Genomic DNA, 1,153,433 nt, shown 5'->3' on the forward strand with positions numbered 1-1,153,433 from the left:
CTTGCTATTGTGAAACTGTTTTACTTTTCAGTTCATATGGCAAGAAATTACGGTTAGGTTTACAACGCTAATAGCTTTAACTCAAGTAAAAGCGAGACCAATTGCATTGCAAATGATTGGTTCTCTTGCCACTGACCCTTGCGTTTCATTGTTAAGAGATGTCAGAGAAAGTGTGTAGATGGAATTCCAGCATGGTCCAAAGGGAGAATGACTGTCAGTTTGTGATTTCTGCAGATTGTTACATACATTCCTGACCAACAGTAAAGAAAACCCAATGCTTAGCAGTTTTACCCCTTCAGGATTATTCTTGAGAGACCTGATTGTGGTCAGTTTTGAGATGACCTTCTTCCTCAGCTTGTTTTTTCTTCAGAAATCAAATGATGATGTCGACTGGCTCTGGTTAAGTGTTAGCGTTGCTCGGTGCTGCTTTTCTTTAAAAAAAAAAAAAGAACACAAAATGTAACTGTTGGGTACAGGCAGCTCACAAACCTCTGTCATCTTGCATTGTCTCTTGTTAACACTGGCCTGTCTCTTGAAACAGTCTACCAGCGCATGTGCCGTTCGCCGAAAAGCAGTCCTTATGAAAAGAGCTATTTAAAAGATCACATTGCCCATATCTACTAATTTAGGCGAATAAGTATGGCGAACACAAAAGCCATTACCTCACCTAATTTGCGTATCTCACTTGTGTCATATTTCATGCTTCCATGCTATGGTCGAATTTACTAATACAAGGTCATACTGCAAGCGGTACGTGAGCATGTGTTTTCTACTGAATGTACAGCATTCTGTGAGCCTCGACAGCAAATATAGCGACTGCATAAAAAGCCCTGCAGAGGGTCGCCACTAAAATCATGACTGTTTTATAGAGTATGGGAACAGTGGCACTATAACTGGAAAGCTGCGAGTCCTCATTCTGCTTTTGTTGTACTCGGATTTCACCTTGCGAAACATGGGAGCGTGACAGGCTGCTCCCTGTTCCAAGCTCATAGCCAGCAGACTTCGCCTAAGCGCAAAACCACTTGCAGCATAGGACAGTTAATCACCAGATATTCTCTAGGCCTTGCTCTGCTTGTAGCCACAACCCAATTTGTCCTTCTCAGCATGTGCACGCCAAAGTGCTACCACTAAGGGTTAAAAGGACTTCAGATCCCAAGATAAGACTATGACTTTAGGACCTGTCACTATCTGGCCGTACATAGATGAACGCAGAATCTTTGAGCTGGTACTGTGCACATAACATTAAACATAACGACCTTTTACGTGCCGCTTCTTTAGGACTTTCGCTTTCTCATAACAGGTGACTTCACCTTAAAGCATTATACCGTACAGACACACTCGGTTAATCTTGATTTTGTGTACACTTTAAAATAAACCATAAAAATAAGGTGCATTAGTTATTAGACCACCGGAAGGCTAGAGTTTTTGATAATGTGCACCCAACTGTTATGACTATAATAATTTTTAGGTCGAGCATTCAAGACCTCTTGTCTATACTTTATTATATACTTCTATACTTCTTTGTGGGGTCTCTGCTTTTTCACTGGTTTGTTGCAGTGTCCTTAAAATATCCTAGCTTGCTAGTGGTCAATCCTTGCTCTTTGTACCACCTTTTCCACAGTTGTACACTCCCCTGGAGCATGGCCCTAGTACTTGTACCCTTCCACTTGTGCCTATGTAGCATGTGCTTAGGGATTACTTTTTTTCAAAGGCTAATAGCATTTGACCAGAGCTCTGGATGTTTCAGTGGATCCAGTCTGTTTCTGTTAACAGACCTCTAGTCTATTACTTATTTTCATCTGCAGTCATGTGTGACTTTGTTTATTCCATTCTTTACTCGCCTATGTGCATTTTCTGTTCTTACATTGCAAATGCTTGTTCCTGTCTCTACGAGCTCTCAGCGGCGCTTTGAACTGCGCGCTTATGTCAGCTGTTTTCCTTTTTATTTTCAGTTTATGTGGCAAGAAAACGCTAATAGCTCTAACTCGAGCCAACGGTAGACCCTTTGCTGTTCAAATGCTTGTTTTCTTAGCTTCCTTTGCAGACACAGTGCTCCTAGCCAGGCAGTCAGCAGCTTCGTATCAACATAGCATGTCTGTAAACATCTGCAACTTGAAATCCTCATCAGCTGCTTCTACTCTTTACTTCCAACCATCACCCCACAGTAAAATCTCTCACAAGAATCTCACATGACGCCCACCCCTCCTCCTCAGGGAGCAGTTCTAACTAAACAGCTGATAAACTCCATCTAGAAGCTTTTAGCGCTGTTGCTCACTAGGTGGCGACCACAGACCAAGAAAATGCCTTGCACGATGGAGCCGTCAACATTTCAGAGATATTTCATCTTGACAACCAGCAGTATTACTGCCATGTTTCAGACCATGTATGTACAATGGTAACTTTGCTCAATTGTTTAAAGGCAAAGAAGCCGTGAGGCCAGAACCTTTCGTAGGTTCTCAAATTTCTATCACCTCACATGAAATGCTCATATTGAAGCATACCAAACAGTACAACATTTTCCATTCTATTAAGGACACGGAGGCGAGGATTATGTTTCTCTTTCTATGCTTTATTTTTTCAGCAGCTAATTAAAAGAGATCTTTTTCAAAACTACACTTCCCATAACTACCATAGCCAAGTGACCAACCATAGAGATAGCCCACATATATAAACTCCTGACATCACCAGTCTTCCTCTTTCTTTGTGAATAAACAACAATCGAAGTTGAGTCCTTCATTATGCTGAAACCATCTTACGAAACATCAAACGTTCCTCTACTCCCAAAACTGGAACCAAACACGAAACTTCTCCTTGCATGCAGACCGAGCCACCAATGAATGCACAGGCTTTGAACCCTGGTATCCCAGATGATCCAACTCATAAGTCGCTGAAGATAACTGACACTTCAATGAGGTAAAAACCGGAGATATCCACCTTTTATCCAGACTGCTTCTGATCAGTACCTGAGAAAAACAAACGGAAGCCATAACCACATTCCCTCAACATTGTATACAACAATTTAACTGGTGGGTAAAATAAATTCTTTGCATTATGAATATTCATAACCAATATACTTATACCTTACGAAAGTCTTCATAGCTCATCAGGCTGGGATAATCCACGCCTCTGTGTCCTTAATAGAATTGAAAATTCTTGACGCAAAAGCTAGAAAATGTTGCATTCTGTGTCAGGACCGGAGGCTCAGATTATGCCTGTATAAAGCGGAGCCAGCACTATTGACGCTAAATCCACTACAGGTTTGTAATAAAATGATTTAAAAGTGGATTTAGATGACCAATCTGCCACTTTCATGATGTCCTCTAGCCAAGACCCTAGATTAAAAGGCATGGATGCCATAGCGCCTCTAACTGAACTCCAAACACGGAAGTATCCACTCCCGCTTCCGAAAGAAGCCAACGCAACCATCTAGTCAAAGTGGCCAAGGTAACCGGCTTAAAAGGCTTTTTTAAGGCAATCAGCAACTGTCACTCTGAATCTGCTTGGACTTCACAAGTAACCGCCTTTTAAGCCCTGAGACATTGTACTACACACAACTTATAAACATGAGGAAACGCCAGATATGATACAGACCTAATGTTAGTCTTGGTCCTTCTAGAACTGTAAAGCTCACACCTTCTGGGGAAAACTGACAACCTCTGAGGTCCAAAGCTCTAACGTCTGACACTCTTTTACAGGAAATCAAACATAACAACATAGTCAATTTAGCTGCTAGTTGTTTAAGAGATAAGTATTTATTGTTAGGCCAGGACTTGAAAAATCGAAGCACAATATTCACATCCCATAAGGATGAATACTTAGTTTGAGGAGGATTGGAAAAAAGAATACCCCTCAGCAATTTACATGCCAGTGGGTCTTCTCCGACAGGTTTACCATTAATCGGCACATAGCCTGCAGAAATAGCCGATCATGTAATTATTTACAGATCTATAAGACAGGCCAGATTTGGCTAAAGACGACAAAATATTAATTACGGGACAGACATCTGCTTGAGAGGGATCCAAACTCCTGATTGCAGAATAACATCTGGAGTTTTGCCGCAAATTGCTCTGCCATTCCAGGCTTCAATGTGGTTCAGCCACCACTTCATTTCCAGCCTGGCCTCTGCAGATAGATAAATCTGAAAGGAATATGATAGACCTTTCTGCAGGTGTTGAATCTTGAGGCATTGGAGAGCCCTGTAATGAAGGGGTCCTGGGAAAATTGCCTGAACAGACAAGGCTAGGAGACCCACGATCCGAGCTATGGATCTCAACGATATTGTCTGGGATCGCAGTGCAGATTTCAACTCCTTCTTGAGATTCAGAATCTTTTGAGGACGAAGAACTAACTGGGATGACACCAAATCAATCTGAAATCCCCAAAACTCCATCTGTTGAGAAGGGGTTAGGAAAGACTTTGGTTGGTTGAATGCCAATCCCAGTTCCTGCAATAACTGGACTGTCCATGATAAGTGAAGGGACACTGTCTGAGGTTCCTGCGCCATCAGGATTAAATCGTCCAGATAAATGATTAACCTGACACTTCTGGCGCGGAGGGCCTCCGCCACCGGTCTCATCAGTTTGGTGAAACACCATGGTGCCAAATGGAAGGACCTTGTACTCTTAACAATGCCCTTGCCAAAAGAACTGAAGAAAACGCCTTTGAGGAGGGAATATCGGAACTGAGAGGTAAGCGTCTTCCAAATCTAGTCTCAGCATCCAATCGCCTTCCTGGAGCAGATCCCATAGAATATGGATACCCTCCATCTTGAAGTGCCTGTATACTAACCATGAATTTAAACTTTTCAAGTTGAGAACTAAACGGGACCCCTGTCTTTTTTGATGACTAGAAAGACATTACTAATGAAACCCCAGGGATGAGGGGAGGAATGACAAATGGTGCCTTTTCGTAACAGGGATATAATTTCCTCCGATACGAGCTCTTGATCTCGTAGGGAAAAAATATTTCCCCTGGTTGTGAATCCTGTATCGGTGAAGTGTAAAATTCCAGTTTGAAACCCTGAACTGATTCTAGACCACAGGAGTCCTGAGTAATGTTTGACCAATTGTGTAGAAACATCTGAATCCTTCCCCCCAAAATCACCTCTGAAGAGGGAATTATCCTCACCTGAATATCCTGTGTCTTGTTTGCCTTTTTGATAGCCTCTGCCCCAATGGTATCGCTGGTGACTTCCACAAGGTCTGTAAGGGTAGGAGCTTTGGTCTGAGGCTTGGTCTTTACTTGGGCTCTATAACGTCTGGCACGTCCTAAAATGGTATTGCGGAAAACCTTTCTCAAAGACAGGTGTGCCTTATCTAGGGTGTTGTAGGTAGCCACAAACTTTGCCAGGTCCTTTACAAAGGGAGCCCCAAACAACAATCCCTGTGCAATGGGTCCAGATTCAGTGGAAGCGAGATAAATTAATTTAGGATCTATACGCATGAGAATTGAAAGACGTCCTTCGGTGGACATAGCGACGTCGGCATTACCTAACTGGCAGACCGCTTGTTGAGTCAAGTCCTTTTTTGGGGTCCTTAGCCCACTTGTTCATAAAAGTGATTATGGTCGGATGAACCTCAGGAGTATCCGCTACCTTGCCTTCCAGATCTGGCCTGGGATATTCTGATTTGAGCCTCGCCCTGACCTCTTTGTCAAAACCTTGTCGCAAATGCAATTGTACAAAGCTGGCAAGAGGGGACCAGTTGGTGGAACGGGGATGGATTATCTCTGTAGGATCGAAGGTAAAGTACCTTTGGGGGGTTAGATCCTGTGTCCGTCCCCCTTCCAAGATGTATTTTCCTGCTAGGAACAGGAGCATTGCCCTGATCGCTATTGGAATATCCTTTAGATGAATCTGACCCAGAAGGGTCCAAGTCTCTTGAGGGGTCCTCCGCTGAGGATGTTTGCGGTAAAACGTGGCTGTAACCATGCTCGTCCAAGATTGTCATAGGCAACTTTTCAAAGGCCTCTAGATGCCGCTTTTTCACTGTAGATTTACCCTTGCCTTTCCCCTCTGACAACGAGGTAAATGCAGAATTAGTGTCAGTAGATGCAGTCAGCGGACATAACCAACCCTGTTGGCACGTGAAACCTTTTAGATGAGAGGTCAGGGGACCTAGAGCTCTGGCCAGAACCTTTTTGACTGATAATTGTACATTAGAATCTAAAGCATCCACCAGGCTTTCTTCAAAAGAAGGAGCAAACTCTTGGTATTCCCCTCTGTCCTCCTCATAAGTATCATACCGTGCCATGATATTTATACATGTACCTCATTACTAACCAGGGGGATTGTGAAACCCTACAGGCGCAAATATGAATAAAGTAAAAAGTGGAGGGAGGTGCCTGAACACTCTAGGCAAAGCCTATGCACAACTTTACAACCCTGTGTATACTCAGATGCTACAGGGCGTTGGGAGCAATCCAAGGCAAAAAGAACAATCTAAAATGATTTCTGGGTAAATCTGGAGGACAAATGGTGAAGCACACAGCTAACGCTGCCCCAGAATTTTAGAAAAAGCAGCGATCGGACTCGTGACCAAGGAGCGCATGTGACTGTGTGCCAGTAGGTCTTAAGCGCCCCGGAGGACTAGACCGAGGAGATGCGACTGACCCAAGATGGCGGTCGCGTTTCTGCTCCCTCTCCCACTCCACCAAAGGGGACGTGCAAAAAGCTTTGCGTCCCAGGAGGCCAAAACGCTCCCAAATAAAAACTGCAATACACCTAAACAGTAGCGCTCGCAAAGCGCTGCACTAAAACCAAAAATAAATGCAATTACCACAGTATGTAAATAATGACGAGAGTAATTAACTGGCTGTGGAGCAGCAAAGAAAGAGCAAGTCTGATGATGTCAGGAGTTTATATATGTGGGCTATCTCTATGGTTGGTCACATGGTTATGGTAGTTATTGGAAGTGTAGTTTTGAAAAAGATCTCTTTTAATTGGCTGCTGAAAAAAAAAAGCATAGAGAGAGAAGCATAATCTGAGCCTCCGGGCCTGACAAAGAATTTTAATTACTTGTTTCTAATGGAAAGAGCAGCAAACGAGCTGTGAAAATACGTAAGAATCTGGGAGAATAGTGGGCTTGCATTTGGTGGGAGGCTCTTGCCAGCACCACAGTAATGTACAGAAGACAACACCTTAGGGAAGAAAATGTTAAGTAGCTGCCACTCACCCGTAAATACAACTAATGCACTTCCGAAGCAAGCTATTTAAACACAACTATGAAAAACATGTGTCTGTTTAAACACACTATTTAAGTTCTTCTGCTTTATTTTGCAATTGGATGAATTTGAGTGTGAAATGATCAATAAGTTTATGCCACTATAAGGTGCAGAGTCAGAGAACATCCGGACATCTTTAACTTTAATTTCATATTTAAAGTGTCTTTCATTCCTGTCCAGTCTGCACCTGTGTTTTACAAAATACTGTCAGTTTATTCTTTAGAATGGCTCTGGTATAGTGTTGAAATTGGCATTTGTATAGTACTTCGATACAGCTAATGTGTGTGGTCTCTACACTGTTTTACTACGTCGATGTACTAGAGCTGATTTTAAAAAGTCGATTTTTGACTTTTTTTCAAGGACATTTTTTATCTACGCTGTATGCCTGTAATTATACATGCAGTTCTCACTGTTTAGTTGAAGTGCTCCCAGCTGCACTCAATGAGGACATGGGAAATTCTATGTACCTGTTGTGCTTCCCTTCTGTTACAAATGCCAACTTCAGCATAGTTGTTTTTCATCTAAAATGAATTTGCTGTCATTCTTGTTATGCAAGGAGGCACAGAAGGAAGAAGATGGTAGAGGGAATGGGAGGTGCAAAAAAGGGAAAAAAACATTGACAAGTCCTGTGGCTTTCATTTTTAAGTCACGCCTGCAAGCCAGCAGCTCTGATGGTGGGGTGGGGAAAGTGGTATCCTATTGGAAATAGCACGGCATATTTAAATTAGGATGCTAAATGGCAACATTTTCTTTTTTTTGACGTAGATAAAGAAAGAAAGGAAGTGCTTTAGGTATATGCAGGGCTACTGGAATTATATGGTGGAAAAGACAAAATTATGAGGCAGGGTTGACCAATTTGTATGGCAAGAAAAGTCCAGGTATGAATTTATAATGCCAATAGCTCTAACATTGCAAATGCTTGCTTTCTTTTCTCTTTCTCTTCCCACCTCAAAAGGTTAGTGCTATTGTGCCACTCAAGCATATGTCTAGAAGCATGAGATCCATGTCGGAATTTCTTAATAGTGAGGTAAAATAATTTACATAAAATTATCTAAAATGAATTAATTTAGACTGTCAAGAGTTGCTTCTATGAGAACTGCGAGTTTTTTGTATGTGATGTTTCAAGGGAAACATGTTTCTTTTAGCCATAAAGAGTGGTTATTTCCCTGTTTTTGGAGAAACAGATTTTTAGAAAATTTCTTGGTTCCAGTGCAAATGCTTTATTTGGAATGGTTAGGGGATATTGCCTGATAGGTGGTTTTCTGTACTTAGCCTTCCTGGTTAGTCACCGACTCTGAAGTTGTACTCTATAAGGCATATACAACAATACTACTATTTGGCATGAAATCCTGTGTTTGGAATGGGAATAACATAAGGACCCTGAATTATGGGGCATTTTCCAGCATGTTTATTACCTCTTTTAGTTATGTTTCTGCACACAAATCCATCCTTTCAGAAAATAAATTGTAAAATACAAGGGATGCAATTAAGGAGAAAAGATTCTAGAACTCCTTCTTGAAAAAACATTTTTGATTTAAAATTAGAAATCCCTTTGTAAGATCGTAGGTGCAGGAAAACAAACACCTCAGATAGCCATTTTATATATACACAATTCAGAATCCTTTCTAAAAGTCCATGTTATTTAATCAGTCAAGGCTAGCTGTTTTATATACTTCTAAGAATCACAGACTAGAGAAGGCAGACTGACTAAAACATAGCCAACATGTTTTGACATGGGAAGGGGATATTCTGACTCAACATCTACCACCAGGGAACTACTGTTTTACATTGATATTCAGAAGTATACTATACTACGATTTAATGAGTGGTGTAGTTAGTCCTGCAGGCCAAAGTCTTGTTAGAAAAACTGGGGAGAGTGTCTACCAAATAATACTTAGTGTAACCCAGGGCTTTCCACACTTTTTAGAACCACAACTCGCTTTTTAGAAGAACAAGCTTTCACGACCCACATAGCTTTAATGAACATGAGTCATTCATTTTTAGGGCTGAGTGTGACAAGCGCTCTAGCCTGCTGTAATCTCTCAGTGGGCTTTCAACCATGACTGTTTTGGTTTGTTGGGAGTCAGGTTATCCCCTGTCCAAGCAAGGACCCTCACTCTAGTCAGGGTAAAAGAGAATCACCCTCAGCTCACCCCTGCTTACCCCCTTGGTATCTAGGCTTAACTTCAGAGTGATAGGTGTAAAGTATTTGTACCAACACACACAGTAACTTAATGACAACACTACAAAATGACACAATACAGGTTTAGAAAAATAGAAAATATTTATCTAAACAAAACACATGGGAGTTCTCATCACTAAGGCGGAAGAATCTGGCCAGACTAACAGCATTGGCGTGTTCTGTACCAGGGCGGTGTTCCACCGTAAAGTCCATCCCTTGTAGGGAAATAGACCACCTCAACAGTTTTGGATTCTCACCCCTCACCTTCATTAACCATCTGAGTGGCCTGTGGTCTGTCTGAACCCGGAAGTGAGTCCTAAACAAGTAGGGCCTTAGCTTCTTCAGCACCCAGACCACAGCAAACGCTTCATGTTCTATGGCACTCCACCTACGTTCCCTGGGAAGTAACCTCCTGCTAATGAAGGCTATGGGGTGATCTAGGCCCTCTTCATTAAGCTGTGAGAGTACTGCTCCAATACCATGCTCTGATGCGTCTGTTTGCACAACAAACTCCTTGCAGTAATCAGGTGCCTTCAGCACAGATGCTGTGCACATGGCAGCCTTCAGGGCATCAAAAGCAGTCTGGCAAGCCTCTGTCCAGATCACCTTTTTGGGTTGCTTCTTAGACGTCAGCTCACTCAAGGGGGTAACAATGGTACCATTTCCCTTGACAAACCTCCTGTAGTAGCCAGTGAGACCTAAAAAGACTCTCACCTCAGTCTGGGTTTTGGGAGGCTCCCAAACCAGAATGGTGTAAATTTGTGGCTGTAGGGTTGCCACCTGGCCATTCCCTACCTGGTGTCCCAAGTACACTACAGAACCCTGCCTTATGTGGCACTTGCTTGCCTTAATAGTGAGGCCTGCCTTCTGCAATGCCTCTAAGACTCTCCAGAGGTGTTGCAGATGTTCCTCCCATGTGGAACTAAACACAGCAATGTCATCCACGTAGGCAGCACTGAACTCATTCATCCCAGCCAATACCTGGTTGACCAACCCCTGAAAGGTGGCAGGGGCATTCTTCATCCCAAATGTCATCACTTTAAATCGAAAGTGTCTATCTGGGGTGGAAAATTCTGACCTCTCCTTGGCCCCTTCAGTTAAGGCAGTCTGCCCGTGCCCAGACGTTAAGTCACACGTAGACAACTAACAAAATAAGGGTGAATTCTATACGAGTAACTGGCGCTCTCTCCCAAAAGTATTCCCTACCTATTCTGAGTTGAACGGTGCCTCTAACTGGGGCCTCACCCCCCAAAAATACCCCATACGATAACCTTAAATTGTTATCCAAACTAAGACATTTGTAGTAGCACACGTTTATATCATAAAGATAATTCCATAGTATTGACACAAATAAATGTAAAGTCCATAATATATCTGTTCCATGTGATGAAAACAAAATGTTTATTCTGAGTGAAATATTGTGTTCCAAATTAAATTTACATCTCCAATCTTCAAAAATATTCCCAAATTCCACTTGTTCATCAACACGTGTTTCGTCAGGGGAATACCCCTTGACTTCCTCAGGATCTCCTATAACAACATTCCCATATATAAAAAATCATTAGAAAAATCATATAATATAATTACAATTACACCCTTCTTAGTGAATGCCAAAGTGTGCATGCTTTATAGTGGAAACCGTACCCAAAAGAGTTATGTGTCTATAGCACTCTGCATTAACTGTTCTTGTTTGAGGAGAAGTGGGTGTGGGGTCCGGGGCAGCCGCATGGCAGACACACATCTTATATTGAGGGAGATACATTGCTGATTGTTTTATGCTATGGACAGGAGATGTGTAAACATTAAAGAGATTTTGTAGCTATCGCAACAATAATGAGGCAAATATCAAATTTACACACAAATATAGCATGACTTGCATAGATTTTTCAGATGTTGTACTGTTTGGGAACAACCTATGACAGGGGTCCAAGTAGATCTGTATAAACACACTTCACTTTACACAGATAATCAGAGGGATTCCGACCAGATACCATCGTTGCTATCGATGCTGCACATCGCCTTGACGCTGACCCGGACTTCGTGTTCCTATGGAGTCTGAGCTAGAGACCTCATTCCAAGGTAACACGGGTTGGGGGCCCTTCGCAGGGACATGGCATTGGCAGATTAGGTTTAACATACACAGCTCTCCTTTAGGTAGAAGGTTAAGCTTATCATAATAGGGCAATAGGACATATTACGCACTCTGTGTCTTTCTATGTTACTGCAAGATGGTTGGGGTCTTTATAATCATGACTCTTGTCTTTACCATTTTGTTTCTTGCACTATTCATTATCCCAATCATTGCAGCCCATGCAACTTACCGCAGATTGCAGATTGTGTTAAATAGAAACTTTTGAAACATTACTGCATCTTCGTTATTGCCTGTGTTTGGTTGAAACATGATGCATCTGTGAGAATGGGGTAATCTCCATTTAACCACAACACTCCCTGTGATGTCATACTCTTGAGTCCATGCATAAAGGCTGCCACAAATAACCTTTAACTATTGGGGTTTTTGGTGAGATACTGCTAAGGAGCCGGAAGGGATTGGACTACCGTTCCGACTTGTTGTAGGATAGGCAAATCACCTACAAACATAAGTACTGTCATCCTTAAACCAGCAGTCTTGCCTAGAGGAAGAGTGCAACTACGGCATGGCACCACTAACAACGGTGTTTAAGCACTAATTTATGGATACCCCGACTATCACTGTCTCACAGACAACAAGTACCATAAGTACCAGTATACGGAGACCTCAATGGTCTTTGGGAAGATCCTCCTCAGCTGAACAGGGAACACCTAATTAGGCTGTAGGTTGTTCGAGCTCGAACTCATAAAAAGGACCATACTCCCCATTTGGTGTGCCATCTCTTATACCCATATTTTTAAAAACACCATAGACATTCCAGCGAATGCTAGACAAGCATTAACATTACACCTAGTAGTGCATGAGATTACAGAAGAGGGTGGGGATGTCACTTTCATAGTAGAAGCTAATGAAGCTTACCAAACAGAAAGATTTTACTCTTGGGTCACCTTTCCAGGAGGAAGACCACAGAACAGTCACATTTCACACATATACAATTGCTAATGTACCGCAGCGGTACCAAGCATACCAGTATCATAAAATACTACTCACTTATCAAGAGCATCAGAACTGGTTTGAAGGCACCCTACCAGATGTAGTATAACACGTGAGATTAGGTCCTTTAGCTACTGGAATTAATCCACAAACAGTGCATACTATTATGGGTAAAGTACCCACTGAACAGGAGAAAATACCATACTGGATAACGCAGAAAACAAATGAGCTGGAAGATGTGTTTCGCCATGCGGGACCACAAGAGAAACAGAGAATTCTCACAATGTGCTTGCCCTTCGGGATGGGTCCTTCGTTGGATGACTGTGCCACATGGGGTACAGCCTTCGCTGCAATTTATACTATCACACATGGTACCCCGACATTAGCCGATTTACTGGAAGTGTTAAAACAAATACAGAATGAGCATGGGGCAGCACCTGCCCTAGATTTGGCGATGAAATTAATGCATAACTTCGAGGCAGTTTCCTCAATAATACTCAGTAACATTAAAGGGGAAACAGTAGCACTGGCTATATGCCAGCATCTCTGCGAAAATCCACATTTGGAACAGGAGAGACAGCTACCGAAAATTATTTCTGATACCTATACTAGTATAGGATAGGATAGTCGGGGAGCCAAGCCAAAGAAACTAGAAGTAGAGAGTATCGCCCCTAAGGAAGGTACAAAACATATGCAGGAGGGTTCTAAAAAGTGCTGGGATAAGCCAGACAATTTAAAGATAGACAAAAGCAGAGAGCAGATTCTCCACATCCGGAGAACTCTGAAAGGAGGTACACTCTCTGAAATAGGGAAAATATAAAAACTCCTGATAGATATACTGATTCACTTCCCTCTCGTTCCTTTCAGGACGCATCATATAGACGTAGCAAGAGAAGGGGCCGTCCTGACCGACGACCTGAATATGTGAAACAAAAGAAAGACTCCATACAGTCTCTAGTCAAAAAAGTAGAAAAGACTTCACAACAAAAGCCACAGTTTAAAAAGAAAAAGGTGGCAGGACTGTCAGTTAAAAATGCCAGTACACTTGAGAACATTGCTGAAGAACATGAGGTGGGCAGTAACACTGTTAGACAGTGCAGCAGAGATCACAATATGTCGCCAGAGTCTGAAAAATCATCTGGATGTGACAGCAACTAGCAATTATATTGCAGTTGAAACAGTGGACGGGCGCATACTCCCACCCGATAGACTATGATAGAAAGATTCAAATTGAGGGAGACGTAGAGTGCACCATCGGTGTGATATTTTGGGACAAACGTAATTGTGATATCCTACTGGCCGAAAGAGACTGGCCTCCCGAACACGTCCGTAAGCTCCCACATGGGGAAAAGGTAATTTTGCCTTCATTCCCTATTCTTGCTCCAGAAGCAGAAAAAGAAGCCTTCGCTGTCAAATGGGCTCTAGCGAAGGCACCTGCGTTATACCGCAATCATGAAGGCTGGGACAAGGACTCTCCATGTCATGTAATTCCTATCAGGTGTACACCCCAACCTCAGACACAATATCGTGTTAGCAATGAAGCAAAAGCTCCGGTGAGGGAGATCCTCACTCGGCCAGAGTATCAGGGAGTAATTGAGCCCTGTGCTCCTGCAATGAATAACCTGTTATTCCTGGTTGCAAAGCCAGACCATTCCTATAGAATAGTCTTAGATTACGGACATTTAAACAGCCATACACGTACATACGCTATACAAATGTCACATAGCACGGCACTAATAAACAATACAGTGCGCTAAAAATATAAAACAACGTTGGATATCTCCAACAGGATTTTCTGCCAGAATTTAGCGGAAGAAAGTCGGGACCTGAGTGCATTCTCATTTGACTAAAAAAAAACATTTTTGCAGTTTACCCCAGGGCTATAATATAATCCAGGGCTGTTCTCAGCCCGAGTAACATCAATATTACATGATATTGATCCAGAGGCATTATCCTATGTGGACGACTTTATCTCACAGACGACGACCTCAACATTCATCTTGATAGGGTCGATTGAATAATTTTAGGGTTTGCAGAAGTCGGTTATAAATTCATTTTTAAGAAAAGTAGGATTGCCTTTCTCAGTGTATTGTTCCTGGGATATGAGCTATCGAACGAGGAGAAGAGCATGGCCCCACACTTTCGAGAGAAGTGTGAACAACTGCACCCACCGAACACTCTAAAGAAACTAGTCTTTACTTGGTTTCTTTAATTTTGCCAGAACATACATTCCTGACTATGCACTACGTATCAAGCCACTTTATGACTTAATACGTCCAGATTTTTCTAGCAGACACTGGACAGTTGAGCACACACACATCCTTAAGGAATTGCAACAGGACATGCTGGAAGCCAAACACTTGCACACATGTGACAATAAAACACATTTTGTCATTAGAATAATTGCCGGTGCCATTGGGTTTGCTTATGTCACCTTCAATGAGGATGACACAGTGCCCATAGCTTATAAATCACATTTATACTCCAATGCAGAACAACGCTTTGCACCCACGGAAAAAATTCTAACTGCAGTTCAGATGGCTGTCAGAAAGGAGAGGCCACTGGCCCAAGGGAAACGCATCATTGCCGTTACCCCGGTGCCAGCCTTAGAGGCTGTCACCAAAGCGAGCATTCCTAACGCTAAAGCATTACATCCACGTTGGATTCAGTGGGCAACTTCTCTGACCGCTACTGATGTTGATTACATCTTTAATCCAAAACTCCAGACAGAAGAATTTCTCCAATATGAACAGAAGTGCCACGCACCTTTACATCTTTTGCCTTTAGACAGCTACTATACTGCCATTTATGCTAATGGTTCAGCTCAACCAGCTGTAGGTACCAGATATCAATACTCAGCCGCTTGCGCAGCTGTGAGTGGAGTAATGAAGGATGGAGTCTTCCACCCTCATAATACCTACCCTAGGGGACTGCACAGCTCAGTTGGCTGAACTGAAAGCCCTTATTTTAGTGCTAGAACACACAGACACAGAAAGACTGATTTTAATAGTCTGTGACTCACATTATTGTGTTCAGTCCTACAATGATTATCTTAATCATTGGAAGCTGAACGGGTTTAGAGATTCTAAAGGGAACACCATAAAACACAAGACATTGTGGGGGAGAGTGGCTGATCTTAAGGATGATCTACTGTGTGTCCATGTAGTACATACATTGGGCCACCAACGAGTAGGATTACATGTTATCGGCAACACTTTGGCTGACGAAGCAGCCAAATCCACAGTAGCTATGGCTTCTGTGGCTGCAGTGACTCGTTCCCATGCGAGATTGGATAATGAAATTCTGACTGCTGTGAAAGCTTTGGCTTATGGCAAGTCTCTCCCGAAAGGGTACCCTACAAAATATTCTTACCACATCAGTGCGCAAAATGTTGCCCATGCAACACTTCCTGGGGTTGGAAACCGAGCAATCCGCAACCAAGACCAGCGATTAGATCTAGTGAAAGCAGCACATGAGGGTGGCGCTTCTGCTCATGCTGGTATTTCAGCCACAGTAACACTCTTGCAGAAAAGGTTCCGGTAGCCAGGTCTATACAAACAGGCAAAGCAATAGGTCCTTTGTTGTGACATTTGCCAGCAACTAAAGGGCTCCAATGTCAAACGCCCACCACAGACATCCCTCGTAGTGTCCAGGAGGCCATTACAATGTGTGTACCTGTACCATTGTGGTCCACTCCAACGTGATGGTACATACAGATACATCCTAGTTGCTGTAGATTCTTGTTCTAGATTCCTGTGGGTATGGCCGAACTGTTATAAAAGACTTGGGTGGTCATTACAACCCTGGCGGTCGGTGTTAAAGCGGCGGTAAGACCGCTAACAGGCAGGCTGTAAAGAAATTGCAATTACGACCGCGGCAGAAACCGCCAACAAAGACAGCCACTTTAACACTCCGACCGCCACAGTGGTACAAACAAACAGCGCAGCGGTCACCGCCAACAGACAGGCGGGAGACAATGTACCAGCCACACTATTATGACAGGCCAATCCGCCACCTTTTCTGGGGCGGATTCACCGCGGATAAAAACACAGCGGAAACAGGAATCCCGAAGGAAAAACGCTCACCTCTACACACCCCACAAGGAACGAGGACGCCATGGACCCGGAATTCCAAATTCTACCCGCAATAGTCTTCCTGCTCCTCTACCAGGAGCACGAACGCTGGCGGCGAAGACCACAGTGAGTACTGCACCTACGACACAGGGGAGGGAAAAAACAGGGACAGAGAAATGCAACACCCTCACCCACTACAACACACACACTAATGCATATCAATACATCACCGTTACACCCCCAAACCCCCCAGAAGAATGCAAAGACAATAGAAAATGAGTGTAACCATTGTAATATATTAAAATCAAGTAGGCAGAAATATATATATATACCATGTACATAATTTATACCAAGCATAGTAGTCCAGGTAGTGCTCTAAGAAAGTCAGTGGAACACTGGGACCACACGGTATGGGCGAGGCCCACACAAGATCCCCGACCATGACGGAGAGAACACTGCAGGAGCATCAGAGAGCAACTAAACAGGCACCTCAGGGGGAGGGAAAGGAGGGAACCTCAGCCGCTGGAGTGCACGACGCCAAATCCACGAGGGGGCCACATGCCCACTGTTCCATCCTGGGGACTGCAAAGCCACAGTCTCACTAGTCTCTACAGTGGGTGGGTTGCCCACTGTTCCATCCTGGGGAGTGTAAAGCCACAGTCTCACAAGTCTCTACAGTGGGTGGGTTGCCCACTGTTCCATCCTGGGGAGTGCAAAGCCACAGTCTCTCAAGTCTCTACAGTGGGTGGGTTGCCCAGTCTTCAATCCTGGGGAGTGCAAAGTCACAGTCTCACAAGTTGATAACAGTCTCCACTGGTTCTGGAGGGGGCATAGTGCCCAGAGTGCATCATTCAGCCGTGACGGACTCAGTTGTGTCAGTGCCCTTGCCGCTCATGGGCCAGCGGTGCTTGAGACTGCGGTGCCCTGTTCAGCGGTGCTTGAGATGGCGGTGCCCTTTTCAGCGGTGCTTGAGACGGCGGTGCCCTGTTCAGCGGTGCTTGAGTTGGCAGTGCCCTGTTCAGCGGTGCTTGAGTTGGCGGTGCCCTGTTCAGCGGTGCTTGAGTTGGCGGTGCCCTGTTCAGCGGTGCTAGAGACGGCGGTGGCCGGTGCCCTGTTCAGCGGTGCTTGAGATGGCGGTGCCCTGTTCAGCGGTGCTTGAGTTGGCGGTGCCCTGTTCAGTGGTGCTTGAGATGGCGGTCTCCATTGCAGGGTCTCAGCTGCTGGCGGTCCTTCATGGCCCAGCGGGGCTTGTGCTTGCGGTCCTTCATGGCCCAGCGGGGCTTGTGCTGGCGGTCCTTCATGGCCCAGTGGGGCTAGTGCTGGCAGTGGCCTCCTGGGCAGGTGGGCTGGTGCTGGCGGTGGCCTCCTGGGCAGCTGGGCTGGTGCTGGTGGTGGCCTCCTGGGCAGGTGGGCTGGTGCTGGCAGTGGCCTCCTGGGCAGCTGGGCTGGTGCTGGCAGTGGCCCCCTGGGCAGCTGGGCTGGTGCTGGCGGTGGCCTCCTGGGCAGGTGGGCTGGTGGGCCCCTCCTGGGCAGCTGGGATTGTGCTGGAGGTGGACTCCAGGGCATCGGGGATGATGGCGGACTTCTCCGCCGTGCTGCTCTTCCCAGACTTTCCGGGTTTCTTGTGGCCCTTCCCCACCTTGGAAGGTGTCACAGCTGACTCCACACTCCCACCGGGACCCCTGGGAGCGGGTTTGGTGGCTGGAGTCTTCCCCCTCTCCTGCCATGAGTGTCTGTGGCATGTGTGGTGCTTATGTTTGCCAGAGCTTCCCTTGTGTGTTGACGTGTATGCATGCTGGTCTGTAGGTGTGCTTGGGATAGGCTGAGGTACAGGGGATTGGGTCTGGGTGGAGGAAGTTGGAGGGGGGAGGCTAGAGACGGGACAATGGCTGCCATCAGTGCTGAGGCCAGAGTCTGAAAAGCTCGCTGAAGGGCTGCCTGACCAGAATGAATGCCCTCCAGGAATGCATTTGTTTGTTGCAACTGCCTCTCTACACCCTGGATGGCTTTCAAAATGGTAGACTGCCCAACAGTGAGGTACCTGAGGAGGTCAATGGCCTACTCACTGAGGGCAGCAGGGGTGACTGGGGCAGGGCCTGAGGTGCTTGGGGCGAAGGTGATGCCCACCCTCATGGGTGAGCGGGCACGGGGCAAAGGCTGAGGGGCTGCTAGGAGGGCGGTGCTGGTAGGAGAGCTCCCATCAGAGGACAGTCCGTGTCGCTGGTGTCAGCTCCTGTCCCCGCCGTGGAGCTCCCCTCACCCTCTGACCCACTGGTGAACTCTGAGTCCGTAGTCTCGCCCTCCAGTGCCATGTGGGATGCAGCTCCCTTGTGCTCCGTTGCCACTGCTCCTCCGCCTGATCATGCTAATGCACACAAGAACAGGGAGACCACAAAAAGGGGGGGACGACAGAAGAAAGACATGTTCAGTGCATGCATTACCGCTACTGTTGGCAGACACGACAGACACAGAAGCCCCCTGCACTACGCCGTGCTCTTGGGGTCCACTGTTCAATTCCTGGGAAATGGCTTACAAGGCTATGGATGACATCTGCACACATAGATGACACAGGGGCATGACTAGGTGTACTTGGCACTCTACAGAGGTGGGGTGGGGTGCATATGGCCTGCCTTACAGAGGGGCCTTGCCTACGAAACTCGCCCTGGCTTAGGGAAACCCACAGCCCACCTCCCCCACCCAGACACCTCCACTGCGCGCAAAGTCAGCAGAATGAGAGTGTACTCACCCCCTTGTTGCTGCTGTGATGCACTCAAGTGCATCCAACTCCGGGTAGGCCATCGCCAGGATCCTGAACATCAGGGGTCATGGTGCGACAGGCACCCCTCCCATGTTGGGAGGCCATCCCCAGCTGAGCCTCCGCCGTCTTCTTGCTCCAGCGTCGAATGTCCTCCCATCTTTTCCGGCAGTGGGTGCTCCGTCTGTGGTGGACCCCCAGGGTCCGGACGTCCTTGGTGATGGCACGGCAAATATATTTTTTCTGGTGGGCGCTGACCTACATGAAATGTACAGGGGAAAAAGAGAAGTTATTACCAACTGCACTGTCAAACTGATTGGCCCCCATCCCTACCCTTGCCATGTGGCACATGCATTCACCGTCTTTCATGCATGCAACACTCTCCCCCCTTCCTTCTTACATCCAGCGTGTACTGGGGGAGGACCCCATCCACTAGCTTCTCCAACTCCTCTGATGTGAAGGCAGGGGCCCTTTCCCCAGACACTCGAGCCATTGTCTCTTCCAGACCGAGGTCACAGCAGCACTTGCAGTGTAGGTTCTCTCCTGTCGAAGAGAAGGTATCGAGTGATTGAACAAATTGAAAATATTGGTCACGTCCACGGCAGTGCGTACCGTCACACCGGCGTACATCGTCATTGGCTCCGGTGACCCATAGGGTCTAATGTTAACCAATGCAGCATTGCGCCACGGTCTTCGACCGCCTACCGCCACGGTGCACAACGCCAGCGCAGTTACCTCACATCCCATTGTCCCACTTTACAGGTCAGGCAGCCGCCATTTCAGGGGCCCACATGGCTTCATTTTCAACTGCGTCACACATACCTAGGCCTAGACTCAACACACATACAGGCCACTTTTTGTGTATGAATGGTATTCTGTGAAAACTGTGGGTACGTACCTCTGAGTTGTTTGACTCTGTGCTCGCTGTTGTCCTCCATAGGCACCGTTCGCTGGGACATGTGAGGAGATGGCGGCATCCTCCGGTGTACCGACCGTTGGTGGACCTGTCGACAATGGAGGAGCGACATGTGATAATCACATACAGGCTTGACCGTGCGACAATCCAGGAACTGTGTACCCAGTTCGAGCCAGACCTGATGTCAGCAATCCGCCATCCCACAGGAATCCCCCTCAAGTGCAGGTGCTGTCAGTGCTCCATTTCCTTGCAAGTGGGTCTTTTCAAACAACAGTGGCCATAGCATCAGGGATGTCCCAGACTATGGGCCTCATTATGACCCTGGCGGGCGGCGGAGGCCGCCCGCCAGGATCCCGCCCTCCATTATACCGCTCCGCGGTCAGAAGACCGCGGAGGGTATTATGAGTTTTTCCCTGGGCTGGCGGGCGGTCTCCAAAAGACCGCCCGCCAGCCCAGGGAAAAACTCCCTTCCCACGAGGATGCCGGCTCGTAATCGAGCCGGCGGAGTGGGAAGGTGCGACGGGTGCAGTGGCACCCGTCGCGTATTTCAGTGTCTGCAAGGCAGACACTGAAATACTTTGCGGGGCCCTCTTACGGGCCCATGCCATAGGGGGCTTTCCCGCCATGAACAGGATGGCGGTAGGGGGGGTCAGAATCCCCTCGGCGGCGCAGCGAGCTGCGCCGCCTTGGAGGATTCTAAGGGGCAGTGGAAAACCGGCGGGAGACCGCCGGTTTTCCCGTTCTGACCGCGGCCAAAGCGCCGCGGTCAGAATGACCAAGGGAGCACCGCCGGCCTGTCGGCGGTGCTCCCGCCCCCGTTGGCCCTGGCGGTAGAGAACCGCCAGGGTCAGAATGAGGGCCTATGTTTTCCAACGTATTGTCCAGAGTGTTGTCTGCCCTTCTGAAACACATGCGGAGCTACATCGTTTTTACTCAGGTGGAGGATTTGCCTACAGTGAACGGTGATTTCTATGCCCTGGGACACATCCCCAACATCATAGGTGCCATTGATGGGAGCCATGTGGCTTTGGTCCCCCCCACAGGAGTGAACAGGTGTACAGAAACCGGAAGAGTTATCATTTGATGAATGTACAGATGGTATGTTTGGCAGACCAGTACATCTCCCATGTGAATGCCATGTTCCCTGGCTCAGTGCATGACGCCTACATCCTGCGGAATAGCAGCATCCTTCATGTGATGGGTCAACTCCAGAGGCACCGTGTGTGGCTATTAGGTGGGCACCTGGAAGCAAGTCAGTGGGAATGGTTGTCTGGGGATATCACTCCAGGTTATTGCATGTTTAACAGTTGTCCCTCACCATTTGCAGGTGACTCTGGTTACCCCAACCTGTCATGGCTACTGACCCCAGTGAGGAATCCCAGGACAAGGGCTGAGGAATGCTACAATGAGGCCCATGGGCGAACTAGGAGGGTGATCGAGCGGACCTTTGGCCTCCTGAAGGCCAGGTTCAGGTGCCCCCATATGACAGGTGGATCCTTATTCTACTCACCAAAGAAGGTGTGCCAGATCATCGTGGCCTGCTGTATGCTTCACAAATTGGCTTTGCAACGACAGGTGCCTTTTCTGCAGGAGGATGGTCCAGATGGCGGTATTGTGGCAGCTGTGGAGCCTGTGGACAGTGAAGATGAGGAAGCAGAGGAAGAAGCCATGAACAACAGGGACTCAGTGATCCAGCAATATTTCCAGTGAGACACAGGTAAGAGTACAGACGTGCCTACTACATGTACTTTAACACTACTACCTCTCTACTGTCTGTCGTTTTCACCCAGTGTATGGTCACTGAGTTGTCACTTTCCCTTACAATTTCACAGATGTGGGTCCCACTGTGTGACATCTGCTGAGATTCCTCATGAACTAGAGCTGTGTGACATAGGTATGTTGACATTACAATTGAAAGATCATTTTGTCACTGTAATTGCTAATACACTAATTCGAAATCACACACAGACTCCAGATTGTTTTGTGCTTTAAGTGTGTTTATTTAAGTGCTCAATATTGGAGATGGTAGTGAAATGGTGAGGGGTGATGGCGGAGGAATGCCCATGGCAGAGTCCAGTCTATTAGTCTCACAGGTGCATTGCCCATATGGGCATAGGAAGTGGAGCTGGGGCAGTTTAAGTATGGACAGTGTGACAAAGTGGGACAGTAGGACGACAATCAGGGTGGTCTCATTTCTTGGCGGGGATCTTGGCATCGTGCTCTGTCTTTGTCCTGGATCTCAGGGACCGTTTGCGGGGTGGTTCTCCCTCTGCAGGGGGTGGGGTGCTGGTGTGGTGGTCCTGTGGCGGGGCGTCCTGTCCACTAGCACCGGCGGAGGTGGTGGGCAGTTCATCGTCCATGCTAGTGTCAGGGGCCCCTTGTAGTACCACACTGTCCCTCCTGGTGTTGAGTACTTCCTTCAGCACCCCTACGATGATGCCCAGGGTGGGCTGATGGTTCTGAGTTCCTCCCTGAAGCCCATATACTGTTCCTCCTGCAGGCGCTGGGTCTCCTGAAACTTGGCCAGTACCCTTTCCATCGTCTCCTGGGAGTGGTGGTAGGCTCCCATGATGGAGGAAAGAGCCTAGTGGAGAGTGGGTTCCCTTGGCCTCTCCGCCCCCTGTCGCACAGCAACCCTTCCAGTTCCCCTATGTTCCTGTGCCTCCGTCCCTTGGACCGTGTGCACACTACCACTGCCCCCAGGTCCCTGTTGTTGTTGGGGTGGTGGGTTCTCCTGGGTTCCCTGTAGTGGTGGACACACAGCTGATTGACGTGTCCTGGGGACGGAGGTATGGGCCCGCTGGGTGGGTGCTGTGCTGGTGTTTCCAGAGGGGGGAAGGTCTGTGGTGGCCTCTGACTGGTTGAGGGGAACCGAATGTCCTGAGGTCCCCGATGGGCCAGGCTGGTCATCTAGATCCAGTTGAACAGAGCTGCTGTCATCACTGTGGGCCTCTTCTGTTGGGGGTGTGGAAATGTGTGGACCCTCCTGTCCGGTGACGTTGGGGAGGGGTCCTGTAGGGGTATAAAAGGATGGTTATTACATCTGTGTGTGTCATGGTGTGCAATGGGTGGGTGACCGTGTACCCCAGTGCTTGCATTCCTCTGTGGGACCTTGTGTGATGATGGTTTAGGGGGTTGTATGGGTTTGTGCAGCGGGCATGCTTTAGTGATGGGTGTCCATGCTTTGTTGTTGCATGCAGGGCTTGGTGTTGGGATGGGTGGTTTGTGATGTTGGGACATATGTGAGGAGTTGGGGTGCTGGGGTTGAGGTTGAGGGTGGGGGTATGTGCTGGCATGCAGGTAGGGTGGGGGATATAATAAGTAAGATTTGTCTTACCACAGTCCATTCCTCCAGCTACTCCTGCGAGGCCCTCAGGATGCAGAATCACCAAGACTTGCTCCTCCCAACTTGTTAGTTGTGGGGGAGGAGGTGGGGGTCCGCCGCAAGTCCGCTGAACTGCCAGGTGGTATCTTGAGACCATGGAACGCACCTTCCCCCGTAGGTCGTTCCACCTCTTCCTGATGTCCTCCCGATTTCTTGGGAGCTGTCCCACTGCATTGACCCTGTCCACTATTCTTCGCCATAGCTCCATCTTCCTTGATATTGAGGTGTGCTGCACCTGTGATCCGAATAGCTGTGGCTCTACCTGGACGATTTCCTCCACCATGACCCTGAGCTCCTCCTCCGAGAACTTGGGGTGTCTTTGCTGTGCCATGGGGTGGTGTAGGTGATGTGTGGGGTGGAGTGTGTGGTGGTAAGTGTGCTGATATGTAGTGGGGTGTTGTGTGAGGTGCATGGAAGTTCTGTGGGTGATGGTGTTGTGTGCCTGTGGATGCTGTTGTTCTTGCTGGTGCTGTCTCTCTCTGGCCTTCTTTCGGAATTTTTGGTCATAGGGGTTTGTGGGTGATGTGGGTGTGTGTTTTATATTGTATTGGGTGTGTGGGTGTGGTGGGTGTATGTGTATCAGGTGTGTGTATTTGGAATTGTCCAATGTGGCTGTGTTTTGTAAGAGTGTGTGTATTTTGAGCGCAGCGGTGTGTACCGCCAATGGAATACCGCGGTTGAAAGACCGCCGCGTGGATTCGTGTGTCGTGATAGTGTGGGCGTTTTTCTGTTGGCGTGACGGTGGAGGTTTTGTTATCGCCAGTTTATCACTGACCTATGGTGTGGCGGACTTGTGTGGGTTTCTGTATTTTGGCAGATTCCAAGCTGTGGGTCATAATAGCTGTGGCAGAATTCCGCGGCCGCAGCGGTGTGTTGGCGGTCTTCTGCACGGCGGTAAGCGGCTTTTACCGCCAATGTTGTAATGAGGGCCTTGAAGTTCTTTATCGGTACCTATGAAGTTGCAGCATTCCTTTTGGACCAGGACCCTGCATTTGCCTCTAAGGCATTTAAGGACACCATGGGGACGATGGGTGTTGAACTCCATTACTCCTCACCATACCATCCCGAGGGAAATTCAGTCATGGAGAGGCGAAACCGTGATCTACAGCAGTCCTTAATAGCTAGAGTATTAGGTTCTGGCCACAGTTGGTTTCATCATCTATATGGGGTCCAGAGAGCACTGAATAATCTGCCAAGACGGTCCTTGAGGAAATGCACTCCCTATGAGGTTCTTTTTGGGATGCCTATATATGTCCCAGATCTTGATGGCTCTGGTATGGTGGCAGCAGAAACACCTATTGACATAAATGAACGTCTCACTGTCTTACAGGAGCTTCAGCAATTTCGTGATGATAAATCATCCACCAGTGATGCCACCTTAGGAATAAGGGCTATACCAACAACTTCCACTGGCTGGGTTGCTAGAGTTGGGGATCTGGTTGGTGAAAAGATCGCTGTGAAGAAGGAATTCGGTCCATCCTACAGAGCACCGGCCTCAGGCCTGGGAATACAAGGTACCAGAACTGTTATCTTTCTACAGTTGCCTGGTTCCGGAGGAAACAGATTGATTTCCATTGACAATGTCAAACTTCACCATGTGGCCTATCCTGCACAGTAGACCCAGAGGTCCTTAGGGTAGTTCCCTATCCCCTCTCACTACCCAACAGGACATACCACTTTGGAATAGAACGAACAACACTACTTTGCACTATGCAACAATGTCCAATGATGCTACAAATAACTCCTCGACCATGGGGCGGGTGGAAAATGAGCTCTTGCTGGTTCCTGTTACCATTTCAATGACAACAACTGTCCAAGATATGGCTGTTTTATACACCAATACAACACAGACTGATGGTACCATCTACTATGAGCCTCCACGTGAAGTGGACCCATCTGCAAGTACTGCACTTGCTCCCGTGTTTGCAGAGACTGCCTCTGGTTATTTCATCGAAGAACACTATTGATTTAAAATATGTATAGGGAACACAAGATTGGCAGATGCAGGGTAGGGAAGCTTTATTTAGAGCATGCCTGATTCCTGTGCAAATGATCTTTTTAAATGACACGATTCAACAGACGTCCTGCCTAGGGTTAGCAAAAATAAAAGACATGAACACGCCTAGTATTCCCACACTGGCAAAGTTTAATGATTGGCAATTCTTTCTGAATGACACAGAGGAAGAGCTAGATGCAAAGATTCAGGTTGCTACCTATATTTCTTCACTTTCCAGTCCCAGTGGGTGGTTAATTTGGCCAGTAGACACCAATGGCTGTCAGGCACGTTTTTTGAGTTCCTCAGAGGATTTCAAGATTAGCCATCCAGATCCTCACTTTATGTCAGGTCAACACACTGGGATAGTTACTACATACAGTGTGGGTAAACTGTGCCAACAATGCGTACTGTCTAACACGTTAGCCGCTGTTAAAGAACACCTTAACACACTTTCTGAAGATGTAGACTTGCAGGACTTTTTGTTAGGTCCTAGGAAACAGCGCACTAAAAGATTCATCTATGCTATGTATAATGAGATATGGAAACTTTCTCAGATAGAAGATGCTGCGCGTTTAAGGCAAATAGATAAGGAAAACGTAGAAAAAGCTTTAGCAGGTGTCGATAACGGCATGAATACTCTCCAACAGAATTTATTCACTAACAGACACAGGCCCTCATTCTGACCCTGGCGGTTTGAAACCGCCAGGGCAGAGGGCCGCGGAAGCACCGCCAACCGGCTGGCGGTGCTTTATGGGCAATTCTGACCGCGGCGGTAAAGCAGCGGTCAGATAAGGGCAACCGGCGGTTTCCCGCCGGTTTACCCCTGGCCCAGGGAATCCGGGATTCCGACCCCCTTCCCTCCAGCCTGTTCCTGCCGGTTTACACCGCCAGGAAGAGGCTGGCGGGAACAGGTGTTGTGGGGCCCCTGGGGGCCCCTGCACTGCCCATGCCACTGGCATGGGCAGTGCAGGTGCCCCCTAACAGGGCCCCATAATGATTTTCAGTGTCTGCTTTGCAGACACTGAAAATCGCGACGGGTGCAACTGCACCCGTCGCACCCCTGCAAATCCGCCGGCTCCATTCGGAGCCGGCTTCCTCTTTGCAGGGGCTTTCCCGCTGGGCCGGCGGGCGATCTTCTTGAGATCGCCCGCCGGCCCAGCGGGAAAGTTAGAATCACCGCCGCGGTCATTTGACCGCGGTGCGGTGTTTGGGCGGTTTCCGCCCGTCGGAATGACCCCCATAGTGTCATCTACGATAGGTATAATTCAGACAGACATGTCCTGTTTATACCATGGACAAAGTCAGCTGCTTTCTATTATGAAGCTTGGTTGGACGATCCAAACATTGAAGAATGGCCGTGTTCCATGGAGATACATTAACAATAGTGAATTGTTCACTGTTTTTAATTTATCCAGGGAACAGAAGACAATGGCTAAAAGGGAAGCAAGTTTCACCATGATTCACATAGAGAAGTTAGAAAAGTTGCCTTTTATGATCGCCGAGAGTCCTTCGACAGTATGGCTCCTACATGGCAACATTAATCTGTCCATTTCCACTTTTCGTTTTTCAAATTGTCGAAAACATCTTTCCGTGGACAGGTATGAGTGGCTGGGCGATAGCTATATTAAGGAAGAGTAGGAGTTGCCCTTTGATTACAAGTGTCTGAACTGCGAAACAGAGGTCTTTCTTAGCGGAAGCAAATGTGAGACCACTGTTAGTCATTCAATGATCTGCAAGCAGATGTCCCTTCATGGCCACTGCAATGTGGGGGTCGCAAACTTGGCCTGTTTTCTGAAGGGAACCATCAATTCATGTACTTTCAAATGGCAGTCATGTGGTGCCTAGCAATCAAAGCTGTTGCGGTATGCGACCAGGAATTGCCTACACAATTTTGGTCTCTAAGGTTGTTACGTGTTGTGGACATGTTTTATTCCCCCCACATTAGAGATAAAGGTATCAGAAATTTGGCCTCACATTGATACTATTAATGTAAATTAAGACAAGCTGAGCAGACTAAAGGCGCTACTGTTTCAAAAACAGGTCGTGTTGACAGCTAGAGAGACGTATGCTCTCCAGATTGCAAGATCATCAGCCGAGATACAATCCCAATTAAATACCATCTTCCCCAAGCACTTTGGTGAGCTGGTATCCAGAATCTTCAGCGCCTCGAGCACTACTGGGATTGCCCATTTCTTTAAGGCTCTTGGGTCTGGATTTGTGCCAATCTTACAGACTATCTTCTGAGTCATCCCGTCGGCCATCCGTTCACTCTTTTCAAGTGTGTTTGGTGGCTTTCCTATAATTTTGACATTGATTGGCGGAATACTGCTGCTATTTCTTCTGATTCGCAGTGGTTGTTTTTTTACAGCTACACAGAGCGATGGAGCAGCTACCACCAGCACAACTGTGCCGTGAACGCATGGTTCAGATCTTCAATGCTTCCTTGCTGGAGGAATTGGCGTGGGATTGGTCATTGTCATTCCGACCACTCCTCTGGTGCGTGCAGCCTGTCTTTTGCTGCGTATGGTGCTTCTTCGAACATTTGCCAACAGTGTGTCTTGCCGTCAAGCCAGTGCCTCCTGTGGACCAAGGACTGCTGATGTCCCCGATGAGGTTTCATTCACGGTCGTGCCCCCTGAGACCAAGGCTGATTTGCAACGCCACCTATGAACACTCTGTGTTGACTGAGTTGACTTTTCATTCTACGGAGATTGGCACCAATGTAGGTCGACCTGCACAAGAGACTACTGCGCACTTTTGCTCCGTGAATCCATCCACCCATGTGATAGATCTTACATCTGACAATTTGGCCTCATTTTTTGATGACTTTCTAGTCGGTGACTTCGGAGCTACTCTTCAAGATCATGACTATTGTTCCACAAATTAATGATTGCCTTTTTTCTACCAAACAAAATTCAAAGTATGCTTTATTGTCTTTACTTTGACCTGCTGTGATTGTCATGGTCGACATTAGGTCTATTTCTATATTTTTAACCTATTAATTTTAACTAAGTTTTTTAAACTTGTTTTTATGCTTAGCTTTTAGTCCAGAGCAGGTTTGTTAGCTTTTGGATTCATTCACCTTCAGTGGCGTCCAGTAATGTTGTCATTAGTTTGTTTTAAAGGGATAACAGGAGTTAGCTTAGCCTTTGGCTTGCAGACGTGTGCCCCTGTCACCTAGTGACTTTTAACCTACTTAGCTTGCTCTGTCTTAGCCCATTTATTTAATTAATTCTTCTAAGATGGCTGCCTTGTTTATAGTTAGGCCATTTGTTTAAGTTTGCGTTATCAGTGCAACCGCGCTGAGGTGTCAAATCAAGCGTCAGAGACAAACAAACTGTAGGTGTTCATGTTAGGTACCTTCGCTCTTCACACTTTTGAGGAAATTGTTTATATTAATTACTGTCCCTAGCATGCTGTGTTCTCTATTGTTTGGGAACAATCTATGTCAGGGGTCCAAATAGATCTGTATAAATACACCTCACTTTAAACAGATAATCAGAGGGATTCCAATAAGATACCATTGCTGCTATTGATGCTGCAAGCTTCCTTGACGCTGACCCAGACTTCGTGTCCCTCTCAGGGACCTGGCATTGGCAGATTAGGTTTAACATACCCAGCTCTCCTTTAGGTAGAAGGTTAGGCCTATCATGATAGGGTATTAGGACATATTACGCACTCTATGTCTTTCTATGTTAATGCAAGATGGTGGGGGTCTTTATAATCATGACTCTTGTCTTTACCATTTTGTTTCTTGCACTGTTCATTCTCTCAATCATTGCAGCCCATGCAACTTACCGCAGAATGCAGATTGTGTTAAATAAAAACTATTGAAACATTACTGCATCTTCGTTATTGACTGTGTTTGGTTGAGACTTGATGTATCAGTGAGAAAGGGGTAATCTCAGTTTAACCACGACACTCCCTGAGATGTCATACTCTTGAGTCCATGCGTAAAGGCTGCCACAAATAACCTTTACCTGGTTGGGTTTTTGGTGAGGTACTGCTAGTGAGCTGGAAGGGTTGGGACTACAGTTGCGCCTTGTTGTAGGATAGGCATAGTCACCTACAAACATAAGTACTGTCATCCTTAAACCAGCAGTCTTGCCTAGAGCAAGATTCCAACTACGACATTCCAACCATGTTTGGGTTTCCTTCTTCTTATAGGACCTAAACTTGTCCTTATATTGCTCAGGGGTGAGACCATTTCTTGTGAGTATGGCATCCTTCATGATAGTGTTGGTGAGATTCTGAGCATCCCTTAAGACTGTCAGTGTATCCCTCCCCTCTACCTCAAAGTGCTTCCACAGACCCGCCCCCCAATGAGCTTCAGGGACCAGATTCATGTACAGAGCAGACTCATACCCCTTGAGCCACAAGTATATGCATCCTCCCTTTTGTAATCTTTCACTAGGTCTTTTGGGATGTGTACTCTTCTTTCGGACTGCACAGTTCTGTTGTTGCCACTATCTCTACTGGACTGGCTCCTATTATATAAATCCTTTAAGCTAAGCTCATGAGCCAGCAGTATCTTCCTTTCCACAATGGCCATCCTTCTCTCTTCCATCTCTAGACTGAGCTTCTTCAGCTCCAATTGGTATTTTCTCTCTGCCTGTCTGTCCTGTAACTCTTCAGGTGTCAGACCCTTGAATGACACACTGCTACCTGCCTTGGAGACTCTCTCCCTAGACATAACAGACCCACCCACTTCACCATTGTGAGTGACTTGCACCTCCTCCTCCCCTTCCTGCTCAACATCTATGTGCCCCTCAGCTTCTTTGGCTGTCACCCCAAAAAAGTCAATCAAGGGATCAGAAAGAAGTAGAACAAAAAGGAGTCCCAAAGAGAAAAGCAAAAATCACAAGACAAGTAATATGTGGTCACGTAGTGGTCTGAACTCAAAACAGTAGTGTACACCTAACTACTGTACGTCAAGTACAAATACAAGTCCATTCCCATCCGCTGATCGCCAATGTTAGAAATGGGATCTTTGGTTGGCAGTCAGGTTACCCCCGTCCAAGAGAGGACCCTCACTCTTGTCAGGGTAAAAGAGAATCACCCTCAGCTAACCCCTGCTTAACCACTTGGTAACTTGGCACAAGCAGGTAGGCTTAATTTCAGAGTGCTAGGTGTAAAGTATTTGTACCAACACACAGAGTAACTTAATTAAAACACTACAAAATGACACAGCACAGGTTTAGAAAAATAGAAAATATTTATCTAAACAAAAAAAGACCAAAACAACAAAAATCCACAATACACAAGTCAAGTTATTACTAAAATTGCGAAAAAAGTCTTCATGTAATTTTAAACACAACGCTGCGCTGTTACCTTGGGCGCATCAAAAATAACCCTGCATGGGCGAGTGTGCGTCAAAAAGGGCTTGCGATGCATCGATATCACTCACTCGCGAGACCTTGTGTCGTTTCTCCTTTAGTCGGGTTGGCGTGTGTCGTTTCTTTTCTCCACAGGAGAGCGATGCGTCGATCCGGTCAGCACTCTCAGGTCCGAGCAGGCCTTGCATTGTTTTTGCATGCCCAGCGGTGTTGCGTCGGAAATCAAGCTGCACGATGATCTGAAAACCACACAGCGCGGGTTGCGATCTCACCAGCCTTTCCAGAAGTGTTCTAACGTCTGTGGTTTTGGGTGCCCTTCTCATACCCATTTTGCCTTTTGAAGTAGGCTTACTTCAAAGTAAAGTCTCTCTTGTCTGTATAATCCTGCCTTGCCCAGGCCAGGCCCCAGACACACACGAGGGGGTTGGAGACTGTATTGTGTGAGGGCAGGCACAGCCCTTTCAGGTGTGGGTGACCACTCTTCCCCTCCCTTCCAGCACAGATGGCTCTTAAGGAAATGCAGACTACACCCCTGCTCCCTTTGCGTCAATGTCTATTGAGAGGTGCAACCAGCCCAACTGTCAAATTGACCCAGACAGGGAATCCACAAACAGGCAGAGTCACAGACATGGTTTAGGCAAGAAAATGCTCACTTTCTAAAAGTGGCATTTTCAAACATGCAATCTTAAAATCAACTTCATTAAAGATGTATTTTTCAATTGTGAGCTCAGAGACACCAAACTCCACATGTCTATCCGCTCCCAAAGGGAATCTACACTTCAATCATATTTAAAGGTAGCCCCTATGTTAACCTATGAGAGGGACAGGCCTTGCAACAGTAAAAATCAAATTTAGCAGTATTTCACTGTCAGGACATATAAAACACATTACTATATGTCCTACCTTAACCATACACTGCACCCTGCCCTTGGGGCTATCTAGGGCCTAGCTTAGGGGTGTCTTACATGTAAGAAAAGGGAAGGTTTAGGCCTGGCAAGTGGGTACACTTGCCAAGTCGAATTTACAGTTAAAACTGCACACACAGACACTGCAGTGGCAGGTCTGAGACATGATTACAGAGCTACTTATGTGGGTGGCACAACCAGTGCTGCAGGCCCACTAGTAGCATTTGATTGGCAGGCCCTGGGCACCTCTAGTGCACTTTACTAGGGACTTATTGGTAAATCAAATATGCCAATCATGGATAAACCAATTACATACACATTTTGTATAGGAGCACTTGCACATTGGCACTGGTTAGCAGTGATAAAGTGCCCAGAGTAACAAAAACAGCAAAAACAGAGTCTAGCACACATCAACAACCTGGGAAACAGAGGCAAAAAGTTAAGGGAGACCACACCAAGGATGAAAAGTCTAACACCATCAGTTTCGTGGGTTTGTGGGATTGCCTTTTAAAAATCGATTGATTTCATTTGTTAAAGGCATTCATATGTCATGCCTTTTCTGGTGTCTAGTCCTCCTTGAGGGCACCGGCCAACTACTGAAAACATATGAGGCTCCATGTTTTCCGCTTGGCTTCTGGACTACTTTTTCTTTTTAATTTCTGTGCAACGCAATCTCGCTGGGGAGTAGTCGAACGCTTTGCATGACATTGACCCTGTTACATGGATAATTGCATAACTGCCGCTACGTTTGACTGCGAGTAAACTTCTGTTTCCTCTTGTGTGCTCCTTCACGCTTATGGTGTGGTGCTTTAAATCAGCTCACTTATGTAAAGTTGTATTACTTTTCATTTTCAATTTTGTGGCAATAAAAGTCCGCTTCGGACTTTACAACGCTAATAGCTCTAAGTCGGGCAAATGCGAGATCCAGTGCATTGCAAATGCTTGTTTGATACATGGGGCACTGTCTGCTTAAGCCTTCCTAACATTGCTTTCTACAAAAGGTATTCCGGATCAATTTGTATCCTATTTTACCAAATGCCGGGTATTCTAAAGCTACACAGGGTTTGCGTATTCCACCTGAAAGAACCGAGAACATAACAAACCAAAATATAACTATTTTTTTTTAAAAAGAGCTGTGAAAGAAAACCCAGGTATTTTTCTGAAATGGTGTGAAGGAAAAGTTTGATGTAAGCTCACCATCTTCCCAGAGTTCTGAACAAGCAGACTTGTAAAATATATAATTTCCTTTGCCACTGTCCATTTTTCCTATTTTTTGTGGTTTTTTTCCTGCTTGCAGGTTGCTGCAAAAACAGATGTGTGCCCCACCGTTGAACCAGGAAAGATACATAAGTATGAAAGGTAAATATAAGTCCAAATTAGGCACAGGTTATTTGTGTAGATCATTTATGTTTTCCTTAAATGTATTAATATGTGCAGTTAATTAAAACCAATACATGCACAATGGCCAAAATAACATAATTCCATGTGTCACATCCAGGTATAAAATACATTTGTATAGTCATTTAAAGTGCTACTAAATGAACAAGGGAACTAGATACCAAAGGCATATATGACAGGCTTAGCATTTGTTGAGATCAAATTCCTGGGCCATACAACCACCTGAGACGTTCTTGGCTCTAAACCTATCTTCGTAATGCCACTACTGCGGCTTGTTAAATTTCGAAAAACTGCTCAACAGATTCTAGCAGCTAGGTAGTGGCATGGACATATACATTGGGTAAACAAAATAGTGAAAGAACCAAGGTGGCAAATTTGTATGCCTTTAGTAAATTGTAAAGTACTGAGGGCCAGATGTACAAAGCAAGTCGCAAATGGGACGATTCGCAGAATCGGGCCGTTTGCGACTATAAAAATGCTTTTTGGGATGTACAAAGCCCAACCTGCGATTCGGTAACTTGTTACCCAATCGCAATTTGGGTTTTGCGATTCGGTATTAGGACGGGCGTGTCCAGAGCGTCCCTTCCTAATACCGAATCTAAATGGTATGTATGATTGTTTTGTGACTGTGAACGCAGTCTAAAAACAATCGCAGTTAGCACCAATTTCAAACTGGTGCTAACCCATTCGCAAAGAGTAAGGGGTCCCTGAGGGACCCCTTCTCCTTTGTGAATGGTAGCGAAAATGTTTTATAAGAGGAGGCAGTAGTCTCACGGACCACTGCCTACTCTTAAAAAATGAAACTGAAACGTTTCATTTTTTTCTTTGTAAACACAGCCTGTTTTCCTTTAAGGAAAACGGGCTGCGTTAAAAAAAAAGATTGCTTTATTTAAAAGCAATCACAGACATGGTGGTCTGCTGACACCAGCAGGCCGCCATCTCTGTTGTGATTCCCGGTGGGTCGCAAATTGTGATCGACCTCATTAATATTAATGAGGCAGGTCTACTTGCGAACCACCAGGAATTGCAAAAGAAACTCAATGGAGTTTCTTACATTTGGAATTGTGATTCCCTAATTGTGATTTCCATTAAATCGCAATTAGGGAATCACAATTCCAAATATTCGTGCATGTGGCCCTTAGTGCCTATTAAACAGTTTAGTAGTAGAGGTCGTTGAATACAGGAGCTTACCATTTTATAAAACTTTTATAAAACCCAAGAATTTAGCATGCAATAAAACCATTAAATAGATTAACCCCTTCGCTGCCAGGACTTTTCCCCCTCCTGTGCCGAGCCTTTTTTTGGCTATTTGGAGAAGTTCGTGCTTAGGCCCTCATAACTTTTTGGCCACATAAGCTAGCCAAGCCAAATTTGCGTCCTTTTTTTCCAACATCCTAGGGATTCTAGAGGTACCCAGACTTTGTGGGTTCCCCTGAAGGAGGCCAAGAAATTAGCCAAAATACAGTGAAAATGTTGTATTTTTAAAAAAAATGGGAAAAAGTGGCTGCAGAAGAAGACTTGTGGTTTGTTCCCTGAAAGTGGCATCAACAAAGGGTTTGCGGTGCTAAAATCACCAGCTTCCCAGCTTTCCGGAAGAGGCAGACTTGAATCAGAAAACCAAATTTTTCAACAAAATTTTGCATTTTACTGGGACATACCCCATTTAAAAAAAAAATTGTGCTTTCAGCCTCCTTCCAGTCCGTGACAGAAATGGGCATGAAACCAATGCTGGATCCCAGAAACCTAAACTTTTCTGAAAAGTAGACATAAGTCTGAATTCAGCAAGGGGTCATTTGTGTAGATCCTACAAGGGTTTCCTACAGAAAATAACAACTGAAAAAGAAAAATATTGAAATTGAGGTGAAAAAAACATCAATTTTTCTCTACGTTTTACTCTGTAACTTTTTCCTGCAATGTCAGATTTTCGAAAGCAATATACCGTTACGTCTGCTGGACTCCTCTGGTTGCGAGGATATATAGGGCTTGTAGGTTCATCAAGAACCCTAGGTACCCAGAGCCAATAAATGAGCTGCACCCTGCAGTGCGTTTTCATTCTATACCGGGTATACAGCAATTCATTTGTTGAAATATAAAGAGTGAAAAAAAGCTATCACTTAAACCTTTGCATTTCCAAAATGGGCACAAGATAAGGTGTTGAGGAGCAGTGGTTATTTGCACATCTCTGAATTCTGGGGTGACCATACTAGCATGTGAATTACAGGGCATATCTCAAATAGATTTCTTTTTTACACACTCTCTTATATTTGGAAGGTAAAAATGTAGAGAAAGACAAGGGGCAATAACACTTTTTTTACTAATCTATGTTCCCCCAAGTCTCCCGATAAAAATGATACCTCACTTGTGTGGGTAGGCCTAGCGCCCGCGACAGGAAACGCACCAAAATGCAACGTGGTCACATCAATTTTTTTTAAAGAAAACAGAGGTGTTTTTTGCAAAGTGCCTACCTGCAGATTTTGGCCTCTAGCTCCGCCGGCACCTAGGGAAACCTACCAAACCTGTGCATTTTCGAAAACTAGAGACCCAGGGGAATCCAAGATGGGGTGACTTGTGGTGCTCTGACCAGGTTCTGTTACCCAGAATCCCTTGCAAACCTCAAACTTTGGCTGAAAAAAAAAAATTATTCCTCAACTTTTGGTGACAGAAAGTTCTGGAATCAGAGAAGAGCCACAAATTCCCTCCCACCCAGCGTTCCTCCAAGTCTCCCGATAAAAATGATACCTCACTTGTGTGGGTAGGCCAAGCGCCCGCAACAGGAAATGCCCCAAAACGCAACGTAGACACATCACATTTTTTGAAAGAAAACAGGTGTTTTTTGCAAGGTGCCTACCTGTAGATTTTGGCCTCTAGCTCAGCCGGCACCTAGGGAAACCTACCAAACCTGTGCATTTTTTAAAACTAGAGACCTAGGGGAATCCAAGATGGGGTGACTTGTGGGGCTCTGACCAGGTTCTGTTACCCAGAATCCTTTGCAAACCTCAAAATTTGGCTAAAAAAACACATTTTCGTCACATTTTGGTGACAGAAAATTCTGGAATCAGAGAGGAGCCACAGATTTCCTTCCACCCAGCGTTCCCTCAAGACTCCCGATAAAAATGATACCTCACTTGTGTGGGTAGGCCTAGCGCCCGCGACAGGAAATGCCCCAAAACGCAATGTGGACACATCACATTTTTTTAAAGAAAACAGAGGTGTTTTTTGCAAAGTGCCTACCTGTAGATTTTGGCCTCTAGCTCAGCCGGCACCTAGGGAAACCTACCAAACCTGTGCATTTTTGAAAACTAGAGACCTAGGGGAATCCAAGATAGGGTGACATGTGGGGCTCTGACCAGGTTCTGTTACCCAGAACCCTTTGTAAACCTCAAAATTTGGCTAAAAAAACACATTTTCCTCAAATTTCGGTGACAGAAAGTTCTGGAATCTGAGAGGAGCCACAAATTTCCTTCCACCCAGCGTTCCCCCAAGTCCCCCAATAAAAATGATACCTCACTTGTGTGGGTAGGCCTAGCGCCCGCAACAGGAAATGGCCCAAAACACAACGTGGACACATCACATTTTTTCATAGAAAACAGTGCCTACCGGTGGATTTTAGCCTCTAGCTCAGCCGGCACCTGGGGAAACCTAGCAAACCAGCGCATTTTTGAAAACTAGAAACCCAGGGGAATCCAAGATGGGGTGACTTGTGGGGCTCTGACCAGGTTCTGTTACCCAGAATCCTTTGCAAACCTCAAAATTGGGCTAAAAAAACACATTTTCCTCACATTTCGGTGACAGAAAGTTCTGGAATCTGAGAGGAGCCACAAATTTCCTTCCACCCAGCGTTCCCTCAAGTCTCCCGATAAAAATGATACCTCACTTGTGTGGGTAGGCCTAGCGCCCGAGACAGGAAATGCCCCAAAACGCAATGTGGACACATCACATTTTTTGAAAGAAAACAGAGGTGTTTTTTGCAAAGTGCCTACCTGTAGATTTTGGCCTCTAGCTCAGCCGGCACCTAGGGAAACCTACCAAACCTGTGCATTTTTGAAAACTAGAGACCTAGGGGAATCCAAGATAGGGTGACATGTGGGGCTCTGACCAGGTTCTGTTACCCAGAACCCTTTGTAAACCTCACAATTTGGCTAAAAAAACAAATTTTCCTCATTTTTCGGTGACAGAAAGTTCTGGAATCTGAGAGGAGCCACAAATTTCCTTCCACCCAGCGTTCCCCCAAGTCCCCCAATAAAAATGATACCTCACTTGTGTGGGTAGGCCTAGCGCCCGCGACAGGAAATGGCCCAAAACACAACGTGGACACATCACATTTTTTCATAGAAAACAGTGCCTACCGGTGGATTTTGGCCTCTAGCTCAGCCGGCACCTGGGGAAACCTAGCAAACCAGCGCATTTTTGGAAACTAGAAACCCAGGGGAATCCAAGATGAGGTGACTTGTGGGGCTCTGACCAGGTTCTGTTACCCAGAATCCTATGCAAACATCAAAATTGGGCTAAAAAAACACGTTTTCCTCACATTTCGGTGACAGAAAGTTCTGGAATCTGAAAGGAGCCACAAATTTCCTTCCACCCAGCGTTCCCTCAAGTCTCCCGATAAAAATGATACCTCACTTGTGTGGGTAGGCCTAGCGTCCGCGACAGGAAATGGCCCAAAACACAACATGGACACATCACATTTTTTCATTGAAAACAGTGCCTACCTGTGGATTTTGGCCTCTAGCTCAGCCGGCCCCAGGGGGGGTCAGAAATGGCCTAAAATAAATATGTCCCCCCCCAACCCCCTCCCGGGAGCGACCCTTGCCTACGGGGTCACTCCCCCTGCATGACATTGGCGCCAAAAAGAAAATAATCCCCGGGGCCTAGTGGTTTCTGCCCCCTTGGGGGCAGATTGACCTAAAATCGGCCAATCTACCCCGAGGGGGGCAGAAATGGTCTAAATACAATTTGGCCCCCAGGGGAGTGACCCTTGCCCAATGGGTCGCTCCCCATCTCTAAAAAAACAAACAAACAAAAAAAAATAACACACAAAAAAAATTGCCCTGGCGCCTAGAGGTTTCTTTCCCCCCTGGGGGCAGAAATGGCCTAAAATAAATTTGTCCCCCCAACCCCCCCCACCCCGGGAGGGACCCTTGCCTACGGGGTCGCTCCACCTGCGTGACATTGGCGCCCAAAAAAAAATCCCCGATGCCTAGTGGTTTCTGCCCCCTTGGGGGCAGATTGACCTAAAATCGGCCAATCTGCCTCCAAGGGGGGCAGAAATGGTCTAAATAAAATTTGCCCCCCAGGGGAGCGACCCTTGCCTAATGGGTCGCTCCCCATCTCTAAAAAAACAAACAAAAAAAACACAAAAAATAAATTTGCCCTGGCGCCTAGAGGTTTCTGCCCCCCCTGGGGGCGGATCAGCCTAATAACAATAGGCCGATCTGCCCCCAGGGGGGGCAGAAATGGCCTAAAATGAATTTACCCTCATACCCCCCAACCCCCTCCCCCAGGAGCGACCCTTGCCTACGGGGTTGCTCCCCCTGCGTGACATTGGCGGCAAAAAAAAAGTCCGATGCCTAGAGGTTTCTGCCCCCTTGGGGGCAGATTGGCGTGGCAAAAATCGGCCGATCTGCCCCCAAAGGGGGCAGAAATGGCCTAAATACAATTTTCCCCTCCAGGGGAGTGACCCTTGTCCAAGGGGTCGCTCCCCATCTGAAAAACAAAACAAAAAAAAATCCCTGGTGCCTAGTGGTTTCTGCCCCTCTTGGGGGCAGATCGGCCTAATCAAAATAGGCTGATCTACCCCCCAGGGGGGCAGAAATGGCCTAAACTAACCCTTGCCTAAGGGGTCGCTCCCCTTGCGAGAAATTCACGTAAAAAAGAAAACTCCCTGGTGTCTAGTGGTTTCTGTCCCCCTTGGGGGCAGCTTGGCCTCATCAAAATAGGCCAATCTGCCCCCAAGGGGGGCAGAAATGGCCTAAATATAATTTTCCCCCTAGGGGAGCGACCCTTGCCTAAGGGGTCGCTCCCCACACCTAAAACAAAACAAAAAACAAAAAGAAAAAAATTATATATCCCTGGTGCCCCTCTGGGGGCCCCCCTTTCTGCCGCCACCTGGGGGCAGATCGGCCTAGTAATAGGCCGATCTGAAGGCCTTCCCAAAAAATGCCCCCCCTGGGAGCAACCCTTGCCCAAGGGGTCGCTCCCTTATGTCCATTTCAAAACAAAAAAAACATCCCTGGTGTCTAGTGGGCGTTTCAAAAGCCGGCTTTTGAAACGCTTGGAGAGACTTCAAAGGGAAGGAAATACATTTCCTTCCCTTTGAAGCCTCTCCGGGCCTCCCCCACGTGATCGAAAATGAAATGCAAAGCATTTCTCTTTCGATCGATGGGGGAGGCTCTGTGGCAAACAGTGCTCGCTCGCGTGCTGATGTCACGGGGGTGGGGGGGGTCGGGGTTGGAAGGGGTAGGGCTTCCCCTTCCATCCCTGCCTTTGGGGGAGTGGGGGGAAGCACACAGAGGGAGCGAGAGCGCTCCCTCTGGGCTGTGTGCCGAGGACGTAATGGTTACGTCCTCGGCACAGCAGCACTGTGCCGCAGGACGTAACCACTACGTCCTCGGCACAGAAACGGTTAATAATTAACCATTGTGCATATTGACTAAAACGTTCACAGTAAGTGTGGAGATTATAAAACTCTTACATTAAAAATATTACATATAGTAACTGCAACTACATTGGTCTTACTTCGGAAGAATATTGCTGGGACTTCAAAGTCATACCTAAAACAGAGCAGCGAAAGGGCGTGTCGAAAAAGTCTCAAGTGCGCTAGAAATCTCACCAGTTTACAGTTCATCAGCCGGGCCCAAAGCTTTTATTACAGCCAGCCAACAGGATCGAACACCTCTTGTACCAAAAGCAGGTTTCAGCAGTTGGAGACAGGCTTCCCATAGGGCCGGAGAGATGCAGATCAGGTGAACAATTACCTCTTTTGCAGCATCACGCAGTCTACACGATCAGTCAGTGACGGCAGAACCCCTAGTAGTAAGGCTGGCAGTTGACGTTTCAAGTGAGCCAGAAATGTCAAGCTCAGATAGAGTGCTGGCTTCAAACTACTGTAATTATGCATGCCCATCCAGGCATGTGACCAGGCTGCAAATTTACACTTATCGCTCAGTAGAGATTCCAACTTAACTGTGCTATTCAGTGCACAACAGAAAAGAGGATTTGATAAATTAGAATTTCATAGGTGTAACTTGTGGGTCTCATGAAGGGAACGTTGTAGACAATTGCTGTATACTGATTTTGGATCATTGGCCACAGAATGCCATAGTGCAATAACTAATGGGCTCAGATGATTTCTTCTAATTTTGAATCAGGTTTTGTTAGTATGAAACTTTCTTACTAGCTGTTGCTGCTTAAGCCAAATTCTAATCTGACTTAAGTTGGTGATGCATGTCCAGGAAGACAAAAGACGCGCTTGTAGATTTTGATTTGTTGCTGGTTTAAGACCTGTAATGCAGCACTCCCATAGGCTATTATTGGAAGAGATTTCACAGACATAACAGACATTAATGGCTTAAGGCCCATTCAAATTCTTGGAGACAGCACAGAAGGCAAAGGTCAAAGCCTTGCATTTCCGTACTGTAGAAAAGTGCCATCTTTCTTGGCATGTCTCCCCCAATTTCTACCTGTATGCCAATATTTTTTGCCTGTCTCGCTGGGATCCTGCTGGTCAGGATCCCAGTGCTCATAGTTTGTGGCCTAATGTGTGTGTTGTTAGTAGTGCTTAACTGTGTCACTAAAGTTCTGCTAACCAGAACTTCAGTGTTTATGCTCTCTCTGCTTCCAAATGAGTCACTATAGTGTAGAGACTTAATTTACCAATTCCAATTGGCACAGTGCCCCCCCCCCCCTTATAAGTCCCTAGTATATGGTACCTGGGTACCCAGGGCATTGGAGTTCCAGGAGACCCTTATGGGCTGCAGCATTTCTTTGCCACCCATAAGGAGCTCAGACAAACCCTTTCACAGGACTGCCACTGCAGCCTGTGTGATATAGTGCACACACTATTTCACATCCATTTTCACTGCACTTAAGTAACTTATAAGTCATCTATTTGTTTAACCTTTATTCACTGACGGCTAGGTGTAAAGTTACTAAGTGTGAGGGAACCCTTGCATTAGCAAAGATGCTCCCACGCTGTCCAGGGCCAATTCCCCAGACTTTGTGAGTGCGGGGATACCATTACACGCGTGCACTACATATATGTCAATACCTAGAGGTAGCTTCACAATGGTAACTACGAATATGGCCATGTAAGGTGTCTAAGATCATGGACTTGTCCCCCATTCCAAATCTGGTATTGGGGGGCCAATTCCATGCATCCTGGGGCCTCCACCATGGACCCCCAGTACTGCCAAACCAGCTCTCTGAGACTTGCACTGCAGCTACAGCTGCTCACACATAGGATTCTGCCCTCCTGGGGTCTGAGCAGCTCAGTCCCAGGAAGGCAGAACAAAGCATTTCCTTTGGGAGGAGGCTGTTATAGGCTTGGGTGGGGTAGCCTCCCAGAGCCTCTGGAAATGCTTTGAAGGGCACAGATGGTGCCCTCCTTGCATAAGCCAACCTACACCGGTTCAGGGACCCCCAGTCCCTGCTCTGGCACGAAACTGGACAAAGGAAATGGGAGTGCCCACTCACCTGTCAATCACCACCCCAAGGGTGGTGCTCAGAGCTCCTCCAGTGTGTCCCTGGTGTTAGCCATCCTGTTTTTCAAGGTGTGGGGACACTCTGGAGATTTCTGAGTGGCCAGTGCTAGCAGGTGAGGTCACAGACCCCTCCTGCTAGGTGCATACCTGATTAGGAAGCAAATCCCCCTCTCAGGGCTATTTAGGGTCTCTCCTGTGGGTTCCTCTCCAGATTTCGCTTCCAAGTTTCAACCAGGAATCCTCTGCAACTCCTGCTTCATCCTCTGAACTCAGATCAACCACAGACTGCTCCAGAAACTGCTATAACTGCAACAAAGTATCCAGAATGGCTACTTCGACTCTTCAACTTCAGCTCCAGCCAGCAACTGCAACAGTTTCCATTGTGTGCACGCTCTGGGGACTCCCTGTCTTCACCCTGCACCAGAAGGAACAAAGAAATCTCCAGTGGAGTGAGAGAGTCACTTCCCTACTCCAGCACGCACCTTCTAAGATGAAGACCAGTTCTCTTGGACTCCTCTCCTGGCGACAAGCTTACTCCATAGCCATCTTCTTTGGTGCTCTTCTGCAGACTTCTTCCTACCGGAGAATCCTCTTCTGCACCATCTTCTAGATTGGCACGGGCTCCTGTCCTTCCTGGAATCTTTTGCGACTTCTGGACTTGGTCTCCTCTCTTTACAGGTCTTCAGGTCCAGGAATCCACCATTTGTTGCTTGCAGTCTTCCTTGGTTCTTGCAATAAGTGTAATCACGACTTATAGTGTGTCCTGAGGAAACTTGCAGTACTTTACTCCTAGTTTCCTGGGCTCTGGGGTTGAGTATTTTACTCATCTTTGTGGTTTTCTCACACTCCCAGTGACCTTCTACACACTACACTTGCCTAGGGGGGAATTCATGATTCGCATTCCACTTTCTTAGTATATGGTTTGTGTTGCCCCAGGCCTATTTCTTCCTATTGCATTCTATGATATTTTCTATTGTTTGCCCTGTCCTATGACCATTTACTTACCTAATTTTGGTGTCCAGTGTACATATTGTGTATAATACTTACCTCCAGAAGGAGTATTGCCTCTAAGATATATTTGGCCTTGTGTCACTAAAATGAAGTACCTTTATTCTTGGTAACACTGAGTATTGTCTTTTATTGTGTATAAGTACTGTGCAACTATAGTGGTATTGCAGGAGCTTTGCATGTCTCCCAGTTCAGCCTAAGCTGCTCTGCTACAGCAACCTCTATCAGCCTAAGCTGCTAGAACACTACTACATTTCACTAATAAAGGATAACTGGACCCGGTATAAGGTGTAAGTACCTAAGGTACCCACTACAAGCCAGGCCAGCCTCCTACACATGTAGGCCCGTATTTATACTTTTTGACGCTAAACTGCGCTAACGCAGTTTAGCGTCAAAAAGTTTTGCGCCGGCTAACGCCATTCTGAAGCGCCATGCGGGCGCCGTATTTATTGAATGGCGTTAGCCGGCGCTAGCAGACCGGCGCTGCCTGGTGTGCGTGGAAAAAAACCACGTACACCAGGCAGCGCCGGCGTTGGGGAAAATGGCGTTAGGGCGTCTTAAAATGGTGCAAGTCAGGTTGACGCCAAAAAATTGCCTCCACCCGATTTGCGCCATTTTTAACGACGCCCAGACGCCATTTACATGACTCCTGTCTTAGTAAAGACAGGAGTCATGCCCCCTTGCCCAATGGCCATGCCCAGGGAACTTATGTACCCTGGGCATGGTCATTGGGCATTGAGGCATGTAGAGGGGCACAAATCAGGCCCCCCTATGCCAAAAAAAAAAAAAAAAAAATTATACTTACCTGAACTTACCTGAATGTCCCTTGGATGGGTCCCTCCATCCTTGGGCGTCCTCCTGGGGTGGGCAAGGGGGGCAGGGGGGGTCCCTGGGGTCATGGGAGGGCAGCTGTGGGCTCATTTTGAGCCCACAGGTCCCTTAACGGCTTCCCTGACCCAGGCGCTAAAATCCGGCGCAAATGCGGGGTTTTTTGCCCCGCCCACTCCCGGACGTGATTTTTGCCCGGGAGTATAAATACGACGCATTTGCGTCGCAGTCATTTTTTTCGACGGGAACGCCTACCTCGCATCTCATTAACGCAAGGAAGGCGTTCACGCAAAAAAATGACGCTCTTTCCTCATACTATGGCGCTAGACGCGTCTAACGCCAAAGTATAAATATGGCGTTAGTTTTGCGCCGAATTTGCGTCGAAAAAAACAACGCAAATTCGGCGCAAACGGAGTATAAATATGCCCCGTAATGTGTTGTTTGTGCAACAAGAAGTTCAACTTGCTGTCTATGATGAGGCCCGAATATTTATAATACGTAACTTCTTCTAATGTTGTATTGTTTAGGTGAAGATTAAAGGCAGGGCCAAAGGTGTTCCACATGGACATGGTTTTTGATTTGCTGATGTTAATTTCCAGTTTATTAGCTAAAGCAAATTTGGCCAGTAAATTGACTGACCTTTGTAGACCCACTGTTGTGTGACTCAGAAGAATAATGTCATCTGATGTGATATAGGTTGTCTTCCTAGCTTTGGTGAATGTGAGTTTATCTCATCTAGCTTAGGGGACAGGTCAGCCATGAAAAGGTTGAACAAATGTGGGGTGAAGATGCACCCTCACTTGAGGCCAATATTTGTTATAATCTTCCTTGATAACCTCCTGCCATCTGCAAGCTTGAACTGGACCCAAGTTTTTCGTACATCATTTCTATGGCTTGCAACATTCTATCATGCAGCCCCCATCTTCTAAGCCTCCTCCACAGGAGGGATCTGTCCGCACGGTTGAAGGCACTTTTAAAATCTATAAAACATAAGTGCAGTTTTTTTTGAGGCACATAGATTTGTCAGCTATAACAGTTAACATTAGTATGTTAATCATAGTTCCATAATCCTTCCAGAAGCCAGTTTGACAAAAGGGACACAGTTAACAGCGTTAGACCATTCTACCAAATTATCTAAAACTAAAGAGGCATAGTACCTAGCTTCTGAGTCAATTAGAGCGAGCAGTCTGTAATTGGCTGGGTTAGATCGCCCCCCCTTTAAATATTGGATTGATGATGGATCATTTCCAGCTACCCAGAATGGTACTACTAAGTTCTATCTCGGTAAATAAAGTTGTGAGTGGCTTGGACCAGTATTCCAGATCTGACTTAAATATAGCCTGCGGAAAGCCATTAGGGCCAGGTGCACCCTCACTGCGCCCTTTCCTGATCAATTGGGCTACCTCCTCCATTGTGAATCGAGGGGAAAATGACAGATCCTGCATATTACTTGCTTGAGGTTCCGACTGGGAGTTTACTCTGTCTGTTCATTCGTGGTTGGTAAACATGTCAGTCAAATAAATTCCTCTGGGAATAGACAAGTAACTAATAGCTCTTGACTCCCAGTCGATGTCAGTGCCAAAGAGCCCTGTTGTTAGCTGGTTTAGAATTGAAAAGTAATCTTGCCTCTCTTTACTCTCTACCATAACTGTTGTTTGTAGCTTTTTCTTCAGCGTTTTGTAGTCTTGCACATGGTTGTTTTGACATTTGATTAATTAATCACTCTAAGCTCTCACGCAGCCTCATTCTTAACATTAAGGTTTTACCTGACAAGCTCATAGTTACTCGAGGTGCCCGGATCAGTAAGGGTCAAGATGTGGAACTAAGAGATAATGATCTAGCCAAGAAAGCAGATCACGCTTCCACTGCCGACATATGCAGGAATGTTGTACATTGGAATGCCGCTTTTGCCTTGGCGGTTAGCTTTGGCAGAGAACGATGTGACCAGATTAGGCCCTTCAAGTTTATTGATCCCAGGCTACCAGAGTCAGCTGGTGCTAGGGAGTGCCTAGTTGTGTTCAGTGCCATTTCTACATGCTGGTGTGAGTGGTCACTTTGAAGCGTAGTTTTGATTATGAACTTCCTCAGTTGTGACAGCAGAGGGAGGGTCATGGTACTGTAATTGATTATAGAATTCGGGTTCTGGCTATAGTGGTTAAATCTTGGTGGAGTGTCATATTTGGTCCTTCCATTAAGGACCCTCAAGCCCATATGCTCTAATTCACCAATCAGTTCCATACCAGTGCTCTCCTGTTGCTTCCGGGATGAGACACCTGGCATTCCACTGACCATAAAGCATTTTCTGCTGCCAACTGCTCATCATTATCAGGAGTGTAAATTAAATTTGCATTGAAGTCGCACATCACCCCCAGAAGGTCCCATATTGGGTGAGTGTATCTAATTTCCAAAATCTCATGCAGTAGTTTTTTGAAAAGCAGAGCCTTTCGCACATTGCGTGGATGAGCATAGACATTAAATAGTATGAGGGTGGCTGCTTGATGGTTGTTTTCAAAGTTGAGCTCAATAACCTGTAGATCATCAGACAAATTTGGTAGTTATTCTGAGGTTACACATAATGCAGCGGAGACGTTGGTTGCAAGGCCACCACTCAGTCTGCTAGATCATTTAAATTTCTTGGTGCTGATGTGGTGAAGCATATAGCCCCCTAAATGCACTGAATCGGTTAACCACATTTCTTGCAGCATGACCAATTCATGTCTGCCTCAGTTTACTAATGCAAAACCATCAATAATTATGGCCCTCATTCTGACCTTGGCGGGCGGCGGAGGCCGACCGCCAAAGTCCCGCCGTCAGGTTACCGTTCCGCGGTCGAAAGACCGCGGCGGTAATTCTGACTTTCCCGCTGGGCTGGCGGGCGGTCGCCTTCAGACCGCCAGCCAGCCCAGCGGGAAAGAGGCTTCCACGATGAAGCCGGCTCGGAATCGAGCCGGCGGAGTGGAAGCTGTGCGACGGGTGCAGTTGCACCCGTCGTGTATTTCACTGTCTGCGCAGCAGACAGTGAAATACATTTAGGGGCCCTCTTACGGGGGCCCCTGCAGTGCCCATGCCAGTGGCATGGGCACTGCAGGGGCCCCCAGGGGCCCCGCGACCCCCCCTACCGCCATCCGGATCTCGGCGGTCCGACCGCCGGGATCTGGATGGCGGTAGGGGGGGTCGGAATCCCCGCGGCGGTGCAGCAAGCTGCGCCGCCGCGGAGGATTCAATGGGGCCGCGGTACACTGGCGGGACCCCGCCAGTGGTGCCGGTCCGACCGCGGCTTTACCGCCGCGGTCGGAATCCCATTGGAGCACCGCCGGCCTGTCGGCGGTGCTCCCGCAGTCCTCCGCCCTGGCGGTCAAAGACCGCCAGGGTCAGAATGAGGGCCTATATCTTTAATGCCAGCGATGTTCCAGGACAGAATATTTAGAACCAGTGGATGTTCCTTATTTGTTGCACAGTGATTCAGAGGTCAGGTTTTCCTTGAAGTATTTAATGTGGATGCTATTCACCGCCAACCTACAAGGGAGTCGTCTGCAAGTTGTTCTTGCAGATGTGAGCCCATTTCTACTGGGCCACAAGCTTGATGAAGCACAAAGTATACATGAGGAGCAAGGGAGCCATAGTTAGGCTTGAGCATGGATTCCTTACTCTCTTGCTTCTTTGTCCAAGAGACTACCTCTGTTGGAACCTGAGGGGCAGGAACAAATAAAAGCCTTTGAGGAGTGCAGGGATCATTTTCCGTCCTTGACATTGTCACCAGTAAAGGGAACAGAAATTGATCTTTAACCGGTTTAGAGAGGTCCATACCCCAGAACTCAAACTGTTGCTTGGCACCTAGGATCACTAAGGGTTTCTCCTGGGACCTCTAAGTGGTGAGTTTTCGCTCTGGTCCAGAAGGGTCACCTCGTGGGGAGGATTTCACAAATATTAAATCAGAGGTTTCTATATGTTGAAGCAATGGCATCTCAGCAAACAGTCTCAGGATATTGCCTCTATTCAATGTATTCTGTTGGCCTTGCAATATATATTGTGGGGTAAGAATAACCTGCTGAGTTTCACAATCCATACCTTCCGTAGCACAATCGAAACATTTTGTTTTGGTGCTGCAGAGCTTGATGTACCTTTTCTTGGGTGATAAATTTCACCACGATCTTGTCTTCTTGCTACTCACCACAAAGATCCGTGATAGGGCAGCAAGCCGACTCGTTTTGCGTTGGATGATGTTCGAGGTCATCTATGATGGCTTGTATGTTTTGAATCGTTACCTTAGTTGAAGCTGGTCCCTGCATTTTGTTGATAAAGACTGACCTTGGAGGAAGGTTTTGGACTTTAAAGGGACTTCATTCAATTTAACCCCTGGTTGAAAAACCTGGTTGGGTCAATATGTGAGCTTTGAATGAGACCACTGTGTGTTGTTTTGGCTTGCAATAGTTGTTTGCATGAGGCCGAGGCGAACCCATGACCATGGCTTAGTTCCCAGTGCATCAGTCTGTTTAACATCTGAATGTTCTGTTGATGTTGATAAAGGCACTATTTGAGAGCCCTGCATGGATTGAACTAAACTAGATGGTTGTTGTATAGGTGACTTAGAACCACAGATTTTGACCGAGTTACGGCCGATGCTACAGAAAGTTCCTGGCTTACTAGATATTTCTAGAAAGAAAGGTCAACCTGCACCGCTATAAGTCGCTTCAACACTGGTGGACTTGGGAGATGTGATTGCCCCACCCCAAGCACTACCTGATTTGGACAGGAGGGGAAAACTGTCACTAGAATGCTGTCACCATTGGACTGTGCAGTAACATGCGTTGTTTTCTGTGAGGATGCGGAATCCATGGGTTTTTGGAGTTGCCTTGGTGACGAGATGTGCTGCTGCTTCTACTTAGACACAAATATGGAATAAAAGTTGCTACCATAGTTACCATGACTGGGGTTGTTCCTCACCTTCCAGGCACGTTTCCTCTGTCTTTTAGTTAACACCTCCAGCATGGACCCGCAAGGTTCAGCCACGTGAGATAGTCACGGGACTGCAGGTTGAATAGTCCGCTTACTTGTTATATTAATCCTTGGGGTTCCGTAGGAGTTGTGTTACAGAGGCAGTTCTATGATCTTTAAATATAGGTTTTGAATTAGCTGAAGTTGTTGCCAGCTGATCAACCGTGTTTACCGTCTACTTCCACAGAGTGCAAAATACTGTGCATGTTGGACAATTCACTGTCAAGTTTTTATTGGCTGCAGCTGGATTAGGCTGTTAGGCTAGTGGAATAAGTGGCTAGAAAGGTATTTCTTATAGATCTTAGCTCTTCCAGAATGTTTGTTTGAATGGTTGGCAGAGTACTCAGGTTGTCAATGATTGGTCCACACTTGCAGGCATCTTTTTTGGAACTGGTCTGTTGGAGCCTTGGCAGTAAATTACCAATGAATTAACTTTTCCAGTTTAGCACTGATGGCTGCAATGTGCATTTCCATGATGTTCATAATGTGGATCTGAAGGTGTTTTATCCAGGTGGCTGGTTGACACCTGTTTGGTATAAGTCAATAAGGACGCTCAATGAAGGACCACACGCCAATTATAAATACAATTTAGCTTTACTAGAATTGCAGGTAAATGTAGGCATTTAGCACATTAACAATAGTAGAATAAGAATAGCAATGAAAAGCATCTATTTGTATATAAGTACACTACAAAAAGCATCTATGCATATATATATATATATGAAGAGTTCATTGACAGATATAAGTTTTGATTAACTATACCAAAATGCATCACACTACGATGTTCAGGAAGCAGAATATAAATGAGTTGAATATTTCAGATAAGCTTTGATTTACTGCACACCAAAATGCATGTTTCAATTACTGCAGCAGGCTCTCACTACGATGTTCAGGAGGCAAAATATAAACAAACTGAATACTTCAGATAAGCTTTGATTTACTGCACACCAAAATGCATGTTTCAGTTACTGTAGCAGGTTCATACTACGAGGTTTAGAAAGCAACATATAAACGAGCTGAATACTTCAGGTTATAAACACAGTGCAAGGATAAATAATCAGTCATAATAATAGAGCAGAGAAACAAAGGCCTTTCATCCCTGTGTGGAAATTAACTTAGTCCACAAAATGCTTGGAAGCTCTCTACCACCTGCTTGGACCTCTCTCCCCCTCAAGCATCACGGTCAGCACAACAGGGAGGCAGCGCTGGGCCATGGCAGCTTTCACAACTCTATCTGCGAGCTTCAAATCCCTCACCCACCTTTCAGTGTTTAAGTAACCTGAAGCTTGGATTCTATCCCCTTCCAGTATTTTCTAGCTATGTTATCAGTACATGTCTCTTGGCTGCCTTACCATTCCCTGGCCATTGTTTTCATTCCATCTTTTACTGTGGTCTCGTTCTCAAGGTTGAGACAGAGGGGGTCATTCTAACTCTGGCGGGCGGCGGAGGCCGCCCGCCAGAGTTCCCCCCTCTGAAATACCGCACCGCGGTCAGTAGACCGCGGAGGGTATTCTAAGTTTTTCCCTGGGCTGGCGGGCGGTCGCCAAAAGACCGCCCGCCAGCCCAGGGAAAAACTCCCTTCCCACGAGGATGCCGGCTCGTAATCGAGCCGGCGGAGTGGGAAGGTGCGACGGGTGCTGTTGCACCCGTCGCGTATTTCACTGTCTGCCAAGCAGACAGTGAAATACTTGTAGGGGCCCTCTTACGGGGGCCCCTGCAGTGCCCATGCCAGTGGCATGGGCACTGCAGGGGCCCCCAGGGGCCCCGCGACCCCCCCCTACCGCCATCCGGTTCCCGGCGGGCGGACCGCCGGGAACTGGATGGCGGTAGGGGGGGTCGGAATCCCCTCGGCGGCGCAGCTAGCTGCGCCGCCTTGGAGGATTCCAAAGGGCGGCGGTACACTGGCGGGAGACCGCCAGTGTTGCCGGTCCGACCGCGGCTTTACCGCCGCGGTCGGAATGCCCTTGGGAGCACCGCCGGCCTGTCGGCAGTGCTCCCGCCGACCCTGGCCCCGGCGGTCTTAGACCGCCGGGGTCAGAATGACCCCCAGAATCTCCTTCAAAGCCTGTTTCTCACACAAGCAGCTGCGAATAAGTTTATCTACGAAATGTCAAAAGAAAACAAGCTTGAAAGCGAACATCGTGAATTTCTTCCACGTTGCTCTGGCTTCGGCAGGCATCACGCTCATCTACACTGTTCAAGCTAATTAACCCTTTGCATCACAATGTCTTCTGCACCTTTCCCTATACTGATCACTCCGCCCCTTAGATGAACGTGATGCATGCCGAAACGGATATCATTTACTTTGACATTCCGCTAGCTAGGTTGCTACTAATACTGGTCAGCGTTATTCTAAGCGCCTGCATCTTTAGTATAAAGCTGTTTTGTGCATACATTTAGTCTACATAGTATAGTCTTTAGCGGAACACAAACAAACAATAACCAAATTAGCTGTTGTAACACTATATTTAGCGTCTTCATAGCTCCTAGTGCCCAGCCTAGGAAGATGTCATAACAATGATGCTCAGTTATTTGCTGGATGCATGAAGCAGTGTGCATAAGCTGTTTAGCGTTTATGGTCATCAGTATGGCTGTATCTTTGTTGTATTTAGCTGCCATATCAAATTTAGCAAAGGTAACTTGTGCGTAGTGCCTGATTGCCTCTAATCTGGGTAGCTTAACAACAAGCGAGATGTTCCACTCTAACTGCGCACCCATTTGCATCTGTAATGTGGTTATGGTGAACCTAGTCGGTCGGTACAAGATGTGAGTGCTTATGTCAATAATGCTAGTAATATTGAGCATACACATTACTTGCTCTCCGGTGGTTTGTATAAATCCGTTAATGAGTAAGGGATGATTAATGACATAACATATACTCTCTGTCCCTACCTGATATAAGTCTGTGCCATTTACAAGGATAAGGTAACCATTCACATTCTCCCGGTATTGTGTGAAGACATGGATCTAGCACCCGTCCAGTGTGGGTACATACCCACTCCTTAGACCAATCTGCACAACTAGTGGGATCTACAGTGTGATTTGTTTAATCAATCTACTTTTTGTCAGTGTGAGGTATCCACCATTCTTTTACTTATCACTACAGGGAGCAATATAAAGGGGCACCATGTGTCAGGAGGAAGATCACTTCCTACTATATCAAAAAGAGCATAACACATTTCTTCCTCACCGTGAAACTGTTTGGGCTTTACCCATATTTCTTCAGGCAAATGCAATTGTTGTCTCCAGTATTCACCCTAAGGCTGTCCCCATTCTGCATTAAAGTCTGCATACTGAGATTAACATTGCTTTGCCAATAGTATGCACTGGATGCCCTTGGACACTGCTTGTGTGTTTTAAAAGCTTTTTCTTTCTTTCTGAATTGTCCATAAGTGAAATTATGCCATTGCCAATTGCGATACAACCCATGCAGGACTTTCCATACTTCTTGTGAGTGTGTGGGCCCCCATTGAGAAATTATTTTTATGGCCTCTCCTGTACTATATCCTGTAGAAGATAGCATATTCCTAATGGCTTCAACATCAAAAGAATTCAGGGCCCCTACCCAATTCCGGTGGCCCCAGCTATCAAGGGCCTTAGATCTCTTCTATTGCGTAACTTTGGCAAGGGCCATAACTGTGGTGTCCATGGTGCACATAATGGATCATATTTTGAGACATTCCCCTTGACAATATTTATCTGTAACACAATACAATTAATTATGCTTGCATGCAGAACTTGCTTACATCCTATTTTATATCGCACTATAGAAACGTTGCTTAAGTTGTTAACCATGCGTCTTTCGGTTACATAAAACATGAAGGCTGGTGTTCTGTTGTTCATTGTAACAACCACCATGTGTCTTGGTATCACAATATTTACATATCATGTTTAGCATATAACTCAAAGCCTGTACTATTGCTGGCGTCCCCTGCACCTCGTTCAGTCCGTTGGCATGTCGGATTTGCTGTCCAGTTACCTTCCAGGTTACAGCTTTGGCAGCCATCCACTTGCCTCCAGGTACCTTCACATTGCAAAGTGAAACATTTCCCTGGTCATCAGTTACGTTAGCGGCTTGAGGTGCACAAGTGACATGAAGGGGAAACATCCTGAACAACTAGGTCTAAACCACTACTTGACTGAACCACTACTGCTAAACAACTAAAAAGTCTCTACAACTAAGTACTGAACAACTACTGTCTAAACAACAATTGTGCCTGAATAACAATTGCCTGAACAACTAATTTTAAGGTAAGGTTTTCCTTATGTTTTTTATGGTTTATTAGTTGTTTAGAATATATATATATATTAATTGTTCAGGCAATTTTTATTCAGACACAATAGTTGTTCAGACAGTAGTTGTTCAGTACTTAGTTGTAGAGACTTTTTAGTTGTTTAGCAGTAGTGGTTTAGGCTATATTTGTTTAGGACCTAGTTGTTCTGTCACATATTCGACATGAAGGTTCGTAACGACATTCTCTTCTACATTTGGTCTGACCGCAAATAGTAACCATGTCATCGACGCAGATGTCATCATTTACGGTAAGTCTCACTGCAGGTACAAATACAAGTACATTAGAGTTTTTAAAAGTATAATATACGTACTTCCCACCCCTTGACTCAATATCTCTCCTGCCTTTTTTTTTTTTGGATAGTTCACCCATACTTTTCTTCCTGTGCTTCCAAATCCTCCCTCACCTCTCTGGGTATTATCGGGGGGACAGATCTTTCTTCAATGTGTGAGGTGTCCGCTTGTTCACAAATCAATTGAGCAAGTCTGTCATGTGCTTGATACGATACAGTAGCATCTCCTTGGTTCAGTAATACTACTTTAACCTCTCCTCTAAAATCTGGGTCTATGACTCCCCCTACCACCGACACTCCCTTGATGGCTATGCTGGATTGAGGGGCAATTCTACCATATGTTCCAGGTGGTACTCTTACTCCTATTCCTAAGGGAACAGTTTTCACCTGTCCTACGGGTATTTCTCCATCCTCTGAAGCAAAAAGGTCCAGTCCTACACTGCCAGAAGTAGCCTGTAAAGGTAATCGAGCTCGAGGGTCTGTTTTCCAGACAATCATTGTGTGGGTGATTTCTTTATCATGCCCTGTCATCCGAATGAAAGGAGTCTGCTGCCCAACTGGTCTATTGTTCAATTCAAACAAGGCTTTGTCTAAATTACTACTCCATCCTTTTAGAGTCTGATGTGCTGGTAACTTTTTTAGCTGTTCTTTCAACAATCCGTTATATCTCTCAATCATGCCTGCAGCTTGTGGATAATAACTATGGTGCACAATCCACCAAATTCCCTGTTCCTGCACCCAGCCCTGCACTGTCTTCCCTGAAAAGTGTGTGCCCCTATCTGTTTGGATCTCATCAGGTGCCCCATAATGTTTTATCAGGTAGGTGAGCCCTCGCAAAGTGGACTTTTGATCTGCAGACTTACAGGGCATACCCAACATGAGGCCAGAGTAGGTGTCCACCATGGTCAATACGTAGCTTTTCCCTCCTTCTTTTGGTAGCGGCCCGATATAGTCCAATTGCCACACTATAGCAGCTGCAGTTCCTCTTCTGATATGGCCGCTAGGCTTCTTTTGCAGGGGCATTTGTCTAATCTGGTTGCAGATGGGGCCCTCATTTACTGTTTGTTGCACTTGTTCTTTAGTAACTGGACTTTGTCGTTGCTGTACCCATGCATAAGTGCTATTATCTCCTAAATGTCCGGATGTTGCATGGGCCCTGTTTGCTAAAGCAGCTTCAGCTTCCTCCCTGATGACCACCGGTCGCGTTTTGGCCATTTGATCTGCGGTGTTGTTGAATAGAGATGCAAGTGAGGTATCCGATGGGCAATGGGCATCCACATGTCCCACATAGATTTGACATTTTTGCCCTTTCTCCCACATCTCTTCCCATAGCTGCTCGCCTCCCCAAATGGGGGTACCTTTGATTTTCCATCCATCCTTGCGCCACGTCGGGGCCCAGCTTACTAGTCCTTGGTAAGTGGCTCGACTGTCAGTGTACACAAATGTTTTCTCTCTGATGGGGGCTTGTTCGATCACTGCTGCTAACACCTGTAGTTTTGCAAGCTGGTTTGATTCATTATCCCCTTCTCGCAGCAACATCGTTTCTGTAGCAGACTGGAATGCGACTGTTTGCCATTGTCGTTTTCCTTGATAGTACCAGGTGATACCATCTGTGAACCAAGCATTTTGCTGTTCTACCTCGATGAGTCGTTCAAAAGGCAGGGCTGTCTTAAATGGTGAGGATTCCATTTCAGAGGCCATTGCCTGCAAGTCCACTGCCCCTAGCTTATCTTCTTGTAACTTCGACACTCCTGCTGGTCCCGGTTTTGCCCTCTGCTGCAGATACCATTTCCACTTCACAATGGCAAACTCCTGCGCTCTGCCTACTTTATTGCAAACCCCTCCTTCTCTTGTCCAACCTAGTAAGGGGACCCATGTTTTTAAGGTGACCACCTGATCATCAGTTATGTGTTCTATTTCCACTAAGGCCCAATCTTGTGGCACCCTCTTTTTTCCCTGCCTCTGCCATAGGCTCCACATCACTACATCATCTACATCATCCTGTACTATCATTTCCAGCTCAAACGGGTCTCCTTCTGTGATGGGACCTAACGTAAAAGGATTCTGTAGTGCATCTTTTGCTCCAGTGTCCCACGATCTCACCAACCATTTAAACAAAGGCTCTGCAGCCATCTGCCTAAACATACAGGTTCCCTCCAACAACTCACTCTGCGTATAATCTCTTATCAAACAAGAATTCTGTATTTGCCCACCATTAACTCCCTTTTCACCTTCAATTTCACCTACACATCCTTCTCCACTTTCAACTCCACCTAGTTCTGTTACACGTACTTCCACCTCATCCTCCCAAGTATGTGGATCCCAATTTTCTTTGCGTACTAATGCCCTCACTTGCACAGTTGAGGGTATTTTAGGCTTCTGCCTACTCTTCTGTTTGCATACCAGTGCCCTCACTTGCACAGCTAAGGGCATTTTAGGCTTCTGCCTACTCTTCTGTTTGCGTACCAGTGCCCTCACTTGCACAGTTGAGTGCATTTTAGGCTTCTGCCTACTCTTCTGTTTTGCTACTCGTACTGCTAATGCGGTGCACCTTGCCTCCATTTAATCACCCAGAGTCACTGCACTTTCTATGGTCTCTTTCATAAGTAACTGCCTTTCCTGCAAGGCTACAACCTCATCCCGCAGTTTTCTTATCTCTGCATCTTGTGTTAATGTTTTCCTATATACCGTACGGAGCGCAGACAGGAAAAGCCATCCCACTTGCCCTGCTGCTTTCAGCTCCAGCTTCGCCCCTCTTAGCTTCACCCTCTCAACCGCATCTACCACTAAGAGAGGAGTCACTTTCTCATCCAATGCCTCCCATAACACCGGCGCTGCCCACCGGTTCAGGAGTCCTGCCACACCAGAGAACGGGTCAGTTGCTAACCACCCGGGAATGGGTCTGGCTTCTGCCCCATGCTGCCTTCCGCTCTCTGCCTCACTTTTCTTACATCCCCAAAGAGGCATTATTGACTTATACCCCACTCCTGGTACCAAATGTCTTATCCAGGTGGCTAGCTGACACCTGTTTGGTATAAGTCAATAAGGACGCTCAATGAAGGACCACACGCCAATTATAAATACAATTTAGCTTTACTAGAATTGCAGGTAAATGTAGGCATTTAGCACATTAACAATAGTAGAATAAGATTAGCAATGAAAAGCATCTATTTATATATAAGTACACTACAAAGAGCATCTATGCATATATATATATAAGCAAAGAGTTCATTGACAGATATAAGTTTTGATTAACTGTATACCAAAATGCATCACACTACGATGTTCAGGAAGCAGAATATAAATGAGTTGAATACTTCAGATAAGCTTTGATTTACTGCACACCAAAATGCATGTTTCAATTACTGCAGCAGGCTCTTACTACGATGTTCAGGAGGCAAAATATAAACAAACTGAATACTTCAGATAAGCTTTGATTTACTGCACACCAAAATGCATGTTTCAGTTACTGTAGCAGGTTCATACTACGAGGTTTAGAAAGCAAAATGTAAATGAGCTGAATACTTCAGGTTATAAACACAGTGCTAGCATAAATAATCAGTCATAATAATAGAGCAGAGAAACAAAGGCCTTTCATCCCTGTGTGGAACTTAACTTAGTCCACAAAATACTGGAAAGCCCTCTACAGCCTGCTTGGACCTCTCTCCCCCTCAAGCATCACGGTCAGCACAACAGGGAGGCAGCACTGGGCCATGGCAGCTTTCACAACTCCATCTGCGAGCTTCAAATCCCTCACCCACTTTTCAGTGTTTATGTAACCTGAAGCTTGGATTCTATCCCCTTCCAGTATTTTCTAGCTATGTTATCAGTACATGTCTCTTGGCTGCCTTGCCATTCCCTGGCCATTGTTTTCATTCCATCTTTTACTGTGGTCTCATTCTCAAGGTTGAGACTGAATCTCCTTCAAAGCCTGTTTCTCACACATGCAGCTGCGAATAAGTTTATCTACGAAATGTCAAAAGAAAACAAGCTTGAAAGCGACAATCGTGAATTTCTTCCACCTTGTTTTGGCTTCGGCAGGCATCACGCTCATCTACACTGATCAAGCTAATTAACCCTTTGCGTCACAATGTCTTCCGCACCTTTCCCTGTACTGATCAGAAGGTATAATTTGTCTGATTGCATATTTAATGCTGTAATTGAAGCTTGCAGCATGCTTAATAAAGAAGAGTGCAGCTGTGCGGGATTCCCCCAGCATGGCCTTGTCTAGGCATCCACTAAGTTCACTGTTTAAGGGAGAATCACTACTCCTACTATCTGGATGAACCCTGAGACTGCGCCCATTCTTCCCCTTGGTTGTACTACCCTCATCAGGCTCGGCATCACTCAAGCTGCTTGAGATTTCTATTATCGAAGGTACTGCCGTATTTGACGTTAATGTGGTAGCACAATGGACTTCCTGCGGCCATCAAGGTGTTGGATTTTAAATCTGGTCTTGCGAGGGTTTACAAGACACTTTAGTGTCAATCATATTACAAGTTTTCAACTCCAGAGCTTGCACTAGATCCTCATCATTCGTTATAGCGCTTGAATGTAGCCAGGGGTCCTCCATCTTGCCACTGGCAATAACAACACCATTACTTGCTGTCTTGTCATGTTTCATGCCCAATGTAACTGAGCTTTGAAGCAACCTTAGCGTTGAGTGCTGGTGAGCTGCATTAGAGAACAAAACCCTAGTTTCCTTCGTTTGATCTTTTTGGTCAGTGAGTGGTTGTGGTTCTTGTGAATTGCCTATATGAACCATGACATTAGTTGTGCTCGATTTGGCATACTGCTCTAGACTGCAATCACTCTGTTCTTAATGCAGATGTAATTCCTGACTGTTGGTTGCATGAACCATGGCCTTAAATCATAACAGTGTTGGCCTGCTGTTTGGCATTTGGGCTGGGCTTTTGCTAGACTCCCCCCTCATTCCCTACAGATCTGGAGGCTGGTCAGGACATGATTTCAAATGAGTAAGAGAGGAGGCTAGCTTCAATGGAGTAAGATCTGGTGGCTGGTCAAGATATGTGTCTAGCTGAGTCAAAGAAAAGGCTAGCTTTAAAGAAGCAATTGGGGTTGGAAGGCCCTTGATACCTTCAGTTTTTCAGTATTTCACAGCAGATGGATACCTTAGGAAAGTAAACTTGGTGTGCTACCTTGGTTCATGAAAAACGCTTGAAAAGGGATGATTAGTGGTGTAGTTTGATCAAGCTTACCACTATCGGCTTCTGATCCAACACCTTCAATTTCTTTTGCAACTTCTTTTGATTCCTATTTTTTTCCACTGTCCCTTCCTGACCTCATGATCGTTGTCAGCCACTGGCCTGCTGGCCTTGGTGTGTTTTGGCATATTCTAGCAGAGCAGAGGAGGGGAAGGGATGTGCACAGTCTTACCATCGGGTCTGCAGAACTACTACAACAGGTAGCAGCAGCATGGGATATTTGACAGGAGGAGTGGGGTGTGCAGGGGCGGTGAGCGGGCACGTTAGAATCACTCACAAGCTGCACCCAGACCTAGCAGGGCTGCTTCCATGAGGACCCAGGTCTTGCACTCTGCGGCTATTCGCTACGACAGCTGCACTCACTGTCTGTCAAGGAAACTCCATTCCGCCCCACGTCAAAGAGAGTAGAGGAGATCGAGTCCACTGTGAACTCCCCTAAGGTCCATGATCCCTACATGGGACCGAGTCCCGCTTTGTACTTTGTGCCACACCTTCGCGCCACACCACTCCTTCGTGCCACGCTGCTCCTGTGGCTCCTTCTCAGCAGGCACAGCAGGGCTCCACACCCAGGCAGACTGCACGATCAGTGCAACCTCGGCTTCTGCTTCCACTTCCTGTTCAAAATTGACTGTGACAGCAGTTCACGTTTCTCTAGACCCAGACTCATCACCTACAGAAAAACTGTCCTGTTGATTCTCAGTGCCAAACCACTAGAATTGCTGTTCCAAACTACATGAAGTCATTCATAGTTTTCCCAAAGAAACAACATTGAAATGGAAAAAGGTTGAAAATAAGTCCGAAAAAGAAATATGTAACAACATTTTTATTGGTAGTGTTTTGACCCAGAGCCTGATTTTCAAAAGTTACATGCTGCTTTATCTGGCAGACTCTGCAGCAATTGAGACAATGAACTCTAATGAATGAAAACATGGGTATGAAGGAAACATGCATTTTTAAAAATTGTGCCCAAGATGCTGAATTTAGAAATAGCACTTATTTGTACAACTCTGAATTTGAGGTTACCCATACTATTGCTTGATTTATATGTCATTTCACAAAATGTGTTCTTTCTGGCACACTGGCTTCCATTTACAAGCCAAAAATTGAAGGAAATTAAATTGAAACGAACATATGATCTACTATTCTGTATTCCCACATTTCATCCGATACAAATTGTACCCCACTTCTGTGCTTGCATCAGGAAAGGCTACAAAACCTGCCACACTGGACTTTTCTACAACACTATACACAGAGGAGAGTCAAGGTTGGTGTGACATGCATGGATTCCATGACATTTTCCTACCCAGCATGCCCTGCAAACCAGAATGCAATAGAAAGTTTCTCCCACATTGCAAGATTATGGGCCTGATTAAAAGTTTGGTAGTTTTTGGACCACCATGCTGGCATGGGAGTCCGACTGCCAGCAGTTCGGAGGTTCGACCGTCGGATTACGATACTGTTGGAAAGCCTGCTCCAAGACCGCCATTGGACCGCCACCACTCCCACCTCCAAGACTGCTGCTACCACCACCTGGTGGTCCAGTACACAGCAGCAATAGTAGGCTGTACCACAGGGGTCAACGTCCTCTGGATCATGACTTGCCTTTCAGCAGAGCTCTCCGTGGCAGTGGGACCACCATGCAAATCTTGGGAGAAAGGGAGGAAAAGTGGTGAAAACTTTTTTTCAGGGTTCCACTGCAGCATGTGTGTGTCCCGCCTGTGCTTCTGCCACCTGGCCACATCGCTCTGCACTCCTGTTGTCCCTGGAATTGAAGGTAGGAGACACTGTCACTTCTCTTATGTTATGCATGCGAACAGTCTGTGTCTTACACATACAGTGACACATACATCACACATGTCTACATACACTTTGCTACATTTACACAACATATACACATGTTTCCTATTGTGTACACGTTGTACTTTCCTTTCTTTTCTGCAGCTCCCCTCTACTCCGTTGTTACTGTGCTGCAGCACAGCCCGCTAGCCCGTCGGGAACATTGTAAAATGGCGGGGATTGGGACAGCTGCGGGCTTTCTCAGACCACCACCTTACCGGTCGGTCCGACCTCTAAATGCATAATCAGGCCCTGTGTTTTTTAAAAATAAAATCTTTGTGGTAGGACTACCAGAAGGATTTTCTCAAGCAATGTGGTGGACAAGTCCTTCAGTCTAAAGTGTCACAAAGGTAATGTAGTAGATGTGACAGTTTGTCCAATGCATTCCAGTAGTCAAGAAAACAACAAATGTGTTCAACAATAAATAATGATACAGTAGAAGGTAGAGCTCAAAAGACATAATGAATCCTTCTGGTTGAACTATGTAAGAAGCAAAAATAGCCTTCAAGTCAGAACTATGCAACATAGGTTCCTTTGGGCTAGGACCATGCCAGTTTTTTTAAAATCAGCGCTACATAAATGAGTTTCATTTCATTAATATATTATTGATTTATTGGCCATTTTAGTTCTATTTTGTTGTCCTCTTTCATGATATTTGACAATGCCTGGAGATGGGCAGTCTTTCCCCTTTTTTCATGTTGATTGTTTGCCGACTGATAATGGCAACTGCTGATCAGGTTTCTAGAGTGCAATGGGCCTCTTAGTAGCAGCTTGGAGTACCTATCTTGCTATAGCAAGCATTTTCACACATTTCATTCTTATGGCCCAGGTTGCAATTTCCTTTTTTCCCTGTATTGCAGAGAGGAACTTTAACCTCTGATGACATTCTTTTTTTAACTTGTCATTCTTTCTTTTTATTTTAATTTCCTTGTTCTTGCAAGTAGTGCTTGTTCCTTTATTTCACATTATTTCTTCTTTATTATTTGATTTGGCCTCCTCACCCCACCTGTAGGTGGGCTTTCATTCTCCTTTGCTCTGATTGTAAGCCACAGCCTGTTTGATTCCCACAAATGGCAGTAGCTGCCTGTAAGAAATGTGGTTATTGGTTGAGGAAATGAAAGCCCTCTCAGGCAACAGCCACAAACCTTGTGAAGGTGTACCATAAAAGTCACTCATAAACCTATGCTTAACCCTCTGGTAGCTTGACACAAAGCAGTCAGGCTTAACTTAGAGGCAATGTGTGAAGTATTATGCAGCACAAAACAGTAATACAGTGAAAAAGCTACACTAGAAATATCACACACCAATTTAGGAAAATAGAGTACCTTTTCATAAATTACTTGACAGCAAAATGACAAAAATCCAAGGAGTAGAACTGGAGTTATACATTTTTTAAGTTTAAGGTAAAAAAATACACTCAAAAAGATCAAAACACCAACCGTGGACATCTAGTTGCACAAGACTGGGTCAAAGGCAAAAATATGGCAGACCGCAGTGGAGTGTGAGTCAGATACAAAAATTGGATTGGGCCCGGTTGCTCAGTGTTCTGAGAAGGTAAGTTAAGTGGGTCAAGGCTGCAAGCAATGTCCAAAGAGGGAGTATCATCTTCGGGGCGCCGCTGGATGAAGTCACGGTGAAGATTTCTATGTTCAGACTTAATCACATTTTTGAAAATCTAAAATATCCAGCGGGAAGAAGCAGCTGGGTGTAGCAAACAAGAATTCCATGAGTCCAGATACCCCTTTGGCAAACGACTGTTGAACAGGATTTGCTGCTGTGGAGAAAACGTAGTGAATGTTACTGCAAATTCAGACTAACCAGAGTTGTACCATGGGTAGATAGGTTAGTACCTGCCTTCTCTCAGTTCTCAGACAAGGTTTTAGCCAATAATGTTTTGAAGTCCCAAGGTGTGAGATTTTGGCTATCTGGGTACCTTTAGCACCACCATCAAGGATCCAGGAGTAGAGGGGCATGTCCTTGGGGGGGGTTAACTCCTGGGTCCAGGTGCGGGTTCAAGATGGTTGGAGCTTGTTGTGTCCCTAAGGCTCTGATTAGAAGGCCAGACAACTAGCCCTTGTAGTCACTCTGGTCTACCTGGATTCAAGTGGTAAAACAGGGCTAAAGCAGCAGAGCAGGCCTCTGAGGGTTCAAGGCAGTGTCCAGGCAGCAAATCAGTCCTCCCAGGTACAGAAAAGCAGTCTTGTGGTGTGCACAGAAGGCCACAGCAGCTGACAGCTCTCTGAAAGTCCTTCTACATGTCCAGAAAGTGAACTGAAGAGTTGTGAGGGTCCCTTTTTATACATGGTACTTTCTTTGAAATAGGAGAAGTTTCTAAAGTATTCCCTTTGAAATACTTCAGGTTTCCTTCTTCCCCTGCTCTGGCTCCAAGTTGGCTTCATGAACAATGAAGGGATGACAATTCCTTTGTATGAAGCCAGAGCACAGTTTATTCAGTTGCAGCTCCAACCACCATCCTGCCAGTTGATGGCCCATCCAGGCATACTTGATCCCTCTATTATGTGGCTGGATAGGAGGAATAAACAAAGTCCAACTCCAATACATCCAGTCATGCAATGTAGGACAGGCAGCAGGCTCTAAATAGTTTAGGGGAGAAATATACCAACTTTCTAAAAGTGACATTTTCAAAATTGTAACTATGAATTCAATTTTACCATTAAACAGAATTTTTAATTACAGTTTCTCAGACACCAAACATGAAATGTTTGTGTGTGCCCAATCAAAGGTTAGCATTTATGTAAGAACCCCTCTAAGAGGGCCATAAGACACGCAGGAGCCACTGAGCCCAACCATAGTAGCTGAAGCCTTTTACTGCTGCTGTCCTAGGTGCTAACCTACTATGGATCCCACTCAACTGAGCTAAGTACCCCTTCTGCGCTTGACTCTCTGTTGTAGCTTTGGTCGAGCAGTGAAGGCTCCCTTGGGGGGATGTAGGTACGAGACAGTGAACATGACTCATAAGTGCAAATAATATGAACAATAAATGAACTTCCAGCCAAATACTTGCTTTTCTCAGAAAACGTGGTATTTTATTTATAACTCTACACATGGCAAGAAATGCGACATTCACATGCAACAAAAAAATCTCCCTTGAGATTCGGGCTCTAGAAGCTGTCAGGTGAATCCTTGTCCTGTCCTCCTTAGTGTAACATGTTCAGGGTTCTTCCCTATGTACTGTTGCTTGCATTAGGGAATGCAAACTATTAGGCGGTACTCAAGTCTTAGCTTTTGACTGATCAGGATTTCAGTCAAAGTGTTTATGGTGTCATAGCACCTTTAGCAGTGAATACCCCCGGGCCCAAAGATCCTAGTTCAAGTCTTGCCTGCTCATGCAGCATGGAAACATTCAGCATTACAACAGGTGCCCTCAGAGTAGGTGCTCACAAGTTCTCACCAGCAGGGTGAATTAAGTCCTTCGGCTCCCGACTGAAGTCCCTCTAGGGGGAGTCATCCTCCTCGGTGTACTGCTTCACAGGCAACAGTCACAGCAGATCTTTAGGTCTGACTAGACCCGCCAGTCATAGTCTCACTTTAGGCCCAGATGACAGCCTGAAGTCTTTGATCCCAGTATTCTCCCCCTTGGCATACGGGTTTCCCTCAGTACCTTCCAGATGCAACATAGACTTCTCAGGTGCAATCAACTGCACCACTGTGGCCCCTCCTGGCATATGGGGGTCATCACTCAAGCGTGCACAAGTCCTGGCATGCTGGTCAAACAACTTCTTCACTGGTGGCCTCTCTGGCATACAAGGTTACCACAACAAGGCTGTATGGGCTTGGCCATCTCCACACAACACTTGATACTTGCAACTGTTGCAAGTATCTGGCATGCAGGCAGCACCTAAAACAGTCTTGCACATTGGCTACGGCCCTATTGATGAACAGTTGAATCTTCACACTTCGGACAGGAAGTCCTTACAGTAGAATCCCCGATTAGACCTCTCTCTCTCCAACACTTTCCTCTTCCTCACAGGCACACTGGTTTTGGAAAGGAGACAGGGGCTGGTGCTCCAAGCTCCATGGCAAGTAATCTTGGTTTCCTGAGAGATGTCCCTTCTCCCAGCAGGGAGGCTAAAAGGCCTTGGTCAGTCCTGGTCCTAGCCAGAAGTCCTACAGAGCTTCTCCTTCCCACACAGCCTGTCTAGCTGGTTTGCAGATGACAAATTTTTAGGGGTTCAACCTCCTCTTTTTATAGTCATTTTCCAGAAACTCAAATGTAATTTAGAATCAGGGCCGTTTACGTTTTCTATTGGCGTTCTGCTTCCTTTGAAGTGGGCACTTCTTCTTTTCATCTTCCTTCATAAAAGACATCTGTAACAGCAGCCGCAACTCTGAAGCTGATTGTCCACAACAAATTCATGGAAGTGACAAGAGGTTACAGCTGGAGGTCAGCCACAGTGATATGTGCATTAAAGGGTTAATCTCAGCCCCCCAATCCTATGTATAATTCTATTGAAAGCCCAATCTCGCTTTGTGAGATGTGTCTAATCTCCCTCCTTGTGATCTATCATTGAATCAAGGAGCAGTCTTTTGAGATGTAAATGGAGGCTCTACCTTCCCTCCAGTATGTCCACACCCAGCTCTCAGGAATGCAGCAATACAGAAATGTGCCTAAAGGGACTCCTCTTCTCCTCATGCTTATACCAGGCAGGCCTGGGCTTCCCAAAATGGAATCTAGGGCCAGATGTACGAAGCTTTTTGCATGGTGCAAACAGCAAAATTAGCTGTTTGCCCCATGGAAAAAGCACATTGCGATGCTCATTCCCATTTTGCGAGTCGGTAACCTGGTTACCGACTCGAAAAATGTGAATGCGAGTCGCAAATAGGAAGGGGTGTTCCCCTTCCTATTTGCGATTCGCATCGCGATGTAGAATTGCTTTGTGACCGCGAACGCGGTCGCAAAGCAATCTGCGCTGACCACCAGTGTCGCAAAAGGGAAGGGGTCCCCATGCCTTACGTATTCCGTAAGACAGGGCTTTGTCATGGTGTGCATGCAATCAATGTTTGGCTATGACAAAAAATCAGCATTAGGGAACCAGACAACAGTACAGTTAGGCACTCAGGGCAGGGGTACATGTCTATTCCCACACAAAGGACTTTTGAATCCCAACAATTTATTAAATATAATAAGGCAACCAAATGTTATCCTACGGGAGAGGTAGGCCTCTCAGTAGTGAAAAACAAATTTAGGAGTTTTTCACTACTAGGACATGTAAAATGTAAATGTACATATCCAACCTTTCACTTACAATGCACTCTGCCCTATGGGGTACCTAGGGCCTACTCAGGGGTGACATATGTAAAAAAAAAAAAGGGGAGTTCAAGGCTTGGAAAGGGAGGTGTATTGCTTAGTCAATCTGGCAGTTTAAAACTGCAGTTGGGCTGCAATGGCTGGCCTGAGACATGTTTTAAGGTGCTACTTAGGTGGGTGGTACAATAAGTACTGCAGGCCCATAGTACCATTTACTTTACAGGCTCTGAGTATGTGGTATTTCACTCTACAAGGGTCCTATGAGTAAATTAAATATGCCCACTAGGTGTAAACCAGTTTTACCATATTTAAGGGAGAGAGCACAGGCACTTTAACACTGGTTAGCAGTGGTTAAGTGCCTATATCCCTAAGGCCAACAAAAGCAAATTCCAGCAAAACGTCAAGAGCAAGGCAAAAGGTTGGGGGAAGACCACCCCAAGGCTGACAGGTCTAACTCTGTCAGGAATACCCACAGGCATACATATCTCCAGGATATCTAGGAGGAGGGAATTCGTTAACAGATAGGATGCCAAGATGTTTTGTGTTTAGTAAATGTAAAATGTCACCACAGTGTTGTAACCAAACCAGGTACTCCTGAAAAGTGACATTGGATATAAAAAATATGCAATACACAAAGTCTGAATGAACACCCTTAAATGTTCACCATAAGTTGGTACTATCAAAGGTATTTTTATGATAACAAAAATTTGAAATCTCAGAATTGACCTTCTGTATGACTAGATTGTCATACAAAATTAGAAATGCTTAAATACAGAATCTGTTACAAATACATCAATACATAATGATTAAAATCATATTCCTCTATCTGGAGCTTTGCAACGTTTCAACAGTGATCTTGAGAGAATTTGATGAAGCAGCATTTTGGTAGTGTTGATCGATATCCATCTGTCACCTTCCCTCCTTCCTCTGGACTAGCCGTTTAATGGATTAATTTCATCGATTAATTGGAACAAGACTCCAGTAATATTTCACAAGTAAGATTCACACTTGAAAACATAAAATCACTAGATAAAGGGGGTCATCACAATCTTGGCAGGTTTCCCCGCCGAGATCGGCACTGACAGTCGACAGAAGACCGCCAGCATGCAGAACCCCCCGGCGGCTACATAAAGAACATCCAGCAGGGCTGAGGAGCGGAAACAGTGTTTCCGCCTGCCGGCCCAGCTGGAAACAGGGCCTGAACATTGAAGCCATCTCAAAATGGAGTCAGCAGCAATGTGGCAGTGCGGTGGGTGCAGCAGCACCTGTCGCGCATTTCACTGTCCATAAATCAGGCAGTGCAATGCGCGACGGGGCTGAGCATGGGGGCCCCTGCACTGCCCATGCCAAGTGCATGGGCGGTGCAGGGACCCCCAGGTGGCCCAGGTTACTCATTCCTCCACCTTTCCCTGGTGGTGTAAACCGCCTGGGAAAGGCTGGTGGAATCAGACTCATCAGAGGGCAGAGCTGCTTGCAGCGCTGTCCTGTCGGATCTGAAACGCCTCCACCGCCAGGCTGCCTGGTGGCTAGAGCCTGGCAGTGGTGGCGTTTCATCCGTGGCCATGTTCGTAATGACCACCAAGGTGACAGGTGCATTGTGTAAACAATATTGCCTTGACCTTCTATATATATTGTTCGATAACAACCCATCTCGTAAACATCACAGAAAATACATAGAGATTTGCCAAAAATAACAGGTACGTGATGTAGAACACTACATAAAATGTGTTCTATTATATCTACATTGTTACAATATTCACACACAAATCAATAGACACTCCCATTCAAAGAGTTAAATCATTGATAATTTTCACAAGGGCTTGTATACGCAATATCCCTTGGTGACAGAATCCCCAACATCTTCCTAGTATTGAGAACAAGCACATATCTTTAATCCTAAAATTCCTCAACCTTCATCCAATGTGTTATCAATTGCCCACAAAGAAATCTCCACAATCACACAATTGGTCTACATAACTGTGGAAAACAGATACTACCTCATCTTTAGGGTCCATATATATAACGAAAATGGAATCCTGTTGAAAAAGAACGATATCATTGATAAAGTAGTATTTACTATTAACCCCTTTGCTGCCAGGCCTTTTCCCCCTCAGGTGCAGGCCTTTTTTTGGCTATTTCGGGCAGGGCGCACTTAGGCCCTCATAACGTTTTATCCACATAAGCTACCCACGCCAAATTTGCGTCCTTTTTTTTCCAACATCCTATGGATTCTAGAGGTACCCAGACTTTGTGGGTTCCCCTGAAGGAGACCAAGAAATTAGCCAAAATACAGTGAAAAATGTGTTTCGTTAAAAAAAATGGGAATAAAGTGCTGTAGAAGGCATCAACAAAGGGTTTGTGGTGCTAAAATCACCAGCTTCCCAGCCTTCAGGAACAGGCAGAAAACTCAATTTTTCAACACAATTTTGGCATTTTACTGGGGCATAACCCGTTTTCACAATTTTTTGTGCTTTCAGCCTCCTTCCAGTTAGCGACAGAAATGGGTGTGAAATCAATGCTGGATCCCAGAAACCTAAACATTTCTGAAAAGTAGACAAAATTCTGAATTCAGCAATGGGTAATTTGTGTAGATCCTACAAGAGTTTGCTACAGAAAATAACAACTGAAATAAAAAAATATTGAAATTGAGGTAAATAAACTGTATTTTTTCTCTACTTTTTACACTGTAACTTTTTCCTGCGATGTCAGATTTTTTAAAGCAATATAACGTTACATCAACTGGATTCTTCTTGTTGTGGGGATATATAGGGCTTCTAGGTTTATCGAGAACCCTAGGTACCCAGAGCCAATAAATGAGCTGCACCTTGCAGTGGGTTTTCATTCTATCCTGGGTATACAGCAATTAATTTGTTGAAATATAAAAAGTTAAAAATAGGTATCAAGAAAACCTTTGCATTTCCAAAATGGGCACAAGATAAGGTGTTGAGTACAGTGGTTATTTGCACATCTCTGAATTCCGGGGTGCCCATAGTAGCATGTGAATTACCGGGCATTTCTCAAATAGACGTCTTTTTTACCCACTGTCTTATATTTGGAAGGAAAAAATGTGGAGAAAGACAAGGGGCAATAACACTTGTTTTGCTATTCTATGTTCCCCCAAGTCTCCTGATAAAAATGGTACCTCACCTGTGTGAGTAGGTCTAGCGTCTGCGACAGGAAATGCCTCAAAACACAATGTGGACACATCACATTTTCCCAACGAAAACAGAGGTGTTTTTTGCAAAGTGCCTACCTGTGGATTTTGGCCTCTAGCTCAGCCAACACCTAGGGAAACCTACCAAACCTGTGCATTTTTTACAACTAGACACCCCGAGGAATCAAAGATGGGGTGACTTGGGGGGCTCTCACCAGGTTCTGTTACCCAGAATCCTTTGCAAATCTCACAATTTGGCTAAAAAACACTTTTTCCTCACATTTTGGTGACAGAAAGTTCTGGAATCTGAGAGGAGCCACACATTTCCTTCCACCCAGCGTTCCCCCAAGACTCCCAATAAAAATGATACCTCACTTGTGTGGGTAGGCCTAGTGCCCGTGACAGGAAATGCCTAAAAACACAACGAGGACACATCACATTTTCCCAAAGAAAACAGAGGTGTTTTTTGCAAAGTGTCTACGTGTGGATTTTGGCCTCTAGCTCAGCCGGCACCTAGGGAAAACTACAAAACCTATGCATTTTTTAAAACTAGACACCTAGGGGAATCCAAGACGGCGTGACTTGTGGGGCTTTCACCAGGTTCTGTTACCCAGAACCCTTTGCAAACCTCAAGATTTGGCTAAAAACACTTTTTCCTCACATTTCGGTGACAGAAATTTCTGGAATCTGAGAGGAGCCAAAGATTTTCTTCCACCCAGCGTTCCCCCAAGTCTCCTGATAAAAATGGTACCTCACTTGTGTGGGTAGGCCTTGTGCTCGCAACAGGAAATGCCCTAAAACACCATTTGGACAAATAAAAATTATCAAATAAAACGCCCGTTTTTGCGGGGGCACCTGTGTTTTTGGTCCTAGGCTCAGCAGCCATCTAGGGAAATCTACCAAACCCAGACATTTCTGAAAACTAGACACCCGATGGAGTCCAGGGAGGTGTGACTTGCGTGGATCCCACAATGTTTTCTTACCTAGAATCCTCAGCAACCTCAAATTTAGCTAAAAAATCTAATTGTTCCCACATTTCTGTGTGGGATTACTGCACCGGGGCAAATTTCCTACCACCCAATGTTCCCTTCAGACTCCCAGTAAAAATGATACTTCACTTGTGTAGGTGGACCAAGTGCTTGTGACCGGGAAGAGCGAAAAACATGTTGAAATTGAGGGGGAACCAAAGTGGGTCCAAAAGGGCAGTTTGAAAAAAAAAATGTTTAGGCTGACAAGTGCATGTGAAGCACACCACCCTGGAATCAACCAGATGTTTAGTTTTCAGATGTGTCTAGGTCTTGTGGATTTTTCTACATGGCAGCGTCCCAAAGTGAAAAGAAAGTGCAGCCCTCTTCATTCCAAGTGGGATGATTTTGAGAGTTTCCAAGCTCTCATGGCCCAAATGTAAAACAAAAAAACAAAAATAATCAAATGTCCTCTTGCTTGCCATGGTATAAGATGTTTTATTGTTCGGGGAGAGCTGAAAGACTGTTCGGGTCCCTTCAGTTCGGGTGGGGGTCTAACCAGGCCCATACTGGTTGGGAGCCACTACCCCACTATTTTCTTTTCATTTTTTTTATTCCCTGGCATCTCGTAAACTTTCTGTTCCCCCCAGGGGTGTGGATCAGGGTAATTGCCCAATCTGCCCACTGGTGGACAGAACAACTTTGGCCCCATATATTTGGGGTGGAGGTACCCCCAACCTCTTATTTTGATCAAAAACATCTTCCCTGGTCTCTGGTGGGCTTTCTGCCCCCCTTGGGGGCAGATGGGCCTTCCACAAATAGGCCAATCTGCCCCCAAGGGGGGCAGTTATGGCCAACAGTAATATGCCTCCATGGGGAACGACCTTGCCCAAGGGGCTGCCCCCTAAACAAAACACACACACACCAATCCATGGTGTCTAGAGGTTTCTGCCACCCTTGGGGGCAAATTGGCCTAACAAAAATAGGCTGATTTGCCCCTAAGGGGGGCAGGAATGGCCTAAGTACAATTTGCCCCCCAGGGGAGCAACCCTTGTCTAAGGGGTCGCTTCCAATACATAAAAACCTAAAGTTAATAAAAATGTATATGTATCCCTGGTGTCTTGAGGTTTCTGCCCCCCCTGAGGGCAGATCTGCCTAATTATATTAGGCTGATCTGCCATCGGTGGCAGAATAGGCCTAAAAATATTTTGCCCCCCCAGGGAGTGGCCCTTGCCAAAGGGGCCGCTACCCTTATGTGTTAGTATAAAAAAAATAAAAATTCCCTGGTGTCATGTGGTTTCTGCCCCCCTTGGGGGCAGATCAGCCTAATTATATTAGGCCGATCTGCCCCCAGGGTGGGCAGAAATGGCCTAAAAATAATTTGGCCCCCGGGAGCTACCCTTGCCTAAGGGGTCACTCCCCACACATAAACAAATAAAAATAAACAAAAAAGAAATTAGCCCTGGTGTCTAGTGGTTTCTGCCCCCCCGGGGCAGAAATGGCCTAAAAATAATTTGGCCCCCGGGAGCGACCCTTGCCTAAGGGGTCGCTCCTCACACATAAAAAATAGAAATAAATTGAAAAAATGTTTATTCCCTTGTGTCTAGTGGTTTTCTGCACCCCCAGGGACAGATTTGCCTAAGTATATTAGGTCGCTCTGCCCCAAGGGGGGGCAGAAATGGCCTAAAAATAATTTGGCCCCTGGGGAGCAGCCCTTGCCCAAGGGGCCGCTCCTCTTATGCGCAAGTATGAATAAAATAAATAATCCCTGGTGTCTAGTGGATTCTGCCCCCCCGGACAGATTGGCCTAATTATATTAGGCCGATCTGCCCTCAGGTGGGGCAGAAATGGACTAAAAATAATTTGGCCCCCTGGGAGCGACCCTTGCCTAAGGGGTCACTCCCCAAACAGAAAAAAAATTAAAATAAACAAAAATAAATTATCCCTGGTGGCTAGTGGTTTTCTGCCCCCCCCTCGGGGCAGATCGACCTAATTATATTAGGCCGATCTGCCCCCAGGGGGGTCAGAAATGGGCTAAAAATAATTTTGCCCCCTGGGGAGCGGCCCTTCCCCAAAGGGCCGCTCCCCTTAAGCGCATGTATGAATAAAATAAATAAACCCTGGTGTCTAGTGGTTTTCTGCCCCCCCAGGGAAAGATCGGCCTAATAATATTAGGCCGATCTTTCCCTGGGGGGGCAGAAATGGCCTAAAAACCATTTGCCCCCCTGGGGAGCGGCACTTGCCCAAGGGGTCGCTCCCCTTACTGAAATTTACACAAAAAAAATCCCTGGTGTCTAGTGGGCATTTCTGCTGCCCGATCGCATCGCGATCGGGCAGCAGAAATGCTGTGATAGACAAGAAAAGAAAGGAAAGGTATTTCCTTTCCTTTCTTGTCTCTCTCACCCCACCTCCCGGTCAGAAGAGAAATGCAAAAGCGAGCCAGACAGAAGCCAGAGACACTTGCCAAGACCCCCACCAGGAAATGAGACTCTCCTGATTGTCCCCCTTGTGTCCCACTCAGTCACCTGTTCACCTTGAACTGCCATTGCTCCTCTTTCTATGTCCCCTTGGACAATGCACCTGTGCTAAGAACAGACTGAAACAATACCCTGGGCTTTCCTCCATCATCACCCCATTCTATTGAACTTCCCCCTCTATATCGTTTTCAAGTATGTCATGTATTTCAAATATTTATTGATTGAAACAGGTACAACCATTGCAAACAAACTGTACATAGAATGAGCATAGAATCAATGATCTATAGCTGGCTGTTGTGATCACACCAGAAGTATTTGTAAAATCACCAACATCTGCAAAAGAATAGCCAGAGCTAACAGTAAGTGAGCATAGAAGTGGGAAATACCAGCATGCCAATGCCACACATAATACAACCAAAGTAATTGAAATGTAAAGTTGCACTGTCTCACCTGTGTGTCATTGGAAGTACAGATTACAGATGTTCTGTTGTCCACATCCTCATCCTCTGCCTCCTCATCCTCACTGTCCACAGGGTCCATTGCTGCCACAGGGGCATCTCCAGTGTCCTCCTCCTGCAGAAATGGGACACGGCGTCTGAGGACCAGGTTGAGCAACATGCAGCATGCCACCACTATCTGACAGACCTTCTTGGGTGAGTAGCGCAGGGATCCACCTGTCAGACGGAGGCACCGGAACCTGACCTTCAGGAGGCCAAAGGTCCTTTAAATGATCCTTCTGGTTCTCCCATGTGCCTCATTATAATGTTCTTCTGCCCTTGTCCTGGCGTTCCTCACAGGGGTCAGCAGCCATGATAGGTTTGGGTAACCAGAGTCACCTGCAAATATTGAGGGCAACATTTAGCCACACACTATCCTATATGGCCAACACCATAGGCACACACCAACATAAACTGGGTGGCACCCTTTGCCTCTGTAGTTGGGACATCACATTTGGGATGCTGCTATTCCTCAGGACAAAGGCATCACGCACCGACCCAGGATACTTAGTATTGACATGGGAGATATACTGGACCGCCAAGCACACCATTTGCACATTCACAGAGTGGAAACTCTGATGATTCCTGAGCACCTGCTTATTCTGGTGTGGGGGGGACAAATGCAATATGTGTTCCTTCAATCGCCCCAATTATATTTGGGATATGTCCCATTGCATAAAACCCGGCCTTCACAGTAGCCAAATCCTCAACCTGGTGGAATGCAATGTAGGTGCACATGTGTTTTATCAGGGCAGACAACACTCTTGTCAGCACTATGGAGAACATTGGCTGTGACATTCCTGTTGCAAAGCCCACTGTCACTTTGAAAGAACCAGTTGCCAGGAAATGGAGAACTGATAGCACTTGCACAAGAGGGGGGATTCCAGTGGGAGAACTGATAGCAGATATCAGGTCAGGCTCCAATTGGCCCACAAGTCTGTGATTGTGGCCCTGTCCAGTCTATAGGTGAGGATAATGTGCCTATCCTCCAGTGTAGCAAAGTCCACCAGGGGTCTGTACCCAGGGGTATGGTTACATCTCCTATTCATCCATAGCGGTAGGTATCATGTTGAGTGCTGGACTATGTGTGTGCCATAAGTGACGGAAACAGGTGTGGTGGGTCATTCATTTTACAGGCTGGACTGTTTGTCTAATAGTGTTCTCCTGTCTGTAGTGCCTCTGCAGGTCAGCGCCCATCAACAAAAGGGTATATGGCGTGCCATTGCCAAGGAGGTGCGGACCCTGGGGGTCTATGGCAGGCGGAGCACCCACTGTTGCAAATTGAGACGCTGGGCACAGAAGACCATGGAGGCCCAGCTGGGGATGGCCTCCCAACGAGGAAGGTGTGCCTGTCAAACCCTGACCCCCTTGATGGCCTGCATACTGGTGGTGGCCTATCCAGAGCTGGATGGGTGCTTGAGGGCATCACAGCAGCCAGAAGGGGGTGAGTACAGTGGCCGTCATTAAAGGAAACGGCTGGAGGGGTGGTATCTGGGTGGTGGGTGTGTATCAGTGGGTGTCCCTAGGCCAGACATAGCAGCATAGGTCCTCTGGTGGCTAAGGTCTGAAGGGGAAATACTGCCTACCTAGCTTGTTAGCATCCAGTAATGGTCAGGGCTGCGTGGGTACCAGGTGATTTACAGTTGGCGGTGTGTGCTCATCCTCATGCCTTGGTGGCTAGCAATATCACTGGTAGTGCAATACATAGTGCATAGGCCTGTTCCCTGTGTGTGAGGGTGCTTTGTACACCAACTGTGGTGTTGGTGCAGTCATTGACCCAGTGTATCCTTTGTCTCTCTCTCCCCCTTTCTTGTTTTGTCATCTTGTCCTTATGTGCATTAGCATCATCTGGCATAGGAGCAGAGGCACCTGCAACGGAGGCAGCTGCATCCCACAGGACCCAGGAGGCAGAGTCCACTGATGCTGAGGGCACCAGTGGGACGGAGGGTGGGGGAAGCACCATGGCAGAGACTGGAGGGGACAATACTGACTCAGATAAGTCCTCCGATGGGAGCTCCCTGGTGGTGGGGAGCACACGCGGCAGAGACTGCAGGGGACAATACTGACTCTGATACCTCCTCTGATGGGATCTCCCTGGTAGTGGCAGACACCTCTGTGACCCCCCAGCTACAGGTACAGCCGCCACCCCCGTACCAGCACTGCCCTCCCAGCAGCCCCTCAGCGAGTTGCCCGTGCCCGCTCAACCAGGAGGGTGGGCATCTCCTTTGCCCCAGGCACCTCAGGCCCTGCCCCAGTGAGCCCTGCTGCCCTGAGTGAGGATGCTATTGACCTCCTGAGATCCATCTCTGTAGGGCAATCAACCATTGTGAATGCCATCCAGGGGCTGGCAGCCCAGATGCAACAATCTAATGCATTCCTGGAGGGCATTCACAGTGGATTGGCGGCCCAACAGAGATCGATCCAGGCTCTGGCCTCCTCTCTGATGGCAGCCATTGTCCCAGTTTCAACCGTCCCCCCTCCAACTTCCACTTCCCAGTCCCATTCTCCTCAACCCCAACCCATCCCAAGCACACAGCTAGAAACAAGACAACACCCAAGAGTGTCACATGCAAACATAAGCACCACACTTCACCCCGCAGGCACTCACACAAACACCATTCAGTTGCAGACACACCAACATCCACTATTTCCACTGTTTCCCCCTCCTCTTCCACCTCCCACCCAGTTACGTCCACACTCACACCTACATGCACTACATCGCCATCCACTACCTGCATAATCACCACACCAAGCAGAACACACACCTCACTGGCAGACACCTCAACAACATCCATGCACACCTCCCCTGTGTCCTGTCCCACTGTGTCTGTCCCCCCTCCTAAAGTACACAAACGCTAGCACTCAGACACCCAACACCCATCCACCTCACAACAGCATACAACCCATGCACCTGCACCCAAATCCAGCAGACAAACTCCTCCAACAACCACTCCCTCATCCTCCACTGCCATTACTTCTCCCTCTGCCCGCCCCAATGTCCCTAAAATGCTTTTCCTTTCCACAATGGACCTCTTCCCTACCCCATGCCCCGTCCTGCACGTCCTGCACGTAGGGTATCAAGGACCCAGCCAAGCACCTCAGTCAAACAGTCCACGGGCCCAGTTTCAGCAGCACCTACTGCTATTTCCAGGCCACAAATACTGTGGTGGAAGGAGTCTGCACCAGCCAGCAAGAAGGTGAAGGAGCCTGCACCAGCAGCTGACACAGAGCCCCCACCGCCAGCCGTGGTTGTGCAGCCATCAGAGAGTGCAGGGGCTGAGCAGGAACCTCCCACAACCACCACCACAGTCTAGCCATCGGAGGGTGCAAGGGCTGAGCAGAAGCCTCCCACAACCACCACCACAGTGCAGCCATTGGATGATACAGGTGCTGAGCAGGAGCCTCCCACAAGCACCACCACAGTGCAGCCATTGGAGGGTACTGGAGCCTCCCACAACCACCACCACAGTGTAGCCATCACCGCCAGTTGACACCATATCATCCAGCCTCCTTGGGCTGCTCTGAGGCCTGCCACCACCAGAACCAGTGGGCAAGACACCCACTCAAGAGACTGTGGCCCATCACTCCCCAGGACCAAGCACAGTGCATGTTGCCCCCTCCAGCACCAGTGGGCAAGTCACCCACTTGAGAGACTGTGGCCTTGCCCTCCCCAGGACCAAGCACAGGGCATGTTGCCCCCTCCAGAACCAGTGGGCAAGTCACCCACTTGAGAGACTGTGGCCCATCACTCCACAGGACCAAGCACAGGGCATGTTGCCCCCTCCCGAACCAGTGGGCAAGTCACCCACTTGAGAGAGTGTGGCCTTACACTCCCCAAGACAAAGCACAGGGCATGTTGCCCCCCTCCAGAAGCAGTGGGCAAGTCACCCACTTGAGAGACTGTGGTCATGCACTCCCCAGGCAAAGCAATGGGCATGTTGCCCCCTCCAGAACCAGTGGGCAAGTCGCCAACTCGAGAGACTGTGGCCATCACTCCCCAAGAGCACGCACAGAGCACAGGGCAAGTTGACCCCTCCAGAGCCAGTGGTCTTCTTTCTGCATCCGGCTGAGGTGCCCCCCGAGGTGCCTGCCTATTTGCAAACTGATGCCCCTTCAGTGTTCTCTCCGTATTGGTGCAGGGATCAAGTGGGGTCTGGACTTTGCCTTGTGGCCATGTGGCCCCTGTGAAGTGTGGACTGGACAGTGTCCCTTTTTTGTACATATGTACATATCTGTTGCATTGCCACATCGACTTATTATTTTTGCTGTTGATCCTATAACAATCACTTTAGTCAATTACTGTTGTTCTTGCATTATTCAGCCAATTTTCGGGTATAAATTGTTTTTAGTGTGCAACTAGTTGTGTGTATGGTGGGTGTGGGGTGTGTGTTGTGTGGGTGTGTGTCACTCTGGTTTTCCTCCCCCCCTCCGATGTGTGCTAGGCATCTGTACTCACCGTCGTCGTCTTTGCAGGCATTGGTGAAGCACGATGTAGAAGATCATCGGAAAGACTTGCAGTTCTGGTTCCATGTGGCATGGTTCTTCCCTGTGTCTCCAATGGTGAGTCCTTTGACTTCTAAGCACTGTTTCTACCAGTCTTTTGATGGCGTTGGTACCGCCATGGAAAAGGTGACGTTTGGCATGTCATAATTTGGTGGGCGGAATGTTGTTTTCCGTCTGGCTGTAGGCGGCTACCGCCATGGTGACTGTTGTTTTCGCCCTGGCAATCATTGTGGTACATTGACTGTCTTTCGGAGATGCCATGGTCATAATTACCGCCACTTTATCACCAACCGCCGGGATCGTAATAAGGGCCTATATCTTCAGCAACTGCAACTGTTTCCCGGTTGTGTACCCTCTGAGGACAGCCTGTCTTCAGCCTGCACCAAAAGAGCGACGGAATCTTCCTTGGGGTGAAGGAGTCACTCCCCTGCTTCAGCAGGCACCTACTGGAACGACGACCGGCTGCGTGGATCCCCTCCCCTGCTGATCTGCGTGATTGCTGCATCATGGGTGGTGGACCGAAGTGGCACCGATGGTCCTGACGTCCCACTGTCCAGCTTTGGTGGAGGTAAGAACTTACCTCCCCATGCAAGACAGTACCCCCGTGCACTGTGTCTTTTGCAGTTGCCAAGGCTTGTTGGCATTCTTCCATGAAGTTCTTCATGCATCTTGCAGCTCCGGCCCCCAGCACTCTATCCTGCGATATACAGCTTCCTGAGTGGTTCTCCAGCGGTGTGGGAGCCCTTGTCGTAGTACTGCGTGGGCCTCTTTTTGCACCTCCTTTGTCCCCATGCTGTGGGACCCCTGTGCATGCTGCCTGGTCTTCGGAGTTGCTCAGAGCCCCCTTTGATCCACCTCCAGGGTAGAGTCCACCTGGTCCTTCCTGGTCCTGGGCAGCTCCATTTTCTGCTAACCATGATCTTTGCATGTGCCAAGGCTTGTTGGCAGACTCCAGTGACACACACCAGACTGCAATCTTCCATCTGGTGTGGGACATCATTTGCACCAACCAGGAACCCAACTCTGTCTTCTTGGGTGCAATACTGACTGTTCTTCCTCACCGGCCCTCTTCTTCTCCTCCTTCTTCTCCTCAGGTCCACAGGTCCTCAGGTCCAGGAATGCACTGTTGGTGTCTTGCACTCGCTTCTGGTTCTTGCATAATCTTCTTTCTTGTTTCTGTATGTGCTGGGGAAGTTACTATGTTTTACTCCTGCTTTCCTGGGCACTGGGGTGGGTTCTAGAACTTACTTACCTTTTGGGTTTTCTAGTAATCCCAGCTCCCCTCTACACACTACACTTGCCTAGGTGGGAAACTGACATTCACATTCCACTTTCTTAGTATATGGTTTGTGTTCCCCCAGGCCCCCTTCTAACTATTGTGATTTTCGCTAATTGCACTATTTTTTGCACCTATTTTTGCATACTAGTGTATTTAATTTGTGTATTACTTACCTCCTAAGGGAGTATAGTCTCTATGGTATTTTTAGGATTTGTGTCACCAAAATAAAGTACCTTTATTTTTGTAACACTGAATATTTTCTTTCATGTCTGTCAGTACTGTGTGTCTACAGTGGTTTTGCATGAACTTTGCATGTCTCCTAGATAAGCCTTGGCTGCTCATCCACAGCTACCTCTAGAGAGCCTGCCTTCTAGACACTGCCTACACTACACTAATAAGGGATAACTGGACCTGGTATAAGGTGTAAGTACCATAGGTACCCACTACAAACCAGGCCAGCCTCCTACATATCCCACAATCAATTTCTAAAAATAGAGTAAATTAAATTAGGAAATTTGCACAAAAATTATGATCATCCAATAAGGTGAAGAGGAAATATGAATTTTTAGCAGTCACTGTTTATGATCAGGACCTAGGTGTGATTTCAGACTGACCACAAAGGAGCAGAGGTCGGATATCCCGGGGGGTCATCCCAGTCAAAGATTTTGCCTGCTAATTTAGGGTCCGTTACAAGTTTGCCAGTCCGTGGACTGCCATGGCAGAATATGATGTTGCCTTCCGACGACGTGACTGTGACAGTCCAACCACCATGTCCCAGCTAGCAGAAACAGTGGTATAAAGGCAACAACTCAACTGTAGGCAGCGTCACACATCCTGTGCTGCCATAGAGCATCCTTCCTGTCCTGCCACTGCTGCTGCTGATAGATGGGCCCCAAAATCAACTCCGCCATGGACGCAACCGGTGGTAAGACCTCACACCTAGCTGTGTCCCCAAACTCAACAGCAAATCGACATGCTGCCACTGTCCTGTCATGAGGGCTGTGCTCTGTGACCCAAGTATGATTTAGTGTGATCCACTGAGTTGAACACAACGTATGATCCAATCACAGCACTATGACACTCCTTTGGGTAGGTCAATGACACTGCACTGCCACACTCCACAAAACCAGACATGTGCACATTCTAGTTTATGCACAGTGAAATGTACATTACGTTGTGTCACACAACAGCGCAACCACATCAATATCACATTCTACTATTTGAACTGCCACCCTCACATTGCACATATGACATTGATTTTAGTCATATTGAAGACACATGTCAGAATGTGTCAATTAACACAAACACCACTTCCATACAAAATCTCTGTAATGGACCCCCGCATATCACCCACATTACAAGAGTAAGGTAAGAGGGATCCACAATATTTTGGGAGAAAATTATCCAAAGCTCACAATGTGAAAAATACCTTTAGAATAGAGATGGCAGCATCACGGGGTACCCCAGGAAGGGTACAGTCCTGATACACGTCATTTTGCACATGCCCATAAAACAATATTTGCACAATGTTAGACCTGACACCCTTAGGGTGATCTTCCCCCAGCCTTTTGCCTGCCTCCCTCCATTGTTATGATCTTATTTTTGCTGGTTTTATGACTTTGCACTTTACCACTGCTGACCAGTGCTAAAGTGTTTGTGCTCTCTCCCCTAAACATGGCCTCATTGGCTCATACCCAATTGGCATATTCAAATGAAGTATATGTCTCTAGTGAAGTGCATTAGATGTGCCCAGGGCCTGTATATTAAATGCTACTAGTGGGCCTGCAACACTGATATTGCCACCCACATAAGTAGCTATTTAACCATGTCTCAGCTCTGCCATTGCCAAACTTGTGTGTGCAGTTTCACCTCGACTTCGCATTTAAAACTACTCGCCAAGCCTTAAATTCCCCTTTTCTTACATATAAGTCACTCCTATGGTAGGCCCTTGGTAACTCATAGGGTAGGGTGCTATGTAAGTGGAAGACAGGACATGTTCTCAGAAGTTTTACATGGCCTGGTAGTGAAAACCCCCCAATGTAATTTTTCACTACTGTGAAGCCTGCTCCTCTCATGGGCCAGCATTAGAAAATCCCTTATATGGTTTTCAGTGGTAATTTCTGATCTGAGAGGAATAGACGTCTTGTTTGATATGGTTGGAATGGTAGTGAGCAATCCAACTTACTGGTGAAGATGAATTCTAGATTACTATTTCTGAAATGCCACTTTTAGAAAGTAGGCAATTCTCTGCACTTACTGCTCCCTGTGCCTTACAGCCTGTCTCTAACCCACGTCTGGTCTGTGCTGGTTGACAGCTCCCCTTGTGCATTCCACCCAGACAGCCATAAACACAGGACACTCAGCTGCATCTTCATACTGATGGGTCTTCCTGGGCAAGAATGTTGGAGGGACTCTCACTTACACTTCAAGGGCCACTGGCCTGCTCTCACACAAATAAATCCAGAATTTGTAAAGCGCTGCAAATCACCCATGAGGGTCTCAAGGCGCTGATCAGGCACAGGGAGTTTAAGTGATTTGCCCAGAATCACAGGAGGTTGAGACAACGCTGAGACTCAAACCTGCTTCTCCGCTCCGAAGTCGAAAGGTCAGGTCGTTACACCACATCCTCTCCACTCACAAATGACTGATAAACCCCCCGGGCTCCTGGCAGACAGGGCTCAGTTGAAAGGGAAACTTGTGCACTTCAAAACCACTCTTTGAAGTTTCCTCCACTTCAAAGGTGATTTTGGGTATATATGCTAGGCTTGTGACCCCCACCAAATCAGACACTGCTGGACTTACAACTGGACTATGTCAGAGGGACTGCCTGGCTGCCCAAAGGACTCATCTGGACTACTTTGCTGGAAGGAATGCTGGCCTACTTGTTGCCCTGCTGCCCGCCGACCTCTGACTCTGCTGGAAGGACTCCACCTTCTTTAACAAGTGAGGTTACAGGGCTATCAAAGGCTTCGCCAAAAAGAGGAAAATCCATCATGTTGGAAAATTGACACAACACTTTCATAATTTGATGCAATATCTGCTGAATCGACGCAGCACCTGCCTTATGGCTGAAAAATCACTACATCACCTGCCGGATTAACGCAGCTCCTCCTGGTGCTTCTTCTCAACATGTTCTGGATTTTCCACGCATCGTTTCTGGGCATCAAAATATCACAGCATCGCAATGAGGAACCAGGGCTGGGTTCCAAGAAACCAATGCATCACCTTGTAGCGTGGAAATAAATGACGCATCACCTTTGCCGTGCCGGGAAAATCAACGCATCAATTTATTTTTCAATGCATCTCCTCCTCTGCAGCCTCTTTGCATCGTTATTTTTGAAGCATCTCAGGTACTGTGTGTTAAAAGGATACAACCATTGATTCCTAAGTATTGAGACTCATCTCAAGTATATCTTGACTTGTGCATATTGGGTTTTTATTGTTTTGGTCTTATTGTATTCAGATAAATATTATCTATTTTTCTAAATTGGTGTGGAACACTTTTTTGTTTGGTGTTTTCACTGTATTACAGTATGAGTTATTGCCCAAATACTTTACACATTGCCTTCTAAGTTAAGCCTGCCTGCTCTGTGCCAAGCTACTGGAGGATGAACACAAGATAATTTAGGTTGTGTTGTGACTTACTCTGACTAGGATTGTGGTCCCTACATGGACAGAGTGCACTATCTAACAATGGTGATCAGCGGTGAGGATAGGACGTGCATTTCTGCAGTGCCATACAATAGCTACTTGTACACTACCTACCCATATTTAAAGAGCATTTCGATTTTTGTTGCTTCTTCTGCAATGTTCCCTGCTTTGCATTTTTAATACATCCTACAGATGTCTCTAACTGGTTCTACAAATATAACCGTGGAGTTTGAGCTGGCTAAGCTGGAGGATTACACCGTCAGCCTGTTGAAAGGCTTCTGCAAAGGGATAGGGTTACCTGCCTGAGGAGACACAAAGAAGCTGAAATTTCAAATGGCGCTGAGGGCCTGAGCAGAGACCCACTCCAAAGGAATGATGAGTTGGGGGAGCACAGGAATTGCTCTTTTGAGGAGGAGTTACCAGCAGCAGTGAAGGGGATACCCCTGGGATTGTGCTACCTATGAGGGCAGAAAGCAGTGTCTCAAGTCACCTCAGATGAAAGGAGAGAAGAGAAATAATTCCATCTGCAGTTGGCAAAATTGAAAATGGAGGCTAAGAAAAGGAAGGCTGAGGCTGAAACACCGTTAGCTGAGAAGAAACAGTTGTTGCCTCATGAACTGAGTGTGAAATCACTGGAACTCAAGGCCAGAGAGGCAGATTCCAGCAGTAATGGTGGTAGCATACATAGAGTACCTGATGGAGACAAGAAGGTTTGTATACCCGAGGATTTGGTGCTCAGTCTAGTGGTGAAAGATGACATTTTTATGTGGTTTTCTGCTATGAAGTTGCACTGAGGGCATATGGGGTTCCTGAAGAGCACTAGGGTTCAGGACAGTGGGCACATGTGCCAATACATTGGAGTGAAACACTTCTAACATTAGAGGTTGGGGGTCAAATGAAGTACACTCCCATGAAAGCCATTTTGATTAGACTGACTACTGAGAAGTATCGCCAACGATTCGGGTAGTAATAAGCTCCCCAACCAATCCTGGGTAGATTTAATTGATTATTCCAGTAAGGAACTGAATGGCTGTGGGTGGGGCAGCAGGGAAAGTGATTATATTGGGTTGTACATTTTAATCCTGTGAGAGCACACACTAAGGGGGTTATTCTAACTTTGGAGGAGTGTTAATCCGTCCCAAAAGTGACGGTAAAGTGACGGATATACCACCAGCCGTATTACGAGTTCCATAGGATATAATGGACTCGTAATACGGCTGGTGGTAAATCCGTCACTTTTCCGTCACTTTTGGGACAGATTAACACCTCCTCCAAAGTTAGAATAACCCCCTTAGTATTTGTTGTACAGAGTTGCACCAGCACCTAGTTGACACTAAGTTGACTGATCCTAGGAAGATCCCTCAGGAGGTGGACCTCTGGGCTAGCACAAGTGTGTCCAAAAACGTATCTGAGGGGGACTGTATTGCTACATACACTACGTGCATGTGGCAGCACTACGTGCAAGGTAAACAGTGGTGCAGAGTGTGGACCATTGGCCTCTGCTTTCATTGGCCTTCGCTTCCATTTTGGTTCACGACTCCATTTTGTCGAGTCTGGTTCGGTGCGTAAGGCACTGTTCTGTGTTTTTCCACAAGCTTCGGCAAGCTGAAGGGTGGGGTGTTTTTCTGCTCAACTTCGCTCCATCTGCCTGGTACGAAGGGCGCTATTTACATTCCACGAGCTATCAGTTAGAACAACAGGGGGATGCGCCTGTACACAAGGAGGAATGCAAGCTTCACCTTGGAGTCCTCTCCTGGGAACTTGGCCCGTTCTGAGGAGACGTCTCGAAGGGTGAACAAGGTACCGCCGATTGCACAATTTGTAAAGGAGGGGGTCTTTTTCTAGAAAAGACTCCTGGGCGTTAGTAAATACTATAAAAGTTGGGGGCCTGGATGGGCTGGTTTAGGAACTCTCTTCTGGGTTGGACGCAACGCCAGGAGGACTGATTGTCCCGAACAGAGGCTCCCTGTGCCAGCTGATTTGGGTTCCCCAGCTTTGTGTACGGCGGAGGGATGCAGATGCTCTTTTCGGTGAAGCTTTTCAATTTATTAAGTGTATTGTGTGTGCGCGCGTAATATGTACTCATTCTTGCAGTCATTTTCATGCTATTGAGCATTGAAGTATATTGTGTGTGCGCGCATAATAGGCACTTATTCTTGCAGTCATTTTCATGCTATTGAGCATTGAGGTATATTGTGTGTGCTTGTATTATATGCACTTACTCTTGCAATTATTCAAAGAGTGCTTATATCTTTATCATTATTCTCATGTTATTCTCCTGATGTATATATATATATATATTAGTGTGGTTTAGTTTTGCTAGCTGAGAACTTGCCCCTTAAATAAACTTGATTATTCTACTTACGAAGGTGTTTGAGAGTGATTGCTTTACATTGTGCCTTAAAATATCCTGAAGTGCATAGTTTTGATATTCTGAAGAGTAAAGCAGCACAAATTGGCGTAGTCGGCAGGATTCGAAAAAAAAAAAAGGGAAAATGCTTAATAAGATCAAAGCGAGCTCAAAAGCAGGTTCTCATGTAGCAAATCCAGACATAGAAATACCGGGGTGGGAAACTGCTCCATATAAACTTTTAGCTCAGGAATGGTCACGTTGTGCTGGTTTGTGTGAAAATTGGAATGCGTGTATGTTAAATGTGGAACCTGAAGATCTTCTTATATGTTTACGGAAAGTTTCAATTGACAAGGGAAGGGAGGTTTGTGCGTTGGGGAGGCGAGGCTGGATCTTGCTTTCTGCGTACCGAAAGTTGTATGAAAAATGTTTACAGTTACAAAAAGACCACGAGCAGCTGGAGAAGGAGTTAGTAGAAGCCCGAAATTCCTCTACCATGCTAGCTTGTCAAAATAAATTATTAAGTGATAAGTTGGAAATGTACCAACTGGTTGCAGAGAGAACGGCTGTTAGCGTAGCTAAATATAAACACAAGAAACAAAGAGGGAAAGTTAATAAAAAGAAGGTGCATTTAGCTATCTCTCAGGCAGGATTAGCCTTTGACCCTGAATTTTGGGATGGAAACATCTGGGATACATCTGATTTTTCAGATGGGTCCGGGGGCGATGACTGCCAAGATGTTAGACAGGAGAAGACAGAGCGCAGGAATGTTGTCCGTGCGCAGCCCATAAATCGGCGAAAGTTACAGCATAGCCCAGCTAATCCTGGAGGGGTGATGTTGGATGCCCTGGAGGATTATACACAGCAAGAACTAAGTGATGTGATAGACAGATTTCGACAGAGGTCTGGGGAAACATTGCTTACGTGGTTGGTGCGGGTGCATGATATGGGGGGCCAGGGGGTCCAATTGGATCACGGCGATGCCCCGAGGCTTTGTATGTTAAGTACAGACCCGGTTATTCAAAATGAGTTTAGAACCTATCCAGGGAATGGTCCCATGACCAATTTGTTAGAGCTAGCGGCGCAAGGGTGTGCTCAGAAGTATCCGACAGAGTCAGACTGGCCGCCTAATGATAAACCTTGGTATACTTTGAGAGATGCAGTACAGAGATTGAAGGAAGAAGGGATGAAAACAGCTATCTTTATGGGTAATGCCCATGATTTGATGAATGGAATTTTAAGTGTGTCTGTGCGAAACCGGCTGATTAGGGCCGCTCCTCCTGCATATAAGCATGTCATCATGACTTTGTTAATTAATCAGACGGGTAACCCATTGTCTCAGGTGGTAGAAGCGGTGCGTGAGTTAAGTGATTTAGGAGAATGGGCTAAGCCAGAGAGGAATTCACGGTCTGAGAATCGTACTGATAACAACAGGGTGACAAGGCGAGACATGTTTCAGGCCTTGATGCGAGATGGGGTGACCAGGAATGAAATCGATGGGATAAGCACCAAGGACCTGTGGGAAATGTACCGCAAACGCGGTTTGGATAAAAAGGAGGGGAGTAGGAAAGGGAACAAGAAGGATAACAAAGTGGTGAACCAGAGAAAGGCAGGAGGGGAGGAGCGTGAGGGTGAAAAGGGAGAGAGAGGGAGAAAACCCCACAGTAGAGAGAGATCCCCAGAGGACGGAAATTGGGAGGAAGAGCACCGAAGCGCAGAGGGAACCCGGAGCAGGGAGAGAGACCGGGAACTGACAGGTTCTGGGAAAACTCGAGGAAGAGAGTGGGAGAGGGAGCTGGTAAGCTCAGAGAGGTTGCGAAGCAGAGACAGGGAGGAGGAGTTCCCTGAGAATTACCGCAAACTGTATCCAGATTTGACTTGGGCAGACTCTGATGTACGCAGAGTGAAAATAGATTAGGAAACAGGCCAAACTCCGGTGCAGGGATGGGCTCGCAAAGATAACAGACCTCATGTCAAAGTAGAAATTTATTGGAAACGTGGAAATGTTCAAAAGGTTCGAGCCCTCGTTGACACCGGAGCGGAGGCCACTTTGATTCATGGCAATCCAAGAAAATTCAGGGGACAGTACTTTACCATTACGGGATTGGGCGGAAAAGAAACCCCGGCAGTGCAGATAGTGGTTCCCATGAAAATAGGGGCACTTCCAAAGAGAGAATACACTGTCCTGATTGTGCCCATTCCCGAATACATTATTGGAATTGACATTTTGAAAGGGATGACCCTACATTTGGAAGATGGATGTTATCAATTTGGTTCCAAAAGATTTATATCAATAGCCGCCGCAAGGGTGGGGCTGTTGAAGATTCCTCCGGTAACACTTCCCCAAGCTACTAAGGTGATTCAAATGAAACAGTACAGAATACCGGGAGGACATGAGGAGATTAGCCAGACTATACATGATTTACTAGAGGCCGGGGTAATAGTTCCCATCACCACTGCGTGGAATAATGCCCTCTGGCCTGTTCGTAAAAGTGATAACAGTTGGAGGATTTGCATTGATTATCGCCAATTGAATAAACATACACCTCCTCTGACTGCAGCGGTCCCAGACACCATTACCTTGATTGAGAACATACAGAAACACAGTGGGACTTGGTATGCAACCATTGACATTGCCAATGCCTTCTTTACGATACCAATAGCTACTGAGAGCCAGCCTCAGCTGGCATTCCAATGGGCGGGGCGTCAGTACACCTTCTGTAGATTACCCATGGGGTATTTACATAGCCCCACTATCTGCCACCGGCTGGTGGCAGAGCATTTGGATGAAGTACCAGTGGTTCCTGGAGTGCAAATTTCTCACTATATAGATGACGTGATGATGCAGGGAGAGACGCAAGAACAGGTGCAAATTCAGCTAGACAGGGTGGTGGAACATTTGCAGAATCAAGGGTGGGAGATTAACCCCGAGAAAGTGCAGGGACCGTCTCAGAGCGTGAAATTTTTGGGCATTCAGTGGAATCAGGGACACAGAGAAGTGTTGCCAAAAGTGAAACAAAAGATTAAGGAATTCGCAGTACCGCGAAATCGGAAGGAAGCCCAGAGTTTTATTGGACTATTCGGGTATTGGAGACAACATATACCCCATTTGTCTCAGATTTTGGCCCCATTGTACAAAGTTACACGAAAGAAAAATGCGTTTGAATGGGGAGAGCAGGAGCAGCGCGCGTTTGAATTGGCGAAAGACGCCATTCAGCATGCTTTGGATTTGTGGCCGATTCGAGAGGGAGACATTGAGTTGAATGTGACAGTCCAGGGGCAGTATGCCAATTGGAGTTTATGGCAAAAACAAGGAAGAAAGAGGGTGCCCCTGGGATTTTGGACAAAGAAGTTACCTGAGGCAGGAGAGCGGTATACTCCCTTTGAGAAGCAGCTGCTGGCCTGCTATTGGGCCCTGGTTGATACTGAGCAAATTACACTGGGACACAATGTGATTTTAAGGCCTGAAATTCCCATCATGCAGTGGGTGATGAGTTCCCCAAAAACTCATAGAATTGGACATGCGCAAGAAGCCAGCATTATAAAATGGAAATGGTATGTCCAGGACAGGGCACGAGCGGGTCCAAAAGGGACCGCCGTTTTGCATGAGCAGGTAGCGCAGGCTCCAGTGGAGAATTCCAAAATGTTGCATGATGTACCTTCAGTGTGTGAATCCCCAGTAGGGTGGGGCCAGCCGTTCGCAGACTTGTCTGCAGATGACAAAAAACATGTGTGGTTCACAGATGGTTCAGCAAGATATGTTGGAGCGAAAAGGCACTGGAAGGCAGTGTCCTATAATCCTGTTACCAAGAAGCTTTTGACAACTACAGGACAGGGAAAAAGTAGCCAGTATGCAGAGCTTTATGCAGTGTATCAGGCTTTAAAACAGGAGCTACCCGGAAAATGTCACATTTATACCGATTCCTGGTCTACCGCCAATGGGTTAGCTACTTGGCTTCCCACGTGGCATGCACATCAGTACAAAATCCATAACAAAGAGGTATGGGGGAAGGAGTTATGGCAGGAGATCTGGGAAATGTTACCTCAAAGCACTGTGACTGTCTATCATGTGGACGCTCACTGTCCAACTGATTCATAAGACCGATGGTTCAATTGTCTTGCAGACGATCGAGCCAAGATTCAAGAGGCTGAAGTGGAGGCGCAGAGTTCTGATTTGGTGGGAATGGCTAAATGGGCACACCAGAAATGCGGACATCTTGGAGAAAAGGCTACTCACAGGTGGGCTGAGATTAGAGGGATGCATCTTCCCCTAGATTTGATTAAAACAGCGATCATTGAATGTCCCATTTGTCAGCATGCCCAGCACAGACCGGTCCCACAGGTGGTGAGAGGCCAGCTAGGTAGAGGTAAATTGCCAGGACAGATTTGGCAGATTGATTACATTGGACCAATGCCAGTGAGCAGAGGGTGTCAGTATGCCTGCACTGTGGTAGACACTTACTCTGGTTATCTCATAGCCTTTCCCTGCAAGCGCGCAACTCAGCAGAGCACCCTGAAAACACTAGATCTGTTGATTCTGTACTATGGAGTGCCACTCCAGATTCAAAGTGATAACGCCAGCCACTTCAAGGGCAGACTAGTGCAGGACTATTGTGCACAACGCAATATTGAGTGGATTTTTCACATACCTTACTACCCACAAGCAGCGGGACTGATTGAGAGAATGAATGGGTTGCTGAAAGAACAATTGCGTAAACTGAATGATGGGACACTGAAGGGGTGGAGGGATAATTTGTATGATGCTTTGCAAATTTTGAACAACCGACCCCTAACAAATGCCGAGACACCTCTCATGAGAATGCTGACACCTGCTTTACAGATTAATCCGTTTACAACGAGCAATACCATTGTGTATTGGGAAACAGCTCCAGGAGCTTTGGCCCCATATCGAGCTACACCAGAATCTGCAGGACTTGACTTACATGCTTTACACATGCATCGATTGAAACCTAGAGACATCACTCTGATTGAAACTGGGGTGGGAATTCAGATTCCCCCTGAGCATTACGGTCTGATCGCCCCTCGATCTGGGCTTGCCTTGAGGGGCATCCAAGTTTTAGGAGGCGTGATAGATGCAGACTACCAAGGCGAGTTGAAAGTCATTCTCTTGAACAGTGGTGACACAGACCTAGTGGTGCAGCCTGGTGATCGCGTTGCCCAAATTGTCATTATGCCGGTTTATGGAGGTGTGTTAAGAAGGGGAGCGCCCCAGCTCTTCTCACTGTGAGAGGCAAAGGAGGGTTCGGATCTACTGACAAGAACCCAGGGGCCAAAGTGTGGATTGAATCCCCAAATAACCCTCCTCAACCCGCTGATGTCATCGCCACTGGACCAGACAATGTCCTGGTAGTTATGCGACCTGGTCAAGACAAATGGGAACATGTTCCCGCTGACAAATGCTATCTGCGAGAATGATAATACGTGTTTTGTCCTTTGTTCTTTTCAGATCATCCTGTGGAGTGCCTGTGCCATGAGTGTGGTGTATGGAGCCCGTTCGGGAGACTCCACCGGGGAGCGGGAGGGGCTCATAGCCCAAAAATTCAACCGTCAGCCGCAGATGCCAACGCTGCTGCATCAACCGAACAATGTTTGGATTCATCTAGCGCAGGAAGTGCTGAATATATCTCACTTCTGTATGAGTAACATGCAAAGCGTTCAAGATTTGATTACCACTTGTCTAGTGGCAGTGCCCACTCCTGCTGCTGTATTATTACACATCTTTAACAATACAAACCAGGATGGAATGGTGGATGTGAGTGACGTTCGCTCCCATCTGTCACTCTATGAGTACTGCCGTCATTGCCCGGAGGTGGGCAGGCGGTTGTGGAGGAACATGACATCTATACTCACGTTTAACATCTCAAATGGGGATGTGTGCTATTCATTGACCTGTGATCCTATGAAAATAGGTAAATGTGCTCAGCTCAAATTGGAGAAAAGAGACAAAAACTTAACTGCTGCACAACGGACGTTGTGCCACTCACGGACTGACTTAACCTGTTTGAATGTAAATAATTAGATGTTTTGACAACATGTGGTGCCTGCGGCCAGCCACATTCAAAATGTTAAGTTGCCTAAAGGTTGGCTCTTTTCTTGTGGTAATCTTTCTTTTACTTATATTCCAGCCAATCTAATCGGAGGGCCTTGTGCCTGGTCACGCTTAGGCTTTCTCATGTTTCCTATGGATACTGCTCTACACCCTCGCTATACCAGAGACACTATTCAATTACCTACGGACTGTGATTCTGAAATTTCATTGCTGTCCAAAACAGAATATGTTAGTTTAGCTGGTTCTATCGTAGCGGTGCCAGGACTTGCAGTATATAATACCAGAGTTATTAATAAACTTGCATGTTTAGTAGTCAAGAATATTAACTATACATCAGCTGCCTTAGCTGAGCTGTTATTAGATGTACAGGGAATTAGAAGAGCTGCTTTGCAGAATCGCGCTGCTATTGATTATTTACTGCTTAAACACAACCATGGCTGCAGTGATTTTGAAGGATTATGTTGCTTCAATTTATCCGACCACTCCATATCAATGAACTCCCACATAGAGGCCCTGCATAAGTTGGTGAAGGGGGTGCAGCAGGATGTTGACAAGGGGTGGTGGGATTGGGCTTTTGGATGGCTGCCTAATTTAGGCCAACTGCGTTATATCTTTGGTGTAATCATTATCATAACAGTTATTTTAATTTCATTATGTTGTTGTATTCAGTGTGTGCCTAATCTTCTATCTCAGTTTCGCCCAAGAGCATTGCCATTTCAGCTTATAGGATATACTTAGTTGTAAGTTGGCCAAATGGTCCAAGGGTGGAAATGTATTGCTACATACACTACGTGCATGTGGCAGCACTACGTGCAAGGTAAACAGTGGTGCAGAGTGTGGACCATTGGCCTCTGCTTTCATTGGCCTTCGCTTCCATTTTGGTTCACGACTCCATTTTGTCGAGTCTGGTTCGGTGCGTAAGGCACTGTTCTGTGTTTTTCCACAAGCTTCGGCAAGCTGAAGGGTGGGGTGTTTTTCTGCTCAACTTCGCTCCATCTGCCTGGTACGAAGGGCGCTATTTACATTCCACGAGCTATCAGTTAGAACAACAGGGGGATGCGCCTGTACACAAGGAGGAATGCAAGCTTCACCTTGGAGTCCTCTCCTGGGAACTTGGCCCGTTCTGAGGAGACGTCTCGAAGGGTGAACAAGGTACCGCCGATTGCACAATTTGTAAAGGAGGGGGTCTTTTTCTTGAAAAGACTCCTGGGCGTTAGTAAATACTATAAAAGTTGGGGGCCTGGATGGGCTGGTTTAGGAACTCTCTTCTGGGTTGGACGCAACGCCAGGAGGACTGATTGTCCCGAACAGAGGCTCCCTGTGCCAGCTGATTTGGGTTCCCCAGCTTTGTGTACGGCGGAGGGATGCAGACGCTCTTTTCGGTGAAGCTTTTCAATTTATTAAGTGTATTGTGTGTGCGCGCGTAATATGTACTCATTCTTGCAGTCATTTTCATGCTATTGAGCATTGAAGTATATTGTGTGTGCGCGCGTAATAGGCACTTATTCTTGCAGTCATTTTCATGCTATTGAGCATTGAGGTATATTGTGTGTGCTTGTATTATATGCACTTACTCTTGCAATTATTCACAGAGTGCTTATATCTTTATCATTATTCTCATGTTATTCTCCTGATGTATATATATATATATTAGTGTGGTTTAGTTTTGCTAGCTGAGAACTTGCCCCTTAAATAAACTTGATTATTCTACTTACGAAGGTGTTTGAGAGGGATTGCTTTACATTGTGCCTTAAAATATCCTGAAGTGCATAGTTTTGATATTCTGAAGAGTAAAGCAGCACAGGGACACCCACAAAGGTGGTCAAGGTTCGCACCAGAATAAAGAGAGGGAAGAAAAACTTAAAAATAATGAGTTCTCTAAAGGCCTGCAACATAATTCCCAAGAGAGTAGTGGTAACCAGTCCCAGTCTGATCCCAAGAAGAAAGGGTTTTTCAATCACAAGACAGGTAGGTTTGTACCCCAATGTGCAGAGTGCTCCAAGTATGGTCACTCTAAGGGTGACTCCAAATGTACCAAAAGGGTACAGCTCCCACCTGATGGGCAGACACCTGGGCTGGCTAGTATAGCGCTTGGGGAGGAGGTAGTCGCAGTTAGTTTTGGGAAACAGACGGAGGTAACCCTGGTGTCCTTGGTGGATGCAGATACGGTGCCAAAAGCCCACATGCCTGCCAATAGCTCCAAGTATAGGCAGTGGGTCACCCTTAATGGGCAATGGGTGAAGGCTCTGTGTGACACAGCATGTCAAGTGTCAGCTGGTATCAGCAGAGCAGGTCCTACCAAACACATTCTACCTAGTCATAGTTGCTGACAATCATGAGAGCCATTTTCCAGTGGCTCTGCTTCCTTTTGAGTGGGAGGGGTTTCTGATACTCTAAAAGTAGCTGTGAGCCCTGTCATTCCTGTAGATTGTCTGTTAGGCAATGACCTGAAGCACACTACCTAGAGGGAGGTAATGCTCAGGTCTCACTTGGAGATGATGGGATTGCCTGAGTGGGTCTGCATGACCACACTTTCCACAGCTGCCTGGGAAGGGAGTCAAGGACGTCTGAAGCCTGGAACAATGACCCAGACAGCTGTGAAGAAGAGGGGCAAGGGGTGTGGGAAACCAGTCCCTGAAGTTCTATTGGTGGAGGTTGCCAGGGTCCCTGAGGACCAGGCCCCCTGGCCAACCGGGGCAGACTGTCAGGAGATTACCCATCAAATCAAACTTCCACAGGAGCAGATACCTTTTACCCAACTCCCTCCAACAAATCCCTGCTCAGACTTTACCGATCATCTGAACCCTGCATCTGCTAGGGGGAAAGGGGAATGGAAATAGAAAAAGAGAACAATGTTAACTTAATTTCTTCTTTTCTCCAGGAGTCAGAGGTATTCAGGGTTCTCTGGAGAACAGTTGAAAGGTTCACAAACATACAATCTACTAATGTATTTTACAGGAGACAAAAACTCCTTCTCAAGATTCAGTTTTCTCAATCACAGTCTCTAGGATTTAGTCTGAGCACTGAGGTTTGTCTCTAAGACTTGAAAGTCTGCTAGGTGAATAATGTTTGAATATATATGTGTATATATATATATATATATATATATATATATATATATATATGGTGTATATCCAAAACACCACTTCGCCTTCACCTCAGCCACTTACTTTATGGTGGATCTCAGCAGGGCGGTGTCCCCTCATATATTACAACAAACGTTGTCAGGACCTCACAGAGACAGATGTCCCCCGAAGACAAACAACGAGCCGTGATCCCAAGCAAAAACGTGTAGTTTATTTAGAAGAAAACAATCCTAACGTGTTTCGGAGCATACGCTCCGTGTTCACAGGTCATGTGCTTTACTTCATTAACCATGCATTTAAATTCAGGGAAAAAACACCAACATAATGAAAGGACTTGCTACACTATGCATCTAAATTCAGGGAAAAAACACCAACATAATAAAAGGACTTGCTACTCTGAATACAAAGTGTCGGCCATTTTGGTGTGGAATCTATAAAGCGCTCTTGTTGGTTACTAAATTTGTTTTTCTCGTACATTTGCTAGATTATTATTGATTTCATTATTCACATTATTAGAAACAAATTCAATTCCACACTAATGCATTTTGTTCACATCTAACGATTTTCATTTCTATTAAGAAAACTAGCAGCAATATACTTTACGGGCATTATATCGGCCATATTTAAATAGTGTCTAATCCATGGTTACACAGGTTCAAATATATATAACTCAAAATTGGCCAACCATACACAAAATCGTTTTACCTTGATAAATCTCTGTGCCCATAATCTCACAAATGCTAAAAAATAAATGAATAATTTATACTCATCTCATCTGTAGACTATTCTTTGAACTTATAGTGGGTACCTTGTGGTACTTACACCTTGTGCTAGGTCCAGTTATCCCTTATTAGTAGATTAGTAGTGTTCTAGCAGCTTAGGCTGATAGAGGTAGCTATAGCAGAACAGCTTAGGCTGAACTAGGAGACATGCAAAGCTCCTACTACACCACTTATATCACTTAGCACTATATCATAAGAAACACAATACTCAGAGTTACTAAAAATCAGGTAAATAAACAGTTAGAAAAGTAGTGCAAACACTGTAGAACACAATAGAATACAATAGGAGACAATAGGCCTGAGAGGAGGCAGACGGCGTTAGCGTAGACGTGTCACGCTGTGCCACGCCCATCTCTGGTGCCGGCCCGTAGTGAAGGTGGGGAGCGGGTTGAGGGCGCTCCTCAGCCCGGAGCAAAACTCTGCCCTTTTTCACCCAAGCCGTACTGAAGTCAGGCGGCATGGGCTTTTTCTTGGAGCGAGCGAGTGCAGTCACAGGGATGCAGCCACCTCGCTGCTCCGCTCGCATTTGGAATTCCTGTGTACTCTGAGACCGAGCTGCGCTTAGCATTTGGCGTGCACCACAGTCAGCGAGCTTTGGCTGGAGGCTTTTTTGTTTTACTTTTCTCTCCCCCAAGTGGCCTCCTCTGCTCTACCGGAATTATTGGGGCCCCCAAGCCTCCCTCTTGCGGGCCTCCTCATGCCTGGAATGCAAGAAGAAGTAATAGGAGGCAAGAATAAAAGGAAGAAACCTTCACGAAGGGACTCAGAAGTGGCTGGACACAACACAATATAACCAGGTACTGGGTCTGTGGCAGTGTTTTTTTTTCTGAGGTTGCATTACGCTATATGGGGTTTTTCTCTTTTGGGGGATCAGCCCTCAGGGTTGGCTCTTGTGCATTATGTGAGGTATGGACATCATATGAATGGCTCTATGGAACAGTGCTAAAAAGAAGTAACTGACTGCAGATTAAAACCTATATGAGCTATATTTTTTTTGAAATACCCAGATTGGGTGGGGGGGGGGGGAACTGTGCTCAGAAATTGAACTGGATCAGACACTAGGATATGTACAGCCAAGCCTATTTGAAATTTTTGGATTTTTGTTCCTTTAAAACCATTGGCGCACTGCTGTTGAACGCACAAACTGGATTGGTACGGTTGGAGAGAACTTGTGATATAATTATTTATAATCTTATGGTCATCATGGCACCAAAAACCAGTCCAATCCTTGGGGAGAAAGGAGAAGGGACACGAGCTGCCCGGGCTAAAAAATCTAGTGGCGAAATGGCCACTGGTAATAAAAGACCAACTTTTTCGCTCGGAAAAATGTCCGGGAAACAGGTTAAAGAAGTAAAAAACGCCCCTCTGAGGTCCCTCCCTGGGGGGAAAAAAACATAGCCTATAATTACAGGCTTTTGAAAGGGAGGCATACAAGAGGGCAATCTTGTGCACTTCTCCACCCCCCCTCAAACAGGAACACAATCGACAGTAGGCACGAAACAGGGGGAGGATGGAGAAGTGAAAACACCTTCTGAGGGTGGAAGTCAAGAAAAAGACCTCCCTTTGGACTGGGAACAAACTTCTATGTATTTGAAAGCCGTTGACAGTGCGGTACGCAAGGGGGGAGAGGCGGCCATAAGGCCAAAGGATGCAGAGACATATATGGCCCAGGAAGGGAGCTTTCATTTAGGACCCAGAGAACAGGGAAATTGTTTCCTACCTTAAGTTATTCAAGAAGGTATTTATACGACAAAGGAAGTTGTAAAGGTGCCAGCAGTATCCAAAGATGGAGGAGATAAATTCTACTCTTTGATAGAGGACTCAGACTCTACTAACAGCAATCTAGGGACAAGTGAGAGTAGAGATAGCACCTCTTCTGAATCTGCTAGCTTTTTCTCTCTTGCAGAATCCACGGTACGACAGCGGCGGCGGAGAACCAAGGGGTTGGTCCCCAGTAGTAGAGATAATGCAGAATCATCAGCCCAGACCCAGACCCAGAAAGCTCTTAAGTGGGACTATTCCGGTACAGATCTTATGAGCACAGTAGAGACCCATTCCTCTCAGAACACTACCAAGATGATTGATGAATCAGCATGCGGCCCAATCCATGCAATGGATAATCGACATACAGATTCTGAAATGCTACAATCTATATATAATTCAATAAAGGAGTTACAGACTGAGACAAGAGCAGAAAGCGCCGCAGGGCACGGTTGGCTATGAAACAGTTACAAGGAACAGTGTGTAAGGTGGTTAAGTCCTGCACAGAAATTGAGGGGAAACTAAGCTCAATTGAAGAGAGAACATCAGTCGTTGAAGGAGAGATCGAGGCTCTGAGAGTGCAAACTAAAATGCATGATGGACAATTAACTGATATGATGTGGAAGCTAGAGGATCAGGAAAATAGGCAAAGGAGGAATAATCTGTGCTTTCTCGGTATCAAAGAGGAAGCAGAAGGCAGTAATATTAGGGCCTATATGATCAAAGTACTGTAGGAAGCATTTCCAGAGCTCTCCAAATGGGATTGGGAAGCAGAAGTCCAGAGGGTACATAGGTACCCATTAATACACCGGGAAGGCCGCAGAGAGGAAACTAAACATCCCAGAGCCATTCTGGTCTATTTCGGGAACTATCTTTTGGGACAATCTATATATGAAAAAGCACGTTCTGATGCTCTGCGTAAAGGTGACAGAGCAACTTTTTTTACTCGACCTGATTACTGTCATGCTACAGTGGAGCGAAGGTGGAGACTGCGGTAGCTGATTAAACCCTTTCAAGACAAGGGGGGAGAAGGATATTTACTCACTCCCGCTCGTCTTAAAACTGTGGTTAATGGGAAAACTAGAGTATTTAATTCTGAAGTTCAGGCTAAAGAGTATTTGCTTGGGTTGTAATTTCATATGATGTAAGGAATTCATGTAGTTCTTGTTTTTTTTTAGGGGAGCAGGAGAGGCCGGTAACCTAAGGGGTGGGGGGGTGGGCGGCAGGAGGCACCTAGGCGACACAAACATTCAGGCCAACAAAGGTCTGACTGTCTTAAGGGGGGGTGGGGGAGGAAGAGGGAGTGGGGGGCTTATGGGGGGAGGGGTGATGGGGGTGTCAGGGGAGGTTTAGGGGAGATGGGGGCAAGGGGGTGGGGGCAAGCTCAGCATAGGGCTGGGTCTAGGGAGGAAAAGGGGAAAAACCTGTACCCAAAAAGATGTGTAATGTTATGTATGGATCTTCCAATGTAAGATGGCTACTGGTTAGTTGTAAGGTTAAACCACCCAAGCTAGTTAAGAATCTCCAATCGAGATTGTGCATATGTCAACTATAAGGATAGCAACCATTGATATATGTGGGTTAAATATCCCCTGGAAGAGGAAAAAAGCTGCAGACGATTTGAGACTGTTAAAAGCAGATATTTACTGCCTGCAAGAGACACATGTTGAAAAGGCAGATAGGAAGATGTTAGAAAGCTTGGGCTTGCGGTTATTAGGGTGTACCGAACAGATGACTAAAACAAAGGGTGTCGCGATCATGGCGGCTAGTACTAGCTGCATTGTCAATCGTCAGAAAGTAGATACAATTGGTAGGTGGGTAATAATGGAGTGTGTAGTAGGTAATGTTAGATTTACGTTATGTTCATTTTACGGATCAGTGGAAGATGACCCCTCATTATTTGATTTTATATCTGCAGAACTTACACTATGGCCCACACCATACATTATTTGTGGGGATTTGAACTTTAATGGGTCATGGGATGGGGCACAGAACTTAAGAGATGTTAGAAGGAATAAATATCCAGGGCAGAAGCCTAGAGTGTTTCAGACTCTTAAGAATATGCAAAGTGAGGTTGGATTAATAGATGCATGGCTAGCTCTGGAAGGTCCTAAACTGGGATATACTTATTTTTCTGCACTACATAGGAAATTTGCCAGATTGGACTACTTTTTAGTGTCTCCAATATTTTTAGACGAATTAGAGATTAAGTTATACCCTCGCTTTATGGCGGATCATAATCCATTGGTATTAGTGATTAAGGATAAAGATTGCCAGAGAGTTCAGAAGAATTGGATATTTGAGCGGGGCTTGTTGAAATACCCTTTGTACATTCAGCACATGAGTGTGCAGCTAAGGGAGTTCTTAGATTTCAATATTGGAACCGCAATAGAAATAGTATGGGATACATTGAAGGCAGTCATACGGGGGAAACTATGGGGTATAGTATGAAGAGACAGAAGCAGGTAATAACACAACTTCAGATATATATTGGGAATTTACAGATAGCAGAAGAGCAGCTTGTCCAGGCTGTTAGGAATGATGTGGGGGTCGAGGATGCTATACATCGGGGTTCAATTGCGAAAATGGCCATCGGGAAATATTCAACCGAGAGGTTAGCGGGAAAAATAGCAACGAAACAAAGCAAGTGTTATAAATGTAGTGAAAGAGTAGGGCATCTATTAGCCATGCAGACCCGTCAGAGGGCAACCTCAGGTATAATCATGCAAGTACAGAATAAGGCAGGGCTGACAGTAACGAGACCTGATTCTATTAGGGAAGCCTTTCGTGAATACTACACAGAATTATATGACACTGTTGATATGGGACAAGCGCACACTGATAGTTACTGGCTGACGCCGACTAGATATAGGGGGTCATTCTAACCGCCGCCCGCCAAACGGGAACCGCCAATTGGCCGCTCCGCGGTCAGAAGACCGCTGGGGCCATTCAGACTTTCCTGCTGGGCTGGCGGGCGCCCGCCGGCCCAGCCGGAAAGGGCCTGCAACACTGAAGCCGGCTCCGAATGGAGCCGGCGGTGTTGCAGGTGTGCGACGGGTGCAGTTGCACCCGTCGCGCTTTTCACTGTCTGCTATGCAGACAGTGAAAAGCATGCTGGGGCCCTGTGAGGGGGCCCCTGCACTGCCCATGCCAGTGGCATGGGCAGTGCAGGGGCCCCAGGACACCCGTTCCCGCCATCCTGTTCCTGGCGGTGAAAACCGCCAGAAACAGGCTGGCGGGAAGGGGATCGGAATCCCCATGGCGGCGCTGCTTGCAGCGCCGCCATGGAGGATTGGGACAGCCGGGGTTAATCCGGCGGGAAACCGCCGGACCCGGTTTTCCGACCACGGCAGCCTGTTGGCGGTGCTTTCCATCGTTCGCGGCCCTGGCGGTTTTTACTGCCAGGGTCGGAATGACCCCCATAGTCAGATTACAGCAGACGAGCAAAAAGAACTGGAACAGGAGGTGACGGTTGAGGAAGTGTTGGATGCACTCGAGGCACCCCCAAGTGGGAAAGCTGTGGGGCCAGATGGTATCCCTTTAGAGTTATATAAGCATTTCAAGAAGACACTCTCATCAGCCTTGCTGGGATTGATGATTCATGTGCAGATGGGAGGTAATCCCCCTCCGTCCTGGGGATCAGCTGATATTGTGGTATTTGAAAGAAAGGGAGGAACCCAGATAGTTTATGCTCATACCGCCCTATTACCCTGATGAATAGTGATGCAAAAATGTATTCCAAAATATTAGCGACTCAAATGTCAGGCTGAATCGGAAAGCTGGTTAGCTGTAATCAACATGGTTATGTTCCCGGTAGGGACACAACTGATCACATAATGAGGGTTATAGCATTATTTGATGCTACATATGTGGCAGCAGAGCCTATGGCCATGATTTTATTAGATGCGGAGAAGGCATTTGATAGAGTTAACTGGGAGTATCTATGGGACATATTAAGGGTATATGGTTTAGGAGAAAGATTTACTACAGCTTTTAAAGGGCTATATAAGGCACCGAGTGCTAGCATACGAATTGTGGGGGAATGCTCCCATCCCTTTAGGATTAGACGGGGTACAAGGCAAGGATGCCCATGCTCACCATTATTATTTTCACTATATTTAGATCCCTTTCTACGATTTTTGGAAAAGAAAATGAATATTCAGCCAGTTATTCGCCATGGGTGGCCAACAAAAATGTTGGCTTATGCAGATGATGTGCTGCAAACCCTGATTTGGCCCTGAAAGAAATTTAGGACGCAGCAGGAATGCTTGGGGCAGCTTATTTTAAGAAAACTCGGTTCTAAGTTCTTCAGGCAGCCTTTAAAATTTGAGGTTCATGGCGAAAGAAAATTGGGATGGGAAGATATCATTACTACACTTTGATCAAAGAGAACATGTTCCTCCCTGGGATTTTTCATGATAGTAGGGTATACAAAGGCTTGGGGATTTTATTGAGGATTCTACAATCATGACCTTGGGAAGTTTACGGGGGAAATTTGAACTAGCCCAAACAAGCTTTTTCAAATACCTACAAGTAAGAGATTTTATCTTACAAAAGACTGGCGGACCAGTAGGGTTTGTTAGGAACTCTTTACTAGAAAAGATGCTCTCACGTGATAAGAATACGATAAGACTATTATATGGGGAATTGACAGATAATCAAAGAAAGAACACCCATATAATTCCCTTGTATATGGAACCTAGGTACCCAGGGTATTGGGGTTCCAGGATATCCCTATGGGCTGCAGAATTTATTTTGCCACCCATAGGGAGCTCAGACAATTCTTACAAAGGACTGCCACTGCAGCCTGAGTGACATAATGTCCATGTTATTTCACAGCCATTTTTCACTGTACATAAGTAACTTTTAAGCCACCTATATGTCTAACCCTCACTTGGTGAAGGTTAGCTGCAAAGTTACTTAGTGTGTGGGCACCCTGGCACTAGCCAAGAGGCCCCCACATTATTCATGGCAAATTCCCCGGACTTTGTGAGTGCGGGGACACCATTACACGCGTGCACTACACATAGGTCAATACCTATATGTGGCGTCACAATGGTAACTCCGAACATGGCCATGTAACATGTCTAGGATCATGGAATTGTCACTCCAATACTATTCTGGTATTGGGGGGACAATTACATGCATCTCCGGGGCTCCAGCATAGAGCCCGGGTACTGCCAAACTAACTCTCTGGGGTTTCCACTGCAGCTGCTGCTGCTGCCAACCCCTCAGACAGGTTTCTGCCCCCTAGGGCGTGGGAAGCCCAGTCCCAGGAAGGCAGAACAAAGGATTTCCTCTGAGGGAGTGTGTTAAACCCTCTCCCTTTGGAAATAGGTGTGAAGGGCTGGGGAGGAGTAGCCTCCCCCAGCCTCTGGAAATGCTTTGATGGGCACAGATGGAGGCCATCTCTACATAAGCCAGTCTGCACCGGTTCAGGGATCCCCCAGCCATGCTCTGGCACGAAACTGGACAGAGGAAAAGGGAGTGACCACTCCCCTGACCAGTACCTCGCAGGGGAGGTGCCCAGAGCTCCTCCAGTGTGTCCCAGACCTCTGCCATCTTGGATTCAGAGGTGTTGGGGCACAATGGACTGCTCTGAGTGGTCAGTGCCAGCAGGTGATATCAGAGACCCCTCCTGATAGGTGCTTACCTCTTTCAGTATCCAAACCCCCTTCCTTAGCAGCCAAATCTCCTTTTTTTGGGCAATTTAGGGTCTCTCCTCTGGGCTCTTCCTCAGATAACGAATGCAAGAGCTCACCAGAGTTCCTCTGCACTTCCCTCTTTGACTTCTGCCAAGGTTCGACCGCTGACTGCTCCAGGATGCCTCCAAAACCGCAACAAAGTAGCAAGAAGACTACCAGCAACATTGTAGTGCCTCATCCTGCCGGCTTTCTTTACTGTTTCCTGGTGGTGCATGCTCTGAGGGCTGTCTACCTTCACCCTGCACTGGAAGCCAAGAAGAAATCTCCTGTGGGTCGACCAAATCTTCCCCCTGCCAACGCAGGCACCAAACTTCTGCATCACCGGTCCTCTGGGTCCCCTCTCATCCTGACGAGCGTGGTCCCTGGAACACAGGAGCTGGGTCCAAGTGTCTCCCACAATCCAGTGGCCCTTCTGTCCAAATTTGGTGGAGGTAAGTCCTTGCCTCCCCACGACAGACAGCAAACCTGTGTACTGGGTGATTTGCATCTGCTCTGGCTTCTGTGCACTTTTCCAGGACTTCCTTTGTGCACAGCCTAGCCTGGGTCCCCAGCACTCCGTCCTGCATTGCCCAACTCGCTGAGTTGAAATCCGACGTTGTGGGACCCTCCTTTGTGACTCTGAGTCGAACGCTGTTCTCAGATCTTATAAGTGCCTATTCCGATACTTCTACGGGTGCTGCCTGCTTCTGCAGGGGCTCTCTGAGTGCCCCCTCTTTCTCCTCCAAGGGGCGACATCCTGATCCTTCCTGGTCTCCAGCTGCACCCAAAATCCTCAACCGCGATTCTTGCAGCTAGCACGGCTTGTTTGCAGTATTTCTGTGTGGAAACACTTCAGCAACCTCCAGCATGCCGTGGGACATCTTCTCACCAATGGGGAAGTTCCTGGCACCTTCTGTTGTTGCAGAATCTTCGGCTTCTTCCACCCAGAGGCAGCCTTTTTGCACCTTCATCCGGGGTTTTGTGGGCTCCTGCCCCCTGGACACTTGCGTGACTCTTGGACTTGGTCCCCTTCCTTTACAGGTCATCAGGTCCAGGAATCCGTCTGTAACCGGGCGATCGGTGCCGCGGTTCAGAGCCACACCCCTGTGCTGGCGAGAAAGTGCCCCTGGGGTACCGGCTCAGAAATCGCACACCCTGAAGTGCTTCCCGAAGCGGACATATAGGTTGAGGAAGCCGGGAGCGCTGAAAACAGAGAGCCGGAGAAGGGAGAGGAGCTCGAGTGGAAGGAGACGGAGGTCGCAAGGAGTGGGGAACCAGAGGTCGCAACGAGTGAGGAGACGGAGAAGAGACAAGGAACAGAGCTGACAGAGGAAGATCACGAGGAGTCGGAGGAACGATGAGGGAATCCAGCCCTTCGAGGAAGCCGCGACAGAGACTTCAAGGTGTCCATTGAGACCTACCGGAGACACGACCAGCGCCGCCACGTCCCTGGAGGGGCGTGGCTAGCACAGGAACGATCGTGCCTCCGGGTACATTTCCTACCTAGGTGGTTACAGGGCGGTAGCAAGAAGGGAACACAGGGGAGGGATCCGGAGGAAGGGATTGGGACAAGGAACCTGTGGCAGAATTCACACTTACCTTAAGTGTCACCAGGAGGGAGTGGTGAAAATAACCATATACCTCCAAGTTAAAGAGAACTGCCCTGCAGTAAAGATTAAGTTCACTGGGGGAAGATTGCGGTACACTTGAAAAGCCTGATACCTTCACACCCTGCACCACCCCTACCCTTGCTCGCCCGCCTATTAACCCATCTATAATAAATAGTCCCCTCAGATCCACACTCAACTGTTCTTTTCCTTTTCTTTGGGAACGACCACCATTATCCGGGGACGGAGAGGTCCAATGTCCTCATGAAGGCCACCATATCATGACGAGGAAGACCTGAAAGAAGAAGAGAACACATCATATTCCCCGTGGCAAAAGATCAAGGCAACTCGGGACATTACCATAAGAGAAAACTGTATCCACACAAACTTATATATCTGCACTTACCTTTTTCGAGAGATTAAATAAAGATCACGTAGAACAGTACCTGGGGTAATCGGAATCATTTACTACCATAGTCCCAAGCCGTAACGAGAACCCACAACACCGTCTTCAGTGTTTTGTTGGTGCTTGTGGTTCTTGCAGAATCCCCTATCACAACTATTCTGTCCTTCTGGGGTAGTAGGGTAACTTTACTCCTACTTTTCAGGGTCTTGGGGTGGGGACACCCTTACTGTTTTCTCACAGTCCCAGTGACCCTCTACAACCTCCCATGGGTCTGGGGTCCATTCATGATTCGCATTCCACTTTTGGATTATATGGTTTGTGTTGCCCCTAGACCTATGTCTACCTATTGCATCCTATTGTGATTCTACATTGTTTGCTCTACTTTTCCTACTGTTACTTACCTGTTTTGGGTTTGTGTAGATATAATTTCTGTATATTACTTACCTCCTAAGTGAGGGTATCCTATGAGATACTTTTGGCATATTGTCACTTAAATAAAGTACCTTTATTTTTAGTAACTCTGAGTATTGTGTTTTCTTCTGATATTGCGCTATATGATATAAGTGGTATAGTAGGAGCTTTGCATGTCTCCTAGTTCAGCCTAAGCTGCTTTGCCATAGCTACCTATAACAGCATTATGCTGCTAGAAACACCTCTATTCTACTAATAAGGGATAACTGGACCTGGCACAAGGTGTAAGTACCACAAGATACCCACTATAAGCCAGGTCAGCCCCCTACAGTTGTCAGAACCCCTTGTGCATTCCACCCAGAGATCCATAAACACATGAGTCACTCAGCTGCATCTGAAAACGGATTGCTCTTCCTGGGCAGAAAGGCGGGAGGGGCTCTCATTTACACTTCAATGGCCAGTAACGTCCTCACACAAAGGACTGATAACACACCCATGGCTCCTGGCAGACAGGGCTGGATTGGAAGGGGAACTTGTGCATTTCAAAACCACTCTTGTAAGTGTCCTTCACTTCAAAGGTACTTTTGAGGATATATACTAGGCCTGTGACCCCATCAAATCAGACACTTCTTGACCTACAACTGGACTCTGCCAGAGTGACTGCCTGGCTGCCCGAAGGACTCATCTGGACTAATTTACTGAAAGGACTGCTTGCCTCGTTGTTGCCCTGCTGTCTGCTGACCCCTGTCTTTGCTGAAGGAACTCTGCCTTCCTTCACAAGTGCTCTGCAAGGGCTTGGATTGAGCTTGCCTCCTATTCTGAGGTTTTATGGCTATGAAAGTCTTCACCAAAGAGAAGAAAATCATGCACATTGGAAAATCGACGCAATGCCTATAAAATGTGACGCAACACCTGCAGGATCAACACAGCTCCTGCCTTGCAGCTGATGCAGCACCTGTTGCTTCTTTTCAAATCATTTTGGATTTTCCATACATTGTCCCTGGACATCAAAATATCCCCTCATCACAGTCAGGACAAAGGCTGCGCTGCTTGAAACTGACTCATCGCCTTGCAGTGTGGAAACAAACTACACATCGCCTTTGCTGCACCAGAAAAATGAAAGCGTTGCTTTTCTTTTCAACACATCTCTTATTCTGTTTCCCCTCTGAGTTATTTTTGACGCATCAGTTACTGTGTGAAACAACCATTGATTCTTAAGGGTTGAGGCTCATCTAAACCGTCACAAAATTATATCTTGCCTGGTGCATATTTAAGATTTTGTCGTTTTGGTCCATTTTTATTCAGATCATTATTATCTATTTTCCTAAAGTGGTTTAGAATACTTTTTGTGGTGTTTTCACTTTGTTACTGTATGAGGTAATGCACAAATACTTTACACATTACCTTCTAAGTTAAGCCTGCCTGCTCTGTGCCAAGCTACCGGAGGGTGAGCACAGGATAATTTAGGTTGCCCTACTTGTACAGGGTGCATACCTCTGCCAAACAAATATCCAATTACCAACACACAGGAACTGGGCCTTCATGAATCACCCATGTTGTTGCTATCGTATTTGTTTTCTTGACTTGCACTTACACATTTGTTACACCGGCATGGCACTTGGTTCTTCAATTGGTTGTTGTAGGAAGCTGGCCTGGTGTTTGGTGGGTACCTAAGGTACTTACACCTTAAACCAGGCCCAGGTATCCCCTATTAGTGTAGTGTAGGCAGTGTCTAGAAGCCAGGCTCTCTAGAGGTAGCTGTGGATGAGCAGCCAAGACTTATCTAGGAGACATGCAAAGCTTGTGCAATATCACTGTAGTTACAGAGTACTTACACACATGAAAGAAAACACTCAGTGTTACAAACATAAAGGTACTTTATTTTAGGAACACAGCACAAAAAATACTGTAGAGGTAATACTCCCTTAGGAGGTAATTAACACACAAGAAATATACACTAGTAGTCAGAAACAGGCAAAAAGAAGTTTGAAAACAGTGTAAAACATAATAAAGAATATTCACCCTAGGGGGAGCACAAACCATGTACTAAAACAAGCATTTGCAATGCAAATGGTCTCGTGTTTGCTTGAGCTCGAGCAATTAGCACTGTAAACTCCTAACCTGACTTTTTTTGCACCATAAATTGAAAATGAAAATAAAACAGTTTCACATATCTAACTGGACTTTTCTTGCCGTATAAACTGAAGAATAAAAATTTCACATAAGCGAGCTGATGACCACCATCAGTGCAAATCAGACACACAAACGGAAATAACAGTTCACTCGTAGTGAAACCTATCGGCAAAAGTGCAATTATCTACGTAACCGGCAAAAGTGCAATTAACTATGTCACATGGTCGATGTCATGCAACGTGCTCGACTTCTGCTAGGCGAGATCACACTACGAAATAAGAGAAAAAGTAATTCACAAACTGGATGGAAAACAGCAAGCCTGGTCTGTTTTCAGTACTTGGTCACTGTGCTCGAGGAGGGCTAACCACCGGAAAAGGCATGATGTATGCATGCTTTCCACTAAAGAAAGCAAGCTGATTCTAAAAGGCAAGCCCACGGACCAATGAAAGACACTGACGTGACATGGACGTGGTTTGAAGCCCAAAGAGAGATAACAACACAGAACTTTGCCCTTGCTCATAAAAATGGAATGCAAAAGGTGGACCCCCACGTAGGTAAGTAGAATGTGTAGAGGTGACCTGCTGTTACCAGGAAAGCACAAAGGTAAGTACCACAACACCCCCCAGCAACCAGGAAAGCAGGAGTAAATCACTAGGATTTCTCCAAAACACCCACTAGGATGAAATTAAGAGCATTGCAAAACCCAGAGATGACGGCAAGAAACCAATGGTGGCTTCCTGAAGAGGAAGACCTGTGGAAAGAGGGGATCAGTCCAGAAGACACAGCAGAGTTCAGTAGGGGCAGGAGCACCTACCGACCAAGCTAAGGATGCAGAAGTTGGTCGACAGTGAGAAAGGAAAGTCAGTACTGCAGCCCTGGATTCGCAGTCGAGTTCCTGGAGGATGCAGGTGATGTCCCACACCAGAAGGAAGATTGCATTTGGGTTTGCATGTTTGAATTTCACCAACAAGCCTTGGCTCAGGCAAAACACGCAGTTGGCAGAAAGTGGTACTGCCGGGGACCAGCAAAGCCCAGGAGGACTTAGGAGGAGGAGCCAGAGGGGGGCGTCAGCATCACAGAGAGCCCACAGAAGCACAGGCAGCACTCACAGGACTCACAGGAGTCCCACAGGAGGGAGACACAGAAGTTGCAGATGGAGCCCATGCAGCACTATGAAAAGGAGTCCTGAGCCACAGAAGAGCCACTCAGGGAGCTGTGCATTACAGGAAGGGGTGCTGGGGGTTGGAGCTACAAGATGCCTCAAGACCCCTTGGAGAAAGTGCCAACAAGCCTTGGCAGATGCAAAACAGGCAGGGCACGGGGGTACTGTCCTACATGGGTAGGCAAGGGCTTACCAGCACCCAAGTTGGACAGCTGGTAGAGAGAACCGTATGGACCATGTTCAACTACCAAGGATCCACGCAGCTCAGTAGGAGAGGGGATTCATGCAGCTGGTTGTCATTGCAGTTGGTGCCTGCAGATGCAGGGGACTGACTCCTTTACTCCAAGGGAGATTCCTTTTTCTTTCCTGTGCAGACTGAAGACGGGCTGTCCTCAGAAGATGCACAAGTGGGGAAATGTTGCAGAAGCTGGAAGAAGACGTGGAAACAATGTTGCAGGTGAAGTCTTCAATTTTGTTGCAGATTGTCGGGTCCTGGAGAGTCCAGATGCAGTTTCTTTGGTCAGAAATCAAAGTGGAAGTTGCAGAGGAATCGTGCTGGAATCTTGCAAACTGAATCTGAGGAACCACCCAAAGGAGAGGCCCTAAATTGCCCTGAAAGGTGGATTGGTCACCTAGATGGGTGAACACCTATCAGGAAGGGGCTCTTACGTCAAGTTGGCATAACCCAGGGACCCTGGGAGCTCTGGGCACCACCCCTGGGGTGGTGATGGATGGGGGAGTGGTCACTCTCCTTTCCATTGTCCAGTTTCACACCAGAGCAGGGACTGGAGATCCCTGAACCAGTGAGGACTGGTTTATGCACAGAGGGCACCAAATGTGCCCTTCAAAGAATACCAGTGGCTTAGGGAGGCTACCCCTCCCAAGCTGTGCAACACCTATTTCCAAAGGGAGAGGGTGTAACACCTCTCTCCCAAAAGAAATCCTTTGTTCTGCCGTCCTGGGCCTGAGCTGCTCAAGCAACAGAAACCTGTCTGGGAGGTGGCAGCAACTTCGGCTGCCTGGAAAACATCAGAAGGCTGTAGAAGCAATGATGTGTGCATGGAATCATATAACCAATACTTGCAAAAGTATTGGAGTATGATTCCATCATGTTTGATACCAAACATGCCTAGGTTCAGAGTTACCATTATGTAGCTGGACGTAGGTATTGACCTATGTCCAGCACACGCATAAAATGGCATCCCCGCACTCACAAAGTCCAGGAAAATTAATCTGGAGTTTGTGTGGGCACCTCTGCTAGTGGAGGGATGCCCTCACACACAGGTACCTGCACCCTGCCCTGAGAGGGCCTACCATAGGGGTGACTTACAGTGACCTGGTGCAGTGACCTGTAATGAAATGGGGGCATGCACCCGCACCCGTTTCACGCAGAATCCAATGGCAGGCCTGCAGGACCCTTTGCATGGGCTCCCTACGGGTGACAGAATAACTGCTTCAGCCTATAGGGATCTCCTGGAACCCCAATGTCCTGGGTGCTTAGGTACCATGTACTAGGGACTTATATGGGGGGACCAGTATACAAATTGTGGAAAGTAAAAGGTTCCAGTAACCATGTTTAAAGGAGAGAGAATAATCACTGGGGTCCTGGTTAGTAGGATTCCAGTGAACACAGTCAAACCCACTGACAAACAGGCCAAAAGTGGGGGTAACCCTGCTAGAAAGAGGCTACTTTCCTACAGTTGAACGTGGGTATGGTGTGGCTACGGACAACCATTTGTAGAACTAAGTGCTATAAATGTGTGCCAAATATGTAACTGCAAGTCAAGAAAGCAAATACAACAGCATTAGCACGGGTCACACATGTAGATGATGTAGATGGAAGCTACACACATGTAAACTGACACATTTAGGAAGCAGCACAATTGTACACACTCAATGTGTGGACAAACACAACTCTAGTTTACACATATTATACCAATGTCCAATCTATATCAGGGGGATAAATGCAACCCAATGTATGTTGACAGTGACCAAGCCAAGATTAAATACTTACCATATGAAACATCACACAATGCAATTACACCACTATTGGATCACCACCCATATAGCGACCTCATTGAACATCTCCCCTTGCCCTGCTTGACATCAGCACTGCTCCTAAAGCCAGATCTTGACATCCACAGCAAATGGATCTGCAATCTGGGCAAATCTAATACAACCATAGGCGTATATCACAAAATACTCAGGAACAGCAAAAAGGTAGCAAAGCAATGGCAGGGTAAATATGTAACCAAAAACACAGGTTGGTTTAATGTACATCAACAAATATGAAAAATAGCCAGTCCACACATAATAGTGTTTGTATACCAATGTGCACCACAACTTGACTCACTGATCACTGCCATAGGAACCTTCACAGGAAGGGAAATTAAGTGGGCATGCCAGACTCCTCAGTTATCCTTCTTGGGTGGAGTGGGGTGGGCTTTAGGATGGGTAGGTATTTGTGGAGCAGTGGGTTTAACTTTTGTAGGGGTGGGCTTCTTCTTTGGTGTGGGAGGGGTATGGCTACAGGCTGGGCAGCGACAGGTGTGACAGGGGATAACTTGGATATGGAAGAGATGAGTCAGGATGTGGGTGGGGTCTTTTTGGGGAATAGGGGGTGGTTTCACAGGGGAAAGGGCCAGGTCAAAAAGGAAACTTTCCTTCGGAAAACAGGTAGGTTCAGTAGAAGGGAATGGGGGGCTGGAGGTTGAGTGAGTGCTTGTGTCGGCATAGGGTGTTATTTGCGCTGGTGTGTGTGTGCCTGAGGTTTGATTGGTTTTGGGTGGTGTCTGTGGTGTGTGTGAGTGTGTTTGTTTGCATTTTTTGGGGGGCAGAGAGCTGGAGGTGATGGCTGAGGTGGGAGTGCTGGATGTGTTGTGGGGGTGGGAATGGGATGATGTCTGTGGGTATGGTGTGCGTGGTAGATATTTCCATGGGGGTTGGGTCTGTGGGAATGGTATGTGTGGTAAATGGGCCTGCGGGTGGTGGGATGGTGTCTGTGGGTATGGTGTGTGTGGGTGGTAGGGTAGTATCTGTGGGTTTAGAGAGTGTCATGTGTGGGTCTGTGGTTGGTGGGGTGGTGTCGGTGGATATGTGTGTGTGAGTCTTTGGGGTGAAGGTGGTGTCTAGAGGTATGGTGGGTGTGGTGTAGATCTGTTAGTGATGGGTTGGGTCTGTGGGTATGACGTGTGGTGTGTGGGTTTGTGTGTGTTGGTATCTGTGGGTATGGTGTTTGTGGTGTGTGGGTGTGTGGTTGGGGACATAGTGTCTGGGGCATGGTGTGTGAGTCTGTGAGTGTTGAGGTATTGTCTGGGCATACAGCATCTATAATCTGAGGGGATGGGGGTAATGTCTGCAGCAATGGAGGGTGTGGCGGTATGTGTGAGTGACTGTTGAGTGCTTGTATGCCAGTGTGGCTTGTGGTGGTTGTGCTTATGTGTACTGCTTGTGTGTGTTGAGGTGTGTGTGCGGATGTGTATGTGTGCTTGGGACAGGCATGGGATGAGGAAAATCAGATGGGGAGGAGGTAGGTGTTGGCGGTAGGATTGTGAGGGGTGGATGGCTGCCATGAGTGAGGAGGCCAGAGACTGAAGAGATCTCTGTAGGCCAGACATGGCACTTTAAATTCCTTCCAGGTACGCAACCACCCGCTGTAGCTGGCTGGCCTGCACTTGGATGGCATTCAGGATTACAGTCTCACCCTCAGAGGTACTCCTTAGGAAGTCAATAGCCTCTTCACTCAGTTCAGCACGGGGCAGGGGACGAGGTGCCTGGGGCGAAGGAGATACCTCTTGGGTGAGTGGCCAGGACCAACAGGGTGAGGAGCAACAGGGAGGGTGGAGATGGAACTGGGAGTGGCAGACAGGGATGGAACAGATACAGGTCTTGATGGGTCCGCCACCTCTAAGGAACGGCCACTGGAGGAAGAATCCAAAGATGATATTGTCGATCCTGTGTGCTCCATGGCACTCCCCTCACCCTCTGGGCTACCAGGTCCATCTGTGTCAGATGTCTCGTGACTGGAGGTACTGTTGGCAGCTGGTTTCAGCCCAGTCTCCTCTGCTTGCATGTCCTGATGCTGGAATTACAAAGACAAATAGGGCCACTACATGTGCCTGATCACACTTGAACCACAGCTTTAATTATCAAACATTACCATATTGTACAGCAGACCCCACCCACAAACTTTAGCAAAGTGGCTCCAACATTTTCTACACCATAGACATGCATGCAACATGAATTGTGAACAGTTGCCCACAGGAAAATCACAATTATATATTACTCCAATTGCATGGGTGAAGTTGTGCATTCACAATACCCATAGAGCAAGCAGGAGACCTTACCACCTTGAATGGTTTGGCTTATAAAGCATCCCTCAGTAACCTATTGTTACCACATAATATGGCAGTGTCAAGCTCAAGCTCACAGACCTCACAGAGGGTCATGCATCTAGCTAATCTACAAATATCCAATACCAAATTAGGATGAAACGATGGCCAAATAATCTAGCCATGTTGCAGCAAGAAGTAGAGAAGAGTGAAGAAAGAAGGTGTGTAGGAGGCTGGCTTGATTTGTAGTGGGTACCTAAGGTACCTACACCTTATACAAGGTCCGGTTATCCCTTATAAGTGAAATGTAGGCAGTGTCTAGCAGCTTATTCTGTCTAAGGGTAGCTCTAGCAGACCAGCCAAGGCTGAACTAGGGGGCATGTAAAGCTCTTGCAATACCACTAAAGTCACCAGTACTTATACACATTAAACTTAGTGTTACCAAAAATAAAGGTACTTTATTTTAGTGACACAAGGACAAAAATATCTTAGAGGCAATGTTCCTTCTGGAGATAAGTATTATACACAACATACACACTAGTAACCAAAATCAGGTAAGTAAACAGTCATAGAATAGTGCAAACAGTGAAAAACACAATAGATTGCAATGGGCCTATGGGCAATACAAACCATATACTAAAATAGTGGAATGCGAAAGTGGGATTCCCCCCTAGCCATACGTAGCGTGTAGAGGGGCACTGGGAGCGTAAGAAAACACCAAAGGTAAGTAAAGTACCCCACCCCAGAGCCCAGGAAAACAGGAGTAAAGTACAGCAAGTTTCCTCAGAGCACACTATAAGTCGTGGAGAAAGATTATGCAAGAACCAAGAAGGACTGCAAGAAACCAACAGTGGATTCCTGGACCTGAAGACCTGTGGAGAGAGGAGACCAAGTCTAGAAGTCGATGAAGAGTCCAGGAAGAAAAGGAGCCCGTGCCCACCTGGAAGAAGGTGCGAAAGTGGATTCTCCTGTTGAAATAAAAGTACAGAAATGCAGTAGAGAAGATAGCTGTGGGTTCCTGCTTTGTGCAAGAGATGTCCCACGTTGAGTTGTTGGATGCAGGCTGTTTTCGTTGCTGGATTCCGTCAGCAAGCCTTGGTTCATGCAAGAACGAGTTTTGAATCAAAGAGGAGGTGCCCGGACCCAGGAGGGACCTGGGGGTCTCAACTTGGACTGAGGAGACAGAGGGGGCTCGCAGCACTTCAGAGAGCCCTCAGAAGACCAGGCAGCACCCACAGAAGTCACAGGACATGGAGTCAAATGCGATTCAAAGTGTGGTCACCGCAGCACCACACAGGAGGATCCCATGCCACCGGAGAACAACTCGGAGAGCTGTGCATCATAGGATGGAGTGCTGGGGACCTGGGCTACGCTGTGCACAAAGACCTTTTGGAAGAAGTGCACAGAAGCTCAAGGATCTGCAGAAGACGCGGTGCACAGGGATACTGTCGCAGCACGGGGAGGCAAGCTCTTACCTCCACCAAGTTTGGACAGCTGGATCTTTGGACAGTCTGAGTCACTTCGGTCTACCATCTGTGTTCAGGGATCATGCTAGTCGACAGGATAGGAGTCCCAGAGTACTGGTTATTGTCACAGAGAGCTGCCTGCTGAAGCAGGTAAGTGGCTCTGTCACTCCACTGGAGATCCCTTCAGTTCTTCTGGTGCAGGGTGAAGACAGGCAGTCCTCAGAGCATGCACACCTTGGAAACTGTTGCAATTGATGGCTGGAGCTGAAGTTGCAGGTCACAGGAGTCTTCCTGGATACTTTGTTGCAGTTACAGCGGTTCCTGGAGCAGTCTATGGTTGATCAGTGCAGGAAGGTAGCCTCTTTCTAGCCTTGTTACCCCCACTTTTGGCCTGTTTCTGAGTATACGTCAGGGTGTCTTTACTGTCTCACTGGGATCCTGCTAGCCAGGACCCCAGTGCTCATAGTGATAACCCTATTTGTCAGTTTGTTTTATATTTCTTACTGGGACCCTGCTAGCCAGGTCCCCACTGCTCATAGGTTGTGCCCTAAATGTTTATTCCCTGTGTGGTGCCTAACTGTGTCACTGAGGCTCTCCTAATCAGAACCTCAGTGCTTATGCTCTCTCTGCCTTTAAAATTGTTACTGCACGCTAGTGACCATTTTTACCAGTTCTAATTGGCACACTGGAACACTCTTATAATTCCCTAGTATATGGTACCTGGGTACCCAGGGTATTGGGGTTCCAGGAGATCCCTATGGGCTGCAGCATTTCTTTTGCCACCCATAGGGAGCTCAGACCAATATTACACAGGACTGCCACTGCAGCCTGAGTGAAATAATATTTCACAGCCATTTTACACTGCACTTAAATAACTTATAAGTCACCTATATGTCTAACCCTCACTTGGTGAAGGTTAGGTGCAAAGTTACTAAGTGTGAGGGTACCCTGGCACTAGCCAAGGTGGCCCCACATAGTTCAGGGCAATTATCCCAGACTTTGTGAGTGGGGGGACACCATTAGACATGTGCACTACATGTAGGTCAATACCTATATGTAGCTTCACAATGGTAACTCCTAATATGGCCATGTAACATGTCTAAGATCACGGAATTGTCCCCCCATGCCAAAATCTGTTATTGGGGTACCAATCCCAAGCATCCCTGTGGCTCCAGCATGGACGCCGGGTACTGCCAAACCAGCTCTCTGGGGTTTTCACTGCAGCTACCGCTGCTGCCAACCCACAGACAGGCTTCTGCCCTACTGGGGTCTGGGCAGCCCAGTCCCAGGAAGGCAGAACAAAGGATTTCCTCTGAGAGATGGTGTTACACTCTTTCCCTTTGGAAATAGGTGTTAAGGGCTGGGGAGGAGTAGCCTCCCCCAGCCTCTGGAAATGCTTTGAAGGGCACAGATGGTGCCCTCCTTGCATAAACCAGTCTACATCGGTTCAGGGACCCCCCAGCCCCTGCTCTGGCATGAAACTGGACAAAGGAAAGGGGAGTGACCACTCCCCTGTCCTTCATCAGCCCAGGGGTGGTGCCCAGAGCTTCTCCAATGTGTCCCAGACCTCTGCCATCTTGAATGCAGAGGTGTGAGGGCACAATGGAGGCCTCTGAGTGGCCAGTGCCAGCAGGTGACGTCAGAGACCCCTCCTGATAGGTGCTTACCTGACTAGGTGACCAATCCTCCTCTGAGGGCTATTTAGGGTCTCTCCTGTGGGCTTCTCCTCAGATAATGAATGCAAGAGCTCACCAGAGTTACTCTGCATCTCCCTCTTCGACATCTGCCAAGGATCGACCGCTCTCTGCTCCAGGACAGCTGCAAAACTGCAACAAAGTAGCAAGAACACTACCAGCAACATTTTAGCACCTAATCCTGACGGCTTTCTCGACTGTTTCCTGGTGGTGCATGCTCTGAGGGCTCTCTGCCTTTACCCTGCACTGGAAGCCAAGAAGAAATCTCCCTTGGGTCGACGGAATCTTCCCCCTGCTAACGCAGGCACCAAACTTCTGCTTCACCGTTCCTCTGGGTCCCCTCTCATTGTGACAAGCGTGGTCCCTGGAACACAGGAGCTGGATCCAAGTGACCCAGACAGTCCAGTGGTCCTTCTGTCCAAATTTGGTGGAGGTAAGTCTTTGCCTCCCCATGCCAGACAGTAATCATGTGTATTGTGTGAACTGCAGCTGCTAGGGCTTCTGTGCACTTTTACAAGGAATCCTTCTTGCACAGCACTGCCCAGATCCCCAGCACTCTGTCCTGCATTGCTCAACTCGCTGAGTTGACCACCGGCTTCGTGGGACCCTCCTTTGTAGTGTTGAGATGACAGCCATGCTCAGTTTTCTTGAACCCATGTTCAACTACTTCTGCGGGTGCTGCCTGCTTTTGCATGGGCTCTCTGTGTTGATGAGTGCCCCCTCAGTCTCCTCCTCCAAAGGGCAACCTCCTGGTCCTTCCTGTTCCTGGACAGCACCCATTTTCCTAAACCACAACCTTTACAACTAGCAAGGCTTGTTTGCAGTCTTTCTGCATGGAAACATCTTTTGTGCAAAGGAGAAGTTCCTGGCATCTTCCATTGTTACAGAATCTTCACCTTCTTCAACCCAAAGGCAGCCATTTTGCACCCTCATCCGGGGTTTAGTGGGCTCCTGCTCCCCCCTGGACACTTTCTTGACTCTTGGACTTGGTCCCCTTCCTTAACAGGTCCTCAGGTCCAGGAGTCCATCTTCAGTGCTTTGCAGTCAGTTGTGGTCTTTGCAGAATCTCCTATCACGTCTTTAGGGAGTTTCTGGGGAAGTAGGGTAACTTTACTCCTACTTTTCAGGGTCTTGGGGTGGGGTATCTTGGACACCCTTAGTGTTTTCTTACACTCCCAGTGACCCTCTACACACTACACTGGGCCTGGGGTCCCTAAGTGGTTTGCATTCTACTGTTTACTTACCAGATTTTGGTTTGTGTGTATATTTTGTGTATTTTACTTACCTCCTAAGGGAGTATATCCTCTGAGATATTTTTGGCACATTGTCACTAAAATAAAGTACCTTTATTTTTAGTAACTCTGAGTATTGTAATTCTTACTATATAGTGCTATATGATATAAGTGGTAAAATAGGAGCTTTGCATGTCTCCTAGTTCAGCCTAAGCTGCTCTGCTATAGCTACGTCTATCAGCCTAGGCTGCTAGAACACTGCTAATCTACTAATAATTAACTAGACCTGGCACAAGGTGTAAGTACCATCAGGTACCCACTATAAGCCAGGCCAGCCTCCTTCAATCTGACGGTCAAAAGCTGAAGCAGAGGTTGCAGGGAAGTCCTGGAGGAACCTTGAAAACCGCATCTGAGGAATCACCCAGAGGAGAGACCCTAAATAGCCTTGAGAGGGGGATTGGTTACCTACCCAGGTATTCACCTATCAGGAGGGGTCTGTGATGTAACCTGCTGGCACTGGCCACTTAGAGGTCTCCAGAGGGTCCCCACACCTTCGAATCCAAGATGGCTAACGTGGATTTTCTACTTGAGTTGCAGCTTACTCAACGCGAGCAGCAGCTTTCTCATCGTGAGTGGTCGTGGCCTACCACGATAGCTCGGTTTTAGAAATCTCGCTCTGCAACTCATCAATTTTTAGCGCTTAGCGTTGGCAAGCATGAGCGAGAGAAAATACTCTGCTCCGCATCACTTTGGGAAGTTTCTGGGAACTCCGCGCTCTGCGTGGAGGGGGAAAGACTTCGCAAACTCCTCTGGTGGAGCGGAATTCTTCACCCACCCCTAGTTATGTGGCGCTCTGAAGGGCAAAGTGAGTTGTAGATGCTTCTCATACATCAGTTTGGCAAGGCCAGATGTGGACTGACTGATCTGTGAGACTATAACAGAGCAAACTCAACTGCATCTCCTCCACAATTTCTAAACTTGAGAATACACTCTTAACAAATAATATAGCTTAATCAAAAGCATACAATGGTATATAGAAAACATTATTTGTATATTAAAACCATATATTTATTAATATAAACTTATATAGATATCTCAATGTCTTTTTTATACGTATAGTTTTATTCAAATAAATTATAATTCTACTGATATAAAAATACTGTATTAGTAACTTTTAGAAACTGGGTCTCTCATACGCAATGGCTGTGAAATAGTACTTGCACTATTTCACTCAGGCTGCAATGGCAGTTCTGAAGAAATGTTTGTATGGGCTGCTTATGGGTGGCAAAAGAAATGCGGCGGCCCATAAGGATCTCCTGGAATCCCAATGCCCTAGGTACCTAGGTACCATATACTAGAGACTGATAAAGGGGGTACAGTATGCCAGTTTGGAGTGGAATACTGGGTTACCAGTATGTAAGTACAAATTTGGAATCAGAGAGAGCATAAGCACTGGAGTTCTGGTTAGCAGGACTTCAGTGACTCAGTCAAGCATACTGACAAAACAGTACCTATAAAAAGGCCCAAAAGCTAGCTAAGGTATAAGTATATGCTACCCACCTTAATCATGACATATATAAACATCTGATAGAAGTTTCTGTTCACTGAATGGCATTGATGCATAATTGTCTTGGTGCCAGGCTGCAGGCCAGTGAACAAGTCCATCGCAGCAGAAAACACTTCTACTCTATCTGTGTGCAAGTTGTCTGCTTGTTAGATCTTCACATCTCAAATGTCTGTGCCTGATTCCCAGTCTCAACCCATGATTCCTTTGCACTGCGGAACAGCACCATATACCAGCTGATGTCACAACTGCAACCAGAAATGGCCTGGCTTGTTGGTTAGTCTTATCTGTCCTGATTTTGTGTGTGCAATGTCAGGTGCTACTATGAAGTGAGTGGCTTATTGGGACACTTGTGTCTCATTCCTAAACAGGAGACACAGGAGATCCAAACTATCCTTGCTTATTGGTGCCACTGAGGAATCCACCTACGCCGGGGTAGTCAACTTCAATGAGGCCAATGGAAGAACACAGCGGGCAGCGGAGCGGGCTTTTGTGCTCTTGAAGGCCAGATTTTGCTGACTGGACAGCACTGGGGGAGCTCTCCTCTACTCACCTGGTAAATGTGTGGCAGATCATTGTGGCATGCTGCATGATCCATAGCATCCCCCTGCGGAGGAATACCCCTTGCATCCCAGAAAAGAGGGAGCCTGCAGGGCCACTGGCTGAGAATCCTGAAATTCCAAATGAAGATAATAGTGGTGAAGATGAAGTAGCTGAGCTGTGACAAGATCTAATCGAAAGCTTCTTCTGTCATGAGGTGTTATGACTTTGACTGTACAATGATCCGTAGTTGTGATAATGTGTGGGATTCATTATTGGAAATAGTTGGGGAGCTGATGCTCAGCAAAATATCCAAAGGGTGTTTGATGAGGTAGCCTTTGACACATCCACATCTTGATGATGTTGCTTTGTTTGTGTCAGATTTGTTTGTAATGTACTTTGCTCTCTAGATGCTTGCCATTAACTTGTGTCAAGTATGGTTTTATAAGTATCCTCCTTGTTTTGTTTTTTGTACAGGTAGCTTTACCATGACATTTTCATGTGGGTATTTCAGACTTGTGACATTGGAAGGTATATGAAACTGTCCAGACATTCCAAGTGGACATGGATTGTTCCTGTGAATGTAGGTCACATACTTTGGGTGTACAAGACCTGGGTCAAGACAGCTTGCACAGTGATAGGATAAAAGTGAAGAAGACTCCATTGGACTTGTTCCTTGTCATGTGGTGGCCCTGATGCATCATATGTGTCTTCATGAGGTCAGAAAATATGTAGTCCTAGACCAAATTCATGTTAGCTTCCCTTCACAATGGCTAAGCACTCTTTTTATGTGAACTTTATTATAGCTGTTGATGTATTTCCTTATTGTAGGCTGAAGTGCCCATGGCACATCACTGATTGTTAGACTTGGCATCCTTGGTATGGTCTCCCCAAACTTTTTGCCTCTGTTTCCCTGGTTGTTGATGTGTGCTGGACTCTGTTTTTCTGTTGTTGTTACTCTGGGCACTTTACCACTGCTACCCAGTGCTAAAGTGTAAGTGCTCCTATGTAAAATGTTTGTGTAATTGGATTTCCATGACTGGCATATTTGATTTACTGGTAAGTCCCTAGTACAGTGCACTAGAGGTGCCCAGGGCCTGTATACATCAAATGCTACCAATATTAGTAAGTGTGTGTGCAGTTTTTAACTGCCAATTTGACTTGGCAAGTGCACCCACTTACCAGGCCTAACCTTTCCCTTTTCTTACAGGTAAGACACCCCTAAGGTAGGACCTAGGTAGGCCCATGGGCAGGGTGCAGTGTATGTTAAAGGTGGGACATGTACTTATGTGTTTAATATGTCTTGACAGTGAAATACTGCCAAATTTGTTTTTCTCTGTTGCAAGGCCTGTCTCTCTCATAGGTTAACATGGGGGCTACCTTTAAATATGATTAAAGTGTAGTTTCCCTTAGGAGCAGATGGACATGTGGAGTTTGGGGTCTCCGAATTCACAATTGTAAAAATACATTACTTTGTAAAGTTGGTTTTGAGATTGCGTGCTTGAAAATGCCACTTTTAGAAAGTGGGCATTTTCTTGCTTAAACCATTCTGTGACTCTGCCTTTTTGTGGATTCCCTGTCTGGGTTAGTTTGATAGTTAGGCTGTTTGCACCCCTTTCTAGACAGTGGCACAAAGGGAGCTGGGGTGTAGCCTGCTTATCCTGATGAGACATCTGTGCTGGGGGGGGAGTGGTTACTCACACCTGAAAGGGCTGTGCCTGCCCTCATACAATGCAGTCTCCAGCCCCCTGGTGTGTGTCTGGGGCCTGGCCTGGGCAAGGCAGGGTCTCGCAAACAAGAAAGACTTTTCTTTGAAGTAGGCCTACTTCAAAGGCCAAAATGGGTATAAGAAGAGCACCCACACTCCTGAAAAATTAGATCACTTCTGGACAACAAGAGGAACCTCTGCCAAGGAGAAGAGCTGCAGAGCTGAGGAGAAGTGCTGCCCTGTCTGTGACTGTGCTTTGTGGAGCTATCCTGCAGTTGCTGCTTCTGCCTGTGAAAGGGGACAAAGACTGGACTTTTTTTATTTTTTTTATTATTATTTATTCGGTCTAGATTTAGACCATTAAAATACAATAAAACAATTATACATAGCAATAATAAAAGCTTGTGTCCATCATTTAAAGCTGCCATACAATTTAAGCTAAAAATACAACTAGAAAAACTATTAAAACCATAGCTACTCACATAAAAACGATCCTAATGAAAAGAAAAAGAAAAATTCAAACACCAGCAATATACAATATGGTGTACTGTAGGAATATAGAAATGGTTGTTAAAACAATACTTTTGGAGCTAAATTATGTAAACAATTATAAAAATAATCCACAATTTAGGACTGCATTCAATGCTAATTAAACTGCACTATAGATAAAAAGATCAGTAAAATCACCAGAACCCTTGGTTAATAATAGTTAAAGGTAAAATATGCATTCCAAAAATCATATCCTGAAGCCCCCCAGTGAACCTGAGATAGTTAAAATCCACACACTGGTTAGGTAAAATTCCCCATCAAAGTTGAAATACATAACACATTAAAAGCCTAAAATCTGCTAGACTTGTCCAAGTAAATCTAGTTGGAGTCCCCATCCATAAGCTATAGAACACCAATCCATCTCAGAGCCTGGAGGCTAGGGTGAACCTATGACGGATGGACCAAGCTACAGACAGATATTTGGTGACTGAGCTTACTACCAGCGTAGATGGGTCATATGTGCATATTCTAAAAGCATTAGCTCAGTCCTGCAAAAGTAAAACTTTGCACAAAGGGATGATCCACCTCCCTCTAGGGCTCTTATAAAGGGGACAGAAGAACAACACATGCTCGGGTGTTTCCTTGCATCGGTGGCAATTTATGCATCTATCAGTCGTGGGATTACTTGTCGACCAACGGGCTGTAAAACTGTTAACAGGTAAAATGCCATATCTTAGCTGGAGGAATAAGGCGCGGGCATGTGCAGGTATAGGGAGGTCCATGAAATTCTCAGGCCGGGGTTCATGCTTAACCTGCTGAAACTCTGCAGTTAACCGGTCTACCCCATTGCGGTGGAAAAGCTCATTGTTAATTTCCCCCCAGTACCTTCCTTTAACAAATTGTCTAGCATTAGCAGGGATCAATTCGGGGGTACTTCCAATAATGAGGGAAACCTAACTTATAGCAGGCGGATTTCATCTCCCTCAACTATAGGAGTTTTTCCCAACCCTGCGGGGATGTTATGAGATCTCTTATTGCCGCCCTAAATGGTTCAAGTTTGTCCGTTTTCCATATTCGAATCCAGTATAAAAGTGGTCTCAGACCCGCTGTGTCTTTAATACTATTTAACCTAGATCGAATCTGAGAGGGATCATTGGTGTACACTTCCCTAACCTGGATACATGTCTGAGAAAGTGATTTTCTTTAGTTTGTAAAGTATCCAGTTGTCTGTAGGAACCCCAGAGTTCCGCTCCATACAGGGCCGCAGCACGGATTTGGACTTTATAAATCTCGGAGATTGGATTCAACGGGGGACTCACTGCAGCTCTAGCCTTGCGTTCTAGTGCCCCACCTCTTTGATATATAATGAGTTCCCCTTTTCTGATAGCTGCCTCCCATCTGCCAGAATCCGTTAGCCTAATGCCCAAATAATCGAACTCTGAGACTCTTTCCAGACAAATTGAATTCATTACTATTTTTGCACCTGATCTCTGTCTCGAGGCACTAAATATTGACATTAACATCCAACCCATAATCTCTACAGAAAACACAGAATTGAATAACCAAATTTTGGATTCCCATCAGTGATTTAGCTAGCAGGATAGTGTCGTCCGCAAAAAGCAGACACAGTATTTTCTTCCCAGCCAGCTTGGGCGAGTCATTGGTGCAATTCTCTAAATATTGAATACAATTGTTTATGTATAGGAGGAAGAGGGTAGGGGCTAGAACACAACCTTGTATGACTCCTCTTTTGATGGCTACTGGGTCTGTCAACTCGCCATCCTTACCACACCTTATTTGTGCATAAGTATTCTCGTGCAATCGAACAATGAGTTTCAAAAGACCTTTTGGAACGCCCATATTGGATAGTGTCAACCATAACATGTTTCTGGGCACCAAATCAAATGCAGCTCTGAGGTCAATGAAAACCACATACAGGTTTCCCCCCACTAGATCCACATTCTTCCATTTGACTGCTAGGAACCTCAGGGCTTGATCTATGGTACTAACTGCGGGTCTAAACCCTGCCTGTAGATCAGAGATAGCTTCGGACTCTGAAATCCATTCATCAAGATGGAACAGAACTTGCTTCGCAAACATTTTTTGGGAGTTGTCAAGTAAACATATCAGACAGTAGTTGGCAGGGTCACTGGGACTACCTTTTTTAAATAGGGGGACTTACCCGGCTCCTTTCTTAGAGCGCGGGACAGGAGCTCCTGCTGCGACTGCATTACAGACTAGGTTTAAGTAAGGGGCCCATATGTCAGGTCTTGTCTTGTATAGGTCACCAGGGATCTTATCAGGACCCTGGGCCTTTCCCCAATTCAATTAAATTATTGCAGCTTTAGTTTCTGCTAGAGTGAATTTTATTGGGATGGCCCAGGCAGTCAAGCTGTCATCAAGGTTCCTAAAGGTAGCTTCGAGTGGCCCTTCATATAATCGACCAAAGCGCTCAGCCTACACTGCGGAGAGGATTGAGGTACCAGGCAGGGGGGATGAGTCCCCACTGTCATTTGCTATCAATTTCCAGAACCTGGAAATATCATTTACTTTTGCAGTCTCTAGGATAGCTACCCATCTAGACTCCTCCCAGCTCCTGCGCACCCTACAACATTCCTGTTTGTAATCCTTCCTTGCTTGTTTTATGTGCTCAATAACTTATGCTGGGCTTCCATACATGTGTTGCTAAACCACCCTGCGCTGCGCTTCTTTCTAGATTTACTAACAATCTCTTTAGTGAAAAAATGCTTTGAAGAGTTAAACAGTTCAGAATGAGCTGCTAGAAGCCCATAGCCGTCCTCTAAATACAAAAACATATGCTCCATTTGGTCTGCTCATGAACTATATATTGATGTAAGGGAACCAAGAGAGGTATTGACAGACTCCCATTTAACATTATGTCTGTTATTTGTCAGAGCAAGCTGTTGTGCATGTGCCTTAGGGTGGGGAACTTCAAGCGAAGGCAGCAGACCCCTGGTTGATAAAATCAGTGGATCGTGGTCACTTTCTTCGTGATCTAGCACCCTCATGTCAATCATGTGACCCCACAGTCGGATGTCAAATAAAATGTAATCAATCTGACTCCTGTGAACTCCACGCCTAAAAGTATGGTACGAGTTAACATCTGAGCGGGAGCGACCATTGCAAGCTCGAAGACCATGTGTTAGTGTAATGTCTACAACTTGATGAGCTATTCTATTCATCCTGGGTCTTTTACTCAACACTAGTTGGGGGATGCCCCAATAGGCATCCTCTTCTTTATATAATTATTGGGCCAGAGGATAGGGCTCAAAGGTAACGTTAAAGTCTTCTGCAATTAAGATGAAATAGGAGGAAATATTGCTGTGAAGGAAGCTATCCAATATGGTCAGAGCGTTGAACTCATAATTACTGCCCGCACTCCAGTTGTAGATGTTATTTATTAGGAGAGATCTCTCCTTAAGGGTTGATTCTATTAAGGCCTGTAAATCAGGGCAACCCATATCTACAACTTCCACCTGGCACTTGAAAGAGCAGCTTAACCATATGAGCAGCCCGCCCAAGGGTCTCTCGGAGGTCGCCTTACGCGCTGCAATCCAGTAGCTTTGAAGCCAGATCTATGTTTAGGCTCCAAAGCCCGTGTTTCTTGAAAAAGACATATCTGATGTTTGTCTATTAATTGGCCCCATTCTGGAATTTGCATTTTGTTCTCCAGCCCTGCTATGTTCCAGCTAAGAACAGTATCTAATGCATCTGTGTTTCCTTGCCAAACTTCGCCCGGGGATTGCGCTCTATTAGAAGAGATACAACTAGAAAGATTAATATCCCTCATGATCCTAACTGGGCTACTCGGGCTAGCATAACCATTTATTTTATTGCCCTGGAGATTACTCACCCCGCTAGGATCGGAGCCAATCGTATTCATATCCAGTGGCTTGGCAGGTGAAATAAACCCAGGGTTGCAGGCTGCGCTTATCGCAAGGGTTCCCCCCTCCTCACTGGCTCCTGAAAAGATATTCTCGCTAATTCCCAAATTACAGGGATCTATCAGGGTGGATGGTATGAGTGATATAAGGCCTCTAGGAACTGGGTAAACAATCTGCTCAATCTCAGGGCTACTCGTTCCTGCTCCCCGTAGTCCATCTCTGAGTCCATCTACCTTAGAGAGGGAAGATAAAGAGAGTCTGCGGCCTAGCTCCGGGGCAGACTGTGGCTGGGCACAGTGGTAGCCTCTGTGCGCCGTTAGCGGCTCACTGTTGGCTGCTGTAACTACTGGGGGGTAGAACACTTGGAGTCTACACAGAGAAACTTCCCCTGCTAAGGGATAGGGTCTACTAGCATTTAAAGAGAGCTGCTGAACAAGAGCATATGAGTTACAATTAATGGCAATACTGTCCCCCATACCGAGCTTCTCCAACGAACCCACCCCCCTCACCCTCCTCACTATCAGTATCGAGGGTACCATATGAAATGCAAATCTAGCATAAGTATGTAGCCAGTGTATAACCTTGTTTTTCAGTTCGATGAAAGTTTCCGGGATATTGGCTTTGAGTTCAGGAACGTTTGTAATAACAAGAACATATGAGCATGATTCTGGTGGAAGGTGTAAAGTTCTAGATCTAGTCCCATCGTTAATCTGCACCGTCTCTGGGGAGCCTGATTGATGATGCTCATAAACAGAATTAGCTTTGCAAACTTTTATTTCTATGTCATTACAAGAAGCTAGTCCTCCAGTTCCTTTCGGAAGGGGGACAGAGACTTTGGAGTCGGTATCCTTTGGGATAATAACCTCTCTGTCAGTTGAATCCCTCCTCATGGTTCTCTGAAAGCATAAAACCCATATTCGCAGGAAGATTGCCATCACTGACGCAAGGTTGACTCATGTCGGAGGGGGGAGAATGAGATTGAAAAGTCTGTTTGGGGAGAAGTGGCCAACGACTGGGTCTTAATAAGTCCTTCCAATTTCTCCTCATTCGCTTTGAGGCGAGCTGCTATGGGGTGGAGCATCTTGGTAAACTCTTCTTTTATGGATTCCATTATATGGTCAAATACCGGTCGTCCGTTGGCACTTTCTTGGGGATTTGTAGTATCATCATTCCCAGAAACAGGGCCCGGATTAGGGGAGCTCGAGATACGAGTTTGTTTGTTCCTTATAATAGTCTCCCTTTGTTTCCTTTTCCCTTTGTTATTGGGATCTACAATGGTTTGGGACCCACCCTTGGAAGAGCCCAGAATTGGCAGCATCAATACAGATAGTGCAGTGGAATCATCCAGAGTTTCGACTGAGTGTTCCTGACAATTTCTGGGGGGGATGGTGGGAGGGATGTCCAATGCAGACTGTGAGTCTGATAACTGTAGTGGCTGTAGGGCTTGACAACTAGGGGCCGAGAGTATCGGGGCAGTTAAGCGACGCTGGACCATTTCTATCTCTTTTTCTAATGCTCCAACGGCCTTTTGAAGAAATCCGTCTAAGGTTTTGTTGTTGCCATGTTTATCCTGGGCTCCCGCCCCATTCCGTCTGCCCATCCTTTCCCCTTATTTCCACCAACTTCACACTTATTCTGCGATCTCCTCACTCGGGCTCCTGTTTAAACCCGGTTAGCCCTCTCTATTCCCACCAGCTAGGGCCCTGCTAGCACAGTACAGTGGGACACCTCACCTGCAGAGGACTTAGAACTCCCCAAACCATGCTGTTGTAGATCTGGGTTAAAGTTGCTGGGCCCAATAATGGTGGGATAAAGAGAGATGGCCCAGCCCGGCCTCCTCTGGTCGCTGACGGGTCCCGCCCCAGCAGCTCCACCAACAGCGCGTCACCCAGGACTTTGTTGTGCATTCCTGCTTGTACAGAAATCTCCAAGGGCTTGACCTGAGCTTACCTCCTGTTGTTGAAGTCTAAGGGCCATCAATGACTTCCCCTACCAGCACCTGGACTTTCTGCTGAGACTCCTGCCCTGCCAAGTGGTGCCCTATCCAGTTCCTGGGCCCTTGAAAGGTGAAACTGGCAGCCAAAGACTGAAAATCCACGCACAGGCTGCTGTGTGGGGAAATTTTCACCGCACCTTCCAAGACGCGGCTGAGAAATGACACGCCGATGGCTTTGCAGCTGAAATCTAAGCTCCACCTGCATCGCGGCTGGAAGATCGATGCAACACGGCTGGACAAACCACGCGCAACACCCACTAATTGAGGCTGATAAAGATGCGAACCCCAGGCAGCGCGTTTTTCAACGCAACATTGCTGGGCGTGGGAAAACAACGCAAAGCTTGCCCGGACCCGAGGGTACCTGTCCGGATCGAAGCGTCGCTCTCCTCCGGAGAGGAAAAACAATGGACGTGGACCGGAGGAGGAATGACGCACGGTCTTGTTTGTAAGTGAGAAATCGATGCATCGCTGGCCTTTTCTGAAGCACACTCGCATGTGCGGTGTTATTTTGATGCAACACAGGTAATTTTTCACGCTAACAGTGTTAGCACTGTTTTCTAAGGATTTAAGACTCTTTTTGCTTTTTTATTCATAACTTGACTTGTGTATGATGGATTTTGTCATTTTGGTCTTGTTTTGTTTAGATAAATATTACCTATTTTTCTAAACCTGTGTTGTGTCATTTTGTAGTGTTTTCACTGAGTTATTGTGTGTGTTGGTACAAATACTTTATACCTAGACTCTGACGTTAAGCCTGCCTGCATGTGCCAAGCTACCAAGGGGGTGAGCGGGGTTAATTGAGGGTGATTCTCCTTAACCCTGACTAGAGTGAGGGTCCTTGCTTGGACAGGAGGAACCTGACTGCCAAGCAAAGACCCCATTTTTAACATTGGTGACAGCAGTTGGGATTGGACTCGTATTTATACTTGACATACAGTGATTAAGTGTACACTACTGTTTTCATTGCAGACCACTACGTGACCACATATTACTTGTTTTGCGATTTTTGCTTTTTCCCTTTTAGGACTCTTTTTGTTCTACTTCCATATTTTTCTGATCCCCTGATTGACTTTTTTTTAAACTTCATTTGGCAACGTGCTTTTCTGCCATTGGAACTTTGCATTCTTAACTCTTCATCATGTCTCAGTCTGGAGATGCATCAGCTGGAGCTGCTTTTGATTTAGAGAAACTGGAGAGCTATACAGTTGGCCAGTTAAAGTAGTTCTGCAAGAACCTTGCTTGTCCCATTAAATGCTCCACCAGAAAGGAGGAGCTGCAGAAGGCACTGAGGGCCTGGGTAACAGCCAAGAAAGCTGAGGGGCACACAGAGGAGGAGGAGGATGGGGTGCAATCTATTCACAATGGTATAGTGGGTGGGCTTGTTATGTCTAGGGAGAGAGTCTCCAGGGCAGGTAGCAGTGTGTCCTCCAAGGGTCTGACACCTTAAGAGTTACAGGATAGACAGGCAGGGAGGGAATACCAGTTGGAGCTGGATAAGCTCAAGCTCAAGATGGAGAGGGAGCGGTAAGAGAGAACGATGGCCATTGAGGAAAAGAAGATGCTGCTGCCTCATGAGCTTAGTTTGAGGGAGCTAGTCCAGTAGAGATGGTGGCAGCAATATCACAGTGTAGCCTGAGAGAAGGGTGCACATTTCTAAAGATCTTGTGAAGGATTACAAAAGAGAGGATGACATAATATTGTGGTTCAAGGGGTATGAGTCTGTCCACCATATGAATCTGGTCCCTGAAGCTCATTGGGGGGAGGGTCTATGGAAATACTTTGAGGTAGAGGGAAGGGATACTCTGACATAGGGGATCCTCAGGGACTCACCTACTCTATCATAAAGGATGTCCTACTCACCAGATATGGTCTCACCCCTGAGCAGTAGAAGGAAAAGTTCAGGCCCTATAAGAGGAAGGAATCCCAAACATGGTTGGAATGTGTTGATACATTCTGCAGGTCACTGGATGGTTGGGTGAAGGGCAGTAAGGTGACAACGTATGAGGGGTTTTACAATTTAATTGCTTGGGAGCACTTGTACAGTTTATGTTTTCCAGAGGTGTGCCAGCACCTAATTGACAGCAAGCTGACTGACCCCAGGAAGCTTGTGCAGGAAGTGGACCCCTGGGAGAGCACCAGGGTGCAGAAGAGGTATGGGGGAGACCACTCCAAGGGTGGTCAGGGTCCCTCTCAGAAGAATGGGGTGGTAAGGATAAACAGGGGGAGTTCTCTAAAGGGCCCCAACCTATCTCCTAGGGTAAGGATTCCCAACCCCCCAGGTGAAAAGAAGCCATGGTTCTCCAAAGGAAGACCTGTGGAAGGGGGTCCCCCACGTAAGTGTTATGCATGTGACCAGGTGAGCGATGTGAGGGAGGACCCTAAATGCCCCAAGAGTACACCGGCACCCACTAGTGCGCAGTCCCAGGGTTTAGCTAATGTAGCGCTTGGGGAGGAGTTGGTTCCAGGTGGGTAGGAGCCAGTTGAGATGACTTTTGTCTCACTGGGGGACAGTGAGATGGTCCAGAGAACCCTAGTGACTGAGAACACTAAGAAGTACAGGCAGTGGGTGACCATCAATGGACAGAGGGTGGAGGCTCCGAGAGACACAGGAGCCAATGTGACTACAGTGAGGAGTCATCTGGTGTCTAAAGAGCAGATAGATCCCCGGGTACTTCACCAAGTAGTTGCAGTGGACAACTCAGAGCACATGTGTAGAGTGGAGCAGTTTCCCTTTGAATGGGGGGGTCTCAGGTTCCTTGAAGGTAGCTGTGAGTCCAACCATGCCTGCAGATTGGTTGCTTGGCAATAACCTGGAGGATTCCCCTTGGAAGGAGGTGTAACACAGGTCACACTTGGAGATGCTGGGTCCGGCTGGGTGGGTATGCGTATCCATCAGGTCAATGGCAGCCCGTCAGGGTGGTCAAGAGCCCCTGGAGCCTGAAACAGTGGCCCAGGGGACCGGCAAAATGAAGAAGGGCAGGGTACATGGGAAACCGGCCCCAGAAGTTCCCATGGTACGGTAGGAGGCAGAACCTGAGGGTGACGCCCCGGAGCCTACAGAGGAACAGGTGGCTGTACTGGGGGAGGTCCCTGAGCTGTGGCAGTGGCAGCAGGAAGGGGGACCCACCATGGAGGTATTCTGTGAAGCACAGAAGTCATGCCCTACTCTTGAGGGTTTGCTGCAGCAGGCTGCAGAACAGGTGCCTGGCAAGGAGCCAGGATTTCAACTGGTCTACTGGGAGGACGACCTCCCGTATAGTGAGCCTAAGGTTCCCTAGCCTGGGTCTTACCGTGTGCTGGTGGTACCCCAGTGCTTCAGGGCCTTCCTACTGGGGTTGGCTTATGATGTGCCTTTAGCAGGACATTTGGGAAAGGACAAGACCGTTGAATGGCTTGTCACCCACTTTTACTGGCCCCTAATGCGCAGGCACTCAGATGCTCATTGTAGGTCTTGGCAAACTTGTCAGGCAAGCAGCAAGAGTGGGGGGAAATGTAAAGCTCCCCTCCAGCCTTTTCCTGTAGTTGGTACCCCCTTGAAAGGGTTGGTATTGACATTGTGGGGCCTCTGGATCCCAAGACAGCCATGGGCAACTAGTTCATCACAGTCTTGGTGGACCATGCCACCCAGTACCCAGAAGCCATTCCTGTGAGGTCAATCACTTCCCCTGTGGTGGGTCATGCATTGATGGGGGTTTTTACCCGCATATGGTTCCCAAAGGAAGTGGTGTCTGATAGGGGTACCAACTTCATATCTACTTATATGAAGTCTCTGTGGAAGGTGTGTGGGGTAACGTATAAGTTCACCACACCTTACCACCCCCAAAGCAATGGTCTGGTTGAGTGATTCACCTGCACATTGAAGAGCATGATAATGGGCCTGTCAGAGCCATTGAGGCGGATGTGGATGTCCTCTTGCCATGCCTTCTGTTCGCTTACAGGGAGGTGTCTCAAAAGGGACTTGGCTTTAGTACTTTTGAGCTGATCTATGGCCACCCTGTGAGGGTACCTTTATATCTGGTAAAGGAGCTCCTAGTAAACCCCCCAGGATGTATTCAGTTACATGCTGGCTCTGAGGAACGAGACTGCCCGCTTAAGGGGTCTCGCACAGGAGAACTTAGTAGCAAGACAGCAGGATATGAAACGCTGGTGTGCCCAGAATGCCACCCTGGCCGAGTTTCAACCTGGTCAGAAAGTGTGCGTGATGGCACCAGTGGAGCCTAGAGCTCTCCAGGACAAGTGGACTGGGCCATTTGAGATGGTGCAGAGTGAAGTCACCTACCAGGTGGACTTGCAGACTCCCAGGAACCCTTTGAGGGTCCTGCATGTGAACCGGCTCAAGTCACACTTTAAGTGGACTGAATTGTCCATGGTCCTAGCGACTGATGACGGGATGGAGGGGAGTGAGCCTCTTCCTGACCTCCTGTCTACAGGAGAGAAAGATGGGTCTGTGGAGGGAGTGAACTTCTCCCCCTCCTTGACTGCAGAGCAGCAGAGGGACTGTCGCCAGGTGCTGGGACAGTTTGTCTCACCGTTCTCCTTGATTCCCGGGGTCACACACTTGTGCATAGATGATGTGAACACTGGGGACAGTACAACCATTAAACAAAAGATTTACAGGTTACTGACAATGTCAAGGCTAGCATCAAGGGTGAGGTATCCAAGATGTTAACCCTAGGGGTTATTGAGCATTCCAACAGTCCCTGGGCCAGCCCTGTGGTTTTGGTCCCAAAGGCCGCTGCCCCTGGTACCACTCAAGAACTCCGGTTCTGCATGGACTACCCAGGACTCAATGCGGTCAGTAAGACTGATGCGCACCCCATCCCCTGAGCTGATGAGCTCATAGAACGGTTGCGAGCTGCCAAATACCTTAGCACATTTGATTGATTTAACATCTGGGTACTGGCAGATTGCCTTGACTGAGGGGGCCAAGGAGAGGTCTGCATTTTCTACCACAGATGGGCACTTTCAGTTTAAAGTGGTGCCATTTGGGATGAAAAATGCCACTGCCACCTTTCAGAGGTTGGTCAACCAGGTGTCGGCTGGGCTGGATGAGTTCAGTGCTGCCTACCTGGATAACATTGCTGTCTTTAGCTCCACATGGGAGGAACATTTGCAACACCTCTGCAAAGTGCTGGAGGCCCTGCAAAAGGCAGGCCTCGCTATTAAGGTAAGCAAGTGCCAAATAGGGCAGGGTTCTGTGGTGTATTGGGGACACCAGGTGGGGAGTAGCCAGGTGGCACCCCCACAGCCAAAGATTGATACCATTCTGGCTTGGGAGCCTCCCAAGACCCAGGCTGAGGTGAGAGCCTTTTTAGGCCTCACTGACTACTACAGGAGGTTTGTCAAGGGGTATGGCACCATTGTTATCCCCTTGACTGAGTTGACTTCTGTAGGAGGCTGACCTGGCTTGTAGTGGGTACCTTGGGTACTTGCACCTTATACCAGGTCCAGTTATCCCTTATAAGTGAAATGTAGTAGTGTCCTAGCAGCCTAGGCTGATAGAGGTAGCTATAGCAGAACAGCTTAGTCTGAACTGGGAGACATGCAAAGCTCATGCAATACCACTTATAGTTAAACAGTACTTATACACAAGTAAAGAAATACTTAGTGTTACCAAAAATAAAGGTAGTTTATTTGGGTGACACAGTACAAAAAATATCTTAGAGGCAATACTCCTTCTGGAGGTAAATATTATACACAATATATACACTAGACACCAAAATAAGGCAAGTAATTAGACATAGGATAGCGCAAACAATAGGAAATGCTTTAGAATGCAATGGGAGAAAATAGGTCTAGGGGCAACACAAACCATATACTAAGAAAGTGGTATGCAAATCAAGAATTCCCCCCTAGACAAGTGTAGTGTGTGCAGAATTGCTGGGAGAGTAAGAATACAGTAAAGGTAAGTAAATCACCCCACCCCAGAGCCCAGAAAAGCAGGAGTAAAGTACTGCAAGTTTCCTTAGGACACACTACACCTCGTGATTGGGATTATTGCAAGAACCAACCAAGTTTGCAAACAACAAACAGTGGATTCCTGGACCTGAAGACCTGCAAAAGAAGGAGACCAAGTCCAGAAGTCAAAAGAAGTTCCAGGAATGATAGGAGCCCCTGCCAACCCAGAAGAGGGTACAAAAGAAGAGTCCCTGGTTGAACGAAGACTGCAGAAATGCACTCTAGGAAGATGCCAGAGGGTTCCTGCATGATGCAAAGGATGTCCCATGTCGTGAAGTTGGATGCAGGTGAATTTTGGTGCTGGATTCCTCCAACAAGCCTTGGTTCCTACAAAGTTGCGTTTTGCATCAACTAGGCGCTATCTAGACCCAGGAGGGAACTGGGGGCTCAGCTCTGAGTGAGGAGGAAGATGGGGCTCTCAGCAATTCAGAGAGCACTCAGAGCACCATATAGCACCCATGGGAGTCCCAGGACACGGGGAGAAAGAAGGTGCAAAATGTGGTTGCTGCAGCACTACAAAGGAAGGTCCCACGCCGCCGGAAGACAACTCATAGAGTTGAGCGTCACAGGATAGAGTGGGCCAGGCTGTGCATGAAATAATTTTGCAAATAGTGCACAGAGGCCTCAGGAGGTGAATAAGACATGATGCACAGGGGTACTGTCGTTCTGGTGAAGGCAAGGTCTTACCTCCTCCAAATTGCGACAGCAAGACCTCAGGACAGTGTGTGTCAATGGGGTCCACCCTCTGTGTTCCAAGGAGCACGCTCATCGTCAGGAGAGGAGTCCAAGAGAACCGGTTGTCGACTTAGAAGGTGCCTGCGTGAGCAGGGGAGTGACTCCGTCACCCCACAGGAGATTTCTTTGGTCCTTCTGGTGCAGGGTGAAGACAGGGTGTCCTCAGAGCATGCACACCGTGGAAACTGTTGCTGTTGCTGGCCGGAGCTGAAGTTGCAGAAGAAAAGTATCCCTTGTGGATACTTTGTTGCTGTTACAGCGGTTCCTGGAGCAGGCTGCGTTTGATCCGAGGTCAGAGGATGAAATAGTAGTTGCAGAGGATTCCTGCTGGAAACTTGCAAGTAGAACCTGAAGAGAACCCACAGGAGAAACCTAAAAAGCCCTGAGAGGGGATTATTTATCTTATCAGGTAAGGGCGTATGAGGAGGGGTCTCTGATGTCCCCTGCTGGCACTGGCCACTCACAGCCCTCCAGAGTGCCCCCACACCTTGCAAAGCAAGTCTGGGACCCACTGGAGGATCTCTGGCCATCACCCCTAGGGAGTTGATGGCAAGGGGAGTGGTGATTCCCATTTCCATTGTCCAGTTTCACCCCAGAGCAGGGCAAAATGGGTCCCTGAACCGTGTTGACTGGCTTATGAAAGGAGGGCACCATCTGTGCCCTTCAAAGCATTTCCAGTGGCTGGGGGAGGCTACCGCTCCCCAGCCTGTAACACCTATTTCCAAAGGGAGAGGGTGTAACAACCTGCTACCAAAGGAACTGCTTTGTTCTTCCTTCCTGCGACTGAGCTGCTCAGACTCCAGGAGGGCAGAACCTTGTCTGTGAAGTGGCAGTAGCTGTAGCTGCAGTACAAGCCTCAGTGAGCTGGTTTGGCAGTACTTGGGGTCCATAGTGGAGCCCCCAGGATGCATGGAATTGGCTCCCCAATACCATATTTGGAATGGGGGGACAATTCCATGATCTTAGACACCTTACATGGCCATATTCAGAGTTACCATTGTGAAGCTACATATAAGTATTGACCTTCACACGTGTAATGGCGTCCCCGCACACACAAAGTCCCAGGAAATGGCCCTGAACTATGTGGAGTCACCTTTGCTAGTGCAAGGGTGCCCTCACACTTAGTAACGTTGCACCTAACCTTCAGCAAATTAAGGTTAGAGATGTAGGTGTCTTATAAGTTACTGAAGTGCAGTGAAAATGGCTGTGAAATGGTGTATGCACTATTCCACGCAGGCTGCCATGACAGGCCTGTGGAAGGGTTTGTCTGAGCTCCTTATGGGTTGCAAAAGAAATGCTGCAGCCCATAAGGAACTCCTGGAACCCCAATGCCCTGGGTACCTAGGTTCCATATACTAGGGACTTATATAGGGGGTATAGTGTGCCAATTGAAATTGGTAAATGAAGTCACTAGCCTGCAGTGACAAATTTAAAAGCAGAGAGAGCATAAGCACTAAGGTTCTGGTTAGCAGAGCCTCAGTGACACAGTCAAGGACTCCTGACAACACACACATTAGGCCACAAACTATGAGCACTGGGGTCCTGGCTAGCAGGATCCCAGTGAGACAGGCAAAACACACTGACATATAGGTTTTTATCTATGAGCACTCTATGAGCACTGGGGTCCTGGCTAGCAGGATCCCAGTGACACCGTAAAAACACACTGACACACACTCACAAACAGGCCAAAAGTGGGGGTAACCATTCTAGAACAAGGCTACTCTCTCACAACTTCCAAGAAGCAACCAAAGAAGGTGATCTGGACAGAGTCTTGCCAGACCACTTTTGATGCTCTGAAGGCTGCCATGTGCACAGCACCTGTTTTGAAGGCACCTGACTATTCCAAGGAGTTTGTTGCTTCCCAGGGAATGTAGGTGGAGTGCCATAAAGCGTGACGCTTTTACTGTGGCCTGGGTGCTGAAGAAGCTAAGACCCTATTTGTTTGGGACTCACTTCTGGGTTCAGACTGACCACAGGCCCCTCAGATGGTTAATGCAGATGAGGAGTGAGAATTTAAACTGTTGAGGTGGTCAATTTCCCTACTGGAGATGGACTTTACAGTGGAACACCCCCGGCACAGAGCACGCCAATGCTGATGGTCTGTCCAGATTCTTCTGCCTTAGTGATGAGATCTCCCATGAGGTTGGGTAGTTGCTCCCCACTTTCAGCTGGGGGGAACACGTGTTAGACTTGCATCCCTGGTGTGGGTCCCCTAACTTTTTCCCTCTGTTTTCCCATTTGTTGATGTGTGCTGGACTCTGTTTTTGCTGTTTTTGTTACTCAGGGCACTTTACACTGCTACCCAGTGCTAATGTGCAAGTGCTCCTACGTACAATGTATGTGTAATTGGATTTCCATGATTGCCATATTTGATTTATTGGTAACTCCCTAGTACAGTGCATTAGAGTTGCCCAGGGCCGATATATCAAATGCTACAAATGGGCCTGCAGCACTGGTTGTGCCACCCATATTAGTAGCCCTGTAACATAGCTCAGACCTGCCACTGCAGTGTCTATGTGTGCAGTTTGTAACTGCCAGTTCAACTTGGCAAGTGTACCCACTTGTCAGGCCTAAACCTTCCCTTTTCTTATATGTAAGACACCCCTAAGGTAGGCCCTAGGTTGCCCCATCGGCAGGGTTCAATGTATGTTAAAGGTGGGACATGTACTTATGTGTTTTATATGTCCTGACAGTGAAATACTACCAAATGTGTTTTTCACTGTTGCAAGGCCTATCTCTCTCATAGGTTAACATGGGGGCTACCTTTAAATATAATTCAAGTGTAGATTCCCTTTGGAGGCAGATGGACATGTGGAGTTTGGGGTCTTTGAACTCACAATTTGAAAATACATCTCTTAGAAAAGTTGGTTTTGAGATTGTGTGTTTGAAAATGCCACTTTTAGAAAGTAGGCATTTTCTTGCTTAAACCATTCTGTGACTCTGCCTGATGTGAATTCCCTGTCTGGGTTAGTTTGACAGTTGGGCTGTTTGGGCTGTTTGCACACCTCTCTAGACAGTGACACAAAGGGAGCTGGGGTGTAACCTGCATATCCCGATGAGTCATCTGTGCTAGGAGGGATGGGAGGAGTGGTCTCTCACACCTGAAAGTGCTGTGCCTGTCCTCACACAATGCAGTCTCCAACCCCCATGATGTGTGTCTGGGGCATTGCCTGGGCAAGGCAGGATCTCACAAACAAGAGAGACTTTCCTTTGATGTAGGTCTACTTCAAAGGCCAAAATGGGTATAAGAAGAGCACCGAAAAAATTAGATCACTTATGGACATCAAGAGGAACCTCTGCCAAGGAAAAGAACTGAAGAGCTGAGGAGAAGTGCTGCCCTGCCTGTGACTGCGCTTGGTGGAGGTATACTGCAGATGCTGCTTCTGCCTGTGAAGGGGGACAAAGACTGGACTTTGTTGTGCATTCCTGCTTGTGAAGAAATCTCCATGGGCTTGACCTGAGTTTGCCTCCTGTTTTTGAAGTCTCAGGTTAATTAAAGACAGCTGTGTGGGGAAATTTGCGACGCACCTTCCGAGACGCGGCTGAGAAACGATGCGCTGCACGCTTCGCGGCTGAAATCTATGCTCCACCTGCATCGTGGCTGGAAGATCGATGCAACATGGCTGGAGAAATGACATGCAACACCCGCTAACAGAGACTGATAACGACACAAACCCCATGCAGCGTGGTTTTGTGATACCGTGTGACCAGATTTTCGACACAACATCGCTGGGTGCGGAAACACAACGCAAAGCCTGCCCATGACACATTCCAACCCGACCAGAGAAGGAACGACGCATGATCTCGCTTGCGAGTGAGAATTTGACGCATCGCTGGCCTTTTCCGACGCACAGTGCAGTGTTATTTTGATGCAACCAGGTACTTTTTCATGCTAAGAGTGTTAGCACTGCTTTTTAAGGATTTAAGACTCTTTTTGCTTTTTAATTCATGACTTGACTTGTGTATGGTGGATTTTTCTCGTCTTTGTCTTTTTTAGTTTAGATAAATATTTCCTATTTTTCCAAACCTGTGTCACGTCATTTTGTAGTGTTTTCACTGAGTTACTGTGTGTGTTGGTACAAATACTTTACACATACACTCTGAAGTTAACCCTGCCTGCTTGTGCCAAGCTACCAAGGGGTCGAGTGGGGGTTAACTGAGGGTGATTCTCCTTTACCCTGACTAGAGTGAGGGTCCTTGCTTGGACAGGGGGAAACCTGACTGCCAACCAAAAACCCCATTTCTAACACCAATGTTGGAAAGTAGATTATTGGTAAGGGCAGGTAAGTAGCTACGCTTAGCAATAGGCCACTAACTTCCAATTAGGTCCAGTTAGTTCTCAATAAGTTAAACCCAGCTCAACCCTTGGTAGCTTGGCAAAGACCGACAAGGCTTCACTTAGGAGACAAGTGTCTAAAACATTTAAAAATCACAAAACAATAAATAAGTAAAACACAAAACACAATAAAAATCCAACACCAATGTAAAATTACACCAAAATGATTACAATCGGATAAGGGGAACCGGAGATATGAATTTTTAAAGAATTAATGTTTTCTAGTGCGTAGAAGTAACTAGCGCTGAAGGGTTAAAAAAGGTCACACTGGAAAGAGACAAAGTCCAGCGTTCAGGCCACCCACGAGGTAACACTGTCACACTTACTTTCAGGAGTGTTTCTTGATTCAGGTAAGCGGTCCACAGCAGCAGCCAAAGGTTCTGAGGCTCTGGTTTGTCGCAAGGGGGCTGGGACTACAATTCCCACAATACACATCTTCAACTTATAAAGTTGCTCCAACAGTCTCCAAAGGATCTTCTTCCAGAGGTTCTTTTTGGGTCTTTGAAGTGTCCGCAACTTGATCCAAGGTTCCAGAAACTCTGAGTTGTTCCTTGGGAGTTGGGACTACAGCTCCCAGAATGCACCTTGTCAGAATCCTCAAATGGCCACTGGACGCTGGTCAGCTGGACTCTGCAAGCAGGAGTTGATGCAGGGGACTCTGGGCAGCTCCTTTGCACGTGAAGCCAACAGGGAGTCCCTTCATGAAGCAGTAGAAGACAGGCAAAGTCCTTTTAGTGGTGAAGCCCAAGTGTGCAGCTGGTGCAGTGCTTCAGAATGCAGTGTCCAGGTGCAGGTCAGGGGTCTAGCAGGACAGTCTTTCTTCTTCTTTGTCTTGTTCCTTGTAGGGATCTGAGGTGTGGGTGCAGCTCTCTACCATATTTATCCTTGCTCCTGGTTGAAAAACAGGGGGTTCTGGGTATCCAATCACAGGCAGACTCCTTCCCCCTTTGATGACCACTTCCTGGGAAGCGTGGCACAAATCTATCTCAGGGAGCAACATTCCTCAAAAATCCAACATGGCTGAAAGTGATGTTTGGAGGTTAAATCTGGCTGAGCCCACCAACTGGGTGAGGCTAAAAATCCTAAACACACCCCTCTCCTGCCCTCTCCTAATCTAATCAAGGGGGCACCTAATTGTCTGGGTTTGCAGGATGTGAGGGTGTTGCTGGGATGTTCCAAATGTCCTTCTCTGCCTTTGAAGACCAGTTTGGCAGCCCTCCCCTTTCCTGCTTCACCATCTGCTGAGGGGAGATCTCCTCCCCCAGGCACATCTCTTTGTGTGGAGCCAGACCACTTCACACCTCATCAAGGCAGCCTGGCCAGGCTGCCAGAGGCTGGCCAATCAGAGCACAGCAGCAAAAACACCGCAGGGCTGAAGTTGGCAACTTTTCACGTAAAGTGTAAAACTCTTTACCCGAACAAGTTAAATTAAATCCAACAACTGGAAGTTGTGGGATTTATTATAACAATTAATTTGATACCAAACGTCTGGTATCGGTTACTTAAGGGGACTTTTAAAATTAAAATAAAGTCTCCCCATTCTAGCCTATGGAGGCCATTCACTACAATGAGAGAAAACAAATTTGGATGTTTTACCTCACCAGAGCTTATAAAACTATTTTTATAAGGTCCCTGCTTATAGTTACATGGCATCCAGCCCTAAGGGCACATAGGGCACACCTTAGGGGTGGCGTATATGTAAAAATAAGGTAGTTTAAGACTTTGGAAATACTTTTAATTCCAAAGTTGAATTTGCAGGTAACTTTAATTTATTTAAAAGCAGCCAGCAAGGCAGGCCTGCCTTTAAAATGACACTGGGCACCTCAGCAGTGCACCTGGGGGGCACTACCTATGCTGGAGCCCCTAAACCTCCATGCCCTACCATATACCAGGGACTCATAGGTAGGTTGACTTAGCCAATTATAATTAGCCTAATTTGCATACTGATTTTACACAGAGCACAGGCCCCGGGACTGCTTAGCAGTACCCAGGGCACCATCAGAGTCAGGAAATCACCAGCAAAAGTGGAAAATGGGGGCAAAAAGTTAGGGGGCCTCTGCAATCAGCCCTGTTCTCTCACAGTCACATTTGCTGCCAGGATCCACTAAAGTTCCAGAGGTATTGGCAGCCCAGATTTTGCAAAGTCACAACGTTTTAGACCTTTATGTGCATATCCATTTGTAAGTGATCAACTGTTAACTTTAGGAAAAAGACCTTCCAGCTTGTTGTGGCCGTGTAGCCACAGAAGATGTGAGCCAACTGACCCTTGGAGTCCACTTCTCAGACCTGGATACAAGTGGGAGCAGGATCAGCCCCTCAGGTCTCCACATGTCACAGAGAGCAAGCCCTGTCCTCTTCTGTTCTTCTGCAGATGCAGAAAGTGTTCTGATGAGCTGGGGTGAGTTGCCACTTTTGTAGGATTCACTAGCCAGTGGGTGAGGGTGACCTCCAAGACACTAACTAATGAATGAAAATAAAGTTTTCAAGGGAAAATGTTCCCATGTTTGCTGTTTGCCTTACTGGAAACTATCCCACAGTGCACCTGCACTATTTTGAGTTAAATCCACTGGGCAATATGATTCTGCCCTTGGCGGTGGCTGGTGTCCCAGACAGGGATGTATCTAGGGAAATGAGCAACCCTGCCTTGTCGTACACACCAAATTGGTTCTGGTACCAGCTCCTTCTCGCATTGGGATTTGTCATGCTGAACACACAGTAATTTAGGATTAAAGGGCTTCTTTTCTCTAGGTTTCCCTTTCCACTTAACTATGAATGGGACGGACCCAACCTGGCCCCTTTCAAGGTAATGTATTTCCTGAACATTCACACAATTCCCCTCTTGAGCTGACAGAAGTCACACACTTCACACCCAGGTCTTCCTGCCTAAAGGTCTAAGCCTTTGGCTCTGCAAGCCGTTTTCACACCTCATTAAAGGGAGAACACATGACAGTGGGCAGCTATGCCAGCCTAATGCTAATTAGCCACTGGGGCTTCAGCTAGTCAAAGTCTAATAAAAGTTATGTTTTCCCATTGAATTATAATAATTAAATATTACAAACAGTGGCTTATCTCAAAACTAAGTTACCAAAATAGTATTGTATTTGAACATTATTTTTTCTTACCGGATCAGCTGCAGCCCTTTCAAGTGAAAATAACTTTTGAGGACTTGTTACTGTAGGGATAGGCCAACATAAAAGTCTTACTTGTTCCACCTTTAAATATTAGGCATCCTACTGAGTGGGCTACAAGGCCTACATAGGTGAACCTATTTAATTTTCAAAAGTATGGCTTCTTCCTGTCATAAAGGACTATGTTGACAGATTTAAAATCTGCAGCAATCAAGTGACAAATTTTGGCTTGACATCATGTTTTCCATCTCATCCTAACAAATGGCACAATAAGTGCTGCAGTCTACAAGTGAAATATAACTTTTCAAGCCATTAGTGTTTTCCCTGAACCACACAGTGTAGGCCTTACTAGAAAGTTTAATGTACTAACTGGAGATTAGCCAATTCTACCCTGTTTTAGGGGTCAGAACACACACATCGGGGTCTTGGATAACAGTGTCTTAAGGTTTAGAGTTAAAAAGTCAATAATATTTGGCACTAAAAGATGAGGTTGATCACATACAAAGATGGATTTTCTCACAGTATTATATATTTGTACAATTCATAATACTTTTCAAGGGATCGAGGATGGGTACAACATTGTAGTGGCTCGGTGGTTTACACGATCCACAGTAATTGATGGCTAACTCTCTTGTCTTATAAATTGTAAATGTGAAATGTGTCATTTGGAATCAACAAATGACAACAGAAATACTATTCTTGGGAAAACATTTCAAATTAGAGCTTTTATTAGATGTTGTACTGACTTTGTTGCACATGCCCTCATTTGTCCTTGTGGACTTTTATGTGAGGATTGTACTATTTGTAACATAAAATTTCAAGTTTTTGACCATATGAGAGCCATGAAAAATACAGATGCCAACTATCCAATTACCATTTACTTTGCTGAGAAACACAATAATAATGCTGTGAATTTGCAATTGGTCAGCCTTTACAGAAAACATGTGCTACTCTGAGGCAACAGAGAATTGAAGCTTTGAAAAATGAAAGTGTGTATAATATTTTTTGTAATCACAATGATATCACAATGACTAAGTACTGAAGAAGGCTTTAATATATTTGTGTCACATTCAACAAAATGACTGCTACTAATACTAACATTGTACCTTCCTTTTTATGTTGATATGACTACTGAGGCTGGCTTTTATACACTGGCCAGTCTATGCACATCAATTATGATGAGATTGTGATTGATAGTCCACAATGGATTTAGAACTTCCTTTGTACTGTGTTTTAATTGCATTTATTTAACACTTACTACCCCTGATGAGGAGTTGAAGCACTTTGTGTTGGATTATGAAAGGCAATGCATTTACAAATCACTGAAGATTTGTCCCTTGAAAAAGGTCAGGGAGTGACCAAAACATGTCTTGCGTACAGTAGTGTAGTGGATTCTGTTTAGTTTTAAGGGAAATCAGGAGTTTAACTTAGCTTTCTGGCTTGCAGGCCCATGCCTGTCTTAGACTATTTATTTAATTACTTCTTTCAAAATGGCTGTTATGTTTATAGTCAGTGAAATCTTGTGATTTGATGTTATCAGAGCCACTCTGTGAAGGTGTCACTACCAGCATCAAAGTAAGTGAGATACGTAGGTATTTAAATCATGTCCCTTTCCCACTTACGAGTCACAGGAACATAATGTACTGTTGGAGGGGATTGTTTATATAATTGCCGCCTAAAGCGTGCCTCCTTATTTATTGTTTTGGAACATACCTGCTACAGGGGTCCTCCAAGATCTGTAAAAATACACCTCACCCAGACAAGATTCTCAGAGGGATTTCTACCAGAGGCTATCTATGCCATTTATGCTGCATGTCACCTTGATGCAGACCCAGCCTTCGTGTCACCACAGAGTCTGATCTAGAGACCTCATTCCAAGGTCACAAGGGTTGAGGGGTGCTTCTCATGGACACAGTACTGGCAGATTAGGTTTATTACACCTAGTTCTCTTTAGGTTAGAGATTAGGTTCTCGGTGCTAGGGTTTTAGGGATATTTTACAATGCATGTTATTGCAAAATGGTGGGGGTCTTTGCTTTCACTACTCTCACCTTTACAATTCTGCTTCTTGCATTGTTCATTATCCTAATCATTGCAGCTCATGCATTTTACAGTAGATTGCAGTCTTGTTAATAACACCTATTGAAAACTTTACTAATTCTCCTTCATTGCCTGTGTGTGACTGAGACTTATTGCTCATGTGAGAAAACAGTACTCTCCATTTAACCACGACTCCCCTGAGATGTCGCACTTTAGAGACCATACATAAAGGCTGCCAAAAATCACCTTTTACTGTTTGGGTTTTAGATGAGGTACTGCTTGTGAGCCAGGATGGTTGGGTCGACAGTTGTGGCTTGTTGTAGGATTGGCCTGGTCGTCTACAAACAAAGATGCTGTCATCCCTAAACCAGCAGTCTGGCCTAAGAGCGAGAGTCCAACTAAGACAGTAGCACTTTTTCTACTTTGCACCTTCACCCTGGGTTAACACTTTATATGTCTTTTAAGTGCCATATGCAGCTATGAGTTCTGAAACAAAATTTTCATATACATTATTTTCTCAACCTGGACTTTGAATTTGTTTGGTTTGTGAATTTCATGTCTGCCATTACCTGTTGCCAATTCCATGAAAATCTGTGATGCCGTTGTTGGACTGTTGACACAATATTTTTTGACTTAATTATATTTACTGCTTTTAAATACCTTGTAAAAGAAAATACACAAGATGTTTCACTTGGAGATCTTTTTCAACATTTGTCATTAAGGAGGCTTTACTCTCCAAAATCTTAAATTGTTGAGTTAGGAACATTCGAGTGCTGGCTCTCATTCTCACTTTCTACTGCACCTAATTTGAGGGGGTGGGGGAGACACGTTCATTCTCTCCCTCAAGCTGTCTAAAAAACAAATAGAGATTGTTTTGTTGCATTGTGGGCCAACTTTATCAAAACATTTTTGTTTAGTTGAATGACTTGACAATATGTTACTCTTTGCTAATCAGCAAATGCACTAGCCTTACCAATCATAGGACTTTAACCCCTCTTGGCCCGCACATAAGGACAAACAAGCCTGCAGACTTTGCTCCTATCAATATTAAAGTTGGTTACATCTTTTATGCTGCTGTCCCTCTTTAGACTCTTAGAGGAGACAGTTAGTTAAACCAGTAGCTCTGGCCTTAGGGGCGCGCACTTGGTTGGAGGCATCTGGCATTTGCTTCTTATACTCAGCGATCTGGGCATTGCCTGGATTTGCAAAATATGTTACAGCATTAAGGCGGCAGTTCACCTAGACATTGGGGGTGGCTAGCAAGGAGCTTAAGAGAAGAACAATAACTCCCTGAGAAACCCGGGTCACAGGCAGTCTCATAGCTGAAGGTCACTTGCACAAGCTCGTTTACCGCTTAACATATAAAGGAGCAACAGTAGATAACTCAGCAGGCAGAGTAATATAATTCACTAAGTCAAATAGTGTAGGCGGCTGCACAAGTGGTGAGACCAGCAAGATATTCTCAACAGTAACTTGTGTCTACACTTTTTTAACTTAAGTTAATACCTCTTTTTATTTTTTGTTTGTTTTTAGTTTTCTTATTATTGTAATGGTTTTAATTAACAGAACAATAAAGCTGACAATGACAATGGTTCTCGCTCTCACTTTCTACTGCATCTAATTTGAGGGGGTGGGGGAGATGTGTTAATTCTCTTCCTCAAGCTGTCTAAAAAAACACAATAAAGATTGTTTTGTTGCATTGCCCGCCAACTTTATCAACTTTTTTGTTTAGTTGAATGACTTGACAATGCGTTACTCCTTGCTATTCAGCAAATGTTTGGACGTAACTTTTTGGACTGAGAAAAATGGTAGTGTGACCAGCCTCTACTTCCTTGAAAATATGACTACCTTTAACCTGATTCAGGAATAGGAAGGTCCCACATACGTTAGGAAACACACCTTAGAGTTTATTTCTAGCTCTCATTTTAATTTAGCAATTCATAGATCCCCACTGCCACTCTGTTCTTTTCAGTTTTTCATTCTATGTTGTAGAGGAGGTTCTTGTAAGAAGGAGAGAAATATACATGTGACTACAATGACCTTTGCCAAACTGCCTTTGGAAGAACATCTTGGGAAAAGTTACCTATTCAGACGTCTTTTTAATTTTATTTGAATATGCATTATTATAGTCAACTTGGATTCATATGCTCCTACAATAGAACAACCAAACAAACCATATTAGGGATATATTGGCACGGATGCATTACTCTTTACCAAAGGGTACATAGGAGCATTGAGAATGTGACTCAAAGCTCAGTTCGCCACAGGTTGACAGCCCAGAGGAACTGCTGGCAGAGAATGCAGTGTTAAGGAAGAAGGTTTGGAGGAAATGTACCCGTTTTAAGATTAAATAGATATTACACTTTAACCTCCATCATTTTCACCCTCTTCGGAACCAGAAGAGTTAAGCAAGAACAACTGATAATCTTGTCATAGAGCCTTGTGTCTACTCATTAATGGCGTAGTTTTAAAGGGAAACGCCCTGAACGCCGACTCCGTAACAACGAAGTCATGGACAACAAAAGCGGAACAACGCTTTCGTTGACCACGACTTTGTTATTTTGTGCCTTAACTACGCATGTGCTGAACCACGCACATGTGTGGTCAAGGCACAGAACAAGGGAGAGGGCTGAGGAGGACGACGCGATGAGTCAGGTAAGTCGGGCTGTTTTAGGGGCTGGGGGGTCGGAGTATTTTTTGTTTTAGGTGCGAGTGGGGGGGGTTTTAATTTTAGGGGCGGGTGGGGGTTGGGGCTTTAGTTTTAGGGGCGGGGTGGGGGGTCAGGGTATTTTTAGTTTTAGGGGCGGGGTGGGGGTTTGGGGTTTTAGTTTTAGGGGCGGGTTGGGGTTTTAGCTTTAGGGGAGGGGCGTCGGGCGGTTTAGGTTTAGGGGCGAGGGAGGGAGGGGAGAGGTATTTTTAGTTTTAGGGGCAGGGTGGGGAGTGGGGGGTCGGGGTTTTAGTTTTGGGGTGGGGGTTGGGGTTTTATTTTAAAGGGTGGGGTGGGAGGTTGGGGTTTTAGTTTTAGGGGCGGGGTGGGGGGGTTGGGGTTTTAGCTTTAGTGGAGGGTCCTCGTGCGATTTAGGTTTAGGGGCGGGGGAGGGGTATTTTAGTTTTAGGGGCGAGGGTGGGGGGGTCGGTGTATTTTTAGTTTTAGGGGTGGGGGATCAGGCGGTTTAGGTTTGGAGAGGGGTATTTTTAGTTTTAGGGGTGGGGCGGGGTGGGGGTCAGGTATTTTTAGTATTTGGGGGTGTGGGTCGGGGTGGTTTAGGTTTTTAGGGGTGGGGGTGGGGTGGTTTAAGATTTAGGGGTGGGGGTTGGGGTGGTTTTAGGTTTTGGGGCGGGCTGAGGGGTTGCAGTAATTTTAGGAGTGGGGGTTGGGGTGGTTTTAGGTTTTATGGGTGGGGGTTGGGGTAGTTTAGGTTTTAGGGGTGGGAGGTCGGGGTATTTTTAGTTTTAGGGGCAGGGTGGGGTTTGGGGTTTTAGTTTTAGGGACAGGGGTTGGGGTTTTAGCATTTGGGGGAGGGGGCGTTGGGCGGTTTAGGGGCACAGGAGGGGTATTTTTAGTTTTAGGGGCAGGGTGGGGGGTTGTAGTTTCGGGGTGGGGGTTGGGGTTTTATTTTTAGGGGCGGGTGGGGGATCGGGGTTTTAGTTTTAGGGGCGGGGTGTAGGGTTGGGGTTTTAGCTTTAGGGGAGGGGGCGTTGGGGTGGTTTAGGTGCGGGACGGGGAGGGAGGGGAGGGGCATTTTTAGTTTTAGGGGCGAGGGTGGGGGGGTTGGGTATTTTTAGTTTTAGGGGTGGGGGTTGGGCGGTTTATGTTTGGGGGAGAGGTATTTTTAGTTTTAGGGGCGGGGTGGGGGGGGTCGGGTATTTTTTGTATTTGGGGGTGGGGGTTGGGGTGGTTTAGGTTTTAGGGGTGGGGGTTGGGGTTGGGATGGTTTTAAGTTTTAGGAGTGGGTGAGGGTTTGCAGTAATTTTAGGGGTGGGGGTTGGGGTGGTTTTAGGTTTTAGGGGTGGGTTTGGGGTCGGGTAATTTTAGGGGCGGGGTGGGGGGTTGGGGGTTTTAGGTTTTAGGGGCGGTGTGGGGGGCTCGGGTATTTTTAGGGGCAGGGTGTTGGGGCGGTTTTAGGGGTGGGGGTTAGGGTAGTTTAGGTTTTAGGGATGGGGTGGGGGTTGGGGTTGTTTAAGGGTTAAGGGGTGGGGGTTGTTTTAGGTTAGGTTTTAGGGGTGGGTTGGGGGGTGGCTAATTTTAGGGTTGGGGTGGGAGGTTTGGGGGGGTTTAGGTTTTAGTGGCAGGGTGGGCAGCTTGGGGTAGTTTTAGGGGCGGGTGGTTTTAGGTTTAAGAGGTGGGGTTTGGGGTAGTTTAGGTTTGAGGGATGGGTGGGGGTTGGGGTTGTTTAAGGGGTGGGGGTTGGGGTGGTTTTAGGTTTTAGTGGTGGTTTGGGGGTGGGTAATTTTAGGGGCGGGGTGGGAGGGTGGGTGGGGTTTAGGTTTTAGGGGCGGGGTAGGCGGCTCAGGGTAGTTTTAGGGGTGGAGGTGGTTTTAGGTTTAATGGGTGGGGGTTGGGGTACTTTAGGTTTCAGGGATGAGGTGGGGGTTGGGGTTGTTTTAGGGGCAGGGTGGGGGTCACTGTAATTTTAGGGACGAGGTGGGGGTTGGGGTATGTTTTAGGTGCAAGGGTGGGGAGTTGGCGTGGTTTTAGGGGAGGGGTGGGGGGGTCGCGTTCATTTTTAGGGGTGGGGAGCCAGGAGGGATGCATGCTGGAACCATTCATGCCTATCACTAATGCCTTTACAACGAAAAATCTTTTTTAAGGCATTCGTGGTAAAGGCATTAGTGGTAACAACGCAATCGTTGTTCCAACCTTGTTGTTCAGGCATGTGCTGTTCCAACATACATTCAGTTTTAAACATTCTGCCATTATGTCAGGACAAAACCTAAAAGCTGTTAATGCTCTGTGTTTATGTTTTATATATGTGAGCAAATAAAGACATATTTTAACTGAAGTTGGCAATGTCATTTTGCCACTTCTCCTAAAATGTCGGAGAACTTTTAACCAGGATATGACAACACATATTTTCACTAGGACCAGAAGCAGACGCAGCAGTTTCTTTGAGCTTGCAGGTATTTTCTCTCTGTAGTCCAGCAATGTGATGAACGGGTCTGAATCCAAAGGGGATCTGATGATAGCCACGGAGATCTGGTATGCATTCACCCAGAATTTATAAAACTGTGGGGCATTTTTAGGATGCAGCACCACTTTTCTTGCTCCAGTTAGCACCCCTCTAATGCCACCATGTATGGGCTGTATTTAATATTCGGCACACCATGGAGGTAGTCAGGGAACTAGCGTCAGAATTTTTGACGCTCGTTTGGCACTTTGCAGGGTTAGCATCAAAGATTTTGACGCTAATCTTGCAAACCATCCAGAGGCCCTTTGAAACCAATGATAGCCTCCTTTTAATGCCTGCTCTGAGCAGGTGTTAAAAATCCCGATAAAAATGACACAAAGAAATCTGTTAGATTTCTTTGCAACATTTTTTGGGCCCCCCTAATGGGGAAACGTCCCCTTTGCATAGATTTTACCTGGCGCAGACATAATGTAGAGCAAAGGGTTACAAAGTGACACAATGCATGCATTGCGCCACTTTGTAAATATGGCGTGGCGATTCTGGCCTTGTTGGCCCACATTAGCATAACAAAAATTACTCTAATGTAGCGCAAGAAGGCACTAGAAGCTCATCAATGTGCCCCTATGTACCGAACCAAGACAGGGGCATGGAAGAAGCAACTTTAGCTTTTCAAAAGGCTCCTGGTTTCACGCCCTTGATTTGATGACTTTCAGGCATCTGAGACAACTCGGTATAGTCTATGCAGACAGACGTCAGTGTGATAAAACTGATGAATGAACCTGAAATGAAGTTAATACTTATAGTTCTTGTCTGATTGCTTATGTATGGCCACTCTTCATCATTAATCCCTTGTCTGGAGCGTTTTCCCTTCTCCCATCACTTCAGTTTTTGGGCCATACTCTGTCACTACCATTGCATGCACATTTGCCCCCAGTTGATTTGTTTCTTGTATGTAGATTTTACTGTAGTTCTTTCAATTCTCCGGAAGCCATCGAGCCAATGTTTTGACTATTTTGAACTCTAACATAAAAACGATATCAAGTGCATTTTATGGGCCACGTTCCTTTAAAAATGCCTGAGAAATGCATTTGGCTGCTTTGATTGTTTCTCAGATATAAACAACTCCGTACCAGTCTAAGTATTCTAGAGATGTTAGTTGAGCTAATACTTTCTTTATAGCTACAAGCGATTGCTCATATTTAAGTATATACCAGGAAGGCGCATAATTGTCTGAGGTGTTCTGTCGTAAGTACAATACAAGAGGTGAAATAGTGCATCTTTACCTACCTCCTCTCACATTTGAGACAAATCTGTTAGTAAGCACGAGCGTACGCTAAGTATTATAGGGGAGTGAAACTAATGAAAGCCAGTAAGTACAAGAGCCATGTGTTTTAAAACTTGAAGAAGGAATAGGCACTCTACAGAGTCATAGCGCCTGATTCACAAAGGTGACCTTACGCTTCGTAGTTAGTTTAGTACTTTCTCAGGACTCACAAACTGCATGCAATGCTTATATATGGGGAGACCAGAGCACCCGGTCACTCAACAGTCAGAGGGAGAAATCTGCACACATATGTATAAGGAGTGCATACGTCGTAAAACTCTGCAGGTAGTTTGTGAACTCCATTTTGTACAACCTTTTTTAATATTGCAAAATGTACTACAAAGTACAGTTTTGGAATTAGGCCCTCAAGCTCTAACAAGTAACAAGACTTCTAGTGACTGGGGTTTCAGGTTAACCTGATCCAGTATCATTGTCAGTCTGCGGAGGTAATTTGTGATAGACACGGCATTGAGGTCTGAAAGCTGTAAATGAGTATCAGTGTTCAGTTCTTTTATTGATAACTAGTACTAATACTTTAGGTGAATTAATCAAAGATAGCAGCATTTATTTTAAAGACAAGTATTCCTACTTTCCTAGTTTTTGTTGCTTCTCACAGTGTATGAGGCATAACACCCTGGAGTAAAGTCTCCTTATACACATTTAACAGATGCAGCACAAGTTTATCGGAATCTATGTCTTACAGAGCTCTGCCATTATGTCATAAAATACATATATATATTAGGAGATCATTGGACTGACCTGGAGACTTGTGAGAGGGACTGCAAGTCCCAGACGGTTGTGTGGGGGCAGGGGGATCTAATACCACATCCTCCTCCTTGTGCTGAAAAGCACTCAAGGGGTCCCTCAGTTTAGGGGATCAGTTGACTTACTGGAGGCTTGTGAGAGGGACTGCAAGTCTCAGAAGGCTGTGTGCGAGCAGGAGGAGCTAGTACCATGCCCCCTTTCCTTATGCTGAAAAGTGCTCGAGGGGTCCCACAGTGCAGGGCACACCAGAGCAAAACCTGGGCCAACGGTGGACCCATCCACACTCGACAGAGCCCAGAGAAGGCTGGGCTAGAACACTCTCTGATAATTGCTGTATAAAAAAGGTTCTGTTATTTGTATCTGCCCTTGTGTGTGGTTTCTCAATTCCCCCCTCTTTTTAATGATCCTATTTCTTGATTGGTGGTTTCCTTTCTTTAGCCCCTCGTATTCAGCCGTCAGCCGTCGCTCCATATGTGCCATTTAAAAAGCACGTCTCTTATCCTTGGGAGGCACAGTGAACTTTGTCGTCTTGCCTACTCGGAGAGAGCTGGAGAGGCCAATTTCTTGTCTTGGTATAACCAGTTGCAGCCTGCTTTGCTCGAAAGGAGCAGGGCAGGTGCGGCGCTTGGGGGGATCACCTAAAATGTAATAAAATTAAGTAAAAAAAAACACTTACCTTTTTGGCGCAGTCCTGTGACATGCTCCTCTTCCCTGCTGGCACAGGCTCCCAGCATGCCCTGCGGCCAATCCTGACGCTGCTCAAAACAGCATCAGGAATGGCTGGGAGTGCCCAGCTACGGTGCTCCCAGGCAGACTGGGAGCCTGTGCAGGCTCTCTCCAGCCCGGCAACAGTGTTTCTGCGCTTGAGAGAGCCTACAGCACATGTGTGTTTGGCTGGCCCGAGACGGCCATCCAAACACACATGTGCTGTGAAGGGGGGGATTGGCACTCCCCTCAGTGCACGTCACCCCGTGGCCCCACCCCTTTACAAGGAAACATAACAACACTGTTTGCTATTGTTTCCTTGTAAAAGTTTTGCAGCTGCCTCTGCTGGCTTGGGAGGGGGGGCGATGTTCCTCCGCCCTCATAGAGGAGCCACCCCTGAGTATAACATTGAAGAGACTTAGGGCCTGGTTTAGAGTTTGGCGGACGGCTGCTCTGTCACAATGGTGACAGATAGCCCGTCCATCGAAATATAATTGACGTTATATCCTATGTGATTTGGATTTCGGTGGATGGGCTATCCATCAACATTGTGATGGAGTAACCCGTCAGCCGAAATCTAAATCCGGCCTTTGTGAGCAATGCTTTCTTACCTCTTGGGTTAACAACAAACTGTTATTACCGACGGAGTGCTGCTTAGTACAACTGAGTTAAGTTGCTGAGAGAGGCATATGTTTCTTACTCTTCCCATACTCTGAATATTTTGACATCTTTGAAGTGAAGAAGAGTGGAAGGGTGCTTCTTGTTGCTGTTTTGACTTTTTTTTAAAGTCATGGCCTTCTGATAAATTAATGGGCTTTTATTGCGACCAAGCAGTCTGGCGAACCTGTGTTCCTTTTTTCCAGGTTTTTGAAATTAGATGTTATAAATCTAAACCAAGGTATGACTGCTGAATCCAACTGATTGGTTTGCTAATTATCTAATAGGTGTCCTCCTGAGGGATGGGGTCACTGAGAAATTAAGTCTATTTATTATGTTTGTACTGATTTGTTATTACATATGATAGTTTCTCTTACAGTGTTTTTAATTTGAAGTGCCTAAATGAGGTATTTCTGTAGGCATAGTACCTCTATGTTCAGCTGGATATTCTATTGTTTTGATTCTTTCTGTTGAGCACTGTATATTGTAATGATAATTGTAGACCCGTATAACATGTAATTTGAGACCTTTCTTTTAATATATTCTAGGCCCACTTGACTTGACTAAAGAGGACCATTACCATTAGGGATAATGGGAAAACACAAAGCAGCTAAAGTAATTTTGGTTACAAAAAAAGCAAAATAATAGGCAGATAGTAACTTCATCTGACAGCAATTGTATGCTAAGTGAGAATGAAAACCTAATAGGTGCAGGCAATTTTAATTACACCTTCTAAAAGTAATAACAGTATCGTCAGAACCACTGCCGTATTCAACATTTTTTCTTAAAATTAAACAATCTCTTCTATTACAGCCCTTCGCATCGCCATACAAACACTTTGTAGATGTCACTTTGCTTAAATCAACACTTTGGGCCTGATTCTAACTTTGGAAGACGGTGTTAAACCGTCCCAAAAGTGGCGGATATACCACCTACCGTATTACGAGTCCATTATATCCTATGGAACTCGTAATACGATAGGTGGTATATCCGCCACTTTTGGGACGGTTTAACACCGTCCTCCAAAGTTAGAATCAGGCCCTTTGTCTGGAAACCTCAACCCTCTTGAACCAATTATAAGTTGCCAAATCAAATATACACTTCTAGAATGCACTGATCCACCTGTATTGGAAAGAGAGGGAGGGCAAGAATATTACAAAGGGCATTCGAAGTGAGAGCACCTTGAAGGATCTTATTGCTGTAATTATGACACAAAAAAGTGAGATTTGTGATTTAAAAAAGTTTTACTCAACCTAGCTGCAGAAATATTTATGCCACTCCAAAATGGGGGAACCCCGCAACAAAATAAGGATTCTGTAGGTGCTAAATCTAACAATAAAACAGTAAGCCGTTGCATACAGAGCAGAACTGTATAAACAGTAAACAGGTTTCCAATGTTCAGCTCCAGCCCCGCCCGAATCTACATTTGCGATTTGCCTTTGAAGTGGGGGAGACTTCAAAGAGTGATTTTGAAGTGCACAAGATTCCCTTTCAGTACAGGTCTGTCCGCTAGGGTCCAAGTAGGGGGTTAGGCAGTCTGTTGTGTGAGGGCAGACCACCAGCCTTTGAGATGTAAGGATCAAGCCCCTCTATCCTTCCAGCCCAGGAAGACCGATTCAGTATGCAGATGTGTGCAGGTGTGACTGAGTATCCTGTGTTTGTGGTTGTCTGGGTGAAATGCAGAAGGGAGCAGTCAACAAGCTTAGCCCAGACATGGATTAGAGAAAGACTGTAAGGCACTGATGGATTTTAAGTGCAGAGAAATGCTCACTTTGTAACATAGATGCAGCGAAGTGATAATTTAGGGGCTTTCAGACAAGGTAGGAGCTCAGTGGATACATGTAGGGAGAGACCTTTTTTACATTCAGGGGGGCATTACGACTTTGGCGGTCCCAGGACAACTCTGGTGGTGGAAGCGGTCGTAACACCAACAGGCCGGCGGAGAGGACCACCAAATAATGACCATGGCGGTCTTCCCAATTGAATACAGCCTATCCACCGCCGGCACTGCCAGAGTGGTCAGGCCGCCACGGACAGCGGTAGGCACCTTCAGACCGGAAGAGACCATGGTCCTGCCAGAAAGATTACGAGGCTGCACACTACCAAGGTTTCCACCGCAGTCACACCACCACTGAAACCTATAAAAGGAGACACTCATCTTCTGGAACACGTACCTGACTGGAGACGCCATGGAACCTTAACTGCACATCCTCCCACTGCTCCTGCTTGCACAACAACTCCGGAACCAGCAACAATGACGACAACAACAACCGTGAGTACACACACCTATCTGATACTGTAGGGAAAACCCAAGTACTCATGCACATGCAATGTACAGTGTGCAAGAGGTGGTGACGGCGACACACACACACATAACTTCACACCCATACGCACATTTATACACAGCCACATACACACATGTACACACTTCCTACACGCACCATGGCCAACACACACGTACAATATACATACCAACCCGCAGACACACAGCACCGGCACAGTCAAACACACCAATACACAACACCACTGAATTATACAATACACAGCCATCACAGCAGTACATATGCCAGGGCAAAACCCACACATGCTGCCCAGACACAACAACTAACACAGCCAACACACACACACACATGTCATTCTCATACCAATCAAACTAGGCAAGACCAAAACAGCCATATGGGAAGAAAGGAAGGACAAATATGTTACCATCGGACCAACAACTGGTTGGCCCAGGTATGTTAAATATATAAATACAATCAAATATCAAATAAATACAAATAGATACAGCATAAAAGGCGATAGCTCAGTCTAATTTGCAAAGTGCAAAATGCTTTGATGCCACTTCTGTGTGCCTCTACATGACTCCTGACTGGTATAAGACTTCCACAGGTCAGGGGCATCCAGGGGGCAGGCAGGCACCTCAGGGGTTGAGGGAGGGTGGAGGGGGGTGTTGGTGTTTGTTTGGGAGGAGGGTCTTTGGGCTTGGATTTGGGCTTAGGAGGGGGGCTTAGGGTGAGCTTTAGGGGAGGCCTGTGATCACTTGGGAGGGATCAACTTGTTGGAAGGAGGAGGGGCATGGGTACTAGTGTCGTAGTTTGACTCTTGCTCTAGGCAAGACTGCTGGTTAAAGGATGACAGTACTTTTGCTTGTAGGCGACTGTGCCTATCCTACAACAAGTCGTAACTGTTGTTCCAACCTTACCGGCTCACTAGCAGCACCTCACCAGAAACACAATTGTAAAAGGTGATTTGTGGCAGCCTTTACGCATGGACTCAAGAACAAGACATCTCATGGAATGTCGGGGTTAAACGGAGATTACCCCTTTCTCACAGATATATCATGTCTCATACAAATGCAGGCAATGTCAAAGATGCAGGAAAGTGTCAATAGTTTTTATTTAACACAACTGCAATCTGCGATAAGTTACATGGGCTGCAATGATTAGGGTAATGAATAATGCAAGAAACAGAATTGTGAAGACGAGAGTCATTATTACAAAGACCCCCACCATCTTGCAATGCATGTTAAAGACATTTGAGAAGTAATATGCCCTAATACCCTAATGTGATAGGCCTAACCTCCTACCTAAAGGAGCGCTGGGTTTGCTAAACCTAATCTGCCAATGCCATGTCCATGAGAAGAGCCCCCAACCCTTGTTACCTTGGAATGAGGTCTCTATCTCAGACTCCACAGGGACACAAAGACTGGGTCAGCGTCAAGATGACGTGCAGCATCGATATCAGCTATGGTGGCGATGCCCTCTGGTCGAAATCCCTCTGATTATCTGTCTAAAGTGCGATGTATTTATACAGATCTACCAGGACTCCTGACGTAGGTGTGTTCCCAAACAATAGATAACAGACATGCTTGGGACGGCAATTATTATAAACTATCCCTCGAAAGTATAGAGAGGGAAAATCCCTAAGTGTGAACACCTACTGTTTGTTTGTCTTTTTTGCTTGTTCTTAACGCCTTAGCGCGATGGCACTGATAATGCAAAGCTTAACAATTGGCCTAACTATAAACAAGGCAGCCATCTTAGATTAATTAAATAATTAAATGGCCTAAGACAGAGCAAGCTAAGTAGGTTAAAAGTCACTAGGTGACGGGGGCACGAGTCTGCAAGCCAGAGGCTAAGCTAACTCCTGTTATCCCATTAAAACAAACTAGGATTCACTACACCCTCCCCTTTGCCGTAACAGGTATGACCAAGGTACAGTAACCCAAACGCTAAAATTGTTCTGAACTAAAGAGCTAAAAGCATAAAAACTAGCAAAAAAAAAATCTTTAAAATGTGTTAAAAAGGTAATAAAACAGTTCAGCTAAAATACATACAGAGATGTTAATGTCAATCATGACAAGCACAGCGTGCCAAAGCAAGTTAATTTAAATGCATCATTTTAAATGGGAATGACAAGCCAATTCATGAAATTATTTGCTGTACGCACGATCTTGAAGAGTGTCATCGAAGTCACTAACCAAAGACCTCAGAAATGAGTCAACATCATCTGATGTTAAATCGAGTGCTGGGTGGACAAACGGATCCACAGAGCAGTAGTGAGCAGTACTTTCTGGTGCAAAGTCATCCATTGCAGTGCGGTCGTCCATGGTAGATCTCAAAACGGAAGGCTCATAGGTGGCCTAGCGGAGCAACCTCAGTCTCAAGGGACATGACCGTGTAGAAACCCTCATCGGGGACATCAACAGTTCGTGGTCCACAGGATATGTCGGTGCAACAGCAAGACAGACCATAGGCAGATGTTCAAAGAGGCACCACATGCAGTGGAAAACTGGTTGTACGCACCAGAGAAGGGGCCAAAATGACGACGACCAGTCCTGCTCCAGTTCCACCAGCAAGGGTGCACCGAATATCCAAACTATGCGTTCACAGCACAGTGGAGTTGGTGGGAGCGGCTCCATTGCTCTGCGTAGCTGGAAACAAACAACCACTGCGAATCAGAAGAAATAGCAGTAGTAGTCCGCCAATCAACGCCAAAATAATTGGAAAGCCACCAAACACACTTGAAAAGAGCAAGTGGATGTGGATGGGCGACGGGATGACTCCGAAGACAGTCTGGAAGATAGACATGAAACCAGACACGACAGTCTTAAAGAAATGTACAATCCCAGTAGTGCTCAAAGCATTGAATATTCTGGATACCAGTTCTTCAAAGTGCTTGGGGAAGTTGGTATTTAATAAGGATTGTATGTCGGCTGATGATCTCGCAATCTGGAGAGCATACGTCTCCTTTGCAGATGTCAAGGCGACCTGTTTTTTAAACAATAGCGCCTTTAGCCTGCTCAGCTTGTCATAGTTCACATTAATAGTATCTATGTGGGGCCACATGTCAGATACTTTTATCTCTTGTGTGGGGGGGGAATAAAACATGTCCACAACACGTAACAACCTTTGAGACCGAGATTGCGTAGGCAATTCCTGGTCGCATGCTGCAACAACTTTGATCGTTCAGTACCACATAACTTCCATTGGAAAATACATGAAATACCAGGTGAATCAAAGGGACGGGAGTACCCTTCAGCAAACAGGCTAAGTTCGCGACCCCTGCATTACAAAGACCATGAAGGGACACCTGCTTGCATATCATTGAATGACTAACAGCAGCCTCACATTCACTTCCGCTAAGAAAGACCTCTGTTTCGCCGTTCAGACAACTCCCACTCTTCCTTAATATAGCTATCTCCCAGTTGCTTGTACCTTCCCACTGCAAGATGTTTCAGGCAGCTTGAGAAACAAAAGGTCGAAATGGGTAAATTAATTATGCCATGTAAGAGCCAGATAGTTGAAGGACTCTCTGCTACCGTGAAGGGCAACTTATCTAATTTGTCTACATAAAGCATGGTGAAACTAGCCTCCCTTTTAGCCATTGTCTGTTGTTCTCTTGAAAAATGAAAAGCAGTGAAGAATTCACTCCTGTTAATGTACTTCCAATGGAATACGGCCATTTTTCAGTGTCTGTAAAGTCCAACCCAGCTGCATGATGGAACGTAGCTGTGTCTGTCCATGATATAACCGGGACAAGTCTGTCTGAGTGTTATCACTAGCAGACGACACTATATTTGATAGTGAATAGATCCTATTGGACAGAGTATTCATGCCGTTGTCGACAACCGCTAAAGCCTCCCTAAATTTTCCTCGTCCAATTGCCTAAAATGCGCAGCAGCCTCAATATGTGAAAGTTTCCAGATTTCATTGTACATAGCATATAGGAACCTTTTGAGCGCTTTTTTCTAGGACCCAGCAGAAAATCCTGCAAGTCTGCATCTTCAGAAATATTGTTCAGGTGTTTCTTAACTGCGGCTAACGTGCTGGTCTGTACCCATTGCTGGCACAATTTACCCACACTGTATGTCATAACTATACCTGTATGTTGACCTGATACAAAGTGAGGGTCTGGCCTGTTAATTGGAAAACCCCCTGAAGAGTTCAAGAAACAAGCTTGACACTCATTAGTGTCCATATTCACCACCCGCCGGGACTGGAAAGAGAAGAATTATAGGTACCAGTCTTAACCATTGCATCCAGCCTTTCCCTGGTGATATTAAGGAAATATTGCCAATCTTTAAACCTTGCCAGAGTGGGGATACTGGGCGTGTTCATGTCTTTAATTTTTGCTAACCCCAGACATGACGTCTGCTGAGTAGTGTCTTTTAAGAAAATCATTTGCACAGGAATCATGCATGCTCGAACTTAAGCCTCCCTACCCTGTATCTGCCAATCTCGTGTTCCCCATACACTTTTCAAGTCAATAGTGCTCTTCCAGTATTTGTAACCTTCAACTGCGAGCCGGGAAATAAAGGGATCTGAATAAATCAGTTTTGTGTTAGTTAGCAACATTTTTCTAATTTGTGCTGGAGATATTTTAAAATAATATGACTCTGCTCTTTTTGTATCATGTCTAGAAAAATATGTAAATTTATCACTATAGAACTTTGGGCTCTCCACTGGTTGTGTAGAACAGTGTTCCCATTGTGTGTAGTTTAATACTGGCCTGTATCTAGTGCCACGGTGTAGGTAGTAATGTCTCCAATTGTTATAGCAGAACATTTCCCCATAATTCATTGTATGTTCATATACATCATCACTTTCAAATGCGGAATAGTCCTTCAATTCAGTTAGCATGGAATCAACTGTTTAGACATCCCAATCATCAGAGACAACATCAGGTGTAATTACATCTGTCATAGAAATTTTGAACACATATGGTATTTGAATAATCTCTGTAGGCCCGTATATATCAAAGGGAACTTTGTCCCACACAATCCCATCAGAAATCGGTATTGCTGTAACATTTACAGTAGACAAGTCTCTTCAGACCTTATGTGAGGAATAATATGGAGTTAAAACTTCATCAACAGTCTCAACAGAGGAGCGATCAGGAATATAGTGACCATTTATGAGCAAAAAGAAAACAGTCACAAAACCAACCCATAGAAATAATGTTGAGAACGTCAGACAGAACCATAAATAGTTCCACGGGTATATTAAATAGTTCTTTCTAAACCAATGATACAGCTTGCTTCTTGTTGAAACATTGTCAATCACAGTAGTGGATGAGTCTGAAGAAAAGTCATCAATGTCAATGAAGTAGCCAGAGGTAGTCTCTGCAAACACGGGAGCCGGGGCATTATCTGTACTTTGGTCCACTTCACGTGGCAGCTCTTGGTAGACCGTGCCAACAGTCTGTGAGGTGTTCGTGTAAAAAACAGCCAAATCTTGGACAGGAGTGGTCATCGAAGTGGTGACTGGAACTAGCAAGAGTTCATTTTACGCCCTCCCCATGGCCGAGGAGGTATCTGGAACAGCGCTGGACACTGTTGCATAGTCCATAGTAGTGTTGTTCATCCTACTTTGTAGATGTATGTCCTGTTGGGTAGTGAGAGGGGATCAGGTACTTCTTGGTCTACTGTGAAGGATCGGGCACATGGTGTAGATTGATGTCATCAATGGAAATAAATCTGTTCATTCGAGAGCCAGACAGTGGTGGTAAGATGACAGTCCTGGTACCTTGAATTCCCAAGACCGATACAGGTGCCCTGTATGATGGACCGAATTCCTTCTTCACAGTGATCGTCTCACAAACCAGATCCCCAACTTTAGGAATCCAGCTAGTCGAAGTTTTCGCTAAATCCCTTATTCCTAAAGTGGCAGCACTGGTAGATGATTTATCATCACAAAATTGCTGAAGCTCCTGTAAGACAGTGAGACGTTCATTTATGTCAAATGGTGTTTCTGCTGCCACCATACCAGAGGCATCAAGATCTGTGACATACATAGGTATCCCAAAGAGAACCTCATAAGGAATGCGTCCCCCCAAGGACTGTCTTGGCAGATTATTCAGTGCTTTCTGGACCCCATATAGGTGTTGTAACCAACTGTGGCCTGAACCTAATACTCGAGCTGTTGAGGACTGCTTTAGATCACAATTCCGCCTCTCCACAACCGAATTTCCCTCTGGATGGTATGGTGAGGAGTAATTGAGTTCAACACCCATCGTCCCCATGGTGTTCCTGAATGACTTAGAGGCAAATGCAGGGCCCTAGTCTGAGTGGAATGCTGCAACCGCATATGTACCTATAAAGATCAGCAAGTCTTTTATAACAGTCCGAGCGTCAGCCGACCACTGTGGCCATACCCACAGGAATCTAGAACAAGAATCTACAGCGACTAGAATATATTTGTATGCACCATCAGGCTGTAAGGGACCACAATGGTCCAGGTACACACACGGTAGTGGCCTGTTGGACACTAAGAGGGATATCTGTGGTGGGCGTTTGATATTGGAGCCCTTTATCTGCTGGAAAATGTCACAGCAAAGGACACACTGCGTTGTTCTTCTGCATAGACCAGGCCACCAGAAGCGTTTCTGTAAGAGTGTTATCGTGGCCGATATACCAGCATGTGCAGAAGCGACACCCTCATGTGCTGCTTTTACTAAATCTATTCTCTGGTCTTCATTGGGGATCACACGATCTCCAACCCCAGGAATTGTTGCATAGGCAACATTCTGGGCACTGATATGGTAAGTATAGTTTGTAGGGTATCCCTTTGGAAGGGGCTTGCCTGCACCCGAAGCTTTCACGGCAGTCAGTATTTCATTATCCAATCTTGTTTGTGATCGAGTCACTGCAGCCACAGAAGACGTAGCTACTGCTGCTTTGGCTGCTTCATCAGCCAATGTATTGCCAGTAACGTGTACACCTACACATTGGTTGCCCAATGCATGTACTACATGGACACACGGTAGCTTATCCTTAAGATCAGCCACTCTCCCCCACAATATTTTGTGTTTAATGGTGTTCCCTTTAGTATCTCTAAACCCGTTCAGCTTCCAATGATTAAGATAATCGTTGGATGACTGAACGCAGTAGTATGAGTCACAGACTATTAAAGTCAGGCATCCTGGCTCAGTATGTTTGAGCGCTAGTATAAGAGCTTTAAGTTCAGCCAACTAGGCTGTGCAGTCCCCTAGAGTTTGCGTGTAGGTATTGTGAGGGTGGAAGACTCCATCTTTCATCACTCCGCTCACGGCTGCGCAAGCTGTGGAGTATTGTGCTGAACCATCAGTATATTTGACAGTATGGTTTCTGACTAGTGCCAGGATATTTAGAGGAGCAGGAGACTCTTGTTTGTACTGGAGAAACTCTTGTGTCTGAAGTTTTGGATCAAAAATTTAATCGACATCAGTGGCGGTCAGAGACGTTGCCCATTGAATCCAGCGTGGATGTAATTCTTTATCGTTAGGAACGCTTGCTTTGGTAAAAGCCTCTAAGGCCGGCACCGGGGAGACAACAATAATACGTTTCCCCTGGGCAAGTGGCCTCTCCTTTATGACGGCCATCTGAACTGCCGTCAGAATCTTTTCTGTAGGTGCAAAACGCTGTTCTGCATTAGAATATAAATGTGATTTACATGCTATGGGTAGCTTGTCACCCTCGTTGAAGGTGACATAAGTACATCCAATGCAGACTGAATACAAATATACAGTGAGGATGAATGTAAAACAGAATACCACAGTGAAAACATAAACTAATCACTGGAAGATGATTTCTTTATTCACAATTAAATCTATTAAATTATGCTTAGTGTCTCCAAGTCCCACTCTCAAGGGCTGTATGCCAAACTAACAAAAACAATGCTACCCAGTGTATTATACAGACATAAAACGAGAAATTATTAACAAATGATAAAATACTCTACAAATACAAGGCAAAACAATACTGAAAAAACATTAGCCATGTAGTTCCTTTATGCACTGTTGTGCTTTAGCCTATAAGCTGCTTGGCCATTCGTTGGCAAGCAGTATTATATTGAGGTAATGTAAATAATATATTGTCCATCAGCCAAACCTCTATCGCTGATGTAGACATCCGATACAGTCCAATTTTTTATCATTCAGTTTTAAAAACAAATTCAAGTATACATTCCTCCGCAGATGTAGTCGACGTGTTTCAGCCTTCATAAATCTGGCCTCCTTAGGACATCAGGAACAGTGCCTTATCAAAATCGATTTTGTATTTCTTAATGCCCAGCTCTAATTCAGGGAAAGGACATTTTAAGGGTCACCGTCGAAGAAGATCCAAGGCAAATCCATTTAGGAAAATGCTTCCACGCGTATCAGGCATTCCAGCGTGTCTGTAATGACATAAGTAAATCCAATGGCACCAGTGTAGGAGGCTGGTCTGGCTTATAGTGGGTACCTTGTGGTACTTACACTTTGTGCCAGGTCCCGTTATCCCTTATTAGTAGATTAGAAGTGTTCTAGCAGCTTAGGCTGATAGACGTAGCTATAGCAGAGCAGCTTAGGCCGAACTAGGAGACATGAAAAGCTCCTACTATACCACTTATATCACTTAGCACTGTATCACAAGAAAACACAATACTCAGTTACTAAAAAGGTACTTTATTTTAGTGACAATTTGCCAAAAAGTATCTCAGAGGATATACTCCCTTAGGAGGTAAGTAATATACACAAAATATACACACACAAACCAAATCAGGTAAGTAAACAGTTAGAAAAGTAGTTCAAACACTGTAGAACACAACAGAATGCAAAAGGGGGAAATAGGCCTAGGGGCAACACAAACCATATACTCCAAAAGTGGAATGCGAACCACGAATGGACCCCAGGCCTAGTGTAGTGTGTAGAGGGTCGCTGGGAGTGTAAGAAAACACTAAGGTTGTCCAAGATACCCCACCCCAAGACCCTGAAAAGTAGGAGTAAAGTTACCCTACTACCACAGAAAGACAGTAAAGTCGAGATAGGGGATTCTGCAAGGACAACAACTGACTGCAAAACACTGAATATGGATTCCTGGACCTGAGGACCTGCAAAGGAAGGGGACCAAGTCCAAGAGTCATGCAAGTGTCCAGGGGGGGATGGAGCCCACTAAACCCGGATGAAGGTGCAAAAGGGCTGTCTCTGGGTGGAAGAAGCCGAAGATTCTGCAACAACAGAAGGTGCCAGAAACGTCTCCTTTGGTCAGAAGATGTCCCACAGCGTGCTGGAGGATGCAGAGTTGTTCCACGCAGAAAGACCTCAAACAAGCCTTGCTAGCTGCAAGAGTCGCAGTTGAGGAGTTTGGGTGCTGCCAGGGCCCAGCAAGGACTAGGAGGTTGCCCCTTGGAGGAGGTGACAGAGGGGGCACTCAGCAACACGGAGAGCCCATGCAGAAGCAGGCAGCACCCACAGAAGCACCTGAACAGGCACTCAAAAGATCTGAAGATGGCGGTCGACTGAGCACAACAAAAGGGAGTCCCACGAAGTCGGAGTCCAACTCAGTGAGTTGGGCAATGCAGGACAGAGTGCTGGGGACCTGGGCTAGGCTGTGCACAAAGGAAGCCTTGCAAGAGTGCACGGAAGCCCTAGCAGCTGCAGTTCATGCAGCACACAGGATTACTGTCTGGCGTAGGGAGGCAAGGACTTACCTCCACCAAATTTGGACAGAAGGGCCACTGAACTGTCAAAGACACTTGAACCTAGCTCCTCTGTTCCAGGGACCACGATCGTCAGGATGAGAGGGGACCCAGAGGACCGGTGATGCAGAAGTTTGGTGCCTGCATTGGCAGGGGGAAGATTCTGTCGACCCACTGGAGATTTCTTCTTGGCTTTCAGTGCAGGGTGAAGGCAGACAGCCCTCAGAGCATACACCACCAGAAAACAATCGAGAAAGCTGGCAGGATGAGGCTCTACAATGTTGCTGATAGTCTTCTTGCCACTTTGCTGCGGTTTTGCAGGCATCCTGGAGCAGTCAGCGGTCGATCCTTGGCAGAAGTCGAAGAGGGAAGTGCAGAGGAACTCTGGTGAGCTCTTGCATTTGTTATCTGGTGAGATACTCACAGGAGAGACCCTAAATAGCCCTCAGAGGAGGATTGCCTACGGAGAAAGGTAAGCACCTATTAGGAGGGGTGTCTGACGTCACCTGCTGGCACTGGCAATTTAGAGCTGTCCATTGTGTCCTCACACCTCTGCATCCAAGATGGCAGAGGTCTAGGACACACTGGAGGAGCTCTGGGCACGAGTGGTCACTCCCCTTTCCTTTGTCCAGGTTTGTGCCATAGCAGGGCTGGGGGGATCCCTGAACCAGTGTAGACTGGCTTATGCAAGGAGGGCACCATCTGTGCCCTTCAAAGCATTTCCAGAGGCCAGGAGAGGCTACTCCTCCCAGGCCCTTCACACCTATTTCCAAAGGGAGAGGGTGTAACACCATCTCTCAGAGGAAATCCTTTGTTCTGCCTTCGTGGGACTGGGCTGCCCAGGCCCCAGGGGGGCAGAAACCTGTCTGAGGGTTGGCAGCAGCTGTAGCTGCTGAGAAAACCCCGGAAAGTTAGTTTGGCAGTACCCGGGCTCTATGCTGGAGACCCGGGGATGCATGGAATTGTCACCCCAATACCAGAATGGTATTGGGGTGACAATTCCATGATCCTAGACATGTTACATGGCCATGTTCGGAGTTACTATTGTGACGCTACATGTAGGTGACTTATAAGTTACTTAAGTGCAGTGTAAAATGGCTGTGAAATAACATGGACGTTATTTCACTCAGGCTGCAGTGGCAGTCCTCTATAAGAATTGTCTGATCTCCCTATGGGTGGCAAAAGAAATGCTGCAGCCCATAGGAAGCTCCTAGAACCCCAATACCCTGTGTACCTAGGTACCATATACTAGGGAATTATAAGGGTGTTCCAGTGTGCCAAGGGGAATTGGTAAAATTAGTCACTAGCCTGCAGTGACAATTTTAAAAGCAGAGAGAGCATAAACACTGAGGTTCTTGTTAGCAGAGCCTCAGTGATACAGATAGGCACCACACAGGGAACACATATAGGCCACAAACTTATGAGCACTGGGGTCCTGGCTAGCAGGATCCCAGTGACACATATCAAACACACTGACAACATAGGGTTTCCACTATGAACACTGGGGCCCTGGCTAGCAGGATCCCAGTGAGACAGTAAAAACACCCTGACATATACTCACAAACAGGCCAAAAGCGGGGGTAACAAGGCTAGAAAGAGGCTACCTTCCTACAACCAGCAATTATTCTGATGACCAAATTTGTTTTATAATCACGTGTGTGTAAGTGTTTTAGCTTCTAGCATGTCCTGTTGTATTTCCCTAAGGATGCGTGTGTGTTCAATTGTCCAGTGTCTGCTAGAAAATTTGGGCTGAACCAAGTCATAAAGTGGCTTGATAGGTTGTGCATAATCCGGAATGTATGTTCTGCCAAAGTTAAAGAAACCTAGTAACGACTGTAGTTTCTTAAGTGTGTTAGGAGGGTGCAGTTGAGCACATTTCTCTTAGAAAGTGCTGGGCCAGGCTCTTTCCCTCGTTTGATAGCTCATATCCCAGGAACAGTACACTGAGAATTGCGATCTTGCTTTTCTTAAAGTTGAATTTGTAACCGAGGTCTGCAAATCCCAAAATGATACACTCGACCCTTGCAAGATGTTGAGGTTGTCGTCTGTGAGATATATGTCATCCACATAGGATAATGCCTCGGAATCAATATCATGTAATATTGATGTTACACGGGCTGAAAATAGCCCCGGGCTATTCTTATAGCTTTGAGGTAAATGACAAAAACGTTTCTGAGAGCCAATTAACAATGCACTCAGGTCCCAACTTTTGTGTGGTAAGTTCTGGCAGAAAAAGCCATTAGATATGTCTAATGTTTCATATTTTGTACGCACTATATTGTTTATTAGTGCTGTGCCATGTGAATTTTGTATAGCATATGTGCGTGTATGACTATTTAAATGTCTATAATCAATTACTATTCTGTATGAATGGTCCGGCTTTGCAATGGGGAATTACGGGTTATTCATTGCAGATGTACAGAGCTCAATTACTCCCTGGTACTCAAGCTAAGTGAGGATCTCCCTCACCGGAGCTTTCGCTTCAATTTTGACAGGATATTGTTGCTGCGGTTTGGGTGTAGACCTAACGGGAATAACCCAACCTACATGATTGCGATATAACGCAGGTGCCTGCGCTAAAGCCCATTCAGCAGCATAGGCTTCTTTTTCTGCTTCCGGAACAAGATCGGAGAAAGAAGGCAAAATGACATCTTCCCCATGCGGGAGCTTACAGACATGCTCAGGTAAGTTCATCTCAAAATATCACACTAATAGTGTGCTCCACGTCTCCCTCTACCTGAATTTTTAACCCTGTCGGGTGGGAGAACGCGGCTGTCCGCAGTTTCGACTGCGATAAAATCGCTAGTTGCTGTCGCATCCAGATGAACCTTCAGACTCTGGCGACATATCGTGACCTCTGCTGCGCTGTCTAACAGAGTCACTGCCCACGTCTTATTCCTCAACAGTGTTCTCAAGTGTATTGGCATTTTTAGCTGTCAGTGCTGCCACCTTTTTCTTTTTAAACTGTGGCTTTTGCTGTGGAGTCTTTTCTTCTTTTTTAATGATAGACTGCGGCAAGTCTTTTTTTTGTTTCACGTATTTAGGATGTCGATCTGGACGGCCCCCTCTCGCGCTATGTTTATCCAGTGCGTCCTGAATGGAACGAGAGGGACGTGAATCAGTATATCTGTCTGGAGTTTTAATGCTCTCCCTATTTCTGAGTTTGTATGTCCTTTCGGAGTTCTCCGGGTGTGGAAAATCAGGTCTCCTATTTATTCTATCTTTAAAATCTTTTTGTTTGTCACAGCGCTTCTTAGGGCCCTCTTGTGCCTGCTTTGTACCCTCCTTATGGGTGGTACCTTGTAACTCCAATTTCTTTGGCTTGGCTCCCAAACTATCCCGCCCTATACTAGTATAGGTATTGGAAATAATTTTTGGTAGCTGTCTCTCTTGTTCCTGGTGTGGAATTTCCCGCAGACGCTGGCGTATTGCCAGTGCTACAGCTTCCCATTTAATATTACTGAGTAATATTGAGGAAACCACGTCAAAATTACGTATTAATTTCATCCCAAATCCAAGGCTGGTGCAGCCCCGTGCTCATTTTGTATTTGTTATAACACTTCCGGTGAATTGGCAAGTGTCGGGGTACCATGTATGGTGGGGTATATAGCAGCGAAGACTGTACCCCATGTGGCGCAGTCATCCACTGCGGGAACCATCCCAAAGGGCAAGCACATAGTGAGCAGTCTATGTTTTTCCTGTGGTCCCATATGGGGAAACACAGCTTCCAACTGATTAGTTTTCTGGGCAATCCAGAACGTATTTTTTCCTGTTCCGCCGGTACTTTACCCATGATAGTATGTACTGTTTGTGGATTAATCCCAGTAGCCAATTGGTAACCACCAGGTACTGGCAGTGCTGGATGCGCTGGTGTGGTGTTCAATGTCTGCATTACTAACTGAACTAATCGTCTATATAATGTCACTAATTCATTATATAAATCTTGCAGATCTGCTATCGTCATATTTTTTATGGCTGGGTGAGGTGTGTACGTGGCAAACATAGGCCACGTTGGTCCGTCATCACTTAAGGGACCTAGCCTCACTCTTTGTAGTACATGTGGTAGGGCGCCTTCAAACCAGCTCTGGTGCTCTTGGTATGTGAGCGACATTTCATGATACTGGTATGCTCGGTACCGTGGAGGTACGTTTGCAATTTCATATGTGTGGAATGTATGTGTTCTCTGGTCCACCTCAGGAAAGGTGACACAACAATAAAATGTTTCTGTTTGGTATGCTTCATTAGCCTCTATTATAAGAGTAACATCCCCGCCCCCATCTGTAAGGCCATGCATTAATAAATGTTGCATTAGAGCTTGTCTAGCATTTTCAGGAATATCAATGGCGGCAGCAATTTTTGTTTAGAAAAACTGAACACCAAAATGGGGAGTATAAGTCCTTTTATGAGTTCGAGCTCAAACAACCTACAGCTTAATCAGTTGACACTTTTCAGCTGAGGAGGAATTTCCCAAAGACCATGAACGTCTCTGTATAATGGTACTTAGGGTACCTGTTATCTGTGAAACAGTGATAGTCGGGGTATCCGTAAATTAGTGCCTAAACACCATCGTTAGTGGTGCCATGTTCTAGTTTAACTCTTGCTCTAGGCAAGACTGCTGGTTAAAGGATGACAGTACTTTTGCTTGTAGGCGACTGTGCCTATCCTACAACAAGTCGAAACTGTTGTCCCAACCTTACCGGCTCGCTAGCAGCACCTCACCAGAAACACAATAGTAAAAGGTGATTTGTGGCAGCCTTTACGCATGGACTCAAGAACAAGACATCTCAGGGAGTGTTGTGGTGAAACGGAGATTACCCCTTTCTTACAGATATATCATGTCTCATACAAACGCAGGAAATGACAAAGATGCAGGAAGGTTTCAATAGTTTTTATTTAACACAACAGGCAATTTTCGATAAGTTACACAGGCTGCAATGATTAGGATAATGAATAATGCAAGAAACAGAATTGTTAAGACGAGAGTCATTATTTCAAAGACCCCCACCATCTTGCAATGCATGTAAAAGACATTTGAGATGTAATATGCCCTAATACCCTAATGTGATAGGCCTAACCTCCTACCTAAAGGAAAGCTGGGTTTGCTAAACCTCATCTGCCAATGCCATGTCCATGAGAGGAGCCTCTAACCCTTGTTACCTTGGAATGAGGTCTCTATCTCAGACTCTGCAGGGACACGAAGACTGGGTCAGCGTCAAGACGACGTGCAGCGTCGAAATCAGCGATGGTGGCGATGCCCTCTGGCCGGAATCCCTCTGATTATCTGTCTAAAGTGCGATGTATTTATACAGATCTACCAGGACCCCTGACGTAGGTGCGTTCCCAAACAATAGATAACAGATATGCTTAGTATGCCAATTATCATAAACAATCCCTCAAAAGTATAGAGGGAAAAACCCTAAGTGTGAACACCTACTGTTTATTTGTCTTTATTGCTTGATCTTGACGCCTTAGCGCAGTGACACTGATAATGCAAAGCATAACAAGTGGCCTAACTATAAACAAGGCAACCATCTTAGATGAATTAAAGAAAGAAATGGGCTAAGACAGAGCAAGCTAAGTAGGTTAAAAGTCACTAGGTGACGGGGGCACGAGTCTGCAAGCCAGAGGCTAAGCTAACTCCTGTTATCTCATTAAAACAAACTAGGATTCACTACACTAGCAGGGGGACAGGGGAGGACTTGGAGGTGGAAGGGCTGGACTTGAGGAGAGACACTGACCATTTGGGGGTATCACGGGGTAGGAGAGGGGTACGGAAGAGGGAACACTCCGAGAGGAACACCTTTTTAGACACTTGGGGGTGGTCATGGCAAAAAGGTTTTGGAGTGGAGGGAGAGGGAGTGGTTGTAGGAGGTGTCTTGAATGTCTTGGGTGCATGTGCGTGCAGGGAATGCTTGTGGCTTGCTGGGTGTCTGCTGGTTGGGTGAGTGTGGGTGTTTATGTCTCTTGGGAGGAGGTGGGAGGAGGTGCTGGGAGATGCCATGCTGGATGGGTGTCTGTCTGTTCGGATGCTGCCTTCAGGTATGGATGATGTGCTGCATGAGGGGGTATCGGTGACTGTGTTGGCTGCAGATGTGGTTACTGGGGTGGATGTCTGAAGGTCTGCTATTGTGCTGACTGTGGGTAGGATAGGAGTTGTGGCAGTATTGATGAATGTTGGTGTGGGGTCTGCATGTGTGTCTGGTGTAGTGTCTGTGAAGGTGGGGGTGGTGGGGGAGTCTGTACAGATAGTGGGTGTTGATGTGTCTGCAGGTGGGTGTTGTTTGTGTGTATCCCAATAATGGGTCTTGTGTTGCTTGTGCCAATTGTTGGCTTGGGTGTTGAGGTGGATGCATGCTTGTTTGTCTGTGTGCTTTGGCTGAGTTTGGGAAGAGGTGCTTGGGAGTGGGAAAAGGTAGGGGGACGGTAGACAAAGAGTGACTGGCTGCCATCAGTGTGGAGGCCAGAGCCTTAAAGGATCTCTGTCGGTAGCCAGTGCACCATGAATGCCCTCCCGGAATGCATTGCTCTCTGCTGGACTTGAGCTGCCAGTCCCTGGATGGCATTCACAATGGTTGACTGACCCACAGAGATGGACCTCACAAGGTCAATAGCCTCCTCACTGAGGGCAGCCAGGCTGACTGGGGCAGGGGCAGAGGTACCTGTGGTGAAGGAGAAACCCACCCTCTTGGGTGAGCTGGCACGGACAACTGGGTGGGGAGCTACAGGGAGGGCGGTGGTAGTAAGGGGGTGGCAGACAAAGATGGTGCTGGGGTGGTACGAGATGGGTCCGCCACCGCCAGGGAGTGTCCACTGGAGGAGGGAGGATTCCGATGAAGATGTTGAAGATCCAGTCACCCCTGTGCCACTCCTCTCACCCTCCAGACCAGTGGATCCCTCGATGACGCTGGTAGCAGCACTCTGGGATCCATGGCCTGCAGCATCCCCACTTGCCTGTGTCCCGTCTTCTCTGCTTGCCGATGCTGATGCACACAAATAGATAGAGTAAGGGAGAGAGGGTCAACATATATCTTACATCTCACATGCACACATTTAGACATGCACATCTGGAGGAGTACACATCATAGCTAGGATATCTCTGGTGCCAATACACATATGCTACATCAGGTCACAAAATGCCACTTCTACCCACCCCTGCATGCCAACCCTCACACCAAAATCTAAATCCAGGTAAGTTAGCATGACTGGAGTCATCCACATCATCACCACCAAAGCCATGTTTGCATGTACATCATGCCCTGGCTGAAGTACAAATGAATCATCATTGTTGGAAATGGCCTCTCTGCATGGTCACCCCAAACTTTTTGACTGTCTCCCTTCACTTTTCTGACATTGTTTTTGTTGGTTTTAGGACTCAATTGGCATATATAATTTACTTGTAAGTCCCTAGTGAAGTGCACTACATGTGCCCAGGGCCTGTAAATTAAATGCTGCTAGTGGGCCTGCAGCACTGATTGTGCCACCCATATAAGTAGCCCCTTAACCATGTCTCAGGCCTGCCATTTCAAGGCCTGTCTGTGTGTGCAGTTACAATGCCACATCTATTTGGCATTTAAAGGTACTTGCCAAGCCTTGAACACCCCTTTTTCTACATATAAGTCACCCCCAAGGTAGGCCCAAGGTAACCCATGGGGCAGGGTGCTCTATAGGTAAAAGGCAGGACAAATACCTGTGTGTTTTATATGTCCTGGTAATGGAAAACTCCTACATTCATTTTCCACTGCTGTGAGGCCTGCTCCTTTCATAGGCTAACATTATGGCTAACCTCATATGCTGTTTGAGTGGTAGATTCTGATCAGAAAGGGGTAAATAGGACATGTTTAGTATGGCAAGAATGGTAATAGAAAATCCTGCTTATTGGTGAGGTTGGATTTTATGTTACTATTTTGGAAATGTCACTTTTAGAAAGTGACAATTTCTCTGAACTTAAAATCCATCTGTGTCTTACAGGCTGTCTCAAATCCACGTCAGGGTTGGGCTGGTTGACAACTCCCTTGTGCATTTCACCCAGACAACCACAAGCACAGGATACTCAATCACACCTGCACTCATCTGCATACTGAATGGGTCTGCCTGGGCTGGAAGGGTGGAGGGGCTTGACCCTTACATTTCAAAGGCTAGTGGCCTGCCTTAACACAATGGATTGCCAAACTCCCTACTGGGACCATAGCGGGCAGACCTGTACTGAAAGGAAACCTTGTGCATTTCAAAACCAATCTTTAAAGTCTCCCCCACTTCCAAGGCATTTTTGGGTATATAAACTGGGTCCCTGACCCCACTAACTCAGACACCTCCTGGGACAGACACTCTTAACCAGATCCTGCAACCTGCCAAGAGGAGCTACCTGGCTGCCCAAAGGACTGATTTCCTGTGAAGGACTTTTGCCTTGATGTTACCCTGCTGCCTTTGCTGGCCTCTGGCTCTGCTGAGAAGTGCTCTCCAAGGGCTTGGATTGAGTTTGCCTCCTGTTCCTGAAGTTTCAGGGCCAAAAAGACTTCTCCTCTTCAAGGAAACTCCTTGTGTGGCGAAAATCGGCAGTACCTGCATTGCAACTGGAACTTCGACGTACAGCCATACCGGATCGATGCATCAGTGAGCCGGAACGATGAAGCTTGACTTCCTGCATGAGGAATCGCCACACCGGATCAATGCAGCACCTGTGACTTCACCCCGCACGCCCAGGATTTCCACGCACCATCCCTGGGTGTCAAAAGACCCTGCATCACAATGAGGATCTGAGACTGCGTGCCAGAAATTGACGCAAAGCCGTTGCAGCATAGGAAGAATCGATGCATCTTCTGTGCCGCATCAGGAAATCTGATGCACACTTTCCATGTTCCATGCAGCTCCTCCTCTGTGGTCTTTGTGGGTTTAATTTTGATGCAGACTGATGCAGACTGGGTACTTGGTGCACACAAGAGACAATTGCTCACTTTTAAGAACTTAAGACTCTTCTTATCATTGCAAAAGTGATATTTCAATTTTGCTTATCAAATTTTGATGGTTTTGACCTTAATTCACTCAGATAAATATCTTATATTTTTCTAAACCTGTGTGGTGTATTTTGTGTTGTTTTCACTGTGTTATTGCATGATTTATTGCACAAATACTTTACACATTGCCTTCTAAGTTAAGCCTGACTGCTCAGTGCCAAGCTACCAGAGGGTGGAGGCAGGATAATTTGGATTGTGTGTGATTTACCCTGACTAGGAGTGTGGTCCCTACTTGGACAAGGGTGTATAGCTCTGCCAACTAGAGACACTATTTCTAACAATCATTATACCTCTCTGTACTCCTATTAACTATTGGAAGTGCAGGTGACTGAACAAAACATATCAGGCCTATACAGTTACAGACCTGATCAGTCCATTACCTTTGTCAAGTTCCATGATAGTGGAGACCACTCCACTCACACACCACAGCACATGCCTGTCACATAACATGGCTGACATGACACTCTGTACAGAGATCCCAATAGTGAATTGATAACCGATTTAGCCACTACAACGTGGACACCCATACAGGTGACATCTGATGTATAGAATACAAGTCTGGGGCACATGCATGTGATAGGTCAGCCCCAATCACAGATGAAGATTTGCAGACACCAAACCCATTTATACCACGTCTATTCATAAAACTAAGTGCATCTGCATTGGCCCAGATTGCACACATAACACATCCTTACTCTATCACTGAGTGCAGAGTCACAAATGATGAACTTCAGGAACTCACATATGACATCATGGTCCACATACAATTCCACCAGAAATGCAGTATCACTAGTTGGACTTCTCAACATGATGACACCACCATCACTTACAACGTTCCTGACATGTGAATACCTGTGCCTAAGTCCTGACAACACACATGTTAGACGGAAAAGACATGTAAGCATTATCCACACATGAACCAAAACAACTGCCATGGCATTGACAACAGATCCCCCAACTACAAGGGTCTGCTCATGACAGAAGTAACAACACATATTTCACATGTACATCTCATAAGTCACACAATACCAAATCCTGTCCAATTCACCCACTTCAGCTAGATCAAGGGTATCAATCATTGTTCCACTCCATCAGATCTGCCCCCAACTAACCACTGAGAGATGATGTAGGCTGCTACTAAACTATGCTGCACTGTAATTGCTAGGGCATTGGCATACATGGCATTTACATTACATATTGTCAATGGTGAGGTCTGCCTAGGCACTTACCACCTCTAGTAGTATCCCATTGGGTTCAAGGTCACATCCCCACAAGTCTAGCACATTGAAATGCATGTTGACTGCAATCATACCAAATCAAACACCCAATTCAATGTATCACACTGTTGCAACCTTCACATACCCCATAAATAGAAGTCGAACATCATATGGGGCTACAACTACCAAGCAATGAGTCCAGTCCCATACTGCTCATGTCAGTGGTGGAAATGTCATGGCTGCCACACATGGAGTCAATACCACTACAAGTACTTGTGTATATAGTCCTTGCAGAAAAACAAGAGTCACCCAGATGCTAATACAGGTGTGCAATACAGATGGGAGTGGAGTGACACCTTAGAACCACTAATGGTCCAATTCTGATGGATGGACCAGGTCATACGCAATGGGTAGGCTAAAATACAGGCTCACATCCATGTAAAAGTCAGGATGGAGTCAAACAAGTGTCATTGTCATTTGACCATCTCCACATGCAGACATGGAGATGTCTTAATATAGGAGATCTACATCCACTGACAGCAAAGCATGAAGACAGATCAACAACTAATACTCAGGCCAGGTGGATACTACCCATGGCCACTAGTCTACATACCATACAAAGCTTATCACATAAGCTACAGTGAGGCAGCTAACACCATACAATCAGAGCCAAGTTGCAGTATACAGTCAGTGCTCACCCCTTGTGACTGCTGTGCTGCACTCAAACGCCCATGCACTCAGGGTAGACCACCACCAAAACGTAGACTATTAGGGGGGTCAGGCTCCAACGGGCTCCCCTCCCTCATTGGGAGGAGACCCCTAACTGGGCCTCTGCAGTCTTCCGGGCTCAGCGTCTCAGGTCATCCCACCACTTACGACAATGGTTGCTCCGCCGGCTATGGATCCCCAGGGTCCGCACTTGCTTGGTGATGGCACATCAGATCCCTTTCTTCTGATGGGCGTACACCTGCATGGATGACAAAGACAGAAGGAGAAAATCATGTATACTGGCACCATACCAATAGGGGTGGCCAATACACATCAGACTCACCAGGTACCCAAACACACCCATCCTCTTTGCTCACGCCTTCATTTTCTGCCCTTTGCTTGCATTCACTCCCTCACTGGTATACATGCACAAGTCACCGTCACATGCAACACCTATCACAAATGACTATGGAATTGGCCTCACCTGCTCTTCTGGTGCTCCATATAGCTGTTTATACAGGGGTAGGACCTCTGCCACAAGCTTCTCCAGCTCTTCTGGGGTGAAGGCTGGGGCCCTATCACCTGCAGGACATGGCATGATGGCTCCCAGAGACAGTACACAGCAGCTCAGGTCATGGAGGTCTTGCTAGCAACAGTGTTAGGAGTCAAGTGAGCAATGCTACAGAACAGGAAGGTCATGGCCGCCACGTACTGGACCGTCACCGCCGGCAGTCTTCGACATTGGCCCCAGTCTGCCACAGGCAATAATGTTAACCAATGATAAGTAGCACAGCGATTGCAGCCGCATACCCACGAGATGACATCTGCAGACGAACTTAGTTCACTTTCAACTGTCCAGTTCAGCAGGACAGGCGCTAGACATTTTGTGCACATATTAAACATGTGCCTAAATAAGTTAGCCATACACATATTAGCCCAAATGGCGGAGTAAACCTATGTTCTGGCATCATGGTAGTGCTAAATTTAGTGACAGCCATGACACAGTTACTTGATGTGGCAGTGTGTCTGATGATGACCATTTACAGATACTCAGAGGTACATAGGCAAAGGGACTATATTGGTGTATTCAATTCCATATCTGTTGATAAGTACAAGACAGTTCAGTCAACCACTTATGGTACATTACACATGAGACATTTGTTCTATACAACTTACATGTACGGCAATGTGCACTTCTGCATGGTGTAATTGCACTTCTGCATGGTGTAACTGTATATGTCAGAAGTGCTTCACATGTCCTACTGTGTTAGGTGTGTGCAATTTAACATATTCTGCTTATATGTGTCAAATGCTTTACTGAATGTACATTCTCTCCTCTCAACCTAGATATCCTGCCATGAGGAAAATGGGACAGCCACCTGTGTACCGTCCACTAGCTGACCTTGCAACCATGGAGGACAGGCATGTCATCTGAATAGAATGACCATCATGGATCTATGTACACAGTTGGAGACAGATCTTTTGACAGCCATGCAAAATCTCCATTGCATCCCTCCCACAAAGTACAAGATATATATATATATATATATATATATATATATATATATGTATATATATATTTGTATTTGAAAGGTGATCGTATTTCTAAATATAAGGTGGCCATGTGCGCTGCACAATTCGAAATTCTTAGCAACTCGCAATTGCTTAAAACGTAGCTGTCTTTCAACTGCATAGCCTCTTTCACATGTGGAAAAAAGGAACGTTAAAATAAGGCGAGTCCCTCTTACTTCACCCTTTCTCACCTCTGTATTTAATAATTCAGGCCACCTTATATTTTGAAATACGATGCACCTTTCAAATACGAAAATAAGGAACTGTGGTGAAATAATATTATTAAGCAAGATTGAAAGACTAATGGCGCTAATAAGCAAGATTGAAAGACTACACCATTGTTCCAAAGATTATTAAGATAATATGGTGCATCATGGGTATCGAAGTACTATACACTTGTGGCACAAGACTAATTGAGATTTAAGCACTTGTATCCAACTCGCAATCACCTGTGAACAAGGCAGTCATGGCGAAACACTTCAGGAAAGAAAGTTACTTTTGCTGCCAGTATCTATGAGGAATAAACGTGTTTTTTTTAATGGAATTGGGGCTCCACTATTTTGTTTGGCATTGGGATTTATATAATAATACTTAGATATATATGTATATATATATATATATATATCAATCTATCTCTATATATATATATATATATATATATATATATATATATATATGTATATTTCACAGAGGTTCGTCACGGGGCACCAATGCATTTCCATAAACCTTATAATTATACCTAGCGGCCACCAAGCACAGAGTCGGATTTACATGAAATTTGGCATGATTATTTACAAAATTGAAGTTATACTTAATGTAGTGTGCTTACTGAGTTCATGACACTGTTTATGTAGGTGTATGAGTTGCAATAATGTGAAGATGGTGCATAAATTATAAACTTAAGGTACAACTATAACTTTGAAATTTCTAATATTTCTAGTGTTTGCGTAGTTTAAGATGGGGTTTTATAGAACAAATAACTAAAATTTTATTTGGGGTTTGTTTTGTTGAAAATGTCTATAATTTAGGTTTTAGTTTTTTTTGGTTAGACTAAGCTGTATACAATGATGTTCCTAAATATCACCTTAAAAATATAGTCTCACCATAATTTTGAGGTCAAAATATCACAACTACAAAAAATTTGAAGATGTGTAAATAGTTTTTTCTAACTATTTTATAATTTATCGAAGTTTGAAATAGTATTTAATTTTAGTATTGTTTTGTATTATATTGTTTTATTGTATTATTTTATGCTTTGGTATTGTATATTTTACTGTAAAATAAGTATTTTTTACATTTTACTATTTATTTATTTTCTGGTTGATGGGTTGATTAGGGCACAGATTGGTTATGTTAATTTGTTAGTATATTTTATTTTCTGTTGCCTATTTGTTTAAAGATGTAATACATTTTTATTTATGTAATACATTTTTATTCTCCGTTGGATTTATTTTGGGATTGGGTGAGTAGAGTTTTTTCTTTATATATTAATTGATTGGTTGGTATATGATTTGGCTATTATTTCTTTGTTTAATTGATTATTCATGTCTTATATGCATTAGAGTTAGGTTCCTGTTGTGAGGTTCACTATGGCATAGATTATCTTTTTTGAAATATGTGCTTATTTAAATTAATAGATTAATATATATTTTTAACTGTTTACATTGTTATTTATATGTTTGTATGGTTGTTTATTTATTCATTTTTTAATTTGGAACATGGAGGTTATTGGGCCAAAGGGTGGGTAGTCATTTGAACAAACTATCCAAACTTTGAATAACTGATTACTGTATTATGTTAAGTGTCATATTGGCAAGTAATTATTTGTTTATCAAATATTATATTCAAATTTTTAAACATTGTATTGTCAGTGGGTTGTCTGGTGTTTAATGGATTTTATTACATTTTTAAAACAAATATTTTAGAATTGAGTTAATGATTACATTTGGTAAACTTTGAAAGGAAAAATGCTTTGTTAATAAATATTTTAAGATCTAGAAAATTGTGTGATGGTTGAATGTTTTATTGATTGGTTTGATGTATAATGTTAATCTTTTTTGTTATTTGTAGTAAATATTCTCATTACTTTCTAGAATTTAAAATAAATAAATGTATTATTGTTTTTTAAAAACCATAATATGTTTTTTTGTTTTTTTATTTCTTACTATTGGTATGGGGAAATTATATTATTGACGTGCAGTGAATGTGTTAGATTGGAGTTAAAATAGTAGATCTGTTACCAGCAACGTATGCACTTTCCCAATTGTTTGTTAGACTGCAGTTAGAATAGTAAATCTGACCTCCCCCAATGTACACACTTTCCCAGTATTTATTTGACGGAAGTTAGAATAGTTAATCTGACCCCGTTTCATACTAATGTATACACTTTTTCCAGTGCTTGCCAGATTGGAGTTAGACAAATGAATTTTAGAACACACCATCTATGCACATCCCCCAATGTCTGTTTGTCTGAAGTTGGAATAGTAAATCTGATACCCACACGTATGTACTTTGCTGAACATTTGCTATACTGTATTTAGGCTATTAAATCTGACTCGTTCCCACAATGTTTGTGCCTTCTTCATTGTTTGTTGGACTGGAGTTAAAAGAGTAAATATGACCGCTGACCCTTCACAATGCATGCACGTTCACCAATGTTTATTAGACTGAAGATGGAATAATAAATCTGACTCTATCAATGTATACACTTTTTCCAGTGTTTGTTAGATTGGTGTTAGGATAATAAATATGATCTGACTCCACAATGAAGGAGCTTTCCCCAGTGCTTATTGGTCTGGAGTTACAATAATAAATCTTTCCTTACCCCAGTGTATGAACTTTCTCCAGTGTTTGTTAAACTGGAATTAGAATAGGTAATCTGACCATCCAATTGATATACTTTCCCTGTTGTTTGTGAGATGCTGTCATGGCCCTTGTCCATGTCAGGTGCACACAGTATAACCATTGTCTCCTGAGCTTCTTTTATGAGTGCCACTCTGCTCCTCATTAATGTTTCATGACTCTTTTGTCCCCAGAAACAATGAAAGACTCCTAACTGCTCAAGGTCTGCCTCTGGCAGCAACATTCATGCTTACCACACTGTTAAGTTCATCACGCACTCCCTGAGATGGATATAGAATAGCCATAATCCTTCAGTTAATGCTAGCGGTCAACACTCAAGCCCTCATGAGAATTTGCAAGATCTTATGAGAGCCTTTGAGAGTTTGGCCACGCATGTGAGATGGCAGCTATTTTGGGGGCTCAGGTATAAATACCTCAGCCCTTCCAAGAGGCCTTGCTCGGCTTCATCTTCAATAGAGAGAGTAAGTCCTTCCAGGTTGTCCAAAAGAAGAAACCAGCAGAAAATAATTTTGAGAAACACTCCAGTAATCCTTGAGAAGTTATGAAGGAGTCTAGGAATAATTACCTGCTAGAGATTCAAGAGAAATAAGGTCCCAAACTAGTGGTGGGGATAATGTCAACATGCAAAAGATGTGAATGTAATAAGAATGTTTGTAATACTAAGTCTATTCAATTTCAGATTACTCTAATAAATATTCTAACTGCCCTTACAAGAGATTCATCTGATATTCTAGACACTCCAAAAAAGAGAGGTTTCAGAGAAAGTGAATTCGGAGCAGAACCCCACACAGACATCTTGCTCCCACCTTCTAATTCCAAGCCCTCTCCCTCTCAGGAACATCTCCTGGCTTACAATGTAATTTCCCTGATCTAAGAGGTGTTCTTTGGTGGAGTGGGTGGACCATCATCACTCCTATGAAACCCCTTCAGCTTCAGGTGAGTGGCAGGGTTGGCATATGGGATTTAGAATAGTATATTTGACACCCTAATGTATGCATTTTCCCCTAGGTGTGTTTGTTTCATCTTAGACTAGTAAATGTGATTCCTCCTGCTTCAAAATGTAAATATTTTCTCCAGTGTTTGTGGGATTATATTTATAGTTGTATTTTAGGATTTCACTTATTTCTTTTCTCCTTTAAAAAAAATGTTTTTGTATTGGAGTTTGGTCACTATGGGGGTCATTCCGAGTTCGACGGACGGTTTTCACTGTCCGCCGAACTTCTGATGGGGAGTTTGCTGCCACATAGAATACCTCCCTACCGGGCCCCATTAAGAGTTTCCTGCTAGGCTGGTGGGTGGAAATCTTGGTTTCTGCCGGCAGCCTAGTGGGAAACAGGCTACGGCATTGTCACTGGCTCATAATCGAGCTGGCAGCAATGCTGTAGCCTATAGGGTGCACCAGCAACCTTGCAATGTTCACTGTCTGAAAAGCAGACAGTGAACATTGGGATGGTTTTGTGGGGGCCCCTGCACTGCCCATGCCAAGTGCATGGGCAGTGCAAGGGTCCCCTGTGGCCATCTGCACCTGTTCTGTGACAGCCTTTTCATGGTGGTGTTACTGTCATGAAAAGGCTGGTGGAGAACGAGGTCATAATCCTGTTGGAGTAGGATCTCTGCCACCGCCAGAACGCCAGGATCCAAGATCCTGGCGGAGCATGGCAGTTCCCTGGTGGTCCGACTGTCATGGTTTCAATGTGGCAGTTGGACTGCTGCATTGGCGGTGGTCCAGAACGCCACCACCAGTATGGCGGTCATAAATCAGACCTGTCATTTCAGCTGCTGCCTTCAGGGTGATTTGTCAGTCGGGGGCCGAGCCAAAGGGGGGGGGGCACAACACGTTTTCCCCATGGGGGTCTTTAGACATGACTACAGCCCAAACTGCTGAAAATAATTACAGCAAATTTGTCAGGAAGCTATATCTTGGTGCACAGATTATGCTTTTTGTTATCTGGTGTAAATCTGTTCAGTAGTATTGGAGTTATTAAACAGTTAAAAAGTACAGATATATAGGGATGCTGAGGCTCTGCGGAACCATGAGATCTCATGCTGAGCTCTGATTGCGTGCCAACACTTCAACCAGGAAGTGTTGGCAGCCATTTTGGGACTCGGCCTCAGACGAGTCCCAAAAAAAAGTTAATAAAAAGAAAAAGTGTCAGGATAGGAATAAAAGCTTTAAAAAAAAAAATGTCAAAATTCATGGACAATCCGCAAATCCGGCAAACCTTTTTTTTAAAAAAACAAGCGTGGTCTTCTGTGTTTGTTCAGTATAGCCCCTTGATAGGCCAGGTCCCATTCCCCATTATCAAAAAAGGAGGGGCTCACAGTGCCCACCTCCTAAGGTTCTATTGAGCTCTGGGGACCACCACCTTCCAGGAGCTTTATTGCGATATTGGAGGAGGGGCCATGCAGACCTCCCTCTATGGGTCCAAGGGAGACATGGGTCCCATCACTTCCCCGGGGCTTAATTTTTAAAAATGGGGTGGCCTCACAGACCCCCTCATGGGGCTGTTTGAAGTCCTAGGGAACGCCATCTCCCCAGGACTAACTTAAAAACAGTAAAGGGGGCTCATGCAGACCCCTCAGGACCCTGGGACCACCACCTCTCTAGTGCCCATAGAATAAGTAAAGCTGGGAGAGAGGCTGTGTGGTCCCTCTCCCAGGCCATGTATGGCTCAAGGACCACCATTACCTCCCCGGGGCTGACCCGTGCAAAATAAAGGAGGGGACCCCCTCCAGGAGCCATTATTGGTCCTGGGGACCACCAGGGCTGGCTCCTGCTATCTTCCTAGGTGCCTACCCTCAGGAGATAGCAGTTTGCTTTCACTTGGTGGGAGCTGTGACAGATCCTGTCAAGCAAGAGCAAACATAAATCCGCTCCCAGCAAGCAGGAGTTGTAAAACTGCCCCTGCTCACTGGAAGCAGAGTTTTCATGTGTTTCCCTGTCCGCGGTCATGCAGGCAGGGAAACACATGTAAGTATTGCTCCCACTGACAGGGAGCTGCATTTCTTGCATCTCCCTACGTGCAAGAGCATTTCCTGCGAGACAGGGAGCTGACTGAGACGCAGGGACATTCAGGCTCCTCCCACAGTCCCCATTATTGCACACTGGGTGCCCTGGGTGGGGCCAGGGCAACTAGTTAGAAGTGGGTATGTTCCAGAAGATGGGGTTGCCGAGGGCAAAATTGAAAAGGGGAGAGGAGCCGCAAGGCCCACTCCCCCTTTGAGTAATTGGCTGGGCCCCGACGGATGTGTGTCTGGGGCTTAAATCTGCCCAGAGATGGGGCCACATGGCCCCCTCCCTCCTTTAGTAATTGGCCGGGCCCTGGGGGATGGGAACCCTGGGGCTACAATCGGCCCAGGAATGGGGGTATGCAGCCCCGTCCCTAAAAATAATTGGCTGAGCTCCGGGGTTGGGGTCCCAGGGCCAAAATTGGCCAGAGATAGGTGCCCTTTTGTGGGCTTGGCCAACCACCACTGTGCACGGCTGAAGGAAGTACATGGTGCAGGGTTGACTGCTTATAGGAGGTTGCCCATGCCGCCAACCCCTTCTGCGCATGGACGAAAACCATGCATTGCACGAGGTTGGGTGCTTATAGCAGGTCAGGTCCGGTGGCCAACCACAGCTGCAGGGTTGGGTGCTTTTAGGTGGTTGGCTGAAAGCCATGCGTGACATGCCTTTGGGTTCTTATAGGAATTGGGCTGCAGGGTGCTTATCTGGGTGTTTGGATTAACGTACAGTAATTAAATATTACATGATGTTAAAAAAACAAAGAAATTCACTTTAAAAAAACAAAGATAACAGGGACGATATAGCTAGGTTCAAATTGTACTTGCGCAGAACCATAGAAATCTAGAAGTAATAGTTATGGTTATCTCAAGTACTCATGTCCTAAGGTAAATATAACTTGCACCCTCACAATCACTGATAATTACCCTAGATATGACATCAGTGAAGACATCTTTTATAACATCGTTGACATACATATACACATTGCACGCACTTTAGTGGTGTTTTTTTTGTTGGCTGCAGTACAGTTGTGGGATACATGGTTTGTCGTTTGCAGTGAATGCAATTACACTGCTTGTGAATTGGCTAGCTCAGATAGTATGACATGTCACAACCCATAGCAATGTATATTTGATCTAAATTCAAATTCAAAATCTGAATCTGTAAGGTAATTACACATTGGGACATCATTGGCTATATGTTTGAGTGACATACTCTCACTAGGTGCACATAACACACGATTCAAACTCAAACACAGAGATGGGTATTTCATTTCAAAATAGGCAAAATAGTCAAAGTAATGTTAATTCCGCTATCCCTACCAATGAGTAGGTCGTTCCCATAATGGCCATTCTTGAACCGCTCATTGATCAGACTGTGGTGGAAAATTTAGGCATCATGGACACTACCAGGGTATTTAGCCAGAATGTTTACAAAGAGTCCCTGATGGTCAACTATTGCCTGGACATTTATTCAATAATTATGTTTCTGGTTCCTTTATAGGTGTGCAGTGGCCACAGGATGCAAATATTGTACTTGTGTGTAATCTATGGCACCAAGCATATGGGGGAATCAAGCAATACTGTAGATCCCTTGATTGGCCTCCAGTTGCTGTTGGTGAGATTTGGGGAAGAGTAGGTACTGTTGGGTCAGTTTAATTATGGCTTCCAACACAGATGGGAGAAAAAAGGACAATGCTCCCTTAGATATGCCTGCCAATCTTTTGGCTGCAGTTTGGGAAGGTCGAGAGGCCAGGATGTGTAGCACAGACATCAATTTAATATGTGCTGGAATGGTATGGGTCCTTGTGGTTGGTGTCTCTAGACTTGGCCCTATCTTCTCCAGCAATTCTATGATGCACTACCTCTTCAACCTGTAAAACTGTATGACTACCTCCTTCCTGAGGTCAATGAGGAATATGCGTTGGTGGAAAATATTTTCCTTCCTGCTTTGTAGTCTTCATGATGATAGTCTCCGAGCTACTCCTAGTTGCAGTATTACAGCCTCCATAGCGTAGTGGAGCTTACCAAAGTATTTTGTGATGTTGATGTATTTATACCACAGCCATTGCCTTATTTCCTATGCTAGTTTGACGATGTGGAGCAATTCTAGTGCTTCTACATCATGCATGACACAGTGCTACAACCATAAATTCCACTACATTCCATTTACGTCAGATTTTGGGGGGGAACGACTACAGTGCATATATTAAATAATGCGGAATGCAGCTTAATACAGTGCAACCTTCACCCCAGTCAAAACTTAAAAATGACACATTTTTGGAGATACATCATTTTTTAAATATGACATACTGCTTGCTCTATGCCACTAAATATATAGGAGAATCAGAGGGTTTGTGAATTTGAAAAAAGTCCTTCACAAATTCTGTAAAAGAGATATTTAATTGAAAACTTTCCAGTAAAGCATTGTTAAATCTCCAACAATTGGTACTATGTTGAAATGAAATTAGATCAATATCTGTACCCTCAGGGGCCTTGTCTGGATCTGATCTCAAACTTGATTAGATGTTGTAATAATGAGCGACTGAGAAAAATATAATCCAGTCTAAAATGGGAATTGTGGGCAGGTGAAAAATAGGTATAGTCTCTCAAAATAAGATCAATAGGTCTATAGGAATCTGTTAAAGACAATTTGGCATAAAAGGACCTTAGAGATTCTATCTGTCAAAGGATCCATAATTTGATTGCAATCAGCCACTAGTAAGAAGTATTTATTCTTAAGTTCTAAACATTTGTTAACTATGCTCTGCCAAATAGTATAATCAGGTTGGGTAGGCTCTTTGAATATTGAGTTTGGTGGAAGAGGGCAAGTAAAGTAACTTATGAAGGAACAAGGAAAAGAATGACATTAAGTCTAGCTCCCCTGAGTTTTCTGGGAGACCATAAATTCTTAAATTGTTTCTTCTATTCCTGTTTTTCAATTCCTCTGTCCCCTAATTCAGCTTCAAAATGTGTTGTTGCAACCAGTCAATTGGAGCAACTGAGTCCTGAAGGTCACTTATTCACTGTCCTGCTTCCAAAATCTACTTGTCCAGAAAAGACCATTTCTCATCCAAAATGTGCAATTTCTTGTTAGTTTCTATCACGTGAGGGCGAAGAGCCTGGATTTCATCACATAAGGTCTCCATTGAAATAGCAGAGGAAGTCTTCTTAGGTGAAGGGGGATCATGTTTCAGATGTTTAGTAGATGGGATAGGATTGGAAAACTTAGCAGAAGAACCAGCTGAGGGATGATGGAAAGCATAGTATCTGACATGGAGGCAGACATTTTCAGACATGGTAGTAGGTGTAGGAGATGACTGGACACTAACACATGTATTAGAAGAGGGAACAGTCATAGTATGCATCTTATGAGTTCTCGTGGTCCCCAATAAGTGAAATGAAGAGGTGCAGGTTAAGCAAGGGACGAGTGCTTAAAGTATAATGAGGAGAGATCAAATACCATGCCTGTAGGAGGCTGTCCTGGTTTATAGCAGGTTCCTTAGGTACTTAAACCTTATACCAGGTCCAGTTATCCCTTATTAGTGAAATGTAGTAGTGTTCTCACAGCTTAGGCTGACAGAGGTAGCTGTAGCAGAGCAGCTTAGGCGGAACTAGGAGACATGCAAAGCTCCTGCAATACCACTGTAGTCACACAGCACTGATACACAATAAAAGACAATACTCAGTGTTACCAAAAATAAAGGTACTTTATTTTAGTGACACAAGGCCAAAAATATCTTAGAGACAATACTCCTTCTGTATATCTACACAATATATACACTAGAGGCCAAAATCTGGTAAGTAAATAGTCACAGGATAGTGCAAACAATAGAAAATACCATATAATGCAATAGGAAGAAATAGGCCTTGGGCAACACAAACCATATACTAAGAAAGTTGTATGCGAATCACAAATTACCCCTTAGGCAAGTGTAGTGTGTAGAGAGGTGCTGGGAGTGACCACAAAGGTGAGTAAAATACCCCACCCCAGAGACCAGGAAAGTAGGTGTAAAGTACTGCAAATTTCCTCTGGACACACTACAAGGCCTGATTAGAGTTATTGCAAGAACCAAGCAAGACTCCAAGCAACAAGTGGTAGATTCCTGGACCTGATGACCTGTAAAAAGAGGAGACCAAGTCCAGAAGTCGCAGAAGATTCCAGGAAGGGAAGGAGGCCCTGCCAACCTAGAAGATGGTACAAATGAGGATTCTCCGGTTGGAAGAATTCTGCAGAAGAGCACCAAAGAAGGTGGCTGCGGGTTCGTGCATGATGCAAAGGATGTCCTACGTGGAGATGTTGGATGCTGGCTGTTGGAAAATGGGTTATTGGTAGGGCAGGTAGGTACCTACACCTAGCAACAAGCCACTAACCTCCACATAGGTACAGTTAGGTCTCAGTAAATTAATCCCAGCTCAACCCTTGATAGCTTGGCAACGAGCGTCAAGGCTTAACTTAGGAGACAAAGTGTAAAGCATTCAAATATCACAAAACAGTAATTAAATAAAACACAGGAAACAGTTTAAAAATCCAAAACCAATTTATGAAAATAGTTTATAGTTTTATCTTTAAAATGACACAAAAACGATTAAAATCGGTTCAGGGGAACCGGAGATATGAATTTTTAAAGAATTATTACTTTTCTAGCGCTTAGAAACAAAAAGCGCCAATCGGGTCATCTGGTTGCACCTCGACCGGGGCAAAGTCAATCTTTCAGGCCGACCGCGATGGAGCCCTGCTCGGCTACAGGTCGCGGGAGGCCTCGGTTAAAAAGTTACCTTCTGACTTAGTCTTTATTTTGAAGTTTTTCTTCACCGGGACGAACCTGCCAGTTGAATCCGACCTCCTGGAGCCCTTGTCCGGATACGCGATGTGGGTTTCCTCGGTGGAGACTTTTACCTTCGGACTTAGTCGTTTTTTTTAGATGAAAATCCTTCGACCGGGGTAAACCTGGATCTTGATCCGACGTCCATGGAGCCCTTCTCGGATACAATGGCTGGGAGGTCCCGGTCAACTTTTTACGTTCGGACTTAGTCTCTTTTTCAGATGTTTTTCTTTACCGGGACGAACCACGAAGTCAGGCCGGGTCGCGGTTGAGGCAAGCCGGCTAGAATTTCCGCGGCGGGTCGGTCCCTCTCTGGAGCTTTTTTCCAAAAATTCTCAAATCTTTTCCAAACTTCTGGGGCTTCACCCAGATGTTCTTTTAAGGTTCTTTTGGGGTCCACAGCTCACCCCAAGGGTCCAGAAGTTCTGTGATGGTCCTTGAGGGGTGCGGACTTCAACTCCCAGAATGCACCTGGCGCAAACTCCTTTTTGGCCACTGGACAGTGGTCAGCTGGTCGCTTTCTTCAAGAGTTGGTGCAGGGGACTCTGGTTAGCAATTTTTCACCTGTAGCAAACAGGGAGTCCCTCCTTGAACCAGTTGAAGCCAGGCAAAGTCCTTCTTGTGGTGAAGCCCAAGTGTGCAGCTGGTGCAGTCCTTCTGAGTGCAGGTTCCAGGTGCAGGCCAGGGGTCCAGCAGGGCAGTCCTTCTTCTCCTTAAGTTCTTTCTTCTTGAAATTTGGTGGGGATCTGAGGTGTGGGTGCAGGTCTGCCAGTTTTATCCTTGCTCCTGGGTGAAAAGCAGGGGGGGCCCTGGTTCTCCAATCAGGGACAGGGTCGTCCCCCTGTGATGACCACTTCCTGGGAAGTGTGGCAAAAATCCATCCCAGAAGGCAACAGTCTCTAAAAATCCAACATGGATGAATCTGATTTTTGGAGGTTACATCTGGCTGAGCCCACCCACTGGTGTGGCTAAAAATCATAAACACACCCCTCTCCTGCCCTCTCCTAATCTAATCAAGGGGGCACCTAATTGTCTGGGGTTGCAGGATGTGGGGGTGTTGCTGGGTGCTGCAAATGTCCTTCTCTGCCTTTGAAGACCAGTTTGGCAGCCCTCCCCCTTCCTGCCTCACCATCTGCTGAGGGGAGATTCTCTCCCCCAAGCACATTCCTTTGTGTGAAGCCTGGCCACTTCACACCTCATCAAGGCAGCCTGGCAGAAGCGCTGCAGGCTGGCCAATCAGAGCACAGCAGCAAAAACAATGCAGAGCTGAAATTGGCAACTTTTTAGGTAAAGTCTAAACTTTTTACCTGAACTAGTTATATTAAATCCAACAACTGGAAGTTGTAGGATTTATTACAACAATTAATTTGATACCAAATTCTTGGTATGCAACATTTAAGAAGACTTTAAAATTTAAAATAAAGTCTGCCCATTCTAGCCTATGAAGGCCATTTACTTCAATGAGGGAAAAACAAATTTGGCTGTTTTTACCTCACCAGGGCTTATAAATCTATTTTTATAAAGTCCCTGCTTATAGTTACATGGCACCCAGCCTTAGGGGCACATAGGGCACACCTTAGGGGTGATTTATATGTAAAAATAAGGTAGTTTAAGACTTTGGAAGTACCTTTAATTCCAAAGTCGAATTTGCATATAACTTTAATTTAAAAGCAGCCAGCAAGGCAGGCTTGCTTTTAAAATGACACTGGGCACCTCAGCAATGCACCTAGGTGTGCACCACCTATGCTGTGGTCCCTAAACCTACATGCCCTACCATATACTAGGGACTTATAGGTAGGTTAACTTAGCTAATTATAATTAGCCTAATTTGCATATCCATTTTACACAGAGCACAGGCCCTGGGACTGGTTAGCAGTACCCAGGGCACCTTTAAAGTCAGGAAAACACCAGCAAAAAGTGGAAAATGGGGGCAAAAAGTTATGGGGCCTCTGCAATCAGCCCTGTTTTCTCACACAACCCCCCCCCCAGCCCACACGCCCAGGAGACTCAGCCCAACCCTGGGAGAGTCTTCCTGGCTTGTTAGGCGAGGAAGACAGTGAAGAAAACTGGCTGTCCCTTTGCAGGGCCTACTCTGCCTTACATCCTCCTGTCAGGGTCACTCCCTCTGGGTAGTGAAGCCATCCCAACAGTAAAAGGACCCAACTCAAACTGAAACTTCCCTCTAGGGGGTCTTCCTCCTTTCTCTCTGCCAACTTGGGTAGTGAGGTGCCCACCTCCCCTACTCTAAACTTTGCTAGGGCAACACCTAGCTTACCCAAAGAGGTCACCCAACACTTGAGCAACCCCACCATGACCAATAGGGTCAGGGGGCCTACTTTGCTATTGGCCCTGGGGTCTGCCTCCCAGGCCAAGTACATTGCTGCCAGGAAGGCTAGCACCCAGCAGAGGCTACTGACAGCTGTCAGTACCCAGAACCACACCCTAAGCTCTCCACTGACAGGTGGCTGAGCTGCTTTAGGGGCTTCTTTGGGGTCCTGGCACCCCTCTTGCTGTCTAGAGTGGGGGGCTACCACCTCCTGTGGCAGACACCCTCCTTCCACTCTCCCTTCTGTCAGTGCAGGGGCAACACCTTGCATCTGGACAGCTGCCTGACTACTCAGGACTTCCTTGGGGTCAGGTGAGGCCTCACCAGTGCCAACTCTGGGCTTCCCCCCTACTGGGGCAGAAGGCCTTTGGCTCCCTGGAACTCTCTTTAAGAGTGGCCTACCCTTCCTTTTCTTCTTTCCTTTTCTTGGGGACCCCTGTCTCCTAACTGTAGGGACTGACTCCCCAGGACTTTGGGTTGGGGGGGCGCCCTGGGCGACCACCCCATCTGTGACCAGACTCACCTCTGGGAGGTCATTGCCCAGGATACAATCTAGGGGAAGGTCAGCACTGACTACCACCCTAATCCAGTCAAGGATACCCTCCCTCTCTAGGGGCACTATGGCTACAGGTTTGGAGGTGACCTCCCCTGTGGCTATCCTGACTTTCTTTGTCTTTCCTGGGACATACATGTCTGGCGTCACTAACCGGTCACTCACTATAGTGTGACTGGCACAGGTGTCCCTCAGGCCAGTGGTAGGGATCCCATTCACTTGAATGTGGTGGAAGTGCCTACTCCCACCCTCAGGGATCACCAGCTTACCATCTGGTCCTGTCTCCCAGCACAATGCTAGGAGGACTTCATCATCTGAGGAATCCTCCTCTATGGCTACACTGGACAGCCCAGTGCTAACCACCTTCCTTGGACAGGCTGCATCTCCTCTGAAGTGACCTGTCTGCTGACAGTCAAAGCAAGCCCTACTGTCCAAGAGTTTTTTTAACCCTGGGTCTCCCTGTCTCTGCTTGTCAGAGAGGGAGTGGGATTTACTCTCCTCCTTCTTAGGGTTCTGGGGTACAGAGGGAGTCTCTGTGGTGGGCTTACCACCTCCCTCCTTAGGTTTTTGGGGACCAGTCCCCCCCTTCTTGGAGTCTCCCCCCTGGGACTTGACAACCACCCTGGTTCTCAACCACTCATCAGCTGCCTCCCCTAGCTCTCTAGGGTTGGTCTGCTTAGAGTCCACAAGATGCTGGCGTAACCTTTCTTGGATACAATTGGTCAAGATGTGCTCTCTCATGATCAGATTGTATAACCCCTCATAAGTATCTACTTCGTTACCAATAATCCAGCCCTCTAGTGCCTTTAGTGAAATGTCCACAAAGTCAACCCAAGACTGGGTACTGACCTTCTGGGTGTCCCTGAACTTCATTCTATATTGCTCTGGGGTCAGACCAAACTTCTTGGCTAAGCACCTCTTCATACTAGGGTATGAATCTGCCTCCTCCCCCCTTAAGGCCAGAAGCCTATCCCTCCCTGAGTTGGGGACAACTCCCACAAAAGGGAACCCCAGTATTGAGGCCTAACCCTTCTCATTTGGAGTGCCCTCTCAAAGGCCCCCAGCCATATATCTATGTCATCCCCCTCTACATAAGCAGGAACTACCCCCTTGGGTAACCTGGGGCAAACTCCCCCACCCATGGACACCTCAGCTTCTTTATCGCTGCTTCCATCTCTTTTCTCTTTGTATGCCCACTTTTTCTTTTCTAGGGCTAGCTTCTCTGCTTCCAAAGCTATGTATGCTAGCTGGGCTTCCAGCTCTCTTTCTCTGATGGATGGGTTCTCTCCTCCTGAAAGGACCCCCTTCCCACCACTAGCTTTGGATCTGCCCCTAGTGACTGTATTTACTGAGGACCGTTCTTCCTCGTCCTCACTTAGGGTCAGATGCCTTCCCTCCCCTGAGTGTCTAGAGCTTGCATCCTCCCTTCTTTCTCCCTCCTCTGGAGCTTCTTCTGACTCTACCTCTTGGGCCTCAGCCCATGCTGTCAGGGCTGTGATCAGGATTTGCTTCCTGAGATCAGTGGTTGCAGGCAACCCTCTTTCAATACACAACCCCCTAAGCTGGACTACTGTCAGTGTGGGTAGGCTAGCCAGATCAAGCTCCATGGTTCCCTAGTTTTGTGTCAACAAAAACTTTTTGCAAAAATTGGAAACAAGAATTTAGAAAAATTACAAAAATTCAATAATTGAAATTAATCCAAATTAAAAATAAAAAACAATTTTTGCACTAGGACAATTTAAAGGATTTTTAATTTGTTTTACCTAAAACTGTAACGTGATATTGAACACAAGTACAGGATCCCGTCGCTGCTTCCAATTATGTTGGAAAATGGGTTATTGGTAGGGCAGGTAGGTACCTACACCTAGCAACAAGCCACTAACCTCCACATAGGTACAGTTAGGTCTCAGTAAATTAATCCCAGCTCAACCCTTGGTAGCTTGGCAACGAGCGTCAAGGCTTAACTTAGGAGACAAAGTGTAAAGCATTCAAATATCACAAAACAGTAATTAAATAAAACACAGGAAACAGTTTAAAAATCCAAAACCAATTTATAAAAATAGTTTATATTTTTATCTTTAAAATGACACAAAAACGATTAAAATCGGTTCAGGGGAACCGGAGATATGAATTTTTAAAGAATTATTACTTTTCTAGCGCTTAGAAACAAAAAGTGCCAATCGGGTCATCTGGTTGCACCTCGACCGGGGCAAAGTCAAACTTTCAGGCTGACCGCGATGGAGCCCTGCTCGGCTACAGGTCACGGGAGGCCTCGGTTAAAAAGTTACCTTCTGAATTAGGGGGTGATTCTAATTCTGGCGGGCGGCGGAGGCCGCCCGCCAGAATTCCGCCCCCATAATACCGCTCCGCGGTCAGAAGACCGCGGAGGGTATTATGAGTTTTTCCCTGGGCTGGCGGGCGGTCTCCAAAAGACCGCCCGCCAGCCCAGGGAAAAACTCCCTTCCCACGAGGATGCCGGCTCGTAATCGAGCCTGGCGGAGTGGGAAGGTGCGACGGGTGCAGTAGCACCCGTCGCGTATTTCAGTGTCTGCAAGGCAGACACTGAAATACCTTGCGGGGCCCTCTTACGGGGGCCCCTGCCGTGCCCATGCCATTGGCATGGGCACGGCAGGGGCCCCCAGGGGCCCCGCGACCCCCCCTACCGCCATCCTGTTCATGGCGGCTTTCCCGCCATGAACAGGATGGCGGTAGGGGGGGTCAGAATCCCCCATGGCGGCGCAGCAAGCTGCGCCGCCATGGGGGATTCTGAGGGCAGCGGTAAACCGGCGGGAGACCGCCGGTTTCCCTTTCTGACCGCGGCCAAAGCGCCGCAGTCAGAATGCCCTGCGGGGCACCGCCGGCCTGTCGGCGGTGCTCCCGCCGACCCTCGCCCCAGCGGTCAAAGACCGCCGGGGTTAGAATCAGCCCCTTAGTCTTTATTTTGAAGTTTTTCTTCACCGGGACGAACCTGCCAGTTGAATCCGACCTCCTGGAGCCCTTGTCCGGATACGCAATGTGGGTTTCCTCGGTGGAGACTTTTACCTTCGGACTTAGTCGTTTTTTCGAGATGAAAATCCTTCGACCGGGGTAAACCTGGATCTTGATCCGACGTCCATGGAGCCCTTCTCGGATACAATGGCTGGGAGGTCCCGGTCAACTTTTTACGTTCGGACTTAGTCTCTTTTTCGGATGTTTTTCTTTACCGGGACGAACCACGAAGTCAGGCCGGGTCGCGGTTGAGGCAAGCCGGCTAGAATTTCCGCGGCGGGTCGGTCCCTCTCTGGAGCTTTTTTCCAAAAATTCTCAAATCTTTTCCAAACTTCCGGGGCTTCACCCAGATGTTCTTTTAAGGTTCTTTTGGGGTCCACAGCTCACCCCAAGGGTCCAGAAGTTCTGTGATGGTCCTTGGGGGGTGCGGACTTCATCTCCCAGAATGCACCTGGCGCAAACTCCTTTTTGGCCACTGGACAGTGGTCAGCTGGTCGCTTTCTTCAAGAGTTGGTGCAGGGGACTCTGGTTAGCAATTTTTCACCTGTAGCAAACAGGGAGTCCCTCCTTGAACCAGTTGAAGCCAGGCAAAGTCCTTCTTGTGGTGAATCCCAAGTGTGCAGCTGGTGCAGTCCTTCTGAGTGCAGGTTCCAGGTGCAGGCCAGGGGTCCAGCAGGGCAGTCCTTCTTCTCCTTAAGTTCTTTCTTCTTGAAATTTGGTGGGGATCTGAGGTGTGGGTGCAGGTCTGCCAGTTTTATCCTTGCTCCTGGGTGAAAAGCAGGGGGGGCCCCGGTTCTCCAATCAGGGACAGGGTCGTCCCCCTGTGATGACCACTTCCTGGGAAGTGTGGCAAAAATCCATCCCAGAAGGCAACAGTCTCTAAAAATCCAACATGGATGAATCTGATTTTTGGAGGTTACATCTGGCTGAGCCCACCCACTGGTGTGGCTAAAAATCATAAACACACCCCTCTCCTGCCCTCTCCTAATCTAATCAAGGGGGCACCTAATTGTCTGGGGTTGCAGGATGTGGGGGTGTTGCTGGGTGCTGCAAATGTCCTTCTCTGCCTTTGAAGACCAGTTTGGCAGCCCTTCCCCTTCCTGCCTCACCATCTGCTGAGGGGAGATTCTCTCCCCCAAGCACATTCCTTTGTGTGAAGCCTGGCCACTTCACACCTCATCAAGGCAGCCTGGCAGAAGCGCTGCAGGCTGGCCAATCAGAGCACAGCAGCACAAACAATGCAGAGCTGAAATTGGCAACTTTTTAGGTAAAGTCTAAACTTTTTACCTGAACTAGTTATATTAAATCCAACAACTGGAAGTTGTAGGATTTATTACAACAATTAATTTGATACCAAATTCTTGGTATGCAACATTTAAGAAGACTTTAAAATTTAAAATAAAGTCTGCCCATTCTAGCCTATGAAGGCCATTTACTTCAATGAGGGAAAAACGAATTTGGCTGTTTTTACCTCACCAGGGCTTATAAATCTATTTTTATAAAGTCCCTGCTTATAGTTACATGGCACCCAGCCCTAGGGGCACATAGGGCACACCTTAGGGGTGATTTATATGTAAAAATAAGGTAGTTTAAGACTTTGGAAGTACCTTTAATTCCAAAGTCGAATTTGCATATAACTTTAATTTAAAAGCAGCCAGCAAGGCAGGCTTGCTTTTAAAATGACACTGGGCACCTCAGCAATGCACCTAGGTGTGCACCACCTATGCTGTGGTCCCTAAACCTACATGCCCTACCATATACTAGGGACTTATAGGTAGGTTAACTTAGCCAATTATAATTAGCCTAATTTGCATATCCATTTTACACAGAGCACAGACCCTGGGACTGGTTAGCAGTACCCAGGGCACCTTTAAAGTCAGGAAAACACCAGCAAAAAGTGGAAAATGGGGGCAAAAAGTTATGGGGCCTCTGCAATCAGCCCTGTTTTCTCACACTGGCGAGTAGCAGCTCTGGATTCGTCCAACAAGCCTTGGTTCAAGCAATGTCGCGGACTGTGTCAAAATGGCGCTGCCTGGACCCAGGAGGGACCTGGTATAGGACCTGGTGTGGTGTAGGAGGCTGGCCTGGTTTGTAGTGGGTACCTTGGGTACTTACACCTTATAACAGGTCCAGATATCCCTTATGCAAATCACAAATTACCCCCAGACAAGTATAGTGTGTAGAGCATCGCTGGGAGAGTAAGAAAACCACAAAGGTGAGTAAAATACCCCACCTCAGAGCTCAGGAAAGTAGGCGTGAAGTACTGCAAGTTTCCTTAGGACACACTAAAAGACTGCAAACAACAAATGGTGGATTCCTGGACCTGAAGACCTGCAAAGGAAGGAGACCAAGCACAGAAGTCGGACGAAGTTCCAGGAAGGACAGGAGCCCCTGCCAACCCAGAAGAGCGTGCAAAAGAAGGGTCCCTGGTCGGACAAAGACTGCAGAAATGCACCCAAGGAAGATGTCAGTGAGTTCCTGCAAGATGCAATGGATGTCCCACAAAGAGATGTTGGATGCAGGTGAGTTTTGGCGCTGGATTTGTCCAACAAGCTTTGGTTCTGGCAAAGTTGTGTTTTGCATCAAAAAGGAGCTGTCTGGACCCAGGAGGGACCTGGGGGCCTCAACTCTTTGTGAGGAGGAAGAGGGGGTTCTCAGCACTTCAGAGAACCATCAGTCAACCATACAGCACCCACAGGAGCCCCAGGACATGGGGACAAAGGAGGTGCAAAATGCGGTTGGTGCAGCACTACAAAGGAAGGTCCCACGCCGCCGGAGGTCAACTCAGTGAGTTGAGCGTCACAAGGTCGAGTGCTGGGGACCTGGGCCAGGCTGTGTATGAAGGAATTTTGCAAATAGTGCACAAGGCCTCAGGAGGTGAAGAAGACACGGTGCACAGGGGTACCGTCGTACTCAGGGAAGGCAAGCTCTTACCTCCTCCAAATTGGGACAGCAGGACCTCAGGACAGTCTGTTGAAAGGGCGCACCACCTGTGTTGCAAGGAGCATGCTCGTCACTAGGAGAGGAGTCCAAGAGAACCATTTGTCCACTTAGAAGGTGCCTGCGTGAGCAGGGAAGTGACTCCATCACTCCACGGGAGATTTCTTCGGTCCTTCTGGTGCTGGGTGAAGACAGGGAGTCCCCAGAGCGTGCACACTGTGGAAACTGTTGCATTTTCTGGCTGGAGCTGAAGTTGCAGAGGAAAAGTAGCTCTTCTGGATACTTTGTTGCTGTTACAGTGGTTCATGGAGCAATCAGCGGTCGATCCGAGGTCAGAGGACGACGTAGTAGTTGCAGAGGATTCCTGCTGGAAACTTGTAAGTAGAATCTGAAGAGAAACCCACAGGAGAGACCCTAAATAGCCTGGAGATGAGGATTGGCTACCTTATCAGGTATAGACCTATCAGGAGGGTCTCTGACGTCACCCGCTAGCACTGGCCACTCAGAGACCTCCAGAGTGTCCCCACACCTTGGAAAACAGGATGGCTGAAGTCTGGGACAGACTGGAGGTGCTATGGGCACCACCCCTAGGGTGGTGATGGACAGGGGAGTGGTCACTCCCTTTTCCTTTGTCCAGTTTCGCATCAGAGCAGGGAATGGGGGTCCCTGAACCGGTGAAGACTGGCTTATGCAAGGAGGGCACCATCTGTGCCCTTCAAAGCATTTGCAGAGGCTGGGGGAGGCTACCCCTACCCAGTCTGTTACACCTATTTCCAGAGGTAGAGGGTGTAACACCCTCCTCCTAAAGGAAATGCTTTGTTCTGCCTTCCTGGGACAGAGCTGCTCAGTCCCCAGGAGGGCAGAACCCTGTCTGTGAGGTAGCAGCAGCTGTAGCTGCAGTGCAAACCTCAGAGAGCTGGTTTGGTGGTACTGGGGGTCCATGGTGGAGCCCCCAGGATGCATGGAATTGTCTCCCCAATTTCCAGATTTGGAATGGGGGGACAGTTCTATGATCGTAGACACCTTACATGGCCATATTCAGGGTTACCATTGTGAAGCTACATATAGATATTGACCTATTTGTAGTGCACACATGTAATGGTGTCCCGCACTCAGTCCAAGGAATTGGCCCTCACACTTAGTAACTTTGCACCTAGCCTTCAGTAAATGAATAAGTTACTTAAGTGCAGTGAAAATGGCTGTGAAATAGTGTGTGCACTATTTCACGCAGGCTGCAGTGGCAGTCCTGTGAAAGGTTTTTGTCTGAGCTCCTTATGGGTGGCAAAAGAAATGCTGCAGCCCATAAGGATCTCCTGGAACCTCAATGCCCTGGGTACCCAGGTACCATATATTAGGGACTTATAAGGGAGGTCCAGTGTGCCAACTGGAATTGGTGAATGAAGTCACTAAACTATAGTGACTAATTTGGAAGCAGAGAGAGCATAAGCACTGAAGTTCTGGTTAGCAGAACTTCAGTGAAAAAGTTAAGCACTACTGACAACACACAAAATAGCCCACAAACTATGAGCACTGGGGTCCTGACCAACAGGATCCCAGTGAGACAGGCAAAACATACTGACATACAGGTAGAAATGGTCAGGAACACGCCAGAAAAGATGGTACTTTCTTACACAACCCCCACACCCCCAAACGAGGGACAATAAGGCTAACCTTGCCCAGATGAGTCTTCATTGTCTAAGTGGAAATATCTGGAGAGTCCATCTGCATTGAAGTGGGTAATCCCAGGTCTATGTTCCACTGTAAAGTCCATACCGTGTAGGGAAATGGCCAACCTCAGCAATTTAGGGTTTTCACCTTTCATCTGTTGTAACCATAAGAGAGGTTTGTGGTCTGTTTGAACAATGAAGAGAGTCCCAAAGAAGTACGGTCTCAACTTCTTCAAGGACCAGAACACACAAAGGCCTCCCTCTCTATGGAAGACCAACATTTTTCTCTTGGGGTCAACCTCCTATTGATATTAGCAAAAGGTTGATCCTGGCCCTCTGAGTTAAGTTGTGATAATACTGCCCCAACCCCCAGTTCAGAAGCATTGTCTGGACAATGAATTTCTTGGAGTAATTTGGGCTTTTTAAGACAGGTGCAGTGCACAGAGCCTCCTTAAGATCCTTGAAAGCTTTCTGACAGCTGGCTGTCCATTATATCTTTTTAGGCATTTTTTTTGAAGTGAGGTCATTAAGAGGGGCAACAATGGAGCCATAGGCCCTCATAATGTACATGGTGGCAATCACCGCCAACCACCGTGATGACAGTGAACAGAAGACTACCAGTGGCGGTGAACAGCACACTGCCGTATAATGAAGCCAAAGAGTCAAACCTCCAAAAATCCTGCAACCTCCACCCACCGTCGAGGCCTATGATGGCGTACAGGTTGTACACCTGGGAGGATAGTGGATGTCGAACAACCATTGGTGGTACAGACCACCACGGCCAGCATTGGGACCCAACAACAGCAAATGCACACATTGGCAAGTTTGTAACCCACACACCTGACACACATCCACAACACTATAAAACACTCACATACACACCCCAACAATCCTTTGAATTGCCAATAGCATGAATGAGACTGAGAACACAACACGCATACACTGAACACAACAGAACAAAATGTCACACACACAAATACACCACCAAAACCCATTCATTCCCCAAACACCATCACAAGCCACACACCCAAACACACAACAACACCCTCACCGATACACCCATAACACCACACCCACAACACACACCATGGCACCCCCGAAGCACCCCGCTTCATATATAGGGATCTAAGGACCATGGTGGACAAAATACTCAAGGTCAAGCCACAGTTATTCAGGGCACAGGTGCAGCAGACAACCATCACCAGGAAGATGGAGTTATGGCAGACGATTGTCAACAAGGTCAACACAGTGGGAACCCATCCATGCACAAGGGACGACATTTGCAAGAGATGGAACGACCTGCAGGGGAAGGTGAGGTCAATGACATCCAGGCACAACATCACAGTACAAAAGACTAGTGGAGGACCCCCACCTACACCCCCCAACTACACTGACTGAGAGGAGAAGGTACTGGCTATCCTGCACCCAGAGGGCCTCACTGGACTTACTGGAGGACTGGACTCGGGTAAGTCAACTACAATTACTTTATATCCACCACACCTTTAATGCATGTACCACCCCTCTACTAACACCAGGACCACATCACCCACCCAGGCTACAACAGCCACATCCAGTTACCCTGCATGCCCACAATCCCACTAACAGGCCCCCATCCTTCCCCTTGTGCATAGTCACCTGCCCCTGAAAGGATTCACAATGGCACTACAGCACCCACAATGCACCTCCACCCTCCACACAAAATGAAAGGATAATTCCACAAAAGGACCCTGCATGGCACGACAGGGGAATTAAAGCACAAAATAGGGCAGAGTTGTGCATCCATTTCTGAATTAGTACATGTAACATACATGTCCATTACCCCCCACAGGCACCACCACCCATGCCACCCGAACGAAAGACCAAAGAGTGCCAGCACCCCACATGGAGACAGTGGCCCCATTCACAAGACTGGAGAGGGATGTATGGAAAGTAAGGAATACCCTGGCCCGTCACACAGTCCTGGACCATGTCCCTCCAGCAGCCCCACCCAGGATACCACTGATAGCCCTATCAGCCAGCCACCACCTTCAGCTCTGGCCAAACGACCCCACACCAGTGTCTCCCGGTCACAGACTGACGGCCCACATGTACAGAGGCCAGAGTCTCCACCCACCAACAGGCAGGATGATGATGGCCCCGGTGCTTGTGGCCAGATCTGTGAAGGGGACATAGGCACAGGGGGCAAGGGCCAGTGGGAGCGCATCAGTGGCCCAGGGGGGAAGCCAAAGGATGGATGCTGCAGCCTAGGGGGTGATCTCTGAGGTCCTGGGAGCATACCACCATACACAGGACAGGATGGGCCAGATCCTGGCCACCCTGGAGCAGATCAATGGCTGCAGGTAGCACACCACCAAGAGGCCTTGGAGCAATGGAAACAACTTAATGCCACCATGGACACCATTGCAGGGGTGCTGCAGCAACACTAACCTAGCGAGCCTGAGGCCTCCACCCACCTGCAAGCCCCTACCATTAGCCAGGATACTGCCCTGCCATCTACATCTGCAGCAGTTACTGGACTAGTTGCAATGCCAGAGGACACACAGGAGACCAGCACCCCTAGTTCTGCAGCCCAGCTCCAGTCACGCAAACGTGCCCTCAGATCCAGACATGGCACTGGAACACCTGCCAAGACCAAGGCCCCCACTAAGAAGTGACTCTACCCTGAACTGTCTCCCATGTGTGCCACTGTGCTACTTTGTTGACCTGCCACTACCAACACACCATCTACCAAGGGACAAATGGACCAGTACCCACTGGCACCAACAGATGAGCCCATGATCAGAGTACGGATATGCACCATGAGCCCACTCCATATCACTGTACAGCGATATACCAAATTTGTGAAACTTAATAAAAACACATATGCACCAAATCGTATGTACCCCGTCATTATGAGTTCAAAATTGTGAGTGTGTATGCATTAGCCAGTCAATTTCATATTAATACCTTTATTGCAGGAGGGGATCCCACACACTGTAGTGTCTGAATTAAGTCACAATGTACACAATATTGGGTTCCCTGGCACATGCCACCTCAGTACTCAGTCAACAGTGTCAATGACTACAGACACCACATCACCAAATCACATGAGTCAGACTGGCACTATGCATTGAAGACAACAGCATCAGTGAACAGTACTTAAGAGTCACTGAAAGTATAGGCGGATCATCTGGTTCCTGGAGTTTAAATCTTCCCCCTGTTCTTCCTCACCATTACTCTCATCCCCTCTCTGAGGTTGCTGGTCTGATTGGACAGCACCCTCCTCCTCTAGAAGGAGGATAGCTTTCCTCACAGCCAGGTTGTGCAGATTGCAGAAGGCCACCACTATCCTACACACCTTCTCAGGGCCACGACACAGAGATCACTAGAGAGAAGGAGGGAATTAAATCTAGCCTTCAGGAGACCAATAGAGTACTCGATCAACCTCCTAGTACGTCCATGGGCCTCATTATACTTCCTCTCTGCATCTGCCTGGGATTCCTCACAGGTGTCAGGAACCATTGCAAGTTGGGGTAGCCAGAATCACCTGCAAAAGTGGGCAAAAGAGCACTTTAACAAACTGTCATTACTTGCATACAGCCTGGTTGTCATCTATGTACTGATCCAGTGGCATACACACTCACCTATGAGCCATCCTCTGTCCCCTGGTGGTTGTCCCATCAAGTGTGGTACACTGCTGTTTAACAGGACAAAGGATTCATGGACTGATCCTGGGAACCTGGCATTGACATGTGATATGTACTTGTCAGCAGTACACACCAATTGTATATTCATGGAGTGATAGTTCTTACGATTCCTATACACCTGTTCTTTCACTCTTGGGGATATGAGAGCTATGTGGGTTCCATCAATGGCACCTACCACATGGGGGATGTTAGCAAAGGCATAAAATCCAGACTTAATGGCATGAAGTTCAGCCCTTTGGGGGAACTGGACATATGTATGCAGGTGTTGGACGAATGCATCCAGGAATTTGGACAGGATGAGGCTAAATATTGGCTGTGAAAACCCTGCACCCGTGCCCACTGTCACCTGAAATGAGCCCGTAGCCAAAAAAATGGAGTACAGATAGCACTTGCACTTCAGTAGGGATGGCATGGTGATTCCGATTAGTCGGTCTCAGTACAGGATCCTGTAAAGCACATAGGTCATGGATTGTTGCACAATTGAGTCTGTAGATGACAATAATGTGACGTTCATCCATGGTTTCCAAAGCAAGCGACTAAGGTGGGAGACTTGGAGGCCCTGAATGGGGCCCCCTGGCCAGGATATTTTTACATGGTGGTAGCAAGATGGCAGCCTCCTGCCATTCACATCTGAGGGAGTGGAAGTGACATCATTCTGCTTGTGGTAGTCGTCATGGCCGAAGGCATTGTTCACCGCCGTGCACGCAATCTTTGGATTACATGGATGTCAATGGGGAACCTGGGCCTATCATGATCGCCGCCGGCAGTGACGGTACACACGGCCATGGAACGTACTCCATGTCGTCAGACCCTTGACACTTGACTCTTGATTCCAATGCAGGGCAGTACTCCACTGAGTGTGCTCCTGTGTCCTGACTCTGGTCCCTGAGATGGCATGAGACACAGGAGAACGTGCCCTGGCCTTCACCACGGAGGAGCTCGAGAAGCTGGTGGACAGGGTCCTACCTCTGTATGCCAAGTTGTATGGTTGACCAGAGGAGCAGGTGAGTTGGCGCCTGTCTTCCTTGGATGTGTGTTATGGTAGCAGATGCCTGTATGCATGTGTGTCCGATTTGTAACTGCACAGCCGTAGATTGTGTGGCATGTACTGTTTGTGAGTTGGTAACATGACTTTTTAAATATGTGCGTTCCATAGGGGACGACGTCATCTGTATTAGGAGCACACATACTGACATCTGTTTTTCTGCTCTGGGTGTCCCATGCAGGTCAACGCCCATCAGAAGAGAGGACTGTGGCAAGCCATTGTCAAGGAAGTGCAGAACCTGGGGGTCTAAAACCGGTGGAGCACCCACTGTAGGAAGCGGCCGGACGACCTGTGGCGCTGGGCAAGGAAGACCAGCGAGGCCCAGCTGGGGAAGGCCCCCCAACGAGGAAGGGGAGACCATCGGACCCTGACCTCCCTAATGGCCCACATTCTGGCAGTGGCCTAATCGGATTTGGATGGATGCTTGAAGGTAGCACAGCAGCTACAAGGGGGGGTGAGTACCAACACTGTTGTAATACTACTTTGATGGATGTGTTTGGGTGCTGTGGTATGTATGCTGTCTAGTGCCAGACACTCAGACAGGTGTGTTCCTGCAGTCCTGCCCCCTCATAGACCAGGGGATGGTGTGGGGCATGTATGGGCAGTCCCAATAGGCCCATGGGGGTTCACCGTTCAGTAATCTTGGATGCGTTGTGGGCTCCTTGACTAGTGGGTGCATTGACTGGGCATGGTCCCCCATGTGTGTACAAAGTTTATCAGGTCTGTGTTTCCTGTGGGTAATGGGGTGTATTCTGGGGCAGTGGCCACTAGTCAGGGGCACAGTCATGACTATTGTTGTAGGTGCTGCATGTATGTGTGTGACCTGGATGGGAGTGTGTGTGAGCCAGGGATGTACAGTCATTCAGGTATTTACAGATTTCTCCCATTTTTTGTGTCTCCACCCCTGTGCTCTTGTGTCCTTTGTGTACATCAGCATCATCTGGTGAGGGAGCAGTGGCACCAGCGAGTGGGGATGCAGCTGCCCATGGTTCCAAGGAGGCAGAGTTGGCAGTCGCCAAGGGGGCCAATGGGTTGAATGGCGAGGGGAGGCAACTACCACTGGCGGTAGTGACTCTGATACCTCCTCTGATGGGAGCTCCCTGATGGTGGCGGAACCTACTGGGCACACCCATTCTATCTCATCTTCCGACACCCCCATGCCATCTCCGCCTTACCAGTTGCTCCCCATCCAGTTGCCCATGCTCGCTCACCCAGGAGAGTGGGCATCTCATTCGCCCCAGGCACCTTATCCCCTGCCCCAGTCATCCCTGCTGCCCTCGCAGAGAAGGTTATTGACCTCCACAGGACCATCTCTGTAGGGCAGACAACCATCATGAATGCCATCCAGGGGCTAGCATCCCAGATGCAGCAATGCAATGGATATCTGGAAGGCATTCACAGTGCCATGTCTGGCCTACAGAGATCTTTTCAGGCTCTGGGCTCCTCTTTGATGGCAGCCAGTGTCCCTGGTCTTTCTGTCCCCATTCCCACCACCTCTACCCCTTCCAGCACCCCACTCCCTTCACCCATTCTAAGCACACATACAGACAGCCATGCACACACATCAACACACAAGAAGCACACAAACACGAGCACCACACTTTCCATCACAGGCATACACACACCCAACATAAAAAGGCACACACAACATCCACTTCCCCCACTGTGTCCACCTCTCCCGCCTCCCTGTCTGTCACCTTAACATGCACACCCACAAGCACTGCACCCTCAGACACTGCTGCTGCCCCATTCTTGCAGTCACCACAACATCTGACATCCAGTCACCCACCCCATACACCACACCTGCAATCACCACAACTACATTGACAGACACTTGCAGCACACTTACCTGACCTGCAGACACTCAGACAACATCCATGTACACTGGCAGCCTGTCTTGTCTCACTGTGTCCACCCCCCCTTCCAAAACACTCTGACTTTTGCAGACACCCACACAATACATACACATCCACCACACATCAGCATACTTTACAGGCACCTGCATCCATGTCCAGCACACCTACACCTGGTACAAGCACTCCCTCACCCTCCACTCCCAGACCATCCTCCAAATCCCCCCCAACTGCCCCTAAGAGGCTTTTCCTCTCCCATGTTGACCTGTTTGAACCCACTGGCCTCCCCGTCTCTACACGTGCCCATCTCCTTGCCCAGTCCACTCCTTCCACATCCAAGTCTGCCCCAGTCCGTCCTTCCCATTCCTGTGCCCCTTCCCCAGGGAGGAAGAAGCCCTGTGTTGCCCCAGGTCCCTCTGCCACCCCCCGGTCCAAGCCCACTCCCCTACCTTTCAAGGGCAAGGCCAAACCCCCTCCACCTCAGAAACCTAAGCCCAACAAGTCCCCCCTTCCAGACATAAGTCCCCAATCCACCACCCTCTGCCCCTGTTCCCTGAAGTGCCTGGCTGCTCCATTGATGTTTCGTTTCTTTACAGTGGAGTACCCTGTGCACATGTGGGAATCACGTTCGGCCTATTTAGGCCCTTCAGGGTATTCATAATGGACTGGCCAATGGACTGGCCAATGGCCTTATTTGCACATTACATTTTTATATTTTTATTAAACTTTGACTTCCCAGTGGTGCTGTTGCCCCAATATGTTGACGTGGTTCATTGTTTCATTGTGAGGGTGTGGTGTGCACATGTGTTTACTTTGGTGCAGGTATTTGTTTGCCTTGTCTCGGGTAAGTACATCTTATTCTGGTGTGGATGATGTGGGATGGTTGGGAGTGCATTGCAGATTGGGTGGGGTGGGTATTAAAACTGGGCCCTTTCTTTCCATGTGTACTAGGTTGCGGTACTTACTATCGTCGGTCACGGTCCTGGAGGCATATGGCAAAGAGCAGCACTGGCATTATTTCCAACTCTCTCCCCATGTCTACGTCGGCGTGTTGTGTGTACCTCCGGTGAGTGTTTCCTTTTATTTAGTTCATTTTCGCCACGCTTTGCGTGGTGGTGGTTCCCGCCCTGGAACTGACAGCGGTCTTATGGCTTCATTACTTGGTGGGCGGATGGATCCTTTTCGCCGGCCTGTGGGCGGCCTCCTCCATCCTCGTCGCCACTACAATGATGGCGGTGTGTGTCTTGTTTCTCATGTGCTTCATTATTTGGTGGACTACCAGCTTGTTGGCAGTAGTTACCGCCACCGTCGGCAGGGTGGTGTTTGCCGTTATGTTCATAATGACCACCATATTTCTTAATTAACCTCCTGTAATACCCAGTGAGACCTAAGAAGGCTCTGACCTGGGTCTGGGTATTAGGGGGAGCCCAGTCCATAATTGTCTGGATCTTCCCCTGTACTGGTTCAATCTGTTCTCCACCTACGAAGTAGCCCAGATAAACCACTTTCCCCTGCCCTATCTAGCACTTTGAAGCCTTGATAGTGAGGCCTGCTTTTTGCAGGGCCCCCAAAACTTTCCATAGGTGGACCAGGTGATCATCCCCAGTGGAGGTAAATACACCAATGCCACTTAAGTATGCTGCACTAAAACTTCCAAACCTTGGAGAACTGTATTCACCAGCCTCTGGAAAGTGGCAGGTGCATTTTTCAAACCAAAGGGCATACCTGTGAATTAGTAATGCCCTCCTATGGTGGAAAATTCAGTTTTTGCTTTAGCATCTTCTGATAATTTGATCTGCCAATAGCCTGCAGTCAAATCAAAGGTGCTGAGATACTTGGCAGAAGACAGTGTATCTTTGAGCTCATCTACCCTGGGTATAGGGTGAGCATCAGTTTTGGTTACATTATTAAGTGCTCTATAGAAACCGCATTTCTCTCTTTCCTTCTTTGCAATGAGGTTGGTGACAAGCATCACTGGGCTGGCCCAGGGGCTATCAGAGGGCTCAATAAATCCCAGGTCTAACATTTAATGCAATATCTGACATGGTCAGGCTGCCTATAAATCTAACGTTTGACAGGCAAACTGTCTCCATTGTCAATCAAATGTTCACACTAGGTAGGTGTACCAGGTATGAGGGAAAATAGGTCAGAAAATTGTCCTAGGAGGTTGTTGCAGTCCTCCCTATGCTCTGCAGTGAGGCAGTCTGCAAGCACAACTCTTTCCACTAAGCCATCAGCTTCAGTGTTGGATAAGAGGTCAGGGAGAGGGTCACTCTCTTCTTCCTGCCCCTCATCTGTGGCCATGAGTAGGGTTAAATCAGCCCTATCATATTAAGGTTTAAGGCGATTGACATGAAGCACCCTAAGGGGGCTTCTGGCAGTGACCAGGTCTACCAGATAGGTGACCTCAATGTTCTTCTCCACAATGAGATGGGGTCCACTCCATTTGTCCTGGAGTGCTTTTGGGGCCACAGGCTCCAAAGCCCACACCTTTTGTCCCGGGTGCTACTCTGTCAGGACAGCCTTCTGGTCATGCCATTGCTTTTGGATCTCTTGGCTGGCCTGAAGGTTTTTAGTGGCCTTTTTCATGTAATCAGCTGTTCTGGATCTTAGGCCAAGTGCTCCCAACCCTCCTTCACAAGAGCAAGGGGACCCCTAACAGAGTGACCAAAGAGGAGCTGAAAGGGGCTATAGCCCACTCCTTTTTGGGATACCTCCCTGTAGGAGAAAAGGAGGCATGGCAAGAGGACATCCCATCTCCTTCTGAGCTTTTCAGAGAGTCCCATAATCATGCCTTTGAGAGTTTTATTAAACCTCTCAACCAATCTATTAGTTTGTGGATGATAAGGGGTGGTGAATTTGTATGTTACACCACACTCCTTCAACATTGCTTTGAGGTATGCAGACATGAAGTTACTACCTCTGTCTGATACAACTTTATTAGGGAACCCCACCCTAGAAAGTATTCCCAGGAGGGCCTTTGCCACTGCAGCTGCTGTAGTGGTCCTTAAGGAGATAGCTTCTTGATACCTTGTGGCATGGACCACCACCACAAGGATGAATCTATTGCCAGAAGCTGTTGGAGGGTCAAGGGGGCCAACAATATTAACCCCTATCCTTTCAAAGAGTCTTGCCACTGGCTTGGCAGGAGACAGAGGAGCGACAAAACTCCTTAGTGTCTTCTGACATATGAAGCCAGTGAAAATGGGGAACAAGTTTGTCCCATGTTTTACTGTGCCCCAAATGTCCAGCCAAAGGAATGTCATGAGGCATAGTTAGGAGAAATTCCCTATACTGTAGGGGGATGAACAGTCTCCTGGTGGCACCAGGTTTAGGGTCCCTTGCTTCAGTATAGAGGAGATTATTCTCCCAGTAAACTCTGTGGGTATCTTTAACATCCCCATTCTACTGTTTGACAGCTTGCTGTCTGAGACCCTCTAGTTTGGGACAGGTCTGCTGCGCTACACTCAGGCCCATATTTTTACTTTTTTAGTGCCACATTTGCGCCACTTTTTGACGCAAAAGCGGCGCAAACTTACAGAATACAATTGTATTTTGTAAGTTTGCGCCGCTTTTGCGTCAAAAAATGACGAAAATGCGGCGCTAAAAAAGCATAAATATGGGCCTCAGTTCCTCCCTGGCAGCCCCCCTTAACTCAAAAGCTGAGCTGTGTCAGCTTCAAGCTCCTCTGGTGTAGGTTCTGCACAGGGAGTAAGACTCCTTCTCATCAAAAGGGGAAACATCTGGAGAGGAAGGGATAGAGCACAAGGGTTTGCCCTTCCTACCCCTAGTTTTTGGGAACACTTGGTCCATTGTTCCAGGATCCAAGTTCCCCTGTCCTCTTTTCTTCTTGGCCTGAGCCCTGGGAAGAGCAAAGATATGTACTGGAATGCCCAGCCCAAGCTGAAGTCTCCAAATAATTTCCTAAGAGACACTCTACAGGTGAGTCAGTGGATAACACAACTTTCCTTGGACCAGTAAACCCCCCAAGTTGAGAGTCACTACAGCCATGGGGTGGCTAACAGTGTTGTTATGGGCATCTGTCACTTGGTACTAATGACCAAGTAGGTGTTGCTCAGGGGCTACCAGTTTCTCTATCACCATAGTGACACTGGCACCTGTGTCCCTGTAGGCCTCAACCTGAACACCATTTGTAAGGGGTAGTTGTTTGTACTTATCCATTTTAAGGGGACAAGCAACTAAGGTGCCAAAGTCAATTCCACCATCAGTGACTAAAACAGCCTCAGTGGACTCCCTAACTAGACCAATCCCCATTACATTGCCAAAAGGAAGCCCAGCTACACCCTTTGACTGGCTATTTGTAGTGTTCTTCCCACCACCACTGCTATTACTAGAGGTACTAGTGGAAGCAGTGGGGGTTGTGGTGATGGAAGGCTTCGTGTTTCTCTTTGCACAAGTGGGGTCAGTTGCCCAATGTCCTTTTATTTGACATAAATAACACCATGGCTTTTTCTGATTGTGTGAAGAGGGTTTGGACCCACCACCCCCAGAGGATTTTTGTGGGCCTGATAAAGACTCTGAAGATGTTTTATTTTTGTCCCCACCCTTGTCATAAGACTTACCATCCTTCTTCTTGCTGACTTTGTCACCCCTGTATGAGCTTTTCTGCTCACCATTGTTCTGACCTATTTGTCTGCCTTCTTACCCAATTCTTGGGGAGAGGTCAGATCTGAGTCCACAAGATACTGATGCAACAAATCAGACACACAATTGTTCAATATATGCTCTCTCAGAATTGAGTTATACAGGCTTTCAAAGTCAGTCACCTTACTGCCGTTTAACAAACCTTCTAGGGCCTTCACTGAACAGTCTACAAAGTCTGTCCAATCTTGTGATGACTTCTTACTGGTCTCCCTGAACTTTATTCTATATTGCTCAGTGGTCAGACCATCCAAGAGAGGACTTTTGAGAATGTGATAGTTGTCTGCATCATCCTCCCTGACAATAAGGAGTCCGTCTCTCCCCTTGCCAGTGAAAGGGAACCACAGGATAGCAGCCCACTGAACTTGAGGGACCCTCTGAACTTTACAGGCTCTCTCCTATGCAGCAAACCACTTATAAATCTCATCCCCATCCTTGTAAGGGGGAACAACTTTGTGAAGATTTCTGGAATAAAATGTAGGTTCCCTAACACTGGAGTTCCTGAAACTCCTGCTGCCACCATGGCGAACTAACTCCAACCCCTGCCTTTACCTTTCCACAGCCAGAGATTCCCTGTCTAAGTCCAACTGTTGCTGCTGTAGCCTCCGTCTGGCCTCCTCTAACCTCAGCTATCTAAGTTCCCTATCTCGGGAATGGTCCTCAGGGTTAGAAGTGTGGGATGTTTCTGAAACAGAAGTATCATTGGAATTGCCAGAGGCAGATCTTTCCCTAACTGGAGCCACCCTTGTCACCCTTGTCACCTGGTCTCTGGGTATGAAGGGAGCCCTAATGGTGTGTGACCCCTTTCCACTCCCAGCTACACTAGGGGATTTGTTAACAGAAAGATCAGTGGAAGAACCCCCCCCCCCCCGGATTGTCAGAATGCTCCTCTGAGCCTACCTGGTTGGAATTTTCCTCTACTTCCCACTCTGGCTCTTCCTGACCAGTGCTAAGTCCCTGGTCATCCTTTAGGAGAAGATTTAGGATGATTTCCTTGCTGGGGTTCTTCCCCATCCCCAAACTTCTTTCAATGCAGAGACCCCTCAAACTTTTAAAGTTTTAAACTTTCATATGTTGTTTTCACAACTCTAGGGGTAGCCTCTACAACAGACATGTTGACAGAATAAGTTTAGGAAAAAGAGGAATAAACTTTTGAAAGCTATAAGGCTTAACTTTTTAGAGAAAAGAAAACTAACTTTTCAGAAACTTTCAGAAAGTTTTAAAGACTTTTTAGAGAGTTTAAAGTGACTTCTAGGTACAGTTATGTATACCTCTAAGTGGTGGAGCAAGCTTCTCTTGTGAAAAGCACTAGTAACAAAGCGGTAAAGCAATTGAAAGTACTTATCACACCGCAGCACCACCAATGTAGGAGGCTGGCCTGGCTTGTAGTGGGTACCTTAGGTACTTACACCTTATACCAGGTCCAGTTATTCCTTTTTTGTGAAATGTAGCAATGTTATAGCAGCTTAGTCTGATAGAGGTAGCTGTAGCAGAGCAGCTTAGGCTGAACTAGGAGACATGCAAAGCTTCTGCAATACCACTAATGTTACACAGTACTTATACACAATAAAAGACAATACTCAGTGTTACCAAAAATAAACGTACTTTTATTTTAGTGACACAAGGCCAAAATTATCTTAGAGACAATACTCCTTCTGGAGGTAAGTAGTATACACAATATATACACTAGAGGCCAAAATCAGGTAAGTAAGTAGTCACAGGATAGTGCAAACAATGGAAAATACCTTAGAATGCAATAGAAAGAAATAGGGCTAGGGGCAACACAAACCATATACTTAGAAAGTGGAATGCAAATCACAAATTCCCCCCTAGGCAAGTGTAGTGAGTAGCGGGGTGCAGGGATTGTAAGAAAACCACAAAGGGGAGTAAAATACCTCACCCCAGAGCCCAGGAAAGTAGAAGTAAAGTACTGCAAGTTTCTTCTAGACACACTACAAGTCGTGATTAGAGTTATTGCAAGAACCAAGGAAGACTGAAAGCAACAAGTGGTGGATTCCTGGACCTGAAGACCTGTAAAGAGAGGAGACCAAGTCCAGAAGTCGCAGACGATTCCAGGAAGGACAGGAGCCCCTGCCAACCTAGACGATGGTGCAAAAGAGGATTCTCCGGTTGGAAGACGTCTTCAGAAGAGCACCAAAGAAGGTGGCTGCGGGTTCCTGAATAATGCAAAGGATGTCCCACGTGGAGATGTTGGATGCAGGCGAGTTGCAGTGCTGGATTCGTCCAGCAAGCCTTGGTTCAGGCAATGTCGTGGATTGCAGCAAAATGGCGCAGCCTGGACCCAGGAGGGACCTAGGGGTCTCAACTTGGACTGAGGAGGCAGAGGGGGCTCCTAACACTGGAGGGAACCCACTGATGACTAGGCAGCACCCACAGAGGTCCCAGGACACGGGACAAAGAAGGTGCAAATTGAGGTTGCTGCTGGCACTACAAAAGAAGGTCCCACGCCGCCAGAGAACAACTTAGCGAGTTGAACGTCGCAAGATAGAATGCTGGGGACCTGGGCTACGCTGTGCACGAAAGATTCTTGCAAATACTGCACAGAGGCTCAGGAGGTGAAGATGGTGCAGTGCATAGGGGTACTGTCACAAACAAGGAAGGCAAGCTATTACTTCCTCCAAATTTGGACAGCTGACTTAGGACAGTCTGTGTCCACCACCTTCATTCCAGGGAGCACGCTCGTTGCCAGGATAGGAGTCCCAGAGAACCGGTTGTTGTCTTAGAAGGTGCCTGCTGGAACAGGGAAGTGACTCCGTCACTCCACGGGAGATTTCTTCTGTCCTTCTGGTACAGGGTGAAGACAGGGAGTCCCCAGAGCGTGCACACCTTGGAAACTGTTGCCGTTGTTGCCTGGAGCTGAAGTTACAGAGTCGCAGTAGTCTTTCTGAATACTTTGTTGCAGTTACATCGATTCCTGGAGTAGTCTGCAGTTGATCCGCTGGTCAGAGGATGAAGCAGTTGCAGAGGATTCCTGGTGGAAAGTTGCAAGCTGATTCTTAAGAGGAACCCACAGGACAGACTCTAAATAGCCCTGAGAGGAGGATTGGCTACTTAACCAGGTATGCACCTATCAGGAGACGTCTCTGACGTCACCTGCTGGCACTGGCCACTCAGAGATCTCCAGAGTGTCCCCACACCTTGGAAAACAAGATGGCTAACACCAGTGACACACTGAATGAGCTCTGGGCACCACCCGTGGGGTGGTGATGGACAGGGGAGTGGTCACTCCCCTTTCCTTTGCCCTGTTTCGTGCCAGAGCAGGGACTTCGGGTCTCTGAGCCGGTGTAGACTGGCTTATGCAAAGAGAGCGCCATCTGTGCCCTTTAAAGCATTTCCAGAGGTTCTGGGAGGCTACTCCTCCCAAGCCTGTAACACCTATTTCCAGAGGGAGAGGGTGTAACACCCTCCTCCCAAACGAAATGCTGTGTTCTGCCTTCCTGGGACTGAGCTGCTCAGACCCCAGGAGGGCAGAACCCTGTCTGTGAGGTGGCAGCAGCTGCAGTGCAAGCCTCAGAGAGCTGGTTTGGCAGTACTGGGGGTCCATGGTGGAGCCCCCAGGATGCATGGGTTTGGCCCCCCAATACCAGATTTGGAATGGAGGGACAAGTCCATGATCTTAGACACCTTACATGGTTAGCAGAACTTCAGTGACACGGTTAAGCACTACTGACAACACAGACATTAGGCCACAAATTATGAGCACTGGTGTCCTGACCAGAGGATCCCAGTGGGACAGGCAAAACATACTGACATACAGGTAGAAATTAGGGGTAACATAACAAGAAAGATGATACTTTCCTACAATGTCTCAGAAAGCATATAGAATTGCCTCTGACTTACAAAATCTTTGGCACTGCACTTGAGGAAAACCAAAGGAAAATTAAGTGAACATCCATAAACTAGCTGGAGAAATGCAGTGGATGTCCATTACGTACAAAGGGCAGCATTCCAGAACTTCGATGAAGAGAGTCCCTCAAAATAATGAACAGCAAAGGGAACGAGCATGAATGTGGTTCAAAATGGCCACTGCAGACTGAGGTAAACTGGCATGTTCAACAAAAAAGGGGCACAGTATCTTAGAATTAACTGAAAAGAGCATAATAGATGGCGGCGGACATGAGGCAGGAAATGTGAGACTTAGGCACATATTTATACTTTTTTAGCACCGCGTTTGCATCATTTGTTTACGCAAAAGTGGCACAAACTTACAAAATACAATTATATTTGTATCAATATGGGGCTAAAAGTCTCACAACTGTGGGTTTGTCCCACCAGAAATACAAATGTTTTCTCTTTGCACTCGGGAGCTCTGGAGTTAGTCAGCCATCTTGTGTGGCAGATTAGCCACATCCCCTTCCAGCAATATTTTGATACTGCTACCAATCATGGCAGTGTTTACAGCCTAGCACAAGGTTCCTGCAAATATCTCAAGACACTGCTCCATCAAAACGTATCACTGAAATATTTTAATTCAACATTGTCTTTATCTGCTGCCTATTTGCCAATCACTGCAGCTGTGCTTCAACATGATACAATGCAAAATCAGACATCCCTAACTTGCCCTCATCTACGGACGACTGTAGCTTCTTTAGTGAACATCTATGTCTCTCTCCTCACCTGCCAGAACAAGTTGATCATGGTCCCATTCAACATGAAGAAGACATCTGGGGGAGACAAATTGCCAATGCCTCAAAAATATACAATAACATTAGCAGTAAAACTATTTTGGGCAATGCAATCCTACCTTTCAGTAGCAGAGGGAATTCCTCCCAGAATCTAATTGATTCTTTAATACTAAATAGTATTTTCAGGATGTTACCATCTATCAGATCGGCCTCATTGTATTATCCAGACATGGTATACACAAGAATTAGCTCTATTAACATCCAAGCCTGACACGTCCCGAAACAAAGTTAATTTGTATAAAGCTGGTGGAATAAAACAGGGGCATCTCACATATATGAAAGTAAACTGTCTGTGTACAGGGAGGTCATGTGGTTGACTGTCCTCACCTGATATCCCAATTGTCACTCAGCTGTCGAAACATAGGCACCATCAGCTCTACTGGTAAGGCAAATTGTAGAGACAACAATGGGCAGCCTTGTCTCATCCCTGTTCCACCAGCCAAACCCCTGATATAATTTTCTTGGTCTTAACTACCGCTAAAGGACTGTGTTGAAAATTACCATCTTTAGTTTGGTAGTCCCCTAGACCTTTTGTCTTCTGAAGCTGAACGTGTTTTTGTTGGCCACAGGACTCTGCGAACTTTACTCCCACTAACCAGTGGAGTAGTGCTTGTGCATTCCCTTTTAAACATAATACATTTCGCATATACCTTATTGGTACAGTTAATTTATTTGTAAGTTCCTACTATATGTTACAACATGTTAACAGGGTCTTTAAGTTAAATGATATTAGTGGACAGCAACACTCATTGTGCTACCCACTAAAGGAGCACTGTAAAACATTGCAGCCCAGATAGGCAGTTTCAAACTGGCATACCGACTTGGCTCAATTACCTTTTTGCCAGACCTAAATCTTCATTTTTAATATTTGGAAGTCACCCGTAATGTATGCCCTAAAGGCCCATGGGGCAGGGTGAACTGCATATTAAATCAGGACCTGAATATTTAAAGTTTGACATGTCCTGGCAGTTAAAGAAATCTCCAAAGTCGTTTTTACTGTAGTCAGGCTGGCTCTCCCATAGGGAAACACTGGTCTACATTATAACAAATTACAATGCTTACTTTCTGTTTGGGAGCAGCCAGAAAATGATTCAATTACCTATTTTAATAGTAATTTAAAATTAAGCTTAACTGTAAAGTCAAATTTCAAGTTACAGTTTTGAAAATGAGTTTTTGGGAAAGTTGTCTTTTTCCTGGCTAAGCCAAATGTCTATCTCTGCCACTGTCAGATATCACCTGATTGATGAATGGCTCCCCTGTGGTTAGATGTGGACTACCCCTTGAGTAGGGTAGCCTGGCGTGGTTGTGGTCATCCCCTTCCTGAGCTTTAAAGGGTGAATATCCTGTCAATGACAGATGTAGCCCACACCTAGACCCACCTCCCTTTGTCTTCTAGTCAGCTTGGCTCCAAACCCAGTGGGAGGGGGGCTGCTCCAGAAAGGGTTAGGAGTAACCAAAAGAATGGGTTTGCCCATTATCATAAACACATCTCTGTGTGGGTACAGAGGGCTCTGACTGACTAATGGAAGAAGGGTTCTGCCCTGTTGGATTTCGGTGAAGAAGGTCATTGGTGGATAGTTTATACTAAAACACAGAGAAAGTGCTGCAAAAATGGGTACAGTCAACTTTGTTGTCATTTTACCCCTTTGATTAGGGAGTGACCAGGAATGTTTCCTACCCACGGGCTGGCAGTGGGCATAAATGTAGCAATCTCAGTACCCTTGTCAGAACATTTCTGGACCTGTGAAGAATCAGGATGACTGCCCTGCTGTCTGAACAACCTAAAGGAAGACTAGACCTTCTTTCTTTGAACTTAGGGCCTAAAATGTGACTCGAAGGACCATTTGGCTGACCTCCTATTTGAGCAGCAGAGGCACAATAAGGTTCCAGAGACCTTTTACTCCAACTGTCCAGCTGGTCAGTTCCAACTGGACTTGCCCTGGCCCCTGCTGCTTGTCGCTGTTTGAGTGAGTGCTAACCCCCAAGTGGTTCCTTCAATGTCCTGGACATTTGGCGGGTATTAGAGTCTACTCCTCTTCTCCCAAACTGAAAAAGCTGGGACTTAAAAAACTTTTGCCAAGTTTTCCTTCAAAGATAATTCATCAAGCCAAATATGTTGACATTGAATCGCCAGTTGGATTCAACTTGCTGGTTTGCTCTACTGACAAGGATCTGACTTCCAGTGTTTAAGTCTGACGGTCGATAATTTCAGTGGGACTGATGCTGAGCAGCCACTCTTTGACATTGAGGCACAAACCTCAGACTTCACCCACTCTGAGCTTTCTTGCCTTCGTTGACGACTGCGTTGAGACTCTGCTTTTCAGAAGCCCTCTGCAATCTGATCCAGCTCGCATCTTGCCCCACAGCTGACACATTGACAACTTTACTCCACAAAAACTTCCAAGACCGAAGGTAAACTTTCCACTGGGATGAATCAGGTCCCTCTGTCTGAACTGAGCTTCATTGTAGTCGGCCTTAACCTTTGACTCTGATGTGGTCCAGTGTGACCAGATAACTGTGGTTTGTGCTTTGTGCTTTTTGGCACTATTTTGAATTCAAACATAAAAAATAATAATATTTCCAGTTCTAGTGATTGTACTGTTGTTATTTTTGTTGTGCTTCCACTTTTTTACTGTTTGAGTATGGCAACAATACTTTTTACATTGTGTCTAAGTTAGGCCTCGTTGCTTTGTGCCAAGCTACCAGAGGGAAAGCACTGATTTTTTTAGAGACTTTTGTGGTTCACCCTGACAACGATTATGATTATTCTTAGATGTGGGGTCCCTCCCCTTCAACAAATAACTCAATTTATTATAGACTGTCAATGGCGCAAACTTATAATATCACCTCAGTGAGTCAAATGCCGTTTTCTATAACAACTGTGACAACTGTGACAACAACCGGTAGGCCATTCCCCTTTGGATACTCATTTACCATATGTATCAAACACCTGACATTTATGGCCGTGTACCTAATGGGAATAATTTGTATCCGACCAGGGTGTACAAGTGTGGTCAGTACAGATGACAGTCTGTTAATAGGATTTTAGCTAAGACTTTATAATCTATGTTTAGCATAAAAGGGAGTGACGTAATTATAAATCTAGAGGGTCTTGACAGGCTTTAGAAAGGGGTACTTATATTGCCTCGCTCATACTTTGTGAACGCACCTCTTTAGCCAAAATGTTCTTATAAACCTCCTTATTTTAAGAATTACCAATTGGACACACTAAAATTCAGCTTGTAAGATGTCACTTGCTGGCGAATTACATTCACCAATCACCAAGTCCTTTATGGCCTGTCTAACTTCTACTATATACATAGGCACCTTCTACTCTGCTGACTGAGGTGCATCTAATTTAACTAGATGCACCCCTTTTTAACATAATCCGTAGTCATTTAACATACTCTTTCATCTTTGTCTTCATAAAACTTGGAGTATTATTGTGTCACTACTGAATTTATGTGGTCCTTTGTCACCACAATTTGGCTATGGTTAGTTTGTATTGCTGTTATGGGTGGCTTATCCTGCACACTTCAAAATAATAATGTCATAAGGCATTCCGGTTTCTTTTCTGTGATACTTTTCCTGCCATTCTTTACAATTTAAGGGGCATATTTATGAATTTGTCACCTTGCTGTGGTGCACTGTGTGGCGGGGAAAGGGAATGAATGCACCATATTTAAAAGAATATGGCACATTCCTGCATTTTGCCCTGAACTGGTGCCATTTTGGCTGCTTAATGCCAGTGTAGTCACCCTGGCACCATAAGGCAAGGCTGCCTCCATTGAATCCAGGACTGTTTTGTGCAGGAAGGGGCACCTTCCTCCGCAAAAAAACAATCTCTTGAAGCTTTTTCCTCTTTCTATATGTGCTGCAAAACGCCTCTCCTGGGGAGGTGTATCTTTTTGGTGCATTCCCAGGATTACCAGTTCTGGTAAATTTGGGAATGCATCAAAAACCATGGGAGTTGTGTGGGAACACCCACGCAACACCTATGGAACGTCTCCCTAGTGAACAGCAAGGCAATGCAGCAATTTGCACTGCATTGCTTTACTGCTGATTTATGGCGCCACTCAGGGCCATGCAAAGTGGCCTTGTGTGGCTTCATAAATCTCACTTAAGGTTTGCGTCATGCATGTACCATGTTGCGAGGTATATCATTTGCTGGAGGGCTTCAGGCTGCTTATCATCCACCACTATTTTAATTTCTTCTGTTTAAAGTTTTCCTTTTAGACTAGCCACTTTGCTTATATTTTTCCATAGAATCTCACTGGCCTACTGGCGCTCTGTCCTGTGTTTAACTATGGTGTGTATTTTCTACCTTGACCTACATAGAAGCTAATAAGTTAGGAGGAGAGAACTCAGAGCAAACTTATGTAAATGGTCCAAACAACTGCTCTGGATAATATACAAAACTATGAATGCCCAATTAGCCAAAACCTGTGGATTAATGCTGGCCAAAGCACATTTGCAAGACCCTTGTTGTGTCATGTGGGGGTTGGCTACTTAACCAAATGTCAACCAACCTGCAAGTTATGAAAGCAATGGGAGAGACATTTACTTGTTAATGCCCACAGCCCAGCCTGGTAGCCCCAGGCACCACTTGGAGCCCCCCACATCTGAAGTCATATGTCTACGTTGTGGGAGTGTGACCAGCTGTTAGGCACTTTAATGATAAACTCTATTGTACACTAGCACGATCATCTCTCACTCCTGCTGCCATACCCTTTAAAATGCAGTATCTCAAAGTAAGTTGTCTGTTGTCATGGATGTGACGTGTAGGGTGTTTAGATGTTGTTCAGTTTTGCTCTGATCCAAGGTTACATCTGTGTTGGTATCTCCAGACTCTGAAATTCTGCCGTTCCTTCCATTGTAACAGTTCTAGAACAGCCTTAAATCCTTCCCCTTTAGTTTGCCTTCTGGTCCACTCATGAAACAACTTCCCAGACTCTTTGCAGATCTTTTCATGTCACCAGCTTGATAATTGTCTGGATTGTCTGGCAGTTTTTCATTTTATCAGTTTTAGCAATCCACCCAGGAAAGAGTCTCCCATGGGTCTATAAAGAAGAATGTTTTATTGCCTTCAAGGATTCTGAATTTTTCAGGATGAAGGAGCATATATTTCTACCCAATTGTGTGAAGATGCCTTTTTATCCCCATAAGAATGTTGTTGGACTGCTAATATGGAATAAGGTAAGTGTGACATCCTATTGCTCGCCACATTGAAAGGAGCATTATTTAGCGCTATTTGTTAGAAATGCGGTGTCTGGTTGGCTACAGTATGCACCTCAGCCAAGCAGAACCTGCCACTCTAGTCAGGTTAAGGAAGTTACACACTCAATACAACCCCTGCTCACCCCCTTGGTTGCTTGGCCAGAGCAGTCAGGCTTATCCCAGAGGCAATGTGTAAAGTGTTTGCACAGCATACACACTCCAATGCCACATAAAATACACCAGAAAAGAAACTTCACACACTATTATATGAAAATAAATTGTATTGCATATAAAACATTGACCCAAATGACCTAAACCAACAATTATTTTGCCAACTAGGCAATTGACACAGCATTACAGTGAGTGAAATAAAAGACATATTTCTAAGTTGCAGCTGTCATCAAAAACACCCTCGCTGTGCACACAAGGCAGATCCTGAAATATGCTTGTTATCCTAACAAGACAAAAATGACATATAATATTACATTAAGTCCTGCAATACAGTATAAACATTGAGGGCATAAAACAACCTGGTGATATGCAGAACATTGAGCAATCACCCCAAAACACCTTTCACAACAGTGCATAAGTGCTCCGTTTATAGATTGTGCAGTAAGTTGAAACCCACCAAATGAAGTACAGGCACTACTGTGCTCCTGCCACCATAATTACAGTACAAAGTAGGCTCAGCAGGAATGGGCCTCTGTCAAGGTTTCTTCCCCTCCCTGCAAGTTACGAGAGGTGTTTCACACAACAGGAGACCCCTGGCTCCGAGACCTCTCTAGAGACCTTGCTGAGTTCCTCATTATCAAGAGGCCCCACTGCAGCTGCCCATGGGCACACGGCACACCTGCTGTGGAAAGACTCCTTGAACTGGTTGAGCCCATGCGAGTCCTAGGAACGGTCTCTCCTTGGAGGGATGGCCGTTCCACTCTGTATGGCTCACTGCTCCTTTCCTCAGTGCTGCAAGGAGGCCCGAAGCATCCACTGTTGTTTGTGCACAGTGGCTGCTTTGGGATACACTAACACAAAAGGAGATGCCTACTTGTGCCCTTGGGGCACTTACTAATGCATACTTAATCTGCACTCCTCTGGGCACTGCTGGCAGACACTGCCATAATCTTCCTTCACCCCACTCCCTCCTCAGAGAAGAGAGAATCACGCTGCACTTTCCTTGGAGTTGTAGGAGGCAGAGCATTCTTCCTTCTCTCTTGGATCCGACCCAGCGCCTAGAAGGAACTTTAAAAGAGCCTTAGACGTGTATAACAACCCCTTTCAGTCCCCGCCCTTGCTCCAGACATCAGCAGGGGGTAAACAAGCCCTTTGTGTGAGGGCAGGACACAGCCTATACAAATGTAAGTGCTCCATGCCTCCTTCTCTCCCAGCCCAGAAAGACCATTTAGTATGCAGATGCAATCCTGTTACATCTCCACCCTCCCTGTGTGATTGCTGTCTTGAGAGTATGCACAAAGCCCCACTGTACCTCTACTCTAGATGTAGATTGAAGTCAGGCTGCAAAATACAAGGGTCATAAGCACAGTGAAAAGCTCACTTTCTAACGGCGTTGTTAGAAATGGGGTTTCTGGTTGGCTAGGGTATGTACCTCAGCCAGGCAGAACTTACCCACTCTAGTCAGGGCAAGGGAGTTACACGTCCAAGATAACCCCTGCTCACCCCCTTGGTAGCTTGGCACGAGCAGTCAGGCTTAACCCGGAGGCAATGCGTAAAGCGTTTGCACAACACACACATACATGTGACGCAATATCCCCACCACAAAGGAAACACAACACCCGATTATATGAAAATACACTGTATTGTACACAACGTAATTATTAGACCAACATCACATAACAGTACTATCCTGCTACCTTAGCAGTTGTCAGAACGTTACACATTAGTTACTCTGCAAACTAGCAGTAGTCACACATAACACACAGGTTACTCAGTATTCTGCAACATAAGCAGTAGTCAGGAAACACGTAATTACATTAGAACACTTGTCATAAGGATATCATAAAACGCCCATAGTAGGAACATTAGAAAACCTATGGCAAGTGAGGGAAACATATTAGCAAGTCATGCCCATAAAAGGAACATGTGCACACATATGTAAAATCACCATAGTACAGGCAGGTAATATAACACAATGAATAAAGTCTGTAAAAAGAACTTTAAATCAACGTTACATTAGTCCGTTTTAAAGTACCTGAAAAATGATGAAAAGGCACCTCCAGTGCCTAAAACGAATAATGGGGCGGCACTTCCAGTGCCTAAACAACCAATGGGGCCCCCGGCGCTCCTCTGCGCAAAACGGGGGCCTCCTGTGCATATTTGGGCCAAAGAGGGGCGGCACGCACCCTCTCAGCGTTCCTGACGGGCCCCTCCTGGGACCCGTAATCACTGGGGGCCCCCCGGGCCTCCACCGGCCCTCCTGTGGGGGCCAAGGTCAGGGAAATCCTGAGGATCTGGAGGGGGGCGCCACGCACCCCCTCCACTCTGCGAACGGGCCCCTCTGGGGGCCCGCAAACTCCTGGGGTCTCCCGGGGCCTCCGCTGGCCCTTGCAGCAGGGGAGACCCCTTTGTGATGGCCTCGGGCCCACGAGGGGGCCCACAAGAGAGTTGGCGGCGGGGGCGAGCCTCCGATGAGGCTGTCTCCCCGGCCGCGCACTGCAAAGCGAGCCCTCCGGGGCTGGAGCAGGGGAGGGAGAGGTGTCCTCCTCTCCCTCCTGCTCCGATGGCAACACCGGCACCAGGTCGGGCCGGCCGGTGCCCCGGGGGCGCTCCTTGGAGCGATCCCTACCCGGGGGGCACCGCTAGGAGCAGGCTTGCTCCTAGTTACTTTGAAAAGGGGTTTCTTGTGCCCCGGGGGCACTGAGCTGAGCGCGATCCTCGCGCTCGGCAATAACTTGAAAACCCGGCTGCGGCGGTGATCCCAAACAGCAGGAGAGCGCTTTTCAGAGCGCTAGCACACATTTTAAATCCCGGGCTGCGGCGGTGATTTCCCTGCACGAAAGAAAAGCGCCTTCAAAGCGCTAGAGCACATCCACAAGCTCGGGCTGCGGCGGTGATTTCTCTGTTAGCAAAAGAAAAGCGCCTTCAAAGCGCAATGGTCCCTCAGCAGCCTCAGTCATCAAAAGAATGCCTCATTCCTCATAAAAGCAGGATCGTAGCAGGGGTCAGGGGCCACAGCACCCTGCCCCTGGGAACAATTAAACAAGAAGGAGCACAGGGCTGGTGGGCCCAGCTACAGGCCAGCACAAGGGGTGCAGATGGTGGCAGTTCCTCCTAGTGACCAGGCAGGTCACAGGTCAGCACAGCAGCAGCAGTCCATGGCGGTTTCCTGGTGAGTCCATTCATCAGCGTTCTGTGTCCAGTTTCAAGTTCCAAGAATGTTCAAATTGTGGGGAAAATTCCCCTGTACTTATAGTCAGTTCTTACAGTGTTTTACAGTGGTAGGGAGAGGAGGTTCCAGCCAGTTACAACTGGTTCTGGGAGTGCCCCCTCTCTCCTTTCAGCACAGGCTCCAAACATCAGTGGGGGGTTAACGACCCTATTGTGTGAGGCCAGGGCACAGCCTTTACAAATGTAGGTGTGCCCCGTCTCTCCCTTCTCTCAGCCCAGGAAGACTATTCAGTATGTAGATGCACCTCAGTGACACCTCCACCCTCCCTGTGTACAGGCTGTCTGAAAAGTATGCACAAAGCCCCAACTGTCACTCTGCCCAGACGTGGATTGGAGTCAAGCTGCAAAACACCAGAATCATAAGCACAGACAAATGCGCACTTTCTAGAAGTGGCATTTCTGTGATAGTAATAAAAAATACACCCACACCAGTAAGCAGTATTTATTATCACCATCACAACCATACCAAACACGCCTACGCTAGCCCTCATAAATCAGACAATACCCCTACACATAAGGCAGGGCATTTCTAATGCAATCCTATGAGAAGGCAGCACTCACAGCAGTGAGACACCAAGTTAGGCTGTTTGTCACTACCAGGACAGGCCATGCAATATGGCACATGTCCTGCCTTTCTACATACATGGCACCCTGCCCACAGGGCGTACTTTAGGGGTGACTTACATGTAGTAAAAGGGGAGTTCTGGGCCTGGCAAGTAAATTTAGATGCCAGGTCCCTGTGGCAGAAAACTGCGCACACAGGCCCTGCGCTAGCAGGCCTGAGACAGGTTTGAAAGTCTACTTCAGTGGGTGGCGCAAGCAGCGCTGCAGGCCCACTAGTAGTATTTAATTTACAGGCCCTGGGTATAGAGATACCACTGTACAAGGGACTTATAGGTAAATTAAATATGCCAATCAGGTATAAGCCAATCATACCAACTTTAGATGGGAGAGCACCTGCACTTTAACACTGGTCAGCAGTGATAAAGTGCTCAGAGTCCTAGAGCCAACAGCGAAAGGTCAGAAAAACCAGGAGGAAGGAGGCAAAAAGACTAGGGATGACCATGCGTATGGCCAAAAGTCCAACACAACCCCCTACCAGCCAAAATCCAGGGGAGAACAATCAATACCTTGATGTACTTTCCTGATTGGGGCGATAGAACAAGGACCCAGGCCCACAACAGCAGGGGCATGTTCCAGTTCTACGCCTTCCTGACTCCACTGGGATCTCTCTGTCAATGCGTCCCAGGCAGCCTAGACCAACCCACGGGGATTCTCTAGCTGCCAATGGCCAGAACCAGGCCCCAGGCCATCTAGGAGCCTCTGGTCTCTGAAACCATAATGAGTGGGGGGCGGTAGCCCCAGGTGCAAAGCAACCTGTCTCCACTCTATTTCCGATCAGTTCAGGGGCTCTACCCTGCCACTGATCCACCAACCTAGGGTCCGCACCCATAGGTTCTACAGGGGCTAGAGGCGAGGCTCTCCTCCCTCTACCCCTCCTTCTAGGATCCCGCCCTCCTCTCCTAGGAGGGGTATCACCAGAATCCACACTTGCCAGGGTGCTGGGTACAGCAGCCCTGCACAACTTTCTTGCCAGCCCAGGATCACTACCTGGCGACTGACCACCCAACCCAGGGACGACACCCTTGGGTTGCACCGGGGTCCGGGGCGGGCTTCCCCCTCCCTGAACCCCACTTCCAGAGTCCTGCGTCTCCCCACCTCGGGAGAAGCCACCAGAAGTTTCACACAGGGGGGTGAGCACACTAACCGCCCCCCCAACCAGGTCAGAGTTTACCCCCTGAACCTGTCTATCTAGTCCAGGGACGACACCCTTAGACTGGACCATTGCCCAGCGAACCAGGACTTCCTTGGGAGCACACCTACCCCCTACCAGATCAGAGCTTACCCCCTGAATCTGGCAATCCAACCCAGAGTCACTACCCTGCGGTTGAACCACTGCCCGGCGCACCAGGACTTCCTTGGGAGCACACGTACTCCCCATCAGGTCAGAGTTTACCCCCTGAACCTGATCATCCAACCCAGAGTCACCACCCTGCGGTTGAATCATTGCCTGGCGCACCAGGACTTCCTGGGGGGCACACCTACCCCCCATCAGGGAAACACTTTCCCCAAGGGCCACACAAGAGTCTGGCTGGCGCAGGTCTCCTGACCTCTGCCCATCGGACAGAGTCTGGATTCCCCCCAGCCCAGAAATGGTCTCACCAAGGTCATTCCCGGGGGGCTCTGCACTCAGAGCTGACCCCTGACCCTCCAGGTTCTCCACTGGGGCCCGCAGCCCCCTCTCAACCCTATGTCTGGATTTCCGCCTCCTCCGCTGTAGAGCGAGACTACCAGACACCAGGACCGGCGGAACGCTATCACCAGCCACCCGCCTAAATACTAATGACAAAATGGGATCCTTCTGAACAGCTGGCCCTACGGCACAGGTTAGGCTCACCTCCTGGCGTTCACTCATGGAACCTTCAGGGGCCTGGGACGGTATCTTGGGCACCTTGGGCCTCCGCCCAGCCCCATTCCCTCTCCTCAGAGACGGGACATGGGGTCCCTCACCCATCCCAGTCCACTGGGACCTATCTGGGACACTCCATTCCTTTCCCACCACACCTTGTTGGGAAACACCTAGACCACTCTCATTAGGAACACCCCCTAATGTCACACCAGACCCTCTGGTACGCAACCAGAAGTCTGCCTCCTTTGCAAGCTCCCTGGGGTCAGAGAGCTCACACACTGACAAGTGTTGGCGTAACTCTGAAAAACAACAACGAAACAGGTGCTCTCTGAGAATCAGATTAAACAGCCCTTCAAAATTGTTTACTGTGCTACCCTTCACCCATCCATCTAGTGCAATGCAGCAAGCCTCCACAAACTCCTCCCAAGACTGGTGGGACAGTTTCTTACCACCCCTAAACCTTTTTCTGTATTCCTCAGGGGAAAAACCATACTTCACAATCAGTGCATTCTTCACAGCGGAGTACCCCTCCCTGTCACTCTCTTCTAGAGTCAGTAGGGCATCCCTCCCCTCCTCAGGAATAAAACTCCCTAGGCCAGTTCCCCAATCCTTCTCAGGGATCCTGCGCTCTACCAGAGCCTTTTCATATTCCTTTAACCACTGACGTATGTCACCCCCCTCTTGGAACCTAGGTACCAGATCTATGGGTATGTGAGGAACATCTTTGCTACAGCACTGTACATTGCTGCCACCACTGGACTCCACCTGCAACGCTGGTGAGTCCAGAACCTTCAGACTGTGCTCTAGAGCGAGTCTTTCTCTGGCAAAGGCCCTCTCTGCCTCTGCCATTCTCTCCTGTACTAAGGCCTTCTCTACCTCAGCCCTTCTCTCCTCCACAGCTAGGCGCGCTAACTGCAACTTCAGGTCCCTCTCTTCCCGCCTATCTCTTAGCTCATCAGGCGTCAAGGAATGAGAGGTAGCCCTGCTTCTTACACTGGACCCAGCAAGGGACTCCCTATCACTGGGGCCTTCCCTGTCAACTGGCGTCCCCAACCGGTCATTCTCACCCTCCTGATCAGTCTCTCTACCACTCTCTAGGGATGAGGTCTGGGAGCCCTCCCATTGGGAACCCTCGCTACACTCAGGATCCTCTGGGTACCCCCTACGCACACTCCCTCCCTGGGTAAATGTCACAAACCTTTCAAAGAAATTCAGAGATCTCCTGAGGTCCCCTTCTACAGGCAGCCCTCTCTCTCTACAGAACCCCTCTAATTCCCCCTGCGTGTAAAACGGCAGGTCCTCTAAATCAAAGGTAAGCCCCATCTTGAAAAGGTACAAATAACTCAACTGTGACAACCACAATACCCAAGCGTGAGAACTGAAAACAGGTAAAATGACCAAAGAGAGAAAGTTAAGAGAAGCCAAACATGTGATGGTCTAAACGCAATCCTTGTAGTGAAATAATGAGTCACAATGGTATTGTGCAAGCGCAAGTCCTATCCTCACCGCTGACGACCAATGTTAGAAATGGGGTTTCTGGTTGGCTAGGGTATGTACCTCAGCCAGGCAGAACTTACCCACTCTAGTCAGGGCACGGGAGTTACACGTCCAAGATAACCCATGCTCACCCCCTTGGTAGCTTGGCACGAGCAGTCAGGCTTAACCCGGAGGCAATGTGTAAAGCGTTTGCACAACACACACATACATGTGACGCAATATCCCCACCACAAAGGAAACACAACACCCGATTATATGAAAATACACTGTATTGTACACAACGTAATTATTAGACCAACATCACATAACAGTACTATCCTGCTACCTTAGCAGTTGTCAGAACGTTACACATTAGTTACTCTGCAAACTAGCAGTAGTCACACATAACACACAGGTTACTCAGTATTCTGCAACATAAGCAGTAGTCAGGAAACACGTAATTACATTAGAACACTTGTCATAAGGATATCATAAAACGCCCATAGTAGGAACATTAGAAAACCTATGGCAAGTGAGGGAAACATATTAGCAAGTCATGCCCATAAAAGGAACATGTGCACACATATGTAAAATCACCATAGTACAGGCAGGTAATATAACACAATGAATAAAGTCTGTAAAAAGAACTTTAAATCAACGTTACATTAGTCCGTTTTAAAGTACCTGAAAAATGATGAAAAGGCACCTCCAGTGCCTAAAACTAATAATGGGGCGGCACTTCCAGTGCCTAAACAACCAATGGGGCCCCCGGCGCTCCTCTGCGCAAAACGGGGGCCTCCTGTGCATATTTGGGCCAAAGAGGGGCGGCACGCACCCTCTCAGCGTTCCTGACGGGCCCCTCCTGGGACCCGTAATCACTGGGGGCCCCCCGGGCCTCCACCGGCCCTCCTGTGGGGGCCAAGGTCAGGGAAATCCTGAGGATCTGGAGGGGGGCGCCACGCACCCCCTCCACTCTGCGAACGGGCCCCTCTGGGGGCCCGCAAACTCCTGGGGTCTCCCGGGGCCTCCGCTGGCCCTTGCAGCAGGGGAGACCCCTTTGTGATGGCCTCGGGCCCACGAGGGGGCCCACAAGAGAGTTGGCGGCGGGGGCGAGCCTCCGATGAGGCTGTCTCCCCGGCCGCGCACTGCAAAGCGAGCCCTCCGGGGCTGGAGCAGGGGAGGGAGAGGTGTCCTCCTCTCCCTCCTGCTCCGATGGCAACACCGGCACCAGGTCGGGCCGGCCGGTGCCCCGGGGGCGCTCCTTGGAGCGATCCCTACCCCGGGGGCACCGCTAGGAGCAGGCTTGCTCCTAGTTACTTTGAAAAGGGGTTTCTTGTGCCCCGGGGGCACTGAGCTGAGCGCGATCCTCGCGCTCGGCAATAACTTGAAAACCCGGCTGCGGCGGTGATCCCAAACAGCAGGAGAGCGCTTTTCAGAGCGCTAGCACACATTTTAAATCCCGGGCTGCGGCGGTGATTTCCCTGCACGAAAGAAAAGCGCCTTCAAAGCGCTAGAGCACATCCACAAGCTCGGGCTGCGGCGGTGATTTCTCTGTTAGCAAAAGAAAAGCGCCTTCAAAGCGCAATGGTCCCTCAGCAGCCTCAGTCATCAAAAGAATGCCTCATTCCTCATAAAAGCAGGATCGTAGCAGGGGTCAGGGGCCACAGCACCCTGCCCCTGGGAACAATTAAACAAGAAGGAGCACAGGGCTGGTGGGCCCAGCTACAGGCCAGCACAAGGGGTGCAGATGGTGGCAGTTCCTCCTAGTGACCAGGCAGGTCACAGGTCAGCACAGCAGCAGCAGTCCATGGCGGTTTCCTGGTGAGTCCATTCATCAGCGTTCTGTGTCCAGTTTCAAGTTCCAAGAATGTTCAAATTGTGGGGAAAATTCCCCTGTACTTATAGTCAGTTCTTACAGTGTTTTACAGTGGTAGGGAGAGGAGGTTCCAGCCAGTTACAACTGGTTCTGGGAGTGCCCCCTCTCTCCTTTCAGCACAGGCTCCAAACATCAGTGGGGGGTTAACGACCCTATTGTGTGAGGCCAGGGCACAGCCTTTACAAATGTAGGTGTGCCCCGCCTCTCCCTTCTCTCAGCCCAGGAAGACTATTCAGTATGTAGATGCACCTCAGTGACACCTCCACCCTCCCTGTGTACAGGCTGTCTGAAAAGTATGCACAAAGCCCCAACTGTCACTCTGCCCAGACGTGGATTGGAGTCAAGCTGCAAAACACCAGAATCATAAGCACAGATAAATGCGCACTTTCTAGAAGTGGCATTTCTGTGATAGTAATAAAAAATACGCCCACACCAGTAAGCAGTATTTATTATCACCATCACAACCATACCAAACACGCCTACGCTAGCCCTCATAAATCAGACAATACCCCTACACATAAGGCAGGGCATTTCTAATGCAATCCTATGAGAAGGCAGCACTCACAGCAGTGAGACACCAAGTTAGGCTGTTTGTCACTACCAGGACAGGCCATGCAATATGGCACATGTCCTGCCTTTCTACATACATGGCACCCTGCCCACAGGGCGTACTTTAGGGGTGACTTACATGTAGTAAAAGGGGAGTTCTGGGCCTGGCAAGTAAATTTAGATGCCAGGTCCCTGTGGCAGAAAACTGCGCACACAGGCCCTGCGCTAGCAGGCCTGAGACAGGTTTGAAAGTCTACTTCAGTGGGTGGCGCAAGCAGCGCTGCAGGCCCACTAGTAGTATTTAATTTACAGGCCCTGGGTATAGAGATACCACTTTACAAGGGACTTATAGGTAAATTAAATATGCCAATCAGGTATAAGCCAATCATACCAACTTTAGATGGGAGAGCACCTGCACTTTAACACTGGTCAGCAGTGATAAAGTGCTCAGAGTCCTAGAGCCAACAGCGAAAGGTCAGAAAAACCAGGAGGAAGGAGGCAAAAAGACTAGGGATGACCATGCGTATGGCCAAAAGTCCAACACGGCATTTCCACAATAGTATTACAAATCCACATATACAAATAAGCAGGGTTTCTCACTATCATTCCAAACATACCAAACATGCCCACGCTACGCCTCACAGATCGGAAATTACCACTTAGACATATATCAGGGAATTTAAGGGAATTCCAAATGCAAACCTATGAGAAGAGCAGCACTCATAGCAGTGAGAAACCAAATAGGCTATTTGTCTCTACCAGGACATGCCACACAATGAAGGAACATGTCCTACCTTTTACCTACACAGCACCCTGCCCATAAGACTACCTAGGGCCTACCTTAGGGGTGACCTATATGTAGTAAAAGGGGCATTCCAGGCTTGGCATGTAACTTTAGATGCCAAATCAATGTGGCAGTAAAGTCTACACACAGGCCCTGCAGTGGCAGGCCTGAGACAGATCTGAAAGGCTTCTTCTGTGGGTGGTGCAAGCAGCTCTGCAGGCTCACTAGTAACATTTAATTTACAGGCCCTGGGTATACAGGATTCCACTATACAAGGGACTTACAGGAAAATTAAATGTGCCAATCAGTTGAAAGTCAATCATACCAATTTTTAAAGGGAGAGCACATGGCCTTTAGCATGGATCAGCAGTGATAAAGTGTTCAGTCTTCAAGCCAACAAAAAGAGAGTCTGAAAAACAGGAGGCGGAAGGCAAAAAGTTTGGGGCTAACCCTGCAAAAAGGACTGACTCGTACTGATTTTCAATATGAGTGGTGCAGTTCAGGTGCGAAGGGGCCCATTCACAGTCATGGAGAGCCAAAAAGTTTGATGTTAAGAGCTCAACAGCCACACCAATGGGCCAGGACTTGAGAGGCACCTCTTGGAGTTCAGAATCTCACTGATAATGGCCCCAGGAGCTGTTGGTGAGCCTCTGAGGCACAGATCAGGAGGCCAGCAGACTAGCTCTTTGAGTTGCTTTGTGGTATTGGGTTCACGATAGAGTTGCTTTCCAATTTTTCTTCCCCAGGAAAGAGGGCAACAGGCAGCAGGTCAGCAGGTCAGCACAATAAGGTAGCAGCTCCATCAGAGTAGCAGTCCAGCAAAGTGACAGTTCTTTCAGTGGCACAACAGTTCTTATTCCTGGCTGAGTGAGATCCGGTCCAGAAGAGTACTGAAGTGGTAGTGTCTGAAGGCATTATTTTATACCCTGGTGCCCTGGTTCTGGAAAGTGGGATAAGCTTTGAGACAGTGTATTTAAAGTGCATGGGATTCTGTACCTCCCCTGCCCATGGTTCCAAGCTGGCTGAATTGACAATGCAGGATTGCTAATCCCTTTTTGTGGAGACAACACACAGCCTATTCAGATGTAAATGAGGCTGGGCCCAGCTTCTCCTTTCATCCTGCCAGTGATGGCCCATCCAGTCACAACTTCGCTCCCGTTGTGTGTGGCTGTCTAGCAGGAATACACAAAGCCCAACTGCCAACTACTCCTAATCATGTGACCAGAGACAGACTGCAGTTACCAAATGGCCAAAGCAAAACAATGCTGCTTTCTGCAAGTGGCATTTTCAGAATTATAATTAGAATTCCAACTTCACCATAAATTGGGATTTTAAATTAGGATGCCTAAGACACTAAACATGAACTGTTTATCTCTTCCCCTTGGAAGAGAATATCCTTGCAGTAGTGAAAACCGAATGCAAGAGTTTTTACTACCCGGACATCTAAAACTTTAAAGTACACTGCACCTTTCTCTCTGGGATGTCTAGGGCCCCCCATAGGAGTGACATGTATGTACTAAAAAGGAAAGCTTGGGCCTGGCAAAATGGTTATTTTGCCAGGTTGAAATGGCAAGTTACAATTGTACACACAGGCTCCGCAATGGCAGTCCTGAGACATGTTCAAAGGGCTACTTAAGTGGGTGGCACAATCAGTGCTGCAGGTCCACTAGTAAAATTTAATTTACATGCCCTGGGCACATTGTAGGAAAGTGCCATCTTGCCTGGCATGTTACCCCCATTTTTTACTTGTGTGTCAGTTTGTTTTTGCCTGTCTCACTGGGATCCTGGTAGCCAGGACCCCAGTGGTCATAGTTTGTGGCCTGAATGTGTTCCCTGTGTGGTGCTGCTAACCAGAACCGAAGTGCTTATGCTCTCTCTGCTTTTAAAATTGTCACTTCAGGCTAGTGACCATTTTTACCAATTCTGATTGGCACACTGGAACACCCTTATAATTCCCTAGTACCTAGTATATGGTACCTAGGTACCCAGGGCATTGGGGTTCCAGGAGATCCCTATGGGCTGCAGCATTTCTTTTGACACCCATAGGGAGCTCAGACAATTCTTACACAGGACTGCCACTGCGGCCTGAGTGAAATAAGGTCCACATTATTTCACAGCCATTTTACACTGCACTTAAGTAACTTATAAGTCACTTATATGTCTAACAATCACTTAGTGAAGGTTAGGTGCAAAGTTACTAAGTGTGAGGGTACCCTGGCACTAGCCAAGGTACCCCCACATAGTTCAGGGCAATTTCCCTGGACTTTGTGAGTGCGGGGACACCATTACACGGGTGCACTACACATAGGTCAATACCTATATGTAGCTTCACAATGGTAACTCCGAATATGGGCATGTAACATGTGTAAGATCGTGGAATTGTCCCCCCATGCCAAATCTGGTATTGGGGTGCCAATCGCATGCATCCCCAGGGCTCCAGCATGGACCCCGGGTACTACCAGACTAGCTCTCTGTGGTTTTCTCTGCAGCTACCGCTGCTGCCAACCCACAGACAGGCTTCTGCCCTCCTGGGGTCTGGGCAGCCCAGTCCCAGGAAGGCAGAACAAAGAATTTCCTCTGAGAGAGGATGTTACACCCTCTCCCTTTGGAAATAGGTGTTAAGGGCTGGGGAGGAGTAGCCTTCCCCAACCTTTGGAAATGCTTTGAAGGGCACAGATGGTGCCCTCCTTGCATAAGCCAGTCTACACCGATTCAGGGAGCCCCCAGCCCCTGCTCTGGTGCAAAACTGGACAAAGGAAAGGGGGGTGACCACTCCCCTGTCCATCACCACCCCAGGGGTGGTGCCCAGAGCTCCTCCAGTGTGTCCCAGACCTCTGCCATCTTGAATGTAGAGGTGTGAGGGCACAATGGAGGCCTCTGAGTGGCCAGTGCCAGCAGGTGACGTCAGAGACCCCTCCTTATAGGTGCTTACCTCGCTAGGTGGCCAATCCTCCTCTGAGGGCTATTTAGGGTCTATCCTGTGGGTTTCTTGTCAGATAACGAATGCAAGAGTTCCCCAGAGTTACTCTGCATCTCCCTCTTTGACTTCTGCCAAGGATTGACCGCTGACTGCTCCAGGACGCCTGCAAAACTGCAACAAAGTAGCAAGAAGACTACCAGCAACACTGTAGCGCCTAATCCTGCTGGCTTTCTCGACTGTTTCCTGGTGGTGCATGCTCTGAGGGCTGTCTGCATTCACCCTGCACTAGAAGGCAAGAAGAAATCTCCTGTGGGTCAACTGAATCTTCCCCCTGCTAATGCAGGCACCAAACTTCTGCTTCACCGGTCCTCTGGGTCCCCTCTCATCTTGACAAACGTGGTCCCTGGAACACAGGCGCTGAATCCAAGTGACCCCGACAGTCCAGTGGTCCATCTGTCCAAATTTGGTGGAGGTAAGTCCTTGCATCCCCACGCCAGACATTAATCCTGTGTACTACGTGAACTGCAGCTGCTAGGGCTTCTGTGCACTTTTGCAAGGCATCCTTCATGCACAGTACAGCCCAGGTCCCCAGCTCTCTGTCCTGCATTGCTCAACTTGCTGAGTTAACCACCGGCTTCGTGGGACCCGCATTTGTAGTGTTGAGACAACTGCCGTGCTCAGTTCTCTTGAACCCCTGTTCAAGTGATTCTGCGGGTGCTGGCTGCTTCTGCATAGACTCTCTGTGATGCTGAGTGCCCCCTCTGTCGCCTCCTCCAAGGGGCAACCTCCTGGTCCTTCCTGGGTCTGGGCAGCACCCATTTTCTTCAACTGCGACCTTTGCAGCTAGCGAGGCTTGTTTGCGGTCTTTCTGCATGAAAACTACTCTGCATCCTCCAGCACGCTGTGTGACATCTTCTGTGCAAAGGAGAAGTTCCTGGCATCTTCCGTTGCTGCAGAATCTTCAGCTTCTTCCACCCTGAGGCAGCCATTTTGCACCTTCATCCGGGGTTTAGTGGGCTCCTGCCCCCCTGGACACTTTCGTGACTCTTGGACTTGGTCCCCTTCCTTTGCAGGTCCTCAGGTCCAGGAATCCGTCTTCAGTGCTTCGCAGTCAGTTGTGGTCTTTGCAGAATCTCTTATCATGACTTTAGTGTGTTTCTGGGGAAGAAGGGTCACTTTACTCCTACTTTTCAGGGTCTTGGGCGGTGTGTCTTGGACACCCTTAGTGTTTTCTTATACTCCCAGCGACCCTCTACACACTACACTAGGCCTGGGGTCCCTAAGTGGTTCGCATTTCATTTTCTTAGTGTATGGTTTGTGTTGCCCCTAGGCCTATTGCATCCTATTATATTCAACAGTGTTTGCACTACTTTTCTAACTGTTTACTTACCTGATTTTGGTTTTTGTGTGTACTTTGTGTATTGTACTTACCTCCTATCCTCTGAGATATTTTTGGCACATTGTCACTAAAATAAAGTACCTTTATTTTTAGTAACTCTGAGTTTTGTGATTCTTATGATATAGGGCTATATGATATAAGTGGTATAGTAGGAGCTTTGCATGTCTCCTAGTTCAGCCTAAGCTGCTCTGCAATAGCTACCTCTATCAGCCTAAGCAGCTTGAACACTACTAATCTACTAATAAGGGATAACTGGACCTGGCACAAGGTGTAAGTACCATCAGGTACCCACTATAAGCCAGGCCAGCCTCCTACACACATGTAGTGCACTTTACTAGGGACTTATAAGTAAATTAAATATGCCAAATGGGTACAAGCAAATTTACAATAAAACCTAATTTTTCCATGTTTTAAGGGGAGAGCAGAAGTGCTTTAGCACTGATTAGCAGTGGTGAAATGCACAGAGTCCTTAGGTCAGCAAAAACGAATTCAGCAAAAATAGGAGATAGAAGGCAAAACGTTTGGAGATGACCCTGCAAAGATGGCCATGTCCAACAGCACAGAAACATGAGTTGTTGTTTCTTCTCCAACACCATTTGATGGGTGCAGGCTGAAACCAGTTACACCTCGGTCACCCTTTTAGGCAATTCCCATTGATCCGCTCTTAATGATCTAAGGTCTGTGGTGACTGTGTCTAATTTGGCTTCCAGAGTGTCTCTGTTTGAGGTAAATGCTGCAAGGATGTAATCAAACTTTTCTTCTGCTGGACTCTTCCTACTCGGCCTGATCATCCCTGGGAGTTCCAAGCCACTGGAGAATGCAGTGGAGCACCCTTCCTGGTCTCGGCTGTGCACAATATCAGTGGAATTTAATGCAGACGGGGGAGTTCCTCTGAAAAATATCTGGCCAGCCGTTTTGGCTTGGCTACACACCCCACTCGCTAGATGTAAGGTAGAAAATATCTCGGCTCCTGTACATAGACAACCTTTTGTTCATATTTAATATGGGTTGGTGATCTTTCAATATAGCATTATTTGAACTTCTGAGGCTGATGCACAAACATAAATCTCCTGAATCTTTCAGTGGCAAGACTATTGGCATGACTCACGACCCAAGATTCGATTGGCTAACTGATATTTTTATTACACAGACTACTCAGGATTGCTCAGGACAGCTTCCAAATTCAGCAGTGCCCTGACCATGTGCTATGCTCTAAAGCTTAAGAATTCTAAAATGTAAGCAAGGTAGAATGACAGAGGTGAGTTGTTAACATGGCCATGAGGAACCTGCACCACTCATGCTTTCTGTCTCCTACATTGTTTTTAAATTCCTTAAGTCAAATCATGCCATAACACGTGTCTCTTTGACCCTTCCTCTGTGTGAGGGACAGGTAGACTCCTCACAGGGCTATTCATTGACACATATGCTATTGCACATGTCTCCTGTTGCAGATTGTGTTGGCTTCTCTTATGACAGTTCTGATCTTCTGTGACCTGTGATGCTATAAGGCCACATTCCCCAATTACATAGTGCAATCTCACTAATAGAATGCTGCCTGAATGCTTTAGGCTTCAGTCCTGTGAATTGCCAAGCCTGTATGTCAATTACAGAGGGAGCAACTGACCCTTTCCCAATTCATGATAAGCTGGGGTGTTATCTGCAAGCCCTCTCCAATCACCCCTCACACAGTGACACATTGGGAAAGAGTGATGTCCACATGCTGCTTTTGGAGTGGGTGCATTTTGAGAGGTAAAGGGTGATGGACTAGAGCAGAGGTCTTCAAACTGGGGGGCGGGCCCCCTTAGGAGGGCTTCAAGTGATTCCAGGGGGGCGCCAGACTCTGCCCAAAAGCAGCATTATGCAGCTAACAGGCCTTTGTGTTAAGACGAAGCATGTTATTGCATTTTCAAAAACGTAACCGTACTTAACTGCAATGTTTAAATAGGTCTAGACATATTCAAACATTGCCATCTTTATAAAAATAATTGTGAAAATTTCAGAGGGGGGACCCAATGATTTTTATTTTTCAAATGGGGGGGCGCAGCATTAAAACATTTGGAGACCACTGGACTAGAGGGTGTGACCTAGCGTCATCACTGATGTCAGGGAACATTCTGTGAACAGATGCACCATGCATGTGTCAGCGGTTTTAACTAATAACTTAACAGGTCTGATGCACAGGATCGAAGCCATGCGAGTCTCAATAGACAGTAGCACTATGCCAATAAAAAAACAAAATCACAGGAAAAAATTCAAAGTCAAAACCATAAAGGTTTATTCAAATTTAGAAATAATTACAGAAAAAAGGTAGTTGGATAGTCAATTTCAATTCATCATCAATAATGCATCAAATAATATCAACTGTGAGTGGAAACAACTTAAGTTTGATCTTCAAAACAAATGATAGCCAGAACGAAAATATAGTTCAGCAAGAAGACAGGCATACACCTGGTTAGTTTAAGAGTCAAGGAAAGTCTCAGTATTAATCATTAAACAGACAGATGTAGTGCCTGCTCATTTCAGAATGCAAGAAAAGGTTTGCCAAATATCCCACAAAGGGTACATTTTATAGATCTCAGTCAATGAAAAAATCAGTAATGGGTCAAAAGTAAAACAAGAAAATATGGTACATCAAAGGAGAAATGTTTAGCAACACCCACATTAATGAATAACTATAGTAAGGCGCACATAGAAAATTGAGAAAGCCGTGACGTTTATGCAGCTTGAGTGAAAACAATACACAGTGCAACTGCTTGCTCAAAGAACCTTGAATGTGTTGCAAATATAGGAACATTGTGCACACAACTTTCTTCAAGGAACTCAAATTAATACCTTCGGCTACACCGCTATGAATTGAATTCTATTTGTTTATATTCTGAAAGGGAAAAACATAGAAGTTAAACATGTACTAGGGAACTGATCCATGTAATTTTAAAGTACTTTTTCTCTGTCACGCTAAAATGAATGTATCTGTAGGCTGACTTTGGCCTAGTTTTGTCAACTGAAGTCTGGTTATGCTAGGAGAAGCACATTTAAAAACATTTAAATCAGGGGGCGTGGCTGAAGGTCACGCAAGATGGCCGCTGCTCTTTAGAGCTCCGTGAGGCTTCAGCACTTCCTGGAAAGAAGGAGATGTTTTCACATAAAAATTATTAATTTCATCAGCATTTTTGAGCACCAGAGCACTGCGGCTGCATAAATATGCCTTTATCTTACAGAGACATCGAGTTTTTAACTCATTTCAGAGACTTCATGTGAGGGCCTGAGGTAATTATTTATCGGCGTCATTTGCATTTCCCTGCTTAAGCCTCTGCACAAACCTAAACTTTCACAGAAATGTTTCTATTTGACTTTTAACTGCTTGCCTGGATGTGATTCTACAAATCTAGTTTCCTCTGCAATGGAATATTTATTACCTTCTGACAGCCAGCTGAACTTTTGACCTCTCTCTTCAAAAACATTTAGCTGAGGTTTTCAACTTCAGTATTCACTGGCAGCTCTTGTCAAGGAGCTCTTTCAAATTGCTCTTCATAACATGGTAAATGCTTTCCTTTGACGGAGGGGATTTTTTTCCTTTTCAGAAGGTGCCCTTAAAACTAGTCACCAATTGTTTGACTATGTGCAGTAAAGTGCTTTGCTCTTGTGGTATTCTGTCATGCCTGTTATGAGAGAATAATTTAGGATTTTCTATTTATATATTTTTTATTATATTTTGCTATGTTGTTGGAAACGTCTGGCAGCAGCTTCTCATTGTAATATAATTTCATCAACACCTCACATTGCTGGCTTCCTATTACCAAATTGCTGCTGGCTTTTATGGGGAGACCACATAATTCTCAGAGTTGCCAGTCATCATCTTTCTCCAAGTCTAATAATCCTCTTCGAGTGGTGCGCACACATATAACTAAATCTTCTCTACCATCAACTTTAACAGTGGATAGTGCTGCAGTCTTTTTGAAGGATGGCGCCTCTTCATCTCATGCTGCTGGCGAGAAAAACATCTAACACCTCCTCCGTCAAGCGCCCAAAAAAAGACCTTGATTCTCCCTCAAAATCACCTACACATCTTACTCTAGAAGATGTCATGGAGGAATTGCGTGCACTAAAGCCCTTTATGATGGACACTAATGCCTCTTTGCAACGTATTGAGGAGCAATGGTCCCAACACGAACAACAAATTTGTTCTCTGGAACAGAGAGTCAGTAGCCTTGAAGATTGTAACACTGTCAATCCTCAGATCTCTAAAGACATAGCTCAACTTAAAAGGCTTACTGAAAGCTTAGAAAACAGAAATAGGAGAAATAATCTTTGCCTTTTTGGGATTCCAGAAGGTTCTGAAGGCTCTAACATGATTGCATTCCTTCAAAAGGCAATACCTTCAATTTTTCGCTTGCCTCCTACCTCTCCCCTCTCTATCCAACGGGCACATCGTTTAGGTCCACAGACTTCAACTGGCCCTCGTGCACATCCTAGAGGAATTATTATTCTCTTTCTCCAATTTACTGACTTGATGCAAATACTCTTGGAAGCCAAAAAGATGGGCTCTTTGCTATGGTCAGGTCATAAAGTATTTTTCACACAAGACTTCTCTCCTGCTACAGCTGCACGTCGCAAACAGTTTTTGGACTCACGTCCACAACTCAAATCCTTGAATATTCTATATGGTCTTCTTCACCCATGCCTTTTCAAAATTACATTCAAGGACAAATCTTACTTGTTTGAGGAACCTTCAGCACTACAAACGTTTATTAACCAACACAAAACAGAAGCAATGGAACTAGGAGCATCTGCAATTACTTGAAGATATAATTAAATTTCTCTTTAATGTCCTTTTTTTTTGGACAGTTTAGTAGTAATGGTTATGCTTAATATTTATATCCATGGTTTTCCATCTCTGCATCTTCTTATTTTCTTATATACATATATATTTTTTTTAGATAGTGTTCTTTGTGCAATCCTCATGTTCCTTTCCCAACCGTATCCCTTTCTCACCATTCAAACTGTTCTCCTACACGTTCCACTGTTAAGCTTTGATTTTTATTGTTTTTCATGTCACAGTCCTTTACTGTAGTTATTACGTTATTTGGTTTCCTGAATGGTACATTTTTCGTTTGTATGTTTTTTTTTTCTTCCATGAAACTCGCCTTCATATGTTTTAATATCTAATATCACTTTTTTTGTGCTAAAGCCACTCTTGCCTGTCTTTTCAGGTTCTCCACTGTCCCTCTATCTTTCGGGGTATTCACTTTCTATCTTGTTTTTTTTTAGCTTTCGTGGACTTTAGTCCCTGTATTGCCACCTCCATGTATATACAACTTCTGGAGGTCATCTTCCTCCTTTTCTTTTTCCTTACTATCTTGTTTCTTCCTCATTTCTTTGCTTTTGCAAAATTGATATCCCTAGTTTTTTCATTGTTACAGCAATTGTTTATTAATACTTCTTGTTATGCAACTTAGAACTGTTACTTGGAATGTTAAGGGGCTTAAACACCCCATTAAACGTCAGCGTGTCTTATCTCACCTAGCTCGTTTGAAATGCCACATTGCTTTGTTGCAAGAGACTCACCTCAACGACTCTGAGGCAATTAAGCTTAAAAAACAATGGGTGGGGGACATTTTCTACTCCCCTTCCATCACAAACAAAAATGGGGTAATTATACTCTCATAAATCTCTCAAACCTACCATAATTTCACAGCATCAAGATACAGAAGGTCGCTGGGTACTTGTTACATTTACAATTGACAATATTTCTCTTACTATCCTTAATATATACGGCCCCACACATCCAGATCCAAATTTTTTGAAGAATCTTTCACATATTGTCTCTGAACATTCCTCAAACAATTTACTAATAGGTGGTGACTGCAACCAAATTCTCGATCCATTTTTGGACAGCCGTTCCACGTCACGTTTCATTCCACATGCCTCCCACAAAGCTTTTAAAAACTTTATTTTACACCATTCTCTCTCTGATTCCTGGAGAGTATGCAATCCCGACCTCTTGGAATACTCTTTTTATTCTCCTACCCACCATTCCCATTCCAGGCTTGATTATATCTTTCTGAGTAAAGGTTTATTGCAACATATGGTCAACTCTGAAATTGGTGCTATTTTTATCTCAGATCACGCACCTGTGATTACTGACCTTGATCTTTTTCTTAATGGTTCTAAAACATCTTCATGGAGGTTTAATAACTCTCTGCTTTCAGATGCTACTTTTATCGCTTCCTACAGTAAGTTTATAGAAGAATACTTTCACATCAACGTTAGTGATCAACTATCATTTCATTTTGTGTGGGATGCATTCAAAGCAGCCTCTAGGGGTTTCATCATAAGTTACGCTCACTCAAAAAAAAAGTCTGCTCAACAAAAATCGACTTCCATCCTTGAAAATATAAAGTCCCTAGAACATGAATACTATACTCACAAAACTAGTAAATCACATCTTGAAGAACTAGTCTCAGCTAAAATGGAGTTTAACCAATATACCACTGAACAAGCATGCGGCACCCTCCTGAAAATAAATGCCAGATATTATGGTGGTAACAATAAAGCTGGTTCTCTTCTAGCTCGATATTTGAAACAAAGAAAAGAAAAAACAACTATTAAATCTATCACAGATAACAATTGTGTTAAACACTTTAGAGATAAAGATTTAGCATCGTGTTTCGCTTCTTACTATAAGGACCTGTACACTCCAGAACACATACCAACAGTTGAATCTCTCAACCAATATTTCTCTAATCTCAAACCAAGGGACCCATTGAAGATTGACCTCTCATCTTTACACCAACCCCTACAATTTACCGAACTATATACAGCTTTACAATCTCTCCCCAAGGGTAAGGCTCCAGGCCCAGATGGCTTCACAGTAGAATTCTTTATTCAGTTTGCTAAGTCTCTTTTCCCCAAACTCTTTCAATTACTTAATCATTTTATAATGTCAGGTTCTGCATCTGGCTCATTTGCAGAGGCCATGATTTGTCTTATTCCCAAAAAAGATCGGGATGCGACTGAGTAAAAATCATAGACCCATAACTTTAATTAATACTGATTGTAAACTCTATGCCAAAGTTTTAGCTCTCCGTTTACTCCCATATATACCTGACCTTATTGATTCTCATCAATCTGGTTTTATCCCTAATAGAAATGTAGCAGATAATTCCCGTACTTTTTTAAGTATTATTAACAAGGCATCTAAACTTAAGATTCCTCTGGCAGCTTTATCATTGGATGCAGAAAAGGCCTTTGATAGGGTCTACTGGGGTTTCTTGTCGAAAGCATTGGAATGGCATGGACTAGATACTAAATTCTGACATTTTATATCCATTCTTTATTCCTCACCATTTTCCTCGGTTATAACAAACGGTATCTGATCTCCTTTTTTCCCCCTTAAAAGGGGTACTCGTCAGGGATGCCCATTATCTCCTTTACTATTTATTTTGGCTCTCGAACCTTTTCTATACCAAATAAAAACGTCTGAACAATTTACGGGATTTCAAATTAATAATGCACACATCAAATTTATGGCATATGCTGATGATATTCTTTTGTTCATGTCTCACCCTGACACTTCTCTTCCTGCATTCCTGCATGAGCTCAACTTATATTCTTATGTATCTGGCTATAAATTTAATATAGACAAAACAGTGGTCTTACCACGTAATGCTCATTGCACTGGCTGTTTATTCCTTGATGCAGGATTATCTTGGAATTCTTCTAAGATTAAATGCCTGGGGGTATGGTACTGCACTACTCTCAAGGATACATTAAGGACTAATTTAGAAATCCTATCTGCAAAGCTTGTAGATCTCACACAGAAATGGTCTCCGTTATATCTCACGTGGTGGGGCCGCTTGGACACCATTAAGATGATGCTTCTCCCTATCATTAACTTCTTCCTTATGATGCTTCCTATTAAGATACCTAAACTATTTTTTAGTTCAATTGATAAAATTCTATCCAAGTTCCTGTGGAACGGTAAACAATCCCAAATCTCTCTCTCGAAATTAAAACTTCCTAAAGTACAAGGTGGAGTTAATTTTCCTGACTTTATAACTTATCACAAATCTTTTGGCATTAAGCAAATACATCCCTATTTATCTACACTCAATGATGCCCCTAAAAAGCTATTGTTCTCTTTGGATGAAACATTTATTTTTTCCCAGAAACACATTATATTTATGTCTAACCCCCCAAAATTCTGGTTGCCCAGCACTATCTCCCATTCAGTCAATTTACTAAAACCTTTTTTTATTTTGCATCTTACCCCCATTAAACAATTCTTTAACAGTCCTATTTGGCACAATAGTTCGCTCAGGAAACAAGGTAAAACCTTGTGTTGGAAGGCTTGGATGACTAAAGGTATTCTTCTAATTTCCCAATTATATCATAAAGTCTCTATCATCCCTTTTACTACTCTCTCAGCAATTTATAATCTCCCTATTCGCATGAAATCCCAATACATCATTCTTTCTACTCTAGTCCAAGAGGGCCTCAATAAACTTATACATCATAATCATTCTTCTCTTGCATCATCTCCACACCCGATTGTAACTTCTAATTATCCTAGGGCAGCTGGAATATATAAACTTTTCAGAACGTCTGTTTCACCTAGACTCAAATCACCTATTGAGACATTGTGGGAATCAGATCTTGGTGTTGTTTGGCCAACTTCTTTATGGGATAGAATATGGTATAAGATACATTCCACTGCACGCACTGCAAGCCTCACACAGACCCTATATTTTTTTTATAATAGACTTTTCTACACTCCTGTACGCCTTTACAAATTCAAACTTGCACAAAATGACAAATGTTGGCGCTGCCACACTCAGCAGGGTACTGACTTTTACATGGTTTTTTCCTGTCCATCCCTATCTACTTTTTGGTCCTCAATATGGTCTCGCATTTCAGCAATAGCTCAGATCTCCTTACCAATGTCATATGAATTACTGTTTTTGGGAAGCGTACACGATATCTGGAGTTCATTCAGGCCTCTTGGAAAATTGGTGGACCTTTTGCTTTCTATTGCAATCTCTATTATTACTTCTAACTTGAAATTTTCTGAGAACATTACTCTCAGACAGTGGTGGAATTCTGTATGTTATCATCATAGACTTGACAGCTACAAGCTTGATTCAACAGGAATTTTCTTCAAACGTCATCAGCTATGGTTGCCATTAAGTAACTATCTCTCACGCACTGAGAAGGAAATGGATTTTAATCCTCCTTTTTAAAAAATTTCAAATATTTCCTGTTTTTCTTCTTATATAGACTTATTTCATCTTACATTTGCTGTAACTAATGCCTATTACCTCTCTCTCCACATGGCTATCACTTGATTCCCTTTTCTATCCCTAAAGCTCTTCTCCCTCTCCCTCTCTCTTTCTTCTTTCTTTATTCAAACTTGGAGTCTTTGATACTATATTGCTGTATATGCCTAATTCATGTATATGTTTAAATATGCATTTACAAGTACACTATTCCTTATGCAGATATATTCACAAATGCATATCTCTGTCCTGGCAATGTTAAGTTAATGTTCTTGTATTTGACTCAATAAAAAACATCTTTAAAAAAAAAAAAACATTTAAATCAAGAATTATTTTCTATTGTTAAAAATTCGCTGACTCATGCTTCAGCTAAACTGGAGTGTGCAGCTTACATTGACTCCATGTATGCTTTTCCAGTGTTTGAGCGCAGAGAGCGAGTGAAAGTGCCAGACTCCCATGAGGTGGTGATGACTTCCATGTGAACTGAAGGAGAGATCGGATGACTGATACCTCGATGTCCTTGTACATACGGACGTATGCTCATATGTGATTTGACAAGGACAGCAATTGGGTAAAAATTATAGTAATTTTGAAAACATCTTTATATTTGTAAAATGCAGCATTACTCTGCCAAACCACAGTGAAACGGGTCCAAAACTTTGAACTGCTTCATTTCTTTTCCCATTGGCACGAGAAGGATTCATTTTAACATTTCCCTTTGGCACGGGAAGTATGCATTTTAGAATGACAGAGGATTAAATATGACACATCACAAGCAACCGACAGAGGCTTGCAGGAGGTTGAAGCAGGTGGTCGGAGTGGAGGGAGTGACATGTTTACTAACCATCTGACTTAATAAGGCTTACTCTGCTTGCTGTCCATGCCAACCCGCCTACCACAGTTCCTCCAGATACTTTATTTATGTATCTGCCCTTTATAGTAAGGTGTAGGGGTTGATCGGTTTAACATGTTTTTTATGTGGAATATGTTTAATACTTGAAATGTTCTGAATAATATTTTAAAATGTATATGATTTATTTTGAAGGACGCCTGAGAAGTGCAGTTCAGGGAAGAATTTACAAAAACGATTTTTGGCTCTGGCATGTTGCCACTCTAAAACGAGTGAACACAAATAACAATATAAATCCAGTGTACGTGTCTATGCAGCACGGCATTTTACTGCATACAATCTTCAGAACAAAAAATGTGCTATTATTAATTAATGGCTTACCAGATGTGTGACTTACTTTATCCCAGCCCTACATGCCTTTCAAAAGCATAAATATTTGCATACCTTTATTCACCTTCTCAATGAAGGCTGTGCGGCTTTGCTCAGATGCTGTGACAAACGCTGCAGTGTCTGGAGGTATTTTCCTGCTACTTTAGAAGGAGTGGCCACCCCTCCCAAGATGCTTTGCAGCACCTTCTTTCTATCTGCCAGCGTCAGTGTCTCTTGCGTGGAGGAATGAAGTGACCTCGCCACTTTGAACCCACTCATTCCGAGTGCACTCAGTTTGACAGGCAGAGAGATGCCCTCGATTCTCGATTTAGGGTAGTAAAAGACTAGTGGCAGGTTCCTTTGTGTGTGGTGGAGGCAAGCCCTTTGAAATGCTCATAGCAGAGAGAGAGAGAGTATTGCAGATAGTCGTGGATGTAGCCAGGAGAGCAGGTTTAGCATCACAGATGGTCATCACTGTAGCACAAAGATTTTGCATCATGGACAGTCATTGCTGCAGTTTCACATTGGTGATCACCGCGAGCTGTCAATGCTGTAACAAGAATTACAGATCTCATGCTGCTGTGTTCAGTGGAGGTCCCTGTGCCACAAAGAGTCAGATTCAATGGAACTTCATGTTAACAGGTGGCGCGAGATCTTGCCCAAACGGGCCTATTCTTTAAGAGCCCAAAACTTCATGATTTCTTCTTTCCTATTGAGAGGAGCTAATCTGAGGCCATAGCAACAGTTCAGGGCTTGAGGGGCACTCCAGCAAAGACCAGCAGGGCTCAGACAGGCCCCGTTGCAGGCCCACGCAGCAGGACAGCTAGGCAGCTGCAGGGAACCTTTGGATCTTGTGATGTCCCTGTAGCTCAACAGCCTGGGACAAAGGGTGCAGGTCCAAGTTTCCTTCTCATCAAGCAGGGCAGCAGGCAACAGAGCACACCTAATCCCTCTATTGTGTGGCTGTCTGGGAGGATTAAACAAAGTTCAACTGCCAATCACACCCTGCCATGTGCCCCAGGAACAGGCTACAGGCACCAAATGGTTAGGATAGTAAAATGCAATTTTTCTAAAAGTGGAATTTTCAATATTGTAAATTAAAATCCAACTTTACCAATAAAGAGGATTTTTAAGTACAATTTCCCAGACACCAACATGAAATTTGTACCTGTTCCCAATCAAAAGATAGCATTTATTAAATGTAATATGCAAACCCAATATTATTGTATTGGAGAGGGAGGCCTTGCAGTAGCAAAACGTATTTAAGAATGTTTCACTATCAGGAAATGTAAAAGTAAAAATACATGCCCATCCTTTTAAATACACTGCACCCAACCTATGGGCTGTTTAGGGCCTACCCTAGGGGTGACTGATATGTATGAAAATGAAACATCAAACAGTGGCAAAAGCTTTTTTTTGGTAGGCCAAAATGGCTGTTTAAAACTGAACACATAGACTGCAATGGCAAGCCTGAGGCATATTTAAACACTGTCTAAGTGGGTGGCACAACCAGTGCTGCAGGCTCACTTGTAGAAGAAGAAGGATGAGAAAATGTAAGTGACTAACAATGAAATCATTTGTGAAAAAAGACTTTTAAGGTAATTTGCCTGAATTATCTGTCCCAAACGCTGACAATAAGAAATAAATGGCACCTATGTCAAATGATGTTATACAGAAATTATCAAGAAAAAGGGACACACAACAAATATAGAATGTATATTATATCCTTGTTTTAAGTCTATGCAATTGGTCGTACAACTAAAGAGATTTCATGAGAACATTAACCTTGTCATGTCAGTTACAACGTAAGGATGGTAGAGTCAACGAATAACGTTCATAAAGTCTACTCAAATCCAAATTATATATCTTTACACCATGAAAATCAAACAACAGAATGGTGAAGATCTGGAGGCTTCACATTAAAGAGATTGACTTGTTATTGATATTTCAGTCTCCGATGTCCCTAGTCCACAAGACCATCCCCAGGACCACCATGGAACACCATGGACAATTGTAATTAAAAAGATGACCTCATGTACACTAAAGATATTTAAAACAAAAGTAAATATCAAATACACTTGTGTGCCCATGTAGTGATTCACAATACCTGTGCTAAAAAGGTGTCAAACAAGCATGCGATATTACAGAAATATAGAAAAGCTGTATTCTACCAGAGCAAATAGAAGACAATAATACTCACATGTGTACAGTACTTAGGACAAGTCATCAAATTAAATGAAAAGATAGATTCTGTCTGCAGATCAAGAAATGGCTAACAGAAAGTCAACACCAAAACAGTTAATGGCCCAGAAAAATATAGCTCACTGTCTGATGTAGGTACTCACCTATACTCAAGACTGAATTAACTCAGGCCCACTAGTAGGATTTAATTTACAGGCCCTGGGTAAATGTAGTGCAACTTTACAAGAGACAATAAACTTAATGTGCCAATTGGGTATAAGTCACCTTTACCATGTTTAAAGGAGAGAGCACAATCACTTTAGCAATGACTAGCACTGATAAATTGCTGAGAGTCTTTGAGCCCAACAAAAATGAAGTCTAGGGAAGAGTAGAAAGTAAAGGGAAATCGTTTGGGGATGACCTTGCATAGCAGACCAAACCAACAACAGGATGGAATACGTAAATTGGAAAACACCACATGGGAGTGACTAGAAGACTTAAACATCTCAATGATTAGGAAAATTGTATACACCTGAAAGCAATCAAGCACACTTGACACACAGGCCCTCATTTCGTCCTCAGTGGTCTTTTGGAAAGACCGCCGAGGTACCGCTGCGCTGAAGACCGCCAGTGCAGGCGGTTTTCCATGCAGCGTATTATGACTGCTGGCAGCCCTCTGTCCTTTTTCAGACGGAGAGCCGCCAGCAGCCATACTGGCGGTCGGTGGGGAAGTGGAGGCTGCCCCACCTCCACCTCTACGTCATCAGAACACCGCCCACTGAATCATGTCCCATGATTCGGTGTGGTGGTGTTCTGGTGACGGGGTGCTGGCGGCGGAGCAGCCCCCATTGATCCCGTCCCCTCCCGGAGAATCACCGGAACAGGTAAGGTGATCGTCTGTTTGGGGAGAGGGTGGGGGGTGTTGTGTGGTGTGTGCGTGCATGGAGGTGTGAGTGTGTAGAGGGGGTGTGTGAGTGCGTGTATGCATGCAGGGGGTGTTGTATGTTTGGAAATGTGTGCATGTCTGTATGTTTGTGAGTATGTGTGCATGTATGTCTCTATGTATGTGTGCGTGTATGTCTGTATGTATGTATGCGTGTATGACTATGTGTGTCTGTTGGAATGTTTGTTAGTTTGTGTGCGGGTATGTGTGGTGGTGGTATCTGTGTGCGTGAAGGGGGTGTGTGTTGATGTGGGAGGTGTAGGGAGGGGGATACTACCTCTTCTGGGGGTGGCAGGGGGGTTGGGCGTGTGGGGGGAGGAGACGGGGTAGGGGAGGGAAGGGGGAGGGGGAGACTCCTATCGGTGCCAGGGAAAGAATTCCCTGGCACTGATAGAGCCTACCACCATGGATTTTGTGGCGGTACAAAACCCCACGAAATCCATGGCAGTATGCAGGGTCGTGATACCGCCGGCGGTCTGGAGACTGAAGTCAAGTCTCCAGCCCAGCGATCATCACCACCCTGGCAGTCGGAGTGGAGAAGTGGCGGTTGTCCATGGCGGTAACCGCCATGGACATAATTCAAATTATTTGTCTGCCGGTCTGTTGGCTGTATTACCGCCACTTCTCCTATCGACCGCCAGGGTCGTAATGAGGGCCACAGTCACAGACAAACACATATATACTGGCCACAATCTAGGATATATTTTCTTTCTCCTCAGCGTTTGCCTCCTACTCCTTTGTGTGCAGCTTGCTTTAGGATCTTTATTCCAGCAAGAAATGCTGCTTTCGATGAAGAGGAACACAAATGTTACTCAAGGGTAGAAGGCCCTTGTAGTTTCATTTGTGGTGAAATTCTACAAACAACTACATGGGCTTCCTCCAATCTCCCTCAGTTGAGCCCAGAAGGCAGCTATATAGCAGGAGGTCACTGATGCAATAAACGCTTTGGAAGTGGAAGTCTGAACAGTGGGGGAACATAATGAAAACACTTGCAGGAAGAGAGGAGGCAGGTGAAGGAGAAGTTCTGCAGATTGCTAAATCTCTTCCTAGAGGACTGTCTGTAGCCTATCTCATTCTCACTCACCTTGAGAAGAATTTCTACTCTATCTGCTGTATGGGCTGCCTCTTCCAGACATCACTTATGTGGTGCCAGGTAAGAAATAATAGCACACACCCCATACTCTACCTAAATACAGCTGGGGAAGGTGTCTGTGGAATTGTAGTGGGGCAAAACACATAGCAGGTCTTGCAATGCAAAACACCAACGAAAACTGGTATGTACCTATGATAACGAGATGTGCCTGTTTTGTCTAAACCTAAAAAAGGGCAATATATGTGTAGGTATGTGTTTAAAGTAGAGTAAAAACTAGCCATAGCTTGTATACCGTTAAACAAATACATGCTAATGTTTTCTTAATTTATTAGGACCTGTCCTGTTATCCCATCACCGACTGCAACAAGAGTGACTCCTGCTCCTAGCTGTGCTCTCACACCAGGCCTGGCATCACACAGCAGATAGATGGTGGACACTGATAAGTTCACCTCTTTTTCAAAAGGCACTAATACCCAGTATTTTTTTCTGACAGGGTAACCATATGTCTTTTATAACACATTTCTCTTGTCAACATGCTCAATATGTCAGACTATTGTTTCACATATTTGTATTGCTTTTTATATTTTTTGCTGGATTTTGACAAAAAGGGCAGGAATATAAGCTATGTTAATCATTTTTCATGCTAGCATAATGTAATTGGATGTGTCTCTCATGATGGGTAGTGAAAACATGTAGCTATCATCTGCTTGGTTGACTTATAAAGACTTAGGCCCTCATTACAACCTTGGCGGTAAATGCCGCCTACTGCCGTGCTGACGGGCGCCAACATACCGTGGCCGCGGTGGTAAACCGCTACGTGTATTATGACCCACACAGAGAATACAGCCACAATACAGACACCCACACAAGTCCCCCACACCAAAGGTCAGTGATAAACTGGCGATAGCAAAACCCACAATGTCACTGCAACAGGAACACGCCCACAGTATCATGATCCACAAATCAACACGGCGGTCTTTCAACAGGGAAAACCATTGGCGGTACACATTGCCGCGCTCAAAATACACACTCACTTACAAAACTACACCACATTGGACAATTCCAAATAAACACACCTGATGCACATATACACACCACACCCACACACCCACAACACTATAAAACACACACACAAATTACCCACAGCCCCTTACTACCACAAAAATAAACCAAGCAGATAGAGACAAGTAAAGAGCACACCTTCACTCAGAGGCACAGAACACCATCACTCATACACCAGGAGTAGCAGGAGGACTGGACTCTGGTAAGTCAAATCTTTACTACTGTATCCCCCCCACCCTACCTGCATGCCGTCACTAACTCCTACCCCCACCCTCACCCCATCACTCCAACACCTCACATATACCCCACTATCACAACCCACACATCCCAATACCAAGCCTTGCATGTAACACCAATGCATGGACCCCCATCACAGACCTGCATGGACACCCATCATCACAGCATGCACACTAGAAAGACTCACCCACTCCACACAATCAGCAATCACACAAGGCCAAGGCGACAGGGAAAACACAATACTATAAGGGAAACACACCCATTGCACAAGATGGCGCACACATATACAATAACAATGCATTTGCATCCAAACAGGACCCCTACTCAACGCCACCGGACCGGAGGTGCCTGCTACATCCAGTCCCCCCCAGAAGAGGCCCACAGTTATGAAAGCAGCTCTGCACGCCTGGATTACGATGACCAGCCTGGCCCATCTGGGACTTCTGGACAGTCGGTTCCCCTGCCACAGTCCCAACCCACCACAGAGCCTCCCCCCTCAGGAAATACCAGCACAGCACCCACCTAGCAGGCCCATGCCACTGTCCCCAGAACACGTCAATTAGCAGCGTGTCCACCCCTACGGGGACCCCAGGCAAACCCACTAACCAAGGACGATCAGGGTCCTGGGGTCAGGGGCACACGGTTCAGGGGACAGAGGCACAGGACAACAGGGAAGCTTGGAGGACTGCTGTGCGACAGGGGGTGGACAGGCCCAGGGAACCGACCCTCCACGAGGCACTCTCCAACATCATGGGAGCATACCACCATTCCCAGGGGACCAATGGCACAGTACTGGCCAAGTTTCAGGAGACCCAGCGGCTGCAGGAGGGACAGTACATGGGGATCAGGGATGACCTCACCAAAATCTACACCATCCTGGTCACCATAGCAGGGGTGCTGGCTGATATGGGCAAGACCATAAGGGAGGCAGTGGCTCAACCAAGGGCCCCAGACACTAGCCAAACAGAGGAACAGCCTTCCACCTCCACCAGCACTAGTGGATAGGAGGCCCTCCACAGGAACAACAGGCCACCAGCACCCCGCCCCCTGCAGATGGAGAACTACCCCGCAAATGGTCCCTGCGATCCAGGCAGGAGACAGAGAACATTGCCAAGACCCCCGCCAGGAAATAGGACCCTCCTGATTATCACCCTTCTGTCCCACTCTGTTACCCTGTCCACCTTGAACTGACATTGCTCCAATTCCTATGCCCCCTTGGACAATGCACCTGTGATTCCATGAGACTGGACTCTACCATGGAACTTCCTCCACCATCACCCCAGCCCCTTGCACATACCCCTATACTCATTAGCACCTTTAATCAAATACCAATCTGGAGTCAGTCTGATGATCCACAAATGTATTACTACAACATTAGCAAAGCAATGCAAGGTAAATGTTAATTTACTCATACCTATGTATGACAGTTGTTGGGCACCAGTACACATAGCAGAAGCTACAATGGGGTACACAGATCTTAAAAAAGGAAATCCAAAGGGAACAGTCAGTGGCCATAGACAGAGGTTAAGAGGCTGCCATGTACAATGTCCTAAAGTAAACTGAAATGTGAAGATGAGTTACAGTCTCTTACCTGTGTGTCACTGGAAGTACTGCAGGACAATGTTTGTCCTGTTGTCAACATCTTCTTCTTATTCTGCCTTCTCTTCCTCACTGTCCACAGGCTCCACCGCTGCCACAAGACCATCACCAGGCTCATCCTCCAGCAGAAATGGCACCTGGCGTCTCAATGCCAGGTTGTGCAACATACAGCATGCCACTATGATCTGGCACACCTTCTTGGGTGAGTAGTACAGGGAGCCCCCTGTCAGACAGAGGCACCTGAACCTGGCTTTCAGGAGGTTGAATGTCCTCTCAATAATACGTCTAGTTCGCCCATGTGCCTCATTGTAGCGTTCTCTGCCCTTGTCCTGAGAGTTCTCACTGGGGTCAGTAGCCATGAGAGGTTGAGGCAACCAGAGTCACCTGAAAATATCGAGGGACAGTTGTGAGACACACACTAACCCTTAGGGACAACCCCATACTGTAGGAGGCTGGCCTGGCTTATAGTGCGTACCTGATGGTACTTACACCTTGTGCCAGGTCCAGTTATCCCTTATTACTAGACTAGTAGTGTTCTAGCAGCTTAGGCTGATAGAGGTAGCTATTGCAGAGCAGCTTAGGAGACATGCAAAGCTCCTATTTGCCTCTTATATCATATAGCACTATATGATAAGAACCACAATATTCAGAGTTACTAAAAATAAAGGTACTTTATTTTAGTGACAATATGCCAAAAGTATCTCAGAGGATATACTCCCTTAGGAGGTAAGTAATAGACACAAAATATACACACAAACCAAACCAAAATCAGGTAAGTAAAACACTTAGAAAAGTAGTGCAAACACTGTAGACCACAATAGAATGCAATAGGAGACAATAGACCTAGGGGCAACACAAACCATATACTCCAAAAGTTGAATGTGAACCACGAATGGACCCCAGGCCTAGTGTAGTGTGTAGAGGGTCACTGGGAATGTAAGAAAACACTAAGGGTGTCCACGATACCCCACCCCAAGACCCTGAAAAGTAGGAGTAAAGTTACCCTACTACCCCAGAAAGACAGTAAGGTCGAGATAGGGGATTCTGCAAAGGCAATGACCGGCTGCAAAACACTGAAGACGGATTCCTGGACCTGAGGCCATGTAAAGGAAGGGCACCAAGTCCAAAAGTCACGCAAGTGTCCAAGGGGGGACAGGAGCCCACTAAACCCCAGATGAAGGTGCAAAAGGGCTGCCTCTGTGTGGAAGAAGCCAAAGATTCTGCAACAACGGAAGGTACCAGGTACTTCTCCTTTGGTCAGAAGGTGTCACACGGCATGCTGGAGGATGCAGAGTTATTTCCACGCAGAAAGACTGCAAACAAGCCTTGCTAGCTGCAAGAGTTGTGTTTGAAGGTAATGGATGCTGCCAGGTACCCAGGAAGGACCAGGAGGTCGCCCCTTGGAGGAGGGGACCGAGGGGGCACTCAACAACAGAGAGAGCCCATGCAGAAGCAGGCAGCACCCGCAGAAGCACTTGAACAGGCGTTCAAGAAATCTGAGCACGGCGGTTGTATCAGCACAATAAAAGAGGGTCCCACGAAGTCGGAGGTCAACTCAGCGTGTTGAGCAATGCAGGACGGAGTGCTGGGGGCCAGGGCTAGGCTGTGAATGAAGGAATCCTTGCAAGAGTGCACATAAGCCCTAGCAGCTACAGAATACACAGTACACAGGATTACTGTCTGCGTGGGGAGGCAAGGGCTTACCTCGACCAAATTTGAACAGAAGGACCACTGGACTGTCGGGGTCACTTGGATCCAGCTCCTGTGTTCCAGGGACCACGCTCATTAAGATGAGAGGGGACCCAGAGGACTGGTGATGCAGAAGTTTGGTGCCTGTGTTGGCAGGGGCAAGATTCCGTCAACTCACAGGAGATTTCTTCTTGGCAGACAGCCCTCAGAGCATGCACCACCAGGAAACAGTCGAGAAAGCCGGCAGGATTAGGTGCTACAATGTGGCTGGAAGTCTTCGTGCTACTTTGTTGTGGTTTTGCAGGCACCCTGGGGCAGTCAGCGGTCGATCCTTGGAAGAAGTCAAAGAGAGAAGTGCAGAGGAACTCTGGTGAGCTCTTGCATTCAGTATCTGAAGAGAAACCCACAGGAGAGACCCTAAATAGCCTTCAGGAGGATTAGCTACCTAACCAGGTAAGAGTCTATCAGGAGGGGTCTCTGATGTCACCTGCTGGCACTAACCACTCAGAGGCCTCCATTGTGCCCTCACACCTCTGCATTCAAGATGGCAGAGGTCTGGGACACACTGGAGGAGCTCTGGGCACCACCCCTCTGGTGGTGATGGGCAGGGGAGTGGTTACTCCCCTTTCCTTTGTCCAGTTTCGCACCAGAGCAGGGGCTGGGGGATCTCTGAACCGGTGTAGACTGGTTTATGCAAGGTGGACACCATTTGTGCCCTTCAAAGCATTCCCAAAGACCAGGAGAGGCTACTCCTCTCAGGCCCTTAACACCTATTTCCAAACGGAGATGGTGTAACACCCTCTCTCAGAGGAAATCCTTTGTTCTGCCTTTCTGGGACTGGGCTGCCCAGACCCCAGGAGGGCAGAAACCTGTCTGAGGTTTGGCAGCAGCAGTAGCTGCAGAGAAAACCCCAGAGAGCTAGTTTGGCAGTACCCGGGGTCCATGCAGTAGCCCCGGGGATGCATGAGATTGGCACCCCAATACTAGATTTGGCTTGGGGGGACATTTACATGATCTTAGACATGTTACATGGTCATGTTCAGAGTTACCATTGTGAAGCTACACATAGGTATTGACCTATAGGTAGTTCACGCATGTAATGGTGTCCCTGTACTCACAAAGTCCGGGGAAATTGCCCTGAACAATGTGGGGGCACCTTGGCTAGTGCCAGGGTTCCCTCACACTTAGTAAATTTGCACCTAACCTTCACTTATGAGGGTTAAACATATAGGTGACTTATAAGTTACTTAAGTGCAGTGTAAAATGGGTGTGAAATAACGTGGACGTTATTTCACTCATGCTGCAGTGGCAGTCCTGTGTAAAAATTGTCTGAGCTCCCTATGGGTGGCAAAACAAATGCTGCAGCCCATAGGGATCTCCTGGAACCCCAATACCCTGGGTACCTAGGTACCATATACTAGGGAATTATAAGGGTGTTCCAGTGTGCCAATCAGAATTGGTGAAAATAGTCACCAGCCTGCAGTGACAATTTTAAAAGCAGAGAGAGCCTAAACACTGAGGTTCTGGTTAGCAGAGCCTCAGTGATACATTTAGGCACCACACAGGGAACACATATAGGCCACAAACTTATGAGCACTGGGGTCCTGGCTAGCAGAATCCCAGTGACACATATCAAACACTCACAGCGTAGGGTTTCCACTATGAGCAGTGGGGTCCTAGCTAGCAGGGTCCCAGTGAGACAGTAAAAACACCCTGACATATACTTATAAACAGGCCTAAAGTGGGGGTAACAAGGCTAAAAGAGGCTACCTTCCTACACATACCCAGACACCTACTCATACTGTGTGGGGACCTTGGGCTCACCTATTAGCCACACCCGGTGCCTCTGGAGTTGGGCAATCACATAACGCATACTGCTATTGCACAAGATATAGGCGTCATGCACAGAGCCAGGATACTTGGCATTCACATGGGAGATACACTGGTCCACCAAACACACCATTTGCACATTCATCGAATGGTAGCTTTTTCTATTTCTGAATACTTTTTCATTTCTCAGTGGGGGGACAAATGCTACATGGGTACCATCAATGGCACCAATGATGTTGGGGATATGTCCCAGGGCATAGAAGTCAGCTTTCACTGTGGCCAAATCCTCCACCTGGGTGAACACTTTGTAGCTGTGCATATGTTTCAGCAGGGCAGACAACACCCTGCTCAACACATTAGAGAACATTGTTTGAGACATCCCTGATGCTCTGGCCACTGTAGTTTGGAAGGAGCCACTTGCCAGGAAATGGGGCACTGACAGGACCTGCACTAGAGGGGGGATACCTGTGGGCTGGCGGATAGCTGACATCAGGGCTGGCTCCAATTGGGCACACAGTTCCTGGATTGTGGCACAATCAAGTCTGTATCTGAATATAATGTGTCTGTCCTCCATTGTCGACAGGTCCACCAGGGGTCTATATAACGGAGGATGCCGCCATCTCATCATCTGCCTCAGCAGTTTTTAGCCTATGAAGGAGAATGGTGAGCAGAAGGTTGTTTACCACATAGAGATCACAACTGTGTCTGAATTAATGTTACAGAATCTGTGTGTTAAATCGAGAGTCAATATATGTGCCAATATGTGTTGTGACGTAGTTAGGTGCATGCCATGTGCTCCCCTGAAATGGCGGCTGCCTGACTTGTGAGGAGGAACAAGGGGAAATGAGGTAACTGCCCTGGCGTTCTGCAGCATCGCGGTAGGCGGTCGAAGACTGCCACGCAACTCCACATTGGTTATCATTAGTCCCTATTGGTCCTAGGAGACAATGGAGATGTACGCCAGCGGTGACGATACGCACTGCCACGGACGTCACCGCCATTTTCTACCCATTCACTCACTTGATACCTGGCCATCAACAGAAGAGGACCTACACTGCAAGTGCTGCTGTGACCTGAGTCTGGAAACGACAATGGCTACAGTGTCTGGGGAAAGGGCCCCTGCCTTCACTGCAGAGGAGTTGGAGAAACTCGTGGATGGGGACCTCCCCCAGTACATGCTACTCTATGATCCTCCAGACAAACAGGTGAGTACACTGTGAGCATGATGCGTGGGCAATGCCTGTTTGGAATGGTGTGGATGTAAACAACATGTTGGGGAGTGGCCTGAGTGCTGCATGTGAGGTGGTCAGTGTATGTGCATCACGACATGGGTGGGAACTAGTGGGCAATGAGTATGACGGTCCGGACGGGTGAGTAATAAAATTGTTACACTCTGTTTATCCTCTAGGTCAGCGCCCACGAGAAGAAGGGTATTTGACGTGCCATCGCCAAGGAGGTGCGGATCCTCGGGGTCTATCACAGCCAGAGCACCTACTGCCGCAAGAGATGAGAAGCCCTGCACCGCTGGAGCAAGAAGATGGCCGAGGCCCAGCTGGGGCTGGCCTCCCAACATGGAAGGGGTGCGTGTCGCACCATGACCCCCCCTGATGTTCTGCATCCTGGCGGTGGCCTATCCGGAGTTGGATGGGTGCTTGAGGGCATCACAGCAGCCAATAGGGGGTGAGTACAGTTTCAGAAAGCTGACTTTGCGCGCTTTAGGAACTAGCTGGGTGGGGGATGTGGGTGGCCCTAGGCCAGGGCGTTCATGCCAGGGTAGGTCCTTTGTTTTCAGGCTCAGAAGCACCCCTACCCCAATGGTACAATTGGGCAACTACTAGTGTGCAGGGTGCTGTGGGTGTCAGGTGTGCAGGTGCTGGCATAAGGCATTGTAACCCACTAGTGAGTGGTTGGGCAAGGCCTAGTGCATAAGGCAGCTCAGTGTCTGTTGTGTTGGCCAACGGTAGTGGTGTCGCTGGCATTGACTATGTGTGTCCTCTGTCTTCCCCCCTTCTTGTTTTGTCACCCTGCCCATGTGTGCATTAGCATCATCTGGCGGAGGAGCAGAGGCCCCGGCGATGGAGGGAGCTGCATCTCACATGGCCATGAGGGAGAATCCACGGAGGGGGAAGCCACCAGTGGGATGGAGGGCGAGGGGGAGCTCCACGACGGGGACAGGATGGGATAACAGTGACAGCGACTCCTCCTCTGATGGAAGCTCCCTGATGGTGGCGGACACCTCTGTGCCCACACCAACAACAGGTACAGCAGCCACCCCCCTGACATCACCGCCCTCCCAGCAGCCCCTTCAGCATGTTTCCCGTGCCCGCTCACCCAGGAGGGTGGGCATCTCCTTCAGCCCAGGTACCTCTGGCCCTGCCCCAGTCAGCCCTGCTGCCCTCAGTGAGGAGACTATTGACCTCCAGAAATCCCTCACTGTTGGGCAGTCAACCATTCTGAATGCCATCCAGGGTGTCGAGAGGCATTTGAAACAAGCAAATGCATACCTAGAGGGCATTCATTCTGGCATGGCGGTCCAAAAGAAAGCATTTCAGGCTCTGGCCTCAGCACTGATAGCAGCAATTGTCCCTGTGTCCAGCCTCCCCCCTCCAACTTCCACTACCCAGACCCACACCCCTCTACCTCAGCCTATCCCAAGCACACCGTCAGACCAGCATGCATACACATCAACACACAAAAGTGGCTCAGGAAAACATAAGCACTACACATCTTCACACAGGCACTCACACAAGCACCATACCCATGCACACAGACCAACATCTACTATTTACACTGTGTCCCCCTCCTCCATGTCCTCCACCTCCCTCACAGTATCATCTCCAATCACACCTGCATGCACCACATCATCAGCCACTGCCTCCATCACCAGCACGCCCATCACAGCACATCGCTCACGAGCAATCACCACCCCACAACCATTCATACGTCTCCTGTGTCCTCTTCCAGTGTGTCTTTGAGCCCTCCTCCCAAAGTACACAAATGCAGGCACACACCCACTCAACAGCCATCCACCTCACAACAGCCTCCAGCCCATGCACCTTAACCCAAACTCAGCAGACGTACACCCCCTACTAGCTCTTCCTCCACTCCCACACCCCCTCCATCTTCCCATCCCAGTGTGTCAAAAAAACTTTTCCTAGCTAACATTACCCTCTTCCCTACACCTCCCCCCGTCCTTCCCCTAGGGCCAGGATGTCTAGATACCAGCCTAGCACCTCAGCCACCAAATCTGCATCCACTGTGGTTCCTGCAAGTCCGGGAGAATCAAAAGGGGCACCCGTCAGAGCTGCCAATGTGCCACCTACAGATGGGAAGGACCACCCGATTCTGCCACCTGCCAAGGTCAAGAAGGTGCGGGCATGCAGCAGGGAAAAGTTGCACCACTCACCCAGCAAGGCCTCATCCAAACCCAAAGAGGACAGTGCCAAGGTCCCAGCAGTGACTACCAAGGTTGGGAAGGGACACAAGACAAAGTCCAAGTCACCTCAGGGCACGAAGCCCCCTGGTGAAGGGCTGGTGACCACCATTTCCCCAGAGATGCCAGCGACCTGTACCACGGTCACCAACACTGCAACAACCGCCACCTGCACCGCCGCTGCCATAACGTCAGTCAGCAGCATCCTCCCCAGTGATCAGCCGTCCGAGGCTGCCGGAGATGGTCTGGTGTCTCCCTCCACCACTACAGACACCTGCACCACGGGCAGCACCGACAGCATCTCCGCTGCAGCCTCCGCCACATGCACAACCACCGCCACGTGCCCAGCCGGTGCCACTACATCGGACGTCAGCAGCATCACCAGTGGGCAGCCTTAAGAGGCTGCAGGTGACGTCCTGGACCCTGGACACACCACATGAGGCACCACCAACAGCACTGGCACTACCAGCAGTTTGCAGCCTAAGTCGCTGCAGGATGGAGTGTGGCTCTGCCTCCAGGGAGTATCATGCTACCTGTTCCATGCACATCTCGTGGCTCAGACACCCAGGTGAGAGAATGTGCACACCCACTTTCCAGGTGCATCATCACTGAGCACAATGCCCCCTCCAGAGCCAGTGGAGAAAGGCATCCACTCCCCCAATCCTTGGCAGGATGAAGCAGACTGGGCACAATGCCCCCTCCAGAACCAGTGGAGAAAGGCATCCACTCCCCCAATCCTTGGCAGGATGAAGCAGACTGGGCACAATGTCCCCTCCAGACACAGTTGAAGAAGCCACCCACTTGAGAGACTGTGGCTCTGCACTCCCCAGGACCAAGCAGTGGGCAAACCACCCGCTTGAGAGACCTTGGCTTTGCACTCCCCAGGACCAAGCAGTGGGCAACCCCCCCCCATGAGAGACTTGAGAGACTGTGGCTTTGCACTCCCCAGGACCAAGCAGTGGGCATGGAGCCCCCTCAAGGAGCAGTGGTGTAGTACCATCTTCCGGTTGAGGTGCCCCCACTTCCCCCTGAGGTGCCTGTGTTTTTTCAACCTGATGCCCCTGCAGTGTTCTCTCTGTTTTGAGGCAGGTGTCAGGTTTCGGCTTCGCCAATGCTTCTTGGGACCACTGGTCCACAGACATTTACAAGGGACAGTGTACGGCCTTGTGTACATAATGTGAAAATGTGTATATCCTGCTTATTTAAAATTCTATTGCTATGTCTGAATGTTCCAATATAACACTGGTTAAACTCATTTCCTTTTGTCCTTGCGTTCTTCCAAGGGGTGATGGGGTGTATCAGTAATGTTGTTGGATGTGTTGTTGTGTATGGTGTTGTGGGTGAGGGTGGAGGGTGGGGGTGCTGAGTGCCACATGTGTATGTCACTCTCTTTTACCTTCCCCCCTCCGCTGTGTGCTAGGTGCAGTACTCACCGTCATCGCCGGCGCTGCCTTCTTTCTACTTCCTTGCATATGAGAAGATACACCAACATGGGGAGGATCTGCAATTCAGGCTCCCTGGCGTCCTGGTTCATGGAGTGTTGGAAGGTAAGTGGTTCCCCTTTGATGTACTGTTTCCACCATGCTTTTGATGTTGTTGGTACCGCCCCGGAAAAGCTCGCAGATTAGTGCCTTGTATTATTGTGGACGGTACATTGTCTTCCTCCTGTCCATTGGCGGTGACCGCCGCAGTGTTTGTTGCTACCGCCATGGCGGTCGGAGGGTTAAGGTGGCTGTCTATGTTGGCGGTTTCCACCGTGGTTGTAATCCCATTTTGTTTACCGCCAGCCTGTTGGCAGTGTTACCGCCGCTTTAACAACGACCGCCAGGGTTGCAATGAGGGCCTTATTCCACTATGTATGTTTCACTCCTGTCAGCTTCTGTCATAAAACAACCCTGGGGTAAATCTTGAAGAAATCAACATCTACAACATCAGAGGGCATCCTGGCAGCAACAATTAGGGCATCTATCATCTGTCTGTCACGCAACTCTGTGAACCTATGTTCTTAATTTTTATATCTCATGGTTTCGGCAATCACTAACTCTTTGTTCTCTTATTGGAAAATATATTTAAAATGTCTAAATGCATTTTGTTATTGTGTCTAAGCTAAGCTTCTGGTTATGTTTCTAAAATATAGGTGCTTTTGTGTTCATGAGTAATTATTACGATTGCTTATTTCAACTGAAACTACCTTTTTGATTTACAGCTGCTGGATCTAGACCTTCTTTGTCAAATACAGCTACAAGGATCCAGGTTCATCAGCTGACATCATGGGGGTTCTCCATACCACTCATCTCTGTGGATGGAGGTGGTGAGCTCACATCATAAAGATGTAATACTCACTTCCATTTAGCAACCATTCATACCATATGTTGACTTCACCTAATATGTTAATAACTTTATTTTTGATTTGGAGGAAATATTTATTAAAGCAATGTGTTGTGAAATGGCATCAAACCTGGGATGAGATATACTTCATCTGTTGCAATCATCTTCTTTCAGCTACTCGGAAATTGAGGTGGATGATGCTGCTCACTCCTCTACATGCACAGTATGACAAGCATTCGCATGAGAGGATCCAATGCCCCTCCAAGCAACAATATGTGTGGCTAGCACTGTTCAAGCAGAAGAAGAGGAGGAGAAAGGCGAGCAGGAACTCGTTGAGGAGGACAACCTAGACGAAGATGAGAGAACTGTTGCCATCACAAAAAACATCCTAAAGAAGGGCAACTGTGCCTTGGATAATGTTAATTTTTTTTACCACAACATGAACAGCTACGAATTTTTAGGGAAGAGCTGCCAAGACATCATGCCTTGGCCATGAAGATGATAGAGCCAATTGGCAAAATATGCTGTTGTCAATCTTCAAAGCCAATGCATGCAGGAGATTATCCACAGACACCTGCAACACCTGCAGCACTTCTTCCAGTACTAACTTCAGTGCCACCTGCAGCACTTGCATCACCTCCATAACCACATAGAACATATTTACAGACTCAAAGGCTTGCAGCACCTTCATTGCATAAGTAGAGTAGTAGGTAAAATCCTCCGTGATAAGTGAGTTCACATATGGTTCTGAAACTTTTCTTTAAATAAACATATGAACACTTTTTGTCCACTGACCTGAGTCAACCTTTCATCTGTCTAGAGTTGCTTTGGCCATTTTCAATAGAGGATTTTGGCACGTTGTTAAAAATGGGGTCTGCAGTTGGTAGTGGTTTGTAGCCTGTCCAAGAAGGGGCCTTCACTCTAGCCAGGGTAACGGAGCCACACAGCTAAGATAACCCTTGCTCAACTCCTTGGTAGCTTTGCACAAGCAGTCAAGCTTATCTCAGAGACAATGTCTAAAGTATTTGTACACATACACACAATAACACAGTGAAAACACCACAAAAGAACTCCACACCAGTTTAGAAAAAAAAGCCAATATTTATCTGAATAAAACAAGACCAAAGCAACAAAAATCTAGCATACAGAAGCACAGAATCACATTTTCAATTAAATCTCAGTAAAGCACTTAGGCCCTCATTATAACAATGGCGGTATATACCGCCTACAGCCCCGGCGACAGCTGCCAAAAGACCATTGCCGCAGCTATGAACCGTCAGCCGTATTATGACCACAGCCAGATTTCCGCCAGAAGGATGGCGGAAATCCGGCTGTGGCCATGCCGGCGGATGGCGGTAAGGTGGCCCTGCTGCCAGCAGCAGTGCCATGCCAGTAGACCGCCGCAGACCATATCATGACACATAATATGGCCTGGCATTGTTCTGCTGGCAGACGCTGCCCCGTCCTGTCTCCTGACGGAGGACTCCCTCACAAAAGGTAGGTCGGGTGCTCCGACAGAGGAGGGGGTTATGTTATGTGGGTATGGGGGGGTGGATAGGAATCCCTGTCACTGATAATGCCTACCGCCATGGTTTTTGGGGCGGTAAGGATGCCACGAAAATCATGGTGGTAGGTGTGGTCATAATCCCAATGGCGGGCTAGTGACGGCTGCCGGGCTGGAGACTGAAGTGTTTTGGCAGATGGTGTGGTACACTGGCGGTTTGGCTTGAGCCAAACCACCAATGTCTTAATATGGAGAAAGTACCACCAGCCTGTTGGCAGTACTTTCCTCCATGTTAACGCCCTCTGCCGGGGTCATAATGACCCCCTGAGAAACACAATAGCTCCAGCTGGGGGTATCACAACGTCATTGATGGAGTAGTTCCCAACAGTACGAAGCCACTCGCAAGGGAGTGCGGGTTGGTTATGGAGACGCACAGACCCCCAGGTACAGTACCTTTGATAATGATACGGAGATGTTGCATGGAGTCGGGGAGGTGAGGCTTCGATCAAGCTGGTGCAGGGCAGGTTCCTTACTGCTACTAAGGAGGTGATATGGCATTAGTGGCGAGGCGTTGGTTCCTTGTGATCAGGCAGCGTCGGTGAATTCACCAGGTCAAGACGTGCGATGTTGACTTTGCAGTGTCATAATCATACCATGGGTCCAAAGGTGCTGAGGTGGAATCGGAGTCAGGTGTCCCGGATGTCAGGGACATGCACTCAGGACTCTTGCTGTGGCAGGACTTCGGAGGACCTGCAGAAGCCTCAGGCCTGGGGCGTCAGTCGTGGTTGTAACACTCAGAGGGGACCATGGCTCCTGGCGCAGACAGCAGCGCAAAGTCAGACAGCGGTGCCGGTTCCAAAGTCCCTCTGGATTCGATGCACTTGGTTTCTTCTTGGTTTTCACCAGAATTCACTTCCAAGGCTCCTGCAACTGGATTTGGCAACTATGGGAGAGATACGCCATTCAGTAGGTAGCGAAAACCAAATTTAGAAGTATTTCACTATCAGGTCATGTAAAACACTCCAGTACATGTCCTATTTTTTAAATACATTGACCCTGCCCATGGAGCTGCCAAGGGCCTACCTTAGGGGTGACCTACATATAGTAAAAGGGAAGGTTTGGGTCTGGGAAGTGGGTGCACTTGCTAGGTCGAATTGGCAGTTCCAAACTGCCCACACAATGGCAGATCTGAGACATATTTACCAGGCTATTCAAGTGGATCGCACAATCAGTGCTGCAGGCCCACTAGCAGAACTTGATTTACATGCCCTCGGCACCTCTAGTGCACTTTACTAGGGACTTACTAGTAAATCAAATATGACAATCATGGATAAACCAATTACCAATCCAATTCAGACAGAGAGCACTTGCACTATAGCACTGATCAGCAGTTGCAAAGTGCCCAGAGTCCTAAAGCCAACAAAAGCAATTCCGAAAAAGATAGGAGGAAGAATGCAAAACATTTGGTGATAACCCTGCAAAAAAGCCATTTCCAACACATGTATATTTCTTCTCTGTACATTTTCGAAGTTACCCTTTCCAATATTAAACAGGGATATAGAAAGCATCAAAGCATTTGAACAAGAACTAGACCTTTTCTTGGAAGGATACAGAATGTGTTGTAAAGTATGTTTACTATGTGAAGAAAAACAGTTTTTGGGAATGTTCTATTTTTATATAGTTTGAAAAATCTTTTTTAAAAATTAGAATTTTAAGGCTTTTACAAGAAAATACTGTCCTTGAGAGCCAAAATCAAATCAATTGAACTCTTACTGCAGAAGGGAAATGCAAATATGGAGGGGATTTGGCAAATGCCAAGGAAACCAGTCTTCTACAAAGGGGAAAAATAAACATTCAAAGATCCAAAATAGTCTGAAATCAAGGCAAGAATCCACTGTAAAATTAGAAAATTAAGTCAGACCCCACCCTCAAGCCCGATGATAGATCCAAATCAGGGTCCTGGCTTTCGGGCAAAGTCAGTGGCCATCCTCACCCTCTGTTTTGACTATACTATTCAGATCCTCCTATGACAAGGACATCACTTGGCTGGCCGATGCAGGATCAAACACCACATGGTAGGAAAGTCCTTAAGGAGTGTCGGGGAAACAAAAAGGAAAGAAACATTCGAAAGATGATTAGCAGAGGTGGGGTAGGTTGTGGAAGAAAATGCAACGTGGCTGCAAGCAACGAGGGAATGGTGACAGTCAAAGTTTTTTTGCTGCCCAGAGACCTTCTCTCAGAGTTTGTAGCCCTCTAGCATAGGGTCCCAGATGCCCAGAGAGAGCACTGCCTGAGCCACTACAGTTAACATCATCACTTCCGTGAATGCAGCTATTAGAATAGACTTAGTTGGTAGGGTGTGATCAACATAATAGGGGCGTTGGTAGTCAGGAGCAGAATGGTTCCATGAAACTTGTTCTTTGAGGCAGACACTGAGAGGAGAAGTAGATGCAGGAGGTGAAACTGGAAGCTCCATGGAATGGGAGCCTCAGAATTTCAGGAGGGATAGGGAGCAGGCCCAGATGGTGTTGGGGTCTGCTGTAGGGACACCACTTCTTGATGTTATTGTTGAAGGCCAGGGGGAGGACCTACATCCTCCTCCCCGTGACTGCTCCCCAGGGGACTGTTCAGCTTCCATCCAGAGTTTCTTGATGAAAGATCATGTAATTTACGGGGTGGGTATACTACCCCTGCTGGTGTTATCTTCCTACCTCTCCTTGTTGGATGTTTAAAGGTGATATGCCCCACCCAAGCTGAGGATCTCTCTTCTTGCTCCTAGTTCTGCTTGGCCGTCAATTCGCCAGCCCAGTCCACTGAAAGGAAATTAAATAGCAAATAGAAGCGTTGTTAATTCATTAAATAAATAATATATATCTCTACAATTGTCACTGACAATGTGCACACATTAACAAACCACCCACTATCCACTGCTTTCATACGAATATGATGTGAATTACAAGTCAAATACAATGGTAATTCACAATAATGCTGACTCAGCAGCCATTCAAAGTATGTACAATATTAGGCTTAATTTTTGTTATGAGAAAACACATTTTCACCCAACATTAAATATAGGTGAACAACAGGTTACAAATACGTTTTACCTTCACGGAAACACCAGCCTATAAAGCATTGTAAAGGACATTGAAATGGTGTACATATGTTGTGCAACAAATTTCATTACATTATTCAATAATCTTGTGAAATTATATATTAAAACATTGCAAATTTAAGTTGTTCACGAAATAAAATAAAAGTTCACAAGTTTAGCCTTTCCAAAATAATTAGTACAGAAGACAAAGAAAAAAACAATGAACATACAACTTATTAAATATGATCTACCCAAACTTTCAGACAACCACAAAACATGTGAAAGTGAACAAGAAAGGTTATGAAAATACTCTCAACAAACACTTGTCAGGACAGCATGGTCAAAACCCATGTACATACATGTGACAAATGCAAATATACTTGTACATACAGTTTATCTGCTGCTCAGACTCTTCCAGCTCAGCATGGCGGGTCAGCCAGGCAGCTTTCTGGAGACCATGGTACAGTGTACAGTGTTGTCATGTGATGGTGCTGTGTATGTGGCTGGAAGGACAAGTCGATGATATTCTGTGCATTATTATGGGTGCAGAGATTAGTGGAACAATGTTTGTGACATAGATCTGACAACTATTTTCATCCTTAAGCATTGCATGTTAGCTGACTATATTATGCAAATGAAACATAGTTGTCTCAGGATGCAATTTAAGGACAGTGTATTCGTTGTGCAACATTTCTTCAGTGACAACAGACTGTCCAAACAACTGTCCAACCAACAGTAACCAAACTAGTGGCTCAAGAAAAAAAAAATTGGAACTGCGTCTGTAGACCCTAACCTCCCCTCTCTGCGTAAGAAGCGTGCAAAATTAGCATTATTGCTCTGGTTTAATTACATGAAATTACTGCACAATTATGAAAAAATAACACAAAAAAGCAAATCAGTCATTCTGCACTATATCTTTGCACAAAATGTTTCCTCGCATCAATCTTTGGTGCAAGGATGCATTCAAACAAGGGCACTGTGAGCAACAGCCACTCAAATTCTGTTGTTCCTGTGCATTTGTAGTAATTTCTTACAGCAAATTACAGTGAATTCCGTCATTTACAGTAGTTTTTTAACCACAAACGCTGCATAAAGGCATGAAGTGGCATAATTACATACTTCAGAAATTTCATGCAGCGAGTGTAACATGAAATTCTTGAAATTACACTGGCATAAATTAAGTTTTGCCAAGGCCTAGTACGTATGTAGGTCTCATTTGACCTCTGCTGAGATACTGTGGTTGGACACCTGCATGATGTTGGAGCTGAGAAAGGTGAAAAAGCACACCCAGCATCACATGTAAAAAAATGAGTTTTTAACAAGGACCCTATATCTTAGTAGACTAATGTTATGCATGCCTATGTACATGCATTGTTTGTCAGGGTCGTGTGTGTTGATTGTGTTGTAGTCAGTCTTGCTTAGTGTTGAGATGCCACACCAAGATACAAATACATGCCCACTATGGGATGTTATTTATGAGGAAATGACATATTATCAAAATCTCCAGCAACTAAATGGCATGCAAGAGGTGACTAGTGGAAAATTAAGCTGTCATGTAAGCTTCCAGAAAAGGCAGCATGCACATCTGTGAAGCAAATCCTAGCTTTGCAGACAGCATGCACGTGATGGAGTGCTAGTGGCATCTGTTGCAGAAAGGGTGTGGTAAGGTGCCTGATGTGCCATGTGAATGCAGCCAACAGCACCTAGAGCTTGAGGGAAGTGGGCAAAGGTATAAAATTCCCTTGCCACACTTTGCCTCTCCGCCAGTGAGTGTGGCATAGTGATAAACTGATGCACTCTTCTGTTGATGCATGCAGGACCTGATCAAGCATCTGGATTGGCTTGCCTCAGAGATGCCCACAGTATTTAGAAGACTCTCAAGAAAGATCCAGTGACAATAACATGGAGTACAGCTCGTATATTGAAATAGTCTAGGACAGATGGGCGTGGCTGCAAGGGAATTCAGCTCTTGCTCCCAATCAGCAACCAAGTACAGAATCTGTATTTGGAAATCACAGCTTCTTTAGACATACCAATGAGTGTGCTTCTTTGTCTCAAAACATTCTCTATCCTTCTCCTCAAATAATTCTCACTGAAAACAAGGGGCAAACTCATAAACACATTCAAAGACATTGCGAAAGAAGAAACATATATATACATTTCAGTAAAAACATATTCAAATTCTTTTTATATAACATTTTATTTTCGATTCTATTAAGTGTATGGAATTATAATCAAAATTATTTTATTTAAATAAATTATAAATGCATTAATGTACATGTCAAAAACTGTTACATTATTTTTCCAAGTAAATGTAATTTAACAGTAATTGATAGAAGTGTTTTTTAAAAGTCTCTGCCTCCATTATTTTCTATGCAAGGGTGTTGCAGTACCAGTGTTTGGTCATGTATCGTGCCTGCCTTATTACCGATTTGTGAGCATTACTAACTTTAGAAGTGCAGTTTGTGAATATCAATAGGCTTACTCTTTTATGGGAGTGTGATGTTCCACTCAAAACTCCTCCTTGACTTTCCATACACCCTGTCCTGACCCCTCCCTCCCACCTCCGCTTCAATCATAAGTATACTCCATTTTCCATTTACTCCCACTCCATCGACCGTCTCCAGTCCCTACCTCAATTACTACTAAAACCTACAGTTACTTGTCTGGAAACTCTACAATGTAGTGGAGAACTTCACACATGAAAAGAAAGGAAAGGCTAAGGCGTAAACTGTGCATCTAGCTTGTGACTAGCATGCTGTAGTATGTTTTGTAGCACTACAGAATGTACTGCAAGTTGCAGTTTGTGAACAGGCCCTGAGCTGGATGAACTCTCTGCCATATTTTCTCTGAAATTTAATGAAAGATTTATGTGGCGCTGGCCTGGATTTAAACTGTATCAATTGCCAAGCAGACTTTCTGAGTTTATTATCTACATTTATCTGGTGGCCTATAGCCCACTCAATAGGTCTTATTATGAATCAGGTGAATCCCAGGCAGAGTGGGATCCCCAGGTAAGATACTGGTACGATACTGCTAGGCCTGATCATGAATGACCCAGTGTTTCTTCACCTGCTTTTCCTGAGTGCAGGAACATTGGACCAATTTTACGAGCTGGAAATTCTGGCACGCAAAACCACTTCCACTGCCACTGCTCCAATTTAGTAGCTTTAAACCCCCCAGAGTAGGCACAGTATTTCAGCGACTACACTGTTACTCCTCATGTTGAGGGGTCTAACTTGTAAGAGGCAGAAATCCATGTGAAGATCTTGGTTTGTAATTGAAATTCCAGCTGCTGGGAATGTCCACATGGAACTCTCTGTAATTTATAAGGATGGACCACGGACCAGGTACGGATTGCTTCAACGTGATTGCTGCCCTCTCACTGTTCGTGCTGTGATTGAGGGACTATTTTCATTTTTTACTTTTCCCCTGTTGTCCTTGCTGATTTTGGAGGCTGCTCAGCAAATCACACTCCACAATGTAAACATCGTGAAATCGAGACATCATTCACTCGCCTGCCTCTCTTCCTCACCACTGGTGCTAAATTTATTAAAACAATGGCATGATTCACCTGCAGAGAATTAGACATAGCAAGGAAAGTCGTCACCTCCTCTTCACAGACTGCTTTGGAGAACAGCAAAAACACACCTCTGCACACAATGCATAGATTTCGAGTCAATTCCTAATTAATGGATTTCCACAGAGTAATTTCTGTATATTGCCAATTCCAACCTGAAAAAAGCGATTGCTCCACACAAAAGCATGGTCCCATATGCTTTAGATTGTACTTAATATCAAGCCAGTAGTCAATGTGGGTGGGATCCTAGGGGCACGATGTGCCCATATTTTATGAAACACTGCTCTCCTACTTTTTGTAAAAAGACAACCGACTTCCGTATGGTTAATTCTGACAGTTTAAATGCTTCCGTTGAAGTGTCATTCAGTGATTTTCCTGTAAACAGTGTGCGCATTTTGTAGCAGTCTTTCTCATACTGTGTGTAATGTACTATAGTGCATTTCCCAATGAGTAACAACTTTTTAAAATGTATTTTTTATTTAAGCTACATGTTATTTTATATGTAGATATCTTGCAGTGAAAGACCAAAAACTTACAGAATATTTTGTTTTTTTAGCCACACCTTTGACCCAGCGCCCACGCTCACCGACCAAGCCCCCACTGCATGCAGCATCATAGCTCCCATACTTTTTTTAATGCACTTCGACCACTGTATAAAACAGACAGCTGACAAGAAGGCCGATTCAGCATTATCTGCACTTTATAAGAACCAGCAGAGGGGAAGCTACGAGTTGACACAACCATGTGATTTCTTTAAAAGAACAACAGAAAGGTGGAGTACTACACAGGTTATTTGTGGCACACTCACTGAGCAGTATCTCACCTCTAGGTACAGAGGAATATGCTCCATTCACTTCAAGTGGCTTGTAGAGTGCACTTATCTATTTAAGTATCGTGCTGCTCCAATCAGGTTCTATTTGGTTACAGCAGTGAGCTTCTATGCCACTGCATTAATAACGTGCTACCTGACTCTTCATAGGTAAGGGACTGGAGCGAGACCGGTCATACCTCAAACCACTCAGACATTAGACACCCATGAATTTATAACTGATTCTGCAAAAGGACTCAATGCAAGATGTCGTTATTTTGTTAGAGAATAAAAAATTATCCGGCCATATTTATTACATCTCATAAACATAACAAATATTTTACTTTTTCATTTTAAGTTACAATATGTACAGAATATCTTTGTGATTGTCACATGGACATAACTAATAAAACATATTCCTAGCAAATACTCCATAACTAATACATGAAATTTCCTAGCAAACACCAAATACACCAAAGGAGTCATGGTTGACCACCCCTCAGGCCCTTGTGGCATCAGCTGATTCAATTGACTTGGACCAGAGATGAAACCCTGCTCGTCCCTAAATAAGTAGTCCTTTTCAAGGCAAACTCACCTGCCCCCTCAAGACAGAGAGAGAGCTTGGGCCAGCATGCCAGCTGGTCCCTCAAACAGCCATGCCAGAGCCAAACTGATACAGGGTTCTGCCCTGGCACCCATTGGGAAATGGGCCTTGGCAACCTGTACTTACCTTTGTCCCCTTGTGCAGGCACGATCCCCAGTATCTCCAGGGCTGTGTAATGGAGTACTCTGGACGGCTATGGACAATTGAGGTAGCAGACGTCCTCAGCCTTCCAATAAAGACCGTAGTACCCCTGCCCCAGCTTGAGCTAAAGGATTTAAAAACTATTCTATCAAGAATTTGCCTTTACTTATAGTCTTGACGCCACAGTTGTCTGCTTGTTTTGTGGCCAAACACAACTCCTCCTCTGCCAGAATTCATATACAAAAAGGCACCTCCCCAGTTGGACTTAATACACAGATGCAAAGCTGGGAAGAGAAGAAATCCAGTGCCAATAGGGCAGGCGGTGCATCAGCAGTCGTCAGGAACAGCCAGCAGTGAAAAGGCAATTAGGTAGATTTGCCCACTATTTAACTTGTGCCGCTGCCTCTGATGCTCGCCCAGGTGACCCCACCAATCCAACAGCAACCAATGGCTGCTGACCATGGAAGACCACAAAAATTCAAAACAAAGCCACAGTTGGCCACTGCCTCTGACCAGTCTGATCAGACCCGCATCAGTCTCTGGGGCCTGCAAGCTCGTGCCATGGCTCCTCGTCCAGTTCCCTAAAGATAATGTCTGCCAGTGGGTGGGTGCTTGGACTGCCGGCACAACATACACCTGTGTTGTTGTTTGGTTTATCTTATAATCCGCCTTGATAACAGTCTTGTAAAGTGGCACCTTTGTGTCCAGGGTGCATTTATATCTTTTAAGTCCATATGTAAATATAAGCAAACCAATTAAGAGGATAGGTCTCAATAAGTGTCCAACATGGTATGGTGCCGAAGGCCAAGGCATCAATAGAAAAGAGAAGACATTCTTCATGCTTAAAATCTTCGGATCAGAAATCTTCAGACAGGCTCTTTATCTCTTCAGGTGAGGTGGGAAGTTATCCCAGAGTACTAGGTCTCATGGTATCAATAACTGGAAAAAGACCCAAGACCACACTTTTCAGTTCTATCTCTGCATGGCTACGACGGTTTAGCAGCAGTATAGCAGACATGAATACCCCTTGGATGGAGAAACAGTGAACTGACATCTGAAGTAAACATGCTACTCGCTGCACCGAAGTAATTCAACCCAAAATCCCGACAACTGCTCGAAGACACCTAGAACCAATGGCTCATGCTGTAAAGTTCTGTGACATCCTGGAATGTGCCTTTCATTATTAAATTAAATGTCTGTGACAAAGATCAAAAATAACCTGCACCATACCCCCAAGCAGCAGTCCGATGTCAGCTGAGCTTCTACAAAGCAAATTTATAAATAATTAGAAGAAAAACAATTCACAACCATCTACTGCATGAAGGACAATGGTGGCAAAGGCATAGTGCTGCTCCCAAGAAGATTTGAACAGTGGTTGCAGGTAGCTTGTTTAATGTTCCTCTACGTATTGCTATTATGTGAAGGAAAAAAAATGCCATTAGGTTTCCCAAATCAATGAACAATTTCTGCCCTCCTACCAGTTGTCTGTGTTGCTTCTTCCCGTTCCCTGTTGTCCGTGTTGCTTCTTCTCTTACTGACCCCACCCCCTTAGTCCGTATTGCATCTCCCTCCTCCAACAGACCTGCTCATATTGCTTCTTCTCCTACTTCCCCCACCCTTTAATTGTCCGTACAGCTCACACACCCCACCAGCCACAAGAAAAAAAGCGACATGACACCACCAGCACTGGCCGTGTCATAGCACTTTTTTTTCTCCCATGGCCTTTTCCTTCCCTCCCTTCCTCTCATTGTCAGTGTTGCCTCCTCCTTTCCACCCTCCCTCCTATCGGCCTTGTTGCTCTCCCCCTTCATCATAAATAAAAAAAAAACATTAACCTGTAGCATGCTAAAGCTCTACTACATGGTTAAAAGACTTTGACAAAGACAATAGCTCTTGCATAGGCGAGTCTTACTGGCTTTGACAATGCGTGTGCTTCTTTAGATATAGTTGATTTTCACTAGTCTTGTATTCTAGGTTAAATTCATACATTCTTCAAATGCATAATGTTGAAAAAAATGAATTTTCACCCAGTGGCCAAATGTAAACATTTTAGTGGCAGGAAAATCATTTTCTGTGTCTATCGAAAACATTCATGCGTTTCCAGCGCTAAGACATTTTTCTGCCGGTCATTACATTATTATTTTTCTGTTTATCTAAAATATTTTCTATTTTTGTTCAGACATAAAAAATCGCGATCTTTCCTTCCACATCCAAAGCTGCAATTCTGCCACTGTCTCTCTGGTTATTCGGTTTCAAATACAGTCTGGAACAAGTCATCTGGCCATGCACTCAGAAACTGCCTGTTACTGGTATGAATTAGTGTGTGAGCAGCTCATTCGTCCATATAAAGTGTCCTTTTGGAATATGGATATGAGAACAAAAAATGCTTTATTTTTTATCAATCTATATCTGTAACGTAGTGAAATCCCCTGTAACCGGACCACTATTTACCTGCAATTCTTACTGGGTAAATTGTCTTACGAACTTCATTGCTCTTGAGCTGTGCTTTACCTTATCAATAGTTTTTAATTGTAAAGCAACAGAATATATTTTCCCAAAGACAGTGTCTTACTTCTGCAGTAAGTGTAAATCACGCTAAAGTCAGTATGACAGATGAAGCAAGTGTTCTTGCAAACCACAGTTTTATAATTAAAGTGACATTGAATGATAGTTGCACGAAACACAGTAATTGCTTTTTAATTATGTGTAACACTGCAGGGTTCTTGATTGAAATTCTTCTTGGCCTTAGTAGGTGTCCATTAAAATATGTCTTGGCTAATGATTTGAATTAAGTGAAGCACACGAAGTTTAAGACTTAATTCTGAAGCATCCCTTCACGTTCGGTATAGCGCTCTGATTATGCACATTGATTTACCTTCCAGTCGGACCTGCTCTTGTTAAAATACTGATAGGGGAAAACATTTTCTTATACATTCTTACAAAGAAATGAGGCTGTAAGAGGGGTTGGAAATCATCACAAAAATGTTTTGAATTTACCTCTCCAGTTAACTCACAAAGTAATTGTTCAATTAGTATTTTAATGCGCTTCCACTGTAGATGTGGCACGGCAGACTTTAAACCGAATGGACAGAACTTCATCCTCCTTCACTTGCTTGAAGAACTTCAAACAGAAGTCTGCGCATTTCAGGCTCGACCAAATATCTAAACAGCAATTCGGATATTTATGTATATGGTATTTCTCAAGCGAACCATTTTAAAGGCAGCGGAGTGCTGTACACGGTCAAAGACAAGCATAAAGTCATTGAGTGATGGGAGACGCACATGGGTTGGGAATGGTTAATGCATTGTAATGTAGTGTTCTTTAAAGAGGCGAGTCTTTAACTCTTCCTAAATTGGAGCAGTGTTAAATTGATCCTGATGGATACAGGAGTTTTGTTCCAAATTCTGGGCCTCATTTTCGAGGCCCTAATGGCACAGTGCGTAACCGCAGCATAATTCTTTTGGACACTCCATTTGTGCAGTGTACCAGCCCATATGTACAAGGCCACGCAAAGCCACCTTGCAAGGCATTTCATGGTCTTGTAAATATGGACCCCTTTCACGCATAACACTGCGGGAAAAGGGCGTTCCATGGGTGTTGCTTGGGGTGTTTCTATGCAATACCCATGGAAACCAAAGGAGTCTGACACATTCCCAGATTTACAAGTATGGGAATGCATCAGATTCCTACGCCACCTCAGGTGTAGCGTAAGGATGGCTCAATGGAAGAAATATCTTTATTTTTTCCCTGTTTTTTCCTCTTTCCCCCTTGTGATTGATTTTGTGCAGGAAAAAAATCATCCCTGCAACACAGGCACCCTTGCACCAGGGTGCACGGGTGCCTGCATTGACGCTAGCCAGCAATTTGTGCACCAGAGCAGGGGACGAGGATGGAAATGTGCCATATCTTGCAGACACAGACCATTTTTGTCCTTTCCTAGTGGTGCTGGGTGGCACAACAAGGCACTTGCTGCTCCGCCCTGCGTCTCTGCCCTTGTACATGATGTCCTCTGTTTTTAACACACTAAAGTGCTAATTTCAAAGAAGCATGAGGGATGGCAGCCGAAAACACCATAAACCAGATTGCAACATTGTGCAGAGCTTTGGTTTGTGCCTGACTTCATCCTAATTGAGTGTTGTGGACTACATTTGCAAAATAATGGGGTTGCACATGTGCTTAAGGAAATAGTCAATGTGCAGAAGAGTGCAAAACACACTAACAATGAGCTACAGTTCGCCAGTATTATCATACGCTACTGTGGGCCTCCACAAGGGGTGCTGCAGTGACAGACTGAACAAATACTCATGGGGGTTTAAGGACCTCTATCAGGGGCCCTGCTGTATGGCGACCCTCTGCGTATACCAAGCACATGACCCCTGCGTAGGTGTTCATCATTCCATTTTTCTTTCTAAATAGAGCTTGGGTTTATTGAAAGATGTATGTAGTCTTTGTCCTGAATGAAGGTTCTGTCAGGTTATTCAACCTGCTCAGTGGTTAATGGCTAGCTATGGTACTTGTGCTTGATGGTTCCAGGGGCTCGATTATTAAAACCTGAGCTTTTAGAAGAGTTGGCAGTACATCCCCTCCACTCTAATATGATTGCCTCATTTGTAATGGGTTAGACGATGTCCGATCTAGGTTCAGAATAAGTTCTTCACTCCTTAATCCAATATTGGACACATTACCCAGGACACTGCTCACCACCCCTCATCCCACAATTCTCCATGATCAACAGTTGCAGGCAGTTAGCTCCATTCACAATGTCTTCATCGTGCTTCTCCTCCACATGTTTCTGTGAATAACAGCTCGTTATCTTCCCCAGCACACTTGCCAACAGATCTCTATAATTGTTGGCTCAGCATCTGATTTTACACTGCACCTCTTCCCCTTAACCTTAAAAACGTTCATAGATCTAATGAGGCCTAGGATCACCATTCCAACAGGACATTGGTGAGTCTTAAAAGTGCTAGCCCAAGGTTCATTGACAACTTAATCCTTTTTATTTTCTAGAGTGCTGCACGCTTCTTCTGGCACTGTATGCACTTTTAAGCAATGCCTCAGACCTCCCTTTGTTCCTACCATAGAGGTCCTGTAATGTCCAAGAAGCAAGCTCTTTTGCTTCCAGATAGGAGGAGTGTCCCTCCCTGTTTAAAACCTCCCACTAACCCACTTCAGGCTTGGAACACTGGCACTATGCGTGCCATCTGGTTTGTCTTTTCAAATTAGGGGATAGGTGTGTTAGCCTATGTTGACTGACATAGTTACCTTGCTCTCTTGTAATTCCCTGCTTCTGACTCTACAGTGAGGAGCTCTAGGAGGTTATGTTTTCTCAGTGGATAGGTGATTACCCAGTTTCTCAATTTTACAATTTTCTTGAAGTGCCCTGCTTGTTCTTGGGGATGTGCAATCAGGCCTGACCAAGATTTTGGTAGGGGTGCATGATCCTGTGCCATCAGGTCTTATTGTGTCTGGGTAGTATTAGAATTCCATCTCTTTGCAACTGGAGACGCTGTGCATAGCCCAACAGAAATCTGGAAATCACCAACACAACTCATCCAAGTTTTGGTTCCATTTCATTTCAATTTTGCCAAACTCGAAAACCTGCAGTTGAGTCCCTGGACTATGCATCCCAAAATGCACTGCCAAGTATTCACAAAAACCCAGTGGTAGAACAGGGGTTTCTGGTTGTCAGAGTATGCACCCTGTACAATCAGGAACCACCACTCTAGTCAGGGTCAGGGAGAGATGCCCTCTGCAACCAACAATTTCTGACTTCTTCTGTTCTCTCCTTTCTTCTCCTCTTCCCCATCTGTTGGGATAGGCTTTGACCTTGTTGGGCCTTCTGGGCAGATTTGGAGGTAGGGACCTGCGTTTGTAGTCTTAACCTCGCTCCAGCAGAAAGATTCAGGTAAGAAGCTTTACACCACAGATGTGTATTGGAGGCAGACTGCAAGGCACACAGAGCATTAAGAGCAGAGAAATGCATACGTTCTAAAAGTGGCATGCCTAAAATAGTAATGTTAAATGCAAGTTTACCATTAAAGAGGATTTATCATTACCATTCCAAAGATATGAAACATGATTTAGCTACTCCTTTCTAATCAGGAATTGCAACTTAGAAGTGTGTTGAGTAATTCCCAAAACTACCCTATGAGAGGAGTAGGCCTCACAGTAGTGAAAAAGAATATAGGTGTTTGTCACTACCAGGACATGTAGAATTTGAAAGTATATGTCCTACCAATTACTTACCTAGCACTCTGCCCTTTGGACTCCCTAGGGCCTACATTGGGGATTACCTATGCGTAATAAAAGGGGAGTTTAAGTCTTGGCAATTAGTTTAAATGCCAAGTTGAAGTGGAGGAAACTACAAACACAGGCCCTACAGTGGCAGCCCTAAGACAGGTTTGAAAGGCTCTTGTGTGGGTGGCACATTCGATGCTGCAGGCCCACCAGTTGTATTTCATTCACAGGCCCTGGGTATGTGGTATACCACTTTACAAGGGACTTACAAGTAAATTAAATATGCCTATTGTGTATGTACCAGTATTACCATGCTTTAGGGGACAGCACATGCACTTTAGCACGGGTCAGCAGTGCTGAAGTGCTCAGAGTCCTAAGGCCAGCAAAACGTTTGGGGGAAGACCACCCTAAGGCTGACAGGACTAACACATTTTTGCCCCAGCTGAAAGTGGGGAGGGCTACCCAACCTCTAGGGAGTTATCACAGCTAAGGTGGAAGAACCTGGATAGACCATTAGCATTGGCATGATCTACCCCTGGTCTGTGTTCCAGCCTGAAGTCCATACCCTGTAGTGAAATGGACCATTGCAACAATTTTGGATTTGCACCCCTCATTTGCATTAGCCACCTGAGGGGACTATGGTCAGTCTGAATCAGGCAGTGAGTGCCAAACATGTGTGGCCTCAACTTCTTCAGTGCCCAAACCGCAACAAAAGCTGCTCTCTCTATAACACTACACCTTTGTTCCCTGGTTAGAAACCTTCTGTAGATGAAGGCTACAGGTTGTTCCAGGCCCTCTTCATTTAGCTGTGATAAAACAGCCCATATGCCATGTTTTGAGACATCTGTTTGAACAATAATCTCATTGGAGAAGTCAGGGGCCTTGAGTGTAGGGACAGTGCACATGACTTTCTTCATGGAATCAAATGCTGTTGAGCATGCCTCAATACAAATATTATTTCTGGGCTGCTTCTTAGAAGTCAACTCTGTCAAAGGGGCACCATTGGTGCAATATCTCTTAACAAACCTCCTGCAGTACCCACGGAGGCCCAAGAATGCTCTGACCTCAGTTTGGGTTTTGGGGGGCTCCTAGGCCATGATAGTCTCTATCTAGGCCTGGAGGGGCTGCACCTTACCCCTGCCCACCAGATGTCCCAAGTATACCACAGACCCCTGCTCTATCTGGCACGTCCTGTCCTTGATATTCAGGCCTGCCTGAATCAATTCCTGGAGGTGAAAAAGGTGGCCCTTCCAGCTGCTTCTGTCATGCAGATAACAGCTAAGAAGGCCTCCATACCAGCAAAGTCCTGATTCACCAACCTCTAGAAGGTAACAGGGACATTCTTGAGTCTAAAGGGCATCTCAATAAATTGGTAGTGGCCCTCTGGAGTGGAGAAGGCTGGCCTTTACTTGGCACCTTCTGTTAGGGCAATCTACCAGTACCCTGAAGTAAGATCAAAGGTACTTAAGTATTAGGCAGCCCCTGATCGGTCAATGAGCTCAACAGCCCAGGGGATGGGATGAGCATCTGTCTTTGTCACTGAGTTTAAGCCTCTATAATCCACACAGAGCTTCAGTTCAGGTGTGGTAGCTTTTGGTACCAGAACCACAGGACTGGGCCAGGGACTACTGGAGGGTTCAATCATCCCTAAATCCAGTGATTTAGAGACTTCACTCTTAATGCTGGCCTTTACCTTATCTGTCAAATTGTAAGATGTATTCTTAATAGGGAGGTTGTCCACTCTGTCCACATCATGGCTACACAGGTGTGTAATACCAGGAGTAAGGGAGAACAGAGAGGAGTACTGTACCAACACTTGGTGGCAGTAGTCTCTCTGTTGTTCAGGAGTTAGACTCAGGGAAAGGATTACTCTCTCCACAGATCCATTTTTCTCCTTGGAGTCTAAGAGGTCAGGGAGAGGGTCACATTCCTCCCCCTCTTTTCCATCAGTTAGCAACAGTAGGGGGAGCTCAGATCTCTCAAAGTGTGGTTTGAGGCGATTGACGTGGAGCACCCTATGGGCTTGCCCATGGTTCTTGAGGTCCAGCAGGTAGGTAGCCTTACCCTTCTGCTCAATCACCTCATAGGGCCAGTCAAACAGTCCTGGATGGCCCTGGGTTCCACAGGTTCGATAACCCACACCTTCTACCCAGGCTGTAACTCCACAATGGTAGAATTTTAGTCATATCACTCTCCCATCACAGACTGATTGGCTTCTAAGTTGTCCAAAGTTTGCTTCCACAACTTAACCATTTGGCTCCTGAAGGCCCGCATGTAGCTCACTACATCTTGGGAAGTCTTCCTGGGAGCTTGCTCCAATCCTTCCTCCACCAAACTTAGAGATCCTCTGTCAAGGAGCCCATAAAGAAGCTCAAACGGCCTGAGGCCCACTTCCTCTGTGGTACCTCCCTGTAGGTATACAGCAGGCATGGCAAGAGGATATCCCATTTTTAACTCAAGGCCTCAGGTAGGCTTCTAATCATGCTCTTTGGGGTCTTGTTTAATCTCTCAACAAGACCATTTGTTCAGAGGTGGTAAGAAGTAGAGAACTTGTAGGTTACCCCACACTCCTTCCCCATTGGCTGCATGTATGCAAAAAGGAAGTTTGTGCCTTTTCAGACACAAGTTACTTGGGGAAAACACTTAGGTAAACATTCCTATCAGGAACTTTGTCACTGCAGGTGCAGTCGTGGTTCTAGGAGGGATTGCTGCTGGGCACCAGGTGGCATGATCTATCAGAACCAAGATAAACCTGTTGCCCAACGTAGTCTGGGGATCTGTAGGACCAACAATGTTGATGCTCACCCACTCAAATGGTGCACTAATGACAGGCAAAGGATTAAGGGGGACTTTCAGCCACTGCCTTGTCTACCCACTGTCTTGGCAGGTGACACAAGTCCTACAGAATGCATTTGAGGAAGTCTTGATCTTTGGCCAATAGAAGTGTGGAACGAGCCTCGCAAAGGTCTTGTCTTGACCCACGTGACTTGCCATGGGAAGTTTGTGAGCCAGCTCCAGTAGGAAATCCCTGTAGCATTGGGAGACTACCAGGGCCCTTGTTGTCCCATGCACTAGAGTGTTAGGTTCACTGTAAAGGAGTTTGTCCTCCCAGTAATTGCGATAACTCCCAGAGGCATTACCTGCTGCTTGGGCTTCAGCCTGTTACTTCATGCCCTCAAGGGCTGGACACTCCCTGTGTGCTCTGCAGAGCTCCTCCTTGGTGGGGCCTCTTTCTAAATGACATCCAGCAAGTGTCAGCAGGTCCCCTCTCAGTGGACCTTGGGGCAGCTATCGCTTGTGCCCCATCCATATCACAGGAATTACATTCAGGGGTGGGTTATCCACACCCTCTGCCTTTCACCTTCTTAGGAACTGGCTGGGCCATTGTTCCAGGCTCCAGCACTTTCTGACTCCCATTCTGGGCAGCCATGGACTTTGTTATAACACAGATCCAATCAGATGACCCTAACATCTTCATGTGAGCCTTGAGCTCCACTTCCTCTGGCTAGTGTGTATAAGGTCAGTACCAAACAAACAGTCCACAGACATAGCAGGGCTCACAGCAACCCCTTCAGAAGTCCTGAACCTCCCCCACTCAAATGGAACAAGGGCCACAGATAGTGATACTGTCTGTTGTCAACCACCAAAACCTGGTGGAATGCATTGGGAATCACCTGCTCTGGGGACACCGGCTGACTCCTGACCATAGTCATGCTGGCACCTGTATCCCTCAGAGCCTCAACACCATGCCCATTGATGGTGACCCATTGCCTATACTTTGTATTATATGAGGGCACATGGATCTTAGGAACCTTTTCACTGTTACTGAGGGACACTAGGATAACCCTATTAAACTCCCACCCAGTAACTAGGACTAACACCTCCTCCAGCACTACACTAGCTACTCCTGGAGACTTTCCTACAGTAGGAGATGGTGCTCTTTTTGGACACTTGGTATCCCCTTTGTAGTATCCTTTCTGGAAGCACTCATAGCACTTCGGAGTTATGGCCTACTGACTTGTGTCAGGGTAGTCTTTCTTCGGGTGGCCAGATTGGAATGAGGATCAGACCCCTTCCCCTATGAATTGTTTTTGGGGCCTTTAAAGAACTTTGTCTTTTTATCTCCTATTTCCTTCTTCTGATGGGAACCCTGACCACCCTTTTGGGAGTCCCCACCAGATGCCTTCTTGGACACTCTGGTGCTGACTCAGATCTTTGCCTCCTCAGCAAGCTTCCAGGGGCCAGTAAGCTTACTACCAACTAGGTGTTGGCACAACTCTGAAAACAAGTATCAAGCATGCTCTCCTTTAAAATTATGTTGTAGAGCCCTAAACAATCATCAACTTCACTGCCTCTCACCCAGGCCTTCAGTTCCCTTGCAGACATAATCCAGGAAACCCACCCATGTTTGTGATGAGATCTTGTGGCTGCCTCTGAATTTGAGCCTATACCTCTTAGGGGTCAGCCAACACTTAATGACTAGGGCCTTCATAGCAGTGTAGCATGTCTGCTTCACTACCTCTAGTGTAAGAAGTATGTCCCTCCCCACTGGGGGCATATACTTCCATAAACTACAACCCTAGAATGCCTCTGGGACCTTGTTCACTCTTAGAGCCACTTCATATGCTGCAAACCATTTGTCTACGTCATCCCCATCACTTAACTGGCTACCAAATCCTTGGGTGTCTGGACTCTGGACACACCACTGGACAATGCAGGTATACTGCCATAATTTCTATTGTTGGACCCCACTTTTAGGCCTCTTCTGTCCAGCTCTTTGAGGTTGAGTTCATGAGTAAGTTTCCTCTCCTCCATGGCCTGCCTTCTTTCCTCGTGAGGCTGCTCCAATTGAGCAAGCTCCAAACTGAGTTTCCTATTCTCCCTCCTGTCTGCCAGCTTCTCTGGGGACAGGTGTCTATAGGAGATCCCCGGTCATGGAGCCAATCCTGCCCCTGACAAGCTCTCCACAGGTAATTCTAGATCCAAATCAGGCTCCAAATTCAGGTCATCCTCCTCTGTGATGTCATCTCCTGCAACCTGAGTCTCTGTCCAGGATCTCAAGGCTTTCTGCAGCTCCACCTTCCTAGTGAAGCCTTTTGTGGAAACCTGAAATTCTTTGCAGAAATCTTTTAGCTGAGGCACATTGTAGACCTCTAACCTGGCCAGCACAAGCTAATTTCCTGTAGGTGTAGGTTCTGCTTCTTCAGAGTGAGACATAATTTAGCAGAACAATCAAAATGCCAATCAGGGAGAATTGAAAAAATCAAAATGGTCTTAGTGCAGAGTTGTCGTGAACACTGAGTTATTATATGGTGTGGCCCAAACACAAATCCTATCCCACCACCGCCACCAATGTTGGAACTAGGGTTTCTGGTTGTCAGAGTATGGACCCTCTACAAGCAGGAACCAACACTCTAGTCAGGGTAAGCTAGAAACACACTTAGAGGTAACCTGTGCTCACCCTCTGATAGCTTGGGACAGAACAGTCAGACTTATGTAAAGAGCAACACACAACATACAGTAACACAATGAAAACACCACAAAAATACTCCACAAAGGATTAGAAAAAAAAGATTATATTTTATGAGTAAAACAAGACCGAAACAAGAAAAACCCTATAAGTAGAAGCAAAGTTTTGAATTTTAGAAGAATAAATCGAAGTAGTGCTTAGACATCAATAGGGCTGAGAGGTTATTTGTGGTCATGCTAAACCGCGGTAAATTCTAAGTTCAATCCGACCGTGACGGACGGCAGGCTGGCTACAGTACTCATGCAGGGCCTGCTGAGAATGTACCTTGGATGGAGGGTAGTGTCAACATTGAGTAGCGCTGAAAAGGCAATGCATCAGTTCCCGTCTGTGCATCTAGGGGATGCGTTGTTGTCCAGCCACGCAGTTGTCAATGCAATGTTCCCGAGGTGCAGTGTCGAACCTCTTGTGATGAAAGTGATGCGTCATTGTTGTGCCGCGCAGTTGGTGACACAAAGGCAATGTGCCGAGGCTGGTGGTGATTTTTGATCCTGAGTCAGGCAGTCAGCAATGCAAATTTCTCATCCTCAGCGGCATCAGTGATGCATTGGCATCAAGGATCTGGATGACAAACTGAGGACAAGTTATTTCATTCTTAACTGGTTCTGTGGATTCTTATGTTCAAAGATGAGAAAGTATGGTGTTACTAGCTTCTGCTTACGAGGCAAATATGGTTTGGAATGCAATTGGAGGAAGAGCAGTACTCCACTTGCCAGAGTTGTGAAAATGGTGAATAGTAATATCCTTACATGTGAGGAAGTGTGGGGGAGTACCCTGGGTTATGCAAAATTGGGGAAGAGTATCACCCTCTTGCCTGAGGATGTGTGAGGGAGTATCTCGTCGTGTTTGGTACTAGGCAAATGTAGTACCCTTTTGCTTGAGACTGTATGGAAAGTATTCTGTGGTGTGCAACTATGGGAACAAACATTATCCCATTGCAAGAGTAGTATTTCGTTACATGAGGTTGGTTGGGGAGTACTCTGCAGTGTACGATTGTGGAGAAGAGCAGTACCCTTTTTGTGAGAGGAAATATTGAGATGTGTAGTGCCCTGTGGGTTGTGGCCGGAAACCACAAGTTCTGATGCAGTGGGCTCTGGGACCAGTCATCACAATACGAATGGTAAGTTTAGGCAGATGTGGGGTACTGAAGGCAGGGTACATCTGTGTGAAGTATAGTGTGCCTTTGTTTCCTATTGTGTTTATTTCACCTATATGTGCACTGGGACCAGTCGTTGTCTATACAAATAGGAGGATTTAACAAGCGCATGGTACTCAAGGCAGAATACATTGGTGATTATCTTGTTTATCTGTGTGATTGTGGGATTGGAGCATAACCAGTTTTTAAATGTTGTATTTTCAGAAGTTTCAACCTGTGCATACTGAAAGCTCTCATCACTATGTGTGGGAGACATTCCGTTTGATGTTTGTGCAGCTTCCAGGGGGTGTAGTGTTAGTTGCAGATCTAGATGCTTGCTTCCGTGTAGCACTTGGTCATGTTGGTTTGGGTAACTACTAGGGTAAGAGTGTAAAGAGGTTTTAGTTAAGTGATTAATATTAGGGAGGGAGTGAATAGATAGTCGCTTAGAAGGGGATTAGAGATATGGATATAGAATGGTAAGAGTGGAGAGAACAATTTTGGTTGGTAGGTCGATTATCGAACTGGAACGCAGTATGAGATTGTTAGTTATAGTAGGTAGACAAATAGAGAGTTTGGGGCCACATGTAGCAAAGTTCAGATTTGCGACTCGCAATTTGCGAGTCGCAAATCCGAATATAGGATATTGTCCTTGACACTATTTGCGATTCGCAAGGGGGTGAATATTCATGAGGTATGTCGCAATTTGCGACCCCCTTGGGAATGGGGGCCCTCACAGGGATGGTGGCCTGCTGGAGACAGCAGACCACCATGTCTGTGACTGCTTTGCGAATGTGTTACCACCAGTGTGACACTGGTGGTAACTATGATTGTTTTGCGACCGCGTTCGCGGTCACAAAACAATCCTACATCGCACTGCGAGTCGCAATTGGGAAGGGAACACCCCTTCCTCATTGCGAGTCGCAATTCCGTTTTGCGATTCAGTAACAATGTTACCGAATCGCAAAACTGGGTTTGTGCATCAGGAAGTGCTTTTTGCACATCACAAACAGCCAGATTCGCTGTTTGCGAGGTGCAAAAAGCATTGTACATGTCGCCCATAGTTACTGAAGAGCTAGGGAGGGCAGAGCGTGCAAGGTCAGAGCGGGTCAAGGTAAATGCTACAAAATATTAGGGAGGGATGGAAAGGCTGGAAGTGGTGGTGAGGAGGAAGAAGTTTAGAAGAATGGAAAACCTGAGAGGGAGGCATAATAGCATTAGCTGGTAAATTGAATAGTACATTGAGACTTGATGCTACCTTTATGGACTATCACCTCGTATTAAATAAGATTTGTGAAGAGGCTAACATTAAATGAACAGCATGAAAAAATTGGCACACTACAATGAACTGTCGAGCCTCAGGGTGTTTATGAGCTACAGAATATTCCACTGCATTGTGCTAACGCAGAAGAAATTTAGAATGTTAAATTTAAGGGAGTTGTACATGATATCGTTTAAACAACCAGGGCTAACATTGACACCATTCCAATCCTGGGTTTAGACCGTGCATTTCTAAAACGTGCTGTTGCCACACCAAGAGTCATTTCATCAGAGTAGGAGCTGAGTATCCTCACTCAATACTGTGTGCCAGATTTGATGCTACAATAATATAAAAAGCCCTAATTGGCGGGCAGATGCTCCTGTTTGTCTGTAGTGGTAATTTCAATTATTTAAGGGCTCCTGCACACTTTGCAGCCACTCGTCTTGTCACAATAGGAATGCTGAGAAATTGCATTGTCTTTCACAGCAAGATGTGAATTTTTAAAACCATGCACCTTGTTTCTCCTTAGTTGCCATGCTAAGTTCACCCACGAGCTAACAACAACATTTTATCACATACTTTCAAGCACAGAATGTTACTTATGGCAACAGTTACCTGAAATATTCCAACACTGAACTAAGAGGTGTAGGAGGCTGGACTGGCTTGTAGTGAGTACCTAGGGGTACTTACACCTTGCACCAGGCCCAGGTATCCCTTATTAGTGTAGAGGGGTGTCTAGCAGCTTAGGCTGATAAAAAAGGTAGCTTAGCAGAGCAGCTTAGGCTGAACTAGGAGACGAGTGAAGCTCCTACAGTACCACTAGTGTCACTTGCACAATATCATAAGAAAACACAATACACAGATATACTAAAAATAAAGGTACTTTATTTTTATGACAATATGCCAAAGTATCTCAGTGAGTACCCTCAGTATGAGGATAGCAAATATACACAAGATATATGTACACAATACCAAAATATGCAGTAATAGCAATAGAAAACAGTGCAAACAACGTATAGTCACAATAGAATGCAATGGGGGCACATAGGGATAGGGGCAACACAAACCATATACTCTAGAAGTGGAATGCGAACCACAAATGGACCCCAAACCTATGTGACCTTGTAGAGGGTCGCTGGGACTGTAAGAAAACAGTGAGGGATAGAAAAATAGCCCACCCCAAGACCCTGAAAAGTGGGTGCAAAGTGCACCTAAGTTCCCCAAAGAGCACAGAAGTCTTGATAGGGGAATTCTGCAGGAAAGACCAACACCAGCAATGCAACAACAATGGATTTCCAGACGAGAGTACCTGTGGAGCAAGGGGACCAAGTCCAAAAGTCACGATCAAGTCGGGAGTGGGCAGATGCTCAGGAAATGCCAGCTGTGGGTGCAAAGAAGCTGCCACGGGATGGTAGAAGCTGAGGATTCTGCAAGAACGACAAGAGCTAGAAACTTCCCCTTTGGAGGATGGATGTCCCACGTCGTGAAGAGTCGTGCAGAAGTGTTTTCCCGCAGAAAGACCGCAAACAAGCCTTGCTAGCTGCAAGGGTCACGGTTAGGGGTTTTGGATGCTGCTGTGGCCCAGGAGAGACCAGGATGTCGCCAATTGCCTGAGGAGACAGAGGGGGCATCCAGCAAGACAAGGAGCCCACTCAGAAGCAAGTAGCACCCGCAGAAGTGCCAGAACAGGCACTATGAAGTGGAGTGAACCGGAGCTCACCCGAAGTTGCACAAGAGGGTCCCACGAAGCCGGAGGACAACTCAGGAGGTCGTGCAATGCAGGTTAGAGTGCCGGGGACCCAGGCTTGGCTGTGCACGAAGGAAATCCTCGGTGAGTGCACAGTAGCCAGAGTAGCTGCAAAACACGCGGTTCCCAGCAATGCAGTCTAGCGTGGGGAGGCAAGGACTTACCTCCACCAAACTTGGACTGAAGAGTCACTGGACTGTGGGAGTCACTTGGACAGAGTTGCTGAGTTCAAGGGACCTTGCTCGTCGTGCTGAGAGGAGACCCAGAGTACCGGTGATGCAGTTCTTTGGTGCCTGCGGTTGCAGGGGGAAGATTCCGTTGACCCACGGGAGATTTCTTCGGAGCTTCTAGTGCAGAGAGGAGGCAGACTACCGCCACAGCATGCACCACCAGAAAAACAGTCGAGAAGGCGGCAGGATCAGCGTTACAAGGTCGCAGTAGTCGTCTTTGCTACTTTGTTGCAGTTTTGCAGGCTTCCAGCGCGGTCAGCAGTCGATTCCTTGGCAGAAGGTGAAGAGAGAGATGCAGATGAACTCTGATGAGCTCTTGCATTCGTTATCTAAAGAATTCCCCAAAGCAGAGACCCTAAATAGCCAGAAAAGGAGGTTTGGCTACTTAGGAAGGAGGATAGGCTAGCAACACAGGTAAGAGCCTATCAGAAGGAGTCTCTGACGTCACCTGCTGGCACTGGACACTCAGAGCAGTCCAGTGTGCCAGCAGCACCTCTGTTTCCCAGATGGAAGAGGTCTGGAGCACACTGGAGGAGCTCTGGGCACCTCCCAGGGGAGGTGCAGGTCAGGGGAGCGGTCACTCCCCTTTCCTTTGTCCAGTTTCGCGCCAGAGCAGGGCTGGGGGATCCCTGAACCGGTGTAGACTGGCTTATGCAGAAATGGGCACCATCTGTGCCCATGAAAGCATTTCCAGAGGCTGGGGGAGGCTACTCCTCCCCTGCCTTAACACCTTTTTCCAAAGGGAGAGGGTGTAACACCCTCTCTCTGAGGAAGTCCTTTGTCTGCCTTCCTGGGCCAAGCCTGGCTGGGCCCCAGGAGGGCAGAAACCTGTCTGAGGGGTTGGCAGCAGCAGCAGCTGCAGTGAAACCCCTGAAAAGGCAGTTTGGCAGTACCCGGGTCTTTGCTAGAGACCCGTGGAACCATGGGATTGTCTCCCCAATACCAGGATGGCATTGGGGGGGCAATTCCATGATCTTAGACATGTTACAGGGCCATGTTCGGAGTTACCCTTGTGAGCTACACATAGGTAGTGACCTATGTGTAGTGCACGCGTGTAATGGTGTCCCCGCACTCACAAAGTCCGGGGAATTTGCCCTGAACAATGTGGGAGCACCTTGGCTAGTGCCAGGGTGCCCACACACTAAGTAACTTAGCACCCAACCTTTACCAGGTAAAGGTTAGACAGATAGGTGACTTATAAGTTACTTAAGTGCAGTGGTAAATGGCTGCGAAATAACATGGACGTTATTTCACTCAGGCTGCAGTGGCAGGCCTGTGTAAGAATTGTCAGAGCTCCCTATGGGTGGCAAAAGAAATGCTGCAGCCCATAGGGATCTCCTGGAACCCCAATACCCTGGGTACCTCAGTACCATACACTAGGGAATTATAAGGGTGTTCCAGTATGCCAATGGAAATTGGTAAAATTGGTCACTAGCCTGTTAGTGACAATTTGGAAAGAAATGAGAGAGCATAACCACTGAGGTTCTGAATAGCAGAGCCTCAGTGAGACAGTTAGTCATAACACAGGTAACACATACAGGGCACACTTATGAGCACTGGGGCCCTGGCTGGCAGGGTCCCAGTGACACATACAACTAAAACAACATATATACAGTGAAATATGGGGGTAACATGCCAGGCAAGATGATACTTTCCTACAAGAGGGATTCTAAAAAAATCTAAACATTGGACAAATAACAGGTGTCACAAATGAGCCATGCACAGTTACCCACAACGACTTTGTTGTGTATTTTAAAAACCGTCACCACAATTTCTGTACAATTGCAGTGACTGTATCAGAATTATGGCATGTGTTTAAAAAACAATGAGTACTTTTGGCTCTGGAGCATTCCTCTGTTGACTTTGGTGGGATTGGATGAAACAATGACACAGTGACTGTTTCGGAACAAATCTCTTAGGTACATGCAAAACTATTATTAAAAGATTAAAATTGCTGAAACTGAACTTAACTCTATCATGAGTGTACACTTGAAAGCTGGTTATTCTGCCATAAAGACAACAGTATGTTTAATATTAGAGCATTTGTGGGCACATTCATCAAGAAATCCAGCAGCGCTGCAAGTCACCCTGGTGCGCTACACTGTGTGATAGGGAAAGGGCAGGAATGTGCCGTATTTACCATAATACAATGCATGTCTGTCTTTTCCCAGCACTGGAGCACAATGTACTGCCTAGCAGCAACGCCGGCAGCCTTCCACCATAGTGCAACAGTGTCTGCGTTGTGAGCAGGATTGTTTTTCTGCAGGCAGGGAAACCTTCCTGCACAAAAACAATCTCTAAGGCACGTTTCTCTTTCAACGTGTGCTGTAGAATGCAGCACACATAGAAAGAGGAATGAACAAGGAGAAATAAAGAGATTTCTCCTCAATATGCCTCATTCGGGGAGGCACAGCATTTTGATGCATTTCCAGGTTTACCAGTAATGCTAAATCTGGGGATGCACCAAAATCCATTGGTGGGTGCGTGGGAACACCCATGCTCTAACCATGGGCCGCCTTCCCAGGGCAGAGTAATACAACACAGTGATTTGCGCTGCTTAGTGTTGCTCTAAACTTATCAAGTCACACAAGGCCATACCAAGGTGGCCTTGCATTGGTTGATGAATCTAACTTAAAAGGTGTGTCACTATTGCGCCCCATTGCGTGGCGCAAGGTTGACACAACTCTTTAGTAAATATGTGCCTTGATGTGCTGATCAGCATTTTAACACAAGACTGGTGGAAAGCGCACCCTGAAAGAGGATTATCTAGAGCCAAGATTCGTAAATACTGGTAACAATATTCTACTTTATTTGAGAGCATTACCAAGGCGTACATAGACCATCAGAGTAATGTACCAAATTGACATTTGCTATACTTTCAAATTCCTGAATATATTGACTCATTTCTTATTGATAAAGACAAAAAAGGGCGTGGCATTGCTGTAAAACGGCTGTTGTCAGTGCAAGACCACTAAGGAAAGAACATTTTGGACTGGGTGTGCCTTCAATTGGACATTACAAACAGTAATGTAAACATTTAAAAGTACCAACTACAGGATTGGGTCGGGGGATCTTTAGAGACCGTCTTTTATACTTTTATCGCAGTCAAGTTAGAAATAGTGTGTTTTGCCCGAGACAAAAGTAAATGTAGTAGGCCATTAGAAGGCAGCTCTACCTCATGATATATTTATCTTATGAGACTGAGAAAGGACATCATATACATGTGAATAAATAGGCACTTTCCTGGCATATCATAAAACGTATTTTCTGTAGAATTTATTACAGATGTTTGCACTATTTTGTATAGTGTATGAGTGTATGGTTGAACTACAATGAGCACACATCTGTACCAGAACTACACAGGAACGTTCTATAAAATATTTGATTATCTAGTTGTAGAAAATAATGCAAGAAAGAGAAGACATGACATGCGTAGTTAACGTAATGTAAAGTAGTTATAGTTTTAATGAATGACTCTGAGGAATCTAAGGAATCCAGTACTGTAACTAATCACGTGCTCGTGGGGAGTGTTCATCTCAGGTTTTATTTTGCTTTGTTTAAAACAGATGAGAGTTTAGACGTGTTGTGGAGTGTTACCAACGTCACCTAGGCGATGGTGCTGGAACAATTTTCAGACTGGGGGTTCTGCGGTCAATTTTAATCCCTGAACTAACAGGGATTCTAACATTTCTAAGCGTTGCACAAAGAACAGGTGTCACAAATGAGCCATACCAATTCAGAAAATGAGTGGTAAGGGTGCAGAGTGTAGCTAGGCCTGCCTTTAGGAGTACACTGTTACAATAATATTACTAAAACCCACTGTGATTTAAATTCAGCATGTTGTCCATTGAAGTGACCACTAAATTTGTGCAGACATATAGGGGGTCATTCTGACCCCGGCGGTCTCAGACCGCCGGGGCCAGGGTCGGCGGGAGCACCGCCGACAGACCGGCGGTGCCCCGCAGGGCATTCTGACCGCGGCGGTTCGGCCGCGGTCAGATGCGGGAAACCGGCGGTCTCCCGCCGGTTTCCCGCTGCCCTGCAGAATCCTCCATGGCGGCGGGGGGATTCTGACACCCCCTACCGCCATCCTGTTCCTGGCGGGTCAATTCTGAGCCGGCGTCCTCGTGGGAAGGTTGATTTGCCCTGGGCTGGCGGGCGGCCTTTTGGCCGAAGTTAGAATCACCTCCATAGTGCTACTGATAAAACTATGGGGGTGATTCTAACTTCGGCAGGCGGCGGAGGCCGCCCGCCAAAGTTCCCCCACCAAAATACCGCTCCGCGGTCGAAAGACCGCTGAGGGTATTTTGGGATTTGCCCTGGGCTGGCGGGCGGCCGCCAAAAGGCCGCCCGCCAGCCCAGGGCAAATCAACCTTCCCACGAGGACGCCGGCTCAGAATTGAGCCGGCGTAGTGGGAAGGTGCGACGGGTGCAGTGGCACCCGTCGCGTATTTCAGTGACTGAAATACTTTGTGGGGCCCTCTTACGGGGGCCCCGCGGCACCCCCTACCGCCATCCTGTTCCTGGCGGGAGACCCGCCAGGAACAGGATGGCGGTAGGGGGTGTCAGAATCCCCATGGCGGCGGAGCGCGCTCCGCCTCCATGGAGGATTCTGCAGGGCAGCGGGAAACCGGCGGGAGACCGCCGGTTTCCCGCATCTGACCGCGGCCGAACCGCCGCGGTCAGAATGCCCTGCGGGGCACCGCCGGTCTGTCGGCGGTGCTCCCGCCGACCCTGGCCCCGGCGGTCTCAGACCGCCGGGGTCAGAATGACCCCCTATATCAGTTACAAATGATAATTTGTGGAAATTGGGTTTCAGTGAATATTTGTCATTTGCACATTTCCTAGTTAAATGTCTTTATACAGTTCATTTATTGGTATTTAAATTTTGATGTATGTTAGAAGAAAACAACATTCTACAGCCTTTCCTTTAACACCAGCAAAATTGTAACATAGTTAATTTTACAAAAATTCTCACACATTGCAGTAAGAGAAAGATAAGTAAACACCAGGCTCCATGTAAAAAGACACAGTAGCAATTTGTCAAAAGACTAGACTGACATTTGACTTTTGCCTTTGAACACATAGCAGATGTAGCAAGATAAAAACTAAGGGCCATATTTATGGCTTGGTTTGCATAGCTCTTGCACCACACAAACCTTAAGTGAAATTTGTGAAGCCATGCGAGGTCAACTTGCATGTCCCTAAGTGGCTTCATAAATTTCGAGTGAGGTGAAAGCACAGATCACTGCATTACATTACTCTGCACCAGGAAGGCATTTATAGGGGTGTTGCATGGGTGTTCCCAAGCGACATCCACAGGTTTTGATGCATTCCCACATTTACAAGGTATCTCTTCCTGCACAAAAACAAGCTTGCATGCAATGCAGGCACCCTTGTACATGGCGCATGGGTGTGTGCGTTGACACAAGGCTGGCAGAAGGGTGCATGAGCAAGGCGAAAGGGCAGGAATTCACCATATTGAATAAATACAACACATTCCTGGCCTTTTCCAGTGACGCAAGGCAGCACAGCAAGGTGGCTTGCTACGCTCCCCTGTGATACAAAGCCCATAAATTTGGGCATACATTTATATTTAAAGCTCATTCATCTTCAGAATGCCAGCAGGTTTACTATGGGGGTGCTGCAGCATACGCCACACCCCTTTTTCCAGGACTTATACACCTAAGTAATTCTTACCCATTATAAAAATGCTTATTCATTTCAGTTATGTTGTGCTACGTTCTCCTCCCCACTTCACCCACAACAATAGAATACATTTTAAAAGCATATTAATTTGGCTGATAAGCAAAATACTGTTGATTGGTGTAGAAAGCTGACGTTGTGTGTAGTGAGTACCTATGGTATTACTAACCAGGTCCAGTTATCCCCTATTATTGTGGTGTAATCAGTGTCTAGAAAGCCAGGCTCTCTAGAGGGAGCTGTGGGTGAGCAGCCAAGACTCATCTAGGAGACATGCAAAGCTTATGCAATACCTCTGTAGTCACACAGCACTCACACACATGAAAGAACCAAACAGTGTTAAAAAAATAACGGTACTTTATTTTAGTGACACAAATACTAAAACACAATATAGGCAATACTCCAACTGGAGGTAAGTAAAACACACTATTATATGTACAGTACCAGTCAGGAGTTAGCATAGAATGCAATAGAAAACTGTGAAAGCAATAGGCAATACTGAAAGCCCCAGGGAGGCAAACCATATACTACAAAAGTGGAATGCGAACATCAGGCCCCCACCCAAGGAGGTGGACTCAGTAGAGGGGAGCTGGAGGAACTAGCAAACCCACAAGGTAAGTACCAGAGTGCTGCCCAGCGACCAGGAGAAAAGAGGAAGGTAACTGGATCTCCCCAAACCCACCAAAAGGTCTTCAGAGAAGGATATTGCAAGACCCAGACAAGACTGCTAGAAACCAAAGGTGGCTCCTAGAAGAGAAAGATCTGAAAAAGAAGGGGATCAAGTCCAGTTCATGTTGGAGTGTCCGGTGGGCAGGAGCCACTACCCACCCGTCTGTGGATGCAGGACCAGGTCGATGGTGGATGAAGACAGTCTGTAGTGCAGCACTGGAGCAGCTGAAGAGTTCCTGGAGTGATGCAGTGAAGTCCCAGGCCGGAAGAAGGATTTCAGTCAGCCAGTGGTGTGGAAAAACCACCAACAAGCCTTGGCAAAGACAATTGTCATGAATGCAGAAAAGCGGAGCTGGCGGGGGCCAGCAGGGTCCAGGAGGACTCAATCCATGGAAGGAAGTCCCGAGTGACACTCAGCAGTGAGGAGAGTCACAGGAAGAGGAGGCAGTACCCACAGGCAGCAAGCACACGGGGGCGAGGTAAGGCCCACGCAGTACACATGGAAAGGAGTCCCACGTCGTAGAAGAAGTACGCAGAGGATTAGAGAATTATGCATCACAGGGAAGAGTGCTGAGGGATGGGGCAGCACAGAATCTGAGATCCATTGGAGGAGATGCCAACAAGCCTTGGTAGATGCAAGAGACACTGTGCATAGTTTACTGTCCTGCGTGGAGATGTAAGGGCTTACTGTCTCCCACGTTGGACAGCTGGTAGAGAGAACCAAGGGACCACTCCAGCCCACCACCCATGATGCAGGATCCATGCAGCTCTGGAGGAAAGGAAATCTACGCACCTGGTTGTCTTTGCAGTTGGTGCCTGCAGATGCAGGGGAGTGACTCCTCCACTCCAAGGGAGATTCCTCCTTGCTTCTTTGTGCAGACTGAAGACTTGCTGCCCTCAGACGATGCTTAGCTGGGGAAATGTTGCAGTTGCTGGAAGGAGCCAAACAAACAATGTTGCAGAGCAGAGTTGTCACTGTAGCTGCAGATTGCAGGTTCCTGTGGAGTCCATTTGCGGTTTCACTGGCCAGCAGTAGAAAAGGAACATTGCAAAGGAGTCCTGGTGGAGTCTTGCACATTGAATCTGGTACCCGCCCAAGAGGGAGACCCTAAATTGCCTTGGAAGGGGGATTGATCACCTAGCATGGTGGCCACCTATCAGGATGGGGCTGTGACATCACCTGCCTGACCTGGCCACTCAGATGCTCCCAGAAACCTCTGCCCACCTTGGATTCAAGATAACAGAATCAAGTGGCCACCTGGAGGAGCTCTGGGCACCACACCTGGGGTGGTGATGGACAGGGGAGTGCTTACTCCCCTTTTCATTGTCGAGTTTCATGCCAGAGCAGGGACTGGAGATCCCTGAACTGGTGCAGACTGGTTTATGCAAGTAGGGCACAAAATGTGCCCTTCAAAGCATACCAGTGACTTGGGAAGGCTACACCGGTTTCCAAAGGGAGAGGTTGTTGCCTCCCCCTCCCAAAGGAAATCCTGTGTTCTGCCTTCTTGGGCTTGAGCTGGTCAAGCAGCAGAAGGACTGAAACCCATCTGAGGTGGGGCAGGACCGTAGGCAGCCTGGAAAGCCCCAAAAAACTGGTAAGAGCAATGCTGAGGATCCTCTAAGGAGCCCCCAGAGTGCATGTAATCATACAACCAATACTGGCAACAGTATTGGAGTATGAGTCCAACATGTTTGATACCAAACCTGCCCAGGTTCAGAGCTACCATTATGTAGCTGGACATAGGTAGTGCCCTATATTCAGTACACAGGTAAAATGGCTTCCCTGCACTCACAAAGTCCAGGAAAGTGGAGCTGGGGTTCGTGTGGGCACTCTGCTCTTGGAGTGGTGCCCTCACACACAGGTGCCTGCACCCTGTCCTCCGGGCTAGGAGGGCCTACCACAGGGGTGACTTATAGTGGCCTGGTGCAGTGACCTAAAGTGAAAGGATGCTTGCACCTTTTCACGGAGGTTTCAATGGCAGTCCTGCAAACACATATTACATGGGCTTTCATGGATGATATAATACATGCTGCAGTCTGTGGTAAAGCCCTGGTGCCCCAATGCCCTGGGTACGTGGGTACCACATACTAGGGACTTATATGGGGCCACCAGTACGCCAAATGTGGGGTGTGTGAAGTCCCAGCAACCAAATTTAAATGGAAAGAGCACAGTCACCACTGGGGTCCTCGTTAGCAAGATCCCAGTGAACACAGTCAAAACATACTGACATCAGTCAAAATGTGGGGGTAACCATGCCAGAAAAAGAGGGGACTTTCCTACAATTGGGAATACAGTTCAGTGAGTACATTAATTACATAGAGATATGTTCACTAAATTTTAAAACTGCAACCAGATATTTAAATCTACATTTGAGCATAGTTTTACTTTGCACTATTCACAAACTCCATTTAGAATCTACTTGGAAAGCTGTAGTGAATCCACTTTAGCTTTTATTGGGACTTAGAAGGTTAGATTAGCCTTTTGGCTTGCAGGCCTTTGCCCCCGTCACCTAGTGACATTTAACCTACTTAGCATGCATTGGGTGTAGTTTACCATGTAAATTCCATGGAAAATCATTACATGCTCTGGAGGCCTTGAGCCCTGAAACTGGCCTCTGCTGAAGTGAGGCCTAATCCCCTGTGATTGAGACTGGACAAGGAGAGGTGAGGTATGCTTAATGGGATTACTGTCAAGGCCCTCCTCCCTTCAGTCTAGTGGAAGTTAGTGCAGAATAGTGGCAGTTGAAAAAGAAGGTACATCATACGTGAAAGGTGGGTGATAGAACAACAAATCGTCATTAGAAATATATATATCATACAGAGTTCACATGAATAAAGGAACATTTTATTATCATTTACAAATATTTACAATGGCTGTGGCAAATGTCTGTACAAACATTTACCATGTTACAATATATTACAGTCAAACTAATTCTTCCATGAGACCATTACCTTTGGTATACACACCCAGTCTGGGTCTCAAATCTCAGATTCTGGTTTTGGCCCATAGAGTTGTGAAGACCAATTTCCCTGACACCAATCCCCCGAGATGTTTGTATGTGTTTTGATGAATAAACCAATTCATAAAAGCACATTTTTGTAGCTGCTCCCCAAAAGGGCCTTATTTTCTGCAGTGCCATGTTGCGTGCATGAAGTTTCCTCTCTGACTCTTGCATTAAAAGCATACCTGAGCCAATCTGACCCAGTTGCCAGATCTTTGAATGAGTGAGGTAAGTACAGACCCCCCAGGAGTTTGCGGTATGGTTTGCCCAATTTCATGGCCTCAAAATGAAAAAATTTCAGCCCAAAAAAGCAAAAGTTGTGATATTTTTACGATAGGAACTACATGCACCTGGCCCAGTTGTGGGGCCATCAAACCTGCACAGCACGCAGCATGTCAGAGATGGGAGCCAAATATTTGGTGACAGAGAAAGTGCAGATTTCAATTTCAAAGCTGCGCTTTCTCTGTCACCACACTACAGTCATATTCCCCAGCATCAAATACTTGGTGCTGGGGGAAGCTGTTTCGTAAGCCCCCTCTGCCCTCCTCACACCTTAAATTAAGGGCTAAAGTAACATCTCCCCTCCTGCACAATATATTTCATGCTAATTATGTGGGAATGTTGCTAGGCTAGGGGTAGATGGGTGGAGGGAGTGGGTTGGCGGTGTTGAGGCATCAGACAGGGAGGGAGCTGTTATCAAGGATAGGTGTGATTAGGGGTGGGGTTAGATAAGTGCCACGGTGGGGACTGCAGGGGGTCAGAGACTGCCAAATGAGTCTGGGATATTAACACACCTGTTTAGTCTTAGCCTGTCTCCTGCAGTCTTTTGTTCTGCTCCTGGCTATGGAAGCAGAGAGAGTAGGAAAACACCTCTCTCCTACCAAGCCTCCTTCTATTGGCCCAGCGTGATAGCAGCGCAGGGTCAATAAAAGGAAGGTTAAACACAGTGTTTAATTAAGATTTTGTGAGGCTTTTTTAAAAATGGCTGCATTTTTACAAAAGTCCCAATTTCTTGATTTTGTTTTTGCAAACTACTTAGTGCCAGGTGTATCATTCTTTCCAATAGCGATTACCAAATTGTTTTTTTGTGTGAATCGCAATTAAGTAATCGCTATTGGAATGTATGAAACTCCAGGAGTTTCATACAGCGATTCACAAGGGCTCGCAAATGGACCTACCTCATTAATATTCATGAGGTATGTCGCAATTTGCGACCCATTGCAAATGGCTACAATCACAGGGATGTGGGCTGCTGGGCTCAGCAGACCACCATGTCTGTGATAGCTTTTCAATAAAGCTATCTTTTTTTTTTTTTAGATGCAACCCGTTTTCCTTAATGTAAAACAGAATGTGTTTAAAAAAGAAAACTGAGAAGTTTTCTTTTCATTTTGAAGAGTAGGCAGCAGTCCGTGGGACTACTGCCTGCTCTTAAAAAATGCTTTGCATGCATTCACAAAGGGGAAGGGGTCCTTTGGGGGCCCCTTCTCTTTTGTGTATGGGTTACCACCTACTTTCAATGGACAGTACAATCCAAATGTTTTCATACATACCTCTGCAATTCGGTATTAGGAAGGGACACCACTGACATGCCCCTTCCTAATACTGAATCGGTATATAGTTGCAAATTGGACTTGATACATACCAAAATGCATTTTTGCGAACGCAAACGGCCCGTTGAGCTGTTTGCCATCACAAAAATGTTTGATACATTTGACCCTAAATCACAAAATCCTGAAGAGCGTGTAGCTACAGTGCAGAAATGTTAATTGAATTAGTCTAAGCTGGGTTGCTATAGTGGTTTAAGTGCGTCCATTTTCTTCTCCTGTCATTTGTCATCTCCCATATGTCACCCTTCCACACCTATATCAACCTATTGAAGGAGTCTGGGGTGTTAATTACATGTGAGCTAAAATTTGTGCTCCCTTAGTTCCCCCATCAGCAGCATGGCTTCCACTGGATTAAAGTATGGTGGTTCGGTTTTATCAGCAATGTATGAGGCAAATATACTACACAACTGGGAGTACTGGTAGAACTGGATTTTTGTGGAGCTCATATTCCTCCTGAGTGTTTGAAAAAATACATAGAACTGTTCAAGACATCACATCACCTAATCTGGCTATCCTAATGTTGTCTCACCTGTGAAAAGCTTGACATTTGGACATTTGACTGAATGTCTCTCTTCACAACAAGGTTTTTTTTATGGTTAGTTTATTCTTTCACTCCATGTCTTTGAAGGTCACACTCCTTGTCTTAAACACTGTCTGGGTGGCATAGGGAGAGTTGACCCTTAGTAACGTCTCCCTCACTCCCCAGCATCTAAGTGGAGCATTTGAGTGCCTCTTATTGCCTATTTTTCAGTCACAAACACAAGAGCTGATTATGTAGTATTCAACTACTCATTAAATACCTATAATTAGATGGATTGCTATTTTGTATGAGGCATATCTGCTACCTAATCCTCCCATTGTGATAGGATTTAAGCTCATAATGGACCTAAATCATTTTACCAGGTCTATTTTGGAGGTCCCTTGATTTCACAAGAAACCTCTTATCCGGGAGTTAAGTCACACAAAGAAGCTGTGAAGAATCTTGAATGATAAGTTTTGAAGCTGATAAGGCAATTGTGATAAAGCAACTATCTTAACTCAATCAATCAATCAATCAGAGTATTTGTATAGCACACTTGTCACCCATGAGGGTGCTCAGGCGCTAGGCTGCGGCTGCGCTCTAGTCAAATAGCCAGGTGTTGAGTTCCTTTTTAAATCCTGGGAGGGAGATATTCTCAGATGGGATGAGAGGCTGGTACAGGCTTTGGCTACCATGAAGGAGAAGCTGAGACAGTGTGGAATGCAGCCTAGAGGTTGAGGAGAATGAGGGCTGCAGATTCTCCTTGGTCTAGAAGGGTTCTAATGCTGTCTGTGGCAGCGGTTAGTGCATATTTGGTGTTCTGGTTGGCCCGGAATCAGGATTGGATGTGTCCAAAAGTTTGTGGTCTTCTAGGTAGATGGTGACCTGCTAGTTTGTGACTTTCTCAATGACCTTGGCTGGGAAAGGGAGCAGGGAGATTGAATAATAGTTTTTGAGACCTTTTGGGGTCCGCAGAGGGTTTTTTAAGGAGGGTATTGACTCTAGTGTGTTTCCATCCTTCAGGGTATGTGTCTGTTTTGCGAAAGAGATGTTGAGAGTGTCTGTGAGTTTGATGCTGATGGTGTTGATACCTAGGTTGAACATGTGATGTGGGCAGGGGTCATGGGGGATCCTGAGTGGATGGGTCTCATGATGTTGCAAGTGGATTTTGTGGTGGGTTGCTCTAATTGGGAAGAGTGGTGTCGGTCGGGGGCTGTTGGAGTTGAGTAGGCTGAGAGTGTCAGCAACTGTTGGCTGGGCTGTGAAGTTTCTGTAAATGGTGGAGATTTCTCATGAAAGTAATCAGCGAGGTAGTAGCAGAGGCTTTGCAACCGGTGAGGGAGTTGCAGAGGTCTTATGATGGCTACTCTGCCCATTAATTATAAGGGAAGCTGGTTTACATTCTCTAGAGTTTTCTAGAGTAACAGGTTTTGGATTTCTGACTCCCTGACTAATGATTCAGTCAATGTGCCAGCCTGAATCAGAAAAACAGTTTTGTTGAAACTCATATACAAAACACTAAGCATTGTTTGTGTAAGATGCATTTCAGGTAGTTCAGTGTGAGAAATTGTCCTGTCGGGTGAGTGGGATGTTAATCCCCCTCAAGCAACAGTCACAATCCCTGTCAGGGTGAACCATAATAGTCACTAAACTAGCCTGTGCTTGGCACGGTTTGATACAAAAGAGGGTAGTCTGGCACAAAAGCAGTCATACTTAGCTTAGAGGCTATGTGTGAAGTATTTATGCAGCACACTAACAGCCATAAAGTGAAAACACAACACAAGAAATATCCCACCCCAATTTAGAAGAATTGAGTATATTTTAGTGATTATTTGACACCAAAATGACAAAAACATAATCAGTAGAACCAGTGTTATACATTTTTAAAGTTTAAGTGAAACGTACAGACTAAAAGATCAAAGCGCCAAACAAGGACATCTAGTTGCATGAGACAGGGTCAAATTCAAAGTGGATTGGGCCCAGTCAGCGCGTACCTTTGGACGTAGAAGAGATTTAGGTGGTCACTACAACCCTGGTGGTCGGTGTTAAAGCGGCGGTAAGACCGCCAACAGGCCGGCAGTAAAAAAAATGGAATTACGACCATGGTGAAAACCGCCAACAAAGACAGACACTTTAACAATCCGACTGCCCCGGCGGTACAAACAAACAGCGCGGCGGACACCGCCAATAGACAGGCGGGAGACAATGTACCGCCCACAGTATCACAACCTACCAATCCACCACCTTTTCTGGGGCGGATTCACAGTGAACAAAAACACGGCAGAAACTGGACTTCGAAGGGAAAACGCTCACCTCTACACACCCCACGAGGAACCAGGACGCCATGGAACCAGAGCTTCACATTTTCCCAGCCTTTATCTTCTTGCTCCTCTACCAGGAACATGAACGCCGGCGGTGAAGACCACGGTGACTACTGCACCTACAACACAGGGGAGGGGGAGGGAAAAAACAGGGACACACACACGCAACACCCCCACCTTCACCCACGACAACACACACACTAATACAGCATGATACATTACAGTTACACCCCCAACCCCCCCGGAAGAATGCAAAGACAAAATGAACTGAGTGTAACCATTGTAATCTATTAAAATCCAGTACGCATATATATATATATATATATATATATATATATATATATATATATATATATATATCTACACAATAAACAAATATATACACCAAGAATAGAAGTCCAGGTATTGCTCCATTAAAGTCCGTGGAACACTGGGCCCACACTGAATGGTCGAGGCCCTCAGATAGAAATACAACAGGCACCTCAGGGGGAAGGGAAAGATGGGGCACCTCAGCCGGTTGAGTGCACGACGCCAAATCCACGGGGGGGCCCCATGCCCACTGTTCAATCCTGGGGAGTGCAAAGCCACAGTCTCTCAAGTCTCTACAGTGAGTGGTTTGCCCACTGTTCAATCCTGGGGAGTGCTAAGCCACAGTCTCTCAAGTCTCTACAGTGGGTGGTTTGCCCACTGTTCAATCCTGGGGAGTGCAAAGCCACAGTCTCTCAAGTCTCAACAGTGGGTGGGTTGCCCACTGCTATATCCTGGGGAGTGCAAAGCCACAGTCTCTCAAGTCTCTACAGTGGGTGGTTTGCCCACTGTTCAATCCTGGGGAGTGCAAAGCCACAGTCTCTCAAGTCTCTACAGTGGGTGGGTTGCCCACTGCTATATCCTGGGGAGTGCAAAGCCACAGTCTCTCAAGTCTCTACAGTGGGTGGTTTGCCTACTGTTCAATCCTGGAGAGTGCAAAGCCACAGTCTCTCAAGTCTCTACAGTGGGAGGTTTGCCCACTGTTCAATCCTGGGGAGCTCAAAGCCACAGTCTCTCAAGTGGATAACAGTCTCCACTGGTTCTGGAGGGGGCTTTGTGCCCAGAGTGCTTCATCCTGCCAAGGACTGAGGTAATGGATGCCTTTCTCCACTGGTTCTGGAGGGGGCTTTGTGCCCAGAGTGATTCATCCTGCCAAGGACTCAGGTAGTGAATGTAAATCTTCACTGGTTCTGGAGGGGGCTTTGTGCCCAGAGTGCTACATCCTGCCAAGGACTCAGGTAGTGGATGTAAATCTCCACTGGTTCTGGAGGGGACTTTGTGCCCAGAGTGCTTCATCCTGCCAATGACTCAGGTAGTGGATGTAAATCTCCACTGGTTCTGGAGGGGGCTTTGTGCCCAGAGTGCTTCATCCTGCCAAGGACTGAGGTAGTGGATGTAAATCTTCATTGATTCTGGAGGGGGCTTTGTGCCCAGAGTGCTTCATCCTGCTTGTGGCGGACTCAGTAGCGTCAGTACTCTTGGCGCTGATGGGCCAGCGGTGCTTGTTGCGGCGGTATCCTGTTCAGCGGTGCTGGTGGTGGCGGTGTCCTTGGCAGTGCTGCTTGTGGCGGCGGTGTCCTGTTCAGCGGTGCTTGTGGCGGCGGTGTCCTGTTCAGCGGTGCTTGTTGCGGCGGTGTCCTTGGCAGCGACTCAGGTGCTGGCGGTCCTGTCTGGGCCAGCGGGGCTGGTGCTGGCGGTCGCCTCCTGGCCAGTGGGGCTGGTGCTGGCGGTCCTGTCTGGGCCAGCGGAGATGGTGCTGGCAGTCCTGTCTGGGCCAGCGGGGCTGGGGCTGGCGGTCGCCTCCTGGCCAGTGGGGGCTGATGGCGGTCGCCTCCTGGGCAGCGGGGCTGATGGCGGTCTTCTCCGCCGTGCTGATCTTCCCAGACTTGCCGGGTTTCTTGTGCCCCTTCCCCACCTTGGAAGGTGTCGCAGCTGACTCCACACTCCCACCTGTACCCCTGGGAGCGGCTTTGGTGGCTGGTGTCTTCCCCCTCTCCCGCCGGGCACTGGCCAAGATTTGATGCTTGACAGGTGGGGGACTGTCTGTGCTGTGGCCCCTTGCCACACTGGCTGCCCTGCTGTCTGGTGCACTCCAGAATCCAGTGACTACTGGCACCACTGATCCCGCCGATTTCGTGGCTGAGGTGCCAGGTTGGGACCTGGAGAGTCGGGCCCTAGGAAACTGACGGGGTGGGGGAGGTGAGGGAAAGAGGTCAAGGGTGGACAGGAAAAGTGTCTTGGGAACACTGGGACAGGTAGCTGGAGGGGGTTTGGGAGTGGAGGAAGAGGTTGTGGTTGTAGGAGGTGTACGTTTGGTGACTTTGGGTGAAGGTGCATGTGCTGGATGCTGTCGTGAGATGGATGCCTGTTGGGTGGGTGTGTGGCAGTGTTTGTGTACCTTGGGAGGTGGCGTCACAGACACACTGGGAGAGGACACAGGGGATGTGTTAATGGTAGTGGGGGTGGTGACTGCAAGTGAGCAGGGTGTGGCGGTGGGTGTGCTGGTGATGGTAGTAGTGGCTGTAGATGTAGTGCATGCAGGTGTGAGTGGAGACAAGACTGGGAGGGAGGAGGGAGACGAGGAGGAGGGGGACACAGTGGAGGCAGTGGACGTTGCTATGTCTGCATGTGTGTGATGTTTGCGTGAGTGCCTGTGGGATTTGTGGTGCTTATGTTTGCCTGAGCTTCCTTTGTGTGTTGAGGTGTGTGCATGCTGGTCTGATGGTGTGCTTGGGGTAGGCTGAGGTACAGGGGTGTGGGTCTGGGTGGAGGAAGTTGGAGGGGGAGGCTAGAGACAGGGACAATGGCTGCCATCAGTGCTGAGGCCAGAGTCTGAAAAGCTCGCTGAAGGGCTGCCTGACCAGAATGAATGCCCTCCAGGAATGCATTGGTTTGTTGCAACTGCCTCTCTACACCCTGGATAGCATTCAAAATGGTAGACTGCCCAACAGTGAGGGACCTGAGGAGGTCAATGGCCTCCTTACTGAGGACATCAGAGGGGACTAGGGCAGGGCCTGAAGTGCCTGGGGCAAAAGAGATGCCCACCCTCCAGGGTGACGGGGCACAGGGCAAAGGCTGAGGGGCTGCTGGGAGGGCGGTGCTGGCAGGGGAGGTGGTGGCTGTACCTGTAGATGCATGGGGCACAGATGGGTGCGCCACCACAAGGGAGCTCCCATCAGAGGACGAGTCCGTATCACTGGTGTCAGCTCCTGTCCCTGCCGTGGAGCTTCCCTCGCCCTCCGTCCCACTGGTGAAATCAGACTCCGTAGTGTCACCCTCCAGGGCCATGTGGGATGCAGCTCCCTCCTGCTCCAGTACCACTGCTCCTCCGCCTGATGATGCTAATGCACACAAGAACAGTGAGACCACAAAAAGGGAGGGAAGACAGAAGAAAGACATGTTGAGTGCATGCATTACCGCTACCGTTGGCGGACACGACAGACACAGAAGCCCCCTGCACTACATTGTGCACTTGGGGTCCACTATTCAATCCCTGGGACATGGCCTACAAGACTATGGCCGACATCTGCACACATGGATGTCACAGGAGCCTGATTAGGTGTAGTTGGCACTGTACCCAGGTGGGGTGGGGTGCCACAGGGTCTGGCTGAAAAAGGGGACCTAACTAGCACACTCGCCCTGGCCTATGGAAACCCACAGCCCACCTCCACCACCCAGACATCTCCACTGCATGCTGAATCAGCAGAATGAGAGTGTACTCACCCCCTTGTTGCTGCTGTGATGCCCTAAAGCGCCCATCCAACTCTGGGTACGCCACCGCGAGGAGCCTGAACATCAGGGGGGTCATGACGCGACGGGCACCCCTCCCACGTTGGGAGGCCATCCCCAGCTGGGCCTCTGCCATCTTCTTGCTGAAGTGGTGAATGTCCTCCCATCTCTTACGACAGTGGGTGCTCCGTCTGTGATAGACCCCCAGAGTCCGGACGTCCTTGGCGATGGCACGCCAAATATCCTTCTTCTGGTGGGCGCTGACCTACAGGAATTGTACAGGGTAAAAAGAGAAGATATTACCAACTGCACCGTCACAGTCATTGGCCCGCTTCCCTACCCTATCCATGTGGCACATGCACTCACCGTTGTTTCATGCACGCCTCATTCTCTCCCCCCCTATCTTTCATCCACCCCACTCCACACAGGCATAGCCCATACAGCATGCTCCCAGTGTACTTACCTGCTTGTCTGGAGGACCGTAGAGTAGCGTGTACTGGGGGAGGACCCCATCCACAAGTTTCTCCAACTCCTCCGATGTGAAGGCAGGGGCCCTTTCCCCAGACGCACGAGCCACTGTCTCTTCCAGACTGAGGTCACAGCAGCACTTGCAGTGTAGGTCCTCTCCTGTCGAAGATCAGGTATGGAGTGATTGAACAGATAGAAAATGGCAGTCACGTCCGCGGCGGTGCGTACCCTCACCGCCGGCGTACATCGTCATTGGCTCCTGGGATCCATAGGGTCCAATGTTAACCAATGCAGAATTGCGCCGAGATCTTCGAGCGCCTACCGCGATGGTGTACAACGCTAGCGCAGTTACCTCATATCCCATTGTCCCACTTTACAGGTCAGGCAGCCGCCATTTCAGGGGCCCACATGGCTTTATTTTTAACTGCGTCACACATACCTAGACCTTGCCTCAAAACTTATACATGCAAATTTTGGATTATGAATCGTGTCCTGTGTAAGCTGTGTGTACGTACCAATGAGTTGGTTGACCTTCATAGGCACCGTCCGCTTGGACATGTGAGGAGATGGCGGCATCCTCCGGTGTACAGACCACTGGTGGACCTGTCGACAATGGAGGAAAGACGTGTAATCATCACCTACAGGCTTGATCGTGCCACAATCATGGAACTTTGTGCCCAGTTAGAGCCAGACCTGATGTCAGCTATCCGCCATCCCACAGGAATCCCCCCTCAAGTGCAGGTGCTGTCAGTACTCCATTTCCTGGCAAATGGATAATTTCAAACAACAGTGGCCATAGCATCAGGGATGTCACAGCCTATGTTTTCCAACGTGTTGTCCAGAGTGTTGTCTGCCCTGCTGAAACACATGCGGAGCTACATCATTTTCCCTCAGGTGGAGGATTTGCCTACAGTGAAAGGTGATTTCTATGCCCTGGGACACATCCCCATCATCATAGGTGCCATTGATGGGACCCATGTTGCCTTGCCCCCCCGCAAGAGTGAACAGGTGTACAGAAACCAGAAGAGTTATCACTTGATGAATGTGCAGATGGTGTGTTTGGCAGACCAGTACATCCCCCATGTGAATGCCAAATTCCCTGGCTCAGTGCATAACGCTTACATCCTGCGGAATAGCAGCATCCCTTATGTGATGGGGCAACTCCAGAGACACAGTGTGTGGCTAATAGGTGAGGACAAGGACCCTATACCCTGTGAATAGTTGTCTGGGTCTGGGGTTGTCCCTACAGGTTAGTGTGTGTCTAACAGTTGTCCCTCGCCTTCTTCAGGTGACTCTGGTTACCCCAACCTGTCATGGCTACTGACCCCAGTGAGGAATCCCAGGGCAGAGGAACGCTACAATGAGGCCCATGGGCGAACTAGGTAGATTATAGAGAGGACCTTCGGCCTCCTGAAGGCCAGGTTCAGGTGCCTCCATATGACAGGTGGTTCCCTATTCTACTCACCAAAGAAGGTGTGCCAGATCATCATGGCCTGCTGTATGCTTCACAACTTAGCTTAGCGACGACAGGTGCCTTTTCTGCAGGAGGATGGTCCAGATGGAGGTGTTGTGGCAGCTGTGGAGCCTGTGGACAGTGAAGACGAGGAAGCAGAAGAAGAGGACAACAGGAACTCGGTTATCCTGCAATACTTCCAGTGAGACACAGGTAAGGAGACAAACCTGCCTACTACATGTAATTTAACACTACTACCTCTCTACTGTCTGACCTTTTCACCCAGTGTATGGTCACTGAGTTGCCACTTTTCCTTACAATTTCACAGATGTGGGTCCCACTGTGTGACATCTGCTTTGTTTCCTCAAGGACTAGAGCTGTGTGACATAGGTATGTTGACATTACAATTGAAAGAGCATTTTGTCACTGTAATTGCTAATACACTATTTCGAAATCACAGACAGACTCCAGATTGTTTTGTGCTTTAACGGTGTTTATTTAAGTGCTCAATATTGGAGGGTGCTGTAAAATCGGGAGGGGTGATGGTGGAGGAATGTCCATGGCAGAGTCCAGTCTCTTAGTCTCACAGGTGCATTGCCCAAAGGGGCATAGGAAGTGGAGCTGGGGCAGTTGATGGATGGACAGGGTGACAAGGTGGGACAAAAGGATGACATTCAGGGTGGTCTCATTTCTTGGAGGGGGTCTTGGATCCTTCTCTGTCTGTGTCCTGGATCTCAGGGACCGTTTGCGGGGTGGTTCTCCATCTGCAGGGGGTGGGGTGCTGGTGTGGTGGTCCTGTGGCAGTGCCTCCTGTCCACTAGCACCAGCGGAGGGGGTGGGAAGTTCATCGTCCAGGCTAGTGTCAGGGGCCCCTTGTTGTGCCACAGTGTCCCTCCTGGTGTTGAGGACTTCCTTCAGCACCCCTACAATGGTGCCCAGGGTGGAATTGATGGATCTGAGTTCCTCCCTGAACCCCAAATACTGTTCCTCCTGCAGCCTCTGGGTCTCCTGAAACTTGGCCAGTACCATTGCCATTGTCTCCTGGGAAGGATGGTATGCTCCCATGATGTTGGAGAGGACCTCGTTGAGAGTGGGCTCCCTGGGCCTGTCCTCCTCCTGTTGCACAGCAGCCCTCCCAGTTCCCCTGTGTTCCTAGGCCTCTGTCCCCTGAACGGTGTGCCCACTGCCCCTGCCCCCAGGTCCCTGTTTTTTTTGGGGTGGCGGGTTAGCCTGGGTTCTTTGTAGTGGTAGACACACTGCTGCTTGACGTGTCCTGGGGACAGAGGTATGGGCCCGCTGGGTGGGTGCTGTGCTGGTGTTTCCAGAGGGGGGAAGCTCTGTGGTGGCCTGTGACTGTGTGAGGGGAACCGACTGTCCCGAGGTCCCAGATGGGCCAGGGTGATCCTCTAGATCCAGTTGGACAGAGCTGCTGTCATCACTGTGGGCCTCTTCTGTTGGTGGTGTGGACATGTGTGGACCCTCCTGTGCGGTGACGTGGGGTAGGGGTCCTGCAGGGGTGTAAACGCATGATTATTGCATCTGTGTGTGCCATGGTGTGCAATGGGTGGGTGACCGTGTACCCCAGTGCTTGCATTCCTGTGTGGGACCTTGTGTGATGATGGTTTAGGGGGGTGTATGGGTATGTGCCGTTGCCATGGATTGGTGATGGGTGTCCATGCTTTGGTGTTGCATGCAGGACTTGGTGTTGGGATGTGTGGTTTGTGATGTGTGAGGAGTTGGAGTGATGGGGGTGAGGGCGAGGGTGGGGGTATGTGATAGCATGCAGGTAGGGTGGGGGATAAGGTAGTTAAGGTTTGACTTACCAGAGTCCATTCCTCCAGCTACTCCTTCGAGGCCCTCAGGATGCAGAATCACCAAGACTTGCTCCTCCAATGTTGTTAGTTGTGGGGGAGAAGGTGGGGGTCCGCCGCCAGTCCTCTGTACCGCAAGGTGGTGTCTGGATACCACGGAACGCACCTTCCCCCGTAGGTCGTTCCACCTCTTCCTGATGTCATCCCTATTTCTTGGGTGCTGTCCCACTGCATTGACCCTGTCCACTATTCTTCGCCATAGCTCCATCTTCCTGGCTATGGAGGTGTGCTGCACCTGTGATCCGAATAGCTGTGGCTCTACTCGGATGATTTCCTCCACCATGACCCTGAGCTCCTCCTCAGAGAACCTGGTGTGTCTTTGCCGTGCCATGGGGTGGTGTGGGTGATGTGTGGGGTGGTGTGTGTTGTGATATGTGGGGCGATATTTAGTGGTGTGTTGTGTGGGGTGCGTGGATGTTATGTGGGTGATGGTGTTGTGTGCCTATGGATGCTTTGGTTGTAGATTGTAGGGTCTCTCTCTGGCCTTCTTTCGGGATTTTGGTAGGAGGGGTTTGTGGGTGATGTAGGTGTGTTTTTATATTGTATTGGGTGTGTGGGAGTGTTGTGTGTATGTGTATCAGGTGTATGTATCTGGAATTGTCCAATGTGGTAGTGTTTTGTAAATGTGTGTGTATTTTGAGCGCGGCGGTGTTTACCGCCAATGGAATACCGCAGTTGAAAGACCGCCGCGTGGATTCGTGGGTCGTGATAGTGTGGGTGTATTCCTGTTGGCGTGACGGTGGAGGTTTTGTTTTCGCCAGTTTATCACTGACCTTTGGTGTGGCAGACTTGTGTGGGTGTCTGAATTTTGGTGGATTCCGAGCTGTGGGTCATAATGGCTGTGGCGGAATTCCGTGGCGGTGTGTTGGCGGTCTTCTGCACGGCGGTAAGCGGCTTTTACCGCCAATGTTGTAATGACCCCCTTAGTGAAACAAGTTATGAGAATGTAAAGTTCGGCTGCAGGCAATGTCTGAGGAGGAGGCATCATTGTCGAGGAGCCGCTGGATGAAGTTGCGGTGAAGATTTCTATGTTCGGACGTAGTCTCTTTTTTGGAAGTCGAAAAGTTACAGCAGGATGAAGCTGAATGATATAGTGAATGAGGGCCCCTCAAGGCTGGATACCCCTTCTCAGAAGGTCCACTGAACAAGATTTGCTGGTGTGGTGAAGAACACATCGAGATCAGCCGCAGAGTCAGGCATGCCGGCAATGCACCTTTGGTGGATAGACTAGCAGGTTGGTCTCGGTCTCCTCTTGGTTTTCAGAGCAAGTTTAGCCAAAAAAAATTGATTTTAGCAATCTGGACACTTTTAACACCATCACCAAGGATACAGGCCTGGAGGGTCACCACATTAGGGTGGGGGGTTTAGGACTCACTATGGCTGGGTCCAGGTGAGGGGTCAAGTTGGGTGGAGTCTTTTCTGTCCCTGAGGCTCTGAACAGGTGGCCAGCCAACTAGCCCTTGAAGTCACTCTAGGAGCCCTGGGTTCAAGAAGTGGAACAGGTCTCAAGCAGTAGGGCAGGCATCTGGGGGTTCAAGGCAGGCTTCAGACAGCAGAGCAGTTTTTACAGATGCAGCAAACCAGTCCTCTGAAGTACATAGCAGGCCACAGAAGCAGGCAGTCCTCTGAGAGTCCTTCTGCAGGTCCAGAAAGATAACTGATGAGTGGGTCTGAGGGTTCTATTTTTATACCTGCTGCCGTCTTTGAAGGAGAAGTTTCTAGAGATTTTAGTATGAAGTTCTTGGAGTTTCCTACCTCTTGTGCCCTGGCTTCAACATGGCTGCCTGAACAATCAGTGAGAAGTCCTTTGTGTGAAGGCGGAACACAGCTTATGGATTTGCAAGTGGAACTGTGTCTAGCTCGACCCCACCATCCTGCCAATGATGGCCATCAAGGCACATCTTATCCCTCTATTCTGTGGCTTTCTGGCAGACATAAAAAAACACAATCTACAGCCAGTAGTTTAACCCAGGAACAGGCTGCAGACACCAACCAGGAACGAGAAAAATGCTAACTTTCTAAAAGAGGCATTTTCAAAAGTGTGACTTTCTAAAAGTGGCATTTTCTAAATTATGACTTAAAATCTAACTTTACCATCAAAAGGAATTTTAAATGATAATTTCTCAGACACAAACATGAAATGCTTACCCGGTCTCAATCAAAAAATAGCACTTATTTAATGCAATTAGGCAACCCAGTGTTATCTAAATGGAAAAGGTAGGCCTTGCAGTGGTGAAAAATGATTTTAGGAGTTTTTCATTACTAGGACATGTAAAACTTCAGCCTTTTAATTACAATTCACCCTGCCTATGGAATACCTAAGGTCTATCATGGTGGTGACCTATATAAAATAAAAGGGATGTTTAAAGCTTGGCAAGGGAATTAATTTGCCAAGTTTAATTGGCAGTTTAAAACTGCATACAGGCTGCAGTGGAACACCTGGGGCATATTTTAAGGGGCTACTTCAGTGGGTGGCACAAACAAATGCGGCAGGCCTACCAATAGCATATAATTTACAACCCTGGTTATATGTTACACCACTTTTCTAGGGACGTATTAGTAAATTAAATATGGCCATTACGTGTAAGCCAATTTTACAATGGTTTAGGCAGTGAGCATGAGCATGGTGGCACTGGTTAACAGTGGTAAAGGTCACAGAGTCCTAAGACCAATGGACTGACCCTGCCGAGAGGGCCACGTTCACCATGCAGTCCCACGAGATTAGACAGGGACAGTTAGTCAACCACCAAATCCTCTTTCAAATGTGAATAACGCACTGAAGGATGAATAGAAAAAGGAATGTACATTTTAAAATGCCTATTTTCAAACTAAAAAATATGGGTAGAACATGGGCATTCCGGTGTATTCACCCATCTGTTTTGATGCAAAGCCACATTTACAAAGACTTGTAATCTTGGGTTTGAGCCAAAATGGTGTGCCTACCCAACAGAGATATAACGGGGAGAAATATATTTGTTTCTCATCATTGGTTTCTCTTCCTACGTATTCTGCATCCCACATAGATAGAGGAAATTACTTCTTAGGTTTGTTTGTGCAGGACAGTGTACCTTTCAGGACAAATAAAATCATGCCTGTGTGAATGCGGGGAACCCGACTATTTCAACACCTCAAAATGTACCTCAACAGGATACCCACAGTTTAGATAAATCACTAACAGTGTTAAACCTTAATTGCAGGAGGCAATGGTCCCTGAGGTAGGCACCTTCCAGTGCATCACAATTATCAGAAATAGTCAACAAAATAAAAGGCCCACTCAGTAGCTGAGTTCTAGATCAGCAAAATAAAGAGTTTTATTACAAAACGCAAAGGTAAGGTGATACAGAGTCAATGCCATAAAAGCTCTGAGTAAATAGGGCAATTCAAAGGAATGCAAGATCAATAAATATCCAAAGTCTCACATGTACATAAAAATCAGGAAAGAAATGGACAGCATTCCTAGTATAATAGGAAAGTCTCTGGCTCACCACCCCCCAAATCCAGGGTTTTTATACATTATTTTCTCATATGAAATTAACAGAACTGCAGAATTGTGCTGTGAGCAAATTAATAATTTCCTTAGCAAATCTGGGCACAGTTTGATTTTTTTTATATTGCCTTAGTACCTAAGCACTTTCCCACTACATGAATAGTTTTTCTGTCCTTCTATGCTAATGCCATTCAGAGATGCTAGAAAAACTAGTGTGCCTATTTATAGTAAATGACGCACAACTGCGCTAACGCAGTTGTGCGTCATTTATTTTAGCACAAGCTAATGCCATTCCATTGCGCCATCCGTGCACCCTATCTATGGAATGACACACAATGGCGCTAAGGAATGGCTAGCGTGAAAAAAAAGCCAGGGGGGTGGCTGAAGGTAAAAAAGGCCCTAGTGTGTCAGACATGATGCTAGGCTGGGTAGCGGCAATAAATATGCTGCTGCTAGCGCAGGTGTATTAATACAAATTATTAATGATTGTTCATGTATTCTGAATAAGGGGTTTGTGTAGAAAACATAATAATGTAGAAAAATCATGTATGCCTTTGAAAATGTGATTACAAAGAGTGGCCACCAATGTTCACAAAGTGTACTCACTAGTGGTTTAATATTGCGAAATGTTGAATATATGTTTGACTAATGTAATAATACGTCCTATTAAGGGTTATGCATTGTGTTCTAGCCTTATTAATTGTAGGCCTTAACTTAGTGAAGGTCTGGCCTACTTGCCAGGCCTCATGTTAAACCTGTACTTATTAACGTTTAATAATTGGCTGTCCTGGAGAGTTAAACTGTGATTTTCCCTTTGCATTGTTTAAAGGTGCTCATAGCTGAAATTCCTTTCCTATGAGAACCAACTGCTAGAAGATGCTTTTCTTGCTAATGTAACATTTTGTGTGTAATGTGTGTGAGACTGACTTTCTCAAAAGAAGAACAATGGAGATACTGACTGAAGTGGAAGCTGCAACAATATTGTTACTGACAAGCCAGATGATGAGGACATTGCAGGACAACCGATTAACAACATGTGAACGGAGTAATGGTAGAATTCATAGATTTGGAAGTTTAATTTTATTGGACAAATTGTGAACATGTGATTAACTGACCAATTGGGATTTGGGAAGTAGTTTTAGTTTTGATTTAACAACACTGCACAAAGAGAAGACAAGTTCATTGCCCATTTTCTTGCTGGCCGAAAGGTCAATATTTTCTTGTGCGTCCTGACAAGAGATGTGCTTAACTTTAATGCTTAAAGACTTTGCGTTTTCTGAACTTTGATGCTGAATCCTGATGCCTTGTTGTTCAACTGATGTCCTGAGGACGAAGACTGACTCTGCTTGCTGATCCATACTGAGGATAGGTATAATGAATTAGACTGCTGATTATCATGCATGTTTGTTTTTTCTTTCTAGGTACCAACTGCACTGTTTGATAGAGCCATAGTTAGATGTTTTTCCAAATTGATGTTACTAAATTGTTTTGCATGAAGCCCAACATGCTGATGCTAATCTGGTGTTAGTTAAGGATTCTCACTAATGAAATGATGGTAAAAGGAATAATGCTTGATGAATTTCTCTGCTGAATTCAAATGTATGGAATCACTTTGACGCAGTTGACTTTGTTATTAATTTGTACCATAACCTTAGAATGTGTCGTAGTTCAAGCTTTGATTAGATTACGTTCCTTCCGCCGCTTTGGACAGCCAGAATTGTTTCTGTATGTGTTTCATTTGATTTTGAGATTAATCTACATGACCTTAGCATTGTTAATCTAGGGAAATAAATATTCAAATTTTGACTAAAAGGTGTGGTTATTCATGACTGAAAGGTCATGGTGCGTGACAATTACTGACTTTATTGATTATTACTATTATTGATTGTAGTTGATTATTGATATTGTGTGTCAGTTATTGATTATGTATTGGAGCTATGGTGAGAAAATCTTAATTGCGAGTCAACAGGTTCATCAACCTATTTGCATCCCATTGTAAGTTACCCACCCTAGTGTAAATTCCTGACGCACAAGCACCCAAAAAATGACTCCTGTCTAAGTATAGACAGGAGTCATGCCCACCACCCCAATGCCCACCACAGGGAACCAGTGTCCCCTGGGCAAGGCCATAATACCCAGTGCCAGTGAGTGGCCCACATGTCAAGGGCCCCCAATAGCACAGAATAAAAAAATTAAAAATACTCACCTATACTTACCCGGTATGGGGTCCCCCATCATGTAGTGTCCCTGTGGTGTGGGTGGTGGTGTTGGTGGGGCTTGTGGTGGGCATTTGTGGGCCCATTCCATGGTGTTGGCCATGGAAATGGGCCTCCAAGTACGCTAACACCTGGTCTAATCCAGGCGTTAAATAATGGCGCTAAGCAGGCTAAGCACCATTATTTGGTTCCACCTCATCCGTGCGCATTGTTTCTGCGCCTGAGGATAGATATGCCACCAAGGGATTAGCGTAATATTGAGGATGGGAATGCCTACCTTGCATCTCATTAGCACAAGGTGGTTTGCCGCATCCTCCCAGTGACGCTAACTCCAGTATTTTGACGCTAGACAGGTCTAGTGTCAAAATATAAATATGGAGTTAGGTCAATGCCATTTTAGCGTCACATAAAATGACGCTAAAACGGCGCAACCAGAGTATAAATATGCACCTAGATACATAAACAACAGCATGTTATATGAATGAATAGGGCAGAGTGATCTAGTGGAAAGACCTTGAAGAAATGTATGCAGTTTTGTGACTGAGTCAGGGAAAAGTTCATTGAAAACAGCATGAACAATGACAATGGCTATAAACAAATAATATTTTTATTGACTACGCGCTGCAGAAATGATAGACAGTGAGATGTGCAGGGGGAATACAAAGGTGACATCCATTCTGAAAATCATGGTGGCTAGGCCCAAATTGATGCCTAGTTCACAAGAGTCAGAAAAATGCACTTCTACATATCATAGAGAAAGAGCTAAAAAAAAATAGTACTCTGTCATTATGTACATGTGTAAATGAGTGTGAAAATACACCTTGAACATTGATAATGATGCACAAAAATGTAGTGCACAAAAACCTTTAACACCTGTCATGTAGCACCCTTACAACATGGTACAAGGGTTCCAGTGTAGGTGTTGAGCAGCACACAAGATCACCAAACCTTACACGATATAGTGCATTTCTGCTCTCTGCCTTCCATGCAGTGCAGCAAGTTGCCTTGCAGCATTGTGTTACATGAAATATTAGTAAATGTGCTCCTCAATATCTTGTGTGCTGTCTCATGATGCTCACACTGCGATCACAGATTCTCCATAGTATAAAACAATTAGGCCGGGTTCATTTCCAAACTGGGATCTCTCTATTGCAGCCCAGAGTGATGGTACAGGACAATTGCCACTATTTTTATTACTTGGACTCCACTGGGAGAGGTACAGGCTCAATTAACTAAACTAATCATTAGCTGTTTTGGTAATTGATGGTTACAGATTGCCTAAAACCATTTGCTATAGTTTCTTACTCACCAGTATGTCTAAGAACATGAGAGTGACTGATAGCCATAGCTGCACATGTGCTACCTCTAAGTAAAGGCAACACATACCTCTTACATAAATGAGCTCCAACAGTACAGGGAGAGAGGTCCTGAGGCAAGCACAGAGAGAGAGAGGTCCTTGTGGTTAGACAAAGTAATCAAGATATCCTCAGCATAAAGTAGAAGTTAAAAAGCTTAGAAGTTTGGAAGTTTGTGCATTTCATGAAGTGATGGTTCCGATGCCCATGCCTAAAGTTGTTTTAGTGCTAATAAGGACAAGGGTAGTGAAAGTGGGTAGCCCCAAAATGTGCCAGACAGGAATCCTCCACAATCAACCACTGCAGTATGGATCGAGTATTGTTATTGAACTTTCAAGATAAATTCATGACTCAGATCTGACCTTCCTCTTGTCCTAAAAAGGTGGTTCCATTCTACTCGGTCAAACACCTTTTGGCATCTAACGAAACTGCTACAATGTCACTCAGCTCTTCCTTAACCAACCACATTGAGCTGGAAAATGTTCAAGGAAGATAGCCAGACAAATGCCTTGGTGTGAATCCAACCTGCGTGTCATAAATGAGATTGATGATTACTCTGCGTGATTGTTTTGCCAGTACTTTAGCTAATATTCATATTCAGGAGTATGATGGGATGGTAGCTAAAGCACTGACTGTGAACTTTGTCAGGCTTCTTGTAAGAGGCACATTTTCGCTTTTTTATATTCAGTGCAAAGGGATCTGGTGTTTCTGCCTGTTTGTGAACTTCAAGAATTATGTTAGCAAGGTTAGTTTTGGTTATTTTATAATCACCATCTCACAGTGACTTACTATAGGGCATCCTGACTATGGGGTCTGATATTTTGTTATTCCTGGTGGAATTTATATTTGAAAACATTCATGCCACAACTTTTTGAGAGAGGAAAGACATTCCCCAGATCCAAACTTAACAATGTGTGTGATATGAGATGCCATCCTTTATGATGGAGCAGTGTGATATGATGGGCATTACGTTACTTTACACAACAAAAGTACTGAGTTCTAGAAAACATGCTGTGGAAGCAGGACACACAGGTGTACTTTTTGTTTCTAGAGTTGGTAATTCTACAGTGGTTTTGTAGACCATTATCTTCCTCAACGTAGAGTGAAACAGCCCTATCCATGCATTTGATTTATCTATTTGTCCTGTTGTGCAAAGAGCTGGGTCTGGTGTGAGGGTCCAATCACCACCTCTCATTATCAGGAAGAACCAGATTAAACAGATTCCGTCAAAAGACGTTAGAGAACAGAGAAGAAAGTTAAAAGCCAATAACGAGTCCACAATCACTTTGGTGTCCATGTTGTCTATTGTTTGCTTCTTTGTAATTTCATTGTTTGACAAAGGTAGGGAGTTTCTAAGACGAATAAACACCACACGTAGAAAAGCAAGCAGAAACTGAACCCCCTGCCCTTCTTAAAGGGCAAGACACCCACCTGCTACTTACGTAATACTCATCCAATTATTCCTAAATTTCAGAGACTCAGGGGAGAATGCCTTCTTGAATGCCAGCAAAGTCAGGAAATTTAGAGAGACATTGTTCATTTTATTTAATCAAATATTCATGGATATAAAGGTTAATGGTTTCATGCACAATGGGCAAATTGAGCCATATTTTGATTATTATAACCCATACAAAAAGTATGTAATTAGGGAGAAGGACTCTTAGGTCACCTGTTGACTTTGAAAAATACAGCTATGTTAACACCCGGGTATTGATCACTAGATGGATGAGAGAGAATTGTCAGCCAATATATACACGAGGGTGATATGTGGATAGGAATGGTATCTGAAGTTCAAGGATGCACTCTTTCTAACTTTGATCAACAGGTGTTATTTCTAGCCAGCAAGAACCCCTCTTTCACCTTCAAGGACATCTTTACAAATGTCTGTTAGAGTTGCTGGAAGGCCTCTCTAGTGCCTGCTATGGTATCTGCTGGAAGTCAGAGATGAATAGTCTTGGGTGAAAAACACTGTAAGGATAAACAGAAACCTGAGAAGCACAGGACAAAGTCCTGTTGTATTGAAGTTTGTATCAGGTTTACAAAGTGGTTCAAGGGTCCATTAGTGAAGAGGGCAATGATCTAATTGTATTATGTGATCACATAGTACTGACTGGCCACACAGATGTGCGTGCTGTATTGAATTGTGGAGGACATGTTTTTCCGGGAGATTTCAAGGTGTGCCCATGACATAGTAGAGTTAGGGCTATGTCAGCTGTTTGTAATCAATGGAAAGATTGCAGACTGCATCATTGTGATCTGGGGATATCAATGGGTTTCATGTCATGCAGGTACTGTAATGGGAATGACGATTATAAGGGGATGGTTAAATGTCAAGGGAGATTAGCAGTAGATTTTAGACTTGTAAAAATCTTGGCATACTCTCTGTATATTGGACCTCATTACTGTAGAAGGTTGCGAATGTCTAGGACTTGGGAGACAGTTTAGAATAGAATAAAGAATTGTGTACGTAGTAGATATGTGCTTAGTATATTAATGTGATAGAAACATACAAGAATGAATGTTGGTCCAAGTAATGTGACTAGAAAGGGGAGAATGTAAGTGCCCTCCTTTCTGTTTGAAATGCTGAATGCATGCTATTACTAAATCACAGGTGTGTGTTATGTGTCATAATCACCGCTTGAACATGCACTGGGAACAAGGTTATGTTTGCCCAATTATGTGGTAGTGTTGGGCATATACTAGGATGACACCTATTAATTTCTTATAGCCACCAACGAGTGGTCCTGCTAACATGTTAGTCCTGCGTTTGTCCCTCCCAGTAGTGAGTCTGTTGAACTTGGCCCTCTCTGCAGGGTCAACCCCAAACTTTTTGCACTCCCCCTCAACCTTTTGCTGAAATTAATTTCTGTTGGCTCTAGGACTTTACCACTGCTAACCGATGATAAAGTGATTGTGCTATCTCCATCAAAACATTGTAAAATTGTCTCATTGGCATATTTAATTTACTTACAAGATCCTTGTAGAGTGGTATACTATACATCCAGGGCTGTTAATTACATTCTTCTAGTGGCCTGCAGCACTTGCTGGGTCACACACTTAAGTGGCCCCTGAACACGTCCCAGGTCAGTCATTGCAGCCTGAATGCAGTTTTAAACCGCCAATTCACCTAGGCAACATAACTCCCTTTCCATGCCCTGAACTTCCCCTTCATTGCATATAAGTCACCCCTAAGGGAGGTCATATGTCGCCACTAGACCAGGGTGTATTGTAATTAAAAGGTTGGACATATGCTTTTACGTTTTACATATGTTGGTAGTGAAATACTCCTAAATTTGTTTTTCACTATTGTGAGGCCTACCTCTCCCATTGGATAACATTGGGTTGCCTTATTACATGTAATAGGTGTTAAACTTTATTCTGATCAGGTAAGCATTTCATGTTTTTTCATGTCTAAAAGTTGTAATTAAAAATCCTCTTTAATGGTAAAGTTAGATTTTAAGTCATAGTTTTGAAAATCCCACTTTCAGAAAGTTGACATTTTCCTGTCCTGACTGTTTGGTGCCTGCCATGTGTTCCTGGGTCACAAGAATGGGTGCTGTTGGCAGTTCGACTTTGTTTCTTCTTCCCAGACAGTCACACAATACATGGATTAGGTGTGCCTGTATGGCCATCAACTGGCATAATGGTGGGGAGCGGAGCTGGGCGCAGCCATGCTTGCAACCGAATAGGCTGTGCCCTACCTTCACACAAAGGACTTGTCACCCACTGCATTATTCATGCAGCCTACTTGGAGCCACAGCAGGGGGTCAGGAAAAATCAAGGACTTCAAAAGGGAATTCTCTAGAATCTTCTCCTACTTTAAAATGGGTACCAGGAATAAATAATGGACCCTCAGACCCAACTCTTCACCCCACTCCTGGACCTGTTGATACTACAGTAGACAGACTACTGTGCTGTTTTACTTCCAGAAAGACTGTCATTCTGTTGGCCTGCTACTCTGGTGATCTGCTGCCTGCTGCCTGCATGCTGAGAAGGACGACTGGACCTGCATCCTTCATCCCAGGCTGAAGTGACTCCAAGGGTCAGCTGACTGACCTCTTGTTTGCAGATACATGGACATAACAAGCTTAAGAGGCTCCTTGCACATGCTAAGCTGACCTGCTGCTTGGACCTGTCTGAGCCTCTTGTCCTCTGCTAGAGTGATTTTCTGACCCCTAAAGGTGCCCTTCAGGTCCTGTACCCTTGGTGTGGCTTCAGTTAAGCTCCTCTCCAAAGAAAAGGAGAAATCCTGAAGCTTTAGGCTCTTTGCAAAAATGAACAGGCCCATTAGAACCAAGATCTTGTAGCCCATGCCACTCGCCAATGTGATTCTCTGGTGAACTGGACTCTTCACTCCACAGCTACCACTAGCGATGCCAGACAATGCAAGATCTGCACTTCTCGCTACAGCATTGACAGCTTGTGGTGACTGCCAATGTGAAGCTCCAGAAATGACCACCTGTGATGCTCAACAGGATCTTCATGTTACAGCGATGACCATCCACGACCACCAGCCTGCTCTTGGTGCAACATCGATGACCTTCCATGATGCTCTCCTTGCTCCTCGCAGCCCCTTCAACCACAAGTGGAACCCTACATGCTGGACTTTGAAGGTAGCTCGTTCAGCTGGACTAACCTGGTCCCTGTATCTGGCCCACACTCCATCGTGGCCTGCCTGAAATTGTGACTTTCAGCCAGTCTCTGGGTTTTGAGATTTTAGGCACTTTACTTACCTGACATTTTTCAAATGACCTTTCTCCAGGTCTACTGATTAGAATTTTGTTGTTTTGATCTCAAATAATGTATTGAAATTTAACCTGTCTTTGTAAACGGGTGTGGGGTTATTCTTGTGTTGTGCTTTCACTTTATTACTGTTTGAAGTGCTGCATAAATACTTCACACATTACCTCTAGCCTGACTGCTTTGTGCCAAGCTACTAGAGGGTTAAGAATAGGTTAATTTTGGGTTTGCTTGTGGCTCACCTTGACAGAGATTGTGGTTGCACCTAGTATATCGCTCTTAACCAGTAGCCCAATTTCCAACAGCGTCCACTACTGGGATTGAACTATGGAGCATGGAGGAAGGAAATGAAGACCTAATTGTTAGTATACACATGGTAAGTCTATGATTGGCCTGGTTGATAAATTTATATTTTTGGATTTACCTAATAAAGACAATGACTTAGGGAGAGTCACAGAGCTTGGAGAGCGTTTTCTGACTCTTTTGCACCTCCACAGGTATTCTTTCCAGAGGGACCTTTCAAAGGTGGGCCTGCATAGGGCTGGCAAAGAGTCCCAAACGAAAACTGAAAGCTACAAAGGCTAGCACTGTGCCTCAAGTTGTGTACTGGTGGAGGACCTTTGATGGTTTGATCATCCACCGCTTCGTGTCATGGCATAATATATAATAGATAGTGACAGTAGGTGTTAGAAATGGGGTCTTTGGTTGGCAGTCAGGTTACCCCCTGTCCATGCCAGGACCCTCACTATAGTCAGGGTAAAAGAGAACCACCCTCAGCTAACCCCTGCTTACCCCCTTGGTAGCTTGGCATAAGCATAAGGCTTAACTTCAGAGTGCTAGGTCTAAAGTATTTGTACCAACATACACCGTAACTTAATGAAAACACTACAAAATGACACAACCCAGGTTTAGAAAAATTGAAAATATTTATCTAAACAAAACAAGACCAAAATGACACAAATCCACAATACACAAGTCAAGTTATCAGGTAAAATGCAAAAAGAGTCTTCATGTAATTTTAAGCACAACACTAACTCTGTTAGCGTGAAAATGTGCCTTGGGCGTGTCACAAAAAAAGACGCTTGGGCGAGTGTGCGGCAAAAAGGGCTTGCGATGAGTTGATTTCACACATGAGTGAGACCTTACATCGTTTCTCCTTTTGTCGGGTCGGCGTGCGTCATTTCTTCTCTCCGCAGGACAGTGATGCGTTGATCTGGTCAGCACTCTCGGGACCGGGCAGGCCTTGTGTCGTTTTTACACGCCCATCGGTGTTTGCGTCAGAAATCCAGCCGCACGATGATCCGAAAACCACACAGCGCGGTTTGCGATCTCACGAGCCTCCATCAGCGATGCTGTGCATTGTTTCTCCAGCCCCGGACATCGATCTTCGGGTCGCGATGCAGGCAAGCGTCGATTATCAGTCGCGAAGCCGGAGGTGCATCAATTTTTCAGCTGCAGATCGGAGTCACGTCGATATTTTCCCTGGACAGTGGTGTGTGGATTTCTCACTCTTAGGCTGCCAGCTTCTCCTTTCAGGGTCCCAGGAACTGGATGGGCACCACTTGGCAGAGTAGGAGTCTCTCCAGAGACTCCAGGTGCTGGCAAAGAGAAGTATTTCCTGTCCCTGAGACATCAAACAACAGGAGGAAAATTCTAAGTCAAGCCCTTGGAGAGTTCTTCACAAGATGGAAGACACACAAAGTCCAGTCATTTTCTTCTAGCACACGCAGAAGCAGCAACTGCAGGATAGCTCCACAAAGCACAGTCACAGGCAGGGCAGCTCTTCTTCCTCAGCTCTTCAGCTCTTCTCCAGGCAGAGCTTCCTCTTGGTTTCCAGAAGTGTTCTAAAGTCTGTGGTTTTGGGTGCCCTTCAAAAAAACCATTTTTTCCTTTGAAGTAGGCCTACTTCAAAGCAAAGTCTCTCTTGATTGTGAAATCCTACCTTGCCCAGGCCAGGCCCCAGACACTTACCAGGGGGTTGGAGACTGCATTGTGAGGGCAGGCACAGATCTTTCAGGTGTGAGTGACCACCGCTCCCCTCCCTCCTAGCACACATGGCTCATTAGGAAATGCAGACTACACCCCAGCTCCCTTTGTGTCACTATCTAGTGAGAGGTGCAACCAGCTCAACTGTCAAACTGCCCCAGACAGGGAATCCACAAACAGGCAGAGTTACAGAAATGGTTCAAGCAAGGAAATGCTCACTTTCCAAAAGTAACATTCTCAAACACACAGTCCTAAAATCAACTTTACTAAAAGATGTATTTTTGAATTGTGAGCTCAGGGACCCCAAACTCCACATGTCTATTCGCCCCCAAAGGGAAACTACACTTTACTCATATTTAAAGGTAGTCCCCGTGTTAACCTATGAGAGGGACAGGCCTTGCAACAGTGACAAACAAATTTAACAGTATTTCACTGTCAGGACATATAAAAACACTACTATATGTCCTACTTTAACCATACACTGCACCCTGACCTTGGGGCTACCTAGGGCCTACCTTAGGGATGTCTTACATGTAAGAAAAGGGAAGGTTTAGGCCTGGCAAGTGGGTACACTTGTCAAGTCGAATTTACAGTTTGAAACTGCACACACACACACTGCAGTGGCTGGTCTGAGACATGATTACAGAGCTACTTATGTGGGTGCCACAACCAGTGCTGCAGGCCCACTAGTAGCATTTGATTTACACGCCCTGGGCACCTCTAATGCACTTTACTAGGGACTTAGTAGTACATCAAATATGCCAATCATGGATAAGCCAATTACATACAAATTTTGTATAGGAGCACTTGCACTTTAGCACTGGTTAGCAGTGCTAAAGTGCCCAGAGTAACAAAAATAGCAAAAACATAGTCCAGCACACATCAACAACCTGGGAAACAGAGGCAACAAGTTAGGGATACCACGCCAAGGATGAAAAGTCTAACATGTGTCCCCCCACAGCTAAAAAAAATTGAGGAGCAACTACCCAACCTCATTGGAGTTCTCATCACTAAGGCGGAAGAACCTGGACAGACCATCAGCATTGGAGTGTTCTGTACCAGGACGGTGTTCCACCGTAAAGTCCATCCCCTGTAGAGAAATGGACTACCTCAACAGTTTTGGATTCTCACCCCTCATCTGCATTAACCATCTAAAGGGCCTGTGGTCGGTCTGAACCCAGAGGTGAGTCCCAAACAAGTAGGGTCTTAGCTTCTTCAGCACCAAGACCACTGCAAACATTCTATGGCACTCCACCTACGTTCCCTGGGAAGTAACCTCCTGCTAATGAAGGCTATGGGTTGATCTAAGCCCTCTTCATTAAAATGTGAGAGTACGGCTCCAATACCATGCTCTGAGGTGTACAACAAACTCCTTGGAGAAGTCAGGTGCCTTCAGCACAGGTGATGTGCACATGGCAACCTTCAGGGCATCAAAAGTGTTCTGGCAAGCCTCTGTCCAGATCAGTTTCCTGGGTTGCTTCTTAGAAGTCACCTCAGTCAAGGGGGTAACAATGGTACCATACCTCTTGACAAACCTCCTGTAGTATCCTGTGAGACCTAAGAAGGCTCTCACTTCAGTCTGGGTCTTGGGAGGCTCCCAAGTCAAAATAGTATTGATCTTTGGCAGTAGGGGTGCCACCTGGCCACTTCCCACCTGGTGTCCCAAGTACAGCACAGACCCCTGCCTTAGTTGGCACTTGCTTGCCTTAATAGTGAGGCCTGCCTTCTGCAGGGCCTCTAACACTCTCCAGAGGCGTTGCAGGTGTTCCTCCTATGTGGAACTTAGCACAGCAATGTCATCCAGGTAGGTGGCACTGAACTCATCCAGCTCAGCCAACACCTGGTTGACCAACCTCTGAAAGGTGGCAGGGGCATTCTTCATTCCAAATGGCATGACTTTAAATTGAAAGTGTCCATCTGGGGTAGAAAATGCTGACCTTTCCTTGGCACCCTCAGTTAAGGCAATCTGCCAGTACCCAGATGTTAAGTTAAACGTACTGAGGTACTTGGCAGCTCCCAACCACTCAATGAGCTCATCAGCTCAGGGGATGGGGTGTCCGTCAGTCTTGCTGACCGCATGGAGTCCCCGGTAGTCCACACAGAACCGGAGTTCTGCAGTGGCACCAGGTGCAGCAGCCTTTGGGACCAATACCACTGGGCTGGCCCAAGGACTGCTGGAGTGCTCAATGACCCCTAAGGTTAGCATTTTGGATATTTCATCCTTAATGCAAGCCCTGACCGTGTCAGTCACCTTGTAAACCTTCTGTTTAATGGGTGGACTGTCCCCAGTGTCCACATCATGTGTGGACAAGTGTGTGACACCAGGAATCAGGGAAAACAGTTGGGCGAACTGTCCCAACACGTGGCGATAGTCACCCTGCTGCTCTTCAGTAAGGGAGGGAGCGGGGATCACTCCCTCCACAGACCCATCTTTCTCTCCTGCAGAGAGGAAGTCAGGGAGAGGCTCACTCTCCTCCTCCACCCCATCATCTGTCGCAAGGAGCATGGACAGTTCAGTCCGCTCAAAGTGTGGCTTTAGGCGGTTGACATGCAGGGCCCTTCAAGGGTTCCTTGGAGACTGCAAGTCCACCAGGTAGGTGACTTCACTCTTCTGCTCCACCACCTCAAATGGCCCAGTGCGCTTGTCCTGGAGCGCACTAGGCTCCACTGGTGCCATCACCCACACTTTTTGTCTAGGTTGAAACTCAACCAGAGTGTCAGAGTCACCAGATCCTCTGGGTCTGTGCACGTTCCCAACACGTCCACCACTGAACAGCTCCAAGACTCTGGTAGATAAATCACAGAAACTGAGAGAGTTCAAGAGGGGAAGAGGGGATTAGGAAGGGAAACAGCTGGGAAGGAGACCTGTAGTAAGAAAAAGGTTAGAACACACAATATGAAAATTATATCTCCTGAAATCAATACTAGACTATGATTCTAAGCCTAGTCACTCTGAAAATATGAACAATCTAAGAGTTAAGTTTAAAATTACTAAGTTTTAAGATGGCCGGATACCTGTAGGGGAATCTAGATGAATTAAATGAAAACTTTCTTATTCAAGTACTTTCCTTTACATGAGAATCAGAAAAAACATTCTGACTAAATTTTAAACCAGTCATATAAATCCTTTTTTGAGAATGTATACTGGGACCATACAATATTGCATCTAGAAACTCTTGCCTTCTGTGTACTCTTAAAATGTTTCAACACAAATTGCGCATATTGCAGATATATATATATATATATATATATATATATATATATATATATATTAAACACCATAAAAGGATTGTGCACCATCAATAACACAATATGGATTCAGGAAACAAATCACATAACTTGTCAACTCGAATAGTACATAATAACTATCTTAGAATAGTGGCATACAATAAACAACATGAAATAAACTTGAGGAGAGAATCGTGCGTCTTGCCGATTCGAGTGTTACCATGTAAAATACCAAGAAATGGTAGCACGCAATGAATTTCAAAGTCAAATCATCATTACTCGAATCGCACGTCTTGCCGATTCGTAAAACACGATGTAAATGTCAAGAAATAACAGCTCACAATAAATAACAAGATCAAAGTACAATGAAACTAATCGCGCTTCTTTTGCCAATTCTTAAGCCACCATGTAAATGTCAAGAAATGGTAGCGCGCAATGAACAACAAAGTTAAATCCTCATGAAACGAGATGTGCATCTTACCAATTCATAAAACATCATGTGAATGTCAAGAAATAGTAGCTCGCAATGGACAACAGTGTTTAAACACCATAAAACGAATTGCGCGTCTTGCCGATTCTTAAGCCACCATGCCAATGTCAAAAAATGGTAGCACGCAATGAATAACAAAGTCAAACATTTATGAAACAAATCACGCGTCTTGCCTATTTGTAAACTACCATATAAATGTCAAGAAATGGTAGCGCGCAAGTAATCTGTTACTCATTTAAGAATTAAATCAAGAATATAAAAATTCTCAATAACGGTGTCAGGACAGTCCAACCACCGTCTTACCGCCTGGAACAATGATCACCAATGAAGGATGAAGGGCAGAAGACTGGAAGATCCAAATAGGCCGCCGGGACAGGAGCTCAGGAAGAAGCTGCTGTTCTGCACCGGGCCCTCTGAATAGTGAGCACTGGGAGTTGGGCTGGCTCTCTTGTATAGAGTCTTGGCCCAGCCCAGAACCACACCCAGGCATGTTGCAGGGAAAGTCTCTGGAAGGCCCTGGAAAGGGGCCACACCCTAACACACTCTGAAAACCTGCAGCAATACATTGCAAAGGAACAGTATTTGTAAGCATATTAAAAATAAGTTTTTAGGATTGAACTCTGCAATGCAAAAGGTTAAACCACAACATATCAGCACAATGCATAAATTACTTTGTTTTGAGAGTGCTGGGTTTTTGCATTTTTGTCGCCAATGTAGCGCGTACTGCTCTGGTGTTGACACAGAGTGGCATTCTGGTCATACCAGCGTTTCATGTCCTCCTGGCTTGCTTCCAGGTTCTCCTGTGCGAGACTCCTGAAGAGGGCAGTCTGGTTTCTCAGAGCCAGCTTGTAACTGAATACATCCTGGGGAGGTTTACTAGGAGCTTTTTCAAAAGCCTCCTTGACCAGACTTAAAGGTCCCCTCACAGGGTGGCCATAGATGAGCTCAAAGGGACTTAAACAAAGTCTCTTTTGAGGCACCTCCCTCTAGGCAAACAGAAGGAATGGAAAGAGGATGGCCCACTTCTGCCTCAAGGGCTCTGACAGGCCCATTGTCTTATCCAGGTGACTGGTTGACACCTGTTCGGTATAAGTAATTAAGGACGCTCAATGAAGGACCACACGCCAATTATAAATAAAATTGAGCTTTACTAGAATTGCAGGGAAAATTTAGGCATTTAGCAGATTAACAATAGTAGAATAAGAATAGCAATGAAAAACATCTATTTATATATCTAAGCAAAGAATTCATTGACAGATATAAGTTTTGATTAACTGTATACTAAAATGCATCGCACTACGATATCCAGGAAGCAGAATATAAATGAGTTGAATACTTCAGATAAGCTTTGATTTACTGCACACCAAAATACATGTTTCAATTACTGCAGCAGGCTCTCACTACGATGTTCAGGAGGCAAAATATAAACAAATTGAATACTTTATTTAAGCTTTGATTTACTGCACACCAAAATGCATGTTTCAATTACTGCAGCAGGCTCTCACTACGATGTTCAGGAGGCAAAATATAAACAAACTGAATACTTCATTTAAGCTTTGATTTACTGCGCACCAAGATGCATGTTTCAGCTATTGTAGCAGTTCACACTAATAGGTTTAGAAAGCAAAATATAAACAAGCTGAATACTTCAGGTTATAAACACAGTGCAGGCATAAATAATCAGTCATAATAATAGAGCAGAGAAACAAAGGTATTTTATCCCTGTGTGGAAACTTAACTTAATCCACGACATGCTGGGGAGCCCTCTACTGCCTGCTTGGACCTCTCTCCCCCTCAAGCACCACGAGCAAACAGGAAGGCAGCGCTGGGCCATGGCAGCTTCCAAAATTCCATCTGCGAGCTTCCAAATCCCTCACCCACACTTCAGTGCTTAAATAACTCGAAGCTTGGATTCTATCTCATTCTGGCATTTTCTAGCTATGTTATCAGTACTTGGCTGCTCTGCTCTGCTCCAGCCTTTGTTTTCATTCCATCTTCTCCCTGTACTCTCGTTCTCAAGGTTGAGATGGAGTCTTCTACACAAACAAGCGTGAAAATAATATCATGAACTTTTCCACGATGTTTGGGAGGGGGTTTCAACAGGCATTACGCTCATCTAGACTGCTCAAGCTAATTAACCCTTCGCCACTATAGTTAGCGTCTTTACGGCTCCTAGTGCCCAGCCTAAGAAGATGTCATACCAATGGTGCTCAGTTATTTGCTGGATGCATGAAGCAGTGTGCATAAGCTGTTTAGTGTTTATGGTCATCAATATGGCTGTATCCTTGGTGTATTTAGCTGCCATATCAAATTTAGCAAAGGTAACTTGTGCGTAGTGCTTGATTGCCTCTTATCTGGGTAGCTTAACAACAAGCGAGATGTTCCACTCTAACTGCGCACGCATTTGCGTCTGTAATGTGGTTATGGTAAACTTGGTCGGTACAAGATGTGAGTGCTTTGAAAGCTTTTTCCAAATTGTTCATAAGTGTAATTATGCCATTGCCAATCACGATACAACCCACGCAGGACTTTCCATACTTCTTGTGAGTGTGTAGGCCCCCATTGAGAAATTACTTTTATGGCCTCTCCTATACTATGGCGGTCATTCTGACCCTGGCGGTTGACTACCGCCAGGGCCGGGGACCGCGGATGCACCGCCAACAGGCTGGCGGTGCATCCATGGGCATTCTGACCGCGGCGGTACAGCCGCGGTCAGAAACGGGAAACCGGCCCGCTGCCCTAGGGAATCCTCCATGGCGGCGCTGCAGGCAGCGCCGCCATGGGGATTCCGACCCCCTTACCGCCAGCCTGGTTCTGGCGGTTTTGACCGCCAGAACCTGGCTGGCGGTAACGGGTGTCGTGGGGCCCCTGGGGGCCCCTGCAGTGCCCATGCCAATGGCATGGGCACTGCAGGGGCCCCCTAACAGAGCCCCACCAAGATTTTCAGTGTCTGCCAAGCAGACACTGAAAATCGCGACGGGTGCAACTGCACCCGTCGCACCCTTTCCACTCCGCTGGCTCCATTCGGAGCCGGCATCCTCATGGAAGGGGGTTTCCCGCTGGGCTGGCGGGCGGCCTTCTGGCGGTCGCCCGCCAGCCCAGCGGGAAACTCAGAATTACCGCGGCGGTCTTTTGACCGCGCAGCGGTATTCTGACGGCGGGCCTCCGCCGCCCGCCAAAGTCAGAATGACCGCCTATATCCTGTAGAAGATAGCTTATTCCTAATGGCTTCAACATCAAAAGAATTCAGGGCCCCTTCCCCGATTCCGGTGGCCCCAGCTATCAAGGACCCTAGATCTCTTCTATTGCGTAACTTTGGCAAGGGCCATAACTGTGGTATCCATGGTGCACATAATAGATCATACTTTGAGACATTCCCCTTGACAAAATGTATCTGTAACACAATACGATTAATTATGCTTGCATGCAGAACTTGCTTACATCCTATTCTATATCGCATTATAGAAACGTTGCTTAAGTTGTTAACCATGTGTCTTTCGGTTCATTGTAACAACCACCATGTGTCCTGGTATCACAATATTTACATATCATGTTTAGCATATAATTCAAAGCCTGTACTGTTGCTGGCGTCCCCTGCAACTCGTTTAGTCCGTTGGCATGTCGGATTTGCTGTCCAGTTACCTTCCAGGTCACAGCTTTGGCAGCCATCCACTTGCCTCCAGGTACCTCCAAGTTGCAAAGTAAAATATTTCCCTGGTCATCAGTTATGTTAGTTGCTTGAGGTGCACAAGTGACATGACGGACTATATTCGGTCGGACTCATACACTTTTTCCGGTTATAATCATGAACCACGTCATCGATGCAGATGTCATCATTTAAGACCGTGGGGTAAGTCTCACTGCAAGTACAAACACAGGTACATTTGAGTTCTTTAAAAGTATAATATATACGTACTCCCCACCCCTTGACTCAATAGATCTCCTGCCTCTGGCTTTTTTTTCCTGGATGGTTCACCCATACTTTCCTTCCTGTGCTTCCAAATCCTCCCTCACCTCTCTGGGTTTTATCGGGGGGCAGATCTCTCTTCAATGTGAGGGGTGTACGCTTGTTCACAAATCACTTGTGCAAGTCTATCATGTGCTGATAACTTTTTTAGCTGTTCTTTCAACAATCCGTTATATCTCTCAATCATGCCTACAGCTTGTGGATAATAACTAAGGTGCACAATCCACCGAATTCCTTGTTCCTGCGCCCAGCCCTGCACTGTTTTCCCTGCAAAGTGTGTGCCCCTATCTGTTTGGATCTCATCATGTGCCCCATAATGTTTTATCAGGTAGTTTAGCCTTCGCAAAGTGGACTTTTGGTCTGCAGACTTACAGGGTATACCGAACATAAGGACAGAGTAGGTGTCCACCATGGTCAATACGTAGCTTTTTCCTCCTTCCTTTGGTAGCGGCCCGATATAGTCCAATTGCCACACTGTAGTAGCTGCAGTTCTTCTTCTGATATGGCCGCTAGGCTTCTTTTGCAAGGGCATTTGTCTAATCCGGTTGCATGTGGGGTACTCCTTTACTGCTTTTTGCACTTGTTCTTTAGTGGCTGGAATTTGTCGTAGCTGTGCCCATGCATAAGTGCCATTCTCTCCTGGATGTCCGGATGTTGCATGGGCCCTGTTTGCTAAAGTGGCTTCAGCTTCCTCCTTGATGACCACTGTTCGCGTTTTGGCCATCTGATCTATGGTGTTGTCGAATAGAGATGCAAGTGAGGTGTCCAATGGGAAATGGGCATCCACATGTCCCACATAGATTTGACATTTGTGCCCTTTCTCCCACATCTCTTCCCATAGCTTTTCGCCTCCGGAAATGGGGGTGCCTTTAATTTTCCATCCATCCTTGCGCTAAGTCGGGGCCCAGCTTGCTAGTCCTTAGTAAGTGGCCCGACTGTCAGTGTACACAAATGTTTTCTCTCTGATGGGGGCTTGTTCGATTACTGCTGCTACCCCCTGCCGTTCTGCAAGCTGGCTTGATTCATTATGCCCTTCTCGCAGCAACATCATTTCTATAGCAGGCTGGAATGCGACTGTTTGCCTTTGTCTTTTTCCTTGATAGTACCGGGCGGTACCATCTGTGAACCATGCATTTTGCCGTTCTTCTTCGGTGAGTTGTTCAAAAGGCGGGGCTGTCTTAAATGGTGAGGATTCCATTTCAGAGGGCTCTAGTGCAGGGGCCATTACCTGCAAGTCCGTTGCCCCTAGTTTATCTTCTTGTAACTTCGACACTCCTGCTGGTCCTGGTTTTGGCCTCTGCTGCAGATACCATTTCCACTTCACAATGGCAAACTCCTGCGCTCTGCTTACTTTATTGCCATCCCCTCCGTCTCTTGTCCAACCTTGTAAGGGGACCAATGTTTTTAAAGTGACCGGCCGATCATCAGTTATGCGTTCTATTACCACTAAGGCCCAATCTTGTGGTACCCTCTTTTTTTCTTGCCTCTGCCATAAGCTCCACATCACTACATCATCTACATCATCCTGTACTATAATTTCCAGCTCAAACGGGTCTCCTTCTATGATGGGACCTAACGTAAAAGGATTCTGTAGTGCATTTTTTGCTCCAGTGTCCCACAACCTCACCAACCATTTAAACAAAGGCTCTGCAGGCATCTGCCTAAACATACGGGTTCTCTGCAACAACTCACTCTGCGTGTAATCTCTTACCAAACAACAATTCTGTATTTGCCTGCCATTGGCTCCCTTTTCACCTTCAATTTCACCTACACGTCCTTCTCCACTTTCAATTCCACCTAGTTCTGTTACACGTACTTCCACCTCATCCTCCCAAGTATGTGGATCCCAATTTTATTTGCGTACCAATGCCCTCACTTGCACAGTTAAGGGTATTTTAGGCTTGTGCCTACTCTTCTGTTTACGTATCAGTGCCCTCACTTGCACGGTTGAGGGCATTTTAGGCCTCTGCCTACACTTCTGTTTGCGTATCAGTGCCCTCACTTGCACAGTTGAGGGCATTTTAGGCTTCTGCCTACTCTTCTGTTTTGCTACTCGTACTGCTAATGCGGTGCACCTTGCCTCCGTTTGATCACCCCGAGTCCCTGCACTTTCTATGGTCTCTTTCATAAGTAACTGCCTTTCCTGCAAGGCTGCAACCTCATCCCGCAGTTTTGTTATCTCTGCATCGTGTGTTAATGTTTTCTTGTATACCGTATGGAGTGCAGACAGGTAAAGCCATCCCACTTGCCCTGCTGCTTTCAGCTCCAGCTTTGCCCCTCTTAGCTTCACACTCTCAACCGCATCTTCCACTAAGAGAGGAGTCACTTTCTCATCTAACCACCGGCGCTGCCCACTGGTTCAGGAGTCCTGCCACACCAGAGAACGGGTCAGTTGCTAACCACCCGGGAATTGATCTGGCTTCTGCCCCATGCTGCCTTCCGCTCTCTGCCTCACTTTTCTTACGTCCCCAAAGAGGCATTATTGACTTATGCCCCACTTCTGGTACCAAATGTCTTATCCAGGTGACTGGTTGACACCTGTTCGGTGTAAGTCAATAAGGACGCTCAATGAAGGACCACACGCCAATTATAAATAAAATTTAGCTTTATTAGAATTGCAGGTAAAATGTAGGCATTTAGCACATTAACAATAGTAGAATAAGAATAGCAATGAAAAGCATCTATTTATATATATAAGCAAAGAATTCATTGACAGATATAAGTTTTGATTAACTGTATACTAAAATGCATCGCACTGCGATATTCAGGAAGCAGAATATAAATGAGTTGAATACTTCAGATAAGCTTTGATTTACTGCACACCAAAATACATGTTTCAATTACTGCAGCAGGCTCTCACTACGATGTTCAGGAGGCAAAATATAAACAAACTGAATACTTCATTTAAGCTTTGATTTACTGCGCACCAAAATGCATGTTTCAGCTATTGTAGCAGTTCACACTAAGAGGTTTAGAAAGCAAAATATAAACAAGCCAAATCCCTCACCCACACTTCAGTGCTTAAATAACTCGAAGCTTGGATTCTATCTCATTCTGGCATTTTCTAGCTATGTTATCAGTACTTGGCTGCTCTGCTCTGCTCCAGCCTTTGTTTTCATTCCATCTTCTCCCTGTACTCTTGTTCTCAAGGTTGAGACGGAGTCTTCTACACAAACAAGCATGAAAATAATATCATGAAGTTTTCCACGATGTTTGGGAGGGGGTTTCAACAGGCATTACGCTCACCTACACTGCTCAAGCTAATTAACCCTTCGCGTTACAATGTCTTCTGCATCTTTCCCTAATACTGAACACCCATGATCATGCCTTTCAAGGTGCGGTTGAATCTCTCAACCAGACCATTACTTTGGGGGTGGTAAGGGGTGGTGAACTTGTAGGTTACCCCACATTCCTTCCATAGAGGATTCATATACGTGGATATGAAGTTGGTACCCCTATCAGATACCACTTCCTTGTGGAGCCCCATGCGGGTAAAAACCCCCATCAAAGCACGACCCACCACAGGGAAGTTATTGATCTCAAAGGAATGGCTTCTGGGTACCGGGTGGCATCGTCCACCAAGAACAGGATAAACCTATTGCCCATGGCTGTCTTGGGATCCATAGGCCTCACAATGTCAATCCCTACCCTCTCAAAGGGAGTACTGACAACAGGTAAAGGTTGGTGGGGAGCCTTACATTTCCCCTCACTCTTGCCACTTGACTGAAAAGTCTTGCAAGACCTGCAATGTGCATCCGAGTGCCTGCACATTAGGGGCCAGTAAAAGTGGGTGACAATACTCTCAAAGGTCTTGTCCTGGCCCAAATGACCACCTAAAGTCACAGCATGAGCCAACCCCAGTAGGTAGGCCCTGAAGCACTGGGGTACCTACAGCACACGGGCTGACCCAGGCTCAGGAACCTTAGACTCACTATACAGGAGGTCATCCTCCCAATAGATCATGTGTGATCCTGGCTCCTTGCCTGCTGCCTGGTCTGCAGGCTGCTGCCGCAAGCCCTCCAGAGTAGGGCATGTCCTCAGTGCTTCACAGAATGGTGGGCCCCTCTTCCTGCTGCCACTGCGACAGCTCAGGGACCTCACCCAATTCAGCCAACTGTTTCCCTGTAGGTTCCGGGGTGTCACCCTCGGCACCGCCTCATCCCAGACCGAGGGAACTTCTGGGTCTGGTTTCCCGCGCTCCCTGCCCTTCCTCTTCTTGGCGGTCCCCTGGGCCACTGTTTCAGGCTCCAGGGGCTCTTGACCACCCTGACGGGCTGCTATTGACTGGGTGGATACTTATACCCACCCAGGCAGACCCAACATCTCCAAGTGAGACCTGTGTTCCACCTCCTTCCAAGGGGAATAATCCAGGTCATTGCCTAGCAAACAATCAACAGGCATGGTTGAACTCACAGCTACCTTCAAGGAACCTGAGACCCCCCATTCAAAGGGAACCTGCACCACTCTGCACAGGCGCTCTGAGTTGTCCACTGCAACTACTTGGTGAAGTACCCGGAGATCAATCTGCTCTTCAGACACCAGCTGAGTCCTCCTGTGTCTCTCAGAGCCTCTACCCTCTGTCCATTGATGGCCACCCACTGCCTGTATTTCTTAGTGTTCTCAGGCACAAGGGTTCTCTGGACCATCTCACTGTCCCCTAGTGAGGCAAGGGTCATCTCAGCTGGCTGCCACCCACCTGGAACCAACTCCTCCCCAAGCACTACACTGGCCAAACCCTGGGATGGTGCACCAGTGGGTGCCTGTGTACTTTTGGAGCATTTGGGGTCCCCCTCACATGACCCACCTGTTCACATGCATAACATTTACGTGGGGGTCCCCCTGCCACTAGCTTCCCATTGGATAACCATGGCTTCTTCTCACTGGGGGGTTGGGAATCTTTACCCTGGAAATCAGTTTGGGGCCCTTTAGAGAACTCCCCCTGTTTACCCTTACCCCCTCCTTTCTTCTGAGAGGGACCCTGCTCACCCTTGGTGTGGTCTCCCCATACCTCTTATGGACCCTTGTGCTCTCCCAGCGGTCCACTTCCTGTGCAAGCTTCCTGGGATCAGTCAGCTTGCTGTCAATCCGGTGCAGAGCGCAGCTCTGGAAAACTTAAACTGTAGAAGTGCTCCCAAGCAATCAGATTGTAAAGCCCCTCATACGTAGTTACCTTACTGTCCTTCACCCCACCATCCAGTGACCTGCAATAAGAATCAACACATTCCAACCATGTTTGGGATTCCTTCTTCTTATAGGACCTAAACGTATCCTTATACTGCGCAGAAGTGAGACCATATCTTGTGAGTAGGGCATCCTTCATGATAGAGTAGGTGAGATTCTAAGCATCCCCTAAGGCTGTCAGTGTATCCCTTCCCTCTACCTCAAAGTGCTTGCACAGACACGCCCCCCCAATGAGCTTCCAGGACTTGATTCATGTGGAGAGCAGACTCATACCCCTTGAACCACAAATATATGTCATCCTCCCTCTTGTGATCCTTCACTAGGTCTTTTGGGATGTGTACCTTTCTTTCAGGCTGCACTGTACTGTTGCTGCCACCATCTCTACTGGACTGGCTCCTATGATCGAACTCCTTCAAGCTAAGCTCATGAGCCAGCAGTATCTTCCTTTCCTCAATGGTCATCCTTTTCTCTTCTATCTCTAGACTGAGCTTCTTCAGCTCCAATTGGTTCTCTCTTTCTGCCTGTCTGTCCTGTAACTCTTCAGGGGTCAGACCCTTGGAGGACACACTGCTACCTGCCTTGGAGACTCTCTCCCTAGAAAGACCAGACCCACTACATCATTGTGAGTGTCTTGCACCTCTTCCTCCTCTTCCTGCTCAACATCTGTGTGCCCCTCAGCTTGTTTGGCTGTCATCCAGGCACTCAGCGCCTTTGGCAGCTCCTCCTTCTTGGATGAGCTCTTAATGGGACAGGCAAAATCCTTGCAAAATTGCTTCAACTGAGCTACTGTGTAGCTCTCCTCTTTCTCTATGTCAAAGGCAACTCCAGCTGATGCATCTCCAGATTGAGACATGACTGAAGATTTTAAAAACTGCAAAGTTCCAAAGACAGAAAAACAAGTTCTGAAATGAATTTAAAAAAAAGTCAATCAAGGGTTCAGCAAGAAGTAGAACAAAAAGAAGTCCCAAAGAGAAAAGCAAACACCACAAGACAAGTAATATGTGGACATGTAGTGGTCCGAACTCAAACAGTGGTGTACACTTAATTACTGTATGTCAAGTACAAATACAAGTCCAATCCCAACCACGGATCATCAATGTTAGAAACGGGGTCTTTGGTTGACAGTCAGGTTAACCCCTGTTCAAGCAAGGACCCTCACTCTAGTCAGGGTAAAAGAGAATCACCCTCAGCCTACCCCTGCTTACCCCCTTGGTAGCTTGGCATGAACAGTAGGCTTAACTTCAGAGTGCTAGGTGTAAAGTAATTGTACCAACACACACAGTAACTTAATGAAAACACTACAAAATGACACAACACAGGTTTAGAAAAATAGAACATATTTATCTAAACAAAACTAGACCAAAACAACAAAGATCCACAATACACAAGTCAAGTTATCAGTGAAAATGCAAAAAGTCGAACCGGTCAGCACTCTCGGGTCCGGGCAGGCCTTGCATCGTTTTTCCACGCCCATCGGTGTTTGCATCAGAAATCCAGCCGCACGGTGAGCCGAAAACCACGCAGCGCGGGTTGCGATCTCACCAGCCTCCATCAGCGATGCTGTGCATCGTTTCTCCAGTCCCGGGCATCGATCTTCATGTCGTGTTGCAGACGAGCGTCAATTTTCAGCTGTGAAACCGGCGGCGCGTTGAGTTTTCAGCTGCAGATCAGAGTTCCGTCGAACTCTTCCACGCACGGCGGTCGGTGCGTGGATTTCTCACTCTTAGGCTGCTAGCTTCTCCTTTCAGGGTCCCAGGAACTGGATGGGCACCACTTGGCAGAGTAGGAGTCTCTCCAGAGACTCCAGGTGCTGGCAGAGAGAAGTCTTTGCTGTCCCTGAGACTTCAAACAACAGGAGGCAAGCTCTAAATCGAAAAAGTAAGGATTGTTTTTGTGCAGGAAGGTGTCCCTACACCAAAATGTCATGCCTGTAACACAGGCATCCTTTCATCATGATGCAAGGGTGCCTGATTTGGCGTTAAGCAGAAGATTGTGCACCAGTGTTGGCAGAAAGCATAAATGCTCTCTATAGTAGCAAATATTGTGTATTACTGCCCTCTCCCTTTCTCACAGCGCAGCACCGCACAGCAAGTTGTCTTGCTGCGTTGCATTGCATGAAAGAATTATACATCTTGTCCCAAATTTGTACTGTACAATGCAGCACACATGCAATTTCTCCAACTTTGCACCTGCCTCAAGGAGGCATTATTTTTTGATACACAGCCTGGCCTGAAAATATTAGTACATAGGTGTTAGAGCTGTCAGCCTTAGGGTGGCCTTCTCCCAAACATTTTGCTTGCTTTGCATCATTTTTGCTGATCTGTTTTTGTTGGCCTTAGGGCTCTGTGCACTTTTCCACTGCTAACAGTGCTAAAGTGCATGTGCTCACTCCTCTAAAATATGGTAACATTGGTGTATTTACAATTGACATATTTAATTTACTTATAAGTCCCTAATAAAGGGCACTATATGTGCCTAGGGACTGTAAAATAATGCCACTAGTGGGTCTGCAGCACTGATTGTGCCACTCACCTTCGTAGCCCTTTAAAAATGTCTCAGGCTTGCCACTGCAGAGCCTGTGTGTGCAGTTTGACTGCCCTGTTGACTTTGCATTTAAAACTGTGAAGAACTCTGGACTTTTCTTGCTGCAGGTCTTGGCCTTCCAAGTAGTGCCAATCCAGTCACAGGCCCCTGGAAGTGGGTATAAATTGCTGCAACTGTCAAAATCCATGCATCGCCACTGTTGTGCCGGTCAGAACTGATGCACCTCCTTCGAAACCGGAGCATTGTTGCTTGAGGACTTTGCATCGCCAGCTATATGGCTCGACGAAGACGCATTGCCTTCATCACAAAGGGTTCGCCAATGACGCATCTTTGACTGTGCATATCCGAAGCAACGCATCACCTGCGTCCAGCGGGATAAATGCTAGTGCATTGTTTCCTCTACTTCTCGCATTGGGTTTTCGACGTCGATGCATCCTCCATCCAAAGAAAAAGGTGGGTACCTGTATCTGACTCGCACTCTATTGTGGTCGGCCTAAACTTTCAGATTTGACCTGGCCTAGTATGACCAGCGGTTTATGTTTCTAAGCATTATATTTGCAGTTATTCTTTAAAAATTCATATCTCAACTTCTACAAATAAGGATTTTTGTAGTTTTAGTCTTGTTTTGTTCATTAAATTAAGCTCTATTTTCTAACCTGGTGTGGTATCTTTCTGTGACTTTGAAGTAGCACAAAGTATTCCCCTTTTATTGCAAATGGGTCACCTCAACACTACTTAGGCACTGATAAGACATTCTTCTGGGGCAATGTAAAATGTACCACATCTCATCCAGGCCGGATTGCTGATGGGAATTAAATCACACCCTGCGCAGGGACTGAAAAGAGCAAAGATCTCCATGTTGTTGAAGCATGATGCAGAGAAAGGAAGAGTACTAATTAGCAGCATGAGAAGTGCATTGATCATTTGAAGGCAATACTTTCATTATGGAGTTTTTTTTTATCATAATGCTGCAGATCTAGTATTTTTTTAATGGAGCAAATCTCAAAAATGTGTAATGACAGCCACAGACCCAGTGCTTAGTTTGTAAAATAAAGAGTTGCAGTGGCCAAAGCTTGGCTTAGAAGCCCTTGTCTTGCACTATTCAATGTGGACGCACCAAATACCAGGTCGAGGTAGTCTAGGATTTTCTCTGGCTTCTTTAATCCACTACCAGACACTCTGTCCCCTTAATGGACTCTTGCTGATGTTGATTTCTAACTTTGTGCCGGCTTTTCTTTCATTTTCCTGTTTTTCCAGTTTATGTATTTTTCTATATCTTGCTCGCAGACAATATCTGGTGCGGAAAAATAAATTCCGGTACCCACAAATACGTGCTGGTAGTCCCTAGCGGCTCAAATTAGGCACTGCACGGACTAGGATTGTCTATTTGTAAACCTAATCAGTGAATGATTAGGGTCAAGAAAATAAAGGCGACTTTGAAAACTTTGAGAAGCTGTCCATCAACCTAGGCTGCACATAATAATGCACTGAAACACACACATTTTATTTTTCTTTCTATTATCGCTGGCTGGGCTGGGACTTCTCTCCGTTAAAGAGATGTTAAGGATGTTATGGCATGAATATTATTGCATACTGCAGTGTGTTTGAGTTTTCTTTTTATTCTCAGCCAGCATTGAAGGGGTAGGATTTATTTAATGTAAGGATGCAATTGTAATTATACGATAACATCCTATAGCGGGGAGGAGTAACTGTATACTTGCAACAATGCTGACCATAAATACTAGCATCAAAAAAATAGAAATAGCTGTGGCACATCAATGTCTGAAGTCTGTGGTTACGCTAAAATATCACAATGCAATTTTATGGGAAGTTGATAGCTGTGATTTAGACGTTTTTTTTTATCTTATTGTAGGTTTGGATGCAGAGGTCAGCGTACAGTTTTAACTATCACTGTACTTCGATAAATCTGCACGTCAAAACAAAATGAATGTTTAGTTTTTTTTGTGAGTTTTTTTTTTTTATCAAACAACCCCCATCCTTTGATTCTAAAACTTAGCAATAAGGAGAACAAACACATATCTAAACTGAGTTAGCCGCGAAGATTCCACAGTTGACTGAGTATCACTGTCAACTGTTTTAACCACTATATCAACAATTTAAATTCATTCATAAGCGGCCTAGCCTTTCATCTTACTGCAATGAATGAAATAAGTAATATTTTGCTATATAGTTATAGTTATTAATGTTTAAGCACTAGAAAGGCAAGGTTTGTGTATGCACTGTATCCATTTTCAATATTATTATTAAAAGTTCTCAGCATTATGTGGCAGTCTGCGGAAGTTTTGTCAGCAGTAGGTTTTGCTTTAGGTACTGGCGTCCTTTACCTCGAAGAGACAAGCAAGATGTACGTTATGCCCTAATTACATATGGCATTCTAAATCCGACACCCTGAAAACTCCTGTTTATACAGAGGTCTGGATTTTACATTTTGCAGGCTTTACCGCACTTTATAAATGCAAGGCGCAGCAAAGTCGTCATCCATGGCAAATGTCGGCAGATCAAACCTGCTGACGTTTAACATGGAGAAAAGGCTCAGTATTCACAAAGATGAGGATTTTGGTATGGTAAGTTACAGGGAAACCTCTGAATTTATGGCATTTTTCACAACTGACAAAGTCCGAATTCAGGGGTATTGGATTTTATGGGTGTCATACATTCCATGTACACTTCTAGGGCACTAGTAATCAGGCCTTTTGAGCAGACTGGCTCTCCTGCTTTACGACAGTGGTCCATGTTCCAACAGACCTTGTGTTAGGCGGCACATTGGCCTTAGGATCTAACACTATTACGATTGTAAGTGTTGGTGTATTGCTGCAAAAGGTTCTTTAGTGTAATTAACAACTCGTAATACTATTCGCTACAAAAACAGAGATGGTATAGCTCTTAATTTTTTTTTGTTGTTGTTTTTGTATTTCTTTATTGGTTTTACAAGAGAAACAACAGGTTATACAGGGCAGTGCCCATAAACAAACATGCGTTTTAGGGAGCACAGAGATATAAGGGCATCTCGCCTGCAAGCAGGGGAGTAGGAGACAATACGTTTCTGGGGGGTACAGGGACAGCCGTGGGGACTTTTCTGTTGATCCTATACAAATCGCCCGTTGTTTACAAACTGCAAGCTCCTATAAATGTACACAATCCTATAGTCTGGACTTGAAATAGAGAAACAGGAAGGCATGTTGTCACAGTTTGAAAATTAGACCAAATGTGAAAAAAACACGTTGATTAACCTTGTATCTTAATGCACCAAGCAAATAAAGGTAGAATGGAAAAACTAAAGAACAAACCCTTTGTGCCCCACGCCAATCATGCCTCTGGCTTCATGCAAACTGAAACCGCACTGGAGATATCAAAAGCTATCAGATAAGAGTGTAAACTGTGCTCTGAAACAGTAGTTCTAATAACACTTCTACTGTGTGTGACCTTGGGCAGCTCAGCTCCACATCAGTCAAAACTGGGAGCATTTACACGGAAGAAGCTCTTGATGTTACAGGCTATATATATAATACATGGGATTCTGTAATCCCTGTATAAACAGCAGTCAGTAATTTCTTTTTTATCAGCTTCTTCCGATGCACCAATGACTGATTAAAATGAAAAGACTTCAGAACTCAACTATTATAATGTTATTACAGTTGAGTTCTGCTGTCACAATGACTTCTGCCAGAGCCAACAGCCAAGGTGAAAGGCAGGTAATGCCAAGGCGCATAATTAATGCAGCTGTTTAAAGCAAAACTTAGAATGTTGCTTTTTTTCTTCTGCTCTATTTTAGTAACTTACAATGACGAAAGCTATGCACTACGTTTTTAAGTGGTTTGTGGGAAAGTTGATGGTGTGACCATGTATTATATGGAATAAAGTTCCCCATGGTGTTCATAATAAGGATACTGCAAGTCATCTTGGAGTTCCATACCTAACAAACAGGCATTGGCAAAGCCAATAGGTATCACCTTCGCTAGAGCTATTGGCTTTGCCAGTGTGTTTTAGCCACGTGCACACTAATGTGGCTACTGTTCAGCGTGGCTAGAAGTTAATGGCGTAAAGGAGAAAGGTGTGCCATGGAGTATCATCAATTTGTATGGTGTAGAGTGGAGTAGTGTCATAGAGTGTTGTAGAGTGGAGAGGCATAAAGAAGAGCAGAGTGGCGTTGGGTAGAGTAAAGTAGCACGGAGTGGTGTTGAGAATAGAACGTTGCCGTATAGTGGAGTGGCATAAAGTGTTGTAGAGTAGAGTGGCATAGAGTGGAGTAGACTAGTGTAGGTTAAAGTGGCATATATTGGAGTGGCACAGAGTGGAGAAGTGAGTCATAGAATAGAGTGGAGTAAAGTTGCATGAAGTGGCTTAAAGAGAATTGTGTAGAAAGTCACAGAGTGGAGTAAAGTGTCATACAGTGGCACAGAGTGGGGTAGAACTGAATTGAGTAGAGTGTAGTACAGTGGCGGCTGGTGCTTTTAAAGAGTGGTGCTGCAGAAAGTTAAATATAAAGTTCAAGCAAACTTGAATCACACATGGGGTGGGGGACCAAGAACATTTGAGAAAATAAAGCTGGCTATAATTTTTTTTAAAGAAGAACGAAAATTTACTCAAAAACAGTATTCTCCCTGCAGTCAAGCAGACGCATCACCCACACACACCACTCTGACTTACCCTACACTCATAGGCGCACACTGCTTCATTCACTTTACACTTTCACAAGCACACCACTCATCCAGGGTATTCACTCCACTCACTCTCCACAAATGAGACACGCCGCTCATCCAGTAAACACATACAATCACACATCTCAATCTGTGCTCAGCACAGACACACCCTTCACCCATACAGTGTTACCACTCACCCAGTGTACTCTCATCACTCACCTTGCACTCATACAGTCTCAGTACTCACTCAACACTGATACATGGACACCGCTGACCCTGCACTCATACACTCATTCAGCAGGCACACAGGCTCATCACTCACCCTGCACTGAAATAGTCTCACCACTCACTTTTCTCTCATACATGGACACCGCTGATCTTGCACTCATACAGTCACAGAACTCATTCAGCAGTCTCAAAGGCTCATCCCTCACCCTGCACTCATTCACGGACACCGCTGACACTGCACTCACATAGGCTCATCACTCACCCTGCACTCATACAGCACAAAACTTATCATCCACCATGCATCCACACACAGACTCCAGGCTGCAGAAGCTCGAAATCCTTCCCGCCCCCATCCACTCAAGCAGAGTTGGGTCCTGCAGTGCGCAGGGAAGGGGGAACTTTTGCTGATGCGAAGAAGAGGCAAACCCCCTGGGAAATGCCAAATGGGGGTGGCAGAGCAGACACATTCTGTCCTCTGCCTGCCTCCCTCCCCTTCTGATACTGCAGGAGTCTTCTTTAATGATGGGTGCGGGGCTGTAAAAGTGGGGCGTCCTGTCACTTGAGCCTTTAACCCAATGGGCCTGGTTTGTACTGGCATGCTAGGTATTTTATTGATACCTAACTCGTAAAAGTAAAAAAAAAAAAACAATATTAAGCTCTTCTTTAATATCATGTCCGGGCATTTAAATGAAATGGTTCGCATTTTACATCGTTCAGTCAACAAATTAATGGAGATAAGACTGGCGGGCTGGAGTACAGTCAGGGTACAATCTAAAACGTCACTGGACAGGTGCAAAGAGGTGGGCAGCACAGTCACCTCAAAAGGGGTTGCAGTCTCCCGTCCACCGCTCAGAGTGATGTTTTCAGGAACACGGCAACGGCAGCGAATCAGTGCTCATAGCAGGGGACCAGGGTTTACTCCAACAATGGCACTAAATAACTCCAGCAACCCACTCTTACCATGGAGGCTTGTTCCCACCCACCCTGTGACGAAGGGCTGCAGTGCTACACAGCCTTCCTGATTGACAGCCAGCTTTGGAAACCCAGGGCTTATGCTAAAGCGCCCAGGCTGTTTTGTTTGACCGAGGCTTCAGTGCATCATAAGAGGCAGTACCTTACAGTGTTGTAGGGTGCCGGAGGCCAGGGCTGAGATCAGGTAAGCCCTATAAATCCTGCGACAGCCAGCACAGGCGCTGCAGCACATGTGTCTTTCGGAAGTGCCTGGTTTTGCCTGACCCTCGCGCAGAGCGAGAGTCACACTGTTTGAAGTTTTAATGTATTAAACATTTTTTGATGCAGAAATTGAAGCTGGGGAAAAAATGTTTTTTCTGAAGCTGGGGCGGAGCCCTGCCGCCCAAATGAAGAAACCGCCACTGGTGTAGTATCAAGGAGTGTAATGTCGTAGAGTGAAGTAGAGTGGTCTAGAGTGAAGTGGCTTAGAGTACAGTGGTACAGAGTAGTTGGCATACAGTGCAGTGGCGTAGAGCGCATTGGTTTTGAGTTAAGTGGTGTAGAGTGCATTGGTGCAGATTGCACTTGTTCAGAGTAGAATGCAGTAGGTTTGAGTGGTGAAGAGTAAAAGGGACACAGAGTGGAGTGGCACTGCATAGATTTCACTGGCACGGAGTGCAGTGGTGCAGAGTGCGGTGTTGCAGAGTGATGTGGTACATGGTAGAGTGAAGTGCCGCAAGGTAGAGTAGAATGTCGTAGAGTTAAATGAGGAAGAATGCAGTGCTGCAGAGTACAATAAAGTGGGATAGATTGCTGTGGTGTAGAGTGGAGTGCTGCAGAGTAGAGTATAGTGGTGAACAGTAGAGTGGTGCAGAGGACAGTATAGTGATGTAGAGTGCAGTGGCATAGAGTGGTGCAGAGTGGAGTGTTGCAAAGTAGATTGGTGTGTCGCAGGGTAGATTGGAGTTGTGCAGGGTAGATTGGCCTGGAGTAGCATAGAGTGGAGTTGCGTAGAGTACAGTGGTGTACAGTAGATGGTTTCAGAGTAGAGTGAAGTGCCCTAGAATAGAGTGGTGTAGAGTCGATTAGAGTGGCATACAGTGCAGTGGACAGAGTAGAGTTCAGTGGTGGAGAGTGCAGAGTTGCAGATTAGAGACTCGTAGAGTAGAGTGGTGTATAGTAGAGTGGCCAAGAGTGCAGTGGTGCAGAGTAGACTGCCACAGAGTGCAGTGGTGTAGAGTGCATTGGTGTTGAGTAAAGTGGTTAAGAGTCTATTGGCATAGAGTGCAGTGGTATAATGTGCATTGGTTAGAGTAGGATAGCGTAAATTGCAGTGGCATAGTTTAGAGTGGTGCAGAGTAAAGTGGCATAGAGTGGAGTGATACAGCATAGACTGCATTGGCGTAGAGTGCAGTGGCATAGAATAGTACAGAGTGGATAAGAATGATGTAGAGTACAGTGGCCTAGTGTAGATTGTTTTAGACTAGAGTAAAGTGGTGCAGGGTGGAGTGGTGCAGGGTAGAGTGCAGTGGCATGGAGTGGATTAGAGTGGATGGGAGTGGCATAGAGTGGAGTATGCATGGTGTGGTAGAGCTCTACCAAGACGGACAACACATCTTCTGTTGAAATGACCACTGCATTTGCACAGACACACAATTCTACTGCTAAAAGTACAAAGCACATAAATGTTAATGTGTGGCAATGTCATTACCCAGTGTATTGATTTGTTTTGATCATATTATAAACATTTGTTTCCACCACACAGATTCTTAAATATCTGCACATTTCATTTACAGACATTTAAATGTTGTTGTCTGGTAGAAAAATGTGGATTCTCCAGCCTTTCTCCAGCACACCCCCCTAGCCAGGATGATTATAATATAAATCCGTTCACTTTGAAGCCAGAGAAAGACAGATAAACACCAAGCTCCATGGGAACACAGAGCCTGTCATTTGACCTTGGTCTTTGAATGCACAGCAAATGTGACAAGATGAGAACAAGATTTAAAGGCCTGTTTACAGAAATCGAACACTGGTAGAAGGATACAGTAAACAAGGGACGCTGTGAGGGAGGGGCAAACTTAAACTGGACAGTCTAAAACAAATACAGCTAGCAAATAGAAATTAAGCAAATGTGAGTACAAACCACAAAGACAATGTTAAGCAATTGGCAGAATGCATTACCAGGGAAGCTTTCCAAATGTCCCCTAAATGTCTTTAGCAAACCATACAGCTGCGTGGTCTGGTAGGCTTCAACCTAATGAACTTAGCCTTTGACCTTGTTCCTCTACATGGGTATGAAACTCCTTAAAATGTATGGTAGAGGGTAGTTTATCCCTTATGTTAAGAACTGTGTACTGAACGCTATAACCTCATGCAAGGCTGGGTGAACCTTCACACTGAACCTCCATACCCCCATCTCCCAGACCTGTGCACCGTCCGCCACCCCTACATCACTTGGAAGGGCGCTGTGTGAAATGGAAGATTCAATATGAATCATTTATGATACACGTCAGAAGACTGGCTGAGATACCTGTAGGAGGCTGGACTGGCTTGTAGTGAGTACCAAGGGGTACTTGCACCTTGCACCAGGCCCAGTTATCCCTTATTAGTGTATAGGGTGTCTAGCAGCTTAGGCTGATAGATAATGGTAGCTTAGCAAAGCAGCTCAGGCTGAACTAGGAGACGTGTGAAGCTACTACAGTACCACTTAGTGTCATATGCACAATATCATAAGAAAACACAATACACAGTTATACTAAAAATAAAGGTACTTTATTTTTATGACAATATGCCAAAGTATCTTAGAGTGTACCCTCAGTGAGAGGATAGGAAATATACACAAGATATATATACACAATAGCAAAAATATGCAGTATAGTCTTAGAAAACAGTGCAAACAATGTATAGTTACAATAGGATGCAATGGGGAAACATAGGGATAGGGGCAACACAAACCATATACTCCAGAAGTGGAATGCGAACCACGAATGGACCCCAAACCTATGTGACCTTGTAGAGGGTCGCTGGGACTATTAGAAAATAGTGAGAGTTAGAAAAATAACCCTCCCCAAGACCCTGAAAAGTGAGTGCAAAGTGCACCAAAGTTCCCCTAAGGACAAAATAGTCGTGTTAGAGGGAAAATGCAAGGAAAACACAAATCAGCAATGCAACAACGATGGATTCCTGACTGAGGGTACCTGTGGAACAAGGGGACCAAGTCCAAAAGTCACAAGCAGCTCGGAGATGGGCAGATGCCCAAGAAATGCCAGCGGTTGGTGCAAAGAAGCTCTTACTAGGCTGAAGAACTGTGAATACTGCAGGAACGACAAGGGCTAGAGACTTCCCCTTTGGAGGATGGATCCCCCACGCCTTGGAGAGTCGTGCAGAAGTGTTTTCCCGCCGGATGGACGCCAACAAGCCTTGCTACACGCAAATCGTGCGTTTGGCGTTTTTGGACGCTGCTGGGGCCCAGGAGGGACCAGGAGGTCGCAAATTGGACCTGCAGAGAGAAGGGACGTCGAGCAAGACAAAGAGCCCTCACTGAAGCAGGTAGCACCCGGAGAAGTGCCCGAAACAGGCACTACGAGGATGCGTGAAACGGTGCTCGCCGAAGTTGCACAAAGGAGTCCCCCGTCGCCGGAGACCAACTTAGAAAGTCGTGCAATGCAGGTTAGAGTGCCGTGGACCCAGGCTTGGCTGTGCACGAAGGATTTCCGCCGGAAGTGCACAGGGGCCGGAGAAGCTTTCAAAGTCGCGGTTCCCAGCAATGCAGCCCAGCGAGGTGAGGCAAGGACTTACCTCCACCAAACTTGGGCTGAAGAGTCACTGGACTGTGGGGGTCACTTGGACGGTGTCGCTGGATTCGAGGGACCTCGCTCGTCGTGCTGAGAGGAGACCCAAGGGACCGGAGATGCAGCTTTTTGGTGCCTGCGGTTGCAGGGGGAAGATTCCGTCGACCCACGGGAGATTTCTTCGGATCTTCTGGTGCAGAGAGGAGGCAGACTACCCCCACAGCATGCACAAGCAGGAAAACAGTCGAGAAGGCGGCAGGATCAGCGTTACAGAGTTGCAGTAGTCGTCTTTGCGACTATGTTGCAGGTTTGCAGGCTTCCAGCGCGGTCAGCGGTCGATTCCTTATCAGAAGGTGAAGAGGGAGATGCAGAGGAACTCGGCTGAGCTCATGCATTCGTTATCTAAAGTTTCCCCAGAGACAGAGACCCTAAATAGCCAGAAAAGAGGGTTTGGCTACCTAGGAGAGAGGAAAGGCTACTAACACCTGAAGGAGCCTATCACAAGGAGTCTCTGACGTCACCTGGTGGCACTGGCCACTCAGAGCAGTCCAGTGTGCCAGCAGCACCTCTGTTTCCAAGATGGCAGAGGTCTGGAGCACACTGGAGGAGCTCTGGACACCTCCCAGGGGAGGTGCAGGTCAGGGGAGTGGTCACTCCCCTTTCCTTTGTCCAGTTTCGCGCCAGAGCAGGGGCTAAGGGGTCCCTGAACCGGTGTAGACTGGCTTATGCAGAATTGGGCACCTCTGTGCCCAACAAAGCATTTCCAGAGGCTGGGGGAGGCTACTCCTCCCCTGCCTTCACACCATTTTCCAAAGGGAGAGGGTGTCACACCCTCTCTCAGAGGAAGTTCTTTGTTCTGCCATCCTGGGCCAGGCCTGGCTGGACCCCAGGAGGGCAGATGCCTGTCTGAGGGGTTGGCAGCAGCAGCAGCTGCAGAGAAACCCCAGGAAGGGCAGTCTGGCAGTACCAGGGTCTGTGCTACAGACCACTGGGATTATGGAATTGTACCAACAATGCCAGGATGGCATAGAGGGGGCAATTCCATGATCATAGACATGTTACATGGCCATATTCGGAGTTACCATGGTGAAGCTACATATAGGTAGTGACCTATATGTAGTGCACGCGTGTAATGGTGTCCCCGTACTCACAAAGTTCAGTGAATTGGCTCTGAACAATGTGGGGGCACCTTGGCTAGTGCCAGGGTGCCCTCACACTAAGTAACTTTGCACCTAACCTTTACCAGGTAAAGGTTAGACATATAGGTGACTTATAAGTTACTTAAGTGCAGTGTAAAATGGCTGTGAAATAACGTGGACGTTATTTCACTCAGGCTGCAGTGGCAGGCCTGTGTAAGAATTGTCAGAGCTCCCTATGGGTGGCAAAAGAAATGCTGCAGCCCATAGGGATCTCCTGGAACCCCAATACCCTGGGTACCTCAGTACCATATACTAGGGGATTATAAGGGTGTTCCAGTAAGCCAATGTAAATTGGTAAAAATGGTCACTAGCCTGTCAGTGACAATTTGGAAAGAAATGAGAGAGCATAACCACTGAGGTTCTGATTAGCAGAGCCTCAGTGAGACAGTTAGTCACTACACAGGTAACACATACAGGCACACTTATGAGCACTGGGGCCCTGGGTTACCAGGGTCCCAGTGACACATACAACTAAAACAACATATATACAGTGAAAAATGGGGGTAACATGCCAGGCAAGATGGTACTTTCCTACACAACCCCCCCCCAAACGAAGGACAATAAGACTAGCCATTACCTGATGAGTCTTCATTGTCTAAGTGGAAATATCTGGAGAGTCCATCTGCATTGGAGTGGCTACTCCCAGGTCTATGTTCCACTGTATAGTCCATTCCCTGTAGGGATATGGACCACCTCAACAATTTAGGATTTTCACCTTTCATTTGTTTTAGCCAAAGTAGAGGTTTGTGGTCTGTCTGAACAATGAAGTGAGTGCCAAACAGGTATGGCCTCAACTTCTTCAGAGCCCAGACCACAGCAAAGGCCTCCCTCTCAATGGCAGACCAACGCTTTTCTCTAGGGGTCAACCTTCTACTAATAAAAGCAACAGGTTGATCCTGGCCCTCAGAATTAAGTTGTGATAGGACTGCCCCTACTCCTAATTCAGATGCATCAGTTTGGACATAGAATTTTTTAGAGTAACAAGGGCTTTTCAGGACAGGTGCAGAGCACATGGCCTGCTTCAGCTCCTCAAAAGCTTTCTGACAGTTTGCTGTCCATAATACCTTTTTAGGCATTTTCTTGGATGTGAGGTCATTAAGAGGGGCTGCAATGGAGCCATAGTTCTTAATGAACCTCCTGTAATACCCAGTGAGGCCTAGGAAGGCTCTCACCTGAGTCTGAGTGGTAGGGGGAATCCAATCAATAATAGTTTGGATTTTCCCCTGAAGTGGTGCAATCTGTTCCCCACCAACAAGGTGTCCCAGATAAACCACCTTACCCTGCCCTATCTGGCACTTTGAAGCCTTGATAGTGAGGCCTGCCTTTTGCAGGGCCTCCAAAACTTTCCAAAGGTGGACCAGGTGATCATCCCAGCTGGAGCTAAAGACAGCTATATCATCCAAATATGCTGCACTGAAAGCTTCCAGCCCTTGCAGGACTGTGTTCACCAACCTCTGAAAAGTGGCAGGTGCATTTTTCAAACCAAAAGGCATTACAGTAAACTGGTAATGTCCTCCAATGGTAGAAAATGCAGTCTTAGGTTTAGCATCTTCTGACATTTTGATCTGCCAATACCCTGCAGTCAAATCAAAAGTGCTTAGATACTTGGCAGATGCCAGTGTATCTATTAGCTCATCTGCCCTGGGTATAGGGTGAGCATCTGTTTTGGTTACCAAGTTGAGACCTCTATAGTCTACACAAAACCTCATTTCCTTCTTTCCATCTTTAGAATTGGGTTTTGGTACCAGTACCACAGGAGAAGCCCATGGACTGTCAGAGTGCTCAACCACTCCTAGTTCCAACATCTTCTGAACTTCTTGCTTTATGCAGTCCCTGACATGGTCAGGCTGCCTATAGATCTTACTTTTGACAGGTAAACTGTCTCCAGTATCTATAGTGTGCTCACACCAAGAAGTGGTGCCTGGCACAATGGAGAAGAGTTCTGAAAATTGTCCTAGGAGATTTATGCAATTATCTTTCTGCTCAGCAGTAAGACAATCAGCCAAAACTACCCCTTCCACAAGAGCATCTTGTTCTGTGGAAGAGAAGAGATCAGGTAGAGGATCACTGTCTTCTTCCTGTCCCTCATCTGTTGCCATGAGCAGGGTGAGATCAGCCCTGTCATAGTAGGGTTTCAGGCGGTTGACATGGAGCACCCTAAGGGGACTCCTGGCAGTGCCTAAGTCAACCAAGTAGGTGACTTCACCCTTCTTTTCAACAATTGTGTGTGGACCACTCCATTTATCTTGGAGTGCTCTTGGGGCCACAGGCTCCAAGACCCACACTTTCTGCCCTGGTTGGTACTGAACCAAAACAGCCTTCTGATCATGCCATTGCTTCTGGAGCTCTTGGCTGGCCTGAAGGTTTTTACTGGCCTTTTTCATGTACTCAGCCATCCTTGATCTGAGGCCAAGTACATAGTCCACAATATCCTGCTTAGGAGTTTTTAAAGGTTGTTCCCAACCCTCCTTTACAAGTGTGAGTGGACCCCTAACAAGGTGTCCAAAAAGAAGTTCAAAGGGGCTGAAGCCCACTCCTTTCTGGGGTACCTCCCTGTAGGCAAAAAGGAGGCATGGTAGAAGGATATCCCATCTCCTGCGGAGTTTTTCAGGGAGTCCCATAATCATGCCTTTGAGAGTTTTATTAAATCTCTCCACCAGTCCATTTGTTTGTGGATGATAGGGTGTTGTGAACTTGTAAGTTACACCACACTCCTTCCACATGGCCTTTAAGTATGCAGACATGAAATTGCTTCCTCTGTCTGATACTACTTCCTTTGGGAAGCCCACCCTGGAAAATATTCCCAGGAGGGCCTTTGCCACTGCAGGAGCTGTAGTGGTCCTTAAAGGAATTGCTTCAGGATACCTTGTGGCATGGTCCACTACCACTAAGATAAACCTATTGCCTGAAGCAGTAGGAGGGTCAAGGGGGCCAACTATGTCAACCCCTACCCTTTCAAAGGGAACCCCAACCACAGGCAGTGGGATAAGGGGTGCCTTTGGAGTGCCACCTGTCTTGCCACTGGCTTGACAGGTTTCACAGGACTTACAAAATTCTTTTGTGTCCTCAGACATCCTAGGCCAATGAAACAGTGGTACCAATCTGTCCCAAGTTTTCATTTGACCCAGGTGCCCAGCTAAGGGAATGTCATGTGCCAGTGTTAGGAGGAACTTTCTGTACTCCTGAGGAATCACTAATCTCCTGGCAGCTCCAGGTTTAGGATCCCTATGCTCAGTGTACAAGAGGTTGTCCTCCCAGTAAACTCTGTGTGAGTCACTGACATCCCCATTAGCCTGTTTGACAGCTTGCTGTCTGAGACCCTCTAATGTGGGACAGGTTTGCTGTGCCACACTCAGCTCCTCTCTGGCAGGCCCCCCTTCACCCAAAAGCTCAGCAGTGTCTGCTTCCAGCTCCTCTGGTGTAGGTTCTGCACAGGGAGGGAATTCTTCTTCCTCAGAATTAGAATCCACTGTAGAGGGAGGGATAGTAGGAAGTGGTTTGCTTCTACTAGCCCTAGCTTTAGGGAGCACTTGGTCCATTGTTCCAGGATCCAAGCTTCCCTGTCCTTTTTGCTTTTTGGCCTGAGCCCTTGTCAAAGCAAAAATATGCCCTGGGATGCCCAGCATTGCTGCATGGGCCTCCAACTCCACATCTGACCAAGCTGATGTCTCCAAATCGTTCCCTAATAGACAGTCTACAGGTAAATCTGAAGCTACCACAACTTTCTTTGGACCAGATACCCCCCCCCAGTTGAGATTTACAACAGCCATGGGGTGGCTTTGTGTTATGTTGTGAGCATCGGTTACTTGGTACTGGTGTCCAAGTATGTGTTGTTCAGGGTGCACCAGTTTCTCAATCACCATTGTGACACTGGCACCTGTGTCCCTGTAGGCCTGGACCTCAACACCATTTATTAGGGTTAGTTGCTTGTACTTCTCCAAGTTATGGGGGCAAGCAACCAAAGTGGCTAAGTCAATAGCCCCTTCAGAGACTAAAGTAGCCTCTGTGGTCTCCCTAATCAGACCAACCCCAACTAAATTACCAAAAGTGAGCCCAGCTACTCCCTTGGATTGGCTATTAGTAGGTTTGCTCCCACCACCACTGCTATTAGTAGGGACACTAGGTGTAGCAGTAGGGGTTGTAGTGGTAGGAGCTGTGGTGCCTTTCTTTGGACAACTGGGATCTGTTGTCCAATGGCCTTTTATCTTACATAAATAGCACCATGGTTTCTTTTCCTTGTTCTGATTAGAGGAGGGTTTGGGCCCACCACCCCCACCAGAGTGTTTTTGTGGGCCTGATGAAGACTCATTTTTAGATTTGTCCCCACCCTTGTCAGAAGACTTACCATCCTTCTTTTTGTTGCCATCTTTGTCACCCCCTGTATGAACTTTTCTGTTCACTCTTGTTCTGACCCATTTGTCTGCCTTCTTTCCCAATTCTTGGGGAGAGGTCAGATCAGAGTCCACCAAGTACTGGTGCAACAAATCAGACACACAATTATTAAGAATATGCTCTCTCAGGATTAAGTTATACAGGCTGTCATAATCAGTAACTTTACTGCCATGTAACCACCCCTCCAAGGCCTTCACTGCCTGGTCAATGAAATCAACCCAGTCTTGTGAAGACTCCTTTTTGGTATCTCTGAACTTGATCCTGTACTGTTCAGTGGTTAAGCCATAACCATCCAGGAGTGCATTCTTAAGAACTTGGAAATTGTTAGCATCATTTTCTTTTACAGTAAGGAGCCTATCCCTACCTTTTCCAGTAAATGATAGCCATAGGATAGCAGCCCACTGCCTTTGAGGGACATCCTGTACAGCACAGGCCCTCTCAAGTGCAGCAAACCACTTGTTAATGTCATCCCCCTCCTTGTAAGGGGGAACTATCTTATGCAGATTCCTGGAATCATGCTCTTTTGCAGGATGACTATGGGGAATACTGCTGCTGCCACCATGGGTATCTAAACCCATTTTCTGTCTTTCCCTCTCTATTTCTAAAGACTGTCTATCCAAATCCAGCTGTTGCTTCTTGAGCTTCAGTCTGGTTTGCTCCACTCTCAATCTATTGAGCTCCCTTTCCAACAATCTGTCATCAGGGTGGGTGGGAGGGACATTTCTAGATACAGAGGTATGATGGGAATGAACAGAAGGAGACCTGTCCCTTACAGAGGGCACCCTAACAGCTTGGCTACCAGTATAATGTGAGAGCACATCATCAGTATGATGTGATTCAACCTCTGTACCAACTATGCTAGACTGTCTAGTAATGGGCAGGCTGAGAAGTTTCTTTCCTGAACCTTTTCCTGGGGGAGTCCCTGGATCAGATTGAGAACCATTAGCTACTTTTTCTACAGATTGGGCACTTATGGCCTTATCCTGTACTCTAAGCATATTAATTAACAGTTCTAAAGAAGGATTCTTCCCTACACTCAAACCTCTCTCTATGCAGAGACTCCTTGCTCCTTTCCAGCTAAGGTGATCATATGCAAGTTTGGACAGTTCAACTTTTTGGCCTGTGCCAGACATTTTTAGAGAGAGTTAAAGTGATAGACAAAGAGAAAAAAGTTTTCAGAACTTTTTGGAAAGACAGAAAAAACTTTTTAAACTTTTAAGAACTTTTTGAAAGTTTAGAAGTACTTTTCAGCACTTAGAAAAGAGTGAAAAGAGGAAATGCAAAACTTTTTGGCTATGTGTATATACACTGACCTTGTTTTGTATATTTTTCTCTTATGAAAAGTACAATGACAAGAGTGGTAAGTAGTCTCAAAGCACTTATCCCACCACTGCACAACCAATGTAGGAGGCTGGACTGGCTTGTAGTGAGTACCAAGGGGTACTTGCACCTTGCACCAGGCCCAGTTATCCCTTATTAGTGTATAGGGTGTCTAGCAGCTTAGGCTGATAGATAATGGTAGCTTAGCAAAGCAGCTCAGGCTGAACTAGGAGACGTGTGAAGCTACTACAGTACCACTTAGTGTCATATGCACAATATCATAAGAAAACACAATACACAGTTATACTAAAAATAAAGGTACTTTATTTTTATGACAATATGCCAAAGTATCTTAGAGTGTACCCTCAGTGAGAGGATAGGAAATATACACAAGATATATATACACAATAGCAAAAATATGCAGTATAGTCTTAGAAAACAGTGCAAACAATGTATAGTTACAATAGGATGCAATGGGGAAACATAGGGATAGGGGCAACACAAACCATATACTCCAGAAGTGGAATGCGAACCACGAATGGACCCCAAACCTATGTGACCTTGTAGAGGGTCGCTGGGACTATTAGAAAATAGTGAGAGTTAGAAAAATAACCCTCCCCAAGACCCTGAAAAGTGAGTGCAAAGTGCACCAAAGTTCCCCTAAGGACAAAATAGTCGTGTTAGAGGGAAAATGCAAGGAAAACACAAATCAGCAATGCAACAACGATGGATTCCTGACTGAGGGTACCTGTGGAACAAGGGGACCAAGTCCAAAAGTCACAAGCAGCTCGGAGATGGGCAGATGCCCAAGAAATGCCAGCGGTTGGTGCAAAGAAGCTCTTACTAGGCTGAAGAACTGTGAATACTGCAGGAACGACAAGGGCTAGAGACTTCCCCTTTGGAGGATGGATTCCCCACGCCTTGGAGAGTCGTGCAGAAGTGTTTTCCCGCCGGATGGACGCCAACAAGCCTTGCTACACGCAAATCGTGCGTTTGGCGTTTTTGGACGCTGCTGGGGCCCAGGAGGGACCAGGAGGTCGCAAATTGGACCTGCAGAGAGAAGGGACGTCGAGCAAGACAAAGAGCCCTCACTGAAGCAGGTAGCACCCGGAGAAGTGCCCGAAACAGGCACTACGAGGATGCGTGAAACGGTGCTCGCCGAAGTTGCACAAAGGAGTCCCCCGTCGCCGGAGACCAACTTAGAAAGTCGTGCAATGCAGGTTAGAGTGCCGTGGACCCAGGCTTGGCTGTGCACGAAGGATTTCCGCCGGAAGTGCACAGGGGCCGGAGAAGCTTGCAAAGTCGCGGTTCCCAGCAATGCAGCCCAGCGAGGTGAGGCAAGGACTTACCTCCACCAAACTTGGGCTGAAGAGTCACTGGACTGTGGGGGTCACTTGGACGGTGTCGCTGGATTCGAGGGACCTCGCTCGTCATGCTGAGAGGAGACCCAAGGGACCGGAGATGCAGCTTTTTGGTGCCTGCGGTTGCAGGGGGAAGATTCCGTCGACCCACGGGAGATTTCTTCGGATCTTCTGGTGCAGAGAGGAGGCAGACTACCCCCACAGCATGCACAAGCAGGAAAACAGTCGAGAAGGCGGCAGGATCAGCGTTACAGAGTTGCAGTAGTCGTCTTTGCGACTATGTTGCAGGTTTGCAGGCTTCCAGCGCGGTCAGCGGTCGATTCCTTATCAGAAGGTGAAGAGGGAGATGCAGAGGAACTCGGCTGAGCTCATGCATTCGTTATCTAAAGTTTCCCCAGAGACAGAGACCCTAAATAGCCAGAAAAGAGGGTTTGGCTACCTAGGAGAGAGGAAAGGCTACTAACACCTGAAGGAGCCTATCACAAGGAGTCTCTGACGTCACCTGGTGGCACTGGCCACTCAGAGCAGTCCAGTGTGCCAGCAGCACCTCTGTTTCCAAGATGGCAGAGGTCTGGAGCACACTGGAGGAGCTCTGGACACCTCCCAGGGGAGGTGCAGGTCAGGGGAGTGGTCACTCCCCTTTCCTTTGTCCAGTTTCGCGCCAGAGCAGGGGCTAAGGGGTCCCTGAACCGGTGTAGACTGGCTTATGCAGAATTGGGCACCTCTGTGCCCAACAAAGCATTTCCAGAGGCTGGGGGAGGCTACTCCTCCCCTGCCTTCACACCATTTTCCAAAGGGAGAGGGTGTCACACCCTCTCTCAGAGGAAGTTCTTTGTTCTGCCATCCTGGGCCAGGCCTGGCTGGACCCCAGGAGGGCAGATGCCTGTCTGAGGGGTTGGCAGCAGCAGCAGCTGCAGAGAAACCCCAGGAAGGGCAGTCTGGCAGTACCAGGGTCTGTGCTACAGACCACTGGGATTATGGAATTGTACCAACAATGCCAGGATGGCATAGAGGGGGCAATTCCATGATCATAGACATGTTACATGGCCATATTCGGAGTTACCATGGTGAAGCTACATATAGGTAGTGACCTATATGTAGTGCACGCGTGTAATGGTGTCCCCGTACTCACAAAGTTCAGTGAATTGGCTCTGAACAATGTGGGGGCACCTTGGCTAGTGCCAGGGTGCCCTCACACTAAGTAACTTTGCACCTAACCTTTACCAGGTAAAGGTTAGACATATAGGTGACTTATAAGTTACTTAAGTGCAGTGTAAAATGGCTGTGAAATAACGTGGACGTTATTTCACTCAGGCTGCAGTGGCAGGCCTGTGTAAGAATTGTCAGAGCTCCCTATGGGTGGCAAAAGAAATGCTGCAGCCCATAGGGATCTCCTGGAACCCCAATACCCTGGGTACCTCAGTACCATATACTAGGGGATTATAAGGGTGTTCCAGTAAGCCAATGTAAATTGGTAAAAATGGTCACTAGCCTGTCAGTGACAATTTGGAAAGAAATGAGAGAGCATAACCACTGAGGTTCTGATTAGCAGAGCCTCAGTGAGACAGTTAGTCACTACACAGGTAACACATACAGGCACACTTATGAGCACTGGGGCCCTGGGTTACCAGGGTCCCAGTGACACATACAACTAAAACAACATATATACAGTGAAAAATGGGGGTAACATGCCAGGCAAGATGGTACTTTCCTACAATACCTTGCTGTCCTTAACACAGATTCAAATATATGCAGAACTACCACTCCCTTCCTTGAGACCCAAAGATATTCGAGGTCTGTTATGTACCTTTTAATGCCACGCTGCTAAAGACGACAATGTAGAACCATCAACCTCCTCATCCTAACCCACATACCAGTGTAAGGATTCTGTGCCCATGAAATGCTGCCATTACTCGGATATCTGACAGACTAGAATACAATGTGCAATCTAACCACTAAAATAGTCAAACTTCACCTTGCTGTTTAGGGGCTTTTACACCCACTTTTATGTACATGGTCTGCACTCACTGTATTTGCCTGTAACATTGTGAAATGTGTTCAGATTTATGCTAATGCAGTGTACGAACACTGTATTGGTGATGGCTTGGTTGGCTATCAACAGGGCCACTGGAATTAAGTGTTGGTGCGCTGCAGTGTTGTTCACATAATTATGGATTTGCCAAATTTGCAACAAAATCTATCAACTGCTGAATAATCTGCAGAATTAAGGTAAAAAATCTAATTAAAAAATAGTTCAAAAGTTACTAAAAACACAATGACATGAGATGCTGCACAGTGGAAGGCCCCTTTGCAAAGTTGTCTGCTAACCTTTCTGATGCTGTATTTAGGTGCTAAATTGGTACCAATGATGTATAGCCTAAGTCCAGTGTGAACAAGTGCAAAAATGACAAAATAATAAAATACTAGCACATGCTGCATAATTTACTTCTGCTTCCTGCATAATTTAGTCAACCCTTCCACATAATTTAGCCTTCTCCTGCTGCATAATTCCAGTGGATTTATTACCAACGTATTCACATGTAACTGTTATTCTTTATTTGCCAATTGTTTCTGTCTGTACTCATGAAACTTGAAAATTAATTAAAAACATATAATACAAGTAAAACAAGAATGTTAAAAACAGAAAAGATAATATACTTCAATATGCTAATGATACCAATATAGATAATAACACTAGGCAAAACTGCCCAAAAGGAAACATGACTTCTCCCTGTTACCTACTTTGTAATCTATCCCTTCATTAAGTCGATAAAAAACATTAAGCGTAAATGTTAGCTTAATTGTGTAGTGTAAAAAGTTAAAATCTGACCTCAATCTCACCTTCCCTGTAGCATCAAATGGTGTGATCCTCTGCAAATCCAAATACTGCATTTCACAGAGTCTCCTTTCTAGCCTGCAGGCTGAGTGGGACTCTGCTCCCTCCTTACTTCTTCCTCATTGTCCTGCAGGGCTGGTCTCCAAGGAGGCAGGTGGGGGTAGAGCCGAGGATGGCAGCAGTCAGAAAACACTGTTTTCGCCTCCTCCCTCCCTTTGTTCTCACAGGGTCATAATGGGAGCAGCTGTAAACAGGGCAATCAAAAGGGCAGAGGATGTAGGTGTCCTCCAAAGACATCTTCATTCCATGACCATCAGATCAGTCACTAATAACTGGGAGCAGGTCAGCAGTTCAAGTGCAGGGCCATTATAAGTAGCGCTTTGCGCTAATGCACTGCAAATCATTGAAGCAAGAGAGGAAATTATTTTGTCCCCTTGTCACCCCAACCTCATCCCCCGTGTCACCCACACTCCAAAATCTGTGAGGGGATACATTCCCCGCATCACACACACTTCCTATGCCCATGCCTGCAATGTGATAAGTTTGATTATAATGCTATTGGTACATATAGCAATTTAGGAGACAATGTATAAATATTTCATCTTTCGATTGCACTTACACATAACGTGGCGACTATGGGGTCCACATCTTTAACTAACGTAGTGTATTGATCAATAAAAAGAAACAAGTCCTCTTTCTTCTCCGTCTGGACGCTAGACAGTCGATACAGCCAGGAGGTCTGCTTCCAAGGTCAAACTGAAATTCTATGTGCCCGGTGTCCACTGTGCCTCTGGCATTAGTGGGGGAAACACTCTATAAGGCCTGAAATGGTTCCTGCTACTTTCTTCCATGCATGGTGTATTACCGAGAAGTCTCACACAGTATGGTAAAATCTGCGTCCGACATCGTGCATCTGGGACATTCTGAAGAGGCTCCAGTAAGCATGTGACTAATTTATGTGGGTGTAAGATATGTCTGATGTGAGTTATGAAATTGTGTGTATCGAAACCTAGGGTTTTGCAAGATCTTATTTACCTGCTGCATGTGCAAATCCATTGTTTATTGTTAAGTTCTATTCTTAGATGTGTTGCCCAACAGTCATGATCCCATGTTCACCTTCTGGTGTTGTGTTATTAGGGCAATGTATATGGCTGTTATAAATTGTTGTGTGACTGTGTGCGAGACTACTGCCTGTAATAGGGCTAATGTGGGTGGTTCAGAGTGTCTGTCTCCCCAATGTATGGTGATAGCATGTTGTATCTCATGGTGTGTTATAAACTGGCCTGCCAGAATCTCATAAGTCTCACTGATCTCCTGAAAGGAACCCAGAATGACCTCTCCATACATATATCCAGCTAGGTCTACTCCTGCCTCTTTCCATATCATTATATTTTGCCATTGTGCAAAAACCTGTAAGTTCAATAGGGTCCATATGGGGAGCGGTGGGGACCATGGGTTAGGTTGTCTTTCTTTGCGGATGTATCTGCACCAACATTTACTGGCTACTCGCATCTGCTGGGTCTTGTTCAACACCAAGCAGTGAGACTTTAAAGGCCAGGTATAAATAAGTTCCCCTTTAAGCATGCGTTAGATATCGAGGCCCATATTCATGGCCTGGTTTGTGTCACTCCTGCACCACATAACATGGTGCCAGAGGGATGCAAATCTTAAGTGAGATTTACTAATCCATGCAAGGCCACCTTGCATGGTCCTGCATGGTTTCATAAATCTCAAGTAATGTAATGCATCACAAATTGCTGTGTTACATTATTCTGCCTTGTAAACCTTGTAAACATGGGAAGGCATTACAAAGATGCGCCTCCCAGAGGAGGATTCTGCATTTTGCAGCACACACAGGGGAAAAAGACTCTCAGGGTTGTTTTTGTGCAGGAAGGTGTCCTTTCCTGCAAAAAACACAATCCCTCATGCAACATAGGCATCCTTATACCATGGTGCAAGGGTCCTTATGTTGCCTTAGGCTGCCAAAAGTGCACCAACACAGGGGGAAAGGACAGGAATGCACCATATTGGATAAATATGTTGCATTGCTGTCCTTTCTCTGTGATGCAGGAAAGCACAACAAGGTGACTTGCTCACTGCCCTGTGCCACAAAGTCCATAAATATGGGCCCAAGTCTCTCGGCACATTGGGCAGTTTCCAGCCAGTGCAGTGGCTATTGCAGTTGTGCTGCTGCATAATACACTTTGTATTTGAGGGCCCATGCCTCCCACCAGCAGTGGACATTGCACTTTGTGTAACACAACCTGCTTTCTGTCTTACATGCACATCAACTCCATTAAGAGCCAGTATAGCTCTTCAAAAAACCTACCAAGTGGTATTGCCGGCAAGGCTGCAAAAAGTATAATGATTGTGGTAGTATTAGCACTTTTGCTATCGCCACATGACCAAGGGGGAAGAATGGTAAAGATGTCTAGAAGGTGAGAGATCTGTTGATTGATTCCTGTAAAGCCCAACCTTATCACTTATTTAAATGCAAATTTCTTGAAAACGGCTGAAGGGATTTATGTCAAATCACAAAAAGCATGATTCCTGGATAAAGTACTAACTGTCTTTCGAATGTAATTTTATTCAGCCATTTCTTTCTGTATTGGAGAGCAAAGATTACTATGGGAATTAACACGGGAAATCAACTTTTTGAGACCCCTTCTTGTCTTTTAGAGCTGCAAGTAATACATTAATAGTACAAGCACATAACATATAGTAATAGTACAGAAACATGACGTATGAGCTGTAGGTATAAATACATGGTGATTGTGAGAAATTTGCTTACTGGTTGACTGGGGTGTGAGTCCTTGTTAAACAGCAACTACAATTCTAAGGTACAAGCAAACACCAAATTAACCAGTGCTCACCCTCTGGCAGCTTGTCACAGAGCAGTCATGCTTAACCTGAAGGCAATGTGCAACTTGTAAATAATTTGTGCAACACTTCAAACAGTAACACAGTGAAAACACATATTTAAAGGATCCCACACAAGGTTAGAAAAATAGCAAATAATTTAATAAATAAAACAAGACCAAAACAGTTGTATTGTGCACAGGTATGTGTAGAACATGGGGTATCTTAGCAACGTGTTGCTAAGAAGGGAGTTTAGAATGTGCCAGTCAAAGGATGCAGGAGATTATGAAAGAGACTTGGTAGGGTTGGTAGCATTCCCTTATCTGGAAATAAATTCAAGAGTCCCTTCTCTGGAAATAAACTCAAGAAAATAAGGGCATTCGTGTGCTGTTTCTTTAAAAAACAACACAAATCCATACAGTAGAACTTGAGTTATGAATTTTTAAAGAATAAACCGTAGAAAAGTGCCTAGAGATAACAAGCATTGACAAAGCCAATCTCTCTCAGCAGTGACCTAGGTCTGAGCTTTTAGAGTTGTCAATGTGAACGTCTTGAGCTTTATGTTTGTGAGGTTGTGGGGGTGTCATGTGTAGCAGGCAGGAGGGGGACGAAACAGGTAGTGGCGGGAGGGAGAAGAAACAAGTAGTGGACAGGGGAAGAAACAGTGATTGGATGGAGGGGTAAGAAATGATGATTGAGCAGGAGAGGGGGGGAAACAGTGACACGGCAGGAGAGGAAGAAACAGTGATTAGGTGAGGGAAAAACAGAGTGTTTGTAGGATAGGGAAGAAACGGAGAGTGGGCTTGAGGGGGTAGAAACAGAGAGATTAAAAATGGAGAGTTTAAGAAACAGTGAGTGGGGGTGGGGGAAGAAACGGCAAGTTGCTGGGAGGGTGAGAAGAGACGGTGAGTGGGTGGAAGGGTGTAGAAGGCTGGCCTTGCTTATAGTGGGTACCTTGTGGTACTTACACCTTGTGCCAGGTCCAGTTATTCCTTATTAGTCGATTAGAGGTGTTCTAGCAGCTTAGGCTGATAGAGGTAGCTATAGCAGAGCAGCTTAGGCTGAACTAGGAGACATGCAAAGCTCCTACAATACCACTTATATCACTTAGCACTACATCATAAGAAAACACAACACTCAGTTACTAAAAATAAAGGTACTTTATTTTAGGGACAATATGCCAAAAGTATCTCAGAGGATAGGAGGTAAGTAATATACACAAACTATACACACAAACCAAAATGAGGTAAGTAAACAGTTAGAAAAGTAGTGCAAACACTGTAGAACACAATAGAATGCAATAGGAGACAATAGGCCTAGGAGCAACACAAGCCATGTACTCCAAAAGTGGAATGCAAACCACGAATGGACCCCAGGCCTACTGTAATGTGTAGAGGGTCACTGGGAGTGTAAGAAAACACTAAGGGTGTCCAAGATACCCTACCCCAAAACCCTGAAAAGTGGGAGTAAAGTTACCCTACTACCCCAGAAAGACAGTAAAGTCGAGATAGGGGATTCTGCAAAGACAACAACTGACTGCAAAGCACTGAAGATGGATTCCTGGACCTGAGGACCTGCAAAGGAAGGGGACCAAGTCCAAGAGTCACGCAAGTGTCCAGGGGGGCAGGAGACCCCTAAACCCCGGATGAAGGTGCAAAAGGGCTGCCTCCGGGTGTAAGAAGCCAAAGATTCTGCAACAACAGAAGGTGGCAGAAACTTCTCCTTTGGTCAAAGGATGTCCCATGGCGTGCTGGAGGATGCAGAGTTGTTTCCAAGCAGAAAGACCACAAACAAGCCTTGCTAGCTGCAAGAGTCGCAGTTGAGGATTTTGGGTGCTGCCAGGGCCCAGGAAGGACTAGGAGGTCGCCCCTTGCAGGAGGAGACACAGGGGGCACTCAGCAACATGCAGAGCCCACGCAAAAGCAGGCAGCACCCACAGAAGCACCTGAACAGGCGTTCAGAAGATCTGAGCACGGCAGTCATCTCAGCACAACAAAAGGGAGTCCCACGAAGTCGGAGTAAAACTCAGCAAGTTGGGCAATGCAGGACGGAGTGCTGGGGACCTGGGCTAGGCTGTGCATAAAGGAAGTCTCGCAAAAGTGCAAAGAAGCCCTAGCAGCTGCAGTTCACGCAGTTCACAGGATTACTGTTTGGCGTGGGGATGCAAGGACTTACCGCCACCAAATTTGGACAGAAGGGGCACTGGACTGTCTGGGACACTTGGATCCAGCTCCTGTGTTCCAGGGACCACACTCGTCAAGATGAGAGGGGACCCAGAGGACTGGTGATGCAGAAGTTTGGTGCCTGCGTTGGCAGGGGGAAGATTCCATCGACCCACAGGAGATTTCTTCTTGGCTTCCAGTGCAGGGTGAAGGGAGACAGCCCTCAGAGCATGCACCACCAGGAAACATTTGAGAAAGCCGGCATGATGAGGAGCTACAATGTTGCTGGTAGTCTTCTTGCTACTTTGTTGTGGTTTTGCAGGCATCTTGGAGCAGTCAGTGGTCGATCCTTGGCAAAAGTTGAAGAGAGAAGTGCAGAGGAACTCTGGTGAGCTCTTGCATTCGTTATCTGATGAGAAACCCACAGGAGAGACCCTGAATAGCCCTCGGAGGAGGATTGGCTACAGAGAAAGGTAAGCACCTATCAGGAGGGGTCTCTGACGTCACCTGCTGGCACTGCCCACTCAGAGGTGTCCATTGTGCCCTCACACCTCTGCATCCAAGATGGCAGAGGTCTGGGACACACTGGAGGAGCTTTGGGCGCCTCCCCTTGGGAGGTGCTGGTCAGGGGAGTGGTCACTCCCCTTTCCTTTGTCCAGTTTTGCACCAGAGCAGGGCTGGGGCAATCCCTGAACCAGTGTAGACTGGCTTATGCAAGAAGGGCACTATCTGTGCCCTTCAAAGCATTTCCAGAGGCCAGGAGACGCTACTCTTCTCAGGCCCTTAACACCTATTTCCAAAGGGAGAGGGTGTAACACCTTCTCTCAGAGGAAATCCTTTGTTCTGCCTTCCTGGGACTGGGCTGCCCAGGCCCCAGGGGGGCAGAAACCTGTCTGAGGGTTGGCAGCAGTGGTAGCTGCAGAGAAAACCCCAGAGAGTTAGTATGGCAGTACCCGGGCTCTATGCTGGAGCCCGGGGATGCATGGAATTGTCCCTCCAATACCAGAATGGTATTGGGGTGACAATTCCATGATCCTAGACATGTTACATGGTCATGTTTGGAGTTACCACGGTGACGCCACATATAGGTATTGACCTATATGTAGTGCACTCGTGCAATGGTGTCCCCGCACTCACAAAGTCCAGGGAATTTGCCCTGAACAATGTGGGGACCCCTTGGCTAGTGCCAGTGTGCCCTCACACTAAGTAACTTTGCACCTAACCTTCACCAAGTGAGGGTTGGACATATAGATGACTTATAAGTTACTTAAGTGCAGTGTAAAATGGCTGTGAAATAACGTGGACATTCTTTTACTCAGGCTGCAGTGGCAGTCCTGTGTAAGATTTGTCTGAGCTCCCTATGGGTGGCAAAATAAATGCTGCAGCCCATAGGGATCTCCTGGAACCCCAATACCCTGGGTACCTAGGTACCATATACTAGGGAATTATAAGGGTGTTCCAGTGTGCCAATCAGAGTTGGTAAAATTAGTCACTAGCCTGTAGTGACAATTTTAAAAGCAGAGAGAGCATAAACACTGAAGTTCTGGTTAGCAGAGCCTCAATGATACAGTTAGGCACCACACAGGGAACACATATAGGCCACAAACTTATGAGCACCGGGGTCCTGGCTAGCAGTGACACATATCAAACACACTGACAACATAGGTTTTTTACTATGAGCACTGGGCCCTGGTGAGCAGGATCCCTATGAGACAGTAAAAACATCCTGACATATACTATAAAACAGGCCAAAAGTGGGGGTAACAAGGCTAGAAAGAGGCTACCTTCCTACAAAGGGGTAGAAGAAATTGCATTGGTTGAAACTTACTACAAAATCATGGAGCTCAGATATGAATACAGCATTGTGTAGAGGTAGGAAATAAACAAGTGCAGCTATAGAGGTAAAAACTACTCCTGTAGAGCATTTAGTAGTCAATGTTCAAAGGAAGTATATATTCCATTTATTAATTGTCAGCGTCAAAAACTATTTTAATTAAAACAATGCTACCCCCTCCATAGGCTTCTTGCCCCAACAGCTATTACAAATACCTTGACATGAAGGCAGTATGTTATTAAGAATTACGTGGGGGGTTTCAAAAAAGCAAGTGTCTGTCACTGCCGTCAATTGAATTATTTAATTGTTGGGTAAACCTATTAGATATCGGGAGTTTTTAATAGCCAATTTGCTAATGATGATGGCAAATCGAGACAACACATTCTCCCTGCTAGCTGGCTCTTTTGAAGAGAAACCACAATCCAGTACTGCTTTTTAACTGCTTGGTTTACTTCCAGAGATTAGCTCATACAGAAGTGCTAAATCAGTCGACAGTAACTTGGCATAGAATTGACAAGTAGTTGAGCACATACCAAATGATTCGAGAACACATCTGACAGACTTCAATAAAGGTGAACCCGGCACCGAGAAAGCTTTGCTTTCTACCCTCCATGTATTGTATATTTTTGAGCAGACTGAACAGGTGAATGTAACTGTCTATTGGAAAGAAATCCATATGTCCTCTTTGGTAAAAGAGCTGTGAATCACAGATAGTGCCTTGGTTAATGTGCATCATTTTAATATTATTACTTAATTTCCTCTGTTTACCCCCTCTCTTGCTTTATCTTTGATCCTTGTGTAGACTCACTCATCATGTCACAGTAAAGTGAGGGCCGCATTAACCTAATTTATTCTTCCCATGATGCTTATCTGCATGATGGAACATACTGGAAAAGGTAAGGCATGCTTCTTGCTTGCTTCACGAGAGGACCGTTTTTGGTACATGTCTGTTCATTTTGGGGTTTACATTAGGTTTGCTTGAGATAGTGCATAATTGAGTTCGGTGAGTGCATGAGCGACACAGTGAATAGACAAATACGAGTGAGTGCATGAATGAATGAGAGCATGAGTCAGTTAGAACGAGAGTAAGTGAGTAAATGTATGAAGGAGTGACAGAGCTACTGAGTGTGAGTGACTGAAAACAGGAAAGAGTGAGGAAAAACAAGTGAGTGACTTAGGAAGCAAGAGAGTGCATGAGGAAGCAAGTGCAATTAAAGAGTGGGTGATTGCATTTTCACAGGCTCCCAACCGAAATGCTTGATATATATATGCACATTTGCCTCATTTGAGGAGAAGCCTTAACCTGCCAGTTACTGCCCCTCAAGAATCACAGACACCTAGAATTACAGGGTAGTGCCATGCCAGTCACAGCTGTTTCTGCCCTAATTAGCATCTAATACAGTATTGACATCAGTACAATGTGGTAATCAGTGGTTGCAATTGATAAAAGCTGGAGTGCTGTGTACACAATTGTCATGCAAGACTGTCTGCGCCGTTCGCTCAAAAGTGTGCTCAACGAGCTATGAGTTATAGAGCGGAGTGGAGCAGAGCTGAACCGTATTGACCTAGTGGGGTTGGGGTCTCTGAGCCTGAACACTAGGATCTGACTTGAACCCACATAGCAAGCTGAGGCGATGCGGCATATGGAGGCAGAAGCAGGAAACAAAGAAAGGTGTGAGTAAACACAGTAGCGCTCATGATAAGCACTGTTAAAGAAATAAAAAAAGTAGTCCAGAAACAATGCCTTAAAATGGTTGCTGTGTATGTTTAGCAGTAATTGGTTACTGCTCTTGGGGAGGATTAAAGCCTGGAAGAGGCATGATACATGCATTCCATGGGCAAATGGTGAGAACGAATAATGGAGGGAAATGGAGCCAGCAAATCAGAAGACTTTGGGTGGGCTGAAGCCTGTAAAGTACATATAACACGTCTTTCTTTTAGAGAGCCAGGCAAGCTGTCTAGAGCTGAGGCCTAAAAAGTACCAACTGGGGATATCTGGTTGCACCGCACTGGAACAAAGTCAAAAGTTCAGGCCAACGACGATGGAGTGTTGGCTGGCTACTGGGACCCAGTTAGGCTTGCTGAACAAAGTACCTTAAATCCTCATTGCAGAGTGTTGCATGAATCCGAGTTGAAGATGCGTCATGCAGTTGATGTGCTACATTGGTTCCGAGATGAGGTGAGGCTGTGCTGTGAGGTCTTGTTGTGTCAACACTGAGGATCCCATTGATGGGGCTTGTAATGAGAAAGCCGGTGTTGGCAATGTGTTGCACAGCCGAGGAGAAGCACTGGTTCCCATGAGTGGTGAAGCCTTGATGCACGGCTTTGGCATCATAGCCAAGGTTGATGTCAATGAGAGCTGCAAGGACCTACTCCAGGAAAACATCAGTTATGAAGGTAATTGTAGGAGGCTGGCCTTATTTGTAGTGGGTACCACAGGTACATACTCATTAGACCAGGTCCAATTATCCCTTACTAGTGAAATGTAGTCAGTGTCTAGAAGCCAGGCTATCTAGAGGTAGCTGTAGGCAGAGCAGCCAAGGCTGAACTAGGAGACATGCAAAGCTCTTGCAATACCACTGTAGTCACACAGTACTCACACACAAGAAAGACAATACTCAGTGTTAACAAAAATAAAGGTACTTTTTTTAGTGACACAAGGCCAAAAATATCTTAGAGGCTATACTCCCTTATGAAGTAAGTAAATCACACAATAGATACACTAGTAAGCAAAAACAGGTAAGTAAACAGTCAGGAAATAGTGCAAATAGTGAAAATCACCATAGGCTAGCATGGGCCTAGGAGCAACACAAACCAAATACTAAAATAGTGCAATGAGAAAGTCGGTTCTCCCCTTAGGCAAGAGTTGTGTGTAGAGGGGCACTGGGAGTGTGAGAAAACACCAAAGGTAAGTAAAGTACCCCACCCCAGAGCCCAGGAAAACAGGAGTAAAGTACAGCAAGTTTCCTCAAAACACACTAGGAGTCGTGATGAAGGATTATGCAAAAACCAAGCAAGACTGCAGACACCGACGATGGATTCCTGGACCTGAAGACCTGTGGAAAGAGGAGATCATGTCCAAGAACAGATGGAGAGTCCAAGAAGAATAGGAACCCCTGCTAACCCGGATGAAGGTGCAAAAGTGGATTCTTTGATTTGAAGGAAAAGTCAGGAATGCACCAAAGAATGCAGGCTGGTTTTCATCATTGGATTTCGCCAAAAAGCCTTGGCTTACGCAAAAGTCGCGGTTGGCAGGAAAAGGCACTACCTGGACCCAGGAGGGGCCTGGGGGTCTCAACTTGGATTGAGGAGACAGAGGGGGCTCTCAGTACTTCAGGGACCCCTCAGAAGACCAGGCAGCACCCACAGGAGTCCCAGGACACGGGGACAAGGGAGTTGCAAATCGCAGTCATCACAGCACTACACAAAGGGGTCCCACGCCACCGGAGAACAACTCAGGGAGCTGAGCATCACAGGATAGAGTGCTGGAGGCCTGAGCTACACTGTGCATGAAGGATTCCTTGGAGAAGCACACAGAAGCCCCAGGAGCTGCATAACACACAGTGCACAGGGGTACTTTCTGACTTGGGGATTAGGACAGTTGGACCTTTGGGCAGTCTGGGTCACTTCAGTCCACCACCTGTGTTCCAGGATCCAAGCTCATCGTCAGGAGAGGGGACCCAGATTACCGGTCGACACTGCAGAGAGGTGCCTGCTGAAGCAGGGAGGTGAGTGTGCACGACCTGGAAACTGTTGCAGTTGCTAGCAGGAGCTGAAGTTACAGAGTTGCAGTAGCCTTCCTGGATACTTTTTTGCAGTTGTAGAGTTCCTGGAGCAGTTCTGAGATTGATCCGACGGTAGAAGGTGAAGCAGAGGTTGCAGAGGAGTCCTGCTGGAATCTTGCAAAACCAAATCTAACGAAACACCCAGAGGAGAGACCCTAAATAACCCTGAGAGGGGGATTGGTCACCTAACCAGGTAAGCACCTATCAGGAGGGGTCTCTGACGTTGCCTGCTGGCACTGGCCACTCAGATGCTTCCAGAGTTCCCTGACCATCCTCAAAACAAGATGGCAGAACATATGGACACTCTGGAGGAGCTCTGAGCACCACCCCTGGGGTGGTGATGGACAAGGGAAAGGGCCTCCCCTTTCCTTTGTCCAGTTTCGCGCCAGAGCAGGGACTGGGGGTCCCTGAACCAGTGTTGACTGTATTATGCAAGGAGGGCACCGTTTGTGCCCTTCAAAGCATTTCCAGAGGCTCTGGGAGGATACACCTTCCATGCCTGCAACACCTATTTCCAATGGGAGAGGGTGTAACACCCCTCTCCTAAAGGAAATGCATTGTTCTGCCTTCCTGGGATTGAACTGCTCAGTCCCCAGAGGGCAGAAACTTGTCTGTGATATGGGAGCAGCTGGGGCTGTAGTGGAAACCTCAGAGAGCTGGTTTGGCAGTACCGTGGGCCTATGGTGGATCCCTCAGGGTGCATGGAATTGGGCCCCCAATACCAGATTTGGATTGGGGGGTTCAAGTTCACAATCTTAGACACCTCACATGGACATATTCGGAGTTACCATTGTGAAGCTACATATATGTATTGACATGTAGTGCATGCTTATAATGGTGTCCCAGCACTCACAAAGTCTGGGAAATTGGTCCTGAACAATGTGGAGGCACCTTTTCTAGTGCAAGGGTACCCTCACACACAGTAACTTTGCACCTAGCCTTTAGTAACTGAAGGTTCAATATATAGGTGACTTTTACGTTACCTGGTGCAGTGAAAAATGGCTGTGAAAGAGTGTGTGCACTATTTCACTCAGGCTGCAGTGGCAGTCCTGAAGGAGTGTTTGTTTGAGCTCCTTATGGGTAGCAAAAGAAATGCTGCAGCCCATAAGGATCTCCTGGAACCCCAATGTCCTGGGTACCTAGGTATCATATACTAGGGACTAATAAGGGGGTTCTGTGGTTCTAAAAATTCTAGACCCATGTAATTTACTTTGCCACAGCAGTACGATTTTAGTATCAAAAGACCGATAATGACTAGTACACTAAGCATGAGCATTTTCGCTCAATTCCAGCAGCGTTTTCACCTCGAAATCGCCATTTTCGTCCTGCACTCGTGGCTCACATTTTATACACAGCAGCCATTTTTAAAAGTTGCCCTCACATAGGCTTATAATACAGTCAGATTTGATTCCAAGGACACGTACACCTTGATTGACTTCTCTCTGGCCTGGGCAAGCTGGAACCATTGCCTCAGGCCAAACCTGTTTGGTCAGTCCCTCTCCCAGTGGCCGAATCAGATAGCATCAAGGCACACCATGCCATAAAACCCTTATTATCGCTCACACACCCTGCCTAATCTTGCTCACACCTGCACCTGCTCTTTTCTTCTTCTTACTTTACGAGGGGGAGGTGCCCGTTTTTATTGGGGGTCCACACTTATCTGATGTAAAATACTAGGCCTTGCCGGGTAATTTATTATGGGTTGGATGACATGAGATATAAGGTTTCATCATGACACTGTTTTTTCCTTTGTAGTGAAAACATGTGAATGACCAACCAAAATGTCAAGAATGTTTGCCTGAAGCTTAAAAAACTGTATATAAGGAAACCTGACTTTGCATTGAAACACAGTCTCCTGAGAACATACAAACCGTGCTGTTGTACTTCTAGGACGCTTGTCACTTGGTTGCAGCCAATAAATTCGATCTTTGACTTCACCTAGAAGACTCTGAGTTTCTGTGATCTGAATCAGGAAAGTACCCGAGGTCTTTGGGTGTACCCTGGCACCGCTGGGTTACCGGATCAGTACCGGTTCTGAAAAACCCAGTACCTCAGTTGGCGCTCAACGTGGGGCGATACCAGCGGTACCGGTCCAAGCCTGAGGTCCGTGGGGAGCTTCGTGTGAAAATTCTGGAGGAAGGCCGCCACTTCATCGACCCCTGCATGTCGACGTGGTCCGAAAGTCTTTGCTGCGAGGTTCCCCGCTTTCCGACGGCTATGAAGGACTGCTGCCCTGGCTATCGCCCTGATTTGGACCCTTGATGTTTGGTAGAGCGAAACGACAAGACGAGTCTTCTGGTGACGTCATCGATATTTTCAGTTAAGTATAAGTGGAGCGTCTTCCAGTCCTTAGTTGGACACTTGGGGGGTGATTCTAACCCCGGCGGTCTTAGACCGCCGGGGCCAGGGTCGGCGGGAGCACCGCCGACAGACCGGCGGTGCCCCGCAGGGCATTCTGACCGCGGCGCTTCGGCCGCGGTCAGTGCAGGAAAACCGGCGGTCTCCCGCCGGTTTTCCGCTGCCCCTTGGAATCCTCCAAGGCGGCGCAGCTTGCTGCGCCGCCGAGGGGATTCCGACCCCCCCTACCGCCATCCAGTTCCCGGCGGTCCGCCCGCCGGGAACCGGATGGCGGTAGGGGGGGTCGCGGGGCCCCTGGGGGCCCCTGCAGTGCCCATGCCACTGGCATGGGCACTGCAGGGGCCCCCGTAAGAGGGCCCCTAAATGTATTTCACTGTCTGCTGCGCAGACAGTGAAATACGCGACGGGTGCAACTGCACCCGTCGCACAGCTTCCACTCCGCCGGCTCGATTCCGAGCCGGCTTCATCGTGGAAGCCTCTTTCCCGCTGGGCTGGCGGGCGGCCTGAAGGCGGCCACCCGCCAGCCCAGCGGGAATGTCAGAATTACCGCCGCGGTCTTTCGACCGCGGAATGGTAACCTGACGGCGGGACTTTGGCGGGCGGCCTCCGCCGCCCGCCAAGGTCAGGATGAGGGCCTTGGTTTGGTCCTTAGTTGGACACTTGGTTTGGTCCTTAGTTGGACATTTGGTTTGGTATCCCTTTGGGATCACTTTGATTTGGAACTTGCAACTACCAAAGCCGAAGGACTCGTGTATTCACGAGACTATCGTAAACGATAATCCTTTGAAGTTTGAAGCTAGACTAGTGAGCGAAGATGCCTGGTCTTAGCAGACTTGGAAATTTGTTTTGTCTTGGTTGTAAAAGGGACTCCCGGTTGGAGGACTCATGTCCGGTTCCTCCGATTGGAACTCCAACCTATGAACTATATGTGAAGCACGGAGTAGGCCCCATCACGTTTAATAAAGTATGGGTCCGCTATTCTTGGAAATAATTGAGAAAAGTTTTTTTTTTTTCTTCTTGTAAATATGACTTACAACTAGGATCTGCAAACGGTTCTGTAAGTAAATTGCGACGGCGCTATTTATGAAAAATGGCTAAAGCGCGCTGGATTGTGTGTACTGAGTGTTTTCTGTTTATATCTGAAATGAGCTCAATGTGTGTTTGTGGGTCTTCTTGATGTTTACAGTTTGTTAAGTAAAATGTTGGTTAATTAATATTAAGTAGAAACTTAGAAAAAATCCAGAAATGAACCATGTGATGTGCTAACATAGCTATATGTTGCTCTTTAATTTATAGAATGAGCAATTGTGCACATATACAAAACTGCCGTTAAATGCTTAATAAATTAGAAAACACATTCAATAGATATAAATAGGGCCCCCCCCCAAAAAAAACGAAATTATCTATTTTCAATTCAGCCAGCACTTTCCCAGTTAAACATGGGTGGAATTTTGCATAACCTTCCTTTTAAATGAAAGTGGCGCAAAAATGTGACGCATTTCAAGTTAGGCTTATGCGCTTAGGCTTGTGAGTTAATGTATCCCAAATAATAGGCAAGGGATGCAGCTTGCTTTTATATGTGGAATTATCACAAAAAAAAGAATAATTGGGTTTTTATTTTTTTTAAAAGAAAATTATTAATTATGGAAAAATTATTTAAAAAAATAAGTGCCTTTCAAAATCGTTTTTTAATATTTATAAAGCTTAATACCTATACTATGACCTCCTAACATTAAAATTTAATTTAAGTTATGTTGCACCGCTAAAATGACATTTGTATGTGCAATTTTCCCTTGGCGCAGGAGCAAACAAGCTAATTTCTATAAAGTATAAGTTAATATTTTCAATGGCTGACTCATGGATTGTGTAATAGACATTCTGGTAATGCATATTATGCAAGAAAATTGTAGGATATTGATTTTTTAATGCCTAAAATATCAAAGTCGATTTTGGGCAAAAGCACTGTTTAAACTGCATTTTCTTTCATTCAGAGTACTTTTTAAAGTGTCCCAGGCTTCAGTAAATGCATACATTTAGGTTTGATATATATTTGCAGGTTGTGCCTTCTTATGATTCAATGAGTCAATGTGCCAGTACAAAGGCTTGTTTTAATATCAAGGTTGAAGGTTCTAACTTCAGCTGGGCCTACTGAGACGTTCATTCATTCGAGGTTGATGAAATATGTACCATTGCATGGGATTGCAACAAGCATTTATTCTAACAACTGGTATGTGTGTTATTAAGGTTTGTGAATCATTCACAGTAAATGTAGTTTAATAATCTGGAAATAGAGATAAAAAATTTTAGCGCCTAAAAAGGAAAAAGTATTTTTTTTAAATAGAGTGAATTATTGCAGGTTAGAAGGAAAATAGAAAGGCCTACTGTGTTTGACAGATTCAGAGTGGCAGAAGCTAGGAGAGCTACAGAGGCTGGCTCAAGTCATGCTGCTGAGATGCTATCTTTAGTTTTCCCATAAACAATGGAGGAGGCTGTCGTGTTGACACTTGTGACCTTTTAAATTAGGGCCTTGTCTCTGTAAAATGCAGAATGACCCTACGGGCCTCTAAAAGTGGGATTTCTGGTTTCTCCAGAAGAACATCAATACAATTAAAGAACTTAATTCCAAAGGGAAAATATAAAAAAAAGGGGTTTCTTCGAAAGTCCCAACATCATGTTAAATGCTCTGCAGAACTGATACATTTGTGTCTCCGCTCTAAAAAAATAAAATGATGCCTGCTAGTTGCTTTTATTTGACAGAAAACGAAGTGTTGCATTAAGTCTTAGACAGAAAATAAGATGCAGCCCTTTTCTCAAATTTTGAAGGCTACATGCCTTAATGAGAACGATTTGCTAATTAAGACTTATTTTTCACAGTGGAAATTGTAGGTGCCAAATTAATATGGAGTGTCAGTGTAACAATTTTTACTTTCAGAAAGGTAAAACTAAGGTGGCTTGATGTTGCGAAGTAACTGACAAGAGGGTAACAGTTAAGTAATGGAAATTTATTTTCATGTATTTGGTCCTATCATGAATTGTTCTTGCTGGTCCTGTATGTTAGAAGAGAAACAGTAAAGTTATATTTGACAGCAGATTTCCATTGCCTGGTGATCTACTGTCAAAAGGAGGGTAAGGATTTTAAACCTGACAAATTAACCCCTTCGCTGCCAGGCCTTTTCCCCCTCCTGTGCCAGGCCTTTTTTTGCCTATTTGGGGCAGTTCGCGCTTAGGCCCTCATAACTTTTTGTCCACATAAGCTAACCAAGCCAAATTTGCGTCCTTTTTTTCCAACATCCTAGGGATTCTAGAGGTACCCAGACTTTGTGGGTTCCCTTGAAGGAGGCCAAGAAATTGGCCAAAATACAGTGAAAATTTCGTTTTTTTTAAAAAAAATGGAAAAAGTGGCTGCAGAAGAAGGCTTGTGGATTTCCCCCTGAAAATGGCATCAACAAAGGGTTTGTAGTGCTAAACTCAGCAGCTTCCTAGCTTTCAGGAACAGGCAGACTTGAATCAGAAAACCCAATTTTTCAACACAATTTTGGCATTTTACTGGGGCATTCCCCATTTTTGCAATTTTTTGTGCTTTCAGCCTCCTTCCAGTCAGTGACAGGAATGGGCATAAAACCAATGCTGGATCCCAGAAACCTAACCATTTCTGAAAAGTAGAGAAAATTCTGAATTCAGCAAGGGGTCATTTGTGTAGATCCTACAAGGGTTTCCTACAGAAAATAACAGCTGAAAGAGAAAAATATTGAAATTGAGGTGAAAAAAACATCAATTTTTCTCTACGTTTTACTCTGTAACTTTTCCCTGCAATGTCAGATTATGGAAAGCAATATACCGTTACGTCTGGTGGACTCCTCTGGTTGCGGGGATATATAGGGCTTGTAGGTTCATCAAGAACCCGAGGAGCCCAGAGCCAATAAATGAGCTGCACCCTGCAGTGCGTTTTCATTCTATACCGGGTATACAGCAATTCATTTGCTGAAATATAAAGAGTAAAAAATTGCTATCAAGAAAACCTTTGCATTTCCAAAAAGGGCACAAGATAAGGTGCTGAGGAGCAGTGGTTATTTGCACATCTCTGAATTCAGGGGTGACCATACAAGCATGTGAATTATAGGGAATTTCTCAAATAGATGTCTTTTTTACACACTCTCCTATATTTGGAAGGAATAAATGTAGAGAAAGACAAGGGGCAATAGCACTTGTTTTGCTAATCTATGTTCCCCCAAGTCTCCCGATAAAAATGATACCTCACTTGCGTGGGTAGGCCTAGCGCCGGCGACAGGAAACACCCCAAAGCGCAACGTGGACACATCCTAAATTTTGGAAAAAAACAGAGGTGTTTTTTGCGAAGTGCCTACCTGTAGATTTTGGCCTCTAGTTCAGCCGGCACCTAGGGAAACCTACCAAACCTGTGCATTTCTGAAAACTAGAGACCTAGGGGAATCCAAGGAGGGGTGACTTGCGGGGCTCTGACCAGGTTCTGTTACCCAGAATCCTTTGCAAACCTCAAAATTTGGCTAAAAAAGCACATGTTCCTCACATTTCTGTGGCAGAAAGTTCTGGAATCTGAGAGGAGCTACAAATTTCCTTCCACCCAGCGTTCCCCCAAGTCTCCCGATAAAAATGATACCTCACTTGCGTGGGTAGGCCTAGCGCCGGCGACAGGAAACACCCCAAAGCGCAACGTGGACACATCCTAAATTTTGGAAAAAAACAGAGGTGTTTTTTGCGAAGTGCCTACCTGTAGATTTTGGCCTCTAGCTCAGCCGGCACCTAGGGAAACCTACCAAACCTGTGCATTTCTGAAAACTAGAGACCTAGGGGAATCCAAGGAGGGGTGACATGCGGGGCTCGGACCAGGTTCTGTTACCCAGAATCCTTTGCAAACCTCAAAATTTGGCTAAAAAAACACATGTTCCTCACATTTCTGTGGCAGAAAGTTCTGGAATCTGAGAGGAGCTACGAATATCCTTCCACCCAGCGTTCCCCCAAGTCTCCCGATAAAAATGATACCTCACTTGCGTGGGTAGGCCTAGCGCCGGCGACAGGAAACACCCCAAAGCGCAACGTGGACACATCCTAAATTTTGGAAAAAAACAGAGGTGTTTTCTGCGAAGTGCCTACCTGTAGATTTTGGCCTCTAGCTCAGCCGGCACCTAGGGAAACCTACCAAACCTGTGCATTTCTGAAAACTAGAGACCTAGGGGAATCCAAGGAGGGGTGACTTGCGGGGCTCGGACCAGGTTCTGTTACCCAGAATCCTTTGCAAACCTCAAAATTTGGCTAAAAAAACACATGTTCCTCACATTTCTGTGGCAGAAAGTTCTGGAATCTGAGAGGAGCTACAAATTTCCTTCCACCCAGCGTTCCCCCAAGTCTCCTGATAAAAATGATACCTCACTTGCGTGGGTAGGCCTAGCGCCGGCGACAGGAAACACTCCAAAGCGCAATGTGGACACATCCTAAATTTTGGAAAAAAACAGAGGTGTTTTTTGCAAAGTGCCTACCTGTAGATTTTGGCCTCTAGCTCAGCCGGCACCTAGGGAAACCTACCAAACCTGTGCATTTCTGAAAACTAGAGACCTAGGGGAATCCAAGGAGGGGTGACTTGCAGGGCTCGGACCAGGTTCTGTTACCCAGAATCCTTTGCAAACCTCAAAATTTGGCTAAAAAAACACATGTTCCTCACATTTCTGTGGCAGAAAGTTCTGGAATCTGAGAGGAGCTACAAATTTCCTTCCACCCAGCGTTCCCCCAAGTCTCCCGATAAAAATGATACCTCACTTGCGTGGGTAGGCCTAGCGCCTGCGACAGGAAACACCCCAAAGCGCAACGTGGACATATCCAAAATTTTGGGAGAAAACAGTGCCTACCTGTGGATTTTGGCCTGTAGCTCACCCGGCGCCTAGGGAAACCTACCAAACCTGTGCATTTCTGAAAACTAGAGACCTAGGGGAATCCAAGGAGGGGTGACTTGCGGGGCTCGGACCAGGTTCTGTTACCCAGAATCCTTTGCAAACCTCAAAATTTGGCTAAAAAAACACATGTTCCTCACATTTCTGTGGCAGAAAGTTGTGGAATCTGATAGGAGCCACAAATTTCCTTCCACCCAGCGTTCCCCCAAGTCTCCCGATAAAAATGATACCTCACTTGTGTGGGTGGGCCAGGTGCCTGCAACAGAATAAGGCCCAAAACCTGAAGGGATAGAAGGGATAGCACAGCAAGTTTATAAGGGCATATTCTTTTATACATCTTTAGACGGACTCTGCTTTGGGGACCCACATAAGTGAGGTGTCATTTTACTTGGGAGACTGAGGGGAAAACTGGGGAGTAGGAATTTTGTGCTGGAGCGGTGATTCTACTAAGAAAAATCAGGAAAATATGCTTTTTTATGCAAATTTTGAGGTTTACAGAGGAGTCTGGGTAAGCAAATGTTGGGGGAGCCACACAAGCCACACCTCCCTAGACTCCTTGGGGTGCCTAGTTTTAAAAAGTTTCTGGGTTTTGTAGGTTTCCCTACATGACGGCCGCACCCAGGACCAAAAACATAGGTGGGCCCTCCCCCCCAAACACAGGTATTTTGGGAATATATCACTTTGATGTGTGCACATACGTCCGTGATGTGCCAAACACTAAAATTGTGAAAAGAAACACACTTAGGTTATGTGAAGAAGACCCCTCACCCACCAACCAAGTTGGTGGCATGCTTCATCATCGGGGTCCCACCCGAGGCACCTAGCGTGTCTCAAGTGTGCTGCGACGCCTGATTACAGCGGAGCAGGTTTTGTCATTTGTACCACACATACTGGTTGGATTTGGCACAAGGGTGAGTGATGGTTCAGTACATCAAATTTTATTAACAAGAGATTTCACAAAAGTGAAATGCACTGGTAATAACTGAAAGGCCAAAAAACTGAACCAATGACTCACAGCTCGTGAGCTGTAAAGCCACGACAAGGCACCAACCGCTTTACAGTCCATTCACACACCTTTCATACATGACATGCACTAGACCATTCACGCTGCCAGCCACGGGCCCAGCACATTACAAGACTCGCATCCACAGACAGCGCCAGTCAAGGGCCCATCACTTTCATACGTCCACATGCCTGATACAGCAATCACACCAGCTGATGAGTGTGTGGACTGGCGTTTGGCCGGCACTGCCAGCCAAGCGCCACACCACCAGCCAAGCGCCACCCCACCCACACCACCAGCCAAGCGCCACCCCACACACACCGCCAGCCCAGCGCCACCCCACACACACACCGCCAGCCAAGCGCCACCCCACACACACCGCCAGCCAAGCGCCACCCCACACACACCGCCAGCCAAGCGCCACCCCACACACACCGCCAGCCAAGCGCCACCACACCCACGCCACCAGCCAAGCGCCACACTACACATGCCATCCCCTTTTTTTTGTTTTTAAACAACAAAGAAACCACTAATCATAAATTAGTACAAAACTACAAACACAAAAGCTCTAACTGAATACATGACTAATGCCAACCGTGAAACCGAACATATAAAAATATAAAACACCAGTTTACGCTCACGGAATTTCCCAATAATTCTTCTGTGTGTGGTAGCTCCTGAAACAGCCACCCACACACAGCCCAGGCTTTGAAGGACAATCAGGGCAGTACATCCTAGTCTCCTTCCTGATACCTCTTCGAGTACAGACTCTACATCTCTTAGCAGGAAAGTTTTTTTGGGCCGTGGGAGGAATGTGCTCAGCAAAGTGACGATCTTTCAATCTAGCCACATCCTCCACCACTGCTTCTCTAGGAACTCTTGCCTGTTCCAGCACAACAAGGCTAGCTATGATAGACTCCTGAAATTTCACAAATGTCATCCTTGACTCTGTAGAACTATCCTTAAACACAACAAAAGCATTAAAAGTTGCCAAGTGGAACAAGTGAAGCGCTAATTTCTTATACCACACATAAGACTTACGAGCAGCAGTGTAAGGTTCTAACCTCTGATCTACTCTATCAACACCACCCATGTGCTTATTATAGTCTAAGATGCACACAGGTTTGCGCACTTCGGCAACCTGACCCCAAACAGCCACAGGTGAAGTACTCTCATCATGGATGGTGCTTAGCATGTATACATCCCTCTTGTCTACAAATTTCAGAGCTAGCAGCTCATCATTCCGCAAGGCACTGCACTGTCCCTTCTCAAGTTTTTTACAGACAAGCTCTTTTAGATAGCCTTTCCGATTAGAGCGGATTGTGCCACAAGCAACAGTGTCCACTCTGAACAACTCCTTGAACAACCGAACTCCAGTGTAGAAGTTATCTACATATAAATGGTGACCTTTGTTAAACAGTCGTCTACCAAGTTCCCACACAATTTTCTCACTAACTCCAAAAGTGGGAGGACAACCAGGGGGGTCAATATTGGAATCCCTACCAGTGTAGACCCGGAAATTATAAACATATCCTGTACTACTTTCTGACAGCATATACAATTTAATTCCATACCGTGCCCTCTTGCTAGGAATGTACTGCCTAAAAACCAAACGACCCTTGAACAGGACCAAAGACTCATCTACAGATATTTCTTTCCCTGGAACATAGATCTCTGAAAACCGATCTACCAAATGATCAAGGACAGGTCTAATCTTAAAAAGACGGTCAGAATCAGGATGATCTTGTGGCAAGGCTAAAGCATTATCTACAAAATGCAACATCCGAAGAAGAAGCTCATACCGGTTACGACTCATGATGGCAGGAAATATAGCAGTTGCCATCAAGGGACTAGTAGACCAATATGAAGACAGCGACGGCTTCCTTATCAGCCCCATCAAAAAAGTTAAACCCAAGAACTTTTTCAACTCTTCCAGATTTGTGGGAATCCACCGGCTAGCTCAAGAGTGTGGCCTAAGTCTGGCAACGTTGTCCCTCAAAAACTGCTCTGCATACAAATTAGTCTGCTCAACAATCTCTTCCAAAAATATATCGTCCATAAACAACTCAAAAAAGTTGACGGGCAAAAAGTTTTCCGTATTAACTCGACACCCTGGAAAACCAGTAAATGCAGGCAACTGTGGCTGCTCCATGTTTGGTGCAACCCATGCGTCAGGTCTTCCAATGGGAAGCCTTTCAGCCGCTGGCTCCTGCACCATTGGCACATCACTGTCCTCCTCTAAAACAGGCCCTTCATCAGCACTGAGAGTGGCTTCATCATCAGATGATTCATCTCTGACAGAAAATTCACTTCCAGAATCCTGCACTTCCTCCTCTGCCTCAGATGCAGAGTCAGTCTCATATTCATGGTCAGAAGATGACTCAAAAAGCACACTAACAACCTGCTGAGCGGTCATCCTACGGCTGGCCATGATCCTTCCTACAAAAATTAACTGGACAAATACACCACCAACAACCAGCACTGTGTAAGATAAGTAACAAAGTATAGGTTTATCACTAAGAATTATAAACTCAAAAACTATACTGCTCACTTGCCTGAAAAAGCTTGACTCACCAGCAACTACTCTGCACAGCCACAGCAATCACCAACGATATCCCACTAAAAAGAGAAAAAAAAAAGCAAATTAGACATAAGACAACACAATAATCATTGTGCATAACTCTAAGGACAATTTCACACACAATCCTGCATTCAGTACACCACCTACAAACATGTCATTCATGCATTGCAACAATACTCACTTGGAGTAAATTTATTTACTTACCTAAAACATGCAACTACGCAAACCGCAGGACAACTACTGCCAAAACTGCAACAAGCCACAGCAAAGTCAGCAAAAGCTTTGAACTAGAACAAAAAGGAGAAAAACTGTTATTATCATAAAAGCAAATACTTCGCCAGTTGACAAACACTCCGCCACTAACCATTTTTTCATTTTCCCTTGTGTCTAGTCTTCTCTGCTTGGGGGAAGATGGGCCTAAAAAAAAAATAGGCCAATCTACCCCCAAGGGGAGGGGGCAGAAATCGCCCAGATTACATTGCACCCTTTGGGGGGGGGGGGCGACCCTTGCCCAAGGGGCCACACCCCCACACAAAGCACACACACACACATATAGTATCCCTGGCGCTATGGGGATTCTGCCCCCCTTGGGGACAGAAAGGCCTAAAAAATAGGCATATCTGCCCCCAAAGGGGGCAGAACTGCCCAAAAATACATGTGGGCCCCTGGGGGCGACCCTTGCCCAAGGGGCCGCCCCCCAACACAAAAAATAAAAACCAACAATAAAATCCCTGGTGTCTAGTGGCTTTCTGCCCCCCTTGGGGGCAGATCGGCGTAAAAATAGGGCCAATCTGCCCCCAAGGGGGGCAGAAACGACGATAAATACATTGCGCCCCCAGGGGGAGCGACCCTTGCCCAAGGGGCCACCCCCCAACACAAAGCACACATACAAACATATCTTTCTGGCGCTATTGGGATTCTGCCCCCCTTGGGGGCAGAAAGGCCTAAAAAAAATAGGCCTCTCTGCCCCCAAGGGGGGCAGAACTGCCCAAAAATACATGTGGGCCCCTGGGGGCGACCCTTGCCCAAGGGGCCACCCCCCAACACAAAAAATAAAAATCAACAATAAAATCCCTGGTGTCTAGTGGCTTTCTGCCCCCCTTGGGGGCAGATCAGCCTAAAAATAGGGCCAATCTGCCCCCAAGGGGGGCAGAAACGACAATAAATACATTGCGCCCCTGGGGGGAGCGACCCTTGCCCAAGGGGCCACCCCCCAACACAAAGCACACATACATACATACTATTTCTGGCGCTATTGGGATTCTGCCCCCCTTGGGGGCAGAAAGGCCTAAAAAAAATAGGCCTCTCTGCCCCCAAGGGGGGCAGAACTGCCCCAAAATACATGAGGGCCCCTGGGGGCGACCCTTGCCCAAGGGGCCGCACCCCAACACAAAAAATACAAATCAACAATAAAATCCCTGGTGTCTAGTGGCTTTCTGCCCCCCTTGGGGGCAGATCGGCCTAAAAATAGGGCCAATCTGCCCCCAGGGGGGGCAGAAACGACGTAAAATACATTTGCCCCCAAAGGGGAGCGACCCTTGCCCAAGGGGCCGCCCCCCAACACAAAAAATACAAATCAACAATAAAATCCCTGGTGTCTAGTGGCTTTCTGCCCCCCTTGGGGGCAGATCGGCCTAACAATAGGGCCAATCTGCCCCCAGGGGGGGCAGAAACGACGTAAAATACATTTTCCCCCAAAGGGGAGCGACCCTTGCCCAAGGGGCCGCCCCCCAACACAAAAAATACAAATCAACAATAAAATCCCTGGTGTCTAGTGGCTTTCTGCCCCCCTTGGGGGCAGATCGGCCTAACAATAGGGCCAATCTGCCCCCAGGGGGGGCAGAAACGACGTAAAATACATGTGCCCCCAAAGGGGAGCGACCCTTGCCCAAGGGGTCGCTCGCCTACACTAGTATGCATTCAAAAGAGAAATCCCTGGTGTCTAGTGGGCATTCCTGCTGCCCGATCGCATCGCGATCGGGCAGCAGGAATGCTCAAAGAGACATCGAGGGAAAGGAAAACCCTTTCCTTTCCCTCGATGCCTCTCTCAGAGCACCCCCACCCCGCACGAAGGTGAAAAACTCACCTTCTCCCTTAGACGCACTGGAAGCAAATGGCTTCCAGCGCGTCTTTCCCCCTTTCCATGAAATCAGCGCGCGATCGCGCGCTGACGTCATGGGGGGGGTGGGGGGGGGGCGTGAAAGGGGAAGGGATTCCCCTTTCAGCCCTGGCCTGGGGGTGTTGGGGGGCGGCCCTCGGGGGAAGCGCTAGCGCTTCCCCCGACTGCCAGTCCCAGGACGTAATGGTTACGTCCATGGTGCCACACGGGCGCCATTACGTCCCTGGCGGGGAAGGGGTTAAACAGGCCCAAATATTGGGTTTTGGGCTGCAGGTTTACAGTGCATAAAGTACATGACATGGTGTTGTGTGTCACCGCTTATTCACACATGCTATTGTTTTGTCTATGCTTTTTGTGCTTGATACACAGCAAGTATATCTGATGGCTTGACGTTTTGTGCGTTTTTATTATTTTTTATTTGTTTTTTGCATGTTTGTTGCTGCTTTTGATACTATTACAAGCTCCCCTGTGTTGTGAGGGGATGGTCATGACGATGCCCATCGCTACGCAACAGTTGGTTGAACTTGTTCTGGTTACTAAATTCCACAGATAATGATATTTCATGCTGTGAACATAAAAGACAACACTTCACCAGTGAATGTCTATTTGGCTATAATGGTATTGAAGGAAAATAAAAAGAGATATACAGGATCAAAGTGTGTCACCTGCAGTTAGTCACGTTACTGCCCCTTCCCTTAAAGGAACAGGCAGCCCTACATTTATGTATCCTTGATTGGACCTAAGGATGAAATTATAGATCTGTGACTCAAGGTGGCCTAATTTCTATATTACATTAGTTAATGATGTTCTGTTTCCTAAGTAGCATATGGCTTTCGTTCCTTAAAAGAAAACCAGGTTTTCATTTTTTCCTGAAGAAGGAACTGAAACATTAGCTAGGAGTACCGTATATGTTGTAGTCGCCAACGGTAGAGTTAAAATTTGTGTAACTTTGGCCTTTGTGTATCACCCGTACTCTCGGTGTTGTGTCACATGCCTGACTATCACCCAAATAATTTTTTTTGTTCTTCCTATAGATTTTTTCTTTTGTTACTTCCCCTGACCAATGTCGGATCATGCTTAGTTATTGAGATTTTAGCTATGTCCTAGTCTCATTTCTCTTTTTCGAATTCCTTTCACCAGTCAGCCCTTTTATTATTATTGATGTATTGTTCAGGTTCACATTTCCAGACTGCAGTGATGTACCAGGGACCCCCATGTTATGTATAATTCCCTTTGGTATGACCAGACTGGTTTTCAAGAATTTGCCTTAGGCCTGCTTCAATGTTTTCCAGCCTGACTGTCAGGGTAGCGATAGACTGGTTAACTGACTCAATATTATAGTAAGACAAGTTTTCCATCTCAGTAGGAGATATCTTATGTTTACCTTTTTGAACATGACGAATTTTCAATGTCTATTTTAATTTGGTTTTCGGTTCCCTTCTGTTCCTGCTACTTTAATTTTTGGTGGGATCAGATGTGTCCTAATCATGCAAATATCAGGACCCTCTAGTTCTTGTCTTTTTGTTTGCACATTTGACTATTAGCCTGTGTATTGCATAGTGCACCTGATGCACAGTTTTTAAAGGAAGGTTTCTACATGTCCCTGATAATCGGTATCATGTGATTTCTCTATTGAGATGTTCTAAGGTAAGGAGGAACACCTAGACTTAATCATTGAGGCAAATATGTGTTTACCCCATTAGACAATGCCACTGTGTGAGGAAATCCATTCAGATAGAATTCTCATGTAGCTTTAGATGGCAGAGAATAATGGAGAGAACCCAATTAAAGATGCTAGAGACCCTGTTTTGCCCTTCTGCCTTTGTCTTTGTATTTTATGCCCATGGTGTATGGCTACTCCTTTGAAGATTGCAGACCACCTGCTTGCAGTCCCCTTGTTAAAAACCATGAACAGTTTTTTTTACTAAATTGAAGGAAACTAACAACTGTGGCACATTTCCTACGTCACTAGATTCTGCGGGTATCAAGTCATAATAACCTGCAGGACATTGATTTAAGCCTAATTCCCATCAGTGACAGCTACAGATGAAAGACGGACGTCTTGGCCCTACAGTCTCAGCACCCAGAAAGTAGCAAAGCTGGACAGCGATCGCCAGCGCATGGTATCGTACTTGCTCCATCAGACGGCGTTGGACATCACAAAACTAAAGTTTCAGTGTAAAAGAGCTAAAGAGAAGGATTCCTGTTGTTGATGGCAGAGCTGTTTTGAGGTTTCATTTCTCTACCTGTCATGTGCTGGTAACCTCTGACAGTGTGCAATCCCTTGAGCCCCTTGGCCTGAGTTTTGGCCACACCCCCCCTTTTCTTTGCTCCAACGGAAGAAGGGCAGTGCACCGGAGATTTCAAGTTTGGAAAAAGGCACTATATTGTGGTGCCCATGAAAGAGCAGCTTGAGCGTCCTCTGACACTAAATAATGAGTGTTGGAGTCTGAAAGTGCTGCTGAGCTTGAGCTATTTCCCAATTAATGGTGCTTGCGTCTGCACGAGATGATTTGTGCCCTTGATCAATGAAGAGCACATTGTTTGTAGTGTCTGCCACAGAGGAGAGACACTGGTGCATTGCTTTAAGACATTGAGACTTTCGAGTGAGCTGTGGGTGTTTGCCAGGAGGGCACTCCAACTAAGCAGTATTTTCTCACGAAGAGGCCTGAATTGAGAGGCCCATGCGAAAGAAAACAACAAAAGAAAATTTGATGGACAATAGAAGCCTGCCAGAGAGGATTTTTGAACGGACTCTGGGCACAGTTGGTTTCACAAGAGGTTTCCGTGTGATTGTATAGACTAGGTGTTAGGAGACTGATTGTTTTGCTGGCATTGTTTTAAAGTACTATTCTGTTTAGTAAAAGCAGAATAAAGTCCATTTTCTGTGGAAAGAGTACCCCCTTTTCACCTTAGAGCATTGATGAGAGTCACCACTGTTCCACCTGAACATACAAAAATTACTGAAATGCAGAGGAGCCCTAAAAATGTTACTAGATAATTTTAGGATTTGCTTTTTGGTTAGGGTTGTGAAAAATTATTATTTCATAGTGGTCACTACTTTCTCCCGTTGTCTATATGTTCTTAATAACGTGTTTTCTAGTGTCTTTTAAACATGACGTTGTCACTTATGGGTAGGATTGTTTTTCTCTACTCAATTGACTTCTGCACCCACTTCCCAACCTATGTCTTTTCCTACTATTGTTTCTTTGCACTCTTTTCACCCTTTTCCTGAACATGAGCAGGTTAGAAGATCAGAATTCGTAAGCAATTCTTTTGTACAGCTTCTGCATCAACACTAGTTAGTAGTGAACATCACTAATTGTTGGGTGTGTGATCTTATGCCACCTACTGCAGATAGAGGTATTCCTTATTTTGTCCTGCCATATGTGGCCTTTTTGTGCTACTTCATGTTTGAGGAGACCTGTCCAGAGAGAGTTACCAAGTACTAGAATTTTGCTCCAGCAACATCTCCATGGCCTTATAAACATAGACCTGGACTCAGATTAGCATGAGAATAGGTTTATTGCCTATGTAAGGGCAAAAGGCGGGTTTGTGGTTCTAAAAATTCTGGACCCATGTAATTTACTTTGCCACAGCAGTACGATTTTAGTATCAAAAGACCGATAATGACTAGTACACTAAGCATGAGCATTTTCGCTCAATTCCAGCAGCGTTTTCACCTCGAAATCGCCATTTTCGTCCTGCACTCGTGGCTCCCATTTTATACACAGCAGCCATTTTTAAAAGTTGCCCTCACATAGGCTTATAATACAGTCAGATTTGATTCCAAGGACACGTACACCTTGATTGACTTCTCTCTGGCCTGGGCAAGCTGGAACCATTGCCTCAGGCCAAACCTGTTTGGTCAGTCCCTCTCCCAGTGGCCGAATCAGATAGCATCAAGGCACACCATGCCATAAAACCCTTATTATCGCTCACACACCCTGCCTAATCTTGCTCACACCTGCACCTGCTCTTTTCTTCTTCTTACTTTACGAGGGGGAGGTGCCCGTTTTTATTGGGGGTCCACACTTATCTGATGTAAAATACTAGGCCTTGCCGGGTAATTTATTATGGGTTGGATGACATGAAATATGAGGTTTCATCATGACACTGTTTTTTCCTTTGTAGTGAAAACATGTGAATGACCAACCAAAATGTCAAGAATGTTTGCCTGAAGCTTAAAAAACTGTATATAAGGAAACCTGATTTTGCATTGACAGGCAGTCTCCTGAGAAGATACAAACCGTGCTGTTGTACTTCTAGGACGCTTGTTACTTGGTTGCAGCCAATAAATTCGATCTTTGACTTCACCTAGAAGACTCTGAGTTTCTGTGGTCTGAATCAGGAAAGTACCCGAGGTCTTTGGGTGTACCCTGGCACCGCTGGGTTACCGGATCAGTACCGGTTCTGAAAAACCCAGTACCTCAGTTCCAGTATGCCAATGTGAATTGGGATATGGAGTCACTCCACTAAAGTGACAAATTTGGCAAACAGAGAGAGCATAAGCACTGGAGATCTGGTTAGCAGAAATCCAGTGAAAGAGTCAAGCATACTGACAACACATATAGGCCACAAACTATAAGCACTGGGGTCCTGAGTAGAAGGATCCCAGTGAGACAGTAAAGACACACTGACAAACAGGCATAATTTGGGGGTAACATGTCAAGAAAGATGGTACTTTCCTACACCTGTCATGATTGCTCCCAGAGGCTGCACATAGCAGCTAAAGTAGCAGAGGTGTTGATGACAGCAGTGTCAGAAGCCAAGTGAGTTTTTTTTACAAATCACGAAATACATGTACGCCATGTATGCGGTCATCACCATAGACCGGCACAGCCATTAGTCTGTGACCATCACAGTCAACAACGTTAGCCTACAGCTAGGACCGCCGTGAATGGAACCTCCCACTGCACGGTCGACTTCCCCCAACGGTGGCAGCTTTCAAAAGTCCAATATACAAGGTCAGGCATCTGCCATTTTAGTAGCTGAAATTACAGTATTGCTGACTGGTAAATGCTCAATAACACTAAAAATGTGTTGTAACATGTACACATATGTAATACTCCATGGATGTGTAATTTCTAGTACACAATCATCAGTGTAGTGCTATACTGGTCATATATGCCATAAAACCGCTGTGTACTGTACATCGCCTGTGAAGGTATTTTTGGAGGAGAAAATATACTTTTCTATGACAAGGTGCACATGAGGGCCATATAGGTGTATGATGTGCACATATATGTTGTAGACACATGTGTAGACAACAATGGGGATTATAGCTGGATCTTGGGGAGTAGACAATTGAAATGTCAAATGTGTGTAATGGTTTTTCAGCCAGTGATGTTTTGTCACATTACTTTTGTCATCATATATGTAACTCTGGACACTGTGATTGATGCACCTACTTATTTGATTCCACACATGGGTACCCTGGGGGAGGGAGGAGACGACAACCTCCAGTGTACCATACATTTCCAGACCTTCAGACCATGGAATAAAGGGATGTAATAAAACAGTTTTATCTGAATAGGGAAACTATACAAGATCTTTGTCGTCAGTTGGAGGCAATTCTCTTGCCTCAAAACACTTATCCAACTTGTATACCATGCATTGTGAGACTCATGGCAGTATTACAATTTCTGGCCAGAGTGTTCTTTCAGTATATAGTGGCCATAGCTGGTGATATGTCACAACCTATGTTCAGTGGTGTTTTAAAACACGTGCTATCAGTAATGATGAAACACATTGACAGCTTCATCAGGTTCCCCAGATGTGAGGATTTAGCCAATTTGAAAGCTGACTTCTATGGATTTGGTCACCTCCGACATGTGGTGGGAGCCACTGATGGCACACATATTACGTTAGTAAAACTGTATGCAAGTCTATCAAACCAGAAAGCACTTCCATATATAAGTGTTAGGAGGCTTAAGCTCTGGAAGAATCTGGCAAAGGGTGCTTGGTGATGAAGCTTTTGTTTTTGTGTTTGTTTAGGTATCTTTACCATGGCATCTTCATTTGGACAGTTCAAAGTTGACATTGGCAGGTATTTAATGCATGTTGAGACATATGAAGTAGACATGGATTGTTGCTGGGAATGTGTGTCACAGACTTTGGTTGTAGAAGACCTGTGCCCAGCCAGCTTGCACAGTGATAGGATGGAAGTTAAGGAGACTCCATTGGAGTTGTTCCTTGTTGTGTTGTGGCCTTGATGCAATATTTGATCAGAACGTATGTAGTTGTAGGCCAAATTCATGCTAGTTTTACTTCACATTGGCTAAACACTCTTTTTGTTCGAACTGTATGTAGCTGTTAATGTGCTTCATCATTGTTGGCCAAAGTGCCTGTGGCACGTCACTAACAGTTGTTTGTGTCATGCCACCAGATGCAGAAGCACTGGATTGTAAAGACGCTGTGATCAGGAGCTGTTGTACTGCCATCAGTCTGAATGTTGCATTATGTGATGTTCCTTTTATGAAGTAGGCGATATGGCTCCAGCTAATGACATCAACCAAGTTCATTTTTACCTAGTCTACAGGGCAATGTCTGACATATCCCTTCCTTCCATGTTCTGAAGGTCGGTGCCTGTAATTTGATCACTGTAATTTGGTTACTCACACAGTACGAATCAATTGTTTTTGATTTTCTATGTATCTGACATCTTGTCAGGCTATGATTTGAACAATGTAATAAAAAATGCCTTAGACAAGACACATGTTGTATGTGTTGGTGTGGCATGGTTGTGATCCTGAGCTAAACATTATGTAAATTCAACATATCCATGCTCACACAAGTGGCTTGTTTTGTCATTGTATAGTTCACATGTGTTTATATACCTGCATTGCAAAATGTGAAATTTACTACAGTAGACAATAAGTTTGTGATTTGTGAATGTATTAAAATGTTGACGGTGAAGACTTACTTAGTGCAAAAACAAACATAAATAAAAAGTGAAGGATTCAGTCATGGTGAATGAAACCATAGATGTAGATGCCAAATCATCTGAGTTTCAAAGGGCAAATTACTCCACCTATCAGGAATGGAAATGTTTCTAGAATTAGTCCACAGAGTGACTGTGTGACACACAAAGGAGGACATTAAGGCTGATGTTTCTTGCTAGCAGGGGCCGGTGTCTTGCCATCTGCACCTACGGGATATTTGCATCGATGTCCTTACTCGCAAGGGTGGGTGGTTCAGCTGCTGCAGAAGCAAGGATGTCTGACAGTGTTTCTTCCTCTGGCAGGGATTCCCCTCTTATGCCTGCCACAGATGTAGATGGCCTTGATGTACTTACATCATAGGAAAAGTTAGATGGTGGTGAATAAGCCCTGCTCAGGGTTGTATGGATGTCCATCAGCGCCCCGTTAGGATGCCCATGTTGGAATTATGGGCCTCCATCTGTTTGCACATGTCCTCTGCAACTGCTTGATTTCCTGGAGTTCTGTTAATACTCCTGATAGACCCTCAAGACTTACCTGATGGTGTCCTGGTCATGAGTGGCTCCAGTGGCCTCACTGTGCCAGCCCACAGCATCCCTCCCACTGACCCTACACCCACGAGCCAGTGCCCTTGGCTAAGGGTGCTCTCTCCAGAGTCCTGGTCCCTCCGTGTCAGTGGTGGTAATTTGCACTTAAGGATCCAGGACTGGGGGCCACACGATTTTACTGACTGTGCCAGGTTGGCAGGTATGTTGTTGGCTGAGCTGTCATAGCAACTGGGATGGGAGGTGTTGATGTAGGCACAGTGAGGCTCACTGTAACGATCTGACCAGGCTGATCAGATGTGCCAGGAGTGTTGTCATCCCTGAGTACTTCATCCGGGGGGGTTGGAAGTCTGTTTGGTGGGCAATGTCTGCCTAGATGCAGTGCCAGTTCAGCCTGTTGAGAAATAGAGTACATTGTTATTGTTATAAGTGTGGAATCTGCATCCAAATGTTTATTGTCACATTAAGTAGAGACCAAGGTCAATTGTTAATAGGTAAGGTTTCCTATTATGACATATTTCTATAATATTGAAGTTATAGACAAGACATTTGTGGAGGTTGCAAAATCTATTAGGATTGAGCAGCTCATTCGATGTGCTGATAACTTGCATTTTTGATTAAGGAATGAACATGACATCTCACAAACAGTTAAGGCAATTCAGTGGCGATATAACATGTGTATTTGACCATTCCCAGGCCTATTTGTATGGGATACAGGTGAACACACAACTTGGTTGTTTATGTAGGAGTAGACATCATGTGAGCAGTACAGAGTCAATGGGTTACCAACCACTTCCAATTGAGTGAAGCAGCTTAATGCTGTACAACTACTTGATGTACACAATTGTTAAGATGTCATTCATGGCATCAATAGTGTAATTTGGGATTACCAGGACAACATCAAGCTAGGTAGGCATACACGTCTTGGAGTTAAGGATTATATGTAGATTGCTCAGTCCACCATAAGTGAACATCAGTTGTGACATGGCTAACAAGTGTCTTGGGGCACCTGCCAAAGGGTCTCTTATTTTGAGTTCCTGAAAGAGGGCCTCATGGTAGTTGTACTCTTATCACTTTCAGTCTCCCAACACAAGACAAATGGTGAACTCCATGATGAGTGAACATCAGTTGTGACATGGCAAGTGTCTTTGGGCAAGTGCACAATGGCCTCTTGTTTTGAGTTACAGAAAGAGGGGCTCATGGTAGTTGTAGTCATGTTACCTTCAGACTCCCAACACTAGATAAATAGTGAACTCCAAGATGAGTCAACATCAGTTGTGACATGAATAACAAGTACCTTTGGGCAAGTGCACAATGGCCTCTTGTGTTGAGCTACAGAAAGAGGGCCTCATGGTAGTAGAAGTAGTCATGTTACTCTCTCTACTTCCCAATACTTGACAAATGTTTAGTCTGACATACCTGTTGCCACACTGCAATTAGGTCAGACCATACATTTAAATGTTGACATATCACATTGGTCCTGGGATGATCTTTTGATATTAAAACACTTACTGACCCCAATCCAACATATAACATGTGATAGACCTCACAGCCTTAGGGTGGTCATCCTTCAACTTTTTGCCTGCCTCCCTCAACTTTTCTGACAGTGTGTTTGCTGTTTTTAGGACTCTGCACACTTTACCACTGCTAACCAGTGCTAAAGTGCATATGCTCTCTCCCTTAAACATGGTACCATTGGTTCATTCCCAGTTGGCATGTTTGATTTACTTGTAAGTCTCTAGTAAAGTGCACTACATGTGCCCCGGGGCTGTAAATTGAATGCTACTTGTAGGCCTGCAGCACTGTTTGTGCCACCCACATAAGTAGCCCCTTAACCATGTCTCAGGCCTGCCATTGCAAGGCCTATGTGCACAGTTTCACTGCCACTTTGACATTGCATTTAAAAGTACTTGCCAAGCCTTAAACCGCCCTTTTTCTACATAAGTCACCTCTAAGGTAGGCCCTAGGTAACCCATAGGGGAGGGTGCTATGTAGGTGAAAGGAAGGACAAGTACAGGTGTGTTTCATCTGTCCTGGCAGTGGAAAACACCTACATTTGTTTTCCACTGCTGTGAGCCCTGCTCCTTTCATAGGATAGTATTAGGGCTACCCTCATATACTAATTGATTGGTAGATTCTGATCAGAAAGGGGTAACCAGGACATATTTGGTATGGCCAGAATGGTAATAGGAGATCCTACTTATTGGTGAGGTCGGATATTATGTTGCTATTTTAGAATTGTCACTTTTAGAAAGTGAGCATTTCTCTGCACTTAAAATCCATCTGTGCCTTACAGCCTGTCTCCAATCCATGTCTGGGCTGGGCTGGTTGGCAGCTCCCTTGTGCATTTCACCCAGACGACCATAAACACAGGATACTCAGTCACACCTGCACTCATCTGCATACTGAATGTGTCTTCCTGGGCTGGGAGGGTGGAGGGCCTGACACTTACATTCCAAAGACTAGTGGTGTGCCCTCACACAATGGACTGCCAAACCCCTTACTGGTACCCTGGCAGACAGACCTGTACTGAAAGGGAAACATGTGTACTTCAAAACCACTCTCTGAAGTGTCTCCCACTTCAGAGGCATTTTGGGGTATAAAAAACTGGGTCCCTGACCCCTCCAAACCAGACACTCCTGGACCTGAACCTGCAACCTGTCAAGAGGAACTGCCTGGCTGCCCAAATGACTCATCTGGACTGCTTTGCTGAGAAGAACTGCTGCCCTGCTGTTGCCCTGCTGCCCTGCTGCCCTCTGAATTTGCTGAGAAGTGCTCTCCAAGGGTTTGGATTGAGCTTGCCTCCTGTTTTTTGAAGTCTCAGAGCCAAAAAGACTTCATTTCTTCAAGGAACTCCTTGTGCACCGAAAATCAACGCACAGCTTGGCGGAAGCGATGCACAGCCTGCCTTGCGACGAGAAAATCACTGCACAACTGAACCGGAACAATGCAGCTCGACTTCCCAAGTGAAGATTTGACTCGGCGACTGCCTTGTGACAGGAAATTTAGTGCACAACCAAACCGGAACGATGCAGCTCGACTTCCTGAGTGAAGAATCGGCGCAGCGCTTGCCGTGCAACAGAAAATTTGACACATCGCCACACCGGATCAACGCAACGCCTATGACTTAGTCCCACATGCCCAGGATTTCCACACATTGCACCTGGGTGTCAAAAAAGTTCCCTGCATCGCAGTGAGGAACCAAGACTGCATGCCGGAAATTAACGCAAAGTCCCTTGCAATGTGGAAAGAAACTAAGAATTGTCTGTGACGCACTAGAAATTCAGATGCATGCGCTATTTTTCCACGTAGCTCCTCCTCTGCGGTCTCTGTGCATGATTTTTTTGATATTTTGATTTCTCAAGACTCTTCTTATTCTTGCAAAAGGATAGCTCAACTTGTGCTTATTGAATCTTTGTAGATTTGGGTGTATAAGGGTGTATACCTCTGTCGACTAGAGACCCCATTTCTAACAACATGTGATAGAGATTTATACATGTGATGCTATGTACGACAATATACATTGACAATTTTCAGTCTCTGATACTTTGAGTATAGCAGGTGATGAAAGTAGATGGACAACACAATGGCAAAAGCTGAGACATGCACATAAAGGGCATTGAGGTTTCTGTCTTTCTCTGTTTTTCTCCCTTTTCTTTCTCTACTTTTTGCTTTCTCTGGTTTTCACCCTTTCCATGCAGTTTTCTATCGCTTTTTCACTTTTGCGCCTCTCCCTTCTTCTGCGCTCCCCTCCTGGCCACTGCTCCCCTGCAGCCTTGCCCTGCCCACAAAGCGATTTTCTCACCCTCCTGCCTCCCAGATGTCCAGACCCTCCCACTTCCCTCCCCTTCTTAAGGGTGGCCACTGTGGGCCAAAGGCAAGTCTGACTGTGCCTGGACTGCGCTCAGCGACATAGACCTTGGACCCTGCCCCGTCCACCAGTTCAATTCCAACACACTATGCAGCCTCAACCCAGGAAGATCCTCAGCCTGCCACCTAGCTGACCCGAGGCACACACATGGACCTTTTTCGTGCTGCACGTGCTCCCGAGCCCTCCACCGACCACCACACGATCCTGAACCAAGCACAGACGACCACCTCAAGTACATACTCCTTAACACATGCTCCCTCATCAAGCACACAGTAGAAGTCTGGGACTGACTTGACTCGACAGCCCCAGGAAGTTGCCTTCCTCACAGTAACGTGGATCACCCCCACCTCGGCCCCGGATGTCACCAGGGCCATCCCAGACAACTACAAAATCATTCACAAGGACAGAGCCAACCGTCCAGGAGGAGGCATCTCCATAGTCTAGTAGAACACCCTCCGCCTGACAACTAATGAGCCAACCGATGAACACCTACACTTCCAGATTCAGACCAACCCCAACTCCTCCCTCCATGGCACCCTCATCTACAGGCCACCCAGACCCCGACCTCAATTCTGCGAAGACATCACCGACCTCGTCACCCCCCCAAGCGCTCACCTCCTCCAACTACATCCTACTCAGCGACCTCAACTTCAACCTTGATATCCACAATGACTCCAACACCACAAACCTCTTGGACTACCTTGCAACACTTGACCTCAAACAACTTGTCAACACCCACAGAGCTGGACACATCCTCGACCCCGTCTCCTCAGCATGAAACAACATCAACATCTCTCACACCTCCGAACATCATTGGACCGACCACAAGTGCCTCCACTTTACCTTCACGAAGAACACTGTACAACACTATGCAACTCCATCCCCCAGCAGACGCTGGGGCAAAGTTACAGAAGTGCAACTCACCAGTGCTCTCAGCCACTCCCCCCATTGGATGCAGAAAATGCTAATGCAGCCGCACATAATCTACACCACTCGTTATGGGAATGCTCTATCAGCATAGCCCCCCTCAGGAAACTCACAGGAAACCGACATAGCAAAACACCAAAATGGTTCATGACAGACCTACATGAGTCCAAGCATTCCTGCAGATGACTGGAACGGAAATGGAGGAGCATCAAATCAACTGAAGTACGCATAGCCTACAAGAACGCAGTCACCACACATCACCAGAACATCAGAGCCACCAAAAAAGCTGCCATTCAAGAAAGCCTCAGCACCTACGCTCACAACAGCAAGGAGCTCTTTGCCATCGTCAAAGAGTTCACGAACCCCGGGACAGACACCTTATCTATCCTCCCCTCCCAAGACCTCTGCAACGATCTCGTCACCTTCTTCCACTGGAAAATCCAGGATATACAAAGGCTCCAAGAACCAATACCCGCCCTCACTGCCCACAAATACCACCACAGACTCCACTCCACACCAGATCCTGAACTCCTGGACCCTCATCACCACAGAGGAAACCCAAAGATTCATGAACTCCATCCACTCAGGAGACCATCGGATCCATGCCCTCATCACATCTTCTACCTGGCCAGTACCACCATCGCACCTGAGCTCTGCCAAACTATCAACCAATCCTTCAAGACCGCCGCCTTCCCATCAGACTGGAAGCACGCTGAGATCAACCCTCTACTCAAGAAACCCACTGCCGACCCAAGGGAGCTGAAAAACTACAGACCCATCTCTCTGCTCCCATTCCCAGCCAAAGTAACGGAAAAAGTAATCGACCAGCAACTCACTGAATTCCTCTGGACACACCAAATCCTAGACCCATCCTAATTGGGATTCAGGCGCAACCACAGCACCAAATCAGCACTTCCAGGGCCACTGACAACATATGCACCATACTAGACCACAGAGGCACACTCATCCTCCTCAACCTCTCCATCGCATTTGACACCGCCTCGAACCCCACCCTCTGCACCAGACTCCACGACACAGGCATCCGCAATGAAGCACTGGAATGGATCAGGCCCTCACTGTTAAAAAAAAGAGTGTCAGACTACCACCGTTCTCATCAGAACTCAAAGAAACATGCTCTGGAGTGTCCCAAGGATCATCACTCAGCCTCACGCTTTTCAACATCTACCTGGTCCCGCTTGCCAATATCATCAAACAACACGGACTAAACATTGCCTCCTAGGCTGACAATACCCAATTGATCCTCTCCCTGTCTCATGACCCTGTAAAGACCAAGAGAAATGTCCACAATAGGATGAGAGCAGTCGCCACATGGATGGAAGCCAGCTGCCTCAAACTCAACTTGAACAACACAGAGATCCTAGTAATTGGCTCCACCCCTTCTGCCACCCCTTCTCTCACACCTTCTGCCTGGAATGATTCCCAGTGGCCTACAGCACTGTGAAGTGCCCCTGCTCGCACGGACCACACACGTAATCTGGACATCATCCTGGACTCCTCTCTGTCCATGACCCACCAAGGCAATGATGTCTCGTCGTCATGCTTCCACACCATCTAACTCATTCAAAAGATCTTCAAGGGGATCCCTTCCGACATGAGAAAGACAGTCACCCATGCAATTGCATTAGCAAACTGGACTACAGTAACACACTCTATGCCGGCATCACCAAGGAACTGCAGTCAAGACTACTAAGAATCCAGAAGCAGCAGCCAGGCTCATCCTGGAATCCCCCGACCCAGCCACATCTCCTCCCACCTCAGAGACCTACACTGGCTCCCTGTCAACAAGTGTATCACATAAAAACTTCTGATCCATACCTACAAGGCACTACACAACATAGGACCAGCATACCTCAATCACGCCTCACCTTCTACTTACCCAACAGACAACTCAGTTCTTCCCAGCTTATCCTCGCAGCCATTCCTAAGATTAAAAAAAGCACAGCAGGAGGAGGAAAATCCTCCTCCTACCTCGCAGACTGTACATGGAACACACTACCTCTCAAACTCAGACAGACTGCATCACTGAAGCAGTTCAGGAAGGACCTCAAGACCTTGGCACGCTAACAAACAATGTCTTGAAACCCTATGGGTGATTTGCCACACTTTAGAAATAGTGATTGGTTGAAAAGACAAATCAAGAGATTATAATCACAAGTTTTGTCACAAATGATTGTGTCACATAATGTCAGAAACACCAAACTAAAACTTTTCTATTTGTTAACACTCACCAAGTGTGAAACACACAAGCTAGTAATCACAGGGATCTGATTACAGACATTTGTATTTGCATTTGCAGACTAACCAGTTACCCTGCTCATAGCCTGCACTGGCTATGCAAGCTTACTGACACCAGGTAAGCTCTAGCAACCTGTACTGTGATGTAAGCCACAATTAAACACTACATACCACTGTGACTTCTGAAGGGTAAACTCCTTAGGCATTAATGGACCAACACGTTCACACTCTGTGAGAGTGACTCGCTGTATTCAGTCTGTTATAAATGGAGCCTCTAGTTGGCAGTGGTTTGCACCAGGTCCAAGAATGGACCCTCACTCTTGTCAGGGCAAGGGAGTCACACAACTAAGATAATCCCTGCTCACCCCCTCGGTAGCTTGGCACAAGCAGTGGCAATGTGTAAAGTATTTGTACCCACACACAGTAACACAGTGAAAGCACCACAAAAGCACTTAACACCAGTTTAGAAAATTGCCAGCCAATACTTATCTGAGTAAAGCAAGACCATAAAGACAAAAATTCAACATACAGAAGCAAAGGTACACATTTTTAAAGATTAAACTTCAGGATAGTGCTTAGAAACACAATAGCTCCACCTGGAGCTATCACCACTTTGTTGATGGAGTTGTTCCCAATAGTCGGACGGCACTCATGAGAGAGTGCGGCACCGGTCACAGAGTTGCATGGACTCCCAGGTACATTACCTTTAGTGACATTGAAACAAACCAGTGCATGGAGTGGGGGAGGTAAGGCGTCGCTGAATCCAGTGTGGCATTGATTCCTTACTGCCAATGGGGAGGTGAGCCATTGGTTCCTTACTTCAGAGCACAGGAGGTGAGGCATTGGTTCATTACAGTTGCAGGGGAGGTGATGCAGCATCAGGACTAGACATTGGTTCCTTACGATCCAGCAAAGGTCAATTAATCTGGCGGATCAAGACGTGATGGGGTGACCTCTTGGGGTTGCAGTCACTCCACAGGGACACAGGCGCCGTGGCGGAGTCGGGTGTCACGGATGTCAGTGACACGGCATTTGGGACTCAGGATGTAGTGGGATTTCAGTGGCGCTGGAGCCACGTCAGGCCTGTGGCATAAGTCGCGGTCGGCACACTTCAGCGGGGACCGCGGCTTTGGTTGCAATCAGCGGCGCGGAGTCGAGCAGCGGTGCCGGTTTTGGAGTCATCTGGAGTTGGTGTTCCTGACTCTTCTTGCTTTTAGGCCAGCTTGTAACCCCCATAGCCAAGTAACTGGAATGGGCACCACTTAGGAAGTCATGGTCCTCAATAAGAGAACCTAGGGCTGGCAGGTGAAGTCTTTGATGTCCCTGAGACTTCTTAACAGGGGGCAAGCTCAGTCAAAGCCCTTGGAGAAACATCACAAGCAGGATACACAGCAAAGCCCAGTCTCTGTCCTCTCCAAACAGAAACAGAAACTGTAGGCCAACCCAGCAAAGCACACACATTAAAAGGGCAGTACTCCTACTCACAGCTCTTTAGCTATTCTCCTTGGCAGAGTCTCATCTTGATCCAGAAGTGTTCTAAAGTTGTGGGGTCAGCAATCTAACACTTATACTCATTTCTACCTTTGAAGTAGGCAAACTTCAAAGGAAAGTCTTTGTAGTGCACAGGACCCCTCCTCTCCTTGTCCTGGCCCTAGACACATTCTAGGGGATGGGGACTGCTTTGTCTAAGGACAGGCCCAGCCCTAATCGGGAGCAAGTGTCAGCTCCTCCCTCAACTCTGTCCCAGGAAGTCTCATCAGGATATGCAGGACATACCTCAGCTCCCTTCGTGTGACTACAGTCCAACCATCAGTCTGACCCAGACATATATTCTATAACCAGGCAGAGGCACAGAATGGTTAAGCAAGAAAATGTACACTCTCTAAAAGTGGCACTTTCAAACTTACAATTTAAAAAACAACTTTACCAAAATGTGTATTTTGAAATTCTGAGTTTAGAGACCCCAAACACCCCCTTCTCTATCTGCTCCCAATGAGAAATCACACTTAAAAGATATTTCAAAGCAATTCCCATGTTAACCTCTGGGACAAATAGGCCTTGCAATTGTGACAAATGAACTTGGAAGTACTTCTGGACATGTAAAACACACCAGTGCATGTTCTACCTTTTAAATACCCTGCACCCACCCCATACGCTGCCTTGGGCCTACCTTAGGGGTGACTTACAGGTAGTAAAAGGGAAGGGTTGGACCTGGCAGGTGGGTGCACTTGCCAGGTTGACATGGCAGTTTAAAACTGCATGCACAGACACTGCAATGGCGGGTCTGAGATATGTTTAAAGGGTTACTCATGTGGGTGGCATAATCAGTGCTGCAGGCCCACTAGTACCATTTACAGGCATTGAACACATCTGATGCACTATACTAGGGAATTACTAGTAACTCAAATTTGTCAATCATTGATAACCAACCATAATCACAATTTACAGAAGGAGCACTTGCACTTTAGCACTGAACAGCAGTGGTAAAGTGCCTAGAGTACCAAAACCAGCAAACACGACAACCAGCACATAGTCAAAAATACAGGAGGCAGAGGCACAAAGACACGAAAACCACACCAAAGTTGGCAGGTCTAACACAGTCCCTACAGGCAAATGCCAGAGTACAAACTTCAACATTACATATGTGCAACAATCAAGGGGCTGGCATGGTGGATACAGAAAGTGTCTTCCTTGTCCATCTGTGGACATGTGGAATAACAAATGCAGAGTCATTCCACTTCATGGGGTGGGATGTATTGTATGTACTTGTACCACAGAACACTCCTTTGGACATATGTGTCTATCCTAGACAGTGATTGGGGGTGAATGTTTGCATTGTTCAGAATTCTGTCCATCATCTGTTCTTTTTGCATTTGTCGCCCCAAGTGGGAAGGGTATGTCCAGACATGAGTCCTATGCCCACTGCGCCACTGGATTCAAGCTAGCCTAGCTGATGAAGGGTGCTAGCCTGAAACCGGTCCTAGATGCTTGTTTCCGGTCCAGGGAGGACCAGGGAGGACCTGGCTTGGCATTTCGGGCTGGACTGTTCCCAAAATGCCACCTATTATAGCCAAAGTTATCAGAAGTCCCCTGAAAATACTGGAAAATATTGAATGGATGGCTGAAGGTATTAAGCCAAATATAGAGGAGAAGTTGTGAACAAAACCAGAACTAACAGCCTTAATGAAATGTGCGATTCCAGTAGTACTGGACGCATTAAATATCCGTCCCAGGAGTTCACCAAAGTGTCTTGGAAAGTTAGTGCTTAAAAGGGACTATAAATCTGTGGATGATATCACAACCTGAAGCGCATAGGTCTTGCGTGCAGATTGAAGAACCACATGTTTTTGAAACAATAAAGCCTTGAGCCTGTTCAACTTGTCAAAATTCACATTTGAAGTGGCGATATGGGGCCAAATCTCTGGTACTTCCCTCTGTTGTGTAGAAGGAAAAAGTACATTCTCACAGCATGTAACAATTTTGGAGACTGAAATGACATAAACTATTCCGGCCCGCATCCCTCAACAGCTCTCACTATTAAGGAGCACATAGCTGCCATTCGAGAGCAATTTCAGCCACATAAAAAGGCAACTTTTCTAATCTCTCAATATTTAACAGGACATAAGTCACTTCTTTTTTAGCCATTAGTTGTGGTTGTCGCATTCAATTAAATGTAGAAAATATGTCCCTCACGTTAACGTGTTGCCAGGGAATGCAACCTTGTTTCAGTGTTTGTAGTGTCCAGCCAAACAGCACAATGGATAACAGTTGACTCTAGCCATGGTGTAAAGAGGACAGGTTGCTCTGTACTATGTTTATTGCAGAGGAAATAATGTTGTTTATGGTGTATATCCGGTCGGACAGGGTATTAATCCCATTATTGACAACAGCTAATGCCTCCTGTACATTTTCCTGATCTATTTGCCGTAACCGGGCAGCAGCTTCTTGTTAAGAAAGCTTCCAAATTTCATTATAGACTGCACATAAGAAGCAATTTCTGTGTTGTTTTCTGTGGCCTAACAGGAAATCCTGTAAGGTGTTGTTTAACAGCATCCAGTGAGAAACTCTTCAACCATTTCTGGAATAGTTTCCCTGCCTTGTGTGTTGTCACTATATCCCCGTGTTCAGATGACACATAGCGAGGGTCAGGCCTACTTGTTCTTAAAGCCCCTGTGGAGTTTACAAAACGTTTATGACACCTATTGGTACCTGTTTGCCACAATAACCACCCACCAGGACGTGAAAGTGAAGCATCAATCATGCCATTTTGGACCCATTCATCGAGCTGATCTTCAGTTGCATTTATATACCTTTGCCATTTGGAAAATTTTGCAGGGGCAGGAATACTGGACGCATTCAAATCCTTAATTTTTGCTAAGCCTAAACAACTTGTCTGTTGTACAGTTTCATTTAGAAATATCATTTGAACTGGTATAAAGTATGCTCTAAATAAAGCTTCCTTTCCCTTTATTTGCCAATTTTTTGTTCCCCACACACTTTTTAAGTCAAACGACTTCAACCAATATTCATAGCCTTCTATAGCCAACCGGGAAACAAAGGAATCCAAATAAATGAATTTTGTATCTGTTAATAATAGATGTACATTTTCCATCAATGGCAATTTGAAATAACATGACTCAGCATTTTTAATATTGTGTCCAGAAAAATATGCACATTTTCCAGAATATGTTTTAGAACTCCCTTGTGGTGGAGTCGGGCAACACTCCCATTGTGTGTAATTGAAAATAGTCTTTGGGGTACTTATTCAATGAATGAAATGGTGTCCATAATAATTATAACAGAACATGTCTCCATAACTTTCATTGGATTGATAAACATTCTAACTTTCAAATACAGTAAAATACTGTAATTCAGTCATCATAGAATCTACTGTTTTCACGTCAGAGTCATCAGAAACAACTCTAGGTATTATTACATCATTCATAGAAGTTTAAACACATGTGGTATTTGAATGGCCTCAGTTGAGCCGTATAGATCAAATGTGACTTTATCCCAAACAATCCCATCAGGAATTGGTAAAGCGGAAATGTTCACAAAAGACAAGTCTCTGCGGACTTTGTGAGAAGAGAAATGGAAATGGGGTTTCAAGACTTCATCCACCAGTTCAACAGTTGGTCGTCGTAGGAAAGTACCATCTTGCCTGGCATGTTACTCCCATTTTTACTTGTGTGTCAGTTTGTTTTTGCCTTTCTCACTGGGATCCTGCTAGCCAGGACCCCAGTGCTCATACTTGTGGCCTGAATGTGTGTTCCCTGTGTAGTGCCTAACTGTGTCACTGAGGCTCTGCTAAACAGAACCTCAGTGCTTATGCTCTCTCTGCCTTTAAAACTGTCACTGCAGGGTAGTGACCATTTTTACCACTTCTGATTGGCACACTGGAACACCCTTATAATTCCCTAGTATATGGTACCTCGGTACCCAGGGTATTGGGGTTCCAGGAGATCCCATAGGGAGCTCAGACAATTCTTACACAGGACTGATACTGCAGCCTGAGTGAAATAACGTCCACGTTATATCACAGCCATTTTACACTGCACTTAAGTAACTGATAAGTCATCTATATGTCTAACCCTCACTTGGTGAAGGTTAGGTGCAAAGTTACTAAGTGTGAGGGCACCCTGGCACTAGCCAAGGTGCCCCCACATAGTTCAGGGCAATTTCCCCGGACTTTGTGAGTGCTGGGACACCATTACACGTGTGCACTACATATAGGTCAATACCTATATGTAGCGTCACAATGGTAACATGTCTAAGATCATGGAATTGTGCCCCATGCCAAATCTGGTATTGGGGTGCCAATCCCATGCATCCCCGGGGCTCCTGCATGGACCCTGGGTACTGCCAAACCAGCTCTCTGGGGTTTTCACTGCAGCTACCGCTGCTGCCAGCCCGCAGACAGGCTTCTGCCCTCCTGGGGTCTGACAGCCCAGTCCCAGGAAGGCAGAACAAAGAATTTCCTCTGAGAGAGGGTGTCACACCCTCTCCCTTTGGAAATAGGTGTTAAGGGCTGGGGATGAGTAGCCTCCCCTAGCCTCTGGAAATGCTTTTAAGGGCAAAGATGGTGCCCTCCTTGCATAAGCCAGTCTACACTGGTTCAGGGATCCCCCAGCCCCTGCTCTGGTGTGAAACTGGACAAAAGAAAGGGGAGTGACCATTCCCCTTTCCATCACCACCCCAGGGGTGGTACCCATAGCTCCTCCAGTGTGTCTCAGACCTCTGCCATCTTGAATCCAGAGGTGTGAGGGCACAATGGAGGCCACTGAGTGGCCAGTGCCAGCAGGTGATGCCAGAGACCCCTCCTGATAGGTGCTTCCCTGACTAGGTGGCCAATCCTCCTCTGAGGACTATTTAGGGTCTCTCCCGTGGGCTTCTCTTCAGATGATGAATGCAAGAGCCCACCAGAGTTCCTCTGCATCTCCCTCTTCGACTTCTGCCAAAGATCGACTGCTGACGGCTCCAGGACGCCTGCAAAACTGCAACAAAGTAGCAAGAAGACTAACAGCAACATTGTAGCACTTAATCCTGCCGGCTTTCTCGACTGTTTCCTGGTGGTGCATGCTCTGGGGGCTGTCTGCCTTCACCCTGCACTGGATGCCAAGAAGAAATCTCCTGTGGGTCGTCGGAATCGTCCCCCTGCTAACGCAGGCATCAAACTTCTGCTTCACCGGTCCTCTGAGTCCCCTCTCATTGTGATGAGAGTGGTCCCTGGAACACAGGAGCTGGATCCAAGTGACTCCGACAGTCCAGTGGTTCATCTGTCCAAATTTGGCCTCCCAGCGCCAGACAGTAATCCTGTGTACTGTGTGAATCTGCAGCTGCTAGGGCTTCTGTCCACTTTTGCAAGGAATCCTTCGTGCATGCACAGCCCAGGTCCCCAGCACTCCGTCCTGCATTGCTCAACTCGCTGAGCTGACCACCGGCTTTGTGGGACCCTCTTTTGTAGTGTTGAGACGACCGCAGTGCTCAGTTTTCTTGAACCCGTGTTCAAGTACTTCTGCGGGTGCTGCCTGCTTCTGTGTGGGCTCTCTGTGTGCTGAGCGCCCCCTCTGTCTCCTCTTCCAAGTGGTGACCTCCTGGTCCTTCCTCGGCCCGGGCAGCACCCTTTTTCTTCAACCGCGACCTTTGCAGCTAGCAAGGCTTGTTTGTGGTCTGTCTGCGTAGAAACAACTCTGCATCCTCCAGCACGCCGTGGGACAATTTCTGTGCAAAGGAGAAGTTCCTGGCATCTTCCGTTGTTAGCCTCCTACAATCATTTAGGAAGGTAATGACCATGCATCAGTAGAAAGAAAGTAATAACAAAGCTAATCCACAAGAAGGAAGCTATTATAGTTAAGGAAAGCCACAGATAGTTCCAAGGGAGAACAAAGGGCCTCTGTTGGTAGCTGTTTGCATGTCGCAAACTGTGAAAAATGCAGTTTGCGCCATGCAAACAGCCTGACTCGATGCTCATCCCCAAATTGCGAGTCGGTACCGAATCGCAATTTGGGGATGCGACTCGCAAATAGGAAGGGGTGTTCCCTTCCTATTTGCGACCGCATCGCCATGCTGAGTTGCTTTGTGACCGCAAACCAACTCGCAGTTACCACCCACTTCAAGTGGGTGGTAACTCATTCGCAAAAGGGAAGGGGTTCCCATGGGACCCCTTCCCCTTTGTAAATGCTGAAAAAACCGAAACCAAATGGTTTCGGAAGTTTTTCTTTTTGCAACTTGTTTTCCTTTAAGGAAAACGGGCTGCAAAAAGAAGAAAAAAAACTGCTTTATTAAAAAAGCAGTCACAGACATGGAGGTCTGCTGTCTCCAGCAGGCCACCATCCCTGTGAGTGCATGGACTCGCTATGGGGTCGCAAACTGCGTCCCACCTCATTAATATTCATGAGGTGGGTCTTTGCGACCCCATAGCGAGTCACAGAAGGTTACTGAGACACCTTTCTGCATATGGTTTTGCGAGTTGCAATTTGCGAGTCGGTCAGACTCGCAAATTGCAAGTCGCAAAATTTTACTTACCTACATCTGGCCCAAAGTAATTTGTTTTGAGCCAAATTGTCAGCTTACGTGTTTTTGGCAATTCAGATGCAGAAGAGTAGGACGAGTCCGAAAATGTGTCATTGGTGTCACCAAAGTATCCAGAAGCAGTTTGTGCAAAAACTGGAGCCGTATATTGAATAGGAGAGCTAACAGTGGTCTCCTGTGGTGGTTCGTAATAAACAAGGCCATCCGTCTGTGTAGAGTTTGAGAATGAGCAGTCAAAATTTTCTGTGTTGCTTGTTGTAAAAGATGCTAGTGGAACTAATTAAAGATCATTTTCCACCTCCCCAAGTTCGGAGAGGTGTCAGCGTTGCTGCTCAAAACTTGTAGAGAGACATCTTGACCAGTAGTGTGAGGGATTCGGGCTACTACTGGTGTGCTGTGTAGGATCAGCCACATGGTGTAGCTTGACATTGTTGATGGAGACAAAGCGGTTTTCTTTAGAACCAGGCAGCGGTGGAAGTATAACAGTTCTGGTACTGTGTATTTCCAGGACTGGAACCGGTGCATGATAAGAAGGACCAAACTCCTTTTTCACAGCAAATTTTTCACGTACTAGATCCCCAACCTTTGGAATCCAGCCGGTAGATGTTATTGGCACATCCTTAATTCCTAAGGAGGCAGTACTGGCAGAAGCGTTGTCATCACGGAACTGTTGTAATTCCTACAAGGCAGTGACACGTTCATTAATGTCAAAGGGTTTTTCTGCCGCCTCCACACCAGGACCACAAAGACCTGGAACATACATTTGAGTTCCAAACAGGCACTCGTATGAAATACAACCCACTAGGCAGATTATTAAGTGCTCTCTGGACTCCATACAATTGGTTAAGCCAATTGCGACCCTTACCTAGTACTCTGGCTGTTAAGGATTGCTTTAAATCTTGTTTTGTCACTCCACAACACTATTTCCCTCGGGATGAAATTGAGACCAGTAATAGAGTTGGACCCCCTAACGGAGCCATGGCATCCCTGAATGCCCTTGAGGCGGAAGCAGGGCCCTTGTCCGAGTGGAAAGCCACATCTGCAAATGTGCTGATAAAGACTTGCAAATCTTAATAACAGTCAGCCGAGCGCTGTGGCCACACCCATAGGAATCTGGAGCAAGAGTCAACAGCAACTAGGATGTATTTGTATGTTAGGAGTTAAAGGACTGCAATGGTCCAGGTACACACATTGCTATGGTTTGTTAGAAATTAAGAGGGGAGTCTGCGGTGGGCCTTTGACGGTGGCTGCCTTAATTTGTTGGCAGATATCACAACAAAGGACATACTGCTTGGTCTGTTTGTATATTCCTGGCCACCAATAACGAGCCTGCAACAATGATATTGTAGCCGCATGATATTGTAGACGCATACCTGCATGGGCAGAAGCAACTCCCTAATGCGCTGATTTGATCAACTCTGGTCTGAGGTCTTTATTGGGAATTACTTAAACTCCCACGCCTGGTATTTTTCCTTCTGCATCAAGCAATCCTCCCATCAAGTAGGAGTATTTAGTGGGATATCCTTTAGGTAAAGGTGTGCCGTCAGCGGAGGCTTTCACGGCAGCCAGTATTTTATTGTCTGGTTTCATCCTAGAACGAGTTACTGCAGCAACAGAAGCTGCAGCTACTGCTGATTTGGCTGCTTCATGAGCCAGTGTATTTCCAGCAACATGTATTCCAATGGGCTGGTGTCCAAGTGTATGTACAACATAGACGTTTAGTAGCGTTTCCTTCACATCTGGTACTTTCCCTCACAGAAGTCTGTGTTTGATGATGTTACCTTTGGAATCTCTGAACCCATTCTGGCGCCAGTAATGCAGATATTCATTGAAGAGCTGGACACAATAGTACGAATCACAGACAATCAGCGTTAGCTGGTCAGGATCTGTATGTTCCAGTGCCATCTCAAGAGCCTTTAGCTCTGCTAGTTGTGCAGTGCAATCCCCTAGGGTTTGCATAAAGGTATGTTGTGGATAGAATTAACTACCCTCCATATAGCTGCTTACAACTGCGCAAGCAGCGGAGTATTGATGCTTTGTGCCTATAGCAGGTTGTGCTGAGCCATCGGTGTACATGACTCTTTGATATTGATCAATAGGCACTGTATTCGCCGGAACTGGGTATTCTAGTTCATATTGCAAAAATTCTTCAGTTTGTAACTCTGAGATATGACAATTATGCGTTTCCTCTGGCCTAGTGGCCTTTCTTTAATGACAGCCATCTGAACAGCAGTGAGAATTTTCTCAGTGGGAGCGAAACGTTGCTCTGCTGTTGAATAGAAATGTGATTTGTATGCAATTGGGACTGTCTCACCCTCAATGAATGCTACATAGGTGAAACCAATGGCACCAGCAATTACTCTGATGACAAGATGTTTTTTATTGTCCCTTGTGTGTAGGTGTTCTGCTGCAAGCATGTCTTTTTGCAATGCTCTGAAGGTGCGTGTGTGTTCGACTGTCCAGAATTTATTGGAAAAGTCAGGACGTATCGAGTCATATAACGGTTTGATGTGTGATGCATATTCTGGAATGTATGGTCTGCCAAAATTTTGAAAATCCAATAGTGATTGGAGTTTTTTAATGGTATTTGGAGGTTGATACTGTTGGCATTTTTCTAAGAATTGTGGTGCTAGGCTCTTTCCTTCAGTTGATAATTCATATCATAGAAAGAGGACACTAAGAAAGGCTATTTTTTTTTTTTTTTATTGAATTTAGAGCTGAACTCTTGCTTAGTAGAATCTTCATCACATTTACCCTGAAATTGTGGTTTTATGGGTCTGGCCCCCAGACTAGCTTGACCAATACTAGAATAGGTCTACGCAATAATCTTTTGGTAGTTCATGTACTTGATTCTGTGGAGGAACATCCCAGAGCTGCATGTACAATGCTAGTGCTACTGCTTCCTCTTTAAGGTTACTCAGTATAATGGAAGATACAGTGGCAAAATTGGCCATAGGTTGCATTCCCAAGTTTAGGGCCAGGGCAGCCCCATATTCATCTTGAATTTGTTTTAACACTTCTGGAAGATCCGCAAGTGTCTGTGTACCTTGTGCGGTAGTATAGATTGCGTGGCAAATACAATGCCCCAAGTATTGCAGTTATCTACTGTGGGAACCATCCCAAATGGTAAGTGCATAGTTAATATTCTATGCTTACCCTGAGGTCCCATATAGGGGAAATACTGCTTCCAGTACATTTATTTTTTGAGCTAACCAAAACGGAATCTCTTCCCGTTTGGCGGGTATGATACCCATAATCGAATGTACAGTCGCAGGGTTAATACCTGGCGTTTCTGCATGTGGTTGCACTGGGGCATCACGTGCTGGGTTTGTATTTAATGTTTGCATTACACACTGTACTAATAGTCTGTATATTGCCGTAAGCTCAATATATAAGTGGTGAACCTCAGCTACCGCCAAGGTTGCTGCATCAGGATGCAGTGTATAGGTGGCCAATAAAGGCCAGGTAGGACCATCATTACTCAGAGGACCTACCCTAACATGTAGGATTGTATGTGGTAGGGCACCATCAAGCCAATTATTATGTTCTTGATAAGATAGAAGTATTTCTAAATATGCATATGCTCTATATTGTGCAGGTATGTTTGCAGGTGTATAGTGGTGAAATGTATTTGTGTTCCCATTAGCTGCTGGAAATGTGACCCACAACTAGAAAATTTCTGTTCTATTTGCTGCATGAGCTTCAACAACAAATGTAACTGAACCGCCCTGGGCTGTGAGGCCAAGTGCCTATAAATATGCAGTAAAGGGTGGTCGCATATTAACTGCAATTACTACCCGTTACGTGTTCGCCATGGTAAATAGTAAAATTTGCTCAGAGATAAGCACACCAAATGGGGATTATCCTTTTAGTGTTAAAGCTTGAACAACCTGCAGCGTTAGTTAGGTAGTCCCTACTTAGCTGAGAAGGAAAAATGGTCAATACCACGGACGTCTCCGTAAATAGTACTGAGGTGTAGTGAGACAGAGATACTCAGGAGGACCCAAAAATTAGTGCCTGACTAAACATTGGCGGCGCCATGTCACTTAGGTTCTCATTATCCTAATGAGACTACTGGATTCGGGCGGCATAATCATCCTTATTGCGGGGGGATGGGTCTGACCCTGCACCATGTGACACCTGTCGGCCTAATCCGGGTTTGTTCCGGCTAACTAGCAGTGCCTCATTTCCTCCCAAGAGCAGGGATGATTGGGGCATGACATACATATCTCCTCAGGGGAATCGTGGTCACTCAGATCTCATCCATTTCTCTCAGTTACATTAGTCTCACATATACAAGGACAATCAGAGGCAAAGTAAAGTTCACTAATGTTTTATTCAAGCAACTACATCTTAGATAATAAAGCATGTGTTGTGATAACTAGGTGTGAGAAGCTGGCCTGGTTTGTAGCAGGTACCAGAGGTACATACACTTTATACCAGGTCCAGCGATCCACCTTAGTGAAATGTAGGTAGTGTCTAGCAACTTAGGCTCTCTAGAGGTAGCTGTAGCAAAGCAGCCAAGGCTGAAATAGGAGACATACAAAGCCACTGTAGTCACACAGTACTTACACACAAGAAAGACAATACTCAGTGTTACAAAAAATAAAGATACTTTATTTTAGTCACACAAGGCCACAAATATCTTAGAGACTATACTCCCTTTGTAGGTAAGTATTATACACAATATATACACTAGTAACCAAAATCAGGTGAGTAAACAGTCATAAAATAGTGCAAACTGTGAAAAACACAATAGAATGCAATATGCCTAGGGGCCACACACACCATATGCTAAAATAGTGGAATGTTGGTTCCACTAGGCAAGTGTGGTGTGTAGAGGGGCACTAGGAGTGTAAGAAAACACGAAAGGTAAGTAAAATACCTCACCTCAGAGCCCAGGAAAACAGGAGTAAAGTACAGCAAGTTTCCTCAGGACACACTAGGAGTCATGGTAAAGGATTATGCAAAAACCAAGCAAGACTGCAATACACCAATGATGGATTCCTGGACCTGTAGACCTGTGGAGAGAGGAGACCAAGTTCAGAAGTCGATGAAGAGTCCAGGAAGAACAGGAGCCTCTGCTAACCTGGATGAAGGTGCAAGAGTGGATTCTCCGGTTAGAAGGAAAAGTCTGAAATGTAGCACAGAAGACAGCTGTGGGTTCCTGCTTGATGCAATAGATGTGCCACATCGAGTCATTGGATGCAGGCTGGTTTTCGTAGTTGGATTCCACCAACAAGCCTTGGCACACGCAAATGTCATGGTTGGTGGCAGAAGGCGCTCCCTGGGCCCAGGAGGGACCTGGGGGTCTTAACTCAGACTGAGGAGGCAGAGGAGCCTCTCAGAACTTTGGAGAGCCCTCAGAAAACCAAGATGCACCCACAGGAGTCCCTAGGACACGGGGACAAAGGAGTTTCTAAACATGATAGTCGCAGCACTACACAAAAAGATTCCTCGCCGCTGGAGAACAACTCAGGGAGCTGAGCGCCGCAGGATAGAGTGCTGGGGACCTGGGCTACACTGTGCACAAATGATTTCTGGCACAGAAGCCCTAGGAGCTGCAAAACAGTGAGTGCACAGGGGTACTCTCTGGCTCGGGGAGGCAAGCCCTTACGGTCACCAAATTTAGACAGCTGGACCTTTAGACAGCTTAATCACTTCAGTCCACCACCTGTGTTCCAGGGATCAGGCTCGTCAACAGGAGAGGAGTCCCAGAGTACCGACTGTCGCTGCAGAGAGGTGCCTGCTGATGCAGGGAAGTGACTCTGTCACTCCAAGGAAGATTCCTTCGGTACTTCTGGTGCAGAATGAAGACAGGCAGTCCTCAGAGCGTGCACAACCTGGAAACCGTTGCAGTTGCTGTCAGGAGCTGAAGTTACAGAGTTGCAGTAGCCTTCTTGGTTACTTTATTGCAGTTACAGTGTTCCTGGAGTAGTCTGGGGATGATCCGATGGTCAGAAGCTGAAGCTGGGAATGCAGAGGAGTCTTGGTGGGGTCTTGCAAACCGAATCTGAGGAAACACCCACAGGAGAGGCCCTAAATAGTCTTCAAAGGGGGATTGGTCACCTAACCAGGTATGGACCTATCAGGAGGTGTCTCTGATGTCACCTGCTGGCACTGACCACTCAGATAGTCCCAGAGTTCCCTGAACATCCTGTAAACAAGATGGCAGAACCCAGAGACACTCTGGAGGAGCTCTGGTAATCACCCCTGGGGTGGTGATGGACAGGGGAGTGGCCACTCCCCTTTCCTTTGTCCAGTTTCATGCCAGAGCAAAGACTGGGAGTCCCTGAACCGGTATAGACTGGATTATGCAAGGAGGACACCATCTGTGCCCTTAAAAGCATTTCCAGAGGCTCTGGGAGGCTACCCCTACCATGCCTATAACACCTATTTCCAAAGGGAGAGGATGTAACACCCCTTTCCTAAAGGAAATGCATTGTTCTGCCTTTCTGGGATTGAGCTGCTCAAACCCCAGGATGACAGAAGCCTGTCTGTGAGGTGGCAGCAGCTGGGGCTGCAGTGCAAATATCAGAAGACTGGTAGGGCAGTACTGGAGGGCCATTGTGGAGCCACCAGGGTGCATGGACATGACCCCCCAATACCAGAATCGGATTGTGGGTACAATTTCTCAATCTTAGACACCTCACATTACCACTTGGGAGGATGGCCCAAGAATGCCATCTTGCCACCAATACAGGCAAAACAGTAGCTAGGCAAGATATGTCTTTGACCATTTTGAGGCCTAGTTGATTGTGATGCAGGCAGACCCAGGAGTGTGTTATATATGTGACTGGAGTCATCATGTGGTCAGTACAGTGTGAATGTGTCTGCTGCCAATACCATTCTGGTTATGCATCTTGAGGCCTATGGGATCATTGTTTTACACACTGGGTAAGCTACCCTTCCTGTCCTCCCTCAATAGGTTTATCTTGGGCTATCAGTTCAAGATGGAGCTAGGTATCTTGGTCACTCCCATGTGAGTAAACTTCATTTGAGGGTACACAAACAGATGGAGTTGGGCATGTGACCACTGGTCTGGTGTTTGTAGTGACAGAATAAGTGCCTCCAAGGAGTTGCAGTCATATCAGTCCCTGTATTACACAGACTATACAGATGTTATCCCACCACGTGAGTAAACTTCATTTGGGAGTTGACACACAGAGGTCTTTGGAAAAGGAAACACTGGGCTGGTGTTTGGGGTTATATAAACAGTACCTCCTGCGAAGTGCAGTCATGTCAGTCCCTTTACTACACACTATACAGATGTTATCATCCAGGGTGAGTACACTCCATGTAAGAGTTCCCAAATAGGAGTAATTGGAGAAGAAGACACTGGGCTGGTGAGTGAAGTAACAGTGACAGAGTTTCCTAGCCTTAGCAGTCATGCCACTCCTACTTCATACACTTGATAAATGTAATCACTTCATACACTTCATTTGAGAGTTAACAATCAGATATATTGGGGCATGTGACCACTGGTCTGGTGTTTATAGTAACAGAAACAGGGCCTGTCGAGAGTTGCAGTCATGTCAGTCTTTGTACTACGCACACTACACAGATGTTATCACCCCATGTGTGTATACTTCATGTATGAGTCCCCATACAGGAGTATTTGGAGAAGAGGACACTGGGCTGGAGAATGAAGTAACAGTGACAGATCATCCTGGCCTTTGCCACCCCCCCAGGTGAGTTCACTTCATTTGAGCAGTGACAAAGAAATATAGTATGGCATTTGACAACTGGTTTGGTGTTTGCAGTAACAGAAACAGGGCCTGCTAGGAGTTGCAATCATGTTAGTCCCTGTACTACCCACACTATACAATTATTATCGCCCCCGGTGAGTACATTTCATGGGTGAGTTACCAAGCAGGAGTCTTTGGAGAAGAGGACACTGGGCTGGGAGGGTGACATAGCATTGTGGCCTTAACAGTCATGTCATTCCCTACAACTACACACACTGTACAAATGGTATCCTCCCAGCTGAGTTAACTTATATTGAGAGTTGCCAAACAGGGGTCTTTGATGAATGAACACTCTTCTGGTGTTTGGAGTCAGAGAAACAGTGCCTCCTGTGAGTTGTAGTCAGGTAATTCTACCTACATCACAAACGCTTCCATTGTTATCCCACCAGGTGAGTAAACTTCATTTGGGAGTTGACACACAGGTGTGTTTGAACAAGGGAACACTGGGCTAATGTTTGAGAATATATAAACAGTGCCACCTGTGAGTTGCAGTCATGTAACTCACTGCACTAAACACACTATACAAACATTATCCCCAAGGTAAGTACATTTCATTTGTGAGTTTCCAGAAAAGGGTATTTTGAGAAGTGAACACTGGACTGGTGGTTGAAGTGAAAGTAACAGAGCCTCCTGCGAGTTCTAAACACACTACACAGATGGAATCCCCCCTTGTGAGTATATCTCATTTGTTAGTTGACAAACTGGGGTATATGGGCAATGACCACTGTGCTGGTGTTTGAAGTAACAGATACATTGCCTGCTGGGAGTTGCAGTCACAGCACTCTCTCTAGTACACACACTATGCAAATGGTATCCTCCCAGGCGAGTACACTTCAATTAAGGTTACCAAACAATGGTATTTAGAAAAACGAATACTGGGCTGGTGCTTGGTTTTACAGACACAGAGCCTTCCTGGCCTTACTAGTCATATCACACCCTCCACTTCCCACATTTGACAAATGGTATCCTCCCTGCTAAGCAAACTGACATTGGAAGTTCCCCAACATAGATCTTTAGACAAGTAAACACTGTTCTGGTGTTTGGAGTTGCTGAAATTGTGACTCCTGTGAGTTGCAGTAAGGTCAATCCCTGTACTACGCACACTTGAACTATGTTATGAGCCCCAGGTGACTACACTCCAATTGAGAGTTCCCTAACAGATGTATTGTAGCATGTGACCACTGTGCTAGTGTTTATAGTTACAGGGCTAGTGCCTGCTGCAAGTTGTAGTCATGTACTACACACTTGACAAATGTTATCTCCTCATGTGTGTACCCTTAAATTGATAGGAAACAAACAGGGCTATTTGGACAAGTGACCACAGGTCTGGTGTTTGGAGGTATGGAAACAGTGTCTGCTGGGAGAGGTCTTTGGACAGGGGAACACTGGACCGGTGAGTGGAGTGACAGTGAAAGTAGCAAAAGGTGAGCTGTGAATGTCCAGGACATGGCATTTTTGCGACATTTCTAGTGTTGTGACTTACCAGACTCCACTCCCCAAGGTATTCCTGTCAAGCCCTCAGGATGAAGGATGACCAAAACCTTCTTCCAGGAAAAGAGATGTAATGGGGCACTGGGAGGGCCACCCCCAGTCTTCAGCTAGTGCCAGGAGACCAAAGTGGTGATTACAGCATTCACTCTGTCCACTATCATTTGCCACATTTCCATTTTACTACTGAGAGGAGTATGTGCGAATCGGACTCCAAACAACTGGTGCTCTACTCTGATGATTTCATCCACCATAACTCTCAATGCATCCTTTGAAAAACATGGACTTTTTTGGGGCGTAACATGACTGAGATTAAAGTGGGTGACAGTGACTAACTAAACAAGACAATTGATATTTGGGAAAAAAAGAAAACGTAGAAGTGTGTGAAAGGTGTAAAATGGGATAGGAAAAAAAAGGTCTGCCATATGTAACAAAAATTACAAAAAGTAGTGTGATCTGTCTTGCTGTACTGCAGTGGAGAGGCAAAGATCATGGTCAGGGTTGGGGTGTGTTTTTCATAGTGTGATTTGCAGGTGTGTCCACATGATCAATGGATGACAGCTATATTATTTTTTAATCCATCCAATGGCCACTCTTCTAGTGCTTTCTTGTGAGCGCACCGGGATGGCCAACTGCTGTCAGCTAACCACCGCAAGGGGGCCGCCATGTCAACTGTGTTTTTGTAATAGGCCCGGCGATCGGCTGTGACCATGAGGGCGATGGAGTACGACCCGTCAATATTGTAACCCACCCTACCACTGGCGGGCAACAAAATTTCTATGAGGTCGGAGGTTAAACCTGCATACATCATAATACGGTTGCTGGGAGACCGCCGGCACAGCAGTCTTCTTGGGACCACCACTGCAGTGTTCTGGCGGTCCAACCGCCAAACTCATAATTGGGCCCTAAATTTACTATTCCCACTCCAATACAATACAAGACAGGGAAGGTGTTGGACACTAAAGGGACAACGTTTACTATTCCCACTCCAATATAACATAACTCAGGAAAGATGATGGACACTAAATGGGCAACATTTACTATTCCCACTCAAATATAACACACCTCAATGAAGGTGTTAGACAGTAAGAGGATTACATTCACTGTTCTCACTCCAGTATAACACAACACCGGGAAGGTGTTGGACAATAAAGGGGCAACATTTACTATTCCTACTCCAATATAACATAACACATGGAAGGTGATGGACAGTAATAGGATTACATTTACTATTGCCACTCCAATATAACACAACACAGGGAAGGTGTTGGACACTAAAGGGGCAACATTTACTATTCCCACTATATTATAGCATAATTGAGGGAAGAAGTTGGACACAAGAGGGGCAACATTTACTATTCCCACTACAATATAACATAACACAGAGAAGGTGCTGGACACTAAAAAGGTTCAATTTACTATTCCCACCCCAATAGAACATAACACAGGGAAGGCAGTGGAAAGTAAGAGGGTTAAATGTAGTATTCCCACTCAAATATAACATAACTCAGGGAAGGTGTAGGACACTAAATAAATAACAATTATAATATCCAAACTACCACAACATTATTTAAAAAAACTAGTGCAATTTACTAAACATATATTTAGCATTCCCACCAAATTTTCAACAAAGTTATATAAACATATATTAGAATATTATCACAAATAAATATTTAACCAAAAATAAATATAACATCCTTAAATATAATTATTTTTCACAAATAATATATTAAATATATATGATACAAAATAACATACATATTTTTATATACATTTTTCAAACATGTCAATATTTTTACAAAATATTTTAATAACATATTTAAAATAGTCTAATATAAATAACAATTTAACATATTTTATATCCAAAGTAAAATATATTGTGTTACTTTTTAAAACATTCTACCGTTATTCACAAAACAAAAAAAATATAAATATTACTATGTTTCCAATTAAGCATCTAAAATATTTATATTTATCAAAAATTGTTGAAAATATCCCACGGAGCCAACAATGTTTTGCTAGTAATTAAAAAGAAAAAAGAAGAATTTCCTCATTTTTGCAACTTAATAATACTTCAGGAAAAACAAATATAATTAATATTTTTTTACAATTTTAAATGAAAAAATATTTTTTTGAAACTTTCATAAAGATATATAAATTTTACCCTGCAGTATTTAAAATATGTACAACAATTGTAAATTAAATATTTTTGAAATGTTGTTAAGTATTATTTGAACATCTCCCCACTCTTATCCCCTATAAACACAACATCCCGCTCCTAAATTGTTTTTTTTTAAATTAAATAAAACACTTAAACACAAAAAATACACTAATACATTAATATTTTAAAAAAGTCCCACCTTTATTAACCCCAACATCTCACTGCTAAAAAAGTAATATTTCTACATATTAAAACAATATTTAAATAATTTGAATTTTAAAAACATTCTTGCAAATACATATAATTCAAAAATTAAAAACAATTATTATAAATAAATACAACATATACAATTAAAAACACAAAAACACACTATTCAACACTACATGACAATATCATTTACAACAATCATAACTACATCAATATTAAACACATCAATATTTAAAAGAACACCTAAAATAATTGTTTTACAACATTCAATACAATATTTTTGAATTACAATATTCTTGACACAATATTTATGTTGCACAAAATTCTTGATTCAATATTTTGTTCAAATGCCCACTAAATAATCTTGTGTTTGTTTGTTGGTTGCTAGGCAATCTATGTATGAAGAGCAGTAGTAAGCTACAAAAGTGGCATTAGAAGCTGTTTGAGCATTGTGAGTGGCACCATTGCTTGTCTTGATAGCCCTTATCTGGGTGCGTTTTGAGCCTCCTTGCAGCAATCAAGCTAACAATTTACCTGCCAGTTCACTTTCCTCATGTTGTCGGGCCAGGTATTCCCTATAGCTCAGTTTTTCTAGGTGTGCAACTAGGTCAGTGTGAGTTCCTCTGAGATCCTGCAGTTGTCTCACCTTATCAGCCTGTGCTGGAGTGTCAATTTAAAGGCGGCAAATGACTTGTCCATAGCTAGTATTTCCCTTTAAAGGGTCTGTCTGACACCCCATGTTTTGGGTGATGCAGTGCCCTCGCATGGCCAGTTAGAAGGTACCCCCTTCCATTGCCCCAGATGTCTTTGAACTTCTTTTGCTTCAAAATATTGGGTAATCTATGTCACTATGGCATCATAGAATGGTGCCTCTTGCAGCTCTTCTGTCTACAAACTCCAGGGGCCTGATTCATAAAGATAAACTTAGACTTTTGGTCTAAGTTTAGAGCACGAATGTAAGTTTAAAACTTTCGGTATTCACAAAGGTACTCGGGGTGGATCATCTGGACTTGGGGCGGATCATCTCACCTCAGGCTATAGGAGGTAATCTGTCATACTGACACACCTGTGCCACCTTGCCACAATGCACACACCTGCTGGAACAGACATTGCTGGCACCTCATCAATTTGCAGGGTATCGTTGATATAAGTAGTAGCTTCATTGATGTGCATGCAGTGTTCCCAGGCAGTACCCATAACAGCTATGAATTTTACAGATCACCTCTTGCCCAGTGAATGGCAGCTGGAGAATTTGGCAAGATATGACCACTGGGTAAGTACCAACCACCACACAAGGTTGAGATGTATAATTGTTTTTAAAAATACTCAACCATTAGACCATTGGTCTCAAGGCACTGGGGGGAGGAGAGGTGGGGTAGAGGGGAGGGGAGGCTGATTACTGTTTGAAAAGCCACGTCTTGAGTTTTTTTCTGAAGAGCAGGAGGTTCTGAGTCTTGTGTAGGTTGGTGGTGAGGGAATTCCAGGCTTTGGGGGAGAGGTAGGAGAAGGATCTGCCTCCAGTGGTGGTGCATTCTATGTGGGGGACTGTGGCGAGTGCGAGGTCGGCGGAGTGGAGGTGGCGAGTGGGGGTGTGGAAGTTCACTCTTTCGTTTAGGTAGGTTGGTCCAGTGTTGTGGAGGGATTTGTGTGCGTGGATGAGGATTTTGAAGGTGATCCTCTTGTCGATCGGAAGCTAGTGAAGGGATCTGAGGTGTGAGGAGATGTGTTCATGGCGTGGGAGGTCTAGGATGAGGAGGGCGGCTGCGTTCTGGATTCTCTGAAGTTTTCATTTGAGCTTGAGTGTAGTGCCGGCGTAGGGGGCGTTTCCATAGTCTAGTCTGCTGCTGATGAGTGCATGGGTGACGGTCTTTCTGGCCTCTATGGGAATCCATTTGAAGGTTTTTCGCAGTATGCGGAGGGTGTTGAAAAAGGAGGAGGTGATGGCATTGATTTGCTGGGTCATGGAGAGGGAAGGGTCCAGGATGATGCCCAGGTTGCATGCGTGCTTTGAGGGTGTTGGCGGGGAACCTAGGGCGGTGGGCCACCAGGACTCGTCCCATATAGTTTTGTTGGGGCCGAAGATGATGAATTCGGTTTTGTTGGAGTTGAGCTTGAGGTGGTTTGCTGTCATCCATTTGGCGGTGTCAAGGAGACCAGCGTGGAGGTTGGTTTTGGTGATGGTAGGTTTTCGGGTGAGGGAGATGATGAGCTGGGTGTCGTCTGCGTAGGATATGATGGTGATTCTGTGTGGTCGGAGGATGTTGGCGAGTGGGGCCATGTAAATGTTGAAGAGGGTGGGGCTGAGGGTGGACCCTTGGGGGACTCCGCAGATTATTTTGGTGGCTGTGGAGTGGAAGGGAGGGAGGTGGACTTTCTGGGTTCTTTCGGTGAGGAAGGAGGTCAGCCAGTCTAGGGCCGAATACCTGCGTTGTGGAAGTGTGCGCAGAGTGTTTGGTGGCAGACAGTGTCGAAGGCAGCAGAGAGGTCCAGGAGGATGAGTGCGACGGTCTCGCCCTTGTCGACTCTGGTTCTGATGTTGTCAGTACATGCGATGAGGGTGGTCTCAGTGCTGTGGTTCTTGCGTAATCCAGACTGGGAGGTGTCAAGTGCATTGCTTTTCTCTAGGTAGTTAGACAGGCGGTTGTTCACTAGCTTTTCAGCGACCTTAGCGGGGAAGGGGAGAAGCAGAATTGGGTGGTATTTGGTGATGTCATCACGGTCTGCTTTGGGTTTCTTCGGGACTGCAGTGACTTCTGCGTGCTTCCAGGGGTCTGGGAAGGTGGCGTTGTCGAAAGAGCTGTTGTTTATGGCGCGAAGCGGTGGGGGCAGGGGCCCGAGGGGGAGCCTGAGTGGATGGAATTCATAGTTTTTTCAGTTTCCTCGTCGTTGGTAGGGGCCCAGGTGAGTAGTAGGTTGGGGGGGTGAGTCTTTGCTGATCGTGTCAGTGGTGTGGGCGGCGAGTGCGTATCGTGTGAAGCTTTTGTGTATGTCTAAGATTTTGTGGTGGAAGTGGTTGGAGAGGGAGTCGCAGAGGAGTTGTGTGTGCTTGGGGTCGATGTTGCTGGCTTTGGGTTTGGAGAGCTCTTTGATGATGGTAAAGAGTTCCTTGCTGTTGTGAGAGTTGCTGTCTATGCGTTCCTTGTAGTATGCTCTTTTGGTGGTGCGTATGAGTTGGTGGTGTTTGAGTATGGTGGTTTTGAGGGTGGAGAAGTTGGTGGTTGAGGGTTCCTGTCGCCAAGCTTTCTCTATTTTGCAGCATACATGCTTGGAGGCTTGAAGTTCAGTGGTAAACCAGGGGGCGTTCTTGATGTTGCGGGTGGTGATGTTTCTTCTAAGAGGGGCGAGTGAGTCTGCGCAGGTTGTGATCCACTGTGTGAGGTTATGGGCAGCAATGTTAGGGTCGTTGGTGTTGGGGGGGTTCTGAGCGAGTTGGCCGTTCAGGTGTTCTGTGGGGATCTTGTCCCACATGCGGTAGGGTGTGGTGGGTTGGTGGTGGTGTGTGGGGGCTTTGGAGAAGGAGAAGTGGACGCAGTGGTGGTCAGTCCAGTGGAGTTCGGTGGTGTGAGTGTAGGTTATGTGGTTGCTCGAGGTGAAGATTGTGTGTCCTGCTGAGTGGGTGGGTGCTGTGACCAGTTGTTTGAGTCTGAGGTTTGTGAAGTTATCTAGAAGGGATGAGGAGTTGTGGTCATGGGGGTTCTTCAGGTGAAAGTTAAAGTCACCAAGGAGGATGTAGTCTGTGGAGGTGAGGGCGTGAGGGCTGATGGTGTCAGTGATGGCGTCACAGAAGGGGGGGGCGAGGACCTGGTGGTCTATAGATGAGGGTTCCTCTGAGGGTGGTGTTGTCGTTTATTTGAATTAGGAAGTGCATGTGTTCTGCGCTGTCTAGGGTGTTGTGTGTGTTGGTGGTGACCTTAATGGTGTTTTTGTGTATAATGGCAATGCCACCTCCTAGTTTGTTTAAGAGGTCTCTACGATGGAGTTTGTATCCATCTGGGGTGGCTGTGGCTATGTCTGGCTTAGATGAAGGGTTCATCCAAGTTTCCATGAGGAAGACAATGTCTGGTGAGTGTGATGTGATAAGGTCCCAGAGTTCGATGGCATGCTTGTGTATGGAGCGGGTGTTTAGGAGTATGCAGTTAAGGTAGTTGTGGGGGCTGTTGTTGTTGTGGTGCGTGATGGTGTTGGTGTGGTGTGGGGGGTGTTAGTGGTCTTGTGGGGTGTGTTGTAGTGGCGGGATTTGGTGCAGCTGTGGGTTGTGGTGGTGTTGTTGTGGAGTGTTTTGGGGTTGTGGGGTTTGTTGGGGTTGGAGTAGGGTCTGTTGGGGTGGGTGAGGACTGTGTGAGAATCTTCTGCGTTGATGTTGTGGCATTTGGTGTGGGGTGTGTGGGTGTTTCTGGTGTTTGTGGGGGAGCAGGAGAACCAGCAGGCATAGCAGGTGAAAGGTCCCTGTGTGTGTGGGGTTGGCTTGGGTTGCAGGTGGGGAGTAGTCCTGGGTTGAGGGAGTGTGGTTGTAGAATAGTGATGTCTGGGGCGGTCTGGGTTGGGGGGACCAGGTGGACTGGCACTGGGCGCGTTCTGGGTGTGGACGGGCGCAGACGGGCATGCCTCTGGTGCGCCTCCGGCGTAGCCAGCATTAAGAGGGTGGGGTGCGAGGGTGGAGCAGCTGGGAGGCGGAAGGGAGGGCCAATGGGTGACAGCGGCGGGGGGAAGCAGTGACCGGCCGGAGCCGGTAGCAAAAACAGGAAGTAAAACACAGGCAGATGAAAGATAAACAGGGGGGAAGGGGGTCAGAGACGCGCTAAGCGAAGCATTGCGGAAAAACACGGAGGGTCGGGACGGATGAGCCAAATACAGATTGGACGCTAAAAACGGCAATATTAAACGGCGATACAATTTACAGAAACACAGAAGGGTTACTTACGCAGCAGAAGCAGGGAAAGCCTACCACTTGGCACCAGGAGATTCGCCCCAATGGAGATTCCTTCTTCTTTCCTGTGCAGACTGAAGATGGGCCGCCCTCAGAGGATGCACAACTGGGTAAATGTTGCAGTTGCTGGAAGGAGCCTTGGATGCAATATTGCAGGCAGCATGTTGCTTCTTTGTTGCAGCTTATTGGGTTCTGAAGCGTCCAGATGCAGTTTCTTTGGTCAGAAGTCGAAGAAGAGGTAGCAGAGGAATCCTGCTGTAGTCTTGCTCACCCAAGAGAGAGACCCTAAATAGCCCTGAAAGGGGGATTGGTCACCTAGCTGGGTGACCACATATCAGGAGTGGGCTCTGACGCCACCTGCCTGCAGTAGCCCCTCAGATGCTCCCAGAGTTCCCTGCTAACCTTGAATCCAAGATGGCAAAACCGAGGGGCCCTCTGGAGAAGCTCTGAGCACCACCCATGGGTGGTGATGGACAGGGGAGTGGTCACTCCCCTTTCCTTTGTCCATTTTTGCGCAAGAGCAGGGACATGGGTCCCTGAACCAGTGTAGACTGGTTTGTGCAAGAAGGGCACCGAATGTGCTCCTCAAAGCATTACCAGTGGCTTGTGGAGGCTACCCCTCCCAAGCCTGTACCACCTATTTTCAAATGGAAATCCTTTGTTCTGCCTTCCTGGGCTTGAGCTGCTCAAGCAACAGGAGGGCAGAAACCTGTCTAGGAGGTGGCAGCAGCTTGGGCTTCCTGGAAAACCTCAGAAGGCTGTAGGAGCAATTCTGGGGGTCCTCTAAGTAGCCCCAGAGTGTATGGAATCATACAACCAATGCTTGCAAAAGCATTGAGATATGATTCCAACATGTTTGATACCAAACATGCCTATGTTTCGGGTTAAGATTATTTAGTAGGACATAAGTATTGACCTATGTCCAGTACGGGCGTCAAATGGTGTCCCCGCACTCTTGAAGTCTGTGAAAATGGGCCTGGAGTTCTTGGGGGTACCTCTGCTACTGCAGGGGCGGCCTCACACACTAGCACTGTGCACCCTACCCTCTGGGCTAGAAGGCCTGCCATAGGGGTGCCTTATAAGTGACCTGGTGCAGTGAAAAGTGGCAGTGAAAGGGCGCTTGCACCTTTTCACACAGGCTGCAACAGCAGTCCTGCAGAACCCTTTGCTTGGGCTCCCTATGGGTGGCAAAATATATGCTGCAGCTTATAGGGATACCCTGGAACCCCAATGCCCTGGGTACCTAGGTACCATATACTAGGGACATACAGTGGGGCACCAGTGTGCCAATTGTGGGATGAAATACAGAGTTTTGGGAGCAAGGGCATAATCACTAGGGTCCTGGTTAGCAGGATCCCAGTGAACACAGTCAAACACACTGACATCAGGCAGAAGAAGGGGGTAACTATAGCAAGAAAGAGTGTACTTTCCTACACATCAGAAACATCACTACTTACCCCCTTGTTGCTGCTGTGCAGCCCTCAAACACCCGTTCACCTCAGGGTAGGTCACTGCCAAAATGTAGGGGGTCAATGTCCGATGGGCACCCCTCCCTCATTGGGCGGACATCCCCAGCTGGGCCTCTGCGGTCTTCCGAGGCCAGCGTCTCAGGTCCCCCCACCACTTCCTACGGATCCCAGGGGTCCACACTTGCATGGCGAAGGCACACCAAATTCCCTTCTTCTGATAGGTGTTGACCTTCATGGATGACACAGACAAAAGGAGAAAGTCATGTCCACATGAACCATACCAATAGTAGTGGACATAACACTTCGGTAACAGCAATTAGGCAAATATTCCCCATCCTCTCATGTCACACTACTTCACAAAATGCCAACTGCATGTATGAACACCTTCAATAGTTTACATTAACGGTACACCTTCATACACCACACCTATCACACATTGTATTACATTCTACCTACTTGCTCCTCTGGTGCTCCATATAGCTGCCCATACAGGAGTAGGACCTCCTCCATGATCCTATTAAGCTCTACTGGGGTGAAGTCTGGGGCCCTATCACCTGCAGGACATAGCAGGATACCTCCCAGAGGTCGTACAGAGCATCTCAGGTCTTGGAGGTCTTGGTGGCAGCCGAGTCAGGAGTCAAATGAGCAATACTGCAGAAGATGGTGGTCACGTCCGCAACGTACATGACCGTCACCGCTGCCGGACATCGCCATTGGCCCAAGTCCGCCAAAGGCAGCAATGTCTTCCAATGGCAATTAACACCATGACTGTGCCTGCCTACTGCCATGACGACTTCTGCTGACGGACTTAGGGAACTTCCACATGTCCAATACAGTAGGTCTTGTGGCTGCCACTTTAAGCACTTTTCGTGTATGGAACTTCTGCATAGTGTAGTTTAGCATTATGTTACACCTTAGCAGACATCCTGATGCTGCTATCAGTCATGCTCTTTGTGCTGTTACCATATCAATCACAGATTGTGTGTAGCCGTAGTTTACAACTTTTTGGGAATCTGGCTTGTTACAATCCTATTGTAATGAGTCTTCTGCTGATGGAGACTACATATGAGGACCATAGCAATGGGTGTACAAAACAGAGGGACATGATCAGACTAGAGTTGCCATGCATAACTATTGTACACGGATGATAAATGAGACATACCCAGGACCTGTGTTTAAGTGTGATTTATTGTGGAAATAAAAACAACATATGTGACTATTAACGTAAAACAAACACAGACAAAAGTGATTGGTTCAGTCAGTCATGGATGAAATCATCAGGGTAACAGCTATGCCATTTGGAAACACAAGTCCAGTGCCCATGCACCTTAAGAAAATGGAGATTAGTTAGAGAACAGTCAACATGGTGCATCTGTGGTACACAAGGGGAACAATTCAGGAATGGTTTACTTCCTGGCAGTGGGTTTGGTCTTGGCTTCTGCTCCTGCTGGATGTCGGGGTGGATGTCCATGTTTGCAAAGGGGTTCTTCAGCTACAGAGGGTGGGGTGTCTGATGTAGGAGGCTGGCCAGGCTTATAGTGGGTACCTTGTGGTACTTACACCTTGTGCCAGGTCCAGTTATCCCTTATTAGTAGATTAGAGGTGTTCTTGCAGCTTAGGCTGATAGAGGTAGCTATAGCAGAGCAGCTTAGGCTGAACTAGGAGACATGCAAAGCTCCTACTATACCACTTATATCACTTAGTACTATCTCATAAGAAAACACAATACTCAGAGTTACTCAAAATAAAGGTACTTTATTTTAGTGACAATATGCCAAAAGTATCTCAGAGGATATAGGGCCTCATTATGACCCTGGCGGGCGGCGGAGGCCGCCCGCCAGGATCCCGCCCTCCAAATTACCGCGCCGCGGTCAAAAGACCGCGGCGGGTATTATGAGTTTTCCCCTGGGCTGGCGGGCGGTTCCAGTTAAACCGCCCGCCAGCCCAGGGGAAAACGACCTTCCCACGAGGATGCCGGCTCGTAATCGAGCCGGCGGAGTGGGAAGGTGCGACGGGTGCTACTGCACCCGTCGCGTATTTCACTGTCTGCAAGGCAGACAGTGAAATACATTTTGGGGCCCTCTTACGGGGGCCCCTGCCGTGCCCATGCCATTGGCATGGGCACGGCAGGGGCCCCCAGGGGCCCCGCGACCCCCCCTACCGCCATCCTGTTCATGGCGGCTTTCCCGCCATGAACTGGATGGCGGTAGGGGGGGTCAGAATCCTCATGGCTGCGGAGCGCGCTCCGCAGCCATGGAGGATTCCAATGAGCAGCGGAAAGTCAGCGGGAGACCGCTGACTTTCCGCTTCTGACCGCGGCTGAACCGCCGCGGTCAGAATGCTCATTGGAGCACCGCCAGCCTGTCGGCGGTGCTCCCGTGGTCGGTGGCCCTGGCGGCCACCGGCCGCCAGGGTCAGAATGACCCTCATAATCCCTTAGGAGGTAAGTAATATACACAAAATATACACACACAAACCAAAATCAGGTAAGTAACAGTTAGAAAAGTAGTGCAAACAGTGTAGAACACAATAGAATGCAATAGGGAGAAATAGGCCTAGGGGCAACACAAACCATATACTTCAAAAGTGGAATGCGAACCACGAATGGACCCCAGGCCTAGTGTAGTGTGTAGAGGGTTGATGGGAGTGTAAGAAAACACAAAAGGTGTCCAAGATACCCCACCCCAAGACCCTGAAAAGTAGAAGTAAAGTCACCCTACTACCCCAAAAAGACAGTAAAGTCGAGATAGGGGATTCTGCAAGGACATCAACTGACTGCAAAGCACTGAGGACGGATTCCTGGACCTGAGGACCTGCAAAGGAAGGGGACCAAGCCCAAAAGTCATGCAAGTGTCCAGCGGGGGCAGGAGTTCACTAAACCCCGGATGAAGGTGCAAAAGGGCTGCCACCGGGTGGAAGAAGCCAAAGATTCTGCAACAACAGAAGGTGCCAGGAACTTCTACTTTGGTCAGAAGATGTCCCACGGCGTGCTGGAGGATGCAGAGTTGTTTCCACGCAGAAAGGCCGCAAACAAGCCTTGCTAGCTGCAAGAGTTGCTGTTGAAGGTTTTGGGTGCTGCCAAGGCCCAGGAAGGACCAGGAGGTTGCCCCTTGGAGGGGGAGGCAGAGGGGGCACTCAGCAACATGGAGAGCCCACGCAGAAGCAAGCAGCACCCTCAGAAGTACCTGAACATGCACTTAGAAGTTCTGAGGACAATGGTTGACTCAGCACAACAAAAGAGGGTCCCACGAAGTCGGAGTCCAACTTAGCGAGTTGGGCAATGCAGGACAGAGTGCTGGGGACCTGGGCTAGGCTGTGCACAAAGAAAGTCTTGCAAAAGTGCACAGAAGCCCTAGCAGCTGCAGTTCACACAGTACACAGGATTACCATCTGGCGTGGGGATGCAAGGACTTACCTCCACCAAATTTGGACAGAAAGGCCACTGGACTGTCGGGGACACTTGGATCTAGCTCCTGTGTTCCAGGGACCACGCTCGTCAAGATGAGAGGGGACCCAGAGGACTGGTGATGCAGAAGTTTGGTGCCTGCGTTGGCAGTGGGAAGATTCCGTCGACACACAGGAGATTTCTTCTTGGCTTCCAGTGCCGGGTGAAGGCTGACAGCCCTCAGAGCATGCACAACCAGGAAACAGTCGAGAAAGCCGGCAGGATGAGGCGCTACAATGTTGCTGGTAGTCTTCTTGCTACTTTGTTGCAGTTTTGCAGGCGCCCTGGAGCAGTCAGCAGTCGATCCTTGGCAGAAGTCAAAGAGGGAAGTGCAGAAAAACTCTGGTGAGCTCTTGCATTCGTTATCTGGTAAGATACCCACAGGAGAGACCCTAAATTGCCCTCAGAGGAGGATTGGCTACAGAGAGAGGTAAGCACCTATCAGGAGGGGTCTCCGATGTCACCTGCTGACACTGGCCACTCAGGGCTGTCCATTGTGCCCTCACACCTCTGCATCCAAGATGGCAGAGGTCTGGGACACACTGGAGGAGCTCTGGGCACCTCCCCTGGGAGGTGCTGGTCAGGGGAGTTGTCACTCCCCTTTCCTTTGTCCGGTTTCACGCCAGAGCAGGGCTGGGGGGATCCCTGAACCGGTGTAGACTGGCTTATGCAAGGAGGGCACCATCTGTGCCCTTCAAAGCATTTCCAGAGGCCAGGAGAGACTACTCCTCCCAGTCCCTTCACACCTATTTCCAAAGGGAGAGGGTGTAACACCCTCTCTCAGAGGAGATCCTTTGTTCTGCTTTCCTGGGACCAGGCTGCCCAGGCCCCAGGGGGGGCAGAACCCTGTCTGAGGGTTGGCAGCAACGGTAGCTGCAGAGAAAACCCTGGGATGTTAGTTTGGCAGGCCCCGGGCTCTATGCTGGAGACCCGGGGATGCATGGAATTGTCCCCTCAATACCAGAATGGTATTGGGGGGACAATTCCATGATCCTAAACATGTTACATGGCCATGTTCGGAGTTACCATTGTGACGCTACATATAGGTATTGACCTATATTTAGTGCACATGTGTAATGGTGTCCCCGCACTCACAAAGTCCGGGGAATTTGCCCTGAGCAATGTGGGGGCACCTTGGCTAGTTCCAGGGTGCCCACACACTAAGTAACTTTGCACCTAACCTTCACCAAGTGAGGGTTAGACATATAGGTGACTTATAAGTGACTTAAGTGCAGTGTAAAATGGCTGTAAAATAACGTGGACGTTATTTCACTCAGGCTGCAGTGGCAGTCCTGTGTAAGAATTGTCTGGGCTCCCTATGGGTGGCAAAAGAAATGCTGCAGCCCATAGGGATCTCCTGGAACCCCAATATCCTGGGTACCTAGGTACCATATACTAGGGACTTATAAGGGTGTTTCAGTGTGCCAATGAGAATTGGTAAAATGAGTCACTCGCCTGCAGTGACAATTTTAAAAGCAGAGAGAGCATAAACACTGAGGTTCTGATTAGCAGAGCCTCAGTGATACAGTTAGGCACCACACAGGGAACACATACAGGGCATACTTTATGAGCAGTGGGGTCCTGGCTAGCAGGATCCCAGTGACACAGGCAAAAACAAACATACATACAGTAAAAATGGGGGTAACATGCCAGGCAAGATGGTACCTTCCTACATCTGGGACTCACATCTGGGTTCAGACAGACCATAGGCCCCTCAGATGGTTGATGAAGATGAGGTGTGATAACCCAAAACTGTTGAGGTGGTCTATCTCACTACAGGGGAATGAACTTTACGGTGGAACACCACCCTGGCACAGAACAGGCCAATGCTGATGGTCTGTGCATATTCTTCTGCCTCAGTGATGAGAACTCCCATGAGGTTGGGAAGTTCTTCCCACTTTCAGCTGGGGGGACTCGTGTTAGACCTGGCATCCTCGGCATGGTCTCCCCTGTCTTTTTTTCCGCTGCTTCCCATGTTTTGACTGTGTGCTGGACTCTGTTTTTGCTTTTTTTGGTACTCTGCGCACTTTACCACTGCTGACCAGTGCTAAAGTGCAAGTGCTCCTGTGTAAATTGTAAGTGTAAATGGCTTGTCCATGATTGTCATATTTGATTTACTGGTAAGACCCTAGTAGAGTGCACTGGAGGTACCCAGGGCCTGTAAACCAAATGCTACTAGTGGGCCTGCAGCACTGCTTGTGACACCCACATTAGTAGCCCTGTAGACATGGCTCAGACCTGCCACTGCAGTGCCTGTGTATGCAGTTTTGACCTACCAATTCGACCTGGCAAGTGTACCCACTTGCCAGGCCCAAGCCCGTCTCTTTTTATACATGTGAGGCATCCTTAAGGTAGGACCTAGGTAGCCCCATGGGCAGGGTGCAGTGTATGTTAAAGGTGGGGCAAGTACTGATGTGTTTTATATGTCCTAACAGTGAAATACTGCTAAATTCGGTTTTCACTGTTGCAAGGCCTATTTGTCCCATAGGCAAACCTGGGGGGTGCCTTAAAATCACTTTAAAGTGTAGGTTACATTTGGGAGCAAATAGAAATGTGGAGTCTGGTGTCTCTGAGCTCACAATTTATAAATACATCTTTTAGTTAAGTTGTTTTCTAGGTTGTTAGTTTGAGAATGCCACTTTTAGAAAGTGGGTATTTTCTGGCTTAAACCATTCTGTGACTCTGCCTGTTTGTAGATTGCCTGCCTGGGTCAGTTTGACAGTTGGGCTGTTTGTGAGTTCCCTCTAGACAGTGAGACAAAGGGAGCTGTTGTGTAGCCTGCATATCCTTATGGACCATCTGTGCTAGAGTGGATGGAGGAGCAATCACTCACACCTGAATGGGCTGTGCCTGTCCTCTCACAGTGCAGTATCCAACCCCCTGGTGTGACTCTGCAGCCTGGCCTGGGCAAGGCAGGATCTTGTGAACAACAGAGACATTCCTTTGAAGTTTGCCAACTTCGAAGGCAGAAAGGGGTATAAGTAATGGACCCAAACCCCCACATTTTCAGATTACTTCTGGGATCAAGAGGAACCTCTGCCAAGGAGAAGAGCTGAGTAGATTTGTTGCCCCTGCCTGTGACTATGCTTTTTTGGGCTATCCTGCAGTTGCTGCTTCTGCCTGTGAAAGGGGACAAAGACTGGACTTTGTGGTATATTCCTGCTTGTGAAGAATCTCCAAGGGCTTGGACTGAACTTGCCTCCTGTTTTAATATCCCAGGGCAATAAAACACTTTCCCTGCCAGGACCTGGACTTCCTGCTGAGACCCCTACCCTGCCAAGTTTTGCCCTATCCTGTCGCTGGACCCTTGAAAGGTCAAGCTGGTGGAAAAGGACATAAAACCATGCACATACTGCCGCGGGAGGAAATTTTCGATGCACCATATGCAACATGGCTGATAAAATATGCGCTGCTGGCTTTACGGCTGAAATCGACACTCCACCTACATCGCGGCTGGGAGATCAACGCATCGTGGATGGAGAAACAATGCGCAACGCCCTCTTGCGGCTGCAGATAACAATGCAAACCCCATGCAGCACGGTTTCCTGGCACAGTGCAACCAAATTTCTCATGCATCATCCCTGAGTGTCAAAGTCATCCCGACCCTGTGCGGATCCGAGGTGCCCCGTCTGGAAATCGATGCATCGCTCTCTTGAGAGGGAGAAAAACGACGCATCGCCGACCCAACCGGAGAAGAAACGACGCACGGCCTAACTTGCGAGTAAGGAATCGACGCATCGCTGACTTTTCCGATGCACGCTCACCTGTGCAGCTTTATTTTTGACACAAACCAGGGGGGTCATCATGAACTCAGCGGGAAAACCCACTGAGTTTGGTGCTGGCGGTCAACAAAAGAAAGACAGGCAGAAGCCCCCCGCCGGCCACATAATGTAGATTCCGCTGGGCCGGCGGGCGGAAACAGTGTTTCCGCCCGCCGGCCCAGCTGAATGCAGGGCCTGAACATTGCCATGGGGGCCTGAGGCACCCATTCCGCCGGCTTTCCCGCCAGGGAAAGGCTGGTGGAACCAGGAACATTATCTGGCGGGGAGCGCTGCTGTCGGATATGTAACTCTGCCATCGCCAGGCTGCCTGGTGGCGAAGTTACAAAAGTGACGGCTCTGTCATGTATATTATATGGCGGCCCAGACTGCCATGTTCATAATGTGGGCCCAGGTACTTTGTGTAAAATCAACGTTTCCTTTGCCTTCTATGGAGTAAGACTCTTAGGCCCTCATTACAACCCTGGCGGTCAGTGTTAAAGCGGCGGTAATACCGCAAACAGGCCGGTGGAAAAAAAAATGGGATTACAGCCGTGGCAGAAACTGCCAACATAGACAGCCACTTTAACACTCCGACCGCCACAGCTGTAGAAACAAACAGCATGGCGGACACCGCCAACAGACAGGAGGGAGACAAAGGGGGTCATTCTGACCCCGCCAGGGTTGGCGGGAGCACCGCCAACAGGCTGGCGGTGCCCCGCAGGGCATTCTGACCGCAGCGGTTTGGCCGCGGTCAGAAGTGGAAAACCGGCGGTCTCCCGCCGGTTTTCCGCTGCCCAAAAGAATCCTCCATGGCGGCGCAGCTCGCTGCGCCGCCATGGGGATTCTGACACCCCATACCGCCATCCTGTTCCTGGCGGCTCTGCCGCCAGGAACAGGATGGCGGTATGGGGTGTCGTGGGGCCCCTGGGGGCCCCTGCAGTGCCCATGCCAATGGCATGGGCACTGCAGGGGCCCCCGTAAGAGGGCCCCACAAAGAATTTCAGTGTCTGCTCAGCAGACACTGAAATTTGCGACGGGTGCAACTGCACCCGTCGCACCTTCCCACTCCACCGGCTCCATTCAGAGCCGGCGTCCTCGTGGGAAGGTTGTTTTCCACTGGGCTGGCGGGCGGCCTTTTGGTGGTCGCCCGCCAGCCCAGTGGAAAACCCAGAATCACCGCAGTGATCTTACGACCGCGGTGCGGTATTCTGGAGGGGGGAACTCTGGCGGGTGGCCTCCGCCGCCCGCCAGAGTTAGAATCAGGCCCAAAGTACCACCCACTGTATTACAAGAGGCCTATCCACCACCTTTTCGGGGGTGGAACCAACGCTATCAAAAGCACGGCGGAAACAGTACACAACAGAAAAAACACTCACCTCTCGACACCCAATGATTAACCAGGACGCCATGGAGCCCGAACTTCAGGTGTTACCCATGTTGGTTTACCTCCTATTCTACCAGGAGTACGGTGGCGACCAAGGTGAGTACTGCACCTACAACACCGGATGGTGTACTAATCATTGTCCGTGGACCACTGGGCCCAAAATGCATGGGCGAGGCCCAAACATGATACCTCACTGGAAACGGAGAGAACACTGCTGGGGCATCAGATTGAAAATATACAGGCACCTCAGGGGGCGGGCTGGCATCTCAGCCTGATGAACGCACGACGCCACTGCTGCACAAGGGGGCTTCATGCCCATTGCTGTATCCTGGGGAGTGCAAAGCCACAGTCTCTCAAGTCTCTCGAGTGGGTGGTTTGCCCACTGCTTTAACCTGGGGAGTGCAAAGCCACAGTCTCTCAAGTGGATAACAGTCTCCTCTGGTTCTGGAGGGGGCCTGGTGCCCAGAGTGCTTCATCCAGCCAAGAACTGAGGTAGTGGATGTGATACTCCACTGGTTAAGGAGGGGGCATGGTGCCCAGAGTGCTTCATCCTGCCAAGGACTGAGGTAGTGGATGTATCTCTCCACTGGTTAAGGAGGGGGCATGGTGCCCAGAGTGCTCCACGTGCAGTGTGGCCGGTACAATTCCCCCACCTGAGTGTGGGTGCCACAAGATTTGCGAGGTTCAGGTAGCATGATACGCCATGGAGGCAGCGACATACCCCACACTGCTGCGGCTGCGCCTTCCACCTGCAGGTGCAAACAGTAATGGAAGAAATGCCTCATTGAAGCTGCTCAGGGTCCAGGAACTCTCCTCCAGCCTCAGACAACTGTCCACTGGGGATGATAGCCCTGTCAGGGGTGGTGCCTGTGTCCGAGGACAACGTGGGGCCAATGGTGGTGCTTGCAGTGGTGTCTGTTGTGGCGGTGCTTGCGGCGGTGTCTGTTGCGGCGGTGCTGGCGGCGGTGCATGGGTCAGCACCTGCTGAGGGACACAGTACGACGTCTCCTGCAGCCTCGGACGGCTGCCCACTGGGGAAGAGGCTGGGGACTGTCGTTGAGGCTGTAGACGTGCCGGGGGCGGTGCAGGTGGCGGTTTTGGTGGCAGGGCAGCTAGCAGTGTTCGCCACCGTACAGGTTGGCATGGTCATGGACAGAAAGTGTGACACTGGTCCCTCAGTCGGTGCCACCATGTCCTCTCCTGACCTGCTCTTCAGCTTTTGGCCCTTCCCTAGCTTTGATGGTGCCGCAGATGTCTTGCCACTATCCCCTTTGGTTTTTGCTGAGCCCTTGGTAGCTGGTACTTTCGGCTTCTCCCTCTGGGAAGTCCTTGCCCTCGCTACGTGGCACACTGGCAGCCCTGATGGGTGGTGCACTCCATGACCCTGCAGTTGCTGGCACCACTGTGCCTGGGGATGTGGTGATGGGCTGGGACCTGGAAAGCCTGGCACTAGGGGAAGGACGGGGGGAGGTGTAGGGAAGAGGTCAATGTTAGCCAGTAAGAGTTTTTTAGACACACTGGGACAGGAAGATCGAGGGGGTTTGGGAGTGGAGGAAGAGGTAGTAGTTGTAGAAGGTGTACGTCTACTGAATTTGGGTGAAGGTGCATGGGCTGGAGGCTGTTGTGAGGTGGATGGCTTTTGGGTGGGTGTGTGCCTGCATTTGTGTTCTTTGGGAGTAGGGCTCACTGACACACTGGGAGAGGACACTGGGGAAGTGTGAATGGTAGTGGGGGTGGTGAGTGCACATGAGCAGTGTGTGGTGATGGGTGTTCTGGTGATGGAGGCAGTGGCTGAGGATGTAGTGCATGCAGGTGTGAGTGGAGACGAGACAGGGAGGGAGGAGGAGGATGTGGAGGAGGGGGACACAGTGGAGGCAGTGGATGTTGCTGTGTCTGCATGGGGATGGTGCTTGTGTGAGTGCCTGTGGGATGTGTGGTGCTTATGTTTGCCTGAGCCACTCTTGTGTGTTGATGAGTGTGCATGCTGGTCTGATGGTGTGCTTGGGATGGGCTGAGGTACAGGGGATTAGGTCTGGGTGGCGGAAGTTGGAGGGGTGAGGCTGGACACAGGGACAATGGCTGCCATCAGTGCTGAGGCCAGAGCCTGAAATGCTCTCTGTTGGGCTGCCTGGCCAAAATGAATGCTCGCCAGGTATACAAATGCCTCTCTACACCCTGGATGGCATTCAGAATGGTAGATTGCCCAACAGTGAGGGATCTCAGGAAGTCAATAGCCTCCTCACTGAGGGCAGCAGGGCTGACTGGGGCAGGGCCTGAGGTGCCTGGGGCGAATGAGATGCCCACCATCCTGGGGGCTGCTGGGAGGGCAGTGCTGGTAGGGTGGGTGGCGGCTGTACCTGTTGATGCAGTGGGCACAGAGGTGCCTGCCACCTCAAGGGAGCTCCCATCAGAGGAGGAGTCGCTGTCACTGCTGTCTGCTCATGTCCCCGCCGTGGAGCTCCCCTCGCCCTCCATCCAACTGGTGGCTTCAGACTCCGTTGTTTCTCCCTCCAGGGCCAAGTGGGTTGTAGCTCCCTCCTGCTCCAGTGCCAATGGTCCTTCGCCTGATGATGCTATTACACACAAGAACAGGGAGACTACAAAAAGAGGGGGGAAAGACTGAAGAAAGACATGTTCAGTGCATGCAAAACCACTACCGTTGGCGGACACAAAACACAGGGAGCAGCCCTCTGCACTACGCAATGCATTGACAGTTCCTAGAAATTTCAGCTGACCATGGGATACGAGGCCTCAGACCATTTGCTGCTCACCTGGAAGTCACAGGAGCCTGACTAGGTGTAGATGGCTCTTACCACTGGTGGGTTTCGGGTGCCACATGGCCTGCCTCACAAGGGACCTTGCCTACCAAGTTCGCCCTGGCCTAGGGGAACCCACTGCCCACCTCCCCCACCCAGACACCTCGTAATGCACGCAGAGTCAGCTGAATGAGTGTGTACTCACCTCCTTGTGGCTGCTGTGATGCCCTCATGCGCCTATCCAACTCCGGATAGGCCGCCGCCAGGATGCAGAACATCAGGGGGGTCATGGTGTGACGGGCACCCCTCCCACGTTGGGACGCCATCCCAGCTGGGCCTCCACCGTCTTCTTGCTCCAGCGGCGCAGGTCCTCCCATCTTTTCTGGCAGTGGGTGCTCCGTCTGTGGTAGACCCCCAGGGTCTGGACCTCCTTGGCGATGGCACGCCAAATACCCTTCTTATGGTGGGTGCTGACCTAGAGGAATGATACAGGGGGAAAGGAAATTACTTACCCGTCTGGACCTTCATACTCATTGCCCCCCACTTCCCACCCTTGCCCTGATGCACATACACTTCCCATCCGCACATGCAGGCCTCACCCCCCCGTGTATCTTCCATCCACAGCCCTCAAAACAGACATTGTCCATGCAGCATGCTCACAGTGTACTCACCTGTTTGTCTGGAGGACCGTACAGTTGCGTGTACTGGGGAGGACCCCATACACTAGTTTCTCCAACTCCTCCGAAGTGAAGGCAGGGGCCCTTTCCCCAGACACATGAGCCAACGTCGCTTCCGGACACAGGTCACAGCAGCACTTGCAGTGTAGGTCCTCTCCTGTTGAAGGTCAGATATCAAGTGAGTACCAGACAGAAAATGGCGGTCACGTCTGCAGTGGTGCGTACCGTCACTGCCGGCGTACATCGTCATTGGCTCCTGGGACTCATAGGGCCCAATGTTAACCAATGCTGAATTGCGCCTCAGTTTTCGACCGCCCACTGCGACTGTGTGGAACGCCAGCGCAGTTACCTCATATCCCCCTGTCCTACCTTACAGGTCAGGCAGCAGCCATGTCAGGAGGCCACATGGGATGGATGTTAACTGCGTCACACCTACCTAGGCCGGGAATGTAGACAGATACCGGCACATTGGAGATTAATAACGTTTCTGCAAATAACACATTGTGATACCTCAGTGTTGGATGACTCTCTGCTCGCTGTTCTCCTCCATAGGGCACGTCCGCTGGGTCAGGTGATGAGATGGCGGCATCCTTTCGGTGTGCAGACCCCTGGTGGACCTGTCGACAATGGAAGAGAGACACATCTTAGTCACATACATACTTGATCGTGCAACAATCCAGGAACTGTGTGCCCAGTTGGAGCCGGACCTGATGTCAGCTATCCGCCATCCCGCAGGAATCCACCCTCTAGTGCAGGTCCTGTCTGTACTCCATTTCCTGACCAGTGGGTCTTTTCAAACAACAGTGGCCATTGCATCAGGGATATCTCAGCCAATGTTCTCTAACGTGTTGTCCAGAATGTTGTCTGCCCTGCTGAAACACATGCGCAGCTACATCGTGTTCCCTCAGGTGGAGGATTTGCCCACAGTTAAAGGTGACTTTTATGCCCTTGGACATATCCCCAACATCACTGGTGCCATTGATGATACACATGTGGCATTTGTACCCCCCCCCCGCAGGAATGAACAGGTGTAAAGAAACCGGAAGAGCTACCATTCTATGAATGTGCAGATGGTGTGTTTGGCAGACCAGTACATCTCCCATGTGAATTCCAAGTATCCTGGCTCAGTCCATGACGCTTACATTTTGAGGAATAGCAGCTTCCCTTATGTGATGGGGCAACTCCAGAGGCACTGGATGTGGCTAATAGGTGAGCCTAAAGTCCCCACACAGTTTCATTTTCTGTCTGGGTATGGGGGTGTCCCTAAGGGTTACTGTGTGTCTAACAGTCGTCCTTCAACATTTGCAGGTGACTCTAGTTACCCCAACCTGTCATGGGTACTGACCCAAGTGATGAATCACAGGACAAGGGCAGAGGAACGCTACAATGAGGCACAGGGGCGAACTAGGAGGGTGATCGAACGCACCTTCGGCCTCCTGAAGACCAGATTCCGGTGCCTCCATCTGACAGGTGGCTCCCTATACTACTCACCGAAGAAGGTGTGCCAGATAATCGTGGCCTGCTGTGTGCTGCACAACCTGGCTTTGCGACACCAGGTGCCTTTTCTGCAGGAGGATGGGCCAGATGGTGGTCTTGTGGCAGCTGTGGAGCCTGTGGACAGTGAAGAAGAGGAGGCAGAAGAAGAGGATATCGACAACCGAACCAACATCATCATGCAATACTTCCAGTGAGACACAGGCAAGAAGATGTCACTGCTTCCCACATCTCATACTATTGTTTGAGCTAGTATAAGTCTGTCATTTTCATTTAGTGTATGGACCCTGACTTGCCACTTTGACTTTCCATTTCACGGATCTGGGTCCCACTTTGTGCTCTCTGCTATGTTCACTGCTGGTCTACAGCTGTGTTACATTGGTATGTGAACAAGTAAATTGACATTGCTATATTCCATAGTTATTGCATTTACACATTTGTGAAAGCACAGACTGACTCCAGATTGTTTTGTGATTGAAGTGTATTAATTCCTGTGCTAATACGTGGAGGGGGTTGTAAAATGGGTTGAGGGGATGGTGGAGGAATGTCCATGGCAGAGTCCAGTCTATTTGTTTCACAGGTTCATTGTCCAAAGGGGCATAGGAAGTGGAGCAATGGCAGTTTAAGGATGGACAGGGTGACATAGTGGGATAGAAGGGTGACATTCAGGGGGGTTTCATTTCCTGGTGGGGGTCTTGACAATGTTCTCTGTCTTGTTCCTGGATCTCAGGGACCGTTTGTGGGGTGGTTCTCCATCTGCAGGGGGTAGGTGCTGGTGTCCTGTTGTCCCTGTGGCGGTGCCTCCTGTCCACTAGCGCCGGCGGAGGTGGAGAGCTGTTCATTATCCAGGCTAGTGTCAGGGGCCCCTTGTTGTGCCACTGTCTCCCTCCTGGTGTTTACAAGGTCTGCCAGCACCTCTGCAATGGTGAGCAGGGTGGTGTTAATGGACTTCAAGTCCTCCCTGAAGCCCAGGTAGTATTCTTCCTGCAGGCACTGGGTCTCCTGAAACTTGGCCAGTACTGTTGTCATAGTCTCCTGGGAATGACGGTAAACTCCCATGATGTTGGAGAGTGCCTCGTGGAGTGTCGGTTCCCTGGGTCTGTCCTCCCCCTGTTGCACAGCAGTCCTCCCAGTTTCTCTGTTATCCTGTGCCTCTTTCCCGTGAACTGTGTGCCTACTGCCACTGCCCCCAGGTCTCTGATTTTCTTGGGTTGGTGGGTGTGTCTGGATTCCCTGTAGTGGTGGACACACTGCTGATTGACATGTCCTGGGGACAGAGGGATGGGCCTGCTGGGTGGGTGCTGTGCTGGTGTTTCCTGAGGGGGGAGGGTCTGTGGTGGCTTGTGGCAGTGTCAGGGGAACCGACTGTCCCAATCTCTCAGATGGGCCGGGCTGGTCATCTTGATCCAGTTGTGCAGAGCTGCTCTCATCACTGTGGGCCTCTTGTGTGGGGGGACTGGATATGCCTGGCACCTCCTGTCCGGTGATGTTGGGTAGGGGTCCTGTTGGGGTGTAAATGCATAATTATTGTATCTGTGTGTGCCATCGTGTGCAACGGGTGGTTGACCCTCTACTCCAGTGCTTGCAATATTGGCTTGGTCCTTGTGTGATTAGTGATTTTGGGGCATGAGTGAGTCTCTGTACTGGACATGCTTGGGTGATTGGTGTCCATGCATTGGTGTTACATGCAGGGCTTTGTTTTGGGATGTGTGGGTTGTGTTAGTGAGGTATCTGTGGGTTGTTTGGGTGATGGGTGTGAGGGTAAGCGTGGGAGTATGTGATGGCATGCAGGTGGGGTGGGGATATATAGTAGTAAATATTTGACTTACCAGAGTCCAGTCCTCCTGCTACTCCTGAGAGGCCCTCAGGATGCAGTATTGCCAAGACTTGCTTCTTCCATGTTGTTAGATGTGGGGGAGGAGGTGGGGGTCCGCCGCCAGTCCTCTGTACAGCAATCTGGTGTCTGGAGACCACGGAACGCACCTTCCCCTGTAGGTCGTTCCACCTCTTCCTGATGTCATCCCGTGTTCTTGGATGCTGTCCCACTGCGTTGACCCTGTCGACAATTCTGCGCCATAGCTCCATCTTCCTTTCAATGGACGTCAGCTGCACCTGTGATCCGACTAGCTGTGGCTCTACCCAGACGATTTCCTCCACCATGACCCTGAGCTCCTCCTCAGAAAACCTGGGGTGTCGTTGAGGTGCTATTATGTACTGTGTGGGTGATGTGTGAGGTGCTGTGTGTTGTGATGTGTGAGGGGGTGTGTTGGTGTGTGTTGTTTGTGGTGCTTGGATGTTGTGTAATTGATGGTGTTGTGTGTCTGTGGATGCTGGTGTTATTTTAGGTAGTGTCTCTCTGTGGCCTGCTTTCAAATTTCTTGTAGGAAGGGTTTGTGGGTAATGTTGGTGTGTGTTTCATAGTGTTTTGGGTGTGTGGGTGTGGTGTGTGTATGTGTATTAGGTGTGTGTATTTCAAATTGTCCAGTGTGGTTGTGTTTTGTATATGTGTGTGTATTTTGAGAGCGGCTGTGTGTACCGCCAATGGATTACCGTGGTTGAAAGACCGCCACGTTGATTCGTGGTTCGTGATAGTGTGGGTGTATTCTTGTTGGTGTGACGGTGTCGGGTTTGGTATCGCCAGTTTATCACTGACCTTTGGTGTGGCAGACTTGTGTGGGTGTCTGTATTGTGGCGGATTCCGGGCTGTGGGTCGTAATACCTGTAACGGAATTCCGTGATCACAGCAGTATGTCAGTGGTCTTCTGCAAGCCGGTAAGCAGGATTTACCGCCAGGGTTGTAATGAGGGCCTTCGTCTTTTGAAAATTCATGTCTTGACTTTTGTATGTTGAATTTTTTTCGTTTTCAGCTTGTTTGACTTAGATAAATATTGCCAATTTTTTTAAACTGGTGTGGTGTCCATTTTGTAGTGTTTCCACTGTATTACTGTGTGTTAGTACAAATACTTTACACACCGCTTCTGAGATAAGCCTGACTGCTTGTGCCAAGCTACCAAGGGGGTAAGCAGGGGTTATCTAAGCGTGTTTCCCATTTCCCTGACTATAGTGAGGGCGCCTACTTGGACATTGTGCAAACTGACTGCCAACCAGAGACCCCATTTCTAACAGGCCTTACTGAAGGCGACTTCCCCTGGCATAGTTAGATTCCTCAGCGGTGTCAATAAACAAGGATGGTTTGGATATGCTGTGTCCTGTTTAGGAATGGGACATAAGTACATACTCAACTGGACATTAGGAAGCCCCCGGCATCCTCAGCTGAAGTCATCCACGGGGTGGGTGCTACCAACCGCAGTGGACACAGTCATAGGCTAATGTTGTACCTGTGGTGGTAGCAGGCTAATGTCTGTGGCTGTTGGTGGTGATGACTGTGTATTTAGCGCATGCATATGTCGTATTTTGTAGCCAGTCACTTGACTCCTGACACTGCTACCAGCAACACCTCTACAACTTTTGCTGCTGTATGCCACCTCTGGGAGCAATCATGTCACGTTCAGCAGGTGAATGGGCCTCTGACTTCTCTCCAGAGGAGCTGGCGGGGCATGTGGACGAGATCCTTCCCCTGTATGGTCAGCTCTATGGCTAACCAGAAGAGCAGGTACCTACCTCATAGGCACATTTGACTCTGTTCAACACCATCCTTTCCATACTTACAGGCTACAATGTGCCCCTGTGTGCCAGTTAGACTTCTTGTATGCCTGTTGTTGCAGTTTGTGTGGCATCACTGGGATGTACATGGTACATGCATTGGAGACCAGTACTATATGCTAAGTTCAGTGATATTGTGTTGTGTGAGGTTTTTGTGGTCCTAGATCATCCTTACATTGGATTAATGTAACTAGGCAAGGAGACTTAGGCCCTCATTCTGACCCTGGCGGTCTTTGACCGCCAGGGCGGAGGACCGCGGGAGCACCGCCGACAGGCCGGCGGTGCTCCAATGGGGATTCCGACCGCGACGGTAAAGCCGCGGTCGGACCGGCACCACTGGCGGGCTCCCAGTGTACCGCCGCCCCATTGAATCCTCGACGGCGGCGCAGCTTGCTGCACCGCCGCGGGGATTCCGACCCCCCCTACCGCCATCCAGATCCCGGCAGTCCGACCGCTGGGATCCAGATGGCGGTAGGGGGGGTCGCGGGGCCCCTGGGGGCCCCTGCAGTGCCCATGCCACTGGCATGGGCATTGCAGGGGCCCCCGTAAGAGGGCCCCTACATGTATTTCACTGTCTGCTGCGCAGACAGTGAAATACGCGACGGGTGCAACTGCACCCGTCGCACAGCTTCCACTCCGCCGGCTCGATTACGAGCCGGCTTCATCGTGGAAGCCTCTTTCCCGCTGGGCTGGCGGGCGGTCTGAAGGCGACCGCCCGCCAGCCCAGCGGGAAAGTCAGAATTACCGCCGCGGTCTTTCGACCGTGGAACGGTAATCTGACGGCGGGACTTTGGCGGGCGGCCTCCACCGCCCGCCAAGGTCAGAATGAGGGCCTTACTGCCATACAATGACATTTCTTTGTTTATGATGGTTGTAAATGTCAGACAACATGTATGTGTATGCATCTTGTCTGAGTCATTTGAGGATCTTGTAAGCAATGTGCATTTTGCCACATAACTTCACCTCACATCTGACCTTGTCAAACTGTTGTCTGGAAGGCATATCATAACTCACTGTGCCCTTCAGGTTGTCACACAAGCCATATTGATAATGGGCACATTATTTAATATCAATGAAGTGAGGGAAATGTGAGTGTCATATAGGTTCTGTATGCTCAGCCTGCAGAGACCAGGGCCTGTCAAACAAATCTCCCAGTATGAGAAATACACGAGGCTGTGGGAAAGTCACTGTGGCTGTGCAGCTGTGGCACTTTACCCACTCCCTGGAGACTTGCAGATCCTCTCATGTGGCCAATATGAGGCTCTAATGGCAAAACCTGCCCTGAATGCCTCAGACAATTGACTAGATTAGGAATGGGTACTGAGGTAAATCCATTAACTCGTCCATATGTGCATTTTGCATCATTGTTAATATGTGTATTTGATTAATAACAGGTGTAGGAAAGTACCATCTTCCCTGGCATGTTACCTAAATTTCTACCTGTATGTCAGTATGTTTTTGCCTGTCTCACTGGGATCCTGCTGGTCAGGCCCCAGTGCTCATAGTTTATGGCCTAATGTGTATTTCTGTATATTGCTTGACTGTGTCACTGAGGCTCTGCTAACCAGAACCTCAGTGCTTATGCTGTCTCTGCTTTTATATTTGTCAATATAGGCTAGTGACTTCATTTACCAATTTCAATTGGCACACTGGACCCCCCTTATAAGTCCCTAGTATAGGGTACCTAGGTACCCAGGGCATTGGGGTTCCAGGAGATACATATAGGCTGCAGCATTTCTTTGCAACCCATAGGGTGCTCAGAAAAACCCTTGCACAGGCCTGCCATTGCAGCCTTGGTGAAATAACTCACACGTTATTTCACAACCATTTTCACTGCACTTAAGTAACTTAGAAGTCACCTATATGTCTAACCTTCACTTGCTGAAGGTTAGGTGAAAAGTTACTAAGTGTGAGGGCACGCTTGCACTAGCAAAGGTGCCCCCACATAATTCAGGGCCATCTCCCTGGACTTTGTGAGTGCGGGGACGCCATTACACGCGTGCACTACATATAGGCCAATACCTATATGTAGCTTCACTACGGTAACTCCGAATATGGCCATGTAACATGTCTAAGATCATGGAATTGTTCCCCCATTCCAAATCTGATATTGGGGAGCCAATTCCAGGCATCCTGGGGGCTCCATCATGGATCCCCAGTACTGCCAATCCAGCTATCTAAGGCTTGCACTGCAGCTACAGCCGTTGCCACCTCACAGACAGGGGTCTACCCTCCTGGGGTCTGAGCAGCCCAGTCCCAGGAAGGCAGAACAAAGCATTTCCTCTGAGAGCAGGGTGTTACATCCTCTCCCTTAGGAAATAGGTGTTACAGGCTGGGAGGGGTAGCGTCCCCCAGCCTCCTGAAATGCTTTTAAGGGCACAGATGGTGCCCTTCTTGCATAAACCAGTCTACACCGGTTCAGGGACCGCTTGTCCCATGCTCTGAAACGAAACTGGACAAAGGAAAGGGGAGTGACCACTCCCCTGTCCATCACCACCCCAGGGGTGGTGCCCAGAGCTCCTCCAGTGTGTCCCAGACTTCAGCCATTTTGCTTTGCAAGGTGTGGGGTGTGAGAAAGTAGCTTCTTTCTAGCCTTGTTACCCCCACTTTTGGCCTGTTTGTGAGTGTATGTCAGGGTGTTTTCACTGTCTCACTGGGATCCGGCTAGCCAGGGCCCAGTGCTCATAGTGAAAACCCTATGTTTTCAGTATGTTTGTTATGTGTCACTGGGACCCTGCTAGTCAGGACCCCAGTGCTCATAAGTTTGTGGCCTATATGTATGTGTTCCCTGTGTGGTGCCTAACTGTCTCACTGAGGCTCTGCTAACCAGAACCTCAGTGGTTATGCTCTCTCATTTCTTTCAAATTGTCACTAACAGGCTAGTGACCAATTTTACCAATTTACATTGGCTTACTGGAACACCCTTATAATTCCCTAGTATATGGCACTGAGGTACCCAGGGTATTGGGGTTCCAGGAGATCCCTATGGGCTGCAGCATTTCTTTTGCCACCCATAGGGAGCTCTGACAATTCTTACACAGGCCTGCCACTGCAGCCTGAGTGAAATAACGTCCACGTTATTTCACAGCCATTTTACACTGCACTTAAGTAACTTATAAGTAACCTATATGTCTAACCTTTACCTGGTAAAGGTTAGGTGCAAAGTTACTTAGTGTGAGGGCACCCTGGCACTAGCCAAGGTACCTCCACATTGTTCAGGGCCAATTCCCCAGACTTTGTGAGTGCGGGGACACCATTACACGCGTACACTACATATAGGTCACTACCTATATGTAGCTTCACAATGGTAACTCCGAATATGGCCATGTAACATGTCTATGATCATGGAATTGCCCCCTCTATGCCATCCTGGCATAGTTGGCACAATCCCATAATCCCAGTGGTCTGTAGCACAGACCCTGATACTGCCAAACTGCCTTTCCTGGGGTTTCACTGCAGCTGCTGCTGCTGCCAACCCCTCAGACAGGTTTCTGCCCTCCTGGGGTCCAGCCAGGCTTGGCCCAGGATGGCAGAACAAAGGACTTCCTCTGAGAGAGGGTGTTACACCCTCTCCCTTTGGAAAATGGTGTGATGGCAGGGGAGGAGTAGCCTCCCCCAGCCTCTGGAAATGCTTTCATGGGCACACATGGTGCCCATTTCTGCATAAGCCAGTCTACACCGGTTCAGGGACCCCTTAGCCCTACTCTGGCGCGAAACTGGACAACGGAAAGGGGAGTGACCACTCCCCTGACCTGCACCTCTCCTGGGAGGTGCCCAGAGCTCCTCCAGTGTGCTCCAGACCTCTGCCATCTTGGAAACAGAGGTGCTGCTGGCACACTGGATTGCTCTGAGTGGCCAGTGCCACCAGGTGACGTCAGAGACTCCTTCTGATAGGCTCCTTCAGGTGTTGTTAGCCTATCCTCTCTCCTAGGTAGCCAAACCCTCTTTTCTGGCTATTTAGGGTCTCTGTCTCTGGGGATTCCTTAGATAACGAATGCAAGAGCTCATCCGAGTTCCTCTGCATCTCTCTCTTCACCTTCTGCCAAGGAATCGACTGCTGACCGCGCTGGAAGCCTGCAAAACTGCAACAAAGTAGCAAAGACGACTACTGCAACTCTGTAACGCTGATCCTGCCGCCTTCTCAACTGTTTTCCTGGTGGTGCATGCTGTGGGGGTAGTCTGCCTCCTCTCTGCACTAGAAGCTCCGGAGAAATCTCCTGTGGGTCGACGGAATCGTCCCCCTGCAACCGCAGGCACCAAAGAACTGCATCATCGGTACCCTGGGTCTCCTCTCAGCACGACGAGCGAGGTCCCTTGAATCCAGCAACTCTGTCCAAGTGACTCCCACAGTCCAGTGACTCTTCAGTCCAAGTTTGGTGGAGGTAAGTCCTTGCCTCCCCACGCCAGACTGCATTGCTGGGAACCGCGACTTTTGCAGCTACTCCGGCCTCCGTGCACTTCCGGCAGAAATCCTTTGTGCACAGTCCAGCCTGGGTCCACGGCACTCTAACCTGCATTGCACGACCTCCTAAGTTGTCCTCCGGCGACGTGGGACTCCTTTGTGCAACTTCAGGTGAGCACCATTTCTCTCCACTTTGTAGTGCCTGTTCCGGCACTTCTGTGGGTGCTGCCTGCTTCTGAGAGGACTCCTTGTCTTGCTCAACGCGTCCTCTGTCCCCAGACGCAATTGGCGACATCCTGGTCCCTCCTGGGCCACAGCAGCATCCAAAAACCCTAACTGCACGATTTGCAGCTAGCAAGGCTTGCTGGCAGTCTTTCTTCAGGAAAATACTTCTGCACAACTCTCCACGGCGTGGGGGATCCATCCTTCAAAGGGGAAGTCTCTAGCCCTTGTTGTTCCTGCAGAACCTTCAGCTTCTACTGTCCAGTAGCAGCTCCTTTGCACCCACAGCTGGCATTTCCTGGGCATCTGCCCATCTCCGACTTGCTTGTGACTTTTGGACTTGGTCCCCTTGTTCCACAGGTACCCTCGACTGGAAATCCATCATTGTTGCATTGCTGGTTTGTGTCTTTCCTGCAGAATTCCCCTATCACGACTTCTATGTCCTTTGGGGAACTTTAGTGCACTTTGCACTCACTTTTCAGGGTCTTGGGGTGGGCTATTTTTCTAACCCTTACTATTTTCTAATAGTCCCAGCGACCCTCTACAAGGTCACATAGGTTTGGGGTCCATTCGTGGTTCGCATTCCACTTTTAGAGTATATGGTTTGTGTTGCCCCTATCCCTATGTGTCCCTATTGCATCCTATTGTAACTCTACATTGTTTGCACTGTTTTCTAATACTATTACTGCATATTTTGGTATTGTGTACATATATCTTGTGTATATTTGCTATCCTCATACTGAGGGTACACTCTGAAATACTTTGGCATATTGTCATAAAAATAAAGTACCTTTATTTTTAGTATATCTGTGTATTGTGTTTTCTTATGATATTGTGCATATGACACTAGTGGTACTGTAGGAGTTTCACTCGTCTCCTAGTTCAGCCTAAGCTGCTCTGCTAAGCTACCATTATCTATCAGCCTATGCTGCTAGACACCCTATACACTAATAAGGGATAACTGGGCCTGGTGCAAGGTGCAAGTACCTCTTGGTACTCACTACAAGCCAGTCCAGCCTCCTACATTGGTTGTGCAGTGGTGGGATAAGTGCTTTGAGACTACTTACCACTTTTGTCAGTGTACTTTTCATAAGAGAAAAATATACAAAACAAGTTCAGTGTATGTACACCTAACCAAAAAGTTTTGCATTTCTTTTCTCACCTCTTTTCTAAAGGGCTGAAAAGTACCTCTAAACTTTCTAAAAGTTCTTAAAAGTTTTTTTTTTTAAATGTCTGTCTTTCTAAAAAGTTCTGAAAACTTTTTTCTCTTTTTCTATCACTTAAACTCTTTCTAAAAATGTCTGGCACAGGCCAAACTGTTGATCTGTCCAAACTTGCATATGACCACCTTAGCTGGAAAGGAGCAAGGAGTCTCTGTGCAGAAAGAGGTTTGAGTGTAGGGAAGAATCCTTCTTTGGAATTATTGCTCAACATGCTTAGAGAACAAGATAAGGCCAAAAGGGCCCCATCTGTTGAAAAAGTAGCTAATGGTTCCCAATCTGATCCAGGGACTCCCCTAGGAAAGGATTCAGGAAAGAAACTTCCTAGCCTGCCCAATACTAGACAGCCTAGCATAGTTGGTACTGAGGTTGAGTCACACCATACAGATAGTGTTGTCTCACATCATAGCAAGAGTATTCCTTCTCACCACAGTAGAAGTGATGTTTCTGTTAACCAAGCTGTTAGGGTTCCTTCTGTAAGGGACAGGTCTCCTTCTGTCCATTCTCATCATACTTCTGTTTCTAGACATGTCCCTCCCACCCACCCTGATGACAGATTGTTAGAAAGGGAGCTCAATAGATTGAGAGTGGAACAAACCAGACTGAAGCTCAAGAAGCAATAGCTGGATTTGGATAGACAGTCCTTAGAAGTAGAGAAGGAGAGACAGAAATTGGGTTTAGAAACCCATGGCGGCAGCAGCAGTATTCCCAATAGTCATCCTGCAAAAGAGCATGATTCTAGGAGTCTGCACAAGATAGTTCCCCCTTATAAGTAGGGGGATGACATTAACAAGTGGTTTGCTGCACTTAAGAGGGCCTGGGTTGTACAGGATGTCCCTTGAAGGCAGTGGGCTGCTATCCTATGGCTATCATTTAGTGGAAAAGGTAGGGATAGGCTCCTTACTGTGAAAAAAAGTGAAGCCAATGATTTCAAAATTCTTAAGAATGCACTCCTGGATGGTTATGGCTTAACCACTGAACAATACAGGATAAAGTTCAGAGAGACCAAAAAGGAGTCTTCACAACACTGGGTTGATTTCATTGACCATTCAGTGAAGGCCTTGGAGGGGTGGTTACATGGCAGTAAAGTTACTGATTATGACAGCCTGTATAACTTGATCCTGAGAGAGCATATTCTTAATAATTGTGTGTCTGATTTGTTGCACCAGTACTTGGTGGACTCTGATCTGACCTCCTCCCAAGAATTGGGAAAGAAGGCAGACAAATGGGTCAGAACAAGGGTGAACAGAAAAGTTCATACAGGGGGTGACAAAGAGCACAATAAGAAGACAGGGGTTGAAAAATCTCAAGATAAGCATGGGGATAAGGGTAAAACCAAAGATCCCACTTCAAATTTTAAACACTCTTCAGGGGGTGGGGATAAAACAAATTCTTCCTCTTCTTCTCAACCTACACAATTTAAAAAGCCTTGGTGCTTTGTGTGTAAAAACAGAGGCCATAGGCCAGGGGATAAGTCCTGTCCAGGTAAACCCCCTGAGCCTACCACCACTAATACATCAAGCTCTAGTGCCCCTAGCAGTAGTGGTACTAGTGGTGGGACTGCTGGCAATAGTCAAGTTAAGGGTGTAGTTGGGTTCACTTATGGGTCCATAGTAGAAACTGGGGTAGTCACTCCCAAGACAGTTTCTGTCACACCTAGTGGCATTGGCCTTGCCACACTGGCTGCTTGTCCCCTTACAATGGATAAGTACAGGCAGACAGTTTCAATAAATGGTGTTGAGGCCTTGGCCTACAGGGACACAGGTGCCAGTATCACTTTGGTGACTGAAAACCTAGTGCACCCTGATCAACACATCATTGGACAACAGTATAAGATTATTGATGTCCATAACTCCACTAAGTTTCTTCCCTTAGCTATAATTCAGTTTAGTTGGGGTGGAGTTACTGGCCCTAAGCAGGTGGTGGTATCACCTAGCTTACCTGTAGACTGTCTCTTAGGTAATGACCTAGAGGCCTCAGGTTGGGCTGATGTAGAGTTTTATGCCCATGCAGCCAGCTGGGCATCCCAGAGGAATTGTTCCCTCACATTTCTACTGAAATGAAAAAGCAAAGGAGAGAAGGCCTGAAAACTCAGGATCCCTCTCCAACAACAGGTAAAAGGGGTATCACAGTATCCCCTAACCACCCTACCATTCAGGATACCATTCCTGTGGTGGGAGAAACCTCTCCTGGGGTGGCACCTGTTCCAAGGGAATCATCAGTTGGCAAAACTGTACTCCCTGAGGTAGAAGTACCTCTCTGTGGGATAACTAACATTGGTGAGAAAAAGAGCACCATTTTAGTTAACATGGAGCATCCCTCCAACCCTCCCAGAGAAACTTTAGTGCAGAAAACCTGCACTGCCTCACAACACTTAGGACAGCATCCCTGCCCTAGTGTGGCGCTCATAGGACAGCATCCCTGCCCTACTCCAACTCAAGAGAAACAGCATCCCTGTTCTCTCTTCCAGCCATATGGACAATGTTTTTGACCAGCTATGGCTTTATTGAGACAGCATTCCTGTCTGGCATTTCCATCATTACAAATAGGTTCAGTGGACAATTCCCACTGCTCTAAACTAAAACTTACTGATAGAAACTCTGAAAATACATCTTCACATTGTTGCTTAGCTAAAAAACTTCAAACAGGGTGGTTTACATCCCCAAAGGGAAGTAACCATATAGTGGATGATAAAGGGAGTAACCAGTCTATTGCAGAGCTACTCTCTACTTATCACCACTTAGACAATAAAGTCTCAACTGGCCAAGGTTAGCCTTATTGTCCTTCGTTTGGGGGGGGGGGTTGTGTGAGAAAGTAGCCTCTTTCTAGCCTTGTTACCCCCACTTTTGGCCTGTTTGTGAGTGTATGTCAGGGTGTTTTCACTGTCTCACTGGGATCCTGCTAGCCAGGGCCCAGTGCTCATAGTGAAAACCCTATGTTTTCAGTATGTTTGTTATGTGTCACTGGGACCCTGCTAGTCAGGACCCCAGTGCTCATAAGTTTGTGGCCTATATGTATGTGTTCCCTGTGTGGTGCCTAACTGTCTCACTGAGGCTCTGCTAACCAGAACCTCAGTGGTTATGCTCTCTCATTTCTTTCAAATTGTCACTAACAGGCTAGTGACCAATTTTACCAATTTACATTGGCTTACTGGAACACCCTTATAATTCCCTAGTATATGGTACTGAGGTACCCAGGGTATTGGGGTTCCAGGAGATCCCTATGGGCTGCAGCATTTCTTTTGCCACCCATAGGGAGCTCTGACAATTCTTACACAGGCCTGCCACTGCAGCCTGAGTGAAATAACGTCCACGTTATTTCACAGCCATTTTACACTGCACTTAAGTAACTTATAAGTCACCTATATGTCTAACCTTTACCTGGTAAAGGTTAGGTGCAAAGTTACTTAGTGTGAGGGCACCCTGGCACTAGCCAAGGTGCCCCCACATTGTTCAGGGCCAATTCCCCGGACTTTGTGAGTGCGGGGACACCATTACACGCGTGCACTACATATAGGTCACTATCTATATGTAGCTTCACAATGGTAACTCCGAATATGGTCATGTAACATGTCTATGATCATGGAATCGCCCCCTCTATGCCATCCTGGCATAGTTGGCACAATCCCATGATCCCAGTGGTCTGTAGCAAAGACCCTGGTACTGCCAAACTGCCTTTCCCGGAGTTTCACTGCAGCTGCTGCTGCTGCCAACCCCTCAGACAGGTTTCTGCCCTCCTGGGGTCCAGCCAGGCTTGGCCCAGGATGGCAGAACAAAGGACTTCCTCTGAGAGAGGGTGTTACACCCTCTCCCTTTGGAAAATGGTGTGAAGGCAGGGGAGGAGTAGCCTCCCTCAGCCTCTGGAAATGCTTTCATGGGCACACATGGTGCCCATTTCTGCATAAGCCAGTCTACACCGGTTCAGGGACCCCTTAGCCCTACTCTGGCGCGAAACTGGACAAAGGAAAGGGGAGTGACCACTCCCCTGACCTGCACCTCTCCTGGGAGGTGCCCAGAGCTCCTCCAGTGTGCTCCAGACCTCTGCCATCTTGGAAACAGAGGTGCTGCTGGCACACTGGACTGCTCTGAGTGGCCAGTGCCACCAGGTGACGTCAGAGACTCCTGATAGGCTCCTTCAGGTGTTGCTAGGCTATCCTCTCTCCTACGTAGCCAAACCCTCTTTTCTGGCTATTTAGGGTCTCTGTCTCTGGGGATTCCTTAGATAACGAATGCAAGAGCTCATCCGAGTTCCTCTGCATCTCTCTCTTCACCTTCTGCCAAGGAATCGACTGCTGACCGCGCTGGAAGCCTGCAAAACTGCATCAAAGTAGCAAAGAAGACTACTGCAACTCTGTAACGCTGATCCTGCCGCCTTCTCGACTGTTTTCCTGGTGGTGCATGCTGTGGGGGTAGTCTGCCTCCTCTCTGCACTAGAAGCTCCGAAGAAATCTCCTGTGGGTCGACGGAATCGTCCCCCTGCAACCGCAGGCACCAAAGAACTGCATCACCGGTACCCTGGGTCTCCTCTCAGCACGATGAGCGAGGTCCCTTGAATCCAGAAACTCTGTCCAAGTGACTCCCACAGTCCAGTGACTCTTCAGTCCAAGTTTGGTGGAGGTAAGTCCTTGCCTCCCCACGCCAGACTGCATTGCTGGGAACCGCGACTTTTGCAGCTACTCCGGCCTCCGTGCACTTCCGGCAGAAATCCTTTGTGCACAGTCCAGCCTGGGTCCACGGCACTCTAACCTGCATTGCACGACCTCCTAAGTTGTCCTCCAACGACGTGGGACTCCATTGTGCGACTTCGGGTGAGCACCGTTTCTCTCCACTTTGTAGTGCCTGTTCCGGCACTTCTGTGGGTGCTGCCTGCTTGTGAGAGGGCTCCTTGTCTTGCTCGATGCCCCCTCTGTCCCCAAACGCAATTGGCGACATCCTGGTCCCTCCTTGGCCACAGCAGCATCCAAAAACCCTAACCGCATAATTTGCAGCTAGCAAGGCTTGCTGGCAGTCTTTCTTCAGGAAAATACTTCTGCACGACTCTCCACGGCGTGGGGGATTCATCCTCCAAAGGGGAAGTCTCTCGCACTTGTCGTTCCTGCAGAACCTTCAGCTTCTACTGTGCAGTAGCCGCTTCTTTGCACCCACAGCTGGCATTTCCTGGGCATCTGCCCATCTCCGACTTCCTTGTGACTTTTGGACTTGGTCCTCTTGTTCCACAGGTACCCTCGACTGGAAATCCATTGTTGTTGCATTGTTGATTTGTGTCTTTCCTGCAGAATTCCCCTATCACGACTTCTATGTCCTTTGGGGAACTTTAGTGCACTTTGCACTCACTTTTCAGGGTCTTGGGGTGGGCTATTTTTCTAACCCTTACTATTTTCTAATAGTCCCAGCGACACTCTACAAGGTCAAATAGGTTTGGGGTCCATTCGTGGTTCGCATTCCACTTTTGGAGTATATGGTTTGTGTTGCCCCTATCCCTATGTGTCCCCATTGCATCCTATTGTATCTATACATTGTTTGCACTGTTTTCTAATACTATTACTGCATATTTTGGTATTGTGTACATATATGTTGTGTATATTTGCTATCCTCATACTGAGGGTACACTCTGAGATACTTTGGCATATTGTCATAAAAATAAAGTACCTTTATTTTTAGTATATCTGTGTATTGTGTTTTCTTATGATATTGTGCATATGACACTAGTGGTACTGTAGGAGCTTCACTCGTCTCCTAGTTCAGCCTAAGCTGCTCTGCTAAGCTACCATTATCTATCAGCCTATGCTGCTAGACACCCTATACACTAATAAGGGATAACTGGGCCTGGTGCAAGGTGCAAGTACCCCTTGGTACTCACTACAAGCCAGTCCAGCCTCCTACATGGGGGCACTCTGGAGGGCTCTGAGGGGCCAGTGCCAGCAGGTGATGTCAGAGACCCCTCCTGATAGGTCCTTACCTGATAAGGTAGCCAATCTCCCTCTCAGGGCTATTTAGGGTCTCTCCTGTGGGTTCTCTTCTGATTCTACTTTCAAGTTTCCAGCAGGTATCCTCTGCAGCTACTACTTCATCCTCTGACCTCAAATCAATCGCAGCCTGCTCCAGGATCCACTGTTATAGTAACAAAGTATCCACAAGGGATACTTTTCCTCTGCAACTTCAGCTCCAGCTAGCAACTGAAACAGTTTCCATGGTGTGCACACTCGGAGGACTCCCTGTCTTCATCCTGCACCAGAAGGACCGAAGAAATCTGCAGGACGACGGAGTCACTCCCGTGCTCACGCAGGCACCTTCTAAGATGACGACCAGTACCCTTGGACTCCTCTCACAGCAACGAGCGTGCTCCTAAGGACACAGAGGGTGGACCCCATCGACAAAGACTGTCTTAAAGTCCGGCTGATGCAATTTGGAGGAGGTAAGACCTTGCCTCCCATGAGAGTGATGGTACCCTTGTTTACTGCGTCTTATTCACCTCCTGAGGCCTCTGTGCACTATTTGCAAAATTCCTTCATGCACAGCCTGGCCCAGTTCCCCAGCACTTCACCCTGCGACGCTCAACTTGCTGAGTTGTTCTCCGGCGGTGTGGGACCTTCCTTTGTTGTGCTGCACCAACCACATTTTGCACCTCCTATGTCCCCATGTCCTGGGACTCCCGTGGGTGCTGTCTGGCATCCTGAAGGCTCTCTAAAGTGCTGAGAGCCCCCTATTCCTCCTCACATAGATTTGAGGCCCCCAGGTCCCTCCTGGGTCAATCCAGTGCCTTTTTGATGCAAAACACACTTTTGTCATAACCAAGGCTTGTTAGGGACTTCCAACACAAAATCACGTCTGCATCCATCTTCACGTCTTGGGACATCTTCTGCATCCTGCAGGAACCTGCTGGCATCTTCCTAGGGTGTATTCCTGCAGTCTTTGTCCAACCAGGGACTCTTCTTTCGCACCCTCTTCTGGGATGGCAGGGGCTCCTGCCCTTCCTGGAACTTCTTTCAAATTCTGGACTTGGTCCCCCTCTTTTGCAGGGCTTAAGGTCCAGGAATCCAGCAGTTTTTGTGTGCACACTTGGTTGGTTACTGCAAAATCCCAATCACGGGGTTTAGTGTGTCCTAAGGAAACTTGCTGTACTTTACTCCTGTTTTTCTGGACTCTAGGGCGGGGTAATTTACTTACCTTTACTGTAATCTTACTCTCCTAGTGATTCTGCACACACTACACTTGTCTAGGGGGGAATTCATGATTCGCATTCCACTTTCTTAGTATATGGTTTGTGTTGCCCCTAGACCTATTTTCTTCCATTGTGTTGTATAGCATTTCCTATTGTTTGCACTATCCTATGTCTAATTACTTACCTTATTTTGGTGTCTTGTGTATATATTATGTATAATACCTCCAGAAGCAGTATTGCCTCTAAGATATTTTTGGTACTGCGTCACCCGAATAAATTACCTTTCATTTTGGTAACACTGAGTATTGTCTTTACTTGTGTACAAGTACTGTGTAACTATAAGCGGTATTGCTTGAGCTTTGCAAGTCTCCTAGTTCCGCCTAAGCTGCTCTGCTATAGCTACCTCTATCAGCCTAAGCTGCTAGAACACTATTACTTCACTAATAAGGGATAACTGGACCTGGTATAAGGTGTAAGTACCCAAGGTACCCACTCCAAACCAGGCCAGCCTCCTATAACAGGCCCCTTACTCCCACAGCTATGCTGTCACCTTCACATGTCATATTGGTCCAGCACAGGCATACTGCACCATTGACAAACCCACAGTGCAGATAGTGTGGTAGATTCCAGGGAGGTCGTGACAGGTAACTCACTAGGTTGATTGCATGGCAGAAATTGAACCAAACATACCTTTGTATGTTGGATGCGTTCTCTGTAGGGTTTCCACATATGTTCAAAGGTGTGTTCTGTGGTACTGGTACATACCATAGAAACTCACTCTGAAGTGGCATGAGTCTACATTTGGTACGCCACATGTCCACACATGCACAGGGTCGAGACTTTTCATGCCCACCATGTCATCCCTTTTAATTTCACTCAAAAATTAGGGTGAAGTCTGTACTATGGAAGTTGTCTGTAGGGGCTGTATACATCGAGTCCATGTTGCAGAGTGTAAATGCGTTTGTCTAGTCAGGCCCATGGAGTTTACCCTTCAGATGCCATGTTGGTGTGTAGTGTTTAATTGCGGGAGGCATCACAGTACATGGTTCTGGAGCCAGGGCTAACTGATGTCAGAAGACTTGCTTAGTCATTGTAAGCCATGAGCAGGGTAATGGGTTAGTCTGCAAATAACTCCAAAAATGTGTAGTTATGCCCTTGTACTTATCAGCATGTGTGCTTTACACTTGTGGTGTGTTGAAAAAGTGCAAATGTTGTGCTTGGCATTTCTGACGTGTTTGTGACACAACCATTTGTGCCAAAACCTGTGTTTATAACCTTTAGATTTGTCTGTTGCATCCATACAGGCAATCCCCATCAGAAGAAAGGGATTTGGAGAGTGATCATCTGGAAGGTGCGGATCCTGGAGGTCCATAGCCAGCGGAGCGTCCACTGTCGGAAGAGGTAGGAGGACCTGAGACAGTGGGCCTGAAGCTGGACTTCTGAAAATCCCAGAAGTCCAGTTGGGTCTGTCCTCCCAACGTGGGTGGGATGCACATCGGAGACTCACCCCCCCTCATGGGCCGCATTCTGGTGGCAGCCTACCCAGAGCTTGATGGGCATTTGAGGGGAGCACAGCAGCCACATGGAGGTGAGTACAGGGCATAGTCCTGCCTGTCACATTGCTTAGTTGATGTGTTAGGTTCAGACATCTCCCCTGACGATTGGGGATGGGCCTTGTGTGACACACAAGTTGAATAACTGTTTGTGTAGGTTTGGCATTTTGTGCATACTGATGTGCCTTGCCTATTAGCCCAGGGACCTAGGACACAACAGTATACAGTCCACAAACAATTTGCTCTCTAGGGCCAACACATGCTGTGTACAGTGATCAATCAAGAAATGTTGTTTGTTGTTGTTGTTGGTACAATTTGTAGGCAACAGTGTACTACTCTTCAGAGTAACAGCCCAAACAGACTGAAGTGATGGATCACTGTCCTCATCCATGTGTCTGCTCAAGTAAGTAAATTGGCATCTGTCCCCCAGAGGCCACTTGTCCTCAGTTTGTCACGAGTGCAGGTGCCTCACTACTGTCTTTCATTTGAAGGTGGGCATCATCCATGTGACAGCGCATATATTGTTCTTAGGGTAAAGCTACAGATAAATACTTTCCCTTGCTAAGTGGGGAATATCCATTGACATGATTTGTGTGACATAACTGTTGCCAACATACCTTGTGCCTACATGTTATCATGTGTCCTTTCACTTTTGACAAATTATTTTCACTGCTGTTTCATGCATGGTCTACCTGTATTCATGGGATGATTTCTGTATTCCCTCACACATGTTTGCATGCCAACATGTGTTTGGAATTGGGCATGGGTCATGGGGCTTCATTTTATGTGGTGCCACAGAAAGGAGTGTGTCACCATTGATTGATGACTCACACATGCCCTCACCCATCATTGCATGTCATTTGGCATGTACAACTGCAGTAACAATGAAGGACATGACAGGTAGGACTACAGTTTTTATGCACAATCTGCATTTCCATACCATTGATGTGGCATCATGTAGCAAAGTGCTCTGCACATGTGAAATGTGGAGGGTGCAATACCGCACTGTGGCACACCAGTTATGTGGGAGTCATATGTGGCTGTGTATAACTATTCATCCATGGGAATCTGGGTTTTCAGGACCAGAAGGGAGAAAGTGATATACCTTCCCATTAGGCAACATGTTGAAAGCCTTCTACAAGAATTTGAGAATCCCTGGGTCTCTCCAACATTCAAAGGACTATTGGCTTCTACTGAAGCAATCAGAGTATGTAAGTCTAAGGGTAGCTTACAAGGGAGGTGATCTCCCTAGGGCTAACTGTGAGAAAGTAGGCACTTGCTAGCATGGTTACCCCATATTTTTGGCCTTTTTGTCAGTGTTTGTCAGTGTGTTTTCACTGTGTCACTAGGATCCTGCTAGTCAGGACCCCAGTGCTCATAGGTTCTGTCCTACCTGTCAGTCTGTATGCTTAACTGTGTCACTGGAGTCCTGCTAACCAGAATTCCAGTGCTTATGCTCTCTCTGATTCCAAATTTGTACTTACATACTGGTAACCCCGGATTTCACTCCAAATTGGTATAATGGCCCCTCCTTATAAGTCCCTAGTATATGGTACCTAGGTACCCAGGGCATTGGGGTTCCAGGAGATCCTTATGGCTGCAGCATTTCTTTTGCCACCCATAAGCAATTCATACAAACACTTCTTCTGGATTGCCATTGCAGCCTTGGTGAAATAGTGTAAGCACTGTTTCACAGCCATTTTCACTGCACCAGGTCACTTATAATTCACCTACTTGTCTAACCTGCAGACCCCGAAGGCTAGGTGCATAGTACCTGTGTGTGAGGGCACCCCTGCACTAGCAGAGGTGTCCCCACATCATCCAGGCCCACTTTCCCGGACTTAGTAAGTGTGGGGGCGCCATAATAAGTGTGCACTACATATATGTAGCTTCACAATGTTAACTCTGAATATGCCCATGTAAGGTGGCGAACAACTAGGAACTGTACCCCAATACTTATTCCAGTATTGGTTGCACAATCCCATGTACTCTGGGGGCTCCACCATGGCCCCCCACTACTGCCATACCAGTCTTCATAGATTTTCCCTGCAGCCCCAGATACTGCCACCTCACAGACAGGCTTCTGCCCTCCTGGGGCTTGAGCAGCTCAATCCTAGGAAGGCAGAACAATGGTGTAGGAGACGGGTGTTACACCCTCTCCCTTTGGAAATAGGTGTTATAGGCATGGTAGGGGTAGCCTTCCAGAGCCTCTGGAAATGCTTTGAATGGCACAGATGGTGTCCTCCTTGCATAATCCAGTCAAAACCAGTTCAGGGACCCCCAGTCCCTGCTCTGGCGCAAAACTGGGCAAAGGAAAGGGGAGTGACCACTCCCCTGTCCATCACCACCCCAGGGCTGGTGCCAAGAGCTCCTCCAGAGTGTCCCTGGGCTCTGCCATCTTGTTTTCAGGAAGGTGAGGGAACTCTGGGAGCATCTGAGTGGCCAGTGCCAGCAGGTAACGTCAGAGACCCCTCCTAATAGGTGTTTACCTGGTTAGGTGACCAATCCCCCTCTCAGGGCTATTCAGGGTCTCTCCTTTTGGTTATTCTTCAGATTTGGATTGCAAGACTTCAGCAGGAATCCTCTGCATCCCTTACTTCATCTAGCTGATTCATTGTGCTGTGTATTTTGGAGTCATATCTTCCTGACATTTTGCACATTTAGGGCCTGATTCTAACTTTGGAGGACGGTGTTAAACCGTCCCAAAAGTGGCGGATATACCACCTACCGTATTACGAGTCCATTATATCCTATGGAACTCGTAATACGGTAGGTGGTATATCCGCCACTTTTGGGACGGTTTAACACCGTCCTCCAAAGTTAGAATCAGGCCCTTAGTCTACAGTGTACATTTTCATGCTAGATGTGTAGTATATCTGAGCAACATTAGTACAACCTCCATGACCCCATTAGGACAATTTACAAATGGTGAAGTGAGCATTGTTGATTTGTTTCCAGTGTGGCATGGGTATTTCCAGGTCACCTTCTTCCACTACTGTATTTCTGCCAGGAACATGTGAGGAGTTTGGATCATCATTTCTTATTATTGTAATATTGTGTATGTGACAAATAGATGTATGCCTGACCTTGTGTGGGATCTGTGGGAATGAACTTGACATTAGCCTACTATTATATGACAAGAGGTAACTGAGGTATGCTTCATGCGGCAAATCATTGAAGATGATGACGTCTCCTACTTGTTCAAAGATTACTGTGTTGCAATTGAAGTTGTCTGAGATTCTGATTTTGCTGTGGGCAACTGTTGACAGTTCACATGGCACGCATGCATATGGTGTGTTAAATGTAGGAGCAACATTGATGTACTTTGTTGCTGGAAACTCCTTTATGTCATGATATTGTTTGCTAATCACAGCTGTTGTTCAAGTGTCATCAGGAACATACAGTATAGTGACTCTATTTCTCTTTGTATTTGCAGCATTCTCCCAGGCAAGTGAAGGAGACAGGACAGAACCAAGTGGTGAAGTATCTGGCCACAGTACCTCCAGTCATGGCATCACTGACATGGAGGGGCCCATTAGCCTGGAGGTTGAGGGGAGTGCCACAGAGGACTCAGGATCACGCTTGTCATCTTCAGATTCTAACTCCAGTGGTCACTGCCTAGTGGTGGTGGACCCATCAGGACCTGCTCCTGTACCATCCTTGTCTGCCAACCCCATTTCTATTGCCACCGTCCCTGTTTCTCCCCTCCCAGTTGGCCGTGCCCGTTCACCCAAGAGGGTGGGCATCTCCTTCGCACCAGGCACCTCAACCCCATCCCCTGTTATCCCTGCTACCCTGAGTAAGGAGGCTTCTGACCTCCTGACTTCCAGAGAAGTGTCGCTGTGGGGCACGCCACCATTGTAAATGCCATCCAGGGTGTGGACAGCCACCTTCAGCAGAAAAATGTGCACTTAGAAGGCATTCATAGTGACATGTGTGGCCTACAGAGATCTTTTCAGGCTCTGGCAGCCATCTACCCCCACAATCCTCCCCCCACCACCTACCTCTTCTCAATCAAAATTCCCTATTCCCCTACCTGTCCTAAGCGCACAGACATATCTGCAGGCACCTACCTCAACAAACACAAGCAGCACACATAGGCATAAGCACCACAAGACACACTGGAATGCAAGTCACCCACAGACACCACAACAGCTACCATTTCTACAGACACCCCCACCCCCCTATCTACCCACACACCACAACCATCATACCCACAGACACCACCACAACACCCCTTGACACATTTGCCACACCGACCTTACACCCAGATAATACTTCACAACCCACAGATCCACACACCTCAGATACCATATCCCTAGACACAACCAGAGCACCCAAAGATACATCCACCATATCAACCATACCCCAGACACCACCCCAACACACACAGACACATTCACCACATCCACCATACCCACAGACACTACCCCAGCACAAAAAGACACATCCACATCATCTACCATACTCACAGGCACCATCCCAACAGATACAAATACATCCACCATTCCCACATCACCCAGTACCTCCACATCACAACACCCAAGACACACAAATGCCCACACTCACACAAGCAAAGACACCACCCAAACACAGGCATACCTCACACATGCACACACCAGCAACATCAACACCCTCAGACAAGACCACCACTCCCTCAACCTCCAAATCCCCAATGCCCTCTGATGACCCTACCTGTTTACCCAAAGAAAGTTTTCTTTTTGACCTTGCCCTTTCCCCTGTTACCTCCATCCCACTCCCAAACCCAAGAGGTTCCCACCCACATCCCAACCCATCCCTTCCACATCCAAGTCCTCTCCTGTCACACCTTCCCCCCTGTAAGCACTGATACCCATTCCCCAAAGAAGAGGCCTACCCCTCAGAGGAAGCAGCCCACTCCTCCCAAACCCAAACACAAACCCACCCATCCCAAATATGACCCTAGCCAAGCATGACCCCTGAGGTGCCTGCATGCTCACTTGATGCACCTTCCTGTGGGAGGTTTGCTGGCAGTAATTGGAGTCAAGTTTGAGCATAGTACTGTGCATGGACTAATACGGACTGGCAAATTGCCTTTGATCCAAATGATTTGCAGTCAATAAAACCAAGTTGTTGTTTTTTGGGTGCACATTTGTCCTGCAATTACTTTTCAATTTTGTTGTTGTTCATGAGTAATTTGTGTTGTATGCCTACAGTTGTGTGAGTTTTACCGTGATTGCTGATCCATTTGCTGTTGTTTGCAAAATCTGACTTTGTGGGCAGTGCTGGTGTCACCCAGGACAAGGGTAGATATTCACTGTTTGAATATGTGTTTATTAGTCTCATTGGGGTGTCATTGCATTGTGTTTACGCTTGATATAATAAGTATTTTATCTTTGGTTGGTCACTGTCAGCATGTATGATGTTAGAACTATCCCACCTGATGTGGATTGTACATTCGTCTCATGTATGGAAGTTAGAGTTTTGTTTGTCTACACACGGAGAGTGTTCAATTCTGCTACCTTCCTTACATTTGACTAACCATGTGTCCATTTTGATGTGTGTACCTTGCAGCTACTTCATTTACATGTATGTCCCATGCTGGTGCTGGTGTAGTTGCTTCCTTGACTTGCAATTACACATTTGGCAGACTGGCATGTCATTTGGCTCTACTATTCTTTGCTCCTGAGATACATGTAGTTTCAGTTCCTTTGCAAATGGTGTTTTAGGGCATGTGCAAAGTGAACTGTGTCCCAGGGCAGCATCCTTTCAGGTGTTCTCCTGAAGCCTCCATCCCTACTGTGCAGGTATTGTTTGTATTGCGTATCCCATTGACCTTCCATTGTTTTGCAATGTGGGTGATATGTGTGGGTCCATTACAGGGAGGTTTCATGGAAAGGCGTTTGTGTTAGATGACAAATCCATACATATGTGTCTTCAGTCTGACAACAGTCCAAGGCATGTGAGCCTGAGGGTGTTTTATGGCTGTGGATGTGTCATTAATTGTGAATGACCATGATACGGAACACAATGAAAAGTGTACTTGGCCTACGGTGCGTGACCCAGATATCATGTGAATGGTGGCGTGACAATATGTTGTTGAGCTTAATGACACTGGTAGGTATGTGTTCTTACAATTGGTTGCATTCACGGCAGCGTGGAATTTGTGATCCAATTATGAGCAGCAGCAGCGACAGGACATGTGTGGTTGGCTCCATGGCGGGAAGTGTCACTAGAGGTGTGGTGTTGCCTGCAGGTGAGTTCCTTCCTTTATACTCTCCATTTCCGCATGCTCGAACGTGGTGATTGAACTGCCATGGTTACGTCAGCGGAAGCCAACATTATGATGTGTCAAGCGGAAACACTGTCTCTAATGTCCTCGTTGGCCTGTCTCGCCACTGTAGCAGCCTGCGCTGCCTGGCAGTGCCGGTGGGTCCAGGGCAGTCTTTCTTCTATGGAACTGCATGCATCGTAATACAGTGGTCTGACCGCCGAGCTGATGGAGGTCAGACTGCAGCTGCACTATCTGTTGTGTACTCTCCTACTGTCCATCCAGTGCTGGAAGGTTTATGTCGCTCTGCAGCAAGTTGCTCCCTCCAGTGACAGTCAAATCTATTTTTGTTTACATCTGGGACAAAGTTAAAGTCTCCGCCCAAGGGACTGTGGATTACATATAAGGGCTGGAGTTAACCTGTCCAGGGAAGCATAATGTTGTCCTTTTAGGGCATATATTGCTCTTAGCTTTAGTGGGGCTCTGTCCAAGCAGCTCTCAACAACCATAAATCCGACCTCCGAGTTTATTGTAACAGTTTCATATACAATGGTACTAGTGGTGAGATTCAGATCCCCGTCTTGCATATGATGTGAAGGTTGTACCATAGACCTGTCCCCTACATCTCTCCCATACTTTTTGGAGCTCAGTTTGTTCCAGGTGTGTCTTCTGTAAATAGGCTATACATGTGTGACATCAACAAAGCTATATATGCACCTAGGGCCTGATTCACAAAGGTAAAGTTAGACCAAAAGTCGAACTTCACTGCTTTTCAGTATTCACAGCATGAGTTTAAGATTGGTGACTTACCCCAGTGTTTACATGAAAGGGTACTGATCTACAGCAATCACAGCTAATTAATGCCTTCCCGTGATATCATGGGCTCCAGGTTTTACATATCGAGTAATCATGAGCCAATGGTCCACCCAGATTATCCACATATGGGTAGAGCAGTGAGGACATAGACCATGCTCCCTCACTTCCAGAGTTTGGTACGCAGGATGTCCCAGCACATCTGAGCACTTACATTGTTACTTTATGGCCTCTCACAACCCGCTCAGAAGAGGAAGGCCATCAGTGCTCCATTAGCAGTCAAGGTTCAGGGTGTCACTCCTGGACGCATGGTCCGGTATATGTGGGAAGGCTCCCCCACAGATGGTCATCACAAGTGCCCACCACTGGCTCCTTACTTATGTCCTCCAATGGCCTGGGTCCGGGGCCCCCCAGCTTGCAGTTGCAGGTAGTAGCACACCTCGATGTCAGAGGGCCCTTAGTAGGCAAAGTTTTGGCAGACATCTAGCTGACAAAGCAAGCATGGGCCCTGCTTTAGCTATGCAGATCCAAGTCCAAGTGCTGTGTGGGGCCCAGGGCCAGCAGTACCTCAGGGTTCCCAGGTGTGTGGCGTGGCAGTTGTGTGACAGAGCCCAGAGGAAGTGTGACTCCAGCCATTCTCCACATCCAGCAGCATCACATGGCCGTCCAGGTTGGCACCACCCCCAGGAGGCCTTGCCCTCTACAGGGGAAGCAGCTTCACGTCCGGGCCCTTGGTTATTGGGCAGGTCCACCTGATGTAGACTCCAGTGCTACTCCTTTGACAGCCGGCTTCATCCATTGGTGGGGCTCTCCCACCTTCGATGTTGCTAGGCTGACAGCGTCTGGGTCTCCTGAGGCCCATTTGGCAGTGGTGCCATGCCCAGGTGGCTATAGCTATGTCAGACTAGTGTTACAAAGCCACTCTCTGCAGCTGTATGTCTCTCGTTCCCCACAGGGTGCACCGGAGGGGACTGTGCAACCTAGGACAGGAGATGGTGGGCAGTTATATGTAGGATTCTCAAAGATTATTTCGGGGTCTTGACTGGAGCTTAGTGTAACACATCCAGGCCCTCATTACAACATTGATGGTAAAAGCCGCTTACCACCATGCAGAAGATCGCAACCACAACGCCGCGGAATTCCGCCATAGCTATTATGACCCACAGTTCAGAATCCGCCAAAATTTGGACACACACACAAGTCCGCCACATCAAAGGTCAGTGATAAACTGGCGAAAACAAAACCTCCACCGTCACGCCAGCAGAAATATGCCCACACTATCATGACCCACGAATCCACGCAGCGGTCTTTCAACCGCGGTATTCCATTGGCAGCACACACCGCCGCGCTCAAAATACACACACTCTTACAAAACACAGCCACATTGGACAATTCCAAATACACACACCTGATACACATACACACACCACTCCCACACACTCAATACACTATAAAACACACACCCACATCACCCACAAACCCTTACGGCCACAAATCACGAACGAAAGCCAGAGAGAGACACCACCATCAACAACACTAGCATCCACAGGCACACAACACCATCACCCACATAACTTCCATGCACCTCACACAACACCCCACTACATATCAGCACAATTATCACCCCACACACCACCCCACACATCACCTACACCACCCCATGGCACGGCAAAGACACCCCAGGTTCTCGGAGGAGGAGCTCAGGGTCATGGTGGAGGAAATCGTCTGGGTAGAACCACATCTATTCGGATCACAGGTGCAGCACACCTCCATTGCAAGGAAGATGGAGCTATGGCGAAGAATAGTGGACAGGGTCAACGCAGTGGGACAACACCCAAGAAATCGGGAGGACATCAGGAAGAGGTGGAATGACTTACGGGGGAGGTGCGTTCCGTGGTCTCCAGACACCACCTGGCAGTTCAGCGGACTGGCGGCGGACCCCCACCTCCTCCCCCACAACTAACAATATGGGAGGAGCAGGTCTTGGCGATTCTGCATCCTGAGGGCCTTGCAGCAGTAGGTGGAGGAATGAACTCTGGTAAGTCAAAGCTTTACTATTACATCCCCCACCCTACCTGCATGCCAGCACATACCCCCACCCTCACCCTCGCCCCCATCACTCCTACTCCTCACAAATGTCCCACTATCACAAACCACCCATCCCAACACCAAGCCCTGCATGCAACACCAAAGCATGGACACCCATCACTAAAGCATGCCCACTGCACATACCCATACACCCCCCTAAACCATCAACACACAAGGTCCCACACAGGAATGCTAGCACTGGGGTTCATGGTCACCCACCCATTGCACACCTTGACACACACAGATGCAATAATCATGCCTTTATACCCCTGCATGACCCCTACCCAACGTCCCTGGACAGGAGGGTCCACACATGTCCACATCACCAACAGAAGAGGCTTACAGTAATGACAGCACCTCTGTCCAACTGGATCTAGATGACCAGCACAGCCCATCTGGGACCTCGGGACAGTCGGTTTCCCACACCCAGTCACAGGCCACCACAGAGCTTCCCCCCTCTGGAAACACCAGCATAGCACCCACCCAGCGGGCACATACCTCCGTCCCCAGGACACGTCAATCAGCAGTGTGTCCACCACTACAGGGAACCCAGGCTAACCCACCACCCCAACAACAACAGGGACCTGGGGGCAGTGCGAGTGGGTACACGGTCTAGGGGACGGAGGCCCAGGAACATAGGGGAACTGGGAGGGCTGCTGTGCGACAGGGGGTGGACAGGCCCAGGGAACCCACTCTCCACGAGGCCCTCTCCTCCATCACGGGAGCCTACCACCACTCCCAGGAGACGATGGCAATGCTACTGGCCAAGTTTCAGGAGACCCAGCGCCTGCAGGAGGAACAGTATATGGGCTTCAGGGAGGAACTCAGAACCATCAATTCCACCCTGGGCACCATCGTAGGGGTGCTGAAGGAAGTACTCAACACCCAGAGGGACACTGTGTCACTACAAGTGGCCCCTGACAGTAGCCTGGACGATGAACTGTCCACCACCTCTGCCGGCGCTAGTGGACAGGAGGCTCCACCACAGGACCACCACACCAGCACCCCACCCCCTGCAGAGGGAAAACCACCTCGCAAACGGTCCCTGAGATCCAGGACAAAGACAGAGAACGATGCCAAGACCCCCGCCAAGAAATGAGACCATCCTGATTGTCATCCTACTGTCCCACTTTGTCACCCTGTCCATCCTTAAACTGCCCCAGCTCCACTTCCTATGCCCATTTGGGCAATGCACCTGTGAGACTAATAGACTGGACTCTGCTATGGACATTCCTCCACCATCATCCCTCACCATTTTGCTACCCCCTCTAATTTTTAGCACTAAAATAAACACCCTTAAAGCACAAAACAATCTGGAGTCTGTCTGTGATTTCGGAATACTGTATTAGCAATGACTGTGGCAAAAAGCTCTGTCATTTGTAATGTCAACATACCTATGTCACACAGCTCTAGTCCATGAGGAATCAAAGCAGATGTCACACTGTGGGACCCAGATCTGTGAAATCGTAAGGGAAAGTGACAACTCAGTGACCATACACTGGGTGAAAAAGACAGACAGTAGAGAGGCAGTAGTGTATAAGTACATGTGTATTCTTACCTGTGTCTCACTGGAAATATTGCTGGATCACTGAGTCCCTGTTGTCCATGTCTTCTTCCTCTGCTTCAACGTCTTCACTGTCCACAGGCTCCACACCTGCAACAACACCGCCATCTGGACCATCCTCCTGCAGAAAGGGCACCTGTTGTCGCAAAGCCAAGTTGTGAAGCATACAGCAGGCCACGATGATCTGGCACACCTTCTATGGTGAGTAGAATAGGGATCCACCTGTCATATGGAGGCACCTGAACATCGCCTTCAGGAGGCCGAAGGCCAGCTCGATCACCCTCCTAGTTCGCCCATGGGCCTCATTGTAGCGTTCCTCTGCCTTTGTTCTGGGATTCCTCACTGGGGTCAGTAGCCATGACAGGTTGTGGTAACCAGAGTCACCTGCAAATGGCGAGGGACAACTGTTAGACACACACTAACTTGGAGGGATATCCCCAGACGCAGACAACCATTCCCACTGACTAGCCTCCAGGTGCTCACCTAAGAGCCACATACGGTGCCTCTGGAGTGGACCCATCACATAAGGGATGCTGCTATTCCGCAGGATCTAAGCGTCATGCACTGAGCCAGGGAACATGGCATTCACATGGGAGATGTACTGGTCTGCCAAACATACCATCTGTACATTCATCGAATGATAACTCTTCCGGATTCTGTACACCTGTTCACTCCTGTGGGGGGGACCAAAGCCACATGGGTCCCATCAATGGCACCTATGATGTTGGGGATATCTCCCAGGGCATAGAAATCATCTTTCACTGTAGGCAATTCTCCACCTGAGGGAAAACGATGTAGCTCCACATGTGTTTCAACAGGGCAGACAACACTCTGGACAACACGTTGGAAAACATAGGCTGGGACATCCCTGATGCTATGGCCACTGTTGTTTGAAATGACCCACTTGCAAGGAAATGGAGCACTGACAGCACCTGCACTTTAGGGGGGATTCCTGTGGGATGGCGGATAGCTGACATCAGGTCTGGCTCCAACTGGGTACACAGTTCCTGGATTGTGGCACGGTCAAGCCTGTATATGATTATCACATGTCTTTCCTCCATTGTCGACAGGTCCACCAACGGTCGCGACACCGGAGGATGCCGCCATCTCCTCACATGTCCCAGTGGACAGTACCTATGAAGGACAACAGCGAGCACAGAGTCAAACAACTCAGAGGTACATACCCACAGCTTACACAGAACACCATTCATACTCAAAAAGTGGCCTGTATGTGTGTTGAGTCTAGGCCTAGGTATGTGTGACGCAGTTGAAAATGAAGCCATGTGGGCCCCTGAAATGGCGGCTGCCTGGCCTTTAAAGTGGGACAATGGGATGTGAGGTAACTGCGCTGGCGTTGTACACCACCATTGGTTAACATTGGACCCTAAGGGTCCCAGGAGCCAATGACGATGTACGCCGGTGGAGACGGTACGCACCGCCGCGGACGTGACCGCCATTTTCTATCTGTTCAATCACTCGATACCTCATCTTCGACAGGAGAGGACCTACACTGCAAGTGCTGCTGTGACCTCGGTCTGGAAGAGACAATGGCTCGAGTGTCTGGGGAAAGGGCCCCTGCCTTCACATCGGAGGAGTTGGAGAAACACGTTGATGGGGTCCTCCCCCAGTACACGCTACTCTACGGTCCTCCAGACAAACAGGTAAGTACACAGGGAGCATGCTCTATGGGCTATGCCTGTGTGGACAGGGGTGGATGTAAGAAGGAAGGGGGGAGAGTGCGGCATGCATGAAACAACGGTGAGTGCATGTGCCACATGGCAAGGGTAGGGATGGGGGCCAATCACTTTGACAGTGCAGTTGGTAATAACTTTCTCTTCTTCTTGTACAAATCATGTAGGTCAGTGCCCACCAGAAAAAACATATTTGGCGTGCCATCGCCAAGGATGTCCGGACCCTGGGGGTCTACCACAGATGGAGCACCAACTGCCGGAAAAGATGGGAGGACATTCGCCGCTGGAGCAAGAAGATGGCAGAGGCTCTGCTGGGGATGGCCTCCCAACGTGGGAGGGGCGCCCGTTGCACCATGACCCCCCTGATGTTGATGTTCAGGATCCTGGTGGTGGCGTACCCAGAGTTGGATGGGTGCTTGAGGGCATCACAGCAGCCACAAGGGTTTGAGTACACTCGCATTCTGCTGGCTTTGCATGCAGTGGAGGGGTCTGGGTGGGGGAGGTGGGCTGTGGGTTTCCCTAGCCAGGGCGAGTTCCGTAGGCAAGGTCCCTCCATAAGGCAGGCCATGTGGCACCCCACCCCACCTCTGTAGAGTGACAACTACACCTAGTCATGCCCCTGTGTCATCTATGTGTGCAGATGTCGTCCATAGCCTTGTAGGCCATTTCCCAGGAATTGAACAGTGGAGCCCAAGGGCGCGGCGTAGTGCAGGGGGCTTCTGTGTCTGTCGTGTCCGCAAACGGTAGCGGTAATGCATGCACGCAACATGTCCTGCTTCTGTTGTTACCCCCCTTTTTGTGGTCTCCCTGTTCTTGTGTGCATTAGCATCATCAGGAGGAGGAGCAGTGGCACCAGAGCAGGAGGGAGCTGCATCCCACATGGTCATGGAGGGCCACACTACGGACTTGGAGTTCACCAATGGGACGGAGGGCGAGGGGAGCTCCACGGCGGGGACAGGAGCTGAGACCAGTGCCACAGACTAGTCCTCTGATGGGAGCTCCCTTGTGGTGGCGGCAACATCTGTGCCACCCCCATCTACAGGTACAGCCGCCACCCCCCCTTCCAGCACTGCCCTCTCAGCAGCCCCTCAGCCTTCGCCCCCTGCCCGCTCACCCAGGAGGGTAGGCATCACCTTCGCCCCAGGCACCTCAGGCCCTGCCCCAGTCACCTCTGCTGCCCTCAGTGAGGAGGCCATTGACCTCCTCAGGTCCCTCACTGTTGGGCAGTCTACCATTTTGAATGCCATCCAGGGTGTAGAAAGGCAGTTGCAACTAACAAATGCATTCCTGGAGGGCATTCATTCTGGTCAAGCGGCCCTTCAGCAAGCTTTTCAGACTCTGGCCTCAGCACTGATGGCAGCCATTGTCCCTGTGTCTAGACTCCTCCCTCCAACTTCCTCCACCCAGACCGAATCCCCTCTACCTCAGCCTATCCCAAGCACACCTTCAGACCAGCATGCACACACGTCAACACACAAGGGAAGCTCAGGCAAACATAAGCACCACTCAGCCCACAGGCACTCACGCAAGCATCACACACATGCAGACACACCAACATCCACTGCCTCCACTGTGTCCCCCTCCTCCTCGTCTCCCTCCTCCCTCCCAGTCTCGTCTCCAATCACACCTGCATGCAGTACATCTACAACCACTACTTCCATCACCAGCACACACACCACCACACCCCGCTCACGTGCACTCACCACCCCCACTACCATTCACACATCCCCTGTGTCCTCTCCCAGTGTGTCTGTGACACCCCCTCCGAAGATACACAAACGCAGGGACACACCCACCCAACAGCCATCCACCTCACGACAGCCTCCAGCGCATGCACCTTCACCCAAAGTCACCAAATGAACACCTCCTAAAACCACAACCTCTTCCTCCACTCCCAAACCCCCTCCAGCTACCTGTCCCAGTGTTCCCAAGAAACGTTTCCTGGCCAACCATGACCTCTTTCCCTCACTTCCCCCACCCCGTCCATCTCCTAGGGCCCTAATGGTCCCAGGAGCCAATGACGATGTACACCGGTGGTGACGGTACGCACCGCCGCGGACGTGACCGCCATTTTCTATCTGATCAATCACTCGATACCTGATCTTCGACAGGAGAGGACCTACACTGCAAGTGCTGCTGTGACCTCGGTCTGGAAGAGACAATGGCTCGAGTGTCTGGGGAAAGGGCCCCTGCCTTCACATCGGAGGAGTTGGAGAAACTCGTGGATGGGGTCCTCCCCCAGTACACGCTACTCTACGGTCATCCAGACAAACAGGTAAGTACACAGGGAGCATGCTCTATGGGCTATGCCTGTGTGGAGAGGGATGGATGTAAGACGGAAGGGGGGAGAGTGCGGCATGCATGAAGGGACGGTGAGTGCATGTGCCACATGGCAAGGGTAGGGATGGGGGCCAATCACTTTGACGGTGCAGTTGGTAATAACTTTCTCTTCCTCCTGTACAAATCATGTAGGTCAGTGCCCACCAGAAAAAACATATTTGGCGTGCCATCGCCAAGGACGTCCTGACCCTGGGGGTCTACCACAGATGGAGCACCCACTACCGGAAAAGATGGGAGGACATTCGCCGCTAGAGCAAGAAGATGGCAGAGGCTCAGCTGGGAATGGCCTCCCAACGTAGGAGGGGCGCCCGTTGCACCATGAGCCCCCTGATGTTCAGGATCCTGGTGGTGGCGTACCCAGAGTTGGATGGGCATCACAGCAGCCACAAGGGGGTGAGTACACTCAGATTCTGCTGACTTTGCACGCAGTGGAGGGGTCTGGGTGGGGGAGGTGGGCTGTGGGTTTCCCGAGGCCAGGGCGAGTTCCGTAGGCAAGGTCCCTCCGTAAGGCAGGCCATGTGGCACCCCACCCCACCTCTGTAGAGTGACAACTACACCTAGTCATGCCCCTGTGTCATCTATGTGTGCAGATGTCATCCATAGCCTTGTAGGCCATTTCCCAGGAATTGAACAGTGGAGCCCAAGTGCGTGGCGTAGTGCAGGGGGCTTCTGTGTCTGTCGTGTCCGCAAACGGTAGCGGTAATGCATGCACGCAACATGTCTTTCTTCTGTCGTTACCCCCCCTTTTTGTGGTCTCCCTGTTCTTGTGTGCATTAGCATCATCAGGCGGAGGAGCAGTGGCACCGGAGCAGGAGGGAGCTGCATCCCACATGGTCATGGAGGGCCACACTACGGACTTGGAGTTCACCAATGGGACGGGGGGCGAGGGGAGCTCCACACACACCACCACACCCCGCTCACGTGCACTCACCACCCCCACTACCATTCACACGTCCCCTGTGTCCTCTCCCAGTGTGTCTGTGACATCCCCTCCGAAGATACACAAACGCAGGCACACCCCCACTCAACAGCCATCCACCTCATGACAGCCTCCAGCGCATGCACCTTCACCCAAAGTCACCAAATGAACACCTCCTACAACCACAACCTCTTCCTCCACTCCCAAACCCCCTCCAGCTACCTGTCCCAGTTTTCCCAAGAAACGTTTCCTGGCCAACCTTGACCTCTTTCCCTCACTTCCCCCACCCCGTTCATCTCCTAGGGCCCGACTCTCCAGGTCCCAAACTAGCACCTCAGCCACAACATCTCCGGGACCAGTGGTGCCTGTAGTCAGTGGAATCTGGAGTGCACCGGCCACCTGGGCAGCCAGTGTGGCACGGAGCCACAGCACGGAGAGTCCCCCACCTGTCAAGCATCAAAAGTTGGCCAGTGCCCGGCGGGAGAGGGGGAAGACTCTAGCCACCAAAGCCGCTCCCAGGGGTACAGGTGGGAGTGTGGAGTCAGCTGTGACACCTTCAAAGGTGGGGGAAGGCCCACAAGAAAGTCAGCAAGTCTGGGAAGAGCAGCACGGCGGAGAAGACCACCATCATCCCCGCTGCCCAGGCGGCCACCGCCACCCGCCCATCTGCCCAGGAGGCCACAGCCAGCACCAGCCCTGCTGCCCAGGAGGCCACTGCCAGCACCAGCCCTGCTGCCCAGGAGGCCACCGCCAGCACCAGTCCTGCTGCCTAGGAGGCCAGCACCAGCCCTGCTGCCCAGGAGGCCACCGCCAGCACCAGCCCCGCTGGGCAAGACATGACCGCCAGCAGCTGAGTCACTGCAAAGGACCCCTCTGCCACAAGCACCACTGAACAGGGCACCGCCGCCACAAGCACCGCTGAACAGGGCACCGCCGCCACAAGTACCGTTGAACAGGGCACCGCCGCCACAAGCACCGCTGAACAGGGCACTGCCGCAAGAAGCACCGCTGACAATGACACCGCCGCAAGAAGCACCGCTGGCCCATGAGCGCCAAGGGCACTGACGCCACTGAGTCCGTCACGAGCAGGATGAAGCACTCTGGGCACAAAGCCCCCTCCAGAACCAGTGGAGTATCACATCCACTACGTCTGTCCTTGGCAGGATGATGCACTCTGGGCACAATGCCCCCTCCAGAACCAGTGGAGACAAACTTCCACTACCTCTGTCCTTGGCAGGATGAAGCACTCTGGGCACAATGCCCCCTCCAGAACCAGTGGAGACAAACATCCACTACCTCTGTCCTTGGCAGGATGAAGCACTCTGGGCACAATGCCCCCTCCAGAACCAGTGGAGACTGTTATCCACTTGAGAGACTGTGGCTTTGCACTCCCCAGGATGGAACAGTGGGCAAACCACTCACTGTAGAGACTTGAGAGACTATGGCTTTGCACTCCCCAGGATGGAACAATGGGCAAACCACCCACTGTAGAGACTTTAGAGACTGTGGCTTTGCACTCCCCAGGATGGAACAGTGAGCAACCCACCCTCTCTAGAGACTTGAGAGACTGTGGGCTTTGCACTCCCCAGGATGGAACAGTGGGCAACCCACCCACTGTAGAGACTTGAGAGACTGTGGCTTTGCACTCCACAGGATGGAACAGTGGGCAAACCACCCACTGTAGAGACTTGAGAGACTGTTGCTTTGCACTCCCCTGGATGGAACAGTGGGCATGTGGCCCCCTCGTGGATTTGGCGTCGTGCACTCAACCGGCTGAGGTGCCCCCCCTTTTCCTTCCCCCTGAGGTGCCTGTTTTATTGCTATCTGATGCCCCTGCAGTGTTCTCTCTGTCATTTCGGGGATTGAGTGTGGGCCTCGCCCATACCGTGTGGGCCCAGTGTCCCACGGACTTCAATGGAGCACTACCTGGACTACTATTCTTGGTGTATATTTTGTTTATATTGCATATATATATTTTTGCGTACTGGATTTTAATATATTACAATGGTTACACTCATTTCCTTTTGTCCTTGCATTCTTCCCGGGGGGGGTTGGGGGTGTAACTGTTATGTATCATGCTGTATTAGTGTGTGTGTTGTCGTGGGTGAGGGTGGGGGCGGGGGTGTTGCCTGTGTGTGTGTCCCTGTTTTTTCCCTCTTCCCTCCCCTGTGTCATAGGTGCAGTACTCACCGTGGTCTTCTCCGCCGGCGTTTCTGCTCCTGGTAGAGGAGCAAGAAGATAAGGGCTGGCAGGTTGTGGAGTTCGGGTTCCATGGCGTCCGGATTCCTCGTGAGGTGTGTAGAGGTGAGCGTTTTCCCTTCTAAGTCCTGTTTACACCGTGTTTTTGTTCGCGGTGAATCCGCTCCAGAAAAGGTGGCGGATTGGTAGGTTGTGATACTGTGGGCGGTATGTTGTCTTCCGCCTGTCTGTTGGTGGTGACCGCCAAGCTGTTTGTTTGTTCCTGCGTGGCGGTCGGAGTGTTAAAGTGGCTGTCTTTGTTGGCGGTTTCCGCCACGGTCGTGATTCCAATTTTTTTTCCGGCAGCCTGTTTGCGGTCTTACCGCCGCTTTAACACTGACCGCCAGGGTTGTAATGACCACCTTTATGCCTAGTTTGCAACACAAACGTTAATCCAAACCCAGGACAAAATATTGTGGTATGATGAACTTGCCAATGTAAATTCCATGTGCACTGGAAAGTTGCCTAAGGTCAGTGCTTAATTTGTGCTTGTTGTTTCCGGTGCAGAGCACCAGTACTTATTTTTGGGGGCTGGCGATTAGTTCATTGCATCAGGCATTTACTACGAGCAAAAGATGTATATGAGAAAGGCAGAGGAAGAGAAAAACGAAAAAGCTTTCAAAGGGAGAGAGCAGAGGGCTGCAAGAGTGAGCTGAAAAGGCAGGGAGTGCTACTAATGGATTAAAGAGGCCCGAGAAGGCTTTAGGATTATGCTGCCTTGATGTTCTGTGTTTGCACATTTAATTGCAGCAACCGTGTGCTTCACAAGAGAGCTTTGGGCACCTGCACGTTTTCATTTACAAATTAAGCACTGCGTTTGCGCTTCTTTGCATCAAAGAGGCATTCCACCAATGTCTTTTGATGCAAATTCCTACCTACTAACATTAGTATGCAGGAATTTGAGTCAAACCCTTATGCCTCCTCGTGGCAGGTGTAAGTGTCGAGCAATTTTTAAAACACTTCACATTTTACCAACTTAGCAGTTGGTCTGCTGCAGTGAACAACCATGGCCTCATTTACTATGTTCTGGCACAGAGCAGCACCACAAGCCTTTTTGCTGCATTGCGCTGTGTCAAAAGAAAAAGGCAGGAATGCACTGTATCTATAAGATACAGCATATTCCTTTACTCTTCCACAGTGCTTGTGCACAATTGGCTGTCACCTGCCAATGTAGGCACCCTTGCACTATGGTGCAAGGGTGTCTGTGTTGTAGGGATGATTGTTTTGTGCAGGAAGGGACACCTTTCTGCACAAAACAATCAATGGAGGTGAATTCCTCAATAGCAAGAGGAAAAAAAGAGGAGAAATAATATTGTTCCTCCTCGTTACACCTCCCTTACACCTCCGCTGTGGTGGCGTAGACTTTTGATGCATTTCTAGGTTTACAGTTGCTTGTAAATCTGGGAATGTGTCAAATGGCATGGGTGTTAGGTGGGAACACCTACCGTAACACCCATGGCACACTTCCCTATGATAGTATGAGGCAACGCAGTGACTTGCCTGCATTGCCTCACTTCATATGTACAAGGCCATGAAGTGCCACGCAGGGTGGCTTTATGTGGCCTAGTAGATATGGCTCTGCAGTGTGTGCCACTGGACCATCATTAAAAATGCTGTTGCAAAGGTGCACAAGGGTTTGTAAATAAGCCCTTCTGTGCTTAATTGTAATGAAATAAGTGCTGGTGCCAAAACATTTGTCAGAAGCTCTCAGCCAATGCTATCAAAGGTCAGGATACCAGTACCAAGGCTGCATAGCCTTAATTCCACCCCATGCCTCTTTAATGCACCACCAGGCACACTCTCACTCTATCAGGTTTCCTTTCATCCCTGCTTTCTCCCTGTGTTACTATTGTTCCATCTTTCTCTTCTTTTTTCCCCTTTTTTTCCTTTCTCTTGCTCTGGGTGAAAGTCTGATAAGGAAAAATAAGTGCTGTCTCCAAAAATAAGTGTTGCTAGACCCGCCCTGTAACCACCATTTCAAATTAAGCACTTTGTACAGCACACATACAAGGTGGGAATAGTATTAAAGCATAGGTTTTGTACTGGAAGGATGACCTTCTAGTATAAAATCAATACCTGACAGATTGCACATACCTTGCACTGTGGTGCACGGTGTGCACATTGGTGCAAGGCAGCCAAACATTTATTGGGGGAGAAAGACATATATCTTAGTTATGAACAATTTGTCTCTCTCCATTTGATGCAATGCATTGATGCAACTTCGGTTGCTGTGCTGCATTGCACCAAAATCTAGTAAATGTGGCCACTACTTTTGCCTACTTTCCTTTGTAGTTCATTAGCAGTGCTTGCTGTGAGACCAGTCTCTAAATTCTGCGAGAAGTAAGCTGTAATAACTTTGCAGTCCAGTGTGTGTCCTCATGAATTGCTTAATTTGTAAATAAAAAAGGGCAGACATCTGAAAATTTTCTTAGGAAGCAACCACCTAGTACCACCACTGATGCCACTCACTTCCACCACAGACACCGCCGGTTGCCACCACTGGCATGACCATGGAAATCAACCTGGTACACAAATCTCACTTCCTCAGAACAGATTTAGCATGGTATTCAGTTAACACAGACACCCTAGTTCTGGAACCCCGGATATGTATCGCAATACAAGTCTTTCTTAAGTAGTGTAGTGTTCACAAACTCACATACTCTCTTGCCACATTGCACAAGGTGCATTCATTGACACTGCTTCCAGGTAACCATTTCATATAAAATCTTCTGAATAATTGTAGCATTTCAAGTTTTATAAAGCCATAAAGAAAAAGAAAAAAAGAACACAATGCATGTCACAGAACATACTATTAACCATAACAAACTCATGCAAGTCATGATAAATTAACATAAAATGACAATTAATAAACAAGAAAATATAAAAGCCCAGAAATCATCATAGAGCAAAAATACATCAAGACAAATAAAACAACGATTACAAAACAACACTCAAAACTATAACCTCCACATCCGCTTCAGTTTTTGGAACACTTGTACAGTATTTTGAAAAGTGGTGCATTGCTTAAATAAATGTTTGTTGTTTTGTAAACAGTCCAGACATTGTGGCCTCTGTTGTACCAAAGGGAAGATGTCTGTTCTATTGCCATGTTTGTTTTCCCAAGTAAAGCCGCCCTTGAATTATAACCTGGCTTGGCCATGTTTGAAAGGGAATAAACTCCTACCGGAAAGAGTAAAAGCACTATCCTAGCTCCAGAGTATAGTGGAAAGGGCAACTTTGAGGTGTTGATTCGTAAACTGGTCTCCAGGCATTGGAACCAAGGTGACAACGTGCAAGACATAAATGAGACGAATGATGTGACATAGTTGGGTTCCACTATCCAGCATTCTGTTGGAAGACAGATGATGTTACAGAGGAGCAATGCAGATCTGTTTCCTGTATGTATGGAGCTTGATCATTAAAGAAGTAGAAATACACATTCCTGACGCCTGTCACATCATTTGTGTATGGAGGATTGTCACACAACAATTTGGCAACAAGTTGATTTGGTTTTTGGATCACTTTCCTGCACCGTGCTATGTCAGTGGACTATTGTCTAGTTGGAGACTGCTTATTGGGATATTAATTGGACAATCAAGCCTAGTTTAGTGAGTCTACATTATCTATTGGCACTTAGGGACAAAATTGGAGGATTCTAGTGCCGTTGTGGAGCAGAAAGGTGATTGCGAGACACTATGTAGAAGTGGGACATTTTTCAAAAAGAACTTTGACCTGCCGTCAGTTTACTCCACATTGTGCGGGTGTCAGAAAAAAAATCTACCTGCATCAGAAATTGATTACATAATATTGCGTAGCATGGCATCTTTGGTCAGCCGTGTGCGGCAAACACGTCAACACCTGTAGGAGGCTGGCCTGGTTTGTAGTGGGAACTTAAGGTACGTACACCTTATACCAGGTCCTGTTATCCCTTGTTAGTGAAATGTAGGCAGTGTCTAGAAGCCAGGCTCTCTAGGGGTAGCTGCAGCTGTGCAGCCAAGGTTTATCTAGGAGACATGCAAACCTCATGCAATACCACTGTAGTCACACAGTATTCACACACATGAAAGAAAATACTCGGTGTTACAAAAATAAATGGTCTTTTATTTTGGTGATCACCCTTGCCAAAAATACCATAGAGACTATACTCCCTTAGGAGGTAAATAATACACAAATTATATACACTAGTATGCAGAAATAACTGTAAAAACAGTTAGAAAACAGTGCAAGTAGTGAAAATCACAACAGTTAGAAATGGGCCTAGGGTAAACACAAACCATATACTAAGAAAGTGGAATGCGAAAGTCAGTTTCCCCCTTAGGCGAGTGTAGTGAGAAGAGGGGCACTGGGAGTATTAGAAAACAGCAAAGGTAAGTAATTGAACCCACCTCAGAGCCCAGAAAAGCAGGAGTAAATCACAGTAACTTTCCTAGAACACACAAGAACACAAGAACACAAGAAAGAAGATTATGCAAGAACCAGAAGATACTGCAAGACACCAACAATGGATTCCTGGCCCTGAAAACCTGTGAAAGAAGGGGACCAAGTTCAAGAAGCACTGAATAGTCCAGGGAGAACAGGAGCCCCTGTTAACCCGGATGAAGGTGCAAAAGAGGAACCAACGGTGAAGAACAACAGTTAGTACTGCACCCAAGAAGACGGATGCGGGTTCCCGGTTGGTGCAGATGACGTCCTACGCTGGATGGATGATTGCAGTCTGGTTTGCATTGCTGGATTCCGCCAACAAGCCTTTGCACATGCAAAGCTCGCGATTAGTGGAAAATGGTGCTGCCCGGGACCAGGAGGGACCTCCTGGACTCTAGAGGGGGCTCTCAGCAACTCAGAGAGCCCTCAAAAGACTAGGCAGCACACACAGAAGTCCCACAGCACGGGGACAAAGAAGGTGCAAAAGGAGGCCCATGCAGTAGTACAACAAAGGGTCCCACACTGCCAGAGAACCACATAGGAAGATGTGCATCACAGGAAGGAGTGCAGGGGGCCAGAGCTGCACAATGCACGAAGAACTTCATGGAAAGATGCCAACAAGCCTTGCCAACTGCAAAACATGTGCTGCATGGGGGCACTGGCTTGCGTGGGGAGGCAAGATCTTACTTCCACCAAAGTTGGGCAGTTGGACATCAGGACTGTCAGGACCACTTCACTTCCCACACAACTGGTTGTCGTTGCAGAGAGGGGCCTGCTGAAGCTGGGGAATGACTCCTTCACTCCAATGGAGATTCCTTCATTCTTCTGGTGCAGGCTGAAGACCGGCTGTCCTCTGAGGATACACGAACGGGATGCACGACCGGGAAACAGTTGCAGTTGCTGGCAAGAGCTGAAGATACAATGTTGCAGAAGTCGTCTTTGCTTCTTTGTTGCAGTTGAAGAGTTCCTGCAGGGTTCAGATGCAGTTTGTTCGGTAAGAAGGTGAAGTAAAGGATGCAGAGGATTCCTACTGGAGCCTTGCAATATGAATCTGAAGAACCACCCAAGAGAGAAACCCTAAATAGCCCTGAAAGAGGGATTGGCCAGATAACAGGTAAGCACCTATCGGGGAGGGCTCTGACGTCACCTGCTGGCACTGGCCACTCAGATGCTCCCAGAGTACCCTGAGAACTTGGAATTCAAGATCAAAAAACCCACAGACTCTCTGGAAGAGCTCAGAACACCATCCCTGGGGTGGTAATGGACAGGGGAGTGGAACAGAGCAGGAACTGGGGGTCCCTGAACCAGTGTAGACTGGATTATGCAAGGAATGCACCATCTGTGCCCTTCAAAGCATTTTCAGAGGCTTGGGGAGGCTACCCCTCCCAAGCCTGTAACATCTATTTCCAAATGGAGAGGTGGAACACCCCTCTCCCAAAGGAAATCCTTGGTTCTGCCTTCCTGGGCTTGAGCTGCTCACGCAACAGGAGGGCAGAAACCTGTCTGAGAGGTGGCAGCAGCTGGGGCTGCCTGTAAAACCTCAGAAGGCTGCAATGGCAATACTGGGGGTCCTCTAAGGAGCCCCCAGAGTGCATGGAATCATACAGCCAATGCTTGCAAAAACCTTGGGGTAGGATTCCAACATGTTTGATACCAAACATGGCTATGTTCGGAGTTATCAATATATAGCTGGACATAGGTAGTGACCTAAGTCCAGTGCACACGTAAAATGACATCCCCGCACACATGAAGTCTGGGAAAATGGTCCTGGAGGTAATAGCAGAGGTGCCCTCACATACAGGTACTCTGCACCCTGCCCTCAGAGCTGGGGGGCCTGCTATAGGAGTGACTTATAAGTGACCTGGTGCAGTGGAAATGGCAGTGAAATGGTGCATGCACCTTTTCAAGCAGGCTGCAATGGCAGTTCTGCAGAAGCCTTTGCATGGGCTCCCTATGGGTGGCAAAAGAAATGCTGCAGCCCATAGGGATCCCCTGGAGCCCTAATGCCCTGAGTACCTAGGTACAATATACTAGGGACTTATAAGGGGGCACCAGTATGCCAATTTTGGGTGAAATACTGGGTTACCAGTATACAGTGACAACATTTAGAGGAGAGAGCGCATAATCACCGGGGTCCTGGTTAGCAGGATCCCAGTGAACACAGCACACTGACATCAGGCAGAAAATGGGGGTTACCATGGCAAAACAAAGGTACTTTCCTACAACACCTATTGGGTATCACGTGCTGTGACATTAGACACACATTGTCAGGTCACACTGCATGACCTAAGTGGAGGCCATATTTGATACTTTGTCGGCCTCTGAAGTTAAATGCAACTGGGTGAGTGGTTATTGCTCAGCTGTGTGCAATGAACTGGTAAATTACAGGAAACAGGTGAGGGTAATCACCTCACATTTGTAATATTTTTTCCTCCTTAAAAATATAGATAATTTATTAAGGAAGAAAAGAAGATTTCCCAGTTACAAACATTGGTATACCTTATTTCTGAATACTTGTTGCTTAACTGACTGTTTTAAGTTATTAACAACATTATTACTTTGTGACTTTTACATCATGGCTCAACAAAACTTCACCATTAGTCCTCCACATGCATTTTGGGTATTAGGAATAGAACCTTCAATGAAATAGGTGGAATGGAAGAATTATATCATAAATTATATCAATGCAATTGATGAAGCAAACAAAATGTCAACTGAGCAGAAATAAAGAATCCTCTTGCACTCCTTGGGTCCTGTAGAGTTGAAAACGTCCAGTCAAATGCCAAAAGTTACAATAAATGGGAATGGTAATGTTTTTGCAGCTGCACTGCAAGATCTGGAGTAACATTTTGTGCCAAAAGTCTGTATTGGCATTATCAGAAATAATGTTTTTCAGCGCAAGTAGGGGAATGGGGAATCTTCTGATGAGAATGTGGAATATAAAAAAAGGCAGTTTGTAAATTTGGAGTAATCCATGATGACCTGGTAAGGGATCAACAGGAATTCACGCCAATAACCCAGCCATACAGGAACGACTGTGGGTTAATGGTGATTCCCCACTTGAGGGGGTACTAGCGAGAGTATGCAAGGCAGAAATTTCAGGAAGGTGTGCCACAGGACTAAGATAATCTGACAAAGAAATGGAGCGTATTTGTAAAGTACAAGCTGGTAATCCAGAGAAGGAGCAAAAGACTAATTACAAGGAGAAACGTGGGGGCAAAGAAAGATGTTATTGCAGTGACAGTAAAGAACACCTACCTTATTCCAAATCATGCCCTTGCAGCATCATTATAGTGCATTTTGTGAGAGTGTGCAAGAAACCAAACAGAGCAGTGTGAAATGCAAATATGAAGGCAAAAGCCAAGGTGAGAGTCATGCTGAAGTTGGGCAGTGTTATGAGTTTACAGGAGAATTTCTGTTCTTAACATTAATGAGAACAGTGCCAAAGGCAAATCTGAGTGTGAAATGAGAATAGGAGGTGTCCTCAACAGGATTTATGGAGATTCAGGATCACCTTTCACTATTGTAAATGAGGACTATGGAGGAATGCGTTTGTAGCGAAGAGTGGCACACACACATTACTTAATCCAAGAGCTACAATGGTGACAGGATTGACATGCTGGGTTTCAGGTGGTTGCCCTTTTCTTTTGAAGACATGCACACTAGGGGTAAACTATATGTGGCAAAAAAAGGACCATCAGTCCTAGGAAGGCAGGATCAAGGTGAACATACGCCGTGTTCTAGATCTGAATTGTGATGAAAATGTGTTGGTGGTGGATGAAGGGAGCTTAATGGGCATTACAATGGTGAAAAATTTCCCAAAGCTGTTCAGCAAACACTTGGGGGATGCTTGATGGCTTTGAACACAACATTGTGCTCAAATCTAATGCTATTCTTAAGAAACTTAAACTAAGGCCAGTACCAATGATGGTACTAGAAGAAATCTTGAAGGAACTAAACAAGCGAGTACAATTGGATGTTATTGAGCCAATAGAGAGCTCCAAATACATCTCCCCTGTGGAGAAAGCACACCGTAGCAATGGCAAAAACTCGTCTCTATGTAGACTTACGGCATCTGAACAATGATATTGTTATTGAGCATTTTCCCCTACCTAATATCACTGAGATGGTGGCATGTGTGAACTATAGACCTCGCAGCGCCTTACCATCAGATTCTTCTTACACTAAAATCCAGGAAACTCATTGCATTCAACACATCTTTTGGGTGCTTCCAATTTAAAAGTATGTTGTTTGGCTTGACACCAACCGCAGCTGTTTTCCAGCGTTTAATGCATAAATTGTTTTGAAAAAAAAGGGGAGTATTGTTTTTTCCAGGACAATATATTAGTATTTGGGGACAGCAGAGCAAGGCATGGTGAAAGAATGCAGAGAGTGTTGGGAGGGCTAGAATGTAAACAGCTGAGCTGAACAAGTGCCAGTTTGCAGAAAGACGTGTGACTTACTTGGGGTATGAGATCAGTGAGGAGAAGGTAAAACCCAATCCTTCACTGATCAGTGGTGTCACTGTTGCTCCAGCACCTGCAAACAAGGCTGAGTCAAGGTCATTCTTGGGAATGGCAGACAAATGCACAAAATTAATCCCTAACTTTGCAAACCAGGTGTATAACATCTGACAATTACTCAAGAAGAGCGTGAAATGTGTGTAGGACTCACACTGTGAGTTAGAATTTGATAGAATCAAGTGTGATATGGCTGAGGTGTCTAGTTTAGGTAGTTCTGACCCTATAATAGACTGTTTCTTGACAAATGGTGCGAGTCAAAAGGGATTACAGGCAGCACTATTACCGAGTGATTCTTAGGGCAATGAGAGTATTAGCCTGTTTGTTTCCAGATCCTTGTCACCTGCTGAAGAAAAATATCAGCCCTGGAATTTTTCATGCTTTTATTTGAGGGTAAATTGTTACCATTCAGTGTGATCATAAGCCCTTGGTCAAGTTACTTCCCTCGGAAGGGAGTGTGACTGCGTCTGCTAGGATTGCAAGGTTGTCAATATGAATGAAGATTACATCTACTGCATAGTGTATGCTCCGGGTAAGAATAACATTGCTGCAGATAGTTTGTCTAGGATGCCTTGTCCTCTAGCAAGATGTGAAGATGACACATGGAACGAGTTTATGATTGCATTAATACATGACTGGTACACTAGCTATTAAAAAGGAGGATTGGGAGAAGGAAGAGAAGGAGGATGCTGTTTTGCAGTCGATGTTGAAGTATTTGTATGAAAGATGGCCCAAGAACAATCAGTTGTCAGAGGTGTGTTGATCTTTTTGGGCCGTTAGACTGGAGCTTTCAGTTGACAAAGAATTGATCTTTAATGGAAGTAAGTGTATTTCTCCTTGTAGACTGCATGAGGTGATTTTGGAACCTTGTCATGAGGGACATTTCGATGTGCGAGGACTAAATCGGTTGTCAACAAATTATTTTGGAGGCCTGGAGTTGACAAGGCAGTGGAAAGGTTTGTCAGGACCTGGAAGTTTGTTCTGTTGACAATCCTTGCGCACATTAATACCACCCATTAGTCAATGTCTCATTCCAAAACAACCTTAGGAATTTGTGGCAGTGGATTTGTTGGACCCTAAAGGCGAACTGCAGAAAGATGTAGTCCTGTTATTGGATAATTTCTCTAAATAGCCAGTTGTGGAATCAAATCCCAGATTTCTCAGCAGTCTGCAAATGCAGACACTGTCATGCAGCACATCCTTTGAGCTCAGATTCACACTTCCAACTGTTACTAGGAGAGACAATAACACAGATACACAAAGAGGCAGTGTCATTTCCGTGCACTGTAAAATGTAAGGTTCAGCTGGAATTTCACAGCAACCTCACCTGAGGGTCAACTACTTTTTGGATGATCCAAATGAAGACAGGCATCCCTTGAGCACCCGGAGAGGACAGCACACATGGTCTATCCTGAGCCACTGGCAGGCACCAAGACAGTAATGCCTTGCCAGTCCTGGAAGGACAACCAGCAAACCCAGAAAATGTGTCATTGGGCTTGTGAACCACTAGCTGTGGGAAAAACTTAAAGAGTCCTAGTTCCAAAAAATGAGTAGTGGAGCACACAAATTAAGCATGGTACCACTAACACATGTGTTCGTAGGATGGTCCACAAATATTACTCTCACATAGATTCTCTCTTCCCAAATATTTGTACTTGATATCACTGGTGTAAAATACACTGGATCAATGGCATGTCTATGGATGCTCATAAGCATGCCTAGCTGGGTCAAACACAAGATGATAGCTGAAAAATAGCCACTCCCAACCAACTATGTCCTAGATGCAGATGATTACAGAAATCAGAAATCTAATGCAAAAGCAAGAGGAAAGTGGCTGTGTAAGGGCCCATGGGAATATAACCTAATATGACAAACAGAAAGAACAGGTCTCAATAATTATTATGGGCTCAAAACAGTGGGTGAGGGAGCAAAGAATCAAACCTGCAACAACAAAGAGCAAAGAAACAAAGTTTACTTTTTGCCCATAAACAAAATAAATCTTACAAGACTCACAAAACATATAAAATCTAGCACACTGAAATTCTAGTATTTTCACTGAGAATATCGCTTCCGATGATAGCAATGGCTCAATAATTCCATCAACGGATTCCTTTGCCCATATTCACTGGGAGAGAAGAGAACCTGTAATACAGACAGAAAAGATTTGTCCATCACAACAAAAAAGCATTCCAAATTACCAAATGTATATAAGCATACCCACTCAAAAAGCTTGTTGTGGAGGTCCATAGCCCCTTCGCTGCCAGGCCTTTTCCCCCTCCTGTGCCAAGCTGTTTTTGGCTATTTGGGGCAGTTAGCGCTTAGGCCCTCATAACGTGTTGTTCACATAAGCTATCCACGCCAAATTTGCATCCTTTTTTTTCCAACATCCTAGGGATTCTAGAGGTAACCAGACTTTGTGGTTTCCCCTGAAGGAGACCAAGACATTAGCCAAAATACAGTTTTTTGTTTTTTTTTTAAATGGGAAAAAAGGGCTGCAGAAGGCAGCTCATGGTGTTTTCCCTGAAAATGGCATCAACAAAGGGTTTGCGGTGGCAAGATCACCATCTTCCCAGCTTTCAGGAACAGGCAGACTTGAATTGGAAAAACAAATTTTTCAATACAATTTTGACATTTTACTGGGACATACCCCATTTTTACTATTTTTTGTGCTTTCAGCCTCCTTCCAGTTAGTGAACAAAATGGGTAAGAACCCAATGCTGGATCCCAGAAAGCTAAACATTTCTGAAAAGAACCACATATTTCTGAATTCAGCAAGGGGTCATTTGTGTAGATCCTGCAAGTGTTTCCTACAGAAAATAACAACTGAAATAAACAAATATTGAAATTGAGGTGAAAAAAACAGCAATTTTTCTCTACGGTTTACTCAGTAACTTTTTCCTGCGATGTCAGATTTTTTAAAGCAATATACCGTTACGTCAGCTGGACTCTTCTGGTTGCGGGATATATAGGGCTTGTAGGTTTATCAAGAACTCTAGGTACCCAGAGCCAATAAATGAGCTGCACCTTGCAATGGGCTTTTATTCTATACAGGGTATAGAGCAATTCATTTGCTGAAATATAAAAAGTGAAAAATAGGTATCAAGAAAACCTTTGTATTTCCAAAATGGCCACAAGATAAGGTGTTGAGAAGCAGTGGTTATTTGCACATCTCTGAATTCCGGGGTGCCCATACCAGCATGTGAATTACAGGGCATTTCTCAAATAGACGTCTTTTTTACACACTGCCTTATATTTGGAAGGAGAAATGTAGAGAAAGACAAGGGGCAATAACACTTGTTTTGCTATTCTGTGTTCCCCCAAGTCTCCCGATAAAAATGGTACCTCACTTGTGTGGGTAGGCCTAGCGCCCACGAAAGGAAATGGCCCAAAACACAACGTGGACACATCACATTTTTTCACAGAAAACAGAGGTGTTTTTTACAAAGGGCCTACCTGTGGATTTTGGCCTCTAGCTCAGCCGGCACCTGGGTAAACCTAGCAAACCAGCGCATTTTTGAAAACTAGACACCTAGGGGAATCCAAGATGGTGTGACTTGTGGGGCTCTGGCCAGGTTCTGTTACCCAGAATCCTTTGCAAACCTCAAAATTTGACCAACAAAACACCTTTTCCTCTCATTTCGGTAACATTAAGTTCTGGAATCTGGGAGGAGCCACAAATTTCCTTCCACCCAGCTTTCCCCCAAGTCTCCCGATAAAAATGGTACCTCACTTGTGTGGGTAGGCCTAGCGCCCACGAAAGGAAATGGCCCAAAACACAACGTGGACACATCACATTTTTTCACAGAAAACAGAGGTGTTTTTTATAAAGTGCCTACCTGTGGATTTTGGCCTCTAGCTCAGCTGGCACCTGGAGAAACCTAGCAAACCAGCACATTTTTGAAAACTAGACACCTAGGGGAATCCAAGATTGGGTGACTTGTGGGGCTCTGACCAGGGTCTGTTACCCAGAATCCTTTGCAAACCTCAAAATTTGGCCAAAAAAACACTTTTCCCCCTCATTTCAGTGACAGAAAGTTCTGGAATATGAGAGGACCCACAAATTTCCTTCCACCCAGCGTTCCCCCAAGTTTCCCGATACAAATGGTACCTCACTTGTGTGGGTAGGCCTAGCGCCCACAAAAGGAAACGGCCCAGAACACAACGTGGACACATCACATTTTTTCACAGAAAACAGAGGTGTTTTTTTTACAAAGTGCCTACCTGTGGATTTTGGCCTCTGGCTCAGCCGGCACCTGGGGAATCTGAGCAAACCAGTACATTTTTGAAAACTAGACACCTAGGGGAATCCACGATTGGGTGACTTGTGGGGCTCTGACCAGGTTCTGTTACCCAGAATCCTTTGCAAACCTCAAAATTTGACCAAAAAAACACTTTTTCCTCTCATTTCGGTGACAGAAAGTTCTGGAATCATAGAGGAGCCACAAATTTCATTCCACCAAATGTTCCCCCAAGTCCCCTGATAAAAATGGTACCTCACTTGTGTGGGTAGGCCTAGCGCCCACAAAGGAAATGGCCCAAAACACAACGTGGACACATCACATTTTTTCACAGAAAACAGAGGTGTTTTTTACAAAGTGCCTACCTGTGGATTTTGGCCTTTATCTCAGCCGGCACCTGGGGAAACCTAGCAAACCAGCACATTTTTGAAAACTAGACACATAGGGGAATCCAAGATGGGGTGACTTGTGGGGCTCTAACCAGATTCTGTTACCCAGAATCCTTTGCAAACCGCCAAATTTGACCAAAACAAAACTTTTTCCTCTCATTTAGGTGAGAGAAAGTTCTGGAATCAGAGAGGAGCCACAAATTTCATTCCACCCAGCGTTCCCCCAAGTCTCCCGATAAAAATGGTACCTCACTTGTGTGGGTAGGCCTAGCGCCCACGAAAGGAAATGCCCCAAAACACTATCTGGACACATCAAAATTATAAAATACAAAACTACCTGTTTTTGCAGGGGGGCACCTGCGTTTTTGGTCCTGGGCTCAGCAGCCTTCTTGGGAAACCTACCAAACCCAGACATTTCTGAAAAGTGGACACCTGAGGGACTCCAGAATCCTCAGCAAACCTCAAATTTAGCTAAAAAATCATATTTTTCCCACATTTCTGTGTGGGATCACCGAACTGGGACACATTTCATACCACCCAATGTTCCCCTCAGTCTCCCGGTAAAATGATACCTCATTTGTGTAGGTGGGCCAAGTGCTTGTGAAAGGGAAGAGCCAAAAACATGTTGATATTGAGGGGGAACAAAGGGGGTCCAAAAGGGCAGTTTGCAAAAAAACATTTTTAGGCTGACAAGTGCAGCAGAATTTATATTGCTGTAGATGAGGCAATGCTGTGTGGTATGAATTTTGTGGATTCCTGCATATTCCGGAAGGTTCCATCACAAAAACGTGGGAAAAATGTGTGATTTCCAGCAAAGTTGGAGGTTTGCAGGGGATTGTGGGTACAAAAAAGGTGCAGGGTGCATGTGAAACACACCACCCTGGAATCACCCAGATGTTTGGTTTTCAGATGTGTCTAGGTCTTGTGGATTTTTCTACATGGCAGCGTCCCAAAGTCCATAAAGTGCAGCCCTCACCATTCCAAGTGGGGCGATTTTGAGAGTAAGCCAAGTTCTCATGGCCCAAATGTAAAACTAAAACCCAAAATAATCAAATGTCTTCTTGCTTGCTGTGGGATAAGATGTTTTAGAGTGCGGGGAGAGCTGAAAGACTGTTACCCCCTTCAGTTAAGGTGGGGGCGTAACCAGGCCCATTCTGGTTGGTAGCCACCACCCCAATATATATATATTTTTTTTAATTCCCTGGCATTTAGTAGACCTTCTGCCCCCCGGAGTGTGGATCACGGGTAATTGCTGCATCTGCCCACTAGTGGGCAGAACAACTTTGGCCCCATTTATTTGGGGTGGGGGTATGGCCATACCCCCACCTTCTTATTTTTGGAAACAAAACTTCCCTGGCCTCTGGTGGGCTTTCTGCCCCCCCTTGGGGCAGATGGGCCTTCCAAAAATAGGCCCATCTGCCCCCAATGGGGGGCAGATATGGCCAACAGTAATGTGCCCCTATGGGGAGCGACCCTTACCCAAGGGGCTGCCTCCCTAAAGAAAACACATGCATACACACACACCAATCCCTGGTGCCTAAGTGGTTTCTGCCCCATGGGGACAGATTGGCCTAACAAAAATTGGCCGATCTACCCCCAAGGGGGGCAGAAATGGTCTAAATACAATTCCCCCCCAGGGGAGCGACCCTTGCCTAATGGGTCACTCCCCATCTCTAAAAAAAACAACAACAAAAAACAAACACACAAACAAAATTTGCCCTGGTGCCTAGAGGTTTCTGCCCCCCCTGGGGGCAGATAAGCCTAATAACAATAGGCCGATCTACCCCCGGGGGGGCAGAAATGGCCTAAAATAAATTTGCCCCCTGCCCCCCCACCCCCCTAGGGAGCGACCCTTGCCTACGGGGTCGCTCCCCTTGCGTGACATTGGCGCAACAAAAAAGATCCCCGGTGCCTAGTTGTTTCTGCCCCCATGGAGACAGATTGGCCTAACAAATATCGGCCGATCTGCCCCCGAGGGGGGCAGAAATGGTCTTAATACAATTTGCCCCCCAGGGGAGCGACCATTGCCTAATGGGTTGCTCCCCATCTCTAAAAAATCAAACAAACAAACAAAAAAAACACACAAAAAAATTTGCCCTGGCGCCTAGAGGTTTCTGCCCCCCCCGGGGGCAGATCGGCCTAATAACAATAGGCCGATCGGCCCCCGGGAGGGCAGAAATGGCCTAAAATCAATTCCCCCCCCACCCTTCCCCGGGGAGCGACCCTTGCCTACGGGGTCGCTCCCCTTGCGTGACATTGGCGCAAAAAATAGTCGCCAGTGCCTAGTTGTTTCTGCCCCCCTTCGAGGCAGATTCACCATAATCGCCCAATCTGCCACCAAGGGGGGCAGAAATGGTCTAAATACAATTTCCCCCCCAGGGGAGCGACCCTTGCCTAATGGGTCGCTCCCCATCTCTAAAAAAGCAAACAATAAAAAAAAAAACACGAAAAAATATTAGCCCTGGCGCCTAGAGGGTTCTGCCCCCCCTGGGGGCAGATGGGCCTAATAACAATAGGCCGATCTGCCCCCAGAGGGGGCAGAAATGGCCTAAAAATAATTTTGCCCCCTGCCCCCCACTCCTCCGGGGAGCTACCCTTGCCTACGGGGTCACTCCCCTTGTGTGACATTGGCGCAAAAAAAAAAGATCCCCGGTGCCTAGTGGTTTCTGCCCCCCCTTGGGGGAAGATTGACCTAAAATTGGCCGATGGGGGCAGAAATGGCCTAAATACAATTTTCCCCTCCAGGGGAGCGACCCTTGCCTAAGGGGTCGCTCACCATCTGTAAAACAACAACAACAACAAAAATCCCCGGTGCCTAGTGGTTTCTGCCCCCCTGGGGGCAGATCGGCCAACTTAAAATAGGCTGATCTGCCCCCAGGGGGGCAGAAATGGCCTAAAATAAATTTCCCCCCCTGGGGAATGACCCTTGCCTAAGGGGTCGCTCCCCTTGCGTGACATTCACGACGAAAAAAAAAAACCTCCCTGGTGTCTAGTGGTTTCTGTCCCCCTTGGGGGCAGATTGGCCTCATAAAAATAGGCCAATCTGCCCCCAAGGGGGGCAGAAATGGCCTAAATATAATTTGCCCTCTTGGGGAGCGACCCTTGCCTAAGGGTCGCTCCCCACCTCTAAAAAAACGAACAAAAAAGAAAATGATCCCTAGTGCCTACAAGGGGTCGCTCCCTCATGCCAATTTCCTAAAAACAAATAAATCCCTGGTGTCTAGTGGGCGTTTTAGCAGCCGGATTGCTTGCAATCCGGCTGCTAAAACGCTCAGAGAGACTTCAAAGGGAAGGAAATTCATTTCCTTCCCTTTGAAGCCTCTCCGGCCTCCTCCACGTGATTGGAAGAGAAATGCTTCTCTTTTTCTCTTCCGATCGCGCTGGAAGCTGAGATTCCAGCGTGATGGGAGGAGGCCTCTGTGATTGTCAGAGTGCGATCGCACGCTGACATCACAGGGGGTGGGGGGGTCAGTGGTGGAACGGGAAGGGCTTCCCCTTCCATCCCTGCCTTGGGGGGGTGTGGGGGAACCTCACAGAAGGAGCGCTAGCGCTCCCCCTGGGCTCTGTGCCCAATACATAATGGTTACGTCCTGGGCACACAAGCATTGTGCCTCAGGACGTAACCATTACGTCCTGGGCACAGAAGGGGTTAGAGCTAGAGTGTATCCACTTCAACGTTCTCAAACGTTCTCAAACCCCGATTCACACATGCGATATCGCTGGGTACAGAGCCTGCAGCGACACGGATAATAATCAATATTTGATTAAGTTTTGCAAAAAGATATTGCAAAAATCCAAAAATGAAAATGAAAATGAAAAATCTAGATCATTCACAATTTGTGATATTTTACCTGAGTGTATGCAACACTTGTCTGAGGACTTCACTGGGCTCTCTGTAGAGTGAGTGTCTCTAGAACAAAAGCTGTAGTAGGCCAGTGAATAATTCCTCTCTCCAGCATCACTGGAGAGGGCTCAAGAAAATAAAACGTATAACAACATAGAAAGAAAATAAATAATAATAATGTCTATGTGCAAACTGCTGGAAATCATTTTGCTCACAAGGTCTGATTCTTACCTGGAAATGTAAGCTTTTCTTCAAATTATTTCATAGTAGTGTCTCTGAGAGGCTAGAATGAAATTTCTGTGGATTCTTGTCATGTTGCAATCCACAGGGGAAAGTTCTAGAGAAAAGAACTTGCAATGACACAGGAAAGAAGTAATATTGATTGGGACCTATCAAACAATATACAAAGAAACAAACAAAATATATGTCACTCCATCTTAATTTGTGATCTTATCTACCCCTGAAAGTATATATCTTTTCCCCAAAGTCCTCACTGTGTTGTCTGATTAAGACTAGAGTAATTCCGAATTATCAGGTCTGACATTCCTGTAAATAATTTTATTTTTCAGATTCATTACAACAGGCTGTAGTAACTGTGACCTGTATAATATGCTAGCAAATTTGTTGCACAGCCAGGAGTTGATATCTATGTAAAAAAACATAGTTTTGATTATATCTGTTTCAGCCTTTAATTATGGGCAGTGAAGGGGCTGAAAAATACTGAATCAATAGATTCTGTAGCAAAGCACTTCTCTTGCACCCATGTCTATAATGCCATTGTTGGGAAATCACATTCTATTCAACCGAAATGAGCATAGATACTTAAAACTTTTCCTGACCAATTTGGTTTTTAGGAATGTTTTGATGTACTTCAAATATGAAAAACATCACTCACAGGCTAGTTCTGTACAAGACAGTTATGGATTGTGTTCCTAACCATAACTTGTAAATTTCAGTACTTGTTTTGCTTTATAATATTGTTTTGCTTTACTGCTGACTGAGCCAAAACACACACACTGAGAGGATTCGAAAAGATTCTCTGGAATGCACTTCTTAATCTGAAGAAGACATTTATTATAGCTTTTTGCAAGGCTCGTGAAGGAAGGACTGTATAATCGAAAGTGTACTTTTAAAATGTGCAACAATGAAGTAAGACCATGTACAAATAATCTTCAATCTATAATCAGCAAATATATACATGCAAGGATAGAAACACCTATATTGATATAAGTATATATATTTATACACAATGCAAAGCAAATAATTAATAAAAACGCATCACCATTTGGCCTGTCTGGTGCTTCATTTTTCTCCTGCCAGCAAGTCATTGACCCCGGTTCGACCGCACCTGTGAGAAAGAGTGATCTCTGCCCTCACGGGAAATATATCAGGCATTCGACGTCTAAATCCTGATTGAGGTCTCTGAATCCCCCACTATCGACCTGGGTCTCTTTTATACCTTAAACAAACGAGGAAAGAGCTTTCTGGAAAAAACCCTCCTGCTCTGTAAGAAATATTTAAAAATGCTAGCTATTTTAGGTCAGGATTGAAAGAAACAGGTTGTAACTGGCCAGTTTCCCAAGGTATCTCTCCCAAACCTAAGCCGTTCCCTGCTGTACCATAAACAACATTCTTGTACATCCTTATCTTGCTGTCTCACTGACCCTTCCGCGTTATGTCCTAGCCCTTTGGTGAGAAAAGAACAAGCAGATACGTAGAATAGAAAACACATTGCATTACATGTTTTGTACGGAAACCTACTTGCACCTTTAACGTGGCAGTGAAGCTAAGGCTAAGCTGAATACAAAATGGAGTCTGTAACTGATTACTACTAATGTGACGTTGGACAGCGAAGCCAAGTGAAAGGTGGTGCGACACGAAGTCAGTGTTCAAAACACAAAAATCACTACAAATATATATGTGTGTGTGTGTGTGTATATGTAATAATATATATATTTACACACACAGACACACATATATATATATATGTGTGTATATATATATATATATATATATATATATATATATATATATATATTAAACAACCTAAAGGCTAAAGGCTAGAGGGGTGTTATTGTTAGGTTCAGATTTTACACACACAAAAACATAAATGAATGAATGAAAACTTTAATGTATAGTTAATAAAAACCATTACAATCATAAAAATCTCCTTGAACTACAAAACATATAAAAATAGAATTAAAACATGACCTTATTCTGTTTGACCTGTACCTGGGTTAGTCTGAATTTTGCAGTATCTTACTGTCTCTCTCCTGATGTTGCCGTTGTTCTTTTCTTCTCTGCCTGCTTTAGAAATTTCACCATAAGGGAGTTCAGGATGGGATCATGTGGGTTTAAACAAGCTATTACTGCTTGTTTACAGGTCTGTATGCTGCGTTGATTAAAAATAGTTTTTAGCAAACATTTCCTTTCTTGCCTTAGGGCTGGGCACAAACATAGGAGATGTATCATAATCCTCTTTAAAGATTTGCATAGCCTGCAGCTCTTATTCGAGCTCTGCCTCCCTCTTGAGTAATCACCATTGTCACCCGGTAGCTTCCCTAAACAGATATGCAAGAATTCCATTTTTAAAACTGGGGACCAGCCTGTTTCAAAATACAGCTGGTGTAGTAGGAACTTGTAACCGTTTAGCACCCCCCATGCATGTGATCTTTTTGATAGTGTTTCTTTATCTTCCAACATAGATAACCTCTTCATTCTACTAGTTACTACTCTTTTAAAGGTTCCTATAGATAAATCACTTCCCCAGCTTTCATGCAACTCTAAGTCCTTTATTGGCTGGTCCAAATAAAGTGAGGCAGGCGATCCACTATTATTCTTAAGTTCTTTCCACAGCACCTGGCATAGGCCATCCCATGTGTCTGCTTTGATATGATACCAGCTCTTCACATAGGCGCCTTTCCTGGCTATTATCTGATTTATTAACGCAAACTCCAAACGTATTTGTGCAGGAGATGAGGTTGGCGGTAGGTAAAATAACTGCCTATATGTTTTTACTATACTTGTGTTTAGACATGCCATGTCACGTCCACGCAGTGCCACACTGCCATAAGTTAGGCTAGGTGCCAATTTAGCTGATATCACCTTTAATAAGGTTAGAATACCAGGGCCATTTAAGGTTCTTTTTTTTATTCCATTTCCTAAATATAACACCCGTGTAACCTTTGTTTTTCAGTAAATTTCAATTTTTTGTATTATTTAATAACCTCACGTTAACCCAACACCCACTGAGCATGGCGGCAGGTATTAGCTGCAGGCCCTGGCCTGTGGCCATGCCCTGCACACAATCTCTTGTAGGGATCCAACCCTGCACCAAGCAGGAGCTTTGAAATTGCTCCTGCCAAGCAAGAGCAAACACAGGGTATCCTCCGGGCATGTAAACCACTATCTATGTCCCAAGGGTGGGCATCCCGAGACGAAGCTGGAGCCAGCCTTGGGAGATGGGGTACCAAGGGCCATTAATGGCTCTGGGGGTGGCCACATGGCTCCATTCCATCTTTTTCGATGGCCAGGCCCTAGGGGTTTTGGGTCTCCGGGGCCAAAAATGTCCCCTTTTTCATATTTTGTCCCAGGGGCATGGCAGTCCCTGTGGCTGAAATCATCCCTGGAGTGGGGCAGTGTGCCCCCCTTCCCTTCATTGCTATGGCCAGGCCCTGGAAGGTGGAGGTCCCCGTGGCTGAAATTGCCATGGGATGGGGGCCACATGCCCCCTTTCAATATTAATCAGCATTTGCAACGCAATGGGTCTCGCATTTTCTGGACCTAGAGCTATTGGCATTGTAAAAATCATAACTGGACTTTCCTTGCCACATAAATTGGTCAACACAGCCTCATAATTCGATCTTTTCCTGCTACATAATTCCACTTGCCCTGCATATAACTAAAACAATTCAATTTATCCTCTTCCTCTATCTGCAGCCAACAATGTTGCCATGTTGGCAGGAGGGATAAGAGCAAACCTACATTCTCGGTCCCATGGTTGACAGCTAGGCCACTGCACCACCTGTGTCCAACAAAAGCTACAATTTTTAAAAGTGGTAGGTGGGGTGAAAAAGACTACATAATGTACTCTGCAACAGAAGGAAATAGCAAGGGCATTTCTGAGAAGCAGCACTAGATATAAGAGTGAGAAGGTAAAATAAATACCGTGTTGCAACTTACCTTCGAGAAAAAAACAGGATCAGAAGAGTAAGGTACATAGGCCCTCATTCTGACCCTGGCGGTCTTTGACCGCCAGGGCGGAGGACCGCGGGAGCACCGCCGACAGGCCGGCGGTGCTCCAATGGGGATTCCGACCGCGGCGGTAAAGCCGCGGTCGGACCGGCACCACTGGCGGGCTCCCGCCAGTGTACCGCCGCCCCATTGAATCCTCCACGGCGGCGCAGCTTGCTGCACCGCCGCGGGGATTCCGACCCCCCCTACCGCCATCCAGATCCCGGCGGTCCGACCGCTGGGATCCGGATGGCGGTAGGGGGGGTCGCGGGGCCCCTGGGGGCCCCTGCAGTGCTCATGCCACTGGCATGGGCATTGCAGGGGCCCCCGTAAGAGGGCCCCTACATGTATTTCACTGTCTGCTGCGCAGACAGTGAAATACGCGACGGGTGCAACTGCACCCGTCGCACAGCTTCCACTCCGCCGGCTCGATTCCGAGCCGGCTTCATCGTGGAAGCCTCTTTCCTGCTGGGCTGGCGGGCGGTCTGAAGGCGACCGCCCGCCAGCCCAGCGGGAAAGTCAGAATTACCGCCGCGGTCTTTCGACCGCGGAACGGTAATCTGACGGCGGGACTTTGGCGGGCGGCCTCCGCCGCCCGCCAAGGTCAGAATGAGGGCCATAGTCTATCTGGAGTAAAGGCATACCAACATGAGTGTTACCCTGGATTTCTATTCCCCTCCACCCTCCAACTCCACACCAAGCCTTCCAACTGGCTGCTTGTTACAGAGGAGACAGTAAAGTACGGATTAAGAGCTCAACAGGTGTTTGGGGAATATTAAAAACAGCATTTACAAAAGTAAAAGAAAGACTTAATTTGGAATTAATTTGTGTTGTAAATGTGCAATTCTTACGCAATTTCATTTCTGAATATGGTATTTTGTGGATGGCAACAATAATACTTTGGATATCACCTTGACTGTGAAAAAACATTTCCTTGATGACTTTGTTACTTCCTATTAAATAACACCCTGCTGTACTGTGCAATGTTATTTTAGCTTGCATGTTTTGAACGAACGTGATCAATCAACAAAGCTATTTTCTGAAAGGCATGTATGGGAAACAGTAAGGCGGCTCACTGCATGTAACTGGAAGGAGTGGTCAAAAAGCTAGTGACCAGCAGAGTACTACATAAAATGTGATTTTGCACTTAACTCTTCAAAAACGATGTTACAATTAAGAACCTCGGTTTAGCAGCAGATTCAAACTATTGTTATTAATGGCTAATTCACTCTATAGGCAGAAAGCCATACACTCGCAATAAAAAAAACACACAAAAATCAAAAGGTGTATTAGTCCTATTTATATTTAACAGTAGTCCGTACAAAGAAAGAGTTCAAGCACATCACGGGAAATGAAATATAGTTTACATTCTCACTAGAAAGGGCAGCTTGTTTAGGTCTAAAAAGAGAATAGAAATAAATTGCTGTCAGTTTGGGTCAAATACAAAAAGAGGCGCGATTTAAGTCTCACCGTGCATTACTACTTCGGCAATAGTGATTCTAATTCGATTAAAGACAGAAGAGTAAGCTCTGGTTACACGCTGCTATCCAACTGCCTTCCCGGCCTGCGGCTTGATGAGGTAAGGTTCCTTGTGACATTTGTAAAGGTGTTCCCGCAGAGTCACATTTCACTAATGCAATGATGGAGTCGGCGAATTAAAAGAAAGAACTTCGATCGACTGCACTAATTCGCACCCCAAGCCCGGTATATATTGCGCAGAGTAATAGCTCTCCTGGCATTTTGGAGCACCGTCTTCGAAGCACCACAGCTAAAATGAAACTAATCTAACTGTAGAAGGTATTACCCATTGGAACAATCACTTGATGTTTACAAAGAGACACACATTTTGTGTTGAGCTTGACACAGTGTTATGCAAGAGTTGGGTTACCTATCAATAACAGCACCTGGCATTTAGCCGCTCTGCTCAGTAGCCTCGTCAGCTCAGTAGCACCGCCATCCCCGCCTCCGCCCCAAGACTGTGGTACTCTATGTGAACCCAACCACCACAATGCACTCCTGCTGAAACAGCAAAGGAACCCAATGGGTTGGGCTCGTGCAGGCAGACAGCTGTAAATAAGATAACTTTGTGGCTCTCTGCCTGCACCATGACAATTAGGAGCCACTTATGAAGACATTAAAATAAAGTAAACTAGGGTCTCACATTTCTCTGAGTTACAGCCATCAGCAGTTGTAAACTCCCAACCGGATTTTAATTGCCACATTGAACTGAAAAAAAACAGCGCAATTGCGCTGCTACAGTTCACTCGTTCTGAAAACCTATGGGCAAAAGTGCAATTATCTACGTAACCGGCAAAAGTGCAATTAACGATGTAACAGGGTCGATGTTATGCAAAGCGATTGACTTCTGCCAAGCGAGATCGCGCTGCGAACAAAAGATAAAAAGTAGTCCACAAACCTTACGGGAAACAGCGAGCCTTGCATGTTTCAGTACTTGGTCGCTGCGCTCGAGGAGGGCTAACCACCAGAAAAGGCATGATGTATGCGTGCCTTCCAATAATGGAAGCAAGCCTACAAACCAATGAAAGACACTGACGTGATGTGGATGGGGCTCCGAGCGCTTTTCTAACTCCTAAAGCGTCTCGCAAGCGAAAAGCATCCACAAGCGCATGCGACGCAAGCGAAACCCTAAAAAACAACTAATTGAGCCAGGGGAAGAGGCCTCCCAGCCCTCTTCCCTTGTAAATATTGGCCGAGCCTAGAACAGTTTTCTCTTCAATAATTTCACTGTAAATGTTGCAGTGATATTATCAATGATGTGATAAAAGATATCATAAGTGATGTAATATGTGAGGAACTTAGCAGTGTATGGTAAGGGTGCAAGTTAGAGATACCTTATCGCATGAGGTTAAAGCAGAGCCCCCAAAAAAAGTTTCAAAAAAAGAAAAAGGGCCAGGATACAGACACCCTGACCCTTTAGCTTTGGTGGTGGGGTCCCAAAGGGACAACCACAGGGCTAAAGAGCATATTTTTTTAAATTTTACGAGCAAAATTGCAGTAGATCCACGGATCTGCCATAACATTTTTAAAGAAGCATTTGCAATGCAACAGGTCTCGCATTTCTCCGAGTTAGAGCTATTAGCAGTTGTAAACTCCCAACCGAACTTTTCTTGCCTCATTATATGGAAAAAAATGAGTGCGATCGGGCTACTAAAAAATGGAAAAGGAAATGGTCTCGCATTTGCTTGAGCTTGAGCAATTAGTATTGTAAACTCCTAACCGGACGTTTCTTGCCACATAAATTGAAAATGAAAATAAAACCGTTTTACATAACTAACTGGGCTTTTCTTGCCATATAACCTGAAAGTAAAAGTTTCACAGAAATGAGCTGATGGCCGCCATCAGTGCAAAGCAGACACACAAACGGAAATAACAGTTCACTTGTAGTGAAACCTATCGGCAAAAGTGCAATTATCTACGTAACCAGCAAAAGTGCAATTAATTATGTAACATGGTCGATGTCATGCAAAGCGCTCGACTTCTGCCAAGTGAGATCATGCTGCGAAAAAAGAGGAAAAAGTAGTCCACAAACCGGACGGAAAACAGCGAGCCTCATATGTTTTTAGTACTTGGTCGCTGCGCTCGAGGAGGGCTAACCATCGGAAAAGGCATGACGTATGCATGCCTTACACTAATGAAAGCAAGCAGATTTTAAAAGGCAAGCCCACGAACCAATGAAAGACACTGACGTGACATGGGAGGGGCTCCAAGGCCTTTTCTAACTATTACAGCATCTCGCAAGCGATACGCATGCACTACCGCATGCTATCGCAGGCTCGACACTAAAAAGGAAGCGTCACTATCATGCCCACGGGTGGGCCAAGTCCAGGGGGCTTATGGGTAAAGAAATGGTGAAGGCCTCCTGGCCCCCTCCCGCTGCCCGGCAGTCTGCCACCTCCCCAGGATTTATTTGTTTTATGCAGGGGAGCAGTGTGCCCCTACACTGCCCTGGTGACCACCACCTCCCCAGGGCTGCTATGTAATGTGGGGGATACTCGGCCCCCTCCCACTGCCCTGGTGACTACCACTTCCCTGGGGCATTCAGGTAATAATAAGCAGGGGGCACTTGCCCCCTCGCTGCCCTGGGGACCACCACCTCCCCAGGGATGTGACTTTAATATGTGGGGGCCATCCGGCCTCCTCCAGCTGCCCTGGGGACCACCACATCCCTGGGGAAATTAATGGAATTTATGCATGCCCTGGGGACCACCACCCCAGAGCTATGCTGAATTTTGAGGGGGCCGTGCAGCCCCCATTCCCTGGGACCACCACCCACCAGGACACATATTCAATAATGTAAAGGGGGTCTAATTTGGACTCCTAACCCCAAACGACCACCACCTCCTGGATCTATGTCCTTATTGGAGGGGGCCCTTCATGGAGCCACTGATGGCCATGGGGACTGCCACCCCCTAGGGTCAGCTCCTGCTATATTTCTGGTGCCCAGCCCTGGGACATAGCTGTGTGCTGTGGTTTGGCTGCAGCTCTCTGCAGCTGCAGCCAGAGCTAACACTTCAGGTTTTGACAGCGGGATCTGTAAAGCAGGTCCTGCTGTCAAAATCCAAAGCTTTCATCTCTGCACGTGTGCAGGAGACAGAGATAAAATGCTTCAGCAAGCACATAGCTACTGCCAAAGCAGCTTCGTGCTTGCTGAATTAATGGCACTGGAAGGGGAGCCTTAAGGCATGGTGCCAGGTAGCCCATAGGGGTATTTTGAAAAAATATTTAAAATAAATAAATTAATTTATTTTTTAATATTGAGGGACCATGGGGGAGCCCTAGAGGGTGCCCCACATCCCAGATAGCCCATAAAGGGCTAAGAAAAAAAATTACAATAAAATTGTATAGCTCAGTGTGAAGTTTGCTAGACCTTCACAGACCTAATCAGAGCCTCGTGCACCCACCCACAGCCCGTCAGACCCTCACACACCCACTCACAGACCTAATCAGAGCTTCGTGCACCCATCCACAGCTGGCAGACCCTCACACACCCACTCACAGACCCAGTCAGACAGCTACGTACCCACACACAGACCCAGACACTGAGGCACCCACTCACAGACCCACTGACACCCTCATGCACCCACTCACAGACCGACACACACACTCACGTACCCATTAAAACACTGATGTACACACTCTCACACCAAAAACAGACACTCTTACTGCCACTCTCCCCCCAGATACACAGTCTCAAATCTATTTTGACACCCAGAGAGGCCATAGCCAAGTCCTGCCATGCACGGCCAAAGGGACGTGCACAGCGTGGTGTTGGGTAGTTAGGCGGGCCGCAAGGTCTGACTGCAGGCATGTCTTGTGAGCAAACTCCATTGCGCACAGGTGAAGGCCATGCACGGTGCAAGGTTGCATGCTTACAGGGGGTTGGCCTCAGGGCCTGACCAGAGGCCATGACTCTAGCCAACCACTGCTGTGCACAGCAAAGGCTGTGCACAGTTGTGGTTGGATTAAGGGATAGTAATAAAAATGACTATACATAAAAAAAAAAAAACTGAAAACACCAAAGGTCACAGGAACGCTATAGTTAGAAATAGAATTTAAAAAAACATAGAAATTCCCTTAAATAATCAAAGGCTACAGGAACGTTACAGTTAGGCTCACATTTTAAATGTGCCAAACCATAGAAATTTACCAGTTATAGTTAAAGTTATCTCAAGTAACTATAACTCGTGCCCTAAGATAACTATAACTTGTGCCCTCGCAATGCACTGCTAATTACCCCACAAATAACGGCACACACAACATCTTTGATAACATCATTGATAATATCAATGTAATATTTGTGGTAAAAAAATTTATGAAAAAACTGTGCATGCAGGGGTGTGAGTTATAGCTATTTTTATTTAGGAAATGTTCATGTTGGTGCATCTGTAAATAACGCTGAGTTCATAGTAAAGTAGTTAGAACTAACAATCCTAGTGTATATATTTCCCCATGACCAGAGTTGAACTGAAGGTTCCCTAAAACCAGAAAAGCTACAGGTGTATCTGACCCCTAAAAACTGTTCAACGTATCATTGCGTCACCACCAAAACACATGCAAAGCAGGTTCCCCACAAAGGCTTAAAAACGTAATAAGTTTTTCCATGAATGGCACATACACACGGAGGCACATGCATTTCTCTGGCCAAAGGAGAGAACCTTTCCTACTAACATCGAACTTATGAGGTCACACATGCAGACCAGATATGTACGGCAAAAGAAGGGCAGGAAAGAAGCACTATTAGAACTATGGGCCATCTTTGACAGGGCCTAGACCAATACTCATATCCCACAGTAATAAAGCAAAGCATCTGCACCTCCCCGCCATATGCAGGAATGGAGGAGCTCTATCCAATACTTGCTATCCTTGCATTAGGCTTTACCAACCTGCCAGTCAAGGGAGCTTGAGGGGTCCCCTACTAATCAACAAACTGTGAGTTCCAAGCATGACAGTCTAACAGGCCAACAAGCTTCGGCAATCTCAGTACCACCCCAATCCAGCGCTAGAGCTCTCCGAAGTTCGACCACCCTGACTGTTGCATTCAGCCTATCCAATCTCAGCGTCACAGAGAACATGCACTTCCACTGGTTCTGGTGAACACACTTGAGTGACAGGAAGTTTCATAGCGGTTCTAGACAGTGACACAACTAGTGGGAGTGAGGAAAGGGATCACAGTCCTCCGGGATCCGATGGCAAGGGGAGAGGCACAAGGTTTGCTCAGGTAGCTGAAGATACAACAGAAAGAGATTCTGAGGGCAAGTCCTGACCAAAAATAATATTTCATAGGTCAGAACGAAGGGCACAACCGAGGTAGGATTTAGAGGAAAGGTGTGAAGTAAGGAGGGAGAGAGAGAGAGAGCTCTCACCCTGGAAGCACAAGAAGAAAGTAGAGTGCCGCACCCTCCACCTTAGGAGAACGGAGGTAGGTAAAGAGCACTGTTAGGGGAAGAGTCTGAGGCAGAACCAGAGAAGAGGCTTTTGGCTGGGATATGAGCCTCACCACATCATCAACGTAGGAAAGGAGGAGGCCAGGAAATAAGAGGCCAAGATAGCCTGGTGCAAACTCAACTTAGATGCAGGAGAACCAAGTTGGCACCTTTGTGTGCACACTAAGGGAGCAGTGACATAGACGTCCGCTGCCCCTCCTGAACGTACAGGACAGAAAAACTGACCCAAAGAGAGATAGTGGTCTGAGAGGAATGTGAGATCTTTACACTGCCATTTTGTCACTTGCTAGCCCACTGGACCAAGGGAAGAGACCAGTACATTAGACCCTGGCCAGAGGAGAGATCTTTGTGTGTTAGGGAGAAATCTATGGAGCTTTCCAAAGCCAAAATGTACCCACCACTGTAGAAGGGCACGTCAGGGACCACCTATGTTCCATGGGCTCAGACGGATAAAGAAGGGATAAGGACCAAATTGCCACCATTGTTGGATGGGGTGAGGAAATGGATCTCATGTTTTTGAGAAGAACACCGCAGGACTAAATCTAGCGATAGGCTATGTCAAACGTCTGCTAACGGAGAGTGGAATAACATGGTGTTTGCCCGAGCTCGCATTCCAACACTCATGCTGACAAACACCAAGCATGATGGGGCCACATTCAATTTGTACAGATACCAAATATGGACAGCCCTCAGGGAAATGTTCCTTGACTGCCCAGATTTAGGAGTGTTAATGGCAGAAACTATGAAACCTGGGGATTCCATAACTGATTTTATGGATAGGATGAGGGAACAATGGGGGCACTAGATAGAACAGTCATGGACCGATATGGGCCGGGAGATTGCATTCTTTCACAGTGTCCTCAAAAAGGGTCTGCCCACCGAAATACAAAGCAGATTGAACAATGTAGAAGGGCTGGACCCAAACCCTGGTGGGAGATACTAGCTCACATATTACACTGTCACAAAAAGAAACAAGAAAAGGACAGGGTAAGACAGGAGCAAGCCCAGAGAGACACCCCTAAGCTGGTCCAACCCAAATTAAAAAAGACCACCCATGAGGGGCTGTGATTGTAGAGAGCTTGCAAATGGAACTTGTTCTGAAGGGAGTACCACTGCAAAGCCCCATAGGTTTTTACAAAGGCAGAAACCAGGAAGGTTGGCAGCATCCAGAACTTAGAGAATGTTACTATTGCCATAGAATGGGCACATGACTGATAGATACCAGCTAAATGCATATCATAAACAGAGGTCGATGAGTTTGAGCCAGTCCCCATTTAATCTCCATCCACGAAGCTAAGCCCAGGAAAACACAAATGCACTTTACACTCGGCTGCAGGGAAGTCAGTCTACTGCCGCACCACTGCAACCGGGGTCAGGTAGTTGGACAAACACATTGCAACAGCAACCACAGACAGAGAACCAAGCCCAACAAGGACCGGAGTCACACCCATGGAAGGGAAGGGGACGTTTGGGAAGGGGAAAGGGAAAGGAAAGTTTGGGGAAGTAATGCCTTCACACAAATGCAGAACCTAAATGTGAAGTAAGTTAAAACCCCAGCCTGAAGCATCCATATCATGTACACCTCAAAATTTGCTGTACCAAAACAAAAAAGATAGATGTGTGAGACTGTCTCCTTGTTGCAGTACCCCCCCACTTTTGGTTACTGAATGCAAATTTGACTGGAGTGCACAGGGATCCTGCTAACCAGGTTCTCAGTGCCAGTGTTTTTTCTCTAAAACATGGTAAACGTACTTGGATACACCTTTAGCTACCACTATAAGCCCCAAATAAAAGGCACTCAGGTACCCAGGGCATGGGGTACTATGGGTAAGCCCCTGAGGACAGCAGCACTGATTGTGCCACCCTCAAGAGCTATGAATCCAGGTGCACCCAGCACTGCCATAGCAGGCTGGGTGTCCTGGTGCAAACCTAAAATAAAACTTTGACATGGCACACTCTCTGTGTGCCCTGTCAACCCTAAACTACATATGTTATGGGTAAGTCACCCCTCTAGCAGGCCTTCCAGCCCCAAGCTGGGTGCACCATGCTATATGTGAGGGCATACTTGCATGAGCAATGTGCACCCACAGTGTCCTTGCCAAACCTGGGACATAGTGAGTGAACAGAGCAGCCATTTTAATATATGTGCTGGACATTGGTCAATATGAGTTTCCCAGCTGCATAATGGATACTCTGAACCCAGAGATGTTTGGTATCAAACAACTCAGAATAACAAACCCAAACTGGTACCATGACTAGATTTATTATAAAATGTACCCATGGGTCACCTTAGAGGTGCCCCCTGCAAAAACCAACTATCCTGGCATGTTTGCTGACTGGTTCCAGCAAGCCTGCCACACCTAGACAGCAATACATAAACACTGGGGGAGAACCCTGCCTCTCTGGTTTGTGAAACAAAGCCCTTCCTGGGAGGAGGAGCTAACTCCCCCTCCCTTAGGAATGTGCACTGCCCTGGCAGTGAGCTTCAAAGGGCTACCGCCCTTAAAACTCGATCCCCAGGCCTGCTGCTGGCAGCAGATGGCCTCCCCCTTTGCAAACTCACACTCTTGGAGGGAGCAAAGGCAGGACACCACACAAAGGGTAGAAGGAGTAGCCTCACTGAGCATGCACCACCCCTAGGGGCTTGCAGGAAAAGTGGACCCTTCATTTAATTTTTCTCCATCTTGGAATGGAGGAAAATAGCCAATCAGGTTTAGAGAAGTGACTCTTCCCACAGGAAGTGGTCACTGTATTGGGTGTAGCCACCCAAGGGTAAGTGTCCCATTGGACACAACCAGGTTCCCCGTAAAACGTCCACTAAATTCAGTATTTAGTGTGCTCCCCCTAGACCAAGAAGTCAGATTTGAAAAGGATTCAATGAAGTAAAGAAGACCAGCACCAAAAGAAGACCACAGCACGAGAACTGAGGACCTTCTGCAAAAGAAAAGCGTCAAACCCTGCCTGCTGCACCCAGGACCCGCAAATCACTGCTGTGGAGGAGCTGGACACTGGATAGACCCGAAGAAACCCAGGGGGCCTCTAAGCTTCAAGAATCATCCCAGATCTCCCTCCTGAGTGGAGGCATCTCTCAAGAAAATCAAGAAACCTGCAAAGCACACATAAACGGTCGAGGGTCACTTCACTAAATCACTGATATCTCTGCGACCGGAAGTTACAGCCAAACATGACTATAGACCAACAACCGTCCGATGTGACTTATAACTGTGCCCAGTATGGTGGCACTGCACCCTCTAGTGGCCAAGTTACATCAATATCCTGGTTACTGGTCAGTTGACATCGGACAAGCAAAAAACCAGCTCCCCTAGAGCTGAAAAAGGATCATGAGGAAGCTCCAATCAAGGGACTTCAGAAACACCCTGGACCTCCAACCAGAGTGCCCCCGTTGTCCTGTTAGCAGCCCTCAAAGAGACTCACCTCCAGCTCCAAAGGACACTGTTGCGCACAGCTCCTGGACCTCCAACTCACCCTGCACCTGGCCGCCCTGGGCCTTGAATCATAGGATTTGCTGTGTGCCCCAGGTCCTCAACCGCTTGCGACCTCAACAGCCCAAGAGGACCCCCAGGCACCAACTTTAAATCTGCAAACCAAGTGGCCCATCCAGGCTGCCCTGTGCTTACGCCAAGAAGTCTTCCAATGATGCCGCCTCCGGAACCGGGAGCCACCCTGGGCTCTCCAGCTGGCACAAGTTGCCCACTGACTGCTGCGACCATCCTTCACAATAATAGCCTAGTAACTCAACTGTGCGATTTTTAATGCATTTTTTTAAATGTGACTGCCTGTTGAAACCTATGGTGCGTAATTACACACAGAAAAACTAACTTTGCTAAAACCTCAAAAAGTTATATCAAGAAGAGTACTTAATGTATTCTAAAGATTTTGGTCTTAAAGTTTATGTAAAAGTCTAAAGTATTTTTCTAAAATCTGGTCTCGAGTTATTCATTGAATGTGTTTGGTGCATGATTGAATTTGTGAGTACAGCACAGCATCTCTTGGATTAACCTAACTGCTTGACCAGCTACCTTAAAAGATTGGAGCATTAGGTGGTCTAATTTTTACCTCTGGAAACCAACGTGTGGTTGCGCGGACCCTCTGCATATTGTGCTCAATTTTGTACACTACACAGAGGGCCAGCCTCCAACAATAGACCAACAAGACAACATTAAGGATTCAAGTCTTTACTTGCTTTCAGGAAGTTCAGGGATGCTGCATGTGTTTTGTCGATCGGGTATCCTCACTAGAGTCTGCCATTCAATGTGCCTGCATGAACCTAGGTCCCACTCCGCTGCTGATCCCTCAATACGGGGTTGGCTGGCCATGCGTGAGGAGGAGGGAAATATGGTTAGAGGAATAGGGTGGCTCACTGACCAGTGCTTAAAAACAGCCTCCCAGGTCCCCGCACCCACATGTCAATTGGGACGGGTTGCGTCATCAGGTCAGAAAGTCCCTTTCTTGGGCACTCAGCCTGGGACCGAAATTCTTTTATGGCGTGTGGTTCCAACAGCACCCCAAGAAATCTGGCAGCCTCAAGCCAAATGGAGGCCCCCCTTTAGTTCCAAAATGAAGCTGTCTTGCAGTGTCGGTAGCCAGGTTTCCCATACGCATGTGATAGTGATAACCTGTAACCTTCAAAGCACACGCACAATCAGACAGATTGCAAAACACTGCATGGCACCGAGTAGATAGAGGGGGTTCACCAGAACAACCAACTACCCCAGCTCATTACCATCAGTTGGTCAAAAGTTGACGAGTTCTTGGCCTTGCACCGGCTTCTCCGTGTAGCAATATTTGAATACTCCTTTCATTTCCTTTGCATGCCAGGTTATGCCTCTCCAAAATAACAAAAGAAGCATGTCGCTGGTTAGAAGTTCCTGGCCACAGCTGAGAACTGCAAGTCCAAATATCCTGGGAAAGATGTGGTCCGAGCGAGAGCGGGATGCTGGGGAAAGGGAGTTCAAAAAGATCCATCACAGCTCTGAGCGACAATAAACCACAGAAATATGCTCACCCCATATAAGGCCGAGCAATCAGCCAACACACGAGACCTTACACACACTGCCTGGAGGAAGCAACAGTCCAAATGTCAGACACTGCAATATCAGAGGCACATGGAGGACTGCGAAACAACTCTCGTCCCCCTACAGTTGATGACAGTTAAGATAACAGATCATGTGAACATCTAGGGAACCACCCAAGGACCAATAAAAAGAAGCCCAAAGGTAGCCCAAAGAAGCCTCTAGAAAAAGGGTGGATTCAAGTCACCTGACACCACTAGGAAAGGCCACGTTGCAGGCCACATGCCGGGACTAGAGGGGCATACACGTGACCTCAGGGCACGTTGCGATCACCAACCAACATTCTGTTGCAACACGCCTACTCTTTATACATCGCCCTAGTCATGTGTAGGTCGAAAGACACCACTGCACTGATAGCATCCCCATGCACACACTAGGAAGAGTTGGATACTGGAGGTCTGGAAACACCAACAGAGCGCTGGTTAATAACTGATATCACCCACATGCTCACAAGATCACACCATACAAAAATGCATTACTGCCATACACCCAGTCAGTCACGGAGAGGGAGAAGGCCCAACAACCCATAAAATGAATGTGTTCATGAACAATAACCCATTTTTTCAAAATAGATACCCCTAGTGGGGCCACATTTTGGTGCCTCACTTAAACTGCAAAAAGCACAGGATCCCCCAAGAAATGAATGGCGATGACATGTCCAAGGATGCAATGTTTTCTAAAATAACAAGCCAAACCTATCTCTTATCCAACAGGTCTGCAATTGAGCTTCCAAGTGCACCATCATTCCAGGGGACCTTCTCTTCATCCAGTGAGCAAATCAATAACTCCAACAGGATTAAGAACTGCAAACCACAGCATGATCTTTTTAAACTGTTAAAACTAAGTGACATGTTTATACTCTGTTTGCGCCAGATTTGCATCATTTTTTTCTGAAAATCTGGCGCAAACTTAACTCCATATTTATATTTTGGCGCTAGACATGTCTAGCACCAAAATATTGGAGTTAAAGTCATTTTTTGCCTGTGGAAACCTACCTTGCGTCAATGAGATGCAAGATAGGCATTCCCAGGCAAAAAATGACTCTAAGGCCCAAGCGCCTTATTTATCCTCCCGTGCAAAAATCACACACGGGAGGGAGACAGGCCTAAATAAGCTTAGCGCCATTATTTAACGCCTGGGTCAAGGCAGGCATTAGGGGACCTGTGGGCCTACTTCCATGGTGGAACACCATGGAATAAGCCCACTGGTGCCCTCCCCAGGCCCCAAAGACACCCCCCACCCACACCAAAGGGACAGCTGAGGATAGGGGACCCCATCCCAGGTAAGTATAGGTAAGTAAAGGTAAGTATTTGTTTTTTAAAGTGCCATAGGGCGGCCTAACTTGGGCCCCCCTATATGGCACTGTGCCCAATGGGCATGCCCAGGGAACGTATTTCCCCTGGGCATGTCCAATGGGCTGGGGGGCATCACTCCGGTCTTTACTAAGACAGGAGTCATGTCTATGGGGATTGTGCGTCTAACAATGACGCTAGTCAGGTTGTAGTCATTATTTTGACTCTAATCTGACTAGTGACATTCTTTCACTCACAACCTCCAGTTTTCCCTACTCCTCCCCTACCCAGTTAGCGTCATGTATTTTGCCGCTAACCGGGCCTTAGCGCCGGCTAGCGCCATTCCTTAAATATGGTGCCCGGCTGGCATTCTGCAATGGCTCTAACCCCGCGCTATACTTTTTGGCGCAAACCTGCGCTAACACAGGTTTGCCTCAAAAAGTATAAATCAGGCCCTAAGAAACCCCCAATTATCACAGGACTACAGACATCTCCCCTAGATTCATCCCAAAACCTGCAATGCTAAGTTATGTATTGTTGCACATTTGTATACTCTCTTTTTACTATGGGTGCTGCTGTGCCTATTCATTATCAAAGAACTGACTGTTCAAATGGAGTCCACCCAGAAATTGTCACACTACTTGCCCATGGACCTCTCCCATTTAACTTACAATTACACCGTACCATAGACAGGCATTCCACACGCGCTACACAGAGCCATCTCACACAGCACATGGTATTAGCACATGGCCCCTGTGGGTTCCAAGACATCAGCCAGGTCATGTTAAGTCTCTTTATTGATGCCGCATACACTAAGCACAGAAAGTCTCCACCTATACCTATGTAGGTATGTGCACATCATTGTTTCCCATTTTCATATTATTGTTGCTTTTGTATGGTTTCCTGAAAGTGGGGGTTTCCTGCTGTAAAAACATAACCCTCAAATTTGGTAGAATGCAAGCAACTAGGGGAGTAGTAATAGTCAAAACTGAAGAGCAACAAGCCCCCAATAACGTGACTGTCATAAAGTATGGGTTAGATTGTGTAGTTGAAAATTCAACTAGGGGACGAATGTTAATAATGAAATAGTCGATGTTGATGTGCACAATGAAATATTCATATATAAAAACTAAATTGCATCACTATTATTGATGTCACCTATCATGAACTCTCCATTAACCCTGACTCAGAAAGTTATGATCAGGAAGGCTTTGAGACCTAGGCCTGTGGTTACTGATTGAGAGGTCACAGGTGGGGTGCTGCATAGCAGGCAGACAGAAGCATGAACAGTAAACTCAGATCAATCCCACAGGTAGGAGCAGCGACTCCACAATGGTCTGAGGAAATTGGCCCCAATAGAGCACACATGGTTGGAGGGTTGCGAGAATACCAAAACACCATAAAGTCAGATGGCACATGAAGTTAGGAACACTCAGTCAGAACAAAGTATGCACAGTAACAAGCAGCGATCATGTGCCCTGCAGGCTTGACATCTGGACACATTTCCCACCAGACCTCATTGTGTCCATGCAAGGTTGAGGCCTATCTGCATTAGTTATCAGGGACCTTATTTAAAAGCCCACATTCTTTACCTAAAAAGGAATGCTGAAACTCTTTTATGGCGCTCAGTGAAATGCATAAAACACAGCTCAGATCAATTGTACTTTGAGACATTTCTGTAACAGTTTTCCTGGCCGTAGTGCATTGACGTCAATTCACCAAGGGTAGATGATATGGCATTACATTCCCTTTGACCTTTATTTTCATTCTCTCTCTCTCTCACACACACACACACACACACACGCACACACACACACACACATACACACATATTCACCCATACACACTGTGAGAAAGTAGCCTCTTTCTAGCCTTGTTACCCCCACTTTTGCCCTGTTTGTGAGTATATGTCAGGGTGTTTTCACTGTCTCACTGGGATCCTGCCAGCCAGGGCCCAGTGCTCATTGTGAAAACCCTATGTTTTCACTATGTTTGTTATGTGTCACTGGGACCCTGATAGTCAGGACCTCAGTGCTCATAAGTTTGTGGCCTATATGTATGTGTTCCCTGTGTGATGCCTAACTGTCTCACTGAGGCTCTGCTAACCAGAACCTCAGTGGTTATGCTCTCTCTTTACAAATTGTCATTAACAGGCTAGTGACCAATTTCACCAATTCACATTGGCATACTGGAACACCCTCATAATTCCCTAGTATATGGTACTGAGGTACCCAGGGTATTGGGGTTCCAGGAGATCCCTATGGGCTGCAGCATTTCTTTTGCCACCCATAGGGAGCTCTGACAATTCTTACACAGGCCTGCCATTGCAGCCTGAGTGAAATAACGTCCACGTTATTTCACAGCCATTTACCACTGCACTTAAGTAACTTATAAGTCACCTATATGTCTAACCTTTACCTGGTAAAGGTTGGGTGCTAAGTTACTTAGTGTGTGGGCACCCTGGCACTAGCCAAGGTGCCCCCACATTGTTCAGGGCAAATTCCCCGGACTTTGTGAGTGTGGGACACCATTACATGCGTGCACTATACATAGGTCACTACCTATGTATAGCGTCACAATGGTAACTCCGAACATGGCCATGTAACATGTCTAAGATCATGGAATTGTCACCCCAATGCCATTCTGGCATTGGTGAGACAATTCCATGATCCCCTGAGTCTCTAGCACAGACCCGGGTACTGCCAAACTACCTTTCCCGGGGTTTCACTGCAGCTGGTGCTGCTGCCAACCCCTCAGACAGGTTTCTGCCCTCCTGGGGTCCAGCCAGGCTTGGCCCAGGAAGGCAGAACAAAGGACTTCCTCAGAGAGAGGGTGTTACACCCTCTCCCTTTGGAAAAAGGTGTCAGGGCTCGGGAGGAGTAGCCTCCCCCAGCCTCTGGAAATGCTTTCATGGGCACAGATGGTGCCCATTTCTGCATAAGCCAGTCTACACCAGTTCAGGGATCCCCCAGCCCTGCTCTGGCGCAAAACTGGACAAAAGAAAGGGGAGTGACCACTCCCCTGACCCGCACCTCCCCTGGGAGGTGCCCAGAGCTCCTCTAGTGTGCTCCAGACCTCTGCCATCTTGGAAACAGAGGTGCTGCTGGCACACTGGACTGCTCTGAGTGGCCAGTGCCAGCAGGTGACGTCAGAGACTCCTTCTGATAGGCTCCTCCAGGTGTTGCTAGCCCATCCTCTCTCCTAAGTAGCCATACCTCATTTTCTGGCTATTTAGGGTCTCTGCTTTGGGGAATTCCTTAGATAACGAATGCAAGAGCTCATCAGAGTTCCTCTGCATCTCTCTCTTCACCTTCTGCCAAGGAATCGACCGCTGACTGCTCTGGAAGCCTGCAAAACTGCAACAAAGTAGCAAAGACGACTACTGAGACCTTGTAACGCTGATCCGGCTGCCTTCTCGACTGTTTTCCTGGTGGTGCATGCTGTGGGGTAGTCTGCCTCCTCTCTGCACTAGAAGCTCCGAAGAAATCTCCCGTGGGTCGACGGAATCTTCCCCCTGCAACCGCAGGCACCAAAGAACTGCATCACCGGTCCTCTGGGTCTCCTCTCAGCACGACGAGCGAGGTCCCTTGAACTCAGCAACTCTGTCCAAGTGACTCCCACAGTCTAGTGACTCTTCAGTCCAAGTTTGGTGGAGGTAAGTCCTTGCCTCCCCACGCTAGACTGCATTGCTGGGAACCGTGTGTTTTGCAGCTGCTCCGGCTCCTGTGCACTCTTCCAGGATTTCCTTTGTGCACAGCCAAGCCTGGGTCCCCGGCACTCTAACCTGCAGTGCACGACATCCTGAGTTGTCCTCCGGCGTCGTGGGACCCCCCTTTGTGACTTCGGGTGAGCTCCGGTTCACTTCACTTCGTAGTGCCTGTTCCGGCACTTCTGCGGGTGCTGCTTGCTTCTGAGTGGGCTCTTTGTCTAGCTGGACGCCCCCTCTGTCTCCTCACGCAATTGGCGACATCCTGGTCCCTCCTGGGCCACAGCAGCATCCAAAAACCCTAACCGCAACCCTTGCAGCTAGCAAGGCTTGTTTGCGGTCTTTCTGCACGGAAACACCTCTGCACGACTCTTCACGACGTGGGACATCCATCCTCCAAAGGGGAAGTTTCTAGCCCTTGTTGTTCTTGCAGAATCTACAGCTTCTACCATCCGGTGGCAGCTTCTTTGCACCCACAGCTGGCATTTCCTGGGCATCTGCCCACTCCCGACTTGATCGTGACTCTTGGACTTGGTCCCCTTGTTCCACAGGTACTCTCATCAGGAAATCCATCGTTGTTGCATTGCTGGTGTTGGTCTTCCTTGCAGAATTCCCCTATCACTACTTCTGTGATCTTTGGGGAACTTAGGTGCACTTTGCACCCACTTTTCAGGTTCTTGCGGTGGGCTATTTTTCTAACCCTCACTGTTTTCTTACAGTCCCAGCGACCCTCTACAAGGTCACATAGGTTTGGGGTCCATTCGTGGTACGCATTCCACTTCTAGAGGATATGGTTTGTGTTGCCCCTATCCCTATGTGCCCCCATTGCATTCTATTGTGACTATACATTGTTTGCACTGTTTTCTATTGCTATTACTGCATATTTTGGTATTGTGTACATATATCTGGTGTATATTTGCTATCCTCATACTGAGGGTACTCACTGAGCTACTTTGGCATTTTGTCATAAAAATAAAATACCTTTATTTTTAGTATATCTGTGTATTGTGTTTTCTTATGATATTGTGCATATGACACTAGTGGTATAGTAGGAGCTTTACACGCCTCCTAGTTCAGCCTAAGCTGCTCTGCTAAGCTACCTTTTCTATCAGCCTAAGCTGCTAGACACCCCTCTACACTAATAAGGGATACCTGGACCTGGTGCAAAGTATAAGTACCCCTTGGTACCCACTACAAGCCAGTCCAGCCTCCTACATTGGTTGTGCAGCGGTGGGATAAGTACTTGCAACTACTTACCACTTTGTCATTTTGTACTTTTCATAAGAGAAAAATATACAAAACAAGTTCAGTGTATGTACACCTAACCAAAAAGTTTTGCTTTTCTTCTCTTACTCCTTTGCTAAGTGCTGAAAAGTACCTCTAAAACTTTCAAAAAGTTCTTAAAAAGTTTTAAAAGTTTTTTTTCTGTTCTTTAAAAAGTTCTGCAACTTTGTCTTTCTTTTTCTGTCCCTTAAACCTTTTCTATAATGTCTGGCACAGGTCAAACTGTTGATCTGACCAAACTTGCTTATGATCACCTTAGCTGGAAAGGAGCAAGGAGTCTCTGCATTGAAAGAGGTTTAGGGGTAGGGAAGAATCCCTCAAGAGAACTGTTAGTTAATATGCTCATTGAACAAGATAAGACCAGTGTTGGCACTTCTGGTGAGAGATTAGCTGATGGTTCCCATTCTGATTCTGGGGCACCCCCAGTAAAGGATTTAGAAGGGAAACTTCACAACCTGCCCATTAGCAGACCACCTAGCAGGGCTGGTACTGAGGTGAGTTCTCATCATAGTATAGCGATAGCTCCTTTAGGCCAGGTTGTTAGAGTGCCATCTGTTAGGGACAGGTCTCCCTCTGTTCATTCTCACCATTCTTCTGTGTCAAGGCATGCCCAACCCACTCACCCTGATGACAGAGTGTTAGAAAGGGAACTCAATAGATTGAGAGTGAAAGAATCCAGGCTGAAGCTCAAGAAGCAACAGCTGGATTTAGACAGGCAAGCATTTGACTTAGAAAAAGAAAGACAGAGGTTGGGGTTTGGACCCCATGGTGGCAGCAGCAGTATTACAGATAGTTATCCTGTAAAAGAGCATGATTCTAGGAATCTGCATAAGATAGTTGCCCCTTACAAGGAGGGGGATGACATTAACAAGTGGTTTGCTGCACTTGAGAGGGCCTGTAATGTACAGGGGGTCCCTCAAAGGCAGTGGGCTGCTATCCTATGGCTATCTTTCAGTGGAAAGGGTAGGGATAGCCTCCTTACTGTTAAGGAAAGTGATGCCCATGATTTTGCAGTTCTTAAGAATGCACTCCTTGATGGTTATGGCTTAACCACTGAACAGTACAGGATCAAGTTCAGAGAAACCAAAAAGGAGTCTTCACAAGACTGGGTAGACTTTGTTGACCATTCAGTGAAGGCCTTGGAGGGGTGGTTACATGACAGTAAAGTTTCTGACTATGAAAGCCTGTATAACTTAATCCTGAGAGAGCATATTCTTAACAACTGTGTGTCTGATTTGTTGCACCAATATCTAGTGGACTCAGATCTGACCTCTCCTCAAGAATTGGGAAAGAAGGCAGACAAATGGGTCAGAACAAGAGTGAACAGAAAAGTTCATACAGGTGATGACAAGGATGGCAAGAAGAAAGATGGTGAGAAATCTCAGGATAAGCATGAGGATAAGGTAAAACCAAAGATCCTTCTTCAAATCCTAAACTCCTCAGGGGGTGGGGATAAAACAAATTCTTGCTCTTCTTCACAACCTGCACACATTAAAAAGCCTTGGTGCTTTGTGTGTAAAAACAGAGGCCATAGGCCAGGGGATAAGTCCTGTCCAGGTAAACCCCCTGAGCCTACCACCACTGATATATCAAGCTCTAGTGCCCCTAATAGTAGTGGTAATAGTGGTGGGACTGCTGGCAACAGTCAAAATAGGGGTGTAGTTGGGTTCACTTATGGGTCCATCAGAGAAACTGGGGTAGTCAGTCCCAATACAGTTTCTGTCACACCTAGTGGCATTGGCCTTGCCACACTGACTGCTTGTCCCCTTACAATGGATAAGTACAGGCAGACAGTTTTAATAAATGGTGTTGAGGCTCAGGCCTACAGGGACAAAGGTGCCAGTATCACTTTGGTGACTGAAAACCTTGTGGCTCCTGAACAACACATCATTGGACAACAGTATAAGATTATTGATGTCCATAATTTCACTAAGTTTCTTCCCTTAGCTATAGTTCAGCTTAGTTGGGGTGCAGTTACTGGCCCTAAGCAGGTGGTAGTGTCACCTAGCTTACCTGTAGACTGTCTCTTAGATAATGACCTAGAGGCCTCACGTTGGGCTGATGTAGAGTTTTATACCCATGCAGCCATGCTGGGTATCCCTGAGGAATTGTTCCCTCTCATTTCTACTGAAATGAAAAAGCAAAGGAGAGAAGGCCTGAAAACTCAGGATCCCTCTCCAACTACAGGTAAAAAGGGTATCACAGTATTCCCTACCCACCCTACCATTCAAGATACCATTCATGTGGTGGGAGAAGCCTCTCCTGGGGGTGGCACCTGTTCCAAGGGAATCATCAGCTGGCATAGCTGTACTCCCTGAGGTAGAAGTACCTCTCTGTGGGATAACTAACATTGGTGAGAAAAAGAGCACCATTTTAGTTAACACGGAGCATCCCTCCAACCCTCCCAGAGAAACTTTAGTGCAGAAACCCTGCACTGCCTCACAACACATAGGACAGCATCCCTGCCCTAGTGTGGAGCTCATAGGACAGCATCCCTGCCCTGCTCCAACTAAAGAGAAACAACATCCCTGTTCTCTCTTCCAGCCATATGGACAAGATTTTTGCCCAGCTATGGCTTTACTGAGACAGCATCCCTGACTGGCATTCTCATCACTAGAAATAGGTTCAGTTGATAATTTCCACTGCTCTAAACTAAAACTTACTGATAGGAACTCTGAAAATATATCTTCACATTGTTGCTTAGCTAAAAAACTTCAAACAGGGTGGTTTACATCCCCACAGGGAAGTAACCATATAGTGGATGATAAAGGGAGTAACCAGTCTATTGCAGAGCTACTCTCCACTTATCACCACTTAGACAATAAAGTCTCAACTGGCCAAGGTTAGCCTTATTGTCCTTCATTTGAGGGGGGAGGGTTGTGTGAGAAAGTAGCCTCTTTCTAGCCTTGTTACCCCCACTTTTGGCATGTTTGTGAGTATATGTGAGGGTGTTTTCACTGTCTCACTGGGATCCTGCCAGCCAGGGCCCAGTGCTCATAGTGAAAACCCTATGTTTTCAGTATGTTTGTTATGTGTCACTGGGACCCTGCTAGTCAGGACCCCAGTGCTCATAGGTTTGTGGCCTATATGTATGTGTTCCCTGTGTGATGCCTAACTGTCTCACTGAGGCTCTGCTAACCAGAACCTCAATGGTTATGCTCTCTCTTTACAAATTGTCACTAACAGGCTAGTGACCAATTTCACCAATTCACATTGGCATACTGGAACACCCTTATAATTCCCTAGTATATAGTACTGGGGTACCCAGGGTATTGGGGTTCCAGGAGATCCCTATGGGCTGCAGCATTTCTTTTGCCACCCATAGGGAGCTCTGACAATTCTTACACAGGCCTGCCATTACAGCCTGAGTGAAATAACGTCCACGTTATTTCACAGCCATTTACCACTGCACTTAAGTAACTTATAAGTCACCTATATGTCTAACCTTTACCTGGTAAAGGTTGGGTGCTAAGTTACTTAGTGTGTGGGCACCCTGGCACTAGCCAAGGTGCCCCCACATTGTTCAGGGCAAATTCCCCAGACTTTGTGAGTGCGGGGACACCATTACATGCGTGCACTATACATAGGTCACTACCTATGTATAGCGTCACAATGGTAACTCCGAACATGGCCATGTAACATGTCTAAGATCATGGAATTGTCACCCCAATGCCATTCTGGCATTGGGGAGACAATTCCATGATCCCCCGAGTCTCTAGCACAGACCCGGGTACTGCCAAACTACCTTTCCCAGGGTTTCACTGCAGCTGCTGCTGCTGCCAACCCCTCAGACAGGTTTCTGCCCTCCTGGGGTCCAGCCAGGCTTGGCCCAGGAAGGCAGAACAAAGGACTTCCTCAGAGAGAGGGTGTTACACCCTCTCCCTTTGGAAAAAGGTGTCAGGGCTGGGGAGGAGTGGCCTCCCCCAGCCTCTTGAAATGCTTTCATGGGCACAGATGGTGCCCATTTCTGCATAAGCCAGTCTACACCGGTTCAGGGATCCCCCAGCCCTGCTCTGGAGCGAAACTGGACAAAGGAAAGGGGAGTGACCACTCCCCTGACCTGCACCTCCCCTGTGAGGTGCCCAGAGCTCCTCCAGAGTGCTCCAGACCTCTGCCATCTTGGAAACAGAGGTGCTGCTGGGCTAACCCGCACCTCCCCTGGGAGGTTCCCATAGCTCCTCCAGTGTGCTCCAGACCTCTGCCATCTTGGAAACAGAGGTGCTGCTGGCACACTGGACTGCTCTGAGTGGCCAGTGCCAGCAGGTGACATCAGAGACTCCTTCTGATAGGCTCCTCCAGGTGTTGCTAGCCCATCCTCTCTCCTAAGTAGCCAAACCTCCTTTTCTGGCTATTTAGGGTCTCTGCTTTGGGGAATTCCTTAGATAACGAATGCAAGAGCTCATCAGAGTTCCTCTGCATCTCTCTCTTCACCTTCTGCCAAGGAATCAACCGCTGACTGCTCTGGAAGCCTGCAAAACTGCAACAAAGTAGCAAAGACGACTACTGCGACCTTGTAACGCTGATCCGGCCGCCTTCTCGACTGTTTTCCTGGTGGTGCATGCTGTGGGGGTAGTCTGCCTCCTCTCTGCACTAGAAGCTCCGAAGAAATCTCCCGTGGGTCGACGGAATCTTCCCCCTGCAACCGCAGGCACCAAAGAACTGCATCACCGGTCCTCTGGGTCTCCTCTCAGCACGACGAGCGAGGTCCCTTGTACTCAGCAACTCTGTCCAAGTGACTCCCACAGTCGCATAAGTGGCACTGTCATATCCAGAAGGCCACCCTTCGACTGAAACAACGGGCGAGTGGCATTGTAAGATTCGCAGCTAGATCCCCTAGCTTTGCCATGTCGCCCGCTGTCGAAATTTACAAATCACAAGCAAGAGGGGGGGCCATTTATGGAGCCGAACTGTGGGGCCACTGTAGTTTAGACGATCTGACAAAGGTGAAAACTCCTTTTTTAGGTCGTTGCTAAGACTTCCTTCCAGCACCCCAATGCTCCCAATTCGAACGGATTTAAACCTGCCCCCCATCAGCCAGATCGTCGCACTTAGGCCCTTGTTATATTGGATTCGTTTATGGTCACTAGACTCCCTTGCCCCCTATAGATGTGGGCTAGTCAATTTGATGGCCAACAACACCAGTCCAAAAATCAAGTGGTGTGTATACGTAGAACGGACCTTCTCACTACTTGGTTTGGGGTCTTACTGGAAGGACCCGCTATCTATCCCAAAAAATGCAACACAGACATTAAAGGACGCATTCTGGCTCTATGTCCAACTTTTACAATTGTCTGCTGTTTCGCCATCTTCCATGACGGGCAACTTCCTACAATTCAAATGCCACTATGAACCTGTGCAATATATGGACATAGTTTCTTCCCCACATGCACGTGCATTATATAATAGATTTAGGATAGGCTCTCTTCCTCTGCGTACCCTTACATATAAATGGTCTAACACTAGTTGCACTTCTAAGATGTGTCCGATGGGCTGTGCCAGAGAAGAATCTATAACCCACGTCCTTTTTCAATGCCCCGCATACCACAAACAGAGAGTCCGTTGGATTATTCCTTTATGTAGGAAAATGGGTTTTAAAAACTGTTCACTGGCTTTGAGAATTTTTAAATCTGACTCATCTGTTTTAGTGGCTTGCTGCCTGGCAAAATATCTAGATTCTATCTGGCATAATAGACAGAAAAATAGAGGAAAAGCTAACAATGGATGTGGGGAGCGGTCATTGATGAACCCATTTTTGTATGCACTTAACATTTTACATTGCCTAGATGTATTTCTTTCTTCTTTTTTATGCTTAGATATTTTTATATTTTTAAACAGAAATGTCTTATTTTATGTGATATGTTTGGCTAGGTTTGTATTTGACTTTTAATACCTACTATGCATTTTTATAAAACTCTATAATATGGTATGAATTTCCAGTAGGAAAAATGCTTATGTCTAACACTTTTTATGCAGCTTAATCTCTTATGTTCGAAAATTTCTTTTATGTAGCTTGTCGTTTTGCTAAACCACGAAACTGTTAATTGTGATGTGCTTTTATGGTATTTACTTTTACCGAAATAAAGCTAATGAATGAATGACTCCCACAGTCCAGTGACTCTTCAGTCCAAGTTTGGTGGAGGTAAGTCCTTGCCTCCCCACGCTAGACTGCATTGCTGGGAACCGTGTGTTTTGCAGCTGCTCCGGCTCCTGTGCACTCTTCCAGGATTTCCTTTGTGCACAGCCAAGCCTGGGTCCCCAGCACTCTAACCTGCAGTGCACGACATCCTGAGTTGTCCTCCGGCGTCGTGGGACCCCCCTTTGTGACTTCGGGTGAGCTCCGGTTCACTCCACTTCGTAGTGCCTGTTCCGGCACTTCTGCGGGTGCTGCTTGCTTCTGAGTGGGCTCTTTGTCTTGCTGGACGCCCCCTCTGTCTTCTCACACAATTGGCGACATCCTGGTCCCTCCTGGGCCACAGCAGCATCCAAAAACCCTAACCAGCGACCCTTGCAGCTAGAAAGGCTTGTTTGCGGTCTTTCTGCATAGAAACACCTCTGCACGACTCTTCACGACGTGGGACATCCATCCTCCAAAGGGGAAGTTTCTAGCCCTTGACGTTCTTGCAGAATCCACAACTTCTACCATCCGGTGGCAGCTTCTTTGCACCCACAGCTGGCATTTCCTGGGCATCTGCCCACTCCCGACTTGATCGTGACTCTTGGACTTGGTCCCCTTGTTCCACAGGTACTCTCGTCAGGAAATCCATCATTGTTGCATTGCTGGTGTTGGTCTTCCATGCAGAATTCCCCTATCACTACTTCTGTGCTCTTTGGGGAACTTAGGTGCACTTTGCACCCACTTTTCAGGGTCTTGGGGTGGGCTATTTTTCTAACCCTCACTGTTTTCTTACAGTCCCATCGACCCTCTACAAGGTCACATAGGTTTGGGGTCCATTCGTGGTTCGCATTCCACTTCTAGAGTATATGGTTTGTGTTGCCCCTATCCCTATGTGCCCCCATTGCATTCTATTGTGACTATACATTGTTTGCAATGTTTTCTATTGCTATTACTGCATATTCTGATATTGTGTACATATATCTTGTGTATATTTGCTATCCTCATACTGAGGGTACTCACTGAGATACTTTGGCATATTGTCATAAAAATAAAGTACCTTTATTTTTAGTATAGCTGTGTATTGTGTTTTCTTATGATATTGTGCATATGACACTAGTGGAATAGTAGGAGCTTTACATGCCTCCTAGTTCAGCCTAAGCTGCTCTGCTAAGCTACCTTTTCTATCAGCCTAAGATGCTAGATACCCCTCTACACTAATAAGGGATACCTGGACCTCGTGCAAAGTGTAAGTACCCCTTGGTACCCACTACAAGCCAGTCCAGCCTCCTACACACACCCTTCACATAAACAGACTCTCACCCCCAAGGACACACACAACCTACCTTTAAAATATTTTTTTTACTTACCTCAGCTGCCAGGGAAGGTCATATTCCAGCTAATAAATAATGATTGAATAATATATTTACTATTAGTGATAAACTGACAGTATTCAAGGATAGTGGAGTCCCAACCAACGACCATTAGGACAGGCTGCTGGGTTACAGGCATGCATTCATTTTGCCACCTCTGTGGCTAGGGGCTGCAAAAACAGTACTAGGGGTTACAAGGGACATGCTGGAGGTTACACCTGTGACCTTGGGTGACCCCTAAATGACGTCAATGCCTTAGTGTTTAATTAGGCCAACTCTTCCTGTTTTGTCAAAAGCTTCTTCTCTTTTGTATTTTCAAGCTAAATTCACATTTGAGCAATACCATTCTCTGCATAGGACCTCACATATTACATTACTACATTACATTACTCATGACATCACTGATGGCATCATTAATGACATCACTGAGGACATCATCCAAGCTTCTGCTCTTCAAATTGTTCTAAGAACCTAAAAATCTGTGTCAGATGAAGTATTAAAAAGTAACATCTTATTAAGGTAAGTAATGCTCAAAAAGTATCCAGAGTTTCATAAGCTGCAGATCTCATTAAAGTCTATTGTTGGAAAGTGGATTATTGGTAAGGGCAGGTAAGAACCTTCACTTAGAAATAGGCCACTAACCTCCACCTAGGTCCAGTTAGGTCTCAATTAATTAAACCCAGCTCAACCCTTGGTAGCTTCTCAACGAGCAAGTAGGCTTAACGTAGGAGACAGGTGGGTAAAGCATTTAAAAATAACAAAATGGTGAATAAGTAAAACACAAAACACAACAAAAGTCCAACTTCAAATTATAAACATAGATTATGTTTTTATCTTTAAAATGACACCAACATGATTAAGATCGGATAAGGGGAACAGGAGATATGCATTTTTAAAGAGTTAATGTTTTCTAGCACATAGAAACAACTAGCGCTCAAAGGGTTAGAAAAGGTCACACTGGACCGGGATAAAGTCCGGAATTCAGACCACCCATGAGGTAACACTGTTACAGATACTTTCAGAAGTGTTTCTTGATTCAAGAAAGTGGTCCTTTTTGGCTCATTGAAGTATCCACAACTTGAACCAAGGTTCCAGAAGCTCTGAGGTGATCCTTCAGAGATAGGACTATAATTCCCAGAATGCAACTGGTCAGAATCCTCAAACTGCCACTGGACGCTGGTCAGCTGGGCTCTTCTTGCAGGACTTGATACAGGGGACTCCAGGCAGCTTCTTTGTACCTGTAGCAAACAGGAAGTCCCTTTGTGAAGCATTAGAAGACAGGCAAAGTAATTTTAGTGATGAAGCCCAAGTGCAGCTCGTGCAGTCTTTCAGAGTGCAGTGTCCAGGTGCAGGTCATGGGTCCAGCAGGGCAGTGCTTCTTCTTCTTTGTCTTTTTCCTTGTAGGAACTTGAGATGTGGGTACAGTTCTGCCATATTTATCCTTCCCCTTGGGGTGGAAAACAGGGGGCCTGTCTGTCCAATCACAGGCAGGCTCCTTCCCTCTTCGATAACTGTAGGAGGCTGGCCTGGTGTGTAGTGGGTACCTATGGTACTTACACCTTCTACCAGGTCCAGTTATCCCTTATTAGTATAGTGTAGGCAGTGTCTAGAAGCCAGGCTCTCTAGAGGTAGCTGTGGATGAGCAGCTAAGGCTTAACTAGGAGGCATGCAAAGCTCATGCAATACCACTGTAGTCACATAGGACTCACACACATGAAAGAAAATACTCAGTGGTACTTTATTTTGGTGACACAAATACCAGAAATACCATAGAGACTATGGGGGTCATTCTGACCCTGACGGGCGGCGGAGGCCGCCCGCCAGAGTTCCCCCCTCCGAAATACCGCTCCGCGGTCGAAAGACCGCGGAGGGTATTCTAAGTTTTTCCCTGGGCTGGCGGGCGGTCGCCAAAAGACCGCCCGCCAGCCCAGGGAAAAACTCCCTTCCCACGAGGATGCCGGCTCGTAATCGAGCCGGCGGAGTGGGAAGGTGCGACGGGTGCTGTTGCACCCGTCGCGTATTTCACTGTCTGCCAAGCAGACAGTGAAATACTTGTACCGCGGACCGCCGGGAACTGGATGGCGGTAGGGGGGGTCGGAATCCCCTCGGCGGCGCAGAGGATTCCAAAGGGCGGCGGTACACTGGCGGGAGACCGCCAGTGTTGCCGGTCCGACCGCAGCTTTACCGCCGCGGTTGGAATGCCCTTGGGAGCACCGCCGGCTTGTCGGCGGTGCTCCCGCGGTCCTCCAACCTGGCGGTCATTGACCGCCAGGGTTGGAATGACCCCCTATGCCCCCTTAGGAGGTAAGTATTAAACAGGTTATATACACTAGTATGCAGAAATAGTCAAATAACAGTTAGAAAACAGTGTAATAAGTGAAAATCACAATAGTTAGAAATGGGCCTAGGGAGAGCACAAACCATATACTAAGAAAGTGGAATGTGAAAGTCGGCCCCACACCTAGGCAAGTGTAGTGTGTAGAAGGGAGAACTAGAAAAGCCCAAAAGTAAATACCATAACCCATCCTAGTGACCAGGAAAGCAGGAGTAAATCACAATACCTTTCCCAGAACACAAACAGAAACGAGAAGAAGAATTATGCAAAACCCAGAAAAGCCTGCAAGACACTAACAGTTTATTCCTGGACAAGAAGTCCTGTGGAACAAGTCCAAGAAGCACTGAAGAGTCCAGGAAGAGCAGAAGCCCCTCCTAACCAGGATGAAGGTGCAAAAGGTGAACTACCAGTGAAGAAGAAAAGCACTACACCCAAGAAGACGAAGTCGGGTTCCTGGAGGGTGCAAGTGATGTCCCACACCAGCTTTGCATCGTCAGAGTCTGCCAACAAGCCTAGGCATACGCAAAGCTCGCCATTAGCAGAAAGTGGCGCTGCCGGTGACCAGGAAGGACCAGGTAGACTCTACCCAGAAGGTGAAGTCAGAGGTGGCCCTCAGCAACTCACATAGCCCACAGAAGACCAGGCAGTGCACACAGGAGTCCCACAGCATGGGGACAAGAAATTTGCAGAAGAGGCCCTCACAGCTCTACGACAAAGGCTCCCACATCGCTGGAGAGCCACTTAAGAAGCTGTGTGTCACAGGATAGAGTGCTGGGAGTTGGAGCTGCAAGATGCATGAAGGACTTATAGGAAGGATGCCAATAACAATTGGCAGCTGCAAAATATGCAGTGCATGGGGGTACTATCTTGCATGGTGAGGCAAGGTCTTACCTCCACCAAAGTGGGACAGATGGAACAGAAGACCATCTATACCACTTCAGTCCACGCAGCTCAGCAGGGGAGGGGATGCACTCAACCGTTCATCATCGCAGTTGGTGCCTGCAGAAGCAGGGGAGTGACTCCTTCACCCCAACGGAGATTCCTTCTTCCTTCTGATGCAGGCTGAAGATGGGCTGTCCTCAGAGGATGCATGACCGAGAAACTGTTGCAGTTGCTGGCAGGAGCCGGAGATACAATGTTGCAGGAGGCGTCTTGCTTCTTTGTTGCAGCTTGTAGGTTCCTGGAGGGAGCAGATGCAGTTTCTTCAGTAAGAAGTCGAAGTGGAGGATGCAGAGGATTCCTTTTGAAGTCTTACAATCCAAATCTGAGGAACCACAGAAAGGAGAGACCCTAAATTGCCCTGAAAGGGGGATTGGTCACCTCACCAGGTAAGCACCTATCAGGGGAGGGCTCTGACATCATCTGCTGACACTGGCCACTCTGATGCTCCCAGAGTTCCCTGCCAACCTTGAATCCAAGATGGCAAAACCCAGGGACCCCCTGGAGGAGCTCTGAGCATCACCCCTGGGGTGGTGATGGATTGAAGAGTGGTCACTCCCCTTTCCTTTGTTTAGTTTGATGCCAGGGCAGGGACTAGGGGTCCCTGAACCGGTGTAGACTGGTTTATGCAAGGAGGGCACCAAATGTGCCCTTCAAAACATTACCAGTGGCTTGGGAGGCTACCCCACCCAAGCCTGTAACACCTATTTCCAAAGGGAGGGTTGTAACACCCCTCTCCTTAAGGAAATTGTTTGTTCTGCCTTCCTGTCCTCGAGCTTTTCAAGCAACAGGAGGGCAGAAACCTACCTGGGAGGTGGCAGCAGCTGGGGCTGCTTGGACAACCTCAGAAGGCTGAAATTGCAATACTTGGGGTACTCTAAGGAGCCCCCAGAGTGCATGGAATCATACAACCAATGCTTGCAAAAGCCTTTGGGTATGATTCCAACATGTTTGATACCAAACATGCCTAGGTTTGGAGTTTCTATTATATAGCTGGACATAGGTAGTGACCTATGTCCAGTAAACTTGTAAAATGGCATCCCCGCACTCCAGGAAAATGGGTCTGGAGTTTGTGGGGGTACCTCTGCTAGTGCAGGGGTACCCTCACAAACAGGTAGTTTGCACCCTGCCCTCAGTACTGGAAGGCCTGCCATAGGGGTGACTTATAAATGACCTGGTGCAGTGAAAATGGCAGTGAAAGGGCTTGCACCTTTTCAAGCAGGATGCAATGGCAGTCCAGCAGAAGCCTTTTCATGGGCTCCCTATGGGCGACAAAATATATGCTGCAGCCCATAGGGATCCCCTGGAACCCTTATATCCTGGGTACCTAGGTACCATATGCTAGGGACTCATAAGGGGGCACCAGTATGCCAACTGTGGGTGAAATACAGACTTTTGGGGGAGAGAGCATAATCACTGGGGTCCTGGTTAGCAGGATCCCATTTAACACAGTCAAACACACTGACATCAGGCAGAAAATGGGGGTAACCATGCCAAGAAAGAGGGTACTTTCTGAAAATGACCACTTCCTGGGAAGTATGGCAAAAATCAATCCCAGGGAGCAACAGTCCTTAAAAATCCAATATGGTTGAAACTGATTTTTGGAGGTTAGAGCCGGCTGAGCCCACCCACTGGTGTGCCTACAAATATTAAACACACCCCTCTCCTAGTCTTATCAAGAGGGCACCTAGTTGTCTAGGGTGGCAGGAAATGGGGGAAGTCCTGAGCAGCTCTAAATGTCCCTGCCTTTGAAGACCAGTTTGGCTGCTCTCCCCCCATCCTGTTTAACCACCTTCTGAGGCAGGTCTCATCTCTCAGGCACATCCTTTTGTTCAGCCCAGGCCACTTCACACCTCTTCAAGGCAGCCTGGCTACCAGAGGCTGGCCAATCAGAGAAGGACACTACAGAGCTGAAGTTGCCAACTTTCAGGCAGAGTTTTAAAACTCTTTACCTGACCTACTTATAGTAAATCCAACAATGGCAGGTTGTGGGATTTATTATAACAATTAATTTCATAGCAAACTCAAGATAACTGGCTCTTATGGGGACGTTGTTAATTAAAATAAAGTCTCCCCATTTTAGCCTATAGAGGCCATTTACTACAATGAGGGAAAAACACATTTGGCTATTTTACCTCACCAGGGCTTATAAAACAATTTTTATAAGATCCCTGCTTACAGTTACATGGCTCTGAACCCTTGGGGCACTTAGGTCACACCTTGGGGGTGACATATATGTAAAAAGAAGGTACTTTAAGACTTATGAATGACTTTTAATTTCAAAGTCAAATTAGCATATAACTTTAGTTTAAAAGCAGCCAGCAAGACAGGCCTGCCTTTAAAATGGCACTTGGCACCTCAGAGGTGCATCTGTGGGGACACTACTAATGCTGGGGTCCCTAAACCTAAATGCCCTACCATATACTAGGGACTTAGTAGTAGGATGACTTAGCCAATTATAATTAGCCTAATTTGCATACTCATTTTACACAGAGCACAGGCACTGGGACTGGCTAGCAATACCAGGGCACCATCAGAGTCAGGAAAACACCAGTAAAAAGTGTAAAATGGGACCAAAAGGTTAAGGAACCTCTGCAATCAGCCCTGTTTTCTTACATATATATATAGCCATTACATTTCTTACACATCTAAATACCAGTTAAAAAAAAGATTATAATATCTACTTAATGTGAGTGATGTCACAGATATGCTTCATATTCTGCCTGTTGCTAAAGGTTTTCACTGTTAGTACTACAGAGGTTATGGAAAATTGGGTTTATGTGTGTTTACCTGAATACTTTCCAGTATAAAAAGCGTTCAGCAAAGTGTTATATTCATGAATGAAGTCATCAGTGATGCGTTATAACATATTAAGAGTGATATAATGTGAGGATATACGCAGTGCATGGTGGGGCACAGCTCAGTAAACTGTAACTGGTGAATTTCAGAGGATTTTTGTTTTTTTAACATTCCTTAATACTTTATTTTAGTGCCTAACTATAATGTCACTTAAGCTTTGTGTGGGCATATATATATATACTGTATATATATATATATATATATATATATATATATATATATATATATATATTTACATATAAATATATATACACACACACACATACGCATCTATCTATCTCTATATATCCATTTATCTATGTATATATATCTACATATATTTATATATATATATATATATATATATATATACATATATATGTGTGTGTGTATATATATATATATATATACATACACACACATACGCATCTATCTATCTCTATATATCCATATATCTATATATATATCTCCATATATTTATATATATATATATATATATTTATATATATATATATATATATATATATATATATACATATATATGTATATATATATATATATATATATATATATATATATATATATATAGCAAAAGAAAATCCACAAAAAACCGCACGCTCAGGAAATCAAGTGCAAAAGGAATTTATTCCATACATAACGCGTTTCGGCTGACAAGCAGCCTTGGTCACATGTATAACTTAACCAATACACACAGCTTTAAATACCCAGCGAGCATGGTCATGAAACAGGACTGAGTTATTTTCTTTTTTTCATACATATCAATGTAAATATAAGTATAAATATACACAAATAAATTAGGGGACTGATTAAATAGAAAGTATAAAATAAATATATATATATATATATATATATATATATATATATATATATGATCATGTATAAATATCCATCTTATTGCTAATAAATTAGTCAACTATATTGAAAAAGGGAGACATTCATATTACAATAAATAGTAAAAGCCTGAATATATGACAGTATAAATATAAATATAAATATAAATATAGAAACAACTCATATGTACATACAGTGCAAAGATGTTGATAAGAGCTGATTTATCTTCAATGTTGTAGAAGCCAATATCAAAGTTTCTAAATATCATTCCCTTATTCATGAGACAGTAAAATTACATGTCACATAAATATACAATCTTAAAATGTCTTCTTCAAAACAGGATCCCTCAATTGCTAAATAATACCAATATTATACTCTTAATAAAATGTATTTTCTTCATATTGAATCATTACGCAATTATACAAGAAAAGCTCATCACTATCTCTGTATAACCAGTACCCATCACCGCGTGAAAAAGCCAACTATAAGCAATTCAGGAATCAGGAATCCATCCGGACCCTCCCATTCTGAAAAAACATAATCAAAATAACTAAATTAAAAAAGAAGATAATGAGAGAACTACTACTCATCACAATAAAATACTATATAAAGAATATAATGCAGTGTCAAAAATAAGTTCAGCTTACTAGTCGTCAAATAAATGGGTATTCAACTCTTCCCCAATATTCAAACCTCTCGGTGTCTTAGTTTCCAAATCAATAATATATCAGGATTTTTTTTTGCGTAGAGTCATCTCTCTGTTACCACCTCTATGATGTGATGGCACATGTTCAATGCCAAAGTAAGACAACAAGGTACTATCAGAATTATTTGCCCAACATACCAAAGATGACATAGGCATTCCAATACATATATAGTAAATGGAGTACTACACGTTAGAAACTGTTTGATTTGTCTATTCACTCCTGGCTTACTTATAGGCTATTCCTTCCTACCTACGCTATTACGACATGCTTTACAATGACCACATGGAAAGAATCCCTGTAAATTATGTTCTTTTAGTTGAGCATTAGAAGTGACATCGTTCGATCTCAGCCTATCATGAAGATTACGACCTCTTCTATAAGTAATCGAAGGCCACTTCTGAATCTCTTTACCAATAATAGGATCACACTTCAAAATACTCCAATGTTTGGAGAAAATCTTTTTGATTTCTGTAGTATCCTCATTATAGGTTAAGATCAGTCTGATGTCCTCATTCTTCTTATTTTGCACCTTCACTGTATTATCAAAAAGGGTATGGATTCTTTCTACTTTCTGAACTTTTTCTGTGGCCTTTTTGATTACCCAATCCGGGTAACCCCTTTGTTTAAACCTCATAATCATGTCTTTCTGTTCACATTCAAAAGCCTCATCAGTATTACTAATTCTTTTAGCCCTTAATAGTTCACCATAAGGGATACTCCATTTAAGTTTATCGGGATGACCACTAGTAGCATGCAATAAACTATTTCCTGCAGTAGTTTTGCGAAAAAGTTCAGTATGGATCATCTTGTCTTTGATCTTAATTTTAGTGTCCAAAAATTCAATCGATGAACGACTGATGTTGTATGTCAGCCTGATATTGCAATCATTCTCATTGAGTTTCTCAATAAACCGTATAGCCTCATTCTCAGATCCTTTCCAAATTATGAAAAGGTCATCAATATACCTGAGCCATAATGTAGCTTGATTGATTTCTGGGTATTTTTCTTCATCTTTAAAAATCTCTTCTTCCCATAAACCCAGAAACAAACAGGCAAAACTGGGAGCAAAGCAAGTTCCCATAGCAGTCCCAAAGACTTGTTTGTAAAGCTTGCCATTGAATAAAAATATATTGTTAGTCAGGCAATATTGTATCATCTCAATGATCATATCAGTATGTGCCAGGTATCTTAAAGACCTTGTATGCAAAAAATTTTTACATGCTTGTATGCCTTTCTCATGATCAATGATGGTATACAGAGAATTGACATCTAATGAAATAAGCAAAAAGTCATCTTCCCAACTAATACCTTCTAATTTACCTAAGAAGTCTTTAGTATCACAAACATATGAGGGTAAACTCATAACAAATTCTCTTAGAAAAAAATCCACATATTTCGACACATTTTCCAATACATTCCCACATGAGGAAACAATCGGTCTCCCCGGAGGATTATCTCTGTTTTGGTGGATTTTCGGGAGAATATATAGTATGGGTAACTTGGGAAAATCCTTTTTCAGGAAACAACATTCTTCCCATAAAAGCAATCCCTTGTCCTTCCATTCTGATAAGCGATGCCAAATTCCCGTAATACTATTCGTATATACATCTCTAGTTACTATCATATAGAATTGCGTATTACTCAGCTGTCGCATAACTTCATCAATATATTTCTGTCTCTTCCAAAGTACTATATTCCCTCCCTTATCAGCAGGGTAAATAATAGTATCATGATCCTCCTCTAATGATCTAATGACTTTGCTTTGTCTGTATGTCATATTGTTATTGCCTCTCTGCTTGAACCATGTTCGATGTCGAAAATGTATCAAACTTTGGACTGCCATATCATAAAAAGTATCTATGTTATCATGATTCATGTTCGGAAAAAATGTTGACTTAGGCTTAAAACCAGACGGGGCTGCAAGATCATATACAATGCCCAAATCATCTAAAGTCTGGTATAAATCTTTCCCATCAATCTCTACCCGTGGATCTTGTTCTAATTCATGAAGGGTTACCAAAGTGTCAACATCACCAATAGATAAGACATGTTCATCACTGTCATGAGACATAGGGGATTCTGAGTGATTACCAATATTTCCTTTCAACTTAAACCACTTTTTTAGTTTCAATTTCCTTATAAATTTTAATAGATCAATACGAGTTTCAGCATAGTTAAATCGTGCAGTAGGACAGAAAGACAGACCTAGACATAATGTTCTTTTATCTTCATCTGTTAACTGATAATCTGATAAATTAATAATAGTTCTATTCACCGTTTCATCATCCATTATACTGGAGCATTGGAGCCTCTTGTTGTTTTTCCCACTTGCTCCAAATTTTGATCTTTTCTTATTAAGGTTTCTAGATCTTTCTCTCCTCTTTTTACTCCGGCTCGTCTTCCTCTTCGGCCCATTGATCTGCCTCTGTAACTCTGTCCCTCTCCTTTTTGTTTGTACATCACTTGCCTGCCACGACGCAGCAGGCGATATTCGTCTAAAAAAGTAGCCGGCTTATTGGAAATTTCAACATTGGAAATCTCACTATCAGTTGAACTTAAAGAATCCATCTCTCTGGTACTTTCCAGCTCACTTTCTGAAGTTGAGGGCTGACCCACTGGTATAGAGTAATTTAATCCAGGTTTATAGAGGTGATCGAATTTCCTACTAAATGTTAAGATCCTTCCGCTTTCATAATCACCTATGTCTCTATGAAGTTTTTGTTGTTTTTTAATTTTTATTTCATCTTCATATTTTTTTAACTTTATCTTCATTGTTTCAAAGAAACAGGAGATGTTTTCTTTCTCAGGTTTGTTCTGAAGTGTGTGTGTGTGTGTGTGTGTGTATATATGTATATATATATACACACACACACACACATACGCATCTATCTATCTCTATATATCCATATATCTATATATATATATACATATATATGTATATATATATATATATATATATATATATATATATATATATATATATACACACACACACACACACACACACACACACACATCAGAACAAATCCCTTTCAGGGTTAGAGTGATGCATAAATTATGCAAAAAACAAAATAAAACTCTGGGTAGTTCCCAAGTTTAGGTGGAGAGCAGCTCCGGTAAGGAGCACCCTGCAACACCAGCAACACTCTAGATTTACTCACTGCAAATGTCTGTTTATCTAGCAAAGTTTTAAGCATGGGATCAGCACAGTGTTATCCACACCAAGCTAAATAGGGACAAAGTATTTTGCATTTCTACAGCAAAATCTTTAAGCATGGGATTGACACAGTGTCATCCTCGCCGAGCTGTAAAATGACAAAAGCCATTCACCGCTCCAGGCACAGTATTACAGCTTTGGACTGACAAAATACCATCCAAGCCAACCTGGAATGAATAAAAGCAACCCCTGACATGTGTTTCGCTCTCATTAGAGTTCTCCAGAGGGGTTTAGTTTTGTCCAGACACAAGGGAGCACCCAGTTTAAGTCAAAACAAATCCCTTTCAGGGTCTTTTTTGCATATATATATATATATATATATATATATATATATATATATATATATATATCAAAGAAAAGCTGTGTTGTGCCCTCATAAACACAGAAGCTCACACTCTGGGATGACTGTAAGTAAAAGCTTTTTCTTACACACATCCTGGGGTGCGAGCTTCTGTGTTGTTGAGTGCATGACACAGCTTTTCTTTGATGTTTAATGGGTTCTGCACCCACTGCTTGGCACTGGCCCTGTTTGGCGGATGAAACTGGAGTTCTTGTTCAGAATTGGCCTTTAAATATATATATGTAGCTATAGTGAGATGTTATCTAGAATGCAGAAATAAGGGTTTCATATCTTGTATGCCCTTACTGGGACTCATTACCCTATAAGCTACGCATATTATGTCCACATCCTGCCACAGCACACCTTCATATGTGCACATGCAATTCTTCATCATAATTGAGGCCCTTCAGGTTCTTAGCTTTCAGCCACATGGTGTACCTGGACTCCTGTTTCAATATGTGCATCCTGTCAACCCCCATTGGTGATTTTGGGATAGCGTCAATATCATAATATGTCAACATTATCCAGGTGAACCCAATATGTACCTTGTTGATGCATAGGTAGTCTCATTGTTATCCACTGCTCTCATATGTTCTAGAATTCCCTTCCTCATAAGACAGATAGTGCTCCCCACATACCTCAATCCACATTTACACTCTAAAACATACACAGTATAGGTTTTTTCACAGCTACTCCTTTGATTAATACTAATCTCAGCTTCATTACCATCCAAAACTGTCTTAACATTCTTTCCAATTGTGCAGGCTAAACATTGAAAACATTTCTCAAACCCGTTACTCATTGTTTGTATCCATCATTCCGCTTGTCTGTCTTCGAGGTAACTATGTACCAGCTTATCTTTGATCATCAAGGGGGCACTCCTATATGCAACTGACACTGTGTACCTTAACTTATCTTTTATATCTAGATCATCCCTTAAAATGTGCCAATATTTGTGAAGAAAATTCTTGATTGCACAACTCTCTTTACTGTAAGTCAGAATCACTCTCAACACCTGTATCTTTGTGTCACTCTGGGTATTGTGCCTATCTTTATTGGTGATTAACACGATTGTATGATTAGCCTGCCTTGCTTTCTCAAACCCACTCTGTATATGATGTTTGTGGTAGCCCCTTGCTGGTAATCTATTCATTGCTACTTCACCATCCTTTTCGATTTCCAATTACACCATGCAGAACAACTCCTTCTAAGTATAAAAAGTCTTCATATGGAATGTTGTTAACCAGAAAGCAAGGATGTGTACCATGGGATTATCGAAGTTTCCTTGTGATATAGGCCCTCATTACAACCCTGGCGGTCGGTGGTAAATCGGCGGTAAGAACGCCGACAGGCCGGCGGAACAAAATGGAATCACGAGCGTGGCGGAAACCGCCAACATAGACAGCCACTTTAACACTCCGACCGCCACGGCGATACAAACAAACAGCATGGCGGTCACCGCCAACAGACAGGCGGAGGACAATGTACCGCCCACAGTATCACAACAGTCCAATCCACCACCTTTTCCTGGGCGGATTCACAGCGAACAAAAACACGGCGGAAACAGGACTTCGAAGGGAAAACGCTCACCTCTACACACCCCACGAGGAATCCGGACGTCATGGAACCCGAGCTCCAGATCCTGCCAGCCCTTATCTTCTTGCTCCTCCACCAGGAGCACGAACGCCGGCGGCAAAGACCACAGTGAGTACTGCACCTACGACACAGGGGAGGGGGAGGGAAAAAACAGGGACACACACACGCAACACCCCCACCCCCACCCTCACCCACTACAACATACAGCATGATACATTACAGTTACACCCCCCAAACCACCTGGAAGAATGCAAAGACAAAAGGAAATGATTGTAACCATTGTAATATATTAAAATCCAGTACGCAAAAATATATATACACTATAAACAAATATATGCACCAAGAATAGTAGTCCAGGTAGCGCTCTATTGAAGTCTGCGGAACACTGAGCCCACACGGCATGGGCGAGGCCCACACTCAATCCCCGAACATGATGGAGAGAACACTGCCGGGGCATCAGATAGCAATAAAACAGGCACCTCAGGGGGAATGGAAAGGGGGGGGACCTCAGCCGGATGAGTGCACGATGCCAAATCCACGAGGGGGCCACAAGCCCACTGTTCAATCCTGGGGAATGCAAAGCCACAGTCTCTCAAGTCTCTACAGTGGGTGGGTTGCCCACTGTTCAATCCTGGGGAGTGCAAAGCCACAGTCTCTCAAGTGGATAACTGTCTCCACTGGTTCTGTAGGGGGCCTTGTGCCCAGAGTGCTTCATCCTGCCAAGGACTGAGGTAGTGGATGTATCTCTCCACTGGTTCTGGAGGGGACCTTGTGCCCAGAGTGCTTCATCCTGCCAAGGACTGTGTGAGTGGATGTCATTCTCCACTGGTTCTGGAGGGGGCCTTGAGCCCAGAGTGCTTCATCCTGCCAAGGACTGAGGTAGTGGATGTATCTCTCCACTGGTTCTGGCCTTGTGCCCAGAGTGCTTCATCCTGCCAAGGACTGAGGTAGTGGATGTATCTCTTCACTGGTTCTGGAGGGGGCCTTGTGCCCAGAGTGCTTCATCCTGCTCGTGACGGACTCGGTAGCGTCAGTGCCCTTGGCGCTCATGGGCCAGTGGTGCTTTTTGCGGCAGTGTGCTTGGCAGCGGTGCTTGTGGCGGCAGTGTCCTGTTCAGCAGTACTTCAGGCGGCGGTGTCCTTGGCAGCGGTGCTTGTGGTGGCAGTGTCCTGTTCAGCAGTGCTTGTGGCGGCAATGTCCTGTTCAGCGGTGCTTGTGGCGGCGGGGACCTTGGCAGTGACTCAGCTGCTGGCGGTCCTGTCTGGCCCAGAGGGGCTGGTGCTGGAGGTCCTGTCTGGCCCAGCGGGGCTGGTGCTGGCGGTCCCTTATTGCCCAGTGGAGCTGTTGCTGGTGGTCCTGTTCTGGGCAGCTGGGCTGGTGCTGGCGGTCCTGTCCTGTGCAGCTGGGCTGGTGCTGGCGGTCCTGTCCTGGGCAGCAGGGCTGGTGCTGGCGGTGGCCTCCTGGGCAGCAGGGCTGGTGCTGGCGGTGGCATCCTGGTCCTGTGCATAGGGGATGATGGTGGTGGCCTCCTGGGCAGCGGGCATGATGGTGGTGGCCTCCTGGGCCGCAGGGCTGGTGCTGGCGGTGGCCTCCTGGGCAGCAGGGATGATGGCGGTGGCTTCCTGGGCAGCGAGGATGATGGCGGTCTTCTCCGCCGTGCTGCTCTTCCCAGACTTACTGAGTTTCTTGTGCCCCTTCCCCACCTTGGAAGGTGTCGCAGCTGACTCCACACTACCACCTGTACCCCTGGGAGCAGCTTTGGTGACTGGAGTCTTCCCCCTCTCCCGCCGGGCACTGGCCAACTTTTGATGCTTGACAGGTAGGGGGCTGTCCATGCTGTGGCTCTGTGCCACACTGGCTGCCCTGCTGCCCGGTGCACTCCAGATTCTGGTGACTACAGGCACCACTGGTGCCGGAGATGTTGTGGCTGAGGTGCTAGGTTGGGACCTGGAGATTCGGGCCCTAGGAGACTGATTGGGTGGGGGAGGTGAGGGAAAGAGGTCAAGGGTGGACAGGAAAAGTTTCTTGGGAACACTGGGACAGGGAGCTGGAGGGGATTTGGGAGTGGAGGAAGAAGTTGTGGTTGTAGGAGGTGTACGTTTGGTGACTTTGGGTGAAGGTGCATGCGCTGGAGGCTGTTGTGAGGTGGATGGCCCGTTGGGTGGGTGCGTGGCTGCGTTTGTGTATCTTGGGAGGTGGTGTCACAGACACACTGGGAGGGGACACAGGGGACGAGTGAATGGTAGTGGGGTGGTGACTGCACGTGAGCGGGGTGCGGTGGTGTGTGTGCTGGTGATGGATGTAGTGGCTGTAGAGTTAGTGCATGCAGGTGTGAGTGTAGATGAGACTGGGAGGGAGGAGGGAGACAATAAGGAGGGGGACACAGTGGAGGCAGTGGATGTTGGTGTGTCTGCATGTGTGTGATGCTTGCGTGAGTGCCTGTGGGATGTGTGGTGCTTATGTTTGCCAGAGCTTCCCTTGTGTGTTGACGTGTGTGCATGCTGGTCTGAAGGTGTGCTTGGGATAGGCTGAGGTAGAGGGGATTGGGTCTGGGTGAAGAAAGATGGAGGGGGAGTCTAATGACAGGGACAATGGCTGCCATCAATGCTGAGGCCAGAGTCTGAAAAGCTCGCTGAAGGGCCGCCTGACCAGAATGAATGCCCTCCAGAAATGTATTTGTTTGATGCAACTGCCTTTCTACACCCTGGATGGCATTCAAAATGGTAGACTGGACAACAGTGAGGGACCTGAGAAGGTCAATGGCCTCCTAACTGCGTCAGCAGGTGTGACTGGGGCAGGGCCTGAGGTGCCTGGGGCGAAGGTGATGCCCACCCTCCTGGGTGAGTGTGCATGGGGCAAAGGCTGAGGGGCTGCTTTGAGGGCGGTGCTGGTAGAGGGGTGGCGGCTGTACCTGTAGATGCGGGGGGCACAGATGTGGCCGCCACCACCAGGGAGCTCCCATCAGAGGACGAGTCTGTATCACTGGTGTCTGCTCCTGTCCCCGCTGTGGAGCTCCCCTCGCCCTCCATCCCACTGGTGAATTCCAAGTCCATAGTCTCGCCCTCCAAGGCCATCTGGGATGCAGCTCCCTCCTGCTCCGGTGCCACTGCTCCTCCGCCTGATGATGCTAATGCACACAAGAACAGGGAGACCACAAAAAGGGGGGGAACGACAGAAGAAAGACATGTTGAGTGCATGCATTACCGCTACCGTTGGCGGACACGACAGACACAGAAGCCCCCTGCACTACGCCGTGCACTTGGGGTCCACTGTTCAATCCCTGGGACATGGCCTACAAGGCTATGGCTGACATCTGCACACATGGATGTCACAGGAGTCTGTTAGACCTGACATGCCTTAGGGTGGTCACCCCTAACTTTTTGCCTTCCTCCCTCCACTTTTTTGGACCCTGTTTTGCTGGCTTTTAGACTCTGCGCACTTTACCACTGCTAACCAGTGCTAAAGTGCATATGCTCTCTCCCTTTTTAAACATGGTAACTTTGGATCATAGCTGATTGGACTATTTAATTTACTTATAAGTCCCTGGTAATGTGCACTACATGTGCCTAGGGCCCGTAGATTAAATGCTACTAGTGGACCTGCAGCACTGGTTGTGCCACCCACTTAAGTAGCTACCTTAACCTTGTCTCAGGCTTGCCGTTGCAAGGCCTGTGTGTGCAGTTTCACTGCCACTTCGACTTGACATTTAAAAGTACTTGCCAAGCCAAGAACTCCCCTTTTTCTACATATAAGTCACCTCTAATGTGTGCCCTAGGTAACCCCTAGAGCGGGGTGCTTTGTAGGTAAAAGGCAGGACATGTACCTGTGTAGTTATATGTCCTGGTAGTGTAAAACTCCTAAATTCGTTTTTACACTACTGTGAGGCCTGCTCCCTTCATAGGCTAACATTGGGGCTGCCCTCATACACTGTTGAAGTGACAGCTGCTGATCTGAAAGGAGCAGGAAGGTCATATTTAATATGGCCAGAATGGTAATACAAAATCCTGCTGACTGGTGAAGTCGGATTTAATATTACTATTCTAGAAATGCCACTTTTAGAAAGTGAGCATTTCTCTGCACTTAAATCTTTCTGTGCCTTACAATCCACGTCTGGCTGGGCTTAGTTGACAGCTCCTTGTGCATTCACTCAGACACACCCCAAACACAGGGTACTCAGCCTCACTTGCATACATCTGCATATTGAATGGGTCTTCCTGGGCTGGGAGGGTGGAGGGCCTGCTTTCACACAAAGGACTGCCACACCCCCTACTGGGACCCTGGCAGACAGGATTGAACTGAAAGGGGACCTGGTGCACTTCTTAGCCACTCTTTGAAGTCTCCCCCACTTCAAAGGCACATTTGGGTATAAAACAGGGCCTCTGCCCTACCTCATCAGACACTTGCTGGAGAAGAAACCTGAACCAGAAACTACATCCTGCCAAGAAGAACTGCCTGGCTGCTCAAAGGACTCACCTGTCTGCTTTCTACAAAGGACTGCTGCCTTGCTGTTGGCCTGCTGCCTTGCTGAACTCTTGTCTGGCTGTGAAAGTGCTCTCCAAGGGCTTGGATAGAGCTTGCCTCCTGTTCCCTGAAGTCTCAGGACCAAAAAGACTTCCCTTTTTCACTTGGACGCTCCGTGCACCGAAAATTTCTACGCACAGCTTGTGCCGCAGCGAGAAAAACGCCGCACACCGACGCTGATCAACGCGACGCTCTGAGGACGACCGGAAATCCGACGCACGGCTCCGCAAGGACAACGCCGCCCGACCTCTAGAGGAGAAATCGACGCGATGCCTGCCGTGAGATCGTAATTTCAACGCGCAGCCCCGCAGAACGACGCGCAGCCGGAAAACAAGCAGGAAAATCAACGCACAGACCCGGGACATCTGGTAATCCCCGCGATCCACAGAATGAGACTGTCCGCGCGCCGGAAAACAACGCACTACTTCCCCAAGTGGAAAATAACGACGCAAGTCCGGGTGTTTTGGGGAGAAATCGACGCACACACCCTTTTTCCACGCACCTGTTCTTTTGTGGCCCTCTGAGGAGATTTTTCCACTCTAAACCAGGTACTTGTGCTTGAAAGAGACTTTGTTTATATTCTAAAGACTTAAGACACTTTATATCACTATTGAATGATATCTCTACAATTTCCCATTGCAACTTTATTCTTTTTGACCTACAATTATCCTGATAAATATTATATATTTTTCTAAACACTGTGTGGTGTATTTTTGTGGTGCTATATGGTGGTATTGTATGATTTATTGCACAAATACTTTACACATTGCCTTCTAAGTTAAGCCTGACTGCTCGTGCCAATCTACCAGAGGGTGGGCACAGGATAATCTTGGATTGTGTGTGACTTACCCTCACTAGAGTGAGGGCTTTTGCTTGGACAGGGGGTAACCTGACTGCCAACCAAAAACCCAATTTCTAACAGAGCCTGACTAGGTGTACTTGGCACTGTACAAAGGTGAGGTGGGGTGCCACAGGGTCTGCCAGAACAAGGGGACCTAACTAGCACACTCGCCCTGGCCTAGGGAAACCCACAGCCCACCTCCCCCACCCAGACCCCTCCACTGCGCGCAAAATCAGCAGAATGAGAGTGTACTCACCCCCTTGTGGCTGCTGTGATGCCCTCAAGAGCCAATCCAACTCCGGGTACGCCACCGCCAGGATCCTGAACATCAGGGGGGTCATGGTGCGACGGACACCCCTCCCACGTTGGGAGGCCATCCCCAGCTGGGCCTCCACCGTCTTCTGGCTCCAGAGGCAAATGTCCTCCCATCTTTTTTCCGGCAGTGGGGGCTCTGTTTGTAGTAGACCCCCAGGGTCCGGACTTCCTTGGTGATGGCACGCCAAATATCCTTCTTCTGGTGGGCGCTGACCTACAGGAATAGTACAGGGGAAAAGGAGAAGATATAACCGTCCGCACCATCACAGTCATTGGCCCCCATCCCTACCCTTGCCATGAGGCACATGCACTCACCGTCGTTTCATGCACGCCTCAATCTCAACCCCCATCTTTCATCCACCCCACTCCACACAGGCATAGCCCATTCAGCATGCTCCCATTGTACTTACCTGTTTGTCTAGAGGACCTTAGAGTAGCGTGTACTGGGGGAGGACCCCATCCACGAGTTTCTCCAACTCCTCCGATGTGAAGGCAGGGGCCCTTTCCCCAGACACACAAGCCATTGTCTCTTCAAGACCGAGGTCACAGCAACACTTGCAGTGTAGTTCGTTTCCTGTCGAAGATCTGGTATCGAGTGATTGAACAGATAGAAAATGGCGGTCACGTCTGCGGTGGTGCATATCGTCACCACCGGCGTACATCGTCATTGGCTCTGGGACCCATAGGGTCCAATGTTAACCAATGCAGAATTGCGCCGCGTTCTTCGTCCGCCTACCGCGACGGTGTACAATGCCAGCACAGTTACCTCACATCCCATTGTCCCACTTTACAGGTCAGGCAGCGGCCATTTCAGGGGCCCATATGGCTTAATTTTTAACTGCGTCACACATACCTAGGCCTTGCCTCAACACTCATACAGGCCAAATTTCGGATTATGATTCGTGTTCTGTGTAAGCTGTGGGTACGTACCTCTGAGTTGGTTGACTCTGTGCTCACTGTTGTCCTTCATAGGCCCCGTCCGCTGGGACATGTGAGGAGATGGCAGCATCCTCTGGTGTAAAGACCGCTGGTGGACCTGTCGACAATGGAGTAAAGACATGTGATCATCACCTACAGGTTTGATCGTACCACAATCCTGGAACTGTGTGCCCAGTTGGAGCCAGACCTGATGTCAACTATCCGCCATCCCACAGGAATACCTCCTCTAGTGCAGGTGCTGTCAGTACTCCATTTCCTTGCAAGTGGGTCATTTCAAACAACAGTGGCCATAGCACCAGTGATGTCCCAGCCTATGTGTTCCAACGTGTTGTCCAGAGTGTTGTCTGCCCTGCTGAAACACATGCGGAGCTACATCGTTTTTCCTCAGGTGGAGGATTTGCCTACAGTGAATGGTGACTTCTATGCCCTGGGACATATCCCAAACATCATAGGTGCCATTGATGGGACACATGTGGCTTTGGTACTCCCCCTGCAGGAGTGAACAGGTGTACAGAAACCGAAGAGTTATCATTCCATGAATGTGCAGATGGTGTGTTTGGCAGACCAGTACATCTCCCATGTGAATGCCAAATTCCCTGGCTCAGTGCAAGACCCTACAGGTTAGTGTGTGTCTAACAGTTGCCCTCGCCATTTGCAGGTGACTCTGGTTACCCCAACCTGTCATGGCTACTGACCCCAGTGAGGAATCCCAGGACAAGCGCAGAGGAACGCTACAATGAGGCCCATGGGCGAACTCGCGGATTATGGAGCGGACCTTCGGCCTCCTGAAGGCCAGGTTCAGGTGCCTCCATATGACAGGTGGATCCCTATTCTACTCACCAAAGAAGGTGTGCCAGATCATCGTGGCCTGCTGTATGCTTCACAACTTACCTTTACAACGACAGGTTCCTTTTCTGCAGGAGGATGGTCCAGATGGCGGTGTTGTTGCAGCTGTAGAGCCTGTGGACAGTGAAGACGAGGAAGCAGAAGAAGAGGTCATCGACAACAGGAACTCGGTTATCCTGCAATACTTCCATTGAGACACAGGTAAGAATACAAACCTGCCTACTTCATGTACTTTACACTACTACCTCTCTACTGTCTGTCGTTTTCACCCATTGTATGGTCACTGAGTTTTCACTTTCCCTTACGATTTCACAGATGTGGGTCCCACTGTGGGACATCTGCTTTGTTTCCTCATGGACTAGAGCTGTGTGACATAGGTATGTTGACATTACAATTGAAAGAGCATTTTGTCACTGTAATTGCTAATACACTATTTCGAAATCACAGACAGACTCTAGATTGTTTTGTGCTTTAAGGGTGTTTATTTCAGTGCTCGATATTGGAGGGGGTTGTAAAATGGTGAGGGGTGATGGTGGAGGAATGTCCATAGCAGAGTCCAGTCTACTAGTCTCACAGGTGCATTGCCCAAATGGGCATAGGAAGTGGAGCTGGGGCAGTTTGAGGATGGACAGGGTGACAAGGTGGGACAGAAGGATAGCATTCAGGGTGGTCTCATTTCTTGGTGGGGGTCTTGGCATTGTTCTCTGTCTTTGTCCTGGATCTCAGGGACCATTTGCGGGGTGGTTCTCCCTCTGCAGGGGGTGGGGTGCTGATGTGGTGGTCTTGTGGCGGTGCCTCCTGTCTACTAGCGCCGGCAGAGGTGGTGGGCAGTTCATCGTCCAGGCTAGTGTCAGGGGCCCTTTGTTGTGCCATGAGGACTTCCTTCAGCACCCCTACGATGGTGCCCAGGGTGGAATTGATGAAGCAGAGTTCCTCCCTGAAGCCGAAATACTGTTCCTCCTGCAGGCGCTGGGTCTCCTGAAACTTGGCCAGTACCATTGCCATCGTCTCCTGGGAATGGTGGTAGGCTCCTATGATGTTGGAGAGGGCCTCGTGGAGACTTGGTTCCCTTGGCCTGTCCGCCCCCTGTCACACAGCAACCCTCCCAGTTCCCCTGTGTTCCTGGGCCTCCGTCCCCTGGACCGTGTGCCCACTGCCACTGCCAACAGGTCCCTGTTGTTGTTGGGGTGGTGGGTTAGCCTGGGTTCCCTGTAGTGGTGGACACATTGCTGATTGACGTGTCCTGGGGACAGAGGTATGGGCCCGCTGGGTGGGTGCTGTACTGTTGTTTAAAGAGGGGGGAAGCTCTGTGGTGGCCTGTGACTGTGTCAGGGGAACCGACTGTCCAGAGGTCCCCAATGGGTCGGGCTGGTCATCTAGATCCAGTTGGACAGAGCTGCTGTCATCACTGTGGGCCTCTTCTGTTGGTGGTGTGGACATGTGTGGACCCTCCTGCCGGTGACGTTGGGTAGTGGTCCTGCAGGGGTATAAAAGGATGTTTATTACATTTGTGTGTGCCATGGTGTGCAATGGGTGGGTGACCGTGTACCCTAGTGCTTGCATTCCTGTGTGGGTCCTTGTGTGATGGTGGTTTAGGGGGGTGTATGGGTATGTGCAGTGGCCATGCTTTGGTGATGGGTGTCCATGCTTTGTTGTTGCATGCAGGGCTTGGTGTTAGGATGTGTGGTTTGTGATGTTGGGACATTTGTGAGGAGTTGGAGTGATGGGGATGAGGGTGGTGGTATGTGATAGCATGCAAATAGGGTGGGGGATGTAATAGTTAAGATTTGACTTACCAGAGTCCATTCCTCTATCTACTCCTGCGAGGCCCTCAGGATGCAGAATCGCCAAGATTTGCTCCTCCCATGTTGTTAGTTGTGGGGGAGGAGGTGGGGGTCCGCCGCCAGTCCGCTGAACCGCAAGGTGGTGTCTTGAGACCACGGAACGCACCTTCCCCCGTAGGTCGTTCCACCTCTTCCTGATGTCATCCCTATTTCTTGGGTGCTGTCCCACTGCATTAACCCTGTCCGATATTCTGTGCCATAGCTCCATCTTCCTAGCCAAGGAGGTGTGCTGCACCTGTGATCCGAATAGCTGTGGCTCTACCCGGACGATTTCCTCCACCATGACCCTGAGCTCCTCCTCAGAGAACCTGGGGTGTCTTTGCCGTGCCATGGGGTGGTGTGGGTGATGTGTGGGGTGATGTGTTTAGTGATAAGTGATAAGTGATAGTGATAAGTGGAGTGATATTTAGTGGTGTGTTGTGTGAGGTGCGTGGAAGTTATGTGGGTGATGGTATTGTGTGCCTGTGGATGCTTGGTAGTTGTTTGTAGTGTCTCTCTCTGTCCTTCTCTCGGTAGTTTTGTCATAGGGGTTTGTGGGTGATGTGGGTGTGTGTTTTATATTGTAATGGGTGAGTGGGAATGGTGTGTGTATGTGTATCAGGTGTGTATATTTGGAATTGTCCAATGTGGTAGTGTTTTGTAAATGTGTGTGTATTTTGAGCGCGGCGGTGTACCGCCAATGGAATACCGCAGTTGAAAGACTGCCGCGTGGATTCGTGGGTCGTGATAGTGTGGGCGTATTTCTGTTGGCATGACGGTGGAGGTTTTGTTTTTGCCAGTTTATCACTGACCTTTGGTGTGGCGGACTTGTGTGGGTGTCTGAATTTTGGTAGATTCCGAGCAGTGGGTCATAATGACCGTGGCGGAATTCTGCTGCCGCGGCTGTGTGTTGGCGGTCTTCTGCACGGCGGTAAACGGCTTTTGCCGCCAATGTTGTAATGACCACCATAGTGTTGTGTGTAGCTCATTATTTTCTACATAAATTGTTACACAGGAAGTCATCTTTTTCACTGTCAATCATATGGGAGAATTTTAGACTTATGGGATTGGATTTTAATGCATCATAAAGTCTCAAATTTGCCAACTATACCAATCCAAATGATACATAAATTGTCTATATATATTGTACATAATATCACTTTTTTCATATACTGTTGATAGTGTTCTACCCACGCAATCTCCTTCTCCCACCACCCAACTGTCAAGTTCCTGCAGCTCGGTGAAAAGGCCACACCCATAGCTGTCCTGCTTTTCCGTTTGTACATCCATTTGTTGAATATAAACACATTATTGCATTTCAATCAACATTTTCAAGTGCTCATACTCCAAACCTTTCTCTCCCTTAGAAAATATTGAACTGCTTGAAGGCCCACCTCATGCCTAATAGAGGTCTATAGCGCTACCACATCTGTGGTTACAAGAAAATATCCCTCTTGCCATGTGATACCATCAATATTCCTTAACAGGTCCCCCGTGTCACTGATATATGAACTTAGGTTTTGTACCATGTGGGCCAAATAATAATCTATGTACTTGGAAATGTTCTCTAGCACTAAACCACATGAGAATACTGTGGGTCTGCCTGGTGCGTTGTTCACATTTTTATGAATTTTAGGCAGGAAATAAATGGTTGGGATGATCAACTGTAAGAAATTAATAAGTAATTTTGAATGTCATTCACTTAATTTATCATCCATATTTTGCTTGATTTCTAATGTAGGGTTATGCGTCAAACAAACATAACTATTAACATCATCTAGCTGTCTTTTGGCATTCTCCATATATTGGTCTTTATTCATAACTAAGATATTGCCACCTTTATTTGCCAGTTTTATAACAATGGTGAAATTCCCCTGTGGTGCTCTGATAGCTTGTCTCTCTCCTCTTGATAAAAAAAGTTCCCTTTATTTCTCTGTTTCTGAACTTTGTCCAGTAGCATTGCCACTAAGCCATAGAAAAAGTCTATCTTATTGCCAGGTGGGAACACGGGACAAAGTCTAGATTGTGGATTGAAATTTCTATATCTCTGTGTATCCATATCTACTCCACAAATTGCTAACACATGTGCATATGTGAGGCCTTCCACACTTTCTTGATCCTGTATCTACAAAATATTTATGAAATCAGTGACTTGATGAATCCTCATTTTACTGTTCACTCTACTCTCTACCACGTTTCTCTCTTTTCTGGGTTTTGTGCATTAATTTTTGTCAATTTCAACTTCCTTGCAAATTTATAGATATCGGTTTTTGTACCCATATCATTAAAATGAGTTGCAGGACAGAAGGATAGTCCTATGTTTAACACACTATGCTCCATCGGTGTCAGTGTGTATTGTGAGATATTTACCACCAGATCCTGTTTCTCGAGATTCACTTCCTTCGATTTCAGGAAGGATATGTTCTTCCTGTGTCCTCTTCTTGTTTTCCTCTTCCTCTGCCCTCACCTCCATTATTTCCTCTGTCTCTTGTTTGTTGTTCTAAAAAAACAAGTTGCATTTCCTCTACTAATGTGGACTTCATAGTCACTTGTGTTTTGACCTTCTCATTCACATCCGTCTCTGATCCACTTGTGATTTCCACTGATGAGAAAAACGTTTTGCTCCGACCTTTGACAATACATTTTGTGCGGCCCCTCTGTTGTTTCAATATTTCAGACCATCTTGAAAAAGTGTAAATCTTTCCTTGAACATAGTCATTCTCATCCATTCTGTTTCCTTTTCTTAATTTCATCTTCATGTATATCCAATTTTAATTTTTTTTTACTCTCTACCACGTTTCTCTCTTTTCTGGGTTTTGCGCATTAATTTTTGTCAATTTCAACTTCCTTGCAAATTTATAGATATCGGTTTTTGTACCCATATCATTAAAATGAGTTGCAGGACAGAAGGATAGTCCTATGTTTAACACACTATGCTCCATCGGTGTCAGTGTGTATTGTGAGATATTTACCACCAGATCCTGTTTCTCGAGATTCACTTCCTTCGATTTCAGGAAGGATATGTTCTTCCTGTGTCCTCTTCTTGTTTTCCTCTTCCTCTGCCCTCACCTCCATTATTTCCTCTGTCTCTTGTTTGTTGTTCTAAAAAAACAAGTTGCATTTCCTCTACTAATGTGGACTTCATAGTCACTTGTGTTTTGACCTTCTCATTCACATCCGTCTCTGATCCACTTGTGATTTCCACTGATGAGAAAAACGTTTTGCTCCGACCTTTGACAATACATTTTGTGCGGCCCCTCTGTTGTTTCAATATTTCAGACCATCTTGAAAAAGTGTAAATCTTTCCTTGAACATAGTCATTCTCATCCATTCTGTTTCCTTTTCTTAATTTCATCTTCATGTATATCCAATTTTAAGTCTAGCTCCTTCCACCATTTTTCCACTTCTTGTTTTTCTAGAGGAGAAATTTTCCCCTCCAATTCTTTCATCTCAGTTGTTAATTTCTCCAAGTCTCTCTTTGTATACCTAATCAGAATTCTGATAATGTTTTTTGTACATTCCATGTTGTTTTGAATCCACTTCTGTAGCATTTCTGGGGTAATGCTGGGATGGTTGGGCATCACAAACATCCTAAGCCCTCATGGAATTCTATTCACCTCCAGATATTTCTCTAACGTGATCACCTCCCAGCTTTTATTAACCTCTTTTCTGGCTTTTTTTTCGAGTTGAAAAAATAGTTCTAATAGGTCCAATTCTGTTTTGGAGACATTTCCACTTGCCCCCGTGTCCACTTAGCCTGCACCGCTTTTGTAGAATAGTTCTGCCTCTTTCTGGCATCTCGCTACTCTCACCTCCATTTTCTTACTAAGACTTGCTGGACCAGATGTAGGTAGGTTCCGATTTGCGACTTGCAAATTGCCAGTCAAAACGACTCGCAATTTGCGAGTCGCAAATCGGAATGTAGGATGGTGTCCCTGACACCATCTGCAACTCGCAAAGCGTTTGCAAGGGCCCACCTCATGTATATTGATGAGGTGGGTCGCAATTTGCGACCCCCTTGAGACTTGCAGCACTCTGAGGGATGGTGGCCTGCTGGAGACAGCAGACCACCATGTCTGTGACTGCTTTTAAATAAAGCAGTTTTTTTTTGTAATGCAGCCCATTATCCTTAAAGGAAAACAAGATGCATTACGAAACTAAAAAATGAAAAGATTTTGTTTCATTTTGTCCATAGGACCACTGCCTGCCCTGGAAAAATGTTTTTAATGCCATTCACAAAAGGGAAGGGGTCCCATGGGGGCCACTTCCCTTTTGCGAATGGGTTAGCACCCATTTGAAATGGGTGCTAAATGCGATTGTTTTGCGACCACGTTCGCGGTCACAAAACAATACATCATCGCAAAACGAGGTTTGGTCATCACGATGTGCTTTTTGCACATCGCAAACAGCTAAATTCACTGTTGGCGACGTGTAAAAAGTTTAGTACATCTGGCCTGCTGTGTCTTAATTGCACTCCTTTTAATGCATTCCCCGTAGTGAGCAGCGGATTAATTTCTTTCTCACTCTGCTTTATAAAACTTAGTATTTCAACTAAAATCCTTTTCAACCGAGTGGCAATACAAAATCTCTTGTTAAATAGTAACCAGATGCATCTGTTTAATCATTAACCTCAACAGTTTCGCTTCGGCCCACAAACTGCGGTTCCCTGCATGTTCTTGGAAATGTATCCGACAGGCTGCAGCATTTCAAATAAGGCACTTATCTTTTCAGATTCAATCAGCACAAAAATGTCACATTGTCTCCTAGCTGGGGAGGCTTTGATTCCCATATATTCTAGAATGTGTGACTGCACTCAATTTCCATCAGGAATACACTGAATATATACATGCACAAATAAGGAGGTATACTCTCCTCCATATTTAAAACAATGTATTCCCCTGATAAGCTATACCGCTATAGGTAGTGTGGGACTGTGCAAACCCCTTTTTCTAAGCAATTACTTAAGCATTATGTTGTTGTGACACATGCTGTTCGGCAAAGGAATTTGGTTACTGATTACATTGTGAAAATTCACTGTGATCCACTGGTTTTCTGTCATTTACAGGGTAAAATATTTTATTGTATGTAAGTTCAATTATTTCGCATTTTTTGAAGTGTACTGTGCAAGATTTGGTTTATTATACATTGATCAGTAAACGCCATTTGAGTGTTACTGTTTTTAAACTCCTTTGGTGTACCATGTAAATCTGGCACTTACTTTTCTTTATTTTATGCTATTGTATGTTTTCTGTTTGGGTGCTGTCAACATCGGTGACTTTAGGGATTTAATCACTGTGGCGCACACACGTTGGTTACATGAGCAAGGCTATTGAGACAGTTGAAATGTGTTGTGTGGTGAATGAACAGATATTGGCCCTCATTACAACCCTGGCGGTCGGTGTTAAAGCGGCGGTAATACCGCCAACAGGCTGGCGGAAAAAAAAAATGGGATTATGACTGTGCCGGAAACCGCCAACATAGACAGCCACTTTAACACTCCGACCGCCACGGCGGTAGAAACAAACGGCCTGGTGGACACTGCCAACAGACAGGCGGGAGACAAAGTACCACCCACTGTATTCCAAGAGGCCTATCCGCCACCCTGTCCGGGGCAGAACCAACGCGATCAAAAGCACGGCAGAAACAGTACATAGAAGGGAAAAAACTCACCTCTCGACACCCAACGAGAAACCAGGATGCCATGGAGCCCGAACTTCATCTGTTACCCATGTTGGTTTACCTCCTCTTCTACCAGGGGGATGAACGGCGGCGGCGGTGACCACGGTGAGTACTGCACCTACAACACAGGGGAGGGGGGAGGAAAGAGAGTGACACACACACGCAACACGCAACACCCCCACCCTCACCCTCACACACAACAACATACACACAAATACATGCAGCAATATTACATATACACCCCCTCACCCCCTGGAAGAACGCAAGGACAAAAGGAAATGATTGTAACAATTGTAATCAAGAAAAATCCATTAGTCAAAAGTCAAAATTCAGTATATACAAATATGTACACCAACTACACAAGTCCGGATAGTGTACTAATCATTGTTTGTGGACCACTGGGCCCAAAATGCATGGGCGAGGCCCACACATGATACCTGACTGGAAACGGAGAGAACACTGCTGGGGCATCAGATCGAAAATAAACAGGCACCTCAGGGGGAGGGGGGCACCTCAGCTTGATGAACGCACGACGCTACTGCTGCACGGAGGGGCTCCATGCCCATTGATGTATCCTGGGGAGTGCAAAGCCACAGTCTCTCAAGTCTCTCAAGTGGGTGGTTTGCCCACTGCCTTATCCTGGGGAGTGCAAAGCCACAGTCTCTCAAGTGGGTGGTTTGCCCACTGCTTTATCCTGGGGAGTGCAAAGCCACAGTCTCAGAAGTGTCTCTCCAGTGGGTGGTTTGCCCACTGCCTTATCCTGGGGAGTGCAAAGCCACAGTCTCTCAAGTCTCTCAAGTGGGTGGTCTGCCCACTGCTTTATCCTGGGGAGTGCAAAGCCGCAGTCTCTCAAGTCTCTCCAGTGGGTGGTTTGCCCACTGCTTTATCCTGGGGAGTGCAAAGCTACAGTCTCTCACTTCTCTCCAGTGGGTGGTTTGCCCACTGCTTTATCCTGGGGAGTGCAAAGCCACAGTCTCTCAAGTGGATGCCTTTCTCCAATGGTTCTGGAGGGGGCTTTGTGCCCAGAGTGCTTCATCCTGCCAAGGACTGAGGTAGTGGATGTTATACTCCACTGGTTTTGGAGAGGGCTTTGTGCCCAGAGTGCTTCATCCTGCCAAGGACTGAGGTAGGGTAGTGGATGCCTTTCCCCACTGGTTCTGGAGGGGGCTTTGTGCCCGGAGTGCTTCATCCTGCCAAGGACTGAGGTAGTGGATGCCTTTCTCCACTGGTTCTGGAGGGGGCTTTGTGCCCAGAGTGCTTCATCCTGCCAAGGACAGAGGTAGTGGATGTGATACTCCACTGGTTCTGGAGGGGGCTTTGTGCCCAGAGTGCTTCATCCTGCCAAGGACTGAGGTAGTGGATGTGATACTCCACTGGTTCTGGAGGGGGCTTTGTGCCCAGAGTGCTTCATCCTGCCAAGGACTGAGGTAGTGGATGCCTTTCTCCACTGGTTCTGGAGAGGGCTTTGTGTCCAGAGTGCTTCATCCTGCCAAGGACTGAGGTAGTGGATGTGATACTCCACTGAGTGCTTCATCCTGCCAAGGACTGAGGTAGTGGGTGTGATAATCCACTGGTTCTGGAGGGAGCTTTGTGCCCAGAGTGCTTCATCCTGCCAAGGACTGAGGTAGTAGATGCCTTTCTCCAATGGTTCTGGAGGGGGCTTTGTGCCCAGAGTGCTTCATCCTGCCGAGGACTGAGGTAGTGGATGTGATACTCCACTGGTTCTGGAGGGGGCTTTGTGTCCAGACTGCTTCATCCTGCCAAGGACTGAGGTAGTGGATACCTTTCTCCACTAGTTTTGGAGGGGGCTTTGTGCCCAGAGTGCTTCATCCTGCCAAGGACTGAGGTAGTGGATGTGATACTCCACTGAGTGCTTCATCCTGCCAAGGACTGAGGTAGTGGATGTGATACTCCACTGGTTCTGGAGGGGGCTTTGTGCCCAGAGTGCTTCATCCTGCCAAGGACTGAGGTAGTGGATGCCTTTCTCCAATGGTTCTGGAGGGGGCTTTGTGCCCAGAGTGCTTCATCCTGCCAAGGACTGAGGTAGTGGATGTGATACTCCACTGGTTCCGGAGGGGGCTTTGTGCCCAGAGTGCTTCATCCTGCCAAGGACTGAGGTAGTAGATGTGATACTCCACTGGTTCTGGAGGGGGATTTGTGCCCAGAGTGGTTCATCCTGCCAAGGACTGAGGTAGTGTATGTGATACTCCACTGGTTCTGGAGGGGGCTTTGTGCTCAGAGTGCTTCATCCTGCCAACAACTGAGGTAGTGGATGCCTTCCTCCATTGGTTCTGGAGGGGGTTTTGTGCCCAGAGTGCTTCATCCTGCCAAGGACTGAGGTAGTGGATGCCTTTCTCCACTGGTTCTGGAGGGGGTTTTGTGCCCAGAGTGCTTCATCCTGCTAAGGACTGAGGTAGTGGGTTTGTGCCCAGAGTGCTCCACGTGCAGTGTGGCTGGTACAATTCCCTCACCTGGGTGTGCGTGCCACGAGATTTGCGAGGTTCATGTAGCATGATACGCCATGGAGGCAGTGACATACCCCACACTGCTGCGGCTGCGTCTTCCACCTGCAGGTGCAAACAGTGATGGAAGAAATGCCTCATGGAAGCTGCCCAGGGTCCAGGAACTCTTCTCCAGCCTCAGACTACTGACCACTGGGGATGGTAGCCATGTCAGCGGTGGTGCCTGTGTCTGAGGTGGCGGTGCTTGCGGCGGTGTCTGTTGCGGCGGTGCTGGCGGTGGTGCCGGCAGCGGTGCATGGCTCAGCACCTGCTGAGGGACACAGCAGGACATCTCCTGCAGCCTCGGACAGCTGCCCACTGGGGAAGAGGCTGGGGACTGTCGCTGAGGCTGTAGACATTCCGGGGGTAGTGCAGGTGGCGGTGCTTGCGGCGGTGTCTGTCGCAGCAGTGCCTGCGGCGGTGTCTGTTGCAGCGGTGCTGGCGGCAGTGCTGCTGGCGGTGCATGGGAAGGACCTGCTGAGGGACACAGCATGACGTCTCCTGCAGCCTCGGACAGCTGCCCACTGGGGAAGACGGTGGGGACTGTCGCTGAGGCTGTAGACATTCCGGGGGTGGTGCAGGTGGCGGTGCTTGCGGCGGTGTCTGTCGCAGCAGTGCCTGCGGTGGTGTCTGTTGCAGCGGTGCTGGCGGCAGTGCTGCTGGCGGTGCATGGGAAGGACCTGCTGAGGGACACAGCATGACGTCTCCTGCTGCCTCGGACGGCTGCCCACTGGGGAAGAAGCTGAAGACTGTCGCTGAGGCTGTAGATGTGCCAAGGGCAGTGCAGGTGGCGGTGCAGGTAACGGTTGTGGTGGCGGGGAGCTAGCGGTGTTCGCCGCCGTACAGGTTGGCGTGGTCGTGGACAGAAAGTGTGACACTGGTCCCTCAGTCGGAGCCACCATGCCCTCTCCTGACCTGCTCTTCAGCTTTCGGCCCTTCCCAAGCTTTGTTGGTGCCGCAGTTGTCTTGCTACTATCCCCTTTGTTTTTTGCTGAGCCCTTGGTGGCTGGTATTTTCGGCTACTCCCTCCGGGATGTGGGCACCTTTTTCACCTTGGCAAGTGGCGGAATGTCCTTGCCTTCGCTACGTGGCACACTGGCAGCCCTGATGGGTGGCGCACTCGATGACCCCGCAGTTGCTGGCACCACAGTGCATGGGGATTTGGTGGCTGAGGTGCTGGGCTGGGACCTGGAAAGCCTGGCCCTAGAGGAAGGACGGGGGGGAGGTGAAGGGAAGAGGTCAAGGTTTGCCAGGAAAAGTTTTTTTGACACACTGGGATGGGAAGATGAAGGGGGTTTGGGAGTCGAGGTAGAGGTAGTGGTTGTAGGAGGTGTACATCTGCTGAATTTGAGTGAAGGTTTATGGGCCGGAGGCTGCTGTGAAGTGGATGGCTGTTGGGTGGGTGTGTGCCTGCTTTTGTGTACTTTGGGAGCAGGGCTCACTGACACACTGGGAGAGGACACTGGGGGTTTGTGAATGGTGGTGGGGTGGTGAGGGCACGTGAGCGGTGTGTGGTGAAGGGCATGCTGGTGATGGAGGCAGTGGCTGAGGATGTAGTGCATGCAGGTGTGAGTGGAGACGCGACAGGGAGGGAGGAGGAGGACGTGGAGGAGGGGGACACAGTAGAGGCAGTGGATGTTGCTGTGTCTGCATGGGGATAGTGCTTGTTTGAGTGCCTGTGGGATGTGTGGTGCTTATGTTTGCCTGAGCCACTCTTGTGTGTTGTTGAGTGTGCATGCTCGTCTGATGGTGTGCTTGGGATAGGCTGAGGTACAGGGGATTGGGTCAGGGTGGAGGACGTTGGAGGGGGGAGGCTGGACACAGGGACAATGGCTGCCATCAGTGCTGAGGCCAGACCCTGAAATGCTCTCGGTTGGGCTGCCTGCCCAGAAGAATGCCCACCAGGTATGCATTTGTTTGTTGCAAATCCCTCTCAACACCCTGGATGGCATTCACAATGGTAGATTGCCCAACAGTGAGGGAGGTCAGGAGGTCAATAGCCTCCTCACTGAGGGCAGCAGGTCTGACTGGGGCAGGGCCTGAGGTGCCTGGGGCAAAGGAGATGCCCACCCTCCTGGGTGAGTGGGTGCGGGCACGGGACACACGCTGAGGGGCTGCTGGGAGGGCAGTGCTAATAGGGGGGGTGGCGGCTGTACATGATGATGCGGTGGGCACAGAGGTGCCTGCCACCGCAAGGGAGCTCCCATCAGAGAAGGAGTCACTGTCACTGCTGTCTGCTCCTGTCCCCGCCGTAGAGCTCCCCTCACCCTCATCCCACTGGTGGCTTCAGACTCCGTTGTTTCGCCCTCCAGGGCCAAGTGGGTTGCAGCTCCCTCTTGCTACAGTGCCAATGCTCCTCTGGCTGATGATGCTATTGCACACAAGAACAGGGAGACCACAAAAAGAGGGCGGAAAGACAGAAGAAACAAATGTTCAGTGCATGCAGCACCACTACCGTTGGCGGACACAACACACAGGGAGCAGCCCTCTGCACTACGCCATGCATTGACAGTTCCTAAGAATTGCAGTTGACCTTGGGGTACGAGGCCTAAGACCAATTGCTGCACACCTGGAAGTCACAGGAGCCTGACTAGGTGTTGATGGCTATTACCACTGGTGGGTTTCGGTGTCACATGGCCTGCCTCACAAGGGACCTTGCCTACCAAGTTTGCCCTGGCCTAGGGGAACCCACTGCCCACCTCCCCCACCCAGACACCTCGTAATGCGCGCAGACTCAGCTGAATGAGAATGTACTCACCCCCTTGTGGCTGCTGTGATGCCCTCAAGTGCCCATCCAACTCCGGCCACGCCACCGCCAGGATCCGGAACATCAGGGGGATCATGGGGCGACGGGTACGCCTCCCACGTTGGGAGGACATCCCTAGCTGGGCCTCTGCTGTCTTCTAGTTCCAGCAGCACAGGTCCTCCCATCTTTTCCGGCAGTGGGTGCTCCATCTGTGGTAGACCCCCAGGGTCCCAACTTCCTTGACGATGGCACGCCAAATACCCTTCTTCTGGTGGGTGCTGACCTAGAGGAATGGTACAGGGGGAAAGGAAATGACTTACCCGTCCGGACCGTCATAGTCATTGCCCCCCAGTTCCCACCCTTGTCCTGACGCACATACACTTCCCATCCACACATGCAGGCCTCACCCCCCCCATGTATCTTTCATCCACACCACTCCAAACAGGCATTGCCATGCAGCATGCTCACAGTGTACTCACCTGTTTGTCTGGAGGACCGTACAGTTGTGTGTACATCAGGAGGACCCCATCCAGTAGTTTCTCCAACTCCTCCGAAGTGAAGGCAGGGGCCCTTTCCCCAGACACATGAGCCATCGTGGCTTCCAGATCACAGCAGCACTTGCAGTGTAGATCCTCTCCTGTTGAAGGTCAGGTATCATGTGAGTGAAAAGATAGAAAATGGCGGTCACGTCCGTGGCGGTGCGTACTGTCACCGCCGGCGTACATCGTCATTTGCTCCTGGGACCCATAGGGCCCAATGTTAACCAATGCAGAATTGCGCTGCGATCTTCGACCGCCCACCGCGACGGTGTAGAATGCCAGCACAGTTACCTCAAATCCCCTTGTCCCACCTTACAGGTCAGGCAGCCGCCATTTCAGGAGGCCACATGAGATGGATGTTAACTGCGTCACACCTATCTAGGCTGGGAATATAGACAGATACTGGCACATTGCGGATTAATAACGTTTCTGCAAAGAACACATTGTGATACCTCAGTGTTGGATGACTCTATGCTTGCTGTTCTCCTCCATAGGGTACGTCCGCTGGGGCAGGTGATGAGATGGCGGCATCCTCCGGTGTACAGATCCCTGGTGGACCTGTCGACAATGGAAGAGAGACACATCCTAGTCACCTACAGACTTGATCGTGCAACAATCTAGGAACTGTGTGCCCAGTTGGAGCCGGACCTGATGTCAGTTATCCGCCATCCCACAGGAATCCCCCCCTGTAGTGCAGGTCCTGTCTGTACTCCATTTCCTGGCCAGTGGGTCTTTTCAACCAACAGTGGCCATGGCATCAGGGATGTCCCAGCCAATGTTTTCTAACGTGTCTGCCCTGCTGAAGCACATGCGCAGCTACATCGTGTTCCCTCAGGTGGAGGATTTGCCCACAGTGAAAGGTGACTTTTATGCCCTGGGACATATCCCCAACATCATTGGTGCCATTGATGGTACACATGTGGCATTTGTCCCTCCCGCAGGAATGAACAGGTGTACAGAAACCGGAAGAGCTACCATTCTATGACTGTGCAGATGGTGTGTTTGGCAGACCAGTACATCTCCCATGTGAATGGCAAGTATCCTGACTTAGTCCATGATGCTTACATTTTGAGGAATAGCAGCATCCCTTATGTGATGGGGCAACTCCAGAGGCACTGTGTGTGGCTAATAGGTGAGTCTAAAGTCCCCACACAGTTTCATTTGCTGTCTGGGTATGGGGCTGTTCCTAAGGGTTAGTGTATGTCTAACAGTTGTCCCTCGACATTTGCAGGTGACTCTAGTTACCCCAACCTGTCATGGCTACCGACCCCAGTGAGGAATCCCAGGACAAGGCCAGAGGAACGCTACAATGAGGCACATGGGCAAACTAGGAGGGTGATCAAATGCACCTTCAGCATCCTGAAGGCCAGATTCCGGTGCCTCCATCTGACAGGTGGCTCCCTATACTACTCACCGAAGAAGGTGTGCCAGATAATTGTGGCCTTCTGTATGCTGCACAACCTGGCTTTGAGACGCCAGGTGCCTTTTCTGCAGGAGGATGGGCCAGATGGTGGTCTTGTGACAGCTGTGGAGCCTGTGGACAGTGAAGAAGAGGAGGCAGAAGAAGAGGATATCGACAACTGAAACAACATCATCATGCAATACTTTCAGTGAGACACAGGTAGGAAGATGCCACTGCTTCCCACATCTCATTCTATTGTTGGCACTAGCATAAGTCTGTCATTTTCATTTAGTGTATGGACCCTTGTCACTTTGACTTTCCATTTCACAGATCTGAGTCCCACTTTGTGCCCTCTGCTATGTTTACTGCTGGCCTACAGCTATGTTACATTGGTATGTGAACAAGTAAATTGACATTGCTATATTCCATACTTATTGCAATTACACGTTTGTGAAAGCACAGACTGACTCCAGATTGTTTTGTGATTGAAGTGTGTTTATTCCTGTGCTAATAAGTAGAGGGGGTTGTAAAATGGGCTTCGGGATGGTGGAGGAATGTCCATGGCAGAGTCCAGTCTATTTGTTTCACAGGTGCATTGTCCAAAGGGGCATGGGAAGTGGAGCAATGGCAGTTTAAGGATGGACAGGGTGACATAGTGGGACAGAAGGGTGACATTCAGTGGGGTCTCCTTTCCTGGTGGGGGTCTTGGCAATGTTCTCTGTCTTGTTCCTGGATCTCAGGGACCGTTTGCGGGGTGGTTCTCCATCTGCAGGGGGTGGGGTGCTGGTGTCCTGTTGTTCCTGTAGCAGTGCCTCCTGTCCACTAGCGCCACGGAGGTGGAGGACTGTTCATCGTCCAGGCTAGTGTCAGGGGCCCCCTGTTGTACCACTGTGTCCCTCATGGTGTTGACAAGGTCTGCCAGCACCCCTGCAAGGGTGACCAGGGTGGTGTTAATGGACTTCAAGTCCTCCCTGATCCCAAGGTAGTGTTCCTCCTGCAGCCGCTGGGTCTCCTGAAACTTGGCCAGTACCGTTGCCATTGTCTCCTGGGAATGATGGTAAGCTCCCATGATGTTGGAGAGTGCCTTGTGGAGAGTGCGTTCCTTGGGCCTGTCCTCCCCCTGTCGCACAGCAGTCCTCCCAGTTTCCCTGTTATCCTGTTCCTCTGTCCCCTGAACCGTGTGCCCACTGCCACTGCCCCTAGGTCCCTGATTTTGTTGGGTTGGTGGGTTTGCCTGGGTTCCCTGTAGTGGTAAACACACTGCTGATTGACGTGTCCTGGGGACAGAGGGATGGGCCCGCTGGGTGGGTACCGTGCTGGTGTTTCCTGAGTGGGGTGGCTCTGTGGTGGCTTGTGACAGTGTCAGGGGAACCGACTGTCCTGAGGTCCCTGATGGGCTGGGCTGGTCATCTTGATCTAGTTATGCAGAGCTGCTGTCATCACTGTGGGCCTCTTCTGTGGGGGGTACTGGGTAAGTCTGGCACCTCCTTTCCGGTGACGTTGGGTAGGGGTCATGTTGGGGTGTAAATGCATATTTATTGCATCTGTGTGCCATCTTGTGCAATGGGTGGTTGACCCTCTACTCCAGTGATTGCATTATTAGCTTGGTCCTAGTGTGACTGGTGATTTTGGGGCATGAGTGAGTCTCTGTTGTGGACATGTTTGGGTGATGGGTGTCCATGCATTGGTGTTACATGCAGAGCTTGGTTTTGGGATGTGAGGGTTGTGTTGGTGGGGTATCTGTGGGTTGTTGGGGTGATGGGTGTGAGTGTAAGGGTGGGAGTATGTGATGGCATGCAGGTGGGGTGGGGGGATAAGGTAGTAAAGATTTGCCTTACCAGAGTCCAGTCCTCCTGCTACTCCTGCGAGGCCCTCAGGATACAGTATTGCCAAGACTTGTTCCTCCCATGTTGTTAGTTGTGGGGGAGGAGGTGGGGGTCCACCGCTAGTCCTCTGTACAGCAATCTGGTGTCTGGAGACCACGGAACGCACCTTCCCCATAGGTCGTTCCACCTCTTTCTGATGGCATCCCGTGTTCTTGGATGCTGTCCCACTGCGTTGACCCTGTCGACAATTCTGCGCCATAGCTCCATCTTCCTAGAAATGGATGTCTGCTGCACCTGTGATCCGAATAGCTGTGGCTCTACCCGGAAGATTTCCTCCACCATGACCCTGAGATCCTCCTGGTGTTGTTTTAGGTAGTGTCTCTCTCTGGCCTGCTTTCAAATTTCTGGTAGTAAGGGTTTGTGGGTAATGTGGATATGTGCTTTATATTGGATTGGGTGTGTGGGTGTGGAGTGTGTATGTTTATCAGGTGTGTGTATTTCGAATTGACCAATGTGGTTGTGTTTTGTACATGTGTGTGTATTTTGAGCGCAGCGGTGTGTACCGTCAATGGATTACTGTGGTTAAAAGACCGCCGCGTTGATTCGTGGGTCGTGATAGTGTGGGCGTATTCTTGTTGCTGTGACGTTGTCGGTTTTGTTATCGCCAGTTTATCACTGACCTTTGGTGTGGCGGACTTGTGTGGGTGTCTGTATTGTGGCTGATTCCGGGCTGTGGGTGGTAATACCTGTAGTGGAATTCCGCATCTGCAGCGGTATGTTGGTGGTCTTCTGCACGGCGGGAAGGGGGATTTACCGCCAGGGTTGTAATGAGGGCCATTGTGAATAAACGTTTCAGCCCTGGCTTCCTTAGTGAGCGCTTTCATTTAATTGTGTTTGGACTGTGGATTTTACTGCCAGTGGCCCGACAAGCTCAGCCCCATTAGTGCAGTATCTCTGGATCGAGCATGTTCTGTTGCTATTTTGGAAACAGTGCCAGCTGTCTTATATGACTGAGGACTTCTTCTAAAATTGATGTTGGATGGCTTGCAGTGAGTACTGACTCGGAGGATTGAGCTGCATCTTGGTTGAGGTAGGTGCTCCCAAGCTGGCAGGTGAGAGAGAGGACTGTTGGTGGGTGGGTACACATGTGGCAGGCTCTCTGCGTACTGCTACCGCAAGAGCCTTCTGATCCCTTACGCAGGTGAGAAAAGAGACGCAGTAGTGATTTGTGAAGCCTGAAATACACCACTGCCATGAGCCTGTTCGGCTCTGCTATTGTTATTCTTTCTGGAGCGGCGGGGGAACCGTTACCATTGGTAGGCTGGGGGAACCAGGGTTTGTGGTATACCAACTACGTTTCCGCATTTTTCACCTTAGTTGAATAGAGAAAAGCTGCAGCACTAGCAATCATTGTCAGCAGCTCACTAAGGGTGGACCTTCTATCAAAGACAATGAATCAGAAATAAAATTCAGAAAAAAACTAAGGAGACTTGAGAAAATTGCGAAGATCTGAAATTTTGAAGTGGTAGAGGCGTTCACTATGTGGATCAGGGAATGGACCCAATGGGGTTGAGAATTTATATTGTTCCAGCCTATGAGTCACGAAATCAAAAGATGCTTGAAGAATGAGCAGAGAATGCAGCAGCCGGCTCACTGAGGATGTTAGACTTCCCCATTTAATATGCCTGGTTGGATAGAGAAATCCTACTGAAGGAAATTGAGGGGGTCATTACAACATTGGCGGTAAAAACCACTTACCGCCGTGCAGAAGACTGCCAAAACACCGCTGCGGCCGTGGAATACCGCCACAGCTAATATGACACACATCTCGGAACCTGCCGATATTCAGACACCCACACAACTCCGCCACACCAAAGGTCAGTGTTAAACTGGCGAATACAATTCCTCCACCATCACGCCAACAGAAACACGCCCATGCTATTACGACACACGAAACCACGCAGCGGTCTTTCAACCGCGGTATTCCATTGGCGGTACACACCGCTGCGCTCAAAATACACACACATCTCCAAAACACCGCCACATTGGACAATTCGAAATACACACACCTGACACACATACAAACACCACTCCCACACACCCAACACAATATAAAACACACACCCACATCACCCACAAACCCCTACGACCATAATACACGAACGAAGGCCAGAGAGACAGAGAGCACAGCAATTGAGAACCCCACCATACAGAGGCACACAACACCATCACCCATACAACATTCCACGCACAAAACACCACACACCACTACACATCACTACACACATCAACACTTACACCACCCCACACATCACCCATACTACCCCATGTCACACCAGAGGAGGAGCTCAGGGTCATGGTTGAGGAAATCCTACGGGTAGAGCCACAGCTATTTGGCTCACAGGTGCAGCACACTTCCATAGCCAGGAAGATGGAATCATGGACAGGGTCAACGCTGTGGGACAGCATCCAAGAAATCGGGAGGACATCAGGAAGAGGTGGAATGACCTACGGGGGAAGGTGCGTTCTGTGGTCTCCAGGCACAACATCGCGGTACAGCGGACTGGCGGCGGACCCCACCTCCTCCCCCACAACTAACAACATGGGAGGAGCAAGTCTTGACCATCATGCATCCAGAGGGCCTCGGAGGAGTGGGTGGAGGAATGGACACTGGTAAGTCAAATCTTAACTATCATATCCCCCACTCTACCTGCATGCTATCACACACCCCCACCCTCACACTCTCCCCTATCACCCCAAATCCTCACTAATGTACTAATAACACAAACCACTCATCCGAACACCAAGCCCTGCATGACACAACTAAGCATGGTCACCCCTCACCAAAGCATGCTCACTGCACATACCCAGAACAACCCCCTTACCATCATTACACAAACCCACACACAGGAATGCTTGCACTGGGGTAAACGCACACCCACCCATTGCACACCATTACACACACATGCAATAATCATGCTCTCATATCCCTGCAGAACCACTAAGGAACGTCACCGCACCGGAGGGTCCAGACATCTCCACTCCACCCACAGAAAAGGCCCACAGTGACGACAGCAGCTCTGCCCTACTGGATCCTGATGACCAGCCCGGACCATTGTGGGCCTCGGGACAGTCGGTTCCCCTTGCTCAGGCACAGCCCAACACTGACCTACCACCCTCTGGTAACACCAGCACAGCACCCACCCAGCGGGCCCATACCTCCGTACCCAGGACATGTCAATCAACGGTGTGTCCACCACTACAGGGAACCCAGGATAATCCACCACCCCAACAACAACAGGAACCTGGGGGAAGTGGTAGTGGGCACACGGTCCAGGGGACTGAGGCACAGGAACACAGGGGAACTGGGAGGGCTGCTGTGCGACAGGGGGCGGACAGGCCAAGGGAACCCACTCTCCACGAGGCCCTCTCCTCCATCATGGGAGCATACCACCACTCCCAGGAGACGATGGCAACGGTCCTGGCCAAGTTTCAGGAGACCCAGCGCCTGCAGGAGGAGCAGTATTTGGGGTTCATGGAGGAACTCAGAACCATCAGCTCCGCCCTGGGCACCATCGTAGGGGTGCTGAAGGACATACAAAAGACCATGAGGGACACCGTGGCACTCCAAGGGGCCCCTGACACTAGCATGGACGATGAACTGCCTACCACCTCCGCCGGCGCTAGTGGACAGGACGCCCCGCCACAGGACCACCACACCAGCACCCTACCCCCTGCAGACGGACAACCACCACGCAAGCGGTCCCTGAGATCCAGGAACAGGACAGAGCAAGATGGCAAGACCCCTGCCAGGGAATGAGACCACCCTGATTGTCGTCCTACTGTCTCACTTTGTTACCCTGTCCATACTTTAACTGCCCCAGCTCCACTTCCTATGCCCATATGGGCAGTGCACCTGTGTGACCAACAGATTGGACTCTGCCATGGACATTCCACCACCGTCCCCCATCACCATTTTACAACCCCCCTCCATTTTTGAGCACTTAAATAAACACCCTTGAACCACAAAACAATCTGGAGACAGTCTGTGATTTGGTAAATTTGTAGTATAAATGACAGTGTCAAAATGCGTTTTCTATTGTAAAGCCAACATACCTATGTCACACATCACAAGTCCTTGAAGGATGCAAGCAGATGACACACATTGGTAACCACACCTGTGAAACCGTAATGGAAAGGTACAACTCAGTGACCAAATAGTGCTATGGAATGACAGACATGATAGAGGTAGAGGGGTGAAAGTGAATGTAATGGTAAAAAAGAAATGTTCTCACCTTTGTGTCACTGGAAATATTGCTGTATGACTGACTCCCTGTTGTCTATGTCTTCTTCCTCAGCTTCCTCCTCGTCACTGTCCACAGGCTCCACAGCTGCAACAAAACCGTCATCTGGACCATCTGCCTGCAGAAAAGGCACCTGGCGTCGCAAAGCAAGATTGTGAAGCATCGAGCAGGCGATGATGATCTGGCACACCTTCCTTGGTGAGTAGAATAGGGAACCACCTGTCATATGGAGGCACCTGAACCTGGCCTTCAGGAGGCCGAAGGTGCGTTCAATCACCCTCCTAGTCCGCCCATGGGCCTCATTGTAGCGTTCCTCTGCCCTGGTCCTGGGATTCCTCACTGGGGTCAATAGCCAGGACAGGTTGGGGAAACCAGAGTCCCCTAATAGCCACACACGGTGCCTCTGGAGTTGACCAATCACATACGGAATACTGCTATTCCGCAGGATGTAGGCGTCATGCACAGAGCCAGGGAACATAGCATTTACCTGGGAGATGTACTGGTCTGCCAAACATACCATCTGTACATTAATAGAATGATAACTCTTCCGGTTCCTGTACACCTGTTCACTCCTGTGGAGGGGGGGGCAGAGCTACATGGGTCCCATCAATGGCACCTATGACGTTGGGGATATGTCCAAGGGCATAGAAGTCACCTTTACCTGTAGCCAAATCCTCCACCTGAGGGAAAATGATGTAGCTCCTTGCGTGTTTCAGCAGGGCAGACAACACTCTGGACAACACGTTGGAAAACATAGGCTGGGACGTCCCTGATGCCATGGCCACTGTTGTCTGAAAAGACCCACTTGCAAGGAAATGGAGCACTGACAGCACCTGCACGTCGGGGGGGATTCCAGTGGGATGGCGGATTGGTGACATCAGGTCTGGCTCCAACTGGGTACACAGTTCCTGGATAGTGGCACAGTCAAACCTGTAGGTGATGATTAAATGTCGCTCCTCCATTGTCAACAGGTCCACCAGCGGTCGGTACACCGGAGGATTCCGCCATCTTCTCACATGTCCAAGCTGACGGTGCCTAGGAAGGACAACAGCGACCACTGAGTCAACAAATTTCCTGGTATGTACCCACAGATACACAGAACACGACACCAAACACAAAACTCTTCCTGTATGTGTGTTGAGTGTAGGCCTAGGTATGTGTGACGCAGTAGTAAATTAAGCCATGTGGGCCCCTGAAATGGCGGCTGCCTGACCTCTAAACTGGGATAATTGGATGTGAGGTATCTGAGCTGGCGTTGTACACCATCGCGGTAGGCGGTCGTAGACCACGGCACAATGCTGCATTGGTTAACATTGGACCCTATGGGTCCCAGGAGCCAATGATAAAGTGCGCTGGCGGTGATGATACGCACCGCTGCGGACGTGACCGCCATTTTCTATCTGTTCAATCACTTGATACCTGATCTTTGACAGGAGAGGACCTGCACTGCAAGTGCTGCTGTGACCTCGGTCTGAAAGAGACAATGGCTGCTGCATCTGAGGAAAGGGCCCCTGCCTTCAATGCTCAGGAGTTGGAGAAGCTTGTGGACGGGGTCCTACCCCAGTACACGCTACTCTATGGTCCTCCAGACCAACAGGTAAGTACACAGGGAGCACGTTGTATGGGCTATGCCTGGGTGGAGAGGGCTGGTTGTAAGAAGGAAGGGGGCAGAGTTCAGGGAACATGAAGGACTGTGAATGCATGTGCCACATGGCAAGGGTAGGGATGGAGGCCACTCACATCGACGGGGCGGTTGGTAATGACTTCTCTTCTTCCCCTGTGCATGTCATGTAGGTCAACGCCCACCAGAAGAAGGACATTTGGCATGCCATCGACAAGGACGTCCGGACCCTGGGGGTCCACCAGAGACGGGGCACCCACTGCCGTAAAAGATGGGAGGACATTCGCCGCTGGAGCAAGAAGACGGCGGAGGCTCAGCTGGGGATGGCCTCCCAATGTGGGAGGGGTGCCCATCGCCCCATGACCCCGCTGATGTTCAGGATCCTGGCGGTGGCCTACCCGGATTTGGATGGGCGCTTGAGAGCATCACAGCAGACACAAGGGGGTGAGTACACTCTCATTCTGGGGACTTTGCATGCAGTGGAGGGGTCTGGGTGGGGGAGGAGGGATGTGTGTTTCCCTAGGCCAGGGCGACTTACGCAGGCTAGGCCCCTCTGTAATGCAGGCCATGTGACACTCCACCCCACCACAGTAGAGGGCCAAGTACAGGTATACATGCTCCTGTGGCATCCATGTGTGCAGATGTCCACCATAGCCATGTAGGCCAGATCCCAGGAATTGCATCTGTAGTGGCCAAGAGCACAGCGTAGTGCAGGGGGCTGCTGTGTCTTTATTGTCCGCCAACAGTAGCGGTAAGCCATGCACTCAACCTGTCTTTCTTCTGTCGTCCCCCCCCCCTTTTGTGCATCAGCATCATCAGGCGGAGGTACAGTGGCACTGGAGCACAAGGGAGCTGCATCCCACATGGCCATGGAGGGCCACACCACAGACTCTGAATACACCAGTGGGACGGAGGGGGAGGGGAGCTTAACGTCGGGCACAGGATCACCAACCAGCGACACGGACTGGTCCGCCGATGGGAGCTCCCTTGTGGTGGCGCCACCATCTGTGCCCCCCACTTCTACAGGTACAGCCACCACCTCCCCTACCAGCACCGCCCTCCCAGCAGGCCCTCAGCGTTCGCCCCGTACCCGCTCACCTAGGAGGGTGGGCATCACCTTCGCCCCAGGCACCTCAGCCCCTGCCCCTGTCACCCCTGTTGCCCTCAGTGAGGAGGCCATTGACCTCCTCAGGTCACTCACTGTTGGGCAGTCTACCATTGTGAATGCCATCCTGGGTGTAGAAAGGGAGTTTCAACACACTAATGCATTCCTGGAGTGCATTCATTCTGGTCAGGCTGCCCATCATCGAACCCTGCAATCTCTGGCCTCAGCACTGATGGCAGCCATTGTCCCTGTGTCTAGCCTCCTCCCTCCAACTTCCTCCACCCAGACCCAATCCCCTGTACCCCAGCCTATCCCAAGCACACCATCAAACAAGCATGCATACACCTCAACACACACAAGTAGCTCAGGCAAACATAGGCACCACACAACCCACAGGCACTCACGCAAGCATCACCCACATACAGACACAGAAACATCTACTGCCTTCACTGTGTCCCCCTCCTCGTCGTCTCCCTCCTCCCTCCCAGTGTCGTCTACACTCTCACCTGCATGCACTACATCTACAGGCACTAGGACTCCCACCAGAACACCCAGCACCACACCACGCTCACCTGCACTCACTATCCCCACTACCACTTACACGTCCCCTGTGTCCACTCCCAGTGTGTCTGTGACGCCCCCGCCCAAAGTACACAAACGCGGTCACCCACATACCCAACATCCATCCACCTCACGACAGCCTCCAGTACCTGCACCCAAAACACCTAAAGTTACACCTCCTACAACCACCTCCTCTTCCTCCACTCCCAGACCCCCTCCAGCTACCTATCCCAGTCTTCGTCAGCAACTCTTCCTCAGCAACGTTGACCTCTTTGCCACCACCCCCACCCCTCCAATTCATATGTCCCGTAGTAGCACCTCAGCCAAAAAAACAGCAGGACCTGTGGTGCGTGTTCAAGGTGTGTGGAGTGCACCGGCCACCAGGGCAGCCAGTGTGACACGGAGCCAAATCACTGCCAGTCCACCCCCTGTGAAGCACCTCAAATTGGAAAGTGGCCGACGGGACAGGGTGAAGACTCCTGGTGGCAAAACTGCTCACAAGGGTCCCAGGGGGATTGCAGAGTCAGCTGTGACTACTCCAAAGGTGGTGAGGGGCCAGAAGAAGTCTGGTAAGAGCAGCACGGCAGGGAAGGGCGCCATCCTCCCCGGTGGCCAGGATGCCACCGCCAGCACCGTCATCACTGGTCAGGAGACCACCGCCAGAGTCAGTGCCCAGGAGGGCAGTAGTATCGTCACTGGTCAGGAGACCACCGCCGCAGTCAGTGCCCAGGAGGGCAGCAGTATCGTCACTGGTCAGGAGATCACCGCCGGAGTCAGTGCCCAGGAGGGCAGCAGTATTGTCACTGGTCAGGAGACCACTGCCGGAGTCAGTGTCCAGGAGGGCCCTGGCAGCCACAGCCCCGCTGGGCACTGAGGGAGCGTCATGCCACACACCAATGCACAGGTCAGAGACCGCCATGGCAAAGCACCGCTGCCTAAGGAAAAGACCGCCACGGTGAAGACCGCTGAACAGGGCAAAGCACCGCTGAACAGGTCAGAGACCGCCATGGCAAAGCACCGCTGAACAGGTCAGAGACCGCCATGGCAAAGCACCGCTGAACAGGGCAAAGCACCGCTGAACAGGTCAGAGACCGCCGTGGCAAAGCACCACTGCCCAAGGAGAAGACCGCCATGGTGAAGACCGCTGAACAGGGCAAAGCACCGTTGAACAGGTCAGAGACCGCCATGGCAAAGCACCGTTGAACAGGGCAAAGCACCGCTGAACAGGTCAGAGACCGCCATGGCAAAGCACCGCTGCCCAAGGAAAAGACCGCCATGGTGAAGACCGCTCAACAGGGCAAAGCACCGCTAAACAGGTCAGAGACCGCCATGGCAAAGCAATGCTGAACAGGGCAAAGCACCGCTGACAGGTCAGAGACCGCTATGGCAAAGCACCGCTGAACAGGGCAAAGCACCGCTGAACAAGGAAAACACCGCCACATCAAGCATCGTTATCCCATGTGCAGCTGGGACAGTGACGGAACAGGAACCGTCACAGGGAGCCTGATGCAGTCTGGGTACCATTCCCCCTCCAGAACCAGTGGACACATGCATCCACTCCATCTTTCCTTAACAGGATGAAGCACTCTGGGCACCAGTCCCCCTCCAGAACCAGTGGAGACTGTTATCCACTTGAGAGACTGTGGCTTTGCACTCCCCAGGATGTAACAGTGGGCAAACCACCCACTGTTGAGACTGTGGCTTTGCACTCCCCAGGACTGAACAGTGGGCAAACCACCCACTGTAGAGACTTGAGAGACTGTGGCTTTGCACTCCCCAGGATTGAACAGTGGGCAAACCACCCACTGTAGAGACTTGAGAGACTGTGGTATTGCACTCCCCAGGATTGAACAGTGGGCAAACCACCCACTGTAGAGACTTGAGAGACTGTGGCTTTGCACTCCCCAGGATGTAACAGTGGGCAACCCACCCACTGTAGAGACTTGAGAGACTGTGGCTTTGCACTCCCCAGGATGTAACAGTGGGCAAACCACCCACTGTAGAGACTTGAGAGACTGTGGCTTTGCACTCCCCAGGATTGAACAGTGGGCAAACCACCCACTGTAGAGACTTGAGAGACTGTGGCTTTGCACTCCCCAGGATTGAACAGTGGGCAAGCCACCCACTGTAGAGACTTGAGAGACTGTGGCTTTGCACTCCCCAGGATTGAACAGTGGGCAAACCACCCAGTGTAGAGACTTGAGAGACTGTGGCTTTGCACTCCCCAGGATTGAACAGTGGGCAAACCACCTACTGTAGAGACCTGAGAGACTGTGGCTTTGCACTCCCCAGGATTGAACAGTGGGCAAGCCACCCACTGTAGAGACTTGAGAGACTGTGGCTTTGCACTCCCCAGGATTGAACAGTGGGCAAACCACCCACTGTAGAGACTTGAGAGACTGTGGCTTTGCACTCCCCAGGATACATCAATGGGCATGGAGCCCCGTCGTGGATCTGGCGTGGTGCTGTAATCCAGCTGAGGGCCCCCCCCTTCCCTTCCCCCTGAGGTGCCTGTTGTATTTCTATCTGATGCCCCTGCAGTGTTCTCTCCGTTTCTGGACAGGTATCTAGTGTGGGCCTCACCCATGCATTTTTGGACCAGTGGTGCACGGACATTGATATGTGCATACCTGCACTACTTCTCGTAATGTATATTATTTTGAATGTGTATATATATCTGTATATATTTGGAACTGTATTTTGATACATTACAATGTTTGGACTGATTTCCTTTTGTCTTTTCATTCTTCCGGGGGGTTGTGGGTTGTTACTGTGATGTTTGGAAATGCATTGGTGTGTGTGTTGTAATGTGCGAGGGTGGGGGTGGGGGTGTTGCGTGTGTGTCCCCCTGACTTTTGCCTCCTCCCTCCCCTATTTCGTAGGTGCAGTACTCACCGTTGACTTCTGCGCCGCCGTTGCTGGTGTTCATAGATGAGCAGGAAGACAAGGGCAGGGAGTATTTGTAATTCCGGCTCCATGGTGTCCTCTTTCCTCGTGGAGTGTGTTGAGGTGAGCGTTTTCTCCATTGCAAAAGCTGTTTTTACTGTGTTTTTATCCACGGTGAATCCTCCCCGGAAAAGGTGGCGGATTGCGGGTTGTGATACTGTGGGCGGTACATTGTCTTCCGCCTGTCTGTTAGCGGTGACCGCCGCGCTGCTTGTCTGTACCGCCGTGGCGGGCGGTGTGTTAAAGTGGCTGTCTATGTTGGCGGTTTCCGCTACGGTCATAATTCCCTTTTTTGTCCTCCGGCCTGTTTGTGGTATTACCGCACCTTTAACACCGTCCACCAGGGTTGTAATGACCCGCTGAGTCTTTGGAAACAGAGTTAGCCATGTGTACTGATAAGGATAACCTTACGAGACTGATGACGGAAATGATCACACACCTTAAGACACATGAGGATGACATTAAAACAAGAAAACAAACCAAATGTCAGTGAGGCCTGGAAGACTACAAAAGTGGCAGAAAATTGACGTTCAGTCAGAAATTTGACAGCAGTGTAGTAAAGAGATCAGGAACAGTACAGGAGGATACCTCTATTTCAGGCAGAAGTAAGGCTACTGATCTGGGAGTGAGCAAAGTCTGAAGACCATGACTTTTTTTAGAACAATATAGACTCCTCAGATTAAGAAGGAAACAACAGAAGCAAGAAATGGAGGCAGGGGCACATCAACCAGAGACAAGAGGAAGAGGTTGTGGAGGAGCCAGCAGAGGAAACAGAGGATCCACTAGAGAAACAAACAAAAGTGGAGCAAAACAACAAGGATGCAAGTACAAGTCCAGCAACTGAGTTTTAATGGATCACAAAATGATAACCAAGACAATTATCCACTTATCGGATAGAGTACTGACAGATACTGAGAAACTGACTTTTTGTCCTATGAGACATTTGGATTATGTTGGGGCCAGAATAAATTTATCTGAATTTATAAGAAAAGTAAAACTAGTTAAATGGCATAATTTAATTCAAAATGCTATAAGTGCAACCAAAGAATTTTATAAAATTCTCAATGAATTTCAAAACCCTAAATGCATGGAAGGAAGTCATCCCACTACTCAAGGTTTCACAAACAAACTGGCAACTCATTACACAACTAAGGCAGACACATTGGACTCCTATTTAAAACAGAAGAAAACCATCAGCACCATCCCCTTTCCTAAAATCCCCTCTAAGAATAACCCAGCCTCTACACTCCTTCAAACAAATATCACAAGGTAAATTTATGGATTTGGTCAAAGCAAACAGGCCTTCTGGTTGTCCTTCTGATCCTTGTCCACCACACATCTTCAAGAACATTCTTTATCTTCTTCTGCTGCCACACCTGTGAGACGAATCATCAACAACTCTTTAACTACAGGAGCCTTTGCTGAAGACCTGAAAAAGACATACATACATCCATTATTAAAGGAAGCAAACTTAGACCCGCAGGACTCCAACAACTATAGAACAATCACAAATGGAACTTTCCTGGGCAAACTGATAGAAAGAGCAGCATTCACCCAGATGTCACAATTAATTGAAGACAATTCCATACTTTGACTACCAAACTGGATTCCACCCAGAAAGAGGCACTGAATCGACATTCATAGCAATCTGAGATGATCTTAAAAACACAGTCGACCGCAATGGAGTTGCTGCACTACTTCTCTTAGACCTCTCGCCTGCCTTTGATACCGTTGACCATGACACCCAAATTCAAAGACTCCACAAAGCCGGCATAGAAGGGACTGCTCTCGACTTGATTACATCCTTCCATCAAAACAGAACTAATATTATCTAGTCTCCCACTTCTCATCCAAACTGTACCTCACCAAAAAGGGATCTCCAAGGATCAATCATCTCACCTATTCTTTTCAACATCTACATATCATTACCAGAACTGATCAATGGCTTTCAACTCACATGCTACAACAATGCAGAAGACACATAAATACTACTTAAATTAGAATGTCCCAAAGACACTGAAAACTCACAAATCTTTAGTTGCCATTGATCAGTGGATGACTTGGTGCCTTCTCAAACTAACTGCCTCCAAAACCGAAATACTCACATGTGGTGACTGGAAAAATGATGACTATCTCGGACCACCTCCTCAATTATCCGAGGAAGTTAAAAACCTTGGAATTACCATGGATTCCAAGTTTACAGTACATTGAATTCCCAAGTGGACAAATTAGCACAAACAAACTTCATCACCTTGAAGACTATGCGACGCATCTTCCCCCACCTCGGATTTCCACACAAGGTTCATGCTACTATCTCTCTTTTACTATCCAAACTGGATTATGCCAATGGCCTCTACAATGGATCATCTCTATCTATTATCAAAAAGCAACAACGTATTCAGAACTCCACTGCCAGGCTACTATTACATGTAAAGCCACAAGCCCACATCTCCCCTGCCTTTAGAGCACTACATTGGTTACCCATTGTCAGAAGATCCACCTTCAAGCTGCTTTGTATCACCCAGAAAACTATACAGGGAACAGGACCTCTTTTTGTCAGAAACAAATAACCAAATACTTTCAAAAAGAAACCTCTGCTCGAGATTGGCATCCTGCCTTAGAACACTACCATATAAGAAAAAGACTATAGGTGGTACATCATTCTCTGTTCAAGAAGAGAAACTATGTAATTCATTACCTCCAAATATAAGATCCACGGATAATTATCTTGTCTTCAGAAGACTACTCAAGAGTTGGCTCTTTCCTTCATAACCACCATCACCAAATAGCAATGGACTGCATATGCCTGTGCTGATAAATATTTTTAATCTGATTATGTGTATACTCTAACTATGTATAGATCTTTAGGAAATATCTGTCCCTACTACATCATAACAATAAATTACACACATACTCTTTAAACCTGTTTAACAAATGTATACTTACTCACAATGAAATATATGGGTGGAGTTTTATAGATAATATGTGTGTGTATATGTATGTATGTGTACGTATGCATGTGTGCATGTGTGTATAGACATGTGTTTTTCTGTGCTTAACATGTTCATAGATCATTGCATAGCTCCTAGATAAGTTGTTATATTAGATACTTTTGAATTCCTCCTCTCATTTTTATATCGCACTGATTAAATGTTTTATTACAAGCATTTCACTATTCAAAAATTGAGGAAAGAAATATATGTTAGAAAAGTACACCCAATAACTTCAAATATTACAAATCTTGAAAGCCTGTTTATACAATACTACTTTTCTTCTCATATTTTTATACCCATTACTATATTTCTTGAACATATATTCCCTTACTATGTATTTACATATCTATTTATGTATTACTCTAGTCCTACTGTACTAGAGAAAAATTAAATTAAAATACATAAAAAAATATATAAATAAAATTCAAATTATAAATAAGCAAATTGAATTAAAAAAATAATAATGAATAAATACATGAAATAAAAATAATGATTAAAAAGTATATATATATAAATAAAATTATATATGAATAAATAATATAAATGTACTCTTGTGTAAGCTTAACTTTGTCTATCTACTGCAGCACTGAGGCTGTCTACAGCAGTGAAAGTAAAGTGATGTTACAACATTTTAAGGAGAGAGGCTATCCTAATTGGTTACTTGAGAAGGCCTGTAAGAAGGTAGAGGGCATAACAAGAGATCAGATTCTCTTTACTAACACTTGTAACATTAAGGATGACCCCACACTTAGATTGATTCTTACTTACAATAGCAGTTTCAAAGCTGTACACCAAATCTTCAACAAACATTGGGGGATCATCATAAGTGATGCCATTATTGGTAACAAAATAACGTTGAATCCCAGCATCACTTATCGTAAAGTGAATTCTTTGAGAGATACTTTGGTACACAGTGATATCACCCTGACTAAGGAGAACTCCAGATTTGGGTTGCAAGGCTTTTACCCATGTTAATGCTGTAAGGCATGTACATATAGTCAGAAGTAAAAAGATTAGACTACAGTGGGCAATTATACATGCTCTATAAGACAATTCCTAACATTCAACACCCAATATGTGATATATGTGCTTGAATATCCCTGTTCATTGAGATATGTTGGGAGCACAGTATGTGCTGTTAAGAAGTGGGTGCTTGGGCACATGCAGGCTATTGAAAATTGTGAACCCAAGTACCCTGTAGTGAGACACTTTCAGGTCCTTCATAACAAAGATCACAACATGCTATCATACTATGCTGTTGTACATATTGTCAGGAATCCTAAAGGGGGGTAACCACACTTTATATTTTAGGAAAATGGAAACCGAGCTAATCATTGTCCTCCAAACATTAAGCCCTAATGGACTGAATTGTGATGAAGAGTTAAACATGTACCTTCATAGAGATTAATCAGTTTTTGGCTTGTATATGTCATTGTGCTGTTCTCGGTTTCTTCATGAGTCTAACAACAATGATTATTTTGTCTTTTTGGTGCTGCTATATGTCTTTCATGACTGTTTATATGCTGCGTTTTTGTCTTACAGGAAGAAAGGAAGGGGCATTTGGCCTGCTCTCTCCCGCATGGATGGGGGAGGCGCACCCCTATCCCTTTCTTCATCTTCATTTCTCTGGTGTGGTGACTGTTAGGATAAGAACTGTCCTTTGTTTATTTCTATTTCACTGTATATTTATGATTTAGTGCTGCCAGTGTTGAGACATTTTTACCAGGTTGAGTTTATATGTTGGAGTGCACTATGAGGTTAATTTGTCTACTCCACCATAACATTATTCAACATGGGCGTCTAGGTGAGTGCACGTCGTTTTACAGTGAATTTGTTGTTATACAGTGTTATGATAGAGAGCCTATGTTTGTATTCCCCCTTATTTGTGCATGTATACATTCCATGTATTGTTGATGGAAATTGAGTGCAGTTACACACGCCAGAATTTATGGGATTTACTTTGCCTGATTGTTGGCATTTAATTATCATTGTGGAAGGCAGTTTGATTTTCATTACTTTGCTAGATTTCTTTAATATTGTTTTGACTCCACTGGGGCCACTCTGCTCCATATTTAAAACAATATATTCCCCTGATAGTCTGTCCCATTTATAGACACTTTGGAATTATGCAAGCCCCTTTGTCTAAGCAATTACATAAACATTATATTGTTGTGGCACATGCTGTCTTCTGCAAGAAATTTGGTTATTGATTCCATTATACAAATTAAATGTGCCCCAATGGTTTCTGTCATTTACAGGATATAATATTTTTTAGTATTTAAGTTCAATTATTGTGCTTCTATTGACCGGTGCTATGCAAGAATTGATTTACCAGACATGGATCAACAAACGCCGTTTGAGTGTTAGAGTATTTAACGCTGTTGGTGTACCATGTCAACATGTCGCTCACTTTTCTTCATGATGTACTATTTTGTGTTTTCAGTTTGGGCGTCGACAATATCGGCAACTTTGGAGATTTAATCACTGTAGTGGTTATGTGAGCAAGGCCACTAGGATGGCTGAAACATGTCATGTGGTGAATAAATGGCTATGGTGAATAAACGATTTAACCCTAACTGACTGAGTGAGCTCTTTCATTTTTTTGCCTTTTGGACTGGATTTTACTGCTGGTTGCTCGACAGGTTCAGCACTCCATCTCCTCAGGTGCAGGATCTCTGGATCGAGCACGTTCTGTTGCAATATATATATATATATATATATATATATATATATATATATATATATATATATATATATATATATATATGCAGCATAAAATTATAAAATATAATCTTTTGCAGCATTTACAAAGAACAATCCCTCTGAAAAGAAACTTGGCTGAATCCAATTTCAGTTGTTATTTAGCCCAGGTGGGCTCTAAATTCCATTTATATAAGTGAATATCCATAGTTGTGATGCATCTGAAAAATGTTTTAAAAACGGAATCCCTGTAAAATTAATCACTATATAAACATTACATGTCTATACATGTAGGTAGTAACTAAGATTTAAAATCATTCAAAATATGTTATTAATTCTTCTTCTGTGTTGAAACCTTTCCTTCCACGGGTGCCTAAATCTATGATATACCAGGACTCAATTTGTCTTAAGGTAAGCTCACAATCTCCTCCTCTAAGATCATTCATCTCCTTGTCTGTACCGAAGAAAGTGAATTCCTCTCAAATGGCATCATGATTCTGTTGAAAAAGTCTAGCCATTAGACATACCCTGGCGTTTTGTTGTATAGCTCCACTATGTTCTGGAATTCTTTTCTAGACACAGAGGGCCATATTTATACTTTTTGACGCAAAACTGCGCTAACGCAGTTTTGCGTCAAAAAAATTAGCGCCGGCTAACTCCATTTCAAAGCGCCGTGCGGGCGTCAAATTTATACTTTGACGCACGGCGGCGCAACCAACAGGTGAGAGTCATTATTTCGTGACGCACACAGCGGCGTTACGTCGTAAAGGAAACCAACATTAACACGACGCAAATCACTGTGGGTCGATTTACGACAGCGCAAACCGGAAAGCGTTGTTTTTTTGACGCTATTGCGTCAAATTTAACCGCGAAAACTGCCCTTTCAGCAGAGGAGAGCCAAAATGGATCCCAGATGCCACTACAGACCCAAGGAGGATGACAGCAGACCAGGAACCAGCCAGGAGGATCCATACCGGAACCAGGACATTATTAGAAAAAAAAGAAAGTGTTGCTTCAGTGCAGAGGAGCAGGAAATCCTGGTGAAAGAGGTGACGGAACACCAGCACCAATTGTTCATCACCTCTAAATTGCCTATCAGTAGGAGAGAGGCCATATGGAAACAAATTGTGGACAAGATCAACAGTGTGGCTGAAGAACGCCGCACAGTCACCGAGTGTAACAAACGCTGGCATGGCTGCAAACGTAGGACAAAAGAAAAAATGGCCAGGAACAGGAAGGCAGCAATGCAGACTGGAGGGGGGAGTCCAGCACAACAGGAGGCCCTGGACCACATGGAGGAGATGGTCGCAGCCGTCATCCCTGAGGAGATCGTCACAGGGATTCAAGGACAGGACAGCGCAGACTACCACGACACAACGCACATGCAGGGTAAGTCGCATGGGGAATTAAAATGCAATAATGGGGACTGTAAGCAGGGGGAGGATACCTACTACACAATGCATGTAAGTCAGCACATATATGAAGTGGCATGGGTAAAGGGGCACGGCAGGGGGGCATGCCCAGCACAGACTGAATCTGGGGCACAACAAAATACAGCACCAACAACAGTCCCATGGGGCCATCCTGTAAGTACAACAATAGAGCCAAGGTAAAGCAGCGACAGGTGTGAAGGCCACTACGTCAAACTCACATCCAGGCACTTGGCTTGCAAAATCTATCCTACATCAACTAGGTCCCTATCAGTAATGCAGTAGCCAAAACAACAACTGCAATGTAACTGCCACAACAGTTGACAATAACACCTCTCATCTCTGTGAAGCTATAGTACCAAATGGCAGGAACCTCCCCATGGAACATACATACCTAAATTAGTGGGTGAGGATGACATCTGCAACTATTCATAGAAATAAGACAAAGGCACCAGTACACTCAAATGCTGAATGTCCATACTTGACACATACATAAGCCAAAGTAAACAGCAATAGGAGCCACACAGCACTAAGGACACACACATGCTGCATACGTCAGGGTCTCTCACGTGCCTGGCTAACAAGGCAACATCACTAATGTCATACTGCTCAGACAACAACATTGAGGAGGGGACACAGGAAACTGGTTACTGAAACACACCTGCACAGTCTGACAACCAAATAGAACCTTCATACGATAAACAGGCCAATCCAATTAAACACACATGACCCAACATCATCTTCAAACATCAACAATGTTTACATCCATACCACATCCTAACATTGACATGCATAGGATATGCCACGTCACATGTACATTTCGGGCAATGTGAATAAAAAGTGTTTGGGGCAGGTCCTGAGAGGCAAGTGTGCTGCCAGGGCATTCACAATACCCACAGTCAGTCAAAGTGTAGTGTTGTAAGTGTAACGTATACTTTGCGCATTAGCTTCAGGCTTTAGGCCTTTGTGCACCTTGCCCTGAATGTACTTTAACGCATTTGCTCACATCTAAGAGCCTCAGAGCACTTTGCACTAAATGCTTTTTATTGGCCTTCCTATCAGTTAATTTAGCAAATAGCCAGTCCTACGGTGTTGTTAATTAGTCAAATCACACTGTTTTGCCTACTTCAGCACTGGAGTTTGCCAGAACATATTCACTCTGTGCCCCAGTCAAGGATACAGTCTGGTACATTGCCGATAGACGTGGTAGGGGTTAAGATTTGGCATTCATGCGTAGGGACACTTTGTCATCACGATGACATATGACTTATAAAATCACTTCCTTGTCCCAAGACACGCAAGAGGGAGTTTCCAAACAGAGAACCACAACTAGACGCTGCCTGCCTTGCTGCAGATGCAGAACCAGATCCCAGGCCATTGCTCTGATATGAGGGATGATGTCTCCCCAGTGATTCAGACAGGCAAGTTCCAAGATTAACATGCTGTGCTATAAATAGAACAAGCAGAGGGATAGTAGAAACAGTTAGGCACCATGATAGCTTTGGTCAAATGTTTTACTCTCCTGCTGACTATTTCAATTCTAACAGTTTGTATTGTTTGGGTTATTGTGGCTCACACCTAAATATCTACAAGTCAGTTGTACAATGAAATCATCATATTAAACAAATACTGTCTTTGTCATTTGTGTATGAGAACATACTGGAAAAGAGAGAATTGTGTAGGATCTGAGTGACCACCACTTCACTGAGAAGTTCCAAAGATGTCATGCACTCGGATGTCTAAACATTCCTTTGCTATGGGAGACCAGAGGCACTGCTAGTTAGCCAGAGCAAAAAGAAAGAATCAGGGTGACAGAGTTAATTACAAGTGTGTCAGACTTAGTCCCCCACACCATTAGCTATCCTGCTGCCTAGAAAGCCAGTAATCTCATGTAGGATAATGAGAGCCCACCCAACAAAATGTCCCTCCATAAGAATAGTTAAACACGGAGGGAGGAGTAGGACAAAAACATGCCTATTCCTAAATTTTTACAAAGCAACACCTAGAGGCGATCAGGCAGACAAGTCTGATAGCTCCATATCATACATGTGACACACAGGTGGGCCATAGGCCTACAACAATGCCCATATGAAGGACAGCAGATACCAAGACAAAAACAGAGCAGAAAGTTAAGGCATCCAAAGGCTTGTATCTTAGTGCAAAATTGTCACAACACAGACACACTAATTGTACCCTGTTTCATTGCAGAGGCACATGGATCTCCTGCCGATATGCCTGTCCCTGAGTTCCCTGATGACATGGATGACGAGCCCATAAACATTCCACAGGAGACCATCCAAATGGTCCTTGAAAGCCTCCAAACCCCACCTTCAGTCACAAGGAGGAGCACAGAAGAAGCAGCCACAACAGGAGAACCACCCGCCACCCCAATTGTAAGACCTGCCAGCTCCAACACAGCTGAGGACTCTGACGACACTGGCACCAGCTTTGAAAGAACCGTCGTTGTGGTACAGCGGGAGCTGGCCAAGGAGGTGCGGGTGGGGATGCAAACTATGGCAGCCATCCTTGAGGGGGTGCGTTCGTGCATGATGTCTTCTGCTGATCAGGCAGCTGCTATGCAAGCCCGAACATCTCTCTTGCAGGAACTTGCTAAAACACAGAAGGAAATCTGCACAGCTGTCATCCAGTTGACACAACACCTACAACTGCAATCCAGTCAACGTGTGCACGAATGCAACATAGAACCCCTCAGGGCCGACCTGGCTGCCTACCATCGTGATGTGGCTGCCATTCTCAAAAACCAGCAGGCCCTCCTTGCTGCAGTACTGCCCTTCATAACTCCACAGGGAGCAGCCCCCGGGATGTCTGCCTCCATGTCTTCTAACACTGAGGTGTGTGTTGCCCCTTCACAACCAACAACAACAAGGACAAACCAGGCAACACACACATCAGAAGAAGAAGACATGGAACAGATAACATTCACACGGAAGAGTACCCGGAAGCACTAGTCCCTGCACCATGGCCTACTTTGACCAAGGTCCTACGTTTTGTCAAATGCCAGTCTCACTACAACTACACTCAATGACTGTTCGGCAATCCACTGTATGACTTGTCCCCATTGCCAGTGAATGTCTCTCTCCTACTATTTGCCAATTCCTGTCCCTCTGCACTGTCTGTGACATCACCCCAGCATGTCAGGAGCATCATCCACACCCCTTCTGTAGGATCACCATGTAAGAATGCACCAGAACAGACTCAGCAAACATGGTGAATGTACATTTTGCACTACAGCACCTATAAATAAATAGCACTTGCACACCTATTATGTCTCTGTGTTATTTCACACTTCAACTGTGCAGTACCTAACTCCAAAGTGCCTGTGTGGCAACCATGTAGATTCTTAATACTACTGTCCCGATTTCATGTATTCTGAAACATCTGTGCAGTGGCCAGGATTGCATCATAGCCTTACCATACTGAGGAAAATAACTGATGAAGGGACTAAGCACACACAATCATGCTGTGTTGGACAGAATGATGCACCATCTATAGCTATTCTAGACAACTAATGGTGGCTGAGAAATGTAGGCACCATGCAATACTAAAATAAGAAATTATGCCGCAAAATGTAAGGAAACATTAACAAATTACACTGCATCAATCACCCTTTCGGAGTATACTTCAATGAAGGAAAGTCATGCAGAATCAGTACACACATGATGTAGGTCAGCAATGAAATCAACAAGACAAGAGTGTGAACAACTCCTCATCTACAAAGATCTCCCTGAACTTCACACTGCTGTCCAACCTATCAATTTACCCACAATAACAATTCTGGAAGCACTCTTTGTGAAGTAGGATACATACCAACACAAAACCTTGGTGATCAATGCCCACTACCAATGGTGGGTCTCCCAAATGGTGGATACTTACCAAGTTAGCACACAGGTAGCTGGCATGTTAAACCTCAATTTCCTGGGGATGGCGAGCATAGGACACAAATGTGATACTAAAACATTCAGCTACACTGATGTCAAGGCCATGATAAAGTAGCACCTAACGCATCATGTAAAGGGTTAACTATATATTTATTTCTATTGAGTAACACAAGAGGCAACTAAGGGAAAGGTAAACCTACACTAATCTAACCTGACTACTACTAACCCACAACTGTCCCTAACTAACCTAAGCTAAACTTACTCTACACATGTAACGAAACGATCTAAACATCAACCCCCCACCCACCATTATGAGACAGGACACATGCAGGACAACACTTACTAACCTACACACATACTATACTATCCTAAACAAACATATATTTTTTTGTAATTTTATGTATATTTTTTTTTTTTAAACAGGAATCCCAACATTGCCCCCCACCCACCCACCCACACAAAAAATAAAGATAGAAAGAATAAGGACCCCCACCCTCTTCCCTAACACTAACTAAGCTAATTACCTATACTTACCTAATACTAATCCCCAAAACCCAACTAACAGTAGAAAATAGGAAAGAGGAGAGAGGGGAGGGGTAAAAGTTCTACAGGTTCGCCCTCCGTAGTGTCCGCCGGATGGAGCGGACCCTTTTTTTAATATAGCCCACATCCTTGCTCAGGTTGTCCACCTTCTTGACAAGCTTGTCCATTTTTCTACTTAATGCCAGGAAGGCAGCTGGGTCCACAGGAGGGGCTGAGGTTGTTTGTGTGCCGGCGGAGGTTGAGGTTGTAGCAGGAGTTGGTTGCCCACTGGACTGTCCTGGTATCACAACACAGCTGGGTCCAGGTCTGGAGGAAGAGCCAGGGTCTATTGTTCCCGACGTTGCTGGGGCCACTTGGGGAGACCTGGTGGATGTGGTGTTGGTGGCTGTTGTTGGCAATGTAGGCGGAGCCTGTGGTGTGGCCCACCACGCCCCGGAGGCCCGATCCGAATTATATTTGCGGACCATCCTCCGGTACCCACACTGCACCTGTAGGATGTGCCTGTATCTCATGGCACGCCTCTCAAAATGGTGTCGATCTGCGGCACTCATGTTTGCAGTTGAGAAGAGAAAAGGCAAATATTTACCTTTGGAATTGCATTGGGTGGAATAGCACAATGGGTTATTTGTACATTACTAGAAATGTATTGGTTGCAGCAATTGTCACAACATAGTTCACTGAAAGGCTCAGAGGAAGTACATGTGAAGCATGCATATATAAGGGCATATCATACCTAGCATATCCATGTCTCTACATGATGGATGACATCACCCTAAACTACTCATCCAAATTATACCTAAGGCATCTGACATTATGGCTGCACCTCTTCCGCATACTGACTTCACTACATATGTCACTCTATGTGATAACTATCACAATCCTCACTCAATGCCATTTGTAATTAGTTGTGTGCTAATATTGAACCCATGGGCCATAACCGAATGTGTACACTAGGGGCCAGATGTAGGAAGATGGAAAATTGCGACTTGCAATTTGCTATGCAGAACGGTGTCTCCGACACCGTCTGCGAGTCGCTATGGGGTCGCTAAGACCCACCTCATTAACATCAATGAGGTGGGTCCCAAGTTGCGCCCCCTTAGCGACTATGGGCACTCACGGGGATGGAGGCCTGCTGGGAACAGCAGACCTCCATGGCTGTGACTGCTTTTAAATAAAGCAGGTTATTTTTTCCCAAGTGTAGGCCGTTTACCTGAAAGGAAAACGAGCTGCACTTAGAAAAAAATACAAAATCTTCGATCTTGGATTATTTCAGGGCAGGCAGTGGTCCCTTGGACCACTGGCTGTTTTGTAAATGATTATTCAGGTCCACTCACAAAGGGGAAGGGTTCCTATGGGGACCCCTTCCAGTTAGCAAGTGGGTTACCATCCACTTCAAGTGGATGATAACTGCGACTCCCTTTGCGACCACGTACTCGGTTGCAAATGGAATTGCATACCACTGCGAGTCGCAAATAGGACGGGAAAACCCCTTCCTATTTGCGAGTTGGAAAAGCATTTTGCAAGTATGTTCAGAATCACAAAATACATTTCTGCATAGCAAACAGACGTTTGCAACTCACAAAGAGCAATTTATGCCATTTGCAACTTGTAAACAGTTTGCTACATCTGGCCCTAGGTTCTAAATCAAGTCGCAAAAGGTCGCAAGTACGTGTAACATACTGGTTGCTACAGTCCTAGGTACCCTGTTTCACATTAACATGGCAGTCTTTGAGGGTGGTGTGGGAAGAACAACCAACAATCCCATGTTCAATGCACACCCAGGAGTGTATAGAAAGGTCAACAAGTATGTGCCTTCACACACAACACCTATGAAGGGCTAGCAACACGTTGGAGTCAGCCAAACATTGTCACATCCAAGGTCCATACATGTCAAAATGCTATGACTTAGGCCAACATCACATACTATCAGTGAGGCATGTTTTATAACACACACAGAGGAGCAAGAACACCCATTATCATGAGTCGACAGAACACCTAGGCCATTGCACTCAAGTCACACACACACTTCTAGTTCACCTTGTGGAAGTACATGCCCCCGGAAGATCCAACCTACAGTGTACACAGTCCATCCTCAACTAGGAAAATGCACTTTTCATCGAAGCCATTTGCCAAAGCTATATGGGAGAATGTCAGTCTGATATGCAGACTCAGTTCATGCCAAGTCCCCGAGCAAGTCTTACATTGACCAGTGTATTCCAAATGACTCATCCCATTCCCCATTGCGGCCCAACTGCAATGACCTTCAGCCCCTAAATCTGAGAGATGGCTAGGTATTGGTTTACAGAAACAGAAGTGCTATTTGATATCCCACTAAAGCAACAATGCCAATGAACGGCCAGCGCATCAAATCATGAATTCTGTTGAACACACAGTAGTCCATCATGCATCACTAGCAAACAATAAAAATAGCACTCAGGCCACACTCACTGTAGGTATCGGGGTCCTCAAAATGTGCCACCTCTCCCACGGTGTATGGTGCTGGTCCACCTGTAAAGCATGAAAGGAAGAATATACTCAGACTCGGTGCACTGACAATTAATTGCAGTTATAATGACACTGTGTGAATATGACATGGTAATGATACACTTTCCCACATGCTCATACTGCATGGATGAATTTTTATTCAATATTAACATTGGATGAGTCTCCTGCTACAGTTACACACCCTACTACACACATGCAGTGGCCAGGACAGTCAGGTATTGTCAAAGATACCCCTCCATTAGTATGCCCAAACAATAATGTCTTCCATACATCTCAGCATGTGCATCCCAGAGAGACATCCAAAAGCTGGTTACTTGAGGACTGCATGACCCTTCACAATCAAACAGGCTAGGTGGACATGTTCAACTCACAGCAACCAGACACACATGTGACATATGTGTGGACAACATATCTAACTTCATGTGACGTGAAGGCAACACACATTTATAGCATCATCATGGGTTTCAAATTTTCTGTCTAGCTATGGCGTCAACATATGTAGGTATGTTGTTTTTACATGACTTACTCACTGGCCAATATGACCTGTAGAGTTCAAATAGAGGCATTAACGTGTCGCTTGTCTGACACAAATGCAACACTACATTACATACAGCTACAGGCATCTGGTATGAGTTGAAAACATGAGCCATCTGACTGCTAGCATTGGTCTTCCTACACATTGTGCAACAAATACAAATTAGGGCACATATTTATACTTTTGTAGCGCAGCATTTGCATAATTTTTTGACGCAGAGACGGCGCAAACTAGCAAAATACAATTATATTTCGTAAGTTGGCGCCGTTTTTGCGTGAAAATGTGGCGCAAAATTGGGGATAGAAATGTATAAACATGGGCGTAGGTTTCCCTAGCATTACACACAGTCAGCTACTTATCTAGCAGATTGGGTAACTATCATCACATGTCCCCACACAGATTTCTATTATTCCCATGTAATTGATTTGTACTCACCAACATGGCCACCAATCCTGATTCCCAGGTGGTCCAGCAGGTCCTGTTCCCTGGATATCAGATCTGCCCAGCGGTGCTTTAATTGATGGTCATTCCGCATGCTCCCATACACCCGGACCAGGTGATGGCGCACCTTCCCCCACCGGACTTTCCGTGCCTCCGTGTGATACCCCTGTATCACACGGCCCCCAGCCTCCAGCATCAGTGGGAGGAAATGGCATTCTAGCCAAATGAATCCCCCCAATTCATCCTCACCCATCCTGGAAAGGCGAGGCCTACCTGACATATTAACAGAAAAAATGAGAAAAATGAAATAAACAATTAAAAGTGGGAAATGGGGAAAGGTAGAGTTGTGAAGGAAAAAGAAAAATGAGAAAAATAGCCCAACTAACCCCAAAGTTATACTACCCAGAACAGACTCCCACAGACAATACAAACAAAAACAGGACTAGACAAAACTAGACTAAACAGACTGAGACAATATTAGGCAACAAGACTAGGATCACAAAAAGACAAAATACAAGGTACACAGGACACAAAAGCAGTTAACACAGGACAACACCTTTCACACAACCACACAGTCTAGATAAATCTGAGACTGCAAAGTGAAAGTGAAAGTTAACTCCCAGTACAGATTTAGTAAACAGGATATCCTATTACATCACTTCCTGCATAAAATGGCGGCCGTTTTTATTTTCCCGTTATGCGTCATATTTTCACGCATACACAATATGCGTCATTTTTTTAACGCATAATATTGCACATGATGCAGAGTCAAAAAATATGATATGAAAATTAATAACTTAATAAGGTACATGAGATGTGCAACATATTGTCCATCTTGCGTCAAATTTACCACGCATACATCATGGGCGTCATATTTTTTCCACGTACAGGAGTGCACATAATGCAGAGTCAAAAAATATGATATGAAAATTAATAACTTAATAAGGTACTTGAGATGTCCAACATATTGTCCATCTTGCGTCAAATTTACCACGCATACATCATGGGCGTCATATTTTTTCCACGTACAGGAGTGCACATAATGCAGAGTCAAAAAATATGATATGAAAATTAATAACTTAATAAGGTACATGAGATGTCCAACATATTGTCCATCTTGTGTCAAATTTACCTCGCATACATCATGGGCGTCATAGTTTTTCCACGTACAGGAGTGCACATAATGCAGAGTCAAAAAATATGATATGAAAATTAATAACTTAATAAGGTACATGAGATGTCCAACATATTGTCCATCTTGCGTCAAATTTACCACGCATACATCATGGGCGTCTTATTTTTTCCACGTACAGGAGTGCACATAATGCAGAGTCAAAAAATATGATATGAAAATTAATAACTTAATAAGGTACATGAGATGTCCAACATATTGTCCATCTTGCGTCAAATTTACCACGCATACATCATGGGCGTCTTATTTTTTCCACGTACAGGAGTGCACATAATGCAGAGTCAAAAAATATGATATGAAAATTAATAACTTAATAAGGTACATGAGATGTCCAACATATTGTCCATCTTGCGTCAAATTTACCACGCATACATCATGGGCGTCTTATTTTTTCCACGTACAGGAGTGCACATAATGCAGAGTCAAAAAATATGATATGAAAATTAATAACTTAATAAGGTACATGAGATGTCCAACATATTGTCCATCTTGAGTCGAATTTACCACGCATACATCATGGGCGTCATATTTTTTCCACGTACAGGAGTGCACATAATGCAGAGTCAAAAAATATGATATGAAAATTAATAACTTAATAAGGTACATGAGATGTCCAACATATTGTCCATCTTGCGTCAAATTTACCATGCATACATCATGGGCGTCATATTTTTTCCACGTACAGGAGTGCACATAATGCAGAGTCAAAAAATATGATATGAAAATTAATAACTTAATAAGGTACATGAGATGTCCAACATATTGTCCCTCTTGCATCAAATTTACCACGCATACATCATGGGCGTCATATTTTTTCCACGTACAGGAGTGCACATAATGCAGAGTCAAAAAATATGATATGAAAATGAATAACTTAATAAGGTACATGAGATGTCCAACATATTGTCCATCTTGCGTCAAATTTACCACGCATACATCATGGGCGTCATATTTTTTCCACGTACAACAGTGCACATAATGCAGAGTCAAAAAATATGATATGAAAATGAATAACTTAATAAGGTACATGAGATGTCCAACATATTGTCCATCTTGCGTCAAATTTACCACGCATACATCATGGGCGTCATATTTTTTCCACGTACAGGAGTGCACATAATGCAGAGTCAAAAAATATGATATGAAAATTAATAACTTAATAAGGTACATGAGATGTCCAACATATTGTCCATCTTGCGTCAAATTTACCACACATACATCATGGGCGTCTTATTTTTTCCACGTACAGGAGTGCACATAATGCAGAGTCAAAAAATATGATATGAAAATTAATAACTTAATAAGGTACATGAGATGTCCAACATATTATCCATCTTGCATCAAATTTACCACGCATACATCATGGGCGTCTTATTTTTTCCACGTACAGGAGTGCACATAATGCAGAGTCAAAAAATATGATATGAAAATTATAATTTCATGGCTAATTATGAGAAACATTTATGAAAATGTATATTTGACTCTGCATTCTGTGCACTCCTGTACGTGAAAAAATTATGACGACCATGCTGTATGCGTGGAAATTTGAGCAATTTTAAACTTATGTCTTCATTTTTAAAACTTGGGGAAGGTGATTTGTCATGGCCAAACGGTGCTATGTGATACACATTTGTGGTTAGCTATGACACATGTCCGTTGTTGTATGTATAGAAGGCATTCACACTGTAATATTTATGATACGTGAAATAATGTATTAACCATATTTGTCAACATATTTTGGGTAATTGCTGATGGCTATTTTGAAATGATGGATGGGATACCATGATGTATTCCTTCTCCAAAATGTGTCCACAATTATGATGGTGATGCTTTTATCTATAGTCCGAACAGGGAGTGCAATAGTCACTTACAGTTTTTATGGGGCTAACCATGTCCCATTATGATTTTGTGTTTCTGATTTTTGTTTTACTTTTGACATGTAGCCCACACATGTGCCTTATGCATGTGTTTAGTTCACAAGTACAAGATTCTTGTATATCTGTGGGGCGGTAGAGGTGGACTTAGGCCCCCAGCACCCTAGGGTTTGCCCATCGAGATTAGCTAATGTATCCATGGCTTTTATTTATTCTGTTATGCAAAACCTGCAGCAGCAGGCTAATGTAAGGCCATATGGTATGAATCAATGTTAACCATTCATTCATCTCATTAGCCCATTTGACGTTCGCACTATTGATGATTTGGAGCAATCTGGCATACCATTTTCCAATGACTATGTTTGCAAAATCTCAGCGTTCCTCATGTGCTGATGACAAATATTTTGTTGATGTCTGTGGCCCTTTCTGCATTACCTGGATTAGTGGCATGTTACATTCTTCCTGCTAGGTTCAAACTGGGACACTACTGTGATGGGCTGCTTTCAAATATTTGGTTGATTGGATGACATATGTGTATATGTGTGTGGGAATGTGGATCCACTATCACCTGTCTGGGTGTATGTTGTCACTGTAACTTAAAGGTCTCCTCATGAGTTAGTGGCAGCTAATGTTGTTCCAATTGGGTATTGCTCATATCAAACACTTGAGAGAAGCCATTGAGGACATGGTCACGTACACATGGATGGTCCCACCCTGTCTCTGAACACGTGTGATGAGACTTGCAAATGATCTACATTTTTGGGCTGGGTGAGAGACTGTCTCAGGTGTCTGGATCAGGCATGTGTAATTGCCACATTTGTACTCCTGTTGGCCTCTGTGGATGGTAATGTATCATGTCACATCCTACCCTCTGTGCATACATTTGTGATGTTTATTTTTGGTGTGATGATTGTTATAGCATTCTTGCTCAATGAGACGACATTCTTCTTCAGCAATTTCAAACTAAAGGTGGTCAGAAATGCATAGGCCAAAGCATGATGTGGTGTTTGTTATCTGTGTTTATTTACAATTGTGCAATAAGAGTTGTTATAACAAATTATGAAAAAAAGTTATTGACAAGCTGTTGCCGCCTACGCACTCCTGCTGCCGTGTTAGGTTGTTCCCCCTCCTGTTGCAGGCCAGCATCCTCCTCTTCGTCATCCTCAGGCATGTCTGGGTCCAGTTCAAGGAGGGGAATGTTCCTTTTTACACAAATATTGTGCAATATGGCACAACTGAGTATGATCTTACAGACCATCTCTGGGGAATAGAGTAGGCTACCGGCCGTTATGTCAAGGCAGCGGAACCTTGACTTTAGGATCCCAAAGGTCCGCTCCACAATGCTGCGTGTCCTCTTGTGGGCGTCATTGTATGCCCGCTCTGCAGCAGTATTTGGGTTCACAAATGGTGTCATTATCCAAGGCTGGATGCCATACCCCTGATCAGCTGAAAGAAAAACACAGAATGGGATCAATTAGATGTAGGAGGCACTGTTGTACAGATCTTTGATGGCAGTAGTTGTCTTGTGTTGTCTGTGACTCTTTTGTGTACTAATGTGACAACCTATAGTTGTTGGTGAAAACTTTTGCATTGAGTTTTTTTCCGTGGCTGAGCAAGTGTTTGTTGGCTAACCGTTTGTCAGCAGTATGTATTTGTTTTTTCAGTACAGTGTGCCCTCCCTAGCATTGTGACTTGTCATACAGGTGTCCGTGTGTCTTCACTGGGGGTGAGATGATAGTTCCATGCAGAGTTGAAACATGAAAGTGTAGTTAACACGTTCATGTGAAAGTACTCAGGCCATCCCATACCTTAAAACCTATGCAATGTATTAGTGTACAGGTTATTGTGAGACTTCCAATTTGCAAGGTGACATTTAGGCAACCACACTCATTAATGTCTTCACATTAAGCTGTAGAGTAAAATCAAATGTGTGACAGGTTCAATGGTGACTTCTGAAACATGGCTAGTGATGTGAGTACCTCAGTGTTTTCCTGGCTAGGTGTTGCTATTGTGGTGTATGTGTTGTTTGTCCTAGAGGGTTGCTGTGCAGTGTGTATATAAGTAGGATTTTTGTCCTTACCAACAAGTAGTCCATTGCCATACCGTCCATCCTGGAAGTGTAGGTTGATGGTGCTGTGACGGAAGATGAATGCGTCAAGTACACTCCCAGGATATTTAGCCACAATGTTGCTGATCAATCCTTGGTGATCGACTATGGCCTGCACGTTGATGGAATGTGTGTGCTTCCTGTTGCGGTAGAGGTGTTCAGTCGCAGCAGGTGGCACAAGGCGTACGTGTGTGCAGTCAATTGCACCAAGGACGTGCGGGAAGCCACTGATGGCCTAGAACCCCTGTTTAGTTTCCTGCTGCTTCTGCAGTGTGTTAGGGAAGCAGATGTGGAGGGGTGTCAGGCGAATGATGGCATCCAGTACTTTTGGCAGGAATGCAGAGAATGATGGTTGGGATATTCCACCAACCAGGGCACCAGTTTTCTGAAACGAGCCACTTGCCAGCAGGTGAAGTACGGCAAGCAGCTTTGTTTCTGTTGGGATAGTGCGGGGAGTCACTAAAGTGGGGGCCAACTGCTGTTCAATATTTCTCAGCAGCTGCTGAATGGCCTGCCAGTTCAACCGGTACCTCTGGATGATGTCCCGTTCCCTGAGTCCATGCAGGGTTGTTCTTGGGCGGAATATCCTCTCCTGCCTTCTGCGCTGCCTTTGGGGTCCCTGCTGTTGTTGTTGTAGCTGCTGTTGTTGCTGCAGGGCTCTGCGTCTACGTGCACGCTGAATGAAAATCACCTCCATGTCTCCCTGTTGCTGCTCTGCTGCTCTGCTGCTCTGTTGTTTGTTCTGTGTGTTCTGATTAAATACAGGTGTGTTTGCCCCATTTTAACGCCTGCCCTGACCCACGCATTAAATTTTTACGCTAATCGTGCTTTGCGTCATTTGTTTGCTCCGCCTACCGGCCGGGAGTCATTTTTGCCCAGAAGCATAAATATGACGCACGGCTGTGTGCGTAGTTTTTTGGACGGGAACGCCTACCCTGCATGTCATTAACGCAGGGCGGGTTGCCGCATCCAGAAACTGACGCACATTGCGGGATTTTCCTTTGCGCCGGCTCGGGCGTCAGTGTTTAAATATGGGGCAACGTTTGCGCTGAATGTGCGTCAAAAGTTTTGACGCACATTCGGAGCAAACGGAGTATAAATATGCCCCATAGTGCTTCCTACATACCTCTTTTGCAAGGACATACCAGTCCGTGCACTAGGTATGTTGTTGTGCAAGTGATGCTTTATATTTATTTTCTTTTGTTTAGAATCTGATACGACATACTGATCTCTCTCTTTTCCATTCCTGCACGGCTTACAAGATCTACACTTCTAAAAGCCCTTAAGGTTAGAAATGGATACAGAATGTTTTTCAGGTAAAGGATAGCTCCACACTGGGGTGCGCTTCAGAGTTCTTGCTCTCTCATTTGTTACAGTTGGTAGGGGTCCGATAACTTGGCTTCTCAATGGAACAATCCGCAGTGCCTCATTAATATGTTTTTAACACTGTGCCTGTGAACTATATTTGGTAATAACTCTTTTGATGTCGTTGATTTTTCTTTTTGCCTCCATCAGAACTTGTTCTGGGTACTCTCTACCTCTAAATGTCATTAGGTCCCCGTTATGTTCACATAAAAAATCCGGATCCAAGCTATAATAGCAACAAATCCTAACTAAGTCCCCATAAGGGATACTCCATTTATTTTTTTAAGGATGACAGCGCTTAATATGTAATAAATTATTTCTTGCTGTTGGTTTCAGAAATAGTCTTGTTCTGAAAGCACCATCTATGGCTCTTACAGTGACATCTAAGAATGTTATGGAATGTCTATCTATCTCAGCTTGCATCTTCAAATTCAAATCATTCCTATTTAACCCTCAAATTAATTCCTTGGCTTTACTAACATTCCCATTCCAAATTACAAAGATGCTTGTACTGAAGCCACAGTACTATGTCCTCAGCATACCATGGCATGTCCTCAGACCACCTGCTTCTCCCATCAGGCCTTGAATACATTTGCATAGCTGGGGAGAAGCAGGTGCCCATGGCTGTTCCCCAGGTCTGTCTACATATGACATTTTCTTTTAAACACAAAAATATCATTAGTTAAACAAAATTGCAGCAGATCAATCAACATTTTGGGTTGTTCATAATGAATTGACATATTCAGGAAGTCATCACAAGCTTACAAGCCAGTCATGTTCAATTGAAGTGCACAGTGATGCTATGTCAATAGTTATCAAACAATAGGTTTCACACCACAGAATATCCTCACTTTTTGCCAAAAAGTCCATTGTATCTTTTATTTTGGACACCAGCCCCTCAGCAAACGGGTCTATAAGATGGTCAACATAAATAGAGCAGTTCTCAGAAAAGGCTGCTATTAAAAAGGAAGCAATTGATCTACCCGGGAGTTTATTCATTATTTTGTGTCTTTGGTAGAAAATAGGTAGCGGGCAATGTAGGATGTTCCTTCTTAAGAAATTGATATTTTTTTTAGCTCAATCAATCCTTTATCTTTCCAATTAAAAGTTTCTCCTTGTCTTGTACAAGGGTATGCCTCCCTACTGATTTTAATATAACACCTCATATCACTCAACTGGCTCATGGCTAGGTCAACATAGACCTGTTTATCCAAGAGAACAGATCCAAGAGAATCAAAGAGCCCGCTTTGTCAGAGGGTTTCGGTACAATTGAATTGCCCATACCGATCTGTTTAATTACATCATTCTCCTTCTTATTCCACTGATAGACAGCTCTATGTTTCTGCATCTTTCTTAAATCATACAACCACTGACATCTGAAAGGCATTTATATTAGGGGTGGGCAGACTTTTTCATTCCACTGGTGGGACTGGAGGAATGAGTAATTCCACTTTACTCTTGTAATGTGGAATTACTACTCAATTCTGCAACTCCACCTGCAGAATTAATCTGCAGTGATTGGTTTTTAAACAGGGCTGGAAGGGAGAACAGTCCCTTTTTGGCTAAACACCACTGCAGATGAACCTTTAATCTGGAGTGATTTTAAACATAGGCAGGCAGTTTCCTGTTTTGGCTCTTTTTAAAAATCTATTTTAAAATGCACTGTTGTGTATACCTCTGGGCGCCTTCAAATACTTAGGGCCTGATTACAACTTTGGAGGACGGTGTTAAACCGTCCCAAAAGTGGCGGATATACCACCTACCGTATTACGAGTCCATTATATCCTATGGAACTCGTAATACGGTAGGTGGTATATCCGTCACTTTTGGGACGGTTTAACACCGTCCTCCAAAGTTGTAATCAGGCCCTTAGTGTTGGAAAGTGGATTATTGGTAAGGGCAGGTAAGTACCTACACTTAGCAATAGGCCACTAACCCACACTAGGTCCAGATAGGTCTCAGTAAATTAACCCCAGCTCAACCCTTGGTAGCTTGGCAACAAGCAGTTAGGCTTACCTTAGGAGACAGGTGTGTAAAGCATTTAAAAATCACAAAACAGTAAATAAGTAAAACACCAAAACACAATTCAAATCCAGCACCAAGTTATAAAAATATATTATATTTTTATCTTTAAGCTGACACTGAAACAACAAAAATCCAATGTAGGGAACCTCAGATATGGCTTTAAGATTAAAAGTAATTCTAGTGCTTAGAAGCAAATAGCACTCAAAGGGTTAAGAAAGGTCACACTGCACAGGGAGAAAGTCCAGAGTTCAGGCCACCCATGATGTAACACTGTTACACGTACTTTAAGAAGTATTCCTTGTTACAGGAAAATGGTCCACAGCACCAGTCAATGGTTCAGAGGCTCTGATTTGCCTCTGGAGGTCTGGGACTACAACTCCCACAATGTACCTCCTCAACTTATGGAGCTGTTTACAACTGTTGCTCGAAATGTCTCCAAACTTCTGGATCTTTTTCCAGAAGTCCTTCTTGGGTCCTCGAGTTGCTCCTTAGGAGTTGGGAATACAATTCCCAGAATGCACCTGCTCAAATGGCCACTGGACACTGGTGAGCTAGGCTATTCTTGTAGTACTTAGGGCCGTATTTATACTCCGTTTGCGCCGAATTTGCGTCGTTTTTTTCGACGCAAATTCGACGCTAAACTAACGCCAACTAACGCCATATTTATACTATGGCGTTAGAGGCGTATAGCGCCAAAGTTCCCGGAATGTGCGTCATTTTTTAGCGTGAACCCCTTCCTTGCGTTAATGATATGCAAGGGAGGCGTTCCCGTCTAAAAAATGACTCCCAGGCCTTTACGTGGTATTTATACTCCCGGGCAAAAGAGACGCCCGGGAGTGGGCGTGGCTAAAAACGGCGCATTTGCGCCGCTTTTTAACGCCTGGGTCAGGCATGGCGTTAAGGGACAAGTGGGCTCAAAATGAGCCCAGAGTGCCCTCCCCTGCCCCCAGGGACCCCCCCTGCCACCCTTGCCCACCCCAGGAGGACACCCAAGGCTGGAGGGACCCACCCCAGGGACATTCAGGTAAGTTCAGGTAAGTATTTTTTTATTTTTTTTTTATAATTTTTTTTGGCATAGGGGGGCCTGATTTGTGCCCCCCTACATGCCACTATGCCCAATGACCATGCCCAGGGGACAGAAGTCCCCTGGGCATGGCCATTGGGCAAGGGGGCATGACTCCTATCTTTACAATGATAGGAGTCATGTTGATGGGGGATGGGCGTCGAAAAAAAATGGCGCAAGTCGGGTTACGACGATTTTTTCGACGTAACCTGACTTGCCCCATTTTAAGACGCCCATGCGCCATTTTCCCCCTACGCCGGCGCTGCCTGGTGTACGTGGTTTTTCTCGCGCACACCAGGCAGCGCCGGTCTGCTTGCGCCGGCTAACGCCATTCAATAAATACGGCGCCCGCATGGCGCTTCAGAATGGCGTTAGCCGGCGCAAAACTTTTTGACGCTAAACTGCGTTAGCGCAGTTTAGCGTCAAAAAGTATAAATATGGGCCTTAATGCAGGGGACTCTGGGCAGCTCCTTTGTACCTGTAGCTTACAGGGATTCCCTTCTTGAAGCAGTTGAAGACAGGCAAAGTCATTTTAGTGGTGAAGCCCAAGTGTGCCACTGATGCAGTCTTTCAGAGTGCAGAGTCCAGGTGCTTGTCAGGGGTCTAGCAGGGCACTCCTTCTTCTTTGTCTTGTTCCTTGTAGGGATCTGAGGTGTGGATGGAGCTCTGCCACATTTATCCATGCTTATGGGGTGGAAAGCAAGGGGGGTAACTGTCCAATCACAGGCAGGCCACCACCCTCATGGATGACCACTTACTGGGAAGTGTGGCAAAAATCAATCCCAGAGAGCAACATTCTTTAAAAATCCAAAATGGTAGAATCTGAATTTTGGTGCTTAGGTCTGGCTGATTCCACCCACTGGTGTGGCTAAAATCCATTAACATCCCCCTGTCCTGCCCTCTCCTAATCTAAACAAGAAGGCACCTGGTTGTCTTGGGTTGCAGGAAATGGGGGAGGTCCTGAGATGCTCCAAATGTCCTTCCCTCCTTTGAAGATCAGTTTGGCTGCTGTCCCCCCATCCCGTTTCACCATTTGCTGAGGCAGATCTCCTCTATCGGGCACTTCCTCTGTGTTTAGCCCAGATCATTTCACACCTCATCAAGGCAGCCTGGCAGGCTGCCAGAGGCTGGCCAATCAGAGAAGGGCACTACAGAGCTGAAATTGGCAACTTTCAGGTAGAGTTCTAAACCTCTTTCCCTGAACGAGTTATATTAAATTCCACAAGAGCAAGTTGTTGGATATATTAAAACAATAAGTTTGATACCAAACATAAAATATCTAGCTCTTCTTGAGACTTTATTAATTAAAATAAAGTCTCCCCATTTTAGCCTATGGAGCCCATTCACTACAATGAGGGAACAACAAATGTGGCTATTTTTCCCTCACCAGGGCTTATAAAGCATCTTTTATAAGGTCCCTGATAATAGTTACACTGCACTCACCCTGGGGGCACCTAGGAAACACTTTAGGGATGACGTATATGTAAAAATAAGGTAGTTTAAGACTTTGGAAGTCAGCCAGCAAGATAGGCACTACATTTAAGATGACACTGGGCACCTCAGCAGTGTACCTATGGGTGCACTACCTATGTCGGGGTCGTACCATGCCCTACTATATACTAGGGACTTATAGAAATGTTGATACTGCCAATTGTAATTAGCCTAATTTACATATCATTTTAATCAGAGCACTGACCCTGGGACTGTTTAGCAGTGCCCAGGGCACTATCAGAGTCAGGGAAACACCAGTAAAAAGTGAAAAAAGGGGCAATAAGTTAGGGGGCTTCTGCAATCAGCCCAGTTTTCCCACAGTGCTTGATCCTGATAACTCATGTAAAACCAAATAAACAGATTTAATCTAAAAGGTAGACACGATTCTAAAATAAACACAGCTTTTTACCATTAGACATTCAATATATATTTTTAAAAGGTACGTTTAACATGTATCCTAATCTTCTGGTCACCTATCGCCATTATATATCGAGGCAAAAGCAGACTTCAAGGTTTATAAAAGGATGCTATTTAAGAAAAAACTTAACTGGTCCTTTTTAGGTCTGGCTTTTGAGACAGTTGTATCCATTTTGCCAGACTATCCAGTTCCAAAACATTGTGCATAATTACTCAGAGGGGCTTTTGTTCAGATGGCTTCAACAGTAGGTCCATTAATGTGGCAATCACATTTTGCGTTAGCCCATCACTGCATGTAGCAAAGGGCAATGGGTCAGCCCACTTTACCCACTGGCTACCTCAAATGCAAGTGACTGTACAAACCCCTTCACACATTGTTAATTGCTGTCTAAAAACAGTTCCTTTCTGTTCCGGGACCAAGATGGTTTTATATGTGCTTTTTTCATTTTATGTATTTTTGGGTCTTACGTTTCCATCCCTGTTATTATTTTGCCTGCACCTTGGGTGCCAAGTTAGATGGTGCCTCTTTTTCAAGTTACAAAGGGCCATATTTATTCTTTTTGATGCAAAACTGCGCTAATGACGTTAATGCAGGAAAAATGACTTTAATCCAGTTTGCGACGCGGAAAACGTCGCAAACCAGATATGCGCCATTTTTCCATGCAATAGCATCAAAAAGTGATGCAAATGCAGCAAACAGTGCTAAGGAGCCCCAAAATGCATCCCAGAAGCCAGGAGAGAAGCCAGGGAGAGCTCAATCTACCAGGAAGGACACAGACAAGACCCAGGTGACAGACAAAAAGAAAAGGAAGTGGCATTTCAGAGCAGAGGAGCACTAAATACTGGTCAGAGAGGTGACGGAGCATCAGCATCAACTCTTCATCACCTCTAAATTGCCAATTGGGAGGAGAGAGGCAATTTGGCAACAAATTGTGGACAAGATACACAGGCCCATATTTATACTTTTTGACGCTAAACTGCGCTAACGCAGTTTAGCGTCAAAAAAGTTTGCGCCGTCTAACGCCATTCTGAAGCGCCATGCGGGCGCCGTATTTATGGAATGGCGTTAGCCGGCGCAAGCTGACCGGCGCTGCCTGGTTTGCGTGGAAAAAAGCCACGTACACCAGACAGCGCCGGCGTAGGGGGAAAATGGCGTATGGGCGTCTTAAAATGGGGCAAGTCAAGTTACGTCGAAAAAATCGTCGTAACCCGACTTGCGCCATTTTTTTTCGACGCCCATCCCCCATCAACATGACTCCTATCATTGTAAAGATAGGAGTCATGCCCCCTTGCCCAATGGCCATGCCCAGGGGACTTCTGTCCCCTGGGCATGGTCATTGGGCATAGTGGCATGTAGGGGGGCACAAATCAGGCCCCCCTATGCCACAAAAAATAAAAAAATAAAAACTTACCTGAACTTACCTTAATGTCCATGGGATGGGTCCCTCCATCCTTGGGTGTCCTCCTGGGGTGGCCAAGGGTGGCAGGGGGGGTCCCTGGGGGCAGGGGAGGGCACTCTGGGCTCATTTTGAGCCCACTTGTCCCTTAACGCCATGCCTGACCCAGGCGTTAAAAAGCGGCGCAAATGCGCCGTTTTTGGCCACGCCCACTCCCGGGCGTCATTTTTGCCCGGGAGTATAAATACCACGTAAAGGCCTGGGAGTCATTTTTTAAGACGGGAACGCCTCCCTTGCATATCATTAACGCAAGGAAGGGGTTCACGCTAAAAAATGACGCACACTCCGGGCACTTTGGCGCCCGAAGCGTCTAACGCCATAGTATAAATATGGCGTTAGTTGGCGTTAGTTTAGCGTTGAATTTGCGTCTAAAAAAACAACGCAAATTCGGCGCAACCAGAGTATAAATACGGCCCACAGTGTGGCAGAGGTCTGAAGAACTGTCACCAAGTGTAAGAAACACTGGCATGACTGCAAGCGCAGGGCAAAGGAGAAAATGGCAAGGAACAGGAAGGCAGCACTGCAGGCTGGAGGTGGGGGTCCAGCACTGCAGGAGGCCCTGGACGAGATGGAGGAGATGGTTGCAGCCGTCATCCTGGACGATATCATTACAGGAATTGCACAACAGGACAAGGCAGGCTTTCAGGAAACAACACATAGGCAAAAAAATGCCTAAATGTCAAGTGAAAAAAGGGGGAGGCACATACCTACTACGCAATGCATGTCAGCCATGGAAATCAGGCAGTGGATAGGGCAAAGGGGCATGGCATGGGTGCATGGGCTGTGCAGGGGCATCCAGTGGCACAGAACAACACAACACCAACAACCTTTGCATTGGGGTACACCGCCATGCCAAGGCTGCTGGAAATATTGAAGCAGACAAGGAGGGTAGGGTAGAACGTAAAACTTGTCTGTTGTCACAGGACAGGTGGTATTGTCAGAATGTGAACTAAGGAACAATGCCCAGTCTCAGGCCATTGACTCAGCGGCATTTACAAATTGACAACACTTGCCACTACTACCTGTGCTGTGCGTGCTGCTCAATACGTAAATGGCAGTTAGGTGCCCATGACACAAACACACTCAAAATGAGGGTTCAGGATGACTATGTGATCAATCCCCTTTAATTCTTATTCAAGTGCAACTCCTGTCAACTGCTCATGTCCGTAGACTCAATAAACCTCAGGCACTGTCACTTACATTATGAAGTACACAGCAGTAATCTCATACGCATGCTGCCCTTTCCAGGGTCTCCCCATGCCTGTGTTATAAAATCTGCAATGCTACCTTCCAACATCTGTCACGGTTTCGGGTGGGTCTGATCAGGACTCTGGCTGGGACACCCCTTGAGGTCACCGAATATCCTAGAGAGGTAGTGTGCTGGGGCAGAAGAGCAGCTAAAGGCATACACGGAAAGGACAGCTATGGACAGGCACAGGAAAGTAAAAGCAGAGCAACCCTTGTGTGAACAAACAGGAAACGGATTACCAGTGGACAAACACGCTGGGGTTGTACACGGAGTAAGGCGCAGAACCTCCCACAGTGACAGGGAATCTCAATGCCTCTGTGCAGTTTGCTCTTACAGATAGTCACCCTGCCAGCCTCATAGAAAGGAGGCAGCAGAAGTGATTCTGTCTCTGGACCCTAGAGCACAAACAAGGATAGTACTTACATACACAGGACACACTCTTGTGGGTCCAGCTGGAAACACAGTGGCGATTCCTGAGAAAACAGCAATAGCACACTGTCACTGTTAGGCACGAAATACAACGTATAACACTGGACAAGGATGGGGGCTGGAATTGCCTCCTGGAAACCAGGAGCCAACCCCAGTACACAGGAGGACACGTATACACTGGTGAAGACTGATAGAACACTTACCAGACACAAAGAACCAAGAAGAAACAGAGACAGAAGGGAACAAACAAAGAGGCAGAGGCAAGAACTAGGAACAGGCTCAGACTGAAGCAAAGGCAGGACTAGGACTTGAAAACAGGGCGCAAACTTCTGGCTGGGACAAACAGAGACTGGACTGGGAAACTGAGAACAGGCTCTGGCTGGAACAGGCAAGGACAGGACTGGAATACAGGGAGTAGGAAATGAGCAGTAAACAGGACTGGGAAACAGAGAGAAGGTTCAGGCTGAAACAAGGCAGGAGCAGGGCAGAGAAACAGGGAGCAGGCTCTGGAAGAAACAAACAGGTACAAGGCTAAGAGATAGGGAGCAGACTCTGGGTGGAACAATCAGGAGCAGGGCAGAGAAACAGGAAACAGGATCAAGCTGGAACAGAACAGGAACAAAACTGGAACACCATCCGACAAAGGGTCTGTAACACAAAGGAATCGAAGTCCGATGCACGACAGGGAGCTTGAGGAAATGGCTGCTTATAAGCAGTTCCAAGCTGATCTGCACAGGAGAGGTTTCAGGTGTGTGTAGTTTCGGACACTTGCAAGTCCTGGAGGATAGGATCCAGTGAAAAGGAGCAACTGGACTTCTCCCATTGAAAACAATGGGAAACAGAATCCGGGTTTTCCTGACTACCAAACTGTGCATTATGGGATTTGCAGTCCCAAGAAGCAAATGTAGTCCTACACAAGTGTACCATGGAGAAAAGAGAAACAAACAGGAGTCAGCAAGGGACTCTAGATAGGTGTTCAAGGTGCTTCACAGGCTTCTGACAGTTCCCTTACAGAGCCCCCTGGAAATGGGACGACCGAGTCGTAACAACATCTCAATTGTCATACTACTAAGACAACAGCATTGAGGGGGAGGACATATGTGTAGCTAGTGAAACACACCCGCACAATCATAAGAAGAAATGGAACTCTGCCAGGCCCATCAGTGCAATGCAATGAAGCACACATACGCAAACATCAACATGACAAACTACCAATGCTGACACCTGTATCGTGTAATGCAATGCAATACATGGTATGGTGATAGGTCTCAGCAACGTAGAGGTGTATGTGAAATATTATAGACTGAGTTAGGGCCATACTGTTATGTGTGGTGCATGTGGCATCAGAACACCAACAAGCATTGCAAGGCCTCACTATGCTAATCGTAGCAGAGGGAGGGACAAGAAGGTGTCAAGACACAATTTAGGCAGAACCTATACCTAGAGGATGTGACGCAGACAATTCCCCAAACTGCACACACTACATGTGACATGCAGGTGGGGCATAGGCCTTTGAGAATGCAAATATTAATGACAGGAACTATGAACGGGAAACCAGATTACAATGTTCCACTAATAGGAAGTCAGTGACACCACATTACAACTGCCACAACAAAGACACACTAATTGTACAATATCTCATTGCAAAGGATGATGGCTCTCCTGTGGATCTGCCTGTCCTGGTCTACCCCAATGACATGGACGACGAACTGACAACCATCAGCCAGGAATCCCTCCAAGATGTCCTGGGAAACCTCCAGACACCACCTCCAGACGCAAGGAGGACCACACATGTACAGGCCATCCCAGAGGACCCACCCACCACCTAAATTGTACGACCTGCCAGCTCAAACACAGCTGAGGACTCTGATGACACTGGGGCGACCTTTTAGAGGACAGTTGTGGGAGTGCAGCGGGAGCTTTCCGGGGGGGGGGGATGCAAACTATGGCAGCCAGCTTTGAGGGGATGAGCATGTGCATGATGACATCCGCAGAATAGTCAGCAGCCATGCAAGTCCAACAATCACTACTGCAAGGACTACACCAGTGTGTAAGAGACCTCACCACTGCAGTGAGGGAGTTGCCACAACACCTGGCCTCCCAAACCTTTCACTGCATGCATGACAACAATCAGGACTCCCTCAGGGCAGACATGGCTGCATACCACAGGGAAGTTGCTGCCATACTAAATAACCAGCAGCTCCTCCTTGTTCAAGTTATGCCCTTAATTGTTCCACAGTTGGCAGCTACCGGAGAATTCAGAGTCTACTTCTCCAAACACTGAAGTGTGTGTTGCCCCCTCAAACACACCACCACCATCAAGGGCAGAGGAGACGACACACACATCAGCGGATGAAGATGTGGAACAGATCACCTACACCTGTTGGAGTACCCGGTAGCACCAGCCCCTGCCACATGGGCACTGTTTTTCCTTTGTCCTATGCTTGACAACATGCCACTCTTCTCTGACACCCTGTTAACTTTACCAATATGGACTGCAATCCTCTCTCACTACCCAATTGGCAATTCATGTTCCTCTGCACTGAATGATATTCCATCGTAGCATGTCCAATAACATGTCCCTCAACATTGCACTTGTGTTGCGTCCCAATATAATGCGTCACACTAATGGACTTACAAACCTGGACTATGTAAATATTGCACTATAGCACTTTACAATAAATAGCACCTACACAGCCACTTTGTCTGTGTAATGTGACACATCTACTGTGCTGGAGATTTGTGATGCATGTAACATGTCCATACAAGAGCGTAGGAAGAATGTGGGCTGATATCTATGCACAATGGTCTGGATTTTAAAATCATCTGTGCTGCTTGTGGCTCATTTCTGAAGTAAAAGCACCACTAACAGTCAAATGCTGTGTAAAAATTGTATATGTCAGGCCCAAGGTATCTACAAATTAAACTCAATGCTGGCCACTTCCCCTACAAGACAATCATGGTGTATGTGACATTTGACTCAAAACAAGCGCTACAACCACAACATACATCAGGAATGGGGCTGTGTAAGAGTGTTTGGACAATAATGTCACCTGGGAGTACAATTTAAACCCATAGGGGTGAATTTGGTATACTTAACCTCATAAGAAATTGACACCACTCTCTATCTGGGTTCACATGAACATCAGGCTGCAGGCAGACATCCCACAGTGACCAAGAATACAACACAGGACCCAAACTATGACAGCTTAAAAAGCACACCTACCTGTCCAATACATGGGAACCATAATCACCTTGATTGGTGGGTACAATGGATGGCAGATGCATAGAGAAGTAACTTTGTTGTAGCTGCCAATGAGACAGCTCATTTGGAAGTGGGAATAAACATGTCAAGAATGGGATGTGAATGCAGGACGGAATACACAGGCCAACGCAAGTTTGCCACTGCACACTCATGCAAAGGCCAGGATCCCCAAGCATATGACACATACCGTAAAGGAGTACCTAAAACTTTATTAACTGTGCATAAAAGAACACTTAAAACTATGTCACACACCTATACTAACCTAACCTATCCTAAATATACATTACCCACAACTGGTCCTAACTACCCTATGCTAAACCTACTTACCACTTCTAACTTAACACTCTAAACATTAACCCACCACCCCCCTTATATTATGGGACACATGTAGGACAACATATACTAACCTAAACAGATACTAACTAATACTAAACAAATATATATATTTTTTAAAGAAATGTATGAAAGAATACACAAAAACCCCAACATCAGCCTTCACCCACCAACCCGCAAACTAACATGTAATAATATAACTCCCACATCCCCCAACCTACTTATAGTATCTAAACTAATAGCTACTCTAACCTATTACTAAACCCCTAACCCCACTAAATAACAGAATAAAGAAAGAGGAGGGAGAGGATGGAATTAGGGGTGAGGCAACACAGGACTTAGAGGTTTGCCATCCTCAGAGTTTTCTGAATACATTTCAGTCTCTGGCTATTGCGAGCTACGTCACACTGGAGACTGTCTATTCCCTTTAGGACCTTACAAATGTCCTGCTGAAGCCGCCTGAATGCGGACATGTCCATACCAGCTGCTGTGGTGGTTTGGGTTCCTGAACTCGTAGCTACTGCAGATGCAGGTGCTGTGGTCGTGGGTGGTGGAATAGACAGTGCAGCAGGTGTTGTGGCTTGTGTTCCAGATGTTGAGGGTGCAGTAGTTGTGGCGGAGATAGTGGTGTCCACTGCACCACTGCTTGCAGTCAGGGTGCTGGTGGCACCTGTTAAGGCAATGCCGGGCCCCCTTGGCTAAAAGCCCGCCATGCTCCAGTGGCTCTCTCCCGAAGATAGCATCTTGCCATCATTCTAAACCCAGCCTCCACATCCAGAATGTGCCTGTATTGCACTGCCCACCTCTGGAACTCTCTCATTTGGGCAGCATTCATGTTGGCAGCTGTAAAAAAAGAGACAAGCAAACATTAGTGTCATCATTGTGTGATGCATGTACATATGATAATCTAACACTCCCCCTCACATTGTACATGCAGTCCAGATGATAAATTGTCCCTGAGGAATGACATGGCAACGCAGCCTACCCATCAACTATTTAACAGCACAGCAAAGCACAACAAGGTGTGTACCAAATTAACTGATCTCTGCATTTATGTAGTGCAATGTGTCAAAATGCAAATGCGGCAAGTACTCAACATGTGCCAAGCCGACTAGTCCCTATCATCTGGATCAACTTCAAGGCACACACGACCTGTGATTTGTAGATGGAAATGGCAGGATGGCACAGATTATAATCATAAGGGGTCAGTGTTGTTTTGGACACATGCATGCTTGAATTAGATGTCTGTCATCTACACTGTGACCATCACACCTAGCTACAAATATTTTCTCTCCCTACCCCTGTGCCTCAGGAGGGATGGGCATGCAATACATCTTCTCAACCATCAATGACAACCACAAAGCCTTGTCTAGCTGTACACGGATTTAGTGAGTGGAACACATGTAAGGAGGTCTGCAAACTAGGAGTGAGTCAACCATTGGTCAATCACATCTACATTCATGTTTCTATTTGTGGACAACCATCAAAATCAAATCTCACTGACACTTCCTAAATCACCCACATTGATGCAAGCACACATCTGGCCTTGACCTGCATGCACGCCTATAACATACCACTTAAGTTTCACGTAAATGGAGTACAAAATGTGGAGCTAGAAGCTGTGGGACAGTCATCCATACAGTCCTACATATTCAGTGAATGTCTAACCCTTGCATGGAACACTATGTCAACCTCTAGACAAGTCACATATCAGATCACGTTGCAACTCATCATATCTTCTAATGAGTCCAACACAAGAGTCAATCACACAACAGCTGCAATCACAACACAGGACAGACATTTTCACACTTACTGGATACATCTGGGTCCTCAAATCGAGCCGCTTCCCCTATGGTATAGGGGGCCGGTCCACCTGTAAAACATGGAAGGGAGCTATATGCTCAATGCCTGATCAATGTACAGGTGTGTGGAACAACATGTCACAGTGTGTGACATTTTATATGATAGAGCTGCACATCAGGCATGTAGACACTCCAACAGACATAGCACTTCAAACTTGCATTGACACTGTCACTCCAGTGAGTGATAGACACACATGTGCACACTTGCACTGGCCCTAACAATCATGTGGTGCTAAACCTGGCTACAGTCTTTTGTGGCTAATCCACTTCAGATGGTACTTCATTTCATTATTTGTTACTGGGTGACAATTGCAATGGCACTTTCCTAGTGCACTGCAATACAAGTGACTCAGGTATTGTGGCTGGTGCATCAAGGGACAATGAGTAACTGTGTGATGGACATGTGGGTTGATTTTCATTCAGGAATTATCGTGCTTTGAGTGGTCCATAATAGGTGTGCCAGTACTGAATGTAGGTAACATATGCCCCATTGTCAGTGTCCCATAAGCCGTATATGCCCCTCTATGAAAACTTGATGGCAGGGATCCTGTGTGTGTAGTGATGACAATGTAGCAGTAAACATGGATTGCCCACTTTTCTGTTCCAAAACTGTGAAAGAATGTATGCTGACAGTGTTATAGCTGATCACCCTTTGATAGAATGCATGGGCACAATTGTAGTCATTGCACCTGAAATGTGTCAATCAGTGCCTTATGTACATCTATCAGGTATTGTGATTCACACATTGTGAGACTCAGCAACTAGCAATTAGCAAGTTGGATGATCAGAGGTGGAACCTTCAAAATGACAATCTTTGCAAATAAAAAAATGGGTAGCAAATGACCTACCTCTTCAATCATGATGAGGTAGGTCTCATTTTGCAAACCTCTTGGGAATGGCAGCACTCACAGGAATGCTGGCCTGCTGAGCTCAGCAGACCACCATGTCTGTGACTGCTTTTATATTGAGATGTTAATATTTGTTGAAATGCAGCGGTATTTCAGCAGGGGTGTACAGAAAGTATTTTAACAACCTATTTCATTACTAAAAGAGATTTTTGGAAGCAGTCAGTGGTCCCTGGAACAACTTCATGCTTAGAAAAAGTGTGTGGCCATGCATTCAGAAAGAGGAAGTCATCCCATGGTGACCCTTCCCCTTTTGAAAATGGGTTGGCACCAATTGAAATGGATGGTAACTGCAATAGCTCAGTCCTGGCAATTGTGCCCAAGAAAAAATTGAAATAGGCGCCTGCGACTCAATGGTAGGATTTGAACGCCTAATCCTAAATGTCACTAGAAGACCCTGTTTTGTGATTGTGCAATCTGATAGCAGAATTGGACATTTGGGTTTGTCCATTTCAATGAATATTTGTCCTGACGTAAAGACAAAAATTCAGTAAACTTAGCCATTAGTGAAAGTTATTAAGATCTTGGTACATATGGCCCTGAATAATAGTCGTACATGGCTCAACGAAACTCTGGACTGCATTGTTACATGTATTAACATGTGTAATACATCACATTACTGGGACACTAACAGTTTGTTCAACTTGCATTCCACTTGGCCACAAACATTGCATGGAGCATGTCACAACATCTTCTACTGTCACTCAGGAGCATTCAACTGTACATATTTGTCAATGTGATACTCACCAACAGGGCCACCAGTCACCACACCCAGGTAGTCCAGCAGGTCCTTCACTCGGGCCACCAGGTCAGCCCAGTGATGCTTGAGCTGGTACTCGTTCCAGGAGGTGTTGAATATTCTTCTTAGGTGGAAGAGCACCATTGACCAACTCAGCCGTCTTGCCTCCTTGTGATACCCCTGTATCACACGGTCCTCTGCCTCAAGAATCATAGGAAGGAAGTGGCACAGCAGCCACACAAATGTCCCAAGCTCCTTCTCACCCATGCGCCCCAGCCTTGCCCTTCCTGACATGGTACAGTACAAAATGTATGACAGTAAAATTAGAAATAAAGGAAAAGAAAGTTGAAAAAAGGAAACTTACAATCCCCAGTGACAAACCCAAACTACCCCAACTAATGTTACCCACAACCAGACCCCCAACAGTACAAATACAATTCTGACAACAATAAAAAACACAAAAACACTTACACAGGTACAAAATACAATTAGGTAACACTGAAAGACAAAAGATAGACCACACAAAAGACAAAATCCACAATCCACAATAGAGCAAGACCAACACACAGCCACACAGTCTAGAAAAATCACAGACTGCAAAGTGAAAGTGAAAATACACCCACTGTACCATTTCTGTAAACAGGATATCCTATTACATCACTTCCTGTCTCATTTGCTCCCCGTTTTCCGTCTTGCGTGTACATTTTTGATGCTTACTTAGTTTGCATCAATATTTTTGACGCTTCAGCTTCATAAGTGTCAAAATCCCATGTATTAACTGAAAAATACATTTTCTATGGATATCCGAATGCCTGGGGTACGCTGTTGGAATTAACGCTAGGGACCCATTGATGTTTAATGTGCGCTTGTGTCATTTTTTGACGCATTTGCGTCAACATTTCTAACTCAACCTATGTTTGCGTGCGTGTTAAATAAACAAAAATGATGCAGCCTATATCTAGACAAAGATAGGATGGTATGGCCTGCACTGTGTGTTGTAGTGTTAGACCATGCAACTACGGCCCACATTTCTAATATCTTTGTGCAGGATTTGCTTTTTTTTACTGACACAACAGCAGCACAAACTTAGGTAATTCATCTGGAATTTGTAAGTTTGCAGAGATGTTGCGTCAATAGAGGACAGCAAGGCTACGCTACCAAAATATAAATCATGGCCTGTGTGTTTTGTGTGTGATTTGACTGTCACAACTAATTGTGTGCTTCTGTTGGAACGGCATGCAATATATTATGCGTGATGTTCATGAATGAATGTGCTAAAAATGGGTATCAACATCAGATGCCATTCAATGAGGTACAACAGCCATGATATGTGTTTGTAAAATGTGTTGACTCTTTTGTTGTGTGTATTTGTATGATTTTGGGGACTATACATTTCCCACGACAAACAATACACATGGAAGACAGAGGATGACTGATGAGGGCTATGTCGGATATGTTACCCCTCACATGTCATTAATTGTTGCCTACCACTTCATGGTCACTTGTGTGTATACTAACCATAAGTCAGGCATTTGAACATGTTTGGTAGGTACAGTGTTTGTGACACAGAGCCTCAATTTCAATCACTAAATTGTTATGTACACGTCAGTTTGATTAATGTAAATTACCTATGTTCCTCCTGTGACGGTTGTGGACCAGCAGCCCAGGCAGCATGTGTTCCCATATTTTCAGAGGTGAATTGCACAAAAGTGTCCAGTTCAAGTGTGTGGGCATGTGTATCCTGTGTCAGTATTGGCCTCCATGGTGTTATGGTTTTGGGCAGGTCTAGTCAGGATTCTGTGGAGGCAACCCTTGAGTTCACAGAGAAATTTTTCAAAGCAGATTTGACCTAAAGCTGAAGATCCGCTTAAGGCATAAAAGTGGTTAGGGCAGCTATTGTACGGAGGAAAATATAGCAGAGTCAAGACAGAGCAACTTTGTTGTGTACAAATATGTAACAGATCAGTAATGGACAAACATGGAGGTCTCATCACTACGTTTGTACACAGGGTAGGGCTCTGAACTTCCCACAGCAACAGGGAACATCAGTGCCTCTGTGCAGATTAATCTCACAGCTAGTCACCACGGAAGCCCCATCGAAAGGTGGCGGCAGAAGTTAATCTGTGTCTGGACTGTCAGGGCACAAACATGGATTGTCCTTACATACACAAGACCAGCCCTTGTTTGTTGGGCTGGAGGGCAGTACCAAATCCAGGAATACAGCCATAGCACACTGTCACTGCTAGGCACTAATGAATACATGCAGAACCAGACAAAGGATAGGGGCTAGATTAGCCTCCTGGAAAACATGTGCCAGTACAAATACAAAATTTAACTATTCTATATAGTTGAGGAATGATCGTACACTTATCAGACACAATACCCCAAGAGGAAACGGAGGGCATGGGAATCAACTAGGAGACAAATGCAGGCACAGGGAACAGGCTCTGGTTGACGCAAAGAATGGAACCGGTCTACCTAACAGGAAGCAGGGTCTGACAGGAACAAACATGAACAAGGCAGAAAAACAGGGAGCAGAGTCTGACTGGAACAAGCAGGAACAACACTGTGTAACCAGAGAACAGTTTCAGGGGTACTCAGAACTGTAACACAATCCAACAAGGGCTCTGGTACACAAATGAATTGTACTCCAATGCACAACGAGGAGCTTCAGGGAATGGCAGCTTCTAAGCAGTTCCATGCAGCAGCAAGGCCAGGGCAGAGTCAAATGGCTGGGTTGCACGAGAGAGCTCACAGGTTTGTGCAGCTTCAGCCTCTCACAAGTCCTGGAGTAGAGAATCCAGTATAAGGTGCCAACTGGACTTTTCCCATGGGAAGCTATGGACAGATGATTACAGGTCTTACCGACTACCAGGCAGTGCATTATGGGACCGGAAGTCCATGCAGGCTAATGTAGTTGTACTATGGCATGCCGTACAGAAAAGGGAAACAAACAGGACTTAGAATGGGAGTCTGGCTGTATGTTGATGATGATTCCCAGGGTACAGATAGTCCGTTTACAGCGCCCCCTAGAAAAGGGAGAGCAGAGACTTTAAACATGGCTGTGGCGGGACTTATTACCTGGGATGGACTGCGCAGGGCATGTCTTGTGGGCATTGCTTGTCATACCTGGGACACTTGTGGTATCCATTTTCAGGATTGATGCACCTCTTGTCACACAAGCTCCTCCCAGGTGTGTGCAGCTTAAGTATCTCACATGTTCTGGAGTAGAGAATCCAGTATAAGGGCCAACTGGACTTTTCCCATGGGAAGCTATGGACAGATGATTACAGGTCTTACCGACTACCAGGCAATGCATTATGGGACCTGAAGTCCATGCAGGCTAATGTAGTTGTATTGTATTGTATTGTATTTTTTTTAGTATTTATAAAGCGCATTCCGGCCATGGCATCAAAGCGCTGAGTATGAGAAGAGTAAGTGTCAGAAAAACCAAAAAAGAACTAAGGGGGAAAAAGGCGGCTACTGGGGAAAGAGCCAAGATTTACTTACCTCCTCAAGGTCATAAAGTTTTGTTCCTTCCTTATAATTAGGGGGAGTGAGTTCCAATACTCGGCCCTGCTACAGTGAAAACATTATCCCCCCATCGAGCCCTGAGAGTTTGAAGAACATGGACCAAGTGGGCTCCTGTTGATCTGAGTTGCCTGCTCGGCGTATACCAACGTAGCCTTGAGGACAAGTATTCAGATCCATATCCATGCACAGACTTATAAGTTAGACATAAAGTTTTAAACGTAATACCCTTTGCTACCGGTAGCCAATGCAATTGTTTCAGGCTACTGCTAGCTGATGCCGAGCGGGGAAGATCTAATATAAAGGGGGAAGCAGTATTTTGAATCAACTGGAGCTTCCTAAGTGAAGAATTGTCCAGATTGAGCAACAAGGCTTTATAATAATCTAATTTAGAAATTACTAATGCCAGGATAACTGTGATTCTCAGCTACTTTTGCAAGTAGGGAAATATTTTTTCAGCATTTTCAAAATCCAGAAGCTAGATTTGGTGATGGAGTTCTCTTGGGGCTTAAAAGAAAGACAATTGTCAAAAATAACTCCCAGGTTTCTGATGGCAGCAAGCTCACTACACTCCGAAGGCCACCAGCGTGAATTCCACATTTCCTTGCTGGAGCTGAAGAACAAAATCTCCGTTGTGTCACCATTCAGCTTTAGCCAGTTCAAGCTCATCCAACTGTTGACCTCTCGCATACAGTTGTGAAAACGATCTGCCACTTCCTCCCAATGTTTAGGGACTGGAATGATCAATTAAGTATCATCAGCATAGGAGGTGGTCATGAAGCCAAATGAACGAATCAGTCTGGCTAAAGGAGCGACATACAGATTAAATAAGGTGGGGCTGAGTGAGGAGCCCTGTAGGACACCACATAGCAAATAATAAGCCAGTGCCCTGAAGTCTCCCCAACTCACCATCATAAGTCTTTGTCCCAAAAAGGCTTCCAAAATCTTCAATGCTGTATCTCTACTCCTTGCTTGATAGAGAAGAGATGCCATAATCTGAGGTGAGATAGTATCAAAAGCAGCAGATAAGTCCAATAGGACTAATATGGCTCCTTGCTCCTCATCCACCAACCTACGAATAATGTCTGAAGTGGTAATAAGAGCAGATTCAATGCTATGGGCTTTCCTAAAACCATGTTGAGAGGAATCGAAGCCTCCCGAGTTATGAAGAAAATTGGCTAGTTCCATATTAATGTGTTTCTCACAGCTCCTATCCTCAACCTGGACTAAAGCAATAGTCCACAAATTTCTTAAATCATGTGCTGCTCCGTCAGGTTTCTTTTTCAGAGGAACCACAGTCGCTTCCCTCTAAAATGGAGGAAAAACTCCTGTGGTTAACACCTCCTGGAAAACCAGAGCCAGTGCTGTGGAAACTAGTTCAGGAACCTGCTGTAAGATGTGGGGGAGGCATGGATCGCTGGGGGAGCCTGACTTAATTCCCAACATGATCTCTTTAATCCTTTGAGGAGGTAATGGCTGAAGATTAGTTAGCAAAGGACACTCTTTGTCTGAGGTGCTATTATTAAAATCAAGATGGCAGGGTGTCCCTTCAAAGTGACTAAAGCTTGAATGAATTTGTAGGACTTTATTTTCAAAGAAAGTTGCCACCTTATTGCAAAATTCTTGTGAGTTCTCTAGGTTAGTGGGCATAGGGGGAGCCGTCAGGGAACTTAACACTTTAAAAGGTTCTCTAGGGGCATTTGATACCTCCTTAATCTTTCGGGAAAAGTAATCGGATTTCGCTTCAGTACTAGCTTCTTTATAAGGCCTAAGGACAAGGACAACTCTAAGCTTATCTTTATCAACGGAATTTGGATCTAACTTCCTTCTCCGTTCTTGTTAGCGATATTTTCTTTGTATTTGCTTGAGGTTCTTAGTTGTACTATGGCATGCCGTACAGAACAGGGAAGCAAACAGGAGTCTGAATGGGAGTCTGAGCGAGTGTTGATGATGATTCTCAGGGTACAGATAGTCAATTTACATCACCCCCTAGAGAAGGAAGGGCAGAGACTTTAAACGTGGCTGTGGCTGTGGCAGGACTTATTACCTGGGATGGACTGCGCAGGGCATGTCTCATGAGCATTGCTTGTCATACCTGGGACACTTGTGCTATCCATTTTCAGGATTGATGCACCTCTTGTCACACAAGCTCCTTGCAGAGATAGCTAATGTTGCACTTACTAATATCAAGGGTCTGTTCATACATTCCTGTTACTAATGCAATTTCACATCCACTGCCTCATGTATGATGCGCTTATTTACCATATGATTGCAGATGTCGTAGTTGTGAGTCATGTGCTACAGAAGACCATGTTGGCAACATGGATGTCTGTCATATCTGTGGTCCACTGATATAGCCCTTCAAATGTGAAATAGAAAAGATGGTTTTCATACAAACTGTGTGTGATGTTGGCTGTACAATCATATCCATCACTTGTGATGTGGCATCATAATTAGTCAGATTTGTCTTTGTGACATGCTCCCTGACGTAATACTCAGATTCCTAAAGAACATTTGATGCATAAATAATTACCCAGAGCAGGATTGAGTGATAAAGTGAGGTGTTTAATTCCATATCGTAACAATGTGTTTATAGTGACTATTGTTGAAAAAAGTTTTGAACTATCTGCTGTCTGTGACACATTCCTGCAGCTGTATTTGGATGTTCCCCCTCATTTTCCCCGGCACCATCTGCATCCTCCTCCTCTTCAGGCAGTTTTTGTTCAAGTTCATATAGGGGGATGTTCCTCCTAACACAAATGTTGTGCAGGATGGCACAAGTCAATATGATCTTGCAGACCATTTATGGGGAATATAGAAGGCTGCCTCTGGTGATGTCAAGGCACCTGAATCTGGACTTCAGGATGCCAAAGGTCAGTTCAACAATGGTGGGTGTCCTCCGATGTGCCTCATTATAGGCACTGTCTGCTGCTGTACTTGGGTTGGGGAATGGGGTCATGATCCATGGCTGGATCCTGTAACCCTGATCAGCTGAAAGAGAAAATAGGAGTTAGTATTTTGTTGTTGCTTGCACCAGGAATGTCATGTAGCATGGCAGTTGATATCTTGTGTCGTCTGAGACTCGTATGTGTTTTTGGCATTGTGTGGGATCATGGGCTTCTGTGAGGATCTTTCTGCATTGGGTTGTTTGGCTGAAAAACTTGTGTTTTGCTCATTGACCTGATATATATGGTTTAGTTTCCAAATTGCAGTTCAGTGTGTATCTCCTATGCGTTATGTAGTGTGCAAGATGTTTTAGTGTGTGTTAACTGGAGGGGACATGATACTTCCACACACAATAGATTCCAATGTGGTGGTAATATGGTTGCATTACATGGCCTGGATATCCCATCCACTTGGACATATGTAATTGCAGATGAAAACCAGAGGTGGGGCCCTTTGATTGGGCATGGTGGCAATGCCCAACACATCTCCCTAAGTTGGTAGCACAGAGGTGTTCAGTATTGTCAATGCCCAATTGTCCCATGTGTGACTTGGTTCTATGTTGACCTTTGTGGTTCCCTCTGCCAGTGGCTCATGTGCAACTGTGCACCGACACTACTGAACTTCCTCCAGGCGAGCTGGCTAACTGGCTTGTGGGGATGGATGTATGTGGGTTTGTCCATTTCAATGAATATTTGTCCTGACGTAAAGACAAAAATTCTGTAAACTTAGCCATTAGTGAAAGTTATTAAGATCTTGGTACATATGGCCCTGAATAATAGTCGTACATGGCTCAACGAAACTCTGGACTGCATTGTTACATGTATTAACATGTGTAATACATCACATTACTGGGACACTAACAGTTTGTTCAACTTGCATTCCACTTGGCCACAAACATTGCATGGAGCATGTCACAACATCTTCTACTGTCACTCAGGAGCATTCAACTGTACATATTTGTCAATGTGATACTCACCAACAGGGCCACCAGTCACCACACCCAGGTAGTCCAGCAGGTCCTTCACTCGGGCCACCAGGTCAGCCCAGTGATGCTTGAGCTGGTACTCGTTCCAGGAGGTGTTGAATATTCTTCTTAGGTGGAAGAGCACCATTGACCAACTCAGCCGTCTTGCCTCCTTGTGATACCCCTGTATCACACGGTCCTCTGCCTCAAGAATCATAGGAAGGAAGTGGCACAGCAGCCACACAAATGTCCCAAGCTCCTTCTCACCCATGCGCCCCAGCCTTGCCCTTCCTGACATGGTACAGTACAAAATGTATGACAGTAAAATTAGAAATAAAGGAAAAGAAAGTTGAAAAAAGGAAACTTACAATCCCCAGTGACAAACCCAAACTACCCCAACTAATGTTACCCACAACCAGACCCCCAACAGTACAAATACAATTCTGACAACAATAAAAAACACAAAAACACTTACACAGGTACAAAATACAATTAGGTAACACTGAAAGACAAAAGATAGACCACACAAGAGACAAAATCCACAATCCACAATAGAGCAAGACCAACACACAGCCACACAGTCTAGAAAAATCACAGACTGCAAAGTGAAAGTGAAAATACACCCACTGTACCATTTCTGTAAACAGGATATCCTATTACATCACTTCCTGTCCCATTTGCTCCCCGTTTTCCGTCTTGCGTGTACATTTTTGATGCTTACTTAGTTTGCATCAATATTTTTGACGCTTAAGCTTCATAAGTGTCAAAATCCCATGTATTCACTGAAAAATACATTTTCTATGGATATCCGCATGCTTGGGGTACGCTGTTGGAATTAACGCTAGGGACCCATTGATGTTTAATGTGCGCTTGTGTCATTTTTTGACGCATTTGAGTCAACATTTCTGACTCAACCTATGTTTGCGTGTGTGTTAAATAAACAAAAATTATGCAGCCTATATCTAGACAAAGATAGGATGGTATGGCCTGCACTGTGTGTTGTAGTGTTAGACCATGCAACTACGGCCCACATTTCTAATATCTTTGTACCGGATTTGCTTTTTTTTACTGACACAACAGCAGCACAAACTTAGGTAATTCATCTGGAATTTGTAAGTTTGCAGAGATGTTGCGTCAATAGAGGACAGCAAGGCTACGCTACCAAAACATAAATCATGGGCTGTGTGTTTTGTGTGTGATTTGACTGTCACAACTAATTGTGTGCTTCTGTTGGAACGGCATGCAATATATTATGCGTGATGTTCATGAATGAATGTGCTAAAAATGGGTATCAACATCAGATGCCATTCAATGAGGTACAACAGTCATGATATGTGTTTGTAAAATGTGATGACTCTTTTGTTGTGTGTAGTTGTATGATTTTGGGGACAATACATTTCCCACGACAAACAATACACATGGAAGACAGGGGATGACTGATGAGGGCTATGTCGGATATGTTACCCCTCACATGTCATTAATTGTTGCCTACCACTTCATGGTCACTTGTGTGTATACTAACCATAAGTCAGGCATTTGAACATGTTTGGTAGGTACAGTGTTTGTGACACAGAGCCTCAATTTCAATCACTAAATTGTTATGTACACGTCAGTTTGATTAATGTAAATTACCTATGTTCCTCCTGTGGCGGTTGTGGACCAGCAGCCCAGGCAGCATGTGTTCCCATATTTTCAGAGGTAAATTGCACAAAAGTGTCCAGTTCAAGTGTGTTGGCATGTGTATCCTGTGTCAGTATTGGCCTCCATGGTGTTATGGTTTTGGGCAGGTCTAGTCAGGAGTCTGTGGAGGCAACCCTTGAGTTCACAGTGTATTTTTCAAAGCAGATTTGACCTAAAGCTGAAGATCCGCTTAAGGCATATAAGTGGTTAGGGCAGCTATTGTTCGGAGGAAAATATAGCAGAGTCAAGACAGAGCAACTTTGTTGTGTACAAATATGTAACAGATCAGTAATGGACAAACATGGAGGTCTCATCACTACGTTTGTACACAGGGTAGGGCTCTGAACTTCCCACAGCAACAGGGAACATCAGTGCCTCTGTGCAGATTAATCTCACAGCTAGTCACCACGGAAGCCCCATCGAAAGGTGGCGGCAGAAGTTAATCTGTGTCTGGACTGTCAGGGCACAAACATGGATTGTCCTTACATACACAAGACCAGCCCTTGTTTGTTGGGCTGGAGGGCAGTACCAAATCCAGGAATACAGCCATAGCACACTGTCACTGCTAGGCACTAATGAATACATGCAAAACCAGACAAAGGATAGGGGCTGGATTAGCCTCCTGGAAAACATGTGCCAGTACAAATACAAAATTTAACTATTCTATATAGTTGAGGAATGATCGTACACTTATCAGACACAATACCCCAAGAGGAAACGGAGGGCATGGGAATCAACTAGGAGACAAATGCAGGCACAGGGAACAGGCTCTGGTTGATGCAAAGAATGGAACCGGTCTAGCTAACAGGAAGCAGGGTCTGACAGGAACAAACATGAACAAGGCAGAAAAACAGGGAGCAGAGTCTGACTGGAACAAGCAGGAACAACACTGTGTAACCAGAGAACAGTTTCAGGGGTACTCAGAACTGTAACACAATCCAACAAGGGCTCTGGTACACAAATGAATTGTACTCCAATGCACAACGAGGAGCTTCAGGGAATGGCAGCTTCTAAGCAGTTCCATGCAGCAGCAAGGCCAGGGCAGAGTCAAATGGCTGGGCTGCACGAGAGAGCTCACAGGTTTGTGCAGCTTCAGCCTCTCACAAGTCCTGGAGTAGAGAATCCAGAATAAGGTGCCAACTGGACTTTTCCCATGGGAAGCTATGGACAGATGATTACAGGTCTTACCGACTACCAGGCAGTGCATTATGGGACCGGAAGTCCATGCAGGCTAATGTAGTTGTACTATGGCATGCCGTACAGAAAAGGGAAACAAACAGGACTTAGAATGGGAGTCTGGCCGTTGATGATGATTCCCAGGGTACAGATAGTCCGTTTACAGCGCCCCCTAGAAAAGGGAGAGCAGAGACTTTAAACATGGCTGTGGCGGGACTTATTACCTGGGATGGACTGCGCAGGGCATGTCTTGTGGGCATTGCTTGTCATACCTGGGACACTTGTGGTATTCATTTTCAGGATTGATGCACCTCTTGTCACACAAGCTCCTCCCAGGTGTGTGCAGCTTAAGTATCTCACATGTCCTGGAGTAGAGAATCCAGTATAAGGGGCCAACTGGACTTTTCCCATGGGAAGCTATGGACAGATGATTACAGGTCTTACCGACTACCAGGCAGTGCATTATGGGACCTGAAGTCCATGCAGGCTAATGTAGTTGTATTGTATTGTATTGTATTTTTTTTAGTATTTATAAAGCGCATTCCGGCCATGGCATCAAAGCGCTGAGTATGAGAAGAGTAAGTGTCAGAAAAACCAAAAAAGAACTAAGGGGGAAAAAGGCGGCTACTGGGGAAAGAGCCAAGATTTACTTACCTCCTCAAGGTCATAAAGTTTTGTTCCTTCCTTATAATTAGGGGGAGCAAGTTCCAATACTCGGCCCTGCTACAGTGAAAACATTATCCTCCCATCTAGCCCTGAGAGTTTGAAGAACATGGACCAAGTGGGCTCCTGTTGATCTGAGTTGCCTGCTCGGCGTATACCAACGTAGCCTTGAGGACAAGTATTCAGATCCATATCCATGCACAGACTTATAAGTTAGACATAAAGGGCCTGATTCTAACTTTGGAGGACGGTGTTAAACCGTCCCAAAAGTGGCGGATATACCACCTACCGTATTACGAGTTCCATAGGATATAATGGACTCGTAATACGGTAGGTGGTATATCCGCCACTTTTGGGACGGTTTAACACCGTCCTCCAAAGTTAGAATCAGGCCCAAAGTTTTAAACGTAATACCCTTTGCTACCGGTAGCCAATGCAATTGTTTCAGGCTACTGCTAGCTGATGCTGAGCGGGGAAGATCTAATATAAAGGGGGAAGCAGTATTTTGAATCAACTGGAGCTTCCTAAGTGAAGAATTGTCTAGATTGAGCAACAAGGCTTTATAGTAATCTAATTTAGAAATTACTAATGCCATGATAACTGTGATTCTCAGCTACTTTTGCAAGTAGGGAAATCTTTTTTCAGCATTTTCAAAATCCAGAAGCTAGATTTGGTGATGGAGTTCTCTTGGGGCTTAAAAGAAAGACAATTGTCAAAAATAACTCCCAGGTTTCTGGTGGCAGCAAGCTCACTACACTCCGAAGGCCACCAGCGTGAATTCCACATTTCCTTGCTGGAGCTGAAGAACAAAATCTCCGTTGTGTCACCATTCAGCTTTAGCCAGTTCAAGCTCATCCAACTGTTGACCTCTCGCATACAGTTGTGAAAACGATCTGCCACTTCCTCCCAATGTTTAGGGACTGGAATGATCAATTAAGTATCATCAGCATAGGAGGTGGTCATGAAGCCAAATGAACGAATCAGTCTGGCTAAAGGAGCGACATACAGATTAAATAAGGTGGGGCTGAGTGAGGAGCCCTGTGGGACACCACATAGCAAATAATAAGCCAGTGCCCTGAAGTCTCCCCAACTCACCATCATAAGTCTTTGTCCCAAAAAGGCTTCCGAAATCTTCAATGCTGTATCTCTACTCCGTGCTTGATAGAGAAGAGATGCCATAATCTGAGGTGAGATAGTATCAAAAGCAGCAGATAAGTCCAATAGGACTAATATGGCTCCTTGCTCCTCATCCACCAACCTACGAATAATGTCTGAAGTGGTAATAAGAGCAGATTCAGTGCTATGGGCTTTCCTAATACCATGTTGAGAGGAATCTAAGCCTCCCGAGTTATGAAGAAAATTGGCTAGTTCCATATTAATGTGTTTCTCACAGCTCTTATCCTCAACCTGGACTAAAGCAATAGTCCACAAATTTCTGAAATCATGTGCTCCTCCGTCAGGTTTCTTTTTCAGAGGAACCACTGTCGCTTCCCTCTAAAATGGATGAAAAACTCCTGTGGTTAACACCTCCTGGAAAACCAGAGCCAGTGCTGTGGAAACTAGTTCAGGAACCTGCTGTAAGATGTGGGGGAGGCATGGATCACTGGGGGAGCCTGACTTAATTCCCAACATGATCTATTTAATCCTTTCAGGAGGTAATGGCTGAAAATTAGTTAGCAAAGGACAATCTTTGCCTGAGGTGCTATTATTAAAATCAAGATGGCAGGGTGTCCCTTCAAAGTGACTAAAGCTTGAATGAATTTGTAGGACATTATTTTCAAAGAAAGTTGCCACCTTATTGCAAAATTCTTGTGAGTTCTCTAGCTTAGTGGGCATAGGGGGAGCCGTCAGGGAACTTAACACTTTAAAAGGTTCTCTAGGGGCATTTGATACCTCCTTAATCTTTCGGGAAAAGTAATCAGATTTAGCTTCAGTACTAGCTTCTTTGTAAGGCCTTAGGACAACTCTAAGCTTATCTTTATCAACGGAATTTGGATCTAACTTCCTTCTCCGTTCTTGTTAGCGATATTTTCTTTGTATTTGCTTGAGGTTCTTAGTTGTACTATGGCATGCCGTACAGAACAGGGAAGCAAACAGGAGTCTGAATGGGAGTCTGAGCGAGTGTTGATGATGATTCTCAGGGTACAGATAGTCCATTTACCGCACCCCCTAGAGAAGGAAGGGCAGAGACTTTAAACGTGGCTGTGGCAGGACTTATTACCTGGGATGGACTGCGCAGGGCATGTCTCGTGAGCATTGCTTGTCATACCTGGGACACTTGTGCTATCCATTTTCGGGATTGATGCACCTCTTGTCACACAAGCTCCTTGCAGAGATAGCTAATGTCGCACTTACTAATATCAAGGGCCTGTTCATACATTCCTGTTACTAATGCAATTTCACATCCACTGCCTCATGTATGATGCGCTTATTTACCATATGATTGCAGATGTCGTAGTTGTGAGTCATGTGCTACAGAAGACCATGTTGGCAACATGGATGTCTGTCATATCTGTGGTCCACTGATATTGCCCTTCAAATGTGAAATCGAAAAGATGGTTTTCATACAAACTGTGTGTGATGTTGCTGTACAATCATATCCATCACTTGTGATGTGGCATCAGAATTAGTCAGATTTGTCTTTGTGACATGCTCCCTGACGTAATACTCAGATTCCTAAAGAACATGTGATGCATAAATAATTACCCAGAGCAGGATTGAGTGATAAAGTGAGGTGTTTAATTCCATATCGTAACAATGTGTTTATAGTGACTATTGTTGAAAAAAGTTTTGAACTATCTGCTGTCTGTAACACATTCCTGCAGCTGTATTTGGATGTTCCCCCTCATTTTCCCGGGCACCATCTGCATCCTCCTCCTCTTCAGGCAGTTTGTGTTAAAGTTCATATAGGGGGATGTTCCTCCTAACACAAATGTTGTGCAGGATGGCACAAGTCAATATGATCTTGCAGACCATTTATGGGGAATATAGAAGGCTGCCTCTGGTGATGTCAAGGCACCTGAATCTGGACTTCAGGATGCCAAAAGTCAGTTCAACAATGGTGGGTGTCCTCCGATGTGCCTCATTATAGGCACACTCTGCTGCTATACTTGGGTTGGGGAATGGGGTCATGATCCATGGCTGGATCCTGTAACCCTGATCAGCTGAAAGAGAAAATAGGAGTTAGTATTTTGTTGTTGCTTGCACCAGGAATGTCATGTAGCATGGCAGTTGATATCTTGTGTCGTCTGTGACTCATATGTGTTTTTGGCATTGTGTGGGATCATGGGCTTCTGTGAGGATCTTTCTGCATTGGGTTGTTTGGCTGAAAAACTTGTGTTTGGCTCATTGACCTGATATATATGGTTTAGTTTCCAAATTGCAGTTCTGTGTGTATCTCCTATGCGTTATGTAGTGTGCAAGATGTTTTAGTGTGTGTTAACTGGAGGGGACATGATACTTCCACACACACAATAGATTCCAATGTGGTGGTAATATGGTTGCACTACATGGCCTGGATATCCCATCCACTTGGACATATGTAATTGCAGATGAAAACCAGAGGTGGGGCCCTTTGATTGGGCATGGTGGCAATGCCCAACACATCTCCCTAAGTTGGTAGCACAGAGGTGTTCAGTATTGTCAATGCCCAATTGTCCCATGTGTGACTTGGTTCTATGTTGACCTTTGTGGTTCCCTCTGCCAGTGGCTCATGTGCAACTGTGCACCGGCACTACTGAACTTCCTCCAGGTGAGCTGGCTAACTGGCTTGTGGGGGTGGATGTATGTGGGCAGGAAGGGCCATCTCCCTGTACATCTGTTATGTAGATGGAGAATTGGCTCTTTCAGTGTGTGCAGCAGTGTGCAGTTTGCATTAGTGTCACATCAATATGTGTTCATAGCACAGTCCACTTCCTTATTGCTAGCTGGCAACGTCACCCTAGGAGTAATGTGTGATGTTGGTACTGCCTCAGTATTTCCATGTCACCTACATGTGAGTCAGCATCATCATGCTATGTGTCTCATGGTGTTTGACCTGCAGCAACACACATTGCACACCCCTTCCACAGTACTTATTGCTTGGGAGTGTGTGGAATTGACTATGTGGCCTTAAGTAACATTGAATAGTTAATCTTCCAAATTGTACTGCCAGTGCAGACCATGTCATTGTCACTGTGTGGTTTAAAATTGGTCCCTGGTGGCTCTAGAGTGGTATCTATTGTTATTGACAGCCGTCATTTGTCCATAGGTGTGTATTCCATTGTGCCAGGGTGTCAATCATAACTACCTGTGTCACACCTCAGTGTCTTCCTGGCCACGTGTCAATGTAGCGGTGTATGTATTGTGTGTCCTACAGGGTTGTATATTACTAGGTTTATGGACTTACTGTCAAGGAGGCTATTGCCATATCGTCCATTCTGGAATTGCCGCTTGATGGTGCTGTGGCAGAAGATGAAGGAATCATGTACACTCCCAGGATACTTTGCCAAGATGTTGGTGAACAATCCCTAGTCGTCAACAATGGCCTGCACATTTATGGAGTGGGTGTGCTTTCTGTTGAGGTATAGGTGCTAGGTTGCAGCAGGTGGTACAATCCGTACATGGGTGCAGTCAATGGCACCAAGCACATGCGGGAAGCCATTTTATTTGATAAAACCCCTGTTTGGTCTCCTGCTGCTTCTGCTGTGTTTTGGGGAAGCTGATGTGGCAGGTTGTGAGGGAGATGATGGCATCAAGGACCTTGGGAAGGAGTCGGGGAATGAGGGCTGTGATACCCCAGCAACCAGGGCACCCGTATTTTGGAATGAACCACTTGCCAACCTGTGCAGGTCAGCTAGCAGCTTGGTCTCCGATGGAATATTGTGTGGTGTCTGCAGGCTGGCTGTTAACTGTGGATCAATTTGGCACAGCAGCTGCTGTATGGCTTGCTAGTTGAGTCTGTACCTCTGAATGATATCCTGTTCCCTGAGGCCCAGGAGGGTTGTCCTGGTCCTAAATAGCCTCTCCTGCCTTCTGCGTTGCCTTTGGGGTCCACGTTGGTGTGGTAGTAGCTGCTGCTGTTGGTCCTGTGCTCAGCGTCGTCTGGCTTGCTGCATGAGTAGCACCTCCATGTTGTCCTTCTTGAGCAATGATGTTGCTTGTGTTAGTTTTCCTTAAGTAGTGGTGTGTTTGCCCCATTGTTAAAATTTGACACAAATTGGGCTTTGCGTCATTTTTCAGGTCTGCTTCCAAGCCGTTCGTCATTTTTGCCCGGATGGATAAATGTGTCACATGGGTGTTTGGGTCATTTTGTGGACGGGAAAGCCTACCCTGCATCTCATTGACGGAAGGCGGTTTTACGCATCCAGAAAATGACGCAAACTTGAATATTTTGACAATAGCCGGGTCTAGTGTCAAAATATAAATACGGTGTTAAGTTTGCACTGGATTTGTGTAAAAAAAAATGATGATAATCTGGCGCAAAAAGAGTATAAATATGGGCCAAAGTGTTCAAGTAACATTGTAGTTGCCTGTGTTTTGAACGCTTGTCTGCGTGTTTTTTTATTATTTTCTCCCTAACAAAAAGAAACATTAGGAAAACAGCTACATCCATGAACGTTTTCTAGAAAGTAAACCTTTTAATGCTAGCCTGTTGCTGTCACATTTAAAATATACATTTTTTCTTTATCTCTTTGTGGTAAATACTTGCAATAAAAAAGGCTACAAAAATTAACCATCTAACAACTTGCCAAAGCCAGACTTAGGGCCTGATTACGATTCCGGCGGGCGGCGGAGGCCGCCCGCCAGAATTCCGCCCTCCATAATACCGCTCCGCGGTCAGAAGACCGCGGAGGGTATTATGAGTTTTTCCCTGGGCTGGCGGGCGGTCTCCAAAAGACCACCCACCAGCCCAGGGAAAAACTCCCTTCCCACAAGGATGCCGGCTCGTAATAGAGCCGGCGGAGTGGGAAGGTGCGACGGGTGCTGTTGCACCCGTCGCGTATTTCACTGTCTGCAAGGCAGACAGTGAAATACATTTTGGAGCCCTCTTACGGGGGCCCCTGCAGTGCCCATGCTGTTGGCATGGGCACTGCAGGGGCCCCCAGGGGCCCGCGACTCCCCCTCCCGCCATCCGGTTCCCGGCGGGAGAACCGCCAGGAACTGGATGGCGGGAGGGGGAGTCGGAAGCTGCAGCAAGCTGCGCCGGCTTGGAGGATTCCTTGGGGGCAGCGGGAAACCGGCGGGAGACCGCCGGTTTCCCTTCTCTGACCGCGGCTAAGCCGCCGCGGTCAGAATGCCCCGCGGGGCACCGCCGGCCTATCGCCGGTGCCACCGCGTCCCGCGGCCCTAGCGGAAGTTATCCGCCAGGGTCGTAATGACCACCTTATTGTCTTTGCCAAAATCTATTACATATATGGCTCCAAATAGCTTTTTTTCTCATCCATGGTAGATGATATTCTTTTTAATTTGGATCTACTGTGCTTATTTGATAAGGGTTTGGATAATGAACTAAACACACTTCTAAAATGTAAATGACACTTATCATCACATACTTTCTTACCAGGTAATGGTAACAATAAAAAGCTTTTGATTCCTTTCGTATGATGTGCAACCTGAGTGCCAAATGCCAACGGTATGTCCATTGGCCTCATATTTGACTAGAGTGTTTGTCTTTAATTTTGCATATACAGTCAGCAGTGGTTCCTCCGTGGGAGCGGAGGGGTGTCGCCCCCCCGCACTACTTTGCAGAAAGCATCAAAAATAAAATGGCAATGAAATTATTTTATTACCATTTAATTTTCGACACTTTCTGCCAGCAAACAGAGTGCGAGGGCAGGACCAGTGCGTCAGTGAGGAGTGGCCACTTCGGTTTGAAGTGCACTTGTAGGTTTGGCCGGCTACCTTGCTACGGCCAAACCCACATGCACAATTCAAACCTCTCCAAACCGGCTGTCTTGGACAGCTGGATTGGAGAGCAGGCACAGACATACAGTGCCTTTCGGGCCCAAAGAGTGAACAAACCACAAACTCGTTGTTAAGGGGTAAAAGGCCGCTTTAATAGAACAGGTCTGGCAATATAAACACCTTGGCATAAAGCCTTACAAAACTACATAACCTCACTAATACATAACTTTCCTCCTATCCCCTCCCCCTCTCTCTAAAGAACCCATTCAACCTACCCCTTATGCCTACCACCTTGACCTGACCTACCCCTTACCCATCCCTTCTAAAATTCCCCTTGTCTTGTGTAAATTCCCTGTCCACTGATTTTATATCGATCCCTTTCCCCACCCGAAATGCTTCTTGACCAGAAACCCCCAGCAGCCAGACCTGACTACCAGCGGCAAAAATAACAAAACCACCCAGAAACCCCCCCAGCCCTACCTACACATCTAATGCGCAATTAACCAAACAAACCCAGACCTGTCCTGTCAAAGCTGAAAAATTAATGAATGCTCAACCTACAACACCTCACTAATTACAAAATCACCTCCAAACAAAAAACTCCAAACAAAAGAGAGGGTTCGAAAACAAAAAATCCCACCAAGAACAAAAATTGTATGCCAGGGAGGGCGGGCGGGCACGAAGACAAACACGCCTACTGGGTGTGACGATGGCCAAAGAGGCCGCCCACACCCTGCCCCTGTCCTTTATCCTCCCACCAACAACCCGCCCCTTCCTGCACCGACCACCAATCCCCCAACTTGCCAGTGGCCTGTACCACTCGGGCCCGAAAAGCCCGGGGGGAGACCGGGCGAGCCCTCTGCTCCCCCCGAGCCCCCATCGGGCCCAAAGAGTGAACAAACCACAAACTCGTTGTTAAGGGGTAAAAGGCCGCTTTAATAGAACAGGTCTGGCAATATAAACACCTTGGCATAAAGCCTTACAAAACTACATAACCTCACTAATACATAACTTTCCTCTTATCCCCTCCCCCTCCCTCTAAAGAACCCATTCAACCTACCCCTTATGCCTACCACCTTGACCTGACCTACCCCTTACCCATTCCTTCTAAAATTCCCCTTGCCTTGTGTAAATTCCCTGTCCACTGATTTTATATCGATCCCTTTCCCCACCCGAAATGCTTCTTGACCAGAAACCCCCCGCCACACAGGAAAACCCGGTAGGCGTTTTCCTGCCCCACCCGACCCCCTCTATCTATCCCATAGTTTAACCCCCAAAAGGTCCGCAATCATCATACGCAACTCAAACAAATAAATCTCATTACCCATAAAGGATAAATGAACCCCATCCTGACGGAAAAAACCCACATCCGAAAAGGTAATATTTTCATGACTCAGCACAGAAAAACCTTGGACTCGACAAAAAGACCTCATCTCCCTATTCACCTTCTTTCGTTGCTTCTCTATGCCTTGAAAGGAATGAGCCCCCCTCCAGACCCTCCGAGGTACCAGTCCCGTCCAAACAATGTGTGTCCCTGACCACTTCTCCTTAATGCGTAGTAAATCTAACTTCATTGCCTTCAATAAACCTATACCCGAAAGGGGAACCAAATCATTTTCGCCAAGATGAATGACCAATAAATCGGGGCAAACACCTTGCCGAATCCTTTGTGAAAGAACATATAAAAGCTCTCCCCACCTCATCCCACTCTAACCCACCCAACTAACTTTAACCCTCACACCGTCCAAACCCAATTGTCGACCAAAATGCCTCGTCGCAGCCTGCTTCTCAGCCCAGCGAATGAATGAGTGCCCGACGATCCACACCGTACATGCTCCATCTGGACCCCCAACACAACCTATGAAGCAAAAAAGATGTTAAAGTATGTCACATCCCCCCGCTATAACCCACCCCAAAGAAAAGCACCCCGAAACTGACAGCTAGAACAGGAGGAAAAGAGCAGATAGTTAAAAGGAGCAAAAGAACAATTTTGAAAAGAAACCCTTTACCATAAAAGATCACCTTATGATCATTTATCTGCTCTAATATAACGTTTAAAACACTGCGACCTCCACCTACCCAAGTTTTGGATCAATTGATCACTCGTCCCCATTCTCCTGGCTTCTGTTGCCGCGCCGATCCTAAACGAATGAGTCCCGTATAATCCTGGATCCAAACCCAACCGCCTCAAGCACATTTTCAAAACCGCCAAAACCTGAGATGCCGACAATGAAGAACCATCTTGATGTAAAAATACAAACTTTGCAGACTCAGGCAACTTACCTGCAAATATGAACCATGACCCAACTGGACAATCTTGAGAGCCTGTACGCCGTAAAACAACCTCCTGACCCCTGCCCAACTGATCCCCCTTTGTTTTTCCCAACCACACAACAACCTCTCCTCCACTTACCTGTACGTTAGAACGTAATAAACCTTCCCTCCCTTTTAAACCTACCAACTCTGAAATACGAAACGCTCCATGAAAGAGCCAAGCCATGCATAAGGATAACAAACCCACCTCCCATTCTGAAAAGCAGACAACTTCCAGTGCCCGTAAAATGTCCCGCAATAACTGGGACGTGATTGGCCTCCTTCTATCCCACCTTGCACCTCCTGACCTGGCCCAACCCGCTAAGATCCGCCTACAAATTTCCCCTTCCACTGGATCATAACCCCAAAAATACTTACCGTAAAATGATATTCCCGCCAACTTACCTGCAATTGTAACAGCAGACAAACCTTTATCAATCAGATGCATAATGAAGCGAACCGCCATATCCCGTCTCCTAATGACGACGTCATCCCCCCCAACCAATTCCACAGCTCCCGCTTCCAAGAATTCCAACCATGCCTGACCATAACTCTTCCTTGTAGACGGGGCTATAGACCGCTGTACCAGCTCCAACATTCTTAATCTCCTAAAGCCCACAACTCCCCCGGAACCAGCGTCTTCTCCATATCCGCTCCCGGTGCTAGACCACGGAACCTCTGCCACTGAAAACGAGATAGGGCATCAGCAATATCATTATTGATTCCAGGGATGTACTTAGCCTTGAACATAACATTGAATTTTAAACAATGCAACAAGAAAATACGCAGCAATTTCAACACTTTAACATCCTTCGCCTTTTGCGAATTCACCAAGGCTACCACAGTCTGATTGTCCACATTAAACACCACATTCCGATTGGCCAAATGAGAACCCCAGACTACCAGAGCCACCACTAAAGGAAAAAATTCCAAAAAGGCAATGCTATGCCTTGCTTCTTTCCATCTGGCTGGCCAAGCCTCCGCCATCCAATGACCATCCCAAAACAGCCCAAAACCGTGGGCACCAGATGCATCCGAAAACAACTCTACCTGCCAAAACCAATCCGAATCATCAACCGACATGGGAACTCCATTAAATTCCTGCAAAAAACAAATCCACATTCTCAAATCCTCCCTCACCTGAGCCTTAATCCGAATGTGATGATGTGGTAACGTTGCACCCCTCATTGCAAAACCAAGTCTCCTACAAAAGGCTCTGCCCACTCTGACCACCTTACAGGCGAAATTCAAATGTCCTAATAATTCCTGAGCTCGCCGCAACTCCAGCTTATGTCTTTTTACTGAGTCTTCCAAAAGCAAAATCAACTGCCTCACTTTGTCCTGAGGTAACCTCACCTCCATTCTCAACGAATCCAACTCAATGCCAAGAAAGCTAATACATGTCAGAGGTCCCTCCGTCTTCTCCTTTGCCAGTGGAACCCCAAATTCAGACATCAAATCCTCAAAATCCAACAAAGCCCTGCCACATGAACCTGTTCCTGCCGCCCCCACAAAGAAAAAATCATCTAAGTAATGTGTCGCCAACCTGTCCCCTCTCTTGTACTGAAAACACCACTGCAAAAACGTACTGAACATTTCAAACAAGGAACAAGAAACCGAACAACCCATTGGAAGCATGCGATCCACATAAATCGCACCCCCGAACTGAATCCCCAACAAAGAAAAATCCTCCGGGTGAACAGGCAATAACCGAAACGCTGATTTTATGTCCGCTTTTGCCATCTCTGCCCCATGCCCACACTTCCTCACCAAGGCAACAGCTTCATCCACTGATGCATAATGCACATCAGAATCCTCAACAGTGATAAAATCATTGACCGAACACCCCGCTGGCCAGGACAGATGATGTATCAGCCTAAATTCACCTGTCTGTTTCTTTGGAACCACCCCTAGGGGCGAAATAGTCAAGTTGGCCAAAGGCCACTCCAAAAATGTGCCCAAAATCCTTCCCAATTCCAATTCCTTGTCCGATTTTGCCTGAACCACCTCCGGATAAGTCCTCGCCGATTTCAAATTATTTGCCCACCTTCGCACTCTAGGACCTTGATAGCATAAACGGAAACCTTCAACAAAACCACTCCACAAAACCTTTGCTTCGTCCCTTCGAGGATACCAACGTAACCAATCTGAAATAATCTCAAACTTAATAGGCGTAGGGCCCTTTTCCAACAACATGCTGACTTTGGCCTCTGCCCCTGTCACCACCTCTACTTTGCTGTCCTTGCCATCCCCAGTGCATGCCTCCAAGACACTGAAACGCTGGGCGCCTGCCTCCACAATGGGAGCAATCATGCCGAAATCTACAGGGCTGCCTATTGCAGAAACTGCTGTTAAACGCCCAGCAAGACCCATTCCCTTGAAACTGCCCTCGCTGCCCAAAACCCACCCCAAATTGGGTGGGACGCCCCTGAAAGGGCTTATATTGCACCGGCAAACCACTTGCAGTGTGCGTAGTAGGAGCATACCTGGCTGTCCTCAACCACTGCATCCACAACTCATTATCTATTTCCCCCCAAACCTTGGAGGGATCCATCGCCTTTCTTGCACGAAATTCCTCGTCATATCTAAACCACCCAAAACCCCCATAATCCATTTGGGCCCGCCGCACCACATCCATATATTTAAACAAAGCAACACACGAATCCACGTGCTTCTCACAATATACACTTGCATATATCAAAAAAGCTGATGTCCAATTTTCAATATTTGTAGGCACCTTAGGCCTCCGAGCCAGCTCCCATTCCTCTTCCTTTGACCCTTCTTTTTCTTGCACCTCTCTATGCAATAGTTTAAACACATCCACAAATTCACCTTTCCAAATCTTATCTTTTAAATTCTGAGTGAGATGCGCCCCCAAAGGCATCGCCACTCCCATGTAAGGCAATTTTTTACCTTTTCCCGAAGCATCCGCACTTATTACACCCCTTTCCTTAACCGACTCCTGCAAGACCTTTGACTCATCTTCTTTCCGCACCTCACCCGTGACTTCTGACTTACCTGCCCCATTTTCAGTAATGCAATCCACCTGCACAGAAACATCAACCCCACCCGAACCACATACTTCCCTCCCATAGCCGCAAACATTTCGACCCATCCCCAACCCAATCTCACCTCTAGGTAAATTCCCAGCTGTAACCTTGCGACGAGTTCCAGAGCTATCGCCCTGGACCACCTCTGGAACCATTGACTGCAACACCGGTACCGCTACCCTTGCATTTTGTTCTTCCTCGTCCTCTTCATAATCAAGCAGAGTCTCTTCTTGCATGTCGAAACTTGCACCAGCGCCCCAGCTGGTGGAAGGCTGCTCATCTTCCAAAATTGAGCCCGCACTGTGACCCAGCGAACAACGTACACCTGCTTCCCTCGTCATCGGGTAAACCGCTCCGGAATTTACCCTCCCTTCTTTCCGGTGTATCAAAGGCACCCAGGCCTTAACCGGGAAACTCTGTCCACCAGCATGCCGCCCAGCATCCTGATGCACCGTCAAATCACCCGGCCTGCCCGAAAACCGAGGAGTATCACACCCAGCACTAACCTCTGCAAAAGCTGGCTTGCGCCTAACCAACAAAACCTCCTCCTTATCCCTATTCGCCCACTTCCCTACTTGACGATAAACCAAACCCTTCACAAACACACCCTCCTGATCCACAAAATCCACCTGCTCACCCTCCTGCGAAACATTCCGTGAACTGACATTTCCCTCAAAGCTCCTTATACTCGAACTCCTTACCAAACTGGACTCCCTGAAACCAACTGCCTCAGCTCCTTTACTCAAAAAATTCACATCCTGTTCATCAATGCAGCTTTCCACCAAACCAAAATCTCTTGCCCGTCTTGCTCCTCATCAGAGATAACAATGACATCCTCAAACCATTCCCTGTTCCCCGTCGCCTCCTGTGTTCCTGCCAAAATCCTTTTCTCTGATGCACTTGCGCCCGAAATGCCCTTTTCCATGGGCGCCGCCATTTTGATTGTGCCCCCTAAGGTTCTTTTATCTAAAATGGGCGCCTCGCGATGAGCCTCATTTTCCGACGGCAATTGGGCTTGTTTCCCAGCCCGCCCACGACGCAGTGCGCCTGACCTGCCCGCGCTGCTGAGCCGCGCCCCCTGCCTCTCTCCTCGCAACACCGCACCCACGCGGCCCGCCCCCCTCCCTCCCGCCGACACTCTCCTTGCCAGTGAGGCTCCAGAGCGCCTCAGCAGATGGCCCGTTCCTCTCCTACGATGAACCACCTCCCCCGAGCTTGCCGCCGGCCCTAATGACTCCCGCAGCCCCAAAGGTGAGCGCGTGACTTTCCTTGCCTCAGCACTTTTAGTTTTACATTTTTTAGCCTTTCCTTGCGGCGAAGAGCAAGCCGCTACCGCAGCGCTAACTCCTTGCGCCGACAACCTCCTCGGCCGTTTTAGACCCACCCACGCTTCTTCCAATACTCCCTCTTTAATTAAGTCCTCCCTGCCCTCATCCCTCAAAATTTTTAGGGCCTGCACCACCTTACTCAATTCCATTATTTTTGAAAACGAATTAAACAATTCAAACGAACCACCTCAAAATCAACTCTATTCTTACCTAAATCAATATTAATCGAAAACTCCACCCTAAAACGCCTACAACAAGCAGAAAAAACGCCTACCACAAGCCTAATCTCCTCCACAGCACGAAGACAAACACGCCTACTGGGTGTGACGACGGCCAAAGAGGCCGCCCACACCCTGCCCCTGTCCTTTATCCTCCCACCAACAACCCGCCCCTTCCTGCACCGACCACCAATCCCCCAACTTGTCAGTGGCCTGTACCACTCGGGCCCGAAAAGCCCGGGGGGAGACCGGACGAGCCCTCTGCTCCCCCCGAGCCCCCATTGGAGCATGGAGCCGGCCTGCTTCAGCCAATCAAGATGCTTTTTTCATGCTGCTTAATAGCATGAAAACAGCACCTTGATTAGATGAGGGAATTGGGTGTGGGCTTTGTGTTCGGAGGACGTGCTGCAGAACATCGAGTAAGGTGTTTTTTTAAAATATTTATATGGGTGTATGTGATGTGTGTACGCTATGTGTGTATGCTATGGGTGTACTATTTTGTGTGTGTGTTTTGCGCCCGTCAAATATAATTTGCTAGCAACCACCACTGTTTACGGTATATGGGCTTGTTAAATGAGTTGGCTCATGGCTTATGAGTTAAAATACATATAGTTCGTGTGACTCCACCTGACTTTCTAAGACACATAGATCAACATCCCAAACTAATTTATAATACCTATTTAGGTGGATATTCCACCCAAATCGGTATCACGAGGCCATCAGTATTACCGTGTTCGATTTCCACGGGCAAAGATTTACATATTGTGATTCAAAAATAGATGTGGAACACTGATTTCCACACGTTGCTCCCCATTCGCTACGGAAAGTTCTGGTAATACTGCATCCCGGAATTACCCACAAGCCAAGTATCTGTTATATTGGGTATGGTATTACCAATATCAACCACCACGAGATATGGAATGGAGGCAACAGCGAGTAAGAATTGTGGAACAGCAAGTACTTTCAGGCTTATGAAATAAAGGAGTAGTTAGGTACTCATTATTATCGTATGTAAATACTTCTATTTTGAGTCTGTGGTAGAAGAAAGCCCAGAAACAAAACACTGATCGCTTTAACCAGGAACAAATCACGCATTTCTAGCACACGAAGAAACAAGTTAATGTGGTACAGTCAGAGAACATCCATTATGTTCCTTGAATCACAGCCCGTTCTCGCTAGCTATTAAGGAATAGTAATATTGATGAGTGTGATTAAAGGAAACCCATCAATTCGACTGATGACTTCGTTCTGGCTAGGCGGTGGATTAATGACTCACCATTTTGATATTTGCAGCGGTAACCGTCAAGAGTCGAAGCCCAAGGGTGACGCAGGATGATATTGAATAACCATCTTGCAGTGCAGCATTGTATAACCTGTCAGCTGGGCTTTTAAGAGCAAACTGTCATTTTATTACAATGCGTACAAGATCAGTGTTTAGTCATACATTTTAAACGAGATTAAAGTTGTACTGAGCCACTTGCTAAATAAAGCGTTTATGAAGGCCATACGCTCTTTTCAAAACCATGCTTCTTCTTTATAGACGCATATATTTAAAAAAGTTGGGGTCAAAGTGGGCTATATAACATCGTTTACATCTCATCCACGAATAGGCAGATTTGTACATACTAAACGACGTCAAGCACTGTGTTTAAAATCACATTGCAAGCCGCGTGTTTATCAGTGCTAGATCGCAGCACGTCCCTGCCTTGTAATCAGCTGCAGGTAGGCAGAGCGCCCAGAGCGCCCAGTCTCTGTGTATTAATACATTCATGACCCAAGAGGGCGAGAAGCGTTAACGTCGCTCTGAGCGGACTGCAGTCATTATCGAATTCATCTCTCCTGGGGAGCTGCGGCGCATAGTGACATTTTAGGTCTTGCATCCCATCAACAACTTGCCTGAAACACAGCAAACAATGTTTTCAAAATGCGACAACCCGGGAGTTACTTCCAAGACAACAAACTCATTGAAGCCAGTCATGCAAGCATTGCACCGTTATTATTAAAAACGTTCATATTAAGAAGCTGCTGCCTTATGATTGCCTTTTTTCTTTGAATGTCAGAGTGCTGGAAGCTCATTTCATTTCCACATACAGTCAGAATTATTCCCTTACTCGTATGAGACAGCTGTAAAATTAAATTATCCCAAAAGAGCCAGATATGTCCACCAAGTGTCCGCTTTTAAGGTGTGTACCTTTTGTCTTAGACAAGGTGGATTATACCACTGGAGGTGGAGACTAATTTTATCCACCCTAGTTATTAACCGGACTTAAAACCCTCACTCTACAGCTCATGCTTCATCTTAGTGATTTTGCCCTTCACCCCAGCTTTTCTCACTTTGCCTGAGGTGGGCTCATGCAGTTTGTGAAGAAATGGGGTCTATGTACGAAAACTGCTTATGGATGACCAAATGTAAAACCTTTATAGTTGTCTTCCTAGGATAAATTAAAAACAAATGGGCTGATTATCATCCTCCATATTATTCAAGCTAGCATGTTTCTTGCCTCTTGTGTGCGTACCAAGGGGTCAGTGGCAATTTATCAGGACTTTCGGCCTTTACTTACTACCTACCTGGTAAATGCCTACCTTGGTGATGTCTAGAGGTATATAATAAAATATTTTGTAATTAAAATCACACTTTTAACTGCCGTTTTTTTGCTGACACTGGTATATGTATCATTCCTGTAAAGCATCATTATTGGAAACATCCTTCAATATAATCTCACTAACGACCATTTGAGTGGGACCCAACATTTAGACCCACAGATGCTTGGCAAATACTGTTCATTCACCCCCTTAATGGAAAATTTGGATGTGAGTGAGTGAGGCCTGAGAAAAGGGGGGTGCAAAAGCATGTTTTCCCCATGCAACCTCCCATAGGAACTTTATACACAGCTACGACCAGAATGGCTGAAAGAATTATACCAAATTTGGCAGAAAGCTAGATCTTGATCCATAAAGTGTGTATTTTGTTACATGATGTAAATACATTCAGTAGTTTTGGAATAAATAGGGTTTAAGCATGTAATTTTATAAAGGGATGCAAATCAGACTGAAAAATATGATCTCATTGGCTGCCACCATATCAACAAAGATGTAGTAGCAGCCATTTTAGCACTCAGGGACTCAGCCCCCTATCCTGAAGAAAGATTAAAATAATATAATCCTAGGTAAAAAATACAGGACAGGAAGTACACCCTGCCTCTCATTTCTTTGAAGCTGTGAGGAAGTTCGGCGGAGGATTTGCAGTACAACTAGAAACAAAAATGGGGCTTCTGCCCTTTGCTATTTAAGCCCTCTGGGGAGCCCAGGGCCCAGAGGGTCCAGACACCCTCTTATTTGGGGAGGGAGAATGTAGCCCCTCCTCTCCCGAGCCATTTTTAGGCTCTTGGGATCACATTCCTTGGGCTACATTACTTTTAATGGGCAGTGGGGTGTGCAGCCTTCTCCCTAAGCCATTTTTATGGCACTGGAAACCAGTCCCTGAGGGCTTCATTATTTTTAATGTGAAAGGGTGGGACACAGCCCCTCCCAGAGTCTTTTTTAATGCCAGAGGACCCCACCCCTTGAGGCTGACTTCCATTTTGGGATAGATGTGCCCCCAAGCCATTTTTAGGCCCTAGGACCCCATTCTCCAAGGCCATTTCACTTTTAATGAGGAGGAAGGTGCACAGCCCTCTCTCAGAGCCATTTTTAAGATCCAGGGATGTCATCCCCTGGGGACATAGCATATTTTTTATATGGGGGTCATGATGGCAGCTGTTCCCTACCGAGGAGAGTGTGGGCAGGGATTACAAATTGAATTCCCTGTTTGCATTCTCCTTTACAGGGAACACAGCTTTATTGCCACTCAACAGGCGCAGAGAAAAAAAAAACTGTTCCCATCCACGTGGGAGTAAAGTGACAGAGCCAGTTCCCGCTGCTCCCAAGGTGGGTGCTGGCAGGAAGCCAGGAGGGGCTGCTGAGGCTTTGGAATCTCCCCACAGCCTCCAACAGTGGCCATGTTGTAGGTACCAGGGTAGGCACCAAGGTACCCACTGTAACATAATAGCCAGCTCCCACTGTCACTCAGAATGGGTGCTAGCTGGCTGGGGATCCAGTTGGGAATGCAGGGGCTTTGGGGCTCTCCAGTGGCCCCAAACTTATTATAAATTGTGGGTGTCCTGGGTGGGATATGGACACCACAAAAAAAAGAATTAAACAAAAGAATAATACATTAGCATCAGAGCTACTCATTTATGATTCACAGATACAGGCAAGGAGTGCCCCATGATGCCCACCAAGGTCCTTTTCATTATTTATTTGGATCCTGGTGGTGCCCATATGAGGAGAAAGGGCAAAGCCAATCATTTCTTAATGTTTGGAGGGCTGCAGGAAGCAGGGCAGAAAATTAACAACATTAAACAAAAACAGTAAATCTCCTAAGTCATTGAATGGATGACTCCAGCGACCCTTATCATACTTTTTTAAAGCACTCTGATGGTCTGTATGCTCTTCAGCTGGAATGTAAGCACCACTTATGGTTGGGTCTAGGATGCTTTTTGTGGCCTGAAAATGTTAAACAAATATTTTTTATGTTTTTATCAATTCTTTACTGAATATTTTTGATGACATTAACTATCATTAATCATTGCAATCTGTGTATTTATAAAATATATATTTGATTCTCTAGTTATTGGTGACTTTTTGACAAAACCATTAGGTCCACTTAATGTTGATGTGCTGACCTTTCGATAAAGACCGTAGTCCTGACATTTTGGTGTCTGCCCTTTTGTCAAAGACTTACTTGAAACAAGATGAGACCCTATATATTGTTACATGACATATTCCGCAGTGACAGTTGGGCACAGTGGGTGGTTCAGCAACCTTAGGCTCACTATAGAGGAGGTCATCCTCCCAATAAATCAGATGTGAACCAGACTCCTTGCCAGACGCCTGGTCTGCAGCCTGCTGTTGCAAACCCTCCAGAATAGGGCATGTTTTTTGTACCTCACAGAATGCTTCCATGGTGGGTACCCATTCCTGCTGTCACCGAGTCATCTCAGGGACCTCCCCCAGTTCAGCCACCTCTTCCTCTTTAGGCTCTGGGGCAACTCCCTTAGGTTCAGCCTCCTCTCGGATGCTGGGAACTACTGGAACAGGTTTTCAGGGCCTCTTGCCCTTCTTCCTTCTGGCAGACTCCTGGGCCACTCTTTCAGGCTCCAGGGTCCCCTGATCACCCTGACGGGATGCACTGACTGGGTGACACCCACCCACCCAGGAAATCCCATCATCTACAAGTGAGACCTGTGTTCCACCTCCTTCCAAGAGGAATCCTCCAGGTCCTTGCCAAGCAGACAATCTACAGGCATGGTTGGACTCACACCTACTCTCAAGGCACCTGAGACCACCCCCATTCAAAGGGAACCTGCGCCACTCTGCACAGGTGCTCTGAGTTGTCTACCGTAATGACTTAGTGAAGTGCATGGGGAACTACCTGCTCCCCAGACACCAGGTGACTTCTCACAATAGTCACACAGTCTTCTGTGTCTCTCAGAGCCTCCACCCCCTACCCATTGCAGGTACTTTTTTAGTGTTCACAGGCACAAGGATCCTCTGGACCATCTCACTGCTCCCTAGTGAGACAAGGGTCATCTCAGCTGGCTCCACACCCACCTGGAATCAACTCTTCCCCAAGAGTTACACTGGCCAAACCCTGTGACTGAGGTCCAGTAGGTTCCTGTGTGCCCTCAGGACATTAGGGATCCTCCCTCATGTGACCCACCTGATCAAATGCAAAGCACTTGCGGGGACCCTTCTCTGCAGGTTTCCCTATAGATACCCATGGTTTCTTTTCAACTGGGGTCTGGGAATCTTTACCCTGGGAACTAGGTTGGGGATCTTTAGAGAACTTCCCCTGTTTACCTTTACCTCCACTTCTTCTGATGGGGACCCTGCCCACCTTTGGCATGGTCTTCCCCATACCTCTTCTGGACCCTGGTGCTTTCCCACCGGTCCGTTTCCTGAGCAACCTTTCTGGGGTCAGTCAGCTTGCTATCAATTAGGTGCTTGCGCAGCTCTGGAAAAAAAGACTGGACAAGTGCTCCCAAGCAATTAAGTTGTAAAACCCCTCATAAGTTGTGACCTTACTGCCCTTCACCCAACCATCCAATGACATGCAAAAAGAGTCTACACATTCCAACCAAGTTTCAGAATCCTTTTTCTTATAGAACCTAAACTTTTCCTTGTACCACTCAGGAGTGAGATCCTATCTTGTGGGTAGGGCTTTCTTTATAATATGGTAGGTGAGTCCCTGAGGCTCCCCTAAGGATGTCAGAGTGTCCCTCCCCTGTACCTCAAACTTCTTCCACAGACCCGCCCCCCAATGCGCTTCAGGGATCATGTTCATGTGGAGAGCTGACTCATACCCCTTAAAGCACAGACAGGTGTAATCCTCCCTCTTGTTCTCCTTTACTAAGTCCTTTGGAATGTGTTCCCTCCTCTCAGGCTGCACTGAGGTACTGCTGCCACCATCTCTGCCAGACCGGATTCTCTGATCCAGCTCCCTTAAACTAAGCTCATGAGCCCGCAGCGTCTTCTTTTCTTCTCCCCGTGGCCAACCTTCTCTCTTCCATCTCCATTTTAAGTTTTTCTAACCCCAACTGGTGCATCCTCCCTGCCTGTCTGTCCCGCAACTCCTCAAAAGTCAAACCCTTGGATGACACACTGCTTCCTGCCCTGGAGACCCTACCCCAGGCAGAACAGGTACATCCACTACCACATTATAAACACTCTGCACCTCCTCACCCTCCTCCTCTGTGTGCCCTCCAGCAACCATGGCTGCCACCCAGGCCCTCAATGCCTTTTGCAGCTCCTCCTCCCCGGCAGAGCTCCTGATTGGGCAGGCAATATCCTTATAAAAATGCTTCAGTTGAGCCACTGTGTACTCCTCCAGTTTCTTCAACTCAAAAACAGCCTTTGTAGACACAGATGGTGCATCCCCAGATTGAGACATGTTGCTAAGGTTCACTCAAAGATGCAAAGTTCCAAAAAGAACAGAGTTCCCATAAAAAATTCATAAAAATCACAACAAATGGAAGCAGAAAAAGTCCAAAAAGAGAAAAAGCCAAAACAAGTAGTATGCAGTCACGTAATGGTCTTCACTGAAAACAGTAGTGTACACTTATTCATTGTATATCAAGTACAAATACAAGTTAAATCCTCACCACTGATCACCAATGTTAGAAATTAGGTCTCTGGTTAGCAGTCAGTTTGCACTCTTCCCAAGCAGAGATCCTCACTCTAGTCAGGGTAAGGGACTTACACTCCTAAGACAACCCCTGCTCACCCCCTTGGTAGCTTGGTAACAAGCAGGCAGGCTTATCTCAAAGGCATTGTGTAAAGTATTTGTACCAACACACACAGTAATAACGTGAAAACACTACAAAATGGACACCACACCAGTTTAGAATAACAGGCAATATTTATCTAAATCAAACAGTACCAAAATGACAAAAATCCAACATGCACAAGTCAAGATATGAATTTTCAATTTTTTTTTTCAAAATAGTCGTAGTCCATTGGAAACAATAGAATTGTTGATTTTACACAAAGTACCTGGTTTGCATTAAAAATAAAGCTGCACGGACGAGCGTGCATCAGAGAAGTCAGTGATGCGTTGATTCCTTACTCGCAAGTGAGGCTGTGCATCGTTTCTTCTTCGGTCGGGTAATGGGTGCATAGGTTTTCTCTTCCGCAAGAAAATGATGCGTTGATTTCTGGATGGGGCACCTTGGTTCCACACAGGTTTGCACAGACTTTTGACGCCCAGCGATGATGCAGAAGACGTTGGATGTTGGGAAACCGCACTGTGTGGGGTTTGCATCATTATCAGCAGCCACAAGTGGGGGTTGAGTCATTTCTCCAGACATGATGCATCAATCTCCCAGCTGAGAAGCGGGTGACGCATAATTGTTCGGCCATGTTGCAGATGGTCCATTAACATTTTCCCCGCACGGTGTCCTGTGCGTGGATTTCAGTCTTTGGTCTGTCAACTTCACCTCTCAAGGGACCAGGGACTGGATAGGGCACCACTTGGCAGGGCAGGGGTCTCAGCAGAGAGTCCAGGTGCTGGCAGAGGAAGTCTTTGATGGCTCTGAAACTTCAAAACAGGAGGCAAGCTCAAGTCAAGCCCTTGGAGATTATTCACAAGCAAATCTGTACCACAAAGTCCAGTCTTTGTCCTCTTTCAGGCAGAAACAGTTACTGTAGGCAAACCCAGCAAACCACAATCACAGGCAAAGGGGCAATACTCCTCCTCCACCTCTTCAGCTTTTCTCCTTGGCAGAGGTTCCTCTTGATTCCAGAAGTAATATGAAAATCTGGGCTTTTCAGTCTGCTACTCATACCCCTTTCTGCCTTTGAAGTAGGCAAACTTCAAAGGAAAGTCTCTTTTGTTGACATGATCCTGCCTTGCCCAGGTCTGGCCGCAGGCACACACTAGGGGGTTGGATACTATATTGTGTGAGGGCAGCCAGAGCCCATTCAGGTGCAAGTGACCACTCCTCCCGCCACTCTAGCTCAGATGGCTCATCAGGATATGCAGGCTACACACCAGCTCTCCTTATGCCACTGTCAAGAGGGGATTCACAAATACCCCAACTATCTGTCTGAACCAGACAGGGAATACACAAGCAGACAGAGTCACAGAGTGATTTAAGCAAGAAAATGCCTACTTTCTAAAAGTGGCATTTTCAAACTGACAATCTAAAAACCACCTTCACTAAAAGATGTATTTTTAAATTGTGAGTTCAGAAATCCCAAACTCCTTATCTCTATATGCTCTCAAAGGGAAACTGTACTTTAATGGTATTTAAAGGCAGCCCCTATGTTAACCTATGAGAGAGATAGGCCTTACAACAGTGAAAAATGAATTTGGCAGTATTTCACTGTCAGGACATGTAAACACATGAGTCCATATCCCACCTTTAACATAGACGGCACCCTGCCCATAGGGCTACCTAGGGTCCTACCTTAGGGGTACCTTACATGTATAAAAAAAAAAGAGGTTTGGGCCTGGCTAGTGGGCACACTTGCCAAGTCGAATTGGCAGTTTAAAACTGCACACACATACACTGCAGTGGCAGTTCTGAGCCATGTTTAGAGTATTAATAATGTGGGTGGCACAACCAGTTCTGCAGGTCCACTAGTAGCATTTGATTTACAGGCCCTGGGCTCCTCTAGTGCACTTTACTAGGGACTTAGTAGTAAATCAAATATGCCAATCATGGAAAAGCCAATTACACATTCAATTTACACAGGGAGCACTTGCAGATCAGCACTGGTTAGCACTGGTAAGTACCAAAAACAGGAAAAACAGAGTTCAGCACACAGTCAAAACATGGGAAGTAGAGGCAGGGGAGACCACACCAAGGATGCCAAGTCTAACACATACCATTGTTTATAATGGGCCTCAATGTGCTTTGCGAGATTAGCATCAACGTTTTTGGCGCTAATCCTGAAACACGCCAAACTAGCGTGAAAAATGTTTATGCTAGTTCCCCAACTTCTGCCATGGTGTTCCGTATCTTAAATACGGCGCACACATGGTGGTGTTAGGGGGGTGCAAAGGGGCGCTAGGATTGTGGCACTGCAATGGATGCCGCACTCTTTTCTTAAATATGCCCCGAAGTGTGAGTCCCCACATTGTCAGAGTAGATCAATGTGCTATTGGAATAGATTATACGATACACATTAAATAGTGTCTCATTGTCTCATTAATAAGATTGTACTCTTGAATATTGAGTATAAAAATATTGTGGCACACAAATTGTATTAAAAAAAAATCAAAAGGTAAGTGCACAGAGGGTAGAATAAATTTACTATTCTTCACTCCACATCTATGTACTTTGAACATATGCATATCATGAAGGTATAGATATGTTGGTTTGAGAATAGAAGATCTATAATACTTATCTTTCAATGTCCTCTCTATTTTGTTCAAGATGTTAGTAGTGTTCAACGATATCCTGGCTCAATATTTAGGAGCCACACCATCAACAGCATATTTAAATTCTATGGGAGCATTGTAGTGTCCAAAGTGCATGACCTGGTACTCAATCAATTGAAAATTAGTCTGGCTGTAATCCAAGTTTGTAAATATCTTAGCATTTCAAATCTGAACCAATACAACTCATATCTATGGCAGAGGATAATGATTTTTATAGTAAATCTGTTAAGGGCTCTGTAGTATGTACATGTTCTCAGTTTTCCCCTTTAATCCTTTAGCCACATTTTTATATAGGTTACATCTTCTTATTCAGCAAGTGTATACACTCAAACACAAGGATGTTCCTTTTGACAAAACCATCTTGAAGTCATAACTGTTTTACAGGTAGCACATCTGATTTTTTCTTATCAAAACATTATGGAATTAGTGATAAAAAAGGAAGCATTGTCAACTAGCTGCACAATTTCCATTACTGGAAGTACATTAATGGATAATTTTCTCAACATACAACAATTCTGACACTAATCAGAATTCAGTTAATACATCCTGGCAGCTTATCCTTGGAGCCCTACTAATATACTGGATGATAATCATTATACAGGAATGGTCAAGCCACAATTAAAATCACTGTACATTGAGGGACATTAATCAAATCAAAATTAATTTTTTCTTTATGATTTTCAGATCAAACCAGAAAAATCATGTGTATGAAATCTCACTAAACTTGGAGCTAAGTTGAATCATCAACTTACTGAATATCTTCAAAAAACTTCTTCTTAATAATTGAAATTTGTAAGGATTGAGCCAACCTAATATGCATATATTTCTTAGAAGCTCATGAGTTAAAAACACTGACACCACCATTTCAAGGCCTTGAGACAAAATTGTCTTCATGGGGATATCATTAGAGCCACAGCTGACTGCATGGTATTCACAATCTTATGGGAAATTGCTTTATTTCTTCAATTGATAAGAAAGTTCCTTTTGTTGTCGAGCAATAATTTTCCTCTGGCTGTGGTGTAACTACTACCTGACTCTTAGAAGCCTGGGATTTACTTCTGCAATCCTTTGAAAAATAGTGCCTTCTTCAATATAAACACAAGCAGTCTATAGTCTTCTTTCTCTCTGTTCTTCATATATTGGCCTCTTATCCTTCCCAACTATATTAGCTGCAAAATGTCCTTGATTCTATTCTCTTCTACCTTAGGTCAGACTGCTGTAACTCTTGTGAAGGACATTCAGGACTGAGTCTATGAGCTCATCTGACTTAGTAAGAGGAATAACCACATATGTCAAGACATTTTTCAACTCACTTTAAAGGCCTTGATAAAATAGAGATGCCCTTTATGAGTCTTACCAACTTGTTGCTATCCCTAGTCATTTGAATGTAGTAAAATAACTTCATAGATCCTGGTGTCCCTGTTTTAAATTTAGCAACTCACTATCCAAAGAAAGGGCATATGACTTTCTATCAAACAACTTCTTCATTTGTTTTGAAAAAAGCAGAAAAAATATATAGCAAAGGAACTTCTCTGTCTACCAATGCTATACTTCAGTTTGCAGCATTTTCAATAAGAGAAGCAAGACCAAAACAATTGTGAAGAGTTAGCTATTGAACTACATTTAGCAGCACTTGATGTTTGATGATCGTCAGTCTGACGTCTGGTCCCAGCTTTGCATGTGGACTGCTATTTTTGACATTAGAACAGAAGTTTACATTATGTAGCAAGGGTCACACAGTAGCTTTGATCCTTCAGAATCTTTCTACACAGTTGACTCTAGTTGTGGTTCTTAAATGTTCTACTTCTGTGGACACTCACTAAGTTATTACTTCAATTTAGGGACCCCCACAGATATTTATTGAAATCTGGGGCTCTCACAGAGTTATTATTGGAATCTGGGGAACTATAGCAGAAGCAATTTGATGATTTGACCCAACCGCAAAACAGTACACAATAATATGGGAAAAAACACACAAAAGATATGCAAACAGATACAGAAATAATGAAAATATAAAAACAAAAAAATAATTTACAAATGATGAGATTTTTTCAAATTTACCAAAAAGGATAAAGCAAAATTTGAATTTGAATGGGAAGGTAGGAGCTTTTCTAAATTACATTTAGGCCATCCATTGTCCACAATCAATCTGAGGATACCGACTTAATTTTTAGCCTCCAATTTCAACTTTCTTCACCTTTATAAAACATTTTAAAATTTTCACTTGTACTTTTTGATACACATATATCCATATTGTAGGAAGTTGGCTCTGTATATACTCTTTCAAAGTAAAAATATAGGGGTTATTACAACTTTGGAGGAGGTGTTAATCCGTCCCAAAAGTGATGGTAAAGTGACGGATATACCTCCAGCCGTATTATGAGTCCATAGGACATAATTGACTCGTAATACGGCTGGTGGTATATCCATCACTTTACCGTCACTTTTGGGACGGATTAACACCTCCTCCAAAGTTGTAATAAACCCCATAGTGTGCACAGAGTCCAAGGGTTCCCCTAAGAGGTAAGATAGTGGCAAAAAGAGAGAATTCTAATGCTCTATTTTGTGGTAGTGTGGTCGAGCAGTAGGCTTATCAGAGGGTAGTGTTAAGCATTTGCTGTACACACACAGGCAATAAATGAGGAACACACACTCAAAGTCTTACTCCAGGCCAATAGGTTTTTATATAGAAAAATATAATTTCTTAGTTTATTTTAAGAACCATAGGTTCAAGATTTACAAGTAATACTTCAAATGAAAGGTATTTCACTCAGGTATTCTAGGAACTTTGAATAATCACAATAGCATGTACAGTTTTGGCAAAAATGGCAATAAGCTATTTTAAAAGTGGACAGAGTGCAAAAATCAACAGTTCCTGGGGGAGGTAAGTAATTGTTAAGTTCACAGGTAAGTAAAACACTTACAGGGTTCAAAGTTGGGTCCAAGGTAGCCCACCGTTGGGGGTTGAAGGCAACCCCAAAGTTACCACACCAGCAGCTCAGGGCCGCTCAGGTGCAGAGGTCAAAGAGGTGCCCAAAACACATAGGCTTCAATAGAGAACAGGGGTGCCCCAGTTCCAGTCTGCCAGCAGGTAAGTACCTGCGTCCTCAGGGGGCAGACCAAGGGGGTTTTGTAGGGCACCGGGGGGGACACAAGCAGGCACAGAAGTTACACCCTCAGTGGCACATGGGTGGACGGGTGCAGAGTGCAAACAGGCGTCGGGCTTTGTATTGAAAGCAAAGGGGAGACCCGGGGGTCTCTTCAACGATGCAGGCAGGCACAGGGGGGGCTCCTCGGGGTAGCCATCACCTGGGCTAGGCAGGGGTTGCCTGGGGGTCGCTCCTGCACTGGAGTTCGGTTCCTTCAGGACCTGGGGGCTGCAGGTGCAGTGTTGGTTCCTGGCGTCGGGTCCCTTGTTACAGGCAGTCGCTGGCATGGGTAGCCTCTGGATTTCCTCTGCAGGCGTCGCTGTGGGGGCTCAGGGGCGTCGTATCTGGCTACTCATGGGCTCGCAGTCGCCGGGTAGTCCTCCCTGTAGTGTTGGTTTTCCGCAGGTCGAGCCAGGGGCGTCGGTTGCAGAGTGGAAAGTCTCACGCTTCCGGCGGGAAACGTGAAGTCTTTAAAGTTGTTTCTTTGTTGCAAGAAAGTTGCAGATTGTTGAACAGGGCCGCTGTTCTCGGGAGTTTCTTGGTCTTTGGGTGCAGGGCAGTCTTCTGAGGCTTCAGAGGTCGCTGGTCCCTGTTGGATGCGTTGCTGTTGCAGTTTTCTTCGAAGTTGGGAGACATACCGGTAGGGCTGGGGCCAAAGCAGTTGTCATCTCCGTCTTCACTGCAGGGCTTCAGGTCAGCAGTCCTTCTTCTTGGTAAGGTTGCAGGAATCTAGTTTCCTAGGTTATGGGGGCCCCTAAATACTGAATTTAGGGGTGTGTTTAGGTCTGGGAGGGCAGTAGCCAATGGCTACTGTCCTTGAGGGTGGCTACACCCTCTTAGTGCCTCCTCCCTGTGGGGAGGGGGGCACATCCCTAATCCTATTGGGGGAATCCTCCTTCTACAAGATGGAGGATTCTCAAAAGTAAGGGTCACCTCAGCTCAGGACATCTTAGGGGCTGTCCTGACTGGTGGGTGACTCCTCCTTGTTTTTCTCATTATCTCCTCCAGCCTTGCCGGCAAAAGTGGGGGCAGTGGCCGGAGGGGCGGGCATCTCCACTAGCTGGGATGCCCTTGGGAGCTGAAACAAAAGGGGTGAGCCTTTGAGGCTCTCCCCCAGGTGTTACAGTTCCTGCAGGGGGAGGAGAGAAGCACCTCCGCCCAGTACAGGCTTTGTTCCTGGCCACAGAGTGACAAAGGCACTCTCCCCATGTGGCCAGCAACATGTCTGGTGTGTGGCAGGCTGGAAGAAACTAGTCAGCCTACACTGGAAGTCGGGTATGTTTTCTGGGGGCATCTCTAAGATGCCCTCTGGGTGAATTTTACAACAAATTGTACACTGGTATCAGTGTGCATTTATTGTGCTGAGAAGTTTGATACCAAACTTCCCAGTTTCAGTGTAGCCATTATGGAACTGTGGAGTTTGTGTTTGACAAGCTCCCAGACCATATACTCTTATGGCCATCCTGCACTTACAATGTCTAATGTTTTGCTTAGACACTGTAGGGGCATAGTGCTCCTGGACATATGCCCTCACCTGTGGTATAGTGCACCCTGCCTTAGGGCTGTAAGGCCTGCTAGAGGGGTGACTTACCTATGCCACAGGCAGTGTGAGGTTGGCATGGCACTCTGAGGGGAGTGCCATGTCGACTTAGTCATTTTCTCCCTACCAGTGCACACAAGCTGTAAAGCAGTGTGCACGTGCTTGGTGAAGGGTCCCCAGGGTGGCATAAGACATGCTGCAGCCCTTAGAGACCTTTCCTGGCATCAGGGCCCTTGGTATCAGGGGTACCAGTTACAAGGGACTTACCTGAGTGCCAGGGTTGTGCCAATTGTGGAGACAAAGGTACAGTTTAGGGAAAGAACACGGGTGCTGGGGCCTGGTTAGCAGGGTCCCAGCACACTTTCAAATCATAACTTAGCATCGGCAAAGGCAAAAAGTCAGGGGGTAACCATGCCAAGGAGGCATTTCCATACACAACCCCCACCCCCAAAACGAAAGAAGATGAGACTAACCTTTCCCAAGAGAGTCTTCATTTTCTAAGTGGAAGAACCTGGAAAGGCCATCTGCATTGGCATGGCCAGCCCCAGGTCTGTGTTCCACTATAAAGTCCATTCCCAGTAGGGATATGAACCACCTCAACAGTTTAGGGTTTACTCCTTTCATTTGCATGAGCCATCTGAGAGGTCTGTGGTCAGCCTGAACTACAAAGTGAGTACCAAAGAGGTATGGTCTCAACTTCTTCAGGGACCAGACCACAGCAAAGGCCTCCCTCTTAATGACACTCCAATGCTGCTCCCTGGAGAGTAACCTCCTGCTAATGAAAGCAACAGGCTGGTCAAGGCCATCTTCATTTGTCTGGGACAGGACTGCTCCTATCCCATGTTCAGAGGCATCTGTCTGCACTATTAACTGCTTAGAGTAATCTGGAGCTTTTAGAACTGGTGCGGTGCACATAGCTGGATCTTGGGTTGGAGTGGCTGACCTTGGCCTCCACCTACAAGGTGTCCCAAGTAAACCACAGTACCCTGCCCTATCTGACATTTAGATGCCTTGATAGAGAGGCCTGCTGCTTGCAGGGCCTGCAAAACCTTCTTCAGGTGGACCAGGTGATCCTGCCAGTTGGAGCTAAAGACAGCAATATCATCAAGATAAGCTGCACTAAAGGACTCCAAGCCAGCAAGGGCTTGATTCACCATCCTTTGGAAGGTGGCAGGGGCATTCTTTAAGCCAAAGGGCATCACAGTAAACTGGTAGTGCCCATCAGGTGTAGAGAATGCTGTTTTCTCTTTTGCTCCTGGTGCCATTCTGATTTGCCAGTACCCTGCTGTCAAGTCAAAGGTACTTAAGTATTTGGCAACACCCAATTTGTCTATTAACTCATCTGCCCTTGGAATGGGATGGGCATCTGTCGTGGTGACAGAATTAAGGGGGTCGTTCCAACCTCGGCGGTAAAAGTCGCTTACCGCCAGACAGAAGACCGCCATAACACCGCCGCGGTCACGGTAAACCGCCACAGTCATTCTGACCCACAACAAGCAAACCGCCAAAATCCCGACATCCCCAAAAGTCTGCGACACCAAAGGGCAGCGATAAACTGGCGATGACCAAACCTCCACCGTCACGCCAACAGAAATACGCCCATGCCATTACGACCCATGAATCCACACGGTGGTCTTTCAACCACGGTATTCCATTGTCGGTACACACCGCCAAGCTCAAAATACACATACCTGTACAAAACACTATCACATTGGACAATTCAAAGTACACACATCTGATACACATACACACACCACACCCACACACCCATTACAATATAAAACACACACCCACATCACCCACAAACCCTTACGACAACAATTCACGAACGAAAGCCAGAGAGAGACACCACCATCAACAAACTAGCAGCCACAGGCACACAACACCATCCCACGCACAAAACACCACACACCACCACATATCACCACACTAATCACCACACACATAACCCCATACATCACCCACACCACCCCATGGCACCTCAAAGACACCCCAGGTTCTCAGATTATGAACTAAGGGTCATGGTGGAGGAAATTGTATGAGTAGAGCCCCAGCTGTTCGGGACACAGGTGCAGCACACCACCATTGCCAGGAAGATGGAGCAGAATAGTGGACAGGGTCAACGCTGTGGGACAGCACCCAAGAAATAGGGACGACATCAGGAAGAGGTGGAACGACCTACGGGGGAAGGTGCGTTCCATGGTATCCAGGCACAACATCGCGGTGCAGAAGACTGGCGGCGGACCCCCACCTCCTCCCCCAGAATTTACAGCATGGGAGGAGCAAGTCTTGAACATCCTGCATCCTGAGGGCCTCGCAGGAGTAGCTGGAGGAATGGACTCTGGTAAGTCTCATCTTCACTACTTCATTCCCCCACCCCACCAGCATGCCAAATCATACCCACACCCCCATCACACCTACTCCTAGCAAATGTCTCACCATCACAACCCACCCATCCCAAAACCTGGCCCTGCATCTGACCACAAAGCATGGACACCCATCACCAAAGCATGCCCACTGGACATACCCATCCCACCCCCCAAAGCACCGTCACAACAGCCCCCACAAAGGAATGCCAGCCCTGGGGTACACGGCCTCCCACCCATTGCACACTAAGGCACACACAGAAGCAATAATCATACGTTTGTACCCCTGCAGGACCCGAATGCCACGTCACCACGCAGGAGGGTCCACAAATGTCCACTCCACCCCCAGAAGAGGCCCACAGTGAGGACAGCAGCTCTGTCGACCTGGATCTAGATGACCAGCCCGGTCCATCGGGGACCTCAGGACACTCGGTTCCCCTCAGGCAGTCACAGGCCACAGCGGACCTTCCCCCCTCTGGGAACACCAGCACAGCACCCACCCAGTGGGCCCATACCTCTGTCCCCAGGACACGTCAATCAGCGGTGTGTATACCACTACAGGGCACCCAGGTTAACCCACCACCCCAACAACAACAGGGACCTGAGGGCAGTGGTAGTGGGCACACGGTCCAGGGGACAGAGGCCCAGTTAAACAGGGGAACTGGGAGGGCTGCTTTGCGACAGGGGGGGGACAGGCCCAGGTAACCCACTCTCCATGAGGCCCTCACCTCTATCATGGGAGCATACCACCACTCCCAGGAGACGATGGCAACGGTCCTGGCCAGGTTTCAGGAAATCCAACTTCTGCAGGAGCAACAGTATATGGGGTTCAGGGAGGAACTAAGAAATATCAGTACCGCAATGGGTACCATCGTAGTGGACCTGAATGAGTTAATCACCACATTGCGGGACACTGTGGCACCACAAAGGGCCCCTGACACTAGCATGGACCAAGAAATGCCTACCACCTCCGCCGGCGCTAGTGGACAGGAGGCCCCTACACAAGACCAACAGGCCACCAGAACCCCACCGCCTGCAGAAGGAGAACCACCCCGCAAGCGGGCCCTGAGATCCAGGAAGAAGACAGAGTAAGATGTCAAGACCCCCGCCAGCAAAGGATACCGCCCTGATTGTCATCCCACTGTCCCACATTGTCACCCTGTCCAACCTTAAATTGCCCCTGCTCCACTTCCCACAGGCATTTGGACAATGCACCTGTGATACTGATAGTCTGGACTCTGCCATGGACAATCCTCCACCATCACCCCTCACCGTTTTGCAACCACCCATCCCATTTAGAGCACTTGAATAAACACACTTGTTGCACAAAACAATCTGGAGTCTGGCTGTGATTTTGAACAAATGTATTAGACATGACCGTGCAAAAATGTCAATTCACATTGTGATGCCAACAAACCGCTGTCACACCGCTGTAGTCCATGGGGAAACAAAGCAGATGTCACACAGTGGGGCCCACATCTCTGAAAACGGAAGGGAAAGTCACAACACAGCTACCATACACTGGGGAAAATAGTCAGACAGTAGAGAGATAGGAGTGTTGAAGTATATGTAAAATGTCGGGTTGGACACTTACCTGTTGGTCACTGAAAATACTGCTGTATTACTGTGTTCCTGATCTCTATGTCGTCCTCTTCGGCTTCCTCCTCTTCACTCTCCACAGGCTCCACAGCTGCTACAACTCCACCATCTGGACCATCCTCCTGCAGAAAAGGCACCTGGCATCGCAATGCCAGGTTGTGAAGCATACAGCAGGCCAAGATGATCTGGCACACCTTCTTTGGTGAGTACATTAGGGATCCACCTGTCATATGGAGGCACCTAAACCTGGCCTTCAGGAGGCCAAAGGTTCGCTCGATCACCCTCCTAGTTCTCCCATGGGCCTCATTGTACCGTTCCTCTGCCCTGGTCCTGGGATCCCTCACTGCGGTCAATAGCCAGGAAAGGTTGGGGTAACCAGAGTCACCAATTAGCCACACCTGGTGCCTCTGGAGTTGACCCATCACATAAGGGATGCTGCTATTCCGCAGGATGTAGGCGTCATGCACAGAGCCAGGGAACTTGGCATTCACATGGGAGATGTACTGGTCAGCCAAACAGACCACCTGGATATTCATGGAATAATAACTCTTCCTGTTCCTGTACACCTGTTCACTCCTGCTGGGGGGGACCAAAGCAACATGTGTCCCATCAATGGCACCAATTATGTTGGGGATATGTCCAAGGGCATAGGAATCACCCTTCACGGTAGGCAAATCCCCCACCTCAGGGAAAACTATGTAGCTCCGCATGTGTTTGAGCAGGGCTGACAACACTCTGGACAATACCTTGGAAATCAGAGGCTGGGACATCCCTGATGATATGGCCACCTTTGTTTGAAATGACCCACTTGCAAAGAAATGGAGCACTGACAGCACCTGCACTAGAGGGGGGATCCCTGTGGGTTGGCGGATGGGTGACATCAGGTCGGGCTCCAACTGGGTACATAGTTCCCGTATAGTGGCTCGGTCAAGCCTGTATGTCAGTATGACATGTCGTTCCTCCATTGTCGACAGGTCCACCAGCGGTCTGTACACGGGAAGATTCCTCCATCTCCTCGCATGTCCCAGCGGACGGTGCCTAGGAAGGACAACATGGAGCACAGAGTCAATCAACCCACAGGTACGTAACCACAGCTTGCACACAACACGATTCTCAATGCTTTGAATGGCTTGTATGAGTGTTGATGCAAGGCCTAGGTATGTGTGACGCAGTAGAATTTAAGCCATGTGGGCCCTTGAAACGGCGGCTGCCTGACCTGTGAAGTGTGACAATGGGATGTGAGGTCAATGCGCTGGCGTGGCACACCGTGGCGGTAGGCGGTCGAAGACCGCGGCGCAAAGCTGCATTGGTTAACATGAAACCCCATGGGTTTCAGGAGCCAATGACGATGTGCGCCGGCGGTCGCGGTATGCACCGCCGCGGGCGTGACCGCCATTTTCTATCTGCTTAATAACTCGATACCTGATCATCCACAGGAGAGGACCTATACTGCAAGTGCTGCTGTGACCTCGGTCTGGAAGAGACAATGGCTGCTGCAACTGGGGAAAGGGCCCCTGCCTTCACTTCTGAAAAATTGGAGAAACTCGTGGATGGGGTCCTCCCCCAGTATGCGCTACTCTACGGTCCTCCAGACCAACAAGTAAGTACACTGGGACCATGCTTTGTGGCCAATGCCTGGGGTGAGTGGGGTGAATGAAAGATGGTGGGGAGGGGAGCGAATGAGGCATGCATCAAACGACAGATGAGAGCATGTGCCACATGGCAAGGGTGGGGATGGGGGGCCACTCACATCGAGCATGCAGAAGGTGATGATATTTTTTTCTCCACCTGGACATGTCACATAGGTCAGCGCCCATCAGAAAATCGACATTTGGCGTGCCATCGCCAAGGACGTCCGGACCCTGGGGGTCCACAACAGACGGGGCACCCACTGCCGGAAGAGGTGGGAGGACATCCGCCGCGGGAGCAGGAAGACCGCGGAGGCTCTGCTGGGGATGGCCTCCCAACGTAGGAGGGGTGCCTGTCGTACTTTGACCCCCCCTGATGTCCCGGATCCTGGCGGTGGCCTACCCCTATTTGGATGGGCGCGTGAGGACATCACAGCAGACACAAGGGGGTGAGTACAAGCACATTCTGCTGATTTTGCGCATATTGGAGGTGTCTGGGTGGGGGAGGAGGGCTGTGGGTCTCCCTAGGCCAGGGCGATTTCTGTAGGCTAGGCCCCTCCTTTAGGCATGGCCCTGTGCCCCCGCCCCCCACCTCTGTAGGTTGCCTAGTACAGCTATTCATGGCCCTGTGTCACCTATGTGTGGAGTTGTCGTCTATAGGGTTGTAGGCCATGTCCCACTGATTGAGTAGTGTACCCCAAGTGCGCGGCGTAGTGCAGGGGGCTTCTGTGTCCGTCCTCTCCGCCAACGGTGTCGCCAATGCATGCACTCAACATGTCTTTATTTCTACCCCCCCCTATTTTGGTGGTCTTCCTGTTCATGTGTGCATTAGCATCATCAGGCGGAGGAGAAGTGGCATCGGAGCACGAGGGAGCTGCATCTCACATGGCCATGGGGGGCCATGCAACTGACTCAGAATTCACCAGTGAGACGGAGGGCGAGGGGAGCTCTACAGCGGGGACACATGGTGACACCAGCGACACAGACTCGTCCTCGGAAGGGAGCTCCCTTGTGGTGGCGGCAACATCCGTGCCCCCCGCAACAACAGGTACAGCTGCCACCCAGCGCACCAGCCCCGCCCTCCCAGCAGCCCCTCAGCGTTTGCCCCGTGCCCGCTCACCCAGGAAGGTGGGCATCTCCTTCGCCCCAGGCACCTCAGGCCCAGCCCCAGTTACCCCTGCTGCCCTCAGTGAGGAGGTCATTGACCTCCTGAGGACGCTCATTGTTGGGCAGTCTACCCTTTTGAATGCCATCCAGGGTGTAGAAAGGGAGGTGCATCGGAGTAATGCATACCTGGAGGGCATTCATTCGGGTCAGGCTGCCCATCAGCGATCGTTCAACGCTCTGGCCTCAGCACTGACGGCAGCCATTGTCCCTGTCTCCTGCCTCCCTCCTCCAACTTCCTCCACCCAGTCCCACTCCCCTGTACCTCTGTCTATCCCAGACACACCTACAGACCAGCCTGCACACACCTCAACACCCAAGGGAAGCTCATCCAGACATAAGCACCCCACATCACACAAGCATTCACCCAAGAAACATCCACATGCAGACATACCAACAGCCACTGCCTCCTCTGTGTCCCCCTCCTCTTCGTCTCCCTCCTCCCTCCCTGTGATGTCTCCACTCACACTTGCATGCACAACATCTTCAGCCACTACGTCCATCACCAGCACACCCACCAGAACACTCCGCACACGTGCAGTCACCACCCCTGCTACCATTTACACGTCCCCTGTGTCCTCTCCCAGTGTGTCTGTCACCCCCTCTTCCAAGCCAAACAAACGCAGGCAGCCACCCACCCAACAGCCATCCACCTCACGACAGCCTCCAGCACCAGCACCTGCACCCAAAGACACCAGACTTCGCTCTCCTACAACCACATCCTCTTCCTCCACTCCCATACCCACTACAACTACCCGTCCCTCTCTTTCTAAATTGCTTTTCCTTTCCAAACTTGACGTCTTTCCAACAACTCACCCACCCCGTCCATCCCATAAGACTCCAATCAGCACCTCAGCCACCACAAAACCTGGTTCTACCAAGACAATAGTCCAAGGATTTTGGAGTCCCCCACCTTCAAGTCCAGCTAGTTCGGCTAGGAGCAAAGAGACGTCCAGCCCACCCCCTAAAAAAAAAAGCAAAGAAAGCCAGTGCCCGGCGCGAGAGGCCAAAGACAGCAGGCTCCAAAATCACTACCCAGGCACCGTCAGGAAGTGGGGTGCCACCTGGCACACCGCCAAAGGGAGGAAAGGGCCACAGACGAGCAGGGAAGGGTGGCAAGGGCAGCACGCCCGACAAGTCCGGCAGCAGGCCGCTGCCCAGGAGGGCCCCACCAGCCCCATTCCAGGTGTGCAGGAGGACACCCACAGGCCCGGTATGGCAGCACAGGAGGGCCCCGAAAGCAAAAAGACAGATGGGCACGAAGGGCCCGGCAGCCACATGTTAGGTGGCGAGTGAAATCCATGGCATGGCCGGATGTGGTGACCTGGACACTCATGTCAAGCACCGCTGAACATGGCCCTTCAAGTGAAGAACCGCTGAACATGGCCCTTCAAGTCAAGAACCGCTGAACAGGGCACCGCCGTGTCAAGCACCGCTCCGCTGGGCCCTTCAAGTGAAGAACGGCTGAACACGGCCCTTCAAGTCAAGAACCGCTGAACAGGGCACCGCCGTGTCAAGCACCGCGCCGCTGGGCCCTTCAAGTGAAGAACCGCTGAACATGGCCCTTCAAGTCAAGCACCGCTGAACATGGCCCTTCAAGTCAAGCACCGCTGAACAGGGCCCTTCAAGTGAAGAACCGCTGAACATGGCCCTTCAAGTCAAGAACCGCTGAACAGGGCACCACCGTGTCAAGCACCGCTCCGCTGGGCCCTTCAAGTGAAGAACCGCTGAACATGGCCCTTCAAGTCAAGAACCGCTGAACAGGGCACCGCTGTGTCAAGCACCGCTCCGCTGGGCCCTTCATCTCAAGCACCGCTCCGCTGGGCACCGCCGTCTCAAGCACCGCTCCGCTGGGCCCTTCATCTCAAGCACCGCTCCACTGGGCACCGCCGTCTCAAGCACTGCTCCGCTGGGCACCGCTGTCTCAAGCACCGCTCCGCTGGGCACTGCCGTCTCAAGCACCGCTCCGCTGGGCCCTTCATCTCAAGCACCGCTCCGCTGGGCCCTTCATCTCAAGCACTGCTCCGCTGGGCACCGCCGTCTCAAGCACAGCTGGCCCATTGGCAGAAGGGGCAGGCCCGCATCTATGTCGGGCAGGGCTGCACGAAGCACTCTGGGCACCATGCCTCCTCTAGAACCAGTAGAGTCTGTAATCCACTTGTGAGACTGTGGCTTTGCACTCCCCAGGATGGCACAGTGGGCAACCCACCCACTGTAGAGACTTGAGAGACTGTGGCTTTGCACTCCCCAGGATGGAACAGTGGGCAACCCACCCACTGTAGAGACTTGAGAGACTGTGGCTTTGCACTCCCCAGGATGGCACAGTGGGCAACCCACCCACTGTAGAGATTTGAGAGACTGTGGCTTTGCACTCCCCAGGATGGCACAGTGGGCATCCCACCCACTGTAGAGACTTGAGAGACTGTGGCTTTGCACTCCCCAGGATTGAACAGTGGCAATGGAGGCCCCTCGTGGATCTGGCGTCATGGACTCATCTGGCTGAGGTGCACCCCCTTCCCTTCCCCCTGAGGTGCCTGTAGTTTTGCTATCTGATGCCCCTGCAGTGTTCTCTCCATTGGAGTCGGGTATCCTGTGTGGGCTTTGCCCATGTGTTTTGGCCCAGTGGCCCACGAACAATGGCTGTTACACAATTCGGACTGGACTTTTTATATCTATATATCTCTAGTTATAAATGTTTTATATATTTTTTTACTCAGCCGTACAATATAATTCCAATTTCATCATCATTTCCTTTTGTATTTGCATTCTTCCGGGGGGTTTGGGGGTGTCACTCTGATGTGTTGCTATGCATTGATGTGTGTGTAGTGGTGGGTGAGGGTGGGTGTGTCGCATATGTGTGTGCCCGTAATCTTTTCTCCTCCCCCCTCCCCTGTGTCGTAGGTGCAGTACTCACCGTTGTCTTCTGCGCCGGCGTTCGTGCTCCTGGTAGAGGAGCAGGAATACAATAGCTGGCAGTATGTGTAGTTTGGGTTCCATGCTGTCCAGATTCCTCGTGGAGTTTGTAGGGGTGAGCGTTTTCCTTTTGAAATGGCTGTTTCCGCCGTGTTTTTATCGGCGGGGCTACCGCCCCGGAAAAGGTGGCGGATTGGTGGGTTGTGATAGGGTGGGCGGTACATTGTCTCCCGCCTGTCTGTTGGCGGTGACCGCCGCGCTGTTTGTCTGTCCCGCCATGGCGGTCGGAGTTTTAAAGTGGCGGTCTCCCGGTGGCGGTTTCCGCCAGGGTCAGAATTCTATTTTTTTTACCGCCCGTCTGTTGGCGGGTTGGCCGCCGCTTTAACACCGTCCGCCAGGGTTGGAATGACCCCCTATGTCCTCTGTAGTCCACACAGAACCTCATCTCTCTCTTGCCATCTTTTGTGCGAGGTTTGAGGACGAAGACCACCGGGCTAGCCCAAGGGCTATCAGAGTGCTCAATCACTCCCAATTCCAGAATCTTGTGGACTTCCACTTTGATGCATTCCTTAGCGTGATCAGACTGTCTAAAAAATTTGTTTTTGACAGGAATGCTGTCTCCTGTGTCCACACCATGAGTACACAGGTGTGTTTGACCAGGAGTTAGGGAAAAGAGCTCAGCAAACTGCTGGAGGACTTGCCTGCAGTCAGCTTGCTGTTGGCCAGAGAGGGTGTCTGAGTAGATCACTCCATCTACTGTGCCATCTTTAGGGTCAGTGGAGAGGAGATCAGGGAGAGGTTCACTCTCTGCTTCCTGGTCCTCATCTGTAACCATCAACAGGTTCACATCTGCCCTGTCATGGAAGAGTGTCAGGCGATTAACATGGACCACCCTCTTGGTGGTCCTGTTAGTGCCTAGGTCCACCAGGTAGGTGACCTCACTCTTCCTCTCTAGTACTGGGTAAGGCCACTCCATCTGTCCCGAAGTGCCCTGGGAGCAACAGGCTCCAGAACCCAGACTTTCTGCCCTGGCTGAAATTCAACCATAGCAGCCCTTTGGTCATACCACATCTTCTGGAGCTGTTTGCTGGCCTCAAGGTTTTTGCTTGCCTTTTCCATGTACTCTGCCATCCTGGAACGAAGGCCTAGTACATAGTCCACTATATCTTGCTTAGGCTCATGAGGAGGTCTCTCCCAGCCTTCTTTCACAAGAGTTAGTGGTCCCCTAACAGGATGGCCAAACAGAAGTTCAAAGGGGGGCAACCCTACTCCCTTCTGAGGCACCTCTCTGTAGGCGAAAAGCAAACATGGCAAGAGGACATCCCATCTCCTTTTGAGCTTTTCAGGGAGCCCCATGATCATGCCCTTCAATGTCTTGTTGAATCTTTCCACAAGACCATTGGTTTGTGGATGGTATGGTGTGGTGAATTTGTAAGTCCCCCCACACTCATTCCACATATGTTTCAGGTAAGCTGACATGAAGTTGGTACCTCTGTCAGAAACCACCTCCCTAGGAAATCCCACTCTGGTAAAGATACCAATGAGTGATTTGGCTTCTGCAGGGGCAGTAGTGGACCTAAGGGGAATTGCTTCAGGGTACCTAGTAGCATGATCACTACTACTAGGATGTACCGATTCCCTGAGGCTGTGGGAGGTTCAAGTGGACCCACTATATCCACTCCCACTCTTTCAAAGGAGACCCCCACCACTGGAAGTGGAATGAGGGGGGCCTTTGGGTGACCACCTGTCTTGCCACTGGCTTGACAGGTGGCACAGGAGGCACAAAACGCCTTTACTTTCTGGGACATGTTGGGCCAATAGAAATGGCTGACTAACCTCTCCCAAGTCTTGGTTTGTCCCAAATGCCCAGCAAGTGGAATGTCATGGTGTTAGAAATGGGGTCTTTGGTTGACAGTCAGGTTACCCCCTGTTCAAGCAAGGACCCTCACTCTAGTCAGGGTAAAAGAGAATCACCCTCAGCTAACCCCTGCTTACCCCCTTGGTAGCTTGGCAGAGCAGTAGTCTTAACTTCAGAGTGCTAGGTGTAAAGTATTTGTACCAACACACACAGTAACTCAATGAAAACACTATAAAATGACACCACACCAGTTTAGAAAAATAAGAAATATTTATCTAAACAAAACAAGACCAAAACGACAAAAATCCGACATACACAAGTCAAGTTATGAATTTTTATAGATAAAACTCAACAATAGCGCTTAGAAACAAAAATGCTTCGATGAGATGTTAACACGGTGTCGTGACGGAGTCGTTCCCCACAAGCCGACACCAGCGGCGCCGGACACGGAGTCGTGTAGACCCCCAAGTACAGTACCTTTGGTGAAGAGTGAAAACAAGCCGATGCGCAAAGTCGTGGATCACGGCGTCTGTGCGAAACGTTGAATCCACGCACTTCGAGCGTCGTCGGTCACGACGTGGTGCGGCGACTTGCACGGAGTCGCAGACTTCAGCGGGGCTGCTGCGGCGTCGGGCCTGCGAAGAGCGTCGCATTCCAGCGAAGGTCACGGCGTCGGGTGCAGGCGGCGTTACCGGATTCAGCAGCGGCGTCGGTCCGGAGTCGTCCGAAGTTGATTTCCTTGGATTTCCACCAGCTTTCCTTTCAAGGGCGCAGGAACTGGATAGGGCACCACTTGTCAGAGCAGGAGTCTCTCCAGAGACTCCAGGTGCTGGCAGAGAGAAGTCTTTGCTGTCCCTAAGACTTCAAACAACAGGAGGCAAGCTCTAACTCAAGCTCTTGGAGATTTCTTCACAAGATGGAAGGCACACAAAGTCCAGTCTTTGCCCTCTTACTCTGGCAGAAGCAGCACTGCAGGAAAGCTCCACAAAGCACAGTCACAGGCTGGGCAGCACTTCTTCCTCAGCTATCAGCTCTTCTCCAGGCAGAGGTTCCTCTTGGTTCCAGAAGTGTTTCTCAAGTCTGTAGATTTGGGTGCCCTTCTTATACCCATTTTAGTCTTTGAAGTCACCTTTCTTCAAAGGGGACTCACACCTACTTGTGAAATCCTGCCTTGCCCAGGCAAGGCCTCAGACACACACCAGGGGGTTGGAGTCTGCATTGTCAGAGGCAGGCACAGTCCTTTCAGATGAGAGTGACCACTCCACCCCTCCTTCCTAGCAGAGATGGCTAATCAGGAAATGCAGATTACACCCCAGCTCCCTTTGTGTCATTGTCTAGTGCGAGGTGAAAAACAACCCAACTGTCAAATTGACCTAGACAGGGGATCCACAACCACGGCAGAGTCACAGAATGGCTTAAGCAAGAAAATGCTCACTTTCTAAAAGTGGCATTTTCAAACGCACAATCTCAAAATCAGGGACCCCAAACTCCACATGTCCATCAACTCTCTAGGGGAATCTAGACTTTAATCATATTTAAAGTAGCCTCCATATTATACTATGAGAGAGACAGGCCTTGCAACAGTGAAAAACAAAGTTGGCAGTATTTCACTGTCAAGACATATAAACCACATTACTATATGTCCTACCTTATCCATACGCTGCACCCTGCCCTTGGGGCTACCTAGGGCCTACCTTAGGGGTGCCTTACATGTAAGAAAAGGGAAGGTTTAGGCCTGGCAAGTGGGAACACTTGCCAAGTCGAATTTACAGTGTAAAAATACACACACAGACCCTGCCGTGGCAGGTCTGAGACATGATTACAGGGTTACTTGTGTGGGTGGCACAACCAGTGCTGCAGGACCACTCGTAACATTTGATTTACAGGCCCTGGGCACCTCTAGTGGACTTTACTAGGGACTTAACAGTAAAACAAATATGCCAATCATGGAGAATCAATTAGGTACACATTTTAAACAGGAGCACTTGCACTTTAGCACTGGTTAGCAGTGGTAAAGTGCCCAGAGTACCAAAAACAGTAAAATCAGAGTCCAGCACACATCAACAACCTGGGGAACAGAGGCAAAAAGTTAAGGGGGACCACGCCAAGGATGAAAAGTCTAAAACATGGGCTAAGGTCAGAATTAACTCCCTAAACTCCTGAGGCACTACCACTCTCCTAGTGGCACCAGGTTTTGGATCTCTTGCCTCAGTGAAAAGGAGTCCATCTTCCCATTAGACCCTGTGGGTTCCACTGACATTTCCTTTGTTTCCTCAGCAGCTTGCTGCCTAAGGCCTTCAAGAGAGGGACATGTTTCTTGCCCCTTGCACAGTTGTTCCCTTGTGGGTCCCCCTGGGCCCAAGAGCTCAACCTGATAAGGTTCCAACTCTATAGGCTCAGTTCCCTCAGTGGATAGAACTTCTCCCTGAGAAGAGAGGTTCTTTTTCTTTCTCTGTGCTGAAGCTTGTTCCCCAGCCTTCTTTCGTTTTCTCTGGGACGGTTGAGCCATTATTACAGACTCCAATACCTCTTTTTTACCCTGAGCCTTGCACTGGGCACTTGTCTTGACGCACACCAGTTCAGGGATACCCAGCATGGCTGCATGGGTTTTGAGTTCTACCTCAGCCCATGCTGAGGACTCCAGATCTTTTCCAAGCAGACATTCAACTGGTGTAGCAGAAGAGACTACCACCTGTTTCAGGCCAGTGACCCCTCCCCATTCTAAAGTTACCATAGCCATGAGATGTACTTTAGTCTGATTTTCAGCGCTGGTGACTGGATACGTTTGTCCAGTCAGGTATTGTCCTGGGAAACCAGTTTGTCTGTCACCATTGTGACACTGGCACCTGCATCCCTCAGGGCTTCTACACTAGTCCCATTGATAAAGAGCTGCTGCCTGTATTTTGTCATGTTAGGAAGCCAGGCAGCTAGTGTGGCTAGGTCCACCCCACCCTCAGAGACTAATGTAGCTTCGGTGGGGACCCTGATTTGCTCTGGGCACACTGTTCATCCCAACTGGAGACTGGCTATTCCAGTGCTAACTGGAGTAGTAGTATAAGTGGAACCTTTCTTGGAACAGGCCTTGTCTCCAGTTTGGTGTCCCTGCTGATTACAGCTACGACACCAGGCCTTTTTGGGCTCAAAGTTTTTACCCTTGTACCCAAATGAGGACTATAAAAAGGCTTTGGACCCTCCCTCCTGAACAGGTTTTTGGGGCCCTGTAGAAGACTCTTTACTTTTTCCCTTGGATGTCTCAACACTCTTCCACTGGGGAGTCTTTGTGACCACTTTCTTTTGGTCACCCCCTGTGGAAGTCTTGGTCACCCTAGTCTCGATCCAATGGTCTGCCTTCTTTCCCAATTCTTGGGGAGAAATTGGACCTAGGTCTACCAGATGCTGATGCAGTTTATCATTGAAACAATTACTTAAAAGGTGTTCCCTCATAAAACAATTATACAGCCCTTCATAATCATTTACGCCACTGCCATTAATCCAACCATCCAGTGTTTTGACTGAGAAGTCAACAAAATCAACCCAGGTCTGGCTCGAGGACTTTTGAGTCCCCCTGAACTTAATCCTTTACTCCTCAATTGAGAATCCAAAGCTCTCAATCAGGGTAGCCTTCGTGAGGTGATAGGATTCTGCATCTTTTCCAGAGAGTGTGAGGAGTCTATCCCTACACCTTCCAGTGAACATTTCCCAAAGGAGAGCACCCCAGTGAGATTTGTTTACTTTTCTGGTTGCACAAGCCCTCTCAAAAGCTGTGAACCACTTAGTGATGTCATCACCATCTTCATATTTTGTTACAATCCCTTTGGGGATTTTTAGTATGTCAGTAGTTTCTCTGACCCTATTTAAGTTGCTTCCGCCATTGATGGGATCTATGCCCATCTCTTGTCTTTCCCTTTCTATGGCTAGGAGCTGTTTCCCCAAAGCCAATCTTCTGGTCATCCTGGCTAGCAGGAAATCATATTCTTTGAGGCTGCCCTCAATGCTTCCAGAGCTGTTGGACTCCCCTGTGGGAGAAGCAGCATCTCTGACTATTATTTGTGGAGTCAGGGTTTGAGAAACTCTAGTCTCCCTAAATAGGACAGGAGGGGGGAAATTATCCTCCTGGTCACTAGTTTCCCCCTCTGTAAGGTTGTCTTCAGAGGGGTTGTCTCTAGCAAACTCTGCCAAAAGCTCCTGGACCTGTACTTTGGTAGGGCTTGATCCAGTTTTTATCTTTTTAATTTTACAGAGAGTCCTTAACTCTGACATCCTAAGATGCAGGTAAGGGGTGAGGTTGAGCTCCACCACCATTTCTTCTGTATTAGACATTATGGGGGTCATTCTGACCCTGGCGGCAGGTGGCCGCCAGGGCCACCGACCACGGGAGCACCGCCAACAGGCTGGCGGTGCTCCCACGAGCATTCTGACCGCGGTCAGAAGCGGAAAGTCGGCGGTCTCCCGACGACTTCCCGCTGCTCGGGGGAATCCTCCATGGCGGCGGAGCGCCATGGGGATTCTGACACCCCCTACCGCCATCCTGTTCCTGGCGGGTCTCCCGCCAGGAACAAGATGGCGGTAGGGGGTGCCGCGGGGCCCCTGTGGGCCCCTGCAGTGCCCATGCCAATGGCATGGGCACTGCAGGGGCCCCCGTAAGAGGGCCCCACTGTGTATTTCAGTGTCTGCAATGCAGACACTGAAATACGCGACGGGTGCAAACTGCACCCGTCGCACCCCTGCAACTACGCCGGCTCAATTCTGAGCCGGCGTCCTCGTTGCAGGGGCATTTCCTCTGGGCCGGCGGGCGCTCTTTTGGAGAGCGCCCGCCGGCCCAGAGGAAATGTCTGAATGGCCGCCGCGGTCTTTTGACCGCGGTGCGGTCATTTGGCGGCGGTACCTTGGCGGACGGCCTCCGCCGTCCGCCAAGGTCATAATCACCCCCTATTTCTCTAAAAGTTGGGATACTTTTTAAGAATCTAAAACTATCTCTAGAACTTAATCCAAACTTTTAAACTCTAAAAGAAATGCTAACAGGGACTGACACAAGGCCCTAGCAGGACTTTCAAAAATTTCGAAAAATAGCTCAAATTTCAAAAATCAGTTTCTAATGACTATTTTTGGAATTTAGTTGTGTGATCATGTATTGGCTGAGTAGTCCAGCAAATGAAAAGTCTTATACCCCACCGCTGATCCACCAATGTAGGAAGATGGCTCCGTATATACTATTTCAAAGTAAGAAATAGTGTGCACAGAGTCCAAGGGCTCCCCTTAGAGGTAAGATGGTGGCAAAAAGAAATAATTCTATTGCTCTATTTTGTGGTAGTGTGGTCGAGCAGTAGGCTTATCAGAGGGTAGTGTTAAGCATTTGTTGTACACACACAGGCAATAAATGAGGAACACACACTCAAAAACAATTCCAGGCCAATATGTTTTTATATAGAAAAATATAATTTCTTAGTTCATTTTAAGAACCACAGGTTCAAGATTGACAAGTAATACTTTAAATGAAAGGTATTTCACTCAGGTATTCTAGGAGCTTTGAATAATCACAATAGCATGTACAGTTTTGACAAAAATGGCAATAAGCTATTTAAAAAGTGGACACTGCAAAAATCAAGTTCCTGGGGGAGGTAAGTAATTGTTAAGTTCACAGGTAAGTAAAACACTTACAGGGTTCAAAGTTGGGTCCAAGGTAGCCCACCATTGGGGGTTGAAGGCAACCCCAAAGTTACCGCACCAGCAGCTCAGGGTCGGTCACATGCAGAGGTCAAAGAGGTGCCTAAAACACATAGGCTTCAATGGAGAACAGGGGTGCCCCGGTTACAGTCTGCCAGCAGGTAAGTACCTGCATCCTTAGGGGGAAGACCAGGGGGGGTTTGTAGGGCACTGGGGGGGCGGCACAAGCAGGCACATAAGTTACACCCTCAGAGGCACAGGGGCGGTCGGGTGCAGAGTGCAAACAGGTGTTGGGTTTTGTGTTAAAAGCAATAGGGAGACCCGGGGGTCTCTTCAACAATGCAGGCAGGCACAGGGGGGCTCCTCGGGGTAGCCACCACCTGGGCTAGGCAGAGGGTCGCCTCGGGGTCGCTCCTGCACTGGAGTTCGGTTCCTTCAGTCCTGGGGGCCGTGGGGGCAGTGTTGGTTCCAGGCATCGGGTCCCTTGTTACAGGCAGTCACGGTCAGGGGGAGCCTCTGGATTTCCTCAGCAGGCGTCGCTGTGGGGGCTCAGGGGGTTCATCTCTGGCTACTCACGGGCTCACAGTCGCCGGGGAGTCCTCCCTGTAGTGTTGGTTTTCCGCAGGTTGAGCCGGGGGCATCGGGTGCAGAGTGGAAAGTCTCACGCTTCCGGCGGGAAACCTGAAGTCTTTAAAGTTGTTTCTTTGTTGCAAAAAAGTTGCAGATTTTTGAACTGGGCCGCTGTTCTCAGGAGTTTCTTGGTCTTTGGGTGCAGGGCAGTACTCTGAGGCTTCAGAGGTCGCTGGTCCCTGTTGGATGCGTTGCTGTTGCAGTTTTCTTCGAAGTTGGGAGACAGGCAGGTAGGGCTGGGGCCGAAGCAGTTGTCGTCTCCGTCTTCACTGCAGGGCTTCAGGTCAGCAGTCCTTCTTCTTGTTAAGGTTGCAGGAATCTAGTTTCCTAGGTTATGGGGGCCCCTAAATACTGAATTTAGGGGTGTGTTTAGGTCTGGGAGGGCAGTAGCCAATGGCTACTGTCCTTGAGGGTTGCTACACCCTCTTTGTGCCTCTTCCCTGTGGGGAGGGGGGCACATCCCTAATCCTATTGGGGGAATCCTCCTTCTACAAGATGGAGGATTTCTAAAAGTAAGGGTCACCTCATATCAGGACACCTTAGGGGCTGTCCTGACTGGTGGGAGACTCCTCCTTGTTTTTCTCATTATCTCCTCCAGCCTTGCCGCCAAAAGTGGGGGCAGTGGCCGGAGGGGTGGGCATCTCCACTAGCTGGGGTGCCCTGGGGCACTGTAACAAAAGAGGTGAGCCTTTGAGGCTCACTGCTAGGTGTTACAGTTCCTGCAGGGGGAGGTGAGAAGCACCTCCACCCAGTACAGGCTTTGTTCCTGGCCACACAGTGACAAAGGCACTCTCCCCATGTGGCCAGCAACATGTCTGGTGTGTGGCAGGCTGACAGAAACTAGTCAGCCTACACTGGAAGTCGGGTATGTTTTCAGGGGGCATCTCTAAGATGCCCTCTGGGTGAATTTTACAATACATTGTACACTGGTATCAGACCAAACTTCCCAGTTTTCAGTGTAGCCATTATGGAACTGTGGAGTTTGTGTTTGACAAGCTCCCAGACCATATACTCTTATGGCTACCCTGCACTTACAATGTCTAAGGTTTTGCTTAGACAGTGTAGGGGCATAGTACTCATGCACATATGCCCTCACCTGTGGTATAGTGCACCCTGCCTTAGGGCTGTAAGGCCTGCTAGAGGGGTGACTTACCTATGCCACAGGCAGTGTGAGGTTGGCATGGCACTCTGAGGGGAGTGCCATGTCGACTTAGTCATTTTCTCCCCACCAGCACACACAAGCTGTGAAGCAGTGTGCATGTGCTGAGTGAGGGGTCCCCAGGGTGGCATAAGACATGCTGCAGCTCTTAGAGACCTTCACTGGCATCAGGGCCCTTGGTACCAGGGGTACTAGTTACAAGGGACTTACCTGAGTGCCAGGGTTGTGCCAATTGTGGAGACAAAGGTACAGTTTAGGGAAAGAACACTGGTGCTAGGGCCTGGTTAGCAGAGTCCCAGCACACTTTCAAATCATAACTTGGCATCAGCAAATGCAAAAAGACAGGGGGTAACCATGCCAAGGAGTAATTTCCTTACACATACATATAAATATATATTTATATTTATATACATGTTATTAATCTGTTAATATTATTTCATTTTCTGATTAGTCATTTACCCTCTTTGTAGGCATTGTGGGCCTACACAGGGGCCTAAAACTACAGGTTAAGAGCCAGTAGTCTAGAGAACATGCCATTTTTCCTTATAGATTATGGGGGTGGGAATGGGAGTCAGAAGTCATATATCAATTTGTGAATTTTCAGACTGAATGGGCAGAATACATTCAGCTTGGTCATTTTAGATTATTAGCTTGTTCTCTGACCTTTAGCATTACCCAGGGCTCTGTGATCTAATTTATTTCACTCAAAATGTGTATGATACAATTCTCGCATCTGATTGCAGCCTGCTGTCTGTGGTTTCAGGTATTTGGAAGCACTTTTGTGGGATCTGCATGAAGATCATGCCATTGCTCTGAATGAATCTTTGTGTTGTTTTGTTATGTTATGTTTGTATGGTGCAACTTATCACCGGTGAGTGTGTGCAGGTGTTTGCGCAGGAGAGTGGGCCCGGTGAGGCTCCTAGTTTAACAGCTATATCTTCAGCTTCTTGCAGAAAGTTGAGGAGTGGTGTAGTAATTCTTATGTGGTGAGGAATTTATTCTATTTTTTGGTGGTGATGAAGGAGTAGGTGTGCCCTCCTGTCTTGCTTCTGTGGATACATGGGATTCCTGCTAGGGAGGGAGAGATGGAGCATAGTTGCTTGGAGGGATGGTAGAGTAGGAGTTAGTCATTGAGGTAAGTTGGTCCTGTGTTGTGGAGGGCCTTGTAGGTGTGGATGAGCAGCTTGAGCTTGCAATATTTCTGGATTGGTAGCCAGTGAAGGTTAGTGAGGTTAGCAGTGATGTGGGCATTTCTGAGGATGTTTAGGATGAGTCTGGTGTTTTGGGATGGTCTGGAGTCTTTGCATGATATTGTTAGAGATACTGATGTAGAGTGTGTTGCTTTAGTCGGGTCTGCATATGATGAGGGTTTGGGTGACCGTGCATCTTGTGTGCATGGGTAGCCATTTGAAGAATTTTCAGAGCATTCTAAAGATGTGGCAATCATTGTGCTAACCTATTTGCTCATCATGAACTTTTCATATAGGACGATGCTGAGGTTTCTGGAGTGGTCTAGGAGGTAGGCCAGCAGGATGAGCTCCAGGAAGGATTCTTATTTCTGAAGATCAGGATCTCCTCAGTTCACCAAGTTGTACATGCAGGTGGTGAAGTTGCTCCTGGTGGTGTTGTTTGTGTCAGTGAAGAGGAGTATGAGCTGAGTGTCTTCGGCGTATAAGACAATGTTGATGCTGTTGGTTCTTATGATGTGGGTGAGGGATGCTAGTTATACATTGAACAGGGTTGGGCTGAGCCCTGGGAGACCCTGCAAACTAACTTCTTGTGTCTGGAGGTGAAAGTGAAGAGTCTGTCTCGTTGTGTCCTGTTACAGATGAAGGAGGTGATCCAGCTAAGTAGGGGCCATTGGATACTTGAGTCTTGGTGTCTGGAGTTAGGGGTGCCATGGGAGATGGTGTGGAACGCCGGCAAGACGTCTAGCAGGATGAGCGAGGCAGTTTCTTCCCTTTACATGGGGGACTGCATGTCATCCATTGCTGCCAAGAGGGCAGTTTCTGTGCTGTGGTTGCACCAGAACCCTGACTGGAGGTGGTGCTGTTGGAGATGGGTGGAGAGTTGCTGTTTGATTTCTTTCTCCAGGACTTTGGCCAGGAAGGGCATGAGCAAAATGGGCCTGAAGTAGCTGAGGTTATTCGGGTTGGCTGAGGTTATTATCAGGAGAGCAGTGATCTCTGCCTGTTTTCAGTTGTCTGGGAAGTTTCTGCTGAGGATGGGAGGAGATGATGATGGTGGTGGGACTGGCACTGATCACTGTGCTTCCCAGGTTGTATTAGTGCAGGTGTCTGTAGGGGACCCTGAGTGGATGGTGTTCATGTTTATTGCAGTGTCCTTTGTGGTGGAGGGTTCCAGTTTGTAAGGAGGTAGAAGCCCCTATAGATGGTGGGTGGTTGCATGATGATGTCCTCTATCGTGGGTTGGGGTGTGAAGTTGGTGTAGATCTTGAGGGGCCACCTTGCACCACATTAACGTCATTATTGTTTACGTTGATGTGGCCCAATGAGGCTGAAATCCCCACGTCTTATTTACACAGTGTCGCAATGCATGCATTGCGCCACTCTCTAACCCTTTGCGCAACATTATACCTGCATCAAGCATAATGTATGCAAGGGGAGCGTTACCCTGTCAGGGGAGCTGGAAAAATGGCATAAGGAATTCTATGAGATTTCCTTGCACCATTTTTTACAGCACTTTTAACACCTGCTCAAGAGCAGGTGTTAAAAGTGGGCTTCCATTCTTTAGAATAGGGCCCTATGTTCTCAAAATATTGACGCTACTCCTGCAAAGGACATCAATAGCTTCATGAAAAATGGCGTTATTACCCCCTACCCTGCGCTATGGTGTGCTGTATATTTAATATGGTGCACACATGGTGGCGGTAGGCGTGTGCTAAGGGGTTAAGGGAAAGTTCGCTGCACTCATGCCAAAACTCAGGCAGTGGTTGTTTTTAGGACTGATACACAACTTGCTTAATATACTTCATGTTAGTTTACCACTGTTCAGAATAGTGCAATCAGGATTATGGTAGTTTTATGAAAATTGGACTATTTGTCACAGGGCTATATAGTTTTTGGGTAGGAGTCTATCAAATAACAGATTCCATTTAAAGGTTTGGACTTGAAAAGAGCAACAGCTTGTAGTATAGGCCCTATATATATATATATGAATATTCAATTAAACAAAAAGGTGTATGGGAGCTGCTCTGATCTAGAGATATACAACTAATTACTGCTATGCTGAAATGCACTCTGGAATCGATGACAAACTGTTTAAGGTTAATGTACTAAGCTTTAGAACATTCTGCTTCCATTGATCTTTCAAAGTAAAGCTGAAAGAAAATGTATGGCTTTAGGTAAATTGATTTTATTGCATGCAAAGCTCCTGAATCTGGAGTTTTTATTGTAGATTGATATGCATCTTAAAGCTACAATTGTCGGTTACCGTGCACTTGCTAGAAGTACAATAAATAGACAAACCATTTTCAAACCCATGTTCTGTACCATAGAGCTGCCCGAAGCTCAGTTGATGAGGAAGATCTCAGATTTTTTACTTTTCCTTTATATTTTATACCTTGAGCTTTCATCATCAAACTATTGAAGTTTCAGGGCTGGAAGTATAAAGGCCTTATTGTAAGCAAATGAAAGGATCTTATGTTCATGATAATGTCATTACATATTGCAATGCTGAGGGTTCAAGAACCAAATTGAAGAAAATGTGCGAAACATGTTGCGTCTTCCTGCCAATGACTATGCCACAAATGGAGCAGGGCGTTACACATCTTTATTTGTCTGCTTGTAACCACAAAGTCAACATTCTAATGCAAACCTGCATTCACTTCCCAGACTCTAACATTTACGTCAATGTTCTACAGAGTCCAACAGGAGCCAAAAGGGTTACATCATTAATACCTCACACAATACTAAATCTCTCCCTCTGTTAAATACAGATGAGCATTTTTTAACAAATATATACACAATCAAGTTCTTCGATGAGCCTTTGTGGCGCTCTGATTACTCATCCTGATGGTGTCGTCAGAAATTGGGAACCAGCAATAGAAGTGTCAATGAGCTGCATTGGCGATGCAGGAGAACTGCAGTCAAGGGTTTTTCAATTGCCCTTTCAGAGCAAGTCCCTACGTTGACACCAGTATCTAGTGAGTGATGAGATATCGGAAATGCAAGGAATCTCATATAATGGACTTTCTGGGACTTTTGGCAGTTACCATGTGTCCTTTTCTAGTTTCAACATGGAATGCCTCAGCATTGAAAGGAGCATCAGACTTAAGTTTTCTCGACTGACGAACAAGCACTTGATCTCCTGTAGTGAAAACAATGTCTTTTGCAGGTCATCCCTTGTCTGCATAGGCCTTCATTTTCCTTTTAAGATCCAAGTCTTTGGCATGGGTTTCTTCCTCAGTCCTTAATCTTCTGTTGGTCCATTGAGGTAACTTGGTTGTCGTTGCGCCCCCAAACATCAGAGTTGCAGGACTTTCACCTGTGTTCAAGTGAGGAGTCAAACAGTAAACTTGCAGGGCAGCATTCAAGATAGTTTTAAGGTCACGCTTTTAAAATACAGCACGCTGAATAGCTTTCTTCAATGTACTCATGAAACGTTCAACAAGGCCATTGGCCTGTGGCCAAAAAGGTGATGCTTTAGATTAGGATGACTGAGAAAGTCTCTGAATTCTTGACTGCTAAAGGTGGGTCATTGTCAGATTGTAAGATCATAGGAACACCCCATGTCGCAAAGATGCCATCTAGTCTCTCACTGACTCTCTTGAGTGATAAAAGAGAGACCTTCTATCAGTGGAAAACTGAGGTATTCATCAAATATCACCATTAGGTGATGTCCATTGTCAAGGGGACCGAAAAAAATCAACATCAATTCTTTCCCATACATGCTTTGGCAACTCTGACATGCTTTACGTGTGTTGAATGGTTATCACTAACAGGCAGTCTCATAGATGACAGGCCTTCAACTCTCTTTCAACTTTCTCATCGAGATGAGGAATCCAGATTCGGTCTTGGAGGGCTTGTTTTGTGGCAACAATTCCACAATGTCCTTTGTGGACCACTTCAGTGATCTATTGTTGCAGATTCTCCGGAATAACAAGTTTCCAACCCCTCAGGATAATGTCTTCTTGAGTCATGGTCAGTTCATCTTTGACATTTTAAAATTTTGGTATTAACTATCCCTATAAGAGGTCAAATGTGCTGGTTCAAAGACTGATGTGTAATAATGTCTTTCAGTTTTAACATGTCACTATAGTCACTCGTGGCAGTGACAATTTGCTCCAGTGAAATGGAAGCTGATGTTTTTGATTTCACAATGAAATTTATGTAGGCTTTAGCTGTCTTGGATGGGGTACCATGGCACTGTATAGGTGCTCTGGAGAAGTAGCCAGCAGGGTTTTGATTTTTCCCTGGATGGTGCATGACTGTATAGTTATATACTTGTAATTGTAGACCCCAATGTTCAATGCAGGGAGGCATCTTGCACTTTGTATTTCCAAAGATGGTCAACAATGCTTGATGATCTGTCACAAGCTTTAAAGGTTTTCCGTATAAGAACATGTGGAAATAGTCAAAAGCCCACGCCATTGCTAAACTTTCTTTCTCAAGTTGTGAATAAGCACGTTCAGTTTGGGACAAACATTTGCTTGCATATGCCACAATATGTCTTCGAGCATTTGGGTGTCCGCTGTGCTGTGCAACAATTGCACCTAACCCAACTGGGCTAGTGTCAACAACATTACATGTTGAAAAAGTTCTGCAGTTTATGACATGCCAAAACTTTGTCTTTTATATCGAAACAGACCAATACATGTAGAAAAGGTTGTAATGTATGTGCAATTCTCAGCAAGTTCCAACTGATGATATCCTTTATTTAAATGAGAGTGAGAGAAGACCTTTGCCCCATTCATTTGTGTCATCATGTCAGCAATGTGCGGACCTGGATGTCCTTCTCTTTCAGTTGCCTTGTTTGCTTGATGCATATGGACACAGATGCGTGCAGCTCTTTCACTGTCCTGGGGATAATAGAACAAGGTAAAACAGGCATAACAGCACTCTCCTTAGTTAACCCCTTCTGTGCCGGGGACGTAATGGTTACGTCCACTGCACAGTGCTCATGTGCCGAGGAGATAACCATTACGTCCTCGCCACTGAGCTCAGAGGGAGCACTAGCGCTCCCTCTGTGGGCTTCCTTCCCACCCCCCAAGGCAGGGATGGAAGGGGAAGCCCTTCCCCTTCCTCCCCCGGCCCCCCGACCCCCCGACCCCTCCAGTGACATCTGATGACGTCAGTGCGCATTTGCGTGCTGACCTCAGAGGCCACTTCCCCATCGCGCTGGATCGGAAGAGAAATGCAAAGCATTTCTCTTCTGGTCATGTGATGGGGGCCCAGAGAGGCTTCAAAGAGAAGTAAAGGAATTTTCTTCCTTTGAAGTCTCTGAGAGCATTTCAAAAGCCGGATCGTAAAGCAATCCGGCTTTTGAAATACCCACTAGACACCACGGATATTTCAAAAAAATGAAACTAGCACAAGGGGAGCGACCCCTTGGGCAAGGGTCGCTCCCCAGGGGGGCAATATTTTGCAAGGCCCGGGGGCAGATCGGCCTATTGTTGTTAGGCCGATCCACTAGGCGCCAGGGATCTTTTATATTTTTTTTTTTTTAGTGTTTTTTTTTAGGTTTGGTTTTAGTTGGGGAGCGACCCCTTAGGGAAGGGTCGCTCCCTAGGGGGCAAATTATATTTAGGCCATTTTTGCCCCCATTTTTATGAGGCCATTCCGCCCCCAAGGGGGGCAGAAACCACTAGACACCAGGGAGTTTTTTTTTTAACAGTAAATTCACGGAAGGGGTTCGACCCCTTAGGCAAGGGTCGCTCCCCGTGGGGGGCAAATTAATTTTAGGCCATTTCTGCCCCCCCTACTGTTATTAGGCTGATCTGCCCCTAGAGGGGGTAGAAACCACTAGGTGCCAAGAATAAAAATGTTTTTGTTTGTTTGTTTTTTAGAGATGGGGAGCAACCCCTTAGGCAAGGGTCACTCCCCTGGGAGGCTCATCCCATTTAGACCATTTCTGCCCCCCCCCCCCTTAGGGGCAGATCGGCCAATTTTTGTTAAGCCAATCTGTCCCCAAGAGGGGCAGAAACCACTAGGCACCGGGGATATTTTTTTTGGTGCCAATTTCAAGCAAGGGGAGCGACCCCTTAGGCAAGGGTCGCTCCCGGGTGGGGGGGATTTATTTTATTCAGATCGGCATATTGGTATTAGGCTGATCTGCCCCCAGGGGAAGCAGAAACCTCTAGGCGCCAGGGAATGTTTAGGGTTTTTTTTTTTTTTAGAGGTGGGGAGTGACCCCTTAGGTAATGGTCGGTCCCCTGGGGGGCAAGTTGTATTTAGACCATTTCTGCCCCCCTTTCGGGCAGATCGGCTGATTTTTGTTAGGCCAATCTGCCCACAAGGGGGGCAGAAACCACTAGGCACCGGGGATTTTTTTTTGCGCTAATTTCTCTCAAGGGGAGCGACCCTTAGGCAAGGGTCGCTCCCTGGGGGGCGGGGCAAATTTCTTTTAGGCCATTTCTATTCGGCCGATCTGCCCCCAGGGGGGGCAGAAACCTCTAGGTGCCAGGGATACTTTTTTAAGGTTTTTTTTCTTTTGGTTTTTAGAGGTGGCGAGTGTCCTCTCAGGCAAGGGTCGCTCCCCTGGGGGCAAATTGTATTTAGACCATTTCTGCCTCCCTTGGGGGCAGATCGGGCAATTTGTGTTAGGCCAATCTGCCCCCAAGGGGGGCAGAAACCACTAGGCACGGGGGATCTTTTTTTTGTGCCAATTTCACACAAGGGTAGCGACCCCTTAGGCAAGGGTCGCTTCTCGGGGTAAGAGGGGGCAAATTTATTTTAGGCCATTTTTGCCCCCCCAGGGGCAGATCGGCCTATTGTTATTAGGCTGATCTGCCCCAGGGGTGGCAGAAACCTTTAGGCGCCAGGGATACAATTTTGTTTTGTTTTTGTTTTTTAGAGGTGGGGAGCGACCCCTTAGGCAAGGGTCGCTCCCCTGGGGGGGGGGTGGCAAATTGTATTTAGACCATTTCTGCCCCCTTTGGGGGCAGATCGGCCGATTTTTGTTAGGTCAATCTGCAGAAACCACTTAGGCACCAGGGATTGGTGTGTGTTTATGCGTGTGTTTTCTTTAGGTGGCAGCCCCTTGGGTAAGGGTTGCTCTCCATGGGGGCACATTACTGTTGGCCATATCTGCCCCCCCTTGGCACAAAGCCCACCAGAGACCAGGGAAGTATTTTGTTTCCAAAATAAGAGGGTGGGGGTATGGCCATACCCCCACCCCAAATAAATGGGGCCAAATTTGTTCTGCCCACCAGTGGGCAGATGGGGCAATTACCCCTGATCCCCACCCCAGAGGGGGCAGAATGTCTACTAGATGCCAGGGAATTAAAAAAAGAAAAAATGGCATGGGCCTTGTTATGCCCCCACCCCAACTAAAGGGGGTGACAGTCTTTCAGCTCTCCCCCACACTCTAAAACATCTTATCCGACAGCAAGCAAGAAGACATTTGATTATTTTGGGTTTTGGTTTTACATTTGGGCCATGAGAGGTTGGCTAACTCTCAAAATCGTTACACTTGTAATGGTGAGGGCTGCACTTTATGGACTTTGGGACGCTGCCATGTAGAAAAATCCACAAGACCTAGACACATCTGAAAACTAAACATCTGGGTGATTCCAGGGTGGTGTGTTTCACATGCACCCCGCACCATTTTTCTACCCACAATGCCCTGCAAACTTCCAACTTTGTTGGAAATCACATATTTTTCTCACATTTTTGTGATGGAACTTTCCGGAATCTGCAGAAATCCACAAAATTGCTACCACCCAGCATTGTCTCATCTATACCGATAAAAATTCTGCTGCACTTGTCAGCCTGAAAATGTTTTTTTTGCAAACTGCCCTTTTGGACCCACTTTGCTTCCCCCTTAATATCGACATGTTTTTGGCTCCTCCCTTTCACAAGCACTTGGCCCACCTGCACAAATGAGGTATCATTTTTACCGGGAGACTGAGGGGAACATTGGGAGGTATGAAACTTGTCCCAGTGCAGTGATCCCACACAGAAATGTGGGAAAAATATAATTTTTTAGCTAAATTTGAGGTTTACTGAGGATTCTGGTTAAGAAAACATTGGGGGTTCCACGCAAGTCACACCCCACTGGACTCCCTCGGGTGTCTAGTTTTCAGAAATGTTTGGATTTGGTAGGTTTCCCCAGAAGGCTGGTGAGCCCAGGACCAAAAACGCAGGTGCCCCCCGCAAAAACAGGTAGTTTTGTATTTGATAATTTTGATGTGTCCAGATAGTGTTTTGGGGCATTTCCTTTCACAGGCAGCAGGCCCACCCCCACAAGTGAGGTACCATTTTTATCGGGGGACTTGGGGGAACGCTGGGTGGAAAAAAATGTGTGGCTCCTCTCTGATTCCGGAACTTTCTGTCACTGAAATGAGAGGAAAAAGTGTTTTTTTGCCAAATTGTGAGGTTTACAAAGGGTTCTGGGTAACAGAACCTGGTCAGAGCCCCACAAGTCACCCCATCTTGGATTACTCTAGGTGTCTAGTTTTCAAAACTACACAGGTTTGCTAGGTTTCCCTAGGTGCCGGCTGAGCTAGAGGCCAAAATCCATAGCTAGGCACTTTGCAAAAAACAGCTCTGTTTTCTTTGTGAAAATGTGATGTGTCCATGTTGTGTTTTGGGGCATTTCCTGTTGCGGGCGCAAGGCCTACCCCCACAAGTGAGATACCTTTTTTTATCTGGAGACTTGGGGGAATGCTGGGTGGAAGGACATTTGTGGCTCCTCTCTGATTCCAGATCTTTCTGTCATCGAAATGAGAGGAAAAAGTGTTTTTTTGGCCAACTTCTGAGGTTTTCAAAGGATTCTGGGTAAAAGAACCTGGTCAGAGCCCCACAAGTCACCCCATCTTGGATTCCCCTAGGTGTTTAGTTTTCAAAACTGCACAGGTTTGCTAGGTTTCCCTAGATGCCGGCTGAGCTAGAGGCCAAAATCTATAGCTAGGCCATTTGCAAAAAACAGCTCTGTTCTCTTTGTGAAAATGTGATGTGTCCACGTTGTGTTTTGGGGCTTTTGCTGTCGCGGGCACTAGACCTACCCCCACAAGTGAGGTATCATTTTTATCGGGAGACTTGGGGGAATGCTGGGTGGAGGGAAATTTGGTTTCAGGAAGGAAGCAGCATTACATATGTTTCTCAGATTGTCTGATGCTGAGAATGGAGTTTTTTTCTGATACTGTCTGCTGTCCACTAGGACCAGCTTCCTCTGACCCTGTGATGTGCTGGCCTCTGGGCCATATTTACCTGTTTGTGGAACAGTGACCTCTTTCCTCGTCTCCATTACAGCCCTTCACTATTCTGATCACTGCTCTTTCAAAGACCTGTGGAGTTGTTCTGAAGCCCACTTAGCAGTTTCGGTGGAATGCCGCTTCTGTGTGGACAACTCCATAAGCACAACCCTGGGCACTTCTCCTTGGGCCATTTCATCCAGTACTGTGTTATGATGACTTTCTTTAATCAGTTCTGGTAAGCCAATGACTGTTTCTTTTATCTGAATTTCTTTGTTTTCAGGCATCCTGTTGTGCTTTTTGAAACCTAGATCTCTGCCTGGCAGTGATTCTGATCACAGTGGTATCCTGCAATGAATTGTTGCTATTTGCTGCACATTTTTAAGTCCTGGTTGTACCCGCCTTATTACTACCTATGATGTATAGCTTCATATTGCATAGTACTGCAGTGTATCAATTTACTGCCTTGCCAGCAGGTTCTTGATAAACTATGTGTAGACTTCTCAGTAAAGCTTTTGTTATTTTCAAGTGCTTCTCACAGGCTGGAATTGTGCTTTGACTCCACATATCCCAAAAGGCAATACCACACTTCAATGGAGGAACATGTGGCATGCATGAGCAGCTTGACTGAACCGTTGCAAAGTCTCTGGGAGAGCATTGTTGATCTTCAGGTTAGTTGTCCCCTATCTGATCACCAGTTGTAGCTTCTTCCCCCAGCCTGGGTACCTGCCAATGATTATGCCACACATGGAGCTGGGTATTGCACGTCTTTACTTGTTTGCGGGTAGCCGCAAACTCAACATCCTAAACCTGAATTCACTTCACCATACTCTAACACTTACATCACAGTTCTACGGTGTCCATCAGGAGCCACAAGGGTTCCATCCCATCATTAATAACTCACACGACAACACATAACAGTATCCTTGACATGTTTGCCTTTTCAAGGCAAACAAATCAGGTTTAATCTCAATACTTAACACACTTTCAATTTAGAAAAATCAGCAATCACAAAAGGGCTGTTTTGGGGATGGGGACAAAGTTTACTTGTTTAGCAATGTCTTCTAGTTGAAAACACGCTGTACCACAGTGGAAGTGCTTCAATACAGAAGCCTAAATAAACTACCAGTGCCACCCAAGGGATGCCACAAGAAATAGACATAGGGTAGACAAAAGTTCAACCTCACAAATGAAAAATACTGCCACTGGTAAAAAGAAATACTCCTTGAGACACCTTAGTGTCTCATAAGGAATAAAAACCACTACAGATAATATGTTGTAATTCTTAAGTGTCTGTTCTCACCAGATTATATTATGTGTATGTAGTATTTGTGGAGTGAAACTAGCCAAAAGGCAGCAGAGTGCTGCACAGGGCTAACAGCAAAGATACAATTAACGAGTATCTAGAGGGTTAGCTTGGTTCTGAGACCTGAAGTGGGCTCGCACTTTGTTTTGATGTAGTTATTTTGAGGATGAATGAATGAACAGACAGCAGAAGATTAGAAACATATTCACAGTAGAGCAATTAGCGCAGTCTCAGGCAAGTCATCCAAATTACGGAATGTTTTTTTTTATTGAATTAGGCAAACTGCATGAAGAGGTCAATGTAGGCATTGATAGGCAAAGGTTTATAATCCGCCCTGACCATTTGCAACATGCATTACTGTAAACACTGTGAATTAATAATGCAGATAATTCTCTGGATGCATGGATGTAGGTTGCACTTAGCATGAACAACTTCTAAACACCCATAGCACAGGTACACTTACAGTGGGAGTGGGTGGTGCACACAGTAGATTAGGATGGTTGCAGCTCCTGGAAGGAACAGTTCGGAAGGGGTTACCAATACCTGCTTTGTATAATCATTTGCCAAGAATCACACTCACACATAAGTTTGTGTTGTTGCACCTTGGCACTGTGCTTGTTGGTAGTTCCATTTTTATTGCTTGTTTTCATGGATAGTTGGTATTGTAAATCTGCTTTAGGTATGATGACATCTTCAGAATGGTTTTACACTGAGACCCTTATTACATCTGAGGGATAAATCGATTCTGGGTGCACACTTCAGTTGTTCTGGGCTTCTAAGTGGGAATGATATTTGCTCATTAATTTTAGTGTGCACAAATCAGGGTTTCCTGTTATTCGCCAGCAAGATACTTGCCAGACTTTAACTGCCTTACACTTGTGGGGAAATTGCATGCAGTATTCAGTGTGTGCATTGGCAGATAGCACATGTACGATTAACATATGGGAAAATAATGACAAACTTGGGGCCCAATTTAAGAAAAGTGGTGCTGCACCCAGTGCAGCACCACTTTTCTTGCCCCCTTAGTGACCTCATAACACCTCCATGTGTGTGCCTTGTCAAAGCTACGGCGCACCATGGCTGTAGTTAGGAGAACTAGCGTCAACATTTTTTACGCTATTTCAGAGCTTTGTAGGATTAGAGTAAAAAATGTTGACACATTCTTTCAGCACCCGAATGGGGGAATGCCCTCTTTGCATACATTATGCCTGGCATAGGCATAATGTAGCACAAAGGGTTACAAAGTCACGCAAAGCAAGAATGGTGCCTTCTTGTAAATTTGGTGTGGCAATTTTGGCCTCATTGAGCCACATTAGCTTAAAAAATAAATGACGCAGATGTGGCACAAGCAGCCACTAGGGACTTTTAAATCTGTCCTTTGGAATCCTCTTTCAGGCGCAAACAGGACTTTGCACCAGAAACATACTTTGCTTTGTAGGTTTAATTAGGGACTAAGGCCCTCATTCCGACTACCGCCGCCCGCCAGGCGGGAACCGGCATTTGGCCGCCATGCGGCCAAAATACCGCTTCCCGCACTCGGACATTCCCGCTGGGCCGGGCGGCGCTAACCAAGTTAGCGCCGGCCGGGCCAGCGGGAATGGGGGCCGCAACATAGGAGCCTGCTCCGAATGGAGCCGGCGGTGTTGCGGCAGTGCGACGGGTGCAGTTGCACCCGTCGCGCTTTTCACTGTCTGCTAGGCAGACAGTGAAAAGCATCATGGGGCCCTGTTAGGGGGCCCCTGCATTGCCCATGCCAGTGGCATGGGCAGTGCAGGGGCCCCCAGGGGCCCCAGGACACCCGTTCCCGCCAGCCTCTTCCTGGCGGTGAAAACCGCCAGAAACAGGCTGGCGGGAAGGGGGTCAGAATCCCCAAGGCAGCGCTGCTTGCAGCGCTGCCCTGGAGGATTCTCCCAGCTGGGGGAAATCCGGCGGGAAACCGCCGGACCCGGCTGGGCGACCGCGGCTGTACCGCCGCGGTCGGAATGACGAATGAAGCACCGCCAGCCTGTTGGCGGTGCTTCCGTCATTCGCGACCCTGGCGGTCTATGACCTCCAGGGTCGGAATGAGGGCCTAAGTCATTTATCTTGTACTTCCATATTTCTTGCTGAATCAACTTTAGGCTATTTGCAATACTGTTGCAGACTTACAGGTAATGTCTGTACTAGACTCCATGCACTGAGTATTTATGGCATCATACTTAATTTCAAGGTCCAGTGTATGGTACATCTCACCATATATTGCAAAGTACTCTTCTTCTTGCAGTCTGTTTTTCAGTGAAAGTTATCCAAGAGTGTTGGAGTCCTTTAATATTGCCAGATTTAATTTAGCACTCATGAATTAATCAGGCAGTGTAATTTACCGTTTTATAGGTTAATATATACTATCATTTTAAAATATTATTTTTCTGACTCCACATCCCTAGGTATGAACCACTGTGGGTCTGATTTAAGAATAGTGGTGCCCCACCCAGTGCAGCACCACTTTTCTTGCACCCCTTAGTGCCCCCCCATGCCACCATGTGTGCGCCATATCTAAGATACGGAGCACCATGGTGGTAGTTAGGGAAACTAGTGTCAACATTTTTGATGATAGTTTGGAGCTTTGAAGGACTGGCATCTAAACTTTTTATGCTTATCCAGCAAAGCTCATTGAGACCAATTATAAGCAATGGTGTGCCTCCTTTTACCGCCTGCTATGAGCAGGCATTAAAAGTGGCAAAAGAACTAATGCAAAGAAAACTCTTAGATTTCTTTGGGCTATTTTTTCAGTCCTGCTAACTGGGGAACACCCCCTTTGCATACATCATGTCTGGTGCAGGCATAATGTAGCGCAAAGGGTTACAAAGTGGCGTAATGTATGCATTGCGTCAGTTTGTAAATTTGGCGCTGCAATTTTGGCTTTGTTGGGCCATATTATTGTTCACAAAATGCTGCTAATGTGGCGCAGTGAGCGGCTAGATGCTCTTAAAACAGCCCCTTTATCTTTTGGTCTTCGGTAGATATCCACATTTATAGCGCTGATAAGAAACACATCTGGACTGTTTCAACTAGAAGATTAAAGCCTGTGATTCCCATGTCTATCTTTTATGTACTATATAACAAAAGTACACTGTTCCATAAAGCAGAAAAAGAGTTAGAGAAGACCTGAAATATCAGGAGCAAGGACCCTCAAGCATCATAATAGATGTCTGGCATCATCATTGGGTAATGCTCCTCGTCAGGTCGGCAGTGCAATACCTGACGGGCTCCCCACAAGGAGGAGCACTGAACCGTAGTGTTCTGATAGTTACAGATGACCACGAACTATCTAAGGGGATCAGTATTATCATTTGAGCATCTGAACCCAGTGGAGAGAACAAGAAGGTTAAGGGTAAAATTGGTAAAACAGCCCTACATATATCATCATTTTAATCAATAGTCAGGGATGTAACCAAGATTAAAAACAGGGGAAAGTAATATAATGAGTATCAATGCTCCATTACTTTCGATAAGCAATAAACTAAGAGGAAAAACTACTAGGAATCCTCCTAAAGCAAGGTCAACATGTTTCGCGTCGTGTGGTCCCTGCGGATCCAATGACGCTTCATCAGGACCAAAATATTAATGTGCTCTTCTCCAATCAAACAAAATCATACTCACAAAATCGTTTGCTTGCTTAGTGGAGTAATAGGTTAAGTCACGGTCAGGTCGCCCTAGGAAATATAATTAGAAACAAAGCACCAAATTGTGCCCAATAGTGGTCAAAACAATATATATAATAATTCATGCAAACATTGTGCAATCAATCAAGAAAAGAAAAACAGAGAAATATAAAAAGTTATGATGACAGTAAGATAGGCTTACCACCCCTAAGTCAGGAACGGGCTCCTTGGTAAGTACGTCCCCAAGACTCAGCTATCAGCTAGACATAGCAAGTAGGTGTCATTAGTACAAGTGTTCATCAATGATCTGGTGTAGAAGTTTACAAATGCATTGGAAACCAACATGTCGTTCTAAAAATCTTATTCAAGTATAGTAAATATTATTCACCGTTCATCTAGTAAAAGTAATATTAGTACTGTGTCGAGTTTATAATGAGCTGAACGCTATCGATATTAACGATGTGTAGAAAAACGGTTTATGACCACCAACGGTCAATGAAAATATTCAAGCGTAAGTAGAAATGATGTTAATCGGTACGTGATAGAATCACCAAATCAGATAAAGTGCCATTCCGCTTGTCGAGGCATCGTCAATGCCTTAAATTAGTTTAGGAAATAGGGGCTCGTCCAAGAGAAAGCGCGTTCAAACAACAAGACAGGAGCGCGAGGGAGCCCGTAATAATATCACCAGGTCGAATGAAGTGCCATTCCACTTGTAGTGGCACTGTAAATGCCTTAAATAAATTAGAAAATTAGGGGCTCTTAAAAGGGAAGCGCGAGCTCAAACAGTATGACAGGAGCGCGAAGGAGCCCGAGCGTGACATGTAGGTTAAAAAACCAGACCTCCACAGAGGTCTTACAATTTACTCACTGTGTGCGCCGAGAGTCCAGATTCTGGACCTACCCAACGGGACGTCAAACCGTAGACAAACGCGGTCAGACTTTCTCGGTGTATTTCAAAGTACCGGCGACCCGGAAGTGAGGTCCGGTCTTGAATCTCATAGAACTTCCCACAGTGGTCGAAATATAGTTGACATAGAAGAGGGCCTCAGAAAATTTGGCGGCCATCTTAAATGAGGAAAAATTTCGATCGTTTTTAGCCGAAGCAACACTCCCATACTGTAGGTCTATTTCAAATATAGATCGAAAAAAAGCACTGACCATTACTGTTATCAGTCACCAAAGAGGCCTCTTTGAAAAAGCCTATTGTAGATCCAGCGATGTAAGCTAGTGTGTCTGTAATAAAATATCTGGAAAAACAAGACAAAAAGCATCTAAATGTCTTCCGGATGCAGTATATGAAAAAAACGGTTACAGAGTGTGTGTCTATTAATCAATACATATAAAGATGTCGCAGGTACCTAAAAGGGCCAAACAATATGTTAATGAGGTCGGAATAAATACATATGATTTATGCTATTGATGTCCATGGGATGTCATCATTAAGACCCCGTATGTTAGTTCCCAATTTGAAAACCCATCTTTGTTCTGTCCTAAAAAGATGTCCAGGATCGTTAGGTTTTATTTTAGGTGATTCCAAAACTAGCCACCAAAGGTCGTCAGGGGAATGTTTTACCGCTAGGTAATGTGTACTAAGTTTTGTAGTGATCTTATTGCACCTGATGTTACTGCGGTGTTCATTAATACGGTTTTTAACCGGTCTAGTCGTCATGCCAATGTAGCGTAGATCACAAGGACAAGTGATCATGTAGACACAATTCTTAGTGTTACAATTGGTGTGTTTTCTGAGGTGCCAAGTACCTATGGGATCTAGGTTTATTGATGATACATTCTTAGTGAATGCGCAAACGTTACAGTTTCCACACGGGTGATGTCCTATAACTGGAGGAAGCCCCCACAATGTCTTCTGAGTGTGGGTGTCGGTTGATGGTCGTGGACGGGTGTGAATGACCATATCCTTGATATTGGTTGACCGTTTAAACGCGAATATGGGTCGTGAGATGTCATGTCCACCACTGGTCAAAATAGACCATCGTTTGTTAATCAGTTTCTTGATTGAATTGGATAAAGGAGTGAAAGTTGAAACACAAGTAATTCTCGACTGGGGTGTTTTATCAATAGTAGCCAGTAGAGACTCCCTATTATTATTTCTTGCCCGTTTTCGTGCCTGACTCACAATTCTGGAGGGATAGTGACGTTCCAGAAGTTTATCTTGTAGAGTGTCAGCTTGGTGGTCAAATTCCAAAGAGGAGCTACAGTTCCGTCTAAGTCGTAAGAATTGACCAATCGGTAGATTATCTCGTAATGTTTTTGGGTGGTGACTTTCATACAATAACAGAGAGTTCCGGTCAGTGGGTTTATGGTAGATGGAGGTAGACAGTTTACCATGATGGATAGTGATCATCAAATCAAGGAACGGTAACTGAGTAGCAGAAACGGTAGACGTGAATCTGAGAAAAGGATCAAGAGTATTGATCCAGGTCGTGAAATGGTCCGCAAGAGACAGGGGACCATTCCATATGATCAGGATATCATCGATGTAACGGCGCCATAATGTTACATGGTTTGAGAATAAATTGAGCGATGACAAGATTAATTTTTTCTCAAAATCGTACATATATAGGCACGCCAAGCTTGGAGCAAAAGTACTGCCCATCGATGTACCCCGGACTTGATGATAGTATTGGTCATCGAATTGAAACTAATTTTCAGTCAGAGCCAATCTTGCTAGTTGCATTATAAAGCCGACTGGAGTAGAAAGGGTATCAGATACATCATACAGGGCTGACTCTATAACTTGTAGAGTCGCTTCCTGTGGAATGTTGGTATATAATGCTTCAACATCCATAGTGATTATGCCTTGTACAGTATCAGAGTTGTTAACCGACTCAATCAAGTTCAGAACATCTTTGGTATCCTTCAAATAAGTGGAGGAATTCTTAACAACAGTCTGTAGAAAATGATCAGAGAACATTGATAATGGTTCTAAGACCGAACCTATCCCCGAGACAATAGGGCGTCCTGGTGGTGGTATAATACCTTTGTGAATCTTAGGCAGGCAATAAAAATACGGGACACGGGGATGAGAAGTGTCAAGAAAATCAGCCTCCTTAGGTGAGATCCACCCATTATTCTTAGCTTCTTCGATCAGGATCCTAATCCGAGTCTGTAGTCTGGTGGTGGGATCATCCCTAATCTTAACATAATAGGTGGCGTCACTTAACAAGCGTAAGCACTCTTGCTTATAATCAGACGTATTCATAATAACAATGGCGCCTCCTTTGTCAGCCTGTTTAATAGTGATCTGTGGATCAGAAGCTAGATCAAGTAAGGCCGTCTTCTCTTTGTTGGGAATGTTAATGAATGGGTGTTTAGGGCATAATTTGTTTAAATCAGTAAGTACTGCTTTTTCAAAGGTTATAACTTCACTAGGCATAACCATTTGTGGAGGTACAAAGGTGGAAGTTTTTTTTAGACCTGAGTCACCCTGTATTGGTTCTGCTCTCTTGTCCTTGAAGAAGAAATTCAACCGGATATCTTTTATGTACTGCATTAGCATCAAGAAGCAACTGTCATATATTTCTCTTCATAAAAATGTTTCTTTACCACCACATACTAAAGTGTGAACAGGCATACGATACTGTACCCTAAAATACCACACTGCTGTGTACAGTACTCCAACATACCATACACACCATCCCACAGTCATGAAGCTGGAAATCATTGTATTTGACTGCAAATAAAAGAAAAATCAACATAATTGGACATTCTGAACTTTTCAATTACATTTCTCTTTGCTGTCACTGTAAACTTTAGTTTAAACCATAGAACCAGCACTTATGGCAAGCTGACATGATCTTGAATAGTTTCTGCCAGTGAGCATAATTGTATAGAGAATGTTATGTCTGATTTGGAGGGTAATAAATACTTCATGTTTAATTTGCAGCTTGTTCCTTTTACAATGTCAAATGGAAAATCTCCCCACTAAATTGACAATAGGTTTGGAGGCAGAGATGAAGATTGTGAGTTATATTCTTTACTGTTAAACTCTAGCAGCAAAGCAAGTGACAGTATTTAAGAAATTGGGTTTTTGGCTGAGTGCGCCGTGAGTCCTGGTGAAGCAAAAGTCTCATTCGCTTGCTGGGAGTCCCACGAAAAGTCATTAAGTTAACCTGTGCTTAACCCTGAGAAGCCTGGCACAAAAAACAGCTAGGCTTAACTTAGATGCAATATGTAAAGTATTTATGCAGCACACAAACAGTAATATAGTGAAAACACAGTACAAGAAAACCCCACACCACTTGATAAAGATAGAGTAAATTTGAATTTTATTTGACACCAAAACAAAAAAAGCACTCCAGTAGAACTGGAGTAATGAAATTTTAGTTTTTTAGTAAAACCCAGCACCTGAAAGATCAAAGCGCCAACCAGGGACATCTAGTTACGTGACACAGGATCAAAGTTAAAAAACATGTCCGACTGTGATGGAGTGTGGTTAAGATGCAAGGAGTGGGTTGGGCCTGGTAAGTTCCTACATTCTGGCTTAGAAGAAAGTCTGAGAAAAAGTGTCTGAGAAGGATAAGTTCAGCAGGGCAAGGCTTCAAGAGGTGACTGAGGAGGAAATGTCATTCTCGGATAGCCTTGGTTGTAGCAGTCGGATGAGCCGACGGCCAAACTCGTGGGGATAAGGCAGCCATCAATCCGGCTGCTTCATCCCCCACTATATTATGATGTACCCACCAGGCTGACCGGCAAGAACATCGTATTTCAACATTCTCGTCAGTCAGCCTGGTGGGAGCAGTGCTACGGTATTGGTTTTGGCTCCCTTAAGGGAGCTGAGGCCAATTCCATAGCACTACAGCACCCTCAGAATGTGCACTGTCTTCAAAGCCGACAGCGCGCATTCCTAGGGAGCTAGGTTGGGGGGGCCTCCACTGCCCATGCCATGGTCATGGTCAGTGCAGAGGCTCCCCTGTGGCCCCAGTACTGTGTTTCCACCAGCCTTTCCATGGCAGGGTCCCTGCCATGCAAAGACTGGCAGAAACAGGAGTCATGATCAGCATGGTAACTCTGAGTTCAGCGCAACAGTGGCTGATCCTGAGCCTGACTGCAGTCAGCCTCACAGTGACAGCATTCCCCTGGTGGTCCGACCGCCAGGGTTGTAATATGGGTGTCCGAATGACTGTAGTGTGGTGTCTGACCGCCACTTTTTGGTGCACTTTTTTCAAAGACCTCAGTTTTGTGATTGGCCATTTGGGCACTTTTAGCACTACAACCAAGGGTCCAGGACTGGCAGGACACATCTTTGGGGCTCAGGACTCACTTAGGCTTGGTCCAAGTGCGGGTTAAAGGTAGTTGGAGGCTTTGTGTCCCTGTTGCTCTGAACAGGAGGCTAGCAAACTAGCTTTTGTAGTCACACTGGTAGTCCTGGGTTCTGGTGAAAGTGCAGGGGTAACAGCAGGCCTGTTCTCTAAGGGCTCAAGGCAGGCTCCAGACAGTAGAGCTGTCCTTTCAGGTACAGCAGCAGACTTTCAGAGTGCACAACAGGTTACAGGAACAGGCAGTCCTCTGAGATTCCTTCCACAGGTCCAGAAGTGGTCTGAAGAGCAGATCTGAAGGTCCTGTTTTTAAACCCTGGTGCCCTTCTTATGGAAGCTGGGAAAAACGTCTAGAAAGGTTCTTTGAAGTGCATGGAATTTTCTGCCTAATATACCCAGGCTCCAAGCCTTCAGTGACAATGTGGGGTCATTAACCCCGTTATGTGAAGGCAGAACACACCCTATTCAGTTGCAAATGAGGCTATACTCAGCTCTGCCAGCAGATGGCCCATTGAGGCCCAACTAATCCCTCTATTGTGTGACTGTCTGGGAGGAATCACAAAGTTGTTGATTTACACCCAGTCTTGTGACTGAAGACCAGCTGCAGGCACAAAAGGGCTAAGGGCAGGAAAATGCCAATTTTCTAAAAGTGACATTTTCAAAATTGTAATGAGAAATCAGACTTTACCATTGAAGAGGGTTTATCATTACAATTTCATAGATATTACACATGACATAAATACCTGTTTCCATTTGGAAATGACAGTGTATTGAATGTACAGAATATCAAATGTTATCCTATGGGTGGGTAGGCCTTACAATAGTATAAAACTAATTTTGAAGTTTTCCGCTACTAAGACATATACAACTGAAAAGTACACGTCCAAACTTTTAATTACACAGCACCCTGCACTATGGGCTACCTAGGGCGTACTTAACTGTAAGAAAAGGAGAGTTCAGGAACTGGCAAGAGGGTTTAAATGCCAAGTCGACATGGCAGTTTAAAACTGCATTAAGGCTGAAGTGGCAGGCCAATGACATATTTTAGGGTGCTACCTAAGTGGCTGGCAAAATAAGTGCCTGCTGGCCCACTGGTAGCATTTACTTTACAGCCCCTGGGAATAGGGTTTACCACTCACAATAGACTTTAAGTAAATATGCCAATCAGGTGTATGCCAATTGCAGCGTGTTTACAGGAGTGAGCCCAAGCACTTTAGCACTTGTTAGCAGTGGTAAAGTGCACAGACTCCAAAGGTCAACAAAAACAAATTTCAGTACCAAAAATGGAGGTAAGTAGGCACATGGATTGGAAGAAGACTCCTCAAGTCTAACAGGTCTAACAAAGCATACATAACATAAATGAAGAACAAACACAGTGCCATGTAGTACAATAGTAGGTTGATGCTCTAGTACGCCAATGACCTTACAAAAGGGCTACTGATCAGCTGCCAAGCCATTGTATAGCCACCACGTCTGCAGAGCAGTAAACCATAATTTCTTTTTTTGAGCTCCAGGAGAGATAATTATTACATTGCACTTTTTATTTTTACATGACATGATATTATATTATAATTATATTGTAAATAGTTTTTGAACAAATGTCTTATTTTACTTATATAGCCAAGCAGTGGGTATAAGTGTTTACATGTGCATTTTTAGGCTTCACTGCTCTTGAGGTATTATGATCCTGTGACAGACCTGCTTTCAATCTGGCGTGAAGCACTAGTTGGCTGTGTATTTCTTGACTTAGCTCCACGATTCGCTGCCTCAGAAGCGGGTACATACTAAGGTTGTTGCTTTTGCTCCCAAGGCATTGTATCAGTTGGCTTCTTCTCATTGGCACCATTTGACTAAGGCTAGAGCACACTTCCTTCCATGAGTACCGTAAACTCCATTTGTATATATTTATGTTTAAAATTTGAACTTTCTTCATATTCTCACTACATAAAAGAGCACTAGGATTTCTTATACCAATACTTTTTCTATTTCACCTTAATTTAGGATGGCATGACCTTTATGGAGAATGCACCTTTTTAGGCAACATGGAGGGAACGGAAAAATGTGGCCTTCAAATGCTCTCTATAAGCAAACCCCCACTTATGTCAGTGTGAAATAACTCTGATTCCTCTGTGGAAGAGAATGGCTGGGAAAGTTACAATGAGTCAAAGTCTGTCATTGAAAGACAGGTTATTGTGAGTGTGTATATGCAATATGCAGTCTAAAGTCAGTGCTTCAAGACTTTCAATGTAAGAAGCGATCAGCTATTGCATACAGTTACCTTTAACCGCTTCTGTGCCGCGGACATAATGGTTATGTCCTGCAGCACAGTGCTCCTGTGCCGAGGACGTAACCATTACGTCCTCGGCCTGGAGCCCGGAGGGAGCGCTAGCGCTCCCTCCGTAGGGTTCCCTCCCACCCCCCCAAGTCAGGGATGGAAGGGGAAGCTCTTCCCATTCCACCCCCGACCCCCCTTGATACCCCAGTGACGTCTGATGACATCAGCGCGCAAATTCACGCTGACTTCATCAGAGGCCACTTCCGAGCTTCCAGCACGATCGGAAGAGAAATGCAAAACATTTCTCTTCCGATCATATGATGGGGGCCTGAGAGGCTTCCCTTTGAAGTCTCTCGGAGCATTTCAAAAGCCGGATTGTAAAGCAATCCGGCTTTTGAAATGCCCACTAGAAACCAGGGATTTAGTTTTCAAGGGAAACTGGCATGAGGGGAGCGACCCCTTGGGCAAGGGTTGCTCCCCGGGGGGGCAATATTTTTCAAGGCCTTTTCTTCCCCCAGGGGGTGCAGAATCCACTAGGCCCCAGGGATCTTTTTTTCTTTTTTTTGTGTTTCCTTTGCTTTTTTTTTAGTTGGGGAGCGACCCCTTAGGCAGGGGAAGCTCCCTAGGAGGCAAATTATATTTAGGCCATTTCTGCCCCCCTTGGGGGCAGATTGACCTATTTTTATGAGGCCAGTCTTTTTATGAGGCCAGTCTGCCCCCAACCACTAGACACCAGGGAGTTTTTTTTTTTTTTACACCAAATTCACGAAAGGGCAAGGGTCGCTCCCCGGCAAATTTATTTTAGGCCATTTATGCCCCCCTGGGGGCAGATCGGCCTATTGTTATTTGGCCGATCTGCCACGGGGGGGTAGAAACCTCTAGGCTCCAGGGATAAAAAAAAAGAGTTTTTTTTTATTTTGTTTTTATAGGTGGGGAGCGACCCCTTAGGCAAGGGTCGCTCCCCGGAGGGGTGGTAGGGGGAGCAAATTTATTTTAGGCCATTTCTGCCCCCACAAGGGCAGATCGGTCTATTGTTATTAGGCCGATCTGCCCCCAGGGGGACAGAAACCTCTAGGCGCCAGGGCTAATTTTGTTTTTGTTTTGTTTTTTAGAGGTGGGGAGCGACCCCTTAGGCAAGGGTCGCTCTCTGGGGGAGGAGGGGCAAATTTATTTTAGGCCTTTTCGGCCTATTGTTATTAGGCCGATCTGCCCCGGGGGGGGGGGGGGGGGTGGTCAGAAACCCATAGGCACCAGGGATAAAAAAAAATGTTTGTTTTTTTAGGTGTGGAGTGCCCCCATGGGGGCAGAAACCACTTAGGAACCAGGGATTGGTGTGTGTGTATGTGTTTGTTTTCTTTAGGGGGCAGCCCCTTGGGTAAGGGTCGCTCCCCATGGGGGCACATTACTGTTGGCCATATCGGGCCTATTTTTGGAAGGCCCATCTGCCCCCAAGGGCAGAAAGCCCACCAGAGGCTAGGGAAGTTTTTTTTTTTTTAAATAAGAGGGTGGGGGTATGGCCATAACCCCACCCCAAATAAATGGGGCCAAAGTTGTTCTGCCCACCAGTGGGCAGATGGGGCAATTACCCCTGATCCACACCCCGGGGGGGGCAGAAAGTCTACTAGATGCCAGGGAATTAAATATATATATATATATATTGGGGTGGTGGCTACCAACCAGTATGGGCCTGGTTACGCCCCCACCTCAACTGAAGGGGGTAACAGTCTATCAGCAAGAAGACATTTGAATATTTGGGGTTTTAGTTTTACATTTGGGCCATGAGAGCGTTGCTTACTCTTAAAATCACCCATCTTGGAATGGTGAGGGCTGCACTTTATGGACTTTGGGAAGTTGCCATGTAGAAAAATCCACAAGACCTAGACACATCTGAAAACTAAACATCTGGGTGATTCTAGGGGGGTGTGTTTCACATGCACCCCACACCATTTTTATACCCACAATCCTCTGCAAACCTCCAACTTTGCTGGAAATCACACATTTTTCCCACGTTTTTGTGATGGAACCTTCCGGAATCTGCAGGAATCCACAAAATTCCTACCACCCAACATTGTCTCATCTATAGCGATAAGAATTCTGCTGCACTTGTCAGCCTAAAAATGTTTTTTTTGCATACTGTCCTTTTGGACCCACTTTGGTTCCCCCTCAATATCGACATGTTTTTGGCTCTTCCCTTTCACAAGCACTTGGCCCACCTACACAAATGAGGTATCATTTTTACCGGGAGACTGAGGGGAACATTGGGTGGTATGAAATGTATCCCAGTGCGGTGATCCCACACAGAAATGTGGGAAAAATGTGATTTGTTAGCTAAATTTGAGGTTTGCTGAGGACTCTGGGTAAGAAAACATTGGGGGATCCACGCAAGTCGCACCTCACTGGACTCCCTCGGGTGTCTAGTTTTCAGAAATGTCTGGGTTTGGTAGGTTTCCCCAGAAGGCTGCTGATCCCAGGACCAAAAACGCAGGTGCCCCCGCAAAAGCAGGTAGTTTTGTATTTGATAATTTTGATGTGTCCAGATAGTGTTTTGGGGCATTTCTTTTCGCGGGCAGTAGGCCCACCCACAAAAGTGAGCTACCATTTTTATCGGGAGGCTTGGGGGAACGCTGGGTGGAAGAAAATTTGTGGCTGCTTCCTGATTCCAGAACTTTCTGTCACCGAAATGAGAGGAAAAGGTATTTTATCGGCCAAATTTTGAGGTTTGCAAACGATTCTGGGTAACAGAATCTGGTCAGAGCCCCACAAGTCACCCCATCATGGATTCCCCTAGGTGTCTAGTTTTCAAAACTGCGCAGGTTTGCTAGGTTTCCCTAGGTGCCGGCTGAGCTAGAGGCCAAAATCCACAGCTAGGTGCTTTGCAAAAAACAGCTCTGTTTTCTTTGTGAAAATTTGATGTGTCCACTTTGTGTTTTGGGGCTTTTCCTGGCGCGGGCACTAGGCCAACCCCCACAATTGAGGTACCATTTTTATCGGGAGACAAGGGGGGACGCTGGGTGGAAGGAAATTTGTGGCTCTTCTCTGATTCCAGAACTTTCTGTCACCGAAATGAGAGGGAAAAGTGTTTTTTTGGCCAAATTTTGAGGTTTGCAAAGGATTCTGGGTAACAGAACCTGGTCAGAACCCCACAAGTCACCCCATCATGGATTCCCCTAGGTGTCTAGTTTTCAAAACTGCGCAGGTTTGCTAGGTTTCCCTAGGTGCTGGCTGAGCTAGAGGCCAAAATCCACAGCTAGGTGCTTTGCAAAAAACAGCTCTGTTTTCTTTGTGAAAATTTGATGTGTCCACGTTGTGTTTTGGGGCTTTTCCTGTCGCGGGCACTAGGCCAACCCCCACAATTGAGGTACCATTTTTATCGGGAGACAAGGGGGGACGCTGGGTGGAAGGAAATTTGTGGCTCTTCTCTGATTCCAGAACTTTCTGTCACCGAAATGAGAGGGAAAAGTGTTTTTTTGGCCACATTTTGAGGTTTGCAAAGGATTCTGGGTAACAGAACCTGGTCAGAACCCCACAAGTCACCCATCATGGATTCCCCTAGGTGTCTAGTTTTCAGAACTGTGCAGGTTTGCTAGGTTTCCCTAGGTGTTGGCTGAGCTAGAGGCCAAAATCCACAGCTAGGCGCTTTGCCATAACAGCTCTGTTTTCTTTGTGAAAATTTGATGTGTCCATGTTGTGTTTTGGGGCTTTTCCTGTTGGGGCGCTAGGCCTATCCCTACAAGTGAGGTACCATTTTTATCAGGAGTCATGGGGGAATGCTGGGTGGAAGGAAATTCGTGCCTCTTCTCTGATTCCAGAACTTTCTGTCACTGAAATGAGAAGAAAAAGTGTTTTTTTGGCCACATTTAGAGGTTTGCAAAGGATTCTGGGTAACAGAACCTGGTCAGAACCCTACAAGTCACCCCATCCTGAATTCCCCTAGGTGTCTAGTTTTCAAAACTGTGCAGGTTTGCTAGGTTTCCCTAGGTGCCGGCTGAGCTAGAGGCCAAACTCCACAGCTAGGCGCTTTGCAAAAAACATCTCTGTTTTCTTTGTGAAAATGTGATGTATCCACGTTGTGTTTTGGGGCTTTTCCTGTCGCAGGCGCTAGACCTACCCACGCAAGTGAGGTACCATTTTTATCAGCAGACATGGGGGAACACAGAATAGCAAAGCAAGTGTTATTGCCCCTTGTCTTTCTCTACATTTTTGTCCTTCAAATGTAAGACAGTGTGTAAAAAAGACGTCTATTTGAGAAATGCCCTGTAATTCACGTGCTAGTATGGGCATCCCGGAATTCAGAGATGTGCAAATAACCACTGCTTCTCAGCACCTTATCTTGTAGCCATTTTGGAAGTACTAAGGTTTTCTTGATACCTATTTTTCATTTTTTATATTTCAGCAAATGAATTGCTGTATACCCGGTATAGAATGAAAACCCATTGCAAAGTACAGCTCATTTATTGTCTCTGGGTACCTAGGGTTCTTGATGAACCTACAAGCCCTATATATCCCCGCAACCAGAAGAGTCCAGCTGACGTAACGGTATATTGCTTTCAAAAATCTGACATCGCAGAGTAAAACGTGGAGAAAAATTGCTGTTTTTTTCACCTGTTAACGCGTCCTTCTATGTTAATTTATTACACATTTGGACTCGTTTTAGGCCAATGAATCTTGTGACCCAGTGGAGAGACACCGTAGGACGAGATAACTGATCAATATGTCAAGCAATATATCAATAATGTCATCAATATTCACCACCACAATGCACTTTACTTTGGATAGAGACATTAATCAAATTGTCGGCGCAACCATGAGCTTTCAGCCATGAATACCACACCTTTGAGAGAATTTTATGAATTGTATTCCCTATTGATTACAATCTACAGGCAAAATAGTTAATCTTAATTCCAGGAAGCATAAGAGCATAGTCACAATATGGCAACTGTGGTAAGATTTCATTAATGCAAGAATCACAAACATAAGAACATAGCACGGCGTGAACATAGATCAGAATACAGCAAATGTCATATACGTCTCAGTTCAGCATAGCGTAATGTCAGTCATTTGTCTATTTGCATCAGTCTAAGTGAACTCCTGTCCTAACCACAGATTAGCATCAGCATGTTGGGCTTCATGCAAAAAAATTGGGAACACCAATTTGGAAAAACATCTAGCTATGGTCTCTAACAAAATGAGCAGTTGGTATCTAGAAAGGAAAAGCAAACAGACAAATTACGAATTGCATTGTCATAATTACCCTCCAAGGATTAGGTCAGCGCACAGGATCAGTCTTCGTCTTCAGGACAGCAGTCAAAACGCCATCAGTCTAAACTCGACTAAAGGACAGGGGACACTTCCCTCATAAGGAGGAGAAGTGTAAGAATGGGCAGTCTATGGATGAGGATGGTTTAATAATTCTCAAGTCACCAAACAGAGTGACAGAGTTTCTGGATAAAATCAATAGCATTCCCTACCTAGTTCTCTCGACCCTTCTGTGACATGGGTTTTTATCCCTTTTCCATAATACCTTCCCCCAAAATTCTATTGGACATTTGCTATACCCCACTATCTTTAACCTATCAAATTATACATTAGGTAATTCTAATTGTCACCCCACATTTATTCACAACACTTTGATTGGTCTTCATAATTGACGTCTTCGGAGGTGGCACATCCGGAGGTTACTTCACATCTTGGCACGTTTTCTCGGGTCATGAGTTCCTTTGTCCATGGTTTAAACGTCCTTGTACATTACATTAATCTACACTTGTTTCAATTTTATGTATAAAACTTATACTAAAGCAGCAAGCATGCGGATGAGAACAGGATTGTACTGATACAATCATCTTCCAAGTTGAAGGAAAAAGAACATTTGCAGGGTCATGGCCCTTTGCAAGTCAGCACACTGGAAAACAGAAAAATGCCTTTAATATGAGAGCCAGGCAACTAAAACCCACAGCTCACTCTAACTTAAGGCCTATGAGATTTTAATACAAATGCAGTATCGTAATCGTTAATATAATTTGACTAACCATAGCATTAATGATTCTATTTATAAGTTATTAGTTCGCGTATACATTGGTGGCCACACACATTATAGTCATAATTCAAATGCACGTTTAAGCAAAATCGCTATTATTGTCGTTTTCTATGCAACATCGTTAAGCATTGATATGAGCATTTCATTTTAATATGTGTTATTTAAACTACGCTCTCTCACACCTCAATTTCAATATTCTTTTCTTTCAGCTGTTATTTTCTGTAGGAAACACTTGTAGGATCTACACAAATGGCCCCTTGCTGAATTCAGAATTTTGTCTACTTTTCAGAAATATCAACATTGAGGTAAAGGCAACTTCTCACAAAACTGTGTGGATCATCCTAGGCCTTTACTTTTGCATAAATCAGCCTCAACTCCAGATGTGGAACCAGTCATAATTAAATCCCTTGTCTTGTAATAGATTTACCAATGTGTCAATTCTCATTGCTTCAGCCAATTTCTGTGCTATTGTAGTTTCTGTCACTGCAAAATTGGATATTTTATGTTACAGAAGGTTGGATACTGATGCTGGCAAGCCAAGACTATAATAAAGTAAGCAAAAGAATGTTGTACGAGTTAGAGGAAGACACACTTGCTTGGCTGAACATTTTTGGCCTTGACTATTCTCTTGTCTGGGCATGTTATCATTCTCTGAAATTGCCTACTATTTATTGCCTACTACACTGTCCACTGACCGCTATCATGCCTAATAGAAAAAGGTAAATGATAAATTGCAACTGCTCCTACTAATGAGCTCTGAGTCATACATCTGAGCTGCTGCCTTACGACTAACTGCAACCTGCACACATTTTTGGGCCATATTTACAAGAAAGTGGTGCATCAGCTTTAATGCACCACTTTTCTTGTGCCACCTCTTCCCCTAACAACACCATGTCAGTGTCACATTTACAATACGGCACACCATGGCAAAAGTGAGGGCAATAGCGTCAAAGGTTTTTGATGCTATTGTGGTCCTTTGCAAAGTAAAAGGAGGCCCATTGAAGGTAATAGGGGTGTTTAACACCTGCCTCAAGCAGGCGTTAAAAAGTATGCTGAAAATGGCGCGGGGAAATGTTGTAAATTTCACTGCGCCATTTTTATGGGCCTCCCTGCATGGGAACGCCCCCCCCGCTTGCCTACATAATGTCGTGCAAGGGATTACAATTATAAATATGGTGAAGGAGAATGGCCTCCTTAATGCCACAATAGCATAGGAAAAAGGACGCTAGTGTGGCATTAAGAGGCGCTAGGGCCTTGTAAATCTGTCCCTTTCTCTTTTATAACATTGTTAAACTATCTGAAAATGTACAGAAAATTTACGTTTTTGTATCAAAAGCCCTTTTGCATGTCCAGTCAAATCACAACTGAATAATTACCCTATGCCAGAGACCAGAATGGTCTGGATTCTTTTTTGTGAACTAATTTTTTAATTGACATTCTCCCTACAGATATTTCCAATGTTTGTGTTATTTGTTTTACATATCCAGCAGACCACTAAGCAATGAACTCGTCTTGGGCAGAAAACCAAACATGGTACAACTAGTCTCCTTAAACCTATGTTTCTCACTATAATCTCTCTACAGTTCCTGAGTACATGGTAACCTGTGGCCCCCAAGTTCATTCATGCATACTTATATATCCATGGATCACCCTGTGCCAAATGGACACTGCTCTTCAAATCCCTATCGTCTTTCTGTTTCGCCATTGCGCTGTAATTGTTACAGTGCTATTGCACTGTATTGCTATCATAACATGATAAATTCATTTACTTTGCGAAACAGTTAACCAATAGATAACTGTAGAAAAGTCACGTTTTCTTCATGGTGTCCCATTATGTTATTGCCCATTTCTGGACCATAGATTGGCTGTTATTCGGACTCTGCACTGTGACATTGCCAACTAAAGCCACAGTGCATGTGTTGTGCCCTTAACATGGTATTGTAAAACTGTTTTTTCCCATTTGGTGTATTTAACTCTCAAACAAGGCCATTGTAAAGTAATACAGATACTGCACCAGTGGTGTGGAAGTTAAATGTCGTATGTAGTGTAGTTGAACCACCAACATATGATAAAAGCATACTGCTGCCAGTAGCACCACTGTGTTCTGTAGTGACTGCAGTTTAAATGCATTTCAATGACGTGAAAACGACGTGAAAAGGAATATGTCCTTAGACATATAGAAAAACTATATTAGATATGAATCTATAAAATCCATAAAAGATAATCTATAAAAAGAGACTCACTACCTATCAGAAATAGTGTGCTCTGACAGCGAGTACATACCTGCAAGATGTTTTTACTACCTAGGTTAAGCTAGATTTTTAAAATCTAGGTGAGGTTAAAATCTATGATCCTGATTACGTTCTTGGTGGATGGAATACTCTGACCCAAATGTGACAGATATTCCGTCTACCATATTACGATTTCCATAGGATATAATGGAATTGTAAAATGACCGATGGGATATCAGCACATTTGTGACAGCGTAACCCCATCTGTCAGTATCGCAATCAGACTCTATATTTGTAATTTATCTCTTCATGGGACTATTCTGGGAAAAAATACTCAAGGTTAGTTTACACTTCAAAAATGTAATGTAATGCTGGAAATATGATTATGGTAGCTCTACAGAAAAAGTTTACGTTGAGAAGCCTGAAACAAAACTGGTTTAGAAGCTGATTTGCCTCACAGCCACCCTAGTGCTCAAATACACAAGTTTAGCTAACAGTTAACCCTGTTCCCAGAGGATGAGGGGTTTGCCTCTACTTTGAGAAAGGCAGGGATGTTCTCAACAATGTGCCAAGTATTTGCTTTTTATTTATTAGTATTAGCTGACTGGGATGGGACTGCCTTCATAGATATGTCAAATGTGCCTAGAAGGATCTGCTTTCATTCATTCTGAGGGCCATCCTAGACTTTCAGAATTCACATCAAGCTAGATGAAGAACAGGTTTTCACTCTCATGTGGGCCATACCTAATTTAAAAGGGGGAAAGGATAAGAGAGATGGAGAGAACTTCCACGTGGATCTAGGCATTAGCCATTCTGGATGTATAGTTTCTATGAATTTCTTCAGTAAAGTGGAGAGCACATTCTGCATAGGGAGGTGTTTGTAGAGCAAGAAAGTTGATAGGTTTGGGTTAAAAAATGCAGCAACGTTAGCAGCAGTTTGTCAACAACTGCTTTGATTGTATGAACCACTGCAGAGCTGGACACAGGCACTAAGTTGTCTGTGGGCCTAACGTTGGCTGTCTCCAACACACTGAACGAACGATGTCGCTCCTGATCTTAAGTGAGCAACAGTCACTGAGTTAGTCCTTGGCTCGAGCAGGGAATTTGAAGGTGCGGTGTATGGGGCAGGACTTCCTTTTTACAGGACCCAATCCATCATAGCTGCAGTTCAACATTCCTTAGTGGAGACATCGAGTTCCATGATGGAGTCTAAATTCCTGGGAATTCGATTCCACTTCAAGAGTAAGTATCAGTTTATAAGTGCTGCGGTCCCATTCCTTGTGCGTTACATTAATTCTTTATACTTTTTGTCCAGTGCCAACTCCGCCGCTGACAGTCTTGAAGTTGAGATTTTGCCATTTTTGAGCCCTCGCTTCATAATGTTAGCATTAAGTTTTACTTGTAGTTTTGCTGGCTTCTTCTTATAATCTGCTGGGATAATTCTGCCTTACCCAGGTTTTGCATGTGGCATTTCTTCGGTGGCTTGGCTAGTACTCCTGCTACCTTGTGTGTTATGGCCATTTGAAAGTTCTGTTTGGATATTTTTTATCATTTGGTTTGTTCCTCTAAGATGACAGTATGTTAAGGGGGCACTCTCCAGCTTGTTCCAACCACTAGCTGTCAAAATAATTAGTGAAAGGGATGGCCCTTTCTTGAAACCCAAAACATTCAATCTAGAGGAATGACTGTTACTTCTAGTGCTCGGAAGCTGCTTGTGCTAGAGCAATCAGGGGTTGAGATGAGATTCTCTAACGCAGTGTTTTGGTCAAACCAGATTTCGTTTATTAGGTTTAAATTAATAACCTAATTTCCGACCCTATGGCAAATAAAAGATAATGATCACGTAACGGAAAACGAAAACATAACCAAGCAATTTAATATTTAACCAAGACAGTCGTTTTGGACATACATCAAGGCATGAAATATCAACATGGGTTATAAAATTTCGAAGGCAAAATGGAATTTGATTTCAAATTTTAAATATATTATTGTTTCAGCCAGCCGCCATACAAAGATTAAATAGGATGCATTTAAAGAAAAAAGTGATTGAAAACAGTGGCTGTAATTGTTCAGAGTTTAACACATGATCCCTTGCTTTTGTATTGTGGCATCGTTATAGTTTACCTTGCTAGCTTCCATCTCAACAGTATATAAGTAGCAACTGTGAGGTATATTTTGTAAATTGATCTTAATAAATACTTAAACGCACTGCCTCTTTTTAAGTTCTTACGTAGTATGCCCGGAATATGAGGTGGAGACATTGCTTCATAGGTCTTATCATTTTTTAGCACTACAGCATGAAATTAGTTATTATCTCTCTACCTTAGAAGTCACAATTACACAGATCCGAAGTGCTCTCAAAAGAGTAAAGATTTTTACAAAAGTGAAAACTAGAAGAATTGTCAATGACAACTTTACTCTACTGATCGAGATAAGTTGGTTCTTACAAGTGTTGTTTTGTGTATTGAAATGCTGGACTGAGACATCAAAACTGGATTTTTCCAAAAGCTGAACAAGCCTATTTCTTCCAGAACTTTCTGATGTGATCTAACCAATCAATTTTCGCTGAGTTCCTGAGATCCAACGACTCAAAATGTCTGTTCAGATAAATTTGGGCAACAGGCTTATTCCATACTCTGGCCCAGAACAGAACAGGTTTGAGATGCACAGGTAAAGTACTTGCCTGTGTCCCCACAATTCAGCACTGTTAGGGTGACACCTGGCGCTTTCATGCTGTACACTTTGAAATCAGTTTTATTGAAGTGATTCACCATTTGTACTTGCAGCACAGTCTAGCTCTAATATTTTGACATATTTTGATGAGCTTCTTCTCCATCTCCTTTGCCCAGCACAGTTTATGATCAAATCAGATTCCCAGGTAGTCAAATGCGTAGAGAAGGTTCAAACAACAACTTTCAGTTTATCCAAGTTGCTAACTATAAATGTGTTTGAGCTAAAGTCTACATTATAATTACATCTAACGGGCTGTTTTCTCCAAAATCCTGAGGGATGGCTGCTCTATGTTTGTCACAATGTTTATGCCAAAGGTGGCTAGAGTATATTGTTGGACAGGATGTTTGATGTCAGAGAGTAGCCTGACCATAAGGTCACAGTGAACTCACTACAGTTGTTTGATCTTCTTCCAAGGAATTTTACCGACATGATGGAATCTGAGCATATTTGTTTTGAGTTAGGGAATGAAATGACTATTTTCATGATGCTGCCTCTGTTTAGGATGTCATGGGCTCCTCTTGATTCATACAGTAGGATGAAGATCATTTTATTTGTCAAGATGTGGTTGTTGGAAGCATTGCAACAGGTTTGGGTAATTATTTCATCATAATTCAAGGTGAATATTTTTCAGGTAGCTTCCTGTGGAATCGTTAGTTCATTGTTTGATGGACCTGCTGTTGGTAGTGGTGTTTGAGAAGTGTTCTTATTGTTGTCCATGTCTGGGAGGTCGTCTGTGGGAACTTCTCCCCCAGACTGAGTGATTACTTGAGTTGGTTGTTAGTCTTTGATGTCGTGGACGTGGGATATGTCCTTGTTATCAGGTTTTAATAATATGTTTATTATTGTTTGAATACTACTTTCCTCATGTTGGGTATTTTGAGGGGACTTGTCTGGATGGCAGGCATTTTTCCACTAAGATTACGTGGACCTGTGGAATTCTGTGGCTGTGGGTTTGCAATTTGCGATTAAGGTCACATAGCAGTCCTGGGCAAGTTTTCATGAAATAATTTTGGATGTTCTCTATGCCCTCCTCCAGCTGGGATACAAAATTCGCAGGTTGTTGATTGTCTGGTTCCAACTTGAATAACCCTGATTGGAAGTAAAGTTGTGATTTTATTTAAATTATTTTTGCCTTAATCACAGTTTCTTTTTGCTTTTGTGTGCTGCAACTCTTGATTGTTAAGCAAGCTGAGCGTTTTAAATTAGGACAGTAGATATTTCCATTCTCATGTTGCATTAGTGGGTTATTTATGCCCTTGTTCGTGTAGAGGATAGACTGTCAGCTGTGTCTGAGGAAATGTCTGGTCTTAACTAAGCTAGAGGCTGGAGTCTCTTTTTAAAGATTTCTTGCAGTCACCTTGGATTGTCTGGCTGCTTCAGGTAATTCGCCAAGTTTGGCCAAAAGTGGTGTACAGCTACAGGTGCAGAAAACATTGTGTGACCCACGGACCTTTACTGAGTGCCCTACTTCCTCCTCCATCAGCCCAGCCCCATATTTTATCAATTGTGATCACCGTAGGCACAATTGTGTGCAAAACTGGGGTTTGATCCTCTATCTTTGTTGTGTGCAGGGGTAGGGCATCTGCCTTGGAGTCTAGAATGGAGCACATGGACCTCATGAACATTAGTACTGTAGGGGCAGAGTCTTGACTGGGTTGTTGCTCTGCATATGGTTCAGCTGATTGCTGGTTGAGATTTGTTTAAAATCATTTGTGGAAGTCTGGAATCTGTGACTCTCTGAGAGTCTTTGTAATATGGAGTGAAGAACATGTGTCCGTTTTGTCCTTGCCATCATGCTTTATGTAGAATAATCATCCATGGTTATATGCAGGGGTCCTGCATAGAATCCCTCAGCCAAGACACATTTGTGAGGCAGAGGCATGAACTGTCCTAATATCTGTTCAGTGACTAACTTTCCAGAGGGTGCTGCTGGTAGCTGCCTGTGGCAGGGTCTTTGTCTATTTCAGCCGTGACAGTCACATATTTTGTGCCTCGTTGGCATTGTTCTTTGTCAATTTTTGTCGCCATGTCAGTTTACTAGTTTACTGTAAGCCATCATTATGACTGGCTCATTTGCCCTTGGGCAGAGTGGCATTGTTTTTCTTTGGTGCTTCTCCCACAAATATTACTGTGGAATCTTTGCGGGGAACAGATGTTTCCCTCCAGAGTCTGGAGTTTTCTGTTTTCTCGGTTATCTATGAAGTACGCGATTATTTTCTGTCCTTATTCTAGTCATTAGAATGATGACTGATGTTATCAGTCAATGCAGTGCGAGCGTGTTTGGTTTCGCTACGAGATTCATTTGGTAGTGTCATTGCTGCCAAATTTCGGGCTGTTGCTATTTCATGTTAGGCATTGTTTGGGATCTTCACAGGAGGAATTATGGGGTAACTGAGTTCTCATATCTATTTCCTGATTCCGCAGTGTGATTATGAAAAGTGAGGGTGGGGCTTTTGTAGAGTATTTAAAGTCCCTTCCTTTTTGACACACCCTCCCAGTTTGGATATAAATGACAAAACATGTTAGTGAAGGCCCATTATAGAGCGTTTTACTGCCGCTCATTTTGTTTAGTTTTAAACAAAGCCCTGTTATTAGCATAATGCTTCTTTTGGCCAGAGTCTGGCGCTCCCCCAGAATCACTTAAGGCCCCCTAAGGGACTCGTCTCCAGTTTGAAGACCCCTAGTTTAGTCCTTTACGAGAGCCGTGTGATCGTCGCTCTGTTGTGTTGGCATTTAATGCTTCACAAGCCCAGTCTCTGTCCCAATCTTGGCTGGATTTTGTCTGATGATTTCACTTAGTTTGATCAATAATGTTTTGGATATTGTGACTCTCATGAAGGACACTGCTATTCTGGATTCAAATAGGGCAGATTGTTCCTTGAAGGTTTCATATTCTGGTGGTCTGTAACAGGAAGGGGAGGGGCAGGGGCTGATATTATTTGACCGTGGAGGTCTCTCCTTATTTGCGAGGTGTGTTAGGCATTGGATGTACTGCTCAAATCCATACCATGTCATGCAGCGCACAAGAGGCACACAAGCTGCATCAGGAACCACTTTCACATTGGGACCCTACCCTCCTACCCCTTAGGCTGAATCCCAGAATACCAGAAACCTCTGCCACTGGTGGCAACCAGTGATCTTTGTGCTACTTACCGGGAAGAGGCAAGGAGGGGCATGGAAGTCAACAGGCTGGAAAAGCCACAAGGTCTATGATGAACAGTCGACAGCTGGCAGCCCACAGGAGTCCAAATGCTGGCAGCCCGCAGGAGCCCCAAGAAACCTCCAGAATGCTTCCAAGGGCAGAGGAAAATGAAACACGAGGGTCCAGCTTGGCCTGCAGGGCACGAGCACTCCTGGCCGCTTCCATGGGCCACGTTGCAGGTGTTTGCTCAGCTTATATCGACCTCTGAAAACAAACTTCAGCCATTGGCTTTAAAAAGGTGTCATGTACATGGAGATAATTTGGATGAGAGTGCAAGGGAGGTTATTGTGGATCAGGCTGGCATTTGTCAAGGTATAAACGTGCTCCAGATTCACAGAATCAGGAACTGTGGAATTTTGCCCTTATAAATGGCTTTAATGTCAATTACAAATTTGCCAGCTTAGGTATTTGTAAATCTGCTTGCTGAAATGGGTTGTGGGCATTGTACTGTGTGGCCAAAAGGTGGTGTGCACCCCCAAAGTACAAACTTGTGACTATTCACAAACCTTTTTTCGTCAGTTTCGTACCACAAAAATATGCAGAGATTTACGCCTGTCAACAACAGGCAGGAATCTATTTACCATATTTTGTGAGAGAAAATTTTTTCCATGGGATAAAATAGTATCCTGAAATTTAAATAAAACAAAAAGCAACATCGTGCAAATGCACGTATATGTTAAATATATGCAAGCTTTTAAGACGCATTTGATGCATTTCTGTATGAAGTAGGTTGCAAGTATGTGAAAATGGAGCTGAAAAAGAGTAAATTTTGGTACTACTCTTGGAATTATTTGTATGTACTCTAAAGCATAGTAGTAAGCTTATGGAGGAGAGCATATTTCTTTGGACGCTCTTTGTGCCATGGCAACCTTCAGTAAGTAACCTTCAAAACATTGCTGATAAAGTGTTATAGTTAGTAGAGTTGGGCACACAGGTTCACAAACACACATTTGTTTGCTCTCCTCAGGTGAAATTGTAGCCCTTTTTAAGTTTAGTTGTTGGAAGAGCTCATCTTATCAACACATATATCCCTTTAAGTTTGTGGAGGGAACCCCAAGACAGCCACCTCTATTATGTAAGCCCAGCTTCTCTGTGCCCTAAACAGACCAGTGAGTACGAGACAAGGAAGGTGGTAAGAACACAGGCTTTCTGCCTATTCTTGTTTTTCTAAAAAGTGCATTTTCCCCTACTCATGATAGTTTAAATTTACCTCTTGGTTTCTGCAAATATTTGTACTTTTAAACTACTGTTTTGTTTCTGCTTTTCTCCTAGGTTTCTCATATACTGTACAAGCCCCCCCACCCCCCTTAGAAGGTAAATAGGCAAAATACACATCAGCGGCTTACCAGAGTGTGTTTAAGTGACTGCTTAGTCTGATTCATGGCTTAAACTGTCTTTGGAACGTGTGTGCAGCACTTGTCCTTGGCTTGAAACATTGATTGGTTTAAGCGTGCTTAAAGCAGTATTTTAGTGGTTTTCGAATTATGCCTTACCAGAAGAGGTGAATCATGAAGCTTAAAAGTGTGGAGTGAGCCTGTCTGTATCCAAGGAGGTTCTGAACAAAGTAGCGACTTCCTGCCTCCTGCACCAGCAGTCTGTCCTTATGGCCTCTTGCCCCTTATATGTGTTTACTGGCTGTACCATCTTGTGCTCTGATTGGTTGATAGGGCTAGTGTTTCCATAGGACTAAGGGTTTAGATTTGGAGTTCTGATTGGCTGCTATGGCTAAGGTTGCTACTGGTATAGGGACTTGGGTTTTAAGTTCTGATTGGCTGTTAGGGCTGGGTTTCCTATTCGACTTAGGGCTTAGGGTTTTGATTGGCTAGTATGGCTAGGTCTGTGATTGGTTAATAGGGCCAGGTCTCCCATTGGCTGTAGAGTTTAGGGTTGGGTTTCTGATAGGTTAGGTTTAGGGCTAGGGTTCTATTGGCCAATAGGGCTATTTAAGCCTAGGGCTCAGGGTGTTTTAGCAAAGGTGTCAAGGGTAAGGGCATAGAGGACAAGGACAGTTGCCTGTTTGGGCCCGGTCGGCCCTAGGGCTAGAGATGCTGCCCAATTGTTCATTTACCAGCAACCATCTTAGGCCAGCCACATACACAAACATCCAAACACATTCTCAGCACCTTCATTTGCACACAGAACACAACTCTGTATTATATCAATAAATAACCCCACATCACCAACACAACACAAAGCCACATTATACATAACTTTAATGCATCCGGAAAACATACTCCCTTTTTATACTAAGTACCAGCTCTAGCCTCTACATTCTTTTAACAAGCCTTTTTATCATGACAAAACTGATACTCAGACTTCCACCATATCATCCACTAACACCCTCCTCTTCTTTACCAAAAACACAAAACCAAACAATCCTTGCATGCCACTTCACCACACATATTGCCTCTCTCAGTGACCAAATCTAACACAAAAACCCATGAGTATTGTCCATCTCCTCTTACTCACAACATACACTCTTCTCCAAAACACATAATCACCACCTGTACAGTTCAAATACCACTCACCAGCAGTACTTTACATACAAATCCTTCTCAGAAAACCACTACATCAATATAACTTCTCACTACTCCACAAAAATAAAACAAAACACACATACCAAAACATTAAAATCACACATACTTTCATAAGACTTTTCATCACAAACTCGAAACATACACCCTCTTCCACCAGTATGACTACACAAATAACGCACATCCTAATCCATCTTCACTCCCAAATTGTCTACCTTCACCAACAACAAAACAAATACACCACCAAAACAACTCTCTTTCACCCACCTCTCATCAATTGCACAATTTAGAGACTTAGAATACTGCACCCAAAGCAGATACAAACAAACTATTCAACATCCTACTTTTCACAACTTTGCATTCCTATGTCTATTACACAACAAGGCTACTCTACAAAAACAACACAGCTCACCATCTCACTCTCAACTACCATCTCCACCACGGACACATGCAGAGCCAACAAAATGCCTTCTAAGCCTGCTGGGTGGGGAACACAGCCTAGAAAAACAACACTATTGTGACCCTTATACAGTTATATTCATCACTAAAGACACACCTGCACAAGTTCAAAATATACTGCTCACTCTTTTACAAAACAAAGTCATACCACCACCAAAACGCAATATCTCAACTGCCTACTAATAAAGACTCAATCATTCTCTAAAACAAGCACCACATCTACAACCTACTCATTGACACACAACCTGACTTACTCTTTATAACTGAATCATGGTTGGGAGATGACATGGCTTTGGTGTTGTATGAAGCTGTTCCTCCAGGCTATCAAACTATAGCACAAAACCATATAGGCAAAAAAGGAGGTAAACTAGCTGTGATATTCAAGCAAACAATCAATTTCAGCAAAACGGGCAACATTTACATATAAGGTTGTGAGGCCCTCATCAACAGATGCAACCCTACACCAACTTCCTCCTGTAAATTTCTCCTCCTTTACAGACCGTCACCTGGCAATGCAACATTTCCAGACATGTTTCTAGCCACAGTTTCAAACCTTATAACACTACATTCCAACCCATGCATTTTTGGGGACCTTAATGTTTGGCATAACAAACTCAATATATCCCATCCAAAAGCTATTATCACTAGTCTGGTCACACTGAACCTACATCAGATCGTACACGATCCTACACACATCACTGGACATATCCTAGATGTCATTTTTACAAATCCAGAACTAGTTACCTTTCAAAGCATCACTCCAGTCACATGGTCAGACCATCACTTGGTAGTTGTCCAACATAAAACACCACAAATCAACGCACCCAAGACCAACTTACATGCGTCCCTCTATTTACCATGGAACAAATTAAATTTTGAATACTTAGAAACACAGCTAACAGCTAACAGAGATCTAAACACAACAAATTCTGTTCAAAAACGTTATGAGTGGCTACAGGAAGTATTCAATATCTTAATACAAATCAGAACAATGAAACATGACTAAATAAAACAAGCAACTTGGAGACTGACTGCTGCCAACATACCGCCGCCGCAGCGGACTACGGCCACCCACATAATGACCCACACATGGCAATCCGTCACTATACAGCCACAAACACAAGTCCCCAGCCCAAAGGTCAGTGATAAATTGGCGGTAGCAAAACCCACATCCATTACACCAACAGAACCACGCCCGCAGCATTACGACCCACAAATCACTGCAGCGGACATTCAATGGCGCTAAAAAATTGGGGATACATACCACCACGCTCAAAATATACACAACCTAACAAAACAACGCCACATTGGACAATCTGAATAACACACACCTGAAACACATACACACACCACACCCACACACCCACACCAGTATAGAACACACACCCACATTAGCCACAACCCTTTATGATTAAAAACAATTGCCACAAGAGAGATACCAAGACCACAGACAAGACCACAGCCTCACACTACCATCATCTATACACCATCCACGCACCTTACATCACACCCCCCCACACATTACCCCACACACCCTCACCCACACCACTCACACTACACCCATGGCACCACAATGACACCCCAGGTTCTCAGAGGAGGAGCTAAGGGTCATGGTGGAGGAAATCCTCTGGGTAGAGCCACAGCTATTTGGATCACAGGTGCAGCAGACATCCATTACAAGGAAGATGGAGCTATGGCGGAGAATAGTGGACAGGGTCAACGCTGTGGGACAGCACCCCAGAACAAGGGATGACATCAGGAAGAGGTGGAAGGACCTACTGGGGAAGGTGCGTTCCACAGCAACAAGACACCAAATAGCTGTACAGAGGACTGGCAGTGGACCCCCACCTCCTCCCCCACAACTAACAACATGGGAGGAGCAAGTCTTGGCAATCATGCATCCTGAGGGCCTGGCAGGAGTAGGAGGGGGACTGGACTCTGGTAAGTAAACTCTCTATTACTATCACCCCCTACCTGCATGCCATCACAAACCCCTACCCTTACCCTCACTCCCATCACTCCACCACCTCACACACACCCCACCATCACAACCCACCCCTCCCAATACCCAGCCCTGCATATAACACCAATGCACGGACCCCCATCACAGACCTGCATGAACACCCATCACTAAAGCATGCACAATAGAGAGAACACCTATCCCACAAAATAACCACTCACACAAGGCAAAGCTGACAGGGCAATAACAACCATAGAGGGCAACACACCCATGCACAAGATGACACACACAGAAACAATAACACTGCATTTACATCCCCCACAAGTCCCCCACAAAACGTCACCGGAGAGGAGGTGCCAGCAACATCGAGTCCCCCCACCCAGAAGAGGCCCACAGTGATGACAGCAGCTCTGGACACCTGGATCTGGACGACCAACTTGGTCCATCAGGGATCTCTGGACAGTCGGTAACCCAGGCACAGTCCCATACCACCACACAGCCTCCCCCCTCAGGAAACACCAGCACAGTACCCACCCAGCGGGCCCATACCTCTGTCCCCAGGGCACGTCAATCAGCAGTGTGTCCACCACTACAGGGACTCCAGGCCACCCCACAAACACAGGACGATCAGGGACCTGTGGTCACTGGGCACACGGTTCAGCGGACACAGACACAGGACAACAGGGAAGCTAGGAGGGCTGCTGTGCGACAGAGGGAGGACAGGCCCAGGGAACCGACTCTCCAAGAGACACTCACCAACATCCTGGGAGCATACCACCATTCCCAGGAGACGATGGGCCAGATAATAGACAGCAGCAGCAACTGCTGGAGGGACAATACCTGGGGATCAGCGAGGACTTGAAGGACATCAACACCACCCTCGTCACCATTGCAGGGGGGTCTGGCAGACATGGCCAACACCATGAGGGAGGCAGTGGCACACCAGCGAGCCCCTGACACTATCCAAACTGATGAACAGCCTTCCACCTCCGCTGCCACTCGTGGACAGGAGGCCCCGCCACAGGAACAACAGGCCACCAGCATCCCACCCCTTGCAGAAGCAGAACCACCCTGCAAATGGTCCCTGCCATCCATGCAGAAGCCAGAGACTATATCCAAGACCCCTGCCAGGAAATAAGACTCTCCTGATTGTCACCCTTGTGTCCCACTCTGTCACCCTGTCCACCTTGAACTGCCATTGCTCCACTTCCTATGCCCCCTTGGGCAATGCACCTGTGAAACAAATAGACTGGACTCTTACCTGGACATTCCTCCACCATCACCCCAGCCCATTGCACCCCCCCCCTCTACTTATTAGCACTTAAATAAACACCATTTGAATAAATACAAGTATGGAGTCTGTCAAATCATTGAACTATGTATTTGTTTAACAAGCTTTAAACACTGCAATACAACTGAACAGTAATGTATACATAGAATAACCTGTAGTTGGCTGCAGTCAACACACCAGGAGTGATAGTGGGGCACAAATATCTGAAAATAGAGATGCCAAAGGGTACAGTAAGTGGCCATAGAAATGGGAAAATCAGCCTGCCAGTGACAAAGTCAAACACAAAACTGTCAATGTAAAGTGAAATTACAGTGTCTTACCTGTGTGTCATTGGAAGTATTGTCGTAATGTAGCAGTTCTGTTGTCCTCATCCTCACCCTCTGCCTCCTCATCTTCACTGTCCACAGGGCCCACTGCTGCCACACGCCCATCTCCAGCCTCATCCTCCAGCAGAAAAGGCAACTGGCGACATAAGGAAAGGTAATGCAACATTCAGCATACCACAATGATCTGGAACACCTTCTGGGTGACTAGTACAGGGATCCACCTGTTAGATGGGGGCAACGAAACCTGGCCTTTAGGAGGCCGAATGTCCTTTCTATTATTCTTCTTGTTCGCCCATGTGCCTCATTGTAACATTCCTCTGTCCTTGTCCTGGGATTCCTCACAGGGGTCAGTAGCCATGAGAGGTTGGGGTAACCAGAGTCACTTGCAAATATCGAGGGACAACTGAAAGACACACACTAACCCTTAGGGCCCACACCATACTCATACACCAACACCTACTGGGTGGGAACCAGGGCTCACCTTGTAGCCACACCATTTGCCTATGGAGTTGAGCGATCACATATGGGATGCTGCTATTCCTCAGGATAAAGGCATCATTCACAGACCCAGGATACTTTGCATTGACATGGGAGATATACTGGTCCGCCAGGCACACTATCTGCACATTCATGAAGTGAAAGCTCTTTCGATTTCGGAACACCTGTTCATTTCTCAGGGCGGGGGGGGCAAATGCAATATGTGTACCATCTATTGCCCCAATAATGTTGAGGATATGTCCCACTGCATACAAATCTGCTTTCACTGTGGCCAAATTCTCCACCTGTGGGAAAACGATGTAGCTGCGCGTGTGTTTAATCAGGGCAGACATCACTCTGGTCAGCACTATTGAGAACATTGGCTGAGACATTCCTGCTGCCAAGCCCACTGTCAATTGGAAGGAGCCAGTTGGCAGGAAATTGAGCACTGATAGCACTTGCACAAGAGGGGGGATCCCGGTGGGTTGATGGATAGCAGATATCAAGTCAGGTTCCAATTGGGCACACAGCTCTTTGACTGTGGCCCTGTCCAGTCTAGAGGTGAGGATAATGTGCCTTTTCTCCATTGTTGCCAAGTCCACCAGGGGCCTGTACATGGGGGGATGTCTCCATCTCCTATTCATCTGCAATCTAGGGGGCAAACGGTGAGCAGCTGGTCAGAATCCCATATTTCCAAACACTACACTGCATTGGATATTGTTGCTGTAACAGTATATTGTTGGATAGGCACAAATGGAGCCTATGTGTACTGTGACACAGTTAGGTGCCATGGCTTGCCCCCCCCGAAAAAGCGCCTGCCTGTCCTGTATGGAGGGACAGGTGGAAATGAGGTAATTCCGCTGATGTTGTGGGCCGTTGCGGGAGGCGGTCGAGAACCGCTGTGCAACTCCTCATTGGATACCATTGGGCCCTATGGGTTACAGTGGCCAATGGTGATGTACGTCGGCGGATGTGACCACCATTTTCTATCTGTTCACTCACTTGCTACCTGACCTTCGACAGGAGAGGACCTTCACTGCCAGTGCTGCTGTGACCTGTGTCTGGAACCGACCGTTGCTCGTGTCACTGGGGAAAGGGCCCCTACCTTCACTGCTGCAAAGTTTGAGAGACTGGTGGATGGAGTCCTACCCCAGTACCGACTGCTGTATGGGCCTCCAGACCAACAGGTGAGTACACTGTGAGCAGGATGCATGGGGCATGAAGCATGGAGAGCTGTGTGTGAGGGCCTCGTGTGGGGGCGTTGGTGGAAGGGCCCTGGGCAGTGTGCTACATGTATGGTGGGATATGTCTGTGCGTAAGAGGATGTGAGGGCTATGGTGGGCCATGAGTGTAACAGGCAGGATTGTCTGACTGATAACTTTTCCTATGTGTTTTTCTCAGCAGGTCAGCTCCCATCAAAAAAAGGGCATATGGCGTGCCATCGCCAAGGACGTGCGGATCCTGGGGCCTACGGCAGGCGGAGCAGCTACTGTCGGAAACGGTGGGAGGACCTGAGACACTGGGCATGGAAGACGGCGGAGGCCCAGCTGGGGATGGCCTCCCAACGAGGAAGGGGTGCCCGTCGAACCCTGACCCCCCTTATGGCCCGCATACTGGGGGTGGCCTATCCAGAGCTGGATTGGTGCTTGGGGGCATCACAGCAGCCACAAGGGGGTGAGTACAGTGCCCCAATATACTACTTGCACGTGGTGAGGTGGCATTCGGTGGGGGATGTGGGTCTGTGGCTGCCCCTAGGACAGGCCAGACATTGCATGGTAGGTCCCATGTTGGGCAGGGTCTGACAAACACCTCTCAAACCAAGCTAGTAGGCATTCACTACTGGGTAGGGGTCTGAGGGTCTCAGGTATGCTGTAATTGGCATTAGGTATCCCTGTCCATGGGCTGGTGACTAGCATTGTGACTGTTAGTGCATTGCCTAGTGCGTAGGGCTGTTCCCTGTGTGTGTGTGTCTTGTACGCCAACGGTGGTGTTGCCGCCATTGACCAACGGTATCCTTTGTCTCTTTCCCCTTTTTGTTTTGTCACCCTGTCCTTCTGTGCATTAGCATCATCTGGTAGAGGAGCAGAGGCACCAGCGACAGGGAGAGCTGCATCCCACAGGGCCCAGGAGGCCAAATCCACCGACGGTTGGGGCATCAGTGGGACGGAGGGTGAGAGGAACACCACGGCGGAGACCTGAGGGGACAGTTCTGACAGTGATACCTCCTCAGATGGAAGCTCCCTGGTGGTGGCGGACACCTCTGTGCCCACCCCAACTACATGTACAGCCGCCACCCCGTACTGGCACCGCCCTCCCAGCAGCCCCTCAGTGAGTTGCCGTGCCTGCTCACCAGGGGGGTGGGCAACTCTTTTGCCCCAGGCACCTCAGGCCCTGCCTCAGTGAGCCCTGCTGCCGTGATTGAGGAGGCTATTGAACTCCTGCGATCCATCTCTGTTGGGCAAACAACCATTGTGAATGCCATCCAGTGGTAGCCCATTTGCATCAAACAAATGCTTTCCTGGAGGGCATCCACTCTGGCATGGCGGCCCAACAGAGATCAATCCTGGTTATGGCCTCCTCCCTGATGGCAGCCATTGTCCCTGTTTCTAGCCTCCCCCTCCAACTTTCTCTGCCCAACCCCATTCCCCTCAACCCCAACCTATACCAAGCACACAGGCAGACCAGCATGCACACAGGACAACACACAGGAGTGGTTCAGGAAAACACAAGCACCACACATCATCCCACAGGCACTCACACAAATACCATCCAAATACAGACATACTAACATCCACTGCCTCCACTGTGTCCCCCTCCTCCTCGTCATCCACCGTTGCATCTACACTCACACCTGCATGCACTACATCCTCATCCACTACCGCCATCACTCCTATCACTACACACCCCTCACTGGCAGTCACCACCCCCACATCCATGCACATGTCCCCTGTGGCCTCTCCCACTGTGTCTGTGCCCCTTCCTCCCAAAGTACACAAATGCAAGCACTCAACACCCAACAGCCATCCACCTCACAACAGCATCCAGACCATGCACCTGCACCCAAACAGCAGACTTACACCTCCTACAACTCCCTCTTCGTCCACTCCCAAACCTTCACCCTCTTCCCGCCTCAATGTCCCTAAGAAGCTTTTCCTCTCCACCGTTGACCTCTTCCCTACCACTCCCCCCCATCCTTCTCGTCGGGCTAGGGTGGTCAGAACCCAGATGAGCACCTCAGCCACCCAGTCCACGGCCACAGTAGTGTTGACAGCTACTGCAGGTGGGAGAGGATCCCGGGCACCAGGCAGCAACACCGACAGGGTGCCTGCACAGGTGCATCAAGGAAGAGCAAGGAGGCCCCACCAGCTGCGACAGGGAAGGGAAAGGAGGCACCACCAGCTGCAGGAGGGAAGGGCAAGGGACAATCCCCAGCTGCTGACAGGAAGGGTGGAGGCCTGCACCAGCAGGCAGGAAGGACAGGAGGCCTGGTGCTGGGACTCATTCGGAGCCCCCACCATCAACCATGGTGGTTCAGCTGTCTGAGGCTACAGGGGAAGGGCTGGAGCTTCCCCCCCACCACTGCCAGCACTGCCACCAGCACCGCCACCAGCACCACAACCAGCACTGCCACCAGCTGCAGCAGCCCCAGTGGGCAGCTCTCTGAGGCTGCAGGGGATGGGCTGGAGCCTCCCCCCCCACTGCCAGCACTCCCACCAGCACCACTGCCAGCAGCAGCAGAACCAGTGGGTAGCCGTCCGAGGCTGCAGGGGATGGGCTGGAGCCTCTGCCCACCACTGCCAGCACTGCCACCAGCAACGCCACCAGCACTACCACCAGCACCACTGCCAGCAGCAGCAGCCCCAGTTGCCAGCTGTCCGAGGCTGCAGGGGATGGGCTGGAGACTCCTCCCACCACTGCAAGCCCAGACACCAGCACCGCCACTGCCACCACTGAGCAGCCGTCACCCCTGGAGGACTGTGTGTAGTCTGCCTCCATGGGCTGTTGTGCATCCTGGCCCCTGCAAAGCATGTGGGTCTGGCACCCAGGTGAGAGACTGTGACCTTGCACTCCCCAAGCTCTGCATCACAGGGCACAATGCCCCCTCCAGAACCAGTGGAAGAAGCCTTCCACTCACCCCATCCTTCCCAGGATGAAGCACACTGGGCACAAAGCCCTCTCCAGCACCAGCGGAAGAGGCCATCCACTCAACCCATCCTTCCCAGGATGAAGCACACTGGGCACAATGACCCCTCCAAAACCAGTGGAAGAAGCCATCCACTCACCCCATCCTTCCCAGGATGAAGCACACTAGGCACAAGGCCCCCTCCAGAACCAGTGGAAAAGCCATCCACTAGAGAAACTGTGGCCTTGCACTCTCCAGGACCAAGCAGTGGGCAAACCACCCACTTTAGAGACTGTGGCCTTGCACTCCCCAGGACCAAGCACAGGGCATGTTGCCCCCTGCAGAGCATGTGGGCAAACCACCCTCTTGAGATATTGTGGCCTTGCACTCCCCAGGACCAAGCAATGGGCAAACCACCCACTTGAGAGAATGTGGCCTTGCATTCCCCAGGACATCGCAAAGGGCATGTAACCCCCTCCAGGACCAGTGGTGTTATACCATCTTCTGGCTGAGGTGCCCCCCCATTCCCTGTTCCCCTGCGGTGCCTGTGTATTTTTAACCTGATGCCCCATGCAATGTTCTTTCCATGTTGTTGCAGGAGTGAGGTGGGGCCTTGGCCTATGTGATGTAGCCCTGTGGCCCACGGACCTTGAGGACTGGGCAGCATCCCTCCATGTGTAAATATGTATATACGTTTGTATTTTGATGCACTTATTCATGTTATTTTATCGTATTACACTCACTTTCTTCCAATCATTATGTCCTTGCAGTATTCCTGAGGGGTACGGGGTGGATATGTTATGTTTGTGCATCTGATTGTGTGTATGGTGTTCAGGGTAGGGGTGTTGCACGTTGCGTGTGTGTGTCACTCTCTTTTTTCTCCCCCCTCCCTTGTGTGCTAGCCGGCAGTACTCACTGTGGTCGTCTTCGCCGGCGTTGCTGCCCATAATGCAGGAAAAGGTAGACGAGCAAGGGAAATACGTGCAGCTCGGGCTTCATGGCATCATGGTTGTTCCCTGAGTCTCCAGAGGTGAGGCCTTTGACTTCTGTGTTCTGTTTCCACTGTGCTTTTGATGTCGTTGGTACCGCCCCGGAAAAGGTGGCAGATAGGCCTGTCGTAATAGTGTGGGCCGTACATTGTCTTCCGCCTTGCTGTTGTCGGTCACCGCCATGGTGCTTGTTGATACCGCCGAGGTGGTCAGTGTGTTAAAGTGGCTGTCTGTCTGAGCAGTTTCCGCAGTGGCAATAATTCCATTTTTGTTACCACCGGCCTGCTGGTGGTATTACCACTGCTTTGTCACCGACCGCCAAGGGTGTAATGAGGGCCAAAATGTCAAACGAGAAGACTACAATGAATCTGACTCAAAACAAACAGCATCAAGACAAACTTCACCTATGCAAACTTAACAGAATATAGAAATCAATGACCAAAAAAGCTAAAAAAGGTACTATTCAGACAGAATTCAAAACACAAAATCTGCAAATAATTTTTTTTTTTTTAATTCTCACGGAATTTCGTAAACCTAAATGCACAGAAGGGGCTGCCATTTTGACCCTTGTCCACCACATATTTTCAAGAACATTCTTTTATCTAGCTCTGCTGCCACACCAATAAAAGATAAATAGTTCTTTAACTATGAACATTTTTCCAAAAGATACAAAAATGTGCACATAATTAAAAAACAACCTGGACCTGCATGCCCCCAACAACTACAGACCGATTACAAATGGACCTTTCCTGGGCAAACTGATAGAAAAGGCAACATTTATCCAGATGTCACAATTCACTGAAGATAAGTCCATATTTTCAGACTTCCAAACTGTATTCCACCCAGGAAGAGGCAAAGAATCTGCCCTCATGGCCATCTGAAATTACCTAAAAACACAGTAGACCACTAGGGAGTTGCTGCACTGCTGCTCTTGGACCTCACAGCTGCCTTTGACACAGTTGACCATGGCACCCTAGTACAAAGACTCTACAAAGCCAGCATGAAGGTGACTGCTCTCAAATGGATCACTTCCTACCTTCAAAATAGAGCAAATGTCATCCATACTTTCCCTTTCTCATAAAAACCATACTTCACAAAAGCAGGGGTCCCTCAAAGCTCAATCATCTTACCCATGCTTTTCAACATCTACATGAAGTCAGTTATCAACTGGATACAAAAAATCAAGATAGAAAATCATTTAAAAGTGTTATGTCGCTGTTTGAGAACTCAGAAAATGTGTCCTACTTTTCATTTTTTAGTGCACTAAACATCATTTCTATAGGAATAAGGTGCTCTCATTTTTATAATTTCTAAAGGAAATGCTTTAGGTATTATAGTTTTGATTACATTAAGATGACATCAGGTGTGCCAAACTGTTATACCAAATATAGAATGTAAGGAATCTAGTTGTTGATTAGAATACTGTGGGGTGGCAGATGTCAGGGGTATGGACTCAGGTAATTGAGGGCAGGGAGGAAGGTGCAAAGGCAAAAACTTGACCATGCTGGGCAGGAAGGAGGGGTAAAGGAATTGCAAAAGGACCATGGAGTGCAAGGAAATAGGGGCAGTGGCAACAAATCAACCATGCAGGACAGACAAGAGAGGTTGTGGCAATATAAAAGACCATTGATGGCAGGCGGAAGAGACAGTGGTAGTACAGCCTTACATGCCAACAGACCCGATTCAGGCAAGAGACTTCTTATGTTTTTAATCTCAAAAGAGCTTTATTTTATCTGTCTCCTGCCTAAAATCTCTTCTTTTACAATGCAAGTCAATAGGGAAAATCAAATCACCAGTATTTTTTCCAAATCTCTCTCTTACCAAAGAGTTGGCAAGTATGGTACATTGGATCGTTGAGGGCAGGAGGAATGGGGTAGGGACATGGATGTGGATGTACAGGGTAGAAGGGAAATGGGCTCCAAACTGATTTTATAAGTCAGGCGTCAGGGGTTGCAGAAGCACAATTCACCACACATGGCATATAGGACGACAGTGCAGCACAACAAACCATGGAAAGCCATAAGTAGGGTACAGGGCCATGCACATGGAGAACAGAGAGCAGAGAGGAAAGGGCAGCAAGCTGACAATACCAGGCAGGCAGGGGGATAGTTGCAGCATAATGGACCACAGAGGGTGGAAGAGAGAGGGCAGGGTGACAACAACAAACCAGACAAGGCAGGTATGAGGGGATTGGGGCATGCACATGTAAAATGGAGGGTAGGGGCTAGGGTGAAGGGCTAGAGCAGCAAGCTGATCAGGTAGGGCAGGTGGGATAGGCACTGGAAGCACAACACGCCATGGAGGGAAACAGTGAGATTATAATGGGGTACACACAGGCAACGAAGGAAATGTGGGAGGGGGCAGCAAGCTGACCACACAGGAAAGGTGGGAGGAGCTGTGGCAGCACAGAAGACCATGCATGGCAAGCAGGAGGGTTAGTGGCAGCAAAACGGCAATGGTGGACAAGAACGCAGGGGCAGGGCATGCACTAAGGATCATGGAGGAGAGAAGGGATAGGTAGGGGCTGGGCACCATCAAGAGGGCAGGGGAAGGGGCTTCACAATAGACCACAAGGGGTAGGCAGGAGGACCAATTGCAGCGCAACATAACATGGAGGGCAGAAAGGAATGGGAGCAAAATGGACCATGGAGGACAAGGAGGGAGGGAATAGGGGCACGGAACTCGGACATGCAGGGTGGATGTAGCAAGGAAAGGAACAGTCATCAGATCATGCTAGGCAGGTGGGAAAGGTAGTACCAGCTCAACAGAGCACTCAGAGTAGATAGGAGGGGCAGTGACTGAGCCATGGAACATGGTGGGCAAAAAGGAGAGACTCGGGGCAAGCACACAGACTTTGGCAGTGGCAGAACAATGGCCACGCAGGGCTGTAATGACGAAGCAGGGGCATGAATTTGGGCAATGGATGGCAAGGAGGAGCGGCAGGAGCAGCAAGCTTGGGTAGGGGCAGCACAATGCCAGGCCAGGCACTGCATCCAACTACTCCAGACCATGCATTGCAATGGGCATTTCACTTAACATAAAAAAAAACAGAAATCCACTGAAAAAACAAAGGTTGCAGGGACATTATAGTTAAGAAATATAGGGGCATATTTATACTCCGTTTGCGCCGAATGTGCGTCAAAAATTTTGATGCACTTTCAGCGCAAACGTTGCCCCATATTTAAACCCTGACGCCCGATCCGGCGCACCAGGAAAATGGCGCTATGTGCGCCAGTTTTTGGAAGCGGCACCCCGCCCTGCGTTAATGACATGCAGGGTAGGCGTTCCCGTCCAAAAACAGACGCACATAGCGGTGTGTGGTATTTATGCTCCAGGGCAAAAATCACTCCTGTGCGGCAGGCGGCGCAAAAAAATGGCGCAAAGCACGAATATCGTGAAATTTTAACGCCTGGGTCAGGGCAGGCGTTAAAATGGGGCAAACACAGCTGTACTTAATCAGAACACACAGAACAAACAACAGAGCAGCAGAGCAGCAGAGCAGCAACAGGGAGACATGGAGGTGCTTTTTCTTCAACGTGCACGTAGACGCAGAGCCCTGCAGCAACAACAGCAGCCACAACAACAACAGCAGGGACCCCAAAGACAGTGCAGAAGGCAGGAGAGGATATTCCGCCCAAGAACAACCCTGCATGGCCTCAGGGAACGAGACATCATCCAGAGGTACCGGTTGAACTGGCAGGCCATTCAGCAGCTGCTGACAAATATTGAACAGCAATTGACCCCCACTTTAGTGACTCCACGCACTATCCCAACCGAAACAAAGCTGCTTGCCGTACTTTACCTGCTGGCAAGTGGCTCGTTTCAGACAACTGGTGCCCTGGTTGGTGGAATCTCACAACCATCTTTCTCCGCATTCCTGCCTAAAGTACTGGATGCCATCATTGGACTGACACCCCGCCACATCTGCTTCCCTAACACAGTGCAGAAGCAGCAGGAAACTAAACAGGGGTTCTACGCCATCAGTGGCTTTCCGCACGTCCTTGGTGCAATCGACTGCACACACGTACACCTTGTGCCACCTGCTGCGAGTGAACACCTCTACCGCAACAGGAAGCACACACATTCCATCAACGTGCAGGCCATAGTCGATCACCAAGGACTGATCAGCAACATTGTGGCTAAATATCCTGGGAGTGTACATGACGCATTCATCTTCCGTCACTCCACCATCAACCAACACTTCCAGGATGGACGGTATGGCAATGGACTACTTGTTGGTAAGGACAAAAATCTACTTATATACTCACTGCACAGAAACCCTCTAGGATAAACAACACATACACCACAATAGCAACACCTAGACAGGAACACACTGAGGTACTCACATCACTAGCCATGTGTCACAAGTCACCATTGAACCTCTCACACATTTGAATTTACTCCACAGCTTAGTGTGAAGACATTCATGACTGTGGTTGCCTAAATGTCACCTTGCAAATTGGAAGTCTCACAATAACCTGTACACTAATACAATGCATAACTTTTAAGGGATGGGATGGCCTGGGTATGTTCATATGAAAGTTTCTAATACCCTTTCATGTTTCAACTCTGCATGGAACTATCATCACACCCCCAGTGAGGACACACGGACACCTGTGTCACAAGTCACAATGCAAGGGAGGGCACACTGTACTTGAGAAACCAATACATCCTGCTGACAAACAGTTAGACAACAAACACTTGCTCAGCCAAGGAAAAAAAACAATGCCAAAGTTTCCACCAACAACCATAGGTTGTCACATTAGTACACAAAATAGTCACAGACAACACAACACAACTACTGCCATCAAAGATACGTACAACAGTGCCTCCTACATCTAATTGATACCATTCTGTGTTTCTCTTTCAGCTGATCAGGGGTATGGCATCCAGCCTTGGCTAATGACACCATATGGGAACCCAAATACTGCTGCTGAGCGGGCATACAATGACGCCCACAAGAGGACACGCAGCATTGTGGAGAGGACCTTTGGGATCCTAAAGTCAAGGTTCCGCTGCCTTGACATCACTGGCGGAAGCCTACTATAGTCCCCAGAGATGGTCTGCAAGATCATACTCACTTGTGCCATATTACACAATATTTGTGTAAAAAGGAACATTCCCCTCCTTGAACCGGACCCAGACATGCCTGAGGATGATGATGAGGAGGATGCTGGCCTGCAACAGGAGGGGGAACAACCTAACACCACAGGAGGAGTGCGTAGGCGCCAACAGCTTGTGAACAATTTTTTTACTTAAGTTATTATAATCACTTGTATTCCACACTTGTAAATAAACACAGATAACAAACACCACATCATGCTTTGGCCTATTCATTTCTGACCACCTTTAGTTTGAAATAGCTGAAGATGAATGTCGTCTCATTGATCAAGAATGCCATTAAAATTCATCACACCAAAAATAAACATCACAACTGTATGCACAGAGGGTAGGATGTGACATGTTACATTACCATACACAGAGCCCAACAAGAGTACAAATGTGACAATTACACATGCCGGATCCAAACAACTGAAACAGTCTCTCATCCAGCCCAAAATTGGAGATCATTTGAAAGTCACATCACACGTGTTCAGAGACAGGGTGGGACCATCCATGTGTACGTGAACATGTCATCAATGGCTTCTCTCAAGTGTATGATGTGAGCAATACACAATTGCAACAACATCAGCTGCCACTAACTCAGGAGGAGACCTTGAAGTTACAGTGACAACATACACACAGACAGGTCATACTGGATCCACATTCCCACACACATGTACACATATGTCATACAACCAACCTAATATTTGAAAGTAGACCATCACAGTTGTGTCCCAGTTTGAACCTAGCAGGAAGATTGTAACATGACACTAAACCAGTTTATGCAGAAAGGGACACAGACAAGCAAAAAAATCTTTGCATTATCACATCGTGAACACTGAGAGTCTTGCAAACTTAGTCATATGAAAATGGTATGCAACTTAGCTCCAAATCATCATTACTGCAAACGTCAAATGGGCTAATGAGATGAATGAATGGTCAACAGTCATTCAAATACTGCTGCTGAGCGGGCATACAATGACGCCCACAAGAGGACACGCAGCATTGTGGAGAGGACCCTTGGGATCCTAAAGTCAAGGTTCCGCTGCCTTGACATCACTGGCGGAAGCCTACTATAGTCCCCAGAGATGGTCTGCAAGATCATACTCACTCGTGCCATATTACACAATATTTGTGTAAAAAGGAACATTCCCCTCCTTGAACCGGACCCAGACATGCCTGAGGATGATGATGAGGAGGATGCTGGCCTGCAACAGGAGGGGGAACAACCTAACACCGCAGCAGGAGTGCGTAGGCGCCAACAGCTTGTGAACAATTTTTTTACTTAAGTTATTATAATCACTTGTATTCCACACTTGTAAATAAACACAGATAACAAACACCACATCATGCTTTGGCCTATTCATTTCTGACCACCTTTAGTTTGAAATAGCTGAAGATGAATGTCGTCTCATTGATCAAGAATGCCATTAAAATTCATCACACCAAAAATAAACATCACAACTGTATGCACAGAGGGTAGGATGTGACATGTTACATTACCATACACAGAGCCCAACAAGAGTACAAATGTGACAATTACACATGCCGGATCCAAACAACTGAAACAGTCTCTCATCCAGCCCAAAATTGGAGATCATTTGAAAGTCACATCACACGTGTTCAGAGACAGGGTGGGACCATCCATGTGTACGTGAACATGTCATCAATGGCTTCTCTCAAGTGTATGATGTGAGCAATACACAATTGCAACAACATCAGCTGCCACTAACTCAGGAGGAGACCTTGAAGTTACAGTGACAACATACACACAGACAGGTCATACTGGATCCACATTCCCACACACATGTACACATATGTCATACAACCAACCTAATATTTGAAAGTAGACCATCACAGTTGTGTCCCAGTTTGAACCTAGCAGGAAGATTGTAACATGACACTAAACCAGTTTATGCAGAAAGGGACACAGACAAGCAAAAAAATCTTTGCATTATCACATCGTGAACACTGAGAGTCTTGCAAACTTAGTCATATGAAAATGGTATGCAACTTAGCTCCAAATCATCATTACTGCAAACGTCAAATGGGCTAATGAGATGAATGAATGGTCAACAGTCATTCATACCATATGGCCTTACATTCGCCCGCTGCTGCAGGTTTGCCATGATATGATAAAAATACTCCATGGATACAGTAGCTATTCTGGATGGTCAAATCCTAGGGTGCTGGGGGCCTAACTCCACCTCTACCACCCCCAAAACATACAAGAATCATGTACTTGTGAACTAAACACATGCATAAGGCACATGTGTGGCCTCCATGTCACAAGTCCTACACAAATATGAAACACAAAATCATAATGGGACATGGTCAGCCCCATAAAAACTGAAAATGACTCTCCCACTCCCTGTTAGGACTACAGATAAAAGCATCCCCATCATAAAGGTGGGCACATTTTGGAGACGGAATACATAATGGTATCAAAAACATCATTTCAAAATAGCCATCAGCAATTACACCAAATATGTTGTCAAATATGGTCAATACATTAGTTAACGTATCCCAAACATCACAGTGTGAAGGCCGTCTATACATAAAAGTACGGACATTTGTCATATACAAACACAAATGTGTCTCACATCGCACCGTTTGACCATGACAAATCACCTTTCCAAAGCTAAACACATGAAGACATTTGGATAAATTTGCTCCATATTCTACGCATACAGCATGGCCGTCATAATTTGTTCACGTACATGAGTGCACACAATGCAGAGTCAGATACAAATGTATCCAAAAGTGTCTTGATATTTCGCCTTCAAAATATTATTTACATCCACAATATTTTTGACTCTGCATCATGTGCACTACTGTACGTGTAAAAAAAACGACGCCCATGATGTATGCGTGGTGAAATTGACGCTACATGCACAATATGTTGGTCATTTCATGTACAGTATTAATTATTAATATTCATATCATATTTTTTCACTCCGCATCATGTGCACCACTGTACGTGTAAAAAAAACGACGCCCATGATGTATGCGTGGTGAAATTGACGCTACATGCACAATATGTTGGTCATTTCATGTACAGTATTAATTATTAATATTCATAACATATTTTTTCACTCCGCATCATGTGCATCACTGTACGTGTAAAAAAAACGACGCCCATGATGTATGCGTGGTGAAATTGACGCTACATGCACAATATGTTGGTCATTTCATGTACAGTATTAATTATTAATATTCATATCATATTTTTTCACTCCGCATCATGTGCACTGTAATGCGTCATAAAAAATTGACGCACAACTGTGTATGCGTGAAAATATGACGCATAACGGGAAAATAAAAACGGCGGCCATTTTATGCAGGAAGTGATGTAATAGGATATCCTGTTTACAAAATCTGTACTGAGAGGTAACTTTCACTTTCACTTTGCAGTCTCAGATTTCTCTAGACTGTGTGGTTGTGTGAAAGGTGTTGTCGTGTGTTTTACTGCTCTAGTGTTTTGTGTGCCTTGTATTTTGTCTTAGTGTCAATCTATTATTGTTGTATCACATTGTCTCAGTCTGTTTAGTGTTATTTTGTCTATACCTGTGATAGTTTGTATTGTCTGTGGGAGTCTGTTGTGGGTAGCATAGTTTGGGGGGTTAGTTGGGCTATTTTTCCACTTCTCCTTTTTCTTTTACACCTCTACCTTTCCCCATTTCCCCCTTTATATTTTATATTTTGTTGGTACATTCTTATCCCTCTCAATATGTCAGGTAGGCCTCGCCTGTCCAGGATGGGGGAAGACGAATTGGGGGGGTTCATATGGCTCGTAAGCCATTTCCTCCCACTAATGCTGGAAGCTGGGGGCCGTGTGATACAGGGGTATCACACGGAGGCCAGGAAAATCCGGTGGGAGAAGGTGCGCCATCACCTGGTCCGGGTCTATGGGAGTCTCAGGAATGTACACCAACTCAAGCACCGCTGGGCAGATCTGATCACCAGGGAACAGGACCTGCTGGACCACCTGGGACTCCAGATTGGTGGCCATGTTGGTGAGTAAAAAACAATTACATGGGAATGACAGAAATCGGTGTGTGAACATGTGATGATTGTTAGCGAACCTGCAAAATAAGTAGCTGAGTGTGTGTAATGCCAGGGAAACCTAGGCCCATGGTTATACACATTAATCCCCATTCTTGCAACACATGTACACGCAATGACAGCTTTATATATTCAACATCTATTTGTATTATGCTAAGTCGCCCCCTCTCTGCGTCCCAAAATGTTTCAAATGCTGCGCTACAAAGGTATACATATGTGTCCTAATGTGTATTTGTTGCAGAATGTGTATGAAGACCTATGCTACCAGTCCGATGGATCATTTTTGCAACACATACCAGATGCCTGTAGCTGCATGGAATGTAGTGTTGCCTTTGTGTCAGAAAAGCAACACGTGAACGGCTCCATTTGTACTCCACTGGTCATAATGGCCAGTGAGTACGTCATGTAGAAACAACATACCTACATATGCAGACGCCATAGCTAGACAGAAAATTGGAAACACATGATGATGCTATACATGTGTGTTGCCGTCACGTCACATGAAGTTAGTCATGTTGTTCACACATATGTCACATGTGTGTCTGTTTGCTGTCTGTTGACCCTGTCCAAATAGCCTGTTTAATTGTGAGTGGTCATGCAGTCCTAATGGAACCAGTTTTGGAATGTCTCTCGGGGATGCACATGCTGAGATGTATGGATAACATTATTGTTGGGGCATACTAATGGAGGATTAACTTGGACGACACCTGACTGTCCTGACCACTGCATGAGTGTAGTAGGGTGTGACACTGGAGCAGGAGACTCATCCAATGTTAATGTTGAATACAAAGTGATCCATGCAGGATGAGCATGTGTGAAAGTCTATCATTACCATGTCATTTTCACACAGTGTCATTGTAACAGAAATCTTTTGTCCGTTCACCCAGTCTGAGTATAATCTTTGTTTCATGCTTTACAGGTGGACCAGCCCCGTACACCGTGGGAGAGGTGGCCCATTTTGACGACCCCGATACCTACAGTGAGTGTCGCCTGAGTGCTATTTACATTGTTTGGTAATGACGCATGATGGATTACTGTGTGTTCAAGAGAATTCATGATTTGATGTGCTGGCCGTTCATTGGCTTTGTTCTTTTAGTGTGATATCAAATTAGAATTATGTTTCTGGAAAGCAATACGTAGTCATCTCTCAGATTGAGGGGCTGTAGCCCATTCAATTATGGCGGCAATTGGGAATGGTATGACTCATTTCGAATAGACTGGTCAATGTTAGACTTGGTCAGGGACTTGCCATGAACTGAGTCTGCATATCAGACTGACAGTCTCCCAGATAGCTTAGGCACATGGCATTGATGACAAGTGCTTCTTCCTAGTTGAGGATGGACTGTGTACACTGTAGGTTGGATCTTCCATGGGCATGTACTTCCACAAGGTGAACTCGAAGTGTGTGTGACTTGAGTGCAATGCCCTAGGTGTTCAGTTGAATCATGTGAATGGGTGTACTACCTCCCCTGTGTGTGTTGTTAAACATGCCTCACTAATAGTATGTTATGTTGGGCTAAGTCATAACATTTTGACATGTGTGGACCTGGGATGTGACAAGGTTGGGCTGACTACAACGTGTTGCTAGCCCTTCATAGGTGTTGTGTGTGAAGGCACATAATTGTTGCACTTTCTGTACACTCCTGGGTGTGCATTGAACATGGGATTGTTGGTTGTTCTTCCCACACCACCCACAAAGACTGGGATGTTACTGTGAAACAGGGTACCTAGGACTGTAGCAACCAGTATGTTACACGTACTTAACACCTTTTGTGACTTGAGTTAGTACCTTGGGCCAGAGTGAGAAAAATGTCTACACGTTGCAAATGGCATAAATATCTGTGTGGGATTTGCAAACGTCTGTTTCCTAATCCAAAATGTCTTTGGTGGTCATGTACATATGAGTAAAATGCTTTTCAAAATTGATATAATGAAGGGTTTTACCAGACCTACTTGCAAATCACAGTGGTAGGCAATCCCATTTGCAACCGAGTACGTGGTTGCAAAGTGAGTAGCTGTTATCATCCACTTGTAGTGGATGGTAACCACCTTGCTGACTGGAAGGGGTCCTCATTGTAAAGCTTCAGCCTTTGTGAGTGGACTAAAAAAATCCTGCGCAAAAAAGCCAGTGGTCTAAGGGACCAATAATTACCGTGAAAATTTCCAAGTACAATTGTTGTGATTTAAAAATAATTGCAGCTCATTTTTCTTTCCGGTAAACGGCCTACACTTGGGGAGAAATAACTTGCTTAATTTAAAAACAGTCACGTCTATGGAGTTCTGCTGGTCCCAGCAGGCCACCATCCCCGTGAGTGCCCATGTTGCTAAGGTGGGGCAACTTGGAACCCACATCATTGATGTTCATGAGGTGGGTTTTAGGGACCCCATAGCGACTCGCAGACGGTGTCAGAGACACCGTTCTGCTTTGCAATTTGCTAGTTGATTTTCCTAAATTCCTACATCTGACACCTAGTGTGGACACATGATTCTGGGCCAGGGGTTCAATCTTAGCACACAACTAATTAAAAATGCTATTGAGTGAGGAGTGTGAGTGTAATCACATAGAATGACATATGTACTGAAGTCAGTATGCGGAAGAGCTGGTGCCATAATGTCAAATGCCTTAGGTATGATTTGGATGAGTAGTTTAGGGTGATGTCATCCATCATGTAGAGACATGGATATGCTAGGTGTGATATGACCTTAGGGATACATGATTCACATGTACTTCCTCTGAGCATTTCCGTGAACTATGTTGTAACAATTGCTGCATACAATATATTTCTAGTAATGGACAAATGAGCCATTGTGGGATTCAACCCACTGTAAATTCAATGCTCAATATTTCCCTTTTCTCTTCACAGCTGCAAACCTGAGTGCCGCAGAGCGCAACCATTTTGAGCACAGGACAATGAGGTACAGGCACATCCTGCAGGTGCAGTGTGGGTATCGGAGGATGGCCCGCAGATACAATTCCGATCGGGCCTCCGGGGCGTGGTATGCCACACCACAGGCTCCACCAACGGTGCCACCTACAACCACCAGGTCTGCCCAAGGGGACCCAGCGACGGACCAGCCATCTTCCTCAAGACCTGGACCCAGCCGTGTGTTGGGAGCAGGGCTGTCCCGTGGCCACTCCACTCCAGCGACAATCTCCACCTCCACCGGCACGCAGACCAGCAGTGACCCTCCAATTGACCCTGCAGCCTTCCAGGCATTGTCTAGGAAACTGGACAGGTTAATTCAAAAGGTGGACAACCTGACGGAGGACATGGCGGAGGTTAAAAAGAAGGTGCGCTCCATCCGGCGCACACTTCAGAGGGCAAATCTTTAGTTATTTTGCCCTCCTGAACTTTTACCCCTCCCCTCTCCCCTCTTTCCTCTTTTCATACTGTTAGTTGGGTTTGGGGGGTTAGTTATAGGATAAGTATAGGTAATTAGCTTAGTTAGTGTTAGGTAAGAGGGTGGGGGGTCCTTATACTTTCTATCTAATATTTTTGTGTGGGTGGGTGGGTGGGGGGCAATGTTGGGATTCCTGTTTAATAAAAAAAAAAAAATATATATATATATATATGTTTGTTTAGGATAGTATAGTATGTGTGTAGGTTAGTAAGTGTTGTCCTGCATGTGTCTTGTCTCTTAATGGTGGGTGGGGGGTTGATGTTTAGATCGTTTCGTTACATGTGTAGAGTAAGTTTAGCTTAGGTTAGTTAGGGACAGTTGTGGGTTAGTAGTAGTCAGGTTAGATTAGTGTAGGTTTACCTTTCCCTTAGTTGCCTCTTTTATTACTACTTTTAAATAAAAAATGTGTTAACCCTTTACCTGATGCGTTAGGTGCTACCTTTTCATGGCCTTGACATCAGTGTAGCAGAAATGTTAAGTATGACATTTGTGTTCCATGCTCCCTATCCCCAGGCTTATGAGGTTTAACATGCCAGCTACCCGTGTGCTAACTTGGTAAGTATCCACCATGTTGGAGAGCCACCATTGGTAGTGTGCATTGATCATCAAGGTTTGGGGTTGGTATGTATCCTACTTCACAAAGAGTGCTTCCAGACTTGTTATTGTAGGTAAATAGATAGGTCGGACAGCATTGTGAAGTTCAGGGAGAGCTTTATAGATGATGATTTGTTCACACTCTTGTCTTGTTGCTATCATTGCTGACCTACATCATGTGTGTACTGATTCAGCATGACTTTCCTTCATGGAAGTATACGCCGTAAGGGTGATTGATGCAGTGTAATTTGTTTATCATTCCTTTCATTCTACAGCATAATTTCAAATTTTAGTATTGCATGGTGCCTACATTTCTCTGCCACCATTAGTTGTGTAGAATAGCTATAGATGGTGCATCATTCTGTCCAACACAGCATGATTGTGTGTGCTTAGTCCCTTCATCAGTTATTTTCCTCAGCATAGTAAAGCTATGATGCAATCCTGGCCACTGCACAGATGATTCAGTATACATGAAATCAGGACAGTAGTATAGAGAATCGACATGGTTTCCACACAGCCACTTTGGAGTTATCTACTGCACACTTGAATTTTGAAATGACACAGAGACACAATAGGTGTGCAAGTGATATTTATTCATAAGTGGTGTTGTGCAAAATGTCCATTCACCATGTTTGCTGACTCCTTTCTGGTGCATTATTACATGGTGATCCTACAGAAGGGGTGTGGATGATGCTCCTGACATGCTGGGGTGATGTCACAGACAGTGCAGAGGAACATGAAATGCCAAATGGTAGGAGAGAAACATTCACTGGCAAGGTGGACAAGTCAGACAGTGGATTGCCGAACAGTCATTGAGGTTAGTTGTAGTGAGACTGGCATGTGTCAAAACGTAGGACCTTGGTCAGAGTAGGGCATGGTGCAGGGACTAGGGCTTCCGGGTACTCTTGCGTGTGAATGTTATCTGTTCCATGTCTTCTTCTTCTGATGTGTGTGTTGCCTGGTGTGTCCTTGTTGTTGTTGGTTGTGAAGGGGCAACACACACCTCAGTGTTAGAAGACATGGAGGCAGACATCCCGGGGGCTGATCCCTGTTGAGTAAGGAAGGGCAGTACTGCAGCAAGGAGGGCCTGCTGGTTTTTCAGAATGGCAGCCACATCCCGATGGTAGGCAGCCAGGTCGGCCCTGAGGGGTTCTATGTTGCATTCGTGCACACGTTGAGTGGCTTGCAGTTTGAGTTATTGTGTCAACTGGATGACGGCTGTGCCAATTTCCTTCAGTGTTTTTGAAATGTCCTCCAAGAGAAAATTTCTGGCTTGCATTGCAGCTGCCTGATCAGCAGTTGACAACATGCACGAACGCACCCCCTCAAGGCTGGCTGCCATATTTTGCATCCCCACCCGCACCTCCTTGGCCTCTCCTCTCCTGAAAGGGCAGTTTTCGCGCAAAAATGTGACGCAATTGCGTGAAAAAAACGGCATTTTCACGATTGCGCTGTCGTAAATCGACCCACAGTGATGTGCGTCGCATTTACGTTGGTTTCCTTTACGACAGACCGACGCTGTCTGCGTCACGAAATAATGACTCCCACCTGTTGGTTGCGCCGCCGTACGTCAAAGTATAAATTTGACGCCCGCATGGCGCATCCAAATGGCGTTAGACGGCGCAAATTTTTTTGACGCAAAATTGCGTTAGCGCAATTTTGCGTCAAAAAGTATAAATATGGCCCATAATTTTTTCTAAACTTATAAATTCAGTAAAAAACAAAGGTTATAAGGGGAAGTATAGTTAGTTTCAGATTTTACACGCCCAAAACCATAGAAATGCAGCTTTTATATTCAGAGTTATTTCAAGTAACTATAATTTGTGCCCTATGTTAACTATAACTCGCACCCTCGCCATGCACTGCTAATTACCCTAGATTTTACATCGCTCATGACATCTTCTAGGACATCACTGATAATATCAATGTAACATTTGCAGTAAAATTGCAATGGCAAGGGTGTGAGTTAAAATTACCTTAGGACATGAATTATAGTTACTTTAAATAACTCTAACTATAACAGCTTAATTTCTATGTTTTTGTGCAAGAAAAAGTCTGAACCGAACTACAATGTCCCTGTAACCTTTGTTTTTTTAGTAAATGGGGTTGGCCACAAGATGCTGCAAACACCCGCCATGCACAGCCTTTGGCTGTTCACAACATTGGGTTGGCCACAGGCCCAGGCCTGCCCCTGCACCCAGCAATCCATGGGTGGCCAAGAACCTGTTGCTAGCCAACCCCCATAGTTTTGCAGTGTCCCAAGGCTGTGTCTTTATTTTTGTGGTGCCGTGCCACTGTAGTACTACTGGGAAATTACCCAAGAGGCATCGCTGATCTTTTTTATTTGACACCAGGGGATGTACCACTGTGACCCCCACAAGGGCCAGTGGGTCAGGGTACCTCTCAACTCCCCCCTATTGTTTATTTTTAATTATTTTCCAGAACCCTGCAACCGAGTCCCCAATCATAAAATGGTGGCTGCAACTTTCTTTTCCTTTTGCACCCAGCCAATCAGATTACATATTTTCAGCGAGTGGTACAGTATTACTACCAAGGAAGTACATTGCCAACCAATCAGATTGTGTGTTTTCAGCTCGCTGTGCCGAGTACTCCACAGATGTACTTTGATAGTATCGCCTTTCTATATATGCATACATTTTAATGAAAAGGCTTACTGTTCTGGGTAAAGAGCTAGCTTTCTGACAAATTAGGTAAAAGTCTGTTCAACTTTTTCTCAGTCCTCTGCTTGATGGACAACCATGAAACCTTTCATGAAGAAGCTGAGTAGGCTTAACCTTTTTGAATGAACGTTTTGTGAGAATTTGTCAAATGGTTGCAAAGAAATCTATTTTCTATGAATATCTGGTCCCAACTATAACTACACAGTGCCCATCAATGAGTGTTTGAGTCATCATTTTAGTATTCATTGTTTGCCTGAGACTGCAGATATATCTGTCAATAGTTTCAAAAATGTGTTTTTGTTGGAGATAATGTGTTGACCTTTAAAATGTATCTTATGAACCAATGTGCATTATCATAAGTCAAATGTTAAAGCCAAAGTGCATTGGAGGAAACTGAAATGTGCATTTATATTGTAATACATTGACACTACAGAGTAGGTTTAATAAGACAGATATAATGAAAGACAGTAAACTGCAACTTGAGGCAGTGTAACTTTTTCCTGAAAGGATTATGCATTTACAATGTACATTTTACCACTTTGCGGAGGATTTATTGGTAATTGCTTGCATCAGTGGTGAGTCTGCATGAGTAAGTTTCTTAAGTGTCTTAAGTGTGCTTGGCAATAATCTGAGAGCAGTTCTGTCATTGTCACAAATCCACTGCGTGCTCCCAACAGCTCCAGAGGTGTCTCCCTCATCACGGGTTCCCAAACCCCCACTGCAGAAAGCTTTCACCAGTGTGCATTGGTTTTATTGGTCCTGGTTTTATTTACCAGCACTGAAAGAAAGAAGGAATGATGTGTGTGTGTGTGTGTGTGTGTGTGTGTGTGTGTGTGAGTGTGTGTGCGTGCAAGAGTGTGTGTGTGTGTGTGTGTATGTTAAATGAAAAAAGCAAAGGTTAAAGTTATGCATTAGTTAAGTGTTGAAATGAGATATGACAATTTAGTAAACTAGAACTTGCAACCCAGCCATCTACTGCATATAACCTGACAAATTACATCATTCATGACATGTTAAATGACATAATTCATGGCATCACTGATGGCATCTCAAATTACACAATTTGTGACATCACTGGCCACATCAATGATAACGTCATAGTCACATATAACATAGAGCTAGACTTAAAGCCTAACTACTCATAGTAAAGTTAGACTGTTGGTCTAAATTTGTATTTTTGGTCTAAAAATAGACCAAAAGTCTAAGCTTAAACTAAAAGTCTAACTTTGCTATAAGTAAAGTTACACTTTTTGTCTAAGTTTAGACTTTCGGTCTATACTTACACCAGATGTCTAAATTTAGACCAAACGTCTAGCTTTACTACGAGTAAAGTTAGACTTTAAGTCTAAACTTAAACTTTTTGGTGCAAACCTAGACTTTTGGACTGAGTTTATCTTTGTGAATTAGGCCCATTGTGTGACATTTGATGCTGCATGGAATAGCAATAGCATGAGCCTCAGAGGCAAGTGGGGTTGTGTATGTTGAAAGTTATATGGGACACCTTTTATGAATCGATAAAGTTTGGGGTGCAACTAGTACTCTGTTAAAATAGGTAACGGCTGAACATATCTTATGTGATTTGCAGAGGCATGTTTTAAAGTAAGTTGTGACTTAAGCCAAAGCCTGTTGCAAAAAGTTTGTCAGAAAAGGCAAAGCTTCTTTTCACAATAAATTATCCACCAGTGAACGTCTGGGCATATACCCATGTTAACTAGTTGTACTACAGTGCTATAGACAAATTCTATAAACAAGGACCTTTATAAGGTGTGGATGTTTATTTTCAGACCTTGCAGAATATTTTGAGGCATTGCAGGTTATTGAGTAATGTAGGCAGTAGAGGGTGACATACTTAGAAGTGATTTAACTCATACTGGTGTTCTAAGCATGGCTCGAAGGTCACATGCCATTGTGCTTTTCTCAGGAATGTTTGTAGTGTATTTTAGCATACTATGGAGCATTGTCTATAAGCCCTGGCAGGAGTTGTGATATGAGAATGGATTAATGCATATCTGTCAATCTTTTGACTTAAAATTGAAGGCAATGTGAAGTGTTCAAGATAGTGATGCTATTAAAGTGAATAGAATATGACTTCTTTACTGAAAGGTGTTCAAGGTTCAAAGGGGGTGAACCCATTAAACACGATGGAGCCATTTTGTTTGTTGGGTTGGTGAATGTGTGTCTAGAATGTAGTCAAGGGTTTGTTCATTATGACTTGATTGGTGATATAAAATTGGTAACAGGTGTAGCGTGTTGAATTATTTCAAGCTATTTACCCCAATAGGATGTTGTCACAATGACTGGATGATGTTATCAGTAGTCATCACTGATGTCATAAACTTTCATTTGAGATGTCATCAGTGATGTCTTCAATTATGTCATTTAATTTGTCATAAGTCATAAAATATTTGAGATCATACCCAGTAAAAGTTATAGTTAATTCACTGAGCTACAACTGGTGGATTTAAGGGTTTTCTGTTTTTAAACATTCTTATCCCATTTCACCCCCAAAATATACCATCACGTTAACCTTAACCTTTGCTTTTTAGTCAATTTCTGTATTTTTAACATAAGCTAAGACCTTCTTAACATACCTAACTATGATGTCACTTTAACGCTTGTTTTTTTTTTCAGTGAATTTCTTGGATTTTTTGTTTTATTATATTTAAGGTTGAGCATACCTCCAATTCCCTCAGAGAACCTGTTGCCAATGATCCACCTTACATAGCCTGTATATGCACCCAGCTCACCTATGTACACCCAACTCCCTATGCGTAGCCAGCTGCACCGATGTGCACAGCCTTAAGCTGTGTGCAGTGGGGGTTGGCCAAAGGGCCTGGCCTTCATCCAGGCCTTACACCCAACTCCCTGAAGGTGAGGAACCATCCCACTGTGCCTGTCTTCAGCTATTCTCAGTGAAAGGGTGAACACAGGGCCTGGTCTCTGACCTGGCCATGCACCCAAATCCCCTGTGGGCTCCCAACAGCCTCAGAGGTGTCCACCTCATCACAGGTGCCCAAACCCCCACTGCAGAAAGCTTTCGCTAGTGTGCATTGGTGTGTTGGTCCAGGGGCCAAACCACTGCAGGCAGGTAAACCCCACTGTGCATGTCCTAAGGCAGGTGCAATGGTGTTTGGCTGTGGGGTCTCGTTTATGACCAGACCCTTCATGTTTTTTTTTACATTTTGCATTTACACCAGAATAGTATTTGCATTGCAAAAACAGTTTCTTAGATTTACTTGTGATGAGTTCAATAAAAGTGTACTTAAGGGCAGTATCATGACTTTATCGGTCTGATTCACAAAGGTAAACCTACATTTGTGCGCAAGCTTACTATATTTTTGTGTTCACAAAATACAAGTTTAATTCGACTAAAAGTAATTTCACCACCCCAGAAACAAGTCTCCCTTTTTGCCTGGAGTCTCTGCAGTTATACAATAACTATTAGCAATGTTAAACTGGTAGTTGTGAATTGCAACAAAGTGCAAGCTTGCTCAAAAGTGTAAGTTACCTTTATAAATCTTGAGCGCTGTTTTCTTATGGGGTGTGATGAGGTACTTCTGTCAGACGATTCTTATCTATTACCATTATCCACATGCTCAGGACACCAGGAAGTACCTAGATCTAAAAGAAGGGAGGTCACAAAAGTGCAGCAAGACCTAAAACAGGAAGCACTATCTCATGGCGGGAAGGGCCTCGAAGAGACAAATCTTGAAGAACAATCTCTCGGAAATTTGCAATGGCATTGCAATAGCCCACATAATGGGCATGCTTGAGGAAGACTGATATATCAATGGCCCGTAAAGAGGAATTAAAAAAATTCAGATTGCTTGCTGGTTGCAGAAATGTTGTTCTTAAATGCCTTGTTTGATAAAACCTTAGTTACTTAGATTTATTTTTGTTAACCTGAGCTAAGAAAGAGCGCTATATTGCTACCAAAACATAATTAGCATTTGAAGTCAAAGAAGAAATAAAACATCCAAACCTCTCGTCTTTGCGTCTGCCTGCTTTTAGTGAAGCGATGTTATTTCCGCATAAAAGATCTACTTCATATAATTTGGGGGGAGCCAAATGTAGCACGTGTAGTAACATTTCCAAAACCTCCACCAACGGCTTTGGGTTCCCTTCCTATGGTGACCGGACACCGTCCTGTTGCCTGCACAATGATTTAGTACAATCATATTGCAAGTGGGATGAATATTGAGGGCAACTGTTTACTGCTGGGATATATGTTTTAACCATTCCCTGAATTCAAATCAGTGTTCTGCAATTGTTCAAGTTTTCAAGGCTGGATAAGGTGCCCCAGTAAGGGAATTACAGTGACAGAGTACCTCGAAATTCTGATGGATACAGAACATACTTTTTCCTTAGCAGCATAATTTTTCCGTTCTTCCTCTAAAAAGAAGTTGACACGTTTTTAGGCACTATTAAACAATTCAATTGCAAAGAGACATTTGAGTGAGTGGAACGATTGGCAACTTCAAGAAGGAGATGAAGTGAAGGGAAATGTCAAGAAAGTTCGCACCAACTTACAGTCTGAGCTGTGAGCTACGAAGGTGAATCAGCCATCTTTGCTCCTCCATTTTCCAGCATCTTAGTCGATACCCATGAACTCCATCATTGAGCAACAGCCACAGAAGAAACCTTCTACCTGAAAGTGTGGTGTCAAGATGAATGATCAATGTTGCGACAGAGGCAACAGAGACTTGCTAAAGACTGATTCTAGATGCATTTCATTTGTGCCGCCGGTTCCAGGTGGTGGGCATCTGTATTCTTTATTGTAGACGGGGGCTTATTTTTCATGGTCAGACTTTGACCCAGAGATAAAGAGAGAAAGACTGAAATGGAAAAAAGGAAGACGATAAATGTAGGCAAACAGTGACAAAGTGAGAAAACAGGGATGAAAAAACGTGCAATAATCAAGAGAATGACACAGACAGGAAATGTATGTTGGGGAGAAAGAGGCAGCCGTGGAATGAAGGATATGCCTCTTTGCTATTCAGCAACCTTGGAATTCCATATTGCCTATGACAGACTCCCAAGGAAATCTTTGGGCCCCTGCACTTAGGTTTAACGAGCTAAGCACTGGATTCTGGTGAAGCTGGTTCGACGGGCCGGTCTTCACAGTGCTGGAGGCACACGGGGTACTACGATTACCGCGGAACCCACGGGTGATCTGGAAGGAGCTCAGCAGACGAATTAGAAAGAGTTAGGCCTTTGGAGGTTGTTTTGTCTTACCGCTATTCCACTGATTTCAAAGGCAGTCGAATGTAAGATGTAATTAGGCTGAGGCAAGGGTACAACTTACAAATGACTCATTATTTTAGCATACACATCTATGTTATATTGTTTATGACCACAATATGAGTGCTTTTGTAACTTGAACTTAGCTACCCTTTACTGAATTAAAGGAGGAAGTGAAAGGAGAAAGCAGTATGTCAAGGTTTCTTAAAACAAACAGATGTCCAAACCACGCATTTCATCCTATTCTAAGGTTTATATGTTTCATATTAAACACCCAACAGTGGAGGTCCAGAAGACAGATTTTATTTTCCTTACATATGAAATTTAGGGGCTTATTTACAAGCCCCTTAAACCGCCGTGGAGTCACTTTTTTTTCTATGCTGCGATGGCGGAAGCAGTCCCCTACACAGTGCCACATTTACAAATTGGTACAGTGGGACCATTGCACCAGTTTGTAAAGCCCTGCGCCACATTATACCTGCACCAGGTGTAATGTATGCAGGGTTGGGCGTACCCACTTTAAAAGCCATGCAGAACTGTTGCTGTGAAATTTGCTACATTTCACTGCGTCATTCTGTGAGTTCACTGCCTCAGAATTTTAATGCCTGCTCAGAGCAGGCGTTAAAGTGAAGCAGGGCTTTTTAAAATGGGAGCCTTCCATGCATTGCTGGAGTAGCATCCTTTTTTTGACGCTATCTAGCAATGAGTTAGTTTGGCACCACGGATGCATCAGAATTTCTGACACATATCTGGAAACATGTGCCATGGAGCGCTGTATCATTATTACAGCGCTATCATGGCGTCGTTAAGGGCTGGCGCAAGAAAACTGGCGCATCGACTCGGCCCTAAATACTTAAGCAGAATCATAGGGAAACCAACAAGCGTTCATTTCACTTAAGGCAAAAAACAAACAATGAAAACCACTGATGTGTTATCAAATATATGTACTTTTCGATAAAAAACTGGCACAAATGAAGAAGATCTTCCAATTTGTATATATTGTTACATAGCAAGCAGTTCTCATGTATTGCTATCACATCATTTCGAATTATCCCCAATGTTACTATTGTGTTTATTCTAACTTTTGAATTTGAAACTTTCACATTACTTTCAGGTCCGTCAAGTGTATTTATTTATTTCTCTATGTATTCACTTAGTCATTTAAATATTGAGGCAAGCAAATAGAAATGTTGCACAGAGGAGTAAGGGTGCTACTAAGCATGAGAGATGGATATCAGGCGTACCACAAACCAGTAATATTCATAGACATGTAGACGTATTGCGAAGAGGAGACAGTGAATTGCCAGACAAAAATGGGGATGATGCACAATAGTGCAATGAGTCATTCTTTTTAGAATGCATTCAGGGGCATATTTATACTCCATTTGCACCAAATTTGCATCATGTTTTAGACACAAATTTGCTGCAAAACTAACTCCATATTTATATTTTGACATTAGACCCGTATAACGTAAAAATCTTGGAGTTTGCACCATTTTTTAGATGCATGAACCTACCTTGCATCAATGTGATGCAAGGTAGACGTTCCGATATAGAAAATGGTGCTAACCAATAGCCCCATATTTATCCCCCCATGCAAAAATGATGCACGGCTGGGAGGAAGGGCTAAATAATGGTGCAAAACTTGCTTTGCACCATTAGATAAAGCCTGGGTTAGACCAGGCATTAGGAGACCTGTGGACCCATTTCCATGGTAAAACACCATGGAATGGGTCCACAGGTGCCCTCTTCAAGCCCCAAGAACACCCCCACCCACACCAGAGGGACACCAGAGGATGGGGGACCACATCCCAGGTAAGTAGGGTAAGTATAGGTAAATATTTTTATTTTTAAATTAAAGTGCCATTGGGGGGCCAATTTAGGGCCGCCTGCATGGCACATGGTGCAATTGCCATGCCCAGGGGACACTGGTCCTCTGTGCTGGCCATTGGAGTGGTGGGCATGACTCCTGTCTTTTCTAAGACAGGAGTCATGTGGTATGGATGGTTTTGCATCAGCAAATGACGCTGGGCAGGTTAGAGGCATTTTTTGGCCTCTAACCAGCCTAAAGTCATTTTTGATGCAAAGCTCCCTTCTCCCATACTGCCACCCCCACCCGGCTAACTTCATTTTTTTTACGCCAGCAAACCCTTTGCGCCAGCCTGTGGCATTCCATAAATATGATGCCCGGCTGGTGCTCTGGAATGACGCAAGCTGGAGCTATATAATTTGTCGCAAAACTGCATTTGAGCAGCTTTGCATCAAAAAGTATAATTATGGGCTTTGGTGTGTCTTCTAGGCACTTTTAAACTCAGTGAGTGAGGGGCATGCCCTGATAAAGGGAACTACACACACAGATAGGAATCTGGTTGTGAGGTTTAGAAGTCAATAAAGTATTCACATTGGCAGATTGAAGATTCTGTGTTGGGGCTTATTGCATCACAGTATCAGTTGGGGAACTAGCAAAGATTCTGTTACCTATTGTGAATACAAGGATCAATAGTTTGAAAAGTGCGTGATTTTTTGCTGACCACCGTCTGGCTTTCTGTCAGAAGGATATGTAGGAGTGTGTTTAGAAAAGTTGAATATGGTATGAGTGAAGCTATTAACCTTATGAGGAGAAGGAGAATTTAGGGAGGACCACCAGTAAGCTGCTGCAATAGCCTAGTCTGGAGAGTAAAAGATGTAAGGAGTTAGGGGCTGGATTTCTCATAGCAATGTGTCATGCATGGTGTCGCAAGGGTAACAAATGACTAATGTCAGATTTACAAAGCGAAGCCACGTTGGGTTAAACTTCTCTGCTTGGTAAATCTGGAGTAAAATAAGGAAGCCTTGCACTGCCTTGCGCTAGTCTATCCTGTGAAGACATTCCATGGGTGGAGCGTGGATGTTTCCATGCATCCACTCATGGATTATTGCTCATTCCAGATTTAACAAAGCTCGTAAACCTGGAAAGATGTCAAAATGCTAAACTTTCCCATGGGAGGCACAACCAGGAGAAATTTCTTTATTGCTCCTTGATGTTTCCCCTTTCTAAGTGTGCTGAATTCTACAACACACTTAGGGCCAGATGTAGGAAGTTGGCAAATTGACACCGTCTGCGAGTCGCTATGGGGTCAGAAAGACCCACCTCATTAATATTAATGAGGTGGGCCGCAAATTGCGGCCCCATAGCGACTCAGGGCACTCACAGGTATGGAGGCCTGCTGTAGTCAGCAGACCTCCATGTCCGTGACTGCTTTTAAATAAAGCAGTTTTTTTTTTTCTAAGTGTAGCCCGTTTTCCTTAAAGAAAAACGAGCTGCACTTAGAAAAAAAAACGAAACCTTTTGTTTCAGATTTTTTCAGGGCAGGTAGTGATCCCTTGGACCATTACCTGCCCTGAAAAAAATAATTTGGGGTCCAGTCACAAAGGGGAAGGGGTTCCATGGGGACCCCTTCCCGTTTGCGAGTGCGTTACCATCCACTTCAAGTGGATGGTAACTGCGACTCGCAAATAGGAAGGGAACACCCCTTCCTATTTGAGACTCTGAAATGCATTTTGCGAGTCGGTTCCGACTCGCAAAATGCATTTCTGCATAGCAAACACACGTTTGCGACTCGCAAACGGCGACTCGCAAACTGTTTGCTACATCTGGCCCTTAGAAAGAGAAACGGTGGCGCAATTAGCACTCCCTTCAGCACCTAAGTAAGCCTTTACTTTTGAACCTAACATTAGTGTTGTCTTTTTTAAATTTACTTTATTGTAGTATGAAACTATATACTGTTGATTAAAAACACTGCATATTAACTATTAGAAATGCGTGCGCATATGACAAAACAGATACAATTATGAGCCGAGAGAAGCAATAGGGCTCATGCAGTTTTTATTAACTAAAATATGCAGACGCCAAGGTTAAGAAAGGGGAAGCCTGGCAAGGAGATGGAACATTCCTGTGAATAGATTGATCAATTATTTAGGAGAACACGCATATAAATAATTATTAGTTAACTTGAAGGAGAATCATCTGACCAGGTTAGTAAATATTTTTGACTGACGCTATATATTACATGTCTATGGTGTTAAGTACGGAACCTTTTGTAAACCTTCGGAGTATGAAAGCAGATCAATGGAGCAGCTAATGCGTCACAAAAATAAGTGTTAGTGGTGTGTTATGTTGGTTGTTGCTGTTTTGTTTGTGTGCCGTATTGTATGGTTCTGTTAAGTTTTGTTTTTACAGTTTTGTTGTGGTATACTCTATTTGTTGTGTTGGTATTTGCTCTGTGTCTTGTTGTTGCGTTCTTGCGTTTACTTTGGCGATGTCCAACAAATGCTGCTACATTTCAGGCCAAAAGCTGCACATTCCTTTAACTTTTCAGTGAGGATAAACCCGGGGCCGGCTTTAGAGCAGTGCGACTGGTGCGGCCGCAGTGGGTGCTGACATGGATGAAAGAGCGCTGTGTTTAGCAAAAACGTACGAAACTTGCGATTTAAAAGCACCTGCTGAAAAGTTCCTTGTGCGCCCAGCCTCAATTAAAATGTCAATATAACAGGTGCGATTAATGTTCCTGTTAGAAAGAGATCGGCGTTTTGTCTAGTGGCAGAGGATTAATATTCTAGCTTTAAAGAACAGATCTGTATTTTATGTGGCCAGCTGAGTGCATTAGTGAAGCCAACATTTACAAGTACTTTAAAACAAATTAAATGTATGTATGCAAGAGAGTGGTTATGGAGAGATGAGGGGCACTTTTGCTAGGTGGTAGTGAGGGAATCCGAGGAGGCGGTCATATGCTGGGGGGGCGCAACATAATATTGTTGAATCGGGCACCACCAGTGCTAATGCCGGCCCTGGATAAACCAGCTACCTTTGTCCAAAGTTGAAAACTATTACTGCAGCAGCTCTTTCGCCAATTACAATGCCAGTAAGCCAAGAACCGTTGCAGATACCGGTCTAAAGTTAGCGTTTTCAATTTATGTGACAAGGCCGCTTGTGTGAGAAAGGTTATTTGAGGAGATGAGTAGAAGCAGTGAACCTATGGAGAGAAGGTGCGATACTTGACCTCATAGAGTGTAAAATGGTACAGCTGAAAAATAGGAACAGTTGGGGTCATGCAGATGAAGAAGCGCTGCTTGCTGTATAAAGTAATTGTTGGACCTGGCTTTTTGACAGGGACATCCCCAAACTTTTTGCCTCCTTCCTCCTATTTTTTCTGACCTGTTGTTGTTGGCTTTTGACCTCTGGGCACTTTACCACTGCTAACCAGTGCTAAAGTGCATATGCTCTCTGTGTAAATTGTAATACTGATTGATTTATCCATGATTGACTATTTAATTTACTTGTAATTCCCTGGTAGAGTGGACTACATGTGCCTAGGGCAGGTAGATTAAATGCTACTAGTGGGCCTGCAGCACTGGTTGTGCCACCCACCTCAGTAGCCCCTTAACCTTGTCTCAGGCTTGCCACTGCAAGGCCTGTGTGTGCAGTTTCACTGCCACTTCGACTTGGACTTGGCATTTAAAGGTACTTGCCGAGCCTAGAACTCCCCTTTTTCTATACATAAGTCACCCCTAATGTGTGCCCTAGGTAACCCCTAGAGCAGGGTGCTGTGTGGGTAAAAGGCAGGACATGTACTTGTGTGGTTATATGTCCTGGTAGTGTAAAACTCCTAAATTCGTTTTTACACTACTGTGAGGCCTGCTCCCTTCAAAGGCTAACATTGGGGCTGCTCTCATACATTGTTGAAGTGGCAGCTGCTGATCTGAAAGGAGCAGGAAGGTCATATTTAGTATGGCCAGAATGGTAATATAAAATCCTGCTGACTGGTGAAGTCGGATTTAATATTACTATTCTAGAAATGCCACTTTTAGAAAGTGAGCATTTCTTTGCACTAAAATCTTGTTGTGCCCTTCAATCCATGTCTGGCTAGGTTTAGTTGACAGCTCCTTGTGCATTCACTCAGACACACCCCAAACACAGGGTACTCAGCCTCACTTGCATACATCTGCATTTTGAATGGGTCTTCCTGGGCTGGGAGGGTGGAGGGCCTGCCCTCACACAAAGGACTGCCACACCCCCTACTGGGACTCTGGCAGACAGGATTGAACTGAAAGGGGGCTTGGTGCATTTCTTAGAGACTCTTTGAAGTCACCCCCACTTCAAAGGCACAACTTAGTATAAAACAGGGCCTCTGCCCTACCTCATCAGACACTTGCTGGAGAAGAAACCTGAACCAGAAACTACATCCTGCCAAGAAGAACTGCCTGGCTGCTCAAAGGACTCACCTGCCTGCTTTTCTACAAAGGACTGCTGCCTTGCTGTTGGCCTGCTGCCTTGCTGAACTCTTGTCTGGCTGTAAAAGTGCTCTCCAAGGGCTTGGATAGAGCTTGCCTCCTGTTCCCTGAAGTCTCAGGACCAAAAAGACTTCTCTCTTCCTCTTGGACGCTCCGTGCGCCAAACTTTTCGACGCACAGCTTGTTCCGCGGCAAGAAAAACGCCGCACACCGACGCTGATCGACGCGACGTCTTCGGGACGACCGAAACTTTGACGCACGGCCTCGCAAGGACAACACTGCCCGACTTCCCGGGAGAAATCGATGCGACGCCTGCCGTGAGATCGAAACTTTGACGCACGGCCTTGCAAGGACAACGCCGCCCGACTTCCCAGGAGAAATCGACGCGACGCCTGCCGTGAGATCAAAACTTTGACGCACGGCCTCACAAGGACAACGCCGCCCGACTCCGCAGGAGAAATCGACGCGACGCCTGCCGTGAGATCGAAACTTCGACGCGCAGCCCCGCAGAACGACGCACAGCCGGAAAACAAGCAGGAAAATCCACGCACAGACCCGGGACATCTGGTACTCCCCGCAAACCACAGTAAGAGACTGTCCGTGCGCCGGAAAATGACGCCCGACTGTCCGCGTGGAAAATAACGACGCAAGTCCGTGTGTGCTGAGGAGAAATCGACGCACACACCAGTTTTCCACGCACCTCTTCTCCTGTGGCCCTCTGAGGAGATTTTCCACCAGAAACCAGGTACTTTGTGTTTGAAAGAGACTTTGAGGGTCATTCTGACCCTGGCGGCCGGTGGCCGCCAGGGCCACCGACCACGGGAGCACCGCCAACAGGCTGGCGGTGCTCCAATGAGCATTCTGACTGCGGCGGTTCAGCCGCGGTCAGAAGCGGAAAGTCAGCGGTCTCCCGCTGACTTTCCGCTGCTCTTTGGAATCCTCCATGGCTGCGGAGCGCGCTCCGCAGCCATGAGGATTCTGACCCCCCCTACCGCCATCCAGTTCATGGCGGGAAAGCCGCCATGAACAGGATGGCGGTAGGGGGGGTCGCGGGGCCCCTGGGGGCCCCTGCCGTGCCCATGCCAATGGCATGGGCACGGCAGGGGCCCCCGTAAGAGGGCCCCGAAAAGTATTTCAGTGTCTGCCTTGCAGACACTGAAATACGCGACGGGTGCCACTGCACCCGTCGCACCTTCCCACTCCGCCGGCTCGATTACGAGCCGGCATCCTCGTGGGAAGGTCGTTTTCCCCTGGGCTGGCGGGCGGTTTTACTGGCACCACCCGCCAGCCCAGGGGAAAACTCGTAATACCCGCCGCGGTCTTTTGACCGCGGCGCGGTAATTTGGAGGGCGGGATCCTGGCGGGCGGCCTCCGCCGGCCGCCAGGGTCATAATGAGGCCCTTTGTTTCCTTTCTAAAGACTTAAGACACTTTGGGGGTGATTCTAAGTCTGGCGGGCGGCAGAGGCCGCCCGCCAGACTTCCCCCTCCAAAATACCGCTCCGCGGTCGAAAGACCGCTGAGGGTATTTTGGGTTTTGCACTGGGCTGGCGGGCGACCGCCAAAAGGCCGCCCGCCAGCCCAGTGCAAAACACCCTTCCCACGAGGACGCTCAGAATTGAGCCGGCGGAGTGCGAAGGTGCGACGGGTGCAGTGGCACCCATCGCGTATTTCAGTGTCTGCAAAGCAGACACTGAAATACAAAGTGGGGCCCTCTTACGGGGGCCCCTGCAGTGCCCATGCCATTGGGCACTGCAGGGGCCCCCAGGGGCCCCACGACACCCCATACCGCCATCCTGTTCCTGGCGGGCGAACCGCCAGGAACAGGATGGCGGTATGGGGTGTCAGAATCCTCCATGGCGGCGCAGCGAGCTGCGCCGCCATCGAGGATTCATTTGGGCAAATGACCCCCTTTATATCACTTTTCAGTGATATCTTTACAAATTTGTATTGCAACTTTGATCGTTTTGACCTGAAGATACCCAGATAAATATTATATATTAAACACTGTGTGGTGTATTTTTGTGGTGTTATGCTATGGTGTTGTATGATTTATTGCACAAATGCTTTACACATTGCCTTCTAAGTTAAGCCTAACTGCTCGTGCCAAGCTACCGGAGGGTGAGCACAGGCTGATTTTGGATTGTGTGTGACTTACCCTGACTAGAGTGAGGGTTCTTGCTTGGACAGAGGGCAACCTGACTGCCAACCACCCCATTTCTAACAGTAATTCTTCTAGAAACTAAACTTCTGTGCAGCTACGCGCGTTGGCAGGTAATTGCAAAAGCATCTGTGCACAAGACATTTGCCAAAACAGTTATGCTTTTATGTTCTGCATGCTTACAGGAAGCCTTTGCATCCCGTAGGTCACTGTGTTTAGAAATAAATTAAAAACAAATCTAAATCTGTGCCAACATTTGCAATTTTAGCGTCTCAGGGATGTGTTTTCCCACCCACGCAGAATTAGATGAACGAGCTGCTACTAAAATGTGCAGTATAATATTGCAAGAAGGGGGGCTGTGTAAGTGGTTTCCTGAGAACTGCAGGATGTCAAGAACATGAAAGGAATTTGAATATTTTCAGCTGTGTGGAAGGCTGCCTTATGTCAACAGAAACGTCTCAGCTGTGCAAAACACACTCCAGAATAGGGGTTCCCTGTCTGAAATTTACAGGCTCTTGTAGTACACATAAATAAGTATAATTTTCCAAAGCGGCCTTTATTATTGTGGTTGACCATGGGTATTCTATGGCCCTTAATACAGTTGGCCTCTGAAAATCCCTGGTACTTCCCCGCTTCTGAATTACCATCAATGAAGTCCCGGTAATACTGGGTGTAGCTAATTGCAGATTACTGATTTTAGAGGCTAATGTGGGGACATCTCCCTTTCTGTGCAGATTCCTGCATGTTTTCTTAAGTTACATGTTTTAAATTCTGAGAAGCCTGCTAATTCCAATCTCCGTCCGAATTCATGGGCCATTCTTAATGAAGATCTATGACTTTAGGTAACGATAGATAGTGCATTAAATATTTGCTGCTGAGAAATTAAACTGCATGAACTTAACTCATCTATGACGCATAAGAGGCTGTGTGTTTTGCTTGTTAAATTCTAACTTTCTAATTAATGGAATTGGATGATGCACCATGTGTTTTCACTACCAAAATTAATTCAGGTTCGGTGCTCCTGGAATGTTAATTTCAAGCATAGGGAATGTGAGAAAGTAGAGAAGCGTGGTTGAATTGTGAGAGTGGCAGACCCTGATGCAGAAATCTGGCCGGGACCAGGGTTCAATTCCCACCTCAGCACGTCTTGGGCTCAATTTCCTCAGACCTGATAATGTTCGCATTGGTGCCTAATCTAATTCATGGGTCCCACTCTGCTTAATCTCCACAACGGTTCCAACAGCGCTGGGATGCCTGGCTTCACCTTCGAGGTTGCCCAGGAGTGGGCACCTCACAGGGAAAAGCCAGGAGGGGTTCCACAGCAGTATGCGTACAGTGCCTTGAGACCCTAACGGGTGAGTAGTGCGATATACAAGTACCAAGTATTTACAGTAATGTAGTGGCAACTTTGGATGGAGGGGGCAGCGGGGAGTTGTCACTGTCCTTAAAATGGCCAATGAACCACAGAGGCAAAGATTCCTCCTGTGTTGGTTTTTATAGCTAGGGCAGGTTTCAACAGGGTAGTTACAGGTCTGTTTGAAAAAAAAATCTTAATAACACCACTAAAGCCCGCTGCATAATTTAGAAACAGACCTGTTAGACCTGTCCTAAAACATTTGCATTGTCTGCAAGCGACACATTATGGCCCTCATTACGAGTTTGGCAGTCATCGTAACACAGCCAATTCCCTGCCAGTACTGTCACTGCAGTCCGACCGCCAATGAAGGTGGTTGCCATTTCCATGCCAGCGGAAAGCATTTCACCGCCCACCATATTACTAGTTAACAGACCGCCACAATATCTGGGGCGGACTGACCGCCACAAAAAGCCTGGCGGAAATGACCACTATACAAGGAGACACTCACCTCCAGGGACACAGGTGAGTCTACGGCTGCCATGAAACTTGAACTGGGAGTCTTCCTAATGCTGTTCCTCACCTTTCACTTACAGGACCAGCAACAGTGACAAAGACGACAACTGTAAGCACACTCACCTAGCATGCAATGGAGGGAAGGGGAGAGTCACACCCCCACAGGCAACACGCACACCCGGCACGGACTGCAACAGTCACACACACAAAAAAACACCCAAACTGATACACACACACATCCACAGACACACACACATACAAACCACACACATGCACAACCAAAACTCACACACCACGCCTAACACACATGTCACACACACACACCCGACGCAAAAAAAATCAACGGCACCACACATACATCCACCCACAGCAACCCACACTCAGTAGTCCACAAAAGTATTGTAAACACCCAAACCCCTCAGCAGAAAGGCTCACAAAGCACATACAATTGTCAACACTCTGCATGGCAAAGGAAACATACAAACCAACCAATTCGGAGGGCTCAAATATCCATGCAAAAGCACAGTACTAACGCCGTGTACACACAGTACACTAATCTCGCCACACAAGCATCAAAATACACAACCAAGCATACACATACACACCAATCCAAACATAGAACAATAAATACATTGTCCAAGTAATGGACCCAGCCAATGGAGCCATATAGTTACTTAGCACATACATGCATAAAATACTGCACCCACATAAATAAGTAACATAAGTATGTAGATTGAAAGGCTGGACAAATATGTGCAATTGTCACCAACGTTGTTTGTTGGGCAGATGTACTAGAGATGTGGCAACGAATTAAGAATGGCCATTTAAAAAAATTCAGTGGGCCATTGTCCAGTCCAAAACAACACATAAACCACAGGCACACAGGGCCAGGCAATTGGCCCAACTTGACTTCTGACAGCCTCATGGCCTCCACAGGGCAGGGACATCAATGGGGCAGGCAGGCACCTCAGAGGTCAGGGGGGAGCGTGGGGAGGGGATTTAGGTTTGGAAGGGGGTCCTTGGGCTTAGGTTTGGGAGGGGTTGGGGGTCTGGGCTTAGGTTTTGATGGAGTGGGTTTGGATCTTGGTTTGGGAGTTGTAACCATTTGATTTTTATGAGGGAGCCTTTCTGGCCTGGGGAGGGGCATGGGCAATAGAAGTGGAGTCATGGGAGGACTGGGAGCTTGAAGGACTGGGGTTGGGGAGGGCAACATGATGGTCAGGGACAACATGGGGTTGGACAGATTCAGGAAAAAGGTCAAGGCGGGCAAGAAAAAGTTTCTTAGGAACAGAGGTGATGGTCTTGGGAACAGGTCCGGTAGTGGAGGTAGAGGGAGTGCTTGTGGGACATGTAGCTGTGCTGGACATGGATGCAGTGTATGCAAAGTTTGCTTGTGTGAAGTGAATGAATGTTGAGTGTCTGAGTGGGGGTGTTTATGTGTCGTGGGAGGAGGGGGGAAGGAGAGGCTGGGAGAAGACAGACAGGTTGTGTGAATCTGTTTTGGGGTGGTGTCTGCAAGTAAGGTGGGTGTGCTGCATGGAGTCATGATAGTGGTTATGGTGAGTGCAGATGTGGTGTATGGGATGCATACCTGTGTGTCAGATGTCGTGGTGACAGTGGGCAAGATTAAACCGGTGGCAGGTTCTGGGAGTGAGGATGCAGTGCTGGCAGGTGTGAGTGATGATGTGACTGTGGGGCAGAAGGTGGTGGGGGAGATAGTGGAGGCAGTGGCTGTTGTGTGTGCTGGTGTGTGTTGAGTGTATGCATGCTTGTTGTGTGACTTGTGGTACCTGTGTTTGTCTTTGCGTGCCTTGTCTGTTGCACTGGGTGAATGTCGGTCTGAATGTGTGCTTTGGATGGATGAGGGGAGGGGGCTCTGGGAATGGGCACAGGTAGCTGGAGGGGGGACGGAAGAAGTAGGCCCACTGGCTGCCATTAAAGAGGAGGCCAGAGCCTGAAATGATCTCTGTAGCCCAGCCAAGGCACCATGAATGCCTTCCAGTTAGGCATTGGTTTGCTGCATCTGGGATGCCAGGCCCTGGATGTCATTCATGATGGTTGACTTCCCCATAGAGATGGATCTCAGGACGTCAATAGCCTTTTTATTGAGGGCAGCAGGGCTGACTGGGGCAGAGGCAGAGGTGCCTATGGCGAAGGACACACCCACCCTCCTGGGTGAGCGGGCATGGGCAACTGGATGGGGAGCTACGGGGAGGGAGGTACTGGTAAGGGGAATGGTGGATGATGATGTTGCTGGGCTGGTCCCAGAAGGGTCTGCCACAGCCAGGGAGCTTCCATTGGAGGAGGAATTAGATTCAGATGTTGCAGTTCCTGTTGCCCCGTGGTGCTCCCCTCGCCCTTCAACTCACTGGTTCCTTCGGCGTCAGTGGACTCTGCCTCATTGTTCCTGTGGGCTGCATCTTCCCCGCTCGCCTGTGCCCCTACTCCTTTGCTTGCTGATGTTAGGGCACACAAGGAATGAAGAGGACAAGGAGAGAGGGTGGGGGAGATTGAAAGGGAGCATAGAGTCAACACCAACACATCTATCATATATGACTATCATTTATGCTAATTTACAAAGGTCATTATAGAATGCTGGGCATAGCACTTGACCACACAATTGCCCACTCACAACATGAGACCCTGAAATATGAAGGAACGACTATCGCCCATCAAAAACACTACACTGGTTCTGCTGCAGATGGTCATGACTCAATAAACCATGTTTTGGAGTGTAACAAGGGACACCTTCACGTACTCCAGTACAGTTTCTGACCAACCTGCAGTTGCCTGTACATATCACATGGATATTGGAAACAGCTCTACATGAGTTTCAGTATGGTAAAGTTTAATCCTGGGATGTACCCCTCTATATAAGCAGGCATGCATTGGAAATCACACCAAGCTATCTGACATACCAATAAGCCTTGATACAATGATGTCAGCTACACACCCTAGCATGGATTCCTCAGACATTCTCCATACATTGGCAAACCTATCCATTCCCCACAGAAGTCAATACAACATGAAGCACACTCTGAGTACTCACCCCCTTGTGGCTGCTGTGCTGCCCTCAAGCGCACATCCGACTCTGGGTAGGCCACCGCCAGTAAGCAGGCCATTAGGGAGGTCAGGGTCCAACTGGCACCACTCCCTCGTTCGGAGGACGTCCCCAGCTGGGCCTCCCCAATCTTATGGGCCCAGCATATCAGGTCCTTACACCGCTTCCCCCAGGGTCCACACTTTCTTGGTGATGGCACGCCATAGTCCCTTCTTCTGAAGGGTGCTGACCTGGATGGGAGACAGAGAGAGAAGGGCACATTTATGTAGACTTATCAGACAGCAACTGTAATGAACTACATACTTTATTCATCTCACATTAATTCTAGACATGACACCTACCTATTTGCACAGCATGCTTGCCCAATGCAACACTCTCCAATGGACACAAGCATGGACATACATTCACCTACATAAAAACATGTTGCATCAAATATACACAAATGCTACTCACCTGCTTATCTGGAGCCCCATACAACTGTCCATACAGGGCTAAGGCCCCATCCACGAGCTTCATTAGTTTCTCTGGTGTGAAGGCTGGGGCCCTATCCCCTGTAGAACGTGCCATTGTGGCTTCCAGATACAGGACACAGCAACACATGCAGTGGAGCTCTTGATGGCTGGAGAGTCAGGAGTCAAGTGAGATAGGCTATAGAAAATGGCGGTCATGGCTGCAGCGGTCTGTATTGTCACCACCGGCGATGATCACCATTGGCCCCTGTTCCCCATAGACAACAATGTTATCCATTGAGGAATTGCACGGCGGTTCCGACCACCTACCGCCATGACCACTAATGCCGGCGGAATGAGGTCACTTCCATTCGTCCTCTGCATGCAGTACAGGCAGCTGCCATTTTACACATCTATTGAGCATAGTACATATTTAAAGTGCGTCATTGTTCAATCTGGCAAAATACATGCCTGGCACAAGACGTTGTGAATGTTATTAGAAATTGTTCTGAGCAGTACCATTGGTGTCATAACCAATACTGTAGTCCAAACTGTCACAGCTTAGGAAGTGCAAAAATCAATATGATGTCTGCACATATAATACTTGCCTCCATGCATTGTAAAGCTATGATGTGGTCAATCATGATAACTAAAGGGGGTTGTCTTAGATGTCTGAATTGTACTAACACGTATTTCATGGCTGAGTATGCAAATAGGTAGCATGTGAAGTGGAAATAGCATTGATGTCACAATAGGAGGGTTAAAAAGTGTATGCAATGTCACACTGGTGTTGTTTGCTATGTCAAGATACTGACCAATGTGGAAGCTGAGGAATGCACTGGTGTACCAGCCCTTAGTTGACCTTGCAACCATGGAAGAACAACATATTATACTCACCTATTGTCTGAACCGTTTTACAATCAGGGAACTGTGTACCCAGTGAAGGAGTGTGTTATAAAGTTCTTCCAAAGAATTTTCTAACTCTGATATTGTGGTGGTTACGAAGTGATATTTGTACTGTACCTTCATAACAGATGTCCTAACACACCCCTCAGTGACTTGACTCTCCCTGACTGTTCCCCCAGCACTGGTTGTCACTCTGGAGAGGATAGCATACCGTCAATTTAGATAGGCTGTAATCCTAGCATTTATGAGGCCAACACTGAAGTTGAATGATGTGTGTAGTCCTGTGAATAATATCTGCTTTAAGCTGTATTTTCTGCAGTTGATGCCTGTGATTGTAGACTGTGTTATAGACAGGATCATGGAGTGTAGCGTGTTTTTGGTTGCATGGTATATGTCATGTCTGTTTTACACATTACACAGGTGTTGTAGTGGTGGGTACTGAGGTCTCATGCCTTTCTATTACCTAATTACACAAAGATGTGTGGACGGGGAATGAGGACAAGCAGTTAGACAGAGGATGTGAACCCCAACCTGACAGTGCAATGGCTGAAATCTGATGTATTCCATCATTTCTAGTGTCTCATTGTAGTACAAACATTGCATTGACAGAGAATAAATTCACATAGACAGTAGCTGTGTTCAAGTGTGTTTATTGTGAATTAAAAATGGAAGGGATGGTGCAGAAGAGTGGGGTCAGGGTGGTCGAAATCATCATTGTGGTGGTCCAAGCAGTTGGTAGCACAGGTCCAGTATCCAGGGGCCATAGGAAAATGGTGCTATTGCAGTAGAGAGTCAACAAGGAGCCTCAGTGGCACACAAGGAAGACAGTTCAGGAGAAGCTCATTTCCTGGCAGTGGGGTTGGTCTTGGCTTCAGTCCCTGCAGGATGTCTGGCTCGGTGGCCACATTTGCGTGAGGGTTCCTCAGCTACTGGGGGAGGGGTGCTAGTAGCCTGTGAGTCCTCTGACGGGACCTCCATTCCACTAGCTGCTGTAGATGTAGAGGACTGGGCAGGACTTTGGATGGTGGAAGGGGCCTGCTGGTGAGTGGGGGACTCAAGCAGGATGGAGGTCAGCTACTGTAGCACCCCTTTCATGGAGGCCATGGTGGCATTATGGGCCAGCCACTGCTGCATGGGCTCCAGATGGTGTCCTCTCTGCTGCCTCTGGTTCTACAGCACCGTTACCAGAATCTGGCCCACCCTGTCCTGGGATTGGTGGTATGCTCCCAGGACTTGCGATATGGCCTCCTGGCCAATCGCCTCCCTGGGTTGCCCCTCCCTTTGGCCCTCAGTTGCCCTCCCACTGGCCTTAGCCCCCTGTGCCCATGTCCCCAGTACAGTGTCCCCACTCCCACGTACACCAGGACGTTCATCGTCTTGAGTGGTAGGTGTTGGCTCCAGTCCCTGTACTGTTGGGCACACTGTAGATTGACGTGGCCTGGATTGGTTTGTTTGGTTGGTTTGGGGGCTTTGGGCGACTGGTGTTGTGGTGGGCACAGTTGTGGGGGGCTCTCTCATGGCCTGGGTGAGGCTTGTGGAGGGAGACTGGCCAGAGGTCCCAGATGGCCCAAAGAGGTCTTCCTGTTCTAGACATCCCAAGTTGCTGTCATCAGTGGGGCCTTCTTCTGGTGGAGGACTGGGTCTTTGTTATGGCACCTGCAGCCAGCTGACAATAGCAGCGGTACCTGTGGGTAGCGAAGATTGTTATTAACAGCTATTTAATCTGTTTGACATTGGCTAAACAGGGAGATGGTGAGGATAGCTGCTTCCCAGGAATGGCATTGGCAGTGGTGTATATACATTATTTTCAAAGCCTGATAAGGTGAGTTTGTTAATTATCTACTGATATGTAATGACATATCAGTTGTTTAGCATTACTAACATTGCCATCTCCTGGATTTCGGCTGACACTTTGGTTAATCAGTTCTATTTGGCATGCTACAGAATGCAGGGCTACCTATGTGAAGGGGAGTGTGCATCGTTAGGTTAGTAAAGAGTACTGCTTTGTGAGATTCGTAGTGCTTCATGCTCAACATGCTTTAAGTGTATTTCTGAGTGCTGACGTTGGAATGGTGTAAGTGGGTTGGTGTGGGCATGCATGTGGGGATCAGTGTGGGGTTGGGTGATTTGGGGAGTGATAGGGGAATGGTGACGCATTGTACCAGAGGAGTATAGGTGGCTGACCAGTCTCCAGTCCTCTGGTGATTCCACTGAGTCCCTCAGGATTCAGGATTGCCAATACCTTCTCCTCCCAAGATGTAAACTCCGGGGGAGGAGATGGGGGCCCACCACCAGTATTCATCATTGCAATTTGGTGCCTGGATACCATGGAACGCACCTTCCCCCTGAGGTTATTCCACCTCTTCCTGATGTCCTCCCTTATGAGTGGATGGCTTCCCAATGAGTTCACCTTCTTGATGATCCTCTGCCATAACTCAATTTTCCTGGCAATGGTTGTACTGGAGGTGCCATTTCGACCACGGCGGTCTGCACCGCCAATGCATTACCGCCGATGACAGACCGCTGTGCTGATTTGTGGGTTGTAATGTGGAGGATGGGATGTTGTTGGCGTGGTGGTGGGGGTTTTGGGACCGCCTCTCTCCTGCCATCCTTCAGCCTTGCGGTGTCCGATTTGTGGCTGTTTTCTGGTGGATTTGTTTTTGTGACTTATGGTACAGCGGTCGGTTTACCACCTACGTGGTAGTATTTTGTCAGCCGCAGGCACTGCGGTCTTCGGAAAAGACCTCCAAAGTCGTAATGACCACCTATGTCTTTAGAGAATGTAGTGACTCAATTACAAAGATTTCATAGAAGAAATCATAAATTGTAACTACTAATGATTTGCAATGTGTAATATTTTATTTGTAACATACTAAATTGGATTTAGTAAAAGTGATGTCAATTTTCACATCAACTTCTACCAATGCATTTACATTTGGCAAATTGACCTATGTATCCATGGATCCATTGACTCACTACAATTGGCCATAATCGCAGGGATGTTGGCCTGCGTCAAAAAATGAAAAGTTAAAGAAACCATGTTTAAGAGCAGGCAGTGGTGTCATGCAGTGGTGTCATGCAGTGGTGTCATGAATCCCCAACTTTTACAGATTAGGAGGGGGTGCTATTGGCACATAATTATGCACACGCCAAACATCATAAAAATCTCAAAGTGAGCAAAAACCATAACAGAAGTCAAGGGTCTGAAGCCATTTATAGTAAAGAATGCCCAAAAGGGAAATGACGATAGAAAGCGTGTGCAGGGGCATAGCTTCCATTGGTGCAGCAGGTGCAATGGCACTGTGGTCTAGAGCCCTGAGGGACCCACCGAATCCAGTTTATTGCTGTATTTTATCATCCAAATGGCAGCCAAAGGCAAATTTCCTTCCTTGCACTAGAGCCCACAGTACAATGGCTGCACTAATGAAAGCGTGAAGGAGACAGAAAGAAAGATGGCTGGAAGGAAGAGTAAAAAGAAGACTATGGCCCTCATTATGAACATGGCGGTCCATTCCGCACCGCCGGCGGTGGCGGCAGAAACCGCCAACAGAGGAGCAGTCCGGACCGCCAAATAATTAACCAAACGAAACTCAGGCATCCCACGCACCACCCACCGCCAGGAAAGGAGTCCCGCTGACGACGGCAGAGGCCGCCCACAGGCCGTCGGAAAGGCCCAAACTGCCCATGAAATTATGAACCACCATTCCGCTGCAAGTTCCGGGGCGGGAACCACCGCCACACAAAGCCAGGCGGAAATGAAACAAATTGAAGGAAACACTCACCAGAGCTCAACAAAACGTGCAGCAGCAGCCATGGACAGAGAGCTGCAGATCATGCCAGCCTTGCTCCTTGCCATATATCTACACAACCGAGACCACCGACGAAGACTACGACGGTAAGTACTGCAACCTACAAAATAAGGGAGGAAAGGGCAAACTTACATACCCATCCACTCCACCCACCCCGCAAAGCCCCCCCAACCCTACCCTGCAGCAATAGTCAGACACCCCGCACCAAGAGTGACGTGCCCGACCAAAGGCCACTGCAACTTGGCCATAGGACATACAATAGCACCACAGCCATAAATTATTTAAACAAACACCAGGGTGGGACTGCGTGGAGTCCAAACACAGGCCACACCAAAACTTTATTATGAAGGTCACTGAGCGAAATAATGAAAACAGGGCCAATGGCCAGTCCATAAAAAGTCCATCTTCCTTGGCCACAACTGGCCACACCTGACTCCCACAAGGGCTGGGTTCTCCACTCAACAGGGCACCATAGGGGGATCCAGGCACCTCACGGAACGGGGGGGATTTACGACGGGGGTGGGACTTTGACTTGCGTGAGGAGGTTGGAGGGGATGGGCTTCTCCTTAGAAGGGGGTGGGGGCTGTTTGGCACGGGCAGAGCTGGATGCCTTAGGCTCAGAGCAGGCCTTCTTCTTAAGTGGAGAAGGGGCACGGGAATGGGAAGGCTGGACCTGGGTGGGCTGCGATGTGGAAGGAGCGGAAAGGGCAAGGAGGTGGGCACATTTTGGGACAAGTCGGGGTGGGCCAGTGGATTTGAACAGGTCTACACGGGAGAGGAAACGTTTCTTGGGAGCAATTGGGGTGGGCGTGGATGAGGGCGTGGGAGTGGAGGCAGAGGGAGTTGATGTATGGGGTGTAGGTGTGCGTGTAGTGGGTGCCGGTGACTGCTCAGTATGCTGTGGTGTGGTGTATGTCTGATGGGTGGGTATCTTGCTGCGTTTGAGTGTTTTAGGATGTGGGTGGGTGGACACAGTCGGAGAAGATAGACAGCTAGTGTGGATGTGTGTTGGGTGGGTGTCTGCAAGTCGGGTGAGTGGGCTGCATGTGTCAACTACAGTGGAGGTGGTGAGTGCAGGTGTGGTGTATGGGGTGCATGTATGGCTGTCTGCTATTGTGGTGAGTGCAGGAAGAGGAGCAGTAACAGTGAGTGACGGTGCAGTGCATGAGGGTGTGCATGTAGAGGGGACAGACAGTGAGGCGGAAGAGGCGGGCACACTGGGGGAAGTGGACGTTGTTGTGTGTGCAGGTGCATGTTGGCTGTGTGAATGCTTGTGGTGGGAGGTGTGGTGCTTGTGTTTGGAAGTATGTTTTTTGTGTGTTGAAGTGCATGACTGCGTGTCTGAATGTGTGTCTTGGACGGATGAAGGGAGTGGGGTGCTGGAAGGTGTAGAGGAGGTTGGAGGTGGGACAGAATGGCCAGGGAAACTGGCTGCTGTCCAAGAGGAGGCCAGAGCCTGAAAAGATCTCTATAGGGCAGACCTCGCACCGTGATGGTTCTCAGGAGGTCAATAGCCTCTTCTGTGAGGGCAGCAGGGCTGACTGGGGCAGGGGAGGAGGTGCCAGGGGCGAAAGAGATGCCCAACTTTCTGGTTGGGCGGGCACAGCCAACTCAGTGGGGAGCAGAAGGGAGGGCACTGATGGTATGGGTGGTGGCGGAAGTTGTCACAGTCGTGATTTGTCGAGTAGGGTCCGCCACCGCCAGAGGACCCCCATCGGAGGAGGTTTCAGAGTCACTACCAAAGGTGGTAGTAGCATCCCCCGTGGAATTCCCCTCGCCCTCCCACCCACTGGTCCCCTGGGCATCCGTTGTCTGTGCCTCCGAGGATCCGTGGGCCGCTGTCTCCCCACTAGCCAGTGTCTCAGCTCCCTCGCCTGATGTTGATGCTGTACCAGACACACAAAAGAGAACAGGGATGGGGAGACAAAACAGGAGGGACACTTTTAAGTAGCTGAATGCTGATACACAATGGCCAGACACACACCTACCCAGTAGACACACCCAACAGGCAGCACCGTGCACTAGGCCCATGACCATGGCCCTGACTACTGAGCAGTATACTGACCTACACCCATATCCTGTCATTGCATTGAAGCTGAGGTAGGTGAAACCTGACAGGGCCACCCCTACACCCTTTGGGGAGCGGACAGTAGCTGGACACCAGTCAAAAGTCTACTCTAAGCCCCATGAGCCCTATCGCACACACACTCATCCTTCCAGGCTGAAGTATGGGCTGTGAGTACTCACCCCCTTTGACTGCTGTGCAGCCTTCAAGCGCCCATCCAGGTCTGGGTACGCCACCGCCAAGATCCTTCGCATTAAGGGGGTCAGTGCCCGACGGGCACCCCTACCACTTTGGGAGGACTTCCCCAGCTGGGCCTCACTGATCTTCCACACCCAGCACTGCAGGTCCTCCCACCTCTTCCGACAGTGGGTGCTCTGCCGGTTGTAGCCAGAGGCAGGCCACAGCAGTACACGGAGTGGAGTACTATTCCGCACAAGATCAGGGAGTCAAGTGAGCACACGATGACGAAAGCGTGTACGTTCCGCGGCAGAATGCACCGTCACCGCCGGCGGTGATCATGATACGCCAAGATTCCCCATTGGCATCCATGTTATCCAATGAGGGTGCGAACAGCGGTAAACACCGCTGAACGCTGTGACGTCAACCGCTATTGGTCTTAGGTCACTTCCACAATGAAGGGGCAGAACTACAGTGGGCAGCAATTTGGCCACCACCCACACGTCTAGAATTTCAATTTAGTCACAATGCTGGGCCTACTAGCCATATGAATCACATATGTCTCTATCCATAGAGTATAATATCACACATGATTTACTCCGTTCCCTTTTAGTGATGACAATGTACATCTGTCAGGTTGCAGTTATTGTACAGACACTACCATGAAGAATGGAGTGAATCCTTCTTCTTACCCCTCACAGGTACAGACCCTTGTGCAGAGGAAGGGCACCTTATGTGTAAAGAACGCTTGTGGATATGGGGACCATGGTGGAGCGTCAGATCATTATCACTTACAGACTCACACGTGCAACTATTCAGGACCTATGCGCATTACTGGATCCTGCACTGACTCCCAGAAATCGTAATCAGCATACTATTCCAACTGAGGTGCAGGTGCTCTCCGCACTACATTTCCTGGCCACAGGCTCATTTCAAGTGACAGTGGGCATGGGTGCTGGTTTCTCACAGCCAATGTTCAGCCAGGTACTTACAAGATTTCTAAATGTATTTGTACAACATCTGCAATCCTATGTGCGATTACCCCAAAGTACTGAGCTCCCTGCCATCAAGTCAGACTTCTGTGCCTTTGCAAACATTCCCCATGTTATTGGTGCCATCGATGGAACCCACATACCCATCATCCCCCCAAGAGTGACTGAAAAGGTGTACAGAAACAGGAAGAACTTTCACTCCATGAACATTCAATTGGTATGTACAGCAGACCAGTACATATCCCATGTGAATGCCATGTTTCCTGGTTCAGTCCATGATTCATTTGTTTTGAGGAACAGTAGTGTGCCACAAAAGATGGAACAACTCCAAGAGGACAGAGGGTGGATTATAGGTAAGTGTGCCTGTCACTAACTGACACATTGCAGAAAACCAGCCTGTCAGACTAAGGACATTACAATGACAACTCTGTATTGACCATTTCTCTAGGTGATTCTGGTTATCCAAACTTACGTTGGCTCCTGACACCAGTGAGGAATCCCAGGACGGATGCTGAGAGGAAATACAATGAGGCCCATGGACGTAGTAGGAGGGTTATAGAGCGTACTATAGGTCTCCTGAAGGCTAGATTCTGGTGCCTACATATCTTTGGGGGTTCCCTGGCCTATGGGCCTGATAAGGTGTGTAGGATAGTGGTGGCTTGCTGTATGCTGCACAACGTGGCAGTGAGACATTCAATCCCCCTTTTGGAGGTGGAGGGTGCTATAGGTCCTGATCTGTTACCTCAGAGAGGTGAGGAGAGTGATGGTGAGGATGAGGAAGGGGAAGATGTAAATTCTAGAAACCAACTGATACAACTCTACTTCCATTAACTGTCTGGGACTTCAGGCTGTATATGCGGTTAGTGACTGATACTGTAAGTGTGCCATGTCAACTAGGAGGATTTGGTCATGATATGCGAGTCATGGACCTCTTCAGCATGGTACAGACAGACAACATAAGCATTCCCTTCTTGACTTTTTAGAAACACACTGTACCAGCAGCATGCACAATTTGACAATAAAGTTTATCCCTGCCTGTTGCATCATTAGTCCACTTTGTTCAACATTGAAGACAGGGGACAGTGTTACAGGTGAGATATGTTGTTTATTGGTGGAATACAGTGAAATGTGCTATGTACAGTGATGGAAGTTTTTATGGTTGGTTGTCCTCACAACCGACTTGGTGGCAGGCCTGTTTGATTTCATAGGTGGGTCCTATTTGTAGTTCTGTACGTCATTTAGCCCTCAGCTAAGTGCAGTTTGTGAATGGGTGGGTTGGTTGCTTGGCAGTAGCAGCAGTGTCAATTGTTGGTAGGGGGACGGTTCTTAGCTGGGTTTCCAGTGCCATATCTTGGCCTGAGACTACGTTTGGGTGCCTGCTGTGAAGCTACGTGGGGTGACATGGTCGGCCCTTGTGATTCCTGGGAGGGTTTTTCCTGTGCTGTTTCAGCTGCTTGGGACAACTGTTTCAGTTTGTCCAGGGCTGTTGTGGGGGCCTCTTGTCCGGTGTGGGTGTCTGAGGGTTTGCTGACCAACTGCAGTGGTGCTCCAGCAATGGTGGCCATTGTGGCATTGTGTTCTTTCCACTGCTCCATGGCCTGTTGGTGGTGTTCCAGCTGTATCCTCTGGCTTTGCTCCAGGGAGGTTACAATCTGTGCCAACCTGTCTTGGGTATGTTGGTATGCCCCCAATACCTCTGCAATGACGTCCTGGGCTGCTGCATCTATCCGTTGCCCTACCCCCTGGCCCACTGGGGCACTTGACCTTGCCTGGCCCCCTGTGCCTGTGTCCCCTGCGCAGGTTTGGACATGCCACTAGTACTGGGGCCCTCATCTTCCTGCATGTTGGGGGTGGGAGACTATGGCCTCTGTTGCTGTGGTCCACCTGTTTGTGCCCTGGGTTCACTGGTGTGGGCACGCCTCCCCTGGCCTGCTGGTCTTGACTGGGTGTTAGGGGTGACAGTGTTTTCCTGGGTGAGGCTGCTGCATGGTGAGCATCCAGGGCTGTGTGAGGGGCCTGCCTGCTCATCAGTGTCCAGGGATCCTTCAGCAGTATCCTGTGATGTGCCCCTGTCTCCCTGGAATGCTGTGGCACTCCTTGTCCCCTCCATTAGGGTTGCATGGGTGGTGGTGCCTGTTGGGGGACATAGAAGTGTTTGTTACATATTCAGGAGGGTCTGAGGTGGGCAGTACCGTACAATTTAGTGCTGGTGTGCCTTTCAGTGGCCTTTAGGGGTGCCTTTGTGAAGTGGACATAGCATCTAGTGGCAGTGGTGGGGGTTATTATTCCATTGTGGGAATGTGCAGGGGTGGGTGGCTGTGCACACCAGGAGTGATGTGGGCCTGGTAGTGAGTTGTGGCTGGTGCAGGGTGGTGGATGTGGTGGGTAATGGCTGGGAGGGGTGTGGGTCTAGGTAGGTGTGGGTGGGGTAGGGTGGTGCATGCATTACAGGTATGGTGTATATGGGGTAAATGTAGACGACTTACCCGAGTCCATTCCTACAGTGAGTCCAGTGAGTCCCTCTGGGTGCAGGATGGCGAGTACCTTCTCCTCCCAATCGGTGTAGTCGGTGGTGTTGGTGGCGGCCCTCCCCCAGTCTTCTGCACTGTGATGTGGTGCCTGGATGCCATGGCCTGGACCTTCCCCCGCAGGTCGTTCCATCTCTTGCGGATGTCGTCCCTGGTGCGTGGATGGTGTCCCACTGCATTCACCTTGTTTTGCCACAGCTTAATTTTACGAGCGATGGGTGTGTGCTGCACCTCGGAGCTGAATATTTGTGGCTCCACTTTTAGGATCTCGTCCACCATGGTCCTTAGCTCCCTTTCGGTGAAGCATTAAAGTTTGGGGGGGACATGGTGAGGGTGGTGGATGGCGTCGGGACTGGGGACAGTGTTTGGGTGTTCCTGTGTGGGTCGCTATGCGTGTCCTGTCTGCTGCCGTTCTCTGTCTGGCTCTGGTGCTCTCCGTCTTCTGGTCCTGGTTTCCTTGCAAGGGATTGTGGGGTGTGTCTGGGGGTGTTTTATGATGTTCTGGATGTGTGTCAGGTGTGTGGGTGCTAAGCCTAGCCATTGTGTGCAGTGGTTGCTGTTGGGCCCATTTGCCGCCTGTGGCAGTCGAGCCGCCAATGGTCGTCCGGCCTCCACTGTCCGCCGAGGTGATTTGTGCATCTTTACTTGGAGGGCGGGATGTGGGTGTGCTTGGCGGTGGCAGGGTGGGGTGGGCCGTGATTCCCACCGACAGGGTCCTGGCGGGGAGTGGTGGTGTGGTAATGTTTGGCGGGGTTGGGTTTTTTGTTCATTATATGGCGGATTTCCATTTGCCGCTGCCGGCGGGATTCTGTTCACCGCCGCCACGGCGGTCGGCGGTCTTTACCGCCATGTTCATAATGACCGCCTATATAACAAAAGAAAGAAATTGTGGGGGTCAATACAACCCTGGCGGACGGTGTTAAAGTGGCGGATTACCGTGGATAAAAACACGGCAGAAACAACTATTTCAATGGGAAAACGCTCACCTCTACACACTCCATGAGGAAGGAGGACACCATGGAACCGGAACTCCAAATACTCCCAGCGATAGTCTACCTGCTCCTGTACGACCATCATCAACGCCGGCGCCGAAGACAACGGTGAGTACTGCAGCTACGACATAGGGGTGGGGGGAGGCAAAAGTCAGGGACTCACACACGCAACACCCCCACCCCCACCCCGACCCTCACCCACTACAACACACACACCAATGCATATCCAAACATTACAGTAACAAGCCCCAAACCCCGCAGAAGAATGGAAAGACAAAAGGAAATGAACTTAACCATTGTAATACATCAAAATACAGTAACCAAATATATACAGATATAAATTCACATTCCACAAAATATACATCATGATTAGTAGTGCAGGTAATGGACCATTCAATGTCCTTGGACCACTGGGACCAAAATGCATGGGCGAGGCCCACACACGATACCTGATCAAAACGGAGAGAACACTGCTGGGGCATCAGATAGAAATACAACAGGCACCTCAGGGGGAACGGAAGGGGGAGCACCTCAGCCGGATGAGTGCAGCACGCCAGATCCACGAGGGGGCTCCATGCCCATTAATGTATCCTGGGGAGTGAAAAGCCACAGTTTCTCAAGTCTCTACAGTGGGTGGCTTTCCCACTGTTCAATCCTGGGGAGTGCAAAGCCACAGTCTCTCAAGACTCACAAGTGGGTGGGTTGCCCACTGTTCCATCCTGGGGAGTGCAAAGCCACAGTCTCTCAAGTCTCACAAGTGGGTGGGTTGCCCACTGTTCAATCCAGGGGAGTGCAAAGCCACAGTCTCTCAAGTCGATAACAGTCTCCACTGGTTCTGGAGGGGGACTGGTGCCCAGAGTGCTTCATCCTGTTAAGGACAGACGAAGCAGATGCATGTCTCCACTGGTTCTGGAGGGGGACTGGTACCCAGAGTGCTTCATCCTGTTAAGGGCAGACAGAGCGGATGCATGTCTCCACTGGTTCTGGAGGGGGACTCGTGCCCAGTGTGCTTCATCCTGTTTAGGACAGACGGAGTGGATGCATGTCTCCACTGGTTCTGGAGGGGGACTGGTGCCCAGAGTGCATTACTCTCCCCGTGACGGTCCCAGTTCCGTCACTGCCCCTGCCGCACATGGGCTAGCGGTGCTTGAGTTGGCGGTGCTTGCCCTGTTCAGCGGTGCTTGTCCTGTTCAGCGGTGCTTGCCATGGCGGTCTGTGCCCTGTTCAGCGGTGCTTGCCCTGTTCAGCGGTGCTTGTCCTGTTCAGCGGTGCTTGCCATGGCGGTCTGTGCCCTGTTCAGCGGTGCTTGCCATGGCGGTCTGTGCCCTGATCAGCGAAGCTTGTCCTGTTCAGCGGTGCTTGCCATGGCGGTTTGTGCCCTGTTCAGCAGTGCTTGCCCTGTTCAGCGGTGCTTGTCCTGTTCAGCGGTGCTTGCCATGGCGGTCTGTGCCCTGTTCAGCGGTGCTTGACTTTGCTGTCTATGACCTGTTCAGCGGTGCTTGCCATGGCGGTCTGTGCCCTGTTCAGCGGTGCTTTCCCTGTTTGGTGGTGCTTGTCCTGTTCAACGGTGCTTGCCATGGCGGTCTGTGCCCTGTTCAGCGGTGCTTGACTTTGCTGTCTATGACCTGTTCAGCGGTGTTTGCCATGGCGGTCCTTCATTGCCCAGCGGGGGTGTGGCTGCCGGGGCCCTCCTAGGCACTGACTCCAGCTGTGGCCTCCTGGCCAGGAACGATGGGGCTGCCGTCCTGGGTACTGACTCCAGCGGTGGCCTCCTGGTCAGTAACGATGGGGCTGCCCTCCTGGGCACTGACTGTGGCGGTTGCCTCCTGGCCAGTGACGATGGGGCTGGCGGTGGCCTCCTGGGCAGCGGGGATGATGGCGCTCTTCTCCGCCGTGCTGCTCTTCCCAGACTTTGGCAATTTCTTCTGCCCCTTCCCCACCTTGGGAGGAGTCACAGCTGAGTGGCCACTCCCCCTGGGACCCTTGTGTCCAGCTTTGCCGGCTGGAGTCTTCCCCCTCTCCCGTCGGGCACTGTCCAACCTCTGGTGCTTCACATGGGGGGGGGCTGGCTATGCTGTGGCTCCGTGTCACATTGGCTGCCCTGGTGCCCGGTGCACTCCACATACCTCTAACAGGCACCACTGGTACCGGCGATATTTTGGCTGAGGTGCTAGTACGGGACCTATGAATTGGAGGGGGGGTGGTGGGAAAGAGGCCAAGGTTGCTCTGGAAAAGTTTCTGATGAACACTGGGACGGGTAGCTGGAGGGGGTCTGGGAGTGGAGGAAGAGGAGGTGGTTGTAGGAGGTGTAAGTTTTGTTGATTAGGGTGCAGGTGCATGCGCTGGAGGCTGTCGTGAGGTGGATGGCTGTTGGGTGGTTGTGTGGCTGCGTTTGTGTACTTTGGGAGGGGGTGTCACAGACACACTGGGAGAGGACACAGGGGATGTGTAAATGGTAGTGGGGGTGGTGAGTGCAGGTGAGCGGGGTGTGGTGGTGGGCGTGCTGGTGCGGGACCTAGTGGCTGTAGTGGTAATGCATGCAGGTGAGAGTGTAGACGACACTGGGAGGGAGGAGGGAGACGACGAGGAGGGGGACACAGTGGAGGCAGTGGATGTTGCTGTGTCTGTATGTGTGTGATGCTTGCGTGAGTGCCTGTGGGATGTGTGGTGCTTATGCTTGCCTCAGCTTCCCTTGTGTGTTGAGGTGTGTGCAGGCTGGTCTGATGGTGTGCTTGGGATAGGCTGGGGTACAGGGGATTGGGTCTGGGTGGAGGAAGTTGGAGGGGGGAGGCTAGACACAGGGACAATGGCTGCCATCAGTGCTGAGGCCAGAGATTGCAGGGTTCGATGATGGGCAGCCTAACCAGAATGAATGCCCTCCAGGAATGCATTTGTGTGTTGCAATTCCCTTTCTACACCCTGGATGGCATTCACAATGGTAGACTGCCCAACAGTGAGTGACCTGAGGAGGTCAATGGCCTCCTCACTGAGAGCAGCAGAGGTGACAGGGGCAGGGGCTGAGGTGCCTGGGGCGAAGGTGATGCCCACCCTCCTGGGTAAGCGGGCACGGGCGAAGGCTGAGGGGCTGCTGGGAGGGCGGTGCTGGTACGAGGGTGGCGGCTGTACCTGTAGAAGTGGGGGGCACAGATTTTGTCACCACCACCAGGGAGCTCCAATCGGAGGACGAGTCCGTGTCGCTGGTTGCTGATCCTGTGACCGCCGTGGAGCTCCCCTCGCCCTCCGTCCCACTGGTGTATTCAGAGTCCGTGGTGTGGCCCTCCATGGCCATGTGGGATGAAGCTCTCTCGTGTTCCGGTGCCACTGTACCTCCACCTGATGATGCTGATGCAGACAAGAACAGGGAGACCACAAAAAGGGGGGGGACGACAGAAGAAAGACCGGTTGAGTGCATGGCTTACCGCTACCATTGGCGGACAATACAGACACAGCAGCCCCCTGCACTAGGCCGCGCTGTTGGGCTCTACTGATGCAGTTCCTGGGATATAGCCTACATGGCTATGGTGGACATCAGCACACATAGATGACACAGGGGCATGTATACCTGTACTTGGCACTCTACAGAGGTGGGGTGGGGTGCCACATGGCTTGCATTACGGAGGGGCCTAGCCTACGGAACTCGCCCTGGCCTAGGGAAACCCACAGCCCTCTTCCCCCACCCAGACACCTTCACTGCGTGCAAAGTCCGCTGAATGAGAGTGTACTCACCCCCTTGTGTCTGCTGTGATGCCCTCAAGCGCCCATCCAACTCAGGGTAGGCCACCGCCAGGATCCTGAACATCAGGGAGGTCATGGTGCGACGGGCACCCCTCCCACGTTGGGAGGCCATCCCCAGCTGAGCCTCCACCCCATCTTTTACGGCAGTGGGTGCTCCGTCTCTGGTGGACCCCCAGGGTCCGGACGTCCTTGGCGATAGCACGCCAAATATCCTTCTTCTGGTGGGCGCTGACCTACATGACATGTACAGGGGAAGAAGAGAAGTCATTACCAACTGCACCGTCAAAGTGAGTGGCCCACATCCCTACCCTTGCCATGTGGCACATGCATTCACAGTCCTTCATGCTTGCAGAACTCTTCCCCCTTCCTTCTTACAACCAGCCCTCTCCACCCAGGCATAGCCCGTACAACTTGCTCCCTGTGTACTCACCTGTTGGTCTGGAGGACCGTAGAGTAGCGTGTACTGGGGGAGGACCCCGTCCACGAGCTTCTCCAACTCCTCCAATGTGAAGGCAGGGGCCCTTTCCCCAGACGCATGAGCCATTGTCTCTTCCAGACCGAGGTCACAGCAGCACTTGCAGTGTAAGTCCTCTCCTGTCGAAGATCAGGTATCGAGTGATTCAACAGATAGAAAATGGCGGTCACGTCCGCGGCGGTGATGTCTGCGGTGGTGCATATCATCACCGCCGGCGCACTTTGTTATTGGCTCCTGGGACCCATAGGGTCCAATGTTAACCAATGCAGCATTGCGCCGCGGTCTTCGACCGCCTACCGCGACGGTGTACAACGCCAGCGCAGTTACCTCACATCCCATTGTCCCACTTTAGAGGTCAGGCAGCCGCCATTTCAGGGGCCCACATGGCTTCATTTTCAACTGCGTCACACATACCTAGGCCTGGACTCAACACACATACAGCCACCTTTTTGGATTATGTTTCGTGTTCTGTGTAGACTGTGGGTACATACCTCTGAGTTGGTTGACTCTGTGGTCGCTGTTGTCCTTCCTAGGCACCGTCAGCTGGGACATGTGAGGAGATGGCGGAATCCTCCGGTGTACCGACCGCTGGTGGACCTGTTGACGATGGAGGAGTGACATTTAATCATCACCTACAGGTTTGACCGTGCCACCATCCAGGAACTGTGTACCCAGTTGGAGCCTGACCTGATGTCAGCTATCCGCCATCCCACAGGGATCCCCCCTCAAGTGCAGGTGCTATCAGTGCTCCATTTCCTTGCAAGTGGCTCTTTTCAAACAACAGTGGCCATTGCATCAGGGATGTCCCAGCCTATGTTTTCCAAAGTGTTGGCCAGAGTGTTGTCTGCCCTGCTGAAACACGTGAGGAGCTACATCGTTTTCCCTCAGGTGGAGGATTTGGCTACTGTTAAAGGTGACTTCTATGCCCTTGGACATATCCCCAACATCATAGGTGCCATTGATGGGACCAATGTGGCTTTGGTCCCCCCCCACAGGAGTGAACAGGTGTTCAGGAACCGGAAGAGCTATTATTCGGTGAATGTACAGATGGTATGTTTGGCAGACCAGTACATCTCCCAGGTAAATGCTATGTTCCCTGGCTCAGTGCATGACGCCTACATCCTGCGGAATAGCAGCATCCCTTATGTGATGGGTCAAATCCAGAGGCACCGTGTGTGGCTATTAGGGGACTCTGGTTACCCCAACCTGTCATGGCTACTGACCCCAGTGAGGAATCCCAGGACAAGGGCAGAGGAACGCTACAATGAGGCCCATGGGCGGACTAGGAGGGTGATCGAACGCACCTTCGGCCTCCTGAAGGCCAGATTCAGGTGCCTCCATATGACAGGTGGTTCCCTATTCTACTCACCAAGCAAAGTGTGCCAGATCATCATCGCCTGCTGTATGCTTCACAATCTGGCTTTGCGACGCCAGGGGCCTTTTCTGCAGGAGGATGGTCCAGATGACGGTGTTGTGGCAGCTGTGGAGCCTGTGGACAGTGATGAGGAGGAAGCAGAGGAAGAAGACATTGACAACAGGGACTCAGTCATCCAGCAATATTTCCAGTGACACACAGGTGAGAACACATTCTTGCCTACTACAAGTACTTTCACACTTCTACCTCTATCCTGTCTGTCAATTTCAAGCAGTATATGGTAACAGAGTTGTACATTTCCATTACGGTTTCACAGGTGTGTTTACCAACGTGTGTCATCTGCTTACATTCTTCATGGACTTGTGACATGTGACATAGGTATGTTGACATTACATTTGAGAACGGATTTTGTCACTGTCATTGCTAATACACATTTTCAAACTCACAGACTGACTCCAGATTGTTTTGTGCTTCAAGGATGTTTATTGAAGTGCTAAATATTGGAGGGGGGTGGTAAAATGGTGAGGGGTGATGGTGGAGGTATGTCCATGGCAGAGTTCAGTCTATTAGTCTCACAGGTGCACTGCCCATATGGGCATAGGAAGTGGAGCTGGGGCAGTTCCAATATGGACAGGGTGACAAAGTGGGACAGTGGGATGCTAATCAGAGTGGTCTCATTTCTTGGCGGGGTCTTGCCATCGTGCTCTGTCCTGTTCCTGGATCTCAGGGACCGCTTGCGGGGTGGTTCTCCGTCTGCAGGGGGTGGGGTGCTGGTGTGGTGGTCCTGTGGCGGTGCCTCCTGTCCACTAGCGCCGGCGGAGGTGGTGGGCAGTTCATCGTCCATGCTAGTATCAGGGGCCCCTTGGAGTGCCACAGTGTCCCTCCTGGTGTTCAGTATCTCCTTCAGCACCCCTATGATGGTGCTCAGGGCGGAGCTGATGGTTCTGAGTTCCTCCCTGAACCCCAAACACTGTTCCTCCTGCATGCGCTAGGTCTCCTGAAACTTGGCCAGGACCGTAGCCATCGTCTCCTGGGAGTGGTGGTATGCTCCCATGATGGAGGAGAGGGCCTCGTGGAGAGTGGGATCCCTTGGCCTGTCCACCCCCTGTCTCACAGCAGCCCTCCCAGTTCCCCTGTGTTCCTGTGCCTCCGTCCCCTGGACTGTGTGCCCACTACCACTGCCCACTGGTCCCTGTTGTTGATGGGGTGGTAGGTTATCCTGGGTTCCCTGTAGTGGTGGACACACAGCTGATTGACGTGTCCTGGGTACGGAGGTATGGGCCCGCTGGGTGGGTGCTGTGCTGGTGTTACCAGAGGGTGGAAGGTCTGTGGTGGGCTGTGCCTGTGTGAGAGGAACCGAATGTCCCGAGGCCAACGATGGTCCGGGCTGGTCATCTGGGTCCAGTTGGCCAGAGCTGCTGTCATCACTGTGGGCCTCCTCTGTGGGTGGGTTAGAGATGTCTGGACCCTCCTGTCTGGTGACGTTGGGTAGTGGTCCTGCAGGGGTGTAAAAGCATGATTATTGCATGTGTGTGTGTCATGGTGTGCAATGGGTGGGTGAGCGTGTACCCCGGTGCCAGCATTCCTGTGTGGGGGCTTGTGTGATGATGGTTGGGTGGGTGTTAGGGGTATGTGCAGTGGGCATGCTTCAGTGAGGGGTGTCCATGCTTTGTGTCATACAGGGCTTGGTGTTGGGAAGGGTGGTTTGTGTTATTAGTACATTAGTGAGGAGTTGGAGTGATAGGGGAGGGGGTGAGGGTGGGGGTCTGTGATAGCATGCAGGTAGGGTGGGGGATATGATAGTTAAGATTTGACTTACCAGAGTCCATTCCTCCACCGACTCCTCTGAGGCCCTCAGGATGCATAATGGTCTAGACCTGCTCCTCCCATGTTGTTAGTTGTGGGGGAGGAGGTGGGGGTCCGTAGCCAGTCCGCTGAACCGCCAGGTGGTGTCTTGAGACCACGGAACGCACCTTCACCCGTAGGTCATTCCACCTCTTCCTGATGTCGTCCCGATGTCTTGGGTGTTGTCCCACTGCGTTGACCCTGTCGACTATTCTTCACCATAGCTCCATCTTCCTAGCTATGGAGGTGTGCTGCACCTGTGATCCAAATAGCTGTGGCTCTACCCGGACGATTTCCTCCACCATGACCCTGAGCTCCTCCTCGGAGAACCTGGGGTGTCTTTGCCGTGCCATGGGGTGGTGTAGGTGATGTGTGGGGTGGTGTATGTGGTGATGAGTGTGGTGATGTGTAGTGGTGTGTGGTGTTTTTTGCGTGGATGTTGTGTGGGTGATGGTGTTGTGTGCCTCTGTGTGGTGGGGTTGTCTATGCTGCGCAGTCTCTGTGGCCTTCATCAACATTTCTGGTCGTAGGGGTTTGTGGGTAATGTGGGTGTGTGTTTTATATTGTATTGGGTGTGTGGGAGTGGTGTGTGTATGTGTATCAGGTGTGTGTATTTGGAATTGTCCAATGTGGCGGTGTTTTGGAGATGTGTGTGTATTTTGAGCGCGGCGGTGTGTACCGCCAATGGAATACCGCAGTTGAAAGACCGCCGTGTGGATTCGTGTGTCGTGATAGCATGGGCGTGTTTCTGTTGGCGTGACGGTGGAGGATTTGTTTTCGCCAGTTTATCACTGACCTTTGGTGTGGCAGACTTGTGTGGGTGTCTGAATTTCGGCGGATTCCGAAATGTGGGTTATAATAGCTGTGGCGGATTTCCGCGGCCGCGGCGGTGTATTGGCGGCCTTCTGCACGGCAGTAAGCAGCTTTTACCACCAATGTTGTAATGAGGGCCTGTGTCAAGAAGGAAAAGCCCAAAGCGGATGAAAGGGTGAAAAGACTTGTGGATAAAGTGTAAAACAAAATTTTCTTGGGTGAGTGATAGAAATAATTGCTTAAATGATGGAAGGCAGGATAAATGTGTTGATAGAGGAAAATAAGTCTGGATAAATAGGTGAACTGATAAATGGAGGGTGAAATAATGGATGGATTTAAATGAGTGGATTGATGGATGGGCAAATGATTGACAAATGACTGGAAGTGTGAGTGGAACAATGGAAGGATAGGTGGAAGAGTGTAATGATGAAAAGGTGGATAGAATGGTAAATGAAAAATGGATGGATTGAGGAAAAGCTGGATTTATGGAGGCATGAAAAGATGGATGCGTGGATGGATACATAAAAGGGTTAAAGGATGGAGAGAAAGATGAAAGGTGGGATGAAGGCACCACATCTAGGCCCATATTTATACTTTTTGACGCTAAACTGCGCTAACGCAGTTTAGCGTCAAAAAGTTTTGCGCCGGCTAACGCCATTCTGAAGCGCCATGCGGGCGCCGTATTTATGGAATGGCGTTAGCCGGCGCAAGCAGACCGGCGCTGCCTGGTGTGCGCGAGAAAAACCACGTACACCAGGCAGCGCCGGCGTAGGGGGAAAATGGCGCATGGGCGTCTTAAAATGGGGCAAGTCAGGTTACGTCGAAAAAATCGTCGTAACCCGACTTGCGCCATTTATTTTCGACGCCCATCCCCCATCAACATGACTCCTATCATTGTAAAGATAGGAGTCATGCCCCCTTGCCCAATGGCCATGCCCAGGGGACTTCTGTCCCCTGGGCATGGTCATTGGGCATAGTGACATGTAGGGGGGCACAAATCAGGCCCCCCTATGCAACAAAAAATTATTTTAAAAAAATAAAAAAAATACTTACCTGAATGTCCCTGGGGTGGGTCCCTCCAGCCTTGGGTGTCCTCCTGGGGTGGGCAAGGGTGGCAGGGGGGGTCCCTGTGGGCAGGGGAGGGCACTCTGGGCTCATTTTGAGCCCACTTGTCCCTTAACGCCATGCCTGACCCAGGCGTTAAAAAGCGGCGCAAATGCGCCGTTTTTAGCCACGCCCACTCCCGGGCGTCTCTTTTGCCCGGGAGTATAAATACCACGTAAAGGCCTGGGAGTCATTTTTTAGACGGGAACGCCTCCCTTGCATATCATTAACGCAAGGAAGGGGTTCACGCTAAAAAATGACGCACATTCCGGGAACTTTGGCGCTATTCGCCTCTAACGCCATAGTATAAATATGGCGTTAGTTGGCGTTAGTTTTGCGTCGAAATTGCGTCAAAAAAAACGACGCAATTTCGGCGCAAACGGAGTATAAATATGGCCCCTAGTGTGGGTAGGGCTTACTCGCTTCACCCACCAAATGGCATTCAAAATATGAATTAAAGTGGGGGTATTTTAATATTTCTGTTTACCCTCCTGGCCACACAGACCATTGAAGATACAAGTCTAGATTTAGCACTTTCAGTGCTCTGTTTATGTAACAATGCCACATATGTGGGAACAGCGAAGCTTGATCTCCTTGAGTGTAAAATCGTACACATGAACATCTATAGAAACACTTGAGAACATGCATACTACTAAACAATGTATTTTGTCAACATTCACAAGGGGAAAGGGGTCCATTGGAGACCTCTTCCCATGTGTGAATGGGCTTCCACCTCCATTTAGTTTGTGGTAAAATATTAATTGTTTGTAACTGAATTTCAGTAGCAAAACATTCATACATACCATGAGGATTGGTATTTGGTAGAAATTTCTTTAACATGCCTCTTCGAAATAGTAACTTCTAGTAGTTTCCTAATCCCATTGAATGATTTGTAAAAAAAAAATCTGAATCACTAAATGGGTTTAGTACATTTAAAAAAGGGCTTAACCATTCGGAAACCTTTTTATTTACCAAATCAGATAGTTTAGTAACACTAAAACCCTTTATACATGAGGCATTTAGTTTCTTATTTAACAGTTTTATATAGCACTTAAGCACCATGCGGTATAGTAGAACTTTACAATGTAGCTTGAAAGGTGACTTAGGGGGTCATTACGACCCTGGCGGTCCTGCTCCGGCACATCAGCAGTGGCGGCCAGACCGCCAGCAGTGTGGCGGTGCAGGACCACCAAATTATGACAATGGAAGTGAACTAGCTGTATTGCAGCCAGTTCACCACCTGTACCACCAAGGGGGTAGGACCTCTTGGCCGAAGGTTGACCACCTTCAACCCAGCAATCCACCTAACACCACCAGCGGTATTTGAGCATCTTTATCGCCAGGGATTCTGGTAACGATACTGGCAACAGGAATGCTCATTCATGTCGCCACTGCAGGACTCCCCAACAACCCCCATATAGGACCCTCCCCCCCCAACCCCATCTGAAGCCCCCAAGCAGTGACACCCATGCCCCTGATCCCTATTCCAAACCCCCACCCCATACATCCACGCAGACACACATCACACATACATACGTACACACACATACACACACACTCATTCATACACACATGCACACACAGCCACGACACCCGTCCACCCCCGCAAACACGCATTCACACATGCAGTCATACACTTGCATACACACGCACACAAACACACATGACATTCCCACCCCCTCCATTCACACAAATACACACCCCCATTAACACACATAACACTCAACACCCTCCGTTCCACTGATGGTTGATCACCTTACTTGGTGGTCGCAGTGGTTGTCCGGGAGGGAATGAGGAACCGGGAGAAAATGATGCTGATTCTCTCTCAGCGGTGTAGGGACACCCTAAGTCCTCAGGGTATATAGTCATACACTACACAAACCAGACGGAGTCACCAACTGAAGGAGAAAAGATACCTTTTATTAGATGGTTTACTAGCCTGAGCCAGTACAGAGTCCCAGGACAGTCATAGAGACTTTCCTACGGAGGCTGCCCCTTCACGCTGGGGCACCCAACCTTATATACACACAAAACTGCTTAGTCAGAGGACAACTCCACCCCTAGTGTATTCAAGGTCCTCTGCAGCCTTCAGAATATTTCAGGGATACACATGTGGTGGGAGAAAGTACAGATGCAGCTGGCAGGAGGTGGCAACGACCTCTACGAACCTGTTCTGGCAGTTACTGATTAAGCACAAACATTCTCGGAACTACAGTTAGAACAAGTAAATTACAGCGATAAGCAGATTGCAGCCCAAGGCTGCGAGCACAAGGTCAATCATCAAAGTTCAGGAGGTTTGTCGAGCACATGGCAACATAATAAAGATAAACAGATGCCTAGCAGCTATGGTGTATGATTAACTTTATGTACATTTTCTCAATCCCTCCTTTTGCCATTGTGAGGCAAGTTTGAACGTCATTCAGTGTCTATGTTAATGGACATAAGGTCCTTTATCTCCTGCTCAAGGGGCAGCATAGCTGTGTGTTGAGGAGGGCGAACAGGCCAGGGGGCAAGGGATGCCATACAGCAACCGCACAAAGCAGGTAGGCACTGTACACAAAGACAACAGGTGAGGAATACAGCAGCGAGCACAAAAAGGAATATTAGTATCTTCCAGCCCCATTGGGAAATCAAACTCCAAAACCAGTCGGTCAAGGCCCATGTTCCTTCGTCTTGGTGTATTGTGGAAGCTATCGTATGCAACCTTTGAATAGCTTTATACACTGAAGGGGCATTGTCTGGTATATAAACACAGCAGCTCGATCCGATCAAAGTACAGACTCCACCACAGTCTGCTAGTATGATGTCAAGTACCATTCTATTTTGAAGAGTAACAAGGCGGTCAGCAGCAAGTTCTGCAGTGATGTTGCTCAGGGCCCAAGCAGTCTCTTTAATTGTTGCCTCCACAACTCGTGTGAGATATCTGATATCCCTACTGTTCGTCATAGGGCCCCAAAATGGAAGGACTCCTTTAAAGTAGTCCAATGCTTCTTGTGCTGAGGTATCTTCTGCAGATATTACCCCTCTCCGAGTCCTGTGGTGTTGAGGGCCAGCTGTGTAAGTTGGTGGTAGTAACCAAGCAATGTAACACGTACCGGTCCAGGTGGGTACCAAGGCGGTGTAGGCATTATTACCACAAACAAAATATGTGTTTCGTGATGGTATCATGGTAGGCCAATCAGTTCCATTCAATATTATTGTAGCATTACAGTTGCTGGCACCTACACTTCTATTACCATTTTTCTGAAAACAAAGTGGAGCCTTGACCTGTGTTACCAAAAATCTTCGGCCAATCCAGGGTGTGGTATTAAAGGTTAAAAAATATATGTCAGTAGACCTATTTCGTCGGTCAGCATACTCTGACTTTTCTTCCTTTGTTCCATAGACTCTTGTTCCAGTAGGCCAACATAACTGGTATAGGTGGGTGACCAATAGTCCAGAATTAGTAGGATCCATTGAGGTAGCCCAGATGGCTGATAGTTCATACCAGGCACTGCAGGAGCCATCGAAAGAAAATGGAAATGAAATATATGGCAACCCTTTTTGCACAGAACTTGGTAGCAGGTCACATACCCAACAATTAGTTCTATTTACAGCCAGCTGATGTTGATGTAACATAGATATGAAGGTATTTTTTTTCATATTCCTTGCGTCGTCCTTCCTCATTGGGTGGTAAGGAAACATGGCTGTGTTCTGGAGGCGGTGACAGAGTTTGAGAGACCTTTGAGTCAGAATCATGTATCAACCATCCAATGCAGGCCAGAAGTACCAGACATAGGGGGTTATTCTAACTTTGGAGGAGTGTTAATCCGTCCCAAAAGTGACGGTAAAGTGACGGATATACCACCAGCCGTATTACGAGTTCCATAGGATATAATGGACTCGTAATACGGCTGGTGGTAAATCCGTCACTTTTCCGTCACTTTTGGGACGGATTAACACCTCCTCCAAAGTTAGAATAACCCCCATAGTACTGTTATGGTGAGGCAAGCGATACGCGGGCCCAATAGTCTTTTCCGATATTTAATTTTCTGCATTTTCCTCTTGTCTTCTTGTATAACGCCCATTTCTGTTTATTGCTTGTCCCACTAGCAGTTCAGTCCAACCTAGGTGCTGCCCGTGACTGTTGGTTTCTTCACTGAGGGGTGATTCCAGCAGTCCTATTGACACACTCTGGTCCACCCCAACAGACAAAATCACGGCCCTGCAGCTATTGTCAGACTTAGTACAGGGGACAAGCAATTAGTTCATGTTCTTATTTTCAAATTTTTCGTGGGCGAAAATTGTATCTGGTGGAATTCGGTACGGTATGGTCAGGAAACAACTGTTCAGTGGGACCAGGATCTGGAGAGGCCCCCTGCAGGGCACTGTCGTCCTGTTCTTTATTTCTTTCTGTATTTCTATTGGAACTGTCCTTCCTTGTTGGGCAGTCACCACCTTTTATGCCTTCACAGGATACAAACAGAGGTATTTTCTTGCAGTGTGAAGCATGTATCCAATTCTTGGCTCCCTCGACTTTGACTGCTGTTCGAGTAGCCAGGAGGACCTGTCGCGGACCTTTCCAGCAGGGCTCAAGACTCTTTTTCCGTTGAAAATTCTTCGTGAGGACCTAATCACCAAGTTGCAAGTTGTGGCCTGGATCGGTGGGCACAGAGGGTAGTGCTTCGTGTACCTGCTGACAAATCAGACGTAAAGAATTAGTAAGTTCAGCGAGATAATCCAGCAAGACAGGATGCTCAATGTCAGAGTATTTACGTGGACGTGGAACACCCCAAACGTTTGCCGGCCTCCCCATCACTATCTCGTGTGGTGACAACCCTGACCTAGAATGGGGTGTCATCCTAACAGATAATAATGCTAGGGGCAGTGCGTCTGGCCATGTAATACCACGATCAACACATATTTTTGATATTTTCAACTTGAGTTTACCATTATAATTCTCTACTAAGCCTGCTGATTGGGGTGATTGGCTGCGTGAAACTTCTGGCGGAGACCTAGACCTTCGCAGACCTTCCTCATGACCTGTCCAGTAAAGTGACTTCCGTTGTCTGACCATGCACATCGAGGGATCCCGAATCGGGGAAAGAATTCTTTCAAGAGTATTTTAGCTGTAGTAATAGCAGTGTTGTCTTTAGTTGGGTAGGCCTCCACCCATTTACTAAACATACAAACCACGACCAGGACGTATCTCAAATTGTTAAACCTTTCCATTTCAATATAATCCATTTGTAACACTTCAAAAGGATAATCTGGGGGGCCAAAATGTCCGGGTGGGACTGGTGTACCTTTTCCTGGGTTATGTTGTAAACATATCATACATGTTCGAACCAGATGGTCCGCTGTCTTCCTGATACTATCATTAGCCCAAACAGGGGGGGTGATTCTGACCCCGGCGGTCCTTGACCGCCGGAGCCAGGGTCGGCGGGAGCACCGCCAACAGGCTGGCGGTGCCCCGCAGGGCATTCTGACCGCAGCGGTTTGGCCGCGGTCAGATGCGGAAAACCGGCGGTCTCCCGCCGGTTTTCCGCTGCCCTGGGAATCCCCCATGGCGGCGCAGCTTGCTGCGCCGCCATAGGGGATTCTGACAGCCCATACCGCCATCCTGTTCCTGGCGGTTCTCCCACCAGGAACAGGATGGCGGTATGGGTTGTCGTGGGGCCCCTGGGGGCCCCTGCAGTGCCCATGCCAATGGCATGGGCACTGCAGGGGCCCCTGTAAGAGGGCCCCACTTTGTATTTCAGTGTCTGCATTGCAGACACTGAAATACGCGACGGGTGCAACAGCACCCGTCGCACCTTCCCACTCCGCCGGCTCAATTCTGAGCCGGCGTCCTCGTGGGAAGGTGTTTTGCACTGGGCTGGCGGGCGGCCTTTTGGCGGTCGCCCGCCAGCCCAGTGCAAAACCCAAAATACCCTCAGCGGTCTTTCGACCGCGGAGCGGTATTTTGGAGGGGGGAACTCTGGCGGGCGGCCTCCGCTGCCCGCCAGGTTGAGAATCACCCCCAGGGTCAGGTATGTCACAGATACTTTTGGCACTTATATGGGCTGGACCATGGGCCATCGTTACTACTGGTAAGATAAATGCATCAGGGAGCATCCATCTTTTGTTTTGCGACAGATCTGTCCAACACTGTATGTCCTCGTCAAACTCGGCCTTTCCTCCCTTCCATGAAATTAGCTCTTATTCAGTAACCTCTGCCTGAATCCTTTGTACACTTTTCAGTGTGTTCCCAAATATCTCATGCTCAGAGACCTCCTTTCTATTTTCCACTATGTACATACATCCTATCTTTTCACGTGCTGTTTCTTTCGCTATCTGGTCAGCAAAGGCATTGCCTCGGCCGACATCATCGGTCACCTTTTTGTGTGCGCTACACTTGATGATGGCCATAGTCTGGGGAAGTGCAAGAGCGGACAAGAGGTTCGATATCAGTGTCCCATGTTGAATATGGGTACCGTGTGAGGTCAGAAAACCTCTTTCTGCCCATAATCAACCAAAATTGTGTACCACCCAGAATGCATACTGGCTATCTGTGTAGATGTTGACATTCAGTCCCTTACCCAGGTTGTTACAGCATAGGCTGCAGAGGTGTATCGGGTAATTTAAGGCATGAACCATTCACATATAGTGTTCCATCAGGATCATGTAATGGAGTATCTTGCAAGTCTACTCTGCCTTTTGTCTCATCTTCTGTACGAAGGATGCAGTCATATAGATCAGTGTGGGTATCCTCAAGCTCCTCCGTGAGGGGCAGCAGGGTGGCAGGGTTGAGTGTGTTACACCTCTGAAGTATGATATGGCTAGCCAGAAGTGCCAATTCATACGTGGTCAAACGGGCATTTGTGAGATGTTGCGTTTTTGTCTTATTCAGTAATGCATCAACAGTATGTGGAACCAGTAACATGAGAGGGGAGTCCATTACTATCCCAGCAGACTGGCGCACCGCAACTACAGCCGCAGCTACTGCACGCAAACATCCCGGGAGAGCACGTACCACAGGATCTAACAGGGCTGAAAAATAGGCACACAGGCGCTGTTTGCCTCTATGTTCCTGTGTCAATACTGACAGGGAACATCCGTCCTCCTCACAGACATACAACTGGAAGGGCTTACGATTGTCAGGTGTGCCTAGCACAGGTACTGTACAGAGTGCGTGCTTAAGGTCGTCAAAACTGGATTGGAAATCATCATTCCACTCGATGTTCTCAGAACAATCCTTACGTATAAGAGACAAAAATGGTTTGATGAGAAGGGAATAAGTTGGAATCCACTGACGACAAAAAGGAAGTGATGCCTATAAAGGCTCTCACATCTCTCTGAGTCCGTGGGACAGGTATGTTTCGAATGGCTTGTACTCGTTCAGCAGTCAAGGTACGTCCCTCCTTAGTCAGGAGGTGACCGAGATAGGTGACCTGCTGTCTACAATACTGCAATTTAGGGAGAGAAACTTTGTGATTATGGTGGGCAAGGTGCTGTAGTAGGGCCACTGTGTCCACTAGAAAATTACGAGGAGTACCGTAGACTTGTACTTCAACATGAGGACCATTCTGTTAAACGGGGATAGAGACTGGTCCCACCCCCATCTGTCCTATGCTGTCCTAATCAAAAGTGGAACCTTGCCCCTCCATTGGGTCATAGTCATCATTAAAAAATTGCCACTGTGGAATTTTGGTGGAGGGATTGTCAAAATAGTTCTGTCGCGGAGTACTGTGCGAGCGCGGTCCCAATTGCTGTCTGTCTCTGTCAGTATTCTGTGGGGAGGGGCCTGCGTGCCCGCGTACTCTATTATCCAGGTGGGCGATATTTCGGGAGGGGACAACTTTATTTGGGCAATCATTTTTCCAATGGCCCTCCTCTTTACAGTACGCACATTGGTAATACACTAGAGACGGGCGGGAAGGTGGAAGTAGTTGTTTGTTGTTAGATGGGCCCTGGGAATGGGACCTGAAAGGCTGTGGACGGAACGGAGGATATGCCAGTTGAATTAATATTTTTGTCTTCAAATCTTTAGTCTTTTTGTCCGCTTTCTCTTGCTCCTCTATTTCCCTATTCTCGTAATATTGGGCCATTGTCAGAATACCAGTGGATGTTGTCCCTGGCCAAGTTATTCACAAAGTTTCAATTTAGCGTTTATGTCAGGTAACAGGTTAGCAACAAATTGTCCACAAACAATCGGAGTCCAACTTCGGTGGCCATATCCTACCCACTAAAGTCAGAGAATATATTCTCAAACCTAGTGAAAAAGTCTGAAACAGTCTCACCCTTTTTCTGCTTACAAGCTGACAACTTATCCCAATTTATTCTATGCAACGTTAACATTGTTTTCATGAAATCTACAATGCGATCTGGGAGAGCTAATATTATTGGTTCAGGGTTTGCTCCCCTTGTTTGTGCACGCTCAGCTCCTTCAAATGCTGCCCAGGTACCCCCGAGTTCAGCAACATGGTCAGCACAGCGTATACGTGTCCAAATGTCGGGGGAACTACCGCAGCCATCAACATGTCAATATCGGACAATGTCATTACGCAGGAGTCTAACGTCTGTTTCAACTCCTTATAATAACCTGCTGGATTCTTTCGGGGGTTGGGTAACGCTGCTTTGAATGCATAAGTTTCAGTCCTCTTCCATGGCGTATGGACCCATTTTTGTTGGAAGTGGCCAGGTACTGCTGCATTGTTCCCAACCGCCGATACTGGTGCGTGCCAGACGGGTGGGACCTCCCTCATTGGGAACATGCTGGTGTCGGGACTGGAGTCGCATAAATACAGACGGTCTCGAAGCGTAAGAAGGGTGACAACATAAGAAAAAAGGTCTGTCCCGAAGGGGACTCTGCCGGAGGCACGGTTTCGGAGGGCGACCAGGCCCTCCGGGGTCGGTATTTCCGTATCTTCATATTTGGTGATGACTAATTTACACATAAGAGAGGCCGCGTGAAATTGTACTTGGGTCCTCCACTGCCTTATGGTCTGGTAAATATCCCGTGCCCCATACTCATTCCAGTTAGTCATCCATAGGCGAGTCAGCTCGTCCACCACATCCTCCTCATGAGGACTGGAGAACAACTGACTCTGTAAAGTACTCTTTCGTGGAGTGGTGGGACGCGGGGTGTCTCGAAGTGATGGAGAAACTATTGACCCAGAAGTCGTAGGGCGTTCCGCGGACCATGAGACGGGTAATCTATTCAGAGGGGGAGGAATAGTAGCAGGAGGAGCAGTGGGACCCTGGGGACCATATTCCTGAGGCGTCTGTATCACTGGAGTGGTAAGGGGCTGTAGGGTGCGTGTATTAGACCCAACGGGAGGTGTGACAATAGGCGTGCCTGGCACCGGTGGTTAATTAGGTAAAACGGGGTATAACGGGGGCGTGTATATTGGTGGCTTATCTAACAAGTCATTCATGAGTGGGTCTTCTTCCGTTGTTTTTTCCTGAAGTGTCTGGGAAGGGTAACATTTATCAGTATTCAAGCAGTGTGTCCTGTCAAACGCCATAATGCCTTGTTCATGTTCTGTCCTGTCTAATTCACCTGCTTTATCAGTCAGTGTCCTAGTCATATGTCTTTTAGCGTCCTTATCCGCCTTTTTGCATTTCTGGTCTGCTTCTTTCTGCCAGATCCGCAAAGAGTCAAACATGCCTGGTCTACTTTTAGTTGCAAACAATCGTTCCTGTAAAAAATTAAGTTTACTTTCTTCAAAGGTGCCATGAGTAGGCCATTGTAGGTCTGAACTAGTTCTCGTTCTTTTCCTCCATATGTCAGACCAGACAATAGGGCCTATCTCATATTTAACATACATTTCATGGTTTGGAGTCCCAGCCGGAGGGGCAGAACACGTTTCCTCCAGGCGGGAGTCCTTGTTACAACAACAACAACACCATTTTCTAAAACGACTCAGTACCGGCATTATGTATATAGTACGATAAATATTGCAGAAATAAACCGTTCAATTACTTACATCAGTGGTATTCAAAACAACTCAAATGCAAATATGCTTTCTCCTACTATATCATAATATATATATCAGACAACTTAGGTCCGTTTTACCACCGACGTCGATCTTTGCAAAGAGCAATTTTACCTTTTTAAAAGAAATAGATGCCGACAGTTTTAGACAGGAATTTCAAATTCCTGTCCTTACCTGACACTCTATTTTCTCCGTCAGTCAGGGACTCCGATTATTCACAGAAGACAAAGACACCAGTCCAGACAGCGCCAGGAGTGTCTTAGGCAATCGAAAGACCCAGTAGTCGAAGTCCACAGGTCCACAACAGAGAACGGTGCTCAGGATCAGATGTGGGGCGCCTCCCTTGGAAATTCGTCAATGAGTCCTCCGTCACCGGGACAACCCCCTGGATGCCTGGATGGTGTCCCTGTTCGGGCGCCAACTGAGGAACCGGGAGAAAATGTCGCTGATTCTCTCTCAGCGGTGGAGGGACACCCTAAGTCCTCAGGGTATATAGTCATACATTACACAAACCAGACGGAGTCACCAACTGTAGGAGAAAAGATAAGTTTTATTAGATGGTTTACTAGCCCGAGACAGTACAGAGTCCCAGGACAGTCATAGAGACTTTCCTACGGAGGCTGCCCCTTCACTCTGGGGCACCCACCCTTATATACACACAAAACTGCTTAGTCAGAGGACAACTCCACCCCTAGTGTATTCAAGGTCCTCTGTGGCCTTCAGAATATTTCAGGGATACACGTGTGGTGGGAGAAAGTACAGATGCAGCTGGCAGGAGGTGGCAACGACCTTTAGGAACCTGTTCTGGCAGTTACTGATTAAGCACAAATATTCTCGGAACTACGGTTCGAACAAGTAAATTACAGCGATAAGCAGATTGCAGCCCAAGGCTGCGAGCACAAGGTCAATCATCAAAGTTCAGGAGGTTTGTCGAGCACATGGCAACATAATAAAGATAAACAGATGCCTAGCAGCTATGGTGTATGATTAACTTTATGTACATTTTCTCAGGAACAGGGTGCATGGCGCTTGCTCTGCCACCAGCGCCCTGCCAACACAACACCGCCACACCTATTACTAAGTTATAATAGGCGTGGCTGCGTTGTGTTGATGTGGTGGTGCCAGCAGAGCAACCTCCACTGCACCGCCAACCGCCAGTATGGCTGCTGGCAGCTTTCCGCTCAATAGAAGGCAGGCCAGCTACAGCACCCATGCAGGGTCCACTGACAAAGCACATTGGACAGAGAGTAGTATCAAAATCGAGGAGTAATGTGAAAGTGATGCATCGGAGATGAATCATTGTCGAGCCCCGCAGTTTTCGTTGTGATGTCCTTGAGTTGCGCTGTTGAACCCTTTGTGATGAAGGCAATGCGTTGTAGTTGAGCCGTGCAGCAAGTGATGTAAAGGCCATGGGCCAGGTCTGGTAGTGATGCATCAAACCTGAGCTGCGCAGTGAGCGATGCAAAGTCCTCATCCTCAGCGGCAGCGGCAATGCGTGCAGTTCCGATTGCCGCATTCATGATGATGGATTCACGATACTCACTTCCAAGGGCCCAGGACTGGATTGGCACCACTAGGCAAATCAGGACTCACTGCAAAGTCCAAGTGCTGGTTGCAGCCTGCAGGAAGTCCTTGATGTCCCTGAGACTGCAAAAGAGCAGAGGCAAGGCAGCAGGCCATTGTAGTCACTGTGGGTTCAGATGAGATCGGTCTGGTCCTTGTTCTCAGCAGGGCAGAGATCAGCAGGCAGCAGGGCAGCTCAGCAAACCAGAAAGCAGTCCTGCAGAATGGTAAACCTTGTAGGTCAGCTGTCCTTACTCCAGGCAGAGTTCTTCACACGTCCAGTAGTGTACTGTCTTGGTAGGGTCAGAGGCCCAGTACCTATTTCTAGTTGTGCCTTTGAAGTGAGGGTGACTTCAAAGAAGGATCTTTGAAGTACACAGAGGAGCTGTTTTCCTAACTCTGGCTCCAGGCTATCAGTAGGGGTAATCAGCCCTTTGTGTGTGGACAGGCACTCCCTATTCAGGAGTAAGTGTCAGCTCCCCCTCCCGCTTCTTGAACAGGAAGAGTTATCAGAATGCATAGGAATACAGATGCGCTCTCTGTCACATCCACCCTTCCTGTGTTTGTGGCTGGATAGAGGGAATGCATAAAGTGTAGCTGTCACCCACCCCAGAGGTGTATTGGAGACAGGCTGCAAGGCACACAGAGCAGTAAGAGCAGAGACTGCCTAATTTCTAAAAGGGACATTTCTCATATAGTAATGTCAAATCTAACTTTACCATTAAAAATTATTTATCATTACCATTCCAAAGATATGAAACACAATACAGCTGCTCCTTTCCAATTAGAAATTATAGCTTAGAAATGTATTAAGAAATTCCATATGCTAGCCTATGAGAGGAGTGGGTCTCACAGTAGTGAAAAACATGTGGCTGACTAGTTGTCACAACCAGGACATGCAAAACGTAAAAGTATGTGTCCTGCCTCTTACTAAAACAGCCCCCTTCCCTTAGGGCTACCTTTGGTCTACCTTAGGGTTGACATGTTTAATAAAAAGGGAGTTTAAGGCTTGGCAAGTAGTTCATGTAGACATGAATTTTGTGCCCCTGCCAAGCACAGGACCTTAGGCTTACTGAAAAGGAGGTGGTACTCCCAATAAATGTGATATCTCCAAAAGGCATTACCTTTTTCTTGGGCTTTAGCCTGTAGTCTCTTGCCCTCAAGGATTAAACATCCCCATTGCACCCTACATAACTCCTCCATGGTGGGGCCTACTTCTACATGCCATCCAGCAAGTGTAGGCAGGTCACCAAGAGAAGCAATGCCCTCGCCAGTGGACCCATCAATCTCACTGGTAGTACATTTGGGGTGGGTTTTCCATGCCCTCTGTTTTTCCCAATCTTAGCAGCTGGGCCATTGTTCCAGGCTCCAGCCCTTTCTGACTCCCATTCTGGGCAGCCAAGGACCTTGTTGAAACACAGATCCAGTCAGGTAACCCCAACATCTCCACATGAGCCTTGAGCTCCACTCCCTTCCAGAGAGTGTGCTCAAGGCTTTTACCAAGGAAACAGTCCACAGGCATGGTAGGGCTCTCAGCAACCTTCAGGAGTACTGAAATCACCCCCCCACTCAAATGGAACAAGGGCTGTGAGATAGTGGCCCTCTCTGTTGTCAGCCACCACAACCTGGTGAAATGCATTGAGGATCACCTGCTCTGGGCTCACAAGCTCACTCCTTGCCATAGTCATCCTGGCACCTGTATCCCTCAGAGCCTCAACACCAGATGCGCTGATGGTGACCCATTATCTATACTTTGCAGCATTTGAGGGTACACGGACCTTAGAAACCATCTCACTATCACCCAGGGACACTAGGGCAACCCACCTAAACACCCCACCAGTAACTGGGACAAACTCCTCCCAAGCACTATAATGGCCACCCAGAGTCTTTCTTCAAGTGTGAGGTGGTGCACTTTTTGAGCACTTGATATCCCCTTTCTAGTGTCCATACTCCAAGCACTGAAGGCACATAGGAGTTTTGGGCTGCTGACTTTTGGTAGGGTGGTTTTTCCTTGTAGCCAGAGTGGTAATGAGAACCAGACCCTCTCCCCTCTGAGTTGTTTCAGGGGCCCTTAGAGATTCCTGGACGTGATTTAGTGTTTGATGGAGGGGTTACTTTGTCACAATGGGGATGGAGTCCTATTCCCTGAAATATGAATCCCATAATATCCTATAGGATTTTCAGCAGGTGGGATATCCATCACCTTTGTGATGGAGTATTTCATCCGCCAAACTCAAAATCAGGCCCTCTGTCTTTTTATTGCCCCCTCCTTCTTCTGGTGGAAACCATGACCACCCTTTTGGAAGTCCCCCCAGATGCCTTCTTGGGCACTTTGGTGCTGGCCCACATGTCTGCCACTTTAGAAGGATTCCTGGGGTCAGTTGCCTTCTATCAACTAGATGCTAGCACAGCTCTGGAAAAAACTGTCAAGCATTTGCTCCTTCAAAATTATGTTTTACAGCCCTGTGTAATCCTCAACCTTGCTGCCCCTCCCCCAGCCCTTCAGTGCCTTGCTGGCATAATCCAGGAAATCCCCTCATGTTTGTGATGAGATCTTGTGGCTGACCATACTAGCTCAGACATGGAGAAGGTACACACATTTGGTGAATTCTTTAGGAAATTGCACACAGCTGAGCACGCAACGACCCGTATCCAATCTGACTACTTAGACAAAGTGGCTCTCCCTTGGGTGTCCCCTGCACAAAATGAGATGTTGGAAGAGCCCATCAGCGATGAAGAAGTGCGACTAACAATTTCAAATCTGAAATTCCATAAATCACCAGGGCCGGATGGCTTTACAGCCCAGTTCTATAAAACCTTCAGTTCAGATTAGGTCCCGCACTTGACATCACTATTCAATCATATAGCAACCTCAGGCGCAGTTACACCTTCCATGAGTGAAGCACTGATTTCCGTTATCCCAAAGCCAGGTAAAGGAAAGATCATCATTTATGTGGCTCCCACAGACCCATAGCACTTTTAAACTTAGACGCTAAACTCTACTCACGAATATTGGCTGCCAGACTGGATGATCTGATGACAGATCTGACCCACCCAGACCAATTCGGCTTCATCAAGGGATGACAGGTGCATATTAATTTGAGGAGAGTGATTCACCTGGTGAAAAAAGCCAATTAAAAAAAGATACCTGCAACATTATTAAGTCTGGATGCCAAGAAGGTGTTTGGCCGGGTGGACTGGAATTTGTTAATCCACACTCTTAAGCGATATGGCTTCTGTGACCAGTCTAGAGTGATGATACATGCTAAATATGCCTTACCTAAATACAGGGTCTTGGTGAATGGGGTGGGCTCACAGCCTTTTCACCCTGGGTGAGAGACATGGCAGGGATGCCTTTTATCCCTGGTACTATTCGTGCTCAGTATTGAACCCTTGTCTCCCTGAATAAGGTCCACACCCCACATCCAGGGGATACCTTTCGGCTCCGTGGATCACAGGATTTCCTTGTTTGCCGATGACATGATTTTAACCCTTACCACTCCCGTCCCCTCGCTAGTAATGCTCCAGGAGGAACTAAACTCCTTTAACAAGTTAGCGAGATTCAAAATTCATTTGATGAAATCCTACATGCTTAACCTGACACTATCTGCAGCAGAAATGGAGATGCTGGAAGCGGTCACACCCTTCCTTTGGGCAAAGAAAGAAATCACCTACCTTGGTATTAAGATAACACCATGTGTTACTGATCTCTATTGAGCAAACTTCCCACGTCTCCTCTCACAACTAAGGATAGACTTGAAAAGATGGGCCCTTCTCTATCTTTCATGGTTGGAAAGGACACATTCTATAAAAATGTCAGTCATATTCAAAGTGTCATACATCTTCCAAAGCCTTCCCATAGACCTACTCTGGGAATTTATTCCAACATTGCATACACTAATTACACACTTTATTAGGCAGATTAGTAGGGCCTGCTTGCCATACAAAATGCTAAGACTGCCAAAGGAATTCGGTGGCATCGCCCTCCTGGATTTCCATCTCTACTACAAGCCTGTCCAACTACATGTCATCTCTGAATAGTCACTCCGTATATCAGACAAGCAATGGTTACACAGGGACAGGGCGATTGTGGGGAGGGTAGTTTGAGATGTATTCTGGAAACCTAAAACAGACTGTCCCACAATGCTTATCTTAGGCCACCAACCAAGATGCCACTGAAAGGGATGAGGTTACCGAAGCGGCAAGGTAGACTAACTCCTCTTCACCTTATACACAACTACAATACAACCTGGAATTTCATCCAGCTCTCCTACCGGACCCTTTGATGCCTGGAGAGATAGGGGTTGCCTCACACTATCTGATCTCATCCAAAATAAGGTCATCCTGACTTTTGAACACTGCCAAAGAAACATTAACCTTTCCTACATAGAATACTACCATTACACGCAATTAAGACACTGGGCATTAGAACTCGAAGTCCGATTGACAGCCCCAATGGGCTTTACACCCATTGAACAATTTGTTTGCCGTGCAGGCAGCACCAGAGGGACCATCTCCTTCCTTCACTACACTGAATTCCTTAAAGCCGCATCATAAAACTTTCGGGAAACGCATCTTGGGCAATGACCTCCCTAATGAAGAATGGCATACAGTGGGGAAAGGTATATCGAAATGCATTCAATCTATAGGACTGACGGATGCCCACTACAAGATTCTATCCGACTGGTATTTATACCCTACGATACAGAAAAAAATCTTCCCAGCCAGCTTCGACCGACGTTGGAGGGGAGGTTGCCTTTTAGGGTACTTTCGCCATATCTGGTGGAGCAGCCTAAAAATCTGACCTCTGTGGAACGAGAAACGGATACAAAATAAAGATAGTAGGCTACCCGATTCCACACATAATAGCGTTTACGCTTTTAGGTCTGTATGACAACACCCTCAAATGACAAACACACTGTGACAGAGCCGGTATGTGGCTATACCTTAGCGCCTCGAGGATGGCAATCGTCGAGGATTAGAAGAAAAAAAGAAACCCTAGCAATCACGCAAAGGCACGCCCCCCTATGGAGGGCTCTTTCCCTGGAAAGAACGACAGGCGCATTTTCAGATGACTTCTAACATTTTGTATTCCATTGTTATCCTATCTATCCAGGGGCCTACCGCTGCTGGTCTGTCCTACGCGTACAGATATGCTACACCTTTTCCAATTCTAGTCTTTAGAAAGGGACCTTATCCTTCTACCTTCCCACAATCGATCCACCACATCCAGTGCTCACTATAAGACGTCACAAGCTCCCTTTCCCACACAACCACATGATGTGCCGTTCGTACTATCTGGACCCATTTGGAGATCGTTTTGTGTATGGTTCTTGTTCCACTTGTTTGAATAGACTATATTAATTAAGCAAATATCAAGGCTTGAAATGAAGCCCCTCACTGGGATAACACTGTGTTTTCCCAATGAGCTAATGAGTGATTGCTTTTTGTATTGTCTTTATAAAAAATCAGTAAACGCAAATTTGACAAACAAAATGCTACTAATCCACCCATGACAGAGAATTAGGCATGGACGACTTTTCCTCAAATTATCAAACCACCCAGTTAGTCGTGATTAACAACTAGCTATCGGTCCTGAATCAGACATGACACACAAAAATGCACTATGGGCGAATTCTTCCCTCTAAATTACATACATGGTGGGAACCCCATCTTCAGAATCCCCTTAGCATCTAAAGTAGCGCTCAATGTATGATTAATTCCGCCCACAGACACACAGGGGAACTCCACTGTGGGCTGGAAATGGGCTTCCCTAAATAATTGTCCTTCTGGGGTTTGGAGGGTTGGACAGGCTGAGAAAACTACTCTTTGCGCTGTTAACCTCCTCTAACCAGGCAAAATCTTTTACAGAGATTTGGGACAAATTTGGATTAAGCACTCACAACTTTACCGTTTCCTTTAGCTTACATATGGCGTTTCTTCCTATTTAGTCTACATGGAAGAAATCCAAGCATTCAGCCCACTAGAAGATAACATCACCATGTCACAATGGTTGGGAAATTGAATACTCTCTAGAATCCATGGATCCCTTGTTATAAACGCTCTCAATAGATTTTGTAAACTGAGACGGGCATGGGAGGCAGATTTAAACCCATTAGAGAATGAGGACTGGGCATTCACACTTATGGTACTGATAGAGGAGGAGTTTCTATCAACTATTGCCTGATACAGGTCAAATATTCACACAGGTGTTATATCACCCCTCAGGGACTATGGCCTATGAATAGAGAATCCACTCCAACGTGCCTCAGATTACTCATCCTTTTATCCTGCAGAATCTGTCAATCCTTTTGGAAGGGCATAGCAGAAACACTGCATGTTTTCCTGGGTCGCTTAGTTGACCAAACAAACTCCAAAGTAGCACTACTGAATATCCGACAGGAAATAGGATATACGCTGGCAGAAAAATCCCATACTATCCCATACTATAATGAAGTGCCTTTATTTGTAGTTTTCATGTATTGTTGTTGATGAAGCAGAAAATGAAGGTTTTGATTTATTAACGCATAAACGTAGTGTGAAATAATCATGTGTGACTTTAACCGAACTAATAAAGATTGTACGGGGACAAAATGTGCCCTCAGAGTAGTTTGCCAACATTATACGCGTGCTTTATATAACGTAGTGTATTAGAATTGCACTAATCTGACATAATCATAAACGTGTGCTTCGATTTGCTTGTTTGAACTACGTTAGCTTAGCATTACTTTAGAGGAGGCTTTGGCCTAGTGGCCTGGTCTCACGGTTTAGATGCTCGTATTTTCCAATGTGCTATTAAACGTGTATTTCTGCTTGAAGCTGTACTTTTCCACAGAAACTGTTCACATGCTTATCTTAAAGTTTCGTGCCAGCCTGGCATATTTTCTCTTTAATTCAAGGTCGACTTGCAGGTGCGGACAATGGAGGCTCTGAAAGTGAGCTAATTGATAGACAATGTTGCGATTTGCGTACCCATCTCCAAGGATAATGTATGCTTAAGTAAAAGCTTGAGAACTGTCGTTTTTGATTGGACAATTTGAAGCTAACCTATGAACCCTCCAATGGAGACCCTACTGGATTCAAACTGTTGTCTATAAAAACCAGGTGCACGAGAGGAAAGTATCCATTATTGGACATCCCTCCATATTGCAGACTTCGTAGCTATTATGGCCCACTTTGCTGCGACGCCATTTTGAGAGACTTTGATGCTTTCTCTAGTCGAGAGAAAGAGACTTTAATGATTCTTGCCCTAGAGACTTTAACTTTGATTTGTCCCTTTGCATGAAGTAGTAGTCTTAACTTGCCGCCGTGAGGCGATTGCCCCGTCCACCCTTGCCCCTTTGTCCCGTCCCATGCTGATCGAGAAACGGTACCTGTGAGACGAAGACTTCCTTGTACGCTGATCGTAATTGGTAAATATGAAAGGAAATTGTAAAATTGCATTGTGTTTCTTTTAGGTAACCAACTGCTGATTTTTGATAAGATCCCTAGCTAGGAGTTTTTTCTAAATTAATGTTGCTAAATTGTTTTGCATGAAGTCCCACATGCTGATGCGAATTTGAGGTTAGATGAGGATTCCATATGTTGCACGATGCAATTTGAGATCTTGTTATGCTGACTAAATGTACGCAATTAGCCCATTACAGATTATCGTATTAGTGCTTTGCATTGCCATTATCGAATGCCTTGTGATTCAAATGCTACATAGATTACACTTGTTTCGACGATATGGACAGCTATTAATGTTCATCTATGTTTATCATTTGGTGTTGAGACACATTTATATTGTGCTAGCTTTGTTAATATAGGGAAATAAATTCACTAACTTTGCAATAAACTGGTGTGGTTATTCCTGACTGAAAGGTCAGGGTTCGCCGAAATGTATTCTGGATTAATCATTAAGTGTTATGTTGATCAAGGTATTGCTTATGTACGTTATTGATTATTGATTTGATGCGATTGATCGATTAAGAGTACAGAGAGTTCCCACTTAGTCAAAAGATCCATCGGCCTAAAGAGCGTCCGAACACAGGTAAATTGTTACCACGGTTCGCTCTATCAGTAGATGGTAGCAGAGGACGGTTACGTCTTTTGGGACCCTGTACTATTAGAGTACATGGTGTTGGATTAACGGTTACGCATTTTGAGGCATCATTCGAGAAGTTGAATTAGATTTTTCTTGGATAAAATAGATTGACAGAATGATGATGGGCTAGGTCCACCGCGACTTTCCCGGGATCTCGGAGCTTGCGAATGGAGAGAACGGAGGTGTGGAAACAGCGTTGGCGGTACTAGTGATGGTATGAGTGAAGTTAGGGTTTTGCGCTTGCACAGCTTATTGCCGCAGGGTGTGTGAAAGGGTTGCGAGGAATTTTTCTTTTTTAGAGGATAGCGGAGGTGCGACTCCGAGTGTAGTAGTAGTGAAGTCGTCGAACTTCATGGAAATAGCGGAGGTGCGGCTCCGAGTGTGAGAGTAGGGAAGTCGTCGAACTTCATGTGCGTGTGGCGCTTTGTGCATAAAAAGGTCCACGTGGTTGTTGTTGTTGAGACGGGCCCTGCGAGGTCAAGAGACTCCGGAGTATGTTGATCCATGTTGTGGTCTGAGCGGTTTAGTAGGTTGATCGGGCGTGGTCAACGAGTCGGTACGTGTGTTAGGGAGTGAAAGAAACTTCGACTTCGGGCTTTGACAAGATTCTAAGTGCACTAGAATAGATCATTGACAAGTTGAGAGTAGGTCTGCAGGTCAGATTTGCTTGCGAATGTGGGGACTGAGAAAGACGGAATAGCGGCCGAGGCTAGTGAAAGGTCCCTAAGGTCCTGAAGCGATTGTGTTACCCTTCCTGTAGTAAACCGACAGATCTGTTTTAGTTTTTGGTAGCTCGCGATACATGCAAGAAGTTGTTACGGGAGGAGCTGAGTGAAGGAAGACTAGCCGCGAGGCTTTGTCAGCCGCAGTGTGTGTGAGTGTGACGTCACTAGGAGCCGCGCTGGGATAGGTTGGTTGGAGAGAAGGGTCGCGCACGGATTGGACGCAGTCCGTGGGGCTCGATTGGAAAGGGAAAGGCAAGTGAAAACTATTCCGGGAATTAAAGTCACCTATTGATTACACATTTTGTGGAATAAAAAGTGACCTATTGATTATAAACTTTGTGAAATAAAAGGCGAGAAAATGAAATTCCTTAAAGCATTTAGGAGTGCGATGAAGGGGGAGTCTTACATTAAAGCGAGCGTAGGAGAGGAGACGCCGCCCGAGGGCACACCAGCTTACATTGTAATGGAAGAGAAGGGGGTAGCTCCGTGCCTTTGGCTAAAGCAATGGCACAAGTTGACAGAGAAACATGGGAGCGTAGCGTTCCCGATACATGGGACATCCAATATAAGGATCCTAGAGAATTTGAGATTCACGATGTATGACATGAAGGTGCCTCCAAGGCCAGCACAGTTTGAGGCTCTAGCAATCTGGGAATTAATGGCTAGACAGCAACAGAAGAATAAGTTTGAAACAAGGATGAGGAAGGTAGAAAAGACACTAGCGGATGCTAGGTGGGATAATGCGCAGAAGGTGTGGAGGTCAGATGTATTGCAGGGAATAAAATTGTTTCCCGCAATTACTAAGGAGGAAGAGGAGACAGGTAAGAAAGCTACCTGTAAGACAGACAGGAGGTGTTCCAAGGATAGAGAGGACGAGGAAAAGTTGAGAAGGGAAGAGGAGTTAGAGGATGAGGAGTTGATAATGCAATTGCTGAACGACCGTCCACCACCTTATGCGGAGAATGGACAAGGTCCAAGTACCAGTTCTGCCCCTCCGGCACTGGTACAGAACAGTGAAACCCAGAGTTCAGGAGCGTCATCGGGATCTAAGGACCCGAGTTTACTGTTCACCCCGCAGATACCGCAGGTTAGGAGAATATATCCAGATGTGCCCATAATGAAACCAGCAGAAAATTACCAACCGCAGATGCCAGGGTACTACAGCAGTGACAATAGTGGAGGAATGGTTCTAGAACAAACAGTGAGGGGAGTACAGAATGGTCACAATCCAACAATGACACAGGCTGAATCAACTCAGTTTATGATGCCTCAAAAGCAGATGCAGGGAGGAAACGCATATGGTCAGATGACGGGGAGTCAGATGGGCATGCCGACAATGATGACCCATAATATGGGGATGAACATGCCTCAGAACATGGGAAATGGACAGAACCCAGACGCGATATCACTACCCATTACTGTAGGTCCACCGGTACCTCTGTATAGCCAGCCTAACTTAGGCATGAACAGTCAGGGATCAATGCTACAGAATGGGACAGAGAGGAGGTGTATAGAGAACACTCCAGGGATAACTCCGATAGCGGCTCAGCCAAGTGGATCTGGATCCTTGATGGAGTTTAGTCCCATATGTGCTCAGTCTACACTGGTGAGGTCGAGCCCCCCACTGATAATACCTTTAACATCGAATACTGAAAAGTTGCCGCAACCATCGATGGCAGTCGATGTGAATGCTACACTGATGGGGGTAAATGCGCAACAGCTGACACAGTGGTTCAACAGTCTGAATTCCACACAAAGTTCAGACAGTGGGAAAGGAGAAGATTACCTGAATAGGATGAGGCTGAACATGGAAGCACAAGAATTGGTGGAAGGGACTATGGGTGTGAATAGGTTAGAGTCTTACACGGAAGAAGAGCTGAGATACCTATGTCCAAAGATTACGAAAGAAGTGAACAAGGTACATAAAAGTTTGCAGGAAGTAGCGGACAGAAACGGGATTGACATAGGCAAGACGAAACACTTGAGCAGGAGCTATAGGTTGGATTTTGGGACCACAGATTTTGAACACATGAGGTCAGCAGGCATGAAGGCACACCTTAGAGAATTGTTGCAGAGTGCCCAAGTGTGGAGGTGCTTAGACAAGTGGGAAAGCAGGTGGGTAAAGAGGAAGGATAAGAGGAGGGACAGTGCTACAGAGCACAACGAGAAAAGACCGCAGAGCAGCGAGACAGTAACCATGTTACCAATGAGGGAGACAGCAGGGGGAAAATTAATACATGTGCCATGGCACAGAAGTGACATTCAGTCATTTACGGATGATTTTCCCAAACTGAGAGAGAAGCCGATTGAATGGTATCAACAGACTGATAGGTTTGTGAAGCTTGCAAAATGTCTCTGGGAAGACCTGAATACTCTCTTTGAGATCGTGGTTCCGGCAGATTTGTGGGAGGATTGCAAAAGAGCTGTAGGTTTGCCGACAAGTGAACCAGAAAGAGACAGGGAGACGGGTGCACCATCACCTATGGTGATGAGCTTGTACTATAAGGTGATTGAGCATTTGAAGACGAAGGTTGCCGCGAAAAATGTGGATTGGCAGAAGATTGATCGAACTGCCCAAGAGGCTAGAGAATCGATTCATAGTTACTATGAGAGGTTGTTGAAGGCGTTCAAGAATTACAGTGGCACGGAAACAATTGAGGCGAAGGATATGCTTCATTTTGTGTTTAGATTTGTGGAAGGGTTGAGACCAGAGATAAGTCAGATGATAAAGTCGCATTTGATTTGCTGGCAGTCGAAACCGATTGATGAGGTCTTGACTTATGCGAAATACTGTAGCGACGAAATTGAAGTGAAACGGAAAAAGCTGAAAGAGAAGGTGATGATGATGCAACTTAAAGCAGCTCAGACAGGTTTGCAAGGTCTGCAAGGTTTGCAAGGGATGCAAGGGTTCCAACAGCAGGTACCGCAGCCGCAGCCGCGGTTGCAGGGAAACATGGCGTTTCAGCCACAGGCGAGAGGCAGAGGCAGAGGAGGTTTTGTGAATAATGGTCCGGATTTGAACACTGTTGTAACGGGTGTGCAGGCAATGAAGAAAGTGATGCCGTGTCACGTGTGCGGAATTGTAGGTCATTGGAAACGCGAGTGCCCGATGGTGGTGCAGGAAGGTGCAGGTGTAGGTGTTGGTCAGCAAAACAATGACGTCAATGCATTTCAGACAATGAGGGGACCGAAAATGAGAGGTCCAAACCCACATTTTCAGACCGTAAATCAATTGCAGGGATTACAACCTATGCAGCCGCAGCAGATGCAGATGCCCCGTATGCAGATGACGCAAATGCAGCCGATGCAACAGCAGTTACCCATGGTACCTAATCAGCAAATGCAAATACCTTTGGCACCAATGAGTCAGCAGCAAGTGATGGTTCCTCCACAGGTCTCGGGTCAGGTAATGAGTACAAACGGCACCGTACAACAGTTCCCATTACACAGTGAGAGTGGAATAAACAATGTATGGGAGAGTGAAAGCTCAGAAGAAGAAGGAGATTGTGTGCTTGCAGCATCCTTAGAAGTTGATCAAAAGGGTCCGTACGTAGAGGGAAGAGTAATGGGTCATCGTGTTTCATTCTTGGTGGACACGGGAGCCACACGTTCAACTGTTAAGAGTAGTGAAGTACCAAATTTGCCACTCTCAGGGAGGACAGTTCAAGTGGTGGGAGTAGCAAACAGGCATCTGACGAACCCAATAACAGATCCGGTACCAGTCAGCATCGGTAACTATCAAGGGGTACATCAGTTTGTGATATGTGACTCAAGCCCAATAGCACTGTTAGGGAGAGACCTATTGTGCAAATTGGGATGTTCGATCATGTGTTCGAACGAAGGAATAACAATCCAGACGAGCAGTGATGGGGAAGAAGAGGACAGTGTAGAGGGGGATGAAATGGAAACGGTAGATGAAGAGTATCCTCTGATTTGTCTTTTCCCGATGATAACTGAAGAAGATATTCCAGCAGAATTACGAGAAACAGTCGGAAAGGAAGTGTGGGACATGACAGGGAAAGAGGTGGGATTGATGAAAGGAGTGGAACCAGTGAAAGTGACGGTAAAGCCCAATGCGATCTTTCCCCAGACCCCACAATACCACATGCCACAAGATACCCTCATGAAAGTTGCCCAACTCATTGACGAATTTGTAAAGCAGGGAGTACTGAAAGAAGTGTTAAGTAGTCCATGTAATTCACCAATAATGGGACTAATAAAGCCAAGTGGAAAGGTCCGACTCGTGCAGGACTTGAGGAAAATAAATGACATCATAGTCAAATGCTGCCCTGTTGTACCGAATCCAGCTGTGATAATGTTTCAGATCCCTTGCGATGCTGAGTGGTTCTCAGTCATCGATTTGTCACAAGCATTCTTTTCTGTGCCTCTTCATGAGGACAGCCAATTTCTCTTTTGTTTCAAATTCCTAGACAGAGTGTACAGTTGGTGTCGAATTCCTCAAGGGTTTTCTGAGTCACCGTCGATATTCAATCAGATTCTAAAGAAAGACCTGGAAGAGTTAGAGTTGCCATTCGAGTCAACCCTAGTACAGTACATTGACGACTTACTGGTTGCATCAAAGACAGAAAGTGGTTGCACAGCCGATACCTTTGCCCTGTTGAACCATTTGGGAAGAAACGGACACAAGGTGTCTCCTTCCAAATTGCAGTTCTGTCAGAAGAAAGTGAAATACTTGGATCACCAGATAGAGAAAGGGTCACGGAGAATAATGAAGGAAAGGATTACAAGTGTACTTCAAATGAGTCCGCCTAAGACGAGAAAGGAGGTGAGGAAGTTCTTGGGAATGGTGGGCTACTGTCGCCAGTGGATTCCCAACTTCTCGACTCTAGCGAAGCCTTTACTGAAACTGACCCAGAAGGATGCTTTGGATCAAATTGAGCTGAAAGGAGATGAGATGGATGCCTTTGTTGAATTGAAAGAATGCATGTGTAGGGCTCCAGCTTTAGGTATGCCTGACTACACAAAGCCTTTCACACTGTTTTGCCATGAACGTGATGCATGTTCTTTGTCTGTCTTGACTCAAGCCCATGGTGGCGTAAACAGACCAGTAGCGTATTTTTCAGCTACTTTGGATCCGGTCGCAGCAGCACTCCCAGGGTGTTTGCGCGCCGTAGCAGCAGTTGGTATCAGCCTCACTCAGAGTGAAGGAATAGTGATGGGACACCCAGTAACAGTCATGGTCCCTCACTCAGTTGAGATACTTTTGACCCGCTCCCGAACGCAACACATGACCGGAGCAAGACTCACAAGGTATGAAACGATTATTCTGGGCTCACCGAATGTGCAGCTGAAAAGGTGCACTACGTTGAATCCAGCAACCTTGCTTCCTGGAGAAAATGCTGAAATTGAGAACGCTGAAGACGTCGAGCATGACTGCCTTCAGGTGACTGAATTTTGCACAAAACCTCGACCGGACATCAAGGATACTAAACTAGATGAAAATGACCAAATTCTTTTTGTTGATGGATCATGTCTAAGAGACGGGATGGGGATTTTGAAAGCAGGATACGCTGTATGCACTGTAACAGGGGTCTTGGAAGCGGGATGGCTCCAAGGAGTCTATTCTGCACAAGTAGCAGAACTTGTAGCCCTTACCAGAGCATGTCAACTGTCTGCATTGATGAAAGTCACCATTTACACTGATAGTCAATATGGGTTTGGGATTGTGCATGACTTCGGACAACTATGGTCACAGAGAGGTTTCCTGACTTCTTCACGGTCCCCAGTGAAAAACGGGGAAAGAATAAGGGAATTGTTACATGCCATTCAAGTGCCAGCTGAAGTTGCAGTGGTAAAGTGCAGTGCTCACACGAAGGGACAGGACTATGTTTCGCTGGGAAATGCATATGCGGATCAAGTCGCAAGATTTTGTGCCTTGAACTGTATATTACTGAGAGATGAATGGAACTCAATAAGTGAGCCAGAACTCGAACCAGCTGAAGCATTTGCCTTGAAGGTCGTAGATACAATAGAGGAACTAAAAGCATTACAAAATAATGTCAGGGAGGATGAAAGAGATTCCTGGATCAAATCACAATGTATAAAGAGACAAGACGAGTTATGGGTTTCACATGAGGGAAAATTTGTTTTGCCAAATGGTCTCTTATCACAGCTTGCGCGGTTCTATCATGGGCAAGCTCACCTAGGGAGAGATGCCATGATAAGATTGTTCAAAACTGATTGGTTTAACCCCAGATTTCGTCAAGCTGAGGAAGCAGTTTGCCATCGATGTGTCACTTGCCAGCAGATGAACCCAGGAAAGGGAACAGTTGTGAACGCGAGTCACATTGGTAGGGCAAGCAGGCCTTTTAGTCGTATGCAGATGGACTTCATTGAGATGCCTGTGCATGGAGGTCTGAAATATGTGTTGGTGATTGTGTGCATTTTTAGTCACTGGATTGAGGCATACCCCACACGGAGAAATGACAGCCTTACAGTTGCAAAGCTATTATTGAGAGAGTTGATACCACGTTTCGGATTCCCGATCTCTTTAGAATCAGATAGGGGAAGTCACTTCAACAACGAGGTGATAAAGTTACTTTGCGAAGCGCTGAACATTGAGCAAAAGCTGCACTGTAGCTATCGCCCTGAAGCATCAGGACTGGTGGAGCAGATGAATGGTACACTGAAATCAAGAATGGCGAAAATATGTGCATCAACAAATTTGAAATGGCCTGACGCATTGCCCTTAGTGCTAATGTCAATGAGAAACACTCCTGATAGAAAGACTGGATTGTCTCCGCACGAAATACTCATGGGCAGGGCTATGAGACTTCCTGCAGTTCCCGCAAACGCGCTTTTGAATATTACAGATGATATGGTGTTAGACTACTGCAAAGGTCTGGCTGACGTGGTTCGCTCTTTCTCTCACCAGGTGGAAGCAACCACCTTGCCACCGATCCAAGGTCCAGGACACGCACTGAAAGCAGGTGACTGGGTCGTGGTAAAGAAGCACGTGAGAAAGTCGTGTCTGGAACCCCGTTGGAAAGGCCCTTTCCAAGTGATCCTGACGACAACTACCGCTGTGAAGTGTGCGGGGGTTCCCAACTGGATTCACGCCAGTCACACAAAGAAGGTGTTGTGTCCCACAGATGAGGAAGTTGAAGCGCTGAAATTGCCAGTGCCTGATAAAACAGTGCCGAGTGCTGAGACAGGACAAAAGCTAACTGAAAGCGAACAAGCAGAAGCAGGAGAGAAAGAGATATTGTTGGAGGGCGAAGAGTCCGACTCACTTGGGGAAGACCAAGGAGAAAGTTCAGACAGCGACGAAGAAGCTGCAGGTGACGAAGAGCCTGAAGCAGCTGAGGGTAGCAAAAAGCCTGAAGCAGCTGAAGGTGACAAAGAACCTGAAGCAGCTGAAAGTGATACAGAGCCTGACGAAAGTAACGGTGACGAAGGGCTCGAAAAAGGTGAAAAGGCAGGAGAGCCTGATCAGAAGGGGGCTTTCTCAGAAACAGACGATACAGAAAAAGAAAAAGAGAACGTGATCGATTCCCCTGAAGGAGGGGACAAGGCAGAGCGGAACGAAAAAGTTCAAACTTCTACAGAAAAGGTCGCAGGTCCATCAAATGGACATGGTGCAAAGAGGAGACTAAGTATATCACCAGTAAAACAAAGGTCTGGAGAAGGTTTGAACGACAGAGAAAGGCCAAAAGTAAAAGAGAAAAGAAAAGAAGTGTCTGTCGTGGTACCAACCTCGAGTGAAGAAAAAGACTTGACAAAAGAGGAAAGTACCAGCGAGGCAGAATCGAAAAGAGAAGCAAAACTGAAAAGGAAAAGGATACCGAACAGAAGGTATTCCGGTCCTGAATGGGCATATGCAGTCAATGACGATTGGACTGATGAGTTTGTATCTCTAAGCATCGAGAACGAAGAAGAGGAAGAGAAACCAATAGAAAAGAAAAGTTTTATGGACAGTGTTGATTGAAAGGGTGATAAATGATATTGCTTGCTACAATCTAACGTGAAACAAACAACCAGATGAGACATTTGCTAAACCGATAAAGACTGAGTTATTGCCGAATTGAGACAAATGTTGCTAACCGAAAAGTGACTTGGCCTCTTGAAGAAGACGGTGTGAACATTGCGCTCGCTCAGCTTTGTAACTGAATTGCTAAATAGTTTCATTTATAAGTGCTTCTAGCTCTCTGATTCTATACAGATCATGACGCAAAACAATAGAAAGAAATATTGTAAATATGTGTGTATAGGCTTGGTAGTTACATGTGTACTAATAATAATGGCGATTGTGCTTGGAATGCATGGAAAGGGTGAGAATGAGACTATTGCTGCTTCTACTATTGCTCCTGTTACTGTCACTGAACTAACCGCATTGAAAAGGCTAGCACTGGATGAGAGACTCTTGCATGAAAGGAAAGAGCTTTCGTATAATGTTTTCTATCGCTTACTAACAGAATATGTTGAGACAATGGATGCGAAAGATTGTTATGTGTGTACCCAGATACCGACATCAGTAAAGGAAGGGATGACATATCACCACATGCCTCTTACATACGGGATTACATGTAGTATAGTAATGTCTAGGTTTTATGGTCAAACTAACATACAGTATTTTTACTCAAATTATGATGTTACCTTTGCTTATGTTCCTATAATAGCGCAGCTAAGCCAGACTGCAAAAGATTGGGATGCTAAAATTATGAGGGAATTTTTCGAGCCAATGCTACCTTTTGAAACGGCTCATGCTCATAGGGAAAATCTTACCTGTTCACTCTCTGCAGTAGAAATAAGCTTTTTAGATCGTACAGATGATAGAAGGGCACAAATGAAGGCGAAATTAGAAAAGGAGTTACATAAGAGGACTTCAGTAGATAATTATGATTTTGCTGCAATAAAAACACAAGGGAAAATTGCTTTAGATGCTTGGCATGTAGGGAAGTTTTGTATATATCGAGGTGAATCTTATTATGACAACATTTTTGTAGGGGCGAGTGAGTGTAAACACACGTTTATCTTTAAGGCCAAATGGACATTCATGATGGACGGACTTGACCCTGTCATTCCAGGGGTATATTACATTTGTGGGTATAATGCCTATTATCGTCTTCCAAAGGGATGGTGGGGAAGATGTTATTTGGGTATAGTGTTCCCAAAGGTTTATCAACTGGATGACCTATCGATGATTCAAAAGACATCTGGATCCCATCGTATCCAGAAAAGAGAGACCGCAGCTGCTGTGGTAGGTGATATATTTGGAGCCATGATTCCTTCATTGGGAGTTGTGCTGAATTCTATCAAAATAAGAAAGTTGTCTACTATAGTGGATAACATGTTGACAAAGTTTTCAGGTGCTATAATCCTGATAGATGCTGAACTTGCAGCGGAAAGAGCTATGACTCTTCAAAATAGGCTTGCTTTAGACATTCTTTTAGCAAAGGATGGAGGTGTTTGCAAAATGCTTGGTGCAAGACACTGTTGTACCTATATACCCGACAATAGTGTGAAAATTAAAACTATGCTTGCAAATCTAACAAAAGAAAGTGCAGATTTGAAGGAACTGAAAGAACCAGGAGTGTGGGAGAAGGTTGGAAAAGGACTTGCTTCAGTGGGACATTGGATTGGGGGAATTTGGAATGGAATATTGCTAAAAATAATAGAGGGAATTTTAATAGTGATAATTTGTGTAATTGGAATTTGGGGAATAAAAAGGGGAATAATAATGATTATGGCAAGAATTTAAAGAAGAAAGGAGGAGAAAATTATGAAAAGAATGGCAGAAGAATACAAAGCACAAACTAGGGGAGCTAAAAGGAAAAGGGAACTGACAGAATTTTAATGGAATAAAATTTGTGGGCTTAATTTGTGTGATGACAAGTAGTCATCAGAGGAGGGATTGATGAAGCAGAAAATGAAGGTTTTGATTTATTAACGCATAAACGTAGTGTGAAATAATCATGTGTGACTTTAACCGAACTAATAAAGATTGTACGGGGACAAAATGTGCCCTCAGAGTAGTTTGCCAACATTATACGCGTGCTTTATATAACGTAGTGTATTAGAATTGCACTAATCTGACATAATCATAAACGTGTGCTTCGATTTGCTTGTTTGAACTACGTTAGCTTAGCATTACTTTAGAGGAGGCTTTGGCCTAGTGGCCTGGTCTCACGGTTTAGATGCTCGTATTTTCCAATGTGCTATTAAACGTGTATTTCTGCTTGAAGCTGTACTTTTCCACAGAAACTGTTCACATGCTTATCTTAAAGTTTCGTGCCAGCCTGGCATATTTTCTCTTTAATTCAAGGTCGACTTGCAGGTGCGGACAATGGAGGCTCTGAAAGTGAGCTAATTGATAGACAATGTTGCGATTTGCGTACCCATCTCCAAGGATAATGTATGCTTAAGTAAAAGCTTGAGAACTGTCGTTTTTGATTGGACAATTTGAAGCTAACCTATGAACCCTCCAATGGAGACCCTACTGGATTCAAACTGTTGTCTATAAAAACCAGGCGCACGAGAGGAAAGTATCCATTATTGGACATCCCTCCATATTGCAGACTTCGTAGCTATTATGGCCCACTTTGCTGCGACGCCATTTTGAGAGACTTTGATGCTTTCTCTAGTCGAGAGAAAGAGACTTTAATGATTCTTGCCCTAGAGACTTTAACTTTGATTTGTCCCTTTGCATGAAGTAGTAGTCTTAACTTGCCGCCGTGAGGCGATTGCCCCGTCCACCCTTGCCCCTTTATCCCGTCCCATGCTGATCGAGAAACGGTACCTGTGAGACGAAGACTTCCTTGTACGCTGATCGTAATTGGTAAATATGAAAGGAAATTGTAAAATTGCATTGTGTTTCTTTTAGGTAACCAACTGCTGATTTTTGATAAGATCCCTAGCTAGGAGTTTTTTCTAAATTAATGTTGCTAAATTGTTTTGCATGAAGTCCCACATGCTGATGCTAATTTGAGGTTAGATGAGGATTCCATATGTTGCACGATGCAATTTGAGATCTTGTTATGCTGACTAAATGTACGCAATTAGCCCATTACAGATTATCGTATTAGTGCTTTGCATTGCCATTATCGAATGCCTTGTGATTCAAATGCTACATAGATTACACTTGTTTCGACGATATGGACAGCTATTAATGTTCATCTATGCACGGTTCGCTCTATCATTGTTGATAATTATGTTTCTTAAAATGTTGCTAAAGAGAGTTTTAAATGTAAAAAAGATGGTGGCGTGTTACATTAGACTCAACAAGTTGCCCATCACAGAAGTATAGGCTAAAACGTTCCGAAATGGCTAAATAGCGTTACGTGACGGGAACGGCCAGAAAGACCGTAGGAAAATAATACAGCACTGTTTGGATCACAGTTAGTAGAGCAATCAGGAAAATGAGCACACATATTACTAAATCACTAAATCAGCTGAATAGCTCAGAAGAAGTCTGTCGAGGGCGACAGAAGCAGAAGGAGACCTCAGTAAGCTACGACACACAACAGATGGAAGGATGGAAATCCATATGAAGTTGGTGCCCAAGCAGAATACAAAAGTTGTTTCACAAAAATAGGCATGACGGACAAAATCCAGGGTAAAATAAACAGTTGCCCCGAAAATACCAGAACTGCACGCACTGCAAGTCGCAGTCCTGATACAAGGAAAAAACTAACTGGTGAAGAAGAGCAAATGTAATTGCACCAGAGTTATTTAGCAGAAATAAAGGGCAGAATTGAAAGCTGTCACAACTCCAGGTAAGTATGCAAATATATATTACTAAAAGGCGACGGAGCTTCATGACCAATTAGTGTTGTGTTCTGGTCATAAACAGATATTCTCCCATATGCAGGGCTATTATATCTAAACTGTCCCCCCACCAATGCACTAAAACTACATAACACCGAAGAATGGCACTTGGCAGCTTTAACAATCAAAGAATCTTTACCACAGGTAGTTAGTATGGATTTCAGAGGAAAGTGCAATTTGGAAAAGGACACAGCTAATCTTGATGGTTGGGTCAAACCACTGCTGGCAGGAATTTAAAGGAGCACTTACGTGATTACCACATTAGGTAGTGCATCACTGCCAAACAGAATAAGTTATTATTCCAACATGTCACAAAATCACAAGAAAACATTGCCTCTATACTCAATCGCATTTCAGATGTATTGAACGCGATGCACTCTCCTCCACTTTGTGTCAAATGCAAAATGTGGCACAGCCGTATCCAAGAGAGGGAGTTAAAATAGGATGAGGAAGAGAAAGCATAACTCCACAAGTGTGGCCAACACAACTGTGACTTCTTTGAATAAATGTCATGTTATTGTAGCAAAGTGTGTTATTGGTAGTGGTAAGTATGAACCTACCACTGGCAATAAGACCATTAACCAAACATAGGTTCAGTAAAGGTCTCAGTAAATTAGCTCTTTGCTCAACCCTTGGTAGCTGTAACCGAGCAGGCAGGCCTAACTATGGAGACAAGAGTGTAAAGCATTCAAAAACACCAATACAGTAAATAAGTGAGACACAGCACACAATAAAAATTCCACACCAATTTATAAAAATAGTTTATAATTTTATGAGTAAATAGATACCAAAACAACAAAAATCCAACGTAGGGAACAGGAGATAAGAATTTTTAAGCATAAACACTTTCTAGTGCTTAGAAACACAAAGGGGGTTATTCTAACTTTGGAGGAGGTGTTAATCTGTCCCAAAAGTGACGGAAAAGTGACGGATTTACCACCAGCCGTATTACGAGTCCATTATATCCTATGGAACTCGTAATACGGCTGGTGGTATATCCGTCACTTTACCGTCACTTTTGGGACGGATTAACACTCCTCCAAAGTTAGAATAACCCCCAAAGTGCCAACTTTATCAAAATTGTCCAAACTTCTCCAAATTTCAGGGGGTGTTTCCTGACGTCCTCCTTACAGGTACAAAGGGTCCAAAACACAAATCCAAGGGTCTGGAATCTCAAGCATGGTCCTTGGAACAAGAGATATGAATTTTCAAAGAATAAACACATTCTAGTGCTTTGGCTTACAGAAAGAAAAACCTTATAACTTATTTTCTATGCAAGTTGTGATAAATTCACCAATGTCAAATTGCTGGATTTATCAGAACAAATCTTCTAAGCCTTTCAATGACTTTTCTACGCTTTTCCTTACTATGAGGGTCATTAAAAGTTTGGCAGTTCCATCACTGCCATGTTGATGGTCATACCGCCAACAAGCTGGTGAAGCAGACCTCCACATTATAACCATGGTGGTCTTCAGACAACAGAACACAGCCAATTCATCGCAGGCACCACCAGTGAGGTCAGGCCGCCATGGACAGCCGGGGGCACCTTCAGGCTGGCGGCGACCATGTTTCCAACCGGACAGATTACGAAGTTGCACCCAGCCAAGGTTTCTGCCACAGTCGCACCACCACGGAAACCCTGGCTAAAACCAAGAGTATAAATGGAGACACTCACCTTCAGGAAGCCATACCCACCTGGAGCCGCCATGGAACCTGAACTAGACATCTTCCTGCTGCTCCAGCTCATCCAACGACGCCAGAACCACCTAGGACAATGACGGCAGCAACCGTGGGTATACACACTTACCCGTCACTGACGCATAATGCCAAGGTCGTGAGGCACACACAAAATACATATCTGGCACAGGTGGCAATGGTGACACATACACATACTCCTACACTGACACGCATTCCCACACAGCCACATACACACAGGCACAAAGTCAGTACACACACCACAGCCAACACACACTACCAAAACATATACCGAGCCACAGACACACTGCACCGGCACTGTCAAATACAACAACACACCAGACCAGCAAAGTTCACACCTATACAACAACCGCAACACCCCATACACACCATCAACACTCCACAACACACATCTCACCTGACAATACATACAAACAACACAACGTAACAACACAATTGCACCAATACACATAATCACACAGGCATACAACGAGGCATATGTCATACCACGCAAACACACCATACAGTGGTTCAGAGATACAAATCACCACACACACACACACGCACACAGCACAACTACACAAGGGCACACACCATCAAAACACACAATATCAACACACATGGCTGTCTCAAACACATACATGCTCAACACACTATACCCAGCTATCACTTTGGGACAAATGCAAAGCACACATCCACACAAGCAGCCCAAACACCTGGTAGCACAACCACCACATACACAAAACACACTCACACACAAAGACACCATAACAGCCATGAGGAGTGAAAAGCAGGACAAATATGTAACGTTGAAACCAACAACTGGTTGGCCCAGATGTATGGGTCTAAATAAATAAATTAATAAATAAACAAACAGATGAATAAATAACTATGTGCAATAAATAAAAGCCCTTAGGCAAGTCCAAAGCCGAAAGTGCAACATGCACAGATGGCCTGTCTGATTGCCCCTACTTGACTCCTGACTGCTAAATTACCTCCACTGGTAGGGGCATTAAGGGGGCAGGCAGGCACCTCAGGGATTAAGGCAGGAGTTGGGGGTAGGGTTTAGGCTTGGGAGGGTGGTCTTTGGGCTTGAGTTTAGGAGGCGGGGCTTTGGACATGGCTTAGGGAAGGACTGGGAACACTTTGGAGGGGTTAAAGTCTTGGTGGGGAGGGGCATGGGTAGTAGCAGGGGGACAGGGGAGGACTTGGAGGTGGTAGGGCTGGACATGGGGAGAGAAACTGATCTCTTTGGGGGGTCACACGGGGTGGGAGTGGAGTAGGGAAAAGGTTCAACTCTGAGAGGAAAAACTTCTTCTACATACAGGGATGGTCCTAAAAAAAGAGTTTGGGAGTGGAGGGAGAGGGAATGCTTGTAGGAGGTGTCTTGGTGGATGTTTTGGGTGCATGTGTGTTGGAGGAATGTTTGTGTGTGCTGGATGTCTGGGAAGAGGGGGGATGGAGAAGCCGAGAATTGCCGTGTTAGATGGATGACTGTCTGTTGGGGTGATGACTGCATGTATGGTGGATGTGCTGCATGTGGTTGTGTCTGTGGTGTTTTCAGGATGTGGTAATGGGGTGGATGTCTGCAGGTGTGCTATTATGCTGACTGTGGGCAGGATAGGAGTAGTGGCTATATTGGTAAATGTCGGTGTGGTGTTTGCAGGTGTGCCTAGTGTCTTATCTATGAATGTGGAGGTGGTAGGAGAGTCTGTGCAAGTAGTGAGTGTTGGTGTCTCTGCAGGTGAGTGTTGTTTGTGTGCATGGAAGTGGTAGGTCTTGTGGTGCTTGTGTTTGTCTGCGGAACCCTTGGCTGTTGAGGTGGATGCATGTTTCTCTGTCTGTGTGGTCTGGCTGGGATGGAGAAGAGGGGTGTGGGATTGGGAAGAGGAAGATGGAGGAGGGACGGAAGACAAAGGGTGACTGGCTGCCGTCAGTGTGGAGGCCAGAGCATGAAAGGATCTCTGTATGCCAGCCAGTGCACCATGAAAGCCCTCTAGGAACGCATTACACTGTTGGACTTATGTTGCAAGTCCCTGGATGGCATTCATGATGGTCGACTGAGATGGACCTCAGGGGATTAATAGCCTCCTCACTGAGGGCAACAGGGCTGATAGGGGCAGAAGTGCCTGCGGTGAAGGAGACGCCCACCCTCATGGGTGAGTGGGCATGGACAACTGGTTGGGGAGCTACAGGGAAGGCAGTGGTAGTGGGGGGGGTGACAGCCAAAGATGGAGCTGGGGTGATCCCACATGGGTCTGCCACCACCAGGGAGTGTCCACTGGAGGAGGGTTCTGAAGATGATGATGTAGAAGATCCGGTCTACCCCGTGGCACTCCCCTCGCGCTCCAGGCCACTGGGACCCTCATTGTTTGGGTCGCAGCACTCCGAGTCCCGTGGCCAGCAGGATCCCCACTCACCTGTGGCCCGTCTCCTTTGCTTGCCAATGCTGATGCACATAAATAGAGAGAGAGGGAGGGAGAGGCAGAGAGGGGGAGAAAGGTTTATAATATTCCTTACATACACACATGTAAGCATGCACAAATGTAGGTAAATACCTCCAGCTAAGCTATCTGTGTTGACATTACACATATCCTACATCATGTCACAACATGTTACAACTATCCACCCCTTTATGTCATCCTTCACACCCACATCTGATTCCAAGTAAGTTAGCACAACTGGAGTAATCCAATTGAACACCTGTAAAGCATTGTCAGCATGCTACTCATGCCCTGGCAGAAGTAGGTATATCAAGCATATTCCAGATCATATCACTCCATACTCCTATCACCTATTGGAAGAGCAGGTGACTGATCACAACACATCATACATATCCTGAAACAACACCTGACCAGTCTATCTCAATTAGTAATGTCCCTTGATAGTGTAGACTACCCAATTCACAGACCACACAGCACATGCCATACATATCACATGGCCGGCTGACCCCCTATACATTTATGGCAACATGGGTACCTGAACTGATGAAGCCAGATTAAGTGGGACTCCCATAATGGTGACAACTGATGTGAAGAATATGTGACTGGAGTACAAGCATGTCATGACATTCACACAAATCACAGATACACCACATCACTGCATAAATGCATGTGCAGCTACAATGGCCTACATAGCACACATGATACATCCATAGCCAATCACTGAGTGCAGTGTTACAACAATTCACTTCAGGCAGCCACAATTGACATCATAGGCCATCTACCAATCCACCTGACATGCAGTTACAGTTACAGGACTTGAAAACATGAGTAAACCAACATCACTCACACCGTACCTGACATGTGATTACCTGCACCTAACTCCAGACTAAACAAATTGCACACGGAAATGACATGTACACATGATGTACACATGGACCTACGCAAAGGCCAGTGCATATACAACATTTCCCATTACAACAAATACCTGCTTTAGAAATAGTGATACAACAAAATCATTATTTAATGAGCACATAAGTGGTATAATACATAATCCTCACCAGACTGGACATATCAGCTAGACCAAGGATAGCAAAGAATGTCCCACTTCATATGCTGTGCCCCGAAGTAACCATTGAGTCATGATGTAGGCAGCATATTACCAAGGTTGCTAATGGATTGGTAGGGCATTGCCACACATAGCATTGACATAGCATATTGTAAAAGGCTAGCTCTGCCAAAGTACTTACCTCCTCTAGAACCAACCCATTGGGACAAAGATGAAATGCCCACATGTCAATCATATGGAAAAGCATGATGAGTCTAAATATACAAATCAGACACCCAAAGTAGAATGTCCTTTCATTACAGCATTCACATACCCCATAGAAAGGAGATGAACTGACAATGGGGTACAACAACAACAAACACAGATATGCACTGTCCTGCACATGCCATGACTGTGGTCTAAATGAGATGGCAGCCTCACCTGGAGTTCATACCTGTACTAGTTGAAGTACTGGGTTTTTCAGAACCCAGCGGTGCCAGGGAACACACCCTAAGACTTCGAGTCCTTCCTGTTTCAGACTACAGAAACACAGAGTCTTCTTGGTGAAGTCAAAGATCTTGTTTATTGGCTGCAGCCAGTAACAGGTATCCTAGAAGTACAACACGGTGTATATTCTCAGGAGACTGCTGCCTTTGCAAAGCTAACCTTCTCTTTTATACAAAATATTATGCTTTGGGCAAACATTCCTTATTTTACAGTTGACCATTCACATATTTTCACTACAAAGAAATAGCAGGTTTATGATGACAAGCCCATATTCCAGTTTGTCCAGCCCTCAATCAATTACCCGGAAAGGCTTAGTACTTTCATCAGATATCGACGGACCCCCAATATAAACGGGCACCTCCTCCTTGTAAAGCAAGTCATAAAGAAAGAAACAGGGACAGGTGTGTGTAAGATTAGGCATGGTTTGTGTGTGATGAAAGGTTTATGATGTGTTGTGCCTTGATACTAATCTCATTCGGCCACTGGGAAAGAAACTGGCCAAACAGGTTTGGCTTCAGGCAGTGGAGTCTGCTTGCCCAGGTCACAGAGGAGTCAGCAAAGGTGTACGTGTCCTTCAGACTCGTTTTCAGCATTAGACATTGGCCTATGTAAGGGCAATCATAAAATGGCTGTCGTTTAAATGGAACACGAGGGTTCAGGACGGAAACTCTGATATTCGGGTGATTTCGTTACCCGAATATGAATACAATGCTTGTGCATACTATTCTAATCATTCCCGGTCTGCTGATACCAAAATCGTTGTGATACAACGACGTTTATAACACGGGTCCAGAATTTTCAGTACCACAGACCCTCCTTTTGCCCTTACATAGGCAATAACCTATACTCACGCTAATCTGAGTCCAGGTCTATATTCATAAAGTCGTGGAGATGTTGCTGTAGCATCATCCTATTACTTAGCTCGTCCTTTGATACAGGTTTCCTTACACACGATGTAGCACAGAGGCCACATATTGCAGGAGCACACTGTACACACAAACAGGACAGGAAAAGAATAGCTAAGATCATCCCAATGACTACCAGAGTCTTCCATCCCCAGGCGGATATCAGCTCCCAGAAACACCCCATCAATGACCAATCTCCTTTATCCACGTGAATAGATTCAGAGATCTTATGCAGTTTGGAAATGGCCTGGTAGACTGTCGGAGCGTTATCTGGGATGAAAACACAGCAACTTGATTGGATCACTTTACATACCCCACCTCGGTCTGCAAGTATAACGTCTAATGCGTCCCTGTTCTGAAAAGTCATAAGGCGATCCGACTGGAGCTCAGCAGTCAAATTACCAAGGGCACCGGCGGTTTCAACTACCGTGGATTCAACCACCCTTGTCAATTGCCTTATGTTCCTGCTGTTAACCATAGGACTCCAAAACGGCAGAAAACCCTTTTGGAAATCTCCAAATTCTTGTCCTGTAGTGTCTTCTTTACTTATGACACCTCTAACTATCCTTGTCTTATGGTAATCTGCCGCGGCCGTGTAGGTGGGAGGTAACAGGAACGAAACAAAACATTTGCCTGAGAAGTCAGGAGGCAACCATGTATAGGCTCTAATATGGCAGATGAAATAGGTACCCTTAGCTGCTAAGAATGAAGGAGAAGTCTGAGACGCAAAAACATATGTTTCAGTGCAGATACTTTTCCCTAACTGAGCTCTGGGATTCTTGCCATTACCTTGCAGACATAGGTGACCCTGATGGGGTACAATCCAAATCGGAGAGGATCTCTTTGCTCGCTGGTTCCCACTCAGAGTAACTCCATATCCTGTTATGTTCCATCCAATATATGCTAGTGTCTCATCTCTCGGGATAGTCTCATAGGAAATATCTTCCTTAATCATATCTACTATACCCTTAGCTAGAGCACTATTCTTAGGATTATCTTTCACAGAACGTAGGGGGTTGGCTTCATACGCGTATATGAACACCGTTCTATATGCCCATACAGAACCATTATGGCTGAAAGGCAGGACCAGATAAGGGATACCTTTATCAGTAGTATGGGGCATAAGACCACACACCCAACAGTTAGTTGTGTTCACTACTAATTGGTGTTGGTGTAGAAGCTGAATGAATGAATTGTTGACAAACTCTAATCTTCTGGCAGACTCGTGTTCAGGCAGGGGGTGAAAAGAATGCGAGGAAACAGTAGAAGGAGGTATGGGCTGAGTAATGGGTGCAAATGTCACTTGAAAAGAGAATAAAACATATCCTATTAAAAACGTCATTACACTAAGCAACATGAAAATACATAATATCAAAAATCGTTTCTTTGTCATTATTATACCCATTCTGGCTTTAAAGTCCATCTGTCTGGCAGGTCTTTCATTCTTGAAAAACTCCATCCTCTCTAATTGCTGTTCGTGGTGGTAGGGTGTTCTATGCTAGGGAATGCTTCTGTCAGTCCAGGGCAACTCCCTTAGACCGACCAGAACTGTCGACCTAACGTCTTCAGCTGCACTCCAAAGACTTGGGCAACCACGACCCTACAGCTGAACCTGGATGGTGGTTCGAAAAGAAAAAAACAAAAATAAGAAAGTTTCTCAGATGAGGGAGCCGCACTTTAAAAAAAATAGCAAAGGAACGGAAAAAAATTATTTGTCCTTAGTTCTTGGTCTCAAATTATAACGGCTTTTTCCAGGTACTGTCTGGTTCTGGAACAAGAGTTCAGGCTCTGTAGTGTTCAATCGAATTGACGGTGGCACAGCTTCTTGCAAATTATTGTCACTTTCTTGTTCAGAAATTGTTCCTTTTACACGTGCATCGCTAAATGGCAAAAAACGAGGCACAGTCTCAGTTTCAGAGTCAGCGATCCCCTCCTGGATCCACCGGTCGTACGGTAGAGGAAAAGGGACCTTCTTGCAGTGTACGCCGTGGATCCAGTTCTTTTTCCCTTCCACTCGAACAGCTGATCTTGTTGAGAGAAGGACAAGGTAGGGGCTGGTCCAACGGGGCTGGTCATTCTTTGTCCGCTGGAAGTTCTTGACCAGTACCCATGATCCAGGATCGATAAGATGTCCTGGAGCTTCAGAGACCTGAGGCAGAGTATCGTGAACCTGTTGGTGTAGAACACGCAATTTAGCCGTCAATTGATACAAATAATCAAGCAGTACAGGGTGTTCGATCTCACTGAATTTTGTTGGTCTTGGCACTCCCCATATGTTGGCCGGGCGGCCGAACACAATTTCATGGGGACTAAGTCCCACTCACGAATGCACAGTCAATCTTGTTGATAGGAGTGCTTGAGGCAGAGCGTCAGGCCATTTAAGACCAGAGCTCGCTTGTATCTTTGCCAACTTCAGTTTTAGCGTGCCATTATAGCACTCTACTAGTCCAGCTGATTGGGGGTGATTTGCAGCGTGGAATTTTTGCTGGATACCTAGCCCTTCACATACTTTTTTCATCACTCGACCCACAAATTCACTCCCATTATCACTCCAGACCATTCTCGGCATTCCAAACCTAGGGAAGAATTCTTTGACAAGGGCTTTAGCTGTGGATAAGGCAGTGTTGTCTTTTAAGGGATATGCTTCTACCCATCTTGAAAAAGCACAAACAACAACGAGTACGTATTTCAGATTGTTGCACCTTTCCATGTGGATGAAATCTAGCTGCAAAACCTCGAACGGATACGTTGGAGGTGCAAAATCACCAGCTGGAGTTGGGGTTCCCCTACCAGGATTGTATTTCAGACACACCATGCAATTCTTGACCACATTCTCTGCACATTTAGGAATTCCAGCATTTTGCCATACTGGAGCCAACAACTTACAAATCCCTTTCAAACTGATATGGGCCATTCCATGAGCCATTGTCACCACTGCAAGCACATACGCATTGGGTAACAACCATCGCTGATGTTCTGACAAGTAAACCCAACAACCATTTTCATCCAATTTACCCGTACTTTCTTTCCACACATTCACCTCTTTCTCTGAAGCTTCAGCTTGAATATACTTCACACCCTCTATCGTATCTTCACATATTCCAACGTCACTAACCCATCTTGCGGAGCCTGCAACATACATTCGATTCATCACATCTTTTGCTGTTTCTTTTGCGATTTCGTCAGCAAATGCATTGCCACGATCGACATCATCAGTAACCTTCTTGTGTGCACTGCATTTCACAATCGCAACTTGTAATGGCAAGGTCAGTGACTCAAGAAGCTCATTCACCAACTGACCATGCTGAATTTTAGCTCCATGCGAAGTCAGGAACCCACGTTCTTTCCACAATCGTCCAAAACTATGGGCCACACCAAACGCATACTGGCTGTCGGTATATATGGTCACTTTCATTCCTTTCGATAACGCACACGCTCTCGTAAGTGCAATCAGCTCTGCTGCTTGAGCTGAATTATGTGGTATACGTGCAGCTTCAACAATCGTATGCAAAGTTGTGACAGCATATGCTACAGTCGTATCACCATTCGGAAGCTTGAAGCATGAACCATCCACCCATAAGGTACCCTCACACTTTACAAGAGGAGTATCTTTAAGATCTACTCTCCCTTTCGTTTTTTCTTCTGTCCTAAGAAAACAATCATGTGATTCAACATCATCTGTCTCTACTGAAATCGGCATTAACGTGGCTGGATTCAACGTATTGCTCCTCTTTATGTGCACATGACTCGCTAACAGTTTCAACTGGTAACTTGACAATCGAGCACTAGTTAAATGCTGTGTCTTGGTCCTGTTTAACAACGTGTCCACTGCATGTGGAACCATCACAATCAACATATTATTCATCACTAACCCAGCAGACTGTCGAATAGAAACAGCTGCTGTGGCTGTGGCTCTCAAGCAACTCGGCAATGCTTTAGCTACCGGATCCAAAGTTGACAAAAAATATGCGCATGGGCGCTGCTTGTCTCCAAAAGACTGTGTCAGCACTGACAATGCACAACCCTCTTTCTCATGGACATACAGTGTAAAGGGCTTACTGTAGTCGGGGGTACCCAACACAGGAGCCGAACACAATGCATTACGTAATTCGGAAAAACTTTTCTGACAATCTTCAGACCACGGAACAGGGTTTGGTGTATCTTTATAGGTCAATGCTACCAAAGGTTTGGCCAGCAAAGACAAATTTGGTATCCATTGTCTGCAGTATGATGTAATGCCCAAGAAAGCACGTACTTCTCTCTGTGTCCTTGGCACACTCAATTTTGCAATTGCCTGAATTCTTTCTGAGGTCAGTTTCCTTCCCTCCTTCGATAAGAGATGACCTAAGTAGGTCACTTCTTGTTGACAATATTGCAGTTTTGAAAGGGACACTTTGTGATGTAAATCAGACAAATGACGCAACAACAACAAGGTGGCTTCTTTACAAATCTCTTCAGTATCTGTAGCAACTAGCAAATCATCAATGTACTGAATAAGGGTAGCGCCGTCAGGTAAAACAATTGCATCAAGCTGTGTTTTTAAAGCCTGACTATATATTGATGGACTTTCACAGTAGCCTTGAGGAGCGCGTTTGAAGCGGAAACTTCGGCCTCCTAAACTGAATCCAAAAATATCCCTGCTCTCCTCTGCAATCGGGATGCTGAAGAAAGCATTCTTTAAGTCAATCACCGAGAACCAGGTGGCAGAAGCTGGAATCATAGTCAATATGGCAGTGATATCAGGAACAACTGGAAACTGTGGCACAACTATTTTATTTACCTCTCTAAGATCAATCACGAGCCTGTAAACAGGTGGCTTAGAGGGGTCAGTACGTTTCAAAACAGGCAGAACAGGACTATTACAAACGTTGCCTCTTGTCTCTTCAATTACATCTTTTTCAATTAAATCATAAATGATCGCTAGCAATGCCTTTTCACCTTCACTAGAGATCTTGTATTGTTGAATGCGTGGTAATTTAACATTGGCTTTCAATGTCACAACATAAGGCGGTATTTCCAAAAGACCCACATCATTAGGACCAGTAGCCCACATGATATCAGGAAGAAACGACAATTCGGTCAGAAGTTTATCCTTTGACAAATACATTGGATAGACCACTTTCCTACCCAGTGTAAGTTGTACTCCCGAAGGAGAACAATATAATGTCGCATTCAATCTTTTCAACAAATCCAATCCTAACAAGTTTTCACCACAACCTGTCGTCAGAATAAGGGGTGCTTCCAATTCACAAGGTCCAACAGAAAGGGACATAGGACTAGAAATCGGGTTCCTAACTGGGGCGCCAGAAAAACCTACTGAAACATTCATCTCGCCAGACAAAGGTGCGCCAGGGAGTTTTGAGTGCATAATAGAACTCTTTGTAGCACCAGTATCCAACAGAAAAGGCTCCGACACACCTGAGGTAATTACCTTAAGATAAGGTCCATTCTGATCTACTGGAACTAAAAAAACTCCCTCTCTTCGTCTATGGCTGTCCTAGAAATTATTACCTTCCAGATTCTCATCTTCTCCATAGTAGTCGTCAGCATAGTACTGAGCCGTCCTACCAGACGCGTTATGTTGCCGGTCAAAACTATTCATTGAGTTTTGAGACGGAAAGGAACGCGTGTTCTGGGGGAAACTTCCACGTCCTCTACCTCTAGGAGCTTGTTGAACACCTCGACCTCTTGCGCCAGAAACACCATTCGTACTTTGTAACAAAATAGGACAACTATACTTGAAATGACCCTCTTCTTTACAATATGAACACTGATTTGGACCTATAGGAACACATGGTTGATAAAACTCGAACCTTTGCAAGTTTCTCTGGAACTGTTGAGGTTGCTGATAGTTACTCTGACCACCACGTGGCGGATACGCCTGTTGTAAAAGAACCTTCGTCTTTAATTCTTTAGTTTTCATGTCTGCTCTATCCTTCTCATCTTTATCCCTATTTTCGTAGTACTGTGCAGTAGCCAATATTTGTGCTGAAGAGGAAACGGCCCAAGAACTCTCTGAATCCTTCAATTTCTTACACAGCTTGGCAAGCAAATTGTGCACAAACTTGTCAACGAACAACCGTTGACCACCTTCTGTACTCATATCTTGACCAATGTAGTCGATAAACGTTTCCTCAAACCTGGTGAAGAAATCAGACACTGTTTCATCTTTCTTCTGCTTACACGCAGATAGTTTATCCCAATTCACACGCATTGCAGGCATTAAAGTCTTCATGTAAGTAATGATCCTAGCAGGCAGTTCTGCTACCAAAGGCTCAGGCTTGGCACCACCAACTTGTCTATCATTTGCAGCACTAATATTAGCCCATGAGTCACCTAACTCTTGTGCATGATCTGTATGGCGAATCAATCCCCACAAAGGCTGTGGAACAACATTCCCAAATAACATGTCTATGTCGGCTAAATTCATAATGCATGAGTCTGCAGTCTGTGATAATTCCTTATAATACCCTGCAGGGTTTTTACGGGGATCAGGCAAAGTCTGCTTAAGGGCTAAAACTTCAGCTCGCTTCCACGGAACATGTACCCAAACACGCTGAAAATGAGGTGGGACAGCATCAATTTGATTAGCAACATCAGCCGCAACGGCGTCCTTCCATACCGGAGGGACTTCTCTCATTGGGTACTGTTGCACCTTTTGTTTAACAGAGGAGTCATGTTGGAACAATGACTGAGAAGGATCCTTATTCCTAAAGGACAACAACGTCGCAACTGCTGTCTCAGCATCCGAACCCACAATCGTGCCCTTTGCAAACTCAAACCGCACACGGCACAAATCAGGCGGATTCGTTTCCAAATTATTATCCTCCAATTCCTCACAAAGGAAAGCACACATTTTGTCAAAAACGTATCTTTGTTTCGGTGCTTCCCATTGACGGAAGACATCCATAACAGACTCTACATCGTATCTTAAAGGGTAAACAACCCATTTACGCGCCATACTGTCAAACATCTCTCTCTCTTGAGAATTAGGCAGTTGACTACGCGACTGCTTACGCTCCGAATCTGGGGTCACACCAGACGACCCAAAGAGAGGAAATATAAGGCTGGCAACAGTATCTGTCATTCTCTGTCAGACAGAAGGAGAAGTTGATGAAAGAACAGGAGGAAAAACAGAGGGAGGCAAGGCAGATGCAGAAGCAGATGCAGAGGCAGTATCAGGAAGAACACCAGAAGAGGCAGTCGATGTAGTACATAAAGTCGTAGGAGGTACAGATGGAAGGAGCGAAGTCGGCGGCCCTTGAAGGGGCTGCGCCATAGTAGTAGGAGCCAACTGAAAAGGAGCTGGCGGGTGTGGAAGAACCTGAGGCACAATAACCGGAGGTTGCACAGCTAAAGGTTGCGGAGGTGCTGTAGCATTCTGCGCATAAGGGGGTGGCGACCTCAACAAGTGCGACGTTAAAGGATCTTTCTCAAGTTCTTTTGCTGCATCTTGCTGAAGAAGCGGAAGAACTGGATAACATTTATCGGTCACCAATTTACGTTGCCTGTGCAACTGCTCATTCATCTGTTCTTCTTCATCATCTTTAAACTGCATAGCAGCTTGCATTATCGAGATACCCTCTTCCCTCTTATTTCTCTTTGCTAATTTAATTTCCTTCTGTTTGGCTTCCTTATGCCATAGGCGGAAAGAGTCAAACATCGCCGGCCGGGCTTTCTTCTTAAAAAGTTTAACCTCCAGATTATTCAGAATCTCTGTGTCAAAACTACCATATTGGGGCCATTTTAAAACTCCATCTTTCCTGGTGTATCGGATCCATACTTCATTATATGTGAGGGGGCCTATGCCATGTTTCACATATAGTTCATAGGTTGGAGTTCCAATTGGAGGAACCGGACACGAGTCCTCCAATCGGGAATCCCTATTATAACCAAGACAAAACAAATTTCCATATCTGCTAAGACCAGGCATCTTCGCTCTCTAGTCTAGCTTCAAACTTCAAAGGATTATCGAATACGATAGTCTCGTGAATACACGAATCCCTCGGCTTTGGTACTTGTAAGTTCCAAATCAAAGATCCCAAGGGGATACCAAACTAAGAACCAAACTAAGGACTGGGAGACGCTCCACTTATACTTAACTGAGGTATCGATGACGTCACCAGAAGACTCGTTTATCGTTTCGCTCTACCAAATCATCAAGGGTCCAAAACAGGGCGATAGTCAGGGCAGCAGCCCTTCGTAGCCGTCGGAAAGCGGGGAACCTCGCAGCAAAGACTTTCGGACCACGTCGACATACAGGGGTCGATGAAGTGGCGGCCTTCCTCCAGAATTTTCACACGAAGCTCCTCACGAACCTCTGGCTTGGACCGGTACCGCTGAAATCGCCCCACGTTGGGCGCCAAATGAAGTACTGGGTTTTTCAGAACCCAGCGGTGCCAGGGAACACACCCTAAGACTTCGAGTCCTTCCTGTTTCAGACTACAGAAACACAGAGGCCCTCATTCTGACCCTGGCGGTCGGTGATAAAGCGGCGGCCAAGCCGCCAACAGGCCGGCGGTCTAAAATATGCAATTCTGACCCTGGCGGGAACCGGCAACACAGCCCGCCAACTTAACACTCCGCCCGCCACAGCGGTACAAACAAACAGCGCGGCGGTTCCCGCCAACAGCCAGGCGGCAGACAATGTACCGCCCACCCTATTACGACCCACCAATCTGCCACCTTTTCCGGGGCGGGAGCACCGCCGATAAGAACACGGCGGAAACAGACTACGAACGGGAAAACGCTCACCTCTACGCACTCCACGCGAGATTCCGGCAGTATGGAACCAGAGTTGCAGGTCATCCCCGCACTCCTATTCCTGCTCATATACCAGGAGCACGCCCGGCGGCGCGGAAGACATCGGTGAGTACTGCACCTACGACACAGGGGAGGGAAAAGATTACCGGCACACACCCACCCACCCACACCCACTACAACACACACATCAATGCATTCCCACAGATCACTGTCACAACCCACAAACCACCCCCCCCCCGAAATAATGCAAAGACCAAAAGAAGAGATCATAAACGGGCAGATATATTGAAATATGGACACCAGTAATCCCAATAAATAAATAAACTATGTACAAAATATATACAGCTACTAAATGTAGTCCAACCACTGTCCGTGGATCACAGGGGTCCTGTGCAAAGGGGCAAGGCCCAGTCCCACGACAAGAACTCCACGGAGAGAACACTGCAGGGGCATCAGAAAGAAAATAGGACAGGCACCTCAGGGGGAAGGGAAGGGGGGGCACCTCAGCCACTTGAGTACACGACGCCAGATCCACGAGGGGACTCCATGACCACTGGGCCATCCTGGGGAGAGCAAAGCCACAGTCCATACAGTCCATACAGTGGGTGGCCTGCCCACTGGGCCATCCTGGGGAGAGCAAAGCCACAGTCCATACAGTCCATACAGTGGGTGGCCTGCCCACTGGGCCATCCTGGGGAGAGCAAAGCCACAGTCCATACAGTCCATACAGTGGGTGGCCTGCCCACTGGGCCATCCTGGGGAGAGCAAAGCCACAGTCCATACAGTCCATACAGTGGGTGGCCTGCCCACTGGGCCATCCTGGGGAGAGCAAAGCCACAGTCCAAACAGTCCATAACAGACCCCACTGCCACTGGAGGAGGCAAGTTGGCCAGAGGACATCCTGCAGCCCTGCCCGAGATAGATCCTGCCCTGCCACGTCTGCCAAAGGGCCAGCGGTTCTTGCCTTGAAGGGCCCAGTTCAGCGGTTCCTGAGACGGCGGGGCCCAGTTCAGCGGTCCTTGCCCTGAAGGGCCCAGTTAAGCGGTTCTTGAGACGGCGGGGCCCAGCGGAGCGGTGCTTGAGACGGCGGGGCCCAGTTCAGCGCTCCTTGCCTTGAAGGGCCCAGTTCAGCGGTTCTTGAGAGGGCGGGGCCCAGCGGAGCGGTGCGTGAGATGGCGGGGCCCAGCGGAGCGGTGCTTGAGACGGCGGGGCCCAGTTCAGCGGTTCTTGAGACGGCGGGGCCCAGTTCAGCGGTCCTTGCCCTGAAGGGCCCAGTTCAGCGGTTCTTGAGACGGCGGGGCCCAGTTCAGCGCTCCTTGCCTTGAAGGGCCCAGTTCAGCGGTTCTTGAGACGGCGGGGCCCAGTTCAGCGGCCCTTGCCCTGAAGGGCCCAGTTCAGCGGTTCTTGAGACGGCGGGGCCCAGTTCAGCGCTCCTTGCCTTGAAGGGCCCAGTTCAGCGGTTCTTGAGACGGCGGGGCCCAGTTCAGCGGCCCTTGCCCTGAAGGGCCCAGTTCAGCGGTTCTTGAGACGGCGGGGCCCAGTTCAGCGGTTCTGGAGACGGCGGGGCCCAGCGGAGCGGTGCTTGAGACGGCGGGGCCCAGTTCAGCGCTCCTTGCCTTGAAGGGCCCAGTTCAGCGGTTCTTGAGACGGCAGGGCCCAGCGGAGCGGTGCGTGAGACGGCGGGGCCCAGCGGAGTGGTGCTTGAGACGGCGGGGCCCAGTTCAGCGGTTCTTGAGACGGCGGGGCCCAGTTCAGCGGTCCTTGCCCTGAAGGGCCCAGTTCAGCGGTTCTTGAGACGGCGGGGCCCAGTTCAGCGCTCCTTGCCTTAAAGGGCCCAGTTCAGCGGTTCTTGAGACGGCGGGGCCCAGTTCAGCGGCCCTTGCCCTGAAGGGCCCAGTTCAGCGGTTCTTGAGACGGCGGGGCCCAGTTCAGCGCTCCTTGCCTTGAAGGGCCCAGTTCAGCGGTTCTTGAGACGGCGGGGCCCAGTTCAGCGGCCCTTGCCCTGAAGGGCCCAGTTCAGCGGTTCTTGAGACGGCGGGGCCCAGTTCAGCGGTTCTGGAGACGGCGGGGCCCAGCGGAGCGGTGCTTGAGACGGCGGGGCCCAGTTCAGCGGTTCTGGAGACGGCGGGGCCCAGCGGAGCGGTGCTTGAGACGGCGGGGCCCAGTTCAGCGCTCCTTGCCTTGAAGGGCCCAGTTCAGCGGTTCTTGAGATGGCGGGGCCCAGTTCAGCGGTTCTGGAGACGGCGGGGCCCAGCGGAGCGGTGCTTGAGACGGCAGGGCCCAGTTCAGCGGTTCTGGAGACGGCGGGGCCCAGCGGAGCGGTGCTTGAGACGGCGGGGCCCAGTTCAGCGCTCCTTGCCTTGAAGGGCCCAGTTCAGCGGTTCTTGAGACGGCGGGGCCCAGTTCAGCGGTTCTTGAGACGGCGGCCGGTCTATGGCCAACTGTTCATTGCCTGGTGGTGCCCTCCTGGGCAGCGGGGATGGTGCTCCTTCAATGCCCACCTGGGCTGTGGGTGGTGGGGCCCTCCTGGCCAGCTGGGCTGGGTCCTCCCTGGGCAGCGGCTATGGGGGTGGTGGGCTCTCCCGGGGCAGCTGTGCCGGTTCCTCCCGGGGCAGCGGCTATGGGGGTTGTGGGCTCCTCCTGGGCAGCAGGCCTGCTGCCTGACCTCTCCGACTTGCTGCCCTTGCCCTCCTTAGTCGTGGGCCTGTGGCCCTTTCCTCCCTTTGGAGCTGTGGCTGGTGACTGTCTCTGGGTGGTGTCCGGGGGGGATGTAGAAGGCGGGCTCCTGCGGCGCCCCTTCCGCCTTCTGCTCCTCTTCCCAGGGGGTGGGCTGGCTGTCCCCTTGCTGCTGGGCGAAGATCCAGACATGCGGGCTGGCGGGCTCCAATACCCCTGCACCCTTGTCAAGGGGGCTGCAGGGCTGGTGGTGGCTGAGGTGCTCTTCTTACCCCGACGAGAAGGAGGGGGGGGCTCAGGGTCAGGAAAGAAGTTAGTAGTGGCGAGGAAGAGCTTCTTGGGACAATGGAGAGTGGTAGGTACAGTGGGAATGGGAGTGGAGGGAGAGGATGTGGTTGTAGGTGAGTCACGTTTGCTGTCTTTGGGTGCAGGTGCAGGAGGGATAGGCTGTCGTGAGGTGGATGGCTGTTGGGTGGGTGGGTGGCTGCGTTTGTGTGGTGTGGAAGAGGGGGTGACAGACACAGTGGGAGAGGACACAGGGGACGTGTAAATGGCAGTGGGGGTGGTGACTGCACGTGTGCGGACTGGAGTGGAGGGTGTGCTGGTGATGGAAACACTGGCTGATGGTGAGGTGAATGGAGGTGTGAGTGTAGACGTCACAGGGAGGGAGGAGGGAGACGAGGAGGTGGGGGTCACAGAGGTGGTAGTGACTGTTGGCATGTCTGCATCGGAATGTTGCGTGTGTGAATGTCTGCGTGATCTGTGGTGCTTATGTTTGGATGAGCTTCTCTTGGGTGTTGAGGTGTGTGCAGGCTGGTCTGATGGTGTGGGTGGGACAGGCAGAGGAACAGGAGACTGGGAGGAGGGAGTTAGTAGAGGCAGGCAGGAGACAGGGACAATGGCTGCCGTCAGTGCTGAGGCCAGAGCCTGGAACGATCGCTGATGGGCAGCCTGACCCGAATGAATGCCCTCCAGGTACGCATTGCTGCGATGAACCTCCCTCTCCACCCCCTGGATGGCATTCAAAAGGGTAGTCTGCCCAACAATGAGCGTTCGGAGGAGGTCAATGACCTCCTCACTGAGGGCAGCGGGGGTAACAGGGGCAGGGCCTGAGGTGCCTGGGGCGAAGGAGATGCCCGGCTTCCTGGCAGAGCGGGCACGGGGCGAACGCTGAAGGGCTGCTGGGAGGGCGGTGATGGTGCGCTGGGTGGCGGCTGTACCTGTAATGGTGGGGGGCACGGATGGTGCCACCCCCGCAAGGGAGCCCCCTTCCGAGGACGTGTCCGTGTCGCTGCAGGGTCCAGTCGTCCCCGTCGTGGAGCTCCCCTCGCCCTCCGTCTCACTGGTCCAGTCTGACTCTGTGGCATGGCCCTCCTGGGCCATGTGAGATGCAGCTCCCTCCTGCCCCGATGCCACTTCTCCTCCGCCTGATGATGCTGATGCACACAAGCACAGAAAGACAAACAAAAAGGGGGGGGGAGAGAGAAATAAAGGGATATTGATTACATGGATCTCCGGTACAGTTAGCGGACATGACAGACACAGATGCCCCCTGCACTAAGTTGCGCACTTGGGGTCCGCTACGCATTCCGTGGAACATGCCCTACACGCCTAGAGTTGACAACTGCACCCATGGATGACACGGCCCAGGGATGGCTGTACTGACAAACTACTGAGGGTGGTGGCTGGGGACACAGGGGCTTACGGGGGTGCCCAGCCTACAGATATCGCCCTGGCCTAGGGGGACCCCCAGCCCTCCTCCCCCACCCAGACACCTCCACTGCGCGACAACAGAGTAGATAATGCTTGTACTCACCCCCTTGTGTCTGCTGTGCTGCCCTCACGCGCCCATCCAAATCAGGGTAGGCCACCGCCAGGATCCGGAACATCAGGGGGCTCAGTTGACGGCAGGCACCCCGCCTACGTTGGGAGGCCATCCCCAGCAGAGACTCGGCGGTCTTCTTGGTCCCGCGGCTGATGTCCTCCCACCTCTTGCGGCAGTGGGTGCCCCGTCGATGGTGGACCCCCAGGGTCCGGACTTCCTTGGCGATGGCACGCCAAATCCCGATCTTCTCATGGGCGCGGACCTATGTGACACGTACAGGGAGGGAGAAATACCACGTTCAAGTTTGTCAGCATTTTCCTTGCCAGTGGCCCAACATGCCCCCCATCCCCGCCAGGCCCCCCGCCATGCCCCCCGCCAGGCCCAACATGCCCCCCATCCCCGCCATGCCCCCTGCCACGCCCAACATGCCCCCCATCCCCGCCAGGCCCCCCGCCAGGCCCAACATGCCCCCCATCCCCGCCATGCCCCCCGCCAGGCCCCCCGCCAGGCCCAACATGCCCCCCATCCCCGCCAGGCCCCCCGCCATGCCCCCCGCCAGGCCCAACATGCCCCCCATCCCCGCCAGGCCCCCTGCCATGCCCAACATGCCCCCCATCCCCGCCAGGCCCCCCGCCAGGCCCAACATGCCCCCCATCCCCGCCAGGCCCCCCGCCAGGCCCAACATGCCCCCCATCCCCGCCAGGCCCCCCGCCATGCCCCCCGCCAGGCCCAACATGCCCCCCATCCCCGCCAGGCCCCCCGCCATGCCCCCGCCAGGCCCAACATGCCCCCCATCCCCGCCAGGCCCCCCGCCATGCCCCCCGCCAGGCCCAACATGCCCCCCATCCCCGCCAGGCCCCCGCCATGCCCCCCGCCAGGCACAACATGCCCCCCATCCCCGCCAGGCCCCACGCCAGGCCCCCCGCCAGGCCCAACATGCCCCCCATCCCCGCCAGGCCCCCGCCAGGCCCCCAAGCCAGCCAGTGGCCCCAAATCCAGATAGAATTAAACTCACTTGTTGGTCTGGAGGACCGTAGAGTAGCGCATACTGGGGGAGGACCCCATCCACAAGTTTCTCCAACTCCTCTCCAGTGAAGGCAGGGGCCCTTTCCCCAGGTGCAGCAGCCATTGTCCCTTCCAGACCGAGGTCACAGCAACACTTGCAGTATAGGTCCTCTCCTGTGAAAGTTGAAGTCGCAAGTGGATAAGTAGATAGAAAATGGCGGTCACGTCCGCGGCGGTGCGTACCGCGGCGGTGCGTCCCGCCACCGCCGGCGCCCTTCGCCATTGGCTCCTGAAACCCATAGGCTTCAATGTTAACCAATGCGGCTTGGCGCCGCGGTCTTGGCCCGCCGCCCGCCGTGGTGTGCCACGCCAGCGCATTGACCTCACATCCCATTGTCACACTTCACAGGTCAGGCAGCCGCCATTTCCAGGGCCCACATGGCTCAATTTCAACTGCGTCACACAGGCCTAGGCCTTGCATAGCCACTCAGACACGCCATTCACTGCATAGAGAATCGTTTACTGTGCTAGCTGTGAGTACGTACCTGTGGGTTGCTTGGCTGTGTGCTCCATGTTGTCCTTCCTAGGCACCGTCCGTTGGGTTGGGCGAGGAGACGGATGAATCCTCCCGTGTACGGACCGCTGGTGGACCTGTCGACAATGGAAGAACGCCACATTATCCTGACCTACCGTCTTAACCGTGCCACTATCCATGAACTGTGTGCCCAGCTGGAGCCCGACCTGATGTCCCCCATCCGCCAACCCACAGGGATTCCCCCTCTGGTGCAGGTCATGTCAGTACTCCATTTCTTGGCAAGTGGGTCATTTCAGACAACAGTGGGAATTGCTTCTGGGATGTCTCAGCCCATGTTTTCGAAGGTGTTATCCAGAGTGTTGTCTGCCCTGATGAAATCCGTGAGGAGCTACATCATTTTCCCTGAGGTGGGGGAATTGGCTACAGTGAAGGGTGATTTCTACGCCCTTGGACATATTCCCAACGTAATTGGTGCCATTGATGGGACCCATGTGGCTTTGGTTCTCCCAAGAGACAGGGAGCAGGTGTACAGGAACAGAAAAAATTACCATTCAATGAACATCCAGGTGGTGTGTTTGGCTGACCAGTACATCTCGCATGTAAATGCCAAATTCCCAGGGTCAGTGCATGACGCCTACATCCTCAGGAATAGCAGCATCCCTTACGTGATGGAACAGCTACAGAGACACCGTGTATGGCTAGTGGGGGACTCTGGGTACCCCAACCTGTCGTGGCTACTGACCCCAGTAAGGAATCCCCGGACCAGGACAGAGGAACGGTACAATGAGGCCCATGGGCGTACTAGGAGGGTGATCGAACGCACCTTTGGCCTCCTAAAGGCCAGGTTTAGGTGCCTGCATATGACAGGTGGATCCCTAATGTACTCACCTAAGAAGGTGTGTCACATCATCGTGGCCTGCTGCATGCTTCACAACCTGGCTTTGCGTCGCCAGGTGCCTTTCCTGCAGGAGGATGGTCGAGACGGTGGTGTTGTGGCAGCGGTGGAACCTGAGGAGAGTGACGAGGAGGAAGACGACGGGGCTGAAACAGACAACAGGGACAGAATCATTGAACAGTACTTCCAATAGGACACAGGTAACATTTCAAAGATAATTTAGTAAATGTTAACTACTCTCCTGCATCTCTGCTGCCTGTCTATTTGCCCCAGTGTATGATGACTGAGTTTTGGCTTTTCCCTCCCTATTTCAGATCTGGGGTCCCCACTACGAGTCCTGTGCTTTGTTTCCCCATGGACTACAGCTTTGTGGCAGCTGTTTGTTGACTTCACCATGTACAAGGACATATTTGCACTGTCATATCAATTACAATATATTGAAATCACAGCCAGACTCCAGATATTTTGGTGCAAAATAGGTGTTTATTTAAGTGCTCAAAATGGGATGGGTGGTTTCAAGTGGGTGGGGGCTATGGTGAAGGAATGTCCATGGCAGAGTCCAGAGTAACAGTCACACAGGTGCATTGTCCAGAGGCCTGTGGAGAGATGGAGCATGGGCAGTTCAAGGATGGACAGGGTGACAATGTGGGACAGTGGGATGACATCAGGTGGTATCCATTGCTGGCGGGGGTCTTGACATCCTACTCTGTCTTCTTGCGAGATCTCAGGGCCCTCTTGCGGGGTGGTTCTTCTCCTGCAGGAGGTGGGGGTCTGGTGGGCTGCTGCTGTGCGGGGGCCTCCTGTCCACTAGCGCCGGCGGAGGTGGTTGGCTGTTCTTGGTGCAGGCTAGTGGCAGGGGCCCTTGGGTGTTGTTCAGTGTCCGCCCTGTTGTTGACGAGGTCCTGCAGCAGCCCTACCATGGTAACCAGGGTGGTGTTGATGGCTCTGATGTCCTCCCTGTACCCCCGATAGTGTTCCTCCTGCAGTGCCTGGATCTCCTGGAACCGGGCCAGTACCGTCGCCATCGTCTCCTGGGAGCGGTTGTATGCTCCCATGATGGTGGTGAGGACCTCGTGGAGAGTGGGTTCCCTGGGCCTCTCCTCCCCCCCCTGTCGCACAGCTGCCCTCCGAGTTCCCCTGTTTCCCTGGGCCTCTGCCCCCTGGCCGGTGTGCCCACTACCACTGCCCCCAGGTCCCTGTTGTTGTTGGGGTGGTGGGTTATCCTGGGTGCCCTGTAGTGGTAGACACACCGCAGATTGACGCGCCCTGGAGACAGAGGCATGGGCCCGCTGGGTGGGAGCTGTGCTGGTGTTCCCAGAGGGGTTAGGGTCTGTAGTGGCCTGGGCCTGTGTGAGGGGAACCGACTGTCCAGAGGTCCCCGATGGTCCGGGCTGGTCATCGGTGTCCAGGTCGACAGAGCTGCTGTCATCGCTGACGGCCTCTTGGGTGGGGGGTGTGGAGAATTCTGGCCCCTCCGCCGCGGTGTGTTGACGGTCGGGTCCTGCAGGGGTATAGAGGTATGGTTATAGTTTCAATGTGTGGCATATGGGTGTATCTGTGGGTTCTCGTGTCCCCAAGTGCTGGCATTCGTGTGTGGGGGCTTTGGTGAGGGTGGCTTGTGGGGGGGATGTGTATATGCATTGGGCATGCTTTGGTGATGGGTGTCCATGCTTAGTGGACGCATGCAGGCCTAGGTTTTGGGATGTGTGGGTTGTGATGGTGAGACATTGGCGGGGAATAGGTGTGCTGGGGGTGGGGGTGAGGATGGTGGTGGGGGTGAGGATGGTGGTGGGGGTGGGGGTGAGGGTGGGGTTCGAGGATGGGGGTGAGGGTGGGGTTCGAGGATGGGGGTGAGGGTTGGGGTATGATTTGGCATGCAGGTGGGGGGGAAGCAGTATTGAAGCTTCAACTTACCAGTATCCATTCCTCCGCCGACTCCTGCGAGGCCGTCAGGATGCAGGATGTTCAAGACTTCCTCCTCCCATGATGTGAATTGTGGGGGTTGAGGTGGGGGTCCTCCGCCAGTCTTCTGCACGGCGATGTTGTGCCTGGATACCATGGAACGCACCTTCCCCCGTAGGTCGTTCCATCGCTTCCTGATGTCTTCCCGATTTCTGGGGTGCTGTCCCACTGCGTTCACCCTGTCGACAATCCTCTGCCATAGCTCCGTCCTCCGGGCAATGCTGGTGTATTGTATCTGTGTGCCGAACAGCTGGGGCTCTACCCGAACGATTTCCTCCACCATGACCCTGAGTTCTTCGTCTGTGAAGCGGGGTTGTCTTTGGGGTGCCATGGGGTGGTGTGTATGATGTGTGGGGTGGAGTATGTGTATTTAAGTGAGTTGAGTGTGGTGGTGTGTGTTGTTTTGTGTGTGGATAGTGTGTGGGTGATGGTGTTGAGTGGCTGTGGCTGTTATTTTTGGGATGCTGGTGTCTCGCTCTTGCCTTCTTTACGAATTTTTTAGCGTAGGGGTTTGTGGGTGATGTGGGTGTGTGTTTTATATTGTATTGTGTGTGTGGGAGTGGTGTGTGTATGTGTATCAGGTGTGTGGGATTCAAATCGTCCAATGTGGCTGAGTTTTGTTCGTTTGTGTGTATTCTGACCGCGGCGGTGTGTCCCGCCAATGGAATACCGCGTTTGAATGACCGCCGCGTGGATTCGTGGGTCGTAATGGCATGGGCGTATTTCTGTTGGCGTGGCGGTGGAGGTTTTGTCACCTCCACCTTTCCGCCGACCGCTGGTCTGGCGGTCTGTTGTGGCGGTCGGATTTTCGGAGGTTTGCCTTCTGCGGGTCAGAATGACCGTGGCGGGTTTCCGCGACCGCGGCGGGATTATGGAGGATTTCTGACCGGCGGTAGGCGCCTTTTACCGCCGAGGTCAGAATGACCACCAGAAGAGTCTTCTTGGTGAAGTCAAAGATCTTGTTTATTGGCTGCAGCCAGTAACAGGTATCCTAGAAGTACAACACAGTGTATATTCTCAGGAGACTGCTGCCTTTGCAAAGCTAACCTTCTCTTTTATACAAAATATTATGCTTTGGGCAAACATTCCTTATTTTACAGTTGACCATTCACATATTTTCACTACAAAGAAATAGCAGGTTTATAATGACAAGCCCATATTCCAGTTTGTCCAGCCCTCTATCAATTACCCGGAAAGGCTTAGTACTTTCATCAGATATCGACGGACCCCCAATATAAACGGGCACCTCCTCCTTGTAAAGCAAGTCATAAAGAAAGAAACAGGGACAGGTGTGTGTAAGATTAGGCATGGTTTGTGTGTGATGAAAGGTTTATGATGTGTTGTGCCTTGATACTAATCTCATTCGGCCACTGGGAAAGAAACTGGCCGAACAAGTTTGGCTGCAGGCAGTGGAGTCTGCTTGCCCAGGTCACAGAGGAGTCAGCAAAGGTGTACGTGTCCTTCAGACTCGTTTTCAGCATTAGACATTGGCCTATGTAAGGGCAATCATAAAATGGCTGTCGTTTAAATGGAACATGAGGGTTCAGGACGGAAACTCTGATATTCGGGTGATTTCGTTACCTGAATATGAATACAATGCTTGTGCATACTATTCTAATCATTCCCGGTCTGCTGATACCAAAATCGTTGTGATACGACGACGTTTATAACACGGGTCCAGAATTTTCAGTACCACATAGTAGTAGTAATGTTTGGACCTATACCAAATAAGTAAGTCACCCCATTGATACAACAGGTGATCAGCACAGATGGGAGTGGTCAGACACCTGAGAGCCACTAACGCTTCTATGCAGATGGATGGTCCAGGTTTAAGTCAATGAGTATGATGAAACACCAGCTCACATCCATAGGAATGGCAGGATGGAGAAAAACATGTGGCATTGACATGTGAGCATCTCACATGCAGTCAGAATGATGTCTTTATACAGGAGTCCAAAACTTACACATAGCTAACCATGATGCCAGATCCACATCTCATATACTGGAAAGGTGGTACCAACTTATTCCCACTATTCTACAAACATTTGTCACCTTCTACATTGTCACAGAAGCTACAGTGAGACTGCAACCACCATAAAACTACAGCCAAGTACCAGGAAACAGTCAGTACCTACCCCCTTGTGGGTGCTGTGCTGCCCTCAAATGCCCATCCGCATCAGGGTAGGCCACCACCAAAATGCAGGCCACTGGGGGGGTCAAGGTCTGAGAGGCACCCCTCCCTTGTTGGGAGGACATTACCAGCTGGGCCTCGCTGTCTTTTGGGCCAGCATCTCATGTCATCCCACCGCTTCCGACAATGGGTCCTCTGCCAGCAAGGGTCCACACTTGCTTGGCAATGGCATGCCAGATCTCCTTCGTCTTATAGGCGTTCACCTGCATGGATGGCAAGGAAAAAAGGAGAAAGTCATGTGCAAATGTCACATACCAACAGGGGTTGACACTACACAACTGTACCAGCAAGTGAGCACAGATACCCATCCTCTCAGCAGACACGCCTATACGGTATGCCACATGCATGTATCTACTCCAACTACAGTGCACATGGCTGACTCACCATCACACACAACCCCAATCACACGACTCGGGCATTGGACTCACCTGTTCCTCTGGTGCCCCTTATAGCTGTTCATACAGGGGTAGGACCTCCTCCACCATCTTCTTCAGCTCTTCCTGTGTGAGGGCAGGGGCCCTGTCACCTGCAGGACGTGGCATGATGGCTCCCAGAGGCAGTACACAGCAGCTCATGTAGTGGAGATCGTGCTAGTAACAGTGTCAGGAGTCAAGTGAGAAAGACTGCAGAAAATGGCAGTCACGGCCACCACGTACAGGACCGTCACCGCTGACGGTCATCCCCATTGGCCTCAGTCCACCATAGGCAGCAATGTTAACCTATGACAAGTTGCACAGTGGTTGTGACCGCCTACCATCAGGACGACCTCTGTTGGCAGACTTAAGTCACTTCCAACTGTCCAGAACATTAGGTTAGGCACCTGCCATTTTGAGCATATGTTCTCGATGCATGTGCTTAAATAATTGGATCACACACAGATATCGTCCAGATATCTGTGTCACCCAATGTTGTGACTTCATGGTTGTGCTACATAATGGGCCAATCATGAGAATATGACCTGTTGAGCCTGTGTATATGTGGATAGTCCTGTGTAGCTACTCTGAGGTACATAGGCACCCGATAACTATAGGTTGATTTAATAACATATGTGTGATGAGTGCAGGACTGTAGTCACCCACACATTTCCTGATACATATGTGTTATATGTTTTATCCAACTTACATTTCAGTCAATATGCTGCAATGACGGTGTATGTTATCCATTTCTTCAGTCTGTAATGTTTATATCTGCCCTGCTACGCATCCCCTACACATGTTAGGTGTCTGCTACTATACCACATGATGCTGATGTGTGTCTACTGCATGACTTATTGTACATTCTCTCCTCTCAACATAGATATCCTGCCATGAGGGAAAGGAGACACCCACCAATGTACCATCCACTGGTAGACCTGGCAACCATGGAGGACAGGCATGTCAACCAGACCTATCGTCTGAATCTCCAGACCATCATGGATCTGTGTAGATAGTTGGAGCCAGATCTGATGTCAGGCAATTGCAATCCCCATTGCATACCTCCCATTGTTCAAGTATTGTTAGTGCTACACTTCTTGGCCACAGGGTCATTCCAAAATACTGTTGCCTTAACAACAGGGATGTCTTAGCCCATGGTCAGTCTGGTGTTGCAGGATGTACTGTGTGCTTTCTTGAAACACCCTGACAGCTACATCAGGTTTCCCCAAAGAGCAGATATGGCCTATGTGAAGTCTGACTTTTATCTGGTGACACAGATTCCTCATTGGTAGGGGCCCTTGATAGCACCCATGTATCCCTGGTCCCTCCCAGTGTCAATGAACAGGTGTATAGGAACAGGAAGAACAACTGGTGTGTCTGGCAGATCAGTACATCTCCCAAGTGACAGCCAAGTTTCCCGGACCAGTGCATCACTTCTACATTATGCGCAACAGCAATGTCCTACATATGATGGCACGACTACACTCAAAGGGGCCTGGCTGGTTGGTAAGTATGTATTGTAACGTGTTTGTATGCAATGTGACCTGTCATCACAATCTACCCACTTGCAGAACCTTCAATTTAAATTGTTCTACCATTGTGTTCACAGGTGACTCTGGCTATCCAAACCTTCCTTGGCTGTTGACACCTGTGAGGTACCCAGCCACGCCAGGGGAACTCTGCTTCAGTGAGACCCACAGGAGGACTAGGAGTGTAATTGAACATACTTTCGGCTTTCTGAAGGCAAGATTCAGGTGCCTGGACCTATTTGGAGGTGCCCTTCTCTACTCATCCCACAAGGTTTGCCAAATCATTGTTGCCTGCTGCATGTTCCACAATCTAGCCCTGATACCATTTCTAGCCGATGACGATGAGGCAGCTGTAACTGTGGCTGCACATCTGTGGATATGGAAAGTGACGAAGAGCCAGAGGAAGAAGGAGCAGCTGACTGTAGGACTCAGCTCATCAATCAGTACTTCCAATGACATACAGGTATGTGAAGTGGGCCTTTACAAGACTTGTCTGTGCACAATCAGAAGTAGATAGCTGACATTACACCTCCTGACCTCTAGCATATGTGATGGTGTAATGATGTCCAATGCCTATGTGTGAGTTGTGGAAGCAGACAGGTAGGATGTAAGATGTGCAGTATTAATGCTTCACAACTAACATGGGTTGTGGCAACTGATTCCAACATTCACTTTTCTCATGGATTGACCAGTTTTGAGCTGGATTTCTTGCATTCTCCTATTCCCATCTCCTCCCACCCACTCAATGTAGTTTTCATCTGTTGGTCTGCTACCTAAGGCTGAGGTATACATTGTCAGTATTCAATGGTGACTGAGTAGAGTTCTGAGAGGTGTACATGACAGATAGCCTGTTAAATGGATCTTTTGAAGGGCCTGAGCCTGGTGCTGTATAGGTCCAATCTGGGTGCCCATGAATTTGAGTTTGTAGGAAAGTCTTCCTTTTTGCCCTGGTCAGCCCCCAAACATTTTGGACAGATACTGATAGTTACTGACTCTTGGCTGTGCCCTGGGTACTGCTTACCAGGCCCAGGGCCAGTGCTCTGTGTAAAGGGGATATGTAAATGTAGGCTAATTATAATTGGCAGTATGAACCTACCTATAAGTCCATAGTATATGGTAGGGCATGTTGGGTTAGGGACTCCAGCATAGCTGAGGTGCCCAGAGTCATTTTAAAGGCAAGCCTGCCTTGCTGGCTTCTTTTAAACTGAAGTTACATCCACATTTGACTTTGGAATTAAAAGTACTTCCAAAGTCTTAAACTACCTTATTTTTTCATATCAGTCACCCCTAAGGTGTGTCCTAAGTGCCGTTAGAGTTGGGTGCCATGTAACTATGGGCATGGACCTTACAAAAATTGTTTTATAAGCCCTAGTGGTGTAAAATAGCCAAATGTGTTTTTCCCTCACTTCAGTGAGGGGCCTCCATAGGCTAAAATGGGTGGACTTTATTTCAATTAACAAAGTCCCCATTAGAGAAGATATTTTGAGTTTGGTATTAAATTAATTGTTATAATGTATCCCACAACTTGCCATTGTTGGATTTAATATAACTAATTCAGGTAAAGCGTTTTAAAACTCTACCTGAAAGTTGCCAAAGTGCGTCAGCTTTGTAGTGCCCTTCTCTGATTGGTCATCCTCTGGCAGCCTGGTGGAGGAGCTGTGCCTCAGCAGATGGTGAAATAGGATGGGGGGAGGGCAGCCAAACTGGTCTTCAGAGGTAGGGAAGGACATTTGGAGCAGCTCAGGACCTCCCCCATTTCTTGCAACGCCAGACAATTAGGTGCCAAAAAATTACCTCCAAAAATCAGTTTCAGCCATGTTGGATTTTTGAAGAATGTTGTTTTTTGGGATTGATTTTTTGCCACCCTTCCCAGGAAGTGGTCATCCAAGGAGGAAGTGGCTTGCCTGTGATTGGACAGTTGGCCCTCCTTCCTTTCACTCCAGGAGCAAGTATAAATATGGCAGAGCTGCACCCACACCTCGAATCCCTACCAGGAACAAGACAAGAAGAAGAGGGACTGCCCTGCTAGACCCCTGACCTGCACCTGGACGCTGCACTCTGAAGGACTTCATCAGCTGCACACTTGGGCTTCACCATAAAAAAGACTTTGCCTGGCTTCAGCTGGTTAAAAAAGGGATTCCCTACTTGCTACAGGTGAAAACTAGCTAACCAGATTCCCCTGCATCAAATCCTGAAGAAATTGGCCAGCTGACCACTGTCCAGTTGTCATTTTGTAGTTTGAGCCAGGTGCATTCTGGGAGTTGGAGTCCTAACCCTCGAGGAGCACCTCAGAGCGTCTGGAATCTTGGGGTGTGCTGTGAACTCATAAAGGACCCTCAAAGACCTTCTGGAAGAAGATCCAGAAGGTTGGAGAAGATTGGAGAACTTTAGGTAAGAAGCTCCATAAAGGGACCGACCCGCTGTCGAGAGTCAAGCCAGCTTACGTCGACCGTGACCCAGCCTGATTTCCAGGTCCTTCCCGCTGAAAAGCTCTGGAGCCCCAGACATCCAGGATGTCACCGGGCTCCTGGAAAGGCAATCTGTTGAAGTTGACTTGAAATTGGCTTGCTGTGGGTGGTCGTCCAGCATCGGAGAGAAAAAGCTCAAAAAAAGTGACTAAGTCCGAAGGTAAAAAGTTGACCAGGACTTCCAGCACAGCATATCTGAGGAGGGCTCCAGGGACATCAGATCAAGATTCAGCTTTGGCCTGGATGAAGATTTTTATCCCAAAAAATTGTCTAAGTCTGAACGTAGAAATCTTCACCTAGGTATCCTGCGATGCGTATCTGAAGAAGGCTCCAGGGAGGTCAGATTGGAGACTTCGTCCCACTGAAGAAAATCTTTAAAAAAACGACTAAGTCTGAAAGTAAACTTTTGACCGAGGCCTCCCGCTTGCTGTAGCCGAGCAGGGCTGAAAGTTTGACTGTGCCTCTCTCAAGGTGCGACCAGATGACCAGATTGGCGCTTTTTGCTTCTTTGCTCTAGAAAACATTAATGCTTCAAAAATTCATATCTCCGGTTCCCCTAATACGTTTTTATTTGTTTTGGTGTCAAATGAAAGATAAAAATATTTCCTATTTTTATAAATTGGTGTTGGATTTTTAAACCGTGTCCTGTGTTTTAGGTTATTACGTTTTTGTGATACTTGAATATTTTACACACTTTTTCTCCTAAGTTAAGCCTTGTTTCTCGTTGCCAAGCTACCAAGGGTTGAGCTAGGGTTAATTTATTGAAACCTAACTGAATCTAGTGCGGGTCAGTGGCCTATTGCTAAGTGTAGTTATGTTGCTGCCGTTACCAATATTCCACTTTCCTACAGAGTTAAACTGCAATTGGCTAGCAGTCTATTACCTGTGTGTATGTGTTTACTGTGTCATCATGCCTCTTCCATCCTATTGGTCTCTCTGTCTTGCTCAGATTGGAGGTGGATCAACAGACTATACCCTGGTGTTACTGTGGATTTCAACCTCAGCCTCTGATATCTGTCCAGTGACATTACTGTGTGTCCTGCTAACAGAGCTTCCGTCTGATGGTCATTACACTGCGAGATCGAATCAGGGAGGCACTACTAGACCACAGTTGGGTAGATGAACAATTGTTGTTGTATCATTAAACACACATATGCTGTAGCTGGGTCCATAAGTGAATTATTGTCCATTGAAGTTTAGTGACAATTGATATAAATGTGAACAACATAACAAACGTGTGAGGAGTGGAGTCATGGTAGATGGATTGAACAGAATTGCTGCTACAACATTTGGTCACACAGGTCCAGTGTCCTGGTACCATGGGAAAATGGATTTCTGTCTCAGAACAGTCAACAGGGTATATCAGTGGCACACAAGGGTGACAAAACAGGAGAGGTTTATTTCCTGGCAGTGGATTTGGTCTTGGCATCTGATCCAGCCAGGGTTCCCCTGGCAGGGCCTCCATTCTACTAGCTGCCACTAATGTAGAGGGAGCAGATATCACTTTGCTAGTGGAAGGGGCCTGATGGCGGGTTGCAAAACCACGCAGGGTGCTGGTCATGTCCCTCAGCACCCCTGCGATGGAGGCCATGGTGCCATTGTGTGCTTCCCACGGCTGCATTACCTCCTGGTGGTATTCACTCTGCAGCCTTTGATTTTCCCCAACATGGTAACGATCTGGCCCAGCCTGTCCTGGTATGTTTGGTATGCTCCAAGGGAGATGGTATTCTGGTCAGTAGGGTCCACTGTGTGCCTCATCCTCTGGCCCACAGCATCCCTCCCATGCTCCCTGCATGGTGTGCCCACTCCCAGTGTCAGCAGGACAATCATTGTCTGGGGTGTGACGGTCCGACTCAGATCCCTGTACTGTGGGGCACACAATAGATTGAACAGTCCTTGGGACACAGGGTTAGGGTGCTTGCTTGGCTGTGATGGAACACCAGGGGTGGGGGTTTGTAGTGGACAGGGTGAGGCTGGGAGACCTCGACTGAGCAGGTGTCCCGGATGGGCCAGATAGGTCATCACTGTCCAGACATCCAGGCATGTTGTCCTCAGTAGGGCCTTCATCCTGAGGAGGAATGTCAATGTCTGGTATCCTCTCCATGATGGCGATGGCAGGGTTACCTGCGGATGGAGTGAGACACAGAGTACAGTTAAGAAAGTGTGTTTGGCTCCCTCTTTGTGAGATGCAAACAGTGGGTTACCATGATTTGCTGCAATGACAATGACAGATGCTGCACAGCATAGCTTGGTAGTACACGCAAGCCTGTGACAGGAGAACCATACTCCATGTTGGGTGCTGTCATCAATGATTTGTATTTATGGCACTGTTGATGGGTTCTGTTACTATATGATAATTAACATTACCTATCAACTCTGCTACCTTTTGAGTAGTCACGCTTGGTAGTTGTCATACAATGTGGCTGCACATTGCACCATGATGCCCCATTGGGTCCACAGTATGTATGTATGCAAGGGCAATATTCCTGTCTCTGGATCTTGTGCATGTGCATAGAACCTGGCATCTTACTTTCACACCCATGGTCAGTCTATTACAGGCTTGAGGATCTGGATCAGTGTCCATTTGGAACTGTCACTGAGCTGTAGCTGTGTTTTGCCTGGCTTGCCATTGTGGTGTGCCAGTGTATTGCTGTCATTGCCATGTACTGGTCCTCAGTTGTACATTCTAGTTGGTGTAGGTAGTAAAATAGTCATACATGCATGAAATGTGACACGATGTGCACATTGCAGGTGTTCGCATTAATGGATTTGTGTATTGTGGGAGTCATAGTTATAAGATTAGCTTATGGTGTCCGTGCCCTTGCCAAGGGCTGTGTGGGCAATAGGACTGTGTGGGGTGGTGGCATGCAGGAACGGGGCATTGGGTGTTTGGCAGATAGGTTTTAGTGGGACACTCAGTGAATTGGGGGGTATTTGGGTGGTGAGGAAGCATGCAGGACACAGCAATTGTGTGACATTGGTCTTGTGGGTACTTACCAGACTCCAGTCCCCCAGGTATTGCAGTCAGGCCCTCGGGATGCAGTATATCTAAGACCTTATCCCCCCAAGATGTGAACTATGGGGGTAGGAGGTATGGGCCCAACACCAGTCTTGTGGACGGCTATTGTGATGCCTCAATGCCATGGAACGCACCTTCCCCCATCGGTTGTTTCACCTCTTCCTGATGTTGTCCCTTGTGTGTGGATGGTTGCCCACTGAGTTACCCTGTCGACTATTTATTGCCATAACTCAATTTTCCTGGCAATTGATGTTTGCTGGACCTCTGCTCCAAACAGTTGTGGCTCTACCCTGACAATTTCATCCACCATTACCCTCAACTCATCGTCGCTGAATCGTGAGTGCTTTTGTGGGGACATGGTTGTGATAGAGTTGACAGTGTGGCGGAGGGGTGCTATAAAAGGATGAAATGTTGGGTGATTGATAGGGTGTGGATGGTGCATTGTGAAGGATGGACGGTTGCCGTGGAAAGTGTGTGCTTGTTAGATGCGTTTTGTGTTTGTTTAGCTGATGTGTGATGCGTGTGAAGTGTGGGAGTCTATAGTGTTAGGGTGCACTCTCTGTGTATGTGCCTGCTCTTTGTTTCTCAGTATTGCGGTTTTGTTGCAAAGAATTATGGGCTGTGTAGGGGTGTGTTATATAGTGGTGTGTGTAGGTGTGTCAGGTATGTGGATGTGTGTCAGGTGTGGTATTCAAACTGTCCAATGTAGTGTTGTGTTCTGTCAGTGGTAGTTTCTGACTGCGGCAGCTCGCACCATCAAAGTTTTACCACCATGGAAGAACCGTTGTGATGATTTGTGGGTCATAATCTGATGGACAGATTTGTTTTGGGCTGCAGGTGCTGGTGGTAGAGCCACCTCTTTCCCACCCTCTAGTGTCCTGGCTGTTTCAGATTTTTGGCTGTTTTTTGGCGGTCTTCATGGTGTGAGTCGTAATATGGTGGTCGGATGTCTGCCAACATGGTGGTCCTGTGGCAGCCGCCACTGGAGCGGTCTTGCCAAAGTACCGCCATACTCGTAATGAGGACCTATATTTACAATAAAATACAATATTGCAATGATGGAGCCTATGGAGCCCAGTATCTACAATGGGGGGAAAATGAAATGATCAGTTTTTCCCTCACCAGGGTTTATAAAATATCTTTTATAAGGCCTCTTCTTATAGTTACACGACACCCCACCCTTTGGGACACCTAGGGGACACCCTGGGGGACCTAATATGTGAAGTTAAGGTAGATCATCACATTTGGAGTGCCCATAGCACCAAAGTCGAATTTGGACAACATTTCCATTTAAATGCAGTCCACAAAGTCAAGCTGCATTTATAAATGACAGAAAACCTCCAGCAGTGCCCACGTGCAAAGGGCAGCAATTCTGCTGGGCCTCTACTTCCATGCGCTATTATGTACTAGAATCTTATAGGTAGTTGGCACCCCTTTGCCATTTTATTTACTAGGGACATATATGGGCTGTCATGCCAATGGTATGAATTTAACTTTTAAAGACAGGCTGCAAGGCAGGCCTGCATTTAAAAGGAGAGAGAACACAGCAGTGCACACATGCAAGTGCAGAAATTCTGCTGGGCATCTAATCTCCAGGCCCAATTATATATTTTGGGCTTGTAGGCAGATAGTACCCCCTTGCCCTACTATATACTAGGGATTTACAGGGTCTGTCAGGCCAACTGGAAGGGCACCCCAATACCTAGTGTGCTCTACTACATCTTTGTGTTTTATCATAGCACTAGCCTAGATCTGGCTAACAGACCCCAGAGTGCAGTCAGAGTCAATTACCACCAGCACCAGTCAGCAACAAAAAATGAGGGTGAACAGGGCAAAAAGATGACTTTGCAACAGTTATGTTATGCTGTGTTTTGTTGATTTGCATAGTGCACTAATCACTAAGAGGGTATCCAGGTGTTTGGGCAAGGTATGTAGGTGTGTAGTCCCAAGGTGCTTAAATGAAGAGGCAGGTCTTCAGCTTCTTTTGGAACTCAATAGTGAGGAGGAGGCTCTGATGTACTGAAGGAGGTCGTTCAATGTCTTGGGTGCAATGTAGTAGAATGAGAGACCTCCAGTTTTTCTTTTGGAGATTCAGGCATATGTTCAAGTGAGAATGAGGCAGAGTGTAGGTGTTTGGTGGGTTGGTGAAAGTGTATGAGGCTGTTCAGATATTCTGGTCCTGTGTAGGGATGGGCAGTAAACTCTGCTCTGCCAGAGGAGTTACAAAGTTTTGCCACTCTGCGCTCCAAGTGGAGCACAAATTTCAGCAAAAACTCCACTGTTCACCATGGAACGGAGTTTATCTTGCAGAACTAACAATGACTAGCTTATTACTAGCTAGAGTTTTGCCACTATGCGCTCCAAGCGAAGCACAAATTTCAGCATAAACTCCACCGTTCACCATGGAACGGAGTTTATCTTCCAGAACTAACAATGACTAGCTTAGGGCGCAACTAGGTAGGTCTTTGTGGCTGGCCCACAAAAGTCTATCATAAAGGACACATCATGCTATGATACACTCACTGTGAGTGGTTGCAATGCACTGTGCAACAATGCACTCCACTTTGAAAAGTTATACTGTATTGTGAGGAGACCTCAACCATTCTCTGCCCTTGAAAGGTGCTAGACAGATGTGTGTGTTTCTGAGTGACACTGGCTGCCTGCCTTGCTCTCTTCTGTCAGCAGCCATGGCATAGAGCCGGAGGTGCAGCTCCCATATCTCCTGTGGTGCAATGATAACAAAGGCTGCCACTCTCTTCTGAGTAAGTCCTCTTTGGGTTTCCCTGTACTTTACTTGTGTCTGTTGAACTGTTCTATAACTTGGTGTATCCTCGCATCTGAGTGCACCTGAGTGATATTGAGAGGTTTGTGGGCAAAAGGCGCTGTCTCACACCTTTTCTCCGATAAAGTGGATGCCTTTTATGAGTGCCTCTGCCAGTGTTTATGCAACTTGTATATGGTAAAGTTTTGTTACAATGTCCAGATACAAAATCTCCTCTGGGCTCTGCGGAATGAAGAACACCTGGCATCTGCTCAAAGAAGACATTGTTGGGAAAACCCTCACCCTTGTAGACAGGCTGTCTGTTATCTGTGCAAGGCACTAACTCACTCCGCTGGGCTTGTGTGCAGAAGTCATGTAGCTTTAATCAAGGCTTGCACACACTAATGGGTTTGTGTAGGAAGCTTGCCTAGTGTGTGGTGGGTACCTAGGGTACTAACACCTTATACCAGGTACAGGTATCCCCTCTTAGTGAAGTGTAGGCAGTGTCTAGAAGCCAGGCTCTTTAGAGGTAGGTGTGGATGAGCAGCCAAGGCTTATCTAGGAGACATGCAAAGCTCATGCAATACCACTATAGTCACACAGCACTTACACACGAAAGAAACCACACAGTGTTACAGAACTAAAGGTACTTTATTTTAGTGACACAATACCAAAATTACTAAAAAGACAATACTCCCTTAGGAGGTAAGTAGCACACTAAGGCCCTCATTATGACATTGGCGGTAAGTACCGCATGCAGCCATGCTGACTGCCGCCAACATACTGCTGCCGCAGTGGATCACCGCTACCCATATTTTGATACACACAGAGCAATCTGTCATTAAACAGCCACACACACAAGTCTGTCAGCCCAAAGGTCGGTGATAAACTGGTGGTAGCAAAACCCACACTGTTACGCCAACAGAACTATGCCAACAACATTATGACACCATGAATCACTACGGCAGACATTCAATGGTGGTAAACCATTGGAGGTACATACCGCTGCCCTCAAAATACACACACACATACAAAACAACACCACATTGGACAATTCAAACTACACACACCTGACAACCATACACACACCACACCACTGTAAAACACACACCCACACTACCCACAACCCTTTTCGACTACAAGCAAGTGCCACAAGTGAGCTAGCAAGACCACAGACAAGACCACAGCCACACACCACCATCACCTATGCACCATCCACGCACCTTACATCACACACCCCAACACATAACCCTACACACTCTCACCCACACCACTCACACTAAACCCATGGCCAAACAACAACACCCCAGGTTCTCAGAGGAGGAGCTAATGGTCATGGTATAGGAAATCATCCGGATAGAGCTACAGCTATTCGGATCACAGGTGCAGCAGACATCCATTGCAAGGAAGATGTAGCTATGGCAGGGAATCGTGGACAGGGTCAACGCCGTGGGACAGCACCCCAGAAGAAGGGATGATATCAGAAAGAGGTAGAACGACCTAGGGGGAAAGGTGCGTTCCATGGCAGCAAGACACCAACTAGCTGTACAGAGGATTGGCGGTGGGCCCCCAATTCCTCCCTCACAACTAACAACATGGGAGTAACAAGTCTTGGCAATCCTGCATCCTGAGGGCCTGGCAGGAGTAGGAGGAGGACTGGTCTCTGGTAAGTCTAATCTGTATCACTATCACCCCCCTACCTGCATGCCATCACATACCCCTACCCTTACCCTCACTCCCATTACTCCACCACCTCCCACACACCCCACCATCACAACCCACCCCTCCCAATACCAAGCCCTGCATGCAACACCAATGCATGGACACCCATCACAGACCTGCATGGACACTTATCACTAAAGCATGCACACTAGAGGGAAACAGCTAGCCCACCAAATAACAACTCACACAAGGCAAAGCTGCCATGGCAAAACAACCTTAGAGGGCAAAAAACCCATGCACCAGATGTCACACACAGAAACAATAACACTACATTTGCATCCCACAGGTCCCCCAGCCAAGGTCACCGGAGAGAGATGCCATCAACATCCAGGCCCCCCACAGAAGAGGCCCACAGTGACCAACCTGGCCCATCAGGGATCTCAGGACACTTACCCAGGCACAGTCCCATACCACCACAGAGCCTCCCCCCTCAGGAAACACCACCATAGCACCCACCCAGCGGGCCCATACCTCTGTACCTAGGATATGTCAACAAGAGGTGTGTCCACCACTACAGGGGCCCAGGCCACCCCACAAACACAGGACGATCTGGGACCTGGGGTCAGTGGCAATGGGCACACGTTCAGGGGACAGAGGCGAAGGACAACAGGGAAGCTGGGAGGACTGATGTGCGACAGGGGGAGGACAGGCACAGGGAACTGACTCTCCAGGAGGCACTCACGAAGATCCTGGGAGCATACCACCATTCCCAGGAGACAATGGGTCAGATATTGGAAAAAATGCAGGAGAACTAGCGGCTGCAGGAGGTACAATATCTGGGGATCAGTGAGGACTTGAAGGACATAAACACCACCCTGGTCACCATTTCAGGGAGCTCGGAGACATGGCCAACATAATGAGGGAGGCAGTGGCACACCACCGGGCCCCTACCACTAACCAAACCGATAAACAGCCCTCCATCTCCGCTAGTGGACAGGAGGCCCCGCCACAGGACCAACAGGCCACTAGCACCACTCCTGCTGCAGAAGAAGAACCAACCCGCAAACGGTCCCTGTGATTCAGGCTGAAGCCAGAGACTATTGCCAAGACCCCGCCAGGAAATAAGACTCTCCTGAATGTCACCCTTGTGTCCCACCTTGTCACCCTGTCCACCTTGAACTGCCATTGCTACCCTTCCTATGCCCCCTTGGACAATGCACCTGTGATCCACATTGACTGGACTCTATCATGGACTTTCCTCCACCATCACCCCAGGCCATTGCACATCCCCCTCTACTTATTAGCACTTAAATAAACACCCTTTGAAAAAATACAAGTATGGACTATGTCAAATGGTTTAACAATGTATTTGTTTAACAAGGTATAAACACTGCAGTACAACTGTACAGTAATGTACACATAGGAATGACCTGTAGTTGGCTGCAGTCAACACACCAGGAGCGATAGTGGGGCACAAATATCTGCAAATAGAGATGCCAAAGGGTACAGTGAGTGGCCATGGAAGTGGGTAAATCAGCCTGCCAGTGACAATGTCAAACACAAAACTGTTAATGTAAAGTAAAGTAATACTGTCTTACCTGTGTTTCATTGGAAGTATTGATGAATCATTGCACTTCTGTTGTCCTCATCCTCTGCCTCCTCATCTTCACTGTCCACAGGGTCCACTGCTACCACAAGCCCATCTCCAGCCTCATCCTCCTGCAGAAAAGGCACCTGGCAATGTAAGGCAAGGTTGTGCAACATACAGCATGCCATGAAGATCTGGCAGACCTTCTTGGGTGAGTAGCACAGGGAACCACCTGTGAGATGGATGCAACGAAACATAGCCTTCAGGAGGCCGAATGTCCTCTCTATAATTCTTCTTGTTTGCCCATGTGCCTCATTGTACTGTTCCTCTGCCCTTGTCCTGGGATTCCTCACAGGGGTCAGTAGCCATAAGAGGTTGGGGTAACCAGAGTCACCTGCAAATGTCGAGGGCCACCTGTTAGACCCACACTAACCCTTAGGGCCCACACCATACCTATACACCAAAATCCACTGGGTGGGAACCAGGGCTCACCCATTAGCCACACCAGGTGCCTCTGGAGTTGAGCATGGGATGCTGCTATTCCTCAGGATAAAGGCATCGTGCACAGACCCAGGATGCTTTGCAATGACATGGGAGATGTACTGGTCCGCCAGGCACCCTATCTGCACATTCATTGAGTGAAAGCTCCTCCAATTTCGGAACACCTGTTCATTTCTCCAGGGGGGACAAATGCAATATGTGTACCATCAATTGCCCCAATAATGATGGGGATATGTCTTATTGCATAGGAATCCACTTTCACTGTGGCCAAATCCTCCACCTGGGGGAAAACGATATAGCTGCGCATGTGTTTAATCAGGGCAGACAAAACTCTGGTCAGCAGTATTGAGAACATTGGCTATGACATTACTTCTGCCAAGCCCACTGTTACTTGGAAGGAGCCAGTTGCCAGGAAATGAGCAGAGATAGCACTCGCACAAGAGGGGGAATCCCGGTGGGGTGACGGATAGCAGATATCAGGTCAGGCTCCAATTGGGCACACAGCTCTGTGACTGTGGCCCTGTCCAGTCTATACGTGAGGATAATGTGCCTGTCCTCCATTGCCAAGTACACCAGGGGTCTGTACACAGGGGGATGTTTCCATCTCCTAATTATCTATAGCAGTTGCAATCTATGGGGCAAAACAGTTAGCAGCTGGTCAGTATCTCATATTTCCAAACACTACACTTCATTGCATGTTGTGATTGTAACAGTATATTGTTGGATTGGTCCAAATGGTGCTTATGTGTACTGTGACACAGTTAAGTGCCATGGCCTGCCTCCCATGAAATGGCTTCTGCCTGTCCTGTATGGAGGGACATCTGGAATTGAGGTAATTCCGCTGATGTTGTGTGCCGTTGTGGGAGGCGGTCAAGAACCATCGTGCAACTCCCAATTGGTTATCATTGGGCCCTATGGGTTACAGTGGCCAATGGTTATGTATGCTGGTGGTGACAGTACGCACCTCCGCGGACGTGACCGCCATTTCCTATCTGTTCACTCACTTGCTACCTGACTTTCAACAGGAGAGGACCTACACTGCATGTGCTGCTGTGACCTGTGTCTGGATTCAACCATGACTCGTGTCACTGGGGAAAGGGCCCCTGCCTTCACCGCAGGAGAGTTGGAGAGACTGGTGGATGGGGTCCTACCCCAGTACCGAATGCTGAATGGGCCTCCAGACCAGCAAGTGAGGACACTGTGAGCACGGTGCATGGGGCATGAATGGATGGAGTGCTGTGTGTGAAGGCCTTGTGTAGGGGAGGTTGGTGGAAGGGCCCTGGGCAGCGTGCTACACGTATGTTTGGCCATGTCTGTGTGTAAGAGGATGTGAAGGGCTATAGTGAGCCATGAGTGTAACAGGCAGAACGATCTGGCTGATACCTTTACCTATGTGTATTTCTCTGCAGGTCAGCGCCCATCATAAAAAGGGTATATTGCGTGCCATCACCAAGGATGTGTGGACCCTGGGGGTCTACGGAAGGTGGAGCACCCACTGATGGAAACAGTGGAAAGACCTGAGATGCTGGGCACGGAAGATGGCGGAGGCCCAGCTGGGGATGGCCCCCCCAACGAGGAAGGGGTGCATGTCGAACCCCCTTATGGCCCACATACTGGCGGTGGCTTATCCGGAGCTGGATGGATGCTTGGGGGCATCACAGCAGCCACAAGGGGGTACATTTAGTGCCCCAATATACTACTTGCACGTGGTGGGGTGGTATCCGGGTGGGGGATGTGGGCCTGTGGGTACCCCTAGGCCAGGCCGGACATTGCAGGGTAGGTCCCATGTTGGGCAGTGTCTTCCTCCAAATAAGCTAGTAGGCATCCACTACTGGGTAATGGTCTGTGGGTCTCAGGTATGCTGCAATTGGCGTTAGGTGTCCATGTCCATGGGCTGGTGACTAACATTGTGACTGGTAGTGCATTTCCTAGTGCTTAAGACTGTTCCCTGTGTGTGTGTGCGTATCATGTACGCCAAAGATGGTGTTGTTGCAGCCACTGACCTAGTGTATCCTTTGTATCTTCCCTCCTTTTTTGTTTTGTCACCCTGTCCTTATGTGCAATTAACATCATCTGGCACAGGAGCAGAGGCACCGGTGATGGAGGGAGCTGCATCTCACAGGGCCCAGGAGGCCGAATCCACTGATGGTGAGGGCACCAGTGCGATGGAGGGCGAGAGGAGCACCACGGAGGAGACAGTAGGGGAAGGTTTAGACAGTGATACCTCCTCCGATGGAAGCTCCCTAGTGGTGGGGGACACCTCTCTGCCCACCCCAACTACAAGTACAGCCACCACCGCCCTCCCAGCAGCCCCTCAGTGTGGTTCCCATGGCCACTCACCAAGGAGGGTAGGAATTTCCTTCTCCCCAGGCACCTCAGGCCCTGCCTCAGTTAGCCCTGCTGCCCTGAGTGAGGACGCTATTGACCGCCTGCGATCCATCTCTGTTGGGCAGTCAACCATTGTAAATGCCATCCTGGGGCTGGCAGCCCAAATGCAACAGACCAATCCATTCCTGGAGGGCATTCACACTGGCATGGCGGCCCGACAGAGATAAATCCAGGCTCTGGCCTCCTCTCTGATGGCAACCATTGTCCCTGTTTCTCCAATTTCTTCTACCCAATCCCAGTCCCCTCAACCCAAACCTATCCCAAGCACACAGGCAGATGAGCATGCACACAAGACAACACACAGGAGTGGTTCAGGCAATCACAGGCACCACACGTCGTCCCACATGCACACACAAACACCATCAAGATGCATACTTACCAATATCCACTGACTCCACTGTGTCCCCCTCCACCTCCCTCCCAGTTGCGTCTCCACTCACACCTGCATGCACTACATCCTCCTCCACTCCCACCATCACAATCATGCCTATCACTACACGCCCCTCACTGGCAGTCACCACCCCCACATCCGTGCACACGTCCCCTGTGTCCTCTCCCACTGTGTCTGTGCCCCTCCTCCCAAAGTATACAAACACAAGCACTCAGACACCTAACAGCCATTTACCTCACAACAGCATACAGCCCATGCACCTGAACCCAAAATCAGCAGACAGACACCTCCTACAACCACTTCATCTTCCTCCACTCCCAAACCTTCACCCTCTTCCCACCCCAGGGTCTATAAGAAGCTTTTCTTCTCCACCATTGACCTCTCCCCTACCACTCCCCTCCCCCGTCCTTCATGTCAGGCCAGGGTGGTCAGAACCCAGGTGAGCACCTCAGCCACCCAATCCACGGCCACAGTAGTGTCAACAGCTACTCCAGGTAGGAGAGGATACCGGGCACCAGGCAGCCACACTAAAAGGGTGCCTGCACCAGGTGCTGCAAGGAAGGGCAAGGAGGCACCCCCAGCTGTATCAAGGAAGGGCAAGGAGGCCCCGCCAGCTGCTCCAAGGAAGGCCAAGGAGGCACCCCCAGCTGCTTCAGGGAAGGCCAAAGAGGCACCCCCAGCTGCTACAGGGAGGGGCAAGGAGCAATCCCCAGCTGCTGATAGGAAGGGCAAGGAGCAATCCCCGGCTGCTGACAGGAAGGGCAAGGGGCCTGCACCAGCAGGCAGGAAGGATAGGAGGCCTGGTGCTGGGACTCATTTGGCACCCCCATCACCAACCATGGTGGTTCAGCAATCCAATGCGGCAGGGGAAGGGCTGGAACTTCCCCCCACCACTGCCAGCACCACCACCAGCATCGCCACCAGCACCGCTACCAGCACCGCCATCAGCACCACTACCAGCAGCCCCAGTGGGCAGACGTCTGAGGCTGCAGGGGAAGCGCTGGAGCCTTCCCTCACCAACACCAGTACCGCCACCAGCACCACCGCTAGCAGCAGAAGCCCCAGTGGGCAGCCGTCCGAGGCTGCAGGGGAAGGGCTGGAGCCTCCCCCAACCACTGCGAGCACCGCCGCCACCACTGCCACCAATGAGCAGCTGTCACGGCCGGCGGACAGTGTGTAGTCTTGCATCCATGTGTGGCCTGACCCCTGCAAATCCTGTTGGTCTGACACCCAGGTGAGAGACTGTGACCTTGCACTCCCCAAGATCTTCATCACAGGGCACAATGCCCCCTCCAGAACCAGGGGAAGAAGCCATCCACTCACCTCATCCTTCACAGGATGAAGCTCACTTGGCACAATGCCCCCTCCAGAACCAGTGGAGAAGCCATTCACTCACCCCATCCTCCACAGGAGGAAGCTCACTGGACACAATGCCCCCTCCAGAACCAATGGAAGAATGGAAGAAGCACCCACAGGAGTCCCACAGGATGGTGACACAGAAGTCACAGAAGGAGCCCATGCAGCACTAAAGAAAGGGACCCCACGCCGCAGGAGAACCACACTGAGGGATGTGCATCACAGGAAGGGGTGCTGGGGATTGGAGCTACACATCACCTGAAGATCCCTTAGAGGAGTTGAAAACAAGCCTTGGCAGCTGCAAGAGATGCAGTGCACAGGGGTGCTGTCCTGCCTGGGAAGGCAAAGGCTTACCTCCACCAAAGTTGGACAGCTGGCAGAGAAGACCGAGAGGACTATTCTGGACCACCACTTGCGATGCAGGATTGACACAGCTCAGGATGAGAGGAGATCCACGCATCTGGTTGTTGTTGCAGCAGGTGCCTGCGGATGATGGGGAGTGACTACTTCACTCCAAGGGAGATTCTTTCTTCTTCTTGTGCAGGCTGAAGAGTTTCTGCCTTCTGAGGATGTACAGCTGGGGAATTGTTGCAAAGCTGGCAGGAGCCATGGAAACAAAGTTGTTGAAGAGTCTTCTTCATGGATTTCAGTGTTGTCGGTTCCTGGAGGGTTCACTTGCAGTTCCAGTGACCTGAAGTCGAAGTGGAGGTTACAGAGAAATCCTGCTGGAATCTTGCAAGCCGAATCTGGGGACCCATCTCAGAAAGAGGCCCTAAATAGCCCTGAAAGGAGGATTGGTCACCTAGTCAGGTAAGCACTTATCAAGAGGGGGCCACTCAAATACTCCCAGAGTTCACTGCTAACCATGGAAACAAGATGACAGAACCAAGGGACTCTCTGAAGGAACTCTGAGCACCCTCCCTGAGGTGGTAATAGACAGGGGAGTGGTCACTCTCCTTTCCATTGTACAGTTTCACAATAGAGCCGGGACTGTGGGTCCCTGAACTAGTGTGGAGTGGTTTATGCACGGAGGGCATCAAATGTGCCCATCAAAGCATACCAGTGGCTTGGGGAGGCTACCCTCCCAAGCCAGTCACACCTATTTCCAAAGAGAGAGGGTGTTACCTCCCTCCCCTAAAGGAAATCCTTTGTTCTGCCTTCCTGGGCTTGATCAGATCAAGCAGCAGGAGAGGAGAAACCTGTCTGAGGGGCGGCAGCAGTTTGGGCTCCCCGTAAAACCCTGTAAGACTGGTGTTCGCAATGCTGGGGGTCCTCTTAGGAGCCCCCAGAGTGCATGGAATCATACTACCGGTATTTGCAATAGTACTGGGGTATGATTCCAACAGGTGTGGAGTTCCCATTATGTAGCTGGACATAGGTAGTGACCAATGTCCAGTACACTCTTAAAATGGCATCCCAGCACTCACAAAGTCCAGGAAAATAGGCCTGGAGTTTGTGGGGGCACCTCTGCTAGTGCAGGGGTGCCCTCACACACAGGTACCTGCACCTTCTCCTCTGGTCTGAGAGGGCCTACCGTAGGGGTGAATTACAGTGACCTGGTGCAGTGACCTGTAATGAAAATGGGTGCATGCACCTGTTTCACACAGACTGTAGTGGCAGGCCTGTAGAACTCTTTGCATGGGCTCCTTATGGGTGGCAGAATAACTGCTGCAGCCCATATGTATCCCCTGGTACCCCAGTGCCCTGGGTACCTATGTACCACATACTAAGGACTTACATGGGGGTACCAGCATGCCAAATGTGGGGTGAAAAAGGTTCCAGCAACCAAGGTTAAAAGGAGAGAGCATACTCACTGGAATCCTGGTTAGCAGAATCCCAGTGAACACAGTTAAACACACTGACAAACAGGCAAAAAGTGTGGGTAACCAAGCTAGAAAGAGTCTACTTTCCTACAGTTTGCAATTGGATAGTGCTGACAGGTAACACCCCATGTCTCAACAGATCAGAGTTTTTTAATGGTGATTATTTTGTAGTTTGCCTCCCCATGCTTTGTATGGGTTTGTAAGCCCCATAGAATGAGCTGTGGGTGGCTTGGGGAATCAGATATTGGCAGAAGAAGTCCTACTGGACAGCGTGTTGAGTAGCTAAATGTGTGTGGATGAGCACATTGTACCATTTATTCTGAGGCAATGTAGGCCGGTGCTTTTGAGGAAATTCTATTGTTTAAATTAGGAGCTACAAAAATGTGTAGTTGGACTCACTTCCAAACTCCAAAGGGCTTTTCATCTCTTTTTTTTCAAGAATAGACCATGAGCGTGATGGAAACTCACATGCTGCAGCGCCGCTATAGGACACAAGAACTTTTACTGGCACGGAGACCATTCAGGTGTTGCCAAAGTAAAAACTCAGAGTATATAAAACAGTCAAAATAGAGGTCGGTGTAACTCTGTAGAATCTTGCAGATTATTACGTAACTCCCCAGAACTTCATGGAATATAACTCTGTGAGTTATATTCCCCCCTAGTCCGTTTGTTGTGTAGGACTTTGTATATGTTCGTGAGAAGTTTGAATTGCCTGTGCTTGTGAATGGGGAGCCAGTGAAGCTTCCTGAGGTGCAGTGCGGTGTGAGTGCGGTATGGGAGGTCGACTATGAGTCTTGCAGCTACATTCTGGATGGTTTGGAAACTGTGTAGGAGCAGTTTGGAGATTCCAGCATAAAGTGAGTTGCGTAGTCCAGCCTGCTGGTAATGAGTGCTTGTGTGACGGTGTGTCTGGTGTTCTGAGGCACCCATTTTAAGATCTTTTGCAGCATGACTAGGATGCAAGAGGTGCATACTGTGTTGACGAGTTGTCATAGAGCTTTTCATCTAGAATGATCCATAGATTTCTTGTGTGGTCTGTGGGTGGTGGTTCTGGTTCAGACAGTCACCAACTGGAATCTCATGGGAATGGCTTGTTGCCAAAGTTCTTCTGTCCTGTCAGAGTTGAGCTTCAGGCAGTTGGTTCACATCCACTCTGCTGCCATGGTCATGCAGTTGGTAAAGTTGGTTTTGGTGGTGTTTGTCTTGCCTGTCAGGGCGAGGATGAGTTGGGTGTCATCAGCATAGAAGATGACAGCAGTCATATCTTGCAATTATATGATGTTGGTGAGCGGTGTCATGTATGTTGATAAGACTGCGCCTGAGGTCTAATCCCTGTGGGAGAACCCATATCAGTTTTGCGGTCTCTGATATGAAAGGTGGCAGCCGACCCTTTGGGTTCTTCCTGTGAGGAAGGAACAGATCCAATTAAGAGCGAATCCTTGTATGCCAGTCTCATGGAGTCTTCAGATGAGGATGTTGTGGAAGACAGTGTTGAAGGCTGCGGAGAGGTTGAGCAGGATGAGAGCCGCTGTTTCTCCTTGGTCCAGGATGTTTTGAATGTAGTCAGTGGCTGCAATGAGACCTGTTTTGGTACTGTGGTTCTTTTTGAATCCTGAATGTTGAATATGGCGAAGTTCAAGGAGGGTTGTGAGTTGCTTGTTAATGACCTTCTCAACCACTCTGGCTGGATAGGGGAGCAGGGAGGTAGGTTGGGTGTTGCTCTGTTTGTTTGTGTTGGCTGTGGGTGTTTTGAAAAGGGTGTTGATTCCTGCAAGTTTTCATTCATGCAAGAAAGTGGCAGACAAGATGAAGTTGTTGATGCCCAAAACAGCTCATAGGGAAGGGTGCATTGTATTTAAAGGATAGGAAATGTGGTTTTAAGTTTTACGTCTCCTGGTAGTGGAAAACTTAATTTTTCACTACTGTGAGGCCTTCATCTACTAAAAGGTGACATGCATTTAGTAAGTGATAAGTTTTGTTTGAGACCAGGTAGTAATGTTATGTTTGGTGTCTAAGAAATTGTAATTTAAAACCCTCATTAATGGCAAAGTCTGATTTCGATTGGCAACACATAGATATGTCATGTGTTGACTCAAATGAATTATAGTTTAAAAACCTCTTTAATGATAACTTTGGATTTTAGATTACAATTGTGAAAATGCCACTTTTAGATAGTTGGCCTTTTCCAGCCCTATATTTTCTGATGCCTTCTAGGAGTTTCTAGCTTCCTTTTCCTGTTAATTGCTCCCCTATCAGGAATGCATATTGGGCCCAGACAGTAAACAATAGGACCTGGGTGTAGTTGGGAGAGGGTCATTCTGCCAGGATGGGAGTGGCTGAGCTGTTCCCTGCCCCACTTACATTTCAAAGGGCTGTGTGCTGCACAATCACCAAGGAACTTGATATTAGCTTTTTGTCACCCTAGACCACTTAGAGCCTGTGCAGGGGAAATGGGGAAGGAAAGAGTGGAAAGGACAGGTTAGGTTAGTGACTTTTGTGGTTCACCCTGACAAGGATTGTGCTTGATGCTTGAGAAGGGTTAACAACCCCTTTAACTAATAATCTAATTTCTTGCATTGCCTTATTAGGTGATGTGCTTAAGGCTCTGGTTTTAGTTCTTATAAAATTGTCTGATTCTCAGCCACTACAACAGCCATTCATTGAACAGTTGACACAATTACAATTTAAGGTGCCACTGAGAGAAATCACTTTCCAATACCATTTAGTAGGTTTCCTTGAGTGGTTTATGTTGCAGGTCCCACTATGACTGACTCAGTGATGGCTGGTAACAACTGCTTTCGGGGCAGTGAAAACTGGTGAATATTGATGTGCCTTGGGGCCCCCACTTCCAAAAATCCTGTGGATGGTGAGAAGGAGAAGGGGCAGACTCCATCGGGTGTCCTTAGAATTGGGAAGCACTCTGTGTGAGAGTGGTTGGGTGAGACACTTAAGAGAGCTGACCGTCCATTCATTCATTGTTGGAAGATGTTTAAAAGGATGGGGGGGTGTACATGGCTAGTAAGTGATCAAGAATTTGGTCATTTGCTGAGGCTCCTGAATTTGTTGGGTAAAGATTATTGTGGAGGCCCTAAGGGGCCTTCCAATTTATTTTCTGTGGAAAGGAAGCATAGAACTCAGGTCCCCTTTTCGAAACCTGGACTGCCAATGTGAGTCATCATAGCTCGCATTTGTAATCATTGAAATAAGGATGCTATTCTGCTGCCAGCCAGAGAGCAAGGCGACCTGATATTTTAAGAAGTGGTGGTGAGGAAATTTCCAGACCTTACAATGGCTGTCCAGAAGAAATAATGCAGTTTTGATGAGGTGAAGAGGCAGCGCAGAGTCAGATCTGGCAGCTTTTTAGTGTGTCTCCCCTGTCTTTTTGCCTTCTGACCTCCTGTTTTTATGATATACTGGACTCTGTTTTTGCTGGTTTACTGTCTCTGTGTACTTTACTACTGCTAATCAGTGCTAAAGTGCAAGTACTCCCTTTGTAAATGGTATTGGTGATTAGGATATCCATGATTGGCAATTGTGATTTACTGGTAAGTCTCTAGTAAAGTGCACCAGGGGTGCCCAGGGCCTGTAAATCAAATGCTACTAGTGGCACTGCAGCACTGACTGTGCCACCCACATGAGTAGCCTTGTGAACATGTCTCAGACCTGCCACTGCAGTGTCTGTGTGTGCAGTTTTAAACTGCCAATTCAACCTGGCAAGTATACCCACTTGCCAAGCGTAAACCTTGCCTTTTACTACATGTAAGGCACCCCTAAGGTAGGCCCTAGGTACCCCCATGGGCAGGGTGTAGTATATTTATAAGGTAGGACATGTACTAGTGTGTTTTACATGTCCTAACAGTGAAATACTGCCAGATTCAGTTTTCATTGATGCAATGCCTATCTCTCTCATAGATTAAAGTAGGGACTGCCTTTAAAATAACCTTAAAGTGCAGTTTCCCTTTGAGAGCAGATTGAAATGTGGAGTCGGGGGCTCTGAACCCACAATTTAAAAATGCATCTTTTAATGAAGTTGGTTTTTAGATTGTTAGTTTGAAAATGCCACTTTAAGAAAGTGGGCATTTTCTTGCTGAAACCATCCTGTGCCTCTGCCTGCTTGTATATTCCATGTCTGGGTCAGACTGACTGTTGGGTTGTTGTGAATTCCCTCTAGACAGTGATACAAAGGGAGCTGGAATGTAGCCTGCATATCCTGATGAGACATCTGAGCTAAAGTGGAGGGAGGAGTGTTCACTTACACCTGAAAGGATTGTGACTGCCCTCACACAATGCAGTCCCCAACCCCTGGTGTGTGTCTGAGGTCTGGCCAGGGCAAGGCAGAATCTTGTCAACAACAGAGACTTTCCATTGAAGTTTGCATACTTCAAAGGCAGAAAGGGGTATAAGTAGTGGACCCGAAGCCCCAGACTTTTAGAATCTTTCTGAAATCAAGAGGAACCTCTGCCAAGGAGAAGAGCTGAAGAGCTGGAGGAGGATTATTGCCCCTTTGCTGTTTTGCTTTTCTGGGTTGGCCTGCAATTGCTGTTTTTGCCTTAAGAGAGAGCAAAGATGGTGAACTTTTCTGTGTCTCCTGCTTGAGAAATGTCTTCAAGGGCTTGGAGTAGTGCTTGCCTCTTTTTGGAAGTCTCGGGGATATCAAAGGCTTCCGTTTCATCTGCCTACAGCACTGGGAACTGTTGTTTTGTGCTGTTCAAGAAGAAAAACCACTGCAATGCTGCCAACTATGCCGCTGGGCTGCACAATGACCTGCCGAAGCTGCACGGAGTCACACTGCCCCACTTTGCACCACAATCCTGGTCTCACTACTGCCACCATCTGACACTGCCACTGAGCCGCTGCTTGCACCGTGACCTGTGGGCCCCACACTCCAGCATCGCCTTACTCACACCACAGCCTGGGCATCCTCGACAATGATGCTCCTGCTGACACCGGCGCCGCTGCCCGCACTGTGGCCTGTGGGCGCCACATGTGAGATACACACAGCATCATCCCATCCCACACCGCAGCCCAGGCCCAGCGATGCCAGCACCATTGACTAAAAAATTTCGTCAACAGACGTCCCTGTCTGCACCGGGACCCGTGGATGCTACACAGAGCACGTCCCACACCGCACCACAACTTGGGCCTACCGACAACAGCGCTTCAGCAACGACGATGCCGCAGCCTACACCATGACCTGGTGACACTGCATGTCGCACTGCCCCGCTTCACACCACAAGCCCTGGTGTGACCGATGCTGCTGGACGTCATCACTGAGCTGCAGCCTGCACTGTGACCTGCGGGCACCGAAAGCCGCATCGTCCCTCTTCGCACCGCAGCCCGACACCATCCATGCCTGCGGTCCTGACTTCATCAGCTCGGAGTTCGTTCTGCCATGCGTGTGATTATAAAGGGCTTGACAACCCCTCCATCGACTATGGAACTGACAATGTAAAACCAGTGACACTGCTCTCCGAATCTCATTGCGAGTATCACGACACCCTGCTATTCCAAGGTACTGTTTGTGGGTCTTCCCAACACCATAGCTGACCAACGACGCAGTGGCCGGCCTGAACTGTTTTGTTGATCACGACACCATGATAGCGCCAGGTGGAGCTATCAACTTCAAGGAACTGTACTTTTAAGTTTATTCTTGCAAAATTCATATCTTTATTAATGTATGTTGGATTTTTCTCCTTTTGGTCTTGTTTTACATAGATAAATATTGGCTATTTTTCTAAAATTGGTGTGCTGTCCTTTTGTAGTGTATTCACTGTATTGCTGTGTGTTACGTGCAAGTGCTTTATACATTGCTTCGGTGATAAACCTGACTGCTCATGCCAAGCTACCAAGGCGGAGAGCAGAAGTTATCTGAGCTGGGTATCTCCCTTATTCTGACTGGAATGAGGGTCTCTACTTAGACAGGGTGCAAACCGACTGCCAAATAGAGACCCCATTTCTAACACTGGTTGTCAGCAGTGAGGACAGGAATCTATTATGATTGTTGTGAAAAATATTAGGTAATCTAATGTAGGAAAGATATGAAACTTTAACTCTCCTGATGAAGCCTGGGAATGGACCGAAGGATGGCGTCAGGCCATGGGGTAACAGCCAGGTAGAACAGTAAGATCTGGACAAGGTGCTCCTAGGAGGGAGAAGCGATGGCTAGTGTGATTAAGGGGTATGGACTGGGAGAGGAATCCTCCTCACCCACTCGACAAGACTCCAGTCACGGTGATCAAGCAGCAGCTCCCACGTCGGAAATCTTCTACAACACAAAGGATGATGGGAAAACAATAGGTGAAGACAAAAAGCTACAAAGAGACATCCTATGAGGACCAGATGATTCAGATATGACATGCCATTTTTGTATGCAAAGGGGAATAGAATTGATAAATATCTGATGATCCTTTTTAAAGATTAGTATTAAGTAACAACAATAGCAGAATACTTGTAATGAGGATTGCAACCTATCCAGCAATGCATGCTTATTAAGATAGTTAATAAGCGGTCCTAAGAATCACTATGGAATGGACGGGGGAACAGGCTCCCTGTGAATTGTGGAGCTGGGTAGTGCAAACCCTGCAGTGCGTGGAGAGTGGGAGGGGGAAAGGAGAGAAGTTGACGTTAAATGTCTTTTCATAAACTAGCACTGTGTATTTTTACTGAGGTAGATGTATGGGTGGTGGAGGTGTGATGAGTATATAGGTAATGGGAAATGCATGCTGTATGACATTGAATAATATTGAGACCCCCCTCAATGGAAGATCATGAGCTTATCCTGGTACACAAATGGACTGAGTAGCAAGATGAATGGGAGGATAGTATTTCATTTTCTCAAACGACTTGCCACAGACATGGGTTTCCTGCAGAAGTCCCACCATTGGGGTATATATTGCCAGAAATATTGGGATGAGACAATTACCAATTGTTTGCACACTTTGGATATATCACAGAGTCTAAGGTGGTGGCCACACGTATCAAGAAATGCAATCCCCTGGTTCTTGAATAAACACACATTTATCCACAGGGATGCTATGCAGTAGTGGTGGGTATGTATAATGGGGAATACGTTTTGTGCTATTCCTTTTATCTCCCACCTAGGATTTAATCCATTGTATTGGACACATTGAGCACACTGCTGTTAGAGCCATCAGATGCAATGCTTGTGATGAGTCGAGACTGCAATTTGACAACTGACTCAAAAATGGGTAGGCAGTACAGTGATAAGAAAGCCCAAAGTTCATTTTTCAGGGAATTTGTAAATAGACATCTGGTGGACATTTGGTGATGGCATAATACACTTGCATTGCAGTTCTCTTACTCCTCAGGGGCCTATGGCTTCAACTCCAGAATAGATTATTTCATTAGGTAATGCTTACATGTACATAGAAATGCTAATGTAAAATAGCCAGCCGGGGGTTTCTCAGAATATTCACCAAAACGTAGATGTTTAGATCGAAAAGCATGAAGATTAGATACAGGGCACCTTAAAAGGGTGGAAGTGGTGAATAAACTGCAACAATCCACTGAGAATAATTTTGTTGAAAATGAGGGGTCTGAAGTCTCTTGGCCTGTACTTTGCGAGAATACAAGACAGTGCTGAGAGGACAGATAATCTTCGTGGCCGCTGCTACCAGGAGGTATGAATGTGAAAAAGCTAACAAAATAGATAATGCCCTGATTGAGCTAAGGAGGCACTATATTTAAACAAGCAATGGCAGTACATTGTAGCTGTTAGACCTTAAATGGCAGAAATATGAGGCACTAGTTGAGAAGGCAACCCAAAGTCAATACTTGACCATGCAAAAAATATTTGAAAACAGCAACAAAGTGGTCAAACTACTGGCATGGCTGGGAAAAGGAGATGAAAGTATGAGATGGGTGCATGCATTAATAGATGCTGCAAGAACAAAAGTCACAGACAGTAGGAATATTGCTGAGTTATGAGCTAAAAACCTTCAGACTCTCTATGCCATATTGGCTGGACCTGCTGAGCCTCACAGATGTTGATAAAGATAGTAGAGAACCAGATATTATGGAGAGTGAGATTTGAAGGGCAATTGAAGCCTTGCAGATAGTGAAAATACCAAAAACCTACTTTTCAACCTGTATAAATACCTGGTTCAAGTGCCAGCACCCGCTTACTAGCTATGTGTTGGGAGGCCAGGGATGATGGTTGTTTATCTCCTGATCTAAGGCTACACACAACAGTAGTAGTCCAGAAACCAGGAATACTCCACAGTAGCTGATAATTATATTGACCAACATCACTCTTTAATGTAGAGACTAAAATACTTGAAAAAATGCAGACCACCCTTTTGATAAATGTGATTGGCAATGTGCTATACCCCAGCCAGTCTGTCGTCTTGCCAGGTGCAAAAAGTAGCTTAAATCTTAGATGCTTGCTTTCTATGGCAGAAGCAGAGGGAGTGGATAAGCCCACTGTGGGGGTGTCCCTTGATGCCTCCAATGACTTCAACTTCCTTGGGTGGAAACCAATGTTTAGTGTGCTTGAATGGATAAACCTTGGGAGAAAATATTTGGAGTGGGTCAGGCTTCTATACCAAAATCCCCTAGTCCACCTAAGGCTCAACAAAAAGTTTTCAGACACAGTTCCCCTGCCTTGGGGCACCGGGCAGGGACTCAGAACTGGTTGTTCGAATGAACTAATCACCATGCAGCAGCTAGTAGCTCTAGCACCTTGAGACCCTCACAGGTGATTTGCAGCAATTTATAAATGATTGATTGATTTATTGAAGCACCCAGTCCCTGCTAATCTTTTACCTTGTGCTGGAGACTCTGTCATACTGAGTTCAGCATAACGTGCTGTCAGGTGCCCAAGATGGTGCACCAGCCGAGATGAAAGAATCTCACTGTACGATGATGACATCTGTCTATGTTGCCCACCCTGAAACTAAAATCGATAGAGTGTTCTAGACAGTTTTGGTAAATACATTAGATTTCAAACAAATTATGGGACATCTGTTCAGTACCTGCTGATACCCTGCACCGTGATGTCATAACCTAAATGGCCTTTGTGCTAAATAATAAATACTTGAGCATATATGGGACAAGGGACCTTGGCAACATTTTTGGGGATGAACCTACATACTGCCCTCAACAAATTTATGGAAGATGTTCAACACTAAAGTTGCTTGCCACTCTTGCTAATGGGTTAATCAGCCCTGTTTAAAATGTTACACTTCCCAAATGAATATATGCCCTACTGAATATACTGTATTTAATCTTGAAGGCCTACTTTTAAAAAGTCCCAGCAGAACTGCTATTATTACTAACAGCCTAACATTGCCCTTATTAAACTGTCCAGTTATGTGTAAAATGGGGGCACCACCCTTCCGGATGTAAGGGGGTATTACTGGATGTCTCAGCTGGACCATGGTAAATTACTAGGATTTGTATCCCTGGAGAACAGAACAATCCATAAGGGTATTGCAAGTCATAGAGGAGTTGAATGGCCATATAGAGCAATGGTCTTCAACATTTTAATGCTATTCCTTGTGGCACATCACAGAGTGACTTATTGCCCCTTATGTTTTTTTCGCTTAAACAAAGCACTGTTGTCAGAATGATGCTTATCCTGGCCAGAGGCTGACACCCCCTCCCCCAGGACCAATCAGGGCCTCCCCAAATGGGCCCACTCAACAGTTAGAAGACCTCTGATGCAGAGGAACAAAGCTGCAGGCCAAGTTCCTTAATAAAGGTATGGAACTCAGAGGAGACTTGCAATATCCTATCATGTGATGGAAGGGATACAGTATTCCTTATAATACATGGTCACACCATCATATTTCCCACAAACCACTCAAATCCTTGTTGCGTAGCTCTTTCATATTTAAGCAAGATCATGATTTCCAGCATGAAGAATAAAAACAGAATCTCTAGCTCAAAAGTAAAGACATCAAAAAAAGTTCTTATATGTCTGTTGCAAAAAGATATTAGAACCAGTTTGATATGTATTCAGTCGTTTTATAAAATATGCAGTAGAAACATGCACCGACTTTCTAACTTTTCTATAGTGAAGGCCTGCCAGGTAGCACTTAAGTACACTGACTGGAGAACCCCTCGCATGTTAATGACCAGCTGAAGGAAACTGGGGGAGGTTTGGAGCCAGACAGAACTCAAAACTTTGGAAATGCTTATAGGGAAGTACCGGATGGTGGAAAGAAGTGTTTAGATGCCCACAGCTTTGGCTGCACTGGCTGCCTGAATACCAGTGCCAGTACAGCAGAGTGGGAGTCCAACAGAATGACAATCCTTTCAGCAGTACAGCAGTCCTTTTTCCTAGTAGAGTACCACAGGTCCAGAATTGTACTGAATTGGTGGGGTCTCAGGTCCAGTTCTTATACCCAGTGGTGCCTTTGAATTGGGGGAGACCTTTGAAGTGTCCAGAGTCCCTGTCCTCCCTTCCCTGGCTCCAGACTCACTACAGGGGGTTATGCAGCCCCTTCCTTGGGATTAGGACACATGCCATTCAGGTGTGTCAGCTCCTCCATCCCATCCTGTGCAGGATGGCCCTTCAGGCTGTGGATGGACAATTAGTCAAACCTAAGCTCCCTTTGTGTGTGGCTGTCTGGAGGGCATGCACAAGAACCCAGCTGTCACCCACGCAGATGTGAATTAAGAGACAGGCAGAAACCACCAGATGGTTAAAGTAAGAAAATGGCAACGTTCTAAAAGTAGCATGTGTAGAATTACAATTTAAAATCCGACTTTACCATAAATTGTGTTTTTAAATTGTGATTCAAGAGACACCAAACCTGGGGGTCCCATCTCTTCACGATTGAAAATTACACATAAAATGTAATACGGTAATCCCAATGTAGAGATAGTCCTTGCAGTAGCGAAAAATGAATGAAAGGGATTTTCACTACTAGGACAAGTAGTACTTAAAAGTACATGCCCTACATTTTACATACACTGCACCCTGCCCTTGACCTGTCCAGGGCCTACCTTGGGGTGACTTATAGGTATTAGAAAGGAGGAAGATTTTCGCCTGGCATGGGGGTTAACTTGTTAGGTCAACATGGTAATTTAAAACTGCACACAAAGGCTCTTCAATGGCAGGCCTGAGTCATGTTTAAAGGCCTACTGAATTGGGTGGCACAATCAGTGCTGCAGGGTCCCCAGTAGAATTTAATTTACAGTTCATGGTCACATGTAGTGCACCTCATTAGGGACTTATAAGAAAATTAAATATGCTAATTGTGATAAGCCAATGTTACCATGTTTTAACCCCTTGGGTGCCAGGGATGAGCTGGTAATGTCCTTGGCTACGGTGCTAGTGTGCCGAGGATGTAACCAGCTCGTCCTGAACCCGGCCCACAGGGGGAGCACTATTGCTCCCTCTGTGGGCCACCCTTCCAAAAGTAAGGCAGTGTGTAAGATAGAAGTGTATTCGACAAATGCCCTGTAATTCACATGCTAGTATGCCCCCCCAATTTCAGAGATGTGCAAATAACCACTGCTTCTCAACACCTTATATTGTGCCCATTTTGGAAATACAAAGGGCCTTATTTATACTTTTTGGTGCAAAACTGCACTAAGGCAGTTTTGCCCCAAAAAGTTTTGCACCGGCTTGCACCATTTTTTAGCACCAGCTGGGCACCATATTTATGGAATGGTGCAAGCCGGTGCAAAGGGTAGGCTAGCTTAAAAAAAAATGACGTTAAGCAGTTTTGAGGCAAAATAAATGATTCTGACCAGATTAGCATCATTTTTTGACGCTAAGGGGCATATTTATACTCTGTTTGCACTGAATTAGCGTCAATTTTTGTTTTACTCTAATTCAGTGCAAAACTAACTCCATATTTATACTTTGGTGCTAGACCCGTCTAGCACCACATTTATGGAGTTAAAGTCATTTTTTGGAAGTGGAAACCTACCTTGCCTTAATGAGATGCAAGGTAGGCATTCCTGTGCAAAAAAATGACTCTATGGCCTTAACACCATATTTATACTTCCATGTACAAATGGTGCAAGGGAGGGAGGAGGGGTCAAAAAATGGGGCAAAGCTTGCTTTGCCCCATTTTTTAAGACCTGGGTCAGGGCAGGCGTTAGGGGACCAGTGGCCCTATTTCCATGGTGGGACACCATGGAATAAGCACATAGGTGCCCTCCCTAGGCCCTAGGGGCACCCCCACCCACACTACAGGGGCTGTGAGGATGGGGGACCCCATCCCAGGTAAGTACAGGTAAGTGCATTCTATTTTTTAAAGTGCCATAGGGGGCCCTGAAATGGGCCCCCTTACATGGCACAGGGTGCAATGGCCATGCCCAGGGGACCCCTGTCCTCTGTGCTGGCTACTGGGGTGGTGGGCATGACTCCTGCCTTTTCTAAGGCAGGAGTCATGTGGCATGGTAGGTTTAGCACCATAAAATGACGCTAATCTGGTTAGAGTCATTTTTTTTTACTCTAACCTGCCTAAAGCCATTTTTTGGTGCTAAACCCTCTTCTTCTATACTGCCAGCCCCACCCAACTAAAGTCCTTTTTTTAAACTCTAGCCTACCCTTTGCACCGGCTTGCACCATTCCATAAATATGGTGCCCGGCTGGTGCACAGAAATGGTGCAAGCCGGTGCTAAACTTTTTGGTGCAAAACTGAGTTAGTGCAGTTTTGCAGCAAAAAGTATAAATAAGGGCCAATATTTTGTACGTTTGCGCCACTTTAATGTCATAAAATGACGTTAATGCAGTGCAAAAAAAGTTTAAATCAGGGCCTTGGTGCTAGATGGGTCTAGCACCAAAGTATAAATATGGAGTTAGTTTTGCACCGAATTAGAGTAAAAAAAAAAATGACACTAATTTGGTGCAAACAGAGTATAAATATGCCGCAGAGTATAAATATGCCCCTAAATATGGCGTTAAGGCCATAGAGTAATTTTTTGCATGGGAACGCCTACCTTGCATCTCATTAAGGCAAAGTAGGTCTCCACTTTCGAAAAATGACTTTAACTCCATAAATTTGTTGCTAGAGGGGTCTAGCACCAAAGTATAAATATGGAGTTAGTTTTGCACCAAATTAGAGTAAAAAAAATGACACTAATTCGGTGCAAACAGAGTATAAATATGCCCCAAAGGTTTCCTTGATACCTATTTTTCACTCTTTATATTTCACCAAATGAATGGTTGTATGCCCGGTATACAATGAAAAGCCATTGCAAGGTGCAGCTCATTTATTAGCTCTGGGTACCTAGGGTTCTTGATGAACCTACAAGCCCGCAACCAGAAGAGTCCAGCAGATGTAACAGTATATTGCTTTAAAAAATCTGCCATAGCAGGAAAGAGTTACAGAAGAAAACTTGGATAGAAATGGCTGTGTTTTTCAGCTCAATTTCTATATTTTTTTATTTCAGCTGTTTACGTTGGTACTTTATGTTTTTTTCTGTGTTGTTGTTTCAGGGATATCTTGCTCTTTTTGAATAATTTTGTCAATCAAATGAATTCCTGAAAGTTACTGTGGTTACTGATAAGCATGTTGACATGAAATATTTGAAGTAATGGATTAGCAGAAGAAAAAAATGATGGTTATATGGCATGGCTCACTCACAGATGATGATTCAGCCAGAAATAAAAAAACTGGAGTTCTTTGCAAAATTTTAAGCTCACCCCTGAGGCGGTTTGAAAGGCTATGCACCTAGAAATACCCTCTAAGTTTAAAGTATGCTTTTAGTCACAAATCCACATTTTCTGCCTGTCACCCCCCTTTTTTGCCTTTTTGCTAATTGAATTATTCTTGCTGGCTGTAGAACTCTCTGCACTTTACACCTGCTAACCAGTGGTATATTGTCTGTGCTCTCCTCTTAACATGGTAAAATTGGGATATTCTTCAAACGCGAATTAGTGGTTGCAGGAGTGGTAAAACAAATGTAAATTAGCATCAAGGAACTTCAGGTAGGGAAGTGTTAACTTTCCTCAATCATTAGTAAAAAAAATAATTCACCATTGAATTTGATTTTAATAACTAATATAAAAAGTTGTTTTATTATTTGTTTAGATAGTCCCATTCCTGAGATACAGTATGTAGTATTTAATATTGAATCCACATGTTTTCCAATGGAACTGCTAGGCTTCCTACAGTGAAAATAGCATTTGGGGCCTTTTTTCTCTAAGGACATGTATAACATTAAACTTTTACATGTCCTACTTTCAAATAACATGCATCCTCCCTCATAGGCAATAAGGCCTATTTAGCAGTTACATATAAATATTTAAAAGGAAGGTTTCAACTTGTAAAAAGTTTTTATTTTGACGGGTTGAATTTGCAGTTTAAAACTGCACAGCGAAGCTACAAATGGTAGGCTTGCATTCATGTGTACTGTCATAGTAGTAGATAGCACAATGGGTGCTGCCATCCAAAGGTGACATTGAGATTACAGGACCTGGGTACACTTTATACCATAATACCATATATTAGGGACTTATAGGCGAGTTGAATGTGCCTATTAGGAGTTTTCCAATATTACCATGTTGAAAAGAGGAGTGAAAACATTCAAGCAGTGGTTCTACAGCCAGCAAAATACAGGGCACAGAAAAAGGTGAATATTCTGGGGTGACCACACAGAAAAGGTGATCATGATTTGTCGCCTGTTCCCAGGGTAAAATAAACATTTCAGGATGCACACAAGATGAGGGTTTACATTAAGAATAGTGCAATTTATATAGAATGTACATTCAAGGGCATTCCATAATAACTTTACATAACAAATTGAGGAGCATATTTCTAGCAAAAGAAGTTAAAGAATCAAGAATAGAAGGAATATTCAGTCTAGAGCAAAAGATATGTCTCCTGTGACGTATTCTTAAATTCACTTAATCTATACAGTCAATGGAATCGAATCCTAGCAATCCACTAAGCATTCTCTGTAGACCCACTTGCTACATGAGTTTCTTGTAAAAATTAGTACTCTACTTCTTTGAAGTGTTTGGTTCCTCCAGTTTTTCTAGGGCAATTGAGACCCTCTTAAATGGCCTTCCTTCATAAATACAAAACACAATAATAAAGTTCAATTGAAGGCTAGGAAATAAATTGATGCTGACAAAATACAGTGTTGAAAAAGAAAAAATTAAATTGTCTATGCTACCAGATCACAACATTGTTTCAAAGAAATGACTAGATGTCAAGAATCAGAGAGGGACATTTTAAAAATAATGAAATAACAAAATAAAATACCTCTGCTATGAATGCTGGAAAAGTCATTAAATAAAAATGAGTCATAGATGGTGGTGTTGATAATGTATATTTATTTGCTGGGCATTAAATACATGTTGAATACAAGACATTTATGGAGGATAAAATGAAAATAAAAAATAAGTGACTTATTGTTGGATGATAAGTTGTTTTAGTAGTTGCATTTGGGGATGTTGTGTGAGGAGCACTACTATCAAATTTAGAAGATGACTGTAATACACAACACAAAATGGGATGGATCTGACCTCCTGTTAAGCTACAGGGATAGAAAAGCTGCAAGAAGCCCAACGTGCCCTGGAGCCTTCTGGTGGCTTACCCTGGAGTAAGCCCTGACCCTCAAGTGGTGTCTCTAAGGTCCTGGGGCCCTTGAACACATTTTGGAGAGTACCCCTGATGCCTAATTCTAAAATCTGGGACTTAGCAACATTTTTCAAGACTTTTTGCCGAATTACCCAGTGGTCCCTGGACCACCACCAAGCTGCAGCTGCCAGTGTCGTACTTCTGTTTAGACTCAACTTGCTGGTTTACCCTGCTGGAAGGATCCTGACTGCCAAAATAGTTTCTAAGACCTGAAGAAGAGATCCTCACTGGGCAAAGGCACCAAAGGTGTCAGACCAGCAAGAGACCCTCCTTGGGTGTGAAATGTTGAACATCTCCTGGTCTGGGATTTCCTTCCAAAATTCAACAGCTTCATCAGGACATTGTCTGATGGCTATCTGGTCTTTTGGAAGCTATCTCAGCCACAAAAAACAAATCCTCAGAAGCAAGCATGATATACAAAACGCTGTTATAGCACAGAAAGTTTAATCATGGTGAGGATATGCATGGAAAACAAGACAAATCACAGACCAAATAGGAACAAGGACTAAAAGTGAACACAACTTTCATATCACCCTTATCACAGAACTGATTACGTGAAGGATTGATCTGGAGTAAGTCTACTGCAACTAGTAGAAAATGATAGCCAGTATAATCAACCCTACCACACCCCCAAATGTACAAACATATGCACATACCATGGATTATGCATATTGAGGTATTATAGAGAAAAGCTCAATATTTAATATCAAATGACAAACATAGCTAATCTAGAGAAATATAAATTGAACTGGCATGTATAGTCCTGCAAATCTCAGGATGAGGACCGTACACTGGAAAAGGAGGTTTCGATATAGGGGCACACAGGACTACACAGAACTGGGATGCAAACATACCTCTATATTCAATAAGGACACAACCAATTAACCCAAATGCACTATAGGCACACAATTTGCATTCTTTTGTGAGTCACAAATTGTGAGTCTCAAACACTGATGTACAACAGTGTCTGAGGCACTGTTTACAATTCCTAAATGGGTTGCAAGGGAACTGCCTCATTGATATTCATAAGGCAGGTCGCAATTTGAGACCCACTGGGAATGGCCAGCACTCAAAGGGATGGTGGCCTTCTGGGGTCTGCAGACCTCCATTTCTGTGACTGCTTTTTAAATAAAGCAGTTGTTTTATTTAAATGCAGCCTGCTTTCCTTAAAGGGAAACAGGATGCATTTCAAACGAAAAAATGAAAAGTCTCCTTTTAATTTTTTTAGAGGAGCAGTAGTCCCTGGGACCACTACCTGCTCCTAAATAATGTAGGATTCCCCATTCACAAAGGGGAAGGGGTCCCTTGGGAACCCCTCCCTGTTTGCGAATGACTTACCGCCTCCTTCACGGAGTTGGTAGAGTATGAATGTTTTGTGACTGCATTCTGGTTGCAAAACATGCATGGATGCGAGTGGGACTCTGGATTAGGAAGGGATGCAGTAAATGCCCCTTCCGAATACAGAAAAGCAGAAGCAAAATGGGAGTCGATAACAAGTAACTGACTCACATTTTGCCTTTGGTACATGCCAAAGCGCATTTTACCGGTTGCAAACGGCCCAATGGGCTGTTTGGTCCCAATAAAATGCATCATACATCTGGGGCCAGATGTATTAAAAAGTTTTGCACTCGCAAACGGTGCGAATTGGTAAATTCAGCCGTTTGCGAGTGCAAAACCGTGGTCTGCGATGCATGAAATGCATTCGCAGACCACAAATAAGAAATCGCTAAAATAGCGATTTCTTGCGTTGCGACCTGGAAATTGCAAATCGCAATTTGCGATTCACAAATTCCAGGTCGCAAGGCTATTTTGGAAAAAATCGCAAATTGTGATTTTTTCAAAAATGGCATTTTGCACTTGCAAAATACCATGCTTTGCAACCAGGTGGTAACCTGGTGTGAAATTAAAAAATGCAGCTAAACTGCAATTTTAAATTAAACATGTACAGCACACATGCCCTTTTGGCATGTGTGTACCTTACATGTTTAAAAAAAGGTTTTGGGGTGCAGGAGAGGGGGCCTTAGGCCCCCAGCACCTGTCCTTTTGCATTTCTAAAATTGCGATTTCTGGTTCAGAAATCGCAATTTTGGAAATGCAAAATATTCACATCTATGGGCCAACAGGCCCATTGCTGCGAATGGGGCCGGTATCGCAATTTGCGATTCGGTAATAGCATTTGCGATTTTTAAGAAATCGATATTACCGATTCGCTAATGTGATACATGGCCCTTTGCAAGTCGGTAATAGCCATTTCTTAAAAATCGCTATTACCGAATCGCAATGGGCCGTGATGGTACATCTGGCCCCTGGTCCTTATTCTTCTGTGTCACCTACAAATGGTATACAAGTCACCATATTTCAGTGTTCATATTAAAACTGGGTGAAAGTTTAAGTATGCTTGAGTAATTGGAGTAACTTTGGTAATTTCGTGTTATGTGAAATTACTGAAAATTATGCAATCGCACACTCATGTAATTTAGAGTAACTTGGGGGGTCATTCTTACCACAAGAACACTGCTGCTGTTTGTGATCTGTTGCACTTAGCGTTATTTTTTTACTCAAATGCATTCTGTGGTCCATTTTGGAAAGGATGGTGCATTTAGCACTAAGAAAATAGTGCCAGATGCAAGGTTATGCTTATTGCAAAAGTTATAGTGGTTTTGTAACTTGGCAAAATTCCACAAACTCCAATGGTGGATTGGAGTTTGCCGTCCAGGCCTAATAATTATGCCACAGCATATTACACTAGTTATGCCCACTCCTAGTTCTTATAGAGCACTTCTTTACCAAGAAGGTGTTAGAGCGTTTCATGAAATAACAACTCTTCCTGAAATAAACAGTTGCTTCGAATAACAATTGACAAGTAAACCAATTCATGTTATCAACAAGAAATTTAGCTGGGATAGGTGTTTAGGGTGGAATGGGAAAAAAGAGGGGAGTGGAAGGGATTAGTGCTGGTAAGGCACCTCGATTGGGAGTTAATACTCATTTAGGTGACTTTAGCAGTTGAACTTTTAAACATTTAAAAGTTGTTTGCAAATAATTGTTTGCAGTTGTTTTCTGGAAACAACACAACTCTTCTTCATGTTTGACTTAATCTGTGTTAGAAAATGGGTTATTGGTAAGGGCAGGTAAATACCTACACTTAGCAATAGGCAACTAACCTCCACTTAGGTCCAGTTAGGTCTCAAAATTAAACCTAGCTCAACCCTTGGTAGCTTGCCAACGAGCGACAAAGCTTAACTTAGGAGACAAAGCTTTAAACATTCAAATATCACAAAACAGTAATTAAATAAAACACAGGAAAAAGTTTAAAAATCCAAAACCAATTTAAATAAATAGGAAATATTTTTAGCTTTAAAACTACACCAAAATGAATAAAATCGGATAAAGGGAACCAGTGAATTTTTAAAGGATTAATGCTTTTTAGTGCTTAAAAACGAATAGCGCCAATCTGGTCATCTGGTCGCACCTCGACTGGGGCAAAGTCAAACTTTAAGGCCTACTGCAATGGAGCCCTGCTCGGCTACAGCCCGCGGAAGGCCACGGTCAAAAGTTTACCATAGGACTTCGTCATTTTTCTGGAGATTTTCTTCAGCGGGACCAAGTCGCCAGTCCAATCTGACCTATGGAACTCTTCCTCAGATACGCATCGCGGGAGCCCTGGGTGAAGACTTTTACGTTCGGACTTAGAAGATTTTTCAAGATGAAAATCCCTTGACCGTGGCAAACCTGAATCTTTATCCGATGTCCTTGGAGCCCTCTTTGGATACACTGCCTGGGAGGTCCCTGTCAACTTTCTACATTCGGACTTCGTCACTTTTTCTGAGATTTTCTTCAGCGGGACGAACCTGCAAGTCAAAGCCGGGTCACAGTTGAGGCAAGCCAGCTAGAGTTGCAGTGGCAGGTCGGTCCCTTTATGGAGCTTTTTTCAAAAAGTTCTCCAAGCTTCTCCAAACTTCTGAATCTTCTCCCAGATCTTCTTTTAAGGTTCTTTTGAGGTCCACAGCTCACCCAAAGGTTCCAAAAGCTCTGAGATGCTCCTTGAGGGTGAGGACTACAACTCCCGGAATGCACCTGGCGCAACTCCAATTTGGCCACTGTACAGTGGTTAGCTGGTCAGTTTCTTCATTCAGGAGTTGGTGCAGGGGATATTTCACCTGTAGCAAACAGGGTGTCCCTCCTTGAACCAGTTGAAGCCAGTCCTTCTTGTGGTGAAGCCCAGGTGTGTAGCTGGTGCAGTAGTCCAGAGTGCAGCGTCTAGGTGCAGGTCATGGGTCAAGCAGGGCAGTCCTCCTTCTTCTCCTGTGGCTCTTCCTTGTAGGGATCTGAGGTGGGGGTGCAGGTCTGCCAGTTTTATCCTTGCTCCTGGGTGAAAAACAGGGGGGTCCTGGTTCTCCAATCAGGTGCAGGGTATTTCCCCCTGCTATGACCACTTCCTGGGAAGTGTACCAAAAATCAATCCCAGGGAGCAATATTTCTCAAAAATCCATTGTCTCTGAAAATGATTTTTGGAGGTTACATCTGGCTGAGCCCACCCACTGGTGTGGCTAAAATTCCTAAACACACCCTTCTCCTAATCAAGGGGCATCTAATTGTCTGAGTTTGCAGGATGTGAGGGAGGTGCTGGGTTGCTCCAAATGTCCTTCTCTGCCTTTGAAGACCAGTTTGGCAGCCCTGCCTCCTTCTTGCTTTTCCATCTGCTGAGGGGAGATCTCCTTCCCCAGACACATCTCTTTGTGTTCAGCCCAGTCTCCTTCACACCTCATCAAGGCAGCCTGGCTAGGCTGTCAGAGGCTGACCAATCAGAGCAAAGTACTACTGGGCTGAAGTTGGCAACTTTATAGGTAAAGTTTAAAACTCTTTACCTGAACAAGTTATATTAAATCCAACAATTTGTAAGTTGTGAGATCTATTATAACAATTAATTTGACACCAAACTTGAGGTATCTGTCACTTGAGGGGGTTTTATAAATTAAAATACAGTAGGTCATTAGCTGCCCGCCAAGGTCAGAACGCCGGGCGTCCCCCAATGCGGCCGCACTCACGCCGCGGCCATCAGGAGATCCCTGCTGGGACAGCGGGGATCTCGGCCGCAACACAGGAGCCGGCTCCAAATGGAGCCGCCGGTGTTGCGGCCGTGCAACGGGTGAAGTTGCACCGATCGCGATTTGAAAAGCTGCACAGGGCTGTGGCAGGGGGCCCATGCACTGCCCATGCCAGTGGGCAGTGCGGGGCCAGGGGCCCCACGACTCCCCGTTCAGCCAGACTTTTCATGGCGGTGGCAAACCGCCATGAAAAGGCTGGTGGGAGGAGGACTCGTAATCCCATGGGCAGCGCTGCCCTGGAGGATTACTCCCGCCAGGACTAAAGTGGCGGGAAACCGCCGGTCCCGGCGGTGCGACCGCGGTGCTTCCGCCGCTGTCGTAATACCAGGGATTTCACCACCAGCCTGCTGGTGGTGTAATCCGCCAAAACAACCTGACCCCCACAATCTCCCCATTCTAGCGTATGGAGGCCATTCACTACAATGAGGGAAAAATAAATGTGGCTGTTTTACCTCACCAGGGCTTATCAAACTATTTTTATAAGATCCCTGCTTATAGTTACATGGTACCCAACCCTAGGGGCACATAGGGCACAGCTAAGTGGTAACGTATACGTAAAAATAAGGTAGTTTCAGACTTTGGAAGTACTTTTAATTCCAGTTGAATTTGCATGGAACTTTAATTCAAAAGCAGCCAACAAGGCAGGCCTGCTTTTAACATGACACTGGGCACATCAGCATTGCCCCTATGGGTGCACTACCCATGCTGGGGTCCCTAACCCTACATGCCGAACCATCTACTAGGGACTTATAGGTAAGTTAATATTGCCAATTATAATTAGCCTAATTTGCATATCCACTTTACACAGAGCACTGGCCCTGAGACTGTTAAGCAGTACCCAGGTCACAGCCAAGAGTCAGTTACCACCAGTATCTGTCCAAAAGGTTTGGGGGTGACCAGGGCAAAAAGGAGGACTTTCCTACAATCTAGAAGAGAGTTCCACTACAATGCGTAATCCAAATGATTCCCTAATTAATGGTGTGACAGTGAAACTATCCTGGATATCAGTATATCGAGACACACACACACACACACACGCAAACGCACACACACACACACACATACATATACACACACACACACTGCCCCCTATGAACATGACAGTTGACACCCTAGTGTACCCCAGCGAAGATATAGGGTATTGTCAGTTTACTCATATCAGAGATTTATATGCCAACCTTTGATCAGCGTCGGTGTTACTCCCCCCCAAAACACCACCTGTTGCTGCTGCTGCCCTCTGCGCGCGCTGAGTAAGCCCGGCTCTGTGTCCGAGGCTCTCCTCCACTCACAGGCACCCGCTTGCACCTCATCCCTGGTGGCCTTCTGTAACTCTCTATGCTGCCTTATGCCTTTCTGTACCCTTTCTCTGCCTTTTTTCTTTTCTGCTATTGTTCATTCTTTTCCACTTTTTACCTCCATTCCAATCTCCTTCGCTGATCCCCGCATATCCACTTTGCTGCCGCCCATGTGGCCAGCCCCCTCCTAGCACTACATTTCCCACCCTCCTGCCTCCCAGCTGAGGGACCCCTCCCACCATCCTCCCCTTCTTAATTCCAACCACTGCGCACTGGCCTTCTATCTCTCTCTCTGCTGCTTTCTGCTTTTCTGTACCCTTTTCCTACCTTTTTACTTTTTTTGCTTTTGTTCAATTTGTTTCCTCTTTTTGCTTCCTTTCTGGTCTTCTTCGCCAGTCCCCGATCTCCCCTGCTGCTGCTGCCGCCCCTATGGCCCCACCCCATCCTAGTGCAGTGTTTCCCATGCTCTCAGCTGGATAACTCCTCCCCCAGAACTTGCCACCTCTTCAGCAAAGCCCTGCTGACCTCATCACTCCCCATGCCCTCACCTCAACAGACTACATCCTCCTCGGCAACTTCAACTTTCACCTCGTCAACCTCAGCAACTCGAACACCTCAACCCTCATAGATAACCTCACCACCCTGGGGCTAAATCAACTGGTCAATCTCCCCACACACTCAGCAGGACACACCCTCGACCCTGCCTTCTCTGCCAGAAAGCAAATCTCCTTCTCACACACCTCTGAACTTCACTGGACCGACCACCACTGCATCCATTTCTCCTTCACAAAGACCACCGAATGGCATCACACCCACTGGGTCTTGCAGAAAATGGGCCAAGGTCAGCGAAGCCCAGCTCACTGCTGCTCTCCACCACTCCCCACCACCAGATACCACAGACGTCAACACCTCAAACCACAACCTCCACCAATGGATTGCCAACTACACTGGCACTCTAGCCCCCTAAGGAAACCCGCTGGCAATCGACACCACAGGAGACCCACCCGGTTCTCCCCAACCTCCAAGAATCCAAGAGCACCTGCAGATGACTTGAGAGAAAGTGGAGAGGCAGTAAGAGCACAACAGACCACAAAGCCTTCAAAGACGTCATGACATCACACCACACCACTGGCTCATCAGATCAGCTAGAAAATCAGCCATTAAGGAGCCCATTAACAACATCGCACACAGCAGCAACAAACTCTTCACCATAGTCAAAGAATTTGTGAATCCCAGCATGGACACCTCAGACATCCTCCCTCCCAAGACCTCTGCAACAATCTCGCCACCTTCTTCCACCGCACCTCCACGGACTCCAACCCCGCCAATCCTGAACCACTTGACCCTCCTCACCCCAAAAGACACCCTGAAGCTCATGTGTACCATCCACTCTGGGGCACTCTCAGACAGATGACCCCACTACATCTTCACCCGAGCCGGTGCCACCATTGTACCCGAACTATGCTGTACCATCAACCTCTTCATCGAGACTGTCACCTTCCCAGATGACTGGAAACACGCAGAGATATACCCACTACTGAAGAAGCCTTCCACAGACCCAACGGAGTTGAAGAACTACAGACCGATCTCATTGCTCTCTTTTCCAGCCAAGGTAATCGAAAAAGTGATCAACACACAGCTCACTGAGTTCATTGTGACAAACCACATCCTAGATCCCTCCCAATCTAGATTCAGGAGCAATCACAGCACCTAAACAATACTCCGAGCAGCCACGGATGACATCTGTACCCTACTGGACCAAAGTGAAACAGCTGTCCTCATCCTCCTCAATTTGTCAGCAGAATTTGACACAGTCTACTACGTTGTGCACCAGACTACACAACACTGGCATCTGCAGCAATGCCCTGGAGTGGATGTGCTCCTTCCTCACTGAAGGAGGCTGGACTGGTTTGTAGCGGGTACCAAAGGTACTTACACCTTATACCAGGTCCAGTTATCCCTTATTAGTGAAAAGTAGTCAGTGTCTAGAAGCCAGGCTGTCTTTGGGTAGCTGTAGCTGAGCAGCCACGGCTTATCTAGGAGACATGCAAAGCTCATGCAATACCACTGTAGTCACACAGTACTAACACACATGAAAGAAAATACTCAGTCTTACAAAAATAAAGGTACTTTATTTTTTAGTGACAAAATGACAAAAATACCTTTGAGACTATACTCCCTTAGGAGGTAAGTAATATACACAGTATATACACTAGAATGCAGAAATAGCTGAAAAGAACACTTAGAAAGTACAAATAGTGAAAATCACAGTAGGTTGCAAAGGACCTACGGGGAACACAAACCATAAACTAAAATAGTGGAATGTGAAAGTCAGTTTCCCACCTAGGCAAGTGTAGTCTGTAAAGGGGTGCTGGGAGTGTAAGGAAACACCAAAGGTAAGTAATAGCACCCACCCCAGAGCCCAGGAAAACAGGAGTAAATCACAATATGTTTCCTAGAACACACAAGAAATCGTGATAGAAGATTATGCAAGAACCACAAGAGACTGCAAGGTGCCAATGATGGATTCCTGGACCTGAAGTCCTGTGGAAGAAGGGGACCAAGAAGCACTGAAGAGGCCAGGGAGAATAGGGGCCCCTGCTAACCCGGATGAAGGTGCAAAAGAAGAACCACTGGTGAAGAGGAACAGTCAGTACTGCACCCAAGAAGATTGATGCAGGTTCCTGGTTGGTGCAGAAGATGTCCCACGCCGGATGGGTGATTGAAGTCTGGTTTGCGTTGCTGGATTCCACCAACAAGCCTTGGGAAATGCAAAGCTCGCAGTTAGTGGAAAATGGCGCTGCCTGGGACCAGGAAAGACCTGGTGGCCTCTACCCAGGAGGGGGAGACAGAGAGGGCTCTCAGCAACTCAGAGAGCCCTCAGAAGACCAGGTAGCGTGTACAGGAGTCCCACAGCAAGGGGACAAAGAAGGTGCAAATGGAGGACCATGCAGCACAAAACAAAGGGATCCAGTGCCGCTGGAGAACCACTCAGGGAGCTGTGCATCTCAAGAAGGAGTGCTAGGACCACAGCTGTGTTGTGCATGAAGACGTTCATGGAAGGTTGCACAGAAGCCTTGACAACTTCAAATCACGCTGTACACTGGGGTACTGTAGTGCATGGGAAGCAAGCTCTTCCACCAAAATTGGACAGCTGGACCTTAGGACTGCTGGGACAACTTCAGTCCACCACCTGTGTTGCTGGATCCACGCACTTGGTCAGGAGAGGGGACCCACAGAGCAGGACGTCACTGCAGAGGGGTGCCTGCTGAAGCAAGGAAGTGACTCCTTCACTTTAAGGGAGATTCCTTTGTTCTTCTGGTGCAGGCTTGAAGTGAGGCAGTCCTCAGAGGATGCTCAACCTGGAAAGAGTTGCAGTTGCTGACAGGGGCTGAGGATGCACTGTTGCAGTAGTCGTCTTTGCTTTTTTGTTGCAGTTTGTAGAGTTCCTGGAGGATTCAGCTGCGGTTCTGTCGGTAGAAGATGAAGTAAAGGAAGCAGAGGATTCCTGCTGGAGTCTTGCATTCCAAATCTGAAGAAACACCCAGAGGAGAGACCCTAAGTAATCCCTGAAAGGGGGATTGGTCACCTAATCAGGTAAGCATCTATCAGGGGAGGGCTTTGACGTCACCTTCTGGTACTGGCCACTCAGATGCTCCCAGAGTGTCCCACCACCATGGAATCCAAGATGGCAAGACCCTGGGACACTTAGGAGGAGATCTGGGCACCACCCCTGGGGTGGTAAGGGACAGGCGAGTGATCACTCCCCTTTCCTTTGTCCAGTTTTGTGCCAGAGCAGGGACTGGGGTCCCTGAACTGGTGTAGACTGGATCATGCAAGGCAGGCACCATCTGTGCCCTTTAAAGCATTTCCACAGGCTCTGGGAGGCTACCCCCCATGCCTGTAGCACCTATTTCCAAAGGGAGAGGGTGTAACACTCCTCTCCCAAAAGAAATGCTTTGTTCTGCCTTCTTGGGTTTGAGCTGCTCAAGCAACAGGAGGGCAGAAACCTGTGTGTGAGGTGGCAGCAGCTAAGGCTGCCTGTAAAACCTCAGAAGGCTGGTATAACAATACCGGGGGTTCACTGTGGAGCCCTCAGACTGCATGAAATTGTAAAACCAATACTAGAATCAGTACTGGGGTACAATTCCCAGATGTTAGATGCCTTACATGGCCATATTCGTAGTTACCATTGTGGAGCTGGACATAGGTATTGAACTATGTCCAGTGCACGCGTAAAATGGCATCCCCGCACTCACGAAGTCTGGGAAAATGGTCCTGGTTGACGTGGGGTCACCTCTGCTAGTGCAGGGGTGTCCTCACACACAGGTACTTTGCACCTAGTCTTCAGGGTTGGAAGGCCTGAAATTTAGGTGACTGATAAGTGACTTGGTGCAGTGAAAATGGCTGTGAAAGAGTGCATGCACCATTCCACGCAGGTTGCAATGGCAGTCCTGCAGAAGCCTTTGCGTGAACTCCCTATCCGTGGCAAAAGTAATGCTGCAGCCCTTAGGGATCCCCTCGAACCCTATTGCCCTGGGTACCTAAGTACAATATACTAGGGACTTACAAGGGGGCACCAGTATGCCAATTTGGGATGAAATACTGGGTTACCAGTATGTAGTGACAAATTTGGGAGAAGAGAGAGCATAAGCACTGGGGTCATGGTTAGCAAGATCCCAGTGACACAGTTAAACACACTGAGAAAACAGGCCAAAAATGGGGGTAACCATGCTAGAAAGAGGATACTTTCTCATACTCACGGTCGAACCCAGAGAGTCAGGCTCCCACCTTTCACCTCAAAACCGATGGAAACCAGCTGCAGAATACCCCAGGGCTCCTCTTTAAGTCGCACCCTCTTCAATGTGTACATGACCCCGCCCACCAATGTCGTCAGACAATACGAGCTCAACATTATCTCATACGCCGACGACACACAGCTAATTCTCTCCATTACCAATGAACCATCAAGAGCCAAAAGCAACTTTCACAACTGAATGAAAGCAGTCGCCGACTGGATGAAAGATGGCTGGCTCAAGATCAACCTGGATAAGATCCTCATCCTGGGCCCTACCCCCACCACCTGGGACAACTCCTGGTGGCTCACTGCCCTCAGAACTGTCCCATCTCCCACTGACTTTACATGCAACCTCAGCATCATTCTCGCCTCCTCGCAGTCTACGGCCCATCAAGTCAACGCTGTCTCATCCTCATGCTTTCACACACTCCACCTGCTCCAGAAAGTTTTCAAGTGGATCCCCATTGATGTGGGAAGAGCAGTCACCCATGCACTTGTCAGCAGTAAACTGGACTACACCAATGCACTCTATGCTGGCATCAACTTGAAACTCCAAACAAGACTCCAGAGAATGCAAAATGCTGCGGCCAGACTCATACTGGACATCACCAGCCACAGCCATATCTCTGCCCACTTGAGAAACCTACACTGCATCGCTGTCAACAAGCACATTACTTTCAGACTCCTGACACATGCTTACAAGGCCCTTTATGACATCGGGCCTCCCTACCTCAACCACCGCATCCCCTTCTACACTCCCCGCAGGCAGCTCCGCTCTACTCAAATGGCCCTCACCACCATCCTTAGGATGCAGTAGAACATGGCTGGTGGAAAATCCTTGTCCTGCCTCACCACATAGACCTGGAACACGCTGCTGCTTCACCTCAGGCAGTCCCCATCACTGGCTCAGTTCAGGAAGGACCTCAAGACCTGGCTCTTCGAATTACCCATGTAACTCCATCATTGCCTTGAGACCCCCCTTGGATGAGAAGTCACTCTCTACAAATACTTGATTGATTGTTTGAGTATTAGGCCTCATGTAGGAGCCAAATCAAGTCACTGAAGAAAAGGGGCAGGAACCTGTTTTAATTTTGCATAATTTTACATAGTATGGGTCTCTACAGACAGGTTGCAATGCTGATGACCATGGATAACCCCTGCTTGGGGCCCCATCATAACTAATGATGGATGGGGGTAGCAAGACAAAAAACTCCACAGTAACATTTGTTAAGTAACTGGGGGCAAAACTAGCCCATGAGATGCTCACCAGTTCAAGCCCAGTACAAACAGCATGCAAAATACCACACAACAAACACTGTCATAATATAAATCTATGGCATAGATTATTTTAGGAGCTGTGCTCACCGACTACCAACCAGCTGGGATGCAAAAAAGAGAGCAATCGTATGCACATGGGAAGGATGCAAAGTTCCAGGGATGCTTGGTGCCAGCTGCCTTCAATCTCAATATGAAGAGGATGTAACTGCCAATAACATCTCTGAACAATACCACCATCTCCTCCAAGGGCCCCGATAGATACATTCTACACTCACACAACAGCACACTTTACAGCCAGCACTTTGTGTTGGTTTTATCACATCTACACATAAACTGCACACATATATGTGTGTGCCTGCATAGATGTATCAGCACTCTTTTTGATGCTCATTTAATGCTTCCCACTCTTCCTGCATCCTTTTGTATGCCGGTTACATGACACAGTATCAGGAACAACAATATTTAAATAGAGAAAAATCTTGAAATTATTGATCACAAAAATATCATTGTCGTATACATAAACAATAAAATATAAAATGACTACAAAAATATTACTGTTAAAAATATTTAAAACACAGAAATATTGAAAACAAGAAAAGAAACAAACAATATTGTTACCTCATTTAGTATGTAGAACAGTACCCAAATATCTTAAATAAAATTAATGACAGCAAAAACATAATTAACATTAAATGAAAAACTATAACTAAAACCCAGTAAACGTCTTTAAAACACCGTAAATATGCAAATATTTAAGAATAATTGTTAGATAGAAACTAAATAACATATTTTTGAATATTTATTGACCTATATTAAAGAAAGAATAAATGAAATAATTTAAAATAACATTAAACTAACATTAACAATACAACATCTGTAAAAAATATTTATATAATAACATTATATTTTTCCATAGCTAAATTGTAAGAAATTGTAAGAAATATACCTTAACAATATATATGTAAACACATACAATACATTCATTTTACAGTTTCTCAATGTAGGCCAACAACCCACAAACTCTAAGTAAGTCAGCACCAATTTATTACTTTTAATATGCATCTTTCCATCCCTTTATAATGTCTTACCTTATTCCCTATTTTATTAATTATTTTTCATTTTTTATCTTTTATGATCTCTTTTCATTTATTTTCTCCCCCTCCATTTATTTCCCTTTTAATTCATTTTTATGCTTATGACTCCTACATTTATTATCAAGGGTATTGCCATATTATCCGTAATGCCTTCTGTAAGTGTCTCAAAAACCCATCTGAGAGTTTATTTCCTTTTCTTTGTGAAATACCACATAAAGTCATCACCGGGCACTATATTTACCTCATTGCTTAAAATGTCACGTAGGCTCTCATTATCCTAATGAGACTACTGGATTTGGGCGGCAGAATCACTTGCATAGTGGGAGACTGAGTATGAGCCCACTACAGCTGACACGTGTCGGCCTAATCTGGGTTTTGTTCCTGCTGACTAGCAGTGCCTCATCTCCAACCTAGGGCAGGGATGATTGGGCAACCGAGTGCATGACACAATTGACTCCTCAGGGAAATCGTGGTCACTCAGATCTCATCCGTTTCTCTCAGTTACATTAAACTCACATATACAAGGACAATCAGAGGCAGAATATATTTCAATAAGGTTTTATTGAAGTAACTGCATCTTAGATAATAAAGCATGTACTGCAATAACTAGGGCGATTAAGCATGACAGGATTAAAATTGTGACAAGGAGAGTGAAATATAAAAATAACGCTACCATATTGTCACTAGAATCATTACCTCTGCCATGTTAGAGCACAGCATGTTAAACTCTAGTTCTAGTTCAGGTTCCCCTGGGAAGGCATCATCTCTCATACCTAAGCAAGAGGTCTGTAGTCTACATAAGCAGCTGCAGTGAAGCACTCAGCAATCAGCATACAGTCCTGGTCATCTGGCTGGAATCTCCCTCTAACGTACATGGGTCAAAGTAGTGTTTTTTTAATAAAACAGCTTATGTTCCAAGAAAGGATCCCTACGTAAGAGTGTGAATGTTTCTATGAACACTAGAGACAAATTGTACGACGTTTGCCGGCAACCTATCTTACTGCAGCCTTGAGAAAAGCACAGAATGAAAGAAATGTCTTGTTTAAGAACGAAGTGCTGGCCTAGGCAAAGAACAGCTAGCTAGAGAAAATAAAACAAGACCGCCAATATTGCTATTGTTAAAATAATAAAACAAAGCTGAATAAAATATGTCTAGGTTAAAGTGCACAGCGGCAGGCCTAGTTTGCTATAATAACATGTATGAAGCCATAACTAAAATGGCTACACAACAAAACCACTTCACCATTCAGCATGTATGGACATAAATTCAAAATGCCTGGAATACACCATTTGGAATGTATTTCCTTTTCCCTGTAAAGTACAGAACATACTCATTGCTCAGACCTATTCACCATACAGCATGTATGAATGAAAGTTCAGGATAGGGAAATAGGGAAAAACCATAAAGGAAACATCCAACCAATCTTATGAAAAACTTCCCAAAACAAGAAGATATATCCAACCTTATGGAGACCACAAAGAGGCTCCACTCACATCCCACACATGTAGTCACGTGCCCACAATACTGGTGTGCACCATGTTCATAATAAAAACTAATTGTATCTACTCCAGCGGTGCCACACATAGCCCCACTCCATAAAGTGCAATGTGCAATTACATACATATTGCACATATGTGCGAAATACATATAAGTTCAATTGCTCCTATTTGGTGCCACGGATATAAGTATATGTAACCCAAGATCGTTCTGCACTTACAGTTATATTCTCACATATTCCTCACTTAACAGGTAGCAAACAATGAAACTGATTTCATCATGATCTATACATAGATCCTCAGCATTAAAGTGCAATGTGTGGTTATGTGCAAATCACAATATTGTGCAAACAAACGCAATTGCACACTCAAGTACAGCAAGATATAGACAGACCCTGTTTTCATTCATGAAGTGCAATGTGCGATTGGGCGCAAATCACAGAATATATGCAAAATGCAAACAAGCGTATCTGCACCAATAAAGTGCAGCAGTGGAAGACAAACATACATATCCTCAACCCCAAGTTGATTTGCAGCTGCTAAACTCAACCATCCTAAATTTGAGCAGACACTTCATTGGGATTTCATTGTAGAACAACTATACTTAAACACTAATCCACTTCAAGTTTGCACTGAAGCAGAATATACCACATTTTTTATCCACACTCAAGATGCCACCATCAATAAGGTGTAAAGTCCGATTATGTGTAAACTGCAAAAAATTTGCAAAATGTGAACAAGTGCATTTGCACTCATAAAGTGCTGCATTGTAATACAAACATGAATAGCCTCAGCTCCAAGTTGATATACAGGGGCTTAAATTTAAGCAAACACTTCATTGAGATTTTCATTGTAGAAGAATACCATGAAGCTTACTTGAAGGAATCAATTATAGACTAAAATATAAGTCTGACCTGTTTCATACACCCATATTAAAAAAACAATCCACTTCAAATTCACAAAGGAGGGGGATGTCTCACATTTTGTGTCCATACTTGAGAGTCACTCCTTATGCCCCCATAGTCCTTTATATAGTTATGTGCAGGTTCCAGCAAAATACAATATGCAAGACTAACTAAAGGTGCCATAATACTATATCCATCCAGGTCATCTACTCAGTGCTGGTCCATGCAACCAATTTAACAGTTTGTTCTTGCAACGATGTTTCTCAATCCACATCAACTGGATGGATTCCTAGTCTGATATATAAAACCTAGTGGCAGTCACCACTAGGAATCTAGGTATTGTTAGGACCTACTTTCTATAGAACAAGTGTTTATGTATTGCTAATAACTTTGGTGTTGTTTTAAGAATCTTTACAAAATTACCTAGAAAAATAGGATGCTCAGTTCAGCATCTGTCTAGAAGGATTCAGGGTGCCCCATCAAGCGGGGGCCAAGAAAAAGGGGGGGGCCCAAAACGTTTTTCCCATTTCCCATAGGGATTTTGAACAGGAATAGCATCCAAACCACTATACGAAATTATACTCAATTTGGCAGAACGATAGCTCTTGAACCACAAAGTGACCTTTTTGTTTGGTGTCAATCCATTCAGTAGTTTTTGAGAAATTAAAGAAAATCCAAATTGGTATACAAAGGGACCTGATGGCTCCATGAACCCTCCTGACCTCGTACTGAGACCTCATTGGCTGCCAACACTTCAATAAGGAAGTGTTGGCAGCCATGTTGGTACTTGGCTCAGCCGAGGCCCAGCAAAAAAAGATAAGAAAATATGAAAAGGGGCCAGGGTATGGACACTCTGACCCCTTAGCTCTGGTGCTAGGGTGCCAGAGGGACTCCGCCAGAGCAAAAACAAAGTTTTTTACATTTTTGCTGGAAATTCGAATCCACAGCAAAAACAAAACAAGCGCGGGCTCCTGTGGTTGTTTTTAATGAAGCACCCAGAAGTGCCAGGTCCCGGGCCATGTCAAAAATAAGGAGGGTAAAGGGTGCATGAGGTCCGCTTTCTGGGCTTGCTGAAGCCCCAGGAACTGCCATCTCCCTGGGGCTTTAGTGACAATGAATGCAGGAGGATACACGTCCCTCCCTCAGCCACTGGGACCACTACCTCCCTGGGGCTTTAAAAAAAATGAATGCAGGGGGTTGCATGGCTCTCTTGCAGCCTTAGGTACCGTCACCGCCCTGGGGCTTTAATCACAATTAATGGGGGCACATGCCACTCCTGCAGCCCTGGGGACAACCACTTTCCTGGGGCTTTAATCATAATTAAAGGGGGACCCTGCTGCCCCAGAGAACACCACCTCCCCAGGGCTTTAAACAAAATGAATGTGGGGCGCTATGCGACCCCCCCTGCATCCTCGGGGACCATTACCTCTCCTGGGCTATAAACAAAATAAATGCAACTGCCACCTCCCTGGGGCTTTAATCATAATTAAGCGGGGCACAACAACACCCCCATCAGCCCTGGGGACCACCACGTCCGAGTGCTACTTCACTTTGGAGGGCCTGCCACCATATGGCCAGCTCCTGCTATGTCCTGGGGTACACACCCCTGGGACCATAGCGGTTTGCTTTGACTTGGCGCAAGCTTTGACATCACCTGCCAAGTCAGAGCAAATGCTTCAGTTCCAGCAAGTGAGAGCTGTTAGACAGTGGAGGCAGGGAAACAGGGATACAGAGGAATCAATTGCTCTCACAGAGAGGAAGCTGCATCTTTAGCAGCTCCCTCTCTGTAAGAGCAATGCTTGCTCCTGCAGAAGATGGGGAGCCAACTGGAACTGTGGGGGCCCAGAGGAACTATTTTACAAACATCATACGTTCCTGACTACACTACAGGGCAACTCCCAGACATCTAAAACTTAAATGAACTCAAGCCAGAACCAGAAAAGCAACACATGAAACCCTGTTTTCTAAAAAACAAGTACAGCACACAGAGCCTAATTACGAATTCGGTGGACGGAAAATGCCGTCTACTGAAGTCCCGCGGTCAGGTTATCGCCAGTGCGGTTCCCTTTACGTGGGCCCTATTACGAGTTTCCCATTGACCTAGCAGGAAACAGCCCACAACAATGACGGCAGCTCATAATTGAGACGGCGGCAATGTTGAGGTGCTCTCTGCGAAGCAGACAGTAAAAAGTGTGATGGGGCTGGCCATGGGGGCCCCTACACTGCCCATGCCAAGTGCATTGGCACTTCAGGTGCCCCCATGGGGCCCCCTGCACCCTGTTGTTGCGATCCTTTACATGGCTGTGCTACTGCCAAGTAATTTCTGGCGGATAAGGGACTCATAATCCCCAGGGCAGCGCTGCTTGGTGAATTAGGACCATCAGCAGCGCCAGCCCCTCCAGCGGAGAAGTGGCAGTGTTGGCAGTCTGACCGTGGCGCAACTGCCACGTCGTAATGTGGCCGCTCTGACCGCCACCGTGGCCCTGGTGGTCTTAATGTCACCAGGGTCGTAATTAGGCCCATAATGAGTCACTCTTCCCTATGTATGACAACTCTAACAATGATAGAATAATAATGATTTATGCAACAGAAATAATCTGCCAAGATTAATGCAAAGCAACACATGGATGATACATGGCACATTTAAATCATGCCCTCCACCATTCACCCAAATATACATAATGCATGGTGAATACCACAACATAAACATATTCACTATGTGTACCTTTGACTAATGAAGTGCAACATGTCATAAACTTAAGTAAAATTGTCCAACAAATACTATTCCCAAAAGTAATCATTGACTTAGAGCAAGCAAAGATTAGTTCCACTTCAAAAATATACCAGCGTACATGTGTATACAGGGATGTTACTACCATTTTGACCAGACTATATGGCAAAAATTCAAAAATCTTCACTAAGGGACTTATTACAAGTCGGACCTCCACGGTTGTGGTGGTCTAACTGCCACATTACAAGGCTGGCGGGCAGACCCGCCAACCTACTGCCATGCCCGCCAGGATCTCCAATCCTGACAGGATGACAACGATGCAGGCTGTAATCAGTCAGGGCGGCGCTCAACTCAGCGCCACCTTGCTGATTACAACCTTGTACTCCACCAGCCTTTTCATGGCAGTTTAACCGTCATGAAAAGGCTGGTGGAGAACAAGTGCAGGGGCCACAGGGGGGCCTGCACTGCCCATACCCATGGAAGGGGCAGTGCAGGGAGCCCCCTGCCATGCATCCTCAAAATGCGTACTGTCTGCTCTGCAGACAATGTGCATTTCAAGGGTGCTAGTGCCCCTGCATGCAGCAGTATTGCTGCCGGATCTGAGCCGGTGGCAATACTGCCTTACCTTTCCCACTGGGCTGAAAGGCGGGAAGCTTGGTTCACGCCATCAGCCTAGTGGGAAATTCATATTAGGACCAGTGGGGAGACAATCACCTTGACAGCGGTCTCCTCACTTCAGGTCTAGTGGTCAGCAAAGCCGACTGCCAAACACACAATCAGGCCCTAAGTGTGGTGTACCCAGCAATTTCCACATTTGCATAAGAAATAAAGAAAATGCTCTAGCATACGTACCAGAAACAGGAGTAGCAAACCAGTACAACCTTTGAATAGCCTCACCATACCACCAAACAAAAAAAGACAAACTAAGTCCCCGAATGGACTATTTAAAAGATACTTTGGTTGGCAGACTGCACCATTCTGGTCACAGATGCAAACTGAGTATCATATACCATGGCACTGTAAGCCAAAACAAAATATGCAGTGAATGGGCGGCACAACATATTCCAAGGCACACTATGATGAAACCAACCTACATAGTTCAACTAAAACAAAGCCAACCAAAATGAATGTATGAAAAACTACAATGGAAAGTACAAACATTTACTTACAACCAGGAACTACCATACCTAGAATCCATAGCAATAACACTACTCTAAAAAACAGTCCAACTAAAATAAATACAACTGTAAATAACAAAAACAAACCAAACTAATTAATTTAGTAATGGTACTTTGATAATTTTTACTATTCAATCAAAACATTTATTCTGTTAGGAAAAAAGTGATCCAGACTAAGAAGTAAAATATTAATAAATGAATATACAGTGAACCCTACAAGTACCACCTCTCAGAAACAAAACATCCAAAACAATTATCAAAAATGCATAGAATACATAACATATCATAAAAATAAAGCAATGAACTTCTAAAGTTATCAACATTCCCCCATTAAAACTGAAATCGAACTTACAATTTTGTTTCTGATGTGTGTGATCACTACGTAATTAACCAAAAAACAATTCCATAAAAATATACAAAACAATGTCCCCCAAAAAATGCAATCATTTAATGTGCAAAAAAACATATCCACAGTTATAAATTAAATAAACAATCATATTAAACAAAACACCAAAAAAGTAGGGAAAATCTTGAGTCCAATTTAAAACCTGTAATAAGCACAAATTACACATTCATATAAACACAATAAACCCTTAAACAGAACAATTAAAATAACATTGTTAAAAATGACATATGCATGTAATAAACTGTAAAAAAACATTGAATTAAAATGTACATAATATATTAAAACCTACATCACTACACTCTGAGTACTAAAACTGCAACCTAACACTTGACAAATAAACTACAAAACACTAACCTATACTAAATATACAACCGTAATCATATCTCCCAACTTCAGAATCCCCAAAATGTAAGTTAGAATTAGTCTTACCCGATTCTGGTGTAACAAAAGAAAACTACAACATAAAGGTCACAGTAAAAAAAGGGCTGCAAAGTTAACATAATCAAAGACTACTTATCCATAAAAAACAATGATGAATTGATTTAAAAAAGTGTACTTACAATTTTTCTATTTTGGAAAAATTGTAACAAAAATGTTTTAAAACGTTATAAAAATATGCAAAATGAACAATTGTTACCAAATGAAAATATATTAAAAATGTACAGACAATTATATTTCATGTTTACAGTACTTAGTAATGCATAAAATATGGCATATATGTATCAAAAAATCATAGAAAAATATTTGTGAAAACAATTTATAAAATAGAATTGTAAAGTAATTGGTAAAATGGTAAAATATGTAGACATGCAAACCATTTATGTAAACTTTTGTGTTTGAAAAGTAAAATATGAACATGTAAAAAATATAACAAGAAATGTAACATTGTTTATCATAATGAATATGTAAATATCTGTTATGAAAATTTAATTGAAATGAAAATATGTAAAAATTATTAAAATTGGATTAGTCTCTGTACAAATAAACTGCTACTTTAAAAATAAGAGCAACACAAAAACAGTATGTTACTATTATTTGTAATAATCCAAATATACTGCGTTTTAACTGACGTGGGGGAAACCCTTCACAGTTTAAGGAGGGTTCATTTACTATTCACACTCCAGTCTATGCCATATTGGGAAAAGGGTTGGGCATTGAAGTGATCAGATTAATTATTCCCACTCCAAATTAAACTACAAAAGGGAAAGCGATGGACAATAAAGGGGTTAGATTTATTATTCTCGCTAAAATCTAAGATACATTGGGGAACACATTAGACATTGAACCCAAAATTATATTTTTATCAACTATATCAAATACAACACTAAAAAAACACTATTGTTACCTTCAATAATCCAGATGATTATATTTTTACTATCACAATTTAAAGCAACAATGTTATGGTAAGACAATATTACTAACTCGATATTTGGTAAAACACCTGTATGTCAAATCCTGTAAGTCATGCAGAGAACACTCGGAGTTTGTGAATGCAATCACCCTGTCTATCTACATTATCAGACTCAAACTCTGCCGGCTACACCCAAGTTTGGTCCCTTGAGAGTCACACCACATGCTGTGTCATCATCTGTACCTTCAAGTCTCAGTATTGGCACATCAGTCCCTTGATTCTTGGTCCTACAACCCCAACAGATTTATGTGCTTTTATCTGCCTAATATATATTGCTTTGTGTCTGACAGTTAGTGCTCTGTGAAACTGCAACATTTCAGTCAATCAATCATAATTCCAATCATAATTTATAGAGTGCAACTCCTCACCCGTAAGGGTCTCAAGGCGCTGAGGGGGTCGGTCCTCTGTGCTTCAGTCGAAGAGCTAGGTCTTAAGGTCCTTCCTGAATTGAGGAAATGACGGTGACTGCCTGAGTTGAAGCAGCAAGGTGTTCCAGCTCTTTGTCGCGAGGTAGGCAAAGGTCTTTCATATGTGGGGTATGATGGCTAGTGCCTGTTGAGCAGAGCAGAGAGGTCGTGCGGGGGAGTAGAAGGTGATACAATGGTTGAATTAGGTGGGTCCTAGGTCGTGAAGAGCCTTGTAAGCGTGGACAAGGAGTTTGAAGTTTATTCTTTTCTCGACAGGAAGCCAGTGGAGGTCTTTTAGGTGTCTGGTGATGTGTTTGCGGTGGGGATGTCCAGGATGAGTCTGGCAGAGGCGTTTTGATTGTGCTGTACTTTCTTCAGGTTTTTCTGGGTGGTGCCAGCATACAGAGCATTGCCATAGTAGAATCTGCTAGTGACCAGGGCCTGAATTATGGTTTTGCCGCAGCTGTTTGGTATTGATTTGAAGATCTTCCGGAGAAGTCAGAGTGTGTGGCAACAGGAGAATGTGACTAGTTGACTTGGCCGGTCATGGTGAGTGATAAATCCAGGATGGAACCGAGATTGTGTGCATGGTTTGTTGGGGTGGTAGTGGGGTGCTGAGGGTAGCAGCCACCAGGAGTTATCCCAGGCTGATGAAGAGGGTCCCAGGATGAGGATCTCTGTCTTGTCAGAGTTGAGTTTGAGGCAGCTCTTCTTCTCCCAGGTGGCAACGGCTTCCATCCCAATGTGGAAATTCTTCTTGGCAGTTGTGGGGATTCGGTCAGTGAGATGATCAGCTGGGTGTCATCAGTATAGGAGATGATGTTCAGTCAGTGGTTGTTGATGATGTATGCGAGCAGGCCATGTAAATGTTGAAGAGTGTGGGGCTCAGGGAGGAGCCCTGTGAAACTCCACAGCTGATCTCCGTAGGTTCTGACAGGTAAGATGGGAGTCTGACTCTATGTGTTCTGCCGGGCAGAAAGGAGCATATCCATTGTATGGCTTTTCTGTAGATACCAGCTGCATGGAGTCTGGAGCAGAGGGTGTGGTGCAAGATCGTGTCAAAGGCGGCCAATAGGTCCAGTAGGATGAGGGCTGCTGTTGAGGAGCGGTCGGATGTCACCTGAGGCGACGAGGAGGGTGGTCTCCGTGTTGAGGTTGCTTCTGAAACCTGAGTAGGAGATGTCCAGGATGTTGTTGTCCTCAATGTGTTTGTGGAGCTGTGCATTGATGGCCTTTTCAATGACATTGGCTGGAAAGGCAGAGGAGATATGGGGTGGTAGTTCTTGCGGTCCAGGCTGTGTGCCGTGGGTTTCTTCAGGAGTGGGCAGATTTCTGCATGCTTCCAGTCCTCGGGGAAGGTAGCCATCTCCATGGAACAGTTGGGAGTGTGGCAGAGCTCGGGTGCAATGGAGGTGTTTGCTTTGTTGAAAATGTGGTGAGGACAGGGGTCAGTAGGGGATCCAGAGCGGATGCCGTTTATGATGGAGCGGGTCTCGCCTGTGGTGAGGGTGGTACAGCAGTGCAGAATCTGTGAAGGTTTGGAGGGTCTGAGCTGGAGGTTTGTTGGTGGGTTCAAGGGGTCTTTGGGTCCGAAGCTATTGTAGATGTCTTTGATTTTCCGGTGGAAGAAGGTATATTTTGTGTATCAGCTTCTAAATATTTAACTTCTTAACTAACAATCTCATTTGGTGGTACTTAACTCTCATTAGTACCTTAGGTAGGCTGTGCTTGGGCACATAATCAACTGCAGATGTTGCTTTTGGGAGGACAATTTTCCCTGGAATGGCACAGGAGCGTCAAATATAGCAGTATGTCCTGGGGCAGTATTAAGAGTTTATGGGTGAAGTCTGGTACTTTCCAGATGCGGGATTGAGTCATAGGTACAACATTAGCTGGTTACTACTAGGGGAACTGACTTCACTGGTGCTAGTCTCCATGGAAGTGGTGTCTTCTGGGTATCACTCAGGGTCTGATTGGTGAGTTATTGGGATTAAGGCTGAGTGGGGATGGCCCTCTACACATGTGCTGGTTTGTGGGAGCTTTTCATTTTGTGAATGCTTAGTGATCACATTGTAAGAAAAGGCTAAACTGCTTCTCACTTTACTGTGAAACATTTCAGATGGTGAGTTTGCAATCTTCAGCACATTTTCCCTACAGGGGATGAGGTCTAATTGGTAGATGAGTGGTGGTGGAAGTGTCCTTCCTTAGATTATTAAATTGGACTTCAGGTATGAGATTTACTTGGTATTGTTGTCAAATTCAGAATAGACATTCAGTTTCATTTGGATGCCAGCATTTTAAGGTGATGGTATTTGTTTTCAAGTCATTCTTAGGTTTTTGTGTGATTAATTCAAACCTGAAGGCTGCACATGTGCCTGCAGGCATAGTGTGAAACAGAGTTTGTAGTTATGTTAATATGATGGTCACATCTAGCGTTCATCATGCTTTGCTGCCCCTAGAAATCCCATCATCTGAGCTCACACTCATGTACAGAGCTGGAAGCATTTTCAGCTTGGTAGTAGTGCTGTGGAAGAGGCAGCTGCTGGTCTGGTTTTGTTGTCACACCTCTTGGTTGCACTGCGCTCTGCTGTGTCTCAGCAGATTCATGGGAATTCCTTGAGGGAGTGCCACCTGCTAAATCCTTTGTTGGTATTTTTATAGGAAGGTGACAGAGAATTGTAACCTGAAAGTATTGAACTTGTATCTGTTTGCTAGTTAGCATGGGTTGTCATACAATATGAATATTGTGGTGATGGGTCCTTTTGGGGGAAGTGTGTGTGTATGTGTGTGTGTGTGTGTGTGTGTGTGTTATACTATTTGAATGTTATCAACTTTTGTAAAGTTTAAAGCTTGGGCTGTGGCTTACTTCTGGGTGAGGTTTGTTGGGCGTGTTGTCGTATGTGCTTGCCAGCACAAGTTTACATGTGTTGCATGTATCTTATTTTTAACAGACACTATTGCATGATTGTAAGTCCACCCTTTTGTTTTGTAAATGTATTTTTATTGACATTTTTGTACAACACAATTAACATGCCCATGAGAGTGATACATTAGGCTACCCACTTCCGTCCGTGCTCCCTCCTAGTGCCTCCCCATCCGGAGTAAGCCTTACATTTCCCAGAGAGATCACTCAAATTTAAGGCAACAGTGTCACCCTACAAATGGTGAGCACAGCCATCTATTTCAGTAGTTGAAACAAATACAAAACCACTTTAAACACACAACAAATAATCCATCCCTGGATATGTCTGAATTAACTAATAGAAGTCAGTAGTTGCGGACTCCCCTCTCTATGCCAGAGGGGGCCCTATCAAGTCCACTCAACGAATCTCAGCATCTGGTTCCTATATATGGGAGAGGTGCAATGCTCTGAACCGGGGACCACATGTAGTAAGGGGTAAACCCCTAGAGAGAAACCTAACCAGGGGGTCCCAGACACAATCAAAACCTCTGCATGAACCCTCCCCCTTATCAACCAGACGCTCCATGGCGTGGCTCCTCCACAGCCTGGTGAACCACAAGGCTATAGGGGGTGGGTCTGCTCTTTTCTGGAAGGATGCTAATGTTGTCTTCGCCATTCCTAGAGCCAACCATAGAATGGCACAGTCCCCGTGTGATTGGTGCTGCAATCCCTGGGCTCGAAGACCCAAGAGAATATGCTCCTGCACGGTCGGTATGGGATATCCTAACATCTCTTTAAGATGTGATAGAATTTAATTCCAATAGAGGCGAATAGTTGGGCAGTCCCTCCAAATGTGTCTAAAATCCCCCAACATGCCACAGCCCCACCAACATCTATCGGACACCTGTGCGTATAGTTTCTTAAGCTTCTCGGGGTAGAGGTACCAGTTGTAGAGCAGCTTATAGTGTGCTTCCCTGGTGCCCATTGAGCGGTTATGCTTGGATATGTCCTGATATAGATGTCGCCAACGGTCCTCCCCCACCAAGATGCCCAACACCTGTTCCCAGAAGGGGATGTGTCGAGGGGTCGGAGCCCTCTGTGCAGCGGCTAATATAGAATACAGCGTAGAAATATTGCCCCTTGTCACTCCGCCCCTTTGCACAAATCTCTCCATTGGAAGCAAATCGCTTGTGGCTGCCTCCCGCATATGTGGCTGTGAGACCCAATGCACCAACTGAGTGTAATGGTAGTGTTCGGACTGTGGGAGCTGAAAATCTCTGCAACAGTTATTAAACATACGGAGTTGGTCCCCATGATATAAATCTACAATTCGCAAGCACCCCCATTCCCTCCACTTATCAAAGGGCCCAGAAGCTTCCCCCGAGGGTAATGCCTTGTTAAAATGGATGGGGGTATGTGGTGAGGGGAAGGATGTAATCTCATAGGCTCTTGTTACCTTGTCCCACACTTTAAGGGTAGTGGCCCTTGGTGTGCTAATGTATGCGTTTTGCGGCTGTGCCCCCCTGGGCTTCCAGGGGACATCCCACAAAGTCTTGCCCGTCACTGCCCTATCCATATGCAGCCACAGCTTTTCTGACTCTTGGAGGGACCACTCAGCCAATACACGCAGCTGTGCAGCTCTATAGTACTGAAGGAGGTCAGGGAGCGCCAATCCACCCTCTTCCTTGGAGCGCACCAGTACTTTATTTGATACCGTAGCTCTTGTTCCCTGCCAAATGAACCTCGTGAACATCATCCGGGTCTCATCAAAGAAATCTGGTGAAATATCAATAGGGAGGCTTTGAAAGAGATAGAGGAATCTGGGAGCACTGTCATCTTAATGCTATTGATGCGCCCCAGCCAGGACAGCCATAGCGGAGAACACCTCTTAAAGTCTTCTCATAGTGACTTGATCAAGGGGGGATAATTAGCTCTGAACAGATCAGACACCTGGGGAATAAGTCGAATACCCAAATATGTGATTTCTTTTTCAGCCCACGTGAATGGGGTCAAGGAAGCTATCTGGGTCATTACCCCTGTGGGTATCGACAGGTTAAGAAGATATGATTTCCCAGCGTTTACCTTAAAACCTTCCACCTGCTCAAAGAGTGTTAACTCCTTTTGAATAACCACGAGGGATGTGCTGGGTTCAGTGACGAATAAAAATGTCATCAGCAAATAAGGAAATTTTATGGCGGTCGGAGCCAAATTTAATGCAGGGCAAGCTCTCACCTGTACCGCCAAAGGCTCAACACTCGACACAAAAGGCAGCGTGGAAAGAGGGCATCCCTGCCTCGTGCCCTGTGATAGATCAAAAAGTTCCAAAATCACCCCATTTACCAAAATACGGGACCTGGAGCATGCGTAATTGCTCATTACCATTGTTATAAATTGTTCCCCGAATCCCAAATGTCTCATGGTTGCCACCAAAAATGTCCACTCGACTCTATCAAATGCTCAGTGTCAAGCGCCAATAAAAGCCCCGGGACCTTTTTCTTATGAACCTTTTCCATCAAATGGATGACACATCGCAGATTATCATGCGTCTGGCGCCCCTTGATAAAGCCCGATTGGCCCGGATGTATCAGCTCTGGCATCACATCCTCCATCCTCTGCGCCAGGATTTTAGAGCATAATTTGGTGTCGAGATTCAGCAGGGCAATGGGTCAATATGAGGTGCATAACTGAGGGTCCTTTCCTGCCTTGGGTATTAGAGTGATAAGAGTCTCCCCATAGATGGGGATCCCACTCCTTCACCTCGTATATAATTAAACAGTGCAGCAAGCTGTCCTGCCCGTTCCGCACCAAAAGATTTGTAGAAGTGGGCCGTAAAGTCGTCAGGGCCAGGGGCCTTATGCAGGGGGAGGGCGTCAATAGCCGTCTGAACCTCCTCCACTGTAAATGGTGCCACTAGCATTTCATTAGTCTCCTGGGAGACCTGTGGCAGCTGGGTATTTCGCAAATAGGTTTCGTGAGTGTGGCCAGGTGGGTGATCTGAGTGATAAAGACAGTCGTAAAACTGTCTAAATGGCATCGCTTTCCCCTCTTCAGTGAGGTGTTCTCTGAGCTCATCGGTGTCTTGCTCTATGTAGTCCTGGGCCTGTTTGGCTCAAAGCTGTCTTGCCAGGGGGTTACCTATCTTGTTGCACTTGTCACAATAGGATTTCTGAAGTCTCAGCAGTGTCAATTCTGCCGTATTTGTATAGATAGCTTGTAATTTACCTTTGAGGGACACCACCCTCCTCTGGGCTTGCCAGGTAGGGGATAGCTTATGGTCTTGTTCAGCTATCTTATGTTCACTTTCCAAAAGAAGTTGGTCCTTAGCCTTTAACTGGTGCATTGCAGACGCTAAGGAGATGCATTTGCCTCTGATGATTGCCTTAAAAGCATCCCAGAGTGTATGGGGGCTAGTATCTCCCACCCCTTAACGTTGGAAGTATTCCCTAATCGTTAACTGCAGATCGTTACGAGATGCTGTGTCACAGGTGAGTATATTGGGAAAGTACCAGCGCTTGGTGGAGGAGCGTGTCAGGGACCAATTCAGGCCAACCACCACGGGTGCATGATCCGATATAAAAATCGGATGAATGGCTACAGACTTCCGAATCTGCTTAACGGTTTGCTCAGAAATACGTAGTCTATCGTCGAGTAGGAGCGGTGGGTATGTGAGAAGAAACTATAATCCCTCTCTAAGGGTTTCAGGGCCCGCAAGAATCAAAAATCCCCAATCAGCAGAAGGCGGGCTTCACCGATCTGGCAAAAGCACTTGTCTGTGATCTCTGTGGATGTGTTGTGTCTAGAGCCGAGTCCCAAACCAGATTGAAGACTCCCACTAAAATTATTTCGCCCTCTGCCTAGCCCTCCAGCTCTCTCAGGAAATGTAACAGAAATTGGGTTTGACCGCTGTTAGGGGCGTAAATAGTAGATATCGTACACATTTTCCCTTCTAGGCTGCATTTTACCATTAAGTATCTTCCCTCTTTATCTTTCTTGGAACCTGTTTCCCTGAAGTGGACAGATCTATGAAACATCAAAGCCACCCCACAGTGCGTCGTTGGTGCTGAAGCTAAAGAAATCTGAGTGTAGTGCTTATGAGGGAGAAAATGTCCCTCCCCCCTCTTCAAATGTGTTTCTTGTAAGGTCACAATGTCATAATGGTGATCATCGAAGTACTTTCTCAATTGCGACTGCTTATTGGGGGAATTAAGTCCTTTCACATTCCATGAAAGCAGTTCCAGCATCATCCCCCGAAACAAAAATGCTCTGAACTAGACCCCTACTATTATCTCTAATACTTCACACCTTGACCCCTGTCCTCCCCCCTTCGCAACTCCAAGCTTTTTTGGGGCTTTCCACATGACTTTTTGGATATCGAAAGGGATGGTAAACAATGAACAAACCAAAAGAACATCTCAGAAGAGATATAGAATCGTAGACTTGACAATATAGAACAACAAACTTCCCTACGTACTTCATTCCGTGGACAGGGTCTAAGTCCGCCTCCTCTCCCCCCCAGGCCTCATCAAACCAAAATACATACAAGCAGAGGAGCCCTCCCAAAACTCCAGAATCCAACAGGAGCAGAGTATGCCCGAATGTCATGTAGAGTTGAGCCCTTTATCGTGCTTCTCGCGTCCACACATTCTCCCCAGAGGGAGGAGCCCCCTCCGTCACTCCATCTCCATCAAAGCCCCCACCTCGGGTTGCACCCCAGCTCTCTCCGGTAATCTGCCGGGCCCTCCCCGAGGACGGACAGCCAGGCAAGTTCATCTCCTGGGAGTCTTCCTACCCCTCCTCTGTTGTTTCTATTGATCCGTTGACGTGAAAGGGATATCCTCTCCTCGCCCAGCTCCAGCAGCGATGCCGGCGTCACCCCTCTCTCCTCCAGACTCTAGACGCAACGCAGCTGCCGCGCCATCCACAGCCGTAAAAATGACACACCCTATTGTAGAGTTCGAACGCCACACCAAAGGGAAAGGTCCAACGATATCTTATGTTCTTCTCTCCCAGATCCTCCGTCACCGCGCGGAATTGTTGCCGCTGTGCCAAGGTTGCTGGAGCTATATCCTGATAGAGGGAGCATCTTGCACCCTGGAAGGAGATAAAGTCTTGATGTCGTGCCTTTAATAGAATTCGTTCCTTCACCTAGAACGAGCTCAGCTTAGCCAGAATGTCTCTAGGTCTTCTCCGCTCGCCCGCAGCTCTACTGCCCACGCGATGCACTCGTTCCACTTGCACCTCCGGTTGATCCTCTCCCAAAAGGGTGGAAAATAGCCCAATCACAAAGGCCTCCAGATCAGTCCCCTCGACTCCCTCCTCCAGGCCTCTCACCCTTATGTTGTCTCTGTGTGCACGATTTTCTAAGTCCTCGCACTTTAATGTGGTGAGGTGAAGCTGCGCCTTAATATTCGTAATCTCAGCCTCCACCGGGGCAACTTTCTGCTGTAAGTCCTGCAAATTTGTTTCAAGATCCATAGTGCGGGCCCCTACCGAGTCTACATCTGTTTGAAGTGTGAATAGTTTCCCATTGACATCTGCTTGGAAGACATCCAGCGTTGCTCTAACATCAGTTGTAAGCTCCTCTCGCAGTTCGGCTTTGAAAGTGCGAAGGGAGGACAGGAGATCCTCCTTTGTGAGTGCCATCTCTCGCCCCTGTGCCAAGTCAGTGTACTCTAATCTTGCTGGAGAAAAGTAGCTGGAGACTCTGTTGGGCTGCACCGGCATATGCGTCTATCAGGGACCGGGCCCAAGCGCTTGTCTGTAGGCTTTCTCTCCCCACCAGGACTTCTCTCCTGCTCATGAGGGCCCTCCTCTAGGCCTCTGCCCATGTCTCACAGCCCACTTCTCAAGGGGGAGTCACGTGTCCCTCCTCTCCCCCCGCATCTCACTTGCTCCCTGCTCATTCCAGCTGTCTGTTGCCCCCCTGCGGGTGTAGCCCCCTCTTTGAAGTGTCCCACTGCCAGTCACCTGTGGAGGCACCGTTGGGCCCTATTTTCTTGGGGCCCGCTCAGCCGTATCTCCCCAGGTCAGCGCTCTCCGAAGTGGCCTCTCTCTCCCCGTCCCAGCTCTTCCTGCGCTGGAACCACGCCATCATACCACCGAGCTGGCTCCAAAAATATTTTCCAGGGGAGACCGTCCTGTTGGCTCCCTAATTTCACCGGTAGGAAAGGGGGTTATATGTGGGGGGCAGCCGCCCTCCCCATTTCGGGCCGCAGCCCCAGGCTCCGCAAAATCGGCCCTTCCTGGGCCCCGCCATGCCGCCGCTGTGCGCACTGGTGCTCACCTTAATGGAGCTCTTCACAGCTCCTGAGCATCTCTGCAGGGGGAGACACCTCTCTCCCCTGCTGCCCGGCAGATCTCATCTCCATGCCAGGGCTCCAGCCCCCCGCGATCTCCACTCGGCTCCGTCCTGGCCGCCACTAGGCCGCAAGGCCGCACTCTGAGGCTAGGCGACCCGAGGGCTCGGCCAGCAGGCTCCACCTCGTGCGACACACCTCTCACGGCCGGCAACCAGGATGGATTCTCCCCCTCCAGGGTCTCAGAGGCACGCCACCAGGTCGGGGGGAGTCCTTTTGTGCCCCTTCACCTCCTCAATATATCGGCCCTGGGGGGATTTAGACGGAGCCGACGGAGCTCACATCCGTTCGGCCATGTTGGTTGGCCCGCCTCTCAGTCCGTCCGTTTTAGGTCTGGCATCATTCAAGACCCTTTGATTTTAGTATAATTATCTGTTTAGTATAATTACTTATAGGGGCTTTCAATAACCTGTCTTCATTCATTGGTGCATGAGGCTATGGTGCTTCCCATGTCAGGCTCTGGCTAACTTCTCAGTGAGTGACTGCGTTCTGCCCTTTCACAATGAGCACATCCTCCCTCAAAGTAATTCATTTCAGTGCCTTACGTCTTCAGTGTTTCCTTGTCATTGGTGTTGCCTTTTCATTATGTGTTTAGATCCTGATGTGATAGCAGTGCACGTTTAATTGCTCTCCATGTTTTTTATTTGATATGTGAGCACAGGGTACATTTGTGCCTCTTCAGTTTCTGACTGTTTATTGTTCTGTTGTAAATTTCGTTTTGGAGTAGCCGGTATTTATTTGATTGCTACTATTTCATAGCATACCAAATTGTGTCCATACGAAACTGCTCATTATGAAGTTGTACACTTGACAGTATACATTCAGTGAAGTGCATTTATTTATGCACTCCCGCATATCCTGCTGGTATTTATTTTAATTAAAACAATACAGTTTGGTTTCAAAGCTCGTGTATGACTTGTTTGTATGCCTTTCTATCTTTGCAACATTCTCAATCTGTCTAGCAATATATATGCTTTCCAATACTTTTGTAGGTAACTGCAGCTGGATGATGCAGTGGTCCTCTACAAGTGCTGATTATATTTTCCCAACTGTAGTTCTCTGTCATTTGTAAGTTGTTACTTGGCGAATGCAATTTAGGTTGAGCGATGTGTTATGGCTGAAGTGCTTGACTGATGTTTTTATAGTTTATTCTAGTAGGTGCGTTTGTTCCGTCTACTTATGAACGTTAATTTTTTGTTGGCAAATTCCCTTTTGCTACCTAATGACTTGGACTTTCATTTTTTTCGCCATTAAGGACAGAGTGTTTTTCAACTTTGGCAAGGTTTACTTAATAATTTCTTGAACATTGTTAACTGGTCTTGCTTGAAAGCTCCTACTGTGCCTGTGAACCGTAACATTTCAAGAGTTTCAAAACCGCAAAACATATTTTTAAATCAAATCTTATATTTCGAAAATTGTTCTCCACAATTAGTCTTTTAGTCACATTTTCACGTAGATGGCAAAAATTATTGGTGGTGATAGATGGTGGGCCTGAACATCTCACCTGGAGATGTGTCGGATTCGCTTGCTACACTCACTTCCGACGAGAATGTAGGGCTGGTATTATAACATTGCGAGGCAGCCTTTTAACTCGAATTCAGCCATGCCAGTGCCCAGATCGAGAATAGATACACAACCAGCATATTTTTTCAAAAATATGCTTGAATCATTTCGCAAAGTAATCATCTTTTTATCCCTCTTCATTCATTTTGTCTTCAAAGAAAAGTAATTTTTAGGTTATGGTTGGAAATATGTCTTTAATGTTTTATTGCTTTAACCACTTTTTCGAAAAAGAAAACAGGCTGTGTTATATTTTCACATACTCCATAATATGCAAAGTATCCATGCAATTTGTATTTCAACGAGCAGGTGTGAGGTGGTAGCCTATATTTGTTTACCCCTTCAAAGTTATTTTAAGTGAGCAAACCATAATTCTTTCCATCTCCTCTATGTATTGACTTAGTGAACAAGCAGAATGACTCACTTTCTAGCAAGAATTATCTATTTTCTCTGCAAAATGGTGTGCATCATTTTAAAACATAGGAGACGTGATTCAATATTAACTTTCCTTGCCTTTTCACTGTTACCAATTATAACCTCTTTAGAAATATATTCTCCCTACTTTCTTCCAGAGAACATACATATGTCACGTTACCAGCTATGTTATCTTTTTTTTGTGTAGTACAATCTTTGGTATTAACATTGCCTTTTGCCCTTGTTGGGTGTAGTGGCATGCAGAATGTTGTATGGAGTCTTCGTGTTATCTACATCATACAAATATCTCAAAAACTACTGAACAGATTTACATCAAATAACCAAAAGCACAATTTGCAGAACAAAATCTATCTTTCTGTTAAATTTGGTGTAATTCTGTCCTGCAGTTTAAGCTGTAGTCGTGTTTAAAACTCTTAGGGGAATTAACATTGGAAAGGCATGTTTTTTGACCCCCCCCCCTTTTTCTCAGCACCCGCTTGACGGATCATCCCAAAACTTCCCATGCGTAACAAAAATCACGGCACACTTTGTTTAGGAAAATTTCATGAAGTCTCATCAAATGTTGCCAAAGATATAGGCAAGCCAAAAATGCTTTTTCTATGGAAACATGGTCCTAACTATAGTTACCTAATGGCATCTCTCTCTCTCTCTATATATATATATATATATATATATATATATCCTACGAGCGGTTGCCATTCACAGACCCTCTCAGACCCTCGTGCACCCACTCAGAGACCCACTCAGACACTTATCTACCCACTCACAGACCCACTCAGACACACACACAGCCACTCACAGACCCACTCATGCACCCACTCACAGACCCACTCAGACTCACGCACTCACTCACTCACAGATCCACTTAGACACTCATGCACCCACTCAGACATTCGCATAGCCACTCACAGACCCACTCAGGCTCTCTGAAATACACTCAGAGGCCCACACAGACCCCAACAGAGTCTCACAGAGAGACTGTTACACCCACTGTCACACCTAGAGACACCCTTTTACACCTATTCTCACACCCAGGCAGACACTCTCACGCTTACTCTCACATCAACATAGACCCTCCCACGACTACTCTCACATCCAGACGGATACTCTCACAACCAGTCTCACACCCAGAGCAAAAACCTGTGATCTGTTTCTTTCCTCCGCCTGGTACCATCTGGCACTTACTCTGAAACTGTTCAGGACCCTGAGTGCACAAAGGAAGCTGCCTCTTTTGAGGAGGAAGATAAATTACACTGAGGAGGAGACAGCCCTAGCAGTGAAATTTGTGGTATGAAGCAACAAAAAGTACATAGGCAATCTCCATTTTTACTCAGTGGAGCCCAGAAGGTAGCCTTATGGCAGGTGACTAATATGGTCAATGCAATGGGGGAGGAGGTTCAGACTGTGGAGGAAATAAAAAAGAAATGGCAGGATGAGAGAAGAAGAAGTTTCCCCGGGTTGAGGTTGCTGGACTCCTTCCTGTAGGCCCCACAGTAGCTTGTCTTATCCTTTCTAGAAGGACATCCTCCCTACCATGCACTCCCACCTGCTATATGGGCTGCATCTTTCACGCAACAATAATGTTGTGCCAAGTAGCAATTTCACCCTCAACCCCCCATTACTCTCAATAACTTGAATCTTTTTCTGTTTCATTTGTGACTAAGTAACACACTCCATGTTTTTTTTGCATGGCACGACTTGTAGCACAGATTTTACAGGCTTAATTAGTACTATAAGTCCCAGAGTTCTAAAATGTACTAGTTATTCATGCATGGACCTAGATAACATTCCGGCTATGACTCAATCTTTCTAGAATCAAAGCTACAAGCATTCATTCATCTCTACACTTCACTCATACAGCTGTGGCAGAAGTCAGTGTAACTTCAGCAGGACAACACACAATGCAGGTCTTACAACCACAATCAACAACTGGTATATACTTATACTAAAAAGAGTGTTTTATGAGAAATCTACATATAAATTTTAAAATATGTGCACCCATTTCTTGCAGATGTTTGCAGGAAACTGCAAAAGGATTAGACAGCACATACCTAACGAACATATGTGGACACGTGACAAATGAACAATCATTGAAGATTATCTGAAACTACAGAACAATGTTAGATGTATCACCAGAAAAAAGTTGAAAATTTCAATAAAAAATATTTTTTTAAACTATGGCCAGATTTAGTAGAAAATGACAGTGCATGGCGCTGATCCTAATTTGGCAGCATTGCACACCATCATTTTCAAAATGCAGGGATGTGCCATATTTACTAGAATACTATGCACCTCTGTATTTTCCCCTGTGCCAGCGCTAAATTTGCTGCCATGTGCCAACGCAGTCACCCTTGCGCCATAGTGCAAGGATGGCTGCGTTTAAGGGGAGATTGTTTTTGTGCAGGAAGGAACACCTTCTCGCAAAAAAACAATCTTAAATGGCGATTTGCTCTTTCTTTCTATGTATGCTGCAGAACGTAGCACACATAGAAAGAGCAAAAATCAAGGAGAAATGGAAGCATTTCTCCTTGTTGTGCTATTCTAATGCCACCCCTTGCGTGGCATTAGATTTTAGCGCTACCTCAGGTTTACAAATTTTCGTAAATCTGAGGCAGTGTCAAAATCCAATGGGTGTTGATGTGGTACACACACAATACCACCCACTGCACGCCCCTTCCACGCAAAGTGCTGCTTGTAAAGGGGTCCTATTTACAAGGTGGCGTTAAGCCACAAAATTGACTTAATGCCACCTTGTAAATATTGCACAGGGCAATGTGCTACCGGAGTGTCAACCGGAACGTCACAAAAAGTGACGCTCCGGTGACACTAGGGTACTTCAATATGCCCCTATTGTGGTCATGTCTTTATAGACAGGTACACTGGTACACTAAGATTTGCTCATTTTCACTTTTTTATTTTATTAGACCCTGTTATGTTGTCCCATACACCATATGCTACAAGAGTGAGTATTGCTATCACACCAGGACTGGCACCACATAGCATCCACACAATGGTAAAGACAGGTAAGTTCTATTTCAGCTACTTTGAAGTATCTAATGTCTTGACCTTAGAGGCCTATTACCATTTGTTGTGTAATTCAAAATTATAAATAAATAAATCAAACCTGTACCTAGCATCTTTTTGTTTAACTTACATGACTTTTTCCAATATATATGTCTCTCTTTCCTGTCAGCTTCTGTTACCCTGGTGTCAACCTTGAGAAAAGTATCAGATAGGCCATTAGGGCACATTCTGGCAGTCAGAATTAGGCTCTCTACCATCTGTCCAGTCGGTCTGGAGTTGTGAAACCTGTGCTTTTAACTTCAGCATCCCATAATTTACACAATCATGAACTCTTTTGAATCCCATTAGAAAGTATAGGACAATGTTGAAAACCATTTCCTGGTGCTGTCAAAACGTCTGTATATATTGCTGTAATTTATCTGCATTTGTGTTCTGGAAGAAATATTAAGATCACCTAAGTAAAATGTGTCTATGTCTACCCTTTATATCTTCTGGATCTACACATTCTTTGTCCCCTACAGCTACAAGGACAACTGACCTAACAGCTGATTTCCGAAACACCCATCTCTATGGCTGGAGCTGGTGAGTTCACATTCTAAGCATTTATTTGTCTTATCTTTGCTTCAAATCTTCCTACAATTTGTTTATAATTTGAAATACATTTTTCAATGAAAATGTTTATTAACTTAATGTGTTGAGTGATAGTATTGAACATGGAAAGTGATGTACTTATCTGTAGCAATCTTCTTTTTCTAGGGAGTAGGGACAGAGAGTGGGATGATAATGATCAATCATCTGGAAAAGGACAACAGCAGGCAATCCCAGGGGATAATCAACATATTAAGCAGCCAGCATGCTAAAGAAGAACAACAGGAGGAAGATGAGCAGGAGCTCATCAAGGAGGAGGACATGAATGAAAAGGAGAGCACTGTTGCTCTAACACCCAAAAGACAGAAGGTCACTTCACAACTGGGCAACAGTATTCCTCCACTGGACAACCAGCCAGAGAAACTGCATCTGCTTATGCAACAATCACCGCAACACAGTCCTCACATCACAGGTCCCTCAATAAACATGGATCTCCGGTCTTCTCTCAATCATCTGACGAAGAGAACAAACCTGGTGAGAAGCAGGTATCCCCTGTTAATAAATCTCCCCCACAAAGTCCCAGGTGCCACTCCTCTGTGTGTCAGTCAACCTACTGGAAATTTGAGGCGGTCACATATGTCTGGGGGATTTACAAGGGACTCATACCAGCCAGCAACAAACAGATATGGGGAATTAGGGCTATTCTGCTAGAAATCTGTGACACTGAAAGGACTTCTTTAGGTGGTTGACAGGCAAGCCAGTGACTTGCATATTATTACAAAATGTTACCAAGCCATGACAAAGATGCACCAAGAATAGCTACGAATTTATAGGGAAGAGACTAAACAACAGCAGGCCTTGGGTATGAAGACGATAGAGACGACTGGCAAAAAATCCACTTTCAGTCTTCATGTCTCATGCATATTGGAGATTATACGGAAACACTTGCACTTTCACCTGCCCCCATGCCCCCCACCTTCTACACCCCTGAGTAGGAAAGTACCCTCTTTTTGGCATGGTTACCCCCACTTTTTGCCTGCTATCAGTATGCTTTGACTGTTTTCACTGGGATCCTGCTAACCAGGACGCAATTGATTGTGCGCTCATCCTCTAAATTTGGTTGCCTAGGACTTTGCACACCCCACAATTGGCATACTGGTGCCCCCCTATAAGTCCCAAATATATAGTACTTAGGTACCCAGGGCATGGGGGCACCAGGGAATCCCCATGGGCAGTAGCATGTATTGTGCCACCCATAGGAGCCCAAACAAAATGTGGCTGCAGGCCTGCCATTTCAGCCTGTGTGAAAAGGTGCATGCACTCTTTCGCAACAGGTCACTGTAAGTCATCCCTATGGTAGGCCCTCCTAGCCCAGAGGGGAGGGTGCAGGTCCTTGTGTGTGAGGGCACCCATGCATGAGCAGAGGTGCCCCTACAAACTCCAGCTCCATTACAATGGACTTTGTAAGAGCGGGAAGAAACCCCTTTACCCGTGTACTTGACACAGGTTCACTACCTGTGTCCAGCTACATACTGATAACTCTGAACCTGGGCATGTTTGGTATCAAACATGTCGGAATCATACCCCAATACTGTTGCCAGTATTGGTTGTATGATTCCATGCACTCTGGGGACTCCTTAGAGGACCCCCAGCATTGCTCCTACCAGTCTTCTGGGGTTTTCCAGGCCGCCTGTGCTGCTGCCACTCCTCAGACAGGTTTCTGCCCTCCTTCTGCATAACCAGTTCAGGTGGGAGAGGGAGGTAACAACCTCTCCCTTGGAAATAGGTGTTACAATGTTTGGGAGGTGTAGCACCCCCAAGCCAATGGTTAGCTTCGAAGGGCACATTTGGTGCCCTCCATGCATAAACTAGTTTGCACCAGCCCAGGGACCCCCCCGGTCCCTGCTCTGGTGTGCAACTGGACAAAGGAAAGGGGAGTGACCACTTTTGTCCATCACCACCCCAGGGGTGGTGCCCGGACCTCCTTCAGGTGACCGATTGATGCTGCCGTCTTGAAACTGACAGCCCCTGGGAGCCTCTGAGCGGCCAGGTCAGGTAGGTGACTTCACAGCCCTCTCCTGATAGGTGGTCACCCTTCTAAGTGACGAAACCCCCTTCCTGGCCTATTTAAGGTCTCCCTCTTGGGTGGGTCCTCAGATTCGACGTGCACAATTCCAGCAGGACTCCTCTGCATCATTTGCTTCATCTTCTGGCCACTGGAACTGCAACTGGACTCTTCAGGAACCAACAATTTGCAATTTCAACAACAACTCTGCTTTGAAACATTGCTTCTCCTACTCCTTCTGGCTGTGCATCCTCTTAGATCAACGAGATCCAGTCTGCACCAAGAAGTGAAAAGAAGGAATCTCCCTTGGCGAGAAGAAGTCACTCCTCTGCGTCTGGAGGCACCAAGTACAACGACGACAGGCTATGTGGATCTGCTCTCCTCTGGAACTGCGTGGATCCTGCATCACAGGTCAGGACCTAGAGTGGTTCACTTAGTCCTCTATACTAGCTGTCGAACTTGGAAGACAGTACACCTTTACCTCTCCTTACAGGACAGTACCTTTGTGCACCGCAACTCTCACAGCTACCAAAGCTTATTTGCTCCAGTTCAAAGTGATCTTCAGGTTCCATGTAGCCTCAGCCCCCAGCACTTTTTCCTGCCAAGCACAGTCTCCTTTCTGCTACTCCAGTGACGTGGGACTCCTCTTCAGGTGTGCTGACTGGACCTAAGTGTGACTTCCTGTGCCTGCTGACAGGGGATTTCCTGTGGGGGCTGTGACTTCTTCTTGTGACTCTGACAACTGCTGAGGGTCACCTTGGACTACCCTCCAAGGATTAACTCCCCTGGACCTTGCTGGTCCTCTTCAGCCTGGCACATCTCCTTTTTCTTATTTTGCATTTGCCAGGGCTTGTTGGTGGTTCTCCTTCACCACTGACCCTTTGCAACCCGACAGCCGACGTGGGACACCATCTGCATTGTATCAGGGGCTCCTCTTCATCCTCTTCTTCCACCATCAACTGGGTCCTGTATCCACAGTAGGGTGATTAGTGGGTCCTGCCACAACCGGACACTCCATCATGAACTGGACTTGGTCCTCTTCCTTTGCAGGTCCTCTTCTGCCAGAATCCACCTTTGGGTTTTTCCAGTTTGGTCTGGGTCTTGCACAATCCTTTTCGTGATTCCTCCTGTTGGTTTTGGGGAAAACCAGATACTTACCTCTGCTCTTCTGTTCACTGGGGGTCACTCTGGTACTCACCTCTTGGGGTTACTAGTACCTTCAGCTCCCCGCTAACGATTCCACATCCTTGGGTGGGGGACTGTATCTTGCATTCCACTTATTTATATACATGGTTTGGCCCTCACTATTTTCTAATAATTTTGCCAATGCTTGTTGTTTTTATGCTCCTTACTGATTGCTATTGTGTGTATAATTAGTGTGTGTTTACTTACCTCCAGTTGGGGAGACTGCCTATTAGTATTCTAGTATTTATGTTACCATAATAAAATACCTTCGTTTTCTGTAACACTGTGTGGTTATTTCATGTGTGATAGCGCTGTGTGACTGTAGCAGCATAAGCTTTGCATGTCTCCTAGATAAGTCTTGGCTGCTCATCCACAGCTACCTCTAGAGAGCCCTCAGTTCCTAGACACTGCCTACACTTCACTAATAGAGGTACCTGGACCTGGTCTAAGGTGATAACACCGTAGGTGCACCCCAACCTGCACCAACTGAAGTACCAGCTGCACAACACCCAGAAAGCGATCACAGTCACCAAGATTCACCCGACCGGCACTGTATAGGCAGAGAAGTAGGAGAAATCCCACATTGCATGTGTGTTAACTTAATTTTTTCACCATTTTAATAAAATAATATCATGAGCGCTTTTACTGTCACAAACCTATGTCATCCGTGTTGAATGTTGTTTTCGCTTAAGGTCCCACATGTGAAATTTTTAAGTTATGTTTTTTTCTTTTAACATTTTCATGGGTAACACACTTGAAATTAGAAGTAACATACAGAATTCATTTTCTAGATATTTTCTTGGAAAGATATAAAATGCGCCATTCAATATGCTTACTAAAATCGAGTCCTATGTAAAGGAACAAAATTAGAACAAATGAAGGGAAAAGAGAAACACTTACTTGGAGGAGGATGGGTAAATTACAAACTTCGTCAGGAACTGTCAAGGAAAACAAGTCTATAAACTAATTTCTAAAAACAAAGTCCAAACTGAAGAGTCCACTTCCAACCCAATTTCTAATGTTGTCTGGCCCCCAAGACAGATGATGTGATAATTCAGGGCTGGTTTGAAGAAAAAGTCGCTCTACGTTTTTACAATAATGTTAAGATCCTCCTGTGACCTCACAGGAATAAAGAACATGAGGGATTGCAGGGGAAACATTGTGCACAGACAAACTGAAAGACAGGGCTACAAGCAGGGGGGGCAGGTTGGGGAAGCAGACAAGGTGTAGTACTGCAGTCACGGAGATGTTGGTGGCAGTTAATATTTGTTGCTGCCCAGAGACTATCTCTCACAACATCTGCCCCAGGGTTCCAAAGGGTATCGTCCCTGAGTCTCCTAAATTGACATTATTACCTCCTGGAACAGATGTAGGAAGAAGGGTTTGGGCATCACAAGAGGGGAGCAGGAAATTGGGGGCAGATACTCATAATCTTCCAGGTGGGTAGTGGAAGGAGATGCAGGTGGTGCATCTTGAGTCCCCCATGGATTTGGGGCCTCAGGAGTTAGGCAGGGGCTGGGGGCAGGCCCAAATGATGTTGGGGTTACTCTAGAGACACCACATCTTGACCGCAGCGGCCATTCTGGCTTTCCCGCCGAGCCGACGGGCGACCGTCAAAAGGCCGCCCGCCGGCCCAGTGGGAAAGACCCTGCAACGAGGAAGCCGGCTCCGAATGGAGCCGGCGGAGTTGCAGGGGTGCGACGGGTGCAGTGGCACCCGTCGCGATTTTCAGTGTCTGCAAAGCAGACACTGAAAATCTTTATGGGGCCCTGTTAGGGGGCCCCTGCACTGCCCATGCCAGTGGCATGGGCAGTGCAGGGGCCCCCAGGGGCCCCACGACACCCGTTCCCGCCATCCTGTTCCTGGTGGTAAAAACCGCCAGGAACAGGATGGCGGGAAGGGGGTCGGAATCCCCATGGCGGCGCTGGCCAGGGGTAAACCGGCGGGAAACCGCTGGTTCCCCTTTTCTGACCGCAGCTTTACCGCCGCGGTCAGAATGGCCCAGGAAGCACTGCCAGCCTGTTGGCGGTGCTTCCGCGGTCCCCGGCCCTGGCGGTCATGGACCGCCAGGGTCGGAATGACCCCCTGAGTCTCTTGGTGAAAGATCTTGTAAGTCTCCAGGCAGGTGCACTACCCCTGCTGTTAATTGGTTCCACCTTCTCGCTGATGGCATCAATAAGATGTGCCCAGCTCCAAGCTGAGGGTCTCTGTTCTGCTCCAGTGTGCTGAAAAGGCACAAACACAAAAAGGGACTTAGTTAAATCATGTGTTCAGTAATGCATAGGTTTTAAGTTATTGCTGACAATGTAGCCAGTTTGCCAAAAAAAAACCTATTCTGTGCTTTCATCTGAAATGTATGTAAAGTAGAAGTAAATTTATTTGCTTATGCAAAATATAGATGAGGTTTCACATATTACAAGTATGTTGAATGTTAAGTGAGAGTTTGTTTATTCTTTGTTAAAATTTGAACCTATTAGAAATATAGTTTTACAACAGGTTACAGACACAGTTTGTCTTAGAGTAAAACAAGATTATTAGCACCAGCCTACAAAACATTGCAAATTATATAGAACTGGTATAAATGTGGGTGAACAAAGTTCAGCACATTATTCATTAAAGTATGTGAATCTATTAAGTTTAGTTTCACATTTCTATTTGGTTTAGGAAGTAAGCTAAAGGTTTATATTGTCAACATTTCCTTAATGACAAGAACAAATTAGTAGTCAAGGCAGAGAAAAAAAATAAACACACGTTGTTAAACATGAACATCACAATATTTCTAAAGGCAAAATGTATGTTAAAAAGAATACATTAGGTTATGTGAAAGCTCACATCAAACACATGACAGTACATCACTCACAAAACTGACATCTACCTATGAGTCTAATACAAATTGACATGCATTTACCATCTCTCTGTCACTTATTCTCTTCCAGCTGAGCATATAAGTCAGCCAGACAGCATTCAGGACACTCTGGTACCATGGTATCATGCAGGGGTGTTTTGTATGTGGCTGGGAGGACAACCTATTATGTCCTGGGCATTAATATGGGCCCAGCGACGCAGGTTCTCCCAGTCCTTACAACACAGCTTCCCCAGCCAGTTGTGAACCCTCGCTGCACTACAGAGCATGTTGATGTCCCTCCCAGTTTGGGCCCATGCTGTATTGCTTAGCTGGGTAGCCTGATGGTACTTGGCTACGACTCCCTCACTGATGATAGTCAATTTGTTTAGTGTGTTATGTTATGTTGTGTTACTCTGACTTATAGAGCGCACATCCTCCAAACGGTCTCTTGGCTCTATGTAACAACACAGCTCAGAATACTAATTAATAAGCTTGCTTAAAGAGCTAAGTCTTGAGCATCTGTCTGAACTTTCCATAGTTAGAGGTATTCCTGATTTCCAGAGACCAGAGGTTCCAGACATGGGGAGCAGTAAAATAAAAAAGAAAACCAGACTCCACCAGTCCTACTCCTCCCGAATTAAGGAACTATTAAATAATGTAGATGAGTGGATCTGAGGTCACTTGTGGGGGAGTACCTGTGGATCCAAGATTTTATACAAGCGGAACTATTAGGCCTTAAAAACAGTGCAACAAGCTTGTACATTGGTCTCTGTGCAATGGGTAGCCAGTGAAGCTCTTTTGCCACACGTGAGATATGGCAGTATTTGGCAGTAGATTAATAAACTGAGCAGCCTGATTTGGAACCAGCTGAAGTTTGCGCGTAAGGTGTTTTGGAAGACTCAGATAAAGAGAGTTGGCATAGACTACTAAGGCAATACCAACTCAAAACAAAGCCTCAGTGATAAAGAACTTCTTTATCTTCTTAATTCTGCATAGTTGGAAAAAGCAGGAAGTTCTGCTCTTTGAGATAAAGTTCCTCGCCAATAATAAAGCCAAGGCTTTTTACCACCTTCTTCGGATATGAAGGGGACCCATCTCATTAGGCTAAAAAGAGGGACTCCAGTGGTCAAACCTATTTTTGGTGATTACTATCTCTGTTTTATCTGAGTTCAGTTGCAAATGATTGCTATTCATCCAATCCTGGAAGAACAGCATAGTGTCTTGGTAATGCTTTCTTGGAATTAGGGATGTTATCAATCGAGAACAAGAGTTGCATGTCATCAGCATCATTAAAAATGTTAATTTTCATGTTAATTAGAGAGTGAACTAGTGGCTGAACATAGAGATTAAAGAGATGAGGGGAAAGAGAGGAGCCTTTAGCACCCCGCAGTTCAATTGGACTTCACATTAGTTGAAGGAAGAGTATAACTTTAGACAAGAGTCAATCCAGTTGAGTCCTGCACCCTGCAATCCTGTGGCCCTGACACGGTTAGGCAAAGTCATATGGTCGACTGTGTCAAAGGGTGCCAACAGATCAAGCAGTACTAGGGTTTTCAGTGCTGCCTTTATCCACCTCCGTGCGTATGCCATCAACTACAGAGAGGATCACAGCTTTAGTCAAGTGTACTGGTTGGCAATCCGCATGGTGGGGGACATGGTAGTCTGATGCCTCTAAAAATTAGCAGAGATGACAAACTACATGCATTTCCATTAGTTTTGCCAAACAAGGGAGGAAGGAGATTGGTCAATAGTTTTTTAGGCAGAGGGGGTCTTCACTAGCTTTCTTTTGTAAAGTAACTACAATTGCCTTTTTGAAGGAGATAGAGACTACGGGGGTCATTATGAACACAGCGGTGTTTACCACCAGCCCTCCTGTGACCTTGCTGGCCGAATAATGAACATTCTGCTGGGCCAGCGGGTGGAAACATTGTTTCTGCACGCTCGCCCAGCAGAATGCATGCCTGGGACATTGCCGGCGGCTTGACATGGTAAATCAGGCAGTGACCTGCACGATGGGGCACTGCACAGGGGCCCCCGCACTGCCCATGCCAAGTGCATGGGCAGTGCAGGGGCCCCCAGGTGGGCCCCAGAGCACCCCTTCCGCCAGAATTTCAGGATGGGGGAATCAGGGTACATAATCCGGAGGGCAGCGCTGCTTGCAGCACTGCCCTGTTGGATAATGTTATCCGCTGTCGTCCGGCTGCCTGTCAGCGGTAGCCAGGCGGTGACGGAGGGCCGCCACAGGCAGCCCTCCCTGTGTTGTTTATATGGCGGTTCAGACCACCATGCCGGTGGCGGTCTTTTCTGCCATCACCAGCATGGCAGTCTGAATGGCCATGTACATAATGAGGGCCTATATCTTGCTTAGAAGACTGATTAAGGAAAGATAGTTCCATATCTGGAAAGTGGGTAAGTACCGTTTTTAAAATGTTTGTAGGACAGATATTATTGAAGTCCCCTGATTTTCCTTTTGAAAGTAAATTCATTAGGTCCTCTATACTAATCACTAGGAAGGACGAAAGGTGGCTAGTATTTATATCATCAGATGAAGGGCTATTCTGCAGTAGGCTAGATAGAATACACTTTTTGAAGGCCTCAATTTTATTGATAAAGGAGGAGCTGAGAGAATCACATAGATTTTGAGAGGTCGTGATAGGTAGGGTGACTTTGTCTGGGTTTGAAAGTTCTGAGACAATTTTAAAGATCTCTTTAGATTTATTGGTGGCATTCAGGATCTTGCTTGTGAAAAAGCTAGCTTTAGCTTGCTTAATCAATTGCTTACATTCTTTCAGTTGTCATATGAAAAAGTTTTTTAGATCAGGAGAGTAAGTATTGCGCCATTTCCTTTCATATCACTGCAGATCCAATTGTCTGAATAACATTTGTTGGCGTCATGTCTTCTTGTCTGTTTGATTTTGAGGAGGAGGGCGTGCGTTTTGCTGGTCCCCACTAGCCATCCTGTAATTGCTTCCTCAAAATCATTTAGATGATTCTTAGGTGATGGCAGGGATTTTTCCAACTGATTACAAAATGACATCAAGTTGACTCAAGACCAGTTCCTGGATAGAATACCAGGACCGGTATAGAGCTTATAAAAACTAAGGGCTGGTAATAAAAAAGAAATCAGATAGTGGTCAGACCATACGCAGGGGACAATATTTAGATTTCTCAAAAGGAATTTGGATGTCCAAATTTGATCCAAAGTATGACCTTTGATATGTATAGGCTGAAATACCTGCTGTTTCAGGTTTAGATTTCTGAGGATGTCTGTGAGATCTGCTGCTCGTTGCCCACCTTTTTCCTCATTGGCCCAATAGTTTAGGTCCCTAATTAGTAGAATATTGGTGTGATCAATAATTATGGGTGAAATTGATTCTGCCAGATTTAGAGAGAAATTTTTCATATAGTTATGAGGTCTATACAAAAGGACACACGTCAAGAGCGCAGTAGAAGATTCAAGTTTAATCACCAAGTTCTCACCTAACGTAAGATTTAGTGACATCAGCTTTGTAAATTTGAGGTTTTTCTTAATTATTGCTGTGACGCCATTCCCCGGCTTCCTTGCTGCCCTATTAATTTTATGAGATGCAATAATCATCTGGGAGAGCTGCTAGGATGTCTGGGATAGACTAATCTGTGAGTCAAGTTTTACAGTTTTGTAACGAGCAGTTTTAGGCGGATTTACAATTTTTTAAAACAATTCCCAGTTCAATCAGATGCAAAGGTGCCAAGCAAAGTGCAAGTGCGATATGATTTTAACACCAGTCTTCAACAAAGTTGCCAGTGCATCTGCGCCAAGCTACTCATTAAATGGATGAGGGCCAAGCAACTTCGAGTTCCTGTGTCCTAACAATTAAAGGGTGAACCTTCTCTTCAATTTTCTCAGCCGTATTAGGGGCACAATTTATTAAAGGAGCAGCAGGATGCAGGAAAATGCTCTCTGTGTAAGGAGAGTTCAGTGTGAAAAGAAAATTGCTGACTTCCTCGTCATATATTTCATTTCCATCAAACAGGGTGAAGACTGCACATGCGGGAGGGAGACACTGTACATGTTGTACAAAACCCAGACATGTGACAAAATATAAAAAAGAATAGTTTATATTCATAATATATGTGTGATTTTAAAATATATTTACTGTTTGCCTTAAACATGAGTATCATGCCTGAGGTAATGTGTTGTAATGTAGGTCTGGGTACATGATCCAATGTGTTTGATCATATAAAGGTATATTTTTTTTCTAGTTAAATACATGATGCAATGAGTTTTGTCTCAGGAAGGTAGGTATGGACAGTGTGTTAGATGTCCAATATTCATGACTGACAACAGAATGTCCAACAACATAATTGCAGTAACCAAACTAGCAGCTCAACAGAAAAAAGTTCACTAGCAGCCTAGCACCTGCATACCCTGACCTCTGTTCTGGGTCACACCCTTGTTCACTAGATGTGGACATAGGTAAGGTTGAACATCATTCTGCAGGCCCCATCATATGGCTATACTATGTAACAAACAACATGCTACTATCATCTTTCAAACAAGTTCTGGGGAGTACACCAGCACACCCTTGTACAGTCTAGACATCTGAACCACGACTTGAAGAAGCTTAATGTGCATTCAATAACAGCTCATGTACACATATATGCCCTATTGTGCTCCATTGTTCCTCTGCTGAAGTATAGTAGTTGGACATGTGTAGGGTGTGAGGAGAAGGGGAGAGAGAGCATAGCCAGCATCACCTGAAAAACAAAATAAGTATCACAAAGGGACTTTAAAGAGACACATAGGGGTCAACCAGAACTCCTGACTTTGACCCAGTCCAGTGTGACCAGATAACGAGGAGTGGAGCTTTGTGCTTTTTGATGCTTTTTTCACTTGGCTTTTTTCATTAGGAATAGGTGGTAAATTCTGCTTTGCTAGCATAGTTGGGAGAATTTGGCCCCTTCGCATTACCCTTGTAATGTGGAGTTCAGGCTAACTTCAACCAACAACTGCATGATGTTTTTTCTCGCTCACGGCTCGCCAATGCTAAGTTGGCAAGCATGAGTGAGATTTGCCTTCCCTTAGGTGATTTTCAGTAGCAAGGGGCACACCTGGCAAGATTTTCCCAATGCGGGTGGAAGTGACTGTTCCTGATAAGCAAGCTACTGCTCAAAAATCTACTCAAGCAACAGCAAAATCACCTCACGCAGCAGTACCCTCTGGTACACCAAGTAGTGCAGTTCACACTGATTTTTCAGAGCTAAATAGTTTCCTGGCACTAAACTTCAGAGTGAGCAGCGCGAGGTGCAGATTTCCGCCTATTTGCGGATCTCCACAGAATCTCGCAGAATATTCTGTAATTCTGCTATCCACACACCCCTGCAGTTCTACTTATTTGATTTTTGTCACTTTAGTGATCATTTTATTCACTAAAATGGACTCTATTTTTTAAATTGGTTTGGTATTTTACTTATGTTGTGTTGTCCCTTCATCACTGTTAGAGTGCTAAATAAATGCTTTACACATTGCTTCTACGTTAACATTGGGTTACCTTATTACATTTACTAAGTGCTAACATTTGATTGGGAGCAGGTTAAAATTTCATGCTTTGACTCCGATGAATTGTAATTTTAAAGCCTTTTTAATGGATTTTAGATTACGGTTTTGAAAATGCCACTTTTAGAAAGTTGGCATTTTCCTTCCCTAAACCTTCTGAGGCCTTCTAGATGTTTTCAGATCATCTTTGGGCCTGTTAATTGCACCCCCATCAAGAATCTGTACTGGGTTCAGGCAGTAAACAAAAGGACATGGATGCAGAGAGGGGCATGCTTCCAGGATGGGAGGGGCGGAGGTGTCCCCTGCTACATTTACATTTCAAAGGGCTGCCTCTGCACACTCACAAAGGAAATTAACACTAGCCTTTTGCCACACTAGATCTCTTGGAGCCTGGACAGTGGAAGAAAGAAGAAGGAAGGAATTCTCTAAACCTAGATGTCGGGCGGACTAGACGTTTCTCATGCTTCAACGGGTGGCACAGGTATAAATATTGGACCTACTTACCCTCTCATCAGTTCACTCCTGGACCTGCAGAGGAACCCTGGAAGGACTGCTTTAAACTTCAGGGGACTGCCCTGCTGCTACAAGACATTGCTCTGCTGCTTCAAACCTTCCTTGTACCCCCAGAGGACTGCTCTGCTGCTTGAGACCTCACTTATTGATTGATCCCAGGACTACCAGAATTACTCCAAGGGTCAATTGTCTGACCTCCTGCACTGAGCTACCAGGAAACAACAAGCTCCAGAGGGTTCCCTGTAACTGCCCAACTGACTTGCTGCAACTGGCACTGCTTGGACCTGTAACTGGACCTGCCTGGCCCTGCAATTGGACCTGCCGGAGCCCCACTGGCTTGTGCTGAGTGAGCTCCTTATCCCTAAGAGGTGTCTTCCAAGTTCCTGGACCCTTGGGTGGCATCAGTTCAGGTACTCTGATGAAGTTTTGAACTTTGTGAGCCAGACTTTTGAGAAGGTAGCTTTTTTAGATGGACTAACCTGGTCCCAGTACCGGCCCACACTACATTGCAGTATTCCTGAACTTGTGACTTTGTCCTCGTGTAGCATGACCAAATACCCACAGTTAGAGATGTCTGCTTTTTGCTGCTATTGTTACTTAAAAGTTTGAAATTGCATATCGCTGGTTCTATGAATTGGATATTTGTAATTTTGGTGTGAAATAATTGTTTGTGAAATAAATTTTTACATTTTACTTTTTTGTCTAAAGCAAATAGCTATTTACCTGACCGCAGGTCAAATAGTACATAATCTGTGTTATTTGCCCAGTGGCCAGCAAAATAGTACAAATTCTCTGAATCACTACTTTTTAGGAAGCAATGGGCTAAATAGTAGGGCAGATGTACAATCTGACTCACAATTGGATCAATATTGAGAAATAGGTCTTTATTTAGCCAGCCATGAAGAAAAAGGGACTCTAGGCAATGGGAGGGCAGAAGTGATCTTGTAATAGGGATGCAACATTATTGTAGCATTTGAAAGTATGTGTGTATACAAATGTACAATAGATTGCATAAAGGTAGGTGCAGGGAGTAAGCTAAGCTGTTTGTGGATGAAAAACTGTATAATCAATTCTGAATAAAAACATTTAAGTTATTTTAATATTCAAATGAGAAATGCAGGAATCAAACTTTTGTTTTAGGAGCTTCAGGATATGGCACACAGTCTTGGCTGTCTGCAAACAATAATAAGAATGGTTTAAAGCAGGCTACATAAACGTTTCACCTAATAGGGAGGACCAGTGGGTGGACACAATATCAGGTGGACCACAAGGACCAGGGCAAGAAAAATTAGGATAATCTAAACCTGGAACACTAGGAGTGCCCGCCAGGGCAATAGGGCTAGATGGATAAATACCCAGCATACCAGCAGCACGATCAGTAATAATGAAATCATGAGTCCCATGAAGGGCTAATACAAATATAAGCCAGGATCAGGGTCAGGAAAGAACATGGGCAGAAAGGACTACAACCAGGAGTACCATATTGAGGAATCTGGTACCAGGGTGAACAAATCAAGTTATACCAGGGCCAGAATGAGAATCAGGAAGACCCAAACAGAAAAGTAGGACTTGCAACAAGACTCAGAGGAGGACCAACACCTAAACAGAAGGACCTGAGAGGGAAGGAAGAAGACCTGGAGCAGAAAGACACATATGTGAGTCAAAGCCACATGTATTAGGATATCCGTTTTGTAAATAATTCTTATTAAGGCATAATAATCCCAGCATGAGGGACTATGCCTTTTTTGTTTTAAAAAAAATAACGCTTTAGGAGTTTGTATTTGAAAAACAACCAAAAAAAAATCAAAACGTTTGCTGGCAGGCCATCATGTGTGACTGTACTATCAGTTAAATATTTTGTACAAAGACAGGAAATCACATGACGGTGAGTCCTGTCAATGTAGAGAGTTGTCCACAGGGCCAACGTACACCTCTAATTTGGCAGGTGGAGGTCGCTTAGGATGATGGAGGTTTTGTCCTCTGCTATCCTGGCAGAGTTAACTCCATTCTCAAAAACTCTAATTAGGTCAATACATTTTCTTCCTTTTGTCATGAGACTGGCAGAAGGCCTCTCAATTACACTATGTTGGTCACATCATAAGGGAGTGTATGCAATTGTTTCCATTTTGATAAAATCACACTAAATATTAGATGCCTGTATGTCACTGTGATGCAACATTTTCCAGTTCCCGTTTTTGCTTTTACAAATCAGAGTTTTCAGGTCTTCTAGTCTAATGGGCTTAATTGAACTGAACCAGAATTATTAATTCTAGAATGCATTGATTAGCTGAAGTAAAAAGGTGTTCCTGATAACATAGAGCCTTTTAATAATCCTACATCTTTCCCTGGGACATTCCCATGGCTTTGTGAGAAAGTACATAGCATTAATAGAATAAACATCTTTAACTAGTCTTGCAAAGGTTCTAATAATCTTTATCATTAATCACCCCAGCAGGTAACCGTAAAAGAGTGGGAGAAATTGATGGGCACAAGACAGCTCAATAGTGGGCCTCCCACATAGCAAAGGTCATAGCTCATGGTGTAATGGAGTGGCATTCTGTGCCATGTCTGCCAACATAACTTGGAAACAGTTAGGAACTGTAGACAAGGTAATGCTTTTTTCTAAGCCTGTTTTAACACTGAGGCCCTAGTGTTGCAAAATCACAGAGTTTGTGAATACAAAAGATTAAAAAAAAATTTATGAGTTGAAAAATTCTTTCAACTAGTAAAAGGACTTTTGTGATTTTTCCAGAGTTGCTAATAGGAGGGTTCATGATAAGGTTTTCCTCCCCTTTCCAATTAAGAAACAAACAAACAAAAAGGTTTGTGACTGCAATTTCTGTGCAAACCATTGATGAGCTAGCGGCCCAAAGAGTTAAGATGATAACTAATTTAAAAGCGGTAAGAGGTCCCCTTAGAAGCCTTTTCCTTTGGAAACCATGTTGGCAGCCACAGGAAGAAGTGAGATGTTTTCCAAACACCCAAACCTTTTCTTTTTACCAGCACTAGTTACTTTAAGGAATATAGGCAGTTTTGAATAAAAAAAATGTTTGACATTTTGGAATGACAGCAGTCATAGAGATGATGGTTTGATGTCCCTTGCATGCCACCATCTCTGTGATTACAGGCAATCACAAAGAGTTTCAAATTGGCACCTTCCTAATGATTATTCCTGAGGTTCAGAATTTTGTGAACTGATGGAACAGTACATATGTTAGTTTGCGAAATACTATTCCCTTCCATGGCTATTTAGCCAGCTGCCTGTTAAATATTGAAATGTATTTGCTACTTGTCAGGCTACTTGGCAACTTATATAAAATGTCTGTTATTTAATCAGCAGCCACTTAAATAATTAGGCTTATTTACTATTTGCATGGCTGCTGGTCTAATTGTACGTCTGCTGGTCCTACAGGAAATGGGTAATCAGTAGAGCTTTTATGTTTGCTTGACCAATGGCCAAATAGCACAAACCCTCTGCTATTTGACCAGTAGACAGGTAAATAGTAAAGTTTCCTGTTGCTTGCATGGCTGCCAGTCAAATAGTGTGGAATTTCTACTATTTAGCCAGTGGCCGGGAAAATAGTGACCCTTTTCTGATATTTACATGCCTGGTGGGCCAACAGTGCAGAATCTCTACTATTTGGCCAGTCGCCAGGTAAATAGTTATTTTGTTTCAGCTGTTTGCATGCCACCAGATAAACAGTTCAGACCCTCTACTATTTAGCCAGCGGCCAGGTAAATAGTGAAGCTTTTCTGCAAATTTCACAGGCGCTGGTTGAACAGTCCAGAATCTCTTCTATATAGCCAGCGGACGTTACAATTATGCAGTGTTTCTACTATTTTTATGGCTGCCAGTCGAAGAGTACACAAACTCTGTTATTTGTCCAGTAGTAAAGAAAATATTGAAGTTACTCAGCTTTTTTCAAGTCCACCCACCAAATAGTAAAGCATCTCTTCTATTTATTCAGCTAGTAAGTAAATAGCAGAAATAAATCATTATTTATCCAGCTGTGGGATAAATATCCGCTATCTTTTCTAAACTGGTGTGGGTTTTTTCATGTTTTGTTTTTTCACTTTATTACTGTTTGAAGTTCTACATAAATAGTTTACACATTGCCTCTAAGTTAAACCTGACTGCTTTGCGCCAAGGTACCACAGGGTCAGACACAGGTTAATTTAGGATTTGCTTGAGTTTTACTGTGACAGAGATTGTGGTTCCCACTTAAGTAGGGGTTTTGCCTCCTCAACCAGTAACCCAGTTTCCAACATTCACAGTCCTGCACATATTTCAAATTGCCAGGATCCTGGTAAAAATGTCACTGCACTTATAAAGGTGATTACAGACCTCATTACCGTGGGGCATAACTTGGAGGATGAATGGAAGGATTTATATTAAGAGTCTAATTTGGTGGAAGGAGAATTTCACTACAGTTCCCACTCCTTTGAAAGTTGATGCTAAATCAGTGTTCCTTAACACTTGAAAGTTTCACAATTTGTTTTGATGGTAATTTGTTGGTCAACAGTCTGGAGGGTATGCCTGTGGCCTTTTAGTAAGAAGAGAGGAGTTCTCCCATAATAATGTTTTCTGTGCAACCCTGTGCTCTTCCTACGAAGAGTGTGAATGATCTGGTAACATACTTTGAGGTGCTTGCGGCCACTTGGAATATGGTGTAGTAAAGGAATGTCAGACATGTTCCCAAGGCAAATTTATCCTACGTAGCTAGATTTCTATAGACACCCACATAAACTAAATGTATGAACCTTAATCAAGCTACTCATGCTTCTTTTGTCTATGAAGTTCAAAAAGGTTTCATAAGTCATGATTTTGGTTGGGTTGATATATATTTTAGCACTTCAAGAGAGTTCATTAATTTGAAGAGTATACATGGTTTTGTGGTTGACTGTTTATCCAGAGACAACTATAATGGCGATGTTGGTATTGATAAATGAAATTCTGACTTATCAGAATCTGTACTGATTCCACAGAGATAGTAAACATAACGGACACAGGTAACAGAAAGCTAACTGGAAGAGGATACATTAGTAAGCACAGGGGCATAGTGCAGTTTAGAATGCGAGCACTACAGCAGAATTGGACAGGGGACATTGGGGACATGGCATGGTATGTGCCTGTGGGTATGAGGTGGTGATGAATCTGGACCAGAAGTGCATCAGATGATTTAGGGAGTCTACCTGATGCCAAAGACAGAATAATTCTATGTTAAAAAAGAAGGAGGGGCAGTGCAGATGAATAGTGCAGCGGACCAGAGTTGTGTCTTTAGTACTGTAACAGATTACATTTACAGCATCAAAAGACAGGATCCCTGTACTGGCTTTTTCGCTTTCACAAAGTTTGATGTGTTGTACAAAATAACGTTTGTCTCTATGTTCTGTTCTTTTATGAGCCAACATTTAAAAGTATTTAGACTTGAACTGTGAGCTCAAGCTTTTCATTAACTCCTTAATGCCACTGGATTGACAAAAGGGAAATACAGGAGAGATGTGTCTTCTGCCAACTGAAGCTAAAAAAGTGTATGTCTCAGCGCAACAATAAAAAAACTACAGCTACTAATGGTAGTTTAAGTATATACAAATGACTAAAATATACAATAGGGGGCATATGTATGGGCAGCTTTGCATTGCATGTGCACCACTGAACATGGTACATGTGCAACGCAAGCCCTAAATGTGATTTATGTAGCCACACTAGGCCACTCGGTGTGGCCCCCGAGGGGCTCGGTAAATCTAGACACAAATCGCTGTGTTGCCTTACTCTTTCTTGGGTAGAAGTTTCATGGGCATTGCATGGGTGTTCCCATGCAACTCCTATGAATTTTACCACATTCCCAGATTTACCAGAACTGGTAAACCTAGGAACATGCCAAAATGCTACTCGTTCCCATGTGAGGTGTAGCAAGGAGAAATATTTTTATTTCCCCTTGTTTTTTCCTCTTTCTATTTCATCCTGCAGCACACATAGAAAGAATAATATGGTTCCAGGGAGAGTATTTTTGCAGGAGTGTCCCTTACAGTACATAAAAACTGCTGCATGGAATGGAGGCACCCTTGCACCAGGGTGCAAGGGTGCTTGCATTGGTGCTAGGCTGCTAAAAGGATGCCAGTGCAGGAGAAAAGAGAGTAACGCACCATGTTGCCTGAAATATGGCACATTTCTGCCTTCTCCTGTGGCGCTGCTCCACAAAGACATAGATATGCCTCTAACTCTATGTATTTACTGATAAATTATTTTAATTGTGCATTTATTATTTTATTTTGTCTCTCAGAAGAACGCTTGTGCCACTAGGTGGACCCTTCCAAGTGATGAGTGAAAATGGAGAGCTGGAAGTAGATTACCATTTTTAGATGAGGCAGCCTTTCCTCATGCAATTCCTACTATGTAGTTTCAGTCATAGGGCAAGCAGGATGTTCTAGAATGTGGAGTTTGGAAGATAGAGATCCCCTTACAAAATATGTATATTTTAGCAGCATGGGGGCAGACGGCTGAAAAAGACTGCTTTTAGGCAGCTTACTAGCTAATACATTGAGAGTATCTGGATAAACTGCTAGACAGAAGACAATGGAAAGTAGTAGTGCAGCCAAATAGTGATGGATGTTACATGTTGGTTTATTGACAACCAATGCAGAACCTTACTTTGTGTGCTGTGTGATCGGACCCTGTCAGACCTGGCATCCTTGCTGTGGTTCTTTTTAACTTTTGCATTCAGATCTCCTGTTTTGCTGACCTTGTTTTTGCTGGCTTTAGGACTTTGGGCACTTTACCACTGTTAGCCAGTGCTAAAGTGCATGCGTTCTCTGCTTAAAACATGGTAACATTGGCTTATCTATAACTGGCAAATTTAATTTACTTATTACTCCCTAGTAAGGTGCACTACCTGTGCCCATGGCCTATAATTAAGTGCTACTAGTGGACCTGCAGCACTGATTGTGCCACCCACTTAAGTAGTAATGTCTGAGGGGTACCACTGTGGATCCTGCGTGTGCAGTTTTAAACTGCCATATGACCTGGCACATTAACTTTCTTTCCAGGTCCAAACTTTCCTTTTTAATACATAAAAGTCACCCCTAAGGTAGGACATAGACAGCCCAAGCTCAGGGTGCAGTGTATTCAAAAAGTAGGTCATGTACTTTTAAGTTTTACATGTTGTTAGACTTGGCATCATTGGCATGGTCTCCCCTAACGTTTTGCCTCTACTTCCCAGGTTGCTTCTGTATGCTGACTCTGCTTTTGTTGTTTTGTTTGCTCTGGACACTTTGCCACTGCTGACCAGTGCTAAAGTGTAAGTGTTCCCTGTATAAATTATATGTGTACATTGGCTTATCCCTGATAGGCCTATCTGATTTACTAGTAAGTCCCTAGTAAAGTGCACTATATGTGCCCAAGGCCTTTAAATCAAATGCTACTAGTGGGCCTGCAGCACTGGTTGTGCCACCCACATTAGTAGCCCTGTAAACATGGCTCAGAACCTGCCAATGAGACTTGGCAAGTGTACTAACTTACCAGGCTTAAACCTTCCCTTTTTATACATATAAGGGACCCCTAAGGTAGTCCCTAGGTAGCCCCATGGGCAGGGTGCAGTGTATGTTATAGGTGGGACATTACTTGTCCTGACAGTGAAATACTGCCAAATTCGGTTTTCACTATTGTAAGGCCTATCTCTCTCATAGGTTGACATGAGGGCTGCCTTTAAATGTGACTAAAGAGCAGATTCTCTTTGGGATCTGATAGAAATGTGGAGTTTAGGGTCTCTGAACTCACAATTTAAAAATACATATTTTAGTGAAGTTGTTTTTTTAGATTGTGTGTTTGAAAATGAGACTTTTAGAAACTAGACATGTTCTTGCTTGAATCAGTCTGTGACTCTGCCTGGTTGTGGTCAGTTTGACAGTTGGGCTGTTTGCACCTCTTCCCTAGACAGTGACACAAAGGGAGCTGGAGTGTAGCCTGCATATCCTGATGGACCATCTGGGCTGAGGGGAGGGGAGGAGTGGCCACTTAGCCCTGAAAGGGATGTGTCTGCCCTCACACAATGAAGTCTCCAATCTCTGGTGTGTGTCTAGGGCCTGGCCTGGGCAAGGCAGGATCTTGAAAACAATGGAGACTTCTCTTTGAAGGAGCCCTACTTCAAAGGCAGAAAGGGGTTTAAGAAGAGCACCAAAAACCCCTGACAATCAGATTACTGCCCCTTTACCTGTGACCGTACTTTGCTGGGTTGGCCTGCAGTACCTGCTTCTGCCTGATAGAGGACAAATGCTGACTTTTGTGTGACTTCCCATTGGTGAAGAATCTCCAACCTGAGCTTGCCTTTTGTTGAAGTCTCAGGGACATCAAAGACTTCTCTCTGTCAGCCCATGGACTTTCTGTTGAGAGTCCTGCCTTCCAAGTGGTGCCCTGGCCTGTTTCTGGGCCCTTGAAAGGTGCAGCTGGTGGAAAATGACAGAAATCCATGCAGAGACAGCCGTGCAGGGAAACTTTCGATGCACCATTCACTCTGTGGCTGATAAACGATCCGCCGCCAGCCTCACAGCTAAAACCGATGCTCCACCTGACTCGCGGCTGGCAGATCGATGTAACTCAGCTGGAGAAATGATGTGCAACACCCACAGCAGCTGCTGTTAACGACGCAAGCCCCCACGCAGAGCAGTTTCTTGACACTGTACGACCGGATTTTGAGGGTGATGAAAATCAACATAAAGCCTACCCAGACCCGAGGTGCCCGTCCGGGATTGACGCATCACTCTCTTGTGGGAGAGAGGAACCGACGCACGCCAACCTGACCAGAACCGTAATGATGCACGGTCTCGCTTGCGAGTGAGAAATGGACGCATCACTGGCCTTTCCTGATGCACACTCGCCTGTGCAGCTTTATTTTGATGCTACCCAAGTACTTTTGCGCAATAACAGCGTTCTCACTGTTTTTAAAGGATTAAGGGCCAGATGTAGCAATGCTTTTATGGATCGCAAACAGCGAAAATCGCTGTTTGCGAGGCGCAAAACCCACATTGCTATGCCCATTCCCATTTTGCGAGTCGGTAACCTAGTTACCGACTCGCAAAATGGGACTGCGAGTCACAAATAGGAAGGGGTGTTCCCCTTCCTATTTACGAGTCGCAGCGCAATGTAGGATTGCTTTGTGACCACAAACGCAGTCGCAAAGCAATCGCAGTTACCACCAGTGTCAAGCTGGTGGTAACCCATTCACAAAAGGGCAAGGGGTCCCAATGGGACCCCTTTCCCTTTGTGAATGGCCTTGAAAACATTTTTTCAGAGCAGGCAGTGGTCCTATGGACCACTGCCTGCTCTGAAAAAATTAAACTGACACGTTTCATTTTTTCGTTTTGTAATGCAACTCGTTTTCCTTTAAGAAAAACTGCCTGCATTACAAAAAAAAACTGCTTTATTTAAAAGCAGTCACAGACATGGTGGTCTGCTGTCTCCAGCAGGCCACCATCCCTGTGAGTGCTGACTCGCAAGGGGGTTGCAAATTGCAACCCATCTCATTAATCTTAATGAGGTGGGCGTTTGCGACCCCCTTGCGACCCGCAGATGGTGTCGCTCAGACTCGCAATTTGCGAGTCGCAATGCAGGAATTTCCTACATCTGGCCCTAAGACTCTTATACTTTTTAAAATTCATATTTTGACTTGTGTATGTTGGATTTTTGTTGTTTTGATCTTGCTTTGTTTAGATAAATATTACCTATTTTTCTAAACATGTGTTGTGTCATTTTGTAGTGTTTTTCACTGGCTTACTGTGTGTGTTGGTACAAATACTTTACCCATTGCTTCAGAAGTTAAGCCTGCCTGCTTGTGCCAAGCTACCAAGGTAGTGAGTGGGTGTTAACTGAAGGTGGTTCTCCTTCACCCTGACTAGAGAGAGTGTTCTTAATTGGACAGGGGGTAACCTGACTGCCAACCAAATACCCCATTTCTAACACATGTCTAGTAGTGAAAAACTATTAAATTCAGTTTTCACTACTGCTAGGCCCATCTCTCCCGTAGTAAAGCATTGGGATTGTCTTATTACATTTTTTAAGTGTAATTGGGAAGAGCTGGGACCTCCAAGTTTGTTGTCTTTGGAATCTCAATGTATGGTGAATTTGGATTTTAAATTGTAATTCTGAAAATACCACTTTTGAAAGTTTGGCATTTTATTACTTTAGCCATTTGGTCCCTACTGTCTGGCTCCAATACACACCTGGGTCTGGTGACAGCTTGGCTTGTGCATTCCCTCTAGATGTCCACACACAAAGGGAGCTTAGGTGTGATTGATGGGACATCTGCAGTATGGTGGGACATCCTGAGCATGATAGGAGAGAGGGGCTAACACACCTGCATAGGCAGTGTCCTGTCCCCACACAAAGGGCTGCATGCCCCTCTGTAGTGAGTCTGGAGCTAGGAAGTACAGGGACTCTGTGCACTTCAAAGGCCTCTCTTTGAAGTCTCCCCCATATCAAAGGCACAACTTGGTATAAGTACTGGACCTCAGACACCATCAACTCGGTACATTTCTGGACCTGTGAATATTCTGCGAGGAGGAAGGACTGGTTTACTGCTGAAAGGACTGTCACATTGCCGGACCAGCTGGACTCCAGTTCTGCTGCGCTACCTGACTGCCTGCTGCCTTTTTTGCCTGGTAGTCAGAAGGATTGGACCTGAATATCTCTCCGACCCAGAACCATAGTGACCCCAAGAGGTTGCTGGTTTGCCTCCTGTGTTCTTCTGAAGTCTCAGGGACACAAAACACGTGTGCCTCATCACATACAGCAACCGGACTCAGTCATCTGAGAGTCGTGCTCTGCCAAGTGGTGACAATCCAGTCCTGGGCCCTTGGAAGTGGGTATAAAGTGCTTCTCCAGACCAAAGTCCATGCAGCAATGCCCTTGCATCGCACAGAACGGGTGCATCTTCATCGGCACCAATGCATTGCAGCTGCAGCAAGGATAAAGGACCCCGTATTGCCGTTGATAGGGGTGCAGCGCTGCAAGGATTGGGATTACCATATTGGTGACTGCTTGACGAATCACCTCCATTCCTGACGCATTACCAACTTTGTGTAGCTCGGAGCTAACGCATTGCCTACATCTTCAGGATCAATGCCAATTTATCACTTCCTTTGCTCCTCACATCTTGCTCCTAATGTTTATGCAACCTCAAACCAAGGTACTGTTTCAGGGGGCCAAGGCTGGCCCCAGTATCCGAACAACGCTCCATAACAGTTGGCCTGACGTTTAAGATTTGATCTGATCTAGAGCAGCCAGACAGCTCCGGTTGGTGCTTAATGCTTCTAAGCACTGCAACTATATTTATTCTTTACAAAATTGTATCTCAACTTCAACTGATAGGATGTTTGTCATTTTGGTCTTGTTTTGTTCATTAAAATAAGCTCTATTCTTATAACAAAGTGTGATATCTGTTCGTTTGGTGTTTTCACAGTTTCCTATTTGAAATGTTGTGCAAATACATTTCATATTGCCTCTTAAGTTAAGACTGACTGCTGTGTGCCAAGCTACCAGAGGGAGAGAACAGGTTAATTTGTGGTGTAAATGTGACTTACCCTGACTAGGAATGTGGTTCTTGCTTGGACAGGGTGCATACCTCTGCTAAAGAAGAAACCCAATTTCTAACATTGGTGATTAGCAGTGAGGATAAGACTTGTGTTTGCGCAGTGTCCTGCAGTGAATTAGTGTACTCTACCAACCCACATAAGACCAATCGAGTTTAACTTCTCCCTGACTGGCCTTTTTTGATTTTTTCAAATCAATTTCTTACACTGCCTGACTGTTTGTGCTTGGGACCTCACGAGCTCACCAGCCTGAAGGGTTACACTGTGGCTGAGCTCAAGGAGTTTTGTTTTGAGATGGGATTGCCCACTAAGAAAGAAATAAGAAAGAAATCAAGAACATGGAGCTCTGAAAAGCTTTGAGTGTGATGCTGCGGACTGCTGGCAGTCCACGTTTTGGGATGCTGAAACCGCTGCGGCTCGTTTCTTGGCAATTGCTTGGTGTTTTTTGCCACGGTACGGCCCAGGAGACATATTTCATGCTCAGGGTCAGGCCACAGCCCCTGGCAGCCTCCCTGACTTTCCCTTCCAACTTACCTTACTTGGTTCCCTTTCCTTTTCTTCTTTTTTCTTATTTCTTCGTGTCGTCTTTCTTCTTGGTTCTCCATATTGTCTTCTCTGTGGTGGTTTTCTTCCCAGCATGCCTTGTTCTTTTTCCTTTACAACTCATTTTTTTTCTCTCCTTCATTTCTGTGTGGCTTTTCGCAATCCAAGATGGTGTCACGCATTCTTCCTGTTTTGTCACTTCCAGTTTAATGGTAAGTAAGCACTGCAGTTCCCTCTTTCCTTGTGTTGCAAACATTTCCGTCTTGGTGGTGAGCCCCGCTACTGTTTCCAGTTTTCTACTTGCTCCTGCTTATTTTTCCCTGTGGATTTGACTTCTATTTTTGCCTTTTTCATTGTTTTTTCCTCTTTTTCAGGAGTTCCCGTGACAGAGGTTTTTCCCCATTACTTGGGTTTTTCCTCTGGGACTTCTTCTGGAGGGTACGGTCTGCCTTGGTGTTTTTCTAGTCAGCAGCACTGTGGCTACTAGAAGGGGTCACCCTTATCTTGGCCAGTCCAGAACCAGTAAGAAACCAGGCATCTTTCCACGAACTGCAGCCTGCAGCAGTAAGAGACATGCAGACTGTGACATTGAGAGGATGGGCAGATGCCCAACCATTAGTAAGCGCAACAAGTGACCAGGAGGAAAAGGATGAGGAGTATGAGGCTCAATCAGAGTCAAGTCTACGTCAGGGTCTGGTGCTGCAACCTGTGGAGGGGGAGAGTAACCTACTCGTAAGGATGTGGGTATCCTCCCAGGAGGGGAGCAGTGTATCCTCTTGCAACCTATCCCTACAAGAGCTGGAGGACAGGCAGAAAGAGAGGAGGCTCAAGTTGGAGCTAGCCAAAATAAAATTGGATAAAGAGAAAGCTGATAGAGCCTTAGAGTAGAAGAAATAAGCCATGGTGGAAAGTAGAACGCCTGTGAGCTACATCTGAAGGAACTGGACATCAGAGCTAAGCAAGCAGAGTCCACTGGTGGCCACATTACCCCAGTGCTTTCTGGGGACAAGAAGGTCCACGTTCCAGAGGGTCCTAGGCCAGACTTTGTGGTGGGAGACAACAGAGGTAGATTGTTTGAGGTTTATGAGATTGCCCTGCAGATGCACAAGATCCTTGAGAGGGATTGTGGGGCTAATCTGTGGAGGCAAACCCCTAGTGAGGGAAGGGACTCTTTCCTGGCCCTAGATGTGGGTGACAGGATGAGATATTCCCCTGTGAAAGAAGCCCTAACCAGGAAATTTGGTTTGACCCCAGAGACATACAGGTAAAAGGTCAGGGACAGTCAGAAGCTGGCATCTTTTGCATGGTTTCCACTAACTTTTTGCATTCGGACCCCTTGTTTTGCTGACCTAATTTTTGCTAGCTTTGGTTCTATGGGCACTTTACCACTGCTAACCAGTGCGAAAGTTAATTTGTTCTTTGTTTAAAACATGGTAACCTTGACTTACCCACAATTGGCATGCTTACTTTACTTATACGTACCTAGTAAAGTACCCAGGGCCTGCAAATTAAATGCTACTAGCAGACCTGCAGCACTGATTGTGCCAATCACTTAAGTAGCCCTTCAACATGTCTCAGGCGTGCGATTGCAGAGTCTGTATGTGCAGTGTTAAACTGCCATGTTAGCCTGACAACTTAACCGCATTGTAAGGCCCAAACCTTCCTTTTAATACACATAAGTGACCCCTGAATTAGGCCTTAGACAGCCCAAGGGCAGGGTGCAGTTTATTTAAAAAATAGAACATGTACTTTTAAGTTTTACATGTCAAGGCCTTTCTCTCCCATAAGGTAACATTGGGATTGCATTATTGACATTTCAGAAGTGTAATTTCCAAATGGGAAGAGATGGGACCCCGAAGTGTCTCTAGAATCGCACTTTAACGTCACAACTTATGGTGAAGTCCAATTTCAAAGTGTAACTCTATAAATGCCACTTTTAGAAAGTTGTTTAAAAGGTCAAGGGAAAGTCAAGGATGCTCAGGTACCAATGATAATAATATGCTATAAGGAACAGGGATCCCTAAGCTAAAAGTAACAACCAAACCGATACACAATTGGAAAACAATTTTAATCCAGGCAACATTCAAGTATATATATGTATATATATATATATATATATATATATGTATATATATATATATATAATCATTAGTTTATTTTCACAAACATTAATTATTAAAAGTAAGGGTAATTTCCTTAATGGGCGTTCTTTATGTACAGGTACAAAGCATATGCAGGCATAAGAGCAGAGACAAGTCATACAGGATGTAGTCACAATTTCTTTGTAAACCATAACACTATTGCACCAGATCCCAATTACATATATTCACAAGGGTGTTCAGTGAGCCTTAGTCAAGGCTGTTTCGATCCGCAGAGAATGTCAGAATCATCATCTTGACAGGATAATAAACGCCTGAAGGAATTAGCTATTTGGGTAAATGTCTGAGAAACCAGAAATAGAATTAAAGAGAGGTAGAAAGAAGAAAATCAATTGAGATTAAAATTAGAAAAGGTCATGGTTACAATGTCTGCATAATTAAAGTGCCATGCAGCTAGACCATCATTCTGGGTTCATGTTTAGTACAAAGGTGGCATAAAAACACTTTGAAAGTAATGATGACATAAGTGAAATATGCTGAAAAAGCATTGGCGACATTGAGACTGGAAGTGGCGGTATTTGAATGTCTATTACGGCTAGTGGAACCCCGTGAAGCACACAACAATCTTGATCAATTAAGATTAGCTCAACCGACAATATCATGGGAGCTAAGAGGGAGCCAGAATGACATTTATCATTCTACCTGTCTGTATCATGTGAATCAAAGTTCACCAAAAATATACATGCACTAACCCATACCTGAAAGGTCACCCATAAGCAACCAACAGGTCCAAAATATGAAAAGTCTGCGTGGTCCAGCCTCTGTTGCTACAATCGACCAGGGAGACAATTAGTTGTAAAGAAATGGTGCTCATGTAGAGAAACAGTTTGTTGCTAAAGAATTCCTTACTGGGTCCAGGGAGACCAAAAATGCAATCATGCTGTCTGTATTCTATCAATTGTTACACTCGCAATACAAGAGTTACATGTCTCACACTTGTGGGCCAGCATGGTACCGTCAGAGAATTCAAGCCCCAGAATTAGATATTGACGAGTTAAGTCAAGCTAGTGCGCTGGAAAAAAAGAGGTGGGGGTGACCCCGGAGATATTGGGACAAAAAATCTCAAGAAGTCTTACCAGAGTGCGTGTGTACATGGGCTTTATCCGACAATGCCTGCATCTCATGTCTGACTAAACCAACAGGTGTGTTCATCCCAACTAAGCAAAGCAGAAAATGAAAAAGGACCACACTCACGACGAGTGTTAAGGTGTCAGCCATTTGTAATTATTGCTGAGACCCACATGCAGGGTTATCGTGACATACATGAAACAGTATTAGTAGAAGGAGCACAGTAAGGAAGGGGCCATTATCAGAATAATGCCATTCATCCTGATCATATAAAGCTTAATTCATTCTTTGTCAATCAAGGTTGCAATACATCCCACACAAGGGTTACGCAGTAATACTGTGGTAGAGCCGAGACGATATTACCATAGATAATGAAACAAGGAATATACTCCATGATTTCAATACTGCCACACATATCAGACATTGCTATGGCTAGGGGTAAATGATTCTTATTAATATACTACGAAGACAAGGTTTGTGAGAAGTGTCAATACGAAGACAGCAACAACAGACATGATATTGAGTGCCACTAGAGTGACAAAGAAAACATGGCTTCAGGACTACCTGTGTAGTCTGACTACTGCAGCTTTTAAAAACTGGATGTGCTGAAAATATGGGAAAGGTTGTCACTGGGAGCTTATTTCTCATTATTTAGGTAGCATCAATGAGTCGGCCCACCCACTGGCTAGTAATTCCTACAAAAGTGGCACCTCTTGGTCTGTGGAAAAAAGAGAGAAAGATTGGGCTTGTTGTTTGAGACTTGTGTGGAGACTTAAAGGGCTGGACCCTACCCCACTTGAGCCCAGCACTAAGAAGTGGTCTCCAAGGATCAGGTGGCTGACCTCCTGTGTCGCTATAGGGACAGGACTAGCTTCCAAAGACAATTTTTCTGAAATTTCCAGTATGCCATTGGCAGCTAGATCCTGGCCCGGACCCTTCTGCTGGGCTCTGCTAGAGTGAGTCCTAGCCCCTAAGTGCTGTTCCTGAGGTCCTGGGAGCATTAGAAATCACCAAGGTACCGGTCAACTATGATCAGTCAGTTTTTTTTTTCTTAGTACCTTATGTCTCCCTTAAATCTTTAAAATTACATATCTCCAGTTCCCCTTTCATCTATGTAATTTTATGTCATATAATTTTGTAAAGTTTCTCTATTTTTGTACGTTGGTTCTGGGATGTTTGTGTGGTGGTTTGACTTTCTGACTCTTTTGTTACTTCCAAATACTTTACACATTTTCATTAAGCCTGTCTGCTCTGTGCCATAGCTACCAGAGGGGAGAGCCCAGGATTAAGTTATTCAAACTGTATTTTATCTGACAAGCTTTAGGCCTTATTGCTTGTGTCGGACTCACATCCCCAAATAAAAAAAAACATTTTCTTATTTCATTATGTTCACAATTCAATTTAAGATGGAAATTAATAAAATGTTTGAATTAGGTGTGCATACATAAACCCTGGTAGGCAATAGTCATTCAACCATCTACTTCAGGTAACAAGAAACATGACTCGGATATTTTACTGACAAAGATGGTGTTGTCTGTGTTATATTTTGGGTAGCATTCCATTTGTCACCTACAGTCACTTCCCTTTAATTATGGTTCTGGGTTTCGTAAACCAATACAAGTACTCACAGTTAGAAGAGGTGCATAGTTTCTGTGCCAAAATTCCTGTTATGATGATGATGAGGCAGGGTCCTGTGGGTTTTGAGAAGTCAGTTCCAGTCCTACATTACCTACATCTGGGACTAGGAGCATGTTTCTTTTTACATCCACAAGTCTTCGGAGCTTTATTGAAAGACGGCAGGTTGGGTTGGTTTTTTGGAAGATGGATGGCGAAATCTAAAAATGAAAGCCTGGTGTTTTTATGGTTCTGCCTGCATACTTCTTGAGATTCAGTCTAGATGTAGATACAGGGTTTGCATTCCCAGATCTGAGGTGCCAGCCTGGGGTGTAGACAATGGCAACCGCTGATACACATATTCTGAAAGCATAATTTTCGTAATCGGTGACCATAAACCCCAGAAACTGTTGTATGCTTCCTAGCTGGTACCTGGCTAGAAATAGTAAGCATTCCTCCAGGAGATCCCCGTGTGCAGGAACCACTTAAAGGACTCAACTAATATTAGGTCTCTTTATCATGGGTGTTGGCTCAAAGCCCACCTGTTACTACCTTATGCGGATTGCTATTGTGGATTTGAATATAACAATGAGGGAAACATTCCACACATCTCACTTACTGAATGTAGGCAAGGGGGGCAGAAATTCTTTGTTTCAGCCATGAGAACTTTTAATAGTTGAACAGCACTGGGGACCCAAATGTAATTTAAGAAGGGAGGAGCAGGCTGTCAACAATGTTACATTTGTGTAACTTGCTCCTGCCATAGACTAGGAATGCCAAGGACTCCATCAATTTCAGTGCATGCTAAGACTGACAGATAGCACATAAACAATACTCCATTCCACTCGTTTCTGGACAAACAAGGTGAGGCTGAATATTATGATAACCCATGCAAATATGGCAGTCAGCACTTAGTGAAACATTATGAAGGGAAGCAGTCATTGGTGACCTGCAAACACATATCGTGCACCGGTGGAACGTCACCACTTTCTGTTATTATTTATATTTTTATATTCACACTGCATGATCGTTGGAGAAATAGGCACAGCCTATTTCTAGTATGCAATGGTTTGTAAATCTTAACAGTGGCTAAATAAAACTGGCCATCGCTGACACTAGTAAGACGAATTACTTACACGTGCTTCAGTAGATAACGTAATGGAAATGAACTATAAGTAATTCGTCTTACTAGTGTCAGCGATGGCCAGTTTTCAATTAGCAACTGTCACCCATTCCGAATGAGGCTCTCTTAGGTTTGCTAGTCAAAAATAGCTGTCGGATTTATACACGAGCAATGGCAGCACTAAGAGAGCCAACACGAGTAACAATGCTGGAAATCGGATTTTGAAAATAGGAAAAGAGAAAATTATTTCGGTGATAGCCCGAAAGGACAAATCATTTTCTATTTAGAAATATAGGGGTCATTAGGACTATAGCATAGATTAAATTCAGATAAAGCACGAAAACAAACACTCAGGTGCCACATATAGAGTAGGTTTCATGAAAACGGAAGAATCTATATCTGAACAAACAAACGAGCTGAGAAGTCTCTAAGGACACTGTTGTATCCAAAATATGCTGCTGTGTTCTCAATGACGTGCTGACCAATAATCACAGAATGCTGCAGCAATTTCAAATACGCATATGATATTCGAGGAAAAACACAATCTTCTTTTGAAATGGAATGCTTCATAATGCTCTTTGTTCGCCAACACTGTGATTAAGGGATTTTGGAAATTACAGTTAAAAGTAAGGCATAAGCTCCTTGTGATATGAAGTGCGAAATCAAAATGAAACAACATTCTCTTAGGGGAAAAAAGCAAGAAAAACAAGCTTGCATAGCTGCTCTTACTTCAACGGCATCACGGCAGATAAGAGCAACGTGTATTTATAATTTAAAGGTCAAATGGCTAGGAAAAATGCATAAAAGAGGAGAATACTATTTAACAATGCCCTTGAGGAACACATCGATCAAAATTATACGCTGCAAAAAAATCATAAAATGAACTTTTGAATGTAACCTATGGAAATGCCAGAAAGGGAGGTCATAAAGAAAATTGCCATTTGAGCTATAACAGAAAGTGGTTCCACCAGTGTACTCCTAGTTTCCCTGCAGTCCCTGAAAAGAAAAAGGTCCAAGGTTACGAATATAATAAACAAAATTACTTTGGATCATGTGATCTGATTTTCCTTAACATCTCACTTCTCCTGCAAAAACAGAATGGTTTGTATCGGAAACGGGGAGAATTGCGCCTTTTGATATCTATCTATCTATCTATCTATCTATCTATCTATCTATCTATCTATCTATCTATCTATCTATCTATCTATTGAAGTAAACGTATTCTGTTAAAATGCAAAGATCCAATTCCATGTGCTTACCTGAGTACAGCAGAACTGGCATGAGAATATACTAATTCATTACCACTATGGATGAAGGGGAAGGGCATGATTATTTGCCCAAGTGATGACATGTAGGAGATCATGAGGACTGCATCGCATGGGGCACGAATTACAGTTAGTCTACTTAACCAAATTTCATTTGTGTTTAGATGTAACTTTGATTTGCTGATAACTTTGGCGTCATTTGGCAGATTTGGCCAAAATCTGAGATATCAACATTGAGTTTCACTTGCAAACTCCATGTCCAGCTGGTTGAATCAGAAGTCAGTTGTTAGCGGCTGATCACCATTTCACACAGTTGAAGGTTATGTGTAGTGGTGCTAGGCTTGAGATAGACTCACGCAGATCCCAGCTGAAAACCCACAGTTACGATTAGCTCTGGAAAGTTAACAATAACTGTGCAATTTCAGACCTTTTTAATTTGTACTTCCTCACCACAACTGCACTTTAACAGCGATTTCTACATTGAATTGGAGAGGGGTTGTAAGCATAGGCCAAGGAGTAATTACCAAACCTGAACATAATTTTGTTATAACTGTGTTTTCCAGCAAATCTCTATGTCTTTTTCATTATGTATTGCATCCAACTTCCTGATGTGCAGTGCTTTCAGCAGAGTGCACAAGAGGTTGGCCATAGGGCCTGGTCTTTGGTCATGCCTTCCACCCAGACCTCTGCCAGTGGCCAACTCCCAAGGCAAACATCCTTTAGCCATGTGCAATGGTGATATGTATGCAGCTAACCACCAGCTGCAGATGCAGGTTGCAAACAACAAACCTATTTAAGGTATTCTTTTTCTGTCAAACAGTGCCAAAGTCGGAAAGAAGCACAATATTTGTGGCCATCCTTTTAAATTCACTCTCCCCCTAGACCATCTTGTCACATCTTTATGAAACAAGAAAGCCACGTTCTGAACTTAACTTTCAATACCAACATAAAAATAAACATGTCAATTTCAGATAAACTGTTCAGATTTGTCAAAGGGTGCCAACATTATCAGCAGATCAAAACTTTTAGCCCTCGTCCTTTAAGCATGCCCCTCCTGAATGAGCTGTGTGAACCTCAACTTATTAGAAGTATATTAAACATTCAAAGTGCTTGCCAAAGTTTCTGAAAGATCTATGAAATGCCACCGACGATATTAGATCGCAGATTTTTTGCCCCCACCCCTTTTAACTTTGCCTTCCCTCCTCAGTGGATCACAGCGAAACCCGAAATCCCTCAATTGGGCCTGACTTGCTAACAGCCTGCAACGTTTTCATGCAGATTTGTTATACAGTGTCAAAATAGTTAGCAAATGGCCACTCCTTACCCCCTTTGACGAATTTGCATGAATCTCAAAATCAAAAGAAAGCTAAACGTGCTATGTGTCTACCAAGTGCACATCTGTGAAACTGTGCCATTGTAATTAGCGAATTAATATATTTTTGACCTGTACCTCTGTTAACTTTGTCCCCTTTTTCCCCTTTGATCTACTCAACTCGGTAGTCACACTATATTAACTATAACTCTACACTCCACCATCCACTGTATTATTACAAATTGTGTGATTTGCTATATCATATGTGTTGTTATGAACGTTGTGATTTCAAATGGTATAAGTAATGCAATTTAAACGGGTATAGGTAGTGAATGGAGGAGGTATGAGGTATAGTTTAATTAGTATGGCTACCAAGTTAAGTAGACGGTGTCTGGAGGTGAGTGATGCATAATTATTTGAAGGTGGTGCCTAAATTACAAATTCAAAATGCAACTACAACTTGAGGATTTCAGATGTTTATGTGGTTTAAGTTGTTTTTTTATAGTACTTACTAATTGCATAAACCTAATTATAACTAATGTTTAACCTTTGTTTTTTCATGGAATTTGTATGGTTTTATTATGTTGTGTATATTAATGTTCAATTTGAAAAATGGTTTACAGTAATTTATTTACTAAATACTGTGAGTGAAAAGGTATAACAATTTTCAATAAGTAGGCAATAATACATTTAAATCTAAATTCTTACTTCTTAGTGTTAATTAGAATGCTTGTTTTCATGAAAAGGAACACACAATATTTTTCCTTTTGTTGAAACAACGTGAAGTGCTGAGTTGTAGCTGTAATATTGGGCTGTGTGTGGCCCTTTCCTTATTACTTTCAATGTGTAACATCTGTGCCTATGGCTAAGGGCTATCTTATAGTATGTTGGGCTATGTTTGTAGCTCAGAGGAAAAATGGGGTTTCAATCTTAGTTTTAGATTGTGGATTAATGTCAAGTATATTAGAAAACAACACAGGACGTTGTGGAAGGATGCCTATAGCAAAACTATAATAATTTTGAGGGTTATTTATATTTTTTTCATGTTTGCTGGAACTAAGGGTACTGTGGTACTGCCTAGATACTACCTCGATAGTTCAGCTGTAGTTCACGGTTTTAAAACATATTTAGATTTGTTATTATGTGAAACAGAAAGTGCACATCCATTGGCTACTATTTAGACTGTGAGTCTATGAGGGGAAGGTGCTGGTCGTTGTCCTCTTGGAGAGATATTTGTTTTTGCAGCCTTCACTGTAAAAGTTATATTTTTGTAAATGGCTGGTTAAGAACATGATATTCTGCAGCAGGAGGAGGCGGTGAAGAAGGAGGAGCAGGCAATCCTGCAAGAAGAATGGGAGGCGGAGTGGCAGAAACATCCGAAGGAATCTGTGGTGCAGCAATTCTTTTCTTTGCCATTCAGTGAGACAAAAGTTAATGCTAAACTGGTCACATGTAATTTGGTCACATGTGTTTGTGCCAGAATGCACCAGAATACACCACCCTTACTCTTATGGCAGGACTGGGATGAGGAAACATCTGAAGGCCATTCACTCCACACATCTGGCTCATGCTGAAAGTAGTAGTGAGATTGATTTGCAGGAGGCCGCCACAATACCACCAGAAACATCTGCAGCTACCAACCGTACAAACACTATCAACCTCTGCAGTGTCACCTGCAGCCCCAACACCACCCACTCCATCTACCCACTCCACTCCATACCTAACACTGCTGATCTAGTCCCCGTTTTTAGTCAGGAGTGCCACAAATTGGATCAGTATGCATGTACTGGCCCTTACTGTCTGTTATGTCATACTGATATTGTTGCTTGGGAGTAGGACTTGAATAGCCGTATGAGTTGGTGATGGCTCACAAATGCCCTTCCCAACATCCTTAGCTTTATTTACCTTCCCTCCTTTATCCTCTTCACCTTATTTTATTTGAGTTGGTCTGGATGACCCGTTGTGAAAAACAGAATACTGAAAAAAATTAAAAACATCACAAAGAAGAAAAACTAAAGGTTCTTTTTAAAGAGCTACCCTCGCTTTTCAAGTAATAAAGAGCTTGTGTTAAATGTAACCATATTTTTACACCCAACAGCAAAATACAAGTTCGGTAAGTTACAGATGTGTAATTGTGGTGTGTGAGGTGACGTGCAGTACAGGAGAGGCTTATACTGCGAACTGTTCTTCAGTTGAGTGATGTTTAATTGTACCTTGGTCAGTAAAGTGTTCCTGATTTCAGTATGCTTGAAAATAAAGATTCGAAGTGCAGTACAGCTAGTAATAAATTTGAGAACACTGTCATGTATGTGTAAGTCTTGTGTTGGTTTTTCCTAATCCGGTTTTCAGTAAAGCAATGATAAAGATTTGTACCTTTTAAACACAAAAGACAAGAACATGATAGTCCAAACGGGTTTTTCCTTTTGATTTCTTCTCAGATATCAGTAACATTACAGTAACAAATACGGGCCTAATGGGGGCGTGTCCAAGCCAGCAATAAAGGCGGATGCGAGCTGAGAGAGCTCCGCGTCCTGCCCGGCTTATCCGTCAGCATACGGGTGCTTTGAGGCTGGCGGCGCCCAGGAGGCAGGCACGCTGAAGTGCTGAGGCGCCCCGGATCGCAGAGATTTCAGGCGCCAGCTCCCTTGGGCGGCGCAGAGCTGTATCGGCCCGGGCCCACGAGGATCAGCGGCCTGCCGGGCCCAGGTGAGCAGCAGGCACGGGCTCGGTGAGATGCGTGGCTGAAGTGCTGGAGAGGCCCCGCTACTGGGGCCTGTTGAAAGAGGCGCCTGGGGGACTGTTGCTCCTCTGGGAGCCGAGCGGAGCCTGGGGAGCTTTGAGGGTGCGGCGGTGGGGGACAGCCTCCTGGACAAGGTGCTACCGCGCTGGTGAGGGGGGCCGGGCCTACCAGCCGGGCAGCCTGAATCGCGCTGTCTGCCTCAGGCCAGGGAACCTACCTGAGACATCTGGGGGCCTGAAATCGGCGACCTGCGGCATGGTGGCGGACGGAAGGAGAAAGTTTGCGGGCCGTTGTTGGTTGGGCTGCTCGTGCTGCTGCGCGGTGCCATCCTGAGGGCGCAAGCAAGCGGGTCCGGCCTTCGACAAGCTGGTGAAGCATTGGTCCAGAGGGCACCCAGAGTGATCTGAAGGTGGACTTGTTGCTGGTTTCGGTGCTGGTGGCGGGGAATCGGTCCCCACCGGATTACAGTGCTGAGAGACCGGGCCACTGATCTGGCTGACTGAGAGGGGCCGGGGGCTGGCCTGGGAGGCCCGTTCTGCCACAAGACTGCCACATATGTTACGCCGCTCTCCTGGCTCAGTCCTCCTGCTCTGGATGGGTGCACCAGTGGGCCCTTAGGTAGCAACACTGGTTCCGTGTTGGCTGGTGAGTGGAGTGGCGCCACTTGGAGTCCACATAGATTTTGGATATGGCGGGGATGGGCCGCCTTTGCTCTGGCACTGGAGCTGGGAGGTCGCAGGACGCTGCAGCGCAGGAAAGCCAGAAGCTAGATGCCGCGGTGGCCGCGGTGGCCGCGGTGGAGCGCATCAGTGACTCGCTGGAGCGAGCTTGCACATCCCTGGAAACCAAGATAGACAAGGTGGCCAGTGACCTTGTCCTGCTGCACCCTGACCACCGCAACCTGGCGGACAAGACAGGTATGATAGAGGCACGAGTGGATGAGCTGACTCCGGCGACGTCTCGCCTGGAGGCCAAAATGGGGGATGCACTGACACGTATAGGAGAATTGGAGCGCTGTGTTGAAGACGCGGAAGGCCGCACCAGGTGAAATAACATACGGGCGGTTGGATTACCGGAAGTTGCGGAGGGCCGTGATACAGTGGCCTATTCTGAGAACTGGCTTCGGGGCTAGTGCCAGAAGGTACACTGACCCCATTCTTCTTGGTGGAGCGGGCTCATGGAATCCCCATGCGACTAAGGCCTCCAGGTAGCGGCCCTCGTCCCTTTATAATTCGCTTGCTCCACTATGCGGACCGAGATATTATTCTCAAAACTGTGAGATCCTCTCCGTCGCCTCGGGTGGATGATGAGCAAATAATGCTCTTCCCAGACTACACTCTGGCGGTGCAAAGAGACCGGGCCTCCTACCTACCCTTGAAGCGTAGACTGTGGGCGCTGCGCTTGGAGTACTCTCTCTTATTCTCAGCCAAACTCCACATCATAGCTGAGAACAAATCTCACTTCTTCACCACGCCAGAAGCGGCATGGGAATGGCTGGAGTCAACGGGCCGCGTTTCGGGCCGCAAGATGGAGAGGAACCCACCTGCATCGAAGTGCAGGCGCAACCGGGTGAGGTGTGGCCGTAGGGGAGGTGGTGTGATCGCTGAGGCTGCGACACACGCTCCTGACCTGGAACAGCTCATACAGGAGTGGCGCGAGGCGCTACAGTTGGCGGTGGCTATTAGTGCTTCTCCGGCAGCATCCGAATCGGAAACTGAAATTTCACAGCCTCCCAGCGATCGCCATGACACACCGGACCGGCTCTCTGAGCTGGGTTTTCCCGAATATCCGACTGTGACCCCCGGCACGGCGGACAACCTTTTTTAGGCCCTGCAGAAGCCTATCTGAACGGCTTGGAAATGATGTAACTCTTTGCTTGGTGTGAGCAGTGAGCCTGGTCTCTAGAGATTACATGCCACCCAATATATGCTGACTGAGGGCGTGACTGCCAAGCATGGGATACTTTGCGGGTAGACTGTGCAGCTTTCACTGGTATTGTAATTGTTTCTGATCACTGTTTAAGAGCACAGCTCGCTGCCAGCCCCCCACTCAGTTATCCACTCTAGCCGGGGTGACTGGCTTAGTGCGCTCTTATTTTTTGTGTGATCTGGCCTACCCCACTCTCCTACTAGCGGAGAATTAACATGTGTGATTATTTTGTTGACTGTAAGAATTGTTGGGTGTGGGCGGGAACCGGTTGTTCATCTGCTCTGATGGTATTGGTTTTGTTCTGGTTATATTGGAGGCTATACGTGGGATGTCTGACTGGGTGCTGGGAATCCGCCATTGTACACGCAGTCTTACGCTTAAGGGAAGGACTGGCAGTATACAGGCACACTGAACTGATGCCGCCATGAACCCATATATTGCAATTACTTGGAACGTGCGCGGCATACACACGCCTAGGCGCAGGTACTCCATATATTCATATCTTAAAAGGCACTCAGTCCATATCGCCTTCCTGCAGGAGACCCATTTGGCACTCTCGGAGCTCCCTCGCTTGCAGCGGCGCTTGAGAGGGCAGTTATATGCAACAGGCCACTCCACTTATGCTGGGGGAGCCCTGATCTGGATCAAGCCGGGTGTCCTCTTTGTGGCAGAGGACCAGATCATTGATACGCAGGGGAGATTCGCTCTCGTACGTGGGCGGCTTGCAGGTCGGGCCATAGTGCTAGGCTCTATATACACCCCAAATGTGGATCAGACTTCCTTCCTGCACACTTTGTCCCATCAAGAATCGGGTTGGAGTGAATACCCTTGGTTACTGGGAGGGGATTTCAACAGTGTGCTAGATATTGACTTAGATCGTTCCTTCCCCCCCACTGCCTACATCGCCTACTGTGGCAGCTGCACGTGGGCTTGCCACCTGGACCCAACACTGGCGTCTGATAGATATATGGTGGCAGCGGAATGTCACAGACAGAGTTTACTCGTACTACTCTGCTCCGCACTCCCTGCATGTGCGACTCGACAGAATACTCTGCACACAATACTTGACCACTGCGGTTGTGGACGCGGACTATTTAGGACGCACACACTCAGACCACAACCCACAGATTGTGCATTTGGGCTGGGATATCTCCCCTCCAGCTGTCCCTACTTGGAAACTCAGACCTGAGCTCCTGGAGGATGCAGCCTTTAAAGCATCGCTCGATGCGGCGATTCCTGATTTTTTTTAACATAATGACGGTACTGCCTCTACGGGCCTGTTAGAATGAGACACCTTTAAGGTCTTCATCCGAGGCCACTTTATGGGGACCCAGTGGAATCTGCACCGCTCGATCGAACATGACCTTACCCATATAGAGCGAAGCTTGCTGCGCCTTGAGAGAGAGGCTGCTCGAAGCTCCGTAGAAGCGGCTCTGTTATTCAGGGCCCACGCAGAGCGCTTCTCCTTACTCGAATGGCTGCGTCGCTTGAATCATGCTGCCCACTCGGCGCGAACGCACGCCTCAGCAGACAAGTCAGGTAGACTTCTGGCCTGGTTGATTAGAAGCGATCGCGATCATGGCCCAATTATGGAGATTCGCTCAGAGTCTGGTCATTTGCTTCATACACCTGTGGAAATACACTCTGCATTTACACAGCATTATAGGGCACTGTACACCTCAGCTGTGACTTCCTCTGAACGGTCCTCCACTGAATTTCTCTCTGGGGTGGAACTTCCTTGTCTGACGGCTGACCAGAGGAGTGCGTTGGAGGAGTCTCTTGACCTCACTGAGATTCAGGCCAGTATCCTGTTGGCTGGCAAGACACCGGGCCCAGATGGTCTGCCGGCCGACTTCTACAAGGCATTTACTTCAATCCTTGCACTCAGGCTACTCCGTGTCTATGAGGAGGCAGTGCAGAAGGGATTCTTGACGACATCCCAGAACGAGGCAATGCTTGTGTCCCTTCCCAAGTCCGGCAAAGATCCAGCGGAGTTGGGCTTATACCGACCATTGGCAATGCTCAACACGGATTATAAAATACTGTCCAAAACCCTAGCAACGCGACTAGCGCCTATGACGCTGGGCCTACGCGAGGCGAGACTGGCCACGGGCGGGATGTCTTGTCCTCGACCTGGAGAAGGCCTTTGATTCCTTAGAGTGGCCTTACCTTTTCGGGGTCTTACAGCGGTTCGGCATTGGGCCCCTCTTTATTCGTATGGTTAAGCTTTTATACGCTAATCCTCAGGTCTGAGTCAAGCTGGGGGGCATTGTATCAGAGTCAGTAAATGTGTGCAGAGGTACAAGGCAGGGTTGCCCCCTTTCCCCACTGCTGTTTTCCCTCGCCATAGAGCCGTTGGCGGCGGTTTTGCGTGACAGGGGTTCCGGTTGGGGTATTGCCCTGGGAGATGGCCTGCACGTGGCATCACTGTATGCCAATGACCTTTTGTTGTAGTTTAAGGATGTCTCGCGAATCCCCCCAGAAGTTAGGACCTTGCTGCAACAGTTTGCCTTGCTGTCTGGCCTCAAGGTTAATTGGTCTAAATCATGCCTCTTCCCTTTTGACCCTGTGCTTTCGAACCCAATACTGTTCCTTGGCAACCCCACGCATTCAGATACTTAGGCATCCGTATTTACCACCCTGTGGGAGACCTAATTAATGGGAACCTTAAGAGAGAGGTGTCCTCTATCAAATCCCAGATGGACTTGCTGGCAGATGCTGCAGCTGTCGGTGGCGGGTAGGATAGCACTGCTAAAAATGATAGTCTTACCACGCCTATTAAATCACTTTTCTAACCTCCAGCACTATAACCCGGCCAGTTTCTTCAGGAGCCTGGAGTCCACGCTGAGGGAATTTACTTGGAATGGGGGTGCTGCAGAGTTGCGCTGAGAAAACTGTATTTGTCACTGAAGAAGTGCGGCCAGTCAGTCCCTAACCTGGAGCACTACTACTTGGCCTCTCAGCTCCAGTGGGTGTCCAAATGGCTGGCGGGCCTTCACCTTACAGACACGGCGACCACGGAGAGCCCTTGGTCCCTCATGCAAGCGTCACATTTATTTCACCCGCTCACACGAGCGGCGTTTGCCGGGACAGATATTCCTTAGGGTGGCCTATAGCTGTTATCGTAGGTCCCTGCGCCTTACCGGGGGGATAGTCCCATTTGCCCCAGCCTTGGCGTTGCTGGGCACTCTCCGAGGCCCTCAAAGTTACGTCAGGTCCCGAACTGCATGCGTGGCATGCGGTGGAGCTGTATATGCTAGGCGACCTCTATAATGATGGTAAGCTGATCTCGTTCCCCAAACTGGTTCAGGAGTCAGGCCTACCTGCAGGACAGTTTCTGCTATATAATTCACTGTTGAGGTCTTTAGCATCTAAGTGGGGCGACCTGTCAACTGCTCCCCCCACTCATCTGCTGGTACAGTACATACAGGTGATGGGGCAGGGACGACACCTGATTAGGTGGTTCACTGACGCGTTGCGCATGCACACAACCCTAGAGTGCGACACACTGCGTGCGGCCTGGGACACGGATGCAACTGCCTCATTCACCTACGCGCAATGGAACTCTGTTCTCTCCAGCCACGTTAATAGTACCCGTAACTCCAGATCTCGCTTGATACAATTCTATATCATTCATAGGGCATACCTCGCTCCAGCTCGCGTTAACAGATATTTTTCTCGTTGTGATGCAGCTTGCCCCCACTGTTCCTACATTAATGCAGATATGATTCACATGCTATGGTCCTGTCCATCCTTACACTGTTTCTGGAGAGCAGTGGTAGGCTGCTTGTTGGAGTGCACGTCGCACTCGGTTCTGTTTACATGGGAGGTGTGTGTGCTGGGCCTCTTTCCTCAGGGGCACGCGGCATAGAGCTGCTGCGAGATTTCTGGATCTAGGCTTGATAACAGCTAAGCGGCTGATAACCCATAGATGGAAGGGTCTGGTAGTATTAATTCGAGATTTGGGCAAGTGCGGAGGGAGTGGCGTTAAGATGGGAGGATGCACTGGGGTTACGCAAGTATCCGTTATCAGACAGCTGGGAGACGATGATGGCATGTCTACAAGGCTCGGGACCGGGCTCAGGTGTGGAGGAATTAGTCTAGCAGATGAGATGGGAGTGTGCCTGATCCAGACGCGGGAGCACGAAGCGGAGGGTACCTGAGCTCGGGTAACTGGCCTAGTCTCTGTTTTGGGGGTGTGGCTGGGTCCTAAACAGGCAGCAGGTGTCTATGGTTTGAGTGTGTTCCGGTACTATATTGGTACGAATGGATACAACAGAGGGGTTCCCGCACACACGATGACGTGCTTCATTCAAAGTCTATTGACTGAAGGAATAGTACTCCGAAGTTTGTTACTGTTCTTATTGTTATCTGTTGTTTGCTTAGGATCAATATCTGCAAGCACAATTCTGTACGAATGTATTGATCTTCGTGTGCGGATTAAAGGGATACTGGGGTATTTATCGTCCTCCAGGTTATCCATGAGTCTAAAGATTTCAGTGTATGGACATTTTCTTTTGCATTCATATGTCAATTAATCCTGCTCCATGTAAGTTCTGGCAGAGTGTAATTGAGTACTCCGATTGGAGGTCTAGCTGTCAACTGTTTTGATGCCTACTTTCTCCTGATGTGCTTATAGATGGCTGCTAATTGCACACATTTTTTATCCTAGTGTTGATGTAAAAGTCAAAATATTACAGTATGTTTGAAAAATAATAATAAATAGATTTTTGAAAAAAACAAAATGGGCCTAATTATGAGTTTTTCGGTCCCACCGCAAGAGAGCCAAACTTGCGGGGTCCCCCCGAGTATATTACAATGTTCACGCTGCGCTGACCAACTGAACATTGTAATATATTATCCTGCCAGGCTGACCAGTGGGAGCAGTGCTACGATAATGGCATTGGCTCCTTTGAGGGAGCCGAGGGCAATACTGTAGCACACAGCACTCTCACAATACACACTGTTCGCAAAGCAGACAGTGTACATTCCTAAGGTGGAGGGACCCTGCACTGTACATGCTAGGTGGAGGGGCCCTGCACTGCCCAATGTCCTGGGCATGGGCAGCGTAGGGCCTCCCCTGTGGTCCCCAGCACACCCTTACTTACATCCTTTCAATGGCAGGGTGACCGCCATGAAAAGGCTGGCGGGTAAGGTAAGCTGTAATAAGCCAGGCGGTGCTGAGTTCAGCACCGCCCTGGCTGAATACAACTCAGACCGCCATCACCCCACTGGGAACAATTTTCCCTGCGGGAACGGCAGTCTTGTGGTGTGTCCACCTGCCAGGGTTGTAAATGGCACTCGGACCGCAACAGTTGCTGCGGTCCGACTGTCACAGGGAGCCTGGCAGTCCTTCAAACGCCAGCCTCATAATGAGACCCTATGTCTTCATTTAGAAATTCTAGAGGTCAAGATGATCATATTGTGGTAGTCATCATGAAACCCTGGGGAAAAACAAATCAAATGGAATAGGAAAACAGCCTGACAAACTCCTGCTCTAAAATTGCTTTGTAACTCAATTCAAATTGTTATAATGTGATTCAGAATCCAGGATGTAGATTTAACAGGTAACTGTCTTGTAAATGTTTGAGCAGTCTGTGCTTTAAAGTTAGAGTGTTATCATCACATGCAGCCTACCCTGTGTTCTTTAACCCCTTCGCTGCCAGGTCTTTTCGCTCTCAGATGCCAAGCCTTTTTTTGGCTACTTGGGACAGTTCGCGCTTAGGCCCTCATAACTTTTTGTCCACATCAGCTACCCACACCACATTTGCGCCCTTTTTTCCAACATCCTAGGGATTCTAGAGGTACCCAGAATTTGTGGGTTCCTGTGGAGGAGACCAAGAAATTAGCCAAAATACAGCAAAATTTTTTTTTTTTTTTTTTTATGGGAAAAGGGCTGAAAGGCTTTGTGTTTTTTTCCCTGAAAATGGCATCTTACCAACTTTAAGGAATAGACAGACTTGAATCAGAAAACCACATTTTTTAACACAATTTTGGCATTTTACTGGGGCATACCCCATTTTGGCTATTTTTTGTGCTTTTAGCCTCCTTCCAGTTAGTGACAGAAATGGGTGTGAAACCAACGTTTGATTCTGGACAGCTAAACATTTCTAAAAAGTAGAAAACATTCTGAATTCAGCAAGGGGTCATTTATGTAGAGCCTTCAAGGTGTTCCTACAGAAAATAACAGCTGAAATAAAAAGAAAATTGAAATTGAGGTGAAAAAACAGCTATTTTTCTCCATGTTTTACTCTGTAACTTTTTTCTGCGATGTCAGATTTTCAAAAGCATCTGCTGGACTCTTCTGATTGCGGGGACATATAGGGCTCATAGGTTCATCAAGAACTCTAGGTACCCAGAGCCAATAAAGGAGCTGCACCTTGCAATGGGTTTTCATTGTATACTGTGTAGACAGCAGTTAATTTAATTAAATATAAAGAGTGAAAAATAGGTATCAAGGAAACCTTTATATGTACAAAATGGCACAAGATAAGGTTTTGAGAGGCAGTGGTTATTTGCACATCTCTGAATTCTGGGGTCCCCATACTAGCATGTGAATCACCGGGCATTTCTCACATAGACATCTTTTTTACACACTGTCTTACATTTGGAAGGAAAGAATGTAGAGAAAGACGAGGCAATAACACTTGTTCTGCTATTCTTTGTTTCCCCAAGTCTCCCAATAAAAATGGTACCTCACTTGTGTGGGTAGGCCTAATGCCTGCAACAGGAAACTCAACATGGACACATCACATTTTTACATTGAAATCTGACATGTTTTTAGTAAAGTGCCTAGCTGTGGATTTTGCCCTCTTGCTCAGCCAGCACCTAGGGAAACCTACCAAACCTGTGCAATTTTGAAAACTAGACACCTAGGGAATCCAAGATGTGGTGACTTGTGGGGCTTTCACCAGGTTCTGTTACCCAGAATCCATTGCAAACCTCAAAATTTGGCAAAAAAACACTTTTTCCTCATATTTCGGTGATAGACAGCTCTGGGATCTGAGAGGAACCACACATTTCCTTCCACCCAGCATTCCCCCAAGTCCTCCAATTAAATTGCTACCTCACTTGTGTGGGTAGGCCTAGTGCCCACGACAGAAAATGCCCCCAAAACACTACATGGACACATCAAAATGATCAAATACAAAACTACCTGTTTTTGTGGGGGGCACCTGCATTTTTGGTCCTGGGCTCAGCAGCCATGTAGGAAAACCTACCAAACCCAGACATTTCTGAAAACTAGACACCTGAGGGAGTCCAGGGTGGTGTGACTGGTGTGGATCCTCCAGTGTTTCCTTACCCAGAATCCTCAGCAAACCTCAAAGTTAGCTAAAAAAAGCAAATGTTTCCCACATTTCTGTGTGGGATAATCGCACTGGCACAGATTTCCTACCACCCAACATTCCCCTCAGTCTCCTGATAAAAATGACACATCACTTCAGTGGGCCAAGTGCCTGTGATAGGGAAGAGCCAAAAACAAGGCATTTTTAGGCCGACAAGTGGGGCAGAAATTTTATCGGTATAGATGTGACAATGCTGGGTGGTAAGAATTTGTGGATTCCTGCAGATTCTGAAAGGTTCCATCGTAACAATGTGGAGAAAATGTGTGATTTCATGCAAAGTTTGAGGTTTGCAGGGCATTCTGGGTAGGAAAATGGTGTGGGGTGCATGTGAAGCACACCACCCTGGACACACCCAGCTGTTTAGTTTTCAGATGTGTCTAGGTCTCATAGATTTTTCTAGATGGCAGTGTCCCAAAGTCCAAAAGGTGCAGCCCTCACCATTCCAAGTGGGATGATTATGAGAGTTAGACAAGCTCTTATGGCCCAAATGTAAAACCAAAACCCAAAATAATCAAATGCCCTCTTGCTTGCCATTGGGATAAGATCTTTTAGTGTGCAGGGGGAGAGCTGAAAGACTGTTACCCCCCTTATTTGGGGTGGGGGCATAATCATGCCCTCACTGGTTGGTAACCACCACCACACTTTTATTTTTATTCCATGGCATCTAGTAGGCTTTCTGCCCCCAGGAGAGTGGATCAGGGGTAATTGCCCTATCTGCCTACCTGTGGGTAGAACAACTTTGTTCCTATTTATTAGGGGTGGGGTATGGCCATACCTTCAACCTCTTTTTTAGAAAAAAAATCTTTCCTGGTATCTGATGGGCATTGTCTAAAGGAGTCTCTCCTCTTTCTTGACATTTTCGCAAAAAAGATCCCTGGTGTCTAGTGTGTTCTGCACCTCTTGGGGGTAGATTGGTCCAATAAAAATAGGCTGATCTGCCCCTTGAGGGGCAGAAAAGGCCTAAAAAACAATTTGCCCCCCAGGGGAGCAACCCTTGCCTAAGGGGTTGCTCCCCTTATCAATGTAAACAAAAAAAATAATCCATGGGAGCAACCCTTGCTTAAGGGGTTGCTCCCCTTATCAATGTAAACAAAAACAAAAAACCCTGGTGTCTAATGGCTTCTGCCCCCCCGGGGGCAGATCGGCCTAATTAAAAAGGCCTAATAAACAAATTGCCCTGTGGGAGTGACCCTTGCCTAAGGGGTCACTCCCCTTATCAACATAAATAAACAAAATCCCTGGTGTCTAGTGGCTTCTGCACATTGGCCCAATTAATCTAAGAGATATGTTGTGCTTTTCAATGTGGTCAAACTTCACTACAATGAATGTCAATAAATTGTATGCCTTTATTATTTCCAGACATTAAAAACTGATCCACAAATCCCATGGCTCCATTTACAAGCCTTTCTTCTACATGTATATCTCAACATAAAATAACCCAACGATTTTTACATACATGTAAATCTTTCTCCATACCTGCTGTACATGACACCAATTTTCCCACATTTTGTAATTTTGTAGCTACGCATTTGTTAATAAGTATGTTTAGTGTTTAGTCTGTGGCTCTCCAGTTTATCTTCACAAGATGGATGTAAAGTGTATTGTTTTTCGAAATGTAGCTTTGATTATTTATTTCAGACATACTTGCAGAATTGGCATAAAAAACACTGGTTGTGATTATGAAAAAAAAGAATACATTATTTCTGAAGCTGAAAGAAGGTTAGGAAACAATGTTCTTTACGTTGTTTCATAGGGATGTTCTTTTATTCTTTTGTGAGAATGCCAATGTAAATGTCTTGTAATATTTTGCATATTTTTTATCATTAGCTTATTTTATAATCTGAGTTAGTTCTGTGTATGTGAAATATACCCAAAGGTTGACATTGTCTATACTCCCCAGTGAATTCTTAGTATGCTTCTGCAAAAGTTTGTTGTCAATCCAGTCACCTTTGTAGGTGTAAGTTGTAGTAGGTCTCCAAAAGCAATGACATGTTTGCCTCCAGACACGATGCCAAAAGATGTTCTGAGTACTTCTTGCATATGCAAAAGAACAAAGGACAACATTAAGGGCCTGATGTAGAGTTTGGCAGATGGCCATTACATCCTACGGGAAACGTAATACGGAGAACAGAATATCTGTCATGTTTGTGACTGAGTAACCCATCTGCCAAATTCTAAATCAGGCTCTTAGTTGGAAACCATGATGACCTCAACTGCGATCAAAACTTTTACTTTGTTTAGAACTTCCCCAAGTTCTTGACATGTATCAGTATTTTATTTCAAGTAATCCATTTTGTTATTGTGTTCCACAGGCAGTTACATTAGACAAAGCATGTTATGTGCTGCTATGCAAGTAGAAGAAGTAACTATACATGATAAATTGGAATTGCTAGCTTTAGGAACGTAAGCAGTAATTACTTAGCTTAGGAAGCTTCCAGTTTGGCTGCTGATATATTATAAGATAGGTTCAAAGTTACTACATTGGCATAATTCATTTTCATGTTGAAGTCCATGATCTACAAGTTGCTGAATTTTTAAGCATATTTCACATTGGTTAGATTTATTTTGAAAACTAAGGGGCATATTTATGAGAGTCTTGTGCTGGACTTTCATCACGTAATGTGACGCAAGGGGGACGGCTCAACCAGTAAGTCATGTTTAAAACACAATGCATCTTCAAAAATGTGTCTTTTTTAAGGTTCACGTGGGGCAAAAGCTGCACTGGATACAGGTGTGTCACATCTTATTTAATATATACAATGTAGGTGTTCCTCCACAAAATCCGATGTGACTGTAATGCAGTGGTATTTTTGGGTATAGCACTGCATCATGCATTGTGGGTTAGTTCAACGCAAAGCTAGAGCATCAGCAAACCAAGCATAGAAAATTGAGTAGTGACTGTGGTATAAAAACCTCAATATCACAGAATACTTTGGCAAGCTCAACTATGCCATGGAGGTTGTCAGACTGCAGCTGTCAGTAGCTAGGATGCCACCACCATGTAGGCAGCGAAGAAGGAGGGATTGTGTTTTCTGGCAGCGCACATCCCTCATTGACCTCAGGAAGGTTGAGACAACTCGAGAGCAGATGGATTGTTAAATTACGTGCAGTTGAAGCAGGCCTTAATTCTGACAAAGACCTCCATGTATTCCTTTAAAGAAATTCCTTTGTTAAAGTATACATGTTTTAACTTCTCACTGTATATTGTCATTTCACTGGTTCTATTGTGAAAATAATTGTTTATTCAATTCAATTTTTTATTCACTTGTTGATCTATACTTTTGATGTGATCATATTAGGGTAATTGTTTTGTTTTCTCAATGTTGCCTTACTCTGATGTTACCCTATTGAAATCTTTAGATGTCTCAAAAATGACCTTTCTTGTTCTCTAACAAGACTCAGTGAATTAGATGCCTTTATATATCCAGATTTATTTTCTCTAATTTTCTCTTTTTTGTGGTGGTTTGTGTTTATTTTTATCCTTGGTTTTATCCTTGGTTATTTTCTATGTCTCCTGATTACACATTTGCATGTTGCTGATTTCTTACTTGGCTCTATCCATTCCGTTTACTTTTATGGTTTGGGTTTTCTCTTCTTTTCTCTGTTCGAATTCTCCTTTCCAAGATGGCGGTTTCTGTGTCCTCTAGTCGCGTAGTCCGTTTTTTATCTCTATTTTGCAATTTCCGGCTTCCGATCTAGATATAAGCCCAAATCTCGGTCGAGCGCACGCCTTTGATGCGACGCCGTTTGTGAACACGCTAGCCGGGAGGCCGGTATGAGGTAACTGTGCTTTTTGCCCATTGTCTATTAAACATATGTTTTAGGGCAACACACTGGCTTTTTGGTACAGCGGTTGGCGGCAGCTCGATTTTGTTCTTTCCTTTCATGGCAATAGCCGTAGCGTGGGTGTAGGAATTGTTTTCCCTTATTTCTTATACCTATGTTAGACGCGATAGTCGTGCTGATTTCTCCCCGTGTTTTTGGCATTTATCGTGTCAAAACTGACTGCCACTATCAATTATCACTTTGTGATTTTATTAACAGAATGCCTCATTAGTTTCCATTTGTACAATGGTAGGCTCATGAATACATAGAGTCGCATTGTCCTTGATTGGTTAGCTCGAATTTATATTTTGCTAGGGACAATATTGCATACGGAATTTTTATAGCATAATGTTAGCAAGTGATTTGACTATCACCCTATGATTTAATCCCTATTAAGTGCTCCCTCTCGTTTTTTATGTTAACTTATTAAGGAGCTGCCCTTTTTCACGTTACCATGTTTGTGTTTTTTTGGCCTTCTTACAATGGGCTCCGTGTTTTTTCCAATTTCTGCAGACTTACTATGGTCTCTGGTTTTCCGCATGACCCATGCCTTAAACTCCTTTTTTTATTGGTTACACATCTTTGAAAATATTTGAAGTTTCTTAATACAAACTTAATTTCTAGATTGTTTAAGATATGTTCAACCTTTTCTTCCTCCTAATGTTGCTTTTTTCGTCTTTTTTGCATGCTGTCCAGATATATACGAAGGGCTTTCTTCACACAATGTGACTCCCATTCACTATCTGGTTCTCACATGGTGTTCCATCTCTTTGATCTCCTTGGTCGCACTTCACTTGGATATTCTTCGTTCCTTTTGTTGATATTTAAGATTTGTTGTATATTTGTCTCTTGTACACTTATGGTATATGGAAGGAGGTTTTCTCCTTTTATGTCAGTTCTTCAACTATACCACGTATTTATGACACATGGCCTCTAGCTTTAATTTTAATTTTAATTTTCACTAATACGTTTCGGCATGACTTACTAGCCTTTTATCAGTGATTTGTGAGATTTACACATCTCATTTTCATATGTTTACAGCCTTGAAAAAGTCAAGGGTGACGAAACACGTGTCGGCTGTTTTCTCTCAACTATGGAATTTGTATTGGCTTTCAATTCAGTTGCCGAATGTATTCTATTGGATCAGGGCATTTACTTCCCTGACACAGAACTAAGGAATAAAGGACTTTCATCATAAATCTGAGAAGTGCCGTGGTTTTCTTCTTCCTGTTTATGGACTGTGACCTTTCGTAGGAAACTATCCTTACACCCTGTGGCTGGGTGTTTTACCACTGGAGCACTCTCCTTTTCCCCAAAAAAAGACTTGCTGCATTACGTACCTTGATCATTGATGATAGCTCATGGTTGGAAGTGCGCACCACGTGTACACAGCCACAATTGTTGATGTTCTTGTTGTTTATATACACATTATGCTAATTAGGAAGTCATAATGTATGGCATAATAGCCATTTCTTCATGTATTGATCTCGTGTCATGTACACATAGTGGAAAAAACTTAGTCCACTCAAACATGTAGACAATGATGTCCCATTGTATCCTTCCCTCACTAATCCTGTAATGGAAGTAGTAAAAATTCATCAGTGATCAGTATTGTATCATCTCATGCTATGTTAGAGGACAGACCAGATTTTCTGCACTGTTTAACAAATCAACACACAAATCATGTGGCTCACAATTAAGTTCAACATGAGTAGAAAGGATACATATTAGTTAAGTGTGAGTTGTGTATATGTTCAATAATGTATCAGGTCTGGATTATTAGTTATAGTTCTACTAAAATAATGAATGTTGAACAAATCATGTGTCACACATGGCAGCAAATCTGTTGGCCAAAGTATCAGGAGCACAAATGGAAGAAGAGCTTGTAAATTCTGTAAATGTCAACTCTATGTGCATACATAATAGCAAAGGTACAAAGTGCACATATTTATCAGCCCTCTCAACATTCTAGGTCCAAACATACAGATAGAGAATAGAGAATAACCCACATTGACATACTTCATCAATGTGATAGATAACCAATTTAGAGACTCAAGTTGCCTACATTTTCTGCATCCCATTCCATCAATGTAAAACACACACAGACAATGAATATGCTGCGAAAAACCATACACTAGGAAATATTACAGGAGGAAGTGGAACCAAGATAAAGCATCACAGTGTACTCAGGATCCTAAACTGAAACATCTTATGCTACCTTAAAGATGTGAGAGTCAAGGCAATTAAGTACAAAATCACCTACAAGTCAGAATTACATATGTACATGTGAAAACAAAAAATGTTGGGTAGTATAAAGTTACCTATATCTACATCATGTTGCCCCTGAAGAATAAAGCCTACATTTCCATTCCAATGTGTCAATCTAAGTTCAGCACGACAACTCGCCATACAAAAACATTAGCTGATATTTGAAAAATCCTAATTACATATCTATGTCACATGTTAGAAATTGCTTACGTTTACTAAGCAAATAGCCATGCTAAGTTAAGTAAACAAATCAAAGGCTGTGCACGTCATGTAGGCAAGCAAGGACATCATAGGTGATGAATAGACAAATGTAGGTGTGAGCATCAAACATGTTGGCACTGTCACAAGCTATATAGGTCTGATGTAGGCAAGGGGTTCCGATCATAGGTTTGTTACTTTGCAGACATAGTTAACACAAATAACAAAGAACATTCCAAACTACTTATCATAGGAATCTATTGCTTAAACATGAAAGTCAACATGTAGATGTGCTCTATGTTTCACAACATGGACAATATCTATATGTGCAATGACACATAGAAGTTGAACATACACGTTTAAAGCAATGGTCAACAGTACCTAACACATACCTGTTAAAAGTGAAAGAATTGTGTGTAAGCTTGCCTGCATACATAACACATATGGTCCATCATGCGTAAATAACAATGTACAACATCATTCAATGTTGGGATTTTCTACTTTCTATTTTCTATCAGGTGACCAAGGATATGGGTTGCAGGCATGGCTCATGTTCCTATTCAACAATCCACAGGCGGAGGTGAAAAAAACTATTTAATTCTGCTTTCACAACGAAAAGTAATGTCATCAAGAGGATGTTTGGCGTCTTAAAGTCTCGATTCTACTGCCTGGACACGTCAAGCAGTATACTCTTGCACTAACCACCTATGATGTGCAAAATCATTCTTGTGTGTTCAATATTGCATAAAATATCTACTTTAAAACACACGTGCTGTGGGACTATGAGCCACAAATTCAACAAGAACTGTAAGATAATGTAGACAACGATGCAGACATAGGCCCTCATTACAACCCTGGCGGTCGGTGTTAAAGCAGCGGTAATACCACCAACAGCCCAGTGATAAAAAAAATGGGATCACGACCACGGCGGAAACCACCAACACAGACAGCCACTTTAACACTCCGACCACCACAGCGGTAGCAACAAACACTGCGTTGGTCACCGCCAACAGACAAGCGGAAGACAATGTACCACCCATCCCATCACAACCTGCCAATCCACCAGCTTTTCTGGGGCGGTACCACTGCCATCAAAAGCACAGCGGAAACAGGACATGGAAGGGAAACCACTCACCGCTCGATACAAACGAAGAACCAGGATGCCATAGAGCCCGAGCTTCAAGTCCTGCCCATGCTGGTCTACCTCCTCATCTACCAGGAATACAAAAGGCGGCGGCGACGACCACGGTGAGTATGGCACCTAGTACACAGGGGAGGGGGGGAGGAAAAAGAGAGTGACACACACACACAACATGAAACACCACCACCCCCACCCACAACACCATTCACACAAAAACATGCATCAACATTACATTTACACCTGGTAAACCCCTGGAAGACCACAAGGACAAAAGGAATAGAGTCAAATCAGTGATGTATTAGAAATAGGCAGATATACGTAATTGTAGGAGGCTGGCCTGGCTTATTGTGGGTACCTGATGGTACTTGCATCTTGTGCCAGGTCCAGTTATCCCCCATTAGTAGATTAGTAGTGTTCTAGCAGCTTAGGCTGATAGAGGTAGCTATAGCAGAGCAGCTTAGGTTGAACTAGGAGACATGCAAAGCTCCTACTATACCACTTATGTCATATAGCACTTTATCATAAGAAAACACAATACTCAGAGTTACTAAAAATAAAGGTACTTTATTTTAGTGACAATATGCCAAAAGAATCTCAGAGGATATACTCCCTTAGAGGTGAGTAATATACACAAAATACGCACACAAACCAAAATCAGGTATGTAAAACACTTAGAAAAGTAGTGCAAACTCTGTAGAACACAATAGAATGCAATACGAGACAAGACAGTAAATTCGTGATAGGGGATTCTGCAAAGACAACAACTGACTGCAAAGCACCAAAGATGGATTCCTGGGCCTAAGGACCTGCAAAGGAAGGGGAACAAGTCCAAGAGTCACACAAGTGTCCAGGGGGGGCAGGAGTCCACTAAACCCGGATGAAGGTGCAAAAGGACTGCCTCTGGGTGGAAGAAGCCAAAGATTCTGCAACAACGGAAGGTGCCAGGAACGTTTCCTTTGGTCAAAAGATGTCCCACGGCATGCTGGAGGAAGCAGAGTTGTTTCCACGCAGAAAGAGTGCAAACAGGCCTTGCTAGCTGCAAGAGTTGCAGTTGAAAGTTTTTGGTCCTGCCAGGGCCCAGGAAGGACCAGGAGGTCGCCCCTTGGAGGAGGAGACAGAGGGGGTGCTCAGCAATACAGAGAGCCCATGCAAAAGTAGGCAGCACCCGCAGAAGCACCTGAACAGGCATTCAGAAGATCTGAGCATGGAGGTCATCTCAGCACAACAAAAAAGGGTTCCATGAAGTCGGAGTCCAACTCAGCGAGTTGGGCAATGCAGGACGGAGTGCTGGGGACCTGGGCTGTGCTGTGCACAAAGGAAGTCTTGCAAACGTGCACAGAAGCCCTAGCAGCTGCAGTTCACACAGTACACAGGATTACTGTCTGGCGTGGGGAGGCAAGGACTTACCGTCACCAAATTTGGACAGAAGGACCACTGGAATGTCAGGGTCACTTGAATCCAGATCCTGTGTTCCAGGTACCACGCTCGTCAAGACGAGAGGGGACCCAGAGGACCGGTGATGCACAAGTTTGGTGCCTGCAGTAGCAGGGGGAAGATTCCATTGACCCACAGGAGATTTCTTCTTGGCTTCCAGTGCAGGGTGAAAGCAGGCAGCCCTCAGAGCATGCACCACCAGGAAACAGTCAAGAAAGCCGGCAGGATTGGGCGCTACAATGTTGCTGGTAGTCGTCTTGCTACTTTGTTGTGGTTTTGCAGGCGTCCTGGAGCAGTCAGCGGTCGATCCTTGGCAGAAGTTGAAGAAGGAAGTGCAGAGGAACTCTGGTCAGCTCTTGCATCCGTTATCTCACGAGAAACCCACAGGAGGAACCCTAAATAGCCCTCAGAGGAGGATTGTCTACCTAACCAGGTAAGAGCCTATCAGGAGGGGTCTCTGACGTCACCTGCGGGCACTGGCCACTGAGAGGCCTCCCTTGTGCCCTCACTCCTCTGCATTCAAAATGGCAGAGGTCTGGGACACACTGAAGGAGCTCTGTGCACCACCCCTGGGGTGGTGATGGACAGGGGCGTGGTCACTCCCCTTTCCTTTGTCTAGTTTCGTGCCAGAGAAGGGGCTGGGGGCACCCTGAACCGGTATAGACTGGTTTATGCAAGGAGGGCACCATCTGTGCCCTTCAAAGCATTTCCAGAGGCCAGGAGAGGCTACTCCTCTCAGGCCCTTAACACCTATTTCCAAAGGGAGAGGGTGTAACACCCCCTCGCAGAGGATATCCTTTGTTCTACCTTCCTGGGTCTGGGCTGCCCAGACCCCAGGAGGGCAGAAACCTGTCTGAGGGTTGGCAGCAGCAGTAGCTGCAGAGAAAACTCCAGAGAGCTAGTTTGGCAGTACCCAGGATCCATGCTGGAGCACCGGGGATGCATGGAATTGTCCGCCCAATACCAGAATTGTATTGGGGTGACAATTCCATGATCCTAGACATGTTACATGGCAATGTTCGGAGTTACCATTGTGAACCTACACATAGGTATTGACTTATATGTAGTTCACGCATGTAATGTCCCCGCACTCACAAAGTCCAGGGAAATTGCAGTGAACAATGTGGGGGCATCTTGGCTAGTGCCAGGGTGCCCTCACACTTAGTAACTTTGAACCTAACCTTCACTAAGTGAGGGTTAGACATATAGGTGACTTATAAGTTATTTAAGTGCAGTGTAAAATGGCTGTGAAATCACGTGGACGTTATTTCACTCAGGCTGCAGTGGTAGTCCTGTCTAAGAATTGTCTGAGCTCCCTTTGGGTGGCAAAAGAAATGCTGCAGCCCATAGGGATCTCCTGGAACCCCAATACCCTGGGTGCCTTGGTACCTTATACTAGGGAATTATAAGGGTGTTCAAGTATGCCAATCCGAATTGGTAAAATTAGTCACTAGCCTGCAGTGATACTTTTAAAAGCAGAGAGAGCATAAACACTGAGGTTCTGGTTAGCAGAGCCTCAGTGATACAGTTAGGCACCACACAGGGAACACATACAGGGAACACTTTATGAGCACTGGGGTCCTGGCTAGCAGGATCCCAGAGACATAGGCAAAAACAAACATACATACAAGTAAAAAATGGGGTAACATGCCAGGCAAGATGGTACTTTCCTACAGTAATAAATAGAAAAACAGTATTGACACAAATATACAATATGTACATAATGGGGTACATTATCCATTCAAAATGTCCGTGGGCCACTGGGCCAAAAATCATGGTCTAAGTCCACACTTGACTCCTGCCTCAATACGGAGAGAACACTGCAGGGGCATCAGGTCAAAAACACACAGGCACCCCAGTTTGGAAGATGGAATAACGACACTGCTTGGTCCTGGGGAGTGCAAAGCCTCAGTCTCTCTAGTGGGTGGTTTGCCCACTGCTTGGTCCTGGGAGTGCAAGGCCACAGTCTCTCAAGTGGGTGGTTTGCCCACTGCTTGGTCCTGGGGAGTGCAAGGCCACAGTGTCTCAAGTGGGTGGTTTGCCCACTGCTTGGTCCTGGGGAGTGCAAAGCCACAGTCTCTCAAGTGGGTGGTTTGCCCACTGCTTGGTCCTGGGGAGTGCAAGGCCACAGTCTCTTTAGTGGGTCCCTTTCTCCACTGGTTCTGGAGGAGGCTTTGTACCCAGTGTGCTTCATCCTGCCAAAGATAGGGTGAGTGGATGCCTTTCTCCACTGGTTCTGGAGGGGGCTTTGCGCCCAGTCTGCTTCATCCTGCCAAAGATTGGGTGAGTGGATGCCTTTCTCCACTGGTTCTGGAGGGGGCTTTGTGCCCAGTCTGCTTCATCCTGCCAAGGATTGGGTGAGTGGATGCCTTTCTCCACTGGTTCTGGAGGGGGCTTTGTGCCCAGTCTGCTTCATCCTGCCAAGGATTGGGTGAGTGGATGCTTTTCTCCACAGGTTCTGGAGGGGGCTTTGTGCCCAGTGATGCAACACTTGGGGTGTGGCAGTTCACAGTCCCTCACCTGGATATCTGAGGCATGAGATTTGCAGGGACCAGGTTGCAAGATAGTCCGTGGAGGCAGGGCTAGACTCCATCCTGCGGCGACTAAGGCTGCATACTGGTTGTAGTGCCGGTGCTGGGGGGTGCTGCCAGTGGTGGTGGGAGGCTCCAGCCCTTCTCCTGCAGCCTCAGACGGCTGCCCACTGGGGCTGCTGCTGCTGGTAGAGATGCTACTGTCAGCTGTGCAGGTGGCGGTGCTTGCAGCAGTGCAGGTGGTGGTGCTGGCCGTGGTGCAGGTGACGGTGGTACCAGTGGTGGGTGGAGGCCCCAGCCCTTCTCCTGCAGCCTCAGACGGCTGCCCACTGGGGCTGCTGCTGCTGACAGTAGTGGTGCTTGCAACGTGCAGGTGGCGGTACTTGCGGCGGTGCTACCGGTGGGGCTGCTGGCGGTGCTGGCCGCGGTGCAGGTTTTGGTGGCACACTGGCTGGGCTGACTGGTGCCCTCTTTGCACATCCGTTAGCTGCAGGAACCACAGCAGATGTCGACTTGGTGGCTGAGGTGCTGGGCTGGGTTCTGGACACCCTGGCCCGAGGGGAAGGACTGGGAGGGAGGGGTAGGGAAGAGGTCAATGTTTGCCAGGAAAAGCTTCTTAGAGACACTGGGGTGGGAAGAGGGGGAGGGTTTGGGAGTGGAGGAAGAGGGAGTGGTTGTAGGAGGTGTCTGTCTGCTGTGTTTGGGTGCATGTGCATGGGCTTGATGCTGTTGTGAGGTGGATGGCTGCTGGGTGGGTGGGTGCATGAGTTTGTGTACTTTGGGAGCAGGGGTCACAGACACACTGGGAGAGGACAGAGGGGACGTGTGCATTGATGTGGGGGTGGTGGCTGCCAGTGAGGGGTGTGTTGTGATGGGCTTGCTGGTGATGGAAGTAGTGGATGAGGATGTAGTGCATGCAGGTGTGAGTGGAGTCACTACTGAGAGGGAGGTGGATGACTAGTGGAGGCAGTGGATGTTGGTGTGTCTGCATGGGGATGGTGCTCGTGTGAATGCCTGTGAGATGAAGTGTGGTACTTGTGTTTGCCTGAGCCACTTTTGTGTGGTGATTTGGGTGAATGCTGGTCTGAAGGTGTGCTTGGAATAGGCTGGGGTTGAGGGGATTGGGACTAGACAGAGAAAGTTGGAGGGGGGGAGTCTAGAGACAGGGACAAGGGCTGCCATCAGTGCTGAGGTCAGATCCTGAAATGCTCTCTGTTGGGCCACCACGCCAGAGTGAATGCCCTCCAGGTATGCATTTGTTTGTTGCAAATGCCTCTCGACACCCTGGATGGCGTTCAGAATGGTTGACTGCTCAATAGATAGGGATCTCAGGAGGTCAATAACCTCCTCACTGAGGGTAGCAGGGCTGACTGGGTCAGGGCCTGAGGTGCCTGGGGCGAAGGAGATGCCCACCCTCCTGGGTGAATGGGCATAGGAAACACACTGAGGGGCTGATGGGGGGGCTGGTACGGGTGTGGTGGCTGTATCTGTTGTTGGGGTGGGCACAGAGGTGTCCACCACCGCCAGGGAGCATCCATTGGAGGAGGAGTCGTTGTCTGTGGTATCCCCTCTTGTCCCCGTCGTGATGCTCCCCTGGTCCTCCATCCCACTGGTGCCCTCACCGTCGGTAGATTCAGCCTCCAGGCCCATGTGGGATGCAGCTCCCTCCATCGCCGGTGCCTCTGCTCCTCCGCCAAATTATGCTAATGCACACAAGGACAGGATGACAAAACAAAAAGGGGGGGAGGGACAGAGGATACACTTGGTCAATGCCAGCAACAACACCACCGTTGTCGTACACAACACATAGGGAGCAGCCCTATATACTAGGCCATGCACTTCCACTTAGTAAGATAGTCACCAGCCCATGGGGTACCACCAATCATCTGCACACCTGAAGCCCGCAGGACCCTGCCCAGTAGTAGATGCCTACTAACACCATTGGGGTAGGAGTGCTCCAGAGCCTGCCCAACAAGGGACCTACCCTGCCTTATTCGCCCTGGCCAGGGGCCCCCGCAGCCCACATCCCCCACCTAGGTAACCCTTAACGCGCGCAAAGTCAGAATTCAGAATCTGTACTCACCCCCTTGTGGCTGCTGTGATGCCTTCAAATGCCCATCCAACTCCAGATAGGCCACCGCCAGGATGCAGAACATCAGGGGGGGTCATGGCGGGACAGGCACCCCTTCCTCGTTGGGAGGTCAGCCCCTGCTGGGCCTCTGCCGTCTTCTTTGCCAAGCGGCGCAGGTCCTCCCACTGTTTGCCGCAGTGGGTGCTCCGCCTGTCAAAGACCCCCAGGGTCCGCACCTCCTTGGCGATGGCACGCCAAATACCCTTTTTCTGGTGGGCGCTGACCTGCATGGAAAAGACAGCAGAAAAGGGATTTAGTCAACCGTCCGGACAGTCACACTCATGGCGCACCAGATCCCTCCCATCCCCTGACCCACATACATTGACCACCATACATGCAGCATTCTGGCCAGGACGCCTCTGCCCCTCCTACATGCTTACACACACATCAATCCCTACATTCATGGCCCATGCATCATGCTCACAGTGTACTCACCTGTTTGTCTGGAAGACCGTAGAGGACATGTACTGGGGTAGGACCCCATCCACCAGTTTCTCCAACTCCTTCGAAGTGAAGGCAGGGACCCTTTTGCTAGACACATGAGCCATTGTCGCTTCCAGACACAAGTCACAGCAGCACTTGCAGTGTAGGTTCTCTCCTGTTAAAGGTCTGGTAGCAAGTGAGTGAACAGATATAAAATGGCGGTCACGTCCACGGCGGTGCGTACCGTCACCACTGACGTACATCGCCATTGGCTCCTGGAACCCATAGGGCCCAATGATAACCAATGCGAAGTTGCTCTGCGGTCTTCGACCGCCTAACGCAATGGCACAAAATGCCAGCGGAATTACCTCATTTCCACTTGTCTCTCCACACAGGTCAGAGAGCCGCCATATCAGGGGGGCACAAGGCATGGCACCTAACTACGTCACAGCAGACATTGGCACAGCAACTGATTTTCGGATTCACATACTGGTTCTGTAAAGGAAAAAAAGCATCATTAGTGCAATAGATGTGTGAATTTGACCCACTGATCACCGTTTTCTTCCATAGGCTTCAACTGCTGAGGATGAATATGAGATTGCAACATCCTCCGGTGTGCAGACCCCTTGTGGACCTTGCGACAATGGAGGACAGACACATTATCGGAACATACATACTCGATCGGGCCACAATCCAAGAACTGCGTGCCCAATTGGAGCCAGACCTGATGTCAGCTATCTGCCAGCCCACAGGTTTCCCCCTCTAGTGCAGGTCCTGTCAGTGCTCCATTTACTGGCAAGTGGTTCCTTCCAAACTACAGTGGCCACGACATCAGGGATGTCTCAGACAATGTTCTCCAACGTGTTGACCAGAGTGTTGTCATCCCTGCTGAAACACATGCGCAGCTACATCGTATTCCCCCGGTGAAGGATTTGGCCACAGTGAAAGATGACTTTTATGCCCTGTGACATATCCCCAACATCATTGGTTCCATTGATGGTACACATGTGGCATTTGTCCCCCCCCGGAGAAATGAACAAGTTTTCAGGAATGGAAAAAGCTATCACTCTATGAATGTGCAGATGATGTGTTTGGCATACCAGTACATCTCCCATGTGAATGCCAAGTATCCTGGCTCTGTGCCTGACACCTTTATCTTGATGAATAGCAGCATACCATATGTGATGGGGCAACTCCAGAGGCACCGGGTGTGGCTAATAGGTGAGCCCAAGGTCCCCACCCAGTATAAGTAGGTGTCTGGGTATGGGGTTGTCCCTAAGGGTTAGTATGTGTCTAACAGTTGTCCCTCGATATTTGCAGGTGACTCTGGTTATCCCAACCTCTCATGGCTACTGACCCCAGTGAGGAATGCCAGGACAAGGGCAGAGGAATGTTACAATGAGGCACATGGGCGAACAAGGCGGATAATAGAAAGAACCTTCGGCCTCCTGAAGGTCTGGTTCAGGTGCCTCCATCTGACAGCTGAATCCCTGTACTACTCACCAAAGAAGGTGTGCCAGATTATCGTTGCATTTTGCATGTTGCACGTTGCACAACCTGGCCTTGAGACACCAGGTGCCTTTTCTGCAGAGGGATGAGCCTGGAGATGGTCTTGTGGCAGTGGTGGAGCCTGTGGACATTGAGGAAAAGGAGGCAGAGGAAGAAGATGTGGCCAATAATATAATACAGCAGTACTTCCAGTGAGACACTGTAACTTCCCTTATTATTTCAATTTTCTGTTGGACATTGTACATGGCAGCCTGATTTCCCTATGTCTATGGCCACTTACTGTACCCTTTGGCACCTCTATTTTCATATCTCTGTGGCCCACTCTGGCTCCTGGTTTGTTTACTACTGCCCACTAAAGGTCATTCCAATGATAACTTAATTGTACCTATGACTTGCTATGCTTTGATAATGTTGTACTAATACATATTTGAATCATTTGACAGACTCCAGATTTGTATTTGTTCCAAGGGTTCTTATTTAAGTGCTCATACGTAGAGGGGGATGTGCAATGGGCTGGGGAGATGGTGGAGGAATGTCCAGTAGAGTCCAGTCTCTTGGTATCACAGGTGCATTGTCCAATGGGGCATAGGAATGGGAGTAATGGCAGTTCAAGGTGGACAGGGTGAAAGAGTGGGACAGAAGGGTGACAATCAGGAGAGTCCTATTTACTGGCAGGGGTCTTGGCAATGTTCTCTGGTTTCTGCCTGGATCGCAGGGACCGTTTGCAGGGTGGTTCTCCTTCTGCAGGGGGTGGGGTGCTGGTGGCCTGTTTTTCCTGTGGCAGGGCCTCCTGTCCACTAGCGCCGGTGGAGGTGGAGTTCTCTTCTTCGGTATGGCTAGTGTCAGGGGCCCGTTGGTGTGCCACTGCCTCCCTCATGGTCTTGCCCATATCAGCCAGCACCTCTGCAATGGTGACCAGGATGGTGTAGATGTTTTTTAGGTCATCCCTGATCCCCAGGTACTGTCCCTCCTGCAGCCGCTGGGTCTCCTGCAGCTTGTACAGTATCAGGCCCATAGTCTCCTGGAAATGGTGGTATGCTCCCAGGATGTTGGTGAGTGCCTCTTGGAGAGTGGGTTCCCTGGGCCTGTCCTCCCCCTGTCGCACAGCAGTCCTCACAGCTTCCCTGTTGTCCTGTTCCTCTGTCCCCAGAACCGTGTGCCACTGACCCCAGGTCCCTGATCGTCCTGGGTTTGTGGGGTGCCTGGGGTCCCTGTAGTGGTGGACACACTGCTGATTGATGTATCCTGGGGACAGTGGCATGGGCCCGCTGGGTGGGTGCTGTGCTGGTGTTTCCTGAGGGGGGAGGCTCTGTGGTTGGTTGGGACTGTGGCAGGGTATCCGAGTGTCCGGAGGTCCCTGATGTGCCAGGTTGGTCATCCTGATCCAGGCGTGCAGAGCTGCTGTCATCACTGTGGGCCTCTTCTTGGGGGGGGGGGACTGGATGTTGCTGGCAACTCCTCTCCGGTGACGTTGAATAGGGGTCCTGTGGGGATGAAAATGCAGTATTATTGTATTTGCGTGTGCGATTGTGTGCACAGGTGTATTTCCCTGTATGGTTGTGATAGCCCTGTCAGCTTTGCCTTGTGTGCGTGGTGATTTAGTGGGCTATGTGATTCTCTCTAATGGGCATGCTGTGGTGATGGGTGTCTATGCAGGTCTGTGATGGGGGTCCATGGAATGGTGTTACATGCAGGGCTTGGTATTGGGATGAGTTGGTTGTTCTAGTGGAGTACATGTGAGGTAGTGGAGCGATGGGGTGAGTGTAGGGGTAGGAGATTGTGATGGCATGCAGGTAGGGTGGGGAATATAGTAGTTAAGATTTGACTTACCAGAGCTCAGGATGCATTATTGCCAAGACTTGCTCCTCCCCTGTTGTTAGTTGTGAGGGAGGAGGTGGGGGTCCACCGCCAGTTCTCTGTACGGTTACCTGGTGTCTTGCAACCACAGAATGCACCTTCCCCTGTAGGTCGTTCCACCTCTTCCTGATGTCATCCCTTGTTCTTGGATGCTGTCCCACGGCGTTGACCCTGACCACGATTCTCTGCCATAGCTCCACCTTCCTAGCAATGGACGTCTGCTGCACCTGTGATCCAATTAGCTGTGGCTCTACCTGAATGATTTCCTCCACCATGACCCTTAGCTCCTCCTCTGAAAACCTGGTGTGTTTGGGGTGCCATGGTTGTGGTGTGAGTGACATGTGTGCAGGTGTGTGGGGTGCTGTGTTGGGGTGTGTGGTATGAGGAAAGTGGATGATGTATGGGTGAGGTTGTATTGTGGCTCTGATTGAGTGGGTGCTCCTGGCTTCTACCTCTCTCAGTTGCCAAAATGTTTAGGTCGTAAAGGGCTGTGGGTAATGTGGGTGTGTGTTTTATAGTGGTGTGAGTGTGTGGGTGTGGTGTGTGTATGTGTCAGGTGTGTGTAGTTTTAATTGTCCAATGTGGTGTAGTTTTGTTAGTGTGTGTGTATTTTGAGCCCGGCGGTGTGTACCTCCAATGGTTTATCGCAGTTGAAAGACCGCTGCAGTGATTTGCGGGTCGTGATACTGTGGGCATATTCCTGTTGGCGTAACGCTGTGGGTTTTGGTATCGCCAGTTTGTCACTGACCTTTGGTCTGGCGGACTTGTGTGGGTGTCTGTTTTGTGGCGGATTTCTCAGTGTGGGTCATATTTCCCGTAGCGGAATATCGCCGCGGTCACGGTTTATTGGTGGCCGTCAGCACGGCGGTAGGTGGCGTTTACCGCCAGGGTTGTAATGAGGGCCATAGAGTACACAATGGCAGGTCAGCAGAGACAGGACCAAATTGTGCCGAATGTTTTTGAATATGAATACAAAATTATGGTAATACTAAGAGAAAATATGTCAACCTATCGACCAATAAATATGTTTTTTAAACACATCCATTGTATTGTGTTTGTGTGAATGCCAATGCAAATATCTAGTCACTCACTCTTCTCAACTAGATTTCAGCATCAACATGTATGAATCATGATTTTTGAGCTGTTGTTGAACAAAGGGCCATATCTCCAAGTAAGAAAAAAAGCAATGCAGCGAGCCAATGTGATACAGTGCACTGCATGAAAGAGACAAGGCAGGATTGCCACATATCTAGATAGATATGGGTCATTCCTGTCCTCCTTCTCTCAAGCAGTGCAGTGCAGCACAGTAACCTGTCTTTCTGTGTTATTTCGCATTAAAATGTGTTTCATGTGGCACTCAGTGTATAATGGAACACAAATCTCTGAACAAGTCAGTCCTTGATGTAATCCCCAAATTTGTTTGTGTCTCACATATAGTCTAGCTTACAGAATGGCAGCACTTTGCTGGAACAAATGTCACAGCAGATACGATCACAGATCATGGGTGACAGCTGTCATGAACAAAGGCCTAGTCTCAAGTATTGATATAACAATGTAATTTGTAAAGAATGCATGCAAGCATGTGTGGGGATCCACAAAATGCACACATGTAACATCTTTCCAGGGCTGATTGATGCTACGACTACAGTTGCCCACACTTGATGCAATATACATTTGCCATGCTTTGCAGAGCAATGCAAGGAAGCTCAAAGGCCCATAATAAGACATCATAAACTGCTGAAGTGGCAATGAGTGGCACTTTTCAGAAAAGTAATCAAGGGAGATGTTTGCCAACCATCACACCATGTCAGGAAGACAGAGATGGGTAATGTGTGAAGTGTGCATGTACAAAAGCAAGCACAAATGGTTATGGACAGACACAACTTCATTAAATATGGTGCAATAGTGTTTCTGGGTAAGAAATGTACCGTTCATCGTAAGTTTGTTTACCGCTGGCCTGAGTGCCCAACTGTATTGTTGTCTGGACCATTAATGCTGATATATTCTCATAGGGTAACATTGAATATACATGTGTTACCTGACAGAGGTCTGTGTAATGGATTTCAGACGGGTTGGAGGGCCACCCAAAGACCTACCACCATAGGGGATATAACCTACTGCCTTTGCCAGGGGTGAAACTGAGCAGATGTGGGGTTACAGCATGCTGTGTAGTGATCAGTAGTAGGGAACATGATTGTTTGACCCTGAAAACTACAGTGATGCCTACTCACTCACTCACCTCTTCTAAAGTTATGCCACAGTGTGTTTCACTACCACCTTCCCAACACCAAGTTGACTTGGAAGTGTGTGTGTGTGTGAGATAAAATCATGTGCAGAATGCATATACCTGTGCAAGACATACGCAGAACATTCTTTGAAATGTGGAACAGTGTGCACATGATCAATATGTGTGTGCTGGTAGTGTGTGTTCCAAGTGTCACACTCTCATGCAGCTTAAAGGGACTGTGGTATAGGACAGTGTGTCCAGATTGAGAGTGTGTGCTTTATGTCAGTATGCTGCTGTCAGCATGATGCATGTGGATTACAGTACTGGTCACTGAATGTAGCATGGAGGACGTGGGGTTCATTTGTGGGTAAGATCATGGCTAGACTCTAAATATACACCAAGCTACCCATTGTTAATAGTATAAGTAAGTTCTTATGTACACTATTGATCTTTTTGATACAAGGTCTTGATCACAATACCACTCTTATATGTATCAGTCCAGTAAACACACTTTTGCCTTTGGATGCCACAGTACATCTTCATTTATTGACATCATAGCTTAAGTAATCACTTTTTCTTCCCTTGGTGCAGCAACAAGACTACATACATAGCAGCCTAGCCTTGTTAATAACGGTGTAGTATTGTTCCATTTAACACCGAATGGGACCTAGACATGCACCTCCTCAAACCACCCCATAAAGAGGTTCACAAAAGAAGGTGCAAATCTGGAACCCGTTGCAGTCAGGCAAAGGTGTTTGTACCAGGTACCATTGAACAGAAAAACATTATTTTCAAGAATATTTTTTTTCATATCTATGAACATCTCTGTGACGTCTAACAATTCAGAAGGTCTTCTATTTAAGAAATGTCTTAAAGCATTCAATTCATTTTAGTGCATAATGTTTGTGTACAGCAACACAACATCTTGTTAGCAGTAAGATCCCATTTTTCATGTAACATTGTTTAACATGCTAAGAACATGTTCGGTGTCTCGTGTACATATTATTGTAAATCATTGTTTTAGTTATCTATTTTTCTTTTTGTTTTCATTGTCATGTGATCAGTAATATGTGTGCAGTACAAACAGGTCACTGTTTGTGTTGCACTTTGAGTTAACAACCTATTAGATAATGCTTTATTTTCGTGTTTAACTCCTTATGGTTATTATGAAATATGTCTTTTATTTGGCTATGTAGTATGGTATTTCAAAGTGTACTTGTTTTGTAGCCCAAAATGAATGGAAGACAACCACTGTATTTGCTTGAAATTGAATCAATGTGAAGTTATTTCTTATTGGGTAGTCATTAATCCCTAGTCCCTGTATAGAATGTTTCAGTGCCTAAATGTTTCTTAGTTTTCTATGTGAGTGCCTAGGGAAGATGGTTTGTGTGCGTCTTGTTGAAAGCAGTTTTATTTGGTGGACCAGGGAGCATGGTAAGAGTGCTAGATGTGAAGCTAATTTGGGATTGAACAGAGGAATGAGCTGCTCTCCACTTTCTTTTTTACTGCATGTGAGCATCCGTCGTACATGATAACCCACTGTGGATGGAATGATAGAGGCCACATAACTGGAGTTGGCGGTGAAAGTGGGATGAAAGACACATTTTGCCAGTCAATGTGAATGTTTTCAATGGCACATTTTGTGTTCTCCAACATTTGTTGGAGACAAAAGTGGAAGTACATAACTGTGAATGCTGCAATTTTTTCTTTTTAAAAACTTGCAAACATGTTAACAAGACTGTGTCAGCATTCCTTAAAGATCATAGAATAACTTCAATATTTTAGAGCAGGGCAGCACTGCAAGTTTTCTCGCTGCGCTGCCATGCATCAGACGAAAAGGGCAGGAATGCACTGTATCTATGTAGTATGGCGCATTCCTGTCCTCTTCCACTGCACTGGTGCACAATTGCCTGCCATTCCTCAATGCAGGGTTCCTTGCACCATGGTGCAAGGGTATCTGTGTTGTAGGAATGATTGTTTTTGTGCTGGAAGGGACTCCTTAGAAAGAGGAACGAATGTAGAAAGAGGAAAAAACAAGGAGAAATAAAGTTATTTCCCTTTGTTACACCTCCCCTGGCGAGGAATAGGCTGTTGACGCATTCCCAGGTTTATAAATCCTTGTAGATCTGGGAATGCTTCAAAATCCATGGGTGTTGCATGATAACACCCAGTGCAATGCCCATGGAACGTCTCGTTGTCGTAGAATAAGGCAACAGAGCAACTTGCGCTGCGTTGCCTTACTTCATATCTGCAAAGCCATGAAAAGGCACGCAAAGTGGTCTAGCATGGCCTTGTAGGTATGGGTCTGCAGCCTGCACCGCTGATGTGTCACAAAACACAAAAAGTGACACATTAGCGGCACAAGCCCTTTGTAAATATGCCCCTAAATATTTAAAGATAGTACTGTATTGTAGAGATGGTGTGCATACTACCTGTGGAAATAATGTTTTTCAGTTGAACATTAAAAATTGGGTTATTGAACATAGGTCATTGCAATTAATTTTGAATAAATGAAAGACTGTTTAAGGAGGCAGCATATAGGTGGTCATTCTAACCCTGGCGGTAAAAACCGCCAGGGCGAATGACCGCGGTAGCACCGCCAACAGGGTGGCGGTGCACCGCTGGGCATTCTGACCGCGGCGGTTCAGCCGCGGCCAGAAACGGAAAGTCGGTGGTGTACCGCCGACTTTCCGCTGCCCTTGAGAATCCTCCATGGCGGCGGAGCGCGCTCCGCCGCCATGGGGATTCTGACACCCCCTACCGCCATCCTGTTCCTGGCGGGTCTCCCGCCAGGAACAGGATGGCGGTAGGGGGTGCCGCGGGGCCCCTGGGGGCCCCTGCAGTGCCCCCGTAAGAGGGCCCCAAAAAGAATTTCAGTGTCTGCCTAGCAGACACTGAAATTCGCGACGGGTGCTACTGCACCCGTCGCACTCCAGCAACTCCGCCGGCTCCATTCGGAGCCGGCTTCATCGTTGCTGGGTCTTTCCCGCTGTGCTGGCGGGCGGCCTTTTGGCGGTCGCCCGCCAGCACAGCGGGAAAGCCAGAATGGCCGCCGCGGTCTTGTGACCACGGTGCGGTCATTTGGCGGTAACCGCATGGCGGGCGGCGACCGCCGCCCGCCGCGGTTAGAATCACCGCCATAGTCTCCGTAACTGAAAATGTAATCTTTTGGATTTTTTTTTAATGTTTTTGTTGTACTGCAGTACTACCTAGATGTGACCTCTGGACATTTAAAAAAAAAGAATACACTTTAAAATTAAATATCCTACCACTACGAACTTATCTATCTACTGAGACTACAGATAGCACTAAGGCTTTGTGCCTCATAATTTAATAACCACTAAAGCATTTCACTTGAAATTCCAAAAAGTGTCATCTACATACTATAACGTACATTCCTGCTAAATTTCATTCAAATACGCTCTCCTGTTTTTGTGCTACGTCCAATACAAAAAGTCTGTGGAAAATGCATTGGTGTGAAAACCTTTTCTTTGCACCCTCTTTATAAATTACTACAAAACTTTGCATACCCTGCCATTCTAGAAAAGGTTATAGGTTTGTAAAGTTTAGTGGCGAGCGCAAAATTATTAGGAAGCAAAAATATGAGGAATTCCTATCTCTTGCTACCCTAACTGTAACTGCAGAGTAGGTAGTTATAGTTAAGACAACGTTTCCATAGGAAAATACTTTTTGGGGTTTTACTAACTTTCCAAACAAAAAGTTCATCCACCTCGGCACATCATTGGAATTTTTCAGGGTGCTTCATCAGAAAAAAGGGGGTCTCAAAACCCCTTTTCCCCATACAATTTTCCATAGGAAATTTACACTGCAGCAACAATTACAGCAACATTGTCAGAAAGATAGATTTTGAGCCAGAAACATGACTTTTGTGATTTGGTGTAAATCTGTTCAGCAGAGTTTAAGAAATTAAGGCTAATAAAGTATGTGTATTTCACACTGCAGTACTACATGGAACCACTAATGTGGATCTCTGAATCTGTGTTTGGGTTGCCACAACTTGACAAAAACACCATCTTAGGACTTGTGAACTCGGTCACCATGTCCTTCAAAATAAACTAAAATAAGATATAAAGGGGCACACACAGTAGAGGTATCTTGGCCCTCTTGGTCATGAGCAGGAGTCCTAGAGGAGCCCCCTGGAACAAACATAAAGAAAGTAAATTGTGATTCTGTGGATTTGTGGATCCATTGTGATCCCTAGCATGCCCCGCTACAGAATTCCATAGATCTGTGGCACAGTCCAGGGGCCTGGCCAGCGGCCTACCCTATACCATGAATGGCAATGGACATCTTTGTTTATGTAAAAAGAAAACTCTAGAATTTCACTGAAAAAGGATAAAAGTGGCAGATTAGTTGCAAAGGAATTAATACCTTACTATATATCAAAAAATCTTAGAAATTTACTGAATAAAACAAAGGTTAAAGTGACATTATAGTTAGATAAAAATTACAGTTACAAAATACTGAAATTCACCAGTTATAGTCATCTCAGGTAACTATACCTTGTGCCCTACAGTAACTATACCATCAGTCCTGGCATGTTCAATATCAGTGTTAAACACATCGCTGATGCATCTTAAATTAGATAATTTAGGACATAGGCCAATATGATTCACCTATATGACTACATCTTGACCAATCTGAATTGCTTGAGCCAGCGAGGCCTTAAAGTCTTCCAAGATGAGAATGTTGGCAATACCTCTCTAGCCATGTCCCAGAGGTTATGTGTATGTCTGACTAATATGCAGACTGCATTGATCAATCTCAGTGCTAGGCTAGTTGAGGAGGATGTTTGTTTTCCAAATGCATCAATTCTCTTTAACTTCCCACCTGGGAAAGTTGTGGAGAATGAATTGGGGTTCACCTTACTGGTTGAAGTTTGAACAATGAGGCTCTCTGGAGTAGGGTGTTTAGTGAGAAAATCTGGATTAACAGGTGCTGGCCTATGACTTTTGGCCACCTACTTATTCACCAGTGGACAACAACAGGGCTTTGACCAGGTGCCCATTAAGGTATCAGCAAGGATTTCATGGAAGGCGAGCAAGAGCTGAAATGTGGCTGGCCCAGACTGTAACATTTCCATAAGGGCATTAGTCTTAGGCTCAATAGAGGGCAGTTGTAGGTCTAAGACCCTAGCTGCTCATTGGATTTCTACTGCAATGGATGTGTTTGTGCATCACTAAGCAACAAATTCAACCTTGTATCAAAAGTATCACGCTCAGTGGCCTTTTGCAAGTCAAGGTGAAAACTGTCATCATTATAATGAGGGGATAGATCATCCCCACTATCATCATCTCTGAGTGGTGGTAAGCTTTGGCCAGGATCAGAGCCAAAAGATAGTAGAGCCTCTGATGGTGTATCTGCCCTAGTAGGAACATTAGGTCAAAGGTACGCTCCATTGTGAGTGGTTGTTGTATGAGGCTGGCCTGGCTTGTAGTGGGTACCAGAGGTACTTACATCTTGTGCCAGGTCCAGTTATCCCTTATTAGTGTAGAAGAGGTGTTTCTAGCAGCTTAGGCTGATAGAAGGTAGCTATGGCAAAGCAGCTTAGGCTGAACTAGGAGACATGTAAAGCTCCTACTATACCACTGGTGTCATATGCACAATATCATAAGACAACACAATACACAGAAGTACTAAAAATAAAGGTACTTTATTTTTATGACAATATGCCAAAAGTATATCAGTGAGTACCCTCAGTATGAGGATAAGTTACATACACAAGATATATGTAGAGAAACCAAAATTATGCAGGTAATAGCAAAAGGAAGTAATGAAGCAATGTAAAATTACAGTAGATTGCAATAGGAGCACATAGGTATAGGGGCAACAAAAACCATATACTCCAAAAGTGGAATGCGAACCACAGAATGGACCCCAATCCTATGTGAGCTTGTAGAGGGTGGCTGGGACTGTAAGAAAACAGTGAGGGTTAGAAAAATAGCCCACCCCAAGACCCTGAAAGGTAGGTGTAAAGTGCACCTACTACCCCCAGAGAGCACAGAAGTGATTGGGGGATTCTGCAGGAAGAACAAACACCAGCAATGCAACAACTGTGGATTTCTGGACCTGACTACCTGTAAGAGCTCAGGATGCATTATTGCCAAGACTTGCTCCTCCCCTGTTGTTAGTTGTGAGGGAGGAGGTGGGGGTCCACCGCCAGTTCTCTGTACGGTTACCTGGTGTCTTGCAACCACAGAATGCACCTTCCCCTGTAGGTCGTTCCACCTCTTCCTGATGTCATCCCTTGTTCTTGGATGCTGTCCCACGGCGTTGACCCTGACCACGATTCTCTGCCATAGCTCCATCTTCCTAGCAATGGACGTCTGCTGCACCTGTGATCCAATTAGCTGTGGCTCTACCTGAATGATTTCCTCCACCATGACCCTTAGCTCCTCCTCTGAAAACCTGGTGTGTTTGGGGTGCCATGGTTGTGGTGTGAGTGACATGTGTGCAGGTGTGTGGGGTGCTGTGTTGGGGTGTGTGGTATGAGGAAAGTGGATGATGTATGGGTGAGGTTGTATTGTGGCTCTGATTGAGTGGGTGCTCCTGGCTTCTACCTCTCTCAGTTGCCAAAATGTTTAGGTCGTAAAGGGCTGTGGGTAATGTGGGTGTGTGTTTTATAGTGGTGTGAGTGTGTGGGTGTGGTGTGTGTATGTGTCAGGTGTGTGTAGTTTTAATTGTCCAATGTGGTGTAGTTTTGTTAGTGTGTGTGTATTTTGAGCCCGGCGGTGTGTACCTCCAATGGTTTATCGCAGTTGAAAGACCGCTGCAGTGATTTGCGGGTCGTGATACTGTGGGCATATTCCTGTTGGCGTAACGCTGTGGGTTTTGGTATCGCCAGTTTGTCACTGACCTTTGGTCTGGCGGACTTGTGTGGGTGTCTGTTTTGTGGCGGATTTCTCAGTGTGGGTCATATTTCCCGTAGCGGAATATCGCCGCGGTCACGGTTTATTGGTGGCCGTCAGCACGGCGGTAGGTGGCGTTTACCGCCAGGGTTGTAATGAGGGCCATAGAGTACACAATGGCAGGTCAGCAGAGACAGGACCAAATTGTGCCGAATGTTTTTGAATATGAATACAAAATTATGGTAATACTAAGAGAAAATATGTCAACCTATCGACCAATAAATATGTTTTTTAAACACATCCATTGTATTGTGTTTGTGTGAATGCCAATGCAAATATCTAGTCACTCACTCTTCTCAACTAGATTTCAGCATCAACATGTATGAATCATGATTTTTGAGCTGTTGTTGAACAAAGGGCCATATCTCCAAGTAAGAAAAAAAGCAATGCAGCGAGCCAATGTGATACAGTGCACTGCATGAAAGAGACAAGGCAGGATTGCCACATATCTAGATAGATATGGGTCATTCCTGTCCTCCTTCTCTCAAGCAGTGCAGTGCAGCACAGTAACCTGTCTTTCTGTGTTATTTCGCATTAAAATGTGTTTCATGTGGCACTCAGTGTATAATGGAACACAAATCTCTGAACAAGTCAGTCCTTGATGTAATCCCCAAATTTGTTTGTGTCTCACATATAGTCTAGCTTACAGAATGGCAGCACTTTGCTGGAACAAATGTCACAGCAGATACGATCACAGATCATGGGTGACAGCTGTCATGAACAAAGGCCTAGTCTCAAGTATTGATATAACAATGTAATTTGTAAAGAATGCATGCAAGCATGTGTGGGGATCCACAAAATGCACACATGTAACATCTTTCCAGGGCTGATTGATGCTACGACTACAGTTGCCCACACTTGATGCAATATACATTTGCCATGCTTTGCAGAGCAATGCAAGGAAGCTCAAAGGCCCATAATAAGACATCATAAACTGCTGAAGTGGCAATGAGTGGCACTTTTCAGAAAAGTAATCAAGGGAGATGTTTGCCAACCATCACACCATGTCAGGAAGACAGAGATGGGTAATGTGTGAAGTGTGCATGTACAAAAGCAAGCACAAATGGTTATGGACAGACACAACTTCATTAAATATGGTGCAATAGTGTTTCTGGGTAAGAAATGTACCGTTCATCGTAAGTTTGTTTACCGCTGGCCTGAGTGCCCAACTGTATTGTTGTCTGGACCATTAATGCTGATATATTCTCATAGGGTAACATTGAATATACATGTGTTACCTGACAGAGGTCTGTGTAATGGATTTCAGACGGGTTGGAGGGCCACCCATAGACCTACCACCATAGGGGATATAACCTACTGCCTTTGCCAGGGGTGAAACTGAGCAGATGTGGGGTTACAGCATGCTGTGTAGTGATCAGTAGTAGGGAACATGATTGTTTGACCCTGAAAACTACAGTGATGCCTACTCACTCACTCACCTCTTCTAAAGTTATGCCACAGTGTGTTTCACTACCACCTTCCCAACACCAAGTTGACTTGGAAGTGTGTGTGTGTGTGAGATAAAATCATGTGCAGAATGCATATACCTGTGCAAGACATACGCAGAACATTCTTTGAAATGTGGAACAGTGTGCACATGATCAATATGTGTGTGCTGGTAGTGTGTGTTCCAAGTGTCACACTCTCATGCAGCTTAAAGGGACTGTGGTATAGGACAGTGTGTCCAGATTGAGAGTGTGTGCTTTATGTCAGTATGCTGCTGTCAGCATGATGCATGTGGATTACAGTACTGGTCACTGAATGTAGCATGGAGGACGTGGGGTTCATTTGTGGGTAAGATCATGGCTAGACTCTAAATATACACCAAGCTACCCATTGTTAATAGTATAAGTAAGTTCTTATGTACACTATTGATCTTTTTGATACAAGGTCTTGATCACAATACCACTCTTATATGTATCAGTCCAGTAAACACACTTTTGCCTTTGGATGCCACAGTACATCTTCATTTATTGACATCATAGCTTAAGTAATCACTTTTTCTTCCCTTGGTGCAGCAACAAGACTACATACATAGCAGCCTAGCCTTGTTAATAACGGTGTAGTATTGTTCCATTTAACACCGAATGGGACCTAGACATGCACCTCCTCAAACCACCCCATAAAGAGGTTCACAAAAGAAGGTGCAAATCTGGAACCCGTTGCAGTCAGGCAAAGGTGTTTGTACCAGGTACCATTGAACAGAAAAACATTATTTTCAAGAATATTTTTTTTCATATCTATGAACATCTCTGTGACGTCTAACAATTCAGAAGGTCTTCTATTTAAGAAATGTCTTAAAGCATTCAATTCATTTTAGTGCATAATGTTTGTGTACAGCAACACAACATCTTGTTAGCAGTAAGATCCCATTTTTCATGTAACATTGTTTAACATGCTAAGAACATGTTCGGTGTCTCGTGTACATATTATTGTAAATCATTGTTTTAGTTATCTATTTTTCTTTTTGTTTTCATTGTCATGTGATCAGTAATATGTGTGCAGTACAAACAGGTCACTGTTTGTGTTGCACTTTGAGTTAACAACCTATTAGATAATGCTTTATTTTCGTGTTTAACTCCTTATGGTTATTATGAAATATGTCTTTTATTTGGCTATGTAGTATGGTATTTCAAAGTGTACTTGTTTTGTAGCCCAAAATGAATGGAAGACAACCACTGTATTTGCTTGAAATTGAATCAATGTGAAGTTATTTCTTATTGGGTAGTCATTAATCCCTAGTCCCTGTATAGAATGTTTCAGTGCCTAAATGTTTCTTAGTTTTCTATGTGAGTGCCTAGGGAAGATGGTTTGTGTGCGTCTTGTTGAAAGCAGTTTTATTTGGTGGACCAGGGAGCATGGTAAGAGTGCTAGATGTGAAGCTAATTTGGGATTGAACAGAGGAATGAGCTGCTCTCCACTTTCTTTTTTACTGCATGTGAGCATCCGTCGTACATGATAACCCACTGTGGATGGAATGATAGAGGCCACATAACTGGAGTTGGCGGTGAAAGTGGGATGAAAGACACATTTTGCCAGTCAATGTGAATGTTTTCAATGGCACATTTTGTGTTCTCCAACATTTGTTGGAGACAAAAGTGGAAGTACATAACTGTGAATGCTGCAATTTTTTCTTTTTAAAAACTTGCAAACATGTTAACAAGACTGTGTCAGCATTCCTTAAAGATCATAGAATAGCTTCAATATTTTAGAGCAGGGCAGCACTGCAAGTTTTCTCGCTGCGCTGCCATGCATCAGACGAAAAGGGCAGGAATGCACTGTATCTATGTAGTATGGCGCATTCCTGTCCTCTTCCACTGCACTGGTGCACAATTGCCTGCCATTCCTCAATGCAGGGTTCCTTGCACCATGGTGCAAGGGTATCTGTGTTGTAGGAATGATTGTTTTTGTGCTGGAAGGGACTCCTTAGAAAGAGGAACGAATGTAGAAAGAGGAAAAAACAAGGAGAAATAAAGTTATTTCCCTTTGTTACACCTCCCCTGGCGAGGAATAGGCTGTTGACGCATTCCCAGGTTTATAAATCCTTGTAGATCTGGGAATGCTTCAAAATCCATGGGTGTTGCATGATAACACCCAGTGCAATGCCCATGGAACGTCTCGTTGTCGTAGAATAAGGCAACAGAGCAACTTGCGCTGCGTTGCCTTACTTCATATCTGCAAAGCCATGAAAAGGCACGCAAAGTGGTCTAGCATGGCCTTGTAGGTATGGGTCTGCAGCCTGCACCGCTGATGTGTCACAAAACACAAAAAGTGACACATTAGCGGCACAAGCCCTTTGTAAATATGCCCCTAAATATTTAAAGATAGTACTGTATTGTAGAGATGGTGTGCATACTACCTGTGGAAATAATGTTTTTCAGTTGAACATTAAAAATTGGGTTATTGAACATAGGTCATTGCAATTAATTTTGAATAAATGAAAGACTGTTTAAGGAGGCAGCATATAGGTGGTCATTCTAACCCTGGCGGTAAAAACCGCCAGGGCGAATGACCGCGGTAGCACCGCCAACAGGGTGGCGGTGCACCGCTGGGCATTCTGACCGCGGCGGTTCAGCCGCGGCCAGAAACGGAAAGTCGGCGGTGTACCGCCGACTTTCCGCTGCCCTTGAGAATCCTCCATGGCGGCGGAGCGCGCTCCGCCGCCATGGGGATTCTGACACCCCCTACCGCCATCCTGTTCCTGGCGGGTCTCCCGCCAGGAACAGGATGGCGGTAGGGGGTGCCGCGGGGCCCCTGGGGGCCCCTGCAGTGCCCCCGTAAGAGGGCCCCAAAAAGAATTTCAGTGTCTGCCTAGCAGACACTGAAATTCGCGACGGGTGCTACTGCACCCGTCGCACTCCAGCAACTCCGCCGGCTCCATTCGGAGCCGGCTTCATCGTTGCTGGGTCTTTCCCGCTGTGCTGGCGGGCGGCCTTTTGGCGGTCGCCCGCCAGCACAGCGGGAAAGCCAGAATGGCCGCCGCGGTCTTGTGACCGCGGTGCGGTCATTTGGCGGTAACCGCATGGCGGGCGGCGACCGCCGCCCGCCGCGGTTAGAATCACCGCCATAGTCTCCGTAACTGAAAATGTAATCTTTTGGATTTTTTTTTAATGTTTTTGTTGTACTGCAGTACTACCTAGATGTGACCATGGTAATACGGCTGTACTCTGGACATTTAAAAAAAAAGAATACACTTTAAAATTAAATATCCTACCACTACGAACTTATCTATCTACTGAGACTACAGATAGCACTAAGGCTTTGTGCCTCATAATTTAATAACCACTAAAGCATTTCACTTGAAATTCCAAAAAGTGTCATCTACATACTATAACGTACATTCCTGCTAAATTTCATTCAAATACGCTCTCCTGTTTTTGTGCTACGTCCAATACAAAAAGTCTGTGGAAAATGCATTGGTGTGAAAAGCTTTTCTTTGCACCCTCTTTATAAATTACTACAAAACTTTGCATACCCTGCCATTCTAGAAAAGGTTATAGGTTTGTAAAGTTTAGTGGCGAGCGCAAAATTATTAGGAAGCAAAAATATGAGGAATTCCTATCTCTTGCTACCCTAACTGTAACTGCAGAGTAGGTAGTTATAGTTAAGACAACGTTTCCATAGGAAAATACTTTTTGGGGTTTTACTAACTTTCCAAACAAAAAGTTCATCCACCTCGGCACATCATTGGAATTTTTCAGGGTGCTTCATCAGAAAAAAGGGGGTCTCAAAACCCCTTTTCCCCATACAATTTTCCATAGGAAATTTACACTGCAGCAACAATTACAGCAACATTGTCAGAAAGATAGATTTTGAGCCAGAAACATGACTTTTGTGATTTGGTGTAAATCTGTTCAGCAGAGTTTAAGAAATTAAGGCTAATAAAGTATGTGTATTTCACACTGCAGTACTACATGGAACCACTAATGTGGATCTCTGAATCTGTGTTTGGGTTGCCACAACTTGACAAAAACACCATCTTAGGACTTGTGAACTCGGTCACCATGTCCTTCAAAATAAACTAAAATAAGATATAAAGGGGCACACACAGTAGAGGTATCTTGGCCCTCTTGGTCATGAGCAGGAGTCCTAGAGGAGCCCCCTGGAACAAACATAAAGAAAGTAAATTGTGATTCTGTGGATTTGTGGATCCATTGTGATCCCTAGCATGCCCCGCTACAGAATTCCATAGATCTGTGGCACAGTCCAGGGGCCTGGCCAGCGGCCTACCCTATACCATGCATGGCAATGGACATCTTTGTTTATGTAAAAAGAAAACTCTAGAATTTCACTGAAAAAGGATAAAAGTGGCAGATTAGTTGCAAAGGAATTAATACCTTACTATATATCAAAAAATCTTAGAAATTTACTGAATAAAACAAAGGTTAAAGTGACATTATAGTTAGATAAAAATTACAGTTACAAAATACTGAAATTCACCAGTTATAGTCATCTCAGGTAACTATACCTTGTGCCCTACAGTAACTATACCATCAGTCCTGGCATGTTCAATATCAGTGTTAAACACATCGCTGATGCATCTTAAATTAGATAATTTAGGACATAGGCCAATATGATTCACCTATATGACTACATCTTGACCAATCTGAATTGCTTGAGCCAGCGAGGCCTTAAAGTCTTCCAAGATGAGAATGTTGGCAATACCTCTCTAGCCATGTCCCAGAGGTTATGTGTATGTCTGACTAATATGCAGACTGCATTGATCAATCTCAGTGCTAGGCTAGTTGAGGAGGATGTTTGTTTTCCAAATGCATCAATTCTCTTTAACTTCCCACCTGGGAAAGTTGTGGAGAATGAATTGGGGTTCACCTTACTGGTTGAAGTTTGAACAATGAGGCTCTCTGGAGTAGGGTGTTTAGTGAGAAAATCTGGATTAACAGGTGCTGGCCTATGACTTTTGGCCACCTACTTATTCACCAGTGGACAACAACAGGGCTTTGACCAGGTGCCCATTAAGGTATCAGCAAGGATTTCATGGAAGGCGAGCAAGAGCTGAAATGTGGCTGGCCCAGACTGTAACATTTCCATAAGGGCATTAGTCTTAGGCTCAATAGAGGGCAGTTGTAGGTCTAAGACCCTAGCTGCTCATTGGATTTCTACTGCAATGGATGTGTTTGTGCATCACTAAGCAACAAATTCAACCTTGTATCAAAAGTATCACGCTCAGTGGCCTTTTGCAAGTCAAGGTGAAAACTGTCATCATTATAATGAGGGGATAGATCATCCCCACTATCATCATCTCTGAGTGGTGGTAAGCTTTGGCCAGGATCAGAGCCAAAAGATAGTAGAGCCTCTGATGGTGTATCTGCCCTAGTAGGAACATTAGGTCAAAGGTACGCTCCATTGTGAGTGGTTGTTGTATGAGGCTGGCCTGGCTTGTAGTGGGTACCAGAGGTACTTACATCTTGTGCCAGGTCCAGTTATCCCTTATTAGTGTAGAAGAGGTGTTTCTAGCAGCTTAGGCTGATAGAAGGTAGCTATGGCAAAGCAGCTTAGGCTGAACTAGGAGACATGTAAAGCTCCTACTATACCACTGGTGTCATATGCACAATATCATAAGACAACACAATACACAGAAGTACTAAAAATAAAGGTACTTTATTTTTATGACAATATGCCAAAAGTATATCAGTGAGTACCCTCAGTATGAGGATAAGTTACATACACAAGATATATGTAGAGAAACCAAAATTATGCAGGTAATAGCAAAAGGAAGTAATGAAGCAATGTAAAATTACAGTAGATTGCAATAGGAGCACATAGGTATAGGGGCAACAAAAACCATATACTCCAAAAGTGGAATGCGAACCACGAATGGACCCCAATCCTATGTGAGCTTGTAGAGGGTGGCTGGGACTGTAAGAAAACAGTGAGGGTTAGAAAAATAGCCCACCCCAAGACCCTGAAAGGTAGGTGTAAAGTGCACCTACTACCCCCAGAGAGCACAGAAGTGATTGGGGGATTCTGCAGGAAGAACAAACACCAGCAATGCAACAACTGTGGATTTCTGGACCTGACTACCTGTAAGACAAGGGGACCAAGTCCAATAGTCGCAACAGTGTCGAGAGTGGGCAGGAGCACAGGAAATGCCAGCTGAGGGTGCAAGGAAGCTGCCACCTGTTGGAAGAAGCTTGGAGTTCTGCAAGAAAGAAGAGGACTAGGAACTTCCCCTTTGGAGGATGGATGTCCCACGTCGTGAAGAAGCTTGCAGAGGTGTTCCCACGCAGAAAGACCGCAAACAAGTCTTGCAAGCTGCAAGGGTCACGGTTAGGGTTTTTGGGTGCTGCTGTGGCCCAGGAGGGACCAGGATGTCCACACTTGGATGAGAAGACAGAGGGGGCACCCACCAACGTAAGGACCCCTCACAGAAGCAGGCAGCACCCGCAGAAGTACCTGAACAGGCACTTAGAAGAAAAGTGAACCAGAGTCCACCTGAAGTCACAAAGGGGAGTCCCACGACGCCGGAGGACAACTCAGAAGGTTGTGCACTGCAGGTTAGAGTGTCGGGGACCCAGGATTGGCTGTGCATGAAGGAAATCCTGGAAGAGTGCACAGGAGCCGGAACAGCTGCAAATCACGCGGCACCCATCAATGCAGTCTAGCGTGGGGAGGCAAGCACTTACCTCCACCAAACTTGGACTGAAGAGTCACTGGACCCTGGGAGTCACTTGGACAGAGTTGCTGAGTTCCAGGGACCACGCTCGTCATGCTGAGAGGGGGCCCAGAAGACAGGTGATGCAGTCTTTTGTTGCCTGCGGTTGCAGGGGGAAGATTCCATCGACCCACAGGAGATTTCTTCAGAGCTCCTGGTGCAGAGAGGAGGCAGGCTACCCCCAGAGCATGCACCACCTGGAAACAGTCGAGAAAGCCGGCAGGATGAAGCGATACAAGGTTGCTAGTAGTCGTCTTGCTACTTTGTTGTGGTTTTGCAGGCATCCTGAGCAGTCAGTGGTCGATCCTTTGGCAGAAGGTGAAGAGGGAGATGCAGAGGAACTCTGATGAGCTCTTGCATTCGTTATCTGGTGAGATCCCCAAAGCAGAGACCCTAAATAGCCAGAAAAGGAGGTTTGGCTACCTAGGAAGGAGGATTGGCTACCAAGAGAGGTAAGAGTCTATCAGAAGGAGCCTCTGATGTCACCTGCTGGCACTGGCCACTCAGAGCAGTCCAGTGTGCCACAAACACCTCTGTTTCCAAGATGGCAGAGGTCTGGGACACACTGGAGGAGCTCTGGGCACCTCCCCTGGGAGGTGCAGGTCAGGGGAGTGGTCACTCCCCTTTCCTTTGTCCAGTTTCGTGCCAGAGCAGGGCTGGGGGATCCCTGAACCGGAGTAGACTGGCTTATGCAGAGATGGGCACCATCTGTGCCCATCAAAGCATTTCCAGAGGCTGGGGGAGGCTACTCCTCCCCAGCCCTCACACCTATTTCCAAAGGGAGAGGGTGTTACACCCTCTCTCAGAGGTAGTCCTTTGTTCTGCCTTCCTGGGCCACGGCTGCCTGGTCCTCAAGGGGGCAGAAACCTATCTGAGGGGTTGGCAGCAGCAGCAGCTGCAGTGCAAACCCTGAAAGGCAGTTTGGCAGTACCCGGGTTCTGTGCTAGAGGCCCGGGGGATCATGGAATTGTCCCCCCATTGCCAGAATGGCATTGGTGGGACAATTCCATGATCTTAGACATGTTACATGGCCATGTTCGGAGTTACCATTGTGACGCTGTACATAGGTAGTGACCTATGTACAGTGCACATGTGTAATGGTGTCCCCGCACTCACAAAGTCTGGGGAATTTGCCCTGAACGATGTGGGGGCACCTTGGCTAGTGCCAGGGTGCCCACACACTAAGTAACTTTGCACCTAACCTTCACCAGGTGAAGGCTAGACATATAGGTGACTTATAAGTTACTTAAGTGCAGTGGTAAATGGCTGTGAAATAACGTGTACGTTATTTCACTCAGGCTGCACTGGCAGGCCTGTGTAAGAATTGTCAGAGCTCCTTATGGGTGGCAAAAGAAATGCTGCAGCCTATAGGGATCTCCTGGAACCCCAATACCCTGGGTACCTCAGTACCATATTCTAGGGAATTATATGGGTGTACCAGTATGCCAATGTGAATTGGTAAATGTAGTCACTAGCCTGTTAGTGACAAATTTGGAAAGCAGAGAGAGCATAACCACTGAGGTTAGCAGAGACTCAGTGAGATAGTTAGGCATCACACAGGGAACACATACAGATAGGCCACAAACTTATGAGCACTGGGGTCCTGGCTAGCAGGGTCCCAGTGACACATAACAAACATACTGACAACATAGGGTTTTCACTATGAGCACTGGGCCCTGGCTAGCAGGATCCCAGTGAGACAGTGAAAACACCCTGACATATACTCACAAAAAGGCCAAAAGTGGGGGTAAAAAGGCTAGAAAGAGGCTACTTTCTCACAGTTGTGGTTTAATAATTTTGCAGCCAACATTGGTTTGGATCGGGTTGAAGTCCTTTCATGGTCAGACACCAGAATCAGCACCAGATCGTCCTCTGATGTCAGTGGTGCTGCCACAAGTGTTGATAAAGGAGGGACCAGGATAGGTCATAGAACCGGGGTGGAAGTCTATGCTGGAGTCTCTACAGGGCCTGCAATGGGTCAAAGGGGTACAGATGACAAGAGGCTGGATCTGCTGGCAGCAACTGGACTGGAATTCCCTTGGGATCCTTGGAGGCTAAATGTACATCAGAGGGACCTGAAAGAATGGCAAAAAACAGCAGCGTAGCCCCTGAAAGGACTCAATTTTCTTTGGAGTTACAGGCCCCCCTGAGAATTCGAGGGGCACCTGGCCAAGTTGTGAAAATGCCTCCAAAACCGTAATTGAGATGAAGACTAACTAACATTGTTGCAATATCACTCTTTCTCTTTGAATAGAGTGGTGGAATACGGTTGAGCCCTGCTTCACCTTCTCATGCTTGCATTTAGACTTCGATTTTGAGTTAGTGAAGGACTTTGCCTGCAAAGTTGACCTCTCCTTCGAGGCCTTGGGAATGACCCTGCACACTTGACTTTGGCGAGAGGGTGACATATGTGAGGCCTGCAACTTCTTTTTGTATTTTACAATGTAGAGCTTTGCTTCTCAGTCCCTGATCCTCTTTGGCTGCATGAGGGCACACTTGTTCCACAGTCTCTACTGGTTATCAAAGGCCATGTATCTGAATGCATGATTGTGCAAGGTCATATGAATGCACGTGTGCCTATGTCAATATATCTGCACAGGCTTGTAGTCTTCTGTGTTTATGTGTGGAGCCCTGTGGTATTTGTGTCAGTTTTCTTTGCTTATGTGGATGTCATTAGTGTTCTTTTAACCATACTTATGATTAGCTGCCACATCCACGTGGGGTGGGAACCACTTATGAGCCGATAGAAGAGTGTTCCTTAACGGTCATCAGACCACTGGTTGAAGCAATGGGGAACCGACCTCGTTGTTACTACTAATGCCTTTACCACGAATGCCTTAACAACGATATTTAGTTGTAAAGGCATTCCTGGTAAAGTCATTAGTAACAGGCACCCATTGATCCTGCATGCCTCACCCCACCCCCCCAACCCCACCCCAAAACCTAAAACCCCCGACCCCCCACCCCCTCCCCAAAACCAAAAACGCCCCACCCCCCCCAACCCCACCCCAAAACCTAAAACCCCCGACCCCCCACCCCCTCCCCAAAACCAAAAACGCCCCACCCCAATTCTAAAACCCCGACCCCGACCCCCTCCCCAAAATCAAAAACGGCCCACCCCCCAACCCCACCCCAAAACCTAAAACCCCGACCCCCAACCCCCTCCCCAAAACCTAAAACGCCCCACCCCCCAACCCCACCCCAAAACCTAAAACCCCGACCCCCACCCCCTCCCCAAAACCTAAAACACCCCACCCCCAACCCCACCCCAAAACCTAAAAGCCCCGACCCCCCACCCCCTCCCCAAAACCTAAAACCCCCCACTTACCTGAGTTGTCGCCTCGTCATCTGCGTCGTCCTCCTCAGCCGACTCCATTGTTTGTACCTTAACCATGCATGTTCGTTGTGCAGGACATGCGTGGTTAAGGCACAAAATAACGAAGTCGTGGTTAAAGAAAGCGTTGTTCCGCTTTCGTTAACCAGGACTTCGTTATAAAAAATTCGGCATAAAGGATGTTTCCCTTCTGCAATAACTTGTCCTGGCCCACCACTGGTCATCCTAGCCCCTTCTATTTTTGATGGCCACAAAATTGAGTAAAAGCCAACCTTAAAACCTTTCACTTCGCTGTGCTGCTCTTCTAGGTTTCCATTCCCAGGTACTCCTGCTCCTCATCCTATAGATCCTGGCCTCCTGTATCACAAGCTCTCAGCCATGGCCCTTTTCATCCTTCTCACCATAATGTTCGTCCTGTGTTTTACCCAGTAGCACTGATTTACTTTTTTCTATTCCTTCTAATCCCCTAGTCATTGTCATCTTTGCCTCCTTATTTATACCACTCCTTTGCTTTGCCTGGGCCTCATGGGTCTGTTTTTCTGATTCTGACCCCACTGTCCCAGGTTTTCATAGTCATTCTAGACCCCGTAGGCCTCATGTCTCATACCAGTGCGACTAATCCTCGTGGTCCCATGGTTTGCCTATTCCAATTTTGTGGTCCCTCTAAACCTTGTCCCCTCTGTCCTTATCATCCCAATACTGGTCCTTTCAGGTCTGGTCTTTCTGGTTCTTATACAATGGTACTGATCCTCCTAGCTCTCATGGTGAAAGTCACTCTGGTCCTATAGTGTTTGGTATTCTGGTTTAGGGTCCTCCCGAGTCTGACCCTTATGGATCTTCTGATCCTGGTGTAAGGTGCCTGGACTTTCTGGTCCTTTCTCTTCCTCCTAGTCCTGCTGATCTAGGACCTCTTGGTCCTGGTAGACATGGTAATTCCTGGTTATAGTCTTCCGAGTCCTGGCCACTCTTTTTCTGGTCCCATGTTTGCCCTTAATCTCATCACTGCGGTCCTTGCCTTCCTGGCTCTGATCCACCATTCCCTTGTTCTCCTAGTACTGGTCCTCTTTGGTTTATCCACCTGGACCTGCTACTCCTATTTCTTGCCCTCGTCATAACCCTGCCAGTTATTTATAGATACTCTTAGACCCCTTGTTCTTTTACCCTGGTCATTTTGTACCTTATGGCCCTCATCCTTGGGTCCTGATCTCCGTGCTGCACATCCTTTTGATCATCCTAATCCTTATCTCCCTCATCCTGATATACATAGGGCCTTATTACAAGTGTGGTGGTCTATAGACTGCAACACTCCCGGTGGCTGCGGTCCAATGACCACATTACACCCTGGCAGTTGGAGCAACAGAAACCGCCATCTACACCAGGATCTTGGATCCCGGCAATCTGGTGGTGGCAGAGGTCTTTATCTGCCAAGACAGCGTTGCAAACAACACTGCCCTGGGGATTAGGACCTCATTCTCTGCCAGCGGTTTCATGGCGGTAGCTCTGCCATGTAGAGGCTTGTGGAGAACAGGTGCAGGGGCCCCCCTGGCAAGCACCATCGCAATGTTCAGTGTCTTTGCTTTGTTCATCCTGCAGGCGACAGCATTGCCGCCGGCTGGATTGTGAGCCAGAAACAGTGCTGTAGCCTGTTTCCCTCTAGACCAGTGGGTGGAAACTTAGGTTTCTGCTCCCCGACCTTGCAGGAGGTCGCCACATAGGCAGCAGTCATCCTGTTAGAAGTTTGGCGAATTGAGTTTTCTGTCTGCCAAACTCATAATGGGGCCCATAGTCTTGTTTCTCCTTGTATTGTCTCACTTTGTCCGTGTGTTCCTGGTCACATCTTGTCTAGGTCACCCTGGTGCTCATGGAACAAGTCACTTGTCATTCTTTACTAGGTTTCCTAGGCCTCATGGTGGTTCACCTCCTGGCCCATATCCTTCTTCTATCATCATCTTCCTCCTACTACCTGTTCTCCCCCTTGCTTACATCCCCAGGTAACCTCCAAAGTCTTAGTCAGGTACAGCCTTCAAGCCTCTCATTCACATTTGCCTTCCAGTTTTCTTTGGCTCAGATAAAGCTGTCAAGACCAAAATGATTATCCACCAGAGACAGGGCAAAGCCCACTTATAAGGCTGCTTGCCTTTCTAAAATGAAATTACAGTACCCAAGATACATTGGGTAGGTTGCAAAAATACTAGAGTGGCTGAAGGGGGCACTCATTATATGGGATCACTAAGCATCTATGCCTGAAATGCACACTGCTTGGGGACAATGTGAAAAGGTGTTTATCCAACTGTCAGCTGAGTGAATAGACACTTCCTTTGTAAATTGCCAAGAACATTTGCCTACCTGTCCCTTAACTTCACTTCCCTTGTTCCACTGAAGCCCCAATACTGTGTTTACTCCCAATTTACCTCCCAAATGTGCTCTAAAGCGCTCTGACCCTACCAGTAATTTCCTTATGTAAACAGCCCTTGTTCTGTCACCAGATACAACCTTATTGTCTGTGCACTCGTTGGTGGCTGCTGCTTGTCCTCTGCTGTGCAGACTGGTCTGAAACAATAAGTAAGCACACTCCTCTTTAAAAGGAGATCCAACACAAGCACAAGAGCTTCCATAAGCACCCCAAGATGATTCCAGCCCTCAACAATCATTAAAAGTGTGATCACTGGCACAAAAACAATGTATTATCATGAGAGAAGAAAATATTATGTTACAGCGATTAAAAACATACTCATTATTATAACTTTAAGGAGCCCAAGACTCCTAGCTGTAGCACAAATATTTCTCTGCCATATCTTGTAGCCCCTGAAACAAAAGGTCACAAACACATTCCATTTATTCCAGATCGATGTTACCGTTTGTTTGTAATCGCCAAACAATTTGGCTTCATTCATACATTTACATTTATACATACTTTTGTATATTTATATGTTCTCTTTCAAATATTTTAGACACTGTCCTGCACCCCTTACTATTAGACTGACTTCTTCCCCATTGCTTGGAGTCCCTTTTTTCTTCATAACTTCCTCTGCACTATTTATGTGTTCACCAGTCAAATAATACATGATCTCTACTAGTTAGCCTGTGGCTGGATAAATAATGAGGTTTTAGTTATTTAGCCACCCGCTGACTAAATAGCACAGATTATTATGTGCTATTGTGCCAGCCACTAGGTAAATAACAGATATTGGGGCATATTTACAAGAAACTGGCGCATCAGTGCTAATGCACCAGTTTTGTTGCATCGCCTCTGCCCCACCTAATGATAGCATTGGTGTGCTGTATTTACACTACAGTGCACCATGGCACATGCTAGGCCAATAGGGTCAGCATTTTAGACACTATTGTGGCGCTTTGCTGCACTAGCATTAAAGGTTTTCAAGCTAGTGCAGCAAAGTGCAAGGAGGTCATTGATTTAAATGGGTGCATCACTTTAATGCCTGCTTTGAGCAGTCATTAAAAATGTTGCAAAAAATGGCACAGTGAAATCTTGTAGATTTCACTGCACCATTTTTGTGGGCCAGAATGCCCCACTTGCTTACATTATGCCTGAAAGAGATATAATGTGGCTCAATGCATTGTGCTGCTTTGTAAATATGGCATGGTGAAAATTGCTTTTTTGAGCCACATTAGTGTAAAAAGAAATTACACTAGTGTGGCGCAAGGAGGTATTAGGGCCTTGTAAGTTTGGCCCATTGTGTGCTATTTAGGCAAATATATAACTACTCCCTTCTGTAAATCACAAGTCTGCTTTCTGGCTGACAGTTAATTTCTGATACTAAGGGATGTTTTCAATAGATAAAGCTACCATCACGAATGCTGATTTAGTTATGGATTTAGGCCCATATTTATGAAAAGTTTGTGCCGTTTTGTGTATTTCTTTTAATGCAAAAGTGATGCTGACTTAACTCCATATTATACATTGATGCTAAACCCGTTTAGCGTCAAAATATTGGGGTTAGCGCCATTTTTAAGAAGCGCCAACCAACCTTGCAGCTCATTGCCACAATGAGATGCAAGGTAGGCGTTCCCTTCCTAAAAATGACGCGAGCCCTCTGGCACCATATTTATCTCCTGGTGCAAAAACAATGCACACCAAGGAAGCGAAAAGCTAAAATTACACTAAGTCGATTAGCATCAAAATTTAGTCAGACCAGGTGTTAAAAAGAGGCCCACACATCACCTTTCAAGAAGAACACACAGAAGGAGCATTTGCAAACTCCAGGACAAAACAGAAGTGGTACTGCTCCAGCTTGGCACACACCGCAGATGTCAGCAAAGACAGCAGGTCCCTCCACCACCACCGCAGCAACTCCAAACACCACCACAGCAGCCACAAAGGCAGCACAGAAGGCGGGAGAGGATCTTCAGACATCGCACAACCATCCTTGGCCTTAGGGAACAAGACGTCATCAGGTTCTACTGACTGAACTGGAAGTCCATTGTACGGCTGCTGCACCACATTGCACTACACATCTCAGCAAGGGTGCAAACTCCCACAACTATTCCACCCATGACAAAACTCCTCACTGTCCTTCATATTCTGGTGTCTGGATCTTTGCAGATAATGGGCACAGAAGTGGCTAGTATGTCCCCGCCATCCTTCTCAGTCCACCCACCACATCTGCTTCCCAAACACCCAGCAACTACAGCAGGAGACCACACAAGGTTTCTACTAAATTGCTGGGTTCCCGCTTGTGCTGGGTGCAGTGGACTGCACTCATGTGCAACTGGTGCCACCTGCAGCAACTGAACATCAATTTAGGAACCACAAGCACACCCATTCAATCAATGTGCAGGCCATTGTGGACCACTGTGGGCTCTTCACTAACATCCTAGCAAAATATCTCAGCAGCTTCCAGGATGCCTACATATTCTGCCATTGCACTCTTCCATGATGGGCATCATGGCAATAGCCTACTCGTAGGTAAGCCACCGTACCAATCATTACACACACAACACACCAACCATGTAGGAGAAACAAGACATACACTACATGAAATACACATGGGAAGGGGAACACAGATGTACAGGCAACAACACATATGCAACATGCCACACTACACTGCAATCATTGCACATCACAAACACATACACCCACATGTACATAACACAGCCACAACTTGACTGGCAGAACATGTGTGAACAGGTGGAGCAATGTCCCCTTTGCATACAGAAGCTAGCCACAAACCACTACAAGTGTTCACTGGTTGACAACTAAATACAGACCCCACACACATTACACCAAACAAAGAATAGCTCAGCTATGTCAATGGCATAGGCCATAGCCATTTAAAGAAAGTCACACATAGGCACAGCTCTATGTAAATCATGATGTGCAAGCCTCTGCCATTGCCAACTACATATCACCTACACATACCTGACATATCTGTAGTGTGCCCATACACCTGTCTGCTGCATTGTATTGCACACACACAAATACCAAATCAACCTGCCATGAAAGACCATGGGGCAGAATCATGAGAAATGGGGATGCATCTACTCCAGTGCCAACTCACATGCGCCCCTTAGCGCCAACTAACACCACCATTTCTGTTCCGTATACTAGAAATGGTACGCCGTGGTGCAGAGTTTGTGCAAAACTGGAAAGATCATGGATGCCATAGTAGGACTCGGCAGGAGTATAGAAGATATACCTGACCCTATAGGCACCGTACATAATGACCCATTCAAAAAATAGGTGTGCACCTCCCAAAGCCTATATTGTGCATGTGTTGAAAGTGTCTGTGAGAAATCATGTATTGGAAGCAAGGAGATACTACTGCACCAAATTCGATCATCCTAAAAATGTGTGACACACACCCTTATACATCTGACGTCTGGCACAGCCATCAGTGCCACAAAGGGTAACTAAGTGCCACACTGCGTGCATAATGCCACGTGGTAACATGGACGGCACAGTTTGGCTTTGTAGGGCTACCATGGTGTCTCCATATCTGACACCATTGTGGTATAAGGAGGTCGTAGGTTCCTTCCAACAATAGTACACTGCCTCAAAAATAGACCAGACAACACATTTTGCAATGTTATAACCATCAGTTTGGAATCAATATGAAAATTCCAGGGTCCCTGACCCACTTACCAAGATTGTCATGTACATCAACACAGATCTATGAATCCATTTCACAAGAACAGGAACATACACTATACCACAAGCAAGTCAGAGTCACTAGTCCTCCTGTAACTAACAACAGCCATGGTATATTTCAAACTACTATCAAGCTTTAACAACACATCGTCCCTCATTCCTTTGCAGCTGATCAATGTTACGGGATACAGCCATGGGTAATTACTCCATTTGCCAATCCCACAATGGTGGAAAACCATGCATATAATGAAGGGCACAGAAGATCATGCAATGTGATGGAGAGGAGGTTTGGGCTTCTGAAGTCAAGGTTCATGTGCTTGGCCCTGACAGGAGGAAGCCTTTTGCATGCTCCACCACTAGTATGCAAAATCATACAGACATGTGCAATCCTCCACAACATATGTATAAGAACAAATGTTTCCTAGGATGAACAGGTTGATGTCCCCAACAAGGAGGATGATGATGATGGAGCAGCTAATTTATAGGGGGAACATGAGAACACTGCTGCAGGAGTCCACAAGAGACTACATAGTAGAGAAAATGTATACATAGTGACTGGACTATCATCATCACATTGTATATAGCACAAGTAAAATACTTTGCACCTGAATCTCCTTGGTCTACTTATTTTCCACTCTATATACCATTGGAATGTAACTCACGCCTCAGGGAGCAGGTAAGACACAATAGTTACATTTTTTGTGATGTCAGAGGGTCTACTGCCTCCATTTCACACATTAGTGACAAATAATTCATGGACATGTGACAACCGAAAGCCTAGATCCTTGCACCACTATATATATCGTGCCATCAAGAGGGCAAGCTGCTAAATTCCTAGCCCTTTCCCCACATCAGCACCACACCTACCAGGATGTATGCAAGGGGGGCTCACCTAAGGTAGGGGTCTGTGATCAAATGGTGTTTAACTAATGTAGGAACTGAACACTGTCACATCTCAGGGTGATTGCGGCTTTTCCTGCATGGTGCATGTGTGACAATGGCGAGACATCATTGGTAACTATGGACCTTCAGTAATTGTACAAGGATTGTAATCAATGTTAGAGGCAAAGCCTGCACAGTGCATCCATGGGATTATATGTAAACTATATAAAAAAAGAAAAACTTACCTTGTTAAGGCAATCGTTATTCAGACAAAATCGTGGTTTAGACAGCAGTTGTTCAGTACTTCGTTGTAGAGACTTTTTACTTGTTTAGCAGTTGTGGTTTAGGCAAGTAGTTGTTTAAGATCTAGTTGTTCCATCACATATTCCATTGGTGGTAAATCCCGCTCATCGCCATGGTGACGGCCGCCAACATACAGCCGCAGTGGCGAATATCCGTTCCCCATATTATGAAACACACACCAATCTGACAGAATACAGCCACATACACAAATCTGCCAGCCTAAAGGTCAACACCCATACCGTTACGCCAACAGAACAATGAACATTATGACCAATGAATCACCAAGGCGGGCATTAAATGGCGGTAAACCATTGGCGGTACATACCGCTGCGCTCAGAATGGACACCCACATACAAAAAAAACACTACATTGGCCAATACTAAAACACACACGTGACACTTATACACACACCATACCCACCCACCCACAGCACCATAAAACACACACTCACATTACCCACAACCCTTTACAAACAATTACTGCCAGGAGATTGACACAAACAGCACAGACAATTAGACACACTCATCACATATACCCATACATCCCTTACACACCCCACATCACACCCTCTACCACAGTATGAAACACACTCTTACCAACACACACCACACAACATCTAGGTCCCCACAAAGGCACCCCTGTTTCACAGATGAGGAGTTCTGGGTCATGGTGGAGGAATTTAGACAGGGTAGAGCCACAGCTGTTTGGAGCACAGGTACAGCAAATATCCATTGACAGGAAGATGGAGCTATGGCGGAGAATCATGGACAGGTTCAACGCCACGGGACAGCATCCAAGAACAAGTGGCGAGATCAGGAAGAGGTGGAATGACTTACCAGGGAAGGTCCCTTCCGTAGCAGCAAGGCACCTGCTCGCCATACGGAGGAGTGATGGTGGACCCTCGCCTACTCCCCCACAGCTCACAGCATGGGAGGAGCAAGTCTTGGCATTACTGCATCCTGAGGGACTCGCTGCAGTAGCCGGAGGACTGGACACTGGTGAGTCAACATTTACTACATTTCACCCTCCATACCTGCATGCCATCAGACCCCCTCACTCCCATCAATCCACTCCATCCCACATACTGCACCTACACATCTGACTAACCCCAATGCTTAGACCTGCATGCTATACCAATGCATGAACAGCCCTCTCAGACCTGCATGGACACCAATCACTAAAGCATCCACAGCATAGGGAAACTAACAATCCTACAAGACATCATCATACATAAACAAAGATGGCAGGGCAACAGCAACGATAGAGGGGAAGCCAGGGATGTACAATATGCCACAGACATGAAGCATAATACATCACTTACATCCATACAGGTGCCCCAGCCAATGTCAGCGGAGAGGAGGTGCCATGACTATCCAGTCCCCCAACAGAATGTGCTCCCAATGATGTCATTAACTCTGGACTTTAGGACTCGGACCAACAACCTGGCCCATCAGGGACCACTGGACAATCAGTCACCCAAGGCCACTCACAGTCCACCACAGAGCCTCTCCCATCAGTATCCAACACCACAGCACCCACCCAGCATACCCACACCTCTGTCCCCAGGACACGTCAATCAGCAGTGTACCCACCTGTACAGGGACCCTGGCCCACAGCAAGACAATCAGGGACCTGGGGTGAGTGGCAGTGGGAACACCATTCATGGGACAGATGCACAGGCCAACAGGGACACTGGAAGGACCACTGTGTGCCAGGGGGAGGACAGGCCCAGGGAACTGACTCTCCAGGAGGCACTCAGCGAGATCCTGGGAGCCCACCAACATTCCCAGGAACAAATGGCCAAATCCTAGACAACGTGCAGGAGAACAGGCGGCTGCAGGCAGAACAGTATCAGGGGATCAGGGAGGACTTGAAGGCCCTCAACACCACCTTGATCTCCATAGCAGGGGTGCTGGCCGACATGGCCAACATCATGAGGGAAGCAACAGCACGCCAGCGGGCCCCTACCACTAGCCAGTCCATTGACCAGCCCTCCACTTCTGCTGCTGCTAGTGGGCAGGAGGCCCCGCCACAGGACCCACAAGCCACCAGCACCCCTCCCCCTGCAGAAGGTGAACCACCCTACAAAAGTTCCCTGTGACCCAGACAGAAGCCAGAGACACTTGCCAAGACTACCGTCAGAAAATGAGACTCACCTGATTGTCCCCATTGTATCCCACACTGTCACCTTGACTACTTTGAACTGCCTTCGCTTCCCTTCCGATGGCCCCTTGGACACTGCACCTGTGCTACAAACAGACTGGAACAATAACCTGGACTTTCCTCCATTATTGCCCCATTCCATTGCATTTTCACCTCAATTTCATAGCACTACAAAAAAAACACCCTTGAACACAACTTGACTACTAGTATTTTATGTGTTGAAAATGTGCTTTTATGAAAACAGTCACATCTAGTGCAAATGTTCTGAACATTGTGAGAGCATAGAAATAATGACCTGTAGCTGTCTTTACTCATCACATCAGTACACAGTTGTTATCCCATCAACATCTGTAAAATGACAAGCCATAGGTGACTGTAAGTTGCGATGCAATGGAAGTTAATGCCATCATGCTACAGCCACACAGAAAACATCAATAGTCACAGGAATGGTCAGTTGCACTGTCTCACCTGTGTGTCATTGGAAGTATTGACGTATTACTGGTTTGGTTATCCTCATCCTCATCCTCTGCATCCTCATTCTCACTGTCCTCAGGATCCATTGCTACCACAGGGGCATCTCCAGTCTCATCCTCCTGCAGGGAAGGTACATACCGTCTGAGGGCCAGGTTTTGCAACATGCAGCATGCCACTACTATTTGGCAGACCTTCCCGAGTGCGTAACACAGGGATCTACCTGTGAGATGGAGGCAGCTGAACCTGACTTTCAGGAGCCCAAAGGTCTTTTCGATGATCCTTCTGGTTCTCCCATGTGCCTCATTATAACGTTCCTCAGCCCCTGTCCTGGCATTCCTCACAGGGTCAGCAGCCATGATAGGTTTGGGTAGCCAGATTCACCAGCAAGTACTGAGGGAGCACAGTTAGCATCACACAATGATTTGGGGATGACACCTGAAGGCATACACTAACATACAGTGGGTGGGGACTATGGCTCACCTATTAGCCACAGCCTGTGCCTCTGTAGTTGGGCCATCACATTTGGGATGCTGCTATTCCTCAGAACAAAGGCGTCATGCACTGACCTAGGATACTTAGTATTGACGAGGGAGATGTACTGGTCCGCCAGGCACACCATTTGCACTTTCAGTGAGTGGAAACTCTTAAACGGTTCTGAAACATCTGTTCATTCTGACAGGGGGGGACTAACGCAATATGTGTCCCATCAATGGCCCCAACAATATTGGCTATATGTCCCATTCCATAGAATCCGGCCTTCAGTGTGGCCAGATCTTCCACCTGGGGGAAAGCTACATAGTTGCACATGTGTTTCACCAAAACTGTTGAATTGAACCCATTTCTGTGACTGGGGGTGAATGTTTGATTTGGTCTACATTGCCCCAAGTGGGAAGGGTATGCCCAAACGTGGGTCCCGTGCTCACTATGGGCCAGATGTACAACGCGTTTTGCATGGCGCAAACTGCGAAATTCTCAGGTTGCGCCATGCAAAACGCGCATCGCGATGCACATTCATATTTTGCGAGTCGGTACGGGAATGCGACTCGCAAATAGGAAGGGGTGTTCCCTTCCTATTTGCGATTCGCACCCCAATGCAGAATTGCTTTGTGACCGTGAACGCAGTCGCATAGCAATTTGCAGTTAGCACCCATGTGAAGTGGGTGCTAACTCATTAGCAAAAGGGAAGTGTTCCCCATGGGACTTCTTCCCCTTTGTGAATGTGGCCAAAAATATTTTTTCATAGCAGGCAGTGGTCCAATGGACCGCTGCCTGCTCTGAAAAAATAAAACCAAATGGTTTCATTTTCCCGAAGGTATTGCAACTTGTTTTCCTTTAAGGAAAACGGGCTGCAATATAAAAAAAAAAAAAACTGCTTTTATAAAAAAGCAGTCACAGACATGGTGGTCTGCTGCCTCCAGCAGGCCACCATCCCTGTGAGTGCAGGGAATCACAAGGGGGTCGCAAATTGCGACCCACCTCATTAATATTAATGAGGGTGGTCTTTGCGACCCCCTAGCGATTCGCAGATGGTGTCAGGGACACCATTCTGCATATAGTTTTGCGACTCGCAAATTGCGACTCGCAAATTGTGACTCGCTCCGACTCGCAACTCGTGAGTCGCAAAACCATTTCTACGTACATCTGGTCCTAGGCCACCAGATTTAAGATAGCCTGGCTGAAGAGGGGTGACACCCCGAAAGCAGTCCCAGGATGCTTGTTTCTGGTCCAGGGAGGATCTGACCTGGCAGTTCAGGCTGGATTGTTCCCGTGGGGAACAGGGTCAAGACTAATTTGCATATGGCTGGGTCCAACCTGGAATGACATGGTGAGAAAAAAAACTGTTGAACTGAAACCAGATCTGTGACTGGGGATGAATGTTTGATTTGGTCTACATTCCATCCATCAACTATTATTTTTGCTTGTGTTTCACCAGGGCAGACAAAACTCTTGACAGCATGATTGAGAACATTGGCTGTGACATTCCTGCTGCCAAGCCCACTGTCACTTGGAAGGAACCAGTTGCCAGGAAATGGAGCACTGATAGCACTTGCACAAGAGGGGGGATACCAGTCGGATGATGGATAGCAGACATCAGGTCAAGCTCCAATTGGGCACACAGCTCTGTGATTGTGGCCCTGTCCAGTCTATAGGTGAGTGTAATATGCCTGTCCTCCAGTGTAGCCAAGTCCACAAGGGGTCTGTACACGGGGGTATGTCTCCTCCTCCTATTTATCCGCAGCAGTAGGTATCTAAGGGACACAAGAGTGAGTAGGCTGTTACAACTTGAACAAGGGAACCACAACATTAGTGTCCATAGTGCATTTATGTGATGGAACAGTGGGAATGGTGAGGTATATGCTAATCTAGGCTGTGACGCAGTTAAGGTTGATGTGACTGTTGTCCACTACCATGAAATTGCGACCACCTGTTCTGTCTGTAGGGACAGGTGGAAGTGAGGTAAATCCGCCGACGCTGGGCGTCGTGGCGGAAGGGGGTCCTGCACCACCATGCAATTCCTCATTGGATAATATGGGGCTCTATAGAGTACAGTGGCCAATGGAGATCAGAGCTGTTGATGACAGTGTATACCACCGAGGACGAGACCTATGCGTCGATTTCCAGATGGGGCATCTTGGATCCACGCAGACTTGGGGTGGCTTGGACGCCCAGGGACGATGCATGGAAAATTCGGTCACAGGGTATCAGAAAATCGTGCTGCGTGGGGTGAAGCCGGTGGTGCATTGTTTATCAGCCCCACTGCGGAAGGTGCATCGAAAATGTCCTCGCATATCGGTCTCTGTGGATTTTCAGTTCTTGTCTGCCAACTTCACATTTCAAGGGCCCAAGGACTGCATAGAACACCTCTTGGCATGGCAGGAGTCACAGCAGAGAGTCCAGGTGCTGACAGAGGAAGTCTTTGATGGCCCTGGGGCTTCAAAACAGGAGGGGAGCTCAGTTGAAGCCCTTGGAGATTCTTCTCAAGCAGGAATACACAACAAAGTCCAGTCTTTGTCCCCTTTCACAGGTAGAAGCAGAAACTGCAGGATAGCCCAACAAAGCACAGTCACAGGCATGGGCAGTACTTCTCCTCAGCTCTTCAGCTCTTCTCCTTGGCAGAGGTTCCTCTTGAATCCAGGAGTAATCCAATTTTTAGGGGTGTGTGGTCCACTACGTATACCCCTTTCTGCCTTTGAAGTAGGCAAACTACAAAGGAAAGGCTCTCTTGTTTGTAAGATCCTGCCTTGCCCAGGCCAGGCCCCAGACACACACCAGGGGTTTGAAGACTGCATTGTGTGAGGGCAGGCACAGCCCTTTCAGGTGTGAGTGACCACTCCTCCCCTCTCTCCGAGCACAGATGGCCCATCAGGACATGCAGGCTACAGGTGGTGCAAACAGTCCAACTGTAAAACTGACCCAGACAGGGAATCCACAAACAGGCAGAGCCACAGAATGGTTTAAGCGAGAAAATGCCTACTTTCTAAATGTGGCATTTTCAAACGAACAGTCTAAAACAACCTTTACCAAAGATGTGTATTTTAAATTGTGATTTCAGAGAACCTAAACTCCACATTTCTATCTGCACCCAAAGGGAACCTGCACTTTAATAGTATTTAAAGGCAGCCCCCATGTTAACCTACGAGAGCGATAGGCCTTGCACAGTGAAAACCAAATTTGGCAGTGTTTCACTATTAGGACATAAAAAACACATTAGTATATGCCCTACCTTAAACATACACTGCACCCTGCTCATAGGACTAGCTAGGGCGTACCTTAGGGGTGTCTTACGTGTATGAAAAGGGAAGGTTTAGGGTTGGCAAGTGGGTACACTAGCCAAGTCGAATTGGCAGTATAAAACTGCACACACAGACACTGCAGAAGCAGGTCTGAGCCATGTTTACAGGGCTACTCATGTGGGTGGCACAACCAGTCCTGCAGCCCACTAGTAGCATCTGATTTACAGGCCCTGGACACCTCTAGTGCACTGTACTAGGGACTTACTAGTAAATCAAATATGCCAATCATGGAAAGCCAATTATACATACATTTTACATAGGAGCACTTGCCCTTTAGCATTGGTTAGCCGTGGTAAAGTGCCCAGAGTATCAATAACAGCAAAAACAGTCCAGCACACATCAACAACCTGGGAAACAGAGGCAAAAAGTTAGGAGAGATTATGCCAAGGATGTCAAGTCTAACAGCCCCCTCCTTGCATCCATGATGGCTGGGCATGCCTTGATGTTTCACCAGGGGTGTCAAAGTGGCATATTGCATGCACAGCACCCCTTATGGACAAGGACACAGGAAATCCTGTCTTGTTGGGGCACGTGATCCTCACAAGTTTGATTACACAAATGTTGATAATGGACAATTTAGTCCACTCACCTCCGGTCCCTGCTGGTCAACATTAGATAGCCGTCCTCCCAGAGACATGTACATGATACCGTAGATTTCAGGTTAGAAATAGTCATAAATGAACAGTGAGTCATTTTTTAGGAATGTGTGGTGGACTGTAGGTGTCATCTGCAGTTGCAGTGTACATTAAGGCCCTCCTTTCAGCCCTGGCGGTAAATGCCACCTACCACTGTGCTGACGGCGAGCAAAATACCGTGAGCGCGGTGGTAATCCGCCACGGGTATTATGACCCACACATAGAATTCCGCCACCACACAGACACCCACACAAGTCCACCACACCAAAGGTCAGTGATAAACTGGCGATAGCAAAACCCACACCATTACGCCAACAGGAATACGCCCACAGCATCATGACCCACGAATCACTGCGGCGGTCTTTCAAACGTGGTAAACCATTGGCGGTACACATCGCCGCACTCAAAATACACACACTATAACAAAACAACACCACATTGGATAATTCAAAATACACACACCTGACACACATACACACACCACACCCACACACCCAAACAACTATAAAACACACATCCACAATACCCACAACCCATTACGGCGAAACAAAAGAGACCAAGCACAGAGAGACAAGCAAGGAGCACCCACTCAATCAGAGGCACAGACCACCATCACCCATACGCCATTCACGCACATCACAGCATACACCACAACACATCACCCCACACATCACCCCATACATCCTTACACATATCACTCACACCACATCCATGGCACCCCAAAGACACCCCAGGTTATCAGAGGAGGGGCTAAGGGTAATAGTGGAGGAAATCATCCAGGTAGAGCCACCGTTTTTCAGATCACAGGTGCAGCAGACGTTCATTGCAAGGAAGATGGAGCTATGGCTGACGATCGTGGAGAGGGTCAACACCGTGGGACAGCACCCAAGAACACAGGATGACATCAGGAAGAGGTGGAATGACCTATGGGGGGAGGTGCATTCTGTGGTATCAAGACACCAGATTGCTGTACAGAGGACTGGTGGTGGACCCCCACCTCCTCCCCCACAACTAACAACATGGGAGGAGCAAGTCTTGGCGATCATGCCTCCTTAGGGCCTTGCAGGAGTAGCAGGAGGACTGACTCTGGTAAGTCAAATATTTACTACTATATCCCCCACCCTACAAGCATGCCTTCACCAACTCCTATCCCTACCCTCACCCCCATCACTCCACCAACTCACATATACCCCACCATCATAACCCACCTATCCCAATATCAAGCCCTGCATGCAACACCAGTGCATGGACACCCATCATAGACCTGCATGGACACCCATCACCACAGCATGCCCAGTAGAAAGACTCACCTCACCCAGCCCACAAAATCAGCACTCACACAAGGACAAGCCGACAGGGAAATCATAATCAGAGATGGAAACACACCTATTCACAATATGGCCCACGCAGATACTTTAACAATGCATTTGCATCCCAACAGGCCCCCACTCAACGTCACTGGCAAGGAGGTGCCAACTACATCCAGTCCCCCCCCTGAAAAGGCCCACACGCCTGGATCACGATGACCAACCTTGCCCATCAGGGGCCTCTGGACAGTCGGTTCCCCTGCCACAGTCCCAACCAACCACAGAGCCTACCCCCTCAGGAAACACCAGCATAGCACCCACCCAGTGGGCCCATGCCACTGTCCCCAGGACATGTCAATCAGCAGTGTGTCTACCACTACAGGGACCCCAGGCAACCCCACAAACACAGGACAATCAGGGACCAGGGGTCAGTGGCAGTGGGCATACCATTCAGGAGACAGAGGCACAGGACAACAGGGAAGCTGGGAGGACTGCTGTGCGACATGGGGAGGACAGGCCCAGGGAAACCACTCTCAAACATCCTGGGAGCATACCACCATTCCCAGGAGACCATGGGCCAGATACTGGCCTAGTTGCAGGAGACCCAGCGGCTGCAGGAGGGGCAGCACTTGGGGATCAGGGATGACCGACAAAAATCTACACCATCCTGGTCACCATTGCAGGGGTGCTGGCTGACATGGGCAAACACCATGAGGGAGGCAGTGGCACAACAAAGGGTGCCTGACACTAGCCAAACCGAGGAACAGCCTTCCACCTCCGCCGGCGCTAGTGGACAGGAGGCCCCGCCACAGGACCAACAGGCCACCAGCACCCTACCCCCTGCAGAAGGAGAACCACCCCGCAAACGGTCCCTGAGATCCAGGCAGAAGACAGAGAACATTGCCAAGACCCCCGCCAGGAAATAGGACTCTCCTGATTGTCACCCTTCTGTCCCACTCTGTTACCCTGTTCACCTTTAACTGCCATTGCTCCCCTTCCCATGACCCCTTGGACAATGCACCTGTGATACCAAGAGAATGGACTCTACCAAGGACTTTCCTCCACCATCACCCCACCCCCTATACTTATTAGCTCCTAAATAAACACCCTTGACACAAATAACAATCTGTAATCAGTCTAATGATTCACAAATGTATTAGTATAACATTATCAAAGCATTGCAACGTATATGTACAGTGAAATATACTACAAGATGACCTTTGGTGGGCAGCAGTACATATAGCAGGAGCCAGAATGGGGCACAGTGATCTGAAAATAGAGATTCCAAAGGGAACAGTCAGTGGCCATAGACATAGGGAAACAGGCTGCCATGTACAATGTCCAACAGAAAATGGAAATGTAAAGTGAACTTACAGTGTCTTACCTGTGTATCACTTGAAGTACTGCTGTATTATGTTTGTTCTGTTGCCCACATCTTCTTCCTCTGCCTCCTCTTTGTCACTGTCCACAGGCTCTACTGCTCCCACAAGACCATCTCCAGGCATATCCTCCTGCAGAAAAGGCACCTGGTGTCTCAAGGCCAGGTTGTGCAATATACAGCATGCCAGGATGATCTGGCACACCTTCTTGGGTGAGTAGTACAGGGATCCACCTGGCAGATGGAGGCACCAGAACCTGGTCTTCAGGAGGCCAAAGGTCCTTTCTATAATCCTCCTTGTATGCCCATGTGCCTCATTGTAACGTTCCTCTGCCCTTATCCTGGCCTTCCTCACTGGGGTCAGTGGCCATGAGAGATTGGGGTAACCTGAGTCACCTACAGGTTTCGAGGTACAACTGTTAGACACACACTAACCCGTAGGGGCAATCCCATACCCAGACTTCAACATATACTCGGATGGCGACCTTTGGCTCACCTATTAGCCACACCCGATGCCTCTGGAGTTGGCCCATCACACATGGGATGCTGCTATTCCTCAATATATAAGCGTTATGTACAGAGCCAGGATATTTGGCATTCACATGGGAGATGTACTGGTCCGCCAAACACAAAATCTGCACATTCATCGAGCGATAGCTTTTTCTATTCCTGTAAATCTGTTCATTTCTCCGGGGGAGAGACAAATGCTACATGTGTACCATCAATGGCACCAATGATGTTGGGGATATGTCCCAGGGCATAAAAGTCAGCTTTCATTGTGGCCAGATCCTCCACCTGGGGGAATACAATGTAGATGCGCATGTGTTTCAGTAGGGCTGAAGACACTCTGGTCAACACGTTGGAGAACATTGGCTGAGACATCCATGATGCGATGGCCATTGTTGTTTGAAAGGAACCACTTTCCAGGAAATGGAGCACTGACAGGACCTGCACTAGAGGAGGGATTCCTGTGGGCTGGCGGATAGCTAACATCAGGTCTGGCTCCAATTGGGCACCCAGTTCTAGGATTGTGGCACGATCAAGCCAGTATGTGATGATAATGTGTCTGTCCTCCATTGTCGCAAGGTCCACCAGGGGTCTGTACACCGGATGATGCCGCACTCTCATATGCTGCCTCAGCACTTGAAGCCTATGGAAGAGAACGGTGAGCAGAGGGTCATATTTCCAACTCTATTGCACTAATGTTGATTTTTCTACTTTACAGAAGCAGTATGTGAACTCGAGATCTAGTTGATGTGCTAAAGTCTTCTGTGATGCAGTTAGGTGCCATTCCCTGTGCCCCCCTGAAATGGTGGCTGCCTGACCTGTGAGGAGGGACAGGTGGAAATTAGGTAATTGCACCGCCCAAATTTGCATTGGTTATTATTGGGCCCTGTGGCTTCCAGGCGCTAATGGCGATGTACGCCTGCGGTGACGGAACGCACCGCCGCGGACGTGACCACCATTTTCTAACTATTCACTCACTTGCTACTTGACCTTCAACAGGAGAGGACCTACACTGCAAGTGCTGCTGTGACCTGTGTCTGCAAAGGACAATGGCTCATGTGTCTGGGGAAAGGGCCCCTGCCTTATCTGCGGAGGGGTTGGAGAAACTGGTGGATGGGGTCCTACCCCAGTACACATTACTCTACGGTCCTCCAGACAAACAGGTGAGCACACTGTGAGCATGATGCGTGGGCCATGAATGTATGGAGTGATGTGGATTAAGCCACATGTTAGGGGGTGCTGAGGCATCCTGGAGAGAGTGCAGCATGTAAGGTGGTCGGTGTATGTGCATCAGGGCATGGGTGGGAACTGGTGGGCAGTGAGTATGACGGTCCGGACGGGTGAGTGATTTTCATTTCTGCTGTCTTTTCCCTCCAGGTCAGCGCCCACCAGAAAAAGGGTATTTGGCGTGCCATCGCCAAGGAGGTGCGGACCCTGGGGGTCTTTCACAGGCGGAGCACCCACTGCCAGAGAGATGGGAGGACCTGCACCGCTGGTCAAAGAAGACGGCGGAGGCCCAGCTGGGTCCGGCCTCCCAACGTGGAAGGGGTGCCCGTCGCACCATGACCCCCCCAATGTTTTGCACCCTGGCGGTGGCCTATCCAGAGTTGGATGCGCGCTTGAGGGCATCACAGCAGCCACAAGGGGGTGAGTACAGAGTCATGACTTTGTACGCGTTAAGATGTTACCTGGGTGGGGGATGTGGGTTGTGGGTGCTTCCTGGGTCAGGGCGAACATGGCAGTGTAGGTCCCTTGTTGGGCAGGCTCTGGAGCACTCCGACCCCAATAGTGTAAGTGGCCATCTACTACTGGGCAGGGTCCTGTGGGTTGCTGGTGTGCAGATGCTGGCGTTAGGCATTGTACCCCATGGGCAGGTGACTAGCTGTGTAACTGGTAGTGCATAGCCTAGTGCATAGGGCACCTCCATGTGTGTAGTGTACGCCAACGGTGGTGTTTTTGCTGCCATTGACCAAGTGTATCCTCTGTCTCTCCCCCCCTGTTTTGTCACCCTGTCCTTGTGTGCATTAGCATCATCTGGCGGAGGAGCAGAGGCACCGGCGATGGAGGGAGCTGTATCCAACATGGGGCTGGAGGCCGAATCCACCAAGGGTGAAGGCACCAGTGGGACGGAGGGCGAGGGGAGCACCACGACGGGGACAGGAGGGGAGACCACAGACAGCGACTTCTCCTCTGATGAAACCTCCCTGGCGGTGGCGGACACCTCTGTGCCCACCTCAACAACAGGTACAGACACCACCACCCCTACCAGCACCGCCCTCCCAGCAGCCCCTCAGCGTGTTTCCCGTGCCCGCTCACCCAGGAGGGTGGGCATCTCCTTTGCACCAGGCCCCTCAGGCCCTGCCCCAGTCGGCCCTGCTGCCCTCAGTGAGGAGGATATTGACCTCCTGAGATATCTCACTGTTGGGCAGTCATCCATTCTGAAAGCCAACCAGAGTGTTGAGAGGCATTTGCAACAAACAAATCTGGAGGGCATTCACTCTGGCATGGCAGCCCAATTGAGAGCATTTCAGGATCTGGCCTCAGCACTGATGGCAGCCATTGACCCTGTGTCTAGCCTCCCCCCTCCAACTTCCTCTACCCAGTCACAATCCCCTCAACCTCAGCCTATCCCAAGCACATCTTCAGACCAACATTCACCCAAATGAACACACAAACGTGGCTTATCCACTACCTCCATCACCAGCACACCCATCACAACACACCCCTCACTGGCAGTCATCACCCCCACAACCATGCACAAGTCCCCTGTGTCCTCTCCCAGTGTGTCTGTGACCCCTCCTCCCAAAGTACACAAATGCAAGCACCCACCCACCCAACAGCCATCCACCTCACAGAAGCATCCAGCCCATGCACCTTCACCCAAACTCAGCAGACACACCCTACAACCACACCCTCTTCCTCCACTCCCAAACACTCTCCATCTACCCGTCCCAGTGTGTCTAAAAACATTTTCTGGCTAACGTTGACCTCTTCCCTACCCCTCCCCCCGTCCTTCCCCTCGGGCCAGGGTGTCCAGATCCGAGGCCAGCACCTCAGCCCCCAAGTCCGCGTCTGCTGTGGTCACTGCAACTCCCAGAGGCTCAAAGGGGGCACCCGTCAGGCCAGGCAGTGTGCGACTGACCCCTGCAAAGGACCAACCCATTCCGCCACCTTCCAAGGTGAAGAAGGGGCCAGCATGCAGCATGGCCAAAGAGCACGACCCACCCAGCAAGCCCTCCTCCAAAACTCAAGCTGCCAGTGCCAAGGTCTCAGCAGCATCTGCCCAGGTAAGGAAGGGGCAGAAAAGCCAAGGCAAGGCACTTCAGGCCCCGGCGGCACCAGGTGAGGGCCTGGTGCCCACCATCAGAACCGACAGCCCCGCCACCTGTTCCACGTCAAGCACCGTCACAAGCACTGCCACAAGCACTGCCACATGCACCGCCACAGGCACCGCCACCTGCACTGCCACCTGCACCACCACCTGCCCCGCCGCTGCCACAACAACTCTCAGCAGCAACATTCTCAGTGGGCAGCTGCCCGAGGCTGCAGGAGATGGGCTGGTGCCTCCCTCCAACACTACCAGCACCTGCACGACAGACAGCACCGCCAGCATCCCCACCACAGGCCCCACCACAGGCACTGCCATCTGCACCGCCACCTGCCCCGCCTCTGCCACAAATACTGTCAGCAGCAGCATCCCCAGTGGTCAGACATCCGAGGCTGCAGGAAACGGTCTGGAGCCTCCCACCACCACTGGAAGCACCCCCAACAACAACGGCACTACCACCAGTATGCAGCCTTAGTCGTCACAGGATGGAGTTTGGCCCTGACTCCATGGAGTATCATGCTACCTGTTCCCCGCAAATCTCGTGCCTCAGACACCCAGGTGAGGGAATGTGACCTGCCACACCCAAAGTGCAGCATCACTGGGCACAAAGCCCCATCCAGAACCAGTGGAAAAATGCATCCACTCACCCTATCCTTGCCAGGATGAAGCAGACTGGGCACAAAGCCCACTCCAGAACCAGTGAAGAAATGCATCCACTCACCCTATCCTTGGCAGGATGAAGCAGACTGGGCACAAAGCCCCCTCCATAACCAGTGGAGATGCCACCCACTTAAGAGACTGTGGCTTTGCACTCCCCAGGACCAAGCAGTGGGCAAACCACCCACTTAAGAGACTTGAGAGACTGTTGCTTTGCACTCCCCAGGACCAAGTAGTGGGCAAACCACCCACTTGAGAGACTGTGGTTTTGCGCTCCCCAGGACCAAGCAGTGGGCAAACCACCCACTTGAGAGACTTGAGAGACTTTGGCTTTGCACTCCACAGGATCAAGCAGTGGGCAAACCACCCATTTTAGAGACTTGAGAGACTGTGGCTTTGTACTCCCCAGGACATCGCTGTGGGAATGGAGCCCCCTCAAGGAGCACTCCAGTTGAGGTGCCCCCCCATGCCCCATCCCACTGAGGTACCTGTGTGTTTTCGGCCTGATGCCCCTGCAGTGTTCTCTCCGTATTGATGCAGGAGTCAAGTGTGGGCTTTGCCCATGATTTTTGGCCCAGTGGGCCATGGACATTTACAAAGGATAGTGTAGGTCCTTCTGTACATATTGTAAATTATTGTATATCCTGTTTTTCGATTCGTTAAGTATATCTGCCTATTTGTAATATATCACTAATTTGACTCCGTTCCTTTTGTCCTTGCGTTCTTCCAGGGTGTTACGGGGTGTAAATATAATGTTGATGCATGTTATTGTGTGTATTGGTTTGTGGGTGAGGATGTTGCGGTTTGCCTGTGTGTGTCACTCTCTTTTTCCTCCCTCCCTCCCTGTGTGCTAGGTGCAGTACTAGCCGTGGTCGTCACCGCCACCTTCTGTGATATTCCTCGTGTATGAGGAGGTAGACCAGCATGGGTAGGACCTGCAGCTCTGGCTCCATGGCCTCCTGGTTCTTCGCTGAGTGTCGAGAGGTGAGTGGTTTCCCTTCTGTGTTCTGTTTCCGCCGTGCTTTTGATGGCGTTGGTACCACCCTGGAAAAGCTGACGGATTGGCAGGTTGTGATGAGGTGGGCGGTACACTGTCTTCCGCCTGTCTGTTGGTGGTAACCACTGCAGTATTTGTTGCTACCATCGTGGCGGTCGGTGTGTTAAAGTGGCTGTCAGTGTTGGCGGTTTCCACCATGGTCGTTATCTCATTTTTGTTACCGCTGGCCTGCTGGCGGTATTAACGCCGCTTTAACACCGACCATCACGGTTGTAATGAGGGCCTAAATGTCTGTTTAACCTCCATTCAATGCTGAATCTGTTGCTTGATTCTCCTAATTTTTCAGCTGCCAATATGACACCTGTCCAAAGGAACGCATTTCACAAGAGGGTAGAATGCTACAGCCACATTATGAGGTGGATGCTGGATACTGCAGGATGGGAAGGAGGCTCTGCAAGGAAAAGACGACTGGGGAATGGCATGGGTTTGCACATGGCCGACCTTCACAGCAGCAGCAGCAGCAAAAGAATGGTGGTGTTGGGAAAACGTCAGTGGTGAAGGGGGCCTCTGCAAGTCCAAGCCCCTCCATGTCAGCTGCACTGGTTGGAAGCCAAGCAGCTGTTCAGCCACCTGCTGCAGTAGTGAGCAGGCAATTTGAAATTTAAATTAAATGGGACATGGCCAAGATAATAGCCAGACTGGACACATTGGTGGAGGACAGTGCCGACAACAGGAAGATGTTGAAGTACATAAGAAAAAACAGAAAAAAAAGAAGACATGAAATGTGCTTGTTCAACAGCCTCCCAGTTTCTATCCCTCCCTTTTACTGTTGTGCATAGTTTTTGATTGGGTTTTGGATGGGTTGTATTAGGTTAGTGTAGGGTAGGCATAGATTAGCATAAGTATAGTTGGAGGTGGGTTTTTCTACATTTTTCATTGGTGAGGGGTGGGTGGGGGATCATATTGGGGTATTTCTGTGTAAACAAATACAAAAAAACTACAAAAAATAAAAAAATACAATATATATAAATATATATATATATATATATATATATACATTTTATATATATATAAATATATATATGCATGTTTAGGCCATAGGTTAGTGTGGTACATGTGTAGTCATAGTTTATGCTTTCCTACTTGCATCCTGTCTCTTAATTGAGGTGGGGGAAAATGTTTAGAGTGTGGTGTTACATGTGTAAGATACGTTAAGATAAGTGTAGTTGGTAGTCAAGTTAAGTTAATATAGGTTAGTTTAGCATAGGATAGTTTTTAGGTTAGTAGTAGGTATATGATTGTTAGAAATGTTATAATAAATCAAGTTTCTATTGGACTATTTTTTTTGTAAGTTGATTGAGTGTCTGGCAGTTCTCATGAGTGCAGCCGGCCAAGTTGGAGGAATGGCCTAGGGTTTGCTTACTGTCTTCATTTCCAAGGATTTTCCATGTGCATCCCCTATGAACAAGTAGCAGTCTGATTGGCTGCTAGATAACACCAACATGTCCATACATTTGCCATCCACTGTTCTAGCCATTCACAATGTGTATGTATACTTTATCTTGGACAGGTAAGTATGGAACTTCAACTGTCATTGTTGGGGTCCTGCAGTTTCATTGTTGGCAAGTGTGGCACATCTGACAACAAGCAAAACTGGAACTGTACCCTGCATCATTGACAGGTGCCCATCACTGATAAGGTTAGCTTCTCCTGTACCATACAAATATGTTTTAGGGGTACTCCCATCTGGGTAAATTACCATTGACTTGGTTCAGAGCCATATATGCTGTATGTCAACTGCAAAGGATATCAGTTCAATATTCTTATAGAGTACTCAGTAAGTTGGTTGTAGCCAACAACCCCATATCTCACCTTTCTCATGAAAGGATCCTAGTTGTGGCTTTGTGTCTGACAGTCATGCATTCATCTATTTATATTCTGTACTCATTGGCAGGATGCACACAATCAATCATTTACCACAGTAAACGTTGAAATGCTACATGGATACAAGGTGCTTTATTTACAGGTGCCAGTGTATTAATGACTTTTATACAATGTCCATTTCACAGACTTCATGAGTGAACGTTAGCCATATGTAGCGCAATCAGAGTCCAAGGTTGAGGGAAATGTCTTGAGACATGGTTAGGAGTAGTGTGCATTAGTGAGGAGTTTAAAGAATTGCCAATTGGTGAGAAAGAGACAATGACAGTACCTAGCAGACAAGTCAACAGTGGTTGGGAGAAGAGGGCACATTTCCTACTGTCACAACACTGGCATGATCTTCAGTCCAGAACTAAGGCAAAACTGTCCATGTGGCACAGACTGGTGCTACTGGGTGCTTTTCATTGTAAATGTTATTCCTTTCACATCTTCATCCTCTGTTGTGTGCAGTGCCTCCTGTGCCATGACAGGTGCTGTTGCAGAGGTGGAGGGGCCACACACACTTCAGGGGATAGAGATGTGAAGTCAAAGGTCCCCATAGCTGCCATTTGTGGGAACACATAAGGCATCACTTTACCAAGGAGGAACTGTGGGTTTTTCAACACCATGGCAACATCACAGTGGTAGCCAGCCATGCTTTCCCTGAGGGAGGCCACTTACTGCTTTATGGACTCCAGGGTATTCTGCATAGCCCCCAGCCTGTTGTCTATTATGCTGCTGCCAGTTTGGGTGGGCAATTGTTGTAACCTCTGCCTCAAAACAGCCGCTATGTCGGCCAGAGACTGCTAGAGTCCACATAGCGGGGAGTGGGTGCCTCTGAAGGCAGCTGAGTTGTCCTTATTGGAAGGAAGCACGTCCACACTCCCTCTACGCTGTCTGCCATGGTCTTCATCCCCATCCGCACCTGCTTGGCCAGCTCCAGCTGGATTCCTACCACTGTCCTCTGAAAGGTGGTCTCTGGGTCCTCGGAGTCCAGAGATGTGTGAGTACTTGCTAGTGGTGTGTGTTGGTAGCTGGGTGGTTCATGTGGAGACCTCTTAATGCTGTGTGTCCTCCCTACGACTGGAGGTGGTGTCTGGAGGGATCGTAGGACATCCTGGAGAGTCTGTTCACTGATGAGTGGCATCTGATTATCTATGTCATCTGTGAAATCCAGGACAGGCAGCTCAGCAGGAGGTAAGCTAACATCCTCTGCAATGAGATAGTGTAAGGTCAATCTTAGATCTTTTTGGCTGTTGACATGGCACATTATTTGTTTGCCACTGGAGGCTCAGTGACATGTTACTGACCCAAGGTTGTAGTTGTTCTCATGTGTTGCATTGTGCAAATGGGTCAAGCTCACAAGGTATTTTTGGGGCATATTTAGGTACCCCGAGTCCCACCTGAGTGTCACTTTTGGTGAGGCTCTGGTGGTGCAATTCCATGAGCCATATTTACAAGGTGGCATAAAGCCACTGTTAGACCTGACAGCCCTAGTGTGGTCACCCCCAACTTTTTGCCTGCCTCCCTCCACTTTTTTGACACTGTTTTTGCTGGTGTTAGGACTCTGCACACTTTACCACTGCTAACCAGTGCAAAAGTGCATATGCGCTCTCCCTTAAAACATAGTAACATTGGTTCATACCCAATTAACATATTTGATCTACTTGTAAGTGTATAGTAAAGTGCACCACATGTGCCCAGAGCCTTTAGATTGAATGCTACTAGTGGGCCTGCAGCAATGGTTGTGCCGACCACATAAGTAGCCCCTTAACAATGTCTCAGGCCTGCCATTGCAAGGCCTGTGTGTGCAGTTTCTCTGCCACTTCGACTTGCCATTTAAAAGTCCTTGCCAAGCCTTAAACTCCCTTTTTTCTACATATAAGTCACCCCTAAGGTAGGCCCTAGGTAACCCATAGAGCAGGGTGCTGTATAGGTAAAAAGGCAGGACATATACCTGTGAGTTTTATATGCCCTGGTAGTGGAAAACTCCTAAATTCATTTTCCACTGCTGTGAGGCCTGCTCCTTTCATAGACTAACATTAGGGCTACCCCATATACTGTTTGAGTGGTAGATTCTGATCAGAAAGTGGTAGATAGGTCATATTTGATATGGCCAGAATGGTAATACAAAATCCTGCTGACTGGTGATGTTAGATTTTATATTACTATTTTAGAAATGCCACTTTTAGAGAGTGAGCATTTCTCTGCACTTAAAATCCACCTGTGCCTTACAGCCTTTCTCTAATCCATGTCTCAGCTGGGCTGGTTGACTGCTCCCTTATGCATTTCACCCAGACAACCACAAACACAGGATGCTCAGTCACACTTGCAAACATTTGCATACTGAATGGATCTTCCTGAGGTGGAAGGGTGGAGGGGCTTGACACTTACATTTTTAAAGGCTAGTGGCCTGCCCTCACAAAAATGAGTGTCACACCCCCTACTGGGACCCTGTCAGACAGACCTGTACTGAAAAGGGACCTTGTGCACTTCAAAACCACTGTGAGTTTTCCTCCACTTCAAAGGCACTTTGGGGCATATAAACTGGGTCCCTGACTCTACCAACTCAGACACTTCCTGGGACAGCCACTCTGAACCAGTTCCTGCAACCTGTCAAGAAGAGTTGCCTGGCTGCCCAAAGGTCTCACCTGGACTGCTTTGATGTGAAAGACTGCTGCCTTGCTGTTGCCCAGGTGACTTGCTGGCTTCTGGCTGTGCTGAGAAATGCTCTCCAAGGGCTTGGATTAGGCTTGCCTCCTATTCCGGACATCCCAGGGCCAAAAAGACTTCGGGGGTCATTCTGACCCCGGCGGTCCGAGACCGCCGGGGCCAGGTTCGGCGGGAGCACCGCCGACAGACCGGCGGTGCCCCGCAGGGCATTCTGACCGCGGCGGTTCGGCCGCGGTCAGATGCGGGAAACCGGCGGTCTCCCGCCGGTTTCCTGCTGCCCTGCAGAATCCTCCATGGCGGCGGAGCGCGCTCCGCCGCCATGGGGATTCTGCCACCCCCTACCGCCATCCTGTTCCTGGCGGGTCTCCCGCCAGGAACAGGATGGCGGTAGGGGGTGCCGCAGGGCCCCTGGGGGCCCCTGCAGAGCCCATGCCAATGGCATGGGCACTGCAGGGGCCCCCGTAAGAGGGCCCCACAAAGTATTTCAGTGTCTGCTATGCAGACACTGAAATACGCGACGGGTGCCACTGCACCCGTCGCACCTTCCCACTACGCCGGCTCAATTCTGAGCCGGCGTCCTCGTGGGAAGGTTGATTTGCCCTGGGCTGGCGGGCGGCCTTTTGGCGGCCGTCCGCCAGCCCAGGGCAAATCCCAAAATACCCTCAGCGGTCTTTCGACCGCGGAGCGGTATTTTGGTGGGGGAACTTCGGCGGGCGGCCTCCGCCGCCCGCCGAAGTTAGAATCACCCCCTTCATCTCTTCAAAGGAACTCCTTGTGCAGCAAAAATTGAAGCACAGCCTGCCATAATCGATGCACAGCCTACCTAGTGGTGAAAGAGTCACCACATCTCCGACCTGGAATGACGCAGCCTGGCATCCCGAGTGGGGATCGACACAGCGCCAGCGTTGCAACCAGAACTTCAACGTGAAGCCCACCGGATCGACACATCGCCGAACCGGAATGACGCAGCCCGACTTCCTGCATGAGGAATCGATGCAGCGTCTGACGTGTGACAGAGACTCCGACGCATCGGCCACCAGATCAATGCAGCACCTATTACTTTGTCCTGCATGCCCAGGATTTCCATGCATCGTCCCTGGGCGTCAAAAGACCACACATTGCAGTGAAGATCCAAGAGTGCATGCCAGAAATCAACGCAAAGCCCTTACAGCATGGGAAGAATTGACACATCATCTGTGCGCATCTGGATATCAGATGCACACCTTCCTTTATCCATGCATTTCCTCCTCTGTGGTCTTGGTCTATATAATTTTGATGCATACCAAGTACTTTGTACGAGAGACATTTGTTGCTGTTTAAAGACTTAAAACTCTTCTTATCATTGCAAAAGTGATATCTCAACTTGTGCTTATCAAAACTTAATTGTTTTTACCTTCATTTACTCAGATAAATATCTTAGATATTTCAAAACATATGTGGTGTATTTTTGTGGTGTTTTCACTGTGTTATTGCATGATTTATTGCACAAACACTTTACACATTGCCTTCCAAGTTAAGCCTGACAGCTCAGTGCCAAGCTACCAGAGGGTGGGCACAGGATAATTTGGATTGTGTGTGATTTACCCTAACTAGGATTGTGGTCCCTACTTGGAGAAGGGTATATACGTCTGCCAACTAGAGATCCAATTTCTAACTTTTGTGATCAGCGGTGGGGATAAGACTTGTATTTGTGCAGTAACATACAATAGTTACATGTACATTACCTACCGACAGTTAAAGGTCAACTTGATTTTTTCTCTCTTTGCTGCATTTCCTTTTTCCTGCTTGATATTTTAACCTAATCCTCAAACAACGTGTCTCTGGCTGGGTCTCAAGTAGGAGCTGGAGAGTTTGACCTAGCCAAGCTGGAGACATACACTGTCATCCAGCTGAAAGGGTTCTGCAAGGGGATGGGAGTACCTGCCTGGGGTGCCTCCAGGTAGGAGGAGTACCAAAAGGTGCTGAGGGCCTGGGAAGCAGCCCGTTCACAAGAGGATGTTGAGGTGGAGGAGCCAGAGGATGGCCCCACAGAGGATTTGCCACCAGCAGTGGGGGATTTTACCCCTGGAATTGTGCCCCCACTAAACCAGGGAGCAGTGTCTCTAGCCAAGGCCTGACCGCAGAGAAAAGGAGGGAGGAGAGAGAATTTCAACTACAAATGACAAGGTTATTCATGGAGGCAGAGGAGAGGAAGGCTGAAACAGAAGCCAAACAAGTCTGCATCTGAGAGAGAAGCCAAACAAGCTGTGGCTGAAAGGGTCTTGGCTGAAAAGAAAATTCTTCTGGTTCATGAACTGAGTCTCAAAGAGTTTGTTCCTCAAGTCTAGGCAGTCTGAGTCCAGCATTGATGGTGGCAGCATACATGCAGGTCCTGCTGGAGAAAGGAAGATTTGTATGCCCAAAGAAGTAGTGCATGTTATGTGGTGGGAGTTGACATTGATAAATGGTTTGCTACATATGAATTTGCACTAAGGGCCCATGGGGTTTCTGAAGACCAGTGGGGGGGTGGGTTTGTGGAAACATGTTATAGTTATTGGGAGGGACACACTCCTTACATTAGACCCAAACGAACAGAACACACTTGCCCATTAAAGCCATTTTGATGGCCAAGTTTGGGCTGACCCCTGAGAAGTACTGTCAGAGGTTCAGGGACAGCACCAAGCTTTCCACGCAAGCTTGGGTAGATGGTTTTGATTTTTCCAGTTAGGCACTGAATAGATAGGTGCAGGGCAGTAAAATAGATGACTATGTGGGGTTGTATAATTTGATCCTGAGAGAGAATATGCTCAATGTTTGCTTTTCAGAGTTGCGTCAGCACTTGATTGACAGTAAGCTGACTGATCCTAGGAAGCTGGCTGAGGGAGTGGACTGCTGGGCTAGCACCAGAGTGTCCAAAAAGGTATCTTGGAGGGACACCTACAAAGGTGGTCCGTGTTCCCATCAGAAGAAAGAGAGGGGAGAAAAACTTAAAAATAAGGAATTCTCAAAAGGCCCCCAAAATAATTCCCAGGTGTTAGTGATAACCAGTCCCAACCTGATTCGAAAAGACACCGGGGTTCTTTGAGAAAAAGAAAGGGAAGTTTGTACCCAAATGATTAGAATGCACCAAGTACGGTCACTACAAAGGTGACTGCAAGTGTCCAGTACAGGCACAGCCCCCCACTGGAGGGCTGACACCTGGGTTGGCTAGCGTAGCGCTCGGGAAGGAGGTAGTCCCAGATAGTTTTGGGGAGTAGCTAGAGGTTCCCCTAGTGTCCCTGGGAGATAAGGAAATGGTGCCAAAAGCCCACATACCTCTGCCAAATAGATATCCCATTTATAACAGCCACTTTTTGTGCCTTAACGCCACCTTGTACATATGGCGCCTTCACACGCAGCACTCAGAGTGAAAGGTGTGTGCAGTGGGTATTGCTGTGGGTGTGCCAAAGCATCACCCATTGCATTTTGACACTGCCTCAGATTTATGGCTTTTCGTAAACTGGAGGCTGTGCCAAAATCTAATGCCAGCCTAGGGGTGGCGGTAACATGGCAACACTAGGAATGATGCTTACATTTCTACTAGATTTTTTACCTTTTTCTATGTATGCTGCATTCTGCAGCATACATAGAAAGAGCAAATCGCCATTTAAGCTTGTTGTTGGAAAGGAAGGTGTTCCTTCCCACACAAAAACAATCTTTCCCTCAATGCAGCCATCCTTGCACTATGGTGCAAAGGTGGCTGCGTTGGTGCACAACAGCTAATTTACCGCTTGTGCAGGGGGGGTACACAAGGGTGCGCAGTATTCTTATGAATATGGTGTATCCCTCCATTTTGACAATGACAGTGTGTGATGCTGCCTAATTTGGCACAGCAGCATGCACCATCATTTTCTGTTTAATCTGGGCCTCTAGCTTGTCAGATGGTGAGATTGCAGCTACTTGTGCAGCTGCACACATGATGTTCACAGACATGCTCCATGTGTTGTGTGTGTTTTATTTTATGGCCATTCCCATATGGCGCATATGGTTGTCTCTGAGTTGTTGTGGGTTCACCCAGTATGGGTTGTGTTCCACAGGTTGCAAGCTTTAGGGCAGGTTGTTCTCGTGTGGCATGGCTCAGGGCAGCTGCAATATGTGTTGCAGTACACTGCTGCAGTTTAGGTACGCAGGGATGTACCATATTTACTTGAATATGGTACAGCCCTCCAATTCCCCCTGCACCTGCACAGATTTGTTCTCCCTGCACCAACACAGGCATTGTTGCAGCATGAAGAAGGGGTCCCTGCCTTGAGGGGATGATTTGTTCATGTGCATGTGCAGGGCGGTGTCCCTTCCTGCACATGTACAAGCTGTTTTTGCTAAGGTGGCATTCCAATGTGTCCTGCAAGATGCATCACACATGAGTAAAGGCAATGCGACAAGGAGGAAGGGAAGCATTTTGGCCAGAGACACCATGTGATACCAGCATTGGGGTGGTATTGAATTCCGTCCTAATATCTGATGTCCACGTTGTGTTGATGCAGGTGCTTCGACAATATGCAATGGGTGTTGTCATGGCATAGCCACAGCCACACTAGTTGCACGTCCCTTCCAGGCAATGTGCTGCATATTTACTTGGTGGAGTATAGCCATAGTGAGTGGCCTATGTTGACGTTGTGTATATGTTGGAGTGCATAGCACATCCATAGCGTCAGTACATGTGTGGCTAGGGTGGGGATGGTGCGTCTTGATCAGGGCCCAGTGCAGCCTTTTAGCATGCATTGAGTGTGTCCTATGTGCCTCCCCCTTCTGCCATTTGCTTAATTCCAGATATTCCCCCCGCAACTTACCTTGCAATTGTGGTGGTTCTTGGTAGTCTGTGCTGTCTTGTCCTGAGATTCCAGTGACCAGCTCTTCTGGGATGACCGCTGCAACCATCTCTTCCAGCTCATCCAGTTCCTCATATTGTGCGGGACTTCCATCTCCAGTCTGCAGTGCTGCTTTTAGGTTCCTGGGCAGTTTCTCCTTAGTCCTGCGCTTGCAATTATGCCAGCACTTCTTGCACTCAGTGGCAGTCCTCTTCACCTAAGCGACACTTGTACTTTCCCTTCTCCTTCTCCTGGGACTTTTCTGGACCCTCCTGACTGGTACTTGAGCGATTCGGGTCTCCCTGGGGTCTCTCCTGGCCTGAAAACTCCATCTTATCTTCAATTTGCACTTTTTCCTGCTTGTGCATTTTGTTTTGAAGCTATTAGAGAAAAAAACGGTACTAACCTTTTTGCGACATTTATACATGCCGCCAAATGGTCTAGTGCCACTTTTGCAGCATTAGCATAATATTTCCTTAAGGCATGTTGCAATGGTTAACATCATTTATTTTTACTCTAACCATTTTTTAACACCATAGTGCGTAATTTCTTAAATATGGCGCATGGATAGCGCTAGGGAATGACGCGAGCTCACGTTTAAAAAAAAATGACACACAACTTCTCTAGTGCAGTTGTGCATCATTTTTCATAAATATGGGCCTTAATGTTTTACAACTGCAGGAACAGCAGAGGTTTCACAGATGTATTGTCTTGTAACCAAGAAACAGAAGGGGGCACTGCTTGACAAGCTTCCAAAAGTGCCTTCTCGTGAGAACAGATTTAAAAATCTGCATTGGCACTTGCATGTTACTAATTCCGTAGTGCCCGATCTCCTAATGTAGTCTTCTTTGGATTTTATGTCCAATCTATCATAGGTTTGTGCAGCATGTGTGGCATTTAAGGAAGTTCATTTGCTATATATTAAATATTTTGCTCTGTCTATCGTGTGTTAAATTACATAACATATTCTTGCCTTTCGTAAAGTGCATTCAACTCACAGTCAAAGTTTGGTCTCTTGTTGTCTGTCTTCACTTAAAAAGCATAACAAAATGTTTACAATTGACAAGACTAAAGCACGCAGCAAAGCTATAAAGACCGGGCTAATTACAAGAGTGTGGGATGCCATGAGAAACTGGCAAATATATTTTCCAGAAGTCTCTAGACATACTTTAAACGAAAACTCGCATTCAGAGCTACACCAAAACGTATCAATTTGTGAGCTCCTTTCTTTGGAAATATGAATTATATCAATGTCAGTGCACTAGAGGCACAGACTTGCCTAGAACCCTGTATGAGACAACAGCCTTTAATCACGGGTATACTTACCATTGTCAGCTCCTCTTCTTTGATTTCCACTCACGCCTGACACCCCACTGAAGGGCATCTGGGTATACTTTGTAGTGATTCAGGTAATTCATTTCTGGAAAAAATGATGGATGAAAAGAGTGGAAGGAAAGGATGCGTGGGTGGATGAAAAGGATGCATGGATAAGTATTTGTATTTGGTAAATGGATGGATGGGTGAAAAGATGATTGAAAGAAAGGGTGGATAGTGTGGGTACTAAATGGATGAATAAAGGATTGTGAATTTGGGTGAAAGACTGGATGAGAGAAAGTAAAGCTAAAATCATTGTGGCAATGAGTGCATATAGGGGAAAGGTGAAAGGATGATTGAATAATTGCTTTGATGAATAAAGAAGGGAGCTCTTCTTCTGGAGAGAGATCAGAGAGCCCTCTATTCTTCTCTAGCAAAGGCTCTACCTACCTGCCTAATCCATCTGCCTCACTATGCAGTAGAATAAGTCTATTTACTTTCCTTACTGCCCAGAAAATCAATTTTTTGGAAAGAATTTGTAATGGTAGGCAGGACCAATTAGTATAGTGGGACTAATAAGTGACCAATTTGATTTCAAATTTGGCATAGGGAATACTCTTTGGCCAATGTGCCAAATATAGGGCCTGAGTTACAAAAGTAAACTTAGTCCAAAAAGTTTAAGCTTAAACCCAAAGAGTAAACTTAGAACAAAAGTCTAAGTTTTGGCCAAAAGTGTAAACTTAGACCAAAAGTCTAACTTTACTCGCAGTAACGTTAGACTGTTGGTTTAAGTTTATACTTTGTAGGTTTAGACCTAAAGCATAACTTTACTACGAGTAATGTTAGAATTTTGGTCTAAGTTTAGACTTTTGGTCTAAACTTAAAACAAAAGTGTGACTTTATTATGGGAAAAGTTTTTCAGTAGGAGTTAATTGCTAACTAAATAATTTCACTTCATTCCATAGTTTTTCTTTTACCTGAATAGATGAAGTGAGGGAGTCTTCTTACTGCAGGAATTTTACTAAGATGGTATCTTAAGGGGTTGGTAGGTAGGTAGTAGTAGTAGCAGGCTAACATGCTAACAGGGAAGACCTAACTTCACAGAAGGTGCTACTCCCACCTATGTAAACTCCAACTACAGGGGATTATCAAAGGGAATTCCATCACTGTCAACTCGATTGAAAGAAAACAGAGTTAGTGGATCATCATCATATTATCATTACTTTAGGAAGACTGAGACCAGACTACCAAAATGAGAGTATTTTACACATAGCAAACAAGACGTGATATGACGTGATATGATAATAAAATCTAGCAATATCAATTTCTTCCGAGCAATGGCAGGGAGCTATAGTATAAACCTAAACTTAGGAAATGAAATCATGGAGTCAGGAGAAGTGGGCTCCAACTCAAGAGTGTTTGGACCAGGTTAAGCTTTTACGGAACACACACATAATGAATGAATGGGGCTGGTGTGGAATATTACTCCGGTAATAGAAGGTAGAAGGTGGTCATGCAGTGAGTTGGTGTTACTTTTACTACATCCTCCCCAGCAAGTGTGTGATTCATTTATAGTGTAAAATTAGGTCACACCTCAAAAAATCACACATGCCGGGGGAAAAGGGTTAGGGGCTCAATGAATAGATGGAAAAGGGGATTTGGGGAAAGGTGTGACAAAGGTAAACACTTCACAAAATAATCCACGACAAAATTAATTGGGCCACGGAGCAGTACACCATCATCAATCTGTTGTGGGAGGAAACAAAGGAATAAGTAAGTATGACAAAGTTCAGTAAATTCATTGGAAACAGTCCTGCCCCAGAGAGACCCCAGAAAGTATACCCTAAGTGTTATGTCTTCTAGGTTTCAAATATGGAAGACTGAATGTAACCCACCCAGTTCTAAAAATTGTGATTGTTAAAAGGAAAATGATACTGTATTGCCAAATTTGGCGAGGCATCTACATTCTTCTTAGAATGTCAATCACTCTGGTGCCTGTCTGAAACTGTCTGGTAGGTAAGCTGGAGTCTTGATCTTTCCTAGTTTTGTTTGTGCAGGAGAGGACTCGAAGGCCTGTGTATTGGAAAAACAGTAGTTGTATATAGAGTAAAGGAACAGGACAAAAAAAGCAAGGTAAGCTTCATGAGGAGTCAGGAGTGTACCAAGAAGACTCAGAGGCAGAGTAAAAACATAAGAGGAGTTTCATGTTTGAGCTAGCAATGCAGTAAACACATACCCAGCAGCATTTTCAAATCAACACACTTCTTTCCAGTTCACAAAGCTGAGTGGGTACTAAGCCTCAGAGTCTTCACCAACATCATGGGATCTCTCTAGCTGTTGAGGTAGTCCTGCCCTGAATCCTTCCATCTTCCTCCTGCAGATTCAGAGTAGCTCCATCCCCGTCCCAAACAGAGAAAGGTAGACCTGTGAAGTGCACTGCTCTTGAAGAACAAATAGAGAAACATAACATTAGTATTTTGTGTGTAGATATGTGTTTGGAAACTAAAGTGGCTGGTTTGTTATGAGGAACCAGAAAAAAGGAGTAGACCCAGTAAGTAAATTCCATTACTTTTGCAAAGTTATTCATGTTCAGGAAGAAATCATCACCCACCAGCCCTCAAACATTGCAAATCATCGGAAACAAGTTAACAAATGTATTGAACTCCCTCCTTTGCTGTCAGCCACCACATACATCAGTCATCTCTCACAAATTGACACTCACTATCAATCAGTATATCATCACTCATTGCTGCAATAGTTACTTAGTTACCACTTTCAATCTAAGGACGGTGGTTGAACAAAATACCTCCTTTTTGATGGTATCCACACATTGGAATTAGGCATTGGCACTGACAGTCTTTTAATCAATGATCTTCTAGGGCACCTCTGTTAGGTGATGTAAAAATAGGATAGGCAATGGCATTTGAGGGAGGCAGGCATCATCTCCAAAGATATGTGGGGGATTCTTCACTGCACATGGATCCAACTCCAATCCAGGCTTTTGTGTGACTATAAAATCAGTGGTGTAGCAGCATAATCTGGCACAAACATAATGTTGCACTAGCATGTTTTTATTTTTTTTGGGCAAAGAAAGAAAGAGAAAAAGAAGCTGAATGAGAAATAATTAAAAAGTTCTATGGTGGCACTGGCATACTGAATCTGGGAAGTAGATTCTGCCCTCATACTCTGGATGTTCTCCCAGACATTGGTCAACTAACACGCTTGATTCTAACCAATCATCCTCTTTCTCCTCCTGTGGTGTTTCGAGAACCGTGTAATCAGGTGGTAAAAAATGTTGGTTTATTTTGATCATGGTCAAGCTCTCCATGTTTTGAGGGGAGAGACTGGCCCTTCTCACTGTAACAACTGCACTAGCTGCACTGAACATACGTTCAGCAGACACACTGGCTACAGGACAGGCCAAAAACCTTAATGCCAGCTTGCTGAGCTCTGGCCATTGGTTTATCTTCCCATACCAATTCACCAATGGGTTTTGATCCACATACACCTCTTTCAGGTCATCCAGCTACTCCTGGAACATCCTCTGAATGCCCCATGGTGCTGCCACCTGCTTGACTGCTTTTTCCTTAACCTCCGCACTGGACTTAAGAAATGCCACTTGAAACCAAGCCAATGCAGAGGTTGAGTCTGAATCTTCTGTTGCTGTTGTCAACGATATTCTTGTTGGTCGGGTTGGTGGATGTGAGACAAGACTGCTCTCTCTGGAAGTTGAAGGCGGCACCCCAGAACTGCAGAGTGGGACTCTAAGTTCCAGCCATTCTTCTTCCAGGTCTCCTGTTTGCTCAGCAATCCACTCTTGTACTGTGAAACATCCCCATCAGAAAAAAGGAATGATAGCAGAAATATTGTTTTTGTAGTATGGATCAAGTAGGCTGGCATAGGTGCCCTCTTTGGATGAGGTGTCATTTTGCAGCCTTGCATTACATGTCAAGCAATATCTTAGGCTATTAACCATAGAATGTGCTTCTAGTTTTTCGATTGCACCCCCATATGCGAACCTTTCAGACACCTTCTTTAGCTGCTCTGTAGCACATGCAATAATGGGATAGCTTGGCCAATTGTACTGTCTTCCCTGCTACCTTCCCACGTGAAAACCTTAAAAATTAGCAGCATCTGTGTGAGGCATTTGACTAGGCCCCACTTGTCAGCATCCATAATCTTAGCTTTCCCAATTGCATCAGTGGCTCGTTGAATGACATAGTCATTGATCTGTTTGCACTGCTGAAACAGATGTTAAAACCTATAATAGGTTGAGTTCCAATGTGTTGGCACCTCCTGTATCAGGGCTTTAACTGGAACTCTTTTATCACGCTGAATAATCTGCAACTGTTTTCAGGCTTTAAAGAATGGCTGAAATGAGTGCAGAAGTATCTGCAGGTGGTCAGTATGTTGCTGACTAAACCTTCACATCCAGGTTTATGCACTGCACCAAACACAGGACCCCGAAATAGCCACAGTCTGCCAGGGCCTTGACTATGTTACTGCCATTGTCTGTGGCAATAAATCCAACTCGAAGACCTCTGGGTCACAGCCATTCAGACACCTTGCTATTATACTCCTCTGAGATGTTTGCAGCTGTGTGTGATTCCTCCATGATTCCTCCATGGCAAACATGGCTGCTGTTGCATGTCACTGAATGCTCTTAACAATGTCTTCAGGGCCAAGACCTGTAGGTAGCTTTTGATTTACCCTCAGAAAAGAGACCCAGTGTGCAGTGATGCACATGTAATCAATCACCTGACAACTGGTCCACATGTCTGTTGTCAGATGGATAGTGTGGACAACACTTTGCTTCAAAGGTTGTCCAATCAATTGCAGCACATTGTGATGTAGTGCTGGAACAGAAACTCTGGCAAAATAGGTTGAGCTTGGAACCTTCGATTTCGGGCAGAGGGCTGCCACAAACTCTAAGAATCCTACTTCTTCCACAGAAGAAGAAGGGAGGAGGTCCAGTGCTAACTTTTTTGCCAGCTTCCCATTCAACAAATGTGCCATTGGGTGATTGTGGTCAAAGGCCCCTCCTGCCTCAGCATGCTTGTAATTGTAGCCTAGATTCTCTTCTTTTGTGGGGCTACAGACACAGTTGACTTTTGAGATGTAGGTGGTAGACTCAATGCGCTTTGTGGTGGTGCAGTCACCGTATGCTGTGCTGTCTCAATCTGACTCCGAGGCTTCCTGTGCCGTTGAGAGGATGATGATTCTGGTGCACTGCTGGGGACAGGGCTGCTTTGCATGAGGATGTCATCCTCTTCTTCCTCACCTTCCACCATGATTTGACCAATTGTAGCTGATGTTTCCTGGCTTTCCTCACCGTCACCATGCGACCACATTGAGTCATTTGTTAAAGGTGCTTCTCCCACCGGATTGCGTGATATTTTTTTCATATGCGTTGTCTGCTTCCCAGTTCCATAATGTGAACCAGGCTTACCTCAATGAACACTTGTGTGGCAAATAGAGCATATGGCAATGTTCTTCTTCTGTTTGCTAATTGTAAAAAAGTCCCATACTGGGTAGGAGTACTTCCTTATTGGGCCACTGCCAAAGCCTGAAGAAGAACTGGATGTAAGTGGGTGTGTTGATTGCCTCTCTGCAGTGCATACTTCTTCTGAGGTACGGGTTGGTGTGGGTCTCTGCTGGGTCCTTACTAATATAGGTTCTAGCAATGGTGCCTGTGCCACATCCCTTGAAGCAGGTTGTATAGTAATATCGGACTCCTCTGTGCCAGAAACGTCAATGATTGGCTCATCATCATCATCTTCCTCATCATCATCCCCTTCCATGACTCTAAGGGCCATATTTATACTCCGTTTGCGCCGAAATTGCGTCGTTTTTTTTGACGCAATTTCGACGCAAAACTAACGCCAACTAACGCCATATTTATACTATGGCGTTAGAGGCGAATAGCGCCAAAGTTCCCGGAATGTGCGTCATTTTTTAGCGTGAACCCCTTCCTTGCGTTAATGATATGCAGTGGCGCCACTTTTTAACGCCTGCTCAGGGCAGGCGTTAAGGGGCCTGTGGGCTCAAAATGAGCCCACAGGTGCCCTCCCATGCCCCCAGGGACCCCCCCTGCCACCCTTGCCCACCCCAGGAGGACCCCCAAGGATGGAGGGACCCACCCCAGGACATTCAGGTAAGTTCAGGTAAGTATAATTTTTTATTTTTTATATTTTTTTTTGGTGGCATAGGGGGGCCTTATTTGTGCCCCCCTACATGCCACTATGCCCAATGACCATGCCCAGGGGACAGAAGTCCCCTGGGCATGGCCATTGGGCAAGGGGGCATGACTCCTATCTTTACAATGATAGGAGTCATGTTGATGGGGGATGGGCGTCGAAAATAAATGGCGCAAGTCGGGTTAAGACGATTTTTTCGACGTAACCTGACTTGCCCCATTTTAAGACGCCCATGCGCCATTTTCCCCCTACGCCGGCGCTGTCTGGTCTACGTGGTTTTTTCCCACGCAAACCAGGCAGCGCCGGTCTGATTGCGCCGTCTAACGCCATTCCATAAATACGGCGCCCGCATGGCGCTTCAGAATGGCGTTAGACGGCGCAAAACTTTTTGACGCTAAACTGCGTTAGCGCAGTTTAGCGTCAAAAAGTATAAATATGGGCCTAAAGCTTTCTGGAACTTTTCTTTTCCCTTCCCTCTCCTGGTGTCTCCCGGACTCTGCTGGGGTCCATTCCATGTCCCTATCATCATCATCAGAAGTAGTATTTGGAGAAGACGGTGGAGGAGTACTCTTCCTTTTTCTTGTCGGAGATCTGGGAGCCTTTGATTCTAAAATAAGAGGTTCTTGCTTACCAGGAAGCTTGACCTCCTGTTCTGCTCCAACTTCGGGAAGATCTGGCTGAGGCTGCTGTCCACTTTGCTCTGTTTCCTGAAACGATTGGGTACTACTTTGCAAAAAGGACAAATCCAATTCAACATCAGTGCTCGTTGGCTTCACCATGAATGCAGTGGGTGCCTCACTGACAGACATTGTCTTGGGCTTGGGTTGAGGTGGTGCTGCTGTTGCAGTAGTGCTGCTCCCAGTTTCCTCTCCCACATAAATGTGCACTTGGCACGCCACTGGTGGAGAGCTGCTTCTTTACATTGGTGTCACCCATATGTACATTTGGATTTGTGTTGTGCATAATTAGATTTGTTTATTTAATCAAACATTCTAAAGCAAACCACACTACAGCATAAAAAATACATTTCAAATCAGACAGCCCAACAGGCAGATCTAGCTCTTTCCTGTAGTTCCATCTGTGGAGTCACATGGGGTAGTCAGAGAGTGGTGCATTAGTAAATGGAATAATCTTTTAAATAACCTATGGTGGCAAGGTGGTCCAGGGCAAATGGAATAATCAGTAACAACATTTATTATGCTGTTGATTTGTCTGCCTTGCTCTCTGCAGCAAGGGTGTCCATTACACCTAAGAAACTGAATTCTGTAGTGCAGTAGTGCGTCTTTGGCGGATAAATGGAGGAATGGAATGAATCGGATGGATGTGGATGGATGGAGCAAGGCAAAATCCAGAATTAAATAAAAATTAAAATTAAAATGTATAAAATGTATGAAAAGAATTCAAAAATGTAAATAAAGAAGAAATCCAAAAAATAAAAATACAAATCAAAATGAAAAAAATAAGCATAAAATGATTTTAAAAACTAAAATATGAAAATAAAAATAAAAAGAAATTAAAAAATTAAATTAAAAATGGCAAAACATTGAAATTAAAAATAAAATATAAAAATTTAAATTACGATGTTTGTATGTAAGCCTATGTCAGAGACACACTGACTTCATGGACAAAATGGCTGCCAGTCAGCCACATGACAACAACCAGTTACGACAACAAGGAGCAAGGAGGAGGCAGAAACAACAAAGAACACATGCCAACCTATGACAAGAGACACTAGCTTGATGGGCAAAATGGCTATCAGCCAGCTACATGGTCAAACAACAAAACAACGAGCAAAGAGGCATGGCAAACAAAGACCACATGCAAGCCTATGGCAAGGGGCACTGGCTAGATGGACAAAATGGCTGCCAGCGAGACACATGGCCAAACAACAACAGCAAGGAGGCATGGCAAATGAAGAACACATGCAAGCCTATGGCAAGGGATACTGGTTGGATGCCCAAAACGGCTGCTAGCCAGCCACATGTTCAAACAAGAAGAAGAAGAAGCAAAGAGGTTTGGCAAACACAGAACAAATGTAAGCCTATGGAAAAGGAAAGGACACTGGCTGCATGCACAAAATGGCTGTCAGCCACCTGATCAAACAACAGCAGCAAAGAGGCATGGCAAACAAAGAACACATGCACCCCTACGGCAAAGGTACACTAGCTGCATGCACAAAATAGCAGCAAGCCACATGGTCAAACAACGTTCTCCTATACCATCAACTATTATTATCCCACAATATATACACTTTTTGTAAAAAACAAAATGAAAAGCAAACAATAGCTAATATTTTAAATTTAAACCAATGTCATCCCTGCCCTAAATGAAGTTTTAAAAACATATACCACTGAAACATTTATTTCATGCATTGATTACTACTAGTACTGAGCCAGCTGGCTAGATGGCCCGATGTAAATCTAGGCAAATTACTAAAATAATATTACAAATGTTACAAACATGTAGCTGTGCAACAATTTTCCTTTCTAAAAGGTGAAAAATCAATGAAATGCAAAAAAATATTAACTAATCCCATACTTAAATGCAGGCCCACTTCACACTATACATTTTTTAAATCAAATATCAAATTAAAGTAAAAAGAAATACTGGGGCATGCCCAAGCAAACAAACACAACACTCTTTTACAATAGTTTTTTAATTTACTTGTGTGACTCACCAAAAACAAAGTCCTTATCCAAAGGTATAGCCAGGACACAAAAAGAGTGATTCTTCCACCATGAAATCCAAGTGAAAAGTGACCAGGAGATGGACAAAGCACTAGGACGAGACTGTTGGACAGGAATAGTAAGTTGACGTCCCTGACACACTTCCTTCCAGTTTGAAAATAACAAGGCTTCTCAATCTGAAAAACAAATCGCAGATTACATTGGAGAAGAAAGTCTAGTCAAAATCTCTTTTTGACTAGATTTGTTTGCTCTGGAGTAGAACATTTTCTTCAGAAGTGAGTTTGCATTCGCAGCCCTGTTTTGGCCACCAGCATAGCTAAAAGCAACACGAGCAAATGCAAAGTCTCTTGCCTGCTGGCTAGCGGCCTAGGAGTATTGTCGCACTCGCCCAAGAGCACCAAAACCTAGTCTCGTGAGCATGAACAAACCACCGTTCCGGAGTGCAGTATTGGGAAACTCTGCGCTACTCAGCGTAGCGCAAACTGTTCAAATACTGTAAATGCCACCTTTGGAGTGGAGTTCTATGCCCAGGGCTACTGAGAAGTAGACTATGGGACATAATTATGAGCCCCTTGTACCTCCGTTGCCTCACTTTTTGTGATGCAACATAACTTGAACTTAGATCTATGAGGGCATGCAAAGCCACTTTGCGTGTCTTTGAATGGCATTATGAAATATGGAGTGAGGCAAGGCGGGCCAAATTGCAACATTGCACTACTCTTTGCAATGAGGCGTTCTACAGATGTTACAGTGGTTGTTCCGACACAACACCTATGGATTCTGAATCATGCCCAGATTTACAAGTGCTTGTAAACCTGGGAATGCACCAAAACCTTACGCCTTCCCAGGGGAGGCGAAACAAGGAGGAATGTATTTATTTCTCCACATTTTTTGTTTTTCTATGTGTGCTGCAGGCCGCTTCCTGCACAGAAATAATTCTGCCTACAATGCAGACACCCTTGCACCATGGTGCAAGGGCACCTGCTTTGGCGCTGGGCTGCCAAAACAGCACCAGCACTGTGGCAAAGCACAGGAATGCACTGTGTCGCTTTAATACAGCCCATTCTTACCTTTTCTTTTTCTTTGATGCAAGGCGTGCAAGGCGCAGCAGCAAGGTGACTTGCTGTGCTGCCCTGCACCAAAAGTCCTTAAATATGGGCCTACATGCATGAGTCACTGGCCTTCTTTCGTTGGTGTGTAGACTACATACATAAAGCACCTGGCTCACTTGTCACTGAGAAGAAGAGCATACGCAGAGGTACTGGGCTCTCCTTTCACTGAGAAGTAGGCTACAAACATAAGGTACTGGGTCCTCCTTTCCATGAGTACTAGACTGCATAGATAAGGCACTGGCCCTCCTTTCGCTGGTGTGTAGACTACATACATAAGGCACTGGGCACTCCTTTTGCTGGTGTGTAGATTACATGCATAAGACATGGGCCTTCCTTTCGCTGGTGTGTAGACTATATACATAAGGCAGTGGATCCGCATTTTGCTTGTGTGTAGATTACATACAAAAGCCACTGGGCCCTTCTTTTGCTGTTGTGTAGATTACATGCATACTAACTGGATTGAAAGTGGTAAAAGAGAACTAAGGGACAGATTTATGGAAAGTGGCGCCGCACCGAGTGCAGCACCACTTTCCCTGCGCCCCTGAGCACCCCCCTACCACCATCATGGTGCACTGTATTTAAAATGTGCCATTCAGGGTAGGGGGCAATAGTGTAATTTCTCATGATGCTATTAATGTACTCTGCAAGAGTAGCACCAAAATATCGGCGCTAGTCCTGCAGAGTACATAGGCCCCATTCTAAAGAATGGGAGCCCCCTTTTAATGCCTGCTCTTGAGCAGGCGTTATAAGTGCTGTAAAAAATGGCGCAAGGAAATCTCATACATTTCCTTATGCCATTTTTCTGGCTCCCGTAACAGGGGAATGGCCCCTTTGCATACATTATGCCTGGTGCAGGCATAATGTAACGCAAAGGGTGACAGAGTGGCACAATGCATGCATTGCGTCACCCTGTAAATACGGCATGGGGATTTCAGCCTCGTTGGGCCACATTAATGTAAAAAATAATGACGTTAATGTGGCGCAAGGTGGAGCTAGGACATTATAAATATGCCCCTAAATCTTTATGCTTCACAACACGGATACTGCCGGTATGTGCATACAAAGCTTCACCTTTTCTCCCTCACGTTCATTAAATAGCAGATGCCATTTGTCAGGACGGTCATAAACCTGTGTGCCTCTCTGGATTAACAAGTGAGCCTTAACCTGACTTCTTCTAAGTCAACCATATAACTCATATCTGGCTCTAGACCTCTACTCAGTGATTGTTTCCATATTTATTTACAACATAGGGTAGACAATTCTTAATCTGAGCCAGTGGTTGCAGGAGCGTTCCATCAGCGCTCATTTTTGGGAACTGACACAGAATTTTTCCTCATGAGACCTTGACTCGGATCAAGAAAAAAAGAAACGCAAAAGGTGAATAGAAAGGGAAAGAGAAAGCTGGAAAAGCAACCATCAAGAGAAACCAGGGATGAAAACGAACCTATCCGAGCCAGGATCATATTTAAAGTTATCTGCAAGCGCGAGTGCAGGCTTGGAAATTCCTTACATACAGTACGATAAATTACAGTATGTGCTAGCTATTGGGAGAATGCTTTGCTGCTCAAGGGCCGAATTATGATAATGCTAGGTAGAATTGATCACCTGCTTTTTAAGTTGAGGGTGACCGTTCGACATGTTGTATACTTTTAAGTATACTTATACTGTGGGTTCCAGCAATTTCATTTGTTGGTTCCAGTGTCCTTTAAAAATCCTTGGTGGTTAGTTCTGCCTCTTTGTCCTGCCTTTTCACTTTGGAAGCAGCACCAACTACTGTATAATTACGCTATGTCCTGTTTATGTCTTCTGTAGGGGACTTTTTTTATTTTTTTATTATTTGCCTGTTGGTCTTATACTGTGGGTGCATGTTTAGTCCCTCCTCTCCACCAGCTCCCTCTGCAAACATAAGACCAACAGCAGAGGGAGGCTTTTCCAGTCGCCCTCGTTTATCTTAGCTCCCACGTTTGGCTTGGAATAGAGAGCTTTAATTTCCTTGTTGCCTCTGCCATAGCCAGAAAAGACCAGCTGCTGTTCTCCAATTGGAGCTGCTTCAACGGGGTGCCCTGCTGATTAGTAACTGAAAGCGCAATATTTGTATGAGTATGATCCCACAAGCCTGCATTTAAATACAGCAAAAATGCAACTTGCAAATTATCTCAACAGACTAACTATACTGTAAAAATGAGAAGCAGGCAGAAAAACGTTCAGAAACACTGCGAGGGCAGCTCTGGGCCAGACTAGGCTATACTGGCATTGCCTATTTAAGGGGTCCCTTGAAACCGCCCTCGGTCTCTATGTGTTGTCCTTCCTGTCCTCCCGTCCCTGCTGTTTATCTTCACTATCCCACTCTGAAGCATTCTTCCTTGTAAGTCTGGTTGTTGTACTGCACCTATTGCCCTTTTCATTTGCCTGATGATGGAGTTTAATCTGATTTAAAAAAAAATGCTTTTTATCTGGGAGTGCTAACTGCCTGGTTATTCATACCGGTATTCAGTTTGGAATTCGGTCCAGTGAAAACATTGACAGTTGTGACTTTTTCAGTGTGTTTGTGTTCTAGGGCCCCTTCAGTCTGCTGCCTCAGTTACATGTGTTGATCCATGTTACTGCGTGTCCTTTGACAAAAAGGAATCACACATAGTTTTTCATTTAACCGATGAACGTGCACCAATGCTTGGGTGCCTGTTGGATTTTATGATGAACGGGCGAATACTTAGTGCAGCATTGCATTCTTTAAAGCATCCGCATTGTAGTGGTGGTAGTCGGCTTGCTTATGTGAAATTGTTTTCCCTTTCATTTTCAGTTTATGTGGCAAGACAAGTCCAGTTACGAGGTTACAACGCTAATAGGTTTAATTCGAGCAAACGTGAGACCCATTGCATTGCAAATGCTTGTTTTGTGTGCAAGGTGTCTAGAGTAGATACATATAACTTGGAATTTCCCAGAGTTAATACATGACATTTAAACACAGCAAGTCAGAAATAGTGAGCAGAGTCTGCCTCTCTCTCTTTCCAACTTGTTCTGTCTAAATTTCATGCAACTGGGAGAAATTCCAAGTGAAGTTTTGTAACTTAGACACCTCACCCGCAAAAAATTAATTAAAAAAAGCAAAAAACAGGAGCTCAGCCCAGCAGAGATTATTCATGACATGACCCCTTGCATCTAAAAATGTAGACCTATTGCAATGCGATCTCTCACCCATCATGCCTTTCAGGTAAGGATTGAAAAGTCACTTCTAGTTAACCTTGGTATTATAGTTACATGACTTCCTCCACCCCTATTACTTGCCGCATGCAGTGATTTTGATTTTCGCCTGTGTTGACTGAAAAAAGTAATCAAAGAACGAAAACATATTTCTCAGTAATCATTGAATGTTATGCCATTATACAGACAACGAATGCAAGAGAGATTCGACAAAACTCTGTTATTCATTCTAACATCTATCAATGGCCCTTCTGTATAATCTCTACCTTGGTTCTTTAGTGGATAACAACTTATTAGTTGGCATCCTACAGTGCTACCTTCTGCCCATGAAGAGTGTCCTTCAGGCTGATACACATTTGATCAAATATCTAAAGATGTTCAAAAGAATTACTGCCACACTCATAGATGTTTACTGGCTCTCTTTATGAGCATGCATCGTCTTCAAACTCTGCTGAATCGCCTTCATGGAGATGAACCAGATTGTTCCTTTGTAGTTGCCCCATTGTATTCAACTCTGGTGTAAGACCTTTTGGAGCCCAAGACAAAGTGACAGTTTGTGCACTTCCCCATCCTGTATAAAAAAGGTAATTTGGAGATCATGGTTGTAAATCTGGTGTGCTCCTATAGCTGCACGATTATATAGTTGCCTGAAGTGACCTTAAGGCAGTGCTAAGAACTCTTTATCAAATATCTTATAATAGGATGCAACAACTGAGAGTGGTATAGTCCTGATGTAGACTTTGGTGAACCCCGATTGGAAGCTTCACTAGTAAATTGTTAAACTCAAGCAATGATCATCAGACGTTCTCATAAAAATGACAGACAAAATTGATCTAGTCAATGCTTTATATAAGAATCAATGTATAAGTGCCAATAAAGTGCCAGAAGTAAATTAGCAGCAATGCATATAAATCATAAGTAAAAAGAACTCAGGACAGTTCTCAACTGAATCCTGCATAGATTCACCTTCTATGATAGAGAATAAGGGGTCTAACCAATGGCTAACAAATCCACACTCTTATAGAGGACTTTAGAAAAAGAGATTCATACATTCTGTGGGAATACATCTTTCTTAGGGTTTGAACCAATCGGAAATGTTCTAGAAGAAACATTTTACCATAGAATACATTCAGAGATTTTTTTAATATAGTGAAACATTGAGATTCACCATTACTCACAGTCACGACTACACAGTTGAGCTGATACTTTGTTAATATAGTCTGAAACAGCAAAAACAGTTTCTCGATTGACACTAACAAGGAAGTTTCTTTGAGAACACTTTTTGCTTATACAAATAAAAAACTAGTTAAGTTTTATTTGGAATTGTAATCAATAACAGCAATCAAGTGACATTTGTGACATTTTAACAAGATGGAGGTCAGTGTAAGCACAAGCGAGTGTTAGCATAAGCTCAAAGCGCAATGCTCTGTTTATTAGGAGAAAATCAACATTCAGTCAGATCACACATGTAATGAAGCAGAAGATCTCCAGGATGTCACCAGTAACATCACTAACACTGGGCTGGAACCAAAGCGGCACAGAAAGAAGAAAACTGGACTCCATGCAGGTCCAACGAGCTCCCACTCGTACTCACTTCTAGGCATAAATGAAGTTGTACCTCTCCAACAATCTTGTGTAACACATTCTTCCAGATGTCATAGTGCATTGGAGAGACCAACTAGCTAGAAGATACCTCTTTGTATCCAGCAGACGTGTACAGTGCTCAGCTTTGCTACAGCCAGGTTCACACTAGGTAAGTATCCTTACCTATTTACATACACACACACACACACATGCATACTGATACACACGCACTGCTGTGAATGCTGTGAGCTCGTTTGGACAATAGCCTCTTCCTTGCTTACAGATAGTAAACTTAAACATTTACATTCCAAATGGAAACTTTTGCCTTCACAATTTTAGACACTCTTTTTTTTGCATGCTATAAAGCAAATCCATTCACACATTTCTCTACCTGCTCAGAAGCAACAAAGATATTTTGTCCTGTCAATAGTTTTTTTTATGCCACGAGTAAGTGACCAGCTCATGGCTAATCCCAAACTGGTAAGCTATTTTAAATCAATCACTACAACTCTTGGTCAAATTCTGCACTTTATAGTGTTCCAAACCGATGTTAGGTGCAAGTCGGATACAATAGCAAGTCTGACCCAGAGAAACAGTATCAGATATGTGCCTATGTCCTACTGTCCTTATAGCTAATGCAGTTTACAACTTTTTTATTCCCTGCTGGTGGACTTGGCCTCTTTTGCAGGGTCATCCCCAATCTTTTTGCCTCCTTCCTCCTATTTTTTCTGGCCAGTTTGTGTTGGCTTTAGGACTCTAGGCACTTTACCACTGCAAACCAGTGCTAAAGTGCATATGATGTTTGTGTAAATTGTATATGTACATTGGCTAATCCATGATTGGCATATTTCATTTACTAGTAAGTCCCCAGTAAAGTGCACTAGAAGTGCCCAGGGCCTGTAAATGAAACTACTGGGCTTGCAGCACTGGTTGTGCCACCCACATTAGAAGCCTTGAAACATGTCTCAGACCTGCGACTGCAAATTCAACTTGGCAAGTGTATCCACTTGCCAGGCCTAACCTTACCTTTGCCTACATGTAAGGCACCCCTAAAGTAGGGCCCGGGTAGCCCCATGGGCAGGGTGCAGTGTATATTAAGGGTGGGACATGTATTTATGTGTTTTACATGTTCTAACAGTGAAATACTGCCAAGTTCGGTTTTCACTGTTGCAAGGCCTATCTCTCTCATATGTTAACATGGGGGCTGCCTTTAAATATTCTTAAAGTGCAGATTTCCTTTGGGAGCAAATAGAAATCTGGGGTTTAGGGTCTCTGAACTCACAATTTAAAAATACATATTTTACTAAAGTTTGTTTTTAGATTGTGTGTTTGAAAATGCCACATTTAGAAAGTAGGAATTTTCTTGCTTAAACCATTCTGTGACTCTGCTTGTTTGTGGATTCCCTGTCTGGGTCAGTTTCACAGTTGGGCTGTTTGCACCTCTCCTCTAGACAGTGACACAAAGGGAGCCGGGGTGTAGCCTGCGTATCCTGATGGGCCATCTGGGCTGAGGGGAGAGGAGGAGTTGTCACTTACACCCAAAAGGATTGTGCTGCCCTCACATAATGCAGTCTCCAACCCCCTGGTGTGTGTCTGGGGCCTGGCCTGGGCAAGGCAGGATGTTAAAAACAACAAATACTTCTCTTTGAGGTAGGCCTACTTCAAAGGCAGAAAGGGGTATAAGAAGAGCACCCAAACCCCTGAAAATTAGTTTTCTTCTGGAACCAAGAGGAACCTCTGCCAATGAGAAGAGCTGAAAAGCTGGAGGAGGAGTTCTACCCCTTTGCCTGTAACTGTGCTTTACTGGGTTGGCCTGCAGTAGCTGCTTCTGCCTGAGAGAGGACAAAGACGGACTTTTGTGTGAATTTCCACTGTTGATTGAGGAATCTCCAAGGACTTCAACTGAGCTTGCCTCCAGTTGTTGAAGTCTCAGGGACAACAAAGACTTCTCTCTGCCAGCACTTGGGCTTTCTGCTGAAACTCCTGCCTGCCAAGTGGTACGGTAACCTGTCTCTGGGCCCTTGAAAGGTGCAGCTGGTGGAAAAGGACAGAAATCCATGCAAAGACCGCTGTGTGGGGAAACTTTTGACGCACCACCCGCCTCGCAGCTGATAAATGACACCCTGCTGGCCTTGCGGCTAAAATCGATGCTCCACTTGCATCGAGGCTGGGAGATCGATGCAACACGGCTGGAGAAACGATATGTGCAACACCCGCATTACTGCTGTTAATGATGCAAGCCCCCACGCAGTGCGGTTTCTTGAAACCGTGTGACCAGATTTCAATGCAACATCGCTGGGCACGGAAAATCAATGCAAAGCCTGCCCGGAACTGAGGTGCCCGTCCGGATCGACTCATCGCTCTCTTGCGGGAGAGAAGAAAAGAGACACGCTGAACCGACTGGAGGAAGAATGACACACTTGCGGGTGAGAAATTGACGCATCGCTGGCCTTTTTTTTTTCGCACACTCTCCTGTGCAGCTTTATTTTGATGTAACCCAGGTAGGTTTGTGCGCTAACAGCATTCTCACTGTTTTCTAAGGATTTAAGACTCTTATTATTTTTTAAATTCCTATCTTGACTTGAGTATGTTGGATGTTTGTTGTTTTGGTCTTGTTTTGTTTACATAAATATTACCTATTTTTCCAAACACGTGTTGTGTCATTTTGTAGTGTTTTCAATGAGTTACTGTGTGTTGGTACAAATACTTTACACATTGCTTCTGAAGTTAAGCCTGACTGCTCATGCCAAGCTACTGAGAGGGTTAGCGGGGGTTTAATGAGGGTGATTCTCCTTCACCCTGACTAGAGTGAGGGTTCTTGCTTTGACAGGGGGTAACCTGACTGCCAACCAAAGACCCCATTTCTAACACCTGCCAAGAATACAATAGCACTGATTAGGAAATAAACATATTACATATTACCTTACATTTGAACATTTTGTGATTAACAAGTTAAAAAAAATTGTAATTTGAAAAAAAAATGTCAGATTCACAGAGTTATTTGCAATAGTAAGCAAGGCATTGACTTACAGTTTGGCAGACAGGGTACCATTGCAATGGTGATGGAGTACCTTCTCACCAAACACAATGAAGGTCTGCCTTCTTAATTTATTCAGAAGGACCTTAAGTATGTCAGTGACAGAGCCTACTCCATCATCCATAGCAGGCCTATTAAATTAATGGCCTGACTGAGTAGGAGCTGAAGAGGTTTCACCACTTGCTCAATTTAGAGTGGACAGTCGACTTGGCAGTTTTTACGTTCCTTTATCACTGTGAAAATTCTGGTGGCAATGGACAGTGGAATCATTTAAATGACTCCCACGTCATTGGGCACAACTCCCATGGAGTGATGGGCATTTGATTTATTTTTTTTCAAAAACAAATATCCTGCTGTAAGTTAATGGTTTGACAGGTGGCCGTCATGTTTGACGGAGCTGTCATTGAAACTTTTCAGTCATTTATAGGAACCGCTGTAACAGATGTTCCTGTCAATGACTAGAATTGTCGTTAGGCCACAGGACAGCTATAAATTCACAGGACGGGTACTCCATCATGGCCAAAGACTACTTTACGCCTTTTACCTGACAGAGCAAATGTCACCCTCTGAACTCAAAATCAGGCCCTTAGACTTTTCTTACAAATGTACAATTGCTTTTTTAATTCAGAAAAATAGTTTTGCTCTCTTAAAAGGATATACTCGACCAGAGGTAAATGAATTACTCTGCAGGTGGGGAGTGCAGGATCTGGATAGGGAATGCCTTGGAGGTTTCTGAAGTCCCACAACCTTACAGGTTTTCACAAACCATTTTCCAACCCTCTGCCATCTTAGAAATGGTTGGAGATGTATTAATGTCAAAAGTTGAAGTAATACTTTTCCAGTTTGAGAAGGGGAAGGAACATGCCTCCCCGATTGATATGATGCCAAACTTGAAGTCTATCCAAAGAAAACAGATTTTTTACTGTTGAGTAAAGCAAAAGAAAGTTAGCAAGCACATTTGTTCTTGCATTTTTTGTATTCAGAAATATTTAAGCGTACCAAACAGTAAATAACAAAATATTGCCAGAAGTTCAATCAACTTTCTAGTAGGTTTTTATGAGTGCCAGAAATGTGGAACTCTACATCAAAGTAAGGCAGTAAACCCATGGGAGCAAATTTCATTTTTTTTTAAATCAAGTCAAATTCCATTGTTTTTTAAAAACCAGGCCAAACATGCATCAACCAAATATGTGTCATTTTAATTTAATTTACACATTGATAATAAATTATTAAAATATTAAAATATGTTATTTTCATTGTGTTGGTGTATGTGTTTTATTTCCATACAGACTATGTTCATAACAGGGCTTTCAAAATAAAGACCAGTTACTATGTAGGTAGCCTTGAAACCTATTCCGTCATTGACATGCCTCCTTAAGAGCCTACAATTTCTCTAAGCTGTGGTGAGTGTCCGGTGATCCAAAAGGTCGCTACAGTTGATATTCTTCATTCAAATGTATTGGACTAGATGAAGGTTTTGGGAGATGTGCAAGAGTTACTGATTGTCAGAAAATGCCTTTTTGCTTGGTCATCCCTATTGTTTGCTGACTTTTATTTCTGTTTCTTTTTATTCTGTCACTGGGACACTACTAAACAGTTCCCAGGTTATGTGCTGTTTCCTCTAAAGTTTGACAAAATTGCCTAACTCCAATTTTGCAACCTTAATATTTCTATACCACAGCAGAACATGATGAAGAAACACAACAATAGCATGAAAAGTAAAATGTCATCTGGAAACTGCAGTACTTACTGTGCCATCCACTAATGTGACAAAGGAAAATGTGGTTTCAGGCTTACTGAGATAAACATTTTCGATAATTGAAAATCTCCCTTTTAATTCTAGGTCACTTCTATGCAGACTTTGTGGACCACAAGGTCCACAAAGTGCATGTGTTTTTTAAAAATGAGACATGCAGAAAATTAATGTTACTATGTCCCAACAGTAAAATAGCTCTAAAAGCTATTTCCACTATGGCAGACCTAGTAGTCCAATGTGTTGGAACTTAGAAACCTTTTTAATCAAAAGCTCCAAAAGCTCCAGAGCACCAGCAGGACCAGCTGGCTTTACATATCTAGCATTAATTTCCATGGCAGCAGCGCCAATTTCAGCTGTGTCCAGTGTGGAGATGTTTCCCTCACAACAAAGGTCTGAAGCTCTGGTGGGACCAATATACTTGTACGCAAACCTTAGGTCAGATTTTCGATGCCACGCAAAGTGGCTTGGCGTGGCTTCAAAAATTTGGAGTAAGGCAACATAACGCAAATCACTGCATTGTCTTACTCTGTACTTTGTAGGCTTTCCAAGAGTGTTGCGTAGGTGTTCCCACACAACTACCATGGATTTTGACGCATCCCAAGATGTACAAAAACCTATAAACCTGAGGATGCACCAAAATATGTGGAAAATATCTCTATTTCTCAACTTTTCTTCCTATGCTTCCCAGGATTGTTTTTGAGCAGGAAGGTGTCACTAGGCAGCCCATTGTGCGCCAGCACAGAAAGAAAACCCAGGAATGTGCTGTGTCCCTTAAATATGGCTCATTCCTGCCCTTCCCCTGTCATGCGTGACAATCTTATAAATATGTTCCTTGGGAAATCTAAGTCTCGTTCTATCATGGTTGGCCTCCGATTGTGTCTGGGTCACAGTCTGCCAACCCTGTTGATTACCATTGATGGTTTATGCTTTTTGGTATTATTTCATCTTAAATATAAAAAAAAAAACATATTTATTTTTCCTTTAATTGTTTTTCTATTGTTGTAATGTTCAATATAATTTGGAGTGGGATTTTATTGTGTTCTGTTTTTGACTTTTTAACTATTTTGGCACTTCTCATTGTTGTGTGCCATAGCTGCCAGGGGTTGATCTCAGGTTTAAATTACTGAAACCTTTGACTAGATCTAACAGTACAGACACCATTCCACCCCAACTAACAAACCATTTTCTCTCAATGATAATTACATAAGTACAAAAAAGGCTTCTATGAAGTTTAAACCTTCAAATGAGGTAGTGGTATGAACGATCCTCCTTATTGTTCCTCAGCACTAAGTATGTTACAATTTCTTAAGTAAACTATTGTTTAGATATGAGCCTGACGTACCATAACACTATTCTTTATACTTGTGCAACCTAAATGTAGATGACATTTAAAAAATAAAAACAGCATAAAATGTTCATGTTAAAATAACTATTGGGTCTGTCAAATTGATGACATTTGCAATATGGAAAATATTAGCCTCAATCTCAATATTATCACTACTAAGAAAGAGGGAATTTAATGGAGCTTCAGTTACTTCCCTGACTAAGTAAGTTGATAACATCAGAGCAAAAGTCCCTTATCTACCATCAGATAGGCTACTGGAAGCCAGTGAGTAGTACAGAAGATACTATGCGCCTGCTGCTCTTTTAACCCCTTCGCTGCCAGGCCTTTTGCCCCACAGATGCCAAGCCTTTTTTTGGCCATTTGTGGCAGTTCGCGCTTAGGCTCTCATACCTTTTTGTCCACATAAGCTACCCACACCAAATTTGCATCCTTTTTTTCCAACATCCTAGGGATTCTAGAGGTATCCAGACTTTGTGGGTTCCCCTGAAAGAGACCAAGAAATTAGCCAAAATACAGTGAAAATTTCGTTTTTTTAAAGAAAATGGGAAAAAAGGGCTGCAGAAAAAGGCTGGTGTTTTTTTTCCTGAAAATGGCATCAACAAAGGGTTTGCGGTGCTAAAATCACCAGCTTCCAAGCTTTCAGGAACAGGCAGACCTGAATCAGAAAACCCAATTTTTCAACACAATTTTGGTATTTTATGGGACATACCCCATTTTTATGATTTTTTGTGCTTTCAGCCGCCTTCCAGCGACAGAAATGGGTATGAAACCAATACTGGATTCCAGAAACCTAAAAATTTCTGAAAAGTAGACAACATTCTGACTTCAGCAATGGGTAATTTGTGCAGATTCTACAAGGGTTTCCTACAGAAAATAACAACTGAAATAAAAAAATATTGAAATTGAGGTAAAAAAAAACAGCCATTTTTCTCTACGTTTTACGCTGTAACATTTTCCTGCAATGTCAGATTTTTTAAAGCAATATACGGTTACATCTGCTGGACTCTTCTGGTTGTAGGGATGTATAGGGCTTGTAGGTTCATCAAGAACCCTATGTACCCAGAGCAATTAAATGAGCTGCACCTTGCAGTGGGTTTTCACTGTATATTGTGTAGACAGCAATTTATTTAACGAAATATAAAGAATGACAAATAGGTATCAAGGAAACCTTTGTATTTACAAAATGGCACAAGATAAGGTGTTGAGAAGCAGTGGTTATTTGCACATCTCCGAATTATGGGGTGCCCATATTAGCATGTGAATTACAGGGCATTTCTCAAATAGACGTCTTTTTTACACACTGTCTTAGATTTGGAAGGAAAAAATTTAGAGAAACACAAGGGTCAATAACACTTGTTTTGCTATTCTATCTTCCCTCAAGTCTCCCAATAAAAATGATACCTCACTTGTGTGGGTAGGCCTAGTGCCCACGACAGGAAATGCCCCAAAACACAAAATGGACTTATCACATTTTCTCAAAGAAAACAGAGTTTTTTTTTTGCAAAGCGCCTACCTGTGGATTTTGGCCTCTAGCTCAGCCGGCCCCTAGGGAAACCTACCAAACCTGTGCATTTTATAAAACAAGACACCTAGGGGAATCCAAGATGGGGTGACTTGTGGGGCTCTCACCAGGTTCTGTTACCCAGAATCCTTTGCAAACCTCAAAATTCGGCTAAAAAAACACTTTTTCCTCACATTTCAGTGACAGAAAGTTCTGGAATCTGAGAGGAGCTACACATTTCCTAGGCCTAGTGCCCACAACAGGAAAGGCCCCAAAAACACTATCTGGACACATCAAAATTATCAAATACAAAACTACCTGTTTTTGGGGGGGGCAACTTGCGTTTTTGGTCATGGGCTCAGCAGCAATCTGTGGAAACGTATCAAAACCCAGACATTTCTGAAAAGTAGACAGCCGGGGGAGGCCAGGGAGGTGTGACTTGCGTGGATCCCCCAATGATTTCTTACCCAGAATCCTCATTAAACATCAAATTTATCTGAAAAATCACTTTTTTCCCACATTTCTGTGCGGGATCAGGTTTGCAGGACATTGTGGGTAAAAAAATGGTGCAGGGTGAATGTAAAGCACACGGCCCTGGAAATAACCAGATGTTTAGTTTTCAGATGTGTCTGGGTCTTGTGGATTTTTTTACATGACAGCGTCCCAAAGTCAAAAAAGTGCAGCCCTCTCCGTTCCAAGTTGGACGATTTTGAGAGTTACCAAGCTCTCATGACCCAAATGTAAACCCAAAACCCAAAATAATCAAACGTCTTCTTGCTTGCTGTGGGAAAAAATATTTTATTGTGCAGGGGGAGAGCTGAATGACTCTTACCCCCTTCAGTTGGGGTGGGGGCATTACCAGGCCCATACTGGTTGGTAGCCACCACCCCACTATTTTTGTTTTTTCTAATTCCATGCCATCTAGTAGACTTTCTGCCCCCTGGGGTGTGGATCGAGGGTAATTGCCCCATCTTCCCACTGGTGGGCAGAACAACATTGGCCCCATTTATTTGAGGTGGGGGTATGGCCATACCCCCCCTCTCTTATTTTGAAAGAAAATGTTCCCTGGTCTCTGGTGGGCTTTCTGCCCACCAGTGGGGCAGATGGGCCTTCCAAAAATAGGCCAATCTGCGGCCAACAGTAATGTGCCCCCATGGGGAGAGACCCTTGCCCAAGGGGAAGCCCCCCCAAACAAAACACACACATACACACACACCAATCCCTGGTGTCTAGTAAATTCTGCACCCCTTGGGGGCAGATTGGCCTAACAAAAATAGGCTGATCTGCCCACCAGGGGGGCAGAAATGGCCTAAATACAATTTGTCCCCCAGGGGAGCGACCCTTACCTAGGGGTTCACTCCTCATGCATATAAACATAAAGTAAATTAAAATATGTATATATATATATATACCTGGTATCTAGAGGTTTCTGCCTCCAAGGGCGGGGCAGAAATGGCCTAAAAAGTATTTGCCACCCTGAGGAGCGGCCCTTACCCAAGGGGCTGCTCCCCTTATACATAAGTATATGATAAATAAAAATTCCCTGGTGTCTCGTGGTTTCTGCCCCCCATGGGGCAGAAATGGCCTGAAACTATTTGGCCCCCCAGGGAGTGATCCTTGCTGAAGGTGTCGCTCCCTAAACATAAAAGAAATAAAAAAATCTCTGGTGTCTAGGGGGTTTTCTGCCCCCCCCTGGGGGCAGATTGACCTAATTATATTAGGCGAAATTGCCTAAAAATTACTTGCCCCCCTGGGGAGCGGCCCTTGCCCAAGGGGCCGCTCTGCTTATGTTCATTTAAAAAAAAAAATCCCTGATGTCTAGCGATCTAGTGGCCATTTCTGCTGCCCGATCGCATTGCGATCGGGCAGCAGAAATGCTTGCAGAGACAGGAAAGGAAAGGAAAGGCCCTTCCTTTCCTTTCATGTCTCTGCTGGCCCCCTGCTGAGCATTTTTTTTCCGCAATGGGAGGTGATCTCTGATGAGGTCAGCATGCTTTTGCGTGCTGATGCCATCAGAGGTCACTGGTAGGGCCGGGGGGGTTAGGGGTGCAAGGGGAAGTGATTCCCTTTCCAGCCCTGACCTGGGGGGTGGAGGGGTGGCCCTCGGGGAGCACTAGCACTTCCCCGAGGGCCGGTATATAGACGTAATGGTTACGTTCATGACGCCACACAGGCGCAGACATGGACGTAACCATTACGTCTGTGGCGGCAAAGGGGTTAAAAAGGGAAAGCTGGCCAACCCCCTACATCCACACCCTGACTAACACCAGTCTACAGTTCTGATTATGAGTCAGTGAACCTTGTGTTCATGAGTCCTCACTCTCATTCTGTGCTTAATTTGTAAATGAAAGAGTGTTGGTGGTCAAAGCCCTGCTCGGAAGCTTAGACTCCCATAGGACCCAGTATAATCTGCACCAACATAAGGGGCAGCAGGAAAAGTAGTACTTTGATATTATGATGAGGGATTCTGCTTCACAGAAAAAAGGTAATGTCATCCCCCCTCCCTTATTGTTTCTCATTGTATTGGAACCACTAGCATCTACAATAAGACATAATAAAGCTATCAAGGACATATATACCAAGGTAAGACACTCTAAAGTGTGCTATTCACAGATGATATACTACTTACACTTAACATTCCAAACACATTCATTCTGGTATTAATATATTTAATTGAAATATTGTCCACTGACTTAGGATACAAAATAAACTGGAGCAAGATTCAACTGTTCTGCATATCTTAGAATACTAAGACAGTGCTATTTGATAACAGATTTTGCAAATGGATGACAAACTTTTGGGACAGAAAAGCCCCTCATATGATGAAGGACATGTTCTCCTGCTTTGAGTACCCCAAACTGCAAGGATGTATGGATCCCTGGTGCTGAATTTAGTTATCATTTTTGAACATGGATGATGTGTGTGCGGCATGACACAGGCGTGTCTCCTAGATTGTGGTCTGTTTTCCCTGGTAGAGGCATCCAAAGCACTACTGTCCATAGTGGTGAAAGGCTACTGCATTTGTCAGGAGTTAAACAACATGAGTGCTGTTTTGGCAGCATACCGTGTAGTAATCAGTAGAAGTGAACAAACCTTTTTACCTGTGTCAAAGGAGTTAGGCCTACAGGCTTACTAATGTAAATTTCCACTGCTGTGTGCTCAACTCACCCTTGGCGTACATCAGGATAGGATGTTGTGCTGTGCAGTGCATGTGCCATATGCATGTATGCCTGTGAATGGTATAATATATGGAAGATGCAGTGCTGTGTAGTGCATGTATGTTATTTGCATGTGCTGGTTGTATGTGCCTTCAAATGGTACAATACATCGAAGATTCTGTGCTTCATCTTGGGAAACCCAGGGCTAACTGGAGGAGCATAAGGATGTATAGGATTCTTTACCTCCACCTTCTGAAACCCTCCTTGTTTACAGCCTTCCACCTCCCCTTGCTGGAGATTGTCAACTTCCCAAAAAATGACAAAGGCCCTCATTACAACCCTGGCGGTAAATCCCGCTTACCGCCATGGTGAAGGCCGCCAACATACTGTGGCCGCGGCATAAATCTGCTACAGTTATTACGACCCACATCTCGTAATCCGCCACAATACAGACACCCAAACAAGTCCGCCACTCCAAAGGTCAGTGATAAACTGGCGATATCAAAACCCACACCGTCATGCCAACAAGAATACGCCCACACTATCACGACCCACGAATCAACACAACGGTCTTTCAACCGCGGTAATCCTTTGGGGGTACACACCGCCGTGCTCAAAATACACACACACTTACAAAACAGAACCACATTGGACAAATCGAAATACACACACCTGATACACATACACACACCCAGTGCTTAATTTGTACTTGTTGTTTCCGGTGCTGAGCACCGGCACTTATTTTTGAGGGCCGGCGCTTAGTCTGCCTCAAGCATTTGCTACGAGCAAAAGACACATTTGGGAAGGACGGAGGAAGAGAAAAACAAAAAAGCGTCACAATGAGAGAAAGTAGGAAGCTGCAGGGGTGAGCTGAAGGGACAGGGAGTGGCTTTAAATGGATTGAAGAGGCCCGAGATGGCTTCAGGATTACGCTGCCTCAGTATTCAATGTTTGCACATTTAATTGCAGCAGTTGCGTGTTTAAGAGGAGGGCTTTGGGCACCGGCACCTTTTTATTTACAAATTAAGCACTGCACACACCACGCCCACACACTCACAACACTATAAAACACACACCCACATTACACACAACCCCTTACAACAACATTTTTGTGAAGAAGCACAGAGAGGGAATAGCAAACACTACACCAGCATTCACAAGCACACAACACCATCACTTATAAAAAATCCACGCACCTTGTAGAACACACACCAACACAACACATTACACAGCACAACAAACATTACCTCACACATTACCCACACCACATCATGGCACCTCAAAGACACCCCAGGATTTCTGAGGAGGAGCTCAGGGTCATGGTGGAGGAAATCATCCGGGTAGAGCCACAGCTTTTCAGATTACAGGTGCAGCACACCTCCATTGCTAAGAAGATGGAGCTATGGCGGAGAATCGTCAACAGAGTCAATGCAGTGGGATAGCATCCAAGAACACGGGATGACATCAGGAAGAGGTGGAACAACCTACAGGGGAAGGTGCATTCCGTGGTATCCAGAAACCAGGTAGCAGTACAGAGGACTGGCGGTGGACTCCCACCTCCTCCCCCACAACTAACAACATGGGAGGAGCAAGTCTTGGCAATACTGCATCCTGAGGGCCTCGCAGGAGTAGCAGGAGGACTGGACTCTGGTAATTCATATCTTAACTACCATATCTCCCCACCCCACCTGCATGCCATCACATTCACCCACCCTCACCCTCACCCCCATCACTCCAACACCTCACATATGCCCCACTATCACAACCCACCCATCCCAATACCAAGCCCTGCATGCAACACCAAAGCATGTACACCCATTACCAAAGCATGTCCAGTACAGATACCCACACAGACCCCAAAACACTAATCACACAATGGCAAACACAACAATGGAAGTACAGGAGTAAAGGGTAACACACCCAATGCACAAGATGGCACACACAGATACAATAACTATGTATTTACACCCCAACAGGACCCATACCCAACGTCACTGGACATTGGTCACTCCCCTTTCCTTTGTCCAGTTTCGCACCAGAGCAGGGGCTGGGGGATCCCTGAACCGGTGTAGACTGGTTTATGCAAGGAGAGCACTATCTGTGCCCTTCAAAACATTTCCAGAGGCCAGGAGAGGCTACTCCTCTCAGGCCCTTAACACCTATTTCCAAAGGGAGAGGGTATAACACCCTCTCTGAGAGGAAATCCTTTGCTCTGCCTTCCTGGGACTGGGTTGCCCAGGCCCCAGGGGGGCGGAAACCTGTCTGAGGGTTGGCAGCAGCGCTAGCTGCAGAGAAAACCCCAGAGAGCTAGTTTGGCAGTACCCGGGGTCCATGCTGGAGCCCCAGGGATGCATGGGATTGTCCCCCCAATACCAGAATGGTATTGGGGTGACAATTCCATGATCCTAGACATGTTACATGGCCATGTTCGGAGTTACCATTGTGAAGCTCCACATAGGTATTGACCTATACAGTATGTAGTGCACACGTGTAATGGTGTCCCCGCACTCACAAAGTCAGGGGAATTTGCCCTGAACAATGTGGGGGCACCTTGGCTAGTGCCTGGGTGCCCTCACACTTCAGAAATTTGCACCTAACCTTCACTAAGTGACATTTAGGTGACTTATAAGTTACTGTGTAAAATGGCTGTGAAATAACGTGGATGTTATTTCACTCAGGCTGCAGTGGCAGTCCTGTGTAAGAATTGTCTGAGCTCCCTACGGGTGGCAAAAGAAATGCTGCAGCCCATAAGGATCTCCTGGAACCAGAATACCATGGTACCAGATAGTAGGGAATTATAAGGGTGTTCCAGTGTGCCAATCAGAATTGGTAAAATGAGTCACTAGCCTGCAGTGACAATTTTAAAAGCAGAGAGAGCATAAACACTGAGGTTCTGATTAGCAGAGCCTCAGTGATACAGTTAGGCACCACACAGGGAACACATACATGGCACACTTTATGAGCACTGGGGTCCTGGCTAGCAGGATCCCAGTGACACAGGCAAAAACAAGCATACATCTAAGTAAAAAATGGGGGTAACATGCCAGGCAAGATGGTACTTTCCTACATTGACTTCTTCCCTACACCCCCCCCCATCCTTCCCCTAGGGCCAGGATGTCCAGGTCCCAGCCCAGCACCTCAGCCACCAAATCCTCCAGCATTGTGGTCTCAGCAAGTCCTGTCACATTGCAGGCCGCACCCATCAGGGCTGCCAGTGTGCCACCTAGCGAGGCCAAGGATCAGCCCATTCCGCCACATGCCAAGGTGAAGAAGGTGCCCACATGCCGTAGGGAAAAGCCGCACCAACCACCCAACAAGGCCTCCTCCAAGCCAAAAGGGGACAGTGCCAAGGGACCAGCAGTGACATCCAAGGTGGGGAAGGGACACAAGGCTATGGGGAAGTCAGCACAGGGCACGGAGCCTCTGGCTGAGGGACTAGAGTTACCCTTTCTGGCAAACAGAACAGCAACCTGTACTGCGGTGGACACCGCCACCTGCACCGCCACCTACACGTCACCTGCACCGCCACCTGCACGTCTGCTGCCTCAGCAACAGTCCCCAGCATTATCCCCAGTGGGCAGCCGTCCGAGGCTGCAGGAGACGTCATGCTGTCTCCCTCCACCGCTACCAGCCCCGCGCCGTGCTCAGACAGTGCCACCACAGCCGACATGGTAAACATTCCCAGTGGACAGCCGTCCGAGGTTGCAGGAGACGTCCTGGACCCTGCACAGCGTACATGAGGCACCACACCCAGCACTGTTAGTACCAACAGGCGGCAGGCAAAGTCCAAGCAGGGTGGAGTGTGTCTCTGGCTCCATGGAGTATCATGCTACCTGTTCCCAGGCAATCTCGTGGAACACACACCCAGGTGAGGGAATGGGACCTGCCACACTGCATGTGCAGCACTCTGGGCACCAAGCCCCCTCCAGAACCAGTGGAGAAAAGCTTCCACTACCCCAGTCCTCGGCAAGATGAAGCACTCTGGGCACCAAGCCCCCTCCAGAACCAGTGGAGAAAGGCATCCACTACCCCAGTCCTTGGCAGGATGAAGCACTCTGGGCACAAAGCCCCCCTCCAGAACCAGTGGAGGAAAGCATCCACTACCCCAGTCCTTGGCAGGATGAAGCACTCTGGGCATAAAGCCCCCTCCAGAACCAGTGGAACATGTCACCAACTTGAGAGACTGTGGCTTTGCACTTCCCAGGACCAATCAGTGGGCAAACACCCACTTGAGAGACTGTGGCTTTGCACTCCCCAGGACCAATCAGTGGGCAACCCACCCACTTGAGAGACTTGAGAGACTGTGGCTTTGCACTCCCCAGGACCAATCAGTGTGCAACCCACCCACTTGAGAGACTTGAGAGACTGTGGCTTTGTACTCCCCAGGATCAATCAGTGGGCAACCCACCCACTTGAGAGACTGTGGCTTTGCACTCCCCAGGATCAGTGGGCATGGAGCCCCCGCGTAGAGCAGTGGCGTCGTCCCTTCATCTGGCTGAGGTGCCCCCCTCCCCTGAGGTGCCTGTTTCTTTCGACCTGATGCCCCAGCAGTGTTCTGTCCGTTTCAAGTCAGATATCATGTGTGGGCTTCGCCCATGCATTTTGGGACCACTGGTCCACTGACAAAGATTGGAACACTATCCGGACTTGTGTAGTTGCTGTACATATTTGTATATACTGATGATTTAAAGTTAGCTTACACTCGTTACAATCATTTCATTGTGTCCTTCCAGGGGGTGACGGGGTGTAAATGTAATGTTGATGCAACTGTTTGTGTGTATGTTGTTGTGGGTGAGGGTGGGGGTGTTTCATGTTGCGTGTGTGTGTGTCACTCTCTCTTTCCTCCCCCGCTCCCCTGGGTGCGAGGTACAGTACTCACCGTGGTCGTCGCCGGCGTCTTTGCTACTCCTGGTAAAAGAGGAGGTAAACCAACATGGGCAGGACCTGTAACTCGGGCTCCATGGCGTCCTGGTTCCTCGTTGGGTTTCAAGAGGTGAGTGGTTTCCGTTCAAAGTACTGTTTCTGCCGTGTTTTTGATGGCATTGGTACCGCCCTGGAAAAGGTGGCGGAGAGGCCTGTTGTAATACAGTGGGCGGTACATTGTGTCCCGCCTGTCTATTGTCGGTTACCGCCGTGGTGTTTGTTTCTACTGCCGTGGTGGTCGGAGTGTGAAAGTGGCTGACTGTGTTGGCAGTTTCTGCCATGGTCATGATTCCATTTTTTTAACCGCCAGCCTGTTGGCTGTATTACTGCCGCTTTAACACCTACCCCCAGGGTTGTAATGAGGGCCTATGTCTGAATGCAGAAATCTTTATCATGACTTCGTCCAGCCACTCCCCGACAATGACGCACCTTCATCAGACACCTCCTGCAGCCTTGCCCTGCTGCAATTTACCTTCTTCTAAGTCAAAAGGTAAGTGCGAACTGGGCCCAGTCAACTTCTTGTTTCTGACTCGCACTCCATCACAGTTGACCAAACTTTTTTACTTTGACACCGTCTTGCACCACAAGATGTCCACAGTTGGTGCTTGGGTTAGTAAAGTGGAAATTAAAACCCTTGTATGAAAGTCTTAAAAGAGGATAGAATCAACAAAGAATGTGGCAAATCCAGTGTTATGGTTCATCAAATGCTATTAATCAATGACTGTCTTCAATGCGTTTATGTGTTTGTACACATTGCTGAGCACAGATTTGTCTTAATACGATTTAGGTGAAATATGATGGATCGCTATACCACATTCCAGAGGGAGTGATTGGTCGATCATACTAGAAATAGGTCCACGCGATGCTCTTTCAGAACAATGCACAATGCACTTTTTATTATTTTGCTAATTTTATGTGGAACCGAGAACAAAAACTGAGCTGATGATATTGCAAAAGTTTAATTTAAGACGGTTTAGACCTGCTCTTTACATTCTCTAGAAATTTGTTTGGCAGTTACCACTTTTATCTAGTAAACTGTTTTTGTACCAAAGAAATTAGGTGTCCAGTGATCTAATAGCCATTGTTATCTGTGTAGTTATGTGTTGTAGTTCACCTAAGAATATTTTTATGTAATGTTTTTCTGATCTGCCACACCGTTTGTATATCAAAGAAATTAGTTGTCCAGTGATTTAATAATCATTATCTGCATAGTTATTTATTATAGGGCAGCCATGAAATATTTTGATGTAATGTTTTTATGGAATTTTATGCTTATTTGTATTGTTGTTTGTGCCTTTATGGTTCTCAAATAGGAAACTAATAAAGTTTATGAAATGAATGGCATTACAGTGGCAGCAAATGCTTGTAATTAAGGACTAGAAAATGACTACAAATACTTTTCAATCAATAGAAATATACTATATTTTATCTATTAAAAATTATTACAAAAATGTTACAACTTCATTCTTTAACTAGATATACTTTTATAAAATAGCCTAGGAACTAAAATGTAGTTGTTTGTAAAATATTAGCTGTTTATTTATTTAAATATATTTTATTAGGTAGCAATCAAAAGTTCATACAAACATACAATAAGAACACCCTTAAAAATCTTGAACACGCACATAGATAGTCAATATATCCACATTGTTTGTGCTTCTACAATCAAAACAGAGATAAGTTCCTGAGAGAACAAATGCAGTGATAAAAAAATAAGCTAACTTACAAATGCTCAATAAGTGCAGTGTCACCCTAAGTTTTAAATCAAGTGACTATGAGCCTTCAAGAAAGGAAACTTCTGAGTTTTGCCATATCCTATTGTTAGACTTGGCATCCTTGGCGTGGACTCCCCTAACTTTTTGCCTCTGTTTTCCAGGTTGTTGATGTGTGCTGGACTCTGTGTTTGCTGTTTTTGTTACTCTGGACACTTTACAACTGCCATCCAGTGCTAAAGTGCAAGTGCTCCTCTGTAAAATGTACGTATAATTGGATTTCCATGATTGGCATATTTGATTTACTGGTAAGTCCCTAGTACAGTGCACTAGAGGAGCCCAGGGCCTGTAAATCAAATGCTACTAGTGGGCCTGCAGCACTGGTTGTGCCACCCACATTAGTAGCCCTGTAAACATGGCTCAGGCCTGCCACTGCAGTGTTTGTGTGTGCAGATTTTAACTGCCAATTCGACTTGGCAAGTGTCCCACTTGCCAGGCATTAAACGTCCCTTTTCTTACATGTAGGACATCCCTCAGGTAGTCCGATGGTAGCCCCATGGGCAGTGTGCAGTGTATGTTTAAGGTAGGACATATACTAATGTGTTTTATATGTCCTGACAGTGAAATACTGCCAAATTTGCATGGCCTATTGCTCTCATAGGTTAACATGAGGGCTGCTTTAAAAAATGATGAAAGCGTAGATTCCTTTTGGGAGCAGATAGACATGGGGAGTTTGGGGTCTCTGAGCTCACAATTTAAGCATACATCTTTTAGTAAAGTTGGTTTTGAGATTGTGTGTTTGAAAATGCCACTTTTAGAAAGTGGGCATTTTCTTGCCTGAACCATTTTGTGTCTCTGCCTGTTTGTGGATTCCCTGTCTGGGTCAGTTTGACAGTTGGGCTGTTTGCACCTCTCTCTAGACAGTGACACAAAAGGAGTTGGGGTGTAGCCTGCATATCCTGATGAGCCATCTGTGCTAGAAGGTAGGGGAGGAGTGGTCACTTACACCTGAAAGGGCTGTGCCTGTCCTCACACAATGTAGTCTACAACCCCCTGGTGTGTGTCTGGGACTTGGCCTAAGCAGGGCAGGATTTCACAAACTAGAGAGACTTTCCTTTGAAGTAAGCCTACTTCAAAGGCCAAAATGGGTATAAGAAGGGCACAAAAAATCACAGACTTTAGATCACTTCTGGACATCAAGAGGAACCTCTGCCTGGAGGAGAGTTGAAGAGCTGAGATGTGCTGCCCTGCCAGTGACTGTACTTTGAGGATCTATCCTGCAGTTTCTGTTTCTGCCTGTGCAAGAGGACAAAGACTGGACTTGGTTGTGCATTCCTGCTTGTGAATAAATCTCTAAGGGCTTGTCCTGTTATTGAAGTCTCAGGGCCATCAAAGACTTCTCCTGCGAACACCTGGACCTGCCAAGTGGTGCCCTATCCAGTCCCTGGGACCTTGGAAGGTGAAGCTGTCAGACCAAGACTGAAAATCTACGCCCAGACCGCCGCGCAGGGAAAATATTGACGCACCATCCGAGACGTGACTAAAAAACGAGACGCTGCCCACTTCGCAGCAGAAATCGACGCTCTACTGGCATCGTGGCTGGAAGATCAACGCATGCAGCTGGAGAAATGACGCACAACACCCGCTGACGGAGGCTGATAACGTTGCAACCCTTATTGCGTGGTTTTGCTGATACCGTGCGGCAGGATTTTCCACGCAAACCTTGCTGGGCCCGGAAAAATTATGCAACGCCTGCCCGGACCCAAGTGCTTGCCCGGATCGATGCATCGCTCTCCTGCGGAGAAGAAAAATTATGTGTGTCGACCCGACCGGAGAAAGAGAAATGGCGCACGGTCTCGCTTGCAGGTAAGAAATCAACACCTCACTAACCTTTTTCGACGCACATTCGCCCGTGTGTGTTATTTTGATGCTACCCAGTTACTTTTCAACGCTAACAGTGTTTTTACTGCTTACTAAAGGATTTAAGACTCTTTTTGCTTTTCAATTAATATCTTGACTTGTGTATGTTGGTTTTTTGTCATTGTGATCTTGTTTTGTTTAGATACATATTTTCTATTTTTCTAAACCTGTGTTGTGTCATTTTGTAGTGTTTTCACTGAGTTACTGTGTGTGCTGGTACAAATACTTTACACCTAGACTCTGAAGTAAAGCCTGCCTGCTTGGGCCAAGCTACCAATGGGGTGAGAGGGGGTTAACTGAGGGCGATTCTCCTTTACCCTGACTAGAATGAGGGTCCTTGCTTGGAAAGGGGGTAACCTGACTGCCATCCAAAGACCCCATTTCTAACACTTATGAAATTTATCCACTTGATTATTCCTTTTTGCATAGATGTAATACAAATTTCTAACACGCTTCATTTTGCTTGTTCGATGTTCTAAACATGGAATGTCTGTCTGATGATTTCCAATGCTGTTATATCAAGGTACTAGCTAAGGAGATACAAATAAAGATGAACTTGCATTCTGTAACAGAAAAAAATAAACTCAGTTTTAACATAGCCAAAAAATAGTATCAACATTAGCAAGAATGGTTTTGCTCAATTGATCACTCGAAAAACAGCAGAACCCAGGAAACCTTATCCAGAAAACCTTAAGACAATGATGTGTAGCTATTATGTGACTCCAATCTCTATTCTGAATTTGCTGATACCTAAAAAAGGATTTGGTGAAAACGGATAATACCTGTTAATACCCACCTTTTAAACTTTATTTTCATTTTGTACAACAGCTAGCAGGCATATAATGATTTGACAGTTTCTGGTAAAATACAATAACCATAATTGCATATAATACAGGCTTACAGTGAGCCTGCACATAATCAACGGGGATCAAACAGTACTTCAAAATACATGCATTAATAAAAATGTTGAGTCTCATTACATAAATGCAGGGGGGAAGGAGGGAAGTGGTCAAGGCGGGAAAGGATAAGCTTCTTAGGACCACTGGGGCGGGATGTTGGAGGAGGGATGGGAGTGGAGGTAGAGGGAGTTGTAGGAGGAGTAGGTGTGCTGGACTTGGGTATAGGTGCAGGGATAGAATGTGAGGTGATTGGCTGTTGGGGTCTGAGTGCGAGCGTTTGTGTGTCTTTGGAGGGGGGCAGACAGTGTGGGAAAGGAGAAACAGTCTGTGTGGATGGATGTTGTGGTGGTGTCTGCAAGTGAGTGGAGTGTGCTGCATGATGTGGTGATGATGGTGGTGACTAAGCATGTGGTGGTTGGGGTGCATGTCTGCAGGTCAGCTGTTGTGGTGACTGTGGGCAAGGCTGTGTAGGTGGCAGGTTCAGGAACTGTAGGTGTGAGTGTGGATATGACTGTGAGGTTGGAGGAGGAGGGGTAGACAGTGGAGACAGTGGATGATGTTTTGTGTGCATCTGTCTGTTGGCTGTATGAGTGTTTGTGGACTGAGGTGTGCTGCCTGTGTTTGTCTGAGCGAGTCTTGTCTGATTTTCTGTGTGCATGCTTCTCTGAATTTGTGCGTGGGATGGGTTGACGGTGAGGAGACTGGGACTAAGAAGTGGTAGTTGGAAGTGGGACAGAAGAAACAGGGACACTGGCTGCCATCAGTGAAGAGCCCAGATCCTGAAACGATCTCTGTATGGCTGTCAAGCCACAATGAATGCCCTCCAGGAAGGCATTGCATTGCTGCATCTGGGATGCCAGCCCCTGGGTGGCATTCACTATGGTTGACTGTCCTACAAAGATGGATCTCAGGAGGTCAATAGCCTCCTCACTGAGGGCAGCCGGTGCTAACTTGGGCACGGCCTGAGGTGCCTGGGGCGAAGGAGATTCCCATCCTCCTGCGTGAGCGACCACAAGCAACTTGCTGGAGGGGCTACTGGGAGGGCGGTGTTGGTACGAGGGTGGCAGTAGAACCTGTAGCTGGGGTGGTCCCAGAGAGGTCCTCCACCACCAGGGAGCTCTCATCGGAGGAGGAATCAGAGTCAGCGGTATCACCTCCTGTCCCCGCCGTGGTGCTCCCCTCGCCTTCCGTCCCACTGGTTCCCTCTGCGTTGGTGGATTCTTCCTCCTGGGTCCCGTGGGCTGCAGGTCCCTCACTCGCTGGTGTCCCTGCTCCTTGACCAGATGATGCTAATGCACACATGGACAGGATGACAAAAGGAGAGAGAAGGGGGAGAAAGAAAGGGAGCACAGGATCAATTATAACACCAACAGCACAGATGGAATACATATCGCTGTCACACACTGTGACTGAGAATGGGCAGTATGGACCACACTGGCATTCCATTGGCTAAGTACCACAGCAGGTAGGAGCCAAGCACTGTCAGCTACACAACCACTGGGACCAACTAAGCCCTGTCTGCCTTGGAAAGCCAGCTACCTAGCTATAAAAGGCATGCATTTTACCCTATTAACCTAAACTGGACCATGCAACAATGTCTAAACTGGCATATTGGGGCATCCACTGACTAGTACCCTGCACCCAAATCCCATGCCAGGCAACAGAGATGGGTGTCAAACACACTGTAATCACCCCCTTGTGGCTGCTGTAATGCCCTCAAGTGCCCATCCAACTCAGTATTGGCCACCCCCAGTATGATGGCCATCGGGGGGTCAGGTTCCGATGGGCACTCCTCCCCCGTTGGGAAGCCGTCCCCAAATGGGCCTCCGCGGTCTTCCGGGCCCAGCATCTCAGGTCCTCCCACTGTTTCCTGTAGTGGGTGCTCTGCCTGCTGTAGACCCCCTGGGTCCGCACTTCCTTTGTGATGGCATGCCACAACCCCTTCTTCTGATGGGCGCTTACCTGCAGAGGAAACACAAACAGTGGGACACCATGTCAATATAGCCCGTCACACATAAAGCCTACAAACTGCATTAGCCTCTCATCAGGCACAGACATGATCTGTACCCCTGCATTAACACTGCCACCAGCCATACCCCCCCAGTGACACACTGCTGGCACACTCATGCATCTCCATGCAGCCATGTTGCATGCAACATACCCATGATGTACTCACCTGATGGTCTGGAGGCCCATACAACTGCCCATACAGGGGTAGGACCCCATCCACGAGCCTCTCCAACTCTTCTGACGTGAAGGCTGGGGCCCTTTCCCCTGTCGCACCAGGCATGGCAGGTTCCAGGTACAGGTCACAGCAGCACAAGGAGTGGAGATGTCATCCTGTGGAAAGTCAGGAATCAAGTGAAGTGGTAGAAATAAAATGGTGGTCAAGTCCATGGTGGTGAACACCATCACTGCCGGCTTTGGTCATCATTGGTTCCCATACTCCATAGAGGGCCATGTTAGCCAATGAGGAATTGCACTGTGGTGCAGACTGCCTCCCATCATGACGCGAACGCCGACGGAGTGAGGTCACTTTCACCTGTTCCTGCATACAGGACAAGCGGGTGCGATTTTCTAATACTAGTACAAATGTACAGACTTAAAAGTGAGTCATTGTAGTCGAATGTACTCACCCATACACTTCCAGTGTCTAACATACAAGCATGCTCTGTGTACACTGCTGTAGTGTATTCATGGTTCCTGTTGTCACTCCCTTCTTACTTTTGGTTCCCTTAGGTACCAACCACTGTGGAGGAATAGGAGGAGGAGGCACGCACCCGTGTATAGACCCTTTGTGGACTTGGCTACACTGGACGACAGGCACATCATACTCACCTATCGTCTGGATTGGGCCATAATCACAGAGCTGTGTGCACAATTGGAGCCTGATCTGCTACCTGCTATTCGTTCAACCACAGTAATACCCCCTCTTGTGCAGGGACTCTCAATGCTCCATTTCATGGCAACTGGCTCTTTCCAGGTGACAGTGGCTTGGCTGCAGGAATGTCACAGCTAATGTTTTCTATTGTGCTTGCAAGGGTTTTGCCTGCCATGCTCAAATACATTGTTAGAAATGGGGTCTTTGGTTGGCCGTCAGGTTACCCCCTGTCCAAGCAAGAACCCTCATTCTAGTCAAGGTAAGTCACATACAATCCAAATTATGCTGTGCCCACCCTCTGGAAGCTTGGCACGAGCAGTCAGGGTTAACTTAGAAGGCAATGTGTAAAGTATTTGTGCAATAAATCATGCAATTTCACAGTATAAACACCCCAAAAATACACCACACAGGTTTAGAAAAATATAAAATATTTATCTGAGTAGATTAAGGTCAAATCGATCGAGATTTGATGAATACAAGTTGAGATATCACTTTTGTAATGATAGAGTAATTTAGTTCGTAAAAACAACAATGGTTTCTTGTGAGCACAAACTACCTGGTTTATTTCTAAATTATCTGCACAGGACCGCAGAGGAGAAGATGTGTGGGAAATGGGGAGGTGTGCGGTGGTTTCTCAAAGCACACAACGATGATGCGTTGATGCTTTTCCATGCAGCAAGGGCTTTGCGTCGATTTCCAGCGCACAGGCTTGGATCCTCTTCGGATTGCGGGGTATTTGGATGCCCCAGGGATGATGCAGAGAAATCCTGGGAGTGCAGGACCAAGTCACAGGAGCTGTGTCGGTCTGGTGAGCAATGTGGGAACATTTCTGTCAAACGATAGACACTGCGTCGATTCTTATCACAGGAATTCAGGCTGCGTCGTTCCGGCTCGGCAGTGCATCGATCTGGTGGGCCATGCATTGAACTTCCGGTTGCATCACTGGCGCTGCGTCGATCTCCACTCGTGGAGCTGCGATGCGTCATTCCAGTTCGGCGATGCAGTGATTTTCTCACTGCAGGGCAGGCTGTGGGTCGATTCCGACAGGCTGGGCATAGATTTTCATTGCACAAGGAGTTCTTTGCAGAGATTAAGTCTTTTTAGCCCTGAGACTTCAGGAAACAGGAGGCAAGCTCAATCCAAGCCCTTGGAGAGCACTTCTCAGCAGAGCCAAAGGGCATCAAGGCAGCAGGGTAACAGCAAGGCAGCAGTCCTTTACAGCAAAGCAGTCAGGTGAGTCCTTTGGGCAGCCAGGCAGCTTCTCTTAGCAGATTGCAGATTCTGGTTCAGAGATTCTTTCCCAGGAGGTATCTTGTTAAGAAGGGTCTGAGTTAGTAGGGTCAGGGACCCCGTTTATGTACCCAAATGTGCCTTTGAAGTAGGGGAGACTTCAAAGAGTGGCTTAGAAGTGCACAAGGTCCCTTTTAAGTTCCATCCTGTCTGCAAGGGTCCCAGTAGGGGGTTTGGCAGTTCATTGTGTGGGGGCAGGCCACTGTCCTTTGAAAAGTAAGTATCAGGCCCTCCACCCTTCCAAGCCAGGAAGACTCATTCAGTATGCAGATGTGTGCAGGTGTGACTGAGCATCCTGTGTTTGTGGTGGTCTGGGTGCAATGCACAAGGGAGCTGTCAACGAGCCCAGACATAGATTGTAAGGTACAGAAGGTTTTAAGTGCAGAGAAATGGTCACTTTCTAAAAGTGGCATTTCTAAAATAGTAATATAAAATCAAACTTCACTAGTCAGCAGGATTGTGTATTACCATTCTGGCCACACTAAATATGACCTGTTTACCCCTTTCTAATCAGAATGTGCCACTCAAACAGTTTATGAGGGTTAGCCTATGAAAGGAGCAGGCCTCACAGCAGTATAAAACGAAGTTAGGAGTTTTCCACTACCAGAACATGTAGAACACATATGTTCATGTCCTGCCTTTTACTTATATAGCACCCTGCCCTATGGATTACCTAGGGCCTACCTTAGGGGTGACTTATATGTAGAAACGTTTAAGGCTTCGCAAGTACTATTAAATGCCAAATCGAATTGGCAGTGAAGCTGCACACACATGCCTTGCAATGGCAAGCCTAAGACATGGTTAAGGGGCTACTTATGTGGGTGGCGCAATCAGTGCTGCAGACCCACTAGTAGCATTTAATCTACAGGGCCGGGCACATGTAGTGCACTTTACTAGGGATTTATAAGTAAATTAAATAAGCCAATTGGGTATGAGCCAATGTCACCATGTTTTAAGGAAGAGAGCATATGCACTTTAGCACTAGTTATCAGTGGCAAAGTGCGCAGAGTCCTAAAACCAAAAAAAGCTGTGCCAAAAAGAGGAGGGAGGTAGGCAAAAAGTTGAGGGTGACCACTCTAAGGCTGTCAGGTCTAACACATATGTACAGCTACACGGCATTCCCCCGGTAGATGATTTACCCACTGTGAAGGCTGGATTCTATGTGATGGGACATGTACCACATATAATTGGGGCCTTTCATGGGACCCATATTGCCTTATTCCTTCCCAGGGCCAATGAACAGGTGAACAGGAATTTGAAGAGTTTCCACTCATTCGATGTCCAGATTGTGTGCCTTGCTGACCAGTACATCTCCCACTTTACTGCCAAGTATCCTGGGTCGGTGCATGATGCCTTTGTCCTGAGGAATAGCAGTGTCCCACAGCTGATGGCACAACTACAGAGGCACAGAGTGTGGCTTATAGGTGAGCCTGAGTCCCCAACCAATGTATGTCAATGCATGCCTTTAGGAGTCATACCCCATGCCATTGTGCAGGACTAAGGTGGGTCCCTCTCTTCCTGCAGTTGATTCTGGCTACCCAACCTGTCCTGGCCCCTGACCCCTGTTAGGAATCAGAGAACAGGGGCTGAGAATAGGTACAATGATGCTCAGGGGAGTAACAGGAGGATTGTTGAAAGGACCTTCGGGCTCCTGAAAGCTAGGTTCAGGTGCCTCCATCTGACAGGTGAATCCCTATGATACTCCCCTGAGAAGGTCTGCAGGTTTGTTGTTGTGTGCTGCATGTTGCACAATTTGGCCCTCAGACGACATGTGCCCTATCTGCAGGAGGAGGGGGGTGACAATGCAGCTGTGTCAGCTGTGGACACAGAGGACAGTGAGGAGGAGGAAGAGGCGGATGATATGGACAACAGGACACATATGATCCAGCAATACTTCCAATGACACTCAGGTAAGACTGTTGAACTAAACATGTCTCCATTTTTGTGTTGTGCTGTGTGGCTGTAGCATAATTCTGCATCCCACCTGACTGTGACCTATGCCTTTCCTTATTGCAGATGTTGCTGTGGTTACAACAGTGTAATGCTGTGATGTGTACAATCTGATGACAGACATTTGTAGGATAGATCAACATATAACTGGACGTTTACACAGGTTCATGCAGTTCATAACAGTTCTATAAGTTGTACCTTACCTTCAGATAAAGCACTATTACTCAAGTCATGACCAAGGGTGTTTTTAAGAATTGGTATACAATGTGAAGTGCAAAAGGTCGGGTGATGGTTGGGAATAGTCCAGTGTAGTGGGCCAGTCTGTTTGTGGATCAGGTCCAGTGTCCAAGGGGCCATAGGAAGGGAAGCAATGGCACTTCAAAGTGGACAATGTCACACAGTGGAACACAAGGGGGACATTCAGGAGGGGCACATTTCCTGGTGATGGTCTTGGTCCTGGCAGCTGTCTCTGGAGTCTGTTTGGGTCCCGGAACCGTTTGTGGGGTGGATCACCTTCTATAGGGGGAGGGGTGCTGATGGCCTGTGAGTCCTTTGGTGATGCCTCCTGTCCACTAGCTGCAGCAGATGTGTAGGGCTGGTCAGTACACTGTAGTGGAAGGGGCCCACTCGTGTGCTGTATAGTCTCTCATGATGTTGGCCATATCACCCAGCACCCCTGCAATGGAGACCATTTTGGTGTTCAGGGCCTGCAATTCTTGCCTCCTCTGCTGGTGGGGTTCCTCCTGCAGCCGCTGGTTCTCCTGCATGATGTTTATCACCTGACCCATCTTGTCCTGGAATTATTTGTAAGCCCTCAGGACATTACTCAGTGCCTCCTGGGCAGTCGGTTCCCTCGGCCTGACCTCCCTCTGGCACACAGCTGTCCTCTGACCGTCCCTGGCCCCTGTGCCTCTTTCCTCTGATCGGTGTGCCCACTGTCACTGACCCCAGGATCCTCATTGTCTTGCCTGTGAGGTGTGGACTGGGGTCACTGTACACGTGGGCACACTACTGATTGATGTGTCCTGGGGACAGAGGTCTGGGGACGGTGGGTGGCTGCTGTGGTGTTGGATTCTGAAGGGGGAGGCTCTGTAGTGGACTGGGTTTGGGCTGGGGTAGCCGATTGACCAGTGGTCCCTGGTGGGCCATAGAGTTCATCCAGATCCAGAGCTCCAGAGTTGCTGTCATCACTGGGTCATCTTCTGCTGGGAGACTGGGTAGCCGTGGCACCTCCTCGCCGCTGAGATTGGTTTGGTCACCTTTGGGGATGTAAGTGGTGTATTATGCTACATGTGTGTGACATATTCTGCATCACTAGCTTCCCCTAAATGATTGTTGTTGCCCCACCACCTTTGTTTGTGTATGGTGATGGATTGTGGGATTGTTAGTTCTCCATGCTGTGCATCCATTGGTGGTGGGTGTACATGCAGGGCTGGAAGGGATGTGCATTCAATGGGTATGGCATGCAGGGCTTGGCATTTAGGTTTGTTAATTGTGGTGGTGCACTGTGTGGAATGGAGTGGGGTAATGGGAGTTAGGGTGAGGGGTCGAGATGGTATGCAGGCATGGGGGGTAATAGGTAGTAAATGTTGACTCACTATGTCCAGTCCTCCAGTGAGTCCCCCAGGATGCAGGATTGCCAAGACTTGCTCCTCCCATTCTGTCAGCTGTGGGGTCCCCCACCAGTCCTCTGGATGGTGAGCTGGTGCCTTGCTGCAATGGAACGCACCTTCCCCCATAGGTCGTTCCACCTCTTCCTTTTGTCGACCCTTTGGATGGATGTAGTCACACAGCGTTTATCCTGTCCACGATCCTCTGCCATAGCTCCATCTTCTTGGCATTGGATTTCTGGTGGACCTGTGCTTCAAACAGCTGTGGCTCTACCCTGACTATTTCCTCAACCATGACCCTAAACTCCTCATCGGTGAAACAGGGGTGCCTTTGTAGGGACATGAGTGTTGTGTGCTGTATGTAGGTTGCGCAGAGGGTGAAGTGTTATGTGGTGGGGTGTGGGGTGTGTAGTGCGTGTGGGATGAATATGTAGTTGTGATATGTGTGTGCAGTTCTCTTTTGTGTTAGTGTTGCTAATTGTATCCGTTTTGTTGCGTTAGCAAAGGATTGTGGGTGATGTGGGTGTGTGTTTTATAGTGCTGTTGGTGGGTGTGTGGGATGTGTGTATTTGTGTCAGGTGTGGGTTCTTTGTTCTGGCCAATGTTATCTTCTTTTGTATTTGGGTGGCCTTATCCTCCGCAGTGGTGTTCACTCCTAGTGGTTTACAGCCATTGAATGTCCGCTGTGGTGATTGGTGGGTCATTATTTGGTGGGCGTAGTATTGGTGGCATAACGGCATGGGTGGTAGTTCCGACAGTCAATCACGTTCAGTGGGCCTGGCGGATTTGTGGTTGTGGCTGTATTCTGTCAGTTTTGTGTGTATGTGCCATAATCTGGTGGACGGATGTTCCCCCCCCGGCAGTATGTTGGTGGCAGTCACAGCAGCGGTATTCTGAATTTACCACCAATGTCATAATGAGGGCCTATATGTCTTATCCCCCTTCTCATATTATTTCTGATTTTTGTAGAGGAGTTTCTGTATGGCATCAGTCATACAGAGCTTTTACAGCTCACTCCAAAGCTCTTTGTATATCCTATTTGAAATTGTGACTTTGTGGTGGGTTCTGAGCAGAAAAGCCAGATCTTAAGATTTTTCTTCTTGGCCTTAGCTATTTTGACACAAGTGGATGTATGCTTTATCAGTTCACCGCATAGTACCGTCTTGGCTGTGTCCCAAGGAGTAGTGTAAGAGACCTCTCTGGTGAAATGTTCTTTGAAGTAGTGCTCTAAAGACTCTTGCACTGAATCCCATAGTGCAAGATCTCAAAGTAAGATTTGGTTTATGTACCATGCCTGGGCCCCACAATGGAGGGATTCCTCAGCATCATGCACCAAGAATACTGGGGCATGGTCCGACAGAGTCTGGGTACCTATGGTGCCTGAAAGGATATGTGGCTGTAGCATGGCAGCAATTAGAAAATACTCAATTCTTCTGTGTGCTTAATATGGATGTGAGAATAGTAAGTGTAATGTAATCCTCTCCCCAGTGTGTGTCAACCTCCAAATGTCCAATAAATTAACATCTAGAGTGCCTTGTGTCAGAGTTGAGGGGATTGGGTAGGTGCTGTAACGGGCCACGGAATATCTAGAGCTGAGTCCAGGACTGTGTTGAAATCACCCCCAATAAGAAGGTCGCCCTTAGTAAAGGCTGCAATAAAGGGGAGTAGGGCACCATAAAATGCATCCTTGTTATCGTTGGGACCATAGATGGGGAAGAGTGTAATCCTCCTCGTGCCCAATCTAGTACACAGACTGACCACCCTGCCTTCCCTATCAAGACGTGGTGAGTCAACCGAGATGGACAAGCCTCACCTAAATTAAGAGGGCCACTCCCCTATTCTTGGTGTGCGTGTAGAACTCAAACAGAAACAAGTGAGAGTAAAGCCTCTTAGTGTTATGTGCCTGGCATTGCTATGTATATCTCCTTGGTGTGGAGCCATTTCTGGAATGCCTTCTGTTTTATTGGTGTATTATGTCCCTGAACATTCAGGGAAACCATGCTAAAAGGATGTAGCAATGAAACAACATTAGGCTTTATTGCATAGCTACCTTTAGCCGGAAATGTAAGGCAGGCCCTATAGGTCACAAAACAACCCCACTACTCTTTGGGGAGACTAGTAGCTAAGCAAGATATACCCTGAGAAGTAGTGTGCACCCTGGAATGGTATGATAGGTCCTGGCGAAGGGTGAGGGTGTCTCCTATATAGGTAATACCCAGGTTTCCAGGCTTCTCTCCAAATATCTTCCTTGACATGTTAGAAGTGACCTCTGGTGAGTACAAAGGGTCTAAGTTGGTTCAGTTGCTCGTATGCTTAAAAAACACAATGAGTGCAGTCTAGAGTAAGATCTTTTCCCTCAGAGTCCTGGAGAATATGACAAAACAGTGCTTGTGCATTGCTTTCTAACTCACCATTGAGAATATTGGCACTCTCAGCCATGGTCCAGATATTTATGCAGCGTGAACAATTCTCCTAATCTTCCTGTGCGTCCCTCAAGATGCGCTGTTGAGTCTCAAGTGTCGTCACTCTCTCTGTGAGTTAATCTTGTGTTAGGTCTTGTTGCTCCACTATTGCCTCCACTAGATACATTCGAGAATCAATTCCCTTTACAGGTTGATCCAGTTAAATGAGTGCTTTAGTAAAGTTAACATTCATGGCTGCAATGTCTTTCTTTGTTTCCAGCAGAAGGGAATGGATATCTCCCTTCATCACAGGGAGAGATAAGTCCTGGGGAATGTGCCAGCATCGTGCAATGACTCCTCTCTGCCTTCTCGGTTGCTGGTGCTCTTAGGAATTTTTGTAATTAATAGCATATCCTTTATAGAAGAGGACTTTGGGGTCTTTTTGGCATGAGGATGCCATAGAAGAAGCCCCCCTTCTGTCGTGGAATCCACTGATGGCAATTACTAAAGGCAGATCAGAGCAGATCAGAGAAGTGCAACAACATTTTAAAGCTGGCCCTCAGTGTTCATTTGGGCTTTACCTCAGTGTTCTTTTGGACATTCATGTGAGGCTCATCACCACTCTGGCAGATGCAGCGTGAGGGCAACATGGGCTGGGTAGACCCGGGTAAAGGAAAGAAAGGGAGGCCCGACAGCCCTGGCCTCCATTTAGCAGGCTGTAATGGCAGGAGCACCTAGTGTTGGCCAAGCCTGGTGAGGACCATTGCTCCAGTGCAGGCAGCCATCTTGAACTCAGAGCAATGGCAAACGCACTTGTGTAATTGCAGCCGCGCCTGTAGCTGGAACCCACCTGGGTACCTCACAGGCCTCTGCCGGCGTCTGCCAAGAGAGTGGCTGCTCACTGTCCGCAAGGCGTTGGCTACGATGTGGTCACAGGCATGTTTATGAGCCTCGGTTTAGGAGCTCAGAAAAGGTACATCATCTTGGGTTTGTCCAGGCCATACACCCCCATAATTTCAATTTTTGACCAACAAGCATAATTTACACCTTAAGCTTCAAAATAAATGTATATACACTCTTAATACATTTTTAAACCTTAAGCTTCAAAATAAAAAAAGTAATAAAAAAAACCCACCCAGCTAAACCAACAGTAAGCCACATAACCCATAATATTAAACTAATTTAGAATTTGTACAGCCCACAATACATAAACCCATTATTATTATTATTATTATTATTATTTTTTAAATATTTTGAGCGAAATATCCATTAATAAAAGTGTGCAATTATACTTTGAGTTACAATCTCTGAAAATCTTTTCTAAACCACCCAAACCCATAAATCACATTACAAAAACACAAAAAATAACATTTCTATATAGAGATAATTCAAATTTACTCACCAAATTAATGAATTTTATTTTAACGAACATTAAAACAGTAAACAATCCCCAATAAACATGTCAACCCATTATAAATAAAACACATATTATGTTTAAAATCTAAAATACAAAAATCCCCACATTAAAAAATATTATTAAAATCAATAATTAATCAAATTTAATTATAGTTGATACACTAATTATGTTTTAAAACAATACTGCTTTTTAATTAAAACACTGTCTAGCAAAACACCCAAAGTAATCCACAATATGTTTAAAAAATATCAAATACAATTGAAAAAGATATAACCAAAAAAGCATAGACACACACACATCTATTTATAAAACAATTAAATTAAGACTGTAAAGTTAATATTAATGTCCATTTACAGAGTGTAGCATAACCAAATAGTGTATTGGTGCTAAGGACTCATCAGAGTGACAAAGAAATAGTGGAGAACATCAAGCTAAAATAATAAGTGTCAGTGTTTTCCTAAAAAGGTTGTGGGAAAAGGTATTTCCACAGCCAAAGGAAGAGAATTCCAAGGCGGAATGTCATGTCAGAAAAAGCTTTGCCACATAAATGAATATTTTGACAGGAAGTTAAATTAGAAGAAATGTAGAAGCGTATCTCGAAGAGAGTCTAGAAATATATTTTGACCTTTGTTTTCATTGAAATTCAGATGCCTCTTCCTGCAAGTGTTTGAGCACAATACAAAGGATTTGAAAAGTAATTCTACTTTGAATAGGCAACCTATGAAATTGAACCAGCAGGCTACTCGCTGAAGATAAATGTGGCAAGCAGGTTACCTCCTTGGCAGCCTGGCTTTGAGTTACTTGCAGTCGTTGGAGAATATATTTATAGACACTGTGATATAGAATCTGGCTCCAATCACAGCAATGACTGATTTCCAATTTTCTAAAGAGGGTAACGAGATAATGGGTCGAAGCTTACGCACCCAGAACGTACACAAAGAAACAACTGTAGATACCTGGTTGTCCATGGTCCATTTACTGTCCAAAATTGTGCCAAGATTTTTACACAAATTTTAGATGTAGGAAAATGACCTAGGATGTTGGGCCTCAAAGAACGCAACAAAAGTAGCAAAACCTCACCAATGATTAGAAATTCAGTTTTGTTTATATTTGAGCAGTTTTATTCCATCCAGGTCTTGATATTCGACATACAGGGGCAGATTTATGATGGTATTCCATTGCCCTTGTATCATGCATGGTGTCACAAGGGCAACACAATGCCTATGACGGATTTACCAGCAATGCAAGCCATTTTGTGTGGCCCTGTGTTGCTTGGTAAATCTGGAGTAAAGCAAAGCAGTGCAAGTCACTGCCTTGCGTTACTCTGACCTGGGAAGGTGTTCCATGGGTGGAGCATCCTACTCTGGACTTTGGCACGGTCCCATATTTACCAATATTTGTAAACCTGGGAATGTGTCAAAATGCTACACCTTCCCAGAGGAGGTGCAATGAGGAGAAATATATTTATTTCTCCTTGTTGCTTCTTCTTTCTAAACGTGCTGCACACTTAAAAAGCTACCTTTGTCCAACCTAACATCCCTCTCCCCACACCCATCCAAAGCACACAGTCGACCACCATTTGTCCACCTCAACAGACATGGTTTGCAAGACAAACACAGGCACCACAAGTCATACCACCGCCATCCACATAGACAATAGACACATGCAGACACAACAACATACATTCCCTACACAGACTCCCCCACCAGCTCCTCCCTCACAGACACAACACACCTCAAACCTGCTATCACCACATCAACAATCCCAGGTCTAGCCACCAGTCCCCTCATGCCCACCATCACCACAATAGCAGACACCCATACATCCACCCCATACACTACATGTGCACTCACCACAACTCCCAACACCCTCCACATGTAGTACACCCACCTTACCTGCACACACCACCCCAACAGACACTCACACATCCACCCTGGCATCTCCCTGCACCTCCTCCCCCCTCTTCCCAGTACACCTAAATGCCCGCATACACCCACAAAACAGAACCCAGCACACACATGGCATCTACCCATGTACCAGCACCCAAGGCACATACACGTACACACCTCTCAGGCACTCCCTCTCCCTCCACTCCCAAACGTTTTCCCTTGTGTTCCAAAAAATATTTCTGTATGAGTTTGCCCTATTCCCTCCAACTGACCCAGTCCCTTTTTCCCCCAAGCACCCTGATACCCTCCCCAGACCCAGTCCTTCCACCTCCCAGTCCTCCCATGGCCCCCCGGTACTGCCCATTCCCCTATCACACCTAAGACTTCAACCCGCATAAAAGCTAGGGAAAGCCCTCCCAAACACCAAACCATGGGCCTTCCCTCTAAATTGAAGTCTAAGGGCAACCCCCATCCAAGACTAAACCAAAGGACCACTTCCCAAACCCAAGCCCCCACCTCACCCTCATCACCCCTGATGTGCCTGCTTGTCCCATTGATGCCCCTGCCATGTGGAGGGCACTTTGCAGTCAGCAGTTAAGTTGGGCTGAGAGACATTGCCCAGTGTGCCAGGGACACTGAGAACTATTGGACTGGCCAGTAGGCCTATTCTGTCTATAGTTTTCTTCACATCTACTTATATATTTTAATATATCTCACCACTTCACAGTTGGTGTCAGTGGTTACAAACTTGTCCTGGCTTTCCTTCCACATGTATGTGTTGTACATGTGCAATTTGGTGTGTGTCTTCTGTGTATGTGATGTGCCTGTGTAGCAGTATGAGTTGTGTGGCTGAGTTGTGCTAACAATTTGTTGTAATGTGTTGTGTTGGTGTTGTTTGGCATAGTGTGGTAGTGGTGTGTGTGTTGTGATGCATCTGTGATGTACTTTGTGTGTTGGGTGGACGTGGTGTGTGCTCAAAGACAGTGTTTAGCAGTGTTATTTTTTATATTGGTTGTTTGCTGTTGTTATGTGTTGCTGCCAGTATGTGTTTTCCTGTGTGGTATACCTCTCTGACAGTACATTAGTGTGGTTACGATTGTGTTGCCATTGTGTGACTCTGTGGTGTTGGGTGTAGATGTGTTTGACAGTGGTGGTGGTGTGTGTGTGTGTGTGCAGTGTGGTGTGTATATGGCACGTAGATCTTGGCTGTGGTGTGTGTTGTTTGTGTGTGTATGGAGATGTGTTTGTGTGTTGGTACGGGTGTATGTTTGAGTGTGTGTGTGGCCGTGGTTAGCCATACCAGGGTTGTGTGTTGTGTATGGGTGTGTCCTAATGGCCTTCCCAACAGTGTGTGCCGGGTGGGTGTACTCACAGGTATTGTCTTTGTCGCCGCCACTGGTTCTGGAGTAGGATGGCCAGCAGGAGCAGTGGGAAGACTTCAAGTTCGGGTTCCATGCCGGCTGTGGGTGTGTCTGTGTTCCTGGAGATGAGTGTCTCCTTTTATGTTGTTCATTTCTGACAGGCTTTTCTTGGTGGTGTAAACACCCCAAAAATCCTGGTGGTGTGCAGCCTCGTAATATGGTTGACGGAAGAATGGTCTCCACCGGCCTAACGATACCTGCCGCAGGCCACGGCGGTCCCTTCGCACTGGCGGTACTAATGGTTTATTGCCTGTGTTCTGTTGGATACACCCACATGCTCATAATATGGTGGTCTTCTCCACCGGGCTGCCGGCGGTGTGACCGCCATCGCCACCGTATCGGTCATGGGACTGCCAAACTCATAATGAGGGCCTTGGTGTCCGAGCATTCAAACCTACCTTGGTGGTGTTTAATTGTACAGTTACAATCCCTGTGGCTGTGGGCCAATGGTTTTTATACGTTTCATGTCACATACCTTGCAGTTTTAAAGCACTAATTGTGTATTTCTTCTTATCACTGATTGATGGCGGTGTTTCAACAGGAAAGAACAATATTATATGTTCTTAATGGTGACCTTTTAAAGCCAGTTATAGTATTTTTAAAAGTGTATAAGGATTTCTGTATTGACCCTGTTCTCGAGGTAGCGTGGCGTGGGTTCAGGGTTCCTTACTTGCTTACTGTTAGTATTAGCTTAGACCGATTAAAGTTATAAGGATGGGTGCCAATACTGACATCTAGTGCATCCGGGTGTCTTTTCTTTGTGTTAGCTCTCTGGTTATACTTTATTTTCACCCTTGCCTTGGAGAGTATGGTTGGTTTTTTGGGTAATATAATTTGTGGAAATTTAGAGGTATAGGGATGGTCATCAATGTCATAATTGTATGTGTCTTGGTGCCCTCTCAATGGGCTACCCCTATGGTTATAGTTCAATTACACTGTTGTCTTGGAAGGTGTGTATGGCTGGGTAATATAGTTTGCATGGATATCTCATGTCAAAAAAGTTTATACGCTTTTGATGTACTCTCCATTAATTTTATGATGATATCTTTATGGTCGTAATTTGTTGACACTGTTGTCACAGAGATTATGATGGTACACACATATGTCTTAATTACTTGTCTATCTAAAATTATTATTTAAATAAGGATATTGTTCATGTCATTTACTCTCTGATCTCAATTTGCAATGTTTTCACCAGGCCCAATTTACCACGTATCTCTGTACATTTTCTAGTCAAAGTATTGACTCCTTGTTAATCAGTGATTGAGACCAGGCTAAAAAACATATTACATTCATAATAAGTTATACACATGGGCCCTCATTACAACCCTGGTGGTCAGTGATAAAGCAACGGTAATACCGTCAACAGGCTGGCGGTAAATACCGCCATATTATGACCATGGCATAAAGAGCTCAGACAGACAGCCACTTTACCACACTGACCGCCAGGGCAGAATCAACAGGCACCACGGCGGTAGCCGCAAACAGGCAGGCAGAAGCCAATGTTCCGGCCACTGTATTATGACAGGCCAATCCGCCACCTTTTCTGGGGGGGTACCAACAACATCAAAAGCTTGGCGGAAACCCTGCACAGAAGGGAAACGACTCACCAGTGGAGACTCAAGAAAGAACCACACCGCCATGGAGCAAGAACTGCAGATCTTCCCCATGATTTTCTACGTCCTGCTCCACCACGAACACCAACAAAGGCGAAAGCGACCATGATGAGTACAGCCCCCTAGCACACAGGGGAGGAGGGGAGGAAAACGAGACAGACACATACACGCAACACCCCCACCCCCAACACCATACACACAATCAGATGCAGTAACATAACATATTTATCCTGTACTCCTCAGGAATAATGCAAGGACCACAGGAATAGATGAAAGTGAGTGTAATAATATAAATAAAGTAGAAATACAAAAATTAAATCTAAAAGTATATACATATGTACAAACAAGGGACACATCCCAGTCCTCAATGTGTGTGGGTCAAAGGGCCCCATTACAAAGTCCAAGGCCCCACTTGACTCCTGCAACAACACTGCAGGAGCATCAGTTTGTAAATGGGCAGGCACCTCAGGGGGATGGGGAACGGGGGGCACCTCAGCCAGCAGATGGAACACCACCACTGGTCTTGGAGGGGGAAACATGCCCTGAGCTTGGTCCTGGGGAGTGCAAGGCCACAGTCTCTCAAGGGGGTGACTTGCCCACATGCTCGGTAGGGGGCAACATGCCCTGTGCTTGACTCTGGGGAATGCAAGGCCACAGTCTCTCAAGTGGGTGATTTGCCCACTGACTTGTCCTGGGGAGTGCACGGCCACAGTCTCTCAAGTGGGTGTCTTTACCACTGGTTATGGAGGGGGCATCGTGCCCCATGATCTTCATCCTGGAGAGGATGGGGTGAGTGGGTGTCTTTACCACTGGTTCTGGAGGGGGCATCGTGCCCTGTGATCTTCATCCTGGAGAGGATGGGGTGAGTGGATGCCATACCCACTGGTTCTAGAGTGGGCATTGAGCCCCATGATGCAGATCTTGGGGAGTGCAAGATCACAGTGTCTCAGGTGGGTGTCATACCCACAGGATTTGCAGGGGGCAGGCTGCACAACAGCCCATGGAGGCAGGTCTACAGTATGTCCAACGGCGGTGACGGCTGCTCAGTGGTCATGCTGCTGGTGCTGGTGGTGGTCAGGGGAGGCTCAGGCCCATCCCTTGCAGCCTTGGAGGGCTCCCCACTGCTGCTGGTGGTGCTGGTGATGGTGGTGCTGCTGCTGCTGGTGGTGGGGGGGAAGGCTCCTGCCCATCCCCTGCAGCCTTGGATGGCTGCACCACCATGGATGGTGGGGGGTTCTGGCTGAGTACCAGCACCCTTGCCCTTCCTGGCAGCAGCTGGGGATTGCTCCTTGCAATTCCTTGCAGCAGCTGGGGGTGGCACTGCGACCTTCCTGGCTGCAGCTGTGGAGGGTTCCTTGCCATTCCTGGCAGCACTTGGGGCAGGCACTGTTTCCGTGTGGCTGTCTGGTGCCTGGGATTGTTTCCCACCACGAGTTGCTGTGGACACTACTAGGCCCGTGGACTGGGGGGCTGAGCTGCTTGCCTGGGTTTTACCCACCTTAGAACGACGTGAAGGACGGTGGAGGGGTCAGGAAGAGGTCAAGTGTGGAGAGGAAAAGCTTCTTAGGGACATTGGGGCGGGAAGAGGTAGAAGGTCTGCGAGTGGAGGAAGAGGGAGTGTTTGTAGGAGGTATCTGTCTGCTGTGTTTGGGTGCATGGGCTGGATGCTGTTGTGAGGTAGATGGCTGTTGGGTGTCTGAGTGCTTGCCTTTGTGTACCTTGGGAGGGGGGACAGTCACAGTGAGAGAGGACGCAGGGAACATGTGTAGGGATGTTGAGGTGGTGACTACCAGTGAGGTGTATGTTCTGATAGGTGTGCTGGTGATGGAGGTAGTGGATAAGGATGTTGTGCATGCAGGTGTGAGTGTAGACGCAACTGGAAGGGAGGTGGAGGAGGAGGGGGCCACAGTGGAGGCAGTGGATGTTGATATGTCTGCATCAGGATGGTGTTTGTGTGAGTGTCTGTGGGATGAAGTGTGGTGCCTGTGTTTGCCTGTGCCACTTTTGTGTGTTGTCATGTGTGCATGCTCGTCTGCCTGTGTGCTTCGGATAGGTTGGGATTGAGGGGAATGGGATTGGGTAGAGGAAGTTTGGAGGGGGTGGGTGGAAACAGGGACAATGGCTGCCATCAGAGAGGAGGCTGGATTGATCTCTGTTGGGCCGCCAAGCCAGTGTGAATGCCCTCCAGGAAATGCATTGGCCTGTTGCATTTGGGCTGCCAGCCCCTGAATGGCATTCACAATGGTTGACTGTCCAACAGGAGATGGATCTCAGGAGGTCAATAGCCTCCTCACTCAGCGCAGCATGGCTAACTGGGGCAGGGCTTGAGGTGCCTGCGGCGAAGGAGATGCCGACCCTCCTGGTTGAGCGGGCACAGGCAACTCGATGAGGGACTGCTGGGAGGGCGGTGCTGGTACGGGGATGGCGGCTAAACCTGTAGCTGTAGTGGGTACAGAGGTGTCCACCACCACCAGGGAGCCTCCATCGGAGGAGGTATCCGTGTCCAAACTGTCCCCTCCAGTTTCCGCCATGGTGCTCCCCTCGCCCTCGGTCCCACTGGTGCCCTCACCGTCGGTGGACTCTGCTTCCTGGGTCATGTGGATGCAGCTCCCTCCGTCGCCGGTGCCTCTGCTCCTCTGCCAGATGATGCTAATGCACATAAGGACAGGATGACAAAACAAAAAGGGGGGGAAGTGACAAAGGATACACTGAGTCATTGGCTGCACCAACATCACTGTTGGCGTAAACAGTACCCTCACACACAGGGAACAGCTCTACGCACTATGCAATGCACTACGAGTAACAATGCTAGTCACCAGGTCATGGGGAGGGACACATACCGCCAAATGCAGCATACCCGAGACCCACACAGTCCTGCCCAGTAGTGGATGCCTACTAGCTAGTTTGGAGGAATTTTACATCAGATCCCTGCCCAACATGGAACCTACTCTGCAAATTCAGGCCTGGCCTAGGGGCACCCACAGACACCCCCCCCCCAGATACCACCCCACCATGCATAAGTAGTAATAAAGGGCACTGTACTCACCCCCTTGTGGCTGCTGTGATGCCCTCTAGCACCCATCCAGCTCCAGATAGGCCACCGCCAGTATGTAGGCCTTCAAGGTGGGTCAGGGTTTGACGGGCATCCCTTCCTTGTTGGGAGGCCATCCCCAGCTGGGCCTCTGCCGTATTCTGTGCCCATCGTTTTAGGTTCTCCCACCGTTTCCGACAGTGGGTGGTCCGCCTGCCAGAGACCCCCAGGGTCCGCACGTCCTTGTCGATGGCACGCCACATACCCTTCTTTTGATGGGTGCTGACCTGCAGAGGAAATATACACAGGGAAAGGTATTAGTTAGACCGTCCTGGCTGTTACACTCATGGTCCACCATAGTCCTTCCCATCCCCTTTTGCACAGATGTGGCCCAGCATACAGGATGCATGCTGCCCAGGGCCCATCCACCACCCCACTACACCAGGCCTTCACACACAGAACTCCATGCATTCATGCCCCGTCGATCGTGCTCACAGTGTACTCACCTGTAAGTCTGGAGGCCCATACAGCAGTCCGTACTGGGGTAGGACCCCATCCACTAGTCTCTCCAACTCCACCGAGGTAAAGGCAGGGGCCCTTTCCCCAGTCACACAGGCCATGGTAGGTTCCAGACACAGGTCACAGCAGCACATGCAGTGTAGGTCCTCTCCTGTTGAAGGTCAGGTAGCAAGTGAGTGAACAGATAGAAAATGGTGGTGAAGTCCGCAGCGGTGCATACCGTCACCACCAGAGTACATCACCATTGGCCACTGTACCCCATAGGGCCAAATATTATCCAATGAGACATTGCCCGGTGGATCCTGACCGCCTCCTGCAACAGCACACAATGTCAGCGGAATTACCTCACTTCCACCTGTCTCTCCATACAGGATAGGCAGACACCATTTGGGGGGGGGGGGGGCAGTGCATGGATTATAACTGTGTCACAGATCACAATTGTACATACAGGACATATGTCACTAATACATTTAAAATTCACATCATGCATTGAACTGTAGTGGCTATAATGTACAGTTTATGACAGGCTCCTCACTCTTTTGCCCCTTAGATTGCAACCGCTGAGGATGACTAGAAGATGGAGACATCCCCCCCGTGTACAGACACCTGGTGGACTTTGCAATAATGGAGGACAGGCACATTATCCTCACCTACAGACTTGACAGGGTCACAATCACGGAGTTGTGTACCCAATTGGAGCCTGACCTGATATCTGCTATCTGTCACCCCACTGGGGTCCCCCCTCTTGCGCAAGTCCTATCTGTGCTCCATTTCTTGGCAACTGGTTCTTTCCAAGTGACAGGGGGCTTGGTAGCAGGAATGTCACAGCCAATGTTCTCCATAGTGCTGACAAGAGTGTTGTCTGCCCTGATTAAACACATGAGCAGCTACATTGTTTTCCCCCATGTGGAGGATTTGCCCACAGTGAAGGCTGACTTCTATGCAATGGGACACATCCCCAACATAATTGGGGCGATTGATGGAACACATATAGAATTTGTCCCCCCCTGGTAAAATGAACAGGTCTTCAGGAATCAAAAAAGTTTTCACTCAATGAATGTGCAGATGGTGTGTTTGGCGGACCAGTACATCTCCCATGTCAATGCTAAGTATCCTGGGTCGGTGCATGATGCCTTTAGCCTGAGGAATAGCAGTATTCCAAATGTGATGGGCCAACTACAGAGGTACAGGGTGTGGCTAATAGTTGATCCCTTGTTCCCACCCAGTGGATGTTGGGGTATGGTGTGGGCCATAAGGGATAGTGTGTGGCTAACAGTTGTCCAACGATATTTGCAGGTGAATCAGGTTATCCCAACCTACCATGGATACTGACCCCTGTGAGGAATCCCAGGACAAGGGCTGAGGAACGTTACAATGAGGCACATGGGCGAACAAGAAGGATCATTGAAAGTACATTTGGCCTCCTGAAGGCTAGGTTTCGGTGCCTTTATCTGACTGGTGGATCCCTGTGCTACTCACCCATGAAGGTCTGCCAGATAATCGTGGCATGCTGCATGTTGCATAACCTTGCTTTGAGACGCCATGTGCGTTTTCTGCATGAGGAGGAGGCTGGAGATGGCCATGTGGCAGCAGTGGACCCTGTGGACAGTGAAGATGAGGAGATAGAGGATGAGGATGAGGACAACATAACTGCAGTGATACGACAATACTTCCAATGACACACAGGTAAGACAGTATAACTTCACATTTCATTGTCAGTTTTTTGTTTCACATTGTAACTGGCAGGCTGTGATTCCCCACTTCTAAGGCCACTCACTGTATCCTTTGGTAACTCTTTTTGCAAATGTTGGTGCCCCACTATTGCTCCTGGTGTGTTCACTGCAGCCAACTACAGGTCTTTCCTATGTAAACATTACTGTACAGTTCAACTGTAATGTTAAAAACTTGTTAAATAAATACATACTGAAATCATTTGACATACTCCAAACTTTTTTTTTTTTTTCCAAGGGTGTTTATTGAAGTGTTAAAATATAGAGGGGCAAGTGCAATGGGATGAGGTGATGATGGAGGAAAGTCCAGGGTATTGTTCCAGTCTGTTTATAGCACAGGTGCATTGTCCAAGGGGACATAGGAAGGGGAGCAATGGCAGTTCAAGGTGGACAGGGTTACAGAGTGGGACACAAGGGTGACAATCAAGAGAGTGTCATTTCCTGGCAGGAGTCTTGGCAATAGTCTCTGGGTTCTGCCTGGATCACAGGGAATGTTTGCGGGGTGGTTCCCTTTCTGCCGGGGGAGGGGTGCTGGTGGCCTGTTGGTCCTGTGGCGAGGCCTCCTCTCCACTAGCAGCAGCAGAGTTGGAGGGATGTTCAGTAGTCTGGCTATTGGCATGGGCCCGCTGGTGTGAGACTGCCTCCGTCATAATGTTGGCCATGTCTGCCAGGACCCCTGCAATGGAGACCAGGATGGTGTTAAGGGCCTTCAAGTCCTCCCTGATCCCCTGGTACTATCCCCCCTTCAGCCGCCTGTTCTCCTGCACGTTGTCCAGCATCCAGCCCAGTGTATCCTGGGAATGTTGGTATGCTCCCAGGATCTCAGTAAGTGCCTCCTGGAGAGTTGGTTCCCTGAGCCTGTCCTCCTCCTGGTGCACAGCAGTCCTCCCAGCTTCCCCGTTGTCCTGTGCTTCTGTCCCCTGAACTGTGTGCCCAAGTGCCACTGACCCCAGGTCCCTGATTGTCTTGGGTTCGTGGTGTGCCCTGGGGTCCCTTTAGTGGTGGACACGCTGCTGATTGATGTGTCCTGGGGAAAGAGGTAAGGGCACACTGGGTGGGTGCTGTGGTGGCGTTTCCTGAGGGGGGAGGCTCTGTGGTGGTGTGTGACTGTGCCTGGGTAACCGACTGTATGGAGGTCCCTGATGGGCCAGGTTGGACATCCAGATCCAGGCCAGCAGAGTTGCTGTCATCACTGTGGACCTCTTCTGTGGGGGGGGTTGAATGTTGCTGGCACCTCTTCTCCGGTGACAGTGGCTGGGATACCCGTGGGGATGTAAATGCAGTGTTATTGTTTCTGTGTGTGACATACTGTGCATGGGTGAGTTGTCCTCTATGGTTGTTATTGCCCTGGCAGCTTTCACTTGTGTACTTTAGTGTATGGTGGGATGATTGGTTCCCTCTAGTGTGCATGCTTTAGTGATAGGTGTCCATGCAGATCTGTGAGGGGTGCCCATGCATTTGTGGTGCATGCAGGGCTTGACATTGGGATGAGTGACGTGATGGTGGGGTGTATGATAAGTGGTGGAGTGATGGGAGTGAGGGAGAGGGCATGTGATGGTATGCAGGTAGGGGATGAAAGTAGTAAATAGTTGACTTACCAGAGTCCAGTTCTCCTGCTACTCCTGCAAGGCCCTCAGGATGCATTATTGCCAAGACTTGCTCCTCCCATGTAGTTAGTTGTGGGGGAGGAGGTGGGGATCCTCCGCCAGTCCTCTGTACTGCTACCTGGTGTCTTGCAACCACGGAACGTGCCTTCCCCCGTAGCTCATTCCACCTTTTCCTGATGTCATCCCTTGTTCTGGGGTGCTGTCCCACGGTGTTGAACCTGTCCATGGTCCTCCGCCATAGCTCCATCTTCCTTGCAATGGAAGCCTGTTGCACCTGTGATCTGAATAGCTGTGACTCTACCCGGATGATTTCCTCCACCATGACCTTTAGCTCCTTCTCTGAAAACCTGGAGTGTATTTGGGGTGCCATGGATGGGGTGTGAGTGGTATGTGAGTGGTATGTGTAAGGATTTGTTGCTTGTTTGCTTTTTTTGGCTGTAAGGGGAGGTGGGTAATGTGGGTGTGTGTGTTATATTGGATTGCGTGTGGGTGTGGTTTGTGTATTAGTGTTAGGTGTGTGTAGTTTGAATTGTCCTATGCGGTGTAGTTTTGTTAGTGTATGTGTATTTCGAGCACGGCGGTGTGTACCGCCAATGGTTTACCGCGGTTGAAAGACCACTGCGGTGATTCGTGGGTCGTGATACTTTGGGCGTATTTCTGTTGACGTAACGTTGTGGACTTTGGTACCGCCAGTTTATCACTGACCTTTGGTGTGACGGAATTGTGTGGGTGTCTGTATATTGGCGGATTTCTTGGTGTGGGTCATAATACCCGTAGCGAATACGGCCCCGGTCATGGTATGTTGGCGGCCGTCAGCACGGTGGTAGGCGGCATTTACTGCCACGGTTGTAATGAGGGCCTATGTGTCTAAAATTGACGCTTTGATCTTTTAGGTGCTAGTTTTTACTAAAAACTTTAACATTTCATAACTCTGGTTCTACAGCTTGGATTTATGTAGTTTTATTGTCAAATACTTTATTAAGACTTACTCTGATCTTATAAATAGGTGTGGGATGTTTCTTGTGTTGTGTTTTCACTTTATTAGGTGCAGATTCATTTAATGACTTTTGGTGGTTAACCCTACAAGGGATTGCGGCTGTTGCTTGACCAGGGCTCACACCTCAATCGACCAACACCCCAATTTCTCACAATATGAAATCAATGTTACCTTTAATAACAATAGCTTGTTTCTAGAAGAGGCTAAAGCCAAAACACTCAGATGTGTTTTTGTACAGAAAATTCTGTAATTCACTGAAGATTGGACTATACTTTGGACCAAAACGACAGGTACTATACAGAAGAGACAAAACACTAAGAGGGTCATTCTGACCCTGGCGGTCGGTGATAAAGCGGCGGCCAACCTGCCAACAGGCAGGCGGTCAAAAAAATGGAATTCTGACCTTGGCGGGAACTGCCAACACAGCCCGCCACTTTAACACTCCGACCGCCACGGCGGGACAGACAAACAGCGCGGCGGTCACCGCCAACTGGCAGGCGGCAGACAATGTACCGCCCACCCTGTCACAACTCACCAATCCGCCACCTTTTTCGGGGCGGGAGCCCCGCCGATAAAAACACAGCGGAAACAGACTACAAACGGGAAAACGCTCACCTATACAGACTCCACGAGGAAGGAGGACAGCATGGAACCCGAATTAAACATCCTACCAGCTATTGTCTACCTGCTCATCTACCACGAGTACGAACGCCGGTGCAGACGACAACGGTGAGTACTGCACCCACGACACAGGGGAGGGGGGAGGAGGAAAGGTTACGGGCACACACATACGCGACACACCCACCCTCCCACCCCCCCCAATCCCTACACACCAATGCAGAGCAACAAGTCAGAGTGACACCCCCAAACCCCCCAGAATAATGTAAAGACATAATTAAAATGATCCTTAAAATTTATGTATAAAATAGGTTCATCTAAGTCGTGGTAAATATGCAATATGAAATATACAAAATAACGAATGAACATAGTGTAAATTTGAAACATAGGCAATAAGTCCTGCACAGTCAGTTAAATTTACATAGTCCGTGGGCCAATGTGTAAAACACATGGGCAAAGCCCACACAGGAGACCGGATACCATTCGAGAGAACACTGCAGGGGCATCAGATGATAAAACTACAGGCACCTCAGGGGGAAGGGAAGGGGGGGCACCTCAGCCACATGAGTCCACAACGCCAGATCCACGAGGGGCCTCCATGCCCACTGTACCATCCTGGGGAGTGCAAAGCCACAGTCTCACAAGTCTCTACAGTGGGTGGTTTGCCCACTGTACCATCCTGGGGAGTGCAAAGCCACAGTCTCACAAGTCTCTACAGTGGGTGGGTTGCCCACTGTACCATCCTGGGGAGTGCAAAGCCACAGTCTCACAAGTCTCTACTGTGGGTGGGTTGCCCACTGTACCATCCTGGGGAATGCAAAGCCACAGTCCATCAGATGGATAACAGACTCCACTGGTATAGGAGGAGGCATGGTGCCCAGAGTGCTTCGTGAACACCTGCTCGACACAGAACCGGCACTGTCAATGGGCCAGCGGTGCTTGAGACGGCGGTGCCCAGCAGAGCGGTGCTTGAGATGAAGGGCCCAGCGGAGCGGTGCTTGAGATGAAGGGCCCAGCGGAGCGGTGCTTGAGACGGCGGTGCCCAGCGGAGCGGTGCTTGAGATGAAGGGCCCAGCGGAGCGGTGCTTGAGATGGCGGTGCCCAGTGGAGCGGTGCTTGAGATGAAGGGCCCAGCAGAGCGGTGCTTGAGATGAGGGGCCCAGCGGAGCGGTGCTTGAGATGAAGGGCCCAGCGGAGCGGTGCTTGACAGGAAGGGCCCAGCGGAGCGGTGCTTGAGACGGCGGTGCCCAGCAAGAGCGGTGCTTGAGATGAAGGGCCCAGCGGAGCGGTGCTTGAGATGGCGGTGCCCAGCGGAGCGGTGCTTGAGATGAAGGGCCCAGCGGAGCGGTGCTTGAGATGAGGGGCCCAGCGGAGCGGTGCTTGAGATGAAGGGCCCAGCGGAGTGGTGCTTGACAGGAAGGGCCCAGCGGAGCGGTGCTTGAGACGGCGGTGCCCAGCGCAGCGGTGCTTGAGATGAAGGGCCCAGCGGAGCGGTGCTTGACAGGAAGGGCCCAGAGGAGCAGTGCTTGAGATGAAGGGCCCAGCGGAGTGGTGCTTGAGACGGCGGTGCCCAGCGGAGCTGTGCTTGAGATGAAGGGCCCAGCGGAGCAGTGCTTGAGATGAAGTGCCCAGCGGAGCGGTGCTTGACAGGAAGGGCCCAGCGGAGCGGTGCTTGAGATGAAGGGCCCAGCGGAGCGGTGCTTGACAGGAAGGGCCCAGCGGAGCGGTGCTTGACAGGAAGGGCCCAGAGGAGCGGTGCTTGAGATGAAGGGCCCAGCGGAGTGGTGCTTGAGACGGCGGTGCCCAGCGGAGCTGTGCTTGAGATGAAGGGCCCAGCGGAGCGGTGCTTGAGACGAAGAGCCCAGCGGAGCGGTGCTTGACAGGAAGGGCCAAGCAGAGTGGTGCTTGAGATGAAGGGCCCAGCGGAGCGGTGCTTGACAGGAAGGGCCCAGCGGAGCGGTGCTTGACAGGAAGGGCCCAGCGGAGAGGTGCTTGAGACGGCTGTGCCCAGAGGAGCGGTGCTTGACAGGAAGGGCCCTGTTCAGCGGTGCCTGTCTTGGCGGGGCCCTGTTCAGCGGTGCTTCTCACGGCGGGGCCCTGTTCAGTGGTGCTTCTCACGGCGGGCCCTGTTCAGCGGTGCTTCTCACGGCGGGGCCCTGTTCAGCGGTGCCTGTCTTGGCGGGGCCCTGTTCAGCGGTGCTTCTCACGGCGGGGCCCTGTTCAGAGGTGCTTCTCACGGTGGGGCCCTGTTCAGCGGTGCCTGTCTTGGCAGGGCCCTGTTCAGCGGTGCCTGTCTTGGCGGGGCCCTGTTCAGCGGTGCTTCTCACGCCGGGCCCTGTTCAGCGGTGCTTCTCACGCCGGGGCCCTGTTCAGCGGTGCTTCTCACGGCGGGGCCCTGTTCAGCGGTGCCTGTCTTGGCAGGGCCCTGTTCAGCGGTGCCTGTCTTGGCGGGCCCTGTTCAGCAGTGCTTCTCACAGCGGGCCCTGTTCAGCGGTGCCTGTCTTGGCGGGGCCCTGTTCAGCGGTGCCTGTCTTGGCGGGGCCCTGTTCAGCGGTGCTTCTCACGGCGGGGCCCTGTTCAGCGGTGCTTCTCACGGCGGGGCCCTGTTCAGCGGTGCCTGTCTTGGCGGGGCCCTGTTCAGCGGTGCTTCTCACGGAGGGGCCCTGTTCAGAGGTGCTTCTCACGGCGGGCCCTGTTCAGCGGTGCCTGTCTTGGCGGGGCCCTGTTCAGCGGTGCCTGTCTTGGCGGGGCCTGTTCAGCGGTGCTTGTCCTGTCTTTCTAGGGAGCCAGACCTGGCCAAGACTCCCCGCTTAGTCGCCCTCCGACCTTGCGGTTGTGGGGCCCTCCTGTGATGGAGTCTTGGGCCCGTGGGTGTCGTCCGTCACACCCGGAATGGGGCTGGTGGGGCCCTCCTGGTCAGCTCGCCGGCTGCATGACTTCTCCGCCCTGCTGCCCTTGCCCTCCTTCGCTGAAGCTCTCTGGCCCTTGCCTCCCTTTGATGATGTGGCAGGTGACGGGGCAAGGCTGCTGTCCTTGGTGGCAGCCGTCTCAGGCTTCTCGCGCCGGCCCTTAGTTTTTTTTGTCCTCTTCCCAGGGGGTGGGCTGGCTGTCCCCTTGCTGCTGGCCGATGTCCCTGCCCTAGGAGCTGGTGGACTCCAATAGCCCTGCACAATGGTCATACTAGATGCAGGGCTGGTGGTGGCTGAGGTGCTCTTTGGACTCTTACCAGATGGAGGGGGTGGGTCAGGTGATGCAAAGAGGTTAATTTTGGAGAGGAAAAGTTTTTTAGGAGCAATGGGAAGGGTAGGTGCAGTGGGTATGGGAGTGGAGGAAGAGGATGTGGTTGTAGGAGAGTCAAGTGTGCTGTCTTTGGGTGCAGGTGCCTGTGACGGAGGCTGTCGTGAGGTGGATGGCTGTTGGGTGGGTGGCTGCCTGCGTTTGTGTGTTTTGGAAGAGGGGGTGACAGACACACTGGGAGAGGACACAGGGGATGTGTAAATGGCAGTGGGGGTGGTGACTGCACGTGTGCGGACTGTACTGGAGGGTGTGCTGGTGATGGAAGTACTGGCTGATGGTGGTGTGCATGCAGGTGTGAGTGGAGACGTGACAGGGAGGGAGGAGGGAGACGAGGAGGAGGGGGACACAGAGGTGGTAGTGACTGTTGCCATGTCTGCATCTGGATGTTGCTTGGGTGAATGCTTGTGGGATCTGTGGTGCTTCTGTCTGGATGAGCTGCCCTTGGGTGTTGAGGTGTGTGCAGGCTGGTCTGATGGTGTGGATGGGATAGGCTGAGGAACAGGAGACAGGGACTGGGTTGAGGCAGTTAGAAGAGGGAGGCTGGAGACGGGGACAATGGCTGCCGTCAGTGCTGAGGCCAGAGCGTTGAACGATCGCTGATGGGCAGCCTGACCCGAATGGATGCCCTCCAGGTATGCATTGCTCCGATGCACCTCTCTTTCTACACCCTGGATGGCATTCAAAAGGGTAGACTGCCCAACAATGATGGTCCTCAGGAGGTCAATGACCTCCTCACTGAGGGCAGCAGGGGTAACTGGGGCAGGGCCTGAGGTGCCTGGGGCGAAGGAGATGCCCGCCTTCCTGGGCGAGCGGGCACGGAGCGAAGGCTGAGGGGCTGCTGGGAGGGCGGGGCTGGTGCGCTGGGTGGCGGCTGTACCTGTTGTGGCGGTGGGCACGGATGTTGCCGCCACCGCAAGGGAGCTCCCTTCCGAGGACGTGTCGGTGTCGCTGACGTCTCCACGGGTCCCCGTTGTGGAGCTCCCCTCGCCCTCCGTCTCACTGGTGAACTAGGAGTCGGTTGCATGGCCCTCCGGGGCCATGTGAGATGCAGCTCCCTCGTGCGCCGATGCCACCTCTCCTCCGCCTGATGATGCTAATGCACACATGAACAGGAAGACAAAGAAAATGGGGGGGGAGAAATAAAGACAGTTTGAGTGCATGCATTGGCAACACCGTTGTCGGAGAGGACAGACACAGAAGCCCCCAGCACTACGCCGCGCAATCGGGGTACACTACTCAGTTGTTGTGACTAGGCCTACAGGTCTATGGACGACAAATGCACACATGGGTGATGCAGGACCATGGATAGCTGTACTTGGCACCCTACAGAGGTGGGGGGTGGGGGCACAGGGCCATGCCTAACGGAGGGGACTAGCCTACAGAAAGCGCCCTGGCCTAGAGTTACCCACAGCCCTCCTCCCCAACCCAGACACCTCCACTGCGCGCAAAGATAGCAGAATGTGCAGATACTCACCCCCTTGTGTCTGCTGTGATGTCCTCACGCGCCCATCCAAATCGGGGTAGGCCACTGCCAGGATCCGGGACATCAGGGGGGTCAATTGGCGGCTGGCACCCCTCCTACGTTGGGAGGCCATCCCCAGCAGAGACTCGGCGGTCTTTCTGGTCCCGCGGCGGATGTCCTCCCACCTCTTTCGGCAGTGGGTGCCCCGTCTGTTGTGGACCCCCAGGGCCCGGACGTCCTTGGCGATGGCACGCCAAATTTTGATCTTCTGATGGGCGCTGACCTATGTGACATGTACAGGGTGGGAAAGGAAATATCATCACTTTTCTGCATGGTCGATGTGAGTGACCCCCCCTCCCCAACCTTGCCATGTGGCACATGCTCTCATCTTTCGTGCGTTGCACTCCTCATTCGCTCCCCTCCCCACCATCTTACATACACCCCACTCAACACAGGCATAGCCCATTCAACGTGCACCCTGTGTACTAACCTGTTGGTCTGGAGGACCGTAGAGTAGCACATACTGGGGGAGGACCCCATCAACAAGTTTCTCCAATTCTTCGGAAGTGAAGGCAGGGGCCCTTTCCCCAGTCGCAGCAGGCTTTGTATCTCCCAGACCGCGGTCACAGCAGCACTTGCAGTATAGGTCCTCTCCTGTGGATGATCAGGTCTCGAGTGATTAATCAGATAGAAAATGGCGGTCACGCCCGCGGCGGTGCGTACCGCGGCGGTGCGTACTGCGACCGCAGGCGCACATCATCATTGGCTCCTGAGACCCATAGGCTTCAATGTTAACCAATGCAGCTTAGCACCGCGGTCTTCGACCGCCTACCGCCACAGTTTGCCACGCCAGCGCATTGACCTCACATCCCACTGTCACACTTCACAGGTCAGGCAGCCGCCATTTCAAGGGCCCACATGGCATAATTTCAACTGCGTCACACAGGCCGTGCATTGCCACTCATACAAGCCTTTCTATGCATTGCAAATCTTTTGCTGTGCAAGCTGTGTGAACGAACCTGTGGTTTGCTTGACTCTGTGCTCCATGTTGTCCTTCCTAGGCACCGTCCGCTGGGACTTGCGAGGAGAAGGATTAATCCTCCCGTGTACCGACCGCTGGTGGACCTGTCGACAATGGAAGAACGACATATCATACTTAGATACAGGCTTGACCGAACCACTATACATGAACTGTGTGCCCAGCTGGAGCCAGACCTGAAGTCACCCATCCGCCAACCCACAGGGATTCCCCCTCTGGTGCAGGTTCTGTCAGTACTCCATTTTTTGGCAAGTGGGTCTTTTCAGACAACAGTGGCCATGTCATCAGGGATGTCTCAGCCAATGTTTTCTAAGGTTTTGGCCAGAGTGTTGTCTGCCCTGATGAAATACATGCGGAGCTACATAGTTTTCCCTGAGGTGGATGATTTGGCTACAGTGAAGGGTGATTTCTATGCCCTTGGACATATCCCCAACATCATTGGTGCCATTGATGGGACCCATGTGCCTTTGGTTCCCCCCAAAGGAAGTGAGCAGGTGTACAGAAACAGAAAAGGTTTTTATTCAATGAATGTCCAGGTGGTCTGTTTGGCTGACCAGTACATCTCCCATGTAAATGCCAAGTTCCCTGGGTCAGTGCATGACGCGTATGTTATGCGAAATAGCAGCATCTCTTATGTGATGGAACAGCTACAGAGACACCGTGTGTGGTTATTAGGTGACTCTGGTTACCCCAACCTGTCATGGCTACTGACCCCAGTGAGGAATCCCAGGACCAGGGCAGAGGAAAGGTACAATGAGGCCCATGGGCGTACTAGGAGGGTGATCGAGCGGACCTTCGGCCTCCTGAAGGCCAGGTTTAGGTGCCTGCATATGACAGGTGGATCCCTAATGTACTCACCAAAGAAGGTGTGCCATATCATCGTGGCCTGCTGTATGCTTCACAATCTTGCTTTGCGACGCCAGGTGCCTTTTGTGCAGGAGGATGGTCCAGATGGTGGTGTTGTAGCAGCTGTGGAGCCTGTGGAGAGTGAAGAGGAGGAAGACGACGGGGACGACACGGACAACAGGGATACAGTCATACAACAATATTATCAGTAGCACACAGGTAAGAATCACCCACGCCATTTCACATTTACTTAAGGCCTCCTGCGTCTCTACTGTCTGTGTTTCCCCCCAGTTCCTTTTAACTGAGTTGTGACTTTCCCTTCCCTTTTCAGAGCTGTATGACCCACTGCGTGACTTCTGCTTTGTTTGCCCATGGACTAAAGCTTATTGACATTGGTATGTTGTCATCACAATGTAACTGAACATTATTGCACCGTTATGTGTAATACATTTGTGAAAAATACAAGCAGACTCCTGTTATTGTAAGTGCAATAAGTGATTTATTTCAAGTGCTACATATAGGTACAGGATTGTAAAACGGTGATGGGTGGGGGTGGAGTAATGTCCATGGCAGAGTCCAGTTCTCAGTTTCACAGGTGCATTGTCCATATGCCTGTGGAAGGATGGAGCAGGGGCAGTTTAAGGTTGGACAGGGTGACAATGTGGGACAGTGGGAAGACATCAGGGGGCATCTTATGCTGGCGGGGGTCTTGCAATCCTACTCTGTCTTCTTGTGAGATCTCAGGTTCCACTTGCGGGGTGGTTGTTCTTCAGCAGGAGGTGGGGTTCTGGTGGCCTGTCGTTGTGTGGGGGCCTCCTGTCCACTAGCGCCGGCGGAGGTGGTAGGCTGTTCCTGGTCCAGGCTAGTGACAGGGGCCCTTTGGGGGGCCACATGGTCCCGCAATGTGGTGACTATCTGGTTAAGGGCCAGGACTATGGTCCCCATTGCGGAACCAATGTTCCTCAGTTCCTCTCTGAACCCCATGTACCGTTCCTCCTGCTGTGCCTGGATCTCCTGGAACCTGGCCAGTACCGTTGCCATCGTCTCCTGGGAGTGGTGGTATGCTCCCATGATGGTGGTGAGGGCCTCTTGGAGAGTGGGTTCCCTGGGCCTGTCCCCCCCCCCTGTCACACAGCAGCCCTCCCAGTTCCCCTGTGTTCCTGGGCCTCTGTCCCCTGGACGGTGTGCCCACTACCACTGCCCCCAGGTCTCTGTTGTTGTTGGGGTGGTGGGTCAACCTGGGTGCCCTGTAGTGGCAGACACACCGCTGATTGACGTGTCCTGGAGACAGAGGCATGGGCCCGCTGGGTGGGAGCTGTGCTGGTGTTCCCAGAGGGGGTTAGGTCAGCTGTAGCCTGTGGCTGTGTGGGGAACCGACTGTCCAGAGGTCCCCGATGTGCCGGGCTGGTCATCTGGGTCCAGGGAGACAGAGCTGCTGTCATCGCTGGGGGCCTCTTCTGGGGTGGGATAGACATCTCTGTACCCTCTGTGGCGGTGTGGTGGCGTTCGGGTCCTGCAGGGGTATAAGGGTATGGTTATTGCTTCTGTGTGTTGCATTTCGTGTGATGGGTGGGTGTCCGTGTACCCAAGTGCAGGCATTCCCTTGTGGTGGCTTTTGTGAGGGTGGCTTGTGGGGGTGATGTGTGTGTGCAGTGGGCATGCTTTGGTGATGGGTGTCCATGCTTTGTGGTCGCATGCAAGGCTTGGTGTTGGGATGGGTGGGTTGTGATGGTGGGACATTTGCAAGGAGTTGGTGTGATGGGGTGGGGGTGAGGGTGGGGGTATGTGCTGGCATGCAGGTGGGGTGGGGGTGGGAAGTAGTAGTTAAGAATTGACTTACCAGAGTCCATTCCTCCAGATACTCCTGCGAGGCCCTCAGGATACAGGATGTGCAAGACTTCCTCCTCCAATGCTGTAAATTCTGGGGGAGTAGGTGTGGGTCCGCCGCCAGTCTTCTGCACCGCAATGTTGTGCCTTGATACCATGGAACGCACCTTCCCCCGTAGGTCGTTCCATCGCTTCCTGATGTCCTCCCGATTGCGTGGATGCTGTCCCACCGCGCTGACCCTGTCGACTATCCTCTGCCATAGCTCCATCTTCCTAGCAATTGTGGTGTGCTGCACCTGTGCCCCGAATAGCTGGGGCTCTACACGTACTATTTCCTCCACCATGACCCTGAGTTCTGCGTCAGAGAACCTGGGGTGTCTTTGGGGTGCCATGGGGCGGTGTGGATGAGGTGAGGGAAGTTGTATGTGTTGTGGAGTGTAATGTGTGTGGTGGTGTATGGTGTTTAATGCGTGGTAATTGTGTGGGTGATGTTGTGATTTGCCTCTGTGTGATGGTCTACTCTAAGCAGTGCTGTCTCTCTCTGTCCTTGATTCGCAATTGTGGTCGTAGGGGTTTGTGGGTGATGTGGGTGTGTGTTTTATATTGTATTGGGTGTGTGGGAGTGGTGTGTATATGTGTCTCAGGTGTGTGTATTTCAAATTGTCCAATGTGGTTGTGTTTTGTACGGGTATGTGTATTTTGAGCGTGGCGGTGTGTACCGCCAATGGAATACCGCAGTTGTAAGACCGCCGCGTGGATTCGTGGGTCGTAATGGCATGGGTGTATATCTGTTGGCGTGGCGGTGGAGGTTTGGTCATCTCCATTTTTTCGCTGACCTTTGCTGTGGCGGACTTTTGTGGATGTCGGGTTTTTGGAGGTTTCAGGTGGCGGGTCAGAATGACCGTGGCGGTTAACCGCGACCGCGGCGGTGTTATGGCGGTCTTCTGACCCGCAGTAAGCGCCTTTTACCGCTGAGGTCAGAATGACCCCCTAAATAAATCACTTATCGAAAGTGACACCATCATATGCTTAGAAAAGGAAGGAACACTATCTTGGTTGCTATGTTATCTGGAAGGTTTGTTTTAAAATGTGGTAAGTGTTCCTGTGTGAATATACTCAAAGAATTCAAACCAGCTAACTAATTTGGACTGGAACTCACAACTATGGTTTTTAAATGCAGGACAGCATTTCTGCACATATGAATATCTGCATATCTTGGAGACTTTATGTGGGCTCCACAAATAGGATGCTTACAGACATAGAAATTCAACACCTACATGCCTTCTGAAATGGTGATCACAAACATCACGTCAAAACATCTTGATGAATGCCAAGGAAAGAGACAACTGAATAAGGTCAAGTTTTGTGGTATAGTGCACCTCCCAAAATCATCAATGACTGGGAAGTAGGGAATACAGGCTGAGATGGACTGATTCCTAAAGAATCAACAGACTTTAAACCGTAAAACTGGGCCTTAACTCAGATTCAGACCAACCATTATATTTTTATTAAATGACTGAATAATGTATTGGCCCTACATATGGAAACTAGAATTGATACAAACATAAAGCATGGACAAATATAAATGCAATAACAAACAAACCATGACTGTTAGAATGTAATATGTTTAACAAATAATATGATAATGTAATATGTAAGTGTAATTGTGTTATATATAGCGCTTACTACCAATGACGAGGCGTCAAAACACTTTTCAGCGAGTAGCATGTTAATCTGGAACCCAAGAGAAATTAGTGGTGGATTAGTAATAATATGAGTGCAGTATTAGTATTAGTATGAGTTAATTTGAGCAGAGCATATGTGAGTTGGTTAGTTGGATCGACTAGAGTAATACAGGGATAGAGGAGGTGCGAACCAAGAAATGTTAATAGGGAGTTTATACTAATAGGATGGGGCTTGGTATGAGTAAAGGAGAGATGGAGGAGGGAGGAGTCTGTGGAAAGGGGTTAGGGAGAGCCTAGTAGCAGAAGGGGCTTTGGATGAGTCAAATGTGAGATAAAAGAAGGGGAATTTCGCAGGATTGTTTGGGAGATCCTAGTAGTAAATTGAGGTGTGGGGTGATACAAGAGCAGTAGAGGAGGGACGAGCTTAGGCAGGGTTATTTTGGAGATCAATGTAGTAGAATGGATTTGGGATGAGTCAGAGTGGGGATGGAGGATAGATTTGATAGAGAATTAGGGTGATGAGGAGTAAAGCCTACAAGAGTTTAAATTGTAGTATATTTTTTATTTAAATATCTATTTTTGAAATGTATTTATTTAATTGTATTCATTTTGTATTTTTTTTTTCTCTACGATAGTAGAACTGGAGCAATAAATAAATATATATGTAAATACATAGTAAGTAAAAATATGTGCACGGAAAATAATAACGGGTATAATAATATGGGAAGTAGATTTGTATTGTTTAAAGACAGACCTTCAAGATTTGCAATATTAGAGGTTAATTAAGTGTACTTTTCTAACATTCATTTATCTTTCCTCAATTTTTCAATAGCATAATGCTTGCTGTTAAATAGTTAAGATAACATTTGCTCATTGTGATATAAAAAAGAAAGCATGGATTCACAAGTATCTAATATAACAACTTATCTAAGAGCTATTCAATGACCTATGAACATGATAAGCATAGAATAATATACACGTATGTGTATATACCCACACATATAGATATACACCCATGCACACACACACATACACACATATATACATATTTAACCATGACTAAATATAAATTTGTTAAACAGGCTTAAAGAATATGGCCCTCATTATGACATTGGTGGTAAATCCCACTTACTGCCATACTGACTGCTGCCAACATACCTCTGCCGTGGCGGATATCCGATCACCATATTATGATACACACACCAGTCCGTCACTTTTCAGCCACACACACACAAGTCTGCCACACCAAAGGTCAGTGATAAACTGGCGGTAGCAAATCCCACACTGTTATGCCAACAGAACTATGCCCACAACATTATGACCAACGAATCACAACGGCGGACATTGAACGGCAGTAAACCATTGGCGGTACATACAGCCACGCTCAAAATACACACAAACAAAACAACACCACATTGGTCAATTCAAACTACACACACCTGACATACATACACACACCACACCCACACCACTATAAAACACACACACACATTACCCACAACCCTTTACGACTACAAACAATTGCAACGAGACAGACAAGACCAGAAACACATACCACCTACACCTATAGACCACCCACGCACACCACATCACATACCCCAACACATCACCCTACACACCCTCACCCACAATACTCACACAACATCCATGGCACCACAATGACACCCCAGATTCTCTGAGGAGGAGCTACTACTATATCCCCCACCCTACCTGCATGCCATCACAAACTCCTACCCCTACCCTCACCCCCATCACTCCACCACGTCACACATACCCCTCTCTCACAACCCACCCATTCAAATACCAAGCACTGCATGTAACACGAATGCATGGACCCCCATCACAGACCTGCATGGACACCCATCACCACAGCATGCCCAGAAGAGAGACTCACCCAGCCCACAAAATCACCACGAACACAAGGCAAAGCTGACAGGGAAATTACAATCATACAGGGAAACACACCCATGCACAAGATGGCACACACAGATATAATAACACAGCATTTGCATGCCCACAGGACCCCTACTCAATGTCATCGGAGAGGAGGTGCCAGCTACATCCAGTCCCCCCCCCAGAAGAGGCCCACATTGACGACAGCAGCTCTGCACGCCTGGATAAGGATGACCAACTGGCCCATCAAGGACCCCTGGACAGTCGGTTACCCTGCCACAGTCCCAACCCACAACAGAGCCACCCCCTCAGGAAACACCAGCAGAGCACCGACACAGCGGGCCAATGCCACTGTCCCCAGGTCACGTCAATCAGCAGTGTGTCCACCACTACAGGGTCTCCAGGAAACCCCACAAACCCAGGACGATCAGGGACCTGGGGTCAGTGGCAGTGGGCACACGGTTCAGAGGGCAGGGGCACAGGACAACAGGGAAGCTGGGAGGACTGCTGTGCGACAGGGGGAGGACAGGCCCAGGGAACCCACTCTTCAGGAGGCACTCACAAACATCCTGGGAGCATACCACCATTCCCAGGAGATGATGGGCCAGATACTGGCCAAGTTGCAGGAGACCCAGCAGCTGCAGGAGGGACAGTACCTGGGATCAGGGAGGACGTCAAACACATCTACACTATCCTGGTCACCATTGCAGGGGTGCTGGCTGACATGGCCAACACCATGAGGGAGGCAGTGGCACACCCATGGGCCCCTGACACTAGCCAAACCGATGAACAGCCTTCCATCTCCACCGGCGCTAGTGGACAGGAGGCCCCGCCACAGGACCAACAGGCCACCAGCACCTCACCCCTTGCAGAAGGAGAACCACCCCGCAAACAGTCGCTGCGATCCAGGCAGAAGCCAGAGAACATTGCCAATACCCCCAACAGGAAATAAAACTCTCCTGATTGTCACCCTTGTGTCCCACTCTGTCACCCTGTCCACCTTGAACTGCCATTGCTCCCCTTCCTATACACTCTTGGACAATGCACCTGTGATACAAATAGACTTGTCTCTATCCTGGACTTTCCTCCACCATCAGCCCAGCCCATTGCACATCCCCCTCTACTTATGAGCACGTAAATAAACACCCTTGGCACAAATACAAATCTGGAGTCTGTCCAATGATTCAAAAATGTATTACTTCAACATTATCATAGCATTGCAAATCAAATGTACAGTTAAATATACTTTGGAATGACCTTTGGTGGCCAGCAGTACACATAGCAGGAGCCAGAGTGGGCCACAGAGATCTGAAAATAGAGAAGCCAAATGGGTACAGTAAGTGGCCATAGACATGAGGTAAACATGCTGCCATGTACAATGTCCAACAGAAAAATGACAAGTGAAGTGAAGTTACAGTGTCTTACCTGTGTGTCACTGGAAGTACTGCTGTACTATATCGCTTCTGTTCTCAACATCTTCTTCCTCTGCCTCCTCTTCCTCACTGTCCACAGGCTCTACTGCTCCCACAAGACCATCTCCAGGCACATCCTCCTGCAGACAAGGCACCTGGCGTCTCAAGGCCAGGTTGTGCAAATGCAACATGCAATGATGATCTGGCGCACCTTCTTGGGTGAGTAGTACAGGGATCCACCAGTCATATGGAGGCACCAGAACCTGGCCTTCACGAGGCCGAAGGTCCTTTCAATAATCCTACTTGTACGCCCATGTGCCTCATTGTAACGTTCCTCTGCCCTTGTCCTGGCATTCGTCACTGGGGTCAGTAGCCATGACAGGTTGGGGTAACCAGAGTCACCTGCAAATATCGAGGGACAACTGTTAGACACACACTAACCCTTAGGGACAACCTCATACCCAGACACCTACTTATACTGTGTGGGGACCTTGGGCTCACCTACTAGCCACTCCCGGTGCCTCTGGAGTTGGCCCATCATATATGGGATGCTGCTATTCCTCAAGATAAAGGCATCATGCACAGAGCCAGGATATTTGGCATTCACATGGGAGATGTACTGGTCTGCCAAACACACCATCTGCACATTCAGAGAGTGATAGCTTTTTCTTTTCCGGAACACTTGTTCATTTCTCCGGGGGGAGGGGGGGAAAATGCCACTGGTGTACCATCAGTGGCACCAATGATGTTGGGGATATGTCCCAGGGCATTAAAGTCAGCTTTCACTGTGGCCAAATCCTCCACCTGGGGGAATACGATGTAGCTGCGCATGTGTTTCAGCAGGGCAGACAACACTCTAGTCAACACGTTGGAGAACATTGGCTGAGACATCCTTGATGCCATGGCCACTGTAGGACCACTTGCCAGGAAATGGAGCACTGACAGGACCTGCACTAGAGAGTAGATAGCTGTAGGCTGGCGGATAGCTGACATCAGGTCTAGCTCCAATTGGGCACACAGTTCTTGGATTGTGGCCCGATCAATTCTGTAGATTATGATAATGTATCTGTCCTCCATTGTCGCAAGGTCCATCAGGGGTCTGTACACCAGAGGATGCCGCCATCTCATATTCCGCCTCAACTGTTGAAGCCTATCGAAGAAAACGGTAAGCAGAGGGTCATATTCAGACATCTATTGGACTAATTATGCATTTTTTTCTTAACAGATCCAGTATGTGAATCTAAGAATCAGTTAATGGGCAAGTGTCAGCTGTGACGCAGTTAGGTGCCATGCCATGTGCCCCCCTGAAATGGTGGCTGCCTGACCTGGAAGGAGGGACAAGTGGAAATGAGGTAATTATGCTGGCGTTGTGCACCGTCGCGGTAGGCAGTTGAAGACCGCCACGCAAGTTTGCATTGGCCATCATTGGGCCCTATTGATTCTAGGAGCCAATAGCGATGTACACCGGCGGTGACGGTACGCACTGCCGTGGACGTGACAGCCATTTTCTATCTATTCACTCACTTGCTACCTGACCTTGAACATGAGAGAACCTACATTGCAAGTGCTACTGTGACCTGTGTCTGGAAGTGACAATTGCTCATGTGTCTGGGGAAAGGGCCCCTGACTTCACAGCTGAGGAGTTGGAGGAATTGGTGGATGGGGTCCTACCCCAGTACACGTTACTCTACGGTCCTCCAGACAAACTGGTGAGTACACCGTGAGCATGACGAGTGGGCCATGAATGTATGGAGTGCTGTGTGTGTGAGCCACATGTTGGGGGGGGCAGAGGCATCCTGGCCAGAGTGCAGCATGTAAGGTGGTCAATGTATGTGCATCAGGGGATGGGAGGGATCTGGTGGGCCATGAGTCTTACGGTGCAGACAGTTGACTAATTCCCTTTTCTGCTGTCTTTTCACTGCAGGTCAGCACCCATCAGAAAAAGGCTATTTGGTGTGCCATCGCCAAGGAGGTGCGGACCCTGGGGGTCTTCGACAGGTGGAGCACCCACTGACGCAAAAGGTGGGAGGACCTGCGCCGCTGGGCAAAGAAGACGGCGGAGGCACAGCTGTGGAAAGGAAGGGGTGCCCGTCGCACCAAGACCACCCTGATGTTCCGCATCCTGGCGGTGTCCTATCCGGAGCTGGATGGGTGCTTGAGGGCATCACAGCAGCCACAAGGGGAAGAGTACAGATTCTGAACCCAGACTGTGCACGCGTTAAGAGTTACCTGGGTGGGGGATGTGGGTTATGGGTGCCCCTAGGCCAGGGCGAAGATGGCAGGGTAGGTCCCTTGTTGGCAGGCTCTGAAGCACTCCTACCCCAATAGCGTTAGTGGAAACCTACTACTCGGCAGGGTCCTGTGAGTTTCAGGTATGCAGCTAATGGCGTTAGGCATTGTACCCCATGAGCTGGTGACTATCTAAGTAACTAGTAGTGCATGGCCTAGTGCATAGGGCTGCTCCCCCTGTGTTGTGTACGCCAACGGTTGTGTTGCTGCTGACATTGACCAAGTGTATCCTCTGTCCTTCCCCACCCTTTTTGTTTTGTCTCCCTGTCCTTGTGTGCATTAGCATCATCTGGCAGAGGAGCAGAGGCACTGGCGACGGAGGGAGCTGTATCATCCCACATGGGCCTGGAGGCTGATTCCACCGAGGGTGAGGGCACCAGTGGGACGGAGGGCGAGGGGAGCACCACGATGGGGACAAGAGGGAAGACCACAGACAGCGACTCCTCCTCCGATGGAAGCTCCCTGGCGGTGGCGGACACCTCTGTGCCCACCCCAACAATAGGTACAGCCGCCACCCCCCTACCAGCACCACCCTCCCAGCAGCCCCTCATTGTGTTTCCTATGCCTGCTCACCCAGGAGGGTGGACATCTCCTTCACCCCAGGCACATCAGGCCCTGCCCCAGTCAGCCCTGCTGCCCTCAGTGAGGAGGCTAAGGACCTCCTGAGATCCCTCACAGTTGGGCAGTCAATCATTCTGAATGCCATCCAGGGAGTCGAGAGGTATTTGCAACAAACAAATGCATACCTGGAGGACATTCACTCTGGCGTGGCAGCCCAACAGAAAGCATTTCAGGCTCAGGCCTCTGCACTGATGGCAGCCATTGTCCCTCTCTCTAGCCTCCCCCCTCCAACTTCCTCTACCCAGTCCCAATCCCCTCAACCCCAGCCTATCCCAAGCACACCTTCAGACCAGCATTTACCCAAATCAACACACAAATGTGGCTCAGGCAAACACAAGCACCACACTTCATCTCACAGGCACTCACACAAGCACCATCCCCATGCAGACACATCAATATCAACTGCCTCCACTGCGTCCCCCTCCTCCTCTTCGTCCACCTCCCTCCCAGTAGCGTCTCCACTCACACCTGCATGCACATCCTCATCCACTACCCCCACCATCAGCACGTCCATCACAACACACCCCTCACGAGCAGTCCCCACCCCCACAACCATGCACACGTCCCCTGTGTCCACTCCCACTGTGTCTGTGACCCCTCCTCCCAAACTACACAAATGCAAGCACCCACCCACCCAACAGCCATCCAACACACAACAGCTTCCAGCCCAAATGCACCTGCACCCACACACAGCAGACAGACACCTCATACAACTACTCCCTCTTCCTCCACTCCCAAACCCTCTCCCTCTTCCCGGCCCAGTGTGTCGAAGAAGCTTTCCCTGGCAAACATTGACCTCTTCCCTACCCATCCCCCGTCCTTCTCCTTGGGCCAGGGTGTCCAGAACGCAGGCCAGCACCTCAGCTACCAAGTCGCCGTCCACTGTGGTACCTGCAACTCACAGAGGCTCAAAGGGGGCACCCCTCAGCCCAGCCAGTGTGCCACCAACCCCTGCAAAGGACAAAAGCATTCCGCCACCTGCCAAGGTGAAGAAGGGGCCAGCATGCAGAAAGGGCAAGGAGCACGAGCCACCCAGCAAGGCCTCCTCAGAAACTCCAGCTGCCAGAGCCAAGGTCACACCACCATCTGCCAAGGTAAGGAAGGGGCAGAAAACACCAGGCAAGGCACTTTAGCCATCAGAGGCCGCCGGTGAAGTCCTGGTGGTTACCAGTACAACCGCCAGCCCTGCCACCTGCACCGTGGCCATCACCGCCAGCAGTCCCACCGCTAGCACTCCCACCTGCACCGCCACCTGCACCGCCACTAGCAGCACAACTGTCAGCAGCAGCAGCAGCACCAGTGGGTAGCTGTCCGAGAATGCAGGAGAAGGGCTGGAGCCTCCTTCCACCACTGGCAGCACTGGCACCTGCACCACGGCCAGCACCGCCAAATGCACCGCCGCCAGCACCGCCACAGGCCCCGCAGCAAGCACCGCCACCTGCCCCACTGACAGTAGGACCACTACCAGCAGCAGCAGCACCAGTGGGCAACCATCCAAGGCTGCAGGAGAAGGGCTGGGGCCTCCCACCACCACTGGCAGCACCCTACCCAGCACCAGCACTACCACCAGTTTGCAGCCTTAGCCGCCACAGAATGGAGTCTAGCCCTGCCTTCAAGGACTATCATGCCACCTGTTCCGTGCAAATCTTGTGCCTCAGACACCCAGGTGGGGGAATGTGAACTGCCACACCCCAAGTGTTTCTTCACTGGGCACAATGCCCCCTCCAGAACCAGTGGAGATATGCATCCACTCACCTTATCCTCGGCAGGATGAAGCACACTGGGCACAATGCGCCCTATGGAACCAGTGGAAAAAGGCATCCACTTGTAAGACTGTGGCTTTGCACTCCCCAGGACCAAGCAGTGGGCAAACCACCTACTTGAGAGACTGTGGCTTTGCACTCCCCAGGACCAAGCAATGAGCAAACCACCCACTGGAGACACTTGTGAGACTGTGGCTTTGCACTCCCCCGGACCAAGCAGTGGGCAAACCACCCACTTGAGAGACTGTGGCTTTGCACTCCCCAGGACATCGCTGTGGGCATGGAGGCCCTTCTAGGAGCAGTGGCGTTATTCCATCTTCTGGCTGAGGTGCCCCCCTCTCCCAGTCCCCCTGAGGTGCCTGTGTGTTTACGACCTGATGCCCCTGCAGTGTTCTCTCCATATTGAGGCAGGAGTTAAGTGTGGGCTTGGCCCATAATTTTGGGCCCAGTGGCCCACGGACATTTTGCATGGACAATGTATGGCCTTATGTAAATATTGTATATTTTTGTAAATACTGTTTCTCAATATTGTTTGCCTATTTCTAAAATATCAATGATTTAACTCAATTCCTTTTGTCCTTGCGTACTTCCAGGGGGTTATGGGATGTAAATGTCTGTTGATGCATGTGTTTGTGTGTATGGTGTTGTGGATGAGGGTGGGGGTGTTGTGTGTTGCAAGTGTGTGTCACTCTCTTTTTCCTCCCTTCCTCCCCTATGTGCTAGGTGCAGCACTTACCGTGGTCGTCGCCACCGCCATTCGTACTCCTGGTAGATGAGAAGATAGAACAGCATGGGCAGGACCTGTAGCTCGGGCTCCATGGCGTCCTGGTTCTTTGTTGAGTGTCGAGAGGTGAGTGGTTTCCCTTCCAAGTCCTGTTTCCACCGTGCTTTCGATGGCGTTGGTACTGCCCCAGAAAATCTGGCGTATAGGCAGGTTGTGATGTGGTGGGCGGTAGATTGTCTTCTGCCTGGCTGTTGGTGGTGACCGCCGCAGTGTTTGTTGCTACCGCCGTGGCAGTCGGAGTGTTAAAGTGGCTGTATGTGTTGGCGGTTCCCGCCGTGGTTGTGATCCCATTTTTTTTTTCGCCGGCTGTTGGCGGTATTACCGCTGCTTTAACACCGACTGCCATGGTTGTAATGAGGGACATAGTCCCCTGAGACCGGGTCAAAGTTGAAAAATAAGGCCAACCACAAAGCACAGTATGGATACAAGAAGGGAATTCTGAGAAAGTAAAGTTCAGTGGGGCAAGCCCGCTGGAGGAGTCTGAGGAGAAAGCAGAGGGCCTTGGGTCGAAAGTTTTCTACATTCTGACTAAGGGCCTGATGTAGATGTTAGCGTTAACGGTCTTTCCGTTTACTTTTTGACTGTAAACCTGCCCGCAGCGGTGACAGTCAGCCCGCCGTAAGTAGATGTTTATGGTCCCATAGACAAAAGACTGCTGCCTACACCAAGCAACACCGGCCGCGTCAATTGCAGGAAAGAGAAAAGGGATGCTGGTGGGGCTGCAGTCAGCCTTCCCACCCTGCAGATTTACATTTGCCTTACTGTAAAGGAAAAAGTGGGGGTCCAACCTCCACTCCTTGGTTGGCAGATTGGGGTGAAAGGGGTGAAAACACATTTTTACCACTCCATCCCCTGTCTTTGACTGAACACCTGCCATCGCTGCTGACATCGACTCACGGAGAAAACACAACTCCCCCGATGACGGATTACAAGTTAGGGACGCTACTTTGCTACGGTACATTCGGTAGGCACTGCATAGGAGGTGGGGACCAGTGAAGACATATATATTTTTAAAATCACTGTGACATGCATATGTTGCGGACACAAGTGGGTCAGACATGGGAGGAGGCACACTGGTACACAGCACATATCGCCCACATACACAACTGTCATTATGGTGCCAGTACACATTGCTAAATAAATGCTGCCACCACAATGATGATACATTCCCTATGTCCATGTGTGCACATTGCCAGGGGAATGTACCTACTAAAATGGTCCTGCAAGTTGTATGTGTGAGTCAGTATGTGTATGTGTATATGCAAAGCTATTGCAGTGTCAATGGTGTGTGTATGTTGTGTCATGGATGTGTTTCAATGTGTGTTTTTGACATGTACGGGTTGTGTTGTGTAAGACTGGCAATGGTTAATTGTGTGTATGTGTTGTGTAGTGTGTAGTACGGGGTGCACCTATACTAAGGGACATTGGCCTTCATTTCAACCTCGGCGGTCTTTTTCAAAGACCGCCAAGGATCTACCAGGCTGGAGGTGGACTCAGGGGAAGGGGGATGGGGAGGGGGACACCCCAATCAGGAGGGGGAGTGGGACACCCCAATCAGTGCCAGGGAACGAATTCCCTGGCACTGATAGTGCCTACCGCCATGAATTTCGTGGTGGTTCAAAACCCCACGAAATCCATGGTGGTATGCGGGGTCATGATTCAGCTGGCGGACTAGTGACGGCCGCCGGGCTGGGGACCGTTGTCTCCAGCCTGGCGGTCGTTACCGCCGTGGCAGATGGTGTGGTACATTGGTGGTTTGGCATATGCCAAACTGCCAATGTCATAATGGGGTGGTAATGACCGTCGGCATTTTTGCGGTCCTACCACCATCATTGCACTGTCCACCAGGGTCGTAATGAGGGCCATTGTGTCTTGGTCACTTACCTCCCATCCATAGCCGCTGCCATTGTATGAAGCCCATTGAGTCCCACCACTGTCTCCTGCCATCAGGGAACCTCCACTAGTACACTGTATGCAGAACTGTTACATCTAAATACCGCAGGTGGAACACTGCCAACTTGACCATCTTCTTGGGTCTGTAGGGGACACAGCTTCGTGGTAACACCACCAAAATCTAAAGCAGGCCCTTAGTCTATTCTTGGAAGTCAACAATCTCCAGCAGCACAAAGCAGGAGTTGTAGGAGGCTGGCTCGGCTTATAATGGGTACCTGATGGTGCTTACACCTTGTGCCAGGTCCAGTTATCCCTTATTAGTGGATTAGTAGTGTTCTAGCAGCTTAGGCTGATAGAGGTAGCTATAGCAGAGCAGCTTAGGCTGAACTAGGAGACATGCAGAGCTCCTACTATACCACTTATGTCATATAGCACTATATCATTAGAAAACACAGTTACTAAAAATAAAGGTACTTTATTTTAGTGACAATGTGCCAAAAGTATCTCAGAGGAGATACTCCCTTAGGAGGTAAGTAAAATACACAAAATATACTCACAAACCAAAATCAGGTAAGTAAACACTTAGAAAAGTAGTGCAAACACTGTAGAACACAATAAAATGCAATAGGAGAAAATCGGCCTGGGTCAACACAAACCATGTACTCCAAAAGTGGTATGCGAACTACAAATGGACTCCAGGCCTAGTGTAGTGTGTAGAGGGTCACTGGGAGAATAAGAAAACACTAAGGGTGTCCAAGATACGCCACCCCAAGACCCTGAAAAGTAGGAGTAAAGTTACCCTACTACCCGAGAAAGACAGTAAATTCATGATAGGGGATTCAGCAAAGACAACAACTGACTGCAAAGCACTGAAGACGGATTCCTGGACTTGAGGACCCGCAAAGGAAGGGGACCAATTCCAAGAGTCACGCAAGTGTCCAGGGGGGGCAGGAGCCCACTAAATCCAGGAGGAAGGTGCAAAAGGGCTGCCTCCGGGTGGAAGAAGCCAAAGATTCTGCAACAACGGAAGGTGTCAGGAACTTCTCCTTTGGTCAGAAGATGTCACACGGCGTGCTGGAGAATGCAGAGTTGATCCACGCAGAAAGACCGCAAACAAGCTTTGCTAGCTGCAAGAGTCGCTGTTGAAGATTTTGGGTGCTGCCAGGGCCCAGGAAGGACCAGGAGGTCACCCCTTGGAGGAGGAGACAGAGGGGGTGCTCAGCAACAGAGAAAGCCTACGCAGAAGCAGGCAGCACCCGAAGAAGTACCCGAACAGGCATTCAGGAAATCTGAGTACGGCGGTCATCTCAGCACAACAAAAGAGGGTCCCACGAAGTCAGAGGTCAACTCAGCGAGTTGGGAAATGCAGGACAGAGTGCTGGGGACCTGTGCTGTGCTGTGCATGAAGGAAGTCTTGCAAAAGTGCCCAGAAACCCTAGCAGCTGCAGATCACACAGTATACAGGATTACTGTCTGGCATGGGGAGGTAAGGACTTACTTCCACCAAATTTGGAAAGAAGGACTACTGGACTGTCAGGGTCACTTGGATCCAGCTCCTGTGTTCCAGGGACCAGGCTCGTCAGGATGAGAGGGGACCCAGAGGACCGGTGATGCAGAAGTTTGGTGCCTGCGTTAGCAGGGGGAATATTCTGTCGACCCACAGGAGATTTCTTCTTGGCTTCCAGTGCAGTGTGAAGGCAGACAGCTCTCAGAGCATGCACCACCAGGAAACAGTCGAGAGAGCCAGCAGGATTAGGCGCTACAATGTTGCTGGTAGTCTTCTTGCTACTTTGTTGCGGTTTTGCAGGTGTCCTGGAGCAGTCAGCGGTCGATCCTTGGCAGAAGTCGAAGAGAGAAGTGAAGAGGAACTCTGGGGAGCTCTTGCATTCGTTATCTGAAGAGAAACCCACAGGAGAGACCCTAAATAGCCCTCAGATGCCCCAAGATGGGAGAGGTCTGGGACACACTGGAGAAGCTCTGGGCACCCCCCCTGGGTTGGTGATGGACAGGGGAGTGGTCACTCCCCTTTCCTTTGTCCAGTTTCGTGCCAGATCAGGGGCTGGGGGCACCTCAAACCAGTGAGTACTGGTTTATGCAAGGAGGGTACCCTCTGTGCCCTTCCAAGCATTACCAGAGGCCACTAGAGGCTACTCCCCTCAGGCCCTTAACACCTATTTCCAAAGGGAGAGGGTGTAACACCCTCTCTCAGAGGAAATCCTTTGTTCTGCCTTCCTAGGACTGGGCTGCCCAGGCCCCAGGGGGTCAGAAACCTGTCTGAGGGTTGGCAGCAGCGGTAGCTGCAGAGAAAACCCCAGAGAGTTAGTTTGGCAGTACCCGGGGTCCATGCTGAAGCCCCGGGGATGCATGGGATTGGCACCCCAATACCAGATTTGGCTTGGGGGGTCAATTCCATGATCTTAGACTTGTTACATGGCCATGTTCGGAGTTACCATTGTGAAGCTACACATAGGTATTGACCTATATGTAGTTCACGCGTGTAATGGTGTCTCCACACTCACACAGTCTGGGGAAATTGCCCTGAACAATGTGGGGGCACCGTGGCTAGTGCGAGGGTGCCCTCACACTTCGTAACTTTGTACCTAACCTTCACTGAGTGAGGGTTAGACATATATGTGACTTATAAGTTACTTAAGTGCAGTGTAAAATGGGAGTGCAATAACATGGACGTTATTTCATTCAGGCTGCAGTGGCAGTCCTGTGTAAGAATTGTTTGATCTCCCTATCTGTGGCAAAAGAAATTCTGCAGCCCACAGGGATATCCTGGAACCCCAATATCCTGGGTACCTGGGAACCATACACTAGGGAATTATAAGTGTGTTCCAGTGTGCCAATCAGAATTGGTAAAATTAGTCACTAGCCTGCAGTGACAATGTTAAAAGCAGAGAGAGCATAAGCACTGAGGTTCTGTTTAGCAGAGCCTCAGTGATACAGTTAGGCACCACACAGTGAACACATACAGGGCACAAGTTATGAGCACTGGGGTCCTGGCTAGTAGGATCCTAGTGACACAGGCCAAAACAAACATATACACAAGTAAAAATGGGGGTAACATGCCAGGCAAGATAGTACTTTCCTACAGGAGATTGTAGCCAAAGATGGTTCCAGGGGCTCAGATAACCCTTTGTCGAAGGACCACTGAACAAGATTTGCTCCTGTGGAGAAGAACATAGCAGGGGAAGCCACAAAGTCCTGGGCTCCTCTTGGTTCTCAGAGCTTTTTTTGGCCAAAAAGTCCTTAATTTTGGAATTTGGCCATCTGGGCACCTTTCGCACCCCTCTTTTCTATAACATACGCATGAAACGCTCAACACGTTCATTAGCCTGCGGCCACAAATGCATATTTTTTTTATGCTTTATGACCATATGCTTCAAAAATTCTTAAATGTTAAAGGGTGGGCCATTGTCAGACATCTAAATGGCTAAAATGCCCCGTGCCACAAAGATGCAATCAAGCTTTTCAATGATTTGCTTATGAGTTGTAGATGAGAGGTCTTCAATCAATAGAAAACTTAAGTATTCATCTATAATCACCATTAGATGATGTCCATTATCAAGCGGACCAAAGAAATCTATGGCTATTCTCTCCCATGCATTTTGAGGGAGTGCTGACACATTCACAGTATGGTGAGTAACAATTGTATATATGACAGGCCTTTAGTTCCTTTTCAACTCTTTCTTCCAAGTATGGAAACCAAACTCGGCCTCTGAGATCTCACTTTGAGGCGATAATACTGTGATGTCCTTCATGAGCTACTTCAAATACTCTTTGTCGCAGACTCTCTGGAATCAGGATTCCAGACCCTTGAGGTATAACTCCTTCATGAGTTATGGACAACTCATCTTTGACATTTTTGTATTTTTTGATATTGACCATCATTAGTGAGAGGTTGATTGTGTTGGTTCCATGACTGATGTGTAATTATTACAAAGAAAGGGAGCACACTGCCTACACTCCAGCAACAAAGTCCAACCCCAATGCATCATGGTAAATGCAGTCGAATTCGTAGTCCATTCCGAAAGTAATAAAGTCTTTCACCTCTGTAGGCGCAGCAAGTGCTGTTTATCCCTGTACACGTGTTTCTGGGTTTAGCCCATCATCAGCAGGGAGCAGCATGGTATAGGGGCTTGCTTGAAATGCCCCCAAATGTTTTCTCAGGTTTATGTACCTCTCATGGCGCACAGGTGCCTCCCAAGGCTCGTCAGCCGTGGCTCAAGGGAGCCGTCCAAAGACAAAATTACAAAGAAAGGGAGCACACTGCCTACACTCCAGCAACAAAGTCCAACCCCAATGCATCATGGTAAATGCAGTCGAATTCGTAGTCCATTCCGAAAGTAATAAAGTCTTTCACCTCTGTAGGCGCAGCAAGTGCTGTTTATCCCTGTACACGTGTTTCTGGGTTTAGCCCATCATCAGCAGGGAGCAGCATGGTATAGGGGCTTGCTTGAAATGCCGCCAAATGTTTTCTCAGGTTTATGTACCTCTCATGGCGCACAGGTGCCTCCCAAGGCTCGTCAGCCGTGGCTCAAGGGAGCCGTCCAAAGACAAAATTACAAAGAAAGGGAGCACACTGCCTACACTCCAGCAACAAAGTCCAAACCCAATGCATCATGGTAAATGCAGTCGAATTCGTAGTCCATTCCGAAAGTAATAAAGTCTTTCACCTCTGTAGGCGCAGCAAGTGCTGTTTATCCCTGTACACGTGTTTCTGGGTTTAGCCCATCATCAGCAGGGAGCAGCATGGTATAGGTGCTTGCTTGAAATGCCGCCAAATGTTTTCTCAGGTTTATGTACCTCTCATGGCGCACAGGTGCCTCCCAAGGCTCGTCAGCCGTGGCTCAAGGGAGCCGTCCAAAGACAAAATTACAAAGAAAGGGAGCACACTGCCTACACTCCAGCAACAAAGTCCAACCCCAATGCATCATGGTAAATGCAGTCGAATTCGTAGTCCATTCCGAAAGTAATAAAGTCTTTCACCTCTGTAGGCGCAGCAAGTGCTGTGTAATTATGTCCTTTAACTTCAGCAGATCACTATCATGTCTCATGGCAATTCTAATCTGGGCTACCAAGAGAGCAGCTGGTGTACTTCACTTGATGATGAAATTAATGTAGGCTTCAGCCATCTTGGAGGAAGTACCGTGAGGAAATGACCTATACTACGTGGTCAGAGCCATGCAGACCATAACCACGCAAGCATTACCATAACCATGCATGTGCGTGAACCACACAAATGCATGTGCCTGAACCACACAAATGCGTGGTTAAGGCACCATGCATATGCGTGGTTCAGGCACACAGTGGGGAGAGGAGCAATATGGCTGGGTAAGTGAGGCTGGAGTAGGTGGGGTGGCATTTTAATGACAGGGTGAGGTTGGAGGGCTGGGGAAGGGACAGTTTTTGGGGGAGTATGTTTTTTTTCAGGGGTTGGTGTTAGGGCTCAGAGTGTGGGGGAGGCTGGGGTAGTTTCTAGGGCAGAGTGGGGTTGGAGGGCTGATGGAGGAAGGGGCAGATTGGGGCAGTGCTATGCCTCAGGACAGGTGAGGGGATGAAGTTCTTTAGTTTTTAGGAATGGGAAAAGGTTTTAGGTCTCAGGGAAGGTCTGGGGCCAGGTTTTGGTGGGGGGGATGTTTTATGGCTTAGGGTGGGTGTTGGAGTATTTTGTGGGGGAAGGTTTTAGGCCTCGGGTGAGGGAGGGGCTTTGTGGTAGTTGTTTTTTTAACAAAGCTCAGGGTTCAAGGGGTGTTCGGGGTACATTTTATTTCTGCAGGGACAGGTGGCTGAACCTAACATAACAACATGGCAATGTGAGAGGGAGGAATATGCCCTGGACTCACCCCCTTGTGGCTGTGGTGCTCCCCTCAAATGCTCATCAAGCTCCGGGTAGGCAACTGCCAGAATGTGGGCCATCAGGGGAGTCAGGCTCTGATGTGCTCCCCGCCCACATTTGGAGCACAGCCAAAGCTGGCCTCAGCGATCTTCCGGGCTCAGCGTCTCAGATCCTCCTACCTCTTCCGACAGTGGGTTCTCGGCCGGCTATGGACCCCCAGCATCCACACCTTCTGGGTGATGGCTCTCCAAATCCCTTTCTCTCTGATGGGTGTTGACCTGTATGGATGCGAACGACAAATCAAAAGATTACAAATAAAGGTTTTTGCACAAATGGTTGTCACAAACATGCCAGAAACACCAAGCTCAAAATGTGCAACTTTTTAACACACCACAACTGTAAAGCACAAACGCTGATAAGTACAGGGACATGACTGCACACTTTTGGAAGTATCTGCAGACTAACCCACTACCCTGCTCATGGCCTACAATAACTAAGCAAGCCTACAATCATCAGGTAGCCCAGGCTCAAGTGATATGTACTCTGATACAAGTCACAATGAAACATTACACAACATTGTGGCTTCTGAAGGGTAAACTTCTTGGGCCTGACTGGACCAACACATTTACATTCTGTAATAGTGATTCAATGAATACAATCCCTATAGGCAACTTCCATAGTACAAACTTCACCATACGACTTGATTGAGAATGAAAGGGCTAGTATGGTGAGAAGGGAAAGTCTCTACCCAGTGCATATGTGGCTGCCAAATGCTGACTCATGTTACCTTAGGGTGGGTTTCTGTGTTATGTACCTGTACTACAAAACACACCATTGAACATGTGTGGCAAACCTACAGAGATGGTATCCAACATACAAAGGTATTTTTGGTCCAAATTCTGATATGTAACCAGGCTACTGAGTCACATGTCGTGGCATCCCTGATATCTACACACTGTCTGCACTGTGGGCTTGTCAATTGTGCAATACACTGCGTTAATATGACTTATGCGGAAATGGCAATAGAGCTGTGGGAGTGAGGGAATTGTCATGAGTCAAAAACACACATTGACAATGATGAAAAATGCAAATATGGATTAGTTCAGGGATTTACCTCAGTACCCATTCCTAATCTAGTAAATGGACTGAGGCATTCAGGGCAAGTTTTGGTACCTCACATTGCCCACATGACAGGATCTGCAGGTCTACTGGGAATGAAAAAAGAACAGATGATGGACAGAATGCAGAGCAAATCAAACATTCATCCCCAGTCACAAAGATCTGGGTTTGATCCATTGTTTTTTTTTTCACCACGCCACCCCAGTTTGGACCCAGCCATATGCAAATCAGTCTTGACCTTGTTCCTCATGGGAACAGTCCAGCCCGAACTGCCAAGCCAGGGCCTCCCTGGACCGGAAACAAGCATCCTAGGACAGGTTTCAGGGTATCACCCTTCATCAGCTAGGCTAGCTTGAATCCAGTGGGGCAATGAGTACAGGACCCATGTCTGGTGATACCCTTCCTACTTGGGGCGACAAATGCAAAAAGAACAGATGATGGACGGAATGCAGAGCAAATCAAACATTCACCCCCAGTCACAAAGATCTGGGTTTAATCCATTGTTTTTTTGCTTACCATGTCACCGCAGTTTCGACCCAGTCATAAGCAAATCAGCCTTGACCCTGTTCCTCATGGGAACAGTCAACCCCGAACTGCCAAGCCAGGTCCTCCCTGGACCAGAAACAAGCATCCTAGGACCGGTTTAAAGGTATCACCCTTCATCAGCTAGGCTAGATTGAATCCAGTGACGCAGTGAGCACGGGACCCACGTCTGGGCATATCCTTCCCACTTGGGGTGACAAATGTAAAAAGAACAGATGATGGACAGAATGCAGAGTGAATCAAACATTCACCCCAGTCACAAAGATCTGGGTTTAAGCCATAGTTTTTTTGATCACCACACCACCCCACTCTGGACCCAGCCATATGCAAATCAATCTTGACCCTGTTCCTCATGGAAACAGTCCAGCCCGAACTGCCAAAGCAGGGCCTCCCTGGACCAGAAACAAGCATCCTAGGACCGGTTTCAAGATATCACCCTTCATCAGCTAGGATAGCTTGAATCCAGTGGCGCAGTGAGTACAGGACCCACATGGGGCATACCCTTTCCACTTGGGGTGACAAATGCTAAAAGAACAGATGATGGATGAAATGCAGAGCAAATCAAACACTCACCCCCAGTCACAAAGACCTAGGTTTAATCCATTGTTTTTTTGCTCACCACGCCACCCCAGTTTGAATCCAGCCATATGCATATCAGTCTTGAACCTGTTCCTCATGGCACCAGTCCAGCCTGAACTGCCAAGCCAGGTCCTCTTTGGACTGGGAACAAGTATCCTAGGACCGGTTTCAGGGTATCACCCTTCATCAACTAGGCTAGCTTGAATCCAGTGGCGCAGTGAGCATGGGACCTACGTCTGGGCATACCCTTCTCCCTTGGGGCGACAAATGCAAAAATAACAGATGATGGACGGAATGCAGAGCAAATCAAACATTCACCCTCAGTCACAAAGATCTGGGTTTAATCCATCGTTTCTTTGCTCACCACGCCACCCCAGTTAGGACCCGGCCATATGCAAATCAGTCTTGAACTTGTTCCTCATGGGAACAGTCCAGCCCAAACTGCCAAGCCAGGTCCTCCCTGGACCGGAAACAAGCATCCTACGGCTTCCCAAATGTCTGCGTCCAGTTTGGAACTCGAACGAGTCACTGCAGCTACAGCGGCCACCGCCACTGCTGACTTTGCAGCTTCATCAGCTAATGTGTTTCCAGCAACACGTATTCCAATGCGCTGGTGTCCAAGTGTGCATAAAATGTGGACATTTGGTAGTGTCTCTTTCAGATCTGCTACTTTCCCCCACAGAAATCTGTGTTTAATGGTGTTGCCTTTAGCATCTCTTAACCCATTCTGGCGCCAATAATGCAGGTATTCATTAAAGGACTGGACACAATAATACAAATCACAAACAATCAGCATAAGCTGTGCAGGATCCGTGTGTTCCAGTGCCATCCGCAGAGCTTTTAGTTCTGCTAATTGTGCTATGCAATCCCCTAGGGTTTGTGTAAAGGTATGTAGAGGACAGAATTTATTGCCCTCCATGTAGCCACTTACGACAGTGCAAGCAGCAGAATATTGGTGGTTAGTTCCAATTGCAGGTTGTGCTGAGCCATCGGTGTACATGACTCTATGATATAGTTCAATAGGCAATGTATTTGCTGGAACTGGGTATTCTATTTCATATTGTAAAAATGATTGAGTTTATAACTTTGGATAAAAAATGTAGTCTACGTCAGTGGCTGTCAGAGACGTAGCCTATTGTATCCAACGTGGATGTAATGCTTTTGCATTTGGAACGCTGGCTTTTGTAACAGCCGCTTGGGCTGGGATCAGAGAAACAACAATAATGCATTTTCCTTGGGCAAGAGGTCTTTCTTTAGAGACAGCCATCTGAACAGCAGTGAGAATTTTCTCTGTGGAAGGAAAGTGTTGTTCTGCCTCTGGAGATAAGTGTGATTTATATGCAATCGGGACTGTCTCCCCTTGATTGAATGTCACATAGGTGAAACCGATGGCCCCAGCTGATACTCTGATGACCAAATGTGTTTTGTTGTCCCTCGTGTGTAAGTGTTGTGCCGTAAGCATGTCTGTTTGCAACTCTCCAAGAATGCGTGTGTGTTCAATTGTCCAGAATTTCCTTGAAAAATCGGGACGTATTAGATCATGTTAAGATTTTATGCGTGTAGCATAATCTGTAATGTAAATTCTGCCAAAAGTTAGGAAACCCAATAGAGATTGAAGTTTTTTTATCATATTTGGTGGTTGTAACTGTGCGCATTTCTCTAAGAATTGTGGTGCTAGGCTCTTTCCTTCACTAGACAGCTCATATCCTAGGAACAGGACGCTGAGGAAGGCTATTTTTGTTTTTTTAAGTTGAATTTGTAACCAAATTTGGCAAATCCTACAACAATGCGGGTTACCCATCTTAAATGTTTTAGTAATTCATCATCCATAAGATAGATATCATCTATATAGGACAATGCTTCAGGGTCCATCTTGTGCATAATTGCAGTGACACAAGCTGCGAACAGTCCTGGGCAGTTCTTATACCCATGAGGTAAATGACAGAATTTTTTCTGGGAGCCTAGTTCACTGAAACTTGTTAAGTCTTTCCTCTCAGGCGCCATATTCTGGCAGAAAAAACCATTGGAACTGTCCAGTGTTGTTTTGTATTTATTATGCACTATGTTGTTTATTAGCGCAGTGCTATGCAAGTTTTGGATAGCATAAGTGCTTAACTGTTTAAATGTCTGTCGTCTAAGACTATTCTATATAAATAGTCTGGCTTAGCTACAGGGAATAATGGATTATTCATTGGCAAGACACAGGGTTCAATTACGCTCTGGTACTCTAATTGCGTGAGTATTTCTCTCACTGGTGCTTTTGCTTCATATTTTATAGGATACGGCGGTTGTGGTTAAGGTTCACTTTTAATAGGAATTACATGGTAGGGGGATTCTTTATCCCATCCTACGTGATTTCTGTATAATGCGGGTGCTTGTGCTAAAGCCCATTCAATGGAATAGGATTCAGCGAGTTCCTCTGGAACAAGGGGTGAGAAAGACGGCTTAATGACTTCTTCTCCATATGGGCAGGTACGGACAAAGTAAGGTGGCCAATCTTGTTCGGCCAACAAGACATCATATATGTTTACCAAGCGATCCCAAAAGATTGCGTCAATTATGCGTTCAATGTCTCCTTCTAACTGTAACGTTACTTTATACACCCTATCAGGAGTGGAGACACGCATGTCTGCAGTCTCTACTTGTATAAAGTCATCAGTTGCTTTCACCTCCAGGTGCTCTAGAAGATTCTGGCGAACTATTGTAACCTCTGCCACGCTGTCTAGCAGTGCTAGAGCCCAATTCTTGTTCTTCAAGAGGACCCTCTTCCTGAGTGGCACATCGGACTGTGACAGCTGCCACTTTTTTCTTTATGAATTGTGGTTTTTGTTGGGCGGGTTTCTCTTCCTTTTTAACAGAAACCTCAGAAGAGCGTTGTGATTCCTGTCTTGGTTTCACATACTCTGTCCTTCGCTCTGATCACCCTCCTCTGTTATTTCGTTTTCCTGATGAGTCCTGAAAGGAACGAGATTGGCGTGTATCAGTATATTGATATCTATCAGGCGTTTTTATGTTATCTCTATTTCTGAGATTATACCTATTCTGTGGGGTCTCCATACGCAGAGATTCTCCCCTCTCTTTTTGAGAAGTTTGTTGCTTTTTATCCCAGCATTTCTTATTACCCTCAGGTGCTTGCTTAGGGGAATCTTTACTCGATTTTCCTTGAAATTGTGTTTTTTGTGGTCTGGCCCCTAGACTATCTCGACCAATACTTGAATAGGTCTCTGCTATTATTTTAGGCAGCTCTCGTTCCTGTTCCTGTTGTGGAACGTCACAGAGCCGCATGCGCACTGCAAGCACCACCACTTCCCCTTTAAGATTACTTAAAATGATTGAGGATACTGTGGCAAAATTGCCCATCGATTGCATCCCCAAATCTAGGGCCGGGGCAGCCCCGTATTCATCTTGAATTTGTTTCAGCACCTCCGGTAAATTGGCAAGCTTCGGTGTTCCATGTGCGGTTGTATAGAGTGCGGCAAACACCGTGCCCCAGGTATTACAGTTATCTACTGTAGGGACCATCCCATAGACAAACACATTGTTAATATTCTATGTTTATCCTGAGGTCCCGTATGGGGAAATACTGCCTTCAGCACATTCATCTTTTGTGCTAACCAAAACGGAGTTTCCTCTCGTTTGGCGGGCACTTTACCCATAATCGAATGTACAGTTGCAGGATTTATACGTGGCGTTGCTGCTTGTGGATGTGCTGGAGCAGCACGTGCTGGGTTTGTATTTAGTGTTTGCATCACAAATTGTACTAATCATCTGTATATTGCTATCAGTTCAGCATATAAACGACGAACCTCAGGTATCGCTAAATTTGCAACTGCAGGATGTGATGTATATGTGGCCAATAAAGGCCAGGTAGGACCATCATTACTTAGAGGACCTAACCTTACTGGTAATATTGTGTGGGGTAGGGCACCATCAAGGCAATTATTATGTTCTTTATAAGCCAGAGGTATTTCTAAATATGTGTATGCTCTGTATTGTCCAGGCGCATTTGCAGGTGTATATTGGTGAAATGTATTCGTGTTCCCATCCACTGCTGGAAATGTGACCCAAGAATAGAAAAGTTCTGTTCTATAAGTTGCATGGACATCCACCACAAATGTGACTGGACCCCCCTGGGCCGTTAGGCCATTCACTAATAAATGTGCAGTTAGAGGTTGTCTCATATTAACCGCTATTTGTATCTGCTGTGGATTTTGCCATTGTAGTGACACTATGAGTTCAGAGAAGGCACACCAAATAGGGTTTTCCTTTTAAACTTCAAGCTTGAACAACCTCCAGCTGCAGTAGGATAGCCTGCACAGCTGTGGTGGAAGTCCTCAGTACCACAGACATCTCCGCATATGGTATTGAGGTGTCATTATATATAATGAGACAGAGATACTCCGGAGGACCTGAAAATTAGAGCCTGACCAAACATTGGCGGCGCCATGTCACGTAGGCACTCATTATTCTAATGAGACTTTGAGCAGTAGGATCTTCCGCGGTGTTGGAGACTGAGTCTAACCCTCTGCAGGTGACGCTCTAAATCCGGGTTTTGCTCCGGCTAACTAGCAGTGCCTCATTGCTACCACAGGATAGTGTTGATTGGGCAGCCAAGCACAGGATATACTAGGCTTCACAGGGAAGTTGTGATCACTCAGGTCGCATCCGATTCCCTCATTTACAATTCAGTCTCATATATAAATGACAAACAGAAGCAGTATATGTTTCAATGATTGGTTTAATAAAACGACTGCATCTTAGATAGCAAAGCGTGAGCTGCAATAACCAGGATGACACAACATGACAGTATTAGAATTGTGGCGAGAAGAGTGAAGCATAAAAACAACGCTATCATATTGTCACTATAATTGAAGGTGTCAGAGTCACCAGATCCTCGGGGTCTGTGCACGTTCCAAACACTTCCACCACAAGTCTGATTAGTTTTGTCACAAAGTCTAAGAGAGTCCAAGTGGGGAAAAGGGGATTAGGAAGGGAACAGCTGGGAAGGAGACCTGCAGGAAGCAAAAAGGTTAAAACACAAAACATCAACATTACATCTCATGAAATCAGTACCATGCTACAACTCTAAGCTTTGTTATTTCTGAAAACATAAAACAACTCTAGAATAATTCTAAAAACTGACTAAGCTTTAGATGACCGAATACCTGAGGAGGAAACAAGAAAAGTTAAATAGAACTTTCAGATTCAAGTACTTTCTTTAGAATTAGAATCATATAAACACGCAGCATTACATCTAGATCTCTGCTCTTGTTGTGTTCTTCTCAAAAACATATTGGAAAGTAAATTGTGCACATAGCCAATCTTCATATGAGTACTGAACACCATAAAGGATTGTGCACCATAAAATCACACAACGTAGATTCAAGGAATAAATCACGCAACTTATCAATTCGAAAATGCTACCAAGGAACTGACTTAGAATGGTAGCGCACAGTAATTTACATGATTTATTCACAAGGAAAGAATCGCGCGTCTTGCCGATTCGAACACCACCGTCACACTGCCAAGAAATGGTAGCGCTCAATGAATATCATGAATTAACCACAAAGAGAGAATCGTGCATCTTGCCGATTCAAATGCCACCATGAAAATGCCTCGTAGATGGTAGCGCACAACGAATTTCAAGAATCACACACAGAGAAAGAATTGTGCATATTGCCAATTCGAAAGCTACCATGAAAATGCCATGAAATGGTAGCGCACAATGAATAACATGAAAAGCAGTCAAGAAAAGAATCGTGCGTCTTGCCGATTCGAATGCCACCAATAAAATGCCTCAGAAATGGTAGCGTACAATGAATATCAAGAATCACACATAAGGAAGGAATCGCGCATGTTGCCGATTCGAATGCCACCATGACACTGTCCAGAAATGGTAACGCACAATGAATAACATGAAAAGCACTCAAGGAAAAGAATTGCGCGTCTTGTCGATTCGAATGCTACCATTAAAATGCCTCGGAAATGGTAGCGTACAATGAATATCAAGAATTTCACACGAGGATAGAATCGCACATGTTGCCGATTCGGATGTCACCATGAAACTGCCAAAGAAATGGTAGCGTACAGTGAATATCAAGAATTACACACCAAGAAAGAATTGCGTGCTTTGCCGATTCGAATGCTACCATGAAACTGTCAAAGAATGGCAGCACACAATGAATAACATGAATTAATCTCAAGGATAGAATTGCACGTCTTGCCGTTTCGAAAACGTGCATAAAAATGCCAGGAAAGTTTTAAATACACAATTACACTCGCATGAACAAAAACATTGTTATTGTCTGGAATCAGGCGCAAGAATTAGAGCGTCATCGAATACGGGGTCGGGGGTCCAGCCAACCTCCGCCTTACCGCCCTGACTAAGAATCACCACTGAAGAACGAAGCACACAGGCCTGGAAGGTCAAGGTAGGCCACCGGAACAGGAGCTCAGGAAGTTGCTGCTACTCTGCCCCGGGACCTCTGAATAGTGAGCATGTGGAGCTGGGCTGACTCGCTTTTATAGAGTTTTGGCCCAGCCCACAGCCACACCCAAGCATGCTGCATAGAAAGCTTCTAGAAGGCCCTGGAAAGGGACCACACCCTGACTCACTCTGAAATCCTGCAGCAATACATTACAAATGTACAATATTTATAAGCACCTTAAAAATTAATCTTTTGGATTGAATTCTGCAATGCAAAAGGTTAAACAATAACATATCATTAAAATGCATAGATTACATTATCTTGAGAGTGTTTGGTTTTTGCATTCTGGACGCCCGTAGAGCGCGCACCATCCTGGTGTTGACAGTACTCCTCTCTCCCAGGCGCGCTCTAGGGGCTGGCTTTTCTGGATTGAGACGATGAAAGCGTCTCACAAGTACTGGAGCATGAACATCAGATGCGGAAACCCATGAATTACTTTCAGGGCCATAACCTTTCCATGAGAATAAGTACCATAGGTTACGCCCTCTCAGTTTCGAGTCCAACACTTTCTTGACTTCGTTTTCTTCTTTCCCATGTACTAGAACAGGAGCTGGATGAGGGCAGATTTTTTGGACAGCCTTTTTTAAGAGGGAAGTATGGGACACCGGATGAATTTGCTGAAGAACAGTGTAAGGACCTATAAATTTAGGGTTGAACATGTGTTTCCTCTTAAAGTCTATGGTGGTCATTACATCCCTGGCGGTCGGTGTTAAAGCGGCGGTACAACCGCCAACAGGCCGGCGGTAAAAAAATTGGAATTATGACCGTGGCGGAAACCGCCAACAAAGACAGCCACTTTAACACTCTGACCGCCACGGCGGTACAGACAAACAGCGCGGTGGTCACCGCCAACAGACAGGCGGAGGACAATGTACCACCCACAGTATCACAACCTACCAATCCGCCACCTTTTCCGGGGCGGATTCACCGCGGATAAAAACACGGCGGAAACAGGCATTTCAAAGGGAATACGCTCACCTCTACACACTCCACGAGGAAGGAGGGCACCATGGAGCCGGAACTCCATATTCTCCCTGCGATAGTCTTCCTGCTCATCTACGAGGAGCATCAACGCAGGTTGCGAAGACAACGGTGAGTACTGCACCTACGACATAGGGGAGGGGGAGGGAAAAACACAGGGACACACACAACCAACATCCCAACCCCCACCCCGACCCTCACCCACTACAACACACACACCAATGCATATCCAAACATTACAGTAACAACCCCCAACCCCCCCAGGAAGAATTCAAAGACCAAAGGAAATGAGTTGAACCATTGTAATATATCAAAATACAGTAACCAAATATATACACATTAAACAAAATATACACGACGATTAGTAGTGCAGGTAATGCACCATTCATTGTCCGTGGACCACTGGGCCCAAAATGCATGGGCTAGGCCCACACTAGATACCTGATCAAAACGGAGAGAACATTGCAGGGGCATCAGATAGAAATACAACAGGCACCTCAGGGGGAAGGGAAGGGGGTGTACCTCAGCCGGATGAGTGCACCACGCCAGATCCACGAGGGGGCTCCATGCCCATTGATGTATCCTGGGGAGTGCAAAGCCACAGTCTCTCAAGTCTCTACAGTGGGTGGGTTGCCCACTGTACCATCCTGGGGAGTGCAAACCCACAGTCTCTCAAGTCTTTACAGTGGGTGGGTTGCCCACTGTACCATCCTGGGGAGTGCAAAGCCACAGTCTCTCAAGTCTCTACAGAGGGTGGGTTGCCCACTGCTTTATCCTGGGGAGTGCAAAGCCACAGTCTCTCAAGTCTCTACAGTAGGTGGTTTGCCCACTGTACCATTCTGGGAAGGGCAAAGCCACAGTCTCTCAAGTCTATACAGTGGGTGGTTTGCCCACTGCTTTATCCTGGGGAGTGCAAAGCCACAGTCTCTCAAGTCTCTACAGTGGGTGGTTTGCCCACTGCTTTATCCTGGGGAGTGCAAAGCCACAGTCTCTAAAGTCTCTACAGTGGGTGAGTTGCCCACTGTACCATCCTGGGGAGTGCAAAGCCACAGTCTCTCAAGTGGATGCATGTCTCAACTGGTTCTGGAGGGTGCTGTGTGCCCAGAGTGCTTCATCCTGCCAAGGACAGATGGAGTGGATGCATGTCTCCACTGGTTCTGGAGGGGGACTGGTGCCCAGAGTGCTTCATCCTGCCAAGGACAGACGGAGTGGATGCATGTCTCCACTGGTTCTGGAGGGGGACTGGTGCCCAGAGTGCAGCACTCACCCCGTGACGGTCCCAGTTGTGTCACTGCCCCTGACGCTAATGGGCTAGCTGTGCTCGCCTTGGCGGTCTTTGCGGTGCTTGAGTTTGCAGTTTCTGACCTGTTCAGCGGTGCTTGAGTTTGCAGTTTCTGACCTGTTCAGCGGTGCTTGCCATGGCGGTCTTTGCCCTGTTCAGCAGTGCTTGAGTTTGCAGTTTCTGACCTGTTCAGCGGTGTTTGCCATGGCGGTCTTTGCCCTGTTCAGCGGTGCTTGAGTTTGCAGTTTCTGACTTGTTCAGCGGTGCTTGCCCTGTTCAGCGGTGCTTGCCATGGCGGTCTTTGCCCTGTTCAGCGGTGCTTGAGTTTGCAGTTTCTGACCTGTTCAGCGGTGCTTGCCATGGCGGTCTTTGCCCTGTTCAGTGGTGCTTGCCCTGTTCAGCGGTGCTTGCCATGGCGGTCTTTGCCCTGTTCAGCGGTGCTTGAGTTTGCAGTTTCTGACTTGTTCAGCGGTGCTTGAGTTTGTAGTTTCTGACCTGTTCAGCGGTGCTTGCCATGGCGGTCTTTGCCCTGTTCAGCGGTGCTTCACTTGGCGGTCTTTGCCCTGTTCAGCGGTGCTTGCCCTGTTCAGCGGTGCTTGCCATGGCGGTCTTTGCCCTGTTTAGCGGTGCTTGAATTTGCAGTTTCTGACCTGTTCAGCGGTGCTTGCCCTGTTCAGGGGTGCTTGCCATGGTGGTCTTTGACCTGTTCAGCGGTGCATGCCCTGTTCAGCGGTGCTTGCCATGGCGGTCTTTGCCCTGTTCAGCGGTGCTTGAGTTTGCAGTTTCTGACCTATTCAGCGGTGCTTGCCCTGTTCAGCAGTGCTTGCCATGGCGGTCTTTGCCCTGTTCAGCGGTGCTTGCCAAAGCGGTCCTTCATTGCCCAGCAGGCCTGTGGCTGGCAGTCCTTCATGGGTCAGATGGGCTGTGGCTTGGGGGCCCCTCCTGGCCAGCTGGGCTGTAGCTGGTGGTGGCCTCCTGGCCAGTGACGATTGGGCTGGCCTCCTGGGCAGTGACTCTGGCGGTGGCCTCCTGGCCAGTGACGATTGGGCTCACCTCCTGGGAAGTGACTCTGGAGGTGGCCTCCTGGCCAGGGACGTTTGGGCTGCCCTCCTGGGCAGTGACTCTGGCGGTGGCCTCCTGGCCAGTGACGATTGGGCTGCCCTCCTGGGCAGTGACTCTGGCGGTGGCCTCCTGGCCAGTGAGGATGGGGCTGGCCTCCTGGGCAGTTACTCTGGCGGTGGCCTCCTGGCCAGTGACGATTGGGCTGGCGGTGGTCTCCTGGGCAGCGGGGATGATGGCTTTCTTCTCCGCCGTGCTGCTCCTACCAGACTTTGGAGATTTCTTCTGCCCCTTCCCCACCTTCGGAGGAGTCACAGCTGAGTCGACACTCCCCCCGGGACCCTTGTGAGCGGCTTTGCTGCCTGGAGTCTTCCCCCTCTCCCGCCGGGCACTGTCCAACTTCTGGTGCTTCACAGGGGGGGGATTGGCTGTGCTGTGGCTCCGTCTCACACTGGCTGGCCTGGTGGCCGGTGCACTCCACATACCTGTAACAACAGGCACCACTGGTCCCAGAGATTCTTTGGCTAAGGGGCTAGTACGGGACCTACGAGTTGGAGGGGGGGGTGGGAAAGAAGTCAAGCTTGCCCAGGAACAGTTTCTTAGGAGGTAGCTGGAGGGGGTTTGGGAGTGGAGGAAGAGGTAGTGGCTGTAGGAGGTGTATGTTTGGTGACTTTGGGTGAAGGTGCATGCGCTGGAGGCTGTCGTGAGGTGGATGGCTGTTGGGTGGGTGTGTGCATGCGTTTGTGTATCTTCGGAGGGGGCGTCACAGACACACTGGGAGAGGACACAGGGGACGTGTAAATGGGAGGGGGGTGGTGACTGCACGTGAGCGGGGTGTGGTGGTGGGTGTGCTGGTGCGGGACGTAGTGGCTGTAGTGGTAGTGCATGCAGATGAGAGTGTAGACGAGACTGGGAGGGAGGAGGGAGACGACGAGGAGGGGGACACAGTGGAGGCAGTGGATGTTGGTGTGTCTGTAGGTGTGTGATGCTTGTGTGAGTGCGTGTGGGTTGTGTGGTGCTTATATTTGCCTGAGCTTCCCTTGTGTGGTAAGGTGTGTGCAGGCTGGTCTGATGGTGTGCTTGGGATAGGCTGGGGTACAGGGGATTGGATCTGGGTGGAGGAAGTTGGAGGAGGGAGGCTAGAGACAGGGACAATGGCTGCCATCAGTGCTGAGGCCAGAGTTTGCAGGGTTCGATGAAGGGCAGCCTGACCAGAATGAATGCCCTCCAGAAATGCATTTGTGTGTTGCAATTCCCTTTCTACACCCTGGATGGCATTCAAAATGGTAGATTGCCCAACAGTGAGGGACCTGAGGAGGTCAATGGCCTCCTCACTGAGGGCAGCAGAGGTGACAGGGGCAGGGGCTGAGGTGCCTGGGGCGAAGGTGATGCCCACCCTCCTGGGTGAGCGGGCACGGGGCGTAGGCTGAGGGGCTGCATGGTAGGTGCTGGTAGGGGGGGTGGCGGCTGTACCTGTAGAAGTGGGGGGAACAGATGTTGCCGCCACCACAAGGGAGCTCCCATAGGAGGACGAGTCCGTGTCGCTGGTTGCAGATCCTGTGACCGCCGTGAAGCTCCCCTCGCCCTCCGTCCCACTGGTGTATTCCGAGTCCGTGGTGTGGCCCTCCATGGCCATGTGGGATGCAGCTCCCTCGTGCTCCGGTGCCACTGTATCTCCGCCTAATGATGCTGATGCACACAAGAACAGGGAGACCAAAAAAAGGGGGGGGGGCAACAGAAGAAAGACAGGTTGAGTGCATGGCTTACCGCTACCGTTGGCGGACAATACAGACACAGCAGCCCCCTGCACTACGTCACACTGTTGGGCTCTACACATGCAATTCCTGGGATATGGCCTACATGGCTATGGTCGACATCTGCACACATAGATGACACAGGGACATGTATACCTGTACATGGCACTCTACAGAGGTGGGGTGGGTTGCCACATGGCCTGCATTACGGAGGGGCCTAGCCTATGGAACTCGCCCTGGCCTAGGGAAACTCACAGCCCTCCTCCCCCACCCAGACACCTTCACTGCGCGCAACGTCCGCTGAATGAGAGTGTACTCACCCCCTTGTGTCTGCTGTGATGCCCTAAAGCGCCCATCCAACTCAGGATAGGCCACCGCCAGGATCCGGAACATCAGGGGGGTCATGGTGTGACGGGCACCCCTCCCACGTTGGGAGGCCATCCCCAGCTGAGCCTCCGCCGTCTTCTTGCTCCAGCGGCGAATGTCCTCCCATCTTTTACGGCAGTGGGTGCTCCGTCTGTGGTGGAACCCCAGGGTCTGGACGTCCTTGGCGATGGCACGCCAAATATCCTTCTTCTGGTGGGCGCTGACCTACATGACATGTACAGGGGAAGAAAAGTCATTACCAAGTGCACTGTCTAAGTGAGTGGCCCACATCCCTACCCTTGCCATGTGGCACATGCCTTCAGAGTCCTTCATGCACGCAGAACTCTGCCCCCTTCCTTCTTACAACCAGCCCTCTCCACACAGGCATAGCCAATACAACGTGCTCCCTGTGTACTTACCTGTTGGTCTGGAGGACCATAGAGTAGCGTGTATTGGGGAAGGACCCCGTCCACGAGCCTCTCCAACTCCTCTGCAGTGAAGGCAGGGGCCCTTTCCCCAGACGCACGAGCCATTGTCTCTTCCAGACCGAGGTCACAGGAGCACTTGCAGTGTAGGTCCTCTCCTGTCCAAGATCAGGTATCGAGTGATTGAACAGATAGAAAATGGCGGTCACGTCCGCAGCGGTCAAGTCCGTGACGGTGCGTACCATCACCGCCGGCGTACATCGTCATTGGCTCCTGGATCCCATAGGGTTCAATGTTAACCAATGCAGCATTGCGCCGTGGTCTTCGACCGCCTACAGCGTCGGTGTACAACGCCAGCACAGTTACCTCACATCCCATTGTCCCACTTTAGAGGTCAGGCAGCCGCCATTTCAAGGGCCCACAAGGCCTAATTCACAACTGCGTCACACAGACCTAGGCCTTGTCGCACAACACAAATACAGGCCAGATTCGGTGTATGAATGGTGTTCTGTGTAGACTGTGGGTACATACCTCTGAGTTGTTTGACTCTGTGGTCGCTGTTGTCCTTCCTATGCACCGTCCGCTGGGACATGTGAGGAGATGGCGGAATCCTCCGGTGTACCGACCGCTGGTGGACCTGTCGACAATGGAGGAGCGACATTTGATCATCACCTACAGGTTTGACCGTGCCAGAATCCAAGAACTGTGTGCCCAGTTGGAGCCAGACCTGATGTCAGCAATCCGCCATCCCACAGGGTTCCCCCCTCAAGTGCAGGTGCTATCAGAGCTACATTTCCTTGCAAGTGGGTCCTTTCAAACAACAGTGGCCATGGCATCAGGGACGTCCCAGCCTATGTTTTCCAACGTGTTGTCCAGAGTGTTGTCTGCCCTCCTGAAACACATGCGGAGCTACATCGTTTTCCCTCAGGTGGAGGATTTGCCTACAGTTAAAGGTTACTTCTATGCCCTTGGACATATCCCCAACATCATAGGTGCCATTGATGGGATACATGTAGCTCTGGTCCCCCCCACAGGAGTGAACAGGTGTACAGGAACCGGAAGAGTTATCATTCCATGAATGTACAGATGGTATGTTTGGCAGACCAGTACATCTCCCAGGTATATGCTGTTCCCTGGCTCTGTGCATGATGCCTACATCCTGCGGAATAGCAGCATACCTTATGTGATGGGTCAACTCCAGAGGCACCAGGTGTGGCTATTAGGGGACTCTGGTTACCCCAACCTGTCATGGCTACTGACCCCAGTGAGGAATCCCAGGACCAGGGCAGAGGAACGCTACAATGAGGCCCATGGGCGGACTAGGAGGGTGATAGAACGCACCTTCGGCCTCCTGAAGGCCAGGTTCAGGTGCCTCCATATGACAGGTGGTTCCCTATTCTACTCACCAAGGAAGGTGTGCCAGATCATCGTGGCCTGCTGTATGCTTCACAACTTGGCTTTGCGACGACAGGTGCCTTTTCTGCAGGAGGATGGTCCAGATGGCGGTGTTGTGGCAGCTGTGGACAGTGATGAGGAGGAAGCAGAGGAAGAAGACATTGACAACAGGGACTCAGTTATCCAGCAATATTTCCAGTGACACACAGGTGAGAACACATTCCTGCCTACTACAAGTACTTTCACACTTCTACCTCTATCCTGTCTGTCGATTTCAACCAGTATATGGTAACTGAGTTGTACATTTCCATTACGGTTTCACAGGTGTGGTTTCCAACATGTGTCATCTGCTTATATTCCTCATGGACTTGAGATGTGTGACATAGGTATGTTGACATTACATTTGAGAACTCATTTTTTCCCTGTCATTGCTAATACACATTTTTGACTCCAGATTGTTTTGTGCTTCAAGGGTGTTTATTTTAGTGCTCAATATTGGAGGGGGGTTGTCAAATGGTGAGGGGTGATGGTGGAGGAATGTCCATGACAGAGTCCAGTCTATTAGTCTCACAGGTGCATTGTCCAAAGGGGCATAGGAAGTGGAGCTGGGGCAGTTCCAATATGGACAGGGTTACACAGTGGGACAGTAGGATGACAATCAGGGTGGTCTCATTTCTTGGCGGGGGTCTTGGCATCGTGCTCTCTCTTGTTCCTGGATCTCAGGGACCGTTTGCGGGGTGATTCTCCGTCTGCAGGGGGTGGGGTGCTGGTGTGGTGGTCCTGTGGCGGTGCGTCCTGTCCACTAGCGCCAGCAGAGGTGGTGGGCAGTTCATCGTCCATGCTAGTGTCAGGGGCCCCTTGGAGTGCCACAGTGTCCCTCCTGGTGTTAAGTATCTCCTTCAGCACCCCTACGATGGTGCCCAGGGCGGTGCTGATGGTTCTGAGTTCCTCCCTGAACCCCGAATACTGTTCCTCCTGCAGCTGCTGGGTCTCCTGAAACTTGGCCAGGACCGTTGCCATCGTCTCCTGGGAGTGGTGGTATGCTCCCATGATGGAGGAGAGGGCCTCGTGGAGAGTGGGTTCCCTAGGCCCGTCTGCCCCCTGTCGCACAGCAGCCCTCCCAGTTCCCCTGTGTTCCTGGGCTTCTGTCCCCTGGACCGTGTGCCCACTGCCACTGCCCCCTGGTCCCTGTTGTTGTTGGGTTGGTGGGTTACCCTGGGTTCCCTGTAGTGGTAGACACACAGCTGATTGACGTGTCCTGGGTACGGAGGTATGGGCCCGCTGGGTGGGTGCTGTGCTGGTGTTACCAGAGGGTGGAAGGTCTGTGGTGGCCTGTGACTGGGTGTGGGGAACCGACTGTCCCGAGGCCCACGATGGTCCGGGCTGGTCATCTGGATCCAGTTGGACAGAGCTGCTGTCATCACTGTGGGCCTCTTCTGTGGGTGGGGTGGAGATGTCTGGACCCTCCTGTCTGGTGACGTTGAGTAGTGGTCCTGCAGGGGTGTAAAAGCATGATTATGTCATGACTCACGTGCTGCTTGCGCCTGTAATCTGCAGATCTAGTGGCGTGGATCTTGAGCGTACGGCTTTGGCCCAAAAAGGGGCGACTCTTTCTGGTAGCCACGGTGCTGTAGGCAATGGAAATGCCAAGAACAGACCGTGACCTTCAGAAAATAGCGCCAGAGGGAAAAAACCCCTTCAAAAAGGGGAAAAAACCTCCAACAGGAAGATTCCTGAAAACAAGAACAGAAGAACAGGAATCAAAAAAGAACTGAAGTCGAATAACTCAGAATTGGCGAATTCCAGAACCAAAAGGCTAGGAAATCAGGAGCGAAGACACCATCTGAACAGAGAGTGTTGCAGCGCAAAGAAAGGGAGAAAACCCCACCCTTATATACCAAAAAACAGGAAGTGCCCCAAAGGAAGAAAAAGGACGCCATCTTAGGTAGGGAAAGATAGATAGAACAGAATGGAAGAGAAACCATAGAGAATAGGGAATGAGGAATGCTGGGAAGAGAAAGGTAATATGGGAAGTGGAAAAAGACATAAAGGAAGGTGCAGCAACAGATCCAAGAAAAAGGAAGAAGAAAGAAGAAAAGAAGAAGAGCAAGGACAGGTAAGAGGGGTCAGGAGACCCCATCAAATGCAGAGAGGAAAAGCAGAGTGAGGCCCCATGTAAGATCTGGGGCCTCGTAGGGTGCAGAAAAGGCTGGGGGCGCGCCGCATCTTAAGGACGCGAAGCGCGGCCCGAGCCGAACGCCCGGCTTGTGCCGAACGCTCGGCTCGCGCCGCGCGGTGCGGCGCGACAGTAGGTCCCCCTCCCGAAGGCCCCGGTTTGAAAGGAAATAAACGGTGAAAGCGCTGAATCAGAAGAGGTGCGTGAACAGAAGATGCCTCTTCCCAAGAACATTCACTGAGAGGATAACCCTTCCAATGAATCAGGTACTGCAGGCGTTTGTGAAAAAGACGAGAGTCACAAATTTCCTGAACCTCATATTCAGGAACATCATCCACTAAAACAGGAGGAGGACAAGAAAACTGACGAGAGTAAGGGTCCGGCACATAAGGTTTGAGCTGAGAGACATGAAAGACTGGATGAATCTTCCACGTGTGAGGCAAGTGAAGACGGACAGTGACAGGATTAATCAACTGGAGAATACGGAAAGGCCCGTAATAGCTAGGTGTGAACTTGTTCTGAGAAAGACGTGAGGGTAAGAATTTAGAAGAAAGCCAAACTTTATCTTGTAGATGGTAGTCCGGAGTGGTTCTACGTTTCTTGTCTGCTACTTTCTTCATATATCTCTTGGTGCGTAATAGATTGGATCGAATTCGTCTATTGATTTGTAAAAGTCGTTTGGAGAAATAAGTGATAGCGGGCAGGGGAGAGGAAGACCGAGAAGAAGTAGGGAAAGAGGTAGGATGAAAGCCATAGGAACAGAAAAAAGGAGTGACCTTGGAGGCACTATGGACAGAATTATTGTATGAGAATTCCGCAAGAGAGAGATAAGTGTTCCAGTTGCTTTGGGTAGAATTGCAAAAACAGCGAAGGTATTGCTCTAATCCTTGGTTCAGACGTTCGGTCTGTCCATTGGTCTGAGGATGGAAACCCGATGACAGGGCTCTATCGATATTAAGTGTTTTACAAAAATATCTCCAAAACCTGGAAATGTACTGGGGTTCTCTATCAGATATGATGGTATGTGGAAGTCCATGAAGACGGAAGATATGGTCGATGAATATCTGACTTAGTTCTTGGGATGTAGGTAGTTTCTTCAGGGCAGTGAAGTGAGCCATCTTAGAAAAGGAATCCACAGTGACCATGATTACCCGGTTTCCTGCTGAAGGTGGTAGCGAACACATAAAATCAGTAGAAATGGTGTGCCATGGAGTTGGCGGAACTGGCAAGGGCTGGAGTAATCCTGCAGGTCTGGTACGGGGAATCTTGACTTGAGCGCATGTGGGACAAGCCTGAACGTATCTTTCTATATCCAGTTTCCAGGTAGGCCACCAGAAAAATCATGAAAGAAGTTCTTGTGTGGCCTTGATGCCTCTATGACCAGCAACCGGTGAATCATGACACATTTGTAATGCCTTTTCTCTAACTCTGTTAGTAGGGAGGAATAACAGGTCTTGATGATAATAGTATCCTTGTCTCTTATGTAATAGAGGCCTTAATTTCTCTACTTCGTCATCAGATAGATTGGAGTATTCCAGTTGTACCTCCTCCAGAAAAGACTGAGCTACCCCAATGATCTTATTAGGTTCCAGTAGATGTTGAGAAGGGGCAGGAGTACAATCTGGATAACGACGAGACAGAGCATCAGCCAGAATGTTTTGGGAGCCAGGAATATAAGTAATGTAGAAATCATACTGGCTGAAGAAGAAGGCCCAACGAGCTTGACGACTATTCTGGCATACGAAATTTCGTAAACATTGTAAGTTACGGTGGTCTGTTCTCACTTCAAAAGGCTCCTTGGAACCCATCAGAAACTGTCTCCATTCTATGCAAGCTGTCTTCAGAGCCAATAATTCTCTTTCCAGTACTGAGTAATGTTGTTCTGCAATAGACAGTATATGAGACAAATAGAAAACAGGATGTTCTAGACCATCATCCTCTTGTTGTTGAAGTAGGACGGCTCCAATGGCTTTTTCTGAAGCATCGGTAACGACAAAAAATTGTTTATTGGTATCTGGATGTCTTAAGATGAGAGCTTGAGTGAATGCCTTTTTTAATTCTTGAAAGGCTGTTTCGGCCGCTTTAGTCCAGACAAACCCTTTAGTTAAATTTTCCTTCTTTAAAGTGTGAGTTATATGGCTAGTTTGTTTTGCAAAGTCTAAGATGAATTGCCGATAGAAGTTCGCTAGTCCTAGAAAACATTGTGTTTCCTTAATAGAGGATGGAGAAGGCCAATCTAAAATAGCTTGTACCTTTCCTTGATCCATAGCTACGCCGGTGGGGCTTAAATGATAACCCAAATATTTGACTTCTGTCTTGTCAAACTCACACTTTTCTGGTTTGCAAAATAGTTGATGAGCCCGGAGTCTTTGAAGGACTTGTTTTACATGGGAAGAATGGAGTTCGGGATTTCTAGAATAAATAAGAATATAATCTAGGTAGATTACAACTGTCTGGTTCAGAAGATCAGAAAACACTGAGTCCATAAATCTCTGAAAGATTGCGGGGGCATTAGTGAGACCAAAAGGCATTACCTTGTATTCAAAGTGACCAAATGGAGTCCTAAAGGCTGTTTTCCACACATCTCCTTCTTTAATGCGTAAAAGGTGGTAGGCTCCCCGTAGATCTAGTTTGGTAAACCGTTGAGCTCCTCTGACTTCCTCTAGAATATCCCTGATGAGAGGCAAAGGATAAAGATCTTTAATGGTGATTTTATTCAGGCCTCGAAAATCCAGGCAAGGGCGAAGATCCTTTGTCTTCTTGGGTACGAAAAAGAGAGGAGCCCCGGCCGGGGAAGACAATGGAACAATAAGACCACTTTGTATATTTTCTTCCAAATACTCCTTTAGTACTTCCTTTTCAGGTTCCGTAAGGGAATACATCCTTCCAAAAGGAACGATAGTGCCAGGTTCCAAGGGAATAGCACAATCGTAATCTCGATGTGGAGGTAATACAGGTCTGGAGGGTTTTTGGAATACATCTTGAAACTCCAAATAGTGTTCAGGGACTCCTTGAACTGTATTAGTGGTAGAACCGGTAGTATCTTCCGTGATTATTGATCTCTTAGGTGACCAATACTTGTCAGAAGCATAACAGTGCTCGTGACAAAACTGTGAAGACAAGGAAACCGTCCGGGTTGCCCAGTTTACGTATGGATTATGTCTGATGAACCACGGAATTCCATGAATAATGGTATGGTTGGGGGATGTTATGAGATCAAAGGAGATGTGTTTTTGATGGTTACCGATCTGTAAACTCAGCATCAGGGTAGTTGTATCAACCGGACCCGAGGATATCAAGGATCCGTCCACTGTGTGTACTTGTTCGGGAATTTCCTTAGGTTGTGTAGGAACTTGTTGAGTGGTGGCCCACTTCTTATCCATATAAATACCACTAGCTCCACTATCTAGTAGTGCCATAGTCTTTTCTTGACGGCCGTCAGGAAATTGTAACATGACTGGTACTATAAACAAGGATGTGGTATTGTCATTAAAGGAACTGATGGAAGGTATAGCTGCTAATCCCGTCCCCTCCCTTCTTACAGAGGACGGGAAGGGGCGTTTCCCGATGGCCTTGATGGACGTACTGGACAGGTACGAAGCATGTGGCCGGCAGAACCGCAGTACAGACACAACCCTTTCTTTCGTCTGTCTTCCCGCTCGCTAGCGGAGAGAGGGCCTCGAGTAGTATCCACCTGCATGGGTTCTCCTTCGATGTCTCTAGCAGGGGGGCGAGATTCCTCAGAACGATGCGGATAAACTCGTGAAGTGCTTGGTTGGAAAGACCCTCTACTCCTTCTCTTCTCCGATCTCCGTTCCTGAAGGCGATACTCAATGGAAAGGGCTTGATCCATCAGGCCACGAAGATCTTCCACTCTGGTGGAATGTACTAATTCATCTTTTATTTCTTCTTTGAGTCCTCTTCGAAACAAAGTCACCAAAGTACGTTCCACCCAGGTGGTCTCTGCCGCTAGCTGACGAAAGCGTGTTATGTATTGAAGGACATCTTGTGAGCCTTGTTGGATGTCGCATAAGGCTTCTTCCGCTGAGGCCTCCAATCCCGGACGACTATACATTTGCTTGAAGCGGTTCACGAAGGCGGGATAGTCCGACAATACCGGGTCGTTGGATGATACCATCGGGGTTGCCCAGGCCAAGGCAGGACCGGATAAGGCACTGATGAGATAACCCACTTTAGTTCTGTCATGGGAGAATTGGGTGGGTCGGAAGGCGAAGTACACTGTTAATGAATCAAGAAACTCACGCAGTTTGGTTGGTTCACCAGAAAAATGATGGGTAGAGGCGGAGAGCGTCGGAACATCACCACTGCGGAAAGCCAAAGCCTGTTGTAACGCAGAATTCTCACTGCGTAGTTGTTGTAATTCTTGGGCTTGTTGCTGAATCGTAGTCAGGAGAGATTGATCTGGATCTGCAGCAGCCACCACTGTGTCATCCATGATGTTTGAGGACGTCGGGATGGTTGGGTGCTGCAATCTGTCACGACTCACGTGCTGCTTGCGCCTGGAATCTGCAGATCTAGTGGCGTGGATCTTGAGCGTTCGGCTTTGGCCCAAAAAGGGGCGACTCTTTCTGGTAGCCATGGTGCTGTAGGCAATGGAAACGCCAAGAACAGACCATGACCTTCAGAAAATAGCGCCAGAGGGAAAAAAAACCTTCAAAAAGGGGAAAAAACCTCCAACAGAAAGATTCCTGAAAACAAGAACAGAAGAACAGGAATCAAAAAAGAACTGAAGTCGAATAACTCAGAATTGGCGAATTCCAGAACCAAAAGGCTAGGAAATCAGGAGCGAAGACACCATCTGAACAGAGAGTGTTGCAGCGCAAAGAAAGGAAGAAAACCCCACCCTTATATACCAAAAAACAGGAAGTGCCCCAAAGGAAGAAAAAGGACGCCACCTTAGGTAGGGAAAGGTAGATAGAACAGAATGGAAGAGAAACCATAGAGAATAGGGAATGAGGAATGCTGGGAAGAGAAAGGTAACCTGGGAAGGGGAAAAAGACATAAAGGAAGGTGCAGCAACAGATCCAAGAAAAAGGAAGAAGAAAGAATAAAAGAAGAAGAGCAAGGACAGGTAAGAGGGGTCAGGAGACCCCATCAAATGCAGAAAGGAAAAGCAGAGCGAGGCCCCATGTAAGATCTGGGGCCTCGTAGGGTGCAGGAAAGGCTTGGGGTGCGCCGCGTCTTAAGGACGCGAAGCGCGGCCAGAGCCGAACGCCCGGCTTGTGCCGAACGCTCGGCTCGCGCCGCGCGGTGCGGCGCGACAGATTATTGCATCTGTCTGTGTCATGGTGGGCAATGGGTGGGTGACTGTGTACCCCAGTGCTAGCACTCCTGTGTGGGGGCTTATGTGATGATGGTTGAGTGGGGTGTTATGGATATGTGCAGTGGGCATGCTTTAGTGATGGGTGTCCATGCTTTGTTGTGTCATGCAGGGCTTGGGGTTGGGACTGGTGGTTTGTGTTATTAGTACAATTGTGAGGAGTTGGAGTGATGGGGGGGCGAGGGTGGGGGTCTTTGATAGCATGCAGGTAGGGTGGGGGATATGATAGTTAAGATTTGACTTACCAGAGTCCATTCCTCCACCGACTCCTGCGAGGCCCTCAGGATGCAGAATAGTCAAGACCTGCTCCTCCCATTTTGTTAGTTGTGGGGGAGGAGGTGGGGGTCCGCCGCCAGTCCGCTGTACCGTGATGTTGTGTCTGGAGACCACGGAACGCACCTTCCACCGTAGGTCGTTCCACCTCTTCCTGATGTCATCCCGATTTCTTGGGTGCTGTCCCACTGCATTGACCCTGTCGACTATTCTTCACCATAGCTCCATCTTCCTAGCTATGGAGGTGTGCTGCACCTGTGATCCAAATAGCTGTGGCTCTACCCGGATGATTTCCTCCACCATGACCCTGAGCTCCTCCTTCGAGAACCTGGGGTGTCTTTGCCGTGCCATGGGGTGGTGTAGGTGATGTGTGGGGTGGTGTATGTGGTGATAAGTGTGGTGATATGTCGTGGTATGTGGTGTTTTGTGCGTGGAAGTAGTGTGGGTGATGGTGTTGAGTGCCTGTGGCTGCTAGGTTGTGGATGGTGGTGTCTCTCTCTGGCCTTCTTTCAGAATTTTTGGTCGTAGGGGTTTGTGGGTGATGTGGGTGTGTGTTTTATATAGTATTGGGTGTGTGGGAGTGGTGTGTGTATGTGTTTCAGGTGTGTGTATTTCGAATTGTCCAATGTGGCTGTGTTTTGTAAGGGCGTGTGTATTTTGAGCGTGGCGGTGTGCACCGCCAATGGAATACCATGGTTGAAAGACCGCCGCGTGGATTCATGTGTCGTGATAGTATGGGCGTATTTCTGGTGGCGTGACGGTGGAGGTTTTGTTTTCACCAGTTTATCACTGACCTTTGGTGTGGCGGACTTGTGTGGGTGTCTGCATTTTGTCGGATTTCGGGATGTGGGTCATAATAGCTGTGGCGGAATTCCACGGCCGCGGAGGTGTGTTGGGGGTCTTCTGCACGGCAGTAAGCGGCTTTTACCGCCAATGTTGTAATGACCCCCCTATATTTTTTGTGGAAAGCCACACTTTATCACCTGGTTGATACTGCGGTTCTTCACAATGTTTCTTGTCATAATGCTTTTTATATTTTTGTTTAGCTTTTTCTAAATGCTGTTGAATCGATTTCTGAGTTTGATGCAAATGCTGAATTGTTTCTGACACAGCTGGAGTGAGAGAGCTTTCTTGAGGAATTGTGATGGGCAAAGTGTGAGGATGATAGCCAAACAACCCAAAGAAAGGAGTAACGCCAGTGGAAGTGTGGAAAGAGTTGTTGTAGGCTAACTCAGCTAACCAGAGCATTGTTGTCAAAGAATGAAGTGCTTTTTCAGCGTAAGCATGCAGGTATTTCTTCAAAGTCTGATTTAGTTTCTCCGTTTGACCATCTGTTTGAGGATGGTGACTCGTAGATAGGGTAGATGTCACTTGGAGTGTTTTACACCATGTTTTCCAGAAGTTGGAGGCAAATTGCGACCCCCGATCGGAGAGGATCACTTTTGGCAGTCCATGATAACGAACCACTCTATTCAGTAAGATAGTTGCCAGTTCACTAGAGGGAGGTAATTTCTTACAGGCAATGAAATGTCCATATTTTGTGAGACTATCTACTACCACCATAATGACTGAATGCTGTTGAACCACTGGCAGACCTGTAATAAAGTCTAAAGAAATGTGTTCCCACGGACGACTTGGGGTTGGGAGTGGGTGTAACAACCCTTTCGGTTTTGAATGACTTGTTTTAGTGCGAGCACAGACTTCACAGTTGTTTACCATCATTCTTACGTCATTTGTTAAGGTAGGCCACCAAAAATAGCTTTGGATTAATTCAAGAGTTTTAGGAGTACCTGGGTGACCTGCTGTAGGTATAACGTGCAACCAATGAAATACTATCTTGTGAAGTTTGGTAGTTGGCACGAACAAACGGGCGTCATGAAAGGGTAATCCTTGTTTGAACGACCTTTTTTTATCTGCTCGTGCCCATGTCTGCCATTTTTCAACAGTGAACAAATTGCGGATGTCTTTAAAGAAATCTTCTGTTTTTATGATACATAGGATCTTGTCAGGAGCAATGATAGATCTGGAGGGTTGAACTGCAGGCAATGTGGTAGACTCTTGGCGGGACAAGGCGTCACCTTTGTGATTATCTTTACCAGGCCGGAAAGTTACCACAAAATCAAACTCGGCAAAAAACAGCATCCAGCGTAATTGCCGAGGAGTCAAAAGTCTGGTGGAACTCATGAATTGAAGATTACGATGATCAGTATATACTGTGACAGTATATTTGGCTCCCAACAAATGATGTCTCCATTCTTTAAAGGCGTCATGAATCGCCAGAAACTCTTTTTCAGCAATGACATAGTTCTGTTCAGCTTCTTTCAACTTCCGGGACATGTAAGCTACAGGATGAAGCTGACCAGTGTCTTTGTTTCGTTTTGACAGAATGGCTCTTGTCGCCACATCTGAAGTATCAGCCTCCACTATGAAAGGTCGATCCGCGTCTGAATGAGTCAAAACTGGGGCAGTGGAAAAAGCTTCTTTCAAAGTTAAAAAGGCTTGATCGGCTTCTGGGGACCATAAAAATTTCTCTTTCTTTCTTAATAGCTTAGTAATTGGAGCTACAGTCTGGGAGAAATGGTGGATGAACCTCCGGTAAAAATTTGCAAAGACCAGGAAACATTGTACATCACAAACAGACTTTGGAATGGGCCAATCTGCTATGGCTTTTACTTTCTTTTCTGCCATCACCATACCTTGAGGGGTAAGGATGACCCCTAGAAACTCAACTGTGGTAACATGAAACTCACACTTGGTTAGCTTGCAATATAAATGGTGTTTACGAAGGGCTGCCAACATTTTCTTGACATGTTGAACATGTTCCTTTTCATTGTCTGAGTAGATCAAAATGTCCTCAATGTAGACTATGGCAAAGATATCGAGGTACTCTTTAAGAACGTCATTTAATTTAAGAAAAATTGAAATGCTTCTGGCGCATTGCACAGACCAAAAGGCATGACGGTGTACTCAAAAAGGCCATATCTAGTTTTGAATGCCGTTCTCCATTTGTCACCCTCTCTCATTCTGACCAAATGGTAAGCGCCTCAAAGATCAAGCTTCGTGTAGATTTTTGCTTTCTTTACATGTTCCAGTAAGACCGGAATTAGAGGCAAAGGATACTTGTTCTTGATGGTGATTTTGTTCAAGCCCCTATAGTCGATACATGTTCGAAGCTCTCCATTCGCTTTTGAAACAAAAAACAAAGGAGAAGCTGTCGGAGACTTAGAGGGGCGGATGAAACCATTCTCTAAGAATTGATCCAAGTATTTTCGTAAATGTTGATTTTCATGTTCTGACAGGGCATACACACGACAGGTGGGAAGTATCGCACCTGGAACTATATCAATTTGATAGTCATAAGATCTATGGGGAGGTAAGTTCTCTGCTTCCTTCTCATCAAATACATCTTCATAAGATGAATATTGTTTGGGCAACTAAACTTCTTTCTCTGCTGCGGTAGCTATGTAAGAATTGCAAACTTCCGATTCTTGGGTTCTTTGGAGACATTGTTCTTTACATAGCACTGATGAGAACACAATCTTTCGTTCTGCCCAATTAATCTCTGGATTGTGATGAGTTAACCATGGCAAGCCAAGAATGATCCCATACTGGGAGCATAGATCACGTCAAGGATAAGTTTCTCTTTATGTTTCTTTCTTTGATTTTTACCTTCACAAATTACTGTCAAGGGGACAGTCTGAAGAGTTACTGGACCTCCAGTTAAGAGTTTTCCATCAACTGCCTGAATGATTTCTGGGGTCTTCTTTTCAATACATGGGATCCTCCATGCACGAACCAATTGGGCGTCAACAAAGTTTCCGGTAGCCCCAGAGTCGATCAGAGCCTTCTTGAAGTAGGTCTTTTTCTTGACCTGAACTCTTATTCCCAATTTGAGATGTCTGGATTGTGAAGGGTCCACGGTGACACCCAAGAGCAACCCTTCTCTGCATCTTGGGTGTTTTAGTTTTCCGACTCGACTGATGCATTGGCTGCAACCTTCTGAACTGGACCTTGTTTGTTCTATGGTTTGATTGAACAGTTTTGACGAAATGACCTTTTCGCCCACAATAGAGACATTGTCAATTTTTTCTGCTTAGGTCCTTTTCATCTTTGGTCAAAGGTCTCCTGATGGTTCCAATCTCCATCGGTTCAGGCGTTCTTTCCTTAAGATTGCTTGAGTCTCTGTTATCGTGAACACGGCAAGAATATTTTTCCGTCTTTTGACGCGTTCCTCTTCGCTCAGTTAAACGATGGTCAAGCCTCCAGACAAGGTTTATTAATTCTTGACAGTCTGTGGGTTGCGGGTCAATTTGCGCCAAGATATCTTTTAATTCTTCTTTGAGTCCCTTTTAAATCAAGGCCGCTTGTTTTTCCTCTGGCCAGGATGTCTCAGTGACCAGCCAATTAAAGTTGGCTAAATATGACACTAAGGGGGGCATTCTGACCCTGGCGGTCATCGACCGCCAGGGTGGACGACCACGGAAGCACCGCCAACAGGCTGGCGGTGCTTCCTTTTGTATTCCGACAGCCGCGGTCGCCCAGCTGGGTCCGGCGTTTTCCCGCCGGATTACCCCCACTGGGAGAATTCTCCATGGCGGCGCTGCTTGCAGCGCCGCCATGGGGATTCCGACCCCCTTCCCGCCAGAACCAGGATGGCGGGAACGGGTGTTGTGGGGCCCCTGGGGGCCCCTGCACTGCATGGGCATGGGCAGTGCAGGGCCCCCTAACAGGGCACCAGAAAGATTTTCACTGTCTGCATTGCGCAAAAACAGTTAGATAAATTAAATGAAACAAGACTGTAAAAATGGTTATTGTAAAAAGCGCAATGCGAAGCCGAATAAAATATATTTAGGTTAAAGTGCACAGTGGCCTAGTGTGCTAAAATAACGTGCAAGGAGCTGTAACTAAAATGGCTACACAACAATGGCAAGCAAAAAAACTGATGGATTAAACCCAGATCTGTGACTGGGGGTGAATGTTTGATTTGCTCTGCATTCCGTCCATCATTCATTGTTTTTGCATTGGTCTACAGGGAGTGGGCACACTGCTGCCACAGTTGCATAGCCACAGTGACTCTGCCTTAGGCTAGAGAATGTCCCATACTGGGAGGTACATTTGACAGGCCCTGGTCTCTGCAGGCTGAGCATACAGAACCTACATGACACTCACATTTCAATCACTTTCATGCATGAGAGTACATCATGGAGCCACCATCAATGTGGCCTTGGCTTGTGTGGCAACCTGAAGGGCATAGTGAGTCATGATATGCCTTCCAAACAATAGTCTGGCAAGGCCAGATGTGGGGTGAAAGGTTTATGGCACAATACACATTGCTTACAAGATTCTCAAATGACTCAAACAAGATGCATACACAGCTCATGCTGTCCTGGACAAACGTGTTATCTGACGTTTTCAAACATCATATCCAAAGAAATGTTATTGTATGGCAGTAAAGTCTCCCTGCCTAGATATATGCATCCAAAACAAGGAGGATCTAGGCCTCTAAACACATCACACAATACAATGTGAATGTCTAAAACATGTAGGACCTCATTTAGTAGGAAATGGCATAGCATGGTGCTGCAAGCAATATTGCTGCATCATTTCCAAAAAACAGGGATGCACCATATGTACAAGAATATGGTGCATCCCTGTGTTTTACCCTGCGCCAGCCCTAAATCAGCGGCCCAGTGCCAACTCAGCCAACGCAGCCACCCTTGCACCACGGCAGTAGTGTTTGTTTATGTGCAGGAAGGGGCACCTTTTCTGCACATAAACAATCATTAAATGTGATTTGCTTCTTCTATGTGTGCTGAGGAATGCAACACACAGAGAAAGAGCAAAAAACGAGGAGAAATGAAAGAATTTCTCATCGCTCCACTTTCATACCACCGCAGGGGTGGCGTTAGTTTTTGGCACTACCTCAGGTTTATGATTTCTTGCAAATCTGAGGCAGTGTCAAAAAGTAATTGGTGTTGGGGCACGCCCAAAGCAACACCCTTTCTACCCCCCTTTGCCACAGAAAACTGCATCGGACAGCTCATATTTGCAAGACTGCTCTAAGCCAAGTAAAGTGGCTTAACTCTGCCTTGATATGAAGCAGGGCACAGCGTCACCAGAGTGTCACTAACAATGATGCTCTGGTGGCGCAAGGGCCTCAGTACTTTTCTTCAATACCTTCACCATTTACATCTCATTGATGCCACACAAACTGTGACAACCGGCGCACAAGAAGTCTAAGTGGTACATTGGTGCACATTGTAGCCTGTGAGGATGGAAAGGAGGGTGTATAACAGAGTCAATTGTGCCAGTGAGACCCTTAAGTGCTCCTCTGGAGAGCCATAGAGCTGACAATACAGGGGAAGGACCTCAGCCACAAGCTTCTTCAGCTCCTCTGGAGAGAAGGCAGAGGCCCTTTCACCTGCTTGCCATGGCATGATTGCTCCCAGAGGCGGCACATAGCAGCTGAAGTGGTGGAGGTGTTCATGGTAGCGGTGTCAGGAGTCAGGTGACTGATTTTGCAAAACATGGCATACAGGTACGCCAAGCATGCATCATCACCACCGACGGCCAGAGTCGTCAGCCCACGACCGCCACAGGCAACAACGTTAGTCTATGGCTGTGTCTGCTACAGTTTGTACCACCCACCGCACAGGTGACTTCTGCTGGCAAATCCTGATATCCAGTGGAATAAGTCAGGTATCTAACATTTTGATAGGTAGAAATACAATATATGACCCTGTTAAAGGCATCACAACAAACATAAATGTGTTGGATCACCACAAACATTCTAAATCAGTCTTGTTTTATAGGTCCTACTACACAATCCCCAGTGTAGTGTGTTGCAGGGCACAGATGGCATATGATGGCGATACACTGTCGATCACTGCCTATCGTATTGTTGGCAGTCAGAAAAGTCACATTTTGAGGGGCAATTGAGAAACAGATAGTTGGGTGTCACCTGAATCCCTGCTGTGGAGATGGGTTGACAACCATGAGGGTCATATTTGTCCCTTGGGGTTGACAACTGTGATAAGTATTGGGTGTAATGTATTTCCAGTCAGAAATGTTTTGTCACATGATTTTGTTGGTATGCATCATGTATGTTGGTGAGAACACAGTGACTAGTCAACACTCATGTATTTTCACATATAGGTACTCTGGGACAGGGAGGATGCAACAACCTCCTGCGTACCGTCCATTGCCAGACCTTCAAACCATGGAGGAACGCCACTTAATCCAGCTGCACCGTCTGAATAGGCAAACAATAGTGGATTTATGCTATTTATGCCATCAGTTAAAGCCAGATCTGATGCCATCAACCAGTAATCCAAACTGCATACCACCCATTGTTTAAGACATGGCAGTATTGCACTTCATTGCCACAGGGTTCTTCCAACATAGAGTGGCCCTATCTGGTGTTATTTCCTAACCTATGTTCACTCTGGCATGGAGATATTTCCTCTCAGCAATGTTGAAACTCTATGACAGCTATGTCAGGTCCCCCTGATGTGAGGGTTTAGTCAATATGAAGGCTGACTTCTTTGGTTTTGCCCATCTTCTACATATGGTGAAAGTCATTGATGGCCAAAATCTTTCCTTAGTGTCACTGCAGGCCACTGAACAAGTCTATCACAACAGAAGAAACTTCCATTTCGTCAATATGCAAGTTGTCTGCTTATCTGATCTCTACATCTCAAACCTCTGTGCCTGTTTCTCTGGATCAGCCCATGATTCCTTTATAATGCGAAACAGCACCATACCCCAGGTGATGTTACAACTGTAACCAGAGAGGGCCTGGCTGGTGGGTAAGTCATGTCTGTTCTGATTGTGTATTAGCAATGTCAAGTGCTACAATCATGAAGTCACTGACTCATTGTTGCACTTATGTCCCATTCCTTAACAGGAGAATCGGCACATCCAAACCGTCCTTGGTTATTGACGCCACTTAGGAATCCAACTACGCCAGGGGAAGTCCGCTTCAATGAGGCCCATGGAAGAACACTGAGGGCTTTGGAGCAGGCTTTTGGGCTCCTGAAGGCCAGATTTTGCTGTCTTGGCAGGACTGGTGCAGCCCTCCTCTGCTCACCCGAGAAAGTGTGTCAGATCATTGTAGCATACAGCATGCTCCACAACATTGCCCTGCAGAGGGATATCCTGTACATCCCAGAGGAGGGGGAGCCTGCAGTGCCACAGGGTGAGAATCTTGAAATGCCAAAAGAAGATGACAGTGGTGAAGAAGAAGGAGCTGACTTCCGACGAGATCTGATCAACCGCTTCTTCTCATGAGTGTAAGTATGTCATGTGATGTCATGACTGTGACTGTACAATGTACTGTGGTTGTGAGAATGTGCAGAGTTGATTTGTTGAAATAGTTAGGGAGCTGATACTCAGCCAAAATCAGCCAAAGGATATTTGATGAGATAGCTTTTCAAACATCCCCACCTTGATAATGTTTCTTTGTTTGTGTCAGATTTATGAAAATGTACTTTGTTTCCTAGATGCTTGCTATGTGACGAGTCATAGGTATGGTTTCATGCCTATACTCCTTGATTTGTTCTTTGTGCAGGTACCTTCACCATGAAATCTTCATGTGGGAACTTCAGAGCTGTGACATTGGCAGGTGTATGATGCTGTTCTGACATATGAAGTTGACATGGATTATTCTAGGGAATGTAGGTCACAAACTTTGGATGTAGGAGACCTATGCCAAGACAGCTTGCACGGTGTTAGGATAGAAGTTTAGAAGACTCCATTGGACTTGTTTCATGTCATGTTGTGGCCCTGATGCATCACATGTGTTATAATGGGGTTAGAAGACAAGTAGTCCTATGCCACAACCGTGTCAGTTACCCTTCACATTAGTTAAACACTCTTTTGTATGACCTGTATGTAGCTGTTGATGTGTTTCATCATTGTAGACTACAGTGCCTGTGCCAAATCACTGACATATGTTTGTGTCATACCACAAGATACATGAGCACTGGATTATAATGACCTTGAAATGATCAGAAACTGTTGTACTGCCATCTCTCTGAGTCTTGGATTTTATGACGTTGGATTATTTTGGTGTGATAGGTTTTATGGCTCCAGCTGAGGACATCAACCACTTCAATATTTGCCAATTGTACAGGACAATGTCTGACAAATCACTTCCTTCCATGGTCTTGAGGTCTATGGCTGTAAATATGTTCATTTTATGAGTATGATTCAATCAGTCTAAGTGTTGAACAATGCAATAACATTTCTCCTTTTACCAGCCACTTGTTTGTATGTGTTTGTGTGGAATGGTTGTAATCCTGAGCTGGATACTGTGTGCATGCAACATATCCCATATTGAACAGGTACCTTGGATCATCATTGTATGGTTCACATCATCTGACATATATATATATATATATATATATATATATATATATATATATATATATATATATATATATATATATATGTAGCTAAATGTGAAATTAAAAACAGCAGACAATGAGTCAGTTACAGGTGATTTTATTGGGAAGCTACGACTAAAAGCACATATATGTTACATGACTCAACAAAAAGTCAAATGTGAAGGGGTCAGTCATGGTTAATGAAGTAATTGGAGTAGATAGCATACCCTTGGAAGTCCAATGTTCAGAGTACTCCTCCCATTGGAAATGGAAGGTGGTTCAGGGTCAGACCACAGAATGAATGTGTGACAAACAAAGGAGGGCCTTAAGGAAAAGGATTACTGTTGGTAGTGATGGGTGTCTTGCCATCCGGACCTCCTGGATTCTTTGCTGGACAGCCCCACTTGCGATGGGGGGATCAGCTGCTGCAGAGGCAGGGGTGTCTTTGGTTGTTTGTGCCTCTGTCAGAGCCTCCCTTCTTGTGTCTGCCACAGATGTATTTTGGGATGATGTGTTTGCCACACAGGAAGGGGTAGATGATGGGAGTAAAGCCCTGATCAGTATGGTGTTAATGTTCAGCAGCATCCCTCTTAGGGTTCTCATTTTGGTACTATGGGAATCCAGTTTTTCAATCACGACCCTCTGCAGCTCCTTAATGTCCCAGAGTTCAGTCAACACCTGGCCCATTAGGCCTTGGGACTCCTGGTAGACCCCCAATATGTGGCTGATGGTATCCTGGTTGACAGCAGCCCCATTGGCCTCATTATGCTGGCCCACACCATTGCTCCCGTGCACCCCATTCCCACAAGCCTGTGCCCTTGGCACATGTCGCCCTCTCCAACTGGATTCTGGACCCTCAGTGTCCAGAGTGTTGAGTTGCACATCAGGATCCAATACTGGGGAGCACAAGATGGTGGAATCTGTGCTAGGTACACATGTTGGGGGTGCATCATTGACTGGGATGTTGAAGCAACAGGGCTGGGAAGTGATGTTGTGGCCTTAGTGAGACTCACTGTTGTTGTGTGACCAGGTTGCCCAGATGGGCCAGGACCTTCTTCCACGTCCACAAGTCCAGGAGTGTTGTCATCATTGAGGGCTTCATTCAGGAAGGTAGTGGTTGTCTGTTCTGTGCCTCTGTGTACCCAGTGGCAGCTCAACCTGTTGATAAAGAATATACATTTTACTAGTTGAATTGTGGCACCTACCTCTAAAGGTTTTGTGTTACAGTCAGAAATGTTTTGTCACATTAAGCAGAGACATTAGACATTGTTAACTTTGTAGGTAATCCTATTATGCCAAGTTACCATGGTATTGGGTTATTTGAAATGATGTGTGAAGCATGCCTAACCTGTTTGACCCACGTAGCTGATGAACTGTTCAGACTAGTTGCACTTTGGAAGGTGGCCTGAAAATGACATCTTGCCACCAGTGAAGCCAACACAGTGGAGACACAACGTATGGCTTTGACTATTTGGAGGCCTAGTTGAGTGGGATGCAGGCAAACTCAGGACTTTGTTGTATTTGCTGTATATGTGACTGGAGTCATTATGTGCACGGTGCTGTGTCATTGTATTTGCTGCCTATACCAATCTAATGATACAGCTTGAAGCCTTTGGAGTACTTGTTGTACACAGTGGGTAAGGTGCCATTCCTGTTCCCAACATCTTGGGTTAGCAGGTAAAGATGGAGCTAGGTAAACAGCCGTGTCTCTGAGTTGAGCATGATCTGTATCTTGGTCAAATGGGAGCTACCAAAAAAGGGTATTTGGAGAAGGGCACACTGGGTTGGTGTTCAGAGTTACAGACACAAGGCCTCCTGGAAGTTTCAGTCAGGTCACTCTCCCTATTACACACACCATACAAATGGCATCCTTCCAGGTAAGTACACTTCAATGGAGAGTTAAGACACAGAGGTAAGTGGGCAAGTGAACATTGGGCTGGTGGTTAGAGTTACAGAAAAAGGACCTATTAGGCTTTGCAGTTAGGTCACTCCCTCTACTTCTCAATACTTGACAAATGGTATACTACCAGATGAGTAAACTTCATTTGAGAGTTAGCTAACGGCTGTATTAGAGCAATTGGACACTGGACTGGTGAATGGAGTTACAGAAACATGGCCTTCTGGTAGTTGCAGTCAGGTTACTCTTTCTACTACACACACTAGTCAAATGGCATCCTCCCAGGTGAGTACACTTTAATTGAGAGTTAAGACATAAGGGTAAGTAGGCAAGTGATCACTCGGCTGGTGGCTGTAGTTACTGAAACTGGGCCTCCTTGTCAAAGTAAGCCTCAGCAAGGCCTACTAGTGCAAGCGGTTCACCCTTCCTGCACAAAGTCCTCAGACCATATAGGAAGAAGTTGGCACAGAAACTGAAATAAAAGACAAAGTTTATTAAACCTCAAGAGGTGGTACTACAGTTCAAACAGCACCTTCGGTAATGTTTGAAGTAGCACACTGAACTAAGAGAGCATGGTCCTTTTATACCCACGCAGCGGCTAAAAGAAGGTGGTACAATTATAGAAGCAAGACATTATATACATATAAGGTCATATGGAAATGCACAGTCCACAGGTAGGATGGGCTAACAGTTTCCAAGGACTAACAGCTGCAGACCTTACTGGGCATATGCGAAAGTGGGAGATGCTAAATATAACTTGTCACTAGACAGATTTTCAAGAGTAGTTAACAGGAAGATAGGACAGAGCACATGGCGAACACATGGCAGCATGTGGCAGAGAAAATGGCTGCCATGAATACAAATGGATTCCGTGAAATGTTCACAATAGTTGCTAAATACAAGATGTCTTCTGCTAATGCTTAATCTAATCGCTACTAAATTACAGCATCCTGGCCTTAACTACCTCTACTTCATAACACTTTGCATATGGTATCCTCCCAGTTGAGTAAACGTCATTTGAAAGTTTCCAAACAAGGGTATTTGCCCAAGTGCACACTGGGCTGGTGTTTGGAGCTACAGACACAAGGCCTCCTGGGAGTTGCAGTCAGGTCGCTCTCTCTACTACACACACTGTCATGACTTTTTTTAGCATCATTTAATGGGCACGTTATTTTAGCCATAGGTCTGCAGCTTTTCTCTTTAGCCTAGAAAATAACTCATTTTATGATTTTAGGAGCCTCATTCTATGGTGATGTTTTTATTATTGTATCTGTTGTTTGCTCTGCTTAGAAATTGTTTTAATTTCTTAGCACAACATTTTCACTCTGTGCTTGTTCAAGGCTTCATGGAAACATATGCATTCTTATGTTAGGGCAGTATTCTGAGAACACCAGATGTTTTATTATAAGAACACCTCTCTGCCACATATACGTTAGAGGGAGATTCCAGCCAGAAGTTGTCATCACATGCTGTACACTCCATTGCTGAGACTGGACATCTTTTCCGCCTGCATGGGAAAAGACTCTCACTAAACCAACAACCCTCTTCGCTACTAACATATTCAGGTATGGGGGATGGTGCCTTCCCCAGGGTCCTGAAAGGCAGATTACAGCTAACACTGCTGTGCTCTAGTATATAACTTTTTGGTGCAGGTAGGAATTATAAAATCTAGCATTGTGCCATTATGGTGGGACTTTTCTTATGTTTCACTCATACTACTGTCCAGTGCTTCTGCATTACTTGTGCCAGAATGGTTTCAGAGATTAAGAAAGCAACACCATCAAACACAGGTTACTGTGAGGAAAAATAGCAGAAACGCTACCCAATGCCCATGTAGTTCATACTCTGGGACATCAACATGTAGGAATACATGTCACAGGCAATACCTTGGCAGATGAAGCTGCGAAGTCAGGAGTTGCTACGGCTTCTGTTGCTGCAATTAGTCATTCATGAACAAGGCTGGATGATGAAACACTGACTGTTGTGAAAGATTCGGCCAACGGCAAGCCATAACCAAAGGCTTATCCTGCCAAATATTCCTACTGCATAACTAGTCTGAATACTGCCTTAGTAACAATACCAGGTGTGGGTGATCGGGTGATTACCAGCCAAAACAAAAAATCTGAGTTGATAAAAGTGGCACATGGGGGAGATGCTTCTGCCCATGTAGGTATAGCAGCTACTATTTCTTTATTACAAAATCGCTATTAGTGGCCAGGCCTATACAAACAGGCAAAACAGTATGTCCTTTGTAGTGGCATCTGTCAGCAAATAAAAGGGTCAACCTTCAAACACCCACTGCAGACACCCCTTCTTATTTCAAACAATCCACTACAATGTGTGTACCTGGACCATTGTGATCCTCTGACGCTTGATAGTGTATACAAATACATTTTAGTCCCTGCCAACTCATGCTCCAGATTTCTATGGGTGTGGCCATAACGATCAGTTGACACTCAAACTGTTATTAAAGATTTGCGAGCCTTTATCGGGACATATGCAGTAGCGTCTTTCCACTCGGACCAGGGCCCTGCTTTTGCCTCAAGGGCTATCAGTGCACCATGGCTTTATTAGGAGTCCAACTCCATTTCTCATCCCCCTACCATCCCGAGGGTAGAAGAACAGTGGAACAGAAGAACAGAGACTTAAAGCAATTCCTGACAGCAATAGTATTAGGCATGGGTCGTAGTTGCCTTAATCACCTGCATGGAGTCCAGAGAGCACGTCATAATCTGCCCTTAAGGTCCCTCATAGGGTGCACCTCATAGAAGGTGCTGTTTTGGAACACAAATGTATGTTCCAGATCTCGATGGCTCTGGCGCGTAGGTGCTATGACAACCAGACCACCAGACTTGCAGTGCTGTTCGGACCACCACCTTCTGACATAAATGAATGTGTCACTGTCTTGCAGGAATTACAACAGTTCTGTGATGAAAACACACTTGCCTGTGCCACCTCCTTGGGAATAAGGGATGCACCAATAACATTTACCAGCTAGATTTTGAAATTTGGGGATCTAGTATGAGAAACAATTGCTGTGAAAAAAGAGTTTGGTCCTTCATATCGTGCACTAGTTCTGGGAATATACAGTACCAGGACTGTTATACTACCACCGCTACCTGTTTCAAAGGAAAACCACTTTGTCTGCATTGAAAATGTCAAGTTACACAATGTGGCTGACCCTAAACAGCAGACCAAGAGGACTCCTGGGTAGTTCACTATGGAACAGGAAGTTCCCCCACGGGTTTTGGGCAACAATGCTGACTCTTTCCCAAGCTTGGGGAGGGTGGAAAATGATCTTTCATTAGTACCATTATCTTTATCTGCGACAAGAAATGTTCAAAATACTGAGCAATTCTACTCAAATTCATCTCAAACTGATAGAATTGTTTACAACAAACCACCAAGGGAGATTTCTGCCAGTTTTCCAGTTCCTGTCATGGCTCCAGTCTTCACACTGCTTCTGGATACTTTGCCGACATCAACAACTCTTTCTCTGACTCATCCACTTCTGTGACATCATTGTCAAAAGCACGTAAGCTGATAAATTGGGGCAAAATTAACTATCTTATTTGTCCACTGAACTATCTATGGCTAATACTAACTGTACTTTCCTTTCTCCTTTGGATTGAGTTTGTCATCCTCTTTTTCTTACTGACAAATGGTCAGTACCTTCCAGAATGCTCTGCAGTCGAACTGGTAGATGAGGTCCTAAAACCACATCTTTCCTCACATAAGGTTTGTCAAGACTTTTCCCAAGTGACATTTCAGCTATGCAAATTTCTGATGGGATAGTTTGAGTTAAAGTATCTTATGATATATGTGGTCCAACTGAGCTTCTTCAAATTCCATGTGTTTTTAAAATGTTAATGAATGATGAGAGAACACCTGGGGTTGTTTCTGATTACTGGGATGTAAGAACAGTTGATTCTATGCTTTTTGAGCGTGCATATTTCACTGTATTTGAAAGTGAAGATATTCACCAAACAAAAGAAAATTATGGAGCTATGTTCTGTTATAATCATTATGGACATCATTTCATTCATAGAGTTAGTACCCTAAAGACTATTTTTAATTATACACAATGGTGACATTGTCCTTCCCCACAAGTGGGAAGTTCTAAAACATATGTGGGAAAGTTTGCATAATTTTCTGGGCATAATATTCAAAATGATGAGTCGGAAACTTTTGAATTGCCTCCAATGGAAATGCACAATGTACTGTTAACGGACACAAAGGCCCATATTTATACTTTTTGATGCACAACTGCGCCAACACAGTTGTGCATCAAAGATTTGACCGCCGGCTAACGCCATTCCAACGCGCCATTCGGGCGCCTTATTTATGGAATGACGTTAGCCGGCGCTGCGGACTGGTGTGCGTAAAAAAAAATGACTCACACCAGGCAGCGCCGGCGTATGGGAAAATGGGGGTTGTGCGTCAAAAAATGGGGCAAGTCAGGTCTGAGGCAAAATTCAGGCCTCAAACCGGATTTGGGCCATTTTGTTTTACGCCCAACCTCCATTGACATGACTCCTGTCTTAGCAAAGACAGGAGTCATGCCCCCTTGCCCAATGGCCATGCCCAGGGGTCTCATGTCCCCTGGGCATGGTCATTGGGCATAGTGGCATGTAGGGGGGCCCAAATCAGGCCCCCCATGCCACAAAAAAAATCGGAAAAAAATACTTACCTGAACTTACCTTTACTTCCCTGGGATGGGTCCCTCCATCCTTGGGTGTCCTCCTGGGGTGGGCAAGGGTGGCAGGGGGTGTCCCTGGGGGCAGGGCACCTCTGGGCTCCTTCCGAGCCCAAAGGTCCCTTAACGCCTGCCCTGACCCAGGCGTTAAAAAACGGCGCCCATCAGGCTGTGCGCCGTTTTTTAAGGCCCACCCCCTCCTGTGCGTCAAAATGACGTCAGAGTATAAATATGGGGCACAGGCCTTAAAGTCATTTTTTGGAAGGGAACGCCAACCTTGCATATAATTAACGCAAGGCTGGTTCCCCCTTCCAAAAAATGACGCACATGGTGGAATTTTGACGCCCGCGGGGTCGGACGTCAAAGTATAAATATGGGGCAGAGTTTGCGCCGATTGTGCGTCAAAAGTTTTGACGCACATTCGGCGCAAACAGAGTATAAATATGCCCCAAAGTGATTTATTCTGATTCCTTTTTTCCCTGTTGGCTATAGAACGCTATGAATATTGGATGAAGTCGATTAACTTAAAGATTGTTTGGGGAACTAAAAGTTAGCAAATACAGGTGAGGGAAGCTTTATTTAGGGTATTCCTGATACCTTATCAAATTATGTGTTTAAATGGCACAGTGCAGCAGACAAGTTGTCTAGGTTAGGCAAAAATTCTAAAATTGAACGTGCCCAGTATCCCCACTCCCGCAAAAATTTAACAAATGACAACAATATATTAATACAACTGAATAACAGCTTGACGGGCGGGGTCCAGAAAGGAATATTTAACACAACACTTTCAAGTCCTGATGGGTGGTTATCGTGGCCTGTGGACACAAAGGATTGTCATGCACATTTTGTAAACTCTACAGCAGGTTTTAGAGTGATCAGACCTCGTTATGTGTCATCAGAACATTTGGGTATTGTGACAACATACAGTGTAAGAAAGTTATGCCTGCAGTGGTTAAAAAGCTCCTCACTAGACTCTGTAAAAAGAACACCTCGGTCTCCCATCAAATAACACAGACTTACAAGATTTCCAGATAGGCCCCAGAAGACAACATAAAAAGCACTTCTTATATGCAATTTATAAGGAAATTTTACAACTTTGACAACAAGAAGCTGCTGCCCAGTTAACCGCTTCTATGCCTTGGATGAGATGATCTCGTCCAAGGCTACAGTTCCCCTGTGCCTTGGACAAGATCATCTCGTCCAAGGCACAGGGGAACTTGGGGGAGCGCTAGCGCGCCCCGTGCACCCTCCTCCCCCCCAAGGCAGGGATGGAAGGGGAACACCTTCCCCTTCCACCCCCGCCCCCCCACCCCCCCTGTGACGTCAGCGTGCGAGCGCGCGCTGATTTGTCACAGGGGCCTCCCCCATCGCGCTGGAAGCTCTGCTTCCAGCGTGATTGAAAGAGAAATGTAAAAGCATTTCTCTTTCAATCACTGGGGGAGGCCCGGAGGGGCTTCAAAGGGAAGGAAAAGTATTTCCTTCCCTTTGAAGTCTCTCCGAGGGTTTCAAAAGCCGGATTGCTTGCAATCCGGCTTTTGAAACCCCACTAGACACCAGGGATTTTTTTTTTTTTACTGAAATTCACATAAGGGAGCGACCCCTTGGGCAAGGGTCGCTCCCATGGGGGGCATTTTTTCGGGAAGGCCTTTTCTGCCCCCCCTGGGGGCAGAAACCTCTAGGCACCAGGGACCATTTTATTTTTTATTTTATTTTGTATGTTTCATTTTATTTTTTTAGGTGGGGAACGACCCCTTAGGCAAGGGTCGCTTCCCTTGGGGGAAAATTATATTTAGGCCATTTCTGCCCCCCTTGGGGGCAGATTGGCCTATTTTGATGAGGCCAATCTGCCCCCTTGAAACCACTAGACACCAGGGAGTTTTTTCTTTGCGTGAATTTCACGCAAGGGGAGCGACCCCTTAGGCAAGGGTCGCTCCCTGGGGGGGAAAATTTATTTTAGGCCATTTCTGCCCCCCCTGTTATTAGGCCGATCTGCCCCGGGGGGGGGCAGAAACCTCTAGGCGCCAGGGGAATTTTTTGTTTTTTTGTTTGTTTGTTTTTTTAGAGATGGGGAACAACCCATCAGGCAAGGGTCGCTCCCCTGGGGGGCAAATTGTATTTAGGCCATTTCTGCCCCCCATGGGGGCAGATTGGCCGATTTTAGGTCAATCTGCCCCCAAGGGGGCAGAAACCGCTAGGCACCGGGGATTTGTTTTTTGGCGCCAATGTCACGCAGGGGGAGCGACCCCGTATGCAAGGGTCGCTCCTGGGGTGAGGGGTGGGGGTTGGGGGGGATTTATTTTAGGCCATTTCTGCCCCCCCTGGGGGCAGAAACCTCTAGGCGCCAGGGCAAATATTTTTTTTGTGGTTTTTTTTTTGTGTTTGTTTGTTTTTTTAGAGATGGGGAGTGACCCATCAGGCCAGGGTCACTCCCCTGGGAGGCAAATTGTATTTAGGCCATTTCTGCCCGCCTTGGGGGCAGATTGGCCGATTTTAGGTCAATCTGCCCCCAAGGGGGCAGAAACCGCTAGGCACCGGGGATTTGTTTTTTGATGCCAATGTCACGCAGGGGGAGCGACCCCGCAGGCAAGGGTCACTCCCGGGGAAGGGGCGGGGTTTGGTGTGGGGGGAATTTATTTTAGGCCATTTCTGCCCCCCCGGGGCAGAAACCTCTAGGCGCCAGGGCAAATATTTTTTTTGTGTTTTTTTTTTTTGTTTGTTTGTTTGTTTGTTTTTTTAGAGATGGGGAGCGACCCATCAGGCAAGGGTCGCTCACCAGGGGGGCAAATTGTATTTAGACCATTTCTGCTCCCCTGGGGGCAGATTGGCCGAGTTTAAGTCAATCTGCCCCCAAGGGGGCAGAAACCACTAGGCACCGGGGATTTGTTTTTTGGCGCCAATGTCACGCAGGGGGAGCGACCCCGTAGGCAAGGGTCGCTCCCGGGGGGGTTGGAGTTGGGGGGCAAATTTATTTTAGGCCATTTCTGCCCCCAGGGGGGGGCAGAAACCTCTAGGCGCCAGGGCAAATGTTTTTTGGGTGTTTTTTTTTTTTGTTTGTTTGTTTTTTTAGAGATGGGGAGCGACCCATCAGGTAAGGGTCGCTCCCCAGGGGGGCAAATTGTATTTAGACCATTTCTGCCCCCCTGGGAGCAGATTGGCCGAGTTTAGGTCAATCTGCCCCCAAGGGGGCAGAAACCACTAGGCACCGGGGATTTGTTTTTTGGCGCCAATGTCACGCAGGGGGAGCGACCCCGAAGGCAAGGGTCGCTCCCGGGGAGGGGGGTAGGTGTTGGGGGGGGAATTTATTTCAGGCCATTTCTGCCCCCCCTGGCCACAGGTAGGCACCTTGCAAAAAACACCTCTGTTTTCTGTGAAAAAATATGTTGTATCCACGTTGTGTTTTGGGCCATTTCCTTTCGTGGGCGCTAGGCCTACCCACAGAAGTGAGGTACCATTTTTATCGAGAGACTTAGGGGAACGCTGGGTAGAAGGAAATTTGTGGCTCCTCCCAGATTCCAGAACTTTCTGTCACCGAAATGAGAGGAAAAAGTGTTTTTTTTGGAAAGGATTCAGGGTAACATAACCTGGTCAGAGCCCCGCAAGTCACCCCATCTTGGATTTCCCTGGGTTTCTAGTTTTCAAAAATGTGCTGGTTTCCCAGGTTTCCCCAGGTGCCGGCTGAGCTACAGGCCAAAATCCACAGGTAGGCACTGCTTTTTATAAAAAAATGTGATGTGTCCACATTGTGTTTTGGGCCCTTTCCTTTCGTGGGCGCTAGTCCTACCCACACAAGTGAGGTATCATTTTTATCGCGAGACTTGGGGGAAGGCTGGGTGGAAGGAAATTTGTGGCTCCTCTCAAATTCCAGAACTTTCTGCAACAGAAATGTGAGGAACATGTGTTTTTTTAGCCAAATTTTCAGGTTTGCAAAGGATTCTGGGTGACAGAACCTGGTCCGAGCCCGCAAGTCACCCCATCTTGGATTCCCCTAGGCCTCTAGTTTTCAGAAATGCACAGGTTTGGTAGGTTTCCCTAGGTGCCGGCTGAGCTACAGGCTAAAATCTACAGGTAGGCACTTCGCAAAAAACACCTCTGTTTTCTTTCAAAAATTTGGATGTGTCCACGTTGTGTTTTGGGCCCTTTCCTTTCGTGGGCGCTAGTCCTACCCACACAAGTGAGGTATCATTTTTATCGGGAGACTTGAGGGAACGCTGGGTGGAAGGAAATTTGTGGCTCCTCTCAGATTCCAGAACTTTCTGCCACAGAAATGTGAGGAACATGTGTTTTTTTAGCCAAATTTTGAGGTTTGCAAAGGATTCTGGTTAACAGAACCTGGTCCGAGCCCCGCAAGTCACCCCTCCTTGGATTCCCCTAGGTCTCTAGTTTTCAGAAATGCACAGGTTTGGTAGGTTTCCCTAGGTGCCGGCTGAGCTAGAGGCCAAAATCTACAGGTAGGCACTTCGCAAAAAACACCTCTGTTTTCTTTCAAAAATGTGGATGTGTCCACGTTGCGCTTTGGGGCATTTCCTGTCGCGGGCGCTAGGCCTACCCACACAAGTGAGGTATCATTTTTATCGGGAGACTTGGGGGAACATAGATTAGCAAAACAAGTGTTATTGCCCCTTGTCTTTCTCTACATTTTTCCCTTCCAAATATAGGAGAGTGTGTAAAAAAGACATCTATTTGAGAAATGCCCTGTAATTCACATGCTAGTATGGTCACCCCGGAATTCAGAGATGTGCAAATAACCACTGCTCCTCAACACCTTATCTTGTGCCCTTTTTGGAAACACAAATGTTTTCTTGATAGCAATTTTTTACTCTTTATATTTCAGCAAATGAATTGCTGTATACCCGGTATGGAATGAAAACGCACTGCAGGGTGCAGCTCATTTATTGGCTCTGGGTTCCTTGGGTTCTTGATGAACCTACAAGCCCTATATATCCCCGCAACCATAGGAGTCCAGCAGACGTAACAGTATATTGCTTTCGATAATCTGACATTGCAGGGAAAAGTTACAGAGTAAAACGTAGTGAAACATTTATGTTTTTTTCACCTCAATTTCAATATTTTTCTTTTTCAGTTGTTATTTTCTGTAGGAAACCCTTGTAGGATCTACACAAATGACCCCTTGCTGAATTCAGAATTATGTCTACTTTTCATAAATGTTTAGGTTTCTGGGATCCAGCATTGGTTTCATGCCCATTTCTGTCACTGACTGGAAGGAGGCTGAAAGCACAAACAATTGCACAAATGGGGTATGTCCCAGTAAAATGCCAAAATTGTGTTGAAAAGTTGGGTGTTCTGATTCAAGTCTGCCTGTTCCTGAAAGCTGGGAAGCTCCTGAGTTTAGCACCACAAACCCTTTGTTGATGCCATTTTCAGGGGAAAAACCACAAGCCTTCTTCTGCAGCCACTTTTTCAATTATTTTTTTTTTTAAACGACATTGTCCCTGTATTTTGGCCAATTTCTTGGCCTCCTTCAGGGGAACCCCCAAAGTCTGGGTACCTCTGGAATCCCTAGGATGTTGGAAAAAAAGGACGCTAATTTGGCTTGGTTAGCTTATGTGGACAAAAAGTTATGAGGGCCTATGCGCGAACTGCCCCAAATAAGCAAAAAAAGGCCTGGCACAGGAGGGGGAAAAGCCCTGGCAGCAAAGGGGTTAAGGAAAATAGATCAGGAAAACCGAAAGAAAGCATAAGCCTTTGTAGATAATGGGATTAACACCTTGTCTGACCGCATACACATTCTTAACAACATCATTTCTTCTGCAACTTACATTATGCAAGCTGACACGTGATCCGTACAACACAGAGAGAGTCAACTTAGGTCCATTATGCAGTTGGGTTGGACACTATAAGAATAAAAGTGGCCGCATTCCATGGCAGTACATTAAAGCAAAAGACCTGTTTGCTGTTTTCAGTTTGATGCAATAGCAACAAATAATGGCTATTAAGAAAGCGACTTATGTTATGTTGAACATCAAAAAGTTAGAAAAGTTGCCTTTTACTGTGGTGAAAATTCCATCGGCAGTATGGTTAATTCACGGGGTTATCAGTCTGCCTATTTCAACATTACAGTTCACAAGTTGCTTGAAACACATTCAAGTAGCTGTTATGAAAGGCTAGGAGATAGCTACATGCATGAGGTGTGGGAGCTACCCTTCTCGTACAAATGTTTCAATGACATGAAAGAAGTCTTTCTTATCGGTAGCCAATGTGAGACTTCTGTGAGCGATTCAATGGTTTGTAAACATCCGTCCTTGCATGGAGCATGTATCACTTTGGCAGCAAATTTGGCTTGTTTTCGGAAGGAAGTTCTTGTCCCCTTGATTTGACCAGCTTTCTGTGTGCTCTCAAATGGAAGTTATGTACTTCTAAACAGTGAGGGCTGTTGTGGAATGCAAGTCGGAATTGCCTACGTAGTTTCAGTCTCCAAAATTGTTTCTTGTTGCGGTAACATACATTATCCTCCCAAGCAACAAATGAAAGTCGCAGACATTTGTCCTCATATTGCTACTTCTTATGTAAATTTTGACAAGCTAAGCAGACTGAAAGCTCTATTGTTCCGGAAACATATAGCACTGATATCTGCCCACGAGACCTACACGTTCCAAGTAGCGAGGTCATCTTCAGAGATACAGTCCCTTCTAAATACAAACTTTCCAAGACACTTTGGTGAGCTCATGGGATGATTTTTCAATGCACCCAATACTGTCAGGATTGTACATTTCCTAAAGATGTTGGTTCTTGGTTCCCCAGCACCTTTTCTTCTATATTTGGTATAACACTTTAAATACTCAATATTTTTGGGTATTTTGGAGTGATCCCTAATTACTTTGGCCTGAATTGGTTGCATTTTGTTGTGCTAATTTTCATTCGCAATAGTTGCCTCATCACAGCAAGGATGACTGATGGTGCTTCCACCAGCGCAACTGTGTTGTGAATTCATGATTCAGTATTTTGGAACACCACCCCTTGAAGAACTGGAGTGCAACTGGTCTTTATAGTTTAGACTGGTCCTGGAATGTGTGCAGCCCATGCTTCATTGTCTTTGGTGCCTTTTCAAATGTGCACTGCAAGCGTGTCTTTCTACGTGATGTTAACTTTCATTGGACACTGATCTGTTGATGTTATTGCTGAGGGCTCACTACCAGACATGCACATTGAGGAGCCTCCTATGAACCACCCTTTGTTGATCAAGTGGCTCTTGGTACTTAAACATCTGCCACTACATGGAATGCTGCCACCTTAGCTGGAGCTGAGGTTTCAGAACATGAGTGCTCTTTAGTTTTTCATTACACTAATTTGGTAACATTAACACCTGCCGAAGTGGGATCTTTCCTTAATTCAACTGTCATGGATATAATTGGGGATTTTCAAAATGACTCTGACTTTTGATATAATGTTGACATTCAACCTTTTTACAAGATTCCTATATTCTAAATTGACATTTTTATTTGACCTGCTCCAGTGTGTTTTGCTTGTCAACTTGGACATTTATGTACATATTTTAGTTTATTTTTAATGTAGTACTTTTATGCTGACATGTACACTCTGAACCTACAGGGGGCGGGGGTGTTGTGAGGTTATTTTAGCATCATTGAATGGGCACTTTTATTTTAGCCATAAGCCTGCAGCTTGTGCTATTTTGCCTAGAAAATCATTTTTTATATTTTTTTAGTAGAAGCCTCATTCTGTGGTGATTTTTTTATTCTTTTATTTGTTGTTCGCTCTGCTTAGAAATTGTTTTCATTTCTTATCACAACATCTTCACTCTGTTCTTGCTAAAAGGCTTTACATTAAATGTTGCTGGTACAAAGCAGAACATCACATTCCCTGTTGTTTCATGTAATTATACGTATTCTCATGTTAGGGCAGTATTCTCAGAATATCAGAAGTTCTATTATAAGAACACCTCTCTGCCCCATATACGTTAGAGGGAAATTCCAGCCAGAAGTTGTCATTGCGCAATGCTGTTCACTCCATTGCAGCTCTCTGCTGAGACTAGACATCTTTCCCCCCTACATGGGAGAAGACTCTCAGTAGATGAACAGCCCTCTTTGCTACTACCAAATTCAGGTATGGTGTCTTCCCAAGGGGCTCTGGAAGGCTAATTAGGGCTAACACTGCTGGCTCCAGTATAGAACTTTAGTGGCGCAGGTAGGAATTCTAAAACCTAGTATTGTAACATTATGGTGGGACTTTTCTTATGTTTCACTTTTTTTGTCACCACTCTGCTATTATCAGGTTTCATTTTCCTAATCATTGATTTACATGCCTTTTTATCTAAAATGCAGTTGATTTAATAAAATGCATTGAACCAATTCCTGTTTCTGTTTGTCTTTGCATTTGGGAAACTAAGGTAACTGAGAGAAAAGGGTAAGATCTGTTCCACCATGATTTCCTTGAGAAATCAGAATGTCATGCGCATGGCTTCCACAAATCACCTCTACTCTTGGGTACTGGTGAGGTACTGCTAGCTGGCCAGAAAGGTTAGGCTGACAGTTGTCACCCAGTGTGGGATTAGACTCAGGGGGTCATTTTGACCGTGGCGGTCGCTGCCCGCCAAGCGATTCCCGCCGAAAGACCGTTCCGCGGTCAAAAGACCGCGGCAGCCATTCCGGCTTTCCCGCTGGGCCGGCGGGCGACCGCCAGAAGACCGCCGGCCGGCCCAGCGGGAAAGCCCCTTCAACAATGAAGCCGGCTCCGAATGGAGCCGGCGGTGTTGAAGGGGTGCGACGGGTGCAGTGGCACCCGTCGCGATTTTCAGTGTCTGCAAAGCAGACACTGAAAATCTTTATGGGGCCCTGTTAGGGGGCCCCATGACACCCGTTCCCGCCATCCAGTTCCTGGTGGTAATTACCGCCAGGAACAGGATGGCAGGAAGGGGGTCGGAATCCCCATGGCGGCGCTGCATGCAACGCTGCCATGGCGGATTCCCTGGGCCAGCGGGAAAACGGCGGGAAACCGGCGGGAAACCGCCGGTTCCCCTTTTCTGACCGCGGCTTTACCGCCAAGGTCAGAATCGCCCAGGAAGCACCACCAGCCTGTTGGCAGTGCTTCCGCTGCCCTCCGCCCTGGCGGTCATGGACCGCCAGGGTCGGAATGACCCCCTCGGTTCCTCACAATCCAGTGGTGCTGCCACCCAAATCCAGCAGTTTTGTTGTTATAATGAGAGCCAACACAATACCATACAAATGGTATCCTCCCAGGTAAGTACACTTCAATTGAGAGGAAAGACACAGGGATAATTCGGCAAATGAACACTGGGCTGGTGGTTGGATTTACAGAAACAAGACCTATTGGGCTTTGCAGTCAGCTCACTCCTTCTATTCACCAACACTTGACAACTGGTACATCCCCAGGCAAGCAAACTTAATTTGAAAGTTCACTAACAGATGTTTTAGGGCAAGTGGACACTGGGCTTGTGGTTGGAGTTACAGAAACAGGGAATGCAGTCAGGTCACTCCCTCTACTCCCCAACACTTGCCAAATATTGGGTATTGCATATTGGTATGCAATAGAAACAGGACCTCCTGGGAGATGCAGTCAGACCACTCTATCTACAACACACACTATACAAATGGTACCCTCCCAGTTGAGTATACTACAATAGAAAGTTACCATCAGGTGTATTCGGACTGGTGACCACTGGGCTGATGTTTGGAGTTATTGAACCAGGGCCTCTTGGGAGTTGCATCCAGGTCATTCTCTCTACTATGCACAAATGTAATCTCTGAGGTGACTACACTTTTTTTTAGAGTTAAGGCACAGGGGTAATTGGGCAAGTGAACACTGGGCTGGTGGTTGTAGTTAGAGAAACAGGGCCTTCTGGCCTTAGCAATCAAGTCACTCCCGCTACTTCTCAAAACCTGACAAATGGTATCCTCCCAGGCGAGTAAAATTAATTTGAGAGTTGACTAACAGATGTATTGGGGTAAGTGAACACTGGGCTGGTGGTTGGAGTTACAGAAACAGGGCCTGCAGTCAGGTCAATCCCGCTACTCCCTAAAACTGTCCAAATGTTGGGTATTACATATTATTATGCAGGCTGCTTTTAGGTTTGAGCATACATTTACATTTTGGGACATACATATATTGTGGAACTTTTTTTTGATATTGTGAGATTTACAGGCACCATTTGGGCACATGGCATGTGATGGGCCTTGGTAGATGTGATTTTGGGTCCAATAGTACACACTAACAGTGTTAAAACTCAGATACTCTTGGTATTGAGTGTTGGTGAGGTACATGAATAAGATACATGAATAAGACAGTGGTAAAGGTTGAGCTGTGAGCATGCAAGACATTGCATTTTTGTGACAGTTTTTGTGTTGTAACTTACCAGACTCCACTCCCCCCAGGTATCTCTGTCAAGCCCTCAGGATGCAGGGTGGCCAAGACCTTCTCCTCCCAGGGAAAGAGTCTTAATGTGGCACTGGGGTGGCTTCCCCCAGTTTTCATGGCCTCCAGCTGCTGCCTGGAAACCAGGGAATGGACTTTCCTCTGAAGTTGTTCCACCTCTTCCTAATATCCTCTTTTTTGTGCGTAGGGTGGTGCCTACAGCATTCACTCTGTTGACTACCCTGTCCCACAGTTCCATTGTCCTACTGAGAGGAGTATGCTGGACTTGCGCTCCAAACAATTGCGACTCCACTCATATGATTTCAAATACCATGACTCTCAACTCATCTTCTGAAAAACTGGGATTTTTGGAACGTGTCATGGTGAACCAATAAAGTGGGTGACAGGGACTTGCTTATCAGGGGAAGTGCAATAGGGAGTGAAGTGAACACTGTGCTGGTGGTTGCAGGGTGTTCTATGGGATCATGATAAAGAGGTGCGTAATCTATGAAAAATTCAATAAACGGGTTCCTTGGATCCCCTGTGGAAATGCAAAGAATTGTGGTCAGTGAAGGGGTTGTGTTGTATAGTGTGATGTGGCAGTATATCCACTGGACCAATATGTGTCAGCTGTGTTGTTTTTGAAATCATCCAATGTGCACTTATTTCTTACTTTTCTAGACGTGTACTGCGGTGGTCGACTCCCAGTGTCTAACTGCCACGAGGAGACTGGCACAGCAACTGTGTGTTTCTAATACGCTTGATGGTTGGCCGTGGTGCTGATGCTGCTGGAGGTTGGACCGCCAAGATATAAGCCACTGTGTTGCTGGAGGCCTTCCTTTTTTGCTTGGTGGGCTCTGGTCCTGCCTGTTTGCATCTTAATACGGTGGTCTGGAGATCGTCGGTGCAGTTGTCTTTTTAGGGCCGCAAACATGATGGTTTGGCGGTCCGACTGCCAAACTTGTAATCAGGCCCTATATTTTCAATCTGATTTTGATCTCCAGTATTGTATTAGTACAGTTGAAGTGCCCTTATTGACCTTTTTCTCAATCACTTCTTGATTGTTTGAAAGTACTATGATTTCTCTCCAGTCTGATTGTTTAATTTTTAGTTGCACACTTTTAATATGATAGAATTAGTGCCTCATTTACAAGACCTTTTTGCCACCATTGCATCAGATTTTTCGATGCTGAGGTGGCGTTAAGCAGTGCTTTACACTGCTCCATTGGGCCCAATGCATCAGTTTGTAAACCCTTGTGTCACATTATACCTATGCCAGGTACAATGTATGCAAGGTCGGTGTACCCAGGCAAAAAGCCATGTAAAACTGACATAATGAAATTTACAACATTCTCAGAGCAGGCATTAAAATAACGCAGGGCTTTTCTCAATAGGAGCCTCCCTACCATTGCTGAAGTAGCGTCCTTTTTTGACACTAGTCCAGTCAAATTAGAGCCAAAGATGTTTCAGAAGTTTTGACATATCTGTGAAAACATGCACAGATACAGTGCATCCAAGGCATCATTAAGAAATCCTTGGGCAGTACAAGAAATCTGACACATTGGGCCGATGCGTCAGTTTCTTGTAAATGAGGCCCTTAATTTTCTGTTTATCCTTAAGGATTGTTTTTCCCCAAAAAATGTCTGTCTATTCCATCTTTAATAGGCATCATCAGGTCTACATTCAGGTTGTACAATACGGGACAGTGTAATTGCTGGACTTGGCCTTTTCTGCAGGGTCAACCCCAAACTTTTTACCTTCTCCCTCCTGATTTTTGAGCCAGTTTTTGTTGGGTTTTAGTACTCTGCTAACTTTACCACTGCTAACTAGTAGTAAAGTGTTTGTGCTTTCTCCCTTAACCATGATGAAATTGGCTTATACCCAAATGGCACATTTAATTTTCTTGTAAGTCCCTAGTGAAGTGTTACAACATGTAACCAGGTCATTTAAATTAAATGCTACTAGTGGGCCTGCAGCAATAATTGTGTCATCCACTTAAATAGCCTTTTAAACACCTCAGGCATGCCTTTGCAGCCTTTGTATGCAGTTTACAATGCCATTTGACCTTGCAAAATAAACCTTTCGCCAGGCTTAAACCTTATTTGTTGATGCAGAAAGGTCACCCCTAGGGTAGTCCCTACTCAGCCCATACAGCAGGGTACAGCATATTTAAGAATTTGGAAATGTACTTTTAACTGTTACATGTCCTGGTAATGCAATATCCTAAATGTGTTTTTGACTGCTGAAAAACCTTCCTCACCCATAGTTTAACAATGGATTAATTTATTACATTTATTAGTGCTAACTTTCAATTGGAAGCAGTTTGTCATTACTTGACGACAGTGAGGAAAAGAGGAATAAGTGTTGGCAGAATGGACCATCTCTGATTTGATGGGGGTAGGAGCTGTCACCTACCACAATTGCAAATCGCAAAGGCTCTGCCAAGCACACTTACAAAGGGTTATTATGACAGTAGCCTTATGTGTCCACCGACAAGCTGGGGCCAGGGCAGAGAGGCAGGAAACTCCAAATAACTCTGGGGTTGGAGACCTTCAGACCCTTCCCCTACTTCAATGAGGGAACCAGGTATAAATAATGAACCCTCAGACCCAACTCTTCAGTGTATCTCTTGGCCTTTGGAAGTCTCAGAAGGACTGATGTGCTGCTC

Source organism: Pleurodeles waltl, chromosome 5, assembly GCF_031143425.1.
Source record: "Pleurodeles waltl isolate 20211129_DDA chromosome 5, aPleWal1.hap1.20221129, whole genome shotgun sequence".
Lineage (NCBI taxonomy): Eukaryota > Metazoa > Chordata > Amphibia > Caudata > Salamandridae > Pleurodeles > Pleurodeles waltl.